This window comes from Aegilops tauschii, chromosome 5, assembly GCF_002575655.3.
Source record: "Aegilops tauschii subsp. strangulata cultivar AL8/78 chromosome 5, Aet v6.0, whole genome shotgun sequence".
Classification (NCBI taxonomy): domain Eukaryota; kingdom Viridiplantae; phylum Streptophyta; class Magnoliopsida; order Poales; family Poaceae; genus Aegilops; species Aegilops tauschii.
In genome coordinates, this window is record NC_053039.3 from 293,632,914 (window position 1) to 294,786,346 (window position 1,153,433).

Below are 1,153,433 nucleotides of genomic sequence, written 5' to 3' on the forward strand. Positions count from 1 at the left end.
CAGTGCTTGAAAGGAAAACTGAAGGAAAAACATAGGAATTGGAAAGTTTCCTATGCTACTACTATTTGTGCATTTGGTTCAAAGGAATGGAGTAAAGGAAAATTGTAGGATTTGTTCCTTTAGTGTCTCCTTGAAAGAAAAACCGTAGGAATTTTAATATCCACTTGTCCTCCTTTTCAAATTCCTATTCATGAAGCACAAGACTAAGAGATAGTAGCATAATAGCATTATAACCGTACATTTTCTTGTGGTTTGACTTAATCTCACCATGCTTCTTTGCATCCTGTGATCTTCCATTGTGAACCAAACACCCAGATTGGAAGAAATCCTGTGTTTTTAAATTCTCTGTTTTGCACGTGCATTCCTATCCTATTACTGTGTATTTCCTATCCCTGTGTTGTTAGAATCCTCCAATTCAAACAAGACATTACATAATTACTTCTCTTACAGATAGTTGTCAAAGAAAACCTTGTGTGGTTTGTCCCGCTCCTGCTGCGCCGTCGTCCACCCCAGCTCAGCTGCTCCAACGCACTACAGAAAAAATACACTTCCGTGATGATACGTGTTTGTCACAGTTGGTCGCGTTTTTTGTCATGCATGTACATCCATGATGATTTTATGACAGAATCAAGATAGTCATACCTGTGCTGTCGTAGAAGTGTTCCATGACGTTACCAAAATTATCATCACAGAAGTGTGCACTTCCATGACGATAAATCGCGCGTCACAGAAGTGCTTTCGTCAAGGGTGACCGACACGTGGCATCCACCGTAATGGAACGCGGTTAAGCTATCGGGTCGGGTTTTGGATCCGATAACCCGTTAACAGCCCCGACCAATGGGGATTTTCCACGTGTAAAATCATCATTGGCTGGAGGAAACACGTGTCGGCTGATCGTTGGGACAGATGTCATCCACTCATTGGACAGAAGGCGCCTATGATACGTCGACACGTGGCACGGCACAACAGAGGCCCATTCCTGTGAAAAGGCCGGCCCGTTTGACTTGGTCAAAAGGTGGCGGGCCGGCCCATGGAAAGCCTGTTAACGGCCTATTCACATATAGCCCATTTACAGCCCGCTAACCCAAGGCCCGTTACGCCCTATCCGAATTAGGCCCAGTAGCGTAATCTGGGCCATCCAATATGATTCCAGCCCGTTTTCACTTCTGGCCCATGTATGGCCCATGACGTCTTTCGGCCCAGATGAGGCCCTATGTAACTCTTGGCCTATTAACGGCCCATGGTGTAACTGGCCCGTAATGAACATTGTATCACTTTACACCCATTAACGGCCCGTGGTGAAACTGGCCCGTGATGAACACTGTATCACTTTATACCCATTAACGGCCCGTTATTCCATTGGGCCGTTTCCAGCCCATGTTATCTTTCGGCCTTCTCAGAGCCCATTTATTCTTGGGCTCATTTCCAGCATTCGTTTACTTACGGCCCGTTACTGTCATTTTCTGCTTGTGGGCCAAATTCAGCCCGTGGTTACAGTCGGCCCGTTTGTGGTCCGTTAATACGTTGGGCCATTTTCATAGTGTCATCAAATACGACCTATTAACAATGGCCCGTTATGGTCGGCCCATTAATGGACGATTCCAACTCTAGCCCGTTTACGGCCATAATGCGGCCTGTTATTGGCCCATGTTTGGCCAATCGATCATATGGCCCGTATAAGGCCCATTGATGATACGGCCCGTAGAAGGCCCATTGTTTCTACGGCCCGTAGAAGACCCATTGTTTCTACGGCCCGTAGAAGGCCTACTATTTCTATGGCCCGTAGAAGGCCCACTGTTTCTACGGCCCGTAGGAGGCCCAGTGTCACTACAGTAAATATTAGCCCATGGTTATTGTGGCCTAGTTTTAAAAAATAGGTTATTGCAACCACTAGCAAACCGTGGAAAAAGAACTGCACTGACTACAAGCAAATAAATAAACAAGAAAACAAGGAAATAAATAAGCAAGGAACTTATGCTAGGCTCTCACGGCTATTACACATATTACATCCACTGGGCATCAAAGTTCGCCACAAGTGCAAATATAGGGAACAAAGCAGCATATAAACGCCGCAGCAAAACAAGTCCAGAACTGAAACCACTTCAGAAGAGTTCAAGAAACAATATCCTGGGTACCCATAATGCTGGATGCTTAGCAAGCTTATTAACTTTCTCTTGTTTGGCGCTTAAATCCTCCAGCGCTTGCTGTTGCACAAGAAAGTACGCATCTGAATTCTGCAGGGACTTCCTCAGTCCTTCGGCTTCTTGCCGCAACACAGCTGACTGATGCCTTTCATCTTGTAGCTGAGACTGAAGAAGCCGAAGTGATTTAGGCAGCGAGTTCGAAGAGCTTGTGCCAGCGGTACTGGCCAGTAACTCGAACACTACATCAACGCAGGACTGTGGGGTTTTCTCACTGTCTACAAGATCGTTTTTATCACCTTTCTTGGAGACCAACAGGGTTGTCTCACTATCTTGAACTTATCTGCATTACTTTCTCTACCATTGCATAGTGGGGTGCTCTTCTCCAATATTCTGTTTGCATACTACAAGAGAAACAAGCAGACACATCACAGGTTTAGCTTGTAGTATACGAAACTCATTTTGGTAAACCGGTTCAGTAGTAAGGTGGACAGGATAACAACATGAAACAAACATATATCTACGTACTATGGTCACTGTATTGTCCATATCATTCTAGTTTATGTTCCCTAATCAAGATAGAGACACAGTTCAACTCATATATTTTTAAAACACAAAAACATAGACATAATATAAGTGTGAGAAACTACACAGCATTGGCCGCGAAAACCTGGAAGCCCCACACCCGCCTCTGACTGCCACCCAGCCGGAGCCTCTTCCCCGACAACGTCGTCCACATCAACACCTCAATGTCCCTCATCCACCGTACCGGATGAGGATCCGTCATCGATCTCGTTGTCCCGCCGGTTCAGCCACCCCGTCCCCCACCTCCAAGGAGGTGCCCCGACATTCCCCTCGTCTTTTGCACCACCTCCATTCCCACACCGCCATCTTCACCTGCACCACCGGAAGAGTAGCATCATCACCGTTTCCTCGGATGAAGTTGAGGCCTAATCAGTGCCACCAAAGAGGTTGTACACTAATCACTGTATTTTCTTCTTGATTCGATCTTACGATGCTGCCGGCGCTCGGTCCCGAGCCGACATGGCGCGGATCCATACACGGCAGCATCACCGGCCACTTCCTCCAGGGCGTCGCTCCCTCGGCGGCGACGTCCACATCAGTAGGAGCTGTTGCTGCTTTAACTCTCGCTCACGCTGCTGCTCTGCTCTTGCTCTCGGTCCCCTGCCTGGTCTGCTCTTGCTCTTGCTGTTTCTCTTGCTGTTGCTCGCGCTGCTGCTTGCGCTGCTGCTCTTGCTCTTTCTCTTGCTTGCATTTCTGCTCTCGCTCTTGCTCTTGCTTACGCTGCTGCTCTACTCTTGCACGCGCTGCTGCTGCACGAATAGCAGATCCTGCTCTCCCTCAAGCCCCTGCAGCTGCTACCCGAGATGCTGCGACACATCCAGCTGCCCCGACTCTCGCACGCGCTGCTGCTGATACTGCTTTTCTGCTACTAGTGCATTTAGTTTCGACAGTAAAATTCAGTTTCAACAGAAAAATTTAGTTTTGACAGTTAAATTCAGTTTCAACAGTTAAATTTAGTTTCGACAGTTAAGTTCAGAGATGAGCAGCTGATGTATTTTACATCTAGCACTTTGTGGTTATGTATTTTACATCATCTATTGGAGATTCTATTAGAATTCCACTCAGGTTAACATGGCCTCTCTTGTCCTGCTTTAGCCTCGCCGTCGTACAACTCACCGGAGCTGCTCCAACGACGAAACCCTCCATCACAGCGGAGCAGTACCCCGGGCTCCATCTCCAGACACCTAAGATCTTCTTCCCCTCCCCTGACAGCCAAATCAGCCGGAGCATCCTCACCAACCCAATTACGCTGAGATTGACATGGCTTCGCCAAAGAGGTTGTACACTTGTTGCATCGCTTTTTTACTCTACATGTTATATATATATTGTCCACTAAGCATACGTAGTAACATGAAATACGATTAGTTTCTCCTACTATATGACAAGTAGTGAGGTACCAGGCAACTTAGCTATCCGTGATGGACTTTCTTGAACGCCATCATTAGTTATCTCTGCGCGTTTGAGCTCTGCATTTGTAGATGAGCCTGGGAGTTGAGCTAGTAGGGCAGTGGACTGGGTCCAAAGTAGTAGAAGTAGCACAGAAACATTTTTTGAGTGTAGGCTTTTCCCTGCTCATGCCTGCCAACTAAAATCGCGAGTGCTTGAAGGGAAAACTGAAGGAAAAACAATGGAATTGGAAAGTTTCCTATGCTACTACTATTCGTGCATTTGGTTCGAAGGAATGGAGCAAAGGAAAATTGTAGGATTTGTTCCTTTAGTGTCTCCTTGAAAGAAAAACCGTAGGAATTTTAATATCCACTTGTCCTCCTTTTCAAATTCCTATTCATGAAGCACAAGACTAAGAGATAGTAGCATAATGGCATTATAACCGTACATTTTCTTGTGGTTTGACTTAATCTCACCATGCTTCTTTGCATCCTGTGATCTTCCATTGTGAACCAAACACCCAGATTGGAAGAAATCCTGTGTTTTTAAATTCTCTGTTTTGCACGTGCATTCCTATCCTATTACTGTGTATTTCCTATCCCTGAGTTGTTAGAATCCTGCAATTCAAACGAGCCTTACAGAATTACTTCTCTTACAGATAGTTGTCAAAGAAAACCTTGTGTGGTTTGTCCCGCTCCTGCTACGCCGTCGTCCAACCCAGCTCAGCTGCTCCAACGCACTACAAAAAAAATACACTTCCGTGATGATACGTGTTTGTTAGAGTAGGTCACGTTTTTTGTCATGCATGTACATCCATGACGATTTTATGACAGAATCAAGATAGTCATACCATTGCTGTCGTAGAAGTGTTCCATGACATTACCAAAATTATCATCACGGAAGTGTGCACTTCCATGACGATAAATCGCGCGTCACAGAAGTGCTTTCGTCAAGGGTGACCGACACATGGCATCCATCGTAACGGAACGCCGTTAAGCTATCGGGTCGGTTTTGGATCCGATAACCCGTTAACAGCCCCGACCAATGGGGATTTTCCACGTGTAAAATCATCATTGGCTGGAGGAAACACATGTCAGCTCATCGTTGGGACAGATGTCATTTACCCATTGGACAGAAGGCGCCTACGATACGTCGACACGTGGCACGGCCCAATAGAGGCCCATTCCTGTGAAAAGGTCGGCCCGTTTGACTTGGTCAAAAGGTGGCGGGCCGGCCCATGGAAAGCTTGTTAACGGCCTGTTCGCATATAGCCCATTTACAGCCCGCTAACCCAAGGCCCGTTACGCCCTATCCGAATTAGGCCCAGTAGCGTCATCTGGGCCATCCAATATGATTCCAGCCCGTTTTCACTTCTGGCCCATGTATGGCCCATGACGTCTTTCGACCCACATGAGGCCCTATGTAACTCTTGGCCTATTAACGGCCCGTGGTGAAACTGGCCCGTAATGAACAGTGTATCACTTTACACCCATTAACGGCCCGTGGTGAAACTGGCCCGTAATGAATAGTGTATCACTTTATACCCATTAACGGCCCGTTATTCCGTTGGGCCATTTCCAGCCCATGTTATCTTTCGGCCTTCTCATAGCCCATTTATTCTTGGGCTCATTTCCAGCATTCGTTTACTTACGGCCCGTTACTATCATTTTCTGCTTGTGGGCCAAATTCAGCCCGTGGTTACAGTCGGCCTGTTTGTGGTCCGTTAATACGTTGGGCCGTTTTCATAGCGTCATCAAATACGGCCTATTAACAATGGCCCGTTATGGTTGGCCCATGAACAGACGATTCCAACTCTAGCCCGTTTACGGCCATAATGCGGCCTGTTATTGGCCCATGTTTGGCCAATCGATCATACGGCCTGTATAAGGCCCATTGATGATACGGCCCGTAGAAGGCCCATTGTTTCTACGGCCCGTAGAAGGCCCATTGTTTCTATGGCCCGTAGAAGGCCTACTATTTCTAGGGCCCGTAAAAGGCCCACTGTTTCTACGGCCCGTAGGAGGCCCAATGTCACTATAGTAAATATTAGCCCATGGTTATTGTGGCCTAGTTAAAAAATAGGTTATTGCAACCACTAGCAAACCGCGGAAAAAGAACTGCACTAACTACAAGCAAATAAATAAACAAGACAACAAGGAAATAAATAAGCAAGCAAGTTATGCTAGGCTATCACGGCTATTACACATATTACATCCACTGGGCATCAAAGTTCGCCACCAGTGCAAATATAGGGAACAAAGCAGCATATAAACGCCGCAGCAAAACAAGTCCAAAACTAAAACCACTTCAGAAGAGTTCAAGAAACAATATCCTGGGTACCCATAATGCTGGATGCTTAGCAAGCTTATTAACTTTCTCTTGTTTGGCGCTTAAATCCTCCAGCGCTTGCTGTTGCACAAGAAAGTACGCATCTGAATTCTGCAAGGACTTCCTCAGTCCTTCGGCTTCTTGCAGCAGCACAACTAACTGATGCCTTTCAGCTTGTAGCTGAGACTGAAGAAGCCGAAGTGATTCAGGCAGCGAGTTCAAAGAGCTTGTGCTAGCGGTACTGGCCAGTAACTCGAACACTACATCAACGCAGGACTGTGGGGTTTTCTCACTGTCTACAAGATCGTTTTTATCACCTTTCTTGGAGACCAACAGGGTTGTCTCACTATCTTGAACCTTATCTGCATTACTTTCTCTACCATTGCATAGTGGGGTGCTCTTCTCCAATATTCTGTTTGCATACTACAAGAGAAACAAGCAGACACATCACATGTTTAGCTTGTAGTATACGAAACTCATTTTGGTAAACCGGTTCAGTAGTAAGGTGGACAGGATAACAGCATGAAACAAACATATATCTATGTACTATGGTCACTGTATTGTCCATATATTCTAGTTTATGTTCCCTAATCAAGATAGAGACACAGTTCAATTCATATATTTTTAAGACACAGCAGCATAGACAGAATATAAGTGTGAGAAACTACACAACATTGGCAGCACTTGTAATGTGCATCACATGAGAACATAACTGTTTATACAACTTAAACTGAAATCAACATAGAGCAAGAAGTTAGAACAGCAATCCAGTTAAAGGAATAGGTTTAAAACATACCTGTTGCGCCATTGGAGTTTCAATTGGATCCTTCAATTCGGAAGTAGTTGGTATGAGTAAATACAATGATGCAACAGCAAAGGAGTATGGACCATAGCTACGGAATCTGACTTGAGAACAGTCGCTCTTCTGCTTTAAACGTGGAGTTTGGGTTTGCTGTGGTGGTCTTCATGCTTTGGGCACTGCAGTAGCTTTACAAACTGCTCGTGTGGGGGTACTCTGTTGTGGACATGGTGCTTTGTCAACTATAAGTGGGTTACTATCCGCTGGGGTTGCGGTTAGATTTGTTGTAGCTGGTTCTCTGCCCAACGGTGTAAGTGTGCAATCTGGAAGAGTCTCGATTATGTGTGGTGGGGCTAGTTTGTGGGCCAGTACAACCATGGTTCTATCTGCATCGACGGGTAGCACTGTCTTTTGTGAAGAACGGGTTTTTGCTCCCTTAGATACTGCCATCACCCCCTCCAATTCAAATGGCTGATAAACAAGAAAAGAAATTGAATGTACAGACATTGTATGATAGACAGATGTGGTAATTCACATATATGTTGTCTAACCAAACAGGACAGCATGACACAATTTCACATATATGATGCCTAACTAAATAGGATAGCATGACACAGTTTTAGATATATGATGGATAACTTAACAGGATATAATGGCATAATTCAACATATGATGAGTACCTAAACAGGATGACATGACAAAACTATATGATGTCTTTCTAAAATAGGTTGGGATGAAATAATTCACATACATGTTGTCTAAGTATACATTATGGCATGATATAATTGACATAATTGATTCATATACTAAGCAGCTGGCACTCGCATGTATGATCTCTAAACTAAGCAGATAGAATTCAATATTGTGCATATGATGTCTAAACTAAGCAATGCAAGACACCATATGCATCATATGAGAAATATAAACATTGCAACTTAGAGCATACACCTCAGGTGGGATATAGGACTGGTCATCTGTCTCTGAATCCTCCTCTGAGGAGCTCCCTGTAACCATCGACATATATGCTTCAACAGGTACCATTGCCTGCTCTGAAGACCTTGTTTTCATTCCAGATTTTTCCATAACCGGCTCAAATGGCTGATACACATGAAGAGTAGTTCAATATACACAGATTGTCGACAAATGGAATACGTAATGAAAAAAAGATGGCATGAGATAATTCACATATATGATGCCTGGCTCCATGGCGGTGCATAATTCACATATATGATAACTGGCTGAAAAACATGGCATTGCATAATTCACATATCTGATATAGAAAGCAAACATGAGGCATTCACACAAAGCATGTCTAATCTAAGCAGATGGCATGGCAATGCAAGACACCATATGCATGATATGAGCAATATAACCCAGCCAAGTTAGAGCATGCACCTCGGGGGGGGGATACGACTGGTCATCTCTCTCTGAATCCTCCTCTGAGGAGCTATCTGTAACCAGCAAGAAATCAGCATCGACAGGTAGCACTGACTGCTCAGAAGACCTTGTTTTCACTCCAAATTTTCCCATGACCGACTCAAATGGCTGATGCACAGGAAGAGTAGATGAATGTATAAACTTTGTTGACAAATGGAATATTATGGAAAAAAATATGACACAATACAATTCACATATACGATGACTGGCTAAACAGGATGGCATTGCATGATTCACGTATATGATGCCTGGCTAAAGAAGATGGCATTGCATAATTCCCATATACTCCCTCCGTTCCTAAATATTTGTCTTTTTAGAGATTTCAAATGGACTACCACATACGGATGTATATAGACATATTTTAGAGTGTAGATTCACTCATTTTGTTCCGTATGTAGTCACTTGTTGAAATCTCTAAAAAGACAAATATTTAGGAATGGTGGGAGTATGATATAGAAACCAAATAGGTGGCATTCACACAAAGCAAATCTAAACTAAGATGATGACATATAAGATGTATAATGTAAGCAATGCAAGGCGCCATATGCATGATATGACCAACATTAGCATGCCAGGTTAGAGCAAACACCTCAGGTGGTAAACAGGCGTGGTCGGCTCCTTCTGAATCTCCATCCGAACAGTTATCTTCCTCTGGAATACAATCTGGAAATGCAGGAGGGGGGCACTTCGCCCACCATGGAGCGGCGTCTGCATGACATTATATTCGCACGCAACAGTCTTCTCTTTTTCTCTACATGTTCAGTACGATTGTGTACAATATCTGACATGCATAATAAAAAAATAGTTAGATTTTGTAAGGCCTAAGGGGTGCATGCAAAAATCAAGACTGATGGTAGCAAACGAGTGGATGGATCCAAAACTAATGATAGCAGGTAGATTATAGCTTCAGTTTAAAAAGATAGACAATGGATCATCTATTGTTTGTTGCCCACCCAACATGAACCACATAGAAGACCCCAGATGAACCAGATAGTAGACAGATACTATTCGTTGCTGGCTCGATATGAGACCCATGGGAAATTCAAAACTCAAGATTGAATGATAAAGTAGCAGGTAATAATAATCGATGTATAACGTAAGCAAACACGAAAGACTGCGACCTCTCTTCCGGAACCGTGTAGTCCTTAGGTTCATCTGCTTAGTCGATGATGGTAATGCAGTTGGCGTGGCTGCCGGCAACGGGGAAGATGATCTGAGGCGGCGAAAGGAAGTCTGCAGGGGGGATCTCTGCTGCAGTGAACGCTTCTGTCGATGGTGCACCTCAGGTGGGGTGGATGACGGCACGGCAGGAGCAGGACATAACACACAGAGTTTTCTTTGACGCCTATTTGAAAATGAAGTAAATCTGTAAGGGCTCCTTAGAATTGGAGGATTCTATAAACGCAGGGACAGGAAAAACACAGGAATAGGATAGGAATGCACGTGCAAAACAGAGCATTTGGAAACATAGGATTTCAGTCAACCTGGGTGTTTGGCTCACATGAACTGGAAGAACAGAGGAATGGAGAAACAAAGTGATGCGACGAGTGTACAACCTCTTTGGCATAGCCTTGTGAACCTCAGCATCATTTGGTTGGACGTGGATGATGGTGATGATGCTGGTGTGACAGTCGGAGGTGGGGAAGAAGATCCGAGGCCTCTGGAAACGGCGGCGAGGGTACTGCTCCGCTGTGATGGACGGTTCCGTCATTGGAGCAGCTCCGCTAAGGTGTACGGCGACGAGGCTGAAGCATAACAAGACAAACAACGTTAATCTGAAGTGGGACCCTAATATCATCTGCAATAGATGATGTAAAATACATCACCAAAAAGTGCTAGATGTAAAACGCATCAGCCACGCCACGGCCGCTCCGACAGATGTTGTAAGTACTGTTCACTCTGAACTTAACTGAAGAAAATGAACTTCACAGTCGAAACTGAATTTTACTGTCGAAACTGATTGAACTAGTAACAGAGCATTGCAATAGATGTTTAGGGCATTCGAGCACTAGTAGCAGAGAAGCAGTGATCTAAATCAGCAGACGCTCGAGCAGGGAACGCACTAGCAGAGAGCAAGTCGTGCAGTAGCACCGCGAGCGAGTGCTAAAGCAGCAACTCCTGTAGTTGCCGGAGGTCGTGCAGCAGCAGCAGCAGCGCAAGCAAGAGCAAGAGCAGAGCAGTAGCACGAACGAAAGCAGGAGCAGTGCAGCAGCGCGACCGACAGCAAGAACAGAGCCGCAGCGCGAGCGAGAGCCGGAGCAGCTGCAGGTAGTGTCATTGTGGAAGTCGCAGCTGAGGAAGCAACGACATGGGGGAGAGACGCTGTGGATGATGTGGCCGGCGACGGCGCCGTCGATGGAGACACGCCATGTCTGCTCGGTATCGAGCACCGGCAGCCCCGTGAGATCGAATAAAAGATAAAATGCAGCAGTGAGTGCAGAACCTCCTTGGTGGCGCCGAGTTGGCCTCGGCTTCATCGGAGGAATTGGTGAGGGTGCTGCGGTTCCGGTGGGGCAGGTCAAGACGACGCTGTGGGGATTGAGGTGGCGCAATAGACGAGGCGAACATCGGGGCAGCTCCTTGGAGGTGGAGGACGGGGCGGCTGATCCGGCGGGACGACGAGATCGACAACGGATCCTCATCCGGTGCAGTGGATGAGGGACGGCGAGCTATTGCGGTGGACGACGTAGTCGGGGAAGAGTCTCCGGCTGGGCGGCGGTCAGGAGGCCGACGGAGGAGCGTGGGGTTTCACGGGTTTTGGCGGCCTCAGTGTACGAATGGGGGGGCGAAGGGGGAGGGGGGAGCCAAGCTTAGGGACGCGCTTGTCCGAAATGTAGGGTAAGTTACCAGCGTACCCCCACCGGTTTTGACACCGCGACGTGGAGCTTCATTTTCGGCTGAGGGGTAGAAGGGGGATCTCGCATGTCTGGGCTGCGGGAGCAATTTCGGATGAGGAGGGAGTTCTCGCGCGCGTCCAAATTTCGGGATAACAAGGCGCGGCGCGGGTTGAAGAAGCGGGAGTTTCAAAGCAGGTGAGACAAAAGATACTCGAGCTTGAAAATTTCAGGATAACAAGGTGCGGATTCCTTGTTCGGCAGAACAAACTTAACGTGTCAAAAAAATTCACACAAGACACAAGAGAGTCATGTCCCCTTTTACTATATTGCTATAGATGCCATTGAAAAAACTACAAGAAAAATGTAAAAACAATCGGGAGAACAAGATTACCCTGCACAGTACCAAATCGATTCGCACTTCCCTCAACAACAACAAAAAACAAATCAATTCCCACCAAAGAAAGAGTAATGTCCCTTTTTATATGATTACAGATGCCATGATCTCGAATTTCAATTTTTGAATCCACGTTATGTTGAATTCGAATATATCGTTAGGTGACCTTGCGGTTTATAATTGATGTAGTCGTACATTTTGATCTTCCATCATATATGAACATTTTACTCCACCATGTGAACATATATATTGTCGTCTACCATATGGACTAAATTTGAATCCATTTTCCTGATTTGAATACGATTGTTGTCAAGTTATACAATAATTTAAATATTATCTTGATAACAAAAAACATACATATAGCAGTAATCATATTTCACTATGAACTACATGTACCATACGCTCTCCAATTCAAATTTTTGTATCCATTTTATGTTGAATTCAAATCATAGTACATTATTGGTCTAGGTAGCGAGATGTTTGGGATAATCTAAACCCTGTTTTCATACGTATAATTTTTGGCTGAATTGGGACAAGTTTTGGTATAAGCCTCTTGCAAAACCGGAGATTCTCTCAACAAGCCTCGTGGTTCCGAGAGGGAACGTGTCACCTTTGTGTGCAAAACGATATACGCTGCGTCCCCCCTGATTTTATTTACAGAGGCAACATAGAACTATATGAGTGCCCTGTTAAATTTTGGAATTATTTCTGGTTCATTTGGCCTTTTTATACATTAGTTGAGTTTCTGGACTTTTAATGTGCATAATCTAAATATGAATTGCATGCACATGCTCCGGTGCACCAAAGTGGGTTGAAAAATCACATGTGTGTCCTTGGTTGAATTTCTAGGTCCCATGGAAGAAATGAGAATGAAATTCAAACATCTAGGCGTCATGACTCGGCCGAGAACATTGAGAAACTTTGATTTTAAATTCATGTAAATCCAAAACTCGCCTGGAAATCATGAAACTTGGCATGGTGTCATGTCATGGCACTAACATGTTGTGGTAAAAAATTGGGCCGATTTGGAAGCTCGTGGTTCTAAGAGGAAACGTGCCACCTTTGAGTGTGAAAAGATATACGCTGCCCCCCCTTGAGTTTCTTAACAAAGGCAACATAGAACTACATTAGTGCCCTGTTAAATTTTGGAATTATTCCGGGTTCATTTGTCATTTTTATACATTAATTGAGTTTCTGGTCATTTAATGTGCATAAGTAAAATTTGAACTACAAGCACATGCTCTTGTGCACCAAAGTTGGTTGAAAAATCACATTTGTGTCCTCGGGTGAATTTCTAGGTCCCATGCAAGAAATGAGAATAAAATTAAAACATCTGGGCATCGTGGCTCGACCGAGAACATTGAGAAACTTGGTTTTAAAATTCTTGTAAATCCAAAACACGTCTGAAAATCATGAAACTTGGCATGGATGTCATGTCATGGTACTACCATGTTGTGGTAAAAAATTGGCCGAATAGGAACAAATTTTGGTATAAGCTTCTTGCAAACCGAAGCTTCTCTCAAGAAGGCTCGTGGTTCTGAGAGGGAACATGCCACCTTTGAGTGCGAAACGATATACGTTGTCCCCCTTGAGTTTATTTACAAAGGCAACATAGAACTACATGAGTGCCCTGTTAAATTTTGGAATTATTCCGGCTTCGTTTGGCCTTATTTACACATTATGAGTTTTTGGTCATTTAATGTGCATAATTCAAATTTGTACTACAAGCACATGCTCCCGTGCACCAAAGTTGGTTGAAAAATCACATTTGTGTCCTCGGGTGAATTTCTACTCCCTCCTTCCATCTATATAGGTGCTAATGCGTTTTTCGAGGCTAACTTTAACCAATCGTTAGAGCAATAATATATGACATGCAACTTACACAAAGCATACCTTCAAATTTGTATGTCAAAGGAGCTTCCAATAATATAATTTTCATAGTATACATCTCATGTGCTATTAATTTTGTCAATAGTCAAAGGCTGTCTTGAAAAACACATTAGGCCCTATATAGATGGAAGGAGGGAGTAGGTCCCATGCAAAAAATGAGAATAAAATTCAAACACCTGGGCATCGTGGCTCGGTCGAGAACATTGAGAAACTTGGTTTTAAAATCATGAAACTTGGCATGGTGTCATGTCATGGTAGTACCATGCCGTGGTAAAAACAATTGGCCGAATAGGAACAAATTTTGGTATATGCTTCTTGCAAATCGGAGCTTCTCTCAAGAAGGCTCGTGGTTCTGGGAGAGAACGTGTCACCTTTGTGTGCATAATTCAAATTTGAAATACAAGCACATGTTCCAGTGCACCAAAGTTGGTTGAAAAATCACATGTGTGTCCTCGGGTAAATTTCTAGGTTCCATGCAAGAAATGGGAATGAAATTCAAAATTCTGGGCGTCGTGGCTAGGTTGGAAACATTGAGAAACTTAGTTTTTTAATTCCTGTAAATCCAAAACACGCATGAAAATAATGAAACTTGGCTTGGTGCCATGACATGGAACCAACATGCTGTGGTAAATTTGCAGTCCGATTTGCGGAGGCACACACATTAACAATCAACAAAGTCATTTTGGAACAAGTGCTGTCACGTTACAATCGGAAACACAAGTATTATTGAAATCGTGGGCGTTCTACTTACTAGTACCATTTACGTGCCGCCACCATCCCCATTTTTTATTAGCTAGGAGGCGCCGTGCAGGGTAGCTGTTTGAGTATGAGAGGCGTGCGATCAGACCCCTGCGCGTGCTTATCGGGAGGAGAGCCCTTTGACCTCCATCTGCCGTCCACCTCTCTCCCAAGGTCTCCATTAATGGCGCCCGAGCCACTGTTTAATGGCGTGGCTATGTCTCACTCGACCGAGATTTAAGAGAGAAAAAAGAAAATCTGAAAGCACGGATCTTGATATAAGATCCGACGGACCTATATAGCATCTACTGCGACTTATAGCAAGACTGATGAATATATAAGGACGATTAATTTTTTTTGATCAAAGAAGGGCTTGCCCCTTCCGATTTTCATTACAGAAAACCACCACAATTCACAAGAAGTTCAGCACAACTCCAGCCTAACACAAAGGACGAAAAGCTACCAGATTGAAATCGCAACATCCCAAGAGGCCAACAAAGGCCAAACATCCGCGCTAGAACCCAACATTTCACAACCGACGACACAATCCACATCCTAAACCGATTATTACATCAAAAGAAACCAGGAAACTGAAGGAAGCCCAGCAGCAACTAGAAGAACAGCAATGCCAGGGTCACCACAGCAATAGTTTTCTTCATTCCAGCCTCGCAACATTGATCTTCCACAGAAAGATAAGGACGATTAATTGTCTTACATAATTAGAAAGATAATTAAAAAAGCCACATGCGGCTACGCCCGAAATACACAAGGGCAAAAGAAGAAGGAAGACAAGGATCTGGCTCGCTGATCTCTACTTTCTTGATGCGTTGCTGCAGGCCGCGGGAACTAGTCTCCGCGGCGAGTGGCGATGAGCTCTTTCGTGTCCTCAAGACGCTGCTTGAGAACATCCACGGGTTCCTCCACCATCCTTTGGCACTCGTTGCGGAGCATGTCATTCTCGTCCATAAGTTTCTTGACGATGATTCCGGTCCTCTTCAACAAGGCACTGGTCTCCTCCTGCTGGTCTGCACTTCGGACGATCTTCTCCCTCAGCAGGTCGCGCTCGGTCCGGAGCCTCTCATTGCCCTCCCTTAGTTGCCGGATGATGCCGGTAGCCTATTCAAACAAGGCTTTCATGTCGTCCTGCAACCTCGCCCAGCCGGAGATCTGATCCATCTGGCTATGGACGATCGCATGCATGCGCCTGTCACAGTCGTCGCCTGCCCGCGAGAAATTTTCCCAGGCCGCCGCGGCGCGGCGGGACATCTCTGCTACATTCGTGGCGCGGCGGGACATCTCTGCTGCTTCCGTGGCGCGGCCAGACCAGTCTGCTGCATCGACGACGCGGCGGGACCTCTGTGCTGCTACTTCCGCGCGGCGGGACATGTCGGTTGCTCTCGCAGCGAGGCGGGACATCTCTTGTGCTTCCGCTTCCATGCTCGCCTCTTCCTTGTGGCAATCTCTCGACCCATAACTCATGCTGGCCATGGCAGACGCAAGGGAAGGATGCTGAATGACTTGTTTGTTTTTGTGGATGAGGAGTTGAGGAGGAATGTGCAGTCATCTTGGCATACTAGTATTTATAACCGAGTACTAATACGCTCCTAAGTGGGAAACCGTTTAGGTTGTGATCGGTGTGAATAGGTTTGCAATTCAATATAGCGTGGTACTAATACGCTCCTAAGTGGGAAACCATTTAGGTTGTGATCGGTGTGAACAGGTTTGCAATTCAATATAGCGTGGTACTAATACGCTCCTAAGTGGGAAACCGTTTAGGTTGTGATCGGTGTGAACAGGTTTGCAATTCAATATAGCATGGTGCTAATACACTCCTAAGTGGGAAACCGTTTAGGTTGTGATCGGTGTGAACAGGTTTGCAAGTCAATATAGCGTGGAGTAATTTGGAATGTGACGAGACACAAGCTCAAAATTTATTGACGGTTCTAGTTTCGAAGTGCGGCACTATTCCCGGATGGAGTACTTCTTTTTCTACTCCCTCCTTTCCGGTTTTATAGGGCTTATCTCAAAATTTTAGTTTTTCCATTTTATAAGGCTCAATTTGGTTGTTCCCCAACACATGTTCAGATTCCAAGGTGCATTAAATCATTGCATGCAAGTATTAAGAGAAAATTGACCTATGCATGTACTTCATGCATGCATGCATTGCAATTAATGCATTGATAGACATAATTTTTTGAGAAAAACAAGAGCATTAATTAGGTGCTTTTGCAAACTACAAAAAATATTCCACCACTCACCATCTTGGTTGGTGAGATTTTTGAATTAAGCCCTATAAACCGGAAAGGAGGGAGTACTGCTGTGTACGTGCAATAACTGGCACCGTCGTATACATATCTTACGGTTAATGGGGCGTTCGACAGGAATAGCCGCGTGGCGAGCTCTAGGCTAGTCTTTTTTTCAGACGCATTAAACCTATCTCTCGGGACTTCTCGCACGCACCATCATGCCACCCACAAAAACTTGTACTCTGAGTTTAGTAGTACGTTATACAGGAAGAGAAGAGGTGCACGCACGCACTCGTCCTCTCACACAGGCATCTGTTTTTTCTCGAAAAGGAGGATGATGACCCCCGGCCTCTGCATCTGGGAGTCACACACGCATCTGTAGCTACGAATTGTAGTGTTCTCAACCATTCGATTGGCTCTATCATGGATGTACATATATACTAAAACATGTCTAGATACATCTATATTTTGACAAATGGAAGGCATGTATTGGGGAACGGAGGGAGTGCTTGTCATCAAAATGGAGAAAAAGGGACGTATCTAGAACTAAAATACGTCTACATACATCTCCTTTTATCCATTTTGATGACAAGTAGTACTTCTTACCCAAAGGAACTTTATATCCAACAGACACAAAATATCCGTTCGACTGTTCGAAATTACTGATCTGATGTCGAAGTAATTGCTGCATAGCCACCAAAACCCACCATTTCTTAAGCTAAAGTAGACCAAGGTAATCCCTATATTAGCATATTACTAATATAAACAGAAGGCATTGTAGAAACATTTAGGACGTGAGCTTGTCAATCTGAATGTGGAGGGACACAAGCTTAGCCCCGGCCAGCAGCTTGGGCGGAACTGTCAAGAAGGTCAGCTCCTGCACGTCGACGTCGCCGGGATCCTTGCTGCTTGTCCCCTCCATTTCCACCTTGACGGCGTCGGTCGTGCCTTTGGGCTCCCCCGGCGGGCCGTTCGCCCATAGCTTGGCCACGTAGTGCGGCAGTGGGGACGCCCCCGCTCTGATGCAAACGACCGACACGGCGATAGGCGCGCCGATGTCGAGCACGCCGCCGACCAAGAAAAACGCGCGGCGATCCTCCTCCGCGAACAGCAAGAGCCGTGGCTCCGACAGTGGCACTTGCAGCTGGAGCACCTTGCCGTACTGGATCCTGTGCACAGGCATGGGATGCGCGGTGCTGATGTGGTGGTAGAGCGCCAGCGGCGGGCCTTCGTAGCCGCAGACGGGCACGGGGCATTTGCAGGGCGCGAGCGGACACACGCTCCGGTGATCGGCGAGCTTGTGGTAAGTGACGTAGAGCCCACAACCTTCGTGCGGGCACTCCACCCTCACCGACGAAAGGACGGAGCCCACCACCATGTTCCGCACGTCGAAGCCACCGCCGCGCTCGCACTTCTGGCACTGCCGGTGGTTCCCGGGGCGCTCGACACGACAGTCCGCGAAGGCAGGTGCCCTCCCTTGCACTGCAGAAATCAATCGAACAGCACATCAATCAAGAAACCAGCACCTTGCTCAATCAGCCGAACGGACGAGATGTATTCGAACCTCATACACTGGAGGCATCAAGGGGCGGAGGTACAAGGGGCAGTGGAGCACGGTGAGGTCCATCGAGACCTTAGAGAGCTCCATCGTCGGGTCCTGTTCAGTCTGCATGATCTCGCCCTCCTCGTGCACAACCATCTCTCGACTTGGGCCGGGGTATTACAAAGCTTTACCATCACATATTTTATACTACTTCAAGGTGCATTAAATCAACACATGCAAGTATCAAAAGGAGAGTCACGGCATGCATGCATGTGTTGTAATTAATGCATCGGTAAACGCAAATTATTGAAATATATCGAGTGCAGTGCTTTGATGTGTCGCGTCAACTCGTACATCAACGAGAAGTTTGATTATCCTCTCCCTCACGGACTTAACTGCACCTGCCTTTGGCTGTATGACTGTCGGGTGGTAGGTGCGACATATGCCAATGGGTGGCTTATCATTGTGGGAGCCAGCAAGACATCGCCGGTGCCTGGAAACGGGATAAGGCGAAGACATGCACGCCGGCGGATCTTACCCAGGTTCGGGGCTCTCCGTGGAGATAACACCCCTAGTCCTACTCCGCGGGGTCTCCGCATGATCACTAGATCAGTACAAGTAGCTACAAGTGATCCTTGAGCGGTTTGGCTAGGGGAAGAAGAAGGGCAAGGCTAGCTCTCCCTTACTCTCTATGTGGTGTGTGAAACTCTATGAGATCAATCCTTTGCATGGGTGTCCCGGGGGGCTTCTATAGGCCTACCCTCCAGGGGTACAATGGTAATTCGGTTGGGTACGGGTCCCAGCCGTCAGTGTCTGTGCTCGCCGGCTTCTCCGCCGGCCATTTGGGCCCGCAGACTGGTGGGTCCCGCCGGTTGCCGGCCTCTTGGCCGACAGGCCGGCCCCATCGCTTGGAGGCCTTGTCGGCGGCTGGTTACTGTTGCCTCGCCTCTAATGACGAGGGCTTTGTCGAGGTAAGCGTGGCTACAGTGCCGCCGTCTTGCGGGCTCTCACTGTAGCCTCACCTCGTCTTGTCTCCTTAATGAGGCACATGTTTCGAGGGAGGGAGGTAGCCGGCTATTGGGAGCCGCCTACGCCCCCGGCCGACTAGGGGAGGCCGGGCCGCCTTCGAGCGTCTCTCTGGCTAAAGGGGCCCGCCGCCCGCGGGCAATACTGGCGCCTGTCGTGGGAGACGTCGAGGTCAACATGGCTACAGTGCCGCGCCGGACGGGAGATGGCCGACCCGTACGGCGCCCTTTGGCCATGCCTGTTCCGGGATTCGGGGGTAGTGGGCTGTACTGTGGCCACGCCCCGTCTTATCTCCGTTATGTGGATGCAATCTTGGTGGGGGCAGTCTTGGTGGGTGCAGTCTTGGCCGGCTTCTGGGAGTCGGCTTTCTTCATGGCCGGCTTCTGGGAGTCGGTCCTCTTGGGGCCGGCTTCCTGGAGTCGGCCATCTCGTAGCTTTCTTTGGGAAGGTTTCTGAGGCCAGGTCGCCTTCTGGTAGTCAGCCCTGGGGATAGCCGGCCGGGGGAAGGCGGCCCTATGCTCTGGATGCTTGATGGCTTGAATGGCCTGATAATTTTTCGAAGAGCCAGGGGGAGTCGGTTAGGCTACCCGTGGCCATTTACTCCGACAGTAGTCCCCGAAGCTGGTTGGGCTTCGAGGCTGAGAGGAGGTCGAGAAGCTCGGTCAGCTTCTTATCTTGACGAGCCAGCAGCCGGGAGCCGGCTTCGGTTGGGCGCGCTGTCTTGGCGAAATTTCGGAAGGCGGGAGTCTGTTGGCGCGTGCGCCGGGCTGCGGGCCGGCCGCTCGCCGCCCGCGAACCACGTGGCATCCTCCGGCTGAAAAAAGCCTGCCAACCCACGCGCGCGACAGGACATCGCCGCAGGCCGGGGGCCCACCACTCCTATGCCTAGGCCCAGGCGCAGATTCTCTGTGGCCCAAAGCTGTTCGCACATCTTCCGGCGGCGGTTTCCGCACGCCGTTAGGGCGCAATAATCGCGGGACGTGGGGGAGTGGGCGCAGTTAATCCCACATTCCTCCCCACGCCTCGCCTCCTCGGCTTCACCGCACGAGGCTATAAGTAGGGGGAGGAGGGGAAGCGGCAGACGCTCGCACGCTCCTCTCCTCTCCGCCATCTTCTTCCTCCTGCTTTCCCTCGCGGCAGCGCCTCGCCACCGTGGCGTCCCACCAACCTTCACTCCGCCCCGCAGCTTTGCCGCCGCAGGGCCGTGCTTTCTCAGCCGCCGCACCCTTCCTCGTTAGCTTCTCGCCACCATGCAGTACGGCGGGGACTGGGACGACTCCAACGTCCATATGGACCACATCGACTTCCTCCGCAAGACGCAGCGGTTGCCCGGCAAGGACCAGGTGCGGGTCCGTCTCGCGCCGGAGAAGGAGATCACGCCGGCGCCGGAGGAAGGCGAGCGGGTAATCTTCCGCTCGCACTTCCTGCGCGGCCACGGCCTGCCGGCGAGCGCTTTCTTCCGCTCCTTTCTTGACTTCTATCAACTCCAGCCGCACCACCTCACTCCAAACACGGTGGTGCTACTGTCCACCTTCGTCACCATATGCTAAGGCTTTATTGGCGTTCTCCCCACCCTCGAGCTCTGGGGGGAGTTTTTCCAAACCAATCTCGGCACCCGCATGCAGGGCGTGCCGGCTCAGAGCGGCGCCTTCATCGCGATGCGGAGGCCAGTGGCCGACAACCCCTTCCCCGTCATCACGCTAATCCAGTCGGTGAAGCACTGGCAGAAGTCGTATTTCTACGTGAGGAACATCGCCACGCAAGGTGACTATGTCAACTTGCCGGCTTACGTAGCCGGCCCGCCGGCTGGGAGGCGGCCCAAGTGGTCCTATCGGGCCGTGACGCTGTCGCCGGCCGGAGCCGCGGCCGTCGCCCGACTCCGGGTAATGATCCAGTCGGAGGGCCGGACTGGATCCGACTTGCTGGCCGCCTTCGTCGCGCGCCCGGTGCTTCCGCTTCAAAGCCACCCTCATCTGATCTGTCAGATGAGCGGCCAACTCGATCCGAGCCGGATGTGCACCAAGGACATGCCTCACGATGAGGTGGCTCATATGGTGAATTATCTTGCGAACAAGCTCTCCGCAGAGTGGCGGTTTGGCAAGGAGCCGTACTCCCGTGCACATCCCCCGCCTATGGTATGCTCTCTTTATCCTTTCTTCTCTTAGTTTTGTCGCCGAGTTTTTCTTGGCCGACTCTGACCAGTCGGCACGTCTTGGCAGAGCCCTCTCCTTCGACCTGCGGCCGGGTTGGGAGCGGATCGCCGATTTCTTCCCGACCGGGCGGAGCATGACTTGGAGGACCACGACTTGGGGGCGGCCGCCATGGACGACAACGCCGAGGCGGGAGGCGGCGAAGCAGGCGGTTCCGGGCTTGGAGTCAGCTTCGACGACTGGCCGGATGACGACGAGGCGGAAATCGTCCCACGCAGCCAGCCGGCGTCCGGCCATGGCGCGGGTTCCTCTGCCGCGCCGCCTGCTCGGGGCGGCGGGCAGAAGCGTCGGGCCGCGTCGGGCTTGTTCGGCAGTCGGCCGAAGAAGCCCAAGGGCGGGGCGGCGGCGACCAGGCGGGATGGGGCGGCCGCGAAGGCGGCCCGCTTCCACAAGGTGGTGAAGCAGCCGCAGACGGTGTCGGCGTAAGTGTATATTCTTTTGCATACTCTTTCTTCTTTTCTTGTTGATTTCTGAATCCTTGTCCTTTCTCAAAAATCAGGGCTCCACTTTCTCTTGAGCGGGTTGCTGCCGCCTCCGTGGTTGGATCGCCGGGAGGATCCGGGAGCACCCGCCGTGTGGACCCCCGCGCCGAGCTTCAGGCTGCGACGGAGCAAAATGCGCGGGAGGCGCGGGAGGAGCGGGAGGCGGAGGAGCTGAGGGCGGCTGCCGCCAAGGCAGCACAGGAGGAGGAGGAGTCGGCGAAGGCGCGTGCCGACGCGGTGGCCAAGGCCCATGCGGAGGCTGCGGCCGCGGCAACAGCGGGGTGGGGGGGCTTGCTTGTCACCCCTCTGCGTGTCGCGGCACCCGAGGTCCCGGAGCCCCCGCCGGAGGAAGCCGGCGGCGACCTGCCGGGGCTGGGGAGGGAGGACGACGTCGTCGTCCCGGAGAGGGAGGCGGCACCGTCCTCGCCGACTGGGGCGGCCCAAGGCAGCCAGCCTAATGTGTCGCCTGCACAATCGGCTGGGGGCGAGCCGGCTGCGAGGACGGACCTGGTGGTCCACTCGCCGTCGCGCCAACACGCGGGGAAGGCCACTTCGGCTCCGGACCCGCTGAAGGCCGCGGGCTCCAGCTCGTCGGCCCAGGACGTGGAGGCGGCCAGCGCCAGCTCGGGGTGGACGCCGGGTGGAGGGTCGGCCGTGGTGAATGTGGCGGCGCAAGAAGTCCGGAACCGGCTTCAGTCCCAGGCCGCAGTGCTGAGGCAATACAATGATGAGTTCCTCGCGACGCGGGCGGCCATTCGGGTAAGTCTTCCCGTTTTTGCTTTTTGACCTTGGTTTCTTTCGTGGGGGCGCATCAGCGCACCCACTGGGTGTAGTCCCCGAGTTCCGAGTCGGCTGCTGAGCAGGCGGCTTGGAACTTCTTAGCGGGCTTTGTTTGCTATCTTGTTCTCATTCGCTTTTCTGCCTGACTTGCAGGACTACCACAACCTCCGTGCAGCTGCCTTCAACTCCCAGGCTCGGGAGCTGACCCAGAAGAATGTTGATCTATCTAAGAGCCGGGGTAAGTGCTTCATCTTTTATCTCATATGGGGGCAAGTCAGCGCACCCACTGGGTGTAGTCCCCGAGATTCGGGCCGACTGCTGAGCAGTCGGGTCGGATCTGTCTTGACGACTTCTTCCTTATTGCTTCTTTCTTCTCTACCATGTCTGCAGCGGCCAACGCCAAACTGAGGGAGCAGCTGGGTGGGACTCAGGCTGCCCTTCGCGCTAAGGAAGCCGAGTTTGACGCTTTGGCCCAGGAGCGTGACCGCCTGGCCAAGAAGCTAGCCGACCAGGAGGAGAGCCACAAGGCAGCCCTGAAGGCGGTGCAAGACAGCGAGGCCGCCCTCCAAGCCAAATATGAGACGGAGGCGGCGATCTGGGCCGAGGTGAGGCAGTCATTGATCAACGGCTACGGCCAGATCGAAGACTTGGTTGACGGTAGGCTGCCCTCTTCTTCGTCCCTTGCTTGCCGCTTGCTGTGTGGTTCGTTTTCTGACTTGGTGGTTTTCTCTTCTTTCTCTTTCTTTCTTGCGCAGAGTACTTCCCTGGCTACTCTACTGCCGCCAACCAGGTCGTCGAGGCCCACCGCGAGGCGCAAAGGCAGGCTGGTGCCAAGATCGCGCCGAACGCTCGCCGGTCGCTGGAGGAACAGCTCTTGGCGATTCAAGCCCACCTCCAGCCGGCTCACCGCATGCTCCGCCGGCTTCAGCGTGTTGGGGCGCAGGTGCTGGCCGCTCTCTGGCTTGGTGAGGTGATTCCCCGCACTCCCAGTCGGACTGCCGATTGGCTGGAGGTGGCGGCCGGCCGCTTCGAGGCCTGGAAGGCTTTTGTGGCTCGGTCAGGCGCCTGGCGGGCGCTAGAGTTCGTCAAGGCCTGGTATCCCGAGCTGAGTTTGGACCAGCTGGCCACCTAGCGGCAGGAGGCCGACATGGAGCTGGAGCCGGTGTCACCGGCTATCATCTAGCGAGCCTCGGCGATCGCCGACTACACCGACACCAGCGCCTTTGCTCCTGAGGTGGACGACAACGGCGTTGCCCAGCCGCAGGAGTGGTTCGGGCTGAACCCGACAGATGGCGAGGACTCGGCGGAGGAGATCGGCTCCAGCGACGAGGGTGAGGAGGAGGAGGAGGAGGGTGAAGGCGCCGCGCCAGATGGTGGAGCAGCCGGTTAGCCTCAGCTTGACCGTACCTCCAGCAACAAGGCGCGTGCGAGCGCACCGCCTGCAGCCGGCGATGATCAAGCCGAGACTCGCCAGCCGGCCACTCCTCCAGCCTGCGCTGCCGTCTCCACCGACCAGCCCGGCTCCCCTGTTGCGCCCTTAGTCTAGTCTTCTACCTCTACTTTCCTGTTTTGTTACTCTTGGAACAGTATTTTGTTAAGTTTGCATAGTTCCACCCACTGGGGGTGTATTCGAACTATATTGACTGCCGGCCTGTTGAGGGCCTTATGTGTAAATATAATCATGCATGCGTTTGGCTTTCCCTTGTTCTTTGCTTTTCATCCTTCGGCTGTTTCCTTTGCCGCCTTCCCTTGGTTGCCGCCTTCCCAGCCGGACAGCTACTCTGCAGTCTGTGGCTGGAGAAGTGCTTCGCTGGTTGGCAGGGCAAGTACTCTAGCTTTGTTGGATTATAGCGAAGTGACTGGGAAGCCGGCCAGCCGGCTATTTTGACAGCCGGTAGGCGTGGTTGGAGGCCGGCTTGTGTTATATAAGTTCGTTAGTCCTTAGCCGTTTTTTGTGTGGGCAGCCTTTCTGCCTTTGGGTCTTGCCAGTCGGACAGTCAGTTCTTCGTGCTGTGACTTACAACAAGAGAGGGCTCGGGTGCTGGCACACTACTTGTCTGACTTCAGGTAGAACTTTTAATATAACTTAAGGCGGCCAGTCCCCGGGCCGACTAGTCGAACCCAGTGCCAGATAGAGAATCAAATGTAATAATACATTCATGGGTATGACACTCGTCATTCATAGATAAAGGAGGGCAGTCCCCGAGTGTGCCTCGGGGGGCCCGTTGTTTCGTACTTAATACAAAAAGGTAGCATGATACATACTGCTTTTAACTGTAAAATCTTCTCAGGAGGTTGGCGTTCCATGGTCGTTCCGACTCCTTGCCGGAATCATCCCTCTTGCATGCTCTTGGCTTCTGTGCGTCGATCAGGTAGTAGGAGTCGTTGCCTAGGGCCTTGCTGACGACGAAGGGGCCTTCCCAAGGGGCCGAGAGCTTGTGCTGGCCGGCTGTTCGCTGGATTAGCCGGACCACAAGATCGCCCTCTTGGAAGGATGTTGGCTTGACCTTCCGGTTGTGGTAACGGTGCAAACCCTGCTGGTAGATGGCGGACCGGCTGAGTGCTAACAGCCGGCCTTCTTCCAGCAAGTCGACGCCGTCTTCTCGCGCTTCCTTGGCCTCCGCCTTCGTGTACATGGTGACCCGAGGCGAGTCAAACTCGATGTCAGTTGGGATGACAGCCTCGGCACCATATACAAGGAAGAACGGAGTGAAGCCGGTTGACTTGTTTGGGGTAGTACGCAAACTCCAGAGGACAGCCGGCAGCTCATCGAGCCAGCAGCCGGCCGAACGCTCCAGTGGTACGACCAGTCGGGGCTTGATGCCGGAGAGGATGAGGCCGTTTGCTCGCTCGACCTGGCCGTTTGACTGCGGGTGGGCAACAGACGCTAAGTCCAGTCGGATGCCCTGTGTCACGCAGAAACGTGCCAGTGCTCCCTTGGCAAAATTCGTGCCGTTGTCGGTGATGATGCTGTGTGGTACACCATACCGAGTAGTGATGTCTGCGATGAATGTTACGGCAGTCGGCCCGTTCAGCTTCTTGATCGGCTTTGCTTCAATCCACTTGGTAAATTTGTCCACGGCGACAAGCAGATGTGTCATGCCGCCGCGGGCTGTCTTGAATGGGCCTACCATGTCTAGCCCCCAAACGGCAAAGGGCCAGGTGAGGGGGATGGTCTTGAGTGTAGAAGCCGGCAGGTGTTGCTTGGAACTGAAGACTTGGCATCCTTTGCAGCATTTGACTAATTCCTTGGCATCTTCCATACCAGTCGGCCAGAAGAAACCATGGCGGAAAGCTTTGGCGACAAGTGATCTTGAGGCTGCGTGGTGGCCGCATTCGCCTTGGTGGATATCCTTGAGGATTGCTATGCCCTTCTCTGGCTCAACGCAGCGCTGGAAGACTCCAGTGACGCTACGCTTGAGAAGTTCTCTGTTTATTACTGCGTATGCTCCAGCTCGGCGTTGCACTAGTCTTGCCGTGATCTCATCAGTCGGCAGCTCTCTGTTGACTAGGAAGTTGAGGATGGGCTGGGCCCATGATGGAGCTGTGACTTCTTCTATTGTCAGTACGGCCACTGTGACCCGGGTGGGTGGGTTGGGTGGTGGAGAGTTGGAGTCGGCCACCGCCTCTTGTGCCGCTGCAGTCCCCGGGCCGACTGCTGCAGTCCCCGGGCCGGGTTCTGAAGTCCCCGGGCCGGGTGCGACTACGGCAGTCCCCGGGCCGCTTGTCAAAGTCCCCGAGCCACCTGCTGGGTTCCTCCAGTCGGATCCGGCTGCATCAGGGGCGGGCGGTACGAAGATAGAGTATGATTCTGGAGACGGCTTGATAGACGGTTTGAGGAGGTGCTGGAGAGAGACACCGGTTGGTATAGCCTGTCGGGTGGAGCCGATCCGTGCCAGGGCATCTGCTTGGTCGTTGTCGGCCTGTGGCACGTGGAGGAACTCGCACCCTTCAAAGTATCCACTGATCTGCTGGACGAGGAATTGATAGCCCGCCATGTTTGCATCCTTGGCGTCCCAGTCGCCAGATGACTGCTGGACCACCAAGTCCGAGTCGCCATAACACAGGTTCCGGCGTATGCCGAGCTCTTTGGCTAGCCGGAGCCCGTGTATGAGCGCCTCGTACTCAGCCACATTGTTGGAGGCGGCAAAATGGATTTGCAGCGTGTATCTGAGCTTGTCGCATTTGGGAGAGGTGAGGACGATGCCAGCTCCCAGGCCGGTGCGCATCTTGGACCCGTCGAAGTGCATCCGCCAATGAGTGGAGTCGGGAGCCGGCGGTAGGTACTGGGTCTCGGCCCAGTCAACAAGGAAGTCGGCCAATGCTTGGGACTTGATGGCGGTGCGGGGCTGGTAGAAGATTGTGTAAGGAGCCAGCGCAATGGCCCACTTAGCCACCCGGCCGGATGCATCCCGACTGCCTATGATCTCGGCAAGCGGGGCGGTGCATACGACCGTGATGGGATGCTCTTGAAAGTAGGGCTTCAGCTTCTTGGCGGCAAAGTACACTCCATAGCACATCTTCTGGTAGTGCGGGTAGTTTTGCTTTGAGGTGGACAGTACTTTGCTTAAATAATATACCGGCCTCTGGACTAACGGGGCTCGGCCTTCTTCTGGGCGCTGGACCACGATGACTGTACTGACCACTCGGCTAGTCGCGACAATGTAAAGGAGCATGGGCTCCTTCTCAGTCGGCGCCGCCAGGACAGGTGGAGTGGTCATCATCTTCTTCAACTCATGGAAGGCTTGGTCTGCTTTGTCGTTCCACTCGAGTGGGTGGATTTCTTCATGAGTCGGTACAGGGGGAGAGCCTTCTCTCCTAGCCGGCTGATGAACCGGTTTAGGGAGGCCAGGCACCCGGTGAACTTCTGAACGTCTCGCAACTTGGTGGGAATCTCCATTCTCTCAATGGCCTTGATCTTCATAGGGTTGCACTCAATGCCGCGTTCGGAGACCAAAAAGCCTAGAAGCTGGCCGGCTGGTACTCCGAACACGCATTTCTCGGGGTTGAGCTTGATCTGGAATCGGCGCAAGTTGGCAAATGTTTCTTTGAGGTCTTCCAGCAGGGTGCCACGCTTCTCCGTCTTCACCACAATATCGTCTACGTAAACGTGGGCATTTCTGCCGAGTTGCTTGAGGAGGCATTTCTGCATGCAGCGCTGAAAAGTGGCACCGGCATTTCTCAAGCCGAATGTCATAGTCAGGTAACAGAAAGCTCCGAATGGTGTGATGAAGGCGGTCTTCAGGCGGTCAGCTGGGTCCAACTTGATCTGGTGGTATCCTGAGTAGGCATCCAAGATACTCAACAGCTCGCATCCGGCTGTGGAGTCTATGACTTGATCAATCCGTGGTAGGGCAAACGGATCTTTGGGGCAGGCTTTGTTGAGGCTAGTGTAGTCTATACACATACGCCATTTGTTGTTCTTCTTCAACACCAAGACCGGGTTGGCAAGCCACTCTGGGAAAAACACTTCCATAATGAAGCCGGCGGCCAGGAGCAGGGCTATCTCTTCTCCTACGATTCTTCTCTTCTCCTCCAAAAGCCGGCGGAGAGGCTGCTTGACTGGTTTCGCGTCCGCTCGGACGTGTAGCTTGTGCTCGGCGAAATCCTTCGGAACACCCGGCATGTCCTTTGGGGACCATGCAAAGATGTCTCGATTCTCACGGAGGAAGTCGACGAGCTCGCCTTCCTATTTACTGTCCAGGTTTGCACCAATGACAGCAAACCTCTCCGGGTCCAGAGGTATCTTCTTCGTCTCCTTGGCCGGCTGGAAGGAGCCCTGAGCATCATATTCCTTGGGGTTGGGGGGCAGGGCCGGCTGCTTGCCGGCCATGGCCACAACTCGCTCCAGAATCTTCTTCTCTTCTGTAACCACGAGGGACTTGGCCAGTCGGCTGCTGGCTGCAGCGCACTCTATGGACTTCTTGTAGTCACCGGCTACAGTGATGATCCCCTTCGAGCTCGGCATCTTCATCTTGAGGAAGGCGTAGTGGGGCACAGCCATGAACTTGGCCAGGGCAGGTCGGCCAAGCAAGGAGTGGTAAGGGCTCTCTAGGTCCACTACTTCAAACCAGATGGCTTCGCGGCGAAAGTGATCCTTGTCTCCGAAGAGAACATCCATTTTGATCTTGCCAATTGGGGAACATGACAGGCCGGGTACGATGCCATGGAACACGGTCCGGCTTGGCATGAGCTGCTTCGCCCTGAGGTTCAACTTCTCCATGGTGTCGCGGTACAGTATGTTGATACTGCTTCCGCCATCAATCAGCACACGGGAGAATCGGGCAGCTCGCCTCTCCGTCGCGAGGGTGACGTCTAACACCAATGCGTAGGAGCCAGGAGACGGCATCACCTTTGGGTGATCGGCCCGGCTCCAGCTGATAGGCCTTTCAGACAAATGCATGAACTCGGGGTTGCTGGAGGCAACTGCGTTGACCACTTGGTGCCGAGGGCGCCGGCTGCGCTTGTCTTCAACCTGGCTCGTGAAGACGATGTAGGCGGCGTGCTCATCTGGGAACTCATCCTGAATGGCTCCGACTGCTGGTCGAGTAGCCGGCTGCTGGGGGGCTGGAGGCGGCGGGCCGGGAGGCGGACGCGGCACCAGCCCCTCTCCCTTGGAGATCCGTGTGAGCCAGTGGCACTTCCGAGTCGTGTGGTTGGACGGCTTCGCGCCTCTATGGAACTTGCAGGGGGCATCGAGAGTCTGTTTGTAGGAGAAGGCCGGCTGCCAAGCCGGCCTGCTGCCCTTCTTCTTGGGAGCGGGCCGCTCTTCAGGCTGCTCGTCTTCGAAAGTGGCCACCTGCCGACTGGTGGAAGGCGGCATAGGGGCCTTGCGCTTGTGGTCGTTCTGGTAGGGGCGTCGGTTGGAGTCGCCAGCCGGCGTCTTTGGAGCCGGAGCGAGTACCTTTCCAGAAGCGCCCACTCGGAGCTCGGTCTTCATCGAGGAGTCGGCCGTGGCGTACTTGTCTGCTATGACCAGCAGCTCATCGAGGGTAGCCGGCTCGTCGCAGAGGAGTCGGTGCTTGAGGAGGGTGCCCTCTCAGCACCCGGCGGTGAAGTATTCTATGGCTTGAACCTCATGCACCCCCTCGCAGGAGTTGCGGAGCTCGGCCCACCGCATGAGGTAGTCGCGAGTTGATTCGCTGGGCCCTTGGACGCACAAGGAGAGCTGGCGGGGCTTGGGAGGCCGCTTGTAGGTGCTGGTGAAGTTGCGGACGAAGACTTCCGTGAAGTCCAGCCAGCTGTTGACGTTGTAGTGCTTGAGGCTATTCAGCCAGGTGCGTGTCGTGCCTTGAAGCATGAGAGGGATGTACTTCACGGCTACGCGACTGTTGCCGTTCGCTATGCTGACAGCGGTAGAGTAGTCGATCAGCCAATCTTCCGGCTTCACGGAGCCGTTGTACTTGGGTCTGTCTCTGGGGAGCGAGAACCCTTTGGGGAAAGGCTCGTCGCGGATGCGGGGGCCAAAGCAAGGCGGGCCGACATCGTCTTCTTCTTCTAGCGCCAGAGATCGTGCTAGGCGGTCGATCCGGTGGCAGGCGTCGTTCTCGCCGACTCCTTCGCGGTGGCCTAGTCGGCCACCGAGAGTCGGATGCGTGACAGGCGGCGGGGTGGGATATCTCTCCCCACGAGGCGGGGAAGGAGGCGGATTGCCTTGGCGCTCCATCGCTCGGGGGCGGCCTTCTGCGTCACGCTCGATGGTGATTCGAGTCCGGCTGCGGCTAGCAGCCGGCTCCTTGTCATTCCTTGCGCGGGCGCCGCTCGCAGTCGGCGACCGGGGTGTCACGGCGTGTTCTCGGCGTGGGGGAGGACTCTCAACGCGGGCACCGGCTTCATGCCGTTCTGCGGCCGCGTCGATCAGCTGCTGGATGCGCCTTGTCATGTAGGGGAGCTCATCAGCCCCCAGCCCGTTCAGCTCTTCTGCGGCCGCCTGAGCGGCTCGCAGATTCTCGATCGGTGTGGTGTAGACTGGGCGGTCTGCCCCCAGCATGCTGGCGATGGCCGCGCCGCGCTTCTAGACGAGGCCGGCTCGGCTCGGCCCGCCATGAGGCAGCGTACCAAAGGCGGCGCGGTCGACTTCACGCTGGTGAGCCTCAGTGAGGCGTCTCATGGAGGCTATCTTCTGGCCCTCCGCGATGAGGGCGAGGCGGCGTGCCTCCAGAGTCTCGGCGTCGGCGTCGGCCGGGATGGGGACGGACAAGTCATGCATCGCCGCTTGTAGGGCGTCGTGGGCGTTCTCGCCTGAGTCGGCACCATGGCGGATGACCAGCACCTCAGTGACAGCAATGCTGCCACTTTCGGCTCGAGGGAGAGGGTCGTCGAAGATTACCACGTCGGAGGGGTAGGCGTCAAGCGATGCCGTGTCGGAGTCGACAAGCATCGGGTCGGTGGAGCCGACCGACTCCAAATCCACAGCAAGCTCGCTGGAGACGTGAAGCTGGTCGAGGAGGCTGACGAGGCGGCTCTTGGGGTAGTCTGTGCCCGTGTCAGACGCAGGCTCGTCGGAGATGCGAGTCTCGCCAAGAAGGTCAGCGAGGCAGCTCGCCGCGTAGGCATCGTCGATGCCTTGCAGCGCGTCAGGGCAAGCGCCATCGGGCGTAGCGGGCTGGTACGCTCGCGGGGGAGGAAAAGGGTTCCCGTCCAGAACAGGTCTCCGGACGACGGTGCACCTGGCCCACGGTGGGTGCCAAATGTCGGGTGGTAGGTGCGACATATGCCAACGGGTGGCTTATCATTGTGGGAGCCAGTAAGACATCGCCGGTGCCTGGAAACGGGATAAGGCGAAGACATGCACGCCGGCGGATCTTACCCAGTTTCGGGGTTCTCCATGGAGATAACACCCCTAGTCCTGCTCTGCGGGGTCTCCGCATGATCACTAGATCAGTACAAGTAGCTACGAGTGCTCCTTGAGCTGTTTGGCTAGGGGAAGAAGAAGGGCAAGGCTAGCTCTCCCTTTCTCTCTATGTGGTGTGTGAAACTCTATGAGATCAACCCTTTGCATGGGTGTCCCGGGGGGCTTATATAGGCCTACCCCCCAGGGGTACAATGGTAATCCGGCTGGACGCGGGTCCCAGCCGTCAGTGTCTGTGCTCGCCGGCTTCTCCGCCGGCCATTTGGGCCCGCCGACTGGTGGGTCCCGCCGGCTGCCGGCCTCTTGCCCGACAGGCTGGCCCCACCGCTTGGAGGCCTTGTTGGCGGCTTGTTACTGTTGCCTCGCCTCTGATGACGAGGGCTTTGTCGAGGTAAGCGTGGCTACAGTGCCGCCGTCTTGCGGGCTCTCACTGTAGCCTCACCTCGTCTTGTCTCCTTAATGAGGCACATGTTTCGAGGGAGGGAGGTAGCCGGCTATTGGGAGCCGGCTACGCCCCCGGCCGACTAGGGGAGGCCGGGCCGCCTTCGAGCGTCTCTCTGGCTAAAGGGGCCCGCCGTCCGCGGGCAATACTGGCGCCTGTCGTGGGTGACGTTGAGGTCAACATGGCTACAGTGCCGCGCCGGACGGGAGATGGCCGACCCGTACGGCGCCCTGTGGCCATGCCTGTTCCGGGATTCGGGGGTAGTGGGCTGTACTGCGGCCACGCCCCGTCTTATCACCGTTATGTGGATGCAATCTTGGTGGGGGCAGTCTTGGTGGGTGCAGTCTTGGTGGGTGCAGTCTTGGCCGGCTTCTGGGAGTTGGCTTTCTTCATGGCTGGCTTCTGGGAGTCGGTCCTCTTGGGGCCGGCTTCCTGGAGTCGGCCATCTCGTAGCTTTCTTTGGGAAGGTTTCAGAGGTCGGGTCGCCTTCTGGTAGTCGGCCCTGGGGATAGCCGACCGGGGGAAGGCGGCCCTATGCTCTGGATGCTTGAAGGCTCGAATGGCCTGATTATTTTTCGAAGAGCCAGGGGGAGTCGGTTAGGCTACCCGTGGCCATTTACTCCGACAATGATAGGTTGGCCACACACCTATCGGGCCCACCTGTCATACACGCAAAGGCAGGAGCATCCCTCCCTCGCCCATGAGCGTGGTGGATGGCAAGACTAGGAGAAGCTTTCGCTACACGCTCTCCCTCCCGCACGCGGTGGACATGCACCAGTTCAACCGGTGTCAGATGGCCAGAAGCATACTGTAGTACTCCTCCAATGCAGTAGTACTCCATCATTGTTCGACTTCCCGAAGAGGCGAAGAGCCAAGCACAGCCCGGATGCTCGTGTGGCAGTTTCATGTGTAGAGTAGTCTAGGATAGCGTGTACCGTGCCTGTAAGCTTAAAATCGTTGGGGTCGGCTCCATGCTATGTGGCCGTATTGAAGTTTTTCTTAAAAAAAATTTAATAGTCTTCTGGCCCTACCTGACACCCTCGTGATTGTAGTTTGCACGCTCATCTGGTCAAGACAGGACTATATATTTTAATTTGTTTTATTTTTTTCGAAAAGGGGGGACTCCCCGGCCTCTGCATTAGAACGATGCATACGACCACATATATTTTAATTTGTGGTGGGTAAATGTTAGAGGTTGCAGCAAATATATTGTACACTGCGGGTCTTTCAGCCAAATTTAGAGGCAAGCATGTGGGGCCAGTGCTATGATGTGTCGTGTCAACTCGTACAACGAGGATAAGCTTGATTTTACTACACGCCTTCTCCCTCACCCATGCGACCGGTTGCTCGCAAACGAGGACATGCTTTTGCTTAGTAGTACTTCTACAACAAGCTATCCGTCCTGCTTGTGGTGGACGGACATGCAACAGTGGATTCGACACTGTAGAAGCAGTAGTAGTAACATCATTGTTCGTCTTCTCGAAGAGGCGAAGAGCCAAGCGCAAACCGAACGTTGCAGTTGCGAACATTGGAGCACGCATATAGCCAGGCTCTTGCATGAGACAAAATTGCTATGTGAGCCCACTATTGTACTAGTACGTACAACTACTTGCTAGTATAGCCCTGTAAACCAGAAAGGAGTATTTGCCCTTCTAGAGATTTCAACAAGTGACTAGACTACACCAAGACGGAATACATATGGAGCAAAATGAGTGAATCTGCACCGTAAATAAATACGTACTAGTTCTATCGTTTTCCTCTCCGAGGTGCACAATATTGAGTATACTAACTAGTCTCTTTTTGACACGCATTTACGTTTTTTTACACAGTACAAACACAAGCACTCATATACACGCGCATACACTCACCCCTATGAACGCACACACGCACGACACTATCATCTTGAAATTTACGAAGTCACCATAGGCACCTCGTCGTCGACGGGTCCATAGGTGCTTGAATGCCAAGGAGGGAGAGGGTAGCGGTTCCCGAGACGTTGAACGGTCAATGATGCATCCTCAATTACATGCAGAGGGAATTAATTGGAGAAGCAGAATAGAGCCAGCACGATGTGAATGCATCAGAGTTTGGACTCTCATATAATAAAGGCGCCCCACCACTCCAATCCATCCACTCCCAAGTCTCTGCGCAACACTGCTCACTCCAATCCAAGACCAAGTGACCAGAAGCCACAAGCACCTATGGAGGCGATGGACGCGAGCGGCAGTCGGCTGTGCCAAATCATCCAAGGCGCCGGCCTGCGGCCCCGCACCGCGCAGCGTTTCCAGACGGTGCTGACGACCGCAGGCATCGTAGCCCTTGCCGATGCCAGCTTCGCCTCTCGCATTGACGACATGATGGTCAACTCCATCCGCAAGTTCACCGCTGTCAAGAAGCGCGCGGACGACCTTGCCGTACTACTCCAGCCCGCGCGCCCAGGCTCCTCATTGCCTGCCACCCTCATCGGCCTCCACGGTGACGAACTCTTTCAAGCCCTGGTGGCCCTGCAGGTGCCGGAGGTCGCGACGAAGAATGTGCACCTCAAGGCCGCGCTCGCCGAGCAGCGCCTCGCCATGCAAGAAACCGTCGACCTGCACATCCACGTCTACGAGGAAATCGGCTACATAGGCCACTACAAGGAAAGCGAGGACAGAAAGAAGTTGGCCTTCTTCCAGCGGCTGGAATCTTTGGACGCCATTGTTCAGAAGCACGTTGACCTGGCCACGAAAGCCGCTGATACTTGGGCGCTGTTTGATGGGCCGGCGCCCTGAGTCGAGGAGGTGGACGTCGTCGATGGATGCATCTCTTCTTGCCTCCTGTAACCAGCACTGCATCGCCTCGTGGCCTTAATGTTTTATTAGTATAGTACTCCCTCCGTTCCCAAATATAAGTCTTTCTAAAGATTCCAGCAAGTGACTACTACATACGGAGCAAAATGAGTGAATCTACACTCTAAACTATGTCTACATACATCTGTATGCTGTATTCCATTTGAAATAGTATCTAAAAGGGCTTATATTTATGAACGGAGGGAGTATATGGCATTTTTATTCCAGTCGTAACGTTTTCACTGTGAGGTGGGGCCACAGTTGAGCAAACCCACCCCGCCCACCGGGCGTCGGCCGAATTTAGAATTAGAAGAGAGAAACGAGGGAGGAGAGCTAGTTGTAGCACGGACGCTGTTGTCAGATGGGACTCGTGTTTATAGAATAGGAGTACTGAGCACTCGTGCCTCTTTTTTTTGAGGGAAAAATTAGTCGTATGTCTAGTACCACTAGTTGGGTGCGTGCGACCTATAGCTATCATCACTTTAGATCTCCTTTTCGAACCGCGGCGACGCTTCACAGTACATATTATTTCACACATTTATCCTCCTATATGTACTCCTAGGCTATTTCCACGTGCTCCCATTGGCCGACATGTGGGACATAGAGCATCTGGGTCGTAGTGCATGCACGACTCAGAGCATATGCCGGGGTACTTTACATTTCAGACCTCACGAATTCCATGCAAACCCCCCGCAGTAGAATAAATAAATGAATGAATTACTACATGAAACCGGATTATTTTCGTGGAAACTGGAGCACGTTCATTAAATTTTGGACATCACACATTTATAAAAAATGACCGGACCAAAACTAGTCTAAGGGCCTCTTTGATTTTTCCCGCAAAAAAGGGCCTCTTTGATTCGCAGGATACTGAAAACACAGGAATGGGGAAAGTATGATGGTGATGAACCGAGATGTGGAGAACTCTAACTCAGTTAGAGGTTAGAGTTAGATTCTAACCCTGAACTAACTCTAAACCAAGGAGGTGTATGGATGGCAGGGTTAGATTGACAATAAATGCTCTATCTCAATCATTTGACTACTTTGGACCCTATTTCCTGCCGGATTTGGAGGGTGCTTGGATACGTTTTAGTTCCATGACTAAAAGTAGTGGGACTAAAACTTGGTAGCCTCACCCATGCTTGGATCCAAATACTAAAGAGACTAAAATCAAGTTAATGAGCATTTATTATCCTCCAAACCCTCCAATCCAGAACTCGCCTGTGTTAAAGGAGAGGAGTTAAATGAGGAGAGAGAGGACTAATCCACATTTTAGTAGGGGTACCCCTAACTAAATTTTTTTAGTCTCCAGACTAGTTTTAGCCCCTCTTTAGTCAGGGGTGCTTGGAACTTTAGCCTCTTAAAGAGACTATTTTTAGTCAGACTAAAATAAGTCCCTTGGATCCAAGCACCCTCTTGGTGTGGCCGGCTCTTCTGTGGCCTCCTCCCGCTCACAATTGACATAAACGAACCATCTATACAAATCAAGCATGCAAAACATGATAATTTTTACTTTGTCCATACAAATGAGATATCCCACTTAAACATACAAGTCGTCAATCAAGCTTCACAAAATAAAAAAACACTTCATGAAACAAAGAATGAGCTAACTCATCACGGAAGTCATTCACGATAGGGAGGGAGCCCGGAGCCCCTCACGCACCGAGGGAGGAGCTCGCCATCGTCGCTCTGGAGGAAGGCTCTGTAGAGCCCAAGCCCCGGGAACCCCTCTGACGCTGGCCCTTGCGAGTTGAGGTCGACACCGGCATGGGTAGCAGGGCCGCTTGCCGCCGACTGGTAACTTAATCTTTGGGCCTCTAGAAATAATGCAAGCCTGTAACTAAAATACCTAGAAAGGTGAACTGAATCTTTGGGCCTCTAGAAATAATGCAAGCCTGAAATTGAAATACCTAGAAAGGTGAACTGAATCTTTGGGCCTCTAGAAATAATGCAAGCCTGAAAGTGAACTACCTAGAAAGGTGAATTGAATCTTTGGGCCTCTAGAAATAATGCAAGCCTGAAACTGAAATACCTAGAAAGGTGAACTGAATCTTTGGGCCTCTAGAAATAATGCAAGCCTGAAATTGAAATACCTAGAAAGGTGAACTGAATCTTTGGGCCTCTAGAAATAATGCAAGCCTGAAATTGAAATACCTAGAAAGGTGACTTGAATCTTTGGGCCTCTAGAAAGATTTATTACCTCCTCAAGCAGCATCAAACAATTCCATGCGTGCACCACAAATCTATACCAAGTTTGATTAGGATCTACTTTTCCAAATCAGAATTAGCGCTAGAGCAAGCAAGATCAATGATATGGCCGTGAGACAGAGAAGGAACAAACAAACTCACCCCTCTCGCGACCTCCCTGGTAGATGCGCCGCCGCCGCGCACGACAGAGGGAGAAAACGACTGGTGAAGGGGGAGCGGGGCGACCTTCGAAGGCCGGAGGGAGAGGGCGGCCGGAGTAGGGCGGCGGAGGCTGGAAGGAGAGGGCGGCCGGAGGAGAGAGAGGGCGAGCAGCCCTATGGGGAACAGAGAGGAGTCGTGCGAGAGGGGGGAGCGATCTGGTGCGGGCAGGGGAGATTTTTTTAGTTCTCTTTTAGTGGGCCCGAGGATAACTAACCCAATTAGAACCTCTCCACCGGGCTAGTTTTTTTAGCTGGGTTAGAGCAAACTAGCTCAAACTAACCCCTCTTGTTTCGATAATTTGAGGCTATTTCAACCCAAACTAGCTCTAACTCAGGGATCTAAACAAAGAGGAGTGTTACTGTACATGCTACAGTGTGGACCGTAGCACATTGTTTTTTATGGCCATATCACCACATGGTTTTCTACTGCTGGTTCACTCGGCTACCGTGGTTCGCACTGCTGGTTCACTGGGCTGCCGTGGTTCGCACTCCTCCGACCTGAGTAGTACTCCCTCCGTTACTAAATATAAGTCTTCGTAGATATTTCACTGTGGACCACATACGGATGTATATAGATGCATTTTATGTGTAGATTCACTCATTTTTCTCCGTATGTGGTCCATAGTGAAATCTCTCCAAATACTTATATTTAGGAACGGAGGGAGTAGTATAGTACTAGTATATACCGCATCATTCTTTGCTCCTTCTTACTACTCTGAAATGTGGGAGAGCCAGCATCCGGGTCGACGTGTCATGCACCAGATTAGAGCGCGGAACGGAAGGGGGGCATCGCCCTGGTCGGAGCGCCAGTAATTCATGACTATAGTGAGTGGTCATATCACAAGTCTTTCCAGCAGTAACGCGTCATCAAATCGCACAGCCCCACTCACTCACCCTCCTCGCCTCTCTGTCAAACCGCCTACCCTAAAACTGCAGCGCGTACTGCGCGGGAAATGCCCCGCCCTCAACTTTTAACTACGCGAAAATAGTTCGAGCTTGTTCGTTCTATATAAATACAGTACTTACTATATGTTTATTCACCCGTGGGGTTGTTCAATGAATGGAGGGGCCGGGAGCACAAGTGAACAATACTGTAGTACTACTAGTAGTAAGTAGGAGTCGTACAGTAGTCACCTTAAATAGAGAGTTTCTTTTCTTTAATGCCACGTACACAAATTGAAATGCTTGTTGTGGAGAGAAAAAAGATAATCATTCCACTATACATGGACACAGGGGCCTGAGCGCTTGCTTTACTAGGGTTGCTCTCTTCATTCTCTCATCCTCTCCAGATATAAACAAGACAGCGGTAGCGACATTTTCTCTCTGCTCACCGCTGGTCACAGATCCGGCCGGATCCCTTCGGCTGGTGTGTGTAGAGGACTAAAAGGTGCATCGTTCACGCGGTCATCACCGCCGAGGGAGGAAACCCACAGCTGCTGGAGGGGCCTGATCCTCTGCCCATGTCGTTCTCTCCGACACAGCGCCGGCTCGGGAGGTCCTCCGACCCTTCTTCCTCCCTGCCGTATTGTCCGCAGATCCGACCTGCCGCCGCCGACATCCCGGTGACCCTCAGGTATAAGTTCTTCGAAAGTGGCCTTGCTCTACTGCCCCAGCTCCCCACGTGTCTGCATTTGCATATTTTTCTACTCCCATCAGCTCTTCCAAAGCCACCTAAATTTTTAGTATTATTAGAGGTAACGCTACTTCATGCATTCGAATCTAGGGCTTTGTTCAAACAACGAAGAAAGGGGGAAAGTTGTAGCATGAATCTAGGAATTGATTCAAAGAGGAAATAATATGGTGAAAGTAGTAGAGACTGGATACCCAACCGGTCTCTTGGTTGAAAAGGGAAATAATGGGAAAATGCAGTACAAACTGGATAAGGAACAAATCTATTATTGGTTGAAAAAAGGATAGAAAGTGGCGGCTGGTGGACAAGTGAACAGAGTATGTCCAGGATTAGATTTGCTGCCATCACATAGTAAAAGGTCTCCAGGATTAGATTTGCTGCCCTCACATAGTAAAAGGTCTCAGGATTAGTGCTGCCCTCACATAGTAAAAGATCTCAGGATTAGATTTGCTGCCCTCACATAGTAAAAGGTCTCCAGGATTAGATTTGCTGCCCTCGCATAGTAAAAGGTCTCCAGGATTAGATATGCTGCCCTCGCATAGTAAAAGGTCTCCAGGATTAGATTTTCTGCCCTCACATAGTACAAGGTCTCTAGGATTAGGTTTGCTGCCCTCACATAGCATGAACAAACTCGGCATCACCACTTTATGCCTCCTTGTAGGTACATTGTGCTGATGCGTCCACTGTCGCATGTCCTAATCCAAACTTTTGCTGTTGTTAATGTAAGGGCGCACGTAAAATGAAGCGATCACACTGTTACCTTAGGGACATGTCTAACCAGTGTTATTGTTAATCTAATGCCTCCAGTGATAAGATGCAATTAAACTGTGTTACAAATGGCACTCCTGCTGTTTTCCCCAGTATGATAAGTAAGTTGCTCCTTTACGCTGCTGAGTGTCCTGGTGTCCCCACGGTCCCATGCCCTTAAACCAACTCTTTAGCTGCTGTTGATTTACTGTGTCTGGTAAACAAGCAATGCCACCATTAAAGTAATCCCATATTTGAGGAATCTCATTGTTGATCGTAATGCTTCTGGTAACATGAAGCATTGCTGACGTTTTAAAATTTCTACTGTCCTTGCGTGATTGCCATGAACATAATTAAGATGCTTCTTTTCATTTTGTATATGTTTCGTATATTCTTATTGACCAACAACTATTTACTTTCTATCTTTTTGTGCAGATAGGGATATCCATTTCACCTTGTTGCTATTGTGACCTTTTGGTGAACTGCACAAAACACTTTTTTTGGAACGAGTGTCTTGTGCAGTTCAACTAAAATGTCACGTGGGCAACATCTCTCAATTTTGGTGGAACTGCACAAAATGGTGATTGGAGTTTCCAAAATCTCCATCAAGTTCTGCTGGTAATCTCGTGCAACGTTTTAGCCTTTGCAAGATGGAGCCGTCACTGTCACCACAATGGCACTTTATTTTAGTGGAACTGCACAAAAGGATAAGAAAATTATAGTTGCACCTTACATGAGCCGGACAACCAACCTTAATGTTCCTCAATTTTACTGCAACTACTAAAGAAGAACCTGCCAGCTCACAAGAGCAAGTACTTCTTGCTAGCTGAATGATGCAATCTTTGCTTCATTTCAGGTGAACTGCAGAAAAAGGCGCATGAATTGAATCATGGAACTCCAGGCAGACCTCATCCAAGTAGAGCTGGAGGTTGAGTTCAAGGAGGCCGCTATTAAAGCGAAGTCATGCTCTCCTTTCTCCTTGTTTGTGATGTGCAAACATGCAGTGCAAACAGGAATACTCAACTACAGATGTTGTGACGGTCAAGAGCATTCGCCAAGTTCTTCGATTGTATGACATGGCTAGCCAAGATGGATTTAATCCCGATATTCACTTTATCAAAAGGCTCTAATGGGTTGGTTCTGAATCTTGCAAGCTGGGAATCAGTGAGATGTGTAGGCATCTTTGTTGTACTTATTATTTGAATCTTATTTGTTGGTTCTGAATCTTGCAAGCTGGGAATCAATGAGAGGTGTAGGCATCTTTGTTGTACTTATTATTTGGATCTTATTTGTTGGTTCTGAATCTTGCAAGTTGGGAATCAATGAGATGTGTAGGCATCCTTGTTGTACTTATTATTTGGATCTTATTTGTTGGTTCTGAATCTTGCAAGCTGGGAAACACGACATGATGATGCAGAGGACAACAACCATAACAAACAGTTCAAACTTGGTAGTATTATCTTTGTGAAAGTGCGACAAATGTGCTGATCGTGTGCGTCCTGAGAATAATAATTCTAATTGTTGTGCATGTTGATCCTGTGGCACTGATAGAACGAGCGAATGCATTGCTTGTTTTAAGTATAAATTTCTATTAAAGCTAATTAAATTTAAGTAAAGTGACCACTAACTCCTGTTATTACAGTACCAATACAGACCCGCTCGTGAACCGACATGTGGCCGAGGGTGCATCTTCTGCCGGGCGTGCAGCGGACGAGGGAGGGGTAGTAACTGTTGTCGCCTGTACACACTCAGCTTACTGTTGAATCCAGTTCCCTAAGAGCTGAAAAACGAACTGCTGCCGCCGCCTACACACTCGTTCACTCGAAGAGACTCCAATGGTGATCCGAGGGGTGAGCCTGCTGGATATGGACTTCAGCAAGGAGTTCCCCTTTGAGTTCGCCGTTCAGTCCTATGGCTGCACCAAGTTGAATGTGATGTACACCAATGATACAGACTCGGTGAAGCTCTGCCTCGCCTCAGTCCTATGGCTGCACCAGGTTTTGGAGCATTCGCCCGTTTCATCGGCAGCGCCGACTGCACCTTCGCTACGGTGGACAGAAGGAAGAACGCGACGATTCGGCCATCTGGTGCAACAAGCTTGTCGACATACAGAAGCAATACAAGATCATCAGCAACGGGCAGGAGAAGGACTCCGTGGTTGACCTCGCTGAGACCATCATCGACCCCTGATACGCCATGAAAGAAGATGACCTGAACACGTGGGAGGTACCTCTGAATCTAGCCTACATAACCTACGCAGCCAAGGACGCATACGCATGCTACGACATGTACAGGCAGATCTTGGACATGAGGGCGTGTCTGCTTCCCGTAACCGACGAGTACACGAACAGCCGCAGCGTCATGATCAAGCGTGCCAGGAAGGTCTAGATGTTGTACTTTATCTATTTATAAGCACCTTTATCATCTGAGTGTTTCATGCATTAGCCTATGTGTCGTAATTATCTGTTTTGTCCGAAATATTTCTTTTAAGAACCCATTAACTTGATTGCTTTTTTAGTGGCTATTTGCTTATGTCTCTAAACTAGTTCACTTGTCCGTAAAAAAAACTAGTTCACTCGGCTGCCGTGCTTTGAATCTCCTTCCTCCCAACATATTCCCCTCCTCAGGTGGACCCAGCAGGTCTCTAAATTTTCTCCCACTTTCTTTTTCGATGTAAACTGAGTTTTCTCCCAGTACTTTCCCCTAGAACCAACTCAACTGTCCCACGTCTAGCCTAAAAAATAATAATACCCCACATACTATTAACTCATCAAATTAAAATGATATTTTATTTCGTAAGTTGAAAGTTCTTACAAAATAATAATTATTATTATAACTTGGCAAGTTAACTCCTAGTGATTGCGTACATAAGCTTGCAAAGATTTTACTGACGTGCAATCATGTGATTATGTTTTTATAACATTTCTCCGTCTAGCCCAACATGATATTTTCACCCAGCCCAGCAAGTCCGTGGATTTCGAGAAAAATGCAAATGGGATTTAAACGGGCTGCATAGATGCTACATCATTGTTTCACCCAGCCCACCAAATGGATTAAAAAAACAAATGGACTGGCTGACATGTGGGCCAGTAGGACGAAGCCTAAGAAGGCGTTGGATTTACATCCAACGGCTGGCATTCTTCTTCAATCTCTCGTCTTCTTCCCCCAGCGCTGCCGGAACCGCCTGCTCCAGCCATCGGCGTCCAGCGGCGTTGTTTTGCGCTCCTCAGCGAAACGCTACCCCGCCGACGGCCAAGCCATCCCTCCACTCCGCACCTCCTGTTATTCTCTGCCGAGTGTAGGCCCACCCCGCACCCGAGCCAGTCAAGTTTCCCACTCCTCTCCGTCTGCGACTCCACTGCCGCGTCTTCCCCATCTCCGGGTCATTCCAGTCTGGGGCCTCGCCATCGTCCACCGCCTCGGTGCGCTCGGCGCGGCGTGGTCAACATACAAGAGTCATCGGAAGAGGACTATACGTGGAGAGCTTGATGACTGGGACCCACGAGGTCCATGGTCGCACGCAAGGAAAGTTCCTCCTTATTACGCACTGTACGTGCACTGTACGTGGGAAGGGCTTCTGTATTTCGCGAAAAAAACGTTCCCCCCGCTGACAGGTCGGACCCACCAGCTATATCTTCGCACGCAAGGAAGTGCCTCCTTATTACACACCAAAAAATGAATACCCCCTGCTAGCTGGGACCCACCATAGTGGGTGGCTGACTTGTGGGCCTACTAAGTTGACGAGGACGGAGGGCTTTGTCAACTTAGTCAATATGAACGATTCTAGCTCCAGTGACCGTACGATGTCCATCCAACGGCCATAGTGCTTCTTCAACCTCTGGTCTTCTTGCTCCAGCCACCCAAAGCAGCGCCGGTCGTGCCGTGTGCTCCTGCCTCTCGTGGCCGGCTGTGATGCCGCGGAGGCCTCACCGCCCCCTACTACTCCCACCGCTGGCCCAGGGTATCCCTCTACTCACCCACACCCCCTGTTATTCTGCGGCGACGACAGCCTCACGCCGCAGCCAAACCAGTGAACCCTCGTACTCCTCTCCGCGTGGGCATCCACTGTCGCGTCTTCCCCGGCTCCGCGTCGTCCCTTTCTTAGGCCTCGCCGTCGTCCACCGCCTTGGTGCTCTCTGCGCGGCGTGGTCAATGTGGTCAACGACCGACTTCAATCGGAAGAGTACTGTACGTGGAGAGGCTGACAGCTGGGTCCACGGCCACAGCCCAGTTTTTTTGTGATTTGCAAAGTAAGTCGCTTTGTCAGGCCTGTTGGGCTGCAAATCTTTCAAGACGAGGAGAGCTTCATTAGGCTGGCCGAGGAAATGGCCTATCAGTAATGAGAAATGGGCTGTACATTTTTAAAACACATCAAACCGACAATTAGTTTCAAATATCTTTTTTTTTCATTTCGAGATTTTAAATTACATTAATTTTTATGCGTGGAGAATTTGTTGGATTTTATATTGATATACATTTATTTTTAAAATCAGTTTGAATGTGAGTCGAAATTTCGGGATTAAAAACAGTTCGGACCGCACCGAAATATGCAAAATTTCGTATAATTTTTTAACCGTGGCCACAATATGGGCTGTAACGCTAACAAAAAGAATATGGGCTCCAAAAAAAACCTTAAGAATTAGCAAATGGGCTGTAAATTATTAGAAATAATGGCAGATGGGTTGTATGCTGTTTTCCACAGATCTGAGGTTTTCCTAAAGAAAAGGTTGACGCACAAGCAGTGACTGTTGGATGTCCATCGAACGGCCATCGTGCTTCTTCAATCTCTGCTCTTCCTGCTCCAGCCGCTCAAACAAGCGCCGACGGGACTGCCTGCTCCCTCCTTCCCGCGGCCGGCTGTGCTGCCGCGCAGGCCTCACCGCCCCACCGTACTCCCATCGCTGGCCTAGCCACCCCTCTACTCACCCACACCTGCTGTTATTCTCGGGCGACGGCAGACGAACCAGTAAACCCTCGTACAGTCGTAATCCCCTCCGCGTGGGAAACAACTGCCGAGTCTTTCCTGCCTCCGTGTCGTTCCCTTCCAAGGCTTCGCCGTCGTCCACCGCCCTGGTGCTCTCGGCGCGGCCGGGTCAACGTGGTCAACGACCGACATGCATCTGAAGTGGACTGTACGTGGAGAGGCCGACAGCTGGGTCCACGGCCGCACGCAAGGAAATGCCTCCTTATTACGCACAAAATAATGATTCCTCCACCTGACATCAGGGACTCACCGAAAGGGCCTCTGTATTTCGTGAAAAAAACGTTACCGCCGCTGACAGCTCGGACCCACCAGCTATATCTTCGCACGCAAGGAAATGCCTCCTTATTACGCACAAAAAAATTAATACTCCCCCTGTTAGCTGGGACCCAGTATAGTGGCAGGCTAACTTGTGGGCCTCCTAAGTTGACGGGGACGGAGGGCTTTGTCAACTTAGTCAGTATGCACGATTCTAGCTCCAGTGACCGTACGATGTCCATCCAACGGCCGTAGTGCTTCTTCAACGTCTGGTCTTCGTGCTCCAGCCGCCCAAACTAGCGTCGGTCGTGCCTCGTGCTCCTGCCTCCCATGGCCGGCTGCGATGTGGCGGAGGCCTCACCGCCCCTACTACTCCCACCGCTGGCCAGGCCATCCCTCTACTCACCCACACCCCCTGTTATTCTGCGGCGATGGCAGCCTCACACCGCAGCGAACCAGTGAACCCTCGTACTCCTCTACGCGTGGGCATCCACTGCCGCGTCTTCCCCGGCTCCGCGTCGTCCCCTTCCTAGGCCTCGCCGTCGTCCACCGCCCTGGTGCTCTCGGTGCGGCATGGTCAACGTGGTCAAAGAATGGCTTCCATCGGACGTGGACTGTACGTGGAGAGGCTGACAACTGTGTCCACGGCCGCAGCAAGGAAGTGCCTCCTTATTACATGCAAAATAATTATTCCTCCACCTGACAGCGGGGACCCATCAGACGGGCCACCGTATTTTGCGAAAAAAACATTTGCCCCTGACTGCTGGGACCCACCAGCTACATCTTCGCACGCAAGGAAGTGCGTCCGGGCAAAAAAAACGATTCACCCCTCTGACTGCTGGGACCCACCAGCTACATCTTCGCATGCAAGGAAGTGCATGACAGTCAGGACCCACCTGGTCGAAGCATACGTAGCATTGTCATTCTGGTCGCGAACTTGTACGTACATATATACTGGTGGATGTAGAGGCACGCACGTGTCATAGTAGAGGCGTGTACGTGTCGTAGTAGAGGCGCGCACGTAGCATGTACACGTACGTATAGCAGCCAGGGTGCAAGAAAGAAAATACGGCCACGTATGTGTACATACGGGCGGGGTCTCGAACGCCTACTCGCGCATACGTACGGCCAGGGCTCGTGTACATGGCTAGGTCGGAACGGAGAAACAGCGTCGTCGTCGTGTTCATGGGAGGCAACGGAATGCGTCGTGTTCATGGGGAGGCAATGGAATGCGTCGTGTTCATCGGAAGGCAACGGAACGCGTGGGAGCCAACCGGCTGGGTCAGAAGGGAATGCGTGGTCGTGTTCATCGGGAGGGCTTGGACGGAGCAGGCGATGGGAACGAGGCCTGGCGTACCGCACAACGGAGGAAACAGACCTCCTATGTTCGGAACGGGGTCGTATTGATCGGGAGGGGTGTGGCGTACCGCAAAACGGAGGAAACGGACCTCCTACGGTCGAAACGGGGGTCCTGTTGATCGGGAGGGGTGTGGCGTACCGCAAAATGGAGGAAACGGACCTCCTACGGTCGAAACGGGGATCATGTTGATCGGGAGGGGTGTGGCGTACCGCAAAACGGACGAAACGGACCTCCTACGGTCGAAACGGGGGTCCTGTTCATCGGGAGGGGTGTGGCTTACCGCAAAACGGGACTCCACGGGATACTGTTCATCTCCACCGTCGACCTCCTCCAGCCTCCACGGGCTCCTGTTCATCCAGCCTCCACCGCGCGCTACTCCACCGGCTACTGTTCAACCACCCCTCCATGGGCACCCCTCCACCGTCTACTGTTCATCCAGCCCTCCACACCACGGGGTCCTGTTCAACCACCCCTCCACGGGCACCCCTCCACCGTCTACTGTTCATCCAGCCCTCCACCACACCACGGGGTCCTGTTCATCCAGAGGTAACGCCACCGCTCACTGTTCATCCAACAGCCCCCCCCCCCCCGCAACGCTCACTGTTCATCCCAGAGGCAGCATCGATCGGCTTCAGTTAGCAGCAGTAGCGAAGGAATCGCTCGATCGGGTTCAGTTAACAGCCATCGATCGATCGCTCGGGTTCAGTAACGTGTAGCCTGCAGTGCAATCGCTCGGGTTCAGTTAGAGCCCAACGCCTCGCTCGGGTTCAGTTAGAGCCAACGCCTCGCACACACGCGCATACGTGTATGAGAGAAACGTGCATCGCTCGGCCCCCGACCTCCCACCATAACCGGGAACTCGCTGAAATTTTCCTCGCCCTCGCTTCTACCATGGTTTTTTCCGTCATGGACGGCCCAAATTACGTCATGCAGCCGCGTCTCCGGCCCGCCTAGGACGAAAAGCCCATTTTCTGTCATGAATTTTTGTCATAGAAGTAGGAGCCCACCATATCTATGATGATACCGGGTTTTGTCACAATTATCGTCATAGAAGTGTCATATGTATGACAGAAAAAAATTTTGTTCGGCCCAAAATGTCACGGATGTGTCTTTTTTTTGTAGTGATGACAGAAGGGTCCAGCACAGCAGGGATCCGGCCTCTAGACCGTCTTTCGCCGCCTCAAATATTCTTCCTCGCCATCGGCAGCCATGGCAACTGCATTACCATCATCAACCAAGCAGATGACCTTGAGGACTACATGGGTCCGCAAGAGAGGTCGCACTCTTTCGTGTCTGCTTACGTTATGCATCGCTTAATATTACATGCAACTTTATCGTCCTGTTCACCTATTAGACTCTGAGTCAGCTCCAAACTAATGGTCAATCTTGAGTTTTTAAATGGTTGTGGGGTACATATCGGGGCCGCAATCAATAGTATCTATCTACTATCTGGTTAATCTCTGGTGTCTACTATGAGGTTCATGTTGGGTGGGAAACAAATAGTAAAGAAGCCATTATCTTTATTTTTTAACTGAAGCCATTATATGCCTGCTATCATTGGTTTTGGGTCTATCCACAGGTTGCTACCATCACTCTAGATTTCTGCATGCACTCCTTACATAATCTCACTATGTTTTATTCCTATGCATGTGAGTTATTGTACACAATGGAACTGAACATGTAGAGCAAAAGGGACGAGCCTTGCGTGGCAATAAAATTTCATGCAGACGTAGCTCCATGGTAGGCGCAAAGGCAACCCCTTCCACTCATTTCGGATTGTAATCAAGAGGAAGATAACTATTTTGAGGGGGATTCAGAAGGAGAAGACCACTCCTATTTACCCCCTGAGGTCTTCGCTCTAACTTGTCATGCTGATGTTGGTTATATCATGCATATGGTGCCTTGCATTGCTTACTTTATACATCAAATATGTCATCTACTTAGTTTAGACATGCTTTGTGTGAATGCCATCTGTTTAGTTTCTTCATCGTATATGTGAATTATGCAACGCCATCTTGTTGAGCCAGGCATCATATATTTGAATTTTGCAATGCCATCTTGCTTAGCCAGTCATCTTATATGTGAATTATATCAGGCCATCCTTTTTTTCATTACGTATTACATTTGTCAACAATGTTAGTACATTCAACTACTCTTCGTGTGCATCAGCCATTTGACACGGTGATGGAAAATTCTGGAGTGAAAAAAGGTCTTCAGAGCAGACTATGCTATCTGACGAAGCGCATATCTCGCTGGTTACGGATAGCTCCTCAGAGGAGGATTCAGAGACAGATGACCAGTCCTATTCCCCCCCCCTCGAGGTGTATGCTCTAACTTGGCAGGGTTATGTTGCTCATATCATGTGTATGGTGTCTTGCATTGCTATGCCATTTGATTAGTTTAGACATGCTTTGTGTGAATGCCACCTGTTTAGTGTCTAATTACCATATATGTGAATTATGCAATGCCATTTTGTTGCAAGACATTATATATGTGAATTATGCAATGCTATCTTGTTGCAAGGCATTATATATGTGAATTATGCATTGCCATGGTGTAGCCAATCATCATGTATGTGAATTAGATCATGCTATCCTTTTTTTGTATTATGTGTTCCATTTGTCAACAACATTTGTATATTCAACTACTCTTCATGTGCATCAGCCATTTGAAGCGGTGATGGAAGTATCTGGAGTCAAAACAAGGTATTCAGAGTAGACAATGCTACCTGCTGAAGCTGTCTTCTTGCTGGTTACAGAGAGCTCCTCAGAGGAGGATTCAGAGACTAATGACCAGTCCTATTTCCCCCCTGAGGTCTATGCTCAAACTTGGCAGGGTTATATTACTCATGTCATGCATGTTGTCTTGCATTGCTTAGTTTTTACATCATATATGTGATTGCCATCTGCTTACTTGCTTACTATGTCATGCTATCCCGTCTGGTTAGACAACATAAATGTGAATTCATACCCTCTTTTATTCCCCGCTATCCATTGCACCTATCTATCATACAATATATGTACATTCAATTACTTTTCTTGTTTATCAGCCAGTCGAATTGGAGAGGGTGATGGCAGTATCTAAGGGAGTAACAACACGGTCTTCAGAAAAGATAGTGCTACCAGTTGATGCAGATAGAACCACGGTTGTACTTGCCCAAGAACCAGCCCCACCACACATAACCTAGACTCTTGCAGATTGTACCCCTACCCAGTTGGACAGAGAACCAGCTACACCCCTTCTAACCCCAACCCCAGCAGATAGTAACCCAGTTCCAGTTGACACAACACTGTCTCCACCACAGAGCTCCCAAACACGAGCAGTTAGTAAGGGAACTGCAGTGTCCAAAGCACGAGGACCACCACTCCGAATCCCAACTCAACGGTTAAAGTAGAAGAAGAATTGTTCTCAGGTCAGGTTCTGTAGCTATGGTTCATACTCCTTTGCTCTTGCATCACTGTATTTACTCATATCAACTATTTTCAAATTTGAAGGATGGAATTGAAAATCCAATGGCGTAACAAGTATGTTTTTAACCTCTTTCTTTAACTAGTTTGCTGTTATAACTTGCTCTATGTTGATTTCAATTTCAATTGAATAAACAGTTATGTTCTCATCTCATGCACATTACAAGTGTTATTATTGCTCTGTAGTTTCCCACACTTATATTCTGTCTATTCTGCTTTGTCTTGAACAAATATTATTTGAACTGTGTCTCTATCTTGATTTGGCAACAAAAACTAGAATGATATAGACCATAAAGTGACCATGGTACATAGATATATGTTTGTTTCATGTTGTTATCCTATCCACTTTACTACTGAACTGATTTACCAAAATGAGTTTCATATACAACATGGTAAACCTGTGATGTGTCTGCTTGTTTCTCTTTTAGAATGCAGACAAAATATTGGAGAACAGTACCCCGTTATGCAATGGTAAAGGAAGTAATGCAGATAAGGTTCAAGATAGTGAGACATCCCTGTTGGTCTCCAAGAAAGCTGATAAAAACTATCTTGACGACAGTGAGAGAACCCAAAAGTCTTGTCTTGATGTAGTGTTCGAGTTACTGGCCACTACTGCTGGCACAAGCTCTTTGAACTCGCTGTCTGAATCAGTTCGTCTTCTTGAGTCTCAACTTCAAGTTGAAAGACATCGATCAGATGTGCCGCGACAGGAAGCTGAAGGACTGAAGAAGTCCCTACAGAATTCAGATGCATACTTTCTGGTGCAACAGCAAGCATTGGAGCATTTAAGCGCCAAACAAGAGAAAGTTAATAAGCTTGCTAAGAATCTTGCCAGTATTATGGGTACCCAGGATATTATTTCTTGAGATCTTTTGAAGTGGTTTCAGTTCTGGACTTGTTTTGCTGCGGTGTTTATTTGCACTGGTCGCCAACTTTGACAACTAGTATATATGATATGCTGCTTTGTTCCCTGTATTTGCACTGGTGGCAAACTTTGATGCCCAGTGGATGTAATATGTGTAATAGCCGTGATAGCCTAGCGTAAGTTGCTTGCTTATTAATTTCCTTGTTGTCTTGTTTATTTGTTTGCTTGTAGTCAGTGCAGTTCTTTTTCCGCGGTTTGGTAGTGGCCGCAATAACCTATTTTTTTAAACTAGGCCACAATAACCATGGGATACATATTTACTGTAGTTACCATGGGCCTCCTACGGGCCGTAGAAACAATGGGCCTTCTAAAGGGCGTAGAAACAATGGGCCTTCTACGGGCCGTAGAATCAACGGGCCTTCTACGGGCCGTAGCATCAATGGGCCTTCTACGGGCCGTATGATCGATTGGCCAAACATGGGCCAATACCAGACCACATTATGGGTCGTAAACGGCCTAGATTTGGAATCGTCCGTTCATGGGCCGACCATAATGGGCCGTTGTTAATCAGCCGTATTTGATGACGCTATGAAAACGGCCCAACAGATTAACGGGCCGATTGTAACCACGAGCTGAATTTGGCCCACAAGCAGAAAAGGACAGTAACGGGCCGTAACTAACCGAATGCTGGAAATGAGCCCAAGAATAAATGGGCCCTGAGAAGGCCGAAAGATAACACGGGTTGGAAACTGCCCAATGGAATAATGGGCCGTTAATGGGTATAAAGCGGTACACTGTTCATTACGGGCCAGATTTACCACGGGCCATTAATGGGCCAAGAGTTACAAAGGGCCTCATATGGGCTGAAAGTCATCATGGGACATACATGGGCCAGAAGTTACAACGAGCCAGAATCATATTGGACAGCCCAGATGAAGCTACTGGGCTTAATTCCGATAGGCCGTAACGGGCCGTAAATGGGATATATATGAACAGGACGTTAACAGGCTTTCCATGGGCCGGCCCATTACCTTTTGACCAAGTCAAACGGGCTGGACTTTTCACTGGAATGGGCCTCTGTTGGGCCGTGCCACGTGTCAACGTATCATAGGCGCCTCCTATCCAATGAATGGATGACATCTGTCCCAACGATGAGCCAACATGTGTTTCCTCCGGCCAATAAGAATTTTACACGTGGAAAATCCTCATTGGTCCGGGCAGGTAACGAGTTATCGGATCCAAAACCGGACCCGATAGCTTAATGGCGACCCGTTATAGTGGATGCCACGTGTCGGTTACCCTTGATGAAAACACTTCCATGACGCGTCATTTATCGTCATGGAAGTGGACACTTCGGTGATGATAATTTTGGTAATGTCATGGAACACTTCTACGACAGCACATGTACGACTATCTTGATTCTGTCATAAAATCGTCATGGATGTACATGCATGACAGAAAACGTGACCTACTGTGACAAACACGTATCATCACGGAAGTGTATTTTTTTGCAGTGGTAACTCCGATCGGGCTGAAATTTTAACATGCTTTTTATCCGGATATTAGCTTTCTTGCGCCAGAAGAAGGGTACCAACTGCCTTACGGGGTGGCCACAAGGACCAGGGGCATGCCCTACATCCTTGTGGGCCCCTCGAGCATCGTCTCGTGTTCATTCTTTTTCCCAAATATCACATATATTCCAAAAAAAATCTCCGTAAGTTTTTATCGCGTTTGGACTCTGTTTGATATGGATTTTTTGCGAAACAAAAAACATGCAACAAACAGGAACTGACATTGTGCACTGGATCAATATGTTAGTCCAAAAAGTAGTATAAAAAGTTGCCAAAAGTGTGTAAAATTTGTATAATATTGACATGGAACAATCACAAATTATAGATACGATGGAGACGTATCAACCCATAGGCCATTACGTGGGTGACCCCAGGTCGTCCCGCACGACTCACGGAGAAACTGAAAATTGATTCAATCACATGTTAATGAAGAAGCAAGGAAGAAGAATACCATCGCAGTTCGACCAAAGTGTTCGCATGCGTACTTGTTGGGGCCTACCCAGCGATGCTTGACAGCACGTTTGGGCCAGGCCCGGGGGTCCTGTCGGTACAACAAACATTTATGTTTGTTGCCCAGACTTATACACAGGCGTGTTGCCATCGAATAGCTACACCAACATAGAAATCAAGGCCAAGCCAGAGAAGCAGCTCTTTGTAAGGTCAAAGAGAGGATCAAGAAGATCAAGACAAACCAAGACAACAAGATGTCACCTTGGGAAAGCCTCCCTTGCCGGGCAGGAGAGCTTGGCCGGGTCGAGGCCGCCCCAAGGACAAGTCCAAAATTTCCCTGGCAGGCTTGCCGGGTCCACTAAGGGCAAATCTCCCCGCTGAGGCGCCACCGCTCCACCGCACCACAACGCAAATCAGTTATCAGTGCGGCATCGAGCCCCCAAGTGATTAAGGGGCTTCCACTAAGCACGTGGCAGCCATTTGGAAGGCAGAGTACCCTCATATGACAACCGTCCAGAAGCGTGTCAAGCAGATAAGCATAAGATGATTAAGCGGCACGACATGCTTGCCAGGCTGCATCCTCAGCGTGACACCTAACAGTGCATTTAATGCACTTTGTCCTAATGCCAGAGTTAGGTACGATAGCACTGTTAGCTATCTCTATTTTTACCTCAAAAACCTCTTTATTCAATAGATAATAATGTTACATCGTTCACCATGAGAGGTACAATAGAGGGGGAGGATCATCCAACCAGACCCTACTGGTCTGGAATTTAGCTAACTGGGCTAGTTCATGAGCTACATAATTTGTTTCCCTATTCGCATGCTCATACTTAACCCTAACAAAATCTGACTCCATAGAAAAACAATCATGATTAATCACTGCAGCAATACCTGTAGGGGGCCACTCATTCTTCATAATTTCTATTAAGTCACTATTATAAGAACTCACAACAACTCTATTACAACCCATGGATTCAGCTAAGAACAAGCCGTGCTTGAGTGCCAAAGCTTCCGCTGACAGAACATCTTGAACCATATCCAAACATGCATTACATGCGGCGATGAACTTCCCCTTTTTATCACGAATGACTGCACCCATAGTTCCCCTCAGAATGTCTGGATCAAAGGAAGCATCAATGTTTATCTTGACACAATCACCTATTGGAGGAGCCCATCTCTCCTTTCTCACCCTTGCATTAGAAACGGCAGCAGACCTGAAATTTGAAGATAACACCTTGATTGCTATCGCAGATCTTTCTATGGACTACACCTGAACATTACGACTAATTTGCCTTCTTTCCCACCATAAATATCAACATCCCACTGCAACAAGCTTTGCCAATGGGGCTTGTCCCAAAATCATAGACTGATCAGGGCTTGAGTAAAACAATTCCTCTAGAACAGACTGTCCTAGATGATGAACAAGACAAAATTTCTCAATTAAGTCATCAATACCCAGTTCTTGCCATACATGCTTTGCTCGGCTACACTTGAATAGGAGATGATTAATTAAGCACTGTTAGCTATCTAATCACTAGATAAAGACTGTTTTGCCACTATGGTTACCCCTTAAGCTATAAAAGGAGGTCCAAGGCAACATAGCAAAGGATTCGTACTCCTCACACTTGTACGCGCGTAGCTGCTCCTCCCCTGAGGCAACCTTGTCGGGCTCAAGCGTTGCACGCCGTTGTGTTCCTCCACTCAATCCACCAAAAGCAGGAGTAGGGTTTTACGCCTCACGGCGGCCTGAACCTGGGTAAAAACCACCAGCGTCACCATCGTCATTTTGTTCCATGGCCTCCGCTCTTTGTATAAAGTGATCTTCCCCTTTCCCGAATCACAAGGGGCCGATGGCCCCATAGGTGATCGTGTTCCACCATGACACTATGCAACAACTTAAACCACCATATATATGTTGTGATCCCACTACCAAAACTTCCATTCATAATAATGTAAATTTGGCAACTAATAATGATTTTTAGCATGTAATTTTCATCCAAACCATGAACAGGCAAGGTTTTAATAGTGCACATGTAACGCCTACCGTTTCTTCCTAAAATAATAATGCCAATTATAGGTTACTTGTATATATGACCATCCAAGAAAATAAACAGATCATTCTATTAATGTTTCCATTTTATTACCTTTCGTCTTCCTCAACTCAAAACAACCGATAGATCTAGTGAAGAGCGATGGACAAAAATCCCCATGGTTGTATCTATGCTACTAAGGAAGCAAGGGAATCAAGAATCCAGATGAAGGCAAAACCACAAGATTTGAGTGATTTCCCTGAGAGATCCTTGAGTGATAGTGAGAGGACACTTACAGATAGTTTTGGAGAAATCCAAGAAATAGATCATGGTGGTGAACCGGAAGTGGATTCTGAAGTGGTGCTTTCTCAAGGAAAAAGGGAGAGATTCGTGGATACTTCGGCGACAACTCAGGTTAGTATATTTATATCCTTTAAGTTTTGAATTTTATCTGAGGACAAACATGCCCTTTTTCCCGTCTTCTATCTAGAGAAAATATAATGGGTAGTTGGTAATACTGTATGTGTCTTCTCATAAGTAAAGTCGTCAACAAAATATAACAAATAGTTTTATTGCTACTCTAGTGATCAGGTTTAGCATTGGTCATGGTTGATTACTGAGTATGCTATGTGACTATATTCCTTATAACCGGTTCTTTTTTAGAGGACTAAACTAGTTCATTTGTGATGTTTTGTGGATGATATTGTTTGAGATGTGTGCATGTGTGAGATCATTCCTTTTTTACCATAACTAAACAACTACTACAATATGTAATGTATGTATTACATGTGTCTACATTGCTTATGCCTTTCAATTTTATTTTTTATACTGACATATTCTTATATTCCCTTGTAGAATTCAAGAAATCCTAATTTACAAGGAAATGGTATACATGAATATGATTGTGTAATTTTTTATACATGCTTGTATATAGAAAACCTTATCCATGTGTCAAATATTTCTATGTAGTACTCTCCTATTTTAATTTGAGAGTATATTTTTTCCTCCCAAGCTCCATAGAGTTGTGTTTTTGAAAAATTCAAAATCAAAATATTCTAAAAAATACAACGAACATTGTGATATATACCACATTTATGTAAACCCTCATCGATCAAAAGCATTTTGGTGTGATCCGTATAAAAAATAAAATCATAAACTTTTATAGTGAATAGTATATGTGCTAGAAAGACATGATTTCTAGTGTGTAGCTTGAACCACAACATAATCATCGGGAAAATGTACTGAGATGTAGTATAATATACATCCCTATATTCATGCGTAACTTTTGTCAAAGAATAAACCTTAAATTTTTTTTTTGTATTTTTTTCAAAACAAATCAGGCTCTATGGAGCCGGAGATCCAAAAGTAAGGTTTAGAAGATGAAAGGATAAATGGGTAACATATTCAAAATAAATATTAATGTATTTATTTAGTTAACATTTTCTAACTTGTTTCAATCTTCAAGTTTATAGTTTTGCACCCATCGCATTTACTTGTTTTGTTTAACACGTACAGGTACTGGTCAGTCTAAAAGGGGAAGGACAAATGGCCAAGGTTAGATACTTTTCCTTCTAAGTTTCTCGTATCAAATATGGATTTTTTATTAAGATAACATTACACAAAAGAGTATTACTCCTTTGAGATGTTTGGGCTGTAAAGCAGTTTAATACTTCTCGGATTATGTCTATTAATATCACACCACCCGACCCACATGTGAGTGTGCTAAAATATTTGGGATGTGTCAAGGTTGTCTAATAATAATGTTTTACATTTGTCAAAAGTGAACCTCTCATTTTCCAAAGCTCTTGAAAATTCAAGAACCTTGAGTGATAGTGAGAGGACACTTACAGATAGTTTTGGAGACATCCAAGGTATAGATCATGGTGGTGAATCAGAAGTAGATTCTATAGTGGTGCTTTCTCAGGGAAAAAGGGAGGGATTGGTCGATACAACTGCGACAACACATGCTAGCAGTATTAGAAGCATCCAAAAGATCGATCTTGGTGATGAATCTAAAGTTGTTTCTACAGACATTATTTCTATTAAGAAACAAGAAGTATACTCTATTGGCAAAGAAAACTCGTCCAACATCCAAAGTGCAAACAAAGTCAAAAAAGGAGCTCGAGAAGATAATGGTGGGCATAAAACTCGGGTTAGTATATTTATATCTTTCAGTTTTGTATGTTTATTTTTAGGACATATGTACCCACTTTTCCTGCCTTCGATTTAGAGAAAATATAATGAGTACTCCCTCTGTCCCATAATATAAGAACGTTTTTGGCACTATACTAGTGTAAAAAACGTTCTTATATTATGGGACGGAGGGAGTAGTTTAGGTTATGATATATGCTATGGTGATCACGTTTAGCATTGGTCATATGTTGACTATCGAGTATGCTATGAGACTATATTGGTTTTAGCTATTTCTTTGTGGAATAAACTAGTTCATTAGTGATGTTTTATGGATGTATATTCTAAATATGTCTGCATGTGTGAGATCATTCCTTCTTTTACCATAAATCGCATATATTACAATGTGTGATGTGTGTATTATGTGTTTATATTGCTCATGCCTTTTAACTTTTTTATACTAACATACTCTTATATTCCCTTGCAGAAATCAATAAATCCTAATTTACAAGGAAATGGTATGCATGAATATGATTGTGTAATTTTTTATACATGCTTGTATATACAAACCTTATCCATGTGTTAAATATTTTTATGTATATTCCGCTATTTTATTTTGAGATTGTATGTTTTGCTCCCAAGCTCCATGGAGCCCTATTTTGAAAAAAAAATCAATAATAATAAAATCTGAAGAAAAAATACACATGAACATTGAGATGTATACTACATTTCTGTCAAGTTTCATGATCAAATACTCTTTTGTGTGATCCATATAATAAATAAAATCATAACTTTGATACTGAATAGTACATGTGCTAGAAAGAGATGATTTTATTGTGTAGCTTGAACTTCAACGAATTTCATTGTGAAACTTTACGAGATGTAATATACATCCCTAGGTTCCTATGTATCTATTGTCAAAAAATGAAAATTTAAACGTGGTTTTTGTATTTTTTTTAAATAGCCTCAATGGAGCCTGAAATCCAAAAATAATTGCTGGGAGATTAGAGGATAAATGGGTAACAGATTCAAAATAATTATTTATATATTGATTAAGTTAACATTTCTAACTTGTTTCAACCTTCAAGTTTATAATTTTAGACCCACGGCATTTACTTGTTCTCGCTAATATGTACAGGCACTGGAGAGTCCAAAAGAGGAAGGACAAATGGCCAAGGTTAGATACTTTTCCTTTTGAGTTTCTCATATCAAATATGGATTATTAATAAGATAGCATTACACGGAAGAGTATTATTCCTTTGAGATGTTTGGGTTGTAAAGCATTTTAATAATCTGGTATTATGTCTATTATTATCATACCGCCCAACCCACATGGTGACATGTCAAAGTTATCTAAGAAAAATATTTTACCTTTGTAAAGAGTGCATCTCTCATTTTCAAAAGCTCTTGAAAATTCAAACCTATGTCCAAAGGAATTTCACTGTCAACTTTTTATTGCATATGCAGATCAAAGTCAGTTCATCAGAGGAAGGAGGGTGCCAACTTCAGACAATCTTCCACATGGTTTTGTGTAATACGTCTCGGAGGAATTGATTCCTAGGATGCAACTCAAAATTTAAATTTTCTAATATCTATTCTGTGGTACACTAGACATTTGTTATGTTAAATTTATAATTTTGCATGGATCTATGCAATTTCCTAGAAATGTTGGTTGTATTAAAAAATTGAACATATTTGTTCTACCATTTTGTCTTGGACACTAATGTTGATAGTTTGTGATTTTTGCCGAATTATTTTTTATTTTTTGAGGTTTATTATATCTAGGTTCACTCCTTTATAATGTACAATGATTGTAATTTAGATATATATCTCATAAATTATTTTCCATGTGAATTCCATGGGATTCATGATGTCTATCAAGAATGAGGAGGCGAAGAGCTTGATCCAAATATTAGAAAATGCCATAAAAGCGGGGATGTTTTGTGTTACCCTTCCATCCATATTATGGTGTCACATTTGAACTCTCACATCTAGCTTAGCAATATATATAATTGGAAACTTCAGAGTAGGTTATACATTGTGGAGATTCTTTTTACAAGTATGCCTTGTAGAGCTAGTTTACAACGACATGTAACGAGGTTGAGAGGAGGTTATTTGTCGAGAGATATTGGGTGGTGTCCTTGGATTGATCTAATGCAAACAAAAGACACAACCAGTCGATGTTCAGTCCATCATTGGATAAGACTAGGTGAAGAAAGTTCTCCATTTAGATTTGATGTAATATAGCATGTAGCATTTATATTTCATTCAGCCCTTGTGTATCTTTTCATCTTTCATCATGTCTCTTGACTTAAAAGTTGTAAGGGCTTTGTAACAATCTGCTTTGCATATTGGTTACACACATACCCGAGAAAAGCTATGTTCCATGATTAATATATAAAAGAAACATCACTACATGTGTTGTTAAAACATAGATCATGCTCACAATTCCATTTCATGTAATTACTCTTCAATGTTCTTTCATGCAATGTTTTATACTTTACCTTGGACGAGTTCAATTGCACTTTATTAGGTACAACTAGCTAACATACTAAATGTAATAGAAACTAGTACATTCAATTTCATCTATTTTTATGAGAAATCAATTGTCTAGGTATTAAAAACTTGCTTACCACAATAATTGTCTACATATGACATTCGCTTTCAATATTATTTGGTCTGTGGGTTTATTGGTTCCATGTCGCCACTTCAACAATACTATCGCCCGAATTAGAACCCTTCTTCCTTTGGGAAACCATTAATGTCGGAGTAAATGGCCACGGGTAGCCTAACCTACTCCCCCTGGCTCTTCAAAAAATTATCGGGCCATTCAAGCCTTCAAGCATACAAAGCATACGGCCGCCTTCCCCCGGCCGGCTATCCCCAGGGCCGACTTCCAGAAGCCGGCCATGAAGAAAGCCGAATCCCAAAAGCCGGCCAAGACTGCACCCACTAAAGACTGTACCCACATAACGGCGATAGGATGGGGCGTGGCCGCAGTACAGCCCACTGCCCGTGAATCCCGGAACAGGCATGGCTACAGGGCGCCGTATGGGCCAGCCATCCCCCGTCCGGCGTGGCACTGTAGCCGTGTTGACCTCGATGTCACCCACGACAGGCGCCAGTACGGCCCGTAGGCGGCGGGCCCCTTTTGCCAGAGAGACATCCGAAGGCGGCCTGGCCTCCTCTAGTCGGCCAGGGGTGTGGCCGGCTCCTAACAGCCGGCTACCTCCCTCCCTCGAAACATGTGCCTCATTAAGGAGACAAGACGAGGTAAGGCTACAGTGAGAGCCCGCAAGGCGGCGGCACTGTAGCCACGCTTACCTCAACAAAGCTCTCGTCATCAGAGGCGAGGCAACAGTAACCAGCCACCGACAAAGCCCCCAAGCGGTGGGGCCGGCCTGTTGGCCAAGAGGCCGACAGCCGGTGGGACCCACCAGTCGGCGGGCCCCAATGACCGGCGGAGAAGCCGGCGTGCATAGACGCTGACGGCTAGGACCCGTGCCCAGCCAGATTACCATTGTACCCCTGGGGGGTAGGCCTATATAAACCCCCTGGGATACCCATGCAAAGGGTTGATCGGAGATAATTCCACATACCACATAGAGGGAAAAGGAGAGCTAGCCTTGCCCTTCTTCTTCCTCTAGCCAAAGAGCTCAAGGAGCGCTTGTAGCTACTTGTATTGGTCTAGTGATCATGCGGAGACCCCGCAGAGCAGGACTAGGGGTGTTATCTCCACGGAGAGCCCCGAACCCGGGTAAGATTCGCCGGTGTGCATGTCTTCGCCTCATCCCGTTTCCAGGCACCGGCGACATGTTACTGGCTCCCACTATGACAAGCCATCCGTTGGCATATGTCGTACCTACCACCCGACATTTGGCGCCCACCGTGGGGCCAGGTGCACCGTCGTCCGTAGACCTGTTCTGGACGGGAACCCTTTTCCTCCCGCGCGAGCGCAGCCAGCCTGCTGCGCCCGATGGCGCTTGCCCCGACGCGCTGCTAGGCGTCGACGACGCTTGCACAGCAAGCTGCCTCGCGATCTTCTTGGCGAGACTCGCATCTCCAAGGAGCCCGTGTGCGACGCGGGCACGGACTGCCCCGAGAGCAGCCTAGTCAGCCTCCTCGACCAGCTTCATGTCTCCAGCGAGCTTGCTGTGGACTTGGAGTCGGTCGGCTCCACCGACCTGATGCTTGTCGACTCCGACACGGCATCGCTCGATGCCTACCCCTACGATGTGGTAGTCTTCGACGACCCTCTCCCTCTAGCTGACAGCGGCAGCAGCACTGTCATTGAGGTGCTGGTCATCAGCCACGTCGCTGACTCGGGCGAGAACGCCCACGACGCCCTACAAGCGGCAATGCATGACTTATCCGTCCCCATCCCGGCTGACGCCAACGCCGAGACCCTGGAGGCACGCCGCCTCGCCCTTATCGCGGAGGGCCAGAAGATAGCCTCCATGAGATGCCTCACTGAGGCTCACCAGCGCGAAGTCGACCGCGCCGCCTTTGGTACGCCGCCGCATGGCGGGCCGAGCCGAGCCGGTCTCGTCAAGAAGCGCGGCGCGGCCATCGCCAGCATGCTGGGGGCAGACCGCCCCGTCTACGCCACACCACTCGAGGATCTGCGAGCCGCTCAGGCAGCCGCAGAAGAGCTGAATGGGCTGGGGGCCGATGAGCTCCCCTACATGACAAGGCGCATCCAGCAGCTGATTGACGCGGCCGCAGAACGACATGAAGCCGGCGCCCGCGCTGAGAGTCCTCCCCCACGTCGAGAGCACACCGCGACTTCCCGGTCGACGACCGCGAGCGGCGCCCGCGCAAGGAAAGACAAGGAGCCGGCTGCTAGCCGCAGCCGGACTCGAATCACCATCGAGCGCGACACGGAAAGCCGCCCTCGGGTGGTGGAGCGCCAAGGCAATCCACCTCCTCCCCCGCCTCATGGGGAGAGACATCCCACCCCGCCGCCTGTCACACATCCGACTCTCGGTGGCCGAGTGAGCCACCGCGAAGGAGTCGGCGAGAACGACGCCCGCCACCGGATCGACCGCCTAGCTCGATCCCTGGCGCTAGAAGAAGAAGACGATGTCGGCCCGCCATGCTTTGGCCCCCGCATCCGCGACGAGCCCTTCCCCAAAGGGTTCTCGCTCCCCAGAGACACGCCCAAGTACAACGGCTCTGTGAAGCCGGAAGATTGGCTCATCGACTACTCTACCGCTGTCAGCATAGCGAATGTCAACAGGCGCGTAGCCGTGAAGTACGTCCCTCTCATGCTGCAAGGCACGGCGCGCACCTGGCTCAACAGCCTCAAGCCCTTCAGCGTCAACAGCTGGCTGGACTTCACGGAATTCTTCGTCCGCAACTTCACCAGCATGTACAAGCGGCCTCCCAAGCCCTGCCAGCTCTCCTTATGCGTCCAAGGCCCCAGCGAGTCGACCCGCGACTACCTCACGCGGTGGGCCAAGCTCCGCAACTCCTGCGAGGGGGTGCACGTGGTTCAAGCCATCGAATACTTCACTGTCGGGTTCCGAGAGGGCACCCTCCTCAAGCACCGACTCCTCTGCGACGAGCCGGCTACCCTCGACGAGCTGCTGGTGATTGCAGACAAGTACGCCACGGCCGACTCCTCGATGAAGACCGAGCTCCGAGTCGATACCTCTGGAAAGGTGCTCGCTCCAGCTCCTAAGATGCCGGCTGGCGACCCCAATCGGGGCCCCTACCAGAACGACCACAAGCGCAAGGCCCCTATGCCGCCTTCCTCCAGCCGGCAGGTGGCCACGGTCGAAGATGAGCAGCCCGAAGAGCGGCCCGCTCCCAAGAAGAAGGGCGGCAGGCCGGCTTGGCAGCCAGCCTTCTCCTACGAGCAGACTCTCAATGGCCCCTGCAAGTTCCACAGCGGCGCGAAGCTGTCCAACCACATGACCCGAAAGTGCCACTGGCTCACCCGGATCTCCAAGGGCGAGGGGCTGGTGCCGCCTCTGCCTCCCGGCCCGCCGCCTCCAGCCCCCCAGTAGCCCGCTGCTCGACCAACAGTTGGAGCCATCCAAGATGAGTTCCCTGATGAACACGCCACCTATGTCGTCTTCACAAGCCAGGTCGAAGACAAGCGCAGCCGGCGCCGACAGCACCAAGAGGTCAACGCAGTCGCCTCCAGCAACCCCGAGTTCATGCATTGGTCCGAAAGGCCTATCAACTGGAGCTGGGCTGACCACCCAGAGGAGATGCCGTCCCCTGGCTCCTATGCATTGGTGCTGGATGTCACCCTCGCAACGAAGAGGCGGGCTGCCCGATTCTCCCGCGTTCTGATTGATGGCGGAACCAGTATCAACATACTGTACCGCGATACCATGGAGAAGTTGAACCTCAAGGCGAAGCAGCTCATGCCAAGCCAGACCGTGTTCCATGGCATCGTACCCGGCCTGTCCTGTTCCCCGATCGGCAAGATCAAGATGGATGTTCTCTTCGGAGACAAGGATCACTTTCGCCGAGAAGCAATCTGGTTCGAGGTAGTGGATCTGGAAAGCCCTTACCACGCCTTGCTTGGCCGACCTGCTCTGGCCAAGTTCATGGCTGCGCCCCACTACGCCTACCTGAAGATGAAGATGCCGAGCTCGAAGGGGATCATCACTGTAGCCGGCGACTACAAGAAGTCCATCGAGTGCGCTGCAGCCAGCAGCCGGCTGGCCGAGTGCCTCGTAGTGGTAGAAGAGAAGAAGATGCTGGAGCGAGTTGTGGCCATGGCCCGCAAGCAGCCGGCCTTGTCCCCCAACCCCAAGGAATATGATGCACAGGGCTCTTTCCAGCCGGCCAAGGAGACGAAGAAGATACCTCTGGAATCGGATAACCCAGAGAGGTTTGCAGTCATTGGTGCAAACCTGGACAGCAAATAGGATGGGGAGCTCGTCGACTTCTTCCGTGAGAATCGAGACATCTTTGCATGGTCCCCAAAGGACATGCCGGGTGTTCCAAAGGATTTCGCCGAGCACAAGTTACACGTCCGAGCGGACGCGAAGCCGGTCAAGCAGCCTCTCCGCCGACTGTCAGAAGAGAAAAGAAGAATCGCAGGAGAAGAGATAGCCCGGCTCCTTGCCGCCGGCTTTATTATGGAAGTGTTTTTCCCAGAGTGGCTTGCCAACCCAGTCTTGGTGTTGAAGAAGAACAACAAATGGCGTATCTGTATAGACTACACCAGCCTCAACAAGGCCTGCCCCAAAGATCTGTTTGCCCTGCCACGGATTGACCAAGTGATAGACTCCACAGCCGGATGCGAGCTGTTGAGTTTCTTGGATGCCTACTCAGGATACCACCAGATTAAGTTAGACCCAGCAGACCGCCTGAAGACCGCCTTCATCACACCATTCGGAGCTTTCTGTTACCTGACTATGACATTCGGCTTGAGGAATGCCGGTGCCACTTTTCAGCGTTGCATGCAGAAATGCCTCCTCAAGCAACTCGGCAGAAATGCCCATGTCTACGTAGACGATATCGTGGTGAAGACAGAGAAGCGCGGCACCCTGCTGGAAGACCTCAAAGAAACATTTGCCAACTTGCGCCGATTCCAGATCAAGCTCAACCCTAAGAAATGCGTGTTCGGAGTACCAGCCGGCCAGCTTCTAGGCTTTCTGGTCTCTGAACGCGGCATTGAGTGCAACCCTGCGAAGATCAAAGCCATTGAAAGAATGGAGATTCCCACCAAGTTGCGAGACGTGCAGAAGATCACTGGGTGTCTGGCCTCCCTAAACCGCTTTATCAGCCGGCTGGGAGAGAAGGCTCTCCCCCTGTACGGACTCATGAAGAAATCCACTCATTTCGAGTGGAATGACCAAGCAGACCAAGCCTTCCATGAGTTGAAGAAGATGCTGACCACTCCACCTGTCCTGGCGGCGCCGACTGAGAAGGAGCCCATGCTCCTCTACATTGCCGCAACTAGCCGAGTGGTCAGTACAGTCATCGTAGTTCAGCGCCCAAAAGAAGGCCGAGCCCAGCTAGTCCAGAGGCCGGTGTATTATCTAAGCGAAGTACTGTCCAGCTCAAAGCAAAACTACCCACACTACCAGAAGATGTGCTATGGAGTGTACTTCGCCGCCAAGAAGCTGAAGCCCTACTTTCAAGAGCATCCATCACGGTCGTATGCACTGCCCCGCTTGCCGAGATCATAGGCAGCCGTGATGCATCTGGCCGGGTGGCTAAATGGGCCATTGCGCTGGCACCTTACACAATCTTCTACCAGCCCCGCACCGCCATCAAGTCCCAAGCATTGGCCGACTTCCTCGTCGACTGGGCTGAGACCCAGTACGTACCGCCGGTTCCCGACTCTACTCATTGGCGGATGCACTTCGACGGGTCTAAGATGCGCACCGGCTTGGGAGCCGGCATCGTCCTCACCTCTCCCAAAGGCGACAAGCTCAGATACACGCTGCAAATGCACGTTGCTGCCTCCAACAACGTGGCTGAATACGAGGCGCTCATACATGGGCTCCGGCTAGCCAAAGAGCTCGGCATACGCCGGATCCTGTGTTATGGCGACTCCGACTTGGTGGTCCAGCAGTCATCTGGCGACTGGGACGCCAAGGATGCAAACATGGCGAGCTATCGATTCCTCGTCCAGCAGATTAGTGGGTACTTCGAAGGGTGCGAGTTCCTTCACGTACCACGGGCCGACAACGACCAAGCAGATGCCCTGGCACGAATCGGCTCCACCCGACAGGCTATACCAACCGGTGTCTCTCTCCAGCACCTCCTCAAACCGTCTATCAAGCCGTCTATCAAGCCGTCTCCAGAGTCGAACTCTATCTTCGTACCGCCCGCCCCCGATGCAGCCGGACCCGACTGGAGGAACCCAGCAGGTGGCTCGGGGACTTCGACAAGCGGCCCGGGGACTGCCGTAGTCGCACCCGGCTCGGGGACTTTAGAACCCGGCCCGAGGACTGCAGCAGTCGGCACGGGGACTGCAGCGACACAAGAAGCGGTGGCCGACTCCAACTCTCCACCACCCAACCCACCCACCCGAGTCACAGTGGCAGTACTAACAGTAGAACAAGTCACAGCTCCATCATGGGCCCAGCCCATCCTCAACTTCCTAGTCAACAGAGAGCTGCCGACTGATGAGATCTCGGCAAGAATAGTGCAACGCCGAGCCGGAGCATATGCTATAATAAACAGAGAACTTGTCAAGCGTAGCGTCACTGGAGTCTTCCAGCTCCGCGTCGAGCCAGAGAAGGGTGTAGCAATCCTCAAGGATATCAACCAAGGCGAATGCGGCCACCATGCAGCCTCAAGATCACTTGTGGCCAAAGCTTTCCGCCATGGTTTCTTCTGGCCGACTGCTTTGGAAGATGCCAAAGAGATAGTCAAATGCTGCAAAGGATGCCAAGTCTTCAGTTCCAAGCAACACCTGCCGACTTCTGCACTCAATACCATTCCCCTCACCTGGCCCTTTGCCGTCTGGGGGCTGGACATGGTGGGCCCATTCAAGACAGCCCGCCGCGGCTTGACACATCTGCTTGTCGCCGTGGACAAATTTACCAAGTGGATCGAAGCGAAGCCGATCGAGAAGCTGAACGGGCCGACTGTCGTGACATTCATTGCCGACATCACTACTCGGTATGGTGTGCCGCACAGCATCATCACCGACAACGGCACAAACTTTGCCAAGGGAGCACTGGCACGTTTCTGCGCGACACAAGGCATCCGACTGGACTTAGCGTTCGTTGCCCACCCGCAGTCAAACGGCCAGGTCGAGCGAGCAAACGACCTCATCCTCTCCGGCATCAAGCCCCGACTGGTCGTACCACTGGAGCGCTCGGCTGGCTGCTGGCTCGACGAGCTGCCGGCTGTCCTCTGGAGTCTGCGTACTACCCCAAACAAGTCAACCGGCTTCACTTTGTTCTTCCTTGTGTACGGTGCCGAGGCTGTCATCCCAACTGACATCAAGTTCGACTCACCTCGGGTCACCATGTACACGGAGGCGGAGGCCAAGGTAGCATGAGAAGACGACGTCGACCTGCTGGAAGAAGGTCGGCTGTTAGCACTCAGCCGGTCCGCCATCTACCAGCAGGGTTTGCGCCGTTACCACAACCGAAAGGTCAGGCCAAGATCCTTCCAAGAGGGCGACCTTGTGCTCCGGCTGATCCAGCGAACAGCTAGCCAGCACAAGCTCTCGGCCCCTTGGGAAGGTCCTTTCGTCGTCAGCAAAGCACTAGGCAACGACTCCTACTACCTGATCGACGCACAGAAGCCAAGAGCACGCAAGAGGGATGATTCCGGCAAGGAGTCGGAACGACCATGGAACGCAAACCTCCTGAGAAGATTTTATAGTTGAAAGCAGTATGTATCATGCTACCGTTTTTATGTTAAATATGAGACAAACGGGCACCCCGAGGCGCACTCGGGGACTGCCCTCCTTTATCTATGAATGACGAGTGTCATACTCATGAATGTATTATTACATTTGATTTCCTATGTGGCACCGGGTTCGACTAGTCGGCCCGGGGACTGGCCGCCTTAAGTTATATTAGAAGTTCTACCTGAAGTCAGACAAGTAGTGTGCCGGCACCCGAGCCCTCTCTTGTTGAAAGTCGCAGCTCGAAGAACCGACTGTCTGACTGGCAAGAGCCAAAGGCAGAAAGGATGCCCACACGAAAAACGGCTAAGGACTAACGAACTTATATAACGCAAAGACGGCCTCCAACCATGCCTACCGGCTGTCAAAACAGACGGCTGGCCGGCCTCCCTGTCACTTCGCTATAATCCAACAAAGCTAGAGTACTTGCCCTCCCAACTGGCCAAGCACTTCTCCAGCCACAGATTGCAGAGCAGCTGTCCGGCTGGGAAGGCGGCAACCAAGGGAGGGCGGCAAAGGAAACAGCCGAAGGATGAAAAGCAAAGAACAAGGGAAAGCCAAACGCATGCATAATTATATTTACACATAAGGCCACCAACAGGCCGGCAGTCAATATAGTTCGAATACACCCCCAGTGGGTGGAATTGTGCAAACTTAACAAAATAGTGTTCCAAGAGTGGTAAAACAGGAAAGTAGAGGCAGCAGACTAGACTAAGGGCGCAGCAGGAGAGCCAGGCTAGTCGGTGGAGACGGCGCCGCCGGCTGGAGGAGTAGCAGACTGGTGGGTCTCAGCTTGATCATCGCCAGCTGCAGGCGGTGCACCTGCGCGTGCCTTGTTGCTGGAGGCACGGTCAAGCTGAGGCTGACCGGCCGCTCCACCATCTGGCGCGGTGTCTTCACCCTACTCCTCCTCCTCCCCCTCATCGCTGGAGTCGATCTCCTCCGCCGAGTCCTCGCCGTCTGCCGGGTTCAGCCCGAACCACTCTTCCGGCTGGGCAACGCCGTTGTCGTCAACCTCAGGGGCGAAGGCGCTGGTGTCGGTGTAGTCGGCAATCGCTGAAGCCCGCTGGATGATAGCCGGCCGCGCCGGCTCCAGCTCCGTGTCGGCCTCCTGCCGCCAGGTGGCCAGCTGGTCCAGACTTAGCTCGGGATACCAGGCCTTGACGAACTCCAGCGCCCGCCTAGCGCCGGACCGAGCCGCAGAAGCCTTCCAGGCCTCGAAGCGGCCGACCGCCACCTCCAACCAGTCGGCAGTCCGACTAGGGGTGCGGGGAATCACCTCACCAGGCCAAAGAGCGATCAACACCTGCGCCCCAACGCGCTTAAGCCGGCGGAGCATGCGGTGAGCCGGCTGGAGGCGGGCTTGAATCGCCAAGAGCTGCTCCTCCAGCGACCGGCAAGCGTCCGGCGTGATCTTGGCGCTAGCCTGCCTTTGTGCCTCGCGGTGGGCCTCGACGACTTGGTTGGCGGCAGTAGAGTAGCCAGGGAAGTACTCTGCGCAAGAAAGAAAGAGAAAGAAAATAAAAGCACCAAGTCAGAAAATGAGCCAAACGGCAAGCGGCAAGCAAGGACGAAGAAGAGGGCGGGCTACCGTCAACCAAGTCTTCGATCTGGCCGTAGCCGTTGATTAGCGATTGCCTCGCTTCGGCCCAGCTTGCCGCCTCCGTCTCATATTCGGCTTGGAGGGCGGCGTCGCTGTCCTGCACCGCCTTCAGGGCCGCCTTGTGGTCGGCCAGCCTCTTGGCCAGGCGGTCACGCTCCTGGGCCAAGGCGTCAAATTCGGCCTCCTTAGCGCGGAGGGCGGCCTGAGTCCCACCCAGCTGCTCCCTCAGTCTGGCGTTGGCCGCTGCAGGCATGGCAAAAAAGAAAGAAGCAATAAGGAAGAAGTCGTCAAGGAAGATCCAACCCGACTGCTCAGCAGTCGGCCTGAATCTTGGGGACTACACCCAGTGGGTGCGCTGACGCGCCCCCACATGAGATAAAGGACGAAGCACTTACCCCGGCTCTCAGATAGGTCAGCATTCTTCTGGGTCAGCTCCCGAGCCTGGGAGTTGAAGGCAGCTGCGCGGAGGTTGTGGTAGTCCTGCAAGTCAGGCAGAGGAGCGAATGAGAACAAGATAGCAAAACAAAGCCCGCTAAGAAGTTCCAAGCCGCCTACTCAGCAGCCGACTCAGAACTCGGGGACTACACCCAGTGGGTGCGCTGACGCGCCCCCACGGAAGAAACCAAGATCAAAAAAGCAAAAATAGGAAGACTAACCTGAATGGCCGCTCGCGTCGCAAGGAACTCATCATTGTATTTCCTCAGCGCGGGCCTTGGCCGCTGCGTCGGCGTGCGCCTTCGCCGCCTCCTCCTCCTCCTGTGCCGCCTTGGCGGCAGCCACCCTCAACTCCTCCGCCTCCCGCGCGTTTCGCTCCGTCGCCGCCTGAAGCTCGGCGCGGGGGTCCACGCGGCGGGTGCTCCTGGATCCTCCCGGCGATCCAACGACGGAGGCGGCAGCAACCTTCTCGAGCGAAAGCAGAGCCCTGATTTTCGAGAAAGGACAAGGATTTAGAAATCACCAAGAAAAGAAGAAAGAATGTACAAAGGAATATACACTTACGCCGACACCGTCTGCGGCTGCTTCACCACCTTGCGGAAGCGGGCCGCCTTCGCGGCCGCCTCATCCCGCCTGGTCGCCGCCGCCCCGCCCTTGGGCTTCTTCGGCCGACTGCCGAACAAGCCCGACGCGGCCCAGCGCTTTTGCCCGCCGCCCCGGGCAGGCGGCGCGGCGGAGGAACCCGCGCCGTGGCCTGGCGCCGGCTGGCGGCGTGGGACGATTTCCGCCTCATCGTCATCCGGCCAGTCGTCGAAGCTGGCTCTGAGCCCGGAGCCGCCTGCCTCGCCGCCGGCTTCGCCGCCACCCGCCTCGGTGTTTTCATCCATGGCGGCCGCCCCCAAGTCGTGGTCCTCCAGGTCATGCTCCGCCCGGTCGGGGAGGAATCGGCGCCCTGTCTCCGACATGGTTGCCGGACGAAGGAGAGGGCTCTGCCAAGGCATGCCGACTGGTCAGAGTCGGCGAAGAGGAACTCGGCGACAAAACTAAGAGAAGAAAGGGAAAAAGAGAACATACCGTGGGCGGCGTGTGTGCATGGGGATATGGCTCCTTGAAAAACCGCCACTCTGCGGAGAGCTTGCAGTTCGCAAGATAATTCACCATATGGGCCACCTCTTCATGCGGCATGTCCTTGGTGCACATCCGACTCGGATCGAGTTGGCCGCTCATCTGACAGATCAGGTGAGGGCGACTTTGAAGCGGAAGCACCCGGCACGCGACGAAGGCGGCCAGCAAGTCGGATCCAACCAGGCCCTCCGACTGGATCATCACTCGCAGTTGGGCGACGGCCGCGACTCCAGCCTGTGGCATCATCACGGCCCGATAGGACCACTGGGGCCGCCTCCCAGCCGGCGGGCCTGCTATGTAAGCCGGCAAGTTGACGTAGTCGCCTTGTGGGGCGACGTTCTTCACGTAGAAATATGACTTCTGCCAGAGCTTCACCGACTGCGTTAACGTGATGACGGGGAAGGGGTTGTCGGCCGCCGGCCTCCGCATCGCGATGAAGGCGCCGCCCTGGGCCGGCATGCCCTGCATGCGGGTGCCCAGCTTCGATTGGAAGAACTCCCCCCAGAGCTCGAGGGTGGGGAGAACGCCAAGAAAGCATTCGCACAAGGTGACGAAAGCGGACAGCAGCACCACCATGTTCGGAGTGAGGTGGTGCGGCTGGAGTTGATAGAATTCGAGGAAGGAGCGGAAGAAAGCGCTCGCCGGCAAGCCGATGCCGCGCAGGAAGTGCGAGCGGAAGACTACCCGCTCGCCTTCCTCCAGCGCCGGCGTGATCTCCTTCGCAGGTGCGAGACGGACCCGCACCTAGTCCGCGCCGGGCAACCGCCGCGTCTTGCCGAGGAACTCGATGTGGTCCATATGGACGTTGGAGCCGTCCCAGTCCCCGCCGTACTGCATGGTGGCGAGAAGCTAACAAGGAAGAGTGCAGCGGCGGAGAAAGCACGGCCCTGCGGCCGCAAAGCTGCAGGGTGGAGTGAAGATTGATGGGACGGCGCGGCGGCGAGGCGCTGCTGCGAGAGAAAGCAGGAGGAAGAAGATGGCGGAGAGGAGAGGAGCGTGCGACCGTCTGCCGCTTCCCCTCCTCCCCCTACTTATGGCCTCATGCGACGAAGCCGAGGAGGCGAGGCGTGGGGAGGAACGTGGGATTAACTGCGCCCACTCCCCCATGCCCCGCGATTACTGCGCCCTAACGGCGTGCGGAGCCGGAAGACGTGCGGACAGCTTTGGGCCACAAAGGATCCGCGCTTGGGCCCAGGCGTTGGAGTGGTGGGCCCTCGGCCTGCGACGACGTCTTGTCGCGAGCGTGGGTTAGCAGGCTCTTTTCAGCCAAGGGACGCCACGTGGTTTGCAGGCGGCGAGTGACCGGCCCGTGGCCCGGTGCACGCGCCAACAGACTCCCGCCTTCCGACTTTAAAATTTTTGCCAAGACGGCGCGCCCAACCGAAGCCGGCTCCCAGCTGATGGCTCGTCAAGATAAGAAGCTGACCGAGCTTCTCGACCTCCTCTCAGCCTTGAAGCCCAACCAGCTTAGGGGACTACTGTCGGAGTAAATGGCCACGGGTAGCCTAACCTACTCCCCCTGGCTCTTCAAAAAATTATCGGGCCATTCAAGCCTTCAAGCATACAAAGCATACGGCCGCCTTCCCCCGGCCGGCTATCCCCAGGGCCGACTTCCAGAAGCCGGCCATGAAGAAAGCCGAATCCCAAAAGCCGGCCAAGACTGCACCCACTAAAGACTGTACCCACATAACGGCGATAGGATGGGGCGTGGCCGCAGTACAGCCCACTGCCCCTGAATCCCTAAACAAGCATGGCTACAGGGCGCCGTACGGGCCAGCCATCCCCCGTCCGGCGTGGCAATGTAGCCATGTTGACCTCAATGTCACCCACGACAGGCGCCAGTACGGCCCGTAGGCGGCGGGCCCCTTTTGCCAGAGAGACATCCGAAGGCGGCCTGGCCTCCTCTAGTCGGCCAGGGGTGTGGCCGGCTCCTAACAGCCGGCTACCTCCCTCCCTCGAAACATGTGCCTCATTAAGGAGACAAGACGAGGTAAGGCTACAGTGAGAGCCCGCAAGGCGGCTGCACTGTAGCCACGCTTACCTCAACAAAGCTCTCGTCATCAGAGGCGAGGCAACAGTAACCAGCCTCCGACAAAGCCCCCAAGCGGTGGGGCCGGCCTGTCGGCCAAGAGGCCGGCAGCCGGCGGGACCCACCAGTCGGCGGGCCCCAATGACCGGCGGAGAAGCCGGCGTGCATAGACGCTGACGGCTGGGACCCGTGCCCAGCCGGATTACCATTGTACGCCTGGGGGGTAGGCCTACATAAACCCCCCGAGATACCCATGCAAAGGGTTGATCGGAGAGAATTCCACACACCACATAGAGGGAAAAGGAGAGCTAGCCTTGCCCTTCTTCTTCCTCTAGCCAAACAGCTCAAGGAGCGCTTGTAGCTACTTGTATTGTTCTAGTGATCATGCGGAGACCCCGCAGAGCAGGACTAGGGGTGTTATCTCCACGGAGAGCCCCGAACCTAGGTAAGATTCGCCGGCGTGCATGTCTTCGCCTCATCCCGTTTCCAGGCACCGGTGACGTTTTACTGGCTCCCACTATGATAAGCCATCCGTTGGCATATGTCGCACCTACCACCCGACAATTAAGCAACAAATTTCCAAGCTATAAAATATTTCTTTTGTCTTCACCAACAATGGCCATCCCACCTTCTTATGGACACACTTGGCTCGCAAGCCAACCCTTAGCCACCCCTACCCTATCATATACTCCTACACCCCAGCTAAGTGCTTCTCCAACATGGATCACCAAAAAACACGCAAATGTCTGGATCGGTCGGTCCAGACACATTTAGGCCTCGAACACAGGCCATCAAATTGGGACAAATGGTCCGGACGTCCGAAATCCCACAAGCTCCCACATTAGGTGGAGTGGGGACATACGTGATACGTCTCCAACGTATCGACTTTTCCAAACACTTTTGCTCTTGTTTTGGACTCTAATTTGCATGATCTGAATGAAACTAACTTAGGCTGATGTTGTTTTCAGCAAAACTACTTTGGTGTTGTTTTTAGTGCGGAAATAAAAAGTTCTTAGAATTGGCCAAATTTTTACGGAGAATTGTTTTGGAATATATAAAAAATATTGGCGCAAAGATCTACTAGACGGGGGCTACCACAGAGCCACAAGCTCAGGTAGCGCCCTCGGCTGAGCTTATGGGCCCCACGAGGCTCCGTCTGCCCTAATGCCAAGTCCATAAGTACCGTCTTACCGAGAAAAAAATAGAGAGAAAGTTCATCACATTTTATGATATGGAGCCGCCGCCACCTCCTATTATTCATCGGGAGGCCTGATCTGGAGTCCGTAAGAAGCTCCGAAGAGGGAAAATTGTCATCGCCGTCATCAACAACCCTTCTTGATCAACAACCTCATGATGCTCACCATCAAGACACTACAAAAATACACTTCCGTGGTGATACGTGTTTGTCACAGTAGGTCACGTTTTCTGTCATGCATGTACATCCATGACAATTTTATGACAAAATCAAGATAGTCATACCTGTGCTGTCGTAGAAGTGTTCCATGACATTACCAAAATTATCATCACGGAAGTGTCCACTTCCATGAAGATAAATCGCGTGTCATAGAAGTGCTTTCGTCAAAGGTGACCGACACGTGGCATCCACCGTAACGGGACGCCGTTAAGCTATCGGGTCTGGTTTTGGATCCGATAACCCGTTAACAGCCCAGACCAATGGGAAATTTCCACGTGTAAAATTCTGATTGGCCGGAGGAAACACGTGTTAGCTCGTCAGTGGGTCAGATAGGCGCCTATGATATGTTGACACGTGCGACGGCCCACCACTGGCCTGTTTAGCTTACAAAGTCCGGCCCATTTGACTTGGCCAAAAGATAGCGGGCTGGCCCATGAAAAGCATGTTAATGGTCTCTTCGCAAATAGCCCATTTTACGGCCCGGTAACTCACGACCCGTCAGGGCCTGCACGAAATCGGCCCAACAACGTCATGTGGGTCGTCGAATATAACACCAGCTCGTTTCACTTTCGGCCCATGTATGGCCCACGGGGTCTTTCGGCCCATATGAGGCCTTCGTATCTTTAGGCCGTTTAGAGGCCCACAGTGACTCTAGCCCGTAATGAACAGTAAATTTCTTTGTACCCGTTAACGGCCCATGATTCACATGGGCCGTTTCCAGCCGTTGTTAGCTTTCGGCCTACTTACAGCCCATACGTTGTTGGGCTCCTTTCCGGCCCTCGATTACCTCCGGCCCGTTACTGGCTTGTTCCCCTAATGGGCCAAATTTGGCCCGTGGCAAGAGTCAGCCCGTTTCTGGCCTGTTAACCCGTTGTGCCTTTTCCAGCCCGTCCTATATTCTGGCCCATTAACGACTCGTTATGCGTGTGACAGAATTAAGCCTTTGCTGTCCTCCGGCCTATTAACGGCCCGTTACCGTGCTGGGCCGATACAAATTACGCCCGTTTACGGCCCATGTAGACCCATTTATCCGACGGCCCGTGGCCCACCGATTCTACGGCCGTGTTGGAGGCCCATTTAAAGACGGCCCGTAGGAGGTCCATGGATCCTACGACCCGTAGCAGGGTCAAGGCTACCACGGTCCGTATATGCCCCATGGTTGTTGCGGCCACTAGCAAACCAGGAAAAAGAAGACTAGGAAATAAATAAGCCTGAAACTAATGCTAGGCTATTAAGGCGATTGTACAGATTACATCCACTGAGCGTCAAAGATCGCCACCAGTGCAAATATAGGGAACACCCTACACTATACAAAAATGGCTTGCTGTTTTCTTCAGCCGGTGGCTGGACATTAAGAACAAATTTTATATCGCAACATAAAAAATTACAAAAACAAAAGGAAGGTTGGCATAAAAGTTAATAGTCTGGTAGATAAATGCACCACCAGAAGTTCAGAAGCTCAGTTCATTTGACCTGACTGTTATGTTTTCATGCTGTATTGTCCGATGGAGCACCATAACCTTCGTTTTTATTTCTCCTAGGCTCCTGAAAAGCCTAGAAAATGTCTGATAGTCTGGTTTCAAAACCATGCATATCTTTACGATATCGAACAATGTCTGTCCTTGTTTCACAAAGGGTCTCTTAAGGAACGGACTTGTGTCTGGAGCGCAGATATAACATTGTTTTGAGCTTGCATATCTTGATCATGGGGAAGTTTGGACGAGATTGCCTTAACAACCAACCCAGTATTACGCAGGAACGTGCTTTTGGCACTGTTAGTGGACAGGTACTGACCCACTGTAGTAAGAGCTGACATTGCGGTTATAGTTGCCTCGCCACCTTCAGAAGGTGGCGGTTCCACCATTTTTTTTCCATAGCTTCCTGAAAAGTTGAGTTTTTACATTAGTAGTACCAGAACAGAAGATATTAAGGAGGCAGCAAAACCAAACATAATAGCTTTGGTCTATATACAAAACTTATTCTGGTGAACCCATGTAAAATATTAGTTGTATTTTACTGCAAAGTACATAATAAAACCAGGTTCCAAACATATGACCATGTACCATGGCGAATGTATTGTCTATTTCTTCACATTGTATTGACAGCTAAGGATAAAGAGACAAAGTTTATAATACGGTAAGCATAGTATGACATCATTCATATCACAAAACAACTGAGAACAGAAAAACAGGCAATTGTAACATTGTGTGGGCAAGTCCAACACGAAACTAGATTACAGGTCAAGATCAAAGGAACATCACTCCTCTCTTTTAAACCTTGTAAGGTGCAATGATATGCTAAGACAATTGTGTATAAAATTGAAAAGAGTAATAGACATTGGCTGCAAACCATGCAGTTCAAGGCATAAGTCAGAGTAAGTAGTAGTTAAAAGGAATGACGATTAAGGGCTTACAACATCGGCTTTGACTGGTGTAGTCATGCCCTTCGTCTTGCTGGTGTGACAGTCCTTGAAGATTTCCACAACATTTGGTTCAGGTACTTTTTGGTCCTTGCGGGCTTTCCTCTTCATTTGGAACAAGTCAATATAGATCTGATAATATGGTACAACGAAAAGAGTGAAACAGCAGCTAATTACAAGAGCCTCGCAGTGTGCAATATAGCTACGGGATCCTGTCATCTGTTGGAATTTCACTTTCGTACGGTTGGCCTTGTTCTTTGAACAGTTCACCTACAAGAAGATAGATTTGTGTGGCACATGCGTAAATAGGACTTCAACATGTGATCTGATCACATATATATATAATGTACCTAATACTTCAGATCATACTAGTGTTTAACGAGGCCTCTCCAGTCTTCATCCGATATATTTCCCACTGGAGATGTTTGGGCAAGTTCACTGTTAGCCTTGCCTTCAAAGTGAGTTTTCCTCAAGTTATACCGATACTGTCGCAGAGCAGACTTGAAAGCATGGGTGCAAGCTTGTCTGGCTGCATCATCTTGGCTATCCAACTTGAACCTCATCTGTTGAAAATTATGGGAGTCTCATTATCAGCAACCTAGAAAGTATTGGACAGAGCAAGACGATATTACTAGTTTCCATACATAACCATACTTACAGATAGATGGTCGAGGAAGGTGTTGAACTGGGTTTTGTCTTTGTCAATCCTGTACTGAATCCATGTTGGGAGGATACGTACATGACACCTAACGGCAACCGCTGCCTCTGATACTAACTTGGCTGACTCTGTAGCATCACGTGGCCTTTTTAAACCTGCCTTAAAACGGATCTCCATTCTTCCTCCTCTAGATTTAGTTAACCTATCAAGCATTATCCCTGATGTTTGTTTCCTCTTGCGCCTAGGTGCTAGTCCAACAACGAAAATAGGAAGTGTTAGTGTACATCAAACTGTGAGACTACATATAAAGAAGCATGCAACTGTAACTTGACTCCAGCAACTACCTTCTTGCTGTTGAAGCTCACAAAGTTCATCTGATCTTGCAAACTCATCTTGTGTCAAGAGTGCTTCGGAAGTAGTGTCAGGTGGCAAGGGAGCTTGGGAACGTGATGCTAGCTGAGTTGACCAACGAGTAAATCATGCAGCTGGTGGTTCTGCGGAAAGTGTTGCAACAACTAGGGCTGTCTCTGCTTGTTTGGTGGCAGCTATTTGTTTCTGTTTGGCTTGTTCTGCAGCTCATGTAGCACGGGATACCCTGTCGGTACAATTTTCCGCTGGACTTTGACCTTCTATTGCACCATCAGTACCAGCAGAATCTGCAGGATTGTTCCGCTTCCCTTTCCCTGTCATTTTTTGTTGCTTCCTCTTTCTCTGTGCGATGTTAAGTCAAGCCGACAAGAAAAACGAATAACAATTTAGTTCTTCAGAACAAATGTACTTTGATGTAAGAACATGGTGTGATAGACAGATATTGTATGTTATAGAAACAGGAACACGTGTCTTAGTCGCAAGTATAATGTGTAAAGTAAGCAGATGAAATTCAACAAAATTAGAAGCAATACAAGCTAGACATCATACATAACATGCAACCACATATAACAGTGCCAAGTTAGAGGGAGCACCTGTGATGGTGCACTAGGGGAGACGTGCTCATCACCAACACAGCTACGTTGAGTGTCTATGCATGTGTTGTCTTGGAAATCGTCTTGGGGGGGTGGAGGAGTAGAATTTGTAGAGGCCCTCCATTTGGAAGGAGCACCTTCATCCGCTACCTTGCTAACTTCCTTCCGCTTTATTGATTTTGAATTGTCAAGTAAAACTGACAAGAAAAAGCAATAAAATTCACTCTTCAGAACTCATTCGTGCATGATACTGACAATCACTACTTTGATGTAAGGCAAACACATGATTCCAGGATGGAATAATACGAAAAACAGGACGACATGACATATTCACAACTGTTTGTGTAAACTAAGCAGAAACCATTTCAACAAATAAGAAGCAATGCAAGCTAGACACCACATGAAAGATGCAACCAATATGACTCTGCCAAGTTAAAACCGGCCCATCATAAATGGCATTTCAACAACTTAGAAGAAGCGCATGCTATAAATCATATGAAAGATGCAATTAATATCACACTGCATATACTGAAGGTGTCTCGTCATATTGATTTATGCGGGATACAAAAAAACAATAGTTTTATGTGAGGACATGCTTAATAGACAGATGTACTATGTACTAAAAATAGGAAGGCATGTCACATTAACAGATATAATGTATAAACTAAGCAGAATAGCACATGAAATTTACCTAGATTAGAAGAATTACAATCTAGACACCATATGCAACATGCAACCACATATCACACTGCCAAGTTAGAGCAAGCACCTGCGATGCTAGTGTAGGGGAAATGCGGTAATCAGCTATAGAGCTACGTTCACTATCTTCATCTAGCCTTGCTATTTCTTGATAATCATGTGGGGAGGCTGATGCTACATTCTTTAAATGAGGATCTTTTATCACAGTAGTCCACTGGCTAGACTGCCTCATCATAAGTGATTGATGAGGGATACACAAGAACATTAGTTTGATGTAAGAACATGGTTAATAGACAGATGTACTAGTATGTATCACAAACAGGAAGGCGTGTCATATTCAAAGGTATAGTGTGTAAGCTAAGCAGATGCAATTTAACCAAATTGGAAGCAATACAAGCTAGTCATCCGGCTGGAGTGGTGAGCATGATCATCTAGGACCTGAGGGCCTGGTGGGAGGCGGGCTGCTTCACCACCATCGTGGCTTTTTAGTTGGCTTCCAGGTGATGCATGTCTGTGCTAGGCTTGTCACTGGCTCGGCCAGTGCCCTGACTGCTATTTGTCTTCTGGTGCTCCCGGGATGGTGGTTCATGTAAAAAATATATTTTCTTATCTTGATAAAGACCGACTTCGGCCTTTCGAATACAAGCTAGACACCATATGCAACATGCAACCACATATGACACCGTGAAGTTAAAGCAAGCACCTGGGATGGTGATTCACGGCGAGCGAGATCATCAACTCCAGAGCTACGTTCCCCGTCTCCAGCTGCTGACACTACACCCTTTAAAGTCTTGGAACGTGTCTGGCCTAGCCGCGTACCACGCTGGAGCGACTTCTCTCTTCTCTTTTCTGCTTCTGTCAAGGCAGGGTCTGAAATACCACTGTTTGTGTAAACTAAGCAGAAACCATTTCAACAAATAAGAAGCAATGCAAGCTAGACACCACATGAAAGATGAAACCAATATGACTCTGCCAAGTTAAAACCGGCCCATCATAAATGGCATTTCAACAAATTAGAAGAAGCGCATGCTATAAATCATATGAAAGATGCAACTAATATCACACTACATATACTGAAGGTGTCTCGTCATATTGATTTATCCGGGATACAAAAAAACAATAGTTTTATGTGAGGACATGCTTAATAGACAGATGTACTATGTACTAAAAATAGGAAGGCATGTCACATTAACAGGTATAATGTATAAACTAAGCAGAATAGCACATGAAATTTACCCAGATTAGAAGAATTACAATCTAGACACCATATGCAACATGCAACCACATATCACACTGCCAAGTTAGAGCAAGCACCTGCGATGCTAGTGTAGGGGAAATGCGGTAATCAACTATAGAGCTACGTTCACTATCTTCATCTAGCCTTGCTGTTTCTTGATAATCATGTGGGGAGGCTGACGCTACATTCTTTAAATGAGGATCTTTTATCATAGTAGTCCACTGGCTAGACTGCCTCATCATAAGTGATTGATGAGGGATACACAAGAACATTAGTTTGATGTAAGAACATGGTTAATAGACAGATGTACTAGTATGTACCAAAAATAGGAAGGCGTGTCATATTCAAAGGTATAGTATGTAAGCTAAGCATATGCAATTTAACCAAATTGGAAGCAATACAAGCTAGACATCCGGCTGGAGTGGTGAGCATGATCATCTAGGACCTGAGAGCCTGGTGGGAGGCGGGCTGCTTCACCACCATCGTGGCTTTTTAGTTGGCTTCCAGGTGATGCATGTCTGTGCTAGGCTTGTCACTGGCTCGGCTAGTGCCCTGACTGCTATTTGTCTTCTAGTGCTCCCGGGATGGTGGTTCATGTAAAAAATATCTTTCCTTATCTTGATAAAGACCGACTTCGGCCTTTCGAATACAAGCTAGACACCATATGCAACATGCAACCACATATGACACCGTGAAGTTAAAGCAAGCACCTGGGATGGTGATTCACGGCGAGTGAGATCATCAGCTCCAGAGCTACGTTCCCCGTCTCCAGCTGCTGACACTACACCCTTTAAAGTCTTGGAATGTGTCTGGCCTAGCCACGTACCACGCGGGAGCGACTTCTCTCTTCTCTTTTCTGCTTCTGTCAAGGCAGGGTCTGAAATACCCTTGCATAAAAACACAATAGTGAGAGTATGGGTGAAGTGTGTGCAGAACTAGTGCACTGTAAAAGTAGCAGATAGCAGGTGGCTGAAAAATAAATGACAGGAGACATATGATAACTCTACAACATTGAATGGCAAAAAAATTAGATTCTACACCGTATGATTTTGTAGGTACTCCTCCAGCACAGGAAATGCAGGTACTCCTCCAGCACACCACCACATGTGGTCCTATCAAGATAACAGTCGACTGAAAATAAATAGGTCAGTCGATTTTTTATGAACCGTCCGATCTATAAGGAACGGGAAGATGGCCTTTGTCTACCTCCCGCTAGTCACTGTTGACGATCTTTCTCGAACCGCCAGCGACCACCGGCCAGACCCCTGCCTCCGCCACCCCACCCTCCCCTCGACCTCACACCACCACCGTGCTTGGCAGCGCCCCCAGGCCATCCCTTTAATCCCGGCCGACCTCCAGATCGGGCAACAGCAGCCCTAGGCCCCACACGCCCCTAAGATAAACACCGAGGCACTGCTTCCCCGGCGTAATAGGCGGACTAGCGCCTGTTACGCCAGGGAATGCTTCCGTTAATTGGGAATCAACTGACCAGGAATTGAAATCCAGGGGGGCGACGGACCTCTAGCTAAGGTGAAATAGTATATGAGGAGAAACCTTGTGCATCGCGAGTAACTAGGAACATCTAGTATCAAGAAGAAGCGGTCAACTAATGTCTTTTGTGGGATGAATACCGTGCAAGCAGATACATAAGATTTGCATGAATAAGGGAAGAGGAGTACCATTTTCGGTTGCCGGTGTGGTCGCCTCCACATGTCGCGCCGATCTTCTTCTTTTTGCCAGGAAAACTGATGTTTTGGAGGAGGGTGCAGGCTTGGACGAACCCATGGCCAAATTGTTGACTGTGTTACCGTGGCCATATGTCGGCGGAGGGGAAGCAGATCCGAGGCGGCGAAGGATGGCATAGCAGGAACAGCTCCAGTGCGGTGGACGGTGGCGAACTTGGAGCGGCAGCGGTGAGGTGCAGGATGGCGTGGTTGAAGTGGCTCGGGTACGGACGGCTTGGCCTCGGCTTCAACTACTTGCCGTGGAGTGCGTTGCGGTTGAGGTTGCGGTGGGCGACGACGTCGGGGTATTGGCTCTGGCGTGATGGAGGAGGGCGGCGGTTGATGGGTGGGATGGGGTGGCGGACGGAGGACGCCGGGGTTTCGCGGCTGGTGGAGAGGTAGTTTTGGCGCCCACGGTGTACGAATGGGGAATCAGACGGGGGGGGGGGGGGGGGCGGGGGGCGGGGGGAGCTAAGGGAGAACCATGTTTCGGTCTGGGACGCGCTTGTTTTTGGCTTTTTTGAACAGATGGGTGCTACCTCTTGAGCACTGCGTTGGTTTTCCCTTGAAGAGGAAAGGGTGATGCAGTAAAGTAGCGTAAGTATTTCCCTCAGTTTTTGAGAACCAAGGTATCAATCCAGTAGGAGACCATGCTCAAGTCCCACGCACCTACACAAACAAATAAGAACCTTGCAACCAGCGCGATAAAGGGGTTGTCAATCCCTTCACGGCCACTTGCAAAAGTGAGATCTGATAGAGATGATAAGATAATATTTTTGGTATTTTTATGATAATGACTAAAAGTAAAGAAACCAAAATAAACGGTAATAGAAATAGCTTGTTGACGGGAGATTAATATGATGGAGAATAGACCCGGGGGCCATAGGTTTCACTAGTGGCTTCTCTCAAGATAGCATAAGTATTACGGTGGGTGAACAAATTACTGTCGAGCAATTGATAGAATTGAGCATAGTTATGAGAATATCTAGGTATGATCATGTATATAGGCATCACATCCGTGAAAAGTAGACCGACTCCTCCTTGCATCTACTACTATTACTCCACACATTGACCGCTATCCAGCATGCATCTAGAGTATTAAGTTCATAAGAACAGAGTAACGCTTTAAGCAAGATGACATGATGTAGAGGGATAAACTCATGCAATATGATATAAACCCCATCTTTTTATCACTACAAAAAAGACACATCCGTGACATTTTGGGCCGAACGAAAATCTTTTCTGTCATACTTATGACACTTCTATGACGATAATTGTGACAAAACCCGGTATCATCATTGATGTGGTGGGGTCCTACTTCTATGACAAAAAATCATGACAGAAAATGGGCTTTTCGTCCTGGGCGGGCCGGAGACGCAGCTGCATGACATTCTTTGGGCTGTCCATGACGGAAAAAACTGTGGTAGAAGCGAGGGCGCGGAAAATATCGGGGTGTTCCCGGTTACGGTGGGTGGTCGGGGGCCGAGCGATGCGCGTTTCTCTCGTACGCGCACGCGCGTGGGTGCGAGGCGTTGGGCTCTAACTGAACCCGAGCGAGGCGTTGGGCTCTAACTAAACCTGAGCGATTGCACTGCAGGCTACACATTACTGAACCCAAGCGATCGACCGATGGCTGTTAACTGAACCCGATCGAGCGATTCCTTCGCTACTGCTGCTAACTGAAGCTGATCGATGCTGCCTCTGGATGAACAGTGAGCGTTGCTGGGGGGTTTGGATGAACAATTCCCGGTGGGGGTGGATGAACAGGACCCCGTGGCATTGCCTCTGATGAACAGTGAGCGTTGCTGGGGGGTTTGGATGAACAGTTCCCGGTGGGGGTGGATGAACAGGACCCCGATCGTTCAAGCCGGCTGGGGCTGGATGAACAGGACCCCGTGGAGAGTAGGATGAACAGGACCACCCCGTGGAGGGCAGGATGAACAGTAGACGGCGGAGGGCAGGATGAACAGTAGCCCGTGGAGGGGTGGTTGAACAGGAGCCCGTGGAGAGGGCAAGTTGAACAGTAGCCGGTGGAGTAGCGCGCGGTGGAGGCTGGATGAACAGGAGCCCGTGGATGAACAGTCGCAGGTGGAGGCTGGAGGAGGTCGACGGTGAATGAACAGTAGCCCGTGGAGGCTGGAGGGGGTCAACGGTGGAGATGAACAGTATCCCGTGGAGTCCCATTTTAAGGTACGCCACACCCCTCCCGATGAACAGGACCCCCGTTTCGACCGTAGCGCTCCAACACAAGTCCGTTTCCTCCGTTTTGTGGTACGCCACACCCCTCCCGATCAACAGGACCCCCGTTTCGACTGTAGGAGGCCTATTTCCTCCATTTTGCGGTGCGCCAGACCCCTCCCGATGAACAGGATCCCGTTTTGAACGTGGCCGGTCGAACACAAGGCTGTTTCCTCCGTTCTGCAGTACGCCAGGCCTCGTTTCCATCGGGTGTTCCATCCAAGCCCTCTCGATGAACATGACGACGCATTCCGTTCCGACCCAGCCGGTTGGCTCCCCATGAACACGACGACAACGCTGTTTCTCCGTTCCGACCCAGCCATGTACATGAGCCCTGGCCGTACGTATGCGCGAGGCGTTCGAGACCCTGCCCGTATGTACGTACGTGGCCGTATTTTCTTTCATGCACACTGGCCGCTGTACGTACGTGTACATGCTACGTGCGCGCCTCTACTACGACACGTGTGCGCCTCTACAATGACCAGTATGTACATACACGTTCGCGACCAGAATGACAACGCCACGTACGCTTCGACCAGGTGGGTCCCGACTGTCAGGCACTTCCTTGCGTGCGAAGATGTAGCTGGTGGGTCCCAGCAGTCAGGGGGGCGAATCGTTTTTTTTCCCGGACGCACTTCCTTGCGTGCAAAGATGTAGCTGTAGGTCCCAGCAGTCAGGGGGAAATGTTTTTTTCGCGAAATATAGTTGCCCGTCCGGTGGGTCCCTACTGTCAGGTGGAGGAATAATTATTTTGTGCGTAATAGGGAGGCACTTCCTTGCTGCGGCCGTGGACCCAGCTTTCAGCCTCTCCACGTACAGTCCACGTCCGATGGAAGCCGTTCCTTGACCACGTTGACCACGCCGCGCCGAGAGCACCAGGGCGGTGGACGACGGCGAGGCCTAGGAAGGGGACGACGCGGAGCGGGGGAAGACGCGGCAGTGGAAGCCCGCGTGGAGAGGACTATGAGGGTTCACTGGTTCGGCTGCGGTGTGAGGATGCCGTCGCCGCAGGGCCTGGCCAGCGGTGGGAATAGTAGGGGGCAGTGAGGCCTCCGCGGCAGCACAGCCGGCCACGGGAGTGCTACCTCTTGAGCACTGCATTGGTTTTCCCTTGAAGAGGAAAGGGTGATGCAGTAAAGCAGCGTAAGTATTTCCCTCAGTTTTTGAGAACCAAGGTATCAATCCAGTAGGAGGCCACGCACGAGTCCCTCGCACCTACACAAACAAATAAATCCTCACAACCAACGCAATAAAGGGGTTGTCAATCCCTTCAGGTCACTTACGACAGTGAGATCTGATAGATATGATAAGATAATATTTTTGGTATTTTTATGATAAAGATGCAAAGTAAAATAAAAGGCAATAAGTGTTGGAAGATTAATATGATGGAAGATAGACCCGGGGGCCATAGGTTTCACTAGTGGCTTCTCTCGAGAGCATAAGTATTACGGTGGGTGAACAAATTACTGTTGAGCAATTGACGGAATTGAGCATAGTTATGAGAATATCTAGGTATGATCATGTATATAGGCATCACGTCCATGACAAGTAGACCGACTCCTGCCTGCATCTACTACTATTACTCCACACATCAACTGCTATCTAGCATGCATCTAGAGTATTAAGTTCATAAGAACAAAGTAACGCTTTAAGTAAAATGACATGATGTAGAGCAATAAACTCATAAAATATGATATAAACCCCATCTTGTTATCCTCGGTGGCAACAATACAATACGTGCCTTGCTGCCCCTACTGTCACTGGGAAAGGACACCGCAAGATTGAACCCAAAGCTAAGCAATTCTCCCATTGGAAGAAAGATCAATCTAGTAGGCCAAACCAAACTGATAATTCGAAGAGACTTGCAAAGATAACCAATCATACATAAAAGAATTCAGAGAAGATTCAAATATTGTTCATAGATAAACTTGATCATAAACCCACAATTCATCGGTCTCAACAAACACACCGCAAAAGAAGATTACATCGAATAGATCTCCACGAGAATCGTGGAGAACTTTGTATTGAGATCCAAAGAGAGAGAAGAAGCCATCTAGCTAATAACTATGGACCCGAAGGTCTGAGGTAAACTACTCACACATCATCGGAGAGGCTATGGTGTTGATGTAAAAGCCCTCCATGATCAAAGCCCCCTCTGGCGGAGCTCCAGAAAAGGCCCCAAGATGGGATCTCACGGGTACAGAAGGTTGCGGCGGTGGAATTAGGTTTTTGGCTCCGTCTCTGGTAGTTTGGGGATACGTAGGTATATATAGGAGGAAGAAGTACGTCGGTGGAGCAACGTGGGGCCCATGAGGGTGGAGGGCGCGCCCCCTACCTCGTGCCTTCCTGGTTGATGTCTTGACGTAGGGTCCAAGTCCTCTGGATCACGTTCGTTCCAAAAATCACGTTCCCAAAGGTTTCATTCCGTTTGGACTCCGTTTGATATTCTTTTTCTGCGAAACTCCGAAATAGGCAAAAAACAGCAATTCTGGGTTGGGCCTCTGGTTAATAGGTTAGTTCCAAAAATAATATAAAAGTGTATAATAAAGCCCATTAATGTCCAAAACAGAATATAATATAACATGGAGCAATCAAAAATTATAGATACGTTGGAGACGTATCAAGCATCCCCAAGCTTAATTCCTGCTCGTCCTCGAGTAGGTAAATGATAAAAACAGAATTTTTGATGTGGAATGCTAGTTGGCATAATTTCAATGTAATTCTCTTAATTGTGGTATGAATATTCAGATCCGAAAGACTCAAGATAAAAGTTCAATATTGACATAAAAATAATAATACTTCAAGCATACTAACTAAGCAATTATGTCCTCTCAAAATAACATGGCCAAAAAAAGTTCATCCCTACAAAATCATATAGTTTAGTCATGCTCCATTTTCGTCACACAAGAATGCTCTCATCATGCACAACCCCGATGACAAGCCAAGCAATTGTTTCATACTTTAGTAATCTCAAACTTTTTCAACCTTCACGCAATACATGAGCGTGAGCCATGGATATAGCTATTGGGGAACGTTGTAATTTCAAAAAAATTCCTACGCACACACAAGATCATGGTGATGCATAGCAACGAGAGGGGAGAGTGTTGTCCACGTACCCTCGTAGACCGATAGCGGAAGCGTTAACACAACGCGGTTGATGTAGTCATACGTCTTCACGATCCGACCGATCAAGTACCGAACGCACGGCACCTCCGAGTTCTACACACGTTCAGCTCGATGACGTCCCTCGAACTCCGATCCAGCCGAGTGTTGAGGGAGAGTTTCGTCAGCACGACGGCGTGGTGACGATGATGATGTTCCACCGACGCAGGGCTTCGCCTAAGCTCCGCAACGGTATTATCGAGGTGTAATATGGTGGAGGGGAGCACCGCACACGGCTAAGAGATCTCAAGGATCAATTGTTGTGTCCATGGGGTGCCCCCTGCCCCCGTATATAAAGGAGCAAGGGAGGAGGAGGCCGGCCCTAGGAGGGGGCGCACCAAGTGTGGAGCCCTACTAGGACTCCCTAGTCCTAGTAGGATTCCACCTCCCATATGGAATAGGAAACGAGGAACGGAAAAAGAGAAGGAAGGAAGGGGGCGCCCCCCCTTCCCTAGTCCAATTCGGACCAGACCAAGGGGAGGGGTGCGGCCACCCTTGAGGCCCTTTTCCTTCTTTCCCGTATGGCCCAATAAGGCCCAATACGTATTCCCGTAACTCTCCGGTACTCCGAAAAATACCCGAATCACTCGCAACCTTTCCGAAGTCCGAATATAGTCGTCCAATATATCGATCTTTACGTCTCGACCATTTCGAGACTCCTCGTCATGTCCCCGATCTCATCCGGGACTCCGAACTCCTTCGGTACATCAACATACATAAACTCATAATAAAACTGTCATCGTAACCTTAAGCGTGCGGACCATACGGGTTCGAGAACTATGTAGACATGACCGAGACACGTCTCCGGTCAATAACCAATAGCGGGACCTGGATGCCCATATTGGCTCCCACATATTCTACGAAGATCTTTATCGGTCAGACCGCATAACAACATACGTTGTTCCCTTTGTCACCGGTATGTTACTTGCCCAAGATTTGATCGTCGGTATCTCGATACCTAGTTCAATCTCGTTACCGGCAAGTCTCTTTACTCGTTCCGTAACACATCATCCCGCAACTAACTCATTTAGTCACAATGCTTGCAAGGCTTATAGTGATGTGCATTACCGAGTGGGCCCAGAGATACCTCTCCGACAATCGGAGTGACAAATCCTAATCTCGAAATACGCCAACCCAACAAGTACCTTTGGAGACACCTGTAGAGCACCTTTATAATCACCCATTTACGTTGTGACGTTTGGTAGCACACAAAGTGTTCCTCCGGTAAACGGGAGTTGCATAATCTCATAGTCATAGGAACATGTATAAGTCATGAAGAAAGCAATAGCAACATACTAAACGATCGAGTGCTAAGCTAACGGAATGGGTCAAGTCAATCACGTCATTCTCCTAATGAGGTGATCTCGTTAATCAAATGACAACTTATGTCTATGGCTAGGAAACATAACCATCTTTGATTAATGAGCTAGTCAAGTAGAGGCATTAGTGACACTCTGTTTGTCTATATATTCACACATGTATTATGTTTCCGGTTAATACAATTCTAGCATGAATAATAAACATTTATCATGATACAAGGAAATAAATAATACTTTATTATTGCCTCTAGGGCATATTTCCTTCAGTCTCCCACTTGCACTAGAGTCAATAATCTAGTTCACATCGCCATGTGATTTAACATCAATAGTTCACATCACCATGTGATTAACACCCATAGTTCACATCGTCATGTGACCATCACCCAAAGGGTTTACTAGAGTCAGTAATCTAGTTCACATCGCTATGTGATTAACACCCAAAGAGTACTAAGGTCTGATCATGTTTTGCTTGTGAGATAATTTTAGTCAACGGGTCGGTCACATTCAGATCCGTAAGTATTTCGCAAATTTCTATGTCTACAATGCTCTGCGTGGAGCTACTCTAGCTAATTGCTCCCACTTTCAATATGTATCTAGACCGAGACTTAGAGTCATCTAGATTAGTGTAAAAATTGCATCGACGTAACCCTTTACGACAAGCCTTTTGTCACTTCCATAATCGAGAAACATATCCTTATTCCAGTAAGGATAATTTTGACCGCTGTCTAGTGATCTACTCCTAGATCACTATTGTACGCCCTTGCCAAAATCAGTGTAGGGTATACAATAGATCTGGTACATAGCATGGCATACTTTATAGAACCCATGGCCGAGGCATAGGGAATGACTTTCATTTTTTTTCTATCTTCTGCCGTGGTCGGGTTTTGAGTCTTACTCAATTTCACACCTTGTAACACAGGCAAGAAACTCTTTCTTTGACTGTTTCATTTTGAACCACTTCAAAATCTTGTTAAGGTATGTACTCATTGAAAAAACTTATCAAGCGTCTTGATCTATCTCTATAGATCTTGATGCTCAATATGTAAGTAGCTTCACCGAGGTCTTTCTTTGAAAAACTCCTTTCAAACACTCCATTATGCTTTGCAGAATAATTCTACATTATTTCCGATCAACAATATGTCATTCACATATACTTATCAGAAATGTTGTAGTGCTCCCACTCACTTTCTTGTAAATACAGGCTTCACCGCAAGTCTGTATAAAACTATATCCTTTGATCAACTTATCAAAGCGTATATTCCAACTCCGAGATACTTGCACCAGTCCATAGATGGATCGCTAGAGCTTGCATATTTTGTTAGCACCTTTAAGATTGACAAAACCTTCTGGTTGCATCATATACAACTCTTCTTTAATATATCCATTAAGGAATGCAGTTTTGTTTATCCATTTGCCAGATTTCATAAAATGCGGCAATTGCTAACATGATTCGGACAGACTTAAGCATCGCTGCGAGTGAGAAAATCTCATCGTAGTCAACACCTTGAACTTTGTCAAAAACCTTTTTCCGACAAGTCTAGCTTTGTAGATAGTAACACTACTATCAGCGTCCGTCTTCCTCTTGAAGATCCATTTATTTTCTATGGCTTCCCGATCATTGGGCAAGTCAATCAAAGTCCATACTTTGTTCTCATACATGGATCTCATCTCAGATTTCATGGCTTCAAGCCATTTTGCGGAATCTGGGCTCACCATCGCTTCTTCATAGTTCGTAGGTTCGTCATGGTCTAGTAACATAACATCCAGAACAGGATTACCGTACCACTCTGGTGCGGATCTTACTCTGGTTTACCTACGAGGTTTGGTAGTAACTTGATCTGAAGTTACATGATCATCATCATTAACTTCCTCACTAATTGGTGTAGGAGTCACAGGAACAGATTTCTGTGATGAACTACTTTCCAATAAGGGAGCAGGTACAGTTACCTCATCAAGTTCTACTTTCCTCCCACTCACATCTTTCGAGAGAAACTCCTTCTCTAGAAAGGATCCATACTTAGCAACGAATGTCTTGCCTTCGGATCTGTGATAGAAGGTGTACCCAACTGTCTCCTTTGGGTATCCTATGAAGACACATTTCTCCGATTTGGGTTTGAGCTTATCAGGATGAAACTTTTTCACATAAGCATCGCAACCCCAAAATTTTAAGAAACGACAACTTTGGTTTCTTGCCAAACCACAGTTCATAAGGCATCGTCTCAACGGATTTTGATGGTGCCCTATTTAACGTGAATGCAGCTGTCTCTAATGCATAACCCCCAAAACGATTAGTGGTAAATTGGTAAGAGACATCATAGATTGCACTATATCCAATAAAGTACGGTTATGACGTTCGGACACACCATTATGCTGTGGTGTTCCAGGTGGCATGAATTTGTGAAACTATTCCACATTGTTTAAACTGAAGGCCAAACTCGTAACTTAAATACTCTTCTCCACGATCAGATCGTAGAAACTTTATTTTCTTGTTACGATGATTTTCTGCTTCTCTCTGAAATTATATGAACTTTTCAAATGTTTCAGACTCTTGTTTCATTAAGTAGATATACCCATATCTGCTCAAATCATCTGTGAAGGTCAGAAAATAATGATACCTGCTACGAGCCTCAATATTCATCGGACCACATACATCTGTATGTATGATTTCCAACAAATCTGTTGCTCTCTCCATAGTTCCGGAGAACGGCGTTTTAGTCATCTTGCCCATGAGGCACGGTTCGCAAGCATCAAGTGATTCATAATCAAGTGATTCCAAAATCCCATCAGTATGGAGTTTCTTCATGCCCTTTACACCAATATGACCTAAACGGCAGTGCCACAAATAATTTGCACTATCATTATTAACTTTGCATCTTTTGGCTTCAATATTATGAATATGTGTATCACTACGATCGAGATCCAACAAACCATTTTCGTTGGTGTGTATGACCATAGAAGGTTTTATTCATGTAAACAGAACAACAATTGTTCTCTAATTTAAATGAATAACCGTATTGCAATAAACATGATCAAATCATATTCATGCTCAACGCAAACACCAAATAACACTTATTTAGTTTCAACACTAATCCCGAAAGTACAGGGAGTGTGCGATGATGATCATATCAATCTTGGAACAACTTCCAACACACATCGTCACCTCTCCTTTTACTAGTCTCTGTTTATTCTGCAACTCCCGTTTTCGAGTTACTACTCTTTAGCAACTGAACCAGTATCAATTACCGAGGGGTTGCTATAAACACTAGTAAAGTACACATCAATAATCTGTATATCAAATATACCTTTGTTCACTTTTACTAGTCTCTGTTTATTCTGCAACTCCCGTTTCGAGTTACTACTCTTAGCAACTGAACCAGTATCAATTACCGAGGGGTTGCTATAAACACTAGTAAAGTACACATCAATAATCTGTATATCAAATATACCTTTGTTCACTTTGCCATCCTTCTTATCCACCAAATAGTTGGGGTAGTTCCGCTTCCAGTGACCAGTCCCTTTGCAGTAGAAGCACTTAGTCTCAGGCTTAGGACCAGACTTAGGCTTCTTCACTTGAGCAGCAACTTGCTTGCCGTTCTTCTTGAAGTTCCCCTTCTTCCCTTTGCCCTTTTCTTGAAACTAGTGGTCTCGTCAACCATCAACACTTGATGTTGTTCTTGATTTCTACCTTCGTCGATTTCAGCATCACGAAGAGCCCGGGAATTACTTTCGTCATCCCTTGCATACTATAGTTCATCACGAAGTTCTACTATCTTGGTGATGGTGACTAGAGAATTCTGTCAATCACTATTTTATCTGGAAGATTAACTCCCACTTGATTCAAGCGATTGTAGTACCCAGACAATCTGAGCACATGCTCACTAGTTGAGCGATTCTCCTCCATCTTTTAGCTATAGAACTTGTTGGAGACTTCATATCTCTCAACTCGGGTATTTGCTTGAAATATTAACTTCAACTCCTGGAACATCTCATATGGTCCATGACGTTCAAAACGTCTTTGAAGTCCCGATTCTAAGCCGTTAAGCATGGTGCACTAAACTATCAAGTAGTCATCATATTGAGCTAGCCAAACGTTCATAACGTCTGTATCTGCTCCTGCAATAGGTCTGTCACCTAGCGGTGCATCAAGGACATAATTCTTCTGTGCAGCAATGAGGATAATCCTCAGATCACGGATCCAATCCGCATCTTTGCTACTAACATCTTTCAACATAATTTTCTCTAGGAACATATCAAAAATAAAACAGGGAAGCAACAACGCGAGCTATTGATCTACGACATAATTTGCAAAATACTATCAGGACTAAGTTCATGATAAATTTAAGTTCAATTAATCATATTACTTAAGAACTCCCACTTAGATAGACATCCCTCTAATCCTCTAAGTGATCACGTGATCCATATCAACTAAACCATGTCCGATCATCACGTGAGATGGAGTAGTTTCAACGGTGAACATCACTATGTTGATCATATCTACTATATGATTCACGCTCGACCTTTCGGTCTCCGTGTTCCGAGGCCATATCTGTTATATGCTAGGCTCGTCAAGTTTAACCTGAGTATTCCGCGTGTGCAACTGTTTTGCACCCGTTGTATTTGAACGTAGAGCCTATCACACCCGATCATCACGTGGTGTCTCAGCACGAAGAACTTTCACAACGGTGCATACTCAGGGAGAACACTTATACTTTGATAATTTAGTGAAGGATCATCTTATAATGCTACCGTCAAACAAAGCAAGATAAGATGCATAAAGGATTAACATCACATGCAATCAATATAAGTGATATGATATGGCCATCATCATCTTGTGCTTTTGATCTCCATCTCCGAAGCACCGTCATGATCACCATCGTCACCGGCGCGACACCTTGATCTCCACCGTAGCATCATTGTCGTCTCGTCAATCTTATGCTTCTACGACTATCGCTACCGCTTAGTGATAAAGTAAAGCATTACATGGCGATTGCATTGCATACAATAAAACGACAACCATATGGCTCCTGCCAGTTGCCGATAACTCGGTTACAAAACATGATCATCTCATACAACAAATTATATCACATCATGTCTTGACCATATCACATCACAACATGCCCTGCAAAAACAAGTTAGACGTCCTCTACTTTGTTGTTGCATGTTTTACGTGGCTGCTACGGGCTTAGCAAGAACCGTTCTTACCTACGCATCAAAACCACAACGATAGTTTGTCAAGTTGGTGCTGTTTTAACCTTCGCAAGGACCGGGCGTAGCCACACTCGGTTCAACTAAAGTGAGAGAGACAGACACCCGCCGGTCACCTTTAAGCAACGAGTGCTCGTAACGGTGAAACCAGTCTCGCGTAAGCATACGCGTAATGTCGGTCTGGGCCGCTTCATCTCACAATACCGCTGAACCAAAGTATGACATGCTGGTAAGCAGTATGACTTATATCGCCAACAACTCGCTTGTGTTCTACTCGTGCATAGCATCAACGCATAAAACCAGGCTCGGATGCCACTTTTGGGGAACGTAGTAATTTCAAAAAATTTACTACGCACACGCAAGATCATGGTGATGCATAGCAACGAGAGGGGAGAGTGTTGTCCACGTACCCTCGTAGACCGATAGCGGAAGCGTTAACACAACGCGGTTGATGTAGTCGTACGTCTTCACGATCCGACCGATCAAGTACCGAACGCACGACACCTCTGAGTTCTACACACGTTCAGCTCGATGACGTCCCTCGAACTCTGATCCAGCCGAGTGTTGAGGGAGAGTTTCGTCAGCACGACGGCGTGGTGACGATGATGATGTTCCACCGACGCAGGGCTTCGCCTAAGCTCCGCAACGGTATATTATCGAGGTGTAATATGGTGGAGCGGGACACCACACACGGCTAAGAGATCTCAAGGATCAATTGTTGTGTCCAGGGGGTGCCCCCTGCCCCCGTATATAAAGGAGCAAGGGAGGAGGAGGCCGGCCCTAGGAGGGGGCGCACCAAGTGTGGAGTCCTACTAGGACTCCCTAGTCCTAGTAGGATTCCACCTCCCATATGGAATAGGAAAAGAGGAAGGGAAAAAGAGAAGGAAGGAAGGGGGCGCCCCCCTTCCCTAGTCCAATTCGGACCAGACCAAGGGGAGGGGTGCAGCCACCCTTGAGGCCCTTTTCCTTCTTTCCCATATGGCCCAATAAGGCCCAATACGTATTCCCGTAACTCTCCGGTACTCCAAAAAATACCCGAATCACTCGGAACCTTTTCGAAGTCCGAATATAGTCGTCCAATATATCGATCTTTACGTCTCGACCATTTCGAGACTCCTCGTCATGTCCCTGATCTCATCCGGGACTCCGAACTCCTTCGGTACATCAACATACATAAACTCATAATAAAACTGTCATCGTAACTTTAAGCGTGCGGACCCTACGCGTTCGAGAACTATGTAGACATGACCGAGACACGTCTCCGGTCAATAACCAATAGCGGGACCTGGATGCCCATATTGGCTCCCACATATTCTACAAAGATCTTTATCAGTCAGACCGCATAACAACATACGTTGTTCCCTTTGTCACCGGTATGTTACTTGCCCGAGATTTGATCGTCGGTATCTCGATACCTAGTTCAATCTCGTTACCGGCAAGTCTCTTTACTCGTTCCGTGACACATCATCCCGCAACTAACTCATTTAGTCACAATGCTTGCAAGGCTTATAGTGATGTGCATTACCGAGTGGGCCCAGAGATACCTCTCCGACAATCGGAGTGACAAATCCTAATCTCGAAATACGCCAACCCAACAAGTACCTTTGGAGACACCTGTAGAGCACCTTTATAATCACCCATTTACATTGTGACGTTTGGTAGCACACAAAGTGTTCCTCCGGTAAACGGGAGTTGCATAATCTCATAGTCATAGGAACATGTATAAGTCATGAAGAAAGCAATAGCAACATACTAAACGATCGAGTGCTAAGCTAACGGAATGAGTCAAGTCAATCACGTCATTCTCCTAATGAGGTGATCTCGTTAATCAAATGACAACTGATGTCTATGGCTAGGAAACATAACCATCTTTGATTAACGAGCTAGTCAAATAGAGGCATACTAGTGACACTCTGTTTGTCTATATATTCACACATGTATTATGTTTCCGGTTAATACAATTCTAGCATGAATAATAAACATTTATCATGATACAAGGAAATAAATAATACTTTATTATTGCCTCTAGGGCATATTTCCTTCAATAGCACTATGGGTGGAATAGAATATAATGATGGGGGTTATGTGGAGAAGACAAAAAAGGATAAAGTCTTACATCAACGCGGCTAATCAAGGAGCTATGGAGATGCCCATCGGTTGATGTTAATGCGAGGAGTAGTGATTGCCATGCAACGGATGCACTAGAGCTATAAATGTATGAAAGCTCAACAAAAGAAACTAAGTGGGTGTGCATCCAACTTGCTTGCTCACGAAGACATAGGGCATTTGAGGAAGCCCATTGTTGGAATATACAAGCCAAGTTATATAATGAAAAATTCCCACTAGTATATGAAAGTGACAAAACAAGAGACTCTCTATCATGAAGATCATGGTGCTACTTTGAAGTCCACGTGTGGAAAAAAGGATAGTAGCATTGTCCCTTTTTATTTTCTCTTTTTTGGGGCCTTCCTTTTTTCTTATTTGGCCTTTCTCTCTCTCTTTTTTTTATTTGGGACAATGCTCTATGAATGATGATCATCACACTTCTATTTCTTTACAACTCAATGATTACAACTCGATACTAGAACAAAGTATGACTCTATATGAGTGCCTCCGCGGTATAACAGGATAGCAATGAATCAAGAGTGACATGTATGAAAAAGTTATGAGCGGTGGCTTTGCCACAATTACGATGTCAACTACATGATCATGCAAAGCAATATGACAATGATGAATGTGTCATGATAAACGGAACGGTGGAAAGTTGCATGGCAATATATCTCGGAATGGCTATGGAAATGCCATAATAGGTAGGTATGGTGGCTGTTTTGAGGAGGATATAAGGAGGTTTATGTGTGAAAGAGCGTATCATATCACGGGGTTTGGATGCACCGACGAAGTTTGCACCAACTCTCATTGTGAGAAAGGGCAATGCACGGTACCGAAGAGGCTAGAAATGATGGAAAGGTAAGTGTGCGTATAATCCATGGACTCAACATTAGTCATAAAGAACTCACATACTTATTGCAAAAATCTACAAGTCATCAAAAACCAAGCACTACGCGCATGCTCTGAGGGGGATAGATTGGTAGGAAAAGACTAGCGCTCGTCCCCGACCGCCACTCATAAGGAGGACAATCAAAGAACACCTCATGTTTCAAATTTGTTACATAACGTTTACCATACGTGCATGCTACAGGACTTGCAAACTTTAACACAAGTATTTCTCAAATTCACAACTGCTAAACTAGCACAACTTTAATATCAGTACCTCCATATCTCAAAACAATCATGAAGCATCAAACTTCTCTTAGCATTCAGCACACTCATAAGAAAGTTTTTTACTAGTCTTGAATACCTAACATAATAGGATCAATTCCCAATTTAAGAAAATTACCATGCTGTTTAAGACTCTCAAAATAGTATAAGTGAAGCATGAGAGAATAATAGTTTCTATAAAACAAAACCACCGCCGTGCTCTAAAAGATATAAGTGAAGCACTAGAGCAAAGACTATATAGCTCAAAAGATATAAGTGAAGCGCATAGAGTATTCTAATAAGTTCCGAATCATGTGTGTCTCTCTCAAAAGGTGTGTACAGCAAAGATGGTTGTGGTAAACTAAAAAGCAAAGACTCAAATAATACAAGACGCTCCAAGCAAAACACATATCATGTGGTGAATAAAAATATAGCAACAAGTAAAGTTACCGATGGAAGTAGACGAAAGAGGGGATGCCTTCCGGGGTATCCCCAAGCTTTGGCTTTTTGGTGTCCTTAGATTATCTTGGGGTGCCATGGGCATCCCCAAGCTTAGGCTCTTGCCACTCTTTGTTCCATAATCCATCAAATCTTTTACCCAAAACTTGAAAACTTCACAACACAAAACTTAACAGAAAATCTCGTGAGCTCCGTTAGCGAAAGAAAAGAAAACACCACTTCAAGGTACTGTAATGAACTCATTCTTTATTTATATTGGTGTTAAACCTACTGTATTCCAACTTCTCTATGGTTTATAAACTATTTTACTAGCCATAGATTCATCAAAATAAGCAAACAACACACGAAAAACTGAATCTGTCAAAAACAGAACAGTCTGTAGTAATCTGTAACTAACGCAAACTTCTGGAGCTCCAAAAATTCAGAAAAAATAGGAAAACCTAGATAATTTGTTTATTGATCAGCACCAATTGGAATCAATATTTTATCATGTTCTGGTGATTTTTAACAATTAGTTTCGTGAACAGAAAGTTTCTGGAATTTTCAGCAAGATCAAATAACTATCATCCAAGAAGATCCTATAGGTTTAACTTGGCACAAACACTAATTAAAACATAAAAAAACATCTAACCAGAGGCTAGATCAAATACTTATTCCTCAACAGAAGCAAAAAGCAAAAAACTAAAAATAAAATTGGGTTGCCTCCCAACAAGCGCTATCGTTTAACGCCCCTAGCTAGGCATAAAAGCAAGGATAGATCTAGGTATTGCCATCTTTGGCTTTCAATTTTTTAGCGGAATCATGCTCGAATCCGGGAGGTTCTTTACGTTTCCCTTCATATTCGGAAATTTTTAGATCTAAAGAATCCAACCGCTTATTGCAAAGGGTAATCAGCATATTCATGCGGTGAATATTTCTGCTAACGCTCTTAAGAGGTTCAAGAGACTTTTGTAAGATCTTAGTTACTTCGCAAATCTTCTCAAAAACTTGTGTCTCTTCCTGGGTATGTTGTGGTCCCTTTTGTTGAGGTAGTGTTCCCACTACCCCCTCTATGATTTCATGCGCAACACTGGGTTCAATTTCAATAAAATTTCCTTTGGCAACACAATCCAAGAGTTGTCTATGGGACATATTTAGTCCAACGTAAGAACTGCGAAGCAAAATTCTAAAACTCACCTCTAAGGTGCAATTACGATAAGATTCCATCATCCTATACCAAGCATCTTTTAAATTTTCTCCTTGTGTTTGTTTTAGTGAAGAACTTCATACTCAGGGGACAAAGGAGCAAAAAGGGGACTAGCCATAGCGACAAACAAGCGAAAAAAGGTAAACTAAAAAGAGAGGGTGAATAAAATGGCAAGGGTGAAGTGGGGGAGAGGAAAATGAGAGGCAAATGGCAAATAACGTAATGCGGGAGATAAGGGTTTGTGATGGGTACTTGGTATGTTGACTTTTGCGTAGACTCCCCGACAACGGCGCCAGAAATCCTTCTTGCTACCTCTTGAGCACTGCGTTGGTTTTCCCCTAAAGAGGAAAGGGTGATGCAGTAAAGCAGCGTAAGTATTTCCCTCAGTTTTTGAGAACCAAGATATCAATCCAGTAGGAGGCCACGCACGAGTCCCTCGCACCTACACAAACAAATAAATCCTCGCAACCAACGCAATAAAGGGGTTGTCAATCCCTTCACAGTCACTTACGAGAGTGAGATCTGATAGATATGATAAGATAATATTTTTGGTATTTTTATGAAAGATGCAAAGTAAAATAAAAGGCAATAAAAATAGCTAAGTGTTGGAATATTAATATGATGGAAGATAGACCCCGGGGCCATAGGTTTCACTTGTGGCTTCTCTCGAGAGCATAATTAAGTATTACGGTGGGTGAACAAATTACTGTTGAGCAATTGGCAGAATTGAGCACACTTATGAGAATATCTAGGTATGATCATGTATACCGGCATCACGTCCGTCACAAGTAAACCGACTCCTGCCTGCATCTACTACTATTACTCCACACATCGACCGCTATCCAGCATGCATCTAGAGTATTAAGTTCATAGGAACAGAGTAACGCTTTAAGTAAAATGACATGATGTAGAGGAATAAACTCATGCAATATGATATAAACCCCATCTTGTTATCCTCGATGGCAACAATACAATACGTGCCTTGCTGCCCCTACTGTCACTGGGAAAGGACACCGCAAGATTGAACCCAAAGCTAAGCACTTCTCCCATAGCAAGAAAGATCAATCTAGTAGGCCAGACCAAACTGATAATTCGAAGAGACTTGCAAAGGTAACCAATCATACATAAAAGAATTCAGAGAAGATTCAAATATTGTTCATAGATAAACTTGATCATAAACCCACAATTCATCGGTCTCAACAAACACACCGCAAAAGAAGATTACATCGAATAGATCTCCACAAGAATCGTGGAGAACTTTGTATTCAGATCCAAAGAGAGAGAAGAAGCCATATAGCTAATAACTATGGACCCAAAGGTCTGAGGTAAACTACTCACACATCATCAGAGAGGTATGGTGTTGATGTCGAAGCCCTCCGTGATCGATGCCCCCTCCGGCGGAGCTCCGGAAAAGGCCCCAAGATGGGATCTCACGGGTACAGAAGGTTGCGGCAGTGGAATTAGGCTTTTGGCTCCGTCTCTGGTAGTTTGGGGATACGTAGGTATATATAGGAGGAAGAAGTACGTCGGTGGAGCAACGTGGGGCCCACAAGGGTGGAGGGCGCGCCCCCTACCTCGTGCCTTCCTGGTTGATGTCTTGACGTAGGGTCCAAGTCCTCTGGATCACGTTCGTTCCATAAATCACGTTCCGAAGGTTTCATTCTGTTTGGATTCCGTTTGATATTCTTTTTCTGCGAAACTCTGAAATAGCCAAAAAACAACAATTCTGTGTTGGGCCTCTGGTTAATAGGTTAGTCCCAAAAATAATATGAAAGTGTATAATAAAGCCCATTAATATCCAAAACAGAATATAATATAGCATGGAACAATAAAAAATTATAGATACGTTGGAGACGTATCAGGGAGGCAGGAGCGTGCGGCACGACCGGCGCTGCTTTGGGCGGCTGGAGCAACAAGACCAGAGGTTGAAGAAGCACTACGGCCGTTGGATGGACATCGTACGGTCACTGGAGCTAGAATCATGCATATTGAGTAAGTTCACAAAGCCCTCCATCCCCGTCAACTTAGTAGGCCCACAAGTCAGCCTGCCACTATACTGGGTCCCAGCTAGCAGGGGAGTATTCAATTTTTTGTGCGTAATAAGGATGCACTTCCTTGCGTGCGAAGATATAGCTGGTGGGTCCGAGCTGTCAGCGGCGGTAACATTTTTTTTGTGAAATACAGAGGCCCTTTCGGTGGGTCCCAGATGTCAGGTGGAGGAATCATTATTTTGCGCGTAATAAGGAGGCATCTCCTTGCGTGCGGCAGTGGACCCAGCTGTCAGCCTCTCCACGTACAGTCCACTTCAGATGCATGTCGGTCGTTGACCACGTTGACCAGGCCGCGCCGAGAGCACTAGGGCGGTGGACGATGGCGAGGCCTAGGAAGGGAACAACACGGAGGCAGGGAAGACTCGGCAGTTGTTTCCCACGCATAGGGGAGTACGACTGTACGAGGGTTTATTGGTTCGTCTGTCGTCACCGGAGAATAACAGCAGGTGTGGGTGAGTAGAAGGATGGCTAGGCCAGCGATGGGAGTACAGTGGGGCGGTGAGGCCAGCGCGGCAGCACAGCCGGCTGCTACCTCTTGAGCACTGCGTTGGTTTTCCCTTGAAGAGGAAAGGGTGATGCAGTAAAGCATCATAAGTATTTCCCTCAGTTTTTGAGAACCAAGGTATCAATCCAGTAGGAGGCCACACACGAGTCCCTCGCACCTACACAAACAAATAAAATCCTCGCAACCAACGCAATAAAGGGGTTGTCAATCCCTTCACGGTCACTTACGAAAGTGAGATCTGATAGATATGATAAGATAATATTTTTGGTATTTTTATGATAAAGATGCAAAGTAAAATAAAAGGCAATGAAAATAGCTAAGTGTTGGAAGATTAATATGCTGGAAAATAGACCCGGGGGCCATAGGTTTCACTAGTGGCTTCTCTCATGAGCATAAGTATTACGGTGGGTAAACAAATTACTGTTGAGCAATTGATAGAATTGAGCATAATTATTAGAATATGTAGGTATGATCATGTATACAGGCATCACGTCCGCGACAAGTAGACCGACTCCTGCCTGCATGTACTACTATTACTCCACACATCGACCGCTATCCAACATGCATCTGGAGTATTAAGTTCAAAAGAACAGAGTAACGCTTTAAGTAAGATGACATGATGTAGAGGGATAAACTCATGCAATATGATATAAACCCCATCTTGTTATCCTCGTTCGCAACAATGAATACGTGCCTTGCTGCCCCTACTGTCACTGGGAAAGGACACCGCAAGACTGAACCCAAAGCTAAGCACTTCTCCTATTGCAAGAAAGATCAATCTAGTAGGCCAAACTAAACTGATAATTCGGAGAGACTTGCAAAGATAACCAATCATACATAAAAGAATTTAGAGAAGATTCAAATATTGTTCATAGATAAACTTGATCATAAACCCACAATTCATCGGTCTCCACAAACACACCGCAAAAGAAGATTACATCGAATAGATCTCCACAAGAGAGGGGGAGAACATTGTATTGAGATCCAAAAAGAGAGAAGAAGCCATCTAGCTAATAACTATGGACCCGAAGGTCTAAGGTAAACTAGTCACACATCATCGGAGAGGCTATGGTGTTGATGTAGAAGCCCTCTGTGATCAATGCCCCCTCTGGCAGGACGCCAGAAAAGGCCCCATGATGGGATCTCATGGGTACAGAAGGTTGCCGCGGTGGAATTAGGTTTTCGTGGATGCTTCTGTTGGTTTCGGGATACGTAGGTATATATAGGAGGAAGAAGTACGTCGGTGGAGCAACATGGGGCCCACGAGGGTGGAGGGCGCGCCCAGGGGGGTAGGCGCGCACCCTACCTCGTGCCTTCCTCGTTGATGTCTTGACGTAGGGTCCAAGTCCTCTAGATCACGTTCGTTCCGAAAATCACATTCCCGAAAGTGTCATTCCGTTTGGACTCCGTTTGATATTCTTTTTCTGCGAAACTCTGAAATAGGGAAAAAAGCAGCAATTCTCGGTTGGGCCTCCGGTTAATAGGTTAGTCCCAAAAGTAATATAAAAGTGTATAACAAAGCCCATTAATCATCCAAAATAGAATATAATATAGCATGAAGCAATCAAAAATTATAGATACGTTGGAGACGTATCAAGCATCCCCAAGCTTAATTCCCGCTCGTCCTCGAGTAGGTAAATGATAAAAACAGAATTTTTGATGCGGAATGCTACTTGGCATAATTTTTTACTGTAACCCTCTTAATTGTGGTATGAATATTCAGATCCGAAAGATTCAAGATAAAAGTTTAATATTGACATAAAAGCAATAATACTTCAAGCATACTAACTAAGCAATTATGTCTTCTCAAAATAACATGGCCAAAGAAAGTTCATCCCTACAAGATCATATAGTTTAGTCATGCTCCATTTTCTTCACACAAGAATGCTCTCATCATGCACAACCCCGATGACAAGCCAAGGAATTGTTTCATACTTTAGTAATCTCAAACTTTTTCAACCTTCACGCAATACATGAGCATGAGCCATGGATATAGCACTATGGGTGGAATAGAATATAATGATGGGGGTTATGTGGAGAAGACAAAAAAGGAGAAAGCCTCACATCAATGCGGCTAATCAACGGGCTATGGAGATGCCCATCGATAGATGTTAATGCAAGGAGTAGGGATTGCCATGCAACGGATGCACTAGAGCTATAAATGCATGAAAGCTCAACAAAAGAAACTAAGTGGGTGTGCATCCAACTTGCTTGCTCACGAAGACCTAGGGCATTTGAGGAAGCCCATTGTTGGAATATACAAGCCAAGTTCTATAATGAAAATTTCCCACTAGTATATGAAAGTGACAAAACAAGAGACTCTCTATCATGAAAATCATGGTGCTACTTTGAAGCACAAGTGTGGAAAAAAAGGATAGTAGCATTGTCCCTTCTTATTTTTATTTTGTTTGGGCCTTCTTTTTTTATTTGGCCATTTTTTGGGACAATACTCTATGAATGATGATCATCACACTTCTATTTATTTACAACTCAATGATTACAACTCGATACTAGAACAAAGTATGACTCTATATGAATGCCTCCAGCGGTATACCGGGATAGCAATGAATCAAGAGTGACATGTGTGAAAAATTATGAATGGTGGCTTTGACACAAATACGATGTCAACTACATGATTATGCAAAGCAATATGACAATGATGAACATGTCATGATAAACGGAACGGTGGAAAGTTGCATGGCAATATATCTCGGAATGGCTATGGAAATGCCATAATAGGTAGGTATGGTGGCTGTTTTGAGGAAGATATACGGAGGTTTATGTGTGAAAGAGCGTATCATATCACGGGGTTTGGATGCACCGGCGAAGTGTGCACCAATTCTCGATGTGAGAAAGGGCAATGCACGGTACCGAACAGGCTAGCAATGATGGAAGGGAAGAGTGCGTATAATCCATGGACTCAACATTAGTCATAAAGAACTCATATACTTATTGAAAAAATCTACAAGTCATCAAAAACCAAGCACTACACGCATGCTCCTAGAGGGATAGATTGGTAGGAAAAGACCATCGCTCGTCCCCGACCACCACTCATAAGGAAGACAATCAAAGAACACCTCATGTTTCAAATTTATTACATAACGTTTACCATACGTGCATGCTGCGGGACTTGCAAACTTCAACACAAGTATTTCTCAATTTCACAACTACTCAACTAGCACAACTTTAATATCACTACCTCCATATCTCAAAACAATCATCAGTCATAAAACTTCTCTTTGTATGCAACACACTCATAAGAAAGTTTTATTACTAGTTTTGCATACCTAACATATTAGGATTAATTTTCCTACTTAAGGAAATTACCATGCTGTTTAAGACTCTCAAAATAATATAAGTGAAGCATGAGAGAATAATAGTTTCTATAAAACAAAACCACCGCCGTCCTCTAAAATACATAAGTGAAGCACTAGAGCAAAAACTATATAGCCCAAAGGATATAAGTGAAGCGCATAGAGTATTATAATAAATTCTGAATCATGTGTGTTTCTCTCAAAAGGTGTATACAGCAAAGATGATTGTGGTAAACTAAAAAGCAAAGACTCAAATCATACAAGACGCTCCAAGCAAAACACTTATCATGTGGTGAATAAAAATATAGCTCCAAGTAAAGTTACCGATGGAAGTAGACGAAAGAGGGGTTGCCTTCTAGCGCATCCCCAAGCTTTGGCTTTTTGGTGTCCTTAGATTATCTTGGGGTGCCATGGGCATCCCCAAGCTTAGGCTTTTGCCACTCATTGTTCCATAATCCATCAAATCTTTTACCCAAAACTTGAAAACTTCACAACACAAAACTTAACGGAAAATCTCGTGAGCTCTGTTTGCGAAAGAAAACAAAACACCACTTCAAGGTACTGTAATGAACTCATTCTTTATTTATATTGGTGTTACAACTACTGTATTCCAACTTCTCTATGGTTTATAAACTATTTTACTAGCCATAGATTCAGCAAAATAAGCAACCAACACACGAAAAACAGAATCTGTCAAAAACAGAAGAGTCTGTAGTAATCTGTAACTAACGCAAACTTCTGGAACTCCGAAAATACAGCCAAAATAGGAAGACCTAGAAAATTTGTTTATTGATCATCATCAATTGGAATCAATATTTTATCACGTTCTTGTGATTTTTAACAATTATTTTGGTGGACAGAAAGTTTCTGGAATTTTCAGCAAGATCAAATAACTATCCAAGAAGATCCTATAGGTTTAACTTGGCACAAACACTAATTAAAACATAAAAAAAATCTAACCAGAGGCTAGATCAAATATTTATTCCTAAGCAGAAGCAAAAAGCAAAAAAACTAAAAATAAAATTGGGTTGCCTCCCAACAAGCGCTATCATTTAACGCCCCTAGCTAGGCATAATAGCAAGGATAGATCTAGGTGATATCATCTTGGGTCTTTAATTTTTTAGCGGAGTTATGCTCGAATCCCGAAGGTTCTTTACGTTTCCCTTCATATTCAGAAATTTTGAGATCTAAAGAATCCAACCGCTTATTGCAAAGGGTAATCAACATATTCATGCGGTGGAGATTCCCGCTAATGCTCTTAAGAGGTTCAAGAGATTTTTGTAAAATCTTTGTTACTTCGCAATTTTTCTCAAAAACATGCATTTCTTCTTGGGTATGATGAGGCCCCTTTTTTGAGGTAGTGTTCCCACTATACCTTCTATAATTTCATGCGCAATACTGGGATCAATTTCAATAAAATTGCCTTTGGCAACGCAATCCAAGAGTTGGCTATGAGACATATTCAATCCAACATAAAAGTTGCGAAGCAAAATTATAAAATTCACCTCTAGGGTGCAATTACGATAAAATTCAATCATTCTAAACCAACCATCCTTTAAGTTTTCTCCTTGTCTTTTCTTGAAGTGAAGAACCTCAAACTCGGGAGACAAAGGAGTAGAAAGAGGACTAGCCATAACGACAAGCAAGCAAAGAAGAGGCGGACGGGAAAAGCGAGGGCGAATAAAACGGCAAGGGTGAAGTGGGGGAGAGGAAAACGAGAGGCAAATGGCAAATAATGTAGTGCGGGAGATAAGGGTTTGTGATGGGTACTTGGTATGTTGACTTTTGCGTAGACTCCCCGGCAACGGCGCTAGAAATCCTTCTTGCTACCTCTTGAGCACTGCGTTGGTTTTCCCTTGAAGAGGAAAGGGTGATGTAGTAAAGCAGCGTAAGTATTTCCCTCAGTTTTTGAGAACCAAGGTATCAATCCAGTAGGAGGCCACGCACGAGTCCCTCGCACCTACACAAAAAATAAAATCCTCGCAACCAACGCAATAAAGGGGTTGTCAATCCCTTCACGGTCACTTACGAAAGTGAGATCTGATAGATATGATAAGATAATATTTTTGGTATTTTTATGATAAAGATGCAAAGTAAAATAAAAGGCAATGAAAATAGCTAAGTGTTGGAAGATTAATATGATGGAAAATAGACCTGGGGGCCATAGGTTTCACTAGTGGCTTCTCTCATGAGCATAAGTATTACTGTGGGTAAACAAATTACTGTTGAGCAATTGATAAAATTGAGCATAATTATGAGAATATCTAGGTATGATCATGTTTATAGGTATCACGTCCGCGACAAGTAGACCGACTCCTGCCTGCATCTACTACTATTACTCCACACATCGACTGGTATCTAGCATGCATCTAGAGTATTAAGTTCAAAAGAACAGAGTAATGCTTTAAGTAAGATGACATGATGTAGAGGGATAAACTCATGCAATATGATATAAACCCCATCTTGTTATCCTCGATGGCAACAATACAATACGTGCCTTGCTGCCCCTACTGTCACTGGGAAAGGACACAGCAAGATTGAACCCAAAGCTAAGCACTTCTCCTATTGCAAGAAAGATCAATCTAGTAGGCCAAACCAAACTGATAATTCGAAGAGACTTGCAAAGATAACCAATCAGACATAAAAGAATTCAGAGAAGATTCAAATATTGTTCATAGATAAACTTGATCATAAACCCACAATTCATCGGTCTCAACAAACACACCGCAAAAGAAGATTACATCGAATAGATCTCCACGAGAATCGTGGAGAACTTTGTATTGAGATCCAAAGAGAGAGAAGAAGCCATCTAGCTAATAACTATGGACCCGAAGGTCTGAGGTAAACTACTCACACATCATCGGAGAGGCTATGGTGTTGATGTAGAAGCCCTCCGTGATTAATGCCCCCTCCGGCAAGACGCCGGAAAAAGCCCCAAGATGGGATCTCACGGGTTCAGAAGGTTGCGGCGGTGGAATTAGGTTTTCGTGGATGTTTCTGTTGGTTTGGGGGTACGTAGGTATATATAGGAGGAAGAAGTACGTCGGTGGAGCAACATGGGCCCCACGAGGGTGGAGGGCGCGCCCAGGGGGCAGGCGCTCCCCCTACCTGATGCCTTCCTGGTTGATGTCTTGACGTAGGGTCCAAGTCCTCTGGATCATGTTCGTTCCGAAAATCACGTTCCCGAAAGTTTCATTCTGTTTGGACTCCGTTTGATATTATTTTTCTGCGAAACTCTGAAATAGGCAAAAAACAGCAATTCTGGGCTGGGCCTCCGGTTAATAGGTTAGTCCCAAAAATAATATAAAAGTGTTTAACAAAGCCCATTAATCATCCAAAACAGAATATAATATAGCATGAAGCAATAAAAAATTATAGATACGTTGGAGACATATCACCGGCCGCGGGGAGGAGGGAGCAGGCAGTCCCGCCAGCGCTTGTTTGAGCGTCTGGAGCAGGAAGAGCAGAGATTGATGAAGCACGACGGTCGTTGGATTGTCATCCAACAGTCACTGCTTGTGCGTCAACCTTTTTTTAGGAAAGCCTCAAATCTGTGGAAAACTGCATACAACCCATCTGCCATTATTTCTAATAAGTTACAGCCCATTTGCTAATTCTTAAGGTTTTTTTTGGAGCCCATATTCTTTTTGTTAGCATTACAGCCCATATTGTGGCCACGATTAAAAAATTATACGAAATTTTGCATATTTCGGTGCGGTCCGAACTGTTTTTAATCCCGAAATTTTGAGTCACATTCAAACTGATTTTAAAAATAAATGTATATCAATATAAAATCCAACAAATTGTCCACGCATAAAAATTAATGCAATTTAAAATATCGAAATGAAAAAAAGAAATTTGAAACTAATTACTGGTTTGATGTGTTTTAAAAATGTACAACCCATTTCTCATTACGGATAGGCCATTTTCTGGTCCAGCCGAATGAAGCTCTCCTCGTCTTGAAAGATTTGCAGCCCAACAGGCCTGACAAAGCGACTTACTTGGCAAATCACAAAAAAAACTGGGCTAGCCATTTTCAGAAAGAAAAAAAACTACTCGGCTGGTGTGTGGTAAACATAAAAGAGAAGGCTGTCTAGACAGGCCAGAGTGCCCTGCACAGCCCAGTTGACACCCTGCTTCTGTCTCAAAAACAAATTAGATAAATGCCACTCCAATTATGGCGATTCATAAAAATGCCATTGCAATTTCCAAACTTTGAAAAATGCCACTAAATTTTTTGCAAACTTTGGAAAACGCCACTCCAATTTGCAAACTTTGAAAAATGCCACTCCAGACTTCGAAAAATGCCACTGGAAATTGCTTGAAATGGCATTTTTCAAAGTTTGGGAATTGCAGTGGCATTTCTCGGAAACACCAGATTTGGACTGGCATTTATCAAATTAACCCAAAACGAAAATACCTGGGCGAGCTGCTGGGTCCCTGGTGTCAGCCGCTCGTTGTGCAATTCTCTCGTTTATTGACTACGTTGACAATGGCATGGGACCCAGATGTCAGAAATCTATTAGGAGGAGCCATTTTTTATTAGCTTGAAATAAGGAGGCACTTGCTTGCGTACTGCCATGACCTTGGCGGGTCCCTGCTGTCATCCTCTCCACGCATAATCATCTCCTGATTGTGTACGCGTCAACTTGGTAGGCCCACAAGTCAGCCTCTAAACCCGTGGAGGACAAATACAACCCATTTAAAAAAATAACAGCCCATTCCATACGTTCAAACGGAAAGTTCAACATTTAGAGCAAAGTAACAGGTCTGATCCACATATAGAGTACTGAACTTCCACGTTGACAACCATCATAGCTAAGTTAACTATCTACTCCCACTAATACTCTAGTAGCGTACAAGTACTAACTAGACGATGCCGACCGCCATCTGGGGTACATGCTAAACGCCGGCACCGACATCCTCCGCCTCGCCTCGGACTTGCCAGAGGTGCGATAGGGCGCGTTGCTCGCGCACGTTGGCCCTTTCCATGCCGACGTGGTCCACCGAAGCTTCGGCTTCTAAGTGGGAAACCCACTTGACGAGCTGGTAGTAAAAATCGGCGTCGCGAACGCGTGCGTGCCCGACAGCCTCTAGGGCTATTTGCCGGGCGCCGGCCTCCACGTAGTCGGCCCAGTTGCTGGCGCTCTGCTCGTGACTCAGAGCGTCGATGCGCTGCTGCTCTATGTCCCGCTGGCGTCGCAAATCGGCGATATGCTGCTCCTCCGCCAAGCGGTCGCGCTCCAACAACTCCTGCTCCTCCACTAGGCGGTCGCGCTCCAACAACTCCTCGATCTCCGCATTGACATCTAAAGACCGATAGAATGCCTCCTCCCTCAGTCTGCCTTCCGGTGAAAAACCGAACACTAGTTCCGGCGGTGGCCGCCTCTGGTGTCGCCTATCGCGGACGGGCGGGGGCATGGTGGACGTGGCGAGAGCGAGGATAAGTGGCGAGCGACGTCGGGCCGGTGGGGGCTTATGAGGATAGGGCGAGTTGGGTGATGGTGCCACCGGAGAAGCCCGGGAAACAATAATTATAGGCGGAAGGTAGGCAAACTAGCGTGTCGCGGGAAACACGACGGTCATCACGGTCATCGGAATTCAATGCATAAGCCGGCATGGCTTAGCGCGCCAACTTGCCATGGAAAACTAGAAAAACTGAAATTATGACTGTGCCGTCCCATCCCTTCAGTGGTGCGTCCCGTCCGTGCTGGGTCGCACGCCGGCATGATGGTCAAATGAGTGCACTCGAATCATCCAGATGAGGTACTCCCTCCTTATCAAAAATGATTCCACCACTCATCATCTACCTTGGTTGGTTAGATTTTTGAATTAAGCCCTGCAAACCGGAAAGGAGGTAGTACGTGTGTGATCCTCTATTAATTCGTGTAGGATCGAGTAGGTTGTTTTTTAAATTGAGCCCTGCAAACCGGAAAGGAGGTAGTACGTGCGTGATCCGCTATTTATCCGTGTAGGATCGAGTAGGTCACATAGTGTACGTGTAGGATCGAGTAGGTCGGATGGTGTACGTGTACGATCGCATTAGCTGATGAACGTTCGCTGGGAGATAAGGCATTTGCGAACGTTTTTGCTGGCAGTTTCTTTAGATTCGCATGGCATTTTCTTCAGAGCAGCTTATTAGTTTCTTCAGAGGTAGGCATTTTTATTCAAAAAACTACCACTTCGGATCTTGCGTCGGAACTAAAACTGCCAGGAGCGCATTAGTAGGCTAGCTAGTGATCGATCAGTAACTTGTAAACACTGAGCGAACAGAAATAAGGAACTGTTAGTAACTTGTAAACACTGAGAACACAGAAATAAGGATCATGCTGTGCACAGCAGTAAGAGCTGATCCGTTCAAAATGTTCACACGAGACTCACAGGCCTGGCATTGTAATATGTTCACATTAGTAGCCCAAATTCAAAACCAACAAGTATGATTCCCATACATAAGATCAACATGTTACTGCATCTCAATGATTCACAGATCATATATAAATATGTAGCTCCAAAAGCAAAGATCTAGAAAAAACATTTGTTCTTCCTACTAACATGGATGCTTCTCTTGGCCAACATTCAGTACAGACTGAAAGACAAATTTGTTTGTGAAGTCTAAAATTCCTCTTGCAAACGTAAGTGGTTTCACCAACAGCTGGAACCATGAGAATGAACCACACATGATGGAGGAACATCCGCTGCAATATGATTTGGTCTTCTCTTGATCACACGGCGAGACTATTTTTGGAATACAAACTTTAACTTAGGCAAAATGATGCCCATTGTATAATAACACCAAAGCAATGAAGCACCTAATCTTGGCAAATAAATAGTTCATGAAGTGACTATCCAATATTTCTGTGTCTATTTTCAAATGGCACTGCATGCAGTGACTATACTATTCTCTTGTGCAGTTCAACCAAAATTGTGGTCACTTTGTGTGCTTGCCAAATAGCAACAGGCAGACATCTTTGTCTGCACAAATATCAAGCAGCTAGTAAACATATACCCCACCTTGTATTTTCGGTTTAAACATGTCTCTTCCGCTTAGCATCTGTCATGTTTTGCACTGGACAATTTGATACAGTCATGTTTTGCCCTGGACAATTTCATACTGAATTGATTTGCTGGTTCAGAGCAGAAATATAGCGCCTATTCTTCATCAGACCAAGGATATCCATGTTCGCAGTGATGGAAGAGGTGAAATCGATACAACCGAAATTGAGCATCCAATCATTGGATCCTGTCCTGCACCTCCAATGTAGGTCCACCCTGCCAATAAATTCACATGCAAACCATTAGTATTACTATCTAATGACAGTACAAAAAGAGTAGCAAGATAGTATCAAACCATGTACCTTCGTAATGAACAGCTCATAGTGCCACCAATTGGATATAAAGGTTTGGAAGAAAACATGCTCCTAATGTTGAACCAGTTGGACTTTTTGTGCAGTTCCACTAAAATCGAGCATCCCTGTTTGCATAGATATTGAAAGTGTGATTACTATAAAAGTGGCACTAGTTGAAGCATAGGCTCACAAATATAAGCATTCCAATTTCTTAATGGGAAAAGGTAGCAAGACTGTTTCTAACCACCTGTTTGAAGGAATAAATAAGGCAACAACGGCTGATGTCAGAAAGGCATATATAGTTCTTTTTGAAAGAATGATCGATTCCTGACCTTTCCTCTTCTTTTAAGCATATTTTGTGCAGTTTAACTAAAATAAAATGCCATCACCGCCTTGACAGTTCAGTGACACTGTACAAAAGGAAATGACTTAACATTACATCATGATGTCAGGTATGTAGTCGACAGGCATTAGAGACAAACATATAGACCTCCTCCGATAACATAATGAACATTAATTTTAACAAAGGTGTGACTAGCTTTAGCGGGATAATTTGAGTAAACTCTACACCCTCTGTTCCTTAATATAAGACGTTTTCGCGGTTCAATTTGAAGTACCCAAACGTTCAGTATTTAGAAAAACAGGTAGTAGTTTTCTTGAGCACATATCTGGGAAAGCTTGCCACACTTTATATATGTCCATACGCTAATGCAACACCATTCGAATAGTACAAATATACACTAATCTAGTGGCTAGTGCAACAGTAGAGTAGTTATTTTATTACAGTGTACAGTACAATGGTTTTACTGAACAGATTTCCATAAGCTCTAGCACTGGAAGATTTCTATAAGAATTAACAATAAAAAATATAAAGGTAACAAGTTTCAGCATTGGTATACTAGCTGTGCAAGAGCATTAAACCAAATACAAAAGTCTGAAGGTAACTAGCATTATTAACTAATGACAGTATTAAAAAATTGCAAACCATGTACCTTCAAGGTAAATATCATTTCGAACTCGAGTGGACATGAAAAATTGCTATCCCAATCTTGATAATCGATCAAACATAAAAACTTGATCGAACGAATCAATACAATAGCCAAAGGAGGAGGTGCCCACTCTTGACCTTTCCTCTTGTCTTCATAATTTTTTGTGTAGTTTAACCAAAATAAAATGACATCAGTGCCTTGGCATTTTGGTGACACTGTACAAAAAAATTAACTTATCTCATGAAAGTGAATTATGTAATCTATAAGCATTAACAGTGCAAAAATCTGAAGGTAGTAACAAGTTTCATCGTTGGTATACTGGTTGTGCAACAACATTAGAATGCCTTAGCTAAAAAATCTTTAATACGTCCACAATCAACAGCTGACCCTGAAATAATCCAGAGACATTAAATGGCATTGCTTAAATTTATCGGTGGCATTAGACTGAATGCGGCATTAGTTAAATGTGGCATCACTTTAGCAGTAGCATTGGTTGACTTTACCGCTGGCGTTATACTAATAGCAAAAAAGTGGCAATAAGAGCATGGGAGACCTATTCGGACAGTGGGCGCACTAGTACGATGTACCTCCACGGACGCATAGAGTAGTGAGGGAGGTATGGTTGCCTAGAGTAACAAATATCCAGGCAGCATATGTGGATTACGTCCCATTTTTGTTCTCTTTAGCCACCTTTTTCCTATGTGAGGACAACAAACCGATCGACCTGGTCATTCTCTATTGCGTTGTCATGCCTTTCTACCCTTCTTCAACCAAGAGACACGAGACTCGTTCCTTAGCTGCTGATTTCCCCCATTTTAACCTAGATGCGGGTTCGATGCCTACTCTCTTGGACAGTACAGTCTCCCTTCCATTCCTTATTCAACCAAGACATGGATTAGTCTGCATGAAGTAGAGTTTCCTTTAATAGTGCAAATTAAGGTTTTTATCTGCATGACCAGCAGAGCAGAGGATAGGAAATTGGGAAGATGGTGGAGTGGAAAAAGATCCACATGTAGCGACAGTGGCGGAGCCAGCTCAAGTTTAGAGCCTGGGCAAGATCTAAGTGCTGCCAAATTAATTTGTTTTTGCCCAAACAAAATTCTACGCTTGTGGTAGATGGGGAAATAGAATCAGGGTATGGTTCGAAAAGAGGTAACATACCTGAGGGTCGGCGGGAAGTGGCTTTGCTCGTGGTCGTCGTCCTCCGCACGCACTATGGCAGCGAGCTTGGGGACGGAGGCCATCCCACGCGGGTGCTAGGTCTGAGAGGACGGCCTTGTCTTCAGTGCGTGACCTCGCTCGCCGCCGATGAGTGAGTCAACGTTGCACATCCTTTTCTTCCCCGGCGGATCTGTGACCACCGGTGAGGAGGGAGAGAGAGGCCGTCTTTTTTAGATCTGGAGAGAGGGTGATAGTGTAAGAAGCAAGTGGGCAGCCCTTAGCAAGAAAGCTCTGAAGCTCCAGCCTATATATCTTTTTTATACTACTAGTACTAGAGGTGGAGTAGTGGTAGAGTAGTTTATATTTTCTCTCCAAACAGTACCAGTTAGTCGTGCTTCAAAACTGAACGGCACGCCATTAAAAAAATAAAGGTCGAGAAATAATGCGGCACCTCGGGCCAACGCGGCCAGATCGCATTTTGCACGAGAAATTACACACCATGTTTCGTTGACATGTGGTCCCGTTCCAACATGTTAGTGAGAAGACGGCGAGTACAATTTCCGAAAGGACGTGTAGGCCGGGGCGCCTCTTCGTGTACCGTGGCAAACTGGCAACCGTCCACCGACTCTTCGCCTTTCCCTCTCGATTTGGAACTGCTGCCGCACGCTCTTCCTCCCTCCTCCATTTGCCTTCACCCTTCCTTCTGCCATTGCTCGATTGTCTTCTCCATGGAGGGAACAAGCCGGAAACGACCCCGTTATTCTTGCCCCGATCTGAAAGATGACGTGGTGGGGGAACTCATTGATCGGTGCAACGTCATCACCTCGGCTAGCATGGCAGGTTCGTTCAAGCCCATTCTCAACTCAAGCAATAACATCATTACAAGGAACCCAAGGGTCCAGGAGCGGTTTGATCTCCCCTATCTTCTTTGCCATGACCCTGCTCGCTGGCAAGCGGACGACGGAGACCTCACCTTGTGCAAGTTGATGCCGCTTGATAATGATACGTGTGATGTCAAGATGCCATCGCTTAAGGGTATGTCCTGGGCTGGCGCAAATGGAGATTGGGTTGTTTATATTGGGTACAATTGCGAGTGGGAACTTGTGAATGTGTACACTCATCAGCGGATTCCACTTCCAAAAATCTCCGAGTGCCCTGAGGTTGAGCACATAGATGATCTACGTACATTCAAATATGATCATGGTGACTGTCGTCTACTGAAGATAGCAATTTGTCGAGTTCCCAACCGCTCTTGGAATTACAAGAACTATCAAGTTGTTGCTATCTTCGACAAGCTTGTTGCCGTCCTTCGTGGTTTGACTGGATGGATATTGCTCAAAAATCAGTTTCTATACACGGATGTGTGCTGTGATGCAATTGAATACGAGGATCTTGTGTTTGCTGCCACCACTCGTGGCACTGTTTTTGCATGGGATCCTCGTAGTTTCAGTACGTTTGTCTTCCACCGTAATTATAATTGTTTCATCCACATGCATGCGAGTTAGCAAGTTTCCCTTCTCTACTGATTAACCTTCTTCTTGTGTTTCCAAGGTCCTGTGAACATTCCACCACCTATACTTGAAAATTTTTATAACCAAGGGGGAGATGATGATGGTGATGATCACAAGCATGAGGACGAGGAGGGCCCATATACTCAGTGGCGCCTGGAAACTTCCGATGGATCATCCCTTCTTGTCTGTATACAGCCCACTGCTGATGTTACTACTAAGGAAGCAGGTGTTGTCTCCCAGGGTTGCGCTCTCCGGACCTATTCCAACACCCGTTGCATGGTATTCGGGATGGATACTACTGTGCTAGCACCAACACCTTCTCCATGGTACAGTATTGATAGTCTTGGAGAAAACTCGCTCTTCCTTGGACAAAACTATCCAATGATGGTGAAAGCCGATCCAGCTGCTGTTGACACAACGTTACTACCATTTATGAGAAGCAACTGTATCCATACGTCGGACATTTCGGTGGTTACCGACCCTGGTCGTGATATAGTAGGCCGCTTCAGCCTGGATGATCAGTCCTGCGTTGGCCTCGAGATTTACAATAGCTGGCCCTTCCCAGAGAATCACTTGTGGTTCAAAGCAAGCGTTTCCAACGCCGAGGATTGGTTGAGTTGAAGTTCATTGCATTGCTTGTTACTTGTTGTGTGATGAAAACTTTAGTATTTATAATGTATCCTCGTTGTCCTTGTGGGTTGATGACCTGTTGTATGTAATAAAATGATATGCCTGTGATAAACTTACTAAATTTATGAATGGCTATCGAGTCGCTTCACTGAGTGGGTGTTGCGACGAGGCAAAAAATATTTTCCGAATACATAATTGTACGTGCAATGCAACAGGTTATCGGATAAGGCCAATCAACAATAGTACACTATTTGTACTAGCTTCACATGCTGCACTATCTCTACGTCTACGTACGTAATACAACAAGTTTTAAACTTGAGACCAGCCACCCATCCTCCCAAAGAACACTTTTTAACCTAGCACAGACTCCAGGAAATTTGGCCACAGTGTGAGGTGGGCCATATGTTAATGTGTTCGCTGTACGTAACCAGCACCTCGAATCCTCGATACTACTACTATAAGTAGTACTAGGAGTAGTAGGGTGGCATGGGCCAGAACAAGCATTCACGTCCAGGAGTATGGCACACACCACAGCACGACTTCCATCTGACACCATATTTCTTGGAGTCCGTGCTACAGCAATCTCTTCAACCTAGTCGTTTCTCTAACTCAGCCATCGCGCGGCGGGCAAGGTGTGGGTTTGCCGATAGCCGTTTTTCTCAACTGCGGTCCCACTTGTAAGGCCAACTCCAACGCACGACCCCAAACGGACCTCCATTTTGCCCGGATTCTGTCCGTTTGGGTAGGGCAATGGGGTCGTGTCTGGGCCATTTCTCGGATGCGGTGGTCGTGTGCCGAACGCGTGACCGCATCCCGGGCGCGTACATTTTTCTTTGCAAACACATATCTTTTTTCATCATTGATTTTTTGGTACATGGAAATACATCACCAAATTTTTGACTAGAAAAGCAAGACCAAAGAAAACAAGAACCACAAGAATACATTTTAGAAGATATCCAACTTCCATAACTGCTCCTGTAAATTGGATTAGTGCCTTCTCGATGCATTCATTGTTGATATGCGGAGGCTCGATCTTGCGTGCTTCTTTCTTCTTCGAGTGTAAAGAAGTAGACGTGTCTAGCCTCTATTCTATCAACAAGTGCACTAGTCTCATCTCTAGCCTCTATGCTAGCTAAAAGTGCTAGAACATTTACTAAATTGCGCTCTATCAATATATCATTGTACTCTTCTTCCCAATACCAAAACTTGCATCCATTCTACACAATAAAATTTTAAGTTAGCACAACTAGTCTTATCCGAGAGCACAACCGAAGATTTGGTCGAGTTCTTCCTCCTTTTGCCGACACGTGGACATCCAGCATCCAGGTCGTGTCATGCAAGAAAATAGAGTGGTAGGTGAAGCCACGTGATGTGCATCTTGGGTTAAACTGTAAATAGAATCTTACTACTCTTGAGTAACTCCAAAAGAGGCCATCGGAGATCTTTATTGGATTTGTTTTTCATCACCAGCACGTCGAGGTGAAAGATGTGCAGGTTCAGTGGGTCCTCTTGCATTTTCACTGACATGTGGGACCGCATATGAGCAAACAGACGATGGGCTCCGCGCGTCTGCTGGCTGGCTGAGAAGAGAGATAGAGGAGGGCTGAGCACGGACTCCAGGAAATTTGCTCTACGTACTCGATATAGTGGAGTAACCAGCACCTCGATATAGTGGGGTGGCATGGGCCATAACTAGCATTCATGTCTAGCAGTACGGCACACGCCACCCACACGAGTCCCATCCGACACCAATTTTCTTAGAGTCCGTGCTAGCTACAGCCATCTCTTCTCCCTCCTATTTTCTCAGCCATCGCGCGGTGGGCGGGGTGGGGGTTTGCCGATAGTCGATTTGCTCAACTGCGGTCCCACTTGTAAGTGAAAATGCAACACGGCACGCATTCCCCCTTGAGCGGCGTGCCGGACAAACTGTGTGGGGGTGCGACGAGAACACGGAAGGCTTTTCCTTTTGAACTTGTAACTTGTAAAATTTGGTTCTGCTCCATGGGGCGACCGATAGATAGAAATAACGATTTTCCCTACAGTAATGAGAAGTTTGGTTTTGGCGCGGTTCATGCATGGAGTACGTAGGAAAATTATGAAGTTGATGCGAAAGGTAAGATAATTACTAGTAGTACCATATACTACTACATGGATTTGACAGAAAGATAAAGATATATACGGATCCATCAACGACATCCTCACGCCCTAGTGCACCGGGTCACCAACCGACGTGTGAGGAGCAGCGTCATTGGCGGCAAGCTCAACGTGCTTCTGAACAATGCCGTCCAAGGTTGCCCTGCGGTCCAAGAAGGCCAGCGTCCTATCGTCCTCCTCTTGCATGTAGTAGTCCTTGTGGATGATTTGCGCATAGACGTGGGTGATTATGTCGATGGTGTCTTGCTGCGCCAGGCGCTGCGCGGCGAGCGCGACCTCGAGGTGGACATTCTCCGGCGCGACGGCGGGCAGTCGCAGGGCCACCAGTGCGTCGAAGAGGTTGTCACCATAGAGGCCATTGAGGGTGGCAGGCATCGCAGAGCCTGGGCGCGTGGGCTGGAGGCGTACGTCAAGGTCGTCCACGAGCTTCTTGACGATGGTGAACTTGTCAAGGAAGCCGACGAGGACCTCGTCTAACAAGGAGACGAAGTTGTCGTCCAAGCAGCCCCTCGCCCTGGCGGCCTCAAGCACTACCTGGAGACATTCCTTGGTGCTGGGCCGCAGGCCGGCGTCGTGGACCATCTGGCACAGCCGGCTGATGCTCGCGCTCATCGCCTCCATGGGTCTAGCTTCTAGTCAACTGATCTTGCGATTGGAGTGATCACTCTTGCCCTTGGGTGCGTGGGTGCGTTCATAGATTGGACTGGCGGGAGCCTTTATATGAGAAGTGCAGACTGCGCTGAATTCACGTGTGTGTTGGCCATCTACTCCTCGCCCCTCTACTGCACCTGCCTTTGGCTGTATGACAGGTTGGCCAGCTACCCGTTGGACCCACATGTCATACACCTAAAGGCAGGTGCAGTAAGTCAATGAAGCTTCATCCCCTCCGTGCCCGTGCATGCTTTCAATGACTTGGGACTACCAAACATCACATGCGGTGGTTAGTTCATTGCATGTAATCCTATTAAGTAGCAAAAAGACATTAAGTTACCTCGCCGATAGGAATAAAACAATACACCACGTATTTATTTACAGAGGGAGTAGTACATTTTTTCTGACATGCATTACTAGATATTGCTAGTCAAATACTAAATCCAGATGGACGTGGTAGTACTACTAAATCCAGACGGTGGTGCTAGTACTAGTAGTAGTAGTACTACCAATGTAGTAGCACTGTACTACCCGTTGGTCAAATTATTACGTGCTGCTCCTCACAGTGAAGTGACAAGACCGTACGCCGGAGATGACACCTGAGTATAGGCGCCATGTTCGGCATACCATAGTCAGCCTCACCTTCTGCAGTCACTATCATCATGGCTGTAGACCTAGCCTGCTTACAACTAGCCGTGTTCGACATAATTTCCCATGCGTAGATGCCCGTGCATTGCACGGAACACCAAGATTGGGGGGTGGACGGCGCCGGCAGCGGCCATCGCGCCAGATTTTTCCATGGCCTTCTAGATGTGGTGGGGAGGAGATAAGGCTGATTGTGAGAGACAAGGAGTTGTTTGTAAATAGGGAACAAGTGCGGGCATCTTTTTGCAAAACTGGAGAAGTTTGGTTTGTATGCGTCAGATCTAGATCCGACGGCTATTGGTGAAAGATGGCAAGCACAACATCATCACCAACTCAGGACCTGTTTGATTCGCAGGATTTTGAAAACGCAGGAATAGGACATGCCAATACTACAAGTTTCAAACTGATATTACAAATGTTAGGAGTAATGCTGCACCTACGAAGAGGGAATTACTAGGAAGTTTACGTAAGAACTTTCGTTACTTTAGGTGGATGCAGCATTATCGTACAAACTAAAATCCACCGCCCTGACAAGTCACTAATGGGCAAATAAGTTTTCGAGTCTCTGGCCACTTGATGTTTCAAAAACAAATTCAGCTTCTGCGGAGACTTTGGCATTTAGGCTTAGATGCTTGCGGTGATCAACACGCCATTCATTGCTGCGCCAGAGAACGCCAAACCTCATTACCTTGAGCACACTTGCCTCCAGAACAAAGAACCTGGCCAATTTAATCTCAGATGTGCTGCCTCGGTAGTCGATCAAATCAATTTCTATAAGATGGAGATCGAGGCATTCGATGAGATTGTTATAGTGCAGCACATTTTTCACTTTCGGGTCTTTTTTATCTGCAAGAGAAGAGAACATATTAGAGCAGCTGGCTGTATAAGATTGCCGTGTCATCAAGAGGTACCAATATCATTCGCTCATACACTACGGTTGGCTGGCTAGTGATATTATTTCACTCTCTCGCTCTCTCTCTCTCTCTCTCTCTCTTTATCTTTCCTCTCATTTACCTAGGAGTACGTGAAGAGCTTGGGCATTTGTTGCCTTCCACTATGTGGCCGATGCCATATTTCGCAAAAGTATACCACATAATACGCACCGATGTCAAATCAAAAGATTTTGGCACCGCTCTCGCGATGTGAGAGAGTTGGCACCGCTGTGCACACAGACCCACATGTATAAACAAATCAATCAAACCAACAACACCAGCCTCTCACTCTCCCAAACAAGTGTTTTTTTATTGCCTCAGTCCTCTCTCTCTCCCACGCAAGTGTTTTTTCATTGCGTGAGTTAATTTGGCACCGAAGCAAAGCAGGTGATCCAGATTGGGGCACCAGGTGAGCAATGGAGGGGCATCGATGCCAAATGCATCACAAGTGAATTTGGCACGTGTTTTGGCCTACATAGTGGAGGGCCGTTAAAGCCCACTTTTGTACTACCTCTTATTTAGTATAAAATTTTGACCATATATTTATGTAAGAAAATGCCAATGCATGTCACTAAAAATTACACCATTTGAAATTATGTTCAAATACGAATCCAACGGTATAGTTCTTAGTGACATGCATTAACATTTTGTCAGTTAAATCTATGGTCAAATTTTCATACTACAAAATAGGAAGAGTAAACCAGGACGGAGGTAGTACTTGCTCTTAGGGTAACCATAGAGTTACTAGAGTAGTCTAAGTTACTTTCCACTATGACTAACCTAGGCTACTATAGTAGTACAACAAAAAAACGATGCAGGTGATCACGTGAGAAAAAATACTAAAAACATTTCTTTCGGTGCAGTGCGTAGATGCAATTTTCAACACTACACTTGTCATCGTAATTTGGGAAAATTACGAAAAATTTGAGCTACGTTGTGATTACCGTTTACTAATAGGAAAGAAGTTTCACCTCGATGAGTAGCTTCTCCGTGCACGGAAAGCATGTAAGGAATCCAACAACTTGATCCAGATTGGGGCCGATAGATTTTATTGCCAAGATCTCCATTGTGCGCATAGACTGGGTCAAGCTTGTGGGAATCATTTTCTGGAAGACGGTCGTAAATACATCAAGAAGAAATTTAAAAATGTAAATTTCAAGAAGACGGAGAAGAAGATGAGTGCTGTACCTGAACGATTACGGACCCAATAAAGAGTTCGGAGAATTTGGCAGACGAGTGCACCAACGCTGTCAATTTTGGCACGTCAATGACCCTGATTTTTTTGGACCTTCTAGATCCAATACAAGCAATCTCTCAAGGAAAGGCGCATTCTCAATGACCATAACGTGGAACAGCTGGAGTGATCTCTTCCCAATTGATGTCTTGTTGCGGGGCCAGCAAGACACATAAATCTATCGGAGATTCGTCGAGGCAATGTGGAGGCTAATGAACCCGTGGATCTGCTCAAGACGAAGGTACTCGAGCGCAGCACAGCTGCGGAGCAGGTGCTCCATAGCCTTCTTTGAGATGAAAACGTCGAAGAGGTCGAGCTGCTTGAGTTGAGGGAGAAGAAGGGCGGGCGCGGCATTAATCTGGGGAAGATAGCAGGAGCTGAAACTGGCGCGGTGCAGCGTTGGGGCGAGGCGGAGCACGGACGGCGGCAGAGAGCGACATCGTCCATCTTCAAAGCTGAGCTCCTCGAGCTGATCTAGGACGGGGGATAAGAACCACTCGTCGAACTTGGGTTGGACCTTGCACTTGGTACTGAACATGCGGATGTCAAGGCGTCTGGCTGGCCCAGGGTGCGATCAAAGGATCTTGGAGACTGCGGCCATGCGTTTGCAATCCCCGCCGCACAGGCAGCTGTGGATACAGAGGTTGAGGGGGACGCGGCGCCAGAGGGGGCGCCACCGCCGGGAGAGCAGGGCGGTCCGCACGACAGATTTGGTGGGGAGGAGGCCGATGATGACGAGCAGCATGTCGTTGGGGAGGCTGCTGATGAAGTCCAGGCCCGCCGGATGCGGTTTTGGCTCGAGCCGCCTCCGCTTGTGTCACACCCTGATTTTCATGCCACAACACCTAAGCTAATAAATCATGCCAAATTGTGGTTTGACAAAAACTTTTGAGTGTTTGGTCTTTGCTTGATTTGATTTTTGTCTGCTGTTTGCAAGTGCTCTAAAAATCAAATAAATTCTCCAACTCTTATACTCCTCCTTGATCCAAAAACCTTTCCCAATGATCATGCCATGTGTATAGGACATAAAAATAATTTCTTACAAAAATAATTTGGCCAAATAGTATTTTCAAAAATTAGTTTTCCAAAAACCCCTGAATAGAGATTTGCACTACAAGTACTTAATTAAGGGCAGTAAAAAGAATTCCAAAAATATATTTGACTCCTATTAGATATAGGACACCCAGAAACCACAAAAATATAATTTTAAAAGTTATTTTCCTATTTTATTTAAAGGCTTTTTCTTAAGTCCAGAAATGGTCTTTAATAGGTTAAAATTATTTTAATGCTTTAAAAATATTTGGGAAAAACCTAGGGAAACTCAGTGGACATATATTGTCCATATATAAGAGTTTCAACACATGGTCATGTTCAAAATATTGGTCAAATCCCTCAAAAACCCTTCCTGGATATTTCAAGCTTTTGAAATATTTACAAAGGAAATGTTCCCCAAATATTCCAAGAAAATTCTAGCATGTCACATATGACATGTTTGATGATCTTGCCAAGTATGAACAACCCCATGAAATCCTCTCAAAACCACTTCTGTCCTTTTTCAAGTTTGAACAACTTTGCACTGTCAAACATGTCCAAATGCTCTCAAACTTGGTGCACATGCTCAAATGGTGTAATAATGCATCTAGACCCAATGGCACAAGTTGGAGAGAATGTTATCTTGATCAAAGTGCCCCAAAACCCTCTCTGTCCAGAACCAAATTTGAACAACTTTACATTGGCAACTTTCTCCTTTTGATCTCAACTTTTGTGGACATGTTCAGAACCTCAAATGATGAGACTACACTAAGTTGTGCATCAAGGAGAATAGCTTTGCATGACTAAATCTTGAAAAGTCCATTTCAGTTGATTTCTAGGGTTTACAAAAGTTGCATTGGCAACTTTTCCCGAATGGACTCAATCTTGGTGGAACCACTTGTTTTCTCATGCCATTTGGCCCCGTAAAGCCTTATGACAAGAGGAGTTCATCTTCTTACCCAAATCAACAACAAACACCTTCTGCCATTTTTCTAAAAACACCAATTTGACAACTTCCACTAATCTCCATGAGTTCTACTTTTTACCACCACCCCTACTAGTTCCCCTCTACCTCTGGTGTGCTTCCCTGCCCAAGAGGCAATGATGAAGGGGGGCAGGGATCCACTTTTCTTCTCTGGGCAGCAGCATTTCCACTCTCTCTCAACTCCCTCTCCCCTCCAGTGGATTCCCAGGGCATCCAATGCCATTGCCACATTGTTTACTCCCCCTTGCAGCTGCCAGACACAAGTGGGCGCGTGAGGACGCGAGAAAAAGCCGCGGGTGCCGGCCATTTGCGCGCTCTGGAGCATGTCAGCGTGCTCCCGACCGTTGACGCCGCGTCCCCCGACCACCTCGAGCCTCCCCCTTGCGCCAGTCGAGGTGCCTCGACGTCCGCAACACGACACCATGCTGGCCCCCTCCTTCCCCTCTCTGTCCTGCCCATGCCGCGCGTGCCCAGAGCCGCCCGAGCCCGCCAATGCGCGTGCGAGCTCATGGCTCCACTCGGAGCTCTCCCCGCTCCTTCTCTCCCTTCCCCTGGCCGTAGGCCATCTCTACAAACGCCCCAGACATACACACGCGAGCCCCCGTGACCCCTAACAACGGCAACGACCTCACCGGCGCACCCGTCCACGGTGCACCTGGCCCCTTCTATTTAAAGCCACCCCCGAGCCCCCTCTCTACTCCTTGGCTTTCTCTCCCTCCCGTGCACCCCCTGAACCGACCCACTTCCCTCCTCGCGCCCTCCATATCCTCCCATGGACGGAGAACCGCCGCCGGCCCCGTGCTAAATTCGGGCTATCCCGAGCCTCTCTTCTCTCCCTAGCCACTCCAGAGCCCCCTCACCTCCACCGCCGACTCGCCCCACACTCCATTTCCTCCTCCCCGTGCCTGCCTCGCTGTGCCAAACCTCGCCGACAGCCTCCTCCGCGGCCATCCAGGCCATCGCCGCTACGGCCCTCGCCGGCATGCGTGAAACACTTGGATGGGTGCGGCGTGGCCTCCTAAGCACGCCGGTGGGCGGAGCGTTGCCGGAGATGCTCTGTAGCGCCGGAAATCGCCGGCGGGAGCCGGTCCTCCCCGCGGCCGGAGCGCGCGCGGGAGGTTGAAGATGGCCTGCTGCTGGGCCCCGCGCGTCAGCAACCCAGCAGGCGGGCCCGACCGTTTAAGTGGAAACGGCTTCGGCTGGATCCGCCTCCCCTGCGCGAAGGCGCACCGCTGCGAAGCCGCCTTCGACATCACCACCTCTGCCCGCGCAGCCGAGCCACTGGGCCAGCCCACGGTCTATCTGGCGCCCGTGCGCAGGATAAGGTTAAAGCCTTATTTCCTTTTCCTTTTTCCAGTCAACTTCATAAATCCATAAATAATTCAAATTAACTCCAAATTTGATGATTCAAATTTCTAGTAGTTTCTAAATAATGCCCTATCTCAAGGTGCTATTTGCACATTTTTCCAGAAATATTTCTTTCACAAATAATTATCAAATACCATTTTTCCGTTTCTGTCATAAACTTTAGAAAATCACAGGGGGCTCAAATTTGATCCAAATGCCATGATTCAAATTCCTAGATGCTTCTAAGTTCATAACTTACCTTATGAACATTTTACTTAATACTTTCTGTCCCACATAATATAATGAGCCATTTCTTCATATTTGTTAACTTTGCAAATTCATAGGGAAATCATTTGAACACCAATTCCATTGAAACCAACTCCTAGATGCTTCTAAAATCATGGATTGTTAAATGGGTGCCTTTGCTCATTTTTCAAAAATATATTTCTGTACACTTCTTGCAAATCCATAAACCCCTTGATTCCATCATATCAAAATGTTTAGAAATATCCACTGACCCAATTCCAATGAAACCACTCTGGCTATTTTTCATATAGCCAGAGATGTCCTAGAAAAGTCAAATTAATATTTTTAGAGCACTTTTATTTTCTGCCTTGTTGTGTTGCTTACTATGGTTGCTTTCGACGATAGTTGACGAAGTAGACGAAATTCTTGGAGTTGGACCAGAGATATTTGAAGACTTGAAGACCCTGATGAACCAGGAAAGCAGCCCTTTGACCATGTCTATGAAACCCTTTTTATGCATGTCATATAGCACCATATTGTTGTTGCAACGGAATCATTGTGAGGTGGTAACCACCTTGATGGGTTGCCTCCGTTACTTCCTCGTTGATACTTGCGTTGTGCATGACCCTACCTCCTTATGAGGGTTATGCCGGTGGGAGTAGATAGGATGCTAAAGTAGATGCTACGCAAGTGGGTCAGGGTTATGCATCGAAAGAAACAAGTGTGGTTTGACATACTTGCAAACAGCCTCAGTGGGTGCCACTGATGCCCCTGGGAGATGATGATGAAATAGGTCACTACTTGGTGGAGAAGTAGTGTACCGAGGCTTGATAAAAGTGTTGTTTACAGAGACGGATTAGATTTAAGACTTGTTGACTGTCCCAACCTTACATGCGCAACCACTCTACCCTTATATGGGAAAGGGAATTATTGATTACCTAGGCCGATACTAGCTTGGAGCCCGCATTACTAGTGATGGGGGAGAGTTGGTGCTCTCTCTCGGGACGGGCTCGTCCTAGGTAGGGCGGCCATGACTGTCTTCAAAGGGCACCGGACACACCGTTGGTACCCCATGCTTGTGGTATGTGATGAATATGGGAGCGAGGCTCCACAATTTTAACATGTGAAATGTTGGGCACGGGGGTTACTACCAACCGAGTGGACTCTATGTTAGTGTTGTCTAGGGAAAGATAGTGATCGGGTGCTTACCCCGGGTACTTGAGGTACCGCGGGTCGTGGATGACACGGAAGTTCCCCGGATCTTGTGGGTAAAGTTTGCAACCTCTGCAGAGTGTAAAACTATTCGAATAGCCGTGTCCACGGTCAAGGACAGTTGGGTGGTGCTGCTTAGACTACGTCCATATGTTTCCGGAAAACAACACAGTTTGGTAAATCTGTTGACGTGATTCGTGAGGAAGTCACGATGAGCTTGAGCATGTGTTGTTCACAACTCTCTCTCGATGTTGATGTCTGTAACCTCCTGATACTTGTTGCAGACGCATTCATACCCTTGATAAATGTTGATCATACTTGCGTGAGAAAAACTAGCTTTCTACAAAAATGCCAATTCAGCAGTAGTGCCTTGCATAATTATCCTGTTATCACCCTTGGGTTGCTTGCGAGTACATTCAAAGTACTCATTGGCTTGCCACTGGTTATTTTATTGGCCAGGCATGAAAGAACAGGATATGATGAAGAATACTTCGTGATGAACATGCAAGCTAGGACGCTTCCCAGTCAGAATGCCTGTAGGGTTAAGGCAGATGGCATGGGTCCAAGTTACCGATGAAGATTTCCGCTGCGAAGTTATACTCAAGACTTGACCATAATGGTCATAATTTATGTAAGACAGTATGTATGGATGTAAGACTCTTGTTATACAGCTTCTGTGTGTTCAGTGAGCATTGATCTCTGGGATCACTGTACACGTGCATTCGGTGATCACGACTTATGAGTCGGGGTCCCCACAGAGCTGGTATCAGAGCCATCATGACTGTAGGAAGCCTTAGTTAGCATGGTCGTTAGTTAGGGTAAAACTATTTCCAAAACCATTAGTAGGTTTCAAAACTATCTATACTTCTCTTCCCTTCTCAGTTTTTCGAAAACTAAGGTATATTTTCCTTATTGATCTCTTCCCCTTCAAAACTTTTGGTTGCTACTACCCTTATGCCCCTGACCACAGGATTCCTTGTAATCCTAGAAGGAGTACACCTTGCCAAACACTCACCCACCTCTTCTGAACACAAGATTGGCGACACCCGAGCAAACGATGCCAACAGAAGATACGTCTTCGAGGAATGGGGACATGAAGACCCAGAGGATGGTGATACCTTTGAATTTGCCCCAGGATGATGCAACCTTGGAATACGATGATCAGGGCATAGGATATGCAAGATAATGATATACATCGCTAATAGAGCAACCCTGTCCTTATCATTGTTGCATCGGCAACCACCGGTGGATGAGAACCTCGCCATTAGGTCCGCCTCACTATAGTGAGCAGGAAAACGGTTCTCTTCGTCCCCCGCTCTCGGTGTCGATGTTGTCATCAACGTAGCCGACAGGATGGACCTCTACTATGCCTTGTTTATGTCATTGCATAAAGGATTGCTTACGTGGAACCCTTGACGCCTTAGAAGGCAAAATGGATTATCATGGTTAAGAAGACAACCGAAGACCGAGTCAATGCCAACTTCGAGGAGCCACCTTCACTCCATCACTTCAATAGGCGAGAAGTCATTGAAGACTCTTCAGGCTCAACCCGGATCGTTTCATCGAACAACTACAAGAGATGTAGCGACACCTGAGGAAAACCCAGAAGACTGCACGAGGCACGGAGCAAAGCACGACTACTGAATCCGAGGACCCCTAGGGTAGGATGAGTCGTGTACCCCTCTATGCGCAGTCGAGTGCAGATGATGGTTCGAATAGAACCATGATTGTGTGTTGCTTGTTTTTATTTGTTTGTGTTTCGATATCAGTCGCTCTTTTTGCCCTAGGCAACAAGTACGCGACAATATCACCTTCCTTATCTTGATGCTTGTGCTTGCCTCTTTTGGCACTTGTTTGTTTGCACCTGCACTATAGAACCCCCTTTAGGCATCCCCCATCTATGCTACTTCCCCTCTCACCTCTTTCATCAACCAAAGACCAGCAAGACAAGATGCACCGAGGATTCCACCTCGGCGACCAACTAGCACTGGAGACTTTTGTTGCAGCCTCCTCGACCAAGTGCAACCCCGTAGAATTATGTTTAACCCTCCAGGCTAGAAACCCATTCATAGACCCTTCGAGACTTCACGAGATACCCCATATCGAATCCTTAACCATGTGCTTAACTCACAAAATTGCAAGAGAACCAGTTAAATGTCAGTAACCTTGCTCATCACTGGGTTCATTATGGAACTAGTGGACATAGTGAACGAGCACATTATCATCCTAAGATAGTACCAGAACTGGCGATGCCATAGGGTAGACCAAATTGAGGATATATGAACAGAGGATAAATGACTTGATGAGTTACATCAGTAACCGTGAGGGATCATCTGATATTATTTGGTGAATTATGAGGCTTTCATGTTGGTGGATGAACTTGGTGGGATCAGTTAATGGAGTAGCATGACTTTCATTACCCCTGAGTAAATTGGATTTAGTAGGACAATTATGATCGCAAGCTGGGATTCTTGAAGGTATAGGGATTTGTCTTAACCAGGGGATATTGATAGGAGATAGTTAACAATACAAGTATGACTTGGGGTAGACATGTAGGAATTCTCGTTGGACATGAGATTTGGATTTAAGTAGGTGATTCTAGTTGAGTATAGATGCTGAGTATATCTACATGGTTCGGAGTAAATTGGATTTAGACTGATGATCTCGATCATGATACCATGTTTCTCGGTGGACGATAAACTAGGAGATTGGATTAATTGTCGGAGTTGATTTAGGATTGTATATAAGCTTGACCTTGGAGTTTACTTGACCAAGATAATGGGAATCGGTGGACTGACTATAGCAAAGATAGCCTTTTCAAGTATTTGGGGATTATAGGACATTAGAAGATCATGTGGAACAACATAGACATTGGATTTGTAGAATTAATGAATTATGTAGTTAATGGGCTTTTGGAGTCGATTCATAGGAAAGGAAGCTAGATCTTGGAGTGGCATACGACGTGTTTCCTTAGGATAGAGATGCTTTATCTTAGACCTTGGGAGAATAGGATGAGCACTTGGATTGTCATGATTAATTGAAGCTTATCAGCTTGTATGCTCTACCCATGGATTTTTACATAGGATAGCCATACACATGAGTTTGAGGATCATAGACTTATATGATTTTGTTAAACCTCCTCTCGAGAGTCATAAGGATATGAATAGCATGAGTGATGATTGGAGTTGACCTACACAATATGATTCTTTTGGTAATATGATGTGATTTGTTTGAAGGACTAGGTAGAACTATTGGCATCTCAGAAACTGTGCTCAAGGATAAGATGATAAACGTTCACTCGCACACTAGAATCCTTGAGAATCCTTAAACCCTGCCAAGCCACAACATGGTCGGATCATGACCATGGGCCTTGACTCTAGGACGATAAGACTTTGGCCATACTCAACCAAACCACCACCAATGCCCTAGTCTACTTTACGTACCCCATATACTTCATGGAGTACTAGGACAAGTTAGTTGTCATCCTTATTTGATGACATACTTGTCTACCCGAAGATGGAAGAAGAATCGTTCAGCAGGTTAAGGGACATCTGAAGACCTCCATGTCAAGGAGGAAGAACTAAACCAACCGCCATCGTGAAGAAGTAAACTCCTGCGTCGAAGACCATGTGTACTAACGGCTTACTCCTCTCAGAAGAACCAAGCATCTTCGTGTCAAGGGAAAACCCACACCAAGATTTAACAACCCCCTCTGAGATCACTACGAGACGAAGAGAAGACAGTTACCAGCTGGAGTTGCCACCTGAGTTACCTGATGTGCACAACGTTTTCCATGCATCACAACCCTAGAAGTGTTTCCAACTTCGTGATAAGCCCGATCTCTACAAGGACATCGATCACCGAGCCATTGACCTCCAGCGCAATATGACCTACGCGAGAGACCCCAATTGCAACCTGGACCAAGCAGGACGTCATACATGAAGCCACGCCATCGAGTACTTCAAGGTTCAATGGAGCACCACTCGGAAGCACAAGCAGTATGAGGACGTGAAGACTACCCTAGATCCAGTTTTCATATTCCTTCCCGCGCCTAGTTTGGGAATCTCGGGGACGAGATTCTTGTAAGGGGGTAGGTCTGTCACACCCCGATTTTCATGCCACAACACCTAAGCTAATAAATCATGATAAATTGTGGTTTGACAAAAACTTTTGAGTGTTTGGTCTTTGCTTGATTTGATTTTTGTCTGCTGTTTGCAAGTGCTCTAAAAATCAAATAAATTCTCCAACTCTTATACTCCTTCTCCTTGATCCAAAAACCTTTCCCAATGATCATGCCATGTGTATAGGACATAAAAATAATTTCTTACAAAAATAATTTGGCCAAATAGTATTTTTAAAAAATTAGTTTTCCAAAAACCCCTGAATTGAGATTTGCACTGCAAGTACTTAATTAAGGGTAGTAAAAATATTTCCAAAAATATATTTGACTCCTATTAGATATTGGACACCCAGAAACCACAAAAATATAATTTTAAAAGTTATTTTCCTATTTTATTTAAAGGCTTTTTCTTAAGTCCAGAAATGGTCTTTAATAGGTTAAAAGTATTTTAATGCTTTAAAAATATTTGGGAAAAACCTAGGGAAACTCAGTGGACATATATTGTCCATATATAAGAGTTTCAACACATGGTCATGTTCAAAAGATTGGTCAAATCCCTCAAAAACCCTTTCTGGATATTTCAAGCTTTTGAAATATTTACAAAGGAAATATTCCCCAAATATTCCAAGAAAATTCTAGCATGTCACATATGACATGTTTGATGATCTTGCCAAGTATGAACAACCCCATGAAATCCTCTCAAAACCACTTCTGTCCTTTTTCAAGTTTGAACAACTTTGCACTGTCAAACATGTCCAAATGCTCTCAAACTTGGTGCACATGCTCAAATGGTGTAATAATGCATGTAGACCAAATGGCACAAGTTGGAGAGAATGTTATCTTGATCAAAGTGCCCTAAAACCCTCTCTGTCCAGAACCAAATTTGAGCAACTTTACATTGGCAACTTTCTCCTTTTGATCTCAACTTTTGTGGACATGTTCGGAACCTCAAATGATGACACTACACTAAGTTGTGCATCAAGGAGAATAGCTTTGCATGAATAAATCTTGAAAAGTCCATTTCTGTTGATTTCTAGGGTATACAAAAGTTGCATTGGCAACTTTTCCCAAATGGACTCAATCTTGGTGGAACCACTTGTTTTCTCATGAAATTTGGCCCCGTCAAGCCTTATGACAAGAGGAGTTCATCTTATTTCCACAATCAACAACAAACACCTTCTGCCATTTTTCTAAAAACACCAATTTGACCACTTCCACTAATCTCCATGAGTTCTACTTTTTACCACCACCCCTACTAGTTCCCCTCTACCTCTGGTGTGCTTCCCTGCCCGAGAGGCAATGATGAAGGGGGGCAGGGATCCACTTTTCTTCTCTGGGCAGCAGCATTTCCACTCTCTCTCAACTCCCTCTCCCCTCCATTGGATTCCCAGGGCATCCAATGCCATTGCCACATTGTTTATTCCCCTTTGCAGCTGCCAGACACAAGTGGGCGCGTGAGGACGCGAGAAAAAGCCGCGGGTGCCGGCCATTTGCGCGCTCTGGAGCACGTCAGCGTGCTCCCAACCGTTGACGCCGCGTCCCCCGACCACCTCGAGCCTCCCCCTTGCGCCAGTCGAGGTGACTCGACATCCGCAACATGCCACCATGCTGGCCCCCTCCTTCCCCTCTCTGTCCTGCCCATGCCGCGCGTGCCCAGAGCCGCCCGAGCCCGCCAATGCGCGTGCGAGCTCATGGCTCCACTCGGAGCTCTCCCCGCTCCTTCTCTCCCTTCCCCTGGCCGTAGACCATCTCTACAAACGCCCCAGACACGCACACGCGAGCCCCCATGACTCCTAGCAACGGCAACGACCTCGCCGACGCACCCGTCCACGGTGCACCTCGCCCCTTCTATTTAAGGCCACCCCCGAGCCCCCTCTCCACTCCTTTGGCTTTCTCTCCCTCCCGTGCACCCCCTGAACCGACCCACTTCCCTCCTCGCGCCCTCCATATCCCCCCATGGACGGAGAACCGCCGCCGGCCCCGTGCTAAATTCGGGCTATCCCGAGCCTCTCTTCTCTCCCTAGCCACTCCAGAGCCCCCTCACCACCACCGCCGACTCGCCCGACACTCCATTTCCTCCTCCTCGTGCCTGCCTCGCTGTGCCAAACCTCGCCGACAACCTCCTGCGCGGCCATCCAGGCCATCGCCGCTACGGCCCTCCCCGGATGCGTGAAACACTTGGATGGGTGCGGCGTGGCCTCCTAAGCACGCCGGTGGGCGGAGCGTCGCCGGAGATGCTCTATAGCGCCAGCAACCGCCGGCGGGAGCCGGTCCTCCCCGCGGCCGGAGCGCAAGCGGGAGGTTGAAGACGGCATGCTGCTGGGCCCCGCGTGTCAGCGACCCAGCAGGTGGGCCCGACCGTTTAAGTGGAAACGGCTTCGGCTGGATCCGCCTGCCCTGCGCGAAGGCGCACCCCTGCGAAGCCGCCTTCAACATCACCACCTCTACCCGTGCAGCCGAGCCACTGGGCCGGCCCACAGTCTATCTGTCGCCCGTGCGCAGGATAAGGTTAAAGCCTTATTTCCTTTTTCTTTTTCCAGTCAACTTCATAAATCCATAAATAATTCAAATTAACTCCAAATTTCATGATTCAAATTTCTAGCAGTTTCTAAATTCATGCCCTATCTCAAGGTGCTATTTGCACATTTTTCCAGAAATATTTCTTTCACAAATAATTATCAAATACCATTTTTCCATTTTTGTCATAAACCTTAGAAAATCACAGAGGGCTCAAATTTGATCCAAATGCCATGATTCAAATTCCTAAATGCTTCTAAGTTCATAACTTAGCTTATGAACATTTTTCTTAATGCTTTCTGTCCCACATAATATAATGAGCCATTTCTTCATATTTGTCAACTTTGCAAATTCATAGGGAAATCATTTGAACTCCAAATCCATCGAAACCAACTCCTAGATGCTTCTAAAATCATGGTTTGTTAAATGGGTGCCTTTGCTCATTTTTCAAAAATATATTTCTGTACACTTCTTGCAAATCCATAAACCCCTTGATTCCATCATATCAAAATGTTTAGAAATATCCACTGACCCAATTCCAATGAAACCACTCTGGCTATTTTTCATATAACCAGAGATGTCCTAGAAAAGTCAAATTAATATTTTTAGGGCACTTTTATTTTCTGCCTTGTTGTGTTGCTTATTATGGTTGCTTCCGACGATAGTTGACGAAGTAGACGAAATGCTTGGAGTTGGACCAGAGATATTTGAAGACTTGAAGACCCTGATGAACCAGGCAAGCAGCCCTTTGACCATGTCTAAGAAACCCTTTTTATGCATGTCATATAGCACCATATTGTTGTTGCAACGGAATCATGATGAGGTGGTAACCACCTTGATGGGTTGCCTCCGTTACTTCCTCGTTGATACTTGCGTTGTGCATGATCCTACCTCCTTATGAGGGTTATGCCGGTGGGAGTAGATAGGATGCTAAAGTAGATGCTATGCAAGTGGGTCAGGGTTATGCATGGAAAGAAACGAGTGTGGTTTGACTTACTTGCAAACAGCCCCAGTGGGTGCCACTGATGCCCCTGGGAGATGATGATGAAATAGGTCACTACTTGGTGGAGAAGTAGTGTACCAAGGCTTGATAAAAGTGTTGTTTACAGAGACGGGTTAGATTTAAGACTTGTCGACTGTCCCAACCTTACATGCGCAACCACTCTACCCTTATATGGGAAAGGGCATTATTGATTACCTAGGCCGATACTAGCTTGGACCACGCATTACTAGTGATGGGGGAGAGTTGGTGCTCTCTCTCAGGACGGGGTCGTGCTAGGTAGGGCGGCCATGACTGTCTTCACAGGGCACCGGACACACCGTTGGTACCCCGTGCTTGTGGTATGTGATGAATATGGGAGCGAGGCTCCACAATTTTAAGATGTGAAATGTTGGGCACGGGGGTTACTACCAAGCGAGTGGACTCTATGTTAGTGTCGTCTAGGGAAAGATAGTGATCGGGTGCTTACCTCGGGTACTTGAGGTACCGCGGGTCATGGATGACACGGAAGTTCCCCGGATCTTGTGGGTAAAGTGTGCAACCTCTGCAGAGTGTAAAACTATTCAAATAGCCGTGTCCATGGTCAAGGACAGTTGGGTGGTGCTGCTTAGACTACGTCCATATGTTTCCGGAAAACAACACAGTTTGGTAAATCTGTTGACGTGATTCATGAGGAAGTCACGATGAGCTTGAGCATGAGTTGTTCACAACTCTCTCTCGATGTCGATGTCTGTAACCTCCTGATACTTGTTGCAGACGCATTCATACCCTTGATAAATGTTGATCATACTTGCGTGAGAAAACTAGCTTTCCGCAAAAATGCCAATTCAGCAGTAGTGCCTTGCATAATTATCCTGTTATCACCCTTGGGTTGCTTGCGAGTACATTCAAAGTACTCATTGGCTTGCCACTTGTTATTTTATTGGCCAGGCATGAAAGAACAGGATATGATGAAGAATACTTCGTGACGAACATGCAAGCTAGGACGCTTCCCAGTCAGAATGCCTGTAGTGTTAAGGCAGATGGCATGGGTCCAAGTTATCGATGAAGATCTCCACTGCGAAGTTATACTCAAGACTTGACCATAATGGTCATAATTTATGTAAGACGGTATGTATGCATGTAAGACTCTTGTTATACAGCTTCTGTGTGTTCAGTGAGCATTGATCTCTGGGATCACTGTACACGTGCATTCGGTGATCACGACTTATGAGTCGGGGTCCCCACAAAGCTGGTATCAGAGCCATCTTGACTGTAGGAAGCCTTAGTTAGCATGGTCGTTAGTTAGGGTAAAACTATTTCCAAAACCATTACTAGGTTTCAAAACTATCTATACTTCTCTTCCCTTCTCAGTTTTTCGAAAACTAAGGTATATTTTCCTTATTGATCTCTTCCCCTTCAAAACTTTTGGTTGCTACTACCCTTATGCCCCTGACCACAGGATTCCTTGTAATCCTAGAAGGAGTACACCTTGCCAAACACTCACCCACCTCTTCTGAACACAAGATTGGTGACACTCGAGCAAACGATGCCAACAGAAGATACGTCTTCGAGGAATGAGGACATGAAGACCCAGAGGATGGTGATACCTTTGAATTTGCCCCAAGATGATGCAACCTTGGAATACGATGATCAGGGCATAGGATATGCAAGATAATGATATACATCACTAATAGAGCAACCCTGTCCTTATCATTGTTGTATCGGCAACCACCGGTGGATGAGAACCTCGCCATTAGGTCCGCCTCACTATAGTGAGCAGGAAAACGGTTCTCTTCGTCCCCCGCTCTCGGTGTCGATGTTGTCATCAACGTAACCGATAGGATGGACCTCTACTATGCCTTGTTTATGTCATTGCATAAAGGATTGCTTACGTGGAACCCTTGACGCCTTAGAAGGCAAAATGGATTATCATGGTTAAGAAGACAACCGAAGACCGAGTCAATGCCAACTTCGAGGAACCACCTTCACCCCATCACTTCAACAGGCGAGAAGTCATTGAAGACTCTTCAGGCTCAACCCGGATCGTTTCATCGAACAACTACAAGAGATGTAGCGACACCTGAGGAAAACCCAGAAGACTGCACGAGGCACGGAGCAAAGCACGACTACTGAATCCGAGGACCCCTAGGGTAGGATGAGTCGTGTACCCCCCTATGCGCAGTCGAGTGCATATGATGGTTCGAATAGAACCATGATTGTGTGTTGCTTGTTTTTATTTGTTTGTGTTTTGATATCAGTCGCTCTTTTTGCCCTAGGCAACAAGTACGCGACAATATCACCTTCCTTATCTTGATGCTTGTGCTTGGCTCTTTTGGCACTTGTTTGTTTGCACCTGCACTATAGAACCCCCTTTAGGCATCCCCCATCTATGCTACTTCCCCTCTCAGCTCTTTCATCAACCAAAGACCAGCAAGACAAGATGCACCGAGGTTTCCACCTCGGCGACCAACTAGCACTGGAGACTTTTGTTGCAGCCTCCTCCACCAAGTGTAAACCCGTAGAATTATGTTTAACCCTCCAGGCTAGAAACCCATTCATAGACCCTTCGAGACTTCACGAGATACCCCATATCGAATCCTTAACCATGTGCTTGACTCACAAAATTTCAAGAGAACCAGTTAAGCGTCAGTAACCTTGCTCATCACTGGGTTCATTATGGAACTAGTGGACATAGTGAACGAGCACATTATCATCCTAAGATAGTACCAGAACTGGCGATGCCATAGGGTAGACCAAATTGAGGATATATGAACAGAGGATAAATGACTTGATGAGTTACATCAGTAACTTGGTGGGATCAGTTAATGGAGTAGCATGACTTTCATTACCCCTGAGTAAATTGGATTTAGTAGGACAATTATGATTGCAAGCTGGGATTCTTGAAGGTATAGGGATTTGTCTTAACCAGGGGATATTGTAGGAGATAGTTGACAATACAAGTATGACTTGGGGTAAACATGTAGGAATTCTCGTTGGACATGAGATTTGGATTTAAGTAGGTGATTCTAGTTGAGTATAGATGGTGAGTATATCTACATGGTTCGGAGTAAATTGGATTTAGACTGATGATCTCGATCATGATACCATGTTTCTCGGTGGACGATAAACTAGGAGATTGGATTAATTGTCGGAGTTGATTTAGGATTCTATATAAGCTTGACCTTGGAGTTTACTTGACCATGATAATGGGAATCGGTGGACTGACTATAGCAAAGATAGCATTTCAAGTATTTGGGGATTATAGGACATTAGAAGATCATGTGGAAAACCATAGACATTGGATTTGTAGAATTAATGAATTATGTAGTTAATGGGCTTTTGGAGTCGATTCATAGGAAAGGAAGCTAGATCTTGGAGTGGCATAGGACGTGTTTCCTTAGGATAGAGATGCTTTATCTTAGACCTTGGGAGAATAGGATGAGCACTTGGATTGTCATGATTAATTGAAGCTTATCAGCTTGTATGCTCTACCCATGGATTTTTACATAGGATAGCCATACACATGAGTTTGAGGATCATAAACTCATATGATTTTGTTAAACCTCCTCTCGAGAGTCATAAGGATATGAATAGCATGAGTGATGATTGGAGTTGACCTACACAAGATGATTCTTTTGGTAATATGATGTGATTTGTTTGAAGGACTAGGTAGAACTATTGGCATCTCAGAAACTGTGCTCAAGGATAAGATGATAAACATTCACTCGCACACTAGAATCCTTGAGAATCCTTAAACCCTGCCAAGCCACAACATGGTCGGATCATGACCATGGGCCTTGACTCTAGGACGATAAGACTTTGGCCATACTCAACCAAACCACCACCAATGCCCTAGTCTACTTTACGTACCCCATATACTTCATGGAGTACTAGGACAAGTTAGTTGTCATCCTTATTTGATGACATACTTGTCTACCCGAAGATGGAAGAAGAATCGTTCAGCTGGTTAAGGGACATCTGAAGACCGCCATGTCATGGAGGAAGAACTAAACCAACCGCCATCGTGAAGAACTAAACTCCTGCGTCGAGGACCATGTGTACCAACGGGTCACTCCTCTCAGAAGAACCAAGCATCTCCGTGTCAAGGGAAAACCCACACCAAGATTTAACAACGCCCTCTGAGATCACTACGAGACGAAGAGAAGACGGTTACCAGCTGGAGTTGCCACCTGAGTTACCTGATGTGCACAACGTTTTCCATGCATCACAAGCCTAGAAGTGTTTCCAACTTCCTGATAAGCCCGATCTCTACAAGGACATCGATCACCGAGCCATTGACCTCCAGCCCAATATGACCTACGCGAGAGACCCCAATTGCAACCTGGACCAAGCAGGACGTCATACATGAAGCCACGCCATCGAGTACTTCAAGGTTCAATGGAGCACCACTCGGAAGCACAAGCAGTATGAGGACGTGAAGACTACCCCCAGATCCAGTTTTCATATTCCTTCCCGCGCCTAGTTTGGGAATCTCGGGGACGAGATTCTTGTAAGGGGGTAGGTCTGTCACACCCTGATTTTCATGCCACAACACCTAAGCTAATAAATCATGATAAATTGTGGTTTGACAAAAACTTTTGAGTGTTTGGTCTTTGCTTGATTTGATTTTTGTCTGCTGTTTGCAAGTGCTCTAAAAATCAAATAATTCTCCAACTCTTATACTCCTTCTCCTTGATCCAAAAACCTTTCCCAATGATCATGCCATGTGTATAGGACATAAAAATAATTTCTTACAAAAATAATTTGGCCAAATAGTATTTTCAAAAATTAGTTTTCCAAAAACCCCTGAATTGAGATTTGCACTGCAAGTACTTAATTAAGGGCAGTAAAAATATTTCCCAAAATATATTTGACTCCTATTAGATATAGGACAGCCAGAAACCACAAAAATATAATTTTAAAAGTTATTTTCCTATTTTATTTAAAGGCTTTTTTTAAGTCCAGAAATGGTCTTTAATAGGTTAAAATTATTTTAATGCTTTAAGAATATTTGGGAAAAACCTAGGGAAACTCAGTGGACATATATTGTCCATATAAAAGAGTTTCAACACATGGTCATGTTCAAAATATTGGTCAAATCCCTCAAAAACCTTTTCTGGATATTTCAAGCTTTTGAAATATTTACAAAGGAAATATTCCCCAAATATTCCAAGAAACATCTAGCTTGTCACATATGACACGTTTGATGATCTTGCCAAGTATCATGTCATGGAGAATAGAATAACCCCATGAAATCCTCTCAAAACCACTTCTGTCCTTTTTCAAGTTTGAAGAACTTTGCACTGTCAAACATGTCCAAATGCTCTCAAACTTGGTGCACATGCTCAAATGGTGTAATAATGCATCTAGACCAAATGGCACAAGTTGGAGAGAATGTTATCTTGATCAAAGTGCCCCAAAACCCACTCTGTCCAGAACCAAATTTGAACAACTTTACATTGGCAACTTTCTCCTTTTGATCTCAACTTTTGTGGACATGTTCAGAACCTCAAATGATGACACTACACTAAGTTGTGCATCAAGGAGAATAGCTTTGCATGACTAAATCTTGAAAAGTAAATTTCTGTTGATTTCTAGGGTTTACAAAAGTTGCATTGGCAACTTTTCCCAAATGGACTCAATCTTGGTGGAACCACTTGTTTTCTCATGCCATTTGGCCCTGTCAAGCCTTATGACAAGAGGAGTTCATCTTCTTTCCCAAATCAACAACAAATACCTTCTGCCATTTTTCTAAAAACACCAATTTGACCACTTCCACTAATCTCCATGAGTTCTACTTTTTACCACCACCCCTACTAGTTCCCCTCTACCTCTAGTTTGCTTCCCTGCCCGAGAGGCAATGATGAAGGGGGGCAGGGATCCACTTTTCTTCTCTGGGCTGTAGCATTTCCACTCTCTCTCAACTCCCTCTCCCCTCCAGTGGATTCCGAGGGCATCCACTGCCATTGCCACATTGTTTACTCCCCCTTGCAGCTGCCAGACACAAGTGGGCACGTGAGGACGCGAGAAAAAGCCGCGGGTGCCAGCCATTTGCACGCTCTGGAGCACGTCAGCGTGCTCCCGACCGTTCACGCCGCGTCCCCCAACCACCTTGAGCCTCCCCCTTGCGCCAGTCGAGGTGCCTCGACGTCCGCAACACGCCACCATGCTGGCCCCCTCCTTCCCCTCTCTGTCCTGCCCATGCCGCGCGTGCATAGAGCCGCCCGAGCCCGCCAATGCGCGTGCGAGCTCATGGCTCCACTCGGAGCTCTCCTCGCTCCTTCTCTCCCTTCCCCTGGCCGTAGACCATCTCTACAAAAGCCCCGGACACGCACACGCGAGCCCCCATGACCCCTAGCAACGGCAACGACCTCGCCGGCGCACCCGTCCACGGTGCACCTCGGCCCTTCTATTTAAAGCAACCCCTGAGCCCCCTCTCTACTCCTTTGGCTTTCTCTCCCTCCCGTGCACCCCCTGAACTGACCCACTTCCCTCCTCGCGCCCTCCATATCCCCCCATGGACGGAGAACCGCCGCCGGCCCCGTGCTAAATTCGGGCTATCCCGAGCCTCTCTTCTCTCCCTAGCCACTCCAGAGCCCCCTCACCACCACCGCCGACTCGCCCCACGCTCCATTTCCTCCTCCCCGTGCCTGCCTCGCTGTGCCAAACCTCGCTGGCAGCCTCCTCCGTGGCCATCCAGGCCATCGCCGCTACGGCCCTCCCCGGCATGCGTGAAACACTTGGATGGGTGCGGCGTGGCCTCCTAAGCACGCCGGTGGGCGGAGCGTCGCCGGAGATGCTCTGTAGCGCTGGCAATCGCCGGCGGGAGCCGGTCCTCCCCTCGGCTGGAGCGTGCGCGGGAGGTTGAAGACGGCCTGCTGCTGGGCCCCGTGCGTCAGCGACCCAGCAGGCGGGCCCGACCGTTTAAGTGGAAACGGCTTCGGCTGGATCTGCCTCCCCAGCGCGAAGGCCACCCCTGCAAAGCCGCCTTCGACATCACCACCTCTGCCCGCGCAGCCGAGCCACTGGGCCGGCCCACGGTCTATCTGTCGCCCGTGCGCAGGATAAGGTTAAAGCCTTATGTCCTTTTTCTTTTTCCAGTCAACTTCATAAATCCAAAATAATTCAAATTAACTCCAAATTTGATGATTCAAATTTCTAGTAGTTTCTAAATTCATGCCCTATCTCAAGGTGCTATTTGCACACTTTTCCAGGAATATTTCTTTCACAAATAATTATCAAATACCATTTTTCCATTTCTGTCATAAACTTTAGAAAATCACAGAGGGCTCAAATTTGATCCAAATGCCATGATTCAAATTCCTAGATGCTTCTAAGTTCATAACTTAGCTTATGAATATTTTTCTTAATACTTTCTGTCCCACATAATATAATGAGCCATTTCTTCATATTTGTCAACTTTGCAAATTCATAGGGAAATCATTTGAACTCCAAATCCATTGAAACCAACTCCTAGATGCTTCTAAAATCATGGTTTATTAAATGGGTGCCTTTGCACATTTTTCAAAAATATATTTCTGTACACTTCTTGCAAATCCATAAACCCCTTGATTCCATCATATCAAAATGTTTAGAAATATCCACTGACCCAATTCCAATGAAACCACTCTGGCTATTTTTCATATAACTAGAGATGTCCTAGAAAAGTCAAATTAATATTTTTAGAGCACTTTTATTTTCTGCCTTGTTGTGTTGCTTATTATGGTTGCTTTCGACAATAGTTGACGAAGTAGACGAAATGCTTGGAGTTGGACCAGAGATATTTGAAGACTTGAAGACCCTGATGAACCAGGCAAGCAGCCCTTTGACCATGTCTATGAAACCCTTTTTATGCATGTCATATAGCACCATATTGTTGTTGCAACGGAATCATGATAAGGTGGTAACCACCTTGATGGGTTGCCTCCGTTACTTCCTCGTTGATACTTGCGTTGTGCATGACACTACCTCCTTATGAGGGTTATGCCGGTGGGAGTAGATAGGATGCTAAAGTAGATGCTACGCAAGTGGGTCGGGGATATGCATGGAAAGAAACAAGTGTGGTTTGACATACTTGCAAACAGCCCCAGTGGGTGCCACTGATGCCCCTGGGAGATGATGATGAAATAGGTCACTACTTGGTGGAGAAGTAGTGTACTGAGGCTTGATAAAAGTGTTGTTTACAGAGACGGATTAGATTTAAGACTTGTCGACTGTCCCAACCTTACATGCGCAACCACTCTACCCTTATATGGGAAAGGGCATTATTGATTACCTAGGCCGATACTAGCTTGAAGCCCGCATTACTAGTGACAGGGGAGAGTTGGTGCTCTCTCTCGGGGCGGGGCCGTGCTAGGTAGGGCGGCCATGACTATCTTCACAGGGCACCGGACACACCGTTGGTACCCCGTGCTTGTGGTATGTGATGAATATGGGAGCGAGGCTCCACAATTTTAAGATGTGAAATGTTGGGCACGGGGGTTACTACCAATCGAGCGGACTCTATGTTAGTGTCGTCTAGGGAAAGATAGTGATCGGGTGCTTACCCCGGGTACTTGAGGTACCGCGGGTCGTGGATGACACGGAAGTTCCCCTGATCTTGTGGGTAAAGTGTGCAACCTCTGCGGAGTGTAAAACTATTCGAATAGCCGTGTCCACGGTCAAGGACAGTTGGCTGGTGCTGCTTAGACTACGTCCATATGTTTCTGGAAAACAACACAGTTTGGTAAATCTGTTGACGTGATTCGTGAGGAAGTCACGATGAGCTTGAGCATGAGTTGTTCACAACTCTCTCTCGATGTTGATGTCTGTAACCTCCTGATACTTGTTGCAGACGCATTCATACCCTTGATAAATGTTGATCATACTTGCGTGAGAAAAACTAGCTTTCCGCAAAAATGCCAATTCAGCAGTAGTGCCTTGCATAATTATCCTGTTATCACCCTTGGGTTGCTTGCGAGTACATTCAAAGTACTCATTGGCTTGCCACTGGTTATTTTATTGGCCAGGCATGAAAGAACAGGATATGATGAAGAATACTTCGTGACGAATATGCAAGCTAGGACGCTTCCCAGTCAGAATGCCTATAGGGTTAAGGGAGATGGCATGGGTCCAAGTTATCGATGAAGATTTCCGCTGCGAAGTTATACTCAAGACTTGACCATAATGGTCATAATTTATGTAAGATAGTATGTATGGATGTAAGACTGTTGTTATACAGCTTTTGTGTGTTCAGTGAGCATTGATCTCTGGGATCACTGTACCCGTGCATTCGGTGATCACGACTTATGAGTCGGGGTCCCCACAGCTTGTTGGCTGCCTCGCCGTCCATCTCAACCGGCGGCGATGCCGGTGTACACGTGTGCTGGTGTGTGTTGTGTGCTGGGTGTGCGCGAGTGCGTCCTTCTGTGCATGCCGCCGCGCAGTGGTTAATTGTGTGCGAGTGCGTCCTCCACACGGAAGAAGTGTGTCCTCAATGCGCCCTCAATTTACTAGCGTGCGGGGTGCTACCCCGAGTGGTTTCAAGTTTGTTTACTTCACCACGTGTCAGATGGGCCTCTTGTTTACTTATTTTCACCCACTGCCACATGGGCCAGCACACGAAGATACAGAACACGAGCTGACAAGGCAGCATGTGGACTGATTGAAAGGTCAACTAAACAATATACGGAGCTATACGCTGACACGGTGAGCGTATAATCCGTCGGTATAGAGTGCCCGGGAGAGATAGTAGAGAGAGAGAGAGAAAGAGCTACTCCCTCCGTTCGATAATGTAGTTCCAACATTTTTTTAAAAGTCAAACTTTTGAAACTTTGACCAAGTTTATAAAGAAATTACTTATATCTACAATACCAAAGATAAATGATAGTATGAAGTAAGTACATGTTGTGATGAATCTAATGATCTTTCCAGATGTAAATGTTATTCTCCACATATACCTGGTCAAACTTTTCTGAGGTTTGACTTTTCAAAACATCCATATGCTTATGGACGTGAGAGAGTCCCTAACGAGAGAGAGAGAGAGAGAAATAGAAAGAGTGAGTGAAAAAAGTGTGTGTGCGTGTGTGAAAGAGACATGGACAACACTCGATAAAAGTTGAGGAAAAAAGTGTGTGTCTTATGCAAACATATCACAGATGCATCTTCGACAACGGAAGCAAGGTGAGGAGATAGTGTGTGGTTGTTTGCAACCGAGAGAGCAAGACCCCTAGCACGTGGCCAAGAGGGGTCTGACAAACAAGGGAGAGAGGTCGAGAGAGACGTACAGAGAAAATGCAGACATGGGGAGGAGAGAGTGTGTGTTTGTCATAGAGGGATCCCCTAGAGATCGTGATGGGACTACATGGGTGGGAGATCGAGTGACAAGGTGTGTGCGCGATAGAAGATACCCCGAGAGATATCAAGATAGGCGTATGGATGGAAGGAGACAATACGTGTGTTCCTGATGGCTAGTGAGAGATAATCATACTTAGGGGGGGAGTGCTTGCGCCTATGATGGAGTGAGGGATTATGGTACTTATTAGGGGGGGGGGTGTCACATAGAGAGAGAACAAGGGCGGAGAGTGTTGGATGGGTCTATATGTATAGCGCGAGCGAGACATGTGTATGTGTGAACCAGGGAGATATAAAGTTTGAGAGAGATTGAGGAGCCCCGATAAGGCTGAGTGGTGCGTCAGATAGGTGAGAGGGGGAAAGAGATATTCCATCCGCTCGATAATGCAGTGCATAACTTTTTTAGAAGTCAAACTTTGGAAACTTTGATCAGGTTTACACAAATGTTATTTATATCTTCAATACCAAAGATACATCATACGAAACTACATCTCATGGTGAATCTAATGGTATATGTTTGCCGTTCCAGATGTAATTGTTTTTCTCCATGTACATGGTCAAACTTGTGATGTTTGACTTCTCAATAAATCAATATGCTATGGACCGAGGAGAGTGCCTAAGTCGAGAGGGATCAAGTGCGTGTGAAGGAGAATGAGTAAGTGTGCAAAAAGAGTATGCGTGTGAAAGAGAAAGTGACAACAAACGATAAATTAGAGAGAGAGTGTGTTTTTTCGTTTCTTAGGCGAACATATCACGCATGCATCTCCGAGATAGACAAGCGAGGCGAGGAGATACACGAAGATAGCTAGTGTGTGATTGTTTGCAACGGAGTGAGACACCCCTATAGCACATGTCCAATAGAGGTCTGGCCAACAAGGAACAAAGGTCGAGAGGGACACATGGAGAACATGGACACATGGGGAGGGCGAGAGGGTGTGTTTGTGATAGAGAGATTCCCTCAAGATCGTGAGGGGACTATATGGGTGGGAGATCGAGGGAGGTGCATGCGTGATAGAAAGATGTCCCGAGAGAAATCGAGATAGACAATGCACATGTTTGTGATGGAGACTAAGATTAGCTAGTCATATACATATAGGGGGGACTGCGTGTGCCTACAATTGAGTGAGAGACCCTCATACTTGGCTAGCTAGGCATGAGATTGTGTGTGTGTGCATGTGAGATGGAGAGAGAACGAGGGAGAGAGATAGAGTTTTAGATGGGCCTATTGAGTGCGAGTGAGATATGCATGTGTATGTGTGACCCAAGTAGATGGAGAGTTTGAGAGAGAGGGGGAAGAGCTCCGAGACGACAGAGTGGTGCGTGAGAGAGTTATGGGCAACGAGCCAAGGAATTTGTGTGCGTATGATGAGTGCACCCAAGATATCTAGCTTGGACTAGAGAATCATACATAGTGTGCGAGAGAGACCTATAGATGGAGTATATATGCATGCGAACTAGAAAGACCCCCCCCACCCACGCACACACACAAAGAGAGAGAGAGAGAGAGAGATGGAGAGAAAGAGAGAGGACCAACAAGGTTTGTGTGTTGGATGCGTGCGACAGAATTGAAGATTGTCGGCGAGAGAGAGAGAGAGAGAGCAGGAGTCCGGGAGAGGGGGAGGTCGTGTTTTATGCATTAAAGACTGATATAAACCATGTTTCGATATAAACTTGTATTCAAATATTTAAATTGGAGAACATGTTGTCCGCAATCCACACATGAACAGATATATGCGTATATCAAACAAGTTCATTAATTTGACTTTCAACATGTTCATGGAGTACTATAATACTGTACAACATGTTATTCAATTGAGGTGTTCAATTTTGGATTTAGTTCACTATTTTGACCTGGTGAACGAGCTATTTCATTGAATCGAGATATTTCATTTTGGGTTTGATTCCCGTTTTTGAGTGGGTCAACTATTTATCATATAGTAAATCGCTAGCAACGAGCATGTAAAAACACATTACTCCCGAGCATCATCTCTCCATCTAAAAAAGAAGTGGCAAGCTAATATTTCTAAATTTGATTCGAATCGACCTTTTTTGAGCTTGATTTGAATCGACTTGGTAAGGTAGACGTGGATGCTCATTCTCCCAAATTTTGAAAGAACCGTTAAACATCCTCTGCTCGGTGGAATTCGCCCGAGCAAATAAATGGGATACAAGAAATTACCGTCCTATGTGGGAGACGCATTAATTCGCCCGTTGTGCATCGAGGTTAGGTTCGTAACTTCATCCAAGCGCGCCTTCTCCTCGGCCGAAATGACATGTGCCGAATAATTCATAAACCATGGTCGGCAAAACACGCTCTCCTCGCCCAAAATAGCTCGCGCCCACTATTTCAAAACACGCTCTCCTCGCCCGAAATCGCTCGCGCCCACTATATTTCAAAACACGCCCTCCTCGCCCGAAATCGCTCCCACCCACTATTTGGGGAGAAGCAAAGTTACTCTACTATCCCCAACCCTCAGTACACAGACCCAAGCCGAGAAGCCTAAAGGCAGGGGTAGAACTGTAACTCCCCCTCACATTTCAGACAAATGCGTCCGTATCCCAATTCCCCCCCCCCCCATTCATACCTCATGGGCGCCAAATCACCTTCTCCCCGGAAGCTCCCTTCTCCCGAGCCGCGAAACCTCAGCCCCTCCTCCATGGCGCCCCCACCGCACCAATTTCACAGCCGCCCTCCTCCCTAATGCCGGAGACGTTGTCCATTTGCCGTCGTGCACTGGGCCGTGTGCCTCTTACTCCGTGCTGCTGGAGCTGCCTCGATGACGGCCGCGTGAACCGTACCGGAGCCGATTCACCCCCGCCATTGTTCATGGCGCCGAAGCGGCTCCAACTTCGGATCCGTCCAGAGTCCCGGCGCTGCTTCCCCGTAGCTGTCGATCGTCGTGACATCGCTGTTTCCCTGCCGCCGGTGGCCACCGCAACTGCACTGGCCTCACCGACTCGGTAGCTGGACCTGCCTACTTCACCATGCCGCCAGATAGGTCGCACGCTCATCTCAAATCACTTTATTTAGGCGTCAGTTTTCTGAATTTTTATTCTGGGCCAATCGATTCCCAATGGGAAGCAGCACCCCTCGAGGCGGCGGAGCTCCTAGGCTGTCGGTTGGCTGGTGTCTAACGTAAGGGTGCGGGGCTGCAAGTTCGCCGCAGTAGCAGCACTTAGATGGCTATCTTAGAGTTGCGTGGGTTCAAGGTACTGCCGCCGCCGGATCTGGATGACGGGGAGTCTTTGTGGATTGGCCCGGGGGCGGCGCAACCACGGCAGTGCGGTGGGGCGGGGAGCGGGGTTTTGGCCGGGGCCATGGACGGCGGAGGCAAGCTGCTCTGCCGTTGGTCGCTGGCTCTTCGGGGAAGATTCCTAACAGTGTCAGCCGGGAGGCACAAGACGGCCATCAAGGCATCCCACATCGATCAGACAGTACCAGAACAAAATAAAATCGTGTGACCCCAATTTAGTCTCAGTCAACAGACGTGTGACTACTCTTGTACCTTGCTGTTGATCTCTTAGTGTATTTCTTCAGATCAAAGAGATGTGTCGTTCTTAACATTATGTGTTATCTGCATCTTCAGCCACACCGTCTTCCGACTCACCGCAGCTGCTCCAACAAGGGAAGCATACACCAGAAGGGAGCTATAGTCCCCACTCAACAGTTCCCTGCATCGAATGCGCGTGCCCGACATGGACAGCCACAACAACTACAGGGCCATCGACAAGTCAGCACATGATGCTCACTCCTATGGATGGCGGCCAGTTAGGTTGTACCCTCATCTTACTTGTGTGCAACATTTATGGCTTTGTTATTCATCTAAGCATGGAAAATAGATTACACATTTCACTGTATATTCATGCTGATCTCTTACAGGTCTTGTTCAGGAGTTAACGTTGTTCCATAGTTCAGCTAAGATACTTGTTCTTTAGGTAACGTTGTTCCATAGTTATCATCCGTCAGCCAATGCTATGCCATAGGCTGGTGATTATAGTATTATACCACTTCTAGTATTACCTATGTTGTTCTTTAATACTTTTGTGTGCCATCTAGTTAATCTCGAGTACAAACGATACATATTCTGTAGCTTTCATCTGTGTTCTCCCTTTAGTTTTTGAGACCTGTTGCTGCTAGTTAACCCCAGTCCTACTATTTATGTCGTCTCCTACAGGCACTCATTACATAAATCTAACTACTAGTTGTCTTCCATGCATGTCAGATATAATTGCACACACTGATATATCCAGAAGAACCTCACGGAGCAATCTAAAGGCCAATAAACTTGATGTCAATGATACCCAATGATGGAACATGTAAAGGCAGTTCTTCAGAAGACTTGCAGAAAGATGTTGAATCCTCTTCACCCTACAAGGTCATTGCTCTAACTTGGCCCGTGATATGGGTACAACATGCATATAATGTCCTGGAGTGTATGTACTCTGTTGCAATGCCATGTGCTTAGCATGCTGATCATGCATGTAAATATGTCATGCCTTCCTATTTTTCAGTACCTATTCCATTCATGATAACATGTTTTCAAATTCAAGTACTGTCATTCTACTCTATCGCAATGCCATCTGCTTAATTTGGACATCATGCTTCCGAATATCTTATGCATTGTTATTCATCAGTACGTACTTCATCTGTCTACCATACCATTTTTTTTACATTGAAGTGCTGTTCTAGTGCTCTGTTGCAATGCCATCTTAGTTTCCCAATCATACACGTGTATGCTGCCTTAGTTTTTTCTGTACGTATTCCGCTAGCATACAGTTTTTCATTCAAGTAGTGTTTTTTTACTGTGTTGTCCTCTCGTATCCCTAGCTCTTACACCATACTCCCTCCGTCCGGATTACATGTTGCCGAAATGGATAAAAAAGGATGTATCTAGAACTGAAATATGCCTAGACCCATCCATTTTTTCCGGAGAGGGAATACATGTCAATATGTCATGCATTTCTATTCTTCAGTACCTATTCCATCTCTCTGCTGTAGCATGTTTTATAATAGAAGCACCATTCTTCTATACAAGGCATGCAAGGGGAAGATGACTATGTTAGAATCTGAAGGGCTACAAACCAGGTCTTTGCAAAAGATCCAAACGCCAGGAGATAATAAACCAACTCCAGTTTTTATAGATACTGCTCCAGCATAGAGAAACCCAACTCCTACTGATAATAAGCAGATTCCAGTGGCCAAAGAACTAGTCCGCTCCAGTCCAGCAAAAATATGCCAACTCCATTCTAAGAAGCGTGTGTGTATCCTTGCATCATGAAATTTTATAGCATGCTGATCATATTTTCTACATGTTTCTTACCCATCTCTCTTTTAGAAAATTAGCTTAACAGATAGAAGAATTTCTGCACTGGTATCGTCTGTGAGGAAAGATTCTTGCAGGAATTCTCTGTACTCCAATGCAGATGTAAGTACTTGTTGTATATCACTATATTTTTACATCAGCATGTATTTTGTTAATCGGCGTGAATCCAACCTTTATTTGATCTAAATTTAGTTGTAGCAAAATGTATGATTAAAGGCCACAATGTTGATTTTTGTAAGGAAAACTGCCTGGTAGTTTTGCATCCTGAGCTGCATGAGTGTACTATCTCATATCAGTGGGTTTGATTACTTGGGTTCTATAGTGGGTTTTTAGTGTTTTTTTTACTGTGTTGTCCTGTCGTATCCCTAGCTCTTACATCATACTCCCTCCGTCCGGATTACATGTCGCAGAAATGGATAAAACTGGATGTATCTAGAACTGAAATATGCCTAGACCCATCCATTTATTTCCGGATGGAGGGAATACATGTCAATATGTCATGCCTTTCTATTCATTAGTACCTATTCCATCTCTGATGTAGCATGTTTTATAATTGAAGCACCATTCTTCTGTATGAGGCATGCAGGGGGAAGATGGCTATGTTAGAATCTGAAGGGTTACAAACCAGGTCTTTGCAAAAGATCCAAACGCCAGGAGATAATAAACCAACTCCATTTTTCATAGATACTGCTCCAGCACAGACAAACCCAACTCCCACTGATAATAAGCAGATTCCAGTGGCCAAAGAACTAGTCCGCTCCAGTCCAGCAAAAGAATGTCAACTCCATTCTAAGAAGCGTGTGTGTATCCTCGCATCATGAAATTTTATAGCATTCTGATCATATTTTCTACATGTTTCTTACCCATCTCTCTTTTAGAAAATAAGGTTAAATGATAGAAGATTTTCTTCATTGGGATTGCATTCGAGGAAAATATCTTGCGGGAATTCTCTGTGCTCCAATGCTGATGTAAGTACCTGTTGTATATCACTATATTTTTACATCAGCATGTATTTTGTTAATCGGCGTGAATCCAACCTTTGTCTGATCTAAAATTTGTTGTAGCAAAATGTTAAAGGCGCCAATGTTGATTTTTGTAAGGGATAATTAGATTTATGCCCCTAGTTGTGTCCCACTCATCTGTTTTACCCCTAATTCCCAAAAGTCACCGGTTCTGTCCAAGTCACTTTGATCCTCTTATGCTTTTACCCTTTGACCGTTTGACCGTCAGTTTGAAAACTTCATAACTAATTCATACAAAATCAAAAAAATGCAAATAAGATACCAAAATGTTCAGAAAAACATCACCTATATGTCAGTGTCATTTGCATTCATGAAAAAAGTGTTGGAAAGTGCACATCCGAGTTTTAGCTCTTTTGATACCACCATGAATAGTAAACTCTAAAAAAATTCAAAAATATTCAAAAAATATGGTGGCAAAGAACGACAAGTGTTCTAAGTGCTTGCCAAGTTTCATTAGGGAATGACATTCGTGGAAGTCGTGGAAAAAAATAATCTATTTTGGTGTGCTGATTGTTTTTTTTGCCGCGGCACCCACGAATGTTATTCCCTGATGAAACTTGGCAGGCACTTAAAACATTTGTCATTCTTTGCCACCAAATTATTTTTGAATTTTTTTGAATTTTTTTAGATTTTACTATTAATGGTGGTAGCATAAGATCTAAAACTCGGATGGGCACTTTCCAACAGTTTTTTCATGAATGCAAATGACACTGACATATAGGTGATGTTTTTCTGAACATTTTGGTATCTTATTTGCATTTTTCTGATTTAGTATGAATTAGTTATGAAGTTTTCAAACTGATGGTCAAACAGTCAAAGGGCAAAAGCATAAGAGGAGCAAAGTGATTTGGACAGAACCGGTGACTTTTGGGAATTAGGGGTAAAACAGACGAGTGGGACACAACTAGGGGCATAAATCTAATTATCCCTTTTTGTAAAGAAAACTGCCTGGTAGTTTTGCATACTGAGCTGCATGAGTGTACTATCTCAACATGCACATTACTGAATTGTAGTGCTGCTCTGCTTGCCCATTCATTCATTGTGTCAACGTTGCTTTCGTATTACCTTACCTGGCTGATGATAGTCGTGCCATATTGTGTTAATTTGGTGTTGGCTAGTTGCCCAAACGTTCGTTGTGCCAATCTTGCTTTCCTATTATCTGACTTGGCCAATGATAGCAATGCTAGTGTCTTAATTTGGTGCAGGCTGCTGAAGATAAGAAGACAAACTCTGAAAACAGCAAGGTAACCCCATTGTTTCTTTCCAATAAATCTAGGCCATGTAATATGCCAATAACTCATGATTAAAATGTTTGGTTCCCCACCTAATTTATGTTATGATGCAGTGGTCGAGACACTCTCCACTATCAATAGTACAAGCCTGCCAAAATCACCATCTGAATCTGTTCAGTATCCTCTGTCTCGAATGCAACGAAAAAAATGTATGTTTGTGAACCAATTAATGGCTGAAGGAATGATGGAAATGGTGGAGGAATCAGAGGTGCAGAGTCGTGCGACACAACAATTGATCAATGTTTTGAGAGACAGTGTAGCAAAGCATCAAGAACTTGCCCACATGCTTATGGGCATCATCCGTGCTGAGGTTGCAGATTGTGACGTTGTAGATCGTTAGGTTCTGTTCATTTATTTGCACTGGCATCAATCTTTGATTGCCCAGTGGATGTAATTTCCTGTAATATATGCTGGATGTGCAACATTTTTCCCTGTATGCTGTACCTTTGCTTGATCGGTTTTGGTCCTGTGCATAATTGCTCGTCGTAATGGGCTCAAATTATCTAATTTGGCCTAAAGACATGTACGAATTTTAGTGGGCCCATTAAGTTAATGGGCCGTTACCAGGCCAAAAGTTAATGGTCAGCCCTCTTAACTCCAGGGTCGTTAACAGGCTGACATCGAAGCGGGCAATAGGTGGGCCCAATTGATTTCACGGGCCGTTAACAGGCTGTTACTAAGTTCGGGCTACATACGGCCCAACTATACTGTGGGCCTTTAGCAGGCCAAAAGAGACAGCGGGCTTGTACTGGACCATGTAGAGCATGGGCCGCTAAGAGGCCGAAAGTAAGGTCGTATTGTAAATGGGCCAACTGTGTTGTGGGCCTTTAGCAGGCCGAAAGAGAAACCGGGCTGGTATTGGACCATGAAGGGCATGGGCCGTTAAAAGGCCAAAACTCAGGTCCGACTACAAAATGGCCCAACTCATTTATGGTCCGTTAATAGGCTGAAAGGCACACAGGGCCGGGAATTGGCCCAACACTTAAATGGGTCGCTAAAAGGCCAAAACTCAGGTCCGACTACAAATGGCCCAACAGATATATGGGCCGTCACCAGGCTGAAAGACACACCGGGCCGGAAATTGGCACAATCGCTAAAAGGAAGAAACTCAGGTCCGACTACAAATGGCCCAACTGCTTTATGGGCCGTCAACAGACTGAAAGACACACCGGGCCGGAAATTACCCCAATATTTAAATGGGTCGCTAAAAGGCCGAAATATGTACATCGTGAAAATTGGCCCATCCACTGAATGGGCCGTTAACAGGCCGAAATCTCATCGGTCCGATATTGAGCCCAAATATATAGCGGGCTGTTAACGGGCTCGAACTGACGATGGGCTGCAATGGTGTCAAATCTTTAACGGGCCAAATTGGCACATCTCGTATGGGCCGTGGGCTTAAATGGACCTGACACAAGTAGGCCTTATACGGGCCGGCCTGCTATTTTTTACTGGGACGGCCTTTTTCACCGGAATGGGCCACTGTTGGGTCGTGCCATGTGTCGACCTATCATAGCGCCTCCTGTCCAATGAGTGGATGACATCTGTCCCAACGGTGAGGCAACACGTGTTTCCTCCAGCCAATGATGATTTTACACGTGGAAAATCCCCATTGGTCCAGGCTGTTAACGGGTTATCGGATCCAAAACCGGACCCGATAGCTTAATGGCGTTCCGTTACGATGGATGCCACGTGTCGGTCACCCATGACGAAAGCACTTCTGTGATGCGCGATTTATCGTCATGGAAGTGTACACTTCCATGATGATAATTTTGGTAATGTCTTGGAACACTTGTACGACAGCACAGGTATGACTATCTTGATACTGTCAGAAATTTGTCATGGATGTACATGCATGACAGAAAACATGACCTAGTGTGACAAACACGTATCATCACAGAAGTGTCTTTTTTTGTAGTGTATCCTCGATGGCAACAATACAATACGTGTCGTTTCCCCTACTGTCATTGGGATCGAGCACCGCAAGATTGAACCCAAAGCTAAGCACTTCTCCCATTGCAAGAAAGATCAATCTAGTAGGCCAAACCAAACTGATAATTCGAAGAGACTTGCAAAGATAATCAAGCATACATAAAAGAATTCAGAGGAGATTCAAATATTGTTCATAGATAATCTTGATCATAAACCCACAATTCATCGGATCTCGACAAACACACCGCAAAAGAAGATTACATTGGATAGATCTCCAAGAGAATCGAGGAGAACTTTGTATTGAGATCCAATGAGAGAGAAGAAGCCATCTAGCTAATAACTATGGACCCGAAGGTATGAGTTAAACTACTCACACATCATCGGAGAGGCTATGGTGTTGATGTAGAAGCCCTCCGTGATCGACGCCCCCTCCGGCGGAGCGCCGGAAAAGGCCCCAAGATGGGATCTCACGGGTACAGAAGGTTGCAGCGGTGGAAATAGGGTTTTGGCTCCTTCTCTGTTGGTTCCAGGGTATATGAGTATATATAAGCAAAAGAGGTCGGTCAGGAGAGCTACAAGGGGCCCACGTGGGTGGGGGCGCGCCCGGGGGGGTAGGCGCGCGTCCCTGCCTCGTGGCCTCCTCGTTGATTTCTTGACGTCCACTCCAAGTCCTCTGGATCATGTTTGTTCCAAAAATCACGTTCCCGAAGGTTTCATTCCGTTTGGACTCCGTTTGATATTCCTTTCCTTCAGAACACTGAAATAGGCAAAAAACAGCAATTTGGGCTGGGCCTCCAGTTAATAGGTTAGTCCCAAAAATAATATAAAAGTGTATAATAAAGCCCAATGAACATCCAAAACAGATAATATAATAGCATGGAACAATAAAAAATTATAGATACGCTGGAGACGTATCAAGCATCCCCAAGCTTAATTCCTGCTCGTCCTCGAGTAGGTAAATGATAAAAACAGAATTTTTGATGTGGAATGCTACTTAGCATAATTCTCAATGTAATTCTTTTTATTGTGGCATGAATATTTAGATCCGAAAGACTCAAGATAAAAGTTTACTGTTGACATAAAAACAATAATACTTCAAACATGCTAACCAAGTAATTATGTCTTATCAAAATAACATAGCCAAAGAAAGCTCATCCCTACAAAATCATATAGTTAGGCCATGCTTCAATTTCGTCACACAAAACGTTATCATCATGCATAACCCCGATGACAAGCCGAGCAATTGGTTCATACTTTTTAACGCACTTCAGCCTTTTCAACTCTTATGCAATACATGAGCGCAAGCCATGGATATAGCACTATGGGTGGAGTAGAGTATAATGATGGGGGTTATGTGAGAAGACAAAAAATAGAGAGTCTCACACTGACGCGGCTAATCAATAGGCTATCGAGATGCCCATCAATTGATGTCAATGAGAGGAGTAGGGATTGCCATGCAACGGATGCACTAGAGCTATAAATATATGAAAGCTCAACAAAAAAACTAAGTGGGTGTGCATCCAACTTGCTTGCTCACGAAGACCAAGGGCATTTTGAGGAAGCCAATCATTGGAATATACAAGCCAAGTTCTATAATAAAAAATTCCCACTAGTTATATGAAAGTGACAACATAGGAGACTCTCTATCATGAAGATCACAGTGCTACTTTGAAGCACTAGTGTGGAAAAAGGATAGTAACATTGTCCCTTCTCTCTTTTTCTCTCATTTTTTTCGTTGGGCCTTTTTTTTTCTTTGGCCTCTTTTTTCTTAGTCCGGAATCTCATCCCGACTTGTGGGGGAATCATGGTCTCCATCATCCTTTCCTCACATGGGACAATGCTCTAGTAATGATGATCATCACACTTTTATTACTTACAACTCAAAAACTACAACTCATTACTTAGAACAAAATATGACTCTATGTGAATGCCTCCGGCGGTGTACCGGGATATGCAATGAATCAAGAGTGACATGTATAAAAAATAATGAATGGTGGCTTTGCCACAAATACGATGTCAACTACATGATCATGCAAAGCAATATGACTAATGGAGCGTGTCATAATAAATGGAACGGTGGTAAGTTGCATGGCAATATATCTCGGAATGGCTATGGAAATGCCATGATAGGTAGGTATGGTGGCTATTTTGAGGAAGATATAAGGAGGTTTATGTGTGATAGAGCATATCATATCACGGGGTTTGGATGCACCGGCAAAGTTTGCACCAACTCTCAAGGCGAGAAAGGGCAATGCACGGTACCATAGAGGCTAGAATATGGTGGAAGGTTTAGAGTGCGTATAATCCATGGACTCACATTAGTCATAAATAACTCATATACTTATTGCAAAAGTTTATTAGCCCTCGAAGCAAAGTACTACTACGCATGCCCCTAGAGGGATAGATTGGTAGGAAAAGACCATCGCTCGTCCCGACCGCCACTCATAAGGAAAGCAATAAAAGAACACCTTATATGTCAAAATTATCACACAACTTTTACCATATGTGCCTGCTACAGGACTTGCCAACTTTAACACAAGTATTTCTCAATTTCACAATTAATCAACTAGCACACTCTAATATTACCACCTTTATATCTCAAAACACTTATCAAGTATCTAACTTCTCACAATATTCAATGAACTCAATATGGAAGTTTTTATTATGCTCATCTTGGATGCCTATCACATTCGGATTAATTTCACCATAAAAGCAAATTACCATGCTGTTTAAGACTCTCAAATTAATACAAGTGAAGCATGAGAGATCAATAATTTCTGTAAAATAAGACCACCACCGTGCTCTAAAAGATATAAGTGAAGCACTAGAGCAAAAACTATATAGCTCAAAAGATATAAGTGAAGCACCTAGAGTATTCTAACAAATTCCGAATCATGTGTGTCTCTCTCAAAAGGTGTGTACAGCAAGGATGATTGTGGTAAACTAAAAATCAAAGACTCAAATCATACAAGACGCTCCAAGCAAAACACATATCATGTGGTGAATAAAAATATAGCCCCAAGTAAAGTTACCGATAGACGAAGACGAAAGAGGGGATGCCTTCCGGGGCATCCCCAAGCTTTGGCTCCTTCTCTGTTGGTTCCAGGGTATATGAGTATATATAGGTGAAAGAGGTCGGTCAGGAGAGCTACGAGGGGCCCACGAGGGTGGGGGCGCGCCCAGGGCGCATGCGCGCCTCCCTGCCTCGTGGCCTCCTCGTTGATTGCTTGACGTCCACTCCAAGTCCTCTGGATCACGTTTGTTCCAAAAATCACGTTCACAAAGGTTTCATTCCGTTTGGACTCCGTTTTATATTCCTTTCCTTCAGAACACTGAAATAGGCAAAAAACAGCAATTTGGGCTGGGCCTCCGGTTAGTAGGTTAGTCCCAAAAATAATATAAACGTGTATAATAAAGCCCAATGAACATCCAAAACAGATAATTTAATAGCTTGTAACAATAAAAAATTATAGATACGTTGGAGACGTATCAATGGGACGCGCTTGTTTGAAATTTGGGGAAAGTACAAACTTTACCCCCCTCTTAAATTTTGGACCTACTGCGGGTCGGGGTAGGATGGTAATCCCAGGTGTCCCAAATAGTGGCGGGAGCGATTTCGGCCGCGCACATGTGTGCTTAGGCGACCATTGTGTATGAATTTTTTTCAGAGGCGGTTGTGTGGCGTCTAGATGAAGCTACAAACCTACCACGGTTTAGACCTTTGGACGTTGGGCCGGTAGGTTTCACGGGTCGGAGTTAGAAAAGTAATTTCCTTCTACTACCAAACATTGGCCTCACGCGGTTTCGAGCGAGTAGATGCTCTTTTGGCGCTTCACTCGAAATTTTGAAACAGAAGCATTCACGTTTAGAGTACTCTTGAACTTTGAGGATTGACCTAAATAGACAACGTTAAATTTGACCTTGTATGTTTGAAAACCTCATTAAATTATCCGCTTCTTTTTGTAATTTTGACACTTGAAAATCCTATAACTATGACTATTTTGGAATGGAGGAGCTAAATTTGAATCTATTTTGTACACGACTATATATGCTATTATGTACAAAATCAGAGCAAAGATTGGTTCCCACATAACTTATGTATGATTTACAAATGCCTTGATATCGAATTCAAATAATTGAATGGACTTCATGTTGAATTCGATTTTTTTAAACCACCTTAAGTTGAATTCAAATGTATGCTAGTTCATAGCTAGCTATTTATAATGTTCATTGTGTAACTTTCGTATGTATAATGTGCTTTACACACACAACATGAACTATACTCACGTTTATATTTGATTGCTAAAGCGATGCATTGTCTGGAGTTCAAAATACTAACTATGTGGATCAATTATGTCGAATAATAACATAGACATGCTCAAATTCGATAGAATCTAGATGTCTGATGGATCAATGACCGTTCCTTACACGAATTGCAAATATCATGATCCCATCCTAATATTTGGATACAATTTATATCTTTAATCAATGTGTACATCAGTCTTTTATGTGTAGTTTCACTCTCCATCGGTGGTCTCTCACACATGCTCACACACTCTCTCCCGAGGTGTCTTTCTCGCAGACATTCTCTCGATATAACCCTCCCTCCCTCTCGTAACCATTTACGACTATTTTTACTAACCTTTATCACAAGCATTCTTCCTCTCACAAGCATACACACGCACAATCCCCATCGACCCTTTCTATATACATAGACTTGCCTACGTGTCTCCTGTACGCACATTATCTTTAGGCTTGTCTCTCACGCATTGTCTCACAGCTCTCTTCCTAATCGACGAGTATGATTCTAGCAGAGCATTCTGTAGGATGCCCCTTAAAGTTATGTTCGATGAATAGTAATATCAGAGATATGGGGTTACCTTAGTCCGATAACCCAGGGTTACAAATCCTAGCCGGCTTTGTCAGTGGACACAGAGTCCTTCACAATTCCGCTATCGTTGTCTTGTACGACAAGTCATCCATGGGTCTCCCTAAATGCATCACGGGCCGACCAATGTGGCGCAGGACGGAACCGAACCAAGGGCCTCACCTCTGCCCCCAGGTCTCGTTATCTTCTCACACCCACACATACCAACACAGACACCAAACAAAAAAATCTCCTCGTGCCTCTATACCGTCCCCCTTGCATATACACACTCAAGGGAATCTCTCGCCGTGACATCATGTTAGTCTCTCTCTAGACCTCTCTCATTTCTCGTGCTATCTCTCCCACGCCCCCCTCCCCCCGCCGGCCCCTCTATCCATGCTTCTCTCGAATACGTAATACACACACATACCTCTCTAGGCCCTACCAAATACATCAACGACACATTCACACATGTTACATCACGTACCCCATTGATCTAAAAAGCCCTATTTTCACGTTTATTTTGCATACAACTTTCCTTTTTAATAAAGTGTGGCCAAAAAATTGTTTTAGAATTTCTACATATATACAACATTACAAAGTTATATGGAGGAGTATGAACGTTAATTTGCATTGCATGGTGCCCATAGTGATATTTATTCCGCACTGTGAATTTTTATATTTTTATACTATATATAAAGTTAGTCATAATAAAGAGAAACGAAGAGCATCTCTCTCCCCATCGCATACACCCCCTCTACGCCCCTTTCACGTACGCACACAAACTATCTCCAGGTCCTCTAAAAGTAAGCTCCCAGCACATTCACACATGTTTCATCTTTCTCTCGCGATATATACAGTGACGATCATTGTATTTGGAGCGAAAGCACGATACGTACATTGGACTTTAGAATCCACTCATTACGGTCACCATTTACATTTTGTGGTTATTATACAGTCACGGGCTCACCGTACAGTTCTGTATTTGCTCAATACACGACTAGTTGACTAGTTAAACGCTCCACGTTGCACCTCTAGTGTTGCATCACATTATCTCACTACCATTGGGCCCACCTGTCGGCTTGTATCTACTCTTATAAAAAATAGAGTTGGTGATGATGGTGTGCCTGCCATCCTGCAACATAGGCTGTCCGATTTATATCTGACAGATAGGAAGGAAACTATGGCAATTTTGCAAAAAGGTACCCACACACCTCTCCACATTTGCAAATAGGGCCTTCCCTCGTTCATCCTTTTCTCTCACAAGATAAACTAGTCATACAAATGCATCTTGATGTTACGTGCAACGCACGAGCATCTTGCTAGTAAGAATTAAAACAAACGACAAAAAATATTGGACGGTGGTTCGAAGTCATGACCGCGGGCACAGCGGACAAGGTGGCCTTGTATTGGTATGCTGAGCCATCTGTTTTAACACACAGGAGCCAGTGTGGTGATTATACACACACGCACGCATGCACACGAACTGCAGGCACGCAACACTCACACGAACACATGCAGCCACACACGCATGCAACACTCACACGTACACACGCAGCCATGCACGCACGCAACACTCACACGCACACACACACGCATACATGCACACACCACATGACCAACACACACTCTCACGCTCAAGTGCTCAACCTACACGTGCACGCGCACACATCAGGCTCTAACAGACATAGACACAACCAGGTGATTCCCGCGCACGGGTTGGAGTCTTGTCGCGCGTGGGTCAATTTGTGTTTATCTGACCTTTTTCCTATGTGAACTGACATGTGGGACCCACAAGGAATGTGGTCAGTTTAACTAGTCAACATGGTGCCACGCAGATTATTTGGCCGGTCAACAGAGTGCAATCTGATGTTGAACGGTGAGCAAGTGACCATATAATCACCGCAAAACGTATATAGTGACCGTAATGAGCGTATTCTGAAGTTCGGTGACCGTATTACACTTTTCTCTCTGTAGGCCCTCCGAAACTACATCTCTACACGTTCTCGCATGTTACATCTAACAACTATGCAATACAACACTACTACGACAATCTAACGCAATAAATCATATGTGTTTTTAGTTTTACTAGATATCATATTGTTACTTAATTATTCAGTTTGCATACATTAAAATTGCCTTTCAAATGTATGGCCAGTGTCGGTGGAAAACAACACCTATGGGATCACTGGAACCCCTTCTACAGTTGGCGGGCGCGGGGTTGTGCAAAGAGCAGGTCTAGGAGCCAGCACGAGGATCGTTTACCCAGGTTCGGGCCGCGAGGATGCGTAATACCCTAGTACTCCTTTGGTGTATATTTGAGTGTTCTTGAGCTCTTGAACTTGCTATGGTGTGTGCCCAGTCCAAAAAACACGAATCCTCCCTCAGTACGCCGTGGGCCTCCTTTTATAGCCAAAGGGGCTGCCACAATGGCACACAGGAGGTGGAAAGGTATATAGTGCACAAGCTTATCGCCTGTCATTACGAGACAAAACGCATGAAATGTCCTCCTTAGGTGTCCCCTTGCTTTATCGGGGACAGTAACGAGGCCCGTCCCGTCCGTTGCCACTCCGCCTTGCTCCGACACGCGTCCAGGCCAACGAGGCATGCAGCGCCACATAGGCTGGCTGGCTGCTGAGTTGGCGTGGTGGTAAGGCCTTCACGAAGATCTGCATGCCACCATGCAGGTGCTTGACTAATTGGATTAGTACCCACGTACTGCCACGTGGGTACTTGCTTTAGTTGGCGAGTTGGCCGCTGAGCTGGGGCGGCAAGGCCTTGCCGCGGTTTTGTGGATGTTCCCGACAAGGGTCTTGCCGGGGCCTTGTGAGCGCCTCGGCAAGAGTCTTGCCGGGTCCTTGCAGGTGTCTTCGGCAAGGTGCCTTGTCGGGGCCTCATGGGCATCCTCGGCAAGGAGGCTTGTGGTCGTCTTGTCTTCTGGTCCACATCTAGGATTCGCAGGCCTTTTGTCTTCACAAAGATCTGCATGCCTTCACGCAGGCACTTCCTGAGCCTTGGTTCCAACGTTATCGATGGTGTCGGAACAATCAGGCTCAAGGGTGGTTGTGATGTTGGCATTGGGTGAGCTGCCCCGGCAGGGCTCTTGCCGGGGCTGCATAGGCTGCCCCGGCAAGGGTCTTGCCGGGGAGAAGCCCGTTTTTCTGCTCTGTGTTCTGCGCCCCTGGTTGGAGCGCTGCTCTGGTATTCTTGTGCCCTTGCATCCCTCTTCTGCCCTGCTAAGTGTGGTCGCAGGCACGGCTCCAACTGCCCGTGCACAAGTAAGGGGGTACAAAGAGAGCCCCTACTTTTGTACACCGACAGGAGCCCCCGGGCCCGGGCCACACATAAGCGCAACGCGTTGTTGGGTTGGGCCCAGAACGGTGCACGGGCATGTGGGGCGGAGGTTTTACTGCAGTAACTTCCTCGTCTGTTGCGCTTCCCCACGACCCGCATTGAATGCGTGTGGGGGTCATGCGTGGGGTGGCCGTGGCATGCTTGCATCATTCCATGGTTTCAATAGTAAAGAGGCGGTCCGTGTTCTCCTCATAAAAACAGAGGAAGCTGCAGAGGCGCGGCTCATTTACTAAGTGGACTTGGGTCGTGGCCATCATGGCCTCCGCGCCCCTCGATCACAGGGCACGAAATGGCCGTTCCACTGGCCATCCTAATCCTGGCTCGCCCGCCACATGTCTTCAATGCGTCGGGAAGGGCAGGCGGTGGACACAGAAGGCGTGGGTTTTAATGCTGGGGCGGGGGGCCGGGCACCGCTGATTGGGGCAGCGGGTTGGTCCCGTCCCCTTGTGCCTTCGATGGTTGCCTTGGTCGATTGGGGCGGTCGCGCTCAGGCCCGTTCAGCCTCGTCCCTCTATATAAGGGGAGAGGGACAGCGTTCTCTCGCACCGATCTTCTCTCAGTTTGATCCCTTCTCTTCTCTTTGTCATGGCGAGAGGGCATGGTCGAGGCCGTGCCCCTGCGGGGGCGACCAGGTCTTCCTCCCGCCAGAGGGCAGCGGCGGTCAAAGAAGAGCCGGACGCCCAAGATGAAGGCCACGCTAGAGGCAGAGGCGCCGGCCGGGGCGCCGGCCGGGGCCGCGATCGATGAGGTGGTCGAGGCAGAGGCGGGCGTGGCCGGGGGACACATAGGTCGTCATCATCTCCGTTTCCATCTCCTCCATCGTCCCCTCCTGCTTCACCGAGCGCCCATGTCGGGGACACGGCGCTGGAGTTCATTCTGTAGCTGCGCGAGCCGCCGCGCAGCCGCCTCCGTCTTCCTGAAGCGTTTGCGAGGGTGCTGGAGGTCGACCAGCCACCGAGGTTGAGGCTTCGCATGAAGGGGTGTTGCCATGGCGCCATGTGGGCGTACACAAGGTTCCCCGCCCCTCATGTAATGCTTCTCCGCCGGGGTTGGAAAACCTTTGCGCGTGCTCACTGCTTGATGGAGGGACATGTCCTCTGCTTCAAGTTAGCGAAGAGCGACTTGCTCTCCGTCAAGGTCTTCGGGCGCTCGGGACATAGGCTAGGTTGCTGCACGGAGAGCTCGACCAACGAAGAAAGCTCCTCCTCGAGCGACAGTGATGGGGAGGACAGCGGCGACGAGGGTAGCGGGCGAGACGATGATGGGTCCGACTAGGCGTCAGACACGCTGTCCCCGAGCGACGCCAGCAACACCATCATCTGCCTCGCCAGCTCCTTGAACTTCTTAGGGTCGCCTCCTTGGGCGGCTTGTGTGGGAAGGCTGGAGAAGACGAAGAAGGCGGGTGGCGGGCCGTCAAATGGGAGTACGCAGGCACCGACGCATTCATCGCGTATTGCCGGCCCGCTGCCTCATCTTTCGGCTCTTCTCCGAGCACCATCATCACCAGCCCTCCTCGGGGCGGCCACCGGGATGTTCTCCTGGTGTCTTCTGCTACTCGTACCTCGCCTAGGCACTCCTTTTTCCCTTTTGCCTTCTTGTTTTATTTCCTGAGGAGAGGGACAAGAAAGGGATTACGGGCACCTTATCTTTTTTTTCAGTTTTTAAGCCTACGGGCCTTTGTAAGATTTAAACCTTGTAACCCCCTTGCTCATGTATGCATTCCGTATGAATTGTACTTGTTAACAAAGTATTAATGAAGAGAAGGGTGTTTTGCCGGGCTTCTTTTGCACGTGGGCGAGGCCCGCACCAAGGAACGAGTCCTCGTCATCTTAAGATAAAGATTGTAACCCAGCAACAGACCTTGCCGTCCTCCTGCTCTATAGCTCGACTACACTCATGCCCTTGGCGAAGGTAGGGGCAAAGTAGGATTGGGCCCTTTGCCCGTTCCTTTCCCACCGCGCTACGACCAAGTTCCGGCCCAAAGTAAGGTTTTTGGACACGGGAAAGAGGGAGCATGATGGTATAAGAGTGAGCGAAGTCTCGCATGTCCAAGTTTCATACGGAAGCAAGGAGTGGGGGATGAAAGACTTATCTGATTTTGCAGCCCCCGGTAATCTTGGCTTGCCGTGGTCGGATCTTTGGATCTGCAGCCCCCGGCAACCTTGGCTTGTCGGGGTCGGGGCGTCGGCTTGTTCTCTTTCTTCCAAACAACTCAGCAGAAATGTCCATGCACCCTGCGAACCAAAAAGGACGGGAAGGAACAGAGAGATGCATACTCGACCTCTATGTTAGGGTTAGTCGCCGCTAAGCACTATCGACCCTAACAGAGAGAGACACTCAACCTAGCATGCATGCTAAAACTTAGGGCGCCAGCGCTTCATTTATTTATGCTCAGGGTCTGCGCCTGGCTTTGTACAAAGGGTTACATGCCTTGCCGGCAAGGCTTGCACAAAAAGGTGGTCTGCCGGGGGGCCCGGCAACCGCGCCTTATAGGTAAAACTTGAGAAGATGTTCGATGTTCCAGGAGTTGCTCACTAGAATACCATCTTCGGTCTCCAGGCGGACTGCGCCAGGCCTGGTGACTCGTATTACCCGATAAGGGCCTTCCCACTTTGGCGTTAACTTGTTGGAATTCTTGGCCGACTGAACGCGCCGAAGAACAAGGTCACCTTCCTAAAAGCTTCGGGCATGAACCTTGCGGCTATGGTAGCGGCGCAAGGCTTGCCGGTAGCGCCCTGCTCGCACAGCCGCCCGAAGACTTTCTTCCTCGAGGAGCGTTGCGTCATCTTGCCGCAATTGCTCTTGCTCAAGCTCATCATAAGTGAGTACTCGGGGTGACCCGTACGTGAGTTCTGTGGGGAGAACTGCTTTTGCCCCGTAAACGAGGGAGAAGGGTGTCTGCCCGATGGCTCGATTTGGTGTCGTTCTGATTGACCAAAGAACCGCCGGCAATTCATCAATCCTGCGTCTTCCGCACTTGTGTAGCCTGTCAAAAGTCCTTGTCCGGAGGCCTCGCAGTACTTCAGCATTTGCCCTCTCTGCTTGGCCATTTCTTCGTGGATGTGCAACGGAGGCAAAACAGACCTTGCTGCTGAGATCTTGGATGTACTGCATGAAGGTGCGACTTGTGAACTGCGTGCCATTGTCGGTGATGAACTTCTTTGGCACACCAAAACGGCAGACTAGCCCCTTGAAGAACTTGACGGCTGACTGCGCTGTCACCTTCCTCACTGCTTCCACTTCCGGCCACTTTGTGAACTTGTCGATTGCAACGTACAAGTACTCAAAACCCCCGACGGCATGGGGAAAGGGGCCCAGTATGTCGAGCCCCCAGACCGAGAATGGCCAGGAAAGAGGGATTGTTTGGAGAGCTTGAGCTGGTTGATGAAGCTTCTTTGAATGTAACTGACACGCTTCACACTTGGTTACTAGTGTCGTTGCATCCTGGAGGGTAGTGGGCCAGAAGAAACCTTGCGGTAAGGCCTTGCCGGCAAGGGCCCTCGACCCTATGTGGGAGCCACATATGCCCCCGTGTATCTCTGCCAACAGCTCCAGTCCTTCCTCTCGGGGAATGCACTTCAATTCACACCGTTCGGCCTTTTTCTGTATAGAACGTCATCGATGAACTGATACATGGCAGACTGACGGGCTAATTTCTCTACTTCTTCCTGCTCTTCAGGAAGCTCCCCTGTTTGGATGAATCAAACGGTATGCTGTGCCCATGCCGGAGCCTGAGGCTCGACGGCAAGGACTAAAGGCATCTCCTCTGCCATGGGAGCGGCTGTCTCTACGGCCAGGGCTGGACGTCCTGCCCGAGTCTGTTGCCCCATGGCAGGCTCAGTGTCCTTGGCAACATCTTTGCCGGCGGCTCCTGGGAGCTCGGCGGGAAAGTACTTGTCGGGGCCTGATTTCCTCCGCTAGTTCTGCTCTATCGATGGTGCAACGGATGGTTGAGTTAATTGAATCACAAAGGTACCTAGTTCCACAGGCAGTTTGAGGGCCGCACATTTCGACAAGTAGTCGGCAATGCCATTCTCCACTGGGGGACATGCTCCGCTTGTATACCGTCAAAATGCTCCTCCAGCTTCCTCACTTCATCTACGTAGGCCTCCATCAATAGGCTTTGATAATCCTTGTTAGCTTGCTTGATGACAAGCTGTGAATCACCCCTGACGATGAGCTACTGGATTCCGAGGTCTGCCGCGATCCTGAGATCGGCAAGCAACCCCTCGTATTCGGCAGTGTTGTTCATTGACATCTCCCTGGGAAAGTGCATCTGGACTACATACTTGAGGTGCTCTCCGGTGGGTGCAACAAGCAGCACACCAGCACCGGCGCCTTGCAGTGAGAAAGCCCCGTCAAAGTACATAATCCAGTCGTGACTTGTTTCCTTGCCGGGGAGAGTGGTCTACTGGATCTCTTCATCGGGCGTTGAGGTCCATTCTGCAATGAATTCTGCCAAGACTCTACTCTGGATTGTCGAAGTGCTTTCAAACTTCAAACCAAAGCTCGACAGTTCCAAGGCCCATTCCACAATCCTCCCGGTTGCATCTGGGTTATGCAATATCCGTTGCAACGGGAGCCGGGTGACGACGGTGATTTCATGTGCTTGGAAGTAATGACGCAACTTCCTCGAGGCCATAAGGAGGCCGAAGAGCAATTTTTGCACACCGGGGTACCTTGATCTAGCCCCCTGCAAGAGGGAGCTGACAAAGTAAACCGGGTGCTGCATCATCTTCTTCTTCTGCACTACTTCATTTGGTTGCGTCGCTTCTGCTCCAGTGGCATCAGATTCTGTCGGGCGCTCTGTCTTGCCACTGGTCAGTTCTGCCGTTGCTATCACTTCCGCATTGACCTCTCTCTGCGCCACTAGCGCAACACTGACCACTTGATTTGTTGCCGCTAGATACAGCAGCAACAGCTCTTGTGGTTTAGGTGCAACCAGTATTGGCATAGAGGAGAGGTATTTCTTCAAATCCTGCAGTGCTGCTTCGGCCTCTGGGGTCCATTCCATTGGGCCCGCCTTTTTCAAGATTTGGAAAAAGGGAAGGGCGTGCTCAGCAGACTTGGAGATGAATCTGCTCATGGCGGCAATGCAGCCAGCAAGCCGACGCACATCCTTGATCCGCCTGGGCGCCTCGATCTGCTCAATGGCCTTGATCTTGTCTGGATTCGCCTCGATCCCACGCTGTGACACAAAGAACCCGAGAAGTTTGCCGGACGGAACGCCGAAGACACACTTCTCAGGGTTCAGCTTGAGGTTGATCTTGCGCAAATTTGCAAACGTCTCTTCTAAATCTTGTATGAGTGTTGCCATGTCCTTGGTTTTGACCACCATGTCATCCATATAAGCATCCATATTTCTATTTAGTTGAGGTTCAAAACCAATTTGGGCTGCTCTTGCAAATGTCGAACCAGCGCTCTTCAACCCAAAAGGCATTGCATAAAGCAATACATACCACATGGGGTGATGAATGCGGTCTTCTCTTCATCTTCTTTTGTCATAAAGATCTGGTGGTATCCTGAGTAAGCATCAAGGAATGACAGAAGGTCACACTCGGCAGTGGAGTCCACAATCTGGTCAATGCGCGACAAAGGGAAAGGATCTTTTGGACAAGCCATATTGATGTCCGTGTAATCAATACACAGCCTCCATTTCCCATTTGCCTTGCGCACCACCACCGGATTGGCCAACCACGTTGGGTGGAGCACTCCTCTGACTAAGCCCACCGCTTCCAACTTCCTGATCTCCTCTGTGATGAACTCTTGCCGCTCCAAAGCTTGCTTCCTGACCTTCTGCTTGACGGGTCACGCATGAGGGAAGACAGCAAGATGGTGCTCAATCACCTCCCTGGGAACACCGGGGATGTCTGATGCTTGCCATGCAAACACATCGACATTCGCCCGTAGGAAGGTGATGAGCGCGCTTTCCTATTTGCTATCAAGGGTGGAGCTTATGGTGAAAGCCCCTCCCGTGCCATCCTTCTTGATGAACACCTTCTTGGTATCTAGCGGTGCAGCCTTGGATTTCTTGCTCTTGCCGGTGGAGCTCTCTGGCACGTCCTCGACGGGAGCACAACACTCCGAAGAGGTGCGCTTGCCGGAGTGGGTGCGAGAGGTCTTGCCGGTCTTCTTCCCTCCCGAGGCTTCGGCGGCAGGAGCAAGTGCCTTGGCGGCAGTCGCTGCAACTGCTTCCCGGTAGAGTTGGTCGGCGCAGATCAGTGCATCTTTCGTGTCAGAGGGGACGGTGAGGATGGTCATCGGCCCAGGCATCTTCAGCATGTTGTAGGCGTAATGTGAGGCCGCCATAAACTTGGCTAGTGCTGGGCGACCGAGGATCCCGTTGTAGGGCAAGGTGATCTCGGCGACATCAAAGGCAATCCTCTCTGTCCTATAGTTCAGCTCGCCTCCAAATATCATGGGTAACGTGACCTTACCCTTCGGCTGGCTTCTTCCCGGGTTGACTCCTTGAAACGTGCCTGTCTCTTCGAGGTCTCCATCAGGAATCTGCAGCCTTTTGATCACAACGGGCGAGATCAGGTTCAGACCGGCCCCGCCGTCAACTAGCATTTTTGTCACCTTGAGGTTGCGTATTGTTGGTGAAACTAACAATGGCGAACATTCGACCGCAGTTGTGCGATCAGGGTGGTCCTCGGTGTCAAAAATGATAGGCGTGCTGGACCACTTCAGTGGCCTTTGAGCATCGAACGATGGTTCCGCTGCTGTGATCTCACGCGCCCACTGCTTGAGCTGGCCGTGAGAGGTGTGCAGCAAGGTGCCACTGTCGACGCACATGGCCTTTGTAGCTTTCTGGAACTCATGCTCGCCGGACTCGTCGTCCTTGTCATGATCATCGTCTTCTTGCTTCTTGTCGCGGCCTCAGGCGGGCCATTCTTGCTGATTATCTTTGCCGCGGCGGCCAGCTTGGCCGCCACGCTTCTTGCCGGATCCTTCAGCACCATCCTGGCCTTTCTCCTTATCTCGCCTCTCATATTCGGCTTTCTGCTTCTCTTCGAGCTGCTTGACTTGCCGGCAATTCTGGAGGTCGTGGCCCTTGGTGTGATGGATCTTGCAGTATTGCTTGTCGGAGCCTCCTGGCTTGTCCGCAGCCACCAAGGCCTGGCAAGTGGTGTATCCGGCAACCTCCTTGCCAGGGTTGTCTGCCTTGGTCTTCTTGGCAGCACCGGCATCGCCGGATCCCTCGACGGCAAGCACGACCTTGCCCTTGTGCTTCCTGTTGCGACGTCGGCCCTTCTTTGCCGAGACGGCACCGTCTTCGTCTGAGGAATCGGTTTCTAGACCGGCGTCTTCGCCGGGGTACTCCCTTCCCTCTTCAGCCCGAGCACACCTATCAGCCAGAACGTAGAGTTCTGCCACATCCTTCACCATGTTCATCGCCAGCTCTTCACGCATCTTGCGGTTGTGCACATTCTGATGGAATGCGCTGATGATAGCGGCGTGATGAACGTCCGGGATGTTGTACTGCACCCGGCTGAACCTTTGTATGTACTTGCACATGTTCTCGCCTTCTTTCTGGGGAATGATATGCAAGTCGCTTGCCTGGCCATGAGCTTGGTGGCCTCCCATAAAGGCGCCAAAAAACTCATGGCACAAATCCGACCAAGAAGAAATAGAATCCACTGGCAAGTGCATCAACCATGACATGGTGTTGGGTTTAAGCGCCAACGGGAAGTAATTGGCAAGCACCTTGTCGTCGCGAGCTCCGGCGTCTTGCATGGCGATGGTGTAGATGCTAAGGAACTCCGACGGGTGAGTCCTGCCGTTGTACTTCTCGCCGACGTCAGGCTTGAACATGCGGTGAGTGGGCCACAGGAACTGTCGCAGCTCACGGGTAAAGGCTGGGCAACCCACCTTGTAAGGTAGGCCACCAGAGCCCCCCGGAGCTGGGTGGTCCATAGTGGGCCCTTCTCGCCTATCCGACTGATGGCGCGCTTTGCGCTGCCGCTCGATAGTGGTTCGAGCGTCTTCAATGGCTCGCTCCCGAAGAACTTGGCGTTGATCACGGTGGGTCCGTGGGTCGGAAGACGCTATGGAAATGTTATCACAAGCGTCGTCCCGACGGACCGGCACCCGCAGTGACTGGCGTGGGGGAGGAGAATGCACCGTGGCTGCAGTGCCTCCGGTTCTTCCACCACTGGCATGCGGTGGCGCGACAGAGCGTCGGCCTGAGGGCCCCGTTGGTCGCGGCTCGTCTTTGTTGGCGATGCCGACGAGGCTCCGGATGGTGGCTCTCCACTCGTCGAGCTTTTCTGCAGCAGGAGGGAAGTCGAGGAGCAACTGCGCGCGCTAAGGCTTCTGCTGGCGTAGGTGGTGGCGAAAGCTGCGTGGACCGCGACGCGCTCCGACTCCTAACCATGTTAGAAGGAGCTCTATCACGGCCTCGTGGCTGCGCGCCGTTTTCGCCAGTGCCTCGGCGTGCATGCTGGTATTCTACGTCCCGTGAATGATGCACATGACTCTTCCCGTGGCGGCGCCCGGGGTCACTAGCGTGGTGACGCTGCTCGTCGTGTACAACCTTGGAAGAGCGTGTCATGGGCACCGGCATAGGCGTCTTGGAAGTCACCGCGCCGCCCTTGGAGGTCCCCGCGCTGCCTACGGGGGGCACGACTCCGTCTTTGGACTTGGTGGCATGCGGCTTGTTGTCACGAACGATGCCGCTCACCAAGCTTTGGCTGCCAGAGGGACGTGGGTGTCCGCGGGCCGTCCCTCGGCTTCCATCCGCGACCACCCCGTCGCCCGCCCGCACGGGTACGGGCCGTTCGGCTCCGGATGAACCGATCGCCATGATTGTCTTCTTCTTGGGAGCCATGGCGATGAAGGACTGCTAAACTAACTGCTAGACCGGATTTTCACAACTGCGCCCCCTACCTGGCACGCCAAAGATGTCTGTGGAAAACGACACCTATGGGATCACTGGAATCCCTTCTACGGTTGGCGGGCGTGGGGTTGTGCAAAGAGCGGGTCTAGAAGCCAGCACGAGGATCGTTTACCCAGGTTCGGGCCGCGAGGATACGTAATACCCTAGTCCTGCTTTGGTGTATATTTGAGTGTTCTTGAGCTCTTGAACTAGCTACGGTGCGTGCCCAGTCCAAAAAATCTGAATCCTCCCTCAGTACGCCGCGGGCCTCCTTTTATACCCAAAGGGGCTGCCACAATGGCACACAGGAGGTGGAAAGGTATACAGTGCACAAGCTTATCGCCTGTCATTACGGGACAAAACGCATTAAATGCGCTCCTTAGGTGTCCCCTTGCTTTATCGGGGACGGTAACGAGGCCTGTCCCGTCCGTCGCCACTCCGCCTCGCTCCGACACGCGTCCAGGCCAACAAGGCATGCAGCGCCACGTAGGCTAGCAGGCTGCTGAGTTGGCGTGGTGGTAAGGTCTTCACGAAGATCTGCATGCCACCACGCAGGTGCTTGACTAATTGGATTAGTACCCACGTACTGCCACGTGGGTACTTGCTTTAGTTGGTGAGTTGGCCGCTGAGCTGGGGCGGCGATGGGGCGGCAAGGCCTTGCCGCCGTTTTGTGGATGTTCCCGGCAAGGGTCTTGCCGGGGCCTTGTGAGCGCCCTCGGCAAGAGTCTTGCCGGGGCCTTACGGGTGTCTTCGGCAAGGTGCCTTGTCGGGGCCTTGCGGGTGTCTTCGGCAAGGTGCCTTGCCGGGGCCTCATTGGCATCATCGGCAAGGAGCCTTGCGGTCGTCTTGTCTTCTGGTCCTCATCTAGGATTCGCAGGCCTTTTGTCTTCACAAAGATCTGCATGCCTTCTCGCAGGCACTTCCTGAGCCTTGGTTCCAACGTTGTCGATGGTATCGGAACTCTCAGGCTCAAGGGTGGCTGTGATGTTGGCATTGGGTGAGCTGCCCCGGCAAGGCTCTTTCCCGGGAGAAGCCCGTTTTGCTGCTCCGTCTTCTGCGCCCCTGGTTGGAGCGCTGCTCTGGTATTCTTGTGCCCTTGCTTCCCTCTTCTGCCCTGCTAAGTGTGGTCGCAGGCGTGGCTCCGACTGCCCATGCACAAGTAAAGGGGTACGAAGAGAGCCCCTACTTTTGTACACCGACAGCCAATATCATCTACCGCACGGGAAAAATCCTGCCCTTTCCTGTTTAATCGGGTTTGTATCGATGGATCGTGCGAAACAGCAAAACTATAGTACTATACAGTACAAGTGACAGTTCAGGGGCCACCGTGTCGTGTACTCCTCTGTCGTAAGAGTGGAGTGCTCGCTTTCGTAAATGTTCTACTCTCGTTCGCCGACATGTGGGACATCATGCTACCGGGTCCACGTGCCATACCGAAATACAGTGCAGAGTAGCAGGGGTGAAGCACCCCAGTCATGGCGCCGGCGTAGTAATGAGCAATGAGGCGTCAAATCACAAAGCTGCACCTTTCCCGCAGTTAAGTTGGAGGGGACGAAGTAATAATGCTAAAAAAAGAAGTTGGAGGGATGAAGCAACCATCATTTCCCTGAATCCGCTTCTCCCTCATCTTCTTCAATTTTTTTGATAAGATCTTCTTCAAGTTAACCACGTGTTGCTTCTACCGTTGTTTTGCCTCATGTGGGATGCGGATCGGCTTGGTAAAGCACTGACACGTGGGACCGCATGTTAGCAAACCGCCAAGCCAACGTCCTCTAAAAATAATAAACCTCCCCCGCCATCCGCGTGGCAAAATCACCTCCTTTTTACTAATCTTGATTCTATAATTTTCTAGATCAATATAATTGAGATTTGTATAGATAGCACACAGGAGCAAAACCAAGTGGTACGGTTAAGGGCATCCACAATGTGTAGCCAAATGTGAAAATAGCTTTTGGCATTGATGGGAACCATTGTGGACGGTGCTGCCAAAGCCAAAAAGATGGAACCGAAGCTCCCTGATTGATTGATAGAAGAAATAGAAAAATGCAACGTCTCTCCTCTTGCTCCCGTGCTTGGACGCATGTACAGTATAGAGCACAGAGTCTACTCCCCTGTCCCTTCTATCACAAATCACAAAGCACTGAGGCGTCAAATCACAAAGCACGGACGAAGAAACCATCATTTCACTCTTCGCTGAATCCGCTTCTCCATCATCATCTTCGAGAAACCACCTCACCGCACTAAGCTGGACGGACGACGCTATTGTGTACTAGTAGTACTAGTACATTTACGCGTCCTTTGGTTCAACAGACTTCCTGGATGCAAATAAGGCGGTTGTATCGGCTTGCAGGTGGCACTTGCGTCCGGTGGTCTCCCTCAACGGTGTTCTCGATCGAATGCACTTCGCCAAACCACAACGTTCGAGATATTGTCGACGTCACCGCAATGGGGAAGGAAGTCAAATAGTTACTACCTCCATTTTTTTGTACACAAGGCTAGTATATCAAAATTACAATTTGCAAAAGGCCACTAACACTAATCGAGGCAAAATTGATGGGGTTTGCCTCGTACTAGCAACCAAGGACATTAATATACCCTTGCATGCATGCGGAAGTGAGAAGGTTCGTTTGCATGGCGCTGCATTAATCAAGCGATGAGGAGTGAGATGGTTAGCTCTTTGGGCTTTGGAGAAAAAAATACAGATTAATTGACATGTCAAACGAGGATTTGTATCGATTAATCCCGCAAAGGAAAACCCCGCCTTTCTTTATTAACACCAGTACTCCTAGTGCGTACGTACTTATCCTGTTTGGGTCTAGGCCTTGCATTGCCATACTTCGCCACACATTTTTGCTAAGCCTGCCTAAAGTTTTCAAAATGAAAAGGAGGTACACTTGCGCACGGCTGTCGCAGTCGCACCGCACCCTCACACAGTCGCTCCTGCACGCCGCAAACCCAACCAAGGGAACGCACCCTCATTGACATGTGCTACCGCATGTGAACAAACCAAACTCAGCCATCCTACCGCTGTCACTTAATTTTCGTTCATACAGTATGCTTATCTAACCGCATGTTGGGGAGGATCCGTATGGCCCGTGCGGTGGTCTGTTGGGGAAGAAGAAGAGGTGAGGAAGAAGGGTTAGGAGACGTAGGATATTCATCCAACAGCCTAAAATGGTAGACTGACCCAAATGGTGAAAGTCAGGCGACTTGCATAAAAATATATGTTTTTACACAGCAAAAGATCCCTAAAAACAACAACATAAAGAAAAACTATCACTGCTCGCGGAACGAGACAACCTCGTCGTCTTTGGCTGCCGGCGCGAACCAGCCGTAGCTGCCGACGTGTGTCTCTGCACCATGGTTGTCCTCGGCCTCTAGCTACTCATTCACGCGGAGCGTGCGGGCGCTCTGCACGGACGAGAGCACCGCCCGGTTCAAGTCGAGGACGTCCGGTTCCGCCTACAGGAGAGCCTCGATGGCAGCGGCATCCACGCCCTCCGCGTCGAGTTGAGCTTCCGCCACCCGGTTCAAGTCGAGGACGTCCGGTTCTGCCTGCAGGAGGGCCTATGTGGCAGCGGCATCCGCACGCTCCGCATCGAGTTGAGCCTCCACCACCCGATTCAAGTCGAGGACGTCCGGTTCCGCCTGTAGGAGGGCCTCGATGGCAGCGGCATCTGCGCGCTCCGCCTCAAGTTGAGCCTCCACCGCCCGGTTCACATCCATGACATCCGGTTCCGCCTGCAGGAGAGCCTCGATGGCAGCGGCATGCGCGCGCTCCGCGTCGAGTTGAGCCTCTGCCTCCCTGTCCTCCTTTAGTATCGCCATGTTGAACCGTTGGTCCGCCTGCACCATGGGGGACCCGGACGCCCGCACGAAGTCGATGTCCATCGTCTCATACCCATCGGGGGCCTTCTGCGCCGTGACCTCCGCCATGAACATTGGATCGGCTTCCTCCTCCTCATAGCTTGGCTCCAGAGAACTCAGGGATTGGCCCACCGCAAAGTTGGGAACAGAGGTCTGTGGCGCCGACCGCCGCCGCGATTTCTGCGCGGCGCTCCGGCGTCAGCATCTTGTAGTACGTGATCTTGCGGTGCACCATGGCTTTCTGGCGAACTAGGGGACGCTTGATGCAGGCTAGGGGATCGAAAGGTGGGGGGATGGGCTGGGAGGAGGTGTTGTTTTGGGGCAGTGGCTGGCGTATGCCGAGCAGCGAAGGTTCTGGTGTGAATAGTGGTTCCGGTGACGACCGGCAATCGGTTTTGACTGTACATCGCTCTTGTCGCGTTCGCGTTGCACCCCGGCACGGTGGACCCTCCATGTTGCTCACCGAATGGAACGCGCTTCGTCTTGCATTTTCGCTCGCTTGTGGGACCACAGTTGAGAGCAAACCGACGTCCCTCCCCTCCCTCGCTCGTGTCATTTATACTACCACTCCCTCCGTTTTATGCGGAGCAAATAAAAACAGAGGGAGTATACTACGGATGAGGATCCCTTGACGTGACCGAACCCATTGAGTAAATGACATGCGGGGTCTAGCAAGCATGGGGTCCGCCAGTAAGTGAACGAAAGGGAAGGTAAGGTAGGGATACCTATGTCAGAGGATCCACTTCCACTACTACTCCCTCCTTCCATCTACAGGGCCTAATGCGTTTTTTGAGGCTAACTTTGACCAAATGTTAGAGTAATAATGTATGACATGCAACTTACACAAAGCATATAGTCAAATTCGTATGTGAAAGGAGCTTCCAATGATATAATTTTCATATTATACATCTCATGTACTATTAATCTTGTCAATAGTCAAAGGCAGTTTTGAAAAACGCATTAGAGCATGGTTAATAATATAGCCAGCCGATGGCTATAAGGAACTGCCATGTCATCTATAGCCATCATCTATATGCACTCATACAGTAGTGTGGGCTATTTCCCGCAAAAATATATATAAGGTTGGCTATTGTATTAGTACTTTTTTCCATCTCCTCTCTATCTCTTTCTTCATATTTATTGTATTTAACTAGGAATGCGTATATAGCTAGGCTCTTGCATGAGAGCTCACTCCCTTTACTTTGTCACATCTCTCTCCTCTACATTGGCCCTATATAAATGGAAGGAGGGAGTACTATGAGCAGTATATACTCTACTACAGATGTTATCAGTACTCCACTAGTACTATTGGAAAGGGAGCTTAAAAAGTTACTATTGGACTGGCTATACGTGGCGAAATCCTAGTAGGAAGAGCATGCGTGAGAACAAGCACATTCACGTGGTTGAAATCAAATTGGAAACCATGTCTGTTTGAATACAAATCTAGGAGTACGTACGAATCTAACAATATTGATTGGCTGTTGTTGAATGTTGATACTTTTTACTGTAAGTTTGATCAAAGTAGAGATACTTTTACTACACATAAAACTTATATGTAAACTACTAGAAAGGATCGGAGGGAGTATATTGTACGTTCAAGAGCGAAACGAACATTGAATACCCTTTATATATGATTTGTGGATGCTATGATCACCGGTTCAAAATTTTGAATCCTCCTTATGTATCACACATGCACCCACTCGTTCTCTCTCGATTTCATCTCGGGGTCCGGAGATCGATTGAAAGAGGACTAGGGTGGGTACAATACGTTCGTTTCGCTTATGAACATACAATATACTCCCTCTAATCCCACAGACCCCCCCCCCCCGCCGGTCATTTCTATCATAGAAACAGACCAAACCTTTATCTCCTTGCATGACACGCAAATTGATCTCTCAACATCAATCAGTCTCATCAAGATGTGTCGGGGCATGAACCGAATGAGACTCGGCGGAATGTTCAAATGAGACATGCGGGAGCGACACGCTCATCGTCGCTTTACACGGTGGGTTTCAGTGTGCCGAGGGTGGCGTTAGCGCTGTGGCACGACCAAAAAATCAACACCCGGCTCATCGAGGATGCACGGGGCGCCGAAGTGCGCGCGCGCCGCGACGTGTCCGCGGAGTGGTGTAGCGCGGCCAACTGCATCCCCAGGACCTGAGACCATGCCGGGTCGTCTTGCATTTTCGATGACATGTGGGGTCGCATGTGAGCAAAGGGCATCTCCAACGTTGCCACGATCGCAGCTGACTACCCTGGCACACCAAAAATCCTCGTCCCTTGCACCATCGCGCGGTGCGTTCCCAGCCGGCGCCAGCTGCCCGCATTCATGACGCCCGTCCGTATGCCATCGTTAAGAGGCTCGGTGCCCGAGGAACCAACTCCGGTGACTTAATGACGCACCCGGACGCTTGGCCTCACTGGAATGCGCTACTTAAAGCGGCAACACCCAGCTAACCTCCACACCATAGCACATCGTCCTGCTACCTGGCACCACATCCGCCATGACCGCGAGCGCGAACGCTCTATGGGAGAGCTTGTCTTCGGGGATGAAGCTCGAGGTCGCCGCCCTCGCTCAAGTCGCCGCACAAGCGGTGGCCACGTTGGCGGACGACGACGGGAGATCCATCAGCCACGCGTCCTACTTGCTGCTGTCCAACGTCCGGCACCGCCGAGGTCGGGGACTCCTCCAAGGATGAGTAGGGCATGGGAGGCGGCAGGGCATGGTGTGCCAACTGGCCTGTTCGTCTCCCGTGTTCTACTCTTCCTTGCCGGAGACCGCACCTTCACTTCACAGGTCTTGAACCCCGCCCCCGTACATGGAGATTGCGGATGGAGGACGTCGGTCGCCACCGTAGAATAGGTTTAGGGTCGGGTTTCTTTTATTTTTCTGTCCTATAAAAGTTCAAAATGTAATGAAAATATGCCGTGTTTGCATTAATCTCGGCCGGTGTATATGAACTTTCACAATAATATAGTATATTGTAGGAGTACTAGCAAGATGCCCTTGCGTTGCACGGAACATCAAGATCTTGTGGGAGAAAAGGATGAACTAGGGAAGGCCTTATCTGCAAATGTGGAGAGGAGTGCGGGCAAATTGTCATAGTTTCCTTCCTATCCGTTAGATATAGATCGGACGGCCTATATTGTAGGATGGCAGGCACACCATCAGTACCAACTCTGCTTTTATTGAACTGAGACAAAGCTAACATGCGAAGTAAAATAAACATATAGTCTATATACACAATTTATCTTAGGCACTCCAATAGTACGTCCACTACACATTCACGCATTTCACATCTTTCTACATCTATGGGAACCTACAAAAGGGTTAACGTAAATTTCCTCTCTCTCTCTCCTCCTTGATTTTCATGGTGGTGGGCCCCTCCCTCCCCCCAATCTACAATAAACAGCTCACACGTTTCACATTACGTTAATTACGTAACTGGGATTACGTAGGTGTAGCATTACTCGTCCTAAAAAACCCAACTAAGCCAACCTCCCAGCATATCGCGCGGGAAATGACCCGACCGCGCCGTTTTAGTCGGGATTACCGGATTACTAGTAGTAGTATCGATGGATCACGCGAAGCACCAAGTTTTTTTATTTAGGGGGCAAAGCACCTAGTTTATTAAAAGGAAAAAAGGCGGTACACTAACAGCACCCCTGTCGTGGTCGCATTGTACCCCACATACGTTCGGTCCTGCACACGGCTCACGCAAATGGAACGCGCTTTGGCTTGCCTCTTCACTGACACGTGGGACTGCACTTGGAGAAACCGACCATGTGCCAAACTCCCCCCACCCACCATGCAAAAATCCCCCCCCCCAAATCCTAAATTCAACCGCCCTTCGGCCAACTAGCCAATAATATTCCCCAAACCCCCTCCCCCCGTCCCCCTCCACTCCATTCGCTTCGCCAAAGCCGCCCTCCCCGCCGCGCCGATACGTCGGCGCCACGGTTCGTCGAGGGGACGCACGGCAATCCTCTCGCTCCCACAGTACGCTCTCGTAGACTGCCGTCCTCTAGTCGCGCCACCACCGGTGGCGACATTCTTGTGGAGGCGCACGTCGGTCAGCACCGTCACCACTGGCGATGTTCGTGTGGAGAGGCACGGCGGTCAGCTTCTGCCATGGTACGCGCATTCTAGACTGAGGCCCCGTGGATGTCGGTGTAGCACTGAATATTAGCTGATAGATGCTGTTAATCTCAATGTTTGCCGAAGTAGTTTACAGTCAATATGCTCTACTTAAGAAGCTTCCTTGCCCTGTTCTGCACTCAATCTGCTTAGCTGAGATGGCATGTCAAGCCCGATTAGTTGCTAAAATGTCCTGCCATATATTTATTGTGACGTAGATTGCCATGGTCTACTAGCCAATGTGTTAGGTGAAATAGCTGCACACCATTTTATACTCGATCTTTGTTGCTGCGATGGCCTTCGATAGTTCGATGGTTGTGTGCTCAGCATCATTGACTACTGAAATAGCCTGCCATAATTTAGCACTCAAATCTATTTGCTGAACTAGCTTTACATATATCTTGTTACTTAGATCTGCTCGTCCAAATATCTTGCAATAGCTTTAGACATCGACCTAGGTATTTTTTTCTGGACTTCATAAAAAAGTGTCGGTGTACAAAAGTAGGGGTCCCTTTTTGCACCCCTTTACTTGTGCGCGGGCAGTCGCAGCCCCACGCCCCTGGCCACCCTTGGCGGGGCAGAGGAAGCAAAACCACAAGACAACCAGAGGAACGCCAAGACAGAAACGCAAAGAGCAGAGGGGCGAGGTGGACTCCCCCGGCAAGGCCCTTGCCGGGGCGACCTCCACAGCCCCAGCAAGAGCCTCGCGGAGGCGACTTGCCCGACACCAGCAGAGCCGCCACCCTTCAGCCCAAGAGTTCCAACACCATCAACCACATTGGAACCAAGGCTCGGGAGGCACCTCCATGGTGGCATGCAGATCTTTGTGAAGATCCGAAGCACACAAGATCAGATGAGAACCAGAAGACGACGATCCTCGGCAAGATCCTTGCCAAGGAAACTCACGAGACCCCCGGCAAGGTCCTTGCTGGGGACGACTGTGGTGCCACGGCAAGACCCTTGCCGGGGCCCCGGCAAGACCCTTGCCGAAGACATCCGCAGGGCCGCAGCCAGGCCCACATCTACCAAGACTCCACCTTCGTTCCCATACAGCTGCCAGCCCACCAACTAGGCGAGCACATGCGTGGCGACGTGCGGCCTCTAGGCCAACTCAGCAAGCACCTGCGTGGTGGCATGCAGATCTTCGTGAAGACTCTGCCACCGCACCAACTCAGCGGCCAGCCAGCCAGCGTGGCACTACACGCCTCGTCAATTCGGATGCGCGTCAAAGCCAAGCGGGGCGGCGACAGCTGGGATGAGCTTCCTCGCCGTCCTCGATAAAGCAAGAAGGGCACGTCGGCAGCGCATTAAATGTGTTTGTCCTATGGTGCCAGAGTATAGACTCGACCACTGTATGGCTTTCCACCTCCTGTGTGTCACTGTGGCAGCCCCTTTGTCTATAAAAGGAGGCCCGTGGCGTACTGGGGGAGGATTGGGACTTTTTGGACCCTGCACGCCTTGTAGTTAGTCCAAGAACACCAGATAAACAGAAACCAACAGGAGTAGGGTATTACACATCACTTGTGGCCCGAACCTGGATAATCCCCCCCCCCCCCCCCGTTGATCTCTCAATCCCGCTCTTTCCACAGCCCCGCGCCCGCCAACCGTAGAAGGGATTCCAGTGATCCCATAGGTGTCGTTTCCCCCAACAAAAAGCATATATGTTTTTCCTCTAATATCTAGTAGGAGAACTAATTTGTATGTCTAACAGATGGACAGGACTTGGATAACTTCTGCTCAAAGATTCTCCGCTGCATATGTCGAGGGGGTTGAAAACTTCATGAACTTTACCAGAGCTGAGTACGGTGGTCCGAAATCAGATGTGCGCTGCCCGTGTAGCAGTTGTATGAATTCGGTTACAAGACCCCAGTCAACTGTGCAAAATCATCTACACTTGTATGGGATGTCGGTCACATATAGTAGGTGGGTTCATCATGGTGAAGCTGTGAACGTCAATGTTACTGACTACGTGGAAGCAGCAGATCACCATCTTGATCTGCCTGATGCTCAGGTGGAAGAGGAGGAGGTGGTGGTGGTGGCGGAGCCAGTGAGTTTGACCAACATTGAAACAATGATACGAAATGCTTGTGCATTTCGTAAACTTTCACCTGCAGAAGAAAAAGGTGGGCCCGCATGTTGGAACAATGCAACGTGGCTATTACCCCAGGAAATAAGTTGTCAGTATTCTCAGCTATGGTCACCTTTCTTCAGGTGAAGACATCTAAGCGGATGACCAACAAATCGTTCGATGCGATGTTGGCTGCTTTCCACAAATCTTTCCCATATGCGTCTGAGCTGCCACACACCTACAGTAAAATGAAGAATTTCCTTCGTGCAGTTGGAATTGGATATGATATGATCCATGTTTGTAAGAATAATTGTGTTCTGTTCCGGAAGGATTATGCCAACTTAAGTGAATGCCCGAAATGCAAATCATCAAGATGGAAAGATGGCGATGCTGTGAAGAGGGTTCCTCATAATGTTCTGAGACATTTTCCAATTACACCAAGATTGCAGAGGTTGTTTCATGATGCTGAAACAGGAGAGGATGTACTGTGGCATTCTAGAAACCAGGAGTACAGAGATCAGAATGTAATGAGCTATCCATCTCATGGTAGTGAGTGGCAAAGCTTCAATCAGAAACACAAAAAGTTTGCTGCTGACCCGAGAAACATTAGACTTGGCTTAGCTTCAGATGGATTTAACCCATTTGGCCACCAGAGCGCCACATATAGCACGTGGCCAGTGCTTGTTATCCCTTACAACATGCCTCCAAATGTCTGCACCAAAGAATCAAACTACATGATGGCCTTGCTCATCCCAGGTCCAAAAAGTCCTGGAAAGGATTTTGATTTATTCATGGAGCCTCTTGTGGAGGAACTTCAATAGCTATGGAAGGGTATTCTCACTCGATACCTATATAGCAGCCCACCACCTGATTTCTTTCTGCGTCCTGTTATAATTTGGTGCATCCATGATTATCCGGCTTTGGGCACTATGTCAGGGCGAACGACACATGGTTACAATGCATGTGTTAGTTGTGACAGGAATCCGCTGTCATACGCAATACTTAGCAAGATCTGTTACATTGGACACCGTCGTTTCCTTGCTAAGGACAAGCCGCGTCCTACAAAATATCGAAGACATGTGTTCAATGCAAATCATGAAAACCGTGATGCGCCAAAGAGGCTCACCGCCGATGAGCTGCAAGTGGAATTAGAGAAGGTCAGGCATATTACACCGGGAAACCATCCTCGTAATGGTAGCGGGAAAAGGAAGCATGGCAAGGCAGAAGAGAGATTATTGTTTACCCGCAGGTCCACTTTGTGGGACTTGGAGTATTGGAAAGATTTGGATCTGCGGCATAATCTTGATGTGATGCACATCGAGAAAAATATATGTGACAGCATTGTCGGCACACTTCTTAATATTGAAGGCAAGATGAAAGATACCTTAAAATCTAGATTGATTTGACACATCTGGTTATCAGAAAGGATTTACAGGTGCAAGATGAAAGTAAACCACGGGATATGGCACCAGCTGTGTACGTCTTGGACAAGGTAAAAAGAAAATAATTATGCGAGGTCCTGTCGCGTGTGAGATTCCCACATGGATTTGCTTCCAAGCCTGAAAGGAGAGTCAGTGCAGATGGAAACAAGGTACAAGGGTTGAAAACTCATGACTGCCACGTCCTACTTCAAAGGGTTTTACCTGTTATCCTTAGAGGATTGGGCCGCCCTGACTTATATAGAGCAGTTGCAGAGTTGGGACAATTCTTCAGGGAACTCTGCAGTAGAAATATCAGGATAGATGCTTTGGAGCATCTTAGAGACAAGATACCAACTATCATATGCGACCTTGAGAAGATATATCCTCCAGCCTTCTTTGATGTGATGGTGCATTTGGCTGTTCATCTACCTGATGAGGCACTACTTAGAGGTCCAGTACAGTATGGCTGGATGTACCCTATTGAAAGGCGGCTAGGCACTTTCAAGGGCTATGTCAGGAACAGAGCTAGACCCGGGGGTTCCATTGCAGAGGCCTACATTGCTACAGAAGCGTTGACATTCTGCTCAAAATACATTGAAACAGCTGATCAGCCTAGCAAAGAGGTGGGTGAAGACAATCCCGGGCTCAATGTTTTTGATTATTCTGTTCGAGTTACAGGGAAGAGTCGACAAGAGGACAAACCTAAAGATTTGGACAAAATGGTTTGGTATTTGTTGAATAACTGTCCTGCGATACTACCTTATATCAAGTAAGTGCTAAGTATTGCAGCTTATACATCGTAATCTACTAAACTTGCAGCACATTCTTATATATTTAGATGTTTGACGTGATCACTATGTTGTGCAGCATCTACAAAAACGAGTTATTGGCACAAAATCCAAGAAACATTGACAGACTGGTTATGGAAGGATTTGCGAAATGGCTCAAGAGCCATGTAAGCTATTGAATTGCACTGTCAGTTTTTTTAATATATTGAGTACATAAAATGATCAGCTTGTCTATTTTCTAAACATAGGTTAAGAAGATGCAAGAGGATGGGTAGGCAGTTGATGATGCCCTTTACGCAGTAGCAATGGGTCCTGATACTCGGGTAAGACATTATGAATCTTGCGTTGTTGGAGATGTGCGCTACAACACCCTTGCACGCGACGAAGGCAAGAAGACACAAAACAGCGCCATCTTGAGCACGGATACGTACGGCAGAGTGACAACTAAAATGTATGCTAACATAACAGACATTGTTCAGTTGCAGTATATCTCCAGTTTCGAGGATCATCGGTGTGTGGTTCTGTTGTGCTGTCGTTGGTATAACCTGTTTTCCAGGATCGCAAAACCCAGAGTTGATGATTATTTCAAATCCATCAATGTCAAGGCGGCGTACCAGACCAACAAGCCTTTTATTTCGGCAAATCAAGCAACATAGATATTTTTCTTGGAAGACACATTTGCACGTAGCGATGACTGGAGAGTATTGCAAAGCTTTGAGCAGAGGAATTCATTTAATGAAGTTGCACAACAAGATGATGCTTACACTGCTCCTGATGTACAAGATTCCACAGATATTCCTCATATCTTTGAGAACCATCACGTCAATGATGCTGGCGAAAAGATTGCCTGTTGTGCTGTGGACATACAAGAGTTGATCAAGAAGAGGCCAACGTTCGAGGACACTGAGGATGAAGAAGAAGATGACACTCTGGGGAATTACGATTCAGACTGATACACATGGCGAAGATGTTGATGCTGCTGCTATGGATGATGATTAGATTGCTTTTGTCGTATTTGCCTGTCAGAAGATGTTTTTTTATCTACTATGTGAAATTGTGTTTGCTATGACAAATGAAACCTGATGAACGTGTTGTTTAGTATTTTGCTGTGAGAACATCACTTGTTATGTATGTTGATTTGTGTTTGGTGATTGTATGACGAGTAAAACATGATGACATTGTTATTTAGTTGTACTCATATTTGGCCGTGAAACATGAATTTGATGACATAGTTTGCTGTTGGACTGCAATTTGCTCGACGTCTTCGAATGGGAACAAAGCTGACCCGACAAGGCCTCTGCTTATTTATTTATTTATTACCAAAAGTGCCTCTGCTATTTATTTACTTATGAGCAAAAGGGGATACCCCCGATTTCCGTTAATAGAAATCATTAGATGTTCACAACACTACGCCCAACCTGCTACACAGGTTTCATTCATTACTAGTTTCAGCAAAGTGCTCATGTCATAGCCACTGAATACATCACGAGTGCTAGATACACTGCAAATAAAGAGACATTCATCCTACAGAGCACATCGATTGTCCCATTATCTTCACAAGCTCTTTCATCTCCTCATTGCTGTCAAGGGTGTCCAGCAGCTGTTGCTTGGCCATGTTCAGAGGAACTGCATCTTTAACCTTCTGCTCTGCATCTTCCTCTTCTGCCGTTCCTTCAGTTACTTGTCCAACAGCCCAACCTGCTGGTATTGGGATTCCTCGGCTAACCAAATAATCAGCGTAGTTGCATTCCCCCACATCAGCAACTTCCCATACATACAAATCACATGAATCTTCCCTTCTCTGCACGAATCAAATTGGAAGATCATCAACCAAACTATTAAAAAATCAGCAACTGAAAGTAGCAGAACAACACTTAAACATATTATTACCCCATGATTCAGGCATTTGTAGAAGACTCGGCCAGGGTTGAGGATTGTGGTTGAGACATGGCAGATGACTCTGCGTGATTTGCAGCAGTGGCACCACACCAACGACAGCGGTTTGCAATGAGCAACCGGCTCCAGTGCGTGTGCCGGCGGGGGTGTGATGAGACCCACAGGCGATGGTACGGGTGGCGACTTGGCGCTTATCTGGTTGTTGCCTGCTGAAGAGCAGATGGACGAGCAGCCAGCGGACATGGTTGCTGCGGCCAGAGCTTCTGATGCTAGGCAGAGTAAGTAGAGAAGAGGAGAAGCGAATGTTGGATATGTCAATTTCATTACTTGCAGAGTAGCATAGCACCATATATAGTCATAGTCTAGGTTTGGATTCAAACCAGCTACAGGAGCACGTCTGCCTTTTTCTAAAACTCAGCTACGTCTCTTTACTGGTACACTAGCTTGTTCTGTACGCCTTCTCAAGTCTTTGATTTTCTTTATTTTTTTTGCGAGGAAGGAAGGAGGACAAAATTGAGAGTTCCTGGGACTCGAACCCAAGGCCTCTCAGTTGAATACCAAGGGTGCTAGTCACTTATGTGGCGAACGTTCCCTGGGAGGAGGACGGAGTATGCTATTTGGTGTTGTCTTGGTCAACAAACGATTGTGCCAACCTTGACCGTTGGATTGACATTCAATGTCTGTCGTGTTTCTTCAGTCTCTTCTTCCTCCAGCCGCCAAAGCCAAACCAGCGCCGGCGGGACGCCTGCTCCCGCCTCCCAAGGCTAGCTGTGCTGCCGCGCACGCATCGTGACCACATCACACCCTAAAACTCTGCACCTCTTCCCCGGCCCCTGTTCGTTCCCGTCCGAGGCCTCACCATCGTCCTCCGCCTTGGTTCGCTCGCCGCGGTGCCACCCTCCGGTGTTGTCAACATGGTCAATAACCGAGAGGAATAAGGAGATGACTGTGCATGGTGAGGATGACAGTAGGGTCCCAGCAGCGCGCGCAGTAATTTTTTTCAGGACAGAGAAGGGAACTGGGTTGTGCGGGAGCTGTGGCCCGTCTAGCCCAGGATTTTATTTCATATGTTTAGCACATGACTAGCCCAGTTTGTTTTTTTCCCTTCTGGAAATGGCTAGCCCAGCTACTTTGTTTTTTGCGGAATAACCAACGTAGGCCTACTTGCTTTTCTACGCCCTGCTGGGCCGGAAATCTTTCAAGACGAGGGATGCATTTTGCCCAGAAAATGGGCTATAAGTAATAAGAAATGGGCTATAAGTAATAATAAATGGGCTGTAAAATGAAAAAATACAGCAAACAGGCAATTAGTTCCAAAATACTTTTTTCGTTCAGATTTTGATATTTTAAATTTCATTGTTTTTGTGCGGGTAAACTTTCATTGGATTTAAATTAAGGTATGTTTAGTTTTTAAATTAATTTGAATCTGGCTAGAAATTTCGGGCTGTATGCTGTTTGGGATAGATTTGGAGGCTGACTTGTGGGTCTACTAGGTTGACATGTATGAAAGGCTTTGCCAACTTAGTCCACAAACGATTCTAGCAGCAGTGACCGTTGGATGTTAATCCAACGGTCGTGCTGCTTCGTCAATATCTGATCTTCTTGCTCCAGCCGCCCAAACCAGCGCCGATGGGACTTCCTGCTCCCGCCTCCCGTGGCCGGCTGTGCTGCCTCACAGGCCACACCGCCCAACCCTACTCCATTGCTGGCCAGGCCATTCCTCTACTCACCCACACCTCCTGTTATTTTCTGGCGACGGCAGCCGGACCGGTAAACCCTCGTACTCCCCATCGCGTGGGAAACCACTGCCGAGTCTTCCCCGGCCCCATGTCGTTCCCTTCCTAGGCCTCGCCGTCGTCCACCGCCCTGGTGCTCTCGGCGCGGCGCGGTCAACATGGTCAACGAACGACATCCATCGGACGTGGACTATACGTGGAGAGGCTGACAGCTGGGTCCACGGCCGCACATAAGGAAATGCCTCCTTATTACGTGCAAAATAATGATTCCTCCACCTAACATCTGGGACCCACCGGAAGGGCCTCTGTATTTTGTGAAAAAAGCGTTCCCCCTGCTGACAGGTCAGACCCACCAGCTATATCTTTGCACGCAAGGAAGTGCCTCCTTATTACGCACAAAAAATGAATACTCCCACTGCTAGCTGGGACCCAGCATAGTGGGAGGCTGACTTGGGCCCACTAGATTGACGGGGACGGAGGGTTTTGTCAACTTAGTCAATATGAACGATTCTAGCTCCAGTGACCGTACGATGTCCATCCAACGGCTGTAGTGCTTCTTCAACCTCTGGTCTCCTCGCTCCAGCCGCCCAAAGCAGCGCCTGTCGTGTCGCCTGCTCCTGCCTCCCATGGCCGGCTGTGCTGCCGCGTAGGCCTCACGGCGTCCTACTACTCCCACCGCTGGCCAGGCCATCCCTCCACTCACACACACACCCTGTTATTCTGCGGCGACGGCAGCCTCACACCAAAGTCGAACCAGTGAACCCTCGTACTCCTCTCCGTGTGGGCATCCACTGCCACGTCTTCCCCGGCTCCGCGTCGCCCCCTTCCTAGGCCACGCCGTCGTCCACTGCCCTGGTGCTCTCGGTGCGGCGTGGTCAACGTGGTCAAGGAACGACTTCCATCGGAAGAGTACTATACGTGGAGAGGCTGACAGCTGGGTCCACGACCGCAGCAAGGAAGTGCCTCCTTATTACGCGGAAAATAATGATTCCTCCACCTGACATCGGGGACCCACCGGACGGGCCACCGTATTTCGTGAAAAAAATGTTCCCCCCCTGACTGCTGGGACCCAGCAGCTACATCTTCGCACGCAAGGAAGTGCGTCCATATTATGGGCAAAAAAATGATTCACCCCCTGACTGCTGGGACCCACCACCTACATCTTCGCACGCAAGGAAGTGCCTGACAGTCGGGACCCACCCGGTCGAAGCGTACGTACCGTTGTCATTCTTATCGCGAATGTGTACGTACATACTGGTCGATCGGTCTATCTGCAGGCTGCAGCGATGAACCGTGGTCGTGCAAGGAAGGGCACGTGTCATAGTAGAGGTGCACACGTGTCGTAGTAGAGGCGCACACGTAGGATGTACACGTACGTAGAGCGGCCAAGGTGCAAGAAAGAAAATACGGCCACATACGTACATACGGGTGGGGTCTTGAATGCCTACTCGTGCATACGTACGGCCATGGCTCGTGTACATGGCTGGGTCGGAACGGAGAAACTGTGTCGTCGTCGTGTTCATAGGGAGGCAACGGAATGCGCCGTGTTCATCAGAAGGCAATGGAACGCGTGCAGCCAACCGGCTCGGATGGAACAGGAGATGGAAACGAGGCCTGGCGTACCGCAGAACGGAGGAAACGGCCTTGTGTTCGACTGGCCACGGTGGAAACGGGATCCTGTTCATCGGGAGGGGTCTGGCATACCGCAAAATGGAGGAAACGGACCTCCTACGGTCGAAACGGGGTCCTGTTGATCGGGAGGGGTGTGGCGTACCGCAAAACGGAGGAAACAGACTTGTGTTGGAGCGCTACGGTCGAAACGGGGGTCCTGTTCATCGGGAGGGGTGTGGCGTACCGCAAAACGGGACTCCACGGGATACTATTCATCTCCACCGTCGACCTCCTCCAGCCTCCACGGGACACTGTTCATCCACCGTCGTCCTCCTCCAGCCTCCACCTGCGACTGTTCATCCACGGGCTCCTATTCATCCAGCCTCCACCGGCTACTATTCAACCAGCCCTCTCCACGGGGTCCTGTTCAACCACCCCTCCACGGGCTACTGTTCATCTAGCCCTCCACTGGCTACTGTTCAACCAGCCCTCCACCGGATCCTGTTCATCCAGCCCTCCATGGCGGTCCTGTTCATCCAGCCCTCCACGGGGTCCTGTTCATCCACCAGCTCGATCGATCGGGGTACTGTTCATCCAGCGGCAACCGCCTCTACTACCATGGGTTCCTATTCATCCAACCCTCACCAGGAACTGTTCATCCAAACCCCCCAACAACGCTCACTTTTCATCCAGAGGCGGTGTCGATCGGCTTAAGTTAGCAGCAGCAGCGAAGGAATCGCTCGATCGGGTTCAGTTAACAGCCATCGATCGATCGCTCGGGTTCAGTAACGCGTAGCCTGCACTGCAATCGCTCGGGTTCAGTTAGAGCCCAACGCCTCGCTCGGGTTCAGTTAGAGCCCAACGCCTCGCACACACGCGCTTACATACGAGAGAAACGTGCATCGCTCGGCCCCCAACCACCCACCGTAACCGGGAACTCCCCCGATATTTTCCTCGCCCTTGCTTCTACCATGGTTTTCTCCGTCATGGACGGCCCAAATAATGTCATGCAGCTGCGTCTCCGGCCAGCCCAGGACGAAAATCCCATTTTATGTCATATTTTTTGTCATAGAAGTAGGAGCCCACCACATCTAAGATGATACCGGGTTTTGTCACAATTATCATCATAGAAGTTTCGTAAGTATGACAGATTTTTTTTGTTCGGCCCAAAATATCACGGATGTGTCTTTTTTTGTAGTGAGAGTGAGCAATTTCATCATAGGCATACTGGATGTAGATGGAGGTGGACGAGATTCATCATGTAATCGAGTCAATTTGTTAGCGCTTGATCCATAGAATCCACTATGTTCTGAGATTGATGTTACTATGACTTTGCTATGTTTAATGCTTGTCAGTAGGGCCCGAGTGCCATGATTTCAAATCTGAACCTATTATATTTTCATGAATATATTTGAGTTCTTGATCCTATCTGCAAGATATATCCACGTGTTATTGTTCTGGTCTGTAGACCCCAAGGTGACAATAATTGGGATACTCTCCGGGGCTGACTGTAATTTGAGGAGTTCATGTATTTACTATGCATGTGTTAATGATTTGTTCTGGTTCTCTATTAAAAGGAGCTCCTTAACAACCCATAGTTTCCATTAGGACCTCACTGCGACGAGAGGGTAGGACAAAAGATGCCATGCAAGTTCTTATTGCAAGGAGGTATGACTATATACGGAATACATGCCTACATATGATTGATGAATTGGAGCTATTATGTATCGCTCTAGGTTGTGACAGTTACATTATGAATTTCATCCAAATATCCATCGCTACTCCATGCCTACTCTTTGATCATATTGTCTTTGCTAACTTACTATTACTATTATTGTTGTTGTCATTGTTGTTGTTGTTGTTGTTGTTGTTGTTGTTGTTGTTTTTTGTTGTTCCAATCGCAACCAAACTGCTACCGTCACTGCTACTATTACTATTGCTACTATCTTACCACTGCTATCAAAAGTATCATATTACTGCGCTACTAATATTTTGCTGCAAGGAAATAACTTCTCAGGTGTGGTTGAATTGACAACTCAACTGCTAATACTTGAGAATATTCTTTGGCTCCCCTTGTGTTGAATCAGTAAATTTGGGTGAAATACTACCCTCGAAGACTGTTGCGATCCCCTATACTTGTGGGTTATCAAGACTATTTTCTGGCGCCGTTGCTAGGGAGCATAGTTCTGTTTATTAAGTTCACTTGGGAATTAAATATCTACTACAATTTATATTCACTATGAAGAATCTGAGAGACTCTAAAACCAAGATCATGCCCTCTAAGACGAGGGGAGGAAAGGAATTGCCAACTCGGTCTACACTTGATTCACCTTCTATTTTAAGTCAGCTTGTGACATCACCACCTATTATTCGATCTGATATGTCGCATGTTGGGGATGTAGCTATTGAGTGTAACCCACCTAGGAGGGGCCGGGTTATGCTCATGGTGGTTTATCAAAACAAATCCCATGAAGATGCTGAAGATGGCAGTTCATTATGTAGACTCATTGAGGGCCCGAAGCCCAAAGGCGACTTCAGGCCCAACAAGTGTAAATTGCCATGTATGTATGACTTGTATTATAAGGCATGTACAGTTAGTCACCGAGCCGGACACGTTGTTTATGAGCCGGTCGGGACTCTGTGAGCCACCGGGCGTCAACCTGTGTATATAAAGGGACGACCCGGTGGCGTTAGCGCAAGAAACAAGAGATCAAAAGCTAGGTCAAGCGTATTCACTCCCTGGTAATCAAAACATAAGCAATACCACCTCAAACTGGATTAGGCCTTTACCTTCACCGCAAGGGGCCGAACCAGTATAAACTCCCTGTGTCCTTTATCCCGGTTAACCCCTTTAAGCTAACCTAGTTGCGATGGCTGCACGACTAAGTCCTCACACTAGGACATCTGCCTTGACAATTCCACGACAGTTGGCGCCCACCTGGGGCCGGCGCACGGTGGTTTCGAGTTCTTGAAGGGCAACTTCGAAGGGATCAAGGGATACGGTTTGGGCCGGATGACCAAGAGTCGTCGTGGAAAGCTCTACATCGACGATGTAGGCTGGGGCCCCGACGCCGGCTCAATCGAGTACGGGTACCGGGTCCCCTTCGGCGGAATCCACGTCTTCATTGGCAAGATCGGTGAACCGGGCCCTGAGACGGACATCTGCACCGACATCATCGAGATGGCTCAGCATGCACGACCCGCCCGGGTTCAACCTGCCGTGAAGCGCGCCTTCGTTGGATTTATCCATGGGGCAGAATTTGAAGGATCTGTGTCTGGCGGTGAGACAGCCGTCTACTCCGATGGTGAATCGTCCACAGGCGAGACTAACTCAATGTATTAGCTGCAAGATGGCCGGCTTGGGGGCTGTTCCGATGGTGACACTATTCCGGACCCCTATGATCCGCCGAACACGGTGGCGATCTTCATGGCTGGTACACAGCCGGTGCTTGGGTCAACGGCGGCTGCGGATATGGTCTCTAATTTAGCGGCTGCAGCTGCGGCTGGTGCTGGCAGCTTAGCGCGCCCGCCAGCTCAAGTTTTAACAGAGTTATTGGAGGCTCTGGCAACCTTGATGGGGGTTGAGGTAACCTCGGACAACCAGGAACAACATAAGGTGGATGTGGCTAAACTGCGAGAGGAGATAGCTCAAGCCAAGGAAGAGCTGGCGGCTGAGAACGCTAGGATGACTGCAGAGCGGGCTGTTTTGGATGCTCAGGCACAGCAGATTCAAGCAGATTCTTACCGGCTCACATTGGATCAGAGCGATTCAAATGAGATCCTGAGGAGGAGACACCAGAGTCATCTACCCCCGGTTTATGAGCCGAGTAACCTCTTCAATACGCCTGTAGCAGGGACCAGTAATCCGCCAGATGTAAACTGGGTGGTAGCCACGCCTAGGACTGGAGCGCCGGCTCAGCCACGCACGACAGATCCGCCTCGTTTGAATGCTACCCCGCCACAGTATGTGCCGATGCCACCGGGTCATTATTCCAACCCTTTGGATAATATGATTGTTGCGGCGACACGATTGGCGGCTCTCCCAGTTGATGGCGAGTCTCCAGCTGCGATTGAAACACGGAGGGCTAGAGAGCTTCTTCAGACAGCATTGGTTCAGCAGGAGGCTTACTCTTACAACCGTGAGAGGATTCACTCAACCCCTCGGCCAAGTCGGAGTTATAACAGGCGCATTGGTTCGCCAGCAGTTTCAAGCAGCGACAGACGTCGTAACCTGCCTCGTGGACATGACCTGGCGCGTAACGGCACTAAAACTCAGGTCTTGGTGGATTAGGGTGGAGCACGTCGGGAGGCTGAGCTGGCGCCTGAGCATGTGACTCATCAACATTCTCCAGTTTATCTGACAACTTCGGTGGAGATAGGTGTAACCTCCAGAACCTTGGGAGTGCCATGTTTAGTGTCGGCTTTACATAACGTATGTTTTCCCAAGGATTCAAGGGTCCTCGTAAGGTGCCTAACTACACAGCTAACTTACCCCCTGAAGCGTGGGTCGAGAGTTATGAGATGGCAATGGAGCTGTTGGATGTTGACGATGCTACATGTGCTAAGTATTTCACTATGATGTTGGAAGGAACGGCCCGTACTTGGTTGAAAGGGCAGCCAGCCAACTCCATTGGATCATGGGCCGAGTTAAAAGCCCGGTTTATCCAGAATTGCAAAGATACGTGCAAGCAGCCTATGTCAATTGTGGATTTGGACACTTGTATCCAAGAAGAGGGCGAGTCAACAACCCATTGGGTGCGCCGGTCTCGGCTATCCTGCACTCATCGGATCACATCAACGCCGGCTCAGCAGTCTTAATCACTACAAAAAAATACACTTCCGTGATGATACGTGTTTGTCACAGTAGGTCACGTTTTCTGTCATGCATGTACATCCATGACAATTTTATGATAGAATCAAGATAGTCATACCTGTGCTGTCGTAGAAGTGTTCCATGACATTACCAAAATTATCATCACGGAAGTGTCCACTTCCATGACGATAAATCGCGTGTCACAGAAGTGCTTTCGTCAAGGGTGACCGACACGTGGCATCCACCGTAACGGAATGCTGTTAAGCTATCTAGTCCGGTTTTGGATCCGATAACCCATTAACAGCCCCGACCAATGGGGATTTTCCACATGTAAAATCATCATTGGCTGGAGGAAACATGTGTCGGCTCACCGTTGGGACAGATGTCATCCACTCATTGGACCCAAAGCGCCTATGATACGTCGACACGTGGAACGGCCCAATAGAGGCCCATTCGTGTGAAAAGGCCGGCCCGTTTGACTTGGTCAAAAGGTGGCGGGCCGGCCCACGGCAAGCCTGTTAACGGCCTGTTCGCATATAGCCCATTTACAGCCCGCTATCCCAGGGCCCGTTTACGGCCTATCCGAATTAGGCCCAGTAGCGTCATCTGGGCCGTCCAATATAATTCCAGCCCATTTTAACTTCCGGCCCATGACGTCTTTCGGCCCATATGAGGCCCTTAGTAACCCTCGGCCCCTTAACGGCCTGTGGTAAAACTGGCCCGTAATGAACAGTGTATCACTTTATACCCATTAATGGCCCATTATACCGTTGGGCCGTTTCCAGCCCATGTTATCTTTCGGCCTTCTCAGGGCCCATTTATTCTTGGGCTCATTTCCAGCATTCGGTTTCCTACGGCCCATTACTGTCATTTTCTGCTTGTGGGCCAAATTCAGCCCGTGGTTACAGTCGGCCCGTTTGTGGCCCATTAATACGTTGGGCCATTTATATGTCGAAAAAACCCATTGGGCTGTTTTCATAGAGTTATCAAATACGGCCTATTAACGATCCGTGATTATCCACGAACAGTACGGCCCATGATTGGCGAAATGATGATACGCCCCGTAGAAGGCCCATGGATCCTACGACCTGTAAAAGGCCCATGGATCGTATGGCCCGTAGAAGGCCCATGGATCCTACGGCCCGTATAGAAGGCCAATGGGTCTTACGGCCCGTAGAAGGCCCATGGATCATACGGCCCGCAGGAGGCCCATGGTTACAACAGTCCGTGTGTTGCCATGATTATTTTGGCCTAGTTTCCAAAAATAGGTTATTGTGGCCACTAGAAAAACACAGAAAAAGAACTGCAGTGATGTCACATCCCTAGCCTTGCTATGCACTAGGCTAGCTAGTCATGCTTGCATCATGTCTAAATTTATTGAAAGTTGAAATGGGGATGACAGAACCCCCAGCACCCCCTGAAACCAACTAGGGTTTACCAAAATTGGTTTCAATGAACCCAAAATGCCCTTCATAAAATGTTCATCATTTCTGGATTGGGCTAAAACCCCTAGCAAAAATGGTGCACACTTTTTCTAGGACATTCTGGATTTTTGAATTAAATCATAAGTATTTGAATTTGGACATTTAAATTCTATAAAATATTTAACCTGTCCAAATAATCTTGAAAGCATTTGAGGGCTGTTGGAAATAATTCAAAAGGTGCCCATAAATATTTTCAGGAGTTTTGGAAGTGATTTAGTATTTCTACTAAATCAAAACATAATAGCAAAAATAGAAAACAGAAACAATTAAAGAAAAGAGAGAGAAAGGAGTCTTACCTGGCGCTTACCTGGCCTGGCCCAGCACGGCCCAGCCCACTGGCCTGGTGCCAGTCATCGCCTACCTCTGCCAGTAGGCAGAGGAGGGACACCGCGACGCCGCCGCGCGCGCCACGGCGTCACCTGCTTGCCGCCCGCGCCTCTGGAGGATCCGGACGACGCCCACGTCGCCCGCTCGACCCCCTCGCTCTCTCCCTGGACCCCCTCCCCCTCCTCTGCTCCCTCTCGCGCGCACTCACCCGAGCGCAGCCGCAGCCGCCGCTCGCCGTAGCCATGGCCACCGGCCACCCCTCGCCCTGCCGATGAGTCCACGAGCTCCGCCTCGACACCTTGAAGCTCCCCCTCAACGCGAGCACCGTCGGACGCCCTGTCGCCTCGCCATCGACCCGTCGTCTCCGCGCACGGTCGTGCATCGCCGCCGTCAAATTCGTCGCCGTCCGTGCCTTCCCGAGCTCGGCGAGAAGCTCTTCGTCATCGCGGTGAGCCCCCGGTCAATTTCCCCCTAACCATGCCCCCGTTCGGTCGCCGTAGCCGTCGCCCCCTTGCTTACCATAGCCATCGCCGCACGGGCTCGTCGCCGGCGAAGCCCCGGAGACCAAATGGCACCGCGCGTGCGTCCGTTGGACTTGCAACGCCCCGTGGAGCAACACTAGCGCGACAGCCAGCTCGTTTGCATGCCGCAGCGCTTACCCCGCATGTTCCTGAACTCCGGCCGCCGCCGCGAGCTCGTCTCCGGCGAGTACAGCGCACCCCAGTCGCTGCTGCCTACTCCGTTGGATGCGGACGAGCATGGGCTCCCTCCTGGTGGTCGCACCGCACCTAACCGCAGCCCTAGCGCCGCCCAGCTGCAGCTCCGCCGTACGGAATGGTCGCCGCCGGCTAGAGTCCGGCGATGATGACGTGGCTCCGTCATTAGAGGCTAATCCCTTAACTAGCCACCTCACAGCCACTGACAGTGGGCCCCACCACAGGGTCAAACCCAATCAGCGCTGGTTTTGACCAGGATTAGTCCCCGTGTCACTGACGTGTGGTCCCCACACGTCAGGTTTGACCTGGACGACCCCGCTGACTAGCTGACGTCATCCTGACGTAGTGCTGACGCAGTAATCTAATTACTGGAATTATTCTTATACGGGAAATTCCAGAAAATAGTGCAAACTTCTAAAATTCATAGAAATTCAACCGTAGCTCCAAACCAAACAAGTTATATATGAAAAATGATCAGAAAAATCCAATCTATCCATTTGTACTGGTTTCATGCATGTTAGAGCAACCTAACCATGCTGTTTAGATGAAACAAGATAATGCACATATATAACTCTATAAAATGGGTTTGCATTTGAACCTTTGGGTCAAATGGACTCCCTTGCACTTGTTGCTAGCTGCATTAGCTCAATTCACAGCATATTGCCATGTCACATTCATGCATCATATTGTTGCATTGCATTGATTGGTTTTCCTCTCTGTTGCCGGTATTTGTCCCCCCCGGTAGACGATGTTCCGGCGTTGTGATCGTTGACACTAATGAAGACTCAATGCTATCTTCAGAAGTGCCAGGCAAGCAAAACCCCCTTGTTCATTCCGATACAATCCCACTCTCTCGCTCCTGCTCTCTTTTACTGCATTAGGACAACAACGATCTATCTGTTACTTGCTGCGGTAGCTGAACCCCTTTATCCTCTGCATGACCTGTCATTGCCACAGTAAATAGATGAAACCCACTAGCATGAGTAGGAGTTGTTTGAGCCCTGATGTGCCTACTCATTCATGCTTGTTTGTCATGCCTGCTATTGCTTAGAGTTGTGTCAGGTCTGATTCATCGGGAATGAATTGGAATGTGGTGAACATGTCCTACTGTTGAGAGCTAAGTGTGTGAACACGATTTGGTAAAGGTAGCGGTGAGAGGCCATCTAGGAGTACATGGTGGGTTGTCTCATTGAAACCGTCCTCAGGAACCGAGTTCTGTGTTTGTGATCCATGAACAGTTACTACCACACATTGGGTTCCGGTAACTCGACCCCTCTCGACTTATTAACCGCCTCGATCTCTGTCCAGGAGTTGCAACTAGTTTCTGGTGTTTGTAGGTTGTGTTAGTAGTCTACCAAGTGGTACCCGGTACAGGTGGGCTTGGGACAGATTAGGCACCATGGCACGGTGTACCAAGCGTAGATCCATCCGTCGAGGTGGGCTTGGGAACCCTGTTCACATCGTTTGGGGCCGTGAGCGACACCCCGGCCGGATCTCCTTGCGGATGGAACCCGAATAGGCGATAAACCTGGACCAGAGACTTGTGTGGTTAGTCAGGTCGTGGCCGACTCCCTCGCCAGGCTTCCGCTTGAAGGTTGCCGAGGTACACGACGTGTACATGGTGGTAAGTGGCGAGAGCGTGTGTGACGAAGTACACCCCTGCAGGGTTAATATGATCTATTCGAATAGCCGTGTCCGCGGTAAAGGACTTCTGGGTTGCCTGTACAGTTCATAGACAAGTGGAAGTGGATACTCTAAAATGCACAAGATGAGCGTGAGTGCTATGGATGGCGTTCTCGTAGGGAGACGGGAGCGAATCCATAGTGGTGTATTGAGATGGCGAATATGTGGACTCGTGTGCGCCACCTCAAAAGAGTTGCTTGCAGTCGTAGTTCAGGATAGCCACCGAGTCAAAGCTGGCTTGCTGTAGTTAAACTCCACCACCCCCCTTTGTTGATACCGATGCATATGTAGATAGTTCTGATGTAAGTCTTGCTGGGTACATTTGTACTCACGTTTGCCTATTTTATGTTTTGCAGAGAGACGTCAGTCTCCTTAGTAGTTCCGTGTGGACTTCGACGTTTAGCTTGATACCTCAGCTACGATCTTGTGCCCTCGGCAGGATCTGGGAGATAGTCAGGCTTCGCAGCCTTTTTCTTTTGTAGATGTCTGTACTCAGACATGTTAAGCTTCCGCATGTGCTTTGACTTGTATGCTCTGAATGTTGGGTCATGAGACCCATGTTTGTAATATATGGCTCTTCGGAGCCTAATGAATAAATACTCTGAGTCGTAGAGTCTTGTTGTGATGCCATGTTGTATTTGCACATATCAAGCATATTGTGTGTATGATTGAAATGCTTGGTATGTGTGGGATCCGACAATCTAGTTGTCTATCCTTAGCAGCCTCTCTTATGGGGAAATGTAGTCTAGTGCCTCCTTGAGCCATAGTAGTCCGCTACAGCCCGGTTCACCGGAGTCCTGCTAGCCCAGCACTACTGCTCTGGACACTTGACTGGCCGGCATGTGTTTCATATCGTTCCTGTGCCTATCCCTTCGGGGAAATGTCACGCGGTGACATCCGGAGTCCTGCCTAGCCTGCTACAGCCCGGGTTCCCGGAGTCCTGTTAGCCCAGTGCTACAGCCCGGATTCGCACGCTGCTGACCGACACGTTCGATGTTGATTCATGTATGCCTGTCCCCATACGTTAGTGCCGCTTTGGGTTCACGACTAGCCATGTCGGCCCGGGTTCTATGTCATATGGATGCTAGCGACATTGTCATATACGTGAGCCAAAAGGCGCAAACGGTCCCGGGCCATGGTAAGGCGACACCCGTGGGAGTACCGTGCGTGAGGCCGCAAAGTGATATGAGGTGTTACAGGCTAGATCGGTGTGACTTGATATCGGGGTCCCGACAGCTTTGGTATCAGAGCCTGACTGCCTGTAGGATTACCAAGCCAAACTGGTCGAAGTTGAGTCTAGAAATGCTTTAGTTATATAAGGGAATTGATTGTGGAAGGGAACGTAAGGTTCTTTTTACTCCTTTACCTTATAGCCTTATGATCTGAGTCATCCTCTTCTCTTCTACGGGGATTAAGAACTAGGCTTCTCATCTTTCCATCAGGATCACGTGTTACTAATCCGTAGACTCGTAGGATTGTTGGTTTCAAGCCTCAGTTCAATCTCTACTACTTCCGTATGTTCATAGTTGGTCTCGGAACCTTGATATTGTGATTCTGAATGGTTATGCCACCATTTTGCAGGATATCTCAAATCCTTTTGAGCTTTTACAGCCGCTATGTTCTCCGAGTCATCCCAGGTCTCTAAATAGTCTGATGCATTTGCAAATCCCTTCTTTCCGTTCTCGATGTTCTTTGGGCCAGTTTATCCACACTAATCGGTGAGTTGAGGTACTCTGTTGTCTCGACATATATGTTGGAGCTATTATTATGACCCTAGGTGTTTTAGAGGATCACCTAATAATCCAGCCATGTTTTGTGTTCCCAGTGTGATAATTTTGGCCACCTTTCTCGAAAGCATCCCGTGATGTTATTAGTTAGTAGGCATTCTGTTTCTGGGTTCTTGAACCCAAGATTCACCCTACTTACCTCGTGTTGATAGTGTTGCTCGTTCCTTTAGGATATTAGCAACCTTTGCGATAGTCCTCGAGGTTCATGGTACATCCTTATTCCAAACATCATGAACTACTTATGGAAGAAGTTCCTCGCGGAACTGAAAGATCACAACTAGAGTGCTCTTGAGGAGTACTCCATTCATATTGTGACTCTGCCAGTCCTTCCTCCTCTGCATGGATTATCCGGAAGGAATATGTTGAACTTGTTCGACATACTAATCCATGCATCCACAACTCAGATAATCATATGTTCTTTTGGGTTGTCCCTCTTTAGCTGTATTCCGACCTTCATCTATCAATTGATAGTCAGGAGTAATTGTGCATTTGTGTTATCGATGCCTATTATTCTTGTTGTTTGTCAAGCCATTCTATTTCAGAATGACTAGGAGAAACTAACTCCAGAACCTCATCCATATCTAGGATCGGGTCAAAACAATTGTATTCCGCAGATCAAAATGCCAATCCAGTTTTTGTTCTGTTCTACCTTGGAGTGTAACCATCTTCATGTCAAGAGTGTCATGAGAATTGCACCAACTCTTATGAATTCTTGATTAAGTGATACTTCTCGCCATCATTATTCATTCCTCGGTTCCGTGTTGTCACAACCGGAATACCGACAAGTGAACCGTGATGTGTGAAATCAATACTCTGAGCAACTCGTTGCTTGGTAGTTAATGGCAATACCCTCATTCTTAGCGTGTTGGTTGTTCAATCATCATCCCGAGATTGATCGTGTTACCTAGTCCAGTTTTCCTGGTGCACTCTTCGGTCAACGAGTTAGGATTGTATCAATTCCTCGCTCTTTTGATCATATCGTCTTGCCCTGAAGAGCAAGATTGTTCTCGAGCTTAGTAACATATTGGTGGTTCGTGATTTCTCGAATATCTTCTCGGAAGTGTTACTAGGTTGACACCTGACCGCTATGTTGAGCTCGTGATAAAATGGTTTTCCTATAAACCACTCTTTCTCCAAGAATCTGTGTTGGATACCTTGAGCTAGTTGGTTAAGTTAAACAACAACTTGGAGAGTTGGAAGATAAAAGCTTCCCTGACTTAGTTCTTTCCAAAGGATATCTCTTGTGTGTGTTTGTTGTAGAAAGATGATTTCTTCAACGATTGGTCCTCGTGATCAATTAATGGACCTATCCTCTTAACCAAACTTTGATTTGAGTATGGGCTATTACCAAATCAAACCAGAACCAACGATGTTCGTAATGTTGTCTTACTCGTGGTTGATTCCTCGAGCATACACCATTACATCTTTGGTCTGACCAATGCTATCACCGTGTTCACATGATGGTGGAAGTCCAGTGATATGGAAACTCCGATGAGTGGCTATTGAGCCCATCAACAACATCTTGTCCCCTCCTTAATTCATGTTGAACATCAACCTAGTGTTGAAAACTTTGTAACCATTGCCTTCATGTTGTTCATGAGGTATATGTTTGGTGCAAGAAGTGGCTTTCTCCAAGTTCATGTGCATTAGGTGCAAGTTGCCGTCGTGAATTCGAGAAAGTTAGTTTTGCTTCCTCTGGAATCATCCCAAGTTAGTCATGCACATGCGAAGTATACCATGGCTTGAGAGATTAGCTACCTCCATCCCATCGGTATTTCCTAGCACACCAAGCCACTGATTGATTTGTTCAAAGAAAAGAAGTTCATGCGCTACTCCTGAAGGGCCCGGACGGACATGCACAAGACTTCGTTATCTTAATGATGGTTCCCAACCAGAGCTCGGTAGTGTTTTCTTGTAAGACTACTATGTGGTCATGCTTGTCTGGGACAGCGTGTTCACATGTTGTAGCAGAACCAGCTCATGTTTTGGAGCTTGCTATCGTAGTTCATCCCCTGAGAATCTCGCAACGTCATCTCGTCAGTTGGTGTTGCAAACCTTCATTTTTCTTCCTAGACTCGATGAGTCTGGAATATCCTACCACCAACCAGATCTGAATCTCGGGCAGATGTGATGGTTGGAACGTTTCCCAAGAGCTATAATATTGGTCTCTCGGTAACCGGTAGAGTGGATGTCGTGGCCAACACACCCAACCGGAAGACCTATTATTATAGTATCTTGATTGAGGAAGTTGGCCACCTCTCCATAAGGATTTCATAAGATTCTACTTCCGTAGATATTCCTTATGGACTCTTGTGCTCCCGAAGTCCGACCTTTTACTTGATGTTCTACGTACCAAACCATTTTAACAAATGGGTTGCACTAGCACATCGAGGAGAACATTAGAATCGGAGTGCTAAATGTCTCTCGGTCGATCATCCAGATTTTGCCCCCTTGGCTTCGCTAAGGTGAAGTCTGAGAAGGTGTTATCTTCCTTTGTACCCGCATTGTCCATCACTATTCATCATGGAAGTAAGATATGATGCCAGGATCCTCGGCACGGATATTGGTAAAACTTGATGAATATGGAAATGCTCAAGTTCTTGAGAGCACGCGCAAGCATTAGGTGTCATCGTCAGCACTAACTGGGATTGGCCCACATTTCATCGGTTATGTTATAACCTTTCAAATAGTGGAATCACTCTCTACTGTTGGGTTTCTCCCGAGTTACTAGAATCATTCCCATCATTTGCATTTTGTTCCCAGCTTGCACCTCAGTAATTACTGCTTAGGATCATCTTCAATAGTGCTCCTACTATGGGTCCCATCCATCCCCGATGATAAGCAAAATCATCCATGCCGTTGTCTTCAACAAGGTAGTCCACATCATTCCTTCTGGTATGAGTGTTCCATTCTTTCGAATTCGTTCACACGATCGTTTGTGATTGCCTTAGGCTGGTTTAAAGAGTTTCAATGATCTCTGAGTCAAAAGTAATTCTTTTTGCCACTTAAGGGAAGAATTCTACGAGTCACCTTTCCTAAGGTGCCCCGTTATGGAGTCATGGCAATTAACTCCTCGCTGCCTTGGAACCCATGCCCCATCCTACCTAAGCGTAGGATTGTTGCCCACCAAGTCAAATCTCATCGTTTGTTCTTCCATCCCTCTCGATGTGTTTTGTGTCTCAACTCGAGATGTTTCAGCATCTCATTCCGCGAGTTGATCTTGTATAGCTCGATCTTCGAGAAGATCAATCCTGTAGAGTTTCCCTCTCTTCCGTCATCGTAGTTGGATGAAGCTCCCGAAAGAAAAGATGTCAAGATCAAGATGATGCAATGAATTAACATCTTCGAGAAGAACAATTGGATCGTGAAGATTATGTTAGTTTGTGTTCCCCTTTCATCTTACCCTACGCTTGAATCTCGGGACGAGATTTTCGTTTAGTGGGGGTGAGTTGTCACATCCCTAGCCTTGCTATGCACTAGGCTAGCTAGTCATGCTTGCATCATGTCTAAATTTATTGAAAGTTGAAATGGGGATGACAGAACCCCCAGCACCCCCTGAAACCAACTAGGGTTTACCAAAATTGGTTTCAATGAACCCAAAATGCCCTTCATAAAATGTTCATCATTTCTGGATTGGGCTAAAACCCCTAGCAAAAATGGTGCACACTTTTTCTAGGACATTCTGGATTTTTGAATTAAATCATAAGTATTTGAATTTGGACATTTAAATTCTATAAAATATTTAACCTGTCCAAATAATCTTGAAAGCATTTGAGGGCTGTTGGAAATAATTCAAAAGGTGCCCATAAATATTTTCAGGAGTTTTGGAAGTGATTTAGTATTTCTACTAAATCAAAACATAATAGCAAAAATAGAAAACAGAAATAATTAAAGAAAAGAGAGAGAAAGGAGTCTTACCTGGCGCTTACCTGGCCTGGCCCAGCACGGCCCAGCCCACTGGCCTGGTGCCAGTCATCGCCTACCTCTGCCAGTAGGCAGAGGAGGGACACCGCGACGCCGCCGCGCGCGCCACGGCGTCACCTGCTTGCCGCCCGCGCCTCTGGAGGATCCGGACGACGCCCACGTCGCCCGCTCGACCCCCTCGCTCTCTCCTTGGACCCCCTCCCCCTCCTCTGCTCCCTCTCGCGCGCACTCACCCGAGCGCAGCCGCAGCCGCCGCTCGCCGTAGCCATGGCCACCGGCCACCCCTCGCCCTGCCGATGAGTCCACGAGCTCCGCCTCGACACCTTGAAGCTCCCCCTCAACGCGAGCATCGCCGGACGCCCTGTCGCCTCGCCATCGACCCGTCGTCTCCGCGCACGGTCGTGCATCGCCGACGTCAAATTCGTCACCGTCCGTGACTTCCCGAGCTCGGCGAGAAGCTCTTCGTCATCGCGGTGAGCCCCCGGTCAATTTCCCCCTAACCATGCCCCCGTTCGGTCGCCGTAGCCGTCGCCCCCTTGCTTACCATAGCCATCGCCGCACGGGCTCGTCGCCGGCGAAGCCCCGGAGACCAAATGGCACCGCGCGTGCGTCCGTTGCACTTGCAACGCCCCGTGGAGCAACACTAGCGCGACAGCCAGCTCGTTTGCATGCCGCAGCGCTTACCCCGCATGTTCCTGAACTCCGGCCGCCGCCGCGAGCTCGTCTCTGGCGAGTACAGCGCACCCCAGTCGCTGCTGCCTACTCCGTTGGATGCGGACGAGCATGGGCTCCCTCCTGGTGGTCGCACCGCACCTAACCGCAGCCCTAGCGCCGCCCAGCTGCAGCTCCGCCGTACGGAATGGTCGCCGCCGGCTAGAGTCCGGCGATGATGACGTGGCTCCGTCATTAGAGGCTAATCCCTTAACTAGCCACCTCAAAGCCACTGACAGTGGGCCCCACCACAGGGTCAAACCCAATCAGCGCTGGTTTTGACCGGGATTAGTCCCCGTGTCACTGACGTGTGGTCCCCACACGTCAGGTTTGACCTGGACGACCCCGCTGACCAGCTGACGTCATCCTGACGTAGTGCTGACGCAGTAATCTAATTACTGGAATTATTCTTATACAAGAAATTCCAGAAAATAGTGCAAACTTCTAAAATTCATAGAAATTCAACCGTAGCTCCAAACCAAACAAGTTATATATGAAAAATGATCAGAAAAATCCAATCTATCCATTTGTACTAGTTTCATGCATGTTAGAGCAACCTAACCATGCTGTTTAGATGAAACAAGATAATGCACATATATAACTCTATAAAATGGGTTTGCATTTGAACCTTTGGGTCAAATGGACTCCCTTGCACTTGTTGCTAGCTGCATTAGCTCAATTAACAGCATATTGCCATGTCACATTCATGCATCATATTGTTGCATTGCATTGATTGGTTTTCCTCTCTGTTGCCGGTATTTGTCCCCCCCGGTAGACGATGTTCCGGCGTTGTGATCGTTGACACTAATGAAGACTCAATGCTATCTTCAGAAGTGCCAGGCAAGCAAAACCCCCTTGTTCATTTCGATACAATCCCACTCTCTCGCTCCTGCTCTCTTTTACTGCATTAGGACAACAACGATCTATCTGTTACTTGCTGCGGTACCTGAACCCCTTTATCCTCTGCATGACCTGTCATTGCCACAGTAAATAGATGAAACCCACTAGCATGAGTAGGAGTTGTTTGAGCCCTGATGTGCCTACTCATTCATGCTTGTTTGTCATGCCTGCTATTGCTTAGAGTTGTGTCAGGTCTGATTCATCGGGAATGAATTGGAATGTGGTGAACATGTCCTACTGTTGAGAGCTAAGTGTGTGAACACGATTTGGTAAAGGTAGCGGTGAGAGGCCATGTAGGAGTACATGGTGGGTTGTCTCATTGAAACCGTCCTCAGGAACCGAGTTCTGTGTTTGTGATCCATGAACAGTTACTACCACACATTGGGTTCCGGTAACTCGACCCCTCTCGACTTATTAACCGCCTCGATCTCTGTCCAGGAGTTGCAACTAGTTTCTGGTGTTTGTAGGTTGTGTTAGTAGTCTACCAAGTGGTACCCGGTACAGGTGGGCTTGGGACAGACTAGGTACCGTGGCACGGTGTACCAAGCGTAGATCCATCCGTCGAGGTGGGCTTGGGAACCCTGTTCACATCGTTTGGGGCCGTGAGCGACACCCCGGCCGGATCTCCTTGCGGATGGAACCCGAATAGGCGATAAACCTGGACCAGAGACTTGTGTGGTTAGTCAGGTCGTGGCCGACTCCCTCGCCAGGCTTCCGCTTGAAGGTTGCCGATGTACACGACGTGTACATGGTGGTAAGTGGCGAGAGCGTGTGTGACGAAGTACACCCCTGCAGGGTTAATATGATCTATTCGAATAGCCGTGTCCGCGGTAAAGGACTTCTGGGTTGCCTGTACAGTTCATAGACAAGTGGAAGTGGATACTCTAAAATGCGCAAGATGAGCGTGAGTGCTATGGATGGCGTTCTCGTAGGGAGACGGGAGCGAATCCATAGTGGTGTATTGAGATGGCGAATATGTGGACTCGTGTGCGCCACCTCAAAAGAGTTGCTTGCAGTCGTAGTTCAGGATAGCCACCGAGTCAAAGCTGGCTTGCTGTAGTTAAACTCCACCACCCCCCTTTGTTGATACCGATGCATATGTAGATAGTTCTGATGTAAGTCTTGCTGGGTACATTTGTACTCACGTTTGCCAATTTTATGTTTTGCAGAGAGACGTCAGTCTCGCTAGTAGTTCCGTGTGGACTTCGACGTTTAGCTTGATACCTCAGCTACGATCTTGTGCCCTCGGCAGGATCTGGGAGATAGTCAGGCTTCGCAGCCTTTTTCTTTTGTAGATGTCTGTACTCAGACATGTTAAGCTTCCGCATGTGCTTTGACTTGTATGCTCTGAATGTTGGGTCATGAGACCCATGTTTGTAATATATGGCTCTTCGGAGCCTAATGAATAAATACTCTGAGTCGTAGAGTCTTGTTGTGATGCCATGTTGTATTTGCACATATCAAGCATATTGTGTGTATGATTGAAATGCTTGGTATGTGTGGGATCCGACAATCTAGTTGTCTATCCTTAGCAGCCTCTCTTATGGGGAAATGTAGTCTAGTGCCTCCTTGAGCCATAGTAGTCCGCTACAGCCCGGTTCACCGGAGTCCTGCTAGCCCAGCACTACTGCTCTGGACACTTGACTGGCCGGCATGTGTTTCATATCGTTCCTGTGTCTATCCCTTCGGGGAAATGTCACGCGGTGACATCCGGAGTCCTGCCTAGCCTGCTACAGCCCAGGTTCCCGGAGTCCTGTTAGCCCAGTGCTACAGCCCGGATTCGCACGCTGCTGACCGACACGTTCGATGTTGATTCATGTATGCCTGTCCCCATACGTTAGTGCCGCTTTGGGTTCACGACTAGCCATGTCGGCCCGGGTTCTATGTCATATGGATGCTAGCGACATTGTCATATACGTGAGCCAAAAGGCGCAAACGGTCCCGGGCCATGGTAAGGCGACACCCGTGGGAGTACCGTGCGTGAGGCCGCAATGTGATATGAGGTGTTACAGGCTAGATCGGTGTGACTTGGAATCGGGGTCCCGACAAGTGACTACAAGCAAACAACTAAACAAGACAATAAGGAAATAAATAAGCAAGCAATTAACGCTAGCCTATTACCGCTATTACACATATTACTCCACTGGGCATCAAAGTTCGCGACCAGTGCAAATATAGGGAACAAAGCAGCATATTACATACACTGGCTGTCAAAATTGGCCACCAGTGCAAATAAACACGGCAGCAAAACAAGAGCATAACTGAAACAACTTCAGAAGAGCTCTAGAAACGTGGTATCCACCATGCTAGCAATAAGCTTAGCAAGCTTATTAGCTTTGTCCTGTTTGGCGCTAAAGTCCTCCAATGCTTGCTGTTGCACCAGAAAGTATGCATCTGAATGCTCCAGGGACTTCCGCAGTCCTTCCGCTTCTTGCCGCGGTACAGCTGATCGACGTCTTTCAGCTTGTAGTTGAGACTCAAGAAACCGAACTGATTCAGACAGTGAGTTTGAATAGCTTGTGCAAGCGGTAGTGGCCAGTAACTCGAACACTAAACCAAGACAGGACTTTGGGGTTGTCTCACTGTCTTTGAGATAGTCTTCCTTAAATGTTTTATCAGCTTTGTTGGAGACCAACAAGGATGTGTCACTATCCTGAACCTTATCTTACTTCCTTTACCATTTCTTGATAAGGCACTCTTCCCCAATATTCTGTCAGCATTTTATGAGAAGAAACAAGCAGACACATAACAGGTTTAGCATGTACTAGTATATGAAACTCATTTCGGTGAACCAGTTCATTAGTAAGGTGGACAGGATTAAACTACCAAGTCTTCTATTGCCAAGTACTATAAAAGCATCAAACAAACATATATCTATGCCCTATGGTCACTGCATTGTCTTGCCAAATCAAAATAGAGACACGGTTCAAATCATATCAGTTCAAGACAAAGCAACAGTGAAAGAATACAAAGCGTGGGAAACTACACGGCACAACAAGATTTCAGATGGGTACCACGGGTCTACATGTACAACAACACTATTGGCTCTGTTGTGATGCTAGTAATGTGCATGATATGAGAAGTCAACTGTATACACAATTTAAATTGAAATCAACAGAGCTATTGATAAGAGCAAGCCTGTTAAAGAAACATGCGTGAACATACCTGTTGTGCCATTGGAGTTTCGATTGGATCCTTCAATTTAAAAATAAGTTTGTATGAGTAAATACAGTGATACAAGAGCAAAGCAGTATGCACGATAGCAATCATAGTTAAAAAAGGTGTGCCTAAGCGAGTGCTTAAGCGCACCTTGGCTCTAGGCGTTGGCGAAACGCATTGCGCATAACTATGCTTAATCTGTGCATAACTGCACATAAGCATGCGCTTTGGTCAGTAAAGCGCAAGGCGGTGGCAAAATGCACAATTAAGGCCTAGCGCTTTTTTGAACTATGATAACAATGGAATCTTAAATTAGAATAGTTGTTCTTCAGGTTTAGGCACTTGTTCTACACGAACAGAGTACAGTAAGACGCAACAATATAGTACTTAAAAATAGAAAATGAGCTCATAGACCTCACCACATTCTTGGTTCAGGACCAGTACAGAACAAGGCATTCCCAGTCATCGTCTAGTAAATGTGTCTTAGGAGAACGTAAGGGAATTTGATGAGTTTCTTTGCCGGTGAAGTATGTTTTCTTCAAGTAATTCTGATACTGCCACCAAGCATTCTTGAAGATACTAGAGGTATAGCATAGGTTACCTCATCCTGAGTTTCCAAATCGGTCCTTCTCTATAGAGAAAAATGGGAAAATTTGCTATATTATAACCATCATGGAGGTAGGATGTATGGGACAAAGCAAAGTAATTGCCATGAATAACATTACTTACACATAACTTCTAGACAAACACCTGCAACTGGCATTTTCCTTCATCTTCAATATAATATTTCCAAGATGGGAAGATACGCACATACGATTTAACAACATCAAATGCGATAGATGCTAAACTATGACTAGCTGGTTGTGCTTCCTCCACAGGAATAGGCGTACTAACTGGTGGAGTTGGGGTTCGCCGCGGTAGTACTGGCCCTTTGGGCACTGGAGCTGCCTTACTAACTGATCTTGTTTGGGAGCTCTGTGGTGGAGATGGTGCTGTGTCAACAGGAACTGGGTTACTATCTGCTGGGGTTGGGGTTAGATTGGGTGAAGCTGGTTCTCTGTCCATCGCAGTAGGGGTACAATCTACGAGAGTTTGGGTTATGTGTGTTAGGGCTGTTTCTCGTGCATGTACAACCGGGGTGCTATCTCCACCAAGAGGTAGCACTGTTTTATTTGAAGACCGTGTTTTTAGTCCGCTAGATGCTGGCATCACCCGCTCCAATTCAAATGGCTGATAAACAGGAAACGTAGTTGAATGTACATACATTGTATGAGAGACAGATGCAATATATAGTGTGGAAAAAAGAGGGCATGAAATAGTTGACATGTATATTGTTTAACTAAAATGGATAGCATGACATAATTTCACATATATGATGTCTATCTAAACTGGATAGCATAGCATAACATAATTCAAAGATATGATGAATAACTAAACAGGATCGCATGACATAATTCACCTACATGTTATCTAAGTAATCAGGATGGTATCATCTAATTCACATATGTGATTTATATGCTAAATAGAGGGCATTACATATGATGTCTGAACTAAGAACGTGGTGTTGAATATTGTGTATATGATGTCTAAACTATGCAATGCAAGACACCATATTCATGATATGAGCAGTATAACCATGCCAAGTTAGAGCATACAACTCGGTGGGGGAATAGGACTGGTCATTTGTCTCTGAATCCATCTCTGAGGAGCTATCGGGACCCAACAAGAGATCTGCTTCGACAGGTAGCACTGTCTGCTCTGAAGGCCTTGTTTTCACTCCAGATTTTTCAATCTCCCACCCAAATGGCTGATTCACAGGAAGAGTAGTTTAATGTACAAACATTGTCGACAAATGGAAATGTAATGAAGAAAAGGATGGGCAAGATATCATTCAAATATATGATGCCTGGTTAAACAGGATGGCATTGCACATTTCACGTATATTATGGCTGGCTAAAAGACATGAGACTGCATAATTCCCATATATGATATAGAAACTAAACAGGTGGCATTACAGAACATGTCTAAACTAAGCAGATGACATATATGATGTCAAAAGTGGGCACTGCAAGGCAACATATGCATGATATGACTAACATCATCATGCCAAGGTAGAGCAAACACCTTGGGGGGTAAATAGGAGTGGTCAGCGGCGTCTGAATCCGCCTCAGAACAGATATCTTCCTCTGGATTACAATCTGGAGAGGGGTGGGGAGGGTTTGCCATTCAACCCACCATGGAGCGATGTCTGCATGACATTGTATTGCCGCGCAAAACTCTTCTCTTTTTCTCTACATGTTCCGCATGACTGTGTACAATATCTGACATGCATACGAAAAAAAATATGGTGAGATTATGTAAGGAGAGCATGCAGAAATTTAGAGTGATGGTAACAACCAGTGGATGGATCCAAAAATAATGATAGCAGGCTGATGATTGCTTTAATTTAATAAAAAGACAGATGACGATTGCTTTACTATATGTTTCCCACCCAAGATGAACAACATAGGCATACCCTAGGTGAACCAGATATTAGACAGAGATACTATTCATTGCTTCCTCGATATGTGCCCCACAACTAATTTATAACTCAAGTTCGAACATTAATTTTGACCTGACTTGGAGTCCAAGAGGTGAACAGGACGATAAAGTAGCAGGTAATTTTAAGCAATGCATAACATAAGCAGAAACAAAAGAGTGCGACCTCTCTTGTGGACCCGTGTACTCCTCAGATTCATCTACTGAGTCGATGATGGTGATGCCGTTGCGGTGGGTGCCGGCGGCAGGGAAGGAGATCTGAGGCGGCGAAAGACGGTCAGGAGTCGTGATGTCTGGTTTGGTGGATGTTTCTTCCGATGGAGCAGCTCAGTTGAGGTGGACGACGTCGTGGGAGGAGCAGGACAAACCACACAAAGTTCCCTTCAACACCTACCTGTAACTGAAGTAATTCTGTAAGGGCTCATTTGGCTTGCATGATTCTAAAAACGCAGGGATAGGAAAAACACTGGAATAGGATAGGAATGCACATGGTAAACAGAGCATTTGTAAACATAGGATTTCTGTCAACTTGAGTGTTTGGTTTACAGGAATTGGAAGAGCAGAGGAATGCAAAGAAACATAGCCAAAATAAAGTGAAACCATATGAAGGCATGTACAGTTAGAATGTTATTCTGCCACTAATGCACTTGGTCTTGTTTTCATGCATAGGATTTTGAAAAGTAGGTCCAGGTGGATGTTTTGCTTCATTCCTTTCAACAAAATGCATGAATAATTGAATAGTAGAGTGCCACTAGAAAATTCCCTATTGTTATTTTTTCCGTTGAACCAAAATAGCCCTAATGGGTCGACATGAATGTATAGTAATAAGTGATGCAACAAGTGTACAACCTCTTTGCCATAGTCGTGTTGACCTTAGCATCATTGGGTTGGTCGCTGAAGCAGTTGAGGCAGAGGTGGCTGTCGGAGTTGTGGAGGAAGATCTGAGGAATCTGTAGACGGCGTCCAGGGCACTGCTATGTTGTGATGGATTGTTCTGTCGTTGGAGCAGCCCCGGTGAGCCGTAAGACATCAAGGCTGAAGCAGCACAAGACAGACATCGTCAATCTCAAGTGGGATTCTAATAGCATCTCCAATAGATGATGTAAAATTTACATCACCAAAAACCACCTGACTACAACAGATGAGGTAAAAAATGTTGACTCTGAACTTAACTGTCGAAACTGAAATTTACTGTGGAATCTGAATGTTACTGTTGAAACTGAATGCAATGGTAGGAGAGAGGCAATTGACATGTAGTTTAGGGAGGGCCTGCAGTTCATCTTCAACCTGCACCCCCCTGAGCCGCCAGCCACCACCGGCCGAACCGCCGGCCCCAGCGTCGCCTCGCCGCCCCGAAACGACTCCCCACCGCCGGTCCGCCGCCGCCCCGGCCAGCCCTATAGGCCCCCCGCCCCACCCTGAAACCTAAGATAGATAGTGGGGTACCTCTCCGGCGAGCCCCCGTCCCCGTTGCGGGTGGTTCTTCCTTAACTTCGGCGAGCCCCCCCCACCCCCTGAAAATTGACTGACCCAAAAGTTGATTCGGTCGACTGAAGTGTAGCTAAATCGGAGCAGAGCAGCAGCAGCGCGAGCGAGAGCCAGAGCAGCAGCAGCTGGGCGAGCGAGCGATCGATCGAGAGCCGCAGCAGCAGCAGCAGCGGGAACGAGCGAGTGAGAGCCGGAGCAGCAGCAGTAGATCCGGCTGGTATGGACGCCGCCGCCAAAGGGGCCTCGCACTGGGGGAGAGCCGTGGATATGTCGCCCGCGACGCTGGCTTCAAGGTAGCCGCTCCATGGGGGTGCGGGATGGAGCACCATCGGCGCCGGGAGGTCGAGCTAAGGAGAAGGTGCGATGCGATGAGTGTACAACCTCTTTGGTGGCGCCGAGTAGGCCTCGGCTTCGTCCGAGGAGTCGGTGAGGATGCCGCAGTTCCGGTGGAGCAGGTTAAGGCGGCGTTGTGGGGATGGAGCACCGCGATAGACGAGCCGATCGTCGGAGCAGCTCCTTGGAGGTGGAGGACGGGGCGGCTAAACCGCCGGGACGATGAGATGGACAACAGATCCTCATCCGAGGAGGTGGACGAGGGACGTCGAGCTGTTGCAGTGGACGACGTCGTTGGGGAAGAGGCTCCGGCTGGGCAACGGTGAGGTGGGGGACGGAGGAGGGTGGGGTTTCGCGGCTGGAGAGGAGAGGTTATGGCGGCCTGGGATTTCGAATGGCAAAAAGGAGGCGATGGGAGGGGGTGAACCATGACTTAGGGACGCGCTTGTCCAAAATGCAGGGTGTGTTACAAAAGTACCCCCCACCGATTTGAACTAGCGGCCCTTTCGGCTCAGGGTTGGAAGGGGGATTTCGCGTGTCGGGATTTGGCAGCTGGAGGGAGTTTTCGCGTGCGTTGTAATTTCGGGATAGCAAGGCGCGGGTTGTGAAGGCGCCAGTTTTGGGAGCACGATATCCGAATTTTTGGGATATAACAAGGCGCGGGTTGAATTTTTGGGACAAGCCTAACGTGTAATATTGTACTTGTACGTACCAAATCAATTCGCACTTCCCTCAACCAAAAAGAAAACAAAAAAAATAAAACTATTCACACCACACAAAGAGAGAGTCTTGCCCCATTTTACTATAAAAATGCTATTCAAAGCTACTCCCTCCTTCCATCTATATAGGGCCTAATGCGTTTTTCGATGCTAACTTTGACCAAATATTAGAGCAATAATATATGACATGCAACTTACACAAAGCACACCATTAAATTCGTGTGTGAAAGGTTCTTTCAATGATATTATTTTCACATTGTGCATGTCATGTACTATTAATCTTGTCAATAGTCAAAGGCGGTCTTAAAAAACGCATTACGCCCTATATAGATGGAAGGAGGGAGAATGAATCCATGTTATGTCCAATTAAATTTTTTCGCTTGCTGTATAATGCATGTAACCTACTCATACCAACAATTTAGTGCATTCCAAATGTCTATACTGCCGCTCCAATTCAAACTGAATTTGAATTCGTTTCTCTATTTCAATAAGAATCTACAATCATGATTGTTGCCAACTTCAACTATCATTCGTGTATTACCTTAATAACACACCACATCATTACTATAGAGATAGATATGAACTATGTGTACTACATGAACTCAAATTCTATTTTTTGAATACACTTGATGTTGATTCCAAATAAAAGTACATTTGATGTACTAACTATATATTCATAATCTAAACCATGTTCCATACGTGTACACCGTGTTTATCACACATAGTATAGTGCCCCGCCCCCTACATTATGACAAGTATTTAGACCTGAGCTGCAAAAGCCACACATTAGCCCAAATTATGATCAACGTTCTATATATTATACGTAGTACTAGCAAGATGCCCATGCGTTCCACAGAACATCAACATGATCAAGGGGAGGCCTAATTTGCAAATATGGAGAGGGGTGTGAGCATCTTTTTTCAAAATTGCCATAGTTTCCTTCCTATCTGTCATATATAAATCGGACGACCTATATTGCAGGATGGCAGGCACACCATCATCAACAACTCTGTTATTTTATAAGAGCAGAGATAAAATATATCATATGTAGTATAACATGTTCATAACCACACCATGTGTATCACCGTTATATATTTTCACACATGCGTCAGTTTAAAACACTGATAAATTCTTCAAATATCCGAATTCGCTTTTTAAAATGAAGTATGATCTTTGTTCGTCTTTTACACCCACACAATCCTCTTATCTTTGTAGCTAGCTAGCGCTAACTTTCTCTCGTGCATGCACACGCCCGCATCCCTCTCACCCTCCCTTAGCATTCTCTAGCTCCATTGCGCAAATTCGTCTTTTCACTTGAGGTCGTTCACCCATGGTGTGTGTAGGCCCCCCAACTCCTTCTTTACCGCACACATCGGTTGATATGCCTCTCTAGCCAGGTGTGCCTAGCACAAACACAAGCTTCCCCTCTTCTCTTATCACCGTCAATGCCTCACTCCCACCACTCTTTTCATCGATCTCGTACTCGCACACTCCTTCCCCCTCGATATAGTATGACTCTCGCACCACCTCCTAGATGCATCCCTCTCTCTCTCTCTATCCTTCTCCCCGTGCCTCATTTGCTTCTAACACACACATGCATGTATACCGATCGATCTCCCAACATATACCTAGGTTGACTTTAACTATTCCCCCCCATCGATCGACGTACCTCACAAGTTATGTCTCTCCTTTCTCTGATAAAGGATGATTGATCTTCCACTACAAAAAAAATACACTTCCGTGATGATACATGTTTGTCACAGTAGGTCGCGTTTTTTGTCATGCATGTACATCCATGACAAATTTATGACAGAATCAAGATAGTCATACCTGTGCTGTCGTAGAAGTGTTCCATGACATTACCAAAATTATCATCACGGAAGTCTCCACTTCCATGACGATAAATCGCGCGTCACAGAAGTGCTTTCGTCAAGGGTGACCGACACGTGGCATCCACCGTAACGGAAGGCCGTTAAGCTATCGGGTCGGGTTTTGGATCCGATAACCCGTTAACAGCCCCGACCAATGGGGATTTTCCATGTGTAAAATCATCATTGGCTGGAGGAAACACGTGTCGGCTCATCGCTGGGACATATGTCATCCACTCATTGGACAGAAGGCGCCTATGATACGTCGACATGTGGCACGGCCCACCAGAGGCCCATTCCTGTGAAAAGGCCGGCCCGTTTGACTTGGTCAAAAGGTGGCGGGCCGGCCCATGGAAAGCCTGTTAACGGCATGTTCGCATATAGCCCATTTACAGCCCGCTAACCCAAGGCCCGTTACGCCCTATTCGAATTAGGCCCAGTAGTTTCATCTGGGCCATCCAATATGACTCCAGCCCGTTTTCACTTCTGGCCCATGTATGGCCCATGACGTCTTTCGGCCCATATGAGGCCCTATGTAACTCTTGGCCAATTAACGGCCCGTGGTGAAACTGGCCCGTAATGAACAGTGTATCACTTTACACCCATTAACGGCCCGTGGTGAAACTGGCCCGTAAAGAACAGTGTATCACTTATACCCATTAACGGCCCATTATTTCGTTGGGCCGTTTCCAGCCCATGTTATCTTTCGGCCTTCTCAGAGCCCATTTATTCTTGGGCTATTTTCCGGCATTCGTTTACTTACGGCCCGTTACTGTCATTTTCTACTTGTGGGCCAAATTCAGCCTGTGGTTACAGTCGGCCCGTTTGTGGTCCGTTAATACGTTGGGCCGTTTTCATAGCGTCATCAAATATGGCCTATTAACGATGGCCCGTTATGGTAGGCCCATGAACGGACGATTCCAACTCTAGCCCGTTTACGGCCAGAATGCGGTCTGTTTGGCCCATGTTTGGCCAATCGATCATACGGCCCGTATAAGGCCCATTGATGATACGGCCCATAGAAGGCCCATTGTTTCTACAGCCCGTAGAAGGCCCACTATTTCTACGGCCTGTAGAAGGCCCACTGTTTCTACGGCCCGTAGAAGGCCCACTGTTTCTATGGCCCGTAGGAGGCCCAGTGTCACTACAGTAAATATTAGCCCATGGTTATTGTGACCTAGTTTTAAAAAATAGGTTATTGCAGCCACTAGCAAACCGCAGAAAAAAAACTGCACTGACTACAAGCAAACAAATAAACAAGACAACAAGGAAATAAATAAGCAAGCAACTTACACTAGGCTATCACGGCTATTACACATATTACATCCACTGGGCATCAAAGTTCGCCACCAGTGCAAATATAGGGAACACAACAGCATATAAACGCCGCAGCAAAACAAGTCCAGAACTGAAACCACTTCAGAAGAGCTCAAGAAACAATATCCTGGGTACCCATAATGCTGGCAAGATGCTTAGCAAGCTTATTAACTTTCTCTTGTTTGGCGCTTAAGTCCTCCAGCGCTTGCTGTTGCACCAGAAAGTATGCATCTGAATTCTGCAGGGACTTCCTCAGTCCTTCGGCTTCCTGTCGCATAACATCTGATTGATTTCTTTCAACTTGAAGTTGAGACTCAAGAAGCCGAACTGATTCAGGCAACGCGTTCGAAGAGCTGGTGCCAGCAGTGGTAGCCAGTAACTCGAACACTACATCAAGACAGGACTTTGGGGTTGTCTCAGTATCTTCAATATAGTTTTTATCAGCTTTCTTGGAAACCAACAGGGATGTCTCACTATCTTGAACCTTATCTGCATTACTTCCTTTACCATTGCATAACAGGGTACTCTTCTCCAATATTTTATCCGCGTTCTAAAAGAGAAACAAACAAACACATCTCAGGTTTACAATGTAGTATATGAAACTCATTTTGGTAAACCAGTTCAGTAGTAAGGTGGACAGGATAACAGCATGAAACAAACATATATCTATGTAGTATGGTCACTGTATGGTCTATATCATTCTAGTTTATGTTGCCAAATCAAGATAGATACAGTTCGAATCATATCTATTTAAGACAAAGCAGCATAGACAGAATATAAGTGTGGGAAACTACACAGCAATAACAACACTTGTAATGTGCATGGCATGAGAACATAACTGTTTATTCAATTGAAACTGAAATCAACATAGACCAAGTTACAACAGCAATCAGCCAAACACGTTGAAGAAATAGGTTTAAAACATACATGTTGCGCCATTGGAGTTTCAATTGCATCCTTCAAATTTGAAATTAGTTGGTATCAGTAAATACAGTGATGCAAGAGCAAAGTAGTATGAACCATAGCTACGGAACCTGACCTAAGAACAATTCTTCTTCTGCTTTAAGCGTTGACTTCGGGTTCAGAGTGGTGGTCCTCGTGATTTGGGCACTGCAGTTGCCTTACTAACTGCTCGTGTTTGGGTGCTCTGTGGTGGAGACGGTGCTGTGTTAACGGGAACTAGGTGTCTATCTGCTGGGGTTGGGGGTTAGAAGGGGTGTAGCTGGTTCTCTGTCCAACTGGTTAGGGGTACAATCTGCATGAGTGTGGGTTATGTGTGGTGGAGCTGGTTCTTGGGCAAGTACAACCATGGTTCTATCTGCATTGACAGGTAGCACGATCTTTTCTGAAGACCGTGTTTTTACTCCCACAGATACTGCCATCACTCCCTCCAATTGAAATGGCTGATAAACAAGAAAAATAATTGAATGTACAGACATTGTAAGATAGACAGGTGCAATGGATAGTAGTGAAGAAAACAGGGCATGAAATAATTCACATTTATGTTTTCTAAGCAAACAGAATAGCAGGACATAATTTCACATATATGATGGCTAATTAAATAGGATAGCATGACACAATTTCACATGTATGATGGCTAACTAAACAAGATAGAATGACATACTTCAAAATATGATGACTATGTAAACAAGATGATATGATATAACTATACGATGTGTCTATTAAAGTGGTTGGCATGCCATAAATCACAAACATGTCGTCGATGGAAACATGATGGCATGATATAATTCACGGATAGAATGACATAATTTAAAATATGATGACTATGTAAACAGGATGAGATGATATAACTATATTATGTCTTTAGAAAATTGGTTGGCATGCCATAATTCAGATACATGCTGTCTATGTAAACATCATGGCATGACATAATTCAAATATATCATTTATATACTAAGGAAGTGAGCAGAGGGCAATCGCATATATGATGTGTCAACTAAGGAGATGGCATTCAATATTGTGTATATGATGTAAAAACTAAGCATTGCAATACAACATATGCATTATATGAGTAATATAACCCTGCCAAGTTTGAGCATACACCTCAGGGGGATAATAGGACTGGTCATCTGCCTCTGAATCCTCCTCTGAAGAGCTATCTGTAACCAGCAAGATATCTACTTCAGCAGGTAGCATTGTCTGCTCTAAAGACCTTGTTTTCACTCCAGATTTCTCCATCACCAATTCAAATGGCTGATGCACAGGAAGAGCAGTTGAATATACAAACATTGTCGACAAAAGCAATGAGAAATACAAAAAAAGGACGGCATGATATAATTCACATATATGACGCTTGCCTAAACAGCATGGCATTGCATAATTCACATACATAATGCCTTGCAACAAGATAACATTGCATAATTCACATATATAATGTCTTGCAACAAGATGGCATTGCATAATTCACATATATGGTAATTAGACACTAAACAGGTGGCATTCACAGAAAGCATGTCTAAACTAAGCAAATGACATAGCAATGCAAGATACCATACGCACGATATGAGCAACATAACCCTGCCAAGTTAGGGCATCCACCTCGGGGGGAAATATGACTGGTCATCTATCTCTGAATCCTCCTCTGAGGAGCTATCGGTAACCAGCAAGACATGCGCTTCGTCAGATCGCATAGTCTGCTCTGAAGACCTTGTTTCCACTCCAGATTTTTCCATGACCGTGCCGAATGGCTGATGCACAGGAAGAGTAATAAAATGTACTAAAATTGTTGACAAATTTAACACGTAATAAAAAAAATGATGGCATGATATAATTCACATATAAGATGACTGGCTAACTAGGGTGGCATTGCAAAATTCACATATATGATGCCTGGCTAGACAAGATGGCATTGCATGATTCACATATACGATAAAGAAACTAAACAGATGGCATTGACACAAAGCATGTCTAAACTAAGCAGATGACATCTTTAATGTATACAGTAAGCAATGCAAGGCACCATATGCATGATATTACCAACATCAGCATGCCAAGTTAGAGCGAAGACCTCATGGGGTAAATAGGAGTGGTCTTCTCCTTCTGAATCCCCCTCAGAACAGTTATCTTCCTCTTGATTACGATCCGAAATGGGTGGCGGGGGGCTGCCTTTGCACCCACCATGGAACGACGTCTGCATGAAATTTTATTGCCACGCAAGGCTCGTCTCTTTTGCTCTACATGATCAGTTCCATTGTGTACAATAACTGGCATGCATGGGAATAAAACATAGTGAGATTATGTAAGGAGTGCATGCACAAATCCAGAGTGATGGTAGAAAACTGTGGATAGACCCAAAACCAATGATAGCAGGCAGATAATAGCTTTAGTTAAAAAATACAGATAATGGCTCCTTTAATGTTTGTTTGCACCCAACATGAAACTCATAGTAGACACCGGGGATTAACCAGATAGCAGACAGATAGTACTGATTGCTGCCCCAATATGTACCCCACAACCATTTAAAAACTCAAGTTTTAGCATTAGTTTGGACCTGACTCGGAGTCTAATAGGTGAACACGACGATAATGTAGCATGTCATCATATTAAGCGACGCATAACGTAAGCAGACACGGAAGAGTGCGACCTCTCTTGCGGACCCGTGTAGTCCTCAAGGTCATCTGCTCAGTTGATGATGGTAATGCAGTTGCCGTGGCTGCCGGCAGCGGGGAAGAAGATCTGAGGCGGCGAAAGACAGTCTGGAGAGCGGATCCCTGCTGTGGTGAACCCTTCCGTCGTTGGAGCAGCTGAGCTGGGGTGGAACACAGCGCCGCAGGAGCAGGACAAACCACACAAGGTTTTCTTTGACACATATCTGTAACAGAAGTAATTGAGTAAGGGCTTGTTTGAATTTGAGGATTCTAACAATGCAGGGATAGGAAATAGACAGGAATAGGATAGGAATGCACGTGCAAAACAGAGAATTTAAAAACACAGGATTTCTGCCAATCTGGGTGTTTGATTAACAACAATTGGAAGATCACAGGATGCAAAAAAGCATGGTGAGATTAAGTCAAACCACAAGAAAATGTACGGTTATAATGCTATTATGCTACTATCTCTTAGTCTTGTGCTTGATGAATAGGAATATGAAAAGGGGGAGAAGTGGAAATTAGAATTCCTACAGTTTTTCTTTCAAGGAGACACTAAAGGAACAAATCCTACAGTTTTCCTTTGCTCCATTCCTTTGCACCAAATTCATGAAAAGTAGTACCGTAGGAAACTTTCCAATTCCGATGTTTTTCATTCACTTTTCCTTTCAAGCACTGGCGATTCTAGTAGGCAGGCTTGAGCAAGGAAAATCCTACACTAACAAAATATTTTTGTGCTACTTCTATTACTTTGGACCCAGTCCACTGCCATACTAGCTCAACTCCCAGGCCCATTGACAAATGCACAGCTCAAACGCGCAGAGATAAATAATGATGGCGTTCAAGAGAGTCCATCACAGATAGCTAAGTTGCCTGGTACCTCACTGCTTGTCATATAGTAGGATAAAATAATCGTATTTCCCATTACTACGAGTGCTCTGTGGACAATATATATAACATGTAGAGTAAAAAAGAGATGGAACAAGTGTACAACCTCTTTGGCGAAGCCATGTCGATCTCAGCATGATTGGGTTGGCCGGTGAGGATGCTCCGGCTGACTTGGCTGTCGGAGGAGGGGAAGAAGATCTTAGGCGTCTGGAGATGGAGCCCGAGGTACTGCTCCACTGTGATGGAGGGTTTCGTCGTTGGAGCAGCTCCGGTGAGTTGTACGACGCTGAGGCTGAAGCAGGACAAGAGAGACAACGAACAAAGTTAACCTGAGTGGAATTCTAATAGCATCTCCAATACATGACGTAAAATACATAACCAAAAAGTGCTAGATGTAAAATACATCAGCCGCTCATCTCTGAACTTAACTGTCGAAACTGAATTTAACTGTCGAAACTGAACTTAACTGTCGAAACTGAATTTTGTTGTCAAAATTGAATTTTGCTGTCGAAACTGAATGCACTAGCAAGGTGAGGCTACATGTCGGTCGACTGACTTTTTCATCTCTGGTTAGTCGATTTTGCAGCTGTTGGATACGAAATCAAGGGCCTGCGGTTCATCTTCAACCTCCACCCCCTGAGCCGCCAACCACCACCGGCCAAACAGCAGCCCCCCACCGCCCGCGGCCGGCGGTGCGCCGCCCCGCCCGCCCCGAAAACACTCCCCACCGCCGGTCCGCCGCCACCCCGGCCATCCCTCTAGGCCCCCCTGTGCCGAGCTTTTTCTCCGGCGATCCCCACGCCACCGCCCCCATCCTCAACCCTAAGATAGATAGTGGGGTACCTCTCCGGCGAGCCCCCCTCCCCGCTGCGGCTGGTTCTTCCTTCACCCCGACGAGCCCCCCACCCCCTGAAAATCGACTAACCCAAAAGTCGATTCAGTCGACTGAAGTGTAGCTAAATCGGAGCAGCATCGTAAGCAAGAGCAAGAGCGAGAGCAACAGCGCGAGCAAGAGCAATAGCAAGAGCAGACCAGGCAGGGGACCGAGAGCAAGAGCAGAGCAGCAGCGCGAGCGAGAGCTAAAGCAGCAGCAGCTCCTACTGATGTGGACATCGCCGCCGAGGGAGCGACACCGTGGAGGAAGTGGCCGGCGATGCTGCCGTCGATGGAGCCGCGCCATGTTGGCTCGGGACCGAGCGCCGGCAGCACCGTGAGATCGAATCAAGAAGAAAATGCGGCCATTGGTGTACAACCTCTTTGGTGGCGCCGATTAGGCCGTAGCTTCATCCGAGGAAACGGTGATGATGATGCTCTTCCGGTGGTGCAGGTGAAGACGGTGGTGTGGGAATGGAGGTGGCGCGAAAGACGAGGGGAATGTCGGGGCAGCTGCTTGGAGGTGGAGGACGGGGTGGCTGAACTGGCGGGATGATGAGATCGACGACGGATCCTCATCCGGTACGGTGGATGAGGGACGTCGAGGTGTTGCTGTGGACGACGTAGTCGGGGAAGAGGCTCCGGCTGGGTGGCGGATGGAGCAGGGTGTGGGGTTTCATCGCGGGTTTTCGCGGCCTCGGTGTATGAATGGGTGGGCGGATGGGATGGCAGTGGGGAACCATGGCTTAGAGACACGCTTGTCCGAAATGTGGGGTAAGTTACGAAAGTATCCCCACCGATTTGAGGCGGTTCTTTCGGTTCAGGGGTACCACGGGCATTTCGCGTGTCGGGATTTCACAGGAGGTGGGAGTTTTCGCGCGCGTTGTAATTTCAGAATAGCAAGGCGCGGGTTGAGATGGAGGGAGTTCTCGGAGCACAACGAGACAAAGATATATCTTAAATATTTCGGGCTAACAAGGCGCGGGTTGAAGAGGCGGGAGTTTCGTAGCACGATAGACAGAGACGCTAGCTTGAATTTTCGGCATAACAAGGCGCGGCTTGAAATTTCGGAAGAACAAGCTTAACGTGTACCAAAAAAGACAATTTGCACCTCGACACGCAGAACACACACACAAACACCATTTAGACTAGAGTAAGGTACACGTGCATTGCACGCATGAGATTTGGCAACCAAATTATGAATAATACCACATTATAGCATGCAAGCTTTGAGTCATATATGCATGATGTAGATGTTCGTTTAATTCTTATAGTTCATTTCATTCAAAATCATCTAGTTTTTATAAGAAAGCTAATCTATTTTAAGGTTCATGGAATTGTGCGTCGTAAGACATAAAGTAAAAACAAATAATGTCAAATCATGTAGAAAAACATTTGGGCAATTCTGATATGGAAGATTCTAGAACAAATAAGAAGTGCTTGTGTTTTGCTGTTTGTGCATTATGCTTAAGTTCAACCATGGAGTCTTCTAGATTATACATGTGGCGAAATCTGGTGGAATCTAGATGATATCCAATGGCCAGTAGTGCTCAAATTTGCCATCTTTGGACCATCGGATTCGCCTCATCCAATGACCATCTTTCAAAGTTAAAGTTACCCGCACAGAATATAAAAAAATATAAAATATAATATATATAGGGGTATAGATATAGATATGTGATGCGAAAGCCGCCCATCATCTCCAATTAGAATAGTGTGTCCATGCACGGATGCGACGTGGCCAAATAATGTCTGCCATCGGTATCTCAAATTCAAATCAGTCTGACCTTGTTCAATGTGTATACATTACAACATGCTCGTTTCCAAACCACACCGCGCAGATCTCCGTTATATTCATGCATGCATGGGTTTCAAACATTAGGATCTCTTATTCAAATATTTGAATTCAACTTTACATTGATTATGAGCTCACCTATTCTTTTACACCCACAAAGTAGTCTTCTCTTTTTAATTGTACCACTAACTTTCTCTCGTGCATGCATGCACACACACTACTAGTCGGCATTATCCATCGCACGCATACAATCTTTTTCTTCAGGTCGGTCTCCCATGAAGGCACACACCCACAAACATCCCCCTCTACATCATATCAGGCACTCTTTATCTCTCATGCGTGCATGCGCAATGATCGATGTTCCTCTATGTATGTGTGTATATAGCTAGGTCTTTCATAGTTTTCCACACAGACCGATCAATCGATATATCCAGTGAGGTCTCACCCTCTTTCCCACGTCCACATCGATCAATCTATACCTCTCTATATAGGATTAACATATATAGCTAATACACCCACATTAATTATATATCCAACGTCCCCCTCTCATCATCCATGCCTTCCGCTTCATCTCTCAGACGTGTGCACAATGGCGAAGACAGGGGGCAGTAAGGGCCCTGCCCCCCTCCCCCCTAACATCACTATATATAGAGGCTAATATGAATGTGATCATTAGACAATTGCTGCTAAAAATGGTTTAAGTTCATGAATTGACCCTCCTCGTAAAGGATTAGCAATGCTTGCCCCCTAGCTCATTTATTTTTCATGGCTCCGCCACTGCGCGCCACAGCTCACATGTTCGCCCCCTCTCTCTAAATATCGATCTCGCACTTGTGCATTCCTTCATAGTCTCCCTCCACTCGGCCCCTCGCACCATCTTCTAGCCCCCCACCAGATTTTGCCACATGTACAATCTAGCAGACTCCATGGTTGAACTTAAGCATAATGCACAAACCTCAAAACAACAGTGGTTCTCTTTTGTTCTAGATTCTTCCGTATCATAACTGCCCAAACTTTTTTTCTAGTTGAATTGCCATTATTTGTTTTTACTTTATGCTTTACAACGCACAATTCCATGAATCATAAAATAGATTAAGGGCTTCTTTGATTCAAAGGATTCTCAAAGGAATTTTGGAGGATTCTAATCATTAGGAATTTTTCCTATCTTGGTTGTTTGATTCGTAGGATTGTAAACCATAGGAATTTTTCCACATGATTCATTTGCACTAGATTTCATAGGAAACATCCCATCCACTCAAACCTCTTTGAAAGAATTCTGCGTTTTTTCTACGCACAATCAAACACTCGTACAATCCTGTAGGATTCAAGACGACATTCCACTATAATCCCATGTTTTTCCTATTCCCGCGTTCTTAGCTTTTTTTATAAAAACTAATTGATTTTGAATGAGATGAACTATAAGAATTAAACGAAGGGCTACATCAGGCATATATGACTCAGAGCTTACATGCTATAGTGTGGTATTTATTCATAATTTGGTTGCAAAATCTGATGCGTGCAATGCACGTGTACCTTACTAGTACTTGGAGTATGTGCAAAACACGTAAATTAGAATACCAATGGAACGCTACACAGTGTCTCTCTTACAGTTCATGAAGCCACGTGGCACATGTGGAGGCGTTGTCACGACCTCCTTGCGTGGATTGATCACAGTGACGTGCTGCTGGTTCCAGAAGAATGTACTCGTCCTCCCTGAGCCATACTGGCGGTACATGGACGAAGCGAAGATGTGCACGCACCCCACGCACGCACTCATTCCCTCGCACGCACATGCGGGTACACGGGCGGACGCAATTTTGTACCAAGATCCACCCCATGTGATAATTTGACGCGTGTAAAGTCGTTCACTTCATTGATGGTCAATTAATACAGCGCATGTAAATTGAGTGGACGTGAGGGCGGAAGAAAGACATTATTACTCCACTGCGCGCATGCGAGTAGTTAAATCGTGGGTTGCTAGTAGTACTTCCATTGGTGTCCTTCGTATTTTGTGCCAATTTTTGACAGTAACATAATATTTACGCATTTGAGCAGTGTAGTACTTGAAATTTATGTTCCGCTAAACTCATCGGGAGCCGTTTCGGGCCTCGAAACCAAAACCATCAATTAATCTTTACCTTGTTCCCATCACATTCGAAAGCCTGCTCACACCTACTAGTACGTACCAAACCTAAATGTGTTCCCACTATGCAGGTATTAGTACTAGTGCTAGTACTTAGGTTATAAAAAGGGGAACTACCTAACCGAAAATTACTCTACCTTTCCTCCTCATAAGTGCTTCTTCTTTGTCCGTCGTTGCCATGGCCTGTGAGCAGAGCTCCAGGTCGAGAACTACTCGTAACAAGGGAGCGGCAACCAAGGCTGCGGAAAAAAAAAGAGGGCTCGCCGCCACGCAGAGAACTCAAAAGATCTCTCACGGGCAGACGATGTCTCCTAGGAGCGCCCTAGCCGCGGAGGCGAACATGCCGAGCCGGCGGAGCTGGAGTCGTTATCCCTCGACGGCATGCCCGATCAGCTCAATAAGCAGAAGGAGTTCATCCAAGGCTTGATGGAGTTGCTGAAGGAGAGTCTCGATGACATGCCCGCTGAGCTCAATCAGCAGGGGGAGTTGACCGCCGGCTTGGTGATACTGCTGAAGAAGAGCATTGCCTCGGAGAAGAAGGCGACCGGCGAAATCCTGCGACTTCAGGAGGACAAGGCGAATATCTACCACGAGATCGACCTGTTGAAGGAGAAGAATGCCGGCTGGAAGAAGCTGCATGAGAATAGTAGTTCCTCGATGAAGATGCTGCAGGCCCTCGTCATGGAACGGAAGGAGGAGTTGGCGAAGCTCCGCATCGAGCACCCGGCTGCTGTCAAGTTACGTAATGCGGCCGTGGAACAGATGATGAAGGCTCGCGTCGAGAAATCCTGCGTCATGGACATAATGAAGAAGATGGCGGAGGAGACACGCAAGGAGATGGAGGTCGTGGAGGCGATGAAGAAGCAGTTACGACTCCGCGGCGAATTAGATCATTTGGGGTGATAATCTTCCTTCTTCTTTTGCTCCTGTGTTTCATCTTTTGCTTCGGGTGTTTCGCCGCACGTGTCACGTTCTCTGCGAGGCATGAATAGAACAATGTTTTTTTGAGGGAATGAATAGAACAATGCTAACAATGAGATGACTAGCAAATTAGATCATTTTTTATCGCCATATGGCACTGGGCTGCCGTGTTTCGTGCTCCTCCGTCGCAGTACTACCCCAGTGGAAAACTTGAGTATACCGCACGGTTCTTTGCTCCTCCTTGATCAGGTCGTCGGCGCATTTATACGAGCAGTAAAATCACAAGGCCCCGCCTTCCAGCAGTAATGAGCCGTCAAATCACAAAGGCCCTCGCCTCTCGTGAAACCGACCAAGCTAGACCGCCCCGCCCTCTAGCCTTTTAAAAAATGTATACTTTTGTACAGCAGAGTATCGATGGATTGCGCCATGGAGCAAAACATGGAATTAAAAAAAGGTGGTACATATAGAGAGCGCTTGTCGCCAAATTATGCATATAGTACTATTAAAAAGGCTAGTCACAATAATGGTGTCCAGCACAACCCACCCCTCAAATAAAACTAAGAGGGTGCTTGGATACGTTTTAGTCCCATGACTAAAAGTAGTGGTACTAAAACATGCTAGCCTCACCCATGCTTGGATCCAAATACCAAAAAGGCTAAAATCAAGTTAATGAGCATTTATTATCCTCCAAACCCTCCAATCCAGAACTCGCCTGTGTTAAAGGAGAGGAGTTAAATGAGTAGAGAGAGGACTAATCCACATTTTAGTAGGGGTACCCCTGACCAAATTTTTTTAGTCTCAAGACTAGTTTTAGCCCCTCTTTAGTCAGGGGTGCTTGGAACTTTAGCCTCTAAAAGAGACTATTTTTAGTCAGACTAAAATAAGTCCCTTGGATCCAAGCACCCTCTAAGCATCCTGGAATTCTTTGACAAAACTAAGCACCCTGAAATTCTTTGACAACTAAACTGCTGGCTATATGATGTTGGCCATATATATTGTACGTATATAATGTGAAGAAACGAGTGGTAGTACTATACCAACTAAAAGATGAAATGTAAGAAATACTAGTATGTACGTACTGAAGAGTTAAAGTAACGAGAAGAAACATAACATAGTTCTGCTGGGGGCTCAGCACAACACACCCCTCAAATTAAATTAAGCACACCTGAAATTAAACTTTGCAACTGTTCCGGTAGACACTGCATTAGAACCACCATGAGCAACGACACTGCCACCTTACTCGGAGTCCTCATCCACGTCCTCGACTTCGTCCTTGTCCCTCTTCCTCTTGGCTGATACTTGTTTGCTTGAACCGCACACTTGGCTGTTGCTCTTCATCCAACTCTTGTAGATATTGAAGCAAAGGTAGCCATCCATTGCAGCGTTGTGGATGTGGTCTATATCTAGTACATTCCGCCGCCATGCATGACGATGAAACGTGTATGGAGGTTTCTCCAGTTTACCGTACGAAGGATGAACCATGGCTCCTGCCAGGTTCAGCATTGAAGGCTGACGAGAGGACACCAGCCGATTCTTCTGGAGGTCGAAGGTGTTGCCTACAACGAGGCCTATCCGACGCAGGACCTCTTTGTCGTTACCAAAGATAACAATAACGAATTTGACTAGGTTGCTCTCGAGGAAGTCCTTAAAATCCTGGCACTCAACGTCGGCATGGCATATGTGATAGACCAAGCATAAGTCATGCACGCAAACCTGGATCACGGCGGGCTTCTTCCTCTCTTCGTCCTTTAGATCCTTCTCTCGTCCCAGGACTGTGGTATACTCAACATCTAGCCCAGCGACCCACTCATCATCTGAGTCTTCGAACATGCGTCTGAAGCGAGAAAGGCATCCTTTCACCGTCGCGGAAGAACGGGTGTAGATGACGTCGAACTCATCGCCGGTGATGGTTCTAACCTTGTACTCACTGCCGATCGTGGAGATTTGGGACGCCATGGATTTGGCAGGAGGGTTAGGATTAGTGGAACTGCCATTATGTGAATGGACGGGGCGACTAGGAGCGAACCGCCGTAGTATTGAAGGACGTGCGGGGACGAGTAGGAGCGAACTGCCAGCGTGCGAACGGCAGGGTAGTGGCTTTCCATTCTCCCATGATACGGGCTTCCGAGAGCCCTTGGATCTGAGATCGAACGGTTGCATGGCGTGATTCTAGACCTATGGGTGAATATCCTATCCTGGAGGGTTATTCTGCAAATTTTCAGCAACTTAGCATGCGACCGTTTGATCTCAGATCCAAGGGCTGCCAGCAGCCCGTATCATGGTCGCGCCTACCACGACCGTCGCGTCGCTCGCGCGGTCGCGCCCTTGGAGATTTAACACGGTGCGTTAGGCTATCTGATGTTGGCATGTCATACAAAGTCATCACTTAGTCACTCATACTACAACAAGGTTGGCTATAAGTGTAATTTTTTTACTCCTCTCTATCTCTTTCTTCGTACGCCCTCCGTCCCATAATATAAGAACGTTTTTGACACTAGTGTAGTGCCAAAAACGTTCTTATATTATGGGACATAGGGAGTACTAGTATTTATTACATCAGACTTTATCCCTATGTGGCAAGCTTAAGCACCTGTAGGAGCAAGTAAAAGTAAGTACTCCCTCCGTCTAGGTGTGTAAGTCATCTGACGAAAACCAAATAATTCCAAAACACTTAGGCGCGGTGCATTAACTTCTAACTCGTTTCTTGTTTCTTGACATATCAACCAATAAGAGATGTGGGTGTGCATGTTTTTAATGATTTGAGACTACCAAACACGACATGCAGTGGTTAGTTCATTGCATGCAATGATATTAATTAGCAAATAAACATTAAGATCTCTCATTTTCCCCTCCTCCTTGGTCATGGTGCACAACCTAAAATGACTTATTAACCTAGACGGAGGGATTACAATAGTGAGCTTTACATGGCATTTTTGCATATGTGGAGGAAAGAGAGGCAAGGAAAAAGTGGAGAAGTGGGCTCTCATGCAAGAGCCAGCCTCTACTACATGGTGGAGCATTGGGAGAGGCACCTGTATGGAGGTGGTCAGGAATCGGGAGACTCACGCCGGTCGTAGCGCCGCAGTTAGAATGATAATGGCAAGTCAAATCACGAGGCCCCACCTGTCCAGCAGTAACTCGCTATCAAATCACACAGCCCTACGTTTGCAATAGCCTACTCCCTCGTCTTCTCGCGTCTCTGTCGAACCGACTAGGCGGAACTACCCCTCCAACCGCGCAGGAAAAGCCCCGCCCTCGACTTTTAAATAGTATATAGTATACTAATTTTGTATCCATGGATTGCGCCCGCGCCATGGAGCAAAGCGTCTAGAAAACGGCGGTACACATGTACGGCGTATACATCACGCCCGTCGCGTTCGCGTCGCACCCCAGACGGTCGGTCGGTCTGGCACGCTGCTCTCTGAATGGAACACGCGTCATATTGCGTTTGCACACACATGTGGGACAGCAATTGAGAACCGACCATAGGCACACTCCCCGGCCCCGCAAGTCGGGTGACTTAATAGAAGAGGGAGACGAGCGATAGTACTAGAGAAGTGTTGTACTACGTTGGTGCCTGGACGATCCCTGCAAGACATGGAAGATTAGTTCGTCCATGCATGTGACCAGACTCTAGCAGACACGCCTGGATTGGCTATCGTCTACATATCGTGCAGGCTGTGTTGTACATGGTTGTAGTTGTGGTGAGAAATCTAAAAAAAGGTTTCTTGTCATCTCGCAAAATTAGGTGTCATGTGCTTTGGATCACTGCAAGGGTTAAACAACGACAACTGAGTTGAGCTAGTCATTGGGGGCACATGCACGAACAGTGACTACTCGGCTGCCATCTAGGTCAAGCCGGCTATGTTAATTAGGACATCTATCGACGGACCCCTTTTCTACGAGTTTATCTTTAATTTGAGCTTTGTTCCTCGTCTAGTTTGTCCGTCGGGATTCATGTTGTCTCCTTTGGGCAGTGAGGTTATGATTTGTTGTCATGTGGCATTTTTTCGTGTTATATGTTATAATCCGGCGCTTCAGATCAAAATGACGACAACTGCGCCTCCGGGCCACGTGCATGAAGACTTCTTGACAGTCATTGACGAGGTCAAGCCGGCTCCGGTAGACAAAAGAAAACTAGTACTACTCCACTCTATAGGCAGGAGCCTCCGCGCTTGCTTGCTAGTGTTGCTCTCTTCTCACTGTCTCAGCCTCTCCAGATCTAAACACGACAGCGGTGGCCACACTCTCTCTCTCTCTCTCTGCTCACCGCTGGTCATTGATCCAGCCGGATCCTCTCCGCCGGGGAAGGTGAGAAGGTGCAACGTTCACGCGGTCGTCCTCGGCGACGGCTCTTACCCACGGCTGGGCGCGTCCCAATCAGCCTGCCTTGCCGTTCTCTCCCAAGCACCGCTGGCGAGGGAGGGCCTCCGACCCCTTCTTCCGCGCTGCCATAGTGTGGGCAGATCCGGCCTCCCGCCGCCCACCTAGCGACATCCCGGCGACCATTAGGTATAACTTCCTTCGAAACCGGCCTTGCTCTACTTCCCAAGCTCCTGACGTCGCTGCATTTGTATCTTTAACTATTTCTCAGGCCCCCTCGTAGATAGGATCGATCGGTTCTTCGAAAACCACCTAATTTTTTAACGTTTAAGAGGTAAAACTAGTTCATGCACTCAAATCTAGTACTACTTGGTTCAAACAAGGAGGAAAGGGGGTGGGGGTGGGGAGGATTTGTTACCTGAATCTAGGACTTGGTCGAAAGAGGAAATAATGGGGGCGAAAAGTAGCAGAGACTGGCTATCCAACTAGTCTCTAGGTCTAATAGGGAAATAAAGGGAAACGCAGTACAAACTCAATATAAACCCGATCTATTGGTTGAAAGGAAAGAAAGTGGGGACTGGGGGACAAGTCAACAGAGTAAGTCCAGCACTAGATTTAATAGCCTCACACAGTATAAGGTGGCTATACCGAACAAAATGGGACCAACCCAGATATCCTGTTCTGATGTTTGTTGCCCCGAGCCACTCTTATGTAATGCCACTGGTAAAATGTAGCAGTCGCACTGTTAAAAGTAAGGACACGTTAAACTAATGTTGTTTTCAATGTAATGCCTCCAGTAATATGAATCAATGGCACTTCTTTACATGTCCTACTAAAATTTCCCATTAAGATAAGTTGGTTCTTTTCGTTAGAAATGCAACTGTCCTGGTCCGCCTACTCTCCCGTGCCCAAAGTAATGTCGTATTTAACGGTTGTCATAGTTAATCCTAATGCCCACACTAATATCTATCAATTCCAGTGCTTTAGAAATTGCTACTGTCCTTGTAGGATTGCCATTCAGATAAGGAACATGCTTCTTTTCATTTGATGCATGTTTCATCACTTGTTGTGCAAACAGAGATATACATTTCACGCTCGATCTTAGTTGAACTGCACAAATGATATCCAAATTATAGTTGAGCATTCTAGGAGCTTCACAACCAACCTTGATGTTGCTCAATTTTATTGCAACTAATGAAGAAGAAGCTCTGTGGGTTTCGTTTTCTGATGGAAATGGAACCGGGGCTGGAGCCCTTTTCTTAAAAAAAATTGAAGAAGAAGCTGCTAGCTCACGGGACATTGCTTCATTTTAGGTGAACTGCACCAAAAGGTCCCATGAATTGAATCATCCATGTTGGTGACTGAAAGAGCCAGCTTCAGCATCCCAGTCTAAGCACCCCCGGCCTCCATCCTTGCGACGCACGGTGCACCTCGTTTGCCACCTGCTCGACCCTAGTGTCACTGATAAAATGATGTAATAATATAGTTAAAATAGAGCGAGTGTCATCTCTATCATTTCATTTCCAATGTAGATAAAGAAAGTGTTTCTCTTTGTTAATGTATGTTTCATCAACTAGTCCCATTGTTAATGTTTAAGCGTTTCTGCAAACTTGGGTGCTTAATTTTAGTTGATATGTACAAAAATAGAGATTTGAATGTCTCAAGGCGCCTCCTTGTACTACCGCTGTACACTGATGTTCATCACTGGCAGAAGGTGTATCTGCGAGACTTGGGACGTTGTCCAGTATGAGGCGTACCGTATGAGGCGTCGCAGGGCCCATTTCGCCCTCGCAGCATGGCATACTATGATACTATCGCAATATTTTCTTCTATTTACTATGTGTGTTTCATCAGCTAGTGCCACTATAATGTAATCACGCTTTTTCATTATCTGTGCAAACAGGGTTATTCAGCTGAATTTTGGTGGAACTGCATATATGCAGAGTGCGAGGTGTGCCAAGTAAAAATTACCGACACCAACCATGCTGCATGCACGCATTGGCATCCACCACCACCAGTGGGATGTGTGGTGCTCTCTGTGGACGGATCTTTCTCGCAGCAAATCATCTAACCAAATACTAGTAGCTTATATTGGCAGTTTTCTAGGGAGTACTCTTTTCTGAAAGAAGCACCAATCTATTTTTCTTTATTTGTACACTGTGTCACAACATTGACCCAAAGGTCCAGAGCTATTTTAGGGTGATTGGCGTAGTACTCGGAGACTGATTGTAAGCATGATTTTCATTAGCTGTCACACTGATTGTAAGCATGAGCAGGTGGAAGATTAGGTTAGTGCGAAGATTACCTTAAACCCTACCGCCGCCATTGAAACGACGCGAGCGTCGAGGGAACCGTGGAGAACGGCGGGGAAGCGACATTGCACCATCCGGCCTCCTCTTGCGGTGGGAGAATGAATACTCCTGTGGCTCCGGCTGGCTCTGCACCCTCACGAACGACACACCATACTCGATCGATTCGTTATCCTCTGCGTGCTCAACCTTCGACCTGTACGCCCACCACCTCCGCCTGACTGTTGCCTCGGGCGAATCTGTCTGCTCCATCGCCCAGAGGAGATACTCGATGAACTCGGAGGACGGCGGCGTGACTGCCGCCGAGGAGTACATGTACATCGCCGCCCTCATCGCCGTCGTCTCGCTCTTTCGCATACATTGCCACATGGCCCGCACCGTCCTCGAAATCTCCCACTCATTGTCCAACCAACTAAGGATCTCCTTCAACCTGGCTAACTTTGCCTGGTCGCCGCCGGCGATCTGCCTGATTCGCTACTGCATCCTCTCCATAGATGTCCTTCTGAGTGGTCTGGTGCTAGCTTTGGAGGATGGGAGGAAAGACGGTGGTCTTGCAATAGAGAAGAGGGAGAGGCGAGACGGTGGTTTTGGAATGGAGATGATGGAGAGGAGAGGAGGTGGTTTTGCAATGGAGAAGATCAGAAGAGGGAGTGGCGAGACGGTGGTTTTGGAATGGAGAGGAGAGGAGGTGGTTTTGCAATGGAGAAGATCAGAAGAGGGAGAGGCGAGACGGTGGTTTTGGAATGGAGATGATGGAGAGGGAGAGGAGCGTGCGGCAGCGATTCATGGTCGAAAATGGAACTACCAGCCAGTTAACATCATGCAGATCAACATTCATGCATAGCACATCTTCATATGATGCACAGTCAAAATGCCCACACAATGTCGAGTGTGCAAAACACAGAGAAAACGAGGGACGAAGTTTTGGCAAGTGTTGGACGTGGCTTTGGGCTGCCCCATCTAGGCCTGCTCCCTCCTCCCCGTGGCCGGCTATGCTGCCGCGCAGGCCTCACCGCCTCACCGTACTCCCATCGCTGGCCTAGCCATCCCTCTACTCACCCACACCTGTTGTTATTCTCCGGCGACGGCAGACGAACCAGTAAACCCTCGTACAGTCGTACTCCCCTCCACATGGGAAACAACTGCCAAGTCTTCCCTGCCTTCGTGTCGTTCCCTTCCTAGGCCTCGCCGTCGTCCACCGCCCTTGTGCTCTCGGCACGGCCTGGTCAACGTGGTCAACGACCGACATGCATCTGAAGTGGACTGTACATGGAGAGGCCGACAGCTGGGTCCACGGCGGCATGCAAGGAAATGCCTCCTTATTATGCGCAAAATAATGATTCCTCCACCAAACATCAGGGACCCACCGAAAGGGCCTCTCTATTTCGTGAAAAAAACGTTACCGCCGCCGACAGCTCGGACCCACCAGCTATATCTTCGCACGCAAGGAAGTGCCTCCTTATTACGCACAAAAAAAAATGAATACTCCCCCTGCTAGCTGGGACCCACCATGGTGGGAGGCTGACTTGTGGGCCTACTAAGTTGACTGGGACGGGGGCCTTTGTCAACTTTAGTCAATATGAACGATTCTGCCATCCAACGGTCGTCGTGCTTCTTCAATCTCTGCTCTTCTTGCTCCAGCCGCTCAAACAAGCGCCGGAGGGACTGCCTACTCCCTCCTCCCCGCAGCCGGCTCTGCTGCCGCGCAAGCCTAACCGCCCCACCGTACTCCCATCGCTGGCCTGGCCATCCCTCTACTCACACACACCTGCTGTCATTGTCCGGCGACGGCAGATGAACCAGTAAACCCTCGTACAGTCGTACTCCCCTCCGCGTGGGAATCAACTGCCGAGTCTTCCCTGCCTCCGTGTCATTCCCTTCCTAGGCCTCGCCGTCGTCCACTGCCCTGGTGCTCTCAGCGCGGCCTGGTCAACGTGGTCAACGACCGACATGCATCTGAAGTGGGCTGTACGTGGAGAGGCCGACAGTTGGGTCCACGGACACACGCAAGGAAATGCCTCCTTATTACGCGCACAATAATGATTCCTCCACCTGACATCAGGGACCCACCGAAAGGGCCTCTGTATTTCGCGAAAAAACATTACCGCCGCTGACAGCTCGGACCCACCAGCTACATCTTCGCATGCAAGGAAGTGCCTCCTTATTACTCACAAAAAAAATGAATACTCCCCCTGCTAGCTGGGACCCACCATGGTGGGAGGCTGACTTGTGGGCCTACTAAGTTGACTGGGACGGGGGCCTTTGTCAACTTTAGTCAATATGAACGATTCTAGCTCCAGTGACCGTACGATGTCCATCCAACGGCCGTAGTGCTTCTTCAACCTCTGGTCTTCTTGCTCCAGCCGCCCAAAGCAGCGCCGGTCATGCCGCATGCTCTTGCCTCCCGTGGCCGGCTGTGCTGCAGCGGAGGCCTCACCGCCCCATACTATTCCCACCACTGGCCAGGCCCTGCGGCGATGGCAGCCTCACACCGCAGCCGAACCAGTGAACCCTCGTACTCCTCTCCGCGTGGGCTTCCACTGCCGCGTCTTCCCCGGCTACGCGTCCTCCCCTTCCTAAGCCTCGCCGTCGTCCACCGCCATGGTGCTCTCCGCGCGGTGTGGTCAATGTGGTCAAGGAACGACTTCCATCGGAAGAGTACTGTACCTGGAGAGGCTGACAGCTGGGTCCACGGCCACAGCCCAGTTTTTTTGTGATTTGCCAAGTAAGTCGCTTTGTCAGGCCTGTTGGCCTGCAAATCTTTCAAGACGAGGAGAGCTTTCATTCGGTTGGCCGAGAAAATTGCCCATCAGTAATGAGAAATGGGATGTACATTTTTAAAACACATCAAACCGGCAATTAGTTTCAAATATCTTTTTTTCATTTCGAGATTTTAAATTACATTAATTTTTATGCATGGAGAATTTTTTGGATTTTATATTCATATAAATTTATTTTGAAAATCAGTTTGAATGTGAGTCGAAATTTCGGGATTAAAAACAGTTTGGACCGCACCGAAATATGCAAAATTTCGTATAATTTTTTAACCGTGGCCACAATATGGGCTGTAATGCTAACAAAAAGAATATGGGCTCCAAAAAATCCTTAATAATTAGCAAATGGGATGTAAATTATTAGAAATAATGGCAGATGGGCTGTATGCTGTTTTCCACAGATTTGAGGCTTTCCTAAAAAAAGGTTGACGCACAAGCAGTGACTGTTGGATGGCCATCCAACGGTCGTCGTGCTTCTTCAATCTCTGCTCTTCCTGCTCCAGCCGCTCAAACAAGCGCCGGAGGGACTGCCTGCTCCCTCCTCCCCGCGGCCGGCTGTGCTGCCGCGCAGGCCTCACCGCCCACCGTACTCCCATCGCTGGCCTAGCCATCCCTCTACTCACCCACACCTGCTGTTATTCTCCGGCGACGGCAGATGAACCAGTAAACCCTCGTACAGTCGTACTCCCCTCCGCGTGGGAATCAACTGCCGAGTCTTCCCTGCCTCCGTGTCGTTCCCTTCCTAGGCCTCGCCGTCGTCCACTGCCCTGGTGCTCTCAGCGCGGCCTGGTCAACGTGGTCAACGACCGACATGCATCTGAAGTGGACTGTACGTGGAGAGGCCAACAGCTGGGTCCACGGCCACACGCAAGGAAATGCCTCCTTATTACGCGCAAAATAATGATTCCTCCACCTGACATCAGGGACCCACCGAAAGGGCCTCTGTATTTCACGAAAAAACATTACCGCCGCTGACAGCTCAGACCCACCAGCTATATCTTCGCACGCAAGGAAGTGCCTCCTTATTACGCACAAAAAAATGAATACTCCCCCTGCTAGCTGGGACCCACCATGGTGGGAGGCTGACTTGTGGGCCTACTAAGTTGACTGGGACGGGGGCCTTTGTCAACTTTAGTCAATATGAACGATTCTAGCTCCAGTGACCGTACGATGTCCATCCAATGGCCGTAGTGCTTCTTCAACCTCTGGTCTTCTTGCTCCAGCCGCCCAAAGCAGCGCCGGTCGTGCCGCATGCTCCTGCCTCCCGTGGCCGGCTGTGCTGCCGCGGAGGCCTCACCGCCCCCTACTATTCCCACCGCTGGCCAGGCCCTGCGGCGACGGCAGCCTCACACCGCAGCCGATCCAGTGAACCCTCGTACTCCTCTCCGCGCGGGCTTCCACTGCCGCGTCTTCCCCGGCTCCGCATCGTCCCCTTCCTAGGCCTCGCCATCGTCCACCGCCGTGGTGCTCTCCGCGCGGCGTGGTCAACGTGGTCAAGGAATGACTTCCATCGGAAGAGTACTGTACGTGGAGAGGCTGACAGCTGGGTCCACGGCCATAGCCTAGTTTTTTTGTGATTTGCCAAGTAAGTCGCTTTGTCAGGCCTGTTGGCTGCAAATCTTTCAAGACGAGGAGAGCTTTCATTCGGCTGGCCGAGAAAATGGCCCATCAGTAATGAGAAATGGGTTGTACATTTCTAAAACACATCAAACCGGCAATTAGTTTCAAATATCTTTTTTTCATTTCGAGATTTTAAATTACATTAATTTTTATGCGTGGAGAATTTGTTGGATTTTATATTGATATACATTTATTTTTAAAATCAGTTTGAATGTGAGTCGAAATTTCGGGATTAAAAACAGTTCGGACCGCACCGAAATATGCAAAATTTCGTATAATTTTTTAACCGTGGCCACAATATGGGTTGTAATGCTAACAAAAAGAATACGGGCTCCAAAAAAACCTTAATAGTTAGCAAATGGGCTGTAAATTATTAGAAATAATGGCAGATGGGCTGTATGCTGTTTTCCACAGATTTGAGGCTTTCCTAAAAAAAGGTTGACGCACAAGCAGTGGCTGTTGGATGGCCATCCAACGGCCGTCGTGCTTCTTCAATCTCTGCTCTTCCTGCTCCAGCCGCTCAAACAAGCGCCGGAGGGACTGCCTGCTCCCTCCTCCCTGCGGCCGGCTCTGCTGCCGCGCAGGCCTCACCGCCCCACCGTACTCCCATCGCTGGCCTAGCCATCCCTCTACTCACCCACACCTGCTGTTATTCTCTGGCGACGGCAGACGAACCAGTAAACCCTCGTACAGTCATACTCCCCTCCGCGTGGGAAACAACTGCCGAGTCTTCCCTGCCTCCGTGTCGTCCCTTCCTAGGCCTCGCCGTCGTCCACCGCCCTGGTGCTCTCGGCGCGGCCTAGTCAACATGGTCAACGACCGATATGCATCTGAAGTGGACTGTACGTGGAGAGGCCGACAGCTGGGTCCACGGCCACACGCAAGGAAATGCCTCCTTATTACGCCCAAAATAATGATTCCTCCACCTGACATCAGGGACCCACCGAAAGGGCCTCTATATTTCGCGAAAAAAACGTTACCGCCGCTGACAGCTCGGACGCACCAGCTATATCTTCGCACGCAAGGAAGTGCCTCCTTATTACGCACAAAAAAATGAATACTCCCCCTGCTAGCTGGGACCCACCATGGTGGGAGGCTAACATGTGGGCCTACCAAGTTGACTGGAACGGGAGCCTTTGTCAACTTTAGTCAATATGAACGATTCTAGCTCCAGTGACCGTACAATGTCCATCCAACGTCCGTAGTGCTTCTTCAACCTCTGGTCTTCTTGCTCCAGCCGCCCAAAGCAACGCCGGTTGTGCCGCATGCTCCTGCCTCACGTGACCAGCTGTGCTGCCACGGAGGCCTCACCGCCCCCTACTATTCCCACCGCTGGCCAGGCCCTGCGGCGACGGCAGCTTCACACCGCAGCCGAACCAGTGAACCCTCGTACTCCTCTCCGCGCGGGCTTCCACTATCGCGTCTTCCCCGGCTCCACGTCGTCCCCTTCCTAGGCCTCGGCGTCATCCATCGCCGTGGTGCTCTCCGCGCGGCGTGGTCAACGTGGTCAAGGAACGACTTCCATCGGAAGAGTACTATACGTGGAGAGGCTGACAGCTGGGTCCACGGCCATAGCCCAGTTTTTTTGTGATTTGCCAAGTAAGTCGCTTTGTCAGGCCTGTTGGCTGCAAATCTTTCAAGACGTGGAGAGCTTTCATTCGGCTGGCCGAGAAAATGGCCCATCAGTAATGAGAAATGGGCTGTACATTTCTAAAACACATCAAACCGGCAATTAGTTTCAAATATCTCTTTTTTCATTTCGAGATTTTAAATTACATTAATTTTTATGCGTGGAGAATTTGTTGGATTTTATATTGATATACATTTATTTTTAAAATCAGTTTGAATGTGAGTCGAAATTTCGGGATTAAAAACAGTTCGGACCGCACCGAAATATGCAAAATTTCGTATAATTTTTTAACCGTGGCCACAATATGGGCTGTAATGCTAACAAAAAGAATATGGGCTCCAAAAAAACCTTAATAATTAGTAAATGGGCTGTAAATTATTAGAAATAATGGCAGATGGGCTGTATGCTGTTTTCCACAGATTTGAGGCTTTCCTAAAAAAAGGTTGACGCACAAGCAGTGACTGTTGGATGGCCATCCAACGGCCGTCGTGCTTCTTCAATCTCTGCTCTTCCTGCTCCAGCCGCTCAAACAAGCGCCGGCGGGACTGCCTGCTCCCTCCTCCCCGCGGTCGGCTTTGCTGCCGCGCAGGCCTCACCGCCCCACCGTACTACCATCGCTGGCCTAGGCATCCCTCTACTCACCCACACCTGCTGTTATTCTCCGGCGACGGCAGACGAACCAGTAAACCCTCGTACAGTCGTACTCCCCTCCGCGTGGGAAACAACTGTCGAGTCTTCCCTGCCACCGTGTCATTCCCTTCCTAGGCCTCGCCGTCGTCCACCGCCCTGGTGCTCTCGGCGCGGCCTGGTCAACATGGTCAACGACCAACATGCATCTGAAGTGGACTGTACGTGGAGAGGCCGACAGCTGGGTCCACGGCCGCACGCAAGGAAATGCCTCCTTATTACGCGCAAAATAATGATTCCTCCACCTGGCATCAGGGACCCACCGAAAGGGCCTCTGTATTTCGCGAAAAAACGTTACCGCCGCTGATAGCTCGGACCCACCAGCTACATCTTCGCACGCAAGGAAGTGCCTCCTTATTACGCACAAAAAAATGAATATTCCCCCTGCTAGCTGGGACTCACCATGGTGGGAGGCTGACTTGTGGGCCTACTAAGTTGACTGGGACGGGGGCCTTTGTCAACTTTAGTCAATATGAACGATTCTAGCTCCAGTGACCGTACGATGTCCATCCAACCGCCGTAGTGCTTCTTCAACCTCTGGTCTTCTTGCTCCAGCCGCCCAAAGCAGCGCCGGTCGTGCCGCATGCTCCTGCCTCCCGTGGCCAGCTGTGCTGCCGCGGAGGCCTCACCGCCCCCTACTATTCCAACCGCTGGCCAGGCCCTGCGGCGACGGCAGCCTCACACCGCAGCCGAACTAGTGAACCCTCGTACTCCTCTCCGCGCGGGCTTCCACTACCGCGTCTTCCCCGGCTCCCCGTCGTCCCCTCCCTAGGCCTCACCGTCGTCCACCGCCCTGGTGCTCTCGGCGCGGCGTGGTCAACGTGGTCAAGGAACGACTTCCATCGGACATGGACTGTACGTGGAGAGGCTGACAGCTGGGTCCACGGCCGCAGCAAGGAAGTGCCTCCTTATTATGTGGAAAATAATGATTCCTCCACCTGACAGCTGGGACCCACTGGACGGGCCACTGTATTTCGTGAAAAAAATGTTTTCCCCTGACTGCTAGGACCCACTAGCTACATCTTCGCACGCAAGGAAGTGCGTCCGGGCAAAGAAAAACGATTCGCCCCCCTGACTGCGGGACCCACCAGCTACATCTTCGCAGGCAAGGAAGTGCCTGAAAGTCGGGACCCACCTGGTCGAAGCGTACGTAGCGTTGTCATTCTGGTCGCGAACGTGTACGTACATATATACTGGTGGATGTAGAGGCACACACGTGTCGTAGTAGAGGCTCGTACGTGTCGTAGTAGAGGCGCGCACGTAGCATGTACACGTACGTACAGCGGCCAGGGTGCAAGAAAGAAAATACGGCCACGTATGTGTACATACGGGCGGGGTCTCGAACGCCTACTTGCGCATACGTACGGCCAGGGCTCGTTTACATGGCTGGGTCGGAACGGAGAAACAGCGTCGTCGTCGTGTTCATGGGGAGGCAACGAAATGCGTCGTGTTCATGGGGAGGCAACGGAATGCATCGTGTTCATCGGGAGACAACGGAACGCGTGGGAGCCAACCGGCTGGGTCGGAACGGAATGCGTGGTCGTGTTCATCGGGAGGGCTTGGACGGAACAGGCGATGGAAACGAGGCCTGGCGTACCGCACAACGGAGGAAATGGACCTCCCATGTTTGGAACAGGGTCCTGTTGATCGGGAGGGGTGTGGCGTACCGCAAAACGGAGGAAACGGACCTCCTACGATCGAAACGGAGGTCCTGTTGATCGGGAGGGGTGTGGCGTACCGCAAAACGGACAAAACGGACCTCCTACGGTCGAAACGGGGGTCCTGTTGATCGGGAGGGGTGTGGCGTACCGCAAAACGGATGAAACGGACCTCCTATGGTCGAAACGGGGGTCCTGTTCATCGGGAGGGGTGTGGCGTACCGCAAAACGGGACTCCACGGCATAATGTTCGTCTCCACCGTCGACCTCCTCCAGCCTCCACGGGCTACCGTCGACCTCCTCCAGCCTCCACGGGCTCCTGTTCATCCAGCCTCCACCGCACGCTACTCCACCGGCTACTGTTCAACCACCCCTCCACGGTCTACTGTTCATCTAGCCCTCCACACCACGGGGTCCTGTTTAACCACCCCTCCACGGGCACCCCTCTACCGTCTACTGTTCATCCAGCCCTCCACCACACCACGGGGTCCTGTTCATCCAGAGGCAACGCCACCGCTCACTGTTCATCCAAACCCCCCCGCAACGCTCACTGTTCATCCCAGAGGCAGCATCGATCGGCTTCAGTTAGCAGCAGTAGCGAAGGAATCGCTCGATCGGGTTCAGTTAACAGCCATCGATCGATCGCTCGGGTTCAGTAACGCGTAGCCTGCAGTGCAATCGCTCGGGTTCAGTTAGAGCCCAACGCCTCGCTCGGGTTCAGTTAGAGCCAACGCCTCGCACACACGCGCGTACGTGTACGAGAGAAACGCGCATCGCTCGGCCCCGACCTCCCACCGTAATCGGGAACTCCCCGAAACTTTCCTCACCCTCGCTTCTACCACGGTTTTTTCCGTCATGGACGGCCCAAAGAATGTCATGCAGCTGCGTCTCTGGCCCGCCCAGGACGAAAAGCCCATTTTCTGTCATGATTTTTTTTCATAGAAGTAGGAGCCCACTACATCTATGATGATACCGGGTTTTGTCACAATTATCGTCATAGAAGTGTCATATGTATGACAGAAAAAAATTTCGTTCGGCCCAAAATGTCACAGATGTGTCTTTTTTTTGTAGTGTTCCTATGTAGTTATGTCAGCTTACCACAGCCATATCGTCCCCCCTCATCATTCGTTCATGCCTCCTGACCCGTCTCTCACACGCACGTGCACAGACAGGCAGCCATCCCCTCTCGTATTGATATTGCAGGTGTGCCCTCCGGTTGTCTAGCAAGCCTATCCCACCATTTGTTAGAAGCAACTCCACTACCACCCCCTCCAACACTCTAGCTCTGTCTCTCTCCCAACCTTATTCCTCTCCTACACATATGCATGGATGCCGATCGATCTCCCTTAATACATGAGGTAGGCCTCTCTCCTCCTCCACACATATACCAGCCATTGTACCTCTATAGTTAATTAGGCCTCCCCCACCACACACCGATAGTCGAGCGCTGTAGGTAGGTATCCATGCCACAGAGAAAAACTGCACCTGTCCCCTCTCTCATTCTAGTAGGCCAGCCACTCTATATCTTTGACGTGGGCACACACAAATTCGATGGCACTCTTTATCGACCGCGCGCGCACACACACACACATCATCCCTCTCTTTGATTCTATGGACACCTCAAGTCGATGATACCTCCACTCTCTTCTCGTGGATCGCCCCCTCTATATATACGATATATCCAGGACTCTATTTCACACATTGCATATGTTACATTTTTTGATTGACCGCCCCCCAAAAAAACCTCTCACGAACCCACACACTATATCTCTCTACGTTTGTATCTCTCTCACACAACCCCACGTAGGTGGTGTACATATAAAAGAAGAGAATAGGTGCACCGTGCACGTACTCATGCTTCGTGCCCAGCCACACCCGCGCGGGTACACGGTGGAGCTCATTTCTGTGCGAAATGGCAGCCCACGTGCTAATTTGAACGCATGTAGTGGTTGTTTACCTACGGAGGTCGTGTACCACGCGTGCACGAAACAAAGTTTGACTTGATGCATTGGCACGTTATTTTTAAATAAAGTTATATCGCTCAATGGCACGGTAGGGCCTACGCCGTTCCGATCTGCGGTACATGCCGTTCTCTCTAACCAAGCTCCGGCACGGTAGGGCCTACGCCACCTGCTCGCTGCCGCAGTATGGGCAGATTCCGCCCGCCGCCGCTCACCTAGTTACATCCCGACGACCTCCAGGTATCCCCTCCGGCCTTGCTCCACTGCCCATCTTCCCACGTCGCTGCATGTGGATCTTCCATAGTTCATTGCCCAAAACGTAGCTCGTCCGGCGTACTTTCCATGTTGCAATCTCGTCCTCACATCGTTTTAGACAAACACAACTGTGTTGTTATCTTCCCTTAGGACAAGGAATATGCTTCTTTTTTGTCGTCGCAACTGTCATCAACAATATTTGTCTTTTTACAAATTTCAAATGGGCATATTTTAGAGTGTAGATTCACTCATTTTGCTTCGTATGTGTACTCCCTCCATTCCTAAATATTTTTCTTTCTAGAGATTTCAACAAGTGACTACATACGGAGCATCTACACTCTAAAATATGTCTATATACATCCGTATGTAGTAGTCCATTTGAATATCTAAAAAGAAAAATATTTGAGTAGTCACTCGTTGAAATCTAGAAAGACAAATACTCCGGAGTATATTTAAGAACGAGGGGGTAGTGCACAGCCGCATGGGAGACTCAGACCGGTCGTTGCGCCGCATTAATAGTGAGTAATGAGCAGTCAAATCATAAGCCCCACCTTTCCCACTGTAAGTTGCTCGGAAGAAGCAACCATCAATACGCTCTTCTTTGAATACACTCATACTACTCCATCTGTCACTGTTTATAGAGCGCGCTTCAGAAAAAGAAAAAATCTCTGGGACCAAGGCGACTAGCGATCGGCCTGAAAAATAGCATTGGTAGTTATAGCACGGCGTCTATTACTAGAGGAAATTATGCGTACACACATGCATGCAGTGCTTCCACCCCGGGTACACACATGCATGCACTTACTCCACTCGTAGTACTACATCGAGAGAAAATTGTGGACTTGATTGCGCTTACCACACCCTAATTAATTGAGCATTAAACCAAACGTGTCTAAACTCTCTCTGGTGGTGGAAAAGTATTGAGAGAAATGCATCATAATGAAGCTCGCCCTGTAAACTGTGACGGAGGGAGGAGTAGTATGAAGGTGCAAAACGAAGTACGCGTATGGCCAGTCGGTCAACGCACCTCCTCTTGGCATATCAATGACATGTGGGACCGGAGTGTGAGCAAACCGGTCTCAATTGACGGCAAAATGGCCAACCCGCCGTTCATTGAGAGAGACGAGGAGCGAGAACACACAGACGGGCTCGCACGGAGGCCAAGATATATGTCGGCGTTTTGGGAACGGGGGTCCCCAGACTTGCCTGCCTGCGGCCCACGACATGGCTATGCTAGCGGGCCTATACGGCCCATCTTCATCAACAAGGCATCCAAGACCCTCCCGAGGCGGACGACGCAAGACCTCCTCAGGAGCGGCCCCTCTGGGCGGGCTCACGAGGAGCGGAGATATCAAGGCGGGGCAAACCTCGCGAGGCTGAAGTGACGTGAGCCATGACGATCGAGACCAGGCGGGCGCCAGCGCGTGCAGCGTCCTTGTTTCCTCTTTGGTGCTAAGAAGGCAAGCGCAGGCGAGGAGTATCGAGGCATCAGGCAAAGGTTGCCATATCGGTGCAACGAGACCAAGACCAGATGGACGGCAAGACGGAGGTCACCGTGGAGCCCAAGACGGCATCACCACCATAGCCTTTTGCACGCGAAGACCACTTTTGTCAGGATAGCTTGTACTAGCTGTCCCCTTTCAAATTCACCCGCCGTTGTTGGCTCCCTTCCCGCTCAATATTTGGGGAGAGGACCAGGGCGTATATAAGTAGAGCTAGCCACCACAGGGGGACGGATGGAGCTCTCGCCCACAAGTCCACAGAGCACAAGAACACCTCAACCTCAGGAGGCTGTTCTTCCCTTTGTACTGTTCTTCATCAGCCCAAGAGGCAATCCACCACCACACACTGGAGTAGGGTATTACACCACAATGGTGGCCTAAACCAGTATAAATCCCGTGTCTTTCTGTGTTGCGAGTTCGTCGAGTTCGTCCGTGAGATCTTAGTGAGCTAGGGCGTAGATCGGTAGGAGGGAAAGAACTTCGCGCGCACCCTAGAGTTCGAACCTTAAGGGTTTTGCCGGAACCCCACATTCGACATTTGGCGCGCCAGGTAGGGGTGCGCCGTAGCTTCTCTCCACCAGCCTATGCCCCGTGCCGCCGCACTTCGCCCCCATGGCAGGTGCCCCGCCATCCGCTTCCGCGAGCAGCATTGACCACGGGGCATCTGGGTTCCGAGCCCTGGCCCCCGCCCTGCGGCGAGTGCGGTGGCCGACCAAGTTCAAGCAGGAGATGCCGCTGCATTACGACGGTGCGGCGGACCCGTCGCCGTTCCTGCTGGTGTACGAGGAGGCCGTCCTCGAGGCCGGGGGCGACGACCAGGTCAAGGCAACTGGTTCCCCATGGCCCTCACCGGCGAGCCGCGCGCCTGGCTGCTCAACCTCCCTGGATCCACGGTGGCGTCCTGGGGGGAGCCCTGCGACCTCTTCACTGCTCGCTACGTGGTGCCGGCGCACCACGCAGTCGCGGCCCTGCTAGGCAGCTCTCAGGCACCGCCTTCAGATCGCCACATCAAACCGTTCCTCTGTCAGATTGGGGCCGCTTCTAGACGCTCGGGGGCTCCGCCGGGTTGGGCTGGGCCAGAGGCCGACCTCACTTTTGGCTCAGAAGACCATCCCGACTCCACCGCCGGCTCGGGCATGCTCCCGATGCTCTGCATGCCCACCATCTGCAACATGGCTGTTACCAAGACCCTCATCGACGGCGGCGCTGGGCTCAACTTGCTCTCCGTAGAGGCCTTCAGCCTTCTTCATGTACCGCTCGAGCGGCTCGGCCTCAGCAAGCCCTTCTCAGGAGTTGGAGGTGGTGCTGCCCACTCTCTGGGGCAGATTCGTCTCCCCGTCACCTTCGGCACGCGCAAAAACTATCGCACCGAGTTGGTCGACTTCAACAACGCCCGCATCGGCCGCCCATACAATGCCATCTTCGGGTACCCAGCTCTCGCCCAGTTCATGGCGGCGACTCACCCGGCCTACAACCTCATGAAGATTCCTGGGAGCAAGGGCGTCCTCACCATCAAGGGGGACACCAAGGAGGCCGTAACGGCACTCAAGCTTGCCTTCAAGACCGCGGCGGCGGCGCAGCACGCCGGCGCTGGTACCCCCGAAGCCAAGGAGGCCGCGCCTACCAAGAAGAAGTAGCTGTTCACCCAAGACAAGGCGGAGACCAAGCAGGTGCCAGTCAATGAGGACGGACCCTCAGGAGCCACCTTCACCATAGGTGCCGGCCTCGATTCCGTCCAAGAAGAAGCGCTGGTGAGATTCTTGCGCGCAAACAAAGACATATTCGCATGGGAGCCCAATCAACTAGTGGGGGTTCCAAGAGAGGTGATTCAGCATCACTTAAGGGTGTGCCCCAACATGCGCCCTGTCAAGCAATGAGCGAGGCGGCAATCCGCGAAGAAACAAGCCTTCATCGTCCAGGAGACCCGCAAGCTGGAGGCCGCTGGTGCCATTCGCGAGGTTCGGGACCCCACATGGCTGGCGAACCCCGTCATAGTGCCGAAGAAAGGCGGGAAGGAACGGATGTGCGTCGATTTCACCAACCTTAATAAGGCCTGCCCCCAAGATCCGTTCCCGCTCCCCCGCATCGATCAGATCGTCGACTCCACCACCGAGTGCGACCTGCTGTGCTTCCTGGACGCATTCTAAGGGTATCACCAGATCAAAATGGCGGTGGAAGACGTTGAGAAGACAGCCTTCCTGACCCCGTGTGGGGTGTACTGCTACACCTGCATGCCCTTCGGGCTACGCAACACGGGCGCGACCTTTCAGCGGCTGATGCATATCGCCTTGGGGCGGCAGCTCGGGAGAAACACGGAGGCCTATGTCGATGACATAATGGTGAAGTCTTGGGAGGCGAGAACCTTGATTCAAGACTTGGAGGAGAGCTTCGAGAGCCTGCGCCAGGTGAACTTGCGGCTTAACCCGGAGAAGTGTGTGTTCGGTGTCCCTTCCGGCAAGCTGGTGGGATTCCTCGTATCCCACAGAGGGATCGAGGTGAACCCGGAGAAAATCAAGGCCATCGAAGACATGAGCCCACCACAGACCCTCAAAGAGATGCAGAAGCTAGCGGGGTGGGTGACCGCGTTGGGGCGTTTCATCTCCAAGCTGGGAGAGTGCACCTTACCCTTCTTCAAGCTCATGAAGAAGAAGGGCCAGTTCGAGTGGACCCCGGAGGCCGACTGAGCCTTCCAAGACCTCAAGAAATACCTGACCAGCCCTCCGGTGATGGTGGCACCACGACCTCTCGAGCCCCTAGTACTTTACCTTGCCGCCACCCCGTACTACGCCAGCGCGGCGCTGGTGGCAGTTCGGGAGGAGCGCCAAGCCAAGGGCGCGCTGTGCCAAGCCGCAGCTAAAGTAGTGCAGGGTTAGGAAGGTGCAGCAAAGGCCTCAGCAGCAGAAGGCCAAGCTCGGTAGGGCAACGCCGCCGAAACTGTCAAAGACAGTCAGGTCTTCGGAACCCCTCCACCTCAGGAGATGCCCCAATCTCCGCAGGACCCGGGCCTCGACAGTGTGCGAGCCCTCGTCGAACACCCGGTGTACTTCGTCAGCACCGTGCTGCGGGACACGAGGGCACGCTACGCCATGCCTCGGAAGCTCCTGCTCGCGCTCTTGGTGGCCTCACGCAAGCTACGACACTACTTCCAGGGCCACCCCATCAAGGTCGTCTCAGCCTACCCATTGGAGAGGGTGCTCAGGAGCCCCAACTCAGCTGGAAGGGTCGCTGAGTGGAAAATCGAGCTGCAAGCATTCCAGTTGGAGTTTAGCACTACCAGGGACATCAAGGGGGCCCCGCTCGCTGATTTTGTGGCGGAATGGACGGATGCCCTGACACTTGAAGAAGGCAAAGACTGATCCACCTCACCAGGCAGCGAGGCACCAGACGGCTGGATCATGTACTTCGATGGCGCTTTCGCGCACCAGAGCATGGGGGCTGGAGCAGTGCTCATCTCGCTCACTCAGGACAAGCTCTACTACGCCGTGCAACTCTGCTTTCAGCACGGCGAGAAGGTCTCCAACAATATCGCAGAATACCAAGGCCTCATAGCTGGCCTGAAGGCCGCAGCAGCTCTAGGGGTGAAGCGCCTTACCGTCAGAGGTGACTCGCAACTCCTTGTCAACTTCTCCAACAAGGTATACGAGCCAAAGGACGAGCATATGGAGGCATACCTCGCGGAGGTGCGTAAGATGGAGAAGTAGTTCACGGGACTAGAGCTGCAGCACGTGCCCCGGGGCACCAACAAGGAAGCCGATGACAACGCTAGGAGAGAATCCAAGTGGCAGCCACAAGAGCCCGACGTCTTTGAGGAACGGCTCTTCAAGCCGTCAGCTACACCACCACTTTCAGGCACGACTCGGCCTCGGGAGGAGCTCCCACAGCCTCCAGCCACGGGAGCCCCAACCTGTGGCACGACCTCAGGAGCTCGCCTGCTCTTGGCGCTCGAGCCCCAGGAGGAATGCTGGACTAAGGAATTCAAGGAGTACCTGACGCAAGGGACGCTGCCGGAGAAGGAAGAGGATGCAGAGCGTGTAGCCCGGCAGGCCACGGCATACTGTATCCAAGAGGGAGAGTTGTACAGGAGACGACCGAACGATGTCACGCTGCGCTGCATCTCCAGTGACCAAGGAAGGGAGTTGCTGGTTGACATACACGGCGGGGATTGCGGGCACCACTCGTCGTCACGGACCCTCATCGGCAAGGTGTTCCGCAGTGGATTCTACTGGCCCACGGCACTCAACGACGCGGCCGAGCTGGTGAAGTCCTGCGAAGCTTGCCAGTTCCACGCCAAGCAAATTCATCAGCCAGCTCAGGGCCTCCAGACCATCCCGCTCACGTGGCCGTTTGCGGTTTGGGGGCTAGACATCTTAGGCCCGTTCCCTCAGGCGACAGGGGGCTACCGCTATCTCTACGTCGCAATCGACAAGTTCACCAAGTGGGCGTAAGTGGAAGCCGTCCGTACCATCCCGACCGGCTCTACTGTCAAGTTCATCAAGGGCCTCGTGAGCCGTTTTGGGGTCCCCAACCGCATCATCACAGATAACGGCTCACAGTTTACTAGTAACCTCTTCAAAACCTACTGTGCTAACCTTGGAATGCAGATCTGCTACGCTTCGGTGGCGCGCCCTAGGAGCAATGGTCAGGCCGAACGCGCCAACGCGGAGGTCCTGAGGGGCCTCAAGACTAGGACCTTCAAGAAGAAGCTAGAGGCCTGCGGCAGGGGCTGGCACGACGAGCTTCAGTCCGTGTTGTGGTCCATCCGCACCACCGCCACCAAGCCAACGGACGAGACTCCATTCTTCCTCGTCTACGGAGCTGAAGCAGTCCTTCCTCACGAGGTCAAGCATCGCTCCGCACGGGTCCTGGCATTCGACGAAACGCAGCAGGACGCCACGCGGGGGATGGATCTCGTGCTGGGGGAGGAACGCCATCACGAAGTTGCGTTGAGGGCGGCAAGGTACCAACAAGCGCTGCGGCGGTACCACTACCGCAACGTCTGCTCCAGGACACTCGAGGTAGGCGACCTCGTCCTAAGGCGGGTCCTCTCCAGGGAAGGGCTGCACAAGCTATCACCCATGTGGGAGGGCCCGTTCAGGGTCGTCCATGTCTCCAGGCCTGGCGCTGCGCGCCTGGAGATGCAGGACGGAATACCTATCCAGAATGCCTGGAACATCCATCACCTTCGGAAGTTTTACCCATGAAGCAAGGCTCAGAGCCTGTGAAGAAAGGCCCAGAGCCTGTGAAGAAGGCCCGGTGCCTGTGAAGAATCGCCGCCCGTGACACTCTCACGTAATAATGAGTTGGGCCGTACACGCCCCGGAGTCTCAGGAGCGCCGGCCTCAGGCCCTGGGGCTCCCGCCCGCGCCTACTGGCAGCACTTAGCTCCGCGCTGGTGAGAAGACTTGAAGAATAGACTAGGTGCCGGACGCGGCTTTTCATTTGCTTTCCGTAGTTGGCTCGTTTTTCCTTAATCGAAGTTTGCCTTTGGTGTTCCTTGCTGATCCGATTCCCTCGCCTCTTACTGCATTTTCCGGCTCTGGTTCGCTCGTGTTCTCTCTCTCGCATACCTCGCGAGGGGGCTAGGCAGGTGCCCTCCCGAGCATTTTTCTCCGCTCTGCCTTCTCGCGAGCCACCCTCGTTCGAGCCCAAAAACTGGCGCATCTCTCCTAGTCCGTGCCCCTCGGGTACCGCGATACAAGCGCCAGGTCAAAGCTTGGGTGAACGGTGAATCCCCTAGCGCACCTTCTAACGAATTTTTGCAATTCCTAAGCAAACAGGTCAAGATGGACACAAGGAAACAAACACCTCGTAAGGAAGAGGGCGTTCTGAACGCATCAGGTTAAGTTATCTTTGCGAAAAATAACAACACGATACAGGAACAACACGCATAGAGCAATAACCAAGGAACCACAGTTTGATACACGCCCCTCTGGGCCCATACTAGTTTCATCTTTGATGCAGGGAAAAGAGCAAAACAAAAGCAACGTTGCAGCGGTCCACGGAGGCAGGCCCCTAGCAGCGTCCCGAGCTTAGCCAGACCCCTCCTCGCGCTTCACGGAGGCGCGGCGACGAGAAGACCCGCTGCCGCCTTCAAAGCGGGCGCGGCGGCTGGTCGTACCCACCGCTACTGGAGCTGTCTCCATAGGAAGAGCCGCCATAGCTGGACGAGACACGGTCGCCACCAAGGGCTGGCTCGCCCTCATCTTCGCCGCGGCCGTCACCAAGACCGAGCACCTCCTCGCCGTCGTTCGCCTCGGGGAAGCACCCGGCGCGGCGCCCATCTTCCTCGAACACCCTCATGTAGAGGGTCGTCCCACCATCATACTTGAAATGGAGGGTGCACCACCCGCCCAAGACGCGCGCGCGGGCGAACGTCTGCGAGCCGCGGGCCAGGGCTATGTTGCTCGCGGCGGAAGTCTCGACTGCGACCCAAGAGGCCTTGCTGCAGTAGCCATCCGCCTGCAACCAGAGCCTGCCTGGACCAGAGGCCGACAGTTTGTCGACGAAGAAGCGCGGAAGCTGGAGCCAGTTGCCGGCCGGGTTCTCCGACCAGACGACGAACTCCGGCGACACTTCCGCCCAATGGAAGCGCGGACGGGGAGACCGCGCCACCATGGCGCGCCTCCCTTCGCCAACTGGGCCGCCATGGCTGAGACGACCCCCTCCGCGGGCCGCGGCGGGGGTCGCGACGTGCCTGCGCGGACGGCCGCGTCGGTGCTTGGGCGCCGGGGAGCCGGGTCCTTCGCGAGGGGTTTTCCCCTTCTCGCCGGTAGAGAACTTCCTTCGTGGCGCCATGGGTGGCGCTGCTAGCAATGGAACGAGGAGGAAGAAGCAAGCGAGCAAGGAAGAGATGGGCGACGGGGGCTCCGTCCCCTCCCCATTTATTGTGGAAGAAGGCCAACCGGCGCCTTCCACGATCACATGTAACGATGGTTTTCCTTGCATGTCGCAGGGACTTGTCAAGTCGTGCAGTTGCCAAGGCAGGGTGGGAAGTGCAGACGCCCACGTCCAATCAACCACCACGCGTCGACCAAGGCCGCAGGCTTTGGGGGCCCGCGACGCTCCGCACTTGACCCTTGGCTTCGCCGCGAAGCCAAGCCCGAGCGCACCTTGGGCCCGGGGGCTACTATCGGCGTTATGGGAACGGGGGTCCCTAGACTTGCATGCCTGCAGCCCATGGCATGGCTATGCTAGCGGGCCTGTACGGACCATCTTCATCAACAGGGCATCCAAGACCCTCGCGAGGGGCCAAGCCTCGCGAGGCGGACGACGCAAGACCTCCTCAGGAGCGGCCCCTCTAGGCGGGCTCACGAGGAGCGGAGATATCAAGGTGGGGAAAACCTCGCGAGGCTGAAGTGACGTTAGCCATGACGATTGAGACCAGGCGGGCGCCAGCGCGCGCAGCGTCCTTGTTTCCTATTTGGTGCTAAGGAGGCAAGCGCAGGCGAGGAGTACTGAGGCATCAGGAAAAGGTTACCATATCGGTGCAACGAGACCAAGACCAGATGGACGGCAAGACGGAGGTCACCGTGGAGCCCAAGACGGCGTCACCACCAGAGCCTTTTGCGGGCGAAGACCGCTTTTGTCAGGATAGCTTGTACTAGCTGTCCCCTTTCAAATTCGCCCGCCGTTGTTGGCTCCCTTCCCGCTCAATATTTGGGGAGAGGTCCAGGGCCTATATAAGTAGAGCTAGCCACCACAGGGGGACGGATGGAGCTCTCGCCCACAAGTGCACAGAGCACAAGAACACCTCAACCTCAGGAGGCTGTTCTTCCCTTTGTACTATTCTTCATCAGCCCAAGAGGCAATCCACCACCACACACTGGAGTAGGGTATTACACCACAATGGTGGCCTGAACCAGTATAAATCCCGTGTCTTTCTGTGTTGCGAGTTCGTCGAGTTCGTCCGCGAGATCTTAGTGAGCTAGGGTGTATATCGGTAGGAGGGAAAGAACTTCGCGCGCACCCTAGAGTTCGAACCTTAAGGGTTTTGCCGGAACCCCACATCCGACAATATATTCGAGCATGGTTGATCGATATCATCATTACATGTTGGGCTGTCGTTTTCCGCCCTTCTCCGAAATAAATGTGTACTTTATCAGAGATTAAAAAAAAGAGTACAGAGGCTCCACATGCGGTTCTAGTAGTAGTACTACTCGTACTACTAAACCTTGCGCTTGGCTCTTCGCCTCTTTGTGAAGTCGAACAATGATGATACTCCGCATGTTCGGTACTACAGTGTATGCCTCTGGCAATCTGACACCTAATGAAGTGATGCATGTCCACCGCCTGGGCGAGGGTACGTTGCATTAGTCAAAAGGCGTAAGCGAGCTTCACCTTGTCCTGCAAGCTTCTCCTCGTTCTACGAGTTGATGGGACACACCAACAAGTAGTGCTAGTCCATACTCCCTCCTTTCCGGTTAATATGGCTTAATCTTTTTTGCGGGTAAATGAGAGAGCTTTATTCATATATAAGCATTCTTAGGACGATCAGCCAAGACACTGGTCACTAGGAAGCGAGGTACCCCGCAAGAAAAGAAGTAGGAAGCGAGGTGTTTCATCAAGCCAGCTCTCGGCCACATTCAAAGTGCAGCAAGAACGGTTCACACAAAGATGCGCTGCAAGGTTTGCTGACCTGTTTACATGCTGAATAACAAAAAAAGAGGAAATATTACCGAGCGCTCCTATTTGTAACAGGATATGAGCCAGAATTAAGCGAGAATTGTGGCGAGTGTTCCATGAAATCAACTTCCATTATCACATGCGAGAACCCTCGAAGAGAACCAAATGTGTTGAAGATTGCTTTATCACATTTTAAAAATATAATAAGAGTGCAGACGCTCCTCCATCCGGTTCCTAGTACTAGTATAGTACATACCTCTATAGACTATAGTAGTAGTACTAGTACTAGTAAACTTTGCGCTTGGCTGTTCGCCTCTTCGGGAAGTGCAACAATAATAGTACTAGTATAGTGTATGCTTCTGGCAATATGACACCAAATTAACTATTGCACGTCCACCGCCTAAGCGAAGGAGAGCTTGCATTAGTCAAAAGTTTCTCCTTGTCCTGCGAGCCACCGCGCGCAAGCTTCTCCCATCCTGTAAGCTTCTCCTCGTTCGGCAAGTTGACGGAACACAGCAAAGTAATGCTAGTCCATACTGCCTCCTCTCCGGTTAATATGGATTAATTTCAAACGAGATAAATACACTGTCTGTCACTGTATATTTGTAAAAATACAGTCAGTGGACTTCATAATACGCTCATTGCGCTCAATATATACATTTTCCGGTGTTTATACGGTCACTAGCTCACCCTGGCTGAGTATGTGTGTGCATGCACGTGTAGGTTGAGCACTTGAGCATGACGGTGTGTGTTCCGTCGTGTGCTCGGACATGCATGCATTAGGGTGTCGCGTGCGTTTTTGCATCCATGTGTACGTGCGACTGTTGCATACACGTAGGGGGAGTACGTGTAGAGGCCACTAAAGGAGCAGTCAAATCACACAGTAAGTTAGTCGGAAGAAGCAACCATCATTTCACTCTTCAATGACACATATGCAATATAAAATGGTTGATATGGAGAGAAAAAGAAAACCACTATATATACACTAATAGGAGCCTAAGCTACAAGCCTGCTTGCTTGGGTTGCTCTCTTCACAAGCATAGAACGACGGTGGCCACACCGCTGGTCACATATCCGGCCTGATCCCGCAGCTGGGGGAAGGGAACAATGTTCTACGTACACACGGTCGACATCGGCGAGGGAGAAAATCCACAGTCGGTGCGTCCCAATCGGGGGTCACCGCGGTATGGGCTGATGCCGCGTCCCAACCGCCCTTCTAGCTACAGCCCGACGTCCGTTTCGAAAATATTAGTGCATGTCAACAAAAATTATACTAGTATCGCTGTTCTGTTTCGAAAAAAGCATATAAGCTGTTACTTCTTACCCAATGGATCTTTATATCCAACAGACACAAAATATCCATTCGAATGTTCGAAATTACTTTCACTGCTGATCTGATGTCGAGGTAATTGCTGCATCGCCACCAAAACCCACCATCTCTTAAGCTAAACTAGACCAAGCTAACCCCTATATTAGCGTATTACTAAGATAAACAGAAGGCACTGCAGAATCATTTAGGACGTGAGCTTATCAATCTGAATGTGGAGGGACACCAGCTTAGCCCCGGCCAGCAGCTTGGGCGGAACTGTGAAGAAGGTCACGTCCTGCACGGCGACGTTGCCGGGATCCCTGCTGCTTGTCACCTCCATTTCCACCTTGACGCATCGGTCCTGCCTTTGGGCTCCCCCGGCGGGCCATTCGCCCACAGCTTGGACACGCAGTGCGGCACTGGGGACGCCCCCACTCTGATGCAGACGACCGACACGGCGATAGGCGCGCCGATGTCGAGCACGCCGCCGACCAAGAAAAATGGATGGCCGTCCTCCTCCGCGAACAGCAAGAGCCGTGGCTCCGACAGTGGCACTTGCAGCTGGAGCGCCTTGCCGTACTGGATCCTGTGCATGGGCATGGGATGCACGGTGCTGATGTGGTGGGAGAGCACCGGCGGCGGGCCTTCGTAGCCACAGATGGGCACCGGGCATTTGCAGGGCGCGAGCGGACACACGCTCTGGTGATCGGCGAGCTTGTGGTAAGTGACGTAGAGCCCATAGCCTTCATGCGGGCACTCCACCCTCACCGAGGAGAGGACGGCGTCCACCGCCGTGTTCCGCATGTCGAAGCCACCGCCGCGCTCGCACTTCTGGCACTGCCGCTGGTTCCCGGAGCGCTCGACGCAGCAGTCCGCGCAAGCCAGGTGCCCTCCCTTGCACTACACAAATCAATCGAACAACACATCAATCAAGAAACCTGCACCTTCCTCGATCAGCCGAACGGATGAGGTGTATTCGAACCTCATACACTGGAGGCTTCAAGGGGCGGAGGCACAAGGGGCAGTGGAGCAAGGTGAGGTCCATCAAGACCATAGAGAGCTCCATCGTCGGGTCATGTTCCGTCTGCATGATCTCGCCCTCCACGTGCACAACCATCTCTCGCTTTATTAGGGCCGGGGCATTACAAAGCTTTACCGTCACATATTCATACTACTTCAAGGTGCATTAAATCAACACATGCAAGTATCAAAAGGAGAGTCACGGCATGCATGCATGCGTTGTAATTAATGCATCAGTAAACGCAAATTATTGAAATATATCGAGTGCACTACTTTGATGTGTCGCGTCAACTCGTACAAGACCGAGAAGTTTGATTACTACAACGCCCTCTCGCCTTAACCGCACCTGCCTTTGGCTGCATGACGGGTGGGCCACCGACCTGTTGGACCCACCTGTCATGGACGCAAAGGCAAGAGCAGTAAGTCAATGAAGCTGCGTCCCTCCCTCGCCCATGAGCATGGTGGTGGCAGGACTAGGAGAAGCTTTCTTTCGCTACACGCTCTCCCTCCCGTACGCCGTGGACATGCAGCAGTTCAATCGGTGTCAGATGGCCAGAAGCATACTGTAGTACTCCTCCACTGCAGTAGTACTCCATCATTGGCCCTGTTTGAATCCACGGGTTAGAGTTAGTTTGGGTTAGTTTGGACTCAACTAACCCAAAAATATCCAAACAGGAGGGTTAGTTTGGGTTAGATGCATCTAACTCATCCAAAAAATCTAACCCACCCAAGAGGTGCTTATTTGGGTTAGTTCTTTTCAGGACCACTGAAAAACCTTTTTCTCTCGCTCTTCCCGAGGCAGATCCCTCCTCACTTCCTCCAAGCTTCTTGTCCTCTCCCTTCCTCCCTCTCGCACCGCCCGTGAAGGCGCCTCGCCGTATCCGCGCTCCATCTAACCCTGCTATCCAAACACCTTTTTGGTTAGAGTTAGTTCAGGGTTAGAATCTAACTCTAACCTCTAGCTGAGTTAGAGTATCCAAAGAGGGCCATTGTTTGACTTCTCGAAGTGGTGAAGAGCCAAGCACAGCCCGGACGCTCGTGTGGCAGTTTCATGTGTAGAGTAGTCTAGGATAGCATGTACCATGCCTGTAAGCTTAAAATCGTTGGGGTCGGCTCCATGCTATATTTTTTTGATTAAAATAATCTTCTGGCCCTACCTGTCATCCTGGTGATTCTGGTTTTCACGCTCATCTGGTCAAGACAGGAATATATATTTTAATTTGTGGTGGGGTAAATGTTAGAGGTTGCAGCAAATGGAGTATTGTACACTGCGGGTCTTTCAGCCAAGTTTAGAGGCAACCATGTGGGGCCAGTGCTATGATGTGTCGCGTCAACTCGTACAACGAGGAGAGGCTTGATTTTACTACTACATGCCTTCTCCCTCGCCCATGCGCGCGGTGGCTCGCAGACGAGGACGGGCTTTTGCTTATAGTACTATAACAAGCTATCCCTCCCGCTCGCGGTGGACGGACATGCAGCAATGGATTCGATACTGTAGAAGCAGTAGTAGTAACATCATTGTTCGTCTTCTCGAAGAGGCGAAGAGCCAAGTGCAACCCGAACGTGGCAGTTGCGACCCTTGGAGCACGCATATAGCCAGGCTCTTGCATGAGACAAATTGCTATGTGATCCCACTATTGTAGTACTCCCTCCGTCCGGAAGTACTTGTCATCAAAATGAATAAAAGGGGATGTATCTAGATGTATATTAGTTCTAGATACATCTTTTCTATCCATTTTGATGACAAGTATTTTCGGACGAAGGGTACTTGCTAGTATAGCCCTGTAAACCAGAAAGGAGTGTTTGCCTTTCTAGAGATTTCAACAAGTGACTAGACTACACCGAGATGGAGTACATATGGAGCACAATGAGTGAATCTACACCGTAAATAAATACATAGTTCTCTCGTTTTCCTCTCGGCCTTGGTCGCGGTGCACAATATTGAGTATACTAGTACTATCATCTTGAAATTTACGAAGTCACCATAGGCACCTCATCATCGACGGGAACGTCTCCTGACACACGATAGACGCGAGAGGCAGTCGCCTCCATAGGTGCTTGAATGCCAAGGAGGGAGAGGGTAGCGGTTCCCGAGACGTTGAACGGTCAATGATGCATCCTCAAATTATTCTACATGCAGAGGGAATTAATTGGAGAAGCGGAATAGAGCCAGCATGTTCTGAATGCAACAGAGTTTGGATTCTCATATAAAGGCGCCCCACCACTCCAATCCATCTACTCCTTAGTCTCCGCGCAACACTTCTCACTCCAATCCAAGACTAAGTGACCAGAAGCCAGAAGCACCTATGGAGGCGATGGTCGCGAGCTGCAGTCGGCTGTGCCAAATCATCCAAGGCGTCGACCTGCGGCCCTGCACCGCGCAGTGTTTCCAGACGGTGCTGGCGACCGCCGGCGTCGTAGCCCTCGCCGACGCCGGCTTCGCCTCTCGCATGGACGACATGATGGTCAACTCTATCCGCAAGTTCGCCGCCGTCAAGAAGCATGTAGCGAAAGCTCCTACTAGTCCTGCCAGCCACCACGCTCATGCACGAGGGAGGGACGCAGCTTCATTGACTTACTGCTCCTGCCTTTGCGTCTATGACAGGTGGGCCCAACAGGTGGTTGGCCCACCTGTCATGCAACCAAAGGCAGGTGCAGTTAAGGCACCGGAGCTCAATCCGCGAGGGAGAGGGCGTTGTAGTAATCAAACTTCTCGCTCTTGTACGAGTTGATGCGACACATCAAAGCACTGCACTTGATATAAGTCTTTTTACACATTTCAAATGGACTACTACATACGGATGTATGTAGACATCTTTTGCTTCATATGTAGTCACTTGTTGCAATCTCTAAAGAGACTTATATTTGGAAACGGAGGGAGTACAAGATGCATGCATGCCGTGACTTCCCTTTTGATACTTGCATGTGTTGATTTGATGCACCTTGCCAAATTTTGACTATAAATTTAACTAACCAAATTTTCATGCATGTCACAAAAATTACGGGGCTGTTTGGATTGTGACTATGTTTGTCTTATGTTGTCACATTATTTTTCACACACTTGCCACACTTGCCTAACTTGAGTTGCTCAAATTGTTAGACACACTTTGGCTTGCCTAAGGGAATCTTGCCACACTTTTTGTGTCTATGATATGTGGGGTTCACTGCTAATAAAAAAATTCTTGTCTTAGCTGTGGCTAATAAAAAGGACTTATATTTCGGAATGGAGCGAGTAGAAAATATAAATAATAATGCATGTTGGGGCAACCCACATTTCCGATAATTTTAGCCGTGGGCTTGTTCACAATTTTTACGAGGGGGTGGTTGTTCATTTAGTGGAGGGACTTGTACCAGACTTGAACGATACAAAGTGCGACCTGGCACACCATAACACCACTTGGAACATGCGGGTAGCTATCTCAAAAAACAATCAACAACTAAAAGAACGGCGACCTGGCACATAGTACACAGTTTTAAATGATTGTTTTGATGGAGTGAAAAAGGAAAACTACCCCACTACGTATATATAGGCCGGAGCCTCCGCGCTTGCTTGCTAGGGTTGCTCTATTCACACACTCTCATCCTCTCCAGATCTAAACAAGATAGGGGTGGTAACACTATCTTTCTCCCTTCAAAAAACACTGTCTTTCTCCCTTCAAAAAACACTGTCTTTCTATCCTCACCGCTGGTTACAGATCTGGACGTATCCCCCTCCGCCGGTGAAGGGGAGGAGGGGCAGCGTTTAGGCCGTCATCGACAGCGAGGGAGGAGACCCACTGCCAGCCGCACCATTATCTCTAGCCGAGCGCCGGTGCAGGAGGTCCTCCGATCCCTTCGTCATTGCCCTAGTGTGGGCGGATTCGGCCTCCTGCCGCCCACCTATCCACATCCCGATGACCTTCAGGTATATCTTCCTTCGAAACCGCCTTAGCTCTACTTCCCCAACTAGCTACGTCGCTGCATGTGCATCATTTCCTTCGAAACCCTCTCAGCCCCTCTCGATCGGATGGTCCAACGTCACCTATTTTTTTCTTCTATTATTAGAGGTAAAGCTACTTCATGGAGTCGAATCTTGTACTTGGTTCAAACAAGAAATAAAGTGGGGGTGGGGGAATTTAGTATGTAGTACATCGGACTTGGTACAAACAGGAAGGAAAGGGGGTGAAAGTAGTACAGACTGGTCATCCAACCGGTCTCTTGGTCGAAAAGGGAAATATAGGGGTAATGCTGTACACAGTGGTATGACCAGGACTAGATTTGCTATCCACACATAGGAGTAGGTGGCTAGAGTGAACAAAAATGGGACCAACCCAGATATGTTTCTTGGATGTTTGTTTCTCGGGGCAACAAACTATGAATCACCACTTTATGCCCCTGTTTAGGTACATGGTGCTGGACTGCTGGTGCAGCCACTGTCCCATGCCCTTATACCATATATTTAGTTGTTCTTAATCTAATGCCCCTGGTAAAAATGAAGCCATGCCACTGTTATAAGCCATAACAAGTTTAGCCAAATGTTTTTGCCTGTAATTGTTTGAGACTCTGACTATTTCCTCTGTAGCTTTTTGTGCAAACAGGGATATCAATTTCACCTGGTTGCTGTTGTGACCTTTTGGTGCACTGCACAAAACTCTTCTTAAAAGAAGTGACTTTTGTGTTGTTTAACTGGAATGTCAGAATGGAACAGTTGGTTCATTTCGGTGGAACTGCACAAAGGGAGATCTGTGTTCCAATCCTCATCATCCATATTGGCACCATAACTTTCCTTTAGGTAAGAATGATATTTAATGCATGTGTTCATCTCTATTTTGCGACCGCCATGAGAAAATAATGCTATTTTTTACTAGTACACTTGTACTCCCTCACTGACAAAACCAATTTTGAAATACAAGGCCAATCATGTACTTGGTTTCACCAACTGGTGCGGAGAATGAGAAATAGAGCATGAAGTGGAAGAAGAAGAAGAGTAAACAGTGCCAAGGCGATCTTGCTGAAGCCAGAGGCCTCAGTCGAGGCCATTGAAGGGCTCCGGCAACGATTACCTTACATGTGAGACGATCCTCCAGGGAGCCCTTCCACTTCTGCTGTTTCACTTAATTAATTAGGAGTACTTAAGTACCACTAATTTATTGTTGCCTAATTTTCCTGTCGGAGTTAAACAAATCTTTAGTAGCACCCTATGCTGAATCATGTACGTGTGTATGTTTGTCTATGGAGGTGAATCATGTGGTGGAGCAGGGAGGGAATGCTAACTTTACCCATTAAGATAATGAGGGTGCTTCTATTTGTTAGTGTATGTTTCATCAACTAGTCCCGCTATTACAGTAATCTCACTCTCTCAATATATGTGCCAACAGGGATGCTCGATTTTGGTGGAACTGCACAAAAACTTTGGGTGCTTCATTGCCTCGGCAGCTTCCTTCCTTTCCTGTTAGTCGCTAATATCGGCTTGCATTCTTCCTTTGCTGTCAGTCGCTTGGCTTATCTCAGCTTCCAGTCAAAGGAAATAGTAATTGATATGCTACCTCACATACGTTGGTACTGGTCTTTATCCTGATTATTGTGCTTGTCATATGTATTGGTAATTTGGTATTGTGCTACTATTTGCCGATTTCATAAAGGAATAACTTGGAACCTGAACTCGTAGGCAAATCATTACATCGGGTGATTTCAGTAGAACTGCACAAAAAGATCAGATGGACAGGTACTTATGCTGCTGCTATGTACTCCAAAGTTCACTCAGACAAGCATCGATGTTGACAAGAAGAAGTGCCTATATTCATTCGAGTATCAACCGGCGTCAACCAATTGTCAAACTCCAAGTATTAGGAGAGTGAACGCCAAAAATATTGCTTGGTGCATAGCCCAGAAAAACGCAGTCCAGTCTTTGGTCCCAACTTGTGCCTTTTGGTTACCGGCACATATGGTAGCGAACTGTATGGCATGGAGTCTAAAGATTCCTGACAAGTTGGTTGACACGTATATTCATCTGGCACTTAATCAGTCTGCACGCCAGGGATGCTCCATTTCAGTTGAACTGCACAAAAAATTTGGGTGGTTCATTTTCTCAACCGCCTCCTTTCTCGTCAGCAATGTAGAATTTTGGCGAGCTACAGGACCAAGATGAGCCAGTAAACTAGTTGGATGAAAGTAGTGGCCAAGTTGCTCAAACCTCCCTCGGCATGAGGCCACTATTTGAGGATAAACCTAGAAGCAAAGTTCAGATTGTCTGTGCTGCCTCTTATGTACTCGAAAGTTTACTCGTAGAAGCATTAATTTTAGCAAGAAGTACCTCCGACTGAACACCATTTACCAGTCTGCAATGTAGAATTTTGGCGAGCTACAGGACCAAGATGAGCCAGTAAACTAGTTGGATGAAAGTAGTGGCCAAGTTGCTCAAACCTCCCTCGGCACGAGGCCACTATTTGAGGATAAACCTACAAGCAAAGTTCAGATTGTCTGTGCTGCCTCTTATGTACTCAAAAGTTTACTCGTAAAAGCATTAATTTTAGCAAGAAGTACCTTCGACTGAACACCATTTACCAGTCTGTACCCTAGGTAATTAAAGTTCGTCCATTGATCATATTGGTTGTGATCTCAATCATTTGGATGCATAAACATACTGAAGATGTGTATATCTGAATCTTTTTGTGAATTATCTATGAATATTGTTGTGTGATCTATCAATCATTTGGATGCATAGACATGATGAACTTGTGTATATATGAATCTTTTGAGTCGTTGATAGTGAATGTTGGCTATGAATATGAACGTGTCCTGTGAACCTGAGTTTGATATGAATGTTTACCTTTTCTGTTGTGCTTGTGTGCGAACTTGTTAGTATGCCTACTGTGGGGTATGTGACGTGTGGGTGTCAACGGCACACCTTCTTTGCGAGAAGAATTGCACCTCCTTTGTTAGGGTAGCAATGGCGCATCAGCTCTTTTTAATCTTTTTTGCTCTGTCTTGCCCCCTCCCCCGCTCAACCCCTGCCGTAATGTTTTCGGCCTCAAAACAAACATAGTACTGCGTTGTTTTTGGGGCCTGATGAAAAATCGAGTGCTGGTTTTTGTAGGTTGACCCGCCCAACAAATGGGCTGCTGGTCCACCACGGACTGGGAGGCTAAAATATAAGTTGTATGGTGCAGAGGCAAGTAAAAAAACGCCATCGAGAGCCATCCACTGAAGAAAAAAAATCGCTCCTGATGTGCTTCTTCAGTCGTGCCGCCGGCCCCCTCTTTAATCCAGTTCGCTCGGGGATCTGGTATCATTTTTTTCCAGAGGGCGAACAAGTATCAGCTAGGCCTAGGTTTTGTATTTTAACATGTGTAGCCCACGACATACGGTGACAGTGGTTTCAACTTATTTTTTGAGGTCCATACCGGCCTATGGGCTTTTTCTTAAAGATCGGTAGCCCAATGTATTTTTTTAACCACATTATATATATTTATATTATTACTATTATCGTATATTTTATAGAGACTTAAATATACATTATAAAAACATCCCACGTTTATTAACTCATAAAAGTAAATGTTTAACAGAAGTTGGCAAGGAAAATCCTAGTTGTTTTTGACTCACAGGCAAGGAAAATCCTGGTGATTGCATACAAATGCTTGCAAAGATTTTAAGGACCAATGTAATAATAACGCGCTCATTTTTATTTTGAGCAATAACTCGCTAATTTGTTAATTATGTATATAAAAAATGTGCCTCTCCGGTTTATTTTTGATATTAATTGCTCCTTCTAACATAACACTATATATATAATTAGCCCAGCTAATTCGTGTATTTGAAGGAAGTGCAAATGGGCTGGGATTTCTTAGATAATATAAATGGGCCACATTGACGCGAAATTATTTGTTCACCCAGCCCAGCAAATGGACTGTACATTCTAGAAAACATGGGTTAAATATACACCACATTTTTACAGGCTGACATGTGGGCCAATAGGTCGAAGCCTACGCAGGGCGTTGTCAACTTGGTCGGCATGCACCTTCAATCTCTCGTCTTCTTCTCCAGCGTCACCGGGACCGCCTGGTGCGGCCTCCGGCGGCTAGCGGCTCTGCTTAGCACGCATCGCTGCGAAGCGCTACCCCACCGCCGGCCAGGCTATCCCTCCACCCCTCCACACCTCCTGTTATTCTCCACCGCCTGCAGCCCCACGCCGCACCAGAACCAGTTATAACCCTTCTCCTCCACTCAATCTGCGACTCCACTACCGCGTCTTCCCATCTCCGAGTCGTTCCCGTCCAGGGCCTCGTCGTCGTCGTCCACCGCCTCGCTGCGCTCGGTGTAGTGTGCTCAACAAACGAGAGTCATTGGAAGAGGACTGTAGGTGGAGAGCCTGACGGCTAGGACCCACGAGGTCCATGGTCGCATGCAAGGAAAGTTCCACCTTATTAAGCTGAAAAAAATGTTTCCTCCACTTGATAGCTGGGACCCACCGGCTGTATCTTCGCACGGAAGGAAGTGCCTCCTTGTTATGCGAAAAAAATTATTCCTCCCATTGACAGCTGGGACCCGTCAGATTTGGTGGCTGACTTGTGGGCCTACTAAGCGGACGTGTACGCAGGGCTTTGTTAACTTAATCAATAAATGATTCTAGCAGCTGGACCATTGGATGTTAATACAACACCCGTGCTCCTTCTTCAACCTCTGTTCTTGCTCCCGCCTCCCGTGGGCGGCACCGCGGCTGTGCTGCCGCGCACCCGAACCAGTCAAGTTTCCCACTCCTCTCCATCTGCGACTCCACTGCCCCATCTTCCCCATCTCCGGGTCGTTCCAGTCTGGGGCCTTGCTGTCGTCCACCGGCCTTTGGTGCGCTCGACACGGTGTGGTCAACGTGGTCAACAACCGAGAGTCATCGGAAGATGACTGTACGTGAGAGGCTGACAGTGGGACGCACCACGCCCATGGACGCATGCATGCAACGGAACACGGCGTGGTCAACGTGGTCAAGGAACGACTTCCATCGGAAGTGTACTGTACGTGGAGAGGCTGGCAGCTGGGTCCACGGCCGCAGCAAGGAAGTGCCTCCTTATTACACGAAAAATAATGATTCCTCCACCTAACAGCAGGGACCCACCGGTCGGGCCACTGTATTTTTTGAAAAAAATGTTTCCCCCCTGACTGCTGGGACCCACCGGACGGGTCACCGTATTTCGCGAAAAAAGCATTCCCACCGCTGTCAGCTCGGACCCACCGGAAGTGCCCCCTTATTACGCAGAAAAAATGAATACTCCCCTGCTAGCTGGGACCCACCTTGGTGGGAGGCTGACTTGTGGGCCAACTAAGTTGACGGGGATGGAGGGCTTTGTCAACTTAGTCAATATGAACGATTCTAGCTCCAGTGACCGTACGATGTCCATCCAACGGCCGTAGTGCTTCTTCAACCTCTAGTCTTCTTGCTCCAGCCGCCCAAACTAGCGCCGGTCGTGCCGCGTGCTCCTGCCTCCCATGGCCGGTTGTGATGCCGCGGAGGCCTCACCGCCCCCTACTACTCCCACCGCTGGCCAGGCCATCCCTCTACTCACCCACACCCCCTGTTATTCTGTGGCGACGGCAGCCTCACACCGCAGCCGAACCAGTGAACCCTCGTACTCCTCTCTGCGCGGGCTTCCACTGCCGCGTCTTCCCCGGCTCCGCGTCGTCCCCTTCCTAGGCCTTGCCGTCGTCCCCCGCCCTAGTGCTCTCAGCGCGGCGTGGTCAACGTGGTCAAGGAACGACTTCCATCGGAAGAGTACTGTACGTGGAGAGGCTGACAGCTGGGTCCATGGCGGCCGCAAGGAAGTGCCTCCTTATTACGCGCAAAATAATTATTCCTCCACCTGACAGCAGGGATCCACCGGACGGGCCACCGTATTTCACGAAAAAATCATTTCCCCCTGACTGCTGGGACCCACCAGCTACATCTTTGCACTCAAGGAAGTGCGTCCGGGCAAAAAAACGATTCACCCCCTGACTGTTGGGACCCACCAGCTACATCTTCGCAGGCAAGGAAGTGCCTGACACTCGGGACCCACCTGTTCGAAGCGTACGTAGCGTTGTCATTCTGGTCGCAAACGTGTACGTACATACTGGTCGATGTAGAGGCGCGCACGTGTCGTAGTAGAGGCGCGCACGTAGCATGTACAGATACGTACAGCGGCCAGTGTGCAAGAAAGAAAATACGACAACATACGTACATACGGGCAGGGTCTCCAACGCCTACTCGCACATATGTACGGCCAGGGCTCGTGTACATGGCTGGGTCAGAACGGAGAAACTGCGTCGTCGTCGTGTTCATGGGGAGCCAACCGGCTGGGTCGGAACGAAATGCGTCGTCGTGTTCATCAGGAGGGCTTGGACGGAACAGCCGATGGAAACGAGGCCTGGCGTACCGCAGAACGGATAAATGGCCTTGTGGCTTTGTTCATCGGGAGGGGTCTGGCGTACCGCAAAACGGAGGAAACGGACCTCCTACGGTCGAAACGGGGGTCCTATTGATCGGGAGGGGTGTGGCATAACGCAAAACGGAGGAAACAGACTTGTGTTGGAGCGCTACGGTCGAAACGGGGGTCCTGTTCATCGGGAGGGGTGTGGCGTACCGCAAAACGTGACTCCACGAGATACTGTTCATCTCCACCGTCGACCCCCTCCAGCCTCCACGGGCTATTGTTCATCCACCGTCGACCTCTTCCAGCCTCCACCTACGGCTGTTCATCCACGGGCTCCTGTTCATCCAGCCTCCACCGCGTGCTACTCCACCGGCTACTGTTCAACCAGGCCTCTCCACGGGCTCCTGTTCAACCAGCCCTCCACGGGCTACTGTTCATCCAGCGCTCCATCGTCTACTTTTCATCCAGCCATCCACGGGCATTCCAGTTCTCCACGGGGTCCTGTTCATCCAGCCCCAACCGTCTCGATCGATCATGGTCCTGTTCATCCAGAGGCAACACCACGGTGTCCTGTTCATCCACCCCCACCGGGAACTGTTCATCCAAACCCCCCCAGCAACACTCACTGTTCATCCAGAGGCAGCATCGATCGGCTTCAGTTAGCAGCAGTAGCGAAGGAATCGCCCAATTGGGTTCAGTTAACAGCCATTGATCGATCGCTCGGGTTCAGTAACGCGTAGCCTGCAGTGCAATCGCTCGGGTTCAGTTAGAGCCCAACGCCTCGCTCGGGTTTAGTTAGAGCCCAACGCCTCGCACCCACGTGCGTGCGTGTACGAGAGAAACGCGCATCGCTCGGCCCCGACCACCCACCGTAACCGGGAACACCCCGATATTTTCCTTGCCCTTGCTTCTACCACAGTTTTCCGTCATGGACGGCCCAAAGAATGTCATGCAGCTGCGTCTCCGGCCCGCCCAGGACGAACAGCCCATTTTCTGTCATGATTTTTTGTCATAGAAGTAGGACCCCACCACATCTATGATGATACCGGGTTTTGTCACAATTATCGTCATAGAAGTGTCATAAGTATGACAGAAAAAAATTTCGTTCGGCCCAAAATGTCACGGATGTGTCTTTTTTGTAGTGGATGTTAGAGAAGAATTGTCGTTTTATGCCCCTTAAACAGAAGCTAGGGCGGCTCAAGCGCCACTGCAGCAACATGGGGGAGCTGATGGCGGCTCTAGTTAAGTATGCCGACTCTGATAGTACCAAGGACCCCGAGTCTGATGATGAAAAGCCGAGAAAGGGAAAGAAGAGTAGCAACACCAAGGGGCGGCATCATAACTCGATGAGTTAGGGGGGCAATGGTAAGCGCAAAGCTGATAATAATTCAGATTTTGTGGCTAATACCAACACACAGAATAATGGTCAATGTCGTAAGGGAAGGCCACCTCCTCGGACTGGAGGATCAAGTTTCAATCTCGAGCAGATGCTGAATCAGCCCTGCCCGAAGCATGGTACACGGGAAAGGCCGTCCACTCACCTCTGGAAGGATTGTTTCATTATGAAAGAGTACAAAAATTTCAATCTTTTCCAGGACAATCAAGGGCCGGGTGGTGGCTCAGGTTCCGGCTCTCATGGTCCGGGTTACGGTGGTGGCGGTTCTAATTCCGGTTTCCAGGGCCAAGGCAATCAAGGCAATGAAGGTGGTTATAATCAACAGTCTGGTCAGGGGAATCAGCAGCAGCAATCTGGTTATCAAAGTAATCCGAAGCAACTGAATAGTGGGCAGTACCATGTCTTCACCACGAGTTTATGCAAGCGGGATCAAAAGCTCCGTAAAAGGACTGTGAACGCTGTTGAGCCGGCGGTTCCCCGTTACCTGCGATGGTCTGAGCAGCCCATTGTGTGGAGTCGTGAGGATCACCCACCCTGGGTTGATAATCCTGGTCACTTGGCTTTGGTGGTGGCACCTCAGGTTGGAGGATACAAATTCACTAAGGTACTCATGGATGGAGGTAGCAGCATTAATATCCTCTACTATGATACTTTCCGTCGTATGGGGTTGACTGACAAAAATCTTATGCCATCCAATACAGTTTTCCATGGAGTGGTGCCTAGTAAGTCGGCGTATCCTGTAGGCAAGATCGCTTTGGAAGTGGCCTTTGGGGATGAGCATGACACCAGGGCCGAGACGCTAACCTTTGAAGTGGTCAAGATTCAAAGCCCGTATCACGCTCTGTTTGGACGGCCGGCTTATGCCAAGTTCATGGCACGGCCTTGTTATGTTTATCTGCAACTCAATATGCCGGGTTATAGGGGGACCATCACAGTGCATGGAAGCCGGAAAATAGCTTTGGAATGTGAAGAAGGGGACGCTGCTTATGCTGAGTTTGTCTGTTCAACAGAGGAATTGATGTTCTGCAAAGATAATGTTGACCCGACAGATATGACATCTTTGAAAAAGCCAACTACGGAACATGATCCGGTCTTGAAGTTTAAGTCAGCCGATGACACTAAGCTAGTTGATTTCGTTCCTGGAGATTCATCCAAGCAGTTCAGCATCAGTGCTAATCTGGATCCAAATACGAAAGCGCGCTCATCGAGTTAATCCGTGAGAACCGAGACATCTTTGCATGGAAACCTTCTGATATGCCAGGTGTACCGAGGGAACTCGCTGAGCACACTCTTAATATTGATCCGAAGTTTAAACCGGTTAAGCAATTCCTTCATCGTTTCAATGAAGAGAGGCGCAAGGCTATTGGTGAGGAAGTAGCCCGGCTCTTGGCGGCTGGGGTCATTGTTGAAGTTTTTCATCCTGAGTGGTTGGCAAACCCGGTGCTGGTGCTTAAGAAGAATGGTACTTGGCGTATGTGTGTGGATTACATAGACCTTAATAAGGCCTGTCCAGCTGATCCCTTTGCTCTCCCATGTATTGATCAGATTATTGATGCTACGGCGGGTTGTGAGCGTTTGAGTTTTTTGGATGCTTATTCTGGTTATCATCAGATCAAAATGGCAGTTAAGGACCAGGAGAAAACAGCTTTCATCACTCCCTTTGGATCCTTCTGCTATGTGTCCATGCCTTTTGGGCTCAAGAGTGCTCAGGCAACTTACGAGCGGTGTGTGCAGAATTATCTTCATGATCAGATTGGGCGCAATGTTCATGCCTATGTGGATGATATTGTGGGGAAGTCCAGGAAGAAGGAAACCTTGATAGATGATTTGAAAGAGACCTTTGATAATCTCCGGGTCTACAAGATGATGCTTAATCCGACCAAGTGTGTCTTTAGTGTGCCGGCAGGCAAGCTCGTGGGTTTTCTGGTTTCGGAACAAGGTATTGAAGCTAACCTGGAGAAGATAAAAGCTATCACCTCTCTGGCTAAACCGGCATGCATCAATGATGTTCAGCGTTTGGCGGGTCATATTGCAGCCTTAAGCCGGTTCATAAGCCGGTTGGGTGAGAAGGCCATCCCTCTTTATTAGATGATGAAGAAAACAGATCATTTTGTTTGGAGTGATGCTGCTAATTAGGTGTTTGAGGCCCTGAAGAAATAGTTGGCTGAGCCGCAGGTTCTTGCTGCTCCTATTGATAAGGAGCCATTGTTTTTATATGTGGCAACCAACGCCCAGGCTGTTAGCGTAGCCATTGTGGTAGAACAAAAGGAGTCGGGAAAGGAGCATCCGGTTCAAAGGCCTGTTTATTACATCAATAAGGTGCTTATCGAGTCCAAGCAGAGGTATCCACATTGATAGAAGCTTGTATATGGGGTGTTCATGGCTAGCCGAAAGCTCAAACAGTATTTTCTGGGTCACCCCATCACTGTGGTTAGTCCTACTCCTTTAGGGGATATCATTCAGAACAGAGAAGCCACAGGTCGGGTAGCCAAGTGGGCCATTGAGCTTGGTCCTCATGGTTTGAAGTATCTGCCCCGCACAGCCATTAAGTCTCAAGCATTGGTGGACTTTATCAATGATTGGACCGAGTAGCAGATGCCTGAGGAGCAGCCAGACAACACATATTGGACTATTCACTTTGATGGATCCAGGCAATTGGAGGGCTCGTGCTGCAGTTGTCTTAACTTCCCCATGAGGTGATAAGCTTTGTTATGTTTTAAGGTTGATGTTCCCTTGTACTAACAATGCAACTAAGTATGAAGCATTGCTCCATGGTCTTCGGATGGCTAAGGAGATGAATTTAAGCTGGGTTAGATGTTTCGGCGACTCAGACTTGGTGGCTCAGCAAGTCTCAGGCACTTGGGATTCTAAGGATCCACTCATGGCGGCTTATCTCCACGAGGTTTATGCTATTGCTGGTCATTTCAAAGGTAATAACGTTGAACATGTTGATCGAAGGAAGAATGAGGCGGCTGATGCTTTGAGCCGGTTAGGGTCCCAGCATAAGCCGGTGCCACCTAACACTTTCCTGGATATTCTGCATAACCCTTCAGTCAAACTGCCTACAGAGGAAGATCTTGCTATTCCTGACCCCGAAGCACAACTGGTGACGGCTCTTCATGTTATTCCTGATTGGACGGTTCCATATTTGGCTTATATGACCCGGGGCGAGTTACTGAGGATGAAACTTTGGCCAGGCAGATAACCCGGTGGTCTAAGTCTATGACTATTGTCAATGGGGAGTTGCATCACCGCAATGTCATAGGGGGGTTTCAACATTGTGTTTCTCCTGAAGAAGGTTGTGAGATTCTGCGAGAGATTCATGAAGGAGATTGTGGTCATCATGCCGGCTCTAAGTCTCTCGTATCCAAGGCTTTTCGTCATGGGTTCTATTGGCTGACGGCTCATGCTGATGCTGAGGATATAGTCAATAAATGTGATGGTTGTTAGAAGTTCTCACGATGAGCTCATGTGCCGGCTCAAGAATTGAGGATGATTCCAATTGCTTGGCCATTCGCAGTTTGGGGGCTTGATATGGTTGGGCCTTTCAAAAGGTCCAAGGATAAAAAGACCCACCTTTTGGTGCCAGTTGACAAGTTCACAAAGTGGGTTGAAGCAGAGCCGGTTAGTAAGTGTGATGTCGGGATGGTGGTACAATTCATCAAAAAGGTGATTTTTCGTTTTGGCTTTCCCCATAGCATTATAACTGATAATGGCACTAATCTGTCCAAGGGTGCTATGAAAGAATTTTGTCAATGTGAGCATATCCGACTTGATGTATCATCAATGGCTCACCCCCAGTCTAGTGGTCAAGCTGAGAGAGCCAATCAAGAGATTCTGAGAGGCATCAAGCCCCGGCTTATGGTTCCTTTGTAGAGGATGCCGGGTTGTTGGGTGGAGGAGTTACCCTCAGTGTTATGGAGTATCAATACTAGCCCAATAGATCTACGGGTTACATGCCTTTCTTCATGGTTTACGGAGCAGAGGCAGTTCTCCCTAGTGACATCCGTCACGACTCGCCCCGCGTGGCGGCTTATGTTGAAGTTTACAATGAAAAAGCACGTCAAGATGCACTTGACTTATTAGATGAGGAGCGTGACCTTGCGGCGGCTCGTTCAGTGATTTACCAACAAGATCTGCGATGTTATCACAGACGTCGGCTTAAGACAAGAACCTTTCAAGAAGGTGACTTGGTGCTCCGGCTTATCCAGGATCAAACTGATATGCACAAGCTATCCCCACCTTGGGAAGGACCATTTGTGGTCAGCAAGAATTTGAACAATGGATCATACTACCTTGTCGATGTTCGAGACCACAAGGACTCACGCACGTCGGAGGAGGAACCTTTCAATCGTCGTAATATATACTTGGAAGCGTTGGAGGCTGTTTGTTGTGAGCACCAGCTCTCGCAGCTAATTTCTTCAACTCTTCGATCCATGCAGGCAGCATAGATAGTTTCTCCAACATATCCTTGATAAGGGTTGGAGGTTGTTTGTTGTGAGTAGCCATGCAGATGACCCGTTATGCGCCAGTATATAACTATTCTATGAGCGTGTAGGCGGCTTTCAGCTTTTTCCGCATGTCTGAGCCAAGGTGGGTAACTCTCGATCCTGTATCATCAAGGACGTTTGTAAGCCGGGAGCACATTGCTTAACATACGTTAAAAATATTAAGAGGAAATTATTTACCGAAAACGGCAGCAGTCATGGCATTAATTTGCTATTTTAAGCCAGCAAGCTCTGCAGATACCGGCTTAAGGACCGCTTCAGCATCCTCAGCCCTCTTCAATAGGGCTGACTTCTCTATGTCCCAACTCACTTGTTCAGTTTGGAAGTTTTCCTTCAACTTCTCCATCGCTCCTAAAGCACTGGTTCAATTCATCCTTGCCCTTGGAGGTTTCTGCTTGTTGAGACTTGATGTTTTCTTGAAGGTCGGCGACATGGGATTCTTTGCTGCTAAGCTCAGCCTATAAGAGATAAACAATAAATGAGATGGCAATGAATTTATTTGAAGTCCCAAGCACAATATAAGTATTATACTTGGCACTTGGGGGCTAATATCTATTGCTTCTTAAAATACTGTGAAGTCCCAAGCACAATATAAGTATTATACTTGGCACTTGGGGGCTAATGCATATTGCTCTTGTCAAAGACGAATTTATTTGCTGACCTGGACAAATGGTGGTGATTGATAACACACAAGTATAGGGGATCAATTGTAGCCTCTTTAGATAAGTAAGAGTGTCGAACCCAACGAGGAGCTAAAGGTAAAACAAATATTCCCTCAAGTTCTATCGACCACCAATACAAATCTACGCACGCTTAACGTTCGCTTTACCTAGAACAAGTATGAAACTAGAAGTACTTTGTAGGTGTTTTTGGATAGGTTTGCAAGATAATAAAGAGCGCGTAAATAAAAATTAGGGGCTGTTTAGATAAAGACACAATAAAGTTAGTATAGCGAGTGTGGAAAAGTGGTGGTAGGAGTTGCGAAATTGTCCCTAAGCAATTGACTACTTTACTAGACCGATAGCAAGTTTTATGTGGGAGAGGCCACTGCTAGCATGTCATCCCTGACTTGGAATTCTATGCACTTCTGATTGGAACTATTAGCAAGCATCCGCAACTACTAACATTCATTAAGGTAAAACCAAACCATAGCATTAAGATATATTGGTCCCCCTTCAATCCCATATGCATCAATTTCTATGCTAGGTTGAAGCTTCTATCAATCTTACCCTCCAATACATAGTCCTATTTACATACAACTAACCATATGGTGTGATCCACGCGCGCGCTCATTTGATGGGCACCAAAGTACAGCAACATAACCACAAGCAAATTAAACCAATCATAGCAATTCACCAATTACCGATAGGACAACGAAAATCTACTCAGACATCATAGGATGGCAACACATCATTGGATAATAATTTGAAGCATAAAGCACCATGTTCAAGTAGAGGGTACAGCGGGTTTCGGGAGAGTGGACCGCTGTAGATAGATGGGGGAAGGTGATGAAGATGTTGGTGAAGATAACAGAGGTGTTGGTGTAGATTGCGGTGATGATGATGGCCCCGGCGGCGTTTCGGCGCCACCGGAAGCGAGGGGCAGAGAGCCCCCCTCCTTCTCCTTCTTCCTTGGCCTTCTCCCTAGGTGGGAGAAGGGTTCTCCCTCTGGTCCTTGGTCTCCATGGCATGGGAGGGGCGAGAGCCCCTCCGATATTGGATCTGTCCCTCTGTTTCCTTCTGTTTCTGCGCTCCCTGATTCTGCCCTTTCACCGTTTCTTATATTCATGGAGATCTGTAACTCGGATTGGACTGAAATTTGGACACGATTTTTATCCGTATATTGGCTTTCTTGCGGCGCAAGAAGGGAACCAATCGCCTTACGGAGTGGCCACGAGGGCCCAGGGCGCGCCCCTCACCCTCGTGGGCCCCTCGGGCATCGTCTCGCGTTGATTCCACTTCCCAAAATTCACATATATTCGAAAAAAAATATCCGTCAGTTTTTATCCCGTTTGGACTCCGTTTGATATGGATTTTCTGCGAAACAAAAAACATGCAACAAACAGGAACTGGCACTGGGCACTGGATCAATATGTTTGTCACAAAAATAGTATAAGAAGTTGCCAAAAGTATATGAAAGTTGTATAATATTGGAATGGAACAATCAAAAATTATAGATACGACGGAGACGTATCAGCATCCCCAAGCTTAATTCCTGCTGGTCCTTGAGTACGTAAATGATAAAAAGGATAATTTTTGATGTGGAATGCTACCTAGCATAATCTTGATCATGTAATCTAATCATGGCATGAATATTAAGACACGAGTGATTCAAAGCAATAGTCTATCATTTGACATTAAGACAATAATACTTCAAGCATACTAATAAAGCAATCATGTCTTTTCAAAACAACATGGCCAAAGAAAGTTATCCCTACAAAATCATATGGTCTGGCTATGCTCCATCTTCACCACACAAAATATTCAAATCATGCACAACCCCGATGACAAGCCAAGCAATTGTTTCATACTTTTGACGTTCTCAAACCTTTTCAACTTTCACACAATACATGAGCCTGAGCCATGGACATAACACTATAGGTGGAATAGAATATGATGGTGGAGGTTGTGTGGAGAAGACAAAAAGGAGAAAGTCTCACATCGACGCGGCTAATCAACGGGCTATGAAGATTCCCATCAATTGATGTCAATGTGAGGAGTAGGGATTGCCATGCAACGGATGCACTAGAGCTATAAGTGTATGAAAGCTCAAACGGAAACTAAGTGGATGTGCATCCAACTTGCTTGCTCATGAAGACCTAGGGCGTTTGAGGAAGCCCATCATTGGAATATACAAGCCAAGTTCTATAATGAAAATTCCCACTAGTATATGAAAGTGATAACTCAAGAGACACTCTATATGAAGAACATGGTGCTACTCTGAAGCACAAGTGTGGTAAAAGGATAGTAACATTGTCTCTTCTCTCTTTTCTCTCATTTTTTTTAATTTTCTCTCTCTTTTTTTAGGCTTCTTTGGCCTCTCTCTTTTTTTGGGGCTTCTTTGGCCACTTTTATTTTGATAACCTCACATGGGACAATGTTCTAATAATAATGATCATCACATTTTTATTTACTTACAAGTCAATATTACAACTCGATACTAGAATAAAGATATGACTCTATATGAATGTGTGTGGCGGTGTACCGGGATGTGCAATGATCTAGCGTAGCAATGACATCAAAAAACGGACAAGCCATGAAAACATCATGCTAGCTATCTTATGATCATGCAAAGCAATATGACAATAAATGCTCAAGTCATGTATATGATGATGATGGAAGTTGCATGGCAATATATCTCGGAATGGCTATGGAAATGCCATGATAGGTAGGTATGGTGGCTGTTTTGAGGAAGATATAAGGAGGATTATGTGTGATAGAGCGTATCGTATCACAGGGTTTGGATGCACCGGCGAAGTTTGCACCAACTCTCGAGGTGAGAAAGGGCAATGCACAGTACCGAAGAGGCTAGCAATGATGGAAGGGTGAGAGTGCGTATAATCCATGGACTCAACATTAGTTATAAAGAACTCACATACTTATTGCAAAAATCTATTAGTCATCGAAACAAAGTAGTACGCGCATGCTCCTAGGGGGATAGATTGGTAGGAAAAGATCATCGCTCATCCCCGACCGCCACTCATAAGGAACACAATCAATAAATACCTCATGCTCCAACTTCGTTACATAACGGTTCACCATACGTGCATGCTACGGGAATCATAAACTTCAATGCAAGTATTTCTACAATCCACAACTACCCACTAGCATGACTCTAATATCACCATCTTTATATCGCAAAACTATTGCAAGGTATCAAACATATCATATTCAGTGATCTACAAGTTTTATGTAGGATTTTATGACTAACCATGTGAATGACCAATTCCTGTGATCTCTCTAAATAGATATAAGTGAAGCAAGAGAGTTTAATTATTTCTACAAAATATATTCCCACGCTCTATCAAACATAAGTGAAGCAAAAGAGCATTCTACAAATGGCGGTTTTCTATGTGTAGGGAAACAGGGAATCCAAACTTCAAATGATATAAGCGAAGCTCATGAAGCATTCTATAAAGCCATACTCAAAAGATATAAGTGAAGTGCAAAGAGCATTCTATAAATCAACCATGGACTATCTCATACCAGCAGGGTGCATCAAAGAAAAGTGAAAACTAAATGCAAAAGACGCTCCAAGATTTGCACATATCACATGTACGAAAAGAAACCGAAAACATACCGATTCTTGTTGAAGAAAGATGGGATGACTTTAGGGGCATCCCCAAGCTTAGACGCTTGAGTCTCCTTGAATATTTACTTGGGGTGCCTTGGGAATCCCCAAGCTTGTGCTCTTGCCTCTCCTCCTCCTCCTCATATCGAGACCTCCTCGATCTTTGATCACTTCATCCACACAAAACTCAACAGAAAGCTCGGTAAGATCCATTAGTAAGTATTGTTGCAAACCAATTCATATTTTGTTTTTGCATTGTAGCTACTGTAATGTAACTTTTCCATGGCTTAATCCACTGATAGAAATCGATAGTTTCATCAAAACAAGCAAAACAATGCATCAAAAACAGAATCTGTCTTAAACAGGACATTCTGTAGTAATCTGAACATTCACCATACCTCTGGTACTCCCAAAATTCTGAAACAATTAGGAAAAATAAAAAATTTGTATAGAAAGACAGTGAAAAAAGTTTCAGAAGCGTTCGACGTCCAGTAAAAAATGTAAAATCGCGCACTACAGCCAAAGTTTCTGTTTTGCACCGCACAAACCAACAAGCAATGTAAACATCCTAAAGGCAAATCTTGGCACATTATTTTTATAATACAATGGAATTGTACAAGGGGATAATTATTTTTGTTGAAAAGTTTCTGTAATCAAGATTCACAAAGTTTCCGTGAGCATGAACAAAGTTCAAGGATCTCCCCCACTTCAACAATGCTTGTCTCTCTCACATTCACTTTCCTTTTTGAAAAGGTTTTAGGTTCCCGTCTTTATTTTTTATTTTTTAAAACTTTATAAAAGCACTCAACAGAAATAAATGACTGTCTAAAACTTCCGGTTATCTCCCTGGCAGCGATTTCTTTAAAGCCATTAAGCTAGGCATAAAGTGCTCATGTAATGGATCCACCCGGATCCCAAGGTATATCAAAGCCAATTTTAATTAACAATGATTTGTGATTTAGTAGTGAGTACAAACTAACATATATCATGCAACAACAAAGTCTAACTCTCTTCCTATGCATCGGCATGTCATAAAAGAACAATTCATGCACACATAGTAAAGGCTAATGCATAGTATAAACAGTTTCTTGCAATTTTATCATAGTGGAAACATGGAGAGGCGGAGATGTAGTTCCTCTCTCATAATAATTGCAAGTAGGAGCAGCAAGCACATGCATATTATATCTATCAAAATCATCATGTGTAGTAGTAAAACGCAACCCATCAATATAATCCTTAATAAGGGCAAACTTCTCCGATATAGTGTAGTCGGGAAATTCAAAAAGATAATAGGACTATCATGCGTGGGTGCAATAGCAACAATTTCATGTTTAACACAAGTAACTATAGAAAGTTCATCTCCATAAGCATAATTCATATTGGCATCTTGGCCACGAGCATAGCAAGCATCATCAAAAAGGGATATTTCAAAAGAATCAACGGGATCATAACAATCATCATAGCATTCATCCTTCGGTAAATTCGAAGGGAAATTAAACAATGTATGGGATAAAGAGTTACTCTCATCAGATGGTGGGAATGGGTGATCAGTCCGCTCTTCCTCCTTTTGTTCTTGGCTCGCCTCCTCATCTTTTTCATCCAATGAGCTCACAATGTCATTAATTTCTTCTTCCATAGAATCCTGCAAAATATTAGACTCTTCTTGGACAGCGGAGAAGTCCTCAATATATGGTTTAACATAGGCATTAGAAGCATAATTATCATAACAATATTTAAGTATGGCAAAAAAAATAGATTTGTAAAGAGTAGCATCATACGTTTCAATCAAAGAGGCAATTTCATAAGCACCCTTAAAAGCAACAAATTCTTCAATTTGCTGAACATCATAGTAATTATAAACACCCTTAGCATATGAAGATACGATTTCATTATCACTAAACTCACATTGGTTGGGAAGGTGTTTCTTAGGGTTTTCAGAACAACAAGTAAAATCACATATTTCACATAAATTCCAAGCATAGCACTGCAAACGATGAATTTGATCCAGTAAAAGTTTCCCTTTTTCAGATATGCGATGTCGCACATAACAAGCATGCTCATCTAAAGATTTTGCCCTCAACTAAGCTAGTTGGGGTTTCAGACCGAGCACACAGGGATCGAAGATGATCCAAGTAAAAAGCTTCAGGAGTGTGATAGATTTTGAGTGGTTCTTCAACCATTGGTTCAGTAGGTACAACTAATTTTTTTTGGTATTTTGCGTTTCCTACCCATAACTAAAGGTAGAAAACAAGAGCACAAAATAAAAACTACTTAGTGATAAAGCAAACAAGCACACACGAGAATATTCACCCCATGCTATAACTCCCCGGCAACGGTGCCAGAAAAAGGTCTTGATAACCCACAAGTATAGGGGATCAATTGTAGCCTCTTTAGATAAGTAAGAGTGTCGAACCCAGCGAGGAGCTAAAGGTAGAACAAATATTCCCTCAAGTTCTATCGACCACAGATACAACTCTACGCACGCTTAACGTTCGCTTTACCTAGAACAAGTACGAAACTAGAAGTACTTTGTAGGTGTTTTTGGATAGGTTTGCAAGATAATAAAGAGTGCGTAAATAAAAAGTAGGGGCTTTTTAGATAAAGACACAATAGAGTTAGTATAGCGAGTGTGGAAAAGTGGTGGTAGGAGTTGTGAAATTGTCCCTAAGCAATTGACTACTTTACTAGACCGATAGCAAGTTTTATGTGGGACAGGCCACTGCTAGCATGTCATCCCTGACTTGGAATTTTATGCACTTATGATTGGAACTATTAGCAAGAATCCGCAACTACTAACATTCATTAAGGTAAAACCTAACCAGAGCATTAAGATATATTGGTCCCCCTTCAATCCCGTATGCATCAATTTCTATGCTAGGTTGAAGCTTCTGTCACTCTTGCCCTCCAATACATAGTCCTATCAACATACAACTAACCCTATGGTGTCATCCACACGCGCGCTCATATGATGGGCACCAAAGTACAACAACATAACCACAAGCAAATTAAATCAATCATAGCAATTCACCAATTACCGATAGGACAACGAAAATCTACTCAGACATCATAGGATGGCAACACATCATTGGACAATAATATGAAGCATAAAGCACCATGTTCAAGTAGAGGGTACAGCGGGTTTCGGGAGAGTGGACCGCTGTAGATAGATGGGGGAAGGTGATGAAGATGTTGGTGAAGATAACTGAGGTGTTGGTGTAGATTGCGGTGACGATGATGGCCCCGGCGGCATTCCGGCGCCACCGGAAGCGAGGGGGAGAGAGCCCCCCTCCTTCTCCTTCTCCTTGGCCTTCTCCCTAGGTGGCAGAAGGGTTCTCCCTCTGGTCATTGGTCTCCATGGCATGGGAGGGGCGAGAGCCCCTCCGAGATTGGATATGTCCCTCTGTTTCCTTCTGTTTCTGCGCTCCCTGATTCTGCCCTTTCACCGTTTCTTATATTCACGGAGATCCGTAACTCCGATTGGGCTGAAATTTGGACACGATTTTTATCCGGATATTGGCTTTCTTGCGGCGAAAGAAGGGCACCAATCGCCTTACGGAGTGGCCACGAGGGCCCAGGGCGCACCCCTCACCCTCGTGGGCCCCTCGGGCATCGTCTCGTGTTGATTCCACTTCCCAAAATTCACATATATTCCAAAAAAATCTCCGTCAGTTTTTATCCCGTTTGGACTCCGTTTGATATGGATTCTCTGTGAAACAAAAAACAGGCAACAAACAGGAACTGGCACTGGGCACTGGATCAATATGTTAGTCCCAAAAATAGTATAAAAAGTTGCCAAAAGTATATGAAAGTTGTATAATATTGGCATGGAACAATCAAAAATTATAGATACGATGGAGACGTATCAGTGATCCGGCCTACGAAGGCTACGAACGGGATTATGGATCTCCTGCAAGATGATTAGTCTCGACTTAACATATTTGTTAAGCTGACCCTTGGGGGCTATAGATGCAATGTTGATCTTTGCCATGTTAAAGTCTCGACTTAACATATTTGTTAAGCCGACCCTTGGGGGCTACGAATGCAATGTTGATTCTTGCTGAGCTAAAGTCCCGGCTTAACATATTTATTAAGCCGGCCCTTGGGGTCTACACATGCAAAGTTGAAGTGCTGGTATTATAAAGTCCCATTTCATATTGAAAGTATAAACCGGCCCTAGGGGGCTACTGGAGTTGATCTATGCGGCTATTGAAAGTTTACAGCACATTCTATTCTATCATGTCCAATAAACTTGGCGGCTAAGGGAAGTATATTCATATAAGGAGTTGCAGCATTTACCTCATAACGCTCCTTCATCAGGTTTATTAAGCCGGCTTCAAAATCACAGCTGGTGTATAGGCGGTTCAGGAGGCCAGAATGGAGGTCATGAGCACTAAACTAAGTGTAGTTCCCTGAGTCCGTTTTCCACTTGCCTTTATCAACAGCGGAAGTTTCTTCCTTAGCGCTGTGTTGGGACAAGACAGTGGGGTTACCCGATGCTGTGTAACCAACTCTAGTGACCATAACATCGTCAGTCTTATCGTCAGCGACTTTAGCTGGGCTTGGCGGCTTATCAGTCACCGGGTCAATGCCCATATGATCTATGGAGACTTCATGATCTTGTGGTGGTGGATCATCAAGAGTGGCCTCAGCGATTGGGTTAGAAGGTTCTGACTGTTTTTTCGGTTCAGACGGATTGCAGACGTCGACCGGCTTATTTAGCTTCGCTTTCTTGCCGGGTCTAGCCTGGCCCCTGAAAATAAGAAGCATATAAAAGGTTAATATAATGATGAGGCATAAAGTTTCAATGATTGAATATACCCTTACCCAGGTACAGTTTTGAAAGCTGGGATTTGTGTTCCTGTTGACTCAACAGAAGAGGAATGAGATGTCCCCTGATAGTTTGAATCAGACGGGTTAAGGGGTTGTCGGAAATGACCCGCCTTGGGATAAAGTATATCAGAAATATGAAAGACCTCTGGGTGGCGTTTGCGAACCGGCGTATTCGGTAAGCCGGAGGAGGTGATTTGTCCACCACTATGCCGGGTGACTCGGCGAGCTTCGTGTTGTTGTTTCTTCAAAAGAAAGTTGGGATCCAAGTGAGCTAGAGGGTGAGAAAAACTTACTTTCCGGCTTACTTGTCGGGTTTTCTATGTTGGCAGAGGTTCTGAGCCGGAAGGAAGAATAATTACCTCTGCGTCATCTGCACGGCTGGCCTCGTCCTGATAACAAACATTGTTAATGAGATGTATAAAAAAGGAGCCAGGACAGTCAAGTTCTACCTCTCACTCATTATCATTGTCATCATCAATGTTTAACTCGACGGAATCGGTGGTCTTCTTGGTAGGCTTCTTGGAGGCTTTGGTTTTGGTACGAGCCGGTCTGGCCGGCTTATCCTGCATTTTCCTCATCCAAAATGGAGAATCAGTCTGTTAAGATTGAAAAGATTATAAATGGCATAATTATTAAAAATATGGAGTAAGCCGAAGGTGTGCAACTCTTACAGCTGGCGGCTTGTTGAAGGCAGAAAGGACTAAGTCCAGTTTTGCTGCATTCCTTTATAGATTCATTCAACAATTTTTTGGTGGCTTCAGTAATTTCCGCATCAGACAGTTGAATGTCACAGTGGCCCTGAGGATCTTTTACATCACTAGTGTATCCTCACATTAAGCCGGGGCGACGGCTTAATGGCAAGACACTCCAAGACAGCCAGCACCGGAAAAAGTCTACGCCGGTTAAGCCGTTGGCCATAAAGGCTCTGAGCTTTGAAAAGGCTGGTGCATATTTGGCCCGTTCCTTTGCATTAAGTCGTTGGGGGAGTGGATGTGTGCTGCTAAGTCGGTGGTCACGGTAACCCGGCAGAGGATTCTCACAGGCTGGAGATGTATCTTGACAATAGAACCAAGTTTGGTTCCAGTCTTTGGGGTGACTATGCGGCTTGGCATGGGGAAAGATGACTTCTTTCCTCTTTTGAATTGAGACTCCACCGAGCTCTTGGCACGACCCGTCATTGAACTCTGTTTGATGGTTTAAATAGTAGAACTCTCTGAATAAGTCAACTGTGGGCTCCTCTTGAACATAAGCTTCACAAAATACTTGGAAATTGTAGATGTTGGACACGGAGTTGGGTCATGTCTTGAGGGTGAAGTTGGAAGAAATGAAGCACATCACGGAAAAACTTTGAGCCGGGTGGGCTGAACCCCCGACTCAAGTGGTCAGCAAAAACAATTACTTGTCCATCTTTCGGTTGAGGAGGAATGTCTTCACAAGGGGCCCTCCAGTGGATGACATCTTTCTTGGCTAAGGCGCCAGTGGCGACAAAGTTGTTCAGTTCTTCTACAGTAACCCAGGATTGGACCCAGTTGCAAGAAGTATATGTCTTAGCCATTTCCTCAATGGTCTGAAAGAAAGATTACGTTGGTTCAAGATTACATAGTTAAGTCGGCTTATGATTAAAAGGCAGACAATAATGAGGCATGCATAGGTGTTAAACCGGAGATTGGCATTGAAAGTTGTAAGGATGAGCTACTGGCGGCTTAAGAGGGGACTAATGGTACTTGGCGGGTTACTGTTTCTAAGTTAAGCCGCCCACACAGATATTGAAGTACAGATCTGAGAAAGGACAAAAATTGCTAAGTGTGGGAAAAACAGGTTTCACAGATTGATGCTATGATTTTGGATCTACGGCACTTCAGTTAATGGAAAAAATATTTAGACCTAAATTATAATACGTGAGCAGTTCATGGGTTCAGATCGGATTTCTTATGCAGAGGAGATATTCTAATAGTAAAAAGGAGTGCCACAACTACTACCGCATAGGAGGAGTACCAAGTTCGAATAAAAAATCACAAGCTGTAGTGGAAAGCGAAGACGAACTCCAACGAACTCGCGGAAACCCTAATGGGATGTATGGGGAGAGGAAGAAGGAGAACTCACCAGGGCTATTGGACAGCGGAGGCGCGTGGACGAAATCTGGTCAAATCAGGTTGATGCAGCGGCCGTTGTTGAGGCAGAGGCGAAAGTTGACGGCGGCGACAGATCTCGAGTGCTGAGGCGCCGCGAGGTGGAAGGCAGAGATGAAGACGCAAGGGGGGAAAGTGAAAGGGACCCGTGTCCCTATTTATAAGAAGAAAGGATAAGTGACATGCGCGGGAATCGAGGAGGCCAAAAAATGGATATGTGATGGCGCAGACGCCTCGATTTTCGGAAGATTCATTAAAAGAAAGGATATATATTAAGATCTGGGCTTTGTGTAATATTAATAATAGGTGACGTCACAGCGGGTAACCATGATCCAAGGAGATGACGTCACGGCGAGTTACAAGGCTTCACAAAGATAATGAAGAAGGATTTTTTCTAAGTGTTAAAGATTGATATGAGCAAGTTCAAATCAACTTGGCGCCTAATGTTGGGGATGTAGCTATTGAGTGTAACCCGCCCAGGAGGGGCTGGGTTATGCTCATGGAGGTTTATCAAAACAAAGCCCATGAAGATGCTGAAGATGGCGGTTCATTATGTAGACTCATTGAGGGCCCGAAGCCCAAAGGCGACTTAAGTCCCAACAAGTGTAAACCACCATGTATGTATGACTTGTATTATAAGGCATGTACAGTTAGTCACCGAGTCGGACACGTTGTTTATGAGCCGGCCGGGACTCTGTGAGCCACCGGGCGTCAACCTGTGTATATAAAGGGACGACCCGGCGGCGGGTTAGGGCAAGAAACAAGGGATCGAAAGCTAGGTCAAGAGTATTCGCTCCCTGGTAATTGAAACATAAGCAATACCACCTCAAACTGGATTAGGCCTTTACCTTCACCGCAAGGGGCCGAACCAGTATAAACTCCATGTGTCATTTATCCCGTTTAACCCCTTTAAGCTAACCTAGTTGCAATGGCTCCATGACTAAGTCCTCACACTAGGACATCTGCCGTGACAATTCCACGACATCACAAGAAATTGATAATGCCTCTGCTACTGATGATATTCATGATGGTGCTACTACTTAATTGACGAATCTGTGCCACTTGGTGAATTACTTTATGCTCATATTGCTAAAGCTAAAGAATCTAAAAATTATGATTCACCTACTACACCTAGTACTAGAACTAAGATGCTAGATGTTCCTAAAGGTTACACTATTGATGATGACATTGCTAAAGAATTGCTTGCTTGTGAAAATAGGGAGACTCTTAAAGATTAAACATTTAAGCTAAAAGAAAAGGCTATGAACCAAATGATTAAATATGATCCTAAGTTTGGAACCTCTCCTATTTTTGTTACTGATACGGATTATCCTTTTCATGGTTATCAATCTAAAATTGTTGTTGCACATCTTACTAAGCTAAATGAAATTGCCACCTTATTTTCTCAAGAGAAAAAGATTCGTTATAATTATATTCTTAAATTCTGTCCTTCCTCATTAAAGGGCGATGCTAAAATCTGGTTTAATGATCTTGTTCCTCGTTGTGTGGATAGTCCCTAGGATGTGATTTACTACTTCACTGAAAAATATTTTCCTGCTCATAAGAAACAAGGTGCCTTACAGGAAATATATAACTTTGTGCAACTTGGGGAAGAGCATCTCCATCAAGCTTGGGGGAGGCTTCTCCAATTATTAAATGCTTTGCCTAATCATCCTCTTAAGAAAAATGAATTAATTGATATCTCTTATGATGGACTAACCGATGCTTCTAGGGACTACCTAGATAGTTGTGTTGTCTGTGTTTTCAGGGAAAGAACAATTGAACAAGCTCGGGAACTATTGAAAAACTTATTGAGAAATGTTGATGATTGGACACTTCCCGAACCACCTTCGAAGCCAACTTCGAAGAAAAGAGGTATTTTGTTCCTCAATCCAGAAGATATGCAAGAAGCAAAGAAATCTATGAAAGAGAATGGTATTAAATCTGAAGATGTTAAAAATCTACCACCTATTGAAGAAATACATGGACTCGACATCATGACATGGGTAGTAGAGGTAAACTTTTTTTATAGGTTTGATGAGGGTGATATTCCTTATAATAAATCTCTGAGTCGGTGCTTAGGTGAATTTGATAATTTTATAATTAAGCAAGAAAACTTTAATAGACAAATAACTGACGGTGCTATTATGATTGAACGTTTAAGTGATCTGATGGTTAGAATTGTCAATGATGTTAAAGGTTTACGAAAGCATTTTTCTATGGTTCACACTCAGCTAGAACAAGTTTCTAAATCACAAAATGATTTGCTTAAAGACATGAATAATAAACTTAATTATCATGTTGTTAGATTAATGACTAGAGGTGGTAAAATGACCTAGGACCTTTGTATCCTGAGGGTCATCCTAAAAAATTGAACAAGATTCTCAAAGAATTAATGATAGTGCACCTAGTTCACCTAAGAAGAACAAGAAAAAGAATAAGGATAAAACTTTGCATGCTTCTAGTGAACCTGTTATAGAAAAACCTATTGAGGATCCTAATAATATTTCTATTTCTGATGGTGAGACAAAATCTGGTGATGAGCATGTACCTACTGATAATGATAATAATGATGGTAGTAATGATCATATTAGTGCTCAACCTAATGATAATAAGGAATCTGATAATGAAATAGAAACAGAACCTGAAGTTGAACTTGATGACCCACCTCCTAAGAATAAAATATATAATAAACGAGAATTTGTTACTAGGAAGCATGGTAGAGAAAGAGAACCATGGGTTCAAAAACCTATGCCCTTTCCTAGTAAAGATAAAAAATCTAAAGATGGAAATGCTTTCAATCACTTTGCTAAATTGCTTAGACCAATATTCTTGCAAGTACCTTTGACTGATGCTATGAAAATGCCTCCTTATGCTAAATATATGAAAGATATTGTCACTAATAAAAGAAGAATACCTGAGGCTGAAATTTCTAATATGCTTGCAAATTATTCTTTCAAAGGAAAAATATGTGAAAAAACTAGGAGATCTGGGGAACCTACTATACCATTCTCTATCAAGAACAATTATGTTAAATCTACTTTATGTCATTTAGGGGCTAGTGTTAGTGTTATGCCCTTCTCTCTTTATGAAAGACTTGACTAGAGTAAGTTGATTACCACTAAAACTTCTTTGCAAATGGCTGACAAATCCACTACTATACCTGTTGGTGTTTGTGAGGATGTTTCGGTTGTGGTAGCTTATTTTACTATTTTAACGGACTTTGTTATTCTTGATATGCACGAGGATGACACCATGTCAGTTAACCTTGGAAGACCTTTTCTGAATATTATAGGGGTTGTTATCAATTGTAATAAAAGCAAGGTCACTTTTCATGTTAATGGTAATGAGCATACAATTTATTTCTTGAGGAAGCCAAATAAAGTAAACAGTCTCAATTCTATTGAAAATTGTTGCGACTATCACTATTGGAAGCTCTGAATTTCCTCTTTAGGTTCGTGAAAAGAAATATCCAGCTCTTATAATTGGAACCATGCATATCCTAGTTGAGGTAACTTAGTACTACACAAAAATTCTTCGGTTCTATGTCACTCGAAAATAGTTCGCTAATACTACTTGATCAACCTTGTTAATGGATTCTTTACGAGGAGCATGTGATCGATGAATTCCACAAGAACAACTCTCTGTAACCTTATTTATCATGTGTTAAATTTAGTTTTGAATACTGTTTAATGCATTGGAATACCGTGTTTATCATGTTTTCTAAATTATCTATGCAATAAAAAATTTCCCGGAAATAAAAGTTCTCAGAATGTCCTGAAAATTTAATACGATATTTTTTGAATATTTAAGGATTTTTTGTATAAAAATTACCATAAGGGGGTCAATCCTGGGCCCACAAGCGCAGGGGGCGCACCTCCCTAGGAGCGCGCAATATGAGCTTGTGGGTCCCACGAGACCCCACTCAGATAGTGCCCATGCCCACTGCCTTCTTCCATGTCCAGAAAAATGTATCCTTGCTCTCTTTCCCGTGTTCTTATTCATTTTTGTGAGACTTTCGATCTCTTTGCTCAGAGCTTCGTTTCCGAAACTGTTTAGGGGAATTACTCCTTGGTATGTGACTCCTCCGTTGGTCCAACCAGTTTATGTTTTTGTGGTTTATATTTTGGTTATTTTGCTACCGTTTGTGTGACGCCCCCGACTCAATCATGCACTAATCATACACGCAAATGCACACGATCAAGATTAGAGACTCACGAGAAGATATCACAACACAATTCTAGACACAAATTCGAACATAAAGCTTTATATTACAAGCCAGGGCCACGAAGGCTCGAATAAACAAGCCAGCGGAAGCAACAACATCTGAGTGCAGACATAAGACAACAAGTTTGCCTTAAGAAGGTTGAGCAAAACAATGATATCTAGATCGAAAAGGCGCATGCCTCCTGCCTGGGAGCCTCCTATCTACTCCTGGTCGTTGGTTGATGCGGCTTGAACTACGTCTGTATTTCCCCAAAGAGGAAGGGATGATGCAGCACAGCTACGGTAGGTATTTCCCTCAGTGATGAGACCAAGATTATCGAACCAGTAGGAGAACCACGCAACACCACGTAAATGGCTCCTGCACACAAAGAACATATACTTGCAACCCGACGTAAGAGAGGGGTTGTCAATCCCTCACGGGTAAAAAGATAGGTAAAATTGTAGTTGATTGGATAAATAGATCTCACGGGAACACGAAATAAAATAAATAAATAAAAATTGCAGCAATATATTTTTGTATTTTTGGATTAATAGATCTGAAAATAAAAGCAAATAAAAATAGATCGCAAAGGCAAATATAATAAAGAAGAGACGCGGGTGCCGTAGATTTCACCAGTGGCTTCTCTCGAGAAAAATAACATACGGTGGGTAAACAAATTACTGTTGGGCAATTGATAGAACTTCAAATAATCATGACGATATCCAGGCAATGATCATTATATAGGCATCACGTCCAGGATTAGTAGACCGACTCCTTCCTGCATCTACTACTCTTACTCCACACATCGACCGCTATCCAGCATGCATCTAGTGTATTAAGTTCATGGAGAAACAGAGTAATGCAATAAGAACGATGACATGATGTAGATAAGATCTATTTATGTAGAAATAGACCCCATCTTGTTATCCTTAATAGCAACGATACATACGTGTCGGTTCCCCTTCTGTCATTGGGATCAAGCACCGTAAGATCGAACCCATCACAACGCACCTCTTCCCCTGGCAAGAAAAATCGATCTAGTTGGCCTAACTAAACCAAAGATTCGAAGAAGAAATAGGAGGCTATAAGTAATCATGCATATAAGAGATCAAAAGACTCAAATAACTTTCATGGATAAAAACATAGATCTGATCATAAACTCAAAGTTCATCGGATCCCAACAAACACACCGCAAAAAGAGTTACATCAAATAGATCTCCAAGAGACCATTGTATTGAGAATCAAAAGAGAGAGAGAGGAAGCCATCTAGCTACTAACTACGGACCCGTAGGTCTACAATGAATTACTCACACATCATCGGAGAGGCACCAATGAGGATGATGAACCCCTTTGTGATGGTGTCTAGATTGGATCTGGTGGTTCTAGAACTTCCGGCGGCTGGAATTGATTTTCGGCGAAGAGGCGGTGCGGGAGGCCATCGAGGTGGGCACAACCCACTTGGGCGCGCCTGGGCCCCCCAGGCGCGCCCTGGTTGGTTGTGCCCCCATCGAGGCACCCCCAGGTGCTTCTATGGCCCATCTGGTGTCTTCTGGTCCAGAAAAAATCCACAAAAAGTTTTACTGTTGTCGGGGAAACGACACCTATGGGATCACAAAGTATCCCTTCTACGGTTGACAGGGCACGGGGCTGTGGGAAGAGCGGGATTAGAAGATCAACGCGAGGGAGTTTATCCAGGTTCGGGCCGCAAGCGATGTGTAATACCCTACTCCTGCTGGTGTATGTTTATCTGGTGTTCTTGGACTTGCTACAGAGCGTGCGGGGTCTAAAAAGTTTGAATCCTCTCTCAGTACGCCGCGGGCCTCCTTTTATAGTCAAAGGGGGTGCCACAATGGCACACAGGAGGTGGAAAGTTGTATAGTAGTCAATTTTATCCCTGGCACCATGGGACAAAACGCATTTAATGCACTGCCGACGTGACCTTCTTGCTTTATCGGGGATGGCAAGGAAGCTCATCCCACCTGTCGCCGCCTCTCCTTGCTTCGACACGCGTCCAGGCTGACGAGGCGTGTAGTGCCACGCTGGCTGGCTGGTTGCTGAGTTGGTGAGGTGGTAGAGTATTCACGAAGATCTGCATGCCACCACGCAGGTGCTTGCTGAGTTGACCTGGAAGCTACATGCTGCCACGCAGGTGCCTGCCTAGTTGGCGGGCTGGCAGCTGTGTGGGAACGGCGATGGACCCTTGGCGTGGGCCTGGATGCGGCCTCATAGATGTCCTCGGCAAGGCCTTGCCGGGGCCCCGGCAAGGGTCTAGCCGGGGTTTCGCAGTCGTCCCCGGCAAGGGTCTTACCGGGGGTCTTGTGGGCGTCTCCGGCAAGGATCTTGCCAGAGGTCTTCGTCTTATGGTTCTCATCTAGTCTTGTATGCTCTTGGCCTTCACAAAGATCTGCATGCCACCATGGAGGCGCCTCCCGAGCCTTGGTTCCAATGTGTCGATGGTGTCGGAACTATTAGGCTGAAGGGTGGCGACCTTGCTGCTGTTGGGCAAGCTGCCCCGGCAAGGCTCTTGCTGGGGCCATGAAGACCGCCCCGGCAAGGATGTTATCGTTGTATGGAGGAAACATCGACTGTGCCAGCAAGACGATTTTGCTTGCCACCCCGGAAGGGAAAAGGATCAAGTATGTATCCCGACATATGCCGAAGAGGACTCAAGTAAATTCCTTATCAGGAATTGTACAAGAGGAAGTACCAGTGGTGAAGGATTATCCGGATGTATTTCCAGAAGAGTTGCCAGGCATGCCACCAGATATAGACATTGAGTTCTTGATTGAACTTTTGCCAGGCACAGGGCCAATATCTAAGAGACCGTACAGGATGCCCGCAAAGGATTTGGAGGAAATTAAGAAGCAGATCAAGGAGTTACTGGATAAAGGCTATATTCGCCCAAGTTCGTCACCTTGGGGATCACCAGTACTTCTAGTGGAGAAGAAAGATGGATCGCTGAGGATGGTTGTTGATTGCCGTGGATTGAATGAAGTGACCATCAAAAACAAGTACCCACTGCCGATGATCAATGATTTGTTTGACCGCCTACAAGGAGCTAAAGTATTTTCCAAGGTCGATCTACGATCAGGGTACCATCAGTTAAAGATTCGAGAGCAGGATATACCCAAGACGTCATTTACCACCAGATATGGATTATATGAGTATACCGTTATGTCATTTGGACTAACTAACGCACCTGCCTATTTCATGAACCTGATGAACAAAGTGTTTATGGAATTTTTGGATAAGTTCGTCGTGGTGTTCATTGATGATATTTTAATCTTTTCCAAGGATGAGGAAGAGCATGAGGAGCATTTGCGATTGGTACTTGAGAAGCTCAGAGAACACCAGTTATATGCCAAGTTCAGCAAGTGTGAATTTTGGCTGAAGGAAGTTGGATTCCTTGGACATGTTATTTCTGGAGAAGGAATAGCAGTAGACCCTGCCAAGGTTGACACAGTGACAAGTTGGGAATCACCCACGACAGTTGGAGAAATCCGGAGTTTTCTTGGACTTGCAGGATACTACCGGGGATTCATCGAGAATTTCTCGAAGATTGCTAAGCCCATGACTGAGCTATTAAAGAAGGACACCAAATTCAATTGGACTGAGGAATGTGAAGCTAGTTTCCAGGAGTTGAAGAAACGATTGGTTACCTCACCAGTGTTGATTCTGCTAGATCAACGCAAGGATTATGAAGTTTATTGCGACGCTTCTCGTTGAGGACTTGGAGCAGTGCTTATGCAGGAAGGAAGAGTTGTGTCATATGCTTCACGACAACTTAAACCCCATGAGAAGAATTATGCTACGCATGATTTGGAATTAGCAGTCGTGGTGCATGCGTTGAAGACACGGAGACATTTTCTCATCGGAAACCATTGTGAGGTGTATACGGATCACAAGAGTTTGAAGTGTATTTTCACGCAGAAGGAGTTAAATCTCAGACAGAGGAGATGGCTGGAGCTCATTAAAGACTATGATATGAGATTGCATTATCACCCAGGAAAGGCTAACGTAGTAGCAGACGCGTTGAGCCGCAAGAGTCATGTCAACACCCTCATGACAGGAGAGATACCTCAGGAGTTAGCCGAGGACCTTCACGAGTTATGTTTGGAGATAGTCCCAAGAGGCTATTTAGCGACATTGGAGATTCAGTCTACCTTGATGGAAAGGATCAGAGAAGCTCAGAGGACAGACAAGGAGATTGAAGAGATAAAGGAGAAGATGAGCAAAGGAAAAGCCAAGGGATTTCGCGAGGATGAGCACGATACCTTGTGGTTTGAGGACCGCGTATATGTACCAAATGATCCGGAGATCAGGAAGTTGATTTTGTAAGAAGCCCATGATTCACCGTACTCGATTCACCCAGGAAATACGAAGATGTATTTGGATTTGAAGAATATTTTCTGGTGGACCGGAATGAAGAAGGATATTGCGGAATACGTAGCAGTTTGTGATGTATGTCAGAGAGTGAAGGCAGAGCATCAGAAGCCAGCAGGATTGCTACAACCATTGCCGATACCCGAATGGAAGTGGGATAAAATAGGCATGGATTTTATCACCGGATTACCCAGGACTCGTTCAGGCTATGACTCGATATGGGTTGTAGTCGACCGTTTGACGAAAGTGGCTCATTTCATTCCAGTGAAGACCACTTACACCAGTGCTAAGTTGGCAAAGATATACATGACCAGGATCGTATGTTTGCATGGAGTTCCGAGGACCATTGTATCAGACAGAGGAACCCAATTTACCTCGAAGTTTTGGAAGCAGTTACATGAGACATTGGGAACCAGGCTGGAATTTAGTACCGCTTTCCACCCACAGACAGATGGACAAACCGAGAGAGTCAACCAGATTTTGGAGGACATGTTGAGAGCATGTGCACTAGATTATGGATCCAGTTGGGACGACAATTTGCCATATGCGGAGTTTTCTTATAACAACAGTTATCAAATCCGTTTGAAGATGGCCCCTTTCGAAGCTTTGTACGGAAGGAGGTGTAGAACACCGTTGTTATGGGACGAAGTTGGAGACCGTGAGTTGTTTGGACCAGATTTGATTAAGGAGTCTGAACAGAAAGTAAGGTTGATTCGCGATAGGCTCAAGGTAGCCCAGTCCAGACAGAAGAGTTATGCTGATTCTAAACGAAAGGAAACAATTCACGAAGTCGGAGACAGAGTGCATCTTCGAGTATCACCACTTCGAGGAGTGAAGCGCTTTGGAGTTAAGGGAAAGTTAGCGCCCCGTTTTATCGGACCATACCGAGTTGTGGAACGTATGGGAGAAGTTGCTTACAAGCTGGAATTGCCCGAAGGATTGTCGGGAGTTCATGATGTATTTCACGTTTCCCAGCTGAAGAAGTGCCACGCAGAGATGGCTGAGATACCACTGAGAGATACTGTGCCACTGGAAGCGATTCAGCTGGAAAGTGATTTGACTTATGAGGAGAAGCCAGTTAAGATTCTTGAGTATGCCAGCCGAGTTACCCGCAGCAAGGTTATCAAGTTTTGCAAAGTCCAGTGGAGTCACCACACGGAGGATGAAGCCACCTGGGAGCGAGAGGAAGATCTACGGAAGGACCACTCCCACCTGTTTTCTAGCCAACCCGAATCTCGAGGGCGAGATTCATCTTAAGGGGGGTAGGTTTGTAACATCCCAAATTTTCAATTTGGTATGTTATACATAGATCATCATTGCATATCATGTTTTATTGCATTTTGACAAATCCTCGATAAATCCTAAGCAACTCAAGGACCCTCGGAGAGAGTTGGGGATTTTCTCGAATTTTCAAATTTGATTTTCATCAAATATTAAGACGAGGATTTTGGTTTTAATTATTTTCTCTCCGGAAAAATATTTCATCTTATAAATAAATGAGAGGAGAAAATATGACTTCTCCAAAACAATTGAAATACTGGAGGTAAAATGTTAAAATCATTTATTGGAATTTATTTGGATTTTATTTGCAATTTTTATTGCATTAAAAATATTGCATGTTTTCAAAATATTTATTTTGTGTTAAAAAAATGTTCACCCTATTCTAGATTTTCTAACTAGACGGGGAAAATTTATTTTGTATTTTTCTGACTTTTATTTATTTTTCTACGTATTATTTTCTGCGGAACTTAAAAAAAAAAGACGCGCGCGCCCGCTGTGCGGAGCCCAGGCCGCCGGCCCACCCCGCGCCCCTCTCCTCTCCCGGCACGGCCGCCGCGCCGCCGTGTCCGCCATGGACACGGGAGCCGCCCCGCTCGCCCGCCCCCTTCCCCAAGCCACCGGAGCACCCCCCTCTTTATATACCCCTCAACCCCCCCCTCTCATCTCGCCGCCGCCGCTCGCCTTGCCCGCCGCCGCCGCCCGCCTTGCCGCCGCCGCCGCCCGCACTCGGGAGCCGCCGCCTCCGTTGCTTGCCGCCGCCGGAGCCGCCCCCTCGCACACCCCCGAGCACCACGCCCCTCACCGCCCCTCGCCCCGAGCGTCGGAGCCCCGCCGGAACCCCGCCCCGACGAGGTACTGCCTGCCACGTTCATCGCCGGTTTTATTTAAAAAAACCCTTCGTTTTAAAAAAAGAAAAAACCTAGATCGGTTTTATTATTTTGCGAGCGTTCACCGAACCGTTCGTTTCAACGAACGCGTTCGTCAGTTTTTCTCTGTTAACGAACGTCTGTTCTTTAAACCGTTCGTCCGTTTTTCTTTTCGTCGGATTTTTCTGCGATTATCTCAGATTCGATTTCTGATCGAATCTTCGTTTCTGTTTAGCTTCTCGCTCGTTTATCGAAATTAGGCGATTCAAGCGCCTAGAGTTTCATCTCGAAATTCTCTTTCCGTTTAACCTACTCAAACAAGTTTTTGCTACAGTAAAATTTTACCTAGATCCAGATTAGTAAACGAAGCTTCTTTCTTTCACCGTTTGACTTTCGTTGCTTCTTTCGAGTTGATTCTTTTTGCAAACCGGAGTTCTTAAGTTGAACTTTCTGGTTGATCTTTTATTCAAGTTTTACCTGTGCATTAGATGATTACTGATTGTATGCTTGTTTGTTTGCGATAGAGTACCCGGAGTGTGCCGCTTGTTACTTCGAATCGCTAGGTTTTGCGGATCATCAGCAAGGCAAGTAACACTTTGATCATACTTTTCATTACCCAGTTTTATTGCATTAGATCAATCCTCAAACATTGCATGGCTAGGATCTAATTAAATTGTGGGTATTGGGAAGTAGTTGAGGTAGAACCTATTACCTGTTTTCTTATCAAACCCTTGGGAGTTACTTCTACGTTGCTATTATTATTGCCATGCTATGCTCGTAGACGTGGATTGGGTTTGAGTGAAATTCACGACAGATGTGAGATTGTTAATAATGGTTTACTTAAGGTGGCAACTAAAACTCACATCTGGGTGGATTGAGGTACCTGGGTATTCCAGGATTGCCTGTTTTTCTTTTGGACCGCCACCCAGGTTCAAAGGGATCATAAGATTATTCATGCTAGAAACTTCCGTGTGCAGCCGCAAGCTATTATGGGCTCTAGCATAGTTGATTAAGTTGTGTGAACTCTTACAGTGGTAGACTAGCAGATGTAGGGGAAAGTAGGTGTAACTGTCTACCCATACGTAAGGTGCAAACACTTCTGAAAGACTGTGTCTTGGTCATCCGTTACTCAAACACCATGTAGTGCGAGTAATCCAATGGAGGAGATCAAGTCTTGTGGGGAAAAGTGCACAAACCTCTGCAGAGTGTACAAACTAATCATGGTTAGCCGTGTCCCCGGTTATGGACAACTTGAGTATCTAGTTCTTGGATTATCATGTGAATCTCATCACTATGTTACTTCTAATTAATTTTGTTGGGTTATTGATGACATTTAATTGGGATTGAGATGCTGTCAACCATAACATTTAATTGTTGATGGACTCACTTATCTTCCAAGTCTTCCGCTGTTATCGTTATTAGATGGCCTTAAGACATGTTTATCATACTTAATCTCTTTGGAGATATTCGATGTAATAAGTGTGTGATTGCTACTCTGTTATAAATCCTCCATTTGTACTGTGCGTGTCAGCATTACTGATCCAGGGATGACACTGGTGCACAGCAGCACAGACCATTTGAGGTCTGGTCGCTACAATCAAGGTCTTTGGGCGCTCGGGACACAGGCTAGGGTGCTGCGCGGAGAGCTCGACCGACGATGAGAGCTCCTCCTCGAGTGGCGGTGAGGAGGGAACCAACGGGGCGGACGACGGGGACGGGTCCGACTAGGCGTCGGACGCCCCGTCCCTAGGTGGAGCCGGCAACAGCACCATCTGCACCTGGCCCTCTCCCCGGTAAGAAGCTTGCCGGGGGCAGTTCTTGGTGGTGGTTGTCGATGTCAAAACCGGCGGATCTCGGGTAGGGGGTCCCGAACTGTGCGTTTAAGGCGGATGGTAACAGGAGGCGGGGGACACAATGTTTACCCAGGTTCGGGCCCTCTCGATGGAGGTAATACCCTACTTCCTGCTTGATTGATCTTGATGATATGAGTATTACAAGAGTTGATCTACCACGAGATCGTAGAGGCTAAACCCTAGAAGCTAGCATACGATTATGATTGTTCTCGTCCTACGGGCTAAACCCTCCGGTTTATATAGACACCGGAGGGGGCCAGGGTTACACAGAGTCGGTTACAAGCGAGGGGATCTACAGATCCGAATTGCCAAGCTTGCCTTCCACGCAAAGGAGAGTCTCACCCAGACACGGGACGAAGTCTTCAATCTTGTATCTTCATAGTCCAACAGTCCGGCTGTCCGAGGGCCCCCTGAACCAGGCTTCAATGACGATGAGTCCGGCGCGCAGATTGTCTTCGGCATTGCAAGGCGGGTTCTTCTCCAAATTTTGAGTACCTGTCGAGTAGTGTCCGGCTTCCCGTGAATGTTGCACTCCTTGGCTTCTGCGCCTAATAATGGCTATCCTCCACGTTTCGAGCGAATGCGAGAAGTCGGGGCATTTTTACACTTGCCACCCTAACCATGTAAGTAAATCGTCTATTTAAAGAGACGGGGATCCTCAGATCCAGATCACGCCATCCTCCCACAGCGAGTATCCATCGGAGTGCGCCCGAAAAAGCCCATCCTATCATGGTCGGCCATCGCAGCTCCTCCTCTCGCTCCCATAGCCCTAAGCCAAGCAATTGGAAGAAGTGCTCCGTCCCCCACAGCCAATTAGTAGAGTTACAGACCCAGGGGTTTCTCCCTCCTGCGTGTATGGTCCCCGTCCGAGCCACACTAGCCACTTATAATGGCGGGGAGCAAGCGGAGAGCTTTCCCAAGCCATCCATGGGGGAGCGGGTATGCCTTGTCCCTTACTTATTGAGGGGACTCGGATTTCCAATCCATCCGTTCCTTCGCGGGCTCCTGGAGTTCTACGGCCTCCAGGTGCATAATTTTACTCCCGCCTCCATATTACACATCGCTGGCTACGTCGCCCTTTGCGAGCTATTTTTGGGCTGCGAAGCTCATTTTGAGCTATGGAAGAGGCTATTCTGCCTCGTACCCCGTACACAGGAGGGGTCAATATAACAAGTGGGCGGAGCCGAGATATGGCGCATCACTGGGACCGGATACCTGTCCAGTACTCCGAAGAAGACATCCGAAGACTGGCCTTCGGAGTGTTTTTATATGGAGGACGTCCCCCTTCCGGACCCTATTCGTATGGGCCTTCCTGAGTTCGACAATGCCCCTTTGAAGAAACGCCGCAGCTGGCGCCCTTGGAGCCCCCAGGAGGAAGATAACGCAGAAGTCCTTTACCTGATGGGCCGGATAAAAACGCTGGCCAAATCAGGTTTGACAATAATCGAGGTTATGTCAATATGCATAATGCGGGGGGGTGCAGCCACTTCAATATCGGGGACAACCCATGTGGCACTTCAATGGGGAAGACGATGCCACCCACTGCGGTCGTATGGGACCGGACTCCGTCGCTGCTCTAGCGAAAATATTGTCCGATTTATATAAAGGAGAGGAAGAGGAGTTCATTCGCATTAAGCCACGGGATGGATTCTCCATGTATAGCCCCCCAAGCTGGGTGAGCTGCTATTTTTTACTCCGAACCTTCCCGCATTCTTCGTCATAAGTATTTACCTTGCTATTTCATAGCAGGAACTGCGAAAAGCTGTGAGGGATGTCCACAGCCCGCCTCCACAACCAGAGGACCCTGACCGGGCCCTCCACCCCGGACTCGAAGAAGATCCGGACACATTTGTGGAGCTCATCGACAGGACGTTCTATCAATTAAGCTGCGACGGTGCCTTGGTGGCCATCATAACCGATTATCCTGGACTACTCCCTGCACCGCATGTAAGTAAAACCGGAGCCCCAACTTCCGAGAAGGATCCCTTTTTTTGCACTTCACCTACCGCACACATATGGTGTCTTACAGGGAAGGTCCTCGGGACGCCATGCCGAACCCGCGGTGACTCACCAACAAGGGGCACCGAAACCGGGTAGGCTTAAAAGGAAGGCGGTCAGGACTGAGACGCTATCGCAGAGGTATGAAAATGAACCCCGCTCCGTGGTTGTCGTCTTTTAAAATATAATTACGTTCGTGTTTCCTAGCAGGAAAAACGCTCGCCGGACCATATCCGGAGAGCCTGCCGGCCACGCCTCCACCAGCCGGGTTCTAGAGCCGGACTTAGAGGCAGACGCTAACGTGGGGCCAACACCGGATGCGCCTCCTACAGAGGATGCGGATAGGCTGTCCGCTACGAATTCCGAAGTGGAGAGTGCCATGAATCACAGGCTTTGCCAGGCCGTACTCCACGACGCTTGTTTCTCTCAAGAGGTGTTCGATGCCTTCAACTCAGGAGACGCGTATATCCGAGCTGCTCAAAATGGTCTTGCCAGAGCCACAGACCAGTATGTAAAGGATATACGGGTAAGAAAATCTGATAATTATGTATATCAGTAGCCCCTGAGACTTGAAACAGTTGACACAACTGATTTAAGGATCATTATTTGTGTAGGTTCTTACGGAGAAGAATACCCAGTTGTCTCAAGAGCTAGAGGAGTGCAAAGCCCAGCTACGGGCCACAATTGCCGCAATGAAGGAGTCAGAGAAGGCCCCATCTGGTAACACTTGTTTCTATCGAAAAGAATGACATGTACCAGTTAGTATATTCGGCATGCAAATCTAACAATAGATTCTGCAGATGATCCCGGAGTGAATCCGGAGGTCGTGCGAGGGGATGAGCAACATGCTCAATGACAGTTAAAGGCTGGCGAGCGCGTGCTTACGTGGGTTAGGTGGGAGAAAAATGATCTCCAAGATGCCAATACCCGGCTGAGTGTTGAACTAAGAGATGTTCGGGCCCAGCTTGCTGACTCCGTAAAGGAGAATAAGAGGCTTCGACGCGGCATTTTTAGTAAGTGCTTCACCGAACTTTTATAGAGTTTGGCAAAGAAACCGGCTAACAGAGTTGTATCTGGAGGTATGCTGACGGGTCGTCCCGCAGAGGAAATGCCCGGGTCAGTGGGTGATCTTCTGCCAGAGCTCTCACAACTGCACGAACAAGTTTGGCAGGTGATGCAGGGCATTGTCCAGGCCTTGTGGCCATCCGCCTCCCTGCCAGGAGGCATGGTGCAGCTTGTAGAGATGCTCAAGGGAGCGCGGCGGCGCTTCCGATTATGGAAGATATCTGCTTGCCGACAAGGTGCAAGGGAAGCCTGGGCCATGGTGAAGACTCGATATACCAAGGCTGACCCAAACCACATGGCCGAAGTCGGACCTGTGGGGCCTGACGGGAAAGAGATCCCCGTCAGTTTGGTGTATGACTAGGTGAAATTAGCCGCAAAGTATTCCCAACAAGATTGTAAGCTAGACAACCTGTTGGAAAGTATAGAAGAAGAATTTAGTCAGTCTAAATGACTGTGTACTTCCAGTGACATATATTGTCCCTAGCCGGATTGTAAATCATTTGTCATGGCGGACCTTTTCGCTTCAACCTCCGGACCCGACAGTCCGAAGTGTATCCGAATACCCGCTCAGTTATGTAAAAACCGGGGTACGCATGGAAACCAGGCATAGGGGTCATAAGTGCTTGAACAGACAAGTACCCAACTAGCTATGTTATATTACATGGATAGTAAGAAACATTTTCCAGGGAGAATAGTTCCGTTAAGGGTTCCTTTCCCTGGGTACGCATGCATTAATGTGCATGTCCGAACTCCGAAAAGAGACGCAGGATATAAACATCTGGGGGCATGTATTACAATAAATAAAAGTCATCTTTTGTTCACCGACCGAATATTCCCTTAAGAACGCTAGCTTTCGGCTTCACTCAGTCTGAGGTACACATCCGGCTGACCCGGCAGTAACAATCGCTGAGGTGTTCCCCTTATGCCCTAGCCGAATTAACGGGAACGTAGGGCATAAACACAAGAGCCAGGCAACCCAACTTGGCCAAAACTTAGGTCATATCGATGCATATAATGGTGAAGAAAAGGTACATGTGGAAAAGTAACACATGTGCGGGGGGCATAAAGCCCGGAACATAATTATATTAAGCTTCTGTATAAGAAGCCCCCAGGTATAATGAGCATGCCTAGCGCGTCAAGATTGTGTAGTCAAGACACATTGTGACCTTTTAAGGCTGTGAAGAAAAAGGGAAGAAAGAAAGAAAGAAAAGACAGATAACTGATATATAAAAAATTGACGGAGGTAAGGAGACGGACACATAGTCCGGCACTAGGCGTAGAACCTTTGGAGTCTGGCTACGTTCCATGGGTGTGGCTCGAGTCGATTGTCCGATGCATCCCGCAGACGGTACGCTCCACTGGTCAGAACTTGGTCAATAACGAAGGAACCTTCCCATTTGGGCTTGAGCTTGTTCATTTTCTTCTCCGGTAGGCGTAGAACGAGTTCGCCAACATTATAAGTTTTGGCCTGTACTCCTCTGCTTCGATACCGTCGAGCCTGTTGCTGATAGAATGCGGAGCGGGCTTTTGCCACGTCATGCTCCTCCTCCAGGGCATCCAAACCGTCCTGCCGATCAAGCTCGGCTTTTTCTCTTCGTACATGCGCACTCGAGGTGAGTCACGAATTATGTCACAGGGCAGTACCGCCTCTGCGCCGCACACCATAAAGAACGGTGTTTATCCGGTAGTGCGATTCAGTGTGGTCCGCAGCCCCCATAGTACGGAGTCGAGCTCCTCGACCCAGTGTGTGTCTGATTCCTTCAAGGATCGCACTAATCTGGGTTTAATGCCGCTCATGATAAGACCATTTGCCCGCTCAACCTGACCGTTTGTTTGGGGGTGATAAACGGAGGCATAATCGAGCTTAATGCCCATGTTGGCGCACCAAGTTTTTACCTCGTTGGCAGTGAAGTTCGAGCCGTTATCGGTGATGATGCTGTGGGGGACGCCGTAACGGTGTACAACCCCGGATATGAAGTCTATCACTGGTCCGGACTCGGCCGTTTTAACTGGTTTGGCTTCTATCCATTTGGTGAATTTATCCACCATGACCAATAGGTACTTTTTCTTATGGCTTCTACCTTTAAGGGGTCCGACCATATCAAGCCCCCAGACCGCGAAGGGCCAAGTAATGGGGATTGTTCGGAGAGCGGTAGGTGGTAGATGGCTTTGGTTTGCAAAAAGCTGGCAACAGGCAGAACGTTGGACGAGGTCCTGTGCGTCTGCTCGGGCCGTCGGTCAGTAAAAACCTGTAGAGAAGGCCTTGCTTACAAGGGTCCGAGCTGCGGCGTGGTGGCCGCCGAGTCCAACATGAATTTCTACCAAAAGTTGTCGTCCTTCCTCTTCGGAGATGCACCTCTGGAGTACTCCGGTAACACTTTTCTTAAAAAGCTCTCCCTCATGGACCTTGTAGGCTTTAGACCGCCGGACAATGCAACGTGCCTCGTTTGGGTCCTCAGGGAGTTTTTGCCTAGTTAGGTAGGCCAAGAAGGGTTCTGTCCACGGGGCGATGACAACCATAATCACGTGGGCCGAAGGTGTTATTTCGGTGACAGAGCCTCCGATTACGTCAGTGTGTTCGGTATCTGGCGTTGTGGCCGGGTCCGGACTGTTGTTGCCGGTCTCTCCTTCCCATACCACGGATGGCATAAACAGCCTGTCCAAGAAGATATTGGGTGGGACAGGGTCGCGCTTAGCGCCGATGCGGGCGAGAATATCTGCCGCTTGATTGTTTTCTCGGACCACGTGGTGGAATTCGAGCCCCTCGAACCGAGCTGACATTTTGAGGACGGCGTTGCGGTAAGCCGCCATTTTCGGATCCTTGGCGTCGAAGTCTCCATTTATTTGAGATATTGCGAGGTTCGAATCCCCATGCACCTCTAGGCGTTGAATGCCCATGGAGACTGCCATCCGGAGACCATGTAACAGGGCATGTTATTCTGCTGTGTTGTTGGAGTCTGTGTATAATATTTGCAGTACGTATTGGACTGTATCTCCGGTGGGAGATGTTAGGACGACGCCTGCCCCCAGACCAGCCAGCATTTTAGAGCCGTCAAAGTGCATGATCCAATTGGAGTACGCGCTATACTCTTTAGGGAGTTCGGCTTCTGTCCATTCAGCGATGAAATCAGCCAGTACTTGTGACTTAATGGCTCGCCGTGGTTTGTATGTTATGTTGAACGGGAGGAGCTCAATGGCCCATTTAGCAATCCGGCCCATGGCATCGCGGTTATTTATTATTTCGTTGAGTGGTACTTCAGAGGCCACCGTAATCGAACACTCTTGAAAGTAGTGTCGTAGTTTCCGGGATGCCATGAAGACCGCGTATGCTATCTTTTGATAATGTGGGTACCGTGATTTGCATGGAGTGAGGACAGTGGATATGTAGTATACCGTCTTTTGAAGCGGGAACTTATGTCCGTCCGTCTCTCGTTCGACGACAAGCACAGCGCTTACAACTTGGTGTGTTGCCGCTATATATAACAGCATTGGTTCACCGATGTTTGGCGCGGCCAAGATTGGGTTGCTGGCCAAGACGACCTTTATTTCTTCTAATTCGGCAGTGGCCGCATCCGTCCACTTGAAGTGTTCGGTTCGTCAAAGAAGGCGATAAAGAGGTAGTGCCTTTTCTCCTAATCGGGAGATAAAGCGGCTTAAGGCAGCCACACATCCAGTTAATTTCTAGATTTGCTTGAGGTCTGTTGGGATAGCCAACTGTGACAGAGCTCGGATTTTTGCCGGATTTGCTTCAATTCCTCTATTAGAGATGATGAAGCCCAAGAGCTTTTCGGCGGGCACGCCGAAAACACATTTTTCTAGATTGAGCTTGATGTCATATGTTCTGAGATTGTCGAACGTGAGCCTCAAGTCGTCTATTAAGGATTCGATGTGTCTGGTTTTAATGACCACATCGTCTACGTATGCCTCCACTATTTTGCCGATTTGTGTTTCCAGGCATGTCTGAATCATGCGTTGATAGGTTGCACCAGCGTTTTTGAGCCTGAAAGGCATGGTGTTAAAACAGAAGGGGTCGTATGGAGTGATAAATGCCGTTGCGGCTTGATCGGACTCCGCCATCTTAATTTGATGGTATCCGGAGTATGCATCGAGGAAACATAATGAGTCGTGTCCTGCGGTAGCGTCGATAATTTGATCGATGCGGGGGAGGGGGAAGGGATCCTTGGGGCAAGCCTTGTTAAGGTCCTTGAAATCAACACATAGGCGCCAGGATTTGTCCTTCTTTGGTACCATCACCAGGTTTGCTAGCCAGTCCAGATGTTTTATCTCTCTGATGAATCCGGCCTCGAGTAACTTGGCTAGCTCTTCTCCCATGGCTTGCCGCTTAGGTTCAGAGAAACACCAGAGAGTCTGTTTGACCGGCTTGAACCCCTTTAGAATGTTGAGGCTGTGCTCGGCCAGCCTGCGTGGGATTCCTGGCATGTCTGAAGGATGCCAGGCGAATATGTCCCAATTCTCGCGCAAGAACTCCCGCAGTGCGGCGTCTGTTGTGGGGTTCAGCTGTGCCCCGATGGATGCTGTTTTTGTAGGGTCCGTTGGGTGGACCTGGAATTTGACCATTTCGTCCACTTCTTTAAAAGAGGTGGACTCGGGTCTTTTGTCGAGTATCACGTCGTCCCTGTCCACTGTGGAGCGCAGCGCAGTTAGTTCTTCGGCCGCAAGGGCTTCGGATAACGCCTTGAGGGCTAGTGCGGTGGTTTTATTTTCGGCACGGAGTGCTATGTCCGGATCACTAGCTAGAGTGATGATTCCATTGGGCCCAGGCATTTTAAGCTTCATGTACCCATAATGGGGTATAGCTTGGAAGATCGTGAATGCCTCCCGCCCTAAAAGGGCGTGGTATCCGCTACTGAACGAGGCCACCTGGAATGTGATTTCTTCAGACCTGTAATTCTCCGGCGTGCCGAATACCACATCTAGTGTGATTTTTCCCGCACATCGTGCCTCCCGACTAGGGATGATTCCTCTGAAGGTCGTGCTGCTTCGCTCAATGCGGCTCTTGTCTATTTCCATTTTGCTAAGAGTCTCCTCGTAGACGAGGTTTAATCCGCTGCCACCGTCCATGACCACTTTAGTAAGCCGGAAGCCGTCCATGATTGGACTAAGGACCAAAGCGGCTGGTGCTTAGGCTGTTCGGAATTGAGGTTCGTCACTGGCATTGATGGTTATGGCCGTGTCGTTCCATGGATTTATTGTTGCAACATGGCAGACTTCGGCAAGGCTGCGGAGCGCTCGCTTGCGCCTATTATTTGAGGCGAAGGTCTCGAAGACTGTCAATACTGTATTGTTATTTTCCACGGGATGGTGCTCTGTGGTATTGTTGATGAGGAGATCCTCACCGCTCTTGGCCACCTGCCGGAGTATCCGACATGCTCTAAGGCTGTGTGTTGGCATGGTATCCGACGTACTGTGAATTTTGCATGGCCCATTGAGCCATCCCTCCAATATAGTTCCACGCCCTGTAGTGGGCTTTGGTTTCTTTGTAATTGGATTGGGTGACTTACGAGAGTACACCCTTTTAGTTTGGACGGGGGGTCTAGTGAGAGCCGGGGGATCCCATAATTTTGTTTGGGTTTTCCAGGCACTTTCCATCGCACAGTACTTCTGTACTATGGCTGCCAAGTCAGCGAAGTGTGCTATGTCACGGCGACTTATGGCGTTGAGGATTCCCTTGTTCGTGCAATTTTTGCAAAAGAATGAAATTGCGTCTTCCTCGCGACAGTCCTTGACCTTGCTCATTACAAGGAAGAATCTAGCCCACTAGTGATGTACTGTCTCTTGGGGCTCTTTTCTAATGTGGGAAAGGTCACTTATGCCTGGGTGGGTGGGTAAATTTAGGTCCAAACCCTGACCCGATCCGAGACCCAGGGGCGGGGGAGTTTCCGAGCTTGGCAGTTCGGACTCTGGGATGTTGCCCAATAGTTCTGGCCCAATGTCTGATTCTAGGTTCGGAGCTTGGGCCACGTCCTCCCGTAGACGGGTATCCGGCTCGGAGAGCTCGGGAATCCGGACATAGTTCGTCCTCGAAATAGAGGAAGAATCGCTACATTGCTCCTCCACCACCGCTATCTGATGGGTGAACGGCGGAGAGTTAATCTCCCTTTGGTCGGGTTTAAGCCCGATCCGATCATAGTCTGTGGCGACTCCCAGGGCGGCGATGCATCTAAGAGCTCGTTCAAGGAAGAGAGCTCCATTGGATCCATCTGCTCGGCGAATCCTGAGCCGACGTGGAGGTTGTTTTTGATGACCTCAGAAGTCATCGTCGGCGTGACGGCCGAACGGGCGGTCACGACGAAGCCGCCTAGTCGGAGAGTTTGGCCTACAGCCAGGGCTCCCACCGAGGTAATGTTGTCCTTGACAACAAGACGAGCCACCAGGCCTTATCGTGACGGCACAGTGGAACTCTCAATGAAAGCACCAATGTCGGTGTCAAAACCGGCGGATCTCGGGTAGGGGGTCCCGAACTGTGCGTCTAAGGTGGATGGTAACAGGAGGCGGGGGACACAATGTTTACCCAGGTTCGGGCCCTCTCGATGGAGGTAATACCCTACTTCTTGCTTGATTGATCTTGATGATATGAGTATTACAAGAGTTGATCTACCACGAGATCGTAGAGGCTAAACCCTAGAAGCTAGCCTATGATTATGATTGTTCTCGTCCTACGGACTAAACCCTCTGGTTTATATAGATACCGGAGGGGGCTAGGGTTACACAGAGTCGGTTACAAGCGAGGGGATCTACAGATCCGAATTGCCAAGTTTGCCTTCCACGCAAAGGAGAGTCCCACCCGGACACGGGAGGAAGTCTTCAATCTTGTATCTTCATAGCACTACAAAAAAATACACTTCCGTGATGATACGTGTTTGTCACAGTAGGTCGCATTTTCTGTCATGCATGTACATCCATGATGATTTTATGACAGAATCAAGATAGTCATACCTGTGCTGTCGTAGAAGTGTTCCATGACAGTACCAAAATTATCATCACGGAAGTGTCCACTTCCATGATGATAAATCGCGCGTCACAGAAGTGCTTTCGTCAAGGGTGACCGACACGTGGCATCCACCGTAACGGAACGCCGTTAAGCTATCGGGTCGGGTTTTGGATCCGATAACCCGTTAACAGCCCCGACCAATGGGAAATTTCCACGTGTAAATTTCTTATTGGCCGGACGAAACACGTGTCAGCTCGTCAGTGGGTCAGATAGGCGCCTATGATATGTCGACACGTGCCACGGCCAACCACTGGCCCATTTAGCTTACAAAGCCAGCCCGTTTGACTTGGTCAAAACTTAACGGGTTGGCCCATGAAAAGCCTGTTAACGGTCTCTTTGCAAATAGCCCATTTTACGGCCCGTTAACTCATGGCCCGTTAGGCCCTAAAGGAAATCGGCCCAACAACGTCATGTGGTCCGTCGAATATAACACCGGCCCATTTCACTTTCAGCCCATGTATGGCCCATGACGTCTTTTGGCCCATATGAGGCCTTCGTATCTTTCGGCCCTTTACAGGCCCACGGTGACTCTAGCCCATAATGAACAGTAATTTTCTTTATACCCGTTAACGGCCCGTGATTTACATGGGCCGTTTCCAGCCCGTGTTAGCTTTCGGCCTATTGACGGCCCATACGTTCTTGGGCTCCTTTTCGGCCCTCGATTACTTCCGGCCCATTACTGGCCTGTTCGCCTAATGGGCCAAATTCGGCCCATGGCAAGAGTCGGCCCGTTACTGGCCTGTTCCCCTAATGGGCCAAATTCGGCCCATGGCAAGAGTCAGCCCGTTACTGGCCTGTTACCCTAATGGGCCAAATTCGGCCCATGGCAAGAGTCGGCCCGTTTCTGGCCTGTTAACCCGTTGCGCCGTTTCCAGCCCGTCCTATATTCTGGCCCATTAACGACCCGTTATGCCTGTGACAGAATTAAGCCTTTGCTGTCCTATGGCCTGTTAACGGCCTGTTACCGTGCTGGGCCGATACCAATTACGCCCGATTACAGGCCCATTTATCGACGGTCCGTAGGAGACCCATGGATCCTACGGCCCGTATATGGCCCATGGTAGTTGCGGCCACTAGAAAACCAGGGAAAAAGAAGACTAGGAAATAAATAAGGCCGAAACTAACGCTAGGCTATTAAGGCGATTGCACAGATTACATCCACTCGGCATCAAAGATCGCCACCCGTGCAAATATAGGGAACACCCTACACTATACAAAAATTGCTTGCTGTTTTCTTCAGCCGGTGGCTGCACGTTAAGAATAAATTTTGTATCACACCAAAACAAATTACAACTATATAACAAAAGGAAGGTTGGCATAAAACTTAACAGTCTAGCAGATAAATGCACCACCAGAAGTTCAGAAGCTCAGTTCATTTGACCTGACTATTACGTTTTCATGCAGTATTGTCCGATGGAGCACCATAACCCTCGCCTTCATTTCCCCTAGGCTCCTGAACAACATAGCAAATGTCTGATAGTCTGGTTTCAAAACCATGCATATCTTGACGGCATTGAGCAATGTTTCTCCTTGTTTCACAAAGGGTCTCTGTTAGGGAATGGACTTGTGTCTGGAGCGCAGATACAACATTGCTTTGAGCTTGCATATCTTGATCATGAGGCAGTTTGGACGATATTGCCTTAACTACCAACCCAGTATTATGCAGGAATGTGCTTTTGGCACTGTTAGTGGACAGGTACTGACCCACTGTAGCAAGAGCTGACAATGCGGTTATAGTTTCCTTGCCACCTTCAGAAGGTGGCAGTTCCACCATTTTTTCCATAGCTCGCTGAAAAGTTGAGGTTTTACATTAGTAGTACCAGAATAGAAGATATTAAGGAGGCAGCAAAACCAAACAAAATAGCTTTGGTCTATATACAGAACTTATTCTGGTGAACCCATGTAAAATATTAGTTGTATTTTATTGCAAAGTACATAATAAAACCAGGTTCCAAACATATGATCATGTACCATCGCTAATGTATTGTCTATTTCTTCACATTGTATTGAGGGCTAAGGATAAAGAGACGAAGTTTATAATACGGTAAGCATAGTATAACATCATTCATATCACAAAACAACTGAGAACAGACAAACAGGCAATTGTAACGTTGTGTGGACAAGTCCAGCACGGAACTAGATTACAGGTCAAGATCAAAGGAACATCACTCCTCTCTTTTAAACCTTGTAAGGTGCAATGATACGCTAAGACAATTGTGTATAAAATTGAAAAGAGTAATAGACATTGGCTGCAAACCATGCAGTTCAAGGCACAAGTCAGAGTAAGTAGTAGTTAAAAGGCATGAGGATTAAGGACTTACAACAGCGGCTTTGACTGGTGTAGTCATGCCCTTCTTCTTGCTGGTGTGACAGTCCATGAAGATTTCCACAGCATTTGGTTCAGGTACTTTTTGGTCCTTGCAGGCTTTCCTCTGCATTTCAAACAAGTCAATATAGATCTGATAATATGGTACAGCGAAAAGAGTGAAACAGCAGCTAATTACAAGAGCCTCGCAGTGTGCAATATAGCTACGAGATCCTGTCGTCTGTTGGAATTTCACTTTCGTACGGTTGGCCTTGTTCTTTGAACAGTACACCTACAAGAAGATAGATTTGTGTGGCACATGCGTAAATAGGACTTCAACATGTGATCTGATCACATATATATAATGTACCTGATACTTTGGATCAGACCAGTGTTTAACAAGGCCCCTCCAGTCTTCATCCGATATATTTTCCACTGGAGATGTTTGGGAAAGTTCACTGTTAGCCTTGCCTTCAAAGTGAGTTTTCCTCAAGTTATACCGATACTGTCGCGGAGTAGACTTGAAAACATGGGTGCAAGCTTGTCTGGTTGCATCATCTTGGCTATCCAACTTGAACCTCATCTGTTGAAAATTATGGGAGTCTCATTATCACCAACCTAGAAAGTATGGGACAGAGCAAGACGATATTACTAGTTTCCATACATAACCATACTTACAGATAAATGGTCGAGGAAGGTGTTGAACTGGGTTTCGTCTTTTTCATTCCTGTACTGAATCCATGTTGGGAGGATACGTACATGACACCTAACGGCAACCGCTGCCTCTGATACTAACTTGGCTGACTCTGTAGCATCACGTGGCCTTTTTAAACCTGCCTCAAAACGGATCTCCATTCTTCCTCCTCTAGATTTAGTTAACCTATCGAGCATTATCCCTGATGTTTGTTTCCTCTTGCGCCTAGGTGCTAGTCCAACAACGAACATAGGAAGTGTTAGTGTACATCAAACTGTGAGACTACATATAAAGAAGCATGCAGCTGTAACTTGACTCCAGCAACTACCTTCTTGCTGTTGAAGCTCACAAGGTTCATCTGATATTGCCAAATCGTCTTGTGTCAAGAGTGCTTGGGAAGTAGTGTCAGGTGGCAAGGGAGCTTGGGAACGTGCTGCTAGCTCAGTTGACGCACGAGTAATTCGTGCAGCTGGTAGTACTGTGGTAGGTGTTGCAAGAACTAGGGTTGTCTCTGCTTGTTTGGTGGCAGCTATTTGTTTCTGTTTGGCTTTTTTTGCAACTCGTGTAGCATGGGATGCCGTGTTTGTAGAATTTTCCGCTGGACTTTGACCTTCTATTGCACCATCAGTACCAGCAGAATCTGCAGGATTCATCCGCTTCTCATTCCCTGCCATTCTGTGTTTCTTCCTCTTTCTCTGTGCCATATTAAGTCAAGCCGACAAGAAAAACGAATAACAATTTAGTTCTTCAGAACAAACTGATGCGTGATGCAGACGAACTAAACTTTGATGTTAGACAACCACATGATAGGAGGATGTAATATGTATGAAAAACAGGACGGAAGAGGTAACCAGAACTATGATGTGTAAACTAAGAAGGAGACATTTCACCAAATTAGAAGCAATGCAATGGAAGGTAGACACCATATGAAAGATGCTACAAATATCGCTCTGCCAAGTTAACAGTGTCTCATCATAAATGGCATTTAAACAAATGTGAAGCAGTACAAGAAATAAATCATATGCAAGATGCAAACAACATCACACTACCATGTTAGAGGTCTCTCATCATTAGTGACATTGCATATTCACAGCATTGCATATTCACAGCTTATGATGTGTAAACTAAGGAGAAGGCATTTCAACAAATTAGAAGCAATGAAAGCTAGACACCATATGAAAGATGCAACGAATATCACTCTACCAAGTTAAAACTGTCTCGTCATAAGTGCCATTTCAACAAATTAGTAGTACAAGCTAGAAAAGAATGTGAGATGTAACCTATATCACACTCCGAAGTCAAACGTGTCTTATGATAAGTGATTGTTGCAGGTTACACAACAGTAGTAATTTGATGTAAGAACATGGTGTGATAGACAGATATTGTATGTTCTAGAAACAGGAACACGTGTCTTATTCAAGTATAATGTGTAAAGTAAGCAGATGGAATTCAACAAAATTAGAAGCAATACAAGCTAGACATCACACATAACATGCAACCACCTATAACAGTGCCAAGTTAGAGGGAGCACCGGTGATGCTGCACTAGGGGAGACGTGCTCATCATAAACACAGCTTTGTTGAGTGTCTATGCATGTGTTGTCTTGGAAATCATCTTGGGGCTGTGGAGGAGCAGAAACTGTAGAGGCCCTCCATTCGAAAGGAGCACCTTTATCCGCTGCCTTGCTAACTTCCTTCCGCTTTATTGATTTTGAATTGTCAAGTAAAACCGACAAGAAAAAGCAATAAAATTCTCTCTTCAGAACTCATTCATGCATGATACTGACAATCACTACTCTGATGTAAGGCAAACACATGATACCAGGATGGAATATGTACGAAAAACAGGACGGCATGGCATGTTCACAACTGTTTGTGTAAACTAAGCAGAAACCATTCCAGCAAATAAGAAGCAATGCAAGCTAGACACCACATGAAAATGCAACCAATATGACTCTGCCAAGTTAAAAGCGTCCCATCATAAATGGAATTTCAACAAATTAGAAGCAGCGCATGCTATAAATCATATGAAAGATGCAACTAATATTGCACTGCATATACTAAAGGTGTCTCGTCATGTTGATTGATGCGGGATACAAAAAAACAATAGTTTTATGTAAGGGCATGCTTAATAGACAGATGTACCATGTACTAAATACAGGAAGGCATGTCACATTAACAGGTATAATGTATAAGCTAAGCAGACTAGCACATGCAGTTTAACCAGATTGGAAGAATTACAAACTAGACACCATATGCAACATGCAACCACATATCACGCTGCCAAGTTAGAGCAAGCACCTGCGGTGCTAGTGTAGGGGAAATGCTGTAATCAACTACAGAGCTACGTTCACTATCTTCATCTAGCATTTCTGTTTCTTGAGAATCATGTCGGGAGGCCGACGCTGCATTCTTTAAATGAGGAGTAGTCCCCTTGCCTGCCTGCCTCGTCATAAGTGACTGATGAGGGATACACAAGAACATTAGTTTGATGTAAGAACATGGTTAATACACAGATGTACTAGTATGTACCAAAAATAGAAAGGCATGTCATATTCAAAGGTATAATGTGTAAGCTAAGCAGATGCAATTTAACCAAATTGGAAGCAATACAAGCTAGACATCCGGCTGGAGTGGTGAGCATGATCATCTAGGACCTGAGAGCCTGGTGGGAGGCGGGCTGCTTCGCCACCATCACAGCTTTTTAGTTGGCTTCCAGGTGGTGCCTATCTTTGCTGGGCTTGTCACTGGCTCGGCCAGTGCCCTGACTAGCTTTTTGTCTTCTGGTGCTCACGGGATGGTGTTTCATGTAAAAAAATATCTTTCCTTATCTTACCAACTTCGGCCTTTCGAATACAAGCTAGACACCATATGGAACATGCAACCACATATGACACCATGAAGTTAAAGCAAGCACCTGGGATGGTGGTTCATTGCGAGCGAGGTCATCAACTCCAGAGCTACATTTACCGTCTCCATCTGCTGACACTGCACCCTTTATAGCGCTGTGACGTGTCTTGCCTACCCGCATACGAAGCTGGAGGGACTTCTCTCTTTTATTTTTGGCTTCTCTCATGGAAGCAGAGTCTGAAATACCCTTGCATAAAAACACAATAGTGAGAGTAAGGGTGAAGTGTGTGCAGAACTAGTGCACTGTAAAAGTAGCAGATAGCAGGTGGCTGAAAAATAAATGACAGGAGACATATGATAGCTCTACAACATTGCATGGCAAACAAAATTAGATTCTACTCCGTATGATTTTGTAATATATGAGCACAGGAAATGCAGGTACTCCTCCAGCACACCACCACATGTGGTCATATCTAAGATAACAGTCGACTGAAAATAAATAGGTCGGTCGATTTTTTTAATGAACCGTCCGATCTATAAGGACCGGGCAGGTGGCCTTCGTCTACCTCCCACCAGTCACTGTTAACGATCTTTCTTGAACCGCCAGCGACCACCGGCCCAGACCCCTGCCTCCGCCGCCCCGCCCTCCCATCGACCTCACACCACCGCCGTGCTTGGCAGCGCCCCCAGGCCATCCCTTTAATCCCGGCCGACCTCCAGATCGGGCGCCAGTAGCTCTAGGCCGCACACGCCCCTAAGATAAATACCAAGGCGCTGCTTCCCCAGTGTAATAGGCGTACTAGCGCATGTAACGCTGGGGAATGCTTCCGTTAATTGGGAATCAACTCGCCAGAAATTGAAATTCAGGGGGGGCGACGGACCTCTAGCTAAGGTGAAATAGTATATGAGGAGAAACCTTGTGCATCGCGAGTTACTAGGAACATCTAGTATCAAGAAGAAGCCGTCAACTAGTGTCTTCTATGGGATGAATACCATGCAAGCAGAGATGTAAGATTTGCACGAATAAGGGAAGAGGAGTACCTTTTTCGGTTGCCGGTGTGGTCACCTCCACATGTCGCGCCGATCTTCTTCTTTTTACCAGGGAAACCGATGTTCTAGAGGGTGCAGGCTTGGACGAACCCATGGCCAAATTGTTGACTGTGTTGCCGTGGCCGTATGTCGGCGGAGGGGAAGCAGATCCGAGGCGGCGAAGGATGGCATAGCAGGAATAGCTCCGGTGCGGTGGAGGGTGGCGAAGTTGGAGCGGCAGCGGTGAGGCGCAGGACGGCGTGGTTGAACTGGCTCGAGTACGGACGGCTCGGCCTCAGCTTCAACTACTAGCCGTGGAGGGCGTTGCGGTTGAGGTTGCGGTGGACGACGACGTCGGGGTATCGGCTCCGGTGTGATGGAGGAGGGCGGCGGTTGATGGGTGGGATGGGGTGGCGGACGGAGGACGCCGGGGTTTCGCGGCTGGTGGAGAGGTAGTTTTGGCGCCCACAGAGTACGAATGGGGAATCGGACAGGTGGAGGGAACCATGTTTCGGTCTGGGACGCGCTTGTTTTTGGCTTTGTTGAACAGAAGATGGGACGCGCTTGTTTGATTGGGGAAAGTACAAACTTTGCCCCCCTCTTAAATTTCGGACCTACTGCGGGTCGGGGGTAGGATGGTAATCCCAGGTGTCCCAAATAGTGGGCGGGAGCGATTTCGGCCGTGCGCATGTGTGCTTAGGCGACCATTGTGTATGAATGTTTTTCGGATGCGGTTGCATGGCGTCTAGATGAAGCTACAAACCTACCCCGGTTTAGACCTTTGGACGTCGGGCCGGTAGGTTTCACGGGTCGGAGTTATTAGAAAAGTAATTTCCTTGTACTACCAAACATTGGTCTCACGCGGTTTCGGGCGAGTAGAGGCTCTTTTGGCGCTTTGTTCGAAATTTTGAAACACAAGCATTCACGTTTAGAGTACTCTTGAACTATGAGGATTGACCTAAATAGACAACGTTATATTTGACCTTGTATGTTTGAAAACCTCATTAAATTATCCGCTTCTTTTTGAAATTTTGTCACTTCAAAATCCTATAACTACGATTATTTTGGAATGGAGGAGCTAAATTTGAATCTATTTTGTACACGACTACATATGCTATTATGTACAAAATCAGAGCAAAGATTGGTGCCCCCATAATTTAGGTATGGTTTACAAATGCCATGATATCAAATTCAAATAATTGAATGGACTTCTTGTTGAATTCGATTTTTTTAAACCACCTTAAGTTGAATTCAAATGTATGCTAGTTCATAGGTAGCTATTTATAATGTCCATTGTGTAACTTTCGTATGTATAATGTGCTTTACACAAACAACATGAACTATACTCACGTTTATATTCGATTGCTAAAGCGATGCATTGTCTGGAGTTCAAAATACTAACTATGTGGATCAATTGTGTCGAATAATAACATAGACATGCTCAAATTCGATAGAATCTAGATGTCTGATGGATCAATGACCGCTCCTTACGCGAATTGCAAATATCATGATCCCATCCTAATATTTGGATACAATTTATATCTTTAATCAATGTGTAGAGCAGTCTTTTACGTGTAGTTTCGCTCTCCATCGGTGGTCTCTCACACATGCTCACACACTCTCTCCCGAGGTGTCTTTCTCGCACACATGCTCTAGATATAACCCTCCCTCCCTCTCGTAACCATTTACAACTATTTTCACTAACCTTTATCACAAGCACTCTTCCTCTCGCAAACATACACACGCACAATCCTCATCGACCCTTTCTATATACATGGACCTGCCTACGTGTCTCATGTACGCACATTATCTTTACGCCTGTCTCTCACGCATTGTCTCACACCTCTCTTCCTAATCGACAAGTATGATTCTAGCAGAGCATTCTGTAGGATGCCCCTTAAAGTTAGGTTGGATGAATAGTAATATCAGAGATAAAGGGGTTACCTTAGTCCGAGAACCTAGGGTTACAAATCCTAGCCGGCTTTGTCAGTGGACACAGAGTCCTTCACAATTCTGCTATCATTGTCTTGTACGACTAGTCATCCATGGGTCTTCCTAAATGCGTCACGGGCCGACCAATGTGGCGCAGGACGGAACCGAATGAAGGGCCTCACCTCGACCCACCGGACCTCACGCGGTGACACACCCTCTGCCCCCACGTCTCATTATCTTCTCACACCCACACATACCAACACAAACACCACACACAGAGAAAATTTCTCCGGGTGCCTCTATTCCCTCCCCCCTTGCATATACACACTCAAGGGAATGGAATCTCTTGTCGTGACGTCATATTCGTCTCTCTCTCTAGACCACTCTCATTTGTCGTGCTATCTCTCCCACGCCCCCCCCGTCGGCCCCTCTATCCATGCCTCTCTCGAATACGTAATACACACACATACCTCTCTAGGCCCCGCCAAATGCATCAACTACACATTCACACATGTTACATCACGTACCCCATTGATCTAAAAAGCCCTCTCTTCATGTTTATTTCGCATACAACATTCCTTTTGAATAAAGTGTGGCCAAAAAATTATTTTAGAGTTTCTACATATATACAACATTACAAAGTTATATGGAGGAGTACGAACGCTAATTTGCATTGCATGGTGCCCACAATGATATTTATTCCGCATTGTGAATTTGTATATTTTTATACTACATACAAAGTTAGTCATAATAAAGAAAAACGAAGAGCATCTCTCTCTCCATCGCATACCCACCTGTACGCCCCTTTCATGTATGCACACAAAACTATCTCCAGGTCCTCTAAAAGTAAGCCCCCAGAAAATTCACGCATGTTTCATCTTTCTCTCGCGATATATGCAATGATGATCATTCTATTTGAAGCGAAAGCACGATACGTACATTGGACTTCGAAATCCACTCATTACGGTCACCATTTACGTTTAGTGGTTATTATACAGTCACGGGCTCACCGTACAACTTTGTATTTGCTCATGACATGACTAGTTGACCAGTTAAACGCTCCACGTGGCACCTCTAGTGTTGCATCACATTATCTCACTACCATCGTGCCCACCTGTCGACTTGTATCTATTCTACATCTACACTCTTATAAATACATAAAATACACTCTTATAAAAAACAGAGTTGGTGATGATGGTGTGCCTGCCATCCTGCAATATAGGCCGTCCGATTTATATCTGACGGATAGGAAAGAAACTATGGCAATTTTGCAAAAAGGTACCCACACACCTCTCCACATTTGCAAATAAGGCCTTCCCTCGTTCATCCTTTTCTCTCACAAGATAAACAAGTCATACAAATGCATCTTGATGTTATGTGCAACGCACGGGCATCTTGCTAGTAAGAATGAAAACAAACGACAAAAAAATATTTGGACGGTGGTTCGAAGTCATGACCGCGGGCACAGCGGACAAGGTGGCCTTGTATTGGTATGATGATCCATCTGTTTTAACACACAGGAGCTGGTGTGGTGATTATACACACACGCACGCATGCACACGAACTGCATCCACGCAACACTCACACAAACACATGCACCCACGCACACACGCAACACTCACACATACACATGCAGCCACGCACGCACGCAACACTCACACGCACGCACGCAACACTCACACGCACACACGCACGCATGCATGCACACACCAGTACACCACACGACCAACACACACTCTCACGCTCAAGTGCTCAACCTACACGTCCATGCGCACACATCAGGCCGTCACAGACACATACACAACCAGGTGATTCCCGCGCACGGGTTGGAGCCTTGTCGCGCCTGCGTAAATTTGTGTTTATCTGACCTTATACCTATGCGAACTAACAGGTGGGACCCACAAGGAACGGGGTCAATTTAACTAGTCAACATGGCGCCACGCAGACTATTTGGCCGGTCAACAGAGTGCAATCCGATGCTGAAATGTGAGCAAGTGACCGTATAATCACCGCAAAACGTATATAGTGACCGTAATCAGCTTATTCTGAAGTTTGGTGACCGTATTACGCTTTTCTCTCTGTAGGCCCTCCAAAACTACATCTCTACACGTTCTCGCATGTTACATCTAACAACCATGCAATACAGCACTACTACTACACTCTAACACAATAAATCATATGTGTTTTTAGTTTTACTAGATATCATATTGTTACTTATAATTATTCAGTTTGCATACATTAAAATTGCCTTTCAAAATGTATGGCCAGTATCATCTACCGCGCGGGAAAAATCCCACCCTTTCCTGTTTAATCGGGTTTGTATCGATGGATCGTGCGAAACAGCAAAACTATAGTACTATACAGTACTACAAGTGACAGTTCACTGGGCCGTCGTGTCGTCTACTCCTCCGTCGTAAGAGTGGAGCGCTCGCTTTCATAAATCTTCTAGTCCCTTTCGCCGACATGTGGGACATCAAGCTACCGGGTCCACGTGCCATACCGGAATACAGTGCAGAGCAGCCGGGGTGAAGCACCCCAGTCATGGCGCCGGTGTAGTAATGAGCAATGAGGCGTCAAATCACAAAGCTGCACCTTTCCCGCAGTTAAGTTGGAGGGACGAAGCAACCATCATTTCACTCGTTGCTGAATCCGCTTCTCCCTCATCTTCTTCAACTTAACCACGTGTTGCTTCTGCCGCTGTTCTGCCTCATGTGGGATGCGGATCGGCTTGGTAAAGCACTGACACGTGGGACCGCATGTTAGCAAACCGCCAGGACAATGTCCTCCGAAAATAAGAAGCCTAATCCTAGACTTACAAAGTGCTACGTAGCTGCTACGTATACTTTCCATCTAATATATATATGCCCCCCTGATTTTCAGGTGGGGTGGGCCTAATCCTCTCCTTTAATCCAATCAAATAGTCCCACATCACATCAGTTCGTAACTTTACGTAAACCATTACGTGGATGTAGCATTGCTCAAATAAGAAACCTCCCCCGCCATCCGCGCGGCAAAATCACCTCCTTTTTACTAATCTTGATTCTATAATTTTTAGCTCAATATAATTGAGATTTGTATAGATAGCACACAGGAGAAAAACCAAGTGGTACGGTTAAGGGCATCCAGAATGTGTAGCCAAATGTGAAAGTAGCTTTTGGCATCGTGGGAACCATTGCGGACAGTGTTGCCAAAGCCAAAAAGATGGAACCGAAGCTCCCTGATTGATTGATTGATTGATTGAAGGAACAGAAAAATGCAACGTCTCTCCTCTTTCTCCCATGCTTGGACGCATGTAGTACAGTATAGAGCACAGAGTCTACTCCCCTGTCCCTTCGATCACAAATCACAAATTAGTGAGGCGTCAAATCACAAAAGCACGGACGAAGCAACCATCATTTCACTCTTCGCTGACTCCGCTTCTCCATCGTCTTCTTCGAGAAACCATCTCACCGCACTAGTACTCCTAGTAGTACTAGTAAAGGACTTCCTGGATGCAAATAAGGTAGTTGTCTCGGCTTGCAGGCGGCACTTGCGAACGACTTACCGTGGTCTCCCTCAATGGTGTTCTCCGTCGAACGCACTTCGCAAAACCACCAAAAAAAGATATCGTCGACGTCACCGCAATGGGGAAGGAAGTCAAATATAGTTACTACCTCCATTTTTTGTACACAAGGCCAGTATATCAAAATTACAATTTGCAAAGGGCCACTAACACTAATCGAGGCAAAATTGATGGGGATAGCAACCAAGGACATTAATATCCCCTGCATGCATGCAGAAGTGAGCAGGTTGGTTTGCATGGCACTACATTAATCAAGCGATGAGGAGTGAGATGGTTAGCTCTTTGGTCTTTGGAGAAAAAATACGCATTAATTGACATGTGAAACAAGGATTTGTATCGATTAAATCCCGCGAAGGAAAACCCCGCCTTTCTTTTTTAACACTAGTACTCCTAGTACGTACGTACTTATCCTGTTTGGGTCTAGGCCTTGCATTGCCAAACTTCGCCACACATTTTTGCCAAGCTTGCCTAAAGTTTTCAAAATGAGAAGGAGGTACACTTGCGCACGGCTGTCGCGGTCGCACCGCACCCTCACACGGTCGCTCCTGCACGCCGCGGTCGCCCCGCACCCTCACACAGTCGCTCCTGCACGCCGCAAACCCAACCAAGGGAACGCACCCTCACTGACACGTGCTATCGCATGTGAACAAACCAAACTCAGACATCCTATCGCTGACACATAATTTTCGTTCATAGGGTATGTTTATCCAACCGCATGTTGGGGAGTATCCATACGGCCCGTGCGGTGGTCTGTTGGGGAAGAAGAAGAGGTGAGGAAGAAGGAAAGAAGAGTTAGGAGACGTAGGATATTCATCCAACTGCCTGAAATGGTAGACTCACCCAAGTCAGGCGACTTGCATAACAAATATATGTTTTTACACAGTAAAAGATCCATAAAAACAACAACATAAAGAAAAACTATCACTGCTCGCGGAAAGAGACGGCCTCATCGTCTTTGGCTGCCGGCGCGAACCAGCCGTCGCTGCCGACGTGTGTCTCCGCACCGTGGTTGTCCTCGGCCTCCAGCTACTCGTTCAAGCGGAGCGTGCGGGCGCTCTGCACGGACAAGAGCACAGCCCGGTTCAAGTCGAGGACGTCCGGTTCCCCCTGCAGGAGGGCCTCAATGGCAGCGGCATCCGCGCGCTCCGCGTCGAGTCGAGCCTCCGCCGCCCGATGCAAGTCCAGGACGTCCGGTTCCGCCTGCAGGAGGGCGTCGATGAGAGCGGCATCCGCGCGCTCTGCGTCGAGTCAAGCCTCTGCCGCGCAGTTCAAGTCCAGGACGTCCGGTTCCGCCTGCAGGAGGGCCTCGATGGCAGCGGCATCCGCGCGCTCCACCTCAAGTTGAGCCTCCGCCGCCCGGTTCACATCCACGACATCCGGTTCCGCCTGCAGGAGAGCCTCGATGGCAGTGGCATGCACGCGCTCCGCGTCGAGTTGAGCCTCTGCCTCCCGGTCCTCCTTTAGTATCGCCATGTTGAACCGCTGGTCCGCCTGCACCTTGGGGGACTCGGACGCCGGCACGAAGTCGACGTCCATCGTCTCATACCCATCGGGGGCCTTCTGCGCCACGACCTCCGCCATGAACATTGGATCGGCTTCCTCCTCCTCGTAGCTTGGCTCCAGGGAACTCGGGGATTGGCCCACCGCAAAGCGAGCTTGGGAACAGAGGTCTGCGGCACCGACCGCCGCCGCGATTTCTGCACGGCGCTCCGGCGTCAGCATCTTGTAGTAAGTGATCTTGCGGCGCACCATGGCTTTCCGGCGAACTAGGGGACGCTTGATGCGGGCTAGGGAATCGAAAGGTGGGGGAATGGGCTGGAGATTTGGTGTGGTTTTAGGGCAGTGGCTGGCGTAGGCCGAGCAGCGAAGGTTCTGGTGTGAATAGTGGTTCCGGTGACGACCGGTCAATCGGTTTTGACTGTACATCGCTCTTGTCACGTTCGCGTTGCAGCCCGGCACGCTGGACCCTCCACGTCGCTCACCGAATGGAACGCGCTTCGTCTTGCGTTTTCGCTCGCTTGTGGGACCACAGTTGAGAGCAAACCGACGTCCCTCCCCCTCCCCCGCCCGCGTCATTTATTATACCACCACTTCCTCCGTTTTATGCGGAGTAAATAAAAATAGAGGGAGTATACTACGGATGAGGATCCCCTGACATGGCCGAACCCATTGAGTAACTGACATGCGGGGCCTAGCAAGCATGGGGTCCGCCACTAAGTGACCGAAAAGGGAGGGTAAGGCAGGGATACCTACGTCAGAGGATCCACTTCCACTATACTACTTTGACCAAATGTTAGAGTAATAATATATGACATGCAACTTACACAAATGTTAGAGTAATAATATATGACATGCAACTTACACAAAGCATACGGTCAAATTCGTATGTGAAAGGAGTTTCCAATGATATAATTTTCACATTATACATCTCATGTACTATTAATCTTGTCAATAGTCAAATTGGAAACCATCTTGAGTACAAATCTAGGAGTACGTACGAATCTAACAATATCGATTGGGCGTTGTTGAATGTTGATACCTTTTTGATCAAAGTAGAGATACTTTGACTACACATAAAACTTATATGTAAACTAGAAAGGATAGAGGGAGTATATTGTATGTTCAAAAACGAAACGAACATTGAATACCCTTTATATATGATTTGCGGATGCTATGATCACCGGTTCAAAATTTTGAATCTGCCTTAGGTATCACGTGCCCCCACTCGTTCCCTCTCGATTTCATCTCAGGGTCCGGAGATCTATTGAAAGAGGACTAGGGTGGGTACATGTGAATGATACTCGGCGGAATGTTCAAATGAGGCATGCGGGAGGATGGACTCGACTGGAGGGCGACATGATCGACGGAGAAGAGGGTTGGAGAGGAATGAGAAATAAGCAAACGCCACATGATTATACTTGAATGGCTCAAATAAACAATAAGTTGTCTCGCTTGGCCTACATAGTGAAAGGCCAAATGCGCAACGCGGACCACTGACGCTCGAATATGGCCGGGAAAACAGGGAAACCGACATGTGGGGCACACCCGTCGGGACGACGTAGCGCAGACTAGTCCAATGGAGGAGCTGGCCCACGACCTCCTTGCCACCGACAACCGTTCATGTGGGTTGTTGGGGCCAACAACGGGGCGCAGCTCCAGCACCGCCTCTGGACACGGCGACCGCGGTGAGCGACACGCTCATATCGTCGCTAGACACGGTCGGTTTCAGTGTGCCGAGGGTGGCGTTAGTGCTGTGGCACGACCAATGGTATGTTTGGTTTGTGCCCAAGGTTGCCCCATCAAAGCATTAGGTAGCCAAAATTTTGGTTGAGGTATTGGTTGCCCATGATTTGGCCGACATTGGCAAGAAAAATGAACTAGAGTTGGCTAGAGTTCATTGGCATGCCAAATAAATGGCAACCATCCAAACAAAGACCATTCTTTGGGTCATGACCAAAATTTTGGTTGAGGTATTGGTTGCCCATGATATGGCCGACATTGGCAAGAAAAATGAACTAGAGTTGGCTAGAGTTCATTGGTATGCCAAAAAAATGGCAACCATCCAAACAAAGACCAATCTTTGGGTCATGACCAAAATTTTGGTGAGGTGCACTTTGGCCACAATCCAAACACACCCCAACACCCGGCTCATCGAGGATGCACGGGGCGCCGCGACGCGTCCGCGGAGTGGTGTAGCGCGGCCAACTGCATCCTCTGGACCTGAGACCATGCCGAGTCGTCTTGCTTTTTCAATGACATGCAGGGATCGCATGTGACCAAAGGGCATCTCCAACGTTGCCACGACCGCAGCTGACTACCCTGGCACACCAAAACCCTCGTCCCTCGCGCCGTCGCGCGGTGCATTCCCAGCCGGCGCCAGCTGCCCGCATTCATGCCGTCCGTTTGTATGTCATCGTTAAGAGGCTCGGTGCCCGAGGAACCAACTCCGGTGACTTAATGACGCACCCGGACGCTTGGCCTCACCGGATGCGCTACTTAAAGCGGCAACGACCAGCTAACCTCCACACCATAGCGCATCGTCCTCCTACCTGGCACCACATCCGCCATGACCGCAAGTGCGAACGCTCTGCGGGAGAGCTTGTCTTCGGGGATGAAGCTCGAGGTCGCCGCCCTCGCTCAAGTCGCCTCTCGCGACGCAATAGCGGCGTAGCCAGACGCGGACGCGACCGCACAAGCGGTGGCCACGCTGGCGGCCGACGACGGGAGCACCGTCAGCCACGTGTCCTACTTGCCGCCGTCCAACATCCGGCACCGCCGAGGTCGGGGACTCCTCTGAGGATGAGTAGGGCATGGGAGGCGGCAGGGCATGGTGTGCCAACTGGCCGGTCCGTATCCCGTGTTCTACTCTTCCTCGCCGGAGACCGCACCTTCACTTCACGGGTCATGAACCCCGCCCCCGTACATAGAGGTCGCAGATGGAGGACGTCGGTCACCGCCGTAGAATAGGTCTAGAGTCGGGTTTCTTTTATTTTTCTGTCCTATAAAAGTTCAAAATGCAATGAAAATTTGCCGTGTTTGCATTAATCTCAGCCGGTGTATATGAACTTTCACAATAATATACATATTGTAGGAGTACTAGCAAGATGCCTGTGCGTTGCACGGAAGATCAAGATCTTGTGGGAGAAAAGGATGAACGAGGGAAAGCCTTATCTGCAAATGTGGAGAGGAGTGCGGGTAAATTGTCATAGTTTCCTTCCTATCCGTTAGATATAGATCGGACGACCTATATTGCAGGATGATAGGCACACCATCATCACCAACTCTGCTTTTTATTGAACCGAGACAAATCTAACATGCGAAGTAAAATAAACACATAGGGACTATACATACACAAATTATCTTAGGCACTCCAATAGTACGTCCACTACACATTCACGCATTTCACATCTTTCTACATCTACGGGATCCTACGAAAGGGTTAACGTAAATTGCCTCTCTCTCTCCTCCCCTGATTTTCATGGTGGTGGGCCCCTCCCTCCCCCCAATCTACAATCAACAAGTCACACGTTTCACATTACGTTAATTACGTAACTGGGATTACGTAGGTGTAGCATTACTCGTCCTAAAAAACCCAACTAAGCCAACCTCCCAGCATATCGCGCGGGAAAAGACCCGGCCGCGCCGTTTTAGTCGGGATTACCGGATTACTAGTAGTAGTATCGATGGATCGCACGAAGCAACAATTTTTTTTAGGGGGCGAAGCACCTAGTTTAAAAGGAAAAAGGCGGTACACTCACAACACTCCTGTCGCGGTCGCATTGCACCCCACACACGTTCGGTCCTGCACATGGCTCAGGCAAACGGAACGCGCTTCGGCTTGCCTGTCGTGGTTTTGTCACGGCAGATGTCCTAGGGTGAGGACTTAGTCGTGAGGCCAGCGCATCTATGTAGTAGCTTGAGAGGGGTTGAGCGGAATCGAGAGACGCAACACAAGACGAGGATTTAGACAGCTTCGGGCCCCAGGAAACATCATCCAGTAATAACCCTACATGCTGTTTGAGGCTAGATCTCATTACGCTCATGAGGGAGTCGCCGTAAACCGGCTCTCCTCTAATTGTGTCTAGCCCTAGAGATTATTGATTGTTGCCTCTTCTCCCTTTGGGGAGCCCTGCCCCTCCTTATATATGTTGAAGGGGCGGGTTACATGTGGAGTCCTATTAGGATTAGGACTAGTCTATGTCTAATACAAACCGGATACAAGTCCTGGTCTTAACTCCTTGTAAGGTAAAATATTCCTCACGCCTTTCCTCTTAAACCGGCCCACCATAATCATGAACCGGCCTTCTGGGCCTTGGGCCTTGTCACTGTCTGTCCCGCCGCTGGGTTACCAGTGAATCATAGTGTCCAGGAAGGTTGCTTGTAAACCGCCAGGTCAGGGCGGGTCGCCAGTGAATCGCCAAGTGTCAGCAGGATCTCAAATAAACCGCCAAGTCCGGCCGGGTTATACTTCCGGCCGGTTTACGCCGCGGGGTATATCCCCGACATTAGCCCCCAGTTTAATTTGGATTTATCCATGTTAAACTAATCCTGTAAAACAAACACAAGAACAAATTTGACCGGTTGTGCTCCGGGTTAAGAATTCTTGTAGAACGGCACCTGATCATCCTTAAGTCCTTGTAATTTCCTCCTTCTAGAAAATCCGGGTCAATAGACCAGCTTCATAATCAATTTACTTGTAGAATAAATATTGTAAATAAAGAATCCATTTGAATCGGCCTTCAATGCTCTGACTTGACAAAAATATTGGTCTTCAAATATTCAACTGATATCCGCCGGTTTGAAAATGTAGAACTTGCCGGTTTATCATTGTCAAAATTGCCGGTTTATAAATATTGATGGCACCGGGTCATAATTGTTTTCGACACCGGGTCATGTAATTGATCTTCCTGATTTGCTCAAAACTGATAAACTGAAGACGTTCCTCCTTTATATGCATAATACCTATAGCCCCCAAGTCTTAAGAGGAGAACATAGTGATAACTTAAGACTTGCTCCAATAAGTGTTTTCAACCTTGAAGAAATCCGGTTTGTTCATCTCAATCATATAAACTGAATACTCCATATATGTAGCCCCCAATTACCGGGTTGTCATGCTTGCAGCAACCTGGGATTTGTAAGTACTTATAAAAACTTCAATCAGTGTAGCCCCCAAGGGCCGGCTTAGTAAGATAATACTGAATCGGGACTTGATATATACTTCAATGAAAATAACATCTTATAATGTAGCTTCCATCGTAGGGCATGAACCTACGTCCACAAGGTTAAGAGCTTTGTGCTTTACCAACTAAGCAATGAACCCTTTAATATAATGGATTAAGGCTTGTATACCTTGAATGTTTGACAGGAGCAATTGGTAGTCCCCAAGGGCCGGCTCACTATGATATGATGAGTCGGGTCTTCAATAAGACTCGTAAAATGACTTTGCATTAGCCCCCAAGTGTCATGGTGCATGCTTGCAGCGAAATGAAACTTGCATGTAATCTCAATTTGAATAATGTAGCCCCCGAGTGCCGGGTTGTAAGCCTGCAGCGACTCGGGACTATTCCTTCCATTGTAGAATAAATCATATCCTTTGATAAAATAATAGCCATTGCGCTAAAGTGACTTTGAAAATCTCAATAATACCGGTTATTAATAACCATAAAAATCCAGCCATGTTGGCTATTCAAGATAATATAATCCGGTATGAAAACCTTATTCATTCAATGTCATAATGAAAATTCAGCCAAGTTTGGCTATTTGAATAATATGACCCAATGATTTATAAGCGCATGATTCCAATGGCGCAATCCAAATACATACTGGCGATTTATAGTCCAAAGCCAGGCCAGTTTAATAAACACCGGATAATTTATCATCATGCTTTATTCAACCTGTTTCTGCATACAGCAAGTTTAAAGTGCCCTAGCGGTTTACCGCCAGACGGGTCATAATGCCCAACATATAACCCGGGTTTATAACCAAGGCTGCACTTAAGAATAATCAAATATGAAATATATATCATACCTGTGACATTGAATCACATCGTTGGTTTACCAACTTTTGTAGTAAGGGTAATAACCCAAATTTTGAGTACTGATAACTCAAATCATGTTATGCTGGTATATAATAAGTGATGCCGGGTTATGTTTACCACCGGTTCATACGAATGACTTATAATCAGGCCGGGCCATGTGACGCCGGCTTAGCTCAAAACTTTTAACAAGGGAGAAACAAAAAACTGACCAATAAAAAATCAGAGGAAAACTTGTAGTCGAGGCTTTTCAGGGGCTGCCAGGCCCAAATGCGAGGCTTTTCATGGGCTACCAGGCCGCTGAGTTAAACCATTTTACAAAGCCTTCTTAGATGGTCCTCCATCTTTAACCAATCGCCGGTCTATCATTGACAAGTTCAGGGTCATATGCGATTGACTTGTCAAGTTGGCGGGTCATACCAGGCTTACCTGGGCGGAGTGACTTACTTAATGAAGGCAGGTTAACCCGGGTGCCTATGTTTGAGTTGTTCTTGACAACACTCTTTGGCCCCCATGTAATGGCATTGCGCCAGCCAAAAGGTGTTGCTATGGTTTGTACACAACCAAGCCCCCAGTGACTTACTATCGTGGCTTTTGAGCCAGCCAAGTGGTGTAGCTATGGTTTGAATACAACCAAGCCCCCAAGTGACTTTTCTTTCGTGGCCTTGAGCCAGCCAAGAGGTGTAGCGATGGTTCAAACATGACCAAGCCCCCAAGTGACTTTCTTTCGTGGCCTTGAGCCAGCCAAAAGGTGTAGCTATGGTTCAAACATGACCAAGCCCCCAAGTGACTTTCTTTCGTAGCCTTGAGCCAGCCAAGAGGTGTAGCTATGGTTCAAACATGACCAAGCCCCCAAGTGACCATTGAAGCAGGGTACCTATGTTTGAGTTGTGCTTTGCAACAGACTCTCTTTGGTCCCTTTTAATTTTTGCAAGAGATAAATTCTTCTTGAGCCAGGATTTTGAACCGGATATTGACACCTTCAAAGCTTTGTGGGAGACATCCTTCCCTTCAACCGGATAGTAAACCAGAATCTTCATTTTCAGCCGGAAATTTTCTGACGGCCTTTCAACTCGAACTTGCGAGAGATTAATCCTTTTTTGAACCGGACATTTTCAAACCAGAGTTGAGAGCATCAGAGCTTTGTGGGAGAACAGATTTCCCTTGAACCGGATTGTAAACCGGATCCTTTCTGATGACCCGGAACTTCTTCATTGAGCCGGATTTTGTAACTGTCGTATACTTTCTAAGCCGGAATTTTTTTCTGCTGGCCTTCAAATTTGTCAACAATAGGGCAGTAGCCTCCGGGACCGGGTTATCTTTTCCTCCAACGTCAGGAGGTTCTTGACTTTACTGAAAACCGTCAACATTTGCTGAGTCATATCATTGTAGCCCCCGAGTCTCAAGGTGACTAGAGGAGTTGGTTTGAGATTCTCCATATTTTGACCGTGAAATAAACCAGCATAATCTGTATATCATTGGTGTTGATAGCATGACGTGAATCCACAGAAGATTTAGGTGACTGCGGCGGGTTATAAATGATCCCGTATGAGCCGTGTCAGCAACTCGGCCAATGGTTCCTTCCAACTGGTGGTTTGAAGTTAACCAAACTGTAGTGGCGGCGACTTGTGTGCCTGCCCGTTGAGCCATCCAGTGCAGACGGCGGTTGATAGTATATGATAATTTGCCTCCATTTTGGTGCACCGCGCTGCAATTTTCCTTCTTTTTTAATCTTCCAGTGATGATAATCCGATAGTAGCACTTAACCTCTTCCAATTAATCTCGGAGGTGCCGGCTCTTAATCGTAGACGAAATAACAAATCTGAACTGTACTAGGACTAGTAGTAGGATCAGATTAGCCTACTTCTGAGTTTGGGCTCAAACGTCCAATCAATCGAGGAATATTTCTTCTGATGTATCTTACGTGGGCTAGTAACACCTTTTTCCTTTCCTTTCGAGCCAGGAATCTGACTTACTTTCCTGGCCGCTGGTACTCTGCATCGGGAGCGCTTTGGAAGCGGCTAAAGGTGGAGATGGCAAAAGCCAGTTTACAAGCGGAGGCGACCGCAGCATGGCGTAGTCAAGCGCAACCGCAGCGGAGACGGGCAGCCGCTGGAGAGATGGCCAGCAGCAGGAGGCGGCCCAGAGGCAGACCCGCGGCGACGACTCGGACTGACGCGAGGCAGCGGCTCCATCAAGCCTGACTGAGGTGGCAAGTTATTCTTCGGCGAGACGGAGATCCGATGCAAGGAGGCGGCTCTGGGCGACGAGGCAGAGCCACGCTTCGATTGACAAATCCACGTCCAACTCCTCCAGGGCGTGGCCCTTTCCTTCACGTAAGTACCAAGTCGGCCACTAGTACGTAGTAGTACTAGTACTTAATACTGACCCGATTTGATGGTTTATACAACGGTAATGATAGTAGTAGGGTAGCAGCCTTGGAACATTGAAGCGAATCTTGAGTTGGTCTCGATCTTTCCGGTCCGCACCGGCGGAAATTGTATTTACTCGGACTGGCGGATCGACGGGTTGTGTGCGGCGGCGCGCACAGAACCCTAACTTCTTTTGACCCAAAACCTCGTAGGCGGGTTATCCTGCGCAATTCTTCCGTGCCGGTTCTTGATCCGGCTAATCGCAAACTTCTTGATCCCTGAGAGAAAATCCCTCCAAGAACTCAACACCACCGTGCGCGGGCCCCACAGTGGGCGCCACCTGTCATGGTTTTTTTTTGAGGGGGCGAAGCACCTAGTTTAAAAGGAAAAAAGGCGGTACACTCACAGCACTCCTGTCGCGGTCGCATTGCACCCCACACACGTTCGGTCTTACACACGGCTCACGCAAACGGAACGCGCTTCGGCTTGCCTCTTCACTGACACGTGGGACTGCACTTGGAGAAACCGACCATGCACCAAACTCCCCCCACCCACCACGCGAAAATGCCCCCCCCCCCCACACACCAAAAAATTCCCCCCAAATCCGATTCAACCGCCCTTCGGCCAACTAGCCAATAATATTCCTCAAACCCCCCTCCCCCCTGTCCCCCTCCACTCCATTCGCTCCGCCAAAGCCGCCCTCCCCACCGCGCCGATACGTCGGCGCCGCGGTTCGGCGATCCTCTCGCTCCCACAATACGCTCTCATAGACTGCCGTCCTCTAGCCGCGCCGCCACCTCTGGCTACGTTCTTGTGGAGGCACACGGCGGTCAGCGCCGCCACCGCTGGCGACGTTCATGTGGAGACGCACGGCGGTCAGCTTCTCCCACGGTACGTGCATTCTAGACTGAGGCCCCGTTCATGTCGGTGTAGCGCTGAATGTTAGCTGATAGACGCTGTTAATCTCACTGTTTGCCGAAGTAATTTACTGTCAATATGCTCTGCTTAAGAAGCTTCCTTGCCATGTTCTACACTCAATCTGCTTAGCTGACATGGCATGCCAAGGCCGATTAGTTGCTAAAATATCCTGCCATATATTTATTGTGACGTAGATTGCCATGCTCTAGTAGCCAATCTGTAGGTGAAATAGCTCTACACCGTTTTATACTCGATCTTTGTTGCTGCGATGGCCTTCGATAGTTCGATGGCTGTGTGCTCGGCCTCATTGACTACTGAAACAGCCTGCCATAATTTGGCACTCAAATCTGTTTGCTGAATTAGCTTTACATATATTTCGTTACTTAGATCTGCTCGTCCAAATATCTTGCCATAGCTTTAGACATCGACCTAGGTATTTTTTTCTGTACTTCATAAAAAACATATATGTTTTTCCTGTAATATATAGTAGAAGAACAAATTTGTATGTCTAACAGATGGACAGGACTTGGATAAATTTTGCTCAAAGATTCTCCACTGCATATGTCGAGGGGGTTGAAAACTTCATGAACTTTATCAGAGCTGAGTACGGTGGTCCGAAATCAGATGTGCTCTGCCCGTGTAGCAGTTGTATGAATTCAGTTACAAGACCCCAGTAAACTGTGCAAAATCATCTACACTTGTATGGGATGTCGGTCACATATACTAGGTGGGTTCATCATGGTGAAGCTGTGAACGTCAATGTTATTGACTACGTGGAAGCAGCAGATCATCATCTTGATCTGCCTGATGCTCAGGTGGAAGAGGAGGAGGAGGTGGTGGTGGCGGGGCCAGTGAGTTTGACCAACATTGAAACAATGCTACAAAATGCTCGTGCATTCCGTGAACTTTCACCTGCAAAAGAAAAACGGTGGGCCCGCATGTGGGAACAATGCAACGTTGCTGTCACCCAGGGAAATAAGCTGTCAGTATTCTCAGCTATGGTCACCTTTCTTCAGGTGAAGACATCTGAGCGGATGACCAACAAATCATTAGATGCGATGTTGGCTGCTTTCCGCAAATCTTTCCCAGATGCGTCTGAGCTGCCACACACCTACAGTAAAATGAAGAATTTCCTTCGTGCAGTTGGAATTGGATATGATATGATCCATGTTTGTAAGAATAATTGTGTTCTGTTCCGGAAGGATTATGCCAACTTAAGTGAATGCCCGAAATGCAAATCATCAAGATGGAAAGATGGCGATGCTGTGAAGAGGATTCCTCAAAATGTTCTGACACATTTTCCAATTACACCAAGATTGCAGAGGTTGTTTCATGATGCTGAAACAAGAGAGGATGTACTGTGGCATTCTAGGAACCAGGAGTACATAGATCAGAATGTAATGAGCCATCCATCTCATGGTAGTGAGTGGAAAAGCTTCAATGATAAACACAAAGAGTTTGCTGCTGACCCGAGAAACATTAGACTTGGCTTAGCTTCAGATGGATTTAACCCATTTGGCCACCAGAGCACCACATATAGGATGTGGCCAGTGCTTGTTATCCCTTACAACATGCCTACAAATGTCTGCACCAAAGAATCAAACTACATGATGGCCTTGCTCATCCCAGGTCCAAAAAGTCCTGGAAAGGATTTTGATTTGTTCATGGAGCCTCTTGTGGAGGAACTTCAACAGCTATGGAAGGGTGTTCTCACTCGAGACCTATATAGCAGCCCACCAGCTGATTTCTTTCTGCGTGCTGTTATAATTTGGTGCATCCATGATTATCCGGGTTTGGGCACTATGTCAGGGCGAACGACACATGGTTACAATGCATGTGTTCGCTGTGACAGGAATCCGCTGTCATACGCAATACTTAGCAAGATCTGTTACATTGGACACCGCCGCTTCCTTGCCAAGGACAAGCCGCGTCCTAGAAAATACCGAAGACATGTGTTCAATGCAAAGCATGAAAACCGTGATGCGCCAAAGAGGCTCACCGCCGATGAGTTGCAAGTGGAATTAGAGAAGGTCAGGCATATTACACCAGGAAACCATCCTGGTAATGGTAGCGGGAAAAGAAGCGTGGCAGGGTAGAAGAGAGATTATTGTTTACCCGCAGGTCCACTTTGTGGGACTTGGAGTATTGGAAAGATTTGGATCTGCGGCATAATCTTGATGTGATGCACATCGTGAAAAATATATGTGACAGCATCATCGGCACACTTCTTAATATTGAAGGCAAGACGAAAGATACCTTAAAATCTAGGATTGATTTGACACACCTGGGTATCAGAAAGGATTTGCAGGTGCAAGATGAAGGTAAACCACGGGATATGGCACCAGCTGTGTACGTCTTGGACAAGGTAAAAAGAAAAGAATTCTGCGAGGTCCTGTCACGTGTGAGATTCCCACATGGATTTGCTTCCAACCCTGAAAGGAGAGTCAGTGCAGATGGAAACAAGGTACAAGGGTTGAAAACTCATGACTGCCATGTCCTACTTCAAAGGGTTTTACCTGTTATCCTTAGAGGATTGGGCCGCCCTAACTTATACAGAGGAGTTGCAGAGTTGGGACAATTCTTCAGGGAACTCTGCAGTAGGAATATCAGGATAGATGCTTTGGAGCGTCTTAGAGACAAGATACCAACTATCCTATGCGAGCTTGAGAAGATATATCCTCCAGCCTTCTTTGATGTGATGGTGCATTTGGCTGTTCATCTACCTGATGAGGCACTACTTAGAGGTCCAATACAGTATGGCTGGATGTACCCTATTGAAAGGCGGCTAGGCACTTTCAAGGGCTATGTTAGGAACAGAGCTATACCCGAGGGTTCCATTGTAGAGGCCTACATTCCTATAGAAGCGTTGACATTCTGCTCAAAATACATTGAAACAGCTGATCAGCTTAGCAAAGAGGTGGGTGAAGACAATCCCGGGCTCAATGTTTTCGATTACTCTGTTCGAGTTACAGGGAAGAGTCGACAAGAGGACAAACCTAAAGATTTGGACAAAATGGTTTGGTATGTGTTGAATAACTGTCCTGAGATACTACCTTATATCAAGTAAGTGCAGTACTGCAGCTTATACATCGTAATCTACTAAACTTGCAGCACATTCTTATATATTTAGATGTTTGACGTGATCACTATGTTGTGCAGCATCTACAAAGAGGAGTTACTGCCACAAAATCCAAGAAACATTGACAAACTGGTTATGGCAGGATTTGCAAAATAGTTCAAGAACCATGTAAGCTTTTGAAGTGCACTGTCAGTTTTTTTTAATATATTGAGTACATAAGATGATCAGCTTGTCTATTTTCTAACCATAGGGTAAGAAGATGCGGGAGGTTGGGAGGCAGTTGATGATGCCCTTTACTCACTAGCAATGGGTCCTGATACTCGGGTAAGACATTATGAATCTTGCGTTGTTGGAGATGTGCGCTACAACACCCTTGCACGAGACGAAGGCAGGAAGACACAAAACAGTGCCATCATGAGCACGGATACGTATGACAAAGAGACAACTGAAATGTATGCTAACATAACAGACATTGTTCAGTTGCAGTATATCTCCAGTTTCGAGGATCATCGGTGTGTGGTTCTGTTGTGCTGTCGTTGGTATAACCTGTTTTCCAGGATCGCAAAACCCAGAGCTGATGATTATTTCAAATCCATCAATGTCAAGGCGGCGTACCAGACCAACGAGCCTTTTATTTTGGCAAATCAAGCAACACCGATATTTTTCTTGGAAGACACATTTGCACGTAGCGATGACTGGAGAGTATTGCAAAGGTTTGAGCAGAGGAATTCGTTTAATGAAGTTGCACAACAAGATGATGCTTACACTGCTCCTGATGTACAAGATAACACAGATGTTCCTAATATCTTTGAGAACCATCACGTCAATGACGCCGGCGAAAAGATTGCCTGTCGTGCTGTGGACATACAAGAGTTGATCAAGAAGAAGCCAACGTTCGAGGACGCTGAGGACGAAGAAGAAGATGACACCGTGGGGAATTACGATTCAGACTGATACACATGGCGAAGATGTTGACGCTGCTGCTCTGTATGATGATTACATTGCTTTTGTCGTATTTGCCTGTCAGAAGACGTTTTTTTATCTACTATGTGAAATTGTGTTTGCTATGACAACTGAAACGTGATGAACATGTTGCTTAGTATTTTGCTGTGAGAACATCACTTGTTATGTATGCTGATTTGTGTTTGGTGATTGTATGACAACTAAAACATGATGACATTGTTGTTTAGTTGTACTCATATTTGGCTGTGAAACTTGAATTTGATGACATAGTTTGTTGTTGGACTGCAATTTGCTCGACGTCTTCGAATGAGAACAAAGCTGACCCGACAGGGCCTCTGCTATTTATTTATTTATATGAGCAAAAGGGGATACCCCCTGATTTCCGTTAATAGAAATCATTAGATGTTCACAACACTACGCCCAGCCTGCTACACAGGTTTCATTCATTACTAGTTTCAGCAAAGTGCTCATGTCGTAGCCACTGAATACATCACGAGTGCTACATACACTGCAAATAAAGAGACAATCATCCTACAGACCACATCGATTTTGCCCATTATCTTCACAAGCTCTTTCATCTCCTCATTGCTGTCAAGGCCGTTCACCAGCTGTTGCTTGGCCATGATCAGAGGAACTGCATCTTTAACCTTCTGCTTTGCATCTTCCTCTTCTGTCGTTCCTTCAGTTACTTGTCCAACACCCCAACCTGCTGGTATTGGGATTCCTGGGCTAACCAATAATCAGCGTAGTTGCATTCCCCCACATCAGCCACTTCCCAGAAATACAAATCACACGAATCTTCCCTTTTCTGCACGAATCAAATTGGAAGATCATCAACCAAACTATTAAAAAAATCAGCAACTGAAAGCAGCAGAACAACACTTAAACATATTATTACCCCATGATTCGGGCATTTGTAGAAGACTCGGCCAGGGTTGCGGATTGTGGTTGAGACGCGACGGATGACTCTACGTGATTTGCAGCAGTGGCACCACACCAACAGCAGCGGGTTGCGATGAGCAATCGGCTGCGGTGCACGTGCCGACGGGGGTGTGATGAGACCCACAGGCGATGGTACGGGTGGCGACTTGGCGCATATCTGGTTGTTGCCTGCTGAAGAGCAGGTGGACGAGCAGCCAGCGGACATGGATGCTGCGGCCAGAGCTTCTGATGCTAGGCAGAGTAAGTAGAGAAGAGGAGAAGCGAACGTTGGATATGTCAATTTCATTACTTGCAGAGTAGCATAGCACCATATATAGTCATAGTCTAGGTTTGGATTCGAACCTGCTATAGGAGCACGTCTTTCTTTTTTCTAAAACTTGGCAACGTCTCTTTACTGGTACACTAGCTTGTTCTGTACGCCTTCCCAAGTCTTTGATTTTCTTTCCCTTTTTTTGCAAGGAAGGAAGGAGGACAAAATTGAGAGTTCCTGGGTCTAGAACCCAAGACCACTCGGTTGAAAACCAAGGGTGCTAGTCACTTATGTGGCGAACGTTCCCTGTGAGGAGGACGGCAGACGAACGCATTTTCCTTGCAGTTTTCTTCCTATATATAAAAAAGTATGCTACTTGGTGTCCGCTTAGTCAACAAACGATTGTGCCAACCTTGACCATTGGATTGACATTCAACGTCTGTCGCGTTTCTTCAGTCTCTTCTTCCTCGAGCCGCCAAAGCCAAACCAGCGCCGGCGGGACCGCCTGCTCCCGCCTCCCACGGCTGGCCGTGATCTTTCCCGGCTCCTGTTCGTTCCCATCCGAGGCCTCACCATCGTCCTCCACCTTGGTTCACTCGCCGCGGCGCCGCCCTCCGGTGTTGTCAACATGTTCAACAACCGAGAGGAATAAGGAGATGACTGTACATGGTGAGGTTGACAGTAGGGACCCAGCAGCGCGCGCAGTAATTTTGTTTTTTCGGGACGGAGAAGGGTATCAATTGGGTTGTGCGGGACCCGTGGCCCATCTAGCCTAGGCTTTTATTTAATATGTTTAGCACATGACCAGCCCAGTTTGTTTTTTTCCTTTCTGAAAATGGCTAGCCAGCTATTTTGTTTTTTGCAAAATAACAAACGTAGGCCTACTTGCTTTTCTACACCCTGCTGGGCCGGAAATCTTTCAAGACGAGGAGGGATGCATTTTGCCCAGAAAATGGGGTATAAGTAATAAGAAATGGGCTATAAGTAATAATAAATGGGCTGTAAAATGAAAAAATACAGCAACAGGCAATTAGTTCCAAAATACTGTTTTCTTTCGGATTTTGATATTTTAAATTTCATTGTTTTTGTGCGGGTAAAATTTCATTGAATTTAAATTAAGGTATATTTAGATTTAAAATTAATTTGAATCTGGCTAGAAATTTCGGGCAGTATGCTGTTTGGGACAGATTTGGAGGCTGACTTGTGGGTCTACTAGGTTGACGTGTACTTTGGCTTTGTCAACTTAGTCCACAAACGATTCTAGCAGCAGTGACCATTGGATGTTAATCCAACGGCCGTGCTGCTTCTTCAATATCTGATCTTCTTGCTCCAGCCACCCAAACCAGCTCCGGTGGGACTGCCTGCTCCCGCCACACGTGGTCGGCTGTGCTGCCGCACAGGCCGCACCGCCCCACCCTACTTCATTGCTGGCCAGGCCATTCCTCTACTCACCCGCACCTCCTGTTATTTTCCGGCAACGGCAGCCGAACCAGTAAACCCTCGTATTCCCCACCGCGTGGGCAACCATTGCCGAGTCTTCCCCGGCTCCGTGTCGTTCCCTTCCTAGGCCTCGCCATCATCCACCGCCATGGTGCTCTCGGCGCGGCCTAGTCAACGTGGTCAACGAACGACATCCATTGGCCGTGGACTATACGCGCAAAATAATGATTCCTCCACCTGACAGCTGGGATCCACCGGAAGGGCCTCTGTATTTCGCAAAAAAAAACGTTCGCCCCCACCCCCCCCCCCCCCGCTGACATGTCGGACCCACCAGCTATATCTTCGCACGCAAGGAAGTGCCTCCTTATTACGCACAAAAAATGAATACCCCCTGCTAGCTGGGACCCACCATAGTGGGAGGATGACTTGTGGGCCAACTAAGTTGACGGGGACGGAGGGCTTTGTCAACTTAGTCAATATGAATGATTCTAGCTCCAGTGACCGTACCATGTCCACTACTACAAAAACAGCTATAGCCAACATGGACACTAATGGCGCACTGTACATGTGGTGCGCCATTACTAAATACTAATGGCGCACCATGTGTTGGTGCGCCATTAGTGTGCAAATACTAATGGCGCACCACATCCACGGTGCGCCATTAGTAAAAAAAATTAATTTTTCAAAACTACTAATGGCGCACCGTGGGATGGTGCGCCATTAGTAGTTCAACTAGTAATGGCGCACCACTCCCACGGTGCGCCATTAGTAATTATGTTTCAAAAAATTTATCAAATTTTTTTTTGAAACTACTAATGGCGCACCGTGGGAGTGGTGCGCCATTACTAGTTGAACTAGTAATGGTGCACCATCCCACGGTGCGCCATTAGTAACTTGTCCACCACTTCCACCGAATGCACCCCCCCTGTGGACCGCCTTTTCAGTTTAAAAAAAGATGGAAATGTCAAAAAAAAAGAAAATAAGTTTCCCATGTGATATGTGGTCTAGTTGTTGTGAAAATTTACAAACATGAATTTCGACTTTATTTGCAAAATCTCTCGAGAATTTGTAAAATGGGCATAACTTTTGCATACGAACTCGGATGAAAAAGTTTTTTATATGAAAAATCATCTACTCGAAAAGTTACATCCGAATTTAACCGGGGGAACCCCGTTAAACATTTTCAAAATCCTCAAAAACCTAACAGAAAAAAGATACGGGGCTTTTAAGATCTGGAGAGGCAAAAAAATTCAAAAAAATTCAAACTTACTAATGGCGCACCTGCCCGTGGTGCGCCATTACTATCTTCCCGCCTTCAAAATTCAAAATAAGTCAAAAAAATAAAAATAAAAAGTTACTAATGGCGCACCTACCCGTGGTGCGCCATTAGTATCTTCCCGCCTTCAAAATTCAAAATAAAAAAAATTAGTAATGGCGCACCTGCCCGTGGTGCGCCATTAGTATCTTCCCGCCTTCAAAATTCAAAATAAATAAAAAAATAAAAAAAATAAAAGTTAGTAATGGCGCACCTGCCCACGGTGCGCCATTACTATGCCGTATATATGGCTGGGCGTGGTCCTCTCCTCCTTGCTTCTTCATTCTTCTCCTCCGCTCCACCTCTCCTCCACTCCATCTCCTCCTCTCCTCCACTCCATCTTCCCTTCTCTCCTCCACCATACTACCCTCCTCCTCTCCGGCGACCTCCTCCTCCTCTCCGGCGACCTCCTCCTCCCTCCTCTCCTCCTCTCCCCTCCCCTCATGGTTTCTCCTCCCTCCTCTCCGGTGAGCTCCTCCTCCCTCCTCTCCGGTCAGCTACTCCTCCCTCCTCTCCGGTGAGCTCCTCCTCCCTCCTCTCCGGTGAGCTCCTCCTCCCTCCTCTCCGGTGAGCGCCTCCTCCCTCCTCTCCTCCCATCCCCTCATGGTTTCTCCTTCCTCCTCTCCGATGCTCTGGTGAACTCCTCTCCGGCGACCTCCTCCTCCTCTCCGGCGATGTAGGTGAGCGCCTCTCCGGTGACCTCCTCCTCCTCCTCTCCGGCGAACTCCTCTCCGGCAAAAGAACATACAAGATCCAAAAACAGGAACAAAATTTGAAATAATATCGTGCAAAAAAAAACGAGCAAAAAATGGGCAAAAAAATCCCGATCCAGATCCAAATTCAAAATTCAAAAATAGTAATGGCGCACGGTGGGGGTTAGACGGTGCGCCACTACTATTTTCCCGCCTTCAAAATTCAAAAATACTAATGGCGCACCGTGGCCTATACTAATGGCGCACCAGCGCCATTAGTAAAAAATACTAGTGGCGTGGTACTAGTGGCGCACCAGTAGTGCGCCATTAGTAGGCAAAAATGGTGCGCCACTAGTAGGCCTTTTCCTAGTAGTGGTCCATCCAACGGCCGTAGTGCTTCTTCAACCTCTGGTCTTCTTGCTCCAGCCGCCCAAAGCAACGCCGGTCGTGCCGCATGCTCCTGCCTCCCGTGGCCGGCTGTCCTGCCGCGGAGGCCTCACCACCCCCTACTATTCCCACCGCTGGCCAGGCCCTGCGGCGACGGCAGCCTCACATCGCAGCCGAACCAGTGAACCCTCGTACTCCTCTCCGCGCGGGCTTCCACTGCCGCGTCTTCCCTGGCTCCGCGTCGTACCCTTCCTAGGCCTCGCCGTCGTCCACCGCCATGGTGCTCTCGGCATGGCCTGGTCAACGTGGTCAAGGAACGACTTCCATCGGACATGGACTGTACGTGGAGAGGCTGACAGCTGGGTCCACGGCCGCAGCAAGGAAGTGCCTCCTTACTACGCGGAAAATAATGATTCCTCCACCTGACAGCTGGGACCCACCGGACGGGCCACTGTATTTCGCAGAAAAAACATTTCCCCTGACTGCTGGGACCCACCAGCTTCATCTTCGCACGCAAGGAAGTGCGTCCGGGCAAAAAAAATGATTCCCCCCCTGACTGCTGGGACCCACCAGCTACACATTCGCACGCAAGGAAGTACGTCCGGGCAAAAAACGATTCGCCCCCCTGACTGCTGGGACCCACCGGCTACATCTTCGCACGCAAGGAAGTGCGTCCGGGCAAAAAATTGATTCGCCCCCCTGACTGCTGGGACCCACCAGCTACGTCTTCGCAGGCAAGGAAGTGCCTGACAGTCGGGACCCACCTGGTCGAAGCGTACGTAGCGTTGTCATTATGGTCGCGAACGTGTATGTACATACTGGTCGATGTAGAGGCGCGCATGTGTCATAGTAGAGGCGCGCACGTGTCGTGGTAGAGGCGCGCACGTAGCATGTACACGTATGTACAGCGACCAGGGTGCAAGAAAGAAAATACGGCCACGTATGTGTACATACGGGCGGGGTCTCGAACGCCTACTCGCGCATACGTACGGCCAGGGCTCGTGTACATGGCTGGGTCGGAACGGAGAAACAACGTCGTCGTCGTGTTCGTGGGGAGGCAACGGAATGCGTCGTGTTCATGGGGAGGCAACGGAATGCGTGGTGTTCATGGGGAGGCAACGGAATGCGTGGTGTTCATTGGGAGGCAACGGAACGCGTGGGAGCCAACCGGCTGGGTCGGAACAGAATGCGTGGTCGTGTTCATCGGGAGGGCTTGGACGGAACAGGCGATGGAAACGAGGCCTGGCGTACCGCAAAACGAAGGAAACGGACCTCCTACGTTCGGAACGGGGTCCTGTTGATCGGGAGGGGTGTGGCGTACCGCAAAACAGAGGAAACGGACCTCCTACGGTCGAAACGGGGGTCCTGTTGATCGGGAGGGGTGTGGCGTACCGCAAAACGGACGAAACGGACCTCCTACGGTCGAAACAGGGGTCCTGTTGATCGGGAGGGGTGTGGCGTACCGCAAAACGGACGAAACGGACCTCCTACGGTCGAAACGGGGGTCCTGTTGATCGGGAGGGGTGTGGCGTACCGCAAAACCGATGAAACGGACCTCCAACGATCGAAACAGGGGTCCTGTTCATCGGGAGGGGTGTGGCGTACCGCAAAACGGGACTCCACGAGATACTGTTCATCTCCACCGTCGACCTCCTCCAGCCTCCACGGGCTCCTGTTCATCCAGCCTCCACCGCACGCTACTCCACCGGCTACTGTGCAACCACCCCTCCACGGGCACCCCTCCATCGTCTATTGTTCATCCAGCCCTCCACACCACGGGGTCCTGTTCAACCACCCCTCCACGGGCACCCCACCATCGTCTATTGTTCATCCAGCCCTCCACACCACGGGGTCCTGTTCATCCAGAGGCAACGCCACCGCTCACTATTCATCCAACCCCCCCCCCCCCCACAACGCTCACTGTTCATCCAATCGATCGGCTTCAGTTAGCAGCAGTAGCGAAGGAATCGCTCGATCGGGTTCAGTTAACAGCCATCGATCGATCACTCGGGTTCAGTAACGCGTAGCCTGCAGTGCAATCGCTCGGGTTCAGTTAGAGCCAACGCCTCGCACACACGCGCGTATGTGTACGAGAGAAACGCGCATCGCTCGGCCCCCGACCTCCCACCGTAATCGGGAACTCCCCGAAATTTTCCTCACCCTCGCTTCTACCATGGTTTTTTCCGTCATGGATGGCCCAAAGAATGTCATGCAGCTGCGTCTCCGGCCCGCCCAGGACGAAAAGCCCATTTTCTGTCATGATTTTTTGTCATAGAAGTAGGAGCCCACCACATCTATGATGATACCGGGTTTTGTCACAATTATCATCATAGAAGTGTCATATGTATGACAGAAAAAAAATTCGTTCGGCCCAAAATGTCACGGATGTGTCTTTTTTTTGTAGTGTACTCCAACAGTCCGGCCAAAGTATATAGTCCGGCTGTCCGAGGACCCCCTAATCCAGGATTCCCTCAGTGGTTCCTCGAGCCAGCTCCTTGAACTTCTCGGGGCCGTCGCTCTGGCGGCTGGCGCCGGAGGGCCGGAGAAGACGAAGAAGGCGGGTGGCGGGCCGTCAAGTCGAAGTACGATGGCGTCGACGCCTTCGTCGCATATTGCCGTCCCGTTGCCTCATCTTTCGGCTTCTACCCCGGCACTGTCATCACCAGCCTTCTTCTGGGTGGCCACGGGGACGTTCTCTTGGTGTCTTCTGCTGCTCGTACCTCGCCTAGGCGCTCCTTTTGCCCCCTGCCATCCCGATCCGCTTCCTGAGGAGAGGGACAAGAAAGGGATTACGGGCATCTTATCCTTTTTTAGATCTTAAGCCTATGGCACTTGTTGAATTTAGACTTTGTAACGCCTTGCTCATGTTCTCATTCCGTATGAATTGTACTTGTTTAATTAACGTATTAATGAAAAGGGCTGCTTGCCGGGTTCTTTTGTGCGTGAGCGAGGCTCACACCAAGGAGTGAGTCCTTGTTATCTTAAATAAACAATGTCGCCCGGCAACAAACCTTGCCATTTTCCTGCCTTATACCCCGTCTAAACCCACGCCCTTGGCGGGGAGCAGGGGTAAAGTAGGATCGGGATCCTTGCTTGTTTTCCCTTCCACCGAAACTACAACCAGACTCCGGCCTGAAAGGGATTTCGGGCATAGGAAGGAGGGACCATGGTGGCATAGGAACGAGCGAGGTTTCATACGTTCAAGTTTCATACGGAAACGCATAGCGGGGGAGAGAAAACTTATCTAAACTTGCAGCCCCTCGGCAACCTTGGCTTGCCGGGATTAGGGTGTCGATCCATCTCCTTTCCTTCAAATGGTTCTACAGAAATGCCTACGCAACCTGCAAACCAAAAAGAGGACTGAAAGAGACAGAAGGACATGCACTTGACCTCTATGCTAGGGGTTAGTTGCCGCCAAGAACGATCAACCCTAACAGAGAGAGAGACTCAACCTAGCATGCATGCTAATTCTAGGGCGCCAGCGCTTCATTTATTTATCTGTTTCTCAGGGTTTGCGCCTGGATTTGTACAAAGGGTTACATGCCTTGCCGGCAAGGCTTGTACAAAAAGTGGTCTGCCGGGGGGGCCGGCAACCGCGCCTCATGGGTAAAACTTGCGAAGATGTTCGATGTTCCAAGAGTTGCTCATTGTGTTTCCATCTTCGGTCTCCAGGCGGACTGCGCCGGGCCTGGTGACTCGTTTTACCCGATAAGGGCCTTCCCACTTTGGTGTCAACTTGTTGGAATTCTTGGTGGACTGAACTCACTGAAGAACAAGGTCACCTTCCTCAAGGCTTCGGGCATGAACCTTGCGGCTATGGTAGCGGCGCAAGGCCTGCTGGTAGCGAGCGGCTCGCACAGCAGCCCGAAGACGATCTTCCTCAAGGAGTGTCGCATCCTCTTGATGCAACTGCTCTTGCTCAAGCTCATCATAAGCGAGCACTCGAGGTCACCCGTATATGAGTTCCGTGGGGAGAACTGCTTCTGCCCCGTAGACTAGGGCAAATGGCATCTGACCAGTAGCTCGATTTGGTGTTGTTCTGATCGACCAAAGAACTGATGGCAACTCATCAATCCAGCGCCTTCCACAGTTGTGCAGCTTGTCGAAAGTTCTGGTTTTGAGTCCGTGCAACGCTTCTGCATTTGCCCTCTCAGCCTGGCCGTTACTTCTGGGATGAGCAACATAAGCAAAACAGACCCTGCTCGCGAGGTCTTGGATGTACTGCATGAAGGTGCGGCTCGTGAACTGCGTGCCGTTGTCGGTGATGACTCTGTTTGGCACACCAAAATGGCAAACCAGTCCCTTGAAGAACTTGACGGCTGACTATGCTGTCACCTTTCTCACTGGTTCCACCTCCGGCCACTTTGTGAACGTGTCGATAGCAACGTGCAAGTACTCAAAGCCCCAAACGGCACGGGGAAAGGGACCCAATATGTCGAGCCCCTAAACCGAAAATGGCCAGGAAAGAGGGATTGCCTGAAGAGCTTGGGCTAGTTGATGAAGCTTCTTTGAATGAAACCGGTATGCTTCACACTTGGTTACTAGTGTAGTCGCATCCTGGAGGGCGGTGGGCCAGAAGAAGCCTTGCCGCAATGCTTTGCCGGCAAGGGCTCTTGACCCTATGTGGGAGCCACACATGCCCCCATGTATCTCTGCCAACAGCTTCAGTCCATCCTCCCGAGGAATGCACTTCGATTTCACGCCGTTCGGTCTCCTTCTGTATAGGGCATCATCCACAAACTGGTACATGTTGGACCGACGGGCTACTTTCTCTGCTTCTTCCTGTTCCTCAGGGAGTTCGCCTGTTTGGAGGAAACGGACGGTGGGTTGTGCCCATGCCGGAGCTTGGTGCTCGGCGGCAAGGACTAAAGGCTCATGTTCAACCACAAGGGCAGCTGCCTCCACGGTCAGGGCTCGAGGGCCTGCCGGGGGTTGCTGCTCTTCGGCAAGCTTGGGGCACCCGGAAACGTCTTTGTCGGCGGCTCCTGGGAGCTCAGCGGGAAAGTACTTGCCGAGGCCTGCCTTCCTTCGTTTATTCTGTCCTGCTGACGGATCAACGGATGGCTGAGTAAATTGAAGCACAAAGGTACCTGGTTCCACATGCAACTTGAGCGCAACGCGTTTTGACAGGTAGTCGGCAATGCTGTTCTCTGCTCGGGGAACATGCTCTGCTTGCAGCCCGTCAAAACGCTCTTCCAACTTCCTCACTTCATCCACATAGGCTTCCATCAGCGGGCTCTGGTAATCCTTGTTAACTTGCTTGACGACGAGCTATGAATCACCTCTAATGATCAGTTTCCTGATTCCGAGATCTGCCGTGATCCTAAGACTGGCAAGCAATCGCTCGTACTCCGCCATGTTGTTCGTTGATTTTTCCCGGGGAAAGTGCATCTGGACTACATACTTGAGGTGCTCTTCGGTGGGTGCGATGAGAAGTACGCCGGCACCAGCAACTTGCAATGAGAAAGCTCCATCAAAGTACATAATCCAATCGCGGTACGTTTCCTTGACGGGAAGGGTGGTCTCTTGAACTTCTTCATCGGGCGTTGCTGTCCATTCCGCTATGAACTCTGCCAAGGCTCAGCTCTTGATCGTTGAAGTACTTTCAAACATGAGGCCAAAGCTTGACAGCTCTAGTGCCCACTCCACAATCCTCCCAGTTGCATCTGGGTTGTGCAAGATTCGTTGCAACGGGAGGTGGGTGACAATGGTGATCTCATGTGCTTGGAAATAGTGGCGCAGCTTTCTCGAGGCCATGAGGAGGCCGAAAAGTAGCTTCTGCATACTATAATATCTTGACCTAGCCCCCTGCAAGAGGGAACTGACAAAATAAACTCGATGTTGCACAATCTTCTTCTGTTCAACTCTGCTCATTTGCGCAGAATCTGCCTTGCTGGGACCAGGCCTTGCTGGGGGCTTCACCTTGCCGATGTCAAGCCCTGCTAGGGAGGACTCCAGCTCATCATCCGACGGCTCTGCTCCTACTGCTGCTTCTTCCTCGAGTTCCCTCTACGCCACCAGTGCAGCACTGACCACTTGATTCGTTGCCGCTAAGTATAGCAGCAACGGCTCTTGTGCTTTAGGTGCGACTAGTATCGGCGTGGAGGAAAGGTACCTCTTCAAATCTTGCAGTGCTGCCTCTGCCTCCGGAGTCCATTTTACTGGACCCGCCTTTCTCAAGACTTTGAAAAAGGGGAGGGCATGCTCAGCAGATTTGGAGATGAACCTACTCAGGGCAGCAACGTAGCCGGCGAGCCTATGGACGTCTTTGACTCGTTTTGGCGCCTCAATCTGCTCAATGGCTTTGATCTTGTCGGGATTTGCTTCGATTCCGCGTTGAGACACAAAGAACCCAAGAAGCTTGCCGGACGGGACACCGAACACAAACTTCTCTGGGTTGAGCTTGAGGTTGATCTTGCGTAGATTTGCAAATGTTTCTTCTAGATCTCGTACGAGCGTGGCCATGTCCTTGGTCTTGACCACTATATCATCCATATAGGCTTCCATATTTCTATGCAGCTGGTGCTCAAAACCAATTTGGACCACCCGGGCAAACATCGAACCAGCGCTCTTCAACCCGAAAGGCATTCGTACAAAACAGTACATATCACATGGGGTGATGAACGCGGTCTTCTCTTCGTCTTCCTTCATCATGAAGATCTGGTGATATCCTGAATAGGCGTCGAGGAATGACAGTAGGTCACACCCGGTAGTGGAGTCTACAATCTGGTCGATGCGTGGCAGAGGGAAAGGATCCTTTGGACAGGCTTTATTTATATCCGTGTAGTCAATACACAGCCTCCACTTCCCATTCGCCTTATGCACCACCACCGGATTGGCCAACCACGTGGGGTGGAGCACTCCTCTAACGAGGCCTGCCTCCTCCAACTTCCTGATCTCCTCAATGATGAACTCTTGTCGCTTCAAAGCTTGCTTCCTGACCTTCTGCTTGACGGGCCGCAGATGAGGACAGACAGCAAGATGGTGCTCAATGACCTCCCTGGGAACGCCGGGGATGTCGGATCCTTGCCATGCAAACACGTCGACATTCGCCCACAGGAAGGTGACGAGCGCTCTTTCCTATTTGCTGTCCAGGGTGGAGCTTATAGTGAAAACCCCGCCCGTGCCGTCCTCCTTGACGGGCACCTTCTTTGTTTCTGCTGGACCAGCTTTTGATTTCTTACTCTTGCCGGTGGAGCTCTCTGGCACGTCCTCGACGGGAGCACAGCACTCCGAATAGGCGCGCTTGCCGGAGTGGGTGCAAGAGGTCTTGCCAGAAGAGGTCTCGGCGGAAGGGGTCTTGCCGGCCTTCTTCCTCCCCGAAGCTTCAGTGGCAGGAGCAAGTGTCTTGGCAGCAGTTGCTGCAACTGCCTATCAGTAGAGTTGATCGGCGTAGATGAGCGCGTCTTTCTTGTCCGAGGGGACGGTGATGATGGTCAGCGGCCCCGGCATCTTCAATGTGTTGTAGGCGTAGTGGGACGCTGCCATGAACTTGGCCAGCGCTGGGCGGCCAAGGATCCCATTGTATGGCAAGGGTATCTCGGTAACATCAAAGACGATCTTCTCCGTCCTATAGTTCAGCTCACCCCCAAATGTAACGGGCAGCGTGATTTTACCTTTCGGCTGGCTCCTTCCTGGGTTGACCCCTTGAAACATGCATGTCTCCTCGAGATCTTCATCAGGAATCGGCAGCCTCTTGATCACAGCAGACGAGATCAAATTCACACCGGTCCCACCATTGACCAGCACTTTGGTCACCTTGAGGTTGCGTATTGTTGGTGAAACCAATAACGGCAAACACCCGACCGCAGTTGTGCGATCAGGGTGATCCTCGCTGTCAAAAATGATGGGTGTGCGGGACCACTTCAGTGGCTTCTGGGCATCGAATGATGGCTCCACCGTAGTGACCTCACGCGCCCACTGCTTTAGTTGGCGGTGAGAGGTGTGCAGCGAGGCACCACCGTCGACGCACATGGCCTCTGTAGCTTTCTGGAACTCGTGCTCACTGGACTCGTCATCCTCGTCATGATCATCATCTTCCTCTTTCTTGTCACGGCCCCGAGCGGGCCTCTCTTGTTGATTATCCTTGCCGCAGAGACCTCCTTGGCTGCCACGCTTCTTGCCGGACCCCTCAGCACCATCCTGAACTTTCTCCTTGTCCCGCCTCTCATATTCAGCTTTTTGTTGTTCTGCAAGCAGCTCAACTTGTCGGCAGTTCTGGAGGTCATGGCCCTTAGTGCGATGGATCTTGCAGTATTTCTTGTCGGAGCCCCCTGGCTTGTCGCGGCCGCCAAGGCCCGGCAGGCGGCGCACCCGGCAACCTCCTTGCCGGGGTCGTCGGCCTTGGCCTTCTTAGCGGCGTCGGGGTCGCCGGATCCCTCAGCGGCAAGCACAGTCTTGCCCTTATGCTTCCTGTTGCAGCGTTGGACCTTCTGTCGCAGCGGCGGTGTCTTTGTAAGTGGAGTCAGTTTCCGCACTGGCATCTCCACCGGGGTACTTCCTTTCTTCTTCAGCCCGAGAACATCTATCAGCTAGAACATAAAGTTCGGCCACATCCTTAACCTTGTTCATTGCTAGCTCTTCATGCATCTTGCGGTTGCGTACATTCTGATGGAACGCACTAACGACGGCAGCGGGGTGAACATCTGGGATGTTGTACTGCACTCGGCTGAACCTCTGGATGTACTTTCGCAGGGTCTCGCCGTCCTTCTGGGGGATGACATGCAAGTCGCTCGCCTGGCCAGGAGCTTGGTGGCCTCCGGTAAAGGCGCCAACAAACTTGTGGCACAGATCCGACCAAGAAGAGATGGAATCGACTGGCAGGTGCATCAACCACGACATGACGTTGGGCTTAAGCGCCAATGGGAAGTAATCGGCGAGCACCATGTCATCGCGCGCCCTGGCACCTTGCATCGCGAGGGTGTAGATGCTGAGGAACTCCGACGGATGAGTCTTGTCGTTGTACTTCTCTCCAATGTCCGGCTGGAACGTGCGGTGGGAGGGCCACTGGAACTGCCGCAGCTCACGGGTAAAGGCTGGACAACCCACCTTGTAAGGCAGGTCATCGGAACCCCCAGGCACTGGGCGATCCATAGTGGGCCCTGCACGCCTATCCGACTGACAGCGTGCCTTCCCCCGCCGCTCGATAGTGGTCCGAGCATCTTCCAGAGCTCTCTCTCAAAGGGCTTGACGTTGGTCGCGGCGGGCTCGTGGGTCGGACGACGCCGTGGAGACGTTTTCACAGGCGTCGGCCCGACGAATCGGGCGTTGCTGTTGCTAGCGTGGGGGAGGGGAGTGCACCGTGGTCGCAGCACCTCCGGTCTTCCCACCTCCGGCGTGCGCCGGCTCCACAGAGCGCCAGCATGAGGGTCCCGCTAGTTGCGGTTCGTCTTTGTTGGCGAAGCTGATGAGGCTTCGCATGGTGGCTCTCCACTCGTCGAGCTTCTCCGCAGCGGGAGGAAACTCGAGGAGGAGTTGCACGCGCGCCAAGGCTTCTGCTGGTGTGGGCGGTGGTGACAGCTGCGTAGACCGTGACGCGCTCCGACTTCTAACCACGTTAGAAGGGGCTCTATCACGGTCTCGTGGTCGCGCATCGCTTCCGCCAGCGTCCAAGTGCGCACGCCGGCCTGATGCGTCCTGAGAGTGGCACAAAGGGCTCTTCCCGCGGCGGCGCCCGGGGGCACCGTCGTCGTGGTGTCGTTCACCGCACGTGCGCTGGGAAGGGCACAGCACGGGGGCCGGCGGTGGCGTCATAGAGGCTGTCGTGCCACCCGTGTGCAGCACAGCCCTGCCCCCGGATCCTGCGGCGTGTGGCCCGTCATCTTGGGCCCATACGACGTCCCTCGCTCGGCTTCGTGTGCCAGAGTGTCGTGGATGCTCACGGGCGGCGCCTCCGGCGCCATCTGTGGCCATCCCATCGTCCGCCCGCGCTGGTGCGGATGGGCCTGCTCCAGGCGACCCGATCGCTGTCATCCCCTTCTTCTTGGGGGCCATCGTGATGATGAATTTGAGGTGTCGGCTTCAAAACTGGATTCTCACAGCTCGCGCCCCCTACCTGGCGCGCCAAAGATGTCGGGGAAACGACACCTAAGGGGTCACAAAGTATCCCTTCTATGGTTGACAGGGCGCGGGGTTGTGGGAAGAGCGGGATTAGAAGATCAACGCGGGGGAGTTTATCCAGGTTTGGGCCGCACGTGATGCGTAATACCCTACTCCTGCTAGTGTATGTTTATCTGGTGTTCTTCGACTTGCTACAGAGCGTGCAGGGTCCAAAAAGTTCGAATCCTCTCTCAGTATGCCGCGGGCCTCCTTTTATAGTCAAAGGGGCTGCCACAGTGGCACACAGGAGGTGGAAAGTTGTACAGTAGTCGAGTTTATCCCTGGCACCGTAGGAAAAAACGCATTTAATGCGCTGCCGATGTGCCCTTCTTGCTTTATCGGGGACGGCAAGGAAGCTCGTCCCACCTGTCGCCGCCTCTCCTTGCTTCGACACGTGGCCAGGATGACGAGGCATGTAGTGCTACGCTGGCTGGCTGGCTGCTGAGTTGGTGTGGTAGTATAGTCTTCATGAAGATCTGCATGCCACCACGCAGGTGCTTGCTGAGTTGACCTGGAAGTTGCATGCTGCCATGCAGGTGCCTGCCTAGTTGGCGGGCTGGAAGCTGTGTGGGAACGGCGGTGGAGCCTCGGTGTGGGCCTGGCGGCGGCCTCGTAGATGTCCTCGGCAAGAGCCTTGCTGGGGCCCCGTCAAGGGTCTTGCCGGGGTTTCGCAGTCGTCCCCGGCAAGACCATGTGAGCGTCTCCGGCAAGGATCTTGCCGGAGGTCTTCGTCTTCTGGTTCTCATCTAGTCTTGTATGCTCTTGGCCTTCACAAAGATTTGCATGCCACCATGGAGGCGCCTCCCGAGCCTTGGTTCCAATGTGTCGATGGTGTCGGAACTCTCAGGCTCAAGGGTGGCGACCTTGCTGGTGTTGGGCAAGCTGCCCCGGCAAGGCTCTTGCCGGGGCCATGAAGGCCGCCCCGGCAAGGATCTTGCCGGGGGAGTTCACCTTGCCCCTTCGCTCCTCATGCTTCGGGCTTTGGGTGCTGCTCTGGTAGTATTGCGTCTTTTCTTCCTCTTCTGCTCTGCCAAGCGCGGCCGCAAGCGTGGCTGTGACTGCCCGTGCACAAGTAAAAGGGGTACAGAAGGCCCCTACTTTTGTACGCCGACAACTGCATTTGGACTCCGTTTGATATTGATTTCCTGTGATGTAAAAAACAAGCAAAAAATGGCAACTTGCACTTGGCACTATGTCAATAGGTTAGTCCTAAAAAATGATATAAAATGATTGTAAAACATCGAAAAACGATAATATAATAGCATGGAAGAATCAAAAATTATAGATACGGTGGAGACGTATCATCGGTGGTCTCCACATAGTATTAGGCTCCATCGGGGTAGTAGTAGTCATTGGCGGGATCAGCTGGCTCCTGGGCTCCGTCATCTGATCACAGCTATCGGGTAGAGGGGGAAAAGGTAGCAAAGCAACCGTGAGTACTCATCCAAAGTACTCGCAAGACATACATCAGATCTATGCTAAGTATGCAACAGTTTCTATGGGAAGGGGTTGTATCTGTGGACTATACTGCAGAATTGCCAGAATAGAGGGGAAGGCCTAGCCTATCGAAGACTAGCATCTTGCAGCGTCTTGCAGCAACAAAAGAGAGTAGAGTAACATATAATATATAGTAACAAGTATATATATTAGTAACGCACAGGGATCCTTCCTCGACTCCCCTGTGAGAAAGCGATCCCGAAGCCATCATATTAGTTTAGTAACACAAGAATCCAATTCTAGTTGCAGTACATTGGGATACAACTCCGAGTGTCCTGTCACCGTGGACACGGCTATTCGAATAGATATGCTTCCCTGCAGGGGTGCAGCAACTTACCCATCATGCTCGATTACCTCTGGCCGGACACACTTTTTCGGGTAATGCCCGGCCTCGGATAATCAACACGTCGTAGTCCTACCTAGGGTCTGTAGAAAGGTCCCCGCCGGTCTACATGCTAAGCCCGACGGGGTTGTTTGTCCGCTCACCCCTAAGCACTCAGGGCCGTTGCACGCAGGGCAGACCCAGGAACCACCTCTATCCTAGATGGCGTCGGCCCAGCCATGCCGCAGTGCTAAACTAGACGTCTGACAGAGCTTTCAAGAAAATGTACGACACTGAGTACCTACAACTTATCCCGCGTGGTGGTTAGTGCGAAAAGACCAGAGGCCTACTCAGATCATATATCCAAACCGTTAATGTATTAGTAGCTCGCGGAGACGATCGGTGCTCCTGCCACCCCGTCTCACGGACTTACGACAAGGGCCAGGCCCATCCCTCTCCTAGGGCGGTCTCTGCCTGCCTGGTCGTGCCGCATCATTATCTCACGGGTACCCTCATGGTCAACCCGACTTCAATAACTCTCAGGGGTATCCCTTGGGTCGACCCGACTTCAACAAAGGACTAAGGTGAAGGTCAAGGTATCTGTGTGTCCACAACATCAAGGGGGAATTTGAGGAATCACCCTCGATTGATTCCAACTCGATGTAACCATCAAGGTGACCTTGGAGGAATCACCCTCGATAGGATCACACCTGAGGTAAAATGTCAAGGTGAACTAGGAGGAATTACCCTCGACGGGTTCACACTTGAGGTTTTGCACGACAGAGTCATCATCGGGGGTGGTGAGTGAGGAATCACCCTCGATAAACCACACACGAGGTGTTACAATACAAAGATATCATCGGAAGTGGGATATGGGGTATCACCGTCGACACCCGATAGTAGCCATGCAGAGTCATACAACTAAGGGGTGTTGGTGGTGTGTTCGGTCTCTGCACGTCGATCACGATGATCAAGTCATCCAATAGCAAGGCAGGGCAACACGGGCAAGGATGTGGGGCCGCTAATGGATCACTAACCAGCCTATACTAGCATATAGGATAACAGGTAAAGTAGCAACAGCAGGTTACAAAAATAGGCTATGCATCAGAGTAGGAGCTATCGAACAACAGTAGCAAAATGTAATGCAAGCATGAGAGAGAAGGAATGGGGGATATAGGAATAATCAAGGGGGGTTTTGCTTGACTGGAAGCTGTGCAGATGGATACTGACCCTCGACGGTGAAGTAGTCGATCAGCAGATCAACAGCGGTCTCGGGGGCTACCGAAAAGAAGTAATGGAGGGGGAAACAAACAAATAACAGAGCAATCAAATGCATCACAAAGCATGACATGGCAATACGCTGTGCTAGGGGTGACCTAATGCAGTGTTGCGCCTTACAGACGGAGTAGGAAAATATATGTGAATATTTTCCCTAATTTAGGCAGTTCTCACATAGACCATTCGGAGGGGAAGGTTCCATGTTTGAAGTTTTAGAGGCATGTGATAGGTATGTGGATGGCATAATCGGATTCGTCATATATATATATATATATATATAATTTTCATCGGAGTTACAGATTACTTTATATGTTTTTCAAAGTTTTAAACTTTTTCTGTAATTTACTGGCTATGTGTACCTAGTGGGTACATAGCGAGAGAGTATGACATGTGGGGCCATTTGACTTGTCAACTGCCCAGTCAGCGGGTTAACAGAGTCAAGGTTGACTGAGTCAACCTAACATGTGGGGCCACATCACTACAAAAAAGGCACATCCGTGACATTTTGGGCCGGACGATTTTTTTCTGCACTTCTATGACGATAATTGTGACAAAAGCATGTATCATCATAGATGTGGTGGGCTCCTACTTCTATGCCAAAAAATCATGATAGAAAATGGGCTTTTCATCCTGGGCGGGCCGTGGACGCACCTGCATGACATTCTTTGGGCCGTCCATGATGGAAAAAAAACATGGTAGAAGCGAGGGCTAGGAAAATATCAGGGAGTTCCTGGTTACGGTGGGTGGTCGGGGCGGAGCGATGCACGGAGGTTTGGGCGTTTCTCTCGTATACATACGCACCCGTGTGCGAGGCGCTGGGCTCTAACTGAACCCGAGCGAGGCATTCACTTACTGAACCCGAGCGATTGCACTAGCTACGTTACTGAACCCGAGCGATCGATCCCTTGGCTGTTAACTAAACCCAAGCGATTCCTTCGCTAGTGCTACTAACTGAAGCCGATCGAACCTGCTGCCTCTTGATGAACAGTGACCGTTGTTGGGGGTTGGATGAACAGTTCCTGATGGTGGTTGGATGAACAGGACCCCGTGGTAGTAGAGGTCATTGTCGCTAGATGAACAGGACCCCGATCGAGGAGGTGGGGGTGGATGAACAAGACCCCGTGGAGGGCTAGTTGAACAGTAGCGAGTGGAGGCTGGATGAATAGGATCCCGTGGATGAACAGTAGCTGGTGGAGGCAGGAGGAAGTTGACGGTGGATGAACAGTAGTAGGTGGAGGATGCAGGAAGTCGACGTTGGATGAACAGTAGCCCGTGGAGGATGGAGTGAGGCAGTAGACGGTGGATGAACAGTAGCCGGTGGAGTCTCATTTTGCGGTATGCCACACCCCTCCCGATGAACAGGACCCCGTTTCGACCGTAGGCGCTCCAACACAAGTCTGTTTCCTCCATTTTGCGGCACGCCACACCCCTTCCGATCGACAGCACCCCGTTTTGACCGTAGGAGCTTGAACACAAGTCTGTTTCCTCCATTTTGTGGTACGCCAGACCCCTCTCGATAAATAGGATCCCGTTTCGACCATACCCGGTCAAACAGAAGGTCGTTTCCTCCGTATTGCGGTACGCCAGACCCCGTTTCGGCTGTTCCGTCCAATCCGGTTGGCTCCCGATGAACACAACGCACTCTGACCCAGTCTGTTGCCTCCCGATGAACACGACGTTGTTTCTCCGTTCCGACCCATCCGGTTGGCTGCCGATGAGCAGGACGTCGCCGTTGTACGCGTTCGAGACCCCGCTCATATGTACGAACGTAGCTGTTTTTACTTTCTTGTAGCGTGGTTGTACATACGTGTACACGATATAGACGGGACTACCTGAATAGCTACCACTCCTTACTAGGCCACGGTTCACCATGGCAGAAAGAACGATGGACCAGTATATACGTACACGTTTGCGACCAGAATGACAACACTACGTACGCTTTGACCGGGTGGGTCTCCGCTGTCAGGGTGGATAAGGAGGCACTTACTTGCGTGCAAAGATATTGATAGTGGGTCTGAGCTAACAGGGGGAGGATTCTTTTTTGCGCGTAATAAGGAATCACTTCCTTGCATGCGAAGATGTAGCTGGTGGGTCCATCTGTCAGCCTCACCGCGTACAGTCCTCTTCCGATGGCTGTCGTTGGTTGACCACATTGACCATGTCGCACGGACAGCACCCGGGTAGTGGACGACGGTGAGGCAGGGAACGACGCGGAGCCTGGGAACACGTGGAGGGTAGTACGAGGGTTGACTGGTTCGGCTACGGTGTGAGGTTGCCGTCACCGCAGAATTACATGGGCTGTGGGTGAGTAGAGGGATGGCCTTGCCAGCGGTGGGAGTAGTAGGGGTGGTGAGTCTTGCGCGACAACACAGTCGTCCACGGGAGGCAGGAGCACGCGGTGGTTTGGGCGGCTCGAGCAAGAAAATTAGAGGTTGAAGAAGCAGGATGACCGTTGGATGTTAACAATCCAACGGTCACTGGTGATAGAATCGTTTGTTGACTAAGTTGAGAAAGCCCTGCGTACGTGTCAACTTAGTAGGACCAAAAGTCAGCCTCCAAATCTGGTGGGCCCTAGTTGTCATGTGGAGCACTCATTATTTTTCGCTTAATAAGGAGGCACTTCCTTCTGTGCCAAGATATAGCTGGTGGGTCCCAACTGTGATGTGGAGGATTCATGATTTTCGCGTAATAAGGAGGTACTTGCTTGCATGCGGCCATGGACCATGTGGGTCCCAACTATCATCCTCTCCATGTACATCCCTCTTTTGATGTTGTCATTTATTGACAACGTTGACCACGCCGTGCCGAGAAAACCAAAGCGATGGACAACAACGAGACCCAGGAAGGGAATGACCCGGAGGCGGCGAAGCCACAACAATGGAGGGATGTGGGTGAGTAGAGGGATAGCCTGGCCAGCGGTGGGAGTAGTAGGACACCGTGAGGCCTGCGTGGCAGCACAGCTGGCCACTGGAGGCGGGAGCAGGCGGTCCCGCCAGCGTTGGATTTAGCGGCTGGAGCAAGAAGATCAGGTACTGAAGAAGCACGACGGTCGTTGGATTGACATCCAACGGTCAGGTCTACTAGAATCGTTTGTTGATGTATATAATAAGTAAAAAATTCTTGCTTACGCGTCAACTTAATAGGCCCACAAGTCAGCCCATTCCCTATTTTTTTTATAATTTACAGCTCATTGCAACTTCTTATGCAATTTATTGTAGTCCATTTTTTTGTTGGCTGGGGCCAGGGTTAAAATTTTAAACGAAATTTCGCATATTTCGGTGGGGTCCAAACCATTTTTAATACTGAAATATTGAGCCACATTTAAAGTACTTTGAAGATATATTTAAATTAGGTTAAAGCCCGGTGAAATTGGAATCTGGAAATGTGAAAAAAAATAGAAACTTGAAAGTAATTGCCAATGTGTCATGTGTTTTTATATTTACAGCCCATTTCATATTACTTTTAAGAGTTGCAGCCGTCTTGAAAGAGTTGCAGCCTAGCAGGGCGGAGAAAATAAGTAGGCCTGGATTGGGTATTCTTTAGAAAAAATAAACTGGGCTAGCCATTTTCACAAAGAAAAATAGCCGGGCTAGTCATGTGGTGAACGTAAAATACAAGCCTGGGCTAGACGACCCACAGCCCAGTTGAAACCCTGCTCTGTCTCAACAATAACAAAAAAATATTGCTCAAGCAGCTATGTCCCAGGTGTCAGCCGGTCTTGTACTGTTCTCTTGTCTATTGACTATACGCTAACAATGTCATGGGTCCCAGATGTCAACAAACCTCTAGGAGGAAGCCTTTTCTTTTTCTACACGCTCACAATGGAGTATATAACAAAAAATGAGGGACTTGCTTGCGTACGGCCATGGACATGGTGGGTCCCTACTGTCATCCTCTCCACGTACAGTCCTCTCCAGATTCCTCTTGTTTGTTGACCATGTTGACAATGCGAGAGGGCGGCGCCGCGGCGAGCGCACCAAAGCGCGCGGAGGACGACGGCGAGGCCTCGGACGTCGGTGTTGACGATTTAGGAGACGATGGGGCGGTGATGCGTGCGCTGAGGCGCAGCCAGCCGTGGGAGGCGGAAGCAGGCGGCCCCACCGGCGTTGGTTTCGTTTTGGCGGTTGGAGGAAGACGAGACTGAAGAAACACGACAGACTGTAAAAGCAGCAGGAGAACTTAACTTCCTTAACTGAAACCAGCAGGGGCACTTAACAACCATAGCCGAAAGTAATATGAGTACTTATACAGGTTCAACCGTACAAAGCACGCCTCGAACAGTGCTACTTTGCCTACAGTTAACCAAGGGTGAGGCCACCAAGCCCCAGGACAAGGCCTAGGCGCCACCCCGCTCATCCACAACCTTCTAAAAGCGGCTTGATCTCACAATGTGGTCAATAAACAGGATATTTGCTTTGAGCAATGGAAAAGCATGAGCATAACCTTCTGTCCTATTCTCCAAGATGGACGGACCTTCATTATTTGAGACCATCCATGAATAAGTATCTTTTCACCTCCAAGGGAAATGGAGTAGGTCGACATAAACATCATGTTGTGACCAAGCGCAAGTCTGACCCGACCATGGTCAGGCATCTGTATAGGAACAATAGAACTGGGCGGTTTCTGTTTCAAGAAGGTCACAGCTATAAAACTGTGTATAAGCAAGAGTTAATGAACAATATATATAACAGAAAAAAGCTCGTACCATAAGTTTCTTGACACAGTTGGACCTGTTCAACATGTGCACCAGTGGCACACATATCCTACGTGGCCTTCCACCACTGAAACGCCCCACAAGGACCTCAAGACGATCAATAAAGTGTAGGAACTGGTGGATGTCGTCCCAGTCAACTTCAGTGCCATCAGTAACAGTCGAGTTCTTATAGAATAACAAGAGAGTAGTGTGTTGAACTTTTAAATAACCTACACGTGCCACCAATTATAAGAAATATTAGTTAGAAGTAGCATCTTCGTGAGAGAAGGGAATCACAAATCATTGCTACTTCTAAAGTCAAATTGTGATTAGTTAGACAGAATAGGTGGATTAAGAAGTAATCGAGGCAGCATGCAAGAACCAGATACAAAACTAACATGGATGAACTACTGGAACGACGTTGGGGGTGGAAGATCACAGTGAAGATGAGACTAGCTTCTGCTATTTCCATCAACATTCGTGCGCCAACTTTCAGTCTGTAACACATGAGCAAGTTTATCCAAGTTTGGCCATAAAAAAAGCAACAATCTTCTTGGTTCTTGAACCCAACTTGGAACTTATATCCATGGTTTGTCTTCAATGTGACAATTAAACTGGTGCATTCTATTATGGCAAGGCCGACCATCTTGAGTACATGTGTTCTGGCAAAGCAAGGAATGCACTGCAGGAAAAATAATATGAGAACACAATGTATTCGCTATCCAAATCTAGAAATAATTCCCTCTTTCACGTCAGTGTTGACCATGGTACTAGTACCTTTTATCCAAATATAGCAATCCAAATTTCCAAATTAGGCGACAGCATGTTCAAAAAACCCCACCCTCCCGGATAGAAAAGAGGATTCTAGGAACATACTGTGAGCGTTTTAAAATCCTGTGTTAGGATGAGAAGGAACAAGTGTGGCGTCTCCCCGAGGGTGCAGAAACCTGTATGGTTCTCGCACTTTGGGCACTGCAAATGAAACACACTAGATTCAGTAGGTTGCGGCAACCATCATAGGATTACCCGCGACCAAGGGACTAGGATTAATAGGGGATGGATGAAGAATTTGTACTGGATCTCCATGAGAAAACCCTACGCAATCACCGAGAGGTGGTTTTCTCTGAACAAGGGGATGAGGGAGGAGGGGATTCAGGCCCAGTGAAATATTGTTGCTTCGCCCATCCAGCTTACTGCTACTGCTGGAAAGGTAGGGGGTTTTGTGATTTGACGGCTCATTGGGCATTACTGTGGCACTACGACCGGGTTAAGTCTACCGTGCAGTTGGTCACTCTAATTTGGTGCATGGCACGTGGACCCCGTTGTCGGATGCCTTGTATATTAGCGAAAGGAAGTAGAAAGGCAGGAGTAACTAGTTACACATAAATATATTTTGGATAGAGAGATACTCCCTCTGTAAAGAAATATAAAAATCTTTTATATCACAACTTTATAGATAAGAAAAATCAATGGGAATATATATAACATAATATGGGGGTTCATATGAGAATATAATACTTAGATAGGCTAGCGGTTCTGGACTTTGGGCCACAGGCCGGTGGGCCTGCAAGTTTGGGGGCCCATGTGTTCTAACTCAGCGCATCTCATATTGCAAGCGATCGGTACGGCGCTGGTTTTAGATGGTGTCGCAAGGCGAATATAGAAAAATAAATAAAGCACATCAGGTGCTAGAATGAAATCGAACGACAGTTCCTAACCAACAATCAAAGTTGCAATTCTTTCACGATATCCTATGTAATAAATAATACTATCGTACTACTTATACACACAGGACACTTGTTTCACCATGCCATATTATTACATTAAAAGCTCTTGGAGGATAGATCGGTTCGGCAGTTGCGTGCTGCTACTGAAGAATTTCAAAGTTTATTAGGACCAGCTCTCCTTGCCGAGAAAGTTCAATTTTGACATCATCCCATACCGCAAGATTTGATAGAGTTTTGAACCTTGACCATCCTTTAGCATCAGTCATCTTGCGACCATCCTTTGTACTTACAGTATATTGAGCAGGTTCATTCACACCAAGGCTGCCCATGGTAAGAGAAACTTGCCCACGGTCGCCCGAATTATTGAACAACTCCCTCGTTTCTCTAGGAATTCTCTGTTTGAAACAAGAAGACATACACAAACAATTAGATCAACACAGTGAATCATGTGAAAAACATGGAAAGAAAAAAGAACGAAGAACTTGGGCTGCCAATGCTTACCAAGAAGGTGGAGATGTCGGTTTTTGTAAGGACTTTGGTATATGCAGTGTGAATTGCAGCCCACTCTATTGCCGGTGCAAGTGCTAGTTCCGTTGCCGCTGCACGGGCCGGAGTAGATGCAAGTGCAACTTCTATTGTTGATGCAGGTGCCGAAGCCATTGCTGGTGCCTGTGCCGATGCGACTGGTAGTGCCGCCGCTGCTGCTGGAGATGGTGCTCCTTGTGGAGCTGGTGCTGGTGTCGGAGCAGGTGCCTGATCCTCTGGTAGATCAGCCTGATCCGCTGACGCGGTCGGTGCCCAATCCTCTGGTGGATCAGACTGAGCTGCTGCCATTGTAAGTGCTAGAGCCAGTGCCCTCGGAGCAGGTGTTGGTGCTCGATCCGAAGCTGAAGGTGGTACCGATGTGCAAGACAGCAGCGATCGTCTCTGGTCTGCTATGAGTTCATACTTCGGCTTTCTAACTTCACTAGGCTCCGTGACCTTGATCCAGTCTTTTTCTTCACTTCTTTTAAATGCGAGAAGGAATAATTGTGGCGTGTTTGTTAAAACAAACTGCAGTTCATCATAGGGCTTCAGATTGTACTCAGAAAACAGACTGATCCAATTGTGTCCGGTAATATAAGTGATGGACAGTGCCTTCGTTACTGACATGACATAAGACGTGAAACCTGCAAAAATAACCATCATAGAGCAAACCAAACGGTTTATTCTGTAATGAATGTAACATGAAAAAACCTGCACTGTAAAATTGCAGCAAAAGTAAGAAAACATGACAGTAAATCAATAAGATTTACTTGATGTGACATGAGTGAATCCTTACGAGGAAATCACTATGTTCAAGTTCTAAATTGAAGATTGATCGTCCAATTACGGGTGGCATGCAGGGCCCCCACTTACTCCCACAAGCATGACAGTCTAGAGGTCGTGACAACTCATATTGAGCGAACATCCATGGGACTGGAAATCCTGGTGGGTGCGATAAACCCTTCAATGCATACAGATATTGGAGTGTAACCATAATTGATAAACCGTCCACACAAAAAAGACGATTTGGATACTTCAAAGTATACAGACTGAATTGAGTGGACAGGCATTAACATAGATTGTTCTCAGGACTCACCACACAACAAAAGCGGCAGTACTAAACAATACGGGGTGCACACACACAAATCAAGTACTGAACAATAATACTTGCTACAGATAAGCAAAGTTGCACTAATTAAAATCTGCATAATATTTCTTGCCACCGACCTACGGGATGTACCCCACATAACTGACTAGGCCATGGAGTTCGTGAGAGATGTCTACCGGCACCATCGCCATCTCGTCAACCTTGGAGAACCTAACAGAGTGGTCTTTCCACTCATAAAATGATGATGAAGACAGTCTGCATCAGATTTGTCGGGAAGCTTTACAAGAACCACACCCTTCGTAATCGAAGGCACAGCTAGGAAATTGTTGTGGTGAAGACCCTCGAGAACACGCCTGACAATAATGCTACAGGAAAATAATTGTTCACGACATGTGGCGACAAGGACACAACAGTTGGATAGTTTAGTAGTAGAACTCGTCCTCAGGTCTTCCAGTTCACACCACATGATTGTGAGAACTTCATCTCCACCATGGACTGGTTCTAATTCAAGCAGAAACCAAATATTTTATTACTACCTCCGTTCAGAAATATAAGATGATTTTCGATATTTTACTCCATATAAGACTACATATACGCATAGAAATGAGTGAACAAAGACGCTAGAACATGTCTTCAAAGGCATGAGAGCAGAGGGATTACTTGCAATATCCATAACACAAGTTACTGAGGCTACTATACTCTCTTCAAAGGCATGAGAGCTAAAATCTTGCATTTCCTACAGCTAGCATTGATGTTCATAAAGTAGTCAAAAGTAATATATAAGAAACCAGTGTTATGTGCAATAATCACATGTATGTCAACCTCTCGCATGTTTTGGTCAAAAGAGCAATTCAGAACCGTCATTTGGCACACAAAAATCACATGCAAGATCACCCAGAAAGTTGTACTACTAGTACTAGTACTGCGTGTTAGATGAAAAAACACAATCATGATCGCCAAAAACATCGACAAGAAGAGATATTACCTAGACTGGCTTAACGAGGGATCCTAGAGAGGGGGGGCTTGGACAGGGCGATGGCCTTGAGTTTGTCTGTGGTAGTCTCGGCGGGGTGCTTGCGCTTCTTCCTACCCTGTGCCTCGACGGTTTTGGCCAGAGCCATAGACATCACTTCGGCCGGTGCTCCGGGGCCCATCAAGAAACTGTCAAATAGAAATAAAAGAAAAGAGACCATCATCACAAACCCAAAAGAAGAGCAGAGAGGGAGTTATAGGCTCAGTAACGGGGTTGCAAGACCGGGCCTTGGTCAGAAGCAACACCGTTGATGCACTCACCTTTCCTTCTTTGGGAGAGAAGAACAATGGCAGAAACGTGTTGGGTTTTTCTTGAAGAAATGAGGAACAAGATGAGGAGAAGCGAGTTGGGGTTTTATTCAAGAGAGGAAGATGAGGGAGAAGAGTGAAATGATGGTTGCTTTGTTCATCCAACTTACTGTTGGAAAGGTGGGGGTTTTGTGATTTGATGGCTCATTGGACATTACTGCGGTGCTTCGACCGGTGTAGTCTATCGTGAAGTTGTGAACTCTGGTACGGAGTAATTTAGTGCATGGCTAGTGGACCCCGTGCTGGTTGTCCCACACGTTGGCGAAAGTGGGTAGCATGGTTCCCGACGACCATTGAGGAGGATCCGCACGGTAGAGAGTGTCCACTGTTTCTGAAGAAAAAATGATTACAGCAAGCGTTTCCACTCTTATGATGGAGGACTGCGAAACACGGCAGCCACTTGAACTTACATAGTACTCCTACTACTAGGCATGTGCAGTGGTTCATACGTCAGTACTATATAATATTATTGCTAGTGTAGTAAGATATGACGATAACAAATGATGTTGTGCGCATGTCAACTATATGAATAGTAATGTAACATACTCTTTTTTTGACTGTCCGGTCGAGAATGAACGGTGAGATCAATGTTAACAGAACTAGGCCTACAGCACACGAAGAGTATGGTGCTACAGTACTCCACGGAACATGAACCATATGAAGCACGAATCAGTGTTAGGCAGGGTCTATGAAGGGTGCATGGGAGCAAAAGTTCCCTTCTCGACCCACTTTTGGGTGTTTGGCAGAGTGCATGAAGGGTGCATGAGTCCACACTAGTAGGTTAACACAAATACACTAGGAGCACATGCATGAAGAGGGGTGCTGAGATGAGCATGCATGAAGAGGGAACAACTATATTGAGATGAGAATGCAACCAAACACACCCACAAGCTTTGTGCTACAGTGACTGATCTGCAACGTCTGAGTTTGATCCCATGGTCATGTTGTGCTGAGACATGCTCGTGCAGAGGATGCCTAAACACCACCGAAGTCCCTCTGCTTCTCGAGGCACATGACGTTGGTGATGCAGGGTGCCATCGCCCACAGAGCCCGCTCCCGGTCGAAGGGAGCCAGCTCATCAAAGACGGCGTCCAATGGCACAAATGGATTTCGGTGACGAAGCCCTGAGAGGATTCGCCCAACAACGGCGACGGCCGCCCGCAACCCCTCCTTGTTCAGCTCTGCCCCCACCATCGCACGGAGACGACTCAGCTCCTCAGAAATATAGGTGAAGAAGGAGACCAGGTCAGGAAGCCGCAGCTCATTGAAGTTTTCGGGGTGGTCGAACGGGTTTAGCCTGACGGCCGACATGGTCGTGCTGGCATGACGGTAGGCATCGTGCAGCTGCAACACGTGCGTGGCAACATGTTCCACCAAGTGGTTGAGGTGATCCTGGACCTCATCACGATCGGCCTGCTCGCGCTCCAGCCAGCTCGCCTGACCGCCTATCGTTCTCCCGCTTTCTATAACAACGTCGCTAACGCCTCAACCATCTTTGTGGTGGACGCCTGCCACTTTTGAAGCTCCCTGAACTCCCGCACATAAAGGAGGAGCATGGCACTCCTCTCCTCCTTGAACTCACGGAGCTCCACGTCCTTGGCCCTGAGCTCCGCATCCTTAGCATGGAGCTCCTGTGTCAGGCGCCTCACCTCAGACTCCATGATCTAGTGCGCCGCCATGGAACCAGGTAGAAGCAATGGGGAGAGGAAGAAAAGGGGGCAAAACAACTGAAAGGCAATGCAATCTATGGGAAGGCAGAGGGAGCCAGCAGAGGATTAGGGTGAATCTTTTGGTTTTCACCATGGGAAAACACCAGTCGACGACTTTTCACATCAGGGAGTAGTGGGTTTTACAGGCGGAGTCACCATGACTAATTGCTACCGCGCCTGCTCCCGTCAATCAAAAAATAAAAATCATGCCGCACATGCCGCACCCAAAGACCAGAGCAACGCTGCGGTGGAAATCTAAAGTTACCTGCCGGCAAGGAGAGAAAAAAATGGGTGAAAAAACAAATGTGGCGGCGACCTAGTTAATCGGTCGCACTAGCCCAACTAGCTAGCCACCATGCTTCACTGATGTACTCGGCGGGAAAGGTGGGCCTTTGTGATTTGATGACTTGTTTACTTGCTTCGGTGCTACAACCGAGGAGGACCCAGAAAACGTGCGGTAGGGCATCCCACGTCTCGCAAGGAAGAAAATATGCGTGCACCACCTAGGAGGACCCAGAAACCGCGCAGTAAGATGTGCCACGTCTCAGCACGGAGGAAAAATGTGCGTGTAAAAACATACTGTATTAGACATACTACCTATGGTTCGACCTCGGGACCCAGCCAGTCGGTCGAATACACTCCACTAGCCATACAGCTTCAACATGATAACGTGGCACAGAGGATAGATGTGGTTAGCTCCATCTTGACCAGCCAAAACGTCTCTTTTCCTAGGTGATTCTTCTATTTTCTAAGCATTTTTTAGTTCTAATAACACCACGGCAAGCTCGCGCCGATCTTCATGTGTGCTCGTGCGTCTAAAGGTTACTAGATGGAGAGGAGAGAGAGATTGCAGACATGGGACCCACCAGTAAGTGAGTCAACGGTCATGCATGTGTTGACGAGCCACTCCCCGTACTCTACTCAACGTAATACTGTATAAAATCAAGTTATGCGACAAAGCCAACAACCGTTGCTGTTTCAGGCTATCGACGTATGCTTTGCAATCCAGGTTGCTAGTTCGAATCTCGTCTTTCAGATTTGTTAGTTTTAGGTCCAAATTTGATCGATGACAAGTAGGATCCCCGTGTGTTGTTCCGATATTTCAGTGTAGGATGGTTTTTTTTGCACAAACACTTTGCGCAGTTAGACAAGTTATGGCACCAGTTACACGTATTTTGAAAGTTCAGGAACAAAAATGACAACGACATAGAATATCTCATCCACCCTGCAGCTTAGATGCTATGGTGATACGAGCTTTTACATCGTTGGATCTGAGATCCAATGGCTTGGGAGTAGTCTTTGTAATTATGCGCAATTTCCAAACTCTCCAAGGTTTTTTTGGCAAATAAAACATTCAGGCCTCATGTCCGTCACTGCATGTTGGATCCACCGGCTCCCAGTAGCTCATATTAAGTGCTCCCAATAGCTTAATTAGCCGCTACGGTGATACGAGTATCTCAGTCATATGATGTGTGATCAGATGCCACATGCATAGTACTTATACTTTCTGCGCAATTCCCAAACTCTTTGATGCCTATATTGCAAAAAATTCAAACCTCCAACTGCGAGCCGTTAGATATCCTGGGAACTCGTATCACCATAGAATCTACGGTGTGGGAGAACCTCATATTCTCCTGTGCGAGAAAACATCAGGTGCTCTTGCAGCTTGGATGCTACGGTGATACGAGCTTCGAGGTCGTTCAATCTGAGATCCAATGGCATCTGAGCAGTCTTTGTGCTTGTGAGGCATGCCCGAACTCTTCGGGGGCTTTTCTAGAAAAAAGCATTCGAACCACCAATGAGTTGTTGGATCACAGATCCAACGGCTCCGAAGAGCTTGTATCACCAAAGCATCTAAGGTGTGGTAGCACATGATATTCTTACATACAAGAGAATATGAGGTCCTCCCTCATCTTAGCTGCTACGGTGATACGAGCTTCGACATCGTTGGATATGGGATCCAAGGTCATCTGAGTAGTTTTTGTACAAATTGTGTGCAATTATCAAACTCATTAAGGTTTCCTGTAAAAATATTAAGACATCCTGTGAGCTGCTATATCTCAGGTCTACAAGCTCAAAGGAACTCGTATTAGCATATAGCATATAAGGTGTGGGGGCACATGATATTCTCCCGGGGAGGGGGGTGCACAAACCATCGGTGTTTGGGAGGGCGGGGACAAATATAATCTTCAAAAATATAATATAAACAATCCTAAACAGAGCTTCACAATTTTATCTAAGGTTAAGGGGTTAACCCCTGACAATCTACATAGCTCCACCTATGCAAGAGGTGTAGTGCGAGCGTCTATGTGTGAGAGTGACGACGTGAAAAAGCGAGGTCAATCGAGTCATTTATAGAGGGAGAGATCAAGTGAGTGTGGCCTAGCATGCACTCGAATGTTAAATACGATACACTGAGATATCATGCGGCGAAGCTGTGGTGAGGGCTGGAGGGAGATAGTTACCGAGAGAGTCGCCTAGATAGACTTTGTGTGTGCGCGCACTGTGAAGGAGTTTTAATAAGGCAACACTTGTTTCTTGAGAGAGAGAGGGAGCGTTTGTCATGGAGGGCACGACGAGGTTTTGTGTGAGAAATACATTTGTTGAGAGTGTGAGGGCGGGAATGACATAAATGGAGATCAAAACGTGAAGAGAAATAATGAGCGTGATGCTACTTCTTGAGCTTACGTTGGTTTTTCCCTTGAAGTGGAAAGGGTGATGCAGCATAGTAGATATAAGTATTTCCCTCAGTTAAGAACCAAGGTATCAATCTAGTAAGAGAAACGCGCAAGTCCCCAATAGATGCACCTACACAAACAATCAAACACTTGCACCCAACGTGATAAAGAGGTTGTCTATCCCTTCACGGTCACTTGCAAAGGTGAGATCTGGTAGAGATAGATAAAACTAAATAAAAGATAACTAAATATTTTTGGGTTTTTTGGTTTATAGATCTGAAAATAAAAGATTGCAAAATAGTAGATCGAAAACAAATATGATGCAAAATTTACCTGGGGGCCATAGGTTTCACTAGAGGCTTCTCTCTTGAAGGCAAATAATATGGTGGGTGAACAAATTACAGTTGAGCAATTGATAGAAAAGCACGGAGTTATGATGATATCCAAGGCAATGATTATGAATATAGGCATCACGTCCGTGTCAACTAGACCGACTCCTGCCAGCATCTATTACTATTCCTCCACACATCGATCGCTATCCAGCTTTCATCTAGAGTATTAAGTTCATAAAGAATGGAGTAACGCCTTAAGTAAGATGACCTGATGTAGAGGGATAAACTCAAGAAATATGATGAAAACACTATCTTTTTATCCTCGATGGCAACAATGCAATACGTGTCTCGCTACCCCTACTTTGTCACTGGCTGAAATCACGCAAGATTGAACCCAAAACTAAGCACCTCTCCCATTGCAAGAAAAACCAATCTAGTTGGCCAAACCAAACTGATAATTCGGAGAGAAATACAACGATATCAAATCATGCATATAAGAATTCAGAGAAGAATCAAATAATATTCATAGATAAGCTGATCATAAATCCACAATTCATCGATTTCGACAAATACATCGCAAAAGAAGATTACATCGAATAGATCTTAGAGAACATCGAGGAGAACATGGTATTGAGAATCAAAGAGAGAGAACAACCCATCTAGCTACTAGCTATGGACTCGTGGGTCTGTGGTAAACTACTCATGCTTCGTCGGAAGGGCAATAGGGTTGATGTAGATGCCCTCCGTGATCGAATCCCCCTCCAGCAGGATGCCGGAAAAGGCCCCAAGATAGGATCTCACAAGAACAGAAGGTTGCGGCGGTGGAAAAGTATTTTTTGTGGATGCCTCCGAGGGTTTTGGAATATATGTGAATATATAGGAGGAAGAAGTAGGTCAGGGGATCCCCGAGGGGGCCATAAGGTAGGCCCCCCTAGGACGCGCCCTCCACCCTTGCCGCCGCCTCATGGGTCTTCTGGCTTGGAATCCAAGTCCTCTGGGTGTCTTCTGGTCCAAGAAAAATCATCGTAAAGTTTTATTCCGTTTGGACTCCGTTTGATATCCCTTTTCCGCGAAACTCAAAAACAAGGAAAAAAACAGAAGCTGGCACTGGGCTCTAGGTTATTAAGTTAGTCCCAAAAATAATATATAATAGCATAATAATGCATATAAATATCCAAAACAGATAATATAATAGCATGGAACAATAAAAAATTATAGATATGTTGGAGACGTATCAACCATCCCCAAGCTTAATTCCTGCTCGTCCTCGAGTAGGTAAATGATAAAAACATAATTTTTGATGTGGAATGCTACCTAACATATTTATCCATGTAATTTTATTTATTGTGGCGTGAATGTTCATATCCATAAGATTCAAAACAAAACTTTAATATTGACATACAAACAATAATACTTCAAGCATACTAATAAAGCAATCATGTCTTCTCAAAATAACATGGCCAAAGAAACTTATCCCTACAAAATCATATAGTCTGGCTATGCTCCATCTTTATCACACAAAGTATTAAATCATGCACAACCCCGATGAAAATACAATCCAAGTGGGTGTGCATCCAACTCGCTTGCTCACGAAGACCTAGGGCAATTTGAGGAAGCCCATCATTGGAATATACAATCCAAGTTCTATAATGAAAAATTCCCGCTAGTATATGAAAGTGACAACATAGGAAACTCTCTATCATGAAGATCATGGTGCTACTTTGAAGCACAAGTGTGGAAAAAGGATAGTAATATTGCCCCTTCTCTCTTTTCTCTCATTTTCTTTGGTGGGCTTCTTTGGCCTCTTTTATTTTTTTCGTAAAGTTCGGAGACTCGTCCCAACTTGTGAGGGAATCATAGATTCCATCATCCTTTCCTCACATGGGATAATGCTCTAATAATGATGATCATCACACTTTTATTTACTTACAACTCAAGCTTAGAACAAAATATGACTCTATATGAATGCCTCCAACGGTGTACCGGGATGTGCAATGATCTAGCATAGCGAATGACATCAAAAAACGGACAAGCCATGTAAACATCATGCTAGCTATCTTACGATCATGCAAAGCAATATGACAATGATGGAGCGTGTCATAATAAAACGGAACGGTGGAAGTTGCATGGCAATATATCTCGGGATGGCTATGGAAATGCCATAATAGGTAGGTATGGTGGCTGTTTTGAAGAAGGTAAAAGGTGGGTGTAAGGCACCGGCGAAAGTTGCGCGGTACTAGAGAGGCTAGCAATGGTGGAAGGGTGAGAGTGCGTATAATCCATGGACTCAATAGTCATAAAGAACTCATATACTTATTGCAAAAATCTATTAGTAATTGAAACAAAGTACTATGCACATGCTCCTAGGGGTATGGATTGTTAGGAAAAGACCATCGCTCATCCCCGACCGCCACTCATAAGGAAGACAATCAATAAATAAATCATGCTCCGACTTCATCACATAAGAGTTCACCATATGTGCATGCTACGGGAATCACAAACTTTAACACAAGTATATCTACCAATCCACAATTACTCACTAGCATGACTCTAATATCACCATCTTTATATCTCAAAACAATCATAAGGAATCGGACTTCACATAATATTCAATGCACTTTATATGGGAGTTTTTATTATATCCCTCTTGGATGCCCATCATATTAGGACTAAATTCATAACCAAAGCAAATTACCATGCTGTTTTGAGAGACTCCCAAAATAATATAAGTGAAGCAAGAGAGTTCAACAATTTCTATAAAATAAAACCACCGCCGTGCTCTAAAAAGATATAAGCGAAGCACTAGAGCAAAATTGCCTAGCTCAAAAGATATAAGTGAAGCACATAGAGTATTCTAATAGATTCTGATTCATGCGTCAAAAGGTGTGTACAGCAAGGATGATTGTGGCAAACTTAATATAAAAGACTCATATCATAAAAGACGCTTCAAGCAAAACACATATCATGTTGTGAATAAAAATATAGCCTCAAGTAAATTTGTCGATGGATTGAAGACGAAAGAGGGGATGCCATCCGGGGCATCCCCAAGCTTAGGATCTTGGTTGTCCTTGAATATTACCTTGGGGTGCCTTGGGCATCCCCAAGCTTAGGCTCTTGCCACTCCTTATTCCATAGTCCATCAAATCTTTACCCAAAACTTGAAAACTTCACAACACAAAACTCAACAGAAAACTCATGACATCCGTTAGTATAAGAAAATAAAATCACCACTTTTGGTACTGTTGTGAACTCATTCTTTATTTATATTGGTGTAATATCTACTATATTCCAACTTCTCCATGGTTCATACCCCCCGATACTACCCATAGATTCCTCAAAATAAGCAAACAACACATAGAAAACAGAATCTGTCAAAAACAGAACAGTCTATAGTAATCTATAAACTTCAAATACTTCTGTAACTCCAAAAATTCTGAAAAATTAGGAAAACAGAGGAAATTTGTATATAAATCTTGTGTAAAACACTCAGAATTTTATCACGTTTCTCTGATTTTTAATAATTATGTGACTGGGCGCAATTTTTTTTGTTTTTCAGCAAGATCAAATCAACTATCACCGTAAGCCATCCCAAAGGTCTAACTTGGCTCAAACACTAATTAAAACACAAAAACACATCTAACCAGAGGCTAGATGAAAAACATTCTTGAAAAACAAAACTAAAATAAAATCGGGTTGCCTCCCAACAAGCGCTATTGTTTAACCCCCTAGCTAGGCATATTGCAATAGATCTAGGTATTGTCATCTTTGGTATGCAATCCATATGTAGCTCTCATAATAGATTCTATGGAAACTTAATTTCCTTTCTAGGAAAATGTTCTATGCCCTTCCTTAACGGAAATTGAAATCTAATGTTTCCTTCTTTCATATCAATAATTGCACCGATCGTTCTAAGGAAAGGTCTACCAAGAATAATAGGACATGTAGGATTGCAATCTATATCCAGAACAATGAAATATACAGGCACATTATTCCTATTTGCAATAATAAGAACATCATTAATCCTTCCCATAGGTTTCATAATAGTGGAATACGCAAGATGCAAATTTAAAGAACAATCATCAAATTCACGGAAACCTAACACATCACATAAAGTTTCAGAATCGTGGAAACGCTAGCACCCAAATCACACAAAGCATGGCACTCATAATCTTTAATCTTAATCTTAATAGTAGGTTCCCACTCATCATAAAGTTTTCTAGGAATAGAAACTTCCAATTCAAGCTTTTCTTCAAAAGATTCCATCATAGCATCAACAATATGTTTAGTAAAAGCTTATTTTGATTATAATAATGAGGAGCAACATGGATTGCAACAAGGAAATACAATCTATCAAAGAACAATTATCATAATTAAAATCCTTGAAATCCAAAAGATTGGGTTCATCGCTACTCAAAGTTTTGACCTCTCCGATCCTAGTTTTATCAATTTTTGCATCAAGATCTATAAACTCAAAATTATTCGGATGCCTTTTAACTAAAGTTAACTCATCCCTAGTACCATCTTTATCAAGATTTATATTAGAAAACAAAGATTCAATAGGAGTCACATCAATCACTTTAAGATCTTCATTGTTATTTTCACAAAACTCCAGTTTAGCGGCCATCATATTCACTAAAGTGGTTTGTTTATCGGAAATTTGGCCAACTAAATTTTCAAGATGAGCAAATTGAGATTTAAGACCATAAAATTCTTTAGACAAATCATCGAGCTCTTGATTCATATAATCCATAAAAGTTTTCTGCTCCTTGAGCTCGTTCCTAAAGAAACTATTATGCTCAAATTGGAGGGACATGAAGCTCCTTGTATTATTTTAAATTTCTTCCAACTTCCTAAAGTAAGGATCAAAGTACTTGGGTGGAGCCATGAAGGTAAACTAACACACGACAAGCAAAAATCAAGCGAAAAGACTAACGAAAGAAGGGCGAAAAGGAAAAAAAAGGCAACTCTTTTTGTGTTTTTCTGAAAATCGTTTTAGAAGTGGGGGAGAGGAAAACGAGAGGCAAATGGCAAATAATGTAATGTAAGAGATGAGAGTTTATGATGGGTACCCGATACACTGGACGTAGATCTCCCCGGCAACGGTGCCAAAAATTCATCCTCCTACTTCTTGAGCTTGCGTTGGCTTTTCCCTTGAAGAGGAAAGGGTGATGCAGCACAGTAGAGATAAGTATTTCCCTCAGTTAAGAACCAAGGTATCAATCCAGTAGGAGACACGCGCAAGTCCCCAATAGATGCACCTACACAAACAATCAAACACTTGCACTCAACGCGATACAGGGGTTGTCAATCCCTTCACGGTCACTTGCAAAGGTGAGATCTGATAGAGATAGATAAAACTAAATAAAAAATAACTAAATATTTTTGGGTTTTTTGGTTTATAGATCTGAAAATAAAAGATTGCAAAATAGTAGATCAGCAACAAATATGATGGAAATAGAATAGGGAGCCATAGGTTTCACTAGAGGCTTCTCTCTTGAAGGCAAATAATACGGTGGTTGAACAAATTACTGTCGAGCAATTGATAGAAAAGCGCAGAGTTATGACGATATCCAAGGCAATGATTATGAACATAGGCATCACGTCTGTGTCAAGTAGACCGACTCCTGACTGCATCTACTACAATTACTCCACACATCGACTGCTATCCAGCATGCATCTAGAGTATTAAGTTCATAAAGAATGGAGTAACGCCTTAAGTAAGATGACATGATGTAGAGGGATAAACTCAAGCAATATGATGAAAACCCCATCTTTTTATCCTTGATGGCAACAATGCAATACGTGTCTCGCTACCCTTACTTTGTCACTGGGTGAAATCATGCAAGATTGAACCCAAAACTAATTAAGCACCTCTCCCATTGCAATAAAAATCAATCTAGTTGGCCAAACCAAACCGATAATTCGAAGGGAAATACAAAGATATCAAATCATGCATATAAGAATTCAGAGAAGATTCAAATAATATTCATAGATAAGCTGATCGTAAATGCACAGTTCATCGATCTCGACAAACACACCATAAAAGAAGATTACATCGGACAGATCTCCAAGAACATCGAGGAGAACATGGTATTGAGAATCAAAGAGAGAGAAGAAGCCATCTAGCTACTAGCTATGGACCCGTAGGTCTGTGGTAAACTACTCACGCTTCATCGGAAGGGGAATAGGGTTGATGTAGATGCCCTCCATGATCGAATCCCCCTCCGTCAGGATGCCAGAAAAGGCCCCAAGATGGGATCTCACGGGAACAGAGGGTGCGGCGGCGGAAATGTATTTTTTGTGGATGCCTCCGAGGGTTTTGGAATATATGTGAATATATAGGACGAAGAAGTAGGTCAGGGGATCCTCGAGGGGGCCACAAGGTAGGGGCGCCCCCCCCCCCTACGACGCTTTCTACACCCTTGCCGCCACCTCGTGGATCTTATGGCTTGGACTCCAAGTCCTCTGGGTGTCTTCTGGTCCAAGAAAAATCATCATAAAGTTTTATTCTGTTTGGACTCTATTTGATATTCCTTTTCTGCGAAACTCAAAAAGAAGGAAAAAAACAGAAACTCACACTGACACTGGGCTCTAGGTTAATAAGTTAGTCCCAAAAAATATATAAAGTAGCATAATAATGCATATAAAACAACCGAAATAGATAATATAATAGCATGGAACAATAAAAAATTATAGATACGTTTGAGACGTATCACGCGTGTCGGATACCAATAGCTCTATTAACAAAGAAATGAACATCAATCGATACATGAAGTATGTGTGGTGGGGGTCGATGGAGAGACCTAAACACAACATTTGCATGTGTGTAGTACTAGACTTAGTATTCATGTTTCAGTTTAATGTGCATTTTAAATATTGAATTGAGGACCATGCATTGCTTACATTTTACTCCCTTCGTTCCTAAATATTTGTCTTTTTAGAGATTTCAAATGGACTGCCACATATAGATGTATATAGACATATTTTAGAGTATAGATTCACTCATTTTGCTCTGTATGTAATCACTTGTTGAAATCTCTCAGAGACAAATATTTAGGAACAGAGGGAGTATTTTTGAATTCGTGTCATACATGCATGGTCTGGAAAAATAGATGTATTATACTTACTGGATTGTTGTTGTATTCTTGTGTGTGTGTGTGTGCATGTGTGTGTGTGGGGGGGGTCATATGCTTGATACATACAAAGTTTTCTCACCACCATACCGTTCATCTTCTAAATTTGGATTTGCAATGAAAAACTTACTGGGGATACCATGAAATGTGAAATCCAAGTTGAGATCACTATATCACAAACTCACTCTAATTCAAGAAATTGTCATAAATCAATTACCCTGCCTTTTGGAATGACCAGTTATTGTCACAATCTCACTCTAATTCAAGAAATTGTCACAAACTCACTCTGTATATAGATTCATTCGGCAATTTAAAAGATTCCTTTCTTATTCTCGAATGGTAGCACCCGACGGCGTACTAGCTAGACACGGGCTCGTGTTGATCCTAAAAAAAGACCCGGGCTTATGTCCTTCTGGTGGCATGCGTGGTAGGCACATTAGCCAACCCCAACCACTCGAGCCTCCACTCGAGCCTCCGCGTTTCAAGTCGAAATATCTGGCAGCCAGAATTCCAGCCCTAGGAAATTTCCCTCATGTCCCCGGTCCGTAATGACTACAGATGAACAATGGAGGGATGCTTTAGTAACTAGACCATGTTACCTACCGTGTCGAGCACGGTTCAATTCCCTCGGACACCGCTACCCAAGGTCACCCATCAACTCCATTTCCTAGCACTACACCAGGATGAGCACAGAATTGAGCCCCGTTTGTTTGTGCCTAGTACTAGAGTTACTATATCAGGCAATGCACTGGTACGGAGGGATTATCCTTTTACTCTGCATATATGACTTGTCTGAAGTCTAATTAAGCAAAATGTTTGACCAAATCCTTTCTTAAGAAATATTAACATCTACAACAGTAAAGATGTATCGCTTGAAAATTTATTTCATGATGCAGGTTATGATATTGTTTCGAATCCTAGATTTTAAATTTCATAAAATCCAAAAGTGATCTGAAATTCATGAAACTAAGCATGGTCTCGTGATATGACACAATATGTTGTCGTAATTTTTTTTGTTCAATTTGAGACAAGCCGCTTATGAAAAGTTGCACAAATGAAGAGCCAAGGTATTTTGGAACAAAGACCTGTCACCTTAACGCGAACGGTTTCATTAGTCAAATCATGGGTGTTTACGTGCCACCACGAGTCCCGCTTGTCCTCGGCATGTGCCATCCGAGAAAGCGTGTGAGTCGATGGGAGGCGTGCGAGCAAACCGCTACGCCGGCTGACCGGGAGGCGTGCGAGCAGGCCGCTGTGCAGGCTCCCCAGGAGGTGAGCCCTTTGACCAGGCTCCGCCGCCCACCTTCGTCCCAACTGCCCCCATTCTTAATGGCGCCGACGCCATAGTTCAAAATCACATCCGCACTACGTGGTATCACTACAATCTTCTCTCTTCCTCTCCGATTCTCCTTTCGTCTACCTCCAACCGCCTGACCTAACCATGCCGCATCACGATGGGCTGCCATTAGTCTTCCAGTTTCCAAAGGAAGACACCCAGCCGGAGTCTCAAGAACATAAGGCACTTTGGGACGAGCTTGAACTAGCCTTGCGGGAAGATGCCTCGCCTGTCCCCGCTCCCGTTCCAGTTCCCGTCGCCCTGACTGCGCCAGCGCCCATCCCCGTGGCATTGATGGCATGGGAGCCGCACATTGTCGCTGAGCTTGATGCCACAGGGTTCCACGAGGTCCCTGTCGACTTTCACGCGCCCGTGCACCTGCCAGCGCATGTGCCTACATGTGCATTGACGCGCGCGCCCGTGCCGGTGCCCGTGCACCCGCCAGCACATGCGCTTGTGCATGCACTGACACACGCGCCCGTGCGAGTGCCAGTGCACACGAATGTCTCCGTCGCGCTGTTGCCAGAGCCTGTCCCTGCACCGGTGCTAGTGCCCCCCTCAGCGGCATGGTTCGCCGTCATTGACCGCATCCTTGCACCAATGATACGTCTCTGTCGTATCTATAATTTTTTATTGTTCCATGCCAATATTATACAACTTTCATATACTTTTGGCAACTTTTTATACTATTTCTTGGACTAACATATTAATCCAGTGCCGAGTGCCATTTCCTGTTTGTTGCACGTTTTTTATTTCGCAGAAAATCCAAATCAAACAAAGTCCAAACGCGGTAAAAACTTACGGAGATTTTTTTTGGAATATATATGATTTTTGGGAAAAAGAATCAACGTGAGATGATGCCCGAGGAGTCCACAAGGCAGGGGTCGTGCCCTGGGCCCTTGTGGCAACTCTGTAAGGCGGTTGGTGCCCTTCTTTTGCTGCAAGAAAGCTAATGTCCAGATAAAAATCGTGTTAAAATTTGAGCCCAATCGGAGTTACGGATCTCCGGGAATTTAAGAAACGGTGAAAGGCCAGAATCTGGGAGCGCAGAAACAGAGAGAGATCCAATCTTGGAGGGGCTCGATCTACACCAACAACTTCGCCGCCGTCATCACCAACTCTCTCCCCCTCTATGCAGAGATGTAACACCTCTTCTCCCCAATGTAATTTCTACTTAAACATGGTGCTCAATGCTATATATTATTTCTCAATGATGTATGGCTATCCTATGATGTTTGAGTAGATCCGTTTTGTCCTATGGGTTGATTGATGATCGTGATTGGTTTGAGTTGAATGTTTTACTATTGGTGTTGTCCTATGGTGCTCTCCATGTCGCACAAGTGTGAGGGATCCCCGCTGTAGGGTTTGCAATATGTTCATGGTTTGCTTATTGTCTGCATTGCGTGAGTGATAGAAACACAAACACGGATAAGTGGGTTATGGCATATGGGAATAATTAGGACTTGATACTTTAATGCTATGGTCGGGTTTTACCTTAATAATCTTTATTAGTTACGGATGTTGGCTAGAGTTCCAATCATAAGTGCATATGATCCAAGAAGAGAAAGTATGTTACCTTATGCCTCACCCTCATATAAATATGCAATAATGATTACCGGTCTAGTTATTGATTGCCTAGGGACAAATAACTTTCTTGTGACAAAAAGCTCTTTACTAAAACTAATTTAGTTATTTCTTTATATAAACAGCCCCTAGATTTCATTTAAGTGCTCTTTATTATCTTGCAAACCTATCCTATCACACCTACAAAGTATATACTTCTAGTTTCATACTTGTTCTAGGCAAAGGGACGTTAAGTGCACGTAGAGTTGTATCGGTGGTCGATAGAACTTGAACGGAATACAAATCCTACCTTTAGCTCCTCATTGGGTTCGACACTCTTATTTATCGAGAAAGGCTACAAGTTATCCCCTATACTTGTGGCTTATCAAGACCTTTTTCTGGTGCCGTTCCCGGGGAGCAATAGCGTGGGGTGAATATTCTCGTGTGTGCTTGTTTGCTTTATCACTTAGTAGATTTTATTTTATTTTCTAAGTTGTTCTCTACCTTTAGTTATGGATATGGAACACGAAATATGAAAAATAGGTGTATTTGTTAATCATAGAGATGGGGAACCTCCTAAAACCCTTGATACTCTTTATGTGAAAGATATTATGCACTACTTTGATAATCCTGAGAAAACCCCATTTAACTATATAATGGGAGAAATGTTGGGTCAACGTGAATACTTTAGGGATTATCGTTTGACACAAAAAGGGTAACTATTGTGGGATCAAATTCACAAGTTGCATTGGTATGCTCGGGAATTCTGCTTGAGATATGATTATACTTGTTGCTCTAGGATGAAGGCTTCACACCTTCCCTTTTCATGTAAATTTAATGATAATAAGACCTTGGCTTCTTATGCTAATGGTATATATGATTACTATGATGTGGAACGAATAGAAGAATTCATTGCTTTTAAGGGTGCTTATGAAATTGAATCTTTGTTTGAAAAGTATGAAGCTTTTGATGATGATGTTTATAGGCCTCAAAATTTTGTTATACTTAAACATTGCTATGAGAATTATGAATACAATTCCGATATTGATGAATTTATTGAGAAATTCTTCGTTGTCCAAGAAGAGACTAATATTTTGTAGGATACTATGGAAGAAGAAATCGATGACACTGTGAGCTCATTGGATGAAAAAGATGAGGAGGAGAGCGAAGAACAAAAGGAGGAAGAGCGGATTGATCACCCATGCCCACCTTGTAATGAGAGTAACTCTTTATCTCATACATTTTTTAATTCCCCTTCATGCTTACCGAAGGATGATTGCTATGATAATTTTTATGATCCCTTTGATTCATTTGAAATATCCCTTTGTGATGAACTTGATGATTGCTATGCTTGTGGCCATGATGCCAATATGAATTATGCTTATGGAGATGAACTTGCTATAGTTCCTTATGTTAAGAATGAAATTGTTGCTATTGCACCCACCCATGATAGTCCTATTATCTTTTTGAATTCTCCCAACTACACTATATCGGAGAAGTTTGCGCTTATTAAGGATTATATTGATGGGTTGCGTTTTACTACTACACATGATGATTTTGATAAATGTAATATGCATGTGCTTGCTGCTCCTACTTGCAATTATTATGAGAGAGGAACTACATCTCTGCCTCTCTATGTTTCCAATACGATAAAATTGCAAGAAGTTGTTTATGCTATGTATCGGCCTTTACTATGTGTGTATGAATTGTTCTTTTATGACACGTCGATGCATAGGAAGAGAGTTAGACTTCGATGTACATGATATATGTTGCTTTGTGCTCACTACTAAATTACAAATCATTGCTAATTAAAATTGGCTTTGATATACCTTGGGATCCGGGTGGATCCATTACTTGAGCACTATATGCCTAGCTTAATGGCTTTAAAGAAAGCGCTGCCAGGGAGACAACCCCGAAGTTTTAGAGAGTCATTTATTTCTGTTGTGTGCTTTTATAAAGTTTTAAAACAAAGAATAAAGTGGGGAACCTAAAACTTTTTCAAAAAGAGAAGTGAAAGTAAGAAAGACGAGCACCATTGAAGTGGGGGAGCTCCTTGAACTTTGTTCGTGCCCATGGAAACTTTGTGAATCTCGATTACAGAAACTTTTCAACAAAAATAATTATCCCCTTGTACAAATCCATTGTATTATAAAAATAATGTGCCAAGATTTGCCTTTAGGATGATTAGATTGCTTGTTTGGTTTGTGCAGTACGAAAATAGAAACTTTGGCTGTAGTGCGTGAATTTTCATTTTTTACTGGAACATCGAATGTTTATGAAACTTTTTGCAAAGTACGTCTATACAATTTTTTTTCCTAATTTTTCAGAATTTTTTGAGTTACAGAAGTATGGTAGATGTTCAGATTTGTCGGCGTTCTGGGAACGGGGGTCCCCAGACTTGCCTACCTGCGGCCCACGGGGTGGCTCTGCGCGTGGGCCCGTACGGCCCATCTTCATCAACAAGGCGTTCAAGACCCTCCCGAGGGGCCAAGCCTCGTGAGGCGGACGACACAAGACCTCCTCAGGAGCGGCCTCACTAGGTTGGCTCGTGAGGAGCGGAGAGATCAAGGCAGGGCAAACCTCGCGAGGTTCTCGTGACGTGAGCCATGACGATCAAGATCAGGCGGGCGCCAGCGCGCGCAGTGTCCTTGTTTCCCTTTTGGTGCTAAGGAAGCAAGCGCAGGCGCAGAGTACCGAGGCGTCAAGCAAATGTTTCCATATCGGTGCAACGAGACCAAGACCAGCCGGACGGCAAGACGGAGGTCACCATGGAGCCCAAGGCGGCGTCACCACCAGAGCCTTTTGCAGGCGAAGACCGCTTTTGTCAGGATAAGCTGTACTAGTTGTCCCCTTTCAAATTGGCCGTTGTTGGCTCCCTTCCCGCTCAATATTTGGGGAGAGGACCAGGGCCTATATAAGTAGAACTAGCCACCACCGTAGGAGATAACTCATTGAGAGGCAGCTCGACCTGATCCAGAGCAAACCTCACCCACAGAGCACAAGAACACCTCAATCTCAGGAGGCTGTTCTTCCCCTTGTACTGTTCATCATCAGCCCGAGAGGCAATCCACCACCACGACACTGGAGTAGGGTATTACACCACAACGGTGGCCCGAACCAGTATAAATCTTGCGTCTCTTGTGTTGTGAGTTCGTTAAGTTCGTCCACGAGATCTTAGCAAGCTAGGGCGGGGATCGGTAGGGAAAGAACTTCGCGCGCACCCCAGAGTTCGAACCTCTAGGGTTTTCCCGGAACCCGTGATCCGACATTTGGCGCGCCAGGTTGGGGTGCGCCGAAGCTTCCCTTCCGACGCTTCGCGTGATGTCGCTTCATCGTCTCCATAGCGGACGCACGCCGCGCTCGCGCCGAGCGCCGGGCTTTCCTCGCCACCCGCATTGCTTAGACGGCTCCTGTCGGCGGGCCACCCCGTCGTTCTCCGCCACCACCGTGCTCCACCCTCATGGCAGGCGTCTCGCTCCCGGCTCCAGCGGCAGTCACTGATGACGGGGCCAGGGGGCTTTGAGCCCTGGCCCCCGCCTTGCGGCGGGTACAGTGGCCGCCCAAGTTCAAGCCGGACATGCCGCCGCGCTACGACGGCGCGGCGGACCCGTTGGCTTTCCTGCTGGCATATGAGGAGGCCGTCCTCGAGGCCGGGGGCGACGACAAGGTCATGGCCAACTGGCTTCCCATGGCCCTCACTGGCGCGCCGCGCGCATGGCTGCTCAACCTCCCCGGATCCACGGTGGCATCTTGGGAGGAGCTGCGCGGCCTCTTCACTGCGCGCTACACGGCACCAGTGCACCACGCGGTCGCGGCCCTGCTAGGTGGCTCTCAAGCACCACCTTCAGATCGCCACATCAAGCTGTTCCTTCGCCAAATTGGTGCCGCTTCCAAGCGATCGGGGGCTCCGCCGGGCTGGGCCGCTCCCGAGGCCGACCTCACCTTCGATTCGGGACCACCCCGTCACCACCGCCGGCTCGGGTATGCTCCTGATGCTCTGCACGCGCACTATTTGCAACGTGGCTATTACCAAGACCCTCATCGACGGCGGCGCCGGCCTCAACGTGCTCTCCATGGAGGCCTTCAGCCTTCCTCACATACCACTCGAGCCGCTCAGCCTCAGCAAGCCTTTCTCAGGAGTTGGCGGCGGTGTCGCCCACTCCCTGGGGCAAATTCGCCTCCCTGTCACCTTCGGCACGCGTGACAACTACTGCATCGAGCTGGTCGACTTCAACATCGCCCGCATCAGCCTCCCGTACAACACCATCCTTGGGTACCCGGCTTTGGCCCAGTTCATGCCAACGACCCATCCGGCCTACAACCTCATGAAGATGCCTGGAAGCAAAGGCGTCCTCACCGTCAAGGGGGCGCCAAGGAGGCCTTGACGGCGCTTAAGCTCGCCCTCAAGACCGCCGCGGTGGCGCAGCCCGTCGGTGCGGGCACCCTCGAGGCCAAGGGAGCCGCACCAACCAAGAAGAAGCAACTGTTCACCCAAGACAAGGCGGGAACCAAGCAGGTGCCGGTCGGTGAGGACGAGTCCTCAGGAGCCACCTTTACCATAGGCGCCGGCCTCGACCCAAGCCAGGAGGAAGCATTGGTGAAGTTCTTGTGCGCAAACAAGGACATATTCGCATGGGAACCCAAGCAGCTGGTGGGGGTCCCGAGAGAGGTGATTCAGCATCACTTAAGGGTGTGCCCCAACGTGCGCCCCGTGAAGCAGCGGGCGAGACGGCAGTCCACGGAGAAGCATGCCTTCATCGTCCAAGAAACCCGCAAGTTAGAGGCGGCGGGTGCCATTCGCGAGGTTCGGTACCCCGAATGGCTGGCAATTTGTAACACCCGGATAATTAGGCTACAGTAAAACTCTGCTAATGATGCCAAGTCACCTCCGTTATTGTTGCTAATCTCTCGTTAGTTCAAAACCGGTTCGCAATTCAAATTCAAAATATGGCAAACAATAAAAGATTTCAAACATTTAAACAAAAAAGTTCGGTTAGTGCCAAATATTACATACGTAATTGTTGAGAAGAAGACACATGTTTAGAAAGTGCTAAGGTGTTCTAAAGTAATTAAAACAATAAAGTGAAAATAAATAAAAGAAAAAGAAAATACAAACAGAAGAACAAAAATAAAACAAAGACCCCCCCCCCCCCCGCTGGGCCTCGGCCCAGCTGGCCACTGGGCAAGCCAGGCCGGCCCAGCCGGTGCCCCCATCACCCCCACTCCCCCCGACCTAGGTCGACCGACACCCCACTTCCCCCCCACTCGCTCCCCACGTTTTCCCCCTCCTCGATCCAGATCTGGATCGGGGGAACGAACCCCCGTCCAGGACGCCGCCCAGATCGAACCACGTCGCCGCCGCCAGGAGCTCCATGGGCCTCGCCAGAGCCACCTCGTCCTCTACCCCGCCGGCCTGCCTCCCCCTACGCACGTCGTCCCCATCCCCCACCTCGAACCCCGCTGCCTTTGCCCTACGAACCCCGATGAGGACCCCCGCCGCTGCTCTCCTGCTGCGACTGCTGCTCGAGTTGTTGCTCCATTGCCGTCGTGCAGGCCTCGCCTCCTCCCCTGCTCACCGCGCCGACCACCCGTGCCGCCCGCATGCTGCGCGCGCCCCGTGCGCCCGCGCCGTGGCCGGCCCCCACCTGGCCGCGCCGAATCGCGCGCGCGCCTGCACCCCATGCTCCTCGCCTCGCCCTGCTGCCTCCCTCCGCCGCGGCCTCCCTGCTCCCTTCTCCGCGCCCGCAGCCGCCCGCGGCCCAGCCCCTTGCTCCGCCGCCAAGCCCCGCCTCTGCCGCCCGTGTGTGTCACCCGCCGCCCGCACGCCCCGCGCTCGTGAGCCAGCATGCGCCCGCCCGTCGCCGCTCCTGCTACTGCCGCGGCTAGCGGCGTGCCGTCGCCCGACCCCGCGGGCTCGCAGCCCCCCTGCTGCATTCGCAACTCGCTCGCCGCCGCTTGCCGTCCCGCCGTTTACCGCGCCGCGCCTTCGCTCCCGTCCCCGGCGCCCCCCAGCGTGGCCTCGCCGTTGCCGCTGCCGCCCCAGGCGGCCGGCCTTGCCGTGCCCGTGGCCGCCCCCCTGTCGATCTGGGCATCTCCCCAATCGGGCCGGATGCCTGCGCCCGTAACCCACAACACCCCTGCGCCCGCGAACCCGACACCCACTAAGCCCCCCTGCCTATGACACAGGGGGCCCACCCCCAGAACGATTTTAAATAAAAAATAAAATGAATTAATAAAATTAATAATTAATTAATTAGTAAATTAATTAAGTTAATTAATCATGTTTAATTAATCTAATTAACTAGTTAGGTTAATTAAACAGTAATTAGATTAGCTAAATCCTAATAAACCGAAACAGAGTATGATAGGTGGGTCCCACTGGACCCACATGTCCGTTTAACCAGTCAACACCTCTGTTGACTGCTGACGTCATGATGATGTCAGCATGCACTATTCTGGATAATGTTGAATTAAATTAATTAAATAAATTCTAAAAATGATTTAAAACTTTAGGAAATCATATAAAATAAATCGTAGCTCAGATGAAAATACTTTCTACATGAAAGTTGCTCAGAATGACGAAACGAATCTGAATACGCAGCCCGTTCGTCTGCCACACACCCCTAGCATATCGAACACGCAACTTTCCCCCTCTGGTTCATCTGTCCAAAAACGCGAAACACCAGGGATACTTTCCCGGATGTTTCCCCCCTTCGCCGGTATCACCTCTTACCACGTTAGGGCACACCTAACACCGCTGTTTGCTTTGTCATGCATCGTTATGCATCTGTTTGCATTGTATTCATTGTTTCTTCCCCCTCTTCTCTTCGGTAGACTAAGAGATCGACGCCGCTGCTGGTGCCCCGTCCGACTACGCTGTTGACAACCCCTCCTTCTTGCCAGAGCAACCAGGCAAGCCCCCCCCCTTGATCACCAGATATCACCTATTCTTCTCTATACTAGTTGCATTAGAATACTGTAGCATGTTACTGCTTTCCGTTAATCCTATTCTGCTGCATAGCCTATCTTTGCCACTACTGTTGTTACCTTTCCCTGCAATCCTACATGCTTAGTATAGGATGCTAGTATTCCATCTATGGCCCTACATTCTTGTCCGTCTGTTGTGCTATACTATCGGGCCATGATCACTTGGGAGGTGATCATGGGTTTATACTATATACTTTATACATGATACATGTGGTGACTAAAGTCGGGTCGGCTCGTGGAGCACCCGCGAGTGATTCACGGATTGGGGGCTGAAAGGACCTTTGTCCCGACGGCCCTCTGGGTGGATCTTTGTGGCGGAGCGACAGGGCAGGTTGAGACCGCCTAGGTGAGAGGTGGGCCTGGCCCTGGTCGGTGTCCGCGGTTACATCAATTAACACGCTTAACGAGATCTTGGTATTTGATCTGAGCCTGGACATTTGGTCTATACACACTAACCAACTACGTGGGAAAGATATGGGCACTCGACGTCGTGGTATCAGCCGAAGCCTTAGTGATGTCAGCGACTGAGCGGCGCACGCCAGATTGGACCGCGTAACGTAACTTCCTTTGTAATGGAGGTTGCTAGGTCTGCTTCCGGCTGCCCTCGCAACGTGCAGGTGTGCAATGGGCGATGGGCCCAGACCCCTGCGCCATAGGATTTAGACCGGCGTGCTGACCTCTCTGTTGTGCCTAGGTGGGGCTGCGACGTGTTGATCTTCCAAGGCCGAGCATGACCCAGGAAAGTGTGTCCGGCCAAATGGGATCGAGCGTGTTGGGTTATGTGGTGCACCCCTGCAGGGAAGTTTATCTATTCGAATAGCCATGTCCATCGGTAAAAGGACGACCCGAAGTTGTACCTTGACCTTATGATAACTAGAACCGGATACTTAATTAAAACACACCCTTCCAAGTGCCAGATACAACCCGGTGATCGCTCTCTCACAGGTCGACGAGGAGAGGATCGTCGGGTAGATTATGCTATGCGATGATACTTGGTGAACTTACCATCTACTCTCTCCTACATGCTGCAAGATGGAGGCTCCCAGAAGCGTAGTCTTCGACAGGATTAGCTATCCCCCTCTTATTCTGGCATTCTGCAGTTCAGGCCACCGATATGGCCCCTTTACACATATACCCCTGCATATGTAGTGTAGATCCTTGCTTGCGAGTACTTTGGATGAGTACTCACGGTTGCTTTTCTCCCTCCTTTCCCCCTTTCGCTTCTACCTGGTTGTCGCAACCAGATGCTGGAGCCCAGGAGCCAGACACCACCGTCGACGACGACTCATACTACACTGGAGGTGCCTACTACTACGTGCAGGCCGCCGCCGACAACCAGGAGTAGTTTAGGAGGATCCTAGGCAGGAGGCATGCGCCTCTTTCCATCTGTATCCCAGTTTGTGCTAGCCTTCTTAAGGCAAACTTGTTTACTTATGTCTGTACTCAGATATTGTTGCTTCCGCTGACCAGTCTATGATCGAGCACTTGTATTCGAGCCCTCGAGGCCCCTGGCTTGTATTATGATGCTTGTATGACTTATTTATGTTTTTAGAGTTGTGTTGTGATATCTTCCCGTGAGTCCCTGATCTTGATCGTACACGTTTGCGTGCATGATTAGTGTATGATTGAATCGGGGGCATCACAAGTTGGTATCAGAGTCGACTGCCTGTAGGAATCCCCCTTCCACACTTCTTGGCCGAAGTCGAGTCTAGACATTGCAAAACTTTTTACTAACATGGCTGTGTGTCTTACGGGCCCACGTCGCCATTGGGTGGTACTAGGATCTTTTACTCCTCGATCCTTACTCTGGGACTCTGAAGTCTCTTCTACTCGGGTTAAACGAATTTACTAACTCTAACATTAGGATCCCGTGACCACATTCACCCCAAAGTTGGATAAGCCATAGTTATTCCTTAGAATAGTATTTTGAACAATTCCCACACAGTCATTGACTCCTTTGAAACATCTTTGCTTTCAGATGGAACCCACGAGGCAGGTCGTGCGCCACACGACGGCCATTGGTGCCTCGGGATCACCTGCTGTGCTAGCTGAGATGATGACCTATCTGGGTTATCGCTGGCACCCTGAGTACACCGTCTACGAGGAGTACCAGGACTTTAACCAGGAGCAGTACCGTGCCATCGTCCACCTCTACTCTCGGGAGTATGACTCCACTACTGTGCTGCACACTGCTCATGGTGTGGGGGTGACCGTCAATATGGTAGTTCATGATGCTACTTATGCTGCTCTGACACGTCTTCATGGAGAGTATCAGGAGTTGGACACCTCCCCTTTCAGGCACATTGCTATTGCATCCGATGTTGGTGCGGAGGGATACTACACTGCTGCCTACTCTATTGTCACCCGAGAGCCCTTCTACCATCAGAAATTGGTTCTGCATGCTGATGGGCTGGATCGAGCTAACCGAGCTCTTCACCACGAGTTGTAAACCACCCGTCAGCACCTTTACCGTGCTCGGACGCTGTTGCACCCCCTTCTCCGATCTGATGGTCTGCCGCGTTCTGCGATCTACCCAGCCAGGACCGTGATGCCCCAGGGTGTCGGCTGGCCAGATGTGGAAGGCTACTCTCCCGCACCTTGGTCCTCTTCTACCACTTGAGCATCGGGTTCTGCACCAGAGTATCCACGGACCCCAGGTTGCTGACGTGGAGTTCCCGATGCGACACTACCAGCTTTCAGGCTACACCTACCTCCACAGTTCCTCTTGGGACTGATGTAGCCTTGCTTATTAGTGTTAGACACATTCACCGCGAGCCTGCGTGCCGCCTATGATGTCTTTAGTCTATGTACTGAACTCTGTGTACTGAACTCTATGCATGATCCTTTTGTAAGATATGCCGACTACTATGTAGTATCTATCGTGCTCCTTTCATTATGCATGTTTCATCATGAATGATTCTTGTCTTTGCAAATTTCTCAATGCTGAACTACCCCTGTTATATATTAGCAGGATGGTTAGACCAGGTGGTCGTGGTAGTGATGGCAACGCCCCACCACCGCCTGAGTACATGGCTGGTATGATCCAACAGCTCGAGATGAATCGCCAGTTCATGGAGAATATGATGGCTCAACTCCCTCGCCCTAATATGAACCAGCAGCCAGCCCAAGTGACTCTGCAGGATTTCATGCGCCTCAACCCAACCATCTACCGCAGCTCAACTCAGCCTCTGGATGCTGATGACTGGCTCTGTGACATCACCTATGAGATGGAGTCTGCTGAAGTAGCCCCTGCTCGCTATGTCACATTTGCTTCCTTCTTCCTGAAGGGACCCGCAGCTCAATGGTGGGACAGCCACAGGCGCACTCTGCCAGCTGGAACAATCATCGCCTGGCTAGATTTCCAAGCCGCTTTTCGTGCCCGCTTCATTCCTCAGGGAGTCATGGACCGGAAGAAGCGTGAGTTCCGTAACCTCACCCAGGGCAACAAAATTGTCGAAACTTATCAGCGGGAGTTTCTGGACTTGTCCCGCTATGCTGGAGAAGACGTTGCAACTGATGCTCGCAAACAGGAAAAGTTCCGTGATGGACTACAAGCTGACATCAAGCTCGCCCTTCTAGTGCATGACTTCGCCGATTTCGCCACCTTGGTGAATAAGGCCATCAATGTCGAGACTGGTCTACAGGAACATCAGAGCTCTCACAGGTGCAACCGTGACACGGGCTCATCTTCGGGCCCGCCCTTGCAGAAGCGTAAGATCTGGATCCCAAACAACATGTACCGTCCAAATGCACCTGCGCCAAGGCAGACCTATGCTACACCTCGTATGCCTCCACCATCTAGGCAGCCAAGACTTCCAGCTCCACCACCCGGAGCTCATGTTCCCACTCCCAATAATGGTCTGTGCTACAAGTGTGGTCAACCAGGTCACCTTGCCAGGAACTGCTATCAGAATCAGAACCAGAATCAACTGGCCCTTCCAGCAGCTGGCCGTGGAAACAACCAGCCCCGCAACAACAATGCCAAGTCTTATGGTCGTGTTCATGCCAACCACGTTGATCTCAATGAAGCTCAAGACCAGCCTGCTACTGTGATGGGTACACTCCTTGTAAATTCAGTACCATCATCCATTTTATTTGATACAGGTGCATCACATTCATTCATGTCTGAAGATTTTGCATTCATGCATGGCATTAAAAGTGAAGACATGAATGCTTTGCTATTAGTACACACCCCTGCGGGCCAATGTCGGACCTCCATGATTTGCAACGACGTTCCTGTTGAAACTGAAGGATTGGAATTCCTTGTCTCTCCCATCATCCTGAACTCCTGTAGCATTGATCTCATTCTGGGGATGGATTGGTTGAAAGCGCATACTGCTTCTATAGTTTGCGCCACTAAGACCGTCCATCTGCTACACCCTTCCGATGAAATAATAAGCTACAATGATAGTCTGGTTCAGAATGCCGAGGCAAGGCTTTATGCATTGAATGCATTGAACGCTACACCACTCGAGGGCATTGAAAACATTCCTGTCGTTCGTGAATTCCAAGACGTCTTTCCTGAAGAACTTCCAGGGATTCCCCCTACTAGAGCTGTCGAATTCATCATCGACTTGAAACCAGGCACCACTCCTATAGCCAAGCGGCCCTACAAGATGCCGCCGCATGAACTCATTGAGCTTAAGGAGGAAATCGACAAATCTCTTCGCAGTGGTTTCATTCGCCCAAGTTGCTCTCCTTGGTGAGCACCTTCTCTCTTTGTCAAGAAGAAGGATGGGACAAACCGATTAGTCCAAGACTACCGTCCTATTAACCAAGCTACCATTCAGAACAAATATCCTCTTCCTCGGATCAACGATCTATATGATCAACTGGCTGGTTCATCAGTGTTCTCTAAACTCGACTTGAGGTTGTGTTACCACCAGATCCGTGTTCGTGAAGAGGATATCCCAAAGACCGCCTTCGTGACTTGATATGGTTCATACGAGTACACCGTCATGTCATTCGGCTTAACCAATGCTCCAACCACCTTCTCTTGTCTGATGAACTATATATTCATGGAATACCTCGACAAGTTCGTCGTGGTTTATCTGGATGATATCCTGGTATTTTCCAAGAACAAAGAAGAGCATGTTGAACATCTTTGTCTTGTGCTGGAAAAGCTACAAGAGCATCAGCTATATGCCAAGTTCTCCAAGTGTGAATTCTGGCTTCCCGGAGTAACCTATCTTGGGCATGTCATCTCCAAGGATGGTATTGCCATCAACCCCGAGCGAGTTCAGGCTATTCTCGATTGGACTCCTCCGAAGAATGTCAAGCAAGTCAGAAGTTTTCTCGGACTCGCGAGCTATTGCCGTTGATTCGTCGAGAACTTCTCCAAGATCGCTAGGCCTCTGACTAACCTATTGCATAAGGGTGTCAAGTTCCAATGGACAGACAAATATCAGGGAAGTTTCCAGGCACTCAAAGACAAGTTGACTTCTGCCCCAGTGCTAGCTCCACCTGATACTAAGAAGGACTTCGTCATTTACTGCGACGCTTCCCGTCAAGGATTAGGCTATGTCCTAATGCAAGACCGCAAAGTGATTGCTTATGCCTCTCGGCAATTTCGCCCTCACGAAGAGAAATACCCAGTTCACGACCTCGCGCTTGTTGATGCATTCATGCACTGAAGCAGTGGCGACATTACCTTCTTGGTAATCGTTGCGAGATCTTCACCGATCACCAAAGTCTGAAGTATCTGTTTACTCAGCCAGACCTGAACCTCTGTCAGCAGAGATGGATGGAGATTGTTGCAGACTTTGACTTGGGTATTTCCTATACACCAGGCAAGGCTAATGTAATGGTTGATGCCTTGAGCCGCAAGTCTTACTGCAACCACCTCCAGGTTCACAAAGTTCAGCCCTCGCTTGTTGAAGAATTCAGAAAGCTGAACCTCCATATTGTTCCTCCGGGTGCACTCACTCCCCCTCCTAAGGAGTTTCGCAAGATGAACCTCCGTGTTGTTTCCCAGGGTTCCCTCAATACCCTGGCTGTCGAACCAGATCTCTTGGACTCCATCAAGAGACTTCAGGGATATGACTCTCAAGTTGAGAACATTAAACGCTACCTCGCAGAAGGAAAGCCCTCATTCTTCACTGTTGCTGATGATGACACTTTGTACTTCAAAGGCCTCCTAGTGGTGCCGTGTAAGGAGAAAAACCTGGATATGACACATGAGGTTATGAAAGAAGCTCATGATACGCCTCTGTCTATTCATCCCGGTAGCACCAAGATGTACCAAGACATTCGTCAGAGATTCTGGTGGTCTAATATGAAGCAAGACATTCCTCGTTATGTTGCCGAGTGTGACGTTTGCCATCGTATCAAGGCAGAACATCAAAGGCCTGCTGGAACTCCGCAACCTATCTCTATTCTTGAATGGAAATGGGACCATGTTGAAATGGACTTCATCACTGGGTTTCCCAAATCGCAGAAAGGTAATGATGCTATTCTTGTCGTCATTGACCGGCTTTCTAAGGTTGCACATTTTCTGGCAGTCAAAGAAACGATCACTGCTAGTCAGCTGGCAACTCTCTATGTGTCCAGGATTGTTTCACTCCACGGTATTCCATTGGTTATCAGCTCAGACCGTGGCAGCTTATTCACTTCAAGATTCTGGGCTAGTTTCCAAGAAGCTATGGGAACTCATCTGTCATTCAGTACTGCATTTCATCCTCAGTCGCAAGGGCAAGTTGAACGTGTCAACCAAGTTCTCGAAGACATGCTTTGATCTTGTGTTATTTCCTTCGGCAAGAAATGGGAGGAATCTCTCCCGTATGCTAAGTTCTCCTATAACAATAGCTATCAAGCTAGTCTGAAGATGGCCCCATTCGAAGTATTATATTGACGAAAGTGCTGAACCCCTCTGAACTGGTCAGAAACTGGGGAACGTCCACTCTTTGGTCCGGATATTATCCAACATGCCGAAGAACAAGTCCGCATTATTCGCGAGAATCTCAAGACTGCTCAGTCGCGTCAGAAGAGTCAGTATGACCGTCATCATAAAGACATGGTCTATCAACCTGGCGAAAAGGCTTATCTTAGAGTCACACCAATCAAGGGTGCTCACCGCTTCGGAATCAAGCGCAAGCTAGCTCCTCGCTATATTGGTCCATTCCCTATTCTCGAAAGGCGTGGAAAAGTGGCATATCAACTGGAGCTTCCGCCGAACCTTTCTCAGGTTCACGATGTGTTCCACGTGTCACAGCTCTGCCGTTGCTTCAAGGACCCAATCCAAGCAGTGGATCATGAAGTGCTCGAATTGCAACAGGACCTCTCCTATAAAGAGCATCCGGTCCGCATTCTCGACCAAGCTAAACGCCGAACACGTCAGAAGGCGATCAAGTTCCTCAAGGTCCAGTGGTCGCACCATTCCTTCTACCTCCTAAATCTCGTGATGATATTTCTTGTAGTGGAGGAGAAATGTAACGCCTGGATAATTAGGCTACAGTAAAACTCTGCTAATGATGCCAATTCACCCCCGTTACTGTTGCTAATCTCTCGTTAGTTCAAAACCGGTTCAAAATTCAAATTCAAAATATGGCAACAACAAAAGATTTCAAACATTTAAACAAAAATGTTCGGTTAGTGCCAAATATTACATAGGTAATTGTTGTGAAGAAGACACATGTTTAGAAAGTGCTAAGGTGTTCTAAAGTAATTAAAACACTAAAGTGAAAATAAATAAAAGAAAAAGAAAATAAAAACAGAAGAACAAAAATAAAACAACGAACCCCCCCCCCCCCGCTGGGCCTCGGCCCAGCTGGCCACTGGGCAAGCCAGGACGGCCAAGTCGGTGCCCCATAACCCCCACTCCCCCTGTGACCTAGATCGACCGACACCCCGACTTCCCCCACTCGCTCCCCACCTTTTCCCCCTCCTCGATCCAGATCTGGATTGGGCGAACGAACCCCCGTCCAGGACGCCGCCCCGATCGAACCCAGTCGCCGCCGCCCGGAGCTCCACGGGCCTCGCCGGAGCCACCTCGTCGTCTACCCCGCCGGCCTGCCTTCCCCTACGCACGTCGTCCCCATCCCCCACCTCGAACCCCGCTGCCTTTGCCCTACAAACCCTGGTGAGGACCCCCGCCGCTGCTATCCTGCCGCGACTGCTGCTCGAGCTGTTGCTCCGCTGCCGTCGCGCAGGCCTCGCCTCCTCCCCTGCCCACCGCGCCGACCACCCGTGCTGCCTGCATGCTGCGCGCGTCCCGTGCGCCCGCGCCGTGGCCGGCCCATCCTGGCCGCGCAGAAGCGCGCGCGCACCTACTCCCCGTGCTCCTCGCCTCGCCCCTGCTGCCTCCCTCCGCCGCGGCCTCCCTGCTCCCTTCTCCGCGCCCGCAGCCGCCCGCGGCCAAGCCCCTTGCTCCGCCGCCGAGCCCCGCCTCTGCCGCCCGTGTGTGTCGCCCATCGCCCGCACGCCCCGCGCTCGCGCGCCAGCATGCGCCCGCCCGTCGCCGCTCCTGCTACTGCCGCGGCTAGCGGCGTTCCATCGCCCGACCCCGCGTGCTCGCAGCCCCCCTGCTGCACCCGCAACTCGCTTGCCACCGCTCGTCGTCCCGCCGTTTACCGCGCCGCACCTTCGCTCCCATCCCCGACGCCACCCCGGCGTGGCCTCGCCGTTGCCGCTGCCGCCCCAGGCGGCCGGCCTTGCCGTGCCCGTGGCCGGCGCCCCCCTGTCAATCTGGGCATCTCCCCAATCGGGTCGGATGCCTGTGCCTGTAAGCCGCGGCGCCCCTGCTCCCGCGAACCCGGCGCCCGCTAAGCCCCCCTGCCTATGACACAGGGGGCCCACCCCCAGAACGATTTTAAATAAAAAAATAAAATTAAAAATGAATTAATAAAATTAATAATTAATTAGTAAATTAATTAACTTAATTAATCTAATTAACTAGTTAGGTTAATTAAACAGTAATTAGATTAGCTAAATCCTAATAAACCTAAACAGAGTATGACACGTGGGTCCCACTGGACCCACACGTCAGTTCGACCAGTCAACACCTTTGTTGACTGCTGACGTCATGCTGACGTCATGATGATGTCATGATGACATCAGCATGCACTATTCTGGATAATGTTGAATTAAATTAATTAAATAAATTCTAAAATGATTTAAAACTTTAGGAAATCATATAAAATAAACCGTAGCTCAGATGAAAATATTTTCTACATGAAAATTGCTCAGAACGACGAGACGAATCTGAATACGCAGCCCGTTCGTCCGCCACACACCCCTAGCATATCGAACACGCAAATTTCCCCCTCCGGTTCATCTGTCCGAAAACATGAAACACCGGGGATACTTTCCAGGATGTTTCCCCCCTTCGCCGGTATCACCTCTTACCGCGTTAGGGCACACCTAACACCACTGTTTGCTTTGTCATGCATCGTTATGCATCTGTTTGCATTGTATTCGTTGTTTCTTCCCCCTCTTCTCTCCAGTAGACTACGAGACCGACGCCACTGCTGGTGCCCCGTCCGACTACGCTGTTGACGACCCCTCCTTCTTACCAGAGCAACCAGGCAAGCCCCCCCCCCCTTGATCACCAGATATCGCATATTCTTCTCTATACTTCTTGGATTAGAATAGTGTAGCATGTTACTGCTTTCCGTTAATCCTATTCTGCTGCATAGCCTGTCTTTGCCACTACTGCCGTTACCTTTACCTACAATCCTACATGCTTAGTATAGGATGCTAGTATTCTATCTATGACCCTACATTCTTGTCCGTCTGCTGTGCTATACTATCGGGCCGTGATCAGTTGGGAGGTGATCACGGGTTATACTATATACTTTATACATGATACTTGTGCTGACTAAAGTCGGGTCGGCTCGTGGAGCACCCGCGAGTGATTCACGGATTGGGGGCTGAAAGGACCTTTGTCCCGACAGCCCTCTGGGTGTATCTTTGTGGCGGAGCGACAGGGCGGGTTGAGACCGCCTAGGTGAGAGGTGGGCCTGGCCCTGGTCGGTGTCCGCGGTTACATCAATTAACACGCTTAACGAGATCTTGGTATTTGATCTGACTCTAGCCATTTGGTCTATACGCGCGAACCAACTACGTGGGAAAGATATGGGCACTCGACATCGTGGTATCAGCCGAAGCCTTCATGACGTCAGCGACTGAGCGGCGCGCGCCAGATTGGACCGCGTAATGTAACTTCCTTTGTAATGGAGGTTGCTAGGTCTGCTTCCGGCCGCCTCGCAACGTGTAGGTGTGCAATGGGCGATGGGCCCAGACCCCTGCGCCATAGGATTTAGACCGGCATGCTGACCTCTCTGTTGTGCCTAGGTGGGGCTGCGACGTGTTGATCTTCAAAGGCCGGGCATGACCCAGGAAAGTGTGTCCGGCCAAATGGGATCGAGCGTGTTGGGTTATGTGGTGCACCCCTGCAGGGAAGTTTATCTATTCGAATAGCCGTGTCCCTCGGTAAAAGGACGACCTGGAGTTGTACCTTGACCTTATGAGAACTAGAACCGGATACTTAATTAAAACACACCCTTCCAAGTGCCAGATACAACCCGGTGATCGCTCTCTCACAGGTCGACGAGGAGAGGATCGTCGGGTAGGATTATGCTATGCGGTGATACTTGGTGAACTTACCATGTACTCTCTCCTACATGCTGCAAGATGGAGGCTTCCAGAAGCGTAGTCTTCGACAGGATTAGCTATCCCCCTCTTATTTTGGCATTTTGCAGTTCAGTCCACCGATATGGCCCCTTTACACATATACCCATGCATATGTAGTGTAGATCCTTGCTTGCGAGTACTTTGGATGAGTACTCACGGTTGCTTTTCTCCCTCTTTTCCCCCTTTCCCTTCTACCTGGTTGTCGCAACCAGATGCTGGAGTCCAGGAGCCAGACGCCACCGTCGACGACGACTCCTACTACACTGGAGGTGCCTACTACTACGTGCAGGCCGCCGACAACGACCAGGAGTAGTTTAGGAGGATCCCAGGCAGGAGGCCTGCGCCTCTTTCGATCTGTATCCCAGTTTGTGCTAGCCTTCTTAAGGCAAACTTGTTTACTTATGTATGTACTCAGATATTGTTGCTTCCGCTGACTCGTCTATGATCGAGCACTTGTATTCGATCCCTCGAGGCCCCTGGCTTGTATTATGATGCTTGTATGACTTATTTATGTTTTTAGAGTTGTGTTGTGATATCTTCCCGTGAGTCCCTGATCTTGATCATACACGTTTGTGTGCATGATTAGTGTACGATTGAATCGGGGGCGTCACACAAACCCCGTCGTTGTGCCGAAGAAGGGCGGGAAGGAGCGAATGTGCGTCGACTTCACCATCCTCAACAAGGCCTGCCCCCAAGATCCGTTCCCGCTTCCACGCATCGACCAGATCGTCGACTCCACCGCCGAATGCAACCTACTGTGCTTCCTGGATGCGTTTTCAGGGTATCACAAAATTAAGATGGCGGTAGAAGATGTAGAGAAGGCAGCCTTCCTGACCCCGTGTGGGGTGTACTGCTACACCTGCATGCCCTTCGGACTGCGCAACGCGGGCGCGACATTTCAGCGGTTGATGCACATCGCCTTAGGGCAGCAGCTCAGGAAAAACACGAAGGCCTACATCGACGACATTGTGGTGAAGTCTCGGGAGGCAAGAACCTTGATCCAAGATCTGGAGGAGACCTTCGCGAGCCTGCGCCAGGTGAACTTGAGACTTAACCCAGAGAAGTGCGTGTTCAGTGTCCCTTCCGGCAAGCTGCTGGGATTCCTCGTGTCCCACAGAGGGATTGAGGCGAACCCAGAGAAGATCAAGGCCATTGAGCACATGAGCCCACCTCAGACCCTCAAGGAAATGCAGAAGCTGGCTGGTCGGGTAACTGCGTTGGGACGCTTCATCTCCAAGCTGGGAGAGCGCGCCCTACCCTTCTTCAAGCTGATGAAGAAGAAGGGCCCCTTCGAGTGGACCTCGGAGGCCGACCGAGCTTTTCAAGACCTCAAGAGATACCTGACCAGCCCCCCGGTGATGGTGGCACCACGACCTCTCGAGCCACTAGTACTCTATCTTGCCGCCACCCCGTACTCCGCCAGCGCGGTGCTGGTGGCGGTTCGGGAATAGCACCAAGCCAAGGGCACGTCGCGCCAAGCTACGCCACCAGCCGGGATGGCGCAAGATCAGGAAGGCGCAGCAAGAGCCGTAGCGGCATCAACAGATGACCAAGCTCGGCAGGACGACGTCGCCGAGATTCCCGCAAGTGATCAGGCGTCGGGAGTTCCACCACCTCAGGGGACGCCCCAACTTCCGCAAGACACGAGCCTCACCAACTCGCCAGCCCTCGTCGAGCACCCGGTGTACTTCGTCAGCACGGTGTTGCGGGACGTGAGAGCACGATATCCCATGCCTCAGAAGCTCCTGCTAGCACTCTTGGTGGCCTCGCGCAAGTTGCGGCACTACTTCCAGGGCCACCCCATCAAGGTCGTCTTAGCCTACCCATTGGAGAGAGTGCTTAGGAGCCCCAACTCTGCTGGAAGGGTCGCTGAGTGGAACATCGAGCTGCAGGCATTCCAGTTGGAGTTCAGCACTACCAGGGTCATCAAGGGAGCCGCGCTCGCTGATTTTGTGGCGGAATAGACGAATACCCCGACGCTTGAAGTAGGCGAGGACCGGTCCACCTCACCGGGAAGTGAGGCGCCAGACGGCCGGGTCATGTATTTCGATGGCGCCTTCGCGCACCAGGGCGCGGGGGCTCACTAGAAAAAAATACACTTCCGTGATGATACGTGTTTGTCATAGTAGGTCATGTTTTCTGTAATGCATGTACATCCATGACAAATTTATGACGGAATCAAGATAGTCATACCTGTGTTGTCGTAGAAGTGTTCCATGACATTACCAAAATTATCATCACGGAAGTGTCCACTACCATGATGATAAATCGCGCGTCACAGAAGTGCTTTCGTCAAGGGTGACCGACACGTGGCATCCACCGTAATGGAACGCCGTTAAGCTATCGGGTCCGGTTTTGGATCCGATAACCCGTTAACAGCCCCGACCAATGGGGATTTTCCACGTGTAAAATCATCATTGACTGGAGGAAACACGTGTCGGCTCACCGTCGGGACAGATGTCATCCACTCATTGGACCCAAAGCGCCTATGATACGTCGACACATCGCACGGCCCAACAGAGGCCCATTCCTGTGAAAATGTCGGCCCGTTTGACTTGGTCAAAAGGTGGCGGGCCGGCCCACGACAAGCCTGTTAATGGCCTGTTCGCATATAGCCCATTTACAGCCCGCTAACCCAGGGCCCGTTTACATCCTATCCGAATTAGGCCCAGTAGCGTCATCTGGGCCGTCCAATATAATTCCAGCCCATTTTAACTTCCGGCCCATGTATGGCCCATGACGTCTTTCGGCCCATATGAGGCCCTTATTACTCCCGGCTCATTAACGGCCCGTGGTAAAACTGGCCCGTAATGAACAGTGTATCACTTTATACCCATTAACGGCACGTGGTGAAACTGGCCCGTAATGAACAGTGTATCACTTTATACCGATTAACGGCCCATTATTCCGTTGGGCCATTTCCAGCCCGTGTTATCTTTCGGCCTTCTCGGGGCCCATTTATTCTTGGGCTCATTTCCACATTCGTTTACTTACGGCCCGTTACTGTCATTTTCTGCTTGTGGGCCAAATTCAGCCCGTGGTTACAGTCGGCCCGTTTGTGGCCCGTTAATACGTTGGGCCGTTTTCATAGCGTCATCAAAATACGGCCGATTAATGACGGCCCGTTATGGTCGGCCCATGAACGGACGATTTCAACTCTAGCCCATTTACGGCCATAATGTGGTATGTTATTGGCCCATGTTTGGCAAACCGGTCATAAGCCCGTAGAAGGCCCATTGATGATAGGGCCCATAAAAGGCCCATTGTGTCTACGGCCCGTATGAGGCCCATTGTTTCTACGCCACGTAGAAGGCCCATTGTTTCTACGGCCCTTAGAAGGCCCGTTGTTTCTATGGCACGTAGGAGGCCCATGTTAACTACAGCTGGTGGGCATCAAAGTTCACCACTAGTGAAAATATAGGGAACGCCCTACACTATACAAAAATGGCTTGCTGTTTTCTTCAGCCGGTGGCAGCACGTTAAGAACAAATTTCATATCGCACCAAAACAAATTACAACTATAAAACAAAAGGAAGGTTGGCATAAAAGTTAACAGTCTAGCAGATAAATGCACCACCAGAAGTTCAGAAGCTCAGTTCATTTGACCTGACTGTTACGTTTTCATGTTGTATTGTCCAATGGAGCACCATAACCATCGCCTTCAGTTCTCCTAGGCTCCTGAACAACATAGCAAATGTCTGATAGTCTGGTTTCAAAACCATGCATATCTTGATAACATCGAACAATGTCTCTCCTTGTTTCACAAAGGGTCTCTGTTAGGGAATGGACTTGTGTCTGGAGCGCAGATACAACATTGTTTTGAGCTTGCATATCTTGATCATGAGGCAGTTTGGACGAGATTGCCTTAACAACCAAGCCAGTATTATGCAGGAACGTGCTTTTGGCACTGTTAGTGGACAGGTAATGACCCACTACAGCAAGAGCTGACATTGCGGTTATAGTTGCCTCGCCACCTTCTGAAGGTGATGGTTCCACCATCTTTTCCATAGCTCGCTGAAAAGTTGTGGTTTTACATTAGTAGTACCAGAACAGAAGATATTAAGGAGGCAGCAAAACCAAACAAAATAGCTTTGGTCTATATACAGAACTTATTCTGGTGAACCCATGTAAAATAATAGTTGTATTTTATTTCAAAGTACATAATAAAACCAGGTTCCAAACATATGACCATGTACCATCGCTAATGTATTGTCTATTTCTTCACATTGTATTGAGGGCTAAGGATAAAGAGACGAAGTTTATAATACGGTAAGCATAGTATGACATCATTCATATCACAAAACAACTGAGAACAGACAAACAGGCAATTGTAACATTGTGTGGGCAAGTCCAGCACGGAACTAGATTACAGGTCAAGATCAAAGGAACATCACTCCTCTCTTTTAAACCTTGTAAGGTGCAATGATACGCTAAGATAATTGTGTATAAAATTGAAAAGAGTAATGGACATTGGCTACAAACCATGCAGTTCAAGGCACAAGTCAGAGTAAGTAGTAGTTAAAAGGCATGAGGATTAAGGACTTACAACAACGGCTTTGACTGGTGTAGTCATGCCCTTCTTCTTGCTGGTGTGACAGTCCTTGAAGATTTCCACAACATTTGGTTCAGGTACTTTTTGGTCCTTGCGGGCTTTCCTCTGCATTTGCAACAAGTCAATATAGATCTGATAATATGGTACAGCAAAAAGAGTGAAACAGCAGCTAATTACAAGAGGCTCGCAGTGTGCAATATAGCTACAAGATCCTGTCGTCTGTTGGAATTTCACTTTCGTACGGTTGGCCTTGTTCTTTGAACAGTTCACCTACAAGAAGATAGATTTGTGTGGCACATGCATAAATATGACTTCAACATGTGATCTGATGACATATATATAATGTACCTGATACTTCGGATCGGACCAGTGTTTAACGAGGCCTCTCCAGTCTTCATCAGATATATTTTCCACTGGTGATGTTTGGGCAAGTTCACTGTTAGCCTTGCCTTCAAAGTGAGTTTTCCTCAAGTTATACCGATACTGTCGCAGAGCAGACTTGAAAACATGGGTGCAAGCTTGTCTGGTTGCATCATCTTGGCTATCCAACTTGAACCTCATTTGTTGAAAATTATGGGAGTCTCATTATCAGCAACCTAGAAAGTATTGGACAGAGCAAGACGATATTACTAGTTTCCATACATTACCATACTTACAGATAAATGGTCGAGGAAGGTGTTGAATAGGGTGTCGTCTTTGTCATTCCTGTACTGAATCCATGTTGGGAGGATAAGTACATGACACTTAACAGCAACCGCTGCCTCTGATACTAACTTGGCTGACTCTGTAGCATCACGTGGCCTTTTTAAACCTGCCTCAAAACGGATCTCCATTCTTCCTCCTCTGGATTTAGTTAACCTATCGAGCATTATCCCTGATGTTTGTCTCCTCTTGCGCCTAGGTGCTAGTCCAACAACAAACATAGGAAGTGTTAGTGTACATCAAACTGTGAGACTACATATAAAGAAGCATGCAACTGTAACTTGACTCCAGCAACTACCTTCTTGCTGTTGAAGCTCACAAAGTTCATCTGATCTTGCCAACTCATCTTGTGTCAAGAGTGCTTCGGAAGTAGTGTCAGGTGGCAAGGGAGCTTGGGAACGTGCTGCTAGTTGAGTTGACGAACGAGTAAATCGTGCAGCTGGTGGTACTGTGGAAGGTGTTGCAACAACTAGGGTTGTCTCTGCTTGTTTGGTGGCAGCTATTTGTTTCTGTTTGGCTTGTTCTGCAGCTCATGTAGCATGGGATACCCTGTCGGTACAATTTTCCGCTGGACTTTGACCTTCTATTGCACCATCAGTACCAGCAGAATCTGCAGGATTGTTCCGCTTCCCTTTCCCTGTCGTTCTGTCTTGCTTCCTCTTTCTCTGTGCCATGTTAAGTCAAGCCGACAAGAAAAATGAATAAAAATTTAGTTCGTCAGAACAAATGTACTTTGATGTAAGAACATGGTGTGATAGACAGATATTGTATGTTCTAGAAACAGGAACACGTGTCTTAGTCACAAGTATAATGTGTAAAGTAAGCAGATGAAATTCAACAAAACTAGAAGCAATACAAGCTAGACATCATACATAACAGGCAACCACATATAACAGTGCCAAGTTAGAGGGAGCACATGTGATGGTGCACTAGGGGAGACGTGCTCATCACCAACACAGCTACGTTGAGTGTCTATGCATGTGTTGTCTTGGAAATCATCTTGGGGCTGTGGAGGAGCAGAAACTGTAGAGGCCCTCCATTCGAAAGGAGCACCTTTATCCGCTGCCTTGCTAACTTCCTTCCGCTTTATTGATTTTGAATTGTCAAGTAAAACCGACAAGAAAAAGCAATAAAATTCTCTCTTCAGAACTCATTCATGCATGATACTGACAATCACTACTCTGATGTAAGGCAAACACATGATACCAGGATGGAATATGTACGAAAAACAGGACGGCATGGCATGTTCACAATTGTTTGTGTAAACTAAGCAGAAACCATTCCAGCAAATAAGAAGCAATGCAAGCTAGACACCACATGAAAATGCAACCAATATGACTCTGCCAAGTTAAAAGCGTCCCATCATAAATGGAATTTCAACAAATTAGAAGCAGCGCATGCTATAAATCATATGAAAGATGCAACTAATATTGCACTGCATATACTAAAGGTGTCTCGTCATGTTGATTGATGCGGGATACAAAAAAAACAATAGTTTTATGTAAGGGCATGCTTAATAGACAGATGTACCATGTACTAAATACAGGAAGGCATGTCACATTAACAGGTATAATGTATAAGCTAAGCAGACTAGCACATGCAGTTTAACCAGATTGGAAGAATTACAAACTAGACACCATATGCAACATGCAACCACATATCACGCTGCCAAGTTAGAGCAAGCACCTGCGGTGCTAGTGTAGGGGAAATGCTGTAATCAACTACAGAGCTACGTTCACTATCTTCATCTAGCATTTCTGTTTCTTGAGAATCATGTCGGGAGGCCGACGCTGCATTCTTTAAATGAGGAGTAGTCCCCTTGCCTGCCTGCCTCGTCATAAGTGACTGATGAGGGATACACAAGAACATTAGTTTGATGTAAGAACATGGTTAATACACAGATGTACTAGTATGTACCAAAAATAGAAAGGCATGTCATATTCAAAGGTATAATGTGTAAGCTAAGCAGATGCAATTTAACCAAATTGGAAGCAATACAAGCTAGACATCCGGCTGGAGTGGTGAGCATGATCATCTAGGACCTGAGAGCCTTTTGGGAGGCAGGCTGCTTCGCCACCATCGAATTTTTAGTTGGCTTCCAGGTGATGCCTCTCTTTGCTGGGCTTGGCACTGGCTCGGCTAGTGCCCTGACTAGCTATTTGTCTTCTGGTGCTCACGGGATGGTGGTTCATGTAAAAAATATATTTCCTTATCTTAATAAAGACCGACTTCGGCCTTTCGAATACAAGCTAGACACCATATGGAACATGCAACCACATATGACACCGCGAAGTTAAAGCAAGCACCTGGGATGGTGGTTCATTGCGAGCGAGGTCATCAACTCCAGAGCTACGTTTACCGTCTCCATCTGCTGACACTACACCCTTTAAAGCCTTGAAACGTGTCTGGCCTAGCCGCGTACCACGCTGGAGTGACTTCTCTCTTCTCTTTTCTGCTTCTGTCAAGGCAGGGTCTGAAATACCCTTGCATAAAAACACAATAGTGAGAGTATGGGTGAAGTGTGTGCAGAACTAGTGCACCGTAAAACTAGCAGATAGCAGGTGGCTGAAAAATAAATGACAGGAGACATATGATAGCTCAACAACATTGCATGGCAAACAAAATTAGATTCTACTCCGTATGATTTTGTAATATATGACCACAGGAAATGCAGGCACTCCTCCAGCACACCACCACATGTGGTCCTATCAAGATAACAGTCGACTGAAAATAAATAGGTCAGTCGATTTTTTTTATGAACCGTATGATCTATAAGGAACGGGCAGATGGCCTTCGTCTACCTCCCGCCAGTCACTGTTGACGATCTTTCCCGAACCGCCAGCGACCACCGGCTGTAGCGACCCGACCCGAATGGATCAAGTCTCTGTGCTTAAGTATCATCCCTGGATCGGTATGCTGACACACACGGTACTCGAGGATTTATAACAGAGGTAAATCACATGTATAAAGTAACGTAAATACTATTACCTCAATCCAAATAGCGGAAGTAACAAGGTTGTGGATTCCCATCAACACCAACGGCAAAGTTGAGTGTAGAAATCGTAACCCTAACGTATCACTTACTCGTCGTAAGAATCCTGCAACATCAAACGTTGCAGCCCGAAAACGGGTCAGCACATGGAATATGCTGGCGAATTCACACCATAGAGAAATGATGAACAAAGGCTATCACTACATGCATATATGGCTGGTGGAGAAGCTCTATGGTTATAATGTTTTTGCGAAAAGCCAATTTTTCCCTACTGCAAAGGAATAAATTTTATTTGACTATCATGGTGGTTGTTAAACATTGAGATGGTTGACAGCATCTCAATCCCAATTAAGTATCATCATTAACCCAACAAAATTAATTAAAGTAACATGATGAGATCAACGGGATAATCCAAGAACTAGATACTCAAGATGTCCATAACCGGGGACACGGCTAATCATGATTAGTTTGTACACTCTGCAGAGGTTTGTGCACTTTTCCCCACAAGACTCGATCGCCTCCGCTTGATTCTCGCACTACATGATGTTTGAGAAACGGATGACCGAGACACAGTCTTTCAGAAGCGTTAGCACCTTACGATGGGTAGACCGGTACACCTACATCCCCTACATCTGCTAGTCTACCACTGTAAGAGTTCACACAACTTAATCAACTATGCTAGAGCCCATAATAGCTTGTGGCTGCACACGGAAGTTTCTAGCATGAATAATCTCATGATCCCTTTGAACCTGGGTGGCGGTCCAAAAGAAACAGGCAATCCTGGAATACCCAGGTACCTTAATCCACCCAGATGTGAGTTTTAGTTGCCACCTTAAGTAAACCATTAATTAACAATCTCACATCTGTCGTGAATATCTCTCAAACCCAATCCACGTCTACTAGCATAGCATAGCGATATAGGCAAATGTAGAAGTAACTCCCAAGGGTTTGATAATAAACAGGTAATAGGTACTACCTCAACTACATCCCAATACCCACAATTTAATTAGATCCTAACCATGCAATGTTTGAGGGTTGGTCTAATGCAATAAAACTGGGTAGTAAAAAGGTATGATCAAAGTGTTACTTGCCTGCAATGTTGATGAAGATGATTCACACTCAATACTCTGGATAGATCTACTCATCACACTCCGGTCAATCTATCGTAAGCAAGCAATGGTAACCACACATAAGCAATCACTCAAAAGATCAGAAAGAACGAGGAAAACAATTTGGAAAACTTCAAAACCAAGCTAATAACTCTTGCAACATAAAACAATTTCTAACAGTACCAAAATTAGATGGATTTGGCCTTATCAGAAAGTTTAGGTCAAGAGCTTCGCTTTGCAAAAAGAATCAACTCAAACGGAGCTACGAAACTCAAGTTACGATCAGACGAAGTTTGAATATAAATTTGAACAAATTTCGAAATTTGAAAATTTCAAAAATTTGATGTGACAGGTTCACTAGATAGGTGAAAACAAAACAAAACTATAGGCGCTGGTTTCATCTAATTTGGATGAACAAGTAAAAAGTTATGGCTATTTGAAAAATCAGGGTCAAGCTGTTTTGCAGAAGAAAAATAGTTACGGCTAAAAAAAATAAGGTCTAACATATAAATACAGAGAACGAATAAATATACCTAAAAGACGACTTCGGAGTGAAGAGACAACTTCCAAAAGTCCCGCCAGAGAGGAGAAATATATTTTTATTTAAGGAATCTAGTCAAACCAAAATTTTAATTTAACCCGAATAGGATGATTTTTGGAGGCTCTATGGGTCTATATTTATTGGTGGAAAAAAGGCTTAAAGGTCAAAGGCTAGTCAATGTGGGACTAAACGTAGACGAAAAACAAAAAAGAGAGAAGAGAAAAGCGCATGGGCCTAAAGCTTTAATTAAGTAAAAGAAAAATATTTTTTTCTGCAAACATAGACAAAAAAACAACATGGGCCGGCATGGGTGCACTGTGCACATAGGCGACGGATAAAATTTGGGCGCCACGTACAGTTTTTTTAATTAGAAACAGAAAGGAAAACTGTATAACGAAAACTAAAATAAAATTGTACATAGGCATATTATATATCAAAATTTTCAGAAAAAGATTTCCTACAGCATGGGCATTTTCTAGCATCAAATAAAATCCACAAAAATTCAAATAAATCAAAGAGTGATACTGCTCTACTAAAATCCAATAAAAATCATTTTCAAAATACCAAAATTAATTCAAATTTATTTCTCTGCAATTTTCTGTTGTAGGGAATCATGTTACCCTATTTTCCATATATTTTTATTTTGGAGAAAAATAATTTGAATAAAACCCAAATATTCCAAATTGAAAATAATTTCCAAAATGACTTTAAATTAGATCCTTTTAAACTTCCAACTCATATGTGATATGTTTTGAAAAAGTAATTTTATCTTCTCTCATGAAAATCATTGATTTGCTTGAAGTTTCTGAATTGGAAATATTTTCAAATGATATTCAAATATTTTCAACACCCCTTTTCATTTAAATAAATGGAAGAAGTCATGTCATATTCTCTCGAGGGTTTTGTGATGAAAAGAATTTGAATTCATGGAGATCATAAAAGCAAAATGAAAGTTTGGGAAAGTCCTTTTATTCCCTCTCATTTAACTTTCAAAAGATTTCGAATTCACTCACTTTCAGTCAATCAATCACACAACAATCCAACAAACAATCAAATCTATCTATTTATTATAACATTCTAAAATTTAGAATTTTGGGATGTTACAAACCTACCACCCTTAAAATGAATCTCGTCCTCGAGATTCGGAGAGGCTAGAAAGAAATAAGTTAGGTTTGGGGTCTTATCAAAATCCATCGATCATCTCAGGGGTCTGGGGTGCTACCACCCTTAGAAACATTGTTACGGTTCCACCAAAACTCGTATACTCCATCCTTATTGTTGACAGTGTCGGTCTTCTTAGATCGTAAGGATAATGGGCTCTTCCGGTAGTGGCATAACCTTTTTCCTCAATTCTTCTGTATCCTTTCATCTTGGTATGGTTCTTCCATGACTGGGTCTTCTTAGCTGACGGGTCTGTCGCCAAAACTAAACAACTATCGATATCTCATGGTGGTCAACGATTTATGGTTTCTCCTGCAGGAAATGGGTCTGGTTGATCCTCACCGTATAACCTACGATTGGCATCAACTGCCGTGTACAAGTGAAACATTCTTATACCATTCTAAGGTTCAAGCAAGGTTTAATACCGTCGTCTCTCTACTATAGGTAGGTCACTCAGATTTACCATCCCATATAGCAAAGCGAACAATAAGAGTAAGTCGGTATGGTGATCAATCCATCCCGCACCCAAATCATTACCTTGTATATGGTTTAGCGAATCTCGCATTCTAATGCTCGGTCATCCTCGCAAGCATTGCAGAATTTCTCTTGTCGACGAACCAAGTTCGGATAAATCCATGGATTCTGCAAGCCAAACAAACATCTATCGTTCCTTCCCAACCCTCAGGTTTTGCGTAACTCCTATAAGATCGTTTGTCGATAAAATCGTAACTTCTTCCAGGGTTTTTCCTTCAGCAAGAATGTGCTTGCTTCTTGGCAGGTCCTGGGGCCTGTGGGTTATGGCCCATCTCATCACTTGTAAACCTTGAACTCATCATCGGGCAACTGATCCTTAATCCAACATCCAACTTCCTGGTATTCTTAAATCCATCCAATTGTACTGTCTTCCTTCCTTCTATTGGCACCAAACTAGGACATGATTACTCAGACTCATCATGGAATTCCATTGATCCATATTTCCAACATCATACCTCCTTTATATCCAATAGTAATTCATCTCTTCATCCTCGGGGGATATCCCACATTCCGAGATAAAAAAAACTTATACTTATGAAGTCCATACTCCACTTCGTGGAACATCATTATCCTTTCCAGGGTCAAGCGTCCTTACAGGGAAATATTGGCCATCTCTGCATGGCACTTCTTCAACTGGGAAACGTGAAACACATCATGAACTACTGACAGTCCTTCGGGTGACTCCAGCTTGTTGGCCACTTCTCCTATACGCTCCAAAACTCGGTATGGTCCTACAAATCTCGGGGCTAACTTTCCCTTAACTCCAAATCGTCTAACTCCTCGCAGAGGGAACACACGAAGACATGCTCTGTCTCCAATTTCATAGACTACCTCCTTTACATCCAATAATACTCCATACCCTCATATTCTTGGGGTATCCAACATATCGAGATAAAACTCATACTTATTTTGTTCGAAATCCACTTCGTGGAATATCATTACCTTTTTCCAAGGGTCAAGTTTCCTCACAGGGTACTACCACCTTTAAAATGCACAATCTTCCATAGACCATATTTCTCATATTCTCGAAAATGGTCAAAATCTTTCTTCATAGAGTGACAACTCATAAAATCCAAATCAATACCAATGATGCTAACTTTATTGATTCTCAAATTATTACAATCTCCTGCATTCCATTACATGCCTCAACCCGACACCTCACTAATAAAAGAAATGTCCACACTACTACTATTTTTCTCGTTGCACTCAACTATTTATCACAAGTCTCCATCTCCTTGGGGCATTCTCTGGCAAAGTGCCCTGCTGCATCACAACGGAAACATATTACTTCTGACATATCTCGAGGTTTCCTTGTGATTGTATAGCCTCCTGGGGTCCTCATCTTCCCTTTTGGGCAATCATTGAAGTAGTGTCCTGAATTTTTGCACCTGAAACATGTGATATGACTCAGGTCTTTTTTTGTAGAAATTGGGTTGTTCCTGGGATCCAATCTACTTCTCTTCCTGGACTTTTTCGTTCCAATCAGGGCTTCTATTTCCTGTGGGTCATACTCTACTTCCACTGCCGGAAATTCTACTAAATCCCCATTCAGACAATTTTGGGAGATGTGTCCTTCTTCTCCACATGAATAGCATGACTTGGTGCAGGGTTTAATTGGTTCTTCTTTGGGTGTGTCCTCCACCTCTTCCTTCATCACAGATTCCTCTAAAATTTCCATGAGGGCTCTTTTCATTGCTTCTTTCTTCTGCTGGATGGTCCTTTGTACCATGGGGTAGATGTGACACTGAGCAGGGTAGTGGGTAGTCCCTTCACACAAGAAACAAGTGATCTGCCTAGTTGGGCATTCTTCAGCTGGGTGACTTCCTTCACAATTTGGGCATTCATCCTTGTGTTCCTTATGGTTGTGTCCTATTTCTCCACAAGGCTTGTATGCACAAGGTTTCTTCATATCCTTTCCATAAGGCTTAAATTTCTGGGACACAAGACGAGATCTTTGTAGAGTCCACTTAAATTCTTTCCAAGTGGTTACTCCTTGCCATCCATTGATGGTTTGGTACATCCTCCACCAAGTAGCAGCACCTCTTTCAAAACATTGAAGAGCATGCCGGGTCATATCCCTTCCGACTATAGGGTTATTCTTCATGTGATCCTCCATGTTCTGAATCATCGGTCCGTCTCCAATTGACTCATCGGTCCAGAAAATACAAGCTCATCTCCATTCATCCTCTATTGGGTCCATGGGTTTGGGGTGAGATAAGAGAGGTCGAGAGGGATGCACACAATACAAACAATAGTTTTGAAGAAACGGGTTTTTATTGTGGCTGTCGGAAAAACAACAAACAAATGACAGCTCACAAACGTCGCAGCTAACGTAGGTATAACAGGGGTTTGGTATTCTAAAGGTCAATAAGTCTTCAACGTCACCAAACTCTTCAAGTCTTGTTAATGTCTCCGATGGCTTCTTCCAATCATGCTTGTCCTTCTCAAGTTCTTTTGCCAAATCATCTCTGTTGACACGAAGTCTCTCGTGACGTCCTTTAATATTTCTGGAGTTGCTCTCCAACTTCTGGGTCTCAACATCCTTGACATGAACCATGATCCTACTGTCCTTCAGTTCCTGATGAGTCTCCGTTATCTCGAGGTTTTGCTTTCCCAGCTTGGCTACTTTCAGTTTCTGGGTTCTGAGTTCTTCACAAAACACTTCTTTGTCAAAAACTTCTTGATGTAATACTCCAGATCCTGGTGATACACCGGTCTAAAGTTAAAACTTCATCTTGCTGATAGGTGCTCCATCAGCCTTCTACCATCCAATCCTTCCATGCATATGCATGCTTAACTCGGCACGGTGGCAATAGAATAAGCGGACGATAACATCATGGATAGCCGTGTTTATGCCCATGTTACTGCCATGAGCCTTCATTCCATAACTGATATCTCATGTCTTTGGGTTTTCTTAACAAAAACTTTGAGTTTCTAACTCTCCATGTTTCGGTCTTTCTCCGATACACCTTGATCTCGGGCATTGACGGCTCCCATAGTCTGCCAAGTTCCATAAGGGTAACCTTCCTAGGTCATACACATCTGGCAATTCTTCAGAGCCTTCAAAATCTCCTAGTCTTCGGAGTCTTCAACCGTTGTAGTTTCCATTACTATATTGCATGGTAAAATCCTCTTCATTCCAAAATGGTCTTAGTTGTCCGATATCTTGTACTTCTTGAAGTGGTCTCATCCGTCGAATCTTCGAGTGGTCCAAAAGGAAAAAGGGTATGGTCTCACTAAAAGGGAATATTTGAATTAACTCAGAAGAGAAGAGAGGTAAAAGATCTTTTTGAAGGGAAAGTTTTAGAGAAAATCCTTCCTATGGGCTTGCCAGTTTCTAGGGTCACGTCCTACAGTCAACATGTGCTCTGATACCATCTTGTAGCGACCCGACCCGAATGGATCAAGTCTCTGTGCTTAAGTGTCATCCCTGGATCGGTATGCTGACACACACAGTACTCGAGGATTTATAACAGAGGTAAATCACATGTATAAAGTAACGTAAATACTATTACCTCAATCCAAATAGCGGAAGTAACAAGGTTGTGGATTCCCATCAACACCAACGGCAAAGTTGAGTGTAGAAATCGTAACCCTAACGTATCACTTACTCGTCGTAAGAATCCTGCAACATGAAACGTTGCAGCCCGAAAACGGGTCAGCACATGGAATATGCTGGCGAATTCACACCATAGAGAAATGATGAACAAAGGCTATCACTACATGCCTATATGGCTGGTGGAAAAGCTCTATGGTTATAATGTTTTTGCGAAAAGCCAATTTTTCCCTACTGCAAAGGAATAAATTTTATTTGACTATCATGGTGGTTGTTAAACATTGAGATGGTTGACAGCATCTCAATCCCAATTAAGTATCATCATTAACCCAACAAAATTAATTAAAGTAACATGATGAGATCAACGGGATAATCCAAGAACTAGATACTCAAGATGTCCATAATCGGGGACACGGCTAATCATGATTAGTTTGTACACTCTGCAGAGGTTTGTGCACTTTTCCCCACAAGACTCGATCGCCTCCGCTTGATTCTCGCACTACATGATGTTTGAGAAACGGATGACCGAGACACAGTCTTTCAGAAGCGTTAGCACCTTACGATGGGTAGACCGGTACACCTACATCCCCTACATCTGCTAGTCTACCACTGTAAGAGTTCACACAACTTAATCAACTATGCTAGAGCCCATAATAGCTTGTGGCTGCACACGGAAGTTTCTAGCATGAATAATCTCATGATCCCTTTGAACCTGGGTGGCGGTCCAAAAGAAACAGGCAATCCTGGAATACCCAGGTACCTCAATCCACCCAGATGTGAGTTTTAGTTGCCACCTTAAGTAAACCATTAATTAACAATCTCACATCTGTCGTGAATATCTCTCAAACCCAATCCACGTCTACTAGCATAGCATAGCGATATAGGCAAACATAGAAGTAACTCCCAAGGGTTTGATAATAAACAGGTAATAGGTACTACCTCAACTACATCCCAATACCCATAATTTAATTAGATCCTAACCATGCAATGTTTGAGGGTTGGTCTAATGCAATAAAACTGGGTAGTAAAAAGGTATGATCAAAGTGTTACTTCCTGCAATGTTGATGAAGATGATTCGCACTCAATGCTCTGGATAGATCTACTCGTCACACTCCGGTCAATCTATCGTAAGCAAGCAATGGTAACCACACATAAGCAATCACTCAAAAGATCAGAAAGAACGAGGAAAACAATTTGGAAAACTTCAAAACCAAGCTAATAACTCTTGCAACATAAAACAATTTCTAACAGTACCAAAATTAGATGAATTTGGCCTTATCAGAAAGTTTAGGTCAAGAGCTTCGCTTTGCAAAAAGAATCAACTCAAACGGAGCTACGAAACTCAAGTTACGATCAGACGAAGTTTGAATATAAATTTGAACAAATTTCGAAATTTGAAAATTTCAAAAAGTTGATGGGACAGGTTCACTAGGTAGGTGAAAACAAAACAAAACTATAGGCGCTGGTTTCATCTAATTTGGATGAACGAGTAAAAAGTTATGGCTATTTGAAAAATCAGGGCCAAGCTGTTTTGCAGAAAAAAATAGCTACGGTTAAAAAAAATAAGGTCTAACGTATAAATACAGAGAACGAATAAATATACCTAAAAGACGACTTCAGAGTGAAGAGACAACTTTCAAAAGTCCCGCCGGAGAGGAGAAATATATTTTTCTTTAAGGAATCTAGTCAAACCAAAATTTTAATTTAACCCGAATCGGATGATTTTTTAGGCTCTATGGGTCTATATTTATTGGTGGAAAAAAGGCTTAAAGGTCAAAGGGTAAGCAATGTGGGACTAAACGTAGACGTAAAACAAAAAAGAGAGAAGAGAAAAGCGCATGGCCTAAAGCTTCGGCCGGCCGCGCGCATGCGTGCGGCAGTTTTTTTTTTCAAACACTAAAAGAAGAAAAAAGTAAAAAATAATTAAGAAAAAGAAAAAATATTTTTTTGCAGACATAGACAAAAAAACAACATGGGCCGGCATGGGTGCACTATGCACATGGGCGACGGATAAAATTTGGGCGCCACGTACAGTTTTTTTATTAGAAACAGAAAGGAAAACTGTATAACGAAAACAAAAATAAAATTGTACATAGGCATATTATATATCAAAATTTTCAGAAAAAGATTTCCTACAGCATGAGCATTTTTCTAGCATTAAATAAAATCCACAAAAATTCAGATCAATCAAAGAGTGCTACTGCTCTACTAAAATCCAATAAAAATCATTTTCAAAATACCAAAATTAATTCAAATTTATTTCTCTCTAATTTTCTGTTGTACGGAATCATGTTACCCTATTTTCCATATATTTTTATTTTGGATAAAAATAATTTGAATAAAACCCAAATATTCCAAATTGAAAATAATTTCCAAAATGACTTTAAATTAGATCCTTTTAAACTTCCAACTCATATTTCATATGTTTTGAAAAAGTCATTTTATCTTCTCTCATGAAAATCATTGAGTTGCTTGAAGTTTCTGAATTGGAAATATTTTCAAATGATATTCAAATATTTTCAACACCCCTTTTCATTTAAATAAATGGAAGAAGTCATGTCATCTTCTCTCGAGGGTTTTGTGATGAAAAGAATTTGAATTCATGGAGATCATAAAAGCAAAATGAAAGTTTGGGAAAGTCCTTTTATTCCCTCTCATTTAACTTTCAAAAGATTTCGAATTCACTCACTTTTAGTCAATAAATCACACAACAATCCAACAAACAATCAAATCTATCTATTTATTATAACATTCCAAAATTTAGAATTTTGGGATGTTACACCGGCCCAGACCCCTGCCTCCGCCGCCCTGCCCTCCCCTCGACCTCACACCACCGCCGTGCTTGGCAGCGCCCCCAGGCCATCCCTTTAATCCCGGCCGACCTCTAGATCAGGCGCTAGTAGCTCTAGGCCCCACACGCCCCTAAGATAAACACCGAGGCGCTGCTTCTCCGGCGTAATAGGCAGACTAGCGCCTATTACGCCGGGGAATGCTTCCGTTAATTGGGAATCAACTGACCAGGAATTGAAATTCAGGGGGGCGACGGACCTCTAGCTAAGGTGAAATAGTATATGAGGAGAAACCTTGTGCATCGCGAGTTACTAGGAACATCTAGTAGCAAGAAGAAGCGGTCAACTAGTGTCTTCTGTGGGATGAATACCGTGCAAGAAGACACGTAAGATTTGCACGAATAAGGGAGGAGGAGTACCATTTTCAGTTGTCGGTGTGGTCGCCTCCACATGTCGCGCCGATCTTCTTCTTTTTGCCGGGGAAACCGATGTTCTGGAGGGTGCAGGCTTGGACGAACCCATGGCCAAATTGTGGACTGTGTTGCCGTGGCCGTATGTCGGCGGAGGGGAAGCAGATCCGAGGCGGCGAAGGACGGCGTAGCAGGAACAGCTCCGGTGAGGTGGAGGGTGGTGAAGTTGGAGCGGCAGCGGTGAGGCGCAAGACGGCGTGGTTGAACTGGCTCGGGTACGGACGGCTCGGCCTCGGCTTCAACTACTAGCCGTGGAGGGCGTTGCGGTTGAGGTTGCGGTGGACGACGACGTCAGGTATCGGCTCCGGCGTGATGGAGGAGGGCGGCGGTTGATGGGTGGAATGGGGTGGCGGACGGAGGACGCCGGGGTTTCGCGACTGGTGGAGAGGTAGTTTTTGCGCCCACGGAGTACGAATGGGGAATCGGACGGGTGGGCGGGGGGGAGGGGGAGAACCATGTTTCGGTCTGGGACGTGCTTGTTTTTGGCTTTTTTGAACAGAAGATGGGACGCGCTTGTTTGAAATTTGGGGAAAGTACAAACATTGCCCCCGTCTTAAATTTCGGACCTACTGCGGGTCGGGGGTAGGACGGTAATCCCATGTGTCCCAAATAGTGGGCGGGAGCGATTTCGGCCGCGCGCATGTGTGCTTAGGCGGCCATTGTGTATGAATGTTTTTCGGAGGCGGTTGCGTGGCGTCTAGATGAAGCTACAAAGCTACCCCGATTTAGACCTTTGGACGTCGGGCCGGTCGGTTTCACGGGTCAGAGTTATTAGAAAAGTAATTTCCTTGTACTACCAAACATTGGTCTCACGCAGTTTCGGGCGACTAGAGGCTCTTTTGGTGCTTCGTTCGAAATTTTGAAACACAAGCATTCACGTTTAGAGTACTCTTGAACTTTGAGGATTGACCTAAATAGACAACGTTAAATTTGACCTTGTATGTTTGAAAACCTCATTAAATTATCCGCTTCTTTTTGAAATTTTGACACTTGAAAATCCTATAACTACGATTATTTTGGAATGGAGGAGCTAAATTAGAATCTATTTTGTACACGACTACATATGCTATTATGTACAAAATCAGAGCAAAGATTGGTGTCCCCGTAATTTAGGTATGATTTACAAATGCCATGATATCAAATTCAAATAATTGAATGGACTTCATGTTGAATTTGATTTTTTAAAACCACCTTAAGTTGAATTCAAATGTATGCTAGTTCATAGGTAGCTATTTATAATGTTCATTGTGTAACTTTCGTATGTATAATGTGCTTTACACACACAACATGAACTTACTCATGTTTATATTCGATTGCTAAAGCGATGCATTGTCTGGAGTTCAAAATACTAACTATGTGGATCAATTGTGTCGAATAATAACATAGACATGCTCAAATTCGATAGAATCTAGATGTCTGATGGATCAATGACCGTTCCTTACGCGAATTGCAAATATCATGATCCCATCCTAATATTTGGATACAATTTATATCTTTAATCAATGTGTACTGCAGTCTTGTACGTGTAGTTTCACTCTCCATCGGTGATCTCTCACACATGCTCACACACTCTCTCCCGAGGTGTCTTTCTCGCACACATGCTCTCGATATAACCCTCCCTCCCTCTCGTAACCATTTACGACTGTTTTCACTAACCTTTATCACAAGCACTCTTCCTCTCACAAGCATACACACGCACAATCCCCATCGACCCTTTCTATATACATAGACCTGCTTACGTGTCTCCTGTACGCACATTATCTTTAGGCTTGTATCTCACGCATTGTCTCACACCTCTCTTCCTAATCGACGAGTATGATTCTAGCAGAGCATTCTATAGGATGCCCCTTAAAGTTAGGTTGGATGAATAGTAATATCAGAGATAAAGGGGTTACCTTAGTCCGAGAACCTAGGGTTACAAATCCTAGCCGGCTTTGTCTGTGGACATGGAGTCCTTCACAATTATGCTATCTTTGTCTTGTACGACTAGTCATCCATGGGTCTCCCTAAATGCGTCACGGGCCGACCAATGTGGCGCAGGACGAAACTGAACGAAGGGCCTCACCTCGACCCACCGGACCTCACGCGGTATCACACCCTCTGCCCCCACGTCTCGTTATCTTCTCAAACCCACACATACCAACACAGACACCACACACAAAAAATATATTCTCCTGGTGCCTCTATCCACTCCCCCCTTGCATATACACACTTAAGGGAATCTCTCGCCGTGACGTCATATTCGCCTCTCTCTCTCTAGACCACTCTCATTTCTCGTGCTATCTCTCCCACGCCCCCCCTGTCGGCCCCTCTATCCATGCCTCTCTTGAATACGTAATACAGACACATACCTCTCTAGGCCCTGCCAAATGCATCAACTACACATTCACACATGTTACATCATGTACCCCATTGATCTAAAAAGCCCTCTCTTCACGTTTATTTCGCATACAACATTCCTTTTGAATAAAGTGTGGCCAAAAAATATTTTAGAATTTCTACATATATACAACATTACAAAGTTATATGGAGGAGTATGAACGCTTGCATTGCATGCTGCCCACAATGATATTTATTCTGCACTGTGAATTTGTATATTTTTATACTATATATAAAGTTAGTCATAATAAAGGGAAACGAAGAGCATCTCTCTCTCCATCGCATACCCCCCCCCCTCTACACCCCTTTCACGTACGCACACAAACTATCTCCGGGTCCTCTAAAAGTAAGCCCCCAGCACATTCACGCATGTTTCATCTTTCTCTCGTGATATATACAGTGACGATCATTGTATTTGAAGCAAAAGCACGATACGCACATTGGACTTCAGAATCCACTCATTACGGTCACCATTTACGTTTTGTGGTTATTATATAGTCACGGCCGGCTCACCGTACAACTCTGTATTCGCTCAAGACACGACTAGTTGACCAGTTAAACGATCCACGTGGCACCTCTAGTGTTGCATCACATTATCTCACTACCATCGGGCCCACCTGTCGGCTTGTATCTACTCTACATCTACACTCTTATAAAATACTAGCAAGATGCCCATGCGTTGCACGGAACATCAAGATGCATTTGTATGAGTAGTTTATCATGTGGGAGAAAAGGATGAACAAGGGAAGGCCTTATTTGCAAGTGTGGAGAGGGGTGTGGGTATCTTTTTGCAAAATTGCCATAGTTTCCTTCCTATCCGTCAGATATAGATCGGACGGCCTATATTGCAGGATGGCAGGCACACAATCATCACTGACTATGCTTTTTATCAGAGTAGGGATAAAATACACTCTTACTAGCAAGCTGCCCGTGCATTGCACGGAACACCAAGATGCATTTATTTTTTACAAAACACCTGTTGTGATTGACCCATAAGGGAGTAATCTCATGTGTAAAAACTAATAATATCTTGCGAAAGAGGAGAGATAAGGTGAGGATGAGTGGGGCGTGGTGGTGATTGGTGGTCGGACTGAGCGGAAGCATGGGATGGACGACACTGGCAGCAGCCATCATGCCAGATTGCTCGAGAGGCTTTCTTTTTTAATTGCTCAATAATGAGGTTGTGGGTGATAAGGATGAACGAGGGAAGACCTTATCTGCAAATGTGAAGAGAGGTGCGAGTATCTTTTTGCAAAATTATCATAGTTTGCTTTCTATCCGTCAAATATAGATCGGACGGTCTATATTGCAAGATGGCAGGCACACCATCATCACCAACTCCGGTTTTTATAAGAGTTATAGAGATAAAAAACAAAGTTGGTGATGATGGTGTGCCTGCCATCCTAGAATATAGGCCGTACGATTTATATCTGACGGATAGGAAAGAAACTATGACAATTTTGCAAAAAGGTGCCCACACACCTCTCCACATTTGCAAATAAGGCCTTCCCTCATTCATCCTTTTCTCTCACAAGATAAACTAGTCATACAAATGCATCTTGATGTTACGTGCAACGCACGGGCATCTTGCTAGTAAGAATGAAAACAAACGACAAAAAAATATTGGACTGTGGTTCCAAGTCATGACCACGGGCACAGCGGACAAGGTGGCCTTGTATTGGTATGCTGAGCCGTCTGTTTTAACACACAGTAGCTGGTGTGGTGATTATACACACACACGCACGCATGCACACGAACTGCATGCACGCAACACTCACACGAACACATGCACCCACGCACGCACGCAACAATCACACGTACACATGCAGCCACGCACGCACGCAACACTCACACGCACACATGCACGCATGCATGCACACACCAGTACACCACACGACCAACACACACTCTCACGCTCAAGTGCTCAACCTACACGTGCATGCGCACACATCAGGCCCTGACAGACACATACACAACCAGGTGATTCCCGCGCACGGGGTGGAGTCTTGTCGCGCCTGCGTAAATTTGTGTTTATCTGACCTTTTCCCTATGCGAACTGACAGGTGGGACCCACAAGGAACGTGGTCAATTTAACTAGTCAACATGGTGCCACGCAGACTATTTGGCCGGTCAACAGAGTGCAATCCGACGCTGAACCGTGAGCAAGTGACCGTATAATCACCGCAAAACGTATATAGTGACCGTAATCAGCTTATTATGAAGTTCGGTGAATGTATTACGCTTTTCTCTCTATAGGCCCTCCAAAACTACATTCTCTACACGTTCTCGCATGTTACATCTAACAACTATGCAATAGAGCACTACTACTACACTCTAACACAATAAATCATATGTGTTTTTAGTTTTACTAGATATCATATTGTAATTATTCAGTTTGCATACATTAAAATTGCCTTTGAAATGTATGGCCAGTATCATATACCGCGCGGGAAAAATCCCGCCCTTTCCTATTTAATCGGGTTTGTATCGATGGATCGTGCGAAATAGCAAAACTATAGTACTATATACAGTACAAGTGACAGTTCACTGGGCCGTCGTGTCGTGTACTCCTCCGTCATAAGAGTGGAGCGCTCGCTTTCATAAATCTTCTAGTCCTTTCCGCCGACATGTGGGGCATCAAGCTACCGGGTCCACGTGCCATACCGGAATACAGTGCAGAGCAGCCGGGGTGAAGCACCCAGTCATGGCGCCGGCATAGTAATGAGCAATGAGGCGTCAAATCACAAAGCTGCACCTTTCCCGTAGTTAAGTTGGAGGGACGAAGTAATAATGCTAAAAAAAGAAGTTGGAGCGAAGAAGTAACCATCATTTCACTCATTGCTGAATCCGCTTCTCCCTCATCTTCTTCAAGTTAACCACGTGTTGCTTCTGTCGTTGTTCTGCCTCATGTGGGAAGTGGATCGGCTTGGTAAAGCACTGACACGTGGGACTGCATGTTAGCAAACCGCCAGGACAACGTCCTCTAAAAATAAGAAACCTCCCCCGCCATTCGCGCGGCAAAATCACCTCCTTTTTACTAATCTTGATTCTATATTTTTTTAGATCAATATAATTGACATTTGTATAGATAGCACAAAGGAGCAAAACCAAGTGGTACGATTAAGGGCATCCACAATGTGTAGCCAAATGTGAAAATAGCTTTTGGCATCGTGGGAACCATTGTGGACGGTGTTGCCAAAGCCAATAGGATGGCACCGAAGCTCCCTGATTGATTGCTTGATTGAAGGAATAGAAAAAATGCAACGTCTCTCCTCTTTCTCCCGTCCTTGGACACATGTACAGTATAGAGAACAGAGTCTACTCCCCTGTACCTTCTATCACAAATCACAAAGCAGTGAGGCGTCAAATCACAAAGCACGGACGAAGCAACCATCATTTCACTCTTCGCTGACTCCACTTCTCCATCGTCTTCTTCGAGAAACCATCTCACCGCACTAAGCTGGACGGACGACGCTATTGTGTACGAGTAGTACTAGTACATTTACGCGTCCTTTGGTTCAACGGACTTCCTGGATGCAAATAAGGCGGTTATCTCAGCTTGCAGGCGGCACTTGCGAACGACTTACCGTGGTCTCCCTCAATGGTGTTCTCCGTCGAACGCACTTCGCCAAACCACAACGTTCGAGATATCGTCGACGTCACCGCAATGGGGAAGGAAGTCAAATATAGTTACTACCTCCATTTTTTGTACACAAGGCCAGTATATCAAAATTACAATTTGCAAAAGGCCACTAACACTAATCGAGGCAAAGTTGATGGGGTTTGCCTGGTACTAGCAACCAAGGACATTAATATCCCCTGCATGCATGCGGAAGTGAGAAGGTTGGTTTGCATGGCGCTGCATTAATCAAGCGATGAGGAGTGAGATGGTTAGCTCTTTGGGCTTTGGAAAAAAATACACATTAATTGACACGTGAAACGAGGATTTGTATCGACTAATCCCGTGAAGGAAAACCCCGCCTTTCTTTTTTAACACTACTCCTCCTAGTACGTAGTACTATGTACTTATCCTGTTTGGGTCTAGGCCTTGCATTGCCATACTTCACCACATATTTTTGCCAAGCTTGCCTAAAGTTTTCAAAATGAAAAGGAGGTACACTTGCGCACGGCTGTCGCGGTCGCACCGCACCCTCACACGGTCGCTCCTGCACGCCGCGGTCGCACCGCACCCTCACATGCACAGTCGCTCCTGCACGCCGCAAACCCAACCAAGGGAACGCACCCTCACTGACACGTGTTGTCGCATGTGAACAAACCAAACTCATCCATCCTACCGCTAACACATAATTTTCGTTCATAGAGTATGTTTATCCAACCGCATGTTGGGGAGTATCCATACGGCCCGTGCGGTGGTCTGTTGGGGAAGAAGAAGAGGTGAGGAAGAAGGGTTAGGAGACGTAGGATATTCATCCAACCGCCTGAAATGGTATACTGACCCAAGTCAGGCGATTTGCATAACAATATATGTTTTTATACCGCAAAAGATCCATAAAAACAACAACATAAAGAAAAACGAAAAACTATCACTGCTCATGGAACGAGACGGCCTCGTCGTCTTTGGCTACCGGCGCGAACCAGCCATACCTGCCGACGTGTGTCTCCGCACCGTGGTTGTCCTCGGCCTCCAGCTACTCGTTCACGCGGAGCGTGCGGGTGCTCTACACGGACGAGAGCACCGCCCGGTTCAAGTCGAGGATGTCTGGTTCCGCCTGCAGGAGGGCCTCGATGGTAGCGGCATCCATGCGCTCCGCGTCGAGTCGAGCCTCCGCCGCCCGGTTCAAGTCCAGGACGTCCGGTTCTGCGTGCAGGAGGGCCTCGATGAGAGCAGCATCCGCGCGCTCCGCGTTGAGTTGAGCCTCTGCCGCCCGGTTCAAGTCCAGGACATCCGGTTCTGCCTGCAGGAGGGTCTTGATGGCAGCGGCATCCCCGCGCTCCGCCTCAAGTTGAGCCTCCACCACCTGGTTCACATCCACGACATCTAGTTCCGCCTGCAGGAGAGCCTCGATGGCAGCGGCATGCGTGCGCTCCGCGTTGAGTTGAGCCTTTGTCTCCCGGTCCTCCTTTAGTATCGCCAGGTTGAACCGCTGGTCTGCCTGCACCATGGGGGACTCGGATGCCGGCACAAAGTCGACGTCCATCATCTCATACCCATCAGGGGCCTTCTGTGTCGCGACCTCCGCCATGAACATTGGATCGGCTTCCTCCTCCTCGTAGCTTGGCTCCAGAGAACTCGGGGATTGGCCCGCCACAAAGCGAGCTTGGGAACAAAGGTCTCTGGCGCCGACCGCCGCCGTGATTTCTGCGCGGCACTCCGGCATCAGCATCTTGTAGTACGTGATCTTGCGGCGCACCATGGCTTTCCGGCGAACTAGGGGACGCTTGATGCGGGCTAGGTGATCGAAAGGTGGGGGAAGGGGCTAGAGATTAGGTGTGGTTTTAGGGCAGTGGCTGGCGTAGGCCGAGCTGCGAAGGTTCTGGTGTGAATAGTGGTTCCGGTGATGACCAGTCAATCGGTTTTGACTGTACATTGCTCTTGTCGCGTTCGCGTTGCAGCCCGGCACGCTGGACTCTCCACGTCGCTCACTGAATGGAACACGCTTCGTCTTGCGTTTTCGCTCGCTTGTGGGACCGCAGTTGAGAGCAAACCGACGTCCCTCCCCCTCCCCCGCCCGCGTCATTTTATGCGGAGTAAATAAAAATAGAGGGAGTATACTACGGATGAGGATCCCCTGACGTGGCCGAACCCATTGAGTAACGGACATGCGGGGCCTTAGGTATCACACATGCCCCCACTCATTCTCTCTTGATTTCATCTCGGGGTCCGGAGATCGATTGAAAGAGGACTAGGGTGGGTACAATACGTTCGTTTCACTTATGAACGTACAATATACTCCCTCTGATCCCCACAGACCCCCTCCCCCCCCCCCCCCCCCCCCCCGCGGGTCATTTCTATCATAGAAATAGACCAAACCTTTATCTCCTTGCACAACACGCAATTGATCTCTGAACATCAATCGATCTCGTCAACATGTGTCGGGGCATGAACCGAATGGGATGTCAAAACTAAGACGCGAAGCGACACGTAGTGGAGGCAAAGTGAAACTTCAAACGAACCGTTTGTTTGTATGCATGTCGGAGAAATTACAAATAAACATTGGAAATACAAGCATGGTCTAGGCCCACATGCGAATGATACTCGGCGGAATGTTCAAATGAGGCACGCAGAAGGATGGACTCGGCCGGAGGGCGACATGATCGATGGAGAAGAGGGTTGGAGAGGAATGAGAAATAAGCAAACGCCACATGATTATACTTGAACGGCTCAAATAAACAATAAGTTGTCTCGCTTGGCCTACATAGTGAAAGGCCTAATGGGCAACGCGGAGCACTGACGCTCGAATATGGCTGGGAAAACAGGGAAACTGACATGTGGGGCACACCTGCCGGGTCGACATAGCGCAAACTAGTCCAATGGAGGAGCTGGCCCACGACCACCTCGCCACCGGCAACCATTCATGTGGGTCGTGGGGGCCAACAACGTGGCGCAGATCCAACACCGCCTCTGGACATGGCGACCGCGGTGAGCGACACGCTCATCGTCGCTAGACACGGTTGGTTTCAGTGTGCCGAGGGTGGCGTTAGTGCTGTGGCACGACCAACCGTATGTTTGGTTTGTGCCCAAGGTTGCCCCATCAAAGCATTGGGTAGCCAAAATTTTGATTGAGATTTTGGTTGCCCATGATTTGGCCGACATCGGCAAGAAAAATGAACTAGAGTTGGCTAGAGTTCATTGGCATTGCAAAAAAATGGCAACCATCCATTTTTGGGTCATGACCAAAACCTCAAAAAAAATGGCAACCATCCAAACAAAGACCAATCTTTGGGTCATGACCAAAATTTTGGTAAGGTGCACTTTGGACACAATCCAAACACACCCCAACACCCGGCTCGTCGAGGATGCACGGGGCACCGGGACGCGTCTGCAGAGTGGTGTAGCGCGGCCAACTGCATCCTTAGGACCTGAGACCATGCCGGGTCGTCTTGCTTTTTCAATGACATGCGTCGATTGCATGTGAGCAAAGGGCATCTCCAACGTTGCCACGACCGCAGCTGACTACCCTGGCACACCAAAAACTCTCGTCCCTCGCGCCATCGTGTGGTGCGTTCCCAGCCGGCGCCAGCTGCCTGCATTCATGCCGTCCGTCCGTATGTCATCCTTAAGAGGCTTGGTGCCCGAGGAACCAACTCCAGCGACTTAATGACGCACCAGGACGCTTCGCCTCACCGGAATGCGCTACTTAAAGCGGCAACGCCCAGCTAACCTCCACACCATAGCGCATCGTCCTCCTACCTGGCACCACATCCGCCATGACGGCAAGCGCGAACGCTCTGTGGGAGAGCTTGTCTTTGGGGATGGAGCTCGAGGTCGCCCCCCTCGCTCAAGTCGCCGCACACGCGGTGGCCACGCTGGCGGCCGACGACGGGAGCACTGTCAGCCACGCGTCCTACTTGCCGCCGTCCAACGTCCGACACCGCCGAGGTCGGGGACTCCTCCAAGGATGAGTAGGGCATGGGAGGCGGCAGGGCATGGTGTGCCAACTGGCCGGTCCATCTCCCGTGTTCTACTTTTCCTCGCCGGAGACTACACCTTCACTTCACGGGTCTTGAACCCCGCCCCCGTACATGGAGATCACAGATGGAGGACGTCGGTCGCCGCCGTAGAATAGGTTTAGGGTCGGGTTTCTTTTAGTTTTTGTCCTATAAAAGTTCGAAATGTAATGAAAATCTGTCGTGTTTGCATTAATCTCGGCCGGTGTATATGAACTTTCACAATAATATAGTATATTGTAGGAGTACTAGCAAGATACCCGTGCGTTGCACGGAAGATCAAGATCTTGTGGGAGAAAAGGATGAACGAGGGAAGGCCTTATTTGCAAATGCACATTCACACATTTCACATTTTTCTACATCTACGGGAACCTACGAAAGGGTTAACATAAATAGCCTCTCTCTCTCTCTCCTCCCCTGATTTTCATGGTGGTGGGCCCCTCCCTCCCCCCAATCTACAATCAATAGCTCACACGTTTCACATTATGTTAATTACATAACTGGGACTACGTAGGTGTAGCATTACTCGTCCTAAAAAACCCAACTAAGCCAACCTCCCAGCATATCGCGCGGGAAAAGACCCGGCCGCGCCGTTTTAGTCGGGATTACCAGATTACTAGTAGTAGTATCGATGGATCGCGCGAAGCAACAAGTTTTTTTTTTGAGGGGAAGAAGCACCTAGTTTAATAGGAAAAAGGCGGTACACTCACAGCACCCCTGTCACGGTCGCATTGCACCCCACACACGTTCGGTCCTGCACACGGCTCACACAAACGGAACGCGCTTCGGCTTGCCTCTTCACTGACACGTGGGACTGCACTTGGAGAAACCGACCATGCGCCAAACTCCCCCCGTCCACCGCGCAAAAATCCTCCCCCCCACCCAAAAATCCCCCCCAAATCCTAGATTCAACCGCCCTTCGGCCAACTAGCCAATAATATTCCCCAAACCCCCCTCCCCCCCGTCCCCCTCCACTCCATTCGCTCCGCCAAAGCCGCCCTCCCCGCCACACCGATACGTCGGCGCCGCGGTTCATCGAGGGGACGCACGGCGATCCTCTCGCTCCCACAGTACGCACTCGTACTGCCGTCCTCTAGCCGCGCCGCCACCGCTGGCGACGTTCTTGTGGAGGCGCACGGCGGTTAGCGCCGCCACAGCTGGTGACGCTCGTGTGGAGACGCACGGCGGTGAGCTTCTCCCAAGGTACGCGCATTCTAGACTGAGGCCCCGTGCATCTCGGTGTAGCGCTGAATTTTAGCTGATAGACGTTGTTAGTCTCACTGTTTGGCGAAGTAGTTTACAGTCAATATGCTCTGCTTAAGAAGCTTCCTTGCCCTGTCCTGCACTCAATCTGCTTAGCTGAGATGGCATGCCAAGGCCGATTAGTTGCTAAAATATCCTGCCATATATTTACTGACGTAGATTGCCATGGTGTAGTAGCCAATCTGTTAGGTGAAATTGCTCTACACCGTTTTATACTCGATCTTTGTTGCTGCGATGGCCTTCGATGGTTGTGTGCTCGGCCTCATTGACTGCTGAAACAGCCTGCCATAATTTAGCACTCAAATCTGTTTGCTGAATTAGCTTTACATATATTTCGTTACTTAGATCTGCTCGTCCAAATATTTTGCCATAGCTTTAGACATCGACCTAGGTATTTTTTCTGGACTTCATAAAAAAGCATATATGTTTTCCTGTAATATCTATTAGAAGAACTAATTTGTATGTCTAACAGATGGACAGGACTTGGATAACTTCTGCTCGAAGATTCTCCGCTGCATATGTCGAGGGGGTTGAAAATTTCATGAACTTTATCAGAGCTGAGTACGGTGGTCCGAAATCAGATGTGCTCTGCCCATGTAGCAGTTGTATGAATTCAGTTACAAGACCCCAGTCAACTATGCAAAATCATCTACACTTGTATGGGATGTCGGTCACATATACTAGGTGGGTTCATCATGGTGAAGCTGTGAACGTCAATGTTATTGACTACATGGAAGCAGCAGATCACCATCTTGAGCTGCCTGATGCTCAGGTGGAAGAGGAGGAGGAGCAGGAGGAGGTGGTGGCGGAGCCAGTGAGTTTGACCAACATTGAAACAATGCTACAAAATGCTCATGCATTCCGTGAACTTTCACCTGCAGAAGAAAAATGGTGGGCCCGCATGTTGGAACAATGCAATGTGGCTGTCACCCCAGGAAATACGTTGTCAGTATTCTCAGCTATGGTCACCTTTCTTCAGGTGAAGACATCTGAGCAAATGACCAACAAATCATTCGATGCGATGTTGGTTGCTTTCCGCAAAGCTTTTCCAGGTGCGTCTGAGCTGCCACACACCTATAGTAAAATGAAGAATTTCCTTCGTGCAGTTGGAATTGGATATGATATGATCCATGTTTGTAAGAATAATTGTGTTCTGTTCCGGAAGGATTATGCCAACTTAAGAGAATGCCCGAGATGCAAATCATAAAGATGGAAATATGGCGATGTGATGACCCACAAGTATAGGGGATCTATCGTATTCCTTTCGATAAGTAAGAGTGTCGAACCCAACGAGGAGCAGAAGGAAATGATAAGTGGTTTTCAGCAAGGTATTCTCTGCAAGCACTGTAATAATAGGTAACAAATAGTTTTGTGATAAGATAATTTGTAACGAGCAACAAGTAACAAAAGAAAATAAAGTGCAACAAGGTGGCCCAGTCCTTTTTGTATCAAAGGACAAGCCTGGACAAACTCTTATATAAAGGAAAGCGCTCCTGAGGACACATGGGAATTATCGTCAAGCTAGTTTTCATCACGTTCATATGATTCGCGTTCGGTACTTTGATAATTTGATATGTGGGTGGACCGGTGCTTGGTTGTTGTCCTTACTTGGACAAGCATCCCACTTATGATTAACCCCTATTGCAAGCATCCGCAACTACAAAAGAAGTATTAAGGTAAACCTAACCATAGCATGAAACATATGGATCCAAATCAGCCCCTTACGAAGCAACGCATAAACTAGGGTTTAAGCTTCTGTCACTCTAGCAACCCATCATCTACTTATTACTTCCCAATGCCTTCATCTAGGCCCAAATAATGGTGAAGTGTCATGTAGTTGACGTTCACATAACACCACTAGAGGAGAGACAACATACATCTCATCAAAATATCGAACGGATACCAAATTCACATGACTACTAATAGCAAGACTTCTCCCATGTCCTCAGGAACAAACGTAACTACTCACAGAGCATATTCATGTTCATAATCAGAGGAGTATTAATATGCATATAGGATCTGAACATATGATCTTCCACCAAATAAACCAACTAGCATCAACTACAAGGAGTAATCAACACTACTAGCAACCTACAGGTACCAATCCCAGACTTGGAGACAAGAATTGGATACAAGAGATGAACTAGGGTTTGAGAGGAGATGGTGCTGGTGAAGATGTTGATGGAGATTGGCCCCCTCCCGATGAGAGGAGCGTTGGTGATGACGATGGCGATGATTTCCCCCTCCCGGAGGGAAGTGTCCCCGGCAGAACAGCTCCGCCTGAGCCCTAGATTGGTTTCGCCAAGGTTCCGCCTCGTGGCGGTGGAGTCTCGTCCCGAAAGCTTTGTTATGATTTTTCTTCAGACGAAAGACTTCATATAGCAGAAGATGGGCACCAGAGGGCCAACAGGGGGCCCACGAGGCAGGGGGCGCGCCCCCACCCTCGTGTCCAGGGTGTGGGCCCCCTCTGGTATTTCTTCCGCTCAGTAATTTTCGTTATTTCCAAAAATAACTTCCGTGGAGTTTCAGGACTTTTGGAGTTGTGCAGAATAGGTCTCTAATATTTGCTCCTTTTCCAGCCTAGAATTCCAGCTGCCGGCATTCTCCCTCCTTATGTAAACCTTGTAAAATAAGAGAGAATAGGCATAAGTATTGTGACATAATGTGTAATAACAGCCCATAATGCAATAAATATCGATATAAAAGCATGATGCAAAATGGACGTATCAACTCCCCCAAGCTTAGACCTCGCTTGTCCTCAAGCGGAAGCCGATAACGATAAATATGTCCACATGTTTAGAGGTAGAGGTGTCGATAAAATAAAATTCGGACATGAGAGCATCATGATCATTCTTATAACAGCAACATATATGGATATTGTCATATGATTTCTTATGCTCAAGTAATAATCTATTCACAATGCAAAGTATGAATCAGAAACTTTATTGAGAACCAACAAACTATAATCTCAGTCATTAAAGCAATTGAAATTTATCATAACATCACAAAGAGTCTATGTCAGAGTTTTTTAGCAAGCCCACATACTCAACTATCATTTAGTCTTTCACAATTGCTAACACTCACGCAGTACTTGTGGTTACGGAGTTTTAATCGGACACAGAGAAAGATAGGGGCTTATAGTTTCGCCTCCCAACCTTTTACCTCTAGGGTAATGTCAACAATAATAGCTCATGCTAACTTACATCCAATTAGATATATATATATATATATATATATATATATATATATATATCAGGATCTTTCCAACACACTGAGCTTGCCAAAGGATAAAAATGTAAAAAGGAAAGGTGAAGATCACCATGACTCTTGCTTTCAGGGTTGGATGCACAAAATCTCAATGCGAAAGAACGGCACTTTATATTTCCACTTGTGATATGGACCTTTATTATGTAGTCCATCGCTTTTATTTCTTCCACATCACAAGATCGTATAAAGCTTATTTCCTCCACACCAATCAATCATACATATTTAGAGAGCAATTTTTATTGCTTGCACCGATGACAACTTACTTGAAGGATCTTACTCAATCCATCGGTAGATATGGTGGACTCTCATGGCAAAACTGGGTTTAAGGGTATTTGGAAGCACAAGTAGTATATCTACTTGGTGCAAAGAATTTGGCTAGCATGAGGGGGAAAAGCAAGATCAACATGTTGGATGATCCATGACAATATACTTTATTTCAGATATAAGAAAACATAACCCATTACGTTGTCTTCCTTGTCCAACATCAACTCTTTAGCATGTCATATTTTAATGAGTGCTCACAATCATAAAAGATGTCCAAGATAGTATATTTATATGTGAAACCTCTCTTTCTTTATTACTTCCTGTTAATTGCAACGATGACCGAAGCTATGTTTGTCAACTCTCAACAATTTTTAATCATCATACTCTTTCTATGTGAAGTCATTACTCTCCATAAGATCAATATGATCTCTTTGTTTCTTTTTATTCTTTTCTCTTTTCTTTTATTCCCTCAAGATCATAGCAAAACAATCAAGCCCTTGACTCAACACTAATCTTTATTATATAACTCACGGACTCGATTACATAGAGGGACCATAAAGCAAAACTCAAAACTAGATCATACTAAAGCTTTATTCTACTAGATCAAAATACTACTAAAAGGATTGAACTAAGAAAAATGGTAAAGATAGGAGTGTGATGGTGATACGATACTGGGGCACCTCCCCCAAGCTTGGCAGTTGCCAATGGGAGTGCCCATACCCATATGATTATGTCTCCTTTTTCGGGGATGGTGATGTGATATTCTTGGCGATGATGCCCCTCAGGATACGATTCTCCTCCTCGAGCTTATTGACTTGCTGCTTGAGGTCCATTATTTCCTTACGAAGCTTTCCTGTAACGGCTAAAGCTCCTTGCACCCAAGGGTGTTGCATAGCTGCGGGAGAACAAGTGACACTCTTCTTCATATTTTCATAAGAAAGAAATTTAACATTGGAAGGGATAACCGAGTTTGGAATAGTCGAGCTCTGTAGTTCCCCCATCGTGAATCCAGCTCGGAAGCGAGACGTGACTTCTTGATCCTCCTCCATGGCATCTATCCTCTTCAAATCAGCCTCCATCTCTTCCTTCGTTGCTGGCCCAAAGTGGTTAGCATCGCTGTTTGTCCTTGATCTCGATGCCGGATGAGACACCCGGCTCTCCCCGACAGACTCTTGAGAAGACATCTTGCTCTAATCTGCAGCAGCAACAGCTCGAAACACAAACAGAGGATATTTGCATGATACAGGAGTCAAAACCTTCGGGAGATTATATAATGAATTTTTATCGACCAAAATACGTAACGTGCAAGAAAACAGAGTCCGGAGAGCGCACGAGGTACCCACGAGGCAGGGGGGCGCGCCCTCCACCCTCGTGGAGGCCTTGTGTACTTCCCGGACTGCTTCTTATTTTCTTATTTTTCTAAATATTCCAAAACGGAGAAAAATTGCCATTAGAACTGTTTTGGAGTCTGAAACGTTCTGGAAAGTGTCCCTTATGTATTCCTCCGGGGTTACGGTTTCAATAACATTGGTTTCAACATTTATAGGATTACCTGAGATATAATGTTTGATTCTTTGACCGTTCACCACCTTCGGATTTCTGCCTTCGAAGTTGTTGATTTTTATGGCACCGGAACGATAGGCCTCCTCGATAACGTAAGGACCTTCCCATTTAGAGAGGAGTTTTCCTACAAAAAATCTTAAACGAGAGTTGTATAGCAATACATAATCACCTATATTAAACTCACGCTTTTGTATCCTTTTGCCATGCCATCTTTTAAGTTTTTCTTTAAACAATTTGGCATTCTCATAGGCTTGGGTTCTCCATTCATCAAGTGAGCTAATGTCAAATAACCTCTTCTCAGCGGCAAGTTTGAAATCATAATTGAGCTCTTTAATAGCCCAATAAGCCTTATGTTCTAGTTCGAGAGGTAAGTGACATGCTTTTGCATAAACCATTTTGTACGGAGACATACCCATAGGATTTTTGTATGCAGTTCTATAGGCCCATAATGCATCATCAAGTTTCTTGGACCAATTCTTTCTAGATCTATTAACAGTCTTTTGCAAAATTAATTTGAGTTCTCTATTACTCAATTCTACTTGACCACTAGACTGTGGGTGATATGGAGATGCAATTCTATGATTAACATCATACTTGGCAAGCATTTTACGGAAAGCACCATGAATAAAATGTGAACCACCATCAGTCATTAAATATCTAGGGACTCCAAACCTCGGAAAAATAACTTCTTTAAGCATCTTAATAGAGGTGTTATGATCAGCACTACTAGTTGGAATAGCTTCTACCCGCTTAGTAACGTAATCAACAGCAACTAAAATATGTGTATATCCATTAGAGGCAGGAAACGGTCCCATATAATCAAAGACCCAAACATCAAATGGTTCGGTAACAAGTGAATAATTCATAGGCATTTCTTGACGTCTACTAATATTACCAATTCTTTGACATTCATCACAAGATAAGACAAACTTATGGGCATCCTTGAAGAGAGTAGGCCAATAAAAACCGGATTGCAATACCTTATGTGCAGTTCTATCTCCAGCGTGGTGTCCTCCATAAGCTTCGGAGTGACACTTGCGTAGGATATGTTCCTGTTCATGCTCAGGTACACAACGTCTAATAACACCATCTACTCCTTCTTTATAAAGATGTGGGTCATCCCAAAAGTAATGCCTTAAATCATAGAAAAACCTTTTCTTTTGCTGGTATGTGAAACTAGGTGGTATAAATTTAGCAACAATGTAATTAGCATAATCAGCATACCATGGAGCAGTATGAGAAGCATTTATGACATTTAATTGTTCATCAGGAAAGCTATCATCAATAGGTAGTGGGTCATCAAGAACATTTTCTAACCTAGACAAGTTATCTGCAACGGGGTTCTCGGCCCCCTTTCTACCAATAATATGCAAATCAAATTCTTGTAGCAAGAGAACCCATCTAATAAGTCTAGGTTTAGCATCTTTCTATTCCATAAGATATTTAATAGCAGCATGATCAGTGTGAATAGTTACTTTAGAATCAACAATATAAGGTCTGAACTTATCACAAGCAAATACAACTGCTAAGAATTCTTTTTCAGTGGTAGCATAATTTCTCTAGGCATTGTCTAGAGTTTTACTAGAATATTGAATAACATTTAATTTCTTATCAACTCTTTGCCCTAGAACAACACCTACAACATAATCACTAGCATCACACATAATTTCAAAGGGTAAATTCCAATCAGGTGGCTGAACAATAGGTGCAGAAATCAATGCTTTCTTAAGTATTTCAAATGCTTCTACACAGTCATCATCGAAAACGAAAGGTATATCTTTTTGTAATAAATTAGTCCGAGGCCGAGAAATTTTTGAGAAGTCCTTAATGAACCTCCTATAAAAGCCGGCATGACCAAGGAAATTTCTTATACCTTTGATGTCCTTGGGACACGGCATCTTTTCAATAGCATCAACTTTAGCTTTATCAACTTCAATGCCCCTTTCAGAAATTTTATGCCCCAAGACAATACCTTCATTAACCATAAAGTGGCACTTCTCCCAATTCAAGACAAGGTTAGTTTCTTCACATCTCTACAAAACTCGATCAAGGTTGCTCAAGCAATCATCAAAAGAGGATCCATAAACGGAGAAATCGTCCATGAAAACCTCACAAATCTTTTCACAAAAGTCAGAGAATATAGCCATCATGCATCTTTGAAAGGTAGCAGGTGCATTACATAAACCAAAAGGCATACGTCTATAAGCAAAAGTACCGAAAGGGCAAGTAAAAGTGGTCTTAGCTTGATCATCAGCTGACATAGGTATTTGAGAAAAACCAGAATAACCATCTAGAAAGCAAAAATGTGTATGTTTGGATAATCTTTCTAGCATTTGATCAATAAAAGGTAAGGGGTGATGATCTTTTTTAGTAGCCTTATTTAATTTGCGGAAATCAATTACCATCCTATAACCTGTAATAATTCTTTGCGGAATCAATTCATCTTTATCATTAGGAACGACAGTAATAGCTCCCTTCTTAGGGACACAATGGACAGGACTTACCCACTGACTATCAACAATGGGATAGATTATACCTGCCTCAAGGAGCTTTAGTATTTCTTTTCTTACCACTTCTTCATCTTAGGATTCAGCCGTCGTTGATGATCAATAACTGGTTTGGCATCTTTCTCCAAATTTATTTTGTGTTGGCATAGAGTGGGACTAATGCCCTTAAGATCATCAAGAGTATATCCAATAGCAGCACGATGCTTCTTCAGAGTCTTCAATAATTTTTCTTCCTCCTTCTCTGAAAGGTTAGCACTAATAATAACAAGATATATCTTCTTTTCATCAAGATAAGCATATTTAAGAGTATCAGGTAATGGTTTAAGTTCAAACACGGGATCACCCTTGGGTGGAGGAGGATCCCCTAAGATTTCAACAGGCAAGTTGTGTTTCAAAATAGGTCCCTGTTTAAACAACACTTCATCTATTTCCCTTCTTTCATTCATAAACGTATCATTTTCGTGGTCTAGCAAATATTGTTCTAAAGGATCACTAGGAGGTACGGCAATAGAAGCAAGACCAATAATTTCATCTTTACTAGGTAATTCCTCTTCACGGTGTTGTCTACGAAATTTAGAGAAGTTGAACTCATGAGACATATCACCTAGACCAATAGTAACAACATCCTTTTCACAGTCTATCCTAGCATTAACAGTGTTTAAGAAGGGTCTACCAAATATAATGGGACAAAAGCTATCTTGTGGGGAACCAAGAACGAGAAAATCAGCAGGGTATTTAGTTTTCCCACATAAGACTTCAACATCTCTAACAATCCCAATTGGTGAAATAGTATCTCTATTGGCAAGCTTAATTGTGACATCAATATCTTCTAACTCAGCAGGTGCAATATCATGCATAATTTCTTTGTATAAATCAGTAGGTATTGCACTAGCACTAGCACCCATGTCACATAAGCCATGATAACAATGATCTCCTATTTTAACAGAAATAACAGGCATGCCTACCACAGGTCTATGTTTATCTTTAGCACAAGGTTTAGCAATTCTAGCAGTTTCATCACAGAAATAAATAACATGCCCATAAATATTATCAGCCAAGAGATCTTTAACAATAGCAATATTAGGTTCAACTTTGACTTGCTCAGAAGGTGTATAAGTTCTAATATTGCTTTTATGAACAACAGTTTAAGCTTTAGCATGATCCTTTATTCTAACAGGGAAAGGTGGTTTTTCAACATACGCAGTAGGAACAATAGGATCATTATAAGTGATAGTCTTTTCTTCAACTTTAATAGGTGCAGCTACTTTTACTTCTATGGGAGGATGATATTTAAACCACTTCTCCTTAGGGAGATCAACATGAGTAGTAAAAGATTCACAGAAAGAAGCTACTATCTCAGAGTCAAGTCCATATTTAGTGCTAAATTTACGGAAAACATCGGTATCCATAAAAGATTTAACACAATCAAACTTAGGTGTCATACCTGACTCCTTACCTTCGTCGAGATCCCAATCTTTAGAGTTGCGTTTAATTCTTTCCAATAAATCCCATTTGAATTCAATAGTCTTCATCATAAAAGAGCCAGCACAAGAAGTATCGAGCATGGTGCGATTGTTGTCAGAAAGCCGAGCATAAAAATTTTGAATAATCATTTCTCTTGAGAGCTCATGATTGGGCATGAATATAACATTGATTTAAGCCTCCCCCAAGCTTGAGCGATGCTTTCTCCTTCGGGAGGCCAAAAATTATATATATAATTACGATCACGATGAACAAGATGCATATGATAAAACTTCTCATGAAATTCCAATTTCAATCGTTTGTAGTTCCATGATCCCATATCATCACATAGCCTATACCATGTCAATGCATCTTCCTTCAAAGATAAAGGGAAGACCTTCTTCTTGATAACATCATCGGGCATACCTGCAAGCTTAAATAATCCACAAACTTCATCCACATATATTAGGTGCTCATCAGGATGTAATGTTCCATCTCCTGCAAAAGGATTAGCTAGCAGTTTTTCTACCATACCCGATGGAATTTTCAAAGTAGACATTTTCCTTTTCAGTAGGTTCAGTAGGTTGAGGAGCAACTCTTTGCTCTACTGGTCGGGGTGAAGATACCCCGAACAAGCCCCTCAGAGGATTACTTTCCATAGTAACAAGTGACAGTAAATTTCAGCACACTATATAAATCTTTCCTTACCAAATTCCACCTACCAAAGGCGCTTCACTCCCCGGCAACGGCGCCAGAAAAGAGTGTTGATGACCCACAAGTATAAGGGATCTATCATAGTCCTTTCGATACGTAAGAGTGTCGAACCCAACGAGGAGCAGAAGGAAATGATAAGCGGTTTTCCAAGGTATTCTCTGCAAGCACTGAAATAATAGGTAACAGATAGTTTTGTGATAAGATAATTTGTAACAAGCAACAAGTAACAGAAGTAAATAAAGTGCAGCAAGGTGGCCCAATCCTTTTTGTAGCAAAGGACAAGCCGGGACAAACTCTTATATAAAGGAAAGCGCTCCCGAGGACACATGGGAATTATCGTCAAGCTAGTTTTCATCACGTTCATATGATTCGCGTTCGGTACTTTGATAATTTGATATGTGGGTGGACCGGTGCTTGGGTGCTGTCCTTACTTGGACAAGCATCCCACTTATGATTAACCTCTATTGCAAGCATCTGCAACTACAAAAGAAGTATTAAGGTAAACCTAACCATAGCATGAAACATATGGATCCAAATCAACCCCTTACGAAGCAACGCATAAACTAGGGTTTAAGCTTCTGTCTCTCTAGCAACCCATCATCTACTTATTACTTCCCAATGCCTTCCTCTAGGCCCAAATAATGGTGAAGTGTCATGTAGTCGATGTTCACATAACACCACTAGAGGAGAGACAACATACATCTCATCAAAATATCGAACGAATACCAAATTCACATGACTACTAATAGCAAGACTTCTCCCATGTCCTCAGGAACAAACGTAACTACTCACAAAGCATATTCATGTTCATAATCAGAGGAGTATTAATATGCATATAGGATCTGAACATATGATCTTCCACCAAATAAACCAACTAGCATCAACTACAAGGAGTAACCAACACTACTAGCAACCTACAGGTACCAATCCCAGACTTGGAGACAAGAATTGGATACAAGAGATGAACTAGGGTTTGAGAGGAGATGGCGCTGGTGAAGATGTTGATGGAGATTGGCCCCCTCCCGATGAGAGGAGTATTGGTGATGACGATGGCGATGATTTCCCCCTCCCGGAGGGAAGTGTCCCCGGCAGAACAGCTCCGCCGGAGCCCTAGATTGGTCCGCCAAGGTTCTGCCTCGTGGCGGCGGAGTCTCGTACCGAAAGCTTTCTTATGATTTTTCTTCGAATGAAAGACTTCATATAGCAGAAAATGGGCACCGGAGGGCCAACAGGGGGCCCACGAGGCAGGTGGCGCGCCCAGGGGGTAGGGCGCGCCCCCACCCTCGTGGCCAGGGTGTGGGCCCCCTCTGGTATTTCTTCCGCTCAGTAATTTTCATTATTTCCAAAAATAACTTCCATGGAGTTTCAGGACTTTTGGAGTTGTGCCGAATAGGTCTCTAATATTTGCTCCTTTTCCAGCCCAGAATTCCAGCTGCCGGCATTCTCCCTCCTTATGTAAACCTTGTAAAATAAGAGAGAATAGGCATAAGTATTGTGACATAATATGTAATAACAGCCCATAATGCAATAAATATCAATATAAAAGCATGATGCAAAATGGACGTATCACGATGCTATGAAGAGGATTCCTCATAATGTTCTGAGACATTTTCCAATTACACCAAGATTGCATAGGTTGTTTCATGATGCTGAAACAAGAGAGGATGTACTGTGGTATTCTAGGAACCAGGAATACAGAGATCAGAATGTAATGAGCCATCCATCACATGGTAGTGAGTGGAAAAGCTTCAATCAGAAGCACAAACAGTTTGCTGCTGACCCGAGAAACATTAGACTTGGCTTAGCTTCAGATGGATTTAACCCATTTGGCCACCAGAGCGCCACATATAGCATGTGGCCAGTGCTTGTTATCCCTTACAACATGCCTCCAAATGTCTGCACTAAAGAATCAAACTACATGATGGCCTTGCTCATCTCAGGTCCAAAAGTCCTGGAAAGGATTTTGATTTGTTCATGGAGCCTCTTGTGGAGGAACTTCAACAGCTATGGAGGGGTGTTCTCACTCGAGACCTATATAGCAGCCCACCAGCTGATTTCTTTCTGCGTGCTGTTATAATTTGGTGCATCCATGATTATCCGGCTTTGGGCACTATGTCAGGGTGAACGACACATGATTACAATGCATGTGTTCGCTGTGACAGGAATCCGCTGTCATACGCAATACTTAGCAAGATCTGTTACATTGGACACCACCGTTTCCTTGCCAAGGACAAGCCGCATCCTAGAAAATACCGAAGACATGTGTTCAATGCAAAGCATGAAAACCGTGATGCGCCAAAGAGGCTCACCGCCGATGAGTTGCAAGTGGAATTAGAGAAGGTCAGGCATATTACACCAGGAACCATCCTAATAATGGTAGCGGGAAAAGGAAGCGTGGCAGGGCAGAAGAGAGATTATTGTTTACCTGCAGGTCCACATTGTGGGACTTGGAGTATTGGAAAGATTTGGATCTGCGGCATAATCTTGATGTGATGCACATCGAGAAAAATATATGTGACAGCATTATCGGCACACTTCTTAATATTGAAGGCAAGACAAAAGATACCTTAAAATCTAGGATTGATTTGACACACCTAGGTATCAGACATGATTTGCAGGTGCAAGATGAAGGTAAACCACGAGATATGGCACCAGCTGTGTACGTCTTGGACAAGGTAAAAAGAAAAGAATTCTGCAAGGTCCTGTCACGTGTGAGATTCCCACATGGATTTGCTTCCAACCCTGAAAGGAGAGTCGGTGCAGATGGAAACAAGGTACAAGGGTTGAAAACTCATGACTGCCATGTCCTACTTCAAAGGGTTTTACCTGTTATCCTTAGAGGGTTGGGCCGCCCTGACTTATACAGAGCAGTTGCAGAGTTGGGACAATTCTTCAGGGAACTCTGCAGTAGAAATATCAGGATAGATGCTTTGGAGCGACTTAGAGACAAGATACCAACTATCCTATGCGACCTTGAGAAGATATATCCTCCAGCCTTCTTTGATGTGATGGTGCATTTGGCTATTCATCTACCTGATGAGGCACTACTTAGAGGTCCAGTACAGTATGGCTGGATGTACCCTATTGAAAGGCAGCTAGGTACTTTCAAGGGCTATGTTAGGAACAGAGCTAGACCCGAGGGTTCCATTGCAGAGGCCTACATTGCTACGGAAGCGTTGACATTCTGCTCAAAATACATTGAAACAGCTGATCAGCTTAGCAAAGACATGGATGAAGACAATCCCAGGCTCAATGTTTTCGATTATTCTGTTCGAGTTACAGGGAAGAGTCGACAAGAGGACAAACCTAAAGATTTGGACAAAATGGTTTGGTATGTGTTGAATAACTGTCCTGAGATACTACCTTATATCAAGTAAGTGCTAAGTACTGCAGCTTATACATCGTAATCTACTAAACTTGCAACACATTCTTATATATTTAGATGTTTGATGCAATCACTATGTTGTGCAGCATCTACAAAAAGGAGTTACTGCCGCAAAATCCAAGAAACATTGACAAACTGGTTATGGCAGGATTTGCGAAATGGTTCAAGAGCCATGTAAGCTTTTGAATTGCACTGTCGGTTTTTTAATATATTGAGTACATAAGATGGTCAACTTGTCTATTTTCTAACATAGGTTAAGAAGATGCGGGAAGATGGGCAGGCAGTTGATGATGCCCTTTACTCACTAGCAATGGGTCCTGATACTCGGGTAAGACATTATGAATCTTGCGTTGTTGGAGATGTGCGCTACAACACCCTTGCACGAGACGAAGGCAGGAAGACACAAAACAGTGCCATCATGAGCACGGATACGTATGACAAAGAGACAACTGAAATGTATGCTAACATAACAGACATTGTTCAGTTGTAGTATATCTCCAGTTTCGAGGATCATCGGTGTGTGGTTCTGTTGTGCTATCGTTGGTATAACCTGTTTTCCAGGATCGCAAAACCCAGAGCTGATGATTATTTCAAATCCATCAATTTCAAGGCGGCGTACCAGACCAACGAGCCTTTTATTTTGGCAAATCAAGCAACACAGATATTTTTCTTGGAAGACACATTTGCACGTAGCGATGACTGGAGAGTAGTGCAAAGGTTTGAGCAGAGGAATTCGTTTAATGAAGTTGCACAACAAGATGATGCTTACACTGCTCCTGATGTACAAGATAACACAGATGTTCCTAATATCTTTGAGAACCATCACCTCAATGACGCCAGTGAAAAGATTGCCCGTCGTGTTGTGGACATACAAGAGTTGGTCAAGAAGAAGCCAACGTTCGAGGACGTTGAGGACGAAGAAGAAGATGACACCGTGGGGAATTACGATTCAGACTGATACACATGGTGAAGATGTTGACGCTGCTGCTGCGGATGATGATTACAATGCTTTTGTCGTATTTGCCTGTCAGAAGACGTTTTTTATCTACTATGTGAAATTGTGTTTGCTATGACAACCGAAACCTGATGAACATGTTGTTTAGTATTTTCCTGTGAGAACATCACTTGTTATGTATGCTGATTTGTGTTTGGTGATTGTATGACGACTAAAACATGATGACATTGTTGTTTAGTTGTACTCATATTTGGCTGTGAAACTTGAATTTGATGACATAGTTTGCTGTTGGACTGCAATTTGCTCGACGTCTTCGAATGAGAACAAAGCTGACCCGACAGGTCCTCTGCTAATTTATTTATTTATTACCAAAAGGGCCTTTGCTATTTATTTTTTTATGAGCAAAAGGGGATACCCCCTGATTTCCATTAATAGAAATCATTAGATGTTCACAACACTACGCCCAGCCTGCTACACAGGTTTCATTCATTACTAGTTTCAGCAAAGTGCTCATGTCATAGCCACTGAATACATCACGAGTGCTACATACACTGCAAATAAAGAGACAATCATCCTACAGAGCACATCAATTTTGCCCATTATCTTCACAAGCTCTTTCAGCTCCTCATTGCTATCAAGGCCGTTCAGTAGTTGTTGCTTGTCCATGATCAGAGGAACTGCATCTTTAACCTTCTGCTCTGCATCTTCCTCTTCTGACGTTCCTTCAGTTACTTGTCCAACACCCCAACCTACTGGTATTGGGATTCCTCGGCTAACCAAATAATCAGCGTAGTTGCACTCCCCCACATCAGCAACTTCCCAGAAATACATATCACATGAATCTTCCCTTTTCTGCACGAATCAAATTGGAAGATCATGAACCAAACTATTAAAAAAATGAGCAACTGAAAGCAGCAGAACAACACTTAAACATACTATTACCCCATGATTCGGGCATTTGTAGAAGACTCGGCCAGGGTTGAGGATTGTGGTTGAGATGCGATGGATGACTCTGCGTGATTTGCAGCAGTGGCACCACACCAACGGCAGCGGGTTGCGATGAGCAACCGGCTGTGGTGCGCGTGCCGGCAGGGGTGTGATGAGACCCACAGGCGATGGTACAGGTGGCGACTTGGCGCATATTTGGTTGTTGCCTGCTGAAGAGCAGGTGGACGAGCAGCCAGCGGACATGGTTGCTGCGGCCAGAGCTTCTGATGCTAGGCAGAGTAAGTAGAGAAGAGGATAAGCGAACGTTGGATATGTCAGTTTCATTACTTGCAGAGTAGCATAGCACCATATATAGTCATAGTCTAGGTTTGTATTCGAACCAGCTACAGGAGCACGTCTCTCTTTTTTCTAAAACTCAGCAACGCCTCTTTACTGGTACACTAGCTTGTTCTGTACGCCTTCTCAAGTCTTTGATTCCTCCACCTGACATATGGGACCCACCGGAAGGGCCTCTGTATTTCGCGAAAAAACGTGCCCCCCGCTGACAGGTCGGACCCACCAGTTATCTTCGCACGCAAGGAAGTGCCTCCTTATTACGCACAAAAAAATGAATACTCCCCCTGCCAGCTGGAACCCGGCATCGTGGGAGGCTGACTTGTGGGCTAACCAAGTTGACGGGGACGGAGGGCTTTGTCAACTTAGTCAACTTAGTCAATATGAACGATTCTAGCCCAGTTACCGTACGATGTTCATCCAACGTCAGTAGTGCTTCTTCAAACTCTGGTCTTCTTGCTCCAGCCGCCCAAACCAGCGCTGGTCGTGCCGCGTGCTCCTGCCTCCCGTGGTCAGCTGTGATGTCGCAGAGGCCTCACCGCCCCTACTACTCCCGCCGCTGGCCAGGCCATCCCTCTACTCACCCACACGCCCTGTTATTCTCCGGCGACGGCAGCCTCACACCGCAGCCGAACCAGTGAACCCTCATACTCCTCTCCGCGTGGGCATCCACTTCCGCGTCTTCCCCGGCTCCGCATCGTCCCCTTCCTAGGCCTCACCGTCGTCCACCGCCTTGGTGCTCTCGGCGCGGCGTGGTCAATGTGTTCAACGACCGACTTCCATCAGAAGAGTACTGTACGTGCAGAGGCTGACAGCTGGGTCCACGGCCGCAGCTGCGTCCACGGCCACAGCCCAGTCTTTTTGTGATTTGCCAAGTAAGTCGCTTTGTCAGGCTTGTTGGGCTGCAAATCTTTCAAGACGAGGAGAGCTTCATTCGGCTGGCCGAGAAAATGGCCTATCAGTAATGAGAAATGGGCTGTACATTTTTAAAACACATCAAACCGGTAATTAGTTTCAGATTTCTTTTCTTCATTTCGAGATTTTAAATTGCATTGATTTTTATGCGTGGACAATTTCTTGGATTTTACATTGATATACATTTATTTATAAAATCAGTTTGAATGTGACTCGTAATTTCGGGATTAAAAACAGTTCGGACCGCACCGAAATATGCAAAATTTCGTATAATTTTTTAACCGTGGCACAATATGGGCTGTAATGCTAACAAAAAGAATATGGGCTCCAAAAAAACCTTAAGAATTAGCAAATGGGCTGTAAATTATTAGAAATAATGGCAGATGGGGTGTATGATGTTTTCCACAGATTTGAGGCTTTCCAAAAAAAAGGTTGACGCACAAGCAGTGACTGTTGGATGTCCATCCAACGGCCGTCGTGCTTCTTCAATCTCTGCTCTTCCTGCTCCAGCCGCTCAAACAAGCGCCGGCGGGACTGCCTGCTCTCTCCTCCCCGCGGCCGGCTGTGCTGCCGCGCAGGCCTCACCACCCCACCGTACTCCCATCGCTGGCCTAGCCATCCCTCTACTCACCCACACCTGCTGTTATTCTCCGGCGACGGCAGACGAACCAGTAAACCCTCGTATAGTCGTACTCCCCTCCGCGTGGGAAACAACTGCCGAGTCTTTCCTGCCTCCGTGTCATTCCCTTCCTAGGCCTTGCCGTCGTCCACCGCCCTGGTGCTCTCGGTGCGGCCTGGTCAACATGGTCAATGACCAACATGCATCTGAAGTGGACTGTACGTGGAGAGGCTGACAGCTGGGTCCATGGCCGCACGCAAGGAAATGCCTCCGTATTATGCGCAAAATAATGATTCCTCCACCTGACATCTGGGACCCATCGAAAGGGCCTCTGTATTTCGCGAAAAAAACGTTACCGCCGCTGACAGCTTGGACCCACCAGCTATATCTTCGCACGCAAGGAAGTGCCTCCTTATTACGCACAAAAAATGAATACTCCCCTTGCTAGCTGGGACCCAATATAGTGGCAGGCTGACTTGTGGGCCTTCTAAGTTGACGGGGATGGAGGGCTTTGTCAACTTAGTCAATATGCACGATTCTAGCTCCAGTGAACGTACGATGTCCATCCAATGGCCGTAGTGCTTCTTCAACCTCTGGTCTTCTTGCTCCAGCCGCCAAAACCAGCGCCGGTCGTGCCTCGTGCTCCTGCCTCCCGTGGCCGGCTGCGATGCGGCGGAGGCCTCACTGCCCCCTACTACTCCCACCACTGGCCAGGCCGTCCCTCTACTCACCCACACCCCCTGTTATTCTGCGGCGACGGCACCTCACACCGCAGCGAACCAGTGAACCCTCGTACTCCTCTCCGCGTGGGCATCCACTGCCGCGTCTTCCCCGGCTCCGCGTCATCCCCTTCCTAGGCCTCACCGTCGTCCACTGCCCTGGTGCTCTCGGCGCGGCGTGGTCAACGTGGTCAAGGAACGACTTCCATCGGAAGAGTACTGTACGTGGAGAGGCTGACAGCTGGGTCCACGGCAGTCGCAAGGAAGTGCCTCCTTATTACGCGGAAAATAATTATTCCTCCACCTGACAGCAGGGACCCACCGGACGGGCCACCGTATTTGGTGAAAAAAATGTTTCCCCCCTGACTGCTGGGACCCACCGGACGGGCCAACGTATTTCGCAAAAAAAACGTTCCCCCCGCTGTCAGCTCGGACCCACCGGAGGTGCCTCCTTATTACGCACAAAAAAATGAATACTCCCCCTGCTAGTTGGGACCCACCTTGGTGGGAGGCTGACTTGTGGGCCTACTAAGTTGATGGGGACGGAGTGCTTTGTCAACTTAGTCAATATGAACGATTCTAGCTCCAGTGACCGTACGATGTCCATCCAACGGCCGTAGTGCTTCTTCAACCTCTGGTCTTCTTGCTCCAGCCGCCCAAAGCAGCGCCGGTCGTGCTGCATGCTCCTGCCTCCCGTGGCCGGTTGTGCTGCCGCGGAGGCCTCACCGCCCCTACTATTCCCACCGCTGGCCAGGCCCTGCGGCGACGGCAGTCTCACACCGCAGCCGAACCAGTGAACCCTCGTACTGCTCTCCGCGCGGGCTTCCTCTGCCGCGTCTTCCCCGGCTCTGCGTCGTCCCCTTCCTAGGCCTCGCTGTCGTCCACCGCCCTGGTGCTCTCGGCGCGGCGTGGTCAACGTGGTTAAGGAACGACTTCCATCGGAAGAGTACTGTACATGGAGAGGCTGACAGCTGGGTACACGACCGCAGCAAGGAAGTGCCTCCTTATTACGCGCAAAATAATTATTCCTCCACCTGACAGTGGGGACCCACCGGATGGGCCACCGTATTTCATGAAAAAAACGTTTCCCCCTGACTGCTGGGACCCACCAGCTACATCTTCGCACGCAAGGAAGTGCGTCCGGGTAAAAAACGATTCGCCCCCCTGAGTGCTCGGACCCACCAGCTACATCTTTGCACGCAAGGAAGTGCCTGACAGTCGGGACCCACCTGGTCGAAGCGTACGTAGCGTTGTCATTCTGGTCGCGAATGTGTACGTACATACTGGTCGATGTAGAGGCACGCACCTGTCGTAGTAGAGGCGCGCACGTAGCATGTACACGTACGTCCAGCGGCCAGTGTGCAAGAAAGAAAATACGGCCACGTACGTACATACATGCAGGGTCTCGAACGCCTACTCGTGCATACGTACGGCCAAGGCTCGTGTACATGGCTGGGTCGGAACGGAGAAAATGCGTCGTCGTCGTGTTCATGGGGAGGCAACAGAATGCGTCGTGTTCATCGGGAGGCAACGAAACGCGTGGGAGCCAACCGGCTTGGACGGAACAGCCAATCGAAACGAGGCATGGCGTATCGCAGAACGGAGGAAACGGCATTGTGTTCGACCGGCCACGGTCGAAACGGGATCCTGTTCATCGGGATTGGTCTGGCGTACCGCAAAACAGAGGAAACAGACCTCCTATGGTCGAAACGGGGGTCCTGTTGATCGGGAGGGGTGTGGCGTACCGCAAAACGGAGGAAACGGACTTGTGTTGGAGCGCTACGGTCGAAACGGGGGTCCTGTTCATCGGGAGGGGTGTGGCGTACCGCAAAACGGGACTCCACGGGATACTGTTCATCTCCACCGTCGACCCCCTCCAGCCTCCACGGGCTACTGTTCATCCACTTTTGACCTCCTCCAGCAGCCTCCACCCGCGACTGTTCATCCACGGGCTCCTGTTCATCCAGCCTCCACCGCGCGCTACTCCACCGGCTACTGTTCAACCAGCCCTCTCCACGGGCTCCTGTTCAACCACCCCTCCACGGGCTACTGTTCATCCAGCCCTCTACCGTCTACTGTTCATCCTGCCCTCCACGGGGTGGTCCTGTTCATCCAGCCCTCCACGGGGTCCTGTTCATCCAGCCCCAACCGGCTCGATCGATCGGGGTCCTGTTCATCCAGAGGCAACACCACGGGGTCCTGTTCATCCACCCCCACCGGGAACTGTTAATCCAAACCCCCCCAGCAACGCTCATTGTTCATCCAGAGGCAGCATCGATCGGCTTCAGTTAGCAGCAGTACCAAAAGAATCGCTCGATCGGGTTCAGTTAACAGCCATCGATCGATCGCTCGGGTTCAGTAATGCGTAGCCTACAGTGCAATCGCTCGGGTTCATTTAGAGCCCAACGCCTCGCACCCACGTGCGTGCGGGTACGAGAGAAACGCGCATCGCTCGGCCCCGACCACCCACCCTAACTGGGAACACCCCGATATTTTCCTCGCCCTCGCTTCTACCACGGTTTTTTTCGTCATGGACGGCCCAAAGAATGTCATGCAGCTGCATCTCCAGCCCGCCCAGGACTAAAAACCCATTTTTTGTCATGATTTTTTGTCATGGAAGTAGGACCCCACCACATCTATGATGATACCGGGTTTTGTCACAATTATCGTCATAGAAGTTTCATAAGTATGACAGAAAAAAAATTGTTCGGCCCAAAATGTCACGGATGTGTCTTTTTTTGTAGTGGCTGGAGCAGTACTCATCTCCCCCGCTCAAGACAAACTCTACTATGCCGTGCAGCTCTGCTTTTAGCAAGGCGAGAAGGTCTCCAACAACATCGCAGAATACGAAGGCCTCATAGCTGGCCTGAAGGCCGCGGCAGCTCTTGGGGTGAAGCGCCTCACCGTTAGGGGCGACTCGCAGCTCCTCGTCAACTTCTCCAACAAGGTATACGAGCTGAAGGACGAGCACATGGAGGCATACCTCGCGGAGGTGCGTAAGATGGAGAAGCAGTTCCTGGGCCTGGAGTTGCAGCATGTGCCCCGGGGCACCAACAAGGAAGCTGACGACATCGCCAAGAGGGCATCCAAGCGGCAGCCCCAAGAGCCCGGCGTCTTTGAGGAACGGCTCTTCAAGCCATCAGCGACACCACCACTTTCAAGAACAGCTCAGCCTCGGGAGGAGCTCCCGCAGCCGCCTGCCACGGGAGCCCCAGCCTGTGGCCCGACCTCAGGAGTGCGCCTACTCTTGGCGCTCAAACCCATAGAGGGATGCTGGACCAAGGAATTCAAGGAATACCGATGCAAGGGGCGCTGCTGGAGAAGGAGGAGGACGCAGAGCGTGTGGCCCAGCAAGCCACGGCATACTGCATCCGGGACGGTGAGTTGTACAGGAAGCAACCAAATGACGTTTCACTACGTTGCATCTCCAGGGACCAGGGGAAAGAGTTACTATCTGACATACACGGAGGGGACTGCGGGCACCACTCGTCATCACGGACCCTCGTCGACAAGGCATTCCACAGCGGATTCTACTGGCCCACGGTGCTCAACGACGCAGCCGAGCTGGTGAAGTCCTGTGAAGCCTACCAGTTTCATGCCAAGCAGATCCATCAACCGGCTCAGGGCCTCCAGACCATCCCACTCACATGGACGTTCGCGGTCTGGGGGTTGGATATCTTGGGCCCGTTCCCTCGAGCGCCTGGGGGCTACCACTACCTCTACGTTGCCATTGACAAGTTCACCAAGTGGGCGGAGGTGGAAGCCGTCCGCACCATCCCACCTGGTTCCACGGTCAAATTCATCAAGGGTCTCGTGAGCCGCTTCGGGGTCCCCAACCGCATCATCACTGATAACGGCTCGCAGTTCACCCGTAATTTCTTCAAAACATACTGTGCTAACCTTGGAACGCAGATCTGCTACGCTTTGGTGGCGCACCCCAGGAGCAATGGTCAGGCCGAACGTGCCAACGCGGAGGTCTTGAGGGGCCTCAAGACCAGCACTTTCAAGAAGAAGCTAGAGGCCTGCGGCAGGGGCTGGTACGACGAGCTCCAGTCCATGCTCTGGTCCATCCGCACCACCGCCACCAAGCCGACGGGCGAGACCCCGTTCTTCCTCGTCTACGGATCAGAAGCGGTCCTCCCTCACGAGGTCAAGCATTGCTCCGCAAGGGTCCTGGCGTTTGATGAAATGCAACAGGACGCCACGCGGGGGATGGACCTCGTGCTGGGGGAGGAACGCCGCCGCGAAGCCGCACTACAGGCGGCAAGGTATCAGCAGGCGCTGCGGTGATACCACTGCCGCAACATCCGCTCCAGGATGCTCAAGGCGGGCAACCTCGTCCTGAGGCGGGTCCTCTCCAGGGAGGGGCTGCACAAGCTCTCACCCATGTGGGAGGGCTCGTTCAGGGTCGTCCATGTCTCCAGGCCTGGCGCCGCACGCCTGGAGACGCAGGACGGGGTGCCCATCCAGAATGCCTGGAACATCCAGCACCTCCGGAAGTTCTACCCATGAAGCAAGGCCCAGCGCCCGTGAAGAAAGGCCCAGTGCCTGCGAAGAAGGCCCAGTGCCTGTGAAGATCACCGCCCGTGACACTCTCACGTAATAATGAGTGGGGCTGTACACGCCCTGGAGTCTCAGGAGTGCTGCCCTCGGGCCTCGGGGGCTCCCTCCCACGTCTTAGTGGAAGCACTTAGCTCCGTGCTGGTGAGAAGACTTGAAGACTAGACTAGGTGCCGGACGCGGCTTTTCATTTGCTTTCCGTAGTTGGCTCACCTCTTTTTATTTAAGTTTGCTTCTGGTGTTCCTTGCTGATTTGGTTCCGTCGCCTTTCATCGCTATTTCTGACTCTAGTTAACTTGTTTTCTCTCTCTCGCTTACCTCGCGAGGGGCTAGGCAGGTGCCCTCGCGAGCATTTTTCCTTCTCCCTGCCTTCCGTCTGCTTTTTCCCTGCCTTCCGTCTGCTTTTTCGCGAGGAACCCTCGTTCGAGCCCACAGGCTGGTGCATCTCTCCTAATCCGTGCCCCTCGGGTACTACGACATGAAGCACTAGGTCAAGGCTTGGGTGAACGATAGGTCTCCTAGCGAGCTTCCTAACAAATTTTTTGCAGTTCCTGAGCGACCACTGAGTCAAGATGGGCACCAGGAAGCAAGTGCCTCGTAAAGAGGAGGCTACCCCGAACGCACAAAGCTAAGTTATTTCCACACAAAACAATGGCACAACACAGCATAATATAGTGATTAAGGAATCACGGTTCGATACACGCCCCTCCGGGGCCCATACCGGTTCCTCTTTGATATAGGAAGAAAAGGAAGAACAAAATAAAAGCGGCGCTCGCCCCCACAGTGGTTCCAGGGGGCGGGCTCTTGGCGACGTTCCGAGCTCAGCCGGACCCCTCCTCGCGCTTCACATAGGCGCGACGACGAGATGACCCGCCGCCACTTCCGAAGCGAGCACGGCGGCGTGGCGGCTGGTCGTAGCCACCACTACTGGAGCTGTCGCCAGAAGAAGAGCCACCGTAGCTGGACGAGACATGGGACTTGTCAAGTCGGGCAGTTGCCGAGGCAGCATGGGGAAGTGGAGACGCCCACGTCCAATCAACCGCCACACGTCGACCAAGGCCGCATGCTTTTGGGGCCCGCGGCGCTCCACACTTGACCTTTGGCTTCGCCTCGAAGCCAAGCCCGAGCGCGCCTTGGGCCCGGGGGCTACTGTCGGTGTTCTGGGAACGGGGGTCCCTAGACTTGCCTTCCTGCGGCCTACGGCGTGGCTCTGCGCGTGGGCCCGTACGGCCCATCATCATCAACAAGGCGTTCAAGACCCTCGCGAGGGGCCAAGCCTCGCGAGGCGGATGACACAAGACCTCCTCAGGAGCGGCCTCACCAGGTTGGCTCGCGAGGAGCGGAGAGATCAAGGCAGGGCAAACCTCGCGAGGTTCTCGTGACGTGAGCCATGACGATCAAGATCAGGTGGGCGCCAGTGCGCGCAATGTCCTTGTTTCCCCTTTGGTGCTAAGGAAGCAAGCGCAGGCACGGAGTACCGAGGCGTCAAGCAAAGGTTTCCATATCGGTGCAATGAGACCACGACCAGCCGGACGGCAAGACGGAGGTCACCATGGAGCCCAAGGCGGCGTCACCACCAGAGCCTTTTGCAGGCAAATACCGCTTTTGTCAGGATAAGCTATACTAGCTGTCTCCTTTCAAATTGGCCGTTGTTGGCCCCCTTCCCGCTCAATATTTGGGGAGAGGACCAGGGCCTATATAAGTAGAACTAGCCACCACTGTAGGAGATAACTCATTGAGAGGCAGCTCGACCTGATCCAGAGCAAACCTCACCCACAGAGCACAAGAACACCTCAATCTCAGGAGGCTGTTCTTCCCCTTGTATTGTTCATCATCAGCCCGAGAGGCAATCCACCACCACCACCCTGGAGTAGGGTATTACACCACAACGGTGGCCCGAACCAGTATAAATCTTGCGTCTCTTGTGTTGTGAGTTCGTTAAGTTCGTCCACGAGATCTTAGCAAGCTAGGGCGGGGATCGGTAGGGAAAGAACATCGTGTGCACCCCAGAGTTTGGACCTCAAGGGTTTTGCCGGAACCCGTGATCCGACAAGATTGCTACAGACTGTCCTGTTTAAGACAGATTATGTTTTTGATGCATTGTTTTGCTAGTTTTGATGAAACTATCGATTTTATCGGTGGTATAAGCCATAGAGAAGTTATAATACAGTAGCTACAATGCAAAAACAAAATATGAATGAGTTTGCAACAATACTTAAAGTGCTGATTTGCTTTATTATACTAACGGATCTCACGAGGGTTTTGTTAAGTTTTGTGTGATTGAAGTTTTCAAGTTTTGGGTGAGATCACGATGGATGAAGGAATAAGGAGTGGCAAGAGCCTAAGCTTGGGGATGCCCGAGGCACCCCAAGGTAATATTCAAGGACTACCAAGCAACTAAGCTTGGGGATGCCCCGGAAGGCATCCCCTCTTTCTTCTAATGATCATCGGTAATTTTACTTGGAGCTATATTTTTATTCGTCACATGATATGCGTAAACCTTGGAGCGTCGTGTGCTTTTTATTTTTATTTTAGTAATGCACCATGCTAGTATGAGATAGTCCTTGGTTGATTTATAGAATGCTCTTTGCACTTCACTTATATCTTTTGAGTATGGCTTTATATAATGCTTCATGTGCTTCGCTTATATCATTTGAAGTTTGGATTGCATGTTTCTCTACACATAGAAGACCACCATTTATAGAACGCTCTTTTGCTTCACTTATATTTGTTAGAGCGTGGGCATATCTTTTGTAGAAATAATTAAACTCTCTTGCTTCACTTATATCTATTTAGATAGTTGACAGGAATTGGTCATTCACATGATTAGTCATAAAATCCTACATAAAACTTGTATATCACTGAATATGATATGTTTGATTCCTTGCAATAGTTTTACGATATAAAGTTGGTGATATTAGAGTCATGCTAGTGAGTAATGGTGGATGGGTAGATATACTTGTGTTAAGGTTTGTGATTCCTGTAGCATGCACGTATGGTGAACCGTTATGTAACGAAGTCAGAGCATGATTTATTTTTTATTGTCTTCCTTACGAGTGGCGGTCGGGGACGAGCAATGGTCTTTTCCTACCAATGTATCCCCCTAGGAGCATGCGTGTAGTACTTTGTTTTGATAGCTAATAGATTTTTGCAATAAGTATGTGAGTTCTATATGACTAATGTTGAGTCCACGGATTATACACACTCTCACCCTTCCATCATTGCTAGCCTCTTCGGTACCATGCATTGCCCTTTATCGACACGTCTCCATCGTATCTACTTTTCCAAACTCTTTTACCCTTGTGTCAGACTCTAATTTTCATGATTTGAACGGAACTAGCCTGGACTAATGATGTTTTCAGCAGAATTGCCATGGTGTTATTTTTGTGCAGAAATAAAAGTTCTCGGAATGACATGAAACTTCACAGAGATTATTTTTGGAATAAATAAAAAATATTGGCGAAAGAATCAACCAGAGGGGACCCACCACCTGTCCACAAGGGTGGAGGGCGCGCCCTTCTGTCTTGTGGGTCCCACGAGGCTCCACCAACCTCAACCCCAACTCCATATATTCACGTTCGGGGAGAAAAAATCAGAGAGAAGGATTCATTGTGTTTTACAATACGGAGCCACCGCCACCTCCTGTTCTTCATCGGGAGGGCGGACCTGGAGTCCGTTTTGGGCTCCGGAGTGGGGAAATCGTCGCCATCGTCATCATCAACCATCCTCCATCATCAATTTCATGATGCTCACCGCTGTGCGTGAGTAATCCCATCGTAGGCTTGCTGGACGGTGAAGGGTTGGTTGAGATTTACCATGTAATCGAGTTAGTTTTGTTAGGGTTTGATCCCTAGTACCATTCTGTTCTAAGATTGATGTTCTATGACTTTGCTATGCTTAATGCTTGTCACTAGGGCCCGAGTGCCATGATTTCAGATCTGGACCTATTATGTTTTCATGAATATATGTATTCTTGATCCTATCTTGCAAGTTATAGTCACCTACTACGTGTTATGATCCGGCAACCCCGGAGTGACAATAGTCGGGACACTTCCCGGTGATGACGGTAGTTGGAGGAGTTCATGTATTCACTAAGTGCTAATGCTTTGGTTCAGTACTCTATTAAAAGGAGGCCTTAATATCCCTTAGTTTCCAATAGGACCCTGCTGCCATGGGAGGGTAGGACAAAAGATGTCATGCAAGTTATTTTCCATAAGCACGTATGACTATATTCGGAATACATGCCTACATTATATTGTTGAGTTGGAGCTAGTTCTGTGTCACCCTATGTTATAACTATTGCGTGATGAATGCCATCCGACATAATTATCCATCATTGATCCATTGCCTACGAGTTTGTTTCATATTGATCTTTGCTAAGTTACTTTTCCATTGTCACTGTTACGATTGCTACAAAAATGCTACTATTACTTTTGCCACTTTTACCGTTACTTCCATACTACTTTGCTACTAAATATTTTGCTGCAGATATTAAGTCTTTCAGGTGTGGTTGAATTGACAACTTAGCTGCTAATACTTGAGAATATTCTGTGGCTCCCCTTATATCGAATCAATAAATTTGGGTTGAATACTCTACGCTCGAAAATTATTGCGATCCCCTATACTTGTGGGTTATCAAGACCTTTCTCTGGCGTCGTTGCCTGGGAGCATAGCTCTATTCTCTGAGTCACTTGGGATTTATATCTGTTGATCACTATGAGGAATTTGAAATATACTAGAACCAAGATCTATCCCTCAACTACGAGGGGAGGTAAGGAACTGCCATCTAGCTCTGCACTTGATTCACCTTCTGTTTTGAGTAAACTTGCGACACCTACACCTGCTATTGATTCTGATATGTCGCATGTTATTGATGATGCCAGTTCTGCTATGCATGATGCTTATGATGAAACTACTTCTCTGCTTGATAATATTGTGCTACTTGGTGAATTTCTTGATGAACAACTTGCTAGGGTTAGAGAGAATGAAATTACTGAAACTGATGATATTATTGAAACTGAAGATTATGATTCTCGCCTAGATATGAATTGACTGTTGTACCTGAGGGTTATATTATGGATGAGGAAACTACTAGAGACATTATTGCTTGTAATGATAGAGATGATCTTAAGAAATTGTTAGCTAAGCTGAAAGAAAAGTCTTTGAATGCTAGAATGCAATATGATCCTAAGTTAGCTACTTCACCTATCTTTGTTACTGATAAGGATTATGAATTCTCTGTCGATCCTGAGTTAATTACTTTGGTTGAATCTGATCCTTTCTATGGTTATGAATCTGAAACTGTTGTGGCCCATCTTACTAAATTGAATGATATAGCCACCCTATTTGCTCATGAGGAAAAAATTCGCAACTACTATATTTTTAAATTGTTTCCTATCTCATTAAAGGGTGATGCTAAGCTATGGTTTAATTCTCTTGCTCTTGGTTGTGTGTGTAGTCCCTAGGATATGATTTACCTCTTCTCTGAAAAATATTTCCCTGCTCATAAGAAATAAGTTGCCTTAAAGGAAATATTTTACTTTATGCAAATTGAAGAAGAGAGTCTCCCACAAGCTTGGGGGAGGTTTCCCCAATTACCTAATACTTTGCTTGATCATCCTCTGAAGAAAAATGAAATACTTGATATCTTTTATAATGGACTAACCGATGCTTCCAAAGACCACCTGGATAGTTGTGATGGTTGTGTTTTCAGGGAAAGAACTGTTGAGCAAGCTGAATTGCTATTGAATAAAATATTGAGTAATGATAATGATTGGACACTTCCTGAACCAACTCCTAAGACAACAATGAAGAAAAGAGGTATTCTATTTCTCAATCTTGAAGATATGCAAGAGGCAAAGAAATCTATGAAAGAAAAAGGTAATAAAGCTGAAGATATTAAGAATCTACCACCTATTGAAGAAATATATGGTCTTGATAACCCGACACAGGTAGAAGAGGTAAACTCTCTCCATAGATTTGGTGAAGGTGATATTCATCATACTAAGTCTGCTAGTCAATGCTTGGATGAGTTTGGTAATTTTATTGTTCAACAAGAAAATTTCAATGCTTATGTTAGTAGACAATTGAAACGTAATGCTTACATGCTTGCCCACGTGGGTGATTATATGAGTAGAACTGTTAATGATCTTAAGTTTATTAGTAAACATGCTTCAATGGTTACAACTCAAGTAGAACAAGTACTTAAGGCACAGGATGATTTGCTTAATGAGTTGAATAGTAAGAATAATGATAATGTTGTTGGGCTTATGACTAGAGGTGGTAAAATGACTCAGGAACCTTTGTATCCTGAGGGCCATCCTAAGAGAGTTGAGCAAGATTCTCAGAGAACTAATACCGATGCACCTATTCCTAGTAATAAAAAGAAAAAGAAAATTGATAGGACTTTGCATGCTTCTAGTGAACCTACTATAGGCACACCTGAGAATCCCAATGATATTTCTATTTCTGATGCTGAGACACAATCTGGTGATGAACATGAACCTAGTGATAATGTTAATAATGATGCTCACGTTGATGCTCAACCTACTAATGATAATGATGTAGAGATTAAACCTACTGTTGATCTTGATAACCCACAATCAAGGAATCAACGTTATGATAAGAGAGATTTGGTTGCTAGGAAACATGGTAGAGAAAGAGAACCACGGGTTCAGAAACCCATGCCCTTTCCTCCTAAGCCATCCAAGAAAAAGGATGATGAGGATTTTGAGCGCTTTGCTGAATTGATTAGACCTATCTTTTGCGTATGCGTTTGATTGATACTCTTAAAATGCCTCCTTATGCTAAGTATATGAAAGATATTGTTACAAATAAAAGAAAGATACCTGAAGCTGGAATTTCCACCATGCTTTCTAATTATACTTTTAAGGGTGGAATACCAAAGAAGTAAGGAGATCCAGGAGTACCAACTATACCATGCTCCATTAAAAGAAACTATGTTAAAACTGTTTTATGTGATCTTGGAGCCGGTGTTAGTGTTATGCCTTTCTCTTTATATCATAGACTTGAATTGAATAAGTTGGCACCTACTGAAACTTTTTGCAAATGGCTAATAAATCAACTGCTGTACCCATCGGTATTTGCAAGGATGTGCCTGTTGTGGTTGCAAACATTACTATTTTAACGGACTTTGTTATTCTTAATATTCCCGAGGACGACAGTATGTCAATTATCCTTGGTAGACCTTTTTTGAATACTGCAGGGGCTGTTATTGTTTGCAACAAAGGCAATGTCACTTTTCATGTTAATGGGAATGAGCATACGGTACACTTCCCAAAGAAACAACCTCAAGTACATAGTATCAATTCTATTGGAAAATTTTCAAATATTACTATTGGAGGTTTTGAATTTCCTCTTAACCCTAAACCCTAAAATTTCAACAATTACTATTGCTCATTTTGCTACCATTTTCGATCTCCTTACTCAAAGCTCCATTCGCAAAACTGCTTTGGGGGATTGTTCTTCGGTATGTGACTCCTCCAATGGTCCAATTAGTTTTTGTTCTAGTGCTTTATTTATTGCAAATTTTTGCTACTGTGGTGACCTTTTTCTCGAGCTTGCATGTCAAAATTATATGGTCCAAAGTAGTTTTGATGCATGATATAGCCTCTAAACACTTGTAGGAGTAGTTTCTATCAATCTTGTTGAGTTTGATTCACTTTTATTTTGAGTCACTAAAAATTTCAGAAATTTTCAGAGGAAGAAAATGATGAGGAGATTGTTGAGATGCTCTTCGAGCCGGGGTTCGAAGGAAAAAGAAAATGAGGAGAAGGAGAAGCCCAAGTACAATCTTCCTCGCACCGCGGAGGTTCGGCCGTGTGAATGGCCATGTGATGCATTCTTGGAAGCGGTCGGAATTTATGAGGATTTATATTATTTGGCTAAGAATGCAGGCATCACCGACTTCCTCCACGACCAGTGTGATCAGTACCTCCTACTCACTAATACTTTCGTGCAAAATTTTCATTTTCATGCTAGGAGATCACCACCCATGGTAGATTTTTACTTATATGATGAGTATAAGGAATGGCGCTTTATGATTTTTGTGAGGTCTGCAAGTTACCTTTTGAGGGCAGCGTCGAGGAACCATGTCCTAGAGATGTGGAAGATTTTATTGATGCAGTTACCGTAGGGGAAAGGAGAAAGGTGTCGGAAGCGAGAGTGTCTAGTTTACATTTTCCTATTTTGCGCTATTACTCATTATCTGTGGGGAGATGTTTGATTGGTCGCGGGGATAGTGGAGGCCTTAGTGCTCTTGACCTTTCCATTTTGCGCCATGATTTACTTCATGATAGAACTTTCAGTTTAGGCGCTATGGTTGCTAGACGGTTGAGTTTAAACCGTACTAAGGGTCCTATCTTTGGAGGTATCTATGCTTCCCACCTTGCTAGACTCTTTGGTATACCTACTAGGCATGATGAGAAAGAGGAGATGGTGCTACCCACTATTTACCTAGACTATAACAGTATGGTAGCACATGATTTCATTCGCTATAATAAGGAAAAGGCACTCATTTATAACCTGGTATTTAGAGAAAAGACTTGTCAGATTATTACCTTGCCCGCACCTTCTTTGTTTAATATTCATTCACGCACATACCTCATCATGCCCGAGGACATTTATGCATACTAAGAGCGAACGCGATCCCGAGTTCACCAGCCAGAGCCATCACCTAATCCATAGCAGGAGCCTGTTTATCAGTGGGAGCCGGAGGAGCTCGCTAACCAGTGGAACCCCCAGGATCCTCCTCAGTACACCGGAGAGGGCTACTTTGATCCATGGGCTTAGACCAACTTAGGAAAAAAGCCTAATCTTGGGGGAGTACGTATTTCTCACCAACATTACGTTCATGTTCACACACTCACTTTGGTTGTCGGTGTTCATACTTTTTCATTGTATTATCCATGTTAGTTTATTTACTTTTCTTGCTTTCTTCTTGTGTGTTTGAAAAACCTTAAGAAAAACCAAAAAAAAGTTGTAGTTTATTTCCTTTCTATGCATGCTTAGTAGTAGTATTAAAAGAAAACCCAAAAAGATTTCTCATTCTTCTTTTGCTTGTCGGGAGCTTTCCCGTGTAAATAGTTTTTCTCGTTCCTGTTTTACCTTCTTCAGAAAAACAAAAACTCCAAAAACATTTCAGTGTGTTTCTTCGAAGTTATTTTCTTTTCTTTGGGGGTCGAGAGGAGAAGACCACAATGAAAATGTTGAGTGGCTCTCATATGCATTATTGTTGATCTAACAAAGAGCCATACTACCTTGTCTTCTCCTCTAAATAAATGTTTGAAGATTCTAGCTTAGTCCAATGCACGTGCACTATTATTATTATCCACACCGTTCGGTCGTGCAAGTGAAAGGCAATAATGATGATATATGATGAAATGATTGAGATGAGGAAAAGCTGGTATGAACTCGACCTATCTTGTTTTTGTAAATAGGATTAGGTCAGCGTTCTTGATCCAGCTCATTATGAATGAAACATGTTTGCAATGACAATTAGAGATTATAGTTACTCATGCCATGCTTAATTAGCTAAGAGCTTATAATAGTTTAACTTGTGTGCCAACATGCTTTTAAAATGGTTGTGATGTGGTATGATAGGATGGTATCCTCCTTTGAATGATTCAAGTGGCTTGACTTGGCACATGTTCACGCATGTAGTTGAAACAAAATCAACATAGCCTCCACGATATTTAAGTTCATGGTGATTTATATCCTGCTCATGCTTGCACTCAATGTTGGTTAATCTTAATGCATGTTTATGAATGTCGTCGCTCTCTAGTTGGTCGCTTCCCAGTCTTTTTCTAGCATTCACTTGTACTAAGCGGGAATACTGCTTGTGCATCCACTTCCATAAACCCAAAGTTGTTCCATATGAGTCCACCATACCTTCCTATATGTGGTATTTTCCTGCCATTCCAAGTAAATTTGCATGTGCCAAACTCTAAACCTTCAAATGATAATCTATTTTGTATGCCCGAATCGCTCATGTGGCGATTGGGGGCTGTCAGTATCTTCCATGATAGGTGGGTTATTCTCACGATGAGTGGAATCCGCTCATCATTCACGAGAAAATGGCTGGTAACCAGGATGCCCAGTCCCATGCTCAAATCAAATCAAAATATAGTTGCAAACAAAACTCCCTCGGGATTGTTGTTAGTTGGACGGTACCCGTTGTTTCGGACCAGCCGTGGAGTGTGCTTGTTGGTGGTGGGGGAGCATAAACTTTACCATTCTATTTGGGAACCGACTATAATGTATCTAGTATGGAAGATACCGAGATCTCTTGGTTGTTATGTTGACAATGAAAGCATGCCGCCCAAAATATTATTCATCTCTATTTTAAAACTCGAGCTCTGGCACCTCTGCAAATCCCTGCTTCCCTTTGCGAAGGGCCTATCTATTTACTTTTATTGCTGAGTCATCATCCCCTTATAAAAAGCACCAGTTAGAGAGCACCACTGTCATTTGTATGCATTGTTATTAATTGATATTGAGTATGACTATGACTGGATCTCTTTTACCATGAATTACAATGTCTAGTCAGTCCTTGATCTTCAGGGTGCTCTGCATTTATGTTTTGCAGTCTCAGAAAGTGCTAGCGAGATTCCGTTTTGTTATATCATATCATGATTGCTTTGAAAAAGTGTTGTCATCCGAGATTTATTATTATTGCTCGCTAGTTGATTATGCCATTGATATGAGTACATGTGAGACCTAAATGTTATTGTGAATATGATTAGTTCATAATCTTTGCTGAAAACTTGAATGCTGACTTTACATATTTGCAACAACAAGATCAAATAGAGTTTGTAAAAGTTTTTCGTTATCACTTTCAGTTTTTCAAATGAACTGCTTGAGGACAAGCAATGGGTTAAGCTTGGGGGAGTTGATTCGTCTCCATCGTATCTACTTTTCCAAACTCATTTGCCCTTGTTCTAGACTCTAATTTTCATGATTTGAATGGAACTAACCCGGACTGATGCTGTTTTCAGAAGAATTGCCATGGTGTTATTTTTGTGCTGAAATAAAAGTTCTCGGAATGACCTGAAACTGCACGGAGATTATTTTTGGAATAAATAAAAAGTATTGGCGAAAGAATCAACCAGAGGGGACCCACCACATGTCCAAAAGGGTGGAGGGTGCGCCCACCCCCTGGGGCGCGCCCTCCTGTATTGTGGGTCCCACGAGGCTCCACCGACCTCAACTCCAACTCCATATATTCACGTTCAGGGAGAAAAAATCAGAGAGAAGGATTCATCATGTTTTACTATACGGAGCTACCGCCACCTCCTATTCTTCCTCGGGAGGGCAGATCTGGAGTCCGTTTTGGGCTCCCGAGAGGGGAAATCACCGCCATGATCATCATCAACCATCCTCCATCACCAATTTCATGATGCTCACTGTCGTGCGTGAGTAATCTCATCGTAGGCTTGCTGGATGGTGATGGGTTGGATGAGATTTACCATGTAATCGAGTTAGTTTTGTTAGGGTTTGATCCCTAGTATCCATTATGTTCTAAGATTGATGTTGCTATGAATTTGCTATGCTTAATGCTTGTCACTAGGGCCCGAGTGCCATAATTTCAGATCTGAACCTATTATGTTTTCAATAATATATTTGTATTCTTGATCCTATCTTGCAAGTTATAGTCACCTACTACGTGTTATGATCCGGCAACCCCGGAGTGACAATAGTCGGGACACTTCCCGGTGATGACCGTAGTTTGAGGAGTTCATGTATTCACTAATGCTAATGCTTTGGTCCAGTACTCTATTAAAAGGAGGCCTTAATATCCCTTAGTTTCCAATAGGACCCCGTTGCCACGGAAGGGTAGGACAAAAGATGGCATGCAAGTTCTTTTCCATAAGCATGTATGACTATATTCGGAATACATGCCTACATTATATTGATGAATTGGAGCTAGTTCTTTGTCACCCTATGTTATAACTGTTGCATGATGAATGCCATCCGACATAATTATCCATCATTGATCCATTGCCTAGGAATTCGTTTCATATTGATCTTTGCTAAGTTACTTTTCCGTTGTCACTGTTACGATTGCTACAAAACTGCTACTGTTACTTTTGCCACTTTTTCCGTTACTTCCATACTACTTTGCTACTAAATATTTTGCTACAGATATTAAGTCTTTCAGGTGTGGTTGAATTGAAAACTCAGCTGCTAATACTTGAGAATATTTTGTGGCTCCCCTTTTATCGAATCAATAAATTTGGGTTGAATACTCTACCCTCGAAAACTGTTGTGATCCCCTATACTTGTGGGTTATCATTTCTCACCTCGAGAGTTGGTGCAAACTTCACCGGTGCATCCAAACCCTGTGATACGATACGCTCTATCACACATAAGCCTCCTTATATCTTTCTCAAAATAGCCACCATACCTACATATCATGGCATTTCCATAGCCATTCCAAGATATATTGCCACGCAACTTCCATCATCATCATATACATGACTTGAGCATTCATTGTCATATTGCTTTGCATGATCATAAGATAGCTAGCATGATCGTCAGATAGCTTGTCCATTTTTTGATGTCATTGCTACGCTAGATCATTGCACATCCCGGTACACCGCTGGAGGTATTCATATAGAGTCATATATTTGTTCTAGTGTCGAGTTGTAATATTGAGTTGTAAGTAAATAAAAGTGTGATGATCATCATTATTAGAGCATTGTCCCATTAAGGGAACACTACTGCGGGATGCTGCTAACGCGATACTACGATCAGAGACCCTTTGCCGAAATTATGTGCGATGCAATAATCGCAAACGATGGTGTAAAAAACCATCAAAAAAGGTGCAAACATTTGCGATGGCGGAGCCATCAAACACGGTTCAGATTTTAGTTGCATGTGTGATGCAGAGCAAACGGTTAATCCATTCAAACTATTTGCGATGAGGCAGAGCAACAGAAACAGGCAGCCATATCAATGTGTGTGCGATGCAGGACACATGGTTAATCCATTCGAACTGTTTGCGATGAGGTAGAACAACAGAAATGGGCAGCCATATCAATGTGTGCGCGATATACGCCATACGGTTAACTTGAATGAACTGTTTTTGATTAGGGAACACAATAGAAACAGTTCAACTTAACAATATGTGTGTGATATGCGGCATACAGTTCACATGGATGAACTGTTTGCGATCAGCCAAAAGAACACAAATGAGTCGTGTAAACAAGATGTGTGTGATACGTGGCAAACAGCCGACTCGGATGAACTGTTTGCGATGAGAAATTACAACACAGACGGTCAATATAGTTAGTTCGTGTGCGATTCTGTGTGTACAAAAAACTTTGAAAAATGCAAGCTAGTTGCTTGCGGTGGCTAGGAGTATCGCACACGATGCATGTGCGAGTACTCGTGTGTGATGATTAGTATGTTACACATACGTTTCCTTATGTAAACATGTGTGTGAATTTGCAATATGGACAGTTAATATGCAAATGCCTTTTGGACATCGGGCACATGCTTAAACTCAATGAACTATGTACAATACTAATACTTTCCATGAAAATTTATGAACTTGGGTAACAGCATTTGAGTAACATATATATAGTGGTTACACTATTCAACAAAAGGAGGATCTTCGTAACACGGTTTTGACAACCATGTGGTCCATATCTACATACTTAACATAGTAACAACTATCACATTTTAAGAACCTAAGGGCCAACAACCATATGGTCCATATCTACATACTTAACATATATAGTAACAGCTAGCACATTTTAAGAGGCTGAGGGCCAACAACCACAACTATGCACTGGAAGTAGCTTGATCACGGCGACTCAGCATCTTGTCAATGAAAAGGAAGAGCCCTCTTGTGCCTTGGTAGAGCATGAGTAGAACAGTGTCTCCAATTTTCCAATATGGATGCATTGCCACGAGAAGCGAGAACTTTTTTAATTTGAATGGTTCCATTTCTGCGGGAAATGTAGTACCTTGCAATCACGTTGGCGTTATTAGCAGGCACAAGTGTAATTCGACCACGCCGGGAAATCGATCCAGGAACTGCTACAGGGGGCAATTTCTGTTGACATGTAGAACGAAAACCAATTGTAACATATCGTTGAAGATATATATAGTTTATGAGCATCAACATTAAAATAAGACTTTTTACCAGCGTTTTGTGCACACAATTGATCTTGTTCAGTGTGTACACCATAGGTCTAATTAATCCCATCCAAAATCCAGCGTTCATACGCTGCGCTATCTCTGCCAGATTATCAACAAAGTTGATGACATGCTTCATGTCCTTCCAGTGAAATTTGGTACGCTTAGTAACATACAAATCGTTCACTATGCAACCAACATATCCTGCTTAAAAGGTGGAAAGATATTATTTGTTCAAAACATGGCAGAAGAATATATAGTGCACATAAATTGGTAAATAGAATTTCTTACTGCCTAGGAACGGAGTCAGAATATGAAATCACAATTGGTTGCTTAAATAGTGATCAATTAGTCAGAACAAATACCCCAATTTTGCTAAGTAATATGACAGCATGGAGAAAGTTGAAAGGACACTAACCTCGATCAGACTTTCACTACTGCAGGATGCTGCTAACGCGACACTAGGATCAGAGACCCTTTGACGAAACTGTGTGTGATGCCATAATCGCAAACGGTGGTGTAAAAAACTGTCAAAAAAGGTGCAAAATTTTTGCGATGGAGGATGCATCAAACATGGTTTAGATTTTAGTTGCGTGTGTGATGCAGGGCATACGGTTTAGCTCGATTAGCTGTTTGCGATGAGGAGGAACAAAAGAAACGGGCAGCCAGATGAAGGTGTGTGCGATATACAACATACGGTTCACTCGGATGAACTTTTTGTGATTAGGAAACACAAAAGAAACGGCCCGCCAGATCAAGGTGTGTGCGATATACGGCATGCGGTTCACTTGGATGAACTGTTTGCGTATAGACATGAGAACAGAAATGGTTCAACTTAACAAGATGTGTGTGATACGCGGCAAACAGGTCTGTAATCATAAACGTGTGTGAAGACCGATAACAAGACACACGATTACTGCTAACAAGTCGTGCGTGTTGTGAGCAAACGATTGCTGGTATACAATTGTGAGTGATTGATGAAAACATCACCGACGGGTTCCATTGTTTAGTCCGTGTGTGATGTGATTTTCTTTGTCCGCACAACATCTACGCTCTGTCTACAGAGCATCAACATATATACTTAAAAAGACATCATTGCATAACCAAATTAAGCATACAATTACACAAGTGACTACACACATAACATTTGCACACACCAAATAGGCAATTACATGCATACTAAAGTAGGAGAAACGAGGATCTAATCATCTACTTATTATTGCGACGACGCTTGCCATTGCTCTGCTTCCGGCTGGATCCCTGGCCGTTTTGGGAAGGAGGCACTTCCTCATGTCAACGATCCTCCTGTACATGCCGTAGCTCGTGTATGCCTCCTTGGTCGCGTACACGACATGAGCTTTGTCCAGTTTCTCCATCCAGGCCGAGTGCTAGGCACACTTGTCCTTGTTGCACGAATCCTTCATGTCTCTGTAGTAGGGGTCGATGATGGCCTCGGCGAGGTGAACCAATGAGTCCTTCTCATGCTCCTTGTTGCCCCAGATCTTGTATTGGCGCTGGATGTCGACAAGATTCTGGTAGGCGATGCCCGAATTCTCGAGCGGCTTTACATCGTTGGTGATGTCCACCGTAGCGAACATGTAGTGGGGGTTGTTGTCAAACCTGGCGAAACGCTCGCAAGGCCTTGTGGCCAGGCAGTAGTGGTAGACGAGGACGTGGTGGCGCATGCACATCTGGGCGACGGCGACCCTGGGACGAAACCCGGCACGAGCGCAGGTGTACTCGAGGTCGAACCCGACCACCTTGTACTTCTCCTCGGCAAGCAATAGCTCCATGATGTGGATGGAGTGCTCCACCTAGACCGGGTCATTGGTGTACACCACCGAGAGGTCCATGAACCTTCTGTGGGTCTCCACCACGGCACGCATGGTGAACTGCTGCTCGTCGTCGGCAGCCGCTCGGAGCGCCATTGGAGCCGCGCAGGTACCCTCTAAGAATTTCTCGTGGTGGGTGTGCTTCTTGCAATGGTGGGGCGCGATCGAAAGGTTGAAGAGACACAAGAGTTAAATGGCCGCTGTAATAAATGGGGGCCGGCCGGCCTGTAATCGTCATGTCTTGTCACGGCGTTCATAGCGGTGGATTCCAATGCACGCTTGACAACACCGCACCACACGCGTGGGCTCGAAGAGGCGCCAAATGTATCATCGGTGAGCCTGTTCCCGCGCTTCCGCGCTGTTTACTGCGCAAGCTTCCCGCCCGGTTAGTTTGGCCACGCGTCGGCTAGAAGAGGGACAAATCGTGGGCGATTATTGGCAAAAAGCTTTGTAAAAACAAAGTGTGTGGAATGACTTCGGTCATAAGTTTAACCGTGGGTGATGAGTTCAAAGTTGCACAGAAGGGTGATGATGGACACTCGAGTGCGATAATTAATTTTGCGCCCTATAGTGCACACGGTGGAAGAAACCAACTGTGTGCAATAATGTCGAAGATCACAGTCGAGTTAGCTATACAGATCGTGTGCTGTGAGATCGACAAGGTAAACAGATTTGAGAATGGTTAATAAAATCTAAGACCATTGCATATTAAGCTCAAAATAGTGCTAGCAATATACGAGTCTCATACGATGCCATTTCAACGATTGTACCACAAAAGCTCGAAATATTACAAGGTTCAAATTCCAGAGTTCTATGGCTCAAATTCAAAGATTACAAGGTTCAAACTGATATTAGAAATGAAACTCAGCTCATCAGCTACAAACGCTCGTGCTGATCAGCTAAACATAGATATCAGAGAGGTTCAAACTAATATTACCACTTCTAAGTCTGGTTTCGAAACCTCACAATTTTTGCAAAGGGGTCAGCCACTGAGAAGTCATGTATGGGGTTGACACGATGACATCCGAGTACTCTGTCATCTGAAGTTCCAAAATGAAATTTGGCATTTCTGGAGCCTATTCCATTCTGCCGCAGGCGCCAGCACTGATCAACAAACCATTCATTTTTGTGAAATAAATTTAGGGAAAACCTCATTTCCTTCAGCACCCTTGCTCTGAGAACAAAGAACCTGGCGAATATAATATCTGGTAAGGTCCCTCGGTAGGAGTTCAAAGTAATTTCTGAGAGATGCGGATCTAGGCATTCGACATGCTTGATATTGTATCACGTTATCCACCACTGGGCCTAATCTTATCTACAAAAGAAGAAAACGTGTTAGTGCCTACATGCAGTTTTGAACATTACTATAGGCCTATTTGCTTTGCAGGATTTGTAAAATGCACTAGCATGCCATCTTCGATCTGACATGATTAACATGGGCATTTGATTACATTCTAGAAAAATGTAGCCTTCTTCACAAGAGGTTGGAGTGGATGAAAAGTTCCCTAAGAAAACTAGTACAGATGAATCCAAAGGAGAAATGCTTATTGATTGTCACCATATGGATCAAGTAACCAATATGGGGGGACATGTATGTACTGAAATCCTCCAAAAGAATCCTTCGGAAATCGTAGTACATTGTCATTGTAAACTTGGAAAAAGGTGTCACAAATTGAACTCCCTTATGGTTAACATTTAACAGGAAAGGAACATCACCTCGATATATAGCTTCTCCAGGCATGGAAAGCATCTCAGGAAACTGACAACTTGCTCCAGGCTGGGGCCGATAGATTCTAGTGCCAAGACCTTCAATGTACGCAGTTTCGGGGTCAAGCTTGTCGGAATCATTTTCTGAATGACAGACAAACAAACATCTTCAAAAATAGAAATAATGTTAATTTGTAGAAGGAGAGGTAGAAGGCGGCTGTTGTACCTGAACGGGTGTGGATCCAATAACAAGTTCGGAGTATTTGCCAGACGAGTAGCCCACCACTGTCAATTTCGGGGCAGAAATGACATTGATTCTTGTTGGACCTTCTTGATCAACTATAAGTAATCTCTCAAGTGCAGGTGTGTCCTTAATGACCATACCGTGGTACACATCTTGTGATGTCTTCCTGCCCCACCAGCAACACACATAAATAGTCCGGAGAGTCATGTACGTGATGTGGAAGGTACTCAACCCATTGATCGCCTGAAGATGAAGGTACTCGAGTATAGTACAGCCATGGAGCAGGCGCTCTATGTCACCGTTTGGGAGGCAGATGGTGACGAGCTCGAGGTGCTTCAGTCGTAGATACGCGTCATGAAGCTTGTGGTTGCAAAATGGGCATCAGCAGCCGTCGTTCCAGGTCGTAATACGCCTGTTATGCATTCCCGCATAAGGCTCCCTCAGGAGTTGCCTCTTGTACCTCCTTTGGCCATCTTCATCCTCGCTGTCCACATTGTGAGACAGCACCTATACAAATAGTAAAACAAATTTGGCATCAAATCAATGATTACATGCCGTGAAGTAGGATTAGGAATTTATGGCTATTTATTTATACATATCCAGATATTATGGTTCTATTTTTAAGCACAGTCGTCTATGTACAGACCAATCTTGAAGAAAATAATGGCACAAACATATGTAGGTCATTCAAAATCAATTGTCAAGTCCTGGTTAGGAATTATAAGCACGAACACTAACCCCAGTCGGATTGCTAGCAGAAATCATTTGCACAGATGAAACAACTAATCACTTATCACTTGTACCGTACAAACAATCCATACACTACACGGATCTAATGAAACTTACTCAGATTTCATGGATTGAGAGAACATAACCATAGGATTTCTATTCCAAAAGGGGGGAGGCAGGAGTAACTAGAGAAACCCTATGATCTATTTGACACATAAATGGGTATAGATGACCGTCGTCGTCCGAGTCGTCGTCGGGGTCGTCACCAGAGTCGGTGTGGAACTCCGCCTCCGGCTGTGGAAGCTCGACGCCGTTGACGATGTCAGGGTGCAGCGATAGCTCGCCAGCGGTGATGGCAACCTCTGTCTCCATCTCCACACCGTCCGGTGCTTTAGTAGCCCCGGCGTCGCCACTCCCTCCGATGGGGCGCTTCGGCGGCATCCTCATACACTGACGGCTTTGAGGACTGAGAGCGGCGTCGAGGATGCAAGTAGAGAGAGAGGATTGTGTGTGTGTGGCGAGGATGGGGTGCAGCCGCTCGGGCACAACATTAATATGGAGTAGTGGGAGTTGTGGGAGAGAGGCGGGCGGCGGTCAAACCGATGGCTCGCCTCCCGGTGAGCCTGCGCACCGGACTACTGGCATGCCTACCAAAATTTCACACAGGTACTCGCACGCCTCCTGATGACACTACGCAGCGAGCACGCCTCCGTCAATTCACACACCAGCACGCACGCCTCCCCATCTGCCTGTGCGGCGGACTGCTCGCATGCGTCCCGTCAACTCACGCCTGCTCGCGGCGGACTGCACGCACGCCTCCCCGTCTGCCTGCGCGGCGGACGGGTCGCGCGGCGGCACGTATATTGTTTTTCTATTTGGATGATTAATGCTGCCGCTTTATTGCTTAACAGAAGCATGGCACGTATCCATTGTTGGTCTAACGCTCACGGTTTGAATAAATAATCCGTTTGGGATATTGGTTCCCAATTATTAATAATATCCCGTTTGTAATTAGATAAAGATTACATCAAAACTGGTCTCAAATTTGACAAAAAAAAGTACAATGCCACTTTGTATTGGTGTCCATATGACAACATGATAACTTTCATGAACTTCAAATAAGTTTTGGATGTACTAGAATTTAAAAATCAAGATTCTCAATGTTTGAAATTTGTTGCACGGGGAGTAAACATGCACCCAGTGAGACACATGTGTTTTTGCAATCCATTTAGGTGCACCGTCACGTGTGCATGTAGCTCAATTTTGATTTTTGCACATTATACCTGTAGAAAATCAATCAATTAATGTACTAAAACGTCTTAATGATATATGTGGTTTTTTCGAAATTAAAACGTCCCTCCTTTGGTAACATATGTTCACCGCGGGATAATTAATTTAACATGCATCGTAGTTGAAGTGGATTCGCGGTGTGTGTGTGTGGGTGTGTGCGTCATGGGGTGGCGGGTGGCTTGCAGTACACTACGAGTTGTGAGCCACTGTGTGGGTTGGCCGTTTTGTTAGGCAGGCCGGTGCCACATCACAGTCGTGAAATCAATATTTAAAACATTACACAACCCTTTCATACATACATGTTTTGGCCACATGCAGTCGATGGTTGTCCTACACGACACTCGATACTCGCGTGTGATGCTTTCTGTGGGCCCGCGAGGTCATCGTCCATCACTTTAACGAACAGCCGGCGGTGAGGTCAATTTGACCAGCAAGGTAGAACCTTTTTTGTTTATGTTATGGTGGTATATAGTACGCGTCGAAGAGGTGGGAGGGGACTAGCATATATACTATACGTACATGTCCGCGAACAAGTAAACCTCACTCAGTGTTGGGACATTTTGGTTTCCGAGGCACGTGCCACATCAAAATTGTGAAATTGGCTATTCAAACATCACACAACACCTTTTTGGGCCACATGCATGCACGCGGTGGTTATCCTAGGTAGGACACTAACGTGTGACGCTTCCAGCTGTGGGCCCACGAGGCCATCATCGATGCATGCATGCATCACTTTGACCTACATCGGGAGAGGTTAATTAATTTCACCATCGATGAGGATTCTTTTGGGTTGTACATATTACTGCAGGAGCATATAGTATGCGGTGAAGAGGGGGGAAGGGGACCATCATATGTAGTACGCTTCAGGAACCTCGCTCTATGTGGGTGCATGCTTTACAGTTTTTGAAGCATGTGGCACATCAAAGTTGTGCATTTTGGGTATTCAACATATATATGTTTGGCCCACATGCAAAGCGGTGGTGGTTGTCCTCTCGCACCCACTTAAGCGGTTATCAGCGATATCGATGCTTTCCATCTGTGGGCCTGCTTGGTCCATCACTACTTTTTGCCTGACAACAAGAGAGGTTAATTTGACTTAGGAGGGGATTATTATTTTTGCTTGTAATACGGTATACATATATAGGTCATGCTCTGGAATGACATGCATGATACAGTTTGAGCACACACACATGCATGTGTACGCATGAATCCCTCCCATCGAGTTGAAGTGGCTAGTACAACGACACGTCATGAACCGATCTCGCTCTGTGTGGGGAGCTAGTGTACAATTTTTGACGCACGTGCCACATCAATGTTGTGAAATGGTATTCAAACATGCATGCACGCATCACCTCCACATATATGCATGTAGTGGTTGCCTTCGAACGGTACACTCCCTCGCGTGGTTATCAGTGACAAGCCTATATATTCGTGGGCCCACGCGGACATCCATGATCACCTTGACCAACAATAAGATAGGTTACCATGGCAGATTCTTCATTTGGTTCGTGTTATCGTAGTATAGGTCCTGGTGAGATTCGGACCTTAAGTTTGAGCGCATATAGTATGCACGCATGCATGCATGAATCCCCGTCGTTGGCTTGAAGTATGGTGTAACATACATATGCATCGTCAACCTAACCCTCACTCAGTGTGGCGATTTCTAGTTCGAAATCACGGTGCCACATCAAAGTTGTTCCATTGTTACTCAAAAACACACCTCTCCATACATATGTTTGGGCCACACGCATGCAGTGGTTGTCTTCGAGGACTAGCTACTTGCGTGATTATTGGCGAGCTAGCCATCTCCGGGGTCGCATGGACGGCCATCACTTTGACCAACAACAAGAGAGAGGTTGTACGACCAAGGTGGATTATTCTTGGTCCGTTTTACGATCCATCTTGGTGAGATATGCCTCTCTGGCCCGCCGAGTGAAAGTGTGTATGTGTGTGGGGGGATTGCTACTTCGCACTTTGCTAGGTGAACCTCGGTTGGGGGGGCATGCATTCATAGCTTAGGATTTCCTTCGTGGCGACACGGGGGAGGCTGCTAGCTACTTCGCACTTTGCTAGGTGAACCTCGGTTGGGGGGCATGCATTCATAGCTTAGGATTCCCTTCGTGCCGACATGAGGGAGGGGGCTGCTAGCTACCTCGCACTTTGCTAGGCGAACCTCGGTTGGGGGGAATGCATTCATAGCTTAGGATTCCCTTCGTGCCGACATGAGGGAGGGGGGCTGCTAGCTACTTCGCACTTTGCTAGGTGAACCTCGGTTGGGGGGCATGCATTCATATATTAGGATTCCCTTCGTGCCGACACGAGGGAGGGGGGCTGCTAGCTACTTCGCACTTTGCTAGGGTGAACCTCGGTTGGGGGGCATGCATTCATAGCTTAGGATTCCCTTCGTGCCGACACGAGGGAGGGAAGGGCTTCTAGCTACCTCGCACTTTGCTAGGTGAACCTCAGTTGGGGGGGCATGCATTCATAGCTTAGGATTCCCTTCGCGCCGACACGAGAGAGGAGGGGGCTGCTAGCTACTTTGCACTTTGCTAGGTGAACCTCGGTTGGGGGGAGGGGGCATGCATTCATAGCTTAGGATTCCCTTCATGCCGACACGAGGGGGGTGGGGGCAAGCAATACCGTGCGCTTTGCGAGATAGGTGCCACATCGAAGTTGCATTTGGTATTTGAAAATCAAACCACCATTTTCATACATAAATTTGGTCCACATGCAAGTGTGTTCGTGTTCTGACCCTCTCCCGCGTCATATTTCGCCAAATTTATGAACATTAGACAAGTCGGATGACGCAACAGACACGGTTCACTCAAACTAACCATGTGCCACGCCAGTGCCCCTGTCACGCACACATCCGCACAGTACATTGGGCTCCATGAGGATCCCCCTCTCAAAAATATTCGCCCGCCTTCTGTTTCATAATACACGGTTGTTATCTCCGGACCGTGTGCGATGTTTCTTGTTCCTAGTGCCGCCTGCATCCCTATAAAATATCTACCCGCCTCGAGGGTTTTTCTGTTTCATAACACACGGTTGTTATCTCCGGACTGTGTGCGATGTTTCTTGTTCCCAATCCCGCCTGCATCCCTAGAAAATATATGCCCACCTCGAGGGTTTTTCTGATTCATAACACACGGTTGTTATCTCCAGACCGTGTGCGATGCACTATCATCAAAATTTTCAATAGCCCCGGCATTTCACTCCTGCGTAGTAAAATTTTCAGTACCCGCGTCATTTCCTCAAACACCCCTCGCCCCCCCCCCCCTCCACACACACACACACACACACACCAAAACCTCCTCGGGCATGCGCACACACACACACACCCTCCCTCGCTCGAAACCCTAGCAAGGTCCCCGCCGCCGCTGCCGCCGCCGCAAGGCCTCCATTGTCAACATCTGCCGGTTTGCCCATGCAGCTTACCCACCGATCTCCATACCCAGGCCGCCCTGAGTTTCTTAGATGACGCCTGCCAAACACCCCCTTTCCCACAGACCCCCATCCCCATCCCCCACTCCAGAGCGTCGCAGCCTAAGCCCGGCTACGCTTCCCGTGGAGCTCGAGGAGCGACTGGCCCAAAAGAGGTGTATCGCGGTCTCTTCGCCCGACGTCGCCGAGGAAGCCGGCGACCATTACTGCCGGCAGGCACTCAAGCATCGGTCTAGAGTACGCGGGAATGTCTCGGCCGCCAGCTACGACATCAGGGTCATCGACAGCGACGGCCTGAGGCCCCCTGGGCGCGCCCCCTGCTTCATGGGCCCCACGTGGCTCCCCTCCACTTATTCCAGCACCCACACACTTCGTCTTCCTCCCGAAAAAATCACCACACAGCTCAAACTCGTGTTCTAGCTTGTTTTGCTGTGATTTTCGATCTCCTTGCTCAAAGCTCCACTCACAAAACTGCTTTGGGGGATTGTTCTTTGGTATGTGACTCCTCCAGTGGTCCAATTAGTTTTTGTTCTAGTGCTTTATATATTGCAAATTTTTGCTGCTGTGGTGACCGTGTTCTTGAGCTTGCATGTCAAATTTATATGGTCAAAAGTAGTTCTAATGCATGATATAGTCTCTAGGCACTTGTGGGAGTAGTTGCTATCAATTTTGTTGAGTTTGGTTCACTTATATTTTGAGTTACTAAAAATTTCAGAAATTTTTCAGAGGAAGAAATATGTTTAGGAAAATGTACCAAGGTGGTTCTTCAAGGAAGCAAGGACCCAGGCCCGCAATACATGAGCCGGACCATGAACTACCAAGAGAAGCTCAAGTGTGGCATTGTGAATGGCCGTCAGAGGAGTTTATGGTCGGAGCAGGTATTAAGGAGGAATTTGACGCGTATGTGCATAATGTTGAACTCGAGGGCTTCGTGTCAGATAAGTGCCCCAAAATTACTACCTAACTGACTCCTTTGTGAGAAGGTTTAAATTTACATCATCACGCAATTCTCACATGGTCCTGTTTGATCTTTATGATAAATCTTATATCATGGATTTAGAGGATTTTAATACTGCTTGTAAACTCCCGCAGTGGGGTAATGCTAGTGAACCTCGCAAATCTGAATTTAAAGACTTTCTTGCTAGTATCACTGTGGGGGAATCTAGAGAAATAACACAAGCTACCATAGGGATCATTCACTTTCCTGCTCTCTTTATAGGTAGATGCATTAACGGCAAGGACGAGGCATGTCACATGTGTGTTCCCGATCTTAGTGTTCTCAAGACTGTTGTATTAGGAGATAAACATTACAACTTGGGGGCTATTGTTGCATGAAGGTTGCATCATAACAGTGTTAGTGGAGATTTGTTTGGTGGAATTTATGCAACCCGTGTAGCTAATTATCTTGAGATACCCATACATGAAATTGATATGGAATTGCCTCCTGCTTATTTAGATTATAATGCTATCGTTCGTCATCAGTTTGTTGAGAGGAATGAATCGCATTGTCCATGTTGCTCTCCCTACTCCTGCTTTCTTTGACTTTCAGGCAAAAGGGAGATATGTTATAACCCTAGAGGAGGCGAACGAGTATGAGAGGAGGACGGAGGCAGCTCGCCTCCAAGCTGCAGCTCTTGAGGCAGTAGCTGCTGCATCTCAGTACGACCCCAGTTACAACTTCGGATATCCGCCAGGCCATCCATGGGCATAGACCAACTTAGGCCAAAAGCCTAAGTTTGGGGGAGTACGTATTTCTCACTGACATTACATTCATGTTCACACACTCATTCTAGTTGTCGGTGCTCATACTTTTTCATTGTACTATCCATGCTAGTTTAATTTCTGTTTTTAGTCTTCTTCTTGTGTGCTTGAAAACCTTAAGAAAAACAAAAAAATTAGTTGTAACTTTTAGTTAGTTTACTTTCCATGCCTGCAGTAGTAATAATTAAAAGAAAACACAAAAATATTTTTCGTTCTTCTTTTGCTTGTTGGGAGCTTTCCCATGTAAATAGTTTTATTTCTTTTCTTTTCTTTGGTGGTTGAGATGAGAAGACCATAATTAAAATGTTGAAGTGGTTCTTATATGCATTATTGTTGATTTAACAAAGAGCCATATTACCTTGTCTTCTCCTGTGTATTAAAATACGTGCAGATTCCAGCTTAGTCCAATTGCACGTGCACTATTATTACTGCCAACACCATTCGGTCGTGCGAGTGAAAGGCAATAATTACGAGATATGATGGACTGATTGAGATGAGAGAAGCTGGTATGAACTCGACCTCTCTTGTTTTTGTAAATATGATTAGTTCATCGTTCCTGATTCAGCCTATTATGAATGAAACATGCTTGCAATGACAATTAGAGACTATAGTTGCTTATGCCATGCTTAATTAGCTAGGAGTTTATAATGGTTTACCTTGCGTGCCAACATGCTATTAAAATGGTTGTGATGTGGTATGATAGGGTGGTATCCTCCTTTGAATGATTCAAGTGGCTTGACTTGGCACATGTTCACACATGTAGTTGAAACAAAATCAACATAGCCTCCACGATATTTATGTTCATGGTGAATTATATCCTACTCATGCTTGCACTCAGTGTTGATGAATTTTAATGCATGTTCATGATTGTTGTCGCTCTCTAGTTGGTCGCTTCCCAGTCTCTTTCTAGCCTTCACTTGTACTAAGTGGGAATACTGCTTGTGCATCCACTTCCATAAACCCCAAAGTTATTCCATAAGAGTCCACTATACCTTCCTATATGCGGTATCTACCTGCCGTTCCAAGTAAATTTGTATGTGCCAAACTCTAAACCTTCAAATGAAATTCTTTTTTGTATGCTCAAATATCTCATGTATCAACTAGGGTTGTCTGTATCTTCCATGCTAGGCGGGATATTCTCAAGAGGAGTGGACTCCGCTCCCCACTCACGAGAAAATGGCTGGTCACCGGGATGCCCAGTCCCATGCTTTAATCAAATCAAAATAGTTGCAAACAAAACTCCCCCAGGACTGTTGTTAGTTGGAGGCACCCGTTGTTTCGGGCAAGCCATGGATTGATGCTTGTTGGTGGTGGGGGAGTATAAACTTTACCGTTCTGCTTGGGAAACGCCTATAATGTGTGTAGCATGGAAGATATCGAGATCTCTCGGTTGTTATGTTGACAATGAAAGTATGCCGCTCAAAATATTATTTATTCTATTTCAAAATCGAGCTCTGGCACCTCTACAAATCCCTGCTTCCCTCTGCGAAGGGCCTATCTATTTACTTTTATGCTGAGTCATCATCCTCTTATTAAAAAGCACCAGTTGGAGAGCACCGCTGTCATTTGCATCCATTACTATTAATTTACATTGAGTATGACTGGATCTCTTTTACCATGAATTACAATGTTTAGTCAGTCCTTGATCTTCAAAGGTGCTCTGCATTTATGTTTTGCGGTCTTAGAAAGGGCTAGCGAGATACCATCTTGTTATATCATATTATGATAGTTTTGAGAAAGTGCTATAATCTGAGATTTATTATTATTACTCGCTAGTTGATTATGTCGTTGATATGAGTAAACATGAGACCTAAGTGTTATTGTGAATATGGTTAGTTCATAATCTTTGCTGAAAACTTGAATGCTGGCTTTACATATTTACAACAACAAGAGCAAACAGATTTTGTTAAAGTTTTTCTTTATCACTTTCAGTTTGTCAACTGAATTGCTTGGGGACAAGCAAATGTTTAAGCTTGGGGGAGTTGATACGTCTCCATCGTATCTACTTTTCCAAACACTTTTGCCCTTGTTTTGGACTCTAACTTGCATGATTTGAATGGAACTAACCCGGACTGACGCTGTTTTCAGCAGAATTGCCATGGTGTTATTTTTGTGCAGAAATAAAAGTTCTCGGAATGACCTGAAACTTCACGGAGAATATTTTGAAATTTATAAAAAAATACTGGCGAAAGAATCAAGACCAGGGGGCCCACACCCTGTCCACGAGGGTGGGGCGCGCCCCCTGCCTCGTGAGCCCCTGGTGCTCCACCGACCTCAACTCCAACTCTATATATTCACGTTCAGGGAGAAAAAAATCAGAGAGAAGAATTCATCGCGTTTTACGATACGGAGCCGCCGCCAAGCCCTAATCTCTCTCGGGAGGGCTGATCTGGAGTCCGTTCAGGGCTCCGGAGAGGGGAATCCGTAGCCGTCATCATCATCAACCTTCCTCCATCACCAATTTCATGATGCTCATCGCCGTGCATGAGTAATTCCATCGTAGGCTTGCTGGACGGTGATGGGTTGGATGAGATTTATCATGTAATCCAGTTAGTTTTGTTAGGGTTTGATCCCTAGTATCCATTATGTTCTAAGATTGATGTTGTTATGACTTTGCTATGCTTAATGCTTGTCACTAGGGCCCGAGTGCCATGATTTCAGATCTGAACCTATTATGTTTTCATGAATATATGTGAGTTCTTGATCCTATCTTGCAAGTCATTAGTCACCTACTATGTGTTATGATCCAGTAACCCCGAAGTGACAATAATTGGGACCACTCCCGGTGATGACCGTAGTTTGAGGAGTTCGTGTATTCACTAAGCGTTAATGCTTTGGTCCGCTACTCTATTAAAAGGAGCCCTTAATATCCCTTAGTTTCCAATAGGACCTCGCTGCCATGGGAGGGTAGGACAAAAGATGTCATGCAAGTTCTTTTCCATAAGCACGTATGACTATATTCGGAATACATGCCTACATTACATTGATGAACTGGAGCTAGTTCTGTGTCACCCTATGTTATAACTGTTGCATGAGGAATCGCATCTGACATAATTATCCATCACTGATCCAATGCCTACGAGCTTTTCACACATTGATCTTTGCTTAGTTACTTTTCCGCTGCCACTGTTCCAATTACTACAAAACTGCTACTGTTACTTTTGCCACTGTTACCGTTACTTCCATACTACTTTGCTACTAAATACTTTGCTGCAGATATTAAGTTATCCAGGTGTGGTTGAATTGACAACTCAACTACTAATACTTGAGAATATTCTTTGGCTCCCCTTGTGTCGAATCAATAAATTTGGGTTGAATACTCTATCCTCAAAAACTATTGCGATCCCCTATACTTGTGGGTTATCATGCATTTTCTAGGCATTAATTATGCACATAATTCAAATTCGAACAATCGGTGCATGAAAAGGTGCACAAGAACGGTTTGGAAAACCATGCTCGTGCTATTTAGTACATTCTCATGCCTTTTACAAGGAATGTGCAGATATTTCAAGGAAATGTGTGGCAATAGTCAACCATAAACGCGTCGTTTACTGGGTTAACAACTATACAAAAATGAAATACATGCTTGGAAAACATGACGTCTGGTGTGGTGCCATGGTATGGCCTCACCGTGCCCTGGTAAAAATGTCGGCATGCACGCCTTTCATAAATCGAACCATCACCGCGGAAGTTTCATGGTTTCGAGGGTGAAATCACCAAGATTGAAGGGGGGTCCAAATTTCCTTTGTCCTTTGTCCACGAGTTCATTCTATGATGAACATACTACCTGCAAATCACCGTGTTCAAATTTGGCACTTTTTCGGGTTCATTTGCCATATTTAGGGGATTATGTGCATTTCCTAGGCATTAATGCACATAATTCAAGTTCAAACAATCGGTGCATGAAAGGGTGCACAAGAACGGCCTGGTAAATCATGCTCGTGCCATTTAGTAAATTCTCATGCCATTTACAAGGAATGGACAGATATTTCGATGAAATGTGTGGCAATAGTTAACCACAAATGTTTGTTTGTTGGGTTTTCAACTATAGAAAAAATGAAATAAATGCTTAAAAACATGACGCCTGGCATGGTGCCATGGTATGACCTCACCATGCCCTGGTAAAAATTTGAGAAGGTTTGTCTTATGTCGTCATGCACGCCCTTCATAAATCGAACCATCACCGAGGAAGTTCCATGCTTTCGAGAGGGAAATCCCGAAGATTGAAGGGGGGTCCAAATTTCCGTCCTAGTTTGTCATTCAATTTTTTTCCAACGATCAACATACCGCCTTAAAAGGAAAGTGTTCAAATTTGACTTTTTTCTGGGCTCGTTTACCATATTTATGGGATTATGTGCATTTTCTAGGCATTAATGTGCATAATTCAAATTCGAACAATCGGTGCATGAAAAGGTGCACAAGAATGGTCTGGAAAACCATGCTCGTGTTATTTAGTACATTATCATGCCTTTTACAAGGAATGGACAGATATTTCAAGGAAATGTGTGGCAATAGTCAACCATAAACGCGTCGTTTAGTGGGTTAACAACTATACAAAAAATGAAACACATGGTTGGAAAACATGACGCTTGGCGTGGTGCCATGGTATGGCCTCACCATGCCCTAGTAAAAATTGGAGAATGTTTTCCTTATGTCGTGATGCACGCCTTTCATAAATCAAACCATCACCGAGCAAGTTTCATGGTTTCGAGGGGGAAATCACCAAGATTGAAGGGGGATCCAAATTTTCTTTGTCCTTTGTCCACGAGTTTTTTTCTACGATAAGCATACAACCTGCAAATCACCGTGTTCAAATTTGGCACTTTTCCGGGCTCATTTGCCATATTTAGGGGATTATGTGCATTTCCTAGGCATTAATGCACATAATTCAAGTTCAAACAATCGGTGCATGAAAGGGTGCACAAGAACGGCCTGGAAAATCATGCTCGTGCCATTTAGTAAATTCTCATGCCTTTTACAAGGAATGGACAGATATTTCGATGAAATGTGTGGCAATAGTTAACCACAAATGTTTGTTTGTTGGGTTTTCAACTATAGAAAAAATGAAATAAATGCTTAAAAACATGATGCCTGGCATGGTGCCATGGTATGACCTCACCATGCCCTGGTAAAAATTTGAGAAGGTTTGTCTTATGTCGTCATGCACGCCCTTCATAAATCGAACCATCACCGAGGAAGTTCCATGCTTTCGAGAGGGAAATCCCGAAGATTGAAGGGGGGTCCAGATTTCCGTCCTAGTTTGTCATTCAATTTTTTTCCAACGATCAACATACCGCCTTAAAAGGAAAGTGTTCAAATTTGACCTTTTTCTAGGCTCGTTTACCATATTTATGGGATTATGTGAATTTTCTAGGCATTAATGTACATAATTCAAATTCGAACAATCGGTGCATGAAAAGGTGCACAAGAATGGTCTGGAAAACCGTGCTCGTGTTATTTAGTACATTATCATGCCTTTTACAAGGAATGGACAGATATTTCAAGGAAATGTGTGGCAATAGTCAACCATAAACGCGTCGTTTAGTGGGTTAACAACTATACAAAAAATGAAACACATGGTTGGAAAACATGACGCTTGGCGTGGTGCCATGGTATGGCCTCACCATGCCCTGGTAAAAATTGGAGAATGTTTTCCTTATGTCGTGATGCACGCCTTTCATAAATCAAACCAGCACCGAGGAAGTTTCATGGTTTCGAGGGGGAAATCACCAAGATTGAAGGGGGATCCAAATTTTCTTTGTCCTTTGTCCACGAGTTTTTTTCTACGATAAGCATACAACCTGCAAATCACCGTGTTCAAATTTGGCACTTTTCCGGGCTCATTTGCCATATTTAGGGGATTATGTGCATTTCCTAGGCATTAATGCACATAATTCAAGTTCAAACAATCGGTGCATGAAAGGGTGCACAAGAACGGCCTGGAAAATCATGCTCGTGCCATTTAGTAAATTCTCATGCCTTTTACAAGGAATGGACAGATATTTCGATGAAATGTGTGGCAATAGTTAACCACAAATGTTTGTTTGTTGGGTTTTCAACTATAGAAAAAATGAAATAAATGCTTAGAAACATGACGCCTGGCATGGTGCCATGGTATGACCTCACCATGCCCTGGTAAAAATTTGAGAAGGTTTGGCTTATGTCGTCATGCACGCCCTTCATAAATCGAACCATCACCGAGGAAGTTCCATGCTTTCGAGAGGGAAATCCCGAAGATTGAAGGGGGGTCCAAATTTCTGTCCTAGTTTGTCATTCAATTTTTTTCCAACGATCAACATACCGCCTTAAAAGGAAAGTGTTCAAATTTGACATTTTTCTGGGCTCGTTTACCATATTTATGGGATTATGTGCATTTTCTAGGCATTAATGTACATAATTCAAATTCGAACAATCGGTGCATGAAAAGGTGCACAAGAACGGTCTGGAAAACCATGCTCATGTTATTAAGTACATTATCATGCCCTTTACAAGGAATGGGCAGATATTTCATGGAAATGTGTGGCAATAGTCAACCATAAACGCGTCATTTAGTGGGTTAACAACTATACAAAAAATGAAACACATGGTTGGAAAACATGACGCTTGGCGTGGTGCCATGGTATGGCCTCACCATGCCCTGGTAAAAATTGGAGAATGTTTTCCTTATGTCGTGATGCACGCCTTTCATAAATCAAACCAGCACCGAGGAAGTTTCATGGTTTCGAGGGGGAAATCACCAAGATTGAAGGGGGATCCAAATTTTCTTTGTCCTTTGTCCACGAGTTTTTTTCTACGATAAGCATACAACCTGCAAATCACCGTGTTCAAATTTGGCACTTTTCCGGGCTCATTTGCCATATTTAGGGGATTATGTGCATTTCCTAGGCATTAATGCACATAATTCAAGTTCAAACAATCGGTGCATGAAAGGGTGCACAAGAACGGCCTGGAAAATCATGCTCGTGCCATTTAGTAAATTCTCATGCCTTTTACAAGGAATGGACAGATATATCAATGAAATGTGTGGCAATAGTTAACCACAAATGTTTGTTTGTTGGGTTTTCAACTATAGAAAAAATGAAATAAATGCTTAAAAACATGACGCCTGGCATGGTGCCATGGTATGACCTCACCATGCTCTGGTAAAAATTTGAGAAGGTTTGGCTTATGTCGTCATGCACGCCCTTCATAAATCGAACCATCACCGAGGAAGTTCCATGCTTTCGAGAGGGAAATCCCGAAGATTGAAGGGGGGTCCAAATTTCCGTCCTAGTTTGTCATTCAATTTTTTTCCAACGATCAACATACCGCCTTAAAAGGAAAGTGTTCAAATTTGACATTTTTCAGGGCTCGTTTACCATATTTATGGGATTATGTGCATTTTCTAGGCATTAATGTACATAATTCAAATTTGAACAATCGGTGCATGAAAAGGTGCACAAGAACGGTCTGGAAAACCATTCTTGTGTTATTTAGTACATTCTCATGCCTTTTACAAGGAATGGACAGATATTTCAAGGAAATGTGTGGCAATAGTCAACCATAAACGCGTCGTTTAGTGGGTTAACAACTATACAAAAAATGAAACACATGGTTGGAAAACATGACGCTTGGCGTGGTGCCATGGTATGGCCTCACCATGCCCTGGTAAAAATTGGAGAATGTTTTCCTTATGTCGTGATGCACGCCTTTCATAAATCAAACCAGCACCGAGGAAATTTCATGGTTTCGAGGGAGAAATCACCAGGATTGAAGGGGGATCCAAATTTTCTTTGTCCTTTGTCCACGAGTTTTTTTTCTATGATAAGCATACAACCTGCAAATCACCGTGTTCAAATTTGGCACTTTTCCGGGCTCATTTGCCATATTTAGGGGGTTATGTGCATTTCCTAGGCATTAATGCACATAATTAAAGTTCAAACAATCGGTGCATAAAAGGGTGCACAAGAACGGCCTGGAAAACCATGCTCGTGCCATTTAGTAAATTCTCATGCCTTTTACAAGGAAGGGACAGATATTTCAATGAAATGTGTAGCAATAGTCAACCACAAAACGTTTGTTTATTGGGTTTTCAACTATAGAAAAATGAAATAAATGCTTGAAAAACATGACGCCTGGCATAGTGTGCCATGGTATGACCTCACCATGCCCTGGTAAAAATTTGAGAAGGTTTGGCTTATGTCGTCATGCACACCCTTCATAAATCGAACCATCACCAAAGAAGTTCCATGCTTTCGAGAGGGAAATCACCAAGATTGAAGGGGAATCCAAATTTTCTTTGGTCTTTGCCCTGGAGTTTTTTTCTATGACTAACATACACCCTGCAAATCACCATATTCAAATTTGGCATTTTTCCGGGCTCATTTACCATATTTAGGGGATTATGTGCATTTTCTAGGCATTTAGCGCATATAAATCCAATCCAGCTACAAGTGACGGGTGTGATGTGAGGGACGTGGATTGCCGTTCGATCGCGGTGCATCCTACGGTGCACATGCGCGATCTGCGTGGCTAGGGTTCCGGGCAATCATAACGCAACACACAATAGGCTCAGCGCACACTGTTTCCGGAAGCGACGGAGATGAACCGTGTGCGATAATGAACGAGCAAAATTGTAAGGGAAGCCGAATTTCTGTTGTCATTTGTCGTGAGCTCTTGAATACCACCGCACTGTACGGCTGCCCAGCCTCTCTGTCCTAGAGCTCTCTCCAGGCATCGTCCATGGCACCGCGGCGCATAGTAACTCGTAAGGAAGCGATGGCATCCCGCCGCGCCGCGTTCCTCGCCGCCCGCGACCGCACACATGATAAGGAAGCGATGGCATCTTGCCGCGCCGAGTTCATCGCCGCCGGTGGCCAGACAGTTACATGGGCGGACTTTGAGGCTGCCATGGCTGAATGGGTGGTGGATCTAGAGGCGGCCAAAGCCGCACAGAAGGAGCGGAAAAGGCATAAAGCAGTCAAGAAAAGAGAGTCCCACCGCCGCAAGAAAAAAGAGGCCGCACGCCGTGGTGAGGAGAGCTTGCAGAGACCAAAGCATGGTGGGCTGCCACCTACAAGGCCGGGAAGGAGAACGCCGGCGTCTGGCCAGCATGCTTCGATGACAGCATGTGAGAAGTAGTTTAAGTTTGTAGTATTAGAGCAAATTACCAGTAGTACTTTAAGTTTGTAGTATTAACGTACAATGTCGGTAAGAGCATACTTTGAGGGCTTTGAGCATTGATTAGCATGTGTGCCCGTGTGCTTTTTTTGCATTAATCATTAGAAGATCACAAAACACACGGTTTCTATGCCGTACCCGTCTGCGTTTTTTGCGTTAATGATCCATAAGTCAGTTACCTGTGCGATGTTTCCTAATAAACCAGGCGTACCATTGACCAAAAAAAATCAACTACACGTGTACATTTTTTTGGAGACGGGATCTGCCAACTTTCTTTTTTCTTGCACACGAGTATTTTACGCGCTTCGTCTGTGTTATGTGTTTCCCCCGCCCAAGTTTCAACTTTCGCAACGAAATTTTCATTAGGCGCACGATTTCAGAACTTATTCCTCCAACCACATCCCCACCCTCAGTACCCCCCCCCTCGCGCCTCCCCCTACTGGCATCTCAAACTGCCATCGCCGCAACCACAGCTTCAACCAAATCTAGGTTCTTCTCGGATCCAGTAAGGTAGCCCACCGATATCTATCAGGGCCCCGGCTTGATTGCTTAAATGGCGCCTGCGAAACATCCTCATGCCTCCAAATCCCCACCGCCAGGAGCTGATGGCGGTCCATGGCGCGATGGTTGTTGTGCTTGTTGACCCGGAGGAACACCTCGCCTCCGCCGCCGCCGCTGACATGGTGCAGGCTCTGGCCTAGATGAAATGCCCCAGCGATTACCCCCCAGGACTTAACAGGTAAGATCTGACCAGCTAAATCCTACCAATACCACGTGCAACGGCTCTGATTTGTACGGTTGATGTATTAAGCATGTTCGTGCCTTGTTTATTTCAGTATTGCACACTGTGTGATGTTCAAATATTACCGTGTCCAGCTCAATTTCACCAATACCAGCAACAAACTTACAATACATGACTCAGGACATCACTAGAGATGATGCCCATTTGCTATTTTTAGTGGATGCTAACCATGTTGTACTTAACATGCATGTCCATGTACTTACGCAGGGTCATAACGGCCGATGATGTTGTTTGTCGTCGAGGTTAGTTGCATCCCATGTCTTACAGTATTTCACATCATTTGTGCAATTGCAGTTTAACTTCTACCATTTACTGGTTGCATGTAGGTACACATGTCAGTGGCATGATGTCTACTATGCAACTTTATTCTTGTAGACATGTGTTGGGCCTCCAAGCGCAGATTTTTATAGGACAGTAGCAATTTTCCCTCAACTGGATGACCTAAGGTTTATCAATCTGTGGGAGGCGTAGGATGAAGATAGTCTCTCTCAAATGACCCTGCAACCAAATACAAGAAATCTCTTGTGTCCCCAACACACCCAATACAATGGCAAATTGTATAGGTGCACTAGTTCGGCGAAGAGATGGTGGTAAAAGTATAATATGGATGGTAGAAATATATTTTTATAATCTGAATAAATAAAATCAGCAAGGTAACAAATAGTAAACGAGCATAAAAATGGTATTGCAATGCTTGAAAATGAGGCCTAGGGTCCGTACTTTCGCTAGTGCAATCTCTCAATAATGCTAATATAATTGGATCATACAACCACCCCTCAAAGTGCGATGAAGAATCACTCCAAAGTTCCTATCTAGCGGAGAACATAAGAATGAATTGTTTGTAGGGTACGAAACCACCTCAAAGCTATTCTTTCCGTTCGATCTATTCAAGATTTCATACTAAAATAACACAAAGCTATTCTTTCCGTTCGATCTATCCTAGAGTTCGTACTAAATTAACACCAAAGCAAATTCATATTCATAATACTCAATCCAACACAAAGAACTTCAAGGAGTGCCCCAAGATTTCTACCGGAGAAACAAAGACAAGAACGTCCATCGACCCCTATGCATAGATTACCCTAATGTCACCTCGGGAATCCGCGAGTTGAGTGCCAAAACATATATCAAGTGAATCAATACGATACCCCATTGTCACCACGAGTATACAATTGCAAGACATATATCAAGTGTTCTCAAATCCATAAAAGTATTCAATCCGATAACAATGAAATCTCAAAGGGAAAAACTCAATTCATCACAACAAGATAGAGAGGGGAAAACACCATATGATCCGACTATATTAACAAAGCCCGCGATACATCAAGATCGTGACATCTCAAGAACACGAGAGAGAGAGAGAGAGAGTGAGAGAGAGAGAGAGAGAGAGAGAGAGAGATTAAACACATAGCTACTGGTTCAAACCCTCAGCTCCGAGGGTGGACTACTCCCTCCTCATCGTGGCGGCCGTCGGCATGATGAAGATGGCCACCCGTGATGATTCCCCCCTCCAGCAGGGTGCCGGAACGGGGTCTAGATTGGTTTTCGATGGCTAAAGAGCCCTGTGGCGGTGGAACTTCTGATCTAGGTTAACCCCGAAGGGTTTTGGAATATTTGTGAATTTATAGGGCAAAGAGGGGGTGCGGTAGGCCACCGAGGTGGGCACAACCCACCTGGGTGCGCATGGGCCCCCAGGCGCGCCCTGGTGGGTTGTTCCCCCCTCGGGGCACCCCCCTGGTGCTGCTCTCACCCATCCTGAGTGTTCTGGTCCATAAAAAATCTTCAAAAAGTTTCGCGGTGTTTGGACTCCGTTTGATATTGATTTCCTGCGATGTAAAAAACAAGAAAAAAACAACAACTGGCACTGGGCACTGGGTCAATAGGTTAGTCCCAAAAAATGATATAAAGTTGCTATAAAATGATTGTAAAACATCCAAGAATGATAATAAAACAGCATGAATACTTCATAAATTATAGATACGTAGGAGACGTATCAGCATCCACAAGCTTAATTCCTACTCGTCCTCGAGTAGGTAAATGATAAAAGAAATAATTTATGAAGTGTGAATGCTAGCAAAGTGCATAAGTTTGATCAATGATAATTTCAATCACTTTTCCTAACATCATAACAGCAACTCTTTCTTATATGTTAAAGTAGCAACCAATTCACATGATAAGGTTCAAACAATGAATTCTCTTGAAACTCAACAACCTATGTTCTCAGTCACCAAGCAATTGTAATTCAACTTATTCAATAGAGTTTAAGTAAGAGCTCCACATACTCAACCATCATATAGTCTTCTATGATTGCTAACGCTCACCGCATACACATGAGCAAAACGTTTCAACCGGAAACATAGAAAGATAGGGGCTTATTGTTTTGCCTCCCAACATATTCACCTCAAGGGTGATGTCAACAATAATAACTCATGCTACCCATATCCAACTGGATATATGTGCCTAGATCTTTCCTCACCACATGATGCTAGCCAAAAGAGAAAAATAGAAAGGAACAGAGAGAAAAACTTTGACTCTTTGCATAAAAGTAAATACATAAAAGTAAAAGATAGGCCCTTCACAGAGGGAAGCAGAGGTTGCCATGCGCTTATTTGTTTGTATGCTCAACCCGTTAGTGCAAGAGAACGTCATGTTATATTGCCCCTTATGATAGCAACCTTTATTATGTAGTCTGTCGCTTTTATTCTTTGCCATCACAAGTTCGTACAATGCCCAATTTTCTCTTACACTAAATGATCTAACACTTTTAGATGCAATTTTTATTCGCTTTTTGCACCGATGACAACTTACTTGAAGGATCTTGCTCAACCCTTAGGTAGGTATGGTGGACTCTTGAAAATAAGATTTGGGTTTAAGGGTTTTTGGATGCACAAGTAGTATCTCTACTTGGTGCGGAATTTTTGGCTAGCAAAGATGGGGGGCAAGCACCACATGTTGAAGGATCTATGACAATATAACTTCTATGTGAATATGAACAAACATAAACCATTACGTTGTCTTCCTTGTCCAACGTCAACAATTTTGGCATATAATATTTTGATGGGGGCTCATAATCACAAAAGATTTCCAAGATAGTGTATTTGTATGTGAAGGTTCTCTTCCTTATACTAATTATTCGTGAATTGCTTGTATGACCAATATTGTGATTGTCAAGCCTCGAAAGATTTCAGTTTCTAAACCCAATATGAAGCTACCACTAGGCATGATATGATTTCAACTTCATGACATTCAGTTTATTCAACAATTTACTCATAGGACATAAGTGAAGCACAAGAGCAAATGACAAGCTACTCCAAAAAGATATAAGTGAAGATCGTGAGCATAATATTTCTTTCTCTCAAATTAATTTAAGTGAAGCAAGAGAGAATTTCTTCAAAAATAATAAATCACACCGTGCCCAAAAAGATATAAGTGAAGCACTAAAGCAATTCCACAGAAAAGAGCTTCGTTGACGGGATGTGCGTGCTGCTTACTTAGCCTCCCTGGTAACTATTTGAGGACTCTATTTTATTTAAAAACTTTGAGTTCTAAGTATTTTATTAAAACAACAAGCAAAAAAAATTACATTCCAAGAATAGCACAACTCATGTGAAGAAGCAAAAACTTAGGTTCAACCGATACTAACCAATAATTGTTGAAGAAGAAAGGTGGGATGCCTACCGGGGCATCCCCAAGCTTAGATGCTTGAGACTTCTTCAAATATTATCTTGGGGTGACTTGGGCATCCCCAAGCTTGAGCTTTTGTGTCTCCTTAATTCCTCTTATATCACAGTTTTCCTAAATCTCAAAAGCTTCATCCACACAAAACTCAACAAGAACTAGTGAGATAAGTTAGTATAAACCAATGCAAAAACCTTATCATTCTATACTGTAGCAAATCACTAAAATTATTATTCAAGATTGCATAATAAATTCCTCTGCATATTTAATACTCCTATCCTCAAATAGAATCATTAAACAAGCAACATATGCAAACAATGCAACCATAACAGCAATCTGCCAAAACAGTACAGTCTGTAAAGAATGCAAGATTCATCATACTTCCCTAACTCCAAAAATTATGAAAATTTTACCACACTGTAGAGACTTTATCAGAGCTTATTATGCAAAAAAATTCAACATTTTATCACATTCTGACTTTTCTAGGGAAGTTTTGCAACAGCGGTAAACTTTCTGTTTTGAAACAGCAACAAGTATACTTGCAAAATAAGTAGGGTGAGAGCTATCCTTGACATTTTTATTGAAAAGAAAGATTCAAAAAATTATTATAAATAGCAGCAAGAAAATCCTAACACAATAAAATGACGCTCCAAGCAAAACTCATATCATGTGACGAATAAAAATGTAGCTCCAAGTGAGGTTACCGATAATGTTGGAGACGAAAGAGGGGATGCCTTCCGGGGCATCGCCAAGCTTAGTTGCTTGGATCTTCCTTGGATATTAAATTGGGGTGCCTTGGGCATCCCCAATCTTAGGGTATTTTCACTCCTTATTCTCCTCATATCGACATTTCACCCAAAACTTGAAAACTTCAATCACACAAAACTTAATGGAACTTCGTGAGATAGGTTAGTATGATAAAGAGCAAACCATTTCACTTTGGTACTGTCAAAGACAAGATTAATAATTGTTTCCAAAAAATTACTACTGTAGCATATCATTTCCATAATTTATATTGAGAAATATAAGCCATAGAAACTAGGAAACAAGCAAACTATGCATTGATAACAGAATCTGTCAAAAACAGAACAGTCTGTAGTGATCTGCGGAATAACCATACTTCTGCTACTACAAAAATTAAGAAAAAATTAGGAACACATGAGAAATTTGTATATTAGTCTTATTCAAAAAGAATCAACTCAAAAGCACTCTTCTGTTAAAAGTGAGAATTATTTTCGTGAGCGCATAAGTTTCTATTTTTCAGCAAGATCAAATCAACTATCACCCAACATGATCCCAAAGGCTTTACTTGGCACTTTATTGAAACAAAAGCAATAAAAAATGATTACTACAGTAGCATGATCATGTGAACACACAAAAACAGTAGTTAAAAGTGTTGGGTTGTCTCCCAACAAGCGCTTTTCTTTAATGCCTTTTATCTAGGCATGATGAGTTCAATGATGCTCGCATAAAAGGTAAGGATTGAAACACAAAGAGAGCATCATGAAGCATGTGACTAGCACATTTAAGTCTAACCCACTTCCTATGCATAGGGATTTTGTGAGCAAACAACTTATGGGAACAAGAATCAACTAGCATAGGAAGGCAAAACAAGCATAACTTCAAAACTTTCAACACATAGAGAGGAAATTTTATATTATTGCAATTCCTACAAGCATAAGTTCCTTCATCATAATAATTGTCAGTAGCATCATGAATGAATTCAACAATATAGCCATCACATAAAAGCATTCTTTTCATGATGCATAAGCATAGAAATTTTGTTACTCTGCACATAAGAAAATTTATTCTCATCAATAGTAGTGGGAGCAAACTCAACAAAATAACTATCAAGAGAGTGAAAATTAAGAGTTAATTGCATGATAATACCACACTTCGGCATGTTGTAACGAATCAGTACCATTATTCATTTTTTTTCAAGTCAATACCACCTCTGAGGCTTATACAATATTGAAAAATGTTCATATAAAAGTGTATCATATATGAAACAAATGTTCATCGCATCATATATATATTGAACATTTTTCAATATACAATTATCTTATTTAAATATAAGATGAACATTTTGAAAAAATACGATGAACTTTTTCATATTATAAAAACGTTCATCTTATATATATTGAACATTTTTTAATATAAGATGTATCTATATGTATAATTTTTTCAGTATAAGATACACACACTGTGTACGGCCCAAAGAATATGCATTATATCTGAAAACAGATAAAAGAAGTCCGAAAGAAAAATATACACTGAAAAACGGAAGGCTGAAAGTATAAAGGTCTATGCATGCTAAGTGTATTAAATTTGCTTTGGTGCAGTGGCAGCGAGCGCCTCGGGCCTACGGATCAGCCACGGATCGAATCCCCACACGCGCGACATCAATTTTTTTTGTATTTTATAAAAAAACAGAAGAACACAAATACAAAAGAGCGTACGCGTCAGATTCGGCCGGTATGATGGGATAGCGCAAAGGTAGCCGGCACTTGCTGTGTAGGCCTGATCGCGAGTTCGCCTGTCGTCCGCGCTACACACCTTTTTTCGGCCAAACACATTTCTGGCAAACAAGGGATGCATACGTGATTCAATAAAAACTAAGGGTCTTTTTTGTAAAAAAACATGCCACATCAGCGCCTGGCAGAGGGCCTCGCCTGTCAGATACAACGTCAATACAGCGTCATACGGCGCTTAGACTGTTTTGCAACGGTTAGCCTCAGAGGTGGTACTGACTTGCAAAAAAACGAATAGTGGTACTGATTCGTTACGATGTGCCGAAGTGTGGTAGTTCCATGCAATTAAATTGAAAATTAAAATCATGACGACAAATTTCATGGTTATCATTATTCTTTATAGCATACATGTCATCACCATAATCATCATATATAGGAACTTTGTTGTCATAATCAATTGCAACCTCATCCAAAATAGTGGATTCATCACTAAATAAAGTCATGACCTCTCCAAATCCACTTTCATAAATATAATCATCATAAATAGGAGGCATGCAATCATCATAACAAATTTCCACATCAAATCTTGGGGGACTAAAAATATCATCTTCATCAAACATAGCATCCCCAAGCTTATGGCTTTGCATATCATTAGCATCATGGATATTCAAAGAATTCATACTAACAACAATGCAATCATGCTCATAATTCAAATATTTTGTGCCAAACATTTTATTGACTTCTTCTTCTAACAATTGAGCACAATTTTCCGATCCATCATTTTCAAGAAAGATATTATAAAGATGATCAATAATATGATGCTACCTCAATTCCATTTTTTATTTAGTTTTCTTTTATAAACCAAACTAGTGATAAACAAGAAACTAAAAGATTCGATTGCAAGACCTAAAGGTATGCCTTCAAGCACTCACCTCCCCGGCAACGGCGCAGAAAAGAGCTTGATGTATACTACACAACCTTATTCTTGTAGACACGTGTTGGGCCTCCAAGCGCACAGTTTTGTAGGACAGTAGCAATTTTTCCTCAAGTGGATGACCTAAGGTTTATCAATCCTCGGGAGGCATAGGATGAAGATAGTCTTTGTCAAACGACCCTGCAACCAAATACAAGAAATCTCTTGTGTCCCCAACACACCCAATACAATGGCAAATTGTATAGGTGCACTAGTTTAGCGAAGAGATGGTGGTAAAAGTGTAATATGGATGGTAGAAATATATTTTTATAATCTGAATAAATAAAAACAGCAAGGTAGCAAATAGTAAATGGGCACAAAAACGGTATTGCAATGCTTGAAAATGAGGCCTAGGGTCCGTACTTTCGCTAGTGCAATATCTCAACAATGCTAATATAATTGGATCATATAACCACCCCTCAAAGTGCGATGAAGAATCACTCCAAAGTTCCTATCTAGCGGAGAACATAAGTATGAATTGTTTATAGGGTATGAAACCACCTCAAAGCTATTCTTTCCGTTCGATCTATTCAAGAGTTCGTACTAAAATAACACAAAGCTATTCTTTCCGTTCGATCTATCCTAGAGTTCGTACTAAAATAACACCAAAGCAAATTCATATTCATAATACTCAATCCAACACAAAGAACTTCAAGGAGTTCCCCAAGATTTCTACCAGAGAAACAATGACAAGAACGTGCATCAACCCTTATGCATAGACTACCCCAATGTCACCTCGGGAATCCGCGAGTTGAGTGCCAAAACATATATCAAGTGAATCAATACGATACCCCATTTTCGCCACGAGTATTCAATTGCAAGACATATATCAAGTGTTCTCAAATCCATAAAAGTATTCAATCTGATAACAACAAAATCTCAAAGGGAAAAACTCAATTCATCACAACAAGATACGGAGGGGAAAACACCATATGATCTGAGTATATTAACAAAGCCTGCGATACATCAAGATCATGACATCTCAAGAACACGAGAGAGAGAGATATTAAACACATAGCTACTAGTACAAACCCTCAGCACCGAGGGTGGACTACTCCCTCCTCATCGTGGTGGCAGCCGGGATGATGAAGATGGCCACCGGTGATGATTCCCCCCTCCGGCAGGGTGCCAGAACAGGGTCTAGATTGGTTTTCGGTGGCTACAGAGCCCTGCGGGGCGGAACTTCAAATCTAGGTTAACCCCGAAGGGTTTTGGAATATTTGTGAATTTATAGGGCAAAGAGGGGTGCGGGAGGCCACCGAGGTGGGCACAACCCACATGGGCGCGCCTGGGCCCCTAGGCGCGCCCTGGTGGGTTGTGCCCCCCTCGGGTAACCCCCCATGCTGCTCTGGCCCATCCTGAGTGTTCTAGTCCATAAAAAATCTCCAAAAAGTTTCGCGGTGTTTGGACTCCGTTTGATATTGATTTTCTGCGATGTAAAAAACAAGCAAAAACAGCAACTGGCACTGGGCACTGGGTTAATAGGTTAGTCCCAAAAAATTATATGAACTTGCTATAAAATGATTGTAAAACATCCAAGAATGATAAAATAACAGCATGAATGCTTCATAAATTATAGATAAATTGGAGACGTATCATGGCACTGATCCACGCTTCGACCCGGAGGAACAGCTCGCCTCCGCCGTCGCTCACTTTGGGCGGGCTCTGGCCAAGATGAAGTGCCCCAACAACTACCTCTCAGGACTTACCAAGTATGTACTCACCAGTTCAATCTTATCAATACCAGTTACAATTAATGGCTATGTTCTATACGGTCGATGTATTAAGCATGTTCTAGTAAACATGCCTAACACGTTTTAGCTACTTTCCCTACCTTTTTATAGACATCTGGGCCATTCTCTGCTCTAGCAGCACCTGCCTTGTGATGTTTAACTATGCCAATTGCATTTTTATCAGTACCGGTTTCCATGTCAATTAAGCATGTTGCAATTAACAATTGAATCCATTTTTAAACAGTTGTATTTCAATGGCTACAAACTTACAAAACATGACTTAGGATGTTGTTAAGCCTGTTGCAATTAATAGTTGTATTCATTTTTTAATCTATCCATTTGCTACCATGCTACTCTTCACAATAAAGAGATACTAGAGATGCTGCCCAGCATGCCCCGATGGCAGCATGTGAGAAGTAGTTTAAGTTTGTAGTATTAGAGCAAATTACTAGTAGTACTTTAAGTTTGTAGTATTAACGTACAATGTCGGTAAGAGCATACTTTGAGGGCTTTGAGCGTTGATTAGCATGTGTGCCAGTGTGCGTTTTTTGCGTTAATCATTAGAAGATCACAAAACACACGGTTTCTATGTTGTACCCGTCGGCGTATTTTTGCGTTAATGATCCATAAGTCAGTTACATGTGCGATGTTTACTAATAAACCAGGCGTACCACTGACCGAAAAAATTAACTACACGTGTACATTTTTTTGGAGACGGGAACTGCCAACTTTCTTTTCTCTCGCACACGAGTATTTTACGCGCTTCGTCTGTGTTGTGTGTTTCCTCGCCCAAGTTTCAACTTTCGCAGCGAAATTTTCATTAGGCACACGATTTCAGAATTTATTCCTCGAACCACATCCCCACCCTCAATATCATCCCCCTCGTGCCTCCCCCTACCGACATCTCAAACTGTCGCCGCTGCAACCGCAGCTTCAACGACATCTACGCTCTGCTTGGATCCAGTAAGGTAACCCACCGATCTCTATCACGGCCCCGGCCTGATTGCTTAAATGGCGCCTGCAAAATATCCTCATGCCTCCAAATCCCCACTGCCAGGAGCTGATGGCGGTCCATGGCGTAATGGCCGTTGTGCATGTTGACCCGGAGGAACACCTCGCCTCCGCCGTTGCTGTTGGAGAACGCGGTAATTTCAAAAAAATCCCTACGCACACGCAAGATCTATCATGGTGATGCATAGCAACGAGAGGGGAGAGTGTTGTCCACGTACCCTCGTAGACCGAAAGCGGAAGCGTTATGACAACGCGATTGATGTAGTCGTACGTCTTCACGATCCAACCGATCCTAGTACCGAAAGTACGGCACCTCCGCGATCTGCACACGTTCAGCTCGCTGACGTCCCATGAAATCTTGATCCAGCTGAGTGTCGAGGGAGAGCTTCGTCAACACGACGGCGTGATGACGGTGATGATGAAGCTACCGGTGCAGGGCTTCGCCGAAGCACTGCAACGATATGACCGAGGTGGATTGTGGTGGAGGGGGGCACCGCACATGGCTAAGACAATGTCTGTTGTTGTGTTCTAGGGTGCCCCCCTGCCTCCGTATATAAGGGAGTAAGGGGGGAGGCCGGCCGGCCCTAGGGCGGGGCAAGGAGGGGAGGAGTCCTCTTCCTAGTAGTAGGACTCCCCCTTCTAGTCCAACTAGGAGGGGGAAGGGGGAAGGAAGGAGAGTGGGGGGGAGAGGGAAATAGGAGCCGCGCCCCCCTCCCCTAGTCCAATTCGGACTCCCTTGGGGGGAGCCACCTCCTGGCTGCTGCCCTCTCTCCCCCCTAAAGCCCACTAAGGGCCCAATAACTTCTCAGGGGGGTTCTGATAACCCTCCGGCACTCTGGTTTTATCCGAAACCTCCCGGAACACTTCTGGTGTCCGAATATAGCCGTCCAATATATCAATCTTTATGTCTCGACCATTTCGAGACTCCTCGTCATGTCCGTGATCATATCCGGGACTCCGAACTTCCTTCAGTACATCAAAACACATAAACTCATAATACCGATCGTCACCAAACGTTAAGCGTGCGGACCCTACGGGTTCGAGAACTATGTAGACATGACCGAGACACGTCTCCGGTCAATAACCAATAGCGGAACCTGGATGCTCATATTGACTCCCACATATTCTACGAAGATCTTTATCAGTCAAACCGCATAACAACATACGTTGTTCCCTTTGTCATCAGTATGTTACTTGCCCGAGATTCGATCGTCAGTATCTCAATACCTAGTTCAATCTTGTTACCAGCAAGTCTCTTTACTTGTTCCGTAATGCATCATCCCGTAACTAACTCATTAGTCACATTGCTTGCAAGGCTTGTAATGATGTGCATTACCGAGAGGGCCCAGAGATACCTCTCCGACAATCGGAGTGACAAATCCTAATATCGATCTATGCCAACTCAACAAACACCATCGGGGACACCTGTAGAGCACCTTTATAATCACCCAGTTACGTTGTGACGTTTGGTAGCACACAAAGTGTTCCTCCGGTATTCGGGAGTTGCATAATCTCATAGTCATAGGGACATGTATAACTCGTGAAGAAAGCAATAGTAACATACTAAACAATCAAGTGCTAAGCTAACGGAATGGGTCAAGTCAATCACATCATTCTCTAATGATGTGATCTCGTTAATCAAATGACAACTCATGTCTATGGCTAGGAAACTTAACCATCTTTGATTCAACGAGCTAGTCAAGTAGAGGCATACTAGTGACACTCTATTTGTCTATGTATTCACACATGTACTAAGTTTCCGGTTAATACAATTCTAGCATGAATAATAAACATTTATCATGATATAAGGAAATATAAATAACATCTTTATTATTGCCTCTAGGGCATATTTCCTTCAGTCTCCCACTTGCACTAGAGTCAATAATCTAGATTACACTGTAATGATTCTAACACCCATGGAGTCTTGGTGCTGATCATGTTTTGCTCGTGAGAGAGGCTTAGTCAATGGGTCTGCAGGTCAGATCCGTATGTATCTTGCAAATCTCTATGTCTCCCTCCTTGACTTGATCGCGGACGGAATTGAAGCTTCTATTGATGTGCTTGGTTCTCTTGTGAAATCTGGATTCCTTTGCCAAGGCAATTGCACCAGTATTGTCACAAAAGATTTTCATTGGACCCGATGCACTAGGTATGACACCTAGATCGGATATGAACTCCTTCATCCAGACTCATTCATTTGCTGCTTCCGAAGCAGCTATGTACTCCGCTTCACATGTAGATCCTGCCACGACGCTTTGCTTAGAACTGCACCAACTGACAGCCCCACCGTTCAATATAAATACGTATCCAGTTTGTAACTTAGAGTCATCCGGATCAGTGTCAAAGCTTGCATCGACGTAACCATTTACGACGAGCTCTTTGTCACCTCCATAAATGAGAAACATATCCTTAGTCCTTTTCAGGTATTTCAGGATGTTCTTGATCGCTGTCCAGTGATCCACTCCTGGATTACTTTGGTACCTCCCTACTAAACTAATAGCAAGGCACACATCAGGTCTGGTACACAGCACTGCATACATGATAGAGCCTATGGCTGAAGCATAGGGAACAAATTTCATTTTCTCTCTATCTTCTGCAGTGGTCGGGCATTGAGTCTGACTCAACTTCACACCTTGTAATACAGGCAAGAACCCTTTCTTGCTTGATCCATTTTGAACTTCTTAAAAACTTTATCAAGGTATGTGTTGCGTGAAAGTGCAATTAAGCGTCTTGATCAACTCTATAGATCTTGATGCCCAATATATAAGCAGCCTCACCGAGATCTTTCATTGAAAAACTCTTGTTCAAGTATCCTTTTATGCTATCCAGAAATTCTATATCATTTCCAATCAACAATATGTTATCCACATATAATATTAGAAATGCTACAGAGCTCCCACTCACTTTCTTGTAAATACAGGCTTCTCCAAAAGTCTGTATAAAACCATATGCTTTGATCACACTATCAAAGCGTTTATTCCAACTCCGAGATGCTTGCACCAGTCCACAAATGGATTGCTGGAGCTTGCACACTTTGTTAGCATCCTTTGGATCGATAAACCTTCGGGTTGGATCATATACAACTCCTCTTCCAGAAATCCATTCAAGAATGCGGTCTTTACATCCATTTGCCAGATTTCATAATCATAAAATGCAGCAATTGCTAACATGATTCGGACAGACTTAAGCATCGCTACGGGTGAGAAGGTCTCATCGTAGTCAACTCCTTGAACTTGTCGAAAACCTTTCGCGACAAGTCGAGCTTTGTAGACAGTAACATTACCGTCAGTGTCAGTCTTCTTCTTGAAGATCCATTTATTCTCGATGGCTTGCCGATCATCGGGCAAGTCAACCAAAGTCCACACTTTGTTCTCACACATGGATCCCATCTCAGATTTCATGGCCTCAAGCCATTTTGCGGAATCTGGGCTCATCATCGCTTCCTCATAGTTCGTAGGTTCGTCATGGTCAAGTAACATGACCTCCAGAATAGGATTACCGTACCACTCTGGTGCGGATCTTACTCTGGTTGACCTACGAGGTTCGGTAGTAACTTGATCTAAAGTTACATGATCATCATCATTAGCTTCCTCACTAATTGGTGTAGGAGTCACAGGAACAGATTTCTGTGACGAACTACTTTCCAATAAGGGAGCAGGTACAGTTATCTCATCAAGTTCTACTTTCCTCCCACTCACTTCTTTCGAGAGAAACTCCTTCTCTAGAAAGGATCCACTCTTAGCAACGAATGTCTTGCCTTCGGATCTGTGATAGAAGGTGTACCCAACAGTCTCCTTTGGGTATCCTATGAAGACACATTTCTCCGATTTGGGTTCGAGCTTATCAGGTTGAAGTTCTTCACATAAGCATCGCAGCCCCAAACTTTAAGAAACGACAACTTGGGTTTCTTGCCAAACCACAGTTCATAAGGTGTCGTCTCAACGGATTTAGATGGTGCCCTATTTAACGTGAATGCAGCCGTCTCTAAAGCATAACCCCAAAACGATAGCGGTAAATCAGTAAGTGACATCATAGATCGCACCATATCTAATAAAGTGCGGTTACGACATTCGGACACACCATTACGCTGTGGTGTTCCGGGTGGCGTGAGTTGCGAAACGATTCCGCATTGTTTCAAATGAAGACCAAACTCGTAACTCAAATATTCTCCTCCACGATCAGATCTTAGAAACTTTATTTTCTTGTTACGATGATTTTCCACTTCACTCTGAAATTCTTTGAACTTTTCAAATGTTTCATACTTATGTTTCTTTAAGTAGATATAGCCATATCTGCTCAAATCATCTGTGAAGGTGAGAAAATAACGATACCCGCCGCGAGCCTCAATATTCATCAGACCACATACATCAGTATGTATGATTTCCAACAAATCTGTTGCTCACTCCATTGTTCCGGAGAACGGCGTTTTAGTTATCTTGCCCATGAGGCATGGTTCGCAAGTACCAAGTGATTCATAATCAAGTGATTCCAAAAGTCCATCAGAATGGAGTTTCTTCATGCGCTTTACACCAATATGACCCAAACGGCAGTGCCACAAATAAGTTGCACTATCATTATCAACTCTGCATCTTTTGGCTTCAATATTATGAATATGTGTGTCACTACTATCGAGATTCAACAAAAATAGACCACTCTTCAAGGGTGCATGACCATAAAAGATATTACTCATATAAATAGAACAACCATTATTCTCTGATTTAAATGAATAACCGTCTCGCATCAAACAAGATCCAGATATAATGTTCATGCTTAACGCTGGCACCAAATAACAATTATTCAGGTCTAAAACTAATCCCGAAGGTAGATGTAGAGGTAGCGTGCCGACTACGATCACGTCGACTTTGGAACCATTTCCCACGAGCATCGTCACCTCGTCCTTAGCCAACCTTCGCTTAATCCGTAGTCCCTGTTTCGAGTTGCAAATATTAGCAACAGAACCAGTATCAAATACACAGGCACTACTGCGAGCATTAGTAAGGTACACATCAATAACATGTATATCAAATATACCTTTGTTCACCTTGCCATCCTTCTTATCCGCCAAATACTTGGGGCAGTTCCGCTTCCAGTGACCAGTCCCTTTGCAGTAGAAGCACTCAGTCTCAGGCTTAGGTCCAGACTTGGGCTTCCTCACTTGAGCAGCAACTTGCTTGCCGTTCTTTTTGAAGTTCCCCTTCTTCCCTTTACCCTTTTTCTTGAAACTGGTGGTCTTGTTGACCATCAACACTTGATGCTCTTTCTTGATTTCTACCTTCGCAACCTTTAGCATTGCGAAGAGCTCGGGAATTGTCTTATCCATCCCTTGCATATTATAGTTCATCACGAAGCTCTTGTAGCTTGGTGGCAGTGATTAAATAATTAGGTCAATGACACTATCATCAGGAAGATTAACTCCCAGTTATATCAAGTGATTGTTATACCCAGACATTTTGAGTATATGCTCACTGACAGAACTATTCTCCTCCATTTTGCATCTATAGAACTTATTGGAGACTTCATACCTCTCAATCCGGGCATTTGCTTGAAATATTAACTTCAACTCCTGGAACATCTCATATGCTCCATGACGTTCAAAACGTCGCTGAAGTCCCGGTTCTAAGCCGTAAACCATGGCACACTGAACTATCGAGTAGTCATCAGCTTTGCTCTGCCAGACGTTCATAACATCTGGTGTTGCTCCGGCAGCGGGTTTGGCACCTAGCGGTGCTTCCAGGACGTAATTCTTCTGTGCAGCAATGAGGATAATCCTGAAGTTACGGACCCAGTCCGTGTAGTTGCTACCATCATCTTTCAACTTAGCTTTCTCTAGGAACGCATTAAAATTCAACGGAACAACAGCACGGGCCATCTATCTACAACAACATAGACATGCAAAATACTATCAGGTACTAAGTTCATGATAAATTGAAGGTCAATTAATCAAATTACTTAAGAACTCCCACTTAGATAGACATCCCTCTAATCATCTAAGTGATCACGTGATCCAAATCAACTAAACCATGTCCGATCATCACGTGAGATGGAGTAGTTTTCAATGAAGAACATCACTATGTTGATCATATCTACCATATGATTCATGCTCGACCTTTCGGTCTCGGTGTTCCGAGGCCATATCTTCATATGCTAGGCTCGTCAAGTTTAACCCAAGTATTCTGCGTGTGCAAAACTGGCTTGCACCTGTTGTATGTGAACGTAGAGCTTATCACACCCGATCATCACGTGGTGTCTGGGCACGACAAACTTTCGCAACGGTGCATACTCAGGGAGAACAGTTGTACCTTGAAATTTAGTGAGAGATCATCTTATAATGCTACCACCGAACTAAGCAAAATAAGATGCATAAAGGATAAACATCACATGCAATCAATATAAGTGATATGATATGGCCATCATCATCTTGTGCCTTTGATCTCCATCTCCAAAGCACCGTCATGATCACCATCGTCATCGGCTTGACACCTTGATCTGCATCGAAGCATCGTTGTCCTCTCGCCAACTATTGCTTCTACGACTATCACTACCGCTTAGTGATAAAGTAAAGTAACTACATGGCGATTGCATTTCACATAATAAAGCGACAACCATATGGCTCCTGCCAGCTGCTGATAACTGTGTTACAAAACATGATCATCTCACACAATAAAATTTAGCATCATGTCTTGACCATATCACATCACAACATGCCCTGCAAAAACAAGCTAGACGTCCTCTACTTTGTTGTTGCAAGTTTTACGTGGCTGCTATGGGCTGAGCAAGAACCGTTCTCACCTACGCATCAAAACCACAACGATTTTTTGTCAAGTGTGTTGTTTTAACCTTCAACAAGGACCGGGCGTAGCCACACTCGACTCAACTAAAGTTGGAGAAACTGACACCTGCCAGCCACCTGTGTGCGGAGCACGTCGGTAGAACCAGTCTCGCGTAAGCGTACACGTAATGTCGGTCCGGGCCGCTTCATCCAACAATACCGCCGAATCAAAGTATGACATGCTGGAAGCAGTATGACTATTATCGCCCACAACTCATTTGTGTTCTACTCGTGCATATAACATCTACGCATAGACCTGGCTCGGATGCCACTGTTGGGGAACGCAGTAATTTCAAAAAAAAATCCTACGCACACGCAAGATCTATCATGGTGATGCATAGCAACGAGAGGGGAGAGTGTTGTCCATGTACCCTCGTAGACCGAAAGCGGAAGTGTTATGACAATGCGGTTGATGTAGTCATACATCTTCACGATCCAACCGAACCTAGTACCGAAAGTACAGCACCTCCGCGATCTGCACACGTTCAGCTCGGTGACGTCCCATGAACTCTTGATCAAGCTGAGTGTCAAGGGAGAGCTTCGTCAGCAGGACGGCATGATGACTGTGATGATGAAGCTACCGGCGCAGGGCTTCGCCTAAGCACGGCAACAATATGACCGAGGTGGATTATGGTGGAGGGGGGCACTGCACACGGCTAAGACAATGTCTGTTGTTGTGTTCTAGGGTGCCCCCTGCCCCTGTATATAAAGGAGCAAGGGAGGAGGCCGGCCGGCCCTAGGGCGCTGCAAGGAGGGGAGGAGTCCTCCTCCTAGTAGGAAGGGGGAAGGAAGGAGAGGGGGAGGGAGAGGCAAAGAGGGGGAAGGGGGAAGGAAGGAGAGGGGGAGGGAGAGGCAAAGAGGGGTCGCGCCCCCCTCCCCTAATACAATTCGGACTCCCTTGGGGGCGCCACCTCCTGGCTGCTGCCCTCTCTCTCCCCTACAGCCCACTAAGGGCCCAATAACTTCCCGGGGGGGTTTCGATAACCCTCCGGCACTCCGGTTTTATCCGAAACCTCCCGAAACACTTCCGGTGTCCGAATATAGCCGTCCAATATATCAATCTTTATGTCTTGACCATTTCGAGACTCCTCATCATGTCCGTCGTCATATCCGGGACCCCGAACTTCCTTCGGTACATCAAAACACATAAACTCATAATACCGATCGTCACCAAACGTTAAGCGTGCGGACCCTACGGGTTCGAGAACTGTGTAGACATGACTGAGACACGTCTCCGGTCAATAACCAATAGCGGAACCTGGATGCTCATATTGGCTCCCACATATTCTACGCAGATCTTTATCGGTCAAACCGCATAACAACATACGTTGTTCCATTTGTCATCGGTATGTTACTTGCCCGAGATTCGATCGTCGGTATCTCAATACCTAGTTCAATCTCGTTACCGGCAAGTCTATTTACTCGTTTCGTAATGCATCATCCCGTAACTAACTCATTAGTCACATTGCTTGCAAGGCTTATAGTGATGTGCATTACCGAGAGGGCCCAGAGATACCTCTCCGACAATCGGAGTGACAAATCCTAATCTCGATCTATGCCAACCCAACAAACACCATCGGAGACACCTGTAGAGCACCTTTATAATCACCCAGTTATGTTGTGACGTTTGGTAGCATACAAAGTGTACCTTCGGTATTCGGGAGTTGCATAGTCTCATAGCCATAGGAACATGTATAAGTCATGAAGAAAGCAATAACAACATACTAAACGATCAAGTGCTAAGCTAACGGAATGGGTCAAGTCAATCACATCATTCTCTAATGATGTGATCCCGTTAATCAAATGACAACTCATGTCTATGATTAGGAAACTAAACCATCTTTGATTCAACGAGCTAGTCAAGTAGAGGCACACTGATAACCCCCAAGTGCAGGGAATCATCGTAGCAATTCCCAATGGTGGAAGTGATAAGTATGGAGTGTCGAACCCACAAGGAGGTAAAGGTAAGATCGATATTCTCTCAAGTCCTATCTGCCACTGATACGACTCTACGTACACCAAACGTTTGCTTCCAACTAGAAACGGGAAATAAAACTACGTTGTGGGTATGAAGAGGATAACTTTGCATGATATCAGAGAGCTAAAATATAAAAGTAGGTGTTGTTATCATAAAGTTAGAATATATTACTAAATATTATAAATAGCAAGTGTGGAATAATGATGGGTCGGTGTGCGGAATTATCCTAGGCAATCGTTAACAAGACCGGTAGTCGTCATTGCAATTTCATATGAGGGAGAGGCATAAGCTAACATACTTTCTCTTCTTGGATCATATGCACTTATGATTGGAACTCTAGCAAGCATCTGCAACTACTAAAGATCATTAAGGTAACACCCAACCATAGCATTAACATATCAAGTCCCCTTTATCCCATACGCCACAACCCCCTTACTCGGGTTTATGCTTCTGTCACTCAAGCAACCCACTATAAGCGAATAATGAACGTATTGCAACACCCTACAGCGGGAATCCCTCACGCTTGCGCGACACGGAGGGCACAATAGGACAGCACCAAAATAAAACATACAACTCGTACCAATCTAGATCATCAATCAACCCAAAGACAAAGGATATCTACTCAAAACAACATAGGATGGCAACACATCATTGGATCATAATATGTGGAATAAATCACCATGTTCAAGTAGGGATTACAGTGGGGTGCAGGAGAGTGGACGACGTAAAAGAGATGAGGATGGTGATGATGATGGTGATGTTGATGAAGACGATCACCACGGCGATGATTCCCCTCCCGATGGCACTCCGGCGCCACCGAGAGAGAGGAGGAGAGGTTCTCCCCCTTGTGCTTCCTCCTCCATGACCTCCCCCCTAAATGGGGAGAGGTTCTCCCTCTGGTCCTTGTCCTTCATGGCGATGATGGCCCCTCCGAGATCCTCCTCCATGGCCTCCGGTGATGATGGCCCCCTCCGGCAGGGTGCCAAAGAGGGCCTAGATTGATTTCTCGTGGCTACAGAGGCTTGCGGCGGCGGAACTTCCGATCTAGGTTTCTTTCTGGGGGTTTCTGTATTTATAGGAATTTTTGGCGTCGGTTTCACGTCAGGGGGGTCTCCGAGTTGTCCACGAGATAGCGGCCCACGCCCAGGGGGTAGGGCGCGCCCTCCACCCTCGTGGACAGCTCGGGACTCTTCTGGCCCATCCCCGATGCTCCGTGGGCTTCTTCTGGTCCATAAAAATGATAAAAATTGGCACGTCAATTGGACTCCGTTTGGTATTCCTTTTCTGTAAAACTCAAAAACAAGGGAAAAAGCAGAAATTGGCACTGGGCTCTAGGTTAATAGGTTAGTCCCAAAAATCATATAAAATAGCATATAAATGCATATAAAACATCTAAGATGGATAATATAATAGCATGAATACTTCATAAATTATAGATATGTTGGAGATGTATCAGCATCCCCAAGCTTAATTCCTGCTCGTCCTCGAGTAGGTAAATGACAAAAGAAATAATTTATGAAGTGTGAATGCTAGTAGGTGCACAAGTTTGATCAATGATAATTTCAATCACCTTTTCTAGCATCATTATATATCATAACAGTAGCTTAACTCATAAAACTTCTTATGATCAAGTAACAAGCTATTCACATGTTAAAGTATAGATCATAAACTTTCTTGAAAACTAACAAACCGTGCTCTTAGTCATCAAACAATTGCAATTCATCTTATTTTCAGGAAGGGTCCATGTAAGATCTTTGATTCAGCAAACTCCACATACTCAACTATCATTTAATCTTTGACAATTGCTAATACTCCTGTGATATTTATGGGTTCAAAGTTTCAATCGGACACAGAGAAAGATAGGGGCTTATAGTTTCGCCTCCCAACCTTTTACCTCAAGGGTAATGTCAACAATAATAATTTATGAAAACCTACATCCAAGTGGATATATATATATATATATATATATATATATATATATATATATATATATATATATATATATATATATATATATCCGGATCGCTCCAACACAAAGTGCTTGCCAAAGGAAAAAGTGTAAAAAGGAAAGGTGATGATCACCATGACTCTTGTATAAGGGTAGAAGATAAAAGTAAAAGATAGGCCCTTCGCAGAGGGAAGTAGAGGTTGTCATGCGCTTTTATGGTTGGATGCACCAAATCTTAATGCAAAAGAACGTCACTTTATATTGCCGCTTGTGATAAAGACCTTTATTATGCAGTCCGTTGCTTTTATTTCTTCCCTATCACAAGTTCGTATAAAGCTTATTTTCTTCGCACTAATAGATCATACATATTTAGAGAGCAATTTTTATTGGATGCACCGATGACAACTTACTTGAAGGATCTTACTCAATCCATATGTAGGTATGGTGGACTCTCATGGCAAAACTGGTTTAAGGGATGTTGGGAAGCACAATTAGTATTTCTACTTGGTGCAAAGAATTTGTCTAGCATGAGAGGGAAAGGCAAGCTCAACATGTTGGATGATCCAAGACAATATAACGTTTCGGATATAGGAAAACATAACCCATTAAGTTGTCTTCCTTGTCCAACATCAACCTTTTAGCATGTCATATTTTAATGAGTGCTCACAATTACAAAATATGTCCAAGATAGTATATTTATATGTGAAATCTCTCTTCCTTCAATATTCTTTCATGAATTGTTCAAGTGACCAATTCTGCGTTTGCTAACTTTCAATAAGTTTACTACCTATACTTATCATGTGTGAAGTCTTTACTCCCCATGTTATAAGCATATGAAACATATATAAATTCAGATTTATGATATTCAATTCATTCAACCATTTACTCATAGGATATACGTGAAGCACGTGGGTAAATGACAAACTACTCCAAAAGATATAAGTGAAGAACACTGAGTAGTCAAATAATTAACTAGCCATGGGAGGATTCTTTTTCATTCAATATTTCAGATCCAATGATTTTATTCAAACAGAAATTAAAATTGAAAATACGCTCCAAGCAAAACACATATCATGTGATGAATAAAAATATAGCTCCGAGTAAGGTATACCGATAGTTTTGAAGACGAAAGAGGGGATGCCTTCCGGGGCATCCCCAAGCTTAGGCGCTTGAGTCTTCCTTGAATATTACCTTGGGGTGCCTTGGGCATCCCCAATCTTAGGGTCTTTCCACTCATTCTCCTCATATCGATATCTCACCCAAAGCTTGAAAACTTCAATCACACAAAACTTAACGGAACTTCGTGAGATGGGTTAGTATGATAAAGAGTAAATCATTCACTTTGGTACTGTAAAAGAAAAAGTTCATAATTGTTCTCACACAATTCCTACTGTACCATATTATTTCTACAATTTATATTGAGAAATATAAGCCATAGAAACTAGAAAACAAGCAAACTATGCAATGAAAACAGAATCTGTCAGAAACAGAACAGTCTGTAATGATTTGAACAGCAACCATACTTATGCTACTCCAAAAATTATGAAATAAATTGGTGGACGTGAGGAATTTGTCTATTAATCTTATTAAAAAAGAATCAAATCAAAATCACTCTTCTGTAAAAAATGACAGCTAATCTCGTGAGCGCAAAGTTTCTGTTTTTTACAGCAAGATTACATTAACTTTCACCCAAGTCTTCCCAAAGGTCTTACTTAGCACTTTATTGAAACAAAAGCTATAAAACATGATTACTACAGTAGCTTAATCATGTAAACACACAAAAACATTAAGGGTAAATATTGGGTTGTCTCCCAACAAGCGCTTTTCTTTAATGCCTTTTAGCTAGGCATGATGATTTCAATGATGCTCACATAAAAGATAAGAATTGAAACATAAAGAGAGCATCATGAAGAATATGACTAGCACATTTAAATCTAACCCACTTCCTATGCCTAGGGATTTTGTGAACACATAATTTATAGGAACAAGAATCAACTAGCGTAGGAAGGAAAAACAAGTATAACTTTAAAACTTTAAGAACATAGAGAGGAAACTTGATATTATTGCAACTCCTACAAGCAGGTATTCCTCCCTCATAATAATTTTCAGCAGCCTCATGAATGAGTTCAACAATATAACCATCACATACAGCATTCTTTTCATGATCTACAAGCATAGAAATTTTACTACTCTCCACATAAGCAAAACTTCTTCTCATTCGGAATAGGGGGAGCAAACTCAACAAAATAACTGTCATGTGAGTCATAATCCAATTAAAAATTAAAATCATGATGACAAGGTTCATGGTTAACATTATTCTTTATAGCATACATGTCATCACAATAATCATCATATATAGAAACTCTATTCTCATAATCAATTGGAACCTCTTCCGAAATAGTGGAATCATTGCTAACTAAAGTTGACACTCTTTCAAATCCACTTCATAAATATCACACTAAGATTCAACACCCTCCAAAATAGTGGGATCACTAATTCCTAAACTTGACACTCTTCCAAACCCACTTTAGATGATAGTATTATTCATACTCCAAAATATATAAGTGAAGTTCATGGAGCATTCTACAATTGATATAGACTAACCAATATCCAAGCTCAAAATATATAAGTGAAGCACACGAAGCATTCTATAAAACCATACTCAAAAGATTTAAGTGAAGCACAAAGAGCAATTCTATAAGATCATACTTAAAAGATATAAGTGAAGCACATGAAGTATTATATAAATCAATGAAGGGCTATCTCATACTAGCATGGTTCTTAAAGAAAAATAGAAACACAAAGGACACAAATCATGTGAACAAAACAAAAACTGAGGTATACCAATAATTGTTGAAGAAGAAAGATGGGATGCCAACCGGGGCATCCCCAAGCTTAGATGCTTGAGTATCCTTGAAATATTTATTTGGGGTGCCTTGGGCATCCCCAAGCTTGAACTCTTGCCTCTCTTTATTCTTCTCATATTGATAGCTCCTCGATCTTCGAGCACTTCATCTACACAAAACTTTAACAAAAACTTTGTGAGATCCGTTAGTATAATAAAGCAAATCACTACCTTTAGGTACTGTTGCAAACTTATTACAAATTCATAATAGAACTATATCTACTGTATTACAACTTCACCATGGTTCATACCCCCCGATACTACCCATAGATTCATCAAAATAAGCAAACAACACACGAAAAACAGAATCTGTCCAAAACAGGACAGTCTGTAGTAATCTGGAAGTTTAGTAAACTTCTGTAACTCCAAAAAATTCTAAAAAATATGAAAATTTAAAAAAAATTACAGAAGTAATGTGAAAAACGTTTCAGACCCATTTGACTTTCCAGTAAAAAATGTAAATTCACGCGCTACAGCCAAAGTTTCTGTTTTGTACTGCACAATGTAAACAAGCAATCTAATCATCCTAAAACCAAAGCTTGGCACATTATTTTTATAATACAATGGATATATACAAGGGGATAATTATTTTCAGAGAAGCTTCCATGAAAAATTTTACATTGTTTCCATGAGCATGAACACAAGTGCTCAAGGTCGACCCTCACTTCTTCAATGCATAATCTTCCAATCACTTCTCTTATTGGAAAACTTTTTAGGCATGAGAGGCAAGTAATTTTTTTTGTATTTTCATTCTTTTAAAAAAATTGTATGTTTCACCCACAACTAAACAGAAACAAAAAGGTAAAACAAAATCTACTTAGTGAAGAAAGCAAACAAGCACACACGAGAATATCAACCCCACGCTATTGCTCCCCGGCAACGGCGCCAGAAAAGAGCTTGATAACCCCCAAGTGCAGGGAGTCATCGTAGCAATTCCCAATGGTGGAAGTGATAAGTATGGAGTGTCGAACCCACAAGGAGCTAAAGGTAAGATCAATATTCTCTCAAGTCCTATCTGCCACTGATACGACTCTACGTACACCAAATGTTTGCTTCCAACTAGAAACGAGAAATAAAACTACGTTGTGGGTATGAAGAGGATAACTTTGCATGATATCAGAGAGCTAAAATATAAAAGTAGGTGCTGTTATCATAAAGTTAGAATATATTACTAAATATTATAAATAGCGAGTGTGGAATAATGATGGGTCGGTGTGCGGAATTATCCTAGGCAATCGTTAACAAGACCGGTAGTCGTCATTGCAATTTCATATGAGGGAGAGGCATAAGCTAACATACTTTCTCTTCTTGGATCATATGCACTTATGATTGGAACTCTAGCAAGCATCCGCAACTACTAAAGATCATTAAGGTAAAACCCAACCATAGCATTAACATATCAAGTCCCCTTTATCCCATACGCCACAACCCCCTTACTCAGGTTTATGCTTCTGTCACTCAAGCAACCCACTATAAGCGAATCATGAATGTATTGCAACACCCTACAGCGGGAATCCCTCACGCTTGCATGACACGGAGGGCACAATAGGACAGCACCAAAATAAAACATACAACGCGTACCAATCTAGATCATCAATCAACCCAAAGACAAAGGATATCTACTCAAAACATCATAGGATGGCAACACATCATTGGATCATAATATGTGGCATAAAGCACCATGTTCAAGTAGGGATTACAGCGGGGTGCGGGAGAGTGGACCGCGTAAAAGAGATGAGGATGGTGATGATGATGGTGATGTTGATGAAGACGATCACCGTGGCGATGATTCCCCTCCTGATGGCACTCCGGCGCCACCGAGAGAGAGGAGGAGAGGTTATCGCCCTTGTGCTTCCTCCTCCATGGCCTCCCCCCTAAATGGGGAGAGGTTCTCCCTCTGGTCCTTGTCCTTCATGGCGATGATGGCCCCTCCGAGATCCTCCTCCATGGCCTCCGGTGATGATGGCCCCCTCCGGCAGGGTGCCAGAAAGGGCCTAGATTGATTTCTCGTGGCTACAGAGGCTTGCGGCGGCGGAACTTCCGATCTAGGTTTCTTTCTGGGGGTTTCTGTATTTATAGGAATTTTTGGCGTCGGTTTCACGTCAGGGGGGTCTCCGAGTTGTTCATGAGATAGGGGCCCACGCCCAGGGGGTAGGGCGTGCCCTCCACCCTCGTGGACAGCTCGGGACTCTTCTGGCCCATCTCCGATGCTCCGTGGTCTTCTTTTGGTCCATAAAAAATCATCAAAAATTGGCATGTCAATTGGACTCCGTTTGGTATTCCTTTTCTGCAAAACTCAAAAACAAGGAGAAAACAGAAACTGGCACTGGGCTCTAGGTTAATAGGTTAGTCCCAAAACTCATATAAAATAGCATATAAATTCATATAAAACATCTAAGATGGATAATATAATAGCATGAATACTTCATAAATTATAGATACGTTGGAGATGTATCAGCATCCCCAAGCTTAATTCCTGCTCGTCCTCGAGTAGGTAAATGATAAAAGAAATAAGTTATGAAGTGTGAATGCTAGCAGGTGCACAAGTTTGATCAATGATAATTTCAATCACCTTTTCTAGCATCATTATATATCATAACAGTAGCTTAACTCATAGAACTTCTTATGATCAAGTAACAAGCTATTCACATGTTAAAGTATAGATCATAAACTTTCTTGAAAACTAACAAACCATGCTCTTAGTCATCAAACAATTGCAATTCATCTTATTTTCAGGAAGGGTCCATGTAAGATCTTTGATTCAGCAAACTCCACATACTCACCAGTTCAATCTTACCAATACCAGTTGCAATTAATGGCTATGTTTTGTATGGTCGATGCATTAAGCATATTTTAGTAAACATGCCTAACACGTTTTAGTATTTTCCCTACCTTTTTATAGACAACTGGGCCATTATCTGCTCTGGCAGCACCTGTCCTGTGATGTTTAACTCTGCCAATTGCATTTTTATCAGTATCGGTTTCAATGGCCATTAAGCCTGTTGCAATTAATAGTTGTATCCATTTTTAAAGAGTTGTGTTTCAATGGCTACAAACTTACAAAACATGAATTAGGATGTTTGTTAAGCCTGTTGCAATTAAAAGTTGTATCCACTTTTTAATCCGTCCCTTTGCTACCATGCTACTCTTTCGCAATGAAGATATAACTACAGATGCTGTCGTTTTATTACCATTTGCTATTTTTGGTGGACGATGTTAACCCTGTTGTAGTTAACATTGGCTTTCCATGTACTTACACAGGGCTACAATGGGCGATGTTGTTGTTTTCCGTCGAGGTTAGCTGCATCCCATGTCTTATACACCATCTATTCCTAAATATAAGTATTTTTAGAGATTCCAATATAGACTACATAAGGAGCAAAATGAGTGAATCTAGATTCTAATCTAAACTATATCTATAATTCTATATACATTCGTATGTAGTTCATATTGAAATCTCAAAAAAAATACTTGTACTTAGGAACATTGGTAGTTGTATTTTACATCATTTGTGCGATCTCAGTTTAGCTTCTAACATTTATTGGTTGCTTGTAGGTACATATATGAGCGGTACTGATCCACGCTTCGATCCCTTTTGCTTATGGGGCAATGAGATATTCATGAACAAGCGTCAAGTGAGGAAACTAAGAAAGATTGTTAGGCAAAAGAAACGGGTGATTGGAATTAAGCTCTTTATTTACACTTTGTCCAAGACAACAGTGAACTTTAGGATGGTAAGTAATGTGTTGCCTTTTCCCCCTGCCCACAACAAGTTACTCTAATAGACCTCAGTATCTGATATTTTTCTCTTTTCAGTGGTTTCCGAAGCTATTTACTGATGATTACCTTGCAAACTACATGACCGGAGTGGAGGCAACTAAGGTTAAAGTATATAATTCATGCTACCATGATAATGCTCTAGAAGTCTTCCTGAAGGCGGTGAAGGATGGGCGGGCGATCGTCACAAGGGGTTGGACAAAAGTGGTTCGTGCCTATGGCATGCAGGAAGGCACATTATGGGCATTCCGCTTCTTCAACACCATCGGCGGTCAAAATGATTTACACTTATCTCTTCACCTTTATCGCCTTTAAATATTGTGGTTCATCATAGTTAATTGCTGCCTAATCCTGTAATTACTAAACATATTATACTGGCAATTTTATTTATGGATTCGTTGTTGAACCATTGTGCTGAGAATTTGAATTGCACGTTTCATATTTCAAAATTTCCAATTCGAATAATAAATTACAGACAAAAATAAAAATATACAGGGGCTAATAAAATAATGTGCACACGGTTAGAAAGAAAATAGCGTGTGCGATGTAAAAAGAGAACGATGGTCATGGAACTTTGCAAACGGTTCTGGCAGTAAAAGAGCTTGTGATGGATAGCCCAATGCCACACAGTTTTCTACATCAAATCGTGTGTGATGTAGTTCATAAAAGCAAACAGTTAACCAAGGCAGAGCGTGTGTGATAGTTACACCTTTCACACATGAGCGTATACATAAAATTGTGTGGGATATACATACGAACGGAAACATTTTCCCTGGATTGACTGTGTGGGATGTACATAAGAACGGAAATGTATTCCTTGGATTGACTGTGTGTGATATACATATGAACGGAAATGTTTTTCTGGGATTCACCATGTGGGATGTACATACGAACGGAAATGACTTGGCGCCGGTTCCAAATGCCGTCGCAGAAAGGGGTTAAAAACCGTTTGTATAACACCGACGCGTACCAGTGAAAGGATGATGGATACTATGATTCCCCCAGAAGTCGGGATGAGACTCTGGATGAAAGATAAAAAAAGAGAGAGCCAAAAAAAGAGAAAACTAAAAAATATGAGAGAGAAAGAGAGAAGGGGCAATGCTACTATCCTTTTACCACACTTGTGCCTCAAACTAGCACCATGTTCTTCATAGAGAGAGCCTCCTATGTTGTCACTTTCATATACTAGTGGGAATTTTTCATTATAGAACTTGGCATGTATATTCTGATGATGGGCTTCCTCAAATGACCGATGTCTTCATGATCAGGCAAGTTGGATGCACACCCACTTAGTTTCATTTATGAGCTTTCATACACTTATAGCTCTAGTGCATCTGTTGCATGGCAATCCCTACTCGCATTGACATCAATTGATGGGCATCTCCGTAGCCCATTGATTAGCCGCGTCGATGCGAGCCTTTCTTCCTTTTTGTCTTCTCCACACAACCTCCACCATCATATTTTATTCCACCTATAGTGCTATATCCATGGCTCACGCTCATGTATTGTGTGAAAGTTGAAAAGGCTTGAGAACATTAAAAGTATGAAACAATTGCTTAGCTTGTCATCGGGGTTGTGCATGATGAAATACTTTGTGTGATGAAGATGGAGCATAGCCAGACTATATGATTTCGTAGGGATAACTTTCTTTGGCCATGTTATTTTGAGAAAGACATGATTGCTTTATTAGTATGCTTGAAGTATTATTGTCTTAATATCAAATTATAGACTATTGCTTTGAATCACTCGTGTCTTAATATTCATGCCATGATTAGATTATATGATCAAGATTATGCTAGGTAGCATTCCACATCAAAAATTATCTTTTTTATCATTTACCTACTCGAGGACGAGCAGGAATTAAGATTGGGGATGCTGATATGTCTCAGTCGTATCTATAATTTTTTATTATTCCATGCTAATATTATACAACTTTCATATACTTTTGGCAACCTTTTATACTATTTCTTGGACTGACATATTAATCCAGTGCCAGTTCCTGTTTGTTGCATGTTTTTTGTTACGGAGAAAATCCATATCAAACAAAGTCCAAACGCGATAAAAACTTACGGAGATTTTTTTGGAATATATGTGATTTTTGGGAAAAATAATCAACGCGACACGATGCCCGAGGAGTCCACAAGGCAGGGAGGCATGCCCAGGGGTAGGGCGTGCCCTGTGCCCTTGTGGCCACTCTGTAAGGCAGTTGGTGCCCTTATTTCGCCGCAAGAAAGCTAATATCCGGATAAAAATCGTGTTAAAATTTCAGCCCAATCGGAGTTACGGATCTCCGGGAATTTGAGAAACGGTGAAAGGACAGAATCTGGGAGCACAGAAACAGAAGGAAACAAAGAGAGAGAGAGAGAGAGAGAGAGAGAGAGAGAGAGAGATCCAATCTCAGAGGGGCTCCCGCCCCTCCGCCGCCATGGAGGCCAAGGACCAGAGGGGAAACCCTTCTCCCATCTAGGGGGAGGTCAAGGAAGAAGAAGAAGGAGGGGGGCTCTCTCCCCCTCTCTCCCGGTGGCACCGGAACGCCGCCAGGGCCATCATCGTGACGACGATCTACACCAACAACTTCGCCGCCATCATCACCAACTCTCTCCCCCTCTATGCAGCGGTGTAAGACCTCTTCTCCCCGCTGTAATCTCTACTTAAACATGGTTCTCAATGTTATATATTTATTTCTCAATGATGTATGGCTATCCTATAATGTTTGAGTAGATCCGTTTTGTCCTATGGGTTGATTGATGATCATGATTGGTGTGAGTTGCATGTTTTATTATTGGTGTTGTCCTATGGTGCTCTCCGTGTCGCGCAAGCGTGAGGGATCCCCGTTGTATGGTTTGCAATATGTTCATGGTTTTCTTATTGTCTGCGTTGCATGAGTGATAGAAACACAAACATGGATAAGTGGGTTATGGCGTATGGGAATAAAGAGGACTTGATACTTTAATGCTATGGTTGGGTTTTACCTTAATGATCTTTAGTAGTTACGGATGTTTGCTAGAGTTCCAATTATAAGTGCATATGATCCAAGAAGAGAAAGTATGTTAGCTTATGCCTCTCCCTCATATAAAATTGCAATAATAATTACCGGTCTAGTTATCGATTGCCTAGGGACAAATAACTTTCTTGTGACAAAAAGCTCTTTACTAAAACTAATTTAGTTTTTTCTTTATTTAAATATCCCCTAGCTTTTATTTACGTGCACTTTATTATCTTGCAAACCTATCCTATCACACCTACAAAGTACTTCTAGTTTCATACTTGTTCTAGGTAAAGCAAACGTTAAGTGCGCGCAGAGTTGTATCGGTGGTCGATAGAATTTGAAGGGAATACAAATCCTACCTTTAGCCCCTCATTGGGTTCGACACTCTTATTTATCGAGAAAGGCTACAACTGATCCCCTATACTTGTGGGTTATCAACCAACGCTAGTCGCCTCCTCCCGCCAGTTGACTCACTCCTCGAGACCGAAGGCCAGAACATTCCGGCCTTGCTTGAAACTAGGGCCAATGGCTAGGAGTACGCCAACAACGGCGCAAGATACCGCCGTCGCCATTGCCGTCGACGTCGCCATCGGTAAGTGGCCCGACGACACAGAGCACAGCAGAGGAGCCGCTTCCCACTGCAAGACGGCCCCGCCGCCGCCGCGTAATCTAAATTTGCCATGAAAAACGTTTGGATTGCCATGTTTAAAATCTGAACATTTGGGATTTATCATTTCCGTTTATTTTAGTCCGATCGTCGTATGAATGTAAAGTCGAGTCAGACTGAATGAAATATATGGTTTGATCAATTGAATGTTCTCTGGAGCCGTATCAAATTAAATATAAAACGTCATAAAGCCACATGTATTCCTTCTCATCGCAAACATTTCATATTAAATACCACGTCAATTCCAAATATATTTTTAGGGAAGTCAATTCCAAATACTTGTAGGGTGTGATCAGTCCCCTTGTTCGAGCACTAGGCGATACATCTATTTATCCATGCATTAATTATTACGGAGTAGTAGATAAATAGTACTACAACTAGCCTAACTTGTCCATCACGGTCACTTTTGTTCCTAAACTTGTTACATGTATAATACTACTAGTACGTGAAACTGGTGCCATAACTTATGAACACGTCCAGATATGCTCAACGGCAACACGCCCGCGCGTTCTTCATGCTTGTCTGTGCGTCTAAAAGTAGAAGGGGAGGAGAGAGAGAGAGAGAGCAGACATGGAACCCACCAGTAAATCAAGGCGAATAGTACATGCTAACGAGCCGGTCCCACTAATGTACTAAAATTAATATTAAAACATGTTATCCATTAAATAGACTGTGTAATATAAAAACATTATATCAATAAAGGGGGGTACAACAAATGTTGCTACTATGTTGCCTATTGACGTGTGGCTTGAAGGCCCTGGTCGCATGTTCGATCCTCGTCCTTTTTCATATTTAATTTATATATGGGTCCAAAATTGTTCCATGATAGATGGGCCCCTCAGTGTGTTGTTTGTAGCACTTTAATTTCTGGGTCAAATTTTGTTCCATTACAGGTGGACTATCAGTGTGTAGTTTGTAGCTTATTTGTAATAATTAAAGAGAACAATAGAGTTTTTTGCAAAAATACCATGGTGCGATGTGGAAGGTGAGAAAGGACGTGCGAGAGAGCGGTGACCAAGCCAAAGGGAAATCAATTGGGGAGGTGCGGGGGTTGCAACGGTGTTTGGAGTAGTTGTGGGTCGAATGCTATGAAAATATAATCTAAACCTACCAGAATAAATGCTTTCACTAATTGATCCAAGGTTGGAGTCCCCCTCGCGATGTAAATAGCTCTGGCTCTGCGAGGGATGGAGAGGTAGCTTCAATGTGTGGAAGATACGGCGTGAGAAAGAGGTCAATCAAGACATAGATAGATAGAGAGACAAAGTGAGTGTGGTTCGGCATTCGCTAAAAAGATATATGCTTTGGAGAGATATTGTCCGATTGAGCTTTTGGGAAGGATGAGGGTTGTACGATAGAGCTTGAGAGATGATCCTGTCACAGACATGTAGATATATTTTGTGCGTGGGAGGAAGCAAGGTTAATCGATACATAGATAAAGGGTGAGAGATTGAGCGAGTGTGGGTCATCATGCGATCGAAAGAGTGAGGCGGGTTGGACAAAGTGACCTAGATAGACAATGTGCGTGAGAGAGTACAGAATATGAATATGTCGAATTGGGCCCAAACATGGAGATATATCGTTTATGTCTGAGAAAGAGCGAGGTCAATGGAGACATACATAGAGAGAGAGAGAGAGAGAGAGAGAGAGAGATTGAGCGAGCGTGGGCCGCATGAGGTCGAAAGAGTGGGGGCGGCTTGGATGGACTGACCTAGATAGACAATCTGTGTGAGAGAGTATAGAGTGTGTCGATCGAGGCCCGAACAGGAAGATATATCATTTGTGTGTGACAGAAAGCGAGGTTAATCAAGACTTAGATAAAGAGAGAGAGAGAGAGAGAGAGAGAGAGAGAGAGAGAGAGAGAGATTGAGCGAGTGTGGGCCGCCGTGCGGAAGAAAGAGTGAGACAGTCTCGAGAGAGTGACCTAGATAGACAATGTGTGTGCGTGCGCATGAGAGGGGGGGTCTAGATAGGCAATGCATGTATCTAGTGAGAGAGGGTGGGAGGGAGAGGGAGAGATAGAGAGCTCGGCATGGAGTATAATTGCGGGTGTGTGAGAGAGATACATTTGTTAACAGAGTGGAAAAAGGGGGTTGTGTAGTTGAGAGGGTTAGAGATCGAAACATGGAGAGAAAGAATGAACATGTGTCAGAAACCAATAACTTTGTAAGGTGGTTAGGGGAGGAAGATTGATCGATACAAGAAGTATGTAGCATGTGTGACGAGGGGGTGGGGCTAAAAACAACAATGTAGATAGTACTAGACTTAATATTGATGTTTCAATTTAGTGTACATTGTAAGATTTGAATTGAGGACCATGCATATATGGCTTCCGTAATTATTTCAAATTCGTGCCATACTAGGTTTGGAAAAATTGAGATTCACTCGATTGTTGTGGTATTTTGTATGTGTGTGGTCGTATGTTCGAATCCATCCAAAGTTTTCTCACTGCTATGGTGTTCATCTTATACATATGAATTTGTATTAAAAAAGTAGTGTGGATACCGTGAAATGTGAAATCCACGTTAGAATTGGAGATCGCTATGTGACACACACTCTAATTCAAAACTCATCATTAATTAATTTGTAGTATCTCATTTCAAATGACTAATTATTTGCAAGGAAAACACGGGCATGGTAATACATACAGATTCGTTTGCAAATAAAAGAAGATTTGTTTACATTCTTAAATGTAGGCGCACCAGGCAGACTAGGGTCGTGTCGTGGTGGTTGCGTGTGTCGTACGGACGCTAGCACCCAGCCACCCACCCCCTCCCTCCCGCCCCCCGCCCCCCCCCCCCCCCCCCCTCCAAAATAAGAACGACGACAAAAAAAGTTCGTGCTTCCACATTTCGGATTGAAATATCTGGCTACCCCAGTTCCAGCCCTGCAAAATCTCCCTTCTCCACCATCCCCTTCCACGCCGGAGCGCTCAAATCCTAATTCGCCGCCAACCCAAGCAAAGTTGGAATCGCCTCTCGTCTTGTCTCTTTCCCCACCTCTGTGCCGAACGACGTCGCGCTTCACCACCGCACCGGAGCTACCTCATCTACGCCCTCCTCCACCGCACCAAGTGGTCCACCGACAATGTCGGCCGCTGCAACCGACGTGCCTCACAAACACCGACTTCCACCGCATCAGGTGCGCTTCACCGACGTCGTCTCCCACCTCACTGGGGCTACTTCATCGAGCATATCGTCGCACCTCCACCCCCCGAGGCCGTTGGGGCTTCACCAACGGCCTCATCCACTGCATCATAGCGCTCCGCTGCCGCTCAAGATCTGCATCCGTGCGCGGCCAGCCAACGCCCGTGCATCACCCGCACTCTAGCTAGGCGAGCATGCCCAAACACCGGCCCGAACTAGGTATCCACATATCACTCCCATGTGCACTGTTTCGACGATGTTTGGATATCCTTTTACTGCTCTCTTAGCTTACACGCCTATGCAACTCTGACTTTAACTCTTATTTCTTCTGGAGATATCATCTGAAACAAGAAAAAACATTTTTTAGCGAAGCATGACGGCGCTACGGGATCTGGTACACATCCTGCACACCGGTATAAACTTGTAAGTACCTGTCTTCCGGTACAACAGCAAAGTAGAATGCTCTCATTTGATCGACCATTCATCATGTCAAAAATGCAGAGGGGTATGCAAGGAGCACAAGGCTTGCACATCCAAGCAAGTGGTAACATGGACTTGTACATGGAACATCTCAAGCGCAAGCAAAGCTGCAGTGAGCCTGTACAACGAGCAGCGTAAGTCCCTGCATTTCATTTAATTTGTACTGGCCTGCGTGTATGATTTGTGTGCAGTGGCGGATCCACGAATTCAAGTTACCAGGGGCAAAAATTTAACTTAAAAAATACGAAGGCACTTGCACTCCGGAAATCAACATAACTTGAGAAATGTAAAGCTACATGCACTTTGAAAACCAGCTAATGATCCAAAGTAGTTCCAGATTATAAAACACTAAATGATGTAAGCATCAAAAATAACAAAACGCAACATGGTGTACAAGGACTACTAACATGGACTGTACCTGCTTGAATTATTCATTCTCTGGCTGAAAATATCCAAGTGTAATTGCACTATAACCAGTGCGCAAACTGCATATCAATATATCTATCCTGCACAAATATGCCAATAGTTTCAAACTACAGATTAGAAAAGTATTTATACTAGGTTGTCATGATACGGGGACTTTCTGGTAGATGGCCTCGGCGTTTCCTCAAGCCATGAAAATGTACTATAATTTGCTTGTCATCAATTCCTGCAAATCTCTATCTCTCTCTCAACATAGCAGATCATCATTAGACACTAAATCCTCCAATGGGAGCTTGCAGAATGCTTGCATTATATCCCTCATTAGACATTATATGTTCATTACCAGGAGCATGTAAAATGTTTGCATCAAATCCTTCATTAGCAGTCTGTCCATTAGAAACTTTAGGCTCAAGAATAACATGAGCTTATATGTTTGCACCGGAAACTTGATTAGACACATCAGGTTCAGTCAATTCAGTATTGATTGGGGAGTTATAAAATAAGCAGAAGTTGGTTTCATTTTTTATAGGTTCCCTACATACAAGCAGTTTTACAACACCATCAGGTTTAACTATTGGCTAGAAATTGAACAGTTCAATTAGATATAATCAGGGATGTGATGTGCCTGCTCGTTACGCATGCTGATCTTGCAAGCTGCGACTGTCCGTTTGCACAAGCTCGATGCCATGCCCATGCTGCCGCCGCTGCCTCCCACGCAGGCTACACCCAGGATTGGATCTTCGTCTTCTTGTCCTTCCATTCACTTGAAGCCCGGTGACTGGCGTCCAACGAGGGCCCGAGGAAGTGTTGTGTTGGTCTGTCCAGCGGCCGCTAGGTTAGGAGCGAACTAGACTAGAGGCTGGAGCGAACGAATTGGGGATTTTTCCTGCTGTCGATCGATATGGGAGGCGCTCGTTTGGGCCGCGAGCCTGCTATAGGGCCTGACTTGCACTTACGTTATTGGCCCATCCAAATTGAAACATTTTTCTTCATTTTGTATATTGCCTGCTCGTGCGCTGGGACGAACAAAACTAGCCTAGGCCAACCTGGACGACTCAAACTAGGTGCGCACTTTCCAGCCACCCGAGGCGGCCGCGCATACCAGCCCCTATGGTGGCGTCGCCCCTTTTTACGTGTATGATTGGGGTAGTGAAAAATATTCCAGTGGCGCTTTTGATTTACCCACTAAATGGTTGACTTGCTTGTTTCTATGAATTGAGTTCGCCAATAATGTGAAGGATGCTCAGGAAGAGCGCTCGAGAACCACTTCTCTTCTCAGGCCCCAATAGCGTGTAGAAGAGAATTCCTTATAAAGAGGGTCCAACTCTTTCTCCACACGCGGAGTGGTACTAAACTTCCCACCACATGCCATGTCCTTTTTGAACACTATACAATCGAAGTCGTTCACATATGCGAGCATACACTCACCTCTATGAACGCACACATGCACACCCTATCCCCATGAGCATCTCCGAGAGATTGGGCCGGCACATCATCTTGAGATTAACAAAGTTGCCATAGACACCTTCGTAGTCGACGGAAACGTCTCCTCACACGGAAGACGGAACGCACATCGCTGGAAGGCCTGAAATAAATCCAAAAAATGCAAGCATCAATGTCAAGTTTAGGACTTGAACTCTGGTGGGCTGGGATACCACTGTACTCTAGCCATACAACCACATGTTGGTTCGCCATCACATCTCTTGTCATGACACCGACATGGGCTCCCAGAGATTTTCCGAAATTGTTAGATGGGCCTAAAGCCCACCCTATATTTCAACATTGTGGACATACAAATTTATTTGCAGAGAAGATGAAGTTGTTTGAGCAAAGAAGTGAACAAACTCTAATGGGGGTACACATCAAAACTTCCGTTTCTCTAACATTTCTTAATGATCTATAACTTACTTGAATCCCAAAGTTCGCTTATACATTAATTTCTTATTCTCATTCAAGGGTTTTAAATGTGTGCAAGTATGGTTCTCTCTGAAATATGTACTGCACTTGTTCTGTTGGGAGACGGTTTTCTTCCGCAGAGCCTTAACCTCTAGCTCATGAGACCCTTATACGGATATTCAATTCAGTGGAATATGTTCCAATGTGCGATGTTCATACCAAATTTCATCTTGTTCGAACATCTGAGGAGCTCATGATAAAAAAAGACAAGATCGATCAAATCAATAGATGAGCAGTAAACTTTCTTACATCCCCGAAATTTTGCTGAGAGCTACTGAAATGTTCAAATTCCACGAAATTTGGCACGGACTTCACGCACATGAGCATCTAGCATCATAAAAAAATCAATTGTTTTTTTGATTCTTTTACTATTTTAAATGAATTTACTGTCCACTTCGGGTGCAGATGCACCCTTTATATTCTTAAAATCCGATTGTGCAATCTATCATGTTGGTCCCTTTATAGAACACCTATGCAGCCACAGCAAAAAATTGTAGATTGAATTCACCACATCCTCATTTTAACTAAACGTTGGGGGGAGAATGCCCCGAGGATCCTTCCTCGTTTTTATACGACTAAACTCTGACTCTAGTGAAACTGCATGTTCTTATTTCAAATAGCTGAAAATGCCATCAATTTTTTGAGGTGATCGTTTTTATACGACTAAACTCTTACTCTAGTGAAACTGCATGTTCTTATTTCAAATAGCTGAAAATGCCATCAATTTTTTGAGGTGATCTTTCGGCGCAGCAAAGCACCCTACTGCTTAGTACTCGTAGCATAAGCTACCATGCGCTACCTGAAATTCCAAATCGAGGCTCAAAATAATCACCTCGGGATTCTAGTAGATCTTTGTGCCTTGCAGCTGGGCTTCCTTCGAGTCCAATCCTGATGAACATTTTCTTGAATAATCTCTCAAATCCATGTTTTATTTTCGTCGTCTTCTTTTAGATGGTGTTTCTTTTCTATTGCTTTCTCTCATGTGCATTACATTTTGTCATGTGGTTTATAATTACACCTGACCTGTACACACCAGCATAGTTCTTGGCCATTTTGATCTTGGTCAATGTGACAAGCTAGAGAGCAGTGAAGGTTCCATAGACAACAAAAACAAGGCCAAAGAGAAGGAAACCGTAGTCCAGCAGGCGTCGCCACAAGCTCATCGAAGACCCCACAATGCTGAGATGGAAGGCGGTAGGCAGCACGAAAGCGAGCAGAGCACACACCGTGCTCCCGACGAAGGCGATGAAGGCCCCAAATGCAGGCACGTACGAGGCCACCACAGCAAGGATGATCACCACCATGATGCGGCTTGCGTGCAAGGCTAACCAATTGGGGCCACCGACATTCTGTGAAAACTTCTGAAAGCACCGACTCGATCTGATTCTCGCCTCAACAATCTCATGGATCGGGTGCATCATGACCGGAAATGTGAATGCTAGTGCAATGCATAGGCCAATCTGTAAAATTTAAATCTTCCAACTGTTAGCTTGGTACAACCGTCATTACTTCAGCAAATTCAAATCTGATCACACCAAATAAGTTACAAAAAGTGAACTAACCTTAACTGCAGAAGAAGACCAGCTGTTGTGAAGATTAAGTGTTACGATGTCCTTGGTGGCTTCACCATAAGCCAAGTATCCGCACACTCCAAAACATGCATACACAAACATGATACATACAAGTGCTTGAGAAAGCACCCATTTGAATTTTTTCCGTTCCGCCATCGATGCTTCCAGTGCCAGAGTCATGCTGAACCCTTCAAAGCAGAAAAGTGCAACCCCAAAAGAGAAAGGTATCGCCCAAAGCCCATTAAAAGCACTTCTATCTGCAAATGGATGGTCGAAAAGCCGTATGTCCTCTTTGATAACTATGGCCATCGCTAGGACATTGCATGCATCTGCAAATATGCTGAAAGGTGAAAGGGAGGACAGCGAGCGAACGAAGGAGAGTGCAATTTGCATAGGCAGGAGGATGGCAAAGATGAAGGTGTCTGGTGACATGAACTGGGTAAGCATGGAGTGGAGATTCTGAGCAATGAATATCAGGTAAGCAACAGAACCGCCGGCTTGAGAAAGGAAGATGAGGATTTCTGTCGAGCATCGACCGATTGTCCCAAAACACTTCTGACCCAAATCCCCATACGTGTAGAGAACATCACATGGCTCTTCTGTTTCTTCCTCTTCCAGTTTATCTCTACACTCCACCTTCAGATAGAAAATACACCAATTAAATTACACAGCTGAAAAATGGTAATGCATTCGTCAAAAGTAAAGTTGGTCAGTTTATAAGAGTAAAAGATTCGTCATAATGCACACACAAAAATTCACCATAAAAGTAGTGCCAATTATTGTGAACTAAGCCAAATAAAGTTCTTAGGCTTAGTCCAACTGAAAGCATTGAGCATGCTCAACAAGCAACAGAAAAAGTAGAATACACATGTTTAACCATTTAGGACCTGTTCAGAAAAATAAATAAATAACATTTGGCTCTCGGGGTCACATGACCGCTTAAAAAAAACAAAAAAAATGCACCCATCCCAAAAAATTCAAAACGAATCTCAAATGTAAATGACTCAATTTGAAGTTCTGAGAGAAAAAAACAACAGATGGGTGAACTGTGGATAAATAACAAAGCAAAGTTTTCTTTCACAATGTGAAAACGCTATTCTAGCCTCTTTAGTTTTTTCTTAAACCCGGTTTGAATTCATCTTTACAAAAACTTGTTACATGACTCACTCTAATATAAAACTTTTTAAATCAGTTTTTGAAAATTTTGGAATAAAGAGATCATGCGATCCCAAGAGCCAAAAATCCACTTGTAGGAAAATACCTCATTTATTTTTATTTTTGCACGCATGGCAAATAATCATACTCATTAACAAAAATTTGCACATTGATATTTCATCTCGTAGATACATGTACGAGTTTTTTTGTATATATGCACATTATTGGTCTTTCAGAAACCAACTAAGGGTAAAATCGTCCAAGACATGATACTTCCGGGGGAACAAAATAGCGTGCTATGACAAAATAGCGCAATCCTTAAAATCCGCTATAGTGACGGTATATCACGTTATAGCGAACGATTGTCCACCGATTTCATTTAACGAGACATTGCTTAGAACCCTATAGCGCTCTATTGTTTTCATTTGGATACTTAAGGGGTTAAGCGAGCTCAAAAAAAATGAGAGAGGAACAAAGCCACACAAATAATTTGTGGGTAAACTGTATTTTTGGTGGCAGGAAATTTTAAGTATTTCATAGGTCCAACTATTCACCCTAGCCCCCGCGTCGTCCTCCCCCTAGGGCGACTCGGGCGGAGCCAGAAACCTAGCCGCCGCCGCCGCCGCAAACTCCCTCCTCCTCTCCCTCCGCCGCCGCCGGAGGACGCCGCCGGGCTAAGCCCGGGGGCCGACGGCGGTGGCGGGGGATCTCCTCTCGCGCGCGTCTCCGGGGTGGGGCGGACCCCAAGGCGTGTGGTGGCGCGACCGATCTGGGATCTGCGGCGCGGCGGATGGCTGCAGCAGGCGGCGGGAGGCCGGCCCGTCCTGGCGGCGGGCGGCCCAGTCGCGGGCGGCGGCCAGGGCTGCGGGCGCTGCGAATGGCCCTTCGGGCGGCGGCTGCGGTCGGCGGCGGCGGCGGCCAGCTTGGCTGCGGTGGCGTGCGTGCTGCCTTCAGATCGGCGATGGCGGCGTGGAGGGCCTGGTGGTCTCGTCGGCGGCACCTTCGTTCAGATCTGTTCTGACCGGTGCAGCCGGCGGTGGTGGTCATCTCTTCCGTCAGAGGTGGTCGACCTGAGGCTGGGTGTTCGGATCTCGGGATCCGTCATCTAGCACCAGCTGCGAGTCGGGGAGACATGGTTGCCGGTGAAAACCGAGCCGACGGCGGGCGATGGCGGCATTCCACGTCGTTACCTTGATGAAGGCATCGTCATGTGACTACCGTCGACCCACTCGTACTGCTCCGGGGGAAACCCTAGGATCTGGTGTTCCAGACCGGATGATGGCGGCACTACGGTGTCGTTTCACTCTTGGGAGCATCGTTTGTGGAGCAGTGCTGGAAGTCAGAGGCAGGAGGTGGAATGGCTTCGTCTTGCACGGAGCTTCGGTGGAGATGTCAAGTCATGCCTGATCGACAGGTGCTACGCTTGGTCATGCCTGGTCGGCAGGTGCTACGCACGACAGATCCTCCAAGGACTTCAAGCTGTGTCGGCTGGTGGTACTTGGCAGCATGGCGCTGAGGTGTATCAGTGGCGACCGCGACGTGTTCAGCTGTTTGCACGCAGGGAGGAGGTGCCGTTGGGCGCCGTGGTGGCGTCGACGATAGCTGGACCGAGCAAGGTTGATGCATCAGTACAGTTCTGAAGATGGAGCGGTGGCAGTTGGCGGCGGCGGCCTCTGAGAGCACGCCGGACCAGTGTGTGTCCCAGACCCGGCAAGTGGCTAGGTTGGGGTCTCATGTCTTAGATGTTAGGCTTGGCTGCGATGTCTGTTTGGTATTAGGCCCAGGCTATCTGCGCCCCTTCATCAACTGGATAGGTGTAGCGACAGTTTGTTGCTTAGACGGCGGCTTTAGTCTTACTGTTGTATGACTTTGTACGATCTTGTGAGAATAATTAATAAAGTGGCCGTATGCATCGCCCAGATGCAGAGGCCGGGGTCATCCTCCTTTTCTAAAAAAATAAAAAATAAAACTGTATTTTCTGCACTACTAATGGCGATTGAGATCTTCAAATCATCACAATACTTGGAAGTTTAAGCACGAACGTCATCCAGTTTATCATGAACAGTTCACCCAATCTGCATATAGACAGAACGCATTGCAGCTCCAAATATATTCTTTGGCTTAAACCCAGATAATCAGCGGGAGAGAAACAAAAGAGGAAGATGCAAAGCAAATTTGGGTACATACTGACGAGGAGGAGCATGCAGTAGAGCGTGGCGCAGCCGGCGGCGGCGACTCCGAGGGTTCCCGCGAGCCAGCCGGCGGCGCGGAAGGCGTAGGGCAGGCCCAGCACCCCCGTGCCGACGATGGACACCACCATGTTTCCTCGCGTCTGCGCCCACGTCGCTCCGCCGCCGCGCCCGGATCCCTCGGCGGCGGCGCCCCCGTCCTCCCGCGCCAGCAGCGGCGCCGCCTTTGCCTCCGTCATCCCCACCCCCCCCCCCCCCCCCCCCCCAGCAGCAATCGCGTACGTGGCGAGAGGGCAGAGCTAAATTTGGGTTTTGGAGTTGTGTCTGGTGCGCGAGGCAGCGACACGTACGACTCACGAGGTAGTATATATGTGCCGTGGTTTGTCCCGGGGTGAGTGAGTGAGCGGGACGTGTAAAGCGCAAATGATTTTCTGTTTTGTTTTTAAAGGATTTTCTGTTGTTTTTTGAACACACATGATTTTCTGTTGTGATTATACTGAAGTTGGGATGGATGTATCTTGTGCCTTTATTTTGAAAAGAAAAAAAGCGCACGAGGAGGGCAGGCATGGATTTTTCTGAATTGGTCTTTGGTTGAAAGGGATCTTTCTGATTTTTAAAGCATGCAAGGGAGGTACACATGGTTTTTTGGATCTTTTTTTTTTTAATAAAAAAGCTCCCTCTCTGATTTCCATTAACAGAAACCACACTATCATTTTATATGAACTAGAACAAGAAGGCATAAAGAATGACGATGCATGATCTAAAGGGAGCAAAAAGGTCTACATCCATCAATCCCAAAAGACCACAAAGAGTTATATTGGATATAACTACCGATAACCTTTAAAAGCTAATAATACCGACACAATTATCGTGGGAGTCTAGAGGGCTGATTTATAGGAGATGTTTATAAAAAGAATACCAGGAATCTCTAACAACACACCAATACATCATTGTTTTATAGCATGATAACAAAATGAAAATCTTCATCGGCAACCAAAGGCAAGAAAGATAGAGAACATCTCCCTTAAGACATCCAACCATAATCATGTTGGCCCCTATCCTTCAATTGTGTCTCGGCTTGAAGACTTCACTTGCAATCAACTCCACCATTCTTATGCCCCACTTCATTGTTCTTTGCCTTTAGGGGTTTTTCTGGAGAATATTTCAAACATGAAGCCGTTTGATAATCATGTTAACGTGAGTACAAGGATGACTCACCTTGTTTTTATAAAAAAATGATTGTATTTCTCAATTTCCAAATAGTCCATAAAATAGCAGATATTCCAAACACAACTAAGTTGTTTCAATTTTACTAAATCTCAACAACCAAATGTTGAACAAGTCATGTACAATGTCGGATATATCATGCAAACTGAAAGCACATTTCATTATGTTCCAAAGCAATTTTGCAACAGAACACTGTGAGAACAAATGGTTGATAAATTCATTTTTTCTGCAATATGGTATGTATTATCACCAATACATTTTCTTGTAAAGGATTTCTTTTAGTAAGGATACTATTTCTAAAAACCAGTCAAATAAACACTTCCACTCTGGGGGGCATCTTAACTTTCCACGGCCAAAAGCCTACAGTATGATTTGACTGCATACACATCATTCTTAGTAAGTGTCCATCTGATGAACTCTTTTTTATCTGTCAAAACTACTCAACACATACTTCTTTAAATATGGTCCCATAGAATTTAAGAGCATTTCATTTTCATCAGCACTTCTGAAGCCATCTCGGACTACTTCTTTTTTGTCACAGTGTAAGTTTGGTATTTCTGAGCTAGCACTTAGCTCTTTGCTGCAGGTTTCTTAAACCTTTAAACCTTTCAATGGCTCTATTTTGTGCGGTACTTTCGAGCAATCGGTTTTTTGAACACTTATAAGGCATTCCTTTCACTAGAAAAGTATTATATTTTTATGTTCAGAACCATTGTTCATTTTCCATCTGTACTTTCGAGTATTGTATTTTACATAGTTTATGTACACCACTCTCGCCGTTCAAATTTATTTTACTGTCTCGGTAGTTCCGCTGGTTTTGTACTGGTGCTTCCGAAACTATGTTACTTTGTTGTCTAATGGTCAGATTTTGAATCTGTCTCCCTAGATACCCCTCCACACCCCTTCATGGTTGCATCCATCCCATACCCTCACAATTCATTCGGCTCCACTGCAGATCCTGCTTCACTCTACTCAATCCATTAACCAAATAGATAAAGATATATCTAAGGCAAGAGAAGAACAAATAGTTGTTGGGTGATTTTATGGTCCACCTCTTGATTCTTTGACAAACAAAAACTCATCTTTTTTGAATCACTACTCCTGGAGATCATCTATTTGCATTTATATCTTTGTGAGAGAGTGATTCCTCTGGATACTTCAGAGAAGCTTTGATTGGAAATCTTTGAAGGAGTTGTTTTCAAATGATTTTATTTTGATTGTTACCCTTGGATGGTGAGTGCATCCTAAACGGTTAGAAGTAACTTATGACTCTAAAGTTATATGCATGAAGGACACAAGAGTTTGTATGGGCATAGAGACCGCCTACTTTGTGAAGATCTACCTTTTAGCGGGTTTTCTAAGCGCAAGCAATGATGCAATAGGTTGGTTGTGCTTCCTGGGCCACTTGGTGGGCGACACAACCGGGATCCTTGGATACTAGCTAGAACCCTTTGGTACGAAGTTTCAATTGACTTGAACGTAAGATAGCGCCAACGATCCGAACCACGGGGGAAAATGCTCACGCCACGAGTGTTTGCATGCTCTAAACCCTGCCACAACCTTACTTGCAAGATTAGTACTCCCTCCTTCCCATTATATAAGGCGTTTTAGCTTTTTGCACGGAAATTAACGCATAGTGTAGATCATTGGTGCCAAGGAATAATACGAGGTGATGTAAGCTCAACAATATCTGCTAACAGCCATAGTGTACTGTTAATTGCTAGCTGCAGCAACAAAGTCATTACCATAAAGAGAATGTCGGAGTGCTACAGCTAACATGACTTGTATTTTGGGATTTTCTATAAAAGCTTACACCCCTAATATAATGGGAAGGAGGGAGTACCTTTCGTTTTGATAATTCAATTCGGTGTCAAGGCTCATCTACACCATGTGAATGGTAAAATCAAAACAAATAGAAGAAAAACTAATAAATCAATTTTTTTGTGGTGTAAGATGTTCATATTTGTGATGTTCATGCAAAATTTTGGGGTGTTTGCACATTCGAGGAGTTCGTGGCAAAAAAAGCAAAAACAGGCGTGAACAATGTTATTTTCAAAAGTTTCTCAGACACCTGAAATTTGATTTTTTCCACGAGTTCCTTGAATGTCCAAACTTCATCAAATTTTACACTAACATCACTTATATCAGCATCCTTCATGAAAAAAATCATTTTTTAATTCTTTTTCTATTTAAAACTATTTTATTGTTCCCGCCCAGGTGCATCTGCACCAGCATCGAATCGCTGCGTCCCTTTGTGTTGCTTACTACTCTTTGTATATCGCATGCCAAGTTCTTATCATAGCTTAGTCCTTGTTGCCTGAAGTTAAAATATGTCAACCCCTAAAATTGATGTACATTTTTATAGGAATATTCACCCCTCTAGTCCATGTCCTCAACCATGATAATCAGCTTCATTTTGTAAGGAGACAAAGTATATGCATGAACGGACTGAAAACTACCTTGAAGCATATCTCCCAAACATCTAATGGCCTCAACAACTTCACAAAAGAAAGTATTTTGCCTTATAACGATCCAAAATGTAACAAGGTGTCTACTAAATTTTATAGTGTGCATGTAGTATTTCTCACCTATCTTGGGTAGTGTGTTATCATCGGACCACATTTCATACTGCAAATATTTAAGCATTCAACTCAGATAACTCTTCACATACTCATAGCGTTCTAATGGTATGAAGTACTAAGACCCGTCATCTGTATATCGCTCAAAGCTTTTAAGAACATGATGAGGACATAGACCTAGGGTAGGGCGATAGGCCTGACCTATACGTACTACCTAAGGTCCTTGTCCTAGAAGCGAAGAAGTTCAAGAGCAAATAGAGAGGGCTCAACAAAGGTGTCGAGTGCAATCCACTCGACCCACCATTCACTCGGAGATCTCTCCTTATTTAGGTCACTCGACCACTCAACCACTCGACATGCAGAAGACCTAAAGCCACTCTGCGCAGCAACGGTCGGACGTTTACTCATGGACTTAATGATCATTTATATCACTTTATTATTGACGTTACCTGTAACGCTCTCACTTTATGTACATTGAATCCTGTGTAACGGAGGGGAGCTGGGTTCCTCGCACACTCTATATAAGTCACCCCCCCTCCTCTGAGACAAGGGTTCGCACCCCCTGTAACACACACACACACGCATATAATCCAGTCGACCGCCTCCGGGCTCCGAGACGTAGGGTTGTTACTTTCTCCGAGAAGGGCCTGAACTCGTAAAACTCTTGCATACAACTTCTCCATAGCTAAGATCTTGCCTCTGCATCCCTACCCCCCATTCTACTGTCAGACTTAGAACCACGACAGTTGGCGCCCACCGTGGGGCTGGTGTCTTAGCGACTCGTTGGAGAAGTTGCGATTTTTCCAATCCCCATCAGCATGGTTTCAGGCGGAGGATTGGCCGAGGGCCGCGAGATCCGTTTCGGCGCGCTCGTGTTCGTCGTCGACGACTCCGCTTGGCTCCAAGAAGCTCCACTCGACGTTGAGGCGCTCCCCGTCCGCTGGGCAACGCACTTTCGCGCGTGCGTCCGCGGCATCCTCCTGCGGCAGCCGTCGACTCAGTATCGGTCGGCTCCGGTGGTGTCTTCACTCCCTGCTGCCCGCCGGCACAAGCGTTCCGGTCGGTCGAGGCTCCAGCGGTGGGTGAGGCACGCGGTGGCTCGCCAATCGGCCACTCCCCCAAGTCGCGGCAATCGAGCCCGGCGAAACTCTCTACAGCCTGTTCGACTGGCTCCGCTGAGACTGCGTCCGAGTGCGACAGCAGTGACCCCGCGGCGGAAGTCCTAATGGTCAACGGACCGCGCAGTCCTCCTGGCTTCCCCCGCGAGGATGGTGGCGACGGCGGAGGCGATCGGTCGCGTGCCCACGAGGAGTACCGCCCCGAGCCCCTCTCTTCGCAGCAGAGGGAAGAGCTTCGCCGCCGCAACATGGATGCACTTCACACTCCTATCGTTGGAGAAACCCCCGAGGCCCGGGCCTTGGAGGAGGTGCGCCTGGCCAACCTGGCTGAGCGCACTCGACTGGAGAATCTCCAGCACGCACTCGACGAGCGTGCTCGGCAGCGGATTCCTGAGTCCAGTCGACGACAACTTTTTCCGCCTCCTACTCAGGTATACCGAACTCCGATTCAGAATCTCACAGCTGCAGCCCGAATAGCAGAGTCGATCCAGCCCTCCCAGTCAGAAGCTGGCAGAGGTTTGATGCAGATCAGGGCTTTACTCCGGGCAGCAGGAGAACAAAACACACCAGTATCTCAGTCGCGGAATAGGATCCATAGCAGATCCGTGGTAGTAGACACAGTCTAGTCGGCTCACGGTCCAAGATCGCCCCGGAGGCGTGAGGGACGTGGAGACCGACGAGATCTGTACAGAAACCGTGAGCAGTTTGATCACCGACTCGACCACGATTATCGTCGCCGAGTGCCCACTCCTCCCCCAAGGAGTGGGTCATATGCACCTCGGCAACACGATGACAGGCGCCCTCACAGTGGTGGGCGAAGGATTCCAGTCGACCCCCGGGAGCCAGGCTTTGACGCGAGATCCATTCTCGTTCAAGGTTTGGTTGACAGGAACAGAGCACACAGAGATGGCCACGATAGAGATTACCCGACCGGCAGCAGGGTGCATGTTTCGGGTCCCGAGTGTTTCAGCAGAGCCATCAGAGCAGCAGTGATTCCTCCCAATTTCAGGTTGGCGACTGGAGTCAGCAAATTCACTGGTGAGTCCAAGCCTGACACTTGGCTGGAGGACTATCGAGTGGCTGTGCAGATTGGTGGTGGCAATGACGAAGTGGCCATGAAGCACCTGCCTCTGATGTTAGAGGGTTCGGCCAGAGCGTGGTTGAATCAGTTAGCACCTGGCAGTATTTACAATTGGGAAGAGCTTGCCCGAGTGTTTGTCAGAACATTTGAGGGTACATGCAAACGACCAGCGGGGCTAACTGAGCTACAGTCTTGTGTGCATAAGTCGAATGAAACTTTGAGAGATTATATCCAGAGGTGGATCACGTTGCACCACACGGTGGAGAATGTGTCTGATCACCAAGCAGTTTGTGCCTTCAAGGAAGGCGTCAAGTATCGAGAATTGAATTTGAAGTTCGGTCGGACCGAAGATATGTCTCTGAGTCGAATGATGGAAATTGCCACCAAGTATGCTAATGGTGAAGAGGAGGATCGGCTCCGGAGTGGCAAGCACAAAACAGTCGCCCACGAAACCGGGGGAGGGAACTCCAGTCGGAAGCAGAAGCGCAAAGCCGAGCCAGCTGCTCCTGGAGAAACCTTAGCCGTAACTCAAGGAAAGTTCAAGGGGAAGCCCAAAGGGCCATGGAACCCCAAGAAAGTAAAAGATCAAGATGGAAATGATGTGTTGGATTTACCATGCCATATTCACATCAAAAAAGATGAGGAGGGTAATCTCATTTACCCGAAACACACCACTCGACAATGTCGGCTCCTAATCCAGCAGTTCCGAGAGAAACAGCCCAAAGAAAAGGATAAAGAATCGGACAAAGTTGAGGATAAAGAAGAGGACGATGATGGTTACCCCCACGTCAATTCCACTCTGATGATTTTTGCTGATGTTGAGAGCAAGAGTTGACTGAAAGTCATCAACAGAGAAGTGAACATGGTCGCTCCGGCGACGCCCAGTTATTTGAAGTGGTCCCAGACTGCCATTACATTCGACCAGTCTGATCACCCGACACACATAGCCATCCCTGGGAGACAAGCGTTGGTGGTCGACCCAGTCGTCGAAGGCACTCGGTTGACTAAGGTTCTAATGGATGGTGGCAGTGGCCTGAATATGCTGTATGCGGAGACCTTGAAAGGGATGGGCATTCTGATGTCCAGACTCGGTGAAAGCAATATGAGTTTCCGTGGGGTTATTCCTCGCAACAAGGCTGAGTCACTCGGCCAGATCGCCCTCGATGTGGTTTTCGGTGATTCCAAGAATTACCACAAAGAAAGGTTGACGTTTGAAGTCGTCGATTTCCAGAGTGCTTATCATGCTATTCTGGGCAGGCCGGCTTATGCACGTTTCATGGCTCGACCATGTTACGTTTACCTTAAATTGAAGATGCCTGGTCCTAAAGGAGTGATTACCATCACTGGCAATCGGAAGAAGGCAGAAGAGTGCTTCCAGAAGGGCTCAAAGATCGCCGATGCACAAATGGCAGTTGTGGAATTACAGGAGTATCAAAAAAAAACGCAGATCCGAGTGATTTGTTGCGAGCTAAGAAGCTTGCCACGGATTCAGCATTTCAGTCGTCTGGTGAAACGAAGCCGATTCATATTCACCCGACCGATCCCAATGCTGCTCCGACTCACATCTCGACAACACTCGACTCCAAATAGGAAGAAGCGCTCATCCAGTTCCTCCGTGAGAACTGGGACATCTTTGCATGGAAACCTTCTGACATGCCAGGTGTTCCCAGGGGGTTGGCTAAGCACCGTTTGTGGGTCGACCCAAAAGTGAAACCGGTCAAAGAACACCTTCGACGGTCCGCCGTGCAGAAGAGAAAAGCAATCGGTGAAGAAGTGGCTCGACTCTTAGCAGCTGAGTTTATCCGAGAGATTTACCACTCCGAGTGGTTAGCCAATGTTGTCATGGTCCCCAAGAAGGACGACTCACTTCGCATGTGCATTGACTTCAAACATATCAATCGGGCCTGCCCGAAAGATCACTTTCCTCTCCCCCGCATCGATCAAATTGTCGACTCGACTGCAGGGTGTGAGCGCTTGTCCTTTTTGGACGCTTATTCCGGGTATCATCAGATCCGATTCTATGGACCCGATGAGATAAAAACAGCTTTCATCACTCCATTCGGGTGCTTCTGTTATGTCACCATGCCATTCGGTCTGAAGAATGTTGGAGCCACATTCGTGAGGATGATTCAGAAGTGTTTACTCACTCAAATCAGTCGGAATGTGGAAGCATACATGGATGACATTGTGGTCAAGTCACGTAAAGGTTCCGACCTGTTGGCTGACCTTGCTGAAACTTTTGCCAACCTCAGAAGGTATGATATCAAGCTTAATCCATCAAAGTGCACATTCGGAGTTCCAGGCGGAAAATTACTCGGTTTCCTCGTTACCGAACAAGGGATCGATGCTAACCCAGAGAAAGTTGGTGCCATTCTCCGAATGAAGTGCCATGTGCGTGTGCACGATGTCCAGAAGCTTACAGGTTGTTTGGCTGCCTTAAGTCGATTCATTTCTTGCCTCGGTGAAAAGGCATTGCCTCTTTACCGACTAATGAAGAAGTCTGATAAGTTCGAGTGGACTCCTGAAGCTGATGCAGCATTTGCAGAGCTCAAAGCCCTGCTTTCCACCCAGCCAGTGCTTGCTGCCCCAATCAGCAAAGAGCCATTACTGCTTTACATTGCAGCCACTGGACAAGTTGTCAGTACAGTACTTACGGTCGAACGGGAAGAGGAAGGAAAAGCCTATAAAGTTCAGCGCCCAGTATATTATTTTCTGAAGTTTTGACCCCATCAAAGCAAAGATATCCACATTATCAGAAGCTTGTTTATGGGATTTATATGACCACGAAGAAGGTTGCACATTATTTCTCTGACCACTCCATTACAGTCGTCAGTGACGCTCCATTATCAGAGATTCTGAACAACAGAGATGCAACTAGTCGAGTGGCAAAGTGGGCGATTGAACTCCTTCCCTTGGATATTAAGTTTGAGGCAAAGAAAGCTATCAAGTCCCAAGCAATATCAGATTTCCTCGCCGAGTGGATCGAACAGCAACTGCCGACTCAAATCCACTCGGAGCACTGGACCATGTTCTTTGATGGTTCCAAGATGCTGAATGGTTCCGGTGCTGGGGTGGTACTGGTATCCCCCCGAGGAGACAAGCTCAGATATGTTCTCCGGATTCACTTTGATTCCTCCAATAACGAAGCGGAATATGAAGCACTTTTGTATGGGTTACGTATGGCCATCTCACTCGGCGTCCGTCGCCTCATGGTCTACGGCGACTCAGATTTGGTAGTCAATCAAGTGATGAAGGAGTGGGACGTCAGAAGCCCAGCTATGACTGGTTATTGCAATGCGGTGAGGAAGTTGGAAAAAAAGTTTGAGGGGTTAGAGCTCCATCATATACCCCGACTGAAAAATCAAGCAGCCGATGATTTGGCAAAGATAGGTTCCAAGAGAGAAGCCATTCCCAGCAACGTGTTTTTAGAACACATTCATACACCTTCAGTTCAAGAAGATCCTTTCACTGAAGAGCCCCCGCAGCCTAAGAGTGCCACAGATCCGACTGAAGTCGAAGTCCCAGCCGTGGTCGACCAGATCATGGAGGTTTTTGTCATCACTCCCGACTGGACAGTGCCATACATTGCGTATATCCTTAGGAAGGAACTCCCAGAGGATGAAGAAGAGGCTCGACAGATCGTCCGTCGATCCAAAGCCTTCACTGTGACAAAAAGACATCTGTTCAGGGAAAGCGTAACTGGAGTCAGCCAGAAATGCATAACATCAGAAGAAGGTCGAATGATCCTCAACGACATCCACTCGGGGACCTGTGGTCACCATGTGTCCTCTCGGACCATTGTGGCCAAAGCATACCGAGCTGGATTTTATTGGCCACGAGCAAATGAAATGGCGAAAGATATAGTCGACAAATGTGAAGGCTGCCAATTTTACTCCAATATGTCCCACAAGCCTGCGTCAGCCCTGAAGACTATTCCACTCGTCTGGCCCTTTGCTATTTGGGGATTGGATATGGTTGGACCCCTGAGGACTGGTAGGAGCGGCTTCACTCATGTGCTTGTAGCAGTCGACAAGTTTACCAAATGGATTGAAGCCAAGCCTATCAAGAATCTTGAGGCCAGTACTGCCGTCAGTTTCATCAGAGAATTGACATTCAGATATGGAGTTCCGCACAGCATCATCACTGACAATGGGTCGAACTTTGATTCTGATGAATTCAGAGCCTTCTGTGCTTCCCAAGGCACACTAGTCGACTATGCTTCAGTCGCCCACCCGCAGTCGAATGGACAAGCAGAAAGAGCAAATGGCTTGGTTCTCAAAGGACTGAAACCCCGTCTAATGCGTGATCTCAAGCATGCAGCAGGCGCCTGGGTCGATGAACTTCCATCAGTTCTTTGGGGATTGAGGACAACTCCCAATCGGTCGACTGGCCGAACTCCGTTCTTTTTGGTTTATGGAGCTGAAGCTGTTCTACCGAGTGACTTGCTTCACAATGCACCCCGAGTCGAGCTCTTCTCTGAAGATGAAGCAGAACAGGCCCGGCAAGACGCAGTCGATCTCCTAGAGGAGGAAAGAGAGATGGCCTTAATCCGGTCGACCATTTATCAGCAAGACTTGCGTCGATTCCACGCCAGAAACGTGAGGGGCTGAGCCTTTCAAGAGGGAGACTTGGTTCTTCGAGTGGATCAGCAGAAACCACACAAGCTCGCCCCTGCTTGGGAAGGTCCCTTCATTGTCACCAGAGTTCTCCACAATGGAGCATACCATCTTTACAATGTCGAGCATCAGAAAGACGAGCCACGGGCTTGGAACGCGGAGCTGCTCCGCCCCTTTTATACTTGAGTACTCATTCGGATGAGATGTAATAAGAAATACCTTTGTAGTTTGATTATCAAAGACAAGAGCTTTACAGTCTTCCTAAATGGTTGCTGTTACTTTTGTTTGCGTCTGAAATCCCCCAGTGGGTGACTTTGCCGTGAATCCGTTTCGCCTAAGTTTGAAAAATCCTACCGAGTGATGAGCAAGCCTCTCACTCGGGGGCTTAGCCGTGAATCCGTTTCGCCTAAGTTTGAAAAAAATCCTACCGAGTGGTGAGCAAGCCTCTCACTCGGGGGCTTAGCTGCAGTCCAGTACTCGCCTAAGTGTGAAAAATCCCACCGAGTGGCAAGCAACCCTCCCACTCGGGGGCTTAGCTGCAGTCCAGTACTCGCCTAAGTGTGAAAAATCCCATCGAGTGGCGAGCAACCCTCCCACTCGGGGGCTTAGCTGCAGTCCAGTACTCGCCTAAGTTTGAAAAAAATCCTACCGAGTGGTGAGCAAGCCTCTTGCTCGGGGGCTTAGCTGCAGTCCAGTACTCGCCTAAGTGTGAAAAATCCTACTGAGTGGTGAGCAAGCCTCTCACTCGGGGGCTTAGCTGCAGTCCAGTACTCGCCTAAGTGTGAAAATTTCCACCGAGTGGTGAGCAACCCTCCCACTCGGGGGCTTATCTGCAGTCCAGTACTCGCCTAAGTGTAAAAAATCCTACCGAGTGGTGAGCAAGCCTCTCACTCGGGGGCTTAGCTGCAGTCCAGTACTCGCCTAAGTGTGAAAAATCCTACCGAGTGGTGAGCAAGCCTCTCACTCGGGGGCTTAGCTGCAGTCCAGTACTCGCCTAAGTGTGAAAAATCCCACCGAGTGGTGAGCAACCCTCCCACTCGGGGGCTTAGCTGCAGTCCAGTACTCGCCTAAGTGTAAAAAATCCTACCGAGTGGTGAGCAAGCCTCTCACTCGGGGGCTTAGCTGCAGTCCAGTACTCGCCTAAGTGTGAAAAATCCTACCGAGTGGTGAGCAACCCTCCCACTCGGGGGCTTAGCTGCAGTCCAGTACTCGCCTAAGTTTGAAAAAATCCTACCAAGTGGTGAGCAACCCTCCCACTCGGGGGCTTAGCTGCAGTCCAGTACTCGCCTAAGTTTGAAAAAATCCTACCGAGTGGTGAGCAACCCTCCCACTCGGGGGCTTAGCTCCAGTCCAGTACTCGCCTAAGTGTGAAAAATCCCACCGAGTGGTGAGCAACCCTCCCACTCGGGGGCTTAGCTGCAGTCCAGTACTTGCCTAAGTGTGAAAAATCCCACCGAGTGGTGAGCAACCCTCCCACTCGGGGGCTTAGCTGCAGTCCAGTACTCGCCTAAGTTTGAAAAAATCCTACCGAGTGGTGAGCAACCCCTCCCACTCGGGGGCTTAGCTGCAGTCCAGTACTCGCCTAAGTATGAAAAATCCCACCGAGTGGTGAGCAACCCTCCCACTCGGGGGCTTATCTGCAGTCCAGTGCTCGCCTAAGTGTAAAAAATCCTACCGAGTGGTGAGCAACCCTCCCACTCGGGGGCTTAGCTGCAGTCCAGTACTCACCTAAGTGTAAAAAATCCTACCGTGTGGTGAGCAACCCTCCCACTCGGGGGCTTAGCTGCAGTCCAGTACTCGCCTAAGTTTGACACACATCTTTATCCGCAAGGACGACGAGGTGCAAGTTGACTACAACCTTCTCCTCGGAGCTACGCCACAAATACAATGTACGCTCCATCCTCATCCGCAAGGACGACGAGGTGCAGGTCGACTAAAACCTTCTCCTCGGAGCTACGCCACAAATACAACGTACGCTCCATCCTCATCCGCAAGGATGAAGAGGGGCAGATCGACTACAATCTTCTCCTCAGAGCTACGCCACAAGTACAACGTACGCTCCATCCTCATCCGCAAGGACGACGAGGTGCAGGTCGACTGCAACCTTCTCCTCGGAACTACACCACAAGTACAACGTACGCTCCATCCTCATCCACAAGGACGATGAGGTGCAGGTCGACTGGAATCTCCTCCTCAGAGCTGCATCTCAAGATTCAAAGATTATTCCGAGTGAAGAACAAAACCCACTCAAAGACAAACGCAAGCATATTTCAAGAAAGCTGAGCCCCAAGATCACAAGATTTCTGCAGTATAAGCCATATCAGTTGACTGAGATAAAAAGACATCACAGTGATAGCTACTCTAAGACTACCACCGAATCAAACATTCAACGGCAGTCTCGGGGACTACACCCAGTGGGTGCACTTCGCGTGCCCCCACTGGTTTGAATAAACACTCGACATGGCCTGCCCAGCGCGAGAGTAAAAAAAAAGTTCTCAGACCATAGTCGACTGCCCGCAGTCAACCACGGTCTCGGGGACTACATCCAGTGGGTGCACTTAGCATGCCCCCACTAGTTCTGGTTTCATTCGACCTGGTCCGTCCAAACCGAGTGACAAAATTGAGATTCTCAGACCACAGTCGACTGCCCGCAGTCAACTATGGTCTCGGGGACTACACCCAGTGGGTGCACTAAGAGTGCCCCCACTAGTTCAAAGATTCAATTCAAGACGACTCAAATTGCCTCATACGACTTCATAACAGTCACACCCAGTGGGTGATCGGATGAGAAGTATGATCAATCAAGAATCAACTAACCTAGACATTGGTCTGCAGAGCTGCTCCGGCGTTGAAGGCCACCTGACTGGCCTCATGCACCACTTTCATTTGCCCCATCACAAGGTTCAACTGAAGAAGAGCTTCTTTGGCGGTAGCCGGTGGGTCGTCCGGAGTCTGATAAGTAGTGAAAAGCGATGATGGCAGAGCAGTCAGTATTGGCGCAGCAGAAGTCTGAGCAGCTGATCCTGATGGGCAATCAGTCGACAGCGGGATAGCGAAAGTGACGTTGGTACGTGCCGGATCTGTCGATCGCTCGACTGCCGTCTCAGGCATCTCAGTCGACTGAGGAACCTGGACCTCGGGCGTCTTCCCGCTCAGATCCGCGTCCCTCCTCCTCCTTCCCCTCAACGGTACTTCTTCTTCATCGTCCGGGAGCACAACGTCTCGTGGTGCTGCAACAGACAGAGAAAGTCAAAGAGATAGCTGACAAACAATCCAGTCGTCCAAATAAATTCGAGTCGGTCAGACTTACTGGTTTTGGAGGTAGCGGCATCGGCGGTTTCCTCGTCGACTGGAGTCTTGTCGATATCCATATCAGTCATAGCCGAGGCCGGGCTGTAAAGGTTCAGCATCCACTCGGTCAGTACAAGAGAATCGGTCAGAACAAGAAAATACAGGGAGAACATTTACCCAGAAGCAACAGGAACGTCCATCTTGATTTTAGGCAGGGTCTTTCGAGCCTTCGAAGGATTGATCTTAGGCTACTTGGTGACCTTCTCAGCCAATTCTGGAGTCGAAGACCGAGCGCGCTTTTGAGATGGAGCGCTCGAGGCCACAGCCTTGCCGCGCCTGCCCGCAGGATCATGGTGCTGCTTGGATCGACGTTCGGAACGAGGTGGTGAGTCGGCTACCTCCTCGTCGTTCGACTCATCGCTCTCATCTTCATCACCGTCGGCTGGTGACTCCCACTTGCCGCTCTCCTCCGCGCTGTCCTCACCTTCATGGTCCTGCTCCAGAACTTGCTCGCCATTGGGCATTGAGTACATCTCTGTATAAATCTACAAAACAAGGAGCCGAGTGGAAATCAGTCGGATCAACAAACAGTCAGAAAACACATCCAAATTCAATCAAGTGTAGTGGCCAAACCTTGTCTGGCTGGTTGCTTTCGCTGAAAGGTTTGACCCTCCTGGCACCCCTGGGGTTGTCCTTGTTCCCGGTGATGCCCCTCAACCACTCGGCCACAGTTTTGGCCTCCACCTCTTCCGGATGAACCCGAGCGGTATCACCAGCCCGGAGTACATCCACATGGAGTGGTTGAATGCGTCGACTGAGGAACACCTCCAGCAGATCCATGCCGGTGACACCTTGGTTGATCAGTTGAACTACTCTCTCGACCAACATGCCCGTCTCCGGCTTCTCCGCGGCGGTCACTTTCAACGAAGATGGAGTTTGAACACGATCAAGAGAGAAAGGGGGAAGTCCAGTCGACTGGCCTGGAGTCGCAATATCCTGGCAATAGAACCAGGTCGACTGCCAGCCCCTGACCGACTCAGGAAGAGTCATCAAAGGGAAGGAACTCCTCTTCCTCTTCTAAATACCCAGACCCCCACACATCTGGATAACATGGGTTTTCTCGTCGTTCGAGTTCGCTTTCTTCACTGTTTGGGAGCGGATGGTGAAAATGTGCTTGAAAAGACCCCAGTGCGGTCGACACCCCAGAAAATCCTCGCACATGGACACGAATGCAGCTAGGTATGTGATGGTGTTGGGAGTGAAATGATGGAGTTGAGCCCCGAAGAAATTCAAGAAACCTCGAAAGAAGGGGTGTGGAGGAAGCGAGAAACCGCGGTCGACATGGGTGGCAAGCAGAACACACTCACCCGGTTGCGGTTGTGGCTCCGTTTCCCCCTCCGGCAGCCGCGCGGACCCATGGACGATTAGCCCTGACTCGGCCATATCGTCCAAGTGCTCCTGCTGAAGCGAGGAACAGATCCAATCTCCCTGGATCCAACCCCGCGGCAGCCCCGAGCGCGATGAAGATCCCCGATTCGTCTTCTTACCTTTCGCCGCCCCCGTCGCCTTCTTCGCGCGCTCCAGCGCCGCCGTTTTCTCCTTCCCCATGGCGGCAGAGCGGAGGTGTCGAGAGTGGAGAAGTCGGATGGGGCGAAAGAGCGAGAGGAAGAAGAAAGAGAATGGACACTAACAGTGCGGACGCCTCGGCCTCGCCGCTTTTAAAGGCCCACTTCCGAGTGGCTGACGCGTGGGTCCGGGCGATCCTGTCAAATCCCGCAACAGTCGTACACGGGATACGTGGCGAAAAAGGTGGCGCAGAAATCGAAACGTCCTGTTTATCCACTCCGCTTACCACGGCAAGCTCCGCCTGGCGCGCTTTCACCGAAATTTCGAATCCCGCGAAATCCGGGATCCTCTGCAACCGATCACGCCAAAGATTTTGCGTCAAAGACAACACTCAGCGGGTGACATATAAAAACCAATCGGCAATTCCTGAATCGATCAAGGTGACTGAAACAAAGCCGAAGTACCAACACTAGCCTCCGTTCAGAGATGAGTTCTTGAGAAAGGCAAGAGTCAAAGCAAGATCAACTTCAACCTTCTTTTCACTCGGACCTCAATCCATTCGGGGGCTAATGATGAGGACATAGACCTAGGGTAGGGCGATAGGTCTGACCTATATGTACTAACTAAGGTCCTTGTCCTAGAAGTGAAGAAGTTCAAGAGCAAATAGAGAGGGCTCAACAAAGGTGTCGAGTGCAATCCACTCGACCTACCATTCACTCGGAGATCTCTCCTTATTTAGGTCACTCGACCACTCAACCACTCGACATGCAGAAGACCTAAAGCCACTCTGCGCAGCAACGGTCGGACGTTTACTCATAGACTTAATGATCATTTATATCACTTTATTATTGACGTTACCTGTAACGCTCTCACTTTATGTACATTGAATCCTGTGTAACGAAGGGGAGCTGGGGTCCTGGCACACTCTATATAAGCCACCCCCTCCTCTGAGACAAGGGTTCGCACCCCCTGTAACACACACACGCATATAATCCAGTCGACCGCCTCCGGGCTCCGAGACGTAGGGTTGTTACTTCCTCCAAGAAGGGCCTGAACTCGTAAAACTCTTGCGTACAACTTCTCCATAGCTAAGATCTTGCCTCTACGTCCCTACCCCCCATTCTACTGTCAGACTTAGAACCACGACAGAACATCCCATCATGCACAAATGATGATATCATAGGAATTCAAATAACAACCCTCCTAGCAAAGCCATTCAAATACCCAGAACACATGATTCGACATGGTGTATTGACATCATACATCACGGCGAGCCGCTTCTATCAAGACCATATTTAACAACCATCATATGCAACTCATGCCCCCACATCAGCAAACCCCCATCCTCCTGCCTTGAGTATTATACGTTACAAATCGAGATCTACCACCACGATGACGGACGGAAGGTCTGACCACTCCATCGATCATGCATGCAAGACATGCCCACACCAAACTAAATTTATGCTGACATGGTCGCCTCATGACTCCCTTGCGCGGCCACGTCGCCTCCTCAACCATGAAGATGTATGTGTTAGTAAGATGTATTGTTGATCGTGTGAGGGAATTTGGCGTGTAGTGGATCTATGAAAGGGGAGGGTGGCTTTGTCCATGGCCTAATGGTAGATGTCGACTTAGGTATCACTTGGAGCCAAACGTTCACATCATTATCGTGCTTAAGATGTGCATGTCGTAGGACACCTTTGGGTCTGTCAAGCCACACGCACAAGAATAAATATTGGCAGCGATGTAGGGTCACCTCTTGGAGCAAACTCTAAGAGGGACAGAAGAAACACACCGCACAATATGCAAGACGTGGTTTGTAACTGATGTTCTAGGTGGGAACAAATGGGATTCTGATGGGTCGGTGTGCGGAATTATCCTAGACAATTGTTAACAAGATCGGTAATCATTATTGCAATTTCATATGAGGGAGAGGCATAAGCTAACATACTTTCTCTTCTTGGATCATATGCACTTATGATTGGAACTCTAGCAAGCATCTGCAACTGCTAAAGATCATTAAGGTAAAACCCAACCATAGCATTAAAGTATCAAGTCCCCTTTATCCCATACGCAACAACCCCCTTACTCGGGTTTAAGCTTCTCTCACTCTAGCAACCCACTATAAGCGAATCATGAACTTATTGCAACACCCTACAGCGGGAATCCTTCACGTGTGCACGGCACAGAAGGCACCATAGGACAGCACCAAAATAAAACATACAACTCAAACCAATCTAGATCATCAATCAACCCAAAGGACAAAAGAAATTTACTCAAAACATCATAGGATGGCAACACACCATTGGATCATAATATGTGGCATAAATCACCATGTTCAAGTAGGGGATTACAGCGGGGTGCAGGAGAGTGGACCGCGTAAAAGAGATGAGGATGGTGATGTTGATGAAGACGATCACCGCGGCGATGATTCCCCCGATGGCACTCCGGCGCCACCAAGAGAGAGGGGGAGAGGTTCTCCCCTTTGTGCTTCCTCCTCCATGGCCTCCCCCTTAGATGGGGAAAGGTTCTTCCTCTGGTCCTTGGCCTCCATGGCGATGGTGACCCCTCCGGCTTCCTCCTCCATGGCCTCCGGTGATGTTGGCCCCCTCCGGCAGGATGCCAGAGAGGGCCTAGATTGGTTTTTCGTGGCTACAAAGGCTTACGGCGGTGAAACTCCTGATCTAGGTTTCTTTTCGGGGGTTTCTGTATTTATAGGAATTTTTGGCGTTGGTTTCACGTCAAGGGGGTCCACGAGGCGCCCACAAGGTCGGAGCACCCTCCCAGGGGCGTAGGGTGCGCCCCCGACCTTGTGGAGGCCTCGTGGCTCTTCTGGCCCAACTCTTTTGCTTCGGGTGCTTCTTCTGGTCCATAAAAAATCACCGTAAATTTTCACATCATTTGGACTCCATTTGATATTCCTTTTCTGTAAAACTCAAAAACAAGGAAAAAATAGAAACTGGCACTGGGCTCTAGGTTAATAGGTTAGTCCCAAAAATTATATAAAATAGCATATAAATGCATATAAATGCATATAAAACATCCAAGATAGATAATATAATAGCATGAATACTTCATAAATTATAGATACTTTGGAGACGTATCAACATCCCCAAGCTTAATTCCTGCTCGTCCTTGAGTAGGTAAATGATAAAAGAAATAATTTATTAAGTGTGAATGCTAGCAAGTGCACAAGTTTGATCAATGACAGTTCCAAACACTTTTTCTAGCATCATTATATATCATAAACAGTAGCTCATCTCATAAAACTTCTCATGATCAAGTAGCAAGCTATTCACAAGTTAAAGTATAGACCATAAAGTTTCTCGAAAACTAACAAACCATGTTCTTAGTCATCAAACAATTGCAATTCATCTTATTTTCAGGAAGGGTCTATGTAAGAGCTTTGATTTAGCAAATCCCACATACTCAACTATCATATAGTCTTTCACAATTGCTAACACTCACGCGATACTGATGGGTACAAAGTTTCAATCGGACACAGAGAAACATAGGAGCTTATAGTTTCTCCTCCCAACCTTTTACCTCAAGGGTAATGTCAACAATAATACTTTATGAAAACCTACATCCGAGTGGATATATATATCCGGATCTCTCCAACACATAGTGGTTGCCGAAAGAAAAAAGTGTACAAAGGAAAGGTGGTGATCACCATGACTCTTGTACAAAGGTAGAAGATAAAAGTAAAAGATAGGCCTGATGACCCACAAGTATAGGGGATTGCAACAGTTTTCGAGGGTAGAGTATTCAACCCAAATTTATTGATTCGACACAGGGGAGCTAAAGAATATTCTCAAGTATTAAAAGTTGAGTTATCAATTCAACCACACCTGGATAACTGAATATCTGCAACAAAGTATTTAGTAGCAAAGTAGTATGGAAGTAACGGTAACAGTGGCAAAAGTAACAGTAGCAGTTTTGTAGTAATTGAGACAGTGGCAACGGTAAAGTAACTAAGCAAAGATCAATATGTGAAAAGCTCGTAGCCATTGGATCAGTGATGGATAATTATGTCGGATGCGATTCCTCATGCAATAGTTATAACATAGTGTCGGTGTTCTGGGAACAGGGGTCCCCAAACTTGCCTGCCTGCGGCCCACGGCATGGCTCTGCGCGTGGGCCCGTATGACCCATCTTCATCAACAAGGCGTTCGAGACCCTCGCGAGGTGGACGACACAAGACCTCCTCAGGAGCGGCCTCACCAGGTTGGCTCGCGAGGAGCAGAGAGATCAAGGCAGGACAAACCTCGCGAGGTTCTCGTGACATGAGCCATGACGATCAAGATCAGGCAGGCGCCAGCGCGTGCAGTGTCCTTGTTTCCCCTTTGGTGCTAAGGAAGCAAGCGGAGGCGCGGAGTACCGAGGCGTCAAGCAAAGGTTTCCATATCGGTGCAACAAGACCAAGACCAGCCGGACGGCAAGACGGAGGTCACCATGGAGCCCAAGGCGGTGTCACCACCAGAGCCTTTTGCAGGCGAAGACCGTTTTTGTCAGGATAAGCTGTACTAGTTGTCCCCTTTAAAATTGGCCGTTGTTGGCTCCCTTCCTGCTCAATATTTGGGGAGAGGACCAGGGCCTATATAAGTAGAACTAGCCACCACCGTAGGAGATAATTCATTCAGAGGCAACTCGACTTGATCCAGAGCAAACCACACCCATAGAGCACAAGAACACCTCAACCTCAGGAGGTTGTTCTTCCCCTTGTACTGTTCATCATCAGCCCGAGAGGTAATCCACCACCACCACACTGGAGTAGGGTATTACACCACAACGATGGCCCGAACCAGTATAAACCCTGTGTCCCTTGTGTTGCGAGTTTTTCGAGCTCGTCCATGAGATCTTAGCAAGCTAGGACATGGATCGGTAGGGAAAGAACTTCGCGCGCACCCCAGAGTTCTAACCTCAAGGGTTTTGCCGGAACCCGTGATCCGACATTTGGCATGCCAGGTAGGGGTGCACCAGAGCCCCTTTCCCACCAGTCGATCCGCCGACGCTCCGCGGTTCCGATGTCCGGCAACCCGAGGGCCGATGCCGACCGCTGGGCAGCCTGGCCTGCCCGGGCGACGCCGCCTGCCCAGGAAGATCTCAACCCCGCGCTCCAGGTGGCACAGGCGCCACCTAACGCCGTTGGGCACGGGCGGCGCGGCCAGGCGCCGTCCACCCTTACTCCACGACAAGCGTGAGTCGCTGCAAGGGCCGCAAGCCAAGCCGCGGCAACGGCGCCACACACCCGGCGGGAGCAGGCGAACATGCGGGCCGCACTCACAGTGGCACGGGAGCTGCTGCGGTGCCGATTGATGGAGAGCGACCGGGATGCGCTGCTGGAACGCGTTGCCGAGCTGCTGGGCGCAGCGGCCATGGGAGCGCCGCCTTTCTGCTATCATCTCACGCCTCAGGCGGCGGCTGGGTCCCATGGCAGGCCTCGCCGCGCCGGCGTGCTCCCCGGCACACCCGGGGGCCTCATCGACATCAACACGATCCACGGTGGAGGGCGCCCTGCCGCGCCCACACCACCCCAGGTGGGCGCGGGCACGAGCGTTGCCGCATACGACCCTATTGGAGCACTACCCTGCCATCCTCAGACGGCATGGCTGGCCGGGCAACATGGAGCGTGGGGCACTTCAGCGAGGTCTTCGGGGCAGCGGCCTCGGAGGCCTATGTGCCCCGCATGATGGACTAGGAGTACACGCCGGAGGACGACCCTGGCTCGTTCCTCGAGCCAGATTGGGAGGAGGAGGTGTTAGGAGCTGAAGCCTTCCAGGAGCCGCCAGAGAGCCCCACCAACCGCGCCGTCGACAACAGATACAGGGTACCACTAGTCCCTCAAGAGCAAGCTTACGCTAACCATGAGTCACAGGGGGATCGGGTCACCACAGCGGCTAGCGGCCCCAGCTCGGCGACCTCCCTTCCGCCAGGGGGATCGGCTGGGGGCTGCAGGAGAGGGGTCGGGAGCCAGATCCCTCCCCGCATCGCACGGAGCAAGGCGCCCCCCGGAGGTAGGCCCTCTGCTGGGGAGGTGCTAAAAAGCCTACGCCCGTCAAAGGACCCGTGGTCGCCGAGGGCGCCGCTAGCGTCCCCTTTGCCCCTATGGTGGCGTCCTGGTTTCTGGTCGCCCCCAACGGTGGCCGAGGGAGGCGCAAGGCAGGGCCCTCGTCTGGTGATATGAAGTAAGGCTCACGCCTGTGAAGATCGCCGCCCGTGACACTCTCACGTAATAATGAGTGGGGCTGTACATGCCCCGGAGTCTCAGGAGTGCCGCCCTCGGGCCTCGGGGGCTCCCTCCCACATCCTAGTGGCAGCACTTAGCTCCGCGCTGGTGAGAAGACTCGAAGACCAGAAGACTAGACTAGGCGCCGGACGCGGCCATTTGCTTTGGATCTCTTTTCTGTAGTCTTTCCTTCTGGATTTGGATTTAAGTTGAAGTTTAACTTTCATTGATGCGCGCGGGGGGTGCCTTTTCTCGTTCGAGCGATTTTTTGCGATCTGGTTCTTGCCTTACCCTGGACCTTACGACCGCTGCCTCCCCCCTCGTGGGCTCCTCGCGAGCGGGGTAGGGCGCAGCATACGCGCCGCGCGCGTCGGCACCACGATCGGCGCCGGATTCTCGCGAGGCCCTCTCGGGCGAGCCAGCAAACTCTTCAGGAGTTCCTCGGGAGCTCACGATCTCACGATCCAGCATGGGGGCTTGCCCGGCTAAGGTAAGCCGCAACGGCAAACTTGCCGCCGGACCCACGGATTCTCGAAGGTGCATACTCGGCTTGACATAAAGGAATAAAGACAATGGTTTGTTTACACGAGGGGCTCCCCCTCTCAAAATGCTCTTACAATCTTTAGGGGCCGCACCCGAGTTTTTGCATACAGGATAAAACAGTAGGGGAACATGGGATCAGCCGGATATGTCGCTCGCTGCATCGCCTTCGAATGCGTCGCTCGCATCGTCGTCACCTTCGCCGGCATCGTCGTCGCCTTCAGTGGCACCTCCATCCCCGTTGTTGACCACGTCGCCTTCGTCTACTGCGACCACCATTGCGTCGTCTTCGGAAGCGAAGGCCCTGACCAGCGCATCCACGTTGTCCTCCACCCACCGCGCCAGGTCGCCCCGGATGGCCTGCGATACGGGGGAAATGGTGGCGTCGAAGTCGAAGTCGGGGAAGGTGTTCCGAAGATGGCTGAAGACACGGGAGAACGCGCGCCCGAGCAGGCCCCGGCTCCTCTCTTCCACGAGCTGGCGAGTTCTATCAGACCGGGCTTCCAGGCGCGTCACCACGTCGGCAAAGAAGTGCAGGTGACTGGCGTAGTCATCCGAGTGGGGATGCGGTGCATTCTCGTCACAGACGTGGCCCAGCGCCGCGTTGGCCCTGACCCTGAGGTCCTTGAGCATGGGGGCGTGCTCGCACTCCAATGTCCACCGCTGAAGCACTTCCTCCCTATTTTGCCACGCGACGGCCTCGGCGTCATCAACCCATTTCTGAAGAGAGAGCAGCTCGGCGCGGGCGGAAGCCAACTCGGCCTGCGCCGTAACCAGGGCAGCCGCTGTGGCCTCCTCGCGCCTCTCTACCTTAGCCACCCTGGGCCGAAGGGCAGCGGCCCTACCTGCAGCCTCCGTCTCCGCAGGCTGCAACTTCAGACCATGCCAACCCTCAAGACCCGCGCAAACCTCGGCTACCCGGCGATCGACCTCCTCCTGAGCTTTGGCCTTGCGTGCGCCAACGGCATCTTCTGCTTGGGCAACTTGACGCTCCCTCGTCTCCAGCCGCTCAAGCTCGAGGCTACGCTCCACGACTTCCAGAGCCAATGCCTCCTCGCGCCTCCGGACCTCTTCTTCCTCGGCGGGCGTCCCCCTCAGCGACGCAAGGGCGGCTTTGCGTGCCTCCACCTGTTGCTCCAGGGATGCACTCCAGGCCTGGAGCTCCCACGCGCGCTTCTCCGCAGCCTCGCGACGACGGTCAGCCTCGCGAGCCTCCTCCAGAGCTCGAGAGAAAGCCTCACGAGAGACCTCGAGGGACACCTCGGCCTTCGCGTTGTCGAGATCACGCTGATGGCGGCCAAGGTTGATGGCGACCTTCAGCTTACGCCGTTCCTCTGCCAGCCGAAGACCCTCAGCCCTGAGGCTCGTGTCGACGTCCACAAGTTCGCCGCCGAGTCGGTTCATCGCGCTCATCGCCTCCTGGAAGAGCTCGTGGCGAACGATGCTTCGTTCGCGCTCAAACTCAAGCGCACGGCCCACCTAGTCCTCCACCTCGGGGGCTATGTTGGGGGCTGGTGCTGCCCCAGGCGCCAGCCAGGCCTCACGAGGGGCCCTAGCTAGTTGGGGCCCGCTACTTGAAGAGGAACCAAAGACCGAAGCCAACCAGCTACTGTCCATGACCAGAGGAGGAGTCCTGGGCACGCCCGCCAAGCTCCACACCAGGCCATGGGGAAGGGACCACGAGGCCGCAGGTTCGATGCGCCATGGAGGCAGGCGCGCCTCTCCAACCAACTCTGCTCCAGGGACAGCATGCAGACTCAGAGTGCTCAAGGCCAGCGGGGGAGTCGAGGAAAGAGGGGGCTGCTTCTCGGGGGACACGGCGGCCTTGACGGAAGGGACCCTGAAGAACTAACGTCGGGAAGGGAAGCAACACTCAAGAAGTCACAAACATACATTACTTACTCGTCAACGGTGATGTACTTCCTCCGCTTCAACGGCCCGAAGATACCGCTACTGCTCGGGGATCCTTTCCTCTTGCGGAGCTCCTCGAAGTCCACGCAAAGCCGACCGAAGCGCTGGACGTGGCGGTCGGCGCGGGGCGAGACCGGGGAAGCGCTCAGAGGGACAACTTCAGGGGCGCCGAGCTGAGAAGAGCAGTTGGGCGCTGTCTGACCGCAACCCTCCGAGGCCTCCGGAGCTTCGGCCTCGGGAGCTGCGAGCTGTGTCGCCTCCGCAACCGACGCCCCAGGGGAGGAGTCATGAGCTCCCATGGACGACGCCCCAAGATCCCCAGGCGGCATATGCACCTCAGCACTCAGGCCACCAGCCTCCATCGGAGCTCGCCTCCCTGCACCCACACTCGGGACGAGCTCGGCGCCGGCGGCGAAGAAGGGAACCACGTCGACGGGGTTCTCGCGGGGCCCCACCAGGACGTTCGGGTGCAACCCCCACTCATCAAAGGAAGGCATGCTCTCAACAAATTCAGCTTTGTTCGTGCAGCGGTACAGCAGACAGCTCTTCTCAGGCATGTCGTCCGGCGAAGGGGCACCCGTCAGGACCTGCTACCTCTTGAGCACTGCGTTGGTTTTCCCTTGAGGAAAGGGTGATGCAGCAAAGTAGCGTAAGTATTTCCCTCAGTTTTTGAGAACCAAGGTATCAATCCAGTAGGAGGCCACGCACGAGTCCCTCGCACCTACACAAACAAATAAATCCTCGCAACCAACGCGATAAGGGGTTGTCAATCCCTACACGGTCACTTATGAGAGTGAGATCTGATAGATATGATAAGATAATATTTTTGGTATTTTTATGATAAAGATGCAAAGTAAAGAAAACAAAATAAAAACGGCGCCAGAAATAGCTAAGTGTTGGAAGATTAATATGATGGAAAATAGACCCGGGGGCCATAGGTTTGACTAGTGGCTTCTCTCAAGAGCATAAGTATTTACGGTGGGTGAACAAATTACTGTTGAGCAATTGACAGAATTGAGCATAGTTATGAGAATATCTAGGTATGATCATGTATATAGGCATCACGTCCGAGACAAGTAGACCGACTCCTGCCTACATCTACTACTATTACTCCACACATCGACCACTATCCAGCATGCATCTAGAGTATTATGTTCATAAGAACAGAGTAATGCTTTAAGCAAGATGACATGATGTAGAGGGATAAACTCATGCAATATGATATAAAATCCATCTTGTTATCCTCGATGGCAACAATACTATAAGTGCCTTGCTGCCCCTACTGTCACTGGGAAAGGACACCGCAAGATTGAACCCAAAGCTAAGCACTTCTCCCATTGCAAGAAAGATCAATCTAGTAGGCCAAACCAAACTGATAATTCGAAGAGACTTGCAAAGATAACCAATCATACATAAAAGAATTCAGAAGATTCAAATATTGTTCATAGATAAACTTGATCATAAACCCACAATTCATCGGTCTCAACAAACACACCGCAAAAGAAGATTACATCGAATAGATCTCCACAAGACAGGGGGAGAACATTGTATTGAGATCCAAAAAGAGAGAACAAGCCATCTAGCTAATAACTATGGACCCGAAGGTCTGAGGTAAACTACTCACACATCATCGGAGAGGCTATGGTGTTGATGTAGAAGCCCTCCGTGATTGATGCCCCCTCCGGCGGAGCTTCGGAACAGGCCCCAAGATGGGATCTCACGGGTACAGAAGGTTGCAGCGGTGGAATTAGGTTTTTGGCTCCGTATCTGGTAGTTTGGGGGTACGTAGGTATATATAGGAGGAAGGAGTACGTCGGTGGAGCAACAGGGGGCCCACGAGGGTGGAGGGCGCGCCTGGGGGGGTAGGCACGCCCCCTACCTCGTGGCCCCCTGTTTGATGTCTTGATGTAGGGTCCAAGTCCTCTGGATCACGTTCGTTCCAAAAATCACGTTCCTGAAGGTTTCATTCCGTTTGGACTCCGTTTGATATTCTTTTTCTGCGAAACTCTGAAATAGGCAAAAAACAGCAATTCTGGGCTAGGCCTCCGGTTAATAGATTAGTCCCAAAAATAATATAAAAGTGTATAATAAAGCCCAATAATGTCCAAAACAGAAGATAATATAGCATGGAGCAATCAAAAATTATAGATACGTTGGAGACGTATCAAGCATCCCCAAGCTTAATTCCTGCTCGTCCTCGAGTAGGTAAATGATAAAAACAGAATTTTTGATGTGGAATGCTACTTGGCATAATTTCAATGTAATTCTTCTTAATTGTGGTATGAATATTCAGATCCAAAAGATTCAAGATAAAAGTTCAATATTGACATAAAAATAATAATACTTCAAGCATACTAACTAAGCAATTATGTCTTCTCAAAATAACATGGCCAAAGAAAGTTCATCCCTACAAAATCATATAGTTTAGTCATGCTCCATTTTCGTCACACAAAAATGCTCTCATCATGCACAACCCTGATGACAAGCCAAGCAATTGTTTCATACTTTAGTAATCTCAAACTTTTTCAACCTTCACGCAATACATGAGCGTGAGCCATGGATATAGCACTATGGGTGGAATAGAATATGATGATGGGGGTTATGTGGAGAAGACAAAAAAGGAGAAAGTCTCACATCAACGAGGATAATCAATGAGCTATGGAGATGCCCATCGATTGATGTTAATGCAAGGAGTAGGGATTGCCATGCAACGGATGCACTAGAGCTATAAATATATGAAAGCTCAACAAAAGAACTAAGTGGGTGTGCATCCAACTTGCTTGCTCACGAAGACCTAGGGCACTTGAGGAGGCCCATTGTTGGAATATACAAGCCAAGTTCTATAATGAAAAATTCCCACTAGTATATGAAAGTGACAAAACAAGAGACTCTCTATCATGAAGATTATGGTGCTACTTTGAAGCACAAGTGTGGTAAAAGGATAGTAACATTGTCCCTTCTCTCTTTTTCTCTCATTTTTTTTGGGCCTTATCTTTTTTATGGCCTTTCTCTTTTTTTATTCCTCACTTGGGACAATGCTCTAGAAAATGATGATCATCACACTTCTATTTATTTACAACTCAATGATTACAACTCGATACTAGAACAAAGTATGACTCTATATGAATGCCTCCGGCGGTGTACCGGGATATGCAATGAACCAAGAGTGACATGTATGAAAGAATTATGAACGGTGGCTTTGCCACAAATACTATGTCAACTACATGATCATGCAAAGCAATATGACAATGATGAACGTGTCATAATAAACAGAACGGTGGAAAGTTGCATGGCAATATATCTCGGAATGGCTATGGAAATGCCACAATAGGTAGGTATGGTGCTGTTTTGAGGAAGATATAAGGAGGTTTATGTGTGAAAGAGCGTATCATATCACGGGGTTTGGATGCACCGGCGAAGTTTTCACCAACTCTCAATGTGAGAAAGGGCAATGCATGGTACCGAAGAGGCTAGCAATGATGGAAAGGTGAGAGTGCGTATAATCCATGGACTCAACATTAGTCATAAAGAACTCACATACTTATTGCAAAAATCTACAAGTCATCAAAAACCAAGCATTATGTGCATGCTCCTAGGGGGATAGATTGGTAGGAAAAGACCATCGCTCGTCCCCGACCGCCACTCATAAGGAGGACAATCAAAGAACACCTCATGTTTCAAATTTGTTACATAACGTTTACCATACGTGCATGCTACGGGACTTGCAAACTTCAACACAAGTATTTCTCAAATTCACAACTACTCAACTAGCACAACTTTGATATCACTACCTCCATGTCTCAAAACAATCATCAAGCATCAAACTTCTCTTAGTATTCAACACACTCATAAGAAAGTTTTTACTAATCTTGAATACCTAGCATATTAGGGTTATTTAAGCAAATTACCATGCTATTTAAGACTCTCAAAATAATCTAGGTGAAGCATGAGAGCTCAATAGTTTCTATAAAACAAATCCACCACCGTCCTCTAAAAGATATAAGTGAAGTACTAGAGCAAAAACTATATAACTCAAAAGATATAAGTGAAGCACATAGAGTATTCTAATAATTTCCGAATCATGTGTGTCTCTCTCAAAAGGTGTGTACAGAAAAGATGATTGTGGTAAACTAAAAAGCAAAGACTCAAATCATACAAGACGCTCCAAGCAAAACACATATCATGTGGTGAATAAAAATATAGCTCCAAGTAAAGTTACCGATGGAAGTAGATGAAAGAGGGGATACCTTCCGGGGCATCCCCAAGCTTTGGCTTTTAGGTGTCCTTAGATTATCTTGGGGGTGCCATTGGCATCCCCAAGATTAGGCTCTTGCCACTCCTTGTTCCATAATCCATCAAATCTTTCACCCAAAACTTGAAAACTTCACAACACAAAACTCAGCAGAAAATCTCGTGAGCTCCGTTAGCGAAAGAAAACAAAAGACCACTTGAAGGTACTGTAATGAACTCATTCTTTATTTATATTGGTGTTAAACCTACTGTATTCCAACTTCTCTATGGTTCATAAACTATTTTACTAGCCATAGATTCATCAAAATAAGCAAACAACACACGAAAAACAGAATCTGCCAAAAACAGAACAGTCTGTAGTAATCTGTAACTAACGCAAACTTATGGAACTCCAAAAAATCAGCCAAAATAGGACGACCTAGAAAATTTGTGTATTGATCAGCAGCAGTTGGAATCAATATTTATCACATTCTGGTGATTTTTAACAATTGTTTTCGTGAACAGAAAGTTTCTGTAATTTTCTGCACGATCAAATAACTATCATCCAAGAAGATCCTATAGGTTAAACTTGGCACAAACACTAATTAAAACATAAAAACACATCTAACCAGAGGCTAGAACAAAGATTTATTCCTAAACAGAAGCAAAAAGCAAAAAACTAAAAATAAAATTGGGTTGCCTCCCAACAAGCGCTATCGTTTAACACCCCTAACTAGGCATAAAAGCAAGGATAGATCTAGGTATTGCCATCTTTGGTAGGCAATCCATAAGTGGCTCTCATGATAGATTCATACGGTAATTTTATTTTCTTCCTAGGGAAGTGTTCCATGCCTTTCTTTAATGGAAATTGGAATCTAATATTCCCTTCCTTCATATCAATAATTGCACCAATCGTTCTAAGGAAAGGTCTACCAAGAATAATGGGATAATTAGATTTATGCCCCTAGTTGTGTCCCACTCGTCTGTTTTACCCCTAATTCCCAAAAGTCACTGGTTCTGTCCAAGTCACTTTGCTCCTATTATGCTTTTGCCCTTTGACCGTTCGACCATCAGTTTGAAAACTTAATAACTAATTCATACTAAATCAAAAAAATGCAAATAAGATACCAAAATGTTTAGAAAAATATCACCTATATGTCAGTGTCATTTGCATTCATGAAAAAAGTGTTGGAAAGTGCCCATCCGAGTTTAGCTCTTATGCTACCACCATGAATAGTAAAATCTAAGAAAGTTCAAAAAAATTTAAAAAAAATTGGTGGCAAAGAATGACAAATGTTTTAAGTGCCTGCCAAGTTTCATCGGGGAATAACATTCGTGGGTGCCGTGACAAAAAAAACAATCAACACTCCAAAATAGATTATTTTTTTGCCACGACTTCCATGAATGCCGTTCCCTAATGAAACTTGGCAAGCACTTAGAACATTTGTTGTTCTTCGCCACCATATTTTTTTGAATTTTTTTAGAGTTCACTATTCATGGTGGTATCAAAAGAGCTAAAACTCGGATGTGCACTTTCCAACACTTTTTTCATGAATGCAAATGACATTGACATATAGGTGATGTTTTTCTGAACATTTTGGTATCTTATTTGCATTTTTCTGATTCAGTATGAATTAGTTATGAAGTTTTCAAACTCACGGTCAAACGGTCAAAGGTCAAAAGCATAAGAGGAGCAAAGTGACTTGGACAGAACCGGTGACTTTTGGGAATTAGGGGTAAAACAGACGACTGGGACACAACTAGGGGCATAAATCTAATTATCCCAAGAATAATAGGACATGAAGGATTGCAATCTATATCAAGAACAATTAAATCTATGGGCACATAGTTCCTATTTGCAACAATAAGAACATCATTAATTCTTCCCATAGGTTTCTTAATGGTGGAATCTGCAAGGTGCAAGTTCAAAGAGCAATCATCAAAATCACGGAAACCTAGCAAATCGCACAAAGTCTTTGGAATCGTGGAAACACTAGCGCCCAAATCACACAAAGCATAGCATTCATGATCTTTAATTTTAATTTTAATAGTAGGTTCCCACTCATCATAAAGTTTTCTAGGGATAGAAACTTCCAATTCAAGTTTTTCTTCATAAGATTGCATCAAAGCATCAACAATATGTTTGGTAAAGGCTTTATTTTGACTATAAGCATGAGGAGAATTTAGCACGGATTGCAACAAGGAAATACAATCTATCAGAGAGCAATTATCATAATTAAATTCCTTGAAATCCAAAATAGTGGGTTCATTAATATCTAATGTTTTGATCTCTTCAATCCCACTTTTATCAATTTTAGCATCAAGATCTAAAAACTCCGAATTTCTAGAACGCCTTCTAGGTAAAGGTGGATCATATTCAGTCCCATAATTATCAAGATTCATATTGCAAAACAAAGATTTGATAGGGTACACATCAATAACCTTTAGATCTTCATCTTTATTTTCATAGGAACTAGAAGAACACGCTTTCATAAAGCAATCTTTCTTAGCACGCATCCTAGCGGTTCTTTCTTTGCACTCATCAATGGAAATTCTCATGGCTTTGAGAGACTCATTGATATCATGCTTAGGAGTAATAGATCTAAGTTTTAAAGAATCAACATCAAGATAAATTCTATCAATGTTCCTAGCCAATTCATCAACTTTAAGCAATTTCTCTTCAAGCAAAGCATTGAAATTCTTTTGCGAATTCATAAATTCCTTAACACTAGTCTCAAATTCAGAGGGCATCTTATTAAAATTTCCATAAGAATTGTTGTAGGAATTACCATAATTATTAGAGGAATTACTAGGATAAGGCCTAGGATTAAAATTTCCTCTGTACGCGTTGTTACCAAAATTATTCCTACCAACAAAATTCACATCCATAGGTTCATTATTATTCCCAATCAAAGTAGATTTCTAGAAGCAAAATTCAATCCGGCATAAAAAATTTGTATAATCATCCACAAATTCAAACCATGCGTAGGGTAATTACGTATCACTAATTTCATCCTCTCCCAAGCTTGTGCAACATGTTCATGATCAAGTTGCTTAAAATTCATAATATTGTTTCTAAGAGAGATAATCTTAGCGGGAGGAAAATACTTAGAGATAAAAGCATCTTTGCACTTATTCCAAGAAGCAATACTATTTTTAGGCAAAGATGAAAACCAAGCTTTAGCATGATCTCTAAGCAAAAAAGGAAATAGCTTCAATTTAACAATATCATTATCCACATCTTTCTTCTTTTGCATATCACACAAATCAACGAAGCTATTTAGATGGGTAGCGGCATCTTCACTAGGAAGGCCGGCGAATTGATCTTTCATAACAAGATTCAACAAAGCAGCATTGATTTCACAAGATTCAGTATCGGTAAGAGGAGCAATCGGAGTGCTAAGGAAATCATTATTGTTGGTATTGGTAAAGTCACATAATTTGGTATTATCTTGAGCCATCGTGACAAGCAAGCAATTCAACACACGAGCAAACAAGAAGCAAGCGAAAAAGAGGCGAACGAAAAAGAGAGGGCGAATAAAACGGCAAGGGTGAAGTGGGGGAGAGGAAAACGAGAGGCAAATGGAAAATAATGTAATGCGGGAGATAAGGGTTTGCGATGGGTACTTGGTATGTTGACTTTTGCGTAGGCTCCCCGGCAACGGCGCCAGAAATGGCTCGTTGTCGGGAGTCCAAATCTTGACTGGACCTTGCGTAAGCCTCCCCGGCAACGGCGCCAGAAATCCTTCTTGCTACCTCTTGAGCACTGCGTTGGTTTTCCCTTGAAGAGGAAAGGGTGATGCAGCAAAGTAGCATAAGTATTTCCCTCAGTTTTTGAGAACCAAGGTATCAATCTAGTAGGAGGCCACGCACGTGTCCCTCGCACCTACGCAAACAAATAAATCCTCGCAACCAACGCGATAAGGGGTTGTCAATCCCTACATGGTCACTTACGAGAGTGAGATCTGATAGATATGATAAGATAATATTTTTGGTATTTTTATGATAAAGATGCAAAGTAAAGAAAACAAAATAAAAACGGCGCCAGAAATAGCTAAGTGTTGGAAGATTAATATGATGGAAAATAGACCCGGGGGACATAGGTTTGACTAGTGGCTTCTCTCAAGAGCATAAGTATTTACGGTGGGTGAACAAATTACTGTTGAGCAATTGACAGAATTGAGCATAGTTATGAGAATATCTAGGTATGATCATGTATATAGGCATCACGTCCGAGACAAGTAGACCGACTCCTGCCTACATCTACTACTATTACTCCACACATCGACCACTATCCAGCATGCATCTAGAGTATTATGTTCATAAGAACAGAGTAATGCTTTAAGCAAGATGACATGATGTAGAGGGATAAACTCGTGCAATATGATATAAAATCCATCTTGTTATCCTCGATGGCAACAATACTATAAGCGCCTTGCTGCCCCTACTGTCACTGGGAAAGGACACCGCAAGATTGAACCCAAAGCTAAGCACTTCTCCCATTGCAAGAAAGATCAATCTAGTAGGCCAAACCAAACTGATAATTCGAAGAGACTTGCAAAGATAACCAATCATACATAAAAGAATTCAGAAGATTCAAATATTGTTCATAGATAAACTTGATCATAAACCCACAATTCATCGGTCTCAACAAACACACCGCAAAAGAAGATTACATCGAATAGATCTCCACAAGACAGGGGGAGAACATTGTATTGAGATCCAAAAAGAGAGAACAAGCCATCTAGCTAATAACTATGGACCCGAAGGTCTGAGGTAAACTACTCACACATCATCGGAGAGGCTATGGTGTTGATGTAGAAGCCCTCCGTGATTGATGCCCCCTCCGGCGGAGCTTCGGAACAGGCCCCAAGATGGGATCTCACGGGTACAAAAGGTTGCAGCGGTGGAATTAGGTTTTTGGCTCCGTATCTGGTAGTTTGGGGGTACGTAGGTATATATAGGAGGAAGGAGTACGTCGGTGGAGCAACAGGGGGCCCACGAGGGTGGAGGGCGCGCCTGGGGGGTAGGCGCGCCCCCCTACCTCGTGGCCTCCTGTTTGATGTCTTGATGTAGGGTCCAAGTCCTCTGGATCACGTTTGTTCCAAAAATCACGTTCCCGAAGGTTTCATTCCGTTTGGACTCCGTTTGATATTCTTTTTCTGCGAAACTCTGAAATAGGCAAAAAAACAGCAATTCTGGGCTGGGCCTCCGGTTAATAGATTAGTCCCAAAAATAATATAGAAGTGTATAATAAAGCCCAATAATGTCCAAAACAGAAGATAATATAGCATGGAGCAATCAAAAATTATAGATACGTTGGAGACGTATCAGGACCTCGAGCACTGTTTGCCGTGTCTCAAGAGGGAGCCCGGACTCCTGAAGCATCATATGGTCCTGACTGCTGAGCAAAGCCCACATCGGACGGGAATGGCGCTGAAGCGGAGCGACTCGGCGCCTGACGAACTCCTTCACCACCATAGGCGCAGTCACGCCGCGGTCCTTCAACCTCCTCAGCCTGAGCCAGACGGGGACAAGACAGGAGCTCGCGAGCCTCTCGTGGCCCCAACCGGAGTTGGGAACGGCAGGTGCTGACGGAGAATGGAGCAGAGGGCTGAGCACCCCGGCGTCGACAAATACCCACCGTGTCCGAAACTCACTCGTGGATGGAGGAAGCTCGAAGTCGATCCCCGCTCCTGCCGTCGCAGCCACAGCCTGGAAGCTCACGCACCCCGAGCTTTGTCGAGTATCCATCAGATGCAATGAGAAGAAATGACGGAGAAGGGCTACGGAAGGGGCAATGCCCACCATGGCCTCACACACAAAGGCGAAGACGGCTAGGAGAGTCAAGGATTGGGGGTCGAGATGCAGCATGTGGATCTGGTAATGTTCAAGCACCGCGTTGAAGAAGGCGGAGAAAGGGGGAATCAGGCCGGCCCAAAGGGCATCGATAAAGATTGGGACCTCGGTGGCTGCCCGGTCAATGCGAGCGTGAGACGCAGGCCAAGCCACCGTCTTTCCCCACTCATTGAAGCTGGTGGCGAGCATGGGACGCACCTTGCCCATGGCCTCGTCGTTGAGCACCGGCGATCGGCCAACTGCGGGGTCGACGGATGGAGGCGCACTTGGCAAAGACAGAGGCTTCTTCCCCTTGTCTGCTTATTTCGGCGCCATGGCGATGAAGCGGGCACAGCACATGCCAGATTGGAGAGGAGGAGCAGAGTCTCGGGGAAGCAGAGGAATTGGGGAAGTAAGGCGTGGGCGATGGAAGAATAACTGTGTAGGTAGCGGGGGCCGCATAGCCAGGCGGACTTCAAGGCAGCGTGGGGAAGCGGAGATGCCCACGTCCAATCAACCGCCACGCGTCGACCAAGGCCGCAGGCTTTTGGGGCCCGCGGTGCTCCGCACTTGACCTTTGGCTTCGCCTCGAAGCCAAGCCCGAGCGCGCCTTGGGCCCGGGGGTTACTGTCGGCGTTCTGGGAACGGGGGTCCCTAGACTTGCCTGCCTGCGGCCCACGGCATGGCTCTGCGCGTGGGCCCGTACGGTCCATCTTCATCAACAAGGCATTCAAGACCCTTGCGAGGGGCCAAGCCTCGCGAGGCTGACGACACAAGACCTCCTCAGGAGCGGCCTCACCAGGTTGGCTCGCGAGGAGCGGAGAGATCAAGGCAGGGCAAACCTCGCGAGGTTCTCGTGACGTGAGCCATGACGATCAAGATCAGGCGGGCGCTAGGCGGGCGCCAGCGCGTGCAGTGTCCTTGTTTCCCCTTTGGTGCTAAGGAAGCAAGCGCAGGCACCGAGGCGTCAAGCAAAGGTTTCCATATCGGTGCAACGAGATCAAGACCAGCCGGACGGCAAGACGGATGTCACCATGGAGCCCAAGGCGGCGTCACCACCAGAGCCTTTTGCACGCGAAGACCGCTTTTGTCAGGATAAGAAGTACTAGTTGTCCCCTTTCAAATTGACCGTTGTTGGCTCCCTTCCCGCTCAATATTTGGGGAGAGGACCAGGGCCTATATAAGTAGAACTAGCCACCACCGTAGGAGATAACTCATTCAGAGGAAGCTCGACCTGATCCAGAGCAAACCTCACCCACAGAGCACAAGAACACCTCAACCTCAGGAGGCTGTTCTTCCCCTTGTACTGTTCATCATCAGCCCGAGAGGCAATCCACCACCACCACACTCGAGTAGGGTATTACACCACAACGGTGGCCCAAACCAGTATAAACCCTGTGTCCCTTGTGTTGCGAGTTCGTCGAGCTCGTTCGTGAGATCTTAGCAAGCTAGGACGTGGTTCGGTAGGGAAAGAACTTCGCGCGCACCCCACAGTTCGAACCTCAAGGGTTTTGCCGGAACCCGTGATCCGACACATAGGGCAACACAAAACTAGCTCCAATTCATCAATGTAATTTAGGCATGTATTCCGAATATAGTCATACGTGCTTATGGAAAAGAACTTGCATGACATCTTTTGTCCTACCCTCCTGTGGCAGCGGGGTCCTAATGGAAACTAAGGGATATTAAGGCCTCCTTTTAATAGAGTACCAGACCAAAGCATTAACACTTAGTGAATACATGAACTCCTCAAACTACGGTCATCACCAGGAGTCGTCCCGATTATTGTCACTTCGGGGTTGCCGGATCATAACACATAGTAGGTGACTATTGACTTGCAAAATAGGATCAAGAACTCACATATATTCATGAAAACATAATAGGTTCAGATCTGAAATCATGGCACTCGGGCCCTAGTGACAAGCATTAAGCATAGCAAAGTCATAGCAACATCAATCTCAGAACATAGTGGATACTAGGGCTAACAAAACTAACTCGAGTACATGATAAATCTCATCCAACCCATCACCGTCCAGCAAGCCTATGATGGAATTACTCACGCACAACGGTGAGCATCATGTAATTGGTGATGGAGGAAGGTTGATGATGACGAGGGCGACGGATTCCCCTCTCCGGAGCCCCGAACGGACTCCAGATCAGCCCTCCCGAGAGAGTTTTGGGCTTGGCGGCGGCTCCGTATCATAAAACGCGATGAATCCTTCTCTCTGATTTTTTTCTCCCCGAACGTGAATATATAGAGTTAGAGTTGAGGTCGGTGGGGCGCCTGGGGGCCCACGAGGCAGGGGGCACGCACAGGGGGTAGGCGCGCCCCCACCCTCATGGACAGGGTGTGGGCCCCCTAGCCTTGATTCTTTTGCTAGTATTTTTTATTAATTCCAAAAATATTCTCCGTGAAGTTTCAGGTCATTCCGAGAACTTCTATTTATGCACAAAAATAACACCATGGCAATTCTGCTGAAAACAGCGTCAGTCCGGGTTAGTTCCATTCAAATCATGCAAGTTAGAGTCCAAAACAAGGGCAAAAGTGTTTGGAAAAGTAGATGCGATGGAGACGTATCAACTCCCCCAAGCTTAAACCTTTGCTTGTCATGAAGCAATTCAGTTGACAAACTGAAAGTGATAAAGAAAAACTTTTACAAACTCTGTTTGCTCTTGTTGTTGTAAATATGTAAAGCGAGCATTCAAGTTTTCAGCAAAGATTATGAACTAACCATATTCACAATAACACTTAGGTCTCATGTTTACTCATATCAATGGCATAATCAACTAGCGAGCAATAATAATAAATCTCGGATGACAACACTTTCTCAAAACAATCATAATATGATATAACAAGATGGTATCTCGCTAGCCCTTTCTGAGACCGCAAAGCATAAATGCGGAGCACCTTTGAAGATCAAGGACTAACTAAACATTGTAATTCATGGTAAAAGAGATCCAGTCATACTCAATATAAATTAATAATAATGGATGCAAATGACAGTGGTGCTCTCCAGCTGGTGCTTTTTAATAAGAGGATGATGACTCAACATAAAAGTAAATGGATAGGCCCTTCGCAGAGGGAAGCAGGGAATTGTAGAGGTGCCAGAGCTCGGTTTTGAAATAGAGATGAATAATATTTTGAGTGGTATACTTTCATTGTCAACATAACAACCGAGAGATCTCGATATCTTCCATGCTACACACATTATAGGCGGTTCCCAAGCAGAATGGTAAAGTTTATACTCCCCCACCACCAACAAGCATCAATCCATGGCTTGCCCGAAACAATGCGTGCCTCCAACTAACAACAATCCTGGGGGAGTTTTGTTTGCAATTATTTTGATTTGATTTGTTTAAGCATGGGGCTGGACATCCCGGTGACCAGCCATTTTCTCGTGAGTGAGGAGCGGAGTCCACTCCTCTTGAGAATAACCCGCTGATAACCCACAAGTATAGGGGATCGCAACAGTTTTCGAGGGTAGAGTATTCAACCCAAATTTATTGATTCGACACAAGGGGAGCCAAAGAATATTCTCAAGTATTAGCAGTTGAGTTGTCAATTCAACCACACTTGGATAACTTAATATCTGCAGCAAAGTATTTAGTAGCAAAGTAGTATGACAGTAACGGTAACAAAAGTAATATTTTTGGGTTTTGTAGTGATTGTAACAATAGCAACGGAAAAGTAAATAAGCGAAGAACAATATATGAAAAGCTCGTATGCATTGGATCGGTGATGGAGAATTATGCCGGATGTGATTCATCATGTAACAGTCATAACATAGGGTGACACAGAACTAGCTCCAATTCATCAATGTAATGTAGGCATGTATTCCGAATATAGTCATACGTGCTTATGGAAAAGAACTTGCATGACATCTTTTGTCCTACCCTCCCGTGGCAGCGGGGTCCTAATGGAAACTAAGGGATATTAAGGCCTCCTTTTCATAGAGTACCGGACCAAAGCATTAACACACAGTGAATACGTGAACTCCTCAAACTATGGTCATCACCGGGAGTGCTCCCGATTATTGTCACTTCGGGGTTGCCGGATCATAACACATAGTAGGTGACTATAGAATTGCAAGATAGGATCAAGAACTCACATATATTCATGAAAACAGAATAGGTTCAGATCTGAAATCATGGCACTCAAGCCCTAGTGACAAGAATTAAGCATAGCAAAGTCATAGCAACATCAATCTCAGAACATAATGGATACTAGGGATCAAACCCTAACAAAACTAACTCAATTACATGATAGATCTCATCCAACCCATCACCGTCCAGCAAGCCTACGATGGAATTACTCACGCACGGCGGTGAGCATCATGAAATTGGTGATGGAGGATGGTTGATGATGACGACGGCGACGGATTCCCCTCTCCGGAGCTCCGAACGGACTCCAGATCAGCCCTCCCGAGAGAGTTTAGGGCTTGGCGGCGGCTCCGTATCGTAAAACGCGATGAATCCTTCTCTCTGATTTTTTTTCTCCCCGAACACGAATATATGGAGTTGGAGTTGAGGTCGGTGGAGCTCCAGGGGGGCCACGTGGCAGGGGGCGCGCCCAGGGGGGCAGGCGCGCCCCCACCCTCGTGGAAAGGGTGTGGGCCCCCTGGCCTTGATTCTTTTGCCAGTATTTTTTATTATTTCCAAAAATAATCTTAGTGGAGTTTCAGGTCATTCCGAGAACTTTTGTTTCTGCACATAAATAACACCATGGCAATTCTGCTGAAAACAGCGTCAGTCCGGGTTAGTTCCATTCAAATCATGCAAGTTAGAGTCCAAAACAAGGGCAAAAGTGTTTGGAAAAGTAGATACGACGGAGACGTATCAACTCCCCCAAGCTTAAACCTTTGCTTGTCCTCAAGCAATTCAGTTGATAAACTGAAAGTGATAAAGAAAAACTTTTACAAACTCTGTTTGCTCTTGTTCTTGTAAATATGTAAAGCCAGCATTCAAGTTTTCAGCAAAGATTATGACTAACCATATTCACAATAACACTTAGGTCTCATGTTTACTCATATCAATGGCATAATCAACTAGCGAGCAATAATAATAAATCTCGGATGACAACACTTTCTCAAAACAATCATGATATGATATAACAACATGGTATCTCGCTAGCCCTTTCTGAGACCGCAAAACATAAATGCGGAGCACCTTTAAAGATCAAGGACTGACTAGACATTGTAATTCATGGTAAAAGAGATCCAGTCATAGTCATACCCAGTATAAATTAATAGTAATGGATGCAAATGACAGCGGTGCTCTCCAGCTGGTGCTTTTTAATAAGAGGGTGATGACTCAACATAAAAGTAAATAGATAGGCCCTTCGCAGAGGGAAGCAGGGATTTGTAGAGGTGCCAGAGCTCGATTTTGAAATAGAGATAAATAATATTTTGAGCGGCATACTTTCATTGTCAACATAACAACCACGAGATGGCGATATCTTCCATGATACACACATTATAGGCGGTTCCCAAACAGAATGGTAAAGTTTATACTCCCCCTCCACCAACAAGCATCAATCTATGGCTTGCTCGAAACAACGAGTGCCTCCAACTAACAACAGTCCCGGGGGAGTTTTGTTTGCAATTATTTTGATTTGATTTGCATAAAGCATGGGACTGGGCATCCCGGTGACCAGCCATTTTCTCGTGAGTGAGGAGCGGAGTCCACTCCTCTTGAGAATAACCTGCCTAACATGGAAGATACGGACAGGCCTAGTTGATACATGAGCTATTCGAGCATACAAAACAGAATTTCATTTGAAGGTTTAGAGTTTGGCACATACAAATTTACTTGGAACGGCAGGTAGATACCGCATATAGGAAGGAATAGTGGACTCATATGGAATAACTTTGGGGTTTAAGGAATTGGATGCACAAGCAGTATTCCCGCTTAGTACAAGTGAAGGCTAGCAAAAGACTGGGAAGCGACCAACTAGAGAGCGACAACAGTCATGAACATGCATTAAAATTAATAAACATTGAGTGCAAGCATGAGTAGGATATAATCCACCATGAACATAACTATCATGGAGGCTATGTTGATTTGTTTCAACTACATGTGTGAACATGTGCCAAGTCAAGTCACTTAAATCATTCAAAGGAGGATACCACCCTATCATACCACATCACAACCATTTTAATAGCATGTTGGCACGCAAGATAGACCATTATAAACTCCTAGCTAATTAAGCATGGCATAAGTAACTATAATCTCTAATTGTCATTGCAAACATGTTTACTCATAATAGGCTGAATCAGGAACGATGAACTAATCATATTTACAAAAACAAGAGAGGTCGAGTTCATACTAGCTTCTCTCATCTGAGTCAGTCCATCATATATCGTCATAATTGCCTTTCACTTGCACAACCGAATGATGTGAATAATAATAAGAGTGCACGTGCATTGGACTAAGCTGGATTCTGCAAGCATTCAATAAACAGGAGAAGACAAGGCAATATGGGCTCTTGGTTAAATCAACAATAATGTATATAAGAGCCACTTCAACATTTTCATTATGGTCTTCTCCTATCGACCCCCAAAGAAAAGAAAAGAAATAAAACTATTTACACGGGAAAGCTTCCAACAAGCAAAAGAAGAACAGGAAATATTTTTGGGTTTTCTTTTTAATTGTTACTACTACAGCAAGAAAGTAAACTAGCTAAATGCTACTACTAATTTTTTTAGTTTTTCTTAAGATTTATCGAACACACAAGAAGAAAGCATAAAAAAAGGAAAATAAACTAGCATGGATATTACAGTGAAAGAGTATGAACACCGACAACTAGCAATGACTGTGTGAACATAAATGTAATGTCGGTGAGAAATACGTACTCCCCAATCTTAGGCTTTTGGCCTAAGTTGGTCTATTGCCACGGCTGGCCTGGCAGATATCCATAGTTGTAGTTGGGGTCGTACTGAGATGCAGCGGTTATTGCATTGTGGGCTGCAGCTTGGAGGCGAGCTATCTCAGCCCTCCTCTCGTACTCGTTCGCCTCCTCCCTGGTTATGAAGTGTCTCCCTTTTGCCTAAAAGTTAGAGAAAGTAGAAGCAGGGAAAGCGACATGATAGGTGCGTCGTCTGTCAAAGATTAGTCGGTACTGGAGGAACTGATCGCTCCTCTCAACAAAACGATGACGAACCATAGCTTCATAATCTAAATAAGCAGGAGGCAACTCAATATCATGCTCGCGTATAGTTACACCAAGAAAATTAGCTAAACGGGTTGCATAAATTCCACCAAAGAAATCTCCATTAAATTGTGATGCAACCTACGTGCAACAATGGCTCCCAAATTATAATGTTTATCTCCTAACACAGCACTCCTGAGAACACTGAGGTCAGGCACACACATATGACATGCTTCATCGTTACATTTATGCACCTACCTATGAAGAGAGCAAAATAGCAGGAAAATGAATGCTCCCTATGGTAGCTTGTGTTATATCTCTAGACTACCCCACAGTTATACTAGCAAGAAAATCTCTAAATTCAGATTTGCGAGGTTCACTGGGACTACCCCATTGTGGAAGTTTGCAAGCAGTATTAAAATCCTCTAAGTCCATGGTATAAGAATTTTCATAAAGATCAAATAGGATAGTTTGAGAATTGCGTGAAGATGAAAATTCAAACCTTCTCACAAAAGAGTCAGTGAGATAGTGGTACTGACGACACTTATCTGCCTCGAAGTTCACAAGATCAGCGTTACGCACATATGCGTTAAATTCTTCCTTGATTCCCGCTCGATCCATAAAGTCTTCTGAAGGCCATTCACAAGCCCGCACTGGAGCTTCTCTCGGTGGTTCCTCGTCAGCATCGCGCATTGCGAGCCTAGGTCCTTGCTTCCTTGAAGAACCACCTTGGTACATTTTCCTAAACATATTTCTTCCTCTGAAAAATTTCTAAAATTTCAGTAACTTCAAAATAAAAGTGAACCAAACTCAATAAAATTGATAGCAAATACTCCTACAAGTGCCTAGAGACTATTTCATGCATTGGAACTACTTGGGACCAAACAAATTTGACATGCAAGCTCAAGAACATGGTCACCTAGGCAGCACGAATTTGCAATGAATAAAGCACTAGAACAAAAACTAATTGGACCATTGGAGGAGTCACATACCAAGGGACAATCCCCCAAAGCAATTTTGTGAGAGGTGCTTTGAGCTAGGAGATCGAAAATCGCAGCAAAATGAGCTAGAACTCGTGCTTGAACTGGCTGGTGATTTTTTGGGAGGAAGAAGGAGTGTGTGGTGGCTGGAATAAGTGGAGGGGAGCCACCATGGGCCCACGAGGCAGGGGGCGCGCCCACGGGGGTGGGCGCGCCCTGGACCCTCGTGGCTAGGTGCCAGCCCCCCCTGCTATGTTCTCAGTGCCAGATATTCTCAAATATTCCAGAAAAAAATCATATTTCAATTTCGGTGCATTTGGAGAACTTTTATTTTCGGAGTATTTTTTTATTACACGGATAAATCAGAAAGCAGACAGAAAATACTATTTTTACTTTATTTCAGCTAAATAACAGAAAGTAAAAAAAGGTACAGAAAGTTGTGCTTTCTAACTTCATCCATCTCATGCTCATCAACAGGAATCCATTAACAAGGTTGATCAGGTCTTGTTAACAAACTCATTCCGAATTGCATGAAACCGGAGAATTTTCGAATAGCACTAAGTTACCTCAACGGGGATATGCACGTCCCCAATAATAAGACTATCATATCTCTTCTTAACAGTAGGAAGAGGAAATTCAAAACCTCCAAAAATAATCGATGGAATTTTTCCAATAGAGTTGATACTATGAACTTGAGGTTGTTTCCTCGGAAAGTGTACCGTATGCTCATTACCATTAACATGAAAAGTGACATTGCCTTTGTTGCAATCAATAACAGCCCCTGCAGTATTGAAAAAGGGTCTTCCAAGAATAATAGACATACTATCGTCCTCGGGAATATCAAGAATAACAAAGTCTGTTAAAATAGTAACATTTGCAACCACAACAGGCACATCCTCACAAATTCCGACAGGTATAGCAGTTGATTTATCAACCATTTGCAAAGATATTTTGGTAGGTGTCAACTTATTCAAGTCAAGTCTATGATATAAAGAGAGAGGCATAACACTAACACCGGCTCCAAGATCACATAAAGCAGTTTTAACATAGTTTCTTTTAATGGAGCATGGTATAGTGGGTACTCCTGGATCTCCTAACTTCTTAGGTATTCCACTCTTAAAAGTGTAATTAGCAAGCATGGTGGAAATTTTAGCTTCCGGTATCTTTCTTTTATTTGTAACAATTTCTTTCATATACTTAGCATAAGGATTCATTTTGAGCATATCAGTTAATCGCATACGCAAAAAGATAGGTCTAATCATTTCAGCAAAGCGCTCAAAATCCTCATCATCCTTTTTCTTGGATGGTTTAGGAGGAAAAGGCATGGGTTTCTGAACCCATGGTTCTCTTTCTTTACCGTGCTTCCTAGCAACAAAGTCTCTCTTATCATAATGTTAATTCTTTGATTGTGGGTTATCAAGATCAACAGCAGGTTCAATTTCTATATCATTATCATTGCTAGGTTGAGCATCAACATGAACATCATTATTAACATCATCACTAGGTTCATGTTCATTACCAGATTGTGTTTCAGTATCAGAAATAGAAATATCATTGGGATTCTCAGGTGTGTCAACAACAGGTTCACTAGAAGCATGTAAAGTCCTATCATTTTTCTTTTTCTTCCTTTTAGAAGGACTAGGTGTATCAACATTATTTCTCTGAGAATCCTGCTCAATTCTCTTAGGGTGGCATTCAGGATACAAAGGTTCCTGAGTCATTCTACCAGTTCTAGTAGCCACTCTAACAACAAAGTCATTATTCTTACTATTCAATTCATTGAGCAAATCATTCTGAGCTTTAAGTACTTGTTCTACTTGAGTGGTAACCATAGAAGCATGTTTACTAATGGGTTTAAGTTAACCTTTAACTCTAGACATATAATCACTCAAGTGTTCGAGCATATCAGAATTGTGTTTCAATTGTCTACCAACATAAGCATTGAAGTTTTCTTGTTTGACAATAAAATTATCAAACTCATCTAGGCATTGGCTAGCAGACTTATAACGAGGAATATCACCTTCATCAAATCTATAGAGAGAATTTACCTTTACTACCTGTGTCGGGTTATCAAGACCATGTGTTTCTTCAACAGGCGGTAAATTAAGACCATGTATTTCTTCAACAGGAGGTAAATTCTTAACATCTTCAGCTTTTATACCTTTTTCTTTCATAGATTTCTTTGCCTCTTGCATATCTTCAGGACTGAGAAATAGAACACCCCTTTTCTTCGGAGTTGGCTTAGGAGTTGGTTCAGGATGTGTCCAATTATTTTCATTGGTCAACATATTATTCAATAGAATTTCAGCTTCATCTGGTGTTCTTTCCCTAAAAACACACCAGCACAACTATCCAGGTGGTCTCTGGAAGCATCGATTAGTCCATTATAAAAGATATCAAGTATTTCATTTTTCTTAAGAGGATGATCAGGCAAAGCATTAAGTAATTGGAGAAGCCTCCCCCAAGCTTGTGGGAGACTCTCTTCTTCAATTTGCACAAAATTATATATATCCCTTAAAGCAGCTTGTTTCTTATGAGCGGGGAAATATTTAGCAGAGAAGTAATAAATCATATCCTGGGGACTACGCACAAAACCAAGATCAAGAGAATTAAACCATATCTTAGCATCACCCTTTAATGAGAACGGAAATATTTGAAGGATATAATAGTAGCGAGATTTCTCATCATTAGTGAATAGGGTGGCTATATCATTTAGTTTAGTAAGATGTGCCACAACAGTTTCAGATTCATAGCCATAGAAAGGATCTGATTCAACCAAAGTAATTATATCAGGATCAACAGAGAATTCATAATCCTAATCAGTAAAAAAATAGGTGAAGTAGCATAAGCAGGATCATATTTCATTCTAGCATTCAGAGTTTTTTGTTTCAGCTTAGCTAATAATTTCTTAAGATCACTCCTATCATTGCAAGCAAGAAAGTCTCTAGCAGTTTCTTCATCCATAACATAGCCCTCGGGCACAACAGGCAATTCATATTTAGGGGGAGAATCTTCATCATCACTTTAATCTATATTATCAGTTTCAATAATTTCATTCTCTCTAGCCCTAGCAAGTTGTTCATCAAGAAATTCACCAAGTGGCATAGTAGTATCAAGCATAGAAGTAGTTTCATCATAAGTATCATGCATAGCAGAGGTGGCATCATCAATAACATGCGACATATCAGAATTGATAGCAGAAGCAGGTTTAGGTGTCGCAAGCTTACTCAAAACAAAAGGTGAATCAAGTGCAGAGCTAGATGGCAGTTCCTTACCTCCCCTCGTAGTTGAGGGATAAATTTTAGTTTTCACGTCTTTCAAGTTCTTCATAGTGACCAACAGATATAAATCCCAAGTGACTCAAAGAATAGAGCTATGCTCCCCGGCAACGGCGCCAGAAAATAGTCTTGATAACCCACAAGTATAGGGGATCGCAATAGTTTTCGAGGGTAGAGTATTCAACCCAAATTTATTGATTCGACACAAGGGGAGCCAAAGAATATTCTCAAGTATTAGCAGTTGAGTTGTCAATTCAACCACACCTGGATAACTTAATATCTGCAGCAAAGTATTTAGTAGCAAAGTAGTATGATAGTAACGGTAACAAAAGTAATATTTTTGGGTTTTGTAGTGATTGTAACAATAGCAACGGAAAAGTAAATAAGCGAAGAACAATATATGAAAAGCTCGTAGACATTGGATCGGTGATGGAGAATTATGCCGGATGTGGTTCATCATGTAACAATCATAACATAGGGTTACACAGAACTAGCTCCAATTCATCAATGTAATGTAGGCATGTATTCCGAATATAGTCATACGTGCTTATGGAAAAGAACTTGCATGACATCTTTTGTCCTACCCTCCCGTGGCAGCGGGGTCCTAATGGAAACTAAGGGATATTAAGGCCGCCTTTTAATAGAGTACCGGACCAAAGCATTAACACATAGTGAATACATGAACTCCTCAAACTATGGTCATCACCGGGAGTGCTCCCGATTATTATCGCTTCGGGGTTGCCGGATCATAACACAAAGTAGGTGACTATAGACTTGCAAGATAGGATCAAGAACTCACATATATTCATGAAAACATAATAGGTTTAGATCTAAAATCATGGCACTCGGGCGCTAGTGACAAGCATTAAGCATAGCAAAGTCATAGCAACATCAATCTCAGAACATAATGGATACTAGGGATCAAACCCTAACAAAACTAACTCGATTACATGATAGATCTCATCCAACCCATCACCGTCCAGCAAGCCTACGATGGAATTACTCACGCACGGCTGTGAGCATCATGAAATTGGTGATGGAGGATGGTTGATGATGACGACAGCGACAGATTCCCCTCTCCGGAGCTCCGAACGGACTCCAGATCAGCCCTCCCGAGAGAGTTTAGGGCTTGGGGGCGGCTCTGTATCGTAAAACGCAATGAATCCTTCTCTCTGATTTTTTTCTCCCCGAACACGAATATATGGAGTTGGAGTTGAGGTCAGTGGAGCTCCAGGGGGGGCACGAGGCGGGGGGCGCGCCCGGGGGGGCAGGCGCGCCCCCCACCCTCGTGGAAAGGGTGTGGGGCCCCTGGCCTTGATTCTTTCGCCAGTATTTTTTATTATTTCCAAAAATAATCTCCGTGGAGTTTCAGGTCATTCCGAGAAATTTTGTTTCTGCACATAAATAACACCATGGCAATTCTGCTAAAAACAACGTCAATCCGGGTTAGTTCCATTCAAATCATGCAAGTTAGAGTCCAAAACAAGGGCAAAAGTGTTTGGAAAAGTAGATACGATGGAGACGTATCACCCGCCTAGCATGGAAGATACAGACTGCCCTACTTGATAAATGAGCTATTCGAGCATACAAAACAGAATTTTATTTGAAGGTTTAGAGTTTGGCACGTACAAATTTACTTGGAACGGCAGGTAGATATCGCTTATAGGAAGGTATGGTGTACTCATATGGAATAACTTTGGGGTTTTATGGAAGTGGATGCACAAGCAGTATTCCCGCTTAGTACAAGTGAAGGCTAGAAAAAAGACTGGGAGGCGACCAACTAGAGAGCGACAACAGTCATGAACATGCATTAAAATTAATAAACATTGAGTGCAAGCATGAGTAGGATATAATCCACCATGAACATAAATATCGTGGAGGCTATGTTGATTTTGTTTCAACTGCATGTGTGAACGTGTGCCAAGTCAAGCCACTCAAATCGTTCAAAGGAGGATACCATCCTATCGTATCACATCACAACCATTTTAATAGAATGTTGGCACGCAAGGTAAACCATTATAAACTCCTAGCTAATTAAGAATGGCATGAGCAACTATAATCTCTAATTGTCATTGCAAACATGTTCATTCATAATAGGCTGAATCAGGAACGATGAACTAATCATATTTACAAAAACAAGAGAGGTCGAGTTCATACTAGCTTCTCTCATCTCAATCAGTCCATCATATATCGTCATTATTGCCTTTCACTTGCACGACCGAACGATGTAGATAATAATAATAGTGCACGTGCATTGGACTAAGCTGTAATCTGCAAGCATCTAATACAAAGGAGAAGACAAGGTAATATGAGCTCTTGGTTAAATCAACAATAATGCATATGAGAGCCACTTCAACTTTTTCATCATGGTCTTCTTCTCTCGACCCCCCAAAGAAAAGAAAAGAAATAAAACTATTTACACGGGAAAGCTCCCAATAAACAAAAAGCAGAACGAGAAATCTTTTTGGGTTTTCTTTTTAATTATTACTACTACAGGCATGGAAAGTAAACTGTCTAGAAGCTACAACTAATTTTTTGGTTTTTCTTAAGGTTTTTCAAACACACAAGAAGAAGCTTAGAAAAGAAAATAAACTAGCATGGATAGTATAATGAAAAAGTATGAGCACCAACAACTGGAATGAGTGTGTGAACATAAATGTAATGTCGGTGAGAAATACGTACTCCCCCAAGCTTAGGCTTTTGGACTAAGTTGGTCTAGGGCCACGGCTGGCCTGGCGGATATCCAAAGTTGTAACTGGGGTCGTACTGAGATGCAGCAGCTATTGCCTCGTGAGCTGCAGCTTGGAGGCGAGCTGCCTTCGTCCTCCTCTCATACTCGTTCACCTCCTCCCTGGTTATAACATATCTCCCTTTTGCCTGAAAGTCAAAGAAAGCAGGAGTAGGGAGAGCAACATGGATAGTGCGGCGTCTGTCAAAGACTAGTCGGTATTGGACGGGCTGTTCATTCCTCTCAATAAACTGATGGCGAACCATAGCATTAAAATCAAGAAAAGTAGGAGGCAACTCCATATCATATTCACGAATGGGTACCTCAAGATAATTAGCTAAACGGGTTGCATAAATTCCACCAAACAAATCTCCACTTATACTGTTATTATGCAACCTACGCGCAACAATAGCTTCCAAGTTATATTGTTTATCTCCTAATACAGCACTCTTGAGAACACTGAGATCAGGAACACACATGTGGCATGCCTCATCCTTACCATTTATGCATCTACCTATAAAGAGAGCAAAATAATGTATAGCAGGAAAATGAATGCTCCCTATGGTAGCTTGTGTTATTTCTCTAGATTCCCCCATAGTGATACTTGCAAGAAAATCTTTAAACTCAGATTTCCGAGGTTCACTAGCACTACCCCATTGCGGGAGTTTGCAAGCAGTATTAAAATCCTCTAAGCCCATGGTATAAGATTTGTCATAAAGGTCAAACAGGACTATGTGAGAGTTGCGTGATGATGAAAATCTAAATCTTGTCACAAAGGAATCAGTAAGGTAGTAGTGTTGGAGGCACTTATCTGACACGAAGCCCTCCAGATCAGCGTTAAGCACATATGCATCAAATTCCTCCTTAATTCTTGCTTGGACCATAAAATCTTCTGACGGCCATTCACAAGGCCGCACTTGAGCTTCTCTTGGTGGTTCAAGGTCTGGCTCAAATATTGCAGGCCTGGGTCCTTGCTTCCTTGAAGAACCACCTTGGTACATTTTCCTAAACATATTTATTCCTCTGAAAAATTTCTGAAATTTTTAGTAACTCAAAATAAAAGTGAACCAAACTCAACAAAATTGATAGCAACTACTCCCACAAGTGCCTAGAGACTATATCATGCATTAGAACTACTTGGCACCATATAAATTTGACATGCAAGCTCAAGAACAGGGTCACCTAAGCAGCAAAAATTTACAATGAATAAAGCACTAGAACAAAAACTAATTGGACCATTGGAGGAGTCACATACCGAAGAACAATCCCCCAAAGCAGTTTTGTGAGTGGAGCTTTGAGCAAGGAGATCAAAAATGGCAGCAAAATGAGCTAGAACTCGTGCTTGAGCTGGTTGGCGATTTTTTTGGGAGGAAGAAGGAGTGTGTGGGTGCAGGAATAAGTGGAGGGGGGCCACCAGGGGCCCACGAGGCACGGGGTGCGCCTAGGGGGGTGCGCGCGCCCTGGACCTTCGTGGCCAGGTGCTGGCTCCCCCTGATGTGTTCTCAGTGCTAAATATTCTTAAATATTCCAGAAAAAATCATATTTCAATTTCAGGGCATTTGGAGAACTTTTATTTTCAGGGTAATTTTTTATTGCATGGATAATTCAGAAAACTGACAGAAATACTATTTTTGCTTTATTAAATCTAAATAACAGAAAGTAAAAGAGGGTGCAGAAGGTTGTGCTTTCTAACTTCATCCACCTCATGCTCATCAAAAGGAATCCACTAACAAGGTTGATCAAGTCTTGTTAACAAACTCATTCCGAATCGCATGAAACCGGAGAATTTTCGAATAGCGCTAGGTTACCTCAACGGGGATATGCACGTCCCCGACAATAAGAATATCATATTTCTTTTTGGCAGTAGGAAGAGGAAATTCAAAGCCTCCAATAGTAATCGATGGAATTTTTCCAATAGAGTTGATATTGTGGACTTGAGGTTGTTTCCTCGGAAAGTGTACCATATGCTCATTACCATTAACATGAAAAGTGACATTGCCTTTGTTGCAAACTATAACAGCCCCTGCAGTATTCAAAAAGGGTCTACCAAGCATAATAGATATACTATCGTCCTCGGGAATATCAAGAATAACAAAGTCTATTAAAATAGTAATGTTTGCAACCACAACAGGCACATCCTCACAAATGCCGACAGGTATAGCAATTGATTTATCAGCCATTTGCAAAGATATTTCAGTAGGTGTCAACTTATTCAAATCAAGTCTACGATATAAAGAGAGAGGCATAACACTAACACCGGCTCCAAGATCACATAAAGCAGTTTTAACATAGTTTCTTTTGACGGAGCATGGTATAGTTGGTACTCCTGGATCTCCTAGTTTCTTTGGTATTCCACCTTTAAAAGTATAACTAGCAAGCATGGTGGAAATTTCAGCTTCCGGTATCTTTCTTTTATTTGTAACAATTTCTTTCATATACTTAGCATAAGGATTCATTTTAAGCATATCAGTCAAACGCATACGCAAAAAGATAGGTCTAATCATTTCAGCAAAGCACTCAAAATCCTCATCATCCTTTTTCTTGGATGGTTTAGGAGGAAAAGGCATGGGTTTCTAATCCCATGGTTCTCTTTTTTTCCGTGCTTCCTAGCAACAAAGTCTCTCTTATCATAACGTTGATTCTTTGATTGTGGGTTATCAAGATCAACAACAGGTTCAATTTCTACATCATTGTTATTGCTAGGTTGAGCATCAACATGAACATCATCATCAATATTATCACTAGGTTCATGTTCATTACCAGATTGTGTTTCAGCATCAGAGATAGAAATATCATTGGGATTCTCAGGTGTGTCAACAACAGGTTCACTACAAGCATGCACAGCCCTATCATTTTTCTTTTTCTTCCTCTTAGAAGGACTAGGTGCATCAACATTAGTTCTCTGAGAATCTTGCTCAATTCTCTTAGGGTGGCCCTCAGGATACAAAGGTTCCTGAGTCATTCTACCCCCTCTAGTCACAACTCTAATAGCATTATCATTTTTCTTATTATTTAATTCATTGAGCAAATCATTTTGAGCTTTAAGCACTTGTTCTACTTGAGTGGTAACCATAGAAGCATGTTTACTAATGAGTTTAAGTTCACCTTTAACTCTAGACATATAATCACTCAAGTGTTCTATCATATAAGCATTGCGTTTCAATTGTCTACCAACGTAAGCATTGAAGTTTTCTTGTTTAACAATAAAATTATCAAACTCATCTAAGCATTGGCTAGCAGACTTATAACGAGGAATATCACCTTCATCAAATCTATAAAGAGAATTTACCTTTACTACCTGTGTCGGGCTATCAAGACCATGTATTTCTTCAACATGCGGCAAATTAAGACCGTGTATTTCTTCAATAGGAGGTAAATTCTTAACATCATCAGCTTTAATACCTTTTTCTTTCATAGATTTCTTTGCTTCTTGCATATCTTCAGGACTGAGAAATAGAATACCCCTTTTCTTCAGAGTTGGCTTAGGAGTTGGTTCAGGAAGTGTCCAATTATTTGCATTAGTCAACATATTATTCAATAGCAATTCAGCTTGATCAACTGTTCTTTCCCTAAAAACACAACCAGCACAACTATCCAGGTGCTCTCTGGAAGCATGGGTTAGTCCATTATAAAAGATATCAAGTATTTCATTTTTCTTGAGAGGATGATCAAGCAAACATTAAGTAATTGGAGAAGCCTCCCCCAAGCTTGTGGAAGACTCTCTTATTCAATTTGCACAAAATTATATATTTCCCTTAAAACAGCTTGTTTCTTATGAGCGGGGAAATATTTAGCAGAGAAGTAATAAATCATATCCTGGGGACTACGCACACAACCATGATCAAGATAATTAAACCATGTTTTAGCATCACCCTTTAATGAGAACGGAAACAATTTAAGGATTGAATAGTAGCGGGTTTTCTCATCATTAGTGAACAGGGTGGCTATATCATTTAATTTAGTAATATGTGCCACAACAGTCTCAGATTCATAGTCATAAAGAGGATCAGATTCAACCAAAGTAATTATCTCAGGATCAACAGAGAAATCATAATCCTTATCGGTAATACAAATAGGTGACGTAGCAAAAGCAGGGTCATATTTCATTCTAGCATTCAAAGACTTTTCTTTCAGTTTGATAATAATTTCTTAAGATCATTCCTATCGTTGCAAGCAAGAAAGTCTCTAGCAGTTTCTTCATCCATAACATAACCCTTAGGCACAACAGGCAATTCATATCTAGGGGGAGAATCTTCATCGTCACTTTCATCAATTTATCAGTTTCAATAATTTCATTCTCTCTAGCCCTAGCAAGTTGTTCAACAAGAAATTCACCTAGTGGCGCAGTATTATCAAGCATAGAAGTAGTTTCATCATAAGTATCATGCATAGCAGAAGTGGCATCATCAATAACATGCGACATATCAGAATTAATAACAGAAGCAGGTTTAGGTGTCGCAAGCTTACTCAAAACAGAAGGTGAATCAAGTGTAGAGCTAGATGGCAATTCCTTACCTCCCCTTGTAGTTGAGGGATAAATCTTGGTTTTCTCGTCTTTCAAATTCCTCATAGTGATCAGCAGATATAAATCCCAAGTGACTCAAAGAATAGAGCTATGCTCCCCGGCAACGGCGCCAGAAAATAGTCTTGATAACCCACAAGTATAGAGGATCGCAACAGTTTTCGAGGGTAGAGTATTCAACCCAAATTTATTGATTCGACACAAGGGGAGCCAAAGAATATTCTCAAGTATTAGCAGTTGAGTTGTCAATTCAACCACACCTGGATAACTTAATATTTGCAGCAAAGTATTTAGTAGCAAAGTAGTATGGAAGTAACGGTAACGGTGGCAAAGTAACAGTAGCAGTTTTGTAGTAATTGTGACAGTGGCAACGGTAAAGTAACTAAGCAAAGATCAATATGTGAAAAGCTCATAGGCATTGGATCAGTGATGGATAATTATGTCGGATGCGATTCCTCATGCAATAGTTATAACATAGGGTTACACAGAACTAGCTCCAATTCATCAATGTAATGTAGGCATGTATTCCGAATATAGTCATACGTGCTTATGGAAAAGAACTTGCATGACATCTTTTGTCCTACCCTCCCATGGCAGCGGGGTCCTAATGGAAACTAAGGGATATTAAGGCCTCCTTTTAATAGAGTACCGGACCAAAGCATTAACACTTAGTGAATACATGAACTCCTTAAACTACGGTCATCACCGGGAGTGGTCCCAATTATTGTCACTTCGGGGTTGCCGGATCATAACACATAGTAGGTGACTATTGACTTGCAAGATAGGATCAAGAACTCACATATATTCATGAAAACATAGTAGGTTCAGATCTGAAATCATGGCACTCGGGCCCTAGTGACAAGCATTAAGCATAGCAAAGTCATAGCAACATCAATCTCAGAACATAGTGGATACTAGGGATCAAACCCTAACAAAACTAACTCGATTACATGATAAATCTCATCCAACCCATCACCGTCCAGCAAGCCTACAATGGAATTACTCACGCACGGCGGTGAGCATCATGAAATTGGTGATGGAGGAAGGTTGATGATGACGATGGCGACGGATTCCCCTCTCCGGAGCCCCGAACAGACTCCAGATCAGCCCTCCCGAGAGAGTTTAGGGCTTGGCGGCGGCTCCGTATCATAAAACGCGATGAATCCTTCTCTCTGATTTTTTTCTCCCCGAACGTGAATATATAGAGTTGGAGTTGAGGTCGGTGGAGCACCAGGGGGCCCACGAGGCGGGGGCGCGCCTAGGGGGGTAGGCGTGCCCCCACCCTCGTGGATAGGGTGTGGGCCCCCTGGCCTTGATTCTTTCGCCAGTATTTTTTATTAATTCCAAAAATATTCGCCGTGAAGTTTCAGGTCATTCCGAGAACTTTTATTTCTGCACAAAAATGACACCATGGCAATTCTGCTGAAAACAGCGTCAGTCCGGGTTAGTTCCTTTCAAATCATGCAAGTTAGAGTCCAAAACAAGGGCAAAAGTGTTTGGAAAAGTAGATACGATGGAGACGTATCAAGGCCCTTCGCAGAGGGAAGCAGAGGTTGTCATGCGCTTTTATGGTTGGATGCACAAAATCTTAATGCAAAGTAACGTCACTTTATATTGCTGCTTGTGATAAAGACCTTTATTATGCAGCCCGTCGCTTTTATTTCTTCCATATCACAAGTTCGTATAAAGCTTATTTTCTTCACACTAATATATCATACATATTTAGAGAGCAATTTTTATTGCTTGCACCAATGACAACTTACTTGAAGGATCTTACTCAATCCATAGGTAGGTATGGTGGAATCTCATGGCAAAACTGGTTTAAGGGATGTTTTGGAAGCACGAGTAGTATCTCTAATTGGTGCAAAGAATTTGGCTAGCATGAGAGGGAATGGCAAGCTCAACATGTTGGAGGATCTATGACAACATAACTTCTATTCGGATATAAGAAAACATAACCCATTATGTTGTCTTCCTTGTCCAACACCAACTTTTTAGCATGTCATATTTTAATGAGTGCTCACAATTACAAAAGATGTCCAAGATAGTATATTTGTATGTGAAATCTCTCTTCCTTCAATATTCTTTCATGAATTGTTCAAGTGACCAATACTATGTTTGCTAACTTTCAAAAAAATTACCACCTATACTTATTATATGTGAAGTCATTACTCCCCATGGTATAAGCATATGAAACATATATAAATTCAGATTTATGATATTCAATTCATTCAACCATTTACTCATAGGGTATAAGTGAAGCACGTGGGTAAATGACAAACTACTCCAAAAAGATATGAGTGAAGAACAATGAGTAGTCAAATAATTAACTAGCCATGGGAGGACTCTCTCTCATTAAAGATTTCAGATCCAATGATTTTATTCAAACATCAAGTAAAATGAAAATACGCTCCAAGCAAAACACATATCATGTGACAAATAAAAATATAGCTCCGAGTAAGGTTTACCGATGGTTTTGAAGACGAAAGAGGGGATGCCTTCCGGGGCATCCCCAAGCTTAGGCGCTTGAGTCTTCCTTGAATATTATCTTGGGGTGCCTTGGGCATCCCCAAGCTTAGGGTTTTTCCACTCCTTATTCTCCTCGTATCGATATCTCACCCAAAACTTGAAAACTTCAATCACACAAAACTTAACGGAACTTCGTGAGATGGGTTAGTCTGATAATGAGTAAATCATTCACTTTGGTACTGTCAAAGACAAGATTCATAATTGTTCTTACACAATGCCTACTGTACCATATCATTTCTACAAACAAGCGAACAATGCATTGAAAACAGAATCTGCCAAAAACAGAACAGTCTGTAATGATTTGAACAACAACCATGCTTATACTACTCCAAAAATTCTGAAAAATTAGGGAAACATAGACAATTTGTATATCAATCATGTGTAAAAATTCAGAATTTTATCACTCTCCAGTGAATTTAAACAATTCTGTAACTGGAAGCAAATGTTTCTGTTTTTGCACATAATCAAGTCAACTATCATCCACACTACCCCAAAGGCTTTACTTGGCACTTTATTGAAACAAAAGCTATAAACCATGATTATTATAGTAGCTTAATCATGTGAACAAGCAAAAACAGTAGGGGTAAATATTGGGTTGTCTCCCAACAAGCGTTTTTCTTTAATGCCTTTTTAGCTAGGCATGATAATTTCAATGGTGCTAACATAAAAGATAAGAATTGAAACCCAAAGAGAGCATCATGAAGCATATGACAAGCATATTTAAGTATAACCCATTTCCTATGCATAGGGATTTTGTGAGCAAACAATTCATGGGAACAAGAATCAACTAGCATAGGAAGGTAAAACAAGCAATACTTCAAAAATTTCAACACATAGAGAGGAAACTTGATATTATTGCAATATGTAAGAGCACATGTTCCTCTCTCATAGTAATTTTCAGTAGCATCATGAATGAATTCAACAATATAACTATCACAAAAAGCATTATTCTCATGATGCACAAGCATAGAAATTTCACCACTCACCACATAAACAAAATTCTTCTCATCCATGGTAGTGGGAGCAAAGTCAAAATAACTATCATGTGAGGCGTAATCCAATTGAAAATTAAAATCATGATGGAAAGTTTAATGGTTATCATTATTCGTTATGGCATGCATGTCATCACCATAATCATCATAGATAGCAACTTTGTTCTCATAATCAATTGGAACCTCTTCCGAAATAGTGGATTCATCACTAAATAAAGTCATGACCTCTCCAAATCCACTTTTATCAATATTATGAAAAGATTCAACACCCTTCAAAGTAGTGGGATCACTACTTCCTAAAGTTGACACTCTTCCAAACCCACTTTTATCAATATAATCATCATAAATAGGAGGCATGCTATCATCAAAATAAATTGGCTCATCAAAACTTGGGGGACTAAAAATGTCATCTTCATCAAACATAGCATCCCTGAGCTTAATTCCTATGATAATTTTATTCATACTCTAAAAGATATAAGTGAAGTTCATAGAGCATTCTACAAAAAATATATATTAACCAATATCCAAGCTCAAAGTATATAAGTGAAGTACACGAAGCATTCTATAAGGCCGTACTCAAATGATTTAAGTGAAGCACAAAGAGCATTCCTTAAAGACATAATCAAAAGATTTAAGTGAAGCACAAAGAGCATTCTATAAATAAATGAAGGGCTATATCACACTAGCATGGTGCATAAAGGAAAAGAAAGGAAAAATAAACTCAAAAGACACATATCATGTGAACAAAACAAAAACCAAGGTATACTGATAATTGTTGAAGAAGAAAGATGGGATGCCTACCGGGGCATCCCAAGCTTAGATGCTTGAGCATCCTTGAAATATTTACTTGGGGTGCCTTGGGCATCCCCGAGATTGAGCTCTTGCCTCTCCTCGCTCTTCTCATACCTGTAACTCCTCGTTCTTTGAACACTTCATCCACACAAAACTTAACACAAAACTTGGTGAGATCCGTTAGTATAATAAAGCAAATCACTACCTTTAGGTACTGTTGTAAACTCATTCAAATTTTATATTAGCATTATATCTACTGTATTCTAACTTCACTATGGTTCATACCCCCCGATACAACCCATAGATTCATCAAAATAAGTGAACAACACGTAGAAAACAGAATCTGTCAAGAACAGGACAGTCTATAGAAATTTGGAACTTCCGTATACTTCTGTAACTCCAAAAATTATAAAAAATAGGACAATCTAAACAATTGGAAGAGCAGTAATGTGTAAAAATTTCAAGATTTTATCATGCTCCAATGAATTTAAACAATTCAAACACTACAGCCAAATTTCTGTTTTTCTGCAGCACACACCAAACAAGCAATTTAAACATCCTAAAACCAAACCTAGACACATTATTTTTATAATACAAGAATATATACAAGGGGATACTTATTTTTGAGAAACTTCCATGAAAAATTCTACATTGTTTCCATGAGCATGAACACAAGTGTTCAAGGTCGACCCTCACTTCTCCAATGCATAACTTTCCAATCACTTCTCTTTTCGAAAAAGTTTTTAGGCATAAGAAGCAAGTAATTTATTTTTGGTATTTTAATTTTGTAATTTTTTTTGTTTGTTTCACCAAAAAACAAAAGGGAAAACAAAAACTACTTAGTGAAGAAACCAAACAAGCATACACGAAAATATTAACCCCACGCTATTGCTCCCCGGCAACAGCGCCAGAAAAGAGCTTGATAATCCTCAAGTGCAAGGAATCATCGTAGCACTTTCCAAAGGTAGAAGTGATAAGTATGGAGTGTCGGACCCACAAGGAGCTAAAGGTAAGATCAATATTCTCTCAAGTCCTATCTGCCACTGATACGACTCTACGTAGACCGAACGTTTGCTTCCAACTAGAAACGAGAAATAAAACTATGTTGTGGGTATGAAGAGGATAACTTTGCATGATATCGGAGAACTAAAATATAAAAGTAGGTGTTGCTATCATAAAGTTAGAATATACTATATATTATAAATAGCGAGTGTGGAATAATGATGGGTCGGTGTGCGGAATTATCCTAGACAATTGTTAACAAGATCGGTAATCATTATTGCAATTTCATATGACGGAGAGGCATAAGCTAACATACTTTCTCTTCTTGGATCATATGCACTTATGATTGGAACTCTAGCAAGCATCTGCAACTACTAAAGATCATTAAGGTAAAACCCAACCATAGCATTAAAGTATCAAGTCCCCTGTATCCCATACGCAACAAACCCCTTACTCGGGTTTAAGCTTCTGTCACTCTAGCAACCCACTATAAGCAAATCATGAACGTATTACAACACCCTACAGCGGAAATCCTTCACGTGTGCACGGCACGGAAGGCACAATAGGACAGTACCAAAATAAAACATACAACTCAAACCAATCTAGATCATCAATCAACCCAAAGGACAAAAGAAATCTACTAAAAACATCATAGGATGGCAACACATCATTGGATCATAATATGTGGCATAAAGCATCATGTTCAAGTAGGGGATTACAGCGGGGTGCGGGAGAGTGGACCGCGTAAAAGAGATGAGGATGGTGATGATGAAGGTGATGCTGATGAAGACGCTCACCGCGGCGATGATTCCCCCGATGGCATTCCAGTGCCACCAAGAGAGAGGGGGAGTGGTTCTCCCCTTTGTGCTTCCTCCTCCATGGCCTCCCCCTTAGATGCGGAAAGGTTCTTCCTCTGGTTCTTGGCCTCCATGGCGATGGTGACCCCTCCGGCTTCCTCCTCCATGGCCTCCGGTGATGTTGGCCCCCTCCGGCAGGATGCCAGAGAGGGGATTGATTGGTTTTTCGTGGCTACAGAGGCTTACTGAGGCGGAACTCCTGATCTAGGTTTCTTTTCAGGGGTTTCTGTATTTATAGGAACTTTTAGCATTGGTTTCACGTCAAGGGGGTCCATGAGGCGCCGACAAGGTCGGAGCACCCTCCCGGGGGGGTAGGGCGCGCCCCCGACCTTTTGGAGGACTCGTGGCTCTTTTGGCCCAACTCTTTTGCTTCAGGGGCTTCTTCTGGTCCATAAAAAATCACCGTAAATTTTCAGGTCATTTGGACTCCGTTTGATATTCCTTTTCTATAAAACTCAAAAACAAGGAAAAAACAGAAACTGGCACTGGGCTCTAGGTTAATAGGTTAGTCCCAAAAATCATATAAAATAGCATATAAATGCATATAAAACATCCAAGATAGATAATATAATAGCATGAATACTTCATAAATTATAGATACGTTGGAGACGTATCAGATTCCGCTTAGACTGAAGACTCAGTCTAGCCGCACCTGCCCACTATCTCCCCACAACTCCCACCTCCTCTAATCTTCAGGTAGCATGTACGGCTTGTATATATATGCATGTACTCTCTAATTCAGATGTACTGCAATCACAATCCCAAGTTATCGGGTATCTTGGAGACCACCATGGAGGCATGGACGACCTCGTTTCTAGCACATCCGACCTGCAGTCACCCTCCACGGCCAGCAGCCGACCACGGAGCACGCCATGACGATCCTCTCGACGGACATCACCAATCAGCAGGCCTACCTGGAGGGCTTCTTGATGTAGGGTGGAACCCTAGATGGAGATCTTTCATGAATTGGAGGGGAAATCCCCAAGAACACGAAGAACACAAGAGAGGGAAAACACTCAAATTGACTAGATCCAATCACACAAAGAGAGATACAATGATTCAAAGACAACAAAGGAAAGATACAAGGTACTAGTTCATCCCAATCCTATGAGGAATGAGGTCTTGAAGGGGGCCACCCATGAGGGGGTCTTGAGGTTGGTCACTCCAAGAGGAGGTCTTGATCTCCTAGTGGAGTGGATCCATGGAGCAAAGCTCACATATGTCTATCATATACTTTGCTATCCCCTCTAATGAGCTAGGGAGGTGTTTATATAGTCTAGGGACGAAGTTGGAGGGGGAGAGGGTTACAAGGGCAAAAGCCCCAACTTGCACGCAGGCAATCTGATGGGTCCGGGCACCCGGGGTAAAGGGGCCCGGGCACCCGGAGGTGGTGCGGTGGTAGGTGGCCGGGCACCCGGGCCGGTCAGGGAGCCTTGGTCGGGGCGCTGTAGAGGGCCGGGCACCCGGGGGTTGAGAGCCCGGGCACCCGGTGGGGGGGCTGGGCCGTGCCCAAGAGGAGGCCGGGCACCCGGGGGTGATGGCCCGGGCACCCGGAGTGGGGCTGGCAGGGGCCGGGCACCCGGGGGTGGCGACCCGGGCACCCGGGGTGGGCAGTTCTAGCGGGCAGGGCCGGGCACCCGGGGTGGCCAGGGCCTTGGCCAACCGGCGGCAGGTGGCCGGGCACCCGGGAGTGTTGGTGCCCGGGCACCCGGGAGGGTCCGAGGCCTCCGTAGCCTCGCGCTCTTCTCCCTCTCCATGGTTGCTTGTGTCTCCATTCTCGCCACTTCACGGTCTTCTTGTTGATACCTACGAGTGCGTAGAGTTTCCATATGAGGTAGAATCTGACTCGTGTGTGAAACCGAATGAAACTCGAAGAGGAAAGAGTTCACCTTGGTTTCGATGATGCGTGCGCGAGCTCTTGTCGTAAGTCCTCTCCGTGCTTGCAGAGGCGGTGTCACGTCCATGGTGATGGTCGAAGGATGCTCCGCATCATCTCCCCCCCTTGGGAGAGATCCGTCCGCGGATCGTGATCTTCATCACCATGGCAAAGAGAGGGCGTCGCCGTGTATAAGTGGATGTCCACCAAGTACTTGTCATGTGGAAGCTCGAAATGGGCACTCTCCGATGTCGCACCGTCTTGTGAGTCCTTCAAAAGCAGCAAGTACAACAAACACTTGGAAAAACAAATGTGGTTAGCGTTAGAGCAAAACCAAGCATTCGAGAGGTGATTAACCCAACAAGTGTTGTCCTCAAGCATAGCATATGGTTTGACAAAGAAGAGTGGCATGGCATTTAAGCATCTAAATTGAGCACATGGAAAAGTATCATGGAAACAATCATGCAAAGGTGAGGAAAAGGTGCTAATATGTTGGACATGAGAATAAGCATCTACCTCAAGCCCATAGCAAGCATGCATAAGACTCTTGATGAACGGTCTATGGTAGGCATAAGAGTCATCCACAACACCAAGAGAAATGAAATGTCTAAACACATGGGGCAAGTGCAAGACAATCCAAGCATAATGTGCATATGGTGTGGTGAAGAAAGTGAGGCACTCAACACAAATGATATAGCAATTTTGCAACATGTGCGAGGCAATCAAGTCATGAGAGCAAATAGTAGGCATAGGCATATGTGAAGTAATGACATTGTTGCAACCAAACATGTGATAGTAGCAAGTAATCCAAGAATTGGATGCAGCATGAGAAAGCATAGCAATCAAGTCGTGCAAACTAGTGGAGCGAAGATGCAACACACTAGAGGAAATCATGGCAATCATGTCATGTGAGCAAATAATAGATATAGGAAATGCACATGACATATCGCGAGCACGAGCACAATGCAAGATCATAGTATCATCGTAGGAATGTGGCATAGAAGGAACATGGCAATAACAAGCAATATCTCCACCAAGCTTGCAAATGCACATACAAGTAGTAGAATCAATCATCATATGTAATGCAAAGCATGGGTCACAAATGCATGGCAAAGGCATAGGAATGAGCATATCATGCAAAGTGAACATGGGTACCTACACAAAAGAGACACAAACCAAAGAAATTCTGTTCGTGGTAAATGTACACATCATCCATCATGATGTGTATGTGCATGTGTGAGTTAGCACAAGATAAGCATCGGTCAAAGAAATTTGATGCATGGTATAAGAACATGTCATCCATCATGAAAGAATAGTTGTTATGTATGACACGACGGGGACACAAATTGAGAATGCAAGTATATGGCACATCACTAGCATGTTTATTCATGGGGAGCATATGGTGCACACAAGTAGTGGGATCATGCAATGGATAGGATGAATCAAAATCTCCTATATGTGGAAACTATGGGGGCCTCCTCATGAGCAATAGTGGAAACATCATATGGAGAATATGAACAACATCCAAAACAATGCATATCCGAAGCTAGGTGGTCATGGCGTGGCATATGAGATAAATGATGCAAAGGGAGCATATGAATATCATCACAAGAGAAACAAAAGCCAATGACCATCATCTCGTCATCTATGCCATAAGTGCAAATGGGATTTATTTTAATGGGGCATGTATAGTTACTATGTTGAGATTGAAATGATGCAATATGGGAGATCTCACTCATAGCATAGGACAAGTTCAATGGATTGTCAAACATGATGTGACCAAAAGAATTTTCACATGATATCCTATGTAACATGGCATCACGACTAATAGACTCCACATGGCAATCATCAAACTCATCATAAATGGGTAAATCATCGCGTGGGGAAGTCGAACTAGCATGAAGCATGTCAATAGGTGGATCAACATCATGCAAGCAATCAATGTCGAGAATGTCCACTAGTGGGACTAGAGCATCACCTTCACCTATATTACCTTGTTCATTCCACTCAAGTGGTGTAGGTGAGGTGGCAAAGACCAAATGGTGGTCATCATCTTCATCTTGATGGAACCATGTGGGGGGTGCATCATATTCCACCATGGCCATCGTCTTGTCCATAGGAAGGAGGAAGTCGTCGCGGATCGGCGCATCATCATGTATGGGACCTAGCACCAAATGATAAGACACAATATAGGTAGAGGTCAAGTTGTTAGAAATGCAAATGGCCTCACGTGCCCTATCAACTTCCTCACTCTCTCTATGTGGTGGTGGCTCACTCACTCCCTCAAGGTAGGTGCACACAATGTCACATATGGTGGAGTCACTCATCTCACTCAAGTGGTGGGGGTTGTGACTCTCCTCACATGGGAATTGTGGCAACTCATCATATATGGGGCTAGTGGTGAAGTCACTCTCACTCTCCATATGGTGGCACAAGTCACTCAAGTCATCATACATCGCCGTGGTCGAAGGGAAAATCCCATGCTCAACCATCTCGTCGTCGTCGCCGTGGATGAAGGCCGAAGATGGCACATCATCGCTCTCCTCCATGACCGAAGGGAAAATCCCATGCTCGATCATCTCATCACCGTCGCCGTGGAGGAAGGCCGATGTAGGCGTACTCGTCGGAGGTAGGCGAAGATGCCATACGTCCAAAGGCGAAGATGCCCTGATGACACTTGGCGAAGATGCCGAAGTGGTCGTAGTAGTCGTAGCTTCATCTTGGTGGTGCTTGTCTCGCGGTCTTCTCTTGTGCTCATGATGTCTGGCCGTAGCTTGATGTAGAGCTTTTTGGGACTTGTAGGTGTACGCATCGCGAGCATCTTCATCTTGATGGTGTTGTAGTGCTTGAGCTCGATGACGTTCCGAAGATTGGCCACTTGAGCGTCGTCACCTTGAAGATGATGAAGGGGAAGAAGACTTGTAGTTGGCCACCATGTCTCGTACTTGATCCCTTTGTTCGACCAACTTGGTGTCGAGGTAGTCCCTTATCCTTGCTTTGTTTTGGCGAATGTCGATGGCGAGTCGCTCAATGCCTTGCATTGCTCGTTGTAGTCCGAAGATGGACGTTTTGGTGATGTAGTTGTTCGCGTTGTCGTTGTCGTGGAAGACCGGAGATGAAATTCCTTGCCTATCCATCACAAGACTCGAGCGAATGTGAGTGGAAGAAATGAAAGAGCTAGACCAATGTACCTTATCCAATGTTGAAGATGGATCAATGATCCCTCAATAATGTAACAAGGAAATAGCACAATTGGTACCGAATCTTGTCAATTCTCACACCTACACAAGTAAGGCTTATGGTGGAGCTCGGTGAGGATAGTGGCACAAAAATTTGATGCAAAATGTTAGCAAGAGTCAATAATGTTGGAAAAGATTCACAAATTCGCAAGTGAAACAAGTAGACCAATAGCAATATGTGGCACACGGAAACACGCACACGGATAGATAAATGGGGTCGTGCAACCAAGGAATGAGCACAACATGTGGAATCCACAGAAAACGCTCGTGTTGCACAACTCAAGAGAGACGCTAGCACGATTGCTCAATAGGCGGATATGACACTTGTGCACAACCTAGAAGATGCAAAATGTATCAACTTTCTATCCCAAGTATGCTATGTGTATGATGTTCTGGTGTTTCGCACACGATGATCCAAGATGATCAATATGGTAGTATGATATGCAATGTGGCGATGCTATGGCTCTTGCTTACAAGCTCTTTGCCCTCTTTTCCTTTTTGCTTAAAAGCTTATTCTTTCTCTCTCTTTTTTGATATGTCCACTATGCGAAATGCACAAACCAAGATAGCAATTTTGTATATGCGGGAACAATCTTGTGACACAAGTGATGATATTATGATACCAATATGATACCAATATGGTATGTATGCAATGGAAGGTACGGATCACTAATGTGCACAAGTAACGTTGCCGACAATACTCAAATGGCTAGTCTCGATAGGCAAGTGACGCAAAATGGGCTAAGGGGTTAACAATGTAAAGGCAAGAATGTACAATGATGGGATACCACGATACCAAGATGATATAGAGGTTACCGTTCTTGCTTACGGTTAGGGTGTCAAAATGGTGAAGTGGTCGATGTCGAAGACGACCTCGTGGCGATGATGAGTGGCGGTGTTCTTGATGTAGATACCAAGATGATGTAGACCCATCCCTAAGTAGCCGAAACACCTTAGGAAACGGTAAAAACCGCAAACTCAAAATCTCCAAAGACAAATGTCAAATGGTGGTAGCGGAATGCGTTGGTGGTTCCGGAGTTAGCAATGCGGAAGTGGTGGTGGTGGTTGATGACTAAACGACCGTCCCTAAGTAGCCGAAACACCTTAGGAGACTCAAGTCACCCCTCAAGTAACCACAAATGCTATATGGATCAAAATGGGTTAGGTTGCGGAAAGCTATGGTGGTTTTGCGGATGATATGGTGGATGGCCTAGGCAAAGATACCAAAATGCCGAAATTTTGATGGATTCAAATGATGTTGGAACCTATCTAGATGGATGGGGGATGTCAATAGCTACTCAACGAGCTAAAGAACGTCAAAATCGGACTCCGGGAGCGCAAGTTATGGCCGAAATGGTGAATGTTGGTGGGCTGATTCGGTGAGGTGCGGGTGCCCGGGGTTTGGGGGTGCGGGTGCCCGGGGTTTGGGGTGCGGGCACCCGGGGTGGTGAGCGGGGGTGGGCGGGGGGGGGGGGGTCCGGGTGCCCGGGGATTGAGGTCCGGGTGCCCGGTGGTGTCGGATTTGGGCGGAAATTCATGGGAAAGTGGAAGAAATTGGTGGATTTCGTGGAGGAAAAGGTGGAGATGGATGGGGGGAAGGCTAGATCCACTTGAAACCAAGCAAATCCATGGATCAAATCCAACAAAACCTCATCAAACCAACAAATCACAAAAAAATTGAGGCTATTTTTGGTGGGGAATTTTCGAATTTGGGGAAGAACACAACAAAATTAGGCTAGAGAACAAGAAGGGGGGCTCCAATTTCATGAGAAACCATGGCTCATGATACCAAGATGATGTAGGGTGGAACCCTAGATGGAGATCTTTCACGAATTGGAGGGGAAATCCCCAAGAACACGAAGAACACAAGAGAGGGAAAACACTCAAATTGACTAGATCCAATCACACATATGCTAGACCCAATCACACAAAGAGAGATACAATGATTCAAAGACAACAAAGGAAAGATACAAGGTACTAGTTCATCCCAATCCTATGAGGAATGATGTCTTGAAGGGGGCCACCCATGAGGGGGTCTTGAGGTTGGTCACTCCAAGAGGAGGTCTTGACCTCCTAGTGGAGTGGATCCATGGAGAAAAGCTCGCATATGTCTATCATATTCTTTGCTATCCCCTCTAATGAGCTAGGGGAGGTGTTTATATAGTCTAGGGACGAAGTTTGAGGGGGAGAGGGTTACAAGGGCAAAAGCCCCAACTTGCACGCAGGCAATCTGATGGGTCCGGGCACCCGGGGTAAAGGGGCCCGGGCACCCGGAGGTGGTGCGGTGGTAGGTGGCCGGGCACCCGGGCCGGTCAGGGAGCCTTGGCCGGGGCGCTGTAGAGGGCCGGGCACCCGGTGGGGGGGCTGGGCCGCGCCAAAGAGGAGGCCGTTCACCCAGAGTGGGGCTGGCAGGGGCCGGGCACCCGGGGGTGGCGACCCGGAACCCGGGGTGGGCAGTTCCAGCGCCCAGGCGGGCAGGGCCGGGCACCCGGGGTGGCCAGGGCCTTGGCCAACCGGCGGCAGGTGGCCGGGCACCCGGGGGTGTTGGTGTCCGGGCACCCGGGAGGGTCCGAGGCCTCCGTAGCCTCGCGCTCTTCTCCCTCTCCATGGTTGCTTGTGTCTCCGTTCTCGCCACTTCACGGTCTTCTTGTTGATACATACGAGTGCGTAGAGTTTCCATATGAGGTAGAATCTGACTCGTGTGTGAAACCGAATGAAACTCGAAGAGGAAAGAGTTCACCTTGGTTTCGATGATGCGTGCGCGAGCTCTCGTCATAGGTCCTCTCCGTGCTTGCGGAGGCGGTGTCACGTCCATGGTGATGGTCGAAGGATGCTCCGCATCACTTCTTGTACCAGATGGACGGTGAGGTGCGTCGCCGCCGGCCACTACATGGAGCCTAACATCTGCCACATCTCATGGATGGTCGGCAACTCGCTTGCTCTGGCCAAGAAGCTACCAGCTACGTACACCTTGCGGCGTGGTGCCAGGAGGAAGTAGCAGGAGGTGTGGCGGCGGAAGTTTGATCAACGGTGGTGGTAGGAACAAGTTGCAGCGACAGCATGATCGGCAACGGCGATGGGCTCACGCTGCGGCACCCACTCTATTCCTTTTTTTTTCAGAAATCACCAAGCTTTATTCATCATAAACCATAGAAAGTGGGATACAAGTAGGGTTATGAGGTTGGCCAAACCAAACGTGGCGCCCTGGCCCTAGCGAAAGAGAGTGCTTGGCTAGCTTATGAGCTTCTACATTAACCTTACAACTTTCATAAGAAAAGCTACAATGAGATAATCTGGAATAAGCATTGATTTCACTAATAATTGCTCCATTGGCCCCCTCAGACCTGTTGTTTATATCTTCCACGACTTGCCTTGCGTCCGAGGCGATAATAACGGTTGGGAAACGTAGCATGCAATTTCAAAATTTTCCTACGCTCATGCAAGACCTATCTAGGAGATGCATAGCAACGAGAGGGGGAGAGTGTGTCTACGTACCCTCGTAGACCGAAAGCGAAAGCGTTTGACAACGTGGTTGATGTAGTCGAACTTCTTCTCGCTCCGACCGATCAAGCACCGAACGTACGACACCTTCGAGTTCTGCACATGTTCAGCTCGATGACGTCCCTCGAACTCTTGATCCAGCAAAGTGTCGAGGAAGAAGATGAGTTCCCTCAGCACGACGGCGTGGTGAAGTGATCCGCGCAGGGCTTCGCCTAAGCACTACGAAGATATGATCGGAGGCGTAAACTGTGGAGGGGGGCGCCGTACACGGCTAACAATTGTTGGTGTGTTCTAGCGGTGCCCCCCGACACATATAGGTGGGAGAGGGAGGGGAGCAGCAAGGGGTGCCCCAAGTAGGAGGAATCCTACTTGGGGGCCTTGTCCAATTCGCTCCCCCCCTTACCATATCAACCGGAGGGGGAAGGAAAGAGGAGGGAGGAGGGAAGGAAGGGGGAGGCCGAATCCCTCCCCTTCCTTCTCTCTCCCCCTTTTTCCTTTCCCTCAAGTGTGGCCCATATGGGGGGCGCAGCAGCCCCTGCTGGCTGTTGCGTTTCCTGTCTTGGCCCATTAGGCCCATATAGTTTGCCGGGGGGGTGCCCGGAACCCCTTCCGGTGACCCGATATGTACCCGGTACCCCCGAACACTTCCGGTGTCCGAATACTATCGTCCTATATATCAATCTTTACCTCTCGTCCATTTCGAGACTCCTTGTCATGTCCGTGATCTCATCCAGGACTCTGAACAACATTCGGTCACAAAATCACATAACTCATATAATATAAAATCATCATCGAACGTTAAGCGTGCGGACCCAACGGGTTCGAGAACTATGTAGACATGACCGAGACACCTCTCCGGTCAATAACCAATAGCGGAACCTGGATGCTCATATTGGCTCCTACATATTCTACGAAGATCTTTATCAGTCGAACCGTAATGACAACATACGTTATTCCCTTTGTCATCGGTATGTTACTTGCCCGAGATTCGATCGTCGGTATCTTCATACCTAGTTCAATCTCGTTACTGGCAAGTCTCTTTACTCGTTCCGTAATACATCATCCCGCAACTAACACATTAGTCACTTTGCTTGCAAGGCTTCTTATGATGTGTATTACCGAGAGGGCCCAGAGATACCTCTCCGATACTCGGAGTGACAAATCTTAATCTCGATTTATGCCAACCCAACAAACACCTTCGGAGATACCTGTAGAGCATCTTTATAATCACCCAGTTACGTTGTGACGTTTGATAGCACACAAGGTATTCCTTTGGTCCGGGAGTTGCATAATCTCATAGTCAAAGGAATATGTATATGACATGAAGAAAGCTATAGCAATAAAGCTGAACGATCAATATGCTAAGCTAACAGATGGGTCTTGTCCATCACATCATTCTCCTAATGATGTGATCCCGTTCATCAAATGACAACACATGTCTATGGTTAGGAAACTTAACCATCTTTGATTAGCGAGCTAGTCTAGTAGAGGCTTACTAGGGACACGGTGTTTTGTCTATGTATCCACACATGTATCAAGTTTTCGGTTAATACAATTCTAGCATGAATAATAAACATTTATCATGAATAAGGAAATATAAAACAATAACTTTATTATTGCCTCTAGGGCATATTTCCTTCAATAACATGTTGCAACTGAAGATCCTGCGCCAAAGCAAGGGCCTCTCTGCAATCAATAGTTTCCAGGGACACTGGGTCATCAATTCCTCCAATCACTAGTGAAGAGCTGCCGAGATAATTTCGTTGTCTGTCCCTACAGATCGCTGCCACAGCTCCTCCTCGCCCCCTTAGCACACCTGCATCAACATGTATCTTTGCGCAGCCATCCGGTGGCACCTTAGGGCGGTGCAAGTGAGGCCCATTAGAACCAGTAGCGCAAGCCTTCGGAGGTCCTTTTTTCTTTACCATATCTAACTCACCGATGAACCTAGCGACAAACGCATTTATGGAGTGGGGATTCTGGAAAACCCCTTCATGTATGGCTTTCCGTCTCGCCGACCGCAGTGCCCATAGGGTAACGGACAGTAGAACGAATTGGTCATGGGACAGTTCTTCCATGAGTGTGAACAACCATCATTTTGCACTAGATTCGTTGGTTCCTCCATGAGTGAGAACGAATTGATCATGCCCGCTCTATTCCTTAGTGCAGGAGAAACTATCAGAATTGGCTAGCTAATAGGACAGGGTGGACTCTCAATGGGCTAAGTGGGATAGCCCGATTAATATTTTTTCTATCCAATACCTCACTAGAGCGATTTAAGTGGGATGGGCTAATTAGTCCCACTTAAATCCACTCCCACCTGCAGCCTGAAATCCGGAGAAAAAGATATGAACATGAGATTAGCAGATTTTTTTTTTTTGAGAGAAGAGATTAGCAGAAGTTGAGAACCTGACAGGCAAAGAGAACACGGGGCAGGGAAAATCAAAAATGTTCCCCGGCGACGGGAATCGAAAGTGAGGTAACCTTACCGGCCCCGAAACGCTCGCCCCCACATGCCACCACGGCCCGCACTGCACGCGCCTCCTCCCTCCTCCCCCTCCTAACCCTAGAATCTTCCAGAATCAGCGGGAAGCAGGGAGGGCGAGGCGCGCGCCGCGCTTCCGGAAGCTTCTAGAAGCTCTAGGGGGGAAGGAGCCGAGATGGGGACGTCGGATCTGGACCGGCAGATCGAGCAGCTCAAGCGGTGCGAGCCGCTGGCGGAGGCGGAGGTCAAGGCGCTCTGCCTCAAGGCCATGGAGATCCTCGTCGAGGAGAGCAACGTCCAGCGCGTCGACGCCCCCGTCACGGTACGTGCTTGCGCGCAGCTCCCTCTCCTTATCGATTGGAAGCGGTCTGGGTGTGGTTCAATGGGGGAAATGGCGCTCTCTCGAAGCGAGTCGGCGTCGCTCCTCGAGGTCCCGGTGAAGATTGCGGGTGCTCAGGAGATGTACTGATGTGCGGGAAGGCTTCGATTCCGTTCGTTTGGGCAACCAAATTTCACTGCGTTCTGGTTGAGATTTACTAGTGTTTGCATTAGGGCTCTAGGGTTTCGTTGGTGAGGTGATGCTAGAATTCCTCTGTCATTATCTTCTGGAGATGGTCTGGGGAAAATATTTCTCATTCCTGTCATGTCTTTTTCAAGGAAAATGATGTAATGTGTATATTCATTGGTTGTGCTTTTGTCTGACTGATATATCTACACGTGTTCAAATAATTGTGATTTAAGAAACTAATATTTGCTTCTTGCATTCAGATATGTGGAGACATTCATGGACAGTTCTACGACATGAAAGAACTTTTCAAAGTTGGAGGTGACTGCCCAAAGACAAACTACCTGTTCCTTGGGGATTTTGTCGACCGAGGATTTTATTCTGTTGAAACATTTTTGCTTCTTTTGGCCTTAAAGGTATGCTGTTGATAAGTAACACTAATATGTTTTGTACGCATATCTATTAATGCTGTATTTTTTAATGTTTATTGATGCCTATGTTTCAAAAACGGTAATGACCATTTCCTCAGTCAACTGACCCAGTAGTGACTCTGCCTACACTGACTTACCAGACTATTTTACTTGTACTGGGAAGGCCCTGCTCCTTATATACAGACTGGTATATGGTATAGTAGACCTGTTTGTACAGCAGTGGTCAAAGGCTGGCGCTCAGCTTGCGGCCCTGATGTGCACATGAAAGCCAATAGTGTGAAGCCTGTATGACACTAGACTGCGTAATAACGTGAACTAGTAGTTCAAATGAATGGTGTCTAATTACCTTTTTTTGTTGCTGGAATGGTCACACATGTGTATCTATAACTCTCAGTTTTGCAATAATTCCTAGCTAGAATTGGAAGCTATTTCTAACTTATTTTGATTGTGTCAACTTTGAAACCAAATGTAGCCTTTTATGAACATGGTCTGGTAAGACAAAATCAATACTACCTGCTGCCCCGTAAAATGCTCATAAGGAATCTGGCATCCAAGTTGTAGTCCAGGGAGAAGAAGAATAGGGTGATTGCAGAGACAGTAAGGAATTAAAGTGAACTGCTTAGTAGACAATTGAGAATTAGGAAGTTGATTTTGAAGCTAGTTTGGAAGTATTGGAATTGGAGTCCAGAAAGGACACAACACATCCTCCATTTAAGGATGTATTGTCTCTATGACTTTTCTCTGTTTTAGAAAGAAGATTAATGATTTAGTTTTTTCTTATAGAAGTTCTTGCCTAGCTATTCCTCTCCTTAAGATCTCATTCAATCCATGCCTTCTGGCCACCCCCTAGGTTCATATCATAGTGACCGAAATGATTGAATGGACTAGAACTATAGCAAGTCTTGTAGAAGGAGCTGCTTTCTTCCCGCGCCTCTCATGAAAAGGTGCAATGTGGGAAGTGTGGCATGAAACAGGGTTCTGCATGTCGACAGAAATGTAATCTGGTCTGGCATGCTCGCACTTAAGGAAAGTGCTAGGTGTTAATTGTGCGTTTTGCCACCGCCTTGCGCTTTTCTTACCAAAGCGCACGCTTAAGCGCAATTATGCGCACATTAAGCGCTAGGCATTTTGCTATCGCCTAGGGCCTAGGCGCACCTTTTTGAACTATGGGTATGCTACATCTCAAGTTATCAGCCAAATGACCCTGGAGATTCTTAGGTATATACACATACTCTTGTCATGTATTGATGATGTATAGCTTCAGAGAGTAAGGGTGTGTTTGGTCTGCGCCCAATTTTGCCCTACCAAAAATTTGGCAAGTCAAAATTTTGGTCAAGGTTTTGCTTGCCCCTGATTCTAGTAAACACTGGCTAAAAAATGAACCAGAGTAGGTAAACGGGTATTAGCTTGCCAAAAAATTGGCAACTGTCCAAACAAAGACCAAACTTTTGGTCATAGCCAAAAAATTGGTAAGGTATATTACCAAACAGAATCTAAATTCTGATGCCTAACTTACTTCAAAGAGTAACTGTTGTTTGGCTGCTAAGTGCCTGACCTGTTTCATAACTGAGGATGCCATATAAGATATGCTGTAAAAAGGCCACCTAAAGTCAGCATAACTCTGCACCTCACTGAATGGCTGAAAGATTTATCTTATGGCTGTTGTAAAATACGGGAATTCTGCATGCTTGCTTTGATTTTTTGGAGAGGCCTTATGCTCATTTATGATTTATCTTGGTTCCTCACATTCAAATTCCCTAATCCAAATTCAGTAGTTAAACACTTCGAGTTGTTCGATTTCAAGTTACATTCTGTGCCATTTAATTTCCTGTCCTAACCTTTACTATCAAATTGTCTCCAGGTTAGGTACCCAGATCGTATAACTTTAATACGAGGAAATCATGAGAGCAGGCAGATCACACAAGTGAGAGACCTTTTCCAAGTTGGATATTCTGTATTGATGTTACGGTAGCTGCCATTTATTCTTCGAACTCGTGCATCGCTGCAGGTTTATGGCTTCTATGATGAGTGTCTTCGTAAATATGGCTCGGTGAATGTCTGGAGATATTGCACAGAAATATTTGACTATTTAAGGTAATATTTCAATGTTGCTTTTATATTGCATGTGGTAATGCTATGAGGCTGCTATGTGCTTCTTTGAATTAAAATCATAATCTACAAGAGCTGACATGTTTGTTATTTTCAGTTTGTCTGCACTTATTGAGAACAAAATCTTCAGTGTCCATGGAGGCCTTTCCCCTGCTATTACGACACTGGATCAGGTATATAATTCTCCAGTGTTATATTTTGTAGGTCATGCATTCGATTTCTATTATTTTATTATCATGTGCCCCCAACAGATCAGAGTAATAGATCGCAAGCAAGAAGTGCCTCATGATGGTGCCATGTGTGACCTTCTTTGGTCTGATCCAGAGGATGCTGTAGACGGCTGGGGATTAAGTCCTCGAGGTGCAGGGTTCCTCTTTGGTGGAAACGTTGTCTCTTCATTTAACCACTCAAACAACATAGATTATATTTGCCGTGCTCATCAACTAGTCATGGAAGGATTCAAGTGGATGTTCAATAACAAGATTGTTACTGTATGGTCTGCTCCTAACTATTGCTACAGGTACTTGAAAATCCAGCTTCTGTCATAATGTTCCTTTTGAAGTATAATGATGAATTCTGTAGAGTTTAGCTGTTGACAGTATTGAATATGATTGTGTCTGGAAAATAAGAGAATGAAAGTGGGTGTGGGGTTTATATCAAAGGCATAAAAGATTGCTGACATAACATGTTCTATATTGTCCCACCTGTTCAAAGCTTTTGATTTTCTGTTGCCGTGATGCCGCTTTGTATAAATTATGTTCAGGCTACTGCGTACCCTACAGTTTGAGTACATGTGAATATGGGATGAAACTTAGAATTTGATATTTTTTAACTCGTACCATTTGCAGAGGTTTAGCAATTGTACTGCAATTATTTTAGTTGCTATATAAGAAAACTTACTGCAATTGTTTGGATTTTGAGAGTTATGTAAGACTTAAGAGGAATATGTTACACAGTCTGAATTTTTCTGGCGGCCTTTTTATTAGCGTGCTGTGATCTCTGATCGGTATGCTGTATTTGTTATAGTACCTAATAAAATGCTTACCTCTTTCGAAATTATCTGACTTGCAGGTGTGGCAATGTTGCTGCAATCCTAGAGCTTGATGAGAACTTGAATAAGCAGTTCCGTGTATTTGAAGCTGCTCCACATGTTCGTGCTCATGACTTGTACCATTACCTTTGTAATGTGTTGCACGCACCTGGCATCTAATTTGTCTGCCTACCTCTGTAGGAATCAAGAGGTGTTCCTGCCAAGAGGCCTGCCCCAGATTACTTTCTTTGAGACTGCACACATGGCATGTGACACGCTGTCTTTTCATGCCCTTGAGCACCAGCGGGCCGATAGGGGGTATTGAAGGCGTGCCATGTTGGCAGATGGGCGCGTGCTTTGCAAGAGATTAGCCAGGAGGTGCTTTCGGGATGTATAAATCGATTGTTCTGTGTCCGTCCAGGTCTATTGTTTGTAACAAAGTTGATGTCGGTATCCACTTCTCCCCAAAATAGCTCCAATTTGAGCTTTGAGAAAATGCCTCCGAGAAGGGAGTGGTGTAGATGAAGCCACTCTGGGCCCATGATGTAAAATTTTGATGCCAGTCCCTTCCTCCCCTGGGAATCCGTACATTTTCTAGAATGTAGAATGGTATGCAAATGTGTGCCTTGAGTTTACCTTTTAGTTGCATTGCAGGCAGCTGTAGGAAATCTTGTAGTTTTGATGTTTTGCATGGAAGTATTCTGAGGAAGCACACATCAGTATTGCTGCCGGTACATTGGAACCGGAACGTGTTGCCGTTTTATGATTGCTACGGAAGTTTCTTCTAGTAGTCGAGATTGGTTCTTCTGCGTTCCCAACCTGTTGTGGTTTTGCTCAGGCACTCCTCGCCGTCCCAGGTGCACCTCGCCGCCCCATCTTCTCGTCCAGATCATTTGCAACTGATTCAAACAATCGACTGATCAACCAGCAAAGGAGTAGTAGACCAACCAGCAAACACTACAGCAAAGGAGGAGCAGATCAACTAGCAAACTGAGGGAGTGCAGCAGAGGAGGAGCAGATCATCCGCAAATCAATGTCTACTACATCAATATCTGTTCATATCAGCAGAGCAAAAGGAGTGCTGCTGATCAATATCAGTTCAATTGATCATCTGCTGCAACAAATCAACTATCATCTACAACAAATCAGCAAATTCTTTTTTTGAGTGTAGAGGAGTACAACTGATCCAAACCGAGGGTTATACTGAGTAGTAGCAGCAGGACAACACCATCAAGAAATACAATACTCGTTTTAATTTACTCCAACAGATCAAGAGGAGCAGAGAAAAGTATACGTGGAGTACTTGGAGTAGATGATCACAATAGAGTTTACCTGAGCTGATCACAGGTTCAGTATCAGCAGCAGCAGCTAAGCCTGCGCACTTGGTTAATATCAGCAAGTATCAGCCGTCGGAGTTAAATCCGGCACATCCCCACTGATAGGGTATCTTAGCTAGGCAACTTGGCACGATGGTAACAGGAGGCAAGGTTTACCTAGGTTCGGACTCCCAAAGAGGAAATAATACCCTACATCCTGTTTTTGAGTGTGTACAGAGTACATGTCAAGTACCAAGGGATTGAATATGATCTATGTCGGTGGAGGTAGAATCCTCCACGGCTCTAGTATCTTCGGACTGTACTCCAAGTCTTCCGGAATCTTCATATAAACCGTCATTGCCCGAAGTGGCCCAAGACGGAACCAACATTAGGGGTCCTTAGCTCGGCCCACCAGGCCGGAAACTGGCAGGGTGTGAGGCCCCTTAGCTGGGACACCGTCAGTAGCCCCTGAACCGCTCTTCAAGCTTGGCTGCACCTCGGTAGCCCCGACGTGCATGTACTCTTCGGTCACTGGGCTTGAAACAAGTTCAAATGAAGCATCCCCTAAACACTGTCATCCTGCACCTGACCTCCCGTCGAACTGCCTCCGAGGTGACGTAGACCACCTTGGTCTTTGAAATTCTGGAGGTGGTCAACCTGCGCACAAGAAAAGTTTTCCCGCGCAGCTAGTCGGGCGGGGAGCCAAGTTCCCGCGTTGTGTAATCAAAGGTCACCCGGCTAGCTCTAACAAGCCAGACCGGTCTCATCAGGAGGCCCCACAAGACCGCATGTCATCCCTAACCTGACGGTCAAGGTGGCACGAGGGAGTGGGCTAGGGGCCCACTCACGTCACGTCCCATCGTGCGCTCTGACCCCCTCCCCCAAATTAATGTCATCATGGGGTGATACGAAGAGATTATGTGCCACGCGGTAGAGATAGCCTGCCGCCATTTCATTCCCTCAACCCCTATATAAGGATGGAGATAGAGCAGGGGAGAACTTTACACCTTTCTCCTCACCTACCTTCTTCTTCCTCACGCCCAAGCACTTTCCCCTGCACACCGTAGAGCTCCACCACCGCAAGAACTATGGACGGAAATCGTCGCCTACGGAAGGCCAACCAGACGGTGAACACCAGCAAGGCCTCCGTCGTGGAGCCGACAAAGGAGAAGGTTGCTTCCCTGGTCAAAGAGAAGCAAAGCACCATGGCGCGCACACAACTGGATCGGCTCTCCGAGGTAGGATGCATGCCCGCGCCAAAGGTGCCCTTTGCCCATGCTCTGCTCATCTTCAAGGATGGCGAGGCTTGGTCCGAAACGGCGCCCAAGCCCAATCTATAGGACAATGAACAAGTATGCTTCGTCCCTTTCTTGCTGCAAGGGTTAGGGTTTCCCATCCATCCCTTCTTTAGGGGTCTCCTCCTTTTTTACTGTCTGCAACTTCACCACCTCCCTCGAATCTCGATTCTCCACATAGCGTGCTTCATCATGATATGTGAAGCTTTTCTCTACTGCGAGCCATACCTCGGCTTCCGGAAAAAAATCCGCATCAAGCTACAAACAAACGTCAGCGAGACGTGCGAACGCGGTGGTGCCGCCATCATAAGGGTCGATTGCTCCAAGTACTATCCCAGGGAATTCATGGGGACGATCAAAAGGTGGTACAAGGAGTGATTCTACATCCCGGATGTAGAGCTGCTAGACCCATCTCGCGCTAGCATTGTCACACCATTCACCCTGACCCGCCGAGTAGGCGCACTCTGGACCCCAGGGAACAATCCAAAGGAGTTTGCGACAGTCCAAAATCTATCGCGCAAGATAGTTGAGCTGCACGACAAGGGGCCGACACTTGAGAAGGCCATGCACGTGGCCCTCAGTGCAGGAATCTAGCCACTGCAAGCTCGGGCCCACCCAATATCGCGAGAATCACCCAACCTGGGTCTTCGAGGTAAATTCTTCGAGGCGAAGTCCATGCAGGAGATGTCCCTCATGTTCAAAAGGCAAGGTAACAGACTTCCCCAACGACGTGTCCGGCGCTAGCTTCAACGCCCAAGTGCGAACAATCGAGGTAAGCACTTGCTCCTATTGCTTTAGTCTTTGTCAATTTCTGCAAACTTGACTTGACTCTTCTCTTGTTGCAACAGCCATGGTGCACATAGGCAGCCGACCTCCGTTCGCTGTCCCCACAACCCGATGCCCTCCCAACAATAAGGACTGGACTGGCTTGGGCCATGGGCACCACCAAAACCCGATGTGTCAAATGCAGCACGGAGCCCGTGATGGAACTCGACGGTCACGCCGATGAAGTCATGGAGGAGTCTAGAAGTGAGACCAACAAGGTAGAGCTGAGCGGCTACGAGCTCCACAAGCGATCTACGGATGCGGGGACCTCGGCCGCAGGCGTCGCCAGGGAAGACCCGCCCAAGGACTTAGGGTGGGAAAAGCGTCAGAAGGTGCGCCAAGACAGGCGACCGGTTCGGCCGCCCTGTCTTCCTCCCAGGAAGCAACCCCGCCAACCAAGGCTGGCAAACTACTTGCGGACATCCAAAAACCTCAGAACAAGCCGACAACCACCTTGTAAGTAACTCTCAATAACTCCTCAAATAATTGCACATAAAACTCTTTAGGGTGAACTTGACTTTGGTTGTCCGATGGACCTCGCGCAAGTTTTCCACCATGCTGACCGCTGCCCCGACGACACCTCCTAAGAGCCTCACACAACAATTATTGAAGATCGATTCGAAGGTGTGGAGCTTGAAGATTGACGGAATCATCACGGGCGCCTCACTATCGATCGGAAGATCGTCTCCCACTGAGAGAATAACCGGCACTAGTGAGACATCAAAGCGTCAAACTTGAGTTTTATCTTGGATGGGTTGTGGTATCGCTGCCCTCCTAAGAGCAACTCCAACAACTCCCTTAAAAAACTTCCCATAAAACTGATTTTTTGGGATGACCATTAAATACAGGGAAAGTTGTCCGAGAGCTACTTTTGTCAGTTCCCGTAAACTTATGCCCCTAGAGAATGGCCTAGGACCCGCCAGTCAATCACACATGTGACGATCGTCGGCGTGGGGCGGCGCAAGGCGGTGCGGTGGCCGTCGGCGTGAGGCGGTGTAGTGGCCCAACTTCCCGTAAACAATGGTTATTTTAGAGATAGGGGAGTTGTCGGGGTTGTGATTACTTCCTTTGATGACCTGAAAATAGACCAAAACGGATTCTCGCCTTTTTTCTCAGAGTCGAGCCTGAGTTATTGAACCCATGGGAGAATGATCCCCTTGAAGCTAGGGTTTCAAGCAAGCTTTTGTTAAAGAGACAATTCTAACTTTTGACCGGATCAAAATCAAACAAAGATATGATCTTAATTTGTGCGCTGAAAGTCACCCATCAAGATGTGTTTGTTAAGAACCAAAGTGGGGTATGTGTCCAAATTACGTCTTGACCGGCACGTCCCGCATCAAGAGTCGGTTTTCCAGCCAAAGGCCCTATCCGTCTTGTGTGGTTGCCTCGATAATTAAGATTGCAATAATTAGACAAAAACATTGGGTGTTTAATTACTACACCTCTTGAACCCCCATGGATAGGATCCGTGTTAGTGTACTAAAATTTTTCTGTCACAAGTGTTCAGAATAGCACTTCATGTTCTCCTTGCCCTTAGCCTCCTTGTGTCTCGTTCCTCATGATCCTGGGTACCTACAGGGATGAGGACGCGAAAGAGACAAGAGACATCTATAGAACAATTTTATTTCACACATATGGGATGTTAATTCAAAGCACCTTCATTGACCCCTTCAACAAGTACATCAGGTTGCAAGGCCCTTGCCTCAACCCATACCTTACCGAACTACTCACAGATGAAGAACTCATCATAGAACACATCATGAAGGTAGATTGATTGATAACATGTCTTACAATGGATGTCGTGTGTGATACACGATTACAAGTATGATCTAGTGGAGGAAGAACTACGCTAGAGATGGAGATGGTGGCTATGGAGATGGGAAATGGCGGCGGCTCGGGTTGGTGAAGATGACTCTGTTCTGCCTCCGTTCACGGCTCTTCTGTTAACATTTTGGCCTCGACCCCTTTATAAAAGTTGTTCAGGTGGACGAGGAGACTCGGTTTCCCTGCCATACGAGCGGTTGCGATCGTATGGTACACCGTATTTTGCTCTGGTTTAGCTGGTGCGCCTCCTCTTGATTTCTTCTATCTCCTCCTTTACTCCTTCTCACGTTCTCACTTAATTTCGTCCATACTTAGCCCATTTCCCGTCGATACATAATAAAGAGAGGATTTGTTATGCATCCAATAGTCATTAGTGGCAATATTGGAGCGAATATCTTGGTTTTAATGAATTATATCGTTTTAAACTAAGGGTAGAGAAGTGTAAAAATAACACTCATCAGGTTGCCCTAACCATTCAATCATTGGTTGGTTATCTTTATTCATGTATTAATCAAACATCCAGTTCCGCAGATTACTTATTCCTGTGAATCAAACATCCAATTATGCAGTGCGTTTTCATAATTCTATGTTTTGCACATGTGGTTCTTATCATATTTCTACATTTTTATTCATGCTTATTTAAGGGGAAACACTCAGCATCAACCGGCTCAAAAGAGACACCGCGTCCACCGTGTCCCTATGGACCGACACACGTCTTCACCTTTCCTGATTCCCGAAACAACACCCCAACAGCAACATCGTCCCCTTGATTCTCCTCTTCCTCTCGCGTCTCTCCTCCCCTCTGCAAATTAGATGAGGCGCCGACAGTCGGCCGCCCCGCCACACACATTGGTGTTGCACACCTATTTCCCCTTGCATCTAGATCGGGATCGCCGACTGACGTCGGCGGTTATGCACGACATTCGTGTGGCCCGGTCGTAGCTTGAGTGGCGCACAACGTCTTTGTTGGCATTGTCGACGCCTAGGGAGCCCTTCCTGCTGATTTGGCAACCTGTGTGCAAGCACCACCCATTGATGGCAAGAAGGGGCCGCCCCAAGCTTGAGCTTGTCCATGGCCATGGTAGCTGGAGGATAATTTATTTGCAACAAGGGTGTTGTTGGTTTTTTGTTTTTGCAACGGTGTTGCTAAAGACGGACGGTGCACAATGACGATAGCTTAGACAAGCTTTTGCAAAATCATCTATATTACAAAAAAATCTGCAATAAGACCTATGTTATATAAAAAAAATCTACAACAAGATTTGTGTTTTTTTAGGATAACAAGATTTGTGTTGTCATGATGAAGACGTGCTCGCCCGCTTGATGTGTCAGATTTTCCTAGTCGATCTTTTTAAAAAGACCAGCCGGCGAATTCGTAGCACGCTGGTTTGTTAAAACAACAAATCATAAGATGCCCTAAACTAGCATTGTCTATACCCCTATATAGTGTGCGAATAATTTTGAAAGCTGGTCGTTGGATAAAGCCAATCCAACGGTACAGAGATGGCAAATTCGAGCACTACTGGCTGTTGGATATCATCTACATTCCACTAGATTCTGCCACATGTACAATCTAGAAGACTCCATGGTTGAACTTAAGCATAATGCACGAACCTAAAAAACAAGCACTTCTCCTTTGTTCTCTAGAATCTTCCATATATTAATTTCTCAAACTTTTTTTAAATGAATTTTCACTTTTTGTTTTTACTTTATGCTTTACAATGCACAATTTTCCATGAATCTTAAAATAGATTATTTTTATAAAACTAATTGATTTTGGATGAGATGAACTATAAGAATTAAACGAACATCTACATTATGCATATATGACTTAAAGCTTACATGCTATAGTGTGGTATTTTTTCATAATTTGGTTACCAAATCTCGTGCGTGCGATCCACGTGTACACTCCTTAGAAGAGAGGGAGAAGAAACAAAATACTAGCCTCTGCAAACTTCGAGAGTTCGCATCGTCCACAAAGGTGGAAGGAACACCGAAGCCCTCCCCTGCACCCTACTCCCTACCCACCTCGCCGGAGGAGAACCGAAGCCGCCGCTGCCGCCGCCCGCCCCCGTGAAATGGACACGGTGGGCGCCCGGCTGAGCCGCTCCTCCACGCGCTATGGCCCCGTCGGCAGCAGCAACGCCTCCTTCAGTGGGCCCGTCAGGAAGTGGCGCAAGGCGTGGGCCCCTCTCGCCGGCGGCGGCGCGGGGTCCGCCTCCGCCGGTATGGGTCCCATTGGGTGCCCAAGGGGTAACAAGGTGGTGCTGCTCAAGTGGGCACCGGTGAGCGGTGCCGGCGACGGTAACGGCAAGGAGGTCGCCGCGGCGGCCACCAGACGGCGATACGTTCCGGTGAGGCTTCTTGGCTTCAAAGATTAGGTCTTGCGATTGTTCAGTTGCTTTATTGCGCTCTGGTGGGTTCGATCTGCTTCGGAGGTCGGACATTTGGCCGTTCTTGCCTTCTTGGCTTCTCCCGGGTCATAGTTTTAGGCACAATGTAGGAGGGGATAGGAGACCACACGGGTTCTTCTTGGATGATTTTGGCGCTAGCGTCAGCAACTAGGGTCTGGACGCCGGAAATGTAGGATTTGGGGGTTGGCCTTCTACTTCAGCTTGGGTTGTGCTAGGGTTTTGTAGCGTAATCAGTGTATGGTGGGAATTTCAGACTCAGTTGATGAGGGTAGTAGGCTATTTCCGGGCAAAAATGGGCAATAGCAGGCCTTGCAATTCTTCAGTACAACTCGTTCAAGGCGAGCGTGCTGGTTCAACAATTGTGGAGATTTCTGAGTGATTGTTTGGGCGGTTGTGCCTCTGCTTCTGCCTCAAGGCTCAAGATTTAGCCTTGTGGTTAGAATTTGACTATTGGTGACACTCCTAAATTAGTCAATTTAGTGGTTGCACTGATGGTTAAAAACCGAATATGGGGTCATTGATTGATTACCTAGTGTTCTTTATTGTCATTCGTCACCTGTATTCAGATATGCTTTTGAAATAAAGTCCATCTGAATCCTGAACTATTGTGCTTGGTCTGATTTGAGCCCTAAAGGGTTAAACTATGATACCGTACCATCTATATTAAACCCTGAACTTTCAAAAACCATCTATTTTAAACTCTGAATTTCTTAACATTTCCTACTTCTACAAAAGAAGAACAATTTCTGTGAAGACCCTGAAATGCACAACCATTATCCAAAACCGAGGTAGGTTTCAAGTGAATGGTTTTAGAAAGTTCAGGGTTTAATATGGACAGTTTCATAATTCAGGGTTTAACACCAAGTCTAGGGTTTAAAATGGACTTGTATGTTTACAATTGTTGTGTACATATATGATAGCCTCTTGTGGATGCAACTATTTCTTGCATAGGTCTTGGTGCTCTTTTACTTTGTTCCTACAGTCGACAGTGATGTTGAGCTTCAGGTTTGCTTTACAGAGAGACTTAGAACTGGTGGATGCAATCAATTTGTGTAGAAGTATGTGTGCACCGAAAATATTGCCAGTAGTGACTGTCTATTTGAATCTAGTTACGGCACTTCTAACAATGTAACTTCCAGTTCGAGGATAAGGCTAATGATACAGATTCGTCATCTGATGGTAAACAAATGGTATAAGGAAATTTCACCCGACAGAGCCAAAATAATGGAGAAGTTCAGTTTCATGTATTTTGGATTTGCTGGGCTTTCATTTGGGAAATGGATATAGCTGAATAAACAGAATTGATACATCAAGTACAAGTAGTAGTTTTTCAATCATTTTATTTGTAAAGTTCAGCGATATGTTTGCGTTCATTTGTTGCATCTATTGTGCTAAGCTCATTTTCCCTTGTGCCAAGTAACTGGGAAAGGACCCCATTAATTTTTTTATACTCCTGGTTGTCAGTACAACATTTTCCTTGCCAGAGAGATAACACAGCATTCTGCATATCACAGTGATAAAACTTATACGTGTCTCTGTACCCTCTTTCAGGTTTCGGGTGTGCCACAGAACCCTACCAGAAAAGGCGGCAGCACCGAGCTGAACTTGAACCTTGGTTTGGAGGACCCGGATGATGACAGCGACGCTGATTTGAGCCCAGACGAACAGCGTGACATGGGCAGCACCCCGCGTTCGGAGAACCGACTGAAGAGGAAAGTGTTTTAACCGTCGACCTCGGATACTAGTAGAACCTAAGCAGCAGCAGCTCCATGTTCCACATGAGTTATGCACCATCTTTGCGATGCGAGGTCCCTGGAGTAGCCTTATAATTATTAGTATGTAGCTTGTATCTGCTGTGCTTCCGTGTTTCAGTAGATGAATTGATGTTGTTTCATGCCAATTGGGAGGCTTATTGCCTTGTTATTGTTGTATTAATGTCATGAACTTGTGAGGAAACTGGTAGTGTACTGTGTACCAGCACGTTGTTCTATGGAATCCTTTTCAGTCGTGAGAGGTGATCGGCGCCCTCAATGTCCATCGTTCGTGGATGCTAGAACACGGAACGGGACCCACAGTTTCCTTTTTTCCTTTCTCTTTTATTGAGAGCAACCTACATTTCTTTTGAAAGCAACAGATTTTATTCCTCAGATAATAGACCATATTGTTTACAGTATAGTGAGAAATAAAATCAGGGATTATCCCAAAACATAGAAGATTTTTCACTAAATGTGTTCTTCGCTAGGTTGTGAGCCACTTCATTTGCTTCATGGCGACACTGTATATGGGGCACTCACAAAGTCCAGCCCTAAATGTTTGCATTCAAGTACCGTTGCAACATCTGAGCCCACATACGTTTCTGGTTGTTGCACTGCTTCCACCACAAAGCTACAATGTGACTCAATGATCACTTTGTTACATCTGATCCTCCATGCTAGATATAAACCATTCCGGATCGCTGAGCCCACATACGTTTCTGGTTGCTGCGCTGCTTCCACCACAAAACTACAATCCGACTCAATGATCATTTTGTTACATCCGATCCTCCCTGCTAGATATAATCCATCCCGGATCATTGTCATCTCTGCTGAGTCAACGCTGGTCACATGAGGAACGAATCATGTTGCCTCAACAATGAAGTTCCCTCTTCCATCACGGGCAATAGAGCCTGTTGTACCCGAGAGTTTCAACTCGGAAAGCAACATCAACATTGATTTTGACCACATCCCTAGTCGGCCTCTTCCACATATGAGCATGGCTTCTTGTAGGATGATCCGTCATATTATTTCGAGTATAATTTGTTGTTAGAACTTTTATTGAAATCACGGCTCTTTCGGGGTTCTGAATTGGCCCGCCTTTGGTATGTTGGCGACGTTGCCGCCATAGGTACCAGGCTGCTACCATCATATGTTCTGCGGTCGGCAGTCCATCCGTGACTGAGTTTATCCTGCTCAGGATCTCAACAGTAATAGAGCCTGACCGGTCCTGCCTTACCGCTTCTGCGACAATGCTCTGCACCCATAAAGTTGTCCAAACTTCCTTTGCCCTCTTACATGTAAAGAGACAATGTTAGATGTCTTCAACTCCAGTCGCACAGAACAGGCATTAAGGGACCAGTGGTATGTGTCTATTTGCAAGAATTCCATAGCAAGGAAGTGATCCATTTAGGGCCTTCCACGCAAAAAGTTTGATTTACCTGGGATTTTGAGGTTCCAAATTTCCTTCCAAATTGTATTAGTGTTTATGTTTCCTTGTCCATCTGTTCAAACAAGGCATTGGCCAAACTGGTGTTCAAACTCTCTGTGGTAGGCCGATCGGACCGAGAAGGACCCCGGCCGCATATAATTCCAAGCTATAAAATCTTCCACAAGCTGAACATTTAAAGGGATTTGGAGGATCCTATAAGCATCCACCGGAGAAAAAACATCTCTAATCAACACTTCATCCCACGTGCCATTGTGTGAATCTATGAGTTCCTCCACATATCTGAGCATAGTTGCACCTCTACGGGTAATTACCTTCTGTGAAGGGCTTGATGGAATTTATGGGTTTTGCCTAATATCAATTTGTGCTCCCAATCCCACACGCCAGATACAACCCCATTGAAAAGTTTGGATGCCCACAACAATGCTTTGCCAAGTGTATGAAGAACCCTTCTTTGGTCCAGCCTTAAAAATGTTACCATCTGGATAATATTTGGCACTTAAAACACATGCACATAAGGAGTCCGGATTCTGGATTAGTTGCCAACACTGTTTTGCTAACATAGCAAGGTTAAAAACTGTGACGGTCTCTAAAACCCAAGCCCCCTTTCTTATTCGGTACACACAATTTCAACCATGCAAGCCAATGCATCTTCTCCTCCTCATTATCACCCCACCAAAATCCAGCCATCTCATCAGTGATTGTTTTGCAGATTCCTTTGGGCAGTTTAAATACTGACATTGCATACGAAGGTATTGCTTGAGCTATTGATTTCAGCAAAATTTCCCTACCCTACAATGAGAGAATTTTCTCCTTCCATCCTTTGAGGCGCTGGCATACACGGTTAATAAGTTGTTGGAGACAATCGCTTCTATCCACCCCTACCATAGTATGGAGCCCCCAAATATTTGTCTAACAGGGCTTCCGTGACAATATGTAGTTCCCCACACACCTCCTCCCGTACACCAACCGGAGTATTAGGACGCAAGAAAATTTTGGAATTCACATTACTCACCATCAGTCCTGAGCTACTACAATAAGTGTCCAAGATCCTCTTCAAGGTGTTTGCACATTGCATGTTTGCCTTCATAGGAATTAGGGAGTCATCTGCAAAGAGGAGATGTGAAATAGTAGGCGCACTCCTGCAAACTTTAATACCTTCAAGGTTCCCAATCTCCTCCTCATGAGCAAGCTGTGACGCCCCCGATTCAATCGTACACTAATCATGCACGCAAACGTGTACCATCAAGATCAGGGACTCACAGGAAGATATCACAACACAACTCTAAAACATAAAATAAGTCATACAAGCATCATAATACAAGCCAGGGGCCTCGAGGCTCGAATACAAGTGCTCGATCATAGACGAGTCAGCGGAAGCAACAATATCTGAGTACAGACATAAGTTAAACAAGTTTGCCTTAAGAAGGCTAGCACAAACTGGGATACATATTGAAAGAGGCGCAGGCCTCCTGCCTGGGATCCTCCTAAACTACTCCTGGTCGTCGTCAGCGGCCTGCACATAGTAGTAGGCACCTCCGGTGTAGTAGGAGTCGTCGTCGACGATGGCGTCTGGCTCCTGGGCTCCAGCATCTGGTTGCGACAACCAGGTAGAAGGGAAAGGGGGAAAAGAGGGAGAAAAGCAACCGTGAGTACTCATCCAAAGTACTCGCAAGCAAGGATCTACACTACATATGCATGGGTATATGTGTAAAGGGGCCATATCGATGGACTGAACTGCAGAATGCCAAAATAAGAGGGGGATAGCTAGTCCTGTCGAAGACTACAATTCTGGCAGCCTCCATCTTGCAGCATGTAGAAGAGAGTAGAAGGTAAGTTCACCAAGTAGCATCGTATAGCATAATCCTACCCGGCGATCCCCTCCTCGTCGCCCTGTTAGAGAGCGATCACCGGGTTGTATCTAACACTTGGAAGGGTGTGTTTTATTAAGTATCCGGTTCTAGTTGTCATAAGGTCAAGGTACAACTCCGGGTCGTCCTTTTATCGAGGGACACGGCTATTCGAATAGATAAACTTCCCTGCAGGGGTGCACCACATAACCCAACACGCTCGATCCCATTGGGCCGGACACACTTTCCTGAGTCATGCCCGGCCTCGGAAGATCAACACGTCGCAGCCCTACCTAGGCACAATAGAGAGGTCAGCACGCCGGTCTAAATCCTATGGCGCAGGGGTCTGGGCCCATCGCCCATTGCACACCTGCACGTTGCGAGGGCGGCCGGAAGCAAAACTAGCCCCCTTAATACAAGAGCAGGCTTACGTTCCAATCCGGCACGTGCCGCTCAGTCGCTGACGTCACGAAGGCTTCGGCTGATACCACGACGTCGAGTGCCCATAACTGTTCCCGCGTAGTTGGTTAGTGCGTATAGGCCAGTGGCCAGACTCAGATCAAATACCAAGATCTCGTTAAGCGTGTTAAGTATCCGCGGATGCCGACCAGGGTCAGGCCCACCTCTCTCCTAGGTGGTCTCAACCTGCCCTGTCGCTCCGCCACAAAGTAACAGTCGGGGGCCTTCGGGAACCCAGGCCCACCTCTACCGGGATGGAGCCACCCGCCCCTTCAGCCCCCATCTCCGAACAGTATCATAAGTAATGTAACAGTATAAAGTATATAGCATATGCCCGTGATCACCTCCCGAAGTGATCACGGCCCAGTAGTATAGCATGGCAGACGGACTAGGGATGGCCGCGTCAGCAGCTGGAGAGGCGGGGAAGGGCGCCGGCGACTAGCTGCAGCGGCGGCGCCTTCGGCCGTTCGACGGGGTCGACGTCGCAGCGCGCGGCAAGACATTTAAGGGTGCGGGCGGCTTCGCCGCGAGGCACTGAGTGCGACGCGAGGCTCGGTTGAGCTCGACGACGTCGGTAGCGATGACGAGGGGCTCCGCGGCGGGGCCAAGCTTCGGCAGCAGCGGCGAGCGAGCTACGGGGGAAGCGTTGCCAGAGAGGGAAGGGAAGGCGCGGGGCTCACCTAGCAGGCGCATGGAGGCCCGTCGATGGCTTAGAAGCTGCAGAACAGCGGCGGACCGGGCGGAGCTCACGGCGGCCGACGAAGACGAAGACGAAGGGGTTGTCGTGGTTGTAGCTCCCCGACCCCGATCCAGTGGCGAGGTAGAAGAAGGCGTGGCTGGCGGAGCTCCTGGGCATTCTCCGATGGTGCCGAGAGGCCGGTGGCCGCGCCTACGGTGGCGGTATGGCGACGGCAGCGCTGACAAGCTCGGGCGTGTGGGAGAGGGGCGAAGAGAGGGGGGATCTAGAGGGCAGCTAGGGTTCAACCAGGGCATGGGTGCCCTTGTAGGTCGATGGGGGTGACGGGGACGGCCGCGGGATGGCCGACGCGTGGCCATCCGCGCCATGGACGCGGGTGCGGCGTCCACCGCGACGGTGAACAGGGGGAGGAAGGGGATGGCCCGGGGTTGGGCCAGCTGGGCCAGTTGGGCCGGCACTGTGCACTAGGCCTAGTGCACAATGTCCCCTTTTCCTTTTCTTTAACCTTTTCGTTTTCTTTTTGTTTGTTTTATTTCTTTTCTGTTTCTTTTAGTTGCTGTTTATTCTAGTGTTAACCATATACCAAAGTGGCACCTAAATGGATGTCACCAATTATGCCACTGCCACATTTATTTTTCTACCCAAGGAAAAATAGTTTTGTAATTAATTATTATTTAAAAGTATTTAAATAATAGTTTTTGCTACTGTTTTATTCATCTTAGAGTATTTAAGCATCCTATAAAAGTGTTGTTTCTCCACCATAATTACCTATGGGATATTTGGTTCTCTCCGAACATTTTAGTTTTAATATTTAAAAACTTTTATTGTTTGCTTGATTTTGAATTTGAATTTTGAAACGGTTTTGAATCATCGCGAGGTTAACAACAGTAACCGTGGTGACGTGGCATCATTAGCGTGGGATTACTGTAGCTTAATTACCCGGGCGTCACAAATCTCCTCCACTACAAGAAATCTCGTCCCAAGATTTAAGAGGCGGAGTAGAGGGAGAAGGTTCCGGTTACGAATTTCTAGCGAGTGTTCTCGGTCTTGGTTGCTCTTCTCGAAGAGGCCGATCCATAACCTTGATGTCTTCATTTCTCTGCTTCAGGTTCTCATGATGAAGTTGGCATCCTCTCTTTGGAAACTCCATCGTACTTACGAAAGAATAAGGGGGTATACCGGAAGAATGGAACTCTACATGGTTGCTTATCCGGTAGATAATCATTAGGGAGCGTGGCGAAAAGTAACTCTCGAATTGAAACTTAAGAAATTATCGGGAGCAAAGTAAGAAGGTGCAAAGTAGAAGTTTCAAGCACATAGGCAACCGTTCGATGCCTGAAAAAGGGCGTGAAGGGGTTCAGAGTAATGGAAATAAGTGTTGTGTCTAATACCAGAATTGATGATCTCATCGGAAGGTGGCTCGTGAATTACATACGAGGCCACGCGGGAGGAATAACTTTGGGAACAGGGGTGTACAGGAGAGTCAGGTTTCGACCCTGTGGAACTGTGGGTTATGGGCCCACCATGTGGTTAAAAGTAGGAAGGGCGTTGACATCTTGCACTGTCATGATAGCAAGACATGTCAGAGGGTAGCCTATCAGTTATATCGGCAACAATGTCGGTACCAAGGGCGAGGGACGAAGAGAACCATTTTGCTGCTCGTTGAAACGAGGCGGACCAATTGGCAAAGTTCTCGTCCATCGGTGGTTACCGGAATGTCATCAATAATAGTAACATGGTTACGCCAGACGGAATGATACACCGAGGCATTTACATAAGCAGAGAATTATTACTGCTTATATCATATAGATCATAGAAAGGGTTTAAACAAACCAATGGAAAGGGAAAAGTGTCTATCAGATTTAATCAGAACAATGGAAAGAAAAATGTGTTTAAACACATAATTCAGGGGTATATCCTTCCCAAGGACAAGCAGAGCATGATATCCATGACATGATATAACGTAGAAAACCATTTAGGTTAGGGGAGAGGAAGTTCATGACATTACCCAAACAACGGTGTTTGAAAAATTGATAAAGGACATTTAGCATGGTGCTTCAAATGTTCTCATCGATGATCAGAGTACCACAGACATGCTTCGAGATAGCATTGACATGGTCATCAAGTAAGTGGCAGAATTTGGATGCACAAAGGATCCATCAGGAACAACATATAGAATAAGTCTTTCAATTTTCTCATGGAAGAATGGTTAACCTTGCAAAAAAAAAGGAAACTATAACAACAGGTCCTCCGGCCAGGTGTGCTAGGCATGACATCACCTTACCGGGTCATATAAGGACCAATGTTATGACTCTTGGAAAATGTTCCAACCATCATATCTGACCAAGTTTCAGATCTAATTGGGGTCAGGATGACTCAGACTCGGGATGCCTGAGAAGAAAGGTGTAACACAAATTGTCGAGATGACATTGTAAGATTCTCGGGAATTGAACTACGGAAGCGAGTTCCGAAACAAGAGTTCATCATTAAATCAAGGAGAGGTGACGAGGTGGCTGACTGACTCTGTGCCAATTCATTGGGATTTCCGCAATTATGTGAACAAGGAGATAACATTTGTCAGATCAATGATATAATGAGGTATGCTCGAGGGAAACATACACAATTGGACAATGATAGAAAGGTGCGCCTGGAAATCTGAACTAGGTAGCACGATCAAATGTTTGAATGATGATTCAATAAGCAATAGACTTAGAATGAAACTATCGACCAACAACTTCAAAGCAATAGGGTTGCTAGAAGTTTAGAATTTACACATCAAGACGATTTGTCGGTATTGCGGTTAGAAACAACACAGGGAGCAAGAAAAGAATGGTGATGGTAATAAGTATCACTTGTATCAAGAGTTCTTAAGGGTGGTGAAATTCTCGCAAGATTCTTGACATAAAATACGGTTGTGCCCCAAGGTAGGACATAACTTAAGCTGGTTAGCAAAGAGTTCCATAACATGAACAAGTATGTGTTGGAGGGAAGGCAATAATGTTGCCGATGATAACACAAACCATCGAGGGGAAAGGATGGTATTTCCCATCATGTATTTGATTGATATCCTGGAGGAGCTCAAAATGTTGATGATGATCACGACAATTTGTTGTCGAGAGGATCCACAAAGAAGCAATTGAACAGCGACTGCATCACGCAAAAGGACTGATGCAACAAAAGATTATTGGAGCCACAGATACGACACAAACTCGAAATCAAGCTTGCTGTTTTTAAGGCGAAATTATATGAGGAGGAAGATCAACGTAAGGTTAGCTCATCGTCAAAAATTGTACTCCGGAAAGAAGGACCAGGTAGCATAGTTAAAATCGGCACGATAATGACATAGCCGAGCAGGCTAGGAATGACGTGATCGAGTTCAAACTCGTAAGTAATGGAGGTTACTAGAGTTGTTGAATCGCAGTGTGGACTCGATTCAGTTGTCGGTGTCCTTGGGGGGTTCTAACAACTCAGAACCCGTTGGAAAAATGGAATCGGTGAGAATAATAGTTGATGAAGAACTCATAAGAAGTTATGTAGTTCCGTGGTATTCTTGAGATAACAGAGTGTAATGCTCGTCGGTAGATCAAAGTAAGGGTTGGACTGGTGTATTGATCCATAGAAGACAAGTGCTTAATCTTGCCCGAGAAATGGGATCAAAGAAGAACATATGGTCGAAACCATGATTGCAAGGGATCCAATTTAATGACACCGAAAGGATTACCCAAATGATTAAATATTTTGCAAGAAGCTTCCATGATAAGTTCCACATCGTGTCCATGGGCATGAACACAAGTTCAAGGTCGACTCCCACTTCTTCAATGTATAACCTTCCATTCACCTCTCGCTTTTCGAAAATGACATTAGTTGTTGAAAGTTTTACCTGGTGCAATACCAGATAAGTATGACCCGTGAAATCTTTCGGGTTCACATAGATTAAGGAAGGCATAGGTTCAAGCCATCGGGGCTTCTTAGAACATATACCATGAACTTCAGGAGTAAATAACACAAGCTCAAAAGTAGAGCATGGTTTACAAAGCAGAGGATACAATTTAACAATGGCATTATATACCCATGGAGAGGCTCACAAGGTTATTGAATATGAAGGACGAGGTCGGATGAAATCCAACAATGGATCGGGCGATCCACAACGGAGCTGATGTGAGTAACGGTACTCAATTAGAAGAAGAAAGAATGCAAGGGCATCAGATTATAGAACATCTGAATAATTCGATGCTTAGATAACAAAGGAATTTATGATTTCCAAAATGAAGGATCAGAAGCAGACGCTCTGATCAAGGATGGATAAACTGAATAGACCAGAGGCACAATCGACGACAAATAGTTTGGTCGAGAACCAGCTCATGTTCAAAAATGACGTCTGAGCCGGAAAGATAATTTAGAAGGGTCGATTGATGATTGTGTGCATTCGCACAGATGTTGGATCAGTAGGATCAAAATGACGGTGTCAAAAGATACTAGTGAATATTGCTAGTGATATGGGAGCATCCATAATGTAAGCATACAAGTATTTGCAGAGCAATAGTTCGAAGAGGATGCTCAGAAGGTCGGATAGTATTTCAGAGTACCTTATGAAGCATACGAAAAACTGGGATGAACGAGTCCTCGATAAGTGTGAGGAATTATTTGCAGGTGTATTCACGCTGAAAAGAGCTAACAGTAGGCACAAAGGATTCTCGAGATATTGGAAAATACTTCGTTGTATCTAGTACTATCAAGAGCATCTTGGGATGAAGGTATGGACAGCGAGTGTATGTATTTATCCATAGGGATATATCGGTGATAGGGAATTGCAAAAACAACGGGCACAAAGTCTCGAGAGAACATCAGAGGGTAACTCCGGAATCTTCTAGTGCAGCAGGCGATCATCTGTGATAAGGGCTCTCCGGAAGGAAGTAGTTACGAGAACCTAGAGTCAGAGTTAGTAAAAACCATTTAACCCGAGTATAAGAGAGATAAGAGTCCCAGAGTATAGACGAGGAATAAAAGATCCTAATACCACCCAATGGCGACGTGGGCCCGTAAGCCACACAGCCAGGTTAGTAAAATTTTTCTCAACGACTAGACTCAACTTCGGCCAAGGAGTTGGAAAGGGGATTCCTACAGGCAGTCGGCTCTGATATCAACTTGTGACACCCCCGATTCAATCGTACACTAATCATGCATACAAACGTGTACGATCAAGATCAGGGACTCACGGGAAGATATCACAACACAACTCTAAAACATAAAATAAGTCATACAAGCATCATAATACAAGCCAGGGGCCTCGAGGGCTCGAATACAAGTGCTCGATCATAGATGAGTCAGCGGAAGCAACAATATCTGAGTACAAACATAAGTTAAACAAGTTTGCCTCAAGAAGGCTAGCACAAACTGGGATACAGATCGAAAGAGGCGCATGCCTCCTGCTTGGGATCCTCCTAAACTACTCCTGGTCATCGCCAGCGGCCTGCACGTAGTAGTAGGCACCTCCGGTGTAGTAGGAGTCGTCGTCGACGGTGGCGTCTGGCTCCTGGGCTCCAGCATCTGGTTGCGACAACCAGGTAGAAGGGAAAGGGGGAAAAGAGGGAGAAAAGCAACCGTGAGTACTCATCCAAAGTACTCGCAAGCAAGGATCTACACTACATATGCATGGGTATATGTGTAAAGGGGCCATATCGATGGACTGAACTGCAGAATGCCAGAATAAGAGGGGGATAGCTAGTCCTGTCGAAGACTACGCTTCTGGCAGCCTCCATCTTGCAGCATGTAGAAGAGAGTAGAAGGTAAGTTCACCAAGTAGCATCGTATAGCATAATCCTACCCGGCGATCCCCTCCTCGTCGCCCTGTTAGAGAGCGATCACCGGGTTGTATCTGGCACTTGGAAGGGTGCGTTTTATTAAGTATCCGGCTCTAGTTGTCATAAGGTCAAGGTACAACTCCGGGTCATCCTTTTACCGAGGGACACGGCTATTCGAATAGATAAACTTCCCTGCAGGGGTGCACCACATAACCCAACACGCTCGATCCCATTTGGCCGGACACACTTTCCTGGGTCATGCCCGACCCGGAAGATCAACACGTCGTAGCCCTACCTAGGCACAACAGAGAGGTTAGCACGCCGGTCTAAATCCTATGGCGCAGGGGTCTGGGCCCATCGCCCATTGCACACCTGCATGTTACGAGGGCGGCCGGAAGCAGAACTAGGCCCCTTAATACAAGAGCAGGCTTACGTTCCAATCCGGCACGCGCCGCTCAGTCGCTTACGTCACGAAGGCTTCGGCTGATACCACGACGTCGAGTGCCCATAACTGTTCCCGCGTAGTTGGTTAGTGCGTATAGGCCAGTGGCCAGCCTCAGATCAAATACCAAGATCTCGTTAAGCGTGTTAAGTATCCGCGAATGCCGACCAGGGCCAGGCCCACCTCTCTCCTAGGTGGTCTCAACCTGCCCTGTCGCTCCGCCACAAAGTAACAGTCGGGGGCCTTCGGGAACCCAGGCCCACCTCTACCGGGATGGAGCCACCCGCCCCTTCAGCCCCCATCTCCGAACAGTATCATAAGTAATGTAACAGTATAAAGTATATAGCATATGCCCGTGATCACCTCCCGAAGTGATCACGGCCCAGTAGTATAGCATGGCAGACGGACAAGAGTGTAGGGCCACTGATGGAATACTAGCATCCTATACTAAGCATTTAGGATTGCAGGTAAGGATAACAATTGTAGCAACAATGACAGGCTATGCAACATAATAGGATTAACCGAAAGCAGTAACATGCTACACTACTCTAATGCAAGCAGTAGAGAGAAGAATACGCGATATCTGGTGATCAAGGGGGGGGGCTTGCCTGGTTGCTCTGGCAAGAAGGAGGGGTCGTCAACACCATAGTCGAACTGGGGGTCGCCGGTAGTCTCGGGGTCTACCGGAAAGAAGTAACGAAGGGGGAACACAATAAATAACAGAGCAATCAAAGCATCACAAAGCGTAACATGGCAATACGCGGTGCAAGGTGTGCCCTAACGTAGTGCTACACGTTGTAGATGGAGGGGGAAACATCCGAGGATGATTTCCCAACGTTAGACGGATTCCGGACAGACGAAAGAGAGGGGACGGTTCCATGTTCAGCATGCTAGGGACATGTGATAGATGAACGGACCGCGTATTCGGATTCGTTGGATTTTTCTGAGCAACTTTCATGTATAAAACATTTTCATCCGAGTTATAGATTATTTTATATTAATTTCTAAAGATTTTAAACATTTCTGGAATTTATTTATTTATTTCAAATCAGCATTATCCAGAACAGTGTCTGGTGACGTCAGCATGACATAGAGGTGACGTCAGCGGTCAACAGTTCGCTGACCAGTGTCAAAACTGACCCGTGGGTCCAGTGGGACCCACATGTCATTGACAGTGGTTTAATTAGCTGAGTTAGTTTAATCTAATTAATCTAATTAGTGGGGTGGCCTACCGGTCAGTGGGTAATTAGTGTTTCAACTAATTAATTTAATTAATTATCAGATTTAGTTATTTATGAAAAATCATTTTAACAGGCGGGACCCACATGTCATAGACAGGGCCCGCCCAGTCATGATAGTTGACTTAGTTAACTGGTCAACAGGGGGCCTAGGCCCACTGGTCAGTGACCCAGCGGGGTGGCCCCAGGTGGCCACGTCGGCGTGGCGGCGGTTCTATGCCGGAGCCGGGCGGGATTCGTCCCCCCAGCGTCCATCTGACGCGCGGAAGGGCGCGTTCGAAAGGGGGCGACGAGCCACGTCTAGGGATGGCCGCGGCAGCAGCTGGAGAGGCGGGGAAGGGCGCCGGCGACTAGCTGCAGCGGCGGCGCCTTCGGCCGTTCGACGGGGTCAACGTCGCAGCGCGCGGCAAGACATTTAAGGGCGCGTGCGGCTTCATCGCGAGGCCCTGAGTGCGACGGGAGGCTTGGTTGAGCTCGACAACGTCGGTAGCGATGACGAGGGGCTCCGCGGCGGGGCCAAGCTTCGACAGCAGCGGCGAGCGAGCTACGGGGGAAGCGTTGCCGGAGAGGGAAGGGAAGGCGCGGGGCTCACCTAGCAGGCGCACGGAGGCCCGTCGATGGCTTAGAAGCTGCAGAACGGCGGCGGACCGGGCGGAGCTCACGGCGGCCGACGGAGACGAAGACGAAGGGGTTGTCGTGGTTGTAGCTCCACGACCCCGATCCAGTGGCGAGGTAGAAGAAAGCGTGGCTGGCGGAGCTCCTGGGCATTCTCCGATGGTGCCGAGAGGCCGGTGGCCGCGCCTACGGCGGCGGTATGGCGATGACAGCGCGGACGAGCTCGGGCGTGTGGAAGAGGGGCGAAGAGAGGGGGGATCTAGAGGGCAGCTAGGGTTCAACCAGGGCATGGGTGCCCTTGTAGGTCGACGGGGGCGGCCGCGGGATGGCCGACGCGTGGCCATCCGCGCCATGGACGCGGGTGCGGCGTCCACCGCGACGGTGAATAGGGGGAGGAAGGGGATGGCCCGGGGTTGGGCCGGCACTGTGCACTAGGCCTAGTGCACAATGTCCCCTTTTCCTTTTCTTTAACCTTTTCATTTTCTTTTTGTTTGTTTTATTTCTTTTCTATTTCTTTTAGTTGCTGTTTATTCTAGTGTTAACCATATACCAAAGTGGCACCTAAATGGATGTCACCAATTATGCCACTGCCACATTTATTTTTCTACCCAAAGAAAAATAGTTTTGTAATTAATTATTATTTAAAAGTATTTAAATAATAGTTTTTGCTACTGTCTTATTCATCTTAGAGTATTTAAGCATCCTATAAAAGTGTTGTTTCTCCACCATAATTACCTATGGAATATTTGGTTCTCTCCGAACATTTTAGTTTTAATATTTAAAAACTTTTCTTGTTTGCTTGATTTTGAATTTGAATTTTGAAACGGTTTTGAATCATCGCGAGGTTAACAACAGTAACCGTGGTGACGTGGCATCATTAGCATGGGATTATTGTAGCTTAATTACCCGGGCGTCACACAATCATACTAGATAGACCTTCCAAACATAGCAAAAAGAGGTAGGGGAAAGATGGTCCCCCGCCTGAGCCCCTTGGTGGGTGTAAACTCATCTGTATAGTCATTAAAACGGATCCTGTAACTAATAGAAGATACACACTCCATTATTAGCTGGACCCACTGTTCATGAAATCCCATCTTTAACATCACCCTCTTTCAAAAAGCTCCATTCAACTCTATCATATGCTTTATTCATATCTAGCTTAACTGCACAATAACCAGAAGACCCATGCGTTTTCCTTTTTATAGTGCGAAAGCATTCATACGCCACCAGCAGTTTATCAGTGATCAACCTTCCTGGTACAAAGACACTCTGCATAGGAGAAATAATCTCTGGGAGAATTCTCTTGAGTCTGTTAGCAATCATCTTCGAGATAATTTTATAAACCACATTACATGGACTAATAGGTCTGTATTGTGCTATTACCTCTGGACTATCCACCTTGGGGATTGATAACCCACAAGTATATGGGATCATGAAAGTATTCGAGGGTAGTATTTGACCCAATTTATTGATTCGACATAAGGGAGCCAAAGAATATTTATAAGCCTTAGTAGTGGAGTTGTCAATTTAACCACACCTGGAAAGTTGTTTCTCTGCAACAAAGTATTTAGTAGCACAGTAGTTTGATAGTCTTGATAGTAGCAGCAACAGTAACAGTTTTGTAGTGATTGTAACAACAACAGCAACAATAGTAACTTGGCAAAGACAATATGAGCAAAGCATAGTCATTGGATCAACGATGGATATTTGTGTGGATGACATTCACCATGTAACAGTCACAACCTAGAGCGATATACAATAGCTCCAATTCATTAATGCAATGTAGGCATGTATTCAGCATATAGTCATACATGCTTATAATAAGAATTTGCATGGCATCTTTTGTCCTACCCTCCCGTGGCTACGGGGTCCATAAAGAAATCTAAGGGATATTAAAGGCCTCCTTTTAATAGAGAACCAGAACAAAGCATTAACACATAGTGAATACATGAACTCCTCAAATTACAGTTATCTCGGGAGAGTATCCCAATTATGTCACCTTGGGGTCTATGATTCATAACAACAACAAGTGCATATAACTAGCAGATAGGATCAACATCTCAAATATATTCATGAAAACATAGAGGGTTCAGATCTGAAATCATGGCACTCGGGCCCTAGTGACAAGCATTAAGCATAGCAAAGTCATAGCAACATCAATCTCAGAAGATAGTGGATACTAGGGATCAAGCCCTAACAAATTGACTTGATTACATGACAAATCTCATCCAACTCCATCACCGTCCAGCAATCCTATGAAGGAATTACTCACTCCCGGTGGTGAATGATGGCTCTATATTTTACGCATTTTTAGAACTTATATGTTGCATGCTCTCTTCATATATCATGTCTCGTTGAACCAAATATATGTCCATTATGCATGGTTACCAATTTTGCAATTATCATTGTGAGCATTGCACATTTGTGTATTTATTTGGTTTTTATTAGTTTTCCTTTTTTTCTTGTGTATATAGGTGTATTGGAGCAACCTAGGACCAAGCACGATGAAAGGAGCAATGATGGTTTCAATACGGAGTCAACCAGGGGTCGGACTTAGCCATTTTGAAGGCCGGAAAAGTCATTTTTTCAAAGTGCTCCAAATGAAGATCTAAGACTAGAAATGGACCAGCGTCGTTCATACAAATCCAATGAGCCCAAGAACGTCAAAATCCGAGTTCGTATGAAGAATTGCTGGTCATTTTACCGAAGAGAGATTGCACAAAAAGACAGTACGAAAGACGGTGTTCCAAACTACCGCGTGCGATCGTTTTAGCTGTCTTGTGACATGCAGATAGCTCCAAAAGTTTCCCTTCTAGATGGGATTCTTCACCGATTTCGTTCCCAATTGTTCCCACGGGATCCTCGGGTCATAATGAAGGGATTGGCAGAAGATAAGTTTCATCTTGAGCCCTTGGATGACCACATCAACAGAGGAGATACCGGGAGGCCTTCATATAAGCACCATCAACCCTAGCCGCCTCCTACTCACATTCATTCATCCACGCAGTCATCATCCATCTCAATTGTTGCTCCAAGACCACCTCCATAGAGAAGAGAAGGGCCAAGCCAAGAGGAAGAAGAAGGGGTGCCTCCACCACGTGCACCGGCCTTCACCGTCGGCGCGCCATCATCATCACTGGCGCCGCCATGCCCTTGTCCTCCATCAGCTTCATGCCGGCTTGTAACTTGCTCTATCCCTCTATGATGTTTGAGTAGTTGTGTTAGTTATTGAGGAATTGGATGAACCCTTGCATGGTTAGTACTTTGTTGAATAAAGTGATCCAATATTCTCTTTATATGTATTGCGTTGATTGTCTCATGGTGTTGTGAAGGGCGCCCACACAGCATTAGCAACTTATGGACTTGAGGCGATTTATGTTGGTGAGAAGGATAGTTGTGGAGGGTAGGTGGTGATAGTCCTATTCTCGCTTCGTCCCCGATCATTGCAATAGGGATTAGTGGATAACCCTAGAACTTCAGGCCGTGACCACGGGGAGTTCACTCCCCTTAATCATCATTGTGATAACCGGCATGGGGAAGCACGGTGGTGGCACAAGTGTACGCGATAACCTTAGCAGGGATGCGTACTTCATTTGGCTCCGCCCACGCGGGATCATATACAAATGGCTTAGTGATACAATTAGAGAGCTGTGTTTATCATGTGTTATCAGCATCATACTTGTGGTGATGACTCTGATTCCCTCGAGAGCGTTTACTACTCAAGCACCGTTTCACATAGTTTAGTCTCTTTACTTTTCTATCTTTTATTTCTTGTTTTTAGTTTAGATAAACGCTACCTTTTATTTGTCTTCCTAGCAACTTACTAAAATAAGTGATAGCGTAGTTGCAGCATTTGTAATTCCTTCCTGTTTGCTCCCTGTGGGTTCAACACTTCACTTATCACGAAAGTGCTACAACAGCCTTGTGCACTTGCAGGTCATAAGTGAGAATCATGGAATTGTTCATGAAGAAGGGTTGATGATGACGACGGCGATGAATGGCCCTCTCCGGAGCCCCGAACGAACTCTAGATCAGCCCTCCCGATGAAGAACAGGAGGCAGCAGCTTCGTATAGTAAAACGCGATGAAACTTTCTCTCTTTTTTTTCTTGATACGAAACTTATAAGACCGGAGGTAGGGAAAATGGAGGCTTGAGGGGCCCAGAAGCTCAGGTGGCGCGCCCTAGGGGGGCACCACCTGAGCTTGTGGCTTTGGGGTGCCCCCCTCCCCTAGATCTCTTCTCCGATATTTTTTATTTATTTCAGAAAAAATCTCCGTTAAATTTAAGCCAATTCCGAGAACTTTCATTTCTGCACAAAAATAACACCAAGGTAGTTCTGCTGAAAACAACGTCAATTCGGGTTAGTTCCATTCAAATCATCCAAATTAGAGTCCAACAAAAGAGTAAAAGTGTTTGGAGAAGTAGACACGTTTGAGACGTATCAAGGATCAAAACAATGTTTGTTGAATTTCACCCCGTAGGTATCTTCATTGTATTTATAGCCTCCAAAACCTCTTTTGTAAGCTCATCCCCCATGATATGCCAAAATATTTTAAAAAGATTCCATGTAGACCATCCAGTCCTGGTGCCTTCATATCACCAATCTGAAAAAGAGCCTTTCGCACATCTTCTCGGGTATATGAAGAAATGAGATAATCATTCATATTATTTGTTACAAGGGATTTCACAGAAGATAACAAGTATCGATCCCTCTTGAGCTAGACGAAAAGAGATTACGAAAGTAATCACTGACTAGGGGTCTAAGATTGTCATTACCTTCCACTAGAGTAACCTACATTATTGTTTAGGAGTTGAGAGTAACCTACATGATTCAAGGTAGGGGCAGCGCATCCGGTCGAACGAAGTCCATCCAACAGTGTCCTTCATAATTTTCCTACTTGTTCGTCCTCGTCCCTTTGCCAAATTTATTTATTTTTGAACACGGTACAATTGTAGAATCCCACATACACTCACCTCTATGAACGCATGAACGCACACCCTACCCCCTGATACGTCCATTTTGCATCATGTTTACCTACTGTTATTTATGATGTTTTAATGCTTTTTGGAGTAATTCTAATGCCTTTTCTCTCATAATACGCAAGGTACACACAAAGAGGGAGAATTCCGGCAGCTAGAAATTTGGACCTGGAAAAGCTACGTCAGGCCACCTATTCTGCACAACTCCAAATGGGCTGAAACTTCACGAGGAATTTTTATGGAATAAGTAAGAAATACTGGAGCAAATAACCACCGGAGGGGGGCCACCTGGTGAGCACAAGACACCAGGGCGCGCGTGGCCCCCCAGGCGCGCCCTGGTGGGTTGTGCTCAGCCCAGCCCACCTCCGGTGCCCATCTTCTAGTATATAAGTCATTTTGACCTAGAAAAATTAAGCGGAGGACTTTCGGGACGGAGCGCCGCTGTCTCGTGGCGGAACTTGGGCAGGAGCACTTTTGCCCTCTGGCGGAGTGATTCCGCCGGGGGGAATTCCCTCCCCGACGATGACATGTACCTAGGGTAGGGCCTTAGGCCTGACCTAGACACCCTACACAAGGACACTGCCCTAGAGTCAAAGACTTACAAAGTATAACAGAAGATACCGACTGAAACGCTCCTGAAGCGCAATCCACTCGACGGAAGATTCCACTCGGATATCCCAATTCCACTCGACCATGCAAAAGACTCACTCGGAGTACAGAAGGCCTAAAGTCACCCAGGATGGCAACGGTCAGGCATTCACTCCGTCGTCATAAAGATCATTAGTAGCAGGTGTTACCAGTAACGTTCTAGTCATAACTCACGTTGAACCCGGTGTAATTGAGGGTTGCGAGCGGCCTGGTGCACTCTATATAAGCCACCCCCTCCTCTGGCACAAGGGTTCACACCCCCTATAATTTCACACATATCCAGTCGACAAGCCTCCCCTGCACCGATACGTAGGGTTATTACCTCCTCCGAGAGGGGCCTGAACTCGTAAAACTGTGTGTACAACCTCGCCGTAGCTAGGACACTGCCTCCTCCTACGTACCCTCTACTCTTACTGTCCGACTCACTCCCACAACAGTTGGTGCCCACCGTGGGGCAGGCGTCTGAGTGACTTCCGGTGAGGTCGAATTTTGTTCTCCGTCAACATGGTTTCCGGTGGTGGTTTGGCTTTGGGCTGCGAGATCCGTCTCGGCGCACTCGTCTTCATCACCGATGACTCCGCCTGGCTCCAAGAAGCCCCCCTCAACGTCGAGGCCCTTCCCGTTTGCGGGGCGGCGCACTTCCGCGCGAGTGCCTGCGGCGTACTTCTGCGGCAGCCGTCGACCCAATATTGATCGGCTCCCATGGTGTCCTCGCTCCCCGCCGGCCGCCATCACAAGCGATCTGGTCGTTCGCGGCTCCAGCGGTGGGTGAAGCATGTGGTGGCTCGCCAGTCGACCACCCCTCAAGTCGCGGCAATCGAGCTCGAGGAATCTCTCTATGGATCATTCGACCTGCCGATTGGTCACTCAGACACTCTTTCCGAGTGCGAGAGCAACGACCCTGCGGCGGAAGTCCTCATGGTCAACTCCCAGCGCAGTCCGCCCGGATTTCGTCGTGGCAGCGGCGACCTGTCGCGTGATCATGACAAATACTATCCGCAAGCCCTCACTGCGGAGCAGAGGGAAGAGCTGCATCGCCTCAACGTCCAGGCGCTCCAGACTCCCATCATTGGGGAGACCTCCGAGGCTCGGGCTTTGGAGGCTGCGTGCTTGACCACCTTGGCTGAGCGTACACGTCTGGAGAATCTTCAACAAGCACTCAACGAGCGTGCTCGCCAATAGATTCCAGGTTCCAGTCGACGGCCATGACATCTGTTTCCGACTGAACCTCGGGAAGATTATCATGTATATCATACCCCGATCCAGAATGTTGTAGCAGCTGCACGTATAGCAGATTCAATTCAGCCACCATGTTCAGAGGCTGGTAGAGGTTTGCAGCAAATTCAAGCACTGCTCAGGGCGACCGGGGAGCAGAACTCGACAGTTTCCCAGTTGCGCAACAGGGTCCACAACAGGTCTGTGGTGGCGGACACAGTTCAGTCAGCACATAGTCCAAGATCGCCTCCGCGGCGCGATGACCGTGGTTACCGCTGTTGGGGAACGTAGTATTTCAAAAAAATTCCTACGATCACGCAAGATCTATCTAGGAGAAGCATAGCAACGAGCGGGGAGAGTGTGTCCACGTACCCTCGTAGATCGAAAGCGGAAGCGTTTAGTAACGCGGTTGATGTAGTTGAACGTCTTCGCAATCCAACCGATCCAAGTACCGAATGCACGACACCTCCATGATCTGCACACGTTCAGCTCGGTGACGTCCCTCGAACTCTTGATCCAGTTGAGGCCGAGGGAGAGTTTCGTCAGCACGACAGCATGGTGACGGTGATGATGAAGTTACCGGCGCAGGGCTTCGCCTAAGCACTACGACGATATGATCGAGGTGTGTTTCTGTGGAGGGGGGCACCGCACACGACTAAAAGATCAACTTGTGTGTTCTAGGGTGTCCCCTCCCCACATATATAAAGGAGGGAGGGAGGAGGTCGGCCGGCCCTAGGGGACGCGCCCAAGGAGGGGAGTCCTACTAGGACTCCAAGTCCTAGTAGGATTCCACCAAGAGGGAGAGAGGGGGAAGGAAGAAGAGGGAGAGGGAGTAGGAAAGGGGGCGCCGTCCCTTCCCTTGTCCAATTCAGACTCCAAGGGGGGGGGGCTGCCCTAGTTTCCCTCCTCTCTCTCCAATAGGGCCCATGATGGCCCATTAGTTCCCCCGGGGGGTTCCGGTAACCCCTCCGGCACTCCGGTTTTACCCGAAACTATCCGGAACACTTCCGGTGTCTGAATAACATGGCCCAATATATCAATCTTTATGTCTCGACCATTTCGAGACTCCTCGTCATGTCCGTGATCTCATCCGGGACTCCGAACAACCTTCAGTCATCAAATCACATAAACTCATAATACAACTCATCATCGAACTTTAAGCGTGCGGACCCTACGGGTTCGAGAACTATGTAGACATGACCAAGATACATCTTCGATCAATAACCAATAGTGGAACCTGGATGCTCATATTGGCTCGCACATATTCTACGAAGATCTTTATCGGTCAAACCGCATAACAACATACGCTGTTCCCTTTGTCATCGGTATGTTACTTGCCCGAGATTCGATCGTCGGTATCATCATACCTAGTTCAATCTCATTACCGGCAAGTCTCTTTACTCGTTCCGTAATGCATCATCCCGCAACTAACTCATTAGTCAAATTGCTTGCAAGGCAGTGATGAGCATTACCGAATTACCGAGAGGGCCCAGAGATACCTCTTCAAAACACAGACTGACAAATCCTAATCTCGATCTATGCCAACTCAACAAGCACCATCGAAGACACCTGTAGAGCATCTTTATAATCACCCATTTACGTTGTGACATTTGGTAGCACACAAGGTGTTCCTCTGGTATTCGGGAGTTGCATAATCTCATAGTCAGAGGAACATGTATAAGTCATGATGAAAGCAATAGCAATAAAACTAAATGATCATTAATGCTAAGCTAACGGATGGGTCTTGTCCATCACATCATTCTCTAATGGATCCCGTCCATCAAATGAAAACACATGTCTATGGTCAGGAAACTTAACCAGCTTTGATTAACGAGCTAGTCTAGTAGAGGCATACTAGGGACACTTTGTTTTGTCTATGTATTCACACATGTATTAAGTTTCCGGTTAATACAATTCTAGCATGAATAATAAACATTTATCATGATATAAGTAAATATAAATAACAACTTTATTATTGCCTCTAGGGCATATTTCCTTCAGTCTCCCACTTGCACTAGAGTCAATAATCTAGTTCACATCGCCATGTGATTTAACACCAATAGTTCACATCTTTATGTGATTAACACCCATAGTTTACATCGCCATGTGACCAACACTCAAAAGGTTTACTAGAGTCAATAATCTAGTTCACATTGCTATGTGATTAACACCCAAGAGTAATGAGGTATGATCATGTTTTGCCTGTAAGAGAAATTTTAGTCTACGGGTCTGCAACATTCAGATCCGTATGTATTTTGCAAATTTCTATGTCTACTATACTCTGCACAGAGCTACTCTAGCTAATTGCTCCCACTTTCAATATGTATCTAGATCGAGACTTAGAGTTATCCAGATCGGTGTCAAAGCTTGCATCGACGTAACTCTTTACGACGAACTCTTTGTCACCTCCATAACCGAGAAACTTTTCCTTATTCCACTAAGGATAATTTTGACCGCTGTCGAGTGATCCACTCCTGGATCACTATTGTACCCTCTTGCCAAACTCATGGTGAGGTACACAATAGGTCTGGTACACAGCATAGCATACATTATAGAACCTATGACTGAGGCATAGGGAATGACTTTTCATTCTCTTTCTATTTTCTGCCGTGGTCGGGTTTTGAGTCTTTACTCAACTTCACACCTTGCCACATAGGCAAGAACTCCTTCTTTGACTGTTCCATTTTGAACTACTTCAAAAACTTGTCAAGGTATGTATTAATTGAAAAAATTTATCAAGCGTCTTGATCTATCTCTATAGATCTTGATGCTCAATATGTAAGCAACTTCACCGAGGTCTTTCTTTGAGAAACTCCTTTCAAACACTCCTTTATGCTTTCCAGAAAATTCTACATTATTTCCGATCAACAATATGTCATTCACATATACTTATCAGAAATGTTGTAGTGCTCCCACTCACTTTCTTGTAAATACAGGCTTCACCACAAGTCTCACTACAAAAAAAAAGACACTTCCGTGATGATATGGGTTTGTCACAGTAGGTCACGTTTTCTGTCATACATGTACATCCATGATGATTTTATAACAGAATCAAGATAGTCATATCTGTGCTGTCGTAGAAGTGTTCCATGACATTACCAAAATTATCATCACGGAAGTGTCCACTTCCATGACGATAAATCACGCATCATAGAAGTGTTTTCGTCAAGGGTGACCGACACGTGGCATCCACCATAACAGGTCACTGTTAAGCTATCGGGTTCGGTTTTGGATGCGATAACCCGTTAACAGCCTGTACCAATGGGGATTTTCCACGTGTGAAATTCTCATTGGCCAGAGGAAACACGTGTTGGCTCACCATTGGGACAGATGTCATCCACTCATTGGACAGGAGGCGCCTATGATACGTCGACACATGGCACGGCCCAACAGAGGCCCATTCCGGTGAAAAGGCCGGCCCGTTTGACTTGGTCAAAAGGTAACGGGCCGGCCCACGGAAAGCCTGTTAACGACCTGTTCGTATATCGCCCATTTACGACCCGCTAACTCCCGGCCCGTTACGGCCTATCGGAATTAAGCCCAGTAGCTTCATCTGGGCCGTCCAATATGATTCCAGCCCATTGTTACTTCCGGCCCATGTATGGCCCATGATGTCTTTCGGCCCATATGAGGCCCATCGTACTCTGGGCCCAATAAAGGCCCGAGATGAAACTGGCCCATAATGAACAGTGTATCGCTTTATACCCATTAACAACCCATTATTCCGTCGGCCTTTTCCAGCCAGTGTTAACTTTTGGCCTTCTAAGGGTCCATTTATTCTTGGGCTCATTTCTAGAATTCGGTTAGTTACGGTCCGTCACTGGCCTGGTCCGTTTGTGGGTCAAATTCAGCCCGTGGTTACATTCGGCCCGTTTGTGGCCCATCAACCCGTTGGGCTGTTTTCATAGCGTTATCAAATACGGTCTATTAATGTCCTGTTATGGTCCACGAATAGTATGACCCATGTTTGGCGAAATGATTATACGCCCCGTAGAAGGCCCATGGATCCTACGGCCTGTAGAAGACCAATGGACCCTACGGCCCGCAGAAGGCCCAAGGATCAGAGGCCCGTAGAAAGTCCATGGATCCTACGGCCCGTAGAAGGCCCATGGATCCTACGGCCCGTAGAAGGCCCATGGATCCTACGGCCCGCAGGAGGCCCATGGTTACAATAGTCCGTGTGTTGCCATGATTATTGTGGCCTAGTTACCAAAAATAGGTTATTGTGGCCACTAGAAAAACGCAGAAAAAGAACTGCAGTGACTACAAGCAAACAACTAAACAAGACAATAAGGAAATAAATAAGCAAGCAACTAACGCTAGCCTATTACAGCTATTACACATATTACATCCACTGGGCATCAAAGTTCGCCACTAGTGCAAATATAGGGAACAAAGCAGCATACTACATACACTGGCCGTCAAAACTGGTGTAGCGACCAGACCTCAAACAGTCTGATCTCTGTGCATCAGTGTCATCCCTAGATCGGTAATGCTGACACGCACAGTACTTGAAGGATTTATAACAGAGTAGCAATCACACACTTATTACATCAAATGTCTCAAAAGAGAACTTATTACAAATAATATGGCTTAAGGCCATCTAAATACGATAACAACGGAAGGCTTGGAAGATAAAGTGAGTCCATCAACTCCAACGGCATCACTGAGTGAAAGACCACGACCTAAGGCACCTTACTCGTCGTCTGAAAAGTCTGCAACATGATACGTTGCAGCCCGAAAACGGGTCAGCACATGGGATATGCTGGCAATATAACACCAAAGAGTAATGAATAGAATAAGGCTATCACTACATGCATATATGGCTGGTGGAGGCTGTATGGTTAATATGTTTTGCGAAAAGCCAATTTTTCCCTACAACAAAGGAATAAATTTTATTTAACTATCATGGTGGTTGTTAAACATTGAGAATGGTAAACCCCATCTCCATCCAATTAAAAGTAATTAATAACCCAATCAAATTTTATAATTAAGTGATGAGATCCACATGATAATCCAAGAACCAGATACTAAAGATGTCCATAACCGGGGACACGGCTAACCATGATTAGTTTGTACACTCTGCAGAGGTTTGCGCACTTTTCCCCACAAGACTCGATCTCCTCCGTTGGATTTCTTGCACTGCATGGTGTTTGAGAAATGGATGACCGAGACACAGTCTTTCAGAAGCGTTAACTCTTTACTCTGAGTAGACAGTACCACCTACATCCCCTACATCTGCTAGCCTACCACTAAAAGAGGTCACACAACATACTCAATTATGCCAGAGCCCATAATGGCTTGTGGCTGCACACAGAAGTTTCTAGCATGAATAATCTCATGATCCCTTTGAGCCTGGGTGGCAGTCCATAGGAGAACCACACGGTACCCCCGGATTTCCAAAAAAAATACAGGCAATCACTGGGTTCCCCAGGTGCCTCAATCCACCCAGATGTGTTTTAAAGTTGCCACCTTAAGTTAACCAATAATTAACAATACTCACATCTGTCATGAATACTCTCAAACCCAAACCACGTCTATGAGCATAGCATAGCAATATAAGCAATGTAGAAGTAACTCCCATAGGTTTGATAATAAACAGGTGAATAGGTACTACCTCATCTACTTCCCAAACCCACAAATTAAATTAGACCCCTAACCATGCAATTGTTTGTGGATTGATCTAATGCAATAAAACGGGGTAGTAAAGAGGTACGATCAAAGTGTTACTTGCCTTGCTAATGATCCGTGAAACCTAGAGACTCGTAGTAGCACGCTTCGGACTCCGGGTACTCTATCGCAAACAAACAAACATACAATAAGCAATCAAGCAACAATGCACGGGTAAAACTCAAATAAGAGATCTAACCAGAAAGTTCAACTTAAGAACTCCGGTTTGCAAAAAGAATCAAATCAAACAAAACAACGAAACTCAAACTGCGAAAGAAACAAGCTTCGTTTGCTAATCTAGACTAAAGTCAATTTTTATAGTGGCAAAAACTTGTTTAAGTAGGTTAAACAGAAAGAGGGTTTCAAGACGAAACTCTAGGCGCTTGAATCGCCTGATTCCGATAAACGAGCGAAAAGTTAAACTAAAACGAAAATCGGATCAGAAATCGCGATCGAAAATAATCGCGGAAAAATCTGAGAAAAAGAAAAACTGACGAACAGACTAACGAACGAACGTTCGTTATCTGCGGCGAACGGGCGAAAACCGTTCGTCAAAACGAACGTACGGACGAACCTCCGCTAAATAACTAAACCGAAAAAACCGAACCGAAACTAAAAAAATCGGATCTAGGGTTTAAAAAACGATCGATTTTCTTGCGAAAACCGAGGCGGCGGCGGCGGCGAGGCGGCGTGCAGCGGCGGCAGGTTCGGGACGGGCGGCGGGGCGGTGGCGTGCAGCAACGGCGTCGCGGGCGGCGGCGTGGCGAGGCGGCGGCGGCGGCGGATCGGGGCGGCGGCGTGCAGCAACGGCGTCGCGGGCGGGGCTAGGGTGTGCGCGTGGGCTGCGGCGGCGGCTGGGCCTCGCGGCTTATAAAGCCCCTCCCCCGGGCGGAGTCCCGGGCGGATACGGCCCAAGGTCGGTTTTCCTTTTTTTTAAAATTATTTCGCGCAGAAAAACGAATAAAAGAAATACTAAACGGACTCCAAAAATCCTGGAATAAATTTTCCCCGTCCTCTAAAAATTTACCGGACAAGGTGAACATTTATTTGAGACTCTAATGCAATTTTTAAAAACGCATATTTTCCTAATTCAAATAAAATAGCGATAAAACTCCGAATAAAAATCTTATTTGATTTTAATATTAAATCTCCAATATTTATTTATTTTGAGGAAGTCATTTTATCCTCTCTCTTTTTATTTTTATAAAAGAAATATTCGAAGAGGAAATAATTAAAATCAAACGATCCTCTTTTCAAAATTTGAGAAAAACTCAAATATGAAAATAACGGAATTCCCAACTCTCTCCGTGGGTCCTTGAGTTGCGTAGAATTTCTAGGATCAAGCCAAAATGCAATAAAATATGATATGCAATGATGATCTAATGTATAACATTCCAAATTGAAAATTTGGGATGTTACAATTGGCCACCAGTGCAAATAAACACGGGAGAAAAACAAGAGCATAACTGAAACAACTCCAGAAGAGCTCAAGAAACATTATTCTGGGTATCCACCATGCTGGCAATAAGCTTAGCAAGCTTATTAGCTTTGTCCAGTTTGGTGCTAAAATCCTCCAACACTTGCTGTTGCACCAGAAAGTATGCATCTGAATGCTCCAGGGACTTCCATAGTCCTTTCGCTTCTTGTCGCAGCATAGCTGATCGATGTCTTTCAGCTTGTAGTTGAGACTCAAGAAACCGAACTGATTCAGACAGTGAGTTTGAATAACTTGTGCAAGAGGTAGTGGCCAGTAACTCGAACACTAAACCAAGACAAGACTTTGGGGTTGTCTCACTGTCTTCAAGATAGTCTTGCTTAGCTGTTTTATCAGCTTTGTTGGAGACCAACAAGGATATCTCACTATCCTGAACCTTATCTGCATTACTTCCTTTACCATTGCTTAATAAGGCACTCTTCCCCAATATTCTGTCAGCATTCTAAAAGAAGAAACAAGCAGACACATAACAGGTTTAGCATGTACCAGTATATGAAACTCATTTTGGTAAACCAGTTCATTAGTAAGGTGGACAGGATTAAACTACCAAGTCTTCTATTGCCAAATACTAGTACATTACAAAAGCATCAAACAAACATATATCTGTGTCCTATGGTCACTGCATTGTCTTGCCAAATCAAAATAGAGACACGGTTCAAATCATATCAATTCAAAACAAAGCAGCAGTGAAATAATACAAAGCGTGGGAAACTACACGGCACAACAAGATTTCAGATGAGCGTGAACAAACCTGCTGTGCCATTGGAGTTTTGATTGGATCCTTCAATTTAAAAATAAGTTTGTATGAGTAAATACAGTGATACAAGAGCAAAGCAGTATGCACGATAGCAATGGAATCTTAAATTAGAACAGTTGTTCTTCAGGTTTAAGCACTTGTTCTACATGAACAGAGTACAGTAAGACACAAGAATAAAATACTTAAAAAATGAGCTCATAGACCTTACCACATTCTTGGTTCGGGACCAGTACAAAATAAGGCGTTCCCAGTCATCGTCCAGTAAATGTGTCTCAGGAGAACTAAGGGAATTTGATGAGTTTCTTTGCCAGTGAAGTACGCTTTCTTCAGGTAATTCCAATACTGCCACAAAGCATTCTTGAAGATAGCAGAGGTGTTAGCAGAGGTTACCTCATCCCGAGTTTCCAAATCGGTCCTTCTCTATAGAGAAAAATGGGAAAATTTTCTGTATTATAACCATCATGGAGGTAGAATGTATGGGACAAAGCAAAGTAATTGCCATCAATAACATTACTTACACATAACTCCTGGACAAACACCTGCAACTGGCATTTTCCTTCATCTTCAGTATAATATTTCCAAGATGGGAAGATACGCACATAGGATTTAACAACATCACATGCAATAGATGCTAAACTACGACTGGCTGGTGCTACCTCTTGAGCATGCGTTGGTTTCCCCTTGAAGAGGAAAGGGTGATGCAACAAAGTAGCGTAAGTATTTCCCTCAGTTTTTGAGAACCAAGGTATCAATCCAGTAGGAGACTGCACGCAAATCCCTCGTACCTGCACAAGCAAATAAGAACCTTGCAACCAACACGATAAAGGGGTTGTCAATCCCTTCACCGCCACTTGCAAAAGTGAGATCTGATAGAGATAATAAGATAAATATTTTTGGTATTTTTATGGTATAGATTGAAAAGTAAAGATTGCAAAATAAAATAAATCGGAAACTTATATGATGGAAGATAGACCCGAGGGCCATAGGTTTCACTAGTGGCTTCTCTCAAGATAGCAAATTCTACGGTGGGTAAACAAATTACTGTCGAGCAATTGATAGAAAAGTGCATAGTTATGATAATATCTAGGCATGATCATGTATATAGGCATCACGTCCGCGACAAGTAGACCGAAACGATTCTGCATCTATTACTATTACTCCACACATCGACCGCTATCCACCATGCATCTAGAGTATTAAGTTCATAAGAACAGAGTAACACATTAGGCAAGATGACATGATGTAGAGGGATAAACTCAAGCAATATGATATAAACCCCATCTTTTTATACTCGATGGCAACAATACAATATGTGCCTTGCTGCCCCTGCTGTCACTTGGAAAGTACACCGCAAGATTGAACCCAAAGCTAAGCACTTCTCCCATTGCAAGAAAGATCAATCTAGTAGGCCAAACCAAACTGATAATTCGAAGAGACTTGCAAAGATATCAAATCATACATATAAGAATTCAGAGAAGAATCAAATATTGTTCATAGATAATCTTGATCATAAACCCACAATTCATCGGATCTTGACAAACACATCGCAAAAAGTATTACATCGAATAGATCTCCAAGAGAATCAAGGAGAACTTTGTATTGAGATCCAAAGAGAGAGAAGAAGCCATCTAGCTAATAACTATGGACCCGAAGGTCTGTGATAAACTACTCACACATCATCGGAGAGGCTATGGTGTTGATGTAGAAGCCCTCCGTGATCGATTCCCCCTCCGGCGGAGCGCCGGAAAAGGCCCCAAGATGGGATCTCACGGGTACAGAAGGTTGCGGTGGTGGAAAAAGTGTTTCGTGGTGCTCCTGGATGTTTCTAGGGTATAAGAGTATATATAGGCAAAGGAAGTAGGTTGGTGGAGCCACGAGGGGCCCACGAGGGTGGGGGCACGCCTACCCCCTGGGCGCGCCTCCCTACCTCGTGGACGCCTCGTTGCTTCCTTGATGTCCACTCCAAGTCTCATGGATTGCGTTTGTTCCAAAAACGATCCTCGCGAAGGTTTCATTCCGTTTGGAGTCCGTTTGATATTCCTTTTCAGCGAAACACTGAAATAGGCAAAAAACAGTAATTCGCACTGGGCCTCCGGTTAGCAGGTTAGTCCCAAAAATAATATAAAATTGTATAATAAAGCCCATTAAACATCCAAAACAGATAATATAATAGCATGGAACAATAAAAAATTATAGATACGTTGGAGACGTATCAAGCATCCCCAAGCTTAATTCCTGCTCGTCCTCGAGTAGGTAAATGATGAAACGGAATTTTTGATGTGGAATGCTACCTAGCATAATTCTCAATGTAATTTTCTTTATTGTGGCATGAATGTTCAGATCCGACAGATTCAAGACAAAAGTTTAATATTGACATAAAAATATTAATACTTCAAGCATACTAATAAATCAATCATGTCTTCTCAAAATAACATGGCCAAAGAAAGTTACCCCTGCAAAATCATGTAGTCTGGCTATGCTCTATCTTCATCACACAAAATATTTAAATCATGCACAACCCCGATGACAAGCCAAGCAATTGTTTCATACTTTTGATGTTCTAAAACTTTTTCAATCTTCACGCAATACATGAGCGTGAGCCATGGACATAGCACTATATGTGGAATAGAAGGGTGGTTGTGGAGAAGACAAAAAAGGAGAAGATAGTCTCACATCAACTAGGCGTATCAACAGGTTATGGAGATGCCCATCAATAGATATCAATGTGAGTGAGTAGGGATTGCCATGCAACAGATGCACTAGAGCTATAAGTGTATGAAAGCTCAACAAAAGAAACTAAGTGGGTGTGCATCCAACTCGCTTGCTCACGAAGACCTAGGGCATTTTGAGGAAGCCCATCATTGGAATATACAAGCCAAGTTCTATAATGTAAAATTCCCACTAGTATATGAAAGTGACAACATAGGAGACTCTCTATCATGAAGATCATGGTGCTACTTTGAAGCACAAGTGTGGTATAAGGATAGTAACATTGCCCCTTCTCTCTTTTTCTCTCATTTTTTTGTTTTTGTTTGGGCCTTTCTCCCTTTTTATGGCCTATTTTATTTCCTTTTTTTTTATTTTTAGTCCGGAGTCTCATCGCGACTTGTGGGGGAATCATAGTCTCCATCATCCTTTCCTCACTTGGGACAATGCTCTAATAATGATGATCATCACACTTTTATTTACTTACAACTCAAAAATTACAACTCAATACTTAGAACAAAATATGACTCTATGTGAATGCCTCCGGCGGTGTACCGGGATATGCAATGAATCAAGAGTGACATGTATGAAATAATTATAAAGGTGGCTTTGCCACAAATACGATGTCAACTACATGATCATGCAAAGCAGTATGACAATGATGGAGCGTGTCATAATAAACGGAACGGTGGAAAGTTGCATGGCAATATATCTCGGAATGGCTATGGAAATGCCATAATAGGTAGGTATGGTGGCTGTTTTTAGGAAGGTATATGGTGGGTGTATGATACCGGCGAAAGTTGCGCGGTATTATAGTGGCTAGCAATGTTGGGAGGGTGAGAGTGCGTATAATCCATGGACTCAACATTAGTCATAAAGAACTCACATACTTATTGCAAAAATCTATTAGTTATGAAAACGAAGTACTACGCGCATGCTCCTAGGGGGATAGATTGGTAGGAAAAGACCATCGCTCGACCCCGACCGCCACTCATAAGGAAGACAATCAATAAATAAATCATGCTCCGACTTCATCACATAACGGTTCACCATGCGTGCATGCTACGGGAATCAAAAACTTTAACACAAGTATTTCTCAAATTCACAACTACTCAACTAGCATGACTCTAATATCACCATCTTCATATCTCAAAACAATCACAAAGAATCAAACTTCTCATCGTATTCAATGCACTTTATATGATAGCTTTTATTATACCTATCTTGGATGTTCATCACTTTAGGACTAAAACTTTAACCAAAGCAAATTATCATGCTGTTCTAAAAGACTCTCAAAATAATGTAAGTGAAGCATGAGAGATCAATAATTTCTATAAAATAAACCACCACCATGCTCTAAAAAGATAGAAGCGAAGCACTAGAGCAAAATTATCTAGCTCAAAATATATAAGTGAAGCACATAGAGTATTCTAATAAATTCTGATTCATGTGTGTCTCTCCAAAAGGTGTGTACAGCAAGGATGATTGTGGTAAACTAAAAAGCAAAGACTCAAATCATACAAGACGCTCCAAGCAAAACACATATCATGTGGCGAATAAAAATATAGCATCAAGTAAAGTTACCGATAGACGAAGACGAAAGAGGGGATGCCTTCCGGGGCATCCCCAAGCTTAGGATTTTGGTTATCCTTGAATTTTACCTTGGGGTGCCTTGGGCATCCCCAAGCTTAGGCTCTTGCCACTCCTTGTTCCTTAATCCATCAAATCTTTACCCAAAAACTTGAAAACTTCACAACACAAAACTCAACAGAAAATCTCATGAGCTCCGTTAGCGAAATAAAACAAACCACCTCTTTAAGGTAATGTAATGAACTAATTATTTATTTATATTGGTGTTAAACCTACTGTATTCCAAATTTTCTATGGTTCATACCCCCCGATACTAGCCATAGGTTCATCAAAATAAGCAAACAACACACGAAAAAACAGAATCTGTCAAAAACAGAACAGTCTGTAGTAATCTGTATCAAACGCAAACTTTATGTAACTCAAAAATTCTTCCAAAATAGGAAGACCTAAATAAATTTTTTATTGATCTAATTCAATTGGAATCAGTATTTTATCACTTTCTGGTGATTTTTAACAATTTCTTTCGTGGGCAGAAAGTTTCTGACTTTTTCAGCAAGATCAAATAATTATCACCCAAGAAGATCCTATAGGTTTTACTTGGCGCAAACACTAATTAAAACATAAAAACACATCTAACCAGAGGCTATATGAAATATTTATTACTAAACAGGAACAAAAAGCAAGGAACAAAAATAAAATTGGGTTGCCTCCCAACAAGCGCTATTGTTTAACGCCCCTAGCTAGGCATTGAGATTTCAATGATGCTCACACGAAACATAATAATTGAAACACAAAGAGAGCATCATGAAACATGTGACAAACACATCTAAGTCTAACATACTTCCTATGCATAGGCATATTATAGGCAAATAAATTATCAAGACAAGCAAAAACTAGCATATGCAAGGAAGAAGAGAGAAACAATAGCAATCTCAACATAACGAGAGGTAATTTAGTAACATGAAAATTTCCACAATCATATTTTCCTCTCTCATAATAATTACATGTAGGATCATAAGCAAATTCAACAATATAGCTATCACAAAACATATTGTTAACACGATCCACATGCATGCGAAGTTGACACTCTTCCAAAATAGTGGGATTATCATTAACTAAAGTCATGACCTCTCCAAACCCAATTTTATCAAAGATACCATAAGATTGAACATTCTCCAAATATGTGGGATCTAAAGTTGACACTCTTCCAAACCCACTTTCAATATTATTGCAAACACTATTATCAATCTGATATTCATCATGGGGCTTAAATAAATTTTCAAGATCATAAGAAGAATCACCCAATCATGATCATTGCAACAAGTAGTAGACATAGCAAAACTAGCATCCCCAAGCTTAGGGTTTTGCATATTATTAGCACAATTTACATCAAGAGAATTTATAGTAAAATCATTGCAATCATGCTTTTTATTCAAGGAGCTATCGTGAATCTCTTCATACATTTTTTCATCACAATTTTTAGATTCACGAATTTCAAGCAAAACCTCATAAAGATAATCTAGTGCACTCAAATCACTAGAAATTGGTTCATCATAATTGGATATCTTAAAAAGATTAGGAAGGGGATGAGGATCCATAAACTTTTAGCAAGCGAAGATGCAAGCAAAAAGAAGGCACATGGTAACGCAAGATCGAAGAGAAGGAGGGCGAAGAAAAGGCAAAGGTGAAGTGGGGGAGAGGAAAACGAGAGGCAAATGGCAAATAATGTAATGCGAGGGATAAGAGTTTATGATGGGTACTTGGTATGTCTTGACTTGAGCATAGATCTCCCCGGCAACGGCGCCGGAAATGGCTAGTTGCCAGGAGATCAAATCTTGACTTGACTTGGTGCAAATCTCCCCGACAACGGTGCTAGAAATACTTATTGCTACCTCTTGAGCATGCATTGGTTTTCCCTTGAAGAGGAAAGGGTGATGCAGCAAAGTAGCATAAGTATTTCCCTCAGTTTTTGAGAACCAAGGTATCAATCCAGTAGGAGACTGCACGCAAATCCCTCGTACCTGCACAGGCAAATAAGAACCTTGCAACCAACACGATAATGGGGTTGTCAATCCCTTCACGGCCACTTGCAAAAGTGAGATCTGATAGAGATAATAAGATAAATATTTTTGGTATTTTTATGCTATAGATTGAAAAGTAAAGATTGCAAAATAAAATAGATCAGAAACTTATATGATGGAAGATAGACCCGGGGGCCATAGGTTTCACTAGTGGCTTCTCTCAAGATAGCAAATTCTACGGTGGGTGAACAAATTACTGTCGAGCAATTGATAGAAAAGTGCGTAGTTATGAGAATATGTAGGCATGATCATGTATATAGGCATCACGTCCGCGACAAGTAGATCAAAACGATTCTGCATCTACTACTATTACTCCACACATCGACCGCTATCCAGCATGCATCTAGAGTATTAAGTTCATAAGAACAGAGTAACGCATTAGGCAAGATGACATGATGTAGAGGGATAAACTCAAGCAATATGATATAAGACCCATCTTTTTATCCTCGATGGCAACAATACAATACGTGCCTTGCTGCCCCTGCTGTCTCTGGGAAAGGACACCGCAAGATTGAACCCAAAGCTAAGCACTTCTCCCATTGCAAGAAAGATCAATCTAGTAGGCCAAACCAAACTGATAATTCGAAGAGACTTGCAAAGATATCAAATCATACATATAATAATTCAGAGAAGAATCAAATATTGTTCATAGATAATCTTGATCATAAACCCACAATTCATCGGATCTCAACAAACACACTCAAAAAGTATTACATCGAATAGATCTCCAAGAGAATCGAGGAGAACTTTGTATTGAGATCCAAAGAGAGAGAAGAAGCCATCTAGCTAATAACCATGGACCCGAAGGTCTGTGATAAACTACTCACACATCATCGTAGAGGCTATGGTGTTGATGTAGAAGCCCTCCGTGATCGATTCCCCCTCCGGCGGAGCGCCAGAAAAGGCCCCAAGATGGGATCTCACGGGTACAGAAGGTTGCGGCGGTGGAAAAAGTGTTTCGTGGTGCTCCTGGATGTTTTCAGGGTATAAGAGTATATATAGGCGAAGGAAGTAGGTCGGTGGAGCCACGAGGGGCCCATGAGGGTGGGGGGTGCGCCTACCCCCTGGACACGCCTCCCTACCTCGTGGCCGCCTCGTTGCTTCCTTGACGTCCACTCCAAGTCTCCTGGATTGCGTTTGTTCCAAAAATGATCATCGCGAAGGTTTCATTCCGTTTGGACTCCGTTTGATATTCCTTTTCTGCGAAACACTGAAATAGGAAAAAAACAACAATTTGCACTGGGCCTCCGGTTAGTAGGTTAGTCCCAAAAATAATATAAAAGTGTATAATAAAGCCCATTAAACATCCAAAACAGATAATATAATAGCATGGAACAATAAAAAATTATAGATACGTTGGAGACGTATCAGCTGGTTGTGCTTCCTCCACAGGAATAGGCGTACTAACTGGTGGAGTTGGGGTTCGCCGTGGTAGTACTGGCCCTTTGGGCACTGGAGCTTCCTTACTAACTGCTCTTGTTTGGGAGCTCTGTGATGGAGATGGTGCTGTGTCAACAGGAACTAGGTTACTATCTGCTAGGGTTGGGGTTAGATTGGGTGAAGCTGGTTCTCTGACCATCGCAGTAGGGGTACAATCTGCGAGAGTCTGGGTTATGTGTGGTAGGGTTGGTTCTCATGCATGTACAACCGGGGTGCTATCTCCACCAAGAGGTAGCACTATTTTGTTTGAAGATCGTGTTTTTACTCCGCTAGATACTGGCATCACCCGCTCCAATTCAAATGGCTGATAAATAGGAAACATAGTTGAATGTACATACATTGTATGAGAGACAGATGCAATAGATAGTGTGGAAAAAAGAGGGCATGAAATAGTTGACATGTATATTGTTTAACTAAAACGGATAGCATGACATAATTTCACATATATGATGTCTATCTAAACTGGATAGCATAGCATAATATAATTCAAAGATATGATGAATAACTAAACAGGATCGCATGACATAATTCACATACATGTTATCTAAGTAATCAGGATCGCATGATTTAATTCACATATGTGATTTATATGCTAAACAGAGGGCATTCGATATGATGTCTGAACTAAGAACATGGTGTTGAATATTGTGTATATGATGTCTAAACTATGCAATGCAAGACACCATATGCATGATATGAGCAGTATAACCATGCCAAGTTAGAGCATACACCTCAGTGGGGGAATAGGACTGGTCATCTGTTTCTGAATCCATCTCTGAGGAGCTATCGGGACCCAACAAGAGATCTGCTTCGACAGGTAGCACTGTCTGCTCTAAAGGCCTTGTTTTCACTCCAGATTTTTCCCATCTCCCACCCAAATGGCTGATTCACGGGAAGAGTAGTTTAATGTACAAACATTGTCGACAAATGGAAATATAATGAAGAAAAGGATGGGCAAGATATCATTCAAATATATGATGCCTGGTTAAACAGGATGGCATTGCACATTTCACATATATTATGGCTGGCTAAAAGACATGAGACTGCATAATTCCCATATATGATATAGAAGCTAAACAAGTGGCATTACAGAACATGTCTAAACTAAGCAGATGACATATATGATGTCAAAAGTAGGCACTGCAAGGCAACATATGCATGATATGACTAACATCATCATGCCAAAGTAGAGCAAACACCTTGGGGGGTAAATAGGAGTAGTCAGCTGCGTCTGAATCCTCCTCAGAACAGATATCTTCCTCTGGATTACAATCTGGAGAGGGGGGGGGAGGGTTTGCCATTGAACCCACCATGGAGTGATGTCTGCATGACATTGTATTGCCACGCAAAACTCTTCTTTTTTCTCTACATGTTCAACATGACTGTGTACAATATCTGACATGCATACGAAAAAAATATGGTGAGATTATGTAAGGCGAGCTTGCACAACTCTAGAGTGATGGTAACAACTAGTGGATGGATCCAAAAATAATGATAGCAGACTGATGATTGCTTTAATTTAATAAAAAGACAGATGATGATTGCTTTACTATTTGTTTCCCACCCAAGATGAACAACATAGGCATACCCTAGGTGAACCAAATATTAGACAGAGATACTATTCATTGCTGCCTCGATATGTGCCCCACAACTAATTTAGAACTCAAGTTTGAACATTAATTTGGACCTGACTTGGAGTCTAAGAGGTGAACAGGACGATAAAGTAGCAGGTAATTTTAAGCAATGCATAACATAAGCATAAACAAAAGAGTGTGACCTCTCTTGTGGACCCGTGTACTCCTCAGGTTCATCTGCTGAGTCGATGATGGTGATGCCGTTGCGGTGGGTGCCGGCGGTAGGGAAGGAGATCTGAGGCGGCGAAAGACGGTCACGAGTCGTGATGTCTGGTTTGGTGGATGCTTCTGTCGATGGAGCAGCTCAGGTGAGGTGGACGACGTCGCGGCAGGAGCAGGAGAAACCACACAAAGTTTCCTTCGACACCTACCTATAACTGAAGTAATTCTGTAAGGGCTCATTTGGCTTGCATGATTCTAAAAACACAGGGATAGGAAAAACACCGAATAGGATAGGAATGCACATGGTAAACAGAGCATTTCTAAACACAGGATTTCTGTCAACATGGGTGTTTAGTTCACAGGAATTGGAAGAGCAGAGGAATGCAAAGAAACATGGCCAAAATAAAGTGAAACCATATGAAAGCGTGTACAGCTAGAATGTTATTCTGCCACTAATGCACTTGGTCTTGTTTTCATGCATAGGATTTTGAAAAGTAGGTTCCAGGTGGATGTTTTGCTTCATTCCTTTCAACAAAATGCATGAATAATTGAATAGTAGAGTGCCATAGGAAAATTTCCTATTGCTATGTTTTTCCATTGAACCAAAATAGCCCTAATGGATCGACATGAATGTAGAGTAATAAGTGATGCAACAAGTGTACAACCTATTTGCCGTAGCCGTGTCGACCTCAGCATCATTGGGTTGGTCGCTGAAGAAGTTGAAGCAGAGGTGGCTATCGGAGGTGTGGAGGAAGATCTGAGGAATCTGTAGACGGCGTACAGGGCACTGCTCTGTTGTGATGGATCGTTTTGTTGTTGGAGCAGCTCTGGTGAGCCGTAAGACGTCAAGGCTGAAGCAGCACAAGACATACATCGTTAATCTCAAGTGGGATTCTAATAGCACCTCCAATTGATGATGTAAAATGCATTACCAAAAAGTGATAGATGTAAATTTACATCACCAAAAACCACCTGACTACAACAGATGAGGTAAAAACTATTGACTCTGAACTTAACTCTCGAAACTGAAATTTACTCTGGAATCTGAATGTTACTATCGAAACTGAACGCAATGGTAGCAGAGAGGCACTTGACATGTAGTTTAGGGAGGGCCTGCAGTTCATCTTCAACCTGCACCCCCCTGAGCCGCCAGCCACCACCGGCCTCGCCGCCGGCCCCCGCGCCACCTCACCGCCCCGAAACAACTCCCCACCGCCGGTCCGCCGCCGCCCCGGCCAGCCCTCTAGCGCCCCCCATGTCGAGCTTTTTCTCCGGCGATCCCCACGCCACCACCCGACCACCACGCCCCCACCGCCGACGACCACTGCCCCCCACCCTGAGCCCTAAGATAGATAGTGGGGTACCTCTCCGGCGAGCCCCCTCCCCGCTCCGGGTGGTTCTTCCTTAACTTCGGCGAGCCCCCCCACCCCCTGAAAATCGACTGACCCAAAAGTCGATTTAGTCAACTGAAGTGTAGCTAAATCGGAGCAGAGCAGCAGCACGGGCGAGGGGGAGAGCAGCAGCAGTAGCAGCGCAAGCGAGAGCCGGAGCAGCAGCAGCAGCAGCGCGAGCGAGCGAGCGAGAGCCGGAGCAGCATCAACAGATCCGGCTGGTATGGACGCCGCCGTCGGAGGGGCCTCACACTGGGGGAGAGCTGCTGTGGAGATGTCGCCCGTGGCGCCGGTTTCGAGGTAGCCGCTCCATGGGGGTGCGGGATGGAGCACCGTCGGCGCCGGGAGGTCGAGTTAAGGAGAAGGTGCGATGCGATGAGTGTACAACCTGTTTGGTGGCGCCGAGTAGGCCTCGGCTTCATCCGAGGAGTCGGTGAGGATGTTGCGGTTCCGGTGGAGCAGGTTAAGGCGGCGCTGGGGGGATGGAGCAGCCGCAGTAGACGAGGCGATCGTCGGAGCAGCTCCTTGGAGGTGGAGTACGGGGCGGCTGAACCGGTGGGACGACGAGATGGACGACGGATCCTCATCTGGGGAGGTGGATGAGGGACGTTGACCTGTTGCGGTGGACGACGTCATCGGGGAAGAGGCTCCAGCTGGGCAGCGGTGAGGTGGCAGACGGAGGAGGGTGGGGTTTCGCGGCTGGAGCGGAGAGGTTATGGCGGCCAGATTTCGAATGGCGAAAAGGAGGCGATGGGAGGGGGGAACCATGACTTAGGGACGCGCTTGTCCAACATGTAGGGTGTGTTACAAAAGTACCCCCACCGATTTGAACTAGCGGCCCTTTCGGCTCAGGGTTAGAAGGGGGATTTCGCGTGTCGGGATTTGGCAGCTGGAGGGAGTTTTCGCACGCGTTGTAATTTTGGGATAGCAAGGCGCGGGTTGTGAAGGCGCTAGTTTTGGGAGCACGATATCTGAATTTTCGGGATATAACAAGGCGCGGGTTGAATTTTAGGGACAAACCTAACATGTAATATACGTACCAAATCAATTCGCACTTCCCTCAACAAAATAAAAATAAAAATAAAACTATTCACACCACACAAAGAGAGTCTTGTCCCATTTTACTATACAAATGCTATTCAAAGCTACTCATACCAACATGTTATGTCCAATTAAATTTTTTTGTTGGCTGTATAATGCATGTAACCTACTCATACCAATATTTTAGTGCATTCCAAATGTCTATACTACCGCTGTAATTCGAACTAAATTTGAATTCGTTTATCTATTTCAATAAGAATCTACAATCATGACTATTGCCAACTTCAACCATCATTCGTGTATTACCTTAACAACACACCACATGATTACTATAGACATAGATATGAACTATGTGTACTATATGAACTCAAATTCAATTTTTTGAATACACTTGATGTTGATCCAAATAATAATACATTTGATGTACTAACTATATATTCATAATCTAAACCATGTTCCATACGTACATCGTGTTTATCACACAAAGTATAGTGTCCCGCCCCCTACATTATGACAAGTATTTAGCCTTGAGCTGCAAAAGCCACACATTAGCCTAAATTATAATCAATGTTCTATATATTATATGTAGTACTAGCAATATGCCCATGCGTTCCACGGAACATCAACATGATCAAGGCGAGGCCTTATTTGCAAATATGGAGAGGGGTGTGGGTATCTTTTTTCAAAATTGCCATAGTTTCCTTCCTATCCGTCAGATATAAATCGGATGGCCTATATTGCAGGATGGCAGGCACACCATCATCAACAACTCTGTTTTTATAAGAGTAGAGATAAATATATTATATGTAGTATAACATGTTCATAACCACACCATGTGTATCACCGTTATATATATTCACGCATGCGTCGGTTTAAAACACTATGATAAATTCTTCAAATATCTAAATTCACTTTTTATAATGAATTATGATCTCTATTCGTCTTTTACACCCACATAATCCTCTTATCTTTGTAGCTAGCACTAACTTTCTCTCGTGCATGCACATGCCCGCATCCCTCTCACCCTCCCTCAGCATTCTCTAGCTCCATCAGACAAATTATTCTTTTCACTTTAGGTCGTTCACCCACGGTGTGTGTAGGCCACCCAGCTCCTTCTTTACGGCACACATCAATCGATATGCCTCTCTAGCCAGGTGTGCCTACCACAAACACAAGCTTCCCCTCTTCTCTCCTCACCATCCATGCCTCAGTCCCACCACTCTTTTCATCGATCTCGTACTCGCACACTCCTTCCCCCTTGATATAGTATGCCTCTCGCACCACCTCCTAGATGCATCCCTCTCTATCTATCCTTCTCCCTGGGCCTTATTTGCTTCTAACACATACATGCATGTATACCAATCGATCTCCCTACATATACCTAGGTCGACTTTAACTATTTCCCCCCCACCCATCGATCGACGTACCTCACAAGTTATGTCTCTCCTTTCTCTGACAAAGGACGATTGATCTTCCTATGTAGTTACGTCTGCCTACCACAGCCATATTGTCCCCCCTCATCATTCGTGCATGCCTCCTGACCCGTCTCTCGCACACACGTGCACAGACAGGCAGCCATCCCCTCTCTTATTGATATTGCAGGCGTGCCCTCCGTTTGTCTAGCAAGCCTCTCCCACCATGGGCGGATTCAGGCCCCAGTCAGAAGGGGCGGTGGCCTGGGGTGTAAGGCCCATCTCCTTTGTATATTTTAACACTGTAGCTACAATAAAACGCTACATTCAACTAAGCTGCCTAGGCCTTGGCCCAGTTCGTCTGGGGCCTGGCCCATTCCTAGGTCCGCTACTGTCTCCCACTATTTGTTAGAAGCAACTCCACTACCACCCCCTCCAACACTCTAGCTCTGTCTCTCTCCCAACCTTATTCCTCTCCTACACATATGCATGGATGCCGATCGATCTCCCTTAATACATAAGGTAGGCCTCTCTCCTCCTCCACACATATACCAGCCATTGTACCTCTATAATTAATTAGGCCTCCCCCACCACACACCGATAGTCGAGCGCTGTAGGTAGGTATCCATGCCACAGAGACAAACTGCACCTGTCCCCTCTCACGTTCCAGTAGGCTAGTCACTCAATATCTTTGACGTGGGCACACACAAATTCGATGGCACTCTTTATCGATCGCGCGCGCGCACACACACACACATCATCCCTCTCTTCGATTCTATGGATACCTCAAGCCGATGATACCTCCACTCTCTTCTCGTGGATCGCCCCTCTATATATATGATATATCCAGGACTCTATTTCACACACATTGCAGATGTTACATTTTTTGATTGACCCCCCAAAAACACTCATGAACCCACACACTATATCTCTCTACGTTTGTATCTCTCTCACACAACCCCACGTAGGTGGTGTACGTACACGAAGAGAATAGGTGCACATACTCACGCTTCGTGCCCAGCCACACCCGCGCGGGTACACGGTGGATCTCATTTCTGTACGAAAATGGCAGCCCACGTGCTAATTTCAACGCGTGTAGCAGTTGTTTACCTACGGAGGTCGTGTACCACGCGTGCATGAAACAAAGTTTGACTTGATGCGTTGGCGCGTTATTTTTAAATAAAGTTATATTGCTCAATGGCACGTACACAAAATATAAAACGATTTTTATGGAGAAAAATGTAGTCCGCTCCACTATATACAACGGAGCCTGCCTGCCTGGGTTTGTCTCTCTTTAGAGTATCTCACACAAGGCGGCGGTGGCCTCTCTCTCTCCCACCGTTGGTCACTGATCCGGCCGCACCCCGTCCGCCGGCAAAAAGAGAGGATGTGCATCATTTCTCCGTTCGACGGCGCTGAGGCAGCACATCCCGATCTGCGGTACCCGCCGTTCTCTCTGACCAAGCTCCGGCATGGTAGGGCCTATGCCACCTGCTCGCTGCCGTAGTATGGGCAGACCCCGCCCGTCGCCGCTCACCTAGTTACATCCCGATGACCCCCAGGTATCCCCTCCGGCCTTGCCCCACTGCCCATCTTCCCACGTCGCTGCATGTGGAAAATGTTGCATGTGGATCTTCCATTGTTCTTTGCCCAAAACGTAGCTCGTCCGACGTACTTTCCATATTGCAATCTCGTCCTCACACCGTTTTAGACAAACACAACTGTGTTGTTATCTTCCCTTAGGACAAGGAATATGCTTCTTTTTTGTCGTTGTATGTGCCATCAACTGTTATTGGCCAGTAATTGTTTCCTTTATACCTATTTTTTGCAAACAGGGCTATCCATTTCACCTCGTTGCTATTGCGACCTTTTGGTGAACTGCACAAATCACTTTTTTCTTAAGAGTGTTTTGTGCAGTTGTACTAAAATGTCACACGGGCAACGTCTCTACATTTCAGTGCGACTGCACAAAGGGAGATTGGTTTTGCTCTATCCTCCTCATCCAACTCCGAGCCTAATATTCTCCAACTCTTCTCCAACTAGTTAGTCTTAAGAGAGACCGCAAAGGTGACCGGCTTCTATTTGTGTGTTTATTGTTTCATCAACAGTCCTCTTATTGTAATCACACTTAATATCTTTGGAACAGGGATGCTCAGCTCTATTTTAGTGGAACTGCACAAAATGATCGGAATGTTGCATGCTCTAGACAGCTACTTTTCCCCCCAACATGCCTTGTTGATTTAGGCAGAGCTATGGGGATGTTGCTGCCAATGAAAGCATGGATCAATTTTAATTTAACACATTCTCACAACTTTTTCTTTAGTTGTGATGTAAATATTAGCTCTGATATGCTAATCATTGAGATGCATTAGCAAGGAAGTTAGTTTCTTATTGTTTCCGAAAGAGCATCGATGGCAAGACACACAAAACAAAAGCTGAAAGCTCAGAGCATTGTACAATTTCATGTCACTGGAAAATTATTTGTATAGTACGTCAATTATGTAAACAAATGCTGTAAGCTTGATAGCATTGCCAGAAGCCTCTTCAGCATCCGGGTCCATGTGCCATGCATAAAATTATACTCCTCCGTTCCTAAATATCTGTCTTTTTACAAATTTCAAATGGGCCTATTTTAGAGTGTAGATTCACTCATTTTGCTTCGTATGTAGTCACTCGTTGAAATCTCTAGAAAGACAAATGCTCCGGAGTATATTTAAGAACCGAGGGAGTAGTGCACAATTGCATGGGAGACTCAGCCCGGTCGTTGCGCCGCATTAATAGTGAGTAATGGGCAGTCAAATCATAAGCCCCACCTTTCCCACTGTAAGTTGCTCGGAAGAAGCAACCATCACTATACTCTTCTTTGAATCCGCTCATACTACTCCATCTGTCACTGTTTATAGAGCGCGCTTCAAAAATAAAATCTCTGGGACCAAGGCGACTAGCGATCGGCCTAAAAGATAGCATTGGTAGTTATAGCACGGTGTCTATTACTACAGAAAATAATGCGTACACACATGCATGTAGTGCTTCCACCCCAGGTACACACATGCATGCACTTACTCCACTCCCTAATTAATTGAGCATTAAACTAAACACGTCTAAAGTCTCTCTCGTGGTGGAAATGCATTGAGAGAAATGCACCAGAATGAAGCGTGCCCTGTAAACTGTGACGGAGGGAGGAGTAGTATGAAGGTGCAAAACCAAGTACGCGTATGGCCAGTCGGTCAACGCACCTCCCCTTGGCATATCACTGACATGTGGGACCGGAGTGTGAGCAAACCGATCTCAATTGATGGCAAAATGGCCAACCCGCCGTTCCTTGAGAGAGACAAGGAGCGAGAACACACAGACGGGCTCGCACGGAGGCCAAGATATATTCGAGCATGGTTGATCGATATCATCATTACATGTTCGATGTTTTTTAATACTATACTATTGGCTGCCGTTTTCCGCCCTTCTCCCAAATAAATGTGTACTTTATCAGAGATTAAAATAAAATAAGAGTACAGACGCTCCACCATGCAGTTCTAGTAGTAGTACTACTCGTACTACTAAACCTTGCGCTTGGCTCTTCGCCTCTTCGTGAAGTCGAACAATGATGGTACTCCGCATGTTGGGTACTACAGTGTATGCCTCTGGTAATCTGACACCGAATGAACTGATGCATGTCCACCGCCTGGGCGAGGATAGGTTGCATTAGTCAAAAGGCGTAAGCGATCTTCACCTTGTCCTGCAAGCTTCTCCTCGTTCCACGAGTTAACGGGACACACCAAAAAGTAGTGCTAGTCCATACTCCCTCCTTTCCGGTTAATATGGCTTAATCTATTTTGCAGGTAAATGAGAGAGCTTTATTCATATATAAGCATTCTTAGGACGATCAGCCAAGAGACTGGTCACTAGGAAGCGAGGTACCCCGCAAAAAAAAAAGAAGGAAGCGAGGTGTTTCATCAAGCCAGCTCTTGGCCACATTAAAAGTGCAGCAAGCATGGTTCGCACAAAGATGCGCTGCAAGGTTTGCTGACCTGTTTACATGCCGAATAACAAAAAAGAGGAAATATTACTGAGCGCTCCTATTTGTAACAGGATATGAGCCAGAATTAAGCGGGAATTGTGGCGAGTGTTCCATGCAATCAACTTCCATTATCACATACGAGAACCCTCGAAGAGAACCAAATGTGTTAAGATTGCTTTATCACATTTTTAAAATATAATAAGAGTGCAGACACTTCTCCATCCGGTTCCTAGTAGTAAAGTACATACCTCTATAGTAGTAGTACTAGTACTAGTAAACTTTGCGCTTGGCTTCCTTCAAAAAAAACTTTGCGCTTGGTTGTTCGCCTCTTCGGGAAGTCGAACAATAATAGTACTAGTATAGTGTATGCTTCTGACAATCTGACACCGAATTAACTGTTGCACGTCCACCGCCTGGGCGAGGGAGAGCTTGCATTAGTCAAAAGTTTCTCCTTGTCCTGCGAGCCACCGTGCACAAGCTTCTCCCATCCTGCAAGCTTCTCCACGTTCGCAAGTTGACGAGACACAACAAAGTAATGCTAGTCCACACTGCCTCCTTTCCGGTTAATATGGCTTAATTTCAAACGAGATAAATACACTGCCTGTCACTATATATTTGTAAGAATACGGTCAGTGGACTTCATAATATGCTCATTGCGCTGAATATATACATTTTCCAGTGTTCATACGGTCACTAGCTCACCCTGGCTGAGTATGTGTGTGCATGCACGTGTAGGTTGAGCACTTGAGCGTGACCGTGTGTGTTCCGTCGTGTGCTCGGACATGCATGCATTAGGGCGTCGCGCGTGTTTTTGCGTCCATGTGTACGTGTGACTGTTGCATGGATGCACGAGGTTATAGTCCCTCACATTCACATGTTTACATGCATTCCTGATATTAATACGTTGGTAAAGACAATTTCTTGAGGAAAACGAGCCCATGAATTGAGTACAAAGGGGACTAATAAGCCAGGACGGAGGGAGTACCAGTAGTGAACCGGAAGGAGGGAGTAGGTACTAGTAGTATAGTACTACGTAACAACGTGCAGTAACAAAATTCCTCTATGCGCATCCTGTCTACGTTTCATGCAAGAAAATAGAGATAAGTACAAGTGAGACTCAGGAACGGTCATACACGTAGGGGGAGTACGTGTAGGGGCCACTAAGGAGCAGTCAAATCACACAGTAAGTTAGTCGGAAGATGCAACCATCATTTCACTCTTCAATGACACGTACGCAATATAAAATGGTTAATATGGAGAGAAAAAGAAAACCACCATATATACACTAGCAGGAGCCTAAGCTACAAGCCTGCTTGCTTGGGTTGCTCTCTTCACAAGCATATAACGATGGTGGCCACACCGCTGGTCACATATCCGGCCTGATCCCGCCGCTGGGGGAAGGGAACAATGTTCTGCGTAGACGCGGTCGACATCGGCGAGGGAGAAAACCCACAGTCGGTGCGTCCCAATCGGGGGTCCCCGCGGTATGGGCTGATGTTGCGTCCCAACCGCCCTTCTAGCTACAACCCGATGTCCCAGGTAGTACATCTTCCTTTTGGAGCCGGCTTGCTCCACTGCCGCAGCTCCCCACGTAGCTCCATCTCCATGTCGATCTTTCTCTACTTCTACCAGCTTCTATTTGTGATGAGTTTATGTCTCATGAACTAGTGCCAGTACTATTATTCTAATCACACTTCTTCAATATCTTTGCCATCAGGGATGCTCAGCTCGATTTTAGTGGAACTGCACAAAAGCATCGTATGATCTGAGGGTGCCAGCTGTCTTTCCTTCGACAGGTTCTACCTAGACAGGAAATTAAATCCTGTTTAGGGTTTAGGGTTTAAGTCGTAGTGACCCCATCAGTAGTTTTTCTTTTGTACACGTTCTCACAACTTTCGTCTTTAGTTGTGAAGTAAATATTGGCTATGATCTGTGAATCATTGAGATGCATAAGCATGCGTGTTATTTTTCCTTTGAATTTGATGGAATGTTGTAGCGGGGCAACCTTGGAGTAGGAATGAAAATAGAGTGAAAAGTTTCCATTTTTTTGGAGAAAAAATGGAAATGGAGAGAAATCAACGTTTCATTTCGTTGGATCGCGCCATCGAGCAAAACCAACGTTTAAATCATGTCTATCGCGTTCGTGTCTCACCCTCCTCCATGGCTCCACCCCACACGGTCGCTCGACATGCCACTCACCGCAAACCGAGTATACGATAACTTTCCCGCGTGCTTGTCGATGGATCGTGATACGTCCATTTTGCATCATGCTTTTATATCGATATTTATCGCATTATGGGCTGTTATTACACATTATGTCACAATACTTATGCCTATTCTCTCTTATTTTACAAGGTTTACATGAAGAGGGAGAATGCCGGCAGCTGGAATTCTGGACTGGAAAAGGAGCAAATATTAGAGACCTATTCTACACAACTCCAAAAGTCCTGAAACTCCACGGAAGTCATTTTTGGAATTAATAAAAACTACTAAGCGAAGAAAACAGCATAGGGGGCCCACACCCTGGCCACGAGGGTGGGGGGCGCACCCTACCCCCTAGGCGCGCCCCCTGCCTCGTGGGCCCCCTGGCAGGCCTCCGGTGCCCATCTTTGGCTATATGGTGTCTTCTACCCTGGAAAAAAGCATAAGCAACCTTGCGGGACGAAACACCGCCGCCACGAGGCGGAACCTTGGCGGAACCAATCTAGGGCTCCGGCGGAGCTGTTCTGCCGGGGAAACTTCCCTCCGGGAGGGGGAAATCATCACCATCGTCATCACCAACGATCCTCTCATCGGGAGGGGGTCAATCTTCATCAACATCTTCACCAGCACCATCTCATCTCAAACCCTAGTTCATCTCTTGTATCCAATCTTTGTATCCAAACCTCGGATTGGTACTTGTAGGTTGATAGTAGTGTTGATTACTCCTTGTAGTTGATGCTAGTTGGTTTACTTGGTGGAAGATTATATGTTCAGATCCATTATGCATATTAATACCCCTCTGATTATGAACATGAATATGCTTTGTGAGTAGTTACGTTTGTTCCTGAGGACATGGGAGAAGTCTTGCTATAAGTAGTCATGTGAATTTGGTATTCGTTCGATAGTTTGATGAGATGTACGTTGTCTCTCCTCTAGTGGTGTCATGTGAACGTCGACTACATGACACTTCACCATTGTTTGGGCCTAGGGGAAGGCATTGGGAAGTTATAAGTAGATGATGGGTTGCTAGAGTGACATAAGCTTAAACCCTAGTTTATGCGTTGCTTCGTAAGGGGCTGATTTGGATCTATATGTTTCATGCTATGGTTAGGTTTACATTAATACTTCTTTTGTAGTTGAGGATGCTTGCAATAGGAGTTAATCATAAGTGGGATGCTTGTCCAAGTAAGGACATCACCCAAGCACCGGTCCACCCACATATCAAATTATCAAAGTACCGAACGCGAATCATATGAGCATGATGAAAACTAGCTTGACGATAATTCCCATGTGTCCTCGGGAGCGTTTTCCTTCATATAAGAAATTGTCCAGGCTTGTCCTTTGCTACAAAAAGGATTGGGCCATCTTGCTGCACTATATTTACACTTGTTACTTGTTACCCGTTACAAATTACCTTATCACAAAACTATCTGTTACCGATAATTTCAGTGCTTGCAGAGAATACCTTACTGAAAACCGCTTGTCATTTCCTTCTGCTCCTCGTTGGGTTCGACACTCTTAATTATCGAAAGGACTATGATAGATCCCCCATACTTGTGGGTCATCAAGACTCTTTTCTGGCATCGTTGTCGGGGAGTGAAGCGCCTTTGGTAAGTGGAATTTGGTAAGGAAAAATTTATATAGTGTGCTGAAATTTACTGTCACTTGTTACTATGGAAAGTAATCCTTTGAGGGGCTTGTTCGGGGTATCTTCACCCCGACCAGTAGAGCAAATAGTTGCTCCTCAACCTACTGAACCTACTGAAAATTTCTACTTTGAAATCCCTTCAGGTATGATAGAGAAACTGCTGGCTAATCCTTTCACAGGTGACGGAACATTGCATCCCGACTTACACCTAATCTATGTGGATGAAGTTTGTGGATTATTTAAGCTTGCAGGTATGCCCGATGATGTTATCAAGAAGAAGGTATTCCCTTTATATTTGAAGGGAGAGGCATTGACATGGTATAGGCTATGTGATGATATGGGATCATGGAACTACAAACGATTGAATTGGAATTTCATCAGAAGTTTTATCCTATGCATCTCGTTCATCGTGATCGTAATTATATATATAATTTTTGGCCTCGCGAAGGAGAAAGCATCGCTCAAGCTTGGGGGAGGCTTAATTCAATGTTATATTCATGCCCCAATCATGAGCTCTCAAGAGAAATAATTATTCAAAATTTTTATGCTCGGCTTTTTGACAACAATCGCTCCATGCTCGATACTTCTTGTACTGGTTCTTTTATGATGAAGACTATTGAATTCAGATGGGATTTATTGGAAAGAATTAAACGCAGCTCTGAAGATTGGGACCTGGACGAAGGTAAGAAGTCAGGTATGACACCTTAGTTTGACTGTGTTAAATCTTTTATGGATACCGATGTTTTCCGTGAATTTAGCACTAAATATGGACTTGACTCTGAGATAGTAGCTTCTTTCTGTGAATCATTTGCTACTCATGTTGATCTCCCTAGGGAGAAGTGGTTTAAATATAATCCTCACGTGGAAGTAAAAGTAGTTGCACCTATTAAAGTTGAAGAAAAGACTATCACTTATAATGATCCTATTGTTCCTACTGCTTATGTTGAGAAACCACCTTTCCCTGTTAGAATAAAGGATCATGCTAAAGCTTCAACTGTGGTAAAAAAAGTAATATTAGGACACCCGAACCCCCTGAGCAAATTAAAGTTGAACCTAATATTGCTATGGTTAAAGATCTCTTGGCTGATAATATTGATGGGCATGTTATTTATTTCTGTGAGAAAACTGCTAGAATTGCTAAACCTGGTGCTAAAGATAAACACAGACCTATTGTAGGCATGCATGTTATTTCTGTTAAAATAGGAGATCATTGTTATCATGGCTTATGTGATATGGGTGCTAGTGCTAGTGCAATACCTCATTCTTTATACAAAGAAATTATGCATGATATTGCGCCCGCTGAGTTAAAAGGTATTGATGTTACAATTAAGCTTGCCAATAGAGATACTATATCACCGATTGGGATTGTTAGAGATGTTGAAGTCTTGTGTGGGAAGGTTAAATATCCTGCTGATTTTCTTGTTCTTGGTTCCCCACAGGATAGCTTTTGTCCCATTATATTTGGTAGACCCTTCTTGAACACTGTTAATGCTAGGATAGACTGCGAAAAGGATACTATTACTATTGGTTTGGGAGATATGTCTCATGATTTTAATTTTGCTAAATTTCGTAGACAACCCCGTGATGAGGAATTGCCTAGTAAGGATGAAATTATTGGTCTTGCTTCTATTGTTGTGCCTCCTAATGATCCTTTAGAACAATGTTTGCTTGACCATGAAAATGATATGTTCATGAATGAAACAAGGGAAATAGATGAAGTATTCTTTAAATAGGGACCCATTCTGAAACAAAACTTGCCTATTGAAATCCTTGGGGATCCTCCTCCACCCAAGGGTGATCCCGTGTTTGAGCTTAAACCATTACCCGATACTCTTAAATATGCTTATCTTGATGAAAAGAAGATATATCCTATTATTATTAGTGCTAACCTTTCAGAGAAGGAGGAAGAGAAATTATTGAAAATTGTGAAGAAGCATCGTGCTGCTATTGGATATACTCTTGATGATCTTAAGGGCATTAGTCCCACTCTATGTCAACACAAAATAAATTTGGAGAAAGACGCCAAACCAGTTATTGATCACCAACGACGGCTAAATCCTAAGATGAAAGAAGTGGTAAGAAAGGAAATATTAAAGCTCCTTGAGGCAGGTATAATTTATCCCATTGCTGATAGTCAGTGGGTAAGTCCTGTCCATTGTGTCCCTAAGAAGGGAGGTATTACTGTTGTTCCTAATGATAAAGATGAATTGACCCCGCAAAGAATTATTACAGGTTATAGGATGGTAATTGATTTCCGCAAATTAAATAAAGCTACTAAAAAAGATCATTACCCTTTGCCTTTTATTGATCAAATGCTAGAAATATTATCCAAACATACACATTTTTGCTTTCTAGATGGTTACTCTGGTTTCTCTCAAATACCTGTATCAGCTGAGGATCAAGAAAAGACCACTTTTACTTGCCCTTTCGGTACTTTTGCTTATAGACGTATGCCTTTTGGTTTGTGTAATGCACCTGCTACCTTTCAAAGATGCATGATGGCTATATTCTCTGACTTTTGTGAAAAGATTTGTGAGGTTTTCATGGATGATTTCTCCGTTTATCGATCCTCTTTTGATGATTGCTTGAGCAACCTTGATCGAGTTTTGCATAGATGTGAAGAAACTAATCTTGTCTTGAATTGGGAGAAATGCCACTTTATGGTTAATGAAGGCATTGTATTGGGGCATAAAATTTCTGAAAGAGGTATTGAAGTTGATAAATCTAAAGTTGATGCTATTGAAAAGATGCCGTGTCCTAAGGACATCAAAGGTATAAGAAGTTTCCTTGGTCATGCCAGTTTTTATAGGAGGTTCATTAAGGACTTCTCAAAAATTTCTCGGCCTCTGACTAATCTATTACAAAAAGATATACCTTTTGTTTTTGATGATGATTGTGTAGAAGCATTTGAAATACTTAAGAAAGCTTTGATTTCTGCACCTATCGTTCAGCCACCTGATTGGAATTTACCCTTCGAAATTATGTGTGATGCTAGCGATTATGCTGTAGGTGCTGTTCTAGGACAAAGAGTTGATAAGAAGCTAAATGTTATCCAATATGCTAGTAAAACTCTAGATAGTGCCCAGAGAAACTATGCTACTACTGAAAAGGAATTTTTAGCAGTTGTATTTGCTTGTGATAAGTTCAAACCTTATATTCTTGATTCTAAAGTAACTATTCACACTGATCATGCTGCTATTAAATATTTAAATATCTTATGGAAAAGAAAGATGCTAAATCTAGACTAATTAGATGGGTTCTCCTACTGCAAGAATTTGATTTGCATATTATTGATAGAAAGGGAGATGAGAACCCCGTGGCAGACAACTTGTCTAGGTTAGAGAATATTCTTGATGACCCACTACCTATCGATGATAGCTTTCCTGATGAACAATTAGCTGTCATAAATGCTTCTCGTACTGCTCCATGGTATGCTGATTATGCTAATTACATTGTTGCTAAATTTATACCACCTAGTTCCACATACCAGCAAAAGAAAAAGTTTTTCTATGATTTGAGACATTACTTCTGGGATGACCCACATCTTTATAAAGAAGGAGTAGATGGTGTTATTAGGCGTTGAATACCTGAGCATGAACAGGAACAGATCCTACGCAAGTGTCACTCTGAGGCTTATGGAGGACACCACGCTGGAGATAGGACTGCACATCAGGTATTGCAATTCGGTTTTTATTGGCCTACTCTCTTCAAGGATGCCCATAAGTTTGTCTTATCTTGTGATGAATGTCAAAGAATTGGTAATATCAGTAGACGTCAAGAAATGCCTATGAATTATTCACTTGTTATTGAACCATTTGATGTTTGGGGCTTTGATTATATGGGACCGTTTCCTTCCTCTAACGAGTATACACATATCTTAGTTGCTGTTGATTACGTTACTAAGTGGGTAGAAGCTATTCCAACTAGTAGTGTTGATCATAGCACCTCTATTAAGATGCTTAAAGAAGTTATATTCCGAGGTTTGGAGTCCCTAGATATCTAATGACTGATGGTGGTTCACATTTTATTCATGGTGCTTTTCGTAAAATGCTTGCTAAGTATGATGTTAATCATAGAATTGCATCTCCTTATCACCCACAGTCTAGTGGTCAAGTAGAATTGAGCAATAGAGAGCTTAAATTAATTTTGCAAAAGACTGTTAATAGATCTAGAAAGAATTGGTCCAAGAAACTTGATGATGCATTATGGGCTTATAGAACTGCATATAAAAATCCTATGGGTATGTCTTCGTATAAAATGGTTTATGGAAAAGCATGTCACTTACCTCTCGAACTAGAGCATAAGGCATATTGGGCTATTAAAGAGCTCAATTATGATTTCAAACTTGCCGGTGAGAAGAGGCTATTTGAAATTAGTTCACTAGATGAATGGAGAACCCAAGCTTATGAGAATGCCAAATTGTTTAAAGAAAAAGTTAAAAGATGGCATGACAAAAGGATACAAAAGCGTGAGTTTAATGTAGGTGATTATGTTTTGCTATACAACTATCGTTTAAGATTTTTTGCAGGAAAGCTTCTCTCTAAATGGGAAGGCCCTTACGTTATCGAGGAGGTCTATCGTTTCGGTGCCATAAAAATTAACAACTTCGAAGGCACAAATCCAAAGGTGGTGAACGGTCAAAGAATCAAACATTATATCTCAGGTAATACTATAAATGTTGAAACTAATGTTATTGAAACCGTAACCCCGGAGGAATACATAAGGGTGTCGGGGAAACGACACCTATGGGATCACAAGAATCCCTACTACGGTTACCGGGGCGCAGGGTTGCGAGAAGAGCAGGATCAGTAACCAGCACAAGGATCGTTTACCCAGGTTTGGGCCGCGAGGATGCGTAAAACCCTAGTCCTGCTTTGGTGGGTGTATTTCAGAGAGTTCTTGAGCTCTCGAACTAGCTGTGGTGAGTGCGTGGTTCCAAAGAGCCGAATCCCTCTCCAGTATGTCGTGGGCCACCTTTTATAGGCGAAAGGGGCTGCCACAGTGGCATATAGGAGGTGGAAAGGCGCACAGTGCTATGAGCTTATCGCTCGTATTACATGACAAGACGCATTTAATGCATAGCTTAGGTATCCCCTTGCTTTATCGGGGACGGGGGCGAGGCCCGTCCCGTCCGTCGCGCTCCTCCTCGCTTCGACACTCGCCCTGGCCAGTGAGGCATGCGATGCCATGTAGGCAGGCAGGCAGCTGAGGTCGCGTGGTGGTGGAGCCTTCACGAAGATCTGCATGCCGCCACGCAGGCGCTTGACGAGTTGGCCCGGGAGCTGCATGTTGCCACGCAGGTGCCTGCTCAGCTGGTTGAGCTGGCAGCTGCATGCGAGTGACGGTGGAAACTTGGTTGGCGCGGGCCTGGCGGTGGCCCTGCTGGCGTCCTTGGCGAGGGCCTTGCCGGGTGGCCCGGCAAGGGTCTTGCCGTGGCGCGCTGTCGTCCCCGGCAAGGACGTTGCCGGGGGTCTCGTAGCTTTCCTCGGCAAGGATCTTGCCGAGGATCGTCGTCTTCTAATCCTCATCTGATCTTGAATATGTCTTCACAAAGATCTGCATGCCACCACGGAGGTGCCTCCCGAGCCCTGGCCCTACGTGGATGATGGTGTTGGGGACCGTGGGCTCAAGGGTGGCTCGCTCTGTTGGTGTGGGGCGAGCTGCCTCGGCAAGGGTCTTGCCGGGGCTGCTGAGGCTCCCCGGCAAGGGCCTTGCCGGGGGAACCTGCTTCATCCCTCTGCTCTTTGTGGTCTTTGCCTTGGCGTTGCTCTAGTTATCTTGGGCTTCGGTTTTACCTTGGTTCACCTCCCCTGTTCTGCTTGGTGTGACCGTGGGCGCGGCTCCGACTGCCCGTGCACAGGTAAAGGGGTACAAGGGTGTGCCCCTTCTTTTGTACACCGACAGGAGCCCCCGGGCCTGGGCCACACATAAGCGCGGCACGTTGTTGGGCCAGGCCCAAAACGGTGCGCGGGCAGGCGGGGCGGTTTTTACCGCGGTAAAACTTTTCGTGCGCTGCGCTTCCCACGACCCACGCGCGGTGTGGCGTGGCGTGGAGGGGTGCGCGTGGCGTGGGCGGCATGCGTGGGGTGGTTCCTGCACGCATGCGCCACATCGCAGTAAAGAGGCGACTCACGCCTTCCCCGTAAAAAGAGGAAGGCGTGGGGGCGCGGCTCATTTACTGAATGGGGCCGGGTCGCGGTCTTCAAGGCGTCCACACCCCACGATCACGGGGTGGGGAGAGGTCGCTTCACCCGTCCCCTCGGTTCTGCACGCCCGCCACGCGTCCTTCATGCGCCAGGGGTGGTAAGCGGTGGAGGCGGGAAACCGGGCCGTCGCTGGTTGGGCAGCGGGTCGGTCCCGATTCCCTGCGCCTCCGGTGGCTGGATTGGTCGAGCGGGGCGGCCGAGCCCTGACCCCACCCCTTTATAAGGAGGGGGAAGGGGGGATGGTGTCCTGCACTCTCCCTGTCATCTATCTCCTCTCGCTTCTGCTTCTTCCTTCCACTCGTCATGGAGAAAGGGAATCCTGGTCCCTCGACGGTGGCGGCGAGGGTCGCCACTCGACAGCGCGTCCCCCCTCCTCCTGAGCCCGCGGTGGTAGAGCCGGCCGCGAGGGGAAGGGGGAGGGGGCGAGGCCATGGGCGAGGCCGGGGCAGAGGCCGTAGTGCTCGGGGAAGAGGAGGACGGGGCGGCGCGCCGGCTTCGCCCCCGCCAATGATGCCTTTTCCGATAGAAGGCCATGTTGGAGACCAGCCCCGTGAATTCTTCATCAGGCTGCGCCGGCCTCCGCGTCGCCGTCTTCGTCTTCCCGCCCCGTTTGCTCGGGAGATGGAGCGTGACCCGCCCCAATCCCTTAGATTGCACATGAGGGGCTGTGGGAATGGGGGCACGTGGGTCAACGTCGACCTCCCGGCTCCTCGGGAGATGTACCTCCGCCGCGGATGGAAGACGTTCGCCCGCATCCACAGCCTGACGGCGGGGCTTGTCCTCTACTTCAAATTAATGGAGGACAGCCTGCTCCCCGTCAAGGCCTTCGGAGACTTCGGGACTCGCCTGAAGTGCTGCGTGGAGAGCTCCTCCGATGGAGATTCCGACGATGGAAGCTCTTCCTCGAGCGAAAGTGATGAGGAGGACAACGGGGCAGATGACGGGGACGAGTCTGACTAGGCGTCGGACGCCCCGCGCCCGGGCGGGTGCGGCAGCAGCAGCATTTTCACCTGACCGCTCCTCCGGCAGAGTTTTGCCGGGGGTGGGGCCAGCTCCTTGAACTTCTCGGGGCCGTCTCCTTGGGCGGCTGGCGTCGGGAGGCTGTAGAAGAGGAAGAGGGCGGGAGGCAAGGCCGTCAACTCCGAGTACGCGGGCACCGACGCCTTCATTGCGTATTGCCGGTCCTGCCGCCTCGTCTTCCAGCTCCTTTCCCGGCACTGTCATCACCGGCCCACCCGTGGGCGGCCACCGAGGTGTTCTCTTGGTGCTTTCTGCTGCTCGTAGCTCGCCTAGGCGCCCCTTTTGCCCTCTCGCCTCCTTGACCTGCCTCCTGAGGAGAGGGACAAGAAAGGGATTACGGGCATCTTATCTCTTTTTTAGTTTGTAAGCCTGCGGGCCTTCGTTAAATTTAGAACTTGTAATCCCCTTGCTCATGTTTTTCATTCCGTATGAACTGTACCTGTATGGGATGTTTTTAATGAAAAAGAGATGCTTGTCGGGTTTTTCGTTCGTGGGTAGACCCTGCGACAAGGAGCGAATCCTTGTTATTATTTAAGATAAACATTTTTCGCCCGGCAACAGGCCTTGCCGTCCCCCTCACTTCACTCGACCATTCTTGCGCTCTTGGCGGAGGCAGGGATGAAGTGGGCTTTAGGCTCCTCGTTCTACCTCCTTGCCGCCGCGGCTACAACCAAATCCAGGCCTAGGAGATAATCCTTGGGTGTAGGAAAAAAGGGGAGCACGGTAGCCTGGAGATAAAACGAGGTTTCACATGCCCCAGTTCCGTTCTGAAATGCACGACAGAGGATGAAAGACTTATCTAGATCTGCATCCCCTGGCAACCTCATCTTGCCGCGGTTGGATCCTTGTGCTTGTAGACCCCGGCAACTCTGGTTTGCCGGGGTCGGGACGCCGGTCCGTTTCCTTTCTTCCAAGTAGCTCAGCAGAAGTGCTCATGTGCCCTGCGAACCAAAGGAGGACAGAAAAGAAACAGATAGACGCGCACTCGACCTCTAAGCTAGGGGTTAGTCGCCGCTGAGCACGATAAACCCTAACCAAGGAAGAGACTCGACCTAGCATGCATGCTATGACTTAGGGCACCAACGCTTCATTTATTTATGCTCAGGGTCTACGCCTGGCTTTGTACGAAGGGTTACATGCCTTGCCGGCAAAGCTTGTACAAAAGGGGGCTTGCCGGGAGGCCCGGCAAGCCGCGCCTTACGGGTAAAACTTGCGAAGATGCTTGATGTTCTAGGAGTTGCTCACCGGGACAGCATCTTCGGTCTCCAGGCGGACTGCACCAGGCCTGGTGACTCGTATTACCCGATAAGGGCTTTCCCACTTCGGCGTCAACTTGTTGGAATTCTTGGCTGACTGAACGCGCTGAAGAACAAGGTCGCCTTCCTCAAAGCTTCGGGCATGAACCTTGCGGCTATGGTAGCGGCGCAAGGCTTGCTGGTAGCGTGCTGCTCTCACAGCCGCCCAAAAACGATCTTCCTCAAGGAGCGTCGCGTCATCTTGGCGCAGCTGCTCTTGCTCAAGCTCATCATAAGCGAGCACTCGAGGTGACCCATATATGAGTTCTGTGGGGAGAACTGCTTCTGCCCCGTAGACCAGGGCAAAAGGTGTCTGGCTGGTGGCTTGATTTGGCGTCGTCCTGATCGACCAAAGAACCGCCGACAATTCATCAATCCAGCGCCTTCCGCTCTTGCGCAACTTGTCAAAAGTCTTTGCTCTTAGGCCTCGCAACACTTCAGCATTTGCCCTCTCCGCTTGGCCGTTGCTCCGTGGGTGTGCCACGGAAGCAAAACAGACCTTGCTGCCTAGGTCTTGGATGTATTGCAGGAAGGTGTGGCTTGTGAACTACGTGCCGTTGTCAATGATGACTCTATTTGGCACACCAAAACGGCAGACCAGTCCCTTGAAAAACTTGACAGCTGATTTAGCAGTCACCTTTCTCACTGCTTCCACCTCCGGCCACTTTGTGAACTTGTCGATTGCAACGTACAAGTACTCAAAGCCCCCGACAGCACAGGGGAAAGGGCCCAGTATATCAAGCCCCAAACCGAGAATGGCCAGGAGAGAGGGATTGTTTGAAGGGCTTGAGCTGGTTGACGAAGCTTCCTTGAATGGAACTGACACACTTCACACTTGGTTACTAGTGCCGTCGCATCCTGGAGGGCGGTGGGCCAAAAGAAACCTTGCCGGAATGCCTTTCCGGCAAGGGCCCTTGACCCTATGTGGGAGCCACATATGCCTCCATGTATCTCCGCCAACAGCTCCAGTCCTTCCTCCCGGGGGATGCACTTCAATTTCACGCCGTTCGGCCTTCTCCTATACAGGACGTCGTCGACGAACTGGTACAGGGCGGACTGAGGGGCTACTTTCTCCGCTTCTTCCTGCTCCTCAGGAAGTTCCCCTGTTTGGAGGAATCGGACAGTATGCTGTGCCCACGCCGGAGCCTGGGGCTCGACGGCAAGGACCAAAGGCATTTCCTCAGCCATGGGCGCGGCTGTCTCCATGGCCAGGGCTTGACGCCCTGCCGGAGCCCGTTGCCCTTTGGCGGGCACAGCGTCTGCGGCAGCACCCTTGCCGGCAGCCCCAGGGGGCTCGGTAGGAAAGTACTTGCCGGGACCTGACTTCCTCCGCTTGTTCTGTCCCGTTGATGGTTCGACGGATGGTTGAGTTAACCGGAGCAAAAAGGTACCTGGTTCCACAGGTAGCTTGAATGCAGCACGCTTTGACAGGTAATCGGCGGTGTCGTTCTCCATTCGGGGGACGTGCTCCGCTTGGATACCATCAAAGCGCTCCTCCAGCTTCCTCACTTCATCTACGTAAGCTTCCATCAATGGGCTCTGGTAATCCTTGTTGACCTGCCTGACAACGAGCTGCGAGTCACCCCTGACGATGAGCTTCTTAACCCCGAGGTCTGCCGCGATCCTGAGACCGGCAAGCAATCCCTCGTACTCACCAGTGTTGTTGGTGGGCATCTCCCGGGGAAAGTGCATCTAGATCACGTACTTGAGGTGCTCTCCAGTGGGTGCGACGAGCAGCACACCGGCACCTTGTAGCGAGAAAGCCCCATCAAAGTACATGATCCAGTCGCGGTCTGCCTCCTTGCTGGGGAGAGTGGTCTCCTGGATTTCTTCGTCAGGCGTTGAGGTCCATTCTGCAATGAGCTCCACCAAGACTCTGCTATGAATTGTCGAGGTACTTTCAAACTTCAAACCGAAATTTGATAACTCCAAGGCCCACTCCACAATCCTTCCGGTTGCATCTAGGTTATGTAGTATCCGTTGCAACGGGAGGCGGGTGACGACAGTGATCTCGTGGGCTTGGAAGTAATGACGCAGCTTCCTCGAGGCCATAAGGAGGCCGAAGAGCAATTTCTGCACACTGGAGTACCTCGATCTAGCTCCCTGCAAGAGGGAGCTGACAAAGTAAACCGGGTGCTGCATCATCTTCTTCTTCTGCACCACCTCACTTGACTGCGCGGGCACTGCCTCGGTGGCATCACACTCTGCCGGGGGCCTCGCCTTGCCGGCACCAGGCCCTGCCGGGGGAATCTTGGGCTTGCCATCCGCTGGTTCTGCCGCTGTCACTGCCTCCTCTTTGACCTCCCTCTGTGCCACCAGCGCGGTGCTGACCACTTGATTCGTCGCCGCCAGATACAACAGCAACAACTCTTGTGGTTTAGGCGCAACCAGTATTGGCGTGGAGGAAAGGTATTTCTTCAGATCCTGCAATGCTGCCTCGGCTTCCGGGGTCCACTCCATTGGGCCTGCCTTCTTCAAGATTTTGAAGAAAGGAAGGGCGCGCTCGGCGGACTTGGAGATGAATCGGCTCATGGCGGCAACGCAGCCGGTGAGCCGACACACATCCTTGATCCGCTTGGGCGCCTCAATCTTCTCAATAGCCTTGATTTTGTCTGGATTTGCCTCGATCCCGCGCTGCGACACAAAGAACCCGAGAAGCTTGCCGGATGGAACGCCGAAGACACACTTCTCAGGGTTCAGCTTGAGGTTGATCTTGCGCAGGTTGGCAAATGTCTCTTCCAGATCTTGCACAAGAGTTGGCCCGTCCTTGGTTTTGACCACTATGTCATCCATGTATGCCTCCATATTTCTATGGAGCTGAGGTTCAAAACCAATTTGGACTGCTCTTGCAAATGTTGAGCCCGCACTCTTCAACCCGAAAGGCATCCGTAAAAAGCAATACGTACCACATGGGGTGATGAATGTTGTCTTTTCTTCATCCTCTCTTGTCATGAAGATCTGGTGGTAGCCCGAGTAGGTGTCGAGGAATGATAACAGATCACACCCAGCCGTGGAGTCAACAATCTGGTCGATGCGCGGCAATGGGAAGGGGTCCTTAGGACAAGCCTTATTGATATCTGTGTAATCAATACACAGCCTCCACTTCCCATTCGCCTTGCGCACCACTACCGGATTGGCCAACCACGTCGGGTGGAGCACTCCTCTCACCAAACCTACCGCTTCCAACTTCCTGATCTCTATGATGAACTCCTGCCTCTCTAGAGCCTGCCTTCTGACCTTCTGCTTGACGGGCCGCGCGTGGGGGCAGACAGCTAGGTGGTGCTCAATCACCTCCCTGGGAACACCGGGGATGTCGGATGCTTGCCACGCAAACACATCGACATTCGTCCGCAGGAAGGTAACGAGTGCGCCTTCCTATTTGCTGCCGAGGGTGGAGCCTATGGTGATGGCCCCTCCCGTGCCATCCTCCCTGGCGGACACCTTCTTGGTCTACGGTGGCTCGGCTCTGGATCTCTTGCTCTTGCCGGTAGAGCTCTCTGGCACGTCCTCGACGGTAGCGTAGCACTCCGAAGAGGCGTGCTTGCCGGAGTGGGTGCGAGAGGTCTTGCCGAGCTTCCTCTTCTCTTCCGGGCCTTCAGCGGCAGGAGCAAGTGCCTTGACGGCAGCTGCTGCAACTGCCTCCCGGTAGAGTTGGTCGGCACAGACTATCGCGTCCTTCTTGTCGGAGGGGACGGAGATGATGGTCGACGGCCCGGGCATCTTTAGCATGTTGTAGGCGTAGTGTGATGCCGCCATGAACTTGGCTAGTGCCCGGCGACCGAGGATCCCGTTGTAGGGCAAGGGGATCTCGGCCAGGTCGAAGATGATCCTCTCCGTCCTGTAGTTCAACTCTCCTCCAAACGTCACGGCCAGTGTGACCTTCCCCTTCGGCTGGCTCCTCCCCAGATTGACCCCTTGAAACGTGCCCGTTTCCTCGAGGTCTCCATCAGGGATTTGCAATCTTTTGATCACGACAGGTGAGATCAGGTTCAGGCCGGCCCCGCCGTCAACCAACATCTTGTTCACCCTGAGGTTGCGTATCGTTGGTGAGACCAACAATGGCAAACACCTGACCGCGGTAGTGCGGTTAGGGTGGTCCTCGGCGTCAAAGATGAGGGGCGTGCTGGACCACTTCAGCGGCTTCTGAGCGTCGAACGAAGGCTCCGCTGCTGTAATCTCACACGCCCACTGCTTGAGCTGGCAGTGAGAGGTATGCAGCAAGGCGCCGCCATCGACGCACATGGCCTCCGTAGCCTTCTGGAACCCTTGCTCACCAGACTCGTCGTCCTCGTCGTGATCATCGTGTTCTTATTTCTTGTCACGGCCCCGGGCGAGCCTCTCTTGCTGGTTGTCCTTGCCGGGGGGGCTTCCTTGGCCGCCACACTTCTTGCCGGATCCCTCAGCACCGTCCTGGTCCTTCTCCTTGTCCCACCTCTCGTACTCAGCTTTTTGCTTCTCAGCAAGCAGCTCGACTTGTCGGCAGTTATGGAGGTCGTGGCCCTTGGTGAGGTGGATCTTGCAGTATTGCTTGCCGGAGCTTCCTGGCTTGTCGGTAGCCGCCAAGGCCCGGCAGGCAGCGCACCCGGCACTCTCCGTGCCGGGGGCGTCTGCCTTGACCTTCTTGCCGGCACCGGTGTTGTCAGATCCCTCAACGGCAAGCACGACCTTGCCTTTGCGTTTCCTGTTGCGACGCCGGCCCTTCTTCGTCGGGGTGGCGGCGTCTTCATTGGTAGAGTCGGTTTTCGCGCCGGCGTCTTTGCCGGGGTACTTCCTTCCCTCTTCAGCCTGGGCGCACCTATCGGCCAGAACGTAGAGCTCGGCCACATCCTTAACCTTGGTCATCGCCAGCTCTTCGCGCATCTTGCGGTTGCGCACGTCCTGGTGGAACGCGCTGATCACAGCGGCGGGATGAACGTCGGGGATGTTGTACTGCACCCGGCTGAATCTCTGGCTGTACTTGCGCAGGGTTTCCCCTTCCTTCTGGGGAATGATATGCAGATCACTGGCCTGGCCATGAGCTTGGTGGCCTCCTGTGAAGGCGCCAACGAACTCATGGCACAGATCCGACCAAGAAGAAATGGAATCCACCGGCAAGTGCATCAACCAAGACATCACATTGGGCTTTAGCGCCAGCGGGAAATAGTTGGCAAGCACCTTGTCGTCGCGAGCTCCAGCAGCCTGCATCGCGATGGTGTAGATGCTGAGGAACTCGGACAGATGGGTCTTGCCAGTGTACTTCTCGCCGACGCCGGGCTTGAACGTGCGGTGGGACGGCCACTGGAACTGCCGCAGCTCACGGGTAAAGGCCGGGCAGCCCACCTCGTAAGGTAGGCCGCCAGAGCCCCCCAGTACCGGGTGGTCCATAGCGGGTCCCGCCCGCTTGTCCGACTGGCGGCGCGTTTTGCCCCGGCGCTCGACGGTGGTTCGAGCATCTTCGTGAGCTCGTTCCCGAAGGACCTGGCGCTGGTCGCGGAGGGTCCGCGGGTCGGACGACGCTATGGAGATGTTATCACAAGCGTCGTCACGACGGGCCGACGCCCGCGGCGGCTGGCGAGGAGGAGGAGAGTGCACCGTGGCTGCAGCTCCCCCGGTCCTCCCAGCGCCAGCATGTGGTGGCTCGATGGAGCGCTGACCCGAGGGCCTCGCCGGTTGCGGATCGTCTTTGTTGGCGATGGCGACGAGGCTCCGGATGGTGGCCCTCCACTCGTCGAGCTTCTCCGCAGCAGGAGGGAAGTCGAGGAGCAGCTGCGCGCGCGCCAAAGCTTCTGCTGGCGTGGGCGGCGGCGACAACTGCGTGGATCGCGGCGCTTCGACTTCTAACTACATTAGAAGGAGCTCCGTTATGACCTAGCGGCTGCGTGCCATTTTTGCCAGCACTTCGGCGGGCGTGCTGAACCCCTTCATCTTGCGGATGACGCACAGGGCTCTTCCCACGGCGGTGCCCAGGGTCACCAGCGTGGTGACACTGCTCGGTGCACACACCATGGGAAGAGCGTGCAGTGGTCGCCGGTGTGTGCGTCTTGGAGGTCGCTGCGCCGCCCGGAGGTGGCACAACGACACCCCTGGAGGGCCCCGCGCCGTCTGCGGGGGGCCCAGCTCCGTCTTTGGATCTGGCGATGTGCGGCCGGTCGTCTGGCGCGCGAACGACGCCACTCGCCAGGCTCTGACTGCCAGGGCGATGCTGGTGCCCGCGGACCGTGGCCTGGGTCCTGTCCGCGATCGGTCCACTGCTCGTCCGCACCGGCCCGTGCCGTTCGGCTCCCAACGAGCCGATCGCCGTGGCCGTCTTCTTCTTAGGAGCCATGGCGACGAAGAACTGCTAGGCTAACTACTAGACCAGATTCTCACAATTGCGCCCCCTACCTGGTGCGCCAAAGATGTCGGGGAAACGACACCTATGGGATCACAAGAATCCCTACTATGGTTGCCGGGGCGCAGGGTTGCGAGAAGAGCAGGATTAGTAACCAGCACGAGGATCGTTTACCCAGGTTCAAGCCGCGAGGATGCGTAAAACCCTAGTCCTGCTTTGGTGGGTGTATTTCAGAGAGTTCTTGAGCTCTCGAAATAGCTGTGGTGAGTGTGTGGTTCAAAAGAGACGAATCCTTCTCCAGTATGCCATGGGCCTCCTTTTATAGTCGAAAGGGGCTGCCACAGTGGCACACATGAGGTGGAAAGGCGCACAGTGCTATGAGCTTATCGCTCGTATTACAGGACAAGACGCATTTAATGCGTAGCTTAGGTGTCCCCTTGCTTTATCGGGGACGGGGGTGTGGCCCGTCCCGTCCGTCGCCGCTCCTCCTCGCTTCGACACGCGCCCTGGCCAGTGAGGAATGCGGTGCCATGTAGGCAGGCAGGCAGCTGAGGTGGCGCGGTGGTGGAGCCTTCACGAAGATCTGCATGCCGCCACGCAGGCGTTTGACGAGTTGGCCCGGGAGCCGCATGTTGCCACGCAGGTGCCTGCTCAGCTGGTTGAGCTGGCAGCTGCATGCGAACGATGGTGGAAACTTGGTTGGCGCGGGCCTGGCGGTGGCCCTGCTGGCGTCCTTGGCGAGGGCCTTGCCGGGTGGCCCGGCAAGGGTCTTGCCGTGGCGCGCTGTCGTCCCCGGCAAGGACCTTGCCGGGGGTCTCGTGGCTTTCCTCGGCAAGGATCTTGCTGAGGATCGTCTTCTTCTAATCCTCATCTGATCTTGAATATGTCTTCACAAAGATCTGCATGCCACCACGGAGGTGCCTCCCGAGCCCTGGCCCTACGTGGATGATGGTGTTGGGAACCGTGGGCTCAAGGGTGGCTCGCTCTGTTGGTGTGGGGCGAGCTGTCCCGACAAGGGTCTTGCCGGGGTTACTGAGGCCCCCCCTGACAAGGGCCTTGCCGAGGGAACCTGCTTCGTCCCTCTGCTCTTTGTGGTCTTGGCCTTGGCGTTGCTCTGGTTATCTTGGGCTTCGGTTTTACCTTTGTTCACCTCCCCTGTTCTGCTTAGTGTGACCATGGGCGCGGTTCCGACTGCCCGTGCACAGGTAAAGGGGTACAAAGGTGCGCCCCTTCTTTTGTACACCGACAAAGGGATACTTTCCAGAACGTTTCAGACTCCAAAAAGGAATAGGTATGTGGTACGGTAAGTAAACCGACTCCAAAACAGTTCTAATGGTAATTTTTCTCCGTTATGGAATATTTAATAAAATAGGAAAATAAGAAGCAGTCCGGGAAGGACACGAGGCTTCCACGAGGGTGGAGGGCGCGCCCTACCCCCTGGGCGCGCCCCTGCCTCGTGGGCACCTCGTGCGCTCTCCCGACTCCGTTTTCTTGCAGGATACTTCTTTTGGTCGATAAAAAATCATTATATAATCTCCCGAAGGTTTTGACCGCCGTACCACACGAATATCCTCTGTTTTTGTTTCGAGCTGTTTTTCTGACAGATCTAGATCACCATGACGTCTCCAAGTGCCCCCAAGGACAAGTTCTTCGAGAAGATCATCAACCCCTACCTCGCGGAAGTGCTGCAACATCGTCAAACCATTGAGATGCGTGAGGGGTTGCTGCACATCCGCGATATTGAGGGACCAAGGAGGACCAGAAGCGCGGAGACAAGGCTCGAGGCAATGGAGCAACAAGTTTTCAAGTGTCAGGAGATGGTGGAACATGGACTCGACTCCAATCACATAATGATCACGGAGTTCACCAACAACCACAATCTGGATGCCAAGGACATTGGGGAGGCCATCTTCAAGCTTCATGAGAAAATCGAACACCTCCAAGCCCAGATCTATGACCTACAAAACCAAAACTGTGAGTATGAATATAGATTCAAGAGGATGAGTTTGGCTGCAGATTTAAGGATCCCGGAGACTCGATCATCCTTCTATGATGGCGAGCCTATGCCTTGGAAGAGGGACGACAAGCCTACATCATCAACAACTCCGTCAACACCACCCCGAGGAAAGAGATATAATCACATGGGTATGGGCACTCCCCTTGGCAACTGTGAAGCTTGGGGGAGGTGCCCCGGTATTGTATCACCATCACACTCCTATCTTTACAGTTTTTCTTAGTTCGATCCTTTTGGTAATATCTTGATCTAGTAGAATAAAGTTTAGTATGATCTAGTTGTGATTTTTGCTTTATGATCCCTCTATGTATTCGAGTCCGTGAGCTATATAATAAAGATTAGTGTTGAGTCAAGGGCTTGATTATCTTGCTATGAATTGAGTGGATAAAAGAAAAAAAGAATAAAAAGAAATAAAGAGATCATATTGATCTTATGGAGTGTAATGACTTCACATATAAATAGTATGATGCATAAAAGTCGTTGAGAGTTGACAAACATAGTTTTGGTCATCGTTGCAATTAATAGGAAGCAATAAAGAAAGAGAGGTTCCACATATAAATATACTATCTTGGACATCTTTTATGACTGTGAGCACTCATTAAAATATGACATGCTAAAGAGTTGACGTTGGACAAGGAAGACAACGTAATGGGTTATGTTTTCTTATATCTGAAATAAAGTTTGTCATGGATCATCCAACATGTTGAGCTTGCCTTTCTCCCTCATGCTAGCCAATTCTTTGCACCAAGTAGAGATACTACTTGTGCTTCCAAATACCCTTAAACCCAGTTTCACCATGAGAGTCCACCATATCTACCTATGGATTGAGTAAGATCCTCCAAGTAAGTTGTCATCGGTGCATGCAATAAAAATTGCTCTCTAAATATGTATGATTTATTAGTGTGGAGAAAATAAGCTTTATACGATCTTGTGATGTGGAAGAAATAAAAGCGATGGACTGCATAATAAAGGTCCATATCACAAGTGGCAATATAAAGTGACGTTCTTTTGCATTAAGATTTTGTGCATCCAACCCTAAAAGCACATGACAACCTCTACTTCCCTCTGCGAAGGGCCTATCTTTTACTTTTATCTTCTACCCTTATGCAAGAGTCATGGTGATCTTCACCTTTCCTTTTTACATTTTATCCTTTGGCAAGCACATTGTGTTGGAAAGATCCTGATATATATATCCAATTGGATGTAAGTTAGCAAGAACTATTATTGTTGACATTACCCTTGAGGTTAAAGGTTGGGAGGCGAAACTATAAGCCCCTATCTTTCTCTGTCTCCGATTAAAACTCCATAACCATAAGTATCGCGTGAGTGTTAGCAATTGTGGAAGACTAAATGATAGTTGAGTATGTGGACTTGCTGAAAAGCTCTTATATTGACTCTTTCCGATGTTATGATAAATTGCAATTGCTTCAATGACCGGGATTATAGTTTGTTAGTTTTCAATGAAGTTTCTGATTCATACTTGACATTGTGAATAGACTGTTACTTTATCATAAGAAATCATATGACAATATCCATATATGTTGCTGTTATAAGAATGATCATGATGCCCTCATGTCCGTATTTTATTTTATCGACACCTCTATCTCTAAACATGTGGACATATTTATCGTTATCGGCTTCCGCTTGAGGACAAGTGAGGTCTAAGCTTGGGGGAGTTGATACGTCCATTTTGCATCATGCTTTTATGTCGATATTTATCGCATTATGGGCTGTTATTACACATTATGTCACAATACTTATGCCTATTCTCTCTCATTTTACAAGGTTTACATGAAGAGGGAGAATGCCGGCAGCTGGAATTCTGGACTGGAAAAGGAGCAAATATTAGAGACCTATTCTGCACAACTCCAAAAGTCCTGAAACTCCACGGAAGTCATTTTTGGAATTAATAAAAATATTGAGCAAAGAAAATACCAGAGGGGCCCACACCCTGGTCACGAGGGTGGGGGCGCGCCCCCCTGCCTCGTGGGCCCCCTGGCAGGCCTCCGGTGCCAATCTTTGGCTATATGGTGTCTTCTACCCTGGAAAAAATCATAAGCAACCTTGCGGGACGAAACACCGCCGCCACGAGGCGGAACCTTGGCGGAACCAATCTAGGGCTCCGGCGGAGCTGTTCTGCCGGGGAAACTTCCCTCTGGGAGGGGGAAATCATCACCATTGTCATCACCACCGATCCTCTCATCAGGAGGGGGTCAATCTTCATCAACATCTTGACCGGCACTATCTCATCTCAAACCCTAGTTCATCTCTTGTATCCAATCTTTGTATCCAAACCTCAAATTGGTACTTGTAGGTTGCTAGTAGTGTTGGTTACTCCTTGTAGTTGATGCTAGTTGGTTTACTTGGTGGAAGATTATATGTTCAGATCCATTATGCATATTAATACCCCTCTGATTATGAACATGAATATGCTTTGTGAGTAGTTACGTTTGTTCCTGAGGACATGGGAGAAGTCTTGCTATAAGTAGTCATGTGAATTTGGTATTCGTTCGATATTTTGATGAGATGTATGTTGTCTCTCCTCTAGTGGTGTCATGTGAACGTCGACTACATGACACTTCACCATTGTTTGGGCCTAGGGGAAGGCATTGGGAAGTAATAAGTAGATGATGGGTTGCTAGAGTGACAGAAGCTTAAACCCTAGTTTATGCGTTGCTTCGTAAGGGGCTGATTTGGATCCATGTGTTTCATGCTATTGTTAGGTTTACCTTAATACTTATTTTGTAGTTGTGGATGCTTGCAATAGGAGTTAATCATAAGTGGGATGCTTGTCCAAGTAAGGACAACACCCAAGCACCGGTCCACCCACATATCAAATTATCAAAGTACCGAACGCGAATCATATGAGCGCGATGAAAACTAGCTTGACGATAATTCCCATGTGTCCTCGGGAGCGTTTTCCTTCATATAAGAAATTGTCCAGGCTTGTCCTTTGCTACAAAAAGGATTGGGCCATCTTGCTGCACCTTATTTACACTTGTTACTTGTTACCCGTTACAAATTACCTTATCACAAAACTATCTATTACCGATAATTTCAGTGCTTGCAGAGAATACCTTACTGAAAACCGCTTGTCATTTCCTTCTGCTCCTTGTTGGGTTCGGCACTCTTACTGATCGAAAGGACTACGATAGATCCCCTATACTTGTGGGTCATCAGATCGCGCCATGGAGTACTAGCACTACAGGAAGAGATTGACGAGTTGGGGGAGGACAGCTAGCCGTAGCACGGACTCCCAAGAACTTTTTACATGCATGTTGTGGCCGGCTATTGCGACCTTTGAACGCAGAGCAGTGGCGTGCACCGGGAAGCAGCGCGGGCGACACTCTCTCGGCCGGCGTGCCGCTTTAATGCCGGTGCCAGTGAGAGGTCGTGTCCGCTCTGGCCGGGCGTGAATGCGGCACTGACCGTTTCGGGCGGGAAGCACGCGCGGGTGATGAAGAGGGTTCGGGTTGGTCAGGAGCGGGCGTGGCAGCGGTCTGAACTCCCGCAAACAAGAGATGTTGTACGTTAATATTGCTGCGTATATAATTAACAATGTAAATAATGTGCCAGTTAGACAAATATGATTGGAGATGGAGATGGAGATGTAATTTTACGTAAACATGGGTATGCATGTCTATGTCTACGTGTGTGTGCGCGACGACTCTCGTGACCTGGAAGCGGGGGCGTGTTTTTTTGATCGAGTTTTCTTTCTTGGTACGTTAAAAAATTGTCCGCCACTTTTCGTTTTTTCCGAGAACGCGCGCATTTTATTTGAAACCACTGCTATGGAGAGATTTTTTTACTCCACTATATATAGCCTCTTGTTTGATACGGTTTCTTGCGTCTCACTCTCTCACCCTCTCCATATCAAAACAAGATGACAATGACCACTCTATCTCTCTTCTCACCGGTGGTCACAGATCCGGCCGAATCCCGTCCGTTGTGGGAGGTGAGGAGGTGCAGCGTTGACGTTGTCGCCGGCGGCAATGGAGGGAGCTGATGCACACCGTCCTCTCGGAGCCGGCGCTGGGGCAGACGAAGGTCCTCCGCGCCCTTGTTCGCTGCCGTCGTGTGGGCAAATCCCGTCCGCCCACCTAAGCGACATCTCGCCCACCTGAGGTATAACTTCTTATACTGGTCCAGATCCCCAGGTCGCTGCATGCGGGTTTTCTTCTATGCGACTACTCCCCAGCTCCCCATGTATAGTAGCTAGGGTTTGTCGGCTGGTCCAACATCACCAACTATTATAGAGGAAATTCCACTCAAAAAGTTGTCCTAATTTATGCCTCGGTGGAGGTATACATGTTGTTTCGACAAAAAGTACATGGTGGTTGTGCGGTCATTGTCCATATGCTCCTATTGCTGCTGCTAATCTAATACTATCACTGGTTAAATGAAGAAATGCTTTTTTTCTCGGGTATCCTGGTTTAGTTCCCATCAAGATAATCATGATGCTTCTGTTTGTTGGTGTAATTTTCATTAATTCTTATTGACAATTGAGATGTCGTAGTTAACCTTGTACCACTGCCAAAACAAAGTAGCAACACTATATCCCTTTTTTATATTTTTGCAAACAACGATGCGTATCTCCATACCTGGGCATGTCTTCCTCAATTTTAGTGGAACTGCACAAAATTGGATGGCCATTGTTGTTCCGCCTCACTGTCCTCTGCCATGTGGTTCTTCCTTCCTCGAGCTTGATTACTGAGAAGAAACAGACCACAGTGAGGATTTGTCGAAGTTCATAGGTGCCTCACCCAAACTTGATGCCAAATGGATGATGCATCACCACGATGACCTATCGATGCTCATGGTTGCGCCTCATGGTTGCATCGGCTGGTGAAGCCGATCAATTTTCGATGAAAAACAAGTTGTCTTCCATCAGTGCTCTTTGCTTGTTACCCACAAAGATGATATCCTTCATCAGCTCACCTTGGTTGCGTTGGAGACGCAATCGTCTTTCACGTTGGTGCAATTTTATCACACAATTGGCTATGAACCAAATGTTTCCTCGAAGAAGGGTCGGCGTTGGTACTAAGAGCATAAGTTTTGTATTGATTTCTAAGCCTTCTCACAACTTTGTCTTCAGCTCCCATGTAATTTTATTTGTCCATCTATTAACTTTGATTAAAAAATGGTGTGGACTAAAAATCCGGATGGACGTAGTAGCCCTCCATTTTTATTTACTCTGCATATTAGATTTGACTGATGTCAAACTTTGTAAAGTTTGACCAAGTTTAGGCCGAACACAACAAACCATAATTATTGAGAGAGGGCAAACTGTACATACTCTCAAACCTTTCTAATAATTGAAATTAAAATTCTTTATTTGTACACACTCTCACACGTTTTCGATAATTTGGCGCATGTGTGGTTGTTCACTTAAGGGAGGGTAGTGTACCGCACGTGAAGGACAGGAAGTGCGACCATGACGCGTGGATCGTTAGTTCATCGGAAGTAGTAGTTTTCTACACTGGTATGTTAAATAAAGAGTTTCATTTCGTACTTACACAATTTAAAACGATTGTTATGGAGAGAATAAGAAAACCACTCCGTTATATATTAGTAGTATACACGAGTACTATATGGACGCAGCTTCATTGAGTTAGTGCACCTTCCTTTGGGTGTATGACAGGTTGGCCCAAAATGTGGCTAGTCCACCTGTCATACAGCCAAAGGCAGGTGCAGTTAAGGCACCGGAGCTCAGTCCGTAATACAGTATATATGTAGTACACTATATAAGCTAGAGCCTCAGTGCTTGTTTGCTAGGGTTTGCACTCTCCACACTCTCGCTGCACCATATATATATATATATATATATATATATATATATATATATATATATATATATATATATATATATATAGACACACACGCTGGAGGCTCAGCGTTCCTTTGCTAGGGTTTGCTATATTCACAATCTCTCACCCTCTTCACCAGATCTAAACAAGAATGTGTTGTGGCCTCTGTCTCTCCCCCCCTCACAGCTGGTGAAGGAGGCGTCCGGATCCCGTTGCGCCGGGAAGGGGAGGAGGTGTAGCGTTCACTCTATCGCCTTCGGCGAGGGAGGCAATCCACTGTCGGCTGCGCTGTTCTCTTTCACCCAGCGCCTGTGCGGGAGGGCCACCGACCCCTTCTTCCTTGCTGCCGTACGTAGTGTGGGTAGATCCGGCCTCCCGCCGCACGCCTTGCCACATCCTGACGACCCTAAGGTATAAGTTTCTTTGAAACCGTCATTGCTCTAGTTGCATGCGGATCTTTTTCGATTCTGTAGTCGAATCTAGGTCTTGGTTCAAAGAGGAAAGAAGGGTGCGGTGGGGTGGAGCATGAATCTAGAACGTGGTTCAATGAGGAAAGGAGGGAGGGAAAGTAGTATAGACTGGCTATCCAGCCGCTTTGTTGATCGAAAAGGGAAAAAGGGGGTAACCCAGTACACACATCTATAAGGAACCGATCTCTTTGTTGAAAATAGAAAGAAACTGGGGGGTCGGGTAGTTTGTGCAGGACTATATTTGCTACCCTCACATAGGAAAAAGGTTCAAAGAGAACAAATATGGGACCAACACAGATATGCTGCTTGGTTACATACTCTGCATCACCCATTTATACGTGTGGACGCACATGGTGCTGGCATGTCCCATGTCCCATACAACTATTTTGCTGTTGTTAATCTAAGAATGCTGCTGGAAAATTGAAGCAACACCACTGTTAAAAGTAAATTACATTCTTAACGAATGTTGTTTTAAGAGAATGTCTCTATAATATGAATCGATGCAACCATTTCAGAAATGCTACTGTCCTACTTTGTTTTCCATCAAGATAAGTTAGATGCTTCTTTTTGTCGCCGTTTGTTTCATCCTCCTTTATTGGCCAGTAATTGTTTCCTTTTTTGCCTCTGTTAAAACAGGGATATCTATTCAACTTGTTGCTATAGCAAACATAAACGTCACACCGGCGACTTTGCTTGATTTCGGTGCAACTGCACAAAACAAGATTGGATTTCCTATTCGTGTTGGCAGATTCTTAGGTGATCTTGTGTGCGTCATGACAGGTTGGTACTTGCCTTCATCCACATGATCGTGTAGTGTGTTTTGAGATGCTGTGCTACTTGTATTGGTATTGTTTTAAATAAATGTTTAATTGAATCTATTGTATTGCTCTCTTTTCCCATTAAGTAGTGAACAAAAATGGTACCAACCTAGACATGATGCTTGTTGCTTTGTTGCAACAAACTCTGCATCACCCCCTTTATAAGTAGATGGAAGCACATGGTGTTGTTGCGCCCACTCTCCCCTGGAACTGTTTATGCTTTTTCTTAATCTAATGCTGCTGGTAAAATTAAGCAATGCCACTCTCATAATTAACTACTGAACTGTTTTAAGAGAATTTCTCTGTTAATATGAATCAATGCAACCGTTTTAGAAATGCTACTATCCTATACTTTTTTTTCCATCAAGATAAGGTAGATGCTTCTTTTTGTGGCCGCATGTTTCATCCTCCTTTATTGGCCAGTAATTGTTTCCTTTTTTGCCTCTGTTAAAACAGGGATATCTATTCAACATGTTGCTATAGCAAACTTAAATGTCACACCGGCAACTTTGCTTGATTTCAGTGCAACTGCACAAAACGAGATTGCATTTCCTATTCGTGTTGGTAGATTTGTATTTTATCTTGGTCGTCTCATGAAAGGTCAGTACATGCCTTCACCCACATGATTGTGTAGTGTGCTTTGAGATGCTGTGCTACTTGTATTGGTACTGTTTTAAATAAATGATGAATTGAAGCTATTGTATTGCTGTCTTTTCCCATTAAGTAGTGAACAAAAATGGGACCAACCCAGACATGATGCTTGTTGCTTTGTTACAACAAACTCTGCATCACCCCCTTTATAAGTAGATGGAAGCACATATTGTTGTTGCACCCACTCTCCCCTGGAACTGTTTATGGTTTTTGTTAATCTAATGCCGCTGGTAAAATTAAGCAATGCCACTCTCAGAATTAACTACTGAATCTTAGTTCAAAACTGCAACACTTGTTAGGGATTGGCGGGATTACCATTTTTGTGGCCGCATGTTCCATCCTCCTTTATTGGCCAGTAATTGATTCCTTTTTTGCCTCTGTTAAAACAGGGATATCTATTCAACTTGTTGCTATTGCGACATTTTGCTTCGCTTAATTTTGGTGGAACTGCACAAAAGGAGACCGGATTTCCATATATGTGTTGAGATCTCTTTTAGGTCTTCCTCACGAGTTGTTTCAAATCTTGGTCTTGAAAGGTCAGTACCGACTTTCTTCAGAATTAACTACTGAATCTTAGTTCAAAACTACAACACTTGTTAGGGATCAGCGGGAGTACCATTTCTGTTAGGGATCGGCCGGAGTACATGTTTAAGAAATGTATTGTTCAGATAATGTCTCTGTTATTATATATGAGTTGCAGTGTTTTACAAATGGTACTATCCTGCTTTGTAGTTCTTTCTACATGTTTAACCAAGGTATTTTTAAGATAATGTCTCTGTTAAAATGAATCAGTCGCATTGTTTTAGGATTGGTACTTTTATGCTTTGTCGTTCTTTATACATGTTGAAACAAGGCATTGTTAAGATAATGTCTCAGTTAATATGAATGAATCACACTGATTGAGAATTGCTACTCTCCTGCTTTGGTTCCCATTAAGATAAGGTAGATCAGTAGATGTTTTTCTTCTAGGAGTACAAGTCATCAACCATTATTTCTCAGTAATTGTTTCCCTTATACCTATTGTTGCTTACAGGGATATCAAAATTAAAGCTCGGTTTTATTCCGACCTTGATTTTAGTTGAACTGCACAAAAGGAGCCAATGTGTCTAAGGCAAACTGCTACATTAGTGGGTCTAGTTGGTCTTACCACTTTGCAGAAAGAAGCAGTCACTGTTTGCGCTACATTACACAAGGAATGATCGAGAAGCTTTACAGAGTATTAGTAGACGCTGGTGACATGACTAGTCTGCAGAGAGCATAGGAAACTCTACAACAAGTGGAGTGAACTGAGCAAAAAGTGCCCAAACAAGTACAAGAAGCCAGGACATGACTCCAAATCTGTCAATGTCATTCTAAGCAACAATGATGGGGCATCTGGGTATGGTAATCTGTTTACCGTACTTTCAGTTTGTTAGTCCACCGATTGGTGGGTTGACACTGGGCCAATATTCATGTGTGTGCTGATGTGTCTTTGTTTTCTTGCAGCATATAAATACGAAATCGACAGGGATGCTCAGCTTGATTTTAGTGGAACTGCACAAAATGTTCACATGGTTTGTGTCATCCATAATACTTCATCATGCACAATACATCGAATGGTTCTCTAATCATTCGTTGTCACCTTGAGCCACCGGACTATCAGATGACAAACTGATGACAAACCCTACCCGTTCCACAATCATAGGCATTACATATTTTGAATGGGAAAAGCTTGTCAAAGTTTAATCATTGATGTTAGCAAGAAGACATTAGTTTAATATATTGGAATTGGAAAACCTTGTCAATTTTTGCTCATTGATGTTAGCCAGAAGACATGCATTTGAGCAACCGGACTATATGTTTGAATGGAGCTGCCAGCGTCGGCCATTAAGAAGGGTAAGAAGAAAGACAAAAAGAGAGATGGCTGCTTTACTTGTGGTTTGGAGGAACACCGGGCAAACAAGTGCCCAAACAAGTACCAAGAAGCCAGGACAGGACTCCAAGTCTGTCAATGTCACTCTAAGCAACAATGATGGGGCATCTTGGTATGGTAATCTATTTACCGTACTTTCAGTTTGTTAGTCCACCGATTGGTGGGTTGACACTGGGGCCAATATTCATGTGTGCTGATGTGTCTTTGTTTTCTGGCAGCATATAAAACGAAATCCACAGGGATGCTCAGCTTGATTTTAGTGGAACTACACAAAATGTTCAGATGGTTCGTGTCCTCCATAATACTTCATCATGCAAAATACATCGAATGGTTCTCTAATCATTCGTCGTCACCTTGAGCCACCAGACTATCAGATGACAAACTGATGACAAACCCTACCCGTTCCACAATCATAGGCATTACATATTTTGAATGGGAAAAGCTTGTCAAAGTTTAATCATTGATGTTAGCAAGAAGACATTAGTTTAATATATTGGAATTGGAAAACCTTGTCAATTTTTGCTCATTGATGTTAGCCAGAAGACATGCATTTGATATTTTTGAGTGGGACGCCCTTTGCTGTGAGCAACGTCGATCGTTTTGTCCTATTCCTGTCTTCAGTTCAGAAGTAAATATTTACTCTGCTGAGATGCATAGTCACATGAATGTTGACTTATGTAAGGTATTTTAAGAGTTTGTTCTGAATGTTTTCTATGTAATGCCAGGCCTTGCGAGTTTGATTGCAAAGTTGAGCTTGTAATGTTGTGGCATGTGGCATCACGAGTTGTTCACCGTGCCTCCTGAGAATAATGCTTCATATTGTTTTGCATGTTGATCTAATGCCCGTGATCTGCATGTTAAGAAGATCATCCTCTTCTGTTGTTTTTGTGCTTAAAAGTTCATTGTCATATGTTTCATTCATAGCCTATATGACAACTCGGGTAAGTTAGAGGTGAAATCATATGATCTTCCGACCAACTCATCATCTTAGGCCGTGATTGGATCGTCGTTTTCCAACCAAAACCGCTTGTAAAACCGACGCTTGTAAATAAAAGCAGATGGTCTCGGGCGAAGCGCTTACTTGGTCAATTTTGACTAGTAAAATATACACTTGTCTCTCAAATTACACGCGTAACCCGCCGGTTTTACTTACATACCTCGGGCCCTCGGTTTCATTACGCCTGTATTTTACGCGTTGTTTGCGATGACGAGTAAATTACATTTGTATCTTAATACAGGTGTGAAATAAACCAGAGCTCCCAAGAGCGGCCTTATCGTTTCATGCCGTCTCAGTCTCTCGAAGCTGCTCATAGGTGTCCGATGATCCTGGCTTCCTGAATGAGCAGCGAACGCTATAACAGACCATCCGTAGGGCCCGCAAGGCCCTCTCCATCGTCCTTCGAGTTGTTGCGCTCGCCGTGGCACCGAGCATTGTCAACATGGTCAACGAACATGAGGATTCAGGAGATGACTTTATTTTGACTGGATGACAGTAGGGACCCACTAGGGCCATAGCCGTACGTACGCAAGTGCCTTCTTATTATGTACAACTATTTTTTTGCTTCCTCCTGGTTTCCTGACATCACGGTCCCACACCATTGTCAACCTATGTAGTCAATAAACGAGAGAATTGCACAAGGAGCGGCCGACAGCTGGGACCAAGCAGCTCGAGCAGTATTTGTGTTTTTGAGGTGTGAGCATGCAGAGTTTTTCTTGAGCGATGTTTTCGTTGTTGTTCAGAGGAGAGCAGGGTATTAACTGGGCGGGCTGTGGCCCGTCTAACCCAGGCCAGATATCCATGGAGGGATGCATTAGGCTTAATAGGAAAATGGGCTTTAATAAATATTAAATGGGGTGTAATTATAAAAACTAGGCAGTAACTCTAAAAATGCACCAAACACGTAATTAGTTTATAAAAATATTATTTTTGGATTTTTAAAATTTTAATTTCATTAATTGTTGCGCGCGCAATGTTTCGTTGGATTTTTACGTAATACAAATTTATATTGAAATTGTATTTAATCCGACTAGAAATTTTGGTATAAAAATATTTTGGATCCCATCAAAATGTGGGAATTTTTTTTGAGTTCTATTTTGAACGGTTGGTTGAAATTATTAATCGTTGTCCTTGCTAGAAAATGGGTTGTAATTTTAACAAACTGTAAATGGGCTGTAGTAAATTCCATTAGAATTCAAAATGGGTTGTACATTCTTACAAATCGCAAATGGGCTATAAGTTCTCTGCCACACACTTGTGGGCCTACTAAGTTGATGCGTCCCCTAAAAAAAGTAAGTTCACCCGTATGCAAGGCTTTGTCAACTTATAGTCAACACACAGTTCTAGTAGCAGTGGTCGTTGGATGTCCATCCAATGGATGTCGTGCTTCTTCTTCAATCTCGGATATTCTAGCTTCAGCCGCCCAAAAAATGATACCTCCCCCTGACATCTGGGGCACACCGTTTCGGAGGCTGACCTGTGGGCCTACTAAGTTGACGCATACCAAGGGCTTTGTCAACTTAGTCATTATAAACAATTCTAGCTGCAGTGACCGTACGATGTCCATCCAACGGCCGTCGTGCTTCTTCAACCTCTGGTCTTCTTGCTCCAGCCGCCCAAAGCAGCACCGGTCGTGCCACCTGCTCCTGCCTCCCATGGCCGGCTGTGCTGCCGCAGAGGCCTCACCGCCCCCTACTACTCCCACCGCTGGCCAGGCCATCCCTCTACTCACCCACACCCCCTGTTATTCTACGGCGACGGCAGCCTCACACCGCAGCCGAACTAGTGAACCCTCGTACTCCTCTCCGCGTGGGCATCCACTGCCGCGTCTTCCCCGGCTCCGCGTCGTCCCCTTCCTAGGCCTCGCCGTCGTCCACCGCCCTGGTGCTCTCGGCGCGGCGTGGTCAACGAACGACATCCATCGGACGTGGACTGTACGTGGAGAGGCTGACAGCTGGGTCCACGGCCGCACACAAGGAAATGCCTCCTCATTACGCGCAAAATAATGATTCCTCCTCCTGACATCTGGGACCACCGGAAGGGCCTCTGTATTTCGCGAAAGAACGTTTCCCCCGCTGACAGGTCAGACCCACCAGCTATATCTTTGCACGCAAGGAAGTGCCTCCTTATTACGCATAGAAAAATGAATACTCCCCCTTCTAGCTGGGACCCAACATAGTGGGAGGCTGACTTGTGGGCCTACTAAGTTCACGGGGACAGAGGGCTTTGTCAACTTAGTCAATATGAACGATTCTAGCTGCAGTGACCATACGATGTCTATCCAACGGCCCTAGTGCTTCTTCAACCTCTGGTCTTCTTGCTCCAGCCGCCCAAACCAGCACCGGTCGTGCTGCATGCTCCTGCCTCCCGTGGCCGTTTGTGATGCCGCGGAGGCCTCACTGCCCCCTACTACTCCCACCGTTGGCCTGGCCATCCCTCTACTCACCCACACCCCCTGTTATTCTGCGGCGACGGCAGCCTCACACCGCAGCCGAACCAGTGAACCCTCATACTCCTCTACGCGTGGGCAACCACTACCACGTCTTCCCCGGCTCCGCGTCGTCCCCTTCCTAGGCCTCGCCGTCGTCCACCGCCCTGGTGCTCTCGGCACGGCGTGGTCAATGAACGACATCCATCGGACGTGGACTGTACGTGGAGAGGCTGACAGCTGGGTCCATGGCCGCAGCAAGGAAGTGCCTCTCGATTACGCGGAAAATAATGATTCCTCCACCTGACAGCAGGGACCCACCGGACGGGCCACCATATTTTGTGAAAAAAAACTTTCCCCCTGACTGCTGGGACCCACCAGCTACATCTTTGCATGCAAGGAAGTGCGTCCATGTTATGGGCAAAAAGAAAAATGATTCGCCCCCTGACTGCCGGGACCCACCAGCTACATCTTCGCACGTAAGGAAGTGCCTGACAGTCGGGACCCACCTGGTCGAAGCGTACGTAGCGTTGTCATTCTGGTTGTGAACGTGTACGTACATACGATCAGTCTGTCTACAGGCTGCAGCGATGAACCGTGGCCGTGTAAGGAAGGGCACGTGTGGTAGTAGAGGCGCGCATGTGTTGTAGTAGAGGCGCGCACGTAGCATGTACACGTACGTACAGCGGCCAAGGTGCAAGAAAGTAAATACGACCACGTACGTACATACGGGCGGGGTCTCGAACGCCTACTCGCGCAGACGTACGGCTAGGGCTCGTGTACATGGCTGGGTCAGAACGGAGAAACTGCATCGTCGTCGTGTTCATGGGGAGGCAACAGAATGCGTCATGTTCATCGGGAGGCAACGGAACACGTGCTGTTCATCGGGAGCCAACCGGCTTGGACGGAACAGCCGATGGAAACAAGGCATGGCGTACCACAGAACGGAGGAAACGGCCTTGTGTTCGACCGGCCACGGTCAAAACGGGATCCTGTTCATTGGGAGGGGTCTGGCGTACCACAAAACGGAGGAAACGGACCTCCTACGGTGGAAACGGGGTCCTTTTGATCGGGAGGGGTGTGGCGTACCGCAAAACAGAGGAAATGCACTTGTGTTGGAGCGCTACGGTCGAAAAGGGGGTCCTGTTTATCGGGAGGGGTGTGGCGTACCGCAAAACGGGACTCCACGGGATACTGTTCATCTCCACCGTTGATTGCCTCCATGGGTTACTGTTCATCCACCGTCGACCTCCTCCAGCCTCCACCTGCAAATGTTCATCCATGGGCTCCTGTTCATCCAGGCTCCACCGCGCGCTCCCCCACCAGCTACTGTTCAACTAGCCCTCTCCACGGGGTCCTGTTCAACCACCCCTCCACGGGCTACTGTTCATCCAGCCCTCCACCAGCTGTTGTTCAACCAGCCCTCCACGGGGTCGTCCTGTTCATCCAGCCCTCCATCGGGTCCTGTTCATCCACCGGCTCGATCGATCAGGGTCCTGTTCATCCAGCGGCAACGGCCTCTACTACCACGGGGTCCTGTTCATCCAACCCCCCACCGGGAACTGTTCATCCAAACCCCCCAACAACGCTCACTGTTCATCCAGAGGCAGCATCGATCGACTTCAGTTGGCAGCAGTAGCGAAGGAATCACTTGGGTTCAGTTGACAGCAAGGGATCAATTGCTCGGGTTCAGTAACGCGTAGCCTGCAGTGCAATCGCTTGGGTTCAGTTAGAGCCCAACGCCTCGCTCGGGTTTAGTTAGAGCGCAACACCTCGCACACATGCGCGTACGTACGAGAGAAACACACATCGCTCGGCCCCGACCACCCACCATAACCGGGAACTCCCCGATATTTTCCTCGCCCTTGCTTCTACCACGGTTTTTTCCGTCATGGACGGCCCAAAGAATGTCATGCAGCTGCATCTCCGGCCCGCCCAGGACAAAAAGCCCATTTTCTTTCATGAGTTTTTTGTCATAGAAGTAGGACCCCACCACATCTATGATGATACCGGGTTTTGTCACAATTATCGTCACAGAAGTGTCATAAGTATGACAGAAAAAATTCGTTCGGCCCAAAATGTCACGGATGTGTCTTTTTTTGTAGTGTCTGTATAAAACTATATGCGTTGATCAACTCATCAAAGCGTATATTCGAACTCCAAGATGCTCGCACCAGTCCATAGATGGATCGTTGGAGCTTGCACACTTTGTTAGCACCTTTAGGATTGACAAAGCCTTCTTGTTGTATCATATACAATTCTTCTTTAAGAAATCCATTAAGGAATGCAGTTTTGACATCCATATGCTAGATTTCATAAAATGTGGCAATTGCTAACATGATTTGGACAAACTTAAGCATCTCTACGAGTGAGAAAATATCATCGTAGTCAACACCTTGAACTTGTCGAAAACTTTTTTTTGCGACAATTCGAGCTTTGTAGATAGTAACACTACTATCAACGCCCGTCTTCCTCTTGAAGATCCATTTATTCTCAATGGCTTGCCGATCATCGGGCATGTCAACCAAAGTCCATACTTTGTTCTCATACATGGATCCCATCTCAGATTTCATGGCCTCAAGCCATTTTGCGGAATCTAGGCTCATCATCGCTTCCTCATAGTTCGTAGTTTCGTCACGGTCAAGTAATATGACTTCCAGAATAGGATTACCGTACCACCCTGGTGCGGACCTTACTGTGGTTGACCAACGAGGTTCGGTCGTAACTTGATATGAAGTTTCATGATCATCATCATTAGCTTCCTCACTAATTGGTGTAGGAATCACTGGAACTGATTTCTGTGATGAATTACTTTCCAATTCGGGAGCAGGTACAATTACCTCATCTAGTCCTACTTTTCCTCCCACTCACTTCTTTCAAGAGAAACTCCTTCGCTAGAAAGGATCCATTCTTAGCAACAAAGATCTTGCCTTCGGATTTGTGATAGAAGGTGTACCCAACAGTTTCTTTTGGGTACCCTATGAAGACGCACTTCTCCGATTTGGGTTTGAGCTTATCAGGTTGAAGTTTTTCACATAAGCATCGCAGTCCCAAACTTTAAGAAACGACAGCTTAGGTTTCTTGCCAAACCATAGTTTATACGGTGTCATCTCAACGGATTTAGATGGTGCCCTGTTTAATATGAATGCAACTGTCTCTAATGCATAACCCCAAAATGATAGTGGTAAATCGGTAACAGACATCATAGATCGCACTATATCTAATAAAGTTGGATCATGACATTCGGACACACCATTACGCTGTGGTGGACCAGGTGGCGTGAGTTGTGAAACTATTCCACATTGTCTTAAATGAAGACCAAACTCGTAACTCAAATATTCGTCTCCGCGATCAGATCATAGAAACTTTATTTTCTTGCTATGATGATTTTCCACTTCACTCTAAAATTCTTTGAACTTTTCAAATGTTTCAGACTTATGTTTCATCAAGTAGATATACCCATATCTACTCAAATCATCTGTGAAGGTCAGAAAATAACGATACCCACCGTGAGCCTTAAGACTCATCAGACCGCATACATCAGTATGTATTATTTCCAATAAGTCAGTTGCTCGCTCCATTGTTCCGGAGAACGGAGTCTTAGTCATCTTGCCCATGAGGCATGGTTCACAAGCATCAAGTGATTCCAAAAGTCCATCAACATGGAGTTTCTTCATGCTCTTTACACCAATATGACCTAAATGGCAGTGCCACAAATAAGTTGCACTATCATCATTAACTTTGCATCTTTTGGTTTCAATATTATGAATATGTGTATCACTACGATCGAGATTCAATAAACCATTTATATTGAGTGTATGACCATAGAAGGTTTTATTCATGTAAATAGAACAACAATTATTCTTTGACTTAAATGAATAAACGTATTGCAATAAACATGATCCAATCATATTCATGCTGAACGCAAACACCAAATAACATTTATTTTAGGTTCAACACTAATCCCGAAGGTAAAGGGAGTGTGCTATGGTGATCTCATCAACCTTGGAATCACTTCCAACTCACATCATCACCTCGCCCTTAACTAGTCTCTGTTTATTTTGCAACTCCTGTTTCGAGTTACTACTCTTAGCAACTGAACCAGTATCAAATACCGAGGGGTTGCTATAAACACTAGTAAAGTACACATCAATAACATGTATATCAAATATACCTTTGTTTACTTTGCCATCCTTCTTATCCGCCAAGTATCTAGGGCAGTTCCACTTCCAGTGACCATTTCCTTTGCAGTAGAAGCACTCAGTTTCAGGTTTGGGTCTAGCTTTGGGCTTCTTCATGGGAGTAGCAACTTGCTTGCCATTATTCTTGAAGTTCCCTTTCTTTCCCTTGCCCTTTTTACTTGAAACTAGTGGTCTTGTCAACCATCAACACTTGATGCTTTTCTTGATTTCTACCTTCGCCGATTTCAGCATCGCGAAGAGCTCGGGAATCATTTTCGTCATCTCTTACATATTATAGTTCATCACGAAGTTCTAGTAACTTGGTGATAGTGACTAGAGAATTCTGTCAATCACTATCTTATTTGGAAGATTAACTCTCACTTGATTCAAGCGATTGTAGTACTCAGACATTCTGAGCACATGCTCACTGGTTGAGCTATTCTCCTCCATCTTGTAGGCAAAATACTTGTCAGAGGTCTCATACCTCTCGACTCGGGCATGAGTCTGAAATACAAATTTCAGCTCTTGGAACATCTTATATGCTCTGTGGCGTTCAAAACGTTTTTGAAGTCCCGGTTCTAAGCCGTAAAGCATGGTGCACTAAACCATCAAGTAGTCATCATACCGAGCTTTGCCAAACATTCATAACGTCTGCATCTGCTCCTGCAATAGGTCCGTCACCTAGCGGTGCATCAAGGACATAATTCTTCTGTGTAGCAATGAGGATAATCCTCAGATCACAAACCTAGTCCGCATCATTGCTACTATCAACTTTCAACTTATTTTTCTCTAGGAACATATCAAAATAAAGCAGAGGAGCTATACGCGAGCTATTGATCTACAACATAGATATGAAAAAACTATCAGGACTAAGTTCATGATAAATTAAATTTCAATTAATCATATTACTTAAGAACTCCCACTTAGATAGACATCCGTCTAGTCATCTAAATGATCACGTGATCCATATCAACTTAACCATGTCTGATCATCACGTGAGATGGAGTAGTTTTCAATGGTGAACATCACTGTTGATCATATCTACTATATGATTCACGCTCGACCTTTCGGTCTCAGTGTTCCGAGGCCATATATATCTGCATATGCTAGGCTCGTCAAGTTTAACCCGAGTATTCTGCGTGTGCAAAACTGGCTTGCACCCGTTGTATGTGAACGTAGAGCTTATCACACCCGATCATCACGTGGTGTCTCGGCACGACGAACTGTCATAACGGTGCATACTCAGGGAGAACACTTGTACCTTGAAATTTTAGTAAGGGATCATATCATAATGCTACCGTCGTACTAAGCAAAATAAGATGCATAAAAGATAAACATCACATGCAATCAAAATATGTGACATGATATGGCCATCATCATCTTGTGCCTTTGATCTCCATCTCCAAAGTACCGTCATGATCTCCATAGTCACCGGCATGACACCATGATCTCCATCATCTTGATCTTTATCAACGTGTTGTCACATGGTCGTCTCGCCAACTATTGCTATCGCATAGCGATAAAGTAAAGCAATTATATGGCGCTTGCATCTTATGCAATAAAGAGACAACCATAAGGCTCCTACCAGTTGCCGATAACTTCAACAAAACATGATCATCTCATACAACAATTTATACTCATCACGTCTTGACCATATCACATCACAACATGCCCTGCAAAAACAAGTTAGACGTCCTCTACTTTGTTGTTGCAAGTTTTACGTGGCTGCTACGGGCTTCTAGCAAGAACCGTTCTTACCTACGCATCAAAACCACAACGATTTTTCGTCAAGTGTTCTGTTTTAACTTTCAACAAGGACCGGACGAAGTCAAACTTGATTCAACTAAAGCTGGAGAAACGGACACCCACTAGCCACCTGTGTGCGAAGCACGGAGGTAGAACCAGTCTCATGAACATGGTCATGTAATGTCGGTCTGGGCCGCTTCATCCAACAATACTGCCGAATCAAAGTATGACATGCTAGTAAGCAGTATGACTATCATCACCCACAACTCTTTGCGTTCTACTCGTGCATATAACATCTACGCATAGCCCTGGCTCGGATGCCACTGTTGGGGAATGTAGTATTTCAAAAAAATTCCTGCGATCACGCAAGATCTATCTAGGAGAAGCATAGCAACAAGCGGGGAGAGTGTGTCCACGTACCCTCGTAGACCGAAAGCGGAAGCATTTAGTAACGCGGTTGATGTAGTCAAACGTCTTCGCGATCGAACTGATCCAAGTACCGAACGCATGGCACCTCCGCGATCTGCACATGTTCATCTCGGTGAGATCCCTCAAACTCTTGATCCAGTTGAGGCTGAGGGAGAGTTTCGTCAGCACGATGGCATGGTGATAGTGATGATGAAGTTACCGGCGCAGAGCTCCGCCTAATCATTACGACGATATGATCGAGGTGTGTTTCTGTGGAGGGGGGCACCGCACACGGCTAAAAGATCAACTTGTGTGTTCTAGGGTGCCCCCTCCCCACGTATATAAAGGAGGGAGGGAGGAGGTCGGCCGGCCCTAGGGGACGCGCCCAAGGAGGGGAGTCCTACTAGGACTCCAAGTCCTAGTAGGATTCCACCAAGAGGGAGAGAGGGGGTAGGAAAGGGGGGCCCCGCCCCCTTCCCTTGTCTAGTTCGGACTCCAAGGGGGCAGCCTGCCCTGGCTGCCCTCCTCTCTCTCCAATAGGGCCCATGATGGCCCATTACTTCCCCGGTGGGTTGTAACCCCTCTCGCACTCCGGTTTTACCTGAAACTATCTGGAACACTTCCGGTGTCCGAATAACATGGTCCAATATATCAATCTTTATGTCTCGACCATTTCGAGACTCCTCGTCATGTCCGTGATCTCATCCGGGACTCCAAACAATCTTCGGTCATCAAATCACATAAACTCATAATACAAATCGTCATCGAACTTTAAGCGTGCGGACCCTACGGGTTCGAGAACTATGTAGACATGACTGAGACACATCTCCGGTCAATAACCCATAGCGAAACCTGGATGCTCATATTGGCTCCTATATATTCTACGAAGATCTTTATCAGTCAAACCGCATAACAACATACGTTGTTCCCTTTGTCATCGGTATGTTACTTGCCCGAGATTCGATCGTCGGTATCATCATATCTAGTTCAATATCGTTACCAGCAAGTCTCTTTACTCGTTCCGTAATGCATCATCCTGCAACTAACTCATTAGTCACATTGCTTGCAAGGCTTATAGTGATGAGCATTACCGAGAGGGCCCAGAGATACCTCTCCGAAACACGGAGTGACAAATCCTAATCTCGATCTATGCCAACTCAACAAGCACCATCGGAGACACCTGTAGAGCATCTTTATAATCACCCATTTACGTTGTGATGTTTGATAGCACTCCTCCGGTATTCGGGAGTTGCATAATCTCATAGTCAGAGGAACATGTATAAGTCATGATGAAAGCAATAGCAATAAAACTAAACGATCATTAATGCTAAGCTAACGGATGGGTCTTGTCCATCACATCATTCTCTAATGATGTGATCCCGTTCATCAAATGACAACACATGTCTATGGTCAGGAAACTTAACCATCTTTGATTAACGAGCTAGTCTAGTAGAAGCATACTAGGGACACTTTGTTTTGTCTATGTATTCACACATGTATTAAGTTTCCGGTTAATACAATTCTAACATGAATAATAAACATTTATCATTATATAAGGAAATATAAATAACAACTTTATTATTGCCTCTAGGGCATATTTCCTTCAACCGCCAGGTCCAGTATCTTGGCCGGGGCCATGGACAGTTTGATCCTCGACACCACCGTGATGACTGCCATCGAGTGTTTACACCTCCTCCGAGAGGTGGGTTGTACGGGCCCCGGCTGTATGATGAAAGGCGCCCATATGGCGATGAGCGGAGGATTCCAGTCGACCCAAGAGAGCCTGGATTCGATGCGAGGTCAGTCCTTGTACAAGGCTTGGTTGACAGAGGCAGAGCAAACAGAGAAGGTCAAGACAGAGATCGTCCGATTGGTAGCAGAGCATTCATTTCTGGGCCCGAGTGTTTCAGCAGAGCCATTCGAGCCACTGAGATCCCGCCTAACTTCAGATTGGCTGTTGTTGTCAGCAAGTTCACCGGTGAGTCAAAGCCAGACACTTGGTTAGAAGATTACTGAGTGGCAGTTCAGATTGGTGGAGGCAACGATGATGTTGCCATGAAGCACCTCCCCTTGATGCTTGAGGGTTCGGCCAGAGCTTGGTTGAATCAGTTGGCCCCTGGAAGTATTTTCTGTTGGGAAGATTTAGCATGAGTGTTTATCAAGACATACGAGGGCACCTGCAAGTGACCCGCTGGGCTGACTGAATTGCAACACTGCGTTCAGAAGCTGAATGGAACTTTGAGAGATTTCATCCAGAGATGGACCACTCTTCACCATGTGGTGGAAAATGTGTCAGAGCATTAGGCAGTTTGTGCCTTGAAGGAGGGCGTCCGATACAAAGAGCTCATCCTGAAGTTCGGTTGTTCCAAAAATATGTCTCTGAGCCGAATGATGGAAATAGCCACTCGGTATGCTAACGGCGAAGAGGAAGACCGACTCCGCAATGGCAAGGGGGAAACCAGTCGACCAGGACACCGGAGGTGGAAATTCCAGTCAAAAACAAAAGCGCAAAGCTGAGCCTATAGGTCCTGCTGAAGCTGCAGTCCTGAATGCACAAGGAAAATTTAAAGGAAAACCTAAAAGGCAGTTGGTGCCCAAGAAGGTGAAAGATCAGTCAGGCCAGGATGTCCTGGATTTGTCGTGTTATATTCACATGAAGAAAGATGAAGAGGGTAACTTGATTCAGCCCAAGCATACCACTCGATAGTCTAGACTCCTAATTCAGCAGTTCTAAGAGGGCCAGCCCAGTGAGAAAGAATATGATAAGGATGAGGAGAAAGAAGAAGACGATGGTTACCCTAAGGTCAATGCTACCTTGGTGATTTTTGCTGATGTTGAGAGCAAAAGTCGACTGAAAGTCATTAACAGAGAAGTGAATATGGTTGCTCCGGCAACTACGACGTACTTGAAGTGGCTGAAGACTCCCATTATATTCGACTAGTCAGATCACATAGCACACGTTGCTACTCCTGGACGGCAAGCGTTGGTGGTCGACCCAGTCGTTAGGGGCACCCGACTGAATAAAGTCCTTATGGATGGTGGAAGTGGTCTGAACATTCTGTATGCTGAGATCCTCCAAGGGATGGGCATTCCGATGTCCAAACTCAGTGAGAGCAATATGCAGTTCCACGGTGTCATCCCAGGGAAGAAAGCAAAGTCACTCGGGCAGATTGCTCTTGATATGGTTTTCGGTGATTCCAAGAATTTCCGCAAGGAGAAGTTGACGTTTGAGGTGGTGGATTTCCACAGTGCCTATCATGCTATTCTGGGCAGGCCCGCGTATGCTCGTTTCATGGCCTGACCATGTTACAAGTATCTCAAGTTGAAGATGCCCGGACCAAGAGGTGTGATCATAGTCACAGGAAATAGGCAGAGAGCAGAAGAGTGCCTTCAAAAAGGCTCAAAAATTGCCGATGAGCAAATGGCAGCAGTAGAGATGGAGGAATACAAGAAAAATGCAGATTCGAGTGATTTGTTGCAAGCTAAGAAGCCTGCCTCGGAGTCCGCATTTCAGTCGGCTGGTGAGACAAAGCCTGTCCATATTCACCCGGAAGACCCCACTGCTGCTCCGACCCACATCTCAACGACACTCGACAGCAAATAGGAAGTCGCGCTCATCCAGTTCCTCCGTGAGAACTGGGACATCTTTGCATGAAAACCATCAGACATGCCAGGTGTACCCAGGGGGCTGGCTGAGCACCGTTTGCGTGTCGACCCAAAAGCAAAACTTGTGAAAGAGCATCTCCGTCGGTCCGCCGTGGAAAAAAGAAAGGCGACTGGCAAGGAAGTGGCTCGGCTCCTGGCAGCTGAGTTCATCCGCGAGATATACCACTCCGAGTGGCTCGCCAACGTCGTCATGGTCCCTAAGAAAGATGATTCACTTCATATGTGTATAGATTTTAGGCATATCTATTGGGCCTGCCCGAAATATCATTTCCCTCTCCCCCGCATTGATCAGATTGTCGACTCAACTGCGGGGTGTGAGCATTTGTCTTTTCTGGATGCATAATCCGGGTATCATCAGATCCGTCTGTATGGACCCGATGAAATAAAAATAGCCTTCATCACCCTATTCGGGTGTTTTTGCTATGTCACCATGCCTTCTGGTCTTAAGAATGCTGGTGCCACGTTCATGCGCATGATTCAGAAGTGTCTGCTCACTCAGATCAGTCAGAACATGGAAGCATACATGGATGATATCATGGTCAAGTCACGCAAAGGTTCCGACCTGCTGATTGACCTCGCTGAAACCTTTGCCAACATAAGAAGATATGACATCAAGCTCAATCCGTCGAAATGCACATTTGGAGTCCCAGGAGGGAAGTTACTCGGTTTTCTCGTTTCCGAACAAGGGATCGACGCAAACGCAGAAAAGATTGGAGAAATTATCTGAATGAGACGCCCTGTGCGTGTGCATGATGTTTAGAAGCTCACAGGTTGTTTGGCTGCATTGAGTCGATTCATTTCTCGTCTCGGTGAAAAGGCATTGCCTCTTTACCAACTGATTAAAAAGTCTGACACATTCAGTGGACTCCTGAAGCTGAAGCAGCGTGTGTAGAGCTCAAAGCCCTGCTTTCCACCCAGCCAGTGCTTGCTGCCCCAGTCAGCAAAGAGCCTCTATTGTTATATATTGCAGCCACTGGACATGTTGTCAGCAGAGTGCTCACAGTCGAGCAAGAGGAAAAAGGCAAGGCCTATAAAGTTCAACGCCCAGTGTATTACATTTCTGAAGTCTTGACTTCGTCCAAGCAAAGGTATCCACATTTCTAGAAGCTTGTCTACGGAATTTATTTGATCACGAAGAAAGTTGCACATTACTTCGCAGACCACTTCGTTTCAGTCGTCAGTGATGCTCCATTGTCAGAAATTCTGAACAATCGAGATGCAACCAGTCGAGTGGCTAAGTGGGCAATAGAACTTCTCCCTATGGACATCAAGTTTGAAGCAAAAAAGGAAATTAAGTCTCAGGCAATTGCAGATTTCTTAGCCGAGTGGATTGAGCAACAACAGCCGACTCAAGTTCACTCGGAATGGACCATGTTCTTTGATGCATCTAAGATGTTGAATGGTTCTTGTGCTGGAGTGGTCCTGGTGTCCCCAAGAGGCGACAAACTCAATTATGTTCTCCAAATTCACTTTGATTCCTCCAACAATGAACCTGAGTACGAAGCACTTTTGTATGGGTTATGTATGGCCATCTCACTCGGCGTCCGTCGCCTAATGGTTTACAGCGACTCAGATTTGGTGGTCAATCAGGTGATGAAGGAGTGGGATATCAGGAGCCCTGCCATGACTAGATACTACAATGCAGTAAGGAAATTGGAAAAGAAGTTTGAAGGATTAGAGCTCCACCACATACCCTGACTCAAGAATCAAGCAGCTGATGATCTGGCAAAAATAGGTTCCACTCGGAAGCCTATTCCCAGTAATGTGTTCTTGGAGCATCTCCACACCGCGTCAGTGCAAGAAGACTCCTTTACAGAGGAGCCCCCACAACCAATAAGTGCTACCAATCCGACTGAGGTCGAAGTGCCAGCAGTAGTCGACTTAATCATGGAGATTTTGGTAATTACCCCCGACTGGATGGTGCTGTATATTGCATACTTGCTCAGGCAAGAGCCTCCAGAAGATGAAGTTGAAGCACGTCAGATCATCCGCAGGTCAAAAGCCTTCACGGTTATAGGTGGACAACTTTTCAGAGAAAGTGTTACTGGCGTAGCTCAGTGATGTATCTCTCCAGAAGAAGGTCGACTCATCTTGAACGAGATTCACTCGGGGACCAGTGGTTACCATGCGTCCTCCCGGACCATCATGGCCAAAGCATACCGAGCAGGATTCTACTGGCCACGGGCCAATGAAATGGTAAAAGAGATCGTCAAGAAGTGCGAAGGTTGCCAATTTTACTCGAACATGTCTCACAAGCCCGCATCAGCCTTGAAGACTATTCCACTCGTCTGTCCATTTGCTGTGTGGGGACTGGACATGATTGGGCCGCTAAGGACCGGTAGAAGTGGATTCACTCATTTGCTCGTGGCAGTCGACAAGTTCACTAAGTGGATTGAAGCCAAGGCTATCAAGAATCCTGACTCAAGCATAGCCATCAGTTTTATCAGAGAGTTGGTGTTCCGATACGGAGTTCCGCATAGCATCATCACGGACAACAGTTCAAACTTTGATTCTGATGAGTTCAGAGCATTCTGCGCTTCCCAAGGCACTCAGGTCGACTACCCATCCATTGCCCACCCGCAGTCGAATGGACAAGCGGAAAGAGCAAATGGTTTGATCCTCCAAGGGCTGAAACCCCGATGGATGTGCGACCTCAAGCATGCAGCTGGGGCTTGGGTGACTGAGTTGCCGTCTGTTCTGTGGGGATTGAGGACGACTCCCAACCGGTCGACTGATTGAACCCCTTTCTTCATGGTTTACGGGGCTGAAGCCGTGCTTCCAAGTGATCTGCTGCACAATGCTCCCTGAGTGGAACTCTCCTAAGAAGCCGAGGCAGAGCAAGCACGTCAGGACATTGTTGATCTGTGAAGGAAGAGCGAGAGATGGCTTTGATCCATTCGACCATCTATCAGCAAGACCTTCGTCGATTCCACGCCTGAAACATCAAAGGTCGAGCATTTCAAGAAGGATACCTCATGCTCCGAGTGGATTAGCAACGGCCTCATAAGCTCGCCCCTGCCTGGGAAGGCCCCTTCTTCGTCACCAAGGTGCTCCACACAGGGCATATCACGTCTACAACGTGGCCAAGAAGAAATACGGGCCGTGCTCTTGGAACATGGATCTGCTCCGCCGCTTTTATACCTAAACACTCGGATCGACGAGATGTAATAATAATACTTTCAGATTGTTTATCAAAGACATGATTCTTGCAGTACCATAATGATTGTTCTCGCATAAACATGTGTTCAAATCCCCCAGTGGGTGCCTTAGCCGCGAACTTGTTTCGCCTAAGTTTCAGAAACACTCCGAGTGAAGAGCAACCCTCTTACTCAGGGGCTTAGCTGCGATCCCGTACTAGCCTAAGTTACAAAACATACTCCGAGTGAAGAGCAACCCTCTCACTCGGGGGCTTAGCTGCGATCCCGTACTCGCCTAAGTTACAAAACATACTCTGAGTGAAGAGAAACCCTCTCACTCGGGGGCTTAGCTGCGATCTCGTACTCTCCTAAGTTTCAAAACATACTCCGAGTGAAGAGCAACCCTCTCACTCGAGGGCTTAGCTGCGATCCCGTACTCGCCTAAGTTACAAAACATACTCCGAGTGAAGAGCAACCCTCTCACTCGGGGGCTTAGCTGCGATCCCGTACTCGCCTAAGTTACAAAACATACTCTGAGTGAAGAGCAACCCTCTCACTCGAGGGCTTAGCTGCGATCCCGTACTCGCCTAAGTTACAAAACATACTCCGAGTGAAGAGCAACCCTCTCACTTGGGGGCTTAGCTGCGATCCCGTACTCGCCTAAGTTACAAACCATACTCCGAGTGAAGAGCAACCCTCTGACTCGGGGGCTTAGCTATGATCCCGTATTCGCCGAAGTTTCAAAAACCACTCCGAGTGGAGAGCAATCCTCCCACTCGGGGACTTGGCCGCGACCCCATACTCGCCTAAGTTTCAAAATGCTCCGAGTGGAGAGCAATCCTCCCACTCGAGGACTTAGCCGCGACCCCGTACTCGCCTAAGTTTCAAAAACGCTCCGAGTGGAGAGCAACCCTCCCACTCAAGGAGAGAAATCCGCAAGTACAACGAGGTGCACTCTAAGCTGCACCACAAGTACAACGTATGCTCTCGCCTAAGTGACAAATCTACTCCGAGTGGAGAGCGATCCTCCCACTCGGGGGCTTAGTCGCGAACCAGCTTTGCCTAAGTTAAAAAATCCAAGCACATTGGAGGTAAGAAAACTACATTCAGATAAAACAACCAAGTTCGGATAAATCCAGCAAGGTTCAGAACCACAAGCAAAAGTACTCGGGCGTCAGGCCCGAAAGAGTTTAACGGTTACATGATCACTCGGCATTCCGAGGCAAATGTATTCAAATCATCAAGTTTTTCACTCGGCAGGAGGAGGGCTAGCTGGCTCGACAAAGGTGTCCAAGTCAATACCATCGGCGATTCGAGTGGCTGCATCAATGAAAGTCTCCATAAAGCTTTTAAACTGGAGCTTATTTGTGTTAGCCACCGGAGTGCCTTCAGCTTGTCTTCCCTAGCCTCATTGCAGTGGACTCGAACGAGTGATAAGGCCACATCGGCTCCACGGCGAGCAGTAGATTTCTTCCATGCTTGCACTCGGTCGAGGATTTCATTGAGTCGTGTCATCAGCGACTTGAGGTCATTCTGAAGCACATCTTCTGGCCATAGTTCCTTGTCTATCAGTGATGGTGCAACCTTCAGTCGAGCGCTATAGTCCAAGACGCTGGCAAGGCGAGATTCCAGTCGCATCATGTTCATGGTAGCTTCATCCTTGACAGGAGAGTTGATGGGGTCCAATCCCGTTTCGATCCGCCCGGTTTCTTCCTCGAAATTCCGGCAGAACTCTACACGGAGAGAAAGGTAATGAATTGGCAGCAACATTGTGAAAAAGTTTCTTGAATTCAGTCGGATGAGGAAAAGTACCTTTGAGCATGAGGAACATCTTCTTGGCAAGGCCCCCCCAGGTAGACCTCCAACTCATCCCTCTTCCGAGTGAGTGCCTCCACTTTGTCAGCCAAGACCACCTTCTCCTCCTTTAGCTGCGTAGCTTCTTTCTTCGCCTCGTCAACGTCGGTCTTTAGTTTGGCATTCTCCTCCTCCAATTTGCCGACTGAAGCTAGCTTCCTATCAGCTAGTTTAGTCTTCTCATGCGCCGTCTATTGCGCCCCTGCAAGATCAATGTCCTTCTGCTCCAAGGCCTGCTTCATTTTGTCTAAGGAAATAACATTCCTCAGACGATCTTGGAGTGGATGGTTTTCACTAAGCACATTTGTTTGAGTGGAATCACTGAGCTCAAAGGATGGAAAAGACGAAATAACAAAGCATAGAGTCAATAGGTGATTACCTCCCATGGCCACCACCTCATCCTGTGCAGTCTTTAGATTCTTCCTGGCAAGCTCCAGGTCAAGCTGGAGTTGGATCTTTTCCTTCTCCAGAGCAGCATACTGAGTACCAAGCTCACAAGATTTCTGCAACCAACGAAAAAGACAAATCAGTCGACAGCAAGAAAAACCCTTTGCTTCCGAGTGAAGAAGAGCAAGTTCAGACTGCTATTGATTAAAGAGTTCTAAGACCACCGCCGAATCAAACATTCGACAGCGGTCTTGGGGACTACACCCAGTGCGTGCACTTAGCGTGCCCCACTGGTTCGATTTCCCACTAGTTGTGGCCTGCCCAGGCTGAGTGGAAGAAGCAAAAAAAAGAAGCATCATCATTTGCTCTCAGACCACTGCCAACTTCCCACAGTCGATAGTGGTCTCGGGGACTACACCCAGTGGGTGCACTCAGCGTGCCCCCACTGGACCAGTTCCCACTCGGCGCGACCTGTCCAGACCGAGTGGAAGAGCTACACAGCTAAAAGAGAAAACACCCACTAGGTGTACAAATACAAGGTTCAGACCCATGATAGATGCACATTAAAGGTTCCAAAACGCTCATCCACGGACATCTTACGAACAATAAAGCAACAGTTTTTAGCTAGCATATCCTAACAGGGCAAAAGTTAAGCTGAAAGGTGGAAATCAACTTAGAATCCCACTTACTTGGACGTTGGTTTGAAGGGCAGAACTGGCGTCATAAGCAGCCTAGCTATTCTCATACACCGCCTTCATCCTCTCCATCATCAAGCCTGCCTAGATCATGGCCTCCTTGGCAGCTCCAGTTTGGTCCTTCGGGACGTGATGAAGACCGAGTCCAATCAACTCAGGGGTTGAGGACGAAGTTGGAGGAATCAAAGTTTGAGACTGCCCAGTCGGACCTGACGCCTGAATAGTCGACACTGGAGGCTGACCAGTCGACAGAGGAACAACAAAAGAAATAGCAGCACGAGATGAGTCACCAAGTCCTTGAACGACAGGCTCAAACTGTGAGAGAGGCGTTCGATTGGAAGGCACCCTATTGCTCAAAGCCCTGCCTCTTCTTCCTCCACTCCTCGGAGGTTCATCCTCATCGTCAGCGTCTGGAAGCTAGATAACGTCTATCGGCACTGCAAACACTCGACAAGCGATAGTTCAGTCGACCTCCAAAATAGTCAGTAACATGGGAACATGTTTGCAGTTTTGTACCTTCTCGAGAAGTGGCCCCGTCTGCAATTTCCGCATCAGCCCGTTCTTTGTCGATATCCATGGACATTGCAGAAGTAGCAGCTCTGGAAATCCCAAATCTCACTCGGTCAAACAAGTGAAGAAGTCCGCAGTGGCGATGAGAGACAAGGGAAACAAATACTTACGTTGAAGCAACAGGCACGGTCACCTTGATCCTGGGCAGGGCCTTCCGAGGCTTGGGTGGAGCGACTTTGGCCTGCTTCACGGCCTTCTCTGACGGATCTGGAGTTGACGTTCGAGTGCACTTCGAAATCTTCGTGCTCGACGTGACTGCCTTGCTGCGTCCACCCGCAGGGTCTTGTGATTGCTTGGAGCATTGTTCAGAGCGAGGCGGTGAGTCGACTTCTTCACTACTGTCAGAGTCCTCACTGTCATCCTCGCTGTCATCTGCATATTCGACATCAGCGCTTCCACCGTCACTCTCTACTCCTTCTTGGTGCTGATCACCGTTCGGCATTGAGAACATTTTGGTGAAGACCTACAAGAAACAAGTTACAAGCATCCGTCGGATTCCAAGGTCACTGCATATTGAACAAGATGTAAACACTCGACGGACATGCCTAACCTCTCCTGGAGAGTTCTGGGCGTCAAATGGCTAGATCCTCTTGGCTTTGTGAGGGTTGTCCTTGTTACTCGTGATGCTCCGAAGCCACCGAGCCACCATCTCCTTGCCGACCTCCTCCGGGTGAGTCCGAGCGGTGTCTTCTGGGCCCGGATACATCCATGTTGGGTGGTCGCGGGCTTGTAGGGGCTGGATGCATCGACTGAGGAACACCTCAAGAAGATCCATGCCAGTTACTCCACCCCGGACCAAAGCAACAACCGCATCGACCAAAATCGCTACTTCGCCCCCGCAGAAACTACCAACGAAGGAAGATTTTGGGGCCTCTCTAGGGTGAAAGGAGGAAGACCAGTCGACTGACCAGGAGTCGGGATATCCTTACAATAGAACCAAGTCGACTGCCACCCCCTGACTTATTCCGGAAAGGTCATGGGAGGAAATGTGCTCCTACCTCTCATCTGGATCTCTAACCCCCCCACACATCTGGATAACATGCGTCTTCTCATCAGTCGGATGAGTTTTTTTCACCGACTGAGATCGGCAAGTGAAAATGTGTTTGAACAAACCCCGGCGCGGATGACACCCCAGAAAGTTTTTGCACATGGAAACAAAGGCGGCAAGATAAGCAATGGTGTTGGGGGGGAATGATGGATCTGGGCTCCGAAGAAGTTCATGAAAGCTCGAAAGAATGGATGGGGAGGCAGGGAAAAACCTCGATCAACACGCGTTGTAAGGAGAACGCACTCACCCTCCTGGGGCTGAGGCTCGTGCTCCCCCTTCAGCAATCTCCAAGATCCCTCCATAATCAGGCCGTCGGTGGCGAGATTCATTAGATCTTCCTCCGTGATGGTGGAGGGGATCCAATCTCCCTGGATCCAACCAGGTGGACGATTGGACCGCGTCGTCGACCCCCTCGCTGTTTTCTTGCCCTTCGCCATGGCCTTCTTCGCGCGCTCCAGGGCCGTAGTCCTGTCCTTCACCATGGCGGCGGAGCTCGAGAGAGATGGGTGAAGGGGAAGCGCTGGAGGAGACGAGGCGGAGAATCAGAAAGAAGGAAATGCGAATAGAGTGCACAATGCAACGCCTCGGCAGCCATGCTTTTTATGGCTCCACTTCCGAGTGGCTGACTGGTGGACCCATGTAATCCCGGCGCATCCTGTAACAGGCGCTGGCCTGATACGTGGCGAAAAAGGGGCGTGAAGATCGAGGAGTCCTTATCTGTCTACCCCGCTTACCGCGCCGCGTCCCGTCCCGCACGCTTCTCCAAATTTCAAATCCCACAAGATCCGGAAACCGCAGAGCAGTCAATAACACCAGAGACATGCATTCCAATCTACTCGAAGATATTCGGCATAGTTCACTCGGAAATTTCATGTGTAAGAATTGATCAAGGCGACTGATGAAGAGTTAAAGTACCAGCATGTTCCCGGACCCCTGAGGAAATGTCTCCAGAGCATTGAATCAAGTCGGAACCAACTTCAACCCTTCTTCACTTGGTCCTCAATCCATTCGGGGGCTAATGATGATGAAATGTACCTAGGGTAGGGTCTTAGGCCTGACCTAGACACCCTACCCAAGGACACTGCCCTTGAGTCAAAGTCTTACAAAGTATAACAGAAGATACCCACTGAAACGCTCCTGAAGTGCAATCCGCTCGACGGAAGATTCCACTCGGATATCCCAATTCCACTCAACCATACAAAAGACTCACTCGGAGTACAGAAGGCCTAAAGTCACCTAGGATGGTAACGGTCAGGCATTCACTTCGCTGCCATAAAGATCATTAATAGCAGGCGTTACCAGTAACGTTCTAGTCATAACTCACATTGAACCCTGTGCAACTGAGGCTGCAAGCGGCCTGGTGCACTCTATATAAGCCACCCCCTCCTCTGGCACAAGGGTTCGCACCCCCTATAATTTCACTCCAAAGCTTATGGAGGACATCATGCGGGAGACAAAACTGCTCACAAGGTATTGCAATTGGGGTTTTATTGGCCTACTCTGTTCAAGGATGCTCGTAAGTTTGTCTTATCTTGTGATGAATGTCAAAGAATAGGTAATATCGACAAGCATCAAGAAATGCCTATGAATTATTCACTTGCTGTTGAACCATTTGATGTTTGGGGATTTCATTATATGGGACCTTTTCCTTCCTCTAATGGGTATACTCATATTTTGATTGCTGTTGATTATGTTACTAAGTGGGTAGAAGCTGTTCCAACTAGTAGTGCTGATCACAACACCTCTATTAAAATGCTTAAGGAAGTTATTTTCCCAAGGTTTGGAGTCCCTAGATATTTAATGATTAATGATGGTTCACACTTTATTCATGGTGCTTTCCATAAAATGCTTGCCAAGTATGATGTTAACCATAGAATTGCATCACCCTATCATCCTTAGTCTAGTGGTCAAGTTGAACTTAGCAATAGAGAAATAAAATTAATTTTGCAAAAGACTTTTAATAGGTCCTGAAAGAATTGGTCGAAGAAATTAGATGATGCACTTTGGGCTTATATAACAGCTTATAAAAATCCTATGGGTATGTCTCCTTATAAAATGGTTTATGGAAAAGCTTGTCATTTGGCTCTTGAGTTAGAACATAAAGCTTATTGGGCAATTAAAGAACTCAACTATGATTTCAAACTTGCTGGTGAAAAGAGGTTATTTGATATTAGCTCATTAGATGAATGGAGAACCCAAGCTTATGAAAATGCCAAGTTATTTAAAGAAAAAGTTAAAAGATGGCATGATAAAAGAATCCAAAAGCATGAGTTCAAAGTTGGAGAATATGTTCTTTTGTACAACTCACATTTCAGATTCTTTGCAGGAAAACTCCTCTCCAAATGGGAAGGACCCTATGTTATCGAGGAGGTTTATCGGTCTGGAGCTATCAAAATAAATAATGCCGACGGTACTAACCCGAAGGTTGTTAATGGGCAACAAATAAAACATTATATCTCACGTACGCCCATTAATGTTGAAAGCAATATTATCCAAACTATGAAACCAGAAGAACACATAAAAGAAACCTTCCGGAACACTCCAGAATCGTGAAAAAGAGGAGGTACGTGATACGGTAAGTAAACGGACTCCGAAAAATCTGCAAAAATATTTTCTCTCTGTTTTGGAATATAATAAAAAATAGGAAAATAAGAAACAACTAGGAAGGTCACCCTGGTGGGCATTGGGTTGTGCCCACCTCGGGTACCTTCCGGACTCTATTTTTCTTCCGTTTGCTTGTTTCCCAAGATAAAAAAATCTTTATATACCCCCGAACCTATTGACCACCGCATCGTGGAGAAATCTCGTGTTTTCTTTTCCTTGCTGTTTTCTGACAGATCCCATCTACCATGGTCGCTTCACTCCCATGCAAGGACAAGTTCTTCGAGAACGTCATCAACCCATATTTGTGGGAGGTGATGCAGCACCCTCAGGCTATCCAGATGCATGAGGGGGTGCTTCACATCTGCGATGTGCAATGTCCCAAAGGGACGGGGACCGTGGAGGCCAGGCTTGAAGCTATGGAGCAGGAGGTCTTCCGTGCAAGGGGATGGTGGAACGTGGACTAATGCCAATCACCTCATGATCGCGGACTTTACCCGTGATCTCAAGGTGGATGGCAAGTCCATGAAGGACATTGTCTTCACCTTCAACGAGCAAATCAACTTCCTCCAAAGCCAGATCTACGATCTCCAAAAACAAGTCTTTGAATATGAGGCGAGGTTTAAAGGTATGAGTTTGGCTGCCAGTTGTAGGACCCGTGAAACTCACTCCTCATCTTATGATGGTGAGCCTCTGCCATGGAAACCCGAGGACAAGATCTCTGCTTCAACACCACCACCACCTTCTTCTTCACCGCCAAAGGAAAATTGAGTATCCGGTATCGGCACTCCCCTTGGCTTACGCCAAGCTTGGGGGAGGTGCCCCGGTATCGTATCACCTCCACTATCTTTTGCCTTTACTTATCTTAGTTCGATCCATAGTTATATTTTGCTTTAGATGAATAAAAGTTTAGTTCAATCCTTTCTTTTTGAGAGTCTGCTTAGTGATCTATCTTTGTAATCGTGTGCGAGATATATAATAAAGTTTAGTTTGAGTTTTGCTTTCTTTACTTTCATGTTTCAATAAAAAGAAAGGGAATAAATGAAAAAGATCATATGCTAATTTTATGGTAGGTAACAACACCACATAAGGAAAAGTATAAGTACGAAATTTTATTAGAGATTGACAAACATAGCATTGGTCAATGATGCAATTCATGAAAGAATTATTATCGGAAGAGAAGATTCACATGCAAATACACTATCTTGGAAATCTTTTGTGATTGTGAGCCCCCATAAAAATATTATATGCCAAAATTGTTGACGTTGGACAAGGAAGACAACGTAATGGTTTATGTTTGTTCATATTCACATAGAAGTTATATTGTCATAGATCCTTCAACATGTGGTGCTTGACCCCCATCTTTGCTAGTCAAAAATTCTGCACCAAGTAGAGATACTACTTGTGCATCCAAAAACCCTTAAACCAAAATCTTATTTTAAGGAGTCCACCATACCTACCTAAGGATTGAGTAAGATCCTTCAAGCAAGTTTTCATCGATGCAATAAGGCAATAAAAATTGCTTCTAAAAGTGTTAGATCATTTAGTGTAAGAGAAAATTGAGTGTTGTATGAACTTGTGATGGCAAAGGATAAAAGTGACAGACTGCATAATAAAGGTTGCTATCATAAGGGGCAATATAACATGAAATTCTTTTGCACTAAGGGATTGAGCATGCAAACAAAAAGCGCATGGCAACCTCTGCTTCCCTCTGCGAAGGGCCTACCTTTAACTTTTATGTATTTACTTTCATGCAAGAGTCAAAGTTTTTCTCTCTATTCCTTTTTATTTTCTCTTTTGGCAAGCATCATGTGGTGAGGAAAGATCTGGGCACATATATCCAGTTGGATCTGGGTAGCATGAGTTATTATTGTTGACATCACCCTTGAGGTGAGTATGTTGGGAGGCGAAACTATAAGCCCCTATCTTTCTATGTGTTCGGTTGAAACGTTTTACTCATGTGTCTGTGGTGAGTGTTAGCAATCATACAAGACTATAAGATGGTTGAGTATGTGGACTTGCCTAACGGCTTCGATACGTGACCCTTCCCGAAAAGATGATGTATTGTAGTTGCAAAGTTGACTGGGAACACAGTTTGTTGGTTTCCAATAGAGTTTATGCTTTATACTTCGATGTTGTGATGAATTATTACTTATTCATGAGAAGTCTATGATAAAAGTTTTATGTTTAAGTTTGGTGTTGTTATAATAATTTACATGATGCTTCTATGTCCATATTTTGTTTTTATCGACACCCCTCTCTCTAAGCATGTGGACATGTTTTTCGAATTCGGTTTTCGCTTGAGGACAAGCGTGGTCTAAGCTTGGGGGAGTTGATACGTCCATTTTGCATCATGTTTACTACTGTTATTTATGATGTTTTCATGCATAATAATGCTTTTGGAGTAATTCTAATGCCTTTTCTCTCATAATATGCAAGGTACACACAAAGAGGGAGAATTCCAGCAGCTGGAAATCTGGACCTGGAAAAGCTACACCAGGCCACCTATTCTGCACAACTCCAAATGGGCTGAAACTTCATGAGGAATTTTTATGGAATAAATAAGAAATACTGGAGCAAATAACCACTGGAGGGGGCCACCTGGTGAGCACAAGACACCAGGGCGCGCCTGGCCCCCAGGCGCGCCCTGGTGGGTTGTGCTCAGCCCAGCCCACCTCTGGTGCCCATCTTCTGGTATATAATTCATTTTAACCTAGAAAAAAAATAAGAGGAGGACTTCCGGGACGGAGCGCCGCCGTCTCGAGGTGGAACTTGGGCAGGAGTACTTTTGCCCTCCGGCGGAGCGATTCCGCCAGGGGAACTTCCCTCCCGAAGGGGGAAATCATCGTCATCATCATCACCAACAACTCTCCCATCTTGGGGATGGAAATCTCCATCAACATCTTTAACAGCACCATCTCGTCTCAAAACCTAGTTCATCTCTTGTGTTCCATCTTTGTACCGGAACTATAGATTGGTGCTTGTGGGTGACTAGTAGTGTCGATTACATCTTGTGGTTGATTACTATATGGTTTATTTGGTGGAAGATTATATGTTCAAATCCAATATGCTATTTAATACCCCTCTGATCTTGAGCATGATTATCATTTGTGAGTAGTTACTTTTGTTCTTGAGGTCACGGGAGAAATCATGTTGCAAGTAATCATGTGAACTTGATATGTGTTCGATATTTTTGATAGTATGCATGTTGTGATTCCCTTAGTGGTGTCATGTGAATGTCGACTACATCACACTTCACCATATTTGGGCCTAAGGGAATGCATTGTGGAGTAGTAATTAGATGATGGGTTGCGAGAGTGACAGAAGCTTAAACCCTAGTTTATGCGCTATTCCGCAAGGGACCGATTGGATCCAAAAGTTTAATGATAGGGTTAGAATTTTTTCTTAATACTTTTCTCGTAGTTGCGGATGCTTGCGAGGGGGTTAATCATAAGTAGGAGGTTTGTTCAAGTAAGAATATCACCTAAGCACCAATCCACCCACATATCAAATTATCCAAGTAGCGAACACGAATCGAACGAACATGATGAAAGTGACTAGATGAAATTCCCGTGTACCCTCAAGAACGCTTTGCCTATTATAAGAGACCATTTTGGCCTGTCCTTTGCCTCAAAAGGATTGGGCTACCTTTCTGCACTTTTGTTACTATTACCGTTGCTTGCTCGTTACAAATTATCTTGCTATCAAACTACTCTGTTACTTACAATTTTAGCACTTGCAGACATTACCTTGTTGAAAACCACTTATCGAAAAGGCTACAATTGATCCCATATACTTGTGGATCATCCACCCCATGAGCACCTCACATAACATCTCACTATAAAAAAGACACATCCGTGACATTATGGCCCAAACGAAAACTTTTTCTATCATGCTTATGACACTTCTATGACGGTAATTGTGACAAAAACACGTATAATCATATATGTGGTGTGCTCCTACTTCTATGACAAAATATCATGACAGAAAATGGACTTTCCGTCTTGGGCGGGCCGGAGACGCACCTGCATGATATTCTTTGGGCCGTCCATGATGAAAAAAAATCATGGTAGAAGCAAGGGCGAGGAAAATATCAGGGAGTTCCCAGTTACGGTGGGTGGTCGGGGTTGAGCGATGCACCGTGGTTTGCATGTTTCTCTCGTACGTGCTTGTGTGCGAGGCGTTGGCTAACTGAACCCGAGTGAGGTGTTCGCTTACTAAACCCGAGTCATTGGACTAGCTACGTTACTAAACCCGAGTGATTCATCCCTTAGCTCTTAACTGAACCCGAGTGATCAATTCAGTGTTGACTGAACCAGAGCGATTCCTTCGCTGCTGCTGCTAACTGAACCCGCACGATCGATCGTTGCTGCTGCTTACTGAAGCTGATTGAGCCCCAGTGCGAGATTTAGCCAGCCGGTGTTGGGGTGCGTCTCGATGAACAGTGATCGTTGCTACCATGCGCGCTGTGTACGCAGAACGTGTCGGGACATGGTGAGTCGAGCCGGTTGGTTGTGGATGAACAGTTCCCGGTGGGGGTTGGATGAATAGGACCCCGTGGTAGTAGGCCATTGCCGCTGGATGCACAGGACCCCGAGAAGGCCGCCACATCCCAGCCGGTTGGGGGTGGATGAACAGGACCCCCGTGGAGGCTGGATGAACAGTACCTGGTGGAGGCAGGAGGAAGTCATGGTGGATGAACAGTAGCAGGTAGAGGCTGGAGGAAGTCGATGGTGGATGAACAGTAGTTTGTAGAGGTTGGAGCGAGGTAGCCGACGGTGGATGAACAATAGATCGTGGAGTCCCGTTTTGTGGTACGTGATACGTCTCCAACGTATCTACAATTTTCGATTGTTCCATGCTATTATATTACCCGTTTTGGATGTTTTATATGCATTAATATGCTATTTTATATTATTTTTGGGACTAACCTATTAACCTAGAGCCCAGTGCCAGTTTTTCTGTTTTCCTTGTTTTTGAGTTTCGTAGAAAAGGAATACCAAATAGAGTCCAAACGGAATAAAACCTTCGCGATGATTTTTCTTGGACCAGAAGACAACAAGAAGACTTGGAGATGAAGTCGGAGGAGCCACGAGGCGGCCACAAGGACGGAGGGTGCGCTCCCACCCTTGTGGGCCCCTTGTGCACCTCCTGACCTAGTTTCTTCGCCTATATATTCCCATATATCCCCAAACCACCAGAGGCATCCACGAAAACACTTCTCCACCGCCGCAACCTTCTGTACCCGTGAGATCCCATCTAGGGACCTTTTCCAGCACCCTGCCGGAGGGGGATTCGATCACGGAGGCTTCTACATCAACACCATTGCCCTTCCGATGAAGCATGAGTAGTTTACCACAGACCTACGGGTCCATAGCTAGTAGCTAGATGTCTTCTTCTCTCTCTTTGATTCTCAATACCATGTTCTCCTCGATGTTCTTGGAGATCTGTTCAATGTAATACTTTTCGCGGTGTGTTTTCCGAGATCCGATGAATTGTGGATTTATGATCAGCTTATCTATGAATATTATTTGAATCTCCTCTGGATACTTTTATGCATGATTTGATATCTTTGTAATTCTCTTCGAACTATCGGTTTGGTTTGGCCAACTAGATTGGTTTTTCTTGCAATGGGAGAAGTGCTTAGCTTTGGGTTCAATCTTGCGGTGTCCTTTCCCAGTGACAGTAGGGGGCAGCAAGGCACGTATTGTATTGTTGCCATCGAGGATAAAATTATGGGGTTTTCATCATATTGCTTGAGTTAATTCCTCTACATCATGTCATCTTGCTTAATGTGTTACTCCGTTCTTTATGAACTTAAAACTCTAGATGCATGCTGGATAGCGGTCGATGTGTGGAGTAATAGTAGTAGATGCAAAATCGTTTTGGTCTACTTGACACGGACCTAATGCCTATATTCATGATCATTGCCTTCGATATCGTCATAACTTTGCGCTTTTCTATCAATTGATCGACAGTAATTTGTTCACCCACTGTATTATTTACTATCTTGAGAGAAGCCTCTAGTGAAACCTATGGCCCCGGGTCTATTTTCCATCATATAAGTTTCCGATCTACAATATTAGTTTCCTATTTACTCTTTTTGCAATCTTTTACTTTTCGATCTATAAACCGAAATACCAAAAATATTTACTTTACTGTTTATCTATCTCTATCAGATCTCACTTTTGCAAGTAACCGTGAAGGGATTGACAACCCCTTTATCGCGTTGGGTGCAAGTTGTTTGATTGTTTGTGCAGGTATTCGGTGACTTGTGCGTTGTCTCCTACTGGATTGATACCTTGGTTCTCAAACTGAGGGAAATACTTATCTCTACTTTGCTACATCACCCTTTCCTCTTCAAGGGAAAACCCAACGCAAGCTCAAGAAGTAGCAGTATGCCACACCCCTCCCGATGAACAGGACCCTGTTTCGACCGTAGGCGGTTGGAGAGAAGTCTGTTTCCTCCATTTGTGATATGCCAGACCTATCCCGATGAACAGGATCCCGTTTCGACCGTAGGCGGTCGAACAGAAGGCCGTTTCCTCCGTTCTGTTGTACACCATACCCCGTTTCGGCTGTTTCGTCCAAGCGGGTTGGCTCTCATTGAACAGGATGCATTCCGACCCAGTCGGTTGCCTCCCTATGAACACGACGCTGTTCTCCATTCCGACCCAGCCGGTTGGCTGTCGATGAACAAGACAACATCGATGCGTCCGAGACCATGCCCGTATGTACGTATGTGGACGTCTATTTTGCAGCATGGTGTCGTATGTGTACATGATTTAGATGGGACTACCTGAACTACTATCGCTCATTACTCGGCCATGGTTCATTGTGGCAGACAAACCAATCGACCGGTATGTACATATACGTCTGTGACCACAAAGACAACGGTACATATGCTTCGACCTGGTGGGTCCCACCTATCATGGAGGATATGAATGCACTTCCTTGTGTGCCAAGATATAGGTGGTGGGTCCCAGCTATCAGGGGGAGGAATCATTCTTTTTGTGTATAAGAAGGCACTTCCTTGCGTGCGAAGATGTAGCTGGTGGGTCCAGCTATCAGCCTCACCACGTACAGTCCTCTTCTGATGGATGTCGTTCGTTGACCATGTTGGCGATGCCGCGCTGAGAGCACCAACATGATGGACGACGGTGGGGCCTAGGAAGGGAATGAACTAGAGTCAAGGAAGACACGACAGTGCTTTCCCACGCGAAAGGGAGTACGAGGGTTGACTGGTTCGACTGCGGTGTGAGGCTGCCGTCGCGGGAAAATAACAGTGTGTGTGGGTGAGTAAAGGGAAGGCCTGGCCAGCGGTGAGAGTAGGGTGGGGCGATGATGCCTGTGCGGCAGCACAACCGGCCACGGGAGGCAGGAGCAGGCGGTACAACTGGCGCTGGTTGGGGCGGCTGGAGTAAGCAGATCAGAGGTTGAAGAAGCAGCACGACAGTTGGATTAACATTAAACGGTCAATTCTGCTAGAATCGTTTCTTGACTAAGTTGACCAAAGCCCTGCATATGCGTCAACTTAGTAGGCCCACAAGTCAGCCTCCAAATCGGGTGGGTCCCAGCTAGCAGCGGGAGGAATCATTTTTCCTGCGCGTAATAAGGAGCCACTTTCTTGCATGCAAAGATGTAGCTGGTGGGTCTGAGCTGTCAGGGGGGAACTTTTTCCCGCGTAATAAGGAGGCACTTCCTTTCATGTGAAGATGTAGCTGGTGGGTCCCACTTATCAGTGGGAGGAATCATTTTTTCTGCATAATAAGGAGGCACTTGCTTGCGTGCGGCCATGGACCATGTGGTTCCCTACTATCAGCCACTCCACGTACATCCCTCTTCCGATGGCTGTCATTTGTTGAATACGTTGACCACGCCGCGTCGAGAGAACCAACACGGTGGATGACAGCGAGGCCTGGGAAGGGAACGACCCGGAGCCGGGGAAGACTCGATAGTGGTTGCCCATGTAGTGGGGAGTATGAGGGTTTACTAGTTCGGCTGCCGCCGCCGGAAAATAACAGGAGATGTGGGTGAGTAGAGGAATGGTCTGGCCAGCGATGGGAGTAGGGTGGGGCGATGAGCCCTGCGTGGTAGCACAGCCGGCCACGAGAGGGCGGGAGCAGGCGGTCCCGCCGGCGCTGGTCTGGGTGGCTGGAACAAGAAGATCAGATATTGAAGAAGTAGCATGGCCATTGGATTAACATCCAGCAATCATTGTTGCTAGAATCATTGGTGGACTAAGTTGACAAAGCCTTGCGTACACGTCAACCTAGTAGACCCATAAGTCAGCCTCCAAATCTGTCGCAAATAACATACAACCCGAAATTTCTAGCCAGATTCAAATTAATTTAAAAATTAAACATACCTTAATTTAAAATCCAATGAAATTTTACCCGCACAAAAACAACGAAATTTAAAATATCAAAATCAGAAAGAAAAAAAGTAATTTGGAACTAATTGCATGTTTGCTATATTTTTTAAACTTACAACCCAATTCTTATTACTTATAGCCCATTTTCTGGGCAAGCCGAATGCATCCCTCCTTGTCTTGAAAGATTTCTGGCCCAGCAGGGCATAGAAAAGCAAGTAGGCCTCCGTTGGGTATTCTGCAAAAAAAATAGCTGGGCTAGGCATTTCCAGAAAGAAAAAACAATCTAGGCTCTTCATGTGGTAAACATATGAAATAAAGTCCTAGGCTAGACGGGCCACAGCTCCCGCACAACCCAGTTGATACCTGCTTCGTCCCAAAAACAAAAAAAATATTGCGCGAGCTGCTGGGTCCCAGGTGTCAGCCGCTCCTTGTGTAGTTATCTCATGTATTGACTACGTTGACAGTGGCATGCGACCCAGATGTCAGGAAGCCATCAGGAGGAACCCTTTTTTTCTTGTAATAAATGAGGCACTTTCTTGCGTACTGCCATGAGCCTGGTGGGTCCCTACTGTCATTCTCTCCACGTACAGTCATCTCCTTATTCATCTCGATTGTTGACCATGTTGACAACACCGGAGGGCGGCGCCGTGGCTAGCGAACCAAGGCGGAGGACAACGCTGAGGCCTTGGACGGGAACGAATAGGAGCCGGGGAAGATGCGTCAGAGTTTTAGGGTGTGATGTGGCCACGATGCGTGCGCGGTAGCACAACCAGCCGTGGGAGGCGGGAGCAGGCGGTCCCGCTGATAACCCACAAGTATAGGGGATCACAACAGTTTTCGAGGGTAGAGTATTCAAGCCAAATTTGTTGATTCGACACAAGGGAAGCCAAAGAATATTCTCAAGTATTAGCAGCCGAGTTGTCAATTCAACCACACCTAAAAGACTTAATATCTACAGCAAAGTATTTAGTAGCAAAGTAGTATGGAAGTAACAGTAACGGTGGCAAAAGTAATAGTAGCAATTTTGTAGCAATTGTAACAGCAGCAACGGCAAAGTAACTTAACAAAGATCAATATGTGAAAAGCTCGTAGGCAATGGATAAGTGATGGATAATTATGTCGGATGGCATTCATCATGCAATAGTTATAACCTAGGGTGACAAAGAACTAGCTCCAATTCATCAATATAATGTAGGCATGTATGTCGTATATAGTCATACGTGCTTATGGAAAAGAACTTGCATGACATATTTTGTCCTACCCACCCGTGGCAGCGGGGTCCTAATGGAAATTAAGGGATATTAAGGCCTCCTTTTAATAGAGAAACGGAACAAAGCATTAGCACTTAGTGAATACATGAACTCCTCAAACTACGGTAATCACCGGAAAGAATCCCAATTATTATCACCTTGGGGTATGCGGATCATAACTCGTAATAGGTGTCTACAACTTGCATGATAGTATCAAGAATACAAATGTATTCATGAAAACATAATAGGTTCAGATCTGAAATCATGGCACTCGGGGCCTAGTGACAAGCATTAAGCATAGCAAACTCATAGCAACATCAATCTCAGAACATAGTGGATACTGTCGGCGTTCTGGGAACGGGGGTCCCCAGACTTGCCTGCCCGCGGCCCATGGCGTGGCTATGCTAGCGGGCCTGTATGGCCCATCTTCATCAACAAGGCATTCGAGACCCTCGCGAGGGGCCAAGCCTCACGAGGCGGACGACGCGAGACTTCCATAGGAGCGGCCTCACCAGGCTGCCTCGCGAGGAGCGGAGATATCAAGGCAGGGCAAACCTCACGAGGCTCTCGTGACGTGAGCCATGACGATTGAGATCAGGCGGGCGCCAGGCAGCACTACAAAAAAAAAGACACATCCGTGACATTTTGGGCCGAACGAATTTTTTTTGTCATACATATGACACTTCTATGACGATAATTGTGACAAAACCCGGTATCATCATAGATGTGGTGGGCTCCTACTTCTATGACAAAAAATCATGACAGAAAATGGGCTTTTCGTCCTGGGCGGGCCGGAGACACAGCTGCATGACATTCTTTGGGTCGTCCATGACGGAAAAAACCATGGTAGAAGCGAGGGGGAGGAAAATTTCGGGGAGTTCCTGGTTATGGTGGGAGGTCGGGGGCCGAGCGATGCGCGTTTCTCTCGTACACGTACGCGCGTGTGTGCGAGGCGTTGGCTCTAACTGAACCCGAGCGAGGCGTTGGGCTCTAACTGAACCCGGGCGATTGCACTACAGGCTACGCGTTACTGAACCCGAGCGATGGATCGATGGCTGTTAAGTGAACCCGATCGAGCGATTCCTTCGGTACTGCTGCTAACTGAAGCCGATCGACTGGATGAACAGTGAGCGTTGCGGGGGGGTGGATGAACAGGACCCCGTGGTGTGGAGGGCTAGATGAACAATAGATGGTGGAGGGGTGGTTGAATAGGACCCCGTGGTGTGGAGGGCTGGATGAACAGTAGACGGTGGAGGGGTGCCCGTGGAGGGGTGGTTGAACAGTAGCCGGTGGAGTAGCGCGCGGTGGAGGCTGGATGAACAGGAGCCTATGGAGGCTGGAGGAGGTCGACGGTAGCCCATGGATGCTGGAGGAGGTCGACGGTGGAGATGAACAGTATCCCGTGGAGTCCCGTTTTGCGGTACGCCACACCCCTCCCGTTGAACAGGACCCCCGTTTCGACCGTAGGAGGTCCGTTTCGTCCGTTTTGCGGTACGCCACACCCCTCCCGATCAACAGGACCCCCGTTTCGACCGTAGGAGGTCCGTTTCGTCCGTTTTGCGGTACGCCACACCCCTCCCGATCAACAGGACCCCCGTTTCGACCGTAGGAGGTCCGTTTCGTCCGTTTTGCGGTACGCCACACCCCTCTCGATCAACAGGACCCCCGTTTCGACCGTAGGAGGTCCGTTTCGTCCGTTTTGCAGTACGCCACACCCCTCCCGATCAACAGGACCCCCATTTCGACCGTAGGAGGTCTGTTTCCTCCGTTTTGCGGTACGCCACACCCCTCCCGATCAACAGGACCCCGTTCCGAACGTAGGAGGTCCGTTTCCTCCGTTTTGCGGTACGCCAGGCCTCGTTTCCATCGCCTGTTCCATCCAAGCCCTCCCGATGAACACGACCACGCATTCCGTTCCGACCCAGCCGGTTGGCTCCCACGCGTTCCGTTGCCTCCCGATGAACACGACGCATTCCGTTGCCTCCCCATGAACACGACGCATTCCGTTGCCTCCCCATGAACACAACGCATTCCGTTGCCTCCCCATGAACACGACGACGACGCTGTTTCTCTGTTCCGACCCAGCCATGTATATGAGCCCTGGCCATACGTATGCGCGAGTAGGCGTTCGAGATCCCGCCCGTATGTACACATACGTGGCCGTATTTTCTTTCTTGCACCCTGGCCGCTGTACGTACATGTACATGCTACATGCGCGCCTCTACTACGACACGTGCGCGCCTCTACTACGACACGTGCACGCCTCTACATCGACCAGTATGTACGTACATGTTCGCGACCAGAATGACAACGCTACGTATGCTTCGACCAGGTGGGTCCCGACTGTCAGGCACTTCCTTGCCTGCGAAGATGTAGCTGGTGGGTCCCAGCAGTCAGGGGGGCGAATCATTTTTTTTGCCCGGACGCACTTCCTTGCGTGCGAAGATGTAGCCGGTGGGTCCCATCAGTCAGGGGGCGAATCATTTTTTTTTGCCCGGACGCACTCCTTGCGTGCGAAGGTGTAGCTGGTGGGTCCCAGCAGTCAGGGGGGCGAATCGTTTTTTTTGCCCGGACGCACTTCCTTGCGTGCGAAGATGAAGCTGGTGGGTCCCAGCAGTCAGGGGGGAAACGTTTTTTCCGCAAAATACAGTGTCCTGTCCGGTGGGTCCCAGCTATCAGGTGGAGGAATAATTATTTTCCGCGTAATAAGGAGGCACTTCCTTGCTGCGGCCGTGGACCCAGCTGTCAGCCTCTCCACGTACAGTCCACGTCCGATGGAAGTCGTTCCTTGACCACGTTGACCAGGCCGCGCCGAGAGCACCACGGCGGTGGACGACGGCGAGGCCTAGGAAGGGGACGACGCGGAGCCGGGGAAGACGCGGCAGTGGAAGCCCGCGCGGAGAGGAGTACGAGGGTTCACTGGTTCGGCTGCGGTGTGAGGCTGCCGTCGCCACAGGGCCTGGCCAGCGGTGGGAATAGTAGGGGGTGGTGAGGCCTCCGCGGTAGCACAGCCGTCCACAGGAGGCAGGAGCATGCGGCACGACCGGCGCTGCATTGGGCGGCTGGAGCAAGAAGGCCAGAGGTTGAAGAAGCACTACGGCCGTTGGATGGACATCGTACGGTCACTGGAGCTAGAATCGTTCATATTGACTAAGTTGACAAAGCCCTCCGTCCCCGTCAACTTAGTTGGCCCACAAGTCATCCTCCCACTATGGTGGGTCCCAGCTAGCAGGGGGTATTCATTTTTTTGTGCATAATAAGGAGGCACTTCCTTGCATGCGAAGATATAGCTGGTGGGTCCGACATGTCAGCAGGGGGAACGTTTTTTCGCAAAATACAGAGGCCCTTCCGGTGGGTCCCAGCTGTTAGGTGGAGGAATCATTATTTTGCGCGTACAGTCCATGGCCAATGGATGTCATTCGTTGACCATGTTGACCAGGCCGCGCCGAGAGCACCATGGCAGTGGACGACAGCGAGGCCTAGGAATGGAACGACACAGAGCCGGGGAAGACTCGGCAATGGTTGCCCACGTGGTGGGGAGTACGAGGGTTTACTGGTCCGGCTGCCGTCGCTGGAAAATAACAGGAGGTGTGGGTGAGTGGAGGAATGGCTTGGCCAGCAATGAAGTAGGGTGGGGCGGTGCGGCCTGTGCGGCAGCACAGCCGGCCACGGGAGGCGGGAGAAGGCAGTCCCACTGGAGCTGGTTTGGGCGGCTGGAGCAAGAAGATCAGATATTGAAGAAGCAGCACGGCCGTTGGATTAACATCCAACGGTCACTGCTACTAGAATCGTTTGTGGACTAAGTTGACAAAGCCAAAGTACACGTCAACCTAGTAGACCCACAAGTCAGCCTCCAAATCTGTCCCAAACAGCATACATCCCGAAATTTCTAGCCAGATTCAAATTAATTTTAAATCTAAATATACCTTAATTTAAATTCAATGAAATTTTACCCGCACAAAAACAATGAAATTTAAAATATCAAAATCCGAAAGAAAACAGTATTTTGGAACTAATTGTCTGTTTGCTGTATTTTTTCATTTTATAGCCCATTTATTATTACTTATAGCCCATTTGTTATTACTTATAGCCCATTTTCTGGGAAAAATGCATCCCTCCTCGTCTTGAAAGATTTCCGGCCCAACAGGGCGTAGAAAAGCAAGTAGGCCTACGTTGGTTATTCTGCAAAAAACAAAATAGCTGGCTAGCGATTTTCAGAAAGGAAAAAAACAAACTGGGCTGGTCATGTGCTAAATATATGAAATAAAAGCCTGGGCTAGATGGGCCACGGGTCCCGCACAACCCATTTGATACCCTTCTCCGTCCCGAAAAAACAAAATTACTGCGCGCGCTGCTGGGTCCCTACTGTCATCCTCACCATGTACAGTCATCTCCTTATTCCTCTAAGTTGTTGACCATGTTGACAACACCGGAGGGCGGCGCCGCGGCGAGTGAACCAAGGCGGAGGACGATGGTGAGGCCTCGGACAGGAACGAACAGGAGCCGGGGAAGATCAGAGCCAGCCATGGGAGGCGGGAGCAGGCGGTCCCGCCGGCGCTGGTTTGGCTTTGGCGGCTCGAGGAAGAAGAGATTGAAGAAACGCGACAGACGTTGAATGTCAATCCAACGGTCAAGGTTGGCACAATCGTTTGTTGACTAAGCGGACACCAAGTAGCATACTTTTTTATATATAGGAAGAAAACTGCGAGGAAAATGCGGTCGTCTGCCGTCCTCCTCACAGGGAACGTTCGCCACATAAGTGACTAGCACCCTTGGTTTTCAACCGAGAGGTCTTGGGTTTGAGTCCCAGGAACTCTCAATTTTGTCCTCCTTCCTTCCTCGCAAAAAAAGGGAAAGAAAATCAAAGACTTGGGAAGGCGTACAGAACAAGCTAGTGTACCAGTAAAGAGACGTTGCCGAGTTTTAGAAAAAAGAAAGACGTGCTCCTGTAGCTGGTTCGAATCCAAACCTAGACTATGACTATATATGGTGCTATGCTACTCTGCAAGTAATGAAACCGACATATCCAACGTTCGCTTCTCCTCTTCTCTACTTACTCTGCCTAGCATCATAAGCTCTGGCTGCAGCAACCATGTCCGCTGGCTGCTCGTCCACCTGCTCTTCAGCAGGCAACAACCAGATATGCGCCAAGTCGCCACCCATACCATCGCCTGTGGGTCTCATCACACCCCGCCGGCATGCGCACCGCAGCCGATTGCTCATCGCAACCCACTGCCGTTGGTGTGGTGCCACTGCTGCAAATCACGCAGAGTCATCCGTCACGTCTCAACCACAATCCGCAACCCTGGCCGAGTCTTCTACAAATGCTCGAATCATGGGGTAATAATATGTTTAAGTGTTGTTCTGCTGCTTTCAGTTGCTGATTTTTTTAATAGTTTGGTTGATGATCTTCCAATTTGATTCATGCAGAAAAGGGAAGATTCGTGTGATTTGTATTTCTGGGAAGTTGCTGATGTGGGGGAATGCAACTACGTTGATTATTTGGTTAGCCGAGGAATCCGAATACCAGCAGGTTGGGGAGTTGGACAAGTAACTAAAGGAACGGCAGAAGAAGAAGATGCAGAGCAGAAGGTTAAAGATGCAGTTCCTCTGATCATGGCCAAGCAACAGCTACTGAACGGCATTGACAGCAATGAGGAGATGAAAGAGCTTGTGAAGATAATGGGCAAAATCGATGTGCTCTGTAGGATGATTGTCTCTTTATTTGCAGTGTATGTAGCACTCGTGATGTATTCAGTGGCTACGACATCAGCACTTTGCTGAAACTAGTAATGAATGAAACCTGTGTAGCAGGCTGGGCGTAGTGTTGTGAACATCTAATGATTTCTATTAACGGAAATCAGGGGGTATCCCCTTTTGCTCATATAAATAAATAAATAGCAGAGGCCCTGTCGGGTCAGCTTTGTTCTCATTCGAAGACGTCGAGCAAATTGCAGTCCAACAGCAAACTATGTCATCAAATTCAAGTTTCACAGCCAAATATGAGTACAACTAAACAACAATGTCATCATGTTTTAGTTGTCATACAATCACATATCACAAATCAGCATGCATAACAAGTGATGTTCTCATAGCAAAATACTAAACAACATGTTCATCGGGTTTCAGTTGTCATAGCAAACACAATTTCACATAGTAGATAAAAAACGTCTTCTGACAGGCAAATACGACAAAAGCAATGTAATCATCGTCCGCAGCAGCAGCGTCAACATCTTCGCCATGTGTATCAGTCTGAATCGTAACTCCCCACGGTGTCATCTTCTTCTTCGTCCTCAACGTCCTCGAACGTTGGCTTCTTCTTGATCAACTCTTGTATGTCCACAGCACGACAGGCAATCTTTTCGCCGGCGTCATTGACGTGATGGTTCTCAAAGATATTAGGAACATCTGTGTTATCTTGTACATCAGGAGCATTGTAAGCATCATCTTGTTGTGCAACTTCATTAAACGAATTCCTCTGCTCAAACCTTTGCAATACTCTCCAGTCATCGCTACGTGCAAATGTGTCTTCCAAGAAAAATATCTGTGTTGCTTGATTTGCCAAAATAAAAGGCTCGTTGGTCTGGTACGCCACCTTGACATTGATGGATTTGAAATAATCATCAGCTCTGGGTTTTGCGATCCTGGAAAATAGGTTATACCAACGACAGCACAACAGAACCACACACCGATGATCCTCGAAACGGGAGATATACTGCAACTGAACAATGTCTGTTATGTTAGCATACATTTCAGTTGTCTCTTTGTCATATGTATCCGTGCTCATGATGGCACTGTTTTGTGTCTTCCTACCTTCGTCTCGTGCAAGGGTGTTGTAGCGCACATCTCCAACAACGCAAGATTCATAATGTCTTACCCGAGTATCAGGACCCATTGCTAGTGAGTAAAGGGCATCATCAACTGCCTGCCCATCCTCCCGCATCTTCTTAACCTATGGTTAGAAAATAGACGAGCTGATCATCTTATGTACTCAATATATTAAAAAGACTGACAGTGCACTTCAAAAGCTTACATGGTTCTTGAACCATTTCGCAAATCCTGCCATAACCAGTTTGTCAATGTTTCTTGGATTTTGCGGCAGTAACTCCTCTTTGTAGATGCTGCACAACATAGTGATCACGTCAAACATCTAATTATATAAGAATGTGCTGCAAGTTTAGTAGATTACGATGTATAAGCTGCAGTACTGCACTTACTTGATATAAGGTAGTATCTCAGGACAGTTATTCAACACATACCAAACCATTTTGTCCAAATCTTTAGGTTTGTCCTCTTGTCGACTCTTCCCTGTAACTCGAACAGAATAATAAAAAACATTGAGCCCGGGATTGTCTTCACCCACCTCTTTGCTAAGCTGATCAGCTGTTTCAATGTATTTTGAGCAGAATGTCAACGCTTCTGTAGCAATGTAGGCCTCTGCAATGGAACCCTCGGGTCTAGCTCTATTCCTAACATAGCCCTTGAAAGTGCCTAGCCGCCTTTCAATAGGGTACATCCAGCCATACTGTACTGGACCTCTAAGTAGTGCCTCATCAGGTAGATGAACAACCAAATGCACCATCACATCAAAGAAGGCTGGAGGATACATCTTCTCAAGGTCGCATAGGATAGTTGGTATCTTGTCTCTAAGACGCTCCAAAGCATCTATCCTGATATTCCTACTGCAGAGTTCCCTGAAAAATTGTCCCAACTCTGCAACTGCTCTGTATAAGTCAGGGCGGCCCAATCCTCTAAGGATAACAGGTAAAACCCTTTGAAGTAGGACGTGGCAGTCATGAGTTTTCAACCCTTGTACCTTGTTTCCATCTGCACTGACTCTCCTTTCAGGGTTGGAAGCAAATCCATGTGGGAATCTCACACGTGACAGGACCTCGCAGAATTCTTTTCTTTTTACCTTGTCCAAGACGTACACAGCTGGTGCCATATCCCGTGGTTTACCTTCATCTTGCACCTGCAAATCCTTTCTGATACCCAGGTGTGTCAAATCAATCCTAGATTTTAAGGTATCTTTCGTCTTGCCTTCAATATTAAGAAGTGTGCCGATAATGCTGTCACATATATTTTTCTCGATGTGCATCACATCAAGATTATGCCGCAGATCCAAATCTTTCCAATACTCCAAGTCCCACAAAGTGGACCTGCGGGTAAACAATAATCTCTCTTCTACCCTGCCATGCTTCCTTTTCCCGCTACCATTACCAGGATGGTTTCCTGGTGTAATATGCCTGACCTTCTCTAATTCCACTTGCAACTCATCGGCGGTGAGCCTCTTTGGTGCATCACGGTTTTCATGCTTTGCATTGAACACATGTCTTCGGTATTTTCTAGGATGCGGCTTGTCCTTGGCAAGGAAACGGCGGTGTCCAATGTAACAGATCTTGCTAAGTATTGCGTATGACATCGGATTCCGTCACAGCGAACACATGCATTGTAACCATGTGTCGTTCGCCCTGACATAGTGCCCAAAGCCGGATAATCATGGATGCACCAAATTATAACAACACGCAGAAAGAAATCAGCTGGTGGGCTGCTATATAGGTCTCGAGTGAGAACACCCTTCCATAGCTGTTGAAGTTCCTCCACAAGAGGCTCCATGAACAAATCAAAATCCTTTCCAGGACTTTTTGGACCTGGGATGAGCAAGGCCATCATGTAGTTTGATTCTTTGGTGCAGACATTTGGAGGCATGTTGTAAGGGATAACAAGCACTGGCCACATGCTATATGTGGCGCTCTGGTGGCCAAATGGGTTAAATCCATCTGAAGCTAAGCCAAGTCTAATGTTTCTCGGGTCAGCAGCAAACTCTTTGTGTTTATCATTGAAGCTTTTCCAATCACTACCATGAGATGGATGGCTCATTACATTATGATCTCTGTACTCCTGGTTCCTAGAATGCCACAGTACATCCTCTCTTATTTCGGCATCATGAAACTACCTCTGCAATCTTGGTGTAATTGGAAAATGTCTCAGAACATTACGAGGAATCCTCTTCACAGCATCGCCATCTTTCCATCTTGATGATTTGCATTTCGGGCATTCACTTAAGTTGGCATAATCCTTCCGAAACAGAATACAATTATTCTTACAAACATGGATCATATCATATCCAATTCCAACTGCACGAAGGAAATTCTTCATTTTACTGTAGGTGTGTGGCAGCTCAGACGCATCTGGGAAAGATTTGCGGAAAGCAGCCAACATCGCATCGAATGATTTGTTGGTCATCCGCTCAGATGTCTTCACCTGAAGAAAGGTGACCATAGCTGAGAATACTGACAGCTTATTTCCTGGGGTGATAGCAACGTTGCATTGTTCCAACATGCGGGCCCACCGTTTTTCTTCTGCAGGTGAAAGTTCATGGAATGCATGAGCATTTCGTAGAATTGTTTCAATGTTGGTCAAACTCACTGGCTCCGCCACCACCTCCTCCTCCTCCTCTTCCACCTGAGCATCAGGAAGATCAAGATGGTGATCTGCTGCTTCCACGTAGTCAATAACATTGACGTTCACAGCTTCACCATGATGAACCCACCTAGTATATGTGACCGACATCCCATACAAGTGTAGATGATTTTGCACAGTTGACTGGGGTCTTGTAACTGAATTCATACAACTGCTACACGGGCAAAGCACATCTGATTTCGGACCACCGTACTCAGCTCTGATAAAGTTCATGAAGTTTTCAACCCCCTCGACATATGCAGCGAAGAATCTTCGAGCAGAAGTTATCCAAGTCATGTCCATCTGTTAGACATACAAATTAGTTCTTCTACTAGATATTACAGGAAAAACATATATGCTTTTTTATGAAGTCCAGAAAAAATACCTAGGTCGATGTCTAAAGCTATGGCAAGATATTTGGACGAGCAGATCTAAGTAACGAAATATATGTAAAGCTAATTCAGCAAACAGATTTGAGTGCCAAATTATGGCAGGCTGTTTCAGCAGTCAATGAGGCTGAGCACACAGCCATCGAACTATCAAAGGCCATCGCAGCAACAAAGATCGAGTATAAAACGGTGTAGAGCTATTTCACCTAACAGATTGGCTACTAGACCATGGCAATCTACGTCACAATAAATATATGGCAGGATATTTTAGCAACTAATCGGCCTTGGCATGCCATCTCAGCTAAGCAGATTGAGTGCAAAACAGGGCAAGGAAGCTTCTTAAGCAGAGCATATTGACAGTAAACTACTTCGGCAAACAGTGAGATTAACAGCGTCTATCAACTAACATTCAGCGCTACACCGACATAAACGGGGCCTCAGTCTAGAATGCGCGTACCGTGGGAGAAGCTGACCGCCGTGCATCTCCACATGAATGTCACCAGCGGTGGTGGCGCTGACCGCCGTGCGCCTCCACAAGAACGTAGCCAGAGGTGGCGGCGCGGCTAGAAGACGGCAGTCTACGAGAGCGTACTGTGGGAGCGAGAGGATCGCCGAACCGCGGCGCCGACGTATCGGCGTGGCGGGGAGGGCGGCTTTGGCGGAGCGAATGGAGTGGAGGGGGACAGGGGGGAGGGGGGTTTGGGGAATATTATTGGCTAGTTGGCCGAAGGGCGGTTGAATCGGATTTGGGGGGAATTTTTGGGTGTGGGGGGGGGGAGGATTTTCGTGCGGTGGGCGGGGGGCGTTTGGCGCATGGTCGGTTTCTCCAAGTGCAGTCCCACGTGTCAGTGAAGAGGCAAGCCGAAGAGCGTTCCGTTTGCGTGAGCCGTGTGCAGGACCGAACGTGTGTGGGGTGCAATGCGACCGCGACAGGAGTGTTGTGAGTGTACCGCCTTTTTTCCTTTTAAACTAGGTGCTTCGCCCCCTCAAAAAAAATTGTTGCTTCGCGCGATCCATCGATACTACTACTAGTAATCCGGTAATCCCGACTAAAACGGAGCGGCCGGGTCTTTTCCCGCGCGATATGCTGGGAGGTTGGCTTAGTTGGGTTTTTTAGGACGAGTAATGCTACACCTACGTAATCCCAGTTACATAATTAATGTAATGTGAAACATGTGAGCTGTTGATTGTAGATTGGGGGGAGGGAGGGGCCCACCACCATGAAAATCAGGGGAGGAGAGAGAGAGGCAATTTACGTTAACCCTTTCGTAGGTTCCCGTAGATGTAGAAAGATGTGAAATGTATGAATGTGTAGTGGACGTACTATTGGAGCGCCTAAGATAATTTGTGTATGTATAGACCCTATGTGTTTATTTTACTTCGCATGTTAGATTTGTTCTCGGTTCAATAAAAATCAGAGTTGGTGATGATGGTGTGCCTGTCATCCTGCAATATAGGCCGTCCGATCTATATCTAACAGCTAGGAAGGAAACTATGACAATTTACCCACACTCCTCTCCACATTTGCAGATAAGGCTTTCCCTCGTTCATCCTTTTCTCCCACAAGATCTTGATCTTCCATGCAACGCACGGGCATCTTGCTAGTACTCCTACAATATCTATATTATTGTGAAAGTTCATATACACCGGCCGAGATTAATGCAAACACGGCAGATTTTCATTACATTTCGAACTTTTATAGGACAGAAAAATAAAAGAAACCCAACCCTAAACCTATTCTACGGCGGCGACCGACGTCCTCCATCTGCGATCTCTATGTACGGGGGCGGGGTTCAAGACCCGTGAAGTGAAGGTGCGGTCTCCGGCGAGGAAGAGTAGAACACGGGATACGGACCGGCCAGTTGGCACACCATGCCCTGCCGCCTCCCATGCCCTACTCATCCTCGAAGGAGTCCCCGACCTCGGCGGTGCCGGACGTTGGACGACGGCAAGTAGGATGCGTGGCTGACGGTGCTCCCGTCGTCGGCCGCCAGCGTGGCCACCGCTTGTGCGGTCGCGTCCGCGTCCGACTACGCCGCTATTGCGTCGCGAGAGGCGACTTGAGCGAGGGCGGCGACCTCGAGCTTCATCCCCGAAGACAAGCTCTCCCGCAGAGCGTTCGCACTTGCAGTCATGGCGGATGTGGTGCCAGGTAGGAGGATGATGCGCTATGGTGTGGAGGTTAGCTGGGCGTTGCCGCTTTAAGTAGCGCATTCCGGTGAGGCCAAGCGTCCGGGTGCGTCATTAAGTCGCCGGAGTTGGTTCCTCGGGCACCGAGCCTCTTAACGATGACATACGAACGGACGACATGAATGCGGGCAGCTGGCGCCGGATGGGAACGCACCGCGCGACGGCGCGAGGGACGAGGGTTTTGGTGTGCCAGGGTAGTCAGCTGCGGTCGTGGCAACGTTGGAGATGTCCTTTGCTCACATGCGATCCCCGCATGTCATTGAAAAAGCAAGATGACCCGGCATGGTCTCAGGTCCAGAGGATGCAGTTGGCTGTGCTACACCACTCCATGGACGCGTCGCGGCGCCCCGTGCATCCTCGATGAGCCGGGTGTTGGGGTGTGTTTGGATTGTGGCCAAAGTGCACCTTACCAAAATTTTGGTCATGACCCAAAGATTGGTCTTTGTTTGGATGGTTGCCATTTTTTGGCATGCCAATGAACTCTAGCCAACTCTAGTTCATTTTTCTTGCCAATGTCGGCCAAATCATGGGCAACCAATACCTCAACCAAAATTTTGGTCATGACCCAAAGATTGGTCTTTGTTTGGATGGTTGCCATTTCTTTGGCATGCCAATGAACTCTAGCCAACTCTAGTTCATTTTTCTTGCCAATGTCGGCCAAATCATGGGCAACCAATACCTCAACCAAAATTTTGGCTACCCAATGCTTTGATGGGGCAACCTTGGGCACAAACCAAACATACCGTTGGTTGTGCCACAGCACTAACGCCACCCTCGGCACACTGAAACCGATCGTGTCTAGCGACGATATGAGCGTGTCGCTCACCGCGGTCGCCGTGTCCAGAGGCGGTGCTGGAGCTGCGCCCCGTTGTTGGCCCCAACGACCCACATGAACGGTTGTCGGTGGTGAGGAGGTCGTGGGCCAGCTCCTCCATTGGACTAGTCTGCGCTACGTCGTCCCGACGGGTGTGCCCCACATGTCGGTTTCCCTGTTTTCCCGGCCATATTCGAGCGTTAGTGCTCCGCGTTGCGCATTAGGCCTTTCACGATGTAGGCCAAGCGAGACAACTTATTGTTTATTTGAGCCGTTCAAGTATAATCATGTGGCGTTTGCTTATTTCTCATTCCTCTCCAACCCTCTTCTCCATCGATCATGTCGCCCTCCAGTCGAGTCCATCCTCCCGCATGCCTCATTTGAACATTCCGCCGAGTATCATTCGCATGTACCCACCCTAGTCCTCTTTCAATAGATCTCCGGACCCCGAGATGAAATCGAGAGGGAACGAGTGGGGGCACGTGATACCTAAGGCGGATTCAAAATTTTGAACCGGTGATCATAGCATCCGCAAATCATATATAAAGGGTATTCAATGTTCGTTTCATTTTTGAACGTACAATATACTCCCCCTATCCTTTCTAGTTTACATATAAGTTTTATGTGTAGTCAAAGTATCTCTACTTTGATAAAAAAAGGTATCAACATTCAACAACGCCCAATCAATATTGTTAGATTCGTATGTACTCCTAGATTTGTACTCGAGATGGTTTCCAATTTGACTATTGACAAGATTAATAGTACATGAGATGTATAATGTGAAAATTATATCATTGGAAACTCCTTTCACATACGAATTTGACTGTATGCTTTGTGTAAGTTGCATGTCATATATTATTACTCTAACATTTGGTCAAAGTTAGCCTCGAAAAACGCATTAGACCCTGTATGCTTTGTGTAAGTTGCATGTCATATATTATTACTCTAACATTTGTGTAAGTTGCATGTCATATATTATTACTCTAACATTTGGTCAAAGTAGTATAGTGGAAGTGGATCCTCTGACGTAGGTATCCCTGCCTTACCCTCCCTTTCGGTCACTTACTGGTGGACCCCATGCTTGCTAGGCCCCGCATGTCAGTTACTCAATGGGTTCGGCCACACCAGGGGATCCTCATCCGTAGTATACTCCCTCTGTTTTTTATTTACTCCGCATAAAACGGAGGGAGTGGTGGATAATAAATGACACGGGCGGGGGAGGGGGAGGGACGTCGGTTTGCTCTCAACTGCGGTCCCACAAGCGAGTGAAAACGCAAGACGAAGCGCGTTCCATTCGGCGAGCGACGTGGAGGGTCCAGCGTGCCGGGCTGCAACGCGAATGCGACAAGAGCGATGTACAGTCAAAACCGATTGACCGGTCGTCACCGGAACCACTATTCACACCAGAACCTTCGCTGCTCGGCCTACGCCAGCCACTGCCCTAAAACCACACCAAATCTCCAGCCCATTCCCCCACCTTTCGATCCCCTAGCCCGCATCAAGCGTCCCCTAGTTTGCCAGAAAGCCATGGTGCGCCGCAAGATGACTTACTACAAGATGCTGACGCCGGAGCGCCGCGCAGAAATCGCGGCAGCGGTCGGTGCCACAGACCACCGTTCCCAAGCTCGCTTTGCGGCGGGCCAATCCCCGAGTTCTCTGGAGCTAAGCTACGAGGAGGAGGAAGCCGATCCAATGTTCATGGCGGAGGTCGCGGCGCAGAAGGCCCCCGATGGGTATGAGACGATGGACGTCGACTTCGTGCCGGCGTCCGAGTCCCCCATGGTGCAGGCGGACCAGTGGTTCAACATGGCGATACTAAAGGAGGACCGGGAGGCAGAGGCTCAACTCGACATGGAGCGCGCGCATGCCGCTGCCATCGAGGCTCTCCTGCAGGCGGAACCGGATGTCGTGAATGTGAACCGGGCGGCGGAGGCTCAACTTGAGGCGGAGCGCGCGGATGCTACTGCCATCGAGGCCCTCCTGCAGGCGGAACCGGATGTCCTGGACTTGAACCGGGCGGCAGAGGCTCAACTCGACGCAGAGTGCGCGGATGCCGCTCTCATCGACGCCCTCCTGCAGGCGGAACCGGACGTCCTGGACTTGAACCGGGCGGCGGAGGCTCGACTCGACGCGGAGCGCGCGGATGCCGCTGCCATCAAGGCCCTCCTGCAGGCGGAACCGGACGTCCTCGACTTGAACCGGGCTGTGCTCTCGTCCGTGCAGAGCGCCCGCACGCTCAGCTTGAACGAGTAGCTGGAGGCCGAGGACAACCACGGTGCGGAGACACACGTCGGCAGCGACGGCTGGTTCGCGCCGGCAGCCAAAGACGATGAGGCCGTCTCTTTCCGTGAGCAGTGATAGTTTTTCTTTATGTTGTTGTTTTTATGGATCTTTTGCTGTGTAAAAACATATATTTGTTATGCAAGTCGCCTGACTTGGGTCAGTCTACCATTTCAGGCGGTTGGATGAATATACTACGTCTCCTAACCCTTCTTTCCTTCTTCCTCACCTCTTCTTCTTCCCCAACAGACCACCGCACGGGCCGTACGGATACTCCCCAACATGCGGTTGGATAAACATACTCTATGAACAAAAATTATGTGTCAGCGATAGGATGGCTGAGTTTGGTTTGTTCACATGCGACAGCACGTGTCAGTGAGGGTGCGTTCCCTTGGTTGGGTTTGCGGCGTGCAGGAGCGACTGTGTGAGGGTGCGGTGCGACCGCGGCGTGCAGGAGCGACCGTGTGAGGGTGCGGTGCAACCGCGACAGCCGTGCGCAAGTGTACCTCCTTCTCATTTTGAAAACTTTAGGCAAGCTTGGCAAAAATGTGTGGCGAAGTTTGGCAATGCAAGGCCTAGACCCAAACAGGATAAGTACGCACGTACTAGGAGTACTAGTGTTAAAAAAGAAAGGCTGGGTTTTCCTTCACGAGATTTAATCGATACAAATCCTCCTTTCACGTGTCAATTAATGCGTATTTTTTTTTCTCCAAAGACCAAAGAGCTAACCATCTCACTCCTCATCGCTTGATAAATGCAGCGCCATGCAAACCAACCTTCTCACTTCCGCATGCATGCAGGGGATATTAATGTCCTTGGTTGCTAACCCCATCAATATTGCCTCGATCAGTGTTAGTGGCCCTTTGCAAATTGTAATTTTGATATACTGGCATTGTGTACAAAACAAATGGAGGTAGTAACTATATTTGACTTCCTTCCCCATTGTGGTGACGTCGACGATATCTTTTTTTGGGTGGTTTGGCGAAGTGCGTTCGACGGAGAACACCATTGAGGGAGACCACGGTAAGTCATTCGCAAGTGCCGCCTGCAAGCCGAGACAACCGCCTTATTTGCATCCAGGAAGTCCTTTACTAGTACTACTAGGAGTACTAGTGCGGTGAGATGGTTTCTCGAAGAAGACAATGGAGAAGCGGAGTCAGCGAAGAGTGAAATGATGGTTGCTTCGTCCGTGCTTTTGTGATTTGACGCCTCACTAGTTTGTGATTTGTGATAGAAGGGACAGGGGAGTAGACTATGTGCTCTATACTGTACTACATGCGTCCAAGCATGGGAGAAAGAGGAGAGACGTTGCATTTTTCTATTCCTTCAATCAATCAATCAGGGAGCTTCGGTTCCATCTTTTTGTCTTTGGCAACACCGTCCACAATGGTTCCCACGATGCCAAAAGCTATTTTCACATTTGGCTACACATTGTGGATGCCCTTAACCGTACCACTTGGTTTTGCTCCTGTGTGCTATCTATACAAATCTCAATTATATTGATCTAAAAAATTATAGAATCAAGATTAGTAAAAAGGAGGTGATTTTGCCGCGCGGATGGCGGGGGAGGTTTCTTATTTGAGCAATGCTACATCCACGTAATGGTTTACGTAAAGTTACGAACTGATGTGATGTGGGGCTATTTGATTGGATTAAAGGAGAGGATTAGGCCCACCCCACCTGAAAATCAGGGGGGCATATATAGGTTAGATGGAAAGTATACGTAGCAGCTACGTAGCCCTTTGTAAGTCTAGGATTAGGCTTCTTATTTTCGGAGGACGTTGTCCTCGCGGTTTGCTAACATGCGGTCCCACGTGTCAGTGCTTTATCGAGCCGATCCGCGACCCACAAGAGGCAGAACAACGGCAGAAGCAACAAGTGGTTAAGTTGAAGAAGATGAGGGAGAAGCGGATTCAGCAACGAGTGAAATGATGGTTGCTTCGTCCCTCCAACTTAACTGCGGGAAAGGTGCAGCTTTGTGATTTGACGCCTCATTGCTCATTACTACGCCGGCGCCATGACTGGGGTGCTTCACCCCGGCTGCTCTGCACTGTATTCCGGTATGGCACGTGGACCCGGTAGCTTGATGTCCCACATGTCGGCGAAAGGGACTAGAAGATTTATGAAAGCGAGCGCTCCACTCTTACGACGGAGGAGTAGACGACACGACGGCCCAGTGAACTGTCACTTGTAGTACTGTATAGTACTATAGTTTTGCTGTTTCGCACGATCCATCGATACAAACCCGATTAAACAGGAAAGGGCGGGATTTTTCCCGCGCGGTAGATGATACTGGCCATACATTTCAAAGGCAATTTTAATGTATGCAAACTGAATAATTATAAGTAACAATATGATATCTAGTAAAACTAAAAACACATATGATTTATTGTGTTAGAGTGTAGTAGTAGTGCCGTATTGCATAGTTGTTAGATGTAACATGCGAGAACGTGTAGAGATGTAGTTTTGGAGGGCCTACAGAGAGAAAAGCGTAATACGGTCACCGAACTTCAGAATAAGCTGATTACGGTCACTATATACGTTTTGCGGTGATTATACGGTCACTTGCTCACAGTTCAGCATCGGATTGCACTCTGTTGACCGGCCAAATAGTCTGCATGGCGCCATGTTGACTAGTTAAATTGACCATGTTCCTTGTGGGTCCCACCTGTCAGTTCGCATAGGCAAAAGGTCAGATAAACACAAATTTACGCAGGCGCGACAAGGCTCCAACCCGTGCGCGGGAATCACCTGGTTGTGTATGTGTCTGTCAGGGCCTAATGTGTGCGCATGCACGTGTAGGTTGAGCACTTGAGCGTGAGAGTGTGTGTTGGTCGTGTGGTGTACTGGTGTGTGCATGCATGCGTGCGTGTGTGCGTGTGAGTGTTGCATGCGTGCGTGTGAGTGTTGCATGCGTGCGTGGCTGTGTGTGTACGTGTGAGTGTTGCGTGCGTGGGTGCATGTGTTTGTGTGAGTGTTGCGTGGATGCAGTTCGTGTGCATGCGTGCGTGTGTGTATAATCACCACACCAGCTCCTGTGTGTTAAAACAGATGGCTCAGCATACCAATACAAGGCCACCTTGTCTGCTGTGCCCGCGGTCATGACTTCGAACCACCGTCCAAATATATTTTTTGTCTTTTGTTTTCATTCTTACTAGCAAGATGCCCGTGCGTTGCACGTAACATCAAGATGCATTTGTATGACTTGTTTATCTTGTGAGAGAAAAGGATGAACGAGGGAAGGCCTTATTTGCAAATGTGGAGAGGTGTGTGGGTACCTTTTTGCAAAATTGCCATAGTTTCTTTCCTATCCGTCAGATATAAATCGGATGGCCTATATTGTAGGATGGCAGGCACACCATCATCACCAACTCTATTTTTTACAAGAGTGTATTTTATGTATTTTATAAGAGTGTAGATGTAGAGTAGATACAAGTCGACAGGTGGGCACGATGGTAGTGAGATAAAGTGATGCAACACTAGAGGTGCCACGTGGAGCGTTTAACTGGTCAACTAGTCATGTCATGAGCAAATACAGAGTTGTACGGTGAGCCCGTGACTATATAATAACCACTAAACATAAATGGTGACCGTAATGAGTGGATTCTGAAGTCCAATGTACGTATCGTGCTTTCGCTTCAAATACAATGATCGTCATTGCATATATCGCGAGAGAAAGATGAAACATGCGTGAATTTTCTGGGGGCTTACTTTTAGAGGACCTGGAGATAGTTTTGTGTGCATACGTGAAAGGGGCGTACAAGGGGGTATGCGATGGAGAGAGAGATGCTCTTCGTTTCTCTTTATTATGACTAACTTTGTATATAGTATAAAAATATACAAATTCACAGTGCAGAATAAATATCATTGTGGGCACCATGCAATACAAATTAGCGTTCGTACTCCTCCATATAACTTTGTAATGTTGTATATATGTAGAAACTCTAAAACAATTTTTTGGCCACACTTTATTCAAAAGGAATGTTGTATGCGAAATAAACGTGAAGATAGGGCTTTTTAGATCAATGGGGTACGTGATGTAACATGTGTGAATGTGTAGTTGATGCATTTGGCGGGGCTTAGAGAGGTATGTGTGTGTATTACGTATTCGAGAGAGGCATGGATAGAGGGGCCGACGGGGGGGGGGGGGGGCGTGGGAGAGATAGCACGAGAAATGAGAGTGGTCTAGAGAGAGAGAGACGAATATGACGTCACGACAAGAGATTCCATTCCCTTGAGTGTGTATATGCAAGGGGGGAGGGAATAGAGGCACCAGGAGAAATTTTGTGTGTGTGTGGTGTTTGTGTTGGTATGTGTGGGTGTGAGAAGATAATGAGACGTGGGGGCAGAGGGTGTGTCACCGCGTGAGGTCCGGTGGGTCGAGGTGAGGCCCTTCGTTCGGTTCCGTCCTGCGCCACATTGGTCGGCCCGTGACGCATTTAGGAAGACCCATGGATGACTAGTCGTACAAGACAAAGATAGCAGAATTGTGAAGGACTCTGTGTCCACTGACAAAGCCGGCTAGGATTTGTAACCCTAGGTTCTCGGACTAAGGTAACCCCTTTATCTCTGATATTACTATTCATCCAAACTAACTTTAAGGGGCATCCTACAGAATGCTCTGCTAGAATCATACTCGTCGATTAGGAAGAGAGGTGTGAGACAATGCGTGAGAGACATGCGTAAAGATAATGTGCGTACATGAGACACGTAGGCAGGTCCATGTATATAGAAAGGGTCGATGAGGATTTTGCGTGTGTATGTTTGCGAGAGGAAGAGTGCTTGTGATAAAGGTTAGTGAAAACAGTTGTAAATGGTTACGAGAGGGAGGGAGGGTTATATCTAGAGCATGTGTGCGAGAAAGACACCTCGGGAGAGAGTGTGTGAGCATGTGTGAGAGACCACCGATGGAGAGTGAAACTACACGTAAAAGACTGCTCTACACATTGATTAAAGATATAAATTGTATCCAAATATTAGGATGGGATCATGATATTTGCAATTCGCGTAAGGAGCAGTCATTGATCCATCAGACATCTAGATTCTATCGAATTTGAGCATGTCTATGTTATTATTCGACACAATTGATCCACATAGTTAGTATTTTGAACTCCAGACAATGCATCGCTTTAGCAATCGAATATAAACGTGAGTATAGTTCACGTTGTGTGTGTAAAGCACATTATACATACGAAAGTTACACAATGGACATTATTAATAGCTACCTATGAACTAGCATACATTTGAATTCAACTTAAGGTGGTTTAAAAAAATCGAATTCAACATGAAGTCCATTCAATTATTTGAATTTGATATCATGGCATTTGTAAACCATACCTAAATTATGGGGGCACCAATGTTTGCTCTGATTTTGTACATAATAGCATATGTAGTCGTGTACAAAATAGATTCAAATTTAGCTCCTCCATTCCAAAATAATCGTAGTTATAGGATTTTCAAGTGTCAAAATTTCAAAAAGAAGCGGATAATTTAATGAGGTTTTCAAACATACAAGGTAAAATATAACGTTGTCTATTTAGGTCAATCCTCATAGTTCAAGAGTACTCTAAACGTGAATGCTTGTGTTTCAAAATTTCGAACAAAGCGCCAAAAGAGCCTCTACTCGCCCGAAACCGCGTGAGACCAATGTTTGGTAGTACAAGGAAATTACTTTTCTAATAACTCCGACCCGTCAAACCTACCGGCCCGACGTCCAAAGGTCTAAACCGGGGTAGGTTTGTAGCTTCATCTAGACGCCACGCAACCGCATCCGAAAAACATTCATACACAATGGCCACCTAAGCACACATGCGCGCGGCCGAAATCGCTCCCGCCCACTATTTGGGACACCTGGGATTACCATCCTACCCCCGACCCGCAGTAGGTAAGAGGGGGCAAAGTTTGTACTTTCCCCAAATTTCAAACAAGCGTGTCCCATCTTCTGTTCAAAAAAGCCAAAAACAAGCGCGTCCCATACCGAAACATGGTTCCCCCCCACCCGTCTGATTCCCCATTCGTACTCCGTGGGCGCCAAAACTACCTCTCCACCAGCTGCGAAACCCCGGCGTCCTCCGTCCGCCACCCCATCCCACCCATCAACCGCCCCCTCCTCCATCACGCCGGAGCCGATACCCCGACGTCGTCGTCCCCCGCAACCTCAACCGCAACGCCCTCCACGGCTAGTAGTTGAAGCCGAGGCCGAGCCGTCCATACCCGAGCCAGTTCAACCACGCCGTCCTGCGCCTCACCGCTACCGCTCCAACTTTGCCACCCTCCACCGCACCGGAGCTGTTCCTGCTACGCCGTCCTTCGCCGCCTCGGAGCTGCTTCCCCTCCGCCGACATACGGCCACGGCAACACAGTCAACAATTTGGCCATGGGTTGGTCCAAGCCTGCACCCTCCAGAACATCGGTTTCCCCGGTAAAAAGAAGAAGATCGGCGCGACATGTGGAGGTGACCACACCGGCAACCAAAAAGGTACTCCTCTTCCCTTATTCGTGCAAATCTTACGTCTCTGCTTGCACGGTATTCATCCCACAGAAGACACTAGTTGACCGCTTCTTCTTGATACTAGATGTTCCTAGTAACTCGCGATGCACAAGGTTTCTCCTCATATAGTATTTCACCTTAGCTAGAGGTCCGTCGCCCCCCTGAATTTCAATTTCTGGCCAGTTGATTCCCAATTAACGGAAGCATTCCCCGGCGTAACAGGCGCTAGTACGCCTATTACACCGGGGAAGCAGCGCCTTGGTGTTTATCTTAGGGGCGTGTGCGGCCTAGAGCTACTGGCGCCCGATCTGGAGGTCGGCCGAGATTAAAGGGATGGCCTGGGGGTGCTGCCAAGCACGGCGGTGGTGTGAGGTCGATGGAAGGGCGGGGCGGCGGAGGCAGGGGTCTGGGCCGGTGGTCGCTGGCGGTTCGAGAAAGATCATCAACAGTGACTGGCGGGAGGTAGACGAAGGCCATCTGCCCGTTCCTTATAGATCGGACGGTTCATTAAAAAAATCGACTGACCTATTTATTTTCAGTCGACTGTTATCTTAGATATGACCACATGTGGTGGTATGCTGGAGGAGTACCTGCATTTCCTGTGCTCATATATTACAAAATCATACAGAGTAGAATCTAATTTTGTTTGCCATGCAATGTTGTATAGCTATCATATGTCTCCTGTCATTTATTTTTCAGCCACCTGCTATCTGCTACTTTTACAGTGCACTAGTTCTGCACACACTTCACCCTTACTCTCACTATTGTGTTTTTATGCAAGGGTATTTCAGACTCTGCTGCCATGAGAGAAGCCAAAAAGAAAAGAGAGAAGTCGCTCCAGCTTCGTATGCGGGTAGGCAAGACACGTTACAGCGCTATAAAGGGTGCAGTGTCAGCAGATGGAGACGGTGAACGTAGCTCTGGAGTTGATGACCTCGCTCGGAATGAACCACCATCCCAGGTGCTTGCTTTAACTTCGCGGTGTCATATGTGGTTGCATGTTCCATATGGTGTCTAGCTTGTATTCGAAAGGCCGAAGTCGGTAAGATAAGGAAAGATATTTTTTTACATGAACCACCATCCCGTGAGCACCAGAAGACAAATAGCTAGTCAGGGCACTGGCCGAGCCAGTGACAAGCCCAGCAAAGATAGGCATCACCTGGAAGCCAACTAAAAAGCTGCGATGGTGGCGAAGCAGCCCGCCTCCCACCAGGCTCTCAGGTCCTAGATGATCATGCTCACCACTCCAGCGGTATGTCTAGCTTGTATTGCTTCCAATTTGGTTAAATTGCATCTGCTTAGCTTACACATTATACCTTTGAATATGACATGCCTTTCTGTTTTTGGTACATACTAGTACATCTATGTATTAACCATGTTCTTACATCAAACTAATGTTCTTGTGTATCCCTCATCAATCACTTATGACGAGGCAGGCAGGCAAGGGGACTACTCCTCATTTAAAGAATGCAGCGTCAGCCTCCCGACATGATTCTCAAGATGAAGATAGTGAACATAGCTCTGTAGTTGATTACAGCATTTCCCCTACACTAGCATCGTAGGTGCTTGCTCTAACTTGGTAGCGTGATATGTGGTTGCATGTTGCATATGGTGTCTAGATTGTAATTCTTCCAATCTGGTTAAACTGCATGTGCTAGTCTGCTTAGCTTATACATTATACCTGTTAATGTGACATGCCTTCCTGTATTTAGTACATAGTACATCTATCTATTAAGCATGTCCTTACATAAAACTATTGTTTTTTTGTATCCAGCATCAATCAACATGACGAGACACCTTTAGTATATGCAGTGCGATATTAGTTGCATCTTTCATATGATTTATAGCATGCGCTGCTTCTAATTGTTGAAATTCCATTTATGATGGGACGCTTTTAACTTGGCAGAGTCATGTTGGTTGCATCTTTCATGTGGTGTCTAGCTTGCATGGCTTCTTATTTGTTGGAATGGTTTCTGCTTATTTTACACAAACAGTTGTGAACATGCCATGCCGTCCTGTTTTTCGTACATATTCCATCCTGGTATCATGTGTTTGCCTTACATCAAAGTAGTGATTGTCAGTATCATGCATGAATGAGTTCTGAAGAGAGAATTTTATTGCTTTTTCTTGTCGGTTTTACTTGACAATTCAAAATCAATAAAGCGGAAGGAAGTTAGCAAGGCAGCGGATAAAGGTGCTCCTTCCGAACGGAGGGCCTCTACAGTTTCTACTCCTCCACACCCCCAAGATGATTTCCAAGACAACACATGCATAGACACTCAACAAAGCTGTGTTTATGATGAGCACGTCTCCCCTAGTGCAGCATCACCGGTGCTCCCTCTAACTTGGCACTGTTATATGTGGTTGCATGTTATGTGTGATGTCTAGCTTGTATTGCTTCTAATTTTGTTGAATTCCATCTGCTTACTTTACACATTATACTTGAATAAGACACGTGTTCCTGTTTCTAGAACATACAATATCTGTCTATCACACCATGTTCTTACATCAAATTACTACTGTTGTGTAACCTGCAACAATCACTTATCATAAGACACGTTTGACTTCGGAGTGTGATATAGGTTACATCTCACATTCTTTTCTAGCTTGTACTACTAATTTGTTGAAATGGCACTTATGACGAGACAGTTTTAACTTGGTAGAGTGATATTCGTTGCATCTTTCATATGGTGTCTAGCTTTCATTGCTTCTAATTTGTTGAAATGCCTTCTCCTTAGTTTACACATCATAAGCTGTGAATATGCAATGCTGTGAATATGCAATGGCACTAATGACGAGAGACCTCTAACATGGTAGTGTGATGTTGTTTGCATCTTGCATATGATTTATTTCTTGTATTGCTTCACATTTGTTTAAACGCCATTTATGATGAGACACTGTTAACTTGGCAGAGCGATATTTGTAGCATCTTTCATATGGTGTCTACCTTCCATTGCATTGCTTCTAGTTTGGTGAAATGTCTTCTTCTTAGTTTACACATCATGGTTCTGGTTATCTCTTCCGTCCTGTTTTTCATACATATTACATCCTCCTATCATGTGGTTGTCTAACATCAAAGTTCAGTTCGTCTGCATCACGCATCAATTTGTTCTGAAGAACTAAATTGTTATTCGTTTTTCTTGTCGGCTTGACTTAACATGGCACAGAGAAAGAGGAAGAAACACAGAATGGCAGGGAATGAGAAGCGGATGAATCCTGCAGATTCTGCTCGTACTGATGGTGCAATAGAAGGTCAAAGTCCAGCGGAAAATTCTACAAACACGGCATCCCATGCTACACGAGTTGCAAAAAAAGCCAAACAGAAACAAATAGCTGCCACCAAACAAGCAGAGACAGCCCTAGTTCTTGCAACACCTACCACAGTACTACCAGCTGCACGACTTACTCGTGCGTCAACTGAGCTAGCAGCACGTTCCCAAGCTCCCTTGCCACCTGACACTACTTCCCAAGCACTCTTGATACAAGGCGAGTTGGCAATATCAGATGAACCTTGTGAGCTTCAACAACAAGAAGGTAGTTGCTGGAGTCAAGTTACAGTTGCATGCTTCTTTATATGTAGTCTCACAGTTTGATGTACACTAACACTTCCTATGTTCGTTGTTGGACTAGCACCTAGGCGCAAGAGGAAACAAACATCAGGGATAATGCTCGATAGGTTAACTAAATCTAGAGGAGGAAGAATGGAGATCCGTTTTGAGGCAGGTTTAAAAAGGCCACGTGATGCTACAGAGTCAGCCAAGTTAGTATCAGAGGCAGCGGTTGCCGTTAGGTGTCATGTACGTATCCTCCCAACATGGATTCAGTACAGGAATGACAAAGACGAAACCTAGTTCAACACCTTCCTCGACCATTTATCTGTAAGTACGGTTATGTATGGAAACTAGTAATATCGTCTTGCTCTGTCCCATACTTTCTATGTTGCTGATAATGAGACTCCCATAATTTTCAACATATGAGGTTCAAGTTGGATAGCCAAGATGATGCAACCAGACAAGCTTGCACCCATGTTTTCAAGTCTGCTCTGCGACAGTATCGGTATAACTTGAGGAAAACTCACTTTGAAGGCAAGGCTAACAGTGAACTTTCCCAAACATCTCTAGTGGAAAATATATCGGATGAAGACTGGAGGGGCCTTGTTAAACACTGGTCTGATCCGAAGTATCAGGTACATTATATATATGTGATCAGATCACATGTTGAAGTCCTATTTACGCATGTGCCACACAAATCTATCTTCTTGCAGGTGAACTATTCAAAGAACAAGGCCAACCGTACGAAAGTGAAATTCCAACAGACGACAGGATCTCGTAGCTATATTGCACACTGCGAGGCTTTTGTAATTAGCTGCTGTTTCACTCTTTTCGCTGTACCATATTATCAGATCTATATTGACTTGTTCGAAATGCAGAGGAAAGCCCGCAAGGACCAAAAAGTACCTGAACCAAATGCTGTGGAAATCTTCAAGGACTGTCACACCAGCAAGAAGAAGGGCATGACTACACCAGTCAAAGCCACTGTTGTAAGTCCTTAATCCTCATGCCTTTTAACTACTACTTACTTTGACTTATGCCTTGAACTGCATGGTTTGCAGCCAATGTCTATTACTCCTTTAAATTTTATACACAATTGTCTTAGCGTATCATTGCACCTTACAAGGTTTAAAAGAGAGGAGTGATGTTCCTTTGATCTTGACCCGTAATCTAGTTCCGTGCTGGACTTGCCCACACAACGTTACAATTGCATGTTTATATGTTCTCGGTTGTTTTGTGATATGAATGATGTCATACTATGCTTACCGTATTATAAACTTCGTCTCTTTATCCTTAGCCCTCAATACAATGTGAAGAAATTCTTGGGGAACGTAGTAATTTCAAAAAAATTCCTACGCACACGCAAGATCATGGTGATGCATAGCAACGAGAGGGGAAAGTGTTGTCCACGTACCCTCGTAGACCGAAAGCGGAAGCGTTATCACAACGCGGTTGATGTAGTCGTACGTCTTCACGATCCGACCGATCAAGTACCGAACGTACGGCACCTCCGAGTTCTACACACGTTCAGCTCGATGACGTCCCTCGAACTCTGATCCAGCCGAGTGTTGAGGGAGAGTTTCGTCAGCACGACGGCGTGGTGACGATGATGATGTTCCACCGACGCAGGGCTTCGCCTAAGCTCCGCAACGGTATTATCGAGGTGTAATATGGTGGAGGGGGGCACCGCACACGGCTAAGAGATCTCAAGGATCAATTGTTGTGTCCATGGGGTGCCCCCCTGCCCCCCGTATATAAAGGAGCAAGGGAGGAGGAGGCCGGCCCTAGGAGGGGGCGCACCAAGTGTGGAGTCCTACTAGGACTCCCTAGTCCTAGTAGGATTCCACCTCCCATATGGAATAGGAAAAGAGGAAGGGAAAAAGAGAAGGAAGGAAGGGGGCGCCCCCCTTCCCTAGTCCAATTCGGACCAGACCAAGGGGAGGGGTGCGGCCACCCTTGAGGCTCTTTTTCTTCTTTCCCGTATGGCCCAATAAGGCCCAATACGTATTCCCGTAACTCTCCGGTACTCCGAAAAATACCCGAATCACTCGGAACCTTTCCGAAGTCCGAATATAGTCGTCCAATATATCGATCTTTACGTCTCGACCATTTCGAGACTCCTCGTCATATCCCCGATCTCATCCGGGACTCTGAACTCCTTCGGTACATCAAAACTCAATAAAACTGTCATCGTAACGTTAAGCGTGCGGACCCTACGGGTTCGAGAACTATGTAGACATGACCGAGACACGTCTCCGTCAATAACCAATAGCGGGACCTGAATGCCCATATTGGCTCCCACATATTCTACGAAGATCTTTATCGGTCAGACCGCATAACAACATACGTTGTTCCCTTTGTCACCGGTATGTTACTTGCCCGAGATTTGATCGTCGGTATCTCGATACCTAGTTCAATCTCGTTACCGGCAAGTCTCTTTACTCGTTCCGTAACACATCATCCTGCAACTAACTCATTAGTCACAATGCTTGCAAGGCTTATAGTGATGTGCATTACCGAGTGGGCCCAGAGATACCTCTCCGACAATTGGAGTGACAAATCCTAATCTCGAAATACGCCAACCCAACAAGTACCTTTGGAGACACCTGTAGAGCACCTTTATAATCACCCATTTACGTTGTGACGTTTGGTAGCACACAAAGTGTTCCTCCGGTAAACGGGAGTTGCATATTCTCATAGTCATAGGAACATGTATAAGTCATGAAGAAAGCAATAACAACATACTAAACGATCGAGTGCTAAGCTAACGGAATGGGTCAAGTCAATCACGTCATTCTCCTAATGAGGTGATCCCATTAATCAAATGACAACTCATGTCTATGGCTAGGAAACATAACCATCTTTGATTAACGAGCTAGTCAAGTAGAGGCATACTAGTGACACTCTGTTTGTCTATATATTCACACATGTATTATGTTTCCGGTTAATACAATTCTAGCGTGAATAATAAACATTTATCATGATATAAGGAAATATATAATACTTTATTATTGCCTCTAGGGCATATTTCCTCCAGTCTCCCACTTGCACTAGAGTCAATAATCTAGTCCACATCGCCATGTGATTTAACATCAATAATTCACATCGCCATGTGATTAACACCCATAGTTCACATCTTTATGTGACCATAACCCAAAGGGTTTACTAGAGTCAGTAATCTAGTTCACATCGCTATGTGATTAACACCCAAAGAGTACTAAGGTGTGATCATGTTTTGCTTGTGAGATAATTTTAGTCAACGGGTCTGTAACATTCAGATCCGTAAGTATTTTGCAAATTTCTATGTCTACAATGCTCTGCATGGAGCTACTCTAGCTAATTGCTCCCACTTTCAATATGTATCTAGCCCGAGACTTAGAGTCATCTAGATTAGTGTCAAAACTTGCATCGACGTAACCTTTTACGACGAGCCTTTTGTCACTTCCATAATCGAGAAACATATCCTTATTCCAGCAAGGATAATTTTGACCGCTGTCCAGTGATCTACTCCTAGATCACTATTGTACTCCCTTGCCAAAATCAGTATAGGGTATACAATAGATCTAGTACACAGCATGGCATACTTTATAGAACCTATGGCCAAGGCATAGGGAATGACTTTCATTCTCTTTCTATCTTCTGCCGTGGTCGGGCTTTGAGTCTTACTCAATTTCACACCTTGTAACACAGGCAAGAACTCTTTCTTTGACTGTTCTATTTTGAACTACTTCAAAATCTTGTTAAGGTATGTACTCATTGAAAAAACTTATCAAGCGTCTTGATCTATCTCTATAGATCTTGATGCTCAATATGTAAGCAGCTTCACCGAGGTCTTTCTTTGAAAAACTCTTATTCAAGTATCCCTTTATGCTATCCAGAAATTCTATATCATTTCCAATCAGTAATATGTCATCCACATATAATATCAGAAATGCTACAGAGCTCCCACTCACTTTCTTGTAAATAGAGGCTTCTCCAAAAGTCTGTATAAAACCAAATGCTTTGATCACACTATCAAAGCGTTTATTCCAACTCCGAGAGGCTTGCACCAGTCCATAAATGGATCGCTGGAGCTTGCACACTTTGTTAGCTCCCTTTGGATCGACAAAACCTTCTGGTTGCATCATATACAACTCTTCTTCCAGAAATCCATTCAGGAATGCAGTTTTGACATCCATTTGCCAAATTTCATAATCATAAAATGCGGCAATTGCTAACATGATTCGGACAGACTTAAGCATCGCTACGGGTGAGAAGGTCTCATCATAGTCAATGCCTTGAACTTGTCGAAAACCTTTCGCAAGAAGTCGAGCTTTATAGACAGTACATTACCATCAGCGTCAGTCTTCTTCTTGTAGATCCATTTATTTTCAATGGCTTGCCGATCATTGGGCAAGTCAACCAAAGTCCATACTTTGTTCTCATACATGGATCCCATCTCAGATTTCATGGCCTCAAGCCATTTTGCGGAATCTGGGCTCACCATTGCTTCTTCATAGTTCGTAGGTTCGTCATGGTCTAGTAACATAACCTTCAGAACAGGATTACCGTACCACTCTGGTGCGGATCTCACTCTGGTTTACCTATGAGGTTTGGTAGTAACTTGATCTGAAGTTACATGATCATCATCATCAACTTCCTCACTAATTGGTGTAGGAGTCACAGGAAGAGATTTCTGTGATGAACTACTTTCCAATAAGGGAGCAGGTACAGTTACCTCATCAAGTTCTACTTTCCTCCCACTCACTTCTTTCAAGAGAAACTCCTTCTCTAGAAAGGATCCATTCTTAGCAACGAATGTCTTGCCTTCGGATCTGTGATAGAAGGTGTACCCAACTGTCTCCTTTGGGTATCCTATGAAGACACATTTCTCCGATTTGGGTTTGAGCTTTATCAGGATGAAACTTTTTCACATAAGCATCGCAACCCCAAACTTTAAGAAACGACAACTTTGGTTTCTTGCCAAACCACAGTTCATAAGGCGTCGTCTCAACGGATTTTGATGGTGCCCTATTTAATGTGAATGTAGCTGTCTCTAATGCATAACCCCAAAACGATAGTGGTAAATTGGTAAGAGACATCATAGATTGCACTATATCCAATAAAGTACGGTTATGACGTTCAGACACACCATTATGCTGTGGTGTTCCAGGTGGCGTGAGTAGTGAAACTATTTCACATTGTTTTAACTGAAGGCAAAACTCGTAACTAAAATACTATTCTCCACGATCAAATTGTAGAAACTTTATTTTCTTGTTACGATGGTTTTCGCTTCACTCTGAAATTATATGAACTTTTCAAATGTTTCAGACTTCTGTTTCATTAAGTAGATATACCCATATCTGCTCAAATCATCTGTGAAGGTCAGAAAATAATGATACCTGCTACGAGCCTCAATATTCATCGGACCACATACATCTGTATGTATGATTTCCAACAAATCTGTTGCTCTCTCCATAGTTCCGGAGAACGATGTTTTAGTCATCTTGCCCATGAGGCACGGTTCGCAAGCATCAAGTGATTCATAATCAAGTGATTCCAAAATCCCATCAGTATGGAGTTTCTTCATGCGCTTTACACCAATATGACCTAAACGGCAGTGCCACAAATAAGTTGCACTATCATTATTAACTTTGCATCTTTTGGCTTCATTATTATGATTATGTGTATCACTACGATCGAGATCCAACAAACCATTTTCGTTGGTGTGTATGACCATAGAAGGTTTTTATTCATGTTAAACAGAACAACAATTGTTCTCTAACTTAAATGAATAAACGTATTGCAATAAACATGATCAAATCATATTCATGCTCAACGCAAACACCAAATAACACTTATTTAGTTTCAACACTAATCCCGAAAGTATAGGGAGTGTGCGATGATGATCATATCAATCTTGGAACTACTTCCAACACACATCGTCACCTCTCCTTTTACTAGTCTCTGTTTATTCTGCAACTCCCGTTTCGAGTTACTACTCTTAGCAACTGAAACAGTATCAAAATACCGAAGGGTTGCTATAAACACTAGTAAAGTACACATCAATAACACGTATATCCAATATACCTTTGTTCACTTTGCCATCCTTCTTATCCACCAAATAATTGGGGTAGTTCCGCTTCCAACATACCTTTGTTCACTTTGCCAACCTTCCTTTTGTTATATAGTTATAATTTGTTTTGGTGCGATACAAAATTTATTCTTAATGTGTAGCCACCGGCTGAAGAAAACAACAAGCCATTTTTGTATAGTGTAGGGTGTTCCCTATATTTGCACTGGTGGCGATCTTTGATGCCGAGTGGATGTAATCTGTGCAATCGCCTTAATAGCCTAGCGTTAGTTTCGGCCTTATTTATTTCCTAGTCTTCTTTTTCCCTGGTTTGCAAGTGGCCGCAACTACCATGGGCCATATACGGGCCGTAGGATCCATGGGTCTCCTATGGGCCGTCGATAAATGGGCCTGTAATCGGTGGGCCTCGGGCCGTCGGATAAATGGGTCTACATGGGCCGTAATCAGGCGTAATTGGTATTGGCCCAGCACGGTAACAGGCCGTTAACAGGCCATAGGACAGCAAAGGCTTAATTCTGTCACACGCATAACGGGGCATTAATGGGCCAGAATATAGGACGAGCTGGAAACAGCGCAACGGGTTAACAGGCCAGAAACGGGTCGACTCTTGCCATGGGCCGAATTTGGCCCATTAGGGTAACAGGCCAGTAACGGGCCGACTCTTGCCATGGGCCGAATTTGGCCCATTAGGGGAACAGGCCAGTAACGGGCCGACTCTTGCCATGGGCCGAATTTGGACCATTAGGGGAACAGGCCAGTAACGGGCCGGAAGTAATCGAGGGCCGAAAAGGAGCCCAAGAACGTATGGGCCGTCAATAGGCCGAAAGCTAACACGGGCTGGACGGCCCATGTAAATCACGGGCCGTTAACGGGTATAAAGAAAATTACTGTTCATTATGGGCTAGAGTCACCGTGGGCCTGTAAAGGGCCGAAAGATACGAAGGCCTCATATGGGCCGAAAGACGTCGTGGGCCATACATGGGCCGAAAGTGAAATGGGCTAGTGTTATATTCGACGGCCCACATGACGTTGTTGGGCCGATTTCCTTTAGGGCCTAACGGGTCGTGAGTTAACGGGCCGTAAAATGGGCTATTTGCGAAGAGACCGTTAACAGGCTTTTCATGGGCCAGCCCGTTAACTTTTGACCAAGTCAAACGGGCCGGCTTTGTAAGCTATATGGGCCAGTGCTGGGCCGTGGCACGTGTCGACATATCATAGGCGCCTATCTGACCCATTAACGAGCTGACACGTGTTTCGTTCGGCCAATAAGAATTTTACACGTGGAAAGTTCCCATTGGTCGGGGCTGTTAACGGGTTATCGGATCCAAAATCCGACCCGATAGCTTAACGGCGTTCCGTTACGGTGGATGCCACGTGTCGATCACCCTTGACGAAAGCACTTTTGTGACGCGCGATTTATCGTCATGGAAGTGGACACTTCCGTGATGATAATTTTGGTAATGTCATGGAACACTTCTACGACAGCACAGGTATGACTATCTTGATTCTGTCATAAATTTGTCATGGATGTACATGCATGACAAAAAACGCGACCTACTGTGACAAACACGTATCATCACGGAAGTGTATTTTTTGGAGTGCGGGCGCCAGCGCGTGCAGCGTCCTTGTTTCCTCTTTGGTGCTAAGGAGGCCAGCGCAGGCGCGGAGTACCGAGGCATCACACAAAGTTTTCCATATCAGTGCAACAAGAACAAGACCGGCCGGATGGCAGGATGTAGGTCACCGTGGAGCCCGAGACGGTGTCACCGCCAGGGCCTTTTGCAGGCGAAGACCGCTTTTGTCAGGATAAGCTGTACTAGCTGTCCCCTTTCGAATTGGCCGTTGTTGGCTCCCTTCCCGCTCAATATTTGGGAAGAGGACCAGGGCCTATATAAGTAGAACTAGCCACCACCAAAGGGGGCAGCTTGATCACATCTGATCGAGGGTCAATCCTTAGCCACACAAGAACACCTCAACCTCAGGAGGTTGTTCTTCCCCTTGTACTGCTCATCATCAGCCCAAGAGGCAATCCACCACCACCACACTGGAGTAGGGTATTACACCACAACGGTGGCCCGAACCAGTATAAATCTTGTGTCTTTGTGTTGTGAGTTCGTCGAGTTCGTCCGCGAGTTCTTAGCGAGCTAGGGCGTAGATCGGTAGGGGGGAATCTCCGTGCGCACCCCAGTGTTCGAACCTTGAGGGTTTTGCCGGAACCCGTGATCCGACATTTGGCGCGCTAGGTAGGGGTGTGCCGTAGCTCCCCTCCACCAGCCTACGCTCTGCCGCCACCGCACTTCGCCCTCATGGCAGGCGCCCCGCCACCGGCTCCAACGGCCGGTGCTGACGACGGGGCCAGGGGGCTCCGAGCCCTGGCCCCCGCCATGCGGCAGGTGCGATGGCCACCCAAGTTCAGGCCGGAGATGCCGCCGCGCTACAACGGCACGGCGGACCCGTCAGCTTGCCTGCTGGCGTACGAGGAGGCCATCCTCGAGGCCGGGGGCGACGACAAGGTCATGGCCAAGTGGCTCCCCATGGCCCTTGCCGGTGAGCCACGCGCCTGGCTGCTCAACCTCCCTGGATCCACGGTGGCATCCTGGGGGGAACTATGCGACCTCTTCACTGCTCGCTACGCGGTACCGGCGCACCACGCAGTCGCGGCCCTGCTTGGCGGCTCTCAAGCACCGCCTTCAGATCGCCACGTCAAGCCATTCCTCTACCAGATTGGTGCCGCTTCCAAGCGCCCGGGGGCTCCGCCGGGTTGGGCTGCACCGGAGGCCGACCTCACCTTCGGCTCAGAAGACCACCCCGACTCCACCGCCGGCTCGGGCATGCTCCCAATGCTTTGCATGCCCACCATCTGCAACGTGGCTGTTACCAAGACCCTCAACGACGGCGGTGCCGGCCTCAACTTGCTCTTCGTGGAGGCCTTCAGCCTCCTTCACGTAACACTCGAGCGGCTCAACCTCAGCAAGCCTTTCTCAGGAGTTGGTGGTGGCATTGCCCGCTCTCTGGGACAGATCCGCCTTCCCATCACCTTCGGCACGCGCGAAAACTACCACACCGAGCTGGTCGACTTCGACATCGCCCGCATCAGCCTCCCGTATAACGCCGTTCTCGGGTACCTGGCTCTGGCCCAGTTCATGGCAGCACTCATCCAGCCTACAACCTCATGAAGATGCCTGGGAGCAAAGGCGTCCTCACTGTCAAAGGGGATGCCAAGGAGGCCCTGGCGGTGCTCAAGCTCGCCCTCAAAACCGCTGCGGCGGCGCAGCTTGCCGACGCGGGCACCTCCGAGCCCAAGGGAGCTGTACCGACCAGCAAGAAGCAGTTGTTCACACAAGACAAAGCCGAAACCAAGCAGGTGCCAGTCAACGAGGACGGGCCCTCAGGAGCCACCTTTACCATAGGTGCCAGCCTCGACCCAGGTCAGGAGGAAGCATTAGTGAAGTTCTTGTGCGCAAACAAGGATATATTCGCGTGGGAGCCCAATCAGCTGGTAGGAGTCCCGAGAGAGGTGATTCAGCATCATTTAAGGGTATGCCCCAATGTACGCCCCGTGAAGCAGCGGGCGAGACGGCAGTCCACCGAGAAGCAGGCCTTCATCATCCAAGGGACCCGCAAGCTGGAGGCGGCGGGTGCCATTCGCGAGGTTCGGTATCCCGAATGGCTGGCGAACCCCGTCGTAGTGCCGAAGAAAGGCGGGAAGGAACGGATGTGCGTCGACTTCACCAACCTTAACAAAGCCTGCCCCCAAGATCCGTTCCCGCTCCCACGCATCGATCAGATCGGCGACTCCACCGCTGAGTGCGACCTGCTGTGCTTCCTAGATGCGTTCTCAGGGTATCACCAGATCAAGATGGTGGTAGAAGATGTGGAGAAGGCAGCCTTCCTGACCCCGTGTGGGGTGTACTACTACACTTGCATGCCCTTTGGACTGCGCAACGCAGGCGCAACCTTTCAGCGACTGATGCACATCGCCTTGGGGCGACAGCTCGGGAGAAACACAGAGGCCTACGTCGACGACATTGTGGTGAAGTCTCGGGAGGCAAGGACCTTGATTCAAGACCTGGAGGAGACCTTCGCGAGCCTGCGCCAAGTGAACTTGAGGCTTAACCCGGAGAAGTGCGTGTTCGGCATCCCTTCCGGCAAGCTGCTGGGCTTCCTCGTGTCCCACAGAGGGATCGAGGCGAATCCAGAGAAGATCAAGGCCATCGAGGACATGAGCCCGCCGTAGACCCTTAGGGAAATGCAGAAGCAGGCTGGTCGGGTAACTGCGTTGGGAAGCTTCATCTCCAAGCTAGGGGAATGCGCCCTACCCTTCTTCAAGCTGATGACGAAGAAGGGCCCATTCGAGTGGACCCAGGAGGCCGACCGAGCTTTTCAAGACCTCAAGAGATACCTGACCAGCCCTCCGGTGATGGTAGCGCCACGACCCCTCGAGCCCCTAGTACTCTACCTCGCCGCTACCCCGTACTCCGCCAGCACAGCACTGGTGGCGGTTCGGGAGGAGCACCAAGCCAAGGGCATGCTGCGCCGGGCTAGAACTGAAGCAATGCAAGATCAGGAAGGCGCCGCAAGAGCCGTGGCAGCGCCGACCGAAGACCAAGCTCAACAAGACGTCGCCGCCAAAATTCCCGCAAACAATCAGGCGTCAGGAGTCCCATCACCTCAGGAGGCGTCTCAACTTCCGCAAGACGCGGTCCTAGACACTGCGCTAGTCCTCGTCGAACACCCGGTGTATTTCGTCAGTACCGTGTTGCGAGATGCGAGGGCGCGATATCCCATGCCTCAGAAGCTCCTTCTCGCACTCTTGGTGGCCTCGCGCAAGCTGTGGCACTACTTCCAGGGGCACCCCATCAAGGTTGTCTCAGCCTACCCATTGGAGAGGGTGCTCAGGAGCCCCGATTCTGCTGGAAGGGTCGCTGAGTGGAACATCGAGCTGCAAGCATTCCAGTTAGAGTTCAGCACTACTAGGGTCATCAAGGGAGCCACGCTCGCTGATTTTGTGGCAGAATGGACAGACGTCCCGACACTTGAAGTAGGCGAAGACCGGTCCACCTCGCCGGGAAGTGAGGCACCAGACGGTTGGGTCATGTACTTCGATGGCGCTGTCGCACACCAGGGCGCAGGGGCTGGAGCAGTACTCATCTCGCCCACTCAGGATAAGCTCTACAACGCCGTGCAGCTCTGCTTTCAGCAGGGCGAGAAGGTCTCCAACAACATCGCGGAATATGAAGGCCTCATAGCTGGCCTGAAGGCCGCGTCAGCTCTGGGGGTGAAGCGCCTTACCGTTAGAGGCGACTCGCAGCTCCTCGTCAACTTCTCCAACAAGATATACGAGCCGAAAGACGAGCATATGGAGGCATACCTCGCGGAGGTGCGCAAGATGGAGAAGCGGTTCTTGGGCCTGGAGCTGCAGCACGTGCCCCGGGGCACCAACAAGGAAGCCGACGACATCGCCAGGAGGGCATCCAAGCGGCAGCCACAAGAGCCCGGCGTCTTTGAGGAACGGCTCTTCAAGCCATCGGCGACACCACCACTTTCAAGCACAGCTCAGCCTCGGGAGGAGCTCCCACAGCCTCCTGCCACAGGAGCCCCGGCCTGTGGCCCGACCTCAGGAGCTCGCCTGCTCTTGGCACTCGAGCCTCAGGAAGGATGCTGGACCAAGGAATTCAAGGAATATCTGATGCAAGGGGCGCTGCCAGAGAAGGAGGAGGATGCAGAGCGTGTGGTTCGGCAAGCCATGACGTACTGCATCCAGGATGGTGAGTTGTACAGGAAGCGGCCAAACGACATTTACCTGCGCTGCATTTCCAGGGACCAGGGGAAGGAGCTGCTAACTGACATACATGGTGGGGACTGCGGGCACCACTCGTCATCGCGGACCCTCGTCGGCAAAGTATTCCGCAGTGGGTTCTACTGGCCCACTGTGCTCAACGACGCAGCTGAGCTGGTGAAGTCCTGCGAAGTCTGCCAGTTCCACGCCAAGAAGATTCATCAGCCGGCTCAGGGCCTCCAGACCATTCCGCTCATGTGGCCGTTCGCGGTCTGGGGGCTGGACATCTTGGGCCCATTCCCTCGAGCGCCGGGGGGCTACCGCTACCTCTACGTCGCCATCGACAAGTTCACCATGTGGGCGGAAGTGGAAGCCGTCCGAACCATCCCAGCTGGCTCTGCTGTCAAGTTCATCAAGGGCCTCGTGAGCCGCTTCGGGATCCCCAACCGCATCATCAAAGATAACGGCTCGCAGTTCACTAGTAACCTCTTCAAAACCTACTATGCTATCCTTGGAACGCAGATCTGCTACGCTTTGGTGGCGCACCCCAGGAGCAATGGTCAGGCCGAACGCGCCAATGCGGAGGTCCTGAGGGGCCTCAAGACCAGGACCTTCAAGAAGAAGCTCGAGGCCTGTGGTAGGGGCTGGCACGACGAGCTCCAGTCCGTGCTGTGGTCCATCCGCACCACCGCCACCAAACCAACGGGCGAGACCCCATTCTTCCTTGTCTACGGAGCTGAAGCGGTCCTTCCTCACGAGGTTAAGCATCGCTCCGCACGGGTCCTGGCGTTCGATGAAATGCAGCAGGACGCCACGCGGGGGATGGACCTCGTGCTAGGGGAGGAACGTCGTCGCGAAGCTACACTGAGGGCGGCAAGGTACCAGCAGGCGCTGCAGCGATACCACTGCCGCAACATCCGCTCCAGGACGCTCGAGGCGGGCGACCTTGTCCTGAGGCAGCAGCACAAGCTTTCACCCATGTGGGAGGGCCCGTTCAGGGTCGTCCATGTCTCCAGGCCTGGCGCCGCGCGCCTGGAGATGCAGGACGAGATACCCATCCAGAACGCCTGGAACATCCAGCACCTTCGGAAGTTCTACCCATGAAGGAAGGCCCAGAGCCTGTGAAGAAAGGCCTAGAGCCTGTGAAGAAGGCCCGGTGCCTGTGAAGAACCGCCGCCCGTGACACTCTCACGTAATAATGAGTGGGGTCGTACACGCCCCGGAGTCTCAGGAGCGCCGGCCTCAGGCCCTGGGGCTCCCTCCCACGCCTAGTGGAAGCACTTAGCTCCGCGCTGGTGAGAAGACTTGAAGACTAGATTAGGTGCCAGACGTGGCTTTTCATTTGCTTTCCGTAGTTGGCTCGCTTTTTCCTTAATCGAAGTTTGCCTTTGGTGCTCCTTGCTGATTTGATTCCCTCGCCTCTTACCGCTTTTTCCGGCTCTGGTTCACTCGTGTTCTCTCTCTCGCATACCTCGCAAGGGGGGCTAGTCAGAGGCCCTCGCGAGCGTTTTTGTTCTCTCTACCTTCTCGCGAGCCACCCTCGTTCGAGCCCAAAAGCTAGCACATCTCTTCTAATCCATGCCCCTCGGGTACCGCGATACAAAGCGCCGGGTCAAGGCTTGGGTGAACGACAAATCTCCTGGCAAACTCCCTAACGAATTTTTTGCAGTTCTTGAGCAATCGCAGATCACCTGGTCAAGATGGACACGAGGAAATAAACGCCTCGTAAGGAGGAGGGCGCAACGAATGCACCAGGCTAAGTTATCTTTGCGCAAAATAGCCACACAACACTGAAACAACAATCGTAGCATGATGGTTAATAAGCTATGGTTTGATACACGCCCCTCCGGGCCCATGCTGGTTTCATTTCGATGCAGGAAGGAAAAGGGGAACATAACAAAAGCGGCGCTCGCCCTTGCAGCAGCCGACAGGGGCAGGGCCTTGGCGACGTCCCGGGTCTAGTCGGACCCCTCCTCACGCTTCACTGATACGCGACGACGAGACGACCCGCTACCACCTTCGAAGCGGGCGCGGCGGCGTGGCGGCTGATCAAGGCCGCCGCTGCTGGAACTGTCGCCAAGGGAGGAGCCACCATAGCCAGACGAGGCGCGTCTGGTGGGTTCGTCCTCCTCCTTGTCCCGACCATCGCCAAGGCCGAGCACCTCCTCGCCGTCGTTCATCTCGGGGCAGCATCCAGCACGGTGACCGTCTTCCCCGAACACCCTCACGAAGAGGGTCGCGTCGCCGTCGAACTTGAAGTGGAGGGTGCACCGCCTGCCCAGGCCGCGCGCGCGGGCGAACGTCTGCCAACCGCGGGCCAGAGCTATGTTGCCCGCGACGGAGACCTCGACCACGACCCAAGAAGCCCGGCTACAGCAACCGCCTGCCTGCAGCCAGAGCCCGCCTGGACCGGAGGCCGGTAGCTCGTCGGCAAAGAAGTGGGGGAGCTGGAGCCAGCTGCCAGCCGGATCCTCCGACCAGACACCGAACTCCGGCGGCACCTCTGACGCGTGGAACCGCGGTCGGGGCGGTCGCGCAACCACGACGCGTCTCCTTTCGTCGACAGGACTGCCGCGACCAGAGCAACTCCTGCCACGCACTGCGGCGCCACCCCGAGAGCCGAGGGCCACGGCAGGGGTCGCGACATGCTTGCGGGGACAGCCACGTCCTTGCTTGGGCGTCGGGGAGCCGGGTCCCTCCCGAGGGGCCTTGCCCTTCTCCGCGGCAGAGAACCTCTTCGACGGCGCCATTGCTGCTAGCGGTGGAGCAAGGTAGAAGAAGCAAGTGAACCGTGAAGAGATGGGCGACGGGGGCTCTGCCCCCCTCCCCATTTATAGCAGAAGAAGGCCAACCGGCGCCTCCCACGATCACAGGTAATGATGGTTTTCCTTGCATGTCGCATGCACTTGTCAAGTCGAGCAGTTGCCGAGGCAGCGTGGGGAAGCGGAGACGCCCACGTCCAATCAACCGCCACGCGTCAATCGAGGCCGCATGCTTTTGGGGCCCGCGGCGCTCCGCACTTGACCTTTAGCTTCGCTTCGAAGCCAGGCCCGAGCGCACCTTGGGCCCGGGGGCTACTGTCGGCGTTCTGGGAACAGGGGTCCCCAGACTTGCCTGCCTACGGCCCACGGCGTGGCTATGCTAGCGGGCCTGTACGGCCCATCCTCATCAACAAGGAATTCAAGACCCTCGCGAGGGGCCAAGCCTCGCGAGGCGGACGACGCAAGACTTGCTCAGGAGCGGCCTGACCAGGCTGCCTCGCGAGGAGCGGAGATATCAAGGCAGGGTAAACCTCGCGAAGCTCTCGTGACGTGAGCCATGACGATCGAGATCAGGCGGGCGCCAGGCGGGCGCCAGCGCGCGCAACGTCCTTGTTTCCTATTGGTGCTAAGGAGGCATGCACAGGCGCGGAGTACCGAAGCATCAGGCAAAGTTTTCCATATCAGTGCAACAAGACCAAGACCGACCGGGCGGCAGGACGGAGGTCACCGTGGAGCCCGAGACGGAGGCACCGCCAGTGCCTTTTGCAGGCGAAGACCGCTTTTGTCAGGATAAGCTGTACTAGCTGTCCCCTTTCGAATTGGCCGTTGTTGGCTCCCTTCCCGCTCAATATTTGGGAAGAGGACCAGGGCCTATATAAGTAGAACTAGCCACCACCAAAGGGGGCAGCTTGATCACATCTGATCGAGGGCCAATCCTTAGCCACACAAGAACACCTCAACCTCAGGAGGCTGTTCTTCCCCTTGTACTGTTCATCATCAGCCCAAGAGGCAATCCACCACCACCACACTGGAGTAGGGTATTACACCACAGCGGTGTCCCGAACCAGTATAAATCTTGTGTCTTTGCATTGTGAGTTCGTCGAGTTCGTCCGCGAGATCTTAGCGAGCTAGGGCGTAGATCGGTAGGGGGAAATCTCCGTGCGCACCCCAGTGTTTGAACCTTGAGGGTTTTGCTGGAACCCGTGATCCGACAGATACTAGGGATCAAACCCTAACAAAACTAACTCAATTACATGATAAATATCATCCAACCCATCACCGTCCAACAAGCCTACGATGGAATTACTCACGCACGGCGGTGAGTGATACGTCTCCAACGTATCTATAATTTTTGATTGTTCCATGCTATTATATTATCTGTTTTGGATATTTTATATGCATTATTATGCTATTTTATTATTATTTTTAGGACTAACTTATTAACCTACGGGCCAGTGCCAGTTTCTGTTTTTCCTTGTTTTTGAGTTTCGCAGAAAAGGAATATCAAACGAGTCCAAATGGAATAAAACTTTGCGATGATTTTTCTTGGATCAGAAGACACCCAGAGGACTTGGAGTCCAAGCCAGAAGACCCACGACGCGGCGGCAAGGGTGGAGGGCTCGCCCTAGGGGGACGCCCCCTACCTTGTGGCCCCCTCGAGGATCCCCTGACCTACCTCTTCATCCTATATATTCACATATATTCCAAAACCCTCAGAGGCATCCACACAAATACTTTTCCGCCGCTGCAACCTTCTGTTCCCGTGAGATCCCATCTTGGGGCCTTTTCCGGCATCCTGCCGAAGGGGGATTCGATCACGGAGGGCATCTACATCAACCCTATTGCCCTTCCGATGAAGCGTGAGTAGTTTACCACAGACCTACGGGTCCATAGCAAGTAGCTAGATGGCTTATTCTCTCTCTTTGATTCTCAATACCATGTTCTCCTCGATGTTCTTGGAGATCTATCTGATGTAATCTTCTTTTGCGGTGTGTTTGTTGAGATCTGATGAATTGTGGATTTATGATCAGCTTATCTATGAATATTATTTGAATCTTCTCTGAATTCTTATACGCATGATTTTATATCTTTGTATTTCTCTTCGAATTATCGGTTTGGTTTGGCCAACTAGATTGGTTTTTCTTGCAATAGGAGATGTGCTTAGTTTTGGGTTCAATCTTGCGTGATTTCACCTAGTGACAAAGTAGGGGTAGCGAGACACGTATTAAATTGTTGCCATCAAGGATAAAAAGATGGGGTTTTCATCATATTGCTTGAGTTTATCCCTCTACATCATGCCATCTTACTTAAGGCGCTACTCCGTTCTATATGAACTTAATACTCTAGATGCATGCTGGATAGTGGTCGATGTGTGGAGTAATAGTAGTAGATGCAGGCAGGAGTCGGTCTACTTGACACGGACGTGATGCCTATATGCATAATCATTGCCTTGGATATCGTCATAACTTTGCACTTTTCTATCAATTGCTCGACAGTAATTTGTTCGCCCACCATATTATTTTGCCTTCATGAGAGAAGCCTCTAGTGAAACGTATGGCCCTCGGGTCTATTTTCCATCATATTTGTTTCTGATCTACTATTTTGCAATCTTTTATTTTCAGATCTATAAACCAAAAACCCCAAAAATATTTTACCTTTTATTTAGTTTTATCTATCTCTATCAGATCTCACCTTTGCAAGTGACCGTGAAGGGATTGACAATCCCTTTATCGCGTTGGGTGCAAGTGTTTGATTCTCTGTGTCGGTGCATCTATTGGGACTTGTGCCTTTCTCCTACTGGATTGATACCTTGGTTCTTAACTGAGGGAAATAATTATCTCTACTATGCTGCATCACCCTTTCCTCTTCAAGGGAAAAACCAACGCAAGCTCAAGAAGTAGCTGTGAGCATCATGAAATTGGTGATGGAGGAAGGTTGGTGATGATGATGGCGACGAATCCCCCTCTCTGAAGCCTCGAACGGACTCCAGATCAGCCCTCCCTATGAAGAATAGGAGGCGGCAGCGGCTCCATATCGTAAAACGCGATGAATACTTCTCCCTGATTTTTTTCTCCACGGGTGTGAATATATAGCGTTGGAATTAGGGTCGAAGGAGGTCCAGGGGGGCCACAAGCCTGCAGGGCGCACCCCAGGGCGGGTGGGGGGAGCCCCCAGAGCTTGTGGCCTCTAGGTGACTGTGGCACCCCGGCTCAGAGAAACCAGAACGCCCTGTATTCCAGCCCAGAGACCGAGGAGAAGTCTTACGGAATACGACACTGCTTAGCATAGAACAAATCAGCTCTTTATTACAATCTTTATGGGTACAAGGGGTTTACATCGGCACGGCGACACTACGCGTGCCATGCTTGCTCTATGCAAGTAGCGGAGGAACTCGACGCAGCGGAATAACTCTAGCAGCGGAACAACGACAACGGTGATGAACTCCACTCCGCAGGGACTCTGGCTGGAATGCTTATCCTAGCTCGCAAACAAGGAATTCACGGCAAACAAGCAATCAAAACCGGCATGACCTGCAAACTGGCATGACACGTCAGGTCAGTACATTGAATGTACTTGCAAGCTCACAACAACCAAAGCAATCAAGACAGACCACATCATGGCAATTACAGGTTAACAAGGATTAACATGATACTATCATATCAATCATAGCATGAACAAGATGATACAGCTAGAACAATGCGAGCACGGCATGAACATATGAACGTGATAATACTAGCATGCAACATGATGACGCTATCATGCACCAACTTACTCTGCTCGGGTTACCTCGTAACCATCACCTGCACAAACTTAACATCACGGACATCACACGATCATCTCAGGATCCAATCAAGCTTGGTATTAACAATACCGTAATAATCATTCATGACCGAAAGGAGCTTGACTTTTACCCTTGACTCTCGCATAACACCACAAATATCCACAATGCGGTATCCTCGATACCACGGTGATCCTCTCACGATCACATAAATATCAACCAACTTCTTTCATCATCAAATCGGGGTTGTTATTAATCCAGTTATCATTATTACTGTTAACCCATAGTGTGACCTACTACGAACTGGGCCCTTATCTGCGGGCGCGGCTATCGTTAGATTTAATATACACTCTGCAGAGGTTAGTACATTGTACCCACACCACGGAACCCATGGCATCGCACTCCCATTCGGGTGGACCAATGGCGTTCCGACAAAACCGATCTACTGCCATGACACCCTCCCGGCCACTCCGACCAACTCCACTTTGGGCTAAGTCATGGGTGGCCCCGTGCCTACCAAAGGCACCAACGGCCACCGTCGTGGCAAAACATAAACGGTCCCAAACGGGGACAATGGATCCATACTCAACAACAGGCACACAAGGCTTATGCCGTCCTACCTGATCAGGGTAGCTCCCGTGCATAACCTTCCCTCGTTGGAGGCACCGGCGAGAGGCATGACAATAGACCCAGTTAGGACCCTCCCATAAAGGCAAGCGTGGTTGCACTGGTCAGCTCGGTATGGTGGCACCATGACTCAGCCAACAGTTGTTCAAGTTCAATTTAATCCGGTTAACTTGAATGCAAATATGCTGAGCCATGATAAAATAACATGATGCAATGCATGAGCATGATATCAACATAAGCATGAGGGTACAACATAACTATCATCCATATCAACAATGAATCATATCCAACTGAGCATGGCATAATGACGATCATGAATATCACAAGTATAACACTACTCATAACATGACCACTAGCATCAACCATAAATACCATGCAAGAACACCTCAATAACATTATCGAGTAAACACTAAATCAACTAACAGCAAAGGAACAATGCATAACAACGGTACTCGGTAACCGAGACAGTCATGCACCAAAGAACATGACCAAACCAACATGTACTACTATCTAGCATGACCAATATGAAAGTAATACTAGCAGGTAGAACATGATAACAGATTGCAAGAAAATATAGCATGACGGTAACCACCGATCCATAACATAACTAAAATAATGACAGCAGTAGTAAAACGAACAGACAGTTATTCAAGATTCAAGTTGAAAACCAATGCTACTGCTTGGCTATCATGCAAATGGTGGTTGTGGCTTGCCTGGGGATGAAGGAGGCTCGGGAAGAGGTGCGGTGAAGCCGCGGAAAGATTCGCCGGAAAAGATTCTCTCTCGGAGGGGCTGATTTAGTGCAAGGGCAAAATGGTCATTTTTAGAATGTCAAAACATGGTGAAAATGATGGGAACAGAGCGGGCTCGACGAGACGAAGACGTGGGCGTTGGATTCACCTCAATCGGAGTTACGAGCAAAAAGTTGTGAAGTGTTTTCTGCCAGGGACCTATCTGTAATGAAAATATTTGCAAACAGGGCCTGGACAGAAAAGCTGAAAGCGCATTAGAAGGGAATACGTTTTCGGGAAGTGAAAGCGTATGTTTGGCCGAGGAAGAAGGTAATACACTTTCCTGCGTTGAAAACGTATTCTAGGGAATACGCCTCCACTTAAATGACGTGGCGGGGCTGGGGCAACGCCTTGCGGCTGACTGGTGGGGACGGAGGCGATGCGGGGCCCGCCTGGCAGGTCTTCTTCTTCCTCCCGCCTGGACGCATCGGGCCGAGCAGGGGAGCTCACCCCGACGAGGCTCGCCGACGATCCCGGTCACTTCCCGTGGCGTGCGACCTACCGGCGAGCTCAGCGTGACGAGGCGCATCCAGTCAGCAAGGACACGGAGCTCGGAGAGGACGGAGACGGGCGGGACTTGGACGCCGGCGGATGGTGGCTCGGGTGGAGATGGGCTCGTGGCCATAGTGGCTCCGGCGAGGGGGCAAGGGCACGGGGAGGATCCCCGGAGTGAGGGGAAGGCGGTGGTGGTGTCTAGAAGTGGAGGAGGGGCTCGGTAGCTCCAATTTAGGAGGACCGAGGCGGCGGCCATGGCGGCAAGGGAGGGCGAGGAGAGCTCCTGGAGGCTAATGGAGAGGCTGGGGAGTGAGCCAGAAGTGCGAGGAGGCCGCTGCTGTGATCGAAGGGCTCGGGGGAGGCCTATATATAGGCGGGACGAGGCGGTTGGGTCGGATGCTGCCGGGCACGTCCAGCCGAGGCTCTGGCGACGGCCAGCGAGCACGGGGTGGCACGGGATGGCGACGAGGGAGGGAACGGACGAGTGGCAGAGCTCACGGAGACGAGCAACGCTCCAGGACACGAGAAGGAAGAAGCCATGGCGCGAATAGAGACGGTCGGGCACAGTACGCCCGTGGGCGCACCGCAACGAGCGCCAACGAGGAAGCTTGCGGAGGGGGAGAGAAGTCCAGGAGGATGGAGACGACGCGGGGAACATGCTGCACATGGTGTTAAACAGATTAGGGTTTGGAACAATGCTCGATATTCTTGGTGGGTACGGCTGTCATATATTTATAAGAGGGAACCGTACAAATACAAGTTGTGTTACAACACGTATATCTAATATATACTTAGTCTAACACCCTCCCTCAATTTTAACTATGTCCTGAAACACTCAGAAGGTTAAGATTGCGACGACATCCTTCAAAAGAAGGCAAGGGCAAGGGTTTAGTGAAAATATCAGCAAGCTGATCCTTCGAAGAAATAAACTTAATCTGAAGGAGCTTCTGAGCAACACGTTCCCTCACAAAATGATAGTCAACTTCGATGTGCTTCGTTTGGGCATGAAATACTGGATTGGATGAAAGGTATGTTGCACCGATGTTATCACACCAAAGAACAGGCGGCTGAGTTGGGGAGACCTTCAACTCTCGAAGCAATGACTGCACCCACATGATCTCAGCTGTGGCATTAGCTTCGGTACTACTCCGAGACACCGTAGCTTGCTTGCGAGCTTGCTAGGCGATCAAGTTAGGCCCAAAGAACACAGCATGTCCCCCCGTGGATCGCCGATCATCAGGACAACCAGCCCAGTCGGCATCAGAGAATGCTGAGATCAGTCCAGAACGCGCAGGCTGAAGATGGATACCATATGAACCAATGTGACGAACATAGCGCAAGATGCGCTTAACAGCTGACCAGTGAGAATCACGTGGTGCATGAAGATACTGGCACACACGGTTAACTGCAAATGATATGTCTGGTCGAGTAATGAGCAAGTACTGCAGTCCACCCACAATGCTGCGGTACTCTGTGGCATCCTCAGGAGCAAGCAAGTCACCAGCAAGAGCTGTCAGTTTGTCTGTAGCAGACATGGGAGTCGTAGCAGACTTGCACTGCAACATACCTACACGACGCAGGAGATCCTGAGAGTACTTCTTTTGAGTAAGAGTCAAGCCACCATCAGAATGAAGAACCTCTAGGCCCAGAAAATAATGCAGTCTCCCAAGATCCTTAACAGCAAACTCAGCACCAAGAGAGGACACAAGTCGGTCTGTAGCAGAAGCAGACGAACTGACAAGGATGATGTCATCAACATATACCAGAATGTACATAGTCACCTCAGGTCGCTGTAGAATAAACAGAGACGTGTCTGTTGTAGAAGGAACAAACCCATGCGCACGAAGAGCAGCGCCAAGACGGGCATGCCATGCACGCGGGGCCTGCTTCAAACCGTAGAGAGCTTTGACAAGACGACATAAATGATGTGGCTGAGCAGGGTCAACAAAACCTGGCGGCTGACGCATATAAACCTCTTCTTCCAGAACTCCATGGAGAAAGGCATTCTGAACATCAAGCTGTCGAAGCGACCATCCGCGAGTAACAACCAAAGAGAGAAGAACACGAATAGTAGTTGGTTTAATAACAGGACTGAATGTGTCTTCATAATCAATGCCATACCGTTGTTTGAACCCATGTTTCTTCACCTTGAATACCCATTTAGAGTCAATGTTATTAACACCAGATGGAGGTGGAACAAGACGCCAAGTGTTGTTTCTTTGAAGGGCATGAATCTCCTGCTCCATCGCAACACGCCAATGCGGGATGCCAAGCGCCGCTCGAAAATGTCGTGGTTCAGTCGTAGGGTCAGCCTCAGCATGTGCCACACAGGCCGCAAGCCACGCGACAGTGCCGTCAGTGCGCTTCTTCGGTTGGAAGATGCCACTTTTGCTACGAGTATGGGGATGCAGGACGACAGGCGGAGGTGGCGCTGGAGCTGCCATACCAGAGGAGCCACTATCCATCAGCGGCGAGGAGGACACACCGGCGGGCGAGTCAACAGGCGCATCCGGTGGCACGGTCAGGGTCGGCGAAGACAGACCGGGCGTGATCGGCGTCGATGGACCAGGCGACGAAGACTCGGTGACCTGCGAGGCCTCCGGCTCAGGGGAAGCGCTGCGGGTCCAGTCGGCCCGGCCGACAGCTCCGCAGGTTCGGCCGGCCCAGGCGACAGCGAGGCCGCTGACCCCGGCGACTTGGTCACCCCGTCGGATCCTTGTGCATGGGGCATGCACGCGTGATCGCCGTCGGGGTCAAGCGGGGTAGTGGCGGGGGCAGCCTCATCGAGCGCCTCATCCGGCGTGGCAGCAACTGGCGCAGTTGTGGCCATATCATCATCCAGAAGCTCAAGTCGAGCGCCTCGTCCAGTCCCTGCACCATGGTTAGGCAACAACAGAGGAGAATATGCAGCATCCACAAATTGATCAGGCAAAACTGGAAAAGAGTGCAACTCAGTGACGGGAGTATCGGTGGGTGATGTGAGCGTGGAAAACGGGAAGACAGTCTCATCGAACACAACATCACGAGAAATGTAAACACGATTTGACGGGATGTGAAGACACTTGTAACCTTTGTGGAGAGGACTGTACCCAAGAAACACACATTGTTTAGATCGATACTCAAGTTTATGCTTATTGTACGGACGAAGATGCGGCCAACACGCACAGCCGAACACTTTGAGGAGGGAGTAATCTGGAGTTTCATTAAGCAACACTTCGAGTGGAGACTTCATGTGAAGGCGTCGTGTGGGAATCCTGTTTATCAAAAAATAGGCAGTAACAAAAGCATCGCTCCAGAACCGAAACGGGACAGAGGCATGTGCAAGAAGTGTCAGGCCAGTTTCAACTATGTGACGGTGTTTGCGCTCAGCTGCACCGTTCTGCTGATGTGTATGAGGACAAGACACATGGTGTGAGATGCCAAGCTTCTGAAAGAAGGTGTTAAGGTTACGATACTCACCCCCCCAGTCTGACTGAACATGGATAATTTTGTGCTTAAGCAATCGTTCAACATGTGCTTGAAATTGCATAAAGACATGAAACACATCAGATTTGCGCTTAATAAGATAAATCCAAGTAAAGCGACTAAAAGCATCGATGAAACTGACATAATAGTTGTGACCACTAACAGAAGTTTGGGCATAGCCCCACACGTCTGAAAACACAAGCTCAAGAGGAGCCGTGACAACACGACTTGATACAGAAAAAGACAACTGATGACTCTTGCCTTGTTGACAAAAACACAAGAACGTCCCTCGTGTCCTGGTCCTTAACAAAAAAATGGAAAGGGTGAAACTCAACAAACACATTGTTGTCACGAGTTAATTTAGGAACCGAGAGTAAACTACGTGTGACTGAGGGAACACGAAGGACATCAAGCAGATGCAAGGTTTTAGTGGTACGTGAAAGAAGAGATGCCTGACCAACATGTGAGATGGGCATACCTGATCCATTGGCCGTGCGGACCTGATCGTGACCGGTGTAGGGCTGGCGAGTGGCCAGCTTGTCAAGCTGACTCGTCAAATGGTCCGTAGCGCCCGTATCCATGTACCAGGCAGGATCCACCGAGTATGAAGGAGTGAACCTGGGATCCGGTGTAGCGAGAGCAGCTTGCTTCTCATTGCCCTTCCCATTGTTCCCAATGCCAAGAAAATCTCGTTTAAAACAACAATGGCAGCGAGACGCCAAGTGCCCCTCGATGCCGCAGAGTTGACACTCAACCCCACCACCACATGCCTCGCAGTGGAGCCGCTTGCGGCCAGCCGTCGGAGGTGGAACGGGCGGACGGGGCTGGTTGCCTGAGGTCGGCGGCGCCTTCTGCTTGGCACCGCGGGCGCCCCCGCGGAGAGCAGCGTTCGCAGAAGGGCCCTCCGTGTAGACGCCAACGGAGCGACGAGCAGCGAGCCTCTGTTCGGTGTTGAGAAGGCGTGCATAGAGATCGCGAGGCAGCATCGGTGTGTCACGTCCATTAATGTTTTCAACGAGAGAATCATAGTCCTCATCAAGCCCATTGAGAATGAACGAAGTAAACTCCTCATCACAAAGAGGCTTCCCAATAGACGACAGTGTATCAGCCAAACTTTTGACCTTGTTGAAGAAGGCCGTGACGGAGAGGTCATTTTTCTTGACCTCACCTAGCTGGTTACGAATGGCAGAGGAACGGGCCAGCGATTGCGAGGAAAAGCTGGAGTCGAGCGTGGCCCATGCATCCCTCGACGTCGCGGCAAAGACCACCATGCCGGCCACGGAGGGTGTGAGCGAGGACTGAATAGCACCCAGAATAGCTTGATCCTGAGCGATCCACCGACGATGAGCAGGGTTGGACACCATGACGGAGCCACCAGCGGCTGAGGGTACGGGAACCATGGCCGGGGGACACGACAGCGTACCATCGACATACCCCTCAAGGTAGTGACTACGCATCAGCGGCAACACCTGAGCGCGCCACAGAAGGTAGTTGTCAGCAGAGAGCTTCACCGTCACTAGGTGAGCGAAGTGGAAAGGTCCTGGTTCAGCCACCGATGCGGAGAGCTGCGAGTCGTACGTCAGAGGAGCACTGTACGGAATCAGCGCATCGGCCGACGGAGACGTACGGTAGTGTTGGTGATGACCGTAGGGCACCGTAGGAGGTATGCCGTAGGGCTGCAGCGACGCGACGTGCGGCACAGAGACAGCGTAGGGCGCGCCATACGGCGCCTCGTAGGGCACCGCGGAGGACGAAGCATACGGTGCCGGTGCGACATACGGTGACGACGGCGCGACGTACGGCGCTGGATACGGCCCACCGTACGGCATCTGGACGGGAGTGCCACGAGGGCCTTAGGCCGGCGGCGCAGCAGAGTTCGCAGCGGCGCCGTAAGGTAGCTGCGCGGGATCAAACGCGTGTGACGCCAGGGCGGCATCACGGGCGATCGAAGGCGCGGGCGATCGGGGCGCTGGAGGACGCGACCCCGATGCGGACGGACGGGCCCAGGCGAGCGGGGTAGACGCCATGAACGGCGATTCCGTCGCCAGGGTTGACGGAGGCGGCGCGGCGGCGAAGGCCGACGCGGCGGCGGAAGAGGAAGCGGAAGCACGGCGCGGACCGAACGCGTCGTCTGATACCATGTTAAACAGATTAGGGTTTGGAGCAATGCTCGATACCCTTGGTGGGTACGGCTGTCATATATTTATAAGAGGGAACCGTACAAATACAAGTTGTGTTACAACACGTATATCTAATATATACTTAGTCTAACACATGGTCAAGCGATGAGGGGACGAGTGCATCGAGAGGGAGAAGAAGACAGAGGCGCTAGAGCACGCGTTTTTCCGGCATGACCCATAATCACCGCCTGAGCTGGCGTGCGCGGGGCGCAGCGATCGGCCAAATCATGTCTGGTGGGAGGATCCTGCTACCCTTAGTCCAAAGGAAGCAACAACACGGTCCAAGGGCAAAGAAGAGAAAAACAGAAGGCTCCAAACCAGCTGAACAGCAAGATGTTTGATGCCTTCTACAGAAGATTGGTCAGGAGAGTTAGACCGAGGTTTGACTGGGGTTGATCACTCACTAAGGTGAGTAAGATGGCAGGGTTTCAGCTCAAGGGGAGGGGTTTAGGTAGTAGTTACTGTAGAAAGTGCCACACTGTCCAGAAATGTAGACATAGCAGTAGCACTCACATAGTGCATCCACTTGGGCTGAAATTTGGCATGGAAGGGTTATTTGGTCACATGAAGATGCTGTAAAATTTCATACCAATTGGATAAACCAAAATGGTACTTGCTTCACAAATATCCCCACTGGACAGAAACTTACAAAAAGTCTTGAGGGAAAATGGCTTGGCAAATTATGCCCAAATTTGGTGGAGGTAGTTTATATGAGTAGTAGAAGGTCCAGGAAAATTTTCAGATTAATTGAAGCAATATAACATATACTTGCTTCACAAACTGAAAATTTGGACAGAATCAAAGAATTGAAGATGAGCTCATAGGGAGGCATTACATGAGCTCCAATTTGGTGGAGGTCTATGATATGATGATATTGCGGTCATGCATAAATTTCAACTCACTTGGATATGCCTAGCTTGTACCTCCTTCACAAAGTTTCTTGCTGGACAGAAACTTTGGAAAATCATTGATAATTAATCACTAGGCAAATGAAGTTGAATTTTGGCATGTGGCAATGATATGGAAATGAAAAGATGTCCAAGAAGTTTGGAGTCAATTAGGCAAAGATAAATAGCACTTGCTTCACAATGTGCTATTTAGGACAGAATATGGAATGCATTATTTGAGCATGATGGAAAACATGGCAAGTGAAATATTTTGCCATATTTGAGGAATATATGACCCAAAAAATTTATGAGAATTATTTGGGAATTTTAGGAGTGATGGAAATATAGGTTGCTTCACTACCTAGGGCAAATTGAGTTATTCCTTTAACAGAAAAAGGAATATTCTCAAGGAAAAGATTAGTGGGGTTGGTGCAAGATGGAAATGGCAAGGTCTAGGGATGGATACGAGGATGACAAGCCACTCTGGAAGGAAAGAAGATGTCATCTTCTTCATTTTCTAGACCACATAGCCACGAAAAAACTCAGAAAAACAAACGAAAAAGAAAGGGCCAAAAATCAGGCTGTGACAGTGGCTCCCCTCTGGTTGATTCTTTCGCAAATATTTTTTATATATTCCAAAAATATTCTCCGTAAATTTTCTAGTCAATCCGAGAACTTTTATTTCTGCACAAAAATAACACCATGGCAATTATGCTGAAAACAACATTAGTCCGGGTTAGTTCCATTCAAATCATGCAATTTAGAGTCCAAAACAAGGGCAAAAGAGTTTGGAAAAGTAGATACGATGGAGACGTATCAACTCCCCCGAGCCGAACCCATTGCTTGTCCTCAAGCAATTCAGTTGACAAACTGAAAGTGACAAATAAAAACTTTTGCAAACTTTGTTTGATCTTGTTGTTGCAAATATGTATAGCCAGCATTCAGGTTTTCAGCAAAGATTTAGAACTAACCATATTCACAATAACATTTAGGTCTCACATTTACTCATATCAATGGCATAATCAACTAGCGAGCAATAATAATAAATCTCGGATGACAACACTTTTCCAAAACAATCATGATACAATATGATATAATGGTATCTCGCTAGCCCTTTCTAAGATCGCAAAACATAAATGTAGAGCACCCCTGAAGATCAAGGACTGACTAGACATTATAATTCATGGTAAAAGAGATCCAGTCACACTCATACTCAACATCAATTAATAACAAAGCATACAAATGACAGTGGTGCTCTCTAACTGGTGCTATTTATAAGAGGATGATGACTCAACAATAAAAATTAAATAGATAGGCCCTTCGCAGAGGGAAGCAGGGATTTGCAGAGGTGCCAGAGCTCGAGCTTTTGAAACAGAGTTGAACATAATTTTGAGCGGTATGCTTTCATTGTCAACATAACAACCAAGAGATCTCACTATCTTCCATGCTAGATACATTATAGGCGGTTCCCAAAAAGAATGGTAAAGTTTTTACTCCCCCTCCACCAACAAGCATACTCCACGGCTGATCCGAAACAACGGGTATCGTCCATACCAACAACAGTCCTGGGGGAGTTTTGTTTGAAATTATATTTTGGTTTGATTTAGAGCATGAAACTGGGCATCCTGACTACTAGCCACTTTCTCGTGAATGACAAGTGAATAAACACTCATCGTGAGAATAACCCACCTAGCATGGAAGATACTGACAGCCCCCAGGCACTACATGAGCGATTCGGGCATACAAAACATATTATTATTTGGAGGTTTAGAGTTTGGCACATGCAAATTTACTTGGAACGGCAGGTAAATGCCGCATATAGGTAGGTATGATGGACTCATGTGGAACAACTTTGGGTTTATGGAAGTGGATGCACAAGCAGTATTCCCGCTTAGTACAAGTGAAGGCTAGCAAAAGATTGAGGAGTGACCAACTAGAGAGCGACAATAGTCATATCATGCATTGAGATTAACCAACATTGAATGCAAGCATGAGTAGGATATAAATCACCATGAACATAAATATCGTGGAGGCTATGTTGTTTTTGTTTCAACTACATGCGTGAACATGTGCCAAGTCAAGCCACTTGAATCATTCAAAGGAGAATACCATCCTATCATACTACATCTTAACCATCTTAAAAGCATGTTGGCACACAAGGTAAACCATTATCCACTCCTAGCTAATTAAGCTTGGCACGAGTAACTATAATCTCTAATTGTCATTGCAAACATGTTTCATTCATAATGGGCTGAATCAAGAACGATGAGCTAATCATATTTACAAAAACAAAATAGGTCGAGTTCGTACCAGCTTTTCTCCATATCAATCATTTCATCAAATATCGTCATTATTGCCTTTCACTCGCACGACCGAACGATGTGGATAATAATAATAGTGCACGTGCATTGGACTAAGCTGGAATCTGCAAACATTTATTCAATGGAGAAGACAAGGTAATATGGGCTCTCTGTTAGATCAACAATAATCCATATGAGACCCACTCAACATTTTCATAGTGGTCTTCTCCTCTCGACCCAATGAAAAGAAAAGAATTTCAAAGAAACACACTGAAATATTTTTGGTGTTCTTGTCTTTCTGAAGAAAGTAAAACAAGAACGAGAAAAACTATTTACACGGGAAAGCTCCCAACAAGCAAAAGAAGAAGGAGAATCTTTTTGGGTTTTCTTTTAATACTACTACTAAATAAACAAGGAAAGAAAAACTAAAAAGAAGCGACAACTAATTTGTTTGGATTTTCTCAAAGTTTTTCAAACACACAAGAAGAAAGAAAGAAAAATAAACTAACACGGATAATACAATGGAAAGGTATGAACACCGACAACTGGAATGAATGTGTGAACATGAATGTAATGTCGGTGAGAGATACGTACTCCCCCAAGCTTAGGCTTTTTGCCTAAGTTGGTCTAGGGCCACGGCTGGCCTGGCAGATATCCAAAGTTGTAGTCAGGGTTGTACTGGGACGCGGCAGCCACCGCTTGGAGAGCTGCCTCGTGGAGGCGAGCGGCCTCCCCTTCTCTCTTATACTCGTCTGCCTCCTCTCTGGTCATGAAGTATCTCCATTTTACCTGAAAGTCAAAGAAGGCAGGAGCGGGAAGCGTAATATAGAAGATGCGCACCCTGTCAAAGATTAGTCGGTACAGGAGGGACTGTTCGTTCCTCTCAAGAAACTGGTAGCGCACCATAGCGTTATAATCAAGGAAAGCAGGTGGTAACTCAATGTCATCCTCCCTTATGGGCACCCCGAGATAATTAGCTAAATGGATGGCATAAATCCCACCAAAGAAATCTCCATCTTTAGCATTATTATGTAACCTCTTGGCAACAATGCCCCCCAAGTTATATCGTTATCACCCATTACCGCACACTTGAGGACACTAAGATCTGATGCACAAAGATGGCTATGATCATGTTTACCATTAATGCATCTTCCTATAAAGAGAGCAAAATAATGTATGGCAGGAAAGTGAATGCTCCCTATGGTGGCTTGTGTAATATTTCTAGTTTCTCCCACCGTGATACTAGCAAGGAAATCATTATACTCAGTTTTACGAGGTTCACTATGAATGCCCCACTGTGGAATTTTGCATGCTTCATTAAAATCTTCTAGGTCCATGTAAATAATTTATCATAAAGCTCAAATATAATAGAATGAGTACTGCACTGGGATGTAAATTTAAATATTCGCACAAATGAATCAGTGAGGTGATAGTACTGTCGACACTTATCTGACACGAAGTCCTCAAGGCCAGCATTTTGTACATATGCATAAAATTTCTCCTTGAAACTTGCATGAACCATGAATTGATTCTACGGCCATTCGCAAGGCCGTACTAGAGCTTCCCTTGGTGGTTCAAGGTCCGGCTCATGTATCGTGAGCCTTGGGGCTTTCTTCCTCGAGGAACCACCTTGGTATATTTTCCTAAACATTTTTCTTCCTCTGAACAATTTCTAAAATTTTTAGTGACTCAAAATAAAAGTGAACAAAACTCAACAAAATTGATAGCAACTACTCCCACAAGTGCCTAGAGGCTATATCATGCACCAAAACTACTTTGGACGATATAAATTTTACATGCAAGCTCAAGAACACGGTCACCACAGTAGCAAAAATTTGCAATATATAAAGCACTAGAACAAAAACTAATTGGACCATTGGAGGAGTCACATACCGAAGTACAATCCCCCAAAATAGTTTTGTGAATGGAGCTTTGAGCTAGGAGATCGAAAATGGCAGCAAGATGAGCTAGAACACGGGTTTGAGCAATGGTGTGATTTTTTCTGGAGGAAGACGAAGTGGATGGGTGCTGGAATAAGTGAGGGGGGCCCACGTGGGACCCACAAGCCACCTAGACGTGTCCAGGGGGTGGACGCGCCCTGTGGGCTTGTGGCCCACTGGTGCTGCCCCTTGGTGTGTTCTCAGTGCCAAAAATTCTCAAAAATTCTATAAAAAATCATACTAAATTTGCAAGGCATTTGGTTTACTTTTATTTTCTGGACATTTTTTATTGCACGGATAATTCAGAAAATAGATAAATAATAGTATTTTTTCTTTATTTATTCTAAATAACAGAAAGTAAAAAGTGGTACAGAAAGTTGTGTTTACTAAATACATCCATCTCATGCCCGTCAAAAGGAATCCATTAACAAGGTTGATCAAATCTTATTAACAAACTTCTTCTGAATCACATGAAACCGGAGAACCTTCGTATAACATTAGGTTACCTCAATGGGGATATGCATGTCCCCAACAATAAGAATATCATATTTATTTTTGACAGTAGGAAGAGGGAATTCAAAACCTCCAATAGCAATAGTTGAAATTTTTCCAATAGAATTGATGCTATTAACTTGAGTTTGTTTCTTCGGAAAGTGTATCGTATGCTCATTACCATTAACATGAAAAGTGACATTGCCTTTGTTGCATCAATAACAGCCCCTGCAGTATTCAAAAAGGGTCTACCAAGGATGATCGACATACTATCGTCCTCGGGAATATCAAGAATAACAAAGTCCGTTAAGATAGTAACATTTGCAACCACAATAGGCACATCCTCACAAATACCGATGGGTATAGCAGTTGATTTATCAGCCATTTGCAAAGATATTTTAGCAGGTGTCAACTTATTAAAATCAAGTCTATGATACAAAGAGAAAGGCATAACACTAACACCGGCTCCCAAATCACATAAAGCAGTTTTAAGATAGTTTCTTTTAATGGAGCATGGTATAGTTGGTATTCCTGGATCTCCTAGTTTCTTTGGTATCACACCCTTAAAAGTATAATTAGCAAGCATGGTGGAAATTTCAGCTTCCAGTATCTTTCTTTTATTTGTCACAGTTTCTTTCATATTCTTAGCATAGGGAGACATTTTCAAAATATCAGTCAAACGCATATGCAAAAAGATAGGTCTAAACATTTCAACAAAGCGCTCAAAATCCTCATCATCCTTTTTCTTGGATGGTTTAGGAGGAAAGGGCATGGGTTTCTGAACCCATGGTTCTCTTTCTTTACCATGTTCCCTAGCAATGAAGTCTCTCTTATCATATCTTTTATTCTTGGGTTGTGGGTTATCAAGATCAACAGCAGGTTCTATCTCCACATCATTATCATTACTAGGTTGAGAATCATCACGAACATCATCATTAACATTATCACTAGGTTCATGTTCATCACCAGATTGTGTTTCAGCATCAGAAATCGAAATATCATTTGGATTCTCAGGTGTGACTATAACAGGTTCACTAGAAGCATGCAAAGTCCTGTCATCATTCTTTTTCTTTTTATTACTAGGACTAGATGCATCAATATCAATTCCCTGAGAATCCTGCTCAACTCTCTTAGGATGGCCTTCAGGATACAAAGGTTCCAGAGTCATTGTACCCCCTCTAGTCATAACGCTAACAGCATGATCATTGTTCTTATTATTCATCTCATTAAGCAAATCAGTCTGTGCTTTGAGAACTTGTTCTACTTGAGTTTTTACCATGGAAGCATGTTTACTAATAATCTTGAGATCATTAATAGTTCTACACATATCGTCACCCAAGCGGTCAAGCATATAAGCATTATGTTTCAATTGTCTACTAACATATGCATTGAAGTTTTCTTGTTTAACAATAAAGTTATCAAATTCATCCAAGCATTGACTAGCATACTTATTATGAGGAATATCACCTGCATCAAATCTACAGAGAGAATTTACCTCTACTACCTGTGTCGGGTTATCAAGACCATGTATTTCTTCAATAGGTGGTAGATTCTTAACATCTTCAGCTTTAATACCTTTTTCGTTCATAGATTTCTTTGCCTCTTGCATATCTTCAGGACAGAGAAAGAGACTACCTATTTTCTTCGGAGTTGGCTTAGGAGGTGGTTCAGGAAGATTCCAATCATTATCATTACTCAGTATATTATTCAGTAGTACTTTAGCTTGTTCAACTGTTCGTTCCCTGAAAACACAACCAGCACAACTATCTAGGTGGTCCCTAGAAGCATCGGTTTTTCTTGAGAGGATGATCAGGCAAAGCATTAAGTAATTGGAGAAGCCTCCCCCAAGCTTGTGCGAGACTCTCTTCTTCAATTTGCACAAACTTAAATATTTCATGTAAGGCAGCTTGTTTCTTATGAGCGGGAAAATATTTTTCAAAGAAGTAATAAATCATATCCTGGGGACTACGCACACAACCAGGAGCAAGAGAATTAAACCATATCTTAGAATCACCCTTTAATGAGAAAGGAAACAACTTAAGAATATAGTAATAGCGAATTTTTTCCTCATGAGTAAATAGGGTGGCTATATCATTTAATTTAGTAAGATGTGCCACAACAGTTCCAGATTCATAACCATGGAAAGGATCAGATTCAACCAAAGTAATTAACTCAGGATCGACAGAGAATTCATAATCCTTATCAGTAACAAAGATATGTGAAGTAGCAAACTTAGGATTATATTGCATTCTAGCATTGAAAGATTTTTCTTTCAACTTGACAAGCAATTTCTTAAGATCATCTCTATACTTGCAAGCAAGAAAGTCCCTAGCTACCTCTCCATCCATAACATAACCCTCAGGTATAACAGGAAGTTCATATCTAGGAGAGCTAGTCTTATCAGGTGTTTCAAAGTTTTCAGTTTTAGAAATATCATCATCTTCAGCATTCTCAAAATCATTAACTTTAGCAATTTGTTCATCAAGAAATTCACCAAGTGGCATAGTCTTATCAAGCAACAGAGTAGTATCAGCATAAGCATCATTCATAGCAGAAGTAGCATCATCAATAACATGCGACATATCAGAATCAATAGCAGGTGTAGGTGTCACAAGCTTACTCAAAACAAAAGGTGAATCAGGTGCAGAGCTAGATGGAAGTTCCTTACCTCCCCTCGTAGTAGAGGGAAAAATCTTGGTTCTAGTATCTTTCAAATTCCCCATAGTGATCAACAGATATAAATCCCAAGTGACTCAGCGAATAGAGCTATGCTCCCTGGCAACGACGCCAGAAAAATGTCTTGATAACCCACAAGTATAGGGGATCGCAACAGTTTTCGAGGGTAGAGTACTCAACCGAAATTTATTGATTCGACACAAGGGGAGCCAAAGAATATTCTCAAATATTAGCAGCTGGGTTGTCAATTCAACCACACCTGAAAGACTTAATATCTGCAACAAAGTATTTAGTAGCAAAGTAGTATGGAAGTAACGGTAACGGTGGGAAAAGTAACAGTAGCAGTTTTGTAGAAATTGTAACAGTGGCAATGACAAAGTAACTTAATAAAGATCAATATGTGAAAAGCTCGTAGGCAATGGATCAGTGATGGATAATTATGTCGGATGGCATTCATATGCAACAGTTATAACCTAGGGTGACACAGAACTAGCTCCAATTCATCAATATAATGTAGGCATGTATTCCGTATATAGTCATATGTGCTTATGGAAAAGAACTTGCATGACATCTTTTGTCCTACCCTCCCGTGGCAGCGGGGTCCTAATGGAAACTAAGGGATATTAAGGCCTCCTTCTAATAGAGAATCGGAACAAAGCATTAGCACTTAGTGAATACATGAACTCCTCAAACTACGGTAATCACCGGAAAGAATTCCAATTATTGTCACCTTGGGGTATGCGGATCATAACTCGTAATAGGTGTCTACAACTTGCAATATAGGATCAAGAAAAAAATATATTCATGAAAACATAATAGCTTGAGATCTGAAATCATGGCACTCGGGCCCTAGTGACAAGCATTAAGCACAAAGTCATCGCAACATTAATCTCATAACATAGTGGACACTAGGGATCAAACCCTAACAAAACTAACTCGTTTACATGATAAATCTCATCCAACCCATCACCGTTCAGCAAGCCTTCGATGGAATTACTCACGCATGGCGGTGAGCATCATGAAATTGGTGATGAAGGAAGGTTGGTGATGATGATGGTGATGAATCCCCCTCTCCGGAGCCCCGAACGGACTTTAGATCAGCCCTCCCGATGAAGAACAGGAGGCGGCGGCGGCTCCGTATCGTAAAACAAGATGAATCCTTCTCCTTGATTTTTTTCTCTGCGGATGTGAATATATAGCGTTGGAATTAGGGTTGGAGGAGGTCCAGGGTGCCCACAAGCCTGCAGGGCACGCCCCAGGGCTTGTGGCCTCTGGGTAGCCCCAATGCAGTTGATTCTTTCACCAATATTTTTTATATATTCCAAAAATATTCTCCGTAAATTTTCAGGTCAATCCGAGAAATTTTACTTCTGCACAAAAATAACACCATGGCAATTCTGCTGAAAACAGCGTCAGTCTGGGTTAGTTCCATTCAAATCATGCAAGTTAGAGTCCAAAACAAGGGCAAGAGAGTTCGGAAAAGTAGATATGATGGATACGTATCACCCGCCCGTGCTAGTTCGGCTTTGGCGGCTGGAGGAAGAAGATGTCGGATGTGGGGTTCCGGCAAAACCCTTAAGGTTCGAACTCTGGGGTGCGCGCGAAGTCTTTCCCTCCTACCGATCCACGCCCTAGCTCTCTAAGATCTTGCGGACGAACTCGACGAACTCACAACACAGAAAGACACGAGATTTATACTGGTTCGGGCCACTGTTGTGGTGTAATACCCTACTCTAGTGTGGTGGTGGTGGATTGCCTCTTGGGCTGATGATGAACAGTACAAAGGGAAGAACAGCCTCCTGAGGTTGAGGTGTTCTTGTGGCTAGGGTAGGCTCTCGATCGGATTGGATCAAGCTCCGATCCCCCTACTGTGGTGGCTAGTTCTACTTATATAGGCCCTGTTCCTCTTCCCAAATATAGAGCGGGAAGGGAGCCAACAACGGCGGGCAAATTTGAAGGGGAACAGCTAGTACAAGCTATCCCGACAAAAGCGGTCTTCGCATGCAAAAGGCTCTGGTAGTGACGTCGTCTTGGGCTCCACGATGACCTCCGCCTTGCCGTCCCGCTGGTCTTCGTCTCGTTGCACCGATATGGCAACCTTTGCCTGATGCCTCGGTACTCCTCACCTGCGCTGGCCTCCTTAGCACCAAAGAGGAAACAAGGACGCTGCGCGCGCTGGCGCCCGCCTGGTGTCGATCATCATGGCTCACGTCACGAAAGCCTCATGAGGTTTGCCCCGCCTTGATATCTCCGCTCCTCGTGAGCCTGCCTGGCTAGGCCACTCCTGAGGAGGTCTTGCGTCGTCCGCCTCGCGAGGCTTGGCCCCTCGCGAGGGTCTTGGATGCTTTGCTGAGGAAGATGGGCCGTACGGGCCTGCTAGCTTAGCCACGCCGTGGGCCGTAGGCAGGCAAGTCTGGGGACCCCCGTTCCCAGAATGCCGATAGTAGCCCCCGGGCCCAAGGTGCGCTCGGGCTTGGCTTCGTGGCGAAGCCAAGGGTCAAATACGAAGCACCGCAGGCCCCAAAAGCCTACTGCCTCGGTCGACGCATGGCGGTTGATTGGACGTGGGCGTCTCCGCTTCCCCACGCTGCCTCGGCAACTGCTCGACTTGACAAGTCCCTGCGATATGCAAGGAAAACCATCATTACCTGTGATCGTGGGAGGCGCCAGTTGGCCTTCTTCCGCTATAAATGGGGCGGGGCCGGATCCCCCGTCGCCCATCTCTTCCTTGCTTGCTTGCTCCTTCCTCCTTGCTCCACTGCTAACAACAATGGCGCCTATTAGAAGGTTCTCTGCTGAAGAGAAGGGAAAGGCCCCCCGCGACGATCCGGGGCCGCTCCCGCCGAAGAATAGGTCGGTCCACCGCCGTGATGAAGCGGCGATGCAGGTGGTGACGAGGCCTTGGTGCGAGCGGCCTCCTCCAGGATATCCGCTACCCCTATACGCCCGAGCCGAGGGCTCAGGAGGACAGAGCGACGAGCGGCGTCACCCGTGCCGTGCCCGCGGTTGCCGCGCCACGGCGACTCGCGCTGTCGCCCCTGGAATCCACGCCGCGGACTCCTCGCGTGAGCTTGTGCTGTGGGCGCCGATGCCTCCAATCTCTTGGATCCGCTTCCCGCGATTCTTCTCCGATGTGATGCCGCCGAGGGGGCCTCTCAAGCTCTGGTTGCAGCACACCGGCTGCGATGCTCCGGCGACCGGAGCAGAGATCGAAGCGGTTCCTAATGGCAAGATCTTCATGACCCGCGGCTGGGGCGAGGTCGCGTGGGTCTGCCGCGCGAGGGACATCCTCGCGATCCATTTTGAGTACGACGGCGCCTCCACGCTCTTCTTTAAGGTATTCGATGCGGAGGGCCGCCGCTTGGAGTGTTGCTTCGGGGAGGAGCGCCAGGTTGACGCGCTTCGCTCGCGCCCACTCCAGCAGCAGCTCTCGAGAGTCCCGTAGCTCTCCTGAGCTCTATGAGACTCCGGAAACGAGCGACGACAACTACGTGCCCCCGAGCTCTCGCCGCGCTCGGAGCAGAGCTGCGGCGTCCGGCCGTCGTCGCCGCTGATCTGGATAGGGCTGGCGCCGGCCTCCCGCGGCCCACTGTTGATGATGGCGTCCGCCACGGGAGGGTGTAGATAGGATCTTTCTTAGCTCTAGCTTTTGTTCCCTGTGAAGAACCATGAAGTACCCCGTGGGGGCGTGTAAAGATTCTGTAATGTCTTTTGCGCTCATCTTCCTTGTTATGAAAATTTGCGAACGCATGTCCTGTCGAGGCTTGGTCTCCCCTTTCTTCCCTTGTGATAGCTTGTTGCTCTACGCTGACAGGTTCCGGTCCCCAGGCAGGCTACAGCCGTCACTGGTATGCCAGGTCGCGTGTCGTGGTCAAGGCCAGGAGGTGTGCGGCCCGAGGTCCAGTAAGAGCCCCTGAGGCGCGATGCTCAGGAGGTCCCCTTTAGCACTCAAGCAGCCATGGCAAGGCAAGAAAGGGAGTTGACGTGGCCGCAATGGGGCTGCGGCTAGTTTGACCCTTAGGCCCCAACAATTAGCCAATTCAAGAACGGGACTTATCTTGTCGATTCCGTGGTGATTCCTCGTGGTGCGCTATGCCTGCGCGCCAGCTCGTGCGGCGTAGGGTGGTCGGTCCATACGTGTTTCCCTCCTCCCATGCTCTCCTTGGTGCTCTACGTCCTCAGGCCCCGGCCCTCGAGCGAGCTCAGCCGCCGCTGGTATGCCAGGTCGCGATGCCGTGGTCAAGGCCAGGGGGTGAGGGCTGGAGAGCCAGTAAGAGCTCCTGAGTCGCGATGCTCAGGAGCCTCCCTTTTAACGCGCAAGTGGATTGCACGGGAGAAAAGGAGACTCGCGGTGCCGCCTGCTATTCTTCTCATGAGATCCATGCGAACTGGCACAAGAAGAAACACGGTTTGCCATTATGGTTGCCAGCCGGCCGCTGGTTGTTCCGCGAAGAGGCGTGAGCACTGAGGGCCTGGTGAGGTGACGTGCGCGGGGCGTGCCTCGAGCCAGAGCTTGACCGCTCAGGTTTGTCAACGTGGCAGGGACGGACCCATGCACCAGCGCCGTGCCAATGTGAGGAGGCCCTGTGGGAGGCGACGATCGAGCAGGTGAAACCGTAAGCAGGTTAAGCAGGGAAGGCAAATCAGCTTGGGTAAATGCAGGAAGATACATGCCATCGGGTCCGGCCCGAGCGGCTTGGGGATGATGCAGCCTGAGGGGCGCCCCCAGCAAGATAAACTAAAGACATAAGCAAAAAGGGATACATGCCACAGGGACGGACCCATGCGGTCTGGGAATAATGCAGCCCGAGGGGCGCTCCCAGCTAAACGAGCTTGGAAAATGTCACCTAGTTCTGTAGACGAAGTAGAGTTTGTGCAGCTGAAGGTGTGCGTCGAAGGAATGACTCTTCACAAGCCACCAGGGCCCTGAGCCTCGGGAGGCTCTGGGGGCTCGGGAGGTTCCCTGAAGACCGTCTCCATCTCTTCCAGGACGGCGTGGTACCTGGCCTCCTAAGCCGCCAGGACACACTGCATGTTGCGCTGATAGGCTTTCGCCACGCTCGGCAAGCCGAAGGGCATGCGAACGTAGCTGTGTGGCGGGCCCTCGCAACGGCCCACGCACGAAGGCCAGAAACGCTCATGAGAAGCGGCCCTATTGAGCCCTGGGACGTCGATGCAGACGCGCAGCCCAGCATCCTCGCCTGGATGGGGAGCCGCACCCCGTGAGCGGCTGTCGCCGCGCATGGCTCTTGCGTCTTGCAGTTCCTGAGTGGTCTTGGTGATGAACTCTTGAGCGGTGGGCACTCCTTGTCCTGTGTTCTCCTGAGGGAAACGTGTCGCGAAGCACGCCTCCAAGTGGTGCCCAAGTGCCTCCCTCGTGAGGTCGACAAGGTCTGAGGCCCTCCAGAAGAGAGCCCCCGAGCCTTGCCCGAGGAGGGCGCTGGGCGCGCCTTCCTATGCGACAGAGGGAGGCGCCCCTGGCGCAGGCGCTGATCCTGACGAGGTTCCAGCTACGATGCCATCCTCCTGAGGTCCGGCGCGGCGTAGCTGCATCTTCTTGGGGATGGCCTCCGGAGGGCCCTCACTTCTGCTGTCGGGGTCGTCGATTGCTGCAGCTTGGAAGGTGCGCTCGAGGGAGCACACCGCGTCTCTTTCTTTACATGGGACCGTGATGATCCCGCCACTTCCCGGCATCTTGAGGACATTGTAGCCGTGAGGGGTGACTGCCATGAACTTGGCCAGGGCTGGATACCCGAGGATGGCGTTGTACGGTAGGCGGATGTGTGCGACGTCGAAGTCGATGAGCTCGGTGCCGTAGTTCTTGCGCTCCCGGAAGGTGACAAGCAGGCGGACCTGCCCAATTGGTGTGGTGGAGCCATCGGTCACTCCTGAGAAAGGCTTGGTAGGCTGAAGCTGCTCATATGGCACTTGGAGGTTGTCGAACGTGTCGACGGACAGGACGTTGAGTCCTGCGCCGCCATCGATGAGGGTCATGGTGACCTGCACATTACTGATGACTGGAGAGCACAGCATTGTGAGGACGCCAGCGGTTGCTGCGCACTTGAGCTGGTCTGCCGAGTTGAAGGTGATGGCGCACTGGGACCATTTGAGCGGGCGCGTGGCCTCGAGCTTGGGGAGGACTGCGTTCACTTCACGAGCAAACTGTTTAAAGATGCGTTGCGAAGCTGGGGCCTGCGCGCCGCCCAAGATGCAGGCGATTGCACGCGGCTCCTGGAAGCCCCCAGCCCCCTCGTCCTGGTGGTGATCGTCGTTCCTTCTTGGTGGCGGAGCGCGGTCTTGACGAGGTGGTGCGGGGAGCGCTGGTGCAGCTTCTCGCGGTCGAGGGATTTCTTGAAAGCTTCTCTCTTCGCGCGCGGGCGCCGGGCGTGGTGGGTCACGCCGTGGGGCCGCACGCCTTGGTGCCAAGGCACCGTCTTGGGGCAGAGGTGGTGGAGGCACGCCATGAGCCTCGTCGCCCGTGGCTGGCGGAGGGTGAGGCAGAGAGAGGGACGGCGCCGGGGAGCCCCCTGCGGTGCGGACGAGCTCGACGACGTGGTCGAGCCACTCCTCGTAGAGGTCGTCGACCGGGTGGTAGCGCAGAAGCTCGTTCGCCACGAGAAGCGCGGCCCGCGCCTCCATGGGAGCGCGGCGAGCATGAGACGAAGAACCTGCCGGGGTCAGCGACGGAGTGGCGGTGCGGCCGTCCTACTGCTCCGATGGATGCAGCGAGGACGCCTGCTGCTCGTTCCCCGCCGGGCCGGTGGCAGCATTGGCGGAGGGAGACGGAGAATGACGGGGTGGCCCACCGACGGGAGCCGTCTGAGCAACGCGGGCGGTGAGGGCAGCCCGACGCGCAGCTCGAGCATGGCGAGCGTCCGCCATGGAAACGACGGAGCGACGGATCAACGAGAAGGGAGCTACGGCACACCCCTACCTGGCGCACCAAATGTCAGATGTGGGGTTCCGGCAAGACCCTTAAGGTTCGAACTCTGGGGTACGCGCGAAGTCTTTCCCTCCTACCAATCCATGCCCTAGCTCTCTAAGATCTTGCGGACAAACTCGACGAACTCACAACACAGAAAGACACGAGATTTATACTGGTTCGGGCCACCGTTGTGGTGTAATACCCTACTCCAGTGTGGTGGTGGTGGATTGCCTCTTGGGCTGATGATGAACAGTACAAAGGGAAGAACAGCCTCCTGAGGTTGAGGTGTTCTTGTGGCTAGGGTAGGCTCTCGATCGGATTGGATCAAGCTCCGATCCCCCTACTGTGGTGGCTAGTTCTACTTATATAGGCCCTGGTCCTCTTCCCAAATATAGAGCGGGAAGGGAGCCAACAACAGCGGGCAAATTTGAAGGGGAACAACTAGTACAAGCTATCCTGACAAAAGCGGCCTTCGCCTGCAAAAGGCTCTGGTAGTGACGCCGTCTTCGGCTCCACGATGACCTCCGCCTTGCCGTCCCGCTGGTCTTGGTCTCGTTGCACCGATATGGCAACCTTTGCCTGATGCCTCGGTTCTCCTCGCCTGCGCTGGCCTCCTTAGCACCAAAGAGGAAACAAGGACGCTGCGCGCGCTGGTGCCCGCCTGGTGTCGATCGTCATGAGGTTTGCCCCGCCTTGATATCTCCGCTCCTCGTGAGCCTGCCTGGCTAGGCCACTCCTGAGGAGGTCTTGCGTCGTCCGCCTCGCGAGGCTTGGCCCGTCGCGAGGGTCTTGGATGCTTTGCTGATGAAGATGGGCCGTACGGGCCTGCTAGCTTAGCCACGCCGTGGGCCGCAGGCAGGCAAGTCTGGGGACCCCCGTTCCCAGAACGCCGACGGAAGATACTGAAGAAACACGATAGACGTTGAATGTCAATCCAATGGTCAAGGTTGACACAATCGTTTGTTGACTAAGCCGACACCACGTAGCATACTTTTATCGGAAGAAAATAAAAACTAGGCTCGTTTGCCAGATAACATTCCCGAAACTACCACCGTTTGATCTTTCGTCACAACTTAAACTGCCAGGAAAATGCGCTCGTTTGCCGTCCTCCTCCTAGTGAACGTTCGGCAGATAACATTTCCAAAAACCAAAGACTTGAGAAGGCGTACAGAACAAGCTAGTGTACCGATAAAGATACATTGTTGACTTTTGGAAAAAAAAAGAGACGGCTTGCAGGCGGACCAGCGGTTCAACCTAGCGATCCTAAAGGAGCACCGGGCGGCGGAGGCTCAACTCGATACGGAGCACGCCGATGCCGCTGCTGTCGAGGCCCTCCTACAGGCGGAACCGGATGTCGTGGACGTGAACTGGGAGACAGAGGCTCAACTTGACGTGGAGCGCATGAATGCCGCTGCCACCGAGCCCTCGTGTAGGCGGAACCTGACGTCGAACCGGGCGGCGGAGGCTCAACTCGACGTAGAGCGCACGGATCCTGCTGCCATCGAGGCCCTCCTGTAGACGGAACCGAACATCGTGGACGTGAACTGGGCAGTGCTTGCATCCGTGCAAAGCACCCGCATGCTCTGCGTGAATGAGTAGCTAGAGGCCGAGGACAACCACGATGCGGAGACACACGTCCATAGCTCCGGTTGGTTTGCGCCGTCAGCCAAAGATGACGAGGCCGACTCGTTCCACGAGTAGTGATAGTTTTTCCTTATGTTGTTGTTTTTAGGGATTTTTGCTGTGTAAAAACATATTTATGCAATTCGCCTGACTTTCATCATTTAGGTCAATCGACCATTTCAGGTGGTTGGATGAAGATCCTACATCTCCTAACCCTTCTTCTTCCTCACCTCTTCTTCTTCCCCAACAGACCACCACACGGGCCGCACAGATCTTCCCCAACAGACGGTTGGATAAACAAACTATATGAACGAAAATTAGGTGACAGCGATTGGATGGCTGAGTTTGGTTGATCACATGCGGTACCACGTGTTAGTGAAAAAGGCAAGCCGAGGCGCGTTCCCTCGGTTGGGTTTGCGGCATGCCGGACCAACTGTGTGAGGGTGCGGTGCGACCGCGATAGGCGTGCGTAAGTGTACCTCCTTTTCATTTTGAACTTGTAAAAATCGTAACATCTGGTTTGCAAGGGTGAGCGACTTTGATTTTAGTATGTATTGTGTTAAAAAATAAGGGCGGGGTTTTCCTTTGTGGGATCGATCGATACAAATCCTAATTAGAAATGTGACGGCGGGGCGACCTAGTGTGTGAGTGGCCCATGGTCGAAATGTTGACATGCGTTCCCACATGCCAGTGAAATGCCAAACCGATTTGCGTTGAGCGGCGGGGCAGATCGAACATGCATTGGTCTGATGCGAATGCGGTGAACGCGACAGGCATGCAGCGAATGTTCCTTTTCCTCGTTTTAAACATGTGAAGATAACCCCCTCAACAAAAAAATTGTGAAAATAACACTTGGTGGTTCTTTGCCTTCGCGTGATACATCCATGGAAATCCTTATTATAGTGAAGATGAATTTTGTAGTACTAAATCCTGTAAAAAGGCGTCCCCTTCGCCCCTCCAGCCACAATCATCGTGCCAATCATATACTGCCCCCATTTTTGTAGAAGTATACAAGGCCACAAACTCATATCAGGTACCAGGGTAAACATTAATGTTGGTTTAAGTCAATGTTAAAAGCAAGCTTTCCTCCTTGTTTGATGTGTCAACTAATGCATATTTTTTCTCCAACGCCCAACAAGCCAACCCTCTCACTCCTCATTGGTTGATGAATGCAATGCATGCAAACCAACCTTCTCTTTTTCACATGCATGCAAGGGGATATTAATGTCCTTGGTTGCTAGTATGAGGAATGCCCCATCAATTTTGCTTTAATTACTGTTAGTGGCCTTATATAGCTGCAAATTGAAATTTTGATAGTGGCCTTGTATACAAAAAAATGGAGGGAGTAAATATTTGACTTCCTTCCCCATTACGGTGACATCGACGATATCCCGATCGTTGTGGCTTTGGTGAAGTGCGTTCGACAGAGCACACCATTGAGGCAGACCATGGTATGTCGTTCGCAAGTGCCGCCTGCAAGCTGAGACAACCGCCTTCTCTGCATCTAAGAAGTCTATTGAACCAAAGGAGGCCTAAATGCAGCACAATCGCGTCGTTCGTCCAACTTACTGCAGTAAAGGTGGTTTCTCGAAGAAGATGGAGAAGCAGAGTCAGGGAAGAGTGCAATGATGGTTGCTTTGTTTGTGCTTTGTGATTTGGCGCCTCACTACTTTTTGATTTGTAATAGAAGGAACAAGGGAGTAGACTCTATGCTCTATGCATGCGTCCAAGCATGTGAGAAAGAGGAGAGAGGTTGCATTTTTCTATTCCTTCAATCAATTTGGCATCGGCGCACCAGGGAGCTTGAGTTCCCTCTTTTTTGACTTTGGCAGCACCCTCCATAATGGTTCCCATCGATGCCAAAAGCTATTTTACCATTTGGCTACACATTGTGGATGCCCTTAAGTGTACCAATTGGTTCTGCACCTTGATGCTATCTATACAAATCTCGATTATATTGATCTAAAAAATATATCAAGATTAGTAAAAAGGAGGTGGTTTTGCCAAGCAGAAGGTGGGGAGGTTTTTTCTTTTTAGAGGAGGTTGGTCTGGCGGTTTGCTAACATGCGGTCCCATGTGTCAGTGATGTACCAAGCCGATCCGCGTCCCATAGGAGGCAGAACAATGGCAGAAGCAACATGCAGTTAACTTGAAGAAGATGGGGGAGAAGCGAATTCAGCAAAGAGTGAAAATGATGGTTGCTACATCCATCCAACTTTTTTTGCATCACTTCGTCCCCCCAACTTAATTGTGGGAAATGTGCAGCTTTGTGATTTGACGCCTCATTGCTCATTACTACTACGGCCCCACGACCAGGGTGCGTCCCCCTGCTGCTCTGCACTATTATTTGGTGCATGGCACGTGGACCCGGTTGCTTGATGTCCCACATGTCGGCGAAAGGGACTAGAACATTTATGAAAGCTAGCGCTCCACGCTTATGACGGAGGAGTAAACGACACGGCGGCCAAGTGAACTGTTACTTGTACTGTACTACTATAGTTTTGTTGTTTTGCACGATCCATCAATACAAACCCGATTAAACAGGCGTGGGCGGGATTTTTCCCGCGCGGTAGGTAGGGTAGTTTGGCATAGTCGGTTTGACATAGAGAGCGAGAGAAAGATTCAAAATGCTTGAATGTGTAATGGGCCCCTTTGTGTGTGTGTGTGTAGTCGGACCTTCATATCACTAGATGATACTAACCATACATTTCAACGCAATTTTAATGTATGCAAAATGAATAATTGAAGTAACAATATGAGATCTAAAACTAAAAACACATATGATTAATTGTGTTGGAGTATAGTAGTACTGTATTGCATAGTTGTTAGATGTAACATGCGAGAACGTGTAGGGATGTACTTTTGGAGGGCCTACAGATAGAAATTGGGCATAAAGTGGATTCAAATATTTGTATTCGTCTTCATAGCATTTGTAGCTCTTATCTAGAGTTTGTACGGTAGTCGTGAATGCTTGTTCGCTCTTACGAAACCAGTACAACAATAATGGGGTGGCGTCTGCCAATTTAGGCAGTGGGAGGTTGGACTACTCGGCTCCGCGGAGAGAGCGAGAGAAGAGATAAATACACTAGCAGTGTATTTGAAGCGAAAAGCGTAATACGGTTACCAGACTTCAGAATACGCTCATTACAGTCACTATATACATTTTGCGGTGATTATACAGTCACTTGCTCACCATTCAGCATCGGATTGCACTCTGTTGACCGGCCAAATAGTCTGCACAACACTATGTTACTGGTTAAATTGGCCACGTTCCTTGTGGGTCCCACCTATCAGTTGGCAGAGGAAAAAGTAAGATAAACTCAAATTTACACAGGCATGACAAGACTCCAATCCATGTGTGGGAACCACCTGGTTGTATATGTGTGTGTCAGGGCCTGAGTGTGTACATGCACGTGTAGGTTGAGCACTTGAGCGTGAGCGTGTGTGTTGTTCATGTGGTGTCTGCATGCATGCGTGCGTGTCTGCGTGTGAGTGTTGCGCGGGTGCATGTGTACGTGTGAGTGTTGTATGCATGCAGTTCATGTGCATGCGTGCGTGTGTGAATAATCACCACACTAGCTCATGTGTATTAAAAGAGGTGGCTCAGCCCCTTGTCCGCTGTGCCCAAGGTCACGACTTCGAATACCCAGCGTCCAATAATTCATTTTCATTTGTTTCCATTCTTATACCCGCCGACAGGTGGGACCTATGGTAGTGAGATAATGTGTGTTGATGATGCAACACTAGATGCGCCGCAAGGAGCATTTAACTTGTCAACTAATCATGTCTTCAACAAATATAGAGCTGTACGGGGAGGGGGCCCACCTGTCAGTGGCAGCGGGGAGGAGGTGTGCAGTCAGGTGGTCGATCCGTAGCGGTTTCCGCCGGGACAGGCCGGGTCTGTTGGCGGCTGGGCTGGCTAGAAGTGGTGGGCTGGCTGGCTAGCGCCGGCCCGGGGGGTGGCATGGTTTTTTTTTGAAAATTCTGACAGAAAAGAAAATAAAGAAAATAGAAAAGTAAAAATAATGTTACATAGACAATATATATATATATATAAGATCAGAAAAATAAATCCTAAATGGTGAACTATTTTTCACAGGCAAAATACAAACTTTATAAAAATCATTTTTTGAAAATTCCAAATAAAACCAAATTTGAATTCAAAACTTTTGGCACTATTTTCTTCTGACTTTGGAGTGTCATGTTATCTCCTCTCATACTTTTAGAACAAAGTATTTGTCAGAAATTTTTGAAATGAAATTCAAATGCCATTATGGATTCAAATCAAATCCAAATTCAAGCAGAACTCAATTACCTCTAAATTTTTTCAAATGCCACTCAATTCAAACAAAATGCAATAGATGCTTAACTAATATTGTAAAACATTCCAAATTGAAATTTGGGATGTTATAGACCGGGAGTATGATATTTCCTGGGTCGGAACAAGGGACTGAACTAAGGTAAACCCTTGTCTCTAGTTACCATTGATCCAACCTAACTATAAGGGGCATCCTACTGAATGCTCTGCTGGAATCATATTCATCAACTGGGAAGAGAGTTGGAGACAATGCGTGCGAGTTAGGCCTAAAGATAATGTGTGTGCGGGAGACACGTAGGCAGATCTATGTATAGAGAAATGGTCGATGGGGATCGTGCGTGCGTATGTGTGTGACAGAAAGAGTGCTCATGACAAAGGTTAGTGAAAACAATCGTAGATGGTTGTGAGAGAGAGGGAGGGCGATAGTGATATAGAGAGCATGAATGTGTGAGAAAGACACTTCGGGAGAGTGTGTGAGCATGTATGAGAGACCATCGATGGATAGACCGTGTGCGCGTATGTGTGAGAGAAAGTTAGAGCGTGTGTGAGGAGGGGCCTAGGGAGAGTGAATCTACGCGTAAAAGATTAATGTGCACATTGATTAAAAATATAAATTGTATCCAAATTTTTGGATGGGATCATGATATTTACAATTCACGTAAGGAACGGTCATTGGTCTATCAAACATCCATATTCTATTGAATTTGAGCATGCCTATGTTTTCGACATAATTGACTCATAGAGTCAGTATTTTGAACTCCGGACGATGAATAGCTTAAGCAATTCAAATAAAAACGTGAGTATAGTTTATTTGTGTGTATAGTACATTATACATATAAAAGATACATAGTGTAAATAGCTAGCTAGGAACTAGCATACATTTGAATTCAACTTAAGGTGGTTTAAAATATTTGAATTCAATGAAATCCATTAAGTTATTTGAATTCGAGATCATGGCTTTTGTAAATCATACCTAAATTAAGGGGGCATCAATCTTTGCTCTGCTTTTGTACATAATAGCATATATAGTCGTGTATAGAATAGATTCAAATTTACCTCCTCCATTCCAAAATAATCGTAGTTATAGGATTTTCAGCAGTCAGAATTTCAAAAAGAAGCGCATAATTTGATGAGATTTTCAAACATACAAGGTCAAATTTAACATTGTCTATTTAGGTCAATCCTAAAAGATCAAGAGTACTCTAAACATGAATGCTTCCGTTTCAAAATTTCGATGGAAGTGCCAAAAGAGCCTCTACTTGCCCAAAACCGCGCACGACCAATGTTTGGTAGAAGGAAATTACTTTTCTAACTCTGACCCGTGAAGCCTATTGGCCCGACTTCCAAAGGTCTAAACCAGGGTAGGTTTTTGTAACTTCATCTAGGCGCCATGCAACCGCCTCTGAAAAACATTCATACACCGTGGCCGCCTAAACACACATGCGCTCGGCCGAAATCGCTCCCGCCCACTATTTGGGACACCTGGAATTACCGTCCTACCCCCAAAGTGCAGTTGGTCTGAAATTTAAGAGGGGGCAAAGTTTGTATTTTCCCCAAATTTCAAACAAGCGCGTCCCAGACCTAAACATGGTTCCCCCTTAGCTCCCCCAGTCCGATTCCCCATTCATACTCCGTGGGTGCCAAAACTCCCTCTCCACCAGCTGGAAAACCTAACATCTTCCGTCTGCCACCCCATCGCACCGATCAACCGCCACCCTCCTCCATCACGCCGGAGCCGATACCCCGATGTCGTCGTCCACCACAACCGCAACCTCAACGCCCTCCACGGGTAGCAGTTGAAGCCGAGGACGAGCTGCCTCCAGGACGCCGATGTGCGTCATACCTGAGCCAATTCAACCATGCCATCCTGCGCCTCACCGCTACCATTCCAACATCGCCACCGTCCACCGCACTGGAGCTATTACCGCTACGCCATCACTCGCCGCCTCGGATCTGCTTCCCCTCTGCCGACAGACGGCCACCACAACACAGTCAACAACTTGGCCATGGGTTCATCCAAGGCTCCACTATCCTCCATAACATCGGGTCCCCTAGTAAAACTAAGAAGATCGACGCAAAGTAAGGAGGACACAACACTGGCAGCAGGAACTGGTACTCCTCTTCCCTTATTCGTGGCAAATCTTACATGTCTGCTCGCATGGTATTCATCCCACAGAAGACACTAGTTGACCACTTCTTACTGCACCTTCTTCCTAATACTAGATGTTCCTAGTAACTCGCGATGCACAAGGTTTCTTCTCATATAGTATTTCACCTTAGCTAGAGGTCCATTGCCCAACTGGATTTCAATTCCTGGTCAGTTGATTCCCAATTAAAGGAAGCACCATCCGCGGAGGCGCTAGTCCGCTTTTTCGCCGGGGAAGCAGCGCCTCGGTGTTTATCTTAGGGGTGTGTGGGGCGCAGGAGATGATGACGCCCTGATACGTCTCTGTCGTATCTACTTTTCCAAACACTTTTGCCCTTGTTTTGGACTCTAACTTGCATGATTTGAATGGAACTAACCCGAACTGACGCTGTTTTCAGCAGAATTGCCATGGTGTTATTTATGTGCAGAAACAAAAGTTCTCAGAATGACCTGAAAGTCTACGGAACTTATTTTTGGAAAATATTAAAAATATTGGCAAAAGAATAAAGGCCAGGGGGCCCACCACATGTCCACGAGGGTGGGGGGTGCGCCTGCCCCCCTGGGCATGCCCCCCTGCCTCGTGGGCCCCCTGGAGCTCCACCGACTTCAACTCCAACTCCATATATTCGTGTTCGGGGAGAAAAAATCAGAGAGAAAGATTCATCGCGTTTTACGATACGGAGCCGCCGCCAAGCCCTAAACTCTCTCGGGAGGGCTGATCTGGAGTCCGTTCGGGGCTCCGGAGAGGGGAATCCGTCGTCGTCGTCATCATCAATCATCCTCCATCACCAATTTCATGATGCTCACCGCCGTGCGTGAGTAATTCCATCGTAGGCTTGCTGGACGGTGATGGGTTGGATGAGATTTATCATGTAATCGAGTTAGTTTTGTTAGGGTTTGATCCCTAGTATCCACTATGTTCTGAGATTGATGTTGCTATGACTTTGCTATGCTTAATGCTTGTCACTAGGGCCCGAATGCCATGATTTCAGATCTGAACCTATTATGTTTTCATGAATATATGTGAGTTCTTGATCCTATCTTGCAAGTCCATAGTCACCTACTATGTGTTATGATCAGGCAACCCTGAAGTGACAATAATCGGGACCACTCCTGGTGATGACCATAGTTTGAGGAGTTCATGTATTCACTATGTGTTAATGCTTTGGTCCGGTACTCTATTAAAAGGAGGCCTTAATATCCCTTAGTTTCCGCTAGGACCCCGCTGCCACGGGAGGGTAGGACAAAAGATGTCATGCAAGTTCTTTTCCATAAGCACGTATGACTATATTCGGAATACATGCCTACATTAGATTGATGAATTGGAGCTAGTTCTGTGTCACCCTATGTTATGACTGTTACATGATGAACCACATCCGGTATAATTCTCCATCACCGATCCAATGCCTACGAGCTTTTCACTTATTGTTCTTTGCTTATTTACTTTTACGTTGCTACTGTTATAATCACTACAAAACCCAAAAATATTACTTTTGCTACCGTTATCGTTACTTCCATATTACTTTGCTACTAAATACTTTGCTGCAGATATTAAGTTATCCAGGTGTGGCTGAATTGACAACTCAGTTGCTAATACTTGAGAATATTCTTTGGCTCCCCTTGTGTCAAATCAATAAATTTGGGTTGAATACTCTACCCTCGAAAACTGTTGTGATCCCCTATACTTGTGGGTCATCAAGACTTTTTCCTGGCGCCGTTGCCGGGGAGCATAGCTCTATTCTTTGAGTCACTTGGGATTTATATCTGCTGGTCACTATGAGGAACTTGAAAGACGAGAAAACATAAATTTATCCCTCAACTATGAGGGGAGGTAAGGAACTGCCATCTAGCTCTGCACTTGATTCACCTTCTGTTTTGAGTAAGCTTGGGACACCTAAACCTGCTTCTGCTATTAATTCTGATATGTCGCATGTTATTGATGATGCCACTTCTGCTATGCATGATACTCATGATGAAACTACTTCTATGCTTGATACTACTCTACCACTTGGTGAATTTCTTGATGAACAACTTGCTAGGGCTAGAGAGAATGAAATTATTGAAACTGATAATATTGATGATAGTGATGATGAAGACTCTCCCCCTAATAAATATGAATTGCCTGTTGTGCCTGAGGGCTATGTTATGGATGAATAAACTAAAAGATACTTTCTTGCTTGCAATGATAGAAGTGATCTTAAGAAAATATTAGCTAAGCTTAAACAAAAAACTCTGAATGCTAGAATGAAATATGATCCTGCTTATGCTACTTCACCTATCTTTGTTACTGATAAGGATTATGAATTCTCTGTTGATCCCGATATAATTACTTTGGTTGAATTTGATCCTTTCTATGGCTATGAGTCTGAAACTGTTGCGGCATATCTTACTAAATTAAATGATATAGCCACCCTGTTCACTAATGATGAGAGAACTCACTACTTCTATATCCTTAAAATATTTCCGTTCTCATTAAAGGGTGATGCTAAGATATGGTTTAATTCTCTTGATCCTGGTTGTGTGCGTAGTCCCCAGGATATGATTTATTACTTCTCTGCTAAATATTTCCCTGCTCATAAGAAACAAGCTGCTTTAAGGGATATATATAATTTTGTGCAAATTAAAGAAGAGAGTCTCCCACAAGCTTGGGGGAGGCTTCTCCAATTACTTAATGCTTTGCCTGATCATCCTCTTAAGAAAAATGAAATACTTGATATCTTCTATAATGGACCAACCGATGCTTCCAGAGACCACCTGGATAGTTGTGCTGGTTTTGTTTTCAGGGAAAGAACACCGGATGAAGCTGAAATTTTATTGAATAATATGTTGACTAATGAAAATAATTTGGCACTTCCTGAGCCAGCTCCTGAGCCAACGTTTGAGCCTATTCCTAAACCAACTCCGAAGAAAAGGGGTGTTCTATTTCTCAGTCCTGAAGATATGCAAGAGGCACAGAAATCTATGAAAGTAAAAGGTATAAAAGCTGAAGATGTTAAGAATTTACCTCCTATTGAAGAAATACATGGTCTTAATTTACCGCCTGTTGAAGAAATATATGATCTTAATCCATTACCTATTGAAGAAACTCATGGTCTTGATAACCCGACACAGGTAGTAAAGGTAAATTCTCTCGATAGATATGATAAAGCTGAAATCCCTCCTACTAAGTTTGCTAGCCAATGTTTGAAATCCCTCCTACTAAGTTTGCTAGCCAATGTTTGGATGAGTTTGATAATTTTATGGTTAAGCAAGAAGTTTTTAATGCTTATTTTGGTAGACAATTAAAACAAAATGCTTATATGATTGAACACTTGGGTGATTACATGTCTAGAGTTAAAGGAGAACTTAAACTCATTAGTAAACATGCTTCTATGGTTACCACTCAAGTAGAACAAGTACTTAAAGCTCAGAATGATTTGCTCAATGAAATGAATAGTAAGAATAATGACTATGCTGTTAGAGTGGCTACTAGAACCGGTAAAATGACTCAGGAACCTTTTTATCCTGAAGGCCACCCTAAGAGAATTGAGCAGGACTCTCAGAGAAATAATACAGATGCACCTAGTCCTTCTAAAAGGAAGAAAAAGAAACATGATAGGATTTTGCATGCTTCTAGTGAACCTATTGCTGAACCACCTGAGAATCCAAATGATATTTCTATTTCTGATGATGAAACACAATCTGGTAATGAACATGAACCTAATGAAAATGTTAATAATGATGTTCATGATGATGCTCAACCTAGCAATGATAATGATGTAGAAATTGAACCTGCTATTGATCTTGATAACCCACAATCAAAGAATCAACGTTATGATAAAAGAGACTTTGTTGCTAGGAAACATGGTAAAGAAAGAGAACCTTGGGTTCAGAAACCCATGCCTTTTCCTCCCAAACGATCCAAGAAAAAGGATGATGAGGATTTTGAGCGCTTTGCTGAAATGATTAGACCTATCTTTTTGCGTATGCGATTAACTAATATGCTCAAAATGAATCCTTATGCTAAATATATGAAATAAATTGTTACAAATAAAAGAAAGATACCGGAAGCTGAAATTTCCACCATGCTTGCTAATTATACTTTTAAGGGTGGAATACCTAAGAAACTTGGAGATCCAGGAGTACCCACTATACCATGCTCCATTAAAAGAAATTATGTTAAAACTGCTTTGTGTGATCTTGGAGCCGGTGTTAGTGTTATGCCTCTCTCTTTATATCGTAGACTTGATTTGAATAAGTTGACACCTACTGAAATATCTTTGCAAATGGCGGATAAATCAACTGCTATACTTGTCGGTATTTGTGAGGATGTGCCTGTTGTGGTTGCAAACGTTACTATTTTAACGAACTTTGTTATTCTTGATATTCCCGAGGATGATAGTATGTCTATTATTCTTGGAAGACCCTTTTTGAATACTGCAGGGGCTGTTATTGATTGCAACAAAGGCAATGTCACTTTTCATGTTAATGGTAATGAGCATACGGTACACTTTCCGAGGAAACAACCTCAAGTCCATAGTATCAATTCTATTGGAAAAATTCCATCGATTATTATTGGAGGTTTTGAATTTCCTCTTCCTACTGTCAAAAAGAAATATGATATTCTTATCATTGGGGATGTGCATATCCCAGTTGAGGTAACATAGTGTTATTCGAAATTTCTCCGGTTTCATGCGATTCGGAATGAGTTTGTTAACAAGACCTGATCAACCTTGTTAGTGGATTCCTTTTGATGAGCATGAGATGGATGAAGTTAGAAAGCACAACCTTCTGTACCCTCCTTTTACTTTCTGTTATTTAGTTGAAATAAAGCAAAAATAGTATTTTCTATCAGTTTTCTGAATTATCCGTGCAATAAAAAATACCCCGAAAATAAAAGTTCTCCAAATGCCCCGAAATTGAAATATGATTTTTTCTGGAATATTTGAGAATATCTGGCACTGAGAACACAGCAGGGGGAGTAAGCACCTGACCACGAGGGTCCAGGGCGCGCCCACCCCTACAGGGCGCGCCCCCTGCCTCGTGGGCCCACGGTGGCTCCCCTCCACTTATTCCTGCACCCATACACTTCTTCTTCCTCCCAAAGAAATCACCATCCAGCTCAATCACGAGTTCTAGCTCATTTTGCTGCGATTTTCGATCTCCTTGCTCAAAGCACCTCTCTCAAAACTGCTTTAGGGGATTGTTCCTTGGTATGTGACTCCTCCATTGGTCCAATTAGTTTTTGTTCTAGTGCTTTATTCATTGCAAATTTGTGCTGCCTAGGTGACCACATTCTTGAGCTTGCATGTCAAATTTATATGGTTCCAAGTAGTTCTAATGCATGATATAGTCTCTAGGCACTTGTAGGAGTAGTTGCTATCAATTTTGTTGAGCTTGGTTCACTTTTGTTTGAAGTTAATAAAAATTTCAGAATTTTTCAGAAAATAATGAAGAGATTTTTGAGGGGCTCATCGAGCCGAAGCTCGAAGGAAAAGCAAAGTGAGGAAGCAGAAAGGCCCAAATATAATCTGCCTCGCACCACGGAGGTTCGGCCGTGTGAATGGCCTTCCAATGATTTCTCGAGAGCAGCCGGGATTTATGATGATTTTTATGAATTGGCTGAGAATGCAGGCCTCACCGACTTCCTCCGCGACCAACGCGAACAGTATCTCTTACTCACCAATACTTTTGTGCAAAACTTCTACTATTATCCTAAGGAATCACCTAATTCAGTAGAGTTTCATTTATATGATGTGGTTAAGAAGATGTCACTAGATGAATTTTGTAGGGTTTGCAAAATACCTTTCGAGGGTAGTTTAGAGGAACCACATGGTAAAGATGTGGACGGGTTTATTGACACTATTACTGTAGGGGAAACTAGGAAGGTTTCCGATGCAAGAATCACTAGCATACATTTTCCTGTTTTACACTACTTTGCAATATTTGCTAGTCGTTGCTTAATTGGTCGCGGAAACCATGGAAACCTTAGTGTTCCTGATATTATTATTTTGTTCCATGGTTTATTCCGTGACGACTTTGTTAGTATGGGCGGTATTATTGCCAAACGGTTAAGTCTAAACCGTACAAAGGGCCCCATCTTTGGAGGTGTTTATGCTTCACGCCTTGCTGCATATTATAACATACCTATTAGGCACTATGAAAAAGAAGAAAAATTGCTGCCCACTGTTTATTTAGATTATAAGAGTATGATAGCGCATGATTTTATTGTAAAGAATAGGGAAGGGGAGCTTAAATACAAATTGTTCTTTGATAAACATCATCCTGAGACTATTACCTTGCCTACTCCTTCCTTGTTTTATTTATCTGCAGTCCAGTATCTCGTTCCGCTGGCAGCCATTCACGCCTACCGGAACCCTACATCAGCCACAGAGCCAGAGTCAGAACCACAATTTGATCCTCCACGACAGTCTAATTACCAGTGGGATCCGGAGATGGTTGCCAACCAGTGGCAATCGGAGTCCTCCTCTTCGCAGTATGACCCCAACTACAACTATGGATATCCGCCAGGCCATCCGTGGCAATAAACCAACTTAGGCCAAAAGCCTAAGCTTGGGGGAGTACGTATTTCCCACCGACATTACATTTATGTTCACACCCTCATTGCTAGATGTCGGTGTTCATACTCTTTCACTGTAATATCCATGCTAGTTTATTTTCTTTTCCTGCTTTCTTCTTGTGTGTTTGAAAAACTTAAGAAAAACAAAAAAATAGTTGTAGCTTTTAGCTAGTTTACTTTCTTGCTGTAGTAGTAATAATTAAAAAGAAAACCCAAAAATATTTCCCGTTCTTCTTTTGCTTGTTGGGAGCTTTCCCGTGTAAATAGTTTTATTTCCTTTCTTTTCTTTGGGGGTCGATAGGAGAAGACCATAATTATAAAATTGTTGAAGTGGCTCTTATATGCATTATTGTCGATTTAACCAAGAGCCCATATTCCCTTGTCTTCTCCTGTTTATTGAATGCTCGCAGATTCCAGCTTAGTCCAATGCACGTGCACTATTATTATTATTCACATCGTTCGGTCGCGCAAGTGAAAGGCAATTATGACGATATATGATGGACTGACTGAGATGAGAGAAGCTGGTATGAACTCGACCTCTCTTGTTTTTGTAAATATGATTAGTTCATCGTTCTTGATTCAGCCTATTATGAATAAACATGTTTGCAATGACAATTAGAGATTATAGTTGCTTATGCCATGCTTAATTAGCTAGGAGTTTATAATGGTTTACCTTGCGTGCCAACATGCTATTAAAATGGTTGTGATGTGGTATGATGGGGTGGTATCCTCCTTTGAATGATTTAAGTGACTCGACTTGGCACATGTTCACACATGTAGTTGAAACAAATCAACATAGCCTTCACGATATTTATGTTCATGGTGGATTATATCCTACTCATGCTTGTACTCAATGTTTATTAACTTTAATGCATATTCATGACTGTTGTCGCTCTCTAGTTGGTCGCTTCCCAGTCTTTTGCTAGCCTTCGCTTGTACTAAGCGGGAATACTGCTTGTGCATCCAATCCCTTAAACCCCAAAGTTATTCCATATGAGTCCACTATACCTTCCAATATGCGGTATCTACCTGCCGTTCCAAGTAAATTTGTATGTGCCAAACTCTAAACCTTCAAATGAAATTCTGCTTTGTATGCTCGAATAGCTCATGTATCAACTAGGGCTGTCCGTATCTTCCATGTTAGGCGGGTTATTCTCAAGAGGAGTGGACTCCGCTCCTCACTCAAGAGAAAATGGCTGGTCGTCGGGATGCCCAGTCCCATGCTTTATGCAAATTAAATCAAAATAATTGCAAACAAAACTCCCCCTGGGACTGTTGTTAGTTGGAGGCACTCGTTGTTTCGAGCAAGCCATGGATTGATGCTTGTTGGTGGAGGGGGAGTATAAACTTTACCATTCTGTTTGGGAACCGCCTATAATGTGTGTAGCATGGAAGATATCGCCATCTCTTGGTTGTTATGTTGACAATGAAAGTATGCCGCTCAAAATATTATTTATCTCTATTTTAAAACCGAGCTCTGGCACCTCTACAAATCCCTGCTTCCCTCTGCGTAGGGCCTATCTATTTACTTTTGTGTTGAGTCATCACCCTCTTATTAAAAAGCACCAGCTGGAGAGCACTGCTGTCATTTGCATCCATTACTATTAATTTATATTGGGTATGACTATGACTGGATCTCTTTTACCATGAATTACAATGTTTAGTCAGTCCTAGATCTTTAAAGGTGCTCTACATTTATGTTTTGCGGTCTCAGAAAGGGCTAGCGAGATACCATCTTGTTATATCATATTATGATTGTTTTGAGAAAGTGTTGTCATCCGAGATTTATTATTATTGCTCGCTAGTTGATTATGCCGTTGATATGAGTAAACATGAGACCTAAGTGTTATTGTGAATATGGTTAGTTCATAATCTTTGCTGAAAACTTGAATGCTGGCTTTACATATTTACAAAAACAAGAGCAAACAGAGTTTGTAAAAGTTTTTCTTTATCACTTTCAGTTTATCAACTGAATTGCTTGAGGACAAGCAAAGGTTTAAGCTTGGGGGAGTTGACACGTCTCCGTCGTATCTACTTTTCCAAACACTTTTGCCCTTGTTTTGGACTCTACTTGCATGATTTGAATGGAACTAAGCCGGACTGATGCTGTTTTCAGCATAATTGCCATGGTGTTATTTATGTGCAGAAACAAAAGTTCTCGGAATGACCTGAAACTCCACGGAACTTATTTTTGGAAAATATTAAAAATATTGGCGAAAGAATCAAGGCCAGGGGGCCCACCACATGTCCACGAGGGTGGGGGGTGCGCCTGCCCCCCTGGGCATGCCCCCCTGCCTCGTGGGCCCCCTGGAGCTCCACCGACTTCAACTCCAACTCCATATATTCGTGTTCGGGGAGAAAAAATCAGAGAGAAAGATTCATCGCGTTTTACGATACGGAGCCGCCGCCAAGCCCTAAACTCTCTCGGGAGGGCTGATCTGGAGTCCGTTCGGGGCTCCGGAGAGGGGAATCCGTCGTCGTCGTCATCATCAATCATCCTCCATCACCAATTTCATGATGCTCACCGCCGTGCGTGAGTAATTCCATCGTAGGCTTGCTGGACGGTGATGGGTTGGATGAGATTTATCATGTAATCGAGTTAGTTTTGTTAGGGTTTGATCCCTAGTATCCACTATGTTCTGAGATTGATGTTGCTATGACTTTGCTATGCTTAATGCTTGTCACTAGGGCCCGAATGCCATGATTTCAGATCTGAACCTATTATGTTTTCATGAATATATGTGAGTTCTTGATCCTATCTTGCAAGTCCATAGTCACCTACTATGTGTTATGATCAGGCAACCCTGAAGTGACAATAATCGGGACCACTCCCGGTGATGACCCTAGTTTGAGGAGTTCATGTATTCACTATGTGTTAATGCTTTGGTCCAGTACTCTATTAAAAGGAGGCCTTAATATCCCTTAGTTTCCGCTAGGACCCCGCTGCTACGGGAGGGTAGGACAAAAGATGTCATGCAAGTTCTTTTCCATAAGCACGTATGACTATATTCGGAATACATGCCTACATTACATTGATGAATTGGAGCTAGTTCTGTGTCACCCTATGTTATGACTGTTACATGATGAACCACATCCGGCATAATTCTCCATCACCGATCCAATGCCTACGAGCTTTTCACTTATTGTTCTTTGCTTATTTACTTTTACGTTGCCACTGTTATAATCACTACAAAACCCAAAAATATTACTTTTGCTACCGTTATCGTTACTTCCATATTACTTTGCTACTAAATACTTTGCTGCAGATATTAAGTTATCCAGGTGTGGCTGAATTGAAAACTCAGTTGCTAATACTTGAGAATATTCTTTGGCTCCCCTTGTGTTGAATCAATAAATTTGGGTTGAATACTCTACCCTCGAAAACTCTTGCGATCCCCTATACTTGTGGGTCATCACGCCCGATATAGAGGTCGGACGGGCTTAAAGGGATGGAAAGGGTCGTGCCAAGCACGGCGATGGTGTGAGGTCGAGGGGAGGGCGGGGCGGCGGAGGCAGGGGTCTGGGCCGGTTGTCGTAGGCGGTTCGAGAAAGATCATCAACAGTGACAGTCGGGAGGTAGACGAAGGCCATCTGCCCGTTCCTTGTAGATCGGACAGTTTAAAAAAACTGACTAACCTATTTATTTTCAGTCGACTGTTATTTTGATAGGACAACATATGGTGGTGTGTGCTACTTCCTGAGCTTGTGTTGGTTTTTCCCTTGAAGAGGAAAGGGTGATGCGGAAAAGTAGAGATAAGTATTTCCCTCAGTTTGAGAACCAAGGTATCAATCTAGTAGGAGACAACGCACAAATCACCGAATACCTGCACAAACAATCAAACAAACTTGCACCCAACGGGATAAAGGGGTTGTCAATCCCTTCACGGTTACTTGCAAAAGTGAGATTTGATAGAGATAGATAAATGGTAAAGTAAATATTTTTGGTATTTTTGGGTTATAGATCGGAAAGTAAAAGATTGCAAAAAGAATAGATCGGAAACTAATATTGTAGATCGGAAACTTATATGATGGAAAATAGACCCGGGGGCCATAGGTTTCACTAGAGCCTTCTCTCAAGCTAGCAAATAATACGGTGGGTGAACAAATTACTGCCGAGCAATTGATATAAAAGCACAAAGTTATGACGATATCTAAGGCAATGATCATGAATATAGGCATCACGTCCGTGTCAAGTAGACATAAACGATTCTGCATCTACTACTATTACCCCACACATCGACCGCTATCCAGCATGCATCTAGAGTATTAAGTTCATAAAGAACGGAGTAACACCTTAAGTAAGATGGCATGATGTAGAGGGATAAACTCAAGCAATATGATGAAAGCCCCATCTTTTTATCCTCGATGGCAACAATACAATACGTGCCTTGCTGCCCCTACTATCACTGGGAAAGGACAGCGCAAGATTGAACCCAAAGCTAAGCACTTCTCCCATTGCAAGAAAAACCAATCTAGTTGGCCAGACCAACCTGATAGTTCGAAGAGAATTACAAAGATATCAAATCATGCATAAAATAATTCAGAGGAGATTCAAATAATATTCATAGATAAGCTGATCATAAATCCACAATTCATCGGATCTCGGCAAACACACCGCAAAAAGTATTACATCCAATAGATCTCCAAGAACATCAAGGAGAACATGGTATTGAGAATCAAAGAGAGAGAAGAAGCCATCTAGCTACTAGCTATGGACCCGTAGGTCTGTGGTAAACTACTCACGCTTCATCGGAAGGGCAATGGGGTTGATGTAGAAGCCCTCCATGATTGAATCCCCCTCTGGCAGGGTGCCGGAAAAGGTCCCTAGATGGAATCGCACGGGTACAGAAGGTTGGGGCGGTGGAAAAGTGTTTTCATGGATGCCTCTAGTGGTTTGGGGATATATGGGAATATATAGGCGAAAGAATTAGGTCAGGAGGTGCATGAGGGGCCCACAAGGGTGGGGAGCATGCCCTACCCCCTTGGGTGTGCCCTCCGTCCTTGTGGCCGCCTCGTGGCTCCTCCGACTTCATCTCCAAGTCTCCTGGTTGTCTTCTGGTCCATGAAAAATCATCGTGAAGGTTTTATTCCGTTTGGACTCCATTTGGTATTCCTTTTCTGCGAAACTCAAAAACAGGGAAAAAACAGGAACTGGCACTGGGCTCTAGGTTAATAGGTTAGTCCCAAAAATAATATAAAACGGCATATTAATGCATATAAAACATCCAAAATAGATAATATAATAGCATGGAATAATAAAAAATTATAGATATGTTGGAGACTTATCAAGGATCCCCAAGCTTAATTCCTGCTCGTCCTCGAGTAGGTAAATGATAAAAACAGAATTTTTGATGTGGAATGCTACCTAACATATTTATCCATGTCATTTCTTTATTGTGGCATCAATGTTAAGATCCGTAAGATTCAAAACAAAAGTTTAATATTGACATAAAAACAATAATAATTCAAGCATACTAACAAGGCAATTATGTCTTCTCAAAATAACATGGCCAAACAAAGCTTATCCCTACAAAATCATATAGTCTGGCTATGCTCCATCTTCATCACACAAAATATTCAAATCATGCACAACCCCGGTTTTAGCCAAGCAATTGTTTCATACTTTAGTATTCTCAAACTTTTTCAACTTTCACGCAATACATGAGAGTGAGCCATGGACATAGCACTATAGGTGGAATAGAATGGTGGTTGTGGAGAAGACAAAAAGCGGGAGATAACCTCACATCAACTAGGCGTATAAATGGGCTATGGAGATGCCCATCAATAGATATCAATGTGAGTGAGTAGGGATTGCCATGCAACGGATGCACTAGAGCTATAAGTTTATGAAAGCTCAAAAAAGAAAACTAAGTGGGTGTGCATCCAACTTGCTTGCTGATGAAGACCTAGGGCAATTTGAGGAAGCCCATCGTTGGAATATATATACAAGCCAAGTTCTATAATGAAAAATTCCCACTAGTATATGAAAGTGACGACATAGGAGACTCTCTATCATGAATATCATGGTGCTACTTTGAAGCACAAGTATGGAAAAAGGATAGTAACATTGCCCCTTCTCTCTTTTTTTGGGACTTCTCCCTTTTTTATTTTGGCCTTTCTCTTCTTTCCTCACATGGGACAATGCTCTAATAATGAAGATCATCACACTTTTATTTACTTACAACTCAAAAATTACAACTCGATGCTAGAACAAAATATGACTCTATATGAATGCCTCCGGTGGTGTACCGGGATGTGCAATGAATCAAGAGTGACATGTATGAAAGAATTATGAATGGTGGCTTTGCCCCAAACACGATGTCAACTACATGATCTTGTGCAAAGCAATATGACAATGATGAAGCGTCTCATAATAAACAGAATGGTGGAAAGTTACATGGAAATATATCTCGGAATGGCTATGGAAATGCCATAATAGGTAGGTATGGTGGCTGTTCTGAGGAAGGTATATGGTGGGTGTATGGTACCGGCGAAAGTTGAGCGGTACTAGAGAGGCTAGCAATGCTGGAAGTGTGAGAGTGCGTATAATCCATGGACTCAACATTAGTCATAAAGAACTCACATACTTATTGCAAAAATCTATTTGTCATCGAAACAAAGTACTACGCCCATGCTTCTAGGGGAAGGGTTGGTAGGAGTTAACCGTCGCGCGATCCCGACCTCCACACAAAGGATGACAATCAAAAAATATCTCATGCTCCAACTTCATTACATAACGGTTCACCATACATGCATGCTATGGGACACACAAACCTTAACACAAGTATTTCTCGAATTCACAATTACTCACTAGCATGACTCTAATATCACCATCTTCATATATCAAAACAATCATAGGAATCAAACTTCTCATAGTATTCAATGCACTTTATATGAAAGTTTTTATTATATCCCTCTTGGATGCCTATCATATTAGGACTAAATTTATAACCAAAGCAAATTACCATGTTGTTTAAAGACTCTCAAAATAATATAAGTGAAGCAGGAGAGTTCATTAATTTCTATAAAATAAACCACCGCCGTGCTCTAAAAAGATATAAGTGAAGCACTAGAGCAAAATTGCCTAGCTCAAATGATATAAGTGAAGCACATAGAGTATTCTAATAAATCACGATTCATGCGTGTCCCTCTCAAAAGGTGTGTATAGCAAGGATGATTGTGGCAAACTAAAAATCAAAGACTCAAATCATACAAGATGCTCCAAGCAAAACACATATCATGTGGTGAATAAAAATATAGCCTAAAGTAAAGTTACCAATAGACGAAGACGAAAGAGGGGATGCCTTCCGAGGCATCCCCAAGCTTAGGCTCTTGGTTGTCCTTGAATATTACCTTGGGGTGCCTTGGGCATCCCCAAGCTTAGGCTCTTGCCACTCCTTATTCCATAGTCCATCAAATCCTTACCCAAAACTTGAAAACTTCACAACACAAAACTCAACAGAAAATCTCATAAGCTCTGTTAGTATAAGAAAATAAATCACCACTTTTGGTACTCTTGTGAACTCATTCTTTATTTATATTGGTGTAATATCTACTGTATTCCAACTTTTCCATGGTTCATACCCCCCGATACTACCCATAGATTCATCAAAATAAGCAAACAACACATAGAAAAACAGAATCTGTCAAAAACAGAACAGTCTAGTAATCTGTAACTCTCAAATACTTCTGTAACTCCAAAAATTCTGAAAAATTGGGACAACCTAGGCAATTTGTGTACCAATCTAGTTCAAAAAGAAGTAGATCAAAAGCACACTTCTGTGAGTTATGAAAATTATTTTCCTGGGCACAAAAGTTTATGTTTCTCAGCATGATCAAAACAACTATCACCGTAAGCCATGCTAAAGGTCTTACTTGGCACATACACTAATTAAAACACAAAACCACATCTAACTGGAGGCTAGAGGAATTATTTACTGCAAAACATAACCTAAATATCAAAAACAAAAATAAAATTGGGTTGCCTCCCAACAAGCGCTTTTCTTTAAAGCCTTTTTAGCTAGGCATTGAGATTTCAATGATGCTCACATGAAAGACAAGAATTGAAGCACAAAGAGAGCATCATAAAACATGTGACAAATACACTTAAGTCTAACATACTTGCTATGCATAGGTATTTTATAAGCAAACAAATTATCGAGGCAAGCAAAAACTAGCATATGCAAGGAAGAAGAAAGAGACGATAGCAATCTCAACATGAATAGAGGTAATTTAGTAACATGAAAATTTCTAAAACCATATTTTCCTCTCTCATAATAATTACATGTAGGATCGTAAGCAAATTCAACAAAATAGCTATCACATGACATATTCTCAATATGATCCACATGCATGCAAAGTTGACACTCTTCCAAAATAGTGGGATTAACATTAACTAAAGTCAAGACCTCTCCAAACCCACTTTTATCAAAAATTTCATAAGATTGAACATTCTCCAAATATGTGGGATCTAAAGTTGACACTCTTCCAAACCCACTTTCAATATTATTGCAAACACTATTATCAATCTCATATTCATCATGGGGCTTAAATAAATTTTCAAGATCATAAGAAGCATTACCACCCCAATCATGATCATTGCAATAAGTAGCGAACATAGCAAAACTAGCATCCCCAAGCTTAGGGTTTTGCATATCATTTGCACAACTGACATTAATAGAATTTATAGTTAAACCATTGCAATCATGCTTTTCATTCAAGGCACTATCGTGAATCACTTTATAATTTTCTTCTTTCAGCACTTCATCACAACTTTCAAATTCACGAATTTCAAGCAAAACCTCATAAAGATAATCTAGTGCACTCAACTCACTAGCAATTGGTTCATCATAGTTGGATCTCTTAAAAAGATTAGCATGTGGATGAGGATCCATAAACTTTTAGCAAGCGAAGATGCAAGCAAAAAGAAGGCACATGGTAACAAAAGATCGAACAGAAGAGGAGCGAAGAAAAGGCAAATCTTTTCAAAAATCATTTTAGAAGTGGGGGACAGGAAAATGAGAGGCGAATGGCGAATAATGTAATGCAAGAGATGAGAGTTTATGATGGGTACTTGGTATGTCTTGACTTGGCGTAGATCTCCCCGTCAACGGCGCCAGAAATTCTTCCTGCTACTTCTTGAGCTTGCGTTGGTTTTTCCCTTGAATAGGAAAGGGTGATGCAGCAAAGTAGAGATAAGTATTTCCCTCAGTTTGAGAACCAAGGTATCAATCCAGTAGGAGACAACGCACAAATCACCGAATACCTGCACAAACAATCAAACAAACTTGCACCCAACGCGATAAAGGGGTTGTCAATCCCTTCACGATTACTTGCAAAAGTGAGATCTGATAGAGATAGATACACGGTAAAGTAAATGTTTTTGGTATTTTTGGTTTATAGATTGGAAAGTAGAAGATTGCAAAAAGAATAGATCGGAAACTAATATTGTAGATCGAAAACTTATATGATGGAAAATAGACCCGGGGGCCATAGGTTTCACTAGAGGCTTCTCTTGAGATAGCAAATAATATGGTGGGTGAACAAATTACTGTCGAGCAATTGATAGAAAAGCGCAAAGTTATGACGATATATAAGGCAATGATCATGAATATAGGCATCACGTCCGTGTCAAGTAGACTGAAACGATTCTGCATCTACTACTATTACTCCACACATCGACCGCTATCCAGCATGCATCTAGAGTATTAAGTTCATAAAGAACAGAGTAACGCATTAAGCAAGATGACATGATGTAGAGGAACTAACTCAAACAATATGATGAAAATCCCATCTTTTTATCCTCGATGGAAACAATACAATACGTGCCTTGCTGCCCCTACTATCACTGGGAAAGGACACCGCAAGATTGAACCCAAAGCTAAGCACTTTTCCCATTGGAAGAAAAACCAATCTAGTTGGCCAAACCAAACAGATAGTTCGAAGAGAATTACAAATATATCAAATCATGCATAAAAGAATTCAGAAGATATTCAAATAATATTCATAGATAAGCTGATCATAAATCCACAATTCATCGGATCTCGGCAAGCACACCGCAAAAAAGTATTACATCCAATAGATCACCAAGAAATCAAGGAGAACATGGTATTGAGAATCAAAGAGAGAGAAGAAGCCATCTAGCTACTAGTTATGGGCCCGTAGGTATGTGGTAACTACTCACGCTTCATCGGAAGGGCAATGGTGTTGATGTAGAAGCCCTCCATGATCGAATCCCCCTCTGGCAGGGTGCCGGAAAAGGTCCCTACACTACTGTAGGATGCTGCTAACGCGACACTACGATCAGAGACCCTTCGACGAAACTGTGTGCGATGCCATAATCGCAAACGGTGGTGTAAAATAACCATCAAAAAAGGTGCAAAACGTTTGCGATGGAGGACGCATCAAACACGGTTCAGATTTTAGTTGCGTGTGCGATGTAGGGCATATGGTTCAGCTTAATTAACTATTTGCGATGAGGAGGAACAAAAGAAACGGGCAGCCAGATGAAGGTGTGTGCAATGTACAGCATATGATTCACTCGAATGAACTGTTTGTGATTAGGCAACACAAAATAAATGGTCAGCCCGATCAAGGTGTGTGCGATGTACAGCATAAGGTTCACTCGGATGAACTGTTTGTGATTAGGAAAGAGAACAGAAACGGTTCAATATAACAAGATGTGTGTGATACGCGGCAAGCAGGTTTGTAATCAGAAATGTGTGCGAAGACCGATAATAACGCAGACGATTGCTTCTAATAAGACGTATGTGATATGCTCTGTCTACACAACATCTATTGGCCATTGTGGGACGGGCGGTCATCCGGATACGCCATAAGGATGTGAAGAGGCATTCCTATCAGCAAGGACTAGTTGTTCCACTAGTAGATCATGTAAGAAAACTATCAAGTTAAGTGTGCTCAGGCTGGAGCAGCCATTTGACCGAAATGACCCATCCCATCAGCTAATTTAACCTCGAGGTCCTTGTTTTTTATTTTTTAACACATTTTAAAGAAGGTCTACCGCATTACTTTTTGACAATGTGCGATACGTGGCATACAGTAGATCCATCCGACCTATTTGTGATGGAATAGGCCGTCTGTATTGTGGGCAAACACTTGCTAGTATTCAACCGTTTGGGATTGATGAATTCATCACCGACGGGTTCCCTAGTGTGGTCCGTGTTCATCTGATCATCATCTACTTCTTGTGCTAGCTCGATGCTAAGTTTCCATTAATTGATGGTGTTTTATGAACACGCCACCATTTCCCGTCATTTCCTCAACTGTTTCCCGCCACCCTGGTATATTGTGCATAGGGGGCGCGTGACGCACGGAGGTGACAAAGCGCAACCTGTAGCACATCCACCTTTTCCAAGCATGCCAACCCACCAAAGCGCCGCCTCTGCCATCAACCTCGTCGACGAGGAAAACGAGCAGGTGCCACGGTCCGTCAAGGCCGAGGCGCTCCCCGGCAACGCGATGGATGACACCGTGATGCGCGTCGTCGCCAGGGTTGAGCAGACCTTTGGCGCATGGCGCTTGAGCGCCGCGGATCAAGATAGGCATGTCGGCACCGACAGGCTGCAGCTCGCCGCACAACATGATCGATGGCGCGCCACAGAGCAAGCTAGGCACGTCCATGCCGATAGGCTGCAGCTCGCCGCACGGTGAGACCATTGGAGTCCCGCAGAGCAAGAGGCGCGGCGCTCCGCACAGCAAGAGTGGATCCATCGGCGCTTGCCTGCTGTCGACACAGCATTGCAGATGGGTACTCGTCCCGTCAGTACCCCCATTCCTCGCCAGGAGTGGGCAGAGGCCCTCAGCGCCGTACTTGCACCAGAGGCCGGTCGCGCCGTACTTGCACCGGACGCCCGCCACGCCGTTCGCATGGGTGCCGCCGTTCACCTTGTCTGCGGCCCGCTGGATGCCAATGCGCTGGTCCGTAGGTTCGACCGCCTCCTTGGCCCAGGTGTCCACCTGGGCGCAGTAGAGGAACATGGCCGTCGCATCCTCAAGCTGGTGATCTCCAATGAAATAGCCAACTTGGAGCTCGAGATCGCGCTCCAGATGTACCGCGAGCATGTCGACCGCTTGGACGAATGCCTGCACGAGTTCAGCCAGAGGCAATAGCTACCCTAGGCAAAGGCTGCTGGTCATGGTCTCATGGACGCGTTTTATTTTGAAAAGTCGTTTCGACGTGGATAGCTATGTATTCACAGCAATCATAGTATTGCTCTGTTTCAATGTGTGTACTCGGTTTTCCATTCTTATATGTTTTGTTTCAATGTGTGTATATACGCTTTCCATTCTGTATATGTGGACAGCTAGATTCAAATTAGTATACAAAAATAGATAGAAAATGGAATTCATAATATATATATATATATTAATTGTTCATTAGATCATCACAGAATATATATATATATATAATATCATCACATATACGTGATGATACTTAACTACTAGGTACAATGCATAAAATTGAAAACGAACAATACTAAAACTAATAATCCCTCCTGGGGCCAGTATTCCGGCAGCCCCTCGCCAGCAGCTCCCTGGTGTGCGGCGTCTTCCCAGTGAAGAGGCAGTACTACGACTCCTCCGCCTCACAGTGCTTGACGTACCGATCTGCTTCTTACTAGCGGACGCGCGCGGCCGATCTTGCCATTTCGTTGGGTGCCCACCGGAGCTCCTCATCGGTGGCACGCTGGAGCTTATCGGCCCACCTCCATGCAGCGACAAGGCGCCTAGCGCCTATGACCTTCCTCGCGAAGTAACCGTCTTCGTACACCTCCTCAGCACGACGACGCACCCGCCCCCAAAGCTCCGCCGCCTCCTTTTTCCAGGCGGCATCATGGGCTTCACAAGCCGCCTGGTACCTGGCTTCCTCCTCCGCCATCTCCTTCTTGAACGCCACTTGCCTGGCTTTCTCAGCCGGCGGCAGCGACTTCCACAGACAAAGATTGTACTGGCCCCAAAACCAATCCAAAGTTGGGGGGTCCGACGCAACCTCGTCAGGCGGCGTGTAGGGGTCCTCGTCGCTGCTAATCGAGTGAGCGTCCTCAGGGGGGCGGCGACTCCTCGTCGGCGCGTGGGCAGACCGGCGGCGCCATGGCAGAGATTTGAGAGAGAGAGAGAGAGGGCGAGCGAGGGGAGGATGTAGATGAGAATGCAGAAGGGACGACGTGAGCAAGGTAGTATTTATTGGCGACCGGAATCTTGATCGACGGGGACAGTACACACGCCGGTCGCCAGAATTTACGAGTACTGTAGTTTGAATTACACACAATTGCCGCAGCAAATCCGTGTGTGAACATAATAGCTGACGATTTCCAAAACAGAACCGCGTCTGATTTATGATCCCCGCCAATCACCTACCAAACCTCGAGCTGCGAGATAGAGTGCCAATCGTGTGGGGGCCGGTTGTCTTGCCAGATCTTTACATTTTCTTTTTTGAACACCAGATATTTACATCGTTTGATGATTTTTTAACTCGCACACAAGTACACAAAAATATGATTTTTCAAACCATTTTGGTTAAGCGTTGCATGTAGATGTAGTTCAAATTTGAAGTATGGTCATTAAATTGTTAGAAAATCACTTAAATGTCTGTAAAAGGTCAAATGACCCCTGAAAATTTCCAAATTGTCACATGACAGTTGTATCAGTGCACGTTAAATGTACGAAAAAATTTGAAGGCCGTAAGAGGAAGCTATCTCCCGTCCGTCAGCAAACATGCATTGTTCCCTCTCGGAACCACGAACCTTCTAGTGAGTTGCTCCGGTTTGTGAGGGGTGTGTGTCCAAACTTTCGTTAAACAGGCCAATTTTTTTACCACATCATCTTGGTGGCATGACATTAAATCAAGCAAGGTTTCATGTTTTTCTGATCATTTTTTAATTTTTTGGAATTAAAATTCCATGGCATGCACACCATGCATGTGCCCATGCCTTGACACCAATATGTTTGAAAATTCCTTCTAATTTACTACACATGGAATTAACTCGCACACATGTGCACAAAAATATGATTTTGCAAACCGTTTTGGTTAGGCGTTGCATGTAGATGTAGTTCAAATTGGAATTACGGTCATTAAATGGTTAGAAAATCACGTAAATGTCTTTAGAAGGTCAAATGACCCCTCACGTTTACCAAATTTTTACATGACAGTTGCACGTTAAACATAGGAAAAAATTTGAAGGCTGTAAGAGGAAGCTATCTCCCATTCGTCATCAAACATGCATTGTTCCCTCTCAGAACCACGAACCTTCTAGCGAATTGCTCCGGTTTGTGAGGGGCGTGTGTCCAAACGTTCGTCAAACATACCAATTTCTTTACCACATCATCTTGGTGGCATGACATTACATCAACCAAGGTTTCATGTGTTTCTGATCATTTTTCTATTTTTTTTTGAATTAAAATGCTACGTCACTCCATGCATACGTATGCATGTGTCCATGTCGTGAGACCAATATGTTTGAAAATTCCCTCTAATTTACTGCACATGGAATTAACTCGCACACAAGTACACAGATATGATTTTTCAACCCGTTTTGGTTAGGCGTTGCATGTAGATGTAGTTCAAATTTGAATTACGGTCATTAAATGGTTAGAAAATCACTTAAATGTCTTTAAAAGGTCAAATGACCCCTAGAACTTTCCAAAGATTCACATTACAATTGTAGTAGTGCACATTAGACGTAGAAAAATTTGAAGGCCGTAAGAGGAAGCTATCTCCCGTTCGTCATCAAACATGCATTGTTCCCTCTCAGAACCACGAACCTTCTAGCGAGTTGCTCCGGTTTGTGAGGGGTGTGTCCAAACTTTCGTCAAACATGCCAATTTCTTTACCACATCATCTTGGTGGCATGACATTAAATTAAGCAAGGTTTCATGTTTTTCTGATCATTTTTTATTTTTTTGGAATTAAAATGCCATGGCATGCACTCCATGCATGTGCCCATGCCTTGACACCAATATGTTTGAAAATTCCTTCTAATTTACTACACATGGAATTAACTCGCACACAAGTACACAAGAATATGATTTTTCAAACCGTTATGGTTAGGCGTTGCATGTAGATGTAGTTCAAATTTGAATTACGGTCATTAAATGGTTAGAAAATCACTAAAATGTCTTTAAAAAGTCAAATGACCCCTGAAATTTACCAATTTTTCACATGACAGTTGTATTAGTGCACGTTAAACGTAGGAAAAAATTTGAAGGCCCTAAGAGGAAGCTATCTCCTGTTCGTCATCAAACATGCATTGTTCCCTCTCGGAACCACGAACCTTCTAGCGAGTTGCTCCGGTTTCTGAGGGGTGTGTGTCCAAACGTTCGTCAAACATGCCAATTTCTTTACCACAGCATCTTGGTGGCATGACATTACATCTACCAAGGTTTCATGTGTTTCTGATCATTTTTCTATTTTTTTGAATTAAAATGCCATGTCACTCCATGCATACGTATTCATGCATATGTGTTCATGTCGTGATACAAACATGTTTGAAAATTCTTTCTAGTTTACTGCACATGGAATTAACTCGCACATAAGTACACAAATATGATTTTTCAAACCGTTTTGGTTAGGCGTTGCATGTAGATGTAGTTCAAATTTGAATTATGGTCATTAAATGGCTAGAAAATCACTTAAATGTCTTTATAAGGTCAAATGACCCCTAGAATTTTCAAAATTTTCACATTACAGTTGTAGTAGTGCACGTTAGACGTAGAGAAATTTTTGAAGGCCGTAAGAGGAAGCTATCTCCCGTTCGTTATCAAACATGCATTTTTCCTCTCAGAACCACAAGCCTTCTAGAGAGTTGCTCCGGTTTGTGAGGGGTGTGTGTCCAAACTTTGGTGTAACATGCAAATTTTTTTACCACATCATCTTGGTGGCATGACATTACATCAACCAAGGTTTCATGTGTTTTTGATCATTTTTCTATTTTTTTGAATTAAAATGCTAGGTCACTCCAAGCATACGGATGCATGTGTCCATGTCGTGAGACCAATATGTTTGAAAATTCCCTCTAGTTTACTACACATGGAATTAACTCGCACACAAGTACACAGATATGATTTTTCAACCCGTTTGGTTAGGCGTTGCATGTAGATGTAGTTCAAATTTGAATTACGGTCATTAAATGGTTAGAAAATCACCTAAATGTCTTTAAAAGGTCAAATGACCCCTAGAATTTTCCAAAGTTTCATATTACAATTGTAGTAGAGCAAATTAGACATAGAAAAATTTGAAGGCCGTAAAAGGAAGCTATCTCCCGTTCGTCATCAAACATGCATTGTTCCCTCTCGGAACCACGAACCTTCTAGCGAGTTGCTCCGGTTTGTGAGGGGTGTGTCCAAACTTTCGTCAAACATGCCAATTTCTTTACCACATCATCTTGGTTGCATGACATTAAATTAAGCAAGGTTTCATGTTTTTCTGATCATTTTTTATTTTTTTTGGAATTAAAATGCCATGGCATGCACTCCATGCATGTACCCATGCCTTGACACCAATATGTTTGAAAATTCCTTCTAATTTACTACACATGGAATTAACTCGCACACAAAATATGATTGTTGAAACCGCTATGGTTAGGCGTTGCATGTAGATATAGTTCGAATTTGAATTACGGTCATTAAATGGTTAGAAAATCACTTAAATGTCTTTAAAAACTCAAATGACCCCTGAAATTTACCAAATTTTCACATGACAGTTGTATTAGTGCACGTTAAACGTAGGAAAAAATTTGAAGGCCCTAAGAGGAAGCTATCTCCTGTTCGTCATCAAACATGCATTTTTTCCTCTCGGAACCACAAGCCTTCTAGAGAGTTGCTCCGGTTTGTGAGGGGTGTGTGTCCAAACTTTGGTCTAACATGCAAAAAAATTTACCCCATCATCTTGGTGGCATGACATTACATCAACCAAGGTTTCATGTGTTTCTGATCATTTTTCTATTTTTTTGAATTAAAATGCTACGTCACTCCATGCATACGTATGCATGTGTCCATGTCGTGAGACCAATATGTTTGAAAATTCCCTCTAGTTTACTGCACATGGAATTAACTCGCACACAAGTACACAGATATGATTTTTCAAACCGTTTTGGTTAGGCGTTGCATGTAGATGTAGTTCAAATTTGAATTACGGTCATTAAATGGTTAGAAAATCACCTAAATGTCTTTAAAAGGTCAAATGACCCCTAGAATTTTCCAAAGTTTCATATTACAATTGTAGTAGTGCACATTAGACGTAGAAAAATTTGAAGGCCGTAAGAGGAAGCTATCTCCCGTTCGTCATCAAACATGCATTGTTCCCTCTCAGAACCACGAACCTTCTAGCGAGTTGCTCCGGTTTGTGAGGGGTGTGTCCAAACTTTCGTCAAACATGCCAATTTCTTTACCACATCATCTTGGTGGCATGACATTAAATTAAGCAAGGTTTCATGTTTTTCTGATCATTTTTTATTTTTTTGGAATTAAAATGCCATGGCATGCACTCCATGCATGTGCCCATGCCTTGACACCAATATGTTTGAAAATTCCTTCTAATTTACTACACATGGAATTAACTCGCACACAAGTACACAAGAATATGATTTTTCAAACCGTTATGGTTAGGCGTTGCATGTAGATGTAGTTCAAATTTGAATTACGGTCATTAAATGGTTAGAAAATCACTAAAATGTCTTTAAAAAGTCAAATGACCCCTGAAATTTACCAATTTTTCACATGACAGTTGTATTAGTGCACGTTAAACGTAGGAAAAAATTTGAAGGCCCTAAGAGGAAGCTATCTCCTGTTCGTCATCAAACATGCATTGTTCCCTCTCGGAACCACGAACCTTCTAGCGAGTTGCTCCGGTTTCTGAGGGGTGTGTGTCCAAACGTTCGTCAAACATGCCAATTTCTTTACCACAGCATCTTGGTGGCATGACATTACATCTACCAAGGTTTCATGTGTTTCTGATCATTTTTCTATTTTTTTTGAATTAAAATGCCATGTCACTCCATGCATACGTATGCATGTGTCCATGTCGTGAGACCAATATGTTTGAAAATTCCTTCTAATTTACTACACATGGAATTAACTCGCACACAAGTACACAGATATGATTTTTCAAACCGTTTTGGCTAGGCGTTGCATGTAGATGTAGTTCAAATTTGAATTACGGTCATTAAATGGTTAGAAATTCACTTAAATGTCTTTAAAAGATCAAATGACCCCTAGAATTTTCCAAAATTTTACATTACAGTTGTAGTAGTGCACGTTAGACGTAGAAAAAATTTGAAGGTCGTAAAAGGAAGCTATCTCCCATTCGTCATCAAATATGCATTGTTCCCTCTCGGAACCACGAACCTTCTAGGGAGTTGCTCTGGTTTGTGAGGGGTGTGTGTCCAAACTTTCGTCAAACATGCCAACTTCTTTACCACATCATCTTGGTGGCATGACATTACATCAACCAAGCTTTCATGTGTTTCTGATTTTTTTGGAAATAAAATGCCATGCCACTCCATGCATACGTATTCATGCATATGTGTTCATGTCGTGATACAAATATGTTTGAAAATTCCTTCTAGTTTACTGCACATGGAATTAACTCGCACACAAGTACACAAATATGATTTTTCAAACCGTTTTGGTTAGCCGTTGCATGTAGATGTAGTTCAAATTTGAATTATGGTCATTAAATGGCTAAAAAAATCACTTAAATGTCTTTAAAAGGTCAAATGACCCCTAAATTTTCAAAAATTTCACATTACAGTTGTAGTAGTGCACGTTAGACGTAGAAAAAAAATTGAAGGCTGTAAGAGGAAGCTATCTCCCGTTCGTCATCAAACATGCATTTTTTCCTCTCGCAACCACAAGCCTTCTAGAGAGTTGCTCTGGTTGGTGAGGGGTGTGTGTCCAAACTTTGGTCTAACAAGCAAATTTTTTTACCACATCATCTTGGTGGCATGACATTACATCAACCAAGGTTTCATGTGTTTCTGAACATTTTTCTATTTTTTTTGAATTAAAATGCTACGTCACTCCATGCATACGTATGCATGGGTCCATGTCGTGAGACCAATATGTTTGAAAATTCCCTCTAGTTTACTGCACACGGAATTAACTCGCACACAAGTACACAGATATGATTTTTCAAACCGTTTTGGTGACGCGTTGCATGTAGATGTATTTCAAATTTGAATTAAGGTCATTAAATGGTTAGAAAATCACCTAAATGTCTTTAAAAGGTCAAATGACCCCTAGAATTTTCCAAAGTTTCATATTACAATTGTAGTAGTGCACATTAGAAGTAGAAAAATTTGAAGGCCGTACGAGGAAGCTGTCCCCCGTTCGTCATCAAACATGCATTGTTCCCTCTCGGAACCACGAACCTTCTAGCGAGTTGCTCCGGTTTGTGAGGGGTGTGTACAAACTTTCGTCAAACATGCCAATTTCTTTACCACATCATATTGGTGGCATGACATTAAATTAAGCAAGGTTTCATGTTTTTCTGATCATTTTTTATTTTTTTGGAATTAAAATGCCATGGCATGCACTCCATGCATGTGCCCTTGCCTTGACAGCAATATGTTTGAAAATTCCTTCTAATTTACTACGCATGGAATTAACTCGCACACGAGTACACAAAAATATGATTTTTCAAACCGTTATGGTTAGGCGTTGCATGTAGATGTAGTTCAAATTTTAATGGTGGTCATTAAATGGTTAGAAAATCACTTAAATGTCTTTAAAAAGTCAAATGACCCCTGAAATTTACCAAATTTTCACATGACAGTTGTATTAGTGCATGTTAAACGTAGGAAAAAATTTGAAGGCCCTAAGAGGAAGCTATCTCCTGTTCGTCATCAAACATGCATTGTTCCCTCTTGGAACCACGAACTTTCTAGCGAGTTGCTCCGGTTTCTGAGGGGTGTGTGTCCAAACGTTCGTCAAACATGCCAATTTCTTTACCACAGCATCTTGGTGGCATGACATTACATCTACCAAGGTTTCACGTGTTTCTGATCATTTTTCTATTTTTTTGAATTAAAATGCCATGTCACTCCATGCATACGTATGCATGTGTCCATGTCGTGAGACCAATATGTTTGAAAATTCCTTCTAATTTACTGCACATGGAATTAACTCGCACACAAGTACACAGATATGATTTTTCAAACCGTTTTGGTTAGGCGTTGCATGTAGATGTAGTTCAAATTTCAATTACGGTCATTAAATGGTTAGAAAATCACTTAAATGTCTTTAAAAGATCAAATGACGCCTAGAATTTTCCAAATATTCACATTATAGTTGTAGTAGTGCACGTTAGACGCAGAAAAATTTGAAGGCCGTAAAAGGAAGCTATCTCCCATTCGTCATCAAACATGCATTGTTCCCTCTCGGAACCATGAACCTTCTAGGGAGTTGCTCTGGTTTGTGAGGGGTGTGTGTCCAAACTTTCGTCAAACATGCCAACTTGCTTACCACATCATCTTGGTGGCATGACATTACATCAACCAAGATTTCATGTGTTTCTGATTTTTTTGGAAATAAAATGCCATGCCACTCCATGCATACGTATTCATGCATATGTGTTCATGTCGTGATACAAATATGTTTGAAAATTCCTTCTAGTTTACTGCACATGGAATTAACTCGCACAGAAGTACATGAATATGACTTTTCAAACCGTTTTGGTTAGGCGTTGCATGTAGATGTAGTTCGAATTTGAATTATGGTCATTAAATGGCTAGAAAATCACAGAAATGTCTTTAAAAGGTCAAATGACCCCTAAATTTTTTAAAAATTTCACATTACAGATGTAGTAGTGCACGTTAGACGTAGAAAAAAAATTAAAGGCCGTAAGAGGAAGCTATCTCCCGTGCGTCATCAAACATGCATTTTTCCTCTCGGAACCACAAGCCTTCTAGAGAGTTGCTCCGGTTTGTGAGGGGTGTGTGTCCAAACTTTGGTCTAACATGCAATTTTTTTTACCACATCATCTTGGTGGCATGACATTACATCAACCAAGGTTTCATGTGTTTCTGATCATTTTTCTATTCTTTTTGAATTAAAATGCTACGTCACTCCATGCATACGTATGCAGGTGTCCATGTCGTGAGACCAATATGTTTGAAAATTCCCTCTAGTTTACTGCACATGGAATTAACTCGCACACAAGTACACAGATATGATTTTTCAAACCGTTTTGGTTAGGCGTTGCATGTAGATGTAGTTCAAATTTGAATTACGGTCATTAAATGGTTAGAAATCACCTAAATGTCTTTAAAAGGTCAGATGACCCCTAGAATTTTCCAAAGTTTCATATTACAATTGTAGTAGTGCACATTAGACGTAGAAAAATTTGAAGGCCGTAAGAGGAAGCTATCTCCCGTTCGTCATCAAACATGCATTGTTCCCTCTCGGAACCACGAACCTTCTAGCGAGTTGCTCTGGTTTGTGAGGGGTGTGTCCAAACTTTCGTCAAACATGCCAATTTCTTTACCACATCATCTTGGTGGCATGACATTAAATTAAGCAACGTTTCATGTTTTTCTGATCATTTTTTATTTTTTTGGAATTAAAATGCCATGGCATGCACTCCATGCATGTGCCCATGCCTTGACACCAATATGTTTGAAAATTCCTTCTAATTTACTATGCATGGAATTAACTCACACACAAGTACACAAAAATATGATTTTTCAAACCGTTATGGTTAGGCGTTGCATGTAGATGTAGTTCAAATTTGAATTACGGTCATTAAATGGTTAGAAAATCACTTACATGTCTTTAAAAAGTCAAATGACCCCTGAAATTTACCAATTTTTCACATGACAGTTGTATTAGTGCACGTTAAACGTAGGAAAAAATTTGAAGGCCCTAAGAGGAAGCTATCTCCTGTTCGTCATCAAACATGCATTGTTCCCTCTCGGAACCACGAACCTTCTAGCGAGTTGCTCCGGTTTCTGAGGGGTGTGTGTCCAAACGTTCGTCAAACATGCCAATTTCTTTACCACAGCATCTTGGTGGCATGACATTACATCTACAAAGGTTTCATGTGTTTCTGATCATTTTTCTATGTTTTTGAATTAAAATGCCATGTCACTCCATGCATACGTATGCATGTGTCCATGTCGTGAGACCAATATGTTTGAAAATTCCCTCTAGTTTACTACACATGGAATTAACTCGCACACAAGTACACAGATATGATTTTTCAAACCGTTTTGGTTAGGCGTTGCATGTAGATGTAGTTCAAATTTGAATTACGGTCATTAAATGGTTAGAAATCACCTAAATGTCTTTAAAAGGTCAGATGACCCCTAGAATTTTCCAAAGTTTCATATTACAATTGTAGTAGTGCACATTAGACGTAGAAAAATTTGAAGGCCGTAAGAGGAAGCTATCTCCCGTTCGTCATCAAACATGCATTGTTCCCTCTCGGAACCACGAACCTTCTAGCGAGTTGCTCTGGTTTGTGAGGGGTGTGTCCAAACTTTCGTCAAACATGCCAATTTCTTTACCACATCATGTTGGTGGCATGACATTAAATTAAGCAACGTTTCATGTTTTTCTGATCATTTTTTATTTTTTTGGAATTAAAATGCCATGGCATGCACTCCATGCATGTGCCCATGCCTTGACACCAATATGTTTGAAAATTCCTTCTAATTTACTACGCATGGAATTAACTCACACACAAGTACACAAAAATATGATTTTTCAACCCGTTATGGTTAGGCGTTGCATGTAGATGTAGTTCAAATTTGAATTACGGTCATTAAATGGTTAGAAAATCACTTAGATGTCTTTAAAAAGTCAAATGACCCCTGAAATTTACCAAATTTTCACATGACAGTTGTATTAGTGCACGTTAAACGTAGGAAAAAATTTGAAGGCCCTAAGAGGAAGCTATCTCCTGTTCGTCATCAAACATGCATTGTTCCCTCTCGGAACCACGAACCTTCTAGCGAGTTGCTCCGGTTTCTGAGGGGTGTGTGTCCAAACGTTCGTCAAACATGCCAATTTCTTTACCACAGCATCTTGGTGGCATGACATTACATCTACAAAGGTTTCATGTGTTTCTAATCATTTTTCTATGTTTTTGAATTAAAATGCCATGTCATTCCATGCATACGTATGCATGTGTCCATGTCGTGAGACCAATATGTTTGAAAATTCCTTCTAATTTACTGCACATGGAATTAACTCGCACACAAGTACACAGATATGATTTTTCAAACCGTTTTGGTTAGGCGTTGCATGTAGATGTAGTTCAAATTTGAATTACGGTCATTAAATGGTTAGAAAATCACTTAAATGTCTTTAAAAAGTCAAATGACCCCTGAAATTTACCAAATTTTCACATGACAGTTGTATTAGTGCACGTTAAACGTAGGAAAAAATTTGAAGGCCCTAAGAGGAAGCTATCTCCCGTTCGTCATCAAACATGCATTGTTCCCTCTCGGAACCACGAACCTTCTAGGGAGTTGCTCTGGTTTGTGAGGGGTGTGTGTCCAAACTTTTGTCAAACATGCCAACTTCTTTACCACATCATCTTGGTGGCATGTCATTACATCAACCAAGCTTTCATGTGTTTCTGATTTTTTTGGAAATAAAATGCCATGTCACTCCATGCATACGTATTCATGCATATGTGTTGATGTCGTGAGACCAATATGTTTGAAAATTCCTTCTAGTTTACTGCACATGGAATTAACTCGCACACAAGTACACAAATATGATTTTTCAAACCGTTTTGGTTAGGCGTTGCATGTAGATGTAGTTCAAATTTGAATTATGGTCATTAAATGGCTAAAAAAATCACTTAAATGTCTTTAAAAGGTCAAATGACAACTAGAATTTTCAAAAATTTCACATTACAGTTGTAGTAGTGCACGTTAGACGTAGAAAAAAAATAGAAGGCTGTAAGAGGAAGCTATCTCCCGTTCGTCATCAAACATGCATTTTTTCCTCTCGCAACCACAAGCCTTCTAGAGAGTTGCTCCGGTTGGTGAGGGGTGTGTGTCCAAACTTTGGTCTAACAAGCAAATTTTTTTACCACATCATCTTGGTGGCATGACATTACATCAACCAAGGTTTCATGTGTTTCTGAACATTTTTCTATTTTTTTTGAATTAAAATGCTACGTCACTCCATGCATACGTATGCATGGGTCCATGTCGTGAGACCAATATGTTTGAAAATTCCCTCTAGTTTACTGCACACGGAATTAACTCGCACACAAGTACACAGATATGATTTTTCAAACCGTTTTGGTGACGCGTTGCATGTAGATGTATTTCAAATTTGAATTAAGGTCATTAAATGGTTAGAAAATCACCTAAATGTCTTTAAAAGGTCAAATGACCCCTAGAATTTTCCAAAGTTTCATATTACAATTGTAGTAGTGCACATTAGAAGTAGAAAAATTTGAAGGCCGTACGAGGAAGCTGTCCCCCGTTCGTCATCAAACATGCATTGTTCCCTCTCGGAACCACGAACCTTCTAGCGAGTTGCTCCGGTTTGTGAGGGGTGTGTCCAAACTTTCGTCAAACATGCCAATTTCTTTACCACATCATATTGGTGGCATGACATTAAATTAAGCAAGGTTTCATGTTTTTCTGATCATTTATTTATTTATTTTGGAATTAAAATGCCATGGCATGCACTCCATGCATGTGCCCATGCCTTGACACCAATATGTTTGAAAATTCCTTCTAATTTACTACACATGGAATTAACTCGCACACAAGTACACAAAAATATGATTTTTCAAACTGTTATGGTTAGGCGTTGCATGTAGATGTAGTTCAAATTTGAATTACGGTCATTAAATGGTTAGAAAATCACTTAAATGTCTTTAAAAAGTCAAATGACCCCTGAAATTTACCAAATTTTCACATGACAGTTGTATTAGTGCACGTTAAACGTAGGAAAAAATTTGAAGGCCCTAAGAGGAAGCTATCTCCCGTTCGTCATCAAACATGCATTGTTCCCTCTCAGAACCACGAACCTTCTAGGGAGTTGCTCTGGTTTCTGAGGGGTGTGTGTCCAAACTTTCGTCAAACATGCCAACTTCTTTACCACATCATCTTGGTGGCATGACATTACATCAACCAAGCTTTCATGTGTTTCTGATTTTTTTTGGAAATAAAATGCCATGCCACTCCATGCATCCGTATTCATGCATATGTGTTCATGTCGTGATACAAATATGTTTGAAAATTCCTTCTAGTTTACTGCACATGGAATTAACTCGCACACAAGTACACAAATATGATTTTTCAAACCGTTTTGGTTAGGCGTTGCATGTAGATGTAGTTCAAATTTGAATTTTGGTGATTAAATGGCTAGAAAATCACTTAAATGTCTTTAAAAGGTCAAATGACCCCTAGAATTTTCAAAGATTTCACATTACAGTTGTACTAGTGCATGTTAGACGTAGAAAAAAATTTGAAGGCCGTAAGAGGAAGCTATCTCCCGTTCGTCATCAAACATGCATTTTTTCCTCTCGGAACCACAAGCCTTCTAGAGGGTTGCTCCGGTTTGTGAGGGGTGTGTGTCCAAACTTTGGTCTAACATGCAATTTTTTTTACCACATCATCTTGGTGGCATGACATTACATCAACCAAGGTTTCATGTGTTTCTGATTTTTTTTAATTTTTTTGGAATTAAAATGCCATGTCACTCCATGCTTAATTGTGTCATAGCCGTTAGACCAATATGTTTGAAAATTCCTTCCAATTTACTGCACATGGAATTAAATCACACACAAGTACACGAAATATGAGTTTTCAAACCGTTATGGTTAGCTGTTGCATGTACATGTAGTTCGAATTTCAATTACGGTCATTAAAATGGCTAGAAAAATCACTTAAATGTCTTACAAGGTCAAATGACCTCTGAAATTTTCCAAAATTTGACATGACAGTTGTATTAGTACTACAAAAATTTTCGTTCATTTAAAACACCATCCGTTGGCACTTTATTCCAAATTCGGCTTTCACAGCTAATAAAAAATATCTACAACATCACACGCAGTTGTTTTCTAGGAACCGTTTGCGATGAAAATATCTGGGTCTATTTAAGTCTCCCTCCTTAAGCTTCGCCGGCTCGTCTGCTCTAGTGCCGGCAACCCCCGAATCCACAAATCCCGATCCCCATTCCCGCACCCCCTTCTTGCAAAGATGACGCCGTGGAAACGCTTCGTGAAGGCCCGTACGATGGCCGCGTCCCCCCCCCCCGAGCGCCGCTGCCTGCGCCGAGAGCGCAGCCGCCTAGGCCGAGAGTGCCGCCGCATCCGCATTGAGCGCGGCCACTTACACCGAGAGGGCGTCTGCGGCAGCCGAGACGGCTGCAGCCGCTGCTGCGACGGCAGTTGCAAACGCCGAGAGCGCTCGAGGTGCCGTCCGTGCCGCTGATGTCGCCCTGGCCCGGGTCGAGGCCATCCACGCCAAGATCGAGGATGCACACGCCAAGATATTCCAGGCCACCTCAGACTCCAGCATGCAACCACGTCTAAAAAGGTGGCGGTGGCCATGGAGCACCTGCTTGCTCATGAGGTCGCTGAGCGGGAGCTGGAGATGCAGGAGGCGGCGGAGATCGAGGAGTGCCGAGAGGAGGAGTTTCGCGTGGCCGAGGTCGAGGTAGAGAAGAGTCTGCCTATCGAGGAATCAGCGGTGGAGTACCAACGCGAGCTCTGGCGCAGCCACTACTACGAGTACTACAACCTTGAGGGCGGCGCCGAGGACGCGGTCGACTTCAGCAGGGGGGACGCGGAGTCCACCAACGGCAGCATGTCGCCAGGACAATTCATCGACGTCTCATCTCACACCGACGATGCATAGGCCGGCGTGGCGGCGGATTTTTAATTATGCGTACTTAGGCTTTGTTTTTAATGCTAGTCTTTTGTTAGAGCAATGTTTAGGTCAACTGGCTCTATGTAATTACTAACATTGCTCGATTCAATAAGTGTGGTCTGTCTGCTGTACGCTCTTTTGTGTGCCCAAATTAGCAAGCGATGTTAAATTATGCAATGACGTACCAGGGGAAATTTCCACCAAAATTTGAATTATCAAACTCATCCCATGCGCGTAAAGCAGAAGAATCATTTGCAATGCACACAATCGTTCGAAGTGAATGGTCCGGCGGCACCGCGCGCATTCAAAGTGAATTTGCCCATGCCTGACCAAAATTTGAATTATCAAACTCATCCCATGCGCGTAAAGCAGAAGAATCGTTTGCGACACACACAATCATTCAAAGTGAATGGTCCGGCGGCACCACGCGCAAAGTTTCCCTCCACATTTCCAAAATTTTGGCCTACCGCCAAAATATCTACCCCCACCCCCTTTTCTCCCCGACCACAAGTCACATTTGCCCTGTTTCCTCCTTCCTTCCTTCCTTCCTTCCTTGCTAAGCTATAGCCGCTTCCTCGCTCTCGCCGTCTCGCATCCTACCGCAGGGGTCTCCATGGTCTTCTTCAAAGACATCTCCAGCGGTTCCTCCTCCGGCGACTACTCCTTCTCCACCCGGGTATGCCTCTCTTCTCTCTCTTGGGCTATGACTTGGAATGAAGGATTTTTACCCGGAGGTCGATTTGAGTCGTTTCTTCCTCTTGTAGCTCCCTAAGACCATCAGTGGCAACGAATGGAGTGGGGTGGCTGAAGATCTATCTGCTCATTGTCACCATCAATCTCCATGCGTGAAGTTAGTTGCGTTTGATTATGTGGACAGTGGGAGGAAGTTTCTGGCATGTGCAGAGAAGGTTAGACCCTCTTTTGTTGTTACAAATCATTTGTTAGATGTGATTCGGACACTGTCACGGTCCCAACCCATTCATACCACACCTTCAACCAAACGCCTCCTAAGACAGTGTCACAGTTTGTATCTAGTATCTTAAATTGTTGCCATCTCATCAGCGGTGCCATTAGAAAATTATTTGGCACAGCTTCAGCAGTTTGTGCAGCCAACTATGGTCCACACATCCGAGTAGCCAACCACTAAAATACTAAATCTTTATGGCACGAAGGAACTGGGCATCGGAGCAACTACGTGCTCCGGAGTCTGGGTCCCTGATTTTTTTCCGCTACATCGGCTCGCCAGTGCAGGGCACCGGTGCGAGATGTAGCAACAGTTGTCTTTACCCCAGTTTTGGCATACATAGTGGACGGCCTTAGTGCTATTAGTTCTATGTTACTAAATTTGTGCATGTACACACCTGTTAGTATCAATTTGCTGTCATCCAAACACTGTCGCTATGCTGTTGCAGTTATATTTACCTTCCTCATAAAATGTTCAATTTGTTATTTATTGTACATGAGTAAGAACTTGTAGCGTCGTTGTAGTTAATTATAGCTTCTGATGTTCCAGAATTTGGTTGTTGTCTCAGTACCAATTATTTCATTTGCACATTGATCTTTTTGAGAAGATATGTCATAATTAACATGTTTCTTCAGTTTTTTAAAATAAGCATTGGTGATTTTTTATGTTGCTATAAACCCATTTCCCCTACAATTGTTACCGATCTAGTTTTAAATATTATAGGATGAACGGAAGTGTTCTTACTTGGAGTGGGTTGATCAAGAGTGGCCACAGTCTTTGAAGATGTGCCTAACGAAGCTCTGGAGCATGTATGAGGAAGAGAACACACGTAGGCTTAGAGAAAGTCTTGTCAACGCTGAAGCATATTTCAAGATGCGGGATAAAAACTTGAAGGTGGAGAATGAGCTCAGATTTTTTAAATCATACTTTGCTAAGATGGTGTTGGCAAAGGTGGAGGCACTTTCCCAGTTGGCCTGTGCAAAACGAGTTCTTATTGAACTGAAAGCAGAGGTGGATAAGATGAGCCTGGATGATCTCGATTAGGGAAATGAATATATTGTTCTTATGAAGTTGAACTAGCTATATGTTGTACTGTGTTGTTTTCATGTAGCTACCGTACTGTGATGTTATAATATATTTATGTGCCTGATATGAAATTGGCAAATAGCTGTTCGATATGAACTGTGAATTTGCGTAATACTGGAATTATTAATTGTAAACAAATAAACCTGCTAAATGTGTCATGGCGATGGTTCCAAATGCCGACGCGGAAAGGGGTTAAAAACCATTTGTTTAGGACCGACATGCACCAGTGCTAGATGGGATCTCACAGGTACAGAAGGTTGCGGCGGTGGAAAAGTGTTTTCATGGATGCCTCTGGTGGTTTGGGGATATATGGGAATATATAGGCGAAAGAATTAGTTCAGGAGGTGCATGAGGGGCCCACAAGGTTGGTGGCGCGCCCTCCATCCTTGTGGCCGCCTCGTGGCTCCTCCGACTTCATCTCCAAGTCTCCTGGTTGTCTTCTGGTCCAAGAAAAATCATTGCGAAGGTTTTATTCCGTTTGGACTCCGTTTGGTATTCCTTTTCTACGAAACTTAAAAATAGGGGGAAAACAGGAACTGGCACTGGGCTCTAGGTTAATAGGTTAGTTCCAAAAATAATATAAAATAACATATTAATGCATATAAAACATCCAAAACAGATAATATAATAGCATGGAACAATCAAAAATTATAGATACGTTGGAGATGTATCAGTGTGCTGGAGGAGTACCTGCGTTTCCCAGCCACCTCTGTGCACATATTTCAAAATCCTAGAATCTAATTTCGTGTGCCATACATGTTGTAGAGCTATCTGCTACTTTTACAGTGCACTTTCTGCACACACACTTCACCCAAACTCTCACTATTTTTTTATGCATGGGTATTTCAGCCTCTGACACACTACTGATAAATACACAATTGAAAAGAGAGAAGTCGCTCCTGCTTAAGTCGTGGATAAGCAATATGTGTTTCAGCGCTTTAAAGGGTGCAATGTCAGCACATGGAGACAGTAAACGTAGCTTTGCACTTGATGATATTGTTCGCCATGAACCACCATCCCAAGTGCTTGCTTTAACTTCACGGTGTAATATGTGGTTGCATGTTGCATATGGTGTCTAGCTTGTATTGCTTCCAATTTGGTTAAATTGCATCTGCTTAGTTTACACACTATACCTTTGAATATGACATGCCTTCCTGTTTTTTGTACATACTACATCTATCTATTAACCATGTTCTTACATCAAACTAATGTTCTTGTGTATCACTCATCAGTCACTTATGATGACACGGTCAGACTCGTGGATTACTATGAGAGAAGATACTCTCTTAAAGACTGTAGTCTCAGCCTCCCCACATGATTCTCAAGAAACAGCAAGGCTAGATGAAGATACTCAACGTATCTCTGTAGTTGATGACCGCATTTCCCCTACACCACCATCACAGTGCTTGCTCTAACTTGGCAGTGTGATATGTGGTTGCATGTTGCATATGGTGTCTAGCTTGTAATTCTTCCAATCTGGTTAAATTGCATGTGCTATTCTGCTTAGTTTATACATTATACCTGTTAATGTGTCATGCCTTCCTGTTTTTGGTACATACTACATCTGTCTATTAAGCATATCCTTACATAAAACTACTATTCTTTTTTATCCTGCATCAATCAATTATGACGAGACACCTTTAGTATATGCAGTGTGATATTGGTTGCATCTTTCATATGATTTATAGCATCTACTACTTCTATTTTGTTGAAACGCCATTTATGATGGGACGGTTTTAACTTGGCAGAGTCATATTGGTTGCATCTTTCATGTGGTGTCTAGCTTGCATTGCTTCTAATTTGTTGAAATGGCTTCTGCTTAGTTTACACAAATAGTTGTGAATATGCCATGCCATCCTATTTTTCGTACATATTCCATCATCGTATCATGTGTTTGCCTTACATCAAAGTAGTGATTGTCAGTATCATGCATGAATGAGTTCTGAAGAGTGAATTTTATTGCTTTTTCTTGAAGGTTTTACTTGACACTGTAAAATCAATAAAGCGGAAGGAAATTAGCAAGGCAGTGGATGATGGTGCTCCTTCCGACCAACTGAAACGGAGGGTCTCTACAGATTCTACTCCGCCATGCCCCCAACAAGATTTGCAAGACAACACATGCATAGACACTCAAAGTAGTTGTGTTCATCATGAGCACATCTCCCCTACTCCACCATCACAGGTGCTCCCTCTAACTTGGCATTGTTATATGTGGTTGCATGTTACGTATGATGTCTAGCTTGTATTGCTTCTAATTTTGCTAAATTCCATCTGCTTAGTTTACAAATTATACTTGTGAATAAGACATGTGTTCCTGTTTCTAGAACATACAATATCTGTCTATCACACCACGTTCTTACATCAAAGTACTACTATTGTGTAACCTGCAACAATCACTTATCATAATACACGTTTAACTTGGGAGTGTGATATAGGTTACATATTGCATTCCTTTCTACGCTACAAAAAAAGACAGATCCGTGACATTTTGGGCCGAGCGAAATTTTTTTCTGTCATACTTATGACACTTCTATGACAATAATTGTGACAAAACCCGGTATCATCATAGATGTGGTGGGGTCCTACTTCTATGACAAAAAATCATGACAGAAAATGGGCTTTTCGTCCTGGGCGGGCCGGAGACGCAGCTGCATGATGTCGGCGTTCTGGGAACGGGGGTCCCCAGACTTGCCTGCCTGCGGCCCGCGGCTTGGCTATGCTAGCGGGCCTGTACGGCCCATCTTCATCAATAAGGCAATCAAGACCCTCGCGAGGGGCCAAGCCTCGCGAGGCGGACGACGCAAGACCTCCTCAGGAGCTACTTCTCCAGGCAAGCTCACGAGGAGCGGAGATATCAAGGCGGGGCAAACCTCGCGAGGCTCAAGTGACGTGAGCCATGACGATTGACACCAGGCGGGCGCCAGCGCGCGCAGCGTCCTTGTTTCCTCTTTGGTGCTAAGGAGGCAGGCGCAGGCGTAGAGTACCGAGGCATCAGGCAAAGGTTTCCATATCGGTGCAACGAGACCAAGACCAGAAGGACGGCAAGACGGAGGTCACCATGGAGCCCAAGACGGCGTCACCGCCAGGGCCTTTTGCAGGCGAAGACCGCTTTTGTCAGGATAGCTTGTACTAGCTGTCCCCTTTCAAATTGCCCGCCGTTGTTGGCTCCCTTCCCGCTCAATATTTGGGAAGAGGACCAGGGCCTATATAAGTAGAGCTAGCCACCACCGTAGGGGCAGGTCATCTTGAACTGATCGAGTCCTCACCACACAAGTCCGTAGAGCACAAGAACACCTCAACCTCAGGAGGCTGTTCTTCCCCTTGTACTGTTCATCATCAGCCCAAGAGGCAATCCACCACCACACACTGGAGTAGGGTATTACACCACAACGGTGGCCCGAACCAGTATAAATCTCGTGTCTTTCTGTGTTGCGAGTGCGTCGAGTTCGTCCGCGAGATCTTAGCGAGCTAGGGCATAGATCGGTAGGAGGGAAAGACCTCACGCGCACCCCAGAGTTCGAACCTTAACGGTTTTTCCGGAACCCCAGATCCGACATTTGGCGCGCCAGGTAGGGGTGCGCCGTAGCTTCCCTTCCGTCGATCGGTGCTCCATCGCTCCCTCGTCTCCATGGCGGATGCTCGCCGCGCTAGAGCTGAGCACCGGGCTGCCCTCACCGCCCGCGTTGCTCAGACGGCTCCCGTCAGCGGGCCACCTCGTCGTTCTCCGTCTCCCGCCACCAACGCCACCACCAGCCCGGCGAGGAACGAGCAGCAAGCATCTTCGCTGCACCCATCGGTGCGGCAGGACGGCCGCACCGCCACTCCGTCGCTGACCCCAGCCGGTTCCTCGTCCCATGCACGTCGTGTTCCCATGGACGCGGGGGCCGCGCTCTTCATGGAAAACGATCTCCTGCGCTACCGCCCCGTCGACGACCTCTATGAGGACTGGCTCGACCGTGTCGCCAAGCTTGTCCGCGCCACAGGGGGCTCTCCGACGCCGTCCCTCTCTCTGCCTCACCCCCCGCCAGCCACGGGTGACGTGGCTCATGGCGCGCCTCCACCACCACTGCCCCAAGACTGTGCCTTGGCGCCAAGGCGCGCGGCTCCAAGGCGCGACCCACCACGTCCGGTGCCCGCGCGCGAAAAGAGAAGCTACCAAGAAATTCCTCGGCCGTGGGAAGCTGCACCTGCGCTCCCCGTGCCACCTCGCCAAGACCGCGCGCTGCCTGCGGTGCTGGCACGCGGGCCTCGTCAAGACCAAGCTCCCCCTCTGAGACGGGCCCCGGCAACCACGGTCGGCTGCCGCGCCTTCACCCCCGAGCTGCGTAGCGTCGCCTGGCCGGGCAAGTTCAAGCCAGATCTGCCCCCTCGCTACGATGGCATCGCCGACCCCGCGGAGTTCCTGCAGCTCTACGAGCTGAGCATCGAAGCTGCCAACGGCGACGAGAAAGTCATGGCGAATTGGTTTCCCATGGCTCTCAAGGATGGTGCCCGCTCTTGGCTCCTGAACCTACCTCGAGATGCGCGGCCGCTTCATCGCCAACTTCCAGGGCACTCGCGACCGCCCGCCGGCCACGGGTGACCTGCACCGCATCAAGCAACAACCAGGAGAGACCCTCCAGAAGTACATCTAGCGCTTCAACAACACTCGCCTCAAGATCCCCAAGGTCACGGACGAGGCCATCATCTCCGCGTTCTCCGATGGCATCCGTGACATCAAGATGAAGGAGGAGTTGGCCATCCACGAGGAGCTGTGCACATCTCAGGAGCTGTTCAACCTGACGACCAAGTGCGCAAGAGCTGAGGAAGGGTGCCTTTCCCTCCTCGAGCTGCCAGCTGCGGGCGCAGAGGAGAAGAAGGCCAAGGCCAAGGACGTGAAGCGCAAGGAAGCAGCCGTGCTCGCAGCGGAGCCGGACACCAAGCGAGGCAGGGACCTGCCCGAGTCATCCAAGAACAGCCGACCGTTCTGCGCCTTCCACAAGCTGAACACACACAACACCAGTGATTGTCAAGAGCTCAGAGCCATTCGCGAAGGAAGCTTCGGTCGACGCCCCGAGCGCGGCGACCGGGGCTACGGTCGAGGAGGGGGACGTGGAGGCGGACGCTGGGACGACCGTGGCCCGCGCCAAGAGTGGCGTGATAGGCCTCATGAGGACCGCTGGCAGGATCATCCTCGCGAGGGCACCTGGAGGGACCAGCCTCGTGAGGATCGTCCTCAGGGAAATTCCGGTCTTCCCCCGCTGCCGCCACCGCCAAGAAGGAACGATGACCACCATCAATACGAGGGGGCCGGGGGCTTCCAGGAGCCACGTGCAATCACTTGCATCTTGGGCGGAGCCCAGGCCCCAGCTTCGCAGCATATCTTCAAGAAGTTTGCTCGTGAAGTGAATGCAGTCCTCCCCAAGCTTGAGGCCACGCGCCCGCTCAAGTGGTCCCAGTGCGCCATCACCTTCAACTCGGTAGATCAGCTCAAGTGTGCAACCACCGCTGGCGCCCTCCCGATGTTGTGCTCCCCAGTCATCAGCAATGTGCAGGTTACCAAGACCCTCATCGACGGCGGCACAGGACTCAACGTCCTGTCCGTCGACACGTTCGACAACCTCCAAGTGCCATATGAGCAGCTTCAGCCTACCAAGCCTTTCTCAGGAGTGACAGACGGTTCCACCACACTGATACGTCTCCAACGTATCTATAATTTTTGATTGCTCCATGCTATATTATCTTCTGTTTTGGACATTATTGGGATTTATTATTCACTTTTATATTATTTTTGGGACTAACCTACTAACCGGAGGCCCAGCCCAGAATTGCTGGTTTTTGCCTATTTCAGAGTTTCGCAGAAAAAGAATATCAAACGGAGTCCAAACGGAATGAAACCTTCGGGAACGTGATTTTTGGAATGAACGTGATCCAGAGGACTTGGACCCTACGTCAAGAAAGCCACCAGGAAGCCACGAGGTAGGGGGGCGCGCCAACCCCCCTGGGCGCGCCCTCCACCCTCGTGGGCCTCATGTTGCTCCACCGACGTACTCCTTCCTCCTATATATACCTACGTACCCCCAAACGATCAGATACGGAGCCAAAAACCTAATTCCACCGCCGCAACCTTCTGTACCCACGAGACCCCATCTTGGGGCCTGTTCGGAAGCTCCGCCGGAGGGGGCATCCATCACGGAGGGCTTCTACATCAACACCATAGCCTCTCCGATGAAGTGTGAGTAGTTTACCTCAGACCTTCGGGTCCATAGTTATTAGCTAGATGGCTTCCTCTCTCTTTTTGGATCTCAATACAATGTTCTCCCCCTCTCTCGTGGAGATCTATTCGATGTAATCTTCTTTTGCGGTGTGTTTGTTGAGACCGATGAATTGTGGGTTTATGATCAAGTTTATCTATGAACAATATTTGAATCTTCTGAATTCTTTTATGTATGATTGGTTATGTTTGCAAGTCTCTTCAAATTATCAGTTTGGTTTGGCCTACTAGATTGATCTTTCTTGCAATGGGAGAAGTGCTTAGCTTTGGGTTCAATCTTGCGGTGTGCTTTTCCAATGACAGTAGGGGCAGCAAGGCGCGTATTTTATTGTTGCCATCGAGGATAACAAGATGGGGTTTTTATCATATTGCATGAATTTATCCCTCTACATCATGTCATCTGCTTAAGGCGTTACTCTGTTCTTATGAACTTAATACTCTAGATGCATGCTGGATAGCGGTCGATGTGTGGAGTAATAGTAGTAGATGCAGGCAGGAGTCGGTCTACTTGTCTCGGACGTGATGCCTATATACATGATCATACCTAGATATTCTCATAACTATGCTCAATTCTGTCAATTGCTCAACAGTAATTTGTTTACCCACCGTAAAATACTTATGCTCTTGAGAGAAGCCACTAGTGAAACCTATGGCCCCCAGGTCTATCTTCATCACATTAATCTTCCAACACTTAGTTATTTCCATTGCTTTTTAATTTGCTTTTATTTTACTTTGCATCTTTATCATAAAAATACCAAAAATATTATCCTATCATATCTATCAGATCTCACTCTCGTAAGTGACCGTGTAGGGATTGACAACCCCTTATCGCGTTGGTTGCGAGGATTTATTTGTTTGTGTAGGTGCGAGGGACTCGTGCGTAGCCTCCTACTGGATTGATACCTTGGTTCTAAAAAACCGAGGGAAATACTTACGCTACTTTGCTGCATCACCCTTTCCTCTTCAAGGGAAAACCAACGCAGTGCTCAAGAGGTAGCAAGAAGGATTTCTGGCGCCGTTGCCGGGGAGGTCTACGCAAAAGTCAACATACCAAGTACCCATCACAAACCCTTATCTCCCGCATTACATTATTTGCCATTTGCCTCTCATTTTCCTCTCCCCCACTTCACCCTTGCCGTTTTATTCGCCCTCTCTTTTTCGTTTGCCTCTTTTTGCCCGTCTCTTGTTTGCTCATGTGTTGGATTGCTTGCTTGTCACGATGGCTCAAGATAATACCAAATTATGTGACTTTACCAATACCAACAATAATGATTTCCTTAGCACTCCGATTGCTCCTCTTACCAATACTGAATCTTGTGAAACCAATGCTGCTTTGTTGAATCTTGTCATGAAGGATCAATTCGCCGGCCTTCCTAGTGAAGATGTCGCTACTCATCTAAATAGCTTCGTTGATTTGTGTGATATGCAAAAGAAGAAACATGTTGATAATGATATTGTTAAACTGAAGCTATTTCCTTTTTTGCTTAGAGATCGTGCTAAAGCTTGGTTTTCGTCTTTGCCTAAAAATAGTATTGATTCTTGGAATAAGTGCAAAGATGCTTTTATCTCTAAGTATTTTCCTCCCGCTAAGATTATCTCTCTTAGAAACGATATTATGAATTTTAAGCAACTTGATCATGAACATGTTGCACAAGCTTGGGAGAGGATGAAATTAATGATACGTAATTTCCCTACACATGGTTTGAATTTGTGGATGATTATACAAAAAAATTATGCCGGATTGAATTTTGCTTCTAGAAATCTTTTAGAATCGGCCGCGGGAGGCACTTTTATGGAAATCACTTTAGGAGAAGCTACTAAACTCCTAGATAATATTATGGTTAATTATTCTCAATGGCACACTGAAAGATCTACTAATAAAAAAGTGCATGCGATAGAAGAAATTAATGTTTTGAGTGGAAAGATGGATGAACTTATGAAATTATTTGCTACTAAGAGTGTTTCTTCTGATCCCAATGATATGCCTTTGTGTACTTTGATTGAGAATAATAATGAATCTATGGATGTGAATTTTGTTGGTAGGAATAATTTTGGTAACAACGCGTATAGAGGAAACTTTAATCCTAGGCCTTATCCTAGCAATTCCTCCAATAATTATGGTAATTCCTACAACAATTCTTATGGAAATTTTAATAAGATGCCCTCTGAATTTGAGACCAGTGTTAAAGAGTTTATGAATTCGCAAAAGAATTTCAATGCTTTGCTTGAAGAAAAATTGCTTAAAGTTGATGAATTGGCTAGGAACGTTGATAGAATTTCTCTTGATGTTGATTCTTTAAAACTGAGATCTATTCCTCCTAAGCATGATATCAATGAGTCTCAAAAAGCCATGAGAATTTCCATTGATGAGTGCAAGGAAAGAACCGCTAGGATATGTGCTAAGAAAGATTGCTTTATGAAAGCGTGTTCTCCAAATTTCTATGAAAATAAAGATGAAGATCTAAAAGTTATTGATGTGTCCCCTATTAAATCTTTGTTTTGCAATATGAATCTTGATAATGATGGGACTGAATATGATCCACCTTTACCCAGAAGGCGTTCCAAAAATTCGGAGTTTATAGATCTTGATGCTAAAATTTATAAAAGTGGGATTGAAGAGAACAAAACCCTAGATATTAATAAATCCACTATTTTGGATTCCAAGGAATTTAATTATGATAATTGCTATTTGATAGATTGTATTTCCTTGTTGCAATCCGTGCTAAATTCTCCTCATGCTTATAGTCAAAATAAAGCTTTTACCAAACATATCGTTGATACGTTGATGCAATCTTATGAAGAAAAGCTTGCGCTGGAAGTTTCTATCCCTAGAAAACTTTATGATGAGTGGGAACCTACTATTAAAATTAAGATTAAAGATCATGAATTCTATGCTTTGTGTGATTTGGGTGCTAGTGTTTCCACGATTCCAAAAACTTTGTGCGATTTGCTAGGTTTCCGTGATTTTGATTATCGCTCTTTAAACTTGCACCTTGCGGATTCCACTATTAAGAAACCTATGGGAAGAATTAATGTTGTTCTTATTGTTGCAAATAGGAACTATGTGCCCGTAGATTTTATTGTTCTTGATATAGATTGCAATCCTTCATGTCCAATTATTCTTGGTAGACCTTTCCTTAGAACGATTGGTGCAATTATTGATATGAAGGAAGGGAATATTAGATTCCAATTTCCATTAAAGAAAGGCATGGAACACTTCCCTAGGAAGAAAATAAAACTACCATATGAATCTATCATGAGAGCCACTTATGGATTGCCCACCAAAGATGGCAATACCTAGATCTATCCTTGCTTTTATGCCTAGCTAGGGGCGTTAAACGATAGCGCTTGTTGGGAGGCAACCCAATTTTATTTTTTATTTTTTTATTTTGGCTTCTGTTTAGGGATAAATATTTGATCTAGCCTCTGGTTAGATGTGTTTTTATGTTTTAATTAGTGTTTGTGCCAAGTTAAACCTATAGGATCTTCTTGGATGATAGTTATTTGATCTTGCAGAAAAATCCAGAAACTTTCTGTTCACGAAAACAATTGTTAAAAATCACCAGAACGTGATAAAATATTGATTCCAATTGCTTCTATTCAATAAACAAATTGTCTAGGTCCTCCTATTTTTGATGAGTTTTTGGAGTTCCAGAAGTTTGCGTTAGTTACAGATTACTACAGACTGTTCTGTTTTTGACAGATTATGTTTTTCGTGTGTTGTTTGCTTATTTTGATGATTCTATGGCTAGTAAAAGAGTGTATAAACCATATATAAGTTGGAATACAGTAGGTTTAACACCAATATAAATAAATAATGAGTTCATTACAGTACCTTGAAGTGGTCTTTTGTTTTCTTTCGCTAACGGAGCTCACAAGATTTTCTGCTGAGTTTTGTGTTGTGAAGTTTTCAAGTTTTGAGTGAAAGATTTGATGGATTATGGAACAAGGAGTGGAAAGAGCCTAAGCTTGGGGATGACCATGGCAACCCCAAGATAATCTAAGGACACCAAAAAGCCAAAGCTTGGGGATGCCCCGGAAGGCATCCCCTCTTTCGTCTACTTCCATCGGTAACTTTACTTGGAGCTATATTTTTATTCACCACATGATATGTGTTTTGCTTGGAGCGTCTTGTATGATTTGAGTCTTTGCTGTTAAGTTTACCACAATCATCTTTGCTGTACACACCTTTTGAGAGAGACACACATGATTCGGAAATTATTAGAATACTCTATGTGCTTCACTTATATCTTTTGAGTTCTATAGTTTTTGCTCTAGTACTTCACTTATATCTTTTAGAGCACGGTGGTGGATTTGTTTTATAGAAACTATTGATCTCTCATGCTTCACTTAGATTATTTTGAGAGTCTTAAATATCATGGTAATTTGCTTAAATAATCCTAATATGCTAGGTATTCAAGAATAGTAAAAACTTTCTTATGAGTGTGTTGAATACTAAGAGAAGTTTGATGCTTGATGATTGTTTTGAGACATGGAGGTAGTGATATTAAAGTCATGCTAGTTGAGTAGTTGTGAATTTGAGAAATACTTGTGTTGAAGTTTGCAGTCCCGTAGCATGCACGTATGGTAAACGTTATGTAACAAATTTGAAACATGAGGTGCTCTTTGATTGTCCTCCTTATGAGTGGTGGTCGGGGACGAGCGATGGTCTTTTCCTACCAATCTATCCCCCTAGGAGCATGCGCGTAGTGCTTGGTTTTTGATGACTTGTAGATTTTTGCAATAAGTATGTGAGTTCTTTATGACTAATGTTGAGTCCATGGATTATATGCACTCTCACCTTTCCGTCATTGCTAGCCTCTTCGGTACCGTGCATTGCCCTTTCTCACATTGAGAGTTGGTGCAAACTTCGCCGGTGCATCCAAACCCCGTGATATGATACGCTCTTTCACACATAAACCTCCTTATATCTTCCTCAAAATAGCCACCATACCTACCTATTATGGCATTTCCATAGCCATTCCGAGATATATTGCCATGCAACTTTCCACCATTCCGTTTATCATGACACGTTCATCATTATCATATTGCTTTGCATGATCATGTAGTTGACATAGTATTTGTGGCAAAGCCACCGTTCATAATTCTTTCATACATGTCACTCTTGGTTCATTGCATATCCCGGTACACCACCGGAGGCATTCATATAAAGTCATACTTTGTTCTAGTATCGAGTTGTAATCATTGAGTTGTAAATAAATAGAAGTGTGATGATCATCATTTTCTAGAGCATTGTCCCAAGTGAGGAATAAAAAAGAGAAAGGCCATAAAAAAGAGAAGGCCCAAAAAAATGAGAGAAAAAGAGAGAAGGGACAATGTTACTATCCTTTACCACACTTGTGCTTCAAAGTAGCACCATAATCTTCATGATAGAGAGTCTCTTGTTTTGTCACTTTCATATACTAGTGGGAATTTTTCATTATAGAACTTGGCTTGTATATTCCAACAATGGGCCTCCTCAAGTGCCCTAGGTCTTCGTGAGCAAGCAAGTTGGATGCACACCCACTTAGTTTCTTTTGTTGAGCTTTCATATATTTATAGCTCTAGTGCATCTGTTGCATGGCAATCCCTACTCCTTGCATTAACATCAATCGATGGGCATCTCCATAGCTCATTGATTAGCCTCGTTGATGTGAGACTTTCTCCTTTTTTGTCTTCTCCACATAACCCCCACCATCATATTCCATTCCACCCATAGTGCTATGTCCATGGCTCACGCTCATGTATTGCGTGAAGGTTGAAAAAAAATTGAGATTACTAAAGTATGAAACAATTGCTTGGCTTGTCATTGGGGTTGTGCATGATGAGAGCATTCTTGTGTGATGAAGATGGAGCATGACTAAACTATATGATTTTGTAGGGATGAACTTTCTTTGGCCATGTTATTTTGAGAGGACATAATTGCTTAGTTAGTATGCTTGAAGTATTATTATTTTTATGTCAATATGAACTTTTATCTTGAATCTTTCGGATATGAATATTCATACCACAATTAAGAAGAATTACATTGAAATTATGCCAAATAGCACTCCGCATCAAAAATTCTATTTTTATCATTTACCTACTCGAGGACGAGCAGGAATTAAGCTTGGGGATGCTTGACATGTCTCCAACGTATCTATAATTTTTGATTGCTCCATGCTATATTATCTTCTGTTTTGGACATTATTGGGCTTTATTATTCACTTTTATATTATTTTTGGGACTAACCTACTAACCGGAGGCCCAGCCCAGAATTGCTGTTTTTTGCCTATTTCAGAGTTTCGCAGAAAAAGAATATCAAACGGAGTCCAAACGGAATGAAACCTTCGGGAATGTGATTTTCGGAACGAACATGATCCAGAGGACTTGGACCCTACGTCAAGAAAGCCACCAGGAAGCCACGAGGTAGGGAGGCGCGCCTACCCCCTGGGCGCGCCCTCCACCCTCGTGGGCCCCATGTTGCTCCGCCGACGTACTCCTTCCTCCTATATATACCTATGTACCCCCAAACTATCAGATATGGAGCCAAAAAACTAATTCCACCGCCGCAACCTTCTGTAGCCACGAGATCCCATCTTGGGGCCTGTTCCGGAGCTCCGTCGGAGGGGGCATCCATCACGGAGGGCTTCTACATCAACACCATAGCCTCTCCGATGAAGTGTGAGTAGTTTACCTCAGACCTCCGGGTCCATAGTTATTAGCTAGATGGCTTCCTCTCTCTTTTTGGAACTCAATACAATGTTCTCCCCCTCTCTCGTGGAGATCTATGCGATGTAATCTTCTTTTGCGGTGTGTTTGTTGAGACCGATGAATTGTGGGTTTATGATCAAGTTTATCTATGAACAATATATGAATCTTCTGAATTCTTTTATGTATGATTGGTTATGTTTGCAAGTCTCTTCGTATTATCAGTTTGGTTTGGCCTACTAGATTGATCTTTCTTGCAATGGGAGAAGTGCTTAGCTTTGGGTTCAATCTTGCGGTGTCCTTTCCCAATGACAGTAGGGGCAGCAAGGCACGTATTGTATTGTTGCCATCGAGGATAACAAGATGGGGTTTTTATCATATTGCATGAATTTATCCCTTTACATCATGTCATCTTGCTTAAGGCGTTACTCTGTTCTTATGAACTTAATACTCTAGATGCATGCTGGATAGCGGTCGATGTGTGGAGTAATAGTAGTAGATGTAGGCAGGAGTCGGTCTACTTGTCTCGGACGTGATGCCTATATACATGATCATACCTAGATATTCTCATAACTATGCTCAATTCTGTCAATTGCTCAACAGTAATTTGTTCACCCACCGTAAAATACTTATGCTCTTGAGAGAAGCCACTAGTGAAACCTATGGCCCCCGGGTCTATCTTCATCATATTAATCTTCCAACACTTAGTTATTTCCGTTGCTTTTTACTTTTCTTTTATTTTACTTTGCATCTTTATCATAAAAATACCAAAAATATTATCCTATCATATCTATCAGATCTCACTCTCGTAAGTGACACACCGATAGGGCAGGTCCGCCTCCCTGTCACCTTCGGGGAACGCAAGAACTATCGCACCGAGCTCATCGACTTCGACGTCACGCACATCCGTCTGCCGTACAATGCCATCCTCGGGTATCAAGCCCTGGCCTAGTTCATGGCAGTGACCCACCACGGCTACAACGTCCTCAAGATGCCAGGGAGCGGCGGAATCATCACAGTCCCATGCGAAGAGAGAGATGCGGTGTGCTCCCTCGAGCGCGCCTTCCAAGCTGCAGCAATCGACGACCCCGACAGCAAGAGCGAGGGCCCTCCCGAGGCCCTCCCCAAGAAGAAGAAGCTGTTGCGCCGTGCCGGACCTCAGGAGGGTGGCGACGCAGCTGGAGTCTCGTCAGGATCAGCGCCTGCTCCAGGGGCACCTCCCTCCATCGCATAGGAAGGCGCGCCCGGCGCCCTCCTCGGGCAGGGTTCGGGGGCTCTCTTCTGGAGGGCCTCAGACAGTGCCAACCTCACGAGGGAGGCGCTTGGGCACCACTTGGAGGTGTGCTTCAAGGCAGGTTTCCCTCAGGAGAACACAGGGCAAGGAGCGCCCACCGCTCAGGAGTTCATCACCAAGACCACTCAAGAACTGCAAGATGCAAGGGCCGTGCGCGGTGACAGCCGCTCACGAGGCGCAGCTCCCCATCCAGGCGAGGATGTCGGGCTGCGCGTCTGCATCGATGTTCCAGGGCTCAACTGGGCCGCTTCTCAGGAGCGTTTCTGGCCTTCGCGCGTCGGCCATTGTGAGGGTCCACCACACAGCTACGTTCGCAAGCCTTTCGGCCTGCCGAGCGTGTCGTTCGTCTACCAGGGCAACTTGCAGCGTGCCCTGGCGGCTCAGGAGGCCAGGCAACGCATCGTCCCGACGGAGATGGAGACGGTCCTCGAGGAACCACCTGAGCCCCCAGAGCCTCCCGAGGCTCAGGGTCCCGGTGGCTCATGAGGAGCTACCCCTTCGTGGCACGCCTTCAGCTGCACCAACCCTCCTTCGTCGACAGGACCAGGTGACATTTTCCAAGTTCATTTAGTTGGAAGCGCCCCACGGGCTGCATTATTCCCAGGCCGCGTGGGTCCATCCCTGTGGCATGTATCCCTTTTGCTTATGTCTTCAGTTTACCCTGCTGGGGGAGCCCCTAGGGCTGCATCATCCCCAAGCCGCTCGGGCCTGACCCAGTGGCATGTATCTTTCTGCATTTTCCCAAGCTGATTTGCCTTCCATGCTTAACCTGCCAATGGTTATCACCTACTCGGTCGTCGCCTCCCACGGGGCCTCCTCACATTGGCACGGCGCTGGTGCATGGGTCCGTCCCTGCCACATCGACAAACCTGAGTGGTCGAGCTCTGGCTTGCGGCACGCCCCACGCACGTCACCTCACCAGGCCCTCAGTGCCCTCGCCTCTTCGCGGAACAACCAGCGGCAGGCTGGCAACCATAACGGCAAACCGTATTTCTTCTTGTGCCCGTTCGCAGGGATCTCATGAGAAGGATAGCAGGCGGCACCGCGAGTCTCCTTTTCTCCCGTGCAATTCGCTTGCGCGTTAAAAGGGGGCTCCTGAGCATCGTGACTCAGGAGCTCTTACTGGCTCTCCAGCCCTCACCCACAGGCCTTGACCACGGCTTCACGACCTGGCATACCAGCGGCGGCTGAGCTCGCTCGAGGGCCGGGACCTAAGGACGTAGAGCACTAAGGAGAGCACGGGAGGAGGGAAACTCGTATGGGCACGACCTAGCTATATCGCACAAGCTTGCGCGCAGGCCTAGCGCACCACAAGGAACCGTCACGGAATCGACAAGATAAGTCTTGCTCTCGGATTGGCTTAATGTTGGGGCCTAAGGGTCCCGCTCGCTGCAGCCCTGTTGCGGCCACGTCAACTCCCTTTCTTGCCTTACCATGGCTGCTTGAGCGCTAAAGGGGACCTCCTGAGCATCGCGCCTCAAGGGATCTTACTGGACCTCGGACCGCACACCTACTGGCCTTGACCACGACACGCGACCTGGCATACCAGCGACGGCTGTAGCCTGCCTGGGGCCTGGGACCTGTCAGGTAGAGCAACAAGCTATCGCGAGGGTAGAAGGGGGAGACCGAGCCTTAACAGGACATGCGTTCACAAATTTTCATAACAGAGAAGACATGCGCAAAAGACATCACAGACCCTTTACACACCCCCACGGGGTACTTCATGATTCTCCGCAGGAAACGGAAACGAGAACTAAAGAAATCCTATCTACACTCTCCTGTGGTGGACGCCATCATCAACAGTGGGCCACGGGAGGCCGGCGCCAACCTCATCTAGATCAGCGACGGCGGCGCCGGACCTTGCGGCCCTGCTCCGAGCACAGCGAGAGCTCGGGGGGATGTAGCTATCATCTCTCATCTCCGGAGTCTCGTAGAGCTCAGGAGAGCCACCGGACTCCCAACGGCTGCTGCTGCTGGAGTAGCCACAAGCGGGGTGCACGTCAGCCTGGCGCTCCTCTCCAGGGCAACACTCCAGGCGGCGACCCTCAGCGTCGAAGACCTTGAAGAAGAGCGTGGTGGCGCCGTCATACTCGAAGTGGATCACGAGGGTACCCCTCGCACGGCAAACCCGCGCGACCTCGCCCCAGCCACAGGTCATGAAGATTTTGCCGGCGGGGACCACTTCGATCTCTGCTCCGGTCGCCGGAGCGTTGCAGTCGGCGTGCTGCAACCAGAGCTCGAGAGGCCCCCTCGGCGGCATCACGTCGGAGAAGAACTGCGGGAAGTGGATCCAAGAACTTGGGGGCATCGGCGCCCATAGCACGAGCTCGCACGAGGAGTCCGAGGCGTGGATTCCAGGGGCGACGACGCATGTCGCCATGACACGGTGACCACAGGCGCAGCGCGAGCGGCGCTGCTCGTCGCTCTGCCCTCCTGAGCCCTCGGCCCGGGCGTACAAGGGTAGCGGATATCTTGGAGGAGGCCGCTCGCACCAAGGCCTCGTCACCACCTGCATCGCCACTTCATCGCGATGATGGACCGACCTCTTCTTCGGCGGAAGCGGCCCCGGATCATCACGGGGGGCCTTCCCTTTCTCTCCAGTGGAGAACCTTCGAATGGGCGCCATTGTTGCTAGCAGTGGAGCAAGGAGGAAGAAGCAAGCGAGCAAGGAAGAGATGGGCGACGGGGGCTCCGCCCCCTCCCCATTTATAGCGAAAGAAGGCCAACCGGCGCCTCCCACGATCGCAGGTAATGATGGTTTACTTTGCATGTCGCAGGGACTTGTCAAATCGAGCGGTTGCCGAGGCAGCGTGGGGAAGCGGAGACGCCCACGTCCAATCAACCGCCACACGTCAACCGAGGCCGCAGGCTTTTGGGGCCCACGGCGCTCCGCGCTTGACCTTTGGCTTCGCCTCGAAGCCAAGCCCGAGGGCACCTTGGGCCCGGGGGCTACTGTCGGCGTTCTGGGAACGGGGGTCCCCAGACTTGCCTGCCTACGGCCCGCGGCGTGGCTATGCTAGTGGGCCTGTACGGCCCATCTTCATCAACAAGGCAATCAAGACCCTCGCGAGGGGCCAAGCCTCGCGAGGCGGACGATGCAAGACCTCCTCAGGAGCTACTTCTCCAGGCAGGCTCACGAGGAGCAGAGATATCAAGGCGGGGCAAACCTCGCGAGGCTCAAGTGACGTGAGCCATGACGATCGACACCAGGCGGGCGCTAGCGCGTGCAGCATCCTTGTTTCCTCTTTGGTGCTAAGGAGGCAGGCGCAGGCGCAGAGTACCGAGGCATCAGGCAAAGGTTTCCATATCGGTGTAACGAGACCAAGACTAGAAGGACGGCAAGACGGAGGTCACCATGGAGCCAAAGATGGCGTCACCGCCAGGGCCTTTTGCAGGCGAAGACCGCTTTTGTCAGGATAGCTTGTACTAGCTGTCCCCTTTCAAATTGCCCGCCGTTGTTGGCTCCCTTCCCGCTCAATATTTGGGAAGAGGACCAGGGCCTATATAAGTAGAGCTAGCCACCACCGTAGGGGCAGGTCATCTTGAACTGATCGAGTCCTCACCACACAAGTCCGCAGAGCACAAGAACACCTCAACCTCAGGAGGCTGTTCTTCCCCTTGTACTGTTCATCATCAGTCCAAGAGGCAATCCACCACCACACACTGGAGTAGGGTATTACACCACAACGGTGGCCCGAACCAGTATAAATCTCGTGTCTTTCTGTGTTGCGAGTGCGTCGAGTTTGTCCGCGAGATCTTACCGAGCTAGGGCATACATCGGTAGGAGGGAAAGACTTCGCGCGCACCCCAGAGTTTGAACCTTAAGGGTTTTGCCGGAACCCCAGATCTGACACATGACATTCTTTGGGCCGTCCATGACGGAAAAAACCGTGGTAGAAGCGAGGGCGAGGAAAATATCGGGGAGTTCTCGGTTACGGTGGGTGGTCGGGGGCCGAGGGATGCGCATTTCTCTCGTACCTACGCGCGTGTGTGTGAGGCGTTGCGCTCTAACTGAACCCGAGCGAGGCGTTGGGCTCTAACTGAACACGAGCGATTGCACTGCAGGCTATGTGTTACTGAACCCGAGCGATCGATCGATGGCTGTTAACTGAACCCGATCGAGCGATTCCTTCGCTACTGCTGCTAACTGAAGCCGATTGATGCTGCCTCTGGATGAACAGTGAGCGTTGTTGGGGGGTTTGGATGAACAGTTCCCAGTGGGGGGTTGGATGAACAGGAACCTGTGGTAGTAAAGGCCGTTGCCGCTAGATGAACAGTACCCCGATCGATCGAGCCGGTGGATGAACAGGACCCCGTGGAGGGCTGGATGAACAGGACCCCATGGAGGGTTGGTTGAACAGTAGCCGGTGGAGGGCTGGATGAACAGTAGCCCGTGGAGGGGTGGTTGAACAGGACCCCCATGGAGAGGGTTGTTGAATAGTAGCCGGTGGAGGAGCGCGCGGTGGAGGCTGGATGAACAGGAGCCCGTGGATGAACAGTCGCAGGTGGAGGCTGGAGGAGGTCGACGGTGACATTCTTTGGGCCGTCCATGACGGAAAAAACCGTGGTAGAAGCGAGGGCGAGGAAAATATCGGGGAGTTCTCGGTTACGGTGGGTGGTCGGGGGCCGAGGGATGCGCGTTTCTCTCGTACCTACACGCGTGTGTGTGAGGCGTTGCGCTCTAACTGAACCCGAGCGAGGCGTTGGGCTCTAACTGAACACGAGCAATTGCACTGCAGGCTATGCGTTACTGAACCCGAGCGATCGATCGATGGCTGTTAACTGAACCCGATCGAGCGATTCCTTCGCTACTGCTGCTAACTGAAGCCGATTGATGCTGCCTCTGGATGAACAGTGAGCGTTGTTGGGGGGTTTGGATGAACAGTTCCCAGTGGGGGGTTGGATGAACAGGAACCTGTGGTAGTAGAGGCCGTTGCCGCTAGATGAACAGTACCCCGATCGATCGAGCCGGTGGATGAACAGGACCCCGTGGAGGGCTGGATGAACAGGACCCCGTGGAGGGCTGGATGAACAGGACCCCATGGAGGGCTGGTTGAACAGTAGCCGGTGGAGGGCTGGATGAACAGTAGCCCGTGGAGGGGTGGTTGAACAGGACCCCCATGGAGAGGGTTGCTGAATAGTAGCCGGTGGAGGAGCGCGCGGTGGAGGCTGGATGAACAGGAGCCCGTGGATGAACAGTCGCAGGTGGAGGCTGGAGGAGGTCGACGGTGGATGAACAGGAGCCCGTGGAGGCTGGAGGAGGTCGACGGTGGAGATGAACAGTATCCCGTGGAGTCCCGTTTTGCGGTACGCCACACCCCTCCCGATGAACAGGACCCTCGTTTCGACCGTAGCGCTCCAACACAAGTCCGCTTCCTCCGTTTTGCAGTACGCCACACCCCTCCCGATCAACAGGACCCCGTTTCGACCGTAGGAGGTCCGTTTCCTCCGTTTTGCGGCACGCCACACCTCTCCCGGTGAACAAGATCCTGTTTCCACCGTGGCCAGTCGAACACAAGGCCGTTTCCTCTGTTCTGCGGTACGCCAGGCCTCGTTTCCATCGCCTGTTTTGTCCAAGCCGGTTGGCTCCCGATGAATAGCACGCGTTCTGTTGCCTCCCGATGAACACGACGCATTCCGTTGCCTCCCCATGAACACGACGACGACGCAGTTTCTCCGTTCGGACCCAGCCACAGCCATGTACACGAGCCCTAGCCGTACGTATGCGCGAGTAGGCGTTCGAGACCCCCCCGTATGTACGTACGTGGTCATATTTACTTTCTTGCACCCTGGCCGCTGTACGTACGTGTACATGCTACGTGCACGCCTCTACTACCACACGTGCGCCTCTACATCGACCAATATGTACATACACGTTCGCGACCAGAATGACAACGCTACGTACGCTTCGACCGGGTGGGTCCCGACTGTCAGGCACTTCCTTGCGTGCGAAGATGTAGCTGGTGGGTCCCAGCAGTCAGGGGGGCGAATCATTTTTTGCCTGTAATATGGACGCACTTCCTTGTGTGCGAAGATGTATCTGGTGGGTCCCAGCAGTCAGGGGGAGAAAACATTATTTTTCAGGGTAAAAAGGATGCAGTTGCATGCATGCGTCCATGGGCGTGGTGCGTCCCCACTGTCAGCCTCTCACGTACAGTCATCTTCCGATGACTCTCGGTTGTTCACCACGTTGACCACACCGTGTCGAGCGCACCAAGGCCGGTGGACGACAGCGAGGCCCCAGACTGGAACGACCCGGAGATGGGGAAGATGCGGCGGTGGATTGCAGATGGAGAGGAGTGGGAAACTTGACTGGTTCGGGTGCGCGGCAGCACTGCCGCCCACGGGAGATAGGAGCAAGAACAGAGGTTGAAGAAGGAGCATGGCTGTTGGATTAACATCCAACGGTCCAGCTGCTAGAATCATTTGTTGATTAAGTTGACAAAGCCGTGCGTACACGTCTGCTTAGTAGGCCCACAAGTCAGCCACCAAATCTGCCGGGTCCCAGCTGTCATAGGGAGGAATGGTTTTTTTGCATAACAAGGAGGCACTTCTTTCCATGCGAAGATACAACCGGTGGGTCCCAGCTGTCAGGGGGGAGGAAACAGCTTAATAAGGAGAACTTTCCTTGCGTGCGACCATGGACCTCGTGGGTCCCAGCCGTCAGGATCTCCACGTACAGTCCTCTTCCGATGACTCTCGTATGTTGACCATGCCGCGCCGAGCGCACCGAGGCGGTGGACGACGGCGAGGCCCCAGACTGGAACGACCCGGAGATGGGAAGACACGGTAGTGGAGTCACAGACGGAGAGGAGTGGGAAACTTGACTAGTTCGGGTGCGGGGTGGGCCTACACTCGGCAGAGAATAACAGGGGGTGTGGAGTGGAGGGATGGCCTGGCCGTCGGCGGGGTAGCGTTTCACTGAGGCGCGCAAAACAACGCCGTTGGACGTCGGAAGCTGGAGCAAGCGGTCCCAGCAGCACTGGGGGAAGAAGACGAGAGATTGAAGAAGAATGCCGGCTTTTGGATGTAAATCCAACGCCTTCTTAGGCTTCGCCCTACTGGCCCACATGTCGGCCAGTCCATTTGTTTTTTTAGTCCATTTGGTGGGCTGGGTGAAACAATGATGTAGTATCTATGCAGCCCGTTTATATATATGGTAGAATTTAAAGCCAATTTGCATTTTTCTCCGAATCCACGGACTTGCTGGGCTGGGTGAAAATATCATGTTGGGCTGGACGGAGAAATTTTATAAAAACATAAACACATGATTGCATGTCTATTACTGCATTGGTCAGTAAAATCTTTGCAAGCTTATGTACGCAATCACTAGAAGTTAACTTGCCAAGTTATATATAAACAATTATTATTATTATTATTATTTTGTAAGAACTTTCAACTTACGAAATAAAATATCATTTTAATTTGATGGGTTAATAGTACATGGGGTATTATTATTTTTTAAGCTAGACGTGGGAAGTTAAGTTGGTTCTAGGGAAAAGTACTGGCAGAAAACTCAGTTTACATCGAAAAAGAAAGTGGGAGAAAATTCAGATATAGGATTAATGAAAACGAAAAATAAAGGAAGTGGGAAGGTCTATAAAATGGTTGGACGAAAGACAGGTTTAACGGAACCTTATGTTGTTTCTTATATATATATATATATATGTGTGTGTGTGTGTGTGTGTGTGTGTGTGTGTGTGTGTGTAATAAAATAATATATAAATATAGGTCCAGTTTTGCATTCTTATAGAAAAATAGAACTGAGCTATGCGTCGTCTTGAAAAAACAAACATAACTTGGGCTGCTCATGTTATAGACAAGCTAGGTTGGGAGGCCCAGAGGCCGCTTGATACCTGCTGGATCCAAAAAATGTTGAAACATGTCGTGGCCTGTCCATGTCAAACAAAAAAACCTAGGCCATGGACCTGGTGGGCCTGGGACTGTCAGCCTCTCGACGAACAGTTGTCTCCCGATTCCTCTTGTTTTGCTGACCATGTTGGGAACGACAGACGGCGGTGCCGCGACGAGAGCACCAAGGCAGAGGACGACGTCGAGACCTCGGACCGAATGAACCGGAGCGGAGGAAGACGCAGGCGGAGGGGAGTACGAGGGTTGACTTGTTCGGGTGTAGGGTGGGCCGGTTGAGCTTCCGCCGCCGGACAATGTGTGGGAGTAGAGGGATGGCCTACCCAACGCCATAGGCTATGATGGCCAGCCGCTGTATAGGAAGAGGATGAAAGATTGAACAAAATAAAGAAATACAAATGGATAGGTGATTGGTCACATATGTCTGTGTACGAGACCTGCTGGGTCCACCTGAGAAGGGGAATATGTTGGGAGGAAGGAGATTCAAAGCACGGCAGCCGAGTGAACTAGTTTTTTTAACGGACAAGTGAACTAGTTACATACATAAGCAAATAGCCACTAAAAAAAGCAAACAGGTTAATGGGTTCTTAAAAGAAATATTTCGGACAAAACAGATAATTACGACACATAGGCTAATGCATGAAACACTCAGATGATAAAGGTGCTTATAAACAGATAATGTATAACATCTAGACCTTCCTAACACGCTTGATCATGACACTGCGGCTGTCCGTGTACTTGTCGGTTACGGGAAGCAGACACACCCTCATGTCCAAGATCCGTCTGTACATGTCATAGCATGCGTATGCGTCCTTCGCCACGTAGGTTATGTAGGCTAGATTCAGAGGTCCCTCCCATGTGTCCAGGTCCTTGGTATTGTTGTCTTCTTTCATGTTGGCGTATCAGGGGTCGATGATGGTCTCGGCGAGGTCAACCACGGAGTCCTTCTCCTGCCCATTGCCGATGATCTTGTATTGCTTCTGGATGTCGACAAGCTTGTTGCACCAGATGACCGAATCGTCGCGTTCTTCCTTCTCTCCACCGTAGCGAAGGTGCAGTCGGCGCTGCCGATGAAACAGGTGAATGCTCCAGAACCTCTGATGGCCCTACAGCAGTGGTAGATGAGAACCTCATCCCGCACACATACCTAGGCGACGGTTATCCGCTGGTCCCTGTCAGGAGATGAATGGATGGGCACAAGGTCTACTCCTGCGACCTTGTGCTTTCTCGTCCTGTAGGTACTGCTTGAACTCGGCGAGGCAGAGCTTCACGGAGTCCGGATCATTGGTGTACATCACATTCAACTTGGTGCAGCCATAGGACTGAACGGCGAACTCAAAGGGGAACTCCTTGCTGAAGTCCATATCCAGCAGGCTCACCCCTCGGATCGCCATTGGAGTCTCTTCAAGTGAACGAGTGGGTAGGCGGCGGCAGCAGTTTGTTTTTCAGCTCTTGGGGAACTGGATTCAACAGTAAACTGAGTGTGTACAGGGGACAACAGTTACTACCCCTCCCTCGCCCGCTGCACGCCCGGCAGAAGATGCACCCTCGGCGCATTCAAACGCCTCCATTAAGACACCTACTCCGGCCACACGTCGGTTCATGAGTGGGTCTGTATTGGTACTGTAATAACAAGAGTTAGTGGTCACTTTACTTAAATTTAATTAGCTTTAATAGAAATTTATACTTAAAACAAGCAATGCATTGGCTCGTTCTATCAGTGCCACAGGATCAACATGCACAACAATTAGAATTATTATTCTCAGGGCGCACACGATCAGCACATTTGTCGCACTTTCACATAGATAATACTACCAAGTTTGAACTGTTTGTTATGGTTGTTGTCCTCTGCATCATCATGTCGTGTTTCCCAGCTTGCAAGATTCAGAACCAACAAATAAGATCCAAATAATAAGTACAACAAAGATTCCTACACATCTCATTGATTCCCAGCTTGCAAGATTCATAACCAACAAATAAGATTCAAATAATAAGTATAACAAATATGCCTACACATCTCATTGATTCCCAGCTTGCAAGATTCAGAACCAACCCATTAGAGCCTTTTCATAAAGTGAATATCAGGATTAAATCCATCTTGGCTAGCCGTGTCATACAACCGAAGAACTTGGCGAATGCTCTTGACCGTCACAACATCTGTAGTTGAGTATTCCTATTTGCACAAGACAAACAAGAAGAGCATGATTACTATAATAGGGGCACTCCTTGAACTCAACCTGCAGCTCCACTAGGATGAGGCCTGCCTGGAGTTCCATGATTCAATTCATGCGCCTTTTTCTATAGTTCACCTGAAATGAAGCAAAGATTACATCATTCAGCTAGCAAGAAGTACTTGTTCTCGTGAGCTGGCAGGTTCTTCTTTATTAGTTGCACTAAATTTGAGGAACATTAAGGTTACCTGTCCGGCTCATGTAAGGTGCAACTATAATTTTCTTATCCTTTTGTGCAGTTCCACTAAAATAAAGTGCCATTGTGGTGACAGTGATGGCTCATCTTGCAAAGGCTAATAAAATGTTGCACGAGATTACCAGCAGAACTTGACGAAGATTTTGGAAACTCCAATCACCATTTTGTGCAGTTCCACCAAAATTGAGAGATGTTGCCCACGTGACATTTTAGTTGAACTGCACAAGACACTCATTCAAAAAAAGGTGTTTTGTGCAGTTCACCAAAAGGTTACAATAGCAACAAGGTGAAATGGATATCCCTATCTGCACAAAAAGATAGAAAGTAAACAGTTGCTGGTCAATAAGAATATACGAAACATATACGAAATGAAAAGAAGCATCTTAATTATGTTCATGGCAATCATGCAAGGACAGTAGAAATTTTAAAACTTCAGCAATGCTTCATGTTACCGGAAGCATTACGATCAACAATGACATCCGTCAAATATGGGATTACTTTAATGGTGGCATTGCTTGTTTACCAGATACAGTAAATCAACAGCAGCTAAAGAGTTGGTTTAAGGGCATGGGACCGTGGGGACACCAGGACACTCAGCAGCGTAAAGGAGCAACTTACTTATCATATTGGGGAAAACAGCAGGAGTACCATTTGTAACACAGTTTAATTGCATCTTATCACTGGAGGCATTAGATTAACAATAAGACTGGTTAGACATGTCCCTAAGGTAACAGTGTGATTGCTTCATTTTACATGCGCCCTTACATTAACAATAGCAAAAGGTTGGTATAAGGACATGCGACAGTGGACGCATCAGCACAATGTACCTACAAGGAGGCATAACGTGGTGATGCCGAGTTTGTTCATGCTATGTGAGGGCAGCAAATCTAATCCTGGAGACCTTTTACTATGTGAGCGCAGCAAATTTAATCCTAGAGACCTTTTACTATGTGAGGGCAGCAAATCTAATCCTGGAGACCTTTTACTATGTGAGGGCAGCAATCTAATCCTGGAGACCTTTTACTATGTGAGGGCAGCAAATCTAATCCTGAGATCTTTTACTATGTGAGGGCAGCAATTCTAATCCTGGAGACCTTGTACTATGTGAGGGAAACAAATCTAATCCTGGACATACTCTGTTGACTTGTCCACCAGCTTCCACTTTCTATCCTTTTTTCAACCAATAATAGATCTGTTCCTTATCCAGTTTGTACTGCGTTTTCCCGTTATTTCCCTTTTCAACCAAGAGACCGGTTGGGTATCCGGTCGCTACTACTTTCACCATATTATTTCCTCTTTGAATCAAGTCCTAGATTCATGCTACAACTTTCCCCCCTTTCTTCGTTGTTTGAACAAAGTCCTAAATTCGAATGCATGAAGTAGCTTTACCTCTAATAATACTAAAAATTTAGGTGGCTTTGGAAGAGCTGATGGGAGTAGAAAAAGATGCACATGCAGACACGTGGGGAGCTGGGGCAGTAGAGCAAGGCCGCTTTCGAAGAACTTATACCTGAGGGTCGTCGGTATGTCGGCGGCGGCAGGTCAGATCTGCGCACAATATGGCAGGGAGGAAGAAGGGTCAGAGGACCTCCCGAGACGGCGCTGTGTCGGAGAGAACGGCACGGGTAGAGGATCGGGCCCCTCCGGCAGCTGTGGGTTTCCTCCCTCGCCGGTGATGACCGCGTGAACGATGCACCTAGTCCTCTACACACACCAGCCGAAGGGATCCGGCCGGATCTGTGACCAGCGGTGAGCAGAGACAAAATGTCGCTACCGCAGTCTTGTTTATATCTGGAGAGGATGATAGAATGAAGAGAGCAACCCTAGTAAAGCAAGTGCTCAGGCCCCTGCGTACATATATAGTGGATTGATTATCTCTTTCTCTCCACAACAAGCGTTTCAATTTGTGTATGTGGCATTAAAGAAAAGAAACTCTCTATTAAGGTGACTAACTGTACGACACCTACTTACTACTACTAGTAGTAGTAGTATTGTTCACTTGTGCTCCCCGGCCCTCCATTCATTGAACAACCCCACGAGTGAATAAACATATAGTACTAGTATTTATATAGAACGAACAAGCTCGAACTATTTTTGCGTAGTTAAAAGTTGAGGGCGGGGCTTTTCTTGGACAGTACGTGCGGTAGTTTTCGCCTAGGCGGTTTGACAGAGAGGCGAGGAGGGTGAGGGAGTAGCGGATTCAACTTACTTATTGCTGGAAAGGTCGGGCTATGCGATTTGACGACGCGTTACTGCTAGAAAGACTTGTGATATGACTACTCACTATAGTCATGAATTACTAGCGGTACGACCGGGGTGATGCCCTCCTTCCATTCCGCACTCTAATCTGGTGCATGACATGTATTACGTCAATCCAGATGCAGGATGCTGCTGGCTCTCCCACATGTTGGCGAAGTAGTACGTAGTAGTAAGAAGGAGGAAAGAATCATGCGGTATAAGTCTTTCTAGAGATTCCAACAAGTGACTACATACGGAGCAAAATGAGTGAATCTACACTCTAAAATATGTCTACATACATCTGTATGTTGTAGTCAATTTGAAATGTCTAAAAAGACTTATATTTAGGAACGGAGGGAGTAGTAGTACTACTACTCACGTCGGAGGAGCGCGAACCACGGCAACCCAGTGAATCAGCAGTAGAAAACAATGTGCTGATATGGCCATAAAAAACAATGTGCCACGGTCCAGACTGTAGCATGTACAGTACTACTCCTCTTTGTTTGGATCCCTGAGTTAGAGCTAGTTTGGGTTGAAATAGCCTCAAATTATCCAAACAGGAGGGGTTAGTTTGAGCTAGTTTGCTCTAACCCAACTAAAAAACTAGCCCGGTGGAGAGGTTCTAATTGGGTTAGTTCTCCTCGGGCCCACTAAAAGAGAACTAAAAAATCTCCCCTGCCCGCACCAGATCGCTCCCTCCGCCCCCCCCCCTCGCACGACTCCTCTCTGTTCCCCATCAGGCCGCCCGCCCAAGCGCCGCTCCGCTGCTTGCCCTCTCTCTCCTCCGACCGCCCTCTCCCTCCGGCCTCCGGCGCCCTCTCCCTCCGGCCTTCGAAGCTCGCCCCGCTCCCCCTTCACCGGTCATTTTTCTCCCTCTGTCTTGCGCGGCGGCGGCGCATCTACCAGGGAGGTCGCGAGAGGGGTGAGTTTGTTCGTTCCTTCTCTGTCTCACAGCCATATCATTGATCTTGCTCGCTCTAGCGCTAATTCTGATTTGGAAAAGTAGATCCTGATTAAACTTGGTATAGATTTGTGGTGCAGGCATGGAATTGTTTGATGCTGCTTGAGGAGGTAATAAATCTTTCTAGAGGCCCAAAGATTCAGTTCACCTTTCTAGGTATTTCAGTTTCAGGCTTGCATTCTTTCTAGAGGCCCAAAGAATCAGTTCACCTTTCTAGGTATTTCAGTTCTAGGCTTGCATTGTTTCTAGAGGCCCAAAGATTCAGTTCACCTTTCTAGGTATTTCAGTTTCAGGCTTGCATTATTTCTGGAGGCCCAAAGATTCAGTTCACCTTTCTAGGTATTTCAGTTTTAGGCTTGCATTATTTCTAGAGGCCCAAAGATTCGGTTCGCAGTCGTCGGCAAGTGGCCCTGCTACCCATGCCGGTGTCGACCTCAACTCGCAAGCGCCGGCGTCGGAGCGGTTCCCGGGGCTTGGGCTCTACAGATCCTTCCTCCAGAGCGACGATGACGAGCTCCTCCCTGGGTGCGTGAGGGGCTCCGGGCTCCCTCCCTACCGTGAACGACTTCCATGATGAGTTAGCTCATGCTTTGTTTCATGGAGTGTATTGTTTTTGTGAAGCTTGATTGAGGACTTGAATGTTTAAGTGGGATATCTCAATTGTATGGACAAAGTAAAATTTATCATGTTTTGCCTGCTTAATTTGTAAAGATGGTTCGTTTATGTCAATTGTGAGCGAGAGGAGGCCACACAAGAGCCGGCCACACCAAATCTAGCAGGAAATAGGGTCCAAAGTAGTCAAATGATTGAGAAAGAACATTTATTGTCAATCTAACCCTGCCATCCATACACCTCTTTGGTTTAGAGTTGGTTCAGGGTTAGAATCTAACTCTAACCTCTAACTGAGTTAGAGTTCTCCTCGTCTCAATTCATCGCCATCATACTTTCCCCATTTCTGTGTTTTAAGTATCTTGCGAATCAAAGAGGCCCTTAGACTGGTTTAGGTCCGGTATTTTTTATAAACGTGTTATGTCAAAAATTTAATGAACGTGCTCCGGTTTCTACGAAAATAATCCGGTTTCATGTAGTAATTCATTTATTTATTTATTCTTCTGCGGGGGGTTTGCATGTAATTCGTGAGGTCTGAAATGTAAAGTACCCCGGCATATGCTCCGAGTCATGCATGCACTACGACCCAGATGCTCTATGTCCCACCTGTCGGCGAAAGGGAGCACGTGGAAATAGCCTAGGAGTACATATAGGAGGATAAATGCGTGAAAAAATATGTACGGTGAAGCGTAGCTGCGGTTCAAAAAGGAGACCTAATGTGATGGAAGGAATAGGTCGCACGCACCCAACTAGTGGTAGTACTAGACATACGACTGCTTTTTCCCTAAAAAAAGAGGTACGAGTGCTCAGTACTCCTATTCTATCTACGCGAGTCCCATCTGACAACAGCGTCCATGCTACAGCTAGCTCTTCTCCCTCATTTCTCTCTTCTAATTCTAAACTCAGCCGAAGCCCGGTGGGCGGGGTGGGAATTTGCCGATGGTCAGTTTGCTCAACTGCGGCCCCACCTCACAGTGAAAACGTTACTATTGGAATAAAAATGCCATATAATCCTATACAATATCTATATCTACACTCTTATAAAAACAGAGTTGGTGATGATGGTGTGCCTGCCATCCTGCAACATAGGCCGTCCGATTTATATCTAACGGATAGGAAGGAAACTATGGCAATTTGCAAAAAGGTACCCACACACCTCTCCACATTTGCAAATAAGGCCTTCCCTCGTTCATCCTTTTCTCTCACAAGATAAACTAAAAATGCATCTTGATGTTACGTGCAACGCATGGGCATCTTGCTAGTACTAATAAAACATTAAGGCCACGAGGAGATGCAGTGCTGGTTACAGGTGGCAAGAAGAAGAGATGCATCCATCAACAACATCCACCTCCTCGACTCAAGGCGCCGGCCCACCGAACGACGCCTAAGTAGCAGCGGCTTTCGTGGCCAGGTCGACGTGCTTCTGAACAATGGCGTCCAAAGATTCCAGCCGCTGGAAGAAGGCCAACGTCTTTCTGTCCTCGCTGGCCTTGTAGTGGCCTATGTAGACGATTTCCTCGTAGACGTGGATGTGCAGGTCGACGGTTTCTTTCATGGCGAGGCGCTGTGCGACGAGCGCGGCCTCGAGGTGCACATTCTTCGTTGCATCCTCCGGCACTGCAGGGCCACCAGGGCTTGAAACAGTTCGTCACCATGGAGGCCGATGAGGGTGGCAGGCAATGAGGAGCCTGGGCGCGCGGGCTGGAGCAATACGGCAAGGTCGTCCACGCGCTTCTTGACGGCGATGAACTTGCAGATGGAGTTGACCATCATGTCGTCCATGCGAGAGGCGAAGCCGGCGTCGGCGAGGGCTACGACGCCGGCGGTCGCCAGCACCGTCTGGAAACGCTGCATGGTGCAGGGCCGCAGGCTGGCGCCTTGGATGATTTGGCATAGCCGACTGCCGCTCGCGTCCATCTCCTCCATAGGTGCTTCTGGCTTCTGGTCACTTGGTCTTGGATTGCAGTGAGCAGTGTTGCGCAGAGACTAGGAGTAGATGGATTGGAGTGGTGGGGCGCCTTTATATGAGAATCCAAACTCTGTTGCATTCACATCGTGCTGGCTCTATTCTGCTTCTCCAATTAATTCCCTCTACATGTAATTTGAGGATGGATCATTGACCGTTCAACGTCTCGGGAACCGCTACCCTCTCCCTCCTTGGCATTCAAGCACCTATGGAGGCGACTGCCGCTCGCGTCTATCGCGTGTCAGGAGACGTTCCCGTCGACGACGAGGTGCCTATGGTGACTTCGTAAATTTCAATATTGTGCACAGTGACCAAGGCGGAGAGGAAAATGAGAGAACTATGTAATTAATGCATGAGTTTAATTAGGGTAGTTTTGTAAAGTACGAGATACATTCGTCCAATCACAAAATGCCTTGGTTGATGAGATTTGAGATTTGAGCCAGTACTGCACGCGGTGAAATCTCTAGGGCCTCATTCGGTTTGGAGGATTTTTGTAGGAAAAACATAGGAACAAAGATTTCGGAGCAAAATTTCATATATATGCACTCGGTTTGTAGGAAATGGGTACAGGAATTTCGTAGGAATACTACTCATTTCCTATGTTTTTGGAGGAAATTACACATCCACTCAAAGCTCATTTTGCGCGTAGGAACGAGGCAAGTCAATTCCTTAGGATGGCAAGTGCCATCCTATCAAATTCCTATACTACTCCTAGTTCCTACGTTTTGATTTCCTCCAAACCGAATGAGCCCTAGAAAGGCAAATACTCCTTTCCGGTTTACAGGGCTATACTAGCAAGTACTAGTACTACAATAGTGGGCTCAAATAGCAATTTTGTCTCATGCAAGAGCCTGGCTATATGCGTGCTCCAAGGCTCCGCACCACGCCCCACCCCTACACAAAGACTGCCACGCGAGTGTTCGCAACTGCCACGTTCGGGTTGCGCTTGGCTCTTCGCCTCTTCGAGAAGACGAACAATGATGTTACTACTACTTCCACAGTAGTATTGAATCCACTACTGCATGTCCGTCGACCGCGTGCGGGAGGGATAGCCACCGCACACATGGGCGAGGGAGAAGGCGTGTAGTAGTAAAATCAAGCTTCTCCTCGTTGTATGAGTTGACGCGACACATCATAGCACTGGCCCCACATGGTTGCCTCTAAACTTGGCTGAAAGACCCGCAGTGTACAATACTCCATTTGCTGCAACCTCTAACATTTACCCCACCACAAACTAAACTATATATTCCTGTCTTGACCAGATGAGCGTGCAAACTAGAATCATCAGGATGACAGGTAGGGCCAGACTTATTTTAATAAAAAAGCATGGAGCCGACCCCAACGATTTTAAGCTTACAGGCACGGTACACGCTATCCTAGACTACTCTACACATGAAACTGCCACACGAGCGTCTGGGCTGCGCTTGGCTCTTCGCCTCTTCGGGAAGTCGAACAATGATGGAGTACTACTGCAGTGGAGGAGTACTACAGTATGCTTCTGGCCATCTGACACCGATTGAACTGCTGCATGTCCACCGCGTGTGGGAGGGAGAGTGTGTAGCGAACGAAAGCTTCTCCTAGTCCTGCCAGCCACCACGCTCATGGGCGAGGGAGGGACGTAGCTTCATTGACTTACTGCTCCTGCCTTTGCGTCCATGACAGGTGGGCCCAACAGGTGGGTGGCCCACCTGTCATGCAGCCAAAGGCAGGTGCGGTGAAGGCGAGAGGGCGTTGTAGTAATCAAACTTCTCAGTCTTGTACGAGTTGACGCGACACATCAAAGCACTGCACTCGATATATTTCAATAATTTGCGTTTACCGATGCATTAATTACTACGCATGCATGCATGCCGTGACTCTCCTTTTGATACTTGCATGTGTTGATTTAATGCACCTTGAAGTAGTATGAATATGTGACGGTAAAGCTTTGTAATGCCCCGGCCCTAATAAAGTGAGAGATGGTTGTGCACGAGGAGGGCGAGATCATGCAGACGGAACAGGACCCGACGATGGAGCTCTCTGTGGTCTCGATGGACCTCACCTTGCTCCACTGCTCCTTGTGCCTCCGCCCCTTGAAGCCTCCAGTGTATGAGGTTCGAATACACCTCCTCAGTTCGGCTAATCGAGCAAGGTGCAGGTTTCTCGATTGATGTGATGTTCGATTGATTTGTGCAGCGCAAGGGAGGGCACCTGGCCTGCGCGGACTGCCGCGTCGAGCGCCCTGGGAACCAGCGGCAGTGCCAGAAGTGCGAGCGCGGCGGTGGCTTCGACATGCGGAACACGGCGGTGGACGCCGTCCTCTCCTCGGCGAGGGTGGAGTGCCCGCACGAAGGCTGTGGGCTCTACGTCACTTACCACAAGCTCGCCGATCACCAGAGCGTGTGTCCGCTCGCGCCCTGCAAATGCCCCGTGCCCGTCTGCGGCTACGAAGGCCCGCCGCCAGCGCTCTCCCACCACATCAGCACCATGCATCCCATGCCCGTGCACAGGATCCAGTACGGCAAGGTGCTCCAGCTGCAAGTGCCACTGTCGGAGCCACGACTCTTGCTGTTCGCGGAGGAGGACGGCCATACGTTTTTCTTGGTCGGTGGCGTGCTTGACATCAGCGCGCCTATCGCCATGTCGGTCGTCTGCATTAGAGCAGGGTCATCCCCACTGCCGCACTATGTGGGCAAGCTGTGGGCGAACGGCCCGCCGGGGGAGCTCAAAGGCAGGACCGACACCGTCAAGGTGGAAATGGAGGTGACAAGCAGCAAGGATCCCGGCGACGTCGCCGTGCACGAGCTAACCTTCTTCACAGTTCCGCCCAAGCTGTTGGCTGGGGCTAAGCTGGTGTCCCTCCACATTCAGATTGACAAGCTCACGTCCTAAATGATTCTACAGTGCCTTCTGTTTATCTTAGTAATATGCTAATATAGGGGTTATCTCGGTCTACTTTAGCTTAAGAGATGGTGGGCTTTGGTGGCGATGCAGCAATTACTTCGACATAGATCAGCAGTTAAAGTAATTTCCAACAGTCGAACGGATATTTTGTGTCTCTTGGATAGTATAAAGATCCTTTGGGTAAGAAGTATAACAGCTTATAAGAAGTAAGTATAACAGCTTATATGCTTGTTTGTTCACGAAGTGTTGCATACTTGTGCGAGTTGACGCGACACATCAAAGTAGTACTCCCTCCGATCCTAATTTCTCTGCGCATAAGGCTGGTCATAGTGGGAGTAACATAGGTAGTACTAACATAGATGCCACATAAGCAAAAATGATGAGGTGGCAAGTAATTAATGAGGAGAGAGGCAAATAGAGTAACATAATATGTTACCATCACATAGCGCTTTCCAATGCAAAATGAGTCTACAAAGTAATAAATGAAGACATCTAGTACTATCTCAAGGCCAAGGAGGAACGTGAAACCTATGATAGAGCCAATCCGATGGTTGAGAACACTACAATTCGTAGCTACAGATGCGTGTGTGAGAGAGGACGAGTGCGTGTGTGCACCTCTTCTCTTCCTGTATAACGTACTAAACTCAGAGTACAAGTGTATGTGGGTGGCATCGACCTAGGGAGCTAGAGATGGTGCGTGCGAGAAGTCGCGAGAGATAGGTGTAATGCGTCTGAAAAAAGACTAGTCTATAGCTCGCCACGAGGCTATTCCTGTCGAACGCCCCAATAAGCGTAGATATGTATCCGACGGTGCCAGTTATTGCACATACACAGCCATAGAAAAAGAACTAGTACCCTGCATATGCTACACCACGGCCGAGAACACGTGCCCACGTTACGCCATCCGGGAATAGTGCCGCACTTCGAAACTAAACCGTCAATAAATATCAAGTGCGTCTCGTCACATTCCAAATTACTACTACTACCACGCTATATTTAATTGCAAACCTGTTCACACCGATCACAACCTACTCCCTCCATCGTCATCGTGACCAAGGAGGAGGGGAAAACGAGAGAACTTAATGTTTAGTTGCTAATTAATAGCATTGCATGCAATGAACTAACCACTGCATGTTGTGTTTGGTAGTCTCAAGTCATTAAAAGCATGCACACCCACATCTCTTGTTGGTTGATATGTCAAGAAACAAGAAACGAGGTAGAAGTTAATGCACCGCACCTAAGGCTGGTCATAGTGGGAGTAACTTAGCAAGTAACATAACACACTCCAAGAAAAGTTTGCTTACATGGCATGTATTTAATGAAGAGAGAGATGGTTGGAGTAACATAATATGTTACTGTAACTTAACACATCACGAGGCAAAATGAGTCTACATCTTAATAAATGATGGCTTGCATGATACCACGTACAAGTTACTCCCCACTATGAAGGTACTAACATAGACTAGTAACATATGCATGTTACTAGTCTAAGTTACTCCCCACTATGACTAGCCTAAGTGTTTTGGGATAATTTGGTTTCCCACTTAGGAGCATATTAGTACTCGGTTATAAACACTACTATGCCAAGATGATTGCACATTCCTCCTCAACTCCTCATCCACAAAAACAAACATGTCATTCAGCATCCTTCCCTTGCGTCTGCCATGGCCAGCGTGAGTTTTGGGTCGAGAGATTACCACCAGGGAGAGGCGAGCATGGAAGAGGAAGCACGAGAGATGTCCCGCCTCGCCTCAAAAGCAGCCGACATGTCCCGACGCGCGGAACTAGCAGCACAGAGGTCCTGCCGCGCCGCCAAAGCAGCACGGAGGTCCCGCCGCACCGTCGATGCAGCAGACTGCTCCGGCCGCGCCGCGGAAGCAACAGAGATGTCCCGCTGCGCCGCGAATGTAGCAGAGATGTCCCGCCGCGTTGCGGCGGCCTGGGAAAATGTCTCGCGGGCAGGCAACGACTCTTACAGGCGCATGCATGCGATCTTCCATAGCCAGATGGATCAGATATCCGGCTGGGCGAGGTTGCAGGACGACATGAAAGCCTTGTTTGAACAGGCTACCGGCGTCATCCGGCAACTAAGGGAGGGAAATGAGAGGCTCCGGGCCAAGCGCGACCTGCTGAGGGCGAAGATCGTCCGAAGTGCAGAGCAGCAGGAGGAGACCAGTGCGTTGTTGAAGAGGACCGGCGTCATCGTCAAGAAACTTATGGACGAGAATGACATGCTCCGCATCGAGCGCCAAAGGCTGGTGGAGGAATCCGTGGATGCTCTCAAGCAGCGTCTTGAGGACATGATAGAGCTCATCGCCGCTGGCCGCAGAGACTAGTTCCCACGGCCTGCAGCAACGCATCAAGAAAGTAGAGATCAACGACCTAGATCGTTGTCTTCCTTCTTCTTTTGCCCTTCGGGCGTAGCCACATGTGGCTTTTTAATTATCTTCCTAATTATGTAAGACAATTATTATCCACTGTCGTCGTCCTTATATATTCATCAGTCTTGCTATAAGTCGCAGTAGATGCTATATAGGTCCGTCGGATCTTACTCAAGATCCGTGCAAAAATTTCTTTTCAGATTTTCTTTTTTCTCTCTTAAATCTCAGTCAAGGGAGACATAGCCACGCCATGAAACAGAGGCCCGGGCGCCATTAATGGAGACCTTGGGAGAGAGGTGGACGGAAGATGGAGGTCAAAGGGCTCTCCTCCCGATAAGCACGCGCAGGGGTCTGATCGCACGCCTCCCGTACTCAAATAGCTACCTTGCACGGCGCCTCCTAGCTAATAAAAAAAGGGGACGCATGGCTGCATGTAAATGGTAAATAGAACGCCCACGGTTTCAATAATACTTGTGTTTTCGATTGTAACGTGACAGCACTTGTTCCAAAATGACTTTGTTGATTGTTAATGTGTTTTCATTCGCAAATCGGACAGCAAAATTACCACAGCATGTTGGTGCCATGTCATGACACCAAGCCAAGTTTCATGATTTTCATGCGTGTTTTGGATTTACAGGAATTAAAAAACCAAGTTTCTCAATGTTTCCAGCCGAGCCGCGATGCCCAGATGTTTGAATTTCATTCCCATTTCTTGCATGCATGGGACCTAGAAATTTACCCGAGGACATACATGTGATTTTTCAACCAACTTTGGTGCACTGGAGCATGTGCTTGTATTTCAAATTTGAATTATGCACACAAAGGTGACACGTTCCCTATCAGAACCCTGAGCCTTCTTGAGAGAAGCTCTGGTGTCGGGTGGTAGGTGCGACATATGCCAACGGGTGGCTTATCATAGTGGGTGCCAATAAGACGTCGCCGGTGCCTGGAAACGGGATGAGGCGAAGACATGCACGCCGGCGAATCTTACCCAGGTTCGGGGCTCTCCGAGGAGATAACACCCCTAGTCCTGCTCTGCGGGGTCTTCGCATGATCACTAGGTCAGGGAGTGTAGCTACAATTGCTCCTAGAGCTGTTGGGTTCAAGGAAGAAGAAGAACAAGGCTAGCTCTTGCTTCTCTCTCTCTATGGTGTGTGTGTAATGCTAAGAAGCCAACCCTTGGCATGGGTGTCCCGGGGGGTTTATATAGGCCTACCCCCCGAGGGTACAATTGTAATCCGGCTGGGCACTGGTCCCAGCCGTCAGTGCCTGCGCTCGCCGGCTTCTCCGCCGGCCGTTGGGGCCCGCCGACTGGTGGGTCCCGCCGGCTGCCGGCCTCTTGGTCGACAGGCCGGCCCCACCTCCTAGGGTCTTGTCAGCGGCTGCTTACTGTAGCCTCGCCCCTGATGACAAGGGCTTCGTCGAGGTAAGCGTGGCTACAGTGTGCCGCCTCGAGGGCTCTCACTGTAGCCTTACCTCGTCTTGTCTCCTTAATGTGGCACATGCTTCGAGGGAGGGAGTAGCCGGCTTCTGGGGGCCGGCTACGCCCTTGGCCGACTGGGGGAGGCCGGGCCGCCTTCGCGCCTCTCTCTGGCTGTAGGGGCCCGCCGCACGTGGGCCGTACTGGCGTCTGTCGTGGGTGACGTTGAGGCCGGCATGGCTACAGTGCCGAGCCGGACGGGAGATGGCCATCCCGTACGGCGTCCTGTGGCCATGCCTGCCTCGGGCTTCGGGGGTAGTGGGCTGCACTGTGGCCACACCCCGTCTTGTCACCGTTATGTGGGTGTATTTTTGGTGGTTGCGGTCTTGGCCGGCTTCTTGGAGTCGACGCTCTTCGTGGCCGGCTCTGGGAAGTCGGCATCCTCTATGGCCGTCTTCTTGGAGTCGGCCACCCCATGGTTATCCTGGAAGGAGGTCGCTGAGGCTGGGTCGCCTTCCGTGAGTCGGCTTCAGAGGTAGCCGGCCAGGGAAGGCGGCCCAATGCTTGGAATGCTTGAAGGCCCAAAAGGCCTGATAATTTCTTGGAAGAGCCAGGGGCAGTCGATTAGGCTACCCGTGGCCATTTACTCCGACATCCGGTTTGCAAGAAGCTTATACCAAAACTTGTTCCTATTCGGCCAATTTTTTTACCACGGCATGGTAGTACCATCACATGACACCATGCCGAGTTTCATGCTTTTCTGGCGTGTTTTGGATTTACAAGAATTTTAAAACCAAGTTTCTCAATGTTCTCGGCCGAGAAACGATGCCAAAATGTTTGAATTTCATTCCCATTTCTTGCATGGGACCTAGAAATTCACCCGAGGACACACATGTGATTTTTCAACCAACTTTGGTGCATGGGAGCATGTGCTTGTAGTTCAAATTTGAATTATGCACATTAAATGACCAGAAACTCACTTAATGTATAAAAATGCCAAATGAACCCGGAATAATTCCAAAATTTAACAGGGTACTCATGTAGTTCTATGTTGCCTCTGTAAAGAAACTCAAGGGGGGCAGCGTATATCGTTCCGCACTCAAAGGTGACACGTTCCCTCTCACAACCACGAGCCTCCTTGAGAGAAGCTCTGGTTTGCAAGAGGCTTATACCAAAACTTGTTCCTATTCGGCCATTTTGTTTACCACAGCTTGGTAGTACCATGACATGACACCATGCCAAGTTTCATGATTTTCAGGCGTGTTTTGGATTTACAAGAATTTTAAAACCATGTTTCTCAATGTTCTTGACCGAGCCACGATGCCCAGATGTTTGAATTTCATTCCCATTTCTTGCATGGGACCTAGAAATTCACCCGAGGACACACATGTGATTTTTCAACCAACTATGGTGCATGGGAGCATGTGCTTGTAGTTCAAATTTGAATTATGCACATTAAATGACCAGAAACTCAATTAATGTATAAAAAGGCCAAACGAACCCGGAATAATTCCAAAATTTAACAGGGCACTCATGTAGTTCTATGTTGCCTTTGTAAAGAAACTCAAGGGGGGGCAGCATATCGTTTCACACTCAAAGGTGACACGTTCCCTCTCAGAACCACGAGCCTTCTTGAGAGAAGCTCTGGTTTGCAAGAAGCTTATACCAAAACTTGTTCCAAATCGTACAATTTTTTACCACAACATGTTAGTGCCATGACATGACACCATGCCAAGTTTCATGATTTCCAGAAGAGTTTTGGATTTACATGAATTTTAAAACCAAGTTTCTCGATGTTCTCGGCCGAGTCACGACCCAAGATGTTTGAATTTGATTCCCATTTCTTGCATGGTGTCGGATCACGGGTTCCGGCAAAACCCTTAAGGTTCAAACTCTGGGGTGCGCGCGAAGTTCTTTCCCTACAGATCCACACCCTAGCTTGCTAAGATCTCGCACACGAACTCAACGAACTCACAACACAAGAGACACAAGGTTTATATTGGTTCGGGCCACCGTTTTGGTGTAATACCCTACTCCAGTGTGGTGGTGGTAGATTGCCTCTCGGGCTGATGATGAATAGTACAAGGGGAAGAACAGCCCCCTGGGGTTGAGGTGTTCTTGTGCTCGGTGGGTGAGGTTTGCTCTGGATCAGGTCGAGCTGCCTCTGAATGGGTTCTCTCCGAATGAGTTCGGGCCCGCCCCTACGGTGGTGGCTAGTTCTACTTATATAGGCCCTGGTCCTCTCCCCAAATATTGAGCGGGAAGGGAGCCAACAACGGCCAATTTGAAAGGGGACAGCTAGTACAGCTTATCCTGATAAAAGCGGTCTTCGCCTGCAAAAGGCTCTAGTGGTGACGCTGCCTTGGGTTCCATGGTGACCTCCGTCTTGCCGTCCTGCTGGTCATGGTCTCGTTGCACCGATATGGAAACCTTTGTTTGACGCCTCGGTACTCCGCGCCTGCGCTTGCTTCCTTAGCACGAAAGGGGAAACAAGGACACTGCACGTGCTGGCGCCCGCCTGGCACCCGCCTGATCTTGATCGTCTTGGCTCACGTCACGAGAACCTCGCGAGGTTTGCCTCGCCTTGATCTCTCCACTCCTCGCGAGCCAACCTGGTGAGGCCGTTCCTGAGGAGGTCTTGTTTCGTCCGCCTCACGAGGCTTGGCCCCTCGCGAGGGTCTTGAACGCCTTGTTGATGAAGATGGGCCGTACGGGCCCACGCGCAGAGCCACGCCGTGTGCCGCAGGCAGGCAAGTCTGGGGACCCTCGTTCCCAGAACGCCGACAGTAGCCCCCGGGCACAAGGCGCGCTCGGGCTTGGCTTCGAGGCGAAGCCAAAGGTCAAATGCGGAGCACCGCGAGCCCCAAAAGCCTGCGGCCTTGGTCGACGCGTGGCGGTTGATTGGACGTGGGTGTCTCCGCTTCCCCACGCTACCTCGGCAACTGCCCAACTTGACAAGTCCCTGCGACATGCAAGGGAAAACCATCATTACCTGTGATCGTGGGAGGCGCCGGTTGGCCTTCTCCCGCTATAAATGGGGAGGGGGCAGAGCCCCCGTCGTGCATATCTTCCCAGTCCGCTTGCTTCCTCCTCCTTGCTCCACCGCTAGTAGCAATGGCGCCAATCCGAAGGTTCTCCACAGAGGAGAAAGGAAATGCTCCCCGCGACGAGCCAGGGCTGCTTCCGCCGAAGAAGAGGCCAGCCCACCGTCACGACATTGTCGTCAGGGCAGAAGTGATGAGGCCCTAGTGTGAATGGGTGCCTTCAGGGTATCTGCTGCCCTTATACGCCCAAGCCGAGGGCTCAGGAGGAAGGAGCGACGAGCGGCACCGCCCGCGCCACGTCCGCAGCCGCTACGCCATGGCGACATGCGCCGTCGCCCCTGGAATCCACGCTGCGGACTCCTCTCGCGAGCTCGTGCTGTGGGCGGCGATGCCCCCAAGCACTTGGATCCGCTTCCCGCGGTTCTTCTCCGACGTGATGCCGTCGAGGGGATCCCTCGAGCTCTGGTTGCAGCATGCTGACTGCGACGCCCCAGCGACCGGAGCAGAGGTTGAAGAGGTCTCCTCCGGCAAGATCTTCATGACCCGCGGCTGGGGCGAGGTTGTGCGGGTTTGCTGTGCTGAGGGCGCCCTCGCGATCCACTTTGATTATGATGGCGCCTCCAAGAGGTTCTTCAAGGTCTTCGATGCGGAGGGTCGCCGCCTGGAGTGCTGCCCTGGAGGGGAGCGCCAGGACGATGCGCGCCCGGCCTGCAGCTCCTCCAGTAGCAGCGACTCTTGGGCGTCCAGCGGTCCTCCTGAGTTCTACGAGACCCCGAAGACGAGCGACGACAGCTACGTGCCCCCGAGCTCTCGTCGCGCCCGGAGCAGGGCTGCAGCGTCCAGCCGCCGCCGCCGCTGATCTGGATGGGGTTGGCGCCGGCCTCCCGCGGCCCACTATTGATGACGGCGTCGGCCACGGGAGGGTGTAGATAGGGTTCCCCTAAGTTCTCGTCTTTTGTTCCCTGTGAGGAATTAAGGAGTACCCCGTGGGGGTGTGTAAAGGGCATGTAATGTCTTTTCTTGATACTATCCTTGTTATGAGAATTTGCGAATACCTGCTCTGTTTAGGCTCGGTCTCCCCTTCCCAACCTCATGACGGCTTGTTGCTCTACGCTGACAGGTCCCGGTCCCCAGGCAAGCTGCAGCCATCGCTGGTATGCCAGGTCATGTGCCGTGGTCAAGGCCAGGAGGTGAGCGGCCCAAGGTCCAGTAAGAGCCCCTGAGGCGCGATGCTCAGGAGGTCCCCTTTAGCGCTCAAGCAGCCGTGGTAAGGTAAGAAAGGGAGGCGACGTTGCCGCAACAGGGCTGCGGCGAGCGTGACCCCTAGGATCCAGCGATTAGCTGGTCTGAGCGCGAGACTTATCTTGGTGCGCTGGAGTCGACTCCTTGCGATGCGCCGTGTTAATGCGTAGCTAGGCCAGGCCCATGCGAGCCTCCCCCTCTTCTCCATGCTCTCCTTTATGCTCTATGTCCTCAGGTCCCGGCCCTCGAGCGAGCTCAGCCGCCGTGCTCAAGGCCAGGGGGTGAGGGCTGGAGAGCCGGTAGGAGCTCCTGAGTCGCGATGCTCAGGAGCCCCCGTTTTAACGTGCAAGCGGGTTGCATGGGAGAAGAGGGAGCTCGCGGTGCCGCGTACTAACATTCAAATGAGATTCCTGCGAGCCAGCATAAGGAGAAACATAGTTTGCCATTATGGTTGTCAGTCCGCCCGGTTGCTTCGCGAGGAGGCGAAGGCACTGACGGCCTGGTGAGGTGACGTGCGCGGGGCGTGCCGCGAGGCAGAGCTCGACCGCTCAGATTTGTCGACGTTGCAGGGACGGACCCGTGCACAAGCGTCGTGCCAGCGTGAGCAGCCCCCGTGGGAGGTGAGAGTCAAACAGGTGATAGTCACAGGCAGGTTAGGCATGGAAAACCGGCTTAGGCAAATGCAGGGAAGATACAGGCCACCGGGTCCGGCCTGAGCGGCTTGGGGATGATGCAGCCCGAGGGGCGCCCCAGCAAGGTAAGCTAAAGACATAAGAAAAAAGGGGTGCATGCCACAGGGACGGACCCATGCGGCCTGGGAATGATGCAGCCCGAGGGGCGCTCCCAGCTAAATAAACTTGGAAAATGTCACCTGGTTCTGTCGATGAAGGGATGTTGGGGTAGTTGAAGGTACATGGTGGAGTCGCTCCTCATGAGCCACCGGGGTCCTGAGCCTCAGGAGGCTCTGGGGGTCTGGGCGGTTCCTTGAGGACCGTCTCCATCTACGTCAGGACGACGTGATGCCTGGCCTCCTGAGCTGCCAGGGTGCGCTGCAGGTTGCGCTGATAGGCGGACGACACGCTCGGCAGGCCAAAAGGCATGCGAACGTAGCAGTGTGGTGGACCCTCACAGTGGCCCACGCGCGAAGGCCAAAAGGGCTCCTGAGATGCGGCCCTGTTGAGCCCTGGGACGTCGATGCAGATGCGCAGCCCGGCATACTCGCCTGGATGGGGAGCTGCGCCTCGCGAGCGGCGGTCGCCGCGCATGGCCCTTGCGTTTTGCAGTTCCTGAGTGGTCTTGGTGATGAACTCCTGAGCGGCGGGCGCTCCTCGCCCTATGTTCTCCTGAGGGAGAAGTGTCGTGAAGCACGCCTCCAGTGCCTGAGCGCCTCCCTCGTGATGTTGGCAAGGTCTGAGGCCCTCCAGAAGAGAGCCCCCGAGCCCTGCCCGAGAAGGGCGCCGGGCACGCCTTCCTATGCGATGGAGGGAGGCGCCCCTGGTGCGGGCGCTGATCCTGACGAGGTTCCAGTCGCGACGCCACCCTCCTGAGGTCCTACATGGCGCAGCTGCTTCTTCTTCTTGGGGGTGGCCTCAGGAGGGCACTCACCCTTGCTGTCGGGGTCATCGATTGCGGCAGCTTGGAAGGCAAGCTCAAGGGAGCACACCGCATCTCTTTCTTCACATGGGACCGTGATGATTCCGCCGCTTCCCGGCATCTTGAGGGCATTGTAGCCGTGATGGGTCACCGCCATGAACTTGGCCAGGGCTGGATACCCGAGGATGGCGTTGTACGGCAGACGGATGTGCGCGACATCGAAGTCGATGAGTTCGGTGTGGTAGTTCTTGCGTTCTCTGAAGGTGACGGGAAGGCGGACCTGCCCGATCGGGGTAGTGGAGCCGTCGGTCACTCCTGAGAAAGGCTTGGTGGGTTGAAGCTGCTCATACGGCACTTGGAGGTTGTCGAACGTGTTGACGGACAGGACGTTGAGCCCTGCACTGCCGTCGACGAGGGTCTTGGTAACTTGCACGTTGCTGATGACTGGGGAGCAAAGCATCGGGAGGGCGCCTGCGGTGGCCGCGCACTTGTGCTCATCCGCCGAACTGAAGGTGATGGCGCACTTGGACCATCTGAGCGGGCGTGTGGCCTCAAGCTTGGGGAGGACGGCATTCACTTCACGAGTAACCTGCTTGAAGATACGCTGCAAGGCTGGGGCCTGAGCTCCGCCCAAGATGCAGGCGATAGCACGTGGCTCCTGGAAGCCCCCAGCTCCCTCGTCTTGATGGTGGTTGTCATTCCTTCTTGGCGGCGGCAGTAGTGGAGGAAAACCGGCGTTGCCCTAAGGACGATCCTCACGAGGCTGGTCCCTCCAGGCGCCCTCGCGAGCCGGATCCTGCCAGCGGTCCTCACGAGGCCGGTCGCGCCACTCCTGGCGCGGGCCACGGTCGTCCCAGCGTCCGCCACCATGTCCTCCTCCTCGGCCGTAGCCCCGGTCGTCGCGCTTGGGGCGTCGACCGAAGCGTCCTTCTCGAATAGCTCTGAGCTCTTGACAGTCGCTGGTGCTGTGGGTATGCAGGTTATGGAAGGCGCAGAACGGTCGGCTGCTCATGGATGACTCGGGCTGATCTCTGCCGCGCTTGGTGTTCGGCTCCGTCGAGAGCACGGCTGCTCCCTTGCGCTTCACGTCCTTGGCCTTGGCTTTCTTCTCCTCCGGTCCGCAGCCAGGAGCTCAAGGAGGGAGAGGCGCCCCTCCTAGCTCTTGCGCACTTGGTCGCCAGGTTAAACAGTTCCAGGGATGTGCACAGCTCCTCGTGGATAGTGAGCTCCTCCTTCATCTTGACGTCACGGACGCCATCGGAGAACGCGGATATGATGGCCACGTCCATCACCTTGGGATCTTGAGACGAACATTGTTGAAGCGCTGGATGTACTTCTGGAGGGTCTCTCCTCGTTGTTGCTTGACGCGGCGCAGGTCACCCACGGCCGGTGGGCGGTCGTGAGTGCCCTGGAAGTTGGCGACGAAGCGGTCACGCATCTCGCCCCAGGAGGAGATCGAGCCTGGAGGCAGGTTCAGGAGCCACGAACGGGCGCCGTCCTTGAGCGCCATAGGGAACCAGTTCGCCATGACTTTCTCGTCGCCGTTGGCCGCCTTGATGCTCAGCTCGTAGAGCCGCAGGAACTCCGCAGGCTCGGGGGTGCCGTCGTAGCGAGGAGGTAGATCTGGCTTGACTTGCCAGGCCAGGCGACGCTACGCAGCTCGGGGGTGAAGGCGCGGCAGCCAGCCGTGGTCACCGGGGCCCGTCTTGGAGGTGGAGCTTGGTCTTGGTGCCCGCGCGCCGCTACAACAAGTGGCACGGGGCCTTGCCGCGGCAAACAATCCTGGCGCGGCAGTGCGAGGAGTGTTGGAGCATTCTCTTGCAGTCGAGGGACTTCTTGACAGCTTCTTTCTTCAAGCGCGGGTGCCGGACGTGGTGGGTCGCGCCATGGAGCCGCACGCCTTGGCGCCAGGACGCCGTCTTGGGGCAGAGGTGGTGGAGGTGCTCCGTGAGCTACGTCGCCCGTAGCTGGCAGAGGGCGAGGCAGTGAGAGGGACGGCGCAGGGGAGCCCCCTACGACGCTGACAAGCTCGGCGATACGGTCAAGCCAGTCCTCGTAGAGGTCGTCGACCGGACGGTAGCACAGGAGCTCGTGCGCCACGAGGAGTGCGGCCCGTGCGTCCGTGGGAGCGCGACGAGCATGGGACGACGAACCGGCGGGAGTCAGCAATGGAGTGGCGGTGCGGCCGTCCTGTCGCACCGAGGGGTGCAACAAGGATGCTTGCTGCTTGTTCCCCACCGGGCCGGTGGCGGCGTTGGCGGCAGGCAACGGAGAACGACGGGGTGGCCCGCCGACAGGGGCCGTCTGAGCAACGCGGGTGGCGATGGCAGCCCGGCGCTCGGCGCGGGCGCGGCGTTTGTCCGCCATGGAGACGATGAAGCGACGTGACGCAGAGCGTTGGAAGGGAAGCTTCGGCGCACCCCTACCTGGCGCGCCAAATGTCGGATCACGGGTTCCGGCAAAACCCTTAAGGTTCAAACTCTGGGGTGCGCACGAAGTTCTTTCCCTACCGATCCACGCCCTAGCTTGCTAAGATCTCGCGCACGAACTCAACGAACTAACAACACAAGAGACACAAGGTTTATACTGGTTCGGGCCACCGTTGTGGTGTAATACCCTACTCTAGTGTGGTGCTGGTGGATTGCCTCTCGGGCTGATGATGAACAGTACAAGGGGAAGAACAGCCTCCTGGGGTTGAGGTGTTCTTGTGCTCGGTGGGTGAGGTTTGCTCTGGATCAGGTCGAGCTGCCTCTGAATGGGTTCTCTCCGAATGAGTTCGGGTCCCGCCCCTACGGTGGTGGATAGTTCTACTTATATAGGCCCTGGTCCTCTCCCCAAATATTGAGCAGGAAGGGAGCCATCAATGGCCAATTTGAAAGGGGATAGCTAGTACAACTTATCCTGACAAATGCGGTCTTCGCCTGCAAAAGGCTCTGGTGGTGACGCCGCCTTGGGCTCCATGGTGACCTCCGTCTTGTCGTCCTGTTGGTCTTGGTCTCGTTGCACCAATATGGAAACCTTTGCTTGACGCCTCGGTACTCCGCGCCTGCGCTTGCTTCCTTAGCACCAAAGGGGAAACAAGGACACTCCGCGTGCTGGCGCCCGCCTGGTGCCCGCCTGATCTTGATCGTCATTGCTCATGTCACGAGAACCTCGCGAGGTTTGCCTCGCCTTGATATCTCCGCTCCTCGCGAGCCAACCTGGTGAGGCCGCTCCTGAGGAGATCTTGTGTCGTCCGCCTAGCGAGGCTTGGCCCCTCGCGAGGGTCTTGAACGCCTTGTTGATGAAGATGGGCCATACGGGCCCACGCGCAGAGCCACACCGTGGGCCGCAGGCAGGCAAGTCTGGGGACCCCCGTTCCCAGAACACCGACACATGGGACCTAGAAATTCACCCAAGGACACACATGTGATTTTTCAACCAACTTTGGTGCACCGGAGCATGTGCTTGCAATTCAAGTTTGGATTATGCACATTAAATGTCCAAAAACTCAATTAATGTATAAAAAAGGCCAAACGAACCTGAAATAATTCCAAAATCTAACAGGGCACTGTCGGATTTCGGGTTCCGGCAAAACCCTTGAGATTCAAACACTGGGGTGCGCACGAAGATCTTTCCTCTCCCTAGCTCACACCCTCACCGCGATCTCAAAGCTCAGCGCGTCGAACTCACAGAACAAGAGACACAAGATTTATACTGGTTCGGGCCACCGATGTGGTGTAATACCCTACTCCAGTGCGGTGTGGTGGATTGCCTCTCGGGTGGAGGATGGACAGTTACAAGGGAAGAACAGCCTCCTGAGGAGAGGTGCTCTTGTGCTTGGTGAGCTTGTGGATGTGAGGATGGAATGGATCCAATCCAAGATGAGTTTCCTCCTGGTTGGTTTCTAGACCAATTCTCCCCTCTTCTCCTATTGTGGTGCTGATACGTCTCCAATGTATCTATAATTTTTGATTGCTCCATGCTATATTATATTCTGTTTTGGACATTATTGGGCTTTATTATACACTTTTATATTATTTTTGGGACTAACCTATTAACCTGAGGCCCAGCCCAGAATTGCAGTTTTTTTGCCTATTTCACAGTTTCGCAGAAAAAGAATATCAAACGGAGTCCAAACAGAATGAAACCTTCGGGAACATGATTTTCGGAACGAACGTGATCCAGAGGACTTGGACCCTATGTTAAGAAAGATACCAGGAAGCCACGAGGTAGGGGGCATGCCTACCTCCCTGGGCGCGCCCTCCACCCTCGTGGGCCCCCTGTTGCTCCACCAACGTACTCCTTCCTCCTATATATACCTACGTACCCCCAAACTACCAGATACGGAGCCAAAAACCTAATTCCACCGCCGCAACCTTCTGTACCCATGAGATCCCATCTTGGGGCCTGTTCCAGAGCTCCGCCGGAGGGGGCATCGATCACGGAGGGCTTCTACATCAACACCATAGCCTCTCCGATGATGTGTGAGTAGTTTACCTCAGACCTTCGGGTCCATAGTTATTAGCTAGATGGCTTCTTCTCTCTTTTTGGATCTCAATACAATGTTCTCCCCCTCTCTCATGGAGATATATTCAATGTAATCTTCTTTTGCGGTGTGTTTGTTGAGACCGATGAATTGTGGGTTTATGATCAAGTTTATGTATGAACAATATTTGAATCTTTTGAATTCTTTTATGTACGATTGGTTATCTTTGCAAGTCTCTTCGAATTATCAGTTTGGTTTGGCCTACTAGATTGATCTTTCTTGCAATGGGAGAAGTGCTTAGCTTTGGGTTCACTCTTGTGGTGTCCTTTCCCAGTGACAGTAGGGGCAGTAAGGCACGTACTGTATTGTTGCCATCGAGGATAACAAGATGGGGTTTATATCATATTGCATGAGTTTATCCCTCTACATCATGTCATATTGCTTAAAGCATTACTCTGTTCTTATGAACTTAATACACTAGATGCATGCTGGATAGCGGTCGATGTGTGGAGTAATAGTAGTAGATGCAGGCAGGAGTCGGTCTACTTGTCTCAGACGTGATGCCTATATACATGATCATACCTAGATATTCTCATAACTATGCTCAATTCTGTCAATTGCTCAACAGTATTTCTTTCACCCACCGTAAATACTTGTGCTCTTGAGAGAAGCCACTAGTGAAACCTATGGCCCCCGGGTCTATTTTCCATCATATTAATCTCCCGACAACAAGCTATTTCTTTTGCCGCTTTTATTTTGCTTTCTTTACTTTGCATCTTTATCATAAAAATACCAAAAATATTATCTTATCATATCTATCAGATCTCACTCTCGTAAGTGACCGTGTAGGGATTGACAACCCCTTATCGCATTGGTTGCGAGGATTTATTTGTTTCTGTAGGTGCGAGGGACTCGTCCGTGGCCCTTGGTTCTCAAAAACTAAGGGAAATACTTACATTACTTTGCTGCATCACCCTTTCCTCTTCAAGGGAAAACCAACGCAGTTCTCAAGAGGTAGCAGGTGGCTAGTCCTATTTATAGAGGCCCTGGTCCTCCTCCCAAATGTTGGCGGGAAGGGATGCCACAACGGCCAAATTTGAAGGGAGACAACTAGTACAAGTTATCCTTTCTAAAAGTGGTCTTCGCCTGCCAAAGGCTCTGGTGGTGACGCCGTCTTGGGCTCCACGGTGACCTCCGTCCTGCCATCCTGCTGGTCTTGGTCTCGTTGCACCGATATGGAAACCTTTGCCTCATGTCTTGGGCTCCACGGTGACCTCCATCCTGCCGTCCTGCTGGTCTTGGTCTCGTTGCACCGATATGGAAACCTTTGCCTCATGCCTCGGGACTCCTCGCGTGCGCTTGCCTCTTTAGCACCAAAGAGGAAATGAGGACACTGCGCGCCCTGGCGCCCGCCTGGCCCCGGTCGTCATGGCTTACGTCACAGGAACCTCCCCTTGCCTTGATCTCTCTGCCCCTCGCGAGCCAGCCTGGTGAGGCCGGCCCCGAGGAGGTCTTTGCGTCGTCCGCCTCGCAAGGCTTGGCCCCTCGTGAGGGTCTTGAGTGTTTGCTTATGGAGCCACGCCGTGGGCCGCAGGCAGGCAAGTCTGGGGACCCCCGTTCCCAGGACGCCGACAGTAGCCCCCGGGCCCAAGGCACGCTCGGGCTTGGCTTCGAGGCGAAGCCAAAGGGAAAGTGCGGAGCGCCGCGGGCCCCAACAGCATGCGGCCTCGCTTGATGCATGGCGACTGATTGGACGTGGGCGTCTCTGCTTCCCCACGCTGCCTCGGCAACTGCCCGACTTGATGAGTCCCTGCTGCATGTAGAGAAAAATCATCATTACATGTGATCGTGGGGATCGCCGGTTGGCCTTCTCCCGCTATAAATGAGGAGGGAGGGCGGAGCCCCTGTCGCTCATCTCTTCCTGCTCCGCTCGCTTCTTCTCCCTTGCTTCATTGCTAGTAGCGACTCCCATTGCGCCGATTCGGAGGTTCTCGGCCGCAGAGAAGGGAAAGACCCCCCACGACGAGCCCGGGCCACTTCCGCCGAAGAAGAGGCTGGCCCACCGCCGCGACATAGTCGTGAGACCGGAGGTGTTGAGGCCTTGGTGTGAGGGCCACCTCCCGGGTTTTCGCTACCTCTGTACGCCCAAGCCGAGGGCTCTGGAGGGAGAGCCGGCGAGCGGCGCCGCCCATGTCGTGGTCGTGGTCGCCTCGTCGTAGTGACGCACGCCGTCGCCCCAGGAGCCCACACCGCGAATCCTTGCGTGAACTCGTGATGTGGGCGGTGATGCCTCCGCGCACTTGGATTCGCTTTCCGCAGTTCTTCTCCGCCGAGATGCTGCCGAGGGGCCCCCTCGAGCTTTGGCTGCAGCACGCCGACTGTGACGCCCCGGCGACCGGAGCGGAGGTTGAAGCCGTCTCCCCAGGCAAGATCTTCATGACCCGAGGCTGGGCGAGGTTGCTCGAGTTTGCCATGAGGAAGGCGCCCTCGCCATCCATTTCGACTGCGATGGCGCTTTCACCATGTTCTTCAAGGTCTTCGACGAGGAAGGCCGCCGCCTGGAGTGCTGCCCCGGACGGGGTCGTCGGGGCGGCGCAGCGGCCATCGACGAGCCTGTCGCTGGCTTCGCTAGCAGCTCCTCCAGCAGCAGCGGCGGCGCTTGGGAGTCCATCGACTCTCCTGAGCCCTACGAGACCCCAGAGACGAGCAACGACAGCTACGTGCCCCTGAGCTCTCGCCGCACTCGGAGCAAGGCCACAGCATCCGGCCGCCGCCGCCGCTGATCTGGATGGGGTTGGCACCGGCCTCCCGTGGCCCATTGTTGATGATGGCATCGGCCGCGCTGGCGCGTGTAGATAGGGCTCCTAGAAACTCCCTTCTTTTGTTCCCTGCGAGGAATCGAGATGGACCCCGCGAGGGCGTGTGAAGGGTCTGCAATGTCTTTTGTTGATATTACCCTTATTATGAAAATTTGCGAACGCATGTCCTGTTTCGGCTCGGTCTCCCCTTTCCAACCCCGCGGCAGCTTGGTGCTCTACGCCGACAGATCCCGGTGCCCAGACAGGCTGCAGTCGTCGCTGGTATGCCAGGTCGCGATGCCGTGGTCAAGGCCAGGAGGTGAGCGGCCCGAGGTCCAGTAAGAGCTTCTGAGGCGCGATGCTCAAGAGGTCCCCTTTAGTGCACAAGCAGCCATCGAGAGGTAGGAAAGGGAGGCGACGTTGCCGTAACAAGGCTGCATGAGTGAGAATCCTATGCCTTAGCGCTTGGTCGACCCGCACGCGCTTATCTTGGCAGTCGATAGTCGGTTCCTTGTGATGCGCCAGACTCGTGCGTCGACGGCTGTAGTGTAGCTAGGTTAGGCCCGTGCGATCCTCCCGGCCCTCGAGCGAGCTCAGCCGCCGCTGGTATGCCAGGTCGCGATGCCGTGGTCAAGGCCAGGGGTGAGGGCTGGAGAGCCAGTGAGAGCTCCTGAGTCGCGATGCTCAGGAGCTGTCGGCGTTCTGGGAATGGGGGTCCCCAGACTTGCCTGCCTGCGGCCCACGGCGTGGCTCTGCGTGTGGGCCCGTATGGCCCATCTTCATCAACAAGGCATTCAAGACCCTCGCGAGGGGCCAAGCCTCGCGAGGCCGACGACACAAGACCTCCTCAGGAGAGGCCTCACCAGGTTGGCTCGCGAGGAGCGGAGAGATCAAGGCAGGGAAAACCTCGCGAGGTTCTGGTGACATGAGCCATGACGATCAAGATCAGGCGGGCGCCAGGCGGGCGCCAGTGTGTGCAGTGTCCTTGTTTCCCCTTTGGTGCTAAGGAAGCAAGCGCGGGCACGAAGTACCGAGGCGTCAAGCAAAGGTTTCCATATCGGTGCAACGAGACCAAGACAAGCAGGACGGCAAGACGGAGGTCACCATGGAGCCCAAGGCGGCGTCACCACCAGAGCCTTTTGCAGGCGAAGACCGATTTTGTCAGGATAAGCTGTACTAGCTGTCCCCTTTCAAATTGGCCGTTGTTGGCTCCCTTCCCGCTCCCTTCTCGAACTAGCCACCACTCATTTGGAGGCATCTCATCTGCATTGAGCGATCCTCATCCACACACCAAGCACAAGAACACCTCAACCTCAGGAGGTTGTTCTTCCCCTTGTACTATTCATCATCCACCCAAGAGGCAATCCACCACCACCACACTAGAGTAGGGTATTACACTACAACGGTGGCCCGAACCATTATAAACCTTGTGTCTCTTGTGTTGTTTGTTCATTGAGTTCGTGCGCGAGATCTTAGCAAGCTAGGGCGTGGATCGGTCGGGAATGAACTTCGCGCGCACCCCAGAGTTCGAACCTTAAGGGTTTTGCCGGAACCCATGATCCGACATTTGGCGCGCCAGGTAGAGTGCTACCTCTTGAGCACTGCGTTGGTTTTCCCTTGAAGAGGAAAGGGTGATGCAGCAAAGTAGCGTAAGTATTTCCCTCAGTTTTTGAGAACCAAGGTATCAATCCAGTAGGAGGCTACGCGCAAGTCCCTCGCACCTAAACAAACAAATAAATCCTCGCAACCAACGCGATAAGGGGTTGTCAATCCCTACACGGTCACTTACGAGAGTGAAATCTGATAGATATGATAGGATAATATTTTTGGTATTTTTGTGATAAAGATGCAAAGTAAAATAAAAGCAAAGTAAAAAAAGCAACGGAAATAACTAAGTGTTGAAAGATTAATATGATGAAGATAGACCAGGGGGCCATAGGTTTCACTAGTGGCTTCTCTCAAGAGCATAAGTATTTTACGGTGGGTGAATAAATTACTGTTGAGCAATTGACAGAATTGAGCATAGTTATGAGAATATCTAGGTATGATCATGTATATAGGTGTCACGTCCGAGACATGTAGACCGATTCCTGCCTGCATCTACTACTATTACTCCACACATCGACCGCTATCCAGCATGCATCTAGAGTATTAAGTACATAAGAACAGAGTAACGCCTTAAGCAAGATGACATGATGTAGAGGGATAAATTCATGCAATATGATATAAAAAAACCATCTTGTTATCCTCGATGGCAACAATACAATACGTGACTTGCTGCCCCTACTGTCACTGGGAAAGGACACCGCAAGATTGAACCCAAAGCTAAGCACTTCTCCCATTGCAAGAAAGATCGATCTAGTAGGCCAAACCAAACTGATAATTCGAAGAGACTTGCAAAGATAACCAATCATACATAAAAGAATTCAGAAGATTCAAATATTGTTCATAGATAAACTTGATCATAAACCCACAATTCATCAGTCTCAACAAACACACCGCAAAAGAAGATTACATCGAATAGATATCCACGAGAGAGGGGGAGAACATTGTATTGAGATCCAAAAAGAGAGAAGAAGCCATCTAGCTACTAACTATGGACCCGAAGGTCTGAGGTAAACTACTCACACTTCATCGGAGAGGCTATGGTGTTGATGTAGAAGCCCTCCGTGATGGATGCCCCCTCCGGCGGAGCTCCGGAACAGGCCCCAAGATGGGATCTCGTGGGTACAGAAGGTTGCGGCGTTGGAATTAGGTTTTTGGCTCCGTATCTGATCGTTTGGGGGTACGTAGGTGTATATAGGAGGAAGGAGTACGTCGGTGGAGCAACGTGGTGCCCACGAGGGTGGAGGGCGCGCCCAGGGGGTAGGCGCGCCCCCATACCTTGTGGCTTCCTGGAAGCTTCCTTGATGTAGGGTCCAAGTCTCCTGGATCATGTTCGTTCCAAAAATCACGTTCCCGAAGGTTTCATTCCGTTTGGACTCCGTTTGATATTCTTTTTCTGCGAAACTCTGAAATAGGCAAAAAAAACAGCAATTCTGGGCTGGGCCTCCGGTTAATAGGTTAGTCCCAAAAATAATATAAAAGTGAATAATAAAGCCCAATAATGTCCAAAACAGAAGATAATATAGCATGGAGCAATCAAAAGTTATAGTTACATTGGAGACATATCAAGCATCCCCAAGCTTAATTCCTGCTCGTCCTCGAGTAGGTAAATGAAAAAAACATAATTTTTGATGTGGAATGCTACTAGGCATAATTTCAATGTAATTCTTCTTAATTGTGGTATGAATATTCAGATCCGAAAGATTCAAGATAAAAGTTCATACTGACATAAAAATAATAATACTTCAAGCATACTAACTAAGCAATTATGTCCTCGCAAAATAACATGGCCAAAGAAAGTTCATCCCTACAAAATCATATAGTTTAGTCATGCTCGATTTTCGTCACACAAGAATGCTCTCATCATGCACAACCCCGATGACAAGCCAAGCAATTGTTTCATACTTTAGTAATCTCAAACTTTTTCAACCTTCACGCAATACATGAGCGCGAGCCATGGATATAGCACTATGGGTGGAATAGAATATGATGATGGGGGTTATGTGGAGAAGACAAAAAAGGAGAAAGTCTCACATCAACGAGGCTAATCAATGAGCTATGGAGATGCCCATCGATTGATGTTAATGCAAGGAGTAGGGATTGCCATGCAACGGATGCACTAGAGCTATAAATATATGAAAGCTCAACAAAAGAAACTAAGTGGGTGTGCATCCAACTTGCTTGCTCACGAAGACCTAGGGCACTTGAGGAGGCCCATTTTTGGAATATACAAGCCAAGTTCTATAATGAAAAATTCCCACTAGTATATGAAAGTGACAAAACAAGAGACTCTCTATCATGAAGATTATGGTGCTACTTTGAAGCACAAGTGTGGCAAAAGGATAGTAACATTGTCCCTTCTCTCTTTTTTCTCTCATTTTTTTGGGGGCCTCCTTTTTTATGGCCTCTCTCTTTTTTTTCCTCACTTGGGACAATGCTCTAGAAAATGATGATCATCACACTTCTATTTATGTACAACTCAATGATTACAACTCGATACTAGAACAAAGTATGACTCTATATGAATGCCTCCAGCGGTGTACCGGGATATGCAATGAACCAAGAGTGACATGTATGAAAGAATTATGAACGGTGGCTTTGCCACAAATAATATGTCAACTACATGATCATGCAAAGCAATATGACAATGATGAATGTGTCATGATAAACGGAATGGTGGAAAGTTGCATGGCAATGTATCTCGGAATGGCTATGGAAATGCCATAATAGGTAGGTATGGTGGCTGTTTTGAGGAATATATAAGGAGGTTTATGTGTGAAAGAGTGTATCATATCACGGGGTTTGGATGCACCAGCGAAGTTTGCACCAACTCTCAATGTGAGAAAGGGCAATGCACGGTACCGAAGAGGCTAGCAATGGTGGAAAGGTGAGAGTGCGTATAATCCATGGACTCAACATTAGTCATAAAGAAATCACATACTTATTGCAAAAATCTACAAGTCATCAAAAACCAAGCACTACGCGCATGCTCCTAGGGGGATAGATTGGTAGGAAAAGACCATCGCTCGTCCCCGACCGCCACTCATAAGGAGGACAATCAAAGAACACCTCATGTTTCAAATTTGTTACATAACGTTTACCATACGTGCATGCTACGGGACTTGCAAACTTCAACACAAGTATTTCTCAAATTCACAACTACTCAACTAGCACGACTTTAATATCACTACCTCCATGTCTCAAAACAATCATCAAGCATCAAACTTCTCTTAGTATTCAAAACACTCATAAGAAAGTTTTTACTAATCTTGAATACCTAGCATATTAGGATTTTTTAAGCAAATTACCATGCTATTTAAGACTCTCAAAATAATCTAAGTGAAGCATGAGAGATCAATAGTTTCTATAAAACAAATCCACCACCGTGCTCTAAAAGATATAAGTGAAGTACTAGAGCAAAAACTATATAACTCGAAAGATATAAGTGAAGCACATAGAGTATTCTAATAATTTCCGAATCATGTGTGTCTCTCTCAAAAGGTGTGTACAGCAAGGATGACTGTGGTAAACTAAAAAGCAAAGACTCAAATCATGCAAGACCCTCCAAGCAAAACACATATCATGTGGTGAATAAAAATATAGCTCCAAGTAAAGTTACCGATGGAAGTAGACGAAAGAGGGGATGCCTTCCGAGGCATCCCCAAGCTTTGGCTTTTTGGTGTCCTTAGATTATCTTGGGGGTGCCATGGGCATCCCCAATCTTAGGCTCTTGCCACTCCTTGTTCCATAATCCATCAAATCTTTCACCCAAAACTTGAAAACTTCACAACACAAAACTTAGCAGAAAACCTCGTGAGCTCCGTTAGCGAAAGAAAACAAAAGACCACTTCAAGGTACTGTAATGAACTCATTCTTTATTTATATTGGTGTTAAACCTACTTTATTCCAACTTCTCTATGGTTTATAAACTATTTTACTAGCCATAGATTCATCAAAATAAGCAAACAACACACGAAAAACAGAATCTGTCAAAAACAGAACAGTCTGTAGTAATCTGTAACTAACGCAAACTTCTGGAACTCCAAAGAATCAGCCAAAATAGGACGACCTAGACAATTTGTTTATTGATCAGAAGAAATTGGACTCAATATTTTATCACGTTCTGGTGATTTTTAACAATTGTTTTCGTGAACAGAAAGTTTCTGGAATTTTCTGCAAGATCCAATAACTATCATCCAAGAAGATCCTATAGGTTTAACTTGGCACAAACACTAATTAAAACATAAAAACACATCTAACCAGAGGCTTGATCAAGTATTTATTCCTAAACAGAAGCAAAAAGCAAAAAAAAACTAAAAATAAAATTGGGTGCCTCCCAACAAGCGCTGTCGTTTAACGCCCCTAGCTAGGCATAAAAGCAAGGATAGATCTAGGTATTGCCATCTTTGGTAAGCAATTCTTCAATGAGACATCTATCATCCTTAGGAATTTCTTTCTTTTCAGTAATTATCAAACTTTTAGGCACAAGATCAAAAAATTCATTTGTAACAATTGGTTCCTTAATGATAGCAAAAAGATTGGGATGAATACTTATAGACTTGAGATCCGCAGTTTCCTTATTAGAGGATTCACCCTTGTTTTTAGGAACATACATAAGCTTAGCAATTTTAGTTGGAGGACTAGGAGTATTCTTTACGGACGAAAAAGTGGTTCCCAAGTTGGTAATGATACCCTCAAGTTTATCGATTCTAGTGGAATCTTGATTTATTCTCTCATTAACTATGGGTTCCTTCTCCTTAATATTTTTCAAAGTGACTCCTACCTTAGATCCATATTGGGTAATTTGGTTGTGGATCTTTTTATCCAGATTTTCAATTAACTCTATGGTAGCAACTTTATTTTCAATAATTTCAAGTCTTTGCATTACATGCTCCAAAGTTAAAATAGTTCCATTAACCAAAAGAGGTGGTGAGCCAAATAAATCTATCATAGCATTATAAGAGTCAAAATTATGGCTACCCAAGAAATTCCCTCCGCTAATGGTATCAAGAATATATCTATACCAAGGATTAGCGCCTATATAAAAATTGGGGAGAAGAACGGAAGTAGATTGCTTCCTGGTAGATCTATTTTGAGCATTGCAAATTTTATACCAAGCGTCTTTTAGATTTTCTCCCTCCCTTTGTTTAAAATTGAGAACTTCATTTTTAGGAGACAACGGAGAAGATAAAGGACTAGCCATGACGACAAGGTAAGCAAAAGAAAAGGAGGCGAACGGAAAAAGAGAGGGCGAATAAAACGGCAAGGGTGAAGTGGGGGAGATGAAAATGAGAGGCAAATGGCAAATAATGTAATGCGGGAGATAAGGGTTTGTGATGGGTACTTGGTATGTTGACTTTTGCATAGACCTCCCCGGCAATGGCGCCAGAAATCCTTCTTGCTACCTCTTGAGCACTGCGTTGGTTTTCCCTTGAAGAGGAAAGGGTGATGCAGCAAAGTAGCGTAAGTATTTCCCTCAGTTTTTGAGAACCAAGGTATCAATCCCGTAGGAGGCTACGCGCAAGTCCCTCGCACCTACACAAACAAATAAATCCTCGCAACCAACGCGATAAGGGGTGGTCAATCCCTACACGGTCACTTACGAGAGTGAGATCTGATAGATATGATAGGATAATATTTTTGGTATTTTTGTGATAAAGATGCAAAGTAAAATAAAAGCAACGGAAATAACTAAGTGTTGAAAGATTAATATGACGAAGATAGACCCGGGGGCCATAGGTTTCACTAGTGGCTTCTCTCAAGAGCATAAGTATTTTACGATGGGTGAACAAATTACTGTTGAGCAATTGACAGAATTGAGCATAGTTATGAGAATATCTAGGTATGATCATGTATATAGGCATCACGTCCGAGACAAGTAGACCGACTCCTGTCTGCATCTACTACTATTACTCCACACATCGACCGCTATCCAGCATGCATCTAGAGTATTAAGTTCATAAGAACAGAGTAACGCCTTAAGCAAGATGACATGATGTAGAGGGATAAATTCATGCAATATGATAAAAAAAAACCATCTTGTTATCCTCGATGGCAACAATACAATACGGGCCTTGCTGCCCCTACTGTCACTGGGAAAGGACACCGCAAGATTGAACCCAAAGCTAAGCACTTCTCCCATTGCAAGAAAGATCAATCTAGTAGGCCAAACCAAACTGATAATTCGAAGAGACTTGCAAAGATAACCAATCATACATAAAAGAATTTAGAAGATTCAAATATTGTTCATAGATAAACTTGATCATAAACCCACAATTCATCAGTCTCAACAAACACACCGCAAAAGAAGATTACATCGAATAGATCTCCACGAGAGAGGGGGAGAACATTGTATTGAGATCCAAAAAGAGAGAAGAAGCCATCTAGCTACTAACTATGGACCCGAAGGTCTGAGGTAAACTACTCACACTTCATCGGAGAGGCTATGGTGTTGATGTAGAAGCCCTCCGTGATGGATGCCCCCTCCGGCGGAGCTCCGGAACAGGCCCCAAGATGGGATCTCCTGGGTACAGAAGGTTGCAGCGGTGGAATTAGGTTTTTGGCTCCGTATCTGATAGTTTGGGGGTACGTAGGTATATATAGGAGGAAGGAGTACGTCGGTGGACCAACATGGGGCCCACGAGGGTGGAGGGCGCGCCCAGGGGGGTAGGCGCGCCCCCCTACCTCGTGGCTTCCTGGAAGCTTCCTTGACGCAGGGTCCAAGTCTCCTGGATCATGTTCATTCCAAAAATCACGTTCCCGAAGGTTTCATTCCGTTTGGACTCCGTTTGATATTCTTTTTCTGTGAAACTCTGAAATAGGCAAAAAAACAGCAATTTTGGGCTGGGCCTCCGGTAAATAGGTTAGTCCCAAAAATAATATAAAAGTGAATAATAAAGCCCAATAATGTCCAAAACAGAAGATAATATAGCATGGAGCAATCAAAAATTATAGATACGTTGGAGACGTATCATAGGGGTGTGCCGAAGCTTCCCTTCCGACGCTCCGCGTCATGTTGCTTCATCGCCTCCATGGCCGACGCATGCCGCGCCCGTGCCGAGCGCCGGGCTGCCCTCGCCAGCCGCGTTGCTCAGACGGCCCCTGTCGATGGGCCACCCCGTCGTTCTCCGTCGCCTGCCGCCAACACCCCCACCGGCCCGGTGGGGAACGAGCAGCAAGCGTCCTCGTTGCACCCCTCGGTGCGACAGGACGGCCGTACCGCCACTCCATCGCTAACTCCCGCTGATTCATCATCCCACGATCGTCGCGCTCCCACGGATGCACGGGCCGCGCTCCTCATGGCGCACGAGCTCCTGCGCTACCGTCCGGTCGATGACCTCTACGAGGACTGGCTCGACCGCATCGCCGAGCTCGTCAGCGCCGCAGGGGGCTCCGCCGCGCCGTCCCTCTCACTACCTCGCCCTCCGCCAGCTACGGGCGACGTAGCTCATGGAGCACCTCCACCACCTATGCCCCAAGACGGTGCCCTGGCGCGACCCACCGCGTCCGGGGCTCGCGCGTGAAGAAAGAAGCTGTCAAGAAGTCCCTCGACCGGAAGAGAACGCTCCGCCACTCCTTGCACCGCCGCACCAGGATCGTTTGCCGCGGCAAGACCCCGTGCCGCTTGCGGTAGCAGTGCGCGGGCGCCAAGACCAAGCTCCACCTCCAAGACGGGCCCCAGTGACCATGGCTGGCTGCCGCGCCTTCACCCCCGAGCTGCGTAGCGTCGCCTGGCTGGGCAAGTTCAAGCCAGATCTGCCTCCTCGCTACGACGGCACCCCCGACCCCGCGGAGTTCCTGCAGCTCTACGAGCTGAGCATTGAGCCGGCCAGTGGCGACGGGAAAGTCATGCCGAACTGGTTCCCTATGGCGCTCAGGGACGGCGCCCGTTCATGGCTCCTGAACCTGCCTCCAGGTTCGATCTCCTCCTGGGACGAGATGCGCGACCGCTTCGTCGCGAACTTCCAGGGCACTCGCGACCGCCCATCGGCCGCGGGTGATCTGCGCCGCGTCAAGCAACAACCAAGAGAGACCCTCTAGAAGTACATCTAGTGCTTCAACAACGTTCGTCTCAAGATCCCCAAGGTGACGGACGAGGCCATCATCTCCGCCCTTCTCTGATGGCGTCCGTGATGTCAAGATGAAGGAGGAGCTGTGCACATCCCTGGAACTGTTCAATCTGGCGACCAAGTGCACAAGAGTTGAGGAGGGGCGCCTCTCCCTCCTTGAGCTCCCGGCTGTGGACCCGGAGGAGAACAAAGCCAAGGCCAAGGACGTGAAGCGCAAGGGAGCAGTCGTGCTCGCGGCGGAGCCGGACACCAAGCGCGGCAGAGATCAGCCCGAGTCATCCAAGAGGAGCCGACCATTCTACGCCTTCCATAACCCGAATACCCACAACACCAGTGTGTATCAAGAGCTCAGAGCCATTCGAGAAGGACGCTTCGGTCGACGCCCCGAGCGCAACGACCGGGGCTACGGCCGAGGAGGAGGACGTGGTGGCGGACGCTGGGACGACCGTGGCCCGCACCAGGAGTGGCGCGACCAGCCTCGTGAGGACCGTTGGCAGGATCAACCTCGCGAGGGCGCCTGGAGGGACCAGCCTCGTGAGGATCATCCTCAGGGCAACGCCGGTCTTCCTCCACTACCACCGCCGCCAAGAAGGAATGACGACCACCATCAAGACAAGGGAGCTGGGGGCTTCCAGGAGCCACGTGCTATCGCCTGCATCTTGGGCGGAGCTCAGGCCCCAGCCTCGCAGCGTATCTTCAAGCAGTTTGCTCGTGAAGTGAATGCAGTCCTCCCCAAGCTTGAGGCCACATGCCTGCTCAGGTGGTCCAAGTGCGCCATCACCTTCAGTTCGGCGGATCAGCTGAAGTGTGCGGCCACCGCAGGTGCCCTCCCGATGCTTTGCTCCCCAGATATCAGCAACGTGCAAGTTACCAAGACCCTCATCGACGGCGGCGCAGGGCTCAACGTCCTGTCCGTTGACATGTTCGACAACCTCCAAGTGCCTTATGATCGGCTTCAGCCCACCAAGCCTTTCTCAAGAGTGACCGACGGCTCCACTACCCCGATCGGGCAGGTCCGCCTTCCCGTCACCTTCGGAGAACGCAAGAACTACCGCACCAAACTCATCAACTTCGATGTCGCGCACATCCGTCTGTCGTACAATGCCATCCTCGGGTATCCAGCCCTGGCCAAGTTCATTGCGGTGACCCATCACGGCTACAATGTCCTCAAGATGCCGGGAAGCGGCGGAATCATCACGGTCCCATGCGAAGAAAGAGAAGCGGTGTGCTCCCTTGAGCGTGCCTTTCAAGCTGCAGCAATCGACGACCCCGACAGCAAGGGCGAGAGCCCTCCTGAGGCCACCCCCATGAAGAAGAAGCAGCTGCGCTGTGCAGGACCCCAGGAGGGTGGCGTCGCAACTGGAACCTCGTCAGGATCAGCGCCCGCGCCAGGGGCGCCTCCCTCCATCGCATAGGAAGGCGCGCCTGGCGCCCTTCTTGGGCAGGGCCTGGGGGCTCTCTTCTGGAGGGCCTCAGACCTTGCCAACATCATGAGGGAGGTGCTCGGGCACCACTTGGAGGCGTGCTTCATGTCACATTTCCCTCAGGTGAACACAGGGCGAGGAGCGCCCACCGCTCAGGAGTTCATCACCAGGACCACTCAGGAACTACAAGACGCAAGGGCCATGTGCGGCGATCGCCGCTCACGAAGCGCAGCTCCCCCTCCGGGCGAGGATGCTGGGCTGCGCGTATGCATCAACATCCAAGGGCTCAAAAGGGCCGCATCTCAGGAGCCCTTCTGGCCTTCGCACGTGGGCCGCTGCGAGGGTCCACCGCACAGCTACGTTCGCATGCCTTTTGGCCTGCCGAGCGTGTCATCCACCTATCAGCGCAACTTGTGGCACACCCTGGCAGCCCAGGAGGCCAGGCATCACGCCGCCCTGACGAGGATGGAGACGGTCCTCAAGGAACCGCCCGGACCCCCAGAGCCTCCCGAGGCTCAGGGCCCCGGTGGCTCGTGAGGAGCGACCCCTCCACCGCGTACCTCCGGCTACCCCGACAACCCTTCATCGACAGAACCAGGTGACATTTTCCAAGTTCATTTAGCTGGGAGCGCCCCTCGGGCTGCATCATTCCCAGGCCGCGTGGGTCCGTCCCTGTGGCATGTACCCCTTTTTTCTTATGTCTTTAGCTTACCTTGCTGGGGGCGCCCCTCGGGCTGCATCATCCCCAAGCCGCTCGGGCCTGACCCAGTGGCATGTGTCTTCCCTGCTTTTACTTGAGCCAGTATGCTTTCCATGCCTAACCTGCCTGTGACTATCACCTGTTTGACTCTCACCTCGCACGGGGGCTGCTCACGCTGGCACGGCGCTTGTGCACGGGTCCATCCCTACAACGTCGACAAATCTGAGCGGTCGAGCTGTGGCTCGCGGCACGCCCCGCGCACGTCACCTCACCAGGCCCTCAGTGCCTTCGTCTCCCCGCGAAGTAACCGGGCGGACTGACAACCATAATGGCAAAATGTGTTTCTCCTTGTGCTGGCTCGCAGGAATCTCATGAGAATGTCAGCAGGTGGCACCGCGAGCTCCCTCTTCTCCCACGCAACCCGTTTGCGCGTTAAAAGGGGGGCTCCTGAGCATCGCGACTCAGGAGCTCCTACTAGCTCTCCAGCCCTCACCCCCTGGCCTTGACCATAGCACGCGACCTGGCATACCAGCGGCGGCTGAGCTCGCTCGAGGGCCGGGACCTGAGGACGTAGAGCATAAAGGAGAGCATGGAGAAGAGGGGGAGGCTCGCATGGGCCTGGCCTAGCTACGCATTAACGCGGCGCATCGCAAGGAATCGACCTCAAACCGCCAAGATAAGTCTCGCGCTCAGATGGGCTAATCGTTGGAGCCTAAGGGTCACGCTCACCGCAACCCTGTTGCGGCAACGTTGCCTCCCTTTCTTACCTTACCCCGGCTGCTTGAGCGCTAAAGGGGACCTCCTGAGCATCGCGCCTCAGGGGCTCTTACTGGACCTCGGGCATCTCACCTCCTGGCCTTGACCACGGCACGCGACCTGGCATACCAGCGACGGCTGCAGCTTGCCTGGGGACCGGGACCTATCAGCCTAGAGCAACAAGCCGTCGCGAGGTTGGAAAGGGGAGACCGAGCCTAAACAGAGCATGCATTCGCAAATTTTCATAACAAGGATAGTATCGACAAAAGACATTACAGGCCCTTTACACACCCCCACGGGGTACTCCTTAATTCCTCGCAGGGAACAAAAGACAAGAACTTAGGGGAACCCTGTCTACACCCTCCCGTGGCCGACGCCGTGATCAACAGTGGGCCGCGGGAGGCCGGCGCCAACCCCATCCAGATCAGCAGCGACGGCAGCGGCTGGACGCCGCAGCCCTGCTCCGAGCGTGACGAGAGCTCAGGGGCACGTAGCTGTCGTCGCTCGTCTCCGGGGTCTCATAGAACTCAGGAGAACCGCTGGACGCCCAAGAGTCGCTGCTGCCGGAGGAGCCGCAGGCCGGGCGCGCATCGTCCTGGCGCTCCCCTCCAGCGCAGCACTCCTGGCGGCGGCCCTCCACATCGAAGACCTTGAAGAATAGCGTGGAGGCGCCGTCATAATCAAAGTGGATCGCGAGGGCGCCCTCAGCACGGCAAACCCGTGCAACCTCACCCCAGCCGCGGGTCATGAAGATCTTGCCGGAGGAGACCACTTCAACCTCTGCTCCGGTCGCCGGGGCGTCGCTGTCAGCATGCTGCAACCAGAGCTCGAGGGGTCCCCTTGGCGGCATCACATCGGAGAAGAACCGCGGGAAGCGAATCCAGGTGCTTGGGGGCATCGCCGCCCACAGCACAAGCTCGCGAGAGGAGTCCGCCGCGTGGATTCCAGGGGCGACGGCGCGTGTCGCCATGGCGTGGCGGCCGCGGACGCGGCACGGGAGGTGCCGCTCGTCGCTCCTTCCTCCTGAGCCCTCGGCTTGGGCGTATAAGGGCAGTGGATACCCTGGAGGCGGCCGTTCGCACCAGGGCCTCGTCACTTCCGCCCTCACGACAATGTCGCGACGGTGGGCTGGCCCCTTCTTCGGCGGAAGCGGCCTTCACTCGTCGCGGGGAGCCTTTCCTTTCTCCTCGGCGGAGAACCTTCGAATCGGCACCATTGCTACTAACGGTGGATCAAGGAGGAGGAAGCAAGGGACTGGGAAGAGATGGGCGATGGGAGCTCTGCCCCCTCCCCATTTGTAGCGGGAGGAGGCCAACCGGCGCCTCCCACGATCACAGGTAATCATGGTTTTCCCTTGCATGTCCCATCGACTTGTCAAAATCAGGCAGTTGCCGAGGCAGCGTGGGGAAGCGGAGACGCCCACGTCCAATCAACCGCCACGCGTCGACCGAGGCCGCAGGCTTTTGGGGCCCGCGATGCTCCGCACTTGACCTTTGGCTTCGCCTCGAAGCCAAGCCCGAGCGCGCCTTGGGCCCGGGGGCTACTGTAGGTGTTCTGGGAACGGGGGTCCCCAGACTTGCCTACCTGCGGCCCACGGCGTGGCTCTGTGCGTGGGCCCGTACGGCCCATCTTCATCAACAAGGCGTTCAAGACCCTCGCGAAGGGCCAAGCCTCGCGAAGCGGACGACACAAGACCTCCTCAGGAGCGGCCTCACTAGTTTGGCTCGCGAGGAGCGGAGAGATCAAGGCAGGGCAAACCTCGCGAGGTTCTCATGATGTGAGCCATGACGATCAAGATCAGGCGGGCGCCAGCATGCGCAGTGTCCTTGTTTCCCCTTTGGTGCTAAGGAAGCAAGCGCAGGCACGGAGTACCGAGGCGTCAAGCAAAGGTTTCCATATCGGTGCAACGAGACCAAGACCAGCAGGATGGCAAGACGGAGGTCACCATGGAGCCCAAGGTGGCATCACCACCAGAGCCTTTTGCAGGTGAAGACCGCTTTTGTCAGGATAAGATGTACTAGCTGTCCCCTTTCAAATTAGTCGTTGTTGGCTCCCTTCCCGCTCAATATTTGGGGAGAGGACCAGGGCCTATATAAGTAGAACTAGCCAGCACCGTAGGGGCTGGACCCAAACTCATTCGGAGGCATCTCTTCTGCATTGAGCGATCCTCATACACACACCGAGCACAAGAACACCTCAACCTCAGGAGGCTGTTCTTCCCCTTGTACTGTTCATCATCTGCCCAAGAGGCAATCCACCACCACCACACTGGAGTAGGGTATTACACCACAACAGTGGCCTGAACCAGTATAAACCTTGTGTCTCTTGTGTTCTGAGTTCGTTGAGTTCGTGCGCGAGATCTTAGCAAGCTAGGGCATGGATCGGTAGGGAAAGAACTTCGCGCACACCCCAGAGTTCGAACCTTAAGGGTCTTGCCGGAACCCATGATCCGACAGGAGCCCCCCTTTTAACGCGCAAGTGAATCGCATGGGAGAAGAGGGAGCCCGCGGTACCGCCTGCTGTTGTCCTCAGGAGGTTCCTGCAGGTTAGCGCGAGCAGGGACACAGATTGCCACTACGATTGCCGGTCTGCCGCTGGTCACTCCACAAGAAGATGAAGGCACTGAGGGCCTGGTGAGGTGACGTGCGCGGGGCATGCCGCGAGTCAGAGCTCGACCGCTCAAATTTGTCAGCATTGCAGGGACGGACCCGAGCACAAGCGTCGTGCCAGCGTGAGTAGCTCCCGTTGCGGGATGAGCATGGGGCAGGCCGGCGACGCGGGCGGTCATGATGAGTGACAATCTAGCAGGTGATAACCATAGATAGATTATGCATGGAAAGCGAACTAGCTGAGGTAAATGCTAGAATGATACATGCCACTGGGTCGGACCCGAGCAGCCTGGGGATGATGCAGCCCGAGGGGTGCCCCCAGCAGAGCAAGCTAAAGACGTAAAAGGATACATGCCGCACGGACAGGCCCATGCGGCCTAGGAATGATGTAGCCCCGGGGGCGCTCCCAGCTGAATAAACTTGGAAAATTTCACCTGGTTCTGTTTCGAAGGGATGTTGGAGTAGCTGAATACGCATGGCGAAGGGGTTGCTCCTCATGAGCCACCAGGGCCCTGAGCCTCGGGAGGCTCTGGGGGTCCAGGCGGTTCCTTGAGGACCGTCTCCATTTCCACCAGGACCGCATGATGCCTGGCCTCCAGGGTCGCCAGGACGCTCCGCAGGTTGCCCTGGAAGGCGGCCGCCGTGCTCCGCAGGCCGAATGGCATGCAAACATAGCTGTGAGGTGGGCCCTCGCAACGTCCCACAGGCGAAGGCCAGAAGCGGTCCTGAGTTGCAGCCCTGTTGAGCCCTGGGATGTCGATGCAGACGCGCAGCCCACCATCCTCGCATGGATGGGGAGCTGCACCAGGTGGGCGGTGGTCGCCACGCATGGCCCTTGCATCCTGTAGCTCCTGAGTGGTCTTGGCGATGAACTCCTGAGCGCCGGGCGCTCCTCGCCCGGTGCCCTCCTGAGGGAAACGTGTCGCAAAGCACGCCTCCACGTGGTGCCTGAGCGCCTCCCTCGTGATGTTGGCTAGGTATGAGGCCCTCCAGAAGAGAGCCCACAAGCCCTGCCTGAGGAGGGCGCCGTGCGCGCTTTCCTATGCGAGGGAGGGAGGCGCCCAGGCGCAGGCGCCGATCCTGATGTGGCACCGCTAGAGGCGCCGCTCCCCTGAGGCCCTGTACGGAGTAGCTGCTTCTTCTTCTTGGGGATAGCCTCAGGAGGGTATATGGTGCCTTGGTTGTCGGGGTCTTCGATTGCTGCGGCTTGGAAGGCGCGCTCGAGGGAGCACACCGCATCTCTTTCTTCGCAGGGGACTGTGATGATCCCGTCGCTTCCTGGCATCTTGAGGACGTTGTATCGTGGTGGGTCACTGCCATGAACTTTGCCAGGGCCGGATACCCGAGGATGGCATTGTATGGCAGACGGATTTGGGCGACGTCGAAGTCGATGAGCTCGGTGCGGTAGTTGTCGGGCTGTCCAAAGGTGACAGGGAGGCGGACCTGTCCTATCGGGGTGGTGGAGCCGTCGGTCACTCCTGAGAAGGGCTTGGTGGGCTGAAGCTGATCGTACGGCACTTGAAGGCTGTCGAATGTCTCGATGGACAGGATGTTAAGCCCTGCTCCGCCGTCGATGAGGGTCTTGGTGACTTGTACATTGCTGATGACGGGTGAGCAGAGCATCGGGAGGGTGCCAGCAGTGGCCGCGCACTTGAGCTGGTCCGCCGAGCTGAAGGTGATGGCGCACTTGGACCACCTGAGCGGGCGCGTGGCCTCAAGCCTGGCAAGGGTTGCGTTCACCTTGTGAGCAAACTGCTTGAAGATACGCTGAGATGATGGGGCCTGAGCTCTGCCCAAAATGCAGGCGATGGCACGCGGTTCCTGGAAGCCCCCAGCCCCCTCGTCCTGATGGTGGTCATCGTTCCTTCTTGGTGGCGGCAGCAGTGGAGGGAAGACCAGCGTTGCCCTGAGGGCAGTCCTCACGAGGCTGATCCCTCCAGGCGCCCTCACGAGGCTGGTCCTATCAGCGGTCCTCGCGAGGCCGGTCGCGCCACTCCTGCCGGGGGCCGCGATCGTCCCAGTGTCCTCCACCTCGTCCTCCTCCTCGGTTGTAGCCCCGGTCGTTGTGCTCGGGGAGTCGACCGAAGCGTCCATCTCGAATGGCCCTGAGCTCTTGACAGTCATTGGTGTTGTGGCTGTGTACATTGTGGAAGGCGCAGAACGGTCGGCTGCCTTTGGACGACTCGGGATGATCCTGGCCGCGCTTCGTATCTGGCTCCGCTACGAGCATAGCCACCCCCTTGCGCTTCACGTCTTTGGCCTTGGCTTTCTTCTCCTCCGAGTCGGTAGCTGGGAGCTCGAGGAGGGAAAGGCGCCCCTCCTTAGCTCTTGCGCACTTGGTCGCCAGGTTAAACAGCTCCAGAGCCGTGCATAGCTCCTCGTGGATGGCAAGCTCCTCCTTCATCTTGACGTCGCGGACGCCATCAGAAAACGCGGAAATGATGGCCTCATCCGTCACCTTGGGGATCTTGAGAAGAACGTTGTTGAAGCGCTGGATGTACTTCTGCAAGGTCTCTCCTGGTTGTTGCTTGATGCGGCGCAGGTCACCCACGGCCGGAGGGCAGTTACGAGTGCCCTGGAACTTGGCAACGAAGCGGTCGCGCATCTCATCCCAGGAGAAGATCGAGCCCGGGGGCAGGTTCAGGAGCCACGAGCGAGCACCATCCTTGAGAGCCATGGGGAACCAGTTCGCCATGACCTTCTCGTCGCCGTTGGCCGCCTCAATGCTCAGCTCATAGAGCTGCAAGAACTCCGCAGGGTCGGGGGTGCCGTGGTAGCGAGGAGGCAGATCCGGCTTGAACTTGCCCGGCCAGACGATGCCACGCAGCTCAGGAGTGAAGGCGCAGCAGCCTGCTGTGGCCACTAGGGCCCTTTGCAGAGGTGGGGCCTGCCCTTGGTGTCCGCGCACCACCGTCGAAGGCGGCGCACGGTCTTGTTGTGGTGGCGCCGGGAGCGCAGGAGCATTCTCTTACGGCCGGGGAACTTCTTGGCAGGTTCCTTCTTCTCGCCCGGGCGCCCGACGCGGTGGGTCACGCCGGGGGGCGCGTGCCTTGGCGCCAGAGCGCCATCTTGGTGCGGAGGTGGTGGAGGTGCTCCGTGAGCTACGTCGCCCGCAGCTGGCGGAGGGCAAGGCAGCGAGAGGGATGGTGCGGGGAAGCCTCCAGCGGCGCTGACGAGCTCGGCGATGTGGTCCAACCAGTCCTCGTAGAGATCGCCATCCGGGGGGTAGCGCAGGAGCTCGCGAGCCATGAGTAGTGCGCCTGCGCGTCCGTGGGAGCGCGACGAGCGTGAGACGACGAGTCAGCTGGGGTCAGTGACGGAGTGGCGGTGCGGCCATCCCGCTGCACAGAAGGGTGCAGTGAGGACGCTTGTCGCTCGTTTCCCGCCGGACCGGTGGCGGCGTTGGCGGCGGTTGACGGGGAACGACAGGGAGGCCAGCCGACAGGAGCTGTCTGAGCGACGTGGGCGGCCTGGCGCTCAGTGCGGGCTCGACGCGCGTCCGCCATGGATGCGATGGAGCGATGGAACGCGGATCGGTGAAAGGAAAGCTTCGGTGCACCCCTACCTGGCGCGCCAAATGTCGGATTTCGGGTTCCGGCAAAACCCTTGAGGTTCGAACACTAGGGTGCGCACGAAGATCTCTCCTCCCCCTAGCTCACGCCCTCACCACGATCTCAAAGCTTAGCGCGTCGAACTCACAGAACAAGAGACACAAGATTTATACTGGTTCGGGTCACCGATGTGGTGTAATACCCTACTCCAGTGTGATGTCGTGGATTGCCTCTTGGGTGGAGGATGAACAGTTATAAGGGAAGAACAGCCTCCTGAGGAGAGGTGCTCTTGTGCTTGGTGAGCTTGTGGATGTGAGGATGGAATGGATCCAATACAAGATGAGTTTCCTCCTGGTTGGTTTCTAGACCCGTTCTCCCCTCTTCTCCTACTGTGGTGGCTAGTCCTATTTATAGAGGCCCTGGTCCTCTTCCCAAATGTTGGCGGGAAGGGATGCCACAACGGCCAAATTTGAAGGGAGACAACTAGTACAAGTTATCCTGACTAAAGGTGGTCTTCGCATGCCAAAGGTTCTCGTGGTGACACTGTCTTGGGCTCCACGGTGACCTCCGTCCTGCCGTCCTGCTGGTCTTGGTCTCGTTGCACCGATATGGAAGCCTTTGCCTAATGCCTCGGGAATCCTCGCTTGTGCTTGCCTCTTTAGCACCAAAGAGAAAACGAGGACACTGCACGCGCTGGCGCCCGCCTGGCGCCCACCTGGCCCCGGTCGTCATGGCTTACGTCACAGGAACCTCGTGAGGTGCCCCTTGCCTTGATCTCTCCGCCCCTCGTGAGCCAGCCTGGTGAGGCCGCCCCCGAGGAGGTCTTGCGTCATCCACCTTGCGAGGCTTGGCCCCTCGCGAGGGTCTTGAGTGTTTGCTTGTGAAGATGGGCCGTACAGGGCCGCCCGTGGAGCCACGCCATGGGCCGCAGGCAGGGAAGTCTGGGGACCCCTGTTCCCAGGACGCCGACAAGCACTCATATAGTTCTATGTTTCTTCTGTAAAGAAAATCACGGGGGAGGCAGCGTATATTGTTTCGCACACAAAGGTGACATGTTCCCTCTCGGAACCACGAGGCTTGTTGAGAGAATCTCCGGTTTTGCAAGAAGCTTATACCAAAACTTGTCCCAATTCAGCCAAAAAATATACATATGAAAACAGGGTTTAGATTATCCCGAATATCTCGCTACCTAGACCAATGTACTCTTATTTGAATTCAACATAAAATGGATACAAATATTTGAATTGGAGATCGTATGGTACATGTAGTTCATAGTGAAATATGATTACTGCTATATGCATGTTTTTTGTTATCAAGATAATATTTAAATGATGTATAACTTGACAACAATCGTATTCAAATAAGGAAAATTGATTCAAATTTAGTCCATATGGTAGACGACAATATATATGTTCATAGGGTGGAGTAAAATGTTCATATATGATGGAAGATCAAAATGTAGGACTACATCCATTATAAACCGCAAGGTCACCTAACGATATATTCGAATTCAACATAACATGGATTCAAAAATTTAAATTCGAGATCCTGGCATTTGTAATCATATAAAAAGGGACATGACTCTTTCTTTTGGTGGGAATTGATTTGTTTTTTGTTGTTGCTGAGGGAAGTGCGAATCGATTTGGTATTGTACAGGGTAATCTTGTTCTCCCGATTTTTTTACATTTTTCTTGTAGTTTTTTCAATGACATATATAGCAATATAGTAAAAGGGAACATGACTCTCTTGTGTCTTGTATGAATTGTTTTTTTGTACACGTTAAGTTTGTTCTGCCGAACAAGGAATCCGCGCCTTGTTATCCCGAAATTTTCAAGCTCGAGTATCTTTTGTCTCATCTGCTTTGAAACTCCCGCCACTTCAACCCGCTCCGCGCCTTGTTATCCCAAAATTTCGACCCGTGCGAAAACTCCCTCCTCATCCGAAATCGGTCCCGCAGCCCAGACACGTGAAATCCCTCTTCTACCCCTCAGCCGGAAATGCCGGCTCGACGTCGCAGTGTCAAAACCGGTGGGGGTACGCTGGTAACTTACCCTACATTTCGGGCAAGCACATCCCTAAGACATGGCTCACCCCCTACCTTCCCCTTCGTCCCCCTCATTCGTACACTGAGGCCGCCAAAACCCGCGAAACCCCACGCTCCTCCGTCGGCCTCCCAACTGCCACCCAGCCGGAGACTCTTCCCCGACGATGTCGTCAACCGCAACAGCTCGCCGTCCCTCATCCACCACACCGGATGAGGATCCGTCGTCGATCTCGTCGTCCCGCCGGATCAGCCGCCCCATCCATCCCCAACGTTCGCCTCGTCTATGGCGCCACGTCCATCCCCACAGCATCGTCTTGACCTGCCCCACCGGAACCGCAGCACCCTCACCAATTCCTCCGATGAAGCCGAGGCCCACTCGGCGCCACAAAGGAGGTTCTGCACCCAACGTTGCATTTTATCTTTTATTCGATCTCACAGGGCTGCCGGTGCTCGATACCGAGCAGCCATGGCGGGTTGCCATTGACGGCACTGTCACCGGCCACTTCATCCACGGCGTCTCTCCCCCATGTCGTTGCTTCCTCAGCGGCGACTTCCACACCGGCACTAGCTGCAGGTGCTCCGGCTCTCGCTTGCGCTGCTGCTGCTCCGGCTCTCGCTCGCGTTGTGGCTCTTTTGTTGTTGTCGGTCGCGCTGCTGCACTGCTCTTGCTTTCGTTTGTGCTGCTGCTCTTCTCTGCTATTGCTGTCGGTCACGCTGCTGCTCCGCTCTTGCTCTCGTTCGTGCTGCTACTTTGCTCTTGCTCTCGCTGCTGCTGCTGCACGACCTCCGGCAGCTACAGGAGTTGGGTGGGCAACAAACAGTAGATGATCCATTCGCTATCTTTTTAAAACTGAAGCTATAATCTACCTGCTATCATTAGTTTTGGATCTATCCACTCGTTTGCTACCATCAGTCTTGATTTCTGCATGCACCCCATAGGCCTTACAAAATCTAACTACTTTTTTATTATGCATGTCAGTTATTGTACACAATCGTACTGAACATGTAGAGAAAAAGAGAAGACCGCTGCATGGGAATATAATGTCATGCAGACGCCGCTCCATGGTGGGCGAAGTGCCCCCCCCCCCTCCCGTCATTCCAGATTGTATTCCAGAGGAAGATAACTGTTCAGATGGGGATTCAGAGGGAGCCGACCACTCCTATTTACCACCTAAGGTTTTTGCTCTAACCTGGCATGCTGATGTTGGTCATATCATGCATATGGCGCCTCGCATTGCTTACATTATACATCTTATATGTCATCGGCTTAGTTTAGATTTTCTTTGTGTGAATGCCACCTATTTGGTTTCTATATCATACTCCCACCGTTTCTAAATATTTGTCTTATTAGAGATTTCAACAAGTGACTACATACGGAGCAAAATGAGTGAATCTACACTCTAAAATATGTCTATATACATCCATATGTGGTAGTCCATTTGAAATCTCTAAAAATACATATATTTAGGAATGGAGTGAGTATATGGGAATTATGCAATGCCATCTTCCTTAGCCAGGCATCATATACATGAATCATGCAATGCCATCCTGTTTAGCCAGTCATCGTATATGTGAATTGTATCGTGCCATTTTTTCATAATATATTCCATTTGTCATCAATGTTTATACATTCATCTACTCTTCGTGTGCATCAGCCATTTGAGTCGGTCATGGGAAAATCTGGAGTGAAAACAAGGTCTTCTGAGCAGTCAGTGCTACGTGTCGATGCAGATTTCTTGCTGGTTACAGATAGCTCCTCAGAGGAGGATTCAAAGACAGATGACCAGTCGTATCCCCCCCCCCCCGAGGTGCATGCTCTAACTTGGCAGGGTTATATTGCTCATATCATGCATATGGTGTCTTGCATTGCCATGCCATCTGCTTAGATTAGACATGCTTTGTGTGAATGCCTCCTGTTTGCTTTCTATATCAAATATGTGAATTATGCAATGCTATGTTTTTCAGCCAGTTATCATATATGTGAATTATGCACCGCCATGTAGCCAGGCATCATATATGTGAATTATCTCATGCCATCTTTTTTTTCTTACGTATTCCATTTGTCGACAATCTATGTATATTGAACTACTCTTCATGTGTATCAGCCATTTGAGCCGGTTATGGAAAAATCAGGAGTGAAAACAAGGTCTTCAGAGCAGGCAATGGTACCTGTTGAAGCATATATCTCGATGGTTACAGGGAGCTCCTCAGAGGAGGATTCAGAGACAGATGACCAGTCCTATATCCCACCTGACGTGTGTGCTCTAAGTTGCAATGTTTATATTTCTCATATCATGCATATGGTGTCTTCATAACCCACAAGTATAGGGGATCGCAACAGTTTTCGAGGGTAGAGTATACAACCCAAATTTATTGATTCGACACAAGGGGGGCCAAAGAATATTCTCAAGTATTAGCTGCTGAGTTGTCAATTCAACCACACCTGGATAACTTAATATCTGCAGTAAAGTATTTAGTAGCAAAGTAGTATAGTAGTAACGGTAATGGTGGCAAAAATAACAATAGCAGTTTTGTAGTAATTGTAACAGTGGCAGCGGTAAAGTAACTAAGCAAAGATCAATATGTGAAAAGCTCGTAGGCATTGGATCGGTGATGGATAATTATGTCGGATGTGATTATTCATGCAACAGTTATAACATAGGGTGACACAGAACTAGCTCCAGTTCATCAATGTAATGTAGGCATGTATTCCGAATATAGTCATACGTGCTTATGGAAAAGAACTTGCATGACATCTTTTGTCCTACCCTCCCGTGGCAGCGGGGTCCTATTGGAAACTAAGGGATATTAAGGCCTCCTTTTAATAGAGTACCGGACCAAAGCATTAACACTTAGTGAATACATGAACTCCTCAAACTACGGTCATCACCAGGAGTGGTCCCGATTATTTCACTTCGGGGTTGCCGGATCATAACACATAGTAGGTGACTAACGACTTGCAAGATAGGATCAAGAACTCACATATATTCATGAAAACATAATAGGTTCAGATCTGAAATCATGGCACTCGGGCCCTAGTGACAAGCATTAAGCATAGCAAAGTCATAGCAACATCAATCTCAGAACATAGTGGATACTAGGAATCAAACCCTAACAAAACTAACTCGATTACATGATAAATCTCATCGAACCCATCACCGTCCAGCAAGCCTACGATGGAATTACTCACGCACGGCGGTGAGCATCATGAAATTGGTGATGGAGGAAGGTTGATGATGACGATGGCGACGGATTCCCCTCTCCGGAGCCCCGAACGGACTCCAGATCAGCCCACCTGAGAGAGTTTAGGGCTTGGCGGCGGCTCCGTATCGTAAAACATGATGAATCCTTGTCTCTGATTATTTTTCCCCACGAACGTGAATATATAGAGTTGGAGTTGAGGTCGGTGGAGCACTAGGGGGCCCACGAGGCAGGGGGCGCGCCCAGGGGGGTAGGCGCGCCTCCCACCCTCGTGGACACGTTGTGGGCCCCCTGGCCTTGATTCTTTTGCCAGTATTTTTTATTAATTCCAAAAATATTCTCCGTGAAGTTTCAGGTCATTCTGAGAACTTTTATTTATGCACAAAAATAACAGCATGGCAATTCTGCTGAAAACAGTGTCAGTCGGGTTAGTTCCATTCAAATCATGCAAGTTAGAGTCCAAAACAAGGGCAAAAGTGTTTGGAAAAGTGGATACGATGGAGACGTATCAACTCCCCCAAGCTTAAACCTTTGCTTGTCCTCAAGCAATTTAGTTGACAAACTGAAAGTGATAAAGAAAAACTTTTACAAACTCTGTTTGCTCTTGTTGTTGTAAATATGTAAAGCCAGCATTCAAGTTTTCAGCAAAGATTATGAACTAACCACATTCACAATAACATTTAGGTCTCATGTTTACTCATATCAATGGCATAATTAACTAGCGAGCAATAATAATAAAACTCGGATGACAACACTTTCTCAAAATAATCATAATATGATATAACAAGATGGTATCTCGCTAGCCCTTTCTGAGACCGCAAAACATAAATGCAGAGCACCTCTGAAGATCAAGGACTGACTAGACATTGTAATTCATGGTAAAAGAGATCCAGTCATAGTCATACTCAATATAAATTAATAGTAATGGATGCAAATGACAGCGGTGCTCTCCAACTGGTGCTTTTTAATAAGAGGATGATGACTCAACATAAAAGTAAATAGATAGGCCCTTCGCAGAGGGAAGCAGGGATTTGTAGAGGTGCCAGAGCTCGAGTTTTGAAATAGAGATAAATAATATTTTGAGTGGTATACTTTCATTGTCAACATAACAACCGAGAGATCTCAATATTTTCCATGCTACACACATTATAGGCGGTTCCCAAACAGAATGGTAAAGTTTATACTCCCCCACCACCAACAAGCACACTCCACGACTGGTCCGAAACAACGGGTACCGTCCAACTAACAACAATCCTGGGAGAGTTTTTTTGCAATTATTTTGATTTGATTTGAGCATGGGACTGGGCATCGCGGTGACCAGCCATTTTCTCGTGAGTGAGGAGCGGAGTCCACTCCTCTTGAGAATAACCCGCCTAGCATGGAAGATACAGACATCCCTAGTTGATACATGAGCTATTCGAGCATACAAAACAGAATTTCATTTGAAGGTTTAGAGTTTGGCACATACAAATTTACTTGGAACGGCAGGTAGATACCGCATATAGGAAGGTATGGTGGACTCATATGGAATAACTTTGGGGTTTATGGAAGTGGATGCACAAGCACTATTCCCGCTTAGTACAAGTGAAGGCTAGAAAAAGACTGGGAAACGATCAGCTAGAGAGTGACAACAGTCATGAACATGCATTAAGATAATCAACATTGAGTGCAAGCATGAGTAGGATATAATCCACCATGAACATAAATATCGTGGAGGCTATGTTGATTTTGTTTCTACTACATGCGTGAACATGTGCCAAGTCAAGCCACTCGAATCGTTCAAAGGAGGATACCACCCTATTATACCACATCACAACCATTTTAATAGCATGTTGGCACGCAAGGTAAACCATTATAAACTCCTAGCTAATTAAGCATGGCATAAGCAACTATAATCTCTAATTGTCATTGCAAACATGTTTATTCATAATAGGCTGAATCAGGAACGATGAACTAATCATATTTACAAAAACAAGAGAGGTCGAGTTCATACCAGCTTCTCTCATCTCAATCAGTCCATCATATATCGTCATTATTGCCTTTCACTTACACAACCGAACGGTGTGGATAATGATAATAGTGCACGTGCATTGGACTAAGCTGGAATCTGCGAGCATTTAATACAAAGGAGAAGACAAGGTAATATGGGCTCTTGGTTAATTCAACAAATGCATATAAGAGCAACTTCAACATTTTAATCATGGTCTTCTCCTATCGACCCCAAAAGAAAAAGAAAGGAAATAAAACTATTTACAGAGGAAAGCTCCCAACACACAAAAGAAGAACAAGAAATCTTTTTGGGTTTTCTTTTAATTATTACTACTACAAGCATGGAAAGTAAACTAGCTAAAAGCTACAACTAATTTTTTTGGTTTTTCTTAAGGTTTTTCAAACACACAAGAAGAAAGCAGGCAAAGGAAAATAAACTAGCATAGATAATATAATGAAAAAGTATGAGCACCGACAACTAGCATGAGTGTGTGAACATGAATGTAACGTCGATGAGAAATACATACTCCCCCAAGCTTAGGCTTTTGGCCTAAGTTGGTTTATGGCCACGGCTGGCCTGGCGGATATCCGAAGTTGTAACTGGGGTCGTACTGAGATGCAGCCGCTATTGCATCGTGAGCTGCAGCTTGGAGGCGAGCTGCTCTCGCCCTCCTCTCATACTCGTTTGCCTCCTCCCTGGTTATGACATATCTCCCCTTTGCCTGAAAGTCAAAGAAAGTAGGAGCAGGGAGAGCAATATGGACAGCGCGACGTTTGTCAAAGATTAGTCGGTACTGGAGAGGTTGTTCATTCCTCTCAATAAACTGATGGCGAACCATAGCATTAAAATCTAGATAATCAGGAGGCAATTCCATATCATAATCACGAATGGGTACCTCAAGATAATTAGCCAAACGGGTTGCATAAATTCCAACAAACAAATCTCCACTTATACCGTTATTATGCAACCTACGCGCAACAATGGCTCCCAAGTTATATTGTTTATCTCCTAATACAGCACTCTTGAGAACACTAAGATCAGGAACACACATGTGGCATGCCTCATCCTTAACGTTTATGCATCTACCTATAAAGAGAGCAAAATAATGTATAGCAGGAAAATGGATGCTCCCTATGGTAGCTTGTGTTATTTCTCTAGATTCCCCCACAGTGATACTAGCAAGAAAGTCTCTAAACACAGATTTGTGAGGTTCACTAGCACTACCCCATTGCGGGAGTTTACAAGAAGTATTAAAATCCTCTAGGTCCATGGTATAATATTTATCATAAAGATCAAATAGGACCATGTGAGAGTTGTGTCATGATGTAAATTTAAATCTTCTCACAAAGGAATCAGTAAGGTAGTAGTACTGGAGGCACTTATCTGACGCAAAGCCCTCCAAGTCAGCGTTACGCACATATGCATCAAATTCCTCCTTAATTCCTGCTCGAACCATGAAGTTTTCTGACGGACATTCACAAGGACGCACTTGAGCTTCTCTTGGTGGTTCATGGTCCGGCTCACGTATTGCGAGCCTGGGTCCTTGCTTCCTTGAAGAACCACCTTGGTACATTTTCCTAAACATATTTCTTCCTCTGAAAAATTTCTGAAATTTTTAGTAACTTCAAATAAAAGTGAACCAAACTCAACAAAATTGATAGCAACTACTCCCACAAGTGCCTAGAGACTATATCATGCATTAGAACTACTTGGGACCATATAAATTTGACATGCAAGCTCAAGAACAGGGTCACCTAAGCAGCAAAAATTTGCAATGAATAAAGCACTAGAACAAAAACTAATTGGACCATTGGAGGAGTCACATACCGAAGAACAATCCCCCAAAGCAGTTTTGTGAGTGGAGCTTTGAGCAAGGAGATCGAAAATGGCAGCATGATGAGCTAGAACTCGTGATTGAGCTGGATAGTGATTTTTTCTGGAGGAAGACGAAGTGCGTGGGTGCTGGAATAAGGGGAGGGGGCACCAGGGGCCCACGAGGCAGGGGGCGCGCCCTGGACCCTCGTGGCCAGGTGCTTGCTCCCCCTGATGTGTTCTCAGTGCCAAATATTCTCAAATATTCTAGAAAAAATCATATTTCAATTTCAGGGCATTTGGAGAACTTTTATTTTCGGGGTAATTTTTTATTGCACGGATAATTCAGAAAATAGGCAGAAAATACTATTTTTGCTTTATTTCAACTAAATAACATAAAGTAAAAGGAGGGTACAGAGAGTTGTGCTTTCTAACTTCATCCATCTCATGCTCATCAAAAGGAATCCACTAATAAGGTTGATCAAGTCTTGTTAACAAACTCATTCCGAATTGCATGAAACCGAAGAATTTTTTAATAGCACTAGGTTACCTCAATGGGGATATGCACGTCCCCAATAATAAGAATATCATATTTCTTCTAGATAGTAGGAAGAGGAAATTCAAAGCCTCCAATAATAATCGATGGAATTTTTCCAATAGAGTTTATACTGTGAACTTGAGGTTGTTTCCTCGGAAAATGTACCGTATGCTCATTACCATTAACATGAAAAGTGACATTGCCCTTGTTGCAATCAATAACAGCCCCTGCAGTATGAAGAAGGGTCTACCAAGCATAATCGACATACTATCGTCCTCGGGGATATCAAGAATAACAAAGTCTGTTAAAATAGTAACGTTTGCAACCACAACAGGCACATCCTCACAAATACCGACAGGTATAGCAGTTGATTTATCGGCCATTTGCAAAGATATTTCAGTAGGTGTCAACTTATTCAAATCAAGTCTACGATATAAAGAGAGAGGCATAACACGAACACCAGCTCCAAGATCACATAAAGCAGTTTTAACATAATTTCTTTTAATGGAGCATGGTATAGTGGGTACTCCTGGATCTCCTAGTTTCTTTGGTATTCCACCCTTCAAGGTGTAATTAGCAAGCATGGTGGAAATTTCAGCTTCCGGTATCTTTCTTTTATTTGTAAAAATATCTTTCATGTACTTAGCATAAGGATTCATTTTAAGCATATCAGTCAAATGCATACGCAAAAAGATAGGTCTAATCATTCAGCAAAGCGCTCAGAATCCTCATCATCCTTTTTCTTGGATGATTTGGGAGGGTAAGGCATGGGTTTCTGAACCCATGGTTCTCTTTCTTTACCGTTCTTCCTAGCAACAAAGTCTCTCTTATCATAACGTTGATTCTTTGATTGTGGGTTATCAAGATCAACAGCAGGTTCAACTTCTACATCATTGTTATTGCTAGGTTGAGCATCAACATGAACATCATCATTAATATTATCACTAGGTTCATGTTCATTACCAGATTGTGTTTCAGCATCAGAGACAGAAATATCATTGGGATTCTCAGGTGTGTCAACAACAGGTTCACTAGAAGCATGCAAAGTCCTATCGTTTTTCTTTTTCTTCTTTTTAGAAGGACTAGGTGCATCATCATTAGTTCTCTGAGAATCTTGCTCAATTCTCTTAGGGTGGCCCTCAGGATACAAAGGTTCCACTAACAGCATTATCATTTTTCTTACTATTTAATTCATTGAGCAAATCATTTTGAGCTTTAAGAACTTGTTCTACTTGAGTGGTAACCATAGAAGCATGTTTACTAATGAGTTTAAGTTCACCTTTAACTCTAGACATATAATCACTCAAGTGTTCAATCATATAAGCATTGTGTTTTAATTGTCTACTAAAATAAGCACTGAAGTCTTCTTGCTTAACCATAAAAGTCATCAAACTCATCCAAGCATTGGCTAGCAAACTTAGTAGAAGGGATTTCAGCTTTATCATATCTATAGAGAGAATTTACCTTTACTACCTGTGTCGGGTTATCAAGACCGTGTGTTTCCTCAACAGGCGGTAAATTAAGACCATGTATTTCTTCACCAGGTGGTAAATTCTTAACATCTTCAGCCTTAATACCTTTTTCTTTCATGGATTTCTTTGCCTCTTGCATATCTTCAGGACTGAGAAATAGAATACCTCTTTTCTTCAGAGTTGGCTTAGGAGTTGGTTCAGGAAGTGTCCAATTATTTTCACTAGTCGTCAACCCGTGCATTCGCACGGGCTAGTGTATATTTTTGCTTTATGTTCTATATGAATTTTTTTTGTCTGAAGGCTAAACTGTATTTATTTTATTTGTCATAATATTTCGTATTTTTATGTATTTCGCAACATTTGGTTACGTGTATAAATTAGTTAGTCTACATTTATAGGAGTGTATATCATATTTACTCTTACAATGAAAACATGAAAATAATTTGTTATTTTGGATTTGTAGAGTTACATATACGTTTAGAATAGTATTTCGGTAAACCATATATGTTAATACCATTAATGTCTAGCTATTAAAAAACAAAGATATATATAGTACATGCATTAGCATTTCACTGAACAACAATCTCATATAAAAAGCCCACCTAGAACTATTTGTTTGGTTTGCGCCACAATACAAATTTACTCTAGCTTTTACTGAGGAGTCAACCTTCAATTCATATTGCTCATACTTAGAAATCCTCAATTTTCTTTGAATACCTATATTTTATGGAGATGTGTGGTTAGCTTAGTTAAATACAAACTGACATGGTACTAACCTGAGTGATATATGTACTACTCGTTCGAGATGCTATATATTGCTCTAAATAAGAGACCAAGATCTCATGTGAAACAAAAATTATTATGAAAAAAATGCATAGACCAATCAAGCGCACTTAAAATTGTTGGCTAACCTAATTAATTGAAGTGTATTTATAGTGATTAATGTATATTGTAATCTTATTATAAACACTTTCCGATTATGAGAAAAAAGACAAAATGGATCAACTATTTTGTATATCTATCCTTATGTGCTCCCTCTAAATACATATCTCATGATTAGTGATTACCGAAAATGAGAGAGGTTCCCATGATTAAGATCAAAACATGGAAAATTGACACTGCAATTAACTTGGAAACAAATAAAACAAGAAAAATAGAAGTCATTGGGTCGATGTGGTGTCTGTCAACCGTTTGAACACCAGCCGATGCCCATACACGGCTGATGGCGTTGATGACTCAAAGACTGTGGGCCGCCAGGCCGCCCGGACATTCATGCCAACCGTTTGAACACCAGCCGATGCCCATACATGGCTGATGGCGTTGATGACTCAAAGACGGTGGGCCGCCAGGCCGCCCGGACATTCATGCCAGCACCTCGTCGGCCACAGAAGTGGCACCTCAGGTTGGATTCGAACCCAAGAAAGGAAAATCCGTGACTTTTCTCTTCTTGAAATTCATAAGGGGTGAAGTAACGTGATCAATGAATTTATTTTTTTTAACATGGGTAAACTTAGGCTAATAGTTTGTTCAATTACTATCACACATATAACAATTTAATTTTTATTGATAAAGGGCCAAAACATTTGTGTTTGATCAATTTTGGTATCTTTTGTACGCATAGACTATTCCAACCTTCAGCTTTGTCAAACATTTGCATGTGATTGTGTCCTGCCTCATTTCTGATTTATAAAGTATGTAACTATGTAAAAAAAATTGGAAGGTTGCATGTGTATTGGTGCGCTATAGTGTTGCAAATGAAAAAAATCGTTGGTTGTCCTTTTTCTGAAAGAATACGATGGAGTTTGATCTTACATTATTAATACATTGAACAATTCCCATCGACAACACTTTCTTATTGTTTTTCAGACCGTATCTAAATTAGGATTTTATCATGATCATGCACTAATTCCACATACAATATATATGAAAAGTGTTTTATCAGGAGTACATGAGGGTAGTCACTCTTTTTCTTGGTGATGAATAGTAAATCCATGCACCATGTTCAATTTGGAAATATGTCATATACTTTTTGAGGGGTGAGAGGGGGGTGAAAATATGTCATATTACATGCATCAAAAGAGATTACCTATTTCGTATATTTCTGCCAAACTACATCTTTAGGTGACAGAGATTTTAATTTATTCTAGTAATGATCAATCCTCTAAAAAGAAATTCGTCGCACACATATGTGCATCGGTATATGACATAGATGCATGAGTTCTCCAGACATCTTTGTCACGGGTGATACATAGAAAGCCGGCGCAATTTTGTTACCCTTGTAGGAGCACATTAGTATGGAAATTCACCATATAATGATTTTGAATTTGGCAAAAGTAAGGTGATATGTCGAGTTATCATACCTTGCGTCTAAGTATCATCAGACTCCACGCCTAAAGTCAAATCATAAGAACACCATGCCATCAGCAGCCATATATATGTGCGAATCATGCAAAAGAAATTAATTAATTGGTGCGAAATTGCACTACCCAAATCTAAAACACACTCGATCAAGCTAATAGTGCAAACACCAGCTCTTCTTTCTCACAGGAACTTGTTTAGCATGTATGACGTAGGTACCTGTTTGAATAAAATTACATTTGCCCGCATTTGTAGAAACGGGATGCAGCCAACACGTACATGTTAGATCAGGGAAGCTCATGGAGTTGCAGCTGGCCAGTACTCACTATGGGCTCATCGGGCAAGGACGCCCTCATCGACTCATCGACTCAGCCTACGCAGTCCGGTCTTCTTTCGCATCCGATGTACAGGTTAGATCAAAGAAGGTCAAGAATCTTCCTCCGGCTAGTACTCACCATCGGCTCATAGGGCAATGATGCTTTCACCGGAGCATCACCTCAGATAATACAGTCTCATCCTCTTCCGCATCCAATCTGCAGGTTTTTCCAATCATCGATAAACTATACATAAGAACCACACGACCACCAGACATATATATATGTGTGCTACATGCAAAAGCAATTAATTAATTGGTGACGAAATTGCACTACCCAAATCTAAAACACACTCAAGCTAATAGTGAAAACACCAGCTCTCTTTTCTCAAAAGAACTTGTTTAGCACGTACAACATAGGTACCTATTTGAATCAAATAACCTTTGCCCGCATCTGTAGACACGGGATGCAGCCAACACATACATGTTAGATCAGAGAAGATCATGAGCTGCCGCTGGCCAGTACTCCCTATCGGCTCATTGGGCAAGGACACCCTCATCGACTCAGCCTATGAAGTCCGATCTTCTTTTGCATCCGATATACACATTAGATCAAAGAAGCTCATGGATCTTCCTCCAGCCAGTTCTCACCATCGGCTCATCGGGCAATAACGCTTTCATCGGAGCATGACCTCAGGTAACACAGTCCCATCCTCTTTTGCATCCAATCTGCAGGTTTTTCCAGTCACCGATGCACTATACACACACGCCTCGCGTTTCTTGACAGAAAAGTACTATACGTATACGACCATAAGCAATTGAATCAGAATCCAAAAGAAAAGTTATAGTAAAAAGACAAAGAAAAAATCTCCAGAAAAAGTGTGAGAAACGAACCAGCTGATGTAGATGATGAAACTTTTTTGGGGGAAATAAGTTCCTTGACCATGCAGGATCCATGCATTAACTTCTTTGCATCAGTTTGAGAGAGTCCATGGCATTGTTCCATGAGGGAAAGCGGGATTTCCATCAGCTATCCAAAAGTTGTACATGAGTAGATTTTTGGATTCAATCTGAATCCAACAAATAAAGACCTGATTAGGATGAATTGGATCATGTACAACACGCCCGAAGGACACAACAATAAATAGTTGAATTGAAATCCAGAAGAAAAGTTATTGTAAACAGACCAAGAAAAAAAATCTGCAAAAAAATAGTGTGAGTAACGAACTTGATCTAGATGATGAAAACAAATTTGAGGCAATTACCCAATTCACTACGTTAGATCCATGCCCTTGTTTGCATCAGGTTGAGAATGACAATGGCATTGCTTTCCATGGAAGGGAAGGCAGAATAGTTTCCATGCGGGGAGAGAGAGAAAATAGAGTCCATACGGGGAGAGAGAGAGAATAGAGTCCATGCGGGAGACGGATAGATTGGAGAGAGGACGGGACGATGGGATAATTCCATTGGGAGGAGAGAGAGAAAATTGGGAGGAATGGTTGGTGGAATAATAGATGAAATGATATGGCGGTTAGGATCCATATTTTTTGTCACAAATTTGAGAAAGTTACGTCAGCCTCTAAATAAAAAAAACTCTTTGCAGAGTTGAACAGACAGAGGATTACGTTGGTTGATATACACGTAGTAACACGGTCTCACTAGATAAATGTCTTTTAATTTCTTATTATTGAATATTGATATTGTATCAGCTGATCTAAACCGTAATAAATTGGCCCCACCATATTAACGGCTCCTATTTTCGGATTAATGTGATAATTTCTAGGGAGTCACTAATTAGTATAAGCATAGATAGATAGATAGATAGATATAGATTAGTCAACATATTATTCAATAGCAACTCAGCTTGATCAACAGTTCTTTCCCTGAAAACACAACCAGCACAACTATCCAGGTGGTCTCTGGAAGCATCGGTTAGTCCATTATAAAAGATATCAAGTATTTCATTTTTCTTGAGAGGATGCTCAGGCAAAGCATTAAGTAATTGGAGAAGCCTCCCCCAAGCTTGTGGGAGACTCTCTTCTGCAATTTACACAAAATTATATATTTCCCTTAAAGCAACTTGTTTCTTATGAGCGGGGAAATATTTGGCAGAGAAGTAATAAATCATGTCCTGGGGACTACGCACAACCAGGATCAAGAGAATTAAACCATGTTTTAGCATCACCCTTTAATGAGAACAGAAATAATTTGAGGATATAGTAGTAGTGAGTTTTCTCATCATTAGTGAATAGGGTGGCTATATTATTTAATTTAGTAAGATGTGCTACAACAGTTTCAGGTTCATAGCCATAAAAAGGATCAGATTCAACCAAAGTAATTATCTCAGGATCAACAGAGAAATCATAATCCTTATCAGTAATAAAGATAGGTGAAGTAGCAAAAGCAGGGTCATATTTCATTCTAGCATTCAGAGATTTTTCTTTCAGCTTAGCTAATAATTTCTTAAGATCATATCTATCATTGCAAGCAAGAAAATCTCTAGCAGTTTCTTCATCCATAACATAACCCTCAGGCACAACAGGCAATTCATATCTAGGGGGAGAATCTTCATCATCACTTTCATCAATATTATCAGTTTCAATAATTTCATTCTCTCTAGCCCTAGCAAGTTGTTCATCAAGAAATTCACCCAGTGCCACAGTATTATCAAGCATAGAAGTAGTTTCATCATAAGTATCATGCAAAACAGAAGTGGCATCATCAATAACATGCGACATATCAGAATTAATAGCGGAAGCATGTTTAGGTGTCGCAAGCTTACTCAAAACAGAAGGTGAATCAAGTGCAGAGCGAGATGGCAGTTCCTTACCTCCCCTCGTAGTTGAGGGATAGATTGTCGGGACCCCGATTCCAAGTCACACCGATCTAGCCTGTAACACCTCATATCACTTTGCGGCCTCACGCACGGTACTCCCACGGGTGTCGCCTTACTATGGCCCGGGACCGTTTGCGCCTTCTGGCTCACGTATATGACAATGTCGCTAGCATCCATATGACAGAGAACCCGGGCCGACATGGCTAGTCGTGAACCCAAAGCGGCACTAACGTATGGGGACAGGCATACATGAATCAACATCGAACGTGTCGGTCAGCAGCGTGCGAATCCGGGCTGTAGCACTGGGCTAACAGGACTCCGGGAACCCGGGCTGTAGCAGGCTAGGCAGGACTCCGGATGTCACCGCGTGACATTTCCCCGAAGGGACAGACACAGGAACGATATGGAACACATGCCGACCAGTCAAGTGTCCAGAGCAGTAGTGCTGGGCTAGCAGGACTCCGGTGAACCGGGCTGTAGCGGACTACTATGGCTCAAGGAGGCACTAGACTACATTTCCCCATAAGAGAGGCTGCTAAGGATAGACAACTAGATTTTCGGATCCCACACATACCAAGCATTTCAATCATACACACAATATGCTCGATATGTGCAAATACAACATGGCATCACAACAAGACTCTACGACTTAGAGAATTTATTCATTAGGCTCCGAAGAGCCAGATATTACAAACATGGGTCTCATGACCCAACATTCAGAGCATACAAGTCAAAGCACATGCGGAAGCTTAACATGTCTGAGTACAGACATCTACAAATGAAAAAGGCTGAGAAGCCTGACTATTTACTAGATCCCGCCGAGGGCACAAGATCGTAGCTGAGGTATCAAGCTAAACGTCGAAGTCCACACGGGACTACTAGCGAGACTGACGTCTCTCTGCAAAACATAAAATAAGCAAACGTGAGTACAAATGTACCCAGCAAGACTTACATCAGAACTATCTACATATGCATCGGTATCAACAAAAGGGGTGGTGGAGTTTAACTGCAGCAAGCCAGCTTTGACTCAGTGGCTAACCTGAACTACGACTGCAAGCAACTCTTTTGAGGTGGCGCACACGAGTCCACATATTCACCATATCAATACTCCACTATGGATCCGCTCCCGTCTCCCTACGAGAACACCATCCATAGCACTCACGCTTATCTTGCGCATTTTAGGGTATCCACTTTCACTTGTCTATGAACTGTACAGGCAACCCAGAAGTCCTTTACCGCGGACACGGCTATTCGAATAGATCATATTAACCCTGCAGGGGTGTACTTCGTCACACACGCTCTCGCCACTTACCACCATGTACACGTCGTGTACCTCGGCAACCTTCAAGCGGAAGCCTGGCGAGGGAGTCGGCCACGACCTGACTAACCACACAAGTCTCTCGTCCAGGTTTATCGCCTATTCGGGTTCCATCCGCAAGGAGATCCGGCCGGGGTGTCGCTCACGGCCCCAAACGATGTGTGCAGGGTTCCCGAGCCCACCATCCGGGTGCCACTCGGTACACCAGGCCACGTGTGCCTAGTCTGTCCCAAGCCCACCTGTACCGGGTGCCACTTGGTAGACTACTAACACTACCTACAAACACCAGAAACTAGTTGCAACTCCTGGACAGAGATCAGGTTGATTAATAAGTCGAGAGAGCTTGGAGCGCCCGGAGCCCAATGTGTGGTAGTAACTGTTCTGGATCACAAACACAGAACTTAGTTCCTGAGGACGGTTTCAATGAGACAACCCACCATGTACTCCTACATGGCCTCTCACCGCTACCTTTACCAAATCGTGTTCACACACTTAGCTCTCAACAGTAGGACATGTTCACCACTTCCAATTCATTCCCGATGAATCAGACCTGACACAACTCTAAGCAATAGCAGGCATGACAAACAAGCATGAATGAGTAGGCACATCAGGGCTCAAACAACTCCTACTCATGCTAGTGGGTTTCATCTATTTACTGTGGCAATGACAGGTCATGCAGAGGATAAAGGGGTTCAGCTACCGCAGCAAGTAACAGATGAATCGTTGTTGTCCTAATGCAGTAAAAGAGAGCAGGAGCGAGAGAGTGGGATTGTATCGGAATGAACAAGGGGGTTTTGCTTGCCTGACACTTCCGAAGATAGTATAGCTCTTCATCGGTGTCATCGATCGCATCGTCGAAGCAACGTCTACTGAGAGGGGACAACACCGGCAAACAGAGAAGAAACACGATCAATGCAATGCACAATATGATGCATGCTATGACATGGCAATATGCTGTGGATTGAGCTAATGCAGCTAGCAACATATTAAATGGAGTTGGTTTGAACCTTAGGTTCAAATTCAAACTTCATATGTGGAAATTCAAATGCCATTTACATGATTTGTCCTAAACAGCAGCTGTAAGTTCTTCTAACATGCATGAAAATGCCATATTCAGATTCTCTGGATTTTTCTGATCATTTTTCATATATAATTTATTTCATTCTGAGTTACGGTTGATTTTCTATGATTTTTAGAAGTTTAGGGCATTTTCTGGAATTTCCTGATTAAAAATAAATCCAGAAAATGTGATACTGCGTCAGCATTGCGTCAGGGTGACGTCAGCATTAACCAAAGTCAAATCTGACTGTGGGGCCCAGGTCAACGCTGAGGTGGCGGGGTCAAAGCATTAGCTTAATTTAAAGCAGGGAATAACCCTGTGGTTAATTATGAGGTGGGGCCCGGCTGTCTGTGATTCTTGGGTTTGATTAAGAGGTGGTTAACGCCTAATTAACCTGGCCACGTCAGCACGGCCGGGGTTAGTCCGCCGGCGACCATCCAGCGCGGCGGAGGCACGCCGGAGTTCCTCGGGACGGCGCTACAGGCGTCGGCTCGACGCACTGGAAGTACCAGAGGGATGCCCATCCTCGTGCGCATCCAGGGATCACGCGGGAAGCTGCGGGGTGGCCGGAGACGATGGCTACAGCAACCATGGTGGTGGCCGGAGCTCGGCTAGATGCAGGCGCGGGGCTGCAGGGTACAGCGAGGCCAGCTAAGGGGATCTGCGGCCTCCTGGTACATCTAGGAGCTCGCTAGGCTCGTCGGCTTGAGCGGAGCGGCACGGCAGCGCCATGCCCGGCGTCCATGGCGGACGGCGGTGCTCGGTACGGTGGCTAGCACGGCTACGGCGGGGGGGGAAGACTACGGGGAAAGAGGGGAAACGTAGTAGAGCTCACAGCGGTCTCGTAGGCGGTCTCAGTCAGCTCGGGGAGGCACTGGAATCGGTGGGGCAGCGGTGGCGATCTCCGGCGCCCGAGGTTGAAGACGAGTGCGAAGGGGGCTTCACACGGCGTCCGGCGATGCGTGGCTGATGGAGACGATGCAGGAAGACGGCGCGGAGCTCGTGGGCATGACGGAGGGGCGAGGCGGTGACTGTGGCCGCGGTGGTGCTAGTCGGCGGCGGCAGGAGCGTTCGGTGGGGGGGGGGAACGGCGAGGGAGAGAGCCAGGGGAAAGGGAGAAGGTCGGGAGAGAGTGAGAGAGTTCTAGGGGCGCGTGGCGACGTCCTGGCGTCAAAGCAGCGGCGGAAGCAGGAGGTGGCTCGGCGCGCGGCGAGCACACGCTCGGTGTCCTTCTGGCGCGGTGGAGACGACGACTGGCGTCGGCCAGCTGGGTTGGGCCGCACAGTGTTGGGCTATCTGGTGGGCTGGCAGGTGGGCTGTGCCAGGTAGGTGGCCAGGTACTCTCCTCTCTCTCTCTCTTTACTTTATGTTTTCTATTTATTTGATCTGTTTTGAATTAGTAAAATTACTAACTCATTTTGTAAAATCCTGATAAAAATTGTGGGCACTATTTGAATTATTTCCAACAGCCCCCAATTGTTTTCAGAAGTATTGAAGCATTTAAAATATTTATAGGCATTAAATGCTCCAATTCAAATACAATATGATTTAGCTCAAAAATCCATAAATGGCCAATAAATATGCTCATCATTTCTGGCAGAGGTTTTCACCTTTATCAAAAATCATGAACATTTCCAAAGGGCATTTTGGGTTCATTGAAAACATTTGAATTTGACCCTAGTTGAGTTCATTTGGTGCTAGGGTTTGTTCATCCCCATTTCAAATTTCAATAAGTTTAGACATGATGCAAGCATATCTAGCTAGCCTAGGCGCATACCAGACTAGGGATGTGACAACTCACCCCCACTAAACAAAAATCTCGTCCCGAGATTCAAGCTTAGGGTAAGATGAAAGGGGAACACAAACTAACATAATCTTCACGATCCAATTGTTCTCCTCGAAGATGTTGATTCATTGCATCATCTTGATCTTGACATCTTTTCTTTCGAGAGCTTCATCCAACTATGATGACGGAAGAGAGGGAAACTCTACAGGATTGATCTTCTCGAAGATCGAGCTATACAAGATCAACTCGCGGAATGAGATGTTGAAACATCTCGAGTTGAGACACAAAACACGTCGAGAGGGATGGAAGAACAAACGATGAGGTTTGATTTGGTGGGCAACAATCCCACGCTTAGATAATATGGTGCATGGGTTCCAAAGCAGCGAGGAGTTAATTGCCATGACTCCATAACGGGGCACCTTAGGAAAGGTGACTCGTAGAATTATTCCCTTAAGTGGCAAAAAAGAATTACTTTTGATATAACTATCATTGAAACTCTTTATGCCAGCCTAAGCCAATCACAAAGGATCGTTCGAGGGAGTTCGGGAGAACGACACACTCGGGCTAGAATGGACGATGTGGACTACCTTGTTGAAGACAACACAAGGGGTGATTTGCTTATTACCGGAAATGGTCGGAACCCCTGGTGGGACCACTTTTGATGGTCCTTATCAGTAATTACTGAGGTGCAAGCTGGGAACAAAATGCAAATGATGGGAATGATTCTAGTAACTGGGGAGAAACCCAACAGTAGAGAGTGATTCCACTATTGGAAAGGTTATAACATAACCGATGAAATGTGGGCCAATCCCAGTTAGTGCTGACGATGACACCTAATGCTTGCGCGTGCTCTCAAGAACTTGAGCATTTCCATATTCATCAAGTTTTACCAATATCCGTGCCGAGGATCCTGGCATCATATCTTACTTCCATGATGAATAGTGATGGACAATGCGGATACAAAGGAAGATAACACCTTCTCAGACTTCCCCTTAGCGAGGCTAAGGAAACAGAATCTGGATGATCGACCGAGAGACATTTAGCACTCCGCTTCTAATGTTCTCCTTGATGTGCTAGTGCAACCCATTTATTAAAATGGTTTGGTACGTAGAACATCAAGTAAAAGGTCGGACTTCGGGAGCACAAGAGTCCATAAGGAATATCTACGGAAGTAGAATCTTATGAAATCCTTATGGAGAGGTGGCCAACTTTCTCAATCAAGATACTACAATAATAGGTCTTCCGGCTGGGTGTGTTGGCCACGACATCCACTTACCGGTAACAGAGAGACCATTAGTATAGTTCTTGGGAAACGTTCAACCATCACATCTGCCTGAGATTCAGATCTGGTTGGTGTCGGGATATTCCAGACTCATCAAGTCTAGAAAGAAAAATGAAAGTTTGCAACGCAATTCGACGAGATGACGTTGCGAGATTCTCGGGGCATGAGCTACGATAGAAAGCTCCAAAACACGAGCTGGTTCTGCTACAAACCTGTGAACATGCTATCCAAGACAAGCATGACCACGTGGTAGTCTTATAATAAAACACTACCGAGTTCAGGTGGGGAACCATCATCGCGGATAACGAAGTCCTTGCATAAGTCATATGATTAGCTCTTATGAAGGAACTTCTTCTCCTTGAACAAATCAGTTAGTGGCTTGAGGTGCTAGGGAATACATGTGGAGTGGAGGTAATTAATCTACCAAACCATGGTATACTTTGCACATGCATGACTGACTTGGGACGATTCCAGAGGAAGCAAAACTAACTTTCTCAAATTCACCGCGGCAACTTGCACCTAATGCACGTGAACTTGGAGAAAGTCACTTCTTACACCAAACATATATTTCATAAACGGGACATGAGGATAATGCTTACAAAAGTTTCCAACACTAGCTTGATGTTCAACATGAATTAAGGAGGAGACAAGATGCTGTTGATGGGCTCAATAGCAACTCATCGGAATTCCCATATCACTGGACTTCCACCATCATGTGAACACGGTGATAGCATTGGTCAGACCAAAAGATGTAATGGTGTATGCTCGAGAGATCAACCACGAGTAAGACAACATCACGAACATCGTTGGTTCTGATTTGACTTGACGATAGCCCATACTCAAGTCAAAGTTTTGACAAGGCAATAGATCCAACAACTGATCACGAGGACCAATCGATGGAGATATCATCTTTCTTCAACACACACACAAAAGAGATATCCCTTACCATGAACTAAGTCAGACAAGCTTTATCTTCCAACTCTCCAAGTTGTTGTTTAGCTTAACCAACTAGCTCAAGGTATCCAGCACAAATTCTTGGAGAAAGAGTGGTTTATAGGAAAACCATTTGATCACGAGCTCAATATAGCGGTCAGGTGTCAACCTGGTAACACTTCCGAGAAGATATTCGAGAAATCACGAACCACCGATATGTTACTAAGCTCGAGAACAAACTTGCTTTTCAGGGCAAGACGATGTGATCAGAGAGTGATGGATTGACACAATCCTATCTCGTTGATCGAGGAGTGCACCAGGGAAAATGGACTAGGTCGCACGATAAATCTTAGGATGACGATTCAATAACCGGCATACTAAGGATGAGATTATAGTCCATTAACCACCAAGCAACGAGTTGCTCAGAGTATTGATTTCACACATCACAGTTCACTTGTCGGCATTTCGGTTACAACAACACGGGACCGAGGAATGAATAATGATAGCGAGAAGTATCACTGCGTCAAGAATCCATAAGAGGTGGTGCAATTCCCATGACATTCTTGACATAAAGATGGTAACACTCCAGGTGGAACAGAATCAAAAGCTGGATTGGCATTTTGATCTGCGGAATACAACTACTTTGACCCATCCTAGATATGGACGAGGTTCTGGAGTTTGTTTCTCCTAGTCATTCCGGATTAGAATGGCTTGACAGACCACAAGAATAATAGGCATCGATAACACAAATGCACAATTACTCCTGACTATCAATTGATAGATGAAGGTCGGAATACAGCTAAAGAGGGACAACCCAAAAGAACATATGATTACCTGAGTTGTGGATGCATGGATTAGTATGTCGAACAAGTTCAACATATTTCTTCCGGATAATCCATGCAGAGGAGGAAAGACTGGCAGAGTCACAATATGAATGGAGTACTCCTCAAGAGCGCCCTGGTTGTGATCTTTTGGTTAAAAGAACTTCCGCCATAATGGTTCATGGTATTTGGAAGAAGGAAATACCACGGACCTCGAGGACTGTCGCAAAGGTTACTAATATCCTAAAGGAACTAGCAACACTATCAACATGAAGTAAGTAGGGTGAATCTCGAGTTCAGAAACCCGGGAATAGAATGCCTACTAACTAAGTGGCATCACGGGATGCCTTCGAGAGTAATGGCCAGAATCATCACACTGGGGATGCAAGCATTGCTAGATTGCTAAGTGGTCCTCTAAGACACCTAGGGTCATAATAATAACTCCAACGTATATACCGAGGCAATAGAGTGCCTCAACGCACCGGTGGTGTGCTTAATCTAGCCCAAAGGGACGCAAAAACAGAGGGAAAGGATTTTGCAAATGCATCAGATTGTTTAGAAACCTGGGATGACTCGGATAGCATAACGACTGTAAATGCTCAAAAAGATTTGAGACATCCTACAAAATGGTGGCATAACCACTCAGAATCACAATATCAAGGTTCCGAGATCAACTGTCAACAGATGGAAGTAGTAGAAACTGAACTGAGGCTTCAGACCAACAATCCTACGAGTCTACAGATTAGTAACACGTGATCCTGATAGAAAGATGAGAAGCCTAGTTTATAATCCCCGTAGAAGAGAAGAGGATGACTCAGATCAGAAGGGCATAAGGTAAAGGAGTAAAAAGAGCCTTACGTTCCCTTCCACAATCAATCCCCTTATATAACTAAAGCATTTCTAGACTCAACTTCGACCAGTTTGGCTTCGTAATCCTACAGGCAGTCAGGCTCTGATACCAAAGCTCTCGGGACCCCGATTCCAAGTCACACCGATCTAGCCTGTAACACCTCATATCACTTTGCGGCCTCACGCACGGTACTCCCACGGGTGTCGCCTTACTATGGCCCGGGACCGTTTGCGCCTTCTGGCTCACGTATATGACAATGTCGCTAGCATCCATATGACAGAGAACCCGGGCCGACATGGCTAGTCGTGAACCCAAGCGGCACTAACGTATGGGGACAGGCATACATGAATCAACATCGAACGTGTCGGTCAGCAGCGTGCGAATCCGGGCTGTAGCACTGGGCTAACAGGACTCCGGGAACCCGGGCTGTAGCAGGCTAGGCAGGACTCCGGATGTCACCGCGTGACATTTCCCCGAAGGGACAGACACAGGAACGATATGGAACACATGCCGACCAGTCAAGTGTCCAGAGCAGTAGTGCTGGGCTAGCAGGACTCCGGTGAACCGGGCTGTAGCGGACTACTATGGCTCAAGGAGGCACTAGACTACATTTCCCCATAAGAGAGGCTGCTAAGGATAGACAACTAGATTGTCGGATCCCACACATACCAAGCATTTCAATCATACACACAATATGCTCGATATGTGCAAATACAACATGGCATCACAACAAGACTCTACGACTCAGAGTATTTATTCATTAGGCTCCGAAGAGCCAGATATTACAAACATGGGTCTCATGACCCAACATTCAGAGCATACAAGTCAAAGCACATGCGGAAGCTTAACATGTCTGAGTACAGACATCTACAAATGAAAAAGGCTGAGAAGCCTGACTATTTACTAGATCCCGCCGAGGGCACAAGATCGTAGCTGAGGTATCAAGCTAAACGTCGAAGTCCACACGGGACTACTAGCGAGACTGACGTCTCTCTGCAAAACATAAAATAAGCAAACGTGAGTACAAATGTACCCAGCAAGACTTACATCAGAACTATCTACATATGCATCGGTATCAACAAAAGGGGTGGTGGAGTTTAACTGCAGCAAGCCAGCTTTGACTCAGTGGCTAACCTGAACTACGACTGCAAGCAACTCTTTTGAGGTGGCGCACACGAGTCCACATATTCACCATATCAATACTCCACTATGGATCCGCTCCCGTCTCCCTACGAGAACACCATCCATAGCACTCACGCTTATCTTGCGCATTTTAGGGTATCCACTTTCACTTGTCTATGAACTGTACAGGCAACCCAGAAGTCCTTTACCGCGGACACGGCTATTCGAATAGATCATATTAACCCTGCAGGGGTGTACTTCGTCACACACGCTCTCGCCACTTACCACCATGTACACGTCGTGTACCTCGGCAACCTTCAAGCGGAAGCCTGGCGAGGGAGTCGGCCACGACCTGACTAACCACACAAGTCTCTCGTCCAGGTTTATCGCCTATTCGGGTTCCATCCGCAAGGAGATCCGGCCGGGGTGTCGCTCACGGCCCCAAACGATGTGTGCAGGGTTCCCGAGCCCACCATCCGGGTGCCACTCGGTACACCAGGCCACGTGTGCCTAGTCTGTCCCAAGCCCACCTGTACCGGGTGCCACTTGGTAGACTACTAACACTACCTACAAACACCAGAAACTAGTTGCAACTCCTGGACAGAGATCAGGTTGATTAATAAGTCGAGAGAGCTTGGAGCGCCCGGAGCCCAATGTGTGGTAGTAACTGTTCTGGATCACAAACACAGAACTTAGTTCCTGAGGACGGTTTCAATGAGACAACCCACCATGTACTCCTACATGGCCTCTCACCGCTACCTTTACCAAATCGTGTTCACACACTTAGCTCTCAACAGTAGGACATGTTCACCACTTCCAATTCATTCCCGATGAATCAGACCTGACACAACTCTAAGCAATAGCAGGCATGACAAACAAGCATGAATGAGTAGGCACATCAGGGCTCAAACAACTCCTACTCATGCTAGTGGGTTTCATCTATTTACTGTGGCAATGACAGGTCATGCAGAGGATAAAGGGGTTCAGCTACCGCAGCAAGTAACAGATGAATCGTTGTTGTCCTAATGCAGTAAAAGAGAGCAGGAGCGAGAGAGTGGGATTGTATCGGAATGAACAAGGGGGTTTTGCTTGCCTGACACTTCCGAAGATAGTATAGCTCTTCATCGGTGTCATCGATCGCATCGTCGAAGCAACGTCTACTGAGAGGGGACAACACCGGCAAACAGAGAAGAAACACGATCAATGCAATGCACAATATGATGCATGCTATGACATGGCAATATGCTGTGGATTGAGCTAATGCAGCTAGCAACATATTAAATGGAGTTGGTTTGAACCTTAGGTTCAAATTCAAACTTCATATGTGGAAATTCAAATGCCATTTACATGATTTGTCCTAAACAGCAGCTGTAAGTTCTTCTAACATGCATGAAAATGCCATATTCAGATTCTCTGGATTTTTCTGATCATTTTTCATATATAATTTATTTCATTCTGAGTTACGGTTGATTTTCTATGATTTTTAGAAGTTTAGGGCATTTTCTGGAATTTCCTGATTAAAAATAAATCCAGAAAATGTGATACTGCGTCAGCATTGCGTCAGGGTGACGTCAGCATTAACCAAAGTCAAATCTGACTGTGGGGCCCAGGTCAACGCTGAGGTGGCGGGGTCAAAGCATTAGCTTAATTTAAAGCAGGGAATAACCCTGTGGTTAATTATGAGGTGGGGCCCGGCTGTCTGTGATTCTTGGGTTTGATTAAGAGGTGGTTAACGCCTAATTAACCTGGCCACGTCAGCACGGCCGGGGTTAGTCCGCCGGCGACCATCCAGCGCGGCGGAGGCACGCCGGAGTTCCTCAGGACGGCGCTACAGGCGTCGGCTCGACGCACTGGAAGTACCAGAGGGATGCCCATCCTCGTGCGCATCCAAGGATCACGCGGGAAGCTGCGGGGTGGCCGGAGACGATGGCTACGGCAACCATGGTGGTGGCCGGAGCTCGGCTAGATGCAGGCGCGGGGCTGCAGGGTACAGCGAGGCCAGCTAAGGGGATCTGCGGCCTCCTGGTACATCTAGGAGCTCGCTAGGCTCGTCGGCTTGAGCGGAGCGGCACGGCAGCGCCATGCCCGGCGTCCATGGCGGACGGCGGTGCTCGGTACGGTGGCTAGCACGGCTACGGCGGGGGGGGAAGACTACGGGGAAAGAGGGGAAACGTAGTAGAGCTCACAGCGGTCTCGTAGGCGGTCTCAGTCAGCTCGGGGAGGCACTGGAATCGGTGGGGCAGCGGTGGCGATCTCCGGCGCCCGAGGTTGAAGACGAGTGCGAAGGGGGCTTCACACGGCGTCCGGCGATGCGTGGCTGATGGAGACGATGCAGGAAGACGGCGCGGAGCTCGTGGGCATGACGGAGGGGCGAGGCGGTGACTGTGGCCGCGGTGGTGCTAGTCGGCGGCGGCAGGAGCGTTCGGTGGGGGGGGAACGGCGAGGGAGAGAGCCAGGGGAAAGGGAGAAGGTCGGGAGAGAGTGAGAGAGTTCTAGGGGCGCGTGGCGACGTCCTGGCGTCGAAGCAGCGGCGGAAGCAGGAGGTGGCTCGGCGCGCGGCGAGCACACGCTCGGCGTCCTTCTGGCGCGGTGGAGACGACGACTGGCGTCGGCCAGCTGGGTTGGGCCGCACAGTGTTGGGCTATCTGGTGGGCTGGCAGGTGGGCTGTGCCAGGTAGGTGGCCAGGTACTCTCCTCTCTCTCTCTCTTTACTTTATGTTTTCTATTTATTTGATCTGTTTTGAATTAGTAAAATTACTAACTCATTTTGTAAAATCCTGATAAAAATTGTGGGCACTATTTGAATTATTTCCAACAGCCCCCAATTGTTTTCAGAAGTATTGAAGCATTTAAAATATTTATAGGCATTAAATGCTCCAATTCAAATACAATATGATTTAGCTCAAAAATCCATAAATGGCCAATAAATATGCTCATCATTTCTGGCAGAGGTTTTCACCTTTATCAAAAATCATGAACATTTCCAAAGGGCATTTTGGGTTCATTGAAAACATTTGAATTTGACCCTAGTTGAGTTCATTTGGTGCTAGGGTTTGTTCATCCCCATTTCAAATTTCAATAAGTTTAGACATGATGCAAGCATATCTAGCTAGCCTAGGCGCATACCAGACTAGGGATGTGACAACTCACCCCCACTAAACAAAAATCTCGTCCCGAGATTCAAGCTTAGGGTAAGATGAAAGGGGAACACAAACTAACATAATCTTCACGATCCAATTGTTCTCCTCGAAGATGTTGATTCATTGCATCATCTTGATCTTGACATCTTTTCTTTCGAGAGCTTCATCCAACTATGATGACGGAAGAGAGGGAAACTCTACAGGATTGATCTTCTCGAAGATCGAGCTATACAAGATCAACTCGCGGAATGAGATGTTGAAACATCTCGAGTTGAGACACAAAACACGTCGAGAGGGATGGAAGAACAAACGATGAGGTTTGATTTGGTGGGCAACAATCCCACGCTTAGATAATATGGTGCATGGGTTCCAAAGCAGCGAGGAGTTAATTGCCATGACTCCATAACGGGGCACCTTAGGAAAGGTGACTCGTAGAATTATTCCCTTAAGTGGCAAAAAAGAATTACTTTTGATATAACTATCATTGAAACTCTTTATGCCAGCCTAAGCCAATCACAAAGGATCGTTCGAGGGAGTTCGGGAGAACGACACACTCGGGCTAGAATGGACGATGTGGACTACCTTGTTGAAGACAACACAAGGGGTGATTTGCTTATTACCGGAAATGGTCGGAACCCCTGGTGGGACCACTTTTGATGGTCCTTATCAGTAATTACTGAGGTGCAAGCTGGGAACAAAATGCAAATGATGGGAATGATTCTAGTAACTGGGGAGAAACCCAACAGTAGAGAGTGATTCCACTATTGGAAAGGTTATAACATAACCGATGAAATGTGGGCCAATCCCAGTTAGTGCTGACGATGACACCTAATGCTTGCGCGTGCTCTCAAGAACTTGAGCATTTCCATATTCATCAAGTTTTACCAATATCCGTGCCGAGGATCCTGGCATCATATCTTACTTCCATGATGAATAGTGATGGACAATGCGGATACAAAGGAAGATAACACCTTCTCAGACTTCCCCTTAGCGAGGCTAAGGAAACAGAATCTGGATGATCGACCGAGAGACATTTAGCACTCCGCTTCTAATGTTCTCCTTGATGTGCTAGTGCAACCCATTTATTAAAATGGTTTGGTACGTAGAACATCAAGTAAAAGGTCGGACTTCGGGAGCACAAGAGTCCATAAGGAATATCTACGGAAGTAGAATCTTATGAAATCCTTATGGAGAGGTGGCCAACTTTCTCAATCAAGATACTACAATAATAGGTCTTCCGGCTGGGTGTGTTGGCCACGACATCCACTTACCGGTAACAGAGAGACCATTAGTATAGTTCTTGGGAAACGTTCAACCATCACATCTGCCTGAGATTCAGATCTGGTTGGTGTCGGGATATTCCAGACTCATCAAGTCTAGAAAGAAAAATGAAAGTTTGCAACGCAATTCGACGAGATGACGTTGCGAGATTCTCGGGGCATGAGCTACGATAGAAAGCTCCAAAACACGAGCTGGTTCTGCTACAAACCTGTGAACATGCTATCCAAGACAAGCATGACCACGTGGTAGTCTTATAATAAAACACTACCGAGTTCAGGTGGGGAACCATCATCGCGGATAACGAAGTCCTTGCATAAGTCATATGATTAGCTCTTATGAAGGAACTTCTTCTCCTTGAACAAATCAGTTAGTGGCTTGAGGTGCTAGGGAATACATGTGGAGTGGAGGTAATTAATCTACCAAACCATGGTATACTTTGCACATGCATGACTGACTTGGGACGATTCCAGAGGAAGCAAAACTAACTTTCTCAAATTCACCGCGGCAACTTGCACCTAATGCACGTGAACTTGGAGAAAGTCACTTCTTACACCAAACATATATTTCATAAACGGGACATGAGGATAATGCTTACAAAAGTTTCCAACACTAGCTTGATGTTCAACATGAATTAAGGAGGAGACAAGATGCTGTTGATGGGCTCAATAGCAACTCATCGGAATTCCCATATCACTGGACTTCCACCATCATGTGAACACGGTGATAGCATTGGTCAGACCAAAAGATGTAATGGTGTATGCTCGAGAGATCAATCACGAGTAAGACAACATCACAAACATCGTTGGTTCTGATTTGACTTGACGATAGCCCATACTCAAGTCAAAGTTTTGACAAGGCAATAGATCCAACAACTGATCACGAGGACCAATCGATGGAGATATCATCTTTCTTCAACACACACACAAAAGAGATATCCCTTACCATGAACTAAGTCAGACAAGCTTTATCTTCCAACTCTCCAAGTTGTTGTTTAGCTTAACCAACTAGCTCAAGGTATCCAGCACAAATTCTTGGAGAAAGAGTGGTTTATAGGAAAACCATTTGATCACGAGCTCAATATAGCGGTCAGGTGTCAACCTGGTAACACTTCCGAGAAGATATTCGAGAAATCACGAACCACCGATATGTTACTAAGCTCGAGAACAAACTTGCTTTTCAGGGCAAGACGATGTGATCAGAGAGTGATGGATTGACACAATCCTATCTCGTTGATCGAGGAGTGCACCAGGGAAAATGGACTAGGTCGCACGATAAATCTTAGGATGACGATTCAATAACCGGCATACTAAGGATGAGATTATAGTCCATTAACCACCAAGCAACGAGTTGCTCAGAGTATTGATTTCACACATCACAGTTCACTTGTCGGCATTTCGGTTACAACAACACGGGACCGAGGAATGAATAATGATAGCGAGAAGTATCACTGCGTCAAGAATCCATAAGAGGTGGTGCAATTCCCATGACATTCTTGACATAAAGATGGTAACACTCCAGGTGGAACAGAATCAAAAGCTGGATTGGCATTTTGATCTGCGGAATACAACTACTTTGGCCCATCCTAGATATGGACGAGGTTCTGGAGTTTGTTTCTCCTAGTCATTCCGGATTAGAATGGCTTGACAGACCACAAGAATAATAGGCATCGATAACACAAATGCACAAGTACTCCTGACTATCAATTGATAGATGAAGGTCGGAATACAGCTAAAGAGGGACAACCCAAAAGAACATATGATTACCTGAGTTGTGGATGCATGGATTAGTATGTCGAACAAGTTCAACATATTTCTTCCGGATAATCCATGCAGAGGAGGAAAGACTGGCAGAGTCACAATATGAATGGAGTACTCCTCAAGAGCGCCCTGGTTGTGATCTTTTGGTTAAAAGAACTTCCGCCATAATGGTTCATGGTATTTGGAAGAAGGAAATACCACGGACCTCGAGGACTGTCGCAAAGGTTACTAATATCCTAAAGGAACTAGCAACACTATCAACATGAAGTAAGTAGGGTGAATCTCGAGTTCAGAAACCCGGGAATAGAATGCCTACTAACTAAGTGGCATCACGGGATGCCTTCGAGAGTAATGGCCAGAATCATCACACTGGGGATGCAAGCATTGCTAGATTGCTAAGTGGTCCTCTAAGACACCTAGGGTCATAATAATAACTCCAACGTATATACCGAGGCAATAGAGTGCCTCAACGCACCGGTGGTGTGCTTAATCTAGCCCAAAGGGACGCAAAAACAGAGGGAAAGGATTTTGCAAATGCATCAGATTGTTTAGAAACCTGGGATGACTCGGATAGCATAACGACTGTAAATGCTCAAAAAGATTTGAGACATCCTACAAAATGGTGGCATAACCACTCAGAATCACAATATCAAGGTTCCGAGATCAACTGTCAACAGATGGAAGTAGTAGAAACTGAACTGAGGCTTCAGACCAACAATCCTACGAGTCTACAGATTAGTAACACGTGATCCTGATAGAAAGATGAGAAGCCTAGTTTATAATCCCCGTAGAAGAGAAGAGGATGACTCAGATCAGAAGGGCATAAGGTAAAGGAGTAAAAAGAGCCTTACGTTCCCTTCCACAATCAATCCCCTTATATAACTAAAGCATTTCTAGACTCAACTTCGACCAGTTTGGCTTCGTAATCCTACAGGCAGTCAGGCTCTGATACCAAAGCTGTCGGGACCCCGATTCCAAGTCACACCGATCTAGCCTGTAACACCTCATATCACTTTGCGGCCTCACGCACGGTACTCCCACGGGTGTCGCCTTACTATGGCCCGGGACCGTTTGCGCCTTCTGGCTCACGTATATGACAATGTCGCTAGCATCCATATGACAGAGAACCCGGGCCGACATGGCTAGTCGTGAACCCAAAGCGGCACTAACGTATGGGGACAGGCATACATGAATCAACATCGAACGTGTCGGTCAGCAGCGTGCGAATCCGGGCTGTAGCACTGGGCTAACAGGACTCCGGGAACCCGGGCTGTAGCAGGCTAGGCAGGACTCCGGATGTCACCGCGTGACATTTCCCCGAAGGGACAGACACAGGAACGATATGGAACACATGCCGACCAGTCAAGTGTCCAGAGCAGTAGTGCTGGGCTAGCAGGACTCCGGTGAACCGGGCTGTAGCGGACTACTATGGCTCAAGGAGGCACTAGACTACATTTCCCCATAAGAGAGGCTGCTAAGGATAGACAACTAGATTGTCGGATCCCACACATACCAAGCATTTCAATCATACACACAATATGCTCGATATGTGCAAATACAACATGGCATCACAACAAGACTCTACGACTCAGAGTATTTATTCATTAGGCTCCGAAGAGCCAAATATTACAAGCATGGGTCTCATGACCCAACATTCAGAGCATACAAGTCAAAGCACATGCGGAAGCTTAACATGTCTGAGTACAGACATCTACAAATGAAAAAGGCTGAGAAGCCTGACTATTTACTAGATCCTGCCGAGGGCACAAGATCGTAGCTGAGGCATCAAGCTAAACGTCGAAGTCCACACGGGACTACTAGCGAGACTGACGTCTCTCTGCAAAACATAAAATAAGAAAACGTGAGTACAAATGTACCCAGCAAGACTTACATCAGAACTATCTACATATGCATCGGTATCAACAAAAGGGGTGGTTTAGTTTAACTGCAGCAAGCCAGCTTTGACTCAGTGGCTAACCTGAACTACGACTGCAAGCAACTCTTTTGAGGTGGCGCACACGAGTCCACATATTCACCATATCAATACTCCACTATGGATCCGCTCCCGTCTCCCTACGAGAACACCATCCATAGCACTCACGCTTATCTTGCGCATTTTTGGGTATCCACTTTCACTTGTCTATGAACTGTACAGGCAACCCAGAAGTCCTTTACCGCGGACACGGCTATTCGAATAGATCATATTAACCCTGCAGGGGTGTACTTCGTCACACACGCTCTCGCCACTTACCACCATGTACACGTCGTGTACCTCGGCAACCTTCAAGCGGAAGCCTGGCGAGGGAGTCGGCCACGACCTGACTAACCACACAAGTCTCTCGTCCAGGTTTATCGCCTATTCGGGTTCCATCCGCAAGGAGATCCGGCCGGGGTGTCGCTCACGGCCCCAAACGATGTGTGCAGGGTTCCCGAGCCCACCATCCGGGTGCCACTCGGTACACCAGGCCACATGTGCCTAGTCTGTCCCAAGCCCACCTGTACCGGGTGCCACGTGGTAGACTACTAACACTACCTACAAACACCAGAAACTAGTTGCAACTCCTGGACAGAGATCAGGTTGATTAATAAGTCGAGAGAGCTTGGAGCGCCCGGAGCCCAAAGTGTGGTAGTAACTGTTCTGGATCACAAACACAGAACTTAGTTCCTGAGGACGGTTTCAATGAGACAACCCACCATGTACTCCTACATGGCCTCTCACCGCTACCTTTACCAAATCGTGTTCACACACTTAGCTCTCAACAGTAGGACATGTTCACCACTTCCAATTCATTCCCGATGAATCAGACCTGACACAACTCTAAGCAATAGCAGGCATGACAAACAAGCATGAATGAGTAGGCACATCAGGGCTCAAACAACTCCTACTCATGCTAGTGGGTTTCATCTATTTACGGTGGCAATGACAGGTCATGCAGAGGATAAAGGGGTTCAGCTACCGCAGCAAGTAACAGATGAATCGTTGTTGTCCTAATGCAGTAAAAGAGAGCAGGAGCGAGAGAGTGGGATTGTATCGGAATGAACAAGGGGGTTTTGCTTGCCTGACACTTCCGAAGATAGTATAGCTCTTCATCGGTGTCATCGATCGCATCGTCGAAGCAACGTCTACTGAGAGGGGACAACACCGGCAAACAGAGAAGAAACACGATCAATGCAATGCACAATATGATGCATGCTATGACATGGCAATATGCTGTGGATTGAGCTAATGCAGCTAGCAACATATTAAATGGAGTTGGTTTGAACCTTAGGTTCAAATTCAAACTTCATATGTGGAAATTCAAATGCCATTTACATGATTTGTCCTAAACAGCAGCTGTAAGTTCTTCTAACATGCATGAAAATGCCATATTCAGATTCTCTGGATTTTTCTGATCATTTTTCATATATAATTTATTTCATTCTGAGTTACGGTTGATTTTCTATAATTTTTAGAAGTTTAGGGCATTTTCTGGAATTTCCTGATTAAAAATAAATCCAGAAAATGTGATACTGCGTCAGCATTGCGTCAGGGTGACGTCAGCATTGACCAAAGTCAAATCTGACTGTGGGGCCCAGGTCAACGCTGAGGTGGCGGGGTCAAAGCATTAGCTTAATTTAAAGCAGGGAATAACCCTGTGGTTAATTATGAGGTGGGGCCCGGCTGTCTGTGATTCTTGGGTTTGATTAAGAGGTGGTTAACGCCTAATTAACCTGGCCACGTCAGCACGGCCGGGGTTAGTCCGCCGGCGACCATCCAGCACGGCGGAGGCACGCCGGAGTTCCTCGGGACGGCGCTACAGGCGTCGGCTCGACGCACTGGAAGTACTAGAGGGATGCCCATCCTCGTGCGCATCCAGGGATCACGCGGGAAGCTGCGGGGTGGCCAGAGACGATGGCTACGGCAACCATGGTGGTGGCCGGAGCTCGGCTAGATGCAGGCGCGGGGCTGCAGGGTACAGCGAGGCCAGCTAAGGGGATCTGCGGCCTCCTGGTACATCTAGGAGCTCGCTAGGCTCGTCGGCTTGAGCGGAGCGGCACGGCAGCGCCATGCCCGGCGTCCATGGCGGACGGCGGTGCTCGGTACGGTGGCTAGCACGGCTACGGCGGGGGGGGAAAGACTACGGGGAAAGAGGGGAAACGTAGTAGAGCTCACAGCGGTCTCGTAGGCGGTCTCAGTCAGCTCGGGGAGGCACTGGAATCGGTGGGGCAGCGGTGGCGATCTCCGGCGCCCGAGGTTGAAGATGAGTGCGAAGGGGGCTTCACACGGCGTCCGGCGATGCGTGGCTGATGGAGACGATGCAGGAAGACGGCGCGGAGCTCGTGGGCATGACGGAGGGGCGAGGCGGTGACTGTGGCCGCGGTGGTGCTAGTCGGCGGCGGCAGGAGCGTTCGGTGGGGGGGGGGAACGGCGAGGGAGAGAGCCAGGGGAAAGGGAGAAGGTCGGGAGAGAGTGAGAGAGTTCTAGGGGCGCGTGGCGACGTCCTGGCGTCGAAGCAGCGGCGGAAGCAGGAGGTGGCTCGGCGCGCGGCGAGCACACGCTCGGCGTCCTTCTGGCGCGGTGGAGACGACGACTGGCGTCGGCCAGCTGGGTTGGGCCGCACAGTGTTGGGCTATCTGGTGGGCTGGCAGGTGGGCTGTGCCAGGTAGGTGGCCAGGTACTCTCCTCTCTCTCTCTCTTTACTTTATGTTTTCTATTTATTTGATCTGTTTTGAATTAGTAAAATTACTAACTCATTTTGTAAAATCCTGATAAAAATTGTGGGCACTATTTGAATTATTTCCAACAGCCCCCAATTGTTTTCAGAAGTATTGAAGCATTTAAAATATTTATAGGCATTAAATGCTCCAATTCAAATACAATATGATTTAGCTCAAAAATCCATAAATGGCCAATAAATATGCTCATCATTTCTGGCAGAGGTTTTCACCTTTATCAAAAATCATGAACATTTCCAAAGGGCATTTTGGGTTCATTGAAAACATTTGAATTTGACCCTAGTTGAGTTCATTTGGTGCTAGGGTTTGTTCATCCCCATTTCAAATTTCAATAAGTTTAGACATGATGCAAGCATATCTAGCTAGCCTAGGCGCATACCAGACTAGGGATGTGACATAGATCTTGGTTTTTTCGTCTTTCAAGTTCCTCATAGTGACCAGCAGATATAAATCCCAAGTGACTCAAATAATAGAGCTATGCTCCCCGGCAACGGCGCCAGAAAATAGTCTTCATAACCCACAAGTATAGGGGATCGCAACAGTTTTCGAGGGTAGAGTATTCAACCCAAATTTATTGATTCGACACAAGGGGAGCCAAAGAATATTCTCAAGTATTAGCAGCTGAGTTGTCAATTCAACCACACCTGGATAACTTAATATCTGCAGCAAAGTATTTAGTAGCAAAGTAGTATGGTAGTAACGGTAATGGTGGCAAAAGTAACAGTAGCAGTTTTGTAGCAATTGTAACAGTGGCAGCGGTAAAGTAACTAAGCAAAGATCAATATGTGAAAAGCTCGTAGGCATTGGATCGGTGATGGATAATTATGTCGGATGCGATTATTCATGCAACAGTTATAACATAGGGTGACACAGAACTAGCTCCAATTCATCAATGTAATGTAGGCATGTATTCCGAATATAGTCATACGTGCTTATGGAAAAGAACTTGCATGACATCTTTTGTCCTACCCTCCCGTGGCAGTGGGGTCCTATTGGAAACTAAGGGGTATTAAGGCCTCCTTTTAATAGAGTACCGGACCAAAGCATTAACATTTAGTGAATACATGAACTCCTCAAACTACGGTCATCACCAGGAGTGGTCCCGATTATTGTCACTTCGGGGTTGCCGGATCATAACACATAGTAGGTGACTAACGACTTGCAAGATAGGATCAAGAACTCACATATATTCATGAAAACATAATAGGTTCAGATCTGAAATCATGGCACTCGGGCCCTAGTGACAAGCATTAAGCATAGCAAAGTCATAGCAACATCAATCTCAGAACATAGTGGATACTAGGGATCAAACCCTAACAAAACTAACTCGATTACATAATTTATCTCATCCAACCCATCACCGTCCAGCAAGCCTACGATGGAATTACTCACGCACGGCGGTGAGCATCATGAAATTGGTGATGGAGGAAGGTTGTTGATGATGATGGCGACGGATTCCCCTCTCCGGAGCACCGAACGGACTCCAGATCAGCCCTCCCGAGAGAGTTTAGGGCTTGGCGGCGGCTCCGTATCGTAAAACGCGATGAATCCTTCTCTGTGATTTTTTTTCTCCCCAAACGTGAATATATAGAGTTGGAGTTGAGGTCGGCGGAGCACCAGGGGGCCCACGAGGCAGGGGGCGCGCCCAGGGGGGTAGGCGCGCCTCCCACCCTCGTGGACAGGGTGTGGGCCCCCTGGCCTTGATTCTTTCGCCAGTATTTTTTATTAATTCCAAAAATATTCTCCGTGAAGTTTCAGGTCATTCTGAGAACTTTTATTTCTGCACAAAAATAACACCATGGCAATTCTGCTGAAAACAATGTCAGTCCGGGTTAGTTCCATTCAAATCATGCAAGTTAGAGTCCAAAACAAGGGCAAAAGTGTTTGGAAAAGTAGATACAATGGAGACGTATCATGTCTTGCATTGCTTAGTTTAGACATCATATGCATAATATTGAATTCCATCTGCTTAGTTTAGAGATCATACATACGAGTGCCAGTTGCTTAGTATATGAATCAATTATGTCAATTGTATCATGCCATCCTGTATACTTAGACAACATGTAAGTGATTATTTCATCCCAACCTGTTTGAGAAAGACATCATATAGTTTTGTCATGTCATCATGTTTAGATACTCATCATATGTTGAATTATGCCATTATATCCTGTTAAGTTATCCATCATATATCTGAAACTGTGTCATGCTATCCTGTTTAGTTAGGCATCATATATGTGAAATTGTGTCATGTTATCATGTTTGGTTAGACAACATATATGTGAATTACCACATCTGTCTATCATACAATGTTTGTACGTTCAATTTCTTTTCTTGTTTATCAGCCATTTGAATTGGAGGGGTGATGGCAGTATCCAAGGGAGCAAAAACTCATTCTTCACAAAAGACAGCGCTACCCGTCGATGCAGATAGAACCATGGTTGTACTGGCCCACAAACTAGCCCCACCACACATAATCGAGACTCTTCCAGATTGCACACTTACACCGTTGGGAAGAGAACCAGCTACAACCCATCTAACCCCAACCCCAGCGGATAGTAACCCACTTCTAGTTGACAAAGCACCATGTCCACCACAGAGTACCCCCACACGACCAGTTTGTAAAGCAACTGCAGTGCCCAAAGCACGAAGACCACCACTGTGAACCCAAACTCCACATTTAAAGCAGAAGAGCAACTGTTCTCAGGTCAGATTCCGTAGCTATTGTCCATACTCCTTTGTTGTTGCATCACTGTATTTACTCATACCAACTACTTTCCAATTTGAAGGATCCAATTAAAACTCCAATGGCGCAACAAGTATGTTTTAAACCTATTTCTGTAACTGGATTGTTGTTCTAACTTCTTGCTCTATGTTGATTTCAGTTTCAGTTGTATAAATAGTTATGTTCTCATGTGATGCACATTACAAGTGTTGCCAATGTTGTGTAGTTTCTCACACTTATATTTTGTCTATGCTGCTGTGTCTTAAAAATATATGAGTTGAACTGTGTCTCTATCTTGATTAGGCAACATAAACTAGAATGATATGGACAATACAGTGACCATAGTACATAGATATATGTTCGTTTCATGTTGTTATCCTGTCCACCTTACTACTAAACCGGTTTACCAAAATGAGTTTCGTATACTACATGCTAAACCTGTGATGTGTCTGCTTGTTTTCTCTTGTAGTATGCAAACAGAATATTGGAGAAGAGCACCCCACTATGCAATGGTAGAGAAAGTAATGCAGATAAGGTTCAAGATAGTGTGACGGCCCTGTTGGTCTCCAAGAAAGGTGATAAAAACGATCTTGTAGACAGTGAGAAAACCCCACAGTCCTACATTGATGTAGTGTTCGAGTTACTGGCCAGTACCGCTGGCACAAGCTCTTCGAACTCACTGCCTGAATCACTTCAGCTTCTTCAGTCTCAGCTACAAGCTGAAAGGCATCAGTCAGCTGTGCTGCGGCAAGAAGCCGAAGGACTGAGGAAGTCCCTGCAGAATTCATATGCATACTTTCTTGTGCAACAGCAAGTGCTGGAGGATTTAAGCGCCAAACAAGAGAAAGTTAATAAGCTTGCTAAGCATCTTGCTAGCATTATGGGTGCCCAGGATATTATTTCTTGAGCTCTTTTGAAGTGGTTTCAGTTCTGGACTTGTTTTGCTACGGCGTTTATTTGCACTGGTCGCCAAGTTTGACAACTAGTGTATATGATATGCGGCTTTGTTCCCTATATTTGCACTGGTGGCGAACTTTGATGCCCAGTGGATGTAATATGTGTAATAGCCGTGATAGTCTAGCGTAAGTTGCTTTCTTATTTATTTCCTTGTTGTCTTGTTTATTTGCTTGCTTGTGGTCAGTGCAGTTCTTTTTTCGCGGTTAGCTAGTGGCCGCAATAACCTGTTTTTTAAAACTAGTCCACAATAACCATGGGCCCATATTTACTGTAGTTACCATGGGCCTCCTACGGGCCGTAGAAACAATGGGCCTTCTAAGGGCCGTAGAAACGATGGGCCTTCTACGGGCCGTAGCATCAATGGGCCTTCTACGGGTCATATGATCGATCGGCCAAACATGGGCCAATAACAGGCCGCATTATGGGTCGTAAACGGGCTATATTTGGAATCGTCTGTTCATGGGCCGACCATAATGGGCCGTCGTTAATCTGCCGTATTTGATGACGCAACGAAAACGGCCCAATGGATTAACGGGCCGCAAACGGGCCGATTGTAACCACAGGCTGAATTTGGCCCACAAGCAGAAAAGGCCAGTAACGGGCCGTAAGTAACCGAATGCTGGAACTAAGCCCAAGAATAAATGGGCCCTGAGAAGGCCAAAACATAACATTGAAAACGGCCCAATGGAATAATGGGCCGTTAATGGGTATAAAGCGGTACACTGTTCATTGCGGGCCAGATTCACCACGGGCCTTTAATGGGCCAAGAGTTACAAATGGCCTCGTATGGGCCGAAAGACATCATAGGCCATACATGGGCTGGAAGTTACAACAGGCTGGAATCATATTGAACGGCCCAGATGAAGCTACTGGGCTTAATTCCGGTAGGCCGTAACGGGCCGTCAGTTAGCGGGCCATAAATGGACTATATACGAACAAGCCGTTAACAGGCTTTCCGTGGGTCGGCCCGTACCATTTGACCAAGTCAAATGGGCTGGCCTTTTCACCGGAATGGGCCTCTGTTGGGCCATGCCACGTGTTAACGTATCATAGGTGCCTCCTGTCCAATGAATGGATGACATCTGTCCAAACGGTGAGCCAACACGTGTTTCCTCCGGCCAATGAGAATTTTACACGTGCAAAATCCTCATTGGTCCGGGCTGTTAGCGGGTTATCGGATCCAAAACCAGACCTGATAGCTTAACGGCGTCCCGTTACGGTGGATGCCACGTGTCGGTCACCCTTGACGAAAGCACTTCTACGATGCGCGATTTATCGTCATGGAAGTGGACACTTCCGTGATGATATTTTTTGTAATGTCATGGAACACTTCTACGACAGCACAGGTATGACATTCTTTATTCTGTCATAAATGTGTCATGGATGTACATGCATGAAAGAAAACGTGACCTACTGTGACAAACACGTATCATCACGGAAGTGTCTTTTTTTGTAGTGCTAGCTTGTACTACTTCTAATTTGTTGTCCTTTTTTCTTACACATTCGATCGTCCTATCATGCGGTCGCCTTACATGAAAGTAGTGCTCGTTAGCATCCTGCATCAATGAGTTCTGAAAAGCGAAATTTTATTCATTTTTCTTGTGGGTTTGACTTGACAAGGCAATAAAATTAAGTAAGAGGAAGAAAAAAATAAGGCAGGGACTCATGGCGGCCTTCCGGTGGAACCGGCATCCCAGGTGCTTTCTCTAGCTTGGCAGTGTGATATTTGCTTGCATGTTGCATATGGTATCTAGCTTGTATTGCTTCTAATTTGATTAAATTACATCTGCTTAGTTTACACATTATACATCTGAATATGGCATGTCTTCCTTTTTTGCATATACTACATCTGTGTATTACATGTTCTAACATCGAAGTATTGTTCGTGTCTATCCTGCATCAATCACTTATGATGAGACACCTTTAACTTGGTAGTGTGATGTTGTTTGCATCTTGCATATGGTTTATTTCTTGTACTGCTTCACATTTGTTTAAATGTCAGTTATGACGAGACACTGTTAACTTGGCAGAGTGATATTTGTAGCATCTTTCATATGGTGTTACCTTCCATTGCATTGCTTCTAATTTATTGAAATGCCTTCTACTTAGTTTACACATCATAGGTCTGATTATCTCATGCCGTCATGTTTTCCGTACATATTACATCCTCCTATCATGCGGTTGTCTAACATCAAAGTTCAGTTCGTCTGTATCACGCATCAATTAGTTCTGAAGAACTAAATTTTTATTCATTTTTCTTATGGGCTTGACTTGACATGGCAAAGAAAAAGAGGAAGGAATACATAATGGTAGGGGATGGTGTTAGTACTCGGGAGGACCGGAAATGGAAGCGGAAGAGGTATGCAGATTCTGTTGGTACTGATAGTGCAATAGAAGGTCGAAGTCCACCGGATAAATGTACAAACACGGTATCCCTAGCTACACCAGCCGCAAAACAATCCAAAGGCAAACGAAAAGTTGGCACCAAACAAGCAACGATAGCCCTAGTTGTTGCAGCACCTTCTTCCATAGTACCAGCATGAGTTACTCATTGGTCACTACGGCTAGCAGCAAGTTCCCAAGCTCCCTTGTCACCTGACACTACTTCTGAAGCACTCTTCACACAAGAGGACTTGGCAAGATCAGATGAACCTGGTGAGCTTCAACAGCAAGAAGGTAGTTGCTCGAGTCAAGTTACAGTTGCATGCTTCTTTATATGTAGTCTCATAGTTTGATGTTCACTAACACTTTCCATATTCGTTGTTGAACTAGAACCTAGACGCAAGAGGAAACAAACATCAGGCATAATGCTCGACAGGTTAACTAAATCTAGAGGACGAAGAATGGAGATCCGTTTTGAGGCAGGTTTTAAAAGGCCACATGATGCTATAGAGTCGGCCAAGTTAGTATCAGAGGTAGTCGTTGCTGTTAGGTGTCATGCACGTATCCTCCCAACATGGATTCAGTACAGGAATGACAAAGACGAAACCCAGTTTAACACCTTCCTCGACCATTTATCTGTAAGTATGGTTATGTATGAAATTAGTAATATCGTCGTGCTTTGTCCCATACTTTCTAGGTTGCTGGTAATGAGACTCCCATAATTTTCAACAGATGATGTTCAAGTTGGATCACCAAATGATGCAACCAGACAAGCATGCACCCATGTTTTCAAGTCTGCTCTGCGACAATATCGGTTAACTTGAGGAAAACTCACTTTGAAGGCAAGGCTAATGGTGAACTTACCCAAACATCTCCAGCGGAAAATATATCGGATGAAGACTGGAGAGCCCTTGTTAAACAGTGGTCTGATCCAAAATATCAAGTACGTTTTATATATATATATATATATATGTGTGTGTGTGTGTGTGTGTGTGTGTGTGTGTGTGTGTGTGTGTGTGTGTGATCAGATCACATGTTGAACTCCTATTTACGCATGTACCTTACAAATCTATCTTCATCTAGGTGAAGTATTCAAAGAAAAAGGCCAACAGTATGAAAGTAAAATTCCAACAGATGATAGGATCTCGTAGCTATATTGCACACCGCGAGGCTCTTGTAACTAGCTGTTGTTTCACTCTTTTTTTGTGCCATATTATCAAATCTATATGACTTGTTCCAAATGTAGAGGAAACCCCGCAAGGACCAAAAAGTACCTGAACCAAATGCTGTGGAAATCTTAAAGGACTATCACACTAGCAAGACGAAGGGCATGACTACAACAGTCAAAGCCGTTGTTGTAAGTCATTAATCCTCATGCCTTTTAACTACTGGTTACTCTGTGCATTGAACTGCACGGTTTGCAGCCAATGTCTATTACTCTTTTCAATTTTAAACACAATTGTCTTAGTGTATCATTGCACCTTACAAGGTTTAAAAGAGAGGAGTGATGTTCCTTTGATATTGATATGTGATCTAGTTCCGTGCTAGACTTGGCCACACAACGTTACAATTGCTTGTTTGTCTGTTCTCAGTTGTTTTGTGATATGAATGATGTCATACTATGCTTACCGTATTATAAACTTTGTCTCTTTATCCTTAGTTGTCAATACAATGTGAAGAAATGGACAATACATTAGCCATGGTAAATGGTCATAAGTTTGCAACTTGGTTTTATTATGTACTTTGAAGTAAAATACAACTAATATTTTACATGGGTTCACCAAAATAAGTTCTATATATAGACCAAAGCTATTATGTTTGGTTTTGCTGCCTCCTTAATAACTTCTGTTTTGGTACTAATATTGTACAAACTCAACTTTTCAGCAAGCTATGGAACAAATGGTGGAACCGCCACCTCCTGAAGATGACAAGGAAACCATAACCGCAATGTCGCCTCTTGCTGCAGTGGGTCAGTATCTGTCCACAAACAGTGCCAAAAGCACCTTCCTGCATAATACTGGGTTGGTTGTTAAGGCAACCTCGTCCAAACTGCCTCATGATCAATATACGCAAGCTCAAAACAATGATACATCTGCGCTCCGGTCACAAGTCCAATCCCTAATAGAGACCCTTTGTGAAACAAGGACAACCATTGTTTGATGTTGTCAAGATATGCATGGTTTTGAAATCAGACTATCATACATTTGCTATGTTGGTCAAGAGCCAAGGAGAAATGAAGGCGAAGGTTATGGTGATCCATGAGACAGCACAGCATGAAAACGTAATAGTCAGGTCAAATGAACTGAGCTTCTGAACTTCTGATGGTGCATTTCTCTACCGAACTGTTAACTTTTATACCAACCCTCCTTTTGTTATATGGCTGTAATTTGTTTTGTTGCAATACAACATTTGTTCTTAGCGGGCAGCAATCGGCTGAAGAAAATAACAAGCCATTTTTGTATAGTGTAGGGTGTTCCCTATATTTGCACTGGTGGCGAACTTTGATGCCTAGTGGATGTAATCTGTGCAATCGGCTTAATAGCTTAGCGTTAGTAGCTTGCTTATTTATTTCCCTAGTCTTCTTTTTCCTCGGTTTGCTAGTGGCCGCAACAACCATGGGCCACATATGGACCGTGGTAACCATGAGCCTGCTACCTGTTGTAGTGACCATGGGCCATCTACGGGTCGTAGGATCAATGGGCCTCCTACGGACCATAGGATCAATGGGCCTCCAACGGGCCGCAGGATCCATTGGCCACACATGGGTCCAACAATTCATGGGCCAAAAGCGGACCGCGACATGGGCCGTAAAAGGGCCTAATTGGTATCGGGCCAGCACGATAATGGTCCGTTAACAGGCCGGAAGATGGCAAAGGCTTATTTCTGTCACAAGCATAACGGGTCGTTAATGTGCCAGAATACATGATGGGTTGGAAATGGCCCAATGGGTTAATAGGCCACAAACGGGCCGATTCTAACTATAGGCTGAATTGGGCCCATAAGAAGAACAGGCCAGTAACAGACCGTAAGTAATCGAGGGTCAGAAATGAGCCCAAGAATTTACGGGCCCTTAGTAGGTCGAAAGCTAACACGGGCTGGAAATAGCCCAACTGAATCATGGGACGTTAATGGTCCAAAAAATGTATTGTTCATTTGGTCCAGAATCAGCACTCGTCGTTAAAGGGCCTAGAGAGACAGAAGGCCTCATATGGGCTGAGTGACGTCATGGGCCGTAAGTGACAACGGGCTAGAATCATATTTGACGGTCCAGTTAATGCTACTGGGCCGAATTCGTGAAGTCCATAACGGGTCATGAGGTCCCGGGTCGTAAGGGGCTATATGCGTACAGGCCTTTAACAGGATTTCCATGGGTGGGCTCGCTAATTTTTGACCAAGTCCAATGGGCCGGCCTTTTTAACCTAAATGGGCCGTTGTTGGGCTGTTCCACATGTCGACGTGTCATAGGTGCCTCCCATCCATTAGACGGATGACATCTATCGCGCACTCACCTGACACGTAGATCCTCGGGCGAATGAAAATTTTACACATGGAAAATCGCCATTGGTCCGGGTTGTTAACGACGACCCGCTACGGTGGAAGCCACGTGTCGGTTACCCTTGACGAAAACACTTCCATGACGCAGCATTTATCGACATGGAAGTGTACACTTCCGTGATGATAATTCAGTATTGTCATGGAACACTTCTATGACAACACAGGTACGAATATCTTGATTCTGTCATAAAATCATCATAGATGTACATGCATGACAGAAAATGTGACCTACTGTGACAAAGACGTGTCATCACGAAAGTGTTTTTTTGTAGTGTCTTGAGATTGATGAAGTCATCATAGACGCCACGTAGTCGACAGGAACATCTCCTCTCACTGAACGAGCATCCTCAGAAAGACTAAAATAAATCCAGAAAAATGTGAGCACCAGTGTCAAGTCTAAGACTTGAACCCTGGTGGGATTTCATCACAATGAATCTAACCATCTGAGACACGCACAGTTCACTTTGCCCTATTTAGATTCATAGCAATTCGACCATACATTTAAATAATTTCAAACAAATGCAACTATTAGCAAAAGCATCAGATGTTCAACAAGTTGTGTACATCCATCAAATCTAAAAGCAAAATAGTCGGTTGTTCGAACCAAATGCTTCAATTTCTTGCGTCTTTTTCCTCTTTCGTGCAAAGCGTACGTACATGCTATCACGCAAGTCGTGAATAAACATGACTAGATCGGGATCCAAGTTGTTGGCCTTCAAGTAAAGATTTGTTTTCCCCTCGCACACGAACTTGATCGCAAACTTCCTCTCCTCGAGTTCGATCATCTTCTTTTGTATTTTCACGAACATGTCAAACCTCTTCACCTTCTTTTTCTCCATGAACTCATTGTGCTTGGCACTTGCCTCCTCCCTCTCCATGATGTCCTTGAACTTCTCAGTCATCTGGGCCGCTACACGTTCTCACTTCTCCTCATCATTCTCCCATCTCCTTCCCCTCAACCTAACCACACGGGTGGCCAGTTCAAGCCCTCCACCGGCTGGATCACTCTGGGCCTACAGAACAGCTTATAAAAATCCTATGGGTATGTCTCCTTATAAAATGGTTTATGGAAAAGCTTGTCATTTGCCTCTAGAGTTAGAACATAAAGCATATTGGGAAATTAAAGAACTTAACTATGATTTCAAACTTGCCGGTGAAAAGAGGTTATTTGATATTAGCTCACTAGATGAATGGAGAACCCAAGCTTATGAAAATGCCAAGCTATGCAAAGAAAAAGTTAAAAGATGGCATGACAAAAGAATCTAAAAGCGGGAATTCAAAGTTGGTGAATATGTTCTTTTGTACAACTCTGGTTTTAGATTCTTTGCAGGAAAACTTCCCTCCGAATGGGAAGGACAATATATTATCGAAGAGGTTTATCGTTCTGGAGCCATCAAAATAAATAATTCCGAAGGTACTAATCTAAAGGTGGTCAATGGGAAAAGAATTAAACACTATATCTTAGGTACGCCTATTAATGTTGAAAGCAATATTATTCAAACTATGACACCGGAGGAACACATAAAAGAAACCTTCCAGAGCACCGTGAAAAAAGAGGAGGTACGTGATACGGTAAGTAAACGGACTCCAAAAAATCCGCAAAAATATTTTCTGTCGGTTTTGGAATATTACAAAAATTAGGAAAATAAGAAACAACCAGGCAGGCAACCCTGGTGGGCACAAGACACCAGGGCACGCCTGGCTTGCCAGGCACGCCCAGGTGGGTTGTGCCCACCTCGGGCACCTTCCCGACTCCGTTTTCCCCTTGTTTTGCTTGTTTCCCAAGATAAAAGATCTTTATATACCCCCCAAATGTATTGACCACCGTATCGCAGAGAAATCTTATGTTCTTCTTTCTTGTTGTCTTTCTGGCAGATCTGAAATTATATCATCTCAAGACTCAGAGGGTGAGAGCTATGTTGCTAATTATATTGTAAACCCCAAGGTTTACGGAGATGTGGAACATTATGGTTGGAGCACGATGGAAGAAGAAGACTATGATCCTAAAGGGGAAGAAGAGACAAGCTCAGATGAAGGTGAAGTTCCATTACCCCAACCTGGGGACATGCACGTGGAATTCAAGAAGTCAAGTCTCCCCAATAAAGCAAAGAAACCTAAGATCCAGCTTATCCCTTTTCGTCTCTTGCAGGAAAACAAGCAGGAATTATGCAAAAGGATATTAAAGCTTGAGCAGGAGATCGGTGACTTGAGGGAGGAAAATTCCATCCTCGAGCATAACCTGAGGAAGAAGAACACTAAGCTACATCACTACCATCTTCTTATTCACCACCAAAGGAGACTTGAGTTCATGGTATGGGCACTCCCCTTGGCTTCTGCCAAGCTTGGAGGAGGTGCCCCAGTATCATATCACCACCACTATCTTTGCCTTTATTTATCTTAGTTCGATCTTTAGTTATATTTTGAATTAGTGGAATAAAAGTTTAGTCTGATCTTTCTTCGAGTGTTTGCTTAGTGATCTATATAATAAAGTTTAGTTTGAGTTTTGCTTTCTTTACTTTTATGTTCCAATAAGAAGAAAGGAAAATAAATGAAAAAAGATCATATGCTAATCATATGGTAAGTAATGACATCATATAAGGAAAAGTATAAGTGGTAAAATTTATTGGAGATTGACAAACATAACATTGGTCAATGATGCAATTCATGAAAGAATTAATAAGGGAAGAGAATATTCACATGCAAATACACTATCTTGGACATATTTTATGATTGTGAGCCCCCATCAAAATATTATATGCCAAAACTATTGACGTTGGACAAGGAAGACAACGTAATGATTTATGCTTGTTCATATTCACATAGAAGTTATATTGTCATAGATCCTTCAACATGTGGTGCTTGCTCAATATCTTTGCTAGCCAAAAACCCCACACTAAGTAGAGATACTACTTGTGCATCCAAAAACCCTTAAACCCAAAATCTTGTTTTGAGAGTCCACCATACCTACCTATGGATTGAGTGAGATCCTTCAACTAAGTTGTCATCAGTGCAATAAGGAAATAAAAATTGCTTATAAAAGTGTTAGATCATTTAGTGTAAGAGAAAATCGAGCGTTGTACGAACTTGTGATGGCAAAATAATAAAAGCGACAGACTACATAATAAAGGTTGCTATCACAAGGGGCAATATAATGTGACGTTCTTTTGCACTAAGAGATTGAGCATAGAACCAAAAAGTGCATGGCAACCTCTGCTTCCCTCTGCGAAGGGCCTATGTTTTACTTTTATGTATTTACTTTTATGCAAGAGTCAAATTATTCTTCCCTATTCCTTTTTATTTTCTCTTTTTACAAGCATCAAGTGGTGAGGAAAGATCTAGGCACATATATCCAGTTGGATATGAGTGGGCATGATTTATTATTGTTGACATCACCCTTGAGGTGAATACGTTGGGAGGCGAAACTATAAGCCCCTATCTTTCTATGTGTCCGGTTGAAATTTTTTGTTCATGGGTATGTTGTGAGTGTTAGCAATCATAGAAGATTATATGATGGTTGAGTATGTGGACTTGCCTAAAGGCTCTGATACATGACCCTTCCTGAAAAGATGATGAATCATAGTTGCAAAGTTGACTGAGAACATAGTTTGTCGATTTTCAATAGAGTTTGTGCTTTATACTTCAATGTTGTGATGAATTGTTACTTATCCATAAGAAGTTATATGATAAAGGTTGTATGATAAAGTTTTATGTTAAATTTTGTTGTTGTTATAATAATATGCATCATGCTTATATGTCTGTATTTTGTTTTTATCGACACCTCTCTCTCTCTCTAAGCATGTGGACATGTTTTTCGATTTCAATTTTCGCTTGAGGACAAGCGAGGTCTAAGCTTGGGGGAGTTGATACGTCCATTGTGCATCATGTTTTACTACTTTTTTATAATGTTTTTATGCATAATAATGCTTTATGGAGTAATTCTAATGCCTTTTCTCTCATAATATGCAAGGTTTACACAGAGGGAGAATGCTGGTAGCTGGAATTCTCGACCTGAAAAAGCTAAGTCAGAGTCACCTATTATGCACATCTCCAAATGAGCTGAAAATTTACGGAGAATTGTTTTGGAATATATGAAAAATAATGGAGCAAATAACTACCAGAGGGGCCCACCAGGTGGGCACAACCCACCTGGGCGCGTCAGGTAGCCCAGACGTGTCCTGGTGGGTTGTGCCCTCCTCGGCCCACCTCCAGTGCCCATCTTCTGGTATATAAGTCATTTTGACCTAGAAAAAATAAGACGAGTACTTTCGGGATGGAGCGCCGCCGTCTCGAGGCGGAACTTGGATAGGAGCACTTTTGCCCTTCGGCGGAGCGATTCCGCTGGGGGGGACTTTCCTCCCGGAGGGGGGAATCTTTTTTTTTTTGACTATGTACTGTGAAGCAAAAGCTCCACAGTCTTTTATTTAATATTAAAAGAATAGAGGTCCACCTATATACAAACTAGAAAGGCAGAAAAGAAACTTACCTACTTACCTATGCTACAAAATACAACAATCTAAGGAAGATTATTAACCCAAGCTAAGAAAGCAGGTTTAACACTCTCCCTCACTCTATGGTACAACAAGTTGATATCATGTACAAATTTACCCCTCCACACGCCAAACGAGGCCCTCCCTGATCTGAAGATCTTCCCATTCCTAGTAGTCCAAATGCACCAGGCCGCAGTGAGCATAACCTCAAAGAAGAATGGTTGCTGAAAATTCTTCTTGGCGTGCAAAAGGCAGGAGGTCACATCCTGTCCGCCCAACCAATCAATCTGGAGATAACACCAGACCCGTTGACTGAAATTGCAGTTGAAGAAGAGATGGAGCCTATCCTCATGCAGACGGGCATGACAAAGTACACAAAGATTATCCTCTTGATTAGACCTCCAATGTCTCCTGAGAAGGAGGTCTCGAGTGTTTAGGCGATCAAAAAAGAGCAACCAACCAAATACCTTGATTTTCATCGTGCATGAACTTCTCCAAAGCCAAACACAAGGCGTAATTGTCGGAAGGTGTGTGTGCATTATGGTGTAAAAGCTCTTAGAAGAGTAACCAGTCTTTGAAGGCCAAGACCACACATCAGGAGCAGTAGCATCTCTTTGCAACATAGTGACCCAAAGAAGGAGGTGATCAAGTTCTGAAGCTGCTGCGCTCGAGATTGGCAAATGAAACATTGATGTCACATCCTCAAAATCCAGGAAATCCATGGCAGAGATCTTGTCATCCTTGACAAAGGAGAATAAGTGAGGCAGTCGGTCCCGAAGTGGTCTGTTTGAATTGTGTAGTATCCAACTGTCAGACCAGAACAAAATAGAATCTCCCTGATTCACAGTGGCTGTAGGGATTGCTCTGTAAGAATCAGCCAGCTTGAAAACGTCCCTCCACCAGAAAGAGCCACACAACACCGTGGCCTGGGGTACAACACCATCATAATAAGAGTTCCAGATAAGGGAGACCCAAGGGATGTCTTCCTTATTGAAAAACTTATGAAGATGCTTAATGAGTAAGCCTTGGTTCTGAAGGTGCAAGTTAATTATGCCAAGACCACCTTTATCCTTGGGCTTGCAAACCAACTCCCATGCTGCAAGTGACTGTTTGGGTGTGTCTGAATTGCCACGCCAGAGGCATTGTCGTTGAATTCGTTCCAATTGCTTAATAATGCCAATTGGAATGTCCAATGAACAAAGGAAATAAATGGGCATAGAGGACAACAAAGAGGTCAGCAACTGAAGCCGAGAGCCTTGATTCAGCATGGCAGAGCTAGTAGTAAGCCTTCTTTCCATCCTATCAACCAAAGGCAAAAGATCAATAATCCTTGGCTTAGAAGTTCCCATGGGGAGACCTAGGTAAGTGAAAGGAAGCGTCCCCAAAGAGCATCCAAACACAGCTGCAAGCCTAATGGCCTCCTCATTGTCAATGTTAAGGGGCACCATTGTGGATTTCTGGAAATTCACTTTGAGGCCAGTTGAGGCATAGAAAACATCCAACATTTCCTTGAGAGCAATGAGCTGGGAGTCCACTGCAGGTACAATTAATATAGTATCATCACCATATTGAATGATTGGAAAATGTGGATCATGGGAGGGAATTGGCAAGGTGAGGACTCCATCAACCAGCATTCTGTTGACAACTGATTGCAGAAGATCGGCAGCAATTACAAAGAGCAGAGGAGATAAAGGGTCCCCTTGCCTAACACCACACTTGCACTGAAATTGTTTGCCTGGTACTCCATTTAACAAAACCGAAGAAGAACCAGAAGATAAGATTTCCTTAACCCAAGCTAGCCATTTGACATCCAAGCCCTTCTGCTGCAGGATTAACAATATTGCTTCATGCTCGATCGTGTCAAAAGCCTTGGCAAAATCCAGCTTCAAAATCAGTATAGGTCTCCGAGATTGCTTGCACTGATGAATATACTCAAAGGCCCATGCCAGACAGTCTTGAATGGACCTTGATTTCAGAAACCCATAATGGTTTTTGTGGATACATTTAAGAATCACTAACTGCAGCCTATTAGCAAGCAACTTAGTTAAGAACTTGAGACATGTGTTGGTCAAGGAGATAGGCCTGAAATCCCCTGGACCCTGAGGAGCAATCATTTTAGGTATAAGAGTTATCAGGGAGCCATTAATGCCCTCCAGGCTCAGCGAGGGGGAAATCATCGTCGTCATCATCACCAACAACCCTCTCATCTTTGGGAGGGAAATCTCAATCGACATCTTCAACAGCATCATCTCCTCTCAAACATTAGTTCATCTCTTGTGTTCAATCTTTGTCCTAGAACCTCAGATTGGTACTTGTGGGTGACTAGTAGTGTTGATTACATCTTGTAGTTGATTACTATATGGTTTATTTGGTGGAAGATTATATGTTCAGATCCATTATGCTATTTAATACCCCTCTGATCTTGATCATGGTTATTATTTGTGAGTGGTTACTTTTGTTCTTAAGGTCACGGGCGAAATCTTGTTGCAAGTAATCATGTGAACTTGATATGTGTTCGATATTTTGATGATATGTATGTTGTCATTGCCTTAGTGGTGTCATGTGAACGTCGACTACATGGAACTTCACCATATTTGGGCCTAAGGGGATGCATTGTGGAGTATTTATTAGATGATGGGTTTCTAGAGTGACAGAAGCTTAAACCCTAGTTTATGCGCTACTTTGTAAGGGAATGATTTGGATCCAGAAGTTTAATGCTATGGTTAGATTTTATCTTAATACTTTTCTCGTAGTTGTGGATGCTTGCGAGGGGGTTGATCACAAGTAGGAGGTTTGTTCAAGTAAGAACAACACCTAAGCACCGGTCCACCCACATATCAAATTATCAAAGTAGCGAATACGAATCAAACCAACATGAAGAAAGTGACTAGATGAAATTCCCATGTACCCTCAAGAAAGCTTTGCCTATTATAAGAAACTATTTTGGCATGTCCTTTGCCACAAAAGGATTGGGATACCTTGCTGCACTTTACTTACAGTTACCGTTACTTTCCCGTTACAAATTATCTTGCTATCAAACTATCTGTTACCGACAATTTCAGTGCTTGCAGAAATTACCTTGCTGAAAACCACTTGTCATTTCCTTCTGCTCCTCATTGGGTTCGACACTCTTACTTATCGATAGGACTATGAGTGATCCCTATACTCGTGGGTCATCATATTGCACAAAGTTCTTAGTAATGAATTTGATCTATTTCTAAAGAGAATTAAGAACTAGATGAGTTCTAGAGCTTAATAAAATTGTGCAAGTAGAAGATAAGATCTTTTACTTGATGTTCTTGTTTGCTTCACATGAGTATTGCTTGGTTCAGTTCATTGGCGACATGCTATAGCTTTCTACAAAGTTCTATCAATTGATTGACTCTGGCTGTTAACGATTTGCTAACAGTTCTTTGGGCTACATCATAGTCAAGAAAAGTGAACTGTCGCAAACATGAGAGGGCATAAATATGTTTGATCTTCACGGGGGTCACGCGTATTGACGAAGTTTAGTGTGGGGATAGAGATTTTTAATTAAGTCTCTTCCCTCACACATCCCGCAAAGTTAATCTTGCAACAAGAACAACCATACTTGATGGTGAACGTAGGTAGCTAGTGTTCTTCGAAACCCTAGTAGTCACGTAAATTAATATTTTCCTAACCCGACTAGAGGGCGTGTAACTTGGCTTTGCAGGTTGAATGTGATGTGGTATAGCCTTCATTGTGATAATGAGTTTATATATGAGATGGTTATATGTTGTAATGTTTAAGTGACATGTGCATCACAGTATGCCATAATGGCTGGAGCCACAGGATTGTCACTTTAATAACTTGTGTGTCAACTTTGATGTAATAAAGTAGCTATAGAGATAGTGGTGTGATTACAGATAGCGGTGACAAGCTTGCAAAGGAGGACCCTGGCGCAAGGAGGCTGTACAAGATGACGGAGAAGAAAAGTTGAAGAATGTGTTGCCACGGCAGTGATTTTTGAAATTGCTGCCACATGACCATTTTCAAGTTGCCACGGCAAGCGGTTTTCACATCAATCTGTTTTTGTTAAAACTATTGCCGCAGCAGTGATTTTCAAAGTTGCTGCCATGGTAGCGTTTTCAGGTTGCCATGGCAAGCAGTTTTTACTGAAATCTGTTTTTGTTAAAACTGCTGCCACGGCACCGTTTTTCTGCTGCACAGTAATGCTTTTGGCTAAAATTTCGCTAAGACGAAGAGGACTTCTCCGGCGTCCAGGGCTATACCATATCATGCTATTATGAATTTCCTGAGATGTTTATGTTGGAAATATGCCCTAGAGGCAATAATAAATGGTTATTATTATATTTCTTTGTTCATGGTAATTGTCTATTGTTCATGCTATAATTGTATTGTCCGAAAATCGTAATACATGTGTGAATACATATACCACAATGTGTCCCTAGTAAGCCTCTAGTTGACTAGCTCGTTGATCAACAGATAGTCATGGTTTCCTGACTATGGACATGGGATGTCGTTGATAACGGGATCACATCATTAGGAGAATGATGTGATGGACAAGACCCAATCCTAAGCATAGCATAAAAGATCGTGTAGTTTCGTTTGCTAGAGCTTTTCCAATGTCAAGTATCTTTTCCTTAGACCATGAGATCGTGCAACTCCCGGATACCATAGGAGTGCTTTGGGTGTGCCAAACGTCACAACGTAACTGGGTGACTATAAAGGTGCACTACGGGTATCTCCGAAAGTGTCTGTTGGGTTGGCACGGATCAAGACTGGGATTTGTCACTCCGTGTGACGGAGAGGTATCTCTGGGCCCACTCGGTAATGCATCATCATAATGAGCTCAATGTGACTAAGGTGTTAGTCACGGGATCATGCATTGCGGTACGAGTAAAGAGACTTGCCGATAACGAGATTGAACAAGGTATTGGGATACCGACGATCGAATCTCAGGCAAGTAACATACCGATTGACAAAGGGAATTGTATACGGGATTGATTGAATCCTCGACATCGTGGTTCATCCGATGAGATCATCGTGGAACATGTGGGAGCCAACATGGGTATCCAGATCCCGCTGTTGGTTATTGACCGGAGAGGCGTCTCGGTCATGTCTGCATGTCTCCCGAACCCGTAGGGTCTACACACTTAAGGTTCGATGACGCTAGGGTTGTAGAGATATGTGTATGCGGAAACCCGAAAGTTGTTCGGAGTCCCGGATGAGATCCCGGACGTCACGAGAGGTTCCGGAATGGTCCGGAGGTGAAGAATTATATATAGGAAGTCAAGTTTCGGTCACCGGGAAAGTTTCGGGGGTTACCGGTATTGTACCGGGACCACCGGAAGGGTTCCGGGGGTCCACCGGGTGGGGCCACCTATCCTGGAGGGCCCCGTGGGCTGAAGTGGGAAGGGAACCAGCCCCTAGTGGGTTGGGCGCCCCCCCCCCAATGGGCCTCCCCCCATGCGCCTAGGGTTGCAAACCCTAGGGTGGGGGGCTTCCCACTTGTCTTGGGGGGCAAGGCACCCCCCTTGGCCGCCGCCCCCACCCTAGATGGGTTTGGCTGGCGCCCCCCCTCCCAAGGGGGCCTATATAAAGGGGGGAGGGAGGGCAGCAGTAACACAGCCTTGGGCGCCTCCCTCTCCCCCTGCAACACCTCTCTCTCTCTCGTATATGCTCGGCGAAGCCCTGCCGGCATCCCGCTACATCCACCACCACGCCATCGTGCTGCTGGATCTCCATCAACCTCTCCTTCCCCCTTGCTGGATCAAGAAGGAGGAGACGTCACTGCACCGTACGTGTGTTGAGCGCGGAGGTGCCGTCCGCTCGGTACTCGGTCATCGGTGATTTGGATCACGGCGAGTACGACTCCGTCATCCACGTTCATTGGAATGCTTCCGCTCGCGATCTACAAGGGTATGTAGATGCACTCCTTTGCCCTCGTTGCTAGTATACTCCATAGATGCATCTTGGTGAGCGTAGGAAAATTTTAAAATTATGCTACAATTCCCAACAGTGGCATCATGAGCCAGGCCTATGCGTAGTTACTATGCACGAGTAGAACACAAAGAAGTTGTGGGTGTTGATGTTGCCAATTCTTCTTGTCGCTACTAGTCGTTTCTTGTTTCGGCGGCATTGTAGGATGAAGCGGCCCGGACCGACCTTACACGTACGCTTACGTGAGACAGGTTCCACCGACTGACATGCACTAGTTGCATAAGGTGGCTAGCGGGTGTCTGTCTCTCCTACTTTAGTCGGAACGGATTCGATGAAAAGGGTCCTTATGAAGGGTAAATAGAAATTGGCAAATCACGTTGTGGTCATACGTAGGTAAGAAACGTTCTTGCTAGAAACCTACAAACCACGTAAAAAAACTTGCAACAACAATTAGAGGACGTCTAACTTGTTTTTGCAGCATGTGTTATGTGATGTGATATGGCCAGAAGATGTGATGAATGATATATGTGATGTATGAGATTGATCATATTCTTGTAATAGGAATCACGACTTGCATGTCGATGAGTATGACAACCGGCAGGAGCCATAGGAGTTGTCTTTATTATTTTGCATGACCTGCGTGTCATTGAATAACGCCATGTAAATTACTTTACTTTGTTGCTAAACGCGTTAGCCATAGAAGTAGAAGTAATCGTTGGCGTGACGACTTCATGAAGACACGATGATGGAGATCATGGTGTCATGCCGGTGACGAAGATGATCATGGTGCCCCGAAGATGGAGATCAAAGGAGCATGATGATATTGGCCATATCATGTCACTATTTGATTGCATGTGATGTTTATCATGTTTTTGCATCTTATTTGCTTAGAATGACGGTAGTAAGTAAGATGATCCCTTATGATAATTTCAAGAAAAGTGTTCCCCCTAACTGTGCACCGTTGCGAAGGTTCGTTGTTTCGAAGCACCACGTGATGATCGGGTGTGATAGATTCTAACGTTCGCATACAACGGGTGTTGACGAGCCTAGCATGTACAGACATGGCCTCGGAACACATGCAATACACTTAGGTTGACTTGACGAGCCTAGCATGTACAGACATGGCCTCGGAACACGGAGGACCGAAAGGTCGAGCATGAGTCGTATAGAAGATACGATCAACATGGAGATGTTCACCGATCTTGACTAGTCCGTCTCACGTGATGATCGGACACGGCCTAGTTAACTCGGATCATGTTTCACTTAGATGACTAGAGGGATGTCTATCTGAGTGGGAGTTCATTAAATAATTTGATTAGATGAACTTAATTATCATGAACTTAGTCTAAAATCTTTACACTATGTCTTGTAGATCAAATGGCCAACGTTGTCCTCAATTTCAACGCGTTCCTAGAGAAAACCAAGCTGAAAGATGATGGCAGCAACTATACGGACTGGGTCCGGAACCTGAGGATCATCCTCATAGTAGCCAAGAAAGATTATGTCTTAGAAGCACCGCTAGGTGAAGCACCAATCCCTGAGAACCAAGACGTTATGAACGCTTGGCAGCAGCGTGCTGATGATTACTCCCTTGTTCAGTGCGGCATGCTTTACAGCTTAGAACCGGGTCTCCAAAAGCGTTTTGAGAAACATGGAGCATATGAGATGTTCGAGGAGCTGAAATTGGTTTTCCAAGCTCATGCCCGGTTCGAGAGATATGATGTCTCCAACAAGTTCTTCAGCTGTAAAATGGAGGAGAATAGTTCTGTTAGTGAGCACATACTCAGAATGTCTGGGTTACACAACCGCTTGTCTCAGCTGGGAGTTAATCTCCCGGATGACGCGGTCATTGACAGAATCCTCCAGTCGCTTCCACCAAGCTACAAGAGCTTTGTGATGAACTACAATATGCAGGGGATGGAAAAGACCATTCCTGAGGTATATTCAATGCTGAAATCAGCTGAGGTAGAGATCAGAAAAGAACATCAAGTGTTGATGGTGAATAAAACCACTAAGTTCAAGAAGGGCAAGGGTAAGAAGAACTTCAAGAAGGACGGCAAGGGAGTTGCCGCGCCCGGTAAACCAGTTACTGGGAAGAAGTCAAAGAATGGACCCAAGCCCGAGACTGAGTGCTTTTATTGCAAGGGAAGTGGTCACTGGAAGTGGAACTGCCCCAAATACTTAGCGGACAAGAAGAAGGCCGGCAACACCAAAGGTATATGTGATATACATGTAATTGATGTGTACCTTACCAGTACTCGTAGTAGCTCCTGGGTATTTGATACCGGTGCGGTTGCTCATATTTGTAACTCAAAACAGGAACTACGGAATAAGCGGAGACTGGCGAAGGACGAGGTGACGATGCGCGTCGGGAATGGTTCCAAGGTCGATGTGATCGCCGTCGGCACGCTACCTCTGCATCTACCCACGGGATTAGTTTTAAACCTCAATAATTGTTATTTAGTGCCAGCTTTGAGCATGAACATTGTATCTGGATCTCGTTTAATTCGAGATGGCTACTCCTTTAAATCCGAGAATAATGGTTGTTCTATTTATTTGAGAGATATGTTTTATGGTCATGCCCCGCTGGTCAATGGTTTATTTTTGATGAATCTCGAACGTGATGTTACACATGTTCATAGTGTGAATACCAAAAGATGTAAAGTTGATAACGATAGTCCCACATACTTGTGGCACTGCCGCCTTGGTCACATTGGTGTCAAGCGCATGAAGAAGCTCCATGCAGATGGACTTTTGGAGTCTCTTGATTACGAATCATTTGACACGTGCGAACCATGCCTCATGGGTAAGATGACCAAGACTCCGTTCTCCGGAACAATGGAGCGAGCAACCAACTTATTGGAAATCATACATACCGATGTGTGCGGTCCAATGAGTGTTGAGGCTCGCGGAGGATATCGTTATGTTCTCACTCTCACTGATGACTTAAGTAGATATGGGTATGTCTACCTAATGAAACACAAGTCTGAAACATTTGAAAAGTTCAAGGAATTTCAGAGTGAGGTTGAGAATCAACGTGACAGGAAAATAAAATTCTTACGATCAGATCGTGGTGGAGAATATTTAAGTCACGAATTTGGTACACACTTAAGGAAATGTGGAATCGTTTCACAACTCACGCCGCCTGGAACACCTCAGCGAAACGGTGTGTCTGAACGTCGTAATCGCACTCTATTGGATATGGTGCGATCTATGATGTCTCTTACCGATTTACCGCTCTCATTTTGGGGCTATGCTTTAGAGACTGCCGCATTCACTTTAAATAGGGCTCCGTCGAAATCCGTTGAGACGACACCGTATGAATTATGGTTTGGGAAGAAACCTAAGCTGTCGTTTCTAAAAGTTTGGGGATGCGATGCTTATGTCAAGAAACTTCAACCTGAAAAGCTCGAACCCAAGTCGGAAAAATGTGTCTTCATAGGATACCCTAAGGAAACTATTGGGTATACCTTCTACCTCAGATCCGAAGGCAAGATCTTCGTTGCCAAGAACGGGTCCTTTCTGGAGAAGGAGTTTCTCTCGAAAGAATTGAGTGGGAGGAAAGTGGAACTTGATGAGGTGATAGTCACCCCTTCCGAATCGGAAAGTAGCGCAGCGCGGGAAAATGTTCCTGTGGTGCCTACACCGACTGGGGAGGAAGTAAATGATGATGATCATGAAGCTTCGAATCAAGTTACTACTGAACTTCGTAGGTCCACAAGGACACGTTCCGCACCAGAGTGGTACGGCAACCCTGTCCTGGAAATCATGTTGTTAGACAACGGTGAACCTTCGAACTATGAAGAAGCGATGGCGGGCCCGGATTCCGACAAATGGCTAGAAGCCATGAAATCCGAGATAGGATCCATGTATGAAAACGAAGTATGGACTTTGACTGACTTGCCCGATGATCGGCGAGCCATAGAAAATAAATGGATCTTCAAGAAGAAGACGGACGCGGATGGTAATGTGACCATCTACAAAGCTCGACTTGTCGCTAAGGGTTATCGACAAGTTCAAGGGGTTGACTATGATGAGACTTTCTCACCCGTAGCGAAGCTGAAGTCCGTCCGAATCATGTTAGCAATTGCCGCATACTATGATTATGAGACATGGCAGATGGACGTCAAAACGGCATTCCTTAATGGCTTCCTTAAGGAAGAGTTGTATATGATGCAGCCGGAAGGTTTTGTCGATCCTAAGAATGCTAACAAAGTATGCAAGCTCCAGCGCTCAATCTATGGGCTGGTGCAAGCATCTCGGAGTTGGAACATTCGCTTTGATGAGATGATCAAAGCGTTTGGGTTTACACAGACTTATGGAGAAGCCTGTGTTTACAAGAAAGTGAGTGGGAGCTCTGTAGCATTTCTCTTATTATATGTGGATGACATATTATTGATGGGAAATGATATAGAATTCTTGGAAAGTATAAAGGCCTATTTGAATAAGTGTTTTTCAATGAAGGACCTTGGAGAAGCTGCTTATATATTAGGCATCAAGATCTATAGAGATAGATCGAGACGCCTCATTGGTCTTTCACAGAGTACATACCTTGACAAGATATTGAAGAAGTTCAATATGGATCAGTCCAAGAAGGGGTTCTTGCCTGTATTGCAAGGTGTGCAATTGAGCATGGCTCAATGCCCGACCACGGTAGAAGATATAGAAAAGATGAGTGTCATCCCCTATGCCTCGGCCATAGGGTCTATTATGTATGCCATGTTGTGTACCAGACCTGATGTAAACCTTGCCGTAAGTTTGGTAGGAAGGTACCAAAGTAATCCCGGCATGGAACACTGGACAGCGGTCAAGAATATCCTAAAGTACCTAAAAAGGACTAAGGATATGTTTCTCGTTTATGGAGGTGACGAAGAGCTCGTCGTAAAGGGTTACGTCGACGCTAGCTTCGACACAGATCTGGATGACTCGAAGTCACAAACAGGATACGTGTATATTTTGAATGGAGGAGCAGTAAGCTGGTGCAGTTGCAAGCAAAGCGTCGTGGCGGGATCTACATGTGAAGCGGAGTACATGGCAGCCTCGGAGGCAGCACAGGAAGCAGTCTGGATGAAGGAGTTCATTACCGACCTAGGGGTGATTCCCAATGCGTCGGGCCCGATGACTCTCTTCTGTGACAACACTGGAGCTATTGCCCTTGCGAAGGAGCCCAGGTTTCACAGGAAGACCAGGCATATCAAGCGTCGCTTCAACTCCATTCGTGAAAGTGTTCAAAATGGAGACATAGATATTTGTAAAGTACATACGGACCTGAATGTAGCAGATCTGTTGACTAAACCTCTCCCTAGAGCAAACCATGATCAACACCAGGACGCAATGGGTGTTCGATTCATCACAATGTAACTAGATTATTGACTCTAGTGCAAGTGGGAGACTGTTGGAAATATGCCCTGGAGGCAATAATAAATGGTTATTATTATATTTCTTTGTTCATGGTAATTGTCTATTGTTCATGCTATAATTGTATTGTCCGGAAATCGTAATACATGTGTGAATACATAGACCACAATGTGTCCCTAGTAAGCCTCTAGTTGACTAGCTCGTTGATCAACAGATAGTCATGGTTTCCTGACTATGGACATGGGATGTCGTTGATAACGGGATCACATCATTAGGAGAATGATGTGATGGACAAGACCCAATCCTAAGCATAGCATAAAAGATCGTGTAGTTTCGTTTGCTAGAGCTTTTCCAATGTCAAGTATCTTTTCCTTGGACCATGAGATCGTGCAACTCCCGGATACCGTAGGAGTGCTTTGGGTGTGCCAAATGTCACAATGTAACTGGGTGACTATAAAGGTGCACTACGGGTATCTCCGAAAGTGTCTGTTGGGTTGGCACGGATCGAGACTGGGATTTGTCACTCCGTGTGACGGAGAGGTATCTCTGGGCCCACTCGGTAATGCATCATCATAATGAGCTCAATGTGACTAAGGCGTTAGTCACGGGATCATGCATTGCGGTACGAGTAAAGAGACTTGCCGGTAACGAGATTGAACAAGGTATTGGGATACCGACGATCGAATCTCGGGCAAGTAACATACCGATTGACAAAGGGAATTGTATACGGGATTGATTGAATCCTCGACATCGTGGTTCATCCGATGAGATCATCGTGGAACATGTGGGAGCCAACATGGGTATCCAGATCCCGCTGTTGGTTATTGACCGGAGAGGCGTCTCGGTCATGTATGCATGTCTCCCGAACCCGTAGGGTCTACACACTTAAGGTTCGGTGACGCTAGGGTTGTAGAGATATGTGTATGCGGAAACCCGAAAGTTGTTCGGAGTCCCGGATGAGATCCCGGACGTCACGAGAGGTTCCGAAATGGTCCGGAGGTGAAGAATTATATATAGGAAGTCAAGTTTCGGCCACCGGGAAAGTTTCGGGGGTTACCGGTATTGTACCGGGACCACCGGAAGGGTTCCGGGGGTCCACCGGGTGGGGCCACCTATCCCGGAGGGCCTCGTGGGCTCAAGTGGGAAGGGAACCAGCCCCTACTGGGCTGGGCGCCCCCCCATGGGCCTCCCCCCATGCGCCTAGGGTTGCAAACCCTAGGGTGGGGGGCTTCCCACTTGCCTTGGGGGGCAAGGCACCCCCCTTGGCCGCCGCCCCCACCCTAGATGGGTTTGGCTGGCGCCCCCCCTCCCAAGGGGGCCTATATAAAGGGGGGAGGGAGGGCAGCAGTAACACAGCCTTGGGCGCCTCCCTCTCCCCCTGCAACACCTCTCTCTCTCTCGTATATGCTCGGCGAAGCCCTGCCGGCATCCCGCTACATCCACCACCACGCCATCGTGCTGCTGGATCTCCATCAACCTCTCCTTCCCCCTTGCTGGATCAAGAAGGAGGAGACGTCACTGCACCGTACGTGTGTTGAGCGCGGAGGTGCCGTCCGCTCGGTACTCGGTCATCGGTGATTTGGATCACGGCGAGTACGACTCCGTCATCCACGTTCATTGGAATGCTTCCGCTCGCGATCTACAAGGGTATGTAGATGCACTCCTTTGCCCTCGTTGCTAGTATACTCCATAGATGCATCTTGGTGAGCGTAGGAAAATTTTAAAATTATGCTACAATTCCCAACAGTTTACCGCTTTTTGATTGCACCCTTTCGATTGCGCGGTAGCCGTTTTTATTAAGGTGGTCTCCCACTTAAAATATCAAGTTGCCAGTGCTCTTCCTAGTGTAGCAACCATCTGTAACACGTAGCTTTTTGGGGTACCTCATGTCCGTTGAGTATGAATGAATTGTGAGGTGTAAGGCGGGTGAAGGTCAGACCTCACGACAGGAACGCTTGGTTGTCTTGAAGTTCTAGCATGATAGTCCTGAGCTCGGAGCACAAAGCAACGAAAGGTGAACAAGAGTCACATGGAGATGTGATCGGCAAGTTGGCCTACTGAGTTCACGTCATTAGTGATGTCCACATCAATGGCAGAGAATTACATATGGGTCTTGAATAACTCAAAATCAACTATGAGAGATTGGTTTAAGTGGGAGACAATTATGTGCTAATTAAGTTTAATCACTAGTGCAATTAATTATGAACATTGTCTATGTAGTTTGCATTATAGTTATAAAATAATGGATCGCAGTTCCACCTTTCCTGTTGAAATTGATTAGCTGGATTTATTAGCTGGTTGAATCTTTATGAATGGTAAGCGTATTGAGTGGATCGTCCTCCAGAGTGTCGAGAAGGATTTTTTGTCCTATTGCATGCTTACAAAACTCTCCCACATATGTCGTGGATGAAGAGACTCACGTCCTTCGATGCAAAAGCTAGTGTCCTATCACAGCATGCTTGCTTCCAAGAAACCCAAACTTCAAAATGTTTGGGATAGTCATGTGATATTCTTGGGACCGAAAATTGTTTCAAAAACAAACAAAGGCTAAAGATATGTGATATCTAAAGAAATGTTTGCTTGCAAGTTCTACTGAAGCGTTCAGCTATGTTTAAGACTGAAATGCATAGGATCTGAAAGAACGCCAGTCATGAGTTGAAGGTGAGAACTTAACTAGAAAGAAAAAATCTGAAGGATGTAATGAGACTTACATGCCTAGGGAAGTTCAGGGCTGGCACCACTCTTAAAGTTGAATGCTTCTTCTGTGAGTAGGAGAAATGTTGGAAGTAAAACTATGAGAATTAAAGGGCATAAAGAAAGAAGATTGGAATGTCCAGCTCAAGTATGAATGTCATACAAGTTATAGATGTAGAGAAAGTTGTTCAAGTAAGTCTAATTCTTGGGAATTGTGACTAAATTATTGATCACTAATTCTTTGGGATTGTGGTTAAAAGTTGATCACAAGGATACCGACTCAATTGCATTCTGTTGCAACTCGATACAAGAACTACTATGACCTAAAATGACTAGTAGACAATGAGGTTAACATGCGTGTTGGAAACTTTGTAAAAGTTATTATACCTTTTCAGCATATTACCTATGTATTAATTGTCATAATTCATTTTAGAATTTTTTACACTCTAGCCCATTGCACGGAAGTTGCAAGGAGGTTGTTTATGAGAGAACAATTGTTGTTTGATGTTATGAACAAAAGGCCATACTACTATTGTGAATAGGATATATGTTATGAATATTGATGATATAATTGAACATCCATAACAGTGACACTAAATGTCGTAAGACTAAAAGAATACCACATATGTGTGGCACTGCATTTAGTCACATTGGAGAAACCCGCATGGAGAAATTCCATAGTGATGGATTTTGAAGTCATCTGATTATGCATCATCTGACACTTGCAAATTTCATCTAAATAGTGAAGTAAACTAAAATACCATTCACATGCCATAAAAGAACGAGCAACAAAATAATTGGGAATATGCATATTGATGTGTCTAGTCCAATAAGTGTTGTTGCAAGCAGTGGATTTATCTATCTTCAAGGATGACTCAAGTAGGTATTTATATTTACTTAATGAGACATAAATTTGGAATCTTTGAAATATTTCAAAAGGTTTTCAGAATGAAGTACAAATTATTGTAACAAGAAAATTATGTTTCTACAATTGGATTGCATAAAGGAATATTTGAGTTACAAGTTTAGTGAATGTCTGATCAGCTCTGAAAATAATTTTATAGCTTGCATCTCCCGGAACATTACTAAGAGTAGAATGTTTTGAGTAGATGTAATCAAACTATGTATGACATGGTGAGATCAAAGATGACATTAATCAATTTTCCATTATACTTTCAATGTGATGCTTTAGAGATTGTGGCTTTTACACTGAAAAGAGTGACATCAAATCTGTTGAAATGACACCATATAAGATATGGAATGGTATGCCAATAACATTTGGTCTTTTCTTAACATTTGGGAGTACGAGTCATAAGTAAAAAAAATTATGAGTTTATGTCCCAAGTCAAATAAGTGCTACTTTGTAGGTTATCCCAAGTGGTTGGCTATTCCTCTATCACTACGCCGAGATAAAGTGTTTTGCCACAGAGTGTGGAATTTTTTGAAGAAAATGGTTTTTTCAAAGAGTGAGTGGGAGCACAGTGCAACTCGATGAGATTATAGAATCTTTGAAATCAGGTCAAAGAAAAGAAACACTAGAAGTGGATCTAGGATTTCCTACCGCGACTGATACGGAAGCCTCTAAATGAGATATAGAGACTTCGGTCGAACTTGCAGCTGAACTATATAGGTTGGGAAAATTCGTGCAGACCTTCGTGGTGTGCAGACGAGATATTCTTGAACAAACAATGAACCTATAATACAGAAAGAAGCGTTGGTTGACCCTGACTCTAGAAATGGCTATATGCCAAAATAATCTGAGATAGTATCCATATAGAATCAAGTTTAGAACTTTATGAACCCTCCCAAAGATTTAGAGTCTAACGTATAGTAATGGATCTATAAACTGACAAAGATAAAAATGTTTTATAAAGCTTGACTTGATACAAGTAGTTTATGAAAAGATCAAGAATTGACTATGGCGAGATTGTCTCGTCGTAACCATACTTAAAGTCAGTACAGGTTAAACTAGCAATTACTACATATTCCAATTATGAGATATAAAAGATGGATGTCAAAGGGATTCCCATGAGATGGAAATAGAACAAGGGTTGTATATATGATACGGTCCAAGGTTATTTTGTCAATCCAGAGGATGCTAGTAAGTGTGCAAACTTCAAGAGATCCTATAATGGACTAAAGCAAGCATAGTCGAGTTCGAATCTTCGTTCTGATGAAATAGTCAAATAATTTGATTTCATCGAGGAAAGCGAAGACGCTTGTATTTACAAGAAAGTTAGTGGGACATTGATAATATTTCGAAACAATGTGTGTGCATGACATATTGTTGATTGGAAATTATATAAATTTCTTGACATGAATTATGACTTATTGAAACTAGTTTTTCAGTAAAGTACTTAGTAATATAACCTTGGTATTAGCATACTAATCTATGGAGATAGTAGTGCCTAATCAAGGTTAGCCAAATACATATTGACAAGATACTAAAGTTGTTTAGTACAAAAAACGTCAAGAAGTATTTCTTATCGAAGTCACATGGAAGGAGATTTAAGCAAGAATCGGTATTTACTGAAATACTGATGAGCGAAATACATAATTGAGATTTTAATAACACTTGTGTTAATCATATACCATGGTATGTGATACGTCTCCAACATATCTATAATTTATGAAGTATTCATGCTATTATATTATCTGTTTTGGATGTTTATGGGATTTATTAAACACTTTTATATTATTTTTTGGACTAACCTATTAACCCAGAGCCCAGTGCCAGTTCCTGTTTTTTCCCTTGTTTCAGTGTTTCGAAGAAAAGGAATATCAAACGGAGTCCAAACGGAATGAAACCTTTGGGAGAAGTTATTTTTGGAAAGAAAGCAATCCAGGAGACTTGGAGTGCATGTCAGGGGATCAACGAGGAGAGCACGAGGCAGGGGGCGTGCCCTCCACCCTCGTGGGCCCCTCGTGGCTCCCCTTACCGACTTCTTTCGCCTATATATCTCCATATACCCGAAAACCATCGGGGAACAGAATAGATCGGGAGTTCCGCCGCCGCAAGCCTCTGTAGCCACCAAAAACCAATTGGGACCCTGTTCCGGCACCCTGCCGGAGGGGGGATCCCTCACCGGTGGCCATCTTCTTCATCCCGACGCTCTCCATGACGAGGAGGGAGTAGTTCACCCTCGGGGCTGAGGGTATGTACCAATAGATATGTGTTTGATCTCTCTCTCTCTCTCTCTCGTGTTCTTGATTCGGCACGATCTTGATGTATCGCAAGCTTTGCTATTATAGTTGGATCTTATGATGTTTCTCCCCCTCTACTCTCTTGTAATGGATTGAGTTTTCCCTTTGAAGTTATCTTATTGGATTGAGTCTTTAAGGATTTGAGAACACTTGATGTATGTCTTGCATGTGCGTATTTGTGGTGACAATGGGATATCACGTGATTCACTTGATGTATGTTTTGGTGATCAACTTGCGGGTTCCGCCCATGAACCTATGCATAGGGGTTGGCACACGTTTTCATCTTGACTCTCTGGTAGAAACTTTGGGGCACTCTTTGAAGTGCTTTGTGTTGGTTGAATAGATGAATATGAGATTGTGTGATGCATATCGTATAATCATGCCCACGGATACTTGAGGTGACATTGGAGTATCTAGGTGACATTAGGGTTTTGGTTGATATGTGTCTTAAGGTGTTATTCTAGTACGAACTCTTGAATAGATCGATCTGAAAGAATAACTTTGAGGTGGTTTCGTACCCTACCATAATCTCTTCGTTTGTTCTCCGCTATTAGTGGCTTTGGAGTGACTCTTTGTTGCATGTTGAGGGATAGTTATGTGATCCAATTATGTTATTATTGTTGAGAGAATTTGCACTAGCGAAAGTATGAACCCTAGGCCTTGTTTCCTAGCATTGCAATACCGTTTACGCTCACTTTTATCATTAGTTACCTTGCTGTTTTTATATTTTCAGCTTACAAAACCTATATATACCATCCATATTGCACTTGTATCACCATCTCTTCGCCGAACTAGTGCACCTATACAATTTACCATTGTATTGGGTGTGTTGGGGACACAAGAGACCCTTTGTTATTTGGTTGCAGGGTTGTTTGAGAGAGACCATCTTCATCCTACGCCTCCCATGGATTGATAAACCTTAGGTCATCCACTTGAGGGAAATTTGCTACTGTCCTACAAACCTCTGCACTTGGAGGCCCAACAACGTCTACAAGAAGAAGGTTGCGTAGTAGACATCAAGCAGTTTCTGGCGCCGTTGCCGGGGAGGTGAGTGCTTGAAGGTATATCTTTAGATCTTGCAATCTAATCTTTTAGTTTCTTGTTTTATCACTAGTTTATTTCATAAAAGAAAACTACAAAAAAATGGGATTGAGAGTGCCTCATATGCTTCATCTTTTTAATGTCTTTCGTGAAAATAAGGATTTTGATAATTGTGCCCAAGTGCTAGAAGAAGAATGCATTAGAATGTTTGGCACTAAATATTTGAATGATGAGCATGATTGCAATGTTGTTAGTATGAATTCCTTGAATATCCATGATGCTAATGATATGCAAAGCCACAAGCTTGGGGAAGTTATGTTTGATGAAGATGATATTTTTTGTCCCCCAAGTTTTGATGAGCAATTTATTATGATGAAAGCATGCCTCCTATTTATGATGATTATATTGATGAAAGTGGATTTGGAGAGGTCATGACTTTATTTAGTGATGAATCCACTATTTCGGAAGAGGTTCCAATTGATTATGATAACAAAGTTGCTATTTATGATGATTATTGTGATGACATGTATGATATTAAGAATAATGATAACCATGAAACTTGTCATCATGATTTTAGTTTTCAATTGGATTATGCTTCACATGATGGTTATTTTGTTGAGATTGCTCCCACTACTATTGATGAGAATAAATTTGCTTATGTGGAGAGTAGTAAAATTTCTATGCAAGTAGATCATGAAAAGAATGCTTTATGTGCTGGTTATATGGTTGAATTCATTCATAATGCTACTGAAAATTATTATGAGGGAGGAATATATACTTGTAGGAATTGCAATAATATCAAGTTTCCTCTCTATGTGCTTAAAGTTTTGAAGTTATGCTTGTTTTGCCTTCCTATGCTAGTTGATTATTGTTCCCATAAGTTGTTTGCTCACAAAATACCTATGCATAGGAAGTGGGTTAGACTTAAATGTGCTAGTCATATTCTTACTGATGCTCTCTTTATGTTTCAATTCTTATCTTTTATGTGAGCATCATTGAAATCATCATGCCTAGCTAGGGGCATTAAACGTTAGCGCTTGTTGGGAGGCAACCCAATTTTATTTTTGTTCCTTGATTTTTGGTTCTGTTTAGGAATAAATAATCCATCTATCTTCTTTTTAGATGTGGTTTTGTGTTTTAATTAGTGTTTGTGCCAAGTAGAACCTTTGGGAAGACTTGGGTGAAGTCTTTATGATCATGCTGTAAAAAACAGAAACTTTAGCGCTCACGAGATTAGCTAAAACGTTTTACTGGAGAGTGCTATTTAGTTGATTCTTTTTTCATATGATTACTAGACAAATTCCTCAGGTCCTCCAATTTATTTCAGAATTTTTGGAGTTACATAAGTATACGTTTGATACAGATTACTACAGACTGTTCTGTTTTTGACAGATTCTGTTTTCTATGTGATGTTTGCTTATTTTAATGAATCTATGAGTAGTATCAGAGGGTATGAACCATAGAGAAGTTGTAATAAAGTAGATATTACACCAATATGAATTTATAATGAGTTCACAACAGTACCTAAGTGGTGATTTATTTTCTTATACTAACGGAACTTACGAGTTTTCTGTTAAGTTTTGTGTTGTGAAGTTTTCAAGTTTTGGGTAAAGATTCGATGGACTATGGAATAAGGGGTGGCAAGAGCCTAAGCTTGGGGATTCCCAAGGCACCCCCAAGGTAATATTCAAGGACAACCAAGAGCTTAAGCTTGGGGATGCCCCGGATGGCATCCCCTCTTTCGTCTTCGTTCATCGGTAACTTTACTTGGAGCTATATTTTTATTCGCCACATGATATGTGTTTTGCTTGGAGCATAATTTTATTTTGTTAGTATTTGCTTGCTGCTATTTAGAATAATGTTTTGCATCTCTAGTTTCAATAAAAATGTCAAGGATAGCTTTTACTATGCTTATTTTGCAAGTATACATGTTGTTGTTTGAAAAACAGAAAGTTTACCGCTGTTGCAAAAATTCCCTAGAAAAGTCAGAATGTGATAAAATGTTGAAACCTTTTGCATAATAAGCTCTGATAAATTGAATACAGTGGGAATTTTCTTTCATAATGTTTGGAGTTAGGTAAGTATGATGAATCTTGCATTCTTTACAGACTGTACTGTTTTGGCAGATTGCTGTTATGTTTGCATTGTTTGCATATGTTTGCTTGTTTAATGATTCTATTTGAGGATAGGAGTATTAAATATGCAGAGGCATTTAGTATGCAATGTTGAATAATAATTTTAGTGATTTGTTACAGTAGAAAATGATAAGGTTTTTGCATTGGTTTATACTAACTTATCTCGCGAGTTCTTGTTGAGTTTGGTGTGGATGAAGCTTTTGAAATTTAGGAAACCGTGATATAAAAGGAATTAAGGAGACGCAAAAGTTCAAGCTTGGGGATGCCCAAGGCACCCCAAGATAATATTTCAAGAAGTCTCAAGCATCTAAGCTTGGGGATGCCCCGGTAGGCATCCCACCTTTCTTCTTCAACACTTATCGGTTAGTATCGGTTGAGCCTAAGTTTTTGCTTCTTCACATGATGAGTGCTATCCTTGAAATGTCGTTTTCTTTTGTTTTTCTTGCTGTATGAATAAAATACCAAGATATGAAATTCTTAAATGAGAGAGAGTCTTGACATAGCTACATAATTATTTAATTACTCATTGATCTTCACTTATATCTTTTTGGAGTAGTTTGTCATTTACTCGTGTGCTTCACTTATATCCTATGAGTAAATGGTTTAATGAGTTGAATAACATAAATCTGAAATTATATATGTTTCATATGATTATCCCATGGGGAGTAATGACTTCACATAGAAGAAGTAGAGGTGGTAAATCTATTCAAGGTTAGCAAACATTGTATTGGTCACTTGAACAATTCATGAAAGAATATTGAAGGAAGAGAGATTTCACATATAAATATACTATCATGGACATATTTTGTAATTGTGAGAACTCATTAAAATATGACATGCTAAAAGGTTGATGTTGGACAAGGAAGACAACGTAATGGGTTATGTTTTCTTATATCAGAAATAAAGTATATTGTCATGGATCGCCCAACGCGTTGAGCTTGCCTTTCCCCCTCATGCTAGCCAAATTCCTTGCACCAAGTAGAGATACTACTTGTGCTTCCAAACATCCCTTAAACCAGTATTGCCATGAGAGTCCACCATACCTACCTATGGATTGAGTAAGATCCTTCAAGTACGTTGTCATCGGTGCATGCAATAAAAATTGCTCTCTAAATATGTATGATCTTTTAGTGTGGAGAAAATAAGCTTTATACGATCTTGTGATATGAAAGAAATAAAAGCGACGGACTGCATAATAAAGGTCCCTATCACAAGTGGCAATATAAAGTGAGTTCCCTCGCATTAAAATTTTGTGCATCCAACTACAAAAGCGCATGGCAACCTCTGCTTCCCTCTGCGAAGGGCCTATCTTTTACTTTTATGCAAGAGTCATGGTGATCTTCACCTTTCCTTTTTACATTTTATCCTTTGGCAAGCACCTTGTGTTGGAAAGATTCTGATATATATATCCAATTGGATGTAAGGCGTCATGAACTATTATTCTTGACATTACCCTTGAGGTAAAAGGTTGGGAGGCGAACCTATAAGCCCCTATCTTTCTATGTGTCTGATTAAAACTTTGGACCCATAAATATCGCGTGACTGTTAGCAATTGTGAAAGACTAAATGATAGTTGAGTATGTGGAGTTTGCTAAATCAAAGCTCTGACATAGACTCTTCCTGAAAATAAGATGAATTGTAATTGTTTGATGACTAATAACACGGTTTGTTAGTTTTCAAGAAAGTTTATGATCTATACTTTAATATGTGAATAGTTTGTTACTTGATCATGCAAAGTTCAATGAGTTGAGCTATTGTTATGACATATGATGATGCTAGAAAAGGTGATTGAAATTATCATTGATCAAAATTATGCACCTGCTAACATTCACACTTCATAAATTATTTCTTTTATCATTTACCTACTCGAGGACGAGCAGGAATTAAGCTTGGGGATGCTGATACGTCTCCAATGTATCTATAATTTATGAAGTATTCATGCTATTATATTATCTGTCTTGGATGTTTATGGGCTTTATTAAACACTTTTATATTATTTTTGGGACTAACCTATTAACCCAGAGCCCAGTGCCAGTTCCTGTTTTTCCCTTGTTTCAGTGTTTCGAAGAAAAGGAATATCAAACGGAGTCCAAACGGAATGAAACCTTCGGGAGAAGTTATTTTTGGAAAGAAAGCAATCCAGGAGACTTGGAGTGCACGTTAGGGGATCAACGAGGAGAGCACGAGGCAGGGGCGCGCCCACCCCCCTGGGCGCGCCCTCCACCCTTGTGAGCCCCTCGTGGCTCCCCTTACCAACTTCTTTCGCCTATATCTCCATATACCCTAAAACCATCGGGGAACAGAATAGATCGGGAGTTCCGCCACCGCAAGCCTCTGTAGCCATCAAAAACCAATCGGGACCCTGTTCCGGCACCCTGCCGGAGGGGGATCCCTCACCGGTGGCCATCTTCATCATCACGGCGCTCTCCATGACGAGGCGGGAGTAGTTCACCCTCGGGGCTGAGGGTATGTACCAATAGATATGTGTTTGATCTCTCTCTCTCTCTCTCTCGTGTTCTTGATTCCGCACGATCTTGATGTATCGCAAGCTTTGCTATTATAGTTGGATCTTATGATGTTTCTCCCCCTCTACTCTCTTGTAATGGATTGAGTTTTCCCTTTGAAGTTATCTTATTGGATTGAGTCTTTAAGGATTTGAGAACACTTGATGTATGTCTTGCATGTGCGTATTTGTGGTGACAATGGGATATCACGTGATTCACTTGATGTATGTTTTGGTGATCAACTTGCGGGTTCCGCCCATGAACCTATGCATAGGGGTTGGCACACGTTTTCATCTTGACTCTCTGGTAGAAACTTTGGGGCACTCTTTGAAGTGCTTTGTGTTGGTTGAATAGATGAATATGAGATTGTGTGATGCATATCGTATAATCATGCCCACGGATACTTGAGGTGACATTGGAGTATCTAGGTGACATTAGGGTTTTGGTTGATATGTGTCTTAAGGTGTTATTCTAGTACGAACTCTTGAATAGATCGATCCGAAAGAATAACTTTGAGGTGGTTTCGTACCCTACCATAATCTCTTCGTTTGTTCTCCGCTATTAGTGGCTTTGGAGTGACTCTTTGTTGCATGTTGAGGGATAGTTATGTGATCCAATTATGTTATTATTGTTGAGAGAATTTGCACTAGCGAAAGTATGAACCCTAGGCCTTGTTTCCTAGCATTGCAATACCGTTTACGCTCACTTTTATCATTAGTTACCTTGCTGTTTTTATATTTTCAGCTTACAAAACCTATATATACCATCCATATTGCACTTGTATCACCATCTCTTCGCCGAACTAGTGCACCTATACAATTTACCATTGTATTGGGTGTGTTGGGGACACAAGAGACCCTTTGTTATTTGGTTGCAGGGTTGTTTGAGAGAGACCATCTTCATCCTACGCCTCCCATGGATTGATAAACCTTAGGTCATCCACTTGAGGGAAATTTGCTACTGTCCTACAAACCTCTGCACTTGGAGGCCCAACAACGTCTACAAGAAGAAGGTTGCGTAGTAGACGTCGGTATGTAAACAACCAGATATGTCCAGTACTCCAAGTAAGTTGTGAGTAAAGTTACCAGAGTGATCAAATTGTTGATCTTTATCATAGCACAACAGTGCAAATCTCGTTAAGTATTAAAATAAGAAAGATGACATGTTTCTCGCAAACGGAGAAAATGAAGAGATTGTTGTAAGGAGTTACATCAATACATGCTCATTGTAAGTAGTTACATCGATAAAGTCTTCATCGGTGCTCCAAGCTATTCTCGATTTTGAATAAAAGGATTTGTGTCAATTGGTGATACAGTAAGTTGGAATTGGTCCACGAAAATTACTGTGGCAAAATCTATAACGAAGGCTGGGTATGTTGTCACTTAGAAGCGACAATGGAGGGTGGTGAATTAAAAGTTCATTTGTGAACTTGGTATTATTTCTAGATAGTTTGTATCAAAGGAACATTGTTCTGAATAGTACTTCCATAGCTCGGACTAAGGAATCAAAGGTCCTGCCAGTGATTCAATATATACAAAATTAGTTTCACACAAATTCTGAATTCTTGTGAAAGCAAGACAGATGCATAATAATACAAAATATACACTCGGATATGAACTTATCGTATTCAAAAGGACGAAGGCTATACCATAACCATAGCATGGACTAACCATTGGATTGCCATTGGTGTAAAAGTAAAATGTGCTAACTAGATCATTGACTCTAGTGCCAGTGGGAGTCTACTGGAAATATGCCTTAGAGGCAATAATATTTTATTATTCATTTCCACATTTATAATTAAGAGTTTATATTCTATGATATAAATGCTATGATCCTAGAATATGTGATTTAGTGGAAAACTCATAAGCACATGTGGAATGATAAATGGTAAAAATCTGATTCCTAGTCTCGCCTCTAGGACTAGCTCAAGTGTTGTATGTTGATCATGTTTTCCGGATCTTGGTATATCATGAAGTGTAATGATAGTCCCAAAACAACATTTATAGTATGACATTAGAAGAATGATCATATTCAATTGACCCAACTTGTTTGTTATACTACGAGATATAATCATCACAAGTCAATCGATATAACATGGAGAGTCAACGTATGCTTTAGTTCCTTAGACCATGAGAATATCATAGCCATTTCTTACTGGACAATTGGCTTTGAGGTTGCTCAAACGTCATCTGTAACATGGTGATCATAACGACAACTTACAGGTTTGTCGGAAAGTTTGACAAGGGGCTAGAGAGCTCAAGAGTGGGATTTGCTCCTCCGACGATGGAGAGATATTCTAAGGGCTCTCTCAGTGTGATGACATCCATCATTGTCTGGCAAAACACAGGTGACTAGGTCACAAGGATACTGGAACATGTCAACGAGAAAGAAGAACAAAATCGGTAACGAGGAGACAGGTATAGTGAGCATGAGAATGACTCGAGAGGATACTGATACATCACGCCTCGGGTTTTGTAAAGTATTGCAAAGCAAAGGGAATATTACATGATAACCAAAGGTTCACTCGAATATCATTCGCGTATTCTTAGGGGTCAATATGGATGTTTATGGTTCCGTTGTTGGTCATTGAACGAATGGGAATTTTGTTCATGTCTATGTTTTACAGAACCTACAAGGTCACAAGCTTAAGGGAATCATGATCTATTGAGTGTTAGTGGAGTGAGAGTTATGAGAAAATATTCTCGAAATAGTTTTTGGAATAAAAGAAATAGTTTCGAGAGGAATCGAAAGCGTTTCGGGGTTACCGGAAGAGTTTCGGGGAATACTGGGTAATACTGGGAAATGATATATAGGCAGAAATTGTTTCCGGGGGCCTAATATAAATAATAGATGACATAGATAATGATCTAGGAGTCCCTAGAATTTATTTAGAATCAATGGGCTAGAGGAAATATCAATTGGCCTATTAGTGGAGAGCTAATGGGCCTTGAAGGCCCATGTAGGGATGGCGCCCCTTTTAGCTGGGCGCAGGGGAGTTGGAGGAGGACTCCTCCACCTTGGCCATGACCCAAGAGAGGATCCCCCCTCCAAGTCAGCCTAGCCCCTCCCTCCACCTATATATATGTGAGGGGGCGCCCCTTTGAGAGACACAAGTTCTCCTTTGATTTCGGGCGCCCCCTCTCTCTAGTTCTACTTTTTATCTAGACTTGATCTACATTTGAAGTAGCTCTAGTTCTGTAACATCCCAATTTTCAATTTGGATGTTATACATAGGTCATCATATGCATATCATATTTTATCTGCATTTTTGTTGTGATCCTAGAAATCTTAAGCAACTCAAGGACCCAAGGAGAGAGTTGGGGATTTCATTTATTTTCATATTTGAATTTTTCTCAAATTTGAAAAGAGGATCAATTTGGTTTTAATATTTTTCTCTCCGAATATTTCTAATATATTAAAAATAAAAGAGAGAAGATAATATGGCTTCTTCAAAAAGAGAGGAATATTGGAGGAAAAATTTTAAAATCAAATAAATAATTTATTTGGATTTTTTTAGATTTTATTTGAATTAGAAAAATATGCATTTTCGAAAATTGCATTTGTAGGCCAGAAAAATGTTCACTTTGTTTTAAATATTTTATTTAGACGGTGAAAATTGTTTTTGGCATTTTTAGAATTTTTTATATATTTTATTAGGATTTTTCTTCAGTGGAATTTATATAAAAAAAGTTTCCCCGACCGACTGGGCCGAAACCCAGCCGGCCCACTCCCGCGCGCCGCCTTCCTCCCGCCGTCGTCGTGCGTGGCACGGACGCCAAGGAGGAGTCCGAGCCGGACTCCACCCCGCGCCGGCCCCCTCCTCCAAGCCCCCCCCCCCCGGGCCTTTATATACGCCGCTCCGCCGCCGCCTCCACCCCGTCCCGAAGCCGCCGCCCACCGCCGCAGCCCGCGCCGCCGCCAAGCGCCGCTGCTGCCGCGCCACCGCCTCACGGGAGCCCCGCCTCGCCACCGGATCTCGCCGTCGTCGTGAACCGGTAGAAAACCGCCCCGATTCGCCGGTTCGTTCACGGTTTTTTTTCGGTTTTTGATTTAGATCGGTTTTTATTTTAGGGTTAGGGTTTTCTCGGTTTTTCCGATCGTCTATTTAGCGAATGTTCGCTCGAACGTCTCTGTTCGTGAATGCGTTCGTCCGTTTGTCCCTGATAGCGAACGTTCATTCGTTAGTCTTTTCTTTTTATTTTATTTTCGGCCAGCGACCTATCCATGATTATTTTATCGCAGATGAGCCCCTGATCTTCAAACCCTCGCAACTTTTAAACCGTTTATCCAAATCCAGTGAAACCAGCGCCAAAATCTTCGTCTCGAACCCCTCTTTCTAGTTAATCCATTTGAACATGATTTTGACAATTTAAAATTTGGTTTCAAGCAGATTTTTTTCGAACTTCTTTTGATCGTAGTTTGAGTTTCGTACTTCCGATTTGATTGATTTTTTCGCAAATCGAAGCACTTCAATTGAACTTTCACTTTGGACTTTCTCATCTGAGTTTTACCCTTGCATCTATGCTTGAGTGCTTATGTATGCTATTGTTTGTTTTTTGCGATAGAATTTCCGGAGTGCGAAGCGTGCTACTACGAGTCACTAGGGTTTGCAGATCGTTAGCAAGGCAAGTAACACTTTGATCATACCCCTTTATTACCCAGTTTTTATGCATTAGTTTCAACCCTCAAACATTGCATGAGTAGGATCTGATTAACTTGTGGGTTATGGGGAAGTAGATGATGAGGTAGAACCTATTGCCCTTTATTTCAAACCTTGGGAGTTACTTCTACGTTATGCTTATACTGCTATGCTATGCTCATAGACGTGGATTGGTTGAGTGTATCCATGACAGATGTGAGAGTTGTTAATTAATGGTTAACTTAAGGTGGCTACTTTAAAACACATCTGGGTGGATTGGTTGAGGCACCCTGGAGCACCCAGTGGTTGTCTGGGCACCTCGAGCAATCCAGCGATGTCCTGGGATATCCCAGAGTACCCGTGTGATCATCCTATGGTTCGCCACCCACGCTCAAAGGGATCATAAGATTATTCATGCTAGAAACTTCCGTGTGCAGCCACAAGCCATTATGGGCTCTGGCATACTTGAGTATGTTGCGTGACCTCTTTCAGTGGTAGGCTAGCATATGTAGGAGATGTAAGTGGTACTGTCTACCCAGAGTAAAGAGTTAATGCTTCTGAAAGACTGTGTCTCGGTCATCCATTTCTCAAACATCATGCAGTGCGAGAAATTAAACAGAGGAGATCGAGTCTTGTGGGGAAAAGTGTGCAAACCTCTACAGAGTGTACAAACTAATCATGGTTAGCCGTGTCCCCGGTTATGGACATCTTGAGTATCTGGTACTTGAATTATTGATTTGATCTCATCACTCCTAATTAATTTTTTTGGGCTGTTAATTACTATTTAATTGGGATTGAGTTGGAGGAACCTTCTCAATATTTATCAACCAACTTGTTAGTTAAATAAAATGCATTCCTTTGAAGTAGGAAAAAATTGGCTTTACGCAAAAAAATGATAACCACAGTGCCTCCACTAGCCATATATGCATGTAGTGATAGCAGTTATCTTGTTCATTGCTCTATAGTGTTATTTTGCCAGCATATTCCATGTGCTGGCCCGTTTCGGGTTGCAACGTATTATGTTGCAGACTTTTCAGACGAAGAGTAAGGTGCGCTAGGTCGTTGTCGTGCACTCAGCTATGTCGTTGGAGTTGATGGACTCATTTATCTTCGATGCTTCTGCAGTTATCTTATTTAGATGGCCTTAAGCCATATTATTGTAATAAGTTTTCTTTTGAGACATTCGATGTAATAAGTGTGTGATTGCACTCTGTTATAAATCCTTCAAGTATTGTGCATGTCAGCATTACCGATCCAGGGATGACACTTATACACAGAGATTTGACCGTCTGAGGTCGGATCGCTTCAAGATGGTATGAGAGCACACGCTGACGGTAGGACGCGACCACTAAGATAAGCCATAGGTCACTCTTCTCTACTCATTTCTGACTCCTCTCCATTTTCCACTCTATAGATGGCGGGCCCAAGGAACAAGTTTGCTCAACCGGATGAGGACACACCATTTGGACGACACTTGAAGGAAGTCACTAGGTACCTGAACATCGGAATACCAAGCTTCACAGGGACCTACACTGCCACTTTACCAGAAGAGGAGCGTTGGATGATTCGATTACATGTTCCGAGAAGGACATTCTTGCCAGTTACTGAGCCCATAGAGTTTTCCGTTGATGCACCAACCTGGAGTCTAGGAAAGAGCATGGCAGCCCACATCGCCATGGGACGCATCGGCGAAGTCTACAACAAGGATCTTAAGGAAACTATCTATGAGATATGTGAGCGCCGAGATGAGCAATGGGAGATGATCAGCACCAGGAGGGACAAGTCCATGGCAGCCTACATCCAGGAGTTAAACCATCACATTCACCGCTAGGAGAACCAAATGTGCGCCAGCATGATAGATCTGAAGAAGGTGATGACCAGGAACATGGATCTTGAAGAGGAACTCAAGTCTACACGCGATGGATATGAGGAGGAAATTGTAGTGTTACTGGAGAAGAATGAAGACCTGGAGAAGAAGTTAGGAGTATTCATGGGAGATCCGCACCTGAGGAGGACATCCGTTCTGAAGACTACATCATCATCGACGACACTGACTCCGACCCCGACAGTAGTGATGATGATTACGAAGACAAAGCTGGAGCGGATATTATGGAGTCTTCCACCGATCAAAATCTCTAGATGACCACCATATTATCAGTAGTATTCCCCCATGTATATAGTAGTAGTCCGAGTATTTTGTAATGGTAGCTAGATCGTTTGTATGCCTTTGTTTGAATTGAGTGGTGTGATATGAATGTGTTTGTCTCATGTGCATATGGGTAGTGATTTCTCCTTAGACCTCACTCTATTCTAATCTCACCCCTCTAAACCCATCAGATGCCTCCGAGACGTGACCCCGGATTTGTCTTCCCACCGGAGCTCACTCAGTTGATCCAGCAGCAGAATGCCTTGATGCAGTTGCTAGTCTAGAACCAAGGCAGCAGCAGCAGCAGCAACAACAACAACAACAACAACCCACCGCCACCACCTCTAGTTGACAACTTAGCTCGTTTTTTGAGGTTGAATCCGCCGGTGTTTTCCAGTAGCACCGAGCCGATTGTTGCTGATGACTGGCTCCGCAGGATTGGAAGGGAGTTGACCACCGCAGGTTGCACGGATACTAAGAAGGTGCGCTTTTCCGCACACCAACTGGATGGACCCGCAGCCTCATGGTGGGAGAATTACACAGCCACTTCCCCCATAGCCAATGTCACTTGGGATCAGTTTTAGCAAACATTCCGCACTGCACATGTCTCAACTGGAGCTATGAGCATGAAGAAGCGTGAGTTTCGCAACTTACGCCAGGGAAATCGTACTGTGGGGCAGTACGTGGATGAGTTCAGCAAGTTAGCTCGTTATGCCCCGGATGATGTGGCCACAGATGTCGCGAAGCAGGAGAAGTTTATGGAAGGGCTGAATGATGAACTGAGTATGCAGTTGATGGTAGCAACATTTGCTAACTACCAGGAGTTGGTAGACAGGGCTCTTATGATTGAAGGGAAGCAGCAGCAGATAGAGAGCCGCAAAAGGAAGTATGGACAAGGGAAGTATAACTCTGGAGCTCAGCAGAAGCCTCGCTTTACCCCGAACTCGGGAGGACATACTCACCATAACCATGGAGGCCACTCTCACAATGGAGGAAGTTCGCATAACCATAGTGGCCCCAAGAATGGAAATGGGAATGGAGCAAGCAGCAATCAGAACCGTTCCAACCCAGCAACACCCGCCAAGAAGGACCTAAGTCACATTACTTGTTTCAAGTGCGGGAAGACTGGGCACTACGCCACCGAGTGTTTTGAAGCAAAGAATGGAAATGGCAATGGAAGTTTTGGGAAGAAGCCCAATCCCTTCACCAGAGGTCAGGTGAACCACATCAATGTGGAGGAGGTTGAGGAGCAGCCAGATGCAGTTATCGATAAGTTTTTGGTTAAGTCATTTACCGCTCTCGTTCTTTTTCGATACTGGTGCATCGCATTCATACATATCAAGGGGATTTGTGGACAAGTTTAAGTTGCCAACCCTAGCCCTTAGGTCACCCATGTTAGTAAGCTCGCCAAGAGCAGAGTATATGGCCAGACGATGGTGCAATCGGTTACCCTTAACAATTGGAAGCCATGTTTTCCCCTCAGACCTAATACTTTTGGAGTCACAAGGATTGGATATAATACTAGGCATGGATTGGCTATCGAAGCACGGAGGAAACATCGATTGTGCTAGTAAGTAAATTTTACTCACTGAAAGATCGTGAATGTCGCCTAGAGGGGGGCTGAATAGGCGCTTTAAAATAATTATGGTTGAGGCTTGAACAAATGCGGAATAAACCTAGCGGTTAATTTGTCAAGCACAAAACCTACAACAACTAGGCTCACCTATGTGCACCAACAACTTATGCTAAGCAAGAAAAACTACTTAGGTGATAGCAAGATATATGACAAGAAACAATATGGCTATCACAAGGTAAAGTGCATAAGTAAAGGGCTCGGGTAAGAGATAACCGAGGCACGCGAAGACGATGATGTATCCCGAAGTTCACACCCTTGCGGATGCTAATCTCTGTTTGGAGCGGTGTGGAGACACAATGCTCCCCAAGAAGCCACTAGGGCCACCGTAATCTCCTCACGCCCTCGCACAATGCAAGATGTCATGATTCCACTAAGGGACCCTTGAGGGCGGTCACCGAACCCGTACAAATGGCAACCCTTGGGGGCGGTCACCGAACCCGTACACTTTGGCAACCCTTGGGGGCGGTCACCGGAACCCATCAAATTGCTCGGGGCGATCTCCACAACCTAATTGGAGACCCCGACGCTTGCCCGGAGCTTTACACCACAATGATTGAGCTCCGAACACCACCAACCGTCTAGGGCGCCCAAGCACCCAAGAGGAACAAGCTCAAGGGTACCAAGCACCCAAGAGTAATAAGCTTCCCAACTTGTAACTTCCACGTATCACCGTGGAGAACTCAAACCGATGCACCAAATGCAATGGCAAGGGCACACGGAGTGCCCAAGTCCTTCTCTCTCAAATCCACCGAAGCAACTAATGCTAGGGAGGAAATTGAGAGGAAGAACAAGAAGGAGAACACCAAGAACTCCAAGATCTAGATCCAAGGGGTTCCCCTCACATAGAGGAGAAAGTGATTGGTGGAAATGTGGATCTAGATCTCCTCTCTCTTTTCCCTCAAAAACTAGCAAGAATCCATGGAGGGATTGAGAGTTAGCAAGCTCGAAGAAGGTCAACAATGGGGGAAGAACACGAGCTCAAAGGATAAGGTAGAATGGGGAAGAAGACCCCCTTATATAGTGGGGGAACAATCCAACCATTTGTTGGGGAACGTAGCAGAAATTCAAAATTTTCTATGCATCACCAAGATCAATCTATGGAGTAATCTAGCAACGAGGGGAAGGGGAGTGCATCTACATACCCTTGTAGATCGCGATGCGGAAGCGTTGCAATAACGTGGATGAAGGAGTCGTACTCGTAGCGATTCAGATCGCGGTTGATTCCGATCTAAACACCGAAGAACGGTGCCTCCGCGTTCAACACACGTGCAGCCCGGTGACGTCTCCCACGCCTTGATCCAGCAAGGAGAGAGGGAGAGGTTGGGGAAGACTCCGTCCATCAGCAGCACGACGGCGTGGTGGTGGTGGAGGAGCGTGGCAATCCTGCAGGGCTTCGCCAAGCACCGCGGGAGAGGAGGAGGAGGAGGGGTAGGGCTGCGCCATGAGGGAGATGTGTTCTCATGTGTATGGCAGCCCCAAAACCCCCAATATATATAGGGAAGGGGGAGGTGTTGCGCCCCCATCTAGGGTTCCCCCCCCCAAGGGGTGCGGCCAGCCCTAGATGGGACTTGGGGGCGGCCAAGGGGGGGAAGAGAGGGGGGCGCCCCACTAGATGGGCCTTAGGCCCATCTGAGCCTAGGGTTTCCCCCTTCCCCCCTTCCTGCGCCCTGGGCCCCCTTGTGGGAGGCACACCATGTAGGGGAACGCAGCAGAAAACAAAAAATTTCCGACCTACGCACCAGCCCAGGACCACTATGGAGACTGCATACATGGTTTGATCTTTTTCGTTACCGACTCGTAGCGCAGTGGGAAGTAGAGTCGATGACGATCGGCGGTGCAGATCCCCGCAGCTAGGATTTACAACCTCCCAACTGCGAGGATGTATACCCTCATCTGGTCCTTAGACAGCCCTCCAGGAGGCGGTCGAACAGCCCCCCGGACGGTGTCGCGGACAGCCCTTCGGGAGGACCTTCGAAACTCGAACGGTCACTCGGACAGCCCTTCGGGAGGACCTTCGAAACTCGGACGGTCACACGAACAGCCCTTCGGGAGGCACTCACGAACTAAGACCGAAACTACGATCTCTCTACAAAGTTGCACACATACGGTGTCATCTATCCGGCAGGGCTTCGCCGTCCAGAACTAGTTCCTGCCGGAACCCAGACAGCCTTACGGCTCTACGAAACTCTTTTCGTGGGAGGGAGAGAAGAAGCCAGATAATGCATGGCATGTGTATGAGAGCAAGGGATGAGTGTGGAGGGCTGCCCCTCCACCTCTATTTATAGGAAATCCCAAGGGGGTAGGGTAGTTTCACAAAAAACCCAAAATGCACATGAATGAAGTCCTTCCACAAGGACCTAGGAGTGAAACCAAGGAACAAGAGGGTCCCCAAGGGGGGATACCCCATGTGGCCGGCCACACCCCCATGAGGGGCCCAAATAATGGCTCCTATCCATCCATGTCATCCCCAAGATCTTTTGGAGCAAAGCCCCAAAAGGTGGCTTTCCATAAAGTAACCATAAAGCTGATTTTCACTATTCACGACGACATTTTTCAGCGTCTGATCGAACTGAAAATATTTATGTGGGCTAAGAACATTTCCAGTACCCACTAAAATGATTTTCAACGTGTTCCGAAACAATTCCGGTTTTAGTGATTTTCATCTGCGAAACGCATCTGAAGTGGCTCCGGCAGCTCCGGAACATTTCCGGTTTTTATCTCAGAAAATTCCAAAAAGCTTCCAGAATGATTCTGGCATCCTCCAAGAATTATCAGGCATGTGCCGAAACCAATTTGACTTAATGGTGTATCCCGAAACAACTTTTCGGTATCATCGAAACTTATCCGATGACCTCTCTCTGCGGTACGATTCCGCTGTCCGAAACATTTCGGTGTCCGAAACTTTTTCGGTGGTTTTCTCTCAGACTCCCTGTCTAGTATTCAGCAGATAGATGACCCTTAAGCGTGTGACCCTATAGGTTCGGTGAAGTATAGACATGACCCGGAACCCCTTCCGATCAATGATCAACATCGGAGCCGTGGACACCCATATTGACCCCTATACCCACACGAATAAATATTCGAGTGAACCTCCAGTTGCCGTGTGTTATTCCTGTTGCTTCGCGATATGTTACAAATACCCGAGGTGAGACATGTTGGCATTCCCGTGGATCAACAACTTGTCCACTATGCTAGTTACCTCGTTACCGGTATTGTTCTCTTTTCTCGTTATCGTGTTCCGGCATCCCCGTGATCAAATCACAAAGTGTCTGGCCAGACGATGATGGATACCGTAACACCGAGAGGGCCCAGAGATATCTCTCCATCGTCGGAGGAGCAAATCCCAATCTTGAGCTATCAAGTTACTTGACACACTTTTCCATGAACCCGTAAGCCGCCGTAATAGCCACCCATTTACGGATGACGTTTAACAAACCCCAAAGTTCATGAAGCAAGCATGAAGAAACTCGATACTCTCATGGTCTAAGGAATCATGCAAACGTTAACCATCTCTATGTTATGTACCAATAAAGTTGTGATGAATGAATCTCATAGCATAACATCATGTCGGGTCGATTCAACACAAATGTTCTCTTAACATTGTGCCCTCAAGGTTGCTGACATAGACATGCCCATGATCAGGAAAAATAACCATCATGCAACACTTGAGCTAGTCTTAGAGGCCAGACTAGGAATACATTTTACCGTTTATTATTCCACACGTGCATATGAGTCTTCCTCCGAGCCTCGTGGTTATTGCAGACTCGAGAACCATAGCAGTTATAGCATGGAACATAAACATAATTATGAACTCGGAGATAAATAATATCATTTATTATTGCCTCTAGGGCATATCTCCTACAGACTCCCACTTGCACTAGAGTCAATAATCTAGTTAATGCTAATGCACTTTACACCTGTGGCACACCGGTGTAAATATGCTTCGCTTGTGGTATAGCCTGATGTCCAACGGATCTGACGACTTCAGTTCCGTGTGTATCTTTGCATGTCCTCGCGTTTTCACGTTTTCACAAAATTCATATTTTGTGTGGACTTGGCTTTGTATGTATGTGAATCACAGGTCGGACCTGGATTCCTCAGACTGAGTTATGGAGCAACTACCTGCAGTAGTGTCCCATTGTCAAAAGCCATCTTGGAACTATACTAAGTTCATGAATGAACTATATGATTCAACATCTTCTTTGTCGCTTCTAAAGCGTCAACATACTTAGCCCTTGTTATAGAATTCGCCACAGTAACTAGTTTGAACAAATTCCAACTAACTGTGCCACCACATTGTGTGTTACACAAAACCCTTAATTTAAATCGAAAATCGCATGGAGAAAAGATGAAGACTGTATCGATGTAACATTTTACAACAAACTCTTCATGATCCCTGCTTGCGAGAAAACCATGTCATCAGTACTTACTCTAGTACTCTGTGACATCTTTCACTGTTGTCCCATGATCAGTAATTTGATCACTTTGGTATCCATACTCGTAACACCTTGGGAGTATCGGACATATCTGGTTGTTTTACATACCATGGAATACATGATTAATCCAAACACAAAAGTGTGTGGAATCTGCATCATGTATTTTGCTCATCAGTGTTTTGGGACACCGAGTCTTGCAAAAACTCTTTCCATGTGACTTTGGCAAGAATCACTCCTTGGCGTTTTAAATGCTAAAAGGTTTTAGCATCTTGTTAATATGTATTCATTGCTTAGCCCCATTAGGTAAATCTATCTCCATAGATCATCATGCCTAATATTGAGGCTATTTAGCCTAAGCACTTCATCGAAAAACTATTTTCAAATGAAGTCCTAATTTGTGTCAAGAAATTTATTTCCAATTACCAATGTGCCAAGCACATAAGGTTTTTAGAAATATTATTACGCTCCCACTTACTTTCTTGAATTACAAGCATCTTCGTTACCCATTGATGAAGTCAAAACCCCTTTAACCATTTCATCAAAACACGAAGATTCCAACTCCATTTTGCTCTCTTCTGTCCATTGCTGGAACTCTGAAGTTTGCATACCTACTAGCATCCTCTGGATCGACAAATTACTTTGGACTGTATCATATACAAGTCCTAGCTTTCATTTCCATCAGATGGAAATCCTTTTATCATCCATGTTTCATATCTCATGATTGAAATATGTATTAATTGCTAGTTCAGCCCGAACCGACTTTAAGCATCGCTACGATGAAAACAACCTCATCGTAGTCAACTCTTGAACTTGTTATTTCAACAAGTCGAGCTTTATGGATAAAACATTTTATCCGTATCAGTTTTAAGTTCCATAAATATTCGTTAGACTCTAAGTCTTCCGAAAGGTGTATCAAGGTTTTAATCTTGAATCACTTATATGGAAACTAACTCGGGTTGTATTGGCATTTAGCCAATTCCGGAGTCAGGGCCCATCAATGCTTCCTTGTGTATCGTAGGTATAATGTTGTCTAACAACAATATCTCGTTTGCGCACCTGAGAGGTTTGCACGAGCCTTGCCTACGTGGTTCAGCTGCAAGTTCGACCGAAGTTCATACATTTTATTGTAGAGACTTCCGTATCAGTCGCAGTAGGAAACTATGGAATTTCTTCCAAGGTCTCTTTCCTTTGATCTGATGAAGATACTGTTTATCTCGTCGAGTTGCACTATTCTCCCACTCACCTTTTAGAAAGAACCATTCTCTTTTAAAGCATACCGTTCTTTGTGGCAAACCTATTTGCCTCGGTATAGTGAGGGAGGAATACCCAATGACTTGGGATAACCTACAAAGTAGCACTTGTCTGATTTGGAATAGGTTTGTAACCTTTTACACAAGCCCCATATTCCAAATGTTAAGAAAAGATACAACATGGTTGGGCGTACCATACCATGGCTTCATTTCAACAAACCTGATGAAGCTCTTTTCAGTGTAAAAACCGTAGTCTCTAAAGCATCACTTTAAAAGGGATAATAGCAAATTTATTTATGTCATCTTTTACCTTACCATGTCATAAATGGTTTGATTACATCTCCACGGACTTTCCACTTGTAGTGGTGTTCCGGGAGGTGCAAGTTTATGAAACCCCTTTCACAACTCATCAGACATTCGCTAAACATGTAACTCAAATATTCCTTTGTGCAATAAAATTGCAGAAACATAATTTTCTTGTTACAATAACTTCTACTTCATTTTTGAGAACCTTTCGAATGATTTCAAAAGATCCAGACTTACGTCTCATCAAGTAAATATCCATATATCTACTTGAGTCATTTCTGAATATAAATAAATCCACCACTAACAACACTTATCGGACTACACACATCAAATGTATGATCACTAATAAGTTTGTTGTTCGTTCCTTATGGCCTGTGAACGGTATTTTAGTCACTTCACTTTTCGGAGGAAAGTTGCAAGTGTCAGATGATTCAAAATCAAAAAGACTTCAAAATCCATCATAATGGAATTTTCCATGCGGGTTTCTCCAATGTGACCAAATGTAGTGCCACACTTGTGTGGTATTCTTTTAGTCTTGCGACATTTAGCGTCTGTGTTATGGATGTATCATATTACCCTCAATATTCATAACATACGTCCCATCGATGATGGAAGTATGGCCCTTATGTTATTCATAATACTTAACAACAATTGTTGTTTTTATGAAAAACTCTTTTGCAACAAACATTGTGCAATGGGCTAGAGTGTATGAAACTCTAAAATGAATTACGAAAGTAAACCCAGAGGTATTGTATTATTATCAATATTCATAACATACATCTCATTCATAATGAAAGTATGGCCCTTGTGTTATTCATAACATCAAACATAAAAAGTTCTCTTATGAACAACCTTCTTGCAAGATACCTTATGCAATGGGATAGAGTTTGTAAAACTCTAAATGAATTATGAAAATAAATACAGACGGCAATACACCGATGGAAGGTATAGTAACATTTACTATGTTCCCTGTGTATACCTTAACCTCATTTCTAGCTAGTCTTTCAGGCCATAGTAGTTCTTACATCGAGTTGCAACAGAATGCAATCGAGCGGGCATTTTTTTTTATGAACTCACAATACCCAAGAATTAGTGATTAACATGTTTAACCATAATTCGCAAGAACTATATCTTTGACCAACCTTCTATACATCAAAAACTTGTATGACATTCATACATGAGCTGGATATTCCAGTCTTCTTTCCTTTTGCCTTTATACTTCTAACAGTTTAACTTTTAGTATTTCTCCTACTCTCAGAAGAAGCACCCAACTTAAGAGTGGCATTAGCCCCGGACTTCCTAGGCGTGTAAGTCATACTAACACCCTTTGGACACTTCCTTTCTCTTTAAGTTGTTGTTTTATTCACCTTTCATTATATGACAGGCGTTCTTCTGGATCCCTTTCCCAACAATCAAATGCATAGTAAAAACTTTTACTAATACTTGCAAACAAACATTGCTTTGTTTGTATCTGAAAATAATTTTTAGTTCCATGAATATCATATAACTATCCCAACTTTCGAAGTTTGGGTTTCATGGAAGCAAACATATTCCACTTGACCATAACAGAATTCTAGCTTTTGGATCGAAGGACGAGAGTCACATGATCCATAGCATTAGCGGGAGGATACGGAAAGCATGCGATAGGACAAAGTCCTTCTCGGCACTTTTGAGGACAATCCTCATATTACGGTACCAATCGTAAAGTTTTAACCAAATATTTAACAGCTATTCAATTTTAATAGGGAAGGTGGAAATGCGAGCCATTATTCTACAACTATTATGCAAGAAACACTTAGACAGTGTTCATAATTAATTGCACTGAGAATTAAACATGTTAATTCAACAGTGCGCTCCCACTCAACTCAATATCTCTCACAATTAATTTTGAGTGATACAAGATCCAGACTTCAATTCATCGCCATAGAATCATCATCTCATAACGGGAATTTTAATCGGTAGGCCAACTTGCCGATCACATCTCTATGTGACTCTTGCTCATCTTTCGATGCGTGTGTTCCGAGCTCAGGACGATCCTGCCATGAACGTCAAGACAACCAAGTGATCTTGCTGCGAGGTCTGACCTCACCCGCCTCACACTTTTGTAATCGTTCGTACCCATGCATCCATGGCGCACCCCGAAAAGATAGGTGCCGTGACGGTGCTACACTTGGGAGAACACTAACTACTTGATATTTTAAGTGAGAGATCACCCTAATAAAAGCGACTACCGCGCAATCAAGAAGGGTGCATCATAAGGGATAAACATCTCAGGCAATTCATAATAGCATGATATGGTATAGCCCTTTCTGACGGAGAAGTATTTCATTTCTTCGTCTTCGGCATTCGCGTCGGTGGTCACCTTCACGAAGATTGCCACCACCTTGTCGATGCACCAGATAATATTGCTATCTCTATAGCTAACAAAATAATGCATTACAACAAGGTTGACACGCAGGTCATTAAAATGCAATCATATGGCTCCAACCATCATGCCGAATCATGACACGCAGGTCATGTTAATCAAATTACATCATATAGTCATCTCATACATAATCGAATTAGTATGAGCACTGCTATACCACATCATATGCACATCCTGCAAAAACAAGTTAGACGCCTCTAATCGGTTTATGCAAAATTTATTTTACGTGGCTTCTAAGGTTTTGACTTAAACCGCAGCGACCAATGTTTTATCATCAAGTATGATTATTCAAGTTGCTAGATTAACATCTCGGGGTGTATGAAACACGGGATAATTAAATCTCGAGCCCCATACTAAACTTCGTCATACGCATGACCCCCGTGCAGATCGTATCTGCAATGCCCTTTCATCTGCGAATTTCATCTTTCTTTTGACTACGGCAGAACCCAAAGAACTGATAGCACTTCCATGATCAATCAGGATCACGGATTGCCAGAACTTTGTCAAATTCCACCATGCTGTCTCGAGATTGAGGAAATGCAAATTCTAGGGAAGCAACAAGAACCTCGGGTAACAGATTTCATCTGTCACCCGCATAAATAATTTTCAGCAATAGATCTCATCTACTACCTAATTATATTATGCAATACCCATACATCTCCATGTATTCTAGATCGAAACCTGCATCTACGCATAGCACGGCTCTTGATGCCACTGTAGGGGAACGCAGCAGAAAACAAAAATTTTCCGACCTACGCACCAGCCCAGGACCACTATGGAGACTGCATACATGGTTTGATCTTTTTCGTTACCGACTCGTAGCGCAGTGGGAAGTAGAGTCGATGACGATCAGCGGTGCAGATCCCCGCAGCTAGGATTTACAACCTCCCAACTGCGAGGATGTATACCCTCATCTGGTCCTTAGACAGCCCTCCAGGAGGCGATCGAACAGCCCCCCGGACGGTGTCGCGGACAGCCCTTCGGGAGGACCTTCGAAACTCGAACGGTCACTCGGACAGCCCTTCGGGAGGACCTTCGAAACTCGGACGGTCACACGAACAGCCCTTCGGGAGGCACTCACGAACTAAGACCGAAACTATGATCTCTCTACAAAGTTGCACACATACGGTGTCATCTATCCGGCAGGGCTTCGCCGTCCAGAACTAGTTCCTGCCGGAACCCAGACAGCCTTACGGCTCTACGAAACTCTTTTCGTGGGAGGGAGAGAAGAAGCCAGATAATGCATGGCATGTGTATGAGAGCAAGGGATGAGTGTGGAGGGCTGCCCCTCCACCTCTATTTATAGGAAATCCCAAGGGGGTAGGGTAGTTTCACAAAAAACCCAAAATGCACATGAATGAAGTCCTTCCACAAGGACCTAGGAGTGAAACCAAGGAACAAGAGGGTCCCCAAGGGGGGATACCCCATGTGGCCGGCCACACCCCCATGAGGGGCCCAAATAATGGCTCCTATCCATCCATGTCATCCCCAAGATCTTTTGGAGCAAAGCCCCAAAAGGTGGCTTTCCATAAAGTAACCATAAAGCTGATTTTCACTATTCACGACGACATTTTTCAGTGTCTGATCGAACTGAAAATATTTATGTGGGCTAAGAACATTTCCAGTACCCACTAAAATGATTTTCAACGCGTTCCGAAACAATTCCGGTTTTAGTGATTTTCATCTGCGAAACGCATCTGAAGTGGCTCCGGCAGCTCCGGAACATTTCCGGTTTTTATCTCAGAAAATTCCAAAAAGCTTCCAGAATGATTCTGGCATCCTCCAAGAATTATCAGGCATGTGCCGAAACCAATTTGACTTAATGGTGTATCCCGAAACAACTTTTCGGTATCATCGAAACTTATCCGATGACCTCTCTCTGCGGTACGATTCCGCTGTCCGAAACATTTCGGTGTCCGAAACTTTTTCGGTGGTTTTCTCTCAGACTCCCTGTCTAGTATTCAGCAGATAGATGACCCTTAAGCGTGTGACCCTATAGGTTCGGTGAAGTATAGACATGACCCGGAACCCCTTCCGATCAATGATCAACATCGGAGCCGTGGACACCCATATTGACCCCTATACCCACACGAATAAATATTCGAGTGAACCTCCAGTTGCCGTGTGCTATTCCTGTTGCTTCGCGATATGTTACAAATACCCGAGTTGAGACATGTTGGCATTCCCGTGGATCAACAACTTGTCCACTATGCTAGTTACCTCGTTACCGGTATTGTTCTCTTTTCTCGTTATCGTGTTCCGGCATCCCCGTGATCAAATCACAAAGTGCCTGGCCAGACGATGATGGATACCGTAACACCGAGAGGGCCCAGAGATATCTCTCCATCGTCGGAGGAGCAAATCCCAATCTTGAGCTATCAAGTTACTTGACACACTTTTCCATGAACCCGTAAGCCGCCGTAATAGCCACCCATTTACGGATGACGTTTAACAAACCCCAAAGTTCATGAAGCAAGCATGAAGAAACTCGATACTCTCATGGTCTAAGGAATCATGCAAACGTTAACCATCTCTATGTTATGTACCAATAAAGTTGTGATGAATGAATCTCATAGCATAACATCATGTCGGGTCGATTCAACACAAATGTTCTCTTAACATTGTGCCCTCAAGGTTGCTGACATAGACATGCCCATGATCAGGAAAAATAACCATCATGCAACACTTGAGCTAGTCTTAGAGGCCAGACTAGGAATACATTTTACCGTTTATTATTCCACACGTGCATATGAGTCTTCCTCCGAGCCTCGTGGTTATTGCAGACTCGAGAACCATAGCAGTTATAGCATGGAACATAAACATAATTATGAACTCGGAGATAAATAATATCATTTATTATTGCCTCTAGGGCATATCTCCTACACACCAGCCCACCTAGGGGCTGGTCCCTTCCCACACTTGGCCCACGTAGCCCTCTGGGGCCGGTGGCCCCACCTGGTGGACCCCCGGGACCCTCCCGGTGGTCCCGGTACATTACCGATAGCACCCGAAACTTTTCCGGTGACCAAAACAGGACTTCCCATATATAAATCTTTACCTCCGGACCATTCCGGAACTCCTCGTGACGTCCGGGATCTCATCCGGGACTCCGAACAACATTCAGTAACCATGTATATCTATTCCCTATAACCCTAGCGTCATCGAACCTTAAGTGTGTAGACCCTACGGGTTCGGGAACCATGCAGACATGACCGAGACGTTTTCCGGTCAATAACCAACAGCGGGATCTGGATACCCATGTTGGCTCCCACATGTTCCACGATGATCTCATCGGATGAACCACGATGTCGGGGATTCAATCAATCCCGTATACAATTCCCTTTGTCTATCGGTATGTTACTTGCCCGAGATTCGATCGTCGGTATCCCGATACCTTGTTCAATCTCGTTACCGGCAAGTCTCTTTACTCGTTTCGTAACTCACATCATCCCGTGATCAACCCCTTGGTCACATTGTGCACATTATGATGATGTCCTACCGAGTGGGCCAGAGATACCTCTCCGTTTACACGGAGTGATAAATCCCAGTCTCGATTCGTGCCAACCCAACAGACACTTTCGGAGATACCTGTAGTGCACCTTTATAGCCACCCAGTTACGTTGTGACGTTTGGTACACCCAAAGCATTCCTGCGGTATCCGGGAGTTGCACAATCTCATGGTCTAAGGAAATGATACTTGACATTAGAAAAGCTCTTAGCAAGCGAACTACACGATCTTGTGCTAGGCTTAGGATTGGGTCTTGTCCATCACATCATTCTCCTAATGATGTGATCCCGTTATCAACGACTTCCAATGTCCATGGTCAGGAAACCGTAACCATCTATTGATCAACGAGCTAGTCTACTAGAGGCTTACTAGGGACATGGTGTTGTCTATGTATCCACACATGTATCTGAGTTTCCTATCAATACAATTCTAGCATGGATAATAAACGATTATCATGAACAAGGAAATATAATAATAATAACCAATTTATTATTGCCTCTAGGGTATATTTCCAACACCATTACCCCCAAAACAGCCCCGTAGAGGGCGGTACTACCGCAGGAGGCAGCGGTACTACCGCTGATCACAGCGGTACTACCGCTCCCCCGGGCGGTACTACCGTGGAGTCTGGAGGGCAGGAGAGTGACAGACCCGAGCGTACTGCCACGGTGGTTGGGCGGTACTACCGCTCGTGAGTGGTACTGCCGCCCTACTGCTGCTGCGAAGTACCGCACTATCCGACACGAAAAATGACCCCTCGAGTCGACGCGGTAGGGGCCTGGTATCGTAGCGGTACTACTGCTGAGGACCCACCAACGGTACTACCGCTGCGGAGCGGTACTGCCGCTTGTGACCCCTAAGAGGTACTACCGCTGGGTACCGCGGTACTACCGCTGGGACCATCCTAAAGCCACTTCCACGAAAACAAGTATACTCCACGGGAAACCAAAACTGCCATAACTTCTGCATATGAGCTCCGAATTGAGCAAACTCAAGCTTGTTGGATACAAGACGACGAGTAGCATCAAAACAGCGACTGGTTATAGTAAGAAGAGGCAGGGAAGGTATGCCAACAAAATAGAGGAGTGAAACCTCCAACCGAGAAGAACTGGCATAACCTTCCAACATCGAAAACATCATAGAAGATGCGAGTGAACTCCGCTTACGATGAACTCGAGCTTGTCATCAAGATGACCATAAGCTCCAAAACTCACAAAGAGAAGAACCAAACAAGAACCAATAAAGATGATGCAAGTATGCAATGGTTTGAGCTCTCTATGAACGATACGATCAAGCTACTCATCGAGAGCCCCCCTTGATAGTACGGCAATCGATCCTATAACCCGGTCTCCCAACTACCATCATGAGACTGGTAAAATAGAAAACCTATCAAGAGCAAACCTTTGCCTTGCACATGGTCCACTTGAGCTAGAAGATGACGATCTTGACTCCCTCAAGATGGACCACCTTTCTTGATTGCGTTGGCTCGATGAAGACTAGTTGATTGCTCCCCCATACTCCACTATGGGTGAGCCACCCTTCCGCACATCTTCACAAGTCCATTGTCACCACAATGGACGGCAAGCTTCACGCACTTGATCTCTTCGTGATGCTCCACTTGAACTTGCACACGGCAATGTTGATGACGATCACCACTTGATGTCATCCTCTCCATGGGTTGAGTGATATCTTCCTCTTGACGCAAGCCCATGAACACGTACCTAACCCCACATAGAACTCTCACATAGACCATGGGTTAGTACACAAAGCACAATGGACAATGCTTACCATACCATGGGATCACTTGATCCCTCTCGGTACATATTCTACGCTTTGTGAGTTGATCAACTTGATTCACTCTTGACTTAGTCTTGATCAACCTAGAATCTTTCCAACTCTCTTCATTTGGATGATGTCTTGAAGGTAAACATGAATGATCACACAATCTTCTTCTTCAAGACATGCTTGCAATAAGCTCAACTCTCACATGACCAATCTTTGGATAATTCCTTAATAGCACCTTGGTCAACACAAACTCTCCTTGAAACCAACACATGTACTCCAAGAAAAGCCTACGGACAAAACCTTCAAATATAACTCAAGGCAACCATTAGTCCATAGAGATTGTCGTCAATTACCAAAACCAAACATGGGGGCACCACATGTTCTTTCACTCACCACTATGGAGGGAAAGAGGATCAAGTATGTATCCAGGCATGCGCCAAGGAGGACCCAAGTGAATTCCCTCTCAGGAGTTGTTCAGGAAGAAGTGCCTATTGTGAAGGATTACCCGGACGTATTTCCAGACGAATTACCAGGCATGTCGCCCGATCGAGATATAGAGTTTTTGATAGAGCTGTTGCCAGGCACCGGACCAATATCAAAGAGACCATACCGGATGCCCGCAAATGATCTGGAGGAAATTAAGAAGCAGATTAAGGAGTTACTGGAGAAAGGTTACATTCGACCAAGTTCATCACTGTGGGGAGCCCCAGTGCTCTTGGTTGAAAAGAAGGATGGATCTTTGAGAATGGTTGTTGGGCGTTGAACGAAGTGACGATCAAGAACAAGTACCCACTACCGATGATCAATGATTTGTTTGACCAGCTGCAAGGAGCTAAAGTATTCTCCAAGATCGATCTGCGATCAGGATACCACCAGCTGAAGATCCGAGAACAAGATATACCCAAGACAGCTTTCACCACAAGGTACGGGCTATATGAGTACACGGTTATGTCATTTGGATTGACTAATGCCCCTGCCTATTTCATGAGTATGATGAATAAGGTGTTTATGGACTTCTTGGATAAGTTTGTTGTGGTGTTCATTGATGATATTTTGGTATACTCGAAGAATGAAGAGGAACACAAGGAGCATTTGCGTTTAGTTCTCGAGAAGCTCAGGGAACATCAGCTTTATGCCAAATTCAGTAAATGTGAGTTTTGGTTGAAGGAAGTTGGATTCCTTGGACATGTTATATTAGGAGAAGGTATAGCAGTAGACCCTAGCAAGGTTCAATCAGTCACTGAGTGGTTGGCACCCACCTCAGTTGGAGAGATCCGCAGTTTTCTAGGACTCGCGGGATATTACCGGAGATTCATTGAGAATTTTTCCAAGATTGCGAAGCCCATGACGGAGTTGTTGAAGAAGGACACCAAGTTCAAGTGGACCGAAGAATGTGAGGCCAGTTTTCAGGAGTTGAAGAAATGTTTGGTTACAGCCCCAGTGCTAATTCTTCCGGATATACGCAAGGATTTCCAAGTATATTGCGATGCTTCTCGCCAAGGACTTGGAGGTGTACTTATGCAGGATGGAAGAGTTATTTCATATGCCTCACGTCAGCTTCGACCGCATGAGTTGAATTATGCCACGCATGATTTGGAGTTAGCAGCCGTAGTGCATGCGCTCAAGACCTGGAGACATTTTCTTATTGGAAACCGTTGTGATGTGTACATGGATCACAAGTTTGAAGTACATTTTCACTCAGAAGGAGCTAAACCTTAGGCAAAGGAGATGGTTGGAGCTTATAAAGGATTATGATATGAAGCTGCACTATCATCCAGGAAAGGCCAATGTCGTAGCAGACGCTTTGAGCCAGAAGAGTTATGTCAATACCCTCATAAGCGGAGGACTACCGCTGGAATTAGTTGACGATCTCAAGGAACTTCGTTTGGAGATAGTTCCAAGAGGTTTTGTTGCAACAATGGAGGTTCAGTCAACATTATTGGGAAAGATTCGAGAAGCTCAAAAGGATGACAAGGAAATTGCTGAGATAAAGGAGAAGATGAGCCAAGGAAAAGCCAAGGGTTTTCGTGAGGATGAGCACGAAACTTTATGGTTTGAGGACCGTGTATATGTACCCAATAATGCAGAGATCAGGAAGTTAATACTTCAGGAAGCTCATGACTCGCCATACTCGATTCATCCCGGAAACACCAAGATGTATTTGGATTTGAAGGAACATTTCTGGTGGACAGGTATGAAGAAGGATATTGCCGAGTATGTAGCCGTATGTGATGTATGTCAGAGAGTGAAGGCGGAACATCAGAAGCCAGCAGGATTACTACAGCCTATGTCGATACCCGAATGGAAGTGGGACAAGCTTGGCATGGATTTCATTACCGGATTACCCAGGACCCGATCAGGATATGATTCTATCTGGGTAGTAGTGGATCGTTTGACCAAAGTGGCTCACTTTATCCCAGTGAAAACCACCTATACGAGTGTGAAGTTGGCCAAGATATATATGACCAGGATCGTATGTCCGCACGGAGTTCCGAGGACCATCGTATCAGATAGAGGAACACAGTTCACTTCAAAGTTTTGGCAAGTTGCATCAGACTTTGGGTACCAGGCTAGAGTTTAGTACAGCCTTTCATCCGCAAACAGATGGACAAACCGAGAGAGTCAATCAGATTCTGGAGGACATGTTGAGAGCTTGTGCATTAGATTATGGATCCAGTTGGGATGATAATTTGCCCTACGCAGAGTTCTCATACAACAACAGTTATCAAGCTAGTTTGAAGATGGCACCTTTCGAAGCTTTGTATGGGAGAAGGTGCAGGACACCGTTGATGTGGGATGAAGTTGGAGACCGTCAGTTTTTTGGACCGGATCTAATTAAGGAGTCTGAAGAGAAGCTTAAGTTGATTCACGACAGACTAAAGGTAGCTCAGTCCAGGCAGAAGAGTTATGCAGACTCCAAACGCAAGGAGGTAGTCTACGAAATCGGAGACAGAGCGTATATTCGTGTGTCACTGCTCCGAGGAGTTAAACGTTTTGGAGTTAAGGCAAAGTTAGCCCCGAGATTTGTAGGACCATACCGAGTTTTGGAACGAATGGGAGAAGTGGCCTACAAGTTGGAGTTACCCGAAGGACTGTCAGGAGTTCATGATGTGTTTCACGTTTCCCAGTTGAAGAAGTGCCATGCAAGGATGGTCGATATTCCTCTGAGAGATACAGTGCCCCTAGAAGCAATTCACTTGGACAGTGACCTAACCTACGAGGAGAAGCCCGTCAAGATTCTCGAGTTTGCCAGCCGAGTTACACGCAGTAAGGTTATCAAGTTTTGCAAAGTTCAGTGGAGCCACCATACCGAGGATGAAGCCACCTGGGAACGAGAAGAAGACCTATGGAAAGACCACCCACACCTATTTTCTAGCTAACCCGAATCTCGAGGGCGAGATTCATCTTAAGGGGGGTAGGTTTGTAACATCCCAATTTTCAATTTGGATGTTATACATAGGTCATCATATGCATATCATATTTTATCTGCATTTTGGTTGTGATCCTAGAAATCTTAAGCAACTCAAGGACCCAAGGAGAGAGTTGGGGATTTCATTTATTTTCATATTTGAATTTTTCTCAAATTTGAAAAGAGGATCAATTTGGTTTTAATATTTTTCTCTCCGAATACTTCTAATATATTAAAAATAAAAGAGACAAGATAATATGACTTCTTCAAAAAGAGAGGAATATTGGAGGGAAAAATTTAAATCAAATAAATAATTTATTTGGATTTTTTTTTAGATTTTATTTGAATTAGAAAAATATGCATTTTTGAAAAGTGCATTTGTAGGCCAGAAAAATGTTCACTTTGTTCTAAATATTTTATTTAGACGGTGAACATTGTTTTTGGCATTTTTAGAATTTTTTATATTTTATTAGGATTTTTCTTCGGCGGAATTTTTTTTTTAAGTTTCTCAAACCGACTGGGCCGAAACCCAGCCGGCCCACTCCCACGCGCCGCCTTCCTCCCGCCGCCGTGCGTGGCACGGACGCCGAGGAGGAGTCCGAGCCGGACTCCACCCCACGCCGGCCCCCTCCTCCAAGCAGCCTCCCCCCCCCCGGGCCTTTATATACGCCGCCCCGCCGCCGCCTCCACCCCGTCCCGAAGCCGCCGCCCACCACCGCAGCCCGCGCCGCCGCCTCGCCGGAGCCCCGCCTCGCCACCGGATCTCGCCGTCATCGTGAACCGGTAGAAAACCGCCCCGGTTCGCCGGTTTGTTTACGTTTTTTCGGTTTTCGATTTAGGTCGGTTTTTATTTTAGGGTTAGGGTTTTCTCGGTTTTTCTCGGTTTTTTCGATCGGATCTATTTAGCGAACATTCGCTCGAACGTCTCTGTTCGCGAACGCGTTCGTCCATTTGTCGCTGATAGCGAACGTTCGTTCATTAGTCTTTTCTTTTTGTTTTATTTTCGGCCACGGACCTATCCGCAATTATTTTTATCGCAGATTAGCCCCTGATCTTCAAACTCTCGCAACTTTTTAACCGTTTATCCAAATCCAGTGAAGCCAGCGCCAAAATCTTCGTCTCAAACCCCTCTTTCCAGTTAATCAACTTGAACATGATTTTGACAATTTAAAATTTGGTTTCAACCAGATTTGTTTTCGAACTTCTTTTGATCGTAGTTTGAGTTTCGTAGCTCCGATTTGATTGATTCTTTTTGCAAATCGAAGCACTTCAGTTGAACTTTTAGTTTGGACTTTCTCATCTGAGTTTTACCCTTGAATCTATGCTTGAGTGCTTATGTACGTTATTGTTTGTTTGCGATAGAATTTCTAGAGTGCGAAGCGTGCTACTACGAGTCACTAGGGTTTCCAGATCGTCAGCAAGGCAAGTAACACTTTGATCATACCCCTTTATTACCCAGTTTTTATGCATTAGTTTCAACCCTCAAACATTGCATGAGTAGGATCTAATTAACTTGTGGGTTATGGGGAAGTAGATGATGAGGTAGAACCTATTGCCCTTTATTTCAAACCTTGGGAGTTACTTCTACGTTATGCTTATACTGCTATGCTATGCTTGTAGACGTGGATTGGTTGAGTGTATCCATGACAGATATGAGAGTTGTTAATTAATGGTTAACTTAAGGTGGCTACTTTAAAACACATCTGGGTGGATTGGTTGAGGCACCCTGGAGCACCCAGTAGTTGTCTGGGCACCTAGAGCAATCCAGCGCTGTCCTGGGATATCCCGGAGTACCCGTGTGATCATCCTATGGTTCGCCACCCAGGCTCAAAGGGATCATAAGATTATTCATGCTAGAAACTTCCGTGTGCAGCCACAAGCCATTATGGGCTCTGGCATAGTTGAGTATGTTGCGTGGCCTCTTTCAGTGGTAGGCTAGCAGATGTAGGGGATGTAGGTGGTACTGTCTACCCAGAGTAAAGAGTTAATGCTTCTGAAAGACTGTGTCTCGGTCATCCGTTTCTCAAACATCATGCAGTGCGAGAAATTAAACGGAGGAGATCGAGTCTTGTGGGGAAAAGTGTGCAAACCTCTGCAGAGTGTACAAACTAATCATTGTTAGTCGTGTCCCCGGTTATGGACATCTTGAGTATCTGGTACTTGAATTATTGATTTGATCTCATCACTCCTAATTAATTTTGTTGGCCTGTTAATTACTGTTTAATTGGGATTGCGTTGGAGGAACCTTCTCAATATTTATCAACCAACTTGTTAGTTAAATAAAATACATTCCTTTGTAGTAGGAAAAAATTGGCTTTACGCAAAAAATGATAACCATAGTGCCTCCACCAGCCATATATGCATGTAGTGATAGTAGTTATCTTGTTCATTGCTCTATAGTGTTATTTTGCCAGCATATTCCATGTGCTGACCCGTTTCGGGCTGCAACGTATTATGTTGCAGACTTTTCAGACGAAGAGTAAGGTGCGCTAGGTCGTTGTCGTGCACTCAGCTATGCCGTTGGAGTTGATGGACTCATTTACCTTTGATGCTTCCGCAGTTATCTTATTTAGATGGCCTTAAGCCATATTATTGTAATAAGTTCTCTTTTGAGACATTCAATGTAATAAGTGTGTGATTGCACTCTGTTATAAATCCTTCAAGTACTGTGTGTGTCAGCATTACCGATCCAGGGATGACACTTATACACAGAGATTTGACCGTCTGAGGTCGGATCGCTACAAGTTCTCTTTAATCTTCATAATAGATGATCCCTATGAGATTCTCTTCTCCCTCCTCTAGTTCATCAGCGACGATTAGCTTTGGATGGTGAAGCGCTACCGGATCGTGAAGCTTGTACGCTTGCAATCTGTAGTGAGGTCGTTCTTTCAATCTTCGATTTGAAGGATCGTTCGTGAACAGCTCGAGGGACTTCATCGACAATCTACACCAACTCTTCTTTCGCTGCAACTTAAAGTTGGTAACGATCTACCTCTTATGCATCTTCTTAGTGTTCCTGGACCGTGATCATAGGATGAAATTTTTGTTTTCAAACTACATTTCCCAACACTCTAGCCACCTCACCGTGCAACACGTGCCCCTGAAGCACTTGCATCCCAACATGTGTCACCCCACCGCCCCAAACCAAGCCAGACGCTGCCGAACACGGCCACCTGTTGTCGTGATAGTTTGTAACATGATGTTGGAGGAGTGTTGAAACTTGAAGGGTGTGGCTCCTCGGTGAGTTCAAGTATGAGCACCCCCACCCCCCGTGCGATGTCAAACATAGTCGGTGGTTGGGAAAGCTGCCAACGCTGCTACAAGCCCTTCCTGCCACGGATCCAGTCTTTGGCGTACCCCCATCGTCAAGGACCATCATTGATTGTCCTCCTGACGCCCATCGCCAACGCGGTGTCATCCTGGTGCATCATGAAAGTGGACATCAATGACGCACATCCCTTGGAGGATGATGAGGAGGACAAGGTTGTCTTTGAGGTGATGCATCGGTTGCTGAGCCATGAGATGTTCCTGATCGATTGAGCTCACACGCTTTGTACCTAACTCTGCATCGCGGTTCGAGGTTTAACGCTTTGTCCCCGCCTCTGTGCCACAATTCAAACTCCCACATTACGGCTTTGATCTTGGGTTCAATGTTAGGTAAGAAGTGGGTGGTCTGCAAGGCAATCCACCGCTCTATGACCTCCAAGGAGTCTAATGTCGACAACCAGTGCATCAACGTGTCCCGGCTAAGATGCTTGTTTGCTTGAATTTGTGTAGGATCAAGAGTATATCGACCAGAGGGCGTGAATGGGAGATTTAAATTTTCTTTCGGAACCTTGAAATCTCTTAGTACACAACAGCGGAAAATAAACTAAACAAATGCAAATCTATGAAAGAAAACATCTCGGAACAGATAAACAGAATAACAAAACAAATCAACTATGTGCACAGAAGATAAATCATCCGATAAAAATACTACCGAAGATAAACGACTAAAAGTATTACAAGGGCAAAGATGAAACCAGTGGTGCTCAATGACGACCAGGTATTTGTTCTACCAGTTCACTCTTCTGCAAAATAGCAACATCTGGTTGGAGGGACTTGTGATTGAACACAGGAGCAAAACTCTCCGGCCTGTTCTCCTCAACAACAATTTTGTCTACTTGTGTCGATTACTGGAGATAGATTCTTTAGGCAATCTTCATAACCTTCACAGACTATCTTCGAAAACCACAATTACTCTTGGTTATTGAAGACTTTGAAGCATAACTGTCTAGAGAGTTAACAGCTCTCAAGAGTGGCCTATGCCGAGCGTACTAGACTTAGATCTCTGTGATGCTAAACCACTATCTAGTTTTTCGGCTCTAGAGTTTTCTCTCGGTAAGTATTATCTTTCAGGGAGAGGGTGCTTTGACAAACTTGTTAAAATCACACAGAGCAGTCAACCAACTCGGAAGGCGCGGAGTGGCTATTTATAACCGGAGAAATCCCGAGAGGGGGCAACCATTCAGGACACAATGTGCAGCCAATGGCCAACCGACACGTATCTAACGGTCGGATTTCAAACGCACCCGACAAATTTACTTGAGGAACAAGTAAAGCTAACTCCTCGGTTCGAGCATTTCTCTTGCAACCCAGAAGATTATCGTCTCTGGCTGACAGGTAAATGCTTCGAAACACAAAGAGATTTCTCTCACATTTCACTTAGGATATGTTTCAGTTAAGCATGAGAAAAACATAAGTTTCAAAACAGTTTGACACCTCTTAGTAATAGGTGGTCCTGTGACTCAAATAAGAGAAAAAGAACTATAGAAGAAAATACTATTATGTCTTATCTTCATCTTCTCCTCTCCGCTACAGTCAACAATCTTGGATGCCTCCATAGCAATTGCTTTAAGTTAGCAATATTTGGAGGCACTACCGTCAAGCAGTATCTTCGATAGCAATCTTCTTGATTTTCTTAGCATTCTTCTATGGTGCATAGATAATAATCTTCTGAGTTTATAGCAAACTCCTCTAAATTCCAGGGACCTAATCTCTCTGTGTGCACCAGCAAACACATTAGTCCCTCACTATTTCTATCTAACAATCTCCAAAACTCTTGGATCACTCAATTGCACCAACAATTTGGATGCAAATTGACCGCTGATCCATTAGAATTTTAGACAAGTAGCGTGCCTGTAGACAAGTGAAGGCGCACCAAAATTTTGGACAGGTAGGGCGAAGGACGGGCTTGACCCACACCCTAGAGATGCCCCTAAGCCCCGCCCCACCAAACACGCACAACAAAGAAAGTCTAAACAAGCACATGAGACGAGTTAGGACATATCCAAAGTGGCTCACCAAATCGGCCCAAATGTCTCGACTGAACGGTCCAAACACTTTGAGCAGTCCAACGGGGCTAACCAAAACAAGTTGGAACTGTCCGAACATCCGAATTCCACCAGGTCGACCCCAAATCGAGGGGAGCTCTAAGGGAGTCCGGACATCCTCCATGTCGGTCTATGACACCCATGTCCCACCCAAAACCGTACTGGAGCCCACGTTTTTTCACAATGCTTCTATCCTCCTTGGCTCTATATTTGTGCTCCCGGAGACCGCTACCGCCTTACCCCCTCCAATGTCGTGCAGGCCTTGCCGAAGCCCCTAGAAGCCCTACATGCCTTGCCGGATGTCGCCGCCGTGCTCCCCGAATTCAGTCATCGCCCGGGTATCCTTCGCCCTACCGACGTCGGGCAGACGCCGCACCCGACAAATGTTTGGACAAATGTCATAACGCAACTTTTGATGTTCTCATTGTTTACTTTGAAGCAAACACGGTGGATTTGGACAAGGAGTACTTCTATGCCGAGTTAATGGATTTGTCTTCGTTGGATGATGACAAAGATGGGGATGAAATGAAGATGATGAGGGTGATTCTCGACTTCAATGGTTCAACTAATTGAATTGGCGTCGGGCACGAGGGCGTGTTGATCTCCACAAGGACTACCTTGTTGCCCATGCTCTATTCGACCGTTATTTCGACGTCAATACCATTGTTCTTACGCATCATGGCAGGTGTCAAGGCATATGATGATTACTTCAAGCGGAAGAGGGATGCTGGTGGTCGTATTGGGGTCACTGGTCTCTAGAAGTGCACAACTGCTATGAAGCTTACGTATGGCACAACTGCATACCAACTGGGTGAGTATATTCGGATGTCTAAGAGCACATGCCTCGAAGCCATGGTCATATTTGTTGTTGTTGGTCAAGCTGTTTGGACCGGAGTACTTCTTTTATAACCATGTCTGGATTATATTAGTAAGGAAAACACCATATTACATAAAAAAGAACCAGAGACATGGGAGCACGGTCCCTTACAGAAAACACCCTACGCAATACAGAAAAGGCAAACAAGCCCCTAGGAATTTTTTGCAGCAACGAATCCGTCGCCGTCAAGCTGCTCGTTGTCACATCACCGGAATCGAAGAAGACCGGCAAGCACAGGGGAGGCCGTTGAGTCACCCGCTGAGGACGATATGGGGCCCGAAGGACCGGAGTACTTGAGATAACCAAATGCCAAAGACGCAGCAAAGCTCATGGCACTTGGAGAATCAATAGGGTTTTCAGGTATGCTCGGATACCTAGATTAGATGAACTGAATTGTCCATATGATCAACAAGGGCAATACGAGCGTCGTCATAAAAGCCCACCATCATTCTTTTTCTTTAAGCGACTGCATCACAAGACCCCTGAATTTGATACTCTTTTCATTGACATACAGGGTCTCAAAATGACATCAATCGTGATGCAACAGTCTCTATTATTTGCAAGGTAATGTGCAGGCGAAACTCGCGTGCAACTATACGATCGATGGACTTTGAGTACAACATAAGATACTTGATGGTATCAGTGCTCCCTGAACAACCTTTGATCTCCGATCAAATATGTCAAAAAAATCACTTTGCTGCTAGATAAAAAGAACTAGAGGGAATCCAGAAAGGGCATTTAAGTGCTTCAAGTCTGTTTTGTAGTTTGTATTATCATGCACAACATAATTATGAAATATCATGGTTATGTTGTCTGCCAGGTTATTCATTTTAAACATATGGATTATCATATCCAGCTTCTAGTGCGGTTGTCTTATCCTGCACAATATAATTATGAAATATGAGTATTAGGTTGTTCGCCAAGGTTTTCATTTTAAACATATGAATTATCATATCCAGCTTCTAGAGCGTTTGAACAATCTCTCCAAGTACCATCATTCACAATCGAGCAATTCATACCCAACTTCAGAATAATCTAACGAAGCACTTGTGGACAGTTCATATGGACAACTAGAACATGTGTGAAAATTTTGACCTATTTTATTTCAGAACTTTATTATGTTTGGGTTGCTATTTGTATTTGAGGAATATTTATCTTTGAATTCTTGATGCATTATGCTATTTATAATATTGTCATTATGCCCGGCCAGATGTCCACGGTCATTTGGGGAGTCTGTTTGGTGACTTAGGGCCTGTTCGGGGATCCACCAGCTCCTCAAAATACGCAAAGCTGGGGAGCACCGTTTCGGCCGCTCTGAATTTTCTAGCTCTCCGGGAGCGGACGCACGGAGCGGAGGGCCTCCAAACGGCCCCTTACATGCCCTAATTCACTTTTTTTCAAGAGATCGTATCATGTGAAAAGAAAAACTCTTATTAAGGTCTCAAAGCCCTCGCAAAATTCTCCGAAACGTTGTACTGCTAAGGAATGGTGTGACGTGCACCCATACAAATGTGATTTCAACAAGCCAACCTTGTGTTTTACCATTAAAAAACAATCCGAAACACTGCCATCGCCAAGCTCCTTCGCTGATGAGGTACCGGTTGTCGTCAAGCAGGAACAGCTACGTCTTCTTGCTTCTGGTATATTTTACTAGATTCCGATTTTAATCTACTCTCCACCTGATTTCTCCTCAGGCTCTTCGGACGGACCTCCCTCTGTAACACCAACTTCCGCAGGACGGAGCACGCGATCATGTAACATGTACCCAACCTGAAATCACAAAAATGTGCAGGAAATCATGCATACGTCAGGGGAAAACAGAATTTTGCCGGTTCTAATAGAGGTTTCAGATGTCGCCAGCCAATCTCAAACCATTTGGGGTATGCACAATTGATTGTACCAATATGTGATGGGCATTTCAATCATAGTCGCTATCCAAAACTCATCAAGAGATTTAAGGTTAAGACCACTACATATAATTTCAAGCTGCCCACGTAAATATGCAAATTCAAAACGCTCCATTTGTCCTGATATAGCCTCTGGGGAGAAAAAGAATCATGACACATGAAAATAGCCCATTACTGTGACTACTGGAGTACAGCTAAGTTCATGCCTCGTTTCTTAGCAAAACTGCACCAGAAGTTTATGCAGGACCCCCAGTGAGACGGATAAAAGCCCAATGCGTAACTATCTGAGCTTAATGGCCAAAGGGTTGAGCTTGAGCACATTTTACTGGATTTCTAGTGTTGTGCAGAAAGCCATAGGTGCACAGAGAGTTCAAAAGAGATTTCTCTACTTCAAAGTTCAAAACGGACTGGTTTTCAGAGTCTAAAAGAGAACGGCTGTGAATATTTATTGAGCAAACAACCTACAGGGAAGGAGGGGCATGATATCGCTACCCTACCCACAATAGATGGTTGAATCAAAGATTTGGCCCAACAATGCCAAGTTAAAATTCACTTCTCATGTCTAAATTATTGTCAATTCCATTCATACAACTAACCGATTTATGCTGCAACTTGAGACACATTTTCTTCTATTCACTAACGAAACTATCACAGTGCAAATCCGTACACCATATGAGCATTACTCTCATAATGAGTCAAGGAGAGACTGGGAAGTGGGAAGGATATCCATACAACATTGTTTCTAAGATAGTGATATAGGTAAAGCAGGGAATATGGCAATACAAAAGGTTTAACATTAACTACACATGTAGGTTGTTTTAAAATTTTATGCAATCAGACATTACTCTCAGAAGTGATTCTCCTTGTAAATGCTATTCCATGGAGATATAATGTCAAAACAGCCAAAATATGTGTACAGGGGTACACGTGTCACAGCCACGAATAATAAATCTGGATTTTAAAAAAATTACAAAGCAAAGCCAGTAGCCAGTAACTGGGCCAGGTGTTTCCAAGCATTGACTATTCTTTACGCTTGTTCTATGCAATCCAAATATTCTGATTTGCTATTTTATTGTTCATTCTATATACATCTTTCATCAAAGTTACCTAACAGCATGACCATCTACATCTACAATGAGTACAAAAGAGCATATTTCTAGACGGTAGGTCCGGTGTGGCTGTATAAACATAAAATTATAAGACCATATGTCCGTAAAACAAGCCTAAAGAATACAAAACTGTCAATCGACAAAATACAGATGAATACAGCAATAGATCAAACTCAAGAACTAACCATTTTAGATTTAATTGAACAGGGAAAAACATACATATAAGAATCTTGATGATGATACATACCTTCACAACAGAAGCAACAGTTCCGGATGGTTTTGAAGGATCAGGAATTTGGAAAAGTGCAAAATGCTTATCAGGATCGAATTTCTCATTCAACGGATCAAACCTTTCGACTCCAAACTTCTTAAAAACCTGTTCAAAATTGAGGAAAATCCCAATTAGGCAATATTATCACCCAGAAAGCAATGTGCAAAAGGAGAAAAAATAGTTAAAAGCACAAATGAAAAGTAGGACAAAATTCAGGTACAGAAAAGCTACAATACGGAGGAAACAGAATCATATTCTGATGAATAGCATGCACTATATAGAAAAAGTACCTCTCCGAGTTGCTTATCAGTCATGTCAACACCCTCCAGTAAGGTTTTTAGTAATGGTACAGCTCCACTAGAATCTTCGGATGTATCTAATTTTGAGAAGCTTTCCTTTACAACAGATGAAGCTCGAGCCAAATTGTCAGCAACATCTAACAAGCTCTTAGAGAAGTTCTGCATACACGATTAAGACGCTATAAGAAATAGCATTCAAAATAGCTAATCAAAATGCTTATAAATATCACTATGCCATCAAAATTTTAAACTATAAATCAGATGTAACAACATCACACCTGCACTGCATATTTTTTTGAGTTCTCAGATTCACGCTTTGTCCTGGCAATGACATTTTCCATTTCTGCATAGCTGCGCAAAACCTTGTCCTTCATATCTTTGATCTCTTCATCTTTCGAGGTTAATAATTCATCCTTCTCAAAAACTAGCTTCACTAGATCCTCCTTTGACAGATCAAGATCTTCTGTACCTGAACCAGAAAACGCAGGTCATTTAGTTCATCACCTCCTGATAGACTGGGGACTCAAGTCTTTCAAACCTACTTCCAGACGAACCACTGTCTTCCTTTGAAGCTTCACCATTTGATTCATGTGCAGTACTTTCCTGGTCTTTGGGTTCGTGTACCTCCTTATCATTTTGTTGGGGGGTAGAAGATGAAAAGCCAAACCTTTGAAAGATGTTGCTTGAGTATCTCAATGGCTGATTCAACATATATGGAACCTGCTTGTCAGAGAATATAAAGCTCATATAAGTAAATAGATAGTAGAAACAGAAAAAGCCCAAAGACAGAAGATTTGGCAATTCAGGCATTATCTAAACCAAATTAACAGAGTCTCCCATTAAGTGAAAGTAATAAAGAGATCATAGTGCCTACAGACAGTTTAGGAGTCAATATAATAGATGTTAGTACTATGTGGAATAAGACTTCAGAAAGTGGAAGTGGATTAATAAATTATATATATGTACATAGTCCATTCTGAGAACAAAACCATCACAGCATTTGTAGTCTGAAGATTCGACTAGCTGTAAGAAAAAAGGATTTCAATCATTCATAATTAGATGGGAAGGAGAAACCAGGCTGCAGTGAAGGTCACGGAGTGAGCAGCCGGAAAGATGCTCTATCAAGATATAAGAACGCCAGTATACATAGCCACATGCTGAGAGACCCCTGGCAGATGAGCAGATTAAATTTGTTTGTGGTAGTTGCTGCATATTTACATCAGCCTAGTTTCTTATTCCCATCTTGCAACAAGTAGTCGATAGCATAAACATATATACAACCCAAGATATGATGGATTTATTCTTTGGCTTTGTTTCAGACTATCTAGCATGTGTGAAATTTACTGGCGTGCAATCATTCTTTCATCCTGTTGACAGCTTGGATTGTTCATAGACACGATAATCCATTTATTACCTTTGGTGAAATTATGGACTCAGATTAGTTGTATGTAGGCCATGTTAATTTCTAACAATGCACAAACCAGAGTTAATTGACACAATGTTCAAATCATATTCTTACAAGGAAGTACATCATACTACTGCAGGCATAAGTACAAGTACATGATAAACTGGGACTCTGGAATCTATATTCTCCCCTCCCCCCCCCCCCCCCCCCCCCAAAAAAAAAAAAACTGCATTCTAATAGTAGAAAGGTAGGCCCCTTGCAGGAAAATCCCCAACTCTATATTAAAATAACAATTCTGACAACATCCAAAACCCAAACATCCAAGGGTGTTATGGTCCAACACTCGGAAACACAACTCATAGGCCATCATATCCAAAATCCCAACACTGCCTACACTTAATTCCTCCGCTGAAACCTAGACTTAGCATGATCTTATGACGAATCCAAAATCCAACCTCGATTTGGAGTAAAACCCACAATTCCACCAACTGTCAACTAGGAATAAATCCCTGAATTCCGCGACCAGAAACCACGGACGAAGAATAATCTGCAGCCGGAAACATCGAGTTTGGATGCCAATCCTCCACATCCTAAAAATTCTACTAATCCCCTACGAGGCGCGACCCAAAACACTGGAAGAACATTGAAGTTCAAACCCGCCGTGGAAACGGCCGAGAAAATCTCACCCTGGCGGGGCCGAAGGAAGAGGCGAGCGGGCGAGCGGCCACCGCCGCCACGCCGCCGAGCGGCCGCCTCGCAGCGGACGCCACCACCGCGGCGGCGCATTGCCTCGTGGCCCGCGCGAGGAGGCGCGCGGCTACCATCTCTGCGCTGCGCTAGAACCGGGCGGGAGCGGCGAGGGGTTTCCGACGGATTCGCGAGGCGGGGGGGAGGAGAGAGGCAGAGAGGGATCGAAACGTCTGGAAGGGAATTGCGGCCAGCGGGGGAGGGAAGAGCGCCTAGGGATCGAAGCGAATGACCGCTATACCCCGTGAATACATCCCGAGACAGGGGTGGGGTGGCGGGGGTATTTGTGTCTTTTGAAGGGACGTTTGTGGGATCAACTTGTCGTCCAAGAAGGGTTTAAGGGTTTGAGCAGTTGGGTTATCTGAGCCGCTGACATTCTTGAGAACAAACTAACAGCTGACGTCGTATCTTTTCAATCTATATTGACTATACTTTTCTTTATTTTATTTATATCGGCTATTTCTCTTTTCGATTATTAGCAGTTTACTTTGAGGAACCCCAAAAAAAATTACTTTGAGAAAGTGTTTGGTTCGTCCACCCTTTTTTAACACGGTACACAGACGCAAAGCACACCCCTATGAGCACCTTTGAGAGACAGAACCAACACATCATCTTGAGATTGACGATGTCGCGACAGACGGCTTCATAGTCGACGAGAACGTCTCCTCACACTGAATGCACATCACCGGAAGGCCTGAAATAATTTCAGAAAAATGTGACCACCAAAGAACTTGAACCTCGGTGCATTGGTTCCACCACATGGAACCTAACTATCTAAGTTATGCTCAGTTCATGGCTCGTGCACCGTTAACGTAAATGATAACGGTATGAGAATACACCGCATTGTAACTGTAGTGAGACTATTATCCGTTTTGTTTGGTTATCTTCGGTAATGGTAACACAAACAAGGCAACCAATCCAAAGAGATTAGAAAACACACTACAACTAACGGTGGTGTTGCACGGTTCTCCTGATACAAATTCGTCGGTCATGGATACGTAAGAGCCGAGAGAAGGTCTCACTGTTCAAGGGGTCATTGACGGGAGCAACGCGTGCAGCAACTAGAACTGTTGATGGCCAGCCGTTGCCGGATGCTACAAGAAAGATGTTGCAACAAGAAATTTGGAAATGGCCGGCCGTCAGCATCTGCTGATGCTCGACGGATGAATGTTGTGTCCGGTCAACACAACTACGAAGGAGATGAGGGGGAACGAAAGCGAGAAGAAGCTCGGGACAGAATCATTTAACCGCCAGGGGTGGGCGTTATCGGTTTTGTATAGCACCATTATTTGATTTGTGGTACTTAACTCTGTCACAACTCAACCAAACACGAGTAATGGGATCAGGTACCGTTGTAATCAGATACCAAAAAATCATGAAACAAACACGTCCCGAGTCAGCAGTGGTGTGTTGATTGTAGCGCATAAATCAGTTGCTCCCCGGTGGTCCGATCCAATTTAATATCATAATCTTGAGCCTATCAATCCTTGTAGAAAAAACTCTAGCATGTAACATTTTGCCATTAGTCTTAACAACATCATTAAATATATGTAACATGGAAGGCGATGCTTGTAGCACCACAAAAAAACTTGTAGCATGAGCACAATATTTGGTTAGAAGCCTAAATCGACATGAGGTAGGATAATGTCACCTATACATATAAGAATTGCATTATATGTGTTGACAAGAGAGTACTTGTATCTTGATTGCAAGGTTGTTTCAGAGAGAATACTTTCAACCTGCACATAATATGGATTGGTAAATCTAAGGTGATTCACTTGAGGGAAATTGTCGATGTCCTACCATCTTATGCGCTTGGGAGACAAATAAGTCTGCAAGAATAGAAATGCGTGATAGACATCAGGCGAGTCTAGATCATAGGTGATAGCCAGGAGTAATGACCGCTAGCCTGGGTGAGAGGCCGGTGTGTCATGAAATGGGTATCAAAGCCAACCATCGCAGTTATATGGACATGTGCAGATAGGGGTACATACATGTGGTGCATGGCGCGTGTGGCCCATCGAGGCGCACCGCATGGCACTGGACACATGGATGTGCTAAGATGGAATGTTTCTTTTGGGCCGACGAGGGTGTCAGATCCTTTTAAGGGAGTGTATGTGACATCCTGGTTAAATAGGACTGAGTAGTTTTCATGGTTAATAGGATTGATATATACTCATATTAACAAGGTGTGTCTTCCTTTTCGAAAGATCGTCTCTAAAAGACCTCTGGATTATAAGGTACTTAATAGTCTTACAATTTAGACGCTCGTATTGATTTTCGTTCTTCAAGCATTCAACTTCTGGCCGGAACACTTGCATTTCATTGATATTCATATCTAAAGGAAAGATAATAATCGATTGGATTGCCGAGTTTGGTCACTGTATTTGTATGAAGCCGGTGTGTTTTCCCTATCCAGCTAAAGCAGAACAACAATCGTTTTGGCATGAAATCAACTGATCACAAACTACATGTGACACCAGCATGCAGAATTCAGCTGTCTACCTTTTCAGTCAGCTCATGCTGCTTCGATTTTTTGCCTGGTAACCTAACCTTTTGTGTGACACTAACTCGTTCTTTTCTGCTCTCAGCTGCAGCCACTATATATGCAGTAGTAGGGGTATGTGCCCTTGAGACGAAGATCGCTGTGCTCGCAACAATCAAGGTGCGACAATGGGGAGACAACGCTCATCGCCGTCGATGAGGAAGAAAGTTCAGAGGAAGCATGTTATGGAGCTGCTGCGTATCACCGCAAGGCCTCCGCAAGAACGCTGGAGCATCAGGGAAAGCGTGAACTTCAAGATTGCCCTAGGAAGGTATACCGAATACGATACAGATACTCAAATGCGCGTTCATAGAGATGCAGATTGCACCTTCACTTTTGCGGAGGAACAAGATTGTGCAGTGAACCTTTTGTAACTTGATACATTTTCTGTGCTTTGAGTGCCCAAACAGAGCTAACACAACGTCCATGGGTTTTTGGTGGCAATTACATCGTACAGGTTTGGTGAGGACTGGCCAAGAGTTGCACAGTTCGTCAGCACAAAGACTACCCACCAGGCATGTACTTCCACCCACCTTCAGTACTTCATAGTCTTATCAAAACATCAATTTATAGAGCAAATTGCCCTTGCAACTTGAAACAGAGTTCAGTCATATGAACGCATGTAACGCAGACTCCTTCTCTGTTTTCTCAGATCAGTGTCTATGCTGAAGAATATTATCTTAAGCATCCGCGGACACAATCCAGGTGAAATAGAATGGGGGCAGACCTTTCCATGAAGAACAGCTTTGGGCTTGTAACCTTTTTATGCGGATGAAATTTTGGAACAGTTATGAGGAAAGTAAAGCAGATACAATCACTTTAATGACAGATCCAGCAACATTGTTCTACACCTATTCCATTTCCATCTTCTACTTCTACCTAACCTAGTGCCATTGCCCATGGGCATAGATTCTCAGTATATACACGCGTGCACATCGGTTAATACAATGCACCAAAGTGTCAAAAGATTATACAGAACGTTAATTTAGCAATGAGAAGGATCGCCGCTTCTCCAAATGAATAATCAATGAGAGAGCACCAAACTAGATACCGACCCTACATGCCCAAGATTAGACAAAAATGCTCTCTACCCCTTCACCTACACTTTAGTAATTTTACAACAGCTGTGACAGATGATGACCGAGCCAGATCTGAAAATAAAATGTAAGCCGCAACAGAGCTTCAAGCCTCTCGGTTTTGACTGAGCCTGCAGCTTTTCCACGAGCTTTCTGACCTGCTCATCAGATCCACAGAGCTCATAACTCAGCCATGAGAATGTAGTCCAAGGGCCAATTTGGCACCAAGGTAGAAACAATTGCTTGAGCGCTTCGCACTAGCTGCATCTGTCAAATAAGTGGTGAGTGCAGACGAATATTTGCTTCAACCTTCCGGTGAGGGCGGCCTACGGCCATATGGTGTGAAATGGGTGGTTTCCTGGCCAATTGATGTTGGTGTTCGGAGAAGAGGATTCCATCGATCAAAGATGATGCGGCCACCTCGGCCAATTCTCCCTCGGCACCGAAATGGTGGCACGGTGGCATCAATCTCAATAGGGGGGTCTGGTGGCAACTTGATACCCGCTGCCACCAACTTGTCAGGATCTAGCGGCCTTGTGAATAACAATACTGGCTCCTCAGGATCCTGTGTAATCGGGAAAACTGGTAAACGACTCTTCTATTGCAGTGGAACTGGTAAGCAGACTTGACAAATAAATTATCAGAATTGGTAAGCAGGCTGAAGTTTATAAATAATTCAACATAGATTCAGGAACGAGACTAAAAAGAATAGAACACTAAAGTTCATCATCCAACAAATTTGTTGAAGCTGGAAGTATCATAAAGTACCCCAAAAAAGGGTTTCACACTTGTTACTCACTGAACATTATTTATTTCCAAGTTGTCCTCCTAGCTCCTAAATACTCCCTCCGTTCCAAAGTAAGCGTCGTGGTTTCACGCCGCATATTTTGGAACGGAGAGAGTACCATTCAAATAAAACTTAACTCGAAACCATCAGGCTTAAAACTATCCCATTGCTTTGGCGTTGCCAGTAACTAGCAGCAAAGGGCTGCTTGGTACCAGTTTGCTCAACTCACGTGGCTGATAACAAAAAAGAGGCAGTGATAGGAAGATGGAATACCCTTTTAAATACCCAGCCATTCTGCTGAGGCCTCCTTTTTAGCACCGGTAGCCCCGGCTCACGCTTTATACGCAATGTAGGGATTGCCGACTGCTTGTTATCAGGGTACCGATGATGGAGAACAGGTTGCCGAAAATATGGCTCTTCAGTTGCGGTGTCATCTGAATCCGCATAATCATCATCACTTGACCCAAACCTGCTAGAAGCTTGCTGGAACCCTGACAGTGTAGTCCCATCGTCAACAAGCTGGGCCTCATGCTGAAGGAGAGAAAAGGGGAACAATAGAAATTAGGAGGGTGACAAGAATCAAATGAAACTGGAGCAAGGAAGGTAACAGACCAGAGCATCAAAACAAACTGTGTCGTAACATCAGTTAACGATAAATCCTTTACTGGATGAGAGTGCACCATAATATCAGGTAGAAATATATATTTAATTTACCCAGTATTATCTGCTACATAATGGGCAGAATTAAATCACAAGTATATAGTGCGGGTAGTATTTGGTTCCATCACAGTGGCATTTTAACTATTTATTAAACCCATTCACGACTACCATGTGATGCAAATGGTGGCCTCTTATTTTCATTTGAATGTTATGTTTCCTATAGAAGACAAGTATACAAACTACTCCCTCCGTTTCCAAATAGAAGACCTTTTAGAGATTTCAATACGGACTACATACGGATGTATATAGACGCATTTTAGAGTGTACATTCACTCATTTTTGCTTCGTATGTAGTCTGTATTGGAATCTCTAAAAAGCCTTATATTTAGGAACGGAGGGAGTATATGTAAAAGCGAATTCTGAACCAAAATGTATGATGGCCCATACCTTATATTGCATCTGAACACGCTGAAGGTTGACCTCACATTCCATGACCTCCCGCTTTGTCTCTTCCCTCTGAAGAGTGTATATTATCAGTTAGAAGTTAAATTTAGTAACGCTGCCGCTATAAGATCAGTTTATGCATGAACTAACCTTAATCAGAGCCCCCATTAATGCCTTTGCTTGGTCCAAATTGCGCCGTACCTAATATAAATTTTAAGGTAGAGTTGTAAGCAGCAAAACACACAAAGAAAAAACATACAGCAAAAAGTTTGTAATCTAATAGCTAAAAAGCTGCACTAGCATATTATATTTCACCGAACGAAGGTGACAAGAAATGCAATTCAAATTTTTCAGATTAAGTTTTGCACAATGCTATGTGTTGGTAGACTTCGGAACTATCTACTCCCTCCATTTCAAATATAAGGTATATAGTTTTTGCAATCTTGTTCAAAATATAAAGCATGCATGCAGAAATTTAAGGGTAAGCATGCATATTAACCAATGGGTACCAGGTCATTTCTCTAGTGTTATTTTGTTTAGAACTATCATGCCTTCCTTAATCCCCCTGCTTGATTAAAATACAACTTTGAAAAATGGATGGAGGGAGAATTGTTTAAGAACATAGCATGAGATGTGCAGCAGCTATCCAAATCCCAAGAAACTGACAATACAAGCAGAAGAGAACGGTTAACCAATCATCCCATCATTTCAATTTCTCGCAAAACCAGGCGTCAAAAACACAGTACTGTTTGCATTAACATAAAACTATTTACAAAAATCATGGATTTCCTTTTTTGGTCTCCTTTAAACAGTTGCGCGCAAGATTCTCATAATCATTAAAAGCAGATTATTCACATAGCAGCAAAGAAAAATCTTAGAGCAGAACTACTTTGACATGAGAAATGTTGACAAAGAAATCATTAGTAGTTTGATCATGGAGGGAATCACATGATGTCATTTAATAAAATCATCATAATTGGACAGTGTAATTATAAGCTTCCCCCATGGTTATATAACCAAAATTTCACACATTTATCAACTAAAGATAAAGATGTACAGGAACAGAGAAACACAATCGAAAAACTGACCACAACAAACTAAATGCAGCTTACCAGGCGGAGTTTTTCAAACGACTGGATATTATTTTCTCGTCTTTGCATCTGGAGAAGGAAGCAAATATTATGTATACGCAAGAGAAATATGATTGCAGGGAGGTGCTATCGAAGAGAAAAAAAGTTTCTCCAGTAATTGCTGTTCCCCGAAGGTAGGTGTTCAAACTAACTCTGGCCTAAAGCCACTCACCCTTCTTGTATGAAGACGATGGGCCTTTTCTCTTGGTCTGAATACATTATATGGGTTTGTATCATTCACCGGCGGAGGAGGCTTCAGAAAACCAAAAGTAAATTAGTCAATAGTAATGTAACAGAACCATAGTATGATAGACTGACACTTTCCCCAACAAAACTAGCTTGGCAAAAACTTTTCTATTGAGCACACTTGTTGGGCTGGTCGCTTACAAGTCCAACTATAAATCTTCATAGATAAGCCCTTAAAACTGCTTTGGGTGAATCCAGTTAAACCCCTAGAACAAATTACACTAAGGAACACCGGTGGTTTTAGCTTTGTTGTGCAAGGAACCCAATGATTAACTGGCCAATTCACCTGGTTCCATTACATAACTATAAGTCAAAGACACAGCAAACTGAAGCAACTGCTTATGGGCAAATAAATTCCAGATGTGAAAGAATAGCCAAATCTTGCATAGATGTTGTGACTTCGTTTGGTTGGAGGAACAAAAGTGGATAGATTGGGGCCATCCAGCTTGGTTTCTTGATTGGATGAACAGGATGAAACAGTGAAGAATAAAAGTTGGCTACCCTATTCATACCATCCCTAAAACTGATCAGAGGGATGAAATCGAAAAGACCCTGTCTGATCAAAATGCGTAGGTGTCATGGCCATGGCTTTGGGCCTTACAGTCAGCCAGCAGCTGTGCAACAAAATAGCAACCATACCAGAACATTCCATATATTTGACGGGGAGCTTCATTCTGAGAGTATGCATGAATGGATGTAGTAGAAATAGCTCCTCAGATAGAAACGTAAGGCCGTCGGGACATCATAGCAAACTTATCTTACTTTGAACATGTACCTGGCACATGCTACTGCACCAAGAAGAACTAAATATTCTTACGATTTGCAGCTGGTTTTCACTAAAGAATCTAATTTAACTTGTGTAGACTCTCCTAGCAATCACCTATAGATACATCGATTGAAATAGCTTTAACATGATTACAAGTCTGGTGAGATGATTTAAGATATAGCATATCCTGCGTTAGATTATACACACAGAAGAAAAGAACGTTTCACATCTGAATCTAGGATATACTCCCTCTGTCCAGAAATACTTGTCGGAGAAATGCATAAAAATGGTTGTATCTAGAACTAAAATACGTCTAGATATATCCATTTCTTCGACAAGTATTTCCGGACGGAGGGAGTACTATATCAGTCGGTAGAAACAATGTCCACATACAAAAGAAAATCTACCAACACCTGGAGCATTAAAACAATACAGAAACATCACGGTCAATCACTTTAAATAAAGTAAGCTAACCTGCAAACGCCGCAGAATAGGCTTTTGCCACCGTTCCCTCTAACAAAAGAAAGAAGCAGTAAGCATAAGGAATGCAGCAAACATAATTAAGTCACAGTATCATTTTCTATGAGATTGAGAAATCTAAATAAAGTAGTACAAGAAAATCTCAGATATGCAAATAAATAAATATAAACTATGAGAAAACAAGGTTTGACAGATATTGACAGCAAGCCATGTTACAGCATTTAAATAAAAGGTATAAGTTGATCGCTCGCAGTCTTGTATTAAGAAGACCATATGCTGTATTTTGACAGTGGAGACTACCTTAGCTCTCCAATAGTTATATACAGCTTGGAAAACAGCATACCGAACAGACAAATACTGCAAAGCCTGCACAGAGAAACAATTGGTAAGCAGACACTCTGTAGGAAACAACTGTACAACAAGACTGCAAAACTAATGAAAGGGAAAACGGGTCCCCTTCCAGGTACCTTTGGTAAGACAAAAGCCTAAACCAAACAAAAAATGCAATAAGTTTCCGTTAATAACTTTGTTGACATTTAATTGCAATGTCTTGAAATCCTTCTAGATAAGTATCATATGTGATCTCCACACAAGCAGGTTTCAGCAATCACGAGCAAATTCTGATCAATATATTAACTGAGATGGAGTAAGGCATAGAGCCTGCAATGTAATGTATGAGCATAATAGCATAGCAATATATCCTTTTGCCTATCAGGTCAACGAGACCCGTGTACTATGGGCTGTGAGTCTTAAGTTAATTGCACTAGTAAATTATGCTCACCCTTAAAAGATAGTAATGTGTTAATTTAACCCGTACAAGAAGTAATTGATACTAACAAACGATGCAAGCAGACATTGCTAATTGCTTACACCTTAGCTTCTGCGCATGCACATATATGTTCATGCCAACTAGAGAGACGCAGTACAACATTTACCCTCAGTACCAACGTAAGACAACAGAGATGGACACATAAGGATACTGGAATTGTCAAGTTCATTTTTTTATGACAACCAAGAGATATAAAAAAAGGAGTAATTACAAATGTCATTTTTTAATGGAACACGGCAAAGAAAAAAAACAAGGCTCACGTGGATTACTCCCACCAAGTACCCTACTGCCACCAGCAAGATGGCTTACAGGGGTCTGCTACATATAGAACATACGAAATTTACTAGAGCTATGAAGATGTGTCTGACATGTATAGCAGCAAAGTGGTTAATACAATTCATATTTGATATTAAAAAGAAGTGTGTGACATGTGCTAAAGCTAGCATGAGGGGTCCTTAGGTAAAATGCCTTGATTCAACTGACATGGTAAGTTGGCATTTGTGCCATATAAAGTACGGTAAAAATAAACTGCCAATGTCTCAGAGTTAATAACGACGGTAACAGATAGGGAAGGTTTTTAGTAGGTTGACAAAGCTATACAGTTAAAACTTAGCATTATGTTATAATAACAAGTACAATCTCCATTGCAAAATGCTTCGCATATATGTCAGTGCATCAATTTTACAATTCCCTTGCTCCCATTTTAGCATAACATCCTAAAGCCATTGTGCAAGGTCTAGGCATGCTGCTTTACCTCCATAGCAACATCGAGCTGCAAGAGAACTGGAACAGGTCCTATGAAAGTTGGTGTTATGGCTCCTGCTCTTTCTCGAGCTTTGTGGTCCAAAATTTCCAACTTGAATAAGAGGACCTCCAACCTGTAATATGAGATTTCACTTAAAATGTAGCATAACATACTCGCTCCATAAGGCAAAAATAATAAAATGGTAAATGTGTCATCTAAAGCTTGTTAAAATTACTGAGACAACCAAAATTTCATCAAAGGTCTCTTACTAAAAATATGACTGTGAACAGGATTCTGGACTCTTGATCTTTCATTCTAGATTCCAAAAGGTACATGTTTAACTGTAACCAAAATGCAAACCATAACCAGTAGAGCGGTTTATTAGATCTGTAGCATTTTCTTACTTTTCAGGGTTAAGATTTTTCCGCTCATTGTTGTAGTCGTCAAGCCAGTCTTCATCTTCGTTATCCAAGTCATACTCAACAAATTCACCGATCTCAGCTCTGGCTGCATAGGGTAATCATTCTTAGAAATAGAGTCCATAAATAAAATATTGTCAACATAAAAAAACTACTATTCCATAATAGCAGTAAGAAATAAACCTCCTCTTCCTCGTATATAACATGATGGTTGTGCAAAGGTGCGAGTGTAATCCCTATCATAGGTCTCCACATCATCAAACTGTGGTGTTGGTATTTCTTGAGCATTCTTCTTACTGGGAGTTGAATTTCCCTGCAAAGTCATGTAACAATCATTGTATTGATCAGCACAACCCCCAAAATAATAATATGTATAAATGTTCTCAGATTTATCGTTTGTGGAGACACAAATTAGATTTTCAGATCACAAAATATAAGCAATTATGCACCATGTGATATGTGCAGTGTTGCACAGTAGCTGATATACAGAAAGCAGCAGTATGGTGTGGTGTGGTGTCAGCACGCACACCTCGATGCCGCTAGCAGTATACAAATGGTATAGGATAACTGAGAACATATAAACTGATAAAATAATAAAATAAGATATCATTACGGATCACACGTAACATAACCTGCATTCACTGGCTTTGTAGCTGCTTTTGAAGCAATGAATAATATGGTAGGATAGATGATATATCAATGTAAAGTAGACACCTTAACAACAACCATATATGCTACAAAGTTCAAACTGGGACAAGTAGTCTCAACAGTCAAAACTTCAAAAGACAAAGAATTTGATGAGGCCAGAGCAGCAGTATGATGTCAGAAGTCGTACGACAATGTCTACAGAAACAACTTATTAAGAACTCCAAATAATGGTTTTCCTATGGATTACATACAGAAGCAGAGCACGACATGGTTCTTCGGCATGGAATAAAGCTGAATTCATCAACATGCTAATTGGACTGAAATCAACAACACCCAACAACTAACCTACAAAGAGAACTCTGCGAGCTACCAAACATTGACAGTTCATAGGATTGCACGCTCAACTGAAACGTTGTCAGTTGATTAAATTACCTCGCCGTCAGTCGCAGCAGCAGCGGCAGTGAGCTCCGAGCCGGAGTGCCGCAGCAGAACCCCTACCCTTGCCGCGGCGAACGCTGCCACCGTGGGGTCATCGTCCTCGAAGTCCCGCGCCGACTTGAGGATTGGGAGCTTCTTGTGGATGTCGAGCGGCCGCGGCCGGAACGAGAGCCTACTCATGGCCGCCACCACCACCGGGCAGATTCATCTCATCTCCGCCTCCCACCTCGTAGCCGCACACACCACGCACGCCCTCGCGAGGGCTCGGGATTCGGGCTCCGGCTCGAGGGCGCGCAAACCCTAGGTCCGCGAGGGCCGAGTGGTGGTGGCGGGACTGGGCGCGGGAGGGCGAGGGCGCGGGAGGGCGAGGCCGCGGGAGCCGCGAGGGGCGGTGGGGACCGGGCGGCGGAGGCGGAGACGGTGGAAGGACCTAGGGTTAGGGTTTTGGTTGGGGAATTGGTTTCTAGGGTTTGAAAGGAGGTGAAAGAGGGAGGGAAGGGAAGGAAGAAGAAGAGGGGGGCGTCGCGGGGGAAGGGAAGGAGGTTGGGCTCGAGCACGATGGTCTCACCGTACGTCTACGTAACCGTACTGAGGTAGAGTATACCCGTAATGTATTTGTACCAATATATTCACTCCTGTCCGTGATATAGTGTGTATAATTTATTCCCGTCAAAAAAATAGTGTGTATAATTTATTTATTTTATAAATGAAACCATGTAAAAAAATGGTTCAGTTATTTTTCTTTGAAATAGTTTGGATTGCTTACCACATGTGACATGTGATAAGTTTGGCTCAGTTTATTGGAACAAATATCAACATTAATAATATCAATAAATACAATATAAAAATATGTTTGTATGTAATGATATTCCTAAACCGAGACTCTCATATATTTAGCCTCACATCATTCCATAGCCATCACCGTCGTTTACGCGCCCATCAATCACGCTTTAAAACTGAACTTCCTCGTGAGCTTGATTCTCCGTTCTCCTCTTCTCCTGAGAAAAAACACATTGAATCTTAATGGGAGACTTCAAACTAATGAGAGAACATTTGCAAAACAACAACACATTCTTTAGGCAATCATACGCAAACATTCTCAATACACATGCATAAATAATTTAGCTCTCATTTATCTGCTGTTGGTCAATGAAAAATTGCATGATCTAACAAAAGACCTGCCAACTTTAGAAAGGTTGATCGAGTGATGTTAACCTAGCATGGGATCTTTTATTTCCTAACTCTCAGTCTCATCATTAACTCACTTTGTCTTTGATCACGTCCCGCTTTTGACATCGGTAAACACATCCATCCTTTCTCCCACGCTTTCTAGATTTGATAATATGAGGGCCGCTAGATGGTGGGATGGCGGTCCAACAAGCCTCGGATTTGGCCCATTTACATTCAAACCCCTCTCGCGCGCGTGTTGCCGTGCTAAAGCGTTGGCGAAAACTCTTTCTTGCCATTACACCGAAGAAAACAACTACAGAAATGTTGATTACCATTTTTGACAACATTGAAGAGAGTTGTTTCCTCTTCCATGTGGAACTGGCTCTTCGGTGAGTTATTATCAAAAGTGCTCTAACAGACATTACATGAAAAAAATCACTAGGTTCAACGTAGGAAGATTAGAGATGCCTTAGATGGCGACGAGAACACACACTACTTTCATGCCTCTACTTCCTTCGGGTTATGAAAAAATAAAATCTCAGTTCTAGTGCATAATGGGTAGTAGTACTTCTCTCGTGGATCAAAAATCAAAGTACTTCTAAAAAATCAAAATACTCACTAATTACTACTCTCACTTTTAGGACTTCACGGTGTCCTAGATTTTTTTCACTACTACATTGTACCCCTCAATTCTCTCTATCTCTCTCCTTGTCGTGATAAAGCATTGGCAAAAACTCTCTCTTCCTATTAACACGAGAGAAAACAACTAAAAAATGTTGGCTGCAATTCTTGGCACCATTGAAGAGAGTTGTTTCCTCTCAAGCAAGCTGTTATCAAAGTGCTCCAACAAACAATACATGAAAAAAAATCTCTAGGTTCAACGTGGGAGGTTTAGGGCTACCTTAGATGGTGACGAGAATAAGCGCTACTTTCATGCCTCTACGTCCTCCGGATCACGCGTAAATAACATCTCATTTCTAGTGCATATTGGGCAAGAATACTTCTCTCATGAAAAAAGTCAAAATACTCACTAATTATTACTCCTCACTTTGGGGACTTCACACCATCAAGAATTTTTCACTACTAGATATATACCCCTCAATAGTCCCAGGACAAAGAATTTGCGATGAGCCTTTCATTAATCAAGAACTTTTTTATGCCTTCGGTGCCATGGACAAAGATGCAAAACATGGCCTCGATGGTTTGGTCCAGACTTCTATATGAAATACAAAAATGTTGAGGCACACACTCCGAACGCTTTCCGGGTCATCTCACTTTCAGAATTGCCCTATTAATGAGGTGTCAAAGTTGTCCACAAATAGGTTAAAACTGCCCCCCCCCCCCCGTTGCACGTTGATCAAACAAGCTTTCTTTCCGGCAAAACCAGTTTGTGAAACTTCCTATGCACCGGTAACATTTTACACCGATGTGCTACGACCAAGCACCAATTATTATTGTTAACTTGACTTCTGAAAAGGGTTCGGTTTGTTGGCTTTCTTTGATAAATAAATAAATCTTTTGTTTAGGAGTTTCCCATCCCGAATCTTTTACAATCATGCACCACCATTTTTTTAAAGGAAGCACCACTGATGTGCTACTCGACGGTAGCCCAATTTTGGGGATGCGGCTTCCTCTACGGAAACAACGGTACGCCTCGGCAGTAGTTCCTATACAGGAATGGTTCCTACACCGTAAGCAAAACCAGAGAATCACTTTAGTAATGTATCCAGGCAGTGGCCCAGCTAGGCATGGGTCAAATGTAAGAAAACAGGCTCAAGTAGGGTGATCCTCTTTCACCTTATGTTTTTATCATTGTTCCAGATATTCTTCAATGATTTATCATATTGATGGAATTATCTCACACCTAATAAAAAATGACATGCCTTGCCCCATCCTACAATACACCAGTGAAACACCAATCATAATAAAAGCCACTTCCGTTGGCGCAAAAAAACTAAAGGCACTCTTTGACGACTTCACCATAGCTACATATCTAGTTATAAATTTATCTAAAACCATGGTCATTACTCCTATAAAAGACGCTCCTACGCGGTCGAGTCAAGAACGCCCTTCGCATGGGCCTCCCACGGGTTGCTCCCTCGCACGCTCCACGTCATCCAGTCTGTGCGGACGCCCGCACCCGCCCTAATTTCCTTGAGGGCCATGGCGTGTGGGCCACATGCACGACCGAGGCCACCATCCTATGGTGTTTATAGTCGAGCCGGCGTGCACCATCTCGCGTGTTGCCCCACGCGCGACGGGTCAGGGCGGGTCGGGTCGTCAGCGATGTTCGTCCCTTGTCTGGTTGCGTTGCTCGCACCATCCGGGAAGACACGAACCTCGGGCTATATCCCGCACCAATCATGCAGGCGCTTGTGCGCGGCTTGTTCGCCCTGCCCGGCTATTTCACTCGTGCAGTCCGGCTAGGTCTCGCGACGGTAAGCCAGTTGCCCGTGGATGTTTCGCTCACGCCAGTCGGTCACACGTGCGCCCTTCTTAATGTGCTGCGAGCGGGTGTAGTTTGAGATGGCTGGGAGCCGGGTGGACATACGGGGCTGCTTGACATGTGGTGGGGCATTTTTTTGGGTCCAGTGTGCGAGATGTGCCCGGCTTAGTCGACGCGAGATGGGACGTGTAATGTCGGTTCCCATGCGTTGGGTAAAAGCGTGTTTTGTGCTCGGTCATCCTCTTTGTGCTTGCAGGCACTTGATTTGGTTATTTTGTTCGTTGGTTATGGTTGTTCCTCGCCGTTACTCTGCGCGCTACCCGAGGCTTAGGTTTGGTTTGCAAGGAAGGATGCCTAAGGCTTAGGTCTGGTTCTAGCTCTCTGCCACATTAAATGTAGGTGGGCGATTTGAACTCGGTACCCTCTAACCAAACAAAAATGAGGGACTAGCTAGAAAGGATAGTTAGCCCTTCTCTTGAACCGAAAGGCCGGGTGGGTGAGCGGGGATGGTCAAAAGGGCAACCGATTGTCGTCCACAGGGACGACACAAACACCGTCTTTTATATGCTACTGGGATTAGCTGGTCGATGGAGTCAGTTTTTTTGTTGCTATCGGGTGCTTTGGATTCGGTGATGGACACATTCAGATCATCTCCTAATCAGACTATTGTGCCCGACGACTGTTGGACACTACCGTGACTATTCGATCTGAGAGCAGGATGCTTTCATTCGTTTGGTACCCAAAGATTTGTGACCAACAGTTCTGTCGGCGTTTTGGGGATCGGGGGACCCATACTTGCCTGCCTGCGGCCCATGGCGTGGCTCCATCGACGGCCTGGTACGGCCCATCTCCAGCATAAATAACACAAGACGCTCGCGACGGGTCGGGGCGGGTCGGGTCATCAGCGATGTTCGTCCCTTGTCTGGTTGTGTTGCTCGCGCCATTCGGGAAGACACGAACGTCGGTCTATATCCCGCACCAATCATGCAGGCGCTTTGTGCGCGGCTTGTTCGCCCCTGCCCAGCTATTTCACTCGTGTAGTCCGGCTAGGTCTCGCGACGGTAAGCCAGTTGCCCGTGGATGTTTCGCTCACGCTAGCCGGTCACACGTGCGCCCTTCTTGATGTGCTGCAAGCGGGTGTAGTTTGCGATGGCTGGGAGCCGGGTGGACAGACGGGGCTGCTTGACATGTGGTGGGTCATTTTTTTGGGTCCAGTGTGCGAGATGTGCCCGGCTTAGCCGACGCGAGATGGGACGTGTAATGTCGGTTCCCATGCGTTGGGTAAAAGCGTGTTTTGTGTTCGGTCATCCTCTTTGTGCTTGCAGGCACTTGATTTGGTTATTTTGTTCGTTGGTTATGGTTGTTCCTCGCTGTTACTCTGCGCGCTACCCGAGGCTTAGATTTGGTTTGCAAGGAAGGATGCCTAAGGCTTAGGTCTGGTTCTAGCTCTCTCCCACATTAAATGTAGGTGGGCGGTTTGAACTCAGTACCCTCTAACCAAACAAAAATGAGGGACTATCTAGAAAGGATGGTTAGCCCTTCTCTTGAACCGAAATGCCGGGTGGGTGAGCGGGGATGGTCAAAAGGGCAACTGATTGTCGTCCACAGGGACGACACAAACACCGTCTTTTATGTGCTACTGGGACTAGCTGGTCGGTGGAGTCAGTCTTTTTCTGCTATCGGGTGCTTTGGATTTGGTGGATGGACACATTAGATCATCTCCTGATCAGACTATTGTGCCCGACGACTGTTGGACACTACCGTGACTATTCGATCCGAGAGCAGGATGCTTTCATTCGTTTGGTACCCAAAGATTTGTGACCAACAGTTCTGTCGGCGTTTTGGGGACCGGGGTACCCATACTTGCCTGCCTGCTGCCCACGGCGTGGCTCCATCGACGGCCTGGTACGGCCCATCTCCAGCATCAACAACACAAGACGCTCGCGACGGGTCGGGGCGGGTCGGGTCATCAGCGATGTTCGTCCCTTGTCTGGTTGCGTTGCTCGCGCCATCCGGGAAGACACGAACGTCGGGCTATATCCCGCACCAATCATGCAGGCGCTTGTGCGCGGCTTGTTCGCCCGTGCCCAGCTATTTCACTCGTGTAGTCTGGCTAGGTCTCGCGATGGTAAGCCAGTTGCCCGTGGATGTTTCGCTCACGCCAGCCGGTCACACATGTGCCCTTCTTGATGTGTTGTGAGCGGGTGTAGTTTGCGATGGCTGGGAGCCGGGTGGATAAACGGGGCTGCTTGACATGTGGTGGGTCATTTTTTGGGGTCCAGTGTGCGAGATGTGCCCGGCTTAGCCGACGCGAGATGGGACGTGTAATGTCGGTTCCCATGCGTTGGGTAAAAGCGTGTTTTGTGCTCGGTCATCCTCTTTGTGCTTGCAGGCACTTGATTTGGTTATTTTGTTCGTTGGTTATGGTTGTTCCTCGTCGTTACTCTGCGCGCTACCCGAGGCTTAGATTTGGTTTGCAAGGAAGGATGCCTAAGGCTTGGGTCTGGTTCTAGCTCTCTGCCACATTAAATGTAGGTGGGCGGTTTGAACTCGGTACCCTCTAACTAAACAAAAATGAGGGACTAGCTAGAAAGGGTGGTTAGCCCGTCTCTTGAACCGAAAGGCCGGGTGGGTGAGCGGGGATGGTCAAAAGGGCAATCGATTGTCGTCCACAGGGACGACACAAACACCGTCTTTTATATGCTACTGGGACTAGCTGGTCGGTGGAGTTAGTTTTTTTGGCTATCAGGTACTTTGGATTCGGTGGATGGACACATTCAGATCATCTCATAATCAGACTGTTGTGCCCGACGACTGTTGGACACTACCGTGACTATTCGATCTGGGAGCAAGATGCTTTGCGTTTTGGGGACCGGGGTACCCATACTTGCCTGCCTGCAGCCCACGGCGTGGCTCCATCGAAGGCCTGGTACGGCCCATCTCCAGTGTCAACAACACAAGACGCTCGCGAGGGGCCAAGCCTCGTGAGGCGGACGATGTCAAGACCTCCAGAGGGACTGGCCTCCCTAGGCTGGCTCCTGAGGAGCGGAGGTTCCTATGCAAGCGCTCACCTCGTGAGGTTAAGGTGACGCAAGCCATGATGACCGAGGCCAGGCGGGCGCCAGCGGGCGCAGTGCAACAGGTTTCCTCTTTGGTGCTAATGAGGCAAGCGCAGGCACGGAGTCCCGAGGAATCAGCCAAAGGTTTCCATTTCCGTGCTACAAGACCAAGACTGCCAAGACGGCAGGATGGAGGTCATCGCCGAGCCTACCACGACGTCACGACCAGAAGCTTTGCAGGGAAGACCACCTTTCGTCAGGATAAGATGTACTAGTTGTCTCCCTTCAAACGTGGCCGTTGTGGAATCCCTTGCCGCTTTCATTTGGGAGGAAGAGGACCAAGGCCACTATAAATATAGCCTAGCCACCACCATAGAGAGGAGGATCTGTAGGATCGAAAGTAGGTCTAAAGGGGGGTGATTAGACTACTTGACCAAATAAAAATCTAGCCTTTTCCCAATTTTAAGTCTTGGCAGATTTTAACAACTTAGCACAAGTCAAGCAATCAACCTACACATGCAATTCTAAGAGTATAGCAGCGGAATGTAAAACATTGCATATGAAGGTAAAGGGAGGGGTTTGGAAAGGCAAACGCAATGTAGACATGGAGATTTTTGGCGTGGTTCCGATAGGTGGTGCTATCGCACATCCACGTTGATGGAGACTTCAACCCATGAAGGGTAACGATTGCGCGATTCCACGGAGGGCTCCACCCACGAAGGGTCCATGCTACCTCTTGAGCATGCGTTGGTTTTCCCTTGAAGAGGAAAGGGTGTGCGGCAAAGTAGCGTAAGTATTTTCCTCAGTTTTTGAGAACCAAGGTATCAATCCAGTAGGAGACTACACGCAAGTCCCTAGTACCTGCACAAACAATTAAGAACCTTGCAACCAACGCGATAAAGGGGTTGTCAATCCCTTCACGGTCACTTGCAAAAGTGAGATCTGATAGAGATAATAAGATAAATATTTTTGGTATTTTTGTTGTATAGATTGGAAAGTAAAGATTGCAAAATAAACGGCGACAGAAATAGCTAGTTGACGGGTGATTAATATGATGGAAAATAGACCAGGGGGCATACGTTTCACTAGTGGCTTCTCTTAAGATAGCAAATTCTATGATGGGTGAACAAATTACTGTCGAGCAATTGATAGAAAAGCGCATAGTTATGAGAATATCTAGGCATGATCATGTATATAGGCATCACGTCCGTGTCAAGTAGACCGAAACGATTCTGCATCTACTACTATTACTCCACACATCGACCGCTATCCAGCATGCATCTAGAGTATTAAGTTCATAAGAACAGAGTAACGCATTAGGCAAGATGACATGATGTAGAGGGATAAACTCAAGCAATATGATATAAACCCCATCTTTTTATCCTCGATGGCAACAATACAATACATGTCGTTTCCCCTGCTGTCACTGGGATCGATCACCGCAAGATTGAACCCAAAGCTAAGCACTTCTCCCATTGCAAGAAAGATCAATCTAGTAGGCCAAACCATACTGATAATTCGAAGAGACTTGCAAAGATATCAAATCATGCATATAAGAATTCAGAGAAGATTCAAATATTGTTCATAGATAAACTTGATCATAAACCCACAATTCATCGGATCTCGACAAACACACCGCAAAAAGTATTACATCGAATAGATCTCCAAGAAGATCGAGGAGAACTTTGTATTGAGATCCAAAGAGAGAGAAGAAGCCATCTAGCTAATAACTATGGACCCGAAGGTCTGTGGTAAAATGCTCACACATCATTGGAGAGGCTATGGTGTTGATGTAGAAGCCCTCCGTGATCGATTCCCCCTCCGGCAGAGCGTCCGAAAAGGCCCCAAGATGGGATCTCACAGGTACAGAAGGTTGCGGCGATGGAAATAGGGTTTCGTGGTGCTCCTGGATGTTTTCGGGGTATATGAGTATATATAGGCGAAAGAAGTAGGTCGGTGGAGCCACGAGGGCCCACGAGGGTGGGGGCGCGCCCTCCTACCTCGTGGCCGCCTCGTTGCTTCCTTGACATCCACTCCAAGTCTCCTGGATTATGTTTGTTCCAAAAACGACTCTCCCGAAGGTTTCATTCCGTTTGGATTCCGTTTGATATTCCTTTTCTGTGAAACACTGAATTTAGGCAAAAAAGACAGCAATTTGCACTGGGCCTTTGGCTAGTAGGTTAGTCCCAAAAATAATATAAAAGTGTATAATAAATCCCATTAAACATCCAAAACAGATAATATAATAGCATGGAACAATAAAAAATTATAGATACGTTGGAGACGTATCAAGCATCCCCAAGCTTAATTCCTGCTCGTCCTCGAGTAGGTAAATGATAAAAACAGAATTTTTGATGTGGAATGCTACCTAACATAATCTTTAATGTAATTTTCTTTATTGTGGCATGAATGTTCAGATCCTAAAGATTCAAGATAAAAGTTTAATATTGACACAAAAATAATAATACTTCAAGCATACTAACTAAGCAATCATGTCTTCTCAAAATAACATGGCCAAAGAAAGTTCATCCCTACAAAATCATATAGTTTGGTCATGCTCCATTTTCGTCACACAAGAATGCTCTCATCATGCACAACCCCGATGACAAGCCAAGCAATTGTTTCATACTTTAGTAATCTCAAACTTTTTCAACTTTCACGCAATACATGAGCGTGAGCCATGGATATAGCACTATGGGTGGAATAGAATATAATGATGGGGGTTGTGTGAAGAAGACAAAAAAGGAGAAAGTCTCACATTGACGCGGCTAATCAACGGGCTAGGGAGATGCCCATCAATTTATGTCAATGCAAGGAGTAGGGATTGCCATGCAACGGATGCACTAGAGCTATAAATGTATGAAAGCTCAACAAAAGAAACTAAGTGGGTGTGCATCCAACTTGCTTGCTCATGAAGACCTAGGGCATTTGAGGAAGCCCATTGTTGGAATATACAAGCCAAGTTCTATAATGAAAAATTCCCACTAGTATATGAAAGTGACAAAATAAGAGACTCTCTATCATAAAGATCATGGTGCTACTTTGAAGCACAAGTGTGGAAAAGGATAGTAACATTGTCCCTTTTATTTATTTTTTCTTTTTTTGGGCCTTTCTTTTTTTGGCCTTTCTTCTTTTTTTCTTCTTTTTTTTCTTCGGGACAATGCTCTAATAATGATGATCATCACACTTCTATTTATTTACAACTCAAAGATTACAACTCGATACTAGAACAAAATATGACTCTACATGGATGCCTCCAGCGGTGTACCGAGATGGGCAATGAATCAAGAGTGACATTATGATGAATTATGCATGGTGGCCTTGCCACAAATACGATGTCAACTACATGATCATGCAAGGCAATATGACAATGATGAAGAGTGTCATAATAAATGAAACGGTGGAAAGTTGCATGGCAATATATCTCGAAATGGCTATGGAAATGCCATAATAGATAGGTATGGTGGCTGTTTTGAGGAAGATATAAGGAGGTTTATGTGTGATAGAGCGTATGATATCACGGGGTTTGGATGCACCGGCGAAGTTTGCACCAACTCTCAAGGTGATAAAAGGCAATGCACGGTACCGAAGAGGCTAGCAATGATGGAAGGGTGAGAGTGCGTATAATCCATGGACTCAACATTAGTCATAAAGAACTCACATACTTATTGCAAAAATCTACAAGTCATCAAAAACCAAGCACTACACGCATGCTCCTAGGGGGATAGATTGGTAGGAAAAGACCATCGCTCGTCCCCGACCGCCACTCATAAGGATGACAATCAAAGAACACCTCATATTTCAAATTTGTTACACAACGGTTATCATACGTGCATACTACGGGACTTGCAAACTCTAACACAAGTATTTCTCAAATTCACAATTACTCAACTAGCACAACTTTAGTATCACCATCTTCATATCTCAAAACAATCATCAAGTATCAAACTTCTCATAGTATTCAATGCACTCTATATGAAAGTTTTTATTATACCCATCTTGGATGCCTATCATATTAGGACTAATTTTATAGCCAAAGCAAATTACCATGCTGTTCTAAAGGACTCTCAAAATAATATAAGTGAAGCATGAGAGATCAATAATTTCTTTAAAATGAAACCACCACCGTGCTCTAAAAGATATAAGCGAAGCACTAGAGCAAAATTATCTAGCTCAAAAGATATAAGTGAAGCACATAGAGTATTCTAATAAGTTCCGAATCATGTGTGTCTCTCCAAAAGGTGTGTACAGCAAGGATGATTGTGGTAAACTAAAAAGCAAAGACTCAAATCATATAAGACGCTCCAAGCAAAACACATATCATGTGGTGAATAAAAATATAGCCTCAAGTAAAGTTACCAATGGACGAAGACGAAAGAGGGGATGCCTTCCGGGGCATCCCCAAGCTTAGTGTCGGGGGAAATCGACACCTATGGAATGGGATCCCTTCTACGGTTGCCGGCGCAAGGTTGTGCAAAGAGCGGGTCTGGCAGACAGCACAAAGATCGTTTACCTAGGTTCAGGCCGCGAGGATGCGTAATACCCTAGTCCTGCTTTGGTGTGTATTCGAGTATTCTTGAGTTCTTGAACTAGCTACGGGGTGTAACTTGTCTGAAAGATCCGAATCCTTCTTCTGTACGCCTCGGGCCTCCTTTTATAGACAAAAGGGGCTGCTACAGTGGCACACAGGAGGTGGAAAGGTATACAGTGGCTAAGTTTATCCTCTGGCACCGTCGCACAAATGCATTTAATGCGCTGCCGACGTGCCCTCCCTGCTTTATCGGGGTCGGCGAGGAAGCTAGTTGAAAGGATCGATATAGTTGACTAGAGGGGGGGGTGAATAGGCAACTAACAATTTTTAGCTTTTCTTTACCAATTTAAACTTTGCATCAAAGTAGGTTGTCTAGATATGCAACTAGGTGAGCAACCTATATGATGAAACAACAATAAGCATACATGCAAGCAAGAGATAAAGCACAAATAAGCTTGCATAAGTAAAGGCACGAGATAACCAAGAGTGGAGCCGGTGAAGACGAGGATGTGTTACCGAAGTTCCTTCCCTTTGAGAGGAAGTACGTCTCCGTTGGAGCGGTGTGAAGGCACAATGCTCCCCAAGAAGCCACTAGGGCCACCGTATTCTCCTCACGCCCTCACACAATGCGAGATGCCATGAATCCACTATTGGTGCCCTTGGAGGCGGCGACCGAACCTTTACAAACAAGGTTGGGGCAATCTCCACAACTTAATTAGAGGCTCCCAACGATACCACGAAGCTTCACCACAATGGACTATGGCTCCGCGGTGACCTTAACCGTCTAGGGTGCTCAAACACCCAAGAGTAACAAGATCCACAAGGGATTAGTGGGGGGATTCAAATTTCTGTTGGTGGAAGTGTAGATCGGGGCCTTCTCAACCAATCCCTAGAGAATCAACAAGTTTGGTTGGCTAGGGAAGGAGATCGGGCGAAAATGGAGCTTGGAGCAACAATGGAGCTTGGAGGTGAAAGAGGTAGTCAACTAGAGGAGGAAGACACCCCTTATATAGTGGAAGAACAAATCCAACCGTTATCCACCAACTCAGCCTGCGCAGCGCGGTACTACCGCACCTGAGGCGCGGTACTACCGCACCTGAGGCGCGGTACTACCGTAGGAGCACGCGGGTACTACCGCACCTGAGGCACGGTACTACCGCAGGGGCACGCGGTGCTACCGCAGAGTCCCGCGGTACTACCGCCCACGCAGCAGAGACCAGAACAGCCACATATGCACTAAGGCAGAGGGCGGTAGTACTGCTGGCGCGGTACTACCGCTCCCCCTTGCGGTACTACCGTAAGGCAGGGGCTGTCCAGGGATGGGAAGGCACGGATATAAAAAATTACATCCGTGGCTACTTCCGCAGAGTTGGAGTCGATGCAAAACCCCGACGCGGTAGTACCGTAAGCCAGCCTCGGTACTACCGCGCGAGGCGCGGATGTAAAAAATTACATCCGCCCCTTACTGCCGCGTACCTGCGGAACTAAGCAGGGACCATGGTACTACCGCTTACTAGAAGCGGTACTACCGTGGGTCCTTGCGGTACTATCGCACCAGCGGGCGGTACTACCGCAAGGTCCTACAGTACTACCGCTCTAACGAGCAGTACTACCACACCCCCTAGTTCGGCAAACAAGAGCAATATTTGCATAGACAAGGAAAGCATAGGATGCTCTAAAGGCTAGAGGAAAGGAGGTGCAAAGGAAGATGTGTACGTGATGAATCCACCCAACCTTTCCAACGCAGACCCCCTCTTAATAGTACGGCTTCCCTACGACTCAATACCACTGAAAAGAACCGAAGAGAAACGCCGTCTTCTATAGCCTTCGAGGGGAACCCAATCATCTTGTGCCTAGTCAATATATCTGAAATATTCGATGCACATGATTAGTCCGCAAAAGCATTGTCATCAATCACCAAAACCAACTAAGGGGTAAAAAATGCCCTTACAATCTCCCCCTTTTTGGTGGATTGATGACAACACGGGATTTGCACGAGGGTATAACGCAAAGAGCAAGGGCAAACCCCAAGTCTCTAAAATATAGACGGGCTCCCCTAGATGTGTGTTATCTTGATGAGTGCTTTGGACTGCACGGCACACATACTAGGATCAACACTCCCCCTATATTTTATAGACATGGCAAATCTTGCAATAAGGCTAAAGCAAAGCAAGATAGACAGGAGCATAATGTAATAAGCACAAGATAGAATAAGCTCACTACGGTACGATAGAGTTCATATGTCTTACACCATATGATAGAAGGTCTCACGAGCACAAACCAAAGCAAACCAAAGCAAACGAAATAAACGAAGTGCAACTGACCCAAACACGACACAACTCGTAAATCCTACACTCTCTCCCCCTTTGGCATCGAGACGCTAAAAAGGCAGAGAGGACACCTACAGCAATAGTGGTGGCTTAAGCGGAGTAGTCACTTGCACGCTCCTCGTCAGACTCTGCAGCTGGGACGGACTCCTCCTCAGACTCGGTCCACCAATAACCCTGCTTGTGCAACCATTCTGCCTCTGGGGTGATGTTCACCTCTGACCCGCTAGAAATGTTCTCGCCAAAGGTCCTGAAAATCCGCTTGTCGCGGCGGCGAGTCTCCTTGGAAGCCACATGGGTCTGGTACTGCCCCTTTGCTTGCATACAGAACAACATCTTCATCTTGTTCTTCAGTCGCTTAGCCCAAGAAGGCTCAGAGGTGGGAGGGATGTAACCCTCAGAGCTGTCCTTGTCTGCTGCCTCCTCCTCATCCTCATCTGCATCCACATCCATGGCAGCCGCAGTATCAACACGAGAGGTAGTGTTGGCCCACTGAGGCTTGATACGAAGGTTGATGGGCTCATGCCGGATCCAACCAGGGGCCTCAAACTCATCCTGAGGGTAGACCCGCACCCAGGTAGCCGAGATCAACTGAAACAGATAAGGTCCATAGATGGGGACCTTGCGGTTGTAGACCGCAAAGTGAAGCTCATGCCACATGATATGAGAGACATCAAGTGGTGGTGTCTGAGAGTTGCGAGCATCTTCACACAGGAGCATCATATCCACAAGATAGGCATGCACCTTGTCCTTGTCCCCAATGCGTGGGAAGAGAGTGTTGCGGAAGATTCGGTGCGTGATGTCAAGAAAGGAGTTGAGTAGCCAAGATGACTTGCCATTGGAGAGCCTCTTCTCCACATAGTAGGGCATAAGCTTGTTCTTGTTGGCAGACTCGGGATTGGCATGAGGGCGAACACCTTGGGGTGTGGCGAGCCCCTCATCTGGAACCCCAAGCAAGGTCATGAATTCCTTCCAAGTAGCAGTCAGCTGCCGACCATTGGTCATCCAAGTCATGGTCCTTTCCTCATTGGGATGAAAATGCACTGAGGCAAAGAACTGAGCAAGGATCTCAGGATCATAGTCTTTGTGGAATGAGATGATATGCTCAATGCCAAATTGCTCCACTAGGTCCAAAGCCTCACCAAAGTATTCCCGGTGCGCCTCTTTGCGCATGTGATGCATGTTGATCCACTTCACCTCCACATGGATATTTTGCTTGGCCTTGATGACATCCAGATAAATGAGATTCTGCTGCTTGGTCCAGAATAGATCATTCCCTCGAAAGTTAGCATGAGCGTTTCCATACGGATTGATCTTCCTCCGAGAGATGAACTCAGCAAGCGGTATCTCATCCATACCCTTGGCGGGTTCCTTCTCTTTGGTGGCAGTGGTCTTGGTTCTGCGTTGGGGGGCATTGGAGCCCTCTGCTTCCTTTGTGTTGCGCATACACTTGGACCCCGTGTCACGGCTTGTATTGGAGCGGCGAGCTGGAGCACCTGAGCCACCACCTAAAACACACACCACAAAACAAACACACACGAAACACGAGAAGGATCAATGCAAAGACCACAGAAAAGCAGGTGAAACAAGTAGACATGGCACGTGAGAAGTGCCACAAGAGGGATTTGAGACAATGGTAATATCGTGTGTTGCGCCACGTGCGGTAGTACAGCTCCAAGGAGCGGTAGTACCGGACGTGCGGTAGTACCGCACCAGCAGGGCGGTAGTACCGGACGTGCGGTAGTACCACACCTGGAGAGCGGTAGTACCGCACGGTGCAGATCTGAAACAGCCACGGAGATCTGGCGACGAAGACGGAGATGGAGCCGAGGAGCCGGAGACGGAGATCCGGCGAGGACCTCCGACGCCGTTCTTGAGAGAGAGAGAGATGGAGTGGGGAGAGAGACGAATGGGTATGGGGGAGTTAGAACTCCCCCTGCCCGTGTTTAACCCCCACACGCCCTCGACCACACGGTAGTACCGCACGTCATCGCGGTACTACCGCCCCGGGCGGAAGTACCGCACCGTGACTATAGTACCGCTCCCCTAGGAGGCAGTAAAAAATTACTGCCGCGCTGGGTACGGTAGTACCGTGCGCTCCTCACGCGGTAGTACCGCACGTCAGTGCGGTAGTACCGCCCCAGGCGGAAGTACCGCACCTAGGCCGTAGTACCGCTCTTCCAGGCGGCAGTAAAAAAATTACTGCCGCGCTGGGTGCGGAAGTACCGTGTGCTCCTTACGCGGTAGTACCGCACGTCATTGCGGTAGTACCGCCCGGGCGAAAGTACCGCACCGAGGCCGTAGTACCGCTCTTCTAGGCAGCAGTAGAAAATTACTGCCGCGCTGGGTGCGGAAGTACCACGCGCCCCCCCTTGCGGTAGTACCGTGGCAGGCCGCGGTAGTACCGTGAGCTCAAGAAAAGATAGTTTCAACCAAAAGAGAGGACACCGAAGCACGGAACCTTCAAGCGAGAGACCACACCAAAGAGCTAACGCACAGGACACCACAAGCACAAGCTCGGCACGAAGGAAGAGAGGCAAGAGACAACACAGACCAAAAACGAGACACAAACTCTCCAAGGAGAGGGCGGTGGCCGGAGCCACCTATGTTTGAGTCAATTGGTATGGCACTGCGAAGAATTATCCTTGGGCCCATGACCAAAACTCGTCTTTGAAGCACAAGTACCATAAAAAATGGCTAATGTGAAAGAGTTGATCACTTTATGCATAATGGGGGGAGGGAGAGTTCATTGAGAGAACAACACCCCCCCTATGTCCATGCCTACACCTAGATTAGACAACAAGTTGAGTGTGGTGGGGTGTGCAAGGGTTCAAGTAACATTGCTCGAATCAATGATATTTAGCTCATGCCTTAACTCGCGAAATCTTGCTTCATCCAAAGGCTTCGTGAAAATATCTGCAAGGTTATCATGGGTGTTGACGTAGTTGATCTCGATCTCCCCTCGCCTAATGTGATCTCGGATGAAGTGATACCGAATCTCAATATGCTTCGTCTTGAAGTGTTGCACGGGGTTGAGATAAATCTTGATGGCACTTTCATTATCACACCAAAGAGGCACTTTGTCACAAATGACACCGTAATCCTTTAAAGTTTTCCTCATCCATAAGAGTTGTGCACAACAACTCCCGGCCGCCACATACTCCGCTTCGGTGGACGAGAGAGACACACAACTTTGCTTTTTCGAAGACCAACTTACCAAAGGGCAACCAAGGAATTGGCACCCTCCGGAAGTGGACTTCCTATCCACTTTGTCTCCCGCCCAATCGGAGTCCGAATATCCTACAAGCTTGAAGTTTGCTCCTCTTGGGTACCATAAGCCAAAGTTTGGGGTATGAGCCAAATATCTAAAGATTCGCTTGACCGTCACAAAGTGGCTTTCCTTAGGTGCGGCTTGAAACCGCGCACAAATTCCCACACTCAACATGATATCCGATCTAGATGCACAAAGGTAAAGCAAGGAACCAATCATGGAGCGATATACCTTTTGATCCACCGCTTTACCATTGGGATCGATGTCAAGTTGGCACTTGGTGGGCATTGGAGTGGACGCCGGCTTGACATCACTTAGCTTGAATCTCTTGAGCATGTCTTGAGTGTATTTGGCTTGGTTGATGAAGGTTCCTTCTCTTCTTTGCTTTACTTTGAAACCGAGAAAGAACTTCAACTCTCCCATGGAAGACATCTTGAACTTTGAGGTCATGAGTGCGGCAAATTCCTCATTGAAAGCTTTGTTAGGAGAACCAAAGATAATGTCATCAACATATAGTTGGCATACAAACAACTCCCTTTGACCTTCTTAGTAAAAAGAGCGGGGTCAATTAGCCCAACTTCAAACCCACGATCTTGTAACAACTCGGTAAGGTGGTCATACCACGCACGTGGGGCTTGTTTAAGGCCATAGAGTGCCTTATCGAGTTGATACACATGATCGGGAAAGTAGGGATCCTCGAACCCGGGGGGTTGCTTGACATAAACCAACTCATTAATAGGACCATTAAGAAAAGCACTCTTTACATCCATTTGTTGCAACTTAAAGTTGTGATGAGAAGCATAAGCAATCAACAAACGAATAGATTCAAGGCGAGCAGCGGGAGCAAAGGTTTCACCGTAGTCGATACCCTCGACTTGGGAGTAGCCTTGTGCCACCAATCGTGCCTTGTTGCGGATGATGGTCCCATGAGCATCTTGCTTGTTCTTGAATATCCACTTGGTTCCAATGACATTGTGGTTCCCCGTTGGCCTTGGCACTAATCTCCACACCTTGTTGTACTCGAAGTTGTTGAGTTCTTCATGCATGTCATTAAGCCAACCCGGATCTTCGAGTGCTTCATATACCTTTTGGGGTTCAACACAAGAGACAAACGCGTGATGTTCACAATAGTTTGCCAATTGTCTACGAGTGCTTACCCCCTTTTGAATGCTTCCAAGCACATTCTTCATGAGATGATCCTTGGCGGAGAGCTTGGATGCAATCTTGGTGGCACGACGCTCCAATTCCTCCTCGGTGGTGAGTTGAGGAGCGATCACTTGATCATCTTGAGTGCCGTCTTGAGCTTGTTCTTGATCTTGAACTTGCTCGGGGGAGAGAACTTGACCTTGGGCATCACTTGGTGTGTCAACACCGTATTGAGCATGATCTTGCCCTTGGTCTTGTTCATGAGGTTGAGGGCCTTCACTTTGTTCTTCGGAAGCATGTGGGCCTTGGGTTGGTGATGGCTCCACTTGAGTGGAGCATTGTCCTTCTCCTTCGGCCACAAGGGGTTCCTCAATGGGTAGGATAAAACCAACACCCATTCTTCTTATGGCTTGAGGAGGAATTTCATCACCTACATCACAAGTGCCACTTTGCTCCACTTGGGAGCCGTTATTCTCATCAAACTCCACGTTACACGTCTCCTCAATAAGTCCCATGGATTTATTGAGGACACGGTAAGCATGAGAGTTTGTAGCATAACCAACAAATATGCCCTCATAAGCTCTAGCCTCAAATTTAGACAACCGAACACCTTTCTTGAGAATGAAGCACTTACACCCGAACACCCGAAAATACTTGGGGTTGGGCTTGTTACCGGTGAGAATCTCATATGGAGTCTTGTTCAAGCCCTTGCGGAGGTAGAGCCGATTGGATGCATGACACGCGGTGTTGATGGCTTCGGCCCAAAAGTTGTATGGAGACTTGAACTCCGCCATCATGGTCCTTGCCGCATCCATCAACGTCCGGTTCTTCCTCTCCGCAATACCATTTTGTTGAGGGGTGTAAGGTGCGGAATATTGATGCTTGATCCCCTCATCACTATGAAACTCATCCAAGGTGTAGTTCTTGAACTCGGTGCCGTTGTCACTTCTTATTGTCAAGATCTTTGTATTGTGTTGACGTTGGGATTCATTTGCAAAGTCAATGCTGGTTTGTTGGGTCTCGCTCTTCCTCTTGAAGAAATACACCCAAGTGTATCTTGAATAGTCATCCACAATCACCAAGCAATACTTCCTACCCCCAAGACTATCAAAAGATGGAGGCCCAAAGAGATCCAAATGAAGGAGCTCCAAAGGCCTCTTCGAGTAAATGATAGTCGTGGGAGGGTGAGCCTTCTCATGTAGCTTTCCTTCGATACAAGCACTGCAAGCACGATCTTTAGCAAAACTAACATTCCTTAGTCCACGGACATGGTCCCCCTTGAGAAGACTTTGCAAAGATCTCATATTGACATGGGCTAAACGGCGATGCCAAAGCCATCCCACGTCAACTTTAGCCATTAGGCATGTCGCGGTCTTAGTGGGTCGCTCCGAAAAGTTAATCACATAGAGACCGTTCTCGACATGCCCAACAAAGACTACTTTAAGAGTCTTGCTCCACAAGAGGGCCACGGGCCACGGTATCAATATCAAAGAAAGTGGCAAAGCCCATGATTGCAAATTGACGAACGGAAAGTAAATTGTATGCAAGGGACTCAACAAGCATGACCTTCTCGATCGTGACATCATGAAAAATGACAACTTTGTCGAGTCCCAATACCTTAGAAGACGAGGCATCGCCCCACTCGACATTGGTGGGCATAGATGGAATCTTGTGCACGTCCACCACCAAGTCCTTGCTTCCGGTCATATGATTTGTAGCTCCATTATCGAGCAACCATGATCCCCACCGGAAGCAAACACCTACAAGAGATCAATGCTTGGTTTTAGGTACCCATTTTGTAATGGGTCCTTTTATGTTAGTAACAAGGGTCTTAGGAACCCAAATAGACCATTCAATATACTCATGAAGAGAACCAACAAATTTGGCATAAACATGCCCATCACTAGCACGGCATAACACATAAGAAGGATTAAAGTCGCCGGCTTTGTTGGAAGGGGTGGCATTGCCCTTCTTGACACCGCCACGCTTTGCATTGTTCTTATTCTCCTTGGAAGCACCCTCTCCCTCCTTCACAAAAGTTTGCTTGAGAGGAGGAGGTTGTTTGGTCTTGTCATTCTTCTTCTTGTTCTTGGGATTGGGTGCGAACCCAATCCCCTCCTTGGCCACAACTTCCTTTTGATTGCTCAAAAGGTCGTTGAGGTTCTTCTCACCTTGTATGCATGACACAAGGCCTTTCTCAAGTTGCTCCTTCAACTTAGCATTCTCCTCAACAAGATGCACATGCTCACAACAAGGGTTAGTAGCATTTGCATTATCAATTAACACCATATGAGGAAAGGTGGCTTTCTCCTTAGTTAGCTTCACTTGGAGTTGATCATGAGACTCCTTGAGGCTAGCATGAACACCCTTCAAGACTTTGTGAGCCTTGTCGAGAATGTCAAACTCCTCTTTGAGTCTAGCAAGATCAACTCCAAGCTTTGCCTTCTCGGAGTTTAGCACACGAGACACAACAAGAGCATGATCAAGATCTTTCTTTAACTTAGCATGATCATCGTTGTGTGACTCCTCAAGAGCCAAATGAAGACCACGCTCTTTGTCAAGAGCATTGGAAAGATCCGAAATCTCATCGGCATAGTCACGACTATGCCCCTCCATCTTAGAGATGGTATCTTTGTGAGCCTCGATCATGTCATTGGCTTCACCAAGTTGTTCCAAGAGAGCAACGAAGTGCTTCTTGGATTTACCTTTGAGTTTACCCATAAAGGTCTCAAACTCATTCTCCTCCACATTTGTCCCCTCATATTCATCAATGCTATCCGTCGAAGAAGGATGATTAATGATGGTAGTTTTGATGTTGGGGGTTACCTTGTTGGTGGCTTTAGCCATGAGGCACTTGGCGGTGATGTTCTCATTGGGTGAGTCGAAGAGAGACATCCGTGGAGTCATTGCAATGGCAACGGAGGCCATGGCAACCGACTCACCATCTTCATCATCGTCATCATCCTCATTGTACTCTTCTTGTACCACCAATGCCTTGGGAGGAGTCTTCTTGGTGAAGTTGCTCTTGTTGGGGAACGACTTGGCCTTGTCCTTTCGGATGAGCTTGCCACCATTGTCTTCCCTCTTCTTGTAAGGGCACTCCGCAACAAAGTGGCTCACATTGCCACAATTGAAGCAAGTCCTCACTCGTTGCTTGCCCTTTGCGCCACTTGAATTGTTCTTGTTGAAGTTTGGCCTTGAGTTCTTCTTGCTCCAAAATTGCCTTGAAGCAAGAGCCATGTGTTCATGATAGGCATACTTCGTATCTTCGAGGTTGCTCTCCTCTTCTTCCTCTTCATCCTCTTCCTCCATACTCACCTTGGCCTTTAGCGCAAGGTTGGGCTTCTTTACTCTTTGAGAGCGAAGAACTGCATTGTCGGCGGTCTTGTCCAAGATGCTCATAGCAACGAACTCATCCAACACTTCACTTGAGGACAAGGTGTGGAAGTCCAGCCTTTGACGAATGACGGAGGACATGGCTTTGTGGTAGGGCATCATTGCCTTGAGGAATTTGCGCTTGATCCAATTGTCATCCATGTCCTTACTTCCATGATCTCGGAGAGAGACCGCGAGTTTGGTTACTCTCCGATAAAGCTCACGAGGTTCTTCATCTTCTTTCATTGCAAACTCATCGGCTTCATCTTGCACCACTTCATAGTTGGAGCGTTGAATGCTTGCGCTTCCCTGATAGAGGGAAAACACTTGTTGCCAAGCATCTTTGGCAATGGTGTAGGGCCGGAGATGAGCAAGATCCTCGGGTGGGATTGCTTCTTGGATGATGAAGAGAGCATTCTCATTAAATTGATGGTCCACGACTTCTCTAGGAGTGAAATTGCTTTGGTCATGCAGATAGAAACCTTCTTCAATGATTCTCCAAAGGTTAGTGTTCACATGATTTAAATGACGCTTAAAACGATAGACCCAAGAATCAAATTCTACATTCTTCTCAATCTTAGGGGCCGGGCCGGCATGATTCAAATGAGTGGAAGGAAGCGGTCCACCATAGACAAGTGGAGGTTCCACATGGGCAAAGATGCCGGTGCCATTTTTACCACTAGAAGAAGGAGCTTTCTCGCTAGTAGCTTCCCCCTTGTCGGAGGTAGCATCCGTCACCTTGTTGGCGGGGTCACCCACTTTCAACAGTGCGGTGGAAAGTTTAAGCCCTTATAAGAATTTATTAAAGATGCTTTCGACCTCGGTCGTCATGGAGGTTTTCAATGTGTCCAACGCCACATTGAATTCCTCACGAGAGACCGCGGTTCCCCCATCTCTCGTAGACGAGATCGGATTCACACCGGAGTGCTCCTCCACACCGTCTACGACGTCAACCATACTCTTCGGACGGTAAAGTCCTTAATAAAGAGACGAGGCTCTGATACCAATTGAAAGGATCGATATAGTTGACTAGAGGGGGGGGGGGTGAATAGGCAACTAACAATTTTTAGCTTTTCTTTACCAATTTAAACTTTGCATCAAAGTAGGTTGTCTAGATATGCAACTAGGTGAGCAACCTATATGATGCAACAACAATAAGCATACACGCAAGCAAGAGATAAAGCACAAATAAGCTTGCACAAGTAAAGGCACGAGATAACCAAGAGTGGAGCCGGTGAAGACGAGGATGTGTTACCGAAGTTCCTTTCCTTTGAGAGGAAGTACGTCTCCGTTGGAGCGGTGTGGAGGCACAATGCTCCCCAAGAAGCCACTAGGGCCACCGTATTCTCCTCACGCCCTCACACAATGCGAGATGCCGTGAATCCACTATTGGTGCCCTTGGAGGCGGCGACCGAACCTTTACAAACAAGGTTGGGGCAATCTCCACAACTTAATTGGAGGCTCCCAATGATACCATGAAGCTTCACCACAATGGACTATGGCTCCACGGTGACCTCAACCATCTAGGGTGCTCAAACACCCAAGAGTAACAAGATCCACAAGGGATTAGTGGGGGGGGATTCAAATTTCTGTTGGTGGAAGTGTAGATCGGGGCCTTCTCAACCAATCCCTAGAGAATCAACAAGTTTGGTTGGCTAGGGAAGGAGATCGGGTGAAAATGGAGCTTGGAGCAACAATGGAGCTTGGAGGTGAAAGAGGTAGTCAACTAGAGGAGGAAGACACCCCTTATATAGTGGAAGAACAAATCCAACCGTTATCCACCAACTCAGCCTGCGCAGCGCGGTACTACCGCACCTGAGGCGCGGTACTACCGCAGGGGCACGCGGTACTACCGCATCTAAGGTGCGGTACTACCGCAGGGGCACGCGGTACTACCGTAGAGCCCCGCGGTACTACCGCCCACGCAGCAGAGACCAGAACAACCACACATGCACTAAGGCAGAGGGCGGTAGTACTGATGGCGCGGTACTACCGCTCCCCCTTGTGGTACTACCGCAAGGCAGGGGCTGTCCAGGGATGGGAAGGCACGGATATAAAAAATTACATCCGTGGTTACTTCCGCAGAGTTGGAGTCGATGCAAAAACCTGACGCGGTAGTACCATAAGCCAGCCGCGGTACTACCGCGCGAGGCGCGGATGTAAAAAATTACATCCGCCCCTTACTGCCGCGTACCTGCAGAACTAAGCAGGTACCACGGTACTACCTCTTACTAGAAGCAGTACTACCGTGGGTCCTTGCGGTACTACCGCACCAGCGGGCGGTACTACCGCAAGGTCCTGCAGTACTACCGCTCTAACGAGCAGTACTACCGCACCCCCTAGTTCGGCAAACAAGCGCAATATTTGCATAGACAAGGAAAACATAGGATGCTCCAAAGGCTAGAGGAAAGGAGGTGGAAAGGAAGATGTGTACGTGATGAATCCACCCAACCTTTCCAACACGGACCCCCTCTTAATAGTACGGCTTCCCTACGACTCAATACCACCGAAAAGAACCAAAGAGAAACACCGTCTTCTATAGCCTTCGAGGGGAACCCAATCATCTTGTGCCTAGTCAATATATCTGAAATATTCGATGCACATGATTAGTCCGCAAAACCATTGTCATCAATCACCAAAACCAACTAAGGGATAAAAATGCCCTTACACTCGTCCCAGCTGTCGCCGCCTCGCCTCGCTCCGACGCGCGTCCGAGCTGATGAGGCGTTGCAGCACCACGTTGGCTAGCTGCTGGGCTGGCGTGGTGGTGGAGTCTTCACAAAGATCTGCATGCCACCATGCAGGTGCTAGCTGAGTCGGTGTGGAGGCCGCACGTCACCACGCAGGTGCCTCCCGAGCTGGTTGAGCTGGCAGCTGCATGGGAACGGCGGTGGAGTCTTGGCAGATGTGGCCTGGCTGCGGCCCTGTTGATGTCCATGGCAAGGGTCTTGCCGTAGCGTTGCGGTCGTCCCCGGCAAGACCTCGTGGATTTCCTCGGCAAGGATCTTGCCGAGGGTCGTCGTCTTCTAGTTCTCATCTGATCTTGTGTATTCATGATCTTCACAAAGATCTGCATGCCACCATGGAGGCGCCTCCCGAGCCTTTTTCCCAATGTGGTTGATAGTGTTGGAAACCTTGGGCTCAAGGGTGGCGCACTCACCTGGCGTTGGGCAAGTTGCCCCGGCAAGGATCTTGCCAGGGCCGCGGAGGCCGCCCCGGCAAGGGTCTTGCCGGGGGAGTCCACCTCGCCCTCTTGCTCTTTGTGTCTCTGTCTTGGCGTTGCCTTGGCCGTCTTGTGTCTTCGGCTTCCCTCATCTGCCCTGCTAAGTGTGGCCGCGGGCGCGGCTCTGACTGCCCGTGCACAAGTAAAGGGGTAAAAAGGAGAGCCCCTACTTTTGTACACCGACAGGAGCCCCCGGGCCTGGGCCACACATAAGCACAACGCGTTGTTGGGCTGGGCCCAGAACGGTGTGCGGGCAGGCGCGGCGGAATTTTACCGCAGTAATTCCTTAGCTCGCTTGCGCTTCCCCATGACCTGCGTTGAATCCGTGTCGTGGAGGGTCGTGTGTGACGTGGGGGGCATGCGTGTGGCGGTTCCTGCCCTCATGCGTTCGGCCCGCGCCTTTCCCGTAAAAAGGAATAACCGCAGGCGCGCTGCTCATTTACCCTCTGCGCCTTCTCCAATCTCGGAACCGCCGTCCCCTCCCTTCTTCCTTCTCAAGCTCTTGCTTTCGCTCGCCGCCGCCCCTCCCATTGCTCTTGATTCTTCGTCCCCCCTCCAGCTGCCATGGCGCCAAAAACCAGCAGAGGCAAGGGAGTGGCCAAGGATGCCGGGGAGAGGGAGGCACCGGAGAGTGAGTTGGCGGCGCGACGGACGCATCTCGCCTACTTTCCGTCGACGGTCGACCCGATCCACCTCCAAGACTACTTCAAGCCCCTGTGGGGGTGCAAGATGGGGGGGGGGGGGAGACGACGGGGCATCCAGCCACGCGCATCATCCCTGCTGATTTCGTCGAGGCCGGCCCGAATCGGTACCCATTCTTCGTTGATTACTTTTCCTGCGGCCTCTGCCCCCGTTTCTTCGATTTCTTCAATGATGTCATGCACACCTATGGCTTCCACCTTCTGGATTTCACTCCAAATGCCATGGCGTGCATGGCTCTTTTTGCTCATCTCTGCGAGGGCTTCGCCGGAGTGCTCCCCAACACGGCGCTTTTCCGCCACTACTTCTATCCTCGTATCCAAAAGGGAGGCGCCATCTCTGGTTGTGTCGCCTGGATCCCAAGGACCCAGGAGAAAGGGACATACCCGGAGGGCGCTCAGAAGGAGAGGTGGGAGGAGTGGCGGAGCCGGTGGTGCTGGATTGAGGAGGAGGACCCATAGGATTTTTGCCGGGTTCGCCAGGCGCCGCCGGTTCGTAGAGATGACTGGGGCGATGTCGACGCCCAGGATGAGAAGCTCAAGGTCGCCACCACCAGGATCCATCGCCTCACCGTTGTCGGGCTCACTCTGGAGATGATTGGGGCGTATTTCATCCGCCGCCGAATTGCTCCACTGCACAACAAGGGGAGGCTGGCCTGGCTCTTCATGAACGCGGCCGACATCATGAGGCTTCGCCCTGGCTTGGATCACAACCTCACAGTGATCAGACACGCCCACTTGTGCCAGAGGCTTTTTCAGCTCGACGTGCACTGCGACGACAGGGTTGAGAGGACCGGCAGCCGCGAAGGTCGGCAAGGTCGCCAAGGGGCCCTTGTTTGGGTTGCCGACGGGGGTGGCCCCACTGAGAAACAACTCCCGCCGAAACGACATTATCGCCATGATGCCGGACTTCAACGCGCACGGCCTTAACCCGAATTGGGCCGAGCCGGGGGCGATCAGGTGCAGGAGTTCTTCGACAACCTGTCGGAGAAGTATGTCCGTGCCGAGCCGCTGCTCATCCAGGACACCTCCCAAGTGGAGCTGGATTATATTGCCGCCAGGGCGGCGGAGGCGGAGCTCCCCAAGGAGGCCAGCAGCGCTGGCGGCGTGGAGGACGAGGCCGCGGTGGCCGCGGAAGAGAGGGAGCTCGCCTAGTGGGCGGACTCTGCTGGGGAGGCCAGCAGCGCTGGCACCAGGGCCCCTCTCATTGAAGACGTGGTCGACGAGTCATCTGAGGAGGAGGTCGAGGCTGTTGACCCTCCGGCCATGGGGAGAGGGCGTGTCTTGCGGCGGGCCAGCTCTAGCGAGCCGGTCTGGCCCGGCAGGGCCGCGCAACCGCAACAAGCCCAGGAGGCGTCCGTGCGCCAGACGAGGGCCGCAGCGGCGAGGAAGGTGGTGAAGGTTGCAGTGGCGAAGAAGAAGGCGACTGCTTCTTCTTCGTCCAAGCGTGGCCGGACTCCACCCCCTTCCCCTCCTCCGGCAGATGTCGACGTGGAGGTCGTCTTCGATTTTGGGTCCCTCAGCCCAAGGAGGAAGAGGAAGGCAGCGGAAGAGGAGGTGGAGGATGAGTAAATGTCCTGCCTTTTTGTCATCTCCGTCCCCTCAGACCGCGCCACTTTTCTTGATTTGTTCTTATCTTTGCAGGGATGTGGAGACGCTGGCCCAAAGGGTGAAGAGGGCCAGGGCCTCGACAGGCGGCCAGCCCCCGGCAGGCACCTTGGGCACGCCGCTGGTGGTGGAGAGCAGCCCGGATAGCAGCCCCCAGCGTACGTTCACCACCTGCTCCTCGTCAACGTGTGTTGGGGGTATGATCCCTTGGCGCTGACCTTGCCATGACTGCAGGAGGAGAACGGCAGCAGGAGGAGCCGTCGAAGGCCACCCCCAACACGCCGCCCCGCGGGGCGTCCCCGGCAAGGGCGCCAAGCACCGAGCCCATGCACACGGAGGAGGAGGAGGCGAACTTGGGTGCTGGTGGCTTCGCCTCGGTGCCAGATGTTGGCGGGGAGGGGGCCACTTCTTCCCAGCCTGGCACGGGTAAGTCACTTGCCTTCCGTCCATGCTCTTTCTTCTCCTTTTTTGAAAACTTGGTCTTGGCTCTGCCTTACTCCCTCTCTCGGTATCCAGGTCCTTCCTCGGTGGACCCAGAGGACATCGACACTGTCATCGAGGAGGTCGCCAGGGAAGCCAAGGCCGAGGCTGACAAGATCACCGCCGAGGAGACCGCCAAGGCCGCTGCTGAGGATGCCACCAAGGGGCCTGCTGGGGAGGCTGGCAAGGTTGCCGCCGAGGAGGGGATGGTCGACAACCATCCTTCCTCCTCTGCTGCCTTCGGCTCGGGTAGGTATCTGAAGGTGAGCGGAGACCTGTTCGTCCACCTCCCCAGGACGGCGAGCACCAGGGCACCCACCGAGAGGGAGGTGTTTGAGGATGAGGTGCTTGCCGTCGCCGGGCTTGAGGTTGTTGACGAGCCAAGCGTCTGTGGCGGCGGTTCCCAGGAGGAGGAGCTCCTTCGGGCCATGAGCGCCAACTTCCAGAAGCTCCAGGCGCTTCACCGTGCCCCCCTGGACAAGGCAAAGTCCAGGATGGTGGTGGTGGATAAGGCGGAGGTGGATCTCGAGGGGCGCGTCGCCGAGGCGCAGGCTTGGTTTCGCCAGGCCCATGAGGAGCTGAAGGTTGCCCAGGACCTGCTGGCCGAGCGCAAGCTGGAGCTCGTCATGAAGCAGGCCGACATCGAGAAGGCCGAGGCGGAGGCGAGGGAACAGGCCGCCAAGGACGAGGCCGCCCAGCACCAGCACCAGGCCAAACTGAACTCCCAGGAGGAGGATCTTGCCGCTCGCGAGGAGAAGCTCGCCGCGACACTCCGTGGCAAGGACGAGGAGGTGGAGAAGCTTGTCATGCAACGGACCCAGGAGCTGGAGTCGAAACACAAGGAGGCACTCGATGCTCAAGCTCTGGCCCATGCGGGCAAGGTGAAAGAGCTGGAAGTGGGACGACACGGGCTGAAGGAGTAGGCCCTGAAGCTGGCGAAGGAGAAGGACACGCTCAACGATGCTCTGGTGGAGGCGCAGGGCGTAGTCCTCGGCAAGGCTGAGGAGCTCTCCAAGGCCAACAACTCCATCAAAGACCTCAAGCTGAAGCTAGAGGGTCTCGAGAGGACGCTCTCGGAGGCCAGGGCCCGGGAGGAGACCCGGGCCAAGAATCTGGAGAAGGAGAGGCAGCTGCGGAAGAACGACGCCGCCAACCACGCGGATTTTGTGAAGGGCGAAAACCTCTAGATCAGCCGCCTCACCGACGTCACCGGTAGGATCACCATGCAGCTGGCTACCATGGGGATGCCGCACGTGAGGTACGCCCTGGAGCCGAGCGCGAGTCCCAATGCCAAACTGACCCTGTTCTTCGAGGGTGTTCTTGGAGCCCTAGAGCTGCCTCTCTGGCCGATGAGGCCCGGAGATTTGCCGGGGTGCCATGACCAAGGTTCTCACCAAGGTGGCATACTGGAATCCCGACCTCGACTTCGACGCCGTGCTGGAGAGCTTGCCGGAGGATGTGGACCTCGCGACGCTCGAGGAGCGTATCAAGCCCATCATCAGCTGCATCAACGAAATTCAGAGGGTCGAGGGCCAGCGCCGGGACTAGGCACCCCGTTTCTTATCGCCGCTGCAGGTTCATGACCAAGATAATTTTTATCTTTAGTTAGAACCGCAGCAACAATTGATGTAATATAACTCTGCAGTACTTTTGGAAACGATGCATGTTATTTTCCTGTTTGATCTCCCTTTGTATATCCACCCTACGTTAATTGGGTAGGCTTGCCGGCGCGTAAACCCAGGCCGCGGCGCCTTGAGGATGGATCCCCAATAGCCTGCCGGGTGTGCTTGCTGCCAGGCGAACCACCTTACCGTTCTCAACGCGGCCGCTCGAACTGTCGAGCGGACTCGAGACAGAACGAGAGCGTTGCCAATTGCGGAAGGCTACCCTGTCATTCTCGATGCAGCCGCTCGAAATGTTGAGCGGACTCGAAACAGAGCAAGGGCGTTGCCAATAGTGGAAGGGCCCCTTTGCGTGCAGGTTTTCCATGCATAGGGCAAGATCTTCGAGGACGATAACCTTATATATATATAAAGGAATTGCTCGAGGCTTTGCATGACTTAGCTTTTCCGTCGTTGCGCGAGCGTCCACCGCATCGGTCGATGATGCCACCCCTTTGGTCGTCTTCTTCCTTGGAATGACGACCACGATGAAGCCGCTGCTCCAATCAGACCAGATTTCCACAACTGCGCCCCCTACCTAGCGCGCCAAAGATGTCGGGGGAAATCAACACCTATGTAATCACTGGGATCCCTTCTACGGTTGGCGGGCGCGAGGTTGTGCAAAGAGCGGGTCTGGCAGGCAGCACAAAGATCGTTTACCCAGGTTTGGGCTGCGAGGATGCGTAATACCCTAGTCCTGCTTTGGTTTGTACTCGAGTGTTCTTGAACTAGCTACGGGGTGTAACTTGTCCAAAAGATCCGAATCCTTCTTCTGTACGCCTCGGGCCTCCTTTTATAGACAAAAGGGGCTGCTACAGTGGCACACAGGAGGTGGAAAGGTATACAGTGGCTAAGTTTATCCTCTGGCACCGTCGGACAAACACATTTAATGCGCTGCCAACGTGCCCTCCCTGCTTTATCAGGGTCGGCGAGGAAGCTCGTCCCAGCTGTCGCCGCCTCGCCTGGCTCCGACGCGCATCCGAGCTGATGAGGCGTTGCAGCGCCATGTTGGCTGGCTGCCGGGTTGGCATGGTGGTGGAGTCTTCACGAAGATCTGCATGCCACCACGCAGGTGCTAGCTGAGTCGGTGTGGAGGCCGCACGTCACCACGCAGGTGCCTGCCCAGCTGGTTGAGCTGGCAGCTGCATGGGAACGGCGGTGGAGTCTTGGCAGATGTGGCCTGGCTGCGGCCCTGGTGATGTCCTCGGCAAGGGTCTTGCCGGGGCCTCGGCAAGGGTCTTGCCGTAGCGTTGCGGTCGTCCCCGGCAAGGGTCTTGCCGGGGGTCTCGTGGATTTCCTCGGCAAGGATCTTGCCGAGGGTCGTCGTCTTCTAGTTCTCATCTGATCTTGTGTATTCATGATCTTCACAAAGATCTGCATGCCATCACGGAGGCGCCTCCCGAGCCTTGGTCCCAATGTGGTTGACGGTGTTGGAAATCTTGGGCTCAAGGGTGGCGCACTCAGCTGGCGTTGGGCAAGTTGCCCCAGCAAGGATCTTGCCGGGGCCGCGGAGGCCGCCCCGGCAAGGGTCTTGCCGGGGGAGTCCACCTCGCCCTCTTGCTCTTTGTGTCTCTGTCTTGGCGTTGCCTTGGCCGTCTTGTGTCTTCGGCTTCCCTCATCTGACCTGCTAAGTGTGGCCGCGGGCGCGACTCCGACTGCCCGTGCACAAGTAAAGGGGTAAAAAGGAGAGCCCCTACTTTTGTACACCGACAGGAGCCCCCGGGCCTGGGCCACACATAAGCACAACGTGTTGTTGGGCTGGGCCCAGAACAGTCGCGGGCAGGCGGGGCGGGATTTTACCGCAGTAATTCCATCGCTCGCTTGCGCTTCCCCACGACCCGCGTTGAATGCGTGTCGTGGAGGGTCGTGTGTGACATGGGGGGCATGCATGGGGCGGTTCCTGCCCTCATGCGTCACGTCGCAGTGAATGGTAAAGAGGTGGCCCGCGCCTTCCCCGTAAAAATGAATAACCGCAGGCGCGCTGCTCATTTACCCTCTGCGGCGTCTCCAATCTCGGAACCGCCGTCCCCTCCCTTATTCCTTCTCAAGCTCTTGCTTTCGCTCGCTGCCACCGCCCCCATTGCTCTTGATTCTTCGTCCCCCCCTCCAGCTGCCATGGTGACAAAAACCAGCAGAGGCAAGGGAGTGGCCAAGGATGCCTGGGAGAGGGAGGCGCTGGAGAGTGAGTTGGCGGCGCGGCGGACGCATCTCGCCTACTTTTCGTCAACGGTCGACGCGATCCACCTCCGAGACTACTTCAAGCCCTTGTGGGGGTGCAAGACGGGGGGGGGGGGGAGACGACGGGCCATCCGGCCACGCGCATCATCCCTGCTGATTTCGCCGAGGCCGGCCCGAATCGGTACCCATTCTTCGTTGATTACTTTTCCTGCAGCCTCTGCCCCCGTTTCTCCGATTTCTTCAATGATGTCATGCACACCAATGGCTTCCACCTTCTGGATTTCACTCCAAATGCTGTGGCATGCATGGCTCTTTTTGCTCATCTCTGCGAGGGCTTCGCCGGAGTGCTCCCCAACACGGCGCTTTTCCGCCACTACTTCCATCCTCGTATCCAAAAGGGAGGCGCCATCTCTGGTTGTGTCGCCTGGATCCCAAGGACCCAGGAGAAAGGGACATACCCGGAGGGCGCTCAGAAGGAGAGGTGGGAGGAGTGGCGGAGCCGGTGGTGCTGGATTGAGGAGGAGGACCCGCAGGATTTTTGCCGGGTTCGCCAGGCGCCGCCGGTTCACAGAGATGACTGGGGCAACGTCGACGCCCAGGATGAGAAGCTCAAGGTCGCCACCACCAGGATCCATCGCCTCACCATTGTCGGGCTCACTCTGGAGATGATTGGGGCGGATTTCATCCGCCGCCGAATTGCTCCACTGCACAACAAGGGGAGGCCGACCTGGCTCTTCACGAACGCGGCCGACATCACAACATGCCCTGCAAAAACAAGTTAGACGTCCTCTACTTTGTTGTTGCAAGTTTTACGTGGCTGCTACGGGCTGAGCAAGAACCGTTCTTACCTACGCATCAAAACCACAATGATATTTCGTCAAGTTAGTGATGTTTTAACCTTCACAAGGACCGGGCGTAGCCACACTCGATTCAACTAAAGTTGGAGAAACTGACACCCGCCAGCCACCTGTTTGCGAAGCACGTCGGTAAACCAGTCTCGCGTAAGCATACGTGTAATGTCGGTCTGGGCTGCTTCATCCAACAATACCGCCGAATCAAAGTATGACATGCTGGTAAGCAGTATGACTAGTATCGCCCACAACTCACTTGTGTTCTACTCGTGCATATAACATCTACATATAAACCTGGCTCGGATACCACTGTTGGGGAACGTAGTAATTTCAAAAATTTCCTACGCACACGCAAGATCATGGTGATGCATAGCAACGAGAGGGGAGAGTGTCGTCCACGTACCCTCGTAGACCGTAAGCGGAAGCGTTATGACAACGCGGTTGATGTAGTCGTACGTCTTCACGACCCGACCGATCCAAGTACCGAACGCACGACACCTCCGAGTTCAGCACACGTTCAGCTCGATGACGTCCCACGAACTCACGATCCAGTAGAGCTTCGCAGGAGAGTTCCATCAGCACGACGGTGTGATGACGGTGATGATGATGCTACCGACGCAGGGCTTCGCCTAAGCACCGCTACGATATGACCGAGGCGGATTATGATGGAGGGGGGCACCGCACACGGCTAAAAGATCAATGATCAACTTGTGTGTCTATGGGGTGCCCCCTCCCCATATATAAAGGAGTGGAGGAGGCGGAGGGTCGGCTCTCTACTATGGCGCGCCCTGGGGAGTCCTACTCCCACCGGAGTAGGATTCTCCCTTTCCAAGTAGTAGGAGTAGGAGAGAAGGAAGGGGAAGAGAGAAGAGAAGGAAGGAGGGGCACTGCCCCTCCCCCTAGTCCAATTCGGACTAGGCCTTGGGGGGGCGCGCGGCCTGCCCTAGGCAGCCCCTCTCTCTCTCCCCTAAAGCCCAGTAAGGCCCATATACTCCCCGGCGAATGCCCGTAACTCTCCGGTACTCCGATAAATACCCGAATCATTTGGAACCTTTCCGATGTCCGAATATAGTCGTCCAATATATCGATCTTTACGTCTCGACCATTTCGAGACTCCTCGTCATGTCCCGGATCTCATCCAGGACTCCGAACTACCTTCGGTACATAAAAACACATAAACTCATAATACCGATCGTCACCGAACGTTAAGCGTGCGGACCCTACGGGTTCGAGAACTATGTAGACATGACTGAGACTCATCTCCGGTCAATAACCAACAGCGGAACCTGGATGCTCATATGGGCTGCTACATATTCTACGAAGATCTTTATCGGTCAAACCGCATAACAACATACGTTGTTCCCTTTGTCATCGGTATGTTACTTGCCCGAGATTCGATCGTCGGTATCTCAATACCTAGTTCAATCTCGTTACCGGCAAGTCTCTTTACTCATTCCATAATACATCATCCCGCAACTAACTCATTAGTTGCATTGCTTGCAAGGCTTATAGTGATGTGCATTACCGAGAGGGCCCAGAGATACCTCTCCGACAATCGGAGTGACAAATTCTAATCTTGATCTATGCCAACTCAACAAGTACCATCGAAGACACCTATAGATCAACTTTATAATCACCCAGTTACGTTGTGACGTTTGGTAGCACACAAAGTGTTCCTCCGGTATTCGGGAGTTGCCTAATCTCATAGTCATAGTAACATGTATAAGTCATGAAGAAAGCAATATCAATATACTAAACGATCGAATGCTAAGCTAACGGAATGGGTCAAGTCAATCACATCATTCTCTAATGATGTGATCCCGTTAATCAAATGACAACTCATGCCTATGGCTAGGAAACTTAACCATCTTTGATTCAACGAGCTAGTCAAGTAGAGGCATACTAGTGACACTTTGTTTGTCTATGTATTCACACATGTACTAACTTTCCATTTAATACAATTCTAGCATGAATAATAAACATTTATCATGATATAAGGAAATATAAATAACAACTTTATTATTACCTCTAGGGCATATTTCCTTCAGTCTCCCACTTGCACTAGAGTCAATAATCTAGTTCACATCGTCATGTGATTTAACACCAATAGTTCACATCATTATGTGACCAACACCCAAAGGGTTACTAGAGTCAATAATCTAGTTCACATCGCTATGTGATTAACACCCAAAAAGTACTAAGGTGTGATCATGTTTTGCTTGTGAGAGAGGTTTATTCAATGGGTCTGCCACATTCAGATCCGTATGTATTTTGCAAATTTCTATGTCTACAATGCTTTGCACGGAGCTACTTTAGCTAATTGCTCCCACTTTCAATATGTACCCGGATTGTGACTTAGAGTTATCCAGATCTGTGTCAAAGCTTGCATCGATGTAACTCTTTACGACGAACTCTTTATCACCTCCATAACCGAGAAATATTTCCTTAGTCCTCTAAGGATAATTTTGACCGCTGTCCAGTGATGTACTCCCAGATCAGTATTGTACTCCCTTGCCAAACTCAGTGCAGGGTACACAATAGATCTGGTACACAACATGACATACTTTATAGAACCTATCGCTGAGGCATAGGGAATGACTTGCATTCTCTTTCTATCTTCTGCCGTGGTCGGGCTTTGAGTCTTACTCAATTTCACACCTTGCAACACAGGCAAGAACTCTTTCTTTGACTGTTCTATTTTGAACAACTTCAAAATCTTGTCAAGGTATGTACTCATTGAAAAAACTTATCAAGCGTCTTGGTCTATCTCTATAGATCTTGATGCTCAATATGTAAGCAGCTTCACCGAGGTCTTTCTTTGAAAAAACTCCTTTCAAATACTCCTTTATGCTTTCCAGAAAATTCTACATTATTTCCGATCAACAATATGTCATTCACATATACTTATCAGAAATGATGTAGTGCTCCCACTCACTTTCTTGTAAATACAGGCTTCACCGCAAGTCTATATAAAACTATATGCTTTGATCAACTCATCAAAGCGTATATTCCAACTCTGAGATGCTTGCACCAATCCATAGATGGATCGCTAGAGCTTGCTCATTTTGTTAGCACCTTTAGGATCGACAAAACCTTCTGGTTGCATCATATACAACTCTTCTTTAAGAAATCCATTAAGGAATGTAGTTTTGACATCCATTTTCCAGATTTCATAAAATGTGGCAATTTGCTAACATGATTCGGACAGACTTAAGCATCGCTACGAGTGAGAAAATCTCATCGTAGTCAACACCTTGAACTTTGTCAAAACCTTTTTCAACAAGTCTAGCTTTGTAGATAGTAACACTACTATCAGCGTCCGTCTTCCTCTTGAAGATCCATTTATTTTCTATGGCTTGCCGATCATCGGGCAAGTCAACCAAAGTCCACACTTTGTTCTCATACATGGATCCCATCTCAGATTTCATGGCCTCAAGCCATTTCACGGAATCTGGGCTCATCATCACTTCCTCATAGTTCGTAGGTTCGTCATGGTCAAGTAACATGACCTCCAGAACAGGATTACCGTACCACTCTGGTGCGGATCTCACTCTGGTTGACCTACGAGGTTCGGTAGTAACTTGATCTGAAGTTACATGATCATCATCATTAGCTTCCTCACTAATTGGTGTAGGAGTCATAGGAACAGATTTCTGTGATGAACTACTTTCTAATAAGGGAGCAGGTACAATTACCTCATCAATTTCTACTTTCCTCCCACTCACTTCTTTCGAGAGAAACTCCTTCTCTAGAAAGGATCCATTCTTAGTAACAAAATATCTTGCCTTCGGATCTGTGATAGAAGGTGTACCCAACAGTTTATTTTTGGGTATCCTATGAAGATGCACTACTCCGATTTGGGTTCGAGCTTATCAGTTTGAAACTTTTTCACATAAGCATTGCAACCCCAAACTTTAAGAAACCATAGTTCATACAGTGTCATCTCAACGGATTTAGATGGTGCCCTATTTAATGTGAATGGAGCTGTCTCTAATGCATAACCCCAAAACGATAGTGGTAAAACGGTAAGAGACATCATAGATCGCACCATATCCAATAAAGTACGATTACAACGCTCGGACACACCATTATGCTGTGGTGTTCCAGGTGGCGTGAGTTGCGAAACTATGCCACATTGTTTCAAATGAAGACCAAACTCGTAACTCAAATATTTGCCTCCACGATCAGATTGTAGAAACTTTATTTTCTTATTACGATGATTTTCCACTTCACTCTGAAATTCTTTGAACTTTTCAAATGTTTCATTAGGTAGATATACCCATATATGCTCAAATCATCTGTGAAGGTCAGAAAATAACGATACCCGCCGCGAGCCTCAACACTTATTGGATCACATACATCAGTATGTATTATTTCCAATAAGGCAGTTGCTCGCTCCATTGTTCCGGAGAACGGAGTCTTAGTCATCTTGCCCATGAGGCATGGTTCTCAAGCATCAAGTGATTCATAATCAAGTGATTCCAAAAGTCCATCAGGATGGAGTTTCTTCATGCGCTTTACACCAATATGACCTAAACGGCAGTGCCACAAATAAGTTGCACTATCATTATTAACTTCGCATATTTTGGCTTCAATATTATGAATATGTGTATCACTACAATCGGGATCCAACAAACCATTTTCATTGGGTGTATGATCATAGAAGGTTTTATTCATGTAAACAGAACAACAATTATTCTCTAACTTAAATGAATAACCGTATTGCAATAAACATGATCAAATCATATTCATGCTCAACGCAAACACCAAATAACACTTATTTAGGTTCAACACTAATCCCGAAAGTATAGGGAGTGTGCGATGATGATCATATCAATCTTGTAACTACTTCCAACACACATCTTCACCTCGCCCTTAACTAGTTTCTGTTCATTCTGCAACTCCCGTTTCGAGTTACTACTCTTAGCAACTGGACTAGTATCAAATGCCGAGAGGTTGCTATAAACACTAGTAAAGTACACATCAATAACATGTATATCATATATACCTTTGTTCACTTTGCCATCCTTCTTATCCGCCAAGTATCTAGGGCAGTTCCACTTCCAGTGACCATTTCCTTTGAAGTAGAAGCACTCAATTTCAGGCTTGGGTTTAGCTTTGGGCTTCTTCACAGGAGCAGCAACTTGCTTGCCGTTCTTTTTGAAGTTCCCCTTCTTCCCTTTGCCTTTTTTTTGAAACTAGTGGTCTTGTCAACCATCAACACTTGATGCTTTTCTTGATTTCTACCTTCATCGATTTCAGCATCACGAAGAGCTTGGGAATCGTTTCTGTTATCCCTTGCATATTACAGTTCATCATGAAGTTCTAGTAACTCGGTGATAGTGACTAGAGAACTCTGTCAATCACTATCTTATCTGGAAGATTAACTCCCACTTGATTCAAGTGATTGTAGTACTCAGACATTCTGAGCACATGCTCACTAGCTGAGCTATTCTCCTCCATCTTGTAGGCAAAGTACTTGTCAAAGGTCTCATATCTTTCGACATGGGCATGAGTCTGAAATACTAATTTCAACTCTTGGAACATCTCATATGCTCCGTGGCGTTTCAAAAACGTCTTTGAAGCCCCGATTCTAAGCCGCAAAGCATGGTGCACTAAACTATCAAGTAGTCATCATATCGAGCTTGCCAAACGTTCATAACGTCTGCATTTGCTCCTGCAATCGGTCTGTCACCTAGCGGTGCATCAAGGACATAATTCTTCTATGCAGCAATGAGGATAATCCCCAGATCACGGATCCAATCCGCATCACTGCTACTAACATCTTTCAACTTAGTTTTCTCTAGGAATATATCAAAATAAAACAGGGGAGCTAAACGCGAGCTATTGATCTACAACATAGATATGCTAATACTACCAGGACTAAGTTCATGATAAATTAAAGTTCAATTTATCAAATTACTTAAGGACTCCCACTTTGATAGACATCCCTCTAATCATCTAAGTGATCACGTGATCCATATCAACTAAACCATGTCCGATCATCACGTGAGATGGAGTAGCTTTCAATGGTGAACATCACTATGCTGATCATATCTACTATATGATTCAAGCTCGACCTTTCGGTCTCAGTGTTCCGAGGCCACATCTGCATATGCTAGGCTCGTCAAGTTTAACCCGAGTATTTCTGCGTGTGCAAAACTGGCTTGCACCCGTTGTATGTGAACGTAGAGCTTATCACACCCGATCATCACGTGGTGTCTCGGCACGACGAACTTTGGCAACGGTGCATACTCAGGGAGAACACTTGTACCTTGAAATTTAGTGAGAGATCATCTTATAATGCTACCGTCAATCAAAGCAGAATAAGATGCATAAAGGATAAACATCACATGCAATCAATATAAGTGATATGATATGGCCATCATCTTGTGCCTTTGATCTCCATCTCCAAAGCACCGTCATGATCACCATCGTCACCGGCTTGACACCTTGATCTCCATCGAAGCATCGTTGTCGTCTCGCCAACTATTGCTACTACGACTATCGCTACCGCTTAGTGATAAAGTAAATTAATTACAGGGCGATTGCATTGCATACAATAAAGCGACAACCATATGGCTCCTGCCAGTTGCCGATAACTCCGTTACAAAACATGATCATCTCATACAATAAAATATAGCATCATGCCTTGACCATATCACATCACAACATGCCCTGCAAAAACAAGTTAGACGTCCTCTACTTTGTTGTTGCAAGTTTTACTTGGCTGCTACGGGCTGAGCAAGAACCGTTCTTACCTACGAATCAAAACCACAACGATATTTCGTCAAGTTAGTGCTGTTTTAACCTTCACAAGGACCGGGCGTAGCCACACTTGATTCAACTAAAGTTGGAGAAACTGACACCCGCCAGCCACCTGTGTGCGAAGCACGTCGGTAGTACCAGTCTCGCGTAAGCGTACACGTAATGTCGGTCCGGGCCGTTTCATCCAACAATACCGCCGAATCAAAGTATGACATGCTGGTAAGCAGTATGACTAGTATCGCCCACAACTCACTTGTGTTCTACTCGTGCATATAACATCTACGGATAAACCTGTCTCGGATACCACTGTTGGGGAACGTAGTAATTTCAAAAAAATTCTATGCACACGCAAGATCATCGTGATGCATAGCAACAAGAGGGGAGAGTGTCGTCCACGTACCCTCATAGACCGTAAGCGGAAGCGTTATGACAACGCGATTGATGTAGTCGTACGTCTTCATGATCCGACCGATCCAAGTACCGAACGCACGACACCTCCGAGTTCAGCACACGTTCAGCTCGGTGACGTCCCACGAACTCACGATCCAGTAGAGCTTCGCGGGAGAGTTCCGTCAGCACGACGGCATGATGACAGTGATGATGATGCTACCGACGCAGGGCTTTGCCTAAGCACCACTATGATATGACCGAGGTGGATTATGGTGGAGGGGGGCACCGCACACGGCTAAAAGATCAATGATCAACTTGTGTGTCTATGGGGTGCCCCCCTCCCCGTATATAAAGGAGTGGAGGAGGGGGAGGGCCGGCTCTCTACTATGGCGCGCCCTGGGGAGTCCTACTCCCACCGGGAGTAGGATTCCTCCCCTTCCAAGTAGTAGGAGTAGGAGAGAAGAGAAGGAAGGAGGGGGCACCGCCCCTCCCCCTAGTCCAATTCGGACTAGGCCTTGGGGGGCGCGGCCTGCCCTAGGCAGCCCCTCTCTCTCCCCTAAAGCCCAGTAAGGCCCATATACTCCCCGGCGAATTCCCGTAACTCTCCGGTACTCCGATAAATACCCGAATCACTCGGAACCTTTCCGACGTCCGAATATAGTCATCCAATATATCGATCTTTACGTCTCGACCATTTCGAGACTCCTCGTCATGTCCCCGATCTCATCCGGGACTCCGAACTACCTTTGGTACATCAAAACACATAAACTCATAATACCGATCGTCACCGAGCGTTAAGCGTGCGGACCCTACGGGTTCGAGAACTATGTAGACATGACCGAGACTCATCTCCGGCCAATAACCAACAGCGGAACCTGGATGCTCATATTGGCTCCTATATATTCTACGAAGATCTTTATCGGTCAAACCGCATAACAACATATGTTGTTCCCTTTGTCATCGGTATGTTACTGGCCCGAGATTCGATCGTCGGTATCTCAATACCTAGTTCAATCTCGTTACCGGCAAGTCTCTTTACTCGTTCCGTAATACATCATCCCGCAACTAACTCATTATTTGCATTGCTTGCAAGGTTTATAGTGATGTGCATTACCGAGAGGGCCCAGAGATACCTCTCCGACAATCGGAGTGACAAATCCTAATCTCGATCCATGCCAACTCAACAAGTACCATCGGAGACACCTGTAGAGCAACTTTATAATCACCCAGTTACGTTGTGACGTTTGGTAGCACACAAAGTGTTCCTCCGGTATTCGGGAGTTGCATAATCTCATAGTCATAGGAACATGTATAAGTCATGAAGAAAGCAATAGCAATATACTAAACGATCGAATGCTAAGCTAACGGAATGGGTCAAGTCAATCACATCATTCTCTAATGATGTGATCCCGTTAATTAAATGACAACTCATGTCTATGGCTAGGAAACTTAACCATCTTTGATTCAACGAGCTAGTCAAGTAGAGGCATACTAGTGACACTTTGTTTGTCTATGTATTCACACATGCATTAAGTTTCCGTTTAATACAATTCTAGCATGAATAATAAACACTTATCATGACACAAGGAAATATAAATAACAACTTTATTATTGCCTCTAGGGCATATTTCCTTCAGTGCCCTCCCTGCTTTATCGGGGTCGACGAGGAAGCTCGTCCCAGCTGTCGCCGCCTCGCCTGGCTCCGACGCGCGTCCGGGCTGATGAGGCGTTGCAGCGCCATGTTGGCTGGCTGCTAGGCTGGCGTGGTGGTGGTGTTGGGGAACGTAGTAATTTCAAAAAAATCCTACGCACACACAGGATCATGGTGATGCATAACAACGAGAGGGGAGAGTGTTATCTACGTACCCTCGTAGACCGAAAGCGGAAGCATTATATCAACGCGGTTGATGTAGTCGTACGTCTTCATGATCCGACCGATCCAAGTACCAAAAGCACGGAACTTCCGAGTTCTGCACACGTTCGGCTCGGTGACGTCCTCGCCTTCTCGATCCAGAAAGAGGGGCGAAGTAGTAGATGAGTTCCGGCAGCACGACGGCGTGGTGACGGTGTTGGTGAAGAAGAATCTTCGCAGGGCTTCGCCTAAGCACTACGAAAACTATGACGGAGGATAAACTAGAGGAGACGGGGTTGCCGACACACGGCTTGGTGTTTCTTGATCTGTCTTGGGTGTTAGACCTACCCCTCTATTTACATGTTGAGCCTTGGGGTCGAAACTTGGAGTAAAAGCCTCCACAAAGTCGGTTTCACCCGAAAGGCAAGAGTCCTTCTCGGACTCCAGGGCCAGACGCCAGGGTTCCCGGCGTCTGGCCCAAGACGCTAGGGACCCTGGCGTCTGGCCCCTGGACTCCGCAAAACTTCCTTTTGCGCTTTCCAAAAACCTCGTGGGCTTTCCCCTTTGGCCCAGATAAAGTGTTCTCGTGCCCAAACATTTCGGGAAACTTCCGGAACCCCTTCCGATGGATTCCGGAACCCTTCCGGAGATCAAACACTACTATCCACATATCAATCTTTACTTCTGGACCATTCCGCAGTTCCTCGTCATATCCGTGATCTCATCCGAAACTCCGAACAACATTCGGTCACCAACATACATAACTCATAGTACTATATCGTCAATGAACATTAAGCGTGCGGACCCTACGGGTTCGAAAACTATGTAGACATGACCGAGACACCTCTCTGGTCAATAACCAATAGCGGAACCTGGATGCCCATATTGGCTCCTACATATTCTACGAAGATCTTTATCGGTCAGATCGCATAACAACATACGTTGTTCCCTTTGTCATCGGTATGTTACTTGCCCGAGATTCGATCGTCGGTATCTCAATACCTAGTTCAATCTCGTTACCGGCAAGTCTCTTTACTCATTCCGTAAACATCATCCCGCAACTAACTCATTAGTTACAATGCTTGCAAGGCTTATAGTGATGTGCATTACCGAGTGGGCCCAGAGATACCTCTCCGACAATCGGAGTGACAAATCCTAATCTCGAAATACGCCAACCCAACAAGTACCTTTGGAGACACCTGTAGAGCACCTTTAGAATCACCCAGTTACGTTGTGACGTTTGGTAGCACACAAAGTGTTCCTCCGGTAAACGGGAGTTGCATAATCTCATAGTCATAGGAACATGTATAAGTCATGAAGAAAGCAATAGCAGAATACTAAACGATCAAGTGCTAAGGTAACGGAATGGGTCAAGTCAACCACATGATTCTCCTAATGATGTGATCCCGTTAATCAAATGACAACTCATGTCTATGGCTAGGAAACTTAACCATCTTTGATTCAACGAGCTAGTCAAGTAGAGGCATACTAGTGACATATTGTTTTGTCTATGTCTTCACACATGTATCAAGTTTCCGGTTAATACAATTCTAGCATGAATAATAAACATTTATCATGAAATAAGGAAATAAATAATAACTTTATTATTGCCTCTAGGTCATATTTACTTCAGGTGGAGTCTTCACGAAGATCTGCAAGCCACCACGCAGGTGCTAGCTGAGTCGGTGTGGAGGCCGCACGTCGCCACGCAGGTGCCTGCCCAGCTGGTTGAGCTGGCAGCTGCATGGGAACGGCGGTGGAGTCTTGGCAGATGTGGGCCTGGCTGCGGCCCTGTTGATGTCCTCGGCAAGGGTCTTGCCGGGGCCGCGGCAAGGGTCTTGCCGTAGTGTTGCGGTCATCCCCGGCAAGGGTCTTGCCGGGGGTCTCGAGGATTTCCTCGGCAAGGATCTTGCCGAGGGTCGTCATCTTCTAGTTCTCATCTGATCTTGTGCATTCATGATCTTCACAAAGATCTGCATGCCACCATGGAGGCGGCTCCCGAGCCTTGGTCTCAATGTGGTTGACGGTGTTGGAAACCTTGGGCTCAAGTGTGGCGCACTCAGCTGGCATTGGGCAAGTTGCCCCGGCAAGGATCTTGCTGGGTCCGCGGAGGCCGCCCCGGCAAGGGTCTTGCCGGGGGAGTCCACCTCGCCCTCTTGCTCTTTTGTGTCTCTGTCTTGGCGTTGCCTTGGCCGTCTTATGCCTTCGGCTTCCCTCATCTGCCCTGCTAAGTGTGGCCGCGGGCGCGGCTCCGATTGCCCGTGCACAAGTAAAGGGGTAAAAAGGAGAGCCCCTACTTTTGTACACCGACACTTAGGCTTTTGGTTGTCCTTGAATTTTACCTTGGGGTGCCTTGGGCATCCCCAAGCTTAGACTCTTGCCACTCCTTATTCCATAATCCATCAAATCTTTACCCAAAACTTGAAAACTTCACAACACAAAACTCAACAGAAAATATCATGAGCTCCGTTAGTGCAAGTAAACAAACCACCACAATAAAGTACTGTAATGAACTCTTTCTTTTTTTATATTGGTGTTAAACCTAGTGTATTCCAACTTTATTATTGCCTCTAGGGCATATTTCCTTCAGTCTCCCACTTGCAGTAGAGTCAATAATCTAGTTCACATCGCCATGTGATTTAACGTCAATAGTTCACATCTTTATGTGGTTAACACCCATAGTTCACATCGATATGTGACCAACAACCAAAGGGTTTACTAGAGTCAGTAATCTAGTTCATATCGCTATGTGATTAGCACCCAAAGAGTACTAAGGTGTGATCATGTTTTGCTTGTGAGAGAAGTTTTAGTCAACGGGTCTGCCACATTCAGATCCGTATGTATTTTGCAAATTTCTATGTCAACAATGCTTTGCACGGAGCTACTCTAGCTAATTGCTCCCACTTTCAATATGTATCTTGATAGAGACTTAGAGTCATCCAGATCGGTGTCAAAGCTTGCATCGACGTAACTCTTTACGACGAACCTTTTGTCACCTCCATAATCGAGAAACATATCCTTATTCCACTAAGGATAATTTTGACCGCTATCCAGTGATCTACTCCTAGATCACTATTGTACTCCCTTGCCAAACTTAGTGTAGGGTATACAATAGATCTCGTACACAGCATGGCATACTTTATAGAACCTATGGCTGAGGCATAGGGAATGACTTTCATTCTCTTTCTATCTTCTGCCGTGGTCAGGTTTTGAGTCTTACTCAATTTCACACCTTGTAACGCAGGCAAGAACTCTTTCTTTGACTGTTCCATTTTGAACTACTTCAAAATCTTGTCAAGGTATGTACTCATTGAAAAAACTTATCAAGCGTCTTGATCTACCTCTATAGATCTTGATGCTCAATATGTAAGCAGCTTCACCGAGGTCTTTCTTTGAAAAAACTCCTTTCAAATACTCCTTTATGCTTTCCAGAAAATTCTACATTATTTCCGATCAACAATATGTCATTCACATATACTTATCAGAAATGATGTAGTGCTCCCACTCACTTTCTTGTAAATACAGGCTTCACCACAAGTCTGTATAAAACTATATGCTTTGATCTACTCATCAAAGCGTATATTCCAACTCTGAGATGCTTGCACCAGTCCATAGATGGATCGCTGGAGCTTGCACATTTTGTTAGCACCTTTAGGATCGACAAAACCTTCTGGTTGCATCATATACAACTCTTCTTTTAAGAAATCCATTAAGGAATGCAGGTTTGACATCCATTTGCCAAATTTCATAAAATGCAGCAATTGCTAACATGATTCAGACAGACTTAAGCATAGATACGAGTGAGAAACTCTCATCGTAGTGAACACCTTGAATTTTTCGAAAACCTTTTGCGACAATTCGAGCTTTGAAGATAGTAACACTACTATCAGCGTCTGTCTTCCTCTTGAAGATCCATTTATTCTCTATGGCTTGCCGATCATCGGGCAAGTCAACCAAAGTCCACACTTTGTTCTCATACATGGATCCGATCTCAAAAAATTTCCTACGCACACACAGGATCATGGTGATGCATAGCAACGAGAGGGGAGAGTGTTGTCTACGTACCCTAGTAGACCAAAAGCGGAAGCATTATATCAACGCGGTTGATGTAGTCGTACGTCTTCACGCTCCGACCGATCCAAGTACTGAAAGCACGGCACCTCCGAGTTCTGCACACGTTTGGCTCGGTGACGTCCTCACTTTCTCGATCCAGCAAGAGGGGCGAAGTAGTAGATGAGTTCCGGCAGCACGACGGTGTGGTGACGGTGTTGGTGAAGAACAATCTTCGCAGGGCTTCGCCTAAGCACTACGAAAACAATGACGGAGGATAAACTAGAGGAGACGGGGTTGCCGGCACACGGCTTGGTGTTTCTTGATCTGTCTTGGGTGCTAGCCCTACCCCTCTATTTATATGTTGAGCCTTGGGGTCGAAACTTGGAGTAAAAGCCTCCACAAAGTCGGTTTCACCCGAAAGGCAAGAGTCCTTCTCGGACTCCAGGGCCAGACGCCAGGGTTCCCGGCGTCTGGACCCAGACGCCAAGAACCCTGGTGTCTGGCCCCTCGACTCCGCAAAACTTCCTTTTGCGCTTTCCAAAAACCTCGTGGGCTTTCCCCTTTGGCCCAGATAAAGTGTTCTCGTGCCCAAACATTTCGGGAAACATCCGGAACCCCTTCCGATCGATTCCGGAACCCTTCCGGAGATCAAACACTACTATCCACATATCAATCTTTACTTCCGGACCATTCCGCAGTTCCTCGTCATATCCGTGATCTCATCCGAAACTCCGAACAACATTCGGTCACCAACATATAGAACTCATAGTACTATATCGTCAACGAACGTTAAGCGTGCGGACCCTACGGGTTCGAAAACTATGTAGACATGACCGAGACACCTCTCTGGTCAATAACCAATAGCGGAACCTGGATGCCCATATTGGCTCCTACATATTCTACGAAGATCTTTATCGGTCAGATCGCATAACAACATACGTTGTTCCCTTTGTCATCGGTATGTTACTTGCCCGAGATTCGATCGTCGGTATCTCAATACCTAGTTCAATCTTGTTACTGGCAAGTCTCTTTACTCGTTCCGTAAACATCATCCCGCAACTAACTCATTAGTTACAATGCTTGCAAGGCTTATAGTGTTGTGCATTACCAAGTGGGCCTAGATATACCTCTCCGACAATCGGAGTGACAAATCCTAATCTCGAAATACGCCACCCCAACAAGTACCTTTGGAGACACCTGTAGAGCACCTTTATAATCACCCAGTTACGTTGTGACGTTTGGTAGCACACAAAGTGTTCCTCCGGTAAACGGGAGTTGCATAATCTCATAGTCATAGGAACATGTATAAGTCATGAAGAAAGCAATAGCAGAATACTAAACGATGAAGTTCTAAGCTAACGGAATGGGTCAAGTCAATCACATCATTCTCCTAATGATGTGATCTCGTTAATCAAATGACAACTCATGTCTATGGCTAGGAAACTTAACCATCTTTGATTCAACGAGCTAGTCAAGTAGAGGCATACTAGTGACATATTGTTTTGTCTATGTATTCACACATGTATCAAGTTTTCGGTTAATACAATTCTAGCATGAATAATAAACATTTATTATGAAATAAGGAAATAAATAATAACTTTATTATTGCCTCTAGGGCATATTTCCTTCAGGTGGAGTCTTCATGAAGATCTACATGCCACCACGCAGGTGCTAGCTGTGTCGGTGTGGAGGCCGCACGTCGCCACGCAGGTGCCTGCCTAGCTGGTTGAGCTGGCAGCTGCATGGGAACGGCGGTGGAGTCTTGGCAGATGTGGGCTTGACTGCGGCCCTGTTGATGTCCTCGGCAAGGGTCTTGCCGTAGCGTTGTGGTCGTCCCCGGCAAGGGTCTTGCCGGGGGTCTCGAGAATTTCCTCGGCAAGGATCTTGCCGAGGGTCGTCGTCTTCTAGTTCTCATCTGATCTTGTGCAATCTTCACAAAGATCTGCATGCCACCATGGAGGCGCCTCCCGAGCCTTGGTCTCAATGTGGTTGACTGTGTTGGAAACCTTGGGCTCAAGGGTGGCGCACTTAGCTGGCGTTGGGTAAGTTGCCCCGGCAAGGATCTTGCCGGGTCCGCGGAGGCCGCCCCGGCAAGGGTCTTGCCGGGGGAGTCCACCTCACCCTCTTGCTCTTTTGTGTCTCTGTCTTGGCGTTGCCTTGGCCGTCTTGTGCCTTCGGCTTCCCTCATCTGCCCTGCTAAGTGTGGCCGCGAGCGCGGCTCCGACTGCCCGTGCACAAGTAAAGGGGTAAAAAGGAGAGCCCCTACTTTTGTACACCGACACTTAGGCTTTTGGTTGTCCTTGAACTTTACCTTGGGGTGCCTTGGGCATCCCCAATCTTAGACTCTTGCCACTCCTTATTCCATAATCCATCAAATCTTTACCCAAAACTTGAAAACTTCACAACACAAAACTCAACAGAAAATATCATGAGCTCCGTTAGTGCAAGTAAACAAACCACCACAATAAAGTATTGTAATGAACTCATTCTTTATTTATATTGGTGTTAAACCTACTGTATTCCAACTTCTCTATGGTTCATACCCCCCCCCCCCCCCCCCGATACTAGCCATAGATTCATCAAAATAAGCAAACAACACACGAAAAACAGAATCTGTCAAAAACAGAACAGTCTGTGGTAATCTGTAACAAACGCAAACTTTTGTAACTTAGAAAAATCTACCAAAATAGGACGACCTAGATAATTTGTTTATTGATCTACTGCAATTGGAATCAGTATTTTATCTCTTTCTGGTGATTTTTAACAATTGTTTTCATGAGCAGAAAGTTTCTGACTTTTTCAGCAAGATCAAATAATTGTTATCCAAGAAGATTCTATAGGTTTAACTTGACACAAACACTAATTAAAACATAAAACCAAATCTAACCATACGATAGATGAATTATTTATTATTAAACAGGAACAAAAAGAAAGGAATAAAAATAAAATTGGGTTGCCTCCCAACAAACGCTATCGTTTAACGCCTCTAGCTAGGCATAAGATTTCAATGATGCTCACACGAAAGATAAGAATTGAAGCACAATGAGAGCATCATAAAACACGTGACAAGCACATCTAAGTCTAACATACTTCCTATGCATAGGCATCTTATAGGCAAACAAATTATCAAGGCAAGCAAAAACTAGCATATGCAAGGAAGCCGAAAGAAACAATAGCAATCTCAACATAACGGGAGGTAATTTAGTAACATGAAAATTTCTACAACCATATTTTCCTCTCTCATAATAATTACATGTAGGATCATAAGCAAATTCAACAATATAGCTATCACAAAACATATTCTTAACACGATCCACATGTATGCAAAGTTGACACTCTTCCAAAATAGTGGGATTAACATTAACTAAAGTCATGACCTCTCCAAACCCACTTTTATCAAAAACTTCATAAGATTGAACATTCTCCAAATATGTGGGATCTAAAGTTGACACTCTTCCAAACCCACTTTCAATATTATTGCAAACATTATTATCAATCTCATATTCATCAAGGGGCTTAAATAAATTTTCAAGATCATAAGAAGAATCACCCCAATCATGATCATTGCAACAAGTAGTAGACATAGCAAAACTAGCATACCCAAGCTTAGGGTTTTGCATATTATTAGCACAATTGACATCAAGAGAATTTATAGTAAAATCATTGCAATCATGCTTTTTATTCAAGGAGCTATCAAGTATGGGCGCAATAGCAACGATCTCATGTTTAACATAAGGAATTATAGCAAATTCGTCTTAAAAAATATTGGCATCATGGCCACAAGAATAACAAGCATCATGTTCATCAAGGGAAATTTCAATCAAATCATCGGAATCATCATTATCTATAGATTCATGCATATCATTATTTTCTTCAAAAGCAACGGTCATTCTCTCAATAATTTCTTTGACATAGACATTATGAGCATAGTTTTCATAGCAATATTTAAGTATGTCAAAATTTTCAGATTCGTAGAGAGTAATATCATATTTTTCAATCAAAGAAGCAACCTCATAAGCACCCTTAAAAGCAACAAATTCTTCAATTTGTTCGATATCATAGTAATTATAAACACCCTTTGCATAAGAAGATAAGATTTTATTGTCATTAAACTCACATAGGTAGGGAAGGTGTTTTTAGGGTTCTTAGAGCAACAAGTAAAATCATAAATTTCACAAAGATTCCAAGCATAACACAACAATCTGTTTATTTGATCCCATAAGAGTCTCCCTTTTTTAGACAAACGGTGATGCACAAAATGAGCATGCTCATCTAAAGATTTCCCATCAACTAGGCTAGTTGAGGTTTCAGCACGAGCGCATAAGGATCGAAGATGATCCAAGTGGAACACTTTAAGTGGATCCATATCAATAGATTTTTAGCAAGCAAAGATGCAAGCAAATAGAAGGCACATGGAAACACAAACAAAGATACACACGGGAAGGAGGCGAAGAAAAGGCAAAGGTGAAGTGGGGGAGAGGAAAACGAGAGGCAAATGGCAAATAATGTAATGCGAGGGATAAGAGTTTGTGATGGGTACTTGATATGTCTTGACTTGTGCGTAAATCTCCCCGGCAACGGCGCCAGAAATGGCTCATTGTTGGGAGATCAAATCTTGACTTGTCTTGGTGTAAGCCTCCCCAGCAACGGTGCTAGAAATCCTTCTTGCTACCTCTTGAGCATTCGTTGGTTTTCCCTTGAAGAGGAAAGGGTGATGTAGCGAAGTAGCGTAAGTATTTCCCTCAGTTTTTGAGAACCAAGGTATCAATCCACTAGGAGACTACACGCAAGTCCCTAGTACCTGCACAAACAATTAAGAACCTTGCAACCAATGCGATAAAGGGGTTGTCAATCCCTTCACGGCCACTTGCAAAAGTGCGATCTGATAGAGATAATAAGATAATTTTTTTGGTATTTTTGTTGTATAGATTGGAAAGTAAAGATTGCAAAATAAACGGCGACAGAAATAGCTAGTTGACGGGAGATTAATATGATGGAAAATAGACCAGGGGGCCATAGGTTTCACTAGTGGCTTCTCTCAAGATAGCAAATTCTACGGTGGGTGAACAAATTACTGTCGAGCAATTGATAGAAAAGCGCATAGTTATGAGAATATCTAGGCATGATCATGTATATAGGCATCATGTCCGTGTCAAGTAGACCGAAACGATTCTGCATCTACTACTATTACTCCACACATCGACCGCTATCCAGCATGCATCTAGAGTATTAAGTTCATAAGAACAGAGTAACGCATTAGGCAAGATGACATGATGTAGAGGGATAAACTCAAGCAATATGATATAAACCCCATCTTTTTATCCTCGATGGCAACAATACAATACGGGTCGTTTCCCCTGCTATCACTGGGATTGAGCACCGGAAGATTGAACCCAAAGCTAAGCACTTCTCCCATTGCAAGAAAGATCAATCTAGTGGGCCAAACCAAACTGATAATTCGAAGAGACTTGCAAAGATATCAAATCATGCATATAAGAATTCAGAGAATATTCAAATATTGTTCATAGATAAACTTGGTCATAAACCCACAATTCATCAGATCTCGACAAACACACCGCAAAACGTATTACATGAATAGATCTCCAAGAAGATCAAGGAGAACTTTGTATTGAGATCCAAAGAGAGAGAAGAAGCCATCTAGCTAATAACTATGGACCCGAAGGTCTGTGGTAAACTACTCACACATCATCGGAGAGGCTATGGTGTTGATGTAGAAGCCCTCCATGATCGATTCCCCCTCCGGCAGAGCGCCGGAAAAGGCCCCAAGATGGGATCTCACGGGTACAGAAGGTTGCGGTGGTGGAAATAGGGTTTCGTGGTGCTCCTGGATGTTTTCGGGGTATATGAGTATATATAGGCGAAAGAAGTAGGTCGGTGGAGCCACGAGGGGGCCGACGAGGATGGGGGGCGCGCCTACCCCCTGGGCGCGCCCTCCTACCTCGTGGGCGCCTCGTTGCTTCCTTGACGTCCACTCCAAGTCTCCTGGATTGTGTTTGTTCCAAAAACAACTCTCCCGAAGGTTTCATTCCGTTTGATATTCCTTTTCTGTGAAACACTGAATTTAGGCAAAAAAAAAACAATTTGCACTGGGCCTTTGGTTAGTAGGTTAGTCCCAAAAATAATATAAAAGTGTATAATAAATCCCATTAAACATCCAAAACAGATAATATAATAGCATGGAACAATAAAAAATTATAGATACGTTGGAGACGTATCAGTCCACGAAGAAGCAACCTTGTCTATCCCACCATGGCCAGCGCCCATGAAGGACTTGCCTCACTTGGTTAGATCTTCATGAAGTAGGCGATCTCCTTGCCCTTACAAACTCCTTGGTTCAACTCCACAATCTTGACGGAGGCTCCCAAGTGACACCTAATCAATCTAGGAGACACCACTCTCCAAAAGGTAATAGATGGTGTATTGGTGATGAACTCCTTGCTCTTGTGCTTCAAATGATAGTCTCCCCAACACTCAACTCTCTCTCACAGATTTGGCTATGGTGGAAAGATGATTTGAGTGGAAAGCAACTTGGGGAAGGCTAGGGGCCTTTTTCGGTGTCCTGCCGGAGGGGGATTCGATCATGGAGGGCTTCTACATCAACACCATTGCCTCTCCGATGAAGCGTGAGTAGTTTACCGCAGACCTACGGGTCCATAGCTAGTAGCTAGATGGCTTCTTCTCTCTCTTTGATTCTCAATATATACCATGTTCTCCTCGATGTTCTTGGAGATCTATCCGATGTAATACTCTTTTGCGGTGTGTTTGCCGAGATCCGATGAATTGTGGATTTATGATCAGCTTATCTATGAATATTATTTGAATCTCCTGTGAATTTTTATATGCATGATTTGATATCTTTGCAAGTCTCTTCGAACTATCGATTTGGTTTGGCCAACTAGATTGGTTTTTCTTGCAATGGGAGAAGTGCTTAGCTTTGGGTTCAATCTTGCGGTGCTCGATCCTAGTGACAGAAGGGGAACCGACACATATTGTATTGTTGCCGTTGAGGATAACAAGATGGGGTTTTCATCATATTGCTTGAGTTTATCCCACTACATCATGGCATCTTACTTAATGCATTACTCTGTTCTTATGAACTTAATACTCTAGATGCAGGCATGAGTCGGTCGATGTGTGGAGTAATAGTAGTAGATGCAGGCAGGAGTTGGTCTACTTGATACGGACGTGATGCCTATATTCATGATCATTGCCTTAGATATCGTCATAACTTTGCACTTTCTGTCAATTGCTCGGCAGTAATTTGTTCACCCACCATAATATTTTCTATCTTGAGAGAAGCCTCTAGTGAAACGAATGGCCCCAGGGTCTACTTTCCATCATATAAGTTTCTGATCTATAATTTTAGTTTCCTATTTACTTTCTTTGCAATCTTTTACTTTCCGTTCCATAAACCAAAAATACCAAAAATATTACTTTACCGTTTATCCATCTCTATCAGATCTCACTTTGCAAATAACCGTGAAGGGATTGACAACCCCTTTGTCGCGTTGGGTGCAAGTTGGTGTTTGTTTGTGCAGGTATTCGGTGGCTTGCGCGTTGTATCCTACTGGATTGATACCTTGGTTCTCAAAAGCTGGGGGAAATACTTACTCTACTTTGCTGCATCACCCTTTCCTCTTCAAGGGAAAAACCAATGCAAGCTCAAGAGGTAGCAGAGTTCTATCCAATGTAATATTCTTTTGCGGTGTGTTTGTCGAGATCCGATGAATTGTGGATTTATGATCAGATTATCTATGAATATTATTTGAGAATTTTGTGAACTCTTTTGTGCATGATCAAATATCTTTGTATTTCTCTTTGAATTATCGGTTTGGTTTGGCCAACTAGATTGGTTCTTCTTGCAATGGGAGAGGTGCTTAGTTTTGGGTTCAATCTTGCGGTGTCCTCACCCAGTGACAAAGTAGGGGTAGCGAGGCACGTATTGTATTGTTGCCATCAAGGATAAAAAGATGGGGTTTTCATCATATTGCTTGAGTTTATCCATCTACATCATGTCATCTTACTTAAGGCGTTACTGCGTTCTTATGAACTTAATACTCTAGATGCATGCTGGATAGCGGACGATGTGTGGAGTAATAGTAGTAGATGCAGAATCGTTTCGGTCTACTTAACACAAACGTGATGCCTATATTCATGATCATTGCCTTGGATATCGTCATAACTTTGCGCTTTTCTATCAATTGCTCAATAGTAATTTGTTTACCCACCATATGTTTTCTTTCAAGAGAGAAGCCTCTAGTGAAACTTGTGGCCCGCGGGTCTATTTTCCATCATATATTTTCAGATCTATAAACCAAAAAACCCAAAAATACCTTGCTGCAATTTATTTAGATTTACTTTTGTTTGCCTTTTTATTTATCTTTTATACCTATCTCTATTAGATCTCACTCTTGTTCGAGAATGTGAAGGGATTGACAACCCCTTTTTCGCGTTGAGTGCAAGTGTTTGTTAGTGTGCAGGTGCATAGATTGGAGACTTGTTTGTGCCTCCTACTGGATTGATACCTTGGTTCTTAACTAAGGGAAATACTATCTCTAGTTTGCTGCATCATCCTTTCCTCTTCAAGGGAAACATCAACGCAAGCTCAAGAAGTAGCAATCATCATGGCGATTGTCTTCATGAACGTCACCATCTTCACCAACATCTTCATCACCTTCCTCACCTCTTTTCAGCGCCCCACTTTCGCGCAACCAACTGTAACCCCCTACTTGAACATATTGTTTTGGTGCTATGAATTATTGTCCAATGATTTATGTCATCACTATTGTGTTTGAGTAGATTATTGTTGTCCTATAGTTGAAAAAACAATAAACGACGCATTTGTGGTTCACTATTGCCACACATTTCCTTGAAATCTCTACCCATACCTTGTAAAAGGCATGAGAGTTTACTAAATAGCACGAGCATGGTTTTTCAGACCGTTCTTGTGCACCTTTTCATGCACCGATTGTTCGAATTTGAATTATGTGCATTAATGCCTAGAAAATGCACATAATCCCCTAAATATGGTAAATGAGCCCGGAAAAATGCCAAATTTGAACATGTTGCATTGGAGGGGGTATGTTGATCGTTGAAAAAAATGGAATGACAAACTAGGACGGAAATTTGGATTCCCCTTCAATCTTGGTGATTTCCCCCTCGAAACCATGAAACTTTCTCGGTGATGGTTCAATTTATGAAGGGCGTGCATGATGACATAAGCCAAACCTTCTCAAATTTTTACGAGGGCACGATGAGGCCATACCATGGCACCATGCCAGGCATCATGTTTTTCAATCATGTATTTCATTTTTCTATAGTTGAAAAAACAATAAATGACACGTTTGTGGTTTACTATTGCGACACATTCCCTTAAAATCTTAGCCCATTCCTTGTAAAAGGCATGAGAATTTACTAAATAGCATGAACATAATTTTCTAGACTGTTCTTGTGCACCTTTTCATGCACCGATTGTTTGAATTTGAATTATGTGCATTAATGCCTAGAAAATGCACATAATCCCCAATATGGTAAATGAGCCCGGAAAAATGCCAAATTTGAACACGTTGCATTGGAGGGGGTATGTTGATCGTAGAAAAAACTGAATGACAAACTAGGAAGGAAATTTGGATTCTCGACCCCTTCAATCTTGGTGATTTCCCCCTCGAAACCATGAAACTTCCTCGGTGATGGTTCGATTTATGAAGGGCGTGCATGACGACATAAGCCAAACCTTCTCAAATTTTTACTAGGGCACGGTGCGGCCATACCATGGCACCATGCCAGCCGTCATGTATTTCAAGCATGCATTTCATTTTTATATAGTTGAAAAACCAATAAACGACACATTTGTGGCTAACTATTGCCACACATTTCCTTGAAATCTCAGCCCATTCCTTGTAAAAGGCATGCGAATTTACTAAATAGCACGAGCATGGTTTTCCAGACCGTTCTCGTGCACCTTTTCATACACCGATTGTTTGAATCTGAATTATGTGCATTAATGCCTAGAAAAGACACATAATCACCTAAATATGGTAAATGAGCCCGGGAAAATGCCAAATTTGAACACGTTGCATCGGAGGGGGTGTGTCGATCGTAGAAAAAAACTGAATGACAAACTAGGAAGGAAATTTGGATTCCCCTTCAATCTCGGTGATTTACTATCACACACGATTCATCTCCATCGCCTCTGTGAACTGTGTATGTTCAGCCACACATGCAAAAGGAAAAAGAAAACCCTCGCCCCCCTGCCCACTTCCTCCCCACCCACTCGTCCCAGACTCCTCCGCAAGTCTGCACCTCATCAACTTCTATCGCGGCGGCCACCCTAAGCTCGACGGCTGTCGTCAGCGGGCGGAGGTCGCGCTCCAAACGGCACGGGATTTCGTCCCTACCGCTTCCCGCCACCTATCTGCACCGACTTGCACCGACATTCTAGACTCTGGTCGATTGGGGTTTCTGCGAGATTGGGCCGGGGATTTTTCTCATGGAGAAGGTAATCAGTTTTGCAAAATATTCACTCATCTCTTATCGCAGTTCGTCCGTCGTTGTTAATCAACCGGCGAAAATCGTTGTGGATTCATTTTTCTTCTAGCTGATTTGAGGGTTTTCATTCATGTGTCCACAGTGCGAGCACAAATCGGGCAAGTGTGGTCGCGGGCAGCCAGAAACGAAGTTCTATCTCACCATTTTGGATGACTTCAGGGAGCGCTCGATATGTTCAATCTCACCCTACCACGGTCGACATGGCCTAAATTTGTGAACATATACCATCTATTGCTACATTTGGATAAAAGGTACAGTGCCACATGTAGCCTAGACGTCGAAGCCGATTTGTTTTCCTTATATTAGGCAAATTAATGATGTATTTCATTCAGTTACTCTCATATTTGCATCAAATCTTTGTTACATTATCTATTTTTAATTATATATTTTTGGACTTTGCTTTCAGCTATATATTGTTCTGTTCTACCAGTTACTCCCATATTTGCATCTTGCTTTGTTATTTTAATATATCTAATTTACGATCTTAATTTTCATTTCAAGCAGTACATCCCTAGCTTTGCAGGAACACGAGTAGAAGGAAATCTTGGACTTTACTTTGTTGATGACTCCATGGATGTCATATTGACAATGCAACATGGATTTACAATTACAGTTAGCGTAAAACTTGATATAGATGGTCACTCCTATTTTGATGCACACCTTTGGAGAAAAATTTCTAAATTTTATGAACTGAAATTTGGCAATAAGTTTCTAGTGCGTGCACCGCAGCCTGGTCTAATTAACATGGATGTTTACTTCCCCAACGTCATATGTCGATCAAAGTCTGATCAAGGTTAGTGTTCTTTCAACTTTCTCCATGCTGGCATATTACTTAGCAAAATCGGGGTATTTGTTCTAACTAACTGATCACTATTTAAGCAACCAATTGTGATTTCATTTTTGACTCTGTTCCTAGGCAGTAACAAATTCTATTTACCAATTTATGCGCACTATATATTCTTCTATCATGTTCTGAATAAATAATACCTTTCCACCTTTTAAGCAGGATATGTTGGATGCATAGTTAAAGATCTGTATGTTACTCAGCGTACCAAATTTCACTGGAAAGACTTGAAGCGTGTCATAAAATTTGTTGATAATCTGACAGAGATAGTACAGTGTATGAATGCTAGATTTTGGATGGGATTAATTATACCTATGGTGCACACATTGAACAAGACCAATTGTGTGCACAAAACACTGGTACAAAGTCTTATTTTTATGTTGATGTTCATAAACTATATATCTTCAACGATATGTTACGATTGGTTTTTATTATACATTTCAACAGAAATTGCCCGCTGCAGCTGTTCCTGAATCAATTTTCCGGTGTGGTCGAATTACACATGTGCCTGCTAATAATGCCAAAGTGATTGCAACGTACCGCATTTCCTGTAGAAATGGATCCATTTAAATTAACAAGTTCTCGCACTACAAAAAAATACACTTCCGTGATGATACGTGTTTGTCACGGTAGGTCACGTTTTCTGTCATGCATGTACATCCATGACAAATTTATGACATAATCAAGATAGTCATACCTGTGCTGTCGTAGAAGTGTTCCATGACATTACCAAAATTATCATCACGGAAGTGTCCACTTCCATGACGATAAATCGCGCGTCATAGAAGTGCTTTCGTCAAGGGTGACCAACACGTGGCATCCACCGTAACGGAAGACCGTTAAGCTATCGGGTCTGGTTTTGGATCCGATAACCCGTTAACAGCCCCGACCAATGGGGATTTTCCATGTGTAAAATCATCATTGGCTGGAGGAAACACGTGTCAGCTCACCATTGTGACAGACGTCATCCACTCATTGGACCCAAAGCTCCTATGATACGTCGACACGTGGCATGGCCCAATAGAGGCCCATTCCTGTGAAAAGGCCGGCCCGTTTGACTAGGTCAAAAGGTGGTGGGCCGGCCCATGGCAAGCCTGTTAACGACCTGTTCGCATATAGCCCATTTACAGCCCGCTAACCCAGGGCCCGTTTACGGCCTATCCGAATTAGGCCCAGTAGCGTCATCTGGGCCGTCCAATATAATTCCAGCCCGTTTTAACTTCCGGCCCATGTATGGCCCATGACGTCTTTTGGCCCATATGAGGCCCTTAGTAACCCTCGGCCCATTAACGGCCCGTGGTAAAACTGGCCCGTAATGAACAGTGTATCACTTTATACCCATTAACGGCCCATTATTCCGTTGGGCCGTTTCCAGCCCATGTTATCTTTCGGCCTTCTTAGGGCCTATTTATTCTTGGGCTCATTTCCAGCATTCGTTTACTTTCGGCCCGTTACTGTCATTTTCAGCTTGTGGGCCAAATACAGCCCGTGGTTACAGTCGGCCCGTTTGTGGCCCGTTAATACGTTGGGCCGTTTTCATAGCGTCATCAAATGCAGCCTATTAATGATGGCCCGTTATGGTCGGCCCATGAATGGACGATTTCAACTCTAGCCCATTTACGACCATAATGTGGTCTGTTATTGGCCCATGTTTGGCCAACCGATCATACGGCCCGTAGAAGGCCCACTGATGATACGGCCCGTAGAAGGCCCATTGTGTCGACGCCCCGTAGAAGGCCCATTGTGTCTATGCCCCGTAGAAGGCCCATTGTGTCTACGGCCCTTAGAAGGCCCATTGTTTCTACGGCCCGTAGGAGGCCTACAGTAAATATGTAGCCCATTGTTAATGTGGCCTAGTTTAAAAAAATAGGTTATTCCGGCCACTAGCAAACCGCGGAAAAAGAACTGCACTGACTACAAGAAAACAAATAAACAAGACAACGGAAATAAACAAGCAAGTAACTTACGCTAGGCTATCACGGCTATTACACATATTACATCCACTGGGCATCAAAGTTCGCCACCAGTGCAAATATAGGGAACAAAGCAGCATGTAAACGCCGCAGCAAAACAAGTCCAGAACTGAAACCACTTCAGAAGAGCTCAAGAAACAATATCCTGGGTACCCATAACGCTGGCAAGATGCTTAGCAAGCTTATTAACTTTCTCTTGTTTGGCGCTTAAATCCTCCAGCACTTGCTGTTGCACCAGAAAGTATGCATCTGAATTCTGCAGGGACTTCCTCAGTCCTTCGGCTTCCTGTCGCATAACATCTTATCGATGTCTTTCAACTTGAAGTTGAGACTCAAGATGCCGAACTGATTCAGGCAGCGAGTACGAAGAGCTGGTGCCAGCAGTAGTAGCCAGTAACTCGAACACTACATGAAGACAGGACTTTGGGGTTGTCTCAGTGTCTTCAATATAGTTTTTATCAGCTTTCTTGGAGAACAACAGGGATGTCTCACTATCTTGAACCTGATCTGCATTACTTCCTTTACCATTGCATAACGGGGTACTCTTCTCCAATATTTTATCCGCGTTCTAAAGGAGAAACAAACAAACACATCACATGTTTACAATGTAGTATATGAAACTCATTTTGGTAAACCAGTTCAGTAGTAAGGTGGACAGGATAACAGCATGAAACAAACATATATCTATGTAGTATGGTCACTGTATGGTCTATATCATTCTAGTTTATGTTGCCAAATCAAGATAGATACAGTTCGAATCATATCTATTTAAGACAAAGCAGCATAGACAAAATATAAGTGTGGGAAACTACACAGCAATAACAACACTTGTAATGTGCATGACATGAGAACATAACTGTTTATTCAATTGAAGCTGAAATCAACATAGAGCAAGTTACAACAGCAAACACGTTAAAGAAACAGGTTTAAAACATACCTGTTGCGCCATTGGAGTTTCAATTGCATCCTTCAAATTTGAAATTAGTTGGTATGAGTAAACACAGTGATGCAAGAGCAAAGTAGTATGAACCATAGCTATGGAACCTGACCTGAGAACAATTCTTCTTCTGCTTTAAGCGTTGACTTGGGGTTCGGAGTGGTGGTCCTCGTGCTTTGGGCACTGCAGTTGCCTTACTAACTGCTCATGTTTGGGTGCTCTGTGGTGGAGACGGTGCTATGTCAACGGGGACTGGGTTACTATCTGCTGGGGTTGGGATTAGAAGGGGTGTAGCTGGTTCTCTCTCCAACTGGGTAGGGGTACAATCTGCGTGAGTCTGGATTATGTGTGGTGGGGCTGGTTCTTGGGCAAGTACAACCGTGGTTCTATCTCCATCGACAGGTAGCACGATCTTTTCTAAAGACCGTGTTTTTACTCCCACAGATACTGCCATCACCCCCTCCAATTGAAATGGCTGATAAACAAGAAAAGTAATTGAATGTACAGACATTGTAAGATAGACAGGTGCAATGGATAGTAGGGAAGAAAACAGGGCATGAAATAATTCACATTTATGTTGTCTAACCAAACAGAATAGCAGGACATAATTTCAAATATATGATGGCTAATTAAATAGGATAGCATGACACAATTTCACATGTATGATGGCTAACTAAACAGGATAGAATGACATACTTCAAAATATGATGACTATGTAAACAGGATGGCATGATATAACTATACGATGTGTCTATTAAAGTGGTTGGCATGCCATAAATCACAAACATGCCATCGATGGAAACATGATGGCATGATATAATTCATGGATAGAATGACATAATTCAAAATATGATGACTATGTGAACAGGATGAGATGATATAACTATATTATGTATTTAGAAAATGGGTTGGCATGCCATAATTCAGATACATGCTGTCTATGTAAACATCATGGCATGATATAATTCAAATATATGATTTATATACTAAGGAAGTGAGCAGAGGGCAATCGCATATATGGTGTGTCAACTAAGGAGATGGCATTCAACATCGTGTATATGATGTAAAAACTAAGCATTGCAATACAACATATGCATGATATGAGTAATATAACCCTGCAAGTTTGAGCATACACCTCAGGGGGATAATAGGACTGGTCATCTGCCTCTGAATCCTCCTCTGAAGAGCTATCTGTAACCAGCAACATATCTGCTTCACCAGGTAGCATTGTCTGCTCTGAAGACCTTGTTTTCACTCCAGATTTCTCCATCACCAATTCAAATGGCTGATGCACAGGAAGAGCAGTTGAATATACAAACATTGTCGACAAAAGCAATAAGAAATACAAAAAAGGATGGCATGATATAATTCACATATATGACGCTTGGCTAAACAGCATGGCATTGCATAATTCACATATATAATGCCTTGCAACAAGATAGCATTGCATACTTCACATATATAATGTCTTGCACAAAGATGGCATTGCATAATTCACACATATGGTAATTAGACACTAAACAGGTGGCATTCACACAAATCATGTCTAAACTAAGCAAATGACATAGCAATGCAAGATACCATACGCACGATATGAGCAACATAACCCCGTCAAGTTAGAGCATGCACCTCGGGGGGGGGGGATAGGACTGGTCATCTGTCTCTGAATCCTCCTCTGAGGAGCTATCCGTAACCAGCGAGATATGCGCTTCGTCAGATAGCATAGTCTGCTCTGAAGACCTTGTTTTCACTCCAGAATTTTCCATCACCGTGTCAAATGGCTGATGCACACGAAGAGTAGTTGAATGTACTAACATTGTTGACAAATGTAATACGTAACGGAATAAAGGATGGCCTGATATAATTCACATATAAGATGACTGGCTAAGCAGGATGGCATTGCAAAATTCACATATATGATGCCTGGCTAAACAAGATGGCATTGCATAATTCACATAAACGATGAATAAACTAAACAGATGGCATTCACACAAAGCATGTCTAAACTAAGCAGTTGACATATTTGATGTATAAAGTAAGCAATGCAAGGTACCATATGCATGATATAACCAACATCAGCATGCCAAGTTAGAGCGAAGACCTCATGGGGTAAATAAGAGTGGTCTTCTGCTTCTGAATCCCCCTTAGAACAGTTATCTTCCTCTTGATTACAATCCGAAATGGGTGGAGGGGGCTGCCTTTGCGCTCACCATGGAGCGATGTCTGCATGAAATTTTATTGCCACGCAAGGCTTGTCTCTTTTGCTCTACATGTTCAGTTCCATTATGTAAGGAGTGCATGCACAAATCCAGAGTGATGGTAGCAAACTGTGGATAGACCCAAAACCAATGATAGCAGGCAAATAATAGCTTTAGTTAAAAAATACAGATAATGGCTCCTTTAATGTTTGTTTGCACCCAACATGAAACTCATAGTAGACACCCGAGATTAACCAGATAGTATATGTACCCCACAACCATTTAAAAACTCAAGTTTCAGCATAAGTTTGGACCTGAGTCAGAGTCTAATAGGTGAACACGACGATAAAGTAGCATGCCATCATATTAAGCGATGCATAACATAAGTAGACACGGAAGAGTGCGACCTCTCTTGCGGACCCGTGTAGTCCTCAAGGTCATCTGCTCAGTTGATGATGGTAATGCAGTTGTCGTGGCTGCCGGCGGCGGGGAAGAATATCTGAGGCGGCGAAAGACAGTCTAGAGAGCGGATCCCTGCTGTGGTGAACCCTTCCGTCATTGGAGCAGCTGAGCTGGGGGGGACACAACACCGCAGGAGCAGGACAAACCACACAAGGTTTTCTTTGACACATATGTGTAACAGAAGTAATTGTGTAAGGGCTTGTTTGAATTTGAGGATTCTAAGAATGCAGGGATAGGAAATAGACAGGAATAGGATAGGAATGCACGTGCAAAACAGAGAATTTAAAAACACAGGATTTCTGCCAATCTGGGTGTTTGGTTCACAAGAATTGGAAGATCATAGGATGCAAAGAAGTATGGTGAGATTAAGTCAAACCACAAGAAGTGTACAACCTCTTTGGCGAAGCCATGTCGATCTCAGCGTGATTGGGTTGGCCGGTGAGGATGCTCCGGCTGACTTGGCTGTCGGAGGAGGGGAAGAAGATCTTAGGCGTCTGGAGATGGAGCCCGAGGTACTGCTCCGCTGTGATGGAGGGTTTCGTCATTGGAGCAGCTCCGGTGAGTTGTACGACGCCGAGGCTGAAGCAGGACAAGAGAGACAACGTTAACCTAAGTGGAATTCTAATAGCATCTCCAATAGATGACGTATAATACATAACCACAAAGTGCTAGATGTATACATCAGCCGCTCATCTCTGAACTTAACTGTCGAAACTGAATTTAACTGTCGAAACTGAACTTAACTGTCGAAACTGAATTTTGCTATCAAAACTGAATTTTACTGTCGAAACTGAACGCACTAGAGGTGAGGCTACACGTCAGTCGACTGACTTTTTCATCTCTAGTCAGTCGATTTTGCAGCCGTTGGATACGAAATCAAGGGCCTGCAGTTCATCTTCAACCTCCACCCCCCTGAGCCGCCAGCCACCACCGGCCAAACAGCCGCCCCGCCCGCCTCGAAAAAACTCCCCACCGCCGGTCTGCCGCCGCCCCGGCCATCCCTCTAGGCCCCCCGTGCCGAGCTTTTTCTCCGGCGATCCCCACGCACCGCCCCACCACCGCCGGCGACCACCGCCCCCAGCCTGAACCCTAAGATAGATAGTGGGGTACTTCTCCGGCGAGCCCCCCTCCCCGCTGCGGCTGTTTCTTCCTTAACACCGGCGAGCCCCCCCACCCCCTGAAAATCGACTGACCCAAAATTCGATTCAGTCGACTGAAGTGTAGCTAAATCAGAGCAGCATCGCAAGCAAGAGCAAGAGCGAGAGCAGCAACGCGAGCAAGAGCAAGAGCAAGAGCAAGAGAAGACTAGGCAGGGGACCGAGAGCAAGAGCAGAGCAGCAGCGTGAGCGAGAGCTAAAGCAACAACAGCTCCTACTGATGTGGACGTCGCCGCCGAGGGAGCGACGCCGTGGAGGAAGTGGCCGGCGACGCCGCGGTGGATGGAGCTGCGCCGTGTCGGCTCGGGACCGAGCGCCGGCAGCACATGAGATCGAATCAAGAAGAAAATGCGGTGATTAGTGTACAACCTCTTTGGTGGCGCCGATTAGGCTGCAGCTTCATCCGAGGAAACGGTGATGCTGGTGCTCTTCCGGTGGTGTAGGTGAAGACGGCGGTGTGGGAATGGAGGTGGCATGAAAGACGAGGGGAACGTCGGGGCAGCTCCTTGGAGGTGGAGGACGGGGTGCCTGAACCGGCGGGACGACCAGATCGACGACGGATCCTCATCCGGTACGGTGGATGAGGGACGTCGAGGTGTTGCTGTGGACGACGTCGTCGGGGAAGAGGCTCCGGCTGGGTGGCGGACGGAGGAGGGTGTGGGGCTTCGCAAGTTTTCCCGGCCTCAGTGTACGAATGGGTGGGCGGATGGGATGGGAGTGGGGAACCATGGCTTAGGGACGCGCTTGTCCGAAATGTGGGGTAACTTATGAAAGTACCCCCCCTCCCCCCGATTTGAGGCGGTTCTTTCGGTTCAGGGGTATCACGGGCATTTCGCGTGTCGGGATTTCGCAGGAGGTGGGAGTTTTCGCGCACGTTGTAATTTTGGAATAGCAAGGCACGGGTTGAGATGGAGGGAGTCGTCGGAGCACAACGAGACAAAGATATATCTTAAATATTTTGGGCTAACAAGGCGCGGGTTGAAATTTCCAGACAAGCCTAATGTGTACTGTACCAAATCAATTCACACTACAAATGTCATTCAAAACTTTGAATTCATGTTATGTTCAATTAAAATATTTCGCTACGTATATAATGCATGCAACCTAGTACTCAAATGAACGTTTTAGTGCATTCCAAACATATATACTACCGCGTCAATATGAACTAAATTTGAATTCATTTCTCTATTTGAATAAGATCCACAATAATGATTGTTGTGAAGTCAAAGCGTTTGAATTCGTTTATCTGTTTTAATAAGATCTACAATCGTCATTATCGTCAAGTTAAACCATCATTTGTGTATTATCTTCACAACACACCACATGATTAGTCTCGAGTTACATATGAACTATGTGTTCTATATGAACTCGAACTCGATTTTTTGAATCCACTTTATGTTGATTTCAAATCATAGTACATTTCAAGCTCTAGCTAGATCTTTACAAACTAAACCATGTCTCATATGTATAATGTGTTTATCACATTATGTATGGTGCCCCGCCCCCTACGCCTACAAGTATTTAGATGTGAGTTGCAAACACCACACATTACCACAAATTCAAATAAAATGTGAGAATGTTCGATATATAGTATTGTTTAGATTGTTCGATATTTAGTTGTAAGCTGCAAACGCCACACGTTATCACAAATTCAAATAAAATGTGAGATTGTTCGATGTATAGTATGGTTTAGATTGTTCGACATTTAGCTGTGAGTTGCAAACGCCATGCATTATCACATTATGGTATAACATGTGCAAAACCACAACACGCGTATCACCACTATATTCATGCATGCATATGTTTAAAACACTATGATCTCCTATTCGAATATATGAATCCACTTTCATATCAAATTATGATCTTTGTTAGTCTCTTACACCCACACAATCCTTTAACCTTTGTAGCTACCACTAACTTTCTCTCGTGCATGCACACGCCCTCCTCGCCCTCCCCTCCCTCAGCATTCTATCCATCGCGCACATTCATTTTCTTCTTCTTTAGGTTGTTCTCCCACAGTCTCCACAACTCCTTTCCGACACACACCGATCGATAAACCTCTCCAGCGATGTCTGCCTACAACATACACACGCACCTTCAATCTCCTCCTTTATGTGTCCTTGCCTCGTGTCTCTCATACGGTCCCACTCACGTGTAAACTCTCGCCCCTCTTTTCATCGATCTCACAACCGCACACTCCTCCCCCTATCTAGCTAGTAGCTGGGCCTCTCGCACCACCTCCTACCTCCATTCTCTCTGTCTATCCGTCTCGTCGGGCCTTATTTTCCTCTAACAAATGGACGTACACCGACCGATCTCCCGCTATACATATAGCTAGCTAGGTCCTTATAACTCATTTTCCCCACGCGTCGATCGATCTACCTCATTAGTTATGTCTCTCCCTTCCTCCGACAAACAACAATTGATCTACCAATCTAGTTAGGTTTGCTTACCAAACACATGGTTCCCCTTCATCATCCATGGATGTGTCCCGACAGACCTATCACGCACAGGCACACACAAAAACACATCCCCACTCTTATTGATAATATTGCAGTTCCACCCTCAGTTTGTCTAGTAGGCCTCTCCCACCATCTTCGAGAAGCAACTCCATCACCCATCCAGCACTCTACCCCTCTTCCTCCCTCTCTCTCTCCTCTCTCTCTGTCCCATCCTATTTCCCGTCCTTCAGTTATGTATGGATGTCGACCGATCTCCCTCAAGACATAGCTGGGTCTCTCCTTCTCAACACATATACGAGTCGTTCTACCTCTATAGTTAGGCCTCTGCCTACCCCTCCCCCACCCCCTCGCACACACACACACACCGATACATCGAGCGCTCTAGTCATGTCTCCCTGCCACACACAAACTTGACCTGTGCCCTCTGACGTTCCGGTAGCTAGGTCAGTCGCCCTATATCTTTGACTTGCACACACACACAATTTCGATGGCTCTCTTCATCGATCTCGCACCCACCCACTTGATCCTCTCTTCGACTCTATCGATATCTATGACCCCTCCCTCTCTTCTCGTGGATCGCCCGACCCTCTATATATGATATGGATAGGCCTCCATTTCACACACATTGCATGCAAAATTTTGTTTGAGATGTCATCGACACATATTCCCACAAATACATTCACGAAATCAACCTCCCCCCCAAAAAAACACTCACAAACGCACAAGCCATTTGTCTAGGTTTGTATCTCTCACACACACCCAGGTAGGTGGGGGACGTGCATGAAGAGAAGAGGTGCACGCACGGCGCACGTACTCCCGTCTCTTTCCCAACCACACCCGCGCGGGTACATGGTGGAGCTCATTTCTGTACGAAAATGCAGCCCACGTGGTAACTTGACACGTGTACTGGTTGTCCACTAGATGGAGGGAGGATTGTCTACCACGGGTGAACAAACAAATTGTGACTTGACGCGTTATGTTAAAAAAGAGGCAAACCATGTGGGGCCTACCTTAGAGGCATGGCTCTATACACTGGAGTACTTTTGATGTGTCCCGTCAACTCGCAGAATGAGGAGAAGCTTGCTTAGTACGCCGTCTCCCCCGCCCACGGGCGCGGTGGCTTGCAGGATGAGGTGAAGCTTGCTTACTACGCCTTACGCCCGCTCCCTCGCCCACGCGCGCGGTGGCTCGCAGGACGAGGAGAAAATTTTACTAGTACTCCCTCCGTTTACTCCTCGTCCCTACTACCTTGGTTAGAGAGATTATCATATTGTTTGGAATATATGTCTTTTAGTAGATTTCAATATGAACTACTAGTACATACTCCAAACACTGATGTATACAGACGTATTTTAGAGTGTAGATTCACTCATTTTGCTCCGTATGTAGTCCATATTGAAACAGACGTAATAGTATGCACTCTCCCTCGCCCCTCGACCCTCGCCACGTGGTGGACGTGCAGCAATTCATTCGCTCTCATATAGCCAGAACGATATATACTGCAGTACCATTATTGCTCGACTTCCCGAAGAGGCGAAGAGCCAATCGCAAGGTTAATAGTTTGGAGATGCCAAGCGCAAGGTTTATAGGAGAACGAGTAGTAGGTGCCGCGTCATTTATAAATAAAGTTTTTTTTCTTTAGTGGCACGTACGCAATATAAATAGGTTCATATGGAGAGAAAAGGAAACCGCTCCACTATATACATAGGCAGGACAAGCCTACACGGTTGCTTGCTGGGGTTGCTCTCTTCAGTTTTCACACTCTCTCGCACAAAACCACTGTGGCCACATCTCTAACATCCCGGCGGATCACGTCCGCCGGGGGAAGGGGTGGATGCTCAGTGTAGATGCGGTCGTCGTCGCCGACGGCGAAAACCCACTGTCGGCACGTCCCGATCAGGGGTCCCCGCCATTCTCTCTCACAAAGCCGGTGAGGTTGCCTTCGTCCATTGCTCACTGCCGCGACGTGGGTAGTTGCCTCCTCCCGCCGCCCTCCTCTAGGTTGAGCTTCGTCCCGACATCCCTCAGGTACAACTCCCATTACAGCTGGCTTGCACCACTGCTCCAGCTGCCCACATCACTCCATGTGGATATTTCCCTACTTCTTTGCCCCGCACATACCTCTACTGGCTTCTACGTACTGTATTTGTGATGAGTTTATGTCTCATCAACTAGTCCCAGTAATCTTATTCTAATCACGCTTCTTCAATTTCTTTGCCACAGGGATGCTCATCTCGATTTTGGTGAAACTGCACAAAATGATCCGATGGTCAAAGGGTTGCAAACTTTATTTCTTAGGAAGCGCCGACGTTGCCAGCAAATTTAAGCCTGGTTAGGGTTTACGATTCAAGGGCTAGGGACTGCATGGATCATTTTTTTCTTTAGCTGTCTCTGTTTCAATGGCTAGGGACTGCATGAGTAGTAGTAGTACTGTACGCCTTACGCCCGCTCCCTCGCCCACGCGCGCGGTGGCTCGCAGGACGAGGAGAAAATTTTACTACTCCCTCCGTTTACTCCTCGTCCCTACTACCTTGGTTAGAGAGATTATCATATTGTTTGGAATATATATGTCCTTTAGTAGATTTCAATATGAACTACTAGTACATACTCCAAACACTGATGTATATAGACGTATTTTAGAGTGTAGATTCACTCATTTTGCTCCGTATGTAGCATAAAGTTGAGACACTTATTTTGGAACGGAGGGAGTGCATATTTGCTATGATCTGTCAATCATTGAGATGCAATAGCATGCATGTTAGTCTCCTTTGTATTTGATGAAATGTTGCAACGGGCAACCTTGGACGCAAGATACATGTAACAGAAGCTGGAAGCTTCATAGCATTGTACTATCTCGCTGATAAATTACAGTACGTACTATACAAGTAGTACTATGTAAAGAGTTAGGTGTCGCACGATGTCGAGAAAATATGGTGATAGTGTGAGGTGGGCCATGTAATCACCGAGCCTGCGTGTTTTCACTGCTCTTGCACTCCTCCGCCGTAAGAATGGAGAAAATTGTAATCTAGTAGTACCTCCTTTCGCCGAAAGCGTGTGACATCCAACAGTCCTACCACCTCAGTAACAATGACCAATGAGCCGTCAAATCACATAGACCCAGCAGTAAGTTGGACGGACGAAGCAACCATCACTCTTGAATCCGCTTCTCCCTTCAACGCAGGCGCCAGTGAGAGGTCGCGTCCGCTCTGCCCGGGCATGAATGCGACACCGATTCTTTGGAGCGGCGCTGACCATTTCGGGCGGGAAGCGCGCGCAGGCGATGGAGGGGTTTTGGGTGGGCCAGGCTGGTCAGGAGCGGGCGTGGCAGCTGTCCGCCTGTCCCTACCGGACGCCCGGAAACGAGAGGATGCACCGACTCTCGTGGCTAAAATCGTACACTACACACCATCTCTCTGTAGGAGTAGGTCAATCTGTCGCTCTCTCTAACACACACATGCTGTTAAACACACACACGCACACGCACACCCACACACAGGTTCATAGAATAGGAAAATCGTGCGAGTGCGAAGCCACATGATGGAGTACGTACAAGAAGAGAAGAGGCATCTCTTAGTTTTTTGGATTAATTGTTGCGCTTAGAGACAGAAATCAGGGCTTTGATTGGAGGAATGACCGGTCAAGTTTCTCCTTCTCCTCCAATCTGCTTGCACCTTGGTCCCGCTGCACCTTCTAACGTGACTTATTACACCTAGACGGAGGGAGTCATACGAGATACGGTGGCACACTGACTTAGGTCGAATACAAGTGCCCAAAATTGTGTGCATTTATAATAAGGATTCACTTAAAATAGTACGTGAGCGAACAGAGGGATCAATTGGACAGTGTTCCCGAGCAGTAGCGAGATGTGTGAGGTAAGATACACCGCTGGCGCTTTTAATTTTTCTTATTAATTTGTTTGTTTCACCCTGTGACTGGTGGGACCCAACGTACTATGTGGAGAGAGGTAAGGTGACTAAGGCTGCATTATTTCTGCACCACTGTGGATAGTCTTACCACCAAAGCCACATGACACGATTATGATTTAAATCCCAATGACTCCCACACACACAAAAAACATGGCATGCTTGTCACACGAATGCAGGAATGTATAAAAGGTTATTTTCCTCTCGTTAAGCATAACGGGAGGGTTGTGTAGCTGGTTAGCCTGTTCGCTCATCAAACTTGAGGTCTCGGGTTCGATAACTACACTTGAGCATAATTCATGCCAGGAGGATTGTTTGACTGGTCAAAATGGATGGATACAGAGCTATACGATCTCGTAGTGACCATATAATCACCTCATCACGTATAAGCTGCAGCCTCGGCGCTTGTTTTCTAGGGTTTGCACTCTTCACTCTCTCTCCAGTATATATATACACACTGGAGCCTCAGCGCTTGTAGTTGCTCTCTTCACACTCTCTCACCCTCTCTAGATCTAAACAAGACTTCTTTGGCCTCTCTCTCTCCCCTCACTGTTGGTCTGCTTGTAGTTGCTCTCTTCACACTCTCTCACCCTCTCCAGATCTAAACAAGACTTCGCTGGCCTCTCTCTCTCCCCTCACTGCTGGTCAAAGAGCCGTCTGCCGGGAAGGGAAGGAGGCTTAACGATGTCACCGTCGGTGAGGGAGGGAATCCACTACCGGCGCAGCTGTTCACTTTCACCCAGCGGTGGCGCGGGAGAGCCTCCGACCCCTTCTTATTTGCCGCCGTACATAGTGTGGGTCGAACGGCCTCCGGTCGCCCACCGAACCAGACCCCAAGAACCTTAAGGTATAATTTACTTATTCCACATGCATTGCTCTAGCTGCATGTGGGCTTTTTCCGCTTCTGCACTCGAATCTAGGTGTTGGATCAAACAGGAAAGTAGTGGAGAAAGTTGTATGCCATGAATCTAGGACGTGGTTCAAAGAGGAAAGGAATGGGGGAAAGTAGTGGGAAAAGTTGTATAGCATGAATCTAGGACGTGGTTCAAAAAGGAAAGGAAGGGGGAAAGTTGTATCGCATGAATCTAAGACGTGGTTCAAAGAGGACAGGAATGGGGGAAAGTAGTGGGGAAAGTTGTATAGCATAAATCTAGAACGTGGTTCACAGAGGAAAGGAAGTGGGCAAAGTACTAGTACAGACTGGCTATCCAGCACCTACGTTGGTCGAAAAGGGAAAACAATGACAGACGCAGTACACACATCTGTAACGAACTGATCTTTTGTTTTGGGGGACAAGGCTGTAGAGTTTGAGCAGGAGAAGATTTGCTGTGCTCACATAGGGAAAGGTGTCTAAAGATAACAAAACTGGGACCAACACAAATATGCTCCTTGGTTGTTTGTTCTTTGTTGCAACAGACTGTGCATCACCCCAGTACATCGGTAGATGCACATGGTGCTGGTGCGTCCACTGTCCCGTGCAACTCTTTAGCTGTTGTTAATCTAAGGCCCTGTTTGGTTAAAAACTCCCTAGTCCCTACCTGCTTGGTTCCAGGGAGTAAACATGGACTAGAGGTTATTATATGACATGCTAAAAGACCATGTTACCCCTAGTAGTGAACTAATAGAGACAAGGTGCGATGTGTGGCAGGGGCAACTGTTGGAAAAAGTCCCAAAAAGACTCCCTCGGGGTCTTCTTTCTTTAGTCCCAAATGCCCACTTTTAGTCCCTAAATGTCCCTCCTGTTTGGTTTAGATGGGACTGCCACGGAGTTTTTTTTAGTCCCTCCACCAAAATGTCCCTGTAAACAAACACCCTCTAATAATGCCGCTGGAAAATTGATGCAATGCCACAGTTAAAAGCAAATTACATGTTTAATGAATTTTATTGTTAATATAATCTCTCTGTTAATATTAATCAATGCCACCGTTTGAGAAATGCTACTGTCTTGCTTTCTTTCCCATTTAGATAAGGTAGATGCTTCTTTTTGTTGGCTTCTGTGTCATCCACCGTTATTGACCACTAGTTGTTTCCTTTGCACCTATGTGTAAACAGGGTTATCTACTTCACCTCGTTGCCATTGTGACCTTTTGTTGCACTGCACAAAACACTTTTGTTTTAAGAGTGTTTTGTGGAGTTCAACCAAAATGTCACACCGACAATGTTGCTTGATTGCTTGATCTTAGTGGAACTGCACAAGAGGAGATCTTACTTCCTATCCGTGTTGGCAAATTTGGTCCAGATCTTCTTCTTGTGAGTTGTTTGAATTCCGCATCATGAGAGGTCAGTACTAGCCTTCTTTCACATGATTCTGCAGTGTGCTTTCATATGTTGTGCTACTTGTACGGTAATGTTGCTTAATTTTAGTGATCTGCACAAATGGAGACAAGACTTCCAATCTGTATGTGCACCGTAATATCCCATTGAGGTAAGATAAGGGTATTTCACAACTGTTGGCCTGTATTTTGCCACTTTCATCAGAAAATTAATGTCATTGTTTAGTGCTATACTTGTGCAACCTAATTGACATGCCAAATCTTACATTGAAGGCGAAGCTTGTCTGTTATTGAACCAAGTGATGAAGGGGAAGAACAAGCGGAAGAAAAACAAAAATCAACTCCTGGTGCTGTAATGAAGCACTGGAACTGTGATGACACAAGTAGTGATATAGTTTTGCATCTTAATTTATTTCTATGGCTGGAATGAGCAATTGTTTTGCCACTGATTTGATGCCACTCTTAATGTAATACGTAATTATCTCTACTTGTGCAATCAGGGATCTTCTTCGAAGATACCATATATTTTAGTGGAACTGCACAAGAAGATGTTGGAAACATTAATCTAATCGAGGAGTATATAGTAAGCATGTCCACCACAGTAGATAGCAACAGATGGTTCCAGAGAAGTGCTTCATCTGTATGCTCTACACAATAAGCCTCCTGACAAAGGTTGGTACTCGCCCACTGATTTCACCCATATGATTGAGCTTTCTCATCTCTATTGGTTTTGTGCTACTATTTAGATGTTGTCATCAAAAAGTGGTATTGTCCTTGAGAAGTGCTTCATCTGTGCTGTTTTAAATATTTCCTTTCCTTTTTTTCGAGCAAACAGGGATGCTAGCATTTAGTTATCCTCTTGTCTTTGCACAATAGGATCCTCCTCCTCTGAAGAAGAATATGGAGTACGTGAAGTGACTAGTTCCGATTATGCCAGGATGAAGAAGCCCTGTCTATCTTCTCATCAGAAGGAGCAGTTGAAGGATGGTTACATTACCCCCCACAAGACCAAACTAACTTCAGCTCAGAAGGACTGACAAATCTCCATTTTCTTGCTGTGATGCGCGAGTACAATGTTTTTCTAGGATTCTTTCCGGTGAGTTCCATTTTTGTAAAAGTGTGCTCTACATGGACCATGTAGGTGCCTGTTTAAACTGTCAATTCATAGTACAGTTTACTTTATACTAATCACTTTTTTTGTATTTGTGCAAACAGGGGTGCTCAGCTTGATTTCAATGGGAACTGCACAAAATGTTCATGAATACATCGAATCATTCATTTCCACCACAAGAAAGGAGGTGCCAATAAGTTCAAGGCGTTGCAACATATAAGGGCGAAATCATACAAGCTACGCGCGAATTTGGTTGATTTTGGTGGAACTGCACAGAAAGAACAGTTGGTTTATTTAGCACGAGGTGCCATGTCAATGTCCGAACTGATGGCAAACCCTGCCCATTCCACAATCGTAGGCATTTGATATTTTGGAATGGGAAAACCTTGTCAAATTTTGCTCATTGATTTTAGCAAGAAGACATGTGTTTGATATTTTCGAATGGGACGCCCTTTGTTGTCAGCAGCGTCGATCCATTTTTTCTTTATTCTTTAGTTGTGAAGTAAATATTGGCTCTAACATGTGAATCACTGAGATGCATAATCATCGATTGTTTTGAATGTTCTCTATGACATGTGAATCGCTGTGATTGCAATGTACAGGAACGCTAAAAAGCTGTTCAAACTCTTTGTACTCCTTCTGTTCCTTTTTACTTCGCACATTGTCCGGTAGCATACAACTGAAGTGCTCAAGTTCTCTAGCAAATGACTGTATCTCATGAGCTTGCTCAACCACGGAGCGCTCTTCAATCAGCCTGTAATCATAGAATTGCTCCATGATGTACAGCTCAGTGCCAGCAACCGGAGGGTAGCAGCGGTGGCCTTACTTGGACCCGAGCGGCGGCGACCTACCGTGTTCTACTCTTCCTCGTTTTCTGTGTGGCGCGGCCTCGTTGGTAGCGGGGTGGGCTTCGGCGGAGCCGGCGATGTCCTCTATCTCGTTGCCGGTGGGCGGCGCCTCGGCGGAGCGGGGAAAAATCCTCCCCCTCGTTGCCGGCAGGGTGGGGCCTCGGTGGAGCCAGCGGTGTCCTCTGCCTCGTTGTTGGCGCCGCGAGGCCTCGGCAGAGCAGGGCCTTGTCGACGCCAGCGGAGCGGGGACTCGTCGGAGCCGGCATTGTCCTCTGCCTCGTCCTCGGTCTCGCTAAACAACGCCTCAGCCGCTTCATCGCCCTCTTTGTAGGCGGCCGCAGCCTCCGCCACCCGCATGCGGTACCGCCAGCGCTCGAGGCGGCCCTCGCGAGGGGAGCGGTACGAGTCGAGTAGCGCCTCCTGCTCCGCCTGCTCTGGGGTGATCTGCTCCTCCGCCTGCAGGTGCTCCTGGAGGAGATGGTGGTTGTAGGCAGCGTCGGCCTGCACCTCCCAGAACTGCTCCTCACGCTTCTGCCTCACCGTGTCCATATATTGGGCACGGTCCTCGCCGATGGTCATGGTGCAATGCACCGGCGAGGATGGCGCAGAGGAGGGGGTTGGCGCCGGATCGTCGACTACCATGTTCTCCATTGGGACGTCGTCATGCTTCGGCTGCCTGCCGGCCAGCCAGTCGGCAGCAATGGCTGCCATCTCCTTGTGGTCCGTCGTCCGCCTGTCCCGAAGAGCTCTGGAGCGCGAGGAAGCCATGGTGGGCAGTAGTGGTGTGGACAGGAGAATAGGAACGGATGCGGATGACTGCGTCTATGACCGGCGCAACAGTTTATATAGCAATGGTGGGCGGCGGAGGGACGGACGTGTGGCGCCGGAGTAGCCGCCTCGGCAACCACATATCATTAATGTGGGCGGCAGAAGGACGAACGAACGGCACTTGTGTCGTTTGAAGGCGGAGCAATCGCATGCACCGGGAAGCGGGATGGGCGGCGCTGACCGTTTCGGGCGGAAAGCGCGCGCGGGCGAGGGAGGCGGCCTTGGTGGGATAGGGCAGTCAGACTTGTGCTTGGCAGCGAGTCGGTCCAGCAGCCGGACATGCTGGCTCGCCAGCTACCTCGCCGAGCTGAGCGACGACAACCAGACGATGGACGTAGCTTCCGACCAGGAGCCGGCGCCACTGTCCAAGCCGGTTCATGCCGTGTTCACCATAGAGCAGGTGCGGCCGCACTTCGACGCCCTAATGGCGGAAGAGCTACCAGCGCAGGAGGACCTGTGCTGCAACCTCCGTCTCCTCAACGAGCACCGGTGAACAAGCGAACAACAATGCCGTCGCGGACATGTGTCCCTATGATCCTGGCTTCCCGAATGAGCAGCGGGCGCTGTATCAGACCATCCGTAGGGCCCGCAAGGCCCTCTCCGTCGTCCTTCGAGTTGTTGCGCTCGTCGTGGCGCTGCCGTCTCGCATTGTCAACATGGTCAACGGACATGAGGATGAGGAGATGACTTTACTTGGAGAGGATGACAGCAAGTGCCTCCTTATTAGTATATAAAACTATATTTTTTTGCTTCCTCCTGGTTTCCTGACATCACGGTCCCACACCATTGTGAACCTATGTAGTCAATAAACGAGAGAATTGCACAAGAAGCGGCCGACAGCTGGGACCAAGCAACTCGAGTAGTATTTGTGTTTTTGAGGTGTGAGCACTGCAGAGTTTTTCTTGAGCGATGTTTAGCCCAGATATTAATTTTTCTCCTCTGAACAACAACGAAAACATCGCTGCAGCTATTAACTGGGCGGGTTGTGGCCCGTCTAGCCCAGGCCAGATATCCAGCCAAGATATTAATTTTTTTCAAGCTGAAAATGGCTAGCCCAGCTATACTTTTTTTAGGAATACCCAGGCAAGGTCAAGTTGTTATTCTCCGCCCCGCTGGGCTGCAAATCTTTCCTAGGAGGGATGCATTAGGCTTAACAAGAAAATGGGCTTTAAGAAATAATAAATGGGATGTAATTATAAAAACTGGGCAGTAACTATAAAAAATGCACCAAACACGTAATTACTTTATAAAATATTATTTTTGGATATTGAAAATTTTAATTTCATTAATTGTTGCATGCGCAATGTTTCGTTGGATTTTTACGTAATATAAATTTATATTGAAATTGTATTTAATCTGACTAGAAATTTCGGGATAAAAATATTTCGGATCCCATCAAAATGTGGGAAATTTTATTGAATTCTGTTTTGAACGGTTGGTTGAAATGGGCTGTACTTTTAACAAACTGTAAATGGGTTGTAGTAAATTCCATTAGAATTCAAAAATTGGCTGCACATTCTTACAAATCACAAATGGGCTATAAGTTCTCTGCCACACACTTGTGGCCTTACTAAGTTAACGCGTCCCCTCAAAAAAAAAGAGTTGACGCGTATGCAAGGCTTTGTCAACTTATAGTCAACACACGGTTCTAGCAGCAGTGGCCGTTGGATGTCCATCCAACGGATGCCGTATTTCTTCTTCAATCTTGGATATTCTAGCTTCACCCGCCCAAAAAATGATTCCTCCCCCTAACATCTGGGGCGCACCGTTTCGGAAGCTGACCTATGGGCCTACTAAGTTGATGGGGACGGAGTGCTTTGTTAACTTAGTCAATATGAAGGATTCTAGCTCCAGCGACCGTACGATGTCCATCCAACGGCCGTAGTGCTTCTTCAACCTCTGGTCTCGTTGCTCCAGCTGCCCAAAGCAGCGCCGGTCGTGCCGCATGCTCCTGCCTCCCGTGGCCGGCTGTGCTGCCACGGAGGCCTCACCGCCCCTACTATTCCCACCGCTGGCCAGGCCCTGCGGCGACGGCAGCCTCACACCGCAGCCGAACCAGTGAACCCTCGTACTCCTCTCCGCGCGGGCTTCCACTGCCGCGTCTTCCCCGGCTCCGCGTCGTCCCCTTCCTAGGCCTCGCCGTCGTCCACCGCCCTGGTGCTCTCGGCGCGGCGTGGTCAACGTGGTCAAGGAATGACTTCCATCGGAAGAGTACTATACGTGGAGAGGCTGACAGCTGGGTCCACGGCGGCCGCAAGGAAGTGCCTCCTTATTATGTGCAAAATAATTATTCCACCACCTGATAGCAGGGACCCACCGGACGGGCAACTGTATTTCGTGAAAAAAATTTTTCCCCCTGACTGCTGGGACCTACCAGCTACATCTTCGCACGCAAGGAAGTGCGTCCGGGCAAAAAAAAAACGATTCACCCCCTGACTGCTGGGACCCACCAGCTACATCTTCGCACACAAGGAAGTGCCTGACAGTCGGGACCCACCTGGTCAAAGCGTACGTAGCGTTGTCATTCTGGTCGTGAACGTGTACATACATACTGGTCGATGTAGAGGCGTGCACGTGTCGTAGTAGAGGCGCGCACGTAGCATGTACACGTACGTACAGCGGCCAGTGTGCAAGAAAGAAAATACGGCCACGTACGTACATACGGGCAGTGTCTTGAACACCTACTCGCGCATACGTACGGCCAGGGCTCGTGTACATGGCTGGGCCGGAACGGAGAAACAGCGTCGTCGTCGTGTTCATGGGGAGCCAACCGGCTGGGTCGGAACGGAATGCGTCGTCGTGTTCATCGGGAGGGCTTGGACGGAACAGCCGATGGAAACGAGGCCTGGCGTACCGCAGAACGGAGGAAATGGCCTTGTGTTCGACCGGCCACGTTCGACACGGGATCCTATTCACCGGGAGGGGTCTGGCGTACCGCCAACGGAGGAAACGGACCTCCTACGGTTGAAACGGGGGTCCTGTTGATCGGGAGGGGTGTGGCGTACCGCAAAACGGGACTCCACGGGATACTGTTCATCTCCACCGTCGACCCCCTCCAGCCTCCACGGGCTACTGTTCATCCACTGTCGACCTCCTCCAGCCTCCACCTGCGATTGTTCATCCACGGGCTCCTGTTCATCCAGCCTCCACCGCGCGCTACTCCACCGGCTACTGTTCAACCAGCCCTCTCCACGGGCTCCTGTTCAACCACCCCTCCACGGGCTACTGTTCATCCTGCCCTCCACCGTCTACTGTTCATCCTGCCCTCCACGGGGTGGTCCTGTTCATCCAGCCCTCCACGGGGTCCTGTTCATCCAGCCCCAACCGGCTCGATCGATCAGGGTACTGTTCATCCAGAGGCAACACCACGGGGTCCTGTTCATCCACCCCCACCGGGAACTGTTCATCCAAACCCCCCGCAACACTCACTGTTCATCCAGAGGCAGCATCGACCGGCTTCAGTTAGCAGCAGTAGCGAAGGAATCGCTCGATTGGGTTCAGTTAACAGCCATCGATCGATCACCCGGGTTCAGTAACGCGTAGCCTGTAGTGCAATCGCTCGGGTTCAGTTAGAGCCCAACGCCTCGCACACACGCGCGTACGTACGAGAGAAATGCGCATCGCTCGGCCCCCGACCACCCACCGTAACCAGGGACTCCCCGATATTTTCCGCGCCCTCGCTTCTACCACGGTTTTTTCCATCATGGACGGCCCAAAGAATGTCATGCAGCTGCGTCTCCGGCCCGCCCAGGACGAAAAGCCCATTTTCTGTCATGATTTTTTGTCATAGAAGTAGGACCCCACCACATCTATGATGATACCGGGTTTTGTCACAATTATCGTCATAGAAGTGTTATAAGTATGACAGAAAAGATTTTCGTTCGGCCCAAAATGTCACAGATGTCTTTTTTTTGTAGTGTCGCTTGTCGCGGCAATGCATCCATATTGGAAAATTGGAGAGACGGTTCTACTCATGCTCTACCAAGGCACAAGAGGGTTCTTCCTTTTCATTGATGAGATGCCGAGTCGCCGTGATCAAGTTGCTTCCAGCGGATAGTTGTGGTTGTTTGCCCTCAGCCTCTTAAAATGTAATAGTTGTTACTATGTTAAGTATGTAGATATGGACCATATGGTTGTGGCCCTCGACCTCTTAAAATGTGCTAGTTGTTACTATGTTAAGTATGTAGATATGGACCATATGGTTGTCAAAACCGTGTTATGAAGATCCTCCTTTTGTCGAATAGTGTCACCACTATATATATGTTACTCAAATGATGTTAGCCAAGTTCTTAAATTTTCATGGAAAATATTAGTATCGTACACAGTTCATTCAGTTTAAGCGTGTGCCCGGTAGAGTAGAGGATGTCCATGTTTTTGACGTGGCGATCAGCACCGATGTCCAGAAGGCATTTGCATATGAATTGTCCATATTGCAAATGTAGATAATATATAGACATGCCAGTCCATACAATTGACATATTTGACATGTATGAAGAAATCATTGAGTATATATATATATATAGCTAATTTACAAGAATATAGCGAACTGTGCATGTGACGCAAAAGAGCTACACTGTGCATGTGACGCTGACCCAGCACGCACAACAGTCATCGTCCATTAGCGTGTCGATCACGGACTCGGTGGGAGCGGAGGCTGCCAAGTCGATGACCTACACACCCTGATCGATCGAGGCTGGGGAAGACTTAACATCGGGAATCGCCGGTACTGCCTCGGGTGCAGCGCTCATCAGGTCTACCGCGACCGCCGGGTCTACCCCGGCAACGACCGGTGAGACGACATTGGCTCTCGCCAGGGCTGCCGTGACGGCCCCCAGGCATGCCCCGGCGATGTCCGGCGCCGCACCCTCCTCCATTTGGGACATAAGCCTGCGCCTCATGCGGCCGCTGCCACTGTCGTAGTTGTCCTTGCGTCGTCGAGGTCCCTCCCGCGTCGCCCGCACCATCCACCGCACTCTGCGCCGAGCCAGCGGTATCGCCCGCTTGCGATCCCTATCCTCTTTTAGGACGACCCTGGCTAACCTGGCGGCTTGCTCATACCGCGTTTCCTGCTTCCTCTGGTCGTCATCGGGAGATGCGGCGGCATGGCCGTTGATGTCTACTACGCAACTTCTTCTTGTAGACTCGTGTTGGGCCAGAGTTTTGTAGGACAGTAGCAAATTTCCCTCAAGTGGATAACCTAAGGTTTATCGATCCGTGGGAGGCATAGGATGAAGATGGTCTCTCTCAAACAACCCTGCAACCAAATAACGAAGAGTCTCTTGTGTCCCCAACACACCCAATACAATGGTAAATTGTATAGGTGCACTAGTTCGGCGAAGAGATGGTGATACAAGTGTAATATGGATGGTGGATATAGGTTTTTGTAATATGAAAATAAAAAAACAGCAAGGTAACAAGTAACAAAAGTGAGCGAAAACGGTATTGCAATGCTTGGAAACAAGGCCTAGGGTTCATATTTTCACTAGTGCAAGTTCTCTCAACAATGATAACATAACAAGATCATATAACAATCCCTCAACATGCAATAAAGAGTCACTCCAAAGTCACTAATAGCGGAGAACAAACGAAGAGATTATTGTAGGGTACGAAACCACCTCAAAGTTATTCTTTCTGATCGATCTATTGGGATATTCCTATAAGTGTCACAAACAGCCCTAGAGTTCGTACTAAAATAACACCGTAAGATTCACATCAACCAAAACCCTAATGTCACCTAGATACTCCAATGTCACCACAAGTACCCGCGGGTTTGGTTATACGATATGCATCACACAATCTCAGATTCATCTATTCAAACCAACATAAAGAACTTCAAAGAGTACCCCAAATTTTCTACCGGAGAGTCTAGACAAAAACGTGTGCCAACCCCTATGCATAAGTTCAGAAGGTCACAGAACCCGCAAGTTGATCACCAAAACATACATCAAGTGGATCACGTGAATATCCCATTGTCACCACAGGTAAGCACATGCAAGACATACATAAAGTGTTCTCAAATCCTTAAAGACTTAGTCCGATAAGATAACTTCAAAGGGAAAACTCAATCCATTACAAGAAGGTAGAGGGGGAGAAACATCATAAGATCCGACTATAATAGCAAAGCTCGCGGTACACCAAGATCGTGCCAAATCAAGAACACGAGAGAGAGAGAGATCAAACACATAGCTACTGGTACATACCCTCAGCCCCGAGGGTGAACTACTCCCTCCTCGTCATGGGGAGCTCCTGGATGATGAAGATGGCCACCGGTGATGGTTTCTCCCTCCGGAAGGGTACCGGAACAGGGTCCCGATTGGTTTTTGGTGGCTACAGAGGCTTGCGGCGGCGGAACTCCCGATCTAGGTTTCTTTTCGCGGGTTTTTATATTTATAGGAATTTTTGGCGTCGGTTTCACATCATGGGGGTCCACAAGGAGCCCACAAGGACGGAGGGCGCGCCCAAGGGGTAGGGTGTGACCTCCACCCTTGTGGAGGCCTCGTGGCTCTTTTGGCCCAACTCTTTTGCTTCGGGGGCTTCTTCTGGTCCATAAAAAATCACCGTAAATTTTCAGCTCATTTGGACTCCGTTTGATATTCCTTTTCCGCGAAACTCAAAAACAAGGAAAAAATAGAAGCTGGCACTGGGCTCTAGGTTAATAGGTTAGTCCCAAAAATCATATAAAATAGCATATAAATTCATATAAAACATCCAAGATAGATAATATAATAGCATGGAACAATAAAAATTATAGATACATTGGAGACGTATCAAGCATCCCCAAGCTTAATTCCTGCCCGTCCTCGAGTACATAAATGATAAAAAAGAATTTTTGATGTGGAATGCTACCTAACATATTTATCCATGTAATTTTCTTTATTGTGCAAGAATATTCAGATCCATAAGATTCAAAACAAAAGTTTAATATTGACATAAAAACAATAATACTTCAAGCATACTAACAAGGCAATTATGTCTTCTCAAAATAACATGGCCAAAGAAAGTTTATCCCTACAAAATCATATAGTCTGGATATGCTCCATCTTCATCACACAAAAATATCCAAATCATGCACAACCCCGATGACAAACCAAACAATTGTTTCATACTTTTGATGTTCTCAAACTTTTTCAACTTTCACGCAATACATGAGCGTGAGCCATGGACATAGCACTATAGGTGGAATGGAATATGGTGGTTGTGGAGAAGACAAAAAGAATAAGATAGTCTCACATCAACTAGGCGTATCAACGGGCTATGGAGATGCCCATCAATAGATATCAATGTGAGCGAGTAGGGATTGCCATGCAACGGATGCACTAGAGCTATAAGTTTATGAAAGCTCAATAAGAAACTAAGTGGGTGTGCATCCAACTTGCTTGCTCATGAAGACCTATGGCAATTTGAGGAAGCCCATCATTGTAATATACAAGCCAAGTTCTATAATGAAAAATTCCCACTAGTATATGAAAGTGACAAAATAGGAGACTCTCTATCATGAAGATCATGGTGCTACTTTGAAGCACAAGTGTGGTAAAAGGATAGTAACATTGCCCCTTCTCTCTTTTTCTCTCATTTTTTTGGGCCTTCTCTTTTTTTGGCCTTTCCTCTTTTTGTCTCACATGGGACAATGCTCTAATAATGAAGGTCATCACACTTTTATTTACTTTACAACTCAAAAATTACAACTCGATACTAGAACGAAATATGACTCTATATGAATGCCTTCGGCGGTGTACCGGGATCTGCAACGACTCAAGAGTGACATGTATGAAAGAATTATGAACGGTGGCTTTGCCACAAATACGATGTCAACTACATGATCATGCAAAGCAATACGACAATGATGAAGCATGTCATAATAAACGGAACGGTGGAAAGTTGCATGGCAATGTATCTCGGAATGGCTATGGAAATGCCATAATAGGTAGGTATGGTGGCTGTTCCGAGGAAGGTATATGGTGGGTGTATGGTACCGGTGAAAGTTGCGCGGTACTAGAGAGGCTAGCAATGGTGGAAGGGTGAGAGTGCGTATAATCCATGGACTCAGCGTTAGTCATAAAGAACTCACATACTTATTGCAAAAATCTATTAGTTATCAAAACAAAGTACTACGCGCATGCTCCTAGGGGGATAGATTGGTAGGAAAATACCATCGCTCGTCCCCGACCGCCACTCATAAGGAAGACTATCAAAAAAATATCTCATGCTCCAACTTCGTTACATAACGGTTCACCATACGTGCATGCTACAGGACTCACAAACTTTAACACAAGTATTTCTCAAATTCACAACTACTCACTAGCATGACTCTAATATCACCATCTTCATATCTCAAAACAATCATAAGGAATCAAACTTCTCATAGTATTCAATGCACTTCATATGGAAGTTTTTATTATATCCCTCTTGGATGCCCATCATATTAGGACTAAATTCATAACCTAAGCAAATTACCATGCTGTTTAGAGACTCTCAAAATGATATAAGTGAAGCATGAGAGTTCAACAGTTTCTTCAAAATAAAACTACCGCCGTGCTCTAAAAAGATATAAGTGAAGCACTAGAGCAAATGACAAACTACTCCAAAAGATATAAGTGAAGATCATTGAGTAGTCGAATAATTATGTAACTATGTGAAGGCTCTCTAAAATTTAAGAATTTTAGATCTTAATATTTTATTCAAACAGCAAGCAAAACAAAACAAAATGACATTGCAAGGATAGCACATATCATGTGAAGAAGCAAAAACTTAGGTTCAACCAAAACTGACCGATCATTGTTGAAGAAGAAAGGTGGGATGCCAACCGGGGCATCCCCAAGCTTAGATGCTTGAGACTTATTGAAATATTAATTAGGGATGCCTTGGGCATCCCCAATATTGAGCGTTTGTGTCTCCTTAATTCCTTTCATATCGTGGTTTCCCTAAATCTTAAAAACTTCATCCACAGAAAACTCAACAAGAACTCGTGAGATAAGTTAGTATAAATGAACGCATAAACCTTATCATTCTCTACTGTAGCAAATCACTAAAATTATTATTTGACATTGCATACTAAATGCCTCTGCATATTTAATAGTCCTATCCTGAAATAGAATCATTAAACAAGCAAACATATGCAAACATAACAACAATCTGTCTAAACAGAACAGTCTGTAAGGAATGCAAGAGAAACCATACTTCCCTAACTCCAAAAATTCTGGAAAATTACCACACTGTAGATAATTTGTTGTTGCTCATTGTGTAAAAATTTCAAGATTTTAGCATGTTCGGACTATTCACAAATATTCAAAACATAACAACAAACTTTCTGTTTTTAAAACAACAACATATGGACTTGCAAAATAAGCATGGTAAAGGCTATACTTGACCTTTTATTGAACTAAAAGATGCAAAAAATTACTCTAAATAACAGCAAGCAAATATTAATAAAAGAAAATGACGCTCCAAGCAAAACACATATCATGTGGTGAATAAAAATATAGCTCCAAGTAAGGTTACCGATGAACGAAGACGAAAGAGGGGATGCCATCCGGGGCATCCCCAAGCTTAGGCTCTTGGTTGTCCTTGAATATTACCTTGGGGGCCTTGGGCATCCCCAAGCTTAGGCTCTTGCCACTCCTTATTCCGTAGTCTATCAAAACTTTACCCAAAACTTGAAAACTTCACAACACAAAACTCAACAGAAAACTCGTAAGCTCCGTTAGTATAATAAAACAAAATCATTCACTTTGGTACTGTTAAGACAAGATTCATAATTTTTCTCACATGATGCCTACTATACCCTATCATTTTTAAAATTTATATCAAGCAATATAAGCCATAGAAACTAGAAAACAAGCAAAATATGCATCAAAAATAGAATCTGTCAAAAACAGAATAGTTTGTAAAGATCTGAATTGAGATCATACTTCTGTAACTCCGAAAATTATGAAAAATGGGGACAACAGAGGCAATTTGTATATCAACATACTATAGAATTTTTCGACGCTCCAGTGATTTTTAACAATTCTGTGACTGGGCATAGAAGTTTCTGTTTTTGGACAGAATTGAATCAACTATCATCCACACTATCCCAAAGGCTTTACTTGGCACTTTATTGAAACAAAAGCTATAAAACATGATTACTACAATAGCTTAATCATGTGAACACACAAAAACAGTAGGGGTAAATATTGGGTTGTCCCAACAAGCGCTTTTTTTAATGCCTTTCTAGCTAGGCATGATGATTTCAATGATGCTCACATAAAAGTAAAGAATTGAAACATAAAGAGAGCATCATGAAGCATATGAATACCACATTTAAGTCTAACCTACTTCCTATGCATAGGGATTTTATGAGAAAACAACTTATGGGAGCAAGAATCAACTAGCATAGGAAGGTAAAGCAAGCGAAACTTCAAGATTTTAAAAACATAGAGAGGAAACTTGATATTATTGCAATATGTAGAAGCATAAGTTCCTCCCTCATAATAATTTTCAGTAGCATCATGAATGAACTTGTCGGGGAAACGACACATATGGGATCACGTGGATCCCTTCTCTACGGTTTGGCAGGGAAGAGGGGTGCACAAAGAGTAGATCTAACGATCAACACGAGGGATTTTTACCCAGGTTCGGGCAGCTGAGAAGCGTAAAACCCTAGTCCTACTTGTAGTGTATATTGAGTGTTCTTGAGCTTCGGCTCGCTGCTATGCATGCAAACTGGCCGGAAAGTCCAGAAGTCCCCCTATATCGCCTTGGGCCTCCTTTTATACCAAAGGGGCGTCCACAGCGGCGTACAGGCACACATGAGGTGTAAAGCAGCTACATCGTGCATGCTTATCACTGGCGTCTTAGGACAAATGCATTAAATGCGCTGCTTATGTGCCCTCTAACTTTATCGGGGACGGAAATGGAGCCCGTCCCGTCCGTCGCCGCCTCACCCCGTCTTGACACGCATGCAGGATGACGAGGCATGCAATGCCAAGCTGACTGGCTAGCCGCTGCGCTGGAGCGGTGGTAGGATCTTCACGAAGATATGCATGCCGCCACACAGGCGCTTGCCAGGCTGGCAGGCTAGTTGTTGCGCTGGAGTAGTGGTAGGGTGGCGAAACCTTGCCGTGTGTGAGCCTTGTCACGGCCTTTCAATCGTCCTCGGCAAGAGCCTTGCCGGGGCCTCCGTCTTCTGGTCTTCACAAAGATCTGCATGCCACCAGTCTTCACAAAGAACTGCATGCCACCACACAAGCGCCCTTGGATCTTGGTCTTGACATTGTCGATGGTGTCAGAGCTCTCAACCTCAAGGGTGGTGGTCTTGTCAGTGCTTCACAAGCTGTCCCGGCAAGGATCTTGCCGGGGCCTCGCAAACCATCCCGGCAAGGATCTTGCCGGGGGCTCATCTTGTCATCTGTTCTCTGATTACTGGCTCAGATGTCGTCTTGGTCGTCTTGTATTCTGCCTCCAGCTACCCCCGTCAAGCCTTGCCGCGGGCGCAGCTGCAACTGTCTGTGCACAAGTAAGGGGTACGAAAGGGCCCAAACTTTACTACACCGACAGGAGCCCCCGGGCCTGGGGGACACACGAGTGCGAAGCATCGTTGGGCCAGGCCCAAACAGTGCACGGGCACGCGTGGCAGGATTTAACTGCTGTAATCATCTCGTCTGTTGTGCTTCCCCATGATCTGCATTGAGTCCGCGACGTGGGGCGCGTGTGCGAAACGGTCGCAGCACGCCTGCAAAAATGCCTTCACATCGAACAGTAAAGAGGCAGGCCCGTGCCTTCCCCATAAAAAGAGGAATCCACAGGGGCGCTGCTCATTTACCCTCTGCACATTCCAATCTAGGAACCGCCGTCGCCTCCTTCCTCTAGCCCAAACCAGAGCTTACTCATCCATCCGTCCGCTGCCGCGCCCTCACCGCTCTCGCCCCCCGCCCTCCCTCGGCTGCTATGGCGCCCAAAGCGAGCAAGGGCAAGGGAGCGTCCAAGGTGAGCGAGGGGGAAGAGGTGCCGGAGAGCGAGTTGGTGAAGATGTGGAGGGAGAACATCGTCTTCGCCCCGATGCTCGACGCGCGCGCTAAAGGATCGGTACCTATGTATGTGGGGGAGAGCGACGACGGGGCACCCTGCTACTTGCGTCATCCCAGCTTCTCACTCCGAGCCCGCTCCAGATAAATTTCCTTTCTTCGTTGATTACTTCTACTGCGGGCTCTGCCCCCCATTTTCGGATTTCTTCATCGACATCATGTACACATTCGGCTTCCATATCTTGGACTTCATGCCGAACGTTGTGGCATGTATGTCCACCTTCGCCCACCTCTGTGAGAACTTTGCCAGGGTGGCTGCGTCACCTGGATCCCACATCCAGCCAGGAGGGGCCCTCACTGGCTGTGTCACCTGGATCCCGAGGGCATTGAGCAAGAAGACGTACCCAGACGGGACCCACAAGGAGAAGTGGGATGAATGGCGGGGCAAGTGATGCTGGATTGTGGAGAAGGACCTGCAGTCGTTCTGTATGCCCCGGCAGGCGAAACTGGTCCGTGGCGGCAATTGGGGCGACCTCGATCCTCAAGACGGGAAGCTCACAGTTGCAACCACGAGGATTCATCGCCCCAAGGCTGCCGGGCTCACAATCAAGATGATTGGGGCCGACTTCCTCCGCTGCCGCATCGCGCCTCTACAGAACAAGGGGAGGCCAGCTTGGGAGTACCGTAACGTGGCAGACATCATGAGGCTGCGCCCTGGCTTGAACAACAACCTGACGGTCATGCAGCATGTGGCTCTCTGCCAAAGGCTATTCCACCTCAAGGACGACAAGAACAACAAGGCCGACAAGACCGACAAGGCCGACAAGCCGCTCAGGTTGCCGGCGGGCGTGATCCCCTTGTGCAACAACTCCGCCCTGGCCGCGATCATCGCCATGATGCCGGTGTTCAACGCCCATGGCCTTGATCAGACCTGGGCTGAGCCAGATGCGGAGCGGGTGCAAGAGTTCTTCGACAACTTGTCGGAGAGGGCCATCCGGGAAGAAACACAGCTCATCCGCCCCACCACCAACGAACAGGTGGCGTATAATGCCAGCAGGGCAGAAGAGGCAGCCCTTGTCGAGGAGGCCGGCAGCGTTGGCTTTGTGGAAGATGAAGCCAACGCAGAGGAGGATTTCGCTAAGCGGGGGGAGCCTGTCGAAGAACACAGTGGCGCCACTGCCAGGGGCCCTTCTGCCGAGGAGACAGCCGAAGAGACGGCTGAAGAGGCAGCTGAAGAAGATCCGCACGAGGAGCCCCAGTCCCGGGGAAGAAGAAACGTGTCCTTCGGCGGGTTGGCTCTCTCGAGCCAGTCCGGCAAGCCTCCTCGCGTGAAGAGGTCCCCGCCAAGGGGGTGGACGACAAAGCCGCGCAGCGGCAAGACATCCAGCCGCAACCTGTGCGCCAGACGAGGCGCACGACCACGGCAGCAAAGGAAGCAGCAGCCGCCGCCGCCTCCGCCACGACCAAGTGGCCCAGGTCTCCGTCTCCATCCCCTCGCACGGACACCATAGCAGAGGCCGATTTTGACCTCTCCTCTTTTAGCCCGAGGAGGGAGAAGAGGCCAGAAGAAGAAGACAAGTAAGTGCCTTACTGCTTTCTTCATCTCCCGAGTCCCTGTTTTGCTACCTTATTTTATTTGATCTTGTTTTGGCATGTCCCCGCAGGGACACGGAAACGTTGGCGCAAAGGATGGCGAAGAAGGCCAAGACCTCGATGGGCGACGAGCCCCCGGCAAGCACCGCAGGTGCGCCGGAGACGATCATGATCAGCCCGGATTCCAGCCCACGACGCAGCCCCAACCCAGCCCCCAGCATGAGCCCGTTACTCATTTCCCGCTGGCGGGCGTCGGGGTGTGTATTTTTACTGCTAACCTTGCCGGGTTTGCAGGAGAAGAACAACAACAGGATGAGCCGCTGAGGGCCACCCCCGACATGTCGCCTCCGTCAACCACACCGCCCAGGGAGGGATCCCTGGCAAGGGCTTCCACCGACGAGCCCACGCGGGTGGAGGAGGAGCCGGTGAGCACATGCGCCGGTAGGTCCATACCGGCAATGAATGTTGCCGGGGAGGGGGTCACCTCCCAGGCGCTCGCCACAGGTACACCACTTGCTTTTAGGCACTCGCCATTCTTGCTGTATGGCTTTCCTCTCTTCTCTTTCTGCTTTGAACTTCAACTTCGGTTTCGTCTCATTTCTCCTCCTTGGCTTTCAGATCTTCCCTTGGCGGATCAGATGGATGTTGACGCCACCATCGAGGAGACCGCCAAGGATGCTGCCGCCGAAGCTGCCAAAGTCACTGCTGACGAGGCCGCCAAGGACGTGCATGAAGAGGCCGCCAAGGGGTCTGCCGGGGAGGTCGGCCAGGAGACCGCTGACGGCATCCCTGCCGCAGGAGCGCCCGGCACTACATTGGTCCCGGAGCCCTCAGTTGTCAGGGAGACGGTGGTCGAGGACCAACCGTCAACTTCCGAAGCCCCCCTCAGGCAGATATCTGAAGGTTGGCGATAATCTGTTCGTCAGCATCCCGGGGACGGCAAGCACCGGAGCGCCAGCCGATGGGGAGGTTTTTGATGAAGAAGTCATCGCCGCTGCCGGGCTCAAGGTTGTCGATGAGCCGAGCACCAGCAGCAGCGGATCCAAAGAAGACCAGCTCCTCCAGGCCATGAGTGACAACTTCCAGAAGCTCCAGGCGCTTCACCGTGCCCGTAAGGAGAAGCTGGACTCCAGGGCAGCGGTTGTCGATGCGGCAGAGGCAGACTTCCAAAAGCGTGTCGAGCAGATGCAGGTCTGGTTCGCCGAGGCCCGGCAAGAACTGAGGACTAGCCAGGAGCAGCTGAGCCAACGTTGGGAGAAGTTCCTTCTGAAGCAATCTACGTTGAGAAGGCACAAGAGGAGGCCACTCAACATGCCGCCAAGGAGGACGCCCAACTAAGGGAGCGCCGGATCCTGCTCGATGCTCACGAAGAAGACCTTGCCGCTCGCGAGGAGGCACTTGCCGCCAAGCTCCGCGGCAAGGATGAATAAGTTGAAAAGATCCTCGCAGCAGACCCAAGAGCTGAGCAAAAGCATAAGAAACCACTTGACGCTCTAGTCCTGGATCATGCCGACAAGTTGAAGTAAGCTGTCGATGCCGCCGAAGCTGCAGAGGCCGCCAAAAACGAGCTGGCTGGAAAGGTGGAGAAGCTAGAGTCGGATCTGGAGAAGCTCGTCAAGGATATGTCGACGCTCAAAATCGACAGAGAGAAAACCATGTATACCTTGGCGGAGTTGCAAACTACCATCTTCGACAAGACCCAGCAGCTCTCCTCCGCCAACGACTCCATTGCTGATCTGAAGCTGAAGCTGACCACTCTGGAGGAGTCCCTTGAGGGTAGCAGGACTCGTGAGAAGACCCTTGCTAAGGACCTACAGGAGGAGAAGCAACTGCTTCAGAGTGCTGCCGCCACCTACAACGACTATGTGAAAGGCGTGGGGATCTGGACTGAGCGCCTCATCGACGTCGCGGAGAGGATCACCATGCAACTGTCCATCATGGGCATGTCAAGCTTCAGGTTCTCCCACGAGGAGAGGGTGACTCCAAGCGCCAGACTGACCATGTTCTTCGAGGCTCTCCTCGATGCGCTGAAGCCGCTCCACTCTAGCCAAGCAACCCAGTTGGCCAATGAATCCCGCAAGCTTTGTCGGGGCGTCCTTCTCAAGGTGCTCACCAAGGTGGCGTACAGGAACCCCGGCCTCAACCTCACCAACGTGCTCGACAACTTGCCAGAGGATGCAGACCGCAAGGCGCTTGAAGAGCTCGTCTCTCCCATCATCGTCGTGGTTGACCAAGTCAAGAGGGTTGAAGGCCGGTGCCGGGACTAGCCGCTTCACTTTTCCTTGCCGCCACGAACTCGTACCCAAGATAATTTATCTTAAATTAGAACAGCGGCAACCATTGATGTAATATAACTTGTTGTGCTTTGTATGAACGCATGTCATCTTCCTTGTCTGATTTCTCTCTGTATGGTATATACCCTATGCTTTATTGGAAAAGGCTGCCGGTGCGCACCCTTGCTGCGAGCGCTTTGAGGGACAGATCCTTAGCAGCCTGCTGGGGGTACCGCTGCTGGCAAGACACCTTGCCGTTCTCAGTGCAGCCACTCGAACTATTGAGCGGACTCGAAACAGAGCAAGGGCGCAACCAATTATGACAAGGTTCCTTCGTGTGCAGGTTTTCCATACAAGAACCAAAATCGTTCAAGAAAAATAACCTCATATTTAAAAGAAATACACTCAAGGTTTCACAACTTAGCTTTTTGTTGTTGTACTCTTCCCTGCAAGATGCCACTTCGAACGTCGCCTGTTGGTGTCCATACTCTCTATCCCCCCTTGGCAAACTTGTACGCGAGGGAACCTTCTGTCCTTTGAGAAAAAGAAAGAAGAGAAAATAAGAACATGGAACCTTGCCGGTTCATTAGTACTTGCTGGGAACAAACGTAGTACAATATTCTGGGCAAGCATGCATATATATAATCATGGAAATCAACAACTATACATACTTAAACTTATTCAACTGCGCACAGGGTCTGCACCTGGCTCTGTACGTAGGGTTATATGCCTTGCCAGCAAGGCTAGTACAAAAGGGGGTTGCCGGGGGACCCGACAACCGCGCCTTATGGGTAAAACTTGCGAAGATGTTCGATATTCCAGGAGTTGCTCACTGGAATACCATCTTCGGTCTCCAGGCGGACTGCGCCGGGCCTGGTGACTCGTATTACCCGATAAGGGCCTTCCCACTTTGGCGTCAACTTGTTGGAATTCTTGGCCGACTGAACGCGCCGAAGAATAAGGTCACCTTCCTCAAGGCTTCGGGCATGAATCTTGTGGCTATGGTAGCGGCGCAAGGCTTGCTGGTAGTGCGCAGCTCGCACAGCAGCCTGAAGATGATCTTCCTCAAGGAGCGTAGCATCATCTTGTTGCAACTGCTCTTGCTCAAGCTCATCATAAGCGAGCACTCGAGGTGACCCATATATGAGTTCTGTGGGGAGAACTGCTTCTTCCCCATACACCAGGGAGAAGGGTGTCTGTCCAATGGCTCGATTTGGTGTCGTCCTGATTGACCAAAGAACTGCCGACAACTCATCTATCCAGCGTCTTCCGCACTTGTGCAGCCTATCAAAAGTCCTTGTTTTGAGGCCCTGTAGCACTTCAACATTTGCCCTTTCTGCCTGGCCGTTGCTTCTCGGATGAGCAACAGAAGCAAAATAGATTTTGCTGCCGAGGTCTTGGAGATACTACATGAAGGTGCGGCTCATGAACTGTGTGCCGTTGTCGGTGATGACCCTGTTTGGCACACCAAAACAACAAACTAGTCCTTTGACGAACTTGACGGCTGATTGTGCTGTCACCTTTCTCACTGCTTCCACTTCTGGCCACTTTGTGAACTTGTCGATTGCGACGTACAAGTACTCAAAGCCCCCGACAGCACGGGGAAAGGGGCCCAGTATGTCGAGCCCCCAGACCAAAAATGGCTAGGGAAGAGGGATTGTCTGAAGAGCTTGAGCTGGCTGATGGAGTTTCTTTGAACGGAACTGGCACGCCACACTTGGTTACTAGTGCAGTTGCATCCTGGAGAGCAGTGGGCCAAAAGAAACCTTGCCAGAATGCCTTGCCGGCAAGAGCCCTTGTTCCTATGTGAGAGCCACATATGCCTCCATGTATCTGTGCCAACAGCTCCAGTCCATCCTCTTGAGGAAGGCACTTCAATTTCACGTCGTTTGGTCTTTTCCTGTACAGGACATCGTCCACAAACTGGTACATGTTAGACCGACGGGCTACTTTCTCCGCTTCTTCCTGTTCCTCGGGGAGCTCCCCTGTTTGGAGGAACTGAACGATGTGCTATGCCCATGCTGGTGCCTGAGGCTCGATGTCACATCCCTAGCTTCTGGTACTGCCTGGTGCTTTGCATCTTGTTGCATCATGTTTAAATTCTATTTAAGTTGTAATGGGGATTGACCAAACCCTAGCATCAGAAAGAATTCAACTAGGTTCAAATAAAAATATTTTCAATGAACCCAAAATGCCTTCCCAAAAATGTTCATCATCTTTGGATTGGTCTTGAACCTCTGCCAAAAATATTGCACATTTTTCTAGGTCAATTGGGGGTCACTGAATTAAATCATATAGTATTTGCAATTGGGCATTTAAATCCTATAAAATATATTAAATGCCCAAATAATCACAAACTGGAATATTTACTGTTGGAAATATTCCAACAAGTGGCCACAGTCAGTTGCACGATTTTTGGAAATGCTCTGGCATTTTTAATAAAGCCAAACACAATTACAGAAAATAGAAAAATAGAAATAAAAGAGAGAGAGTTACCTGGCGCTTACCTACAGCCCAGAGGCCCAGCACTGTGTAGCCCAGGAGATGGCCCAGCCCACCACCGCTGCCAGTCATCCCCCTCCTCTTGCCAGAAGGCAGAGGAGAAGCGGAGCACGCCCCCGCGCGAGCGTGCCACGCCGACAGCAGCCTGCCTGCCTCCCTAGCTCTCTAGTCGCGTCGCGGAACTGCCACGGACCCCTCCGCCTCTTCCCCTCTCTCCCTGGTTCATCTCTCTCCCCCTAGTGTTCGCGCGCGCATCCACCGAGCGCCTCGCGGCGCGGCGATGAGCACCACCACGGCCACTGGCGTCCACACGCCTCCCCGACGCGCCAAGAAGCTCCGCCGTCGACCTCTACGCCGTCTCCGCCAAGCCACGCGAGCGGAAGCGCCCTGTAGCGTCGTTCCTGACCTCATCTTCAATCTCCGGCCGCTGGCAACCTCGCCGTGGATTCGCGAGCTCCAGACCCTCCCCGACCACGCCGTTGCCTCTGCTGGTTTCGCTGTGAGCTCCTGATCCTTCCCCCTTGCTCACCCCCTCCTTTTCCTTTCGCTAGTTGCCGTCACCATGAACCCGAGCTCCGGCCGCCACCATGGACGGTGAGCTTCGTGCTCCCGAGCTCCTCCACCTGCGCTCGTTGCCTCCGCGTGTTCCTGGTGATCCCAGCAACCGTAGAGCCCATCGGCCGCGCCCGCCGTGCCCCGTAACGCCTAAAGCTTGGATGCCCGAACTCCAGTGGCCTCCCGGCTCATCGCCGCTGCTGCTACACACACCCCCAGCACACCACGCGGCCACCACCGGATGCACCGCACTGCCAGCAACCCGTAGCCGCAAACCGCGCTCGAACCGTCCCCTGTAGCGCCTTCCCGCAGCGTCGTCGTCGGTTTTGGTCGCCGCCGGCCGAACTCCGGCGATGTCGACGTGGCCCATCATTAGCCACCAATGACCCTGCTAATTAACCCTAGAGCCACTTACAGACGGGCCCCACTGCCTAATTAACCCTGGTTTAGTTTTGTTTAGATTAAACTAACCCCGCAGGGCCCATAGGTTAGTTTGACCTGGCCACGTCATCTGTTGACCGACCCCACAGATCAGCGTTGACTTGCTGACGTGGCTGTTGACCTGACCCCACCTGTCGGTGACCCAGACAGCACTGTGTGACTGACCAGTGGACCCCACTGGTCAGGTTTGACCTGGTCAGCCGCAGTTGACTTGCTGACATCACAGTGACGCATGCTGACGCAGTTAATAATTTTCTGGATTTAAAATAATTCAGAAAATGCCCAAAACTTCAAAAATCCATAGAAAATAATCTATAACTCAGATTGAAAAGATTTATATATGAAAAATTATCAGAAAAATCCAAAGAATCTGTTTATGGCATTTGCATGCATGTTAGAGCAACTTATGTCCTCTGTTGAGGACAATTCAATTAAATGGCATTTAAGAAAGCACATATGGAGTTTGAATTTGAACCTAGTGTTCAAACCAACTTCATTTAACTTGTTACTAGATGCATTAGCTCAATCACAACATATTTCCATGTCATTATCATGCATCATATTGTTGCATTGCATTGATTGTGTTCTTTCTCTGTTGCCGGTGTTTGTTCCCCCTTAGTAGACGTGGTTCCGACGATGAGTTCGATGACACCGATGAAGAGCTATACTATCTTCAGAAGTGCCAGGCAAGCAAACCCCTTGTTCATTTCGATACAATCCCAATCTCTCACTCCTGCTCTCTTTTATTGCATTAGGACAACAACGATTCAACTGTTACATGCTGCGGTAGTTGAACCCCTTTCCTGTAACGCCCATGGTGCGGCTATATCTCCCACGTGTCGAGGCACGACTTGGAGGCATAACCGCATTGTGGTTTTGTCGCAAGAAGGGTCATCTTCACACAATCCCATGTAATGAACAAGAAAGGGATAAAGAGAGTTGGCTTACAATCGCCACTTCACACAATGAACAAATAAATCATACAACATTCAGAGTACACACATAGTCCGACTACGGACAAATCCAAAAGGAAAGAAGATAACCCAACTGCTAGATCCCCGATCGTCCCAACTTGGCTCCACTACTGATCGTCAGGAAACGAAACATAGTAACGACCAAGGTCCTCATCGAACTCCCACTTGAGCTCGATTGCATCATCTGCACTGGTATCATCGGCACCTGCAACTGTTTTGGTAGAATCTGTGAGTCACGAGGACTCAGCAATCTCAAACCCGCGAGATCAAGACTATTTAAGCTTATGGGTAGGATGGGGTAATGAGATGGAGCTGCAGCAAGCACTAAGCAAATATGGCGGCTAACATACGCAAATAAGAGCAAGAAGAGAAGCAACGCAACAGTCGTGAAGCTAGAAGTGATCAAGAAGTGATCCTGAAACTACTTACGTTCAAACATAACCCGAAAACCGTGTTCACTTCCCGGACTCCGCCGAGAAGAGACCATCACGGCTACACACGCGGTTGATGCATTTTAATTAAGTCAAGTGTCAAGTTCTCTACAACCGGACATTAACAAATTCCCATCTGCCACATAACCGCGGGCACGGCTTTCGAAAGATAATACCCTGCAGGGGTGTCCCAACTTAGCCCATCACAAGCTCTCACGGTCAAGGAAGGATATTCCTTCTCTCGAGAAGCCCAGATCAGTCTCGGAATCCTGGTTACAAGACATTTCAACAATGGTAAAACAAGACCAGCAAAGCCGCCCGATGTGTCGACAATCCCGATAGGAGTCACACGTATCTCGTTCTCAGGACACACCGGATAGGTCAAGCTATGAGTAAAACCAGTCCTCAAGTTGCCCCGAGGTGGCCCCGCAGGCTGCCCGGTTCGGACCAACACTTAGAGAAGCACTAGCCCGGGGGGCCTAAAATAAAGATGACCCTCGGGTTGGCCGACCCAAGGGAAGGGTAATAGGTTGTTAGGCAAATGTAAAACCAAGGTTGGGCCTTGCTGGAGGAGTTTTATTCAAACCGAACTGTCAAGGGGTTCCCATAACACCCAACCGTGTAAGGAACGCAAAATCAAGGAACATAACACCGGTATGACGGAAACTAGGGTGGCAAGAGTGGAACAAAACACCAGGCATAAGGCCGAGCCTTCCACCCTTTAACAAGTATATAGGTGCATTAATTAAAAATAAGAGATATTGTGATATCCCAACATATCCATGTTCCAAGATGGAACAAAATTCAACTTCACGTGCAACTAGCAACGCTATAAGAAGGGCTGAGCAAAAGCGGTAACTTAGCCAAACAACGGTTTGCTAGGAAAGGATGGTCAGAGGCTTGACATGGCAATATGGGAGGCATGATATAGCAAGTGGTAGGTAGCGCGGCATAGCAATAGAGCAAACAACTAGCAAGCAAAGATAGAAGTGATTTTGAGGGTATGGTCATCTTGCCTGAGATCCCGCAAGCAAGAAGAACGAGTCCATGAAGAAGACAAACAGGCGTAGTCGAACGAATCCTCACAACTTCGAAACTAAACCGAAGCTAACGAGAGAAGCAAACCGGAAAGAAGCAAACAACATGGTAAACACACAAGCATAAACATGGCATGATGGACAACCAAGGATGATGCATGTCCGGTTTAATGATTCATGGCATGGAAAATGCAACAAACAACACTACAAATTAAGTGGAGCTCAATATGCAACGAGTTGCATATTGACGAAACACCACATGACTCATTTAGTTCTCTCTCGGTTATGTACCCAACAATATTAAATGTTGTTAAACATGGCAAGAGGTGAAACATATGAAAACTACCTATCTAGGCAAATTTAAATGAGGCCGGAACAACAGACAACAATTCCGGAAAATCCTCATGTCCATATTTTAGATTTGGTACTGTTCTGTCCTAAAGCATATTTTATTGTTGTTAAACATGCAAGGTAGGTGCACCATGTTAAAGTAGGCATTTTTCTACCCCATTTACATATAAAGAACATTTAATTTGGAGCTACGGTTAGTTAGTTATGAAATAATTCATTTTAACATGCTATTTATGCAAATTAATGCAAACAACAATTTAAACATTTTAAACATGGATGAAAGTGGCATATTATTAAACTACACAAATTTCTGAGCATTTTACATATTTAAGACATTTTAATATGATGCATGGTTGTGGAGTTATTATACGCATGATCTAGAGGGACTCGAAAAACCCGGTTGGTCTCGGAACGAACAACGGAGAGACGCGGCAACTACGAACGAACTAAGAGTTTTAAGAAAACATGCGGATGCAATGCGGATGATGCAATGATGAATGCAACAAATAAATAAATCACACGGCGACAACGAAATACATGGAAGTCTTCTGGAGCGTCGGTCTCGGGGCGTCACAACACTCCTCCACTTATAAGAGATCTCGTCCCGAGATCTAAGGATGGCACCGGAGAGAAGCGGAAGAGGAAGAGGTAAAACTAAGTTGCTTCTTTGACAAACGAGTGAAACCAACGAACCTTGAGAGGTTGAAAACTTCAAAGAAAGAATACAACAGAGATGAACGAAGTTGAAAACACTCCGTTAGAAAAGAGGAACAAGGAACATTACGAGAACCTTGTCGGTTGAAAGACATAAGAAAAGGGTTACAATGGACAAGAAGTACATGCAAGCACTCCGGTTGAAACGAGATGTACAAGGAATGATAAAGATCAATTACGACAACACTCCGGTTGGAAATGGAAGGCATAGAATATGAACTTGGCAAAATGAAAGCACTTGGATGAGACTCCGGTTAGAAGAGGAATGATAGACACAACACTCCGGTTAAAACAAGATAGAGAAGGAATAAGAATGATATAATTTGGACAACACTCCGACTGTAAATGGAAGGAATTGAACATGAACTTGACAAGATGAGAGGATACTTGATGAAATCAAAAACACACCGCCTCTGGAACTATTGAAAGGATGGCACAAGGGGTAAGAAAGATTTCAGACATCACTCCGGTTGAGAAGGGAGGCAAAACTTGATAAGATGAGAGAACTTAAATGGAAGACACGACACTCCGATTAATTGGATAAGCATGAAAAGAACACGATCCTCACAATTCAAGATGATGATTGAAAAGAGCAACATCACAAAGCCTCCGGGAGAAAGAATAGAAGATCGATCATTGGAATAAGAATGGAGAAGAAAATGCCAACTTCTGCCACAAAAGAGCTTGGAGAGCACCCTTCCAAGAAGGTTATACCGGAGTTGTTGGAAAAACCAACAACGAAACGAATAAACTTGTAGTGCGCGTAAGGAAAACTTCTCACAATTGAGGCGAAATTCTGCCACTATGGAAACAATAGATTGGATTGGGAGCTAGAAAAGATAGAATGCTTCTTCCACAGAGGTGATAAGAAAACTTGGATCATAAGTAATCATCACAAGGAGCAACATTCCCAATGGAAGGCTTTAGGTGAAATGTATACCAAGATAACTCCAAGGAAGAAAGTGATGGGTTTAAATATCTCATTTCTGAACTTGTGAAACATGAAACACAAAGAAATTGTCAAAAATGACATAACACCACCTCAAAAGATAAGGTAGGAAGAATTGCACTTCGGAATGCAAGATGAAGAATGCTTGACCTCCTCAAAACAAGACATGTGTTGAGGACCATGATTATCTTTGAGTATAGCTTGGCGGATCAAAACTTCGAGAGAAAATCTTGAAGAACAATTGAAGAATGAAAGGAATCCTTGATGAGCCACCATGTAGAAACTCTCGAAGAACTCCAGATAGATAAAAAAGAAGGTCGCAAGGAAAAGAAGCTTGAAAAGAATAAGATGAATCCTTGCATTGATTAAATGGAGCTTCGCGATGATATAACCGAGAAAAACTTGGAACTCCGGAAAGAAAGATGAACAAATTAAATCAAGAATTTTGATGAACCTCCGGAATAAGGAATTAATCACTTGGATGAAACAAGAGTAAGAATTACATTATGCTTATCCTTCACCAATTTAAATTGATGACAAGCAATGGATTTGGCATACTACTTATTCTCGTAGAAAGGATTAAGAGAGATATAGCGCAAACTTGAGAAAAGACTTCAAAATCCGAGAATGACGATGAGAAACACCATGAATTGTTGAGGCACTCCGGAATGAAGAATAGAAAGGTTGAACCAACGATGAAAGAATTTGAAAGATCTTGGAGAAAGACATTTGACTGGTGACAATTCATTCTTACGTCAAACTTGGGGAAGAATTTGAGAGTAACTCCGGAAAACTTAGAAGAGTCAGGTAAGATCCTGGGAAAAGACCTGTGGGTTAGGGCCCACTCAAAAGATACACCATTGAACGATTTAAAAGAGAGATGCACCGGTTGAATTAAATGGCTTGAATGAGATAACAACCTCGAGATAGCTTGAACGGATCTTGAATGAAAAAACGAGCCTTCTAAGATATCTTCAGCACTCCAAAACAATTGAATAGCGAGAAGTGGATGATTAAGAGGTGCACCGGCATGAGAAAACATTTGAAACAAGGAAAGATATGATCGACAAAGCTTGAATTGAATCCACCGGAGAAGAAAAGAATGAAGAATGATAAACTTGAAGCTCCGTTAGTATCTTCCTGAGAATCACCGGATAAGAATATTGACGGAAAAGAATGGAGAGACTTCACACAAATAAAAGGATAGATGATTGAGAAATCTGAGTCCTTTAAGAAAAGGGTGGGAGGGCGGGAAAACAAAGACGACTTGGGATGGATGAAACAAGCACCGTTGAGAAAACTTAGAATTGATATAGCAAATATTGGAAGGATATGATTAACTTGAAGAGAAGCACACCGGTTGGAAAGAATTGAAAAGACTACCTTGATGATCAAGGAGGATTAGCATCCACATAGAAATATGAGAACACCGTTTAGGGAAGGTATGGAATCAACACTTGACATCGAAGTAACTCGAATACCACAACAAAATAAAACAAAGGATTTGGCTCGCAGAATAAGCCGGAACAAATACATATGATAGAGGTTTACCCAATCCCATACCATGCATCTGTCGGAAAGATATTCTAGGAGCTACTTGAATTCCCACCTATAAACTCCCGAAACTTTCTGGTTATGCAATCAGGTGTTGGGGATACAGGGGACGCAATATATCTCACCCAAACTAACAATCCCTAGATCCAGTTGTATCCATCCGTCAACACATAACCAAGAAATCTCCGGAAATCATGTACCTCAACCTTCGAAAAGCATCCGTTATACGAGTTATGGCAATACTCCCGAACTCCCGCCCCAGTATTGGGTGGCGTCGAGGTGATATCACCAACAACTGCATAAAAGAGATTTTCGATGTCGGCGAAAGTCAGGTATTCCAGAACTGCAACGATAAAATTGTGACGACAACACCTTGGAGATCAACTCCCCGGGACACTGCCAGAACCCCTAAATGTAAGGAGGCACCAAGAACAATTTTCTCGTCACAAGAATATCAGAACGATCCCAAGATACCCGCGTGATCCTAAAAAAAAATTAGTGAAATTTTGAGGAGAGGAAAGACAAAACATCTACGTCAGGAGACCTCACTAGAGCGACGAAGCGACCGAGGAGTAAAAAGAATCCTACTCTCCGATATATATAATCCTAAGACTCAAAACATTTTGTTCTAGACTCAACAACGTCAGCGATTCGATCAAGCAGTGGGCTCCTAAGTCGGGGATGGCTCTGATTACCATTGTAACGCCCACGATGCGGCTATATCTCCCACGTGTCGAGGCACGACTTGGAGGCATAACCCGCATTGTGGTTTTGTCGCAAGAAGGGTCATCTTCACACAATCCCATGTAATGAACAAGAAAGGGATAAAGAGAGTTGGCTTACATCGCCACTTCACACAATGAACAAATAAATCATACAACATTCAGAGTACACACATAGTACGACTACGGACAAATCCAAAAGAAAAGAAGATAACCCAACTGCTAGATCCCCGATCGTCCCAACTTGGCTCCACTACTGATCGTCAGGAAACGAAACATAGTAACGACCAAGGTCCTCATCGAACTCCCACTTGAGCTCGATTGCATCATCTGCACTGGTATCATCGGCACCTGCAACTGTTTTGGTAGAATCTGTGAGTCACGAGGACTCAACAATCTCAAACCCGCGAGATCAAGACTATTTAAGCTTATGGGTAGGATGGGGTAATGAGGTGGAGCTGCAGCAAGCACTAAGCAAATATGGTGGCTAACATACGCAAATAAGAGCAAGAAGAGAAGCAACGCAACGGTCGTGAAGCTAGAAGTGATCAAGAAGTGATCCTGAAACTACTTACGTTCAAACATAACCCGAAAACCGTGTTCACTTCCCGGACTCCGCCGAGAAGAGACCATCATGGCTACACACGCGGTTGATGCATTTTAATTAAGTCAAGTGTCAAGTTCTCTACAACCGGACATTAACAAATTCCCATCTGCCACATAACCGCGGGCACGGCTTTCGAAAGATAATACCCTGCAGGGGTGTCCCAACTTAGCCCATCACAAGCTCTCACGGTCAACGAAGGATATTCCTTCTCCCGGGAAGACCGGATCAGTCTCGGAATCCCGGTTACAAGACATTTCGACAATGGTAAAACAAGACCAGCAAAGCCGCCCGATGTGTCGAAAATCCCGATAGGAGTCGCACGTATCTCGTTCTCAGGACACACCGGATAGGTCAAGCTACGAGTAAAACCAGTCCTCAAGTTGCCCCGAGGTGGCCTCGCAGGCTGCCCGGTTCGGACCAACACTTAGAGAAGCACTAGCCCGGGGGGGTTAAAATAAAGATGACACTCGGGTTGGTCGACCCAAGGGAAGGGTAATAGGTTGTTAGACAAATGTAAAACCAAGGTTGGGCCTTGCTGGAGGAGTTTTATTAAAAGCGAACTGTCAAGGGGTTCCCATAACACCCAACCGTGTAAGGAACGCAAAATCAAGGTACATAACACCGGTATGATGGAAACTAGGGCGGCAAGAGTGGAACAAAACACCAGGCATAAGGCCGAGCCTTCCACCCTTTACCAAGTATATAGGTGCATTAATTAAAAATAAGAGATATTGTGATATCCCAACATATCCATGTTCCAACATGGAACAAACTTCAACTTCACCTGCAACTAGCAACACTATAAGAAGGGCTGAGCAAAAGCGGTAACTTAGCCAAACAACAGTTTGCTAGGAAAGGATGGTTAGAGGCTTGACATGGCAATATGGGAGGCATGATATAGCAAGTGGTAGGTAGCGCGGCATAGCAATAGAGCGAACAACTAGCAAGCAAAGATAGAAGTGATTTCGAGGGTATGGTCATCTTGCCTGAGATCCCGCAAGCAAGAAGAACGAGTCCATGAAGAAGACAAACGGATGTAGCCGAACGAATCTTCACAACTCCGGAACGAAACCAAAGCTAACGAGAGAAGCAAACCGGAAAGAAGCAAACAACATGGTAAACACATATGCATAAACATGGCATGATGGACAACCAAGGATGATGCTTGTCCGGTTTAATGATTCATGGCATGGCAAATGCAACAAACAACACTACAAATTAAGTGGAGCTCAATATGCAACGAGTGCTAAATGTCTCTCGGTTGAACATCCAGATTTCGTTTCCTTGGCATCGCTAAGGTGAAATATGAGAAAGTGTTGTCTTCCTTTGCATCTGCTTTGACCATCACTATTCATCATGGTAGTAAGATGTGTTGCCAGGATCCTCGGCACGGATGTTGGTAAGACCTTGATGAGTATGGTAAGGCTCAAGTTCTTGAGAGCACACTCAGTCACTAGGTTATATCCTCGGTATCCACTGGAATGTGCCTCCCGTTTGCCGAGTTGGCTATAACCATAGTTTCCTTTCCGATCTGAGTATGCCATTCCTTCGAACTCCTTCAAATGATCGCTGTGAATTTCCTTAGGCTGGTATAGAGAGTTTCAATGATCTCTGTATCTAAAGTAATTCTTTTTGCCACTTAAGGGAATAATTCTACGAGAAACCTCCTCGAAGGTGCCCTGTTATGGAATCATGACAATTATCTCCTCGCTACTTTGGAAACCATGCACCATCCTACTCCAGCGTGAAGTTGTTGCCTACCAAATTGAGTCTTCGTCATCTGTTTCACTCCATCCCTCTAGATGTATGCTTTGTGTCTCAGCTCAAGAGATGTTTCAACGTCTCACTCCATGAGTTGATCCTGAGTGCTCGACCTTCAAGGAGATCGTTTCCTTCGAGTTTCTTTCTGTCGTCATCGTGTTGGATGAAGTTTTCGAAAGCAAAGACGTCAAGATCAATTTGAAGCAATGAATCAACATCTTCGAGAAATGCAATGGATCGTGAAGACTGTGTCAGTTCCATGTCCCTCTGTCTTCTTACCTCATGTCTTGAATCTCGGGACAAGATTCTTGTTTAGTGGGGGTGAGTTGTCACATCCCTAGCTTCTGGTACTGCCTGGTGTTTTGCATCTTGTTGCATCATGTTTAAATTATATTTAAGTTGAAATGGGGATTGACCAAACCCTAGCATCAGAAAGAATTCAACTAGGTTCAAATAAAAATATTTTCAATGAACCCAAAATGCCTTCCCAAAAATGTTCATCATCTTTGGATTGGTGACTCGTATTACCCGATAAGGGCCTTCCCACTTTGGCATCAACTTGTTGGAATTCTTGGCCGACTGAACGCGCCGAAGAACAAGGTCGCCTTCCTCAAGGCTTCGGGCATGAACCTTGTGGCTATGGTAGCAGCGCAAGGCTTGCTAGTAGTGCGCAGCTCGCGCAGCAGCCTGAAGATGATCTTCCTCAAGGAGCGTAGCGTCATCTTGTTGCAAATGCTATTGCTCAAGCTTATCATAAGCGAGCACTCGAGGTGACCCATATATGAGTTCTATGGGGAGAACTGCTTCTTCCCCATACACCAGGGAGAAGGGTGTCTGTCCAATGGCTCGATTTGATGTCGTCCTGATTGACCAAAGAACTGCCGACAACTCATCTATCCAGCGTCTTCCGCACTTGTGCAGCCTGTCAAAAGTCCTTGTTTTGAGGCCCTGTAGCACTTCAACATTTTTCTTTCTGCCTGGACGTTGCTTCTCAGATGAGCAACAGAAGCAAAACAGATTTTGCTGCCGAGGTCTTGGAGATACTACATGAAGGTGCGGCTCATGAACTGTGTGCCGTTGTCGGTGATGACCCTGTTTGGCACACCAAAACGGCAAACTAGTCCTTTGAAGAACTTGACGGCTGATTGTGCTGTCACCTTTCTCACTGCTTCCACTTCTGGCCACTTTGTGAACTTGTCGATTGCGACGTACAAGTACTCAAAGCCCCCGACAGCACGGGGAAAGGGGCCCAGTATGTCGAGCCCCCAGACCAAAAATGGCCAGGGAAGAGGGATTGTCTGAAGAGCTTGAGCTGGCTGATGGAGTTTCTTTAAACGGAACTGGCACGCCACACTTGGTTACTAGTGCAGTTGCATCCTGGAGAGCAGTGGGCCAAAAGAAACCTTGCCAAAATGCCTTGCTCGCAAGAGCCCTTGATCCTATGTGAGAGCCACATATGCCTCCATGTATCTCTGCCAACAGCTCCAGTCCATCCTCCTGAGGAAGGCACTTCAATTTCACGCTGTTTGGTCTTTTCCTGTACAGGACATCGTCCACAAATTGGTACATCTTAGACCGACGGGCTACTTTCTCCGCTTCTTCCTGTTCCTCGGGGAGCTCCCCTATTTGGAGGAACTGAACGATGTGCTATGCCCATGCTTGTGCCTGAGGCTCGATGTCACATCCCTAGCTTCTGGTACTGCCTGGTGTTTTGCATCTTGTTGCATCATGTTTAAATTCTATTTAAGTTGAAATGGGGATTGACCAAACCCTAGCATCAGAAAGAATTCAACTAGGTTCAAATAAAAATATTTTCAATGAACCAAAAATGCCTTCCCAAAAATGTTCATCATCTTTGGATCGGTCTTGAACCTCTGCCAAAAATATTGCACATTTTTTAGGTCAATTGGGGGTCACTGAATTAAATCATATAGTATTTGAATTTGGGCATTTAAATCCTATAAAATATATTAAATGCCCAAATAATCACAAACTGGAATGTTTACTGTTGGAAATATTCCAACCAGTGGCCACAGTCAGTTGCATGATTTTTGGAAATGCTCTGGCATTTTTAATAAAGCCAAACACAATTACAGAAAATAGAAAAATAGAAATAAAAGAGAGAGAGAGAGAGAGAGAGAGAGAGAGAGAGAGAGTTACCTTGCGCTTACCTACAGCCTAGAGGCCCAGCACTGTGCAGCTCAGGAGTTGGCCCAGCCCACCACCGCTGCCAGTCATCCCCCTCCTCTTGCCAGAAGGCAAAGGAGAAGCGGAGCACGCCCCCGCGCGAGCGCGCCACGCCGACAGCAGCCTGCCTGCCTCCCTAGCTCTCTAGTCGCGCCGCGGAGCTGCCACGGACCCCTCCGCCTCTTCCCCTCTCTCCCTGGTTCCTCTCTCTCCCCCTAGTGTTCGCGCGCGCATCCACCGAGCGCCTCGCGGCGCGGCGACGAGCACCACCACGGCCACCGGCATCCACACGCCTCCTCGACGCGCCAAGAAGCTCCGCCGTCGACCTCTACGCCGTCTCCGCCAAGCCACGCGAGCGGAAGCGCCCTGCAGCGTCATTCCTGACCTCATCTTCAACCTCCGGCCACTGGCAACCTCGTCGTGGATTCGCGAGCTCCAGACCCTCCCCGACCTCGCCGTTGCCTCTGCTGGTTTCGCTGTGAGCTCCTAATCCTTCCCCCTTGCTCACCCCCTCCTTTTCCTTTCGTTAGTTGCCGTCACCACGAACCCGAGCTCCGACCGCCACCATTGACGGTGAGCTTTGTGCTCCCGAGCTCCTCCACCTGCGCTCGTTGCCTCCGCGTGTTCCTGGTGATCCCAGCAACCATAGAGCCCATCGGCCGAGCCCGCCGTGCCCCGTTGCCTCCGCATGTGCTTGTTGTTTGTATGCTCTGAATGCTGGGTCATCAGACCCATGTTTGTAATATCTGGCTCTTCGGAGCCTAATGAATAAATACTTTGAGTTGTAGAGTTTTGTTGTGATGCCATGTTGTATTTGCACATATCGAGCATATTGTGTGTATGTTTGAAATGCTTGGTATGTGTGGGATCTGACTATCTAGTTGTTTATCCTTGGTGGCCTCTCTTACCGGGAAATGTCTCCTAGTGCTTCCACTGAGCCATGGTAGCCCGCTACAGCCCGGATTACCGGAGTCCCGCTAGCCCAGTTGCTACTGCTCCGGAACACTTAGGCTGGCCGGCATGTGTCCTTCTTCATTCATGTGTCTGTCCCTTCGGGGAAATGTCACGCGGTGATCCTTTAAGTCCTTGTAGCTTGCTACGACTTGGGATTCACTCGCTGTTGATCGACACGTTCGTTGCTGGGTCATGTATGCCTGTCCCTGTAAGTTAGTGCCACTTTGGGTTCACGACTAGCCATGTCAGCCCGGGTTCTCCGTCATATGGATGCTAGCGACACTATCATATACGTGAGCCAAAAGGCGCAAATGGTCCCGGGCCAGGTAAGGTGGCACCCGTGGGAATACCGTGCGTGAGACCGCAAAGTGATATGATGTGTTACATGCTAGATCGGTGTGACTTAGGATCGGGGTCCTGACACTCGACGACAAGGACTAAAGGCATGTCTTCTGCCATGGGAGCAGTTGTCTCTACGGCAAGGGCTTGAGGCCTTGGCGGAGCGTGCCGCCCCCTAGCAAGTTTGGAGTCATCCCCGACAACTTCCTTGCCGGCGGCTCCTAGGAGCTCAGCAGGAAAGTACTTGCCGGGGCTCAACTTCTTCACTTATTCTGTCCAGTCGATGGTTCAACGGATGGCTGAGTTAGTTGGAGCACAAAAGTTCCTGGTTCCACAGGTAACTTGAGGGCATAACGTTTTGACAGGTCGTCAGCAATGCTGTTCTCTGCTCGAGGAACATGCTCTGCTTGCAGACCGTCAAAATGCTCCTCCAATTTCCTCACTTCATCTACGTAAGCTTCCATCAACGGGCTCTGACAATCCTTGTTGACTTGCTTGACAACAAGCTGTGAATCACCTCTGACGATGAGCTTCCTAATTCCAAGGTCTGCCACGATCCTGAGACCGGCAAGCAGCCCCTCATACTCTGCAGTGTTGTTTGTTGATCTCTCCTGGGGAAAGTGCATCTGGACTACGTACTTGACGTGCTCTCTAGTGGGTGCGACAAGTAGCACACCAACACCGGCGCCTTGCAGCGAGAAAGCCCCATCAAAGTACATAATGCAGTCACGGCTCATTTCCTTGCTAGGGTTAGTGGTTTCTTGAATCTCCCGTGTAACACCCAACCGCGTAAGGAACGCAAAATCAAGGAACATAACACCGGTATGATGGAAACTAGGGCGGCAAGAGTGGAACAAAACACCAGGCATAAGGTCGAGCCTTCCACCCTTTACCAAGTATATAGATGCATTAATTAAGTAAGAGATATTGTGATATGCCAAAATATCCATGTTCCAACATGGAACCAACTTCAACTTCACCTGCAACTAGCAACGCTATAAGAAGGGCTGAGCAAAAGCGGTAACTTAGCCAAACAACGGTTTGCTAGGAAAGGATGGTTAGAGGCTTGACATGGCAACATGGGAGGCATGATATAGCAAGTGGTAGGTAGCGCAGCATAGCAATAGAGCGAACAACTAGCAAGCAAAGATAGAAGTGATTTCGAGGGTATGGTCATCTTGCCTGAGATCCCGCAAGGAAGAAGAACGAGTCCATGAAGAAGACAAACGGACGTAGTCGAACGAATCCTCACAACTCCGGAATGAAACCGAAGCTAACGAGAGAAGCAACCCGGAAAGAAACAAACAACATAGTAAACAACCACCACATATACATGGCATGATGCAAAATCAAGTATGATGCATGTCCGATTTAATGAGGCATGGCATGGCAAAGTGCACAAACAATACTACAAATTAAGTGGAGCTCAATATGCAACGAGTTGCATATTGACGAAACACCACATTCAAGTTATTTAGTTCGCTCTTGTTTATGTACCCGACAATATTAAATGTTATTCAACATGGCAAGGGGTGAAGCATAAATAAACTATCTATTTAGGCAAGTTTACATGAGGCCGGAAATAACAAACAACAATTCCGGAAAACCCCCATATGCATATAGAAATTTAAAGCAAACAACAATTTTAAATGTTGTTAACATGATGCGGATGACATATGCAAGCTTTATGCAATTTAATGAAAATATTGACTTGAGCAAGATACGAGGCATTTGTCATCGTGGCGGAAAGAAAGGGTGTCATGGCGACGATTCCGAAAATGATGCCACGGTAACATATCGGTTCCGGTAGCTCATGGAGATACCGGTGCAAAAGGAAGTGTGTGGATGTGCAGAACATGCTAAAGATGGTGGGGGACTACCGGGTTCCCACGAGTTAGTGGCATGGAAACGAGTGACAATTCGGACACGGTGCAAACATAGGGTGCATCTCACACACACATGCATTCGGCGGTCGTCTCGGCGGTTATACCTTCGAAGCGTGCGTTTTCGGGGCGGAACGAGTTCAATGCGGAGTAGATGGAAGTAGACATTCTCGTGACGGTAGTGGAAGTAGTGGTACACGGCGACGGTAGTGGTACACACGTTGTCAGGGTACTTGTCAGTCCGGTCTTGGCGATGGTAGCTGTACACAGGTCGTAGAGGAACTTGATGCATCCGAGGTCTTCGTGTTCGTAGTTGTACTTGGCGTTCGGAGTCCGGGACTTGTCGGTGGTGTACTTGGTGCTTGAGGTTCCGATCCGGGGGTGCATGCGTCCACGGTAACACTGCATGGTGCGTAGAGGCGACAACTTGGACGGTGCTGGGCATCGGGATCAGGAGCGTGCTCGCTCGGGCAAGGAGCTGGTCGCGGTCAATGCGCGAGGCGCGCGTGCAGGCGGATCGAGCAGGCAGCAACGCTGCTCGTCCTCCTCGGTCGAGGCCGAGGCGAAACGGGGCAGAGGAGCTTGGCGGATGCAAGCAGCAGCACAGGGCTGGCAGAGGCGACGCGGGTTGAAGGAGAGGAAACAGCGGCGCGATGCAGGGGCTTGGCGAGGTGGGTACCACGTGGGAAGGATGGAGTCAAGGAGCATCAGCGAGCGGGACTTGGCGAAGCGTGGCGCGACAAAGGACTTGGCGCTGTCGAGGACGACGGCCTCAGGTCAGGGGAAACTCGGGCGCAGAGAAGGCACTTCTCGTCGTCCTCTCGCTCGATGCAGAGGAGGCGACGGCGCGGGTCTGCGGGGCTCCGGCGGGAGAGTCTTGAGGTGCAGGGGAGGTGGCGCGCTTGAGAAAATCCGACGGGGACGGGGTACCGGAGAAGGGACGGCGACGGCTTGGCGAAACTTGGGGACGAACTCCCGGCGACGAGGCGTCTCGTGCAGAGAACGAGCGGGCCAGGCAGGGAACCCAGCGCCCGATGGCTTGAAGATGGTGCGGCGACAGACTTGGTACAAGGGCCTTGGGGCTCCGGTAGCGCCGGGAACGCCGAAAACGGACGAATCCGGTCGGTGGTTGGTGAGGGGAACGGGCGCGAGCGCTGCCCTCTGCGTGCGTGCGTGTGGGTGGCGGCAGAGGGGGAACGAGATGAGGGAACGAGGGGAGATGCTCGCTAGGGTTAAGAGTTGGGGCGAGCTAGGCCTTGGGCCATGGAGGAGCTGGGCTGCGGATGGGCCTAGATGGCCTGTTGGGCTCTCTCTCACTCTAACACAAATAAAAACAAAATAGAGATAAGAAAGAAAAGAAAGAGAGGTTAGGGGAAGAAGTTGGACACGCGGATAATTTTCCTGGACTCACAATGTGCTTGTTCCGAGGAAATAGAAAAGGCCATGATTGAAAGATTTAAATTCAAACTCATTTGATTTAAATTCAAATGATTTGAATAGGAAGCGAGGGTTGGGAAGGTCCAAAAATGTTCGGATTTTTGGTGGAGCTCCGGAATATGATGAAAGAATATATGGCAAGGTTGGAGACCAAGAATTAAGATAACAAAGGCATTGGGATAATTTGCAAGTGTGTTATGGTGATTTCCAAATTAAAGAAATATTTAATATAGCTCCCTAATATTGGGAGGATATGTTATAAAGAGAAGTCACCCTTCCCTCGATTTAAATAGATCAACCATCTATGCAATTTATTAGTTGAGTTGAGATGCAAGGATTAATGACATGATGGCATGATGACATGATGCAATGCAAAAAAATAAAAGAGCAGGCACAAAAGAAACACACGGTGATCATGAAAATATGGAAGTCTTCTGAAGCGTCAGTCTCGGGGCGTCACAACACTCCTCCACTTACAAGAGATCTCGTCCCGAGATCTAGGATGGCACCAGAGAGAAACGAAAGAGCAAGAGGTAAAACAAAGTTGCTTCTTTGACAAACGAGTGAAACCAACAAACCTTGAGAGGTTGAACAAATCGAAAGAAAGAATACAATGGAGGTGAACGAGATTGCAAACACTGCGTTAGCAGAGAAGAACAAAGAACATGATGAGAACCAAGAGCTTAGGGGACAAGATAGATTTTGAAGCCACTCCGGTTAAAACAAGATAGAGTAGGATTAAGAATGATATAATTTGGATAGCACTCCGACTGAAAATGGAAGGAATTAACATGAACTTGAGAAGATGGGATGATACTTGATGAAATCAACAACATACTGCCTCCGGAACTATTGAAAAATGGCACAAGGGGTAAGAAAGATTTCAGACCGCACTCTGGTTGAGGAAGGAGGCAAAACTTGATAAGATGAGAGAGCTCGAATGAAAACATGACACTCCGGTTAAATGGATAAGCAAGGAAAAGAACATGATCTCCAAAATGAGATGATGGGTCGAAGAAAACATCACAATGCCTTCGGGACAAATGAAAGAGTGGAATCAAGAGAACAGAGAAAAGAACAACAACTTCTATCACAATTGAATTTGAAAGAGCCTCCTTAAAAAGAAGGATTGAACGGAGTTGTTGGAAAACCAACAACGAAAAGAATGAACTTGTAGTGGGCTTATGGAAACAACTAAAAACTTAGAGGTGAATACATGCCACTACGGAAAACAATTGACTGCTTGAGAGCAACACGGAGATGAAAACTTGATTCGCCGAGAGAATAGGAGAAAACTTGGATCATTGATAAGCACCATAATAGCAACATTCCTTAGGGAAGGCTTTAGGTGAAACATGACACAAGATAAATCCAACGAAGAGATTGGTGGATTTAAAATATCTCATTCTTGACAACATGTGAATCATGAAACGCGAGCTCAAATTGTCAAGAATGACATAACACCACCTCAAATGATAAGGTAGAACGAATTGCACTTTTGGAATGCAGGAAGAAGAATATTTGAGCTCTTCCAACAAGAATCTTGAGAACACTTCGAGAATGAATTAAATCCTTGATGAACCACCATGAAGAAACTCCATGAAGAACTCCGGTAAAAAAAGGATGATAGAAAAAAAGAGAAGTTGAAAACACAAGGTGAAGCCTTGCAGTGATAAGATGAAGCTTTGAAATGATATAACCGAGAAAACTTGGAACTCCGGAAAGAAAGATGAACAAATGAAATCAAGAATTTTGATGAACCTCCAGAATAAAGAATTGAATTTACTCGATGAAACAAGAATAAGAATTACATTATGCTCATCCTTCGCCAATTAAATTGATGACAAGCAATGGATTTGGCATACTACTTATTCTCGTAGAAAGGGTTAAGATAGATATGGCGCAAACTTGGGAAGGTCTTCAACGAATCACCGGTAGGATTGGAAAGAACGAATGAATCTATATGATAACGAAGGAAGAGAACTCTTGAACGAACCACCGTAAGAATTGAAAATGAATGAAGAAAAGATAAAGAAGCACTGGGAAGAATTAGAAAATGAACAAAGATACTTGAGAGAATTTAGATACAAGTGAACGCAGAGATCCCGAGCTGATTAGATAGTACTTGAATGATGCACCGGTAAGATTTGGAGAACAAGAGCTGAAAGCTAGAATGAATAATTCTGAGATGATGGGCTCCAGAGAATCAAACTGAAAAGACTCCTGAGTTGCTCCGGATGCGTGAAAAGAATTCTCACAATTGAAAACAATTATGAGAGGATGGCAACACGCTTGAACTTCGCATCTTTGAGAGAACGGATAAGAATTTAAGAGGAACTCTTCTTCGGTCTTCAAAATCCAAGAATGACGACAAGAAACACCACCATGAATTGTTGAAGCACTTTGGAATGAAAATTAGAAAGGTTGAACTAACGATGAAAAGAATTTGAAAGATCTTGGAGAAAGACATATGACTGATGCTAACCCATTCTTACGTCAAACTTTGAAAAGAATTTTAGAACCTCCGGAAAAATTAGAAGAGTCAGGTAAGATCCTGGGAAAAGACCTGTGGGTTAGGGCCCACTCAAAAGAAAACACCATTGAACGATTTAAAAGAGAGACTGCGCTGGTAGAATTAAATGGCTCAAAAGAGATAACAACCTCGAGATAGCTTGAACGGATTAGGAATGAAAACACGAATCTCCTGAGATATCTTCAGCACTCCAGAACAAATGAATGGTGAGAAGTGGATGATAAAGAGGTGCACCGGCATGATAAAGCATTTGAAACGAGGAAAGGATATGATCGAGAAAGTTTGAATTGAATCCACCGTAGAAGAAAAAAAAGCGAAGAATGATAAACTTGAAGCTCCGTTAACATCTTCCTGAGAATCACCGGATTAAAACATTGATGGAAAAGAATGGAGAAACTTCACATCCATAAGAGGATACTTGATTAAGAAATTTGGGTCCTTGAAGAAAAGGGTGGGAGGGTGGGAAAACAAAGGCAACTTAGGTCGGATGAAACGAACACCGTTGAGAAAAACTGAGGGATGATCTTGCGAATGTTGAAATGATCGGATCCACTTGAAGAGAAGCACGCCGATTGGAAAGAATTGAAAAGACAACCTTGAAGATCAAGAAGGATTAGCATCCACATAGAAATATGAGAACACCACTTAGGAAAGGTATGGAATCAACACTTGACATTGAAGCAACTCGAATACCACAACTCAAAACAAAACAAAACAAAACAAAGGATTGGCTTGCAGAATAAGCCGAAACAAACATATGATAGAGATTTCGTCTGAAGTTTTCGTGGTGGGGCCCACACGGGCTCGATCATACAGCACCATCATGTACAAGGCAGTGCACATGACATACGAAGCGTCCCCGAGTCGGCATAGCCAAGGACTCTTTAAGACACTACGAGACCACTGTAAAACCAACCGTGGATAGGCGGACCACTAGACGTCGAACCCCAATCTCATATCATGCATCTGTCGGAAAGATATCCTAGGAGCTACTTGAATTCCCACTTATAAACTCCCGAAACTTTCTGGTTATGCAATCAGGTGTTGGGGATACAGGGGACACAATATATCTCACCCAAACTAACAATACCTAGATCCAGCTGTATCCATCCTTCAACACATAACCAAGAAACCTTCGGAAATCATTTACCTCAACCTTCGAAAAGCATCCGTTATACGAGTTATGGCAATACTCCCGAACTCCCGCCACAGTACTGGGTGGCGTCGAGGTGATCTCACCAACAACTGCATAAAAGAGATTTTCGATGTCGGCGAAACTCAGGTATTCCAGAACTGCAATGATAAAATTGTGACGACAACACCTCGGAGCTCAACTTCCTGGGACACTGCCACAACCCCTAAATGTCAGGAGGCACCAAGAATAATGTTCTCGTCACAAAACCATCGGAACAATTCCAAGATACCCGCGTGATCCTAATTTTTTTAGTGAAATTTGAGGAGAGGAGAGTCAAAACTTCTACGTCGGGGGGCCTCACAAGAGCGACGAAGGGACTGAGGAGTAAAAAGAATCCTACTCTCCGATATATATAATCCTAAGACTCAAAACATTTTTGTTCTAGACTCAACAACGCCAGCGATTCGATCAAGCAGGGGGGCTCCTAAGTCGGGGATGGCTCTGATTACCAACTTGTAACACCCAACCGCGTAAGGAACGCAAAATCAAGGAACATAACACCAGTATGACGGAAACTAGGGCGGCAAGAGTGGAACAAAACACCAGGCATAAGGCCGAGCCTTCCACCCTTTACCAAGTATATAGATGCATTAATTAAGTAAGAGATATTGTGATATGCCAAAATATCCATGTTCCAACATGGAACCAACTTCAACTACACCTGCAACTAGCAACGCTATAAGAAGGGCTGAGCAAAAGCGGTAACTTAGCCAAACAACGGTTTGCTAGGAAAGGATGGTTAGAGGCTTGACATGGCAACATGGGAGGCATGATATAGCAAGTGGTAGGTAGTGCAGCATAGCAATAGAGCGAACAACTAGCAAGCAAAGATAGAAGTCATTTCGAGGGTATGGTCATCTTGCCTGGGATCCCGCAAGGAAGAAGAACGAGTCCATGAAGAAGACAAACGGACGTAGTCGAACGAATCCTCACAACTCCGGAACGAAACCGAAGCTAACGAGAGAAGCAACCCGGAAAGAAACAAACAAGATAGTAAACAACCACCACATACACATGGCATGATGCAAAATCAAGTATGATGCATGCCCGATTTAATGAGGCATGGCATGGCAAAGTGCACAAACAATACTACAAATTAAGTGGAGCTCAATATGCAACGAGTTGCATATTGACGAAACACCACATTCAAGTTATTTAGTTCGCTCTTGTTTATGTACCCGACAATATTAAATGTTATTCAACATGGCAAGGGGTGAAGCATAAATAAACTATCTATTTAGGCAAGTTTACATGAGGCCGGAAATAACAAACAACAATTCCGGAAAACCCCCATATGCATATAGAAATTTAAAGCAAACAACAATTTTAAATGTTGTTAACATGATGCGGATGACATATGCAAGCTTTATGCAATTTAATGAAAATATTGACTTGAGCAAGATACGAGGCATTTGTCATCGTGGCGGAAAGAAAGGGTGTCACGGCGACGATTCCGAAAATGATGCCACGGTAACATATCGGTTCCGGTAGCTTATGGAGATACCGATGCAAAGGGAAGTGTGCGGATGTGCAGAACATGCTAAAGATGGTGGGATCCTCCCGACTACCGGGTTCCCACGAGTTAGTGGCATGGAAACGAGTGACAATTCGGACACGGTGCAAACATAGGATGCATCTCACACACACATGCATTCGGCGGTCGTCTCGGCGGTTATACCTTCGAAGCATGCATTTTCGGGGCGGAACGAGTTCAATGCGGAGTAGATGGAAGTAGACGTTCTCGCGACGGTAGTGGAAGTAGTGGTACACGACGACGGTAGTGGTACACACGTTGTCGGGGTACTTGTCGGTCCGGTCTTGGCGACGGTAGCTGTACACAGGTCGTAGAGGAACTTGATGCATCCGAGGTCTTCGAGATCGTAGTTGTACTTGGCGTTCGGAGTCCGGGACTTGTCGGTGGTGTACTTGGTGCTTGAGGTTCCGATCCGGGGGTGCATGCGTCCACGGTAACACTGCATGGTGCGTAGAGGTGACAACTTGGACAGTGCTGGGCATCGGGATTAGGAGCATGCTCGCTCGGGCATGGAGCTGGTCGCGGTCAACGCACGAGGCGCGCGTGCAGGCGGATCGACCAGGCAGCAACGCTGCTCGTCCTCCTCGGTCGAGGCCGAGGCGAAACGGGGAAGAGGAGCTTGGCGGATGCAAGCAGCAGCACAGGGCTGGCAGAGGCGACGCGGGTTGAAGGAGAGGAAACAGCGGTACGATGCAGGGGCTTGGCGAGGCGGGTACCGCGCGGGAAGGATGGAGTCAAGGAGCATCGGCGAGCAGGACTTGGCGAAGGGCGGCGCGACAAAGGACTTGGCGCTGTCGAGGACGAGGGCCTCAGGTCAGGGGAAACTCGGGCGCAGAGAAGGCACTTCTCGTCGTCCTCCCGCTCGATGCAGAGGAGGCGACGGCGCGGGTCTGCGGGGCTCCGGCGGGAGAGTCTTGCAGCGCAGGGGGGTTGCGCGCTTGAGCAAATCCGACGGGGACGGGGTACCGGAGAAGGGACGGCGACGGCTTGGCGAAACTTGGGGACGAACTCCCGGCGACGAGGCGTCTCGTGCAGAGAATGAGCGGGCCAGGCAGGGAACCCAGCGCCCGATGGCTTGAAGATGGCGCGGCGACAGACTTGGTACAAGGGCCTTGGGGCTCCGGTAGCGCCGGGAACGCCGAAAACGGACGAATCCGGTCGGTGGCTGGTGAGGGGAACGGGCGCGACCGCTGCCCTCTGCGTGCGTGCATGTGGGTGGCGGCGGAGGGGGAACGAGATGAGGGAATGAGGGGAGATGCTCGCTAGGGTTAAGAGTTGGGGCGAGCTGGGCCTTGGGCCATGGAGGAGCTGGGCTGCGGATGGGCCTAGATGGCCTGCTTGGCTCTCTCTCACTCTAAAACAAATAAAAACAAAACAGAGATAAGAAAGAAAAGAAAGAGAGGTTAGGGGAAGAAGTTGGACACGCGGATAATTTTCCCGGACTCACAAAAATGTGCTTGTTCGGAGAAAATAGAAAAGGCCATGATTGAAAGATTTAAATTCAAACTCATTTGATTTAAATTCAAATGATTTGAATAGGAAGTGAGGGTTGGGAAGGTCCAAAAATGTTCGGATTTTTGGTGGAGCTCCGGAATATGATGAAAGAATATATGGCAAGGTTGGAGACCAAGAATTAAGATAACAAAGGCATTGGGATAATTTGCAAGTGTGTTATGGTGATTTCCAAATTAAAGAAATATTTAATATAGCTCCCTAATATTGGGAGGATATGTTATAAGAGAAGTCACCCTTCCCTCGATTTAAATAGATCAACCATCTATGCAATTTATTAGTTGAGTTGAGATGCAAGGATTAATGACATGATGGCATGATGACATGATGCAATGCAAAAAAATAAATAAAAGAGCAAGCACAAAAGAAACACAAGGTGATCATGAAAATATGGAAGTCTTCTGAAGCGTCGGTCTCGGGGCGTCACATCCCGTCAGGCGTTTAGGTCCATTCTGCAATGAACTCCGCCAAGGCTCTGCTCTGAATTGTCGAAGTGCTTTCAAACCTGAGACCAAAGCTTGACAGTTCCAACACCCACTCCACAATCCTTCCGGTTGCATCTGGGTTGTGCAAGATCCGTTGCAATGGGAAGCGAGTGATGACGGTGATCTCATGTGCCTGAAAATAGTGGCGCAGCTTCCTCGAGGCCATAAGAAGGCCAAAGAGAAACTTCTGCACACCAGAGTATCTTGATCTAGCCCCCTGCAAGAGGGAGCTAACAAAATAAATGGGGTGCTGCACCATCTTCTTCTGTGTCACTTCATTCACTTGCGCAGATCCTGTCTCGCTGGCACCAGACTGTCACGCCCAATATGCGACCCTATCCGAGAGGAACTCAAAGGTCCCACCAAGGATAGACCCGCATATTGAAACACTTTTGCAAGGTGGATATCATTACATCAACATTACATAATAGATGGGGAATCATACAAAAGGCACAAACGCCCCAAGAATACTTCAATACATCATACATAAGATCAACATCCGACTACGGATGAAACACAAACAGAAACTCAAACGACATCCACCCTGCTAGCCCAGGCTGCCGACCTGGAACCTATCCCCTGATCGAAGAAGAAGCAGAAGAAGAACTCCAAAACAAGTAACATCGCTCTCGCGTCATGATCATCGCAAAACCTGTACCTGCAACTGGTGTTGTAGTAATCTGTGAGCCTCGAGGACTCAGCAATCCCATTACCATGGGTATCAAGACTAGCAAAGCTTAATGGGTAAGGAAGGGGTAAAGTGGTGAGGTTGCAACAGCGACTAAGCAAGTATGGTGGCTAACATACGCAAATAAGAGTGAGAAGAGGAGCAACGGAACGGTCGTGAAGCTAGCAATGATCAAGAAGTGATCCTGAACTCCTACTTACGTCAAACATAACCCAGAAACCGTGTTCACTTCCCGGACTCCGCCGAGAAGAGACCATCATGGCTACACACGCGGTTGATGCGTTTTAGTAAAGTCAAGTGTCAAGTTCTCTACAACCGGATATTAGCAAATTCCCATCTGCCTCATAACCGCGGGCATGGCTCTTGAAAGTTTATACCCTGCAGGGGTGTCCCAACTTAGCCCATTATAAGCTCTCACGGTCAACAAAGGATATTCCTTCTCCCGGGCAGACCCGATCAGTCTCGGAGTCCCGGTTTACAAGACATTTTGACAATGGTAAAACAAGACCAGCAAAGCCGCCCGAATGTGCCGACAAATCCCGATAGGAGCTGCACATATCTCGTTCCCAGGGCACACCAGATGAGCAATCCGTACAACTAAAACCAGGCCTCAAGTTTCCCCGAGGTGGCGCTGCAAAGGGCTCTAGTTTGGACCAACACTCGGAGGAGCACTGGCCCGGGGGTAAAATAAAGATGACCCTCGGGAGCGCGACTCCCAGGGGAAAAAGGCTTAGGTAGGCAAATGGTAAAACCAAGGTTGGGCCTTGCTGAAGGAGTTTTATTCAAAGCGAACTGTCAAGGGGTTCCCATAACACCCAACCACGTAAGGAACGAAAAATCAAGGAACATAACACCGGTATGACGGAAACTAGGGCGGCAAGAGTGGAACAAAACACCAGGCATATGGCCGAGCCTTCCACCCTTTACGAAGTATATAGATGCATTAATTAAATAAGAGATATTGTGATATCCCAACAAAATTCATGATATCCATGTTCCAACATGGAACAAACTTCTTCATCTTCACCTGCAACTAGCAACGCTATAAGAGGGGCTGAGCAAAAGCGGTAACATAGCCAAACAATTGTTTGCTAGGAAGGGTGAAACAGGTTAGAGGCTGACATGGCAATCTGGGAGGCTTGAAGAGTAAGTGATAGGTAGCGCAGCATAGCGATAGAACGAAGCAACTAGCATAGCAATGATAGTAATGAGATCCAAGGTGACGGTCATCTTGCCTGAAATCCCGCTAGGAAGAAGAACGAGTCCATGAAGAAGATGAAGCCACGAAGACGAACGAATCCTCACGATCGCAACAAAACAGGAACTAACGAGAAGGAGCACAACCGGAAAGAAGCAAACAACATGGTAAACACTCAACACATAAACAAGACATGGTGCTCAACCAAGTATGATGCATGACCAGGCTATATGATGCTACTCATGGCAAGAGATGATGCATACAAGAGCAACACATCAAAGCAAGTTTAAATGAGGCCGGAACTAACATATAACAAATCCGGTAAGTCCTCATATGCAAGTTTCGAAATTGGTCCAGATCTGAATAAGCCTTATGTTCAAGTTGTTAAACAGCAAGTTAAGATGCACCAAGATGATCTACACGAAATTCTAGTCAAGTTACATATAAAGTTCATTAGATTCGGAGCTACGGCCTAGAAGATATGAACAAACCAAGTTAAACATAGCATTGATGCAAAATGCATTCAAACATCAAGCAAACACTCTCAAAACAAGGATGCAACAAGGTAATATGAAACTACATGCAAAACTAAGCAAGTTTCATATAGAGCATGCTCAAAACGGAGCAACGGTGCAACACATACACTCCAAACAAGATATAACAACAATCTGTCCAAAACAGCAACTAGGCATCTTGCAAGTATCAAAACAATATGCTACAGCACCTCAACATGATAACAAAAGGCATGGACGTGATGTACAGGTAAAGCATGACAAAACATGAACACTGATCTATCTCCAGAAACCAATAGAACATGCTCAAAAGGACATGGCAAGATTGCAAATAATAACAGTTTCACAGACTTGGCAGAAATCACTGAACATGGCAGAAATAACATCAGGTTGCTAAGTTTAGAGCTATCAAACAACATGCTACAGGAACATATACTAGCAAACTAAGGCATGGCATGAATCTACGAATTTCATAGAACAAAAGTCCCTTACTGATCACGAGCCAAAAAGAAACATAAGATATGATGGCACCCATGTAAACATAGAAAGTTTCATAAACAGATTCAGACTTAGCAGAAAAACTGAGCATGGCATAAACAGAATTATGAAGGCATCTTTGCGAGCTCACATCACTCATCGCCAAGCATTTCATGGCATTTGAAGGCATACAACAGTAATATGGTGTAATTATGAAGCTAAGAATGGCAAGATCAAGTTCATAGGGTGCATGGACCACTAGCAAAACACATGGCAAAACTGAACTTAATGTTAACAGGCTGACAGCAACATTATTTAGCAATTTGAGAGCAAGATTACAACAAGATATAGCAGGCTATAAATGCAACCAAAGGAATGAATTAATAGAACATGATATGCATAACAAAACATCCTTAGTAAACATCTCCAGATTATGCATAGAACTCATGGTGACAGCAGGTTTACATGGCATCACAATGTTACAGCTACAGACTTAGCAGAAATGACTTAAGTCACAGAAATCAGCAACATCATGAAGGCTACTTTGCATGCTTGTGCTAGTCACCACACATATCACAAAACTACAAGACAAGCACCCTTGTAAATATGGCATGATGTAGTACAAAACACATGTAGAGCTCATGCTCATAGGATGCACACACAAAATGCAATGAAAAAGACAAATCATCAAGTTCTGATAACAGACATCAGCTAATATCATATAGCACTCTTGAAGCGATGATTTGGGCATCAAGATGATCTCCAACAAGCATGTCACAATGGAACAAAATGAAGAGCATCTAATGATGAACATTTGGATATATTATGCACGCAAAACGAAGCAACATGCAGGTAGATATGGTATGATGAACATAGGCACATAATGATAGAATTTCGGGACTTAGTGATGAAAACAACCTCGGGTGAACAGTGGACGAAGGGGTTCCGGGACGAGGAGATCCGGGCTCGGGGCGCCGTTTGGATGGAGGGGTGAGGCGGTCCAGGGTTGGTGCGGAGCAGATCTGGTGGCCGGAGCTCCGACGAGCTCGCGGCGGCCGGAGAGAGCCGGGGATCGCCGGAGGAAGCCGTGGGTCGCCAGATCCGGTCGGGACCCGGTGGATCCGACCGGCCGACGTCGGGTCCGGCCAACGGCGGCGGCAGGCGTGGTCCGAGGAGGCGGGAGCCCTTGGCGGCGGCGGCGAGGCCGCGACCTCCGACGAGGAGGCGCAGCGGCGGGCGAAGGGCGTCGGGGAGCTCGGGCGCGCTGGGCGCCGGCGGCGAGGCTGGAGGACGGCGGGGTCGGCTCCCGAGGCGGCGAACGGGCAGCGGCGCGGGAGACCGGGCGGCGGGGCGTTGACCCGGCGCAGGGAGCGGGCGAGGCGACGGGCCGGGGAGGGCCGGATCTGGGCCCGCGGCGGGCCTGCGGCGGCGGGGACGGCCAGGGGCGACGTGGCGGGTCCTGGTTGGCTGCGGGCGGCGGCGGGATCTGTCCGGCGTGGGGGCGGACGTGTCCGGCGGCGCAAGAAGGACGAAGGCTAGGGTTAGGGTAGGATTTGATCCGAAAATGGAGAGGGGAAGACGTTTTTATAGGTAGAGGGAGCTAGGAGAGTCCAAATGAGATGCAGTTTTCGCCCACACGATCACGATCCAACGACCGAGAGCATGGATGGGGTTTGGATGGGCTCATGGGCTGTGGTGAAGGGGTGTTGGGCTGAAAAGAGAAGGGGGTTTCGGGCTACGCGGTTAACCGTTGGGGCATCAAACGACCTCCAAATGGAACGAAATTTGACGGGCGGTCTACCGGTGATATACCAAGGCCACTCGGCAAAATCTCGGCCCATTCCGAGAACATTTTTCTCCCGCTCACGAAACAAGGTCTGAGAGGGGCGACGGGCGAGTGTCGGATCGCGAAACGGACAACGGGGAAAAGGACCGGATGCAAGTTTTGAAAAACATGCAGATGATGACATGGCAAAATGCAACACGCAAGCAAATGACATGGCAACAACGACGAATAACTGGAAGACACCTGGCGCATCGGATCCGGGGCGTTACAAGACTCTGCCGGGGGTCTTGCCTTGGTGGCACCGGACTCTGCCGGGGGTCTTGCCTTGGTGGCACCAGACCCTGCCGGGGAGAGCTCTGGCTCGTCATCCGATAGTCTTGCCACTGCTGCTGCTTCTTCATCAACTTCTCTCTGTGCCACTAGCGCAGCACTGACCACTTGATTTGTACCGCTAGATATAGTAGCAACTACCCTTGCAGTTTAGGGGCGACTAGTGTTGGCGTAGAGGAGAGGTACCTCCTCAAATCTTGCAGGGCTGCCTCTGCTTCTAGAGTCCATTTCATTGGGCCTGCCTTTTTCAAAATCTTGAAAAAGGGTAGGGCGCGCTCAGCAGATTTGGAGACGAACCTACTTAAAGCAGCAACGCAGCTAGCAAGCCGACACACATCTTTGACTCATCTTGGTGCTTCAATCTGCTCAATCGCCTTGATCTTGTCGGGGTTCGCGTCGATCCCACGCTGAGACACAAAGAACCCGAGAAGCTTGCCGGATGGGACGCCAAACACACACTTCTTAGGATTGAACTTGAGATTGATCTCACAAATTTGCAAATGTTTCTTCTAAATCTTGCACAAGTGTCGCCTTGTCCTTGGTCTTTACCACTATGTCATCCATATAAGCTTCCATATTTCTATGTAGCTGGGGCTCAAAACCAATCTGAACCGCTCTTGCGAATGTTGAGCCCGCGCTTTTCAACCCGAAAGGCATTCTTATAAAACAATACGTACCACATGGGATGATAAACGCAGTCTTCTCTTCATCTTCCTTCGTCATGAAGATTTGGTGGTATCCGGAGTAGGTGTCAAGACACGACAACAAGTCACACCCAAAAGTGGAGTCCACAATCTAGTCGATGCGTGGCAAGGGGAAGGGATCCTTTGGACAAGCTTTATTGATATCTGTATAATCAATGCACAGCCTCCATTTTCCGTTCGCCTTGCGCACCACCATCGGATTGTCCAACCATGTTGGGTAGAGTGCTCCTCTGACCAAGCCTGCCGCTTCCAACTTCCTAATCTCTTCGATGATACACTCTTGCTGCTCCAAAGCTTGCTTCCTGACCTTCTGCTTGACAGGCCACGCATGAGGACAGACAGCAAGATGGTGCTCAATCACCTCCCTGGGAATGCCGGGGATGTCAAATGCTTGCCATGCAAACACATCGTCATTCGCCCGCAGGAAGGCAACAAGCGCGATTTCCTATTTGCTGTAGAGGGTGGAGCTTCTAGTGAAAGCTCCGCCCGTGTCGTCCTCCTTGAAGGGCACCTTCTTAGTCTCTGGTGGTGCTGCCTTGGATTTCTTGCTCTTGCCGGTGGAGCTCTCTAGCACATCCTCGATGGGGACGCAGCACTCCGAGGAGGCGCGCTTGCCGGAGTGGGGGCAAGAGGTCTCGCTGGTGCTCGAGGTCTTTCCGATCTTCTTCCCCTCGGGAGCTCCAGTGGCAGGAGCAGGTGCCTTGGCGGCAAGTGCTACCACCGCCTCCCGGTAGAGTTGGTCGGCGCAGATGAGCGCGTCTTTCCTGTAGGAGCCGACAGTGATGATGCTCATCGGGCCGGGCATCTTCATTGTGTTGTAGGCGTAGTGTGACGCCGCCATAAACTTGGCCAATGCTGGATGGTCAAGGATCCCGTTATACGGCAACGGGATCTTGGCGACATAAAAAACGATCTTCTTTGTCCTATAGTTCAGCTCACCACCAAATATGACTGGTAGTGTGATCTTACCCTTGGGCTAGCTTCTCCCCGGATTGATCCCTTGAAACGTGCCCGTCTCTTTGAGATCCCTTCAATTTGCAACCTCCTAATCACTTTGGGCGAGATCAGGTTCAAACCGGCCCCATCGTCAACTAGCATTTTTGTCACCTTGAGGTTGCGAATTGTTGGTGAAACCAACAATGGCAAGCACCCGACCGCGGTTGTGCGATCAGGGTGATCCTCAACGTAAAAAAACGATAGGCGTGTTGGACCATTTTAGTGGCTTCTGGGCATCGATCGATGGCTCTGTCGCATTAATCTCGCACGCCAAGTGTTTAAGTTGGCGGTGAGAAGAATGTAATGAGGCACCTCCATAAATGCACATAGCCTCTGTAGCTTTTCGAAGCTCATGCCCACTGGACTCGTCGTCCTCTTCATGGTCATCATCTCCCTCTTTCTTGTCGCGGCCCCGAGCGGGCCACTCTTGTTGCTTCTCCTTGCCGCGGCGGCCTCCTCGGCCACCATGCTTCTTGCCGGACCCCTCAGCACCATCCTAGCCCTTCTCCTTGTCTCGCCTCTCGTACTCAGCTTTCTGCCTTTCTACAAGCTGCTCAACTTGTCGGTTGTTCTGGAGGTCATGGCCCTTGGTGCGGTGGATCTAGCAATATTGCTTGTCGGAGCCCTCTGGCTTGTCGGCAGCCGCCAAGGCCTGGCAGGCGGCGCACCCGGCAACCTCCTTGCTGGGGTCATCAACCTTGGCCTTCTTGGCGGTGCCGGGGTTGCCGGATTCCTCAACGGCATGCACGGTCTTGCCCTTGCGCTTCCTGTTGCACCGCCGCCCCTTCTTTGCCGGGGCGACGACGTCCTCATCTCCGGAGTCACTTCCCGCGCCGGCATCTTCGCCGGGGTACTTCCTTCCTTCTTCAGCCCGAGCACATATGTCGGCCAAAACATAAAGTTCGGCAACATCCATAACCTTGTTCATTGCCAGCTCTTCACGCATCTTGCGGTTGTGCATGTTCTGATGAATTGTGCTGATGACAGCGGCAGGATGAACATCTGTAATGTTGTACTGCACACGGCTGAATCTCTGTATGTATTTGCGCAAGGGTTCACCATCTTTCTGGGGGATGAGATGTAAATCACTTGCCTGGCCAGGAGATTGGTGGCCTCCGGTAAAGGCGCCATCGATAACAATCATTGACTTAGCCCGCCGGGTTATTTGCCTGGCCAGACTTTCATCCTCAGGCAACTCTCCCCGGGTTATATAAGCCAGATATGGCATTGTCCAGTCTGGTATGATATGAAGAGCCGCCACCAGTCGTGCCTCCGGGTCAGGGATAGCCAAGTCCTCCTCTGTAGGCAACTTGACCGAAGGGTTGTACAGGACATCCAGGAAAGTGTTAGGCGGCACCGGCTTTCGCTGAGAGCCTAGCCGGCTTAACGCGTCAGCCGCCTCGTTCCGCCTGCGATCAATATGCTCCACTTGGTATCCCTGGAAGTGCCCGGCAATGGCATCAACCTCGCGGCGATAAGCCGCCATGAGAGGATCCTTAGAATCCCAGGTGCCGGATACTTGTTGAGCCACCAAGTCCGAGTCACCAAAGCACCTCACCCGGCTTAAGCTCATCTCCTTAGCCATCCGAAGACCGTGGAGCAAAGCCTCGTATTCCGCCGCATTGTTAGTGCAAGGAAACATCAACTGTAGCACATAATGGAATTTGTCACCTTTGGGGGAAGCTAAGACAACACCAGCTCCCGAGCCCTCCAGCTGCCTGGACCCATCAAAGTGAATAGTCCAATAAGTGTTATCCGGCTTTTGCTCAGGTACTTGAGACTCTGTCCAGTCATTGATGAAGTCTATCAAGGCCTGAGACTTAACAGCAGTGCGTGGCACATATTTGAGGTCATGAGGACCAAGTTCTATAGCCCACTTAGCAATTCTCCCTGTAGCCTCTCTGTTCTGAATAATATCACCGAGAGGGGCGGAACTGACCACAGTGATGGGATGACCCTGAAAATAATGCTTAAGCTTCCGGCTCACCATAAATACCCCATATACGAGCTTCTGCCAATGCGGATACCGCTGCTTGGACTCAATGAGCACCTCACTGACATAATAAACCGGCCGCTGAACCGGATGCTCCTTACCCGCCTCCTTGCGCTCCACCACAATAGCCACGCTGACGGCTCGTGCGTTTGCCGCCACATACAGTAGCAAGGGCTCCTTATCAACCGGAGCAGCAAGGACGGGGGGCTCTGGCAGTTGCTTTTTCAAATCCTCGAAGGCGGTATTAGCTGCATCATTCCATACAAAGTTATCCGTTTTCTTCATCAACTGATATAAAGGCATAGCCTTCTCACCCAAGCGGCTTATGAACCGGCTTAAAGCAGCGATGCGACCTGCCAAACGCTGAACATCATTTATACATGCCGGCTTAGCTAGAGAAGTGATAGCTTTGATCTTCTCCGGGTTAGCTTCAATTCCTCTGTCAGAAACCAAGAAGCCCAATAGCTTGCCCGCAGGAACACCAAAAACACATTTGGCCGGGTTAAGCATCATCTTGTAGACCCGGAGATTATCGAAGGTTTCCCTTAAGTCATCTATCAGGGTTTCCTCCTTGATGGACTTAACCACAATATCGTCCACGTAAGCATGAACATTGCGCCCGATCTGTTTATGGAGACAATTCTGTACACAACGCTGGTAAGTCGCCTGCGCACACTTGAGCCCAAAGGGCATAGAGACATAGCAGAAGGCTCCAAAGGGAGTGATGAACGCCGTCCTCTCCTGGTCCTTAACTGCCATCTTAATCTGATGATACCCGGAATAAGCATCCAAGAAACTTAAGCGTGCACAACCTGCCGTAGCATCAATGATTTGATCGATACGGGGGAGAGCAAAAGGATCAGCCGGACACGCCTTGTTCAAGTCCGTGTAGTCCACACACATCCGCCAGGTGCCGTTCTTTTTAAGTACGAGCACCGGGTTAGCCAACCACTCTGGGTGAAAAACCTCAACAATGAACTCGGCCGCCAAAAGCCGGGCCACTTCTTCACCAATAGCCTTCCGCCTCTCTTCATTAAACCGTCGAAGGAACTGTCTGACCGGCTTAAATTTTGGATCAACATTGAGAGTGTGCTCAGCGAGTTCTCTAGGTACACCTGGCATGTCAGAAGGTTTCCATGCAAAGATGTCCCTATTCTCACGGATGAACTCGATGAGCGCGCCTTCCTATTTCGGATCCAGATTTGCACTGATGCTGAACTGCTGAGACGAGTCACCTGGAACAAAATCAACAAGTTTAGTCTCATCAGCTGATTTAAACTTCATTGCTGGTTCATTCTCCGTGGTTGGCTTTTTCAGAGAGGTCATATCTGTTGGGTCAACATTGTCTTTATAAAATTTCAACTCTTCTGTGGCACAAACAGACTCTGCATAAGCCGCGTCACCTTCCTCACACTCCAGAGCCACTTTCCGGCTGCCGTGAACCGTAATGGTCCCGTTGTGACCTGGCATCTTAAGTTGTAAGTACACATAACACGGTCGTGCCACGAACTTGGCGTAAGCCGGCCGTCCGAATATAGCATGGTATGGACTTCTTATCTTGACCACTTCAAAAGTCAACTTTTCCACCCTGTAGTTGTTCTCATCACCGAAGGCCACTTCCAGTTCGATCTTGCCGACTGGATAAGCCGATTTACCGGGTACCACACCATGGAAGATAGTATTTGACTGGCTGAGGTTCTTATCAACTAGCCCCATACGACGGAAAGTCTCATAATAGAGGATGTTGATGCTGCTGCCTCCATCCATGAGTACCTTTGTGAACTTATAGCCTCCCACTTGAGGAGCCACCACTAAGGCCAGGTGGCCCGGGTTATCCACCCGGGGAGGGTGATCCTCCCTACTCCACACTATAGGCTGCTCCGACCACCGTAAGTAGCGTGGAACCGCCGGCTCAACAGCATTAACAGCCCTCTTGTGAAGCTTCTCGTCTCGTTTGCACAAACTAGTGGTGAACACGTGATACTGTCCGCCGCTGAGCTGCTTTGGGTTGGTCTGATAGCCCCCCCTGTTGCTGTTGATGACCCTGACCAGACTGTTGATTAAAGCCCCCTTGACCGTTCTGAGGACCGGAGTTTGAGCCGCCTCCCGGGCCATGAAAGCCGCCAGCGCCGGAGCCGCCGGCGCCTGAGCCGCCGCCCGGGCCATTGTAGTTTTTAAAGGCCTTCATGATAGCACAATCCTTCCACAGATGAGTCGATGGCTTCTCTCTAGAGCCGTGTCTCGGACAAGGTTCATTCAACAGCTGCTCCAGAGAAGGTCCTGACCCGCCGCCTCGGGGAGGGGGCCTCCCCTTGCGTCGCTGGTTGTTACCTTGGGTGTTGGCTACGAACTCCAGGCTGCCATCGGCCTTACGCTTGCCTCCTCCTTGATTCCCCGGGTTAAACTGAGGACTCTTGCCATTGCCGTTCTTCTTTCCCTTCCCTGCCCTTTCATCATCTGAAGGGGGATCCTTGGTACCGTCAGAATCAGCGTACTTGACAAGAGCCGCCATTAGTGTACCCATATCCGTGCAGTCACGTTTAAGCCGCCCAAGTTTCATCTTTAGGGGCACAAAGCGACAGTTCTGTTCCAACATCAAGACTGCAGAGCCGGCATCCATCTTATCTGATGAATGTATGATCTCTTTGACCCGGCGAACCCAATGGGTCGTGGATTCACCCTCCTGCTGCTTACAGTTAGTCAAGTCCACAATTGACATAGACTGCCTACAGGTATCCTTGAAGTTTTGAATGAAACGGGCTTTCAGCTCAGCCCAAGATCCAATGGAATTCGGTGGTAGCCCTTTTAACCATGTGCGGGCAGTTCCATCTAACATCATGGTGAAATATTTGGCCATGGCCGCCTCGCTGACCTCTAGCAGTTCCATAGCCATTTCATAACTCTCAATCCAGGCCGCAGGCTGTAAGTCAGCTGTATAGTTAGGCACCTTCCTAGGGCCCTTGAAATCCTTAGGTAGACGTTCATTACGGATGGCTGGCACCAAACAAGGGACACCTCCGGTCCTGGTAGAAATACCCACATCAACGGACGACGTCGGATAAGCCGGGGGGTCTGATAAGCCGTCAATTGCGGCACCTACTCCGCCTCTTGCTGTGCTTGGTCTGCTGCGTAGAAGGCTCCAACATGAGCCGGGCCATGGCCAGGGGGTGGGTCATGGCGTCGGACATTACTTGAGCCGGTTGCTGAGACCATGTGCCGGCTGTAACTCGGGCTCTGGCCTGGGCGAGGAGTTGAGTGGATCCTGTCCCGGCTGTAGGAGTACGCCTCTTGCTGTGCTAGAGCTGTCTGCAGGAGTTCTCTGACCCGGCGGGTCTCAATAGCCGTCGGAGAGTCGCCATCAACGGGCAGAGCCGCCAGCCGTGCCGCTGCGGCGATCATGTTCTCCAGCGGGTTATTATAATGGCCCGAGGGTATTGGTACATACTGAGGCTGGGCGGGGGGGCCCTTGGGAGGTCCCATTACTCGTGGCTGAATAAGGGGTCCCGACCCGGGCGCAATGACCCCTGGCGGGTTACTGGATCCCGCACCCGGCGTGTTGAAGAGATTGCGCGGATCGTAAACCGGCGGGAGTCGGGACTGGGCCTTCTGATGCCTCCTTCTCATGACCTCGTCGGCCGCGTTCTGATCCATCGTGAGTTGGAAGGACTGCGCCTGAATCAACTGAGTCTGGGCATCGAGAGCTGCCCGCTCCGCAGCCAGCCTGTTTCCTTCTGCTGCAAGATCCTCTTTAGCTTTTATCAAATCCAGTTTCAACTGTGCCACCTCCGCATCGTACTGGGCTTGATCCGCCGGGTCAACCGTGGCGGTTAACAGGGCCGTCATCTTGTCCGTGAGATCCATCAGCACCTGAGCCGGAGAAGGCACCGGGTTTCCCGATCCAGCAGCGGGGTTCTGAACAGGCTGTGCACCAGCCATAAAAACTCCAACCTGACTTGGCGGCTCAAAGAGGTCCGGAATACTGTTGCCATCGGAATAACTCATGAGCCTGCCATCTTGAAGTTGGTACAACGAGTTTGACTCATCAGTGGCCGACTCGCCGTCAGAGCCGGCGGCCGCCTCATCCCCAGTCCCAGATGGATCCGAGGGCCCTCCGTGGATGCATCCTACAAAAGCGCGTTTTAAGGCAGGCCGGGCCCGGGCGGGTCGCGCGCGCTGAGCCGTTTCGATGAGGTCGGCGCGGAGATCCGGCTCGGGGCCCGGTTTTCCAATCTTGCCGATGAAGACATGAATTCCACCGAAGGGGACCCGGTACCCGTACTCCACTGAGCCGGCGTCGGGGCCCCAGTCCGCATCGTCGATGTAGAGCTTGCCGCGACGACTCTTGGTCATCCGGCCCACAGCGTATCCCTTGAGCCCTTCGAAGCTGCCCTTCAAGAACTCAAATCCACCGTGCGCTGGCCCCACGGTGGGTGCCAACTGTCGTGGAATTGTCACGGCAGATGTCCTTGGGCTAGGACTTAGTCGTGAAGCCATCGCAACTAGGAAGCTTGAAGGGGTTATGCGGGACAAGGAACACGAAGGTTTATACTGGTTCGGCCCCTTACGGTGAAGGTAAAAACCTACGTCCAGTTCGAGGTGTTATTGATTAGGGTTACAATCGCCAGGGAGCTAAACAGCTATGCCCGGCTCTCGGAGAGATCGTTGTCCCCCTTAAACTGCTGTCTGGTCGTCCCTTTATATAAGGAGGCTAACGCCCAGCTGCCCTTAGAGTCCCGGCCGGCTCATAAGAGTGTCCGGCTCGGACTCTAAACAATACTTGCCTTACACTATAAGTCTACCATAACAATGATTGTAACTACGGGCTTTAAGCTATATCCGGGTCTCAGCCCATCTCTGGCCCATTAGCCTGAAACTTAGCTCCGGGCTTCTGGTAATGATCCTTGGAGTAACCCGGCCCTCCTGGCGGGTGACCCCCAGGTCTATATCCTCAACATTAGGCCCCAGATTGACTTGAGCCGGCTCGTGTCAATCTTCAGCTCTGCAGACAGAAAAATTCTCCGGCTTACCATTCATGTGAAGGTCATAACCCGAAGTGACGTCATCCTCTGGACTCCGGATAATCCGCCATGACGTCATCCTCCATTAAGTCCGTTTTTACTCCGCCAGATCCGCAACGGATCTTTGCTTTTACTGTCTTTGCGAAAATCGAGGCGCCGTGAGGGGGAGATAACCACGCCGTGGCCTCCTTGAATCCCGCGCCCACTTATGACTCGGCCTTATAAATAGGCCGGCCCGGCACTCTCTTCTCACACTCTCCTTCTTCTTCCTCGCGCTGCCGTTCCTCTGCCCGAACTTCTGCCGCCGCCGCCGCCGTCGCGCCCCTGATCTTCACCGACCCGGCCGCTGCATCACCCTGACCCGGACCAGATAACGGCGGCGACCTTCGCTCTTCCTCAACTCCGGTGAGTCTTCCCTGCCTTGCTAGAACAAATCTGTGGTAGGGTTCATCTCGTGTTCTTCGCGTTCTTCACCATTGCCACGAGTTTCGGTAACCCCTGTAGCCACTGCCCCCGTTGATCTTAACTCTTCACAGACTCTTTGCGGTAACTGTTCAAGATCCATTCTATCTGCAAAAAATCCTCTTTTCACCACTTAAAAACCATGTTCCACCTTAAGAACTTCTCCTGTTTCTGTTTCTTTAGGTCTAGAAAATTTTCATCTTGCCCGACCATTTTGATCCGAAAAAGTTACTGTAATGTATGAAATCTGTTTTACCACACTTAGTAAAAACTGCAACCCTTGAATCTTGGCGGCTTATGCTTCCGACTTAAAGAAAACACGCGCCGTAGAACGTTCCGGTTTAAAGAGAACCATGCTCCGTAGAATCCTCCGACTTAACTGTGGTAAGCCGTAGATGACCAACTTATCCTGAAAACTCCGACGGCTTAGATAATTCACCGTATCAATATATATCATTAGTTCCCTTCATAAGCCGTCACTGTAGTTTGAATGGTAAACTCCGGCTTATAATTAACCCGGACACTTTCCTCTTCATCATAGATCACCAACCGTCACCATGCCTCCCAAGGCTCCCATCACCTGTAACTGGATGAGATCCAGCGTCACCGAAGAGACCCTGGCCAACTTTGTTAAGTCCGGATATCTGCCCAGGAAGGAAGTGATGTCCTACCGTGCCCCTGACCCGTCCGAAGAGAGACCTCAGCCGAGGGACGGGGAGGTAGTGATCTTTGCAGACCATATGAGCCGGGGCTTCGCACCGCCCGGCTCAAAATTCTTCCGGGACGTGCTCAACTTTTTTGACCTTCGGCCTCAGGATATAGGACCCAATTCCGTATCCAACATCTGCAACTTCCAAGTTTTTTGTGAAGTATATCTTGGAGAAGAGCCGAGTCTGCTGCTCTTCAGAGAGCTGTTTTATTTGAACCGCCAAACCGAGTGTGCAAACGGTCCAAGTCTAGAGTTAGGCGGCATCTCCATCCAACGGCGCAGGGACTGCCTATTTCTACGCAGAACCGCCAAGTCACCCCAAGGACTGGAACATGACTTGGTTCTACTGCCAAGACACGTCCCCGGCTGATGAGAGCCCGCTGCCCGGCTTTCGCCCAACGCGCCTGGAGCCGACTCATCCGCTATCCGACAAGTTGACTGCCGCGGAATGCCAGCCTCTGCTTCCAATGATCAATAAGATCAAGGCCCTGCTAGGCAACAGTCTAAACGGAATAGACCTGGTCCGGGTCTGGATCTCTTGGCGGGTGATCCCATTGAGCCGCCGCCCCGGCTTAATGTGTGAGTACACCGGGCGAAAGGATGACCCGCAGAGGCACAGTCGCAACGACCTTCCAGAAGACGTTGCTGAAGAAGAAACCAAGGCTCTGTTAAACGAGAGCCTGGTAGACTGTGGAAGAACCAGGCTAGCCCCATTCTGCAAGACCAATCCAGCCCCAGCGGTAAGCCGCTGACTTTAACCTTTCCATTTTATTTTACCGTTCATCTTACTAAGAATTCATTACTGTATTTCTCAGGCTGATGACAAATTCTGGCGGGTCAAGTATGACCATGAAGCGGCCAAGAAGGCCAGGAAGGCGAAGAAAGCCGCCAAGAAAGCCGCCCCTCGCAAGAAGGGCAGCAGACCCACTGCTTCGGAGCTAATGCAGTTAAGCGATAGCTCCGAGTCAGAGGTAACCCTTAAACCTTTTAAATTCTTGTTGTATATGTTGTCTGATGCTGTCCGCCTTATCAACACTTGCTTATTGACAGGATGACACCGGCGCCAGTAACCCGGTGGTCGAAGAGGTAACATCACTTTCCTCCGGCTCGGAGCCTTTACCACAGCTGAAAGTCCGAAGGGTAACCCGGAAAGTAAGCCTTTCCCATCCATTAGCTCACCGAGACCCTCAATTTCTTTTGAAGCAGCAGGTTCATGAGAGCCGGCGTCACACCCGGGCCCGCAAGGACACCAACCTCTCCACCGGGTTACCCGACGCAACAAGGAAACGCCGCACTGAGGTTTTTTCTCACCTGTACCCTTTTCATCCGTTGGCGGGTGTCATCCGTCAGCCACTCAACTCTTCTGACTCCAATTACCAGGAGACCTCCCCTTCTTTGGGTGACTCCATGCAGTCAAGTCTGCCGGCCTTCAAGACTGCCCCCGGGTAATAATAATCTCCTTACATTATCTGTCTGTACTTACCCTTTGTATGCCTAACACTTCTGCCTTTTCAGTGCCCAGGCAAAGCTCACCAAAAGAGCAAAGAAGACAAGGTCAGCCGGAGTGCCAGACTTTACTGAGCCGGAGGCGACGGCTCAAGAGCCGCCAGCCGCCTCCGCCCCCGAAGCCACCATTCCTATGGACACGGCGCCTGAAGCCCCTGCCCCGAGCACCAAGAGAACAACCGAAGCATCAGCTAACCCGGAGGCGTCCGTCTCAGCCCCACCAGCTAACGACCCGGACGTGGTAATTACCCGGACGGAGTATGTGGAGCCGGGGAGGCCGACCGCACTGGCCAAATGCTCCGCGAAGGGGGAGTTGCTGCAACCCTTCGGGTGAATCTGGATCTCTCCAGCTACACCGATTTAAGCATTGGAGAGCTTGTCTCAGGCTATATCAGCCAGGTTCACAAGAGCCGAGACGCTGAGATCGCCATGGTCAACCAGATCCAACAGAAATCTGAGGTAACCTTCTGCTGTTTTCTTATCGCTGCATAGTGATCCTTGTCATTCTAGCCCCCAAGTCTAGGACTTATACTTGAATATGTTGTAGACTTTAGATTCCGGCTTGCCGAACTGAGCCGGCCGTACATAGATAGATACATTCAATATGCATTAGCCCCCAAGTGCCAAGTGTCTTTGCTTGGAAAGCGCTTGGGACTTTATAGAATGACTGTTCATAACCCGGAAATATATGCAGGCTATTGGCAAGAAATTAGAGTCGGACCTGGCGGATCTCAAGAGCCGGTTGAAGGCACAAGAGATGGAGACCCGGAAGGCAAATGCCAAGTTCGTCTCCAGCATCGCCGCTCAGGAGAAATTGAAGACTGAATTCGACGCTGAGCGGAAAGCCTGGGCTGAAGAGAAAGCTGCACTGGTGACCCGGGCAGAACAGGCGGAGAAGGCCCTCACTGAGAAGACCGCTGAGCTCTCCGGTCTAAAGCGCCAAGTGTCCCAAATGGTAGCTGCCATCTTCGGTAAGTCGCCTCACCGGCTTTCATTCACGTTAGAATGTTTACATCTCTTAACTCATCCTTGTCACTGGGTCATCTGATGTTGTTAAACAGGTTCCAGAAGCGCCAACTTGAACCAGAGCGTGGTCACCAAGTTAAAGGCCGTGTACACCCTGGTGGAACAGCTCTACACCGGGTCACAGCGGGCTTTAGCTGTGGTGGCCCTGTCGAATGAAGTGCCGACTCATCTGGCCGAAGTCCTGCGCCGGCTCGCAGTTCTGCCGCAGCGGATCCAGGAGCTACGACGAGCATCCGCGAGATCCGGAGCAATCGCCGCACTGAGCCGGGCCAAAGCCTTCTTGCTGGAGCTAGACCCGGCAGACATCGCCCTGGGTTACCCCAGCCTGAAAGAAGACGGCTCAGCGTTCGACCAGAAGGACTTCGCGGCTTGTGTGAAGGCTGTGCGCCCGGTGGCCACCATCATCGGGAACGACACCGATTTAACCAAGTATCAGCCGGGATACAACGCGGAGAATCAGAGGATTCCAACCCCTCGCTATGAAGCCATCAATCTGATTCCTCCGGCTCGCCAGCACACCTTCGCCCCGGAGATTAACCCGGCCGGGTTAATTGACGAAGAAGCTCAGTTCAAAGCTCTCAGTGGCATCAACTGGAAGTCGTCGACCTTCGAAGCCTTGGGATCAACCGGAGCAGAAGATGAGCCGGGGACTTCGACTCATCAGGCGTCATAAACCGGCTAGCGGCTCACCAAACAACGCTCCACCCTTGAAACTTTGAAAGATTTTTGTAATAGAATAGGTGCAACAATTTATCTCTGCCGTGCCATCGTGCCCGTAATGAATGCTGAAATCCTTTGAAGTCATTCTTTTTTATGCTCCTCCGGGTTATAATTATCCTTCGTGGTTCTCAACCTTTCTTAAAAAGGTACCTTTAAATGTCTGCATAAGAAGGCAAATCACAAGTCACAAGGCGGCTTACCGCCCTGAGAATCAGGTGTCTGAGATGGATAACCCGGAAATTCAAACCAAAAAGACTGGTCCTTAACTATATTCTAAACATAGTCGTGATACCACACTCAACAGCTTGTAAGCATACTTCCGGGTTAAATAACCCGGGTAGCACGGTTAGTATCTGAACTCGAATTTACTTGCCTTGATGACATCCATGATGCGCAGCTAACAAGATAAACCAAAATTAAGCCGGTAAGTGAAACCCGGCAGTACATACTTTGACATGATCAGAGTAAACTTGTGGTAAAATGTAAAAATTTAAAGGCTTCCGGTTCGAATACTACCAGAACCTCGGTCCAAAGGGGTTAAGCTGAGATTCGGATACGATCATATAGCCCCCAGTGGGTTCGGCGATGCCAATCAAGAGGGTATCGACAGCTATGTTCTCTTGGGTTCGAATACGACCCATGTTTGAACAGGAAGCCCCCAAGTGATTCTGAGATTTGTTTAACGACGCTGATTCGAATACGATCCACGTCGGTTCTCAGAGGGGTTACACTATGATTCAAATATGACCAAAGGCAACCTCCCAATGAGCTCGGCACTTTGCCAATCAAATGGGTATCGACAGCTATGTTCTCTTGGGTTCGAATACGACCCATGTTTGAACAGGAAGCCCCCAAGTGACTTTATTGCTTACAGCTAGTTTTGAAGATGATCATAAGCCGGCTCTTCTGTAAGTCAGCATGTAAAAAACAACACACATACTTGGGAGAGAGCAAAGGACAGAGGTCCTGCTTTATTGCTTTATCATAGTATATACATGGCTGAGATAAATATGTACATCACAAGAGCCGGTAGCTCAAGTGTAGTAAGGCCGAAGCTGAGCTATGTTCCACGGCCGACGGGTCTCCTCCTCAGATTTACGCGAGTCCTTATGCTCCTGGATATCAATGAGGTAATATGACCCGTTGTGCAAGTTCTTACTGACCACAAAAGGCCCTTCCCAAGGTGGAGATAACTTGTGTGCATCCGTTTGATCCTGGATGAGCCGAAGCACCAGGTCGCCTTCCTGAAAGACCCGTGACTTGACCCGGCGGCTATGATAACCGCGCAGGTCTTGTTGGTAAATCGCTGAACGGGCGGCTGCCACATCACGCTGTTCGTCCAACAAGTCCAGAGCATCTTGGCGCGCCTGTTCATTATCCGTCTCAACATAAGCCGCCACACGAGGTGAATCATGACGGATGTCGCTGGGGAGGACTGCTTCTGCTCCATAAACCATGAAGAAAGGCGTGAAGCCTGTAGACCTGTTAGGAGTAGTGTTGATGCTCCATAAAACGGAGGGCAACTCCTCCACCCAACAACCCGGCGTCCGTTGCAAAGGGACCAAGAGCCGGGGTTTGATGCCCTTCAGAATCTCCTGGTTAGCTCTCTCAGCTTGACCATTGGATTGGGGGTGTGCCACTGAAGAAACATCAAGCCGGATATGCTCTCTTTGACAAAACTCCTCCATAGCGCCTTTGGACAGATTAGTGCCATTGTCTGTTATGATGCTGTGTGGAAAGCCGAAGCGGAAGATCACCTTTTTCATAAATTGAACCGCCGTGGCTGCATCACACTTGCTAACTGGCTCAGCTTCCACCCACTTCGTGAATTTGTCCACTGCCACCAGGAGGTGGGTCTTCTTATCCTTGGACCGTTTAAAAGGCCCGACCATATCAAGCCCCCAGACCGCAAAGGGCCAAGTGATCGGGATCATCCTCAATTCCTGAGCCGGCACATGAGCCCGTCGTGAGAACCTTTGGCAGCCATCACATTTACTGACCAAGTCCTCGGCATCAGCGTGAGCCGTCAGCCAATAAAAACCATGACGGAAAGCCTTGGCCACAAGAGATTTTGAACCGGCATGATGGCCACAATCCCCTTCATGGATCTCGCGCAAGATCTCTTGACCTTCCTCAGGGGAGATACAACGCTGGAATGTCCCTGAAACACTGCAATGATGCAGCTCGCCATCGATAACAATCATTGACTTAGCCCGCCGGGTTATTTGCCTGGCCAGAATTTCATCCTCAGGCAACTCTCCCCGGGTTATATAAGCCAGATATGGCATTGTCCAGTCTGGTATGATATGAAGAGCCACCACCAGTCGTGCCTCCGGGTCAGGGATAGCCAAGTCCTCCTCTGTAGGCAACTTGACCGAAGGGTTGTACAGGACATCCAGGAAAGTGTTAGGCGGCACCGGCTTTCGCTGAGAGCCTAGCCGGCTTAACGCGTCAGCCGCCTCGTTCCGCCTGCGATCAATATGCTCCACTTGGTATCCCTGGAA

At 46.8% G+C, this 1,153,433-nt stretch overlaps 6 protein-coding genes across 8 annotated transcripts; 3 read left to right on the forward strand and 3 right to left on the reverse strand.

Moving 5' to 3' along the window:
- Window positions 1-518,409: 518,409 nt before the first annotated feature.
- On the reverse strand, window positions 518,410-522,621 carry LOC109743667 (amino acid transporter ANT1). The gene is made up of 3 exons (XM_020302755.3): window positions 522,385-522,621; window positions 519,030-519,674; window positions 518,410-518,927 (listed from the first exon to the last, which is right to left on the reverse strand). Exons 1-3 carry the CDS (start codon window positions 522,619-522,621, stop codon window positions 518,544-518,546), a joined length of 1,266 nt encoding a protein of 421 aa, XP_020158344.1. The 3' UTR covers window positions 518,410-518,543.
- Window positions 522,622-592,431: 69,810 nt separating this feature from the next.
- Window positions 592,432-597,323, forward strand: LOC109746857 (serine/threonine-protein phosphatase PP-X isozyme 2). Of its 2 annotated transcripts, none has more exons than XM_020305958.4 (8): window positions 592,432-592,858; window positions 593,305-593,457; window positions 595,334-595,396; window positions 595,481-595,566; window positions 595,679-595,754; window positions 595,833-596,101; window positions 596,653-596,731; window positions 596,813-597,323. In XM_020305958.4, exons 1-8 carry the CDS (start codon window positions 592,712-592,714, stop codon window positions 596,861-596,863), a joined length of 924 nt encoding a protein of 307 aa, XP_020161547.1. In that variant the 5' UTR covers window positions 592,432-592,711; the 3' UTR covers window positions 596,864-597,323. The 2 variants fall into 2 exon arrangements, with proteins under 2 accessions (XP_020161547.1, XP_020161548.1); XM_020305959.4 differs by having other exon boundaries at window positions 592,524-592,858; window positions 596,653-596,748; window positions 596,813-597,229.
- Window positions 597,324-603,820: 6,497 nt separating this feature from the next.
- On the forward strand, window positions 603,821-606,296 carry LOC109746858 (uncharacterized). Its single transcript, XM_020305960.4, has 2 exons — window positions 603,821-604,225; window positions 605,837-606,296. Exons 1-2 carry the CDS (start codon window positions 603,950-603,952, stop codon window positions 606,008-606,010), a joined length of 450 nt encoding a protein of 149 aa, XP_020161549.1. The 5' UTR covers window positions 603,821-603,949; the 3' UTR covers window positions 606,011-606,296.
- Window positions 606,297-856,688: 250,392 nt separating this feature from the next.
- Window positions 856,689-857,601, forward strand: LOC109740634 (E3 ubiquitin-protein ligase SINA-like 10). The gene is made up of 2 exons (XM_073498621.1): window positions 856,689-856,754; window positions 856,906-857,601. The coding sequence occupies exons 1-2, from the start codon at window positions 856,689-856,691 to the stop codon at window positions 857,599-857,601; spliced, it is 762 nt and encodes a 253-aa protein (XP_073354722.1).
- A 142,465-nt stretch (window positions 857,602-1,000,066) lies between these two features.
- LOC109779852 (grpE protein homolog 2, mitochondrial) lies at window positions 1,000,067-1,004,656 on the reverse strand. 2 transcript variants are annotated; one of them, XM_020338473.3, is made up of 6 exons: window positions 1,004,334-1,004,656; window positions 1,002,785-1,002,962; window positions 1,002,521-1,002,711; window positions 1,002,234-1,002,401; window positions 1,001,920-1,002,048; window positions 1,000,067-1,000,426 (listed from the first exon to the last, which is right to left on the reverse strand). In XM_020338473.3, the coding sequence occupies exons 1-6, from the start codon at window positions 1,004,469-1,004,471 to the stop codon at window positions 1,000,325-1,000,327; spliced, it is 906 nt and encodes a 301-aa protein (XP_020194062.1). In that variant the 5' UTR covers window positions 1,004,472-1,004,656; the 3' UTR covers window positions 1,000,067-1,000,324. The 2 variants fall into 2 exon arrangements, with proteins under 2 accessions (XP_020194062.1, XP_020194063.1); XM_020338474.4 differs by having other exon boundaries at window positions 1,002,797-1,002,962; window positions 1,004,334-1,004,624.
- A 3,083-nt stretch (window positions 1,004,657-1,007,739) lies between these two features.
- On the reverse strand, window positions 1,007,740-1,016,194 carry LOC109779851 (uncharacterized). The gene is made up of 12 exons (XM_020338472.4): window positions 1,015,602-1,016,194; window positions 1,014,705-1,014,834; window positions 1,014,507-1,014,609; window positions 1,014,112-1,014,235; window positions 1,012,829-1,012,894; window positions 1,012,523-1,012,561; window positions 1,011,209-1,011,289; window positions 1,011,019-1,011,066; window positions 1,010,057-1,010,107; window positions 1,009,910-1,009,978; window positions 1,009,076-1,009,333; window positions 1,007,740-1,008,580 (listed from the first exon to the last, which is right to left on the reverse strand). Exons 1-12 carry the CDS (start codon window positions 1,015,785-1,015,787, stop codon window positions 1,008,320-1,008,322), a joined length of 1,416 nt encoding a protein of 471 aa, XP_020194061.1. The 5' UTR covers window positions 1,015,788-1,016,194; the 3' UTR covers window positions 1,007,740-1,008,319.
- Between the last annotated feature and the right edge of the window lie 137,239 nt (window positions 1,016,195-1,153,433).

What these genes read in the sequence shown, in the direction of transcription:
- LOC109743667 (XM_020302755.3), bottom strand. Translation starts at nt 522,621, where the DNA reads ATGACGGAGGCAAAGGCGGCGCCGCTGCTGGCGCGGGAGGACGGGGGC. An exon ending in TCTACTGCATGCTCCTCCTC is followed by an intron (nt 519,675 to 522,384) that starts GTCAGTATGTAC and finishes TTCTATCTGAAG; the next exon opens with GTGGAGTGTAGAGATAAACT. An exon ending in GGTCTTCTTCTGCAGTTAAG is followed by an intron (nt 518,928 to 519,029) that starts GTTAGTTCACTT and finishes TAAATTTTACAG; the next exon opens with ATTGGCCTATGCATTGCACT.
- LOC109779851 (XM_020338472.4), bottom strand. Translation starts at nt 1,015,787, where the DNA reads ATGAGTAGGCTCTCGTTCCGGCCGCGGCCGCTCGACATCCACAAGAAG. An exon ending in AGCTCGATGTTGCTATGGAG is followed by an intron (nt 1,012,895 to 1,014,111) that starts GTAAAGCAGCAT and finishes TTCTCTGTGCAG; the next exon opens with GCTTTGCAGTATTTGTCTGT. An exon ending in ATAACTATTGGAGAGCTAAG is followed by an intron (nt 1,012,562 to 1,012,828) that starts GTAGTCTCCACT and finishes TTCTTTTGTTAG; the next exon opens with AGGGAACGGTGGCAAAAGCC.
- LOC109740634 (XM_073498621.1), top strand. Translation starts at nt 856,689, where the DNA reads ATGGTTGTGCACGAGGAGGGCGAGATCATGCAGACGGAACAGGACCCG. An exon ending in CGACGATGGAGCTCTCTGTG is followed by an intron (nt 856,755 to 856,905) that starts GTCTCGATGGAC and finishes TGATTTGTGCAG; the next exon opens with CGCAAGGGAGGGCACCTGGC.
- LOC109779852 (XM_020338473.3), bottom strand. Translation starts at nt 1,004,471, where the DNA reads ATGGTAGCCGCGCGCCTCCTCGCGCGGGCCACGAGGCAATGCGCCGCC. An exon ending in AGACAGTGGTTCGTCTGGAA is followed by an intron (nt 1,002,712 to 1,002,784) that starts GTAGGTTTGAAA and finishes TTTCTGGTTCAG; the next exon opens with GTACAGAAGATCTTGATCTG. An exon ending in CTGTTGCTTCTGTTGTGAAG is followed by an intron (nt 1,000,427 to 1,001,919) that starts GTATGTATCATC and finishes TTGTGATTTCAG; the next exon opens with GTTGGGTACATGTTACATGA.
- LOC109746857 (XM_020305959.4), top strand. Translation starts at nt 592,712, where the DNA reads ATGGGGACGTCGGATCTGGACCGGCAGATCGAGCAGCTCAAGCGGTGC. An exon ending in AGAGCAGGCAGATCACACAA is followed by an intron (nt 595,397 to 595,480) that starts GTGAGAGACCTT and finishes GCATCGCTGCAG; the next exon opens with GTTTATGGCTTCTATGATGA. An exon ending in GAAATATTTGACTATTTAAG is followed by an intron (nt 595,567 to 595,678) that starts GTAATATTTCAA and finishes TGTTATTTTCAG; the next exon opens with TTTGTCTGCACTTATTGAGA.
- LOC109746858 (XM_020305960.4), top strand. Translation starts at nt 603,950, where the DNA reads ATGGACACGGTGGGCGCCCGGCTGAGCCGCTCCTCCACGCGCTATGGC. An exon ending in CCAGACGGCGATACGTTCCG is followed by an intron (nt 604,226 to 605,836) that starts GTGAGGCTTCTT and finishes ACCCTCTTTCAG; the next exon opens with GTTTCGGGTGTGCCACAGAA.